At 44.7% G+C, this 1,153,433-nt stretch overlaps 2 protein-coding genes and 2 non-coding genes across 8 annotated transcripts; 2 read left to right on the top strand and 2 right to left on the bottom strand.

Moving 5' to 3' along the window:
- Nucleotides 1–131,713: 131,713 nt before the first annotated feature.
- TRNAG-GCC (transfer RNA glycine (anticodon GCC)) lies at nt 131,714–131,785 on the bottom strand. The gene has a single exon. It is a non-coding gene; the product is annotated as a tRNA-Gly (tRNA).
- Nucleotides 131,786–167,730: 35,945 nt separating this feature from the next.
- Nucleotides 167,731–168,325, bottom strand: LOC130488429 (ferritin light chain, oocyte isoform-like). The gene has a single exon (XM_056862107.1). The coding sequence runs from the start codon at nt 168,323–168,325 to the stop codon at nt 167,858–167,860; it is 468 nt and encodes a 155-aa protein (XP_056718085.1). The 3' UTR covers nt 167,731–167,857.
- Nucleotides 168,326–184,193: 15,868 nt separating this feature from the next.
- PCDH9 (protocadherin 9) lies at nt 184,194–954,873 on the top strand. Of its 5 annotated transcripts, none has more exons than XM_056862104.1 (4): nt 184,194–187,305; nt 555,656–555,721; nt 673,667–673,742; nt 954,249–954,873. In XM_056862104.1, exons 1-4 carry the CDS (start codon nt 184,270–184,272, stop codon nt 954,617–954,619), a joined length of 3,549 nt encoding a protein of 1,182 aa, XP_056718082.1. In that variant the 5' UTR covers nt 184,194–184,269; the 3' UTR covers nt 954,620–954,873. The 5 variants fall into 5 exon arrangements, with proteins under 5 accessions (XP_056718082.1, XP_056718080.1, XP_056718083.1 ...); XM_056862102.1 differs by having other exon boundaries at nt 673,541–673,742; XM_056862105.1 differs by lacking the exon at nt 555,656–555,721.
- Nucleotides 504,880–504,951, top strand: TRNAT-UGU (transfer RNA threonine (anticodon UGU)). The gene has a single exon. It is a non-coding gene; the product is annotated as a tRNA-Thr (tRNA).
- Nucleotides 954,874–1,153,433: the final 198,560 nt, after the last annotated feature.

The following is a 1,153,433-nucleotide window of genomic DNA, read 5'->3' as shown; positions in this document are numbered from 1 at the left end:
AAAAACAACATCAAGAAAGAAGAAGAAGGGGAGTTGGTTTTTATATGCCAATGTTCCCTACCTTTTAAGGAGAATCATACCGGATTACAAGCTTCTTCCCTTCCTCTCCCCACAACAGACACCTTGTGAGATAGGTGAGGCTGAGAGATCTTGAAGAGGACTGTGACTAGCCAAAGGCCACTGTGAAGGCCTGGGATTGATTCCCCACTCCTCCACATGAGTGGTGGATTCTAATCTGGTGAACTGGGTTGGTTTTCCCACTCCTACACACGAAGTCTGCTGGGTGATCTTGGGCTAGTCACATTTCTCTCCGAACTCTCTCAACCTCATCTACCTGCAAAGGTGTCTATTGTGGGGAGAGGAACGGAAGGTGATTGTAAGCCACTTTGAAGAAGAAGCAGAAGCAGAAGAAGCAGCAGCAGCAGCAACAGAAGAAGCAGAAGCAGAAGAAGAAGAGTTGGTTTTTATATGCCGACTTTCTCTACCACTTAAGGGAAAATCAAACCGGCTTACAATCACCTTCCCTTCCCCTCCCCACAACAGACACCCTGTCTAACAGAGCTGTAACTTGCCCAAGGTCACCCAGCTGGCTTAATGAGTAGGAGTGGGAAAACAAATCCAGTTCACCAGATTAGCCACTGCCGCTCATGTGGAAGAGTGGGGAATCAATCCTGGGTCTCCAGATCAGAGTCCACTGCTCCAAACCACTTCTCTTACACCACACTTTGAGACTCCTTAAAGGTGGAGAAAATTGAGATATAAAAACCAGTTCTTCTTCTTCATCTTCTAAGCTGTATCATGGAGACTAGGCCTTAGATACTCTGGTATTTGCCATCAATCTTACTCCTATTGAAATGTCTACCACTCTCTCTGAAATCAGAAATGCTCCTTCTCAGCAAAATCATACTTAGGAGAAGGGCTTTACTGTTGTTGTTGATGTTCCTTCTTTGTCCCTGGTGTACCTTGACTTCAGTCTTATCTGAATTCTCTCATACAGGTGTACTATATAATATTATGTGCAAATAATGTATGCAGAGTAACCATGAACACCTTGCACACATTTAGCGAAACTTAATATCCTGAAGATATTGCCCAACCCCACACAGGGACATTTTTAGTACTAGCCTCTTATTTATGTACAGAATTGTTCTCCTCTAGGGGATTCTTCTGACAGACAATAAAGAAGAGAGAGAGCGAGAGAGAGGAATAGAGGGAGAGAAGCTAGAGCAGCCTATTAACGGAAGCTCTTCATCGCCCTAGGCTTATTTCCGTTTGTTGTTCCACTCAGTTTGGTTCAGCGGAACAGCTCTAACATGTAAAAAAGACATTGTTTTGTGGAAGGGCCCGATGTTGACCTCAGAAAACATAAAGCATTTGCTATCAATTTGTTGTGCTACTTCTTGATTTGAAAATGCTGAGCGTGAATAGTAAGAAGACGTTGGGTGTGCGTGCACATGACTGCGCATATTTGCATGCGAGAGAGAAAAGGGACAGGAAACTAACAGCATAAGAGAAATACAGCGGCTTAATTTTCCTGGGCTCCTTGGTCTGTTGCGAGAGTAATGACACATTCACTTTGGTTGGGACAGGTGTCCCTTACAATAATATAAAGCCTTTCTACTGATGTAGACAAGCTGGAACGTGTCCAGAGGAGGGCAACAAAGATGGTGAGGGGTCTGGAGACCAAGTCCTATTAGGAAAGGTGGAAGGAGCCGGGTACATTTAGCCTGAACAGGAGAAGACTGAGAGGGAATATGATAACCATCTTCAAGTACTTGAAGGGCTGTCATAGAGAGGTGGGTGCTGAGTTGTTTATCGCTCCCCAGTCCATGTGTTTAAACAGGCAAATTATTGCAACCCATCTACCCAATGGATACACAGGCTTTGATCATGAGATGTGGCTGTTGCGGGATGTCGCATTTTTGTAAGCATAAGGATTACTCTTCTTGTCACTGAGTACCTCAACCTAGCTTGGTTTCTCATCAGATTTTCTATCGTCATTGAGATCAGCCTCAGGCTGTGTCCTGACCTTTTATGCACCTTAATTTTGTTGACATACCCAGAAACTCAAATGCAAAGGTAAATTCCAGAGCTTAGACACAAAGGACATATCTACGCCACACACTTTAAACAGTCTTCTAGTTATGCTGCCTAATTTGGGAACCAACCTTGGGTACTGATCTTCAAGGACTTAAGCAATGCATTCCTGAGCAGAATGCCTGCACCGGGTTTAGGAGGCAACATGGCTGCGCTGCCGATACAGTGAGCATGGAGCTCATACAGTAATTTATTTCAGCTGCAATTAGAAAGATCCCTTGAGGGCTTAGCAGATATATTGGCAACACCTGTGTTTGAGTTAGCAAGCATTTTCACTGAGCAGCCCAGTTGGGAGCAGGAAGAGTCCACCTGAGATTTTATATCTAAGAAACTGCTGAATGAATATTTAAGGTATGCTCACTGTATCGGTGTTGATGCATAGTAATCTTTTTTTTAAATGTGATGACTTAATTCTAGTTAAAAAGATTGTAGCCTAGAGAATTTTCTATTGTGGATGTTTGTTTCTGCAGGAGAACAGTTTCTGTTTATAACAGAGAGCTGAAGAAGCCGCCCTGAGGGGCGGCGAAAACGCAAGGCATCCGGACCGCGTTCCGTCTTCTCCTGACTTCTGTCTCCACAACGCAAGGATTTGAATATATTTATTATGAACTTTTAAAGATTCTATCGAGACATAATTATTGACTTTATCATATTTATCGACCTTTAGATCTTAGTGAATAGATTTTGTGTTAAGTTTCCTTTTTGTCACTTCCTGCACTTTCACTATTGTAACTTTCAAATATACATCTTTGCTATTTGAGTGTTTGAGCCTTGTACTATTGTTTACTCAGCCATACTTTGTTAGTACTTGTGCATATTTATCTCAGCAATACCTGGAGGTTGGCAACCCTAACCTTAGATCAGCATCAGAACACACTCTTAATTGTTAGTTTTAAGCTTCTTTTGTGACTTTTCTCTTACTAATGCGGGTTAAAGAAGAGACACAGGCTGCCGGCTTATTTTAATTCCTCCCACCGAGCTTCATTGTTTTGATTTTAAAATATTTACAGCCTGTCTTGTCTCATCCGAGGCCAAGGCAGCTAACAAAGAAATCAGTTAAAAGCACCCTACATAAAACATCAAATCACCTCATGCCAAATAGCAGTCCAGACAGCTAAGGTTTCACAGAAATGGAATACAAACACCGTTGGAAATAAAAAAGGCTTTGCATCCCTCCAAAAAGCCAGCAATGATGGAATCCTAAGGAACTCTATCAAGAATTCATGCCACAGTTGTAGGGTTGCCAAACTCCAGATGAGGCCTGAGGAGTTACCAGAATTACAGCTGATCTCCGGAGAACATGGCTGGAGGTGATTCCCCTGGAGAAAATGGCTGCTTTGGAGGGTAAATTCTATAGTATTATGCCCCACTGAGGTCTCACCCCTCTTTAAACCCCACCCTCCCCAAGCCTGCAGGAATTTCCCAACCTGGAGGAGCAACCCTAGCTGTGGGGCAAGTTCAAAGGTGGCATCTGTAGGCCAGCTGTGCCCAGATGAACCACTCTGAGGAAGGGTACCATTACTTATTTTAATGATGCTGCTCATACAACCACTTTGGCTCATACAGCCAGTTCTCAGTACCACAATAAGAATAAAAGAAAGGAAAATATATTTGTGTGTGTGTGTTAAGTGCCATCAAGTCGCTTCCGACTCATGGTGACCCTATGAATCAATGTCCTCCAAAACATCCTATCCTTAACAGCCTTGCTCAGGTCTTGCAAACTGAGGGCTGTGGTTTCCTTTACAGAGTCAATCCATCTCTTGTTGGGTCTTTCTCTTTTCTTGATGTCGTCAATTTTCCTAGCATGATTGTCTTTTCCAGTGACTCTTGCCTTCTCATAATGTGACCAAAATATGCAGCCTCAGTTTAGTCATTTTAGCTTCTAGGGTCAGTTCAGGCTTGATTTGATCTCTAACCCACTGATTTGTTTTTTTGGCCGTCCCCGATATCCGTAACACTCTCCTCCAACACCACATATATATATATATCTAAATAAACAATTGAGAATTAATAATTTTTAATCTTAATCAACTGCGGTGGGAAACTTGGCAACTGCCACTATAATGTTAAAATCCATCCCTGCTAAAAGAAACCTCAAATTATTCAGTTTGCACACCGGGGCCCGGATAAAAGGTTTTATCCATCTATTCTCTTGCCACATTGAACAGGTCACAGCTGACTAGAGAATGTTGAAGGGTGTCTATTTCACCAGAGCCAAACTGACACACTTGCTCAGAATACAGCACCTTATTTAAACAACCCCATGCTTCCCCTGACATAACGGCATTCAGTCCAGCCAACATAAATAATTGTTTGTAGCATGGGACTATCAGGAAGTCAAAGTATGCTGGGAGAGATTGTGGCAACATTAAACCTAGGTGTAAAGGTGAACAGACTCTATGTGATCTTATCACAGTGCTTCTAAAATCCATTTTTTTGCAAGCAGCTCAAGATGAAAGAAAGATCGGAAGGGTACCGTTAACAAGTGTTGGTAATAGGGTTGCCAGCTCTGGGTTGGGAAATACCTGAAGATTTTGGGGTGGAGTCTGAGGAGGGCTGGGTTTGGGGAGGGGAAGGACTTCAATGCCATAGAGTCCTATTGCCAAAGCATCCATTTTCTCCAGGGGAACTGATCTCTGTCGGGTAGAGATTAGTTGTAACAGCAGGAGATCTCCAGCTAGTACCTGGCGGCTGGCAACCCTAGTTGGTAAGCAGAGTGTAGTCGGCAGGTTGGCTCATAAGGAGACAAACAGCAAAAAAAGTTCCTTTTTTGTGTTGGAGCTGATTTCGGTAGATTTTTTTAAATTACTCTTGTGCTCCCTGATCACACTGCCAATTTATTTTGTAATTTTTCCAGTTACACAGTGAATATATTTAAAAAAAAACAATCCTCAGTCTTTCTCCTTATTAGATGATGCATGGAAGAGTCCACTCTTTTTTCTGATAAGATTATCGTTCTCATTGCTGTCGCTTTGATCCTTTTGACAAAGCAGTAGGGAGTTGGGGTAAATCAACTTTAATATTAAAGAAAAACCTTTTTTACATACTTTTTTTTAAACAAAAAAGTTTTGTAATTGCAACCAGAATATCCTCCTCCGTGCCACAGGAAAAAAACACTGAGGGGAGTTTCCTAATCTGCTGTTTTGAAAAGAACAAAGATCCAGCGGGTGTCCACAAGCCCTTGGGAAGCACTGAAAAAAGCTCTTTGGATAACGGACTCCACTTGGCGAATGTGCTCCACTTGGACTCCATTTGGCGAATGTGCTAGACAGGGATGCTGGCCTCCATGTGGGACCCAGAGTACCCCTGGAATCAGTGGCGGACCTGCCTTTTCGGGACCCTGAAGCTTGAACTGTTACAGGCGGCCATTCACAACCAGCAACAATAGGGCAACCTCCAACAAGGTCCAAAGGGCCTTGCTGCCCTTGGGAGGACCTCAAGGCCCAAATAGCGGAGAACAAAGTGGTCAGACGAGTGCTGCCTGAATTGAGAACTCTGATGTCTTTTTATGGATCTGACTGGCTCTAGCCTAAGGGCTGAGCTATAGAACTATTGAGCCGTGCACCAACGAAGGATTTGAGGATCCAGCTGCCCAAATGTAGGCTATGAATAGATTTTGGCGAGCTCAGCGAGACCATACAGCTGGGGGTCCGAGAATTTTTTGAAATTTGGCCAATTACAGGGACATTTTGTGGCCATATGAAATGGGTATTAGAGCAAATTCTAAGGGCAATATTAAGTACTTCAACCCATTGGCTTATGATTCTATCACTAAAATAGCCTTATTTTTAAATAACAAACGCTTTAAAAAACTCCATCAATTTTGTTGAAAAACTCATTCATTTTTTAAAAAAAAGTTGCTTCACTGGTACAGTCAAGTCTTTAGGCCTGAAGTAACTTCCTTAAATATTCAAAGAATACCATTTAGCACATGGTTATCTATCTTGGATATTGCTGATAGTATTTTTGCCTACTTTAGGGGGGGGAGTAAATTATTGAAGTGTCTGAATCATTCCCTCTGCATGCTCAATTATTTTGTAAATAACAGTTTCATTTGAGCATGCAGACATTAAACCTAGGATTTAATCTCAGATGGCTATGCAACTTGATCACAGCTCTGTGGGAGGGGGAGGGCAAGTTACTACCACGCGTGCTTGATACCAGTCTATTATTCCATGTGTTGGAGGTTCATCCCATCAAAAAAAGGCAGTTTGTCAGGTTAATGTGGCATTGTCCAGTGGTTAGTGAGGACTCCATTAATATGAGGAACTAAAAATTGAACTCTTGTGGTGGTAAAAAGTGCTGTCAAGTCACAGCCGACTTATTGGTAGGGCTGCCAAGTCCCCCTTTGCCACAGGTGGGAGATTTTGGGGCGGAACCTGAGGTGGGCGAGGTTTGGGGAGGGGAGGGACTTCAGTGCCATAGAGTCCAATTCCCAAAGAGGTCATTTTTTCCAGGGGAACTGATCTCTATTGGCTGGCGATCAGTTGTAATAGCAGGAGATCTCCAGCTAATACCTGGACATTGGGATCCCTAAACCAGGGGCTGAAACCTTTTTGAGCCTGCAGGCAACTTTGGAATTCTGACATCGTGTGGTGGGCTCAGTCAAAAAAGGGCTGCCTCAGGAGGCAAAGGCAGTCGCAAACTGGCTGCCGAAACTTGCCTTCAGTCACACAATGAAGATCCTTGTTCTGTGGTGGCAGCTGATGCCAAACCAAAATATGTGATTTTATTGAGATTGGTTTTTTTTTTTCAAATGTACCTGTATGGTTTTTACATGTTGATAGCCACCCTGAGCCCGGTTTTGGCTGGGAATTGTGGGTGGGGTGTAAATCAAAATAAATAAATAGATATTTTTTTAAAAAAAAAAATCTGTACATTTCACCAGATTTTTACTGGCCAATCAGTAGGGTTGCCAGGTCCCTCTTCGCCACCAGCAGGAGGCTTTTGAGGCTGAGCCTGAGGGGAGCAGGGTTTGGGGAGGGACTTCAATGCCGTAGAGTCCAATTGCCAAAGCAGCCATTTTCTCCAGGTGAACTGATCTCTATCGGCTGGAGATCACTTGTAATAGCAGGAGATCTCCAGCTAGTACCTGGAGGATGGCAACCCTATCAATCAGAATCCTCAGTGGGCAAAAGTCTCACTGGGCCCTGCCCACTTTCTAAAAACATTCGGCAGGCACCAGGAAGGTGTCGGTGCATGCCATTTGTGACCCCTGGTTATAGATTCAAGCATGTAATTTCATCACAACCGAAGTTATTTATTTATTCGATATTGATAGATTTATTCGGAGAAAAAAAAAACTTCCAATTGCATCTGAAAAGGAAACAAAAATATGTGGCTGGGTTACAAGAAAATATTGCCCGCGTCTAGAATCACAGCATGGTGATGCATCTTGTACTGAGGTCCTTAACCTTTCCGTAACAGCCCTACAGGGTACTCTTTCAATAATAGTGGAATCTTTTAAGTACTTCAAGTAGTAATCGAACTGGAGCTCTTAGAGTCAAGGTCCGCAGAGGCACCGTGGGTGATAAAACAAATGTCAATTTGTAAGCTTTTTTTTTTTTAGAGGGGAGAATGACATAATGAAAAATTGACTACTGCTTCATGTGATAAAATTCAGTGCTGAAATTTGAATTTTTTGGGGAAGGGCAGAATTTACGTATTCAACAAAGCTGGTTGGTGATTATTGCAGATTAACCTTGACACTTGCAATAAGAACCTTCTCAGTCCTTCTAGGATTTCTGTTTCACATACTCTAGAGTCACGGGGGAGCTATTTTCCCATGGTTTATAAGTTTATTGTGGTGATAGTGTCACCAAGTCTTACTTGCAACTTAACAGTGACCCCATAGAGTTTTCAACACAAGAGACGTTCAGAGGTGGTTTCCCATTGCCTGCCTCTGCATAGCGACCCTGGACTTCACTCCCACCCAAATACTAGATAGGGCTGACCATGCCTAGTGTAGTTCTGGAGCCACAACCAAGACCCATTCAACCTCGGATGGCAAGGCACCCAAAACAGGGCCTCCAAGGTTGACCAGAATGGACATCAAATGGGAGAAGGTGGTTCTATATGCTGCCTGCAAGCCATGCAAGGCTTGAAAGGAAAGGTTTACCTTTAACTATTTTTCATAACTTATCAATGTCACTGTGTTACTGGATCAAAGGCATGCCTTATCCTATATGTTAAGCAGGGCTGAAAGTTTTAATGAGTAGATTAACAATCTGATGCATATATTCATTAGTCAGTGGAGTCCAGTTTTAATTGACGATGGCAATTTTTAATTGCATGATTTTTAAGTATATATACAATTACCTAAAGAATGTGGCAGCAGCTCAAAAGTGCATGTGGATATTTATTAATTCTTCCCTGCAGTCAGTGGTATGTGTTTTTTCTTTCTTTACAAAGTTGTGTTTTTTTCTTCCAAGACATTTGACCTTCTGAGAGCTCTCACATGTTATAAAATTATCAATTCACTGCGGGATGAACAATCTGCCAATCCCTCCCCTGCTTATCACTGGAACCTCAGCCAATTCATTTCAACGCTCACCCAGAACAGCATACATCAAGTGGGAGAAAACCGAGAAAGAATACAATACGCCTTCCATATAAATAACAAACTCTGGTATTAGTGGGGCAGATCTCCCAGGCAGTATATGAGTGACTGAAACAAAGAAACTTTTGAAATATATAAGGCTGTGATTTGTCCTTTGGAAGTCATGAAACTGGATCTGCCAGGGCTGGTTAACCCAGGAGCGACATGTTAGAAGGGACCAGGAGATCTCTTGTGGACGTGATTCTGGAGAGTCATCTTGCGTATCTTCCTATGTACTGCATTTGTGTCTACCCTCTCCCCCATCTTAATCTTAATCCTTGGCCCTCCGCCTGCAACTCCGCAAGCAATCCTTCTGGCTGAGGAAACGCCGTGCTTTCCCAGAAACCCAGCTACAGTACAGAGGATCTGGTGTGAGAAGAATGTGCTCTTGCCAAGACATTCCCTAAGGCTAGAACACATCTGTCCATCTTAGCATGTTTTTTTTTTATCATGCCCTTCTTCCAAACAGAATGTAGGAAGAGCCCTGCTGAATCAGACACAAGGGACCATCTAGTCCAGCATCCTATCCCACATAGTGGCCAACCAGTTGCTCTGGAGGGCCAACAACCAGGGCACAGAGGCCAAGGCCTTCTCCTGATGTTGCCTCTCAGAACACACTCAGAAATGTGCTGCTTCTGATTATGGAGTTATGTGTGGATGATGACTGGTTACTTCCTATCCCAGTTTTGCCCATTGCCAGGGAATGATGGAACTGGTACTTAAGTGACCAATGGTGCAATTTTATGCAGAGCCATTCTACTCTAAGCCTAGAAGAAGAAGAAGAAGAGTTGGTTTTTATATGTCAACTTTCTGTAGCACTTAAGGCAGAACCAAACCCGCTGACAATCACCTTCCTTTCCCCTCCCCACAACAGATACCCTGTGAGGTAGGTGGGGCTGAGAGAGCTCTAAGAGAGCTGTGACTTGCCCAAGGTAACCCAGCTGGCTTCGTGTGTAGGAGTGGGGAAACAAATCCAGTTCACCAGATTAGTGCCCGCCACTCATGTGGAGGAGTAGGGAATCAAACCTGGTTCTCCAGATCAGAGTCCACTGCTCCAGAGTCCACTGCCTAGTGGGTGGGTCCCACAGAATACAGTCTGCATGCACCAAGTAAAAGCAATTGCATTCCCACTCCCTTTCCTGTGTGTGTGAGGCCGATTTCTTCTGGTGCAATTTTAAAACCACATTAAATGCAATCCTGTGAACTCTCACCCCACACTGCCCTGTTACTGGCAGGGCAATGGTTGCAGTAGCAGTAACACATACTGCTTTCCTACACTGCAGCCAGAAGGAAGGAAGTCCCTGAAGTCAGCATTCTGGGTAAACAAAGGGGCAGCAGCAGAAGAGACAAGATGGAGGATACAGCAGAATGTTTCCTGTCCACCTTACTAGCTCTTCTGCCCCCACTGGAGTACTGGTGTGATTGGTGCAAAGAGACACTGGACAGTCCTTCCCTTCCAACTAGGGTTGCCAGGTCCCCCAGAGCCACTGGCAGGGAATGGGGGGAGGTGAGAGGAGCTAAATCCAGGTTGAGATGCTCCTTGAGATTTTGGAGATGGAGACTGGGGAGGACAGGGATCTCAGTGGGGTACCATGTCACAGAGCCCACCCTCCACAGCTTCTTTTTTTTTCTCCAAGGGAACTGATCTCTGCAGTCTGGAGATGAGCTTGACGCTCCTGGTCCCACCTTGAGGCAGGCATTCCTATTTCCAACAGTAATGTCTCCTTTGAGAAGACTGGAAGGGAACAAGAATGTTTTTCCCTTTGCACCAGTTTCTTCAATAAGCAAGACTGTGTTACTTTTTGCTGGGGAGTGTGATTTGTAGAGGATCAGCAGCAGATAGGAAAACAATTAAGCATTGCATGGTGTAGTGGCTAAGAGCGATGGACTCTAATCTGGAGAACCAAGTTTCGTTGTCCCCTCCTCCACATGAGCGGTAGATGCTAATCTAGTGAACCAGATTAGTTTCCCCAGTCCCACCCATGAAGTCAGCTTGGTGACCTTGGGCTAGTCACACCTCTTTAGAGCTCTCTCAGCCTCACCTAGCCGGTTTGATACTTCCTTAAGTGGTAGAGAAAGTCGGCATATAAAAGCCAACTCTTCTTCTTCTCCTCCTCCTCCTCCTCTTCCTCCTCCTCCTCCTCCATTTGAAATACCAATCTTCTTTATCTTTTTTTTTCTTTTCTTTAAAAAAAATATTTAACCCTGAACAATTAATTTCAAGACTGGGCAATTCTAGCGTTCATCTCTCCATTCCTGCTGTACTGTTTACATAAAACATGCCAACCTCCCCCCCCCCAAAGACTGGTGAGTTCAGAAGACCAGACAAACTGCTGCACAGAATCACAAAATTCCGCTTTAAATAGTTCTTTTCGTCTTGAAAGTGTTCTACAAGCGTTCGTTAATTAATATGTGCATGCGAACGATGTGTAGGTGTGATGCCCTTGGAAAATTACCCTTTTTCCTTCAAAGGTATGATCATCATAAAAGAAAATTATCATGCACACATTTGAAACCATTTTTCCCCTACAGCTGTTGCTTACTATCATTTGAGTGCCGGGTCCCAAAATAGAGCTCTCGACATTGGAATGTCAATTTATACAAGGTATTCGTCTGCCCACTCATGCTGCTTGTAGACCTACTGCAAATTTGGGTTTTGATCAAGCAGAATGTATCACAATGGGTTATTTTAATGAGAATATTTACTCTTTCTTTTTTTTTAAAAAAAAGCTACTGGCCCTCTGAGGTAGACCTGTACACAGAGGGCCAACCCAGTTTCTCTGCTGCTCAGCCATTTTATTTCATAAGGAAAACGATTTCTTGACGCGAAGAATCAGAACAAGCAAATGAGTTCAAACAGATAAAAATGAAAGCCAGACGGGAGGCTTTTTTCTCATCCTTTAAAACTTAACCGAACATAAGAAGATGTTCACTAACCTTCTGCAGAGGTATAATAGGATTGTATATAACTGTAGTGATTGCAAAAGCAAGGGAGGCAGCCATTTTACAAGACAGACCGCTGTTACTGGAAGCCTAGAAATGTGCAACTTCTTAAATATGCAGTAATCTCATCGTTCCCATGAGTATGTATTTACTGTGAAGAAGAAGATGGAGATGAAGAAGAAAAATTGGTTTTTACACCCTGATCTTCTCAGTCATAAGGAGTCTCAAAGCGGCTTACAATCGCCTTCCCTCCCACCCCACCACAGGCACCTTGTGAGGTAGGGAGGGCAGAGAGAGTTCTGAGGGAACTGTGACTGGCCCAAGATCACCCAGCAGGCTTCATGTGAAGGAGTGGGGAATCGAACTCGGCTCTCCAGATTAGAGTCCATAAAAACATAAGAAAGGCCCTACTGGATCAGACCAAGGCCCATCAAGTCCAGCAGTCTGTTCACACAGTGGCCAACCAGGTGCCTCCAGGAAGCCACAAACAAGATGACTGCAGCAGCACCTTCCTGCCTGTGTTCCACCGCACCCAAAATAATAGGCATGCTCCTCTGATACTAGAGAGAATGCAGCATGACTAGTGTCCATTTTAACTAATAGCTATGAATACCCCTTTCCTCCATGAATATGTCCACTCTCCTCTTAAAGCCCTCCAAGCTGGCAGCCATCACCACATCCCGGGGCAGGGAGTTCCACAATTTAACTATGCATTGCGTGAAAAAATACTTCCTTTTATCTGTTTTGAATCTGTCACCCTCCAGCTTCAACAGATGACCTCACGTTCTAGTATTATAGGAGAGGGAGAAAAACCTCTCCCTGTCCACTCTCTCCAAACCATGCATAATTTTATAGTCCAGATGAGAATCTGGCTTGTTGCCAGATAATGTGGAGGAGTGGGGAATCAAACATGGTTCTCCAGATTAGAGTCTGCCACTCTTAACCACTACACCATGCTGGTTCTCAACCCATTAAGAACTTCACGACCCATTATATTGTTTCTGGGTTCACCCTGGTCCTGCCAAAACAGATTCCCTGTCATCTGTAGGACTAGATAAGACATAAGAAACTCTCACCTTTCCCATCCCTACTTCTCTCTGCTATCTCTGCCCCACACAGTGTTGAAGTTAGGGTTGCCAAGTCCCTCTTTGCCACTGGGGGGAGGTTTTTGGGGCAGAGCCTGAGGAGGGTGGGGTTTGGAGAGGGGAGGGACTTCAATGCCACAGAGTCCAATTGCCAAAGTGGCCATTTTCTTCAGGAGAACTGGTCTCTAACGTCTGGAGATCAGTTGTAATAGCAGGAGATCTCCAGCTAGTACCTGGATGTTAGCAACCCTAGTTTAGATAGTCTGCCCCAGGGCCTGTCTTTGTGTATGGAAGTTATTCAGTCATAGATAGCAATTCTGTAGAAATTACAATCACAGGAATGCCAGATCAGTTCGTTCAGAAAAGCAAAACATGCATATAATGCAAAAAGAAGGGGTGTGAATGCTATTTCTTGGTGCATGTTACAAACAAACCAGTTGCTCTGTGTGTATGGAGGATGGTAGACAAACATCTTCGGGCCACTGTGGCAGTCTAGCAGCATGAATGGATCAGCAGCCTGAGGAATCTACACGTATAAACACAGAGATCAAGGCATTGGTACCTCTGCAGCCTGTGATTCCAGACAGCAACAAACAGACTGAACGAAAAGAGATCAGTGCTACGTATTATATGGTACTCTACTGACCATAGTGGCAAAACTGCAGAACTGCAAATTGAAACTGTTCATTTGTGGCTTTAAAAATAAAATAAAAGCACTGCATAAAATACCTGATAGCAACCAACGTGGCAGGCTGTGACGCATGGTGAAGAGGGAGAATGAACATAGACTATAACCCAGGATTTGCTGAGGAAAATTCCACTAAAAATAGCAGCAACCTAGATCAAGAGAGGAAACTCTGTGACTCTTCTTTCTCAGATGATATCAGGCACGATAAGAATGACCTGTTCTATTTACTTTTTGTTGTTGTTGTTGTTCTAAATATGTTAACTATTCAGAGTGACCTAGACAGGGCCCAGGAGAAAGGTTCAGGAATCTCACAGAGACAGAAGGGCTGACTGTAAAGATAAGCAGATCCTAACCTTACAGCTGCAAGTGTTACCCTAAGTAGGCAATCTCCACATTGGTTGGGGGGAATTAGCTGGAGTCCGAGAACGAAAGGGAGTAACTGGGATTGATAACCTATGTATACCAGGAGAGTCCTGGGTGAAAACACTCAAATGAGCAGGTAGTTGGATAATTAAAATTGGTTTTATTAAATAATAACAGTAGTAAAACCAGAAATATATTTTAAGCAATGAACATACGCACACAAAGCATAAAGAGCTGAGTAAGAGAAAAGGGAGGACATTGGATAGGGTTTCAGGGATGGGTGACAGTTACCAGTTGAAGGGATGTCCAGGGAAAGAAGTGCTGAAAAGAAAAACAACAACCAGCGTTTCCAAGAGCAAAGAACCCACACACAAGTGGGGGTGCGCACACAGATCCAGAACACACACACTATGAATGGCCAAAGGACCAATATTGATACCCCCAAAAGGGTCCTGAGGTGGTATGAGGTAAGCTGGCAGGAAAACCAGAGACAAAGAACTGATTGCGGGGTCGGAACAAAAGGTTAGGAGAGGTTTGATGAGTTGACAAGATCCAACATCATGCCTGGACTGTTCTCTTGAAGTCAGACATTGATTTCGCTATTTGTGGATGTGGGGAAGGGATTCCCTAACTAACCATCAAAGAAGAAGAAGTTAGGATGCTAACCTAGATCGGATCATTGGATCCTTCTTGTGTGTTTTTCTTTATTATGCACTGACTTTATTTGCAATTGCCAATCAGTATTTAACAACTTCACTGATGTATTAGGTGTTTAGATGCTTTGATTTATTCTACCGTTTAAAAATAATTGTGGTAGTGGTGCATGGGGTAGTGGTTAAGATCGGTGGTTAGGAGTGGGAGAATCTAATCTGGAGAACCAGGTTTGAGTCTCCACTCCTCCACATGAGCGGCAGACTCTGATCTGGTGAACTGGGTTGGTTTTCCCGCTCCTCCACATGAAGCCTGCTGGGTGACCTTGGGCTAATCACAGTTCTCTCATAACTCTCTCAGCCCCACCTACCTCACAAGGTGTCTGTTGTGGAAGAGGGAAGGAAATGTGATTGTAAGGCACTTTGAGATTCCTTAAGTGGTAGACAAAGTCAGCATATAAAAACCAGCTCTTCTTCCTCTTCCTCTTCCTCCACTCCTTACTATCCCTGTGGGTTGACCTTGCTGTTAATGAACTGAAACCTTCACAGAATATAAAAACCTACTCTTTACTTTTATCATTGTTATGGTCTTTTGCCAGTAAAATGCATATTCCCATATGTAAAACATTCAAGTGAGGAAGAAAACAATTTTCCATAGGGCAACACCAGAATTCGTGATGATAGTAAGACCATTTTACTTGTATAATTCCAATGACAATGGAGTCTATAAATAAAACTATAAAAGCTAAAATAAAAATAAACTTGAGTGGATTTTTTTTTTCTTTCCCAGAACGACCTGGGGTTTTCTTTAGTAGAGGGTAAAACATCCTCCCCTCCCATGCATTTTCCTGGATGGAAAGGTTTTCCACATATACTGCCTCTGGCCGAGGAGGCTCTCTCAAGTAGCCTTTTGTGACAAATAGCTACTTTTAAATTTTGCCATGAGTCACAAAGGCTATTCAATAGATTTGTTGCTGTGGCTCAAGACCCACACCTTTGCAGATTTGCATCATCCAAAGAATATATTTTTTCTGTGCTCCCCCCTTCCCAGTTCCCTATGAGGTGGAGGCTATAAAAGAAGCAGTCCTCTTCCACCTAGATTTGGGAGGGGAATCATTTACCAACACCCTGTCTATTTTGTGCTGCTTAATCTTCCTGGATTAGGTTAGCCTCTTTTTTTAAAGGTGAAGAACAATAGGCATTCTACCTTGATAGAGGGGGTGCATGTGAGAAGGTATGACTCATCGGGTGGTTTAAACTTCCCGTCTTTTGACTTCTTGAAGTGGGGCTGCACAGTTGTTCGGGCTGCGTTTCTTTCCATTAAAACAAAGGTAACTAAGAGAGTATTCCCTGTGCTGCAGAGGCACCATAATATTATTTGATTTCTGTCCGCTGTTATTGGCTCTCTGGTATTAAAGGTGTTTTGGGGAACTGGTGGCAAAGTTACTTTGTTTCAAAACCCTGAATTTAAATTATCTCGGAGTCCTGCACAACTACTCTTCTTTTCCTGCTTTGCAATGTTACTGAGAGAGGGGATGGGAAGAGAAAGTCTCTTGCAAAAAGTTGTGATGGGTATATGGAGACTTGTCTTTAGGGTTGCCAGCTCCAGGTTGGGAAATACCTGGAGATTTTGAGGGGTGGAGCCTGAGGAGGGCGGGGTTTGGGGAGGGGAGGGACTTCAATGCCATAGAGTCCAATTGCAAAAGTGGCCATTTTCTCCAGGGGACTCGATCTCTGTCACCTGGAGATCGCTTGTAATAACAGGAGATCTCCAGCCACCGACTGGAGGTTGGCAATCCTACCTTTGACCCATCTGCCCTGTGGTATCAAAGGGAGACCCAAAAGACACTAAGGGCACTTTCACACAGACCAAATAATGCTCTTTCAATCCACTTTCAATTCACTTTGAAGGTGGATTTTACTATGTGAACTGGCAAAATCCACTTGCAAGCAATCGTTAAGGTGCCCTGAAAGTGGATTGAAAGTGCATTATTTGGGCTGTGTGAAAGTGTCCTGAATGTGGTGTTGGCAGACTCTCCAAGATGCTCCCATCAGGAGGATTTGAGGTCTGACAGGTTCTCAGGAATGTATACCCTGTTTGAGATCGCCAAAGAATACTATGTTCAGTAGGACGCAGAACCTACTGAGGTTCACTTCCTGGTAGTGACGGGGACGCTCTAGCATATTTCTCCAAAAACTCTATGTTTTCTGTATAGTTTTTTTGAAGGACATGCTAGAGAGTCCCTGTCGCTTCCGGGTTTACCTCAGAAGAGACTTTATTGTGTCACGCCACACCGCATGTGTGGGGGGATTGCCCCCCTTTTAGGTAGCCTGTTTCCCCCACTGGCCAGCTGAGGAGCGGTGGGCAATTGCTTGCCATTAATCGGCACCTAGACATTAAATACAACATAGTGGCATAACGCCTATTAAATATATATGCGCAAATGTCTGCACAAGACACGCCAATTATACAAATCACATAAATCACATAAATGTTGAGATGCTTCACATGACTGAACCTTCTGTGGGCTTGTTGTAGATTATAAAATTGCAAAAGGCTGATGAAGCTTTTGCTTGTCGAAAACATGGAACCTAAATCCGGAAGGTAGCGTTTCCTGTCCTGCTATTCTTTCAGTCTGATAGAAGACAGATCGTTTGGGCAGTACCTGGAAGTCTCTGGACACCAGCAAAGAATTTTTATTCACATGTACGGCTGATTTCTGCATGGACTATCTACTTTCGGTTGTCGTTTATGTCGTTTATGTGATTTGTATAACTGGCGTGTCTTGTGTAGAAATTTGTGCATATATATTTAATAGGTGTTATGTCACTGTGTTGTATTTAATGTTTAGTTGGTCAGTAGACTGCATATATTGAGCTGTCGTGCTGTCCTTTATTATATTTAACATTGCTTTTTACACCATAGGTTTTTCTTGCATTAGATTAACAAGCACCTGGCAAATCTATCCACAAATGGTACTAGGAGTATGACTAGCTACTTTTTCATAAATGTCCTGAGTTAAAAAATAATAATACCGAGGTTAGATAGCAAAATCGACAACCAGTTATTCAGAGGCTATAAAATCCTAAACCAGATGCAACGGGCCTTCCTTGAAATCAAGCGTTTGAGTATCACTGAATCTCTTGCGTCCTATCCATTTGCAACCACTGAGGAAATGTTATCCAGCTATTCTGAAGCATCATCACAACAGAGGATTGTTCAATTTACAAAGCCCCAAACTCTGTATAGCAGATGTACATACTGATGCCTGTTTCCCCCACCCCTCTTTTTCTGTTGGAGTCCTCGGTAAGTTGAACATGTTCGGCAGCTGCTGTTTAGGCCTGAAAGTTAAAAGGACCTCCCCTTCCCAAATTACCAATATTTGAACCAAAGCAGAAAACCAATGTGTTCCCCCTTCTCAGCATTACTGATGGATATAAAACACTAGCAAAATATATATATATATATATATATCTAAATGAATCAGAATTCAAGGAAACAGAATGCAGGTCAAAGTGAGTTTTCAGAAGAATAAATGAATAGAACAGGGGAAACACTACCATTTCTTCTCCAGATATGGGGCCTAACTCACTGGGCCATGTTTCTTCCCTGTACTTGCTTGCTTTGAGGTCTTATTATTTAGAAAATGAATATGCAATAGGGTTGCCAACCTCCAGGTACTTTAGCAAACAAGAGTTAGTGTGCTGTAAAGTTAATTAGCAAACAAAAAACAGCAAACAATTGCATACAACCAATTTTATCAGTAAGAGTGGTATTTCATAATCATATCCACCTTAACAATTAAATGAATATAAGGACAGTGTCAATTTTATAACACATAAATATAGAACGTAATTTCCAGTCCTTAAATTATTTTCCTTTTGTCCAAGAGGTGAGTATATTGTTCTTCCACTTCTACAGAAGTCCGGGTTCCTTTCTGTTTCGGCTTAAACAAAAGCCTTCCTCAGGGACCAACGCTAGCTGTTATTAACTTGTTTGCGTGTTAAAAAGCTCCGACCTTGTTTAAGGAAAATGTGTTGTTTAAGGACAAATGGGTTGCCATTTTGAACAAGTGCGCTTATGATTTGATGACTCTTGCTTATAGAACAAGCTAATCATGAAGTTGATACCATTAAGGGGGACATAGACAAGTTAAACCTTCCTTTTCTTCTTCTACTTTCGACAATAAAATAAAACAACTAGAGTCGGAACTTAAAGCATACCAAGATAACATCAAATTATACAAGACTAAGAAATATGAAAGGGACTCTAATGACTACAGTCAAGATGTTGTTTACCCATGGTACTCGGGGCAACCGGTCACCACCACTGCTAGAACCACTAACAGGAATAGACCATGGGACTATGACAGTGAATCGTCTAGCCTGTCTAGTCGCGCCTCCGATAGGGACTATAATTTACGTTCCAGATATGTAAGGGGACGGGGTACCTCCCGCCCTTTTCGGAGACGCAGAGGGGAAAGAACAATGAGATAGTGGTGAATCTCTCTCACTATACACTTACAGCCCAGGAAAATCAGGTGTTACAATGGGGTTTGGGCTTTGTACCCACCCCTTTATACTCTTCATTACAAACAAAAATTGATGTCTTTAGATTCATTCGACTCCTGAAATTGAAAGAGAAATTTGGCAATAGTGCAAGTGAAGAAATGGTGAATAAATTCAAACCTAAATCAAAATTCATACCCTCCTCGAGTAATCATTTTATTGCTACCTTCCATGATGTGGTTAACCGGGATATTAGTAGGACTGAACATAAGAAAATGCATAGAAAAAATAATATGTCAAAGGATGAATGGAATACACTACTTAAATTAGCAGCCCAACCTGACATAGTGATTAAACCCGCTGATAAGGGTGAAGCCATTGTGGTATTATCACAAGCAGATTACCACAATGAGATAAAACGACAACTTAGCAACACGCAATTTTATAAGCGCCTGACACATGACCCTACAGAGGAAGTGCAACTGATTATTAGAACAGTGGTGAATGGAGCATTAGCTGCTGACCACATATCGAAAGCGACTGCTGAATATTTATATAATGAGTTTCCTAAAGTACCTAAGTTTTATGTTCTGCCTAAAATCCCCAAACAGACCCGCCCTCCACCGGGTAGACCAATCGTTGCAGGGATTTCATCTGCTTTAGAACCCTTAGCTAAATATCTAGAATCTTTCCTTCATGAGTTTACTTTAAAAACCCCAGCATTCATCAAAGACACTAAACATTTTATCACATGTATAGAACAACTGACTATACCACTGACTGCGGTGCCCTGCACCCTAGATGTTAATGCACTATACACAAACGTCCCTACGGATGCAGTACGTGTTATAATTGCTGATTTATTGGACTCACGTGCAAACTTACAACCTCCGACTCAATTTCTTTTGAACTTACTTGACATTGTCATGGAAAAGAACTACTTTGTATATGATGAGGAATTTTATTTGCAGATACATGGGGTCGCCATGGGGAGCGCCTGTGCGCCCTCAATTGCAAATATTTATATGATTGCATTTGAACATGCACATATACTGACAAATAACCCATTTAGTAATAAGATCTTTTTTTTATTTTCGATACATAGATGATGTTTGCTTGGCTATGCAAGATGCACATAGTTTCATGCAATTTAACCAATGGATTAATGAACAAGATCTAAATATTCAATTGAGTGGGGCATGTAATTCAGAATCAATTCCATTTCTAGATGTGACCGTTTACAAACATTCTGATGGTAAATTGGGCGTTCACCCTTATAAAAAATCTATGGCTAGGAATGCTTTATTGCATTACGATTCTTTTCATCCGGTCCATCTAAAAAATAATATCCCATATGGCCAATTACTTTGATTGAAACGGAATTCAACTCAACAAGCTGATTTTTTCCAAGCAGCACATAATTTGAATGCAGATCTCCTACTACGGGGATACCCTAAATATGTCATTCAAAATGCTATGCATCAAACTAATAACAACCTAGGGAATCATTAATTACAGAATGCACCACTGCTAAGCCTACACGACTTACTTATGTGATGCAATATACCTCCATGTCACCCCTAATTGGCCAAATCCTCCGTAAACACTGGCACCTGGTGCAACATCTACCCGGTTGCCAAGTACCTCCACGGATCGCGTACAAACGCACTAGGTGCTTTAGAGACATACTAGTAAATCCAATATCACGCCCTATGTCCTCATCCAATTTGCCTGCAGGTAATTTCAAATGTGGTTCCTGTCAGAGCTGCAAATACATGCTGACAGTTCGTGAAATCACGAATCCAGTAACGGGTCGCATATTCAAAATTGATAGTTTTAATAATTGTGACTCACGGCACCTTATTTACGTGGTCAGATGCGCATGTCCTCTCTGGTATATTGGACAAACCCAGAAACCTATAAAATACCGGGTCAGTGAGCACAGATCCAGGGTAAGAAATCACATTCTGGAGGCCCCCCTTACCTCACATTTCCTGGAGAAAAACCACACTGACGCGGAACTTTCTTTTTTTGTATTATGGCGTTATACCAACACAAAGAAATATGAGAAAACTGACATTGAATTGATACTTAGACGCCAAGAGTCTAAGTACATACACATGTTTGATTCCTTACATCCTAAAGGACTTAACACATCGCTAGATCTAGCATGTTACCTATGAGCAAGTACATCATTTACACTATATGGTTCTGTCACTTTAAAACTTTCCGATCACATGGTCTTTTTGCATCATGTGACTAGATCCTTTAAATGCTCTCCGTACTCAGGGCTACTTTGCCAACGCAAAAGCCAGTTAGTAACAGCTCGTGTGTAAGTATCAACTTGTTGTTTATGTTTACTTTTATAATGCTTACCTTTGATTCCTGTTATTTATAGACGATTTTGCATTGTATATATTGCTGTATTTTTGTAGTGGTCGCTGAGGAAGGCTTTTTGTTAAGCCGAAACAGAAAGACAACCGGGCTTCTGTTTAAATGAAGAACTGATCTTCTTACCTCTTGAACGACAAGACGTTCTATACAGCTAAAAGGACTGCAAAAAATGGGCATTGTACCTATGTTCTGCACCTTAATTTTGTGTTCTTTGGAATATATGGCTCAGTTTGTAAACCAAGTTCATTGTACATAGTGTATATGATATTTGGAATAACACTATTACAAGTACATAATTTTGAATTATTCATTGTTTTTGCAACACGTTGCTGTTTTGGGTTTGCTTAACCTCCAGGTACTAGCTGGAGGTCTCCTGCTATTACAACTGATTTCCAGCCAATAGAGATCAGTTCCTCTGGAGAAAATGACTGCTTTGGCAATTGGACTCTACGGCATTGAAGTCCCACCCCTCCCCAAACCCAGCCTTCCTCAAGCTCCACCCCCAAAAAACCCCGCTGGTGGCATAGAGGAACCTGGCAACCCTAAAATGCCACCTTGACAGAGGCCAGCTTGAGGCAGCTTGAAACTGAAACAATACACAAAACCATTAAAACAGCATAAAAAGTATAAAACTAAGAGCCCCGTGGCTCTTAATAAGCTGCAGAGTGGTAAGCTGCAGAGTGGTAAGCTGCAGTACAGCAGTCAAAAGCTCTGCTCACGACCTGAGTTCGATCCCGACGGAAGTCGGTTTCAGGTAGCCGGCTCAAGGTTGACTCAGCCTTCCATCCTTCTGAGGTAGGTAAAATGAGTACCCAGCCTGCTGGGGGTAAAGGGAAGATGAGTGGGGAAGGCACTGGCAAACCACCCCATAAACAAAGTATGCCTAGTAAACATTGGGATGTGATGTCACCCCATGGGTCAGGAATGACCCGGTGCTTGCACAGGGGACCTTTACCTTTTTACATAATGCTAGAACAAGCTAATATCTTCAATCCCTGTTTGCAGTCTGAAATTAATTGGTTATTCCAGGTTGCGCACTCTCCAGACGCCCAATCATGACAGAGTTTAAGAGTCTCATAACCTATGTTTAACACAACCCATTCGCTGGGCAACAGAAACCATTAGGGGTTGGAAGGAATACTATAAAGTATTGCTAAAGGCTTGACAGTCTTTAGGGTTTACTGCAAATCATCATTTTGATTTGTGTCAGAATCTATTTCAGTAGCTTTGCGAACATCAAAGTGGTATTCATTATTTGGGGAGGGTAGTACTTTGTATTTCTACAAAAGAAATCTTAGCTAAACCGGATCTTATTTAAAAATGCAGCATACAACCTTCACACACTTGCGTTTGGATGTTGCTTTCCATTACCGTAACATCCACAAAGACGACTCGTTGCCAGCCGTCGTCGCTCAAGGACTCCGCAGTTGCGTGTTCAAAAAGGAGAGATGCTTAAAAGCAAGCAGCCGATGTACCCCCGGGCCTCTGCGAATGAATAGCCAGCCATTGTAAAACATTCAGCATAGCAACAAATGTGAGCGCATTTTGTTTCTGCGCATTGTTGTCAAATGAAATGTGATGTTCACAGGCCAGGAGGGGGAAAAAAGTGAGTTTTGACAACTCAGATACTTGGTGACATTGGGGGCTGTCTATTAGAAATCTGTAACAGAATGTTCATTGATTTTTGAGGATGTTTATGTATTTTTAAACCATCTGCCCGTCTCTTAAAGGCTAACCGATGGTCAACTAAAATGGACCCTCCTGCCCTTTCTATAGCTAAAATACTTATATTACAGCACTGAAGCGATAAATGCTCACCTCCTATAAATCAATGGACTGAGGACCTTATAACTTTATCAATATTTGAACGTATGGCATATAGATGAAAACTGTGCATGGACGTATTTTTAGATATTTCAAAATATTTTATAGAAACTTATATATACATCTGCCACCACTGTTATTATATTATTTCCAGCTTTATATGTGTGTGTGTGTTCTTCCTTTTTCTTTCTTTTTTTTTAGAATTAAATACACTCTTCCTTTTTCTTTCTTTTTAAAAAATTGTTGCTGGATTTTGAGTTTTCCCCCCTTTCCTGTTCTTTTTTTCTGTTGTTTTTGAAAGCAATATTTTTGTTAACAACATTAAGATATTAGGGGTTCTGTGTATTCAACTTTTCTTTTAAAAAATAACTTTTTGAATGTCAAGAATTCAAATTTTATACCCAGCAAAACTGAACTCTGTAATTTGTATAAATTATGCTGGTTCAGCCCATTATTTTGATTGGTATAGTTGGTTCTGTTTTTGCTAAATGTGTGGAAGGCAAAGAGTTAGGCAACCTTTCAGATGTTTAATGTTTCAGAAATCAGCCCCTATGTTTCAAGTGTGTCTTTGCTGCCGTGACGACCAGAAACTTGCTATTTTCACGGTGCTGTTCTGCATCCAGTGCCGCATTTGGCATTTTTCTGAGGTGGGTGGGGCTGAGAGAGTGTGACAAGCCCAAGGTCACCCAGCTGGCTTCATGTGGCGGAGTGGGAAAACAAATCCAGTTCACCAGATTAGCCTCCACCACTCATGTGGAGGAGTGGGGAATCAAACCTGGTTCTCCAGATCAGACATACACATGGCTCCAAACCACCACTCTTAACCACTGCGCCACACTGGCTCCCACACTACACTGGCTGCCCTGAGGAGCCACTGGCTCCTGAGAGCCAGTGTGGTGTAGTGGTTAACAATGACAGACTCTAATCTGGAGAACCAGGTTCAATTCCCCACTCGTCCACATGAAGCCAGCTGGGTGACCTTGGGCTAGAAACAGTTCTCTTAGAACTCTCTCAGCCCCACCTGCCTCACAAGGTGTTTGTTGTGAGGAGGGCAAGGGAAGGTGATTGTACACTTTGAGACTCCTTAAAGGTATAGAAGAGTGGGCTATATAAACCAACTCTTGTTTTTGATGTTCTTCTGGGGCGAGGACAAAGTGCATGTCTTATTTCTCAAGCAGTCAAGCCTGAGTGACCCTGACTCTCAAAGCCAAGTGTCTCCGTGTTAATTTGTATTAATTATTCCAGGATTCTCCAACCTTTTCAAGCCTGCCAGCACCTTTGGAATTCTAACACAGGGTGGTGGCTGCAACCACAAAATGGCTGCCCCAGGGCGGCTAACATCATCGATATATAACAATACGGCAATATAATATACAATATATAACAATAACAATAAAACCACAAATAACAATCTAACACTATTAAAATCACTTCTAATAATTTGTCAGTACCAGTACCTAGGGCTGTTGATTCGGTTCGTCCCAAACCAAAAAACCGCCGAATTTCCCCCGTTTCGGCTGTTTCCGGTTTGGGACGAACCAAATTCAAAAAAGGTGGGAAATGGGGGGAGCCGAATTCCCCGACTTCAGGGTGTTCGGGAAATAAATTCGGCAAATTCAGGGTTCGGCTCCCCCCCCCCCGTGTGCGCCTTCAAGGGGCTTCGCTGAAGGTGCACGGGGGGGGGGCCCTTTAAATAGATCTGTGCCTCCCGGCCAGGAGGCACAGATCTGTTTAAAGAACCCCCCGCCCAGCTTCAGGGAAGCCCCCTGAAGGCGCACGCGGGGGGGAAACAGATCTGCGGAAAGGCGGGCAGTGGGTTGTCAAGCCCCCCTTTTAAACCCCTCTGTGCTGCCTGCGCAGACAGAGCAGAGGGGCTTGACAATCCCCCGCCCCTCTTCCCTGGACTCCCGGAAAGAGGGGTGGGGTCTTTAACCCCCTCTGCCCCCCCGGCTTCAGGGGGCTTCCCTGAAGGCGCGCGGGGGGCCCTTTAAACAGATCTGCGCCTTCCAGCTGGAAGGCGCAGATCTGTTTAAAGAGCCCTCCGCGCGCCTTCATGGAAGCCCCGTGAAGGCCCGCGCGCGGGGGGGGGGGTGAATTTTCCCCCAAACTCCGGATCTCGCCCAAATTTCAAAGATCCGAAGCAGGGGAGTTCAGACTTCGGCATGGCCCGAATTTAAAAGGGCCGAATATTGCCGAAGCTTAACTTTCCCCCAAAAAAATTTCCAACAGCCCTACTACCCAGTCCCTCCAGGTTTCCCTCACTTACCCACAATCTGTCCATGTTTGCTTTACTTACCCACAATCTCTCCATGCATCAAATGCTGTCTTGCCTAAGGCAGAATGGCTGCTTCATCCTGAAAATGGATTGAAAGTGCATTATTTAGAAGAAGCGTTGGTTTTCATATGCTGATTTTCTCTTTCTTTTAAGGAGAACACAAACCGGCTTGCCCTCTCCTTCCCTTCCTCTCCCCACAAAAGACACCTTGTGAGGTAGGTGGGGCTGAGCGACTTCAGAGTTAACCGTGACTAGCCCAAGTTCACCCGGCAGGCTTCATGGGTAGGAGTGGGGTAATCGAACGCGTTTCTCCATATTAGAGTCTGACACTCATGTGGAGGAGTGGGGAATCAAACCCGGTTCTCCAGATTGGAATCCACCACTCTTAACCACTACACCATGCATGTGAAAGCACCATAGAAATAGTCTCTCCAGTATGACGTGTGTGTGGGAGGGCTGATATGCTGAGAGTTTTGGTCAAATCCATACATTTCTATATAATTCTACTTTTCGGGGGGGGGGGATAACAGATTACTTGGTGAATCAAGGACATCAAGGATTTTCAGTGTGACAGGGGAACAATGCTACATACCAGCATTAGCTAAAAATGAATGACTTTGAGTAGTATGAATATCAATATTAGGATATTTTATATAGTTACTGACAGAGTCTAAGTGCTTAATGTTGCTCTCACCTATTTTTTAAAAAATCAAGATGTACTAAAGTGTTTTTCCTCAAGGAGTTCACAAATGTCTCTGTTCTCTCCCCCCCACACACAGTGACATTATGAACTCTGCTAAAATAAGCAGTGATTTACAGACTTTATAACCACCATTATCCCCTTTGCTTCAGCTGAAGTAGTGGTCCTGTGTTTTTCAGGAAGGGAGAAAAAGAAGCTTTTTCTTGTAAAGATGGTTGTTTACATCTTTCAAAGTACCTTTAAAGAGAAAATGTCATGTTGTGACGTCTCCAGGTAACACTAGCTCCGTTTCTTCTGACCACAGCTGTTCGGAAACACCAGAGAAATAGGAGGCAAGGGTCTCAAAGCCAAGAGATTTTTTTTAAAAAAACTAGAATTTGAATTAATAAAGGTGAAATAAACAAAAATGCACCTCCAGCTTTACCTATGGATTAGCATATGGGAGCAGGAGTACAAAATATCCCTGGGTAAAGGTAGAATGGGTCCCTGGACAAAGGCAGTGCTGTCAAATGCTGTGAGATTTCAACCTAGAACCTGAGTCCGAAACCTCTAGACCCTCATTCTGTGTGACTGCCAAACCACACCCCAACCCAATATTTTCTGCCACACGGCACCATCCCCAAGATGGCTAGAGGGCCAGCGTGGTGTAGTGGTTAAGAGCAGTGGACTCTAATCTGGAGAACCGGGTTTGAATCCCCACTCTTCCACATGAGCAGTGGATGCTAACCTGGTGAACTGGGTTGGTTTCCCCACTCCTCCACATGAAGCCTGCTGGGTGACCTTGGGCTAGTCACAGTTCTTTCCGAACTCTCTCAGCCCCACCTACCTCACAAGGTGTCTGTTGTGGGAAAGAGGAAGGGAAGACTATTGTAAGGCGGTTTGAGACTTCTTAAAGGAAGAGAAAATCGGGGTATAAAAAACCAACACTTCTCTATGTTTTGTTGGGTTGCCAGGTCCCTCTTCACCAACAGCGGGAGGATTTGGGGGACGAGCCTGAGGAGGGCAGGGTGTGGGGAGGGGAGGGTCTTCAATGCCATAGAGTCCAATTGCCAAAGCTACCATTTTGTCCAGGTGAACTCTATCAGCTGGAGATCAGTTGTAATAGCAGGAGATCTCCAGCTAGTACCTGGAGGTAGACCCATGGCAGCCCTCTGCCCAGAGGGGATGTTTTGCGGGGAATCCCAGATGCTTCTTGCATCCATAGGAACAGAGTCCTTGTGCGGTGCATCTAATGTGCTGGCCTCAATCTCGGTGCATGGGAAGTTTGGCACTGGTCTGAAAAGTTCTCCATGAAAACTTTAAAAATGCTGAGCACCTCTGCTCAGGCCAAGCGCCTGTCATAATGACGGATGAAGCATGCAGAGCAAGAGAGCCAGGCTCTCGCCATCTGCGGGATATGTGTCAAGGAGAGTCTGCCCCCCTCCATCTTAGGATGGGTAGGCTATTTTTTCCTCCCTTCTCACTGGACCCAGGTGTAAAGCTATGCTTTTCTCTGTAGTAATTACTGTCAACCATTCACTTTTCGACCCGGAAGGAAAAGAGTTGCTCCCAAGGGAGGGGTAAAACTGTTCCTTGCCACTCAGATTCCATTTCTCAACATAAAGCTCCCTCCACCCTAGTATGGTGTAGTGGTTAAGAGCGGTGGTTTGGAGTGGTGGACTCGGATCTGGAGAACCGGGCTCGATTCCCCACTTCTCCACATGAGAGAGAGAGTCACAGCTCTCTCAGCCCCTCCAACCTCACAGAGTGTCTGTTGTGGGGAGGGGAAGGGAAGGGGATTGTAAGCTGGTTTGATTCTGCCTTAAGTGGTAGAGAAAGTCAGCATATAAAAACCAATGCTGCTGCGGCGGCTGCTTCTTCTTCTTCACAGAGTGTGATTTTGCATGCTTCCTTGAGGGGATTCTTCGAGGCGGGAGTGGAGCAAACACAAAAGAGGGCTCATGAGAAATGTGAAGCAGGTATGCGCCAGCTTTGCAGTCACTTCCTAAATGATGGTTCAGCATAAAAAACTAGTGTGTGTGTGTGTGTGTGTGTGTGTGTGTGTGTGTGTGTGTGGAGCACTTCATCCTGGAACACACTGCTAATTACCATGCATAAATGGCCACAAACAAACATATCATGTAGCTTGGCCCTTGGACTCCCCCATACCTCAGCCCCCCTCCAGCATCCTCCTCTTCTGGAGCTTCATCCAGAAACTCCTTAAGTAGTAATAATACTAAGTATTAATTAAGGTCCTGTACAGGGGACACCTGACATTAAATTCATGTGACATAGAAATTGGATTATTGATTCATCACATGCAATCACACTCGTACATACTTTATTTTTATTTTTAAAGGACATTAACTATTTTCAAAGACTGCAGGGACAGGAGGAGGGTGGGGAAGGTGGGATGGCAAATACAGAGTTTTGAGCAGACAGGTCATTTTTTAGATTGTCAGTCAGTTGCTGTAAATTTACGTGAAGAAAATGGATGCAGACAGGATTTTCTTTTTAATGCCAGTGGTCTGCACCCCCCCCCCAGCAATCAGTGAAGAGAAGCCCACCTGTGCTGAAAGGCACTTGCTTCGGGGGTCTGTAGTCTTCATTATGGGGTTTGCATGAGCAAACTATTTTTCCATTCTGCTTGAAATTTAGGGGGTGTTGAGATTAGAGAGATTATGTTCTGAGCAAATTTGCGGTCACTATCTTCAAAAAATTGCCACCCCAGACTCTTGAATTAGTTCCGTATTCAAAATAAAAGTAAAGGTAAAGGTTGTCCCCTCTGCATGCATCGGCTCATTCCTGACCCATGAAGTGATACAACATCCTGACGTTTACTAGGCAGACTATGTTTACAAGGTGGTTTGCCATTGCCTTCCCCAGTCTGAAAAAAAAAATCTGGAAAAAAATATCTGGAATATCTGGAGGGTGGGTGGGAAGACACAGATTTGAAAACTGAACCTGTAATGTCCTACCCCCCAAAAGGAATCACAGTCAAAATCCCCTACCCTGAATCCCATATCTGAAATTATAATGAATATTTTCTTCTGCACACATTTTAGTGCCAAAGTAAGAAGGAAAGGGCCCAAACCAATATGGTTCAAGTCAAGGAGATGAACCTGAGAATTTATTTTGCATCACTTCTCTAGATCAGCATAAACAACAACAACAACAGCAACAACAACAAAACCCTTTAACAGAGCCATCCCAAACAGAGTTATGCCTTTCTAATCCCATAGACTTCATTACATTTAGAAGAGTGTAACTTTGCCGAGGACTGCACTGTGAAAGTATTAGCCCAGGAGAACTCTAGCATAGGCAACCCTAACGAATCCATTCCAATCTCTAAGTAAGAACTCGGTTTAGAAACTCCAATATGATCCTACTGTCATAGGGTTCTTTCACTCACTTTCGCCCCCCCCCCCCGTCTGTCTCAATTGTTCCTTGGAGTTATGCATTAGTTTTCTGTCCATTAGAGGTGACCTCGCTGCAGCCCTCTCCGTGTCCGGGTCTTCCCATTCCTCTGTTAACCCAGCTCTTCCATCTTCCCTGAGCTCAGCCTGGGTGAAATCTCTGAGCATAAGGCAAAGCGTGGGACACACAAGCTTGGTTTCTCTCACAGTCAATTACAAAGCAGCATGTCCAGAGGCAGGGATTGAAATACTTCCTGCTTCCTTGTAGCTCTTTCTGAGCAGAAGAAAATCTTTTTAAAACCAAGGGTTGGATTTCTCCCCCTCCTTCAAATTATTCCAGGTTTTTGTTGTTGTTGTTGTTGTTGTTGTTGTTCTTAAAATGCTTTTATATGCAGCAATTGAGTTTGGGGGGATTTTGTCTCACAGTAAGCACTACGAGTAAGCCAATTACAAAGCAGCATTTAAAGGGGCGGGACTTGATATGCGTTTGGAGACTGCTGGTGCAGAGATTCCCAACAGGAAAGTGTGGGTCCAGCGAGCAGCGAACCTCAGATAGAACTCCCATGCATAAACGGTCATAATAATCGTATCTTTTATCACACCAATATGCCAAAGAGCTGCGGCAGGAATAGAAATCGATGCTGTCTCTGGGTTAGATTCCGCCTAGATTTTCATGGGTGCAAAGGGGGACTTTGGCAATTCCTCCTTCCAATGAGAACCCACAATGCTCCCAAATGTTGCACCTGGAGGATGGGGGTCCTGGGAATAGCTTTTTTTTGTGGGGGGGGGGGGAGAATCACAGCTCTTTTGCAGGAGGGGGTGTCAGCCAAAATCTTCCCTCCTGTGCCTGCTAAGGTTGACAGGTCCCTCTTCACTACCGGCGGGAGGTTTTTGGGGCGGAGCCTGAGAAGGGTGGGGTTTGGGGAGAGGAGGGACTTCAATGCCATAGAGTCCAATTGCCAAAGTGGTCATTTTCTTCGGGGGAACTGGTCTCAATTGGCTGGAGATCAGTTGTAATAGCAGGAGATGTCCAGCTGGTACCTGGAGGTTGGCAGCCCTAGTGCCTGCAGAAATCTAGGGAGGGATCAAGCCTTTATCTGAGGGTGCATATCCAAATGTCAGCCCGTGAGAGATTGCGCATTTTAATTTTCAGCGGCTTAGTAACTTTGATTTGGATGTGGGTCATGTGAATTTACAAGTGGCGTTCCTCTCGTCTGCCTCTTGCCGCATTTGGCTCGGCACCAAGCGAAAACAATGCCCGCCCACTGCCCTTCGCAATGCAATCGACAAGACCAGGAGATGGCAGGTGAAATAATACAACAGGACAGTCCATGTATGCAGGATGTCAGCGTGATCTCTTCTCTGTCAAAGCGCTGGGATGAAAAGGGAAATGACAGGTAATAAGTAACCTGGCAATTTATCAGCAATTTTCAGAGCTCAGAATAGAAATCAACCTTATAATGCCATCATCCGCGGGAATATAAGCAGCACAATCAATGTGTGTTTTTGGAAATACGGCATGGAGCATGGCCTTTCAGGCCGACAGGGGTAGATTGTCACTTTCACTTTATTTATTTACAGCCTTTGACCAGCCTAAAAGATAGGGTTGCCAACCTCCAGGTTGTGGCTGGAGATGTCCCACTATTACAACTGATCTCCAGGTGATAGAGGTCAGTTCCCCTGGAGAAAATGGCTGCTTTGGCCATTGGACTCTTTGGCATAGAATCATAGAGTTGGAAGGGACCACCAAGGTAATCTAGTCCACCCCCTGCACAATGCAGGGAATTCACAACTACCTCCCCCTCCACACACATACACAGTGACCCTTACTCCATGCCCAGAAGATGGCCAAGATGCCCTCCCTCTCATGAGCTGCCTAAGGTCACAGAATCGGCATTGCTGACAGATGGTCAACTAGCCTCTTAAAAACCTCTCGGGAAGGAGAGCTTTCCACCTTTGATTCCCCACTCCTCCACATGAGCGGTGGAGGCTAATCTGGTGAACTGGATTTGTTTCCCCACACCTACACATGAAAGCCAGTTGGGTGACCTTGGGCTAGACACACACTTTCAGCCCCACCTACCTCACAGGGTGTCTGTTGTAGGGAGGGAAAGGGAAGGTGATTGTAAGCCGGTTTGAGTCTCCCTTACGGGCTAGAGAAAGTCGGCATATAAAAACCAATTCTTCTTCTTCTAGTCTACTGGTTTGTTTGTTTGTTTGCCATCAAGTCACAACTGACTTATTGCAACCCTAAAGGGTTTTCAAGGCAAGAGACATTCAGTCTGCCATTGCCTGCCTCTGCCTCATGACCCTGTTATTCCTTGGAGGTCTCCCATCCAAATACTAACCACAGTCAGGCCCAAGGTCACCCATGGCATGAGTGAGGATTTGAAACTGGGTTTTCCAGGTGCTAGTCCAACACCTTAACCACTACACCATGCTGGCTACCGATTAGGCAGGATCTTTTTTAAAATAAGGGTGGTTATTTTTAGAGATCTTGATTTTAGGATTCCACGTTTGGATATTGGTCTTTCTCTCTCTCTCTCTCTCTCTCTCTCTCTCTCTGTATGAGCCATTTCTTTTACGCTTACTTTTCTCCTTTAGACTTGGTCACCTTTACTCAGACTTTCAGGAATCATAAAGTCAGCACTGGAGCTTCATCCACACATAGTTCACTTATTTATTGTGCAAGCTGACTTTTGTACACCAAATAAGAAGAATCCACTTCTCAAAGTGTTTCCCCTCTCCCGGTGCCATGCCATTTCCTTACTGAGTACATGGAAGCTCCGTTGGATCATTACATTTACCTTGATGAAAGGTCACTCAAATATTTCCAGAAATAAATGCATCTTATATTGAATTACACTTTCTTGGCCTCTTTGCCACAGATCTGTCAGAAGTTTCTAGACTTTATTATATTAGCTGAAATTTTCAACAGCTCCATAATTTGTTGAAATTCTGTTCTGATTTTTTTTGCCTTTAATACAATTGCAGATCTCTAACCTGAGCCTGAGGAGGGAGGGGTTTGGGGAGGAGAGGGACTTCAATGCTATAGAGTCCAATTGCAATAGAGTCCAATTGCCAAAGGTCTCCTGCTGTTACAACTGATCTCTACCTTAAAAACATCTCAAACTGGCTTACAATCACCTTCCCTTCCTCTCCCCACAACAGGCACCTTTTGAGGTAGGTGGGGCTGAGAGAGAGTTCAGAGGGAACTGTGACCAGCCCAAGGTCACTCAGCAGGCTTCTTGTGCAGGAGTGGGGAAACCAACGTGGTTTACCAGATTAGAGTCTGCCGCTCATGTGAAGGAGTGGGGAATCAAAACCAGTTCTCCAGATTACAGTCCACCAGTCATAACCACTACACCACGCTGTATTGAGAACAGAACAGAACAGAACAGAACAGAACAGAATAGAATAGAATAGAATAGAATAGCCAATATGTAAAGAAAGGCAGGGAAAATGTTTTTATTATTATTATTATTTTTTATGGGACTAAAGGTTTTTTTAGAGATGCTTTACAGAAAGGGAAATAATAGAGGTGAACAGATTTATGTTATTGCACTACAGACTTTGTTTATGCCATTTACTAATAAAGGAATTGCAGCAACCATTGCTAGAGCTGCAGAAACTTTATGGATTATTAATCAGCTTGTCCATTATTAGCAATGTTAACATGTACATTTTCAGTTATGCAAATAGACTTTATTTTACTGGTTCTCGGTTGATGTCTTGCTCTGAATGCCGATGTCATTTGGCTCCCTGGCTTAACACTTTCCCGTCAGAATATTTTCCCCAAATTGGCTTCCCCTGCCTGCTTTTCTGTTTCAGAAAGAAGAAAATATACTGGTACCTTTTGAGTGCAAAAATAGCTTGAGAGGGAGAGCGTTATATAACACTTCGCCACTCTAAAAATTGCAGCCTGCAAGTAATATTCCTTGTTTTGTAAATTTTGGTGCCAGATAATCAGAACCTGGAGTAGTTTCAAGCCAGATTTTAAACAGAGCTCTTTCTGCTGGCTTGATCCAGGCAAACTGCTATGATAGGTATTCCAGATTCCTTGCATTGGTGGGCAATAGGGTTGCCAGGTCCCTCTTTGCCACCGGCAGGAGGTTTTTGGGGCAAAGCCTGAGATGGGGGGGTTTGGGGAGGGGAGGGACTTCGATTCCATAGAGTCCAATAGCCAAAGCGGCCATTTTCTCCAGGGGAACTGACCTCTATCGACTGGAGATCAGTTGTAATAGCAGGAGATCTCCAGCTACTACCTGGAGGTTTTCAACCCTATGGGAGGAAGGCCAATGACTTTATATCACTTCTGGGTAAAACCTGTAAGTGAAGTCACACCTCTCTAGGAACTACTGGGAACTCTATGGTAAAACCATAGAGCCAATGGCTGTTTTTTTTCCCCTCCTGCTGCTTCTTGGAGCGGTAGCAGGGGGGGGGAAGAGGCAGGGGATTGGCAACTCTGGAACCCATCTCTGTAATCTGGAGATCTGTTGTAATTCCAGGAGACCTCCATGTCCTGCCTGAAGGTTGGCAACTTTATCTAAGATTGACCTTAACCTGTACGGTTTGACCATAGAGTTTGAGATGAATCCTAGAGTGCCCTGGGACACAGAGACAACACTTCCAGTTATGGAGCCAGAAGTGGTGCTGCAGCATCACAGGATGCCATTTATATGTGTCTCTCTCTCACACACACATCAGTCTCCTGGAGGTTGCTGGCCCTCAGCTGGGAGCCTAGGGTTGCCAGGTCCCTTTTTGCCACCGGTGGGAGGTTTTTTGGGGTGGAGCCTAAGGAGGACAGGGTTTGGGGAGAGGTGGGACTTCAATGTCATAGAGTCCAATTGCCAAAATGGCCAGGGGCACTGATCTCTATTGGCTGGAGATCAGTTGTAATAGCAGGAGATCTCCAGCTACTACCTGGAGGTTGGCAACCCTATGGGAGCCTTATGCTATGATAACTCTGATGGGCCTTATTCTGTCTTTGTTAGACTGTGCTGGGGGAAAAAAAAGCTACTTGGTTTACCTGAAATGATTCTCAGCATGTTTCATCCCCCCAGTGAAGTAAACAGCAGCTTTTGTGGACTAATTTAGTTTGATAAAACAGTATGGGAGGAGGGTTAACCTCCATCTCACAATGCCCATCAAATTAGCTGCCTCCTGTGGCTTATTTTAAGTAACAATTAACATATCAGAAAAACCAATCACAGGTCTACCACATAATGTGTAGTTTATCCCTTAATTTCCCTTTCTTTTGAAACCATTTCCCACCTCCCCCTCCGTCTAATGACATTGGCAATTTGTACCTCTCTCAAGGTCCTTTACGTTAGACTCTCATGAAGTTACACTTATAATTAAGAGTCAGAATCACACCCTGAGAAGTGATCAAAATGCTGTCTTGCAATCCATACTTCACATAAAAAACAGTAAAATAGGATATTTAAGAAAAGCAGGTCTGCTCCTGAATTAAAGATGGAACAACAGTATGTACGTATTTTTGAACTTTTATATTTGAGTCTAATTAGTGTTGATGTGCAAGCAAATACATCTAAATAAATGGGTTCAGAGACTGATACAGTTTAGGGACTGATCCACCAAGAATGGTTTTGTGTGTGTGCATATGTTAAGTGAATGAAAGTTATCTCACATTAATGAAAATACACACACGTGATCTTGCCTTATACCAAGTCAAACCGTTGGTCCATCTAATCCAGTAGTCACTGCTGTGACTGGTAGCGGCTCTCCAGGGTCTCAGATGGCTGTTTACCGGAGACAGTTACCTAGCAGGCCAAAATACACATTTGGTGAGCGCTGTCTGCATTGGTGTGTCAGGGGATATGCAAACTGGACTCCTGTTATGCATTTATTAATTGTGTGTGTTAAGTGCCGTCAAGTCACTTCCGACTCATGGTGACCCTATGAATGAAAGTCCTCCAAAATGTCCTATCTTTGACAGCCTTGCTCAGATCTTGCAAATTGAAGGCTGTGGCTTCCTTTATTGAGTCAATCCATCTCTTGTTGGGTCTTCCTCTTTTCCTGCTTTTCAAGTATTTGAAGGGCTGTCACCTAGAGGAGGGCAGGGAACTGTTCCTGTTGGCAGCAGAGGATAGGACTCGCAATAATGGGTTTAAATTGCGGCAGGAAAGGTACCAGCTGGATATTAGGATTTTTTTTTTTTTTTTTTTACAGTAAGAGTTGTTCGACAGTGGAATCAGCTCCCTAGAAAGGTGGTGAGCGCCCCCTCACTGGCAGTCTTGAAGCAGAGGCTGGAAAAAACACCTGTCAGAGATGGTTTAGGCTGATCCTGCATTGAGCAGGGGGTTGGACTAGATGGCCTCTATGGGATTTTCCAACTCTATGATTCTATGATAGAAGTTCAGGGTAACATACATGGTTCTTTTTTTCTCCCACTGAACTTCAGGGTTAACCAACCTCACTCTGCCGTGGAACTTTCCTGGGTGACCTCTGGCCAGTCACACACTCTCAGTCTAACCTACTCTACAGGGTTGTTGAGAAGGCAAATAGGAGAATGGGAGATTGCTGTAAGCCAATTTGAGTTCTCACTGGGAAGAAAAGTAGGGCATAAATGAAGTACTTAAAATAAAATAAACAATATGAATGGTAATAAGGTTTATTGGACAATTCTTTAAATGTTTGATTTATTACAGTGTCCTCCAAGGGTTACTCTTATTAAATTTTATTATTTTTTCATCCGACTATTTCCCATTCATCTGATCATCACTAAAACTCTGTGTTCTGGAGGGAATCTGACTACTCTTGCCTGAGCAGCAACATGGTCTTATGGCAGATAAATCTGAGTAGAAAATTAACACCCCAAACAGCAAGAATTAAGACTGCAGAGGGAAACTCTGCTTATCAGAGGATGGCAATAATTTCAATTTAGTGGTATCTGATTTTGAACGAAAAACAGTATACTGCTGGTAATAACATCATAAAAACAAAACTTCCAAATCAAAACAGACATGGTATATCTAATGAAGATCTCTTTTATTTTCTCAGTGGTAATAGAGCCTTGGGAAAAGACAGGGCTGATTATCAGAATCAAAATGTTTGTATGTGTGTGTAATTGTATCAATAGGGTTGCCAGGTCCCTCTTTGCCACTGGTGGGAGGTTTTTGGGGCAGAGCGCGAGGAGGGCAGGGTTTGGGGAGGGACTTCAATGCCATAGAGTCCAATTGCCAAAGCAGCCATTTTCTCCAGGTGAACTGATCTCTATCGGCTGGAGATCAGTTGTAATAGCAGGAGATCTCCAGCTATTACCTGGAGGTTGGCAACCCAGTGTATCAACACTTTACCAAGCTGGAAACCCAATGGAGCTGGATGCCAAATGTCCAGACTTATACATCTGCTCTTAAGGACCTAAACCTTAAGAGATATTGGAGGGTACATTTTAAAAAGCAACGTAGATGTGGTACAGACAAACTGTGGCAGAAAATAACAGATACAAGACTGGGGGGAAGTACTTTCATTTTATACTCCATGCCAGTGGTTCCCAACCTGGGGTACATGTACCCTCAGGGGTACGAACCAGGTCATTTAGGGTATGCAAAAATAAAATTAATAATGGTGGAAGGAGGAGGAGGAGGAGGAGGAGAAGAAGAAGAATTAGTTTTTATATGCCAACTTTCTCTACCACTTAAGGAAGAATCAAACTGGCTTACAATCACCTTCCCTTCCTCTCCCCTCAATAGACACCCTGTGAGGTAGGTGGGGCTGAGAGAACTCTGAGAGAGCTGGGACTAGCCCAAGGTCACCCAGCTGGCTTCATGTGTAGGAGTGGGGAAATCAACCCGGTTCACCAGATTAGTGTCCACCGCTAGTGTGGAAAAGTGGGGAATCAAACCCAGAGTCCACCATTCCAAATAACCAGTCTTAACTACTGCACCATGCTGGCTTTTGAAATAACAGCAACTATATTAATTACAAACATTTTGGTAATATGAGGGGTACAATTTGTGGAAATGGGCTGCCACGGGGTACGTAAGTGAAAAAAGGTTGGCAACCACTGCTCTATGCGTAGGGTTGCCAACCTCCAGGTACTAGCTGGAGATCTCCTGCTATTGCAACTGATCTCCAGCCAATAGAGATCAGTTCACCTGGAGAAAATGGCTGCTTCGCCAATTGGACTCTATGGCATTGAAGTCCCTCCCCTCCCAAAACCCTGTCCTGCTCAAGCTCCACCCCAAAAACCTCCCGCCAGTAGTGAAGAGGGACCTGGCAACCCTATCTAGGCAATATGTCACCATTAGCTTTACCTTGGCTTCAGCAAATTAGCGTAAAATGGCTGGAAGTCCTCATTGGCCATTCTCACATTTTGTCTCGAAAACTAGCGACAGAGGAAGAGGGGAAAAAATCCTGCCGCTCGAAGCCCTGCTGGCTGGGGATCATGCTGTGTGCCAGATGGAAGAAGCAACAAGGAACGCTTCACTTCCTGTATGGCTAAAGCTTGGGCTTCTAGCACCAAGCAGCATCTGGCTGCTTCAAGCTCTGCTCTCTGGTTTAAATCCTACTCAGTGGCTACTTTGTCAAATACAATTAGGACTCAGCAGGAGAATCAGTGTGAGGACAGGTCTCCTGTGCCCTTTCAGAGCGGCATGCTGCAATATTCCCTGCTCTGTTCAAATCCAAGATTGACTTTTAATAGGGGTGTGCAAAAGGGTTGCCAACCTCCAGGTGCTAGCTGGAGATCTCCTGGTATTACAACTGATCTCCAGCTGACAGAGATCCATTCCCTTCAGTGCCTTCAACCTTCAGTGCCTTCAACCTACCTGGACATCTATGGCCAGTTAATCAACTGGACCCCTTTGCATCTGTGATCAGAAAGTATGTTCAATATATCTTCCCTTACATTTTGTAGTGCTTACCGTGCACCTAGAGATAAACTTTCTTTTGGAGGCTTCATGGTAGACACATTAAGATGTTGTTATTTGCTTCTTTCAGTTCTCCTCTGTCCTGTCACAGTCCTCTTCGTTCAGCCGCTGCTCAAAGGATCAGTTATAAACCTTTCTCAACAATCGATGTGCCCTGGAATGGCAAACATTTGCCGTGAAAAATTTTTGGGTGAATCTATGAAGTCATTAGACCATGGAATCATATGACCGCGTGTGCCAAAAAAATCCGGATTGCATCGGCATACATCATTCTCTGAGCATTGATGGCTATGAACCAAAATGGGGGATGTTTTAAACTAAACATACATTCATTAAACCAAAGTGTGACATTGATCTCACTGTGACATTGTTCAGGGCCGAATTGGCCATACGAACAGTATCATTACAGTAAGTAAACCAAAGAAAAAATGTCTAAAAATCACAAGTGCTCTTAACACTTGCTCCATTTTAGACTTCTATGTGCCCACCTACCATTATTACCGGTTTATTAATTTCTAGAATTCACCATAAGAACAGATGATAAAGCTTTATGGTCTACCTAAAGCCTCAGTCTTCAGAGTTTAATCGGTGTCAGGTTCAGACTCTCTTTCCTATGAGCGGCTCTACATCCCCCAGGAACTTGAACGCCATCACCGAGCAGATAGGCAGCATTTCAATAATGACTCACAGCATTAACCTTGCTTTCGTTGCCCTGGATCAAGTTTGGAATGATGATACTAATAGCATCGACATCTTCAAACCTAACCGTCCCCTGGAGACCAGCTGAAGCATCCTGAGATGATCTCAGAGAGCATTCAGCATCTAGGTTTGAATGGCTAGCGAATGACACAAAGAAGAAAAAGAAGAGCTGGTTTTTATATGCTGTTTTTCTCTACCTTTTAAGGAGAATAAACTGGATTACAATCTCCTTCCCTTTCTCTCCCCACACAGACACTGTGTGAGGCAAGTGAGGCTGAGAGTGTTCAGAGAGAACTGTGACTAGCCCTAGGTCATAGAATCATAGAGTTGAAAGGGACCACCAGGGTCATCTAGTCCAACCCCCTGCACAATGCAGGAAATTCACAACTACCTCCCCCCACACACCCCAGGTGACCCCTACTCCATGCCCAGAAGATGGCCAAGATGCCCTCCCTCCATCATCTGCTTAAGGTCATAGAATCAGCATTGCTGACAGATGGCCATCTAGCCTCTGCTTAAAAACCTCCAGGGAAGGAGGGCTTACCACCTCTCAAGGAAGCCTGTTCCACTGATCGTTAGAAAATTCTTCCTAATGTCTAGACAGAAACTCTTTTGATTTAATTTCAACCCGTTGGTTCTGGTCCGACCTTCTGGGGCAACAGAAAACAACTTGGCACCCTCCTCTATGTGACAGCTCTTCAAGTACTTGAAGATGGTTATCATTTCACCTCTCAGTCACCCAGCAGGCTTCATGTGGAGGAGTGGGGAACCAAACCCGGTTCTCCAGATTAGAGTCCACTGCTCTTAACCACTACACCACACTGGCTCTCTATGTCAAATATAAGAGTCAGAAAGAGTGAGCATTTGTAAACTTCCACTTTACTGACTTAAAAAAAAAATAGTTTGGCCTGATTACAGTATTGAATATTTGTATACCATAAAAACAGCACTCAAAGATTCATGAAATGTTTCTTGGCAAACTTGAAACCAACCTGCTCCTAAATATTTTCCAGAATGCTGTTAGAGCTGCCATATATTTACCAAATATTAAAAACCGCTTTCGACATCCAATACAATTTAATTTCCCTGTGCAACGTTGACACCTGATATTTGACAGCGTTTAATAGCTAGTTGTGAACTAAAGGTTGGGAAAGAACCTAAAAATAAACTGTGCAGAAAAGCAGAGGATCATGAAAAATAAACATTACGTCCTGCAAACAACAACCTTCTAATGGTCCTTGGCCCAAAGAATGTCTGGCTGTCCCAGACCAGGGTGAGAGGTTTTTCGGCCCTGGCTAGGATTCCCAGGTCCCTCTGCGCCACCGGTGGGAGGTTTTGGGGGTGGAGCCTGAGGAGGGCGGGGTTTGGGGAGGGGAGGAACTTCAATGCCATAGAGTCCAATTGCAAAAACAGCCATTTTCTACAGGGGAACTGATCTCTATCGGCTGGATATCAGTTGTAATAGCATGAAATCTCCAGCTAGTACCTGGAGGTTGGCAACCCTAGCCCTGGCACCAGCCTGGTGGAATTCCCTTTCTAATGAGACCAGGACCCTGCAGGATCTTAAAGAATTCCGCAGTACCTGCAAAACAGAGTTATTCCACCAGGCCTAATGTTGAGGACAGCTAGGGTCTCCATCACTGTTGGCCTCCCTCCCCTCCCTCCCCTTTTTACATTGTTCTGTACTGATTACCAACTAATATGACTGACTTCCACAGTTAGGGTTGCCAACTTCCAGGTACTAGCTGGAGATCTCCTGCTATTACAACTGATCGCCAGCCAATAGAGATCAGTTCCCCTGGAGAAAATGGCAGCTTTGGCAATTGGACTTTATGGCATTGAAGTCCCTCCCCTCCCCAACCCCGTCCTCCTCAGGCTCCACCCCAAAAACCTCCCTCCAGTGGTGAAGAGGGACCTAGCAACCCTACATGCAGGGGTTAAAGTGTGAGCCTTGTGCAGTTTTGGAGAAACCAATTCAAATAATTGAATGTTCAAGCATATATCCGTTTCATGTTATTGATAAGTGCTTGGACCTAATCTCACAGACAAGGGGGCTGAAAATTAGTACCCCCGTTGTTCAAGATGCTCTTGTGACTGCACCAATCTAACAATGAATTGTTTGTACCTCACCATCAAAATGGGAATGTACTCTAAAGGAATTAGCTTGTTTTGATATCCCCAATAAAATTAAAATGTGGTACAGGTGGGCCAGGGTAGCCTGATTATTATCATCATGAATTTGGAACATTTCCCCCTTCAAACAGCACACCAGGAAGCAGACTCCAGCACAATTACATTTTTCTTGCACAGTTAAAAGACAAGAATTTCCCAAGATGTGCCTCAATGTACACAGGCTGCTACTGAAGTCTGAAAGTGAACAGTTTTACATAAGGACATGAACACAAAGAACGGGATCTTTACAATAGGGCAGTCCTCCAACACGGAACAAAAAAATGCACATTGAGATCGAATGTTGGACGAAGTAGGGGTTCCACTTTTCCTTTAAAAGGTAAAGGTTCCCTGTGCAAGCACCAGGTCATTCCTGACCCATGGGGTGACGTCACATCCCGACATTTTCTAGGCAGACTTTGTTTACGGGGTGGTTTGCCAGTGCCTTCCCCAACTTTACCTACGTAAATTAGACAGGAAAGGTGATTCTGGCTGCAGATGTTGGAACATCTTAAGGAAATATATCAGAATTGATAAACGTACAGCACAGGGGCACAAAACTACCCCGGGGAACTCTATTTCCTTCCAACCTGTCTCTTACCAACATTTGCCGGTGAATCATCCACAAGTCAGTCATTTCATCTGCCTCTTTAAATTGTTGATAGGCGGAATTAATAGAGACCTACACACAGCGTGCCATAATTATCGAGCATTCTCCCATCACGACGAAATTTCAATATTATTGATCAGGATAACAAGTGAAAATGCATGTGTATACACAACTCTTTTATTATTATTATTATTATTATTATTATTATTATTATTATTATTATTATTATTATTATTATTATTTTAAAGAAACACAGAGCCTTATACGAGCCTTCTGTTGGTACAATAACCTATTCTGAACAAGCACGACACCGCCAAATGGGTTTCTCAGAAACGTGGAGTGCATAAAAGCCTCCGACGTGCTTTTAAAAGCTGTAGTCATTCCAAGTATTTTCAGGAAAGCCATTTAGCGTCTCATGCATATGGGCCGTGGGCTGAGGGCTTTTTTGCAGGGGCCGAGGTTAAATGTCATTTGCAATCTAATCAATATTATGGACTCTCCTGGGTAACGGAGGCTTCTCCTATAAGCCGCAACACACCTTCTCTGACCATCACGGTTAAGATAGACCACTCATAGTGGCAAGGGTTGCCAGGTCCTCCCTGACCATGGGCAGGTGATGGGGGGCAGGCTTGCCATATTCAGGTGGGGAAACTCCTGGAGGTTTCGGGATGGAGCCTGGGGAGGACAGGAGCCTCAGCAGGGTACAATGCCATAGAGTCCACCCTCCAAAGTATCCATTTTCTCCAGGGGGAACTGGTCTCTGTAGTCTGGAGATGAGCTGTAATTCTCAGGGATCCCCAGGTCCCACCTAGAGGCTGGCATCCCTACCTAGGGTAAGAGGGCTGAAATGGGCATTCCAAATGATGGTAGTATCTCTCTGAGTGGGGTTGCCAACCTCCAGGTCTAGCTTGGAGATCTACCAGAAATACAACTGATCTCCAGCCTACAGAGATGAGTTCCCCTGGAGAAAATGGATACTTTGGAGAGTGGCATTATACCCTGCTGAATTCCTCCCTCTCCTCAATTCCCACTCTCTCTAGGCTCTGCTTCCAAATCTCCAGGAATTTCCCACCTGGAGCTGGCAACCTTATCTCTGAGCCATCGCCCACTATAAATGTAAAGTTTCTAGAAATGTGGAATCCATGGAGGGAAAAAAGTGCCATCCCACCAGAGGCTGCTACTATGCTTCACCATTTCCTACAGAGTGAACTGGACATCATGTCCAACCTGACCTGAAACATTTTTTTCTTGCCAGACCTCTTTTGTCTAACAGACGTTGCCATGCAGTTGAAGGCTCGAACAAAGCAAGAATGGCTTCCCAGCCATGAAGATACAGCAAGAACATGCACAGAAACTGCCATGTTCCACTCAGACAGAAGCCAGCACTAGATTGGGTCTCAGATTGTCAGCTGCCCAAGTGCAGGAGGCAGGAAGAGAGTTGCTCCAAGAATGAGAGGCAGGGGAAACAGGCAAGATTGGAAGGAGAATCCTCAGCACCATGGACAATTCCCAGGTAACAGTAGAGTTATTCCAACCAAGGCTAGAGCCAGCCTGAAGACTTGGCAGAGTTTTGCCCACAGTGGAATTCGTCATTCTAATCCATTCAGAAACCTTCCTTTCATATTCCACAAGGGCATGTGTTGATGAACCAGGGGACATGTTCAAAGCATACGTGACAATTAGGGTTGCCAGCTCTGGGTTGGGAAATACCTGGAGATTTCGGGGGCAGAGTCAGAGAGGGGAGGGACTTTAATGCCATAGCGTTCAATGGCCAAAGCAGCCACTTTTTCCAGGGGAACTGATCTCTGTCGCCTGGAGATCAGTTGTAATAGCAGGAGAACTCCAGCCACCACCTGGGCTCAAGCCAGTTGTTTGATGAGCTGAGACATATGGATTCGTTTTTCAACAGTGCCAAGGTCTTTATTATTTCTTTCAGCAGAGCGGTAAACATTATGGTGCCAGTATCTTCCTATCCATCAAGTTCTTTTCTATCTCCCTCTTCCTTCAAGGAGCTCAGGGTAGTATACACAGTTCTCTCATCCTCACAGCAACAACCATGTGAGATAGGTTAGACTGACAGAGCAACTGGTCATCCAAAGTCACGCAGAAGGTTTCATGCCAGATATCTGATTGTCCCTTCTTATTTGAATGCTGCATTGTTTATAACAACAATATCAAAAGCAGGGTCTTTCAGCTGCCAGGAAGTCATTTTTGAATGCTAGTTATCAGGCTGGTTTACTCTTCCTTTCTCTTCATCCCCATCTCTCTTAGCTTTTTGAAAGGCTCCAGAACTCCATGACTTGTGACCCGCCAAACTGGACAAAGTCCACTGGCAAGCTTGACAGGTTCTGCAGCAAAAACAGGTTGAGTGAATGTTCGGAGGCCTACCAATATGGATAGGGCTGCCAGCTCTGGGTTGGGAAATACCTGGAGATTTTGGGGGAGGATCCTGAGATGGGCGGGGTTTCGGGCGGGGTACTAGCTGGAAATCTCCTGCTATTACAACTAATCTCCTGCTATTACAACTAATCTCCAGCCGATAGTGATCAGTTCACCTGGAGAAAATGGCCACTTTGGCAATTGGACTCTATGACATTGAAGTCCCTCCCCTCCCCAAACCATGCCCTCCTCAGGCTCCACCCCAAAAACCTCCCACTGGTGGTGAAGACCTGGCAACCCTAATGTAGCAAGATATGTGTCAAGGGATATAGCCCTCAAGTCTTGGTTACCTGTGTGATCAGTCTTTGCATTGTCCACACTGAATTCTGAAGATGAATTTGCAGTGCAGAATTAGAGCCAGCTAATAACCAAAAGAAAGAGAGTGGTATCTCCAGCTCATTTTTCTCTCACTTCAGAGCATGACATCTGTTCTGTCGGATGATCTGGGACTCGCACCGCCGTTCATTTCCCGTGCAATCTTTTTCAGAACAATGTGCAGCATCATTAGCGCATTCCAGATCCCCGGCATTATTATCTCGCATGGCTTTATTGCCATAATAAACTTGTGAATCATCGTAACTAACTCGGTGGGGGGTCCTGGAGTGAATTCATTTTCATAACCTCTTTTGTTATCGTAAATACGGTGGAGAGAGTGAAGTCAGCAGTTCTGCGCCACTTACTAATAAGGCACCGTTGAGGGATATGCAGTAAAGCCGCAATGGCAGTAAAATAGAGAAACATTCTCCTTATAATTACTATTATGGAAACACTTAATAATAATTGGGCCTCGGTGTCCATAGGTCAGTTGCTAGAGAGCAGATTGGGCCTTGTCAGGAAGAAGCATTTCCTCAGCAGCCCACCCCCCCTTTTACCAGCATGGTACGGCTTGAGCAGGGTAGAAAATTCAACAAATGCATGGAAAGGGCAAAGCTGTGGGAGGCGGCACTCTCGTCCAGCGAGTGGGGGGGACAGGGGGACATGAACCAAAAGGAATGAAGGGGCAATCTTATTTCCTCAGAATGAGCTGTCGAAGGACAAAAGGAGGAGCCCATGGAAACAGATGGGCGGGTGGGGGGGAGCTGAAATTTGATGACAGGCTCGGCCCGACATGCACCTTTACCAGCAGGAAGCGTAGTTTGGAAAGGAGATTATGGAGGTTACTGTTCCCACTTGCAAGCTGGGTGAGGCCTTGCAAACTGCTACAGGTCGGCTTGGCACCCATAGGTCAGCTCCCAAGACAACAGAAAGTTTAATGGAATCTCATGCTGATCCGTGGGGTGAATGGTAATGTTCTCTTTAATATAAAAATGTGTTGAGTTGCAGACATCATAATACCTTCCTCTCCTGTGGTATTTCTGTAAGAATTCATCATGGGAATCAGGACCCTTTTAGAGACTTGTGGTTAGGGTGGCCAACTTCCAGGTACTAGCTGGAGATCTCCTGCTATTACAACTGGAGGAGAACGTTATGGATACTCTGGACTGCCAAAACAAAAATCTCTCGCCAGAGGAGAGGGAGGACCTGGCAACCCTACCCTGGTAGTACTTTCACATTCCTAAATGTTTCACTAAAATGGCATTCGTGGCCATGGGTCAGATTTGCGGCCACCATAATGTCTAGTTTGGCACTAAGTGGGGATTCAAACTCAGCTTTCCCCTGTTTCAGATAGGGTTGCTAGCTCCATGTTGGGAAATACCTGGAAATTTTGGGGTTGGAGCCTGAGGAGAGTGACATTTGAGGAGAGGAGGGATTTCAATGGGGCAATGCCATAAGAGTCCAATTGCCAAAGGGGCCATTTTCCCCAGGGAAACTGATCTCTGTCACTCAGAGATCATAGAATCATAGAGTTGGAAGGGACCACCAGGGCCATCTAGTCCAACACCCTGTGCAACGCAGGAAATTCACAACCACCTCCCCCCCCCCACACCCCCAGTGACCAGAAGATGGCCAAGATGCCCTCCCTCTCATCATCTGCCCAAGGTCACAGAATCAGCATTGCTGACAGATGGCCATCTAACCTCTTCTTAAAAACCTCCAGGGAAGGAGAGCTTACCACCTCCCGAGGAAGCCTGTTCCACTGAGGAACTGCTCTAACTGTTAGAAAATTCTTCCTGATGTCTAGATGGAAACTCTTTTGATCTAATTTCATCCTGTTGGTTCTGGTCCGACCTTCTGGGGCAACAGAAAACAACTCGGCACCCTCCTCTCATGTGACAGCCCTTCAAATACTTGAACATGGTTATCATATCCCCTCTCAGTCTTCTCCTTGTCGCGAGAATTTTCAGTATTGATCATTAGTTTATATTAAAAATATTAGTAATCTATATTAAAAGAGTTTGGGTTGAAATTGACCACATACATTATCACCTATAGTCACACAAGACCTTTAGCTGACATCAGCTCTAATTAGGCTCTTGACCCTAAAGGGCACAGGAGCTAGTCGCCCAAAGCACATTGCGTGCTCCAAATCAAGGCCGTTCAAGCAGGCGGCAAATTGTCTGCCCACTCTAGGAGGAGATTGTTTTGGGAACATTGATGGATGGACAAGACAATCAGATATCAAAACTGACATTGAAAAGAATTATTATGGAACAAGATATTTCTAAACAATTTAGTCATGATTTGCAGAAAACTCATTTCCTAAGAATGTGTCAGGGAGGGGTCATTTGGGACCCCCTCTCCTCTCTATAAAGGAACAACCCAAAACCCCAGTTCTTTGTCCTTCCACTGAGAGACCACAGACCCTTTGAATGGTTGCCATCTCTGTCTCTCTCTTTGGAAGTGATCCAAAGGCCTTTGTTTCTGTATGTCTGTCAATGTATGTATACGTTTATTAAATATATGTTCAACTAAATATTGCTTTCTCCTTTGCTTCATATTCTTTCTGTAAGTTCAATAAAACTGTTTACTACTTATATTGCTTGAATGCTGTTTGAGAATGACTGTGGAAGAATGCTTCTCTGTATGAAAGGTTCTTTTATATCCAAAACTCTCTGGGCTGCTTTTTGGTAAGTGAAGCAGGCAGAGAGGGCCATGCACAACGAACTAGAAGGTGGGGGGGCACAAAAAAAAATTCCCACCACACTCCTCTTCAGGCTAAACATACCCAGCTCCTTCAATCTTTCCTCAAAGGACTTGGTCTCCAGACCCCTCACCGTCTTCGTTGCTCTCCTCTGGACATGTTCCAGCTTGTCTACATCTTTCTTAGTTCCAGCTTGTCTACATCTTTCTTAGATCAGTCATAATCGTGGGAGATCTCTAGCCACCACCCTGAGGTTTGCGATCTTAGTCTTAGCTCAGAACTCCAATTCCTGTGCCAGACTGGGATTTCTATGTAATGAAGTTCTGGAAGAAATTCCTGGATCAAATTAAGTCCTGCTTCTGGAGGGGAAAAAATGGGGTAAAGGAGCTAATTGATAGTAGGCAATTGCCATGTTCTAACAAGAGCAGCCACTATTATTTGCCCTCTTCAGCACCAGAACCAGCGTGGTGTAGTGGTTAAGAGCAGTGGACTCTGATCTGGAGAACAGGGTTCGATTCCCCACTCCTCCACATGAGCAGCGGATGCTAATCTGGCGACCTGGATTTGTTTCCCCGCTCCTACACATGAAGACAGCTGGGTGACCTTGGGCTAGTCACAATTCTCTTAGAGCTCACTCAGCCCCACCTACCTCACAGGGTGTCTGTTGGGGTAGGGGAAAGGAAGGTGATCGTAAGCCGGTTTTGTTCTTCCTTAAGTGGTAGAGAATGTCAGCATATAAAAAAACAACTCTTCTTCTTCTTCTTCTTCACCAGACAACAGAGCACCTGGATCCTTAAATCCCTTCCTTAGCAATGGTCTTGCCATTGAGGTCATAATATTTTCCAGACATTTCAAGGGGCATATGCAGCCCATTGCCTGTTTCAAAATCAATCACCGCCCATTTTGTATCTGTTCTGACTCAAGATTCATCACGATGAACTATCTGCTCTATAATTCCTTACTAGTTCATTTCAATATATTACCGCATGAGGAACATAAAATATGCTTTTCTCCTCCTTTCACTTGGTGAAATTAAAGTGTCTCAAGGCTACGCAATTAATTCAGTCTATTTAAATAAATGTCTTTTGAAAGTGGGAACAGCGTATTATTCTAACCTAGCACTGAAGAGGGTTTTCTCACAGAAGCCTTTGCAAAACAGGGACAAGAACACAACACTTGTCGCCTTCAGTCACCAGCTTACCCAGTTAGCATGGTTGACATCAGGGTGGGCATGCGCTTCCGAATCAGGACTTTCTCCCTCCAAACTGGGCTCTTATCACATTCATCTCAATTCCCTCCTATAAGTAGATTAGCCCTGACCCAATCCCAATTTTAGTGTCAATGAAAGAGCCAGCATGGTATAGTGGTTAAGAGCGGTGGTTGGAGCGGCGGAGGCTGATCTGGTGAACTGGATTTGTTTCCCCGCTCCCACACATGAAGCCAGCTGGGTGACCCTGGGCTAATCACAGCTCCCTCAGCCCCACCTACCTCACAGGGTGTCTGTTGTGGGGAGGGGAAGGGAAGGTGATTGTAAACCGGTTTGAGTCTCCCTTAAGTGGTAGAGAAAGTCTGCATTAAAAAAAACACAATTCTTCTTCTTCTTTGCAAATATTATTATCCACTGAAACATGATGTTTAACATTTGGAGGATTCGGTACTATACCCGGTGTCTACATAGTGCAATCCCTGATAGAGTTACAACCTAAGTCTACTGAGGTCAATGACTTAGAATGGCACCACTGGTCTAGCAAATTTTCCATTTACAGTTCCAGAATTCATTTTCTGGAACTTTACATTCCAGAATTCACTATCAGCATTCACTACAAGTATGGCGTAGTTGTAGGATTGCCAGGTCCCCATGTACCTTGGGCAGGAGCGGGGCTGGGTGGAGGGATTCTTGCATGCTCTCGATTCAACTTACATTTTCCTAGCCCTGCTGTGCATGCTCTCTTTGGAGTGCATGCACAGCAGGGCTAGGAGGAAGGATCCAGCCTCCCTTTCCATGCTGCAAGCCAGATCGGGACCAATCGGGTTTGCAGTTTGGAACAGGAGGCTGGAGCATTCCCAGGAGCTCACAGAGGGGATCACTCCCCCCTTTCTGCTTCCACCCGCTGACCACCAGCTGGTCAGCGGGCAGCCTGGTTGATTGGCTGGCAATTGCCCGCCACAATTGAGCAGTTGGCAACCCTACGTAGTTGTTAAGAGGTGTGGACTCTAATCTGGAGAACCAGGTTGGTTTCCCTACTCCTCCACATGAAGCCTGCTGGGTGACCTTGGGCTAGTTACAGTTCTCTCTGAACTCTCTCAGCCCCACCTACCTCACAAGGTGTCTGTTGTGGGCAGGGGAAGGGAAGTCGATTGTAAGCCGCTATTAGACTCCTTAAAGTTAGAGAAAAGTGGGATATAAAACCTCCTCCTCCTCCTCCTCCTTCTTCTCTCTCATGTTTAACCAAAATTGTATTTCATTCCATGGCACTATCCCTGCTGCTACACATAGAGCAAACAGACAGTCTCTAAGGCCCTCCTGCCAAGACTGGGCAGGGTCAAGCGGCAGAACAAAGTGTTATGGGATTGCTAAAAACCATAGGCGACCTGGGGCTGAAACCTAAGCCTTGGGCTTCTCCTGCCTGCCTTTCAGCTTCCCTTCCACAGGCTGGGATCTCCCCAGCACTTTTGGGCGAGTGACATTCTGACCTTCTCAACTAAACAAGGATAAACAAGAATAAAATTGTGTCCAAGCATGAATTAGTAGACAATCTTTCTGCATCAAATGCACCATATGAAGTCTTTTACAATCTGTTTTGGTAGTTAATATATTCAGCCATAGATTATACACTTCCCGCAGAATACTTGTTAAGCAGAAATACGGAAGATGTGTTTACATCCTGCTGCGATCTTCTCACTATAGCTAACTTTGGAATCTTCCTGTATCAACTCACTCCATGATAAAATCTATGCTGTGCTTAGGGTTGCCAATCTTCAGGTTCTAGCTGGAGATCTCCTGCTATTACATCTGATCTCCAGCTGATAGAGGTCAGTTCCCCTGGAGAAAATTGCCGCTTTGACCATTGGGCTCTATGGCATTGAAGCCCCTCTCCTCCATAAACCCCGCCCTCCTCAGGCTCCGCCCCAAAACCTCCCACCTTTGGCAAAGAGGAACTTGGCAACCCTAGCTGTGCTCCTCCTCTTTCTTTCTTTTACTAGTAAAGGCTTCTGTAGTAATAATAACACTTTATATATAGGTTTGCCAGCTCTGGGTGGGGAAATATCTGGAGATTTTGGGGGTGGAACCTGAGGATGGCAGGGTTGGGGGAGGAGAGGGACTTGAATGGGGCATAATGCCATAGAGTCCACCTTCCAAAGAGGCCATTTCCTCCAGAAGAACAATTGCTATGTGTGTGTGTGTGTGTATACACACACACACACACACACACACCACCACCACCACCACCACCACCACCACCACCACCACCCTGGCTCTGATAACATATATACAATATACCAAAAAAATAAAATAAAAAGGGATGATCACTCTTGCTGTTGCTTTGTCTGGTATTGCTGCAGCTCTTTTGGCAGAAGACAGAACTGCTTAATCGATATTCAAACGACTATTAAATATCCCAACCGCAGCCAGCTACGAGGCTGGCAAGCGGAGTGAGTGGGCACACCTCTCGTTTTAAATAATCAGTTAGAAAAACAAGTGTCTCGACCCCAATCGCTTAAAAATGAACATTAAATCAACCATAAAACGAACATAACACTTCTACAAAGAATCTCCCTAATTCCTATTTTTGGAAACGGAACTCAATGAGCAGGGCTCGCTGAACAGTCAAAATGCCTTTTAAAAACCCTATGAATTTACAGGTCCACGTGTCCTTATGACCCGTTTCCCATCCATACCTTCCAGTCTCAGCTGCCAGCTCTCCAAATGAGCTTCCCAGCTGTTAATTTCAAAACATGCATCTTGCTGGGTGTTTGTGACACAGTTAATGAAAGCACACATCACTAAAGACATACTGCAAGGGGGCTGCTCGATTCCTGCGTTTGCATACAACCACAGGTATAATGGTTAAGAGCCGTGGTTTGGAGCGGTGGACACTGATTTGGAGAACCGGGTTTGATTCCCCACTCCTCCACTTGAGCTGTGGACACTAATCTGGTGAACCAGTTTGGTTTCCCCACTCCTCCCCATGAAGCTAGTTGGGTGACCTTGGGCTTGTCACAGCTCTCTTAGAGCTCTTTCAGCCTCACCTACCTCATAGTGTGTCTGTTGTGGGGAGGGGAAAGTAATTGTAAGCCGCTTTGAGAATCCTTAAAGGAAGAGAAAAGCAGAGTATAAAACCAACTCTTCTTCTTCTTCTTCTTCTTCTTCTTCTTCTTCTTCTTCTTCTTCTTCTTCTTCTTCAATGTTTACTGGTAAGCAAGTCTTGAGATCAGTAGGGCTTACTCTGAGGAATTTGTGCAAATGATTACAGCCTTCCAATGCAACACTAAAAACTAAGGATGTATATTCAGAAGTAAATTCTACCCAGTTCAGTAGGACTTAGGATGGCAAACTCTGGATGGGGAAATTCCTGAAGATTTGGTGGTGGAGCCTGGGAAGGGTGGGTTTTCAGGAGGGAAGGGACCTTGGCAGGGATATGAGGTGATAGAGTCTGCCCTCTGATGCAGCAATTTTATCCAAGGGAACTGATCTGTGTAGGCTGGAGACAAGTTGTGATTCCAGGAGATCTCCAGGCTCCACCTGAAGGTGGCAGCTCTACTGGGCCTTGATAAAACACTGCACAAAAGCAATTGTGATTTACTCATGTTTGCATTGAAATTTCACTTTTGAGTGAGTGAGCATGGGTGTCTCAGTAAAAGACTGTGCCAGAACAACCCTGATACAGTCAGAAGTATGATTGTGTTTAGTGTATAACAGATGAACCTCTGCGTTCTTTGAAAAATGGAAAGTATTCCTTGACTATACAGCTGATAACTAATAAAATGTGAGAATTTAAGTACGGTAAATGATTTCATGGGCCTTAAATGGCCCGTGGGTTGGACGTTCCCCACCCCTGCTCTAGGCTGATCCTGCATTAAGCAGGGGTTGGACTAGATGGCCTTTATCACCCCTTCCAACTCTATAATTCTATGATTGTTTCTTCACACAACACATAGTTGAAGGAAGGGAACTCCCTGCCCCAGGATGTGGTGATGGCTGCCAACTTGTAAGGGTTTAATAGGGGAGTGGACATGTTCATAGAGGAGAGGGCTATCCATGGCTCATGTTCAAAATGGATACTAGTCATGGTCACACCTTTTCTCTCCAGAATCAGAGGAGCATGTTGCAGTCATCTTGGTTGTGGGCTTCCTAGAGGCACCTGGTTGGCCACTGTTTGAACAAACTGCTGGACTTGATGGACCTGTCTGATCCAGCATCACCTTTCTTATGTTCTTATGTTATGTAATTATGTAGGCACCTTGCCGTTTAAAATTCTGGAGTCCATAGAATTTTTTTAAAGCTTTTGACCTTGGTGGGTTTAATGTGTCGAAGCTGCCAAGGTCACTCTTTCAAGTGTTCCACCCCGAGCAAATCAGTGAGGTCTTCTCTTCCCCCAAACGAATGGGCCCAGGATGGTTCTTTGATTTCACAGCAAGGACATTGAGCTATCTATTTTCTTCATCACTGGACATCCCTTTTGATGGCTTTCTTTCTGCTAGCGGGAAGCTTTTATTACACTACCTGCCTTTCAATATTACCTCGGGCTCCTGCCCAATTAAAGAGCTTTCAGCTGATGAACTGTCGGCTTCAAATCAATTAAACGTACATATATTTAGCTGTATTGCCTCCCAAACTGTGCTTTTGGAGAGATCCGGAACGAAGGTGAGATTTTCTCTGCATGAGATAATAAACCCTTGCACTCGTTCTGTAGAGAAAGAAAACGCCATCTTTTTTATATATATTTACATCAAAATTGGTAAAATGGATAATGCCCAATCCCTGTTAGGTTTAAAATTCTAACTGGAGATTTTTATGCCAGTGTAGGCTATAGGGTTGCCAACTTCCATGTACTAGCTGGAGATCTCCTGCTATTACAATTGATCTCCAGCCGACAGAGATCAGTTCGCCTGGAGAAAATGGCCGCTTTGGCAATTGGACTCTATGGCAGTGAAGTCCCTCCCATTCCCAAACCCCGCCCTCCTCAGCTCCACCCCAAAAACCTCCTGCCAGTAGTGAAGAGGGACCTGGCAACCCTACCTAGAAGCAACCCCTGAGTGCCTTGATACCACCTGACTTGCATGATTCAACTAGGCCTGCCTTCTTGCTACCATTCGACAGCAAACACCCTATGAAAGCCAGTGTGGTATAGCAGTTGCAGCTTCAGAAGAAGGTTGGGAGACCCAGGTTATAATCCCTACCTTCCTGTGGAAACTCACTGGGTGATTTTGGGCCTGGAACCAGCCTTCCTTGAACCCCAGCTTACTGAGAGCCCATTGCAATCTGATCCACAGCAGGGAGACAGCAAAGTACAGCAAAAGGAATCTGATTCACAGACCAGCCCTGCTGGGGATTCGGGTAGTGTTGATGAGATGCCTGATTCTGTTGATCCTCCAGCTGTACCTCCTCAGATTAGCGGTCCACCCAGCTCACCTGAAGTAGTTCAGCAGCGCAGGCAGTATTGCAGGGCAGAACTACACACTAAAAGGCGCAGCGCCAGATAGGAAGCTCAGAGGCGTCGCTTGGAGATCCGCAAGTCCTCGGAGGATGAGGAATGAGGACAAGAAAGCCAGAATAAAAGACTGGCTTCCACAAGCCAGCCTTGTGGATGCAACTTTGCAAAAGAACCAGACGCTTTTGCCGCTGACGCTTCTCTGCAAGGAACCTTCGGACAGGCCAGACTGACCCTGACCCTGCTTTACGACTTGGCTTCTGTGTTCATCTCCCGGCAGTCTCCCGGAAAGCTGCTGTGCTGCCATCTCTACTGCCTCCGATCAGACTTGCTGTAACCTGACCCAGTCCAGCACACATCTACTTTCAGCCTAACCTATGTCATGGGACTGAGAATGATGTCAGCTGCTGTGATCCCCGCTAAGAACAAAGGTGGGGTAAAAATGAAGTAAATAAAATATAAACATAACTGAAGAAAGGAGGCAAATGGCAGAGAACAAGCGAATGATACAGGGAAAGGGGAGAGGATATGGGGTTGCCAAGAGTAGGGGAGAGGGGAAATAATGTGTGTGTGGGGCAGCTACAAGGGAAAGTGATGTGCCAGAAAAGTTTAATGTGGCTAAGGTACTCAGAGTATTCATCCCCTCTGCCTTATATTAAGCACCCCGAGGTGCAGAGTGGTAAGCTCCAGGACCACAGTCAAAGCTCTGCTCGTGTTCTGAGTTTGATCTTGACAGAAGTCGGTTTCAGGTAGCCGGCTCAAGGTTGACTCAGCTTTCCATCCTTCCGAGGTCGGTAAAATGAATACCCGGCTTGCTGGGGGTAAAGTGTAGATGACTGGGGAAGGCAATGGCAAACCACCCGGTAAACATCGTCTGCCTAGTAGATGTTGTGATGTGATGTCACCCCATGGGTCAGGAATGACCCCGTTGGTTTCCCCACTCCGACACATGAAGCCACTCCGACACATGGTCTTGGGCTAATCACAGCTTTCTTAGAGCTCCACCTACCTCACATGGGGTCTGTTGTGGGGAGAGGAAGGGAAAGAGATTGTAAGCTGGTTTGATTCATCCTTAAAATTGAGAGAAAGTTGCCATATAAAAACCAACTCTTCTTCAACGCAAAATGTAATCAGCTTTCTCAGCAACTGAACTGTCTGTAGGAATTTTTTTAAAGCATGAAACAGAAAAAAGAAGGGAAAGGATCTGACTCCCACTACCATCTCAGGCTTTACCATAAGGGCATGCAGAATATTGAGCGATGTTGAGGGCGCTGCCCAATAAATTCCAAATAGGCAGTGTGGTGTAGTGGTTGGAGTATTGGACTAGGATCTGCGAAACTCGGGTTCCAATCCCTATTCTGCCATGAAAGCTATCTGGGTGACCATGGCCCAGTCCCACAGACTCTCAGCCTACCCTACCCTACAGGGGTGTTGTTGGGATAAAATGGAAAAGGGGAGAAGTCTCTGTGAGCCTCTTTAAATCTCTGTCGGAGAGAAAAGTGGGGTATAAATGAAGTAAACCAATAAATCAAGTCCAAAAATAATGTTCTTTGGATCAAGCTGTTAGCATCACAAAAGGCAGACAGAGCTTATATTTTTGAGGAAAGGTTATTCGTGTGCATAAAATGTCCCATGAATTCTGTCAGTTTATCAATAAGCATTCCAAGTACAAAAAGGGGGAATGTTTGTGGCACATTCTTCTTCCAAAACACAAACAGTAAATCACACATACCCATAACTCTTGCTGTTATGCGTGGAAAAGGTTATGTTTATACTATGGGTTATGAATGAGATTAATGAGTCGTCTCAGCGTTGTAAACCTCCTTCACAGAAACAGGAGCTAAATCGTAATAAATCACAGATTTCCATTCACGTATTTATGGGACAGTAAGATTTAGTGGTCCTCCATAGAGAAAGAGAGAAGCTATCCCAACAGAAGAGGAAAAATTATAGCTATCACCGATAGAAGGCTTCGATGAATAGGGGCAAGATCACCCACAGTAGGCATTTATTAAATTATTTTGGAAGAAATTGAGGCTACTACATCAGTACAGTTATTACATGTATTGTTTAGATAGCATTATACGCTGACATGACACTATGAACATCACCTTAAGCTAGGGTTGCCAACCTCCAGGTACTATGGATATATTCCAAATTATACAATATGGTGCTGGAATAACTGCCAAACCTCCAGGTAGTAGCTGGAGATCTCCTGCTATTACAACTGATCTCCAGCCGAGAGAGATCAGTTCACCTGGAGAAAATGGCCACTTTGGCATTTGGACTCTATGGTGCTGAAGTCCCTCTCCTCCCCAAACCCCGCTCTCCTCAGGCTCCTCCCAAAAAACCTCCCGCCGGTGGCAAAGAGGGACCTGGCGACCCTACCTTAAGCAGAGAGAGAGAGAGAGAGAGAGAGAGAGAGAGAGAGAGAGAGAGGTCCCTGCCCTGAGGAACTTACAATGTAAGTTGCACAAGTGAAAGAAATTAAGGGACAGAAGTAAAGGAAGCAGCAAGGACTGAAAAACTAGTGATTATGCTGTTTTAGCTTCTTTTCAGCTGGTGTGGAAACTCGCATGAAAGCACGATGCCGTAAACAGAATCAGAAGGTTGTTTTCTCAAGGTCAGTCTGGTCTACTCTGACCTTCAACCTGATCCTTTCAAACGGAGATGATGAGCATTGAACCGGACACGTGCTGCAGGAGGAGCAGATGGCTCTACCTCGGAGTCACTCAGTGATAAAAGATAAAAGGTCCACGAAAGATAGTAGGTTGTGAGAAGAGATTTGAAGGGCAAGAGGGGGGATAGGTAGGTAGGTGGCATTCTGTAGGTGTTTTGGAAGGGAGCTCCAGAAAGAAGGAGCAGGAAATAAGAGGAAAAAATCAGAACCAAGAGACTGCAAGAAAATAAGAGCCCTACTGGATCAGACTAACGCTGCTGGAGCAAACCAAACCTGCTTCTAGTCCAGTTTTTTAAGGCTATTACAACGGATCTCCAGCCAATAGAGATCAGTTCCCCTGGAGAAAATGGTCGCTTTAGCCATTGGTCTCTATGGCATTGAAGTCCCTCCCCTCCCCAAACCCTGCCCTCCTCGGGCTCCTCCCCCAAAACCTCCCGCCAATGGCGAAAAGGGACTTGGCAACCCTATTAACAAAGCACTTCACTTCTTATTCCAGCATGTTTGTTCAGCCTTCCCAGTAGGATATAGGTAATTTTAGACTCTGAATTTAGCAAATTTATCTCCCCCTCTCCCCCACACACAGTTTTATATGCTAATCTGTATTACTTCATTTACATTAAATACGAATCACGTGACAAACTAGAAACTGCCACTTCCAATCTGAACACGCACATTAAAACTTACAGTGAAACAAAGTTTACTTTCACATTAAATGTTCTTATGATAAAATCCTTGAATAAAAAGGCACCTCCAGTTAAACTTCAACAGCTCTCATATGAGCATGTGACATACACCTCTTGAAGTCAGCAACCAATAGGGTTGCCAGCTCTGGGTTATGAAATATCTGGAGATTTTGGGGGTGGAGCCTGAAGAGGGCGGGTTTGGGGGGAGGGGAGGGGCTTCAATACCATAGAGTCCAACTGCCAAAGCAGCCATTTTCTCCAGGTGAACAGATCTCTATTGGCTGGAGATCAGTTGTAATGGCAGGAGATCTCCAGCTAGTACCTGGAGGTTGGCAACTCTACCAACCAAACACTTTTGTTGCTGGGAAGTGCCAGAAAACCAATGGGAGGATTGGGGGGTGCAGAATCATGGGATAATTTTTTTAATGTAGTTAGACCATAGAGTTTTACCAATGGTTTTTGCCATAGATTTTCTGGTGACTCCTAGAGCTACCCTTATCACTTCAAGTAAGAACTTCTGTTAGATACATACATCTGCATTTAAAAAAACTAAAACAAATTTTCTCCCACTGCCACTCCAGATGGTAGCAGGCATCAGGAGTTGGGGGTAGGGGATAACAGCCCCCCCCCAAGTATTTGGCAGCCCTAGATTGAACCCCCATTCTGCTTTAGAGCTTACTGAATAATAGGGTTGGCAGGTCCCTCTTTGCCACCGGTGGCAGGTTTTTGGGGCAGAGCCTGAGGAGGGCGGGTTTGGGGAGGGGAGGGACTTCAATGCCATAGAATCCAACTGCCAAAGCAGCCATTTTCTCCAGGTGAACAGATCTCTATTGGCTGGAGATCAATTGTAATGGCAGGAGATCTGCAGCTAGCACTTGGAAGGATAAAATTGGAACAAAAGATCGATGCATCCTTTCCTGCGTTCCTTGAGGAAGGGTGGGATTAAAAGGTGACAAAGTCAAACGTGAATTTAAAAACAACAACAACAACACTAACTATAAAATTCACAATTGAAAAAGACTGGCTGCAATTTAAGTCACTGATTTCAATGAAATGGCCAATTCCTTCTATTATTTAGATGTTTCTTAAATGAAAATGCAAACTAATTTGTTGCATAGAAAAAACATTAAAACCCGTATGGAGTCTTTGTAATTCTTCAAAAGGTACAGTATCTTAAGGCAAACTTTCATAAGTTCAGAAGAAGATGATAAATTCAGCTTTTGAGATTATTTGTAGTTCATTTCAAACCTGGTTATTTTTTTAAAGGAGAATATTATAGCTTCTGATCTGGAATTTCTTGGTAGCTACATTTTTCTGAAAAATACCATTTGTCCAGAAGTTCCAGGTAGCCGTGTTGGGTCCAAAAAAAATCAAAAAATATACTGTGTGCAGTTCTGGAGGCCTCACTTCCAAAAAAAAAAAATGTGGACAGAATGGAGCGGGTGCAGAGAAGAGCAACGAGGATGATCAGGGGCCTGGAGACCAAGCCCTACGAGGAAAGGCGGAGGGGGTTGGGAATGTTTAGTCTGGAGAAGAGGTGGTTGAGGGGGGACATGATTGCTCTCTTGAAGTATTTGAAGGGCTGCCACTTAGAGGAGGGCAGAGAGCTGTTCCTGTTGGCAGCAGAGGATAGGACTCGCAATAATGGGGATAAATTATGGATGGAATGATACCAGCTGAATATGGGGGGGGGGATTTTGCATAAGAGTTATTCAACAGTGGAATTGGCTGCCTAAGGAGATGGTGAGATCTCCCTCCCTGACAGTCTTCAAACGTTATTGGACTATGGTTGCCAGCTCTGTGTTGGGAAATACCTAGAGATTTTGGGGGTGGGGGTCTGAGGAGGGGGGGTTGGGGATGGGAGGGACTTCAATGGAATATAATGCCACAGAGTCTACCTTCCAAAGCAGCCATTTTCTCCAAGCAGACTGATCTCTATCGCCTGGAGATCTGTTGTAATCCGAGGAGATTTCCAGCCAGGGCCACAGCTTGGCAACCCTAGGTTGGACAAATGCTTGTAATGGATTCTGCATTGAGCAGGCGGTTGATGACCTGTATGGCCCCTTCCAACTATGATTCTACGATTCTAAAAGCCAAGTGTTTATATTTTGTTTGATTCCGGCCGACCAAAATGACACAAAATTGTCAGCATGCTTTTGAATTCTCCAGAACTCTTGATTAGTTTGGATGTTTTAGACTGGGTAGAGGGGAAATCTTTGATCGGAAATATCTTCACCTCTGTGGGGAGGAAGAACATCTTGTATCAGCGGAAGTCTCCTCATTCTGGAGGATTCTTCCACTGCAAGCAGAATGGCTCTGCAGAATTGAATCCTAAAATCTGTTCCTGAGAAACAAATCTGAGGTCCCATCATTCTGGCCAACACCCCCTCCTCAGTGATCTGTGTGCACACCATACAGGCACACTGCAGGATCATCTGCAACATGGAGGAAGTTGACTGCAAACGTGTAGACATTTTTCCAATGGAACAAGCTTCCTTGTAGGTGAAAACTCTGAGAGCCACTCCAGTAGATTTTATGTGTGTGACATAGGGTTGCCAGGTTCGTCCTGGCCCCCATCAGGGGATGGAGGTTGAGTTGCCAAATCCCAGTTGGGAAACTCCTGGAGATTGGAGGATGGAACTTGGGGAGGACAGGGACCTCAGTGACGTACAATGCCATAGAGTCCACCCTCCAAAGTACCATTTCTCTCCAGGGGAACTGATCTCTGTAGTCTAGAGATGTGCTGAAATTCCAGAGGATCCCCAGGTCCCACCTGGAGGCTGGCATCCATAGTGAGACAGAAGATTTCTCCACAGCAGCACAACAAGCCCTATGAGGAAAGGCTGAGGGAGTTGGGAATGTTTAGTCTGGAAAAGAGGAGATTGAGGGGGGATTCACTTTAAGTACTTGAAGGGCTGTCACTTAGAGGAGGGCAGGGAGCTGTTCCAGTTGGCAGCAGAGGATAGGACTTGCAATAATGGGTTTAAATGGTGGGAGGAAAAGTACCAGTTGGATATTAAGGGGGGGTTACAGTAAGAGTTGTTCAACAGTGGAATCAGCTACCTAAGGAGGTGGTGAGGGCCCCCCCCCCCCATCACGGGCTGTGTTTAAGCAGAGGCTGGACAAACATTTGTCAGGGATGCTCTAGGCTGATGCTGCATCGAGCAGGGGGTTGGACTAGATGGCCTGTATGGCCCCTTCCAACTCTATGATTCTAAAATCCATGAAGGAATACATTAGGCTTCAGTTGTTTTCCCACAAAGCATGCCGTTCTCCATTTCACCATCAAGTAGCCTCAAAAAATATATTCTTATTCACAGGATTTCAATTCGTAGCTCAGATTCAAGATGTCTGTCAACTTTAGAACACATTGAAAACTTACCACACATATCAAGCTGCTCTGGAGTGGGTGGGGGGGAGGAATAAAATTCCCTCTAAATGGTAAAAAAATAAAACCTGGCAACTTAACTCGTACATGGGCCATTTACCTCTTCTCTGGAGCCACAAATCTCAGTCAGTTTCACTTCATCAGCGAAAACCTGCTAAATGATGAACACTCCCGGTTGGTATGACGAAGCTCGTGCTTAAAGTTCAACACACAAGCAGTTATTTAGAAAAGAAAAGAAAGAAAGATTGTGGTGAATTCCCCCACTCATCACAGTCTTGTTAGTTTCAGTGTTGTATCAGAATTGACTGGGGTTGCCAACTGCCAGGTACTAGCTGGAGATCTCCTGCTATTACAAGTGATCTCCAGTCGATAGAGGTCAGTTCACCTGGAGAAAATGGCCACTTTGGCAACTGGTGATTCCTAGGGAGGACTGATACCACTTCCGGATTTCCCCCAGAAATGACTTCAGTCCTCTCTAGGAACTGCTGAAACCCATATAGTTTTACATTTGTGCTTTTACCATAAAGTTTTAGCCAAGTGGTTTGGAGCAGTGGTGTCTGGTCTGGAGAACCAGGTTTGATTCTCCCTTAAGTGGCAGAGAAAGTCGGCATATATAAACCAACTCCTCTTCTTCCTCTTCCTCTTCCTCCTCCTTGAGAGGTATGACATCACTTCTGGGTTTTCCTGGAAGTGACATAGCACCATTAGCTGACAGCAGCCCCCCATGTGCCCCCTCCAGTCTTCCACTGGTCTTCCACCCTAACTAAGTGCTCATTCCTTACTACAGCCAAGAAAGCTTCCTTTCTGCATTTGCCAGGATACGTATTTGGTCTTTATCACAGAATTTTCCATAGCCACACACTGACGGATTGTGTAATAGCGGTGCTATAATAATCATTCACCTCCTGTTCATGTTTTCCACATAGAAAAATACAAGAGGTAAATGCTTAGGGCAAGAATAGTGCAATATCCATTGATGCACACATACAGCCTTAAGTATGAGTTCAAGGAATTTACTGTTGTTCTGGCCTTCACATGGTGCTTTTCTGAGTGACTTCACTTTGGATGCGAGTAAAAATAAGAGACGCGAAAGAGAAGGAGGCGGGAGACCAACTCCGTTAATGAAAGCAGAAATGACAGAACGGGGGGGGGGGGAGAGAATATATGTTTAATTGTGGCCTAATTGGTTTATTGCAATTAATTAGGTTAATACTACTGGCCTATTTAAGGTAAATTAACCCCAACTGGCAGAAAATAGCAAAGACTTGAAACGACTACTGCTGAAAAGTTAAAAGAGAAAGTGCCAAAGCAGGACTACAGCTGAACATCAAGAAGACAAAAGTAATGACCACAGGAGAACTACACAACTTAAAGGTTGACAATGAGGACATTTAAATTGTTGAAGACTTTCTATTCCTTGGCTCTATCATCAACCAAAAGGGAGACTGCAGCCAAGAAATCAGAAGGAGATTGAGACTGGGAAGGGCAGCCATGAAGGAGCTAGAAAAGATTCTGAATTGTAAGGATGTGTCACTGGCCACCAAGATTAGGTTAATTCATGCCATCGTATTCCCTACTACTATGTATGGGTGTGAAAGCTGGACATTGAAGAAAGCTGATAGGAAGAAAGTAGATTCCTTTGAAATGTGGTGTTGGAGGAGAGTGTTACGGATACCGTGGACTGCCCCAAAAAACAAATCAGTGGGTTATAGATCAAATCAAGCTGGAACTGACCCTAGAAGGTAAAATGACTAAGCTGAGGCTATCGTATTTTGGTCACATTATGAGAAGACAAGAGTCACTAGAAAAGACAGCCATGCTAGGGAAAGTTGCGGGCAGCAGGAAAAGAGGAAGACCCAACAAGAAATGGATGGACTCAATAAAGGAAGCCACAGCCCTCAGTTTGCAAGATCTGAACAAGGCTGTCAAAGACAGGACATTTTGGAGGACATTGATTCATAGGGTCACCATGAGTCGGAAGCGACTTGATGGCACTTAACACACACACAAACCCCAACTCATTGCTTACAATCGTAAAGTTTTACTGTGCCAGAGACAAAGTAAAAAAAAGAAAGAAAGTAAATAGGGAAGTTACTGGATAGTCCTTGAAAGCGGAGCTGGGTCTCTGCACAGTAGAATTCTACCATCTGGCTGCTTGAGGAGCAAGTTCACACTGTGGCCTGTCTCTCTGAAAAGAAACAGAAATTCTTTATTGTGAGAGAACTCAGCTCTAGACAGAAAAGGCAAAGTAAAAACCTCTAGCTAAGTACCTAAGCTAGGATGGAGTGCGTGTAGAAAGCATGTCCAGCCCTCATGGTGCACAGAGGAAGAGAGAGAGAGAGAGAAGGGAAGTGACCAGGAGGAAAGAACCCCTGAGAGTAGCATTCTGAGTAATAAAGGGACAGCTGCAGAAGTGGACAAAGGAAAGGTCAGGGAGAATCCTATCTACCCCATTAGGGTTGGCAGCCTCCAGGGGGTGGCTGGAGATCACCCACTATTACAAAGGATCTCCAGGTGACAGTGATCAGTTCCCCTGGAGAAAATGGCTGCTTTGGCAATTGGACTCTATGGCATTGAAGCCCCTTCCCTATCCAAACCCTGCCCTCCTCAGGCTCCACCCCCAAAATCTTCAGGTATTTCCCGATCTGGAGCTGGCCACCCTAATAATGGCTGAGGCAAGATTTGGGGAGGGGCTGTGGCTGAGTGGTAGAACATCTGCTTGACTTGCAGAAGGTCCCAGGTTCAGTCCCCGGCATCTCCAGTTAAAGGGACTAGGCAAGTAGGTGATGTGAAAGACCTCAGCCTGAGACCCTGGAGAGCTGCCGCCGGTCTGAGTAAACAATACTGACTTTGATGGACCAAGGGTCTGATTCAGTAGATGGCAGCTTCATGTCAACCCCACACTTCTCAGCTGATTTTCTAAGCCACTAAACTATACTCTAATCTGGTGATCCGGGTTTGTTTCCCCACTCCTCCACATGAGCGGCGGACTCTGATCTAGTGAACTGGGTTGGTTTCCACACATGAAGCCTGCTGGGTGACCTTGGGCTAATTACAGTTGTCTCTGAACTCTCTCAGCCACACCTACCACACAAGGTGTCTTGTGGGGAGAGGAAAGGAAGGTGATTGTAAGCCTGTTTGATTCTCCTGAAAAGGTAGAGAAAGTCAGTATATACAACCGAACTCCTCCTCTTCCTCTTCCTCCTCCTTCTTCTTCTTCTGGCTAAAAAAAGTGCCATTGCAAGTCTGATTCCTCTCTCCAGTTCCAGTCTTTGAAAACTGCTACTTCTCTCTTGAAAATAATGGTTAGCTCTTCTCCTCGATGTTCTAAACGTTTCTATTAAGGGACGGCAAATATTGTTCTCATTACACCATCTCAATTAATTCAACTTTTACCATGCCCTGTAGCAGTCAAAAGTTATTCCCAATAATTAGGAGACCAATTAATTGATGCTCCAAGAAATTAAAATAATTTGGCAAGGATATTGCAATGGAAAAAAGAAATAAAGCCTCAGTAGACCTAAACAACCTTAACTCACACTATAGATGTGAATTTGTTTAAAAGAAAAAGAATGCATTTTTTAAAATTATTTGTTTTATGTTGTTTAAAAGAAAAAGAATGCATGTTTAAAAATTATTTGTTTTATGCCTTTTGGTGATAAAACACTGATTGCTCTGTTAAGATATATGAGATGGATGGGGAGGGGAGCATCTTTGCAGAAAACAAAGCAGATAACATGACTCTGGGTGGAATTAAGGGATGCCAGCCTCCAGGTTGGACCTGGGAATCCCCTGGAATTATAGTTCATCTTCAGACCACAGAGATCAGTTCCCCTGGAAAAAAATGGATGCTTTGGAGGGTGGACTTTATGTAGGGTTGCCAACCTCCAGGTGGTGGCGGGAGATCTCCTGCTATTACAACTGATCTCCAGCTGATAGAGAACAGTTCACCTGGAGAAAATGGCTGGACTCTGTGGCATTGAAGTCCCTCCCCTCCTCAAACCCCACCCTCCTTAGGCTCCACTGCAAAAACCTTCCGATGTTGGTGAAGAGGGACCAGGCAACCCTAACTTTATGGCATTGTACCCCAACTGAGGTCCCTGTCCTCCCCAGGCTCCATCCCCAAATCTCCAGGAGTTTCCCAACCTGGATCTGACAACCCAACTCCCCCCCATCCCCTGTCAGTCACCAGGGGGGACCCAGCAATCCACATTCATGACCATAGGTGGGATCCAGACAGCTTTTTCAGTCAATCTCACCCAATTTTCCTCCTTACTAAAAGCTCTACCCTACGTGGCCTTTGCACATATAGGTCCCCATATTCCCCAAAAGACAAAGGAAATCCCTGCTTCCTTTTCCACTAGTAGAAAAGCAGGTTGGATCCAGCCCAATATATTACTTCCTCTTCTTTTGAAAACCAAAATCTGAGAATTCCCAAAGATTTCCAAACCATGTTACTATTATTGCCACTAATTACCCATTCAAGTCCCAAGGGAGCTAAATGGATGAGGACATATGTAATTAGGCACAAGAATTCAGCTATAGCTCATTAGGGAGCTCACTGCTAACACATTCCAGGTTGCATTGAAGGAATTATGTGGTGTAGCACTAAAGCCAGTGTGGTCCATTGAGCACTGGAAATGGTAATTGAGAAATACCTTTTGTTGAGATTTGCAGAATAGGAGTCATCTTCATTTAGAAGCCACCCCCCCCCCCATTTAAAGTTGAAACAGATCCATGAAGGCCATGCGCCTAGGGGAATAACTTCTCTCAACACTAAAAATAGTAATGTCACTTTGAGTGCTAAAGATGAAGGTTTGGGGTTTTTTTTTCATCAAAACAAAATAGAATGTTAACATCCTTTGGTTACAGTAATGTTGTAGCTCAGCGGTAGACCATCTGCTTGGCATGCAGAAGTTCCCAGGTTCAACCTCCGGCATCTCCAGTTAAAGGGACTAGGATCTGAGACCCTGGAGAGCCGCTGCCGGTCTGAGTAGACAATACTGACTTTGATGGACCAAGGGTCTGATTCAGTATAAGGTAGGGTTGCCAGCTCCGGGTAGGGAAATACCTGGAGATTTTGGGGATGGAGCCTGAGGAGGGCAGTGTTTGGAGAAGGGAGGAACTTCAATGCTACAGAGTCCAATTGCCAAAGCAGCCGTTTTCTTCAGGTGAACTGATCTCTATCAGCTGGAGATCAGTTGTAATAGCGAGAGATCTCCAGCCAGTACCTGGAGGTCGGCAACCCTAGTATAAGGCAGCTTCATGTGTTCATGTGTTCATTTTGTGGAGTGGGGAATCCCGAAATTACTGGCTGAGAAATAGAAAGCTAGAACTTTATATTACTGGGATAATTTCAATATGATCACGCTAATTTCATGAATTGGGGATATTTTAAAAGAAGAATCTGAAGAAGAAAAGAATCCCCGTCCCTCATATCTAGCATTTTCTCCAAATTATCTATGAACTGGTTATAATCATTCAGTCCTTCCCCCAAATACACACACACAAAAGAGAGAAAATGACTGAATATCAGTAAGAATGGTCATGGATTGTACTTGAACAAATGGGTCAGAATCTGATATTCTTAAAATCAAAATCTAGTACTGTGATGGAAGTTGATGAGCCCAGATGGCTCTCAAATGCCTCACAGAAAGGTTTTGCTCCCTTTCCTCTCCTTAAAAGAAGTGACATCTGTAAGGGAGGGAGGGAGACCTGTAAGGGAGGGAGGCCAACATGCTGATGTCACTTCTGGAAGTGATGTCATCATGTCGCTGAAATCATGGGAAACACTCTGGTAATTGGGCAAAAACTCGGTGCTAGAAGCCATTTTTAACATAGAGTTTTGCCCAAATACCAGAGTGTCTCCCACGATGTTGGCAACGTGATGATGTCACTTGTGGAAGTGACACCATAGTGTCAACAGTGACCAGGTCAAGGCCTAAATCTACCACTGGTAAGTCCCTACCAGCTGACTGAACGGCGCCAGGGGGAGGGGGGCTCAAAGTGGGGGTCTCCGTACCCCTGGTGTGGGCTTGGCAACCCTAGCCTGAGCCTTGCCACCCCAGACATATATTTTCATTTAATACAAACATGCCACGGGTGTCCATGTATACAAATGACTTTAAAAAAAAAAATTGACAGCAGCATAGCATCATGGAGTTGGAAGGGGCCATATAGGCCATCTAGTCCAACCCCCTGCTCGAAGCAGGATCAGCCTAGAGCTAGGCAAAGAGGGACCTGGCAACCCTACCAATAGCTGTTACCTGTATTCCAGGGTGATCAGCTCTACCAACTGCCATTATTTGCTATCTCTGCCTTTGAAAAGGAAAATATTGCTAGGATCAATCTTTTCCAGGCTGCCTTTGCCTCCTCCAGTTATCCTTACCTTTGAAGCATTCTCCTTGCCTCCATCAATTCTTCCCTTTTGGTTCAGGAAAGCTTCCGCCCCCTCCCCCCCCCCTCTCCCCCTCCCCCTCCCCCTCCCCCTCCTCCCGGCCGTTCCCCTTGAGCGTCACTCACCTGGCCTCTTTAATAAGCTCAGGCAAATGTTGCACTAACAGAGATAAAGCCAAAGGTCATCTCTACAGTAAATAAGGGTCATGCTGAACAGGCAGGTTAATTGGTTTCTCCTTCATTTGGGATTGGCTGGGATCATCACCTACACAGCTGGGTTGGGAGCTCCTTCCAGTTATCCCATATTACATGCACATTCTTTTGGTTTGTTCTTCGGGACCAGCATTCTCAATTTAGATCCGGTCATGATCTCCAGACCTTCACTCCTGTGTTGTTTCTTGTGAAAAGCTTTATCTAGATTGATCAGAGGTAAAGAGAAGAGCTGGTTTTTATATACCAAATTTCTCCACCACTTAAGGAAGAATCAAACCAGCTTACAGTCACCTTCCCCTCCCCACAACAGACACCCTGTGAGGTAGGTGGGGCTGAGGGAGCTCCAAGAGAGCTGTGACTGGCCCATGGTCACCCAGCTGGCTTCATGGGTAGGAGTGGAGAACCCAGCCCGGTTCACCAGATTAGCATCTGCCACTCATGTGGAGGAGCGGGAAATCAAACCTGGTTCTCCAGATCATCAGACCCCACCGCTCCAAACCACCGCTCTTAACCACTACACTACACTGGCTCCCAGAGGAAAACAGTGGCTCTCTTGTACTGTATCAGTTGTGCAGAAGGGACTTGAGAAGGGCAAGATTTTGTTACTCCTGTAGGACAGATGCACATGAAGAAGAAGAGCTGGATTTTATATGCCAACTTTCTCTCCCACTTAAGGAAGAATCAAACTGGCTTACAATCACCTTCCCTCCCCCCCCACAACAGACACCCTGTGAGGTAGGTGGGGCTGAGAGAACATGACCTGACCAGCCCAAGGTCACCCAGCTGGCTTCGTGTGGAGGAGTAGGGAAACAAATCCAGTTCACCAGATTAGCCTCCGCCGCTCATGAGGAGGAGTGGGGAATCAAACCCGGTTCTCCAGATCAGGCTCCACCGCTCCAGTCCACTGCTCTTAACCACTACACCACGCTGGCATGTCCCAATATCTTCATCTATGTGAGGGCAAGGTCTTGGGGGAATCTGGCGGGGGCACTTCCCCTCGGCACAAGGAGAGGGAGACTGCCAGCATGGGCATGGGGAGGGCAGGAATGGGAAGAAGCCACGCCACTGCAGCATAGATGCAGCTGCCCGCCCGCGGCCCAGCTGGTGCGCACACTGCCCACCTACCCATCCTCTGCTCATACCGGCCACTGCTCTCTCTCTCTCTTTCCTTCTCCTGGGGCACTCACCGCGCACCCTGCCTGGCAGGTTTCTCTCAGCCCCTGGGGCCACCAGTTCCTGGTTCCAGAATGGCACACCCTCCCTCCCTCCCCCCTGTCCTGGGCGCTCCTCCCCCCAGCTCCATGCCTGATTGACGTAATTCTGAAAAGTATAGAAGTCCTGTTTTCCTTTGCAACTGATTGCCTTTCATAATGGTGCCAGTGTATAAGCTGAAAACCAAATTTCTTCTGATACAAATTATGAGAAAAAAGAAGGCCTCCACAGGTCTACTCAGAATCCCACTCAAGTCTATTCAGTGGAGATTGCTCACAGGAGGGTGCCCTTACAGTTGCACTGTTATGGTGCCATCCTTAGCAGCGTTACACCTTTCTAAGTCCACTGTAACTGTGTGTTAGCCCAACTCCAGTTTCCTGCATTTACTTCGACCAGACCTAGTTTCTCCTCAGATATTATGATCCACTTCCAAAAACAGGTTTATTCAGAATTGGAACTCACTGAGTTCAATATTTAGGACCAATTAAGTAAAACATCTTAATTTAGGACCAATTAATTAAAACTGCCCCCCCCCCAAAAAAAAATCAGTGTTCTAGATCAAATCAAGCCTGAACTGACCCTAGAAGCTAAAATGACTAAACTGAGGCTGTCATATTTTGGTCACATTATGAGAAGACAAGAGTCACTAGAAAAGACAGTCATGCTAGGAAAAGTTGAGGGCAGCAGGAAAAGAGGAAGACCCAACAAGAGATGGATTGACTCAATAAAGGAAGCCACGGCCCTCAATTTGCAAGATCTAAGCAAGGCTGTCAAAGTTAGCAATTTTGGAAGACATTGATTCATATGGTCGCCATGAGTCAGAACCGACTTGACGGCACTTAACACGCACAAGTAAAACATCTAGCACCACAGCCTTAACAATATGTTGTGGCGATTTCAATCTGTGGGTCCTAAAACCAGTTTCCTCTTCATGCCCAAATCTGTAGTCACGTTTACTCAAAAGAAAATCCCACTGAAGACAGGAGAATGTCCTTCTGAGTACAAATGTGCAGGGTTAGGTTGAAACTATCCTGCTTCCATATACTGTCTGATGTGTTCTGCATAGTCCAGTCACAAGGAGTGTAAAGACTTATAGGTTACCTCTAAGTATGCTGATTCAGATGTAAGTCTCATTGAGTTCAATGGGACTTTCTTAGAACTCATTGTACATAGGATTGTGGCCTAATTATCTTTTGAAAGTTGTTGTGTGCCTGCCTGATTCCTGACATTTTTTAGGAGCTCAATCACAAATGTGTATGGCAGCTGAACCTACAGATGAGTGGATATGAATGCTTTAATCAATACACTTTTCAAAATCTCTGGAAAGAATTGCACAATGGAGTTTTTTTATGGGTAGCAATTATGCCTCCTTTTAAAAAATATAATTTCTCCTCATGAAAGCAATTAGGGCCGAATTTATACTATTGAGCAAAAAGTATAATGAAAATAAAAACACACATTCCTTCTCTTTTGATTTCAGGGGAAGGAACAAAGAAGGACGACAGAATGTCAAATTCACAGAATTTCTGTCCACACATATTTCTGAAGAACAGGGATTCATCGTGGCTAAAGTTGCCCCTCTAGAAATATATGACACCTAGAGTATTGTGTTCAGTTTTGGGCACCACAATTTAAGAAGGATGTAGACAAGCTGGAACGTGTCCAGAGGAGGGCAACAAAGATGGTGAGGGGTCTGGAGACCAAGTCCTATGAGGAAACGTTGAAGGAGCTGGGTATGTTTAGCCTGAAGAGGAGAAGACTGAGAGGGGATATGATAACCATCTTCAAGTACTTGAAGGGCTGTCATATAGAGGAGGGTGCCGAGTTGTTTTCCATTGCCACAGAAGGTCGGACCAGAACCAATGGGTTGAAATTAAATCAAAAGAGTTTCTGTCTAGACATTAGGAAGAATTTTCTAGCAGTTAGAGCTGTTCCTCAGTGGAGCAGGCTTCCTCAGGAAATGGTAAGCTCTCCTTCCCTGGAGGTTTTTAAGCAGAGGCTAGATGGCCATATGTCAGCAATGCTGATTCTGTGACCTTAGGCAGATCATGAGAGGGAGGGCATCTTGGCCATGTTCTGGGCATGGAGTAGGGGTCACTGGGGTGTGTGGGGAGGAGGTAATTGTGAATTTCCTGCATTGCACAGGGGGTTGGACTAGATGACCCTGGTGATCCCTTCCAACTCTATGGTTCTATGAGTCTATGACCCAGTTTGCATGGTTAATGCATGAGTAGGGTTACCAAGGTGCAGCCTCGAGAACAAGCCTTCCCCTGACACTCAATGGTTTATGGGTTCATTTAAAATTAAATATGTGTTGTTTTGCTTGCCTCCTGAGACAGCTATGCTCAGGAGAGTACTGAGACAGCATTTCAGACATATGTGCTAGAGGTTGTGTTGTCAACCTCCAAGTGGGACCTGTAGGTATCCCAGAATTATGATGGATATCCATATTACAGAAATCAATTCCCCTCAAATGAATTTCTCAAATTAATATCTGGCAACATGTAGATGAAAATAAGCACTTTTTAAAAGTCCAGTTTATTTCAATGAAAGAGTAAAGGATGTGCTTAAATCTTAGGGGAGGGGCTATTTCTCAGTGGTAGAGCATCTGATTGTCATGCAGAAGGTCCCACGTTCAATCCCCAGCATCTCCAGTTAAAGAAGAAGAGATGATTTTTATATGCTGACTTTCTCTACCACTTAAGGAAGAATTAAACCAGCTTACAATCACCTTCCCCTCCCCACAACAGACACCCAGTGAGGTAGGTGGGGCTGAGAGAACATGACCAGCCCAAGGTAACCCAGCTGGCTTTGTGTGGAGGAGTGGGGGAAACAAATCCAGTTCACCAGAATAGTGTCCGCCGCTCATGTGGAGGAGTGGGGAATCAAAGCCGGTTCTCAAGATCAGAGTCCACCTCTTCAAACCACTGTTCTTAACCACTGCACCACGCTGGAGAGAAATGATGAGTTCTGAAATGGTTAAAAATGCAGAAAAGTGTGGATCTTCCATCCCATCCCATCGGACATTCCACACATGCACGCATACACACGCAGAGAGAGAGAGAGAGAGAGAGAGAGAGAGAGAGAGAGAGAGAGAGAGAGAGAGAGAGAGAGAGAGAGAGAGAGAGAGAGAGAGAGAGAGAGAGAGAGAGAGAGAGAGAGTTACCCAAGTGAATTTAAGCCATTATTTTAAAAGCGTTTTAACATATACAAGGATTTCTAATTTAACTGCATTAGCTGTTCTAAAATCTACTGTATTTTCACAGCCATGTCTATTCAAACGTCATCTGTACTGGCAGCATTCAATTAAATAAAAAGGGGAAAAGTGAAATCATATCCTGGGGAAAGAACAACACATAAGATTGGGGCACATATATAGAGCTTCATAGCCTCAGCACCAAGCAAAGTTTTGGCCGGCATTGTTTACATGCAGGAATTGCTTCCAAGCAAAAGACTCATTCCTTACTTCACAGGTTACTGAAGCTTTACAATTAAGAAGCAATTAAGAAGGATGATTCATTTGCCTCTGTCGAAACATATTTTCTCATCCTGCCAAGCGGAAGTAAAGAAAGTTTTCAGCGAAAGCCAAACAAAGCGAAGCAAGGCGTACGCGTATTACGGAACTCGTGGTGCAGTTTCCCGGGGGCATAGGGTTGCCAGCTCTGGGTTAGAAAATTCCTGGAGATTTGGGGGTGGAGCCTGAGGAGAACAGGGTTTGGGGAAGGGGGAGCCTCAGTGGAGTATTACCATAAAGTCATGCCTCTAAAGCAGCCATTTTCTCCGGGGGAACTGATATAGTCTGGAGATCAGATGCAATTCCAGGAAATCTCCAGGCCCCACCTGGAGGTTGGCAAACCTAGGCAGCATGGGTGTGATAGACAACTAACCAATAGGTCTCTCTGTGCAAGGAACTTATTTCTGTCCAAGGATCTCCAGTCTTCCTGATTTTCCTTTCCATACCAGCAGCCATTTTGATCTTGGGAAATAAGGTTGCCAACCTCCAGGTGGTGGCTGGAGATCTTCCGCTATTACTACTGATCTCCAGGCAAAAGAGGTCATTTCACCTGGAGAAAATGGCCACTTTGGAAGGTGTACTCTATGGCATTGTACCCTGTCCCTGCCCCAAACCCCGCCCTCCTCAGGCTCCACCTCCAAAATCTCCAGGTATTTCCCAACCTGGAGCTGGCAACCCAACTGGGAAAATTTATTCCAAGGTTGCAAGAGATGAGTAAAGTAAGAGCCACATGGGTTGGGAGGTTTCAGTTGGCAAAGGAAAAGGAACAAAATCATTCTGTTCCACTGAATGAAGTAGTTTCACTTCCTCCCCTTCCCAACTCCAACTACGGTAGCCAGGCCAGGCCTGGTCACTGGGAGCTGGGGAGGCGGGGAAATGGGGGAAGCATGGTGTCATTTCTGGGGAAAGACTGGAACTAATGGTGGGTAGCTCTAGGAATCACTGGAAACTCTATGGTAAAACAATACAACAGAAAATAAAAAAATTCTTGGAGCTCTCCACTGTCATGGCACATGCATCTCTGATGTGTTTTTACATTTTTTCTCCTTTTGCCACTGGGAGCAGCAGTGAGTGGAGCCTGAGAAGGGCAGGGTTTGGGGAGGGGAAGACTTCAATGGTGTATAATGCCATAGAGTCCACCTTCCAAAGCAGCCATTTTCTCCAGGGGAACTGATCTCTGTCGCATGGAGATCAGTTGTAATAGCGGGAGATCTCCAGACACCACCTGGAGGCTGGTAACCCTACATGGCCAGCATGGAGGCGAGCCTGGGGAAAGGCGGAAACCTGCCCAAGCTGGATGGATTCAAGGACCCCTTTCCATAACCCCACAGTCCTCCAAGGATCCCCGGCTCACAGGTTGTGAACCACTGGTATATATCATTCTGCCCTCCTCCTTTTTATCCTCGCATCAAACCTGCGAGGCAGGTTAGGCTGAGAGCCTATCAGTGGCCCAAGGTCACCCAACAAGCTTCCATAGCAGAGTGGGGGTTTGAACCTGGGTCTCCTGAACTCAACACTCTAAACACGACACAACAGTGGCTCTCATTTGCATTAACTCACATTTTGTGGTACAGTATTTAGAAAACACGTTTCTCCATTTCACTTTGGTACATTAACATCTCCCTTTGGAGTGAGATTTTAGAGGCAATGTTTTTAAAAGGGATGAGGCTGATTATGCATCTTTAAGAAATCAGAAGGAGATTGAGACTGGGAAGGGCAGCCATGAAAGAGCTAGAAAAGATTCTTAAGTGTAAGGATGTGTCACTGGCCACCAAGATCAAGTTAATTCATGCCATCGTATTCCCTATTACTATGTATGGGTGTGAAAGCTGGACATTGAAGAAAGCTGATAGGAAGAAAGTAGATTCCTTTGAAATGTGGTGTTGGAGGAGAGTGTTACGGATACCATGGACTTCCCCAAAAAACAAATCAGTGGGTTATAGATCAAATCAAGCCTGAACTGACCCTAGAAGCTAAAATGACTAAACTGAGGCTATCATATTTTGGTCACATTATGAGAAGACAAGAGTCACTGGAGAAGACAGTCATGCTAGGAAAAGTTGAGGGCACCAGAAAAAGTGGAAAACCCAACAAGAGATGGATTGACTCAATAAAGGAAGCCACAGCCCTCAATTTGCACTTAACACACACACGCAGTTCTTACCAATGACACCTATGCATATCACTCACAAGTGTTTTATCCCCTCGATGGCGCATAGAGCCTTTCCTTGATCACAACCACCAAATTCACCAGGGAGGAGTGAAACACTCCCTGCAGAGCAGCTCCTGGCTTATCAAAACATTTTCGCAATGAGGATCTATCAAAGGGCGGACTCCGTCTAGCACCAAGCAGCTGCGGCGAATTCTGCTTTACAGGTTGGCCTTGAAAGTGTTTCGCCGAGAATATTACGCAGGGCAGGCGACAGGCAAAGAGAAGAGAAATGATTCTATTGCCAGCATTTAAATACAGAGTTATCTAAGAATAGCTGACTTATTGACTTTTACATTTATTATTACAGGCCCCGAGGAGCTAAGAACTCGGAATGCAGACACAGTTATTCATACTTATCTTTGTGTAGGTGTCTGTGAGTTGAATAACTTAAGAAGCCGACGGTGCCGCTTCAGCTGAAAGTTCGTCTCTCATTTTTTCCCCCGCCCCACCAAGGCCGTTAACAATTTAGATAGGATTATTCCCAAGGAATTTTGATGGTGTTGATTTGACATAATCTTTCTCTACTCCTTATACCTCCCTGTCTCCCTATCAGTGATGAAAGTGTTGAGTTCTCACTAGGGTTGCCAGGTCCCTCCGCCACTCACGTGGAGGAGTGGGGAATCAAACACAGTTCTCCAGATCAGAGTCCACCACTCCAAACCACCACTCTTAACCTCTACACCACAACAGGAAAAGCTTAAAGGGCGAAAACGCACAGTCGGTTTAGCCTCCTTTATTCCCTGTTTCAGCCAGGATTTAGCCAAGATCGAACGCATGCATTTCGCTGAATGCACACATCGTATAAGGAAGACATATGTAAACCAGTTTTACAACTAGAGTCAATCTTACCCTATGTTTGAGTAATTGGTAATATAGTATACTACCTATATGCATGCCTGGTTTGATTTAAACTGTTTGTATATGTATATATTTGTGTAATGTGTGCAGGTGTTACATGGGTTTTAATTGACCACTGATGAAGGCCAAATAGGCCAAAATGCATCTGTCATGTGCTTAGAGACATCAACCTCAGGAAATGCCATTGTGCTATTTTAAAGTTTTTTAATTCTACCCAACCTTGTGTACCCAGCTTCCCCAGATCAGAGTCCACCGCTCTAATAGGCGGAGAAGTAGAAGCTGCTTCTCCCTGTCTGCTTTGGTTGCAATCACAAATAGAGAACCAAAAAAAAAAAAAAAAAGAGGGGGACTCAACAAGAAAAGTGCAGGGAACCTGAGGGTTGAGCTGGAAACTAGAAATTCTTATAAGGTAATATGTTTATTTGGTGTACACAATAAAATGGATTAAAACCCTAGGCCTGGAGTACAGACTACATATAAAACCACCAGAATAAACTTTTTCAAAAATAATCAACGCCATTGATGATATACAAAATATAAATGACCAATAGACCATACACATTTTGACCTCTTGGGCCTTCCTCAGTGGTCAAATTATACAAAACATAGCCCAGTGTTTTAATCAATTTTATTGTGTACACCTAGGGTTGCCAGGTCCCTCTTCGCCACAGGTGGGAGGTTTTTTGGGGCAGAGCCTGAGAAAGGTGGGGTTTGGGAGGGGAGGGACTTCAGTTCCATAGAGTCCAATTGCCAAATTGGCCATTTTCTCCAGGGGAACTGATCTCTATCGGTTGGAGATCAGTTGTAATAACAGGAGATCTCCAGCTAGTACCTGGAGGTTGACAACCCTATGTACACGCAATAAATATATTACTTTATAAGAATTTTTAGTTTCCAGCTCAATCCTTGGGTTCCCCGCAATCATAAATAACCTGGTGAGTGTCCAGAGGCACAAAACTCCCAATGAGAGTGTGATACAAAGTCCTCAGTTCTTCCCCAACAAACACAAGGACTTTGTAATGTGTATGGAGCTGAGCCATATATACTCCCCATTTTTCAAAAGGCATTATCCCAAGGCCCTGGCTAATCTTTCCCCTATCAGCTACACTGGAATCTATTTTGTTTTGGCCTAGTGATCTTTCAAGATTAAAGGGTCCCTACACATTATACAAAGCCTTGTATTTTTATCAAGCCAGATGATTTGTTACAGGAGAGGAATCACAAGTCCCATATGTTTTCCCCTGGGGACAAATCAATTCTGATCTCCCTTTCTTGCAATAAAAGAGATTTCTTGAGGTCCTTTCTTTAAAGCATAGCTCTCTGTCTTGCAACCCGCCAAGATGAATACAAATCACCACATATACACTTCTTTTTTGTAGGACACATTCTGTAATGGTCCAGGGAACAGCCTCTACTAAATTTCTGGCATGGGTGTAAAACAAAGTTATTTCAGAAAGCTTTTAGGACAGTCTTATTTTTTTCTTGGAACATTTTTCCGGTTGTGCAATGTGGGAATGAGACTACCAGCCCACCTTACAGAATTGTTTTAAATATTAAGGCCAATTCATACATTACAGATCACACAGATAGGGGCCAGGGTCCCCGCTTTGTGTCACTGCCAGATGTGATTTTTTCCCTCTGCTGTTAAGTCACATCTGACTTATGGCAACCCCTGGTGGGGTTTTCAAGGCAGGAGACATTCAGAGGTAGTTTGCCATTGCCTGCCTCCACATCAGGTCCCAGATATTTCTTGGAGGTCTCCCATCCAAATACATGCCAGAATCAACCTTGCTTAGCTTCTGAGATCTGACGATATCACACAAGCCTGCGCTATCCAGGTCAGGGCCGGATGTGAGTTGGGGGCTCTCAATTCCTGCACATGCAATATTAAGTGGGGATTGGGACCTCAGCATAAGTAGAAAAGCACTTTCAGCCTTCCCCTCTTCAATACTGTTTATCCAACTGAAACATTTCAGGGGTACCATTTGGCCCAAAGGGGAATCTGTATGCACCGTAACTGGCATGAAGGGAAGGCTGAAGCCCCTTTGCCATGCGTGCCATGGTCCCGATCCAAATGGGACACAGCACACACAGGAGTATATGGGGAGGGGCTCAGTGGTAGAGCATCTGCTTGGCATGCAGGACGTCCCAGGTTCAATCCCTGGCATCTCCAGTTAAAGGAATCAGGCAAGTAGACGATGTGAAAGACCTCTGCCTGAGACCCTGGAGAGCCGCTGCCGGTCTGAGTAGACAATACTGACTTTGATGGGCCAAAGGTCTGATTCAGTATAAGGCGGCTTCATGTGAGTAACAAAGTGGTTACACAGGATGAGGGTACCAGGCCCAACAATCTATGTAATCCATAACTCAAAAATCAGCCCTTACTGATACAACATATGTAATAGCATGTAGAGAGCCTAGCTACTCTTAAGTGCTATATAAATGGTAAGGCTTATTAATTGGATGTCAACCGAGCCGCATTTTAATTAGTTTCATTCTTTATAATTAGCACAACGGTTAATTATTTTTATGCACCCTGTATCATGCTCCTGGGCAGCGTACTCTTTGTACCTCTCTCTTGCTTTAATGTGAATAATGAGCTGTGCAAATGTTTGCACTTTAATATTTAATGCTACAGGTCACATTACGGCTGACCTTTGTGTGGGAGCAGTGGGGTTTCAGTGGTTGGGTCACTCACAATAGTGGTGTCTCTTCCCTTGTGTCCAGGTTCATTAACCATGAGTCCCATTCTGGAGATGGCAAAGGCAATCTGCATACAGTGCTGAATTTCTTCTGTTGCCGTTCACAAACAGCATGCACTTATCTATATCCCACACATTCCCTTCCAGATTGATCACCAGTGGAACACTAATGGCTTTGATCAACTTAGCTTTTCAGATCATTGTTTCAGTTTTAGAAGTAATTGAGGGTGCCGTGCCGTTTGGGCGGGGAGGTTGCTATATAATAATAATTGTGTGTGCCGTCAAGGGGTCCTTCAAGGCAAGGAACGTTCAGTGGTGGTTTGCCATTGCCTTCTTCTGCACAGCAACCCAGGACTTCCTTGGTGGTCTCCAATCCAAGTGCTGACCCTGCTTAGCTTTCTAGCTCTAAAGAAGAAGAGTTGGTTTTTTTATATGCTGACTTTCTCTACCTTTTAAGGAGAATCAAACCCGGTTAACGCACACAAAAATCATTGGGCCTCAAAGTGCTATTATTAGGGTTGCCATCTCCTGGTGGGGAAATACCTGGAGATTTTGTGGGTGGAGCCTGAGGGGTTTGCAGAGGGTAGGGACTTCTATGCCATCAAGTACAACTGCCAAACCTGCCATTTTCTCCAGGGGAATTGATCTCTGTCAGCTGGAGATCAGTTGTAATAGCACCACCTGGAGGTTGGCAACCCTAAGCATTATACCCCATGGAGGACTCTCCCCTCCCTAAACCCTATGGGATACCACTCTTAGGGAAAGCCTTCTAGGGATACCACTCGGAAGGAAAGTGAATTGAATAAGTGCTTCGTTCAGATGTGATGAATAAATCGTAATTGAACCCATATCTTGTGTTTTGCTGTTTTCATTCTGAGGAATGGAGCCAATGTATTTAAAGCACTCTAAAGCATCTTCTAAATGATATTGAGGGGGCTGTTGCCACTTTTAAAGGTTTAGAGGCCCTCTTGAGTACACTTGATAGTCCTAGAAACTTTACTTTTTTCATATTTAAACAGTATTTTCCTGTCTTCACCTGCCTCGTCCAAAAAAGTAGCAAGCCTATGGAGAGACATACACAGCGTCAGTGCTGCGGTTAACGGGAACACCAAACAAACATTATTTTGACCTTGGCCTAGATGAACCACAGTTAATTGAAAATGAGAATAGGTAATTAACAGCTTTCCCTTTCTTAAGGGATTACAGGAGGCTTTTTGTTCCTGGAGTGGTAAATATAAGCTGACTTAGACAAAACAGAGCGTAAAAACCAGAGTAAACTCAGGAGGAGAACAATTGAAAAACGCAGCTCTTTCTGCTTAGGTCAACTCTTTGGGAAATAATGATGTGAGCTCAGGATTCCAGAGCCTGCGGGGGTTCTGTCCTGCAGGGAGGAGGATGCTCGGAGATTATTACTGATCCCGTTGCCAAAAATAATGGTGGCTTTGTTGTAAGAACACAATCGGCGCAGTCAGGAATCTGTGTGAACACACTAGGAATCCCAAAACATTGTCCAAAACAAGTGTGTTGGGGTGATTGTGGAAGCTTCAGAGCTTGGTTGTGCTTGCATTTGAAGAAAAATATGCTGTGGGACATTAAGAACATAAGAAGAGCCCTGCTGGATAGGGTTGCCAACCTCCAGGTAATAGCTGGAGATCTCCTGCTATTACAACAGATCTCCAGACGATAGAGATCAGTTCACCTGGAGAAAATGGCCACTTTGGCCATTGGGCTCTATGGCATTGAAGTTCCTCCCCTTTCCAAACCCCGCCCTCCTCAGGCTCTGCTCCAAAAACCACCCGCCAGTGGCGAAGAGGGACCTGGCAATCCTACTGCTGGATCTGACTGGTGGCCCATCCAGTCCAGCATCCAGTTCCTCTGGAGGTCCAATGACAGGGCATAGAGACTAAAGCTTTCTCTTGATGTTGCCTCCTGGCACTGGGATTCAGAGGTTGACTGCCTCTAAATGTGGAGGTTCACTTTTGGTCACTGCAGCTAGTAGCCACTGATTGGTCTATACTCCATGAATCTGTGTAATCCCTTTTAAAAAAAAACCATCTGAAGAATTCAGTATGAAAGATGCTTTTGATCCGCACCTGCAAGCCAGGCTGCATACAATGAAGAAGAAGAAGAAGAAGAAGAAGAAGAAGAAGAAGAAGAAGAAGAAGAAGAAGAAGAAGAAGAAGAAGAAGAAGAAGGAGGAGGAGAGGAGAAGGAGGAGGAGGAGGAGGAGGAGAAGAGTTGGTTTTTATATTCTGACTTTCTCTAACACTTAAGAGAGACTCAAACCAGTTTACAGTCACCTTCCCCTCCACACAACAGACACCATGTAAGGTAGGTGGGGCTGAGAGAGCTGTGACACGGCCAAGGTCACCCAGCTGGCTTCATGTGGAGGAGTGGGGAAACAAATCCAGTTCACCAGATTAGCATCCACTAATCTGGTGAACAAATCTTATGGATTTGTTCTGCTAATGGGAACGCCTTTGTCTGGGGCAAGGTACCTTCCCTGAGGTAAGAAGCTCTTCCACTCACGTCTGGCATCAGGGAAGCCATCTTGTGCAACAGGAAGGAACTATAGTTAGCAGAACAAATCCATAGGATTCGACCCTCTGTGCACACAGCCAGTGACCAAAAATGAGGAACATATATAGGTGGTGAAGTAGGGTTGACAACTCTGGGTTGGGAAATTCCTAAAGATTTAGGGGTGGAACCTAGGGACAGCAGGGGAAGGGACCTCAACAGGGTATAATGCCATACAGTCGACCCTACAAGGCAGCCATTTCCTCCAGGGGAACTGATCCCTGTTGTCTGTAGATCAGTTGTAATTCTGGGAGATCTACTGGTCCTCGGAGAGGCTGGCAACCCTATATGAAGAACACTGGTTTTTTGGGGATGGGGTTCCTTTGGCATTTCTGTGGAGATCTTTTCCTCCATTCCTTTCCATCAGTTGTATATCCTGGTTGCATTTCTCCATCGCCATCACGTTTCTGGCTGTATTTCTCCATCACCATCACGTTCTGAATCCTGGTCTCAGGATATTTACTGTTGGTCTCAGGATATTTACTGCCTGACCATGCAGACTTCGATATGACAAGCAATTGGGGGAGACGGGACAAGGATTTGGGGGCTGTTTAGTGGACAGTGTTGAAATGAATACTAACTGTTGAGTTCAGGGAATGAGTACAGCTGCAGGTTGGATTGAATCCCTCGATCGGGTCAAAGATTTAGCTTGGTTTTCTACCTCAGATGGTAATGAGCAGTTTTCATTCAAGAGGGTGAGTCATCGTCTTCCTCTTGGAATGGTACATAAATCACATTTTTCTTTACTCATCCGCCACAGCCTCAGGAGCCTCGATGGTGAATTATGGGAATAAGAAAATTATAGGCAATTTGGGCTGTAGTCCTGTTTCTATGGTTGTAGGGGGGAGAAAAGGATGGCTATAATTTGTAGCCTTGGAAACTGAAATTCTGAGGGCCAGCCCCACGAAACGCTCACATTTCAGCAGCAGAACATCACAAAAAACACAGGAAGAACATTATTTTGCCATGTTGCTTGGAGGGGAAGCGAAGCTTTTTCCACAATGCCAGCCTCTTTGGTCACTTTAGCCACTGTTATTGATTGGCAATTGTTTCTGTTGGATTTACTTACGCCCGTTTCTAACAGGAGACCAAAAACAGCCCTCCCTTAAAAAAAAAAAAAAAAAGGTATCTCACAGTTAAAGTTGAAACAGTTCAAGGTTTTTATTCCAAAACAGACACAAGCAGACACTTAGCTGTGGAGTTAGAGGGGGCTTGTGCATTTTGCTCTAATAGCCATAATTTCGTAAAAAGTATGGAAAGAATAGTTGGACGGTAGTTTTTTGGGGTGGCGCTAAAAATGGGATATACAGTCTGCATAAGCCCTTTTTCAGCTGTTCGGTTTTGGTGCCCCAACCCTGCATAATAGGAGCATAGGAAGAAGAAGAAGAGTTGGTTTTTATATGCTGACTTTCTCTACCTTTTAAGGAGAATCCAACCAGCTTACAACCTCCTTCCTTTCCTCTCCCCACCAGATACCTTGTGAGGTAGGTGAGGCTGAGAGAGTTCAGAGGGAACTGTGACTAGCCCAAGGGCACCCAGCTGGCTTCATGTATAGGAGTGGGGAAACAAATCCAGTTCACCAGATTAGAGTCCGCTGCTCATGTGGAAGAGTGGGGAATCGAACCCGGTTCTCCAGATTAGAGTCCACAGCTCCAAACCACAACACCACGCTGGCTTTCTATGCTAAGTGCAACTATCCTGATGTGTGTTTGCCATTTTTGCATGAATGAGGTGAGAGGGTAGCCAACCTCCTGGTGGGGCCTGGATAACTCCCAGCATTAAAACTAACCTCCAGGCCAGAAAGGTCTGTTCCCCTGGACAAAATACCTTTTCTGGAGGGTGGGTTCTATGGCATTAGACCTTACAGAGGTCCTTCACTTTCCCAAACTTCTCCCCCAGTAGGGATGCCAGCCTCCAGGCAGTACCTGGTGATCCCTCTGGAATTACAACTACAGAGATCAGTTCCCCTGGACAAAATGGCTGCTTTGGAGTGTGAGCTCTATAGCATTATATGCCACTGAAGTCGTAAGAACATAATGGAGATGGAGAGGGAGGTCAAAGGCTGGAATGTAACCTCATAAGAACATAAGAAAAGTCATGCTGGATCAGACCAAGGCTTATCAAGTCCAGCAGTCTGTCCACACAGTGGCCAACCAGGTGCCTCTAGGAAGTCCACAAACTAGACGACGGCAGCAGCACTGTCCTGCCTGTGTCCCAAAGCACCTGATATAACAGGCATACTCCTCTAATCCTGGAGATAATCGGTATGCAGCAAGATTAGTATCGATTTTACTAGTAGCCATGGATAGCCCTCTCCTCCATGAACATGGTAGGGTTGCCAGGTCCCTCTTCACCACCCACCCATGGGTTGAGTGAAGACCCCTGTTTTAGAGAACAGATGAGAACACAGAGAACAGATATGAGGTCCTCAGACTGGGTCTTCTGCAAGAGGTTCTCCTCAGTTCCTACGTGTGCAATGTCAGGTTGACATTGTGACAGTAGAAGATGTGGAGAAGGCATTCAGCCTTCCCCTCCATTTTCCCAATCATCTACAATCCTGGGGAGGGGGCTTAATTGGCCCTTTGGGGAAACCTACGCCCGGTGCCATTTCAGGTTAGGAAAATGGTTTGTAAGGGAGGCTGAAAGTCCCTTCTTCATGCATAGGCTTGCTAACTCCCAGATAGGGCCTGGAGATCTCAACGAACTATGACTCACCTCCAGACAATGGAGATCAGTTCCCCTGGAGGAAATGGCTGCTTTGGAGGGTGGACCCTAAAGCGTCACACCCCACAGAACTCCCTCGCCTCCCCAACCTAGGAGCCACCCTGAAACCTCCAGGAATTTCCCAAACCAGAGCTGGCAGCCCTATTCACAGGGTGAATCAGGCACTGCGCATGGGGACATTAAGAAGAATGCACAACGTATGGGTACATGGTCTGTTGAGGAAACCCACAAGCATACACATATGTTGCCCCAAAAGGCCAAACAGCACACCCCAGGACCATTTCAGGTTGAGAAAATGGCACGATGGGAAGGATTAAATGCCTTTTCCACATCTCCTCCAGCTGCAATCTGAACTTGGCACCATTTGTGGGAACCATGGACTCAATTTGTGTCCCCTACCATGTGTGAGTTACTATGGCTGGGAAGTTTGTTCAGAAGTTCTCCTTGGAGGTTTGCACTACCCACTGGGAGTGACATTTCAGCAACCTTCGTTGTGCCGAAAACTGATGAAAAAATTGAACTTTTCTATCTGGGTGAATAATATAGCAATATTGGTTCTTGTAGGTTATCCGGGCTGTGTAACCGTGGTCTTGGAATTTTCTTTCCTGACGTTTCGCCAGCAACTGTGGCCGGCATCTTCAGAGGAGTAACACTGAAGGACAGTGTCTCTCAGTGTCAAGTGTGTAGGAAGAGTAATATATAGTCAGAAAGGGGTTGGGTTTGAGCTGAGTATTGTCCTGCAAAAGTATTGTCCTGTAAGATAATGTGCTAATGAGGGTATGGTATGTTAATATGGAACCATTGTATCCTGAAGTGATCTGTTAATGTGTGTAATCCAAAGATAATCTGTATGGCTATTGTTGAATGCTGTCTTTGTCTGGAGGTTTTTCAGGGCAGGAAGCCAAGCCTTATTCATTCTTAAACTCTCCTCTTTTCTGTTAAAGTTGTGCTGATGTTTATGAATTTCAATGGCTTCTCTGTGCAATCTGACAAAATAGTTGGTAGAATTGTCCAGTCTTTCAGTGTCTTGGAATAAGACCCTGTGTCCTGTTTGTGTCAGTCCATGTTCAGCCACTGCTGATTTCTCAGGTTGGCCAAGTCTGCAGTATCTTTCATGTTCTTTTATCCTTGTTTGTATGCTGCGTTTTGTGGTCCCGATGTAAACTTCTCCACAGCTGCAAGGTATACGATATACTCCTGCAGAGGTGAGGGGGTCTCTTTTGTCTTTTGCTGATCGTAGCATTTGTTGTATTTTCTTGGTGGGTTTAAACACTGTTTGTAGGTTATGTTTTTTCAAAAGTTTCTCCATCCTATCAGTGACTCCTTTAATAAATGGCAATCACTTCAGGATACAATGGTTCCATATTAACATACCATACCCTCATTAGCACATTATCTTACAGGACAATACTTTTGCAGGACAATACTCAGCTCAAACCCAACCCCTTTCTGACTATATATTACTCTTCCTACACCCTTGACACTGAGAGACACTGTCCTTCAGTGTTACTACTCTGAAGATGCCTGCCACAGTTGCTGGCGAAACGTCAGGAAAGAAAATTCCAAGACCACGGTTACACAGCCCGGATAACCTACAAGAACCAATGAACTCTGACCGTGAAAGCCTTCGACAATATAGCAATACTTTCTCAGTGTTTTCGGCCGAGTCCCTTCACACAATGCAACAGCCTAATGAGAGTGTGGGACATGAGTATCTTTAGTAGGGTGGCTTAAATCCTCCGTGTGTCATTTGCTTTGCCAAAAATGGCGTGGAAAAGAATGGTTAGAGAGTGACAAAAAAAGGCCCTTTGTGTTCAAGGTGAAGCGCCTCAGGTGTGGATGTGGGCATGTTCTACGCTCCTACTGTTTATTTCCATGTCTGCTTTAAAAAGAGAGTGGATGTGTAGCAGGGAGACATCATTCTTAGCTGTGTTCAGTTGGCGCAAACCCTAAATTCAGTTGGGACAACTAACCATTGTGCTGGTAATTACAGCTACCACTGATTGCAGGTTATATTTTGTGCTCTGAATTTCCCCCTCTTCCATTTTCAGCTTTTACCTTAGCAGTCAATTGCTTCCTCTTTTAAACGATATGTTCCCTCGATGGGGAGCCGTTCATCCCTTCCCCATCAGGGAGAACTGCCCCTTTTAAGCTAGCCTTTAAGAATGTAGCTGTCCTCTGCAAAGATAGCAGTAAGCCGGAGTTATTAAAAGAAAAAAATTATGACCAGAACATGTGCAGCTTCTTCGTGTTTTCTGGCATCGTTGTACAAAAGGAAGAGGGAGCACTGGGTATAAATGCCAAAATATCCGTTCGCCCAGACATGTGGTCACATTAGGGGTGCCAACCTCCAGGTGGTGGCTAGAGATCCCTGCTATTACAACTGATCTCCAGCTAATAGAGATCAGTTCACCTGGAGAAAATGGCCACTTCGGCCATTGGACTCTATGGCATTGAAGTCCCTCCCCAAATCTGCCCACCTCAGGCTCCGCCCCAAAAACTTTCCACTGGTGGAGAAGACAACCTGACAACACTAGCCATAGAGCACACCCTCCAAAGCTGCCATTTCCTCCAGCAATTGGACTAGGGTTGTCAGGTAGGGTTGTCAGGTTGTCAGGTTTTTGGGGCAGAGCCTGAGAAGGGCGGGTTTGGGGAAGGAAGGGACTGCAATGGCATAGAGTCCAATTGCCTAAGTGGCCATTTTCTCCAGGTAACTGACCTCTATCAGTTGGAGATCAGTTGTAATAGCAGGAGATCTCTAGCTAGTACCTGGAGGTTGGCAACCCTACTGAGTTGCCTTTTCCAACTGCAATCCTAAGAAAATTTATTTAGAAGGAAGTTGCTTTCAAACAGGTGGGTATTACTTTCAAATGCATTTAAGAGTGGGAAGAGGAAGGATTGCCCATCATTTTGCTTACAAAAAGCTGACAAGGATGTCTCACACAGTTACCGTCAACAGCTGGCTATGACTTCATCATTTGTTCTCAGGTTTCTCTTCTTCTTTCAGTACGTTTATTATCAAATGCCCACAGTCAGGCGAGAATGTAGCCTCCAACCAGTACTACATAATCCCTTGAAAATTGCCTCTGAACACCTGTGTATTAATAGCCAGATACATTTTATTTCCTAAAAAAGCTGGTACAAAGGTTATCTGATACCTCTTGGGGGGGGGGGTTCTCTACACTAGCACACACACAAAAATTCAGTGTTGTGACAGTTGCTTAGGTGACTGGACATATTTTACTTAAGGACAATGGTAATAGACGGACAAATTCCCCTTGCCTGTGAGGGCTCTTGAACTATCTGGAACTCGGGCAAGTCCATATATTAAATTAAAGGCCTTGGCTGGGATAGAGGGCAAGATTAGGGTCGCCAACCTCCAGGTAGTAGCTGGAGATCTCCTGCTATTAAAACTGATCTCCAGCTGACAGAGATCAGTTCCCCTGGAGAAAATGGTTGCTTGGGCAATTGGACTCTATGGCATTGAAGTCCCTCCCCTTCTCATACCCTTCCCTCCTCAGGCTCTGCCCCAAAAACTCCTGCCAGCAGTGAAGAGGGAACTGGCAATCCTAAGCCACACAGGATATTAGGTATCTACAACCTCTTATATTCAATTATTTTTTCAAAAAATTCTTGTCATAGTCATTTGGCTTTCTTTTTTGTTTCTCTTCTCTTATGGTTTTCAATTATCAGATAAAAATATCTCATAAGATGCATTTCCAGATGTATTTTTAATTAGTTTCTGAATTTATCACCACCAAGGAAGGTCTATTCAGGCCAAAACACATATGGTCCAGTATTGGTAATTTATATTGAATGTCACCTGCCATACAGGCCCTGTGTTTTTCACAATTGTAGTAAATAGAGTTGCCCCAAAAACCTCCCGCCAGTGGTGAAGGGTAGGGTTGCCAACCTCCAGGTACTAGCTAGAGATCTCTTGCATTGAAGTCTCTCCCCTCCCCAAACCCCGCCCTCCTCAGACTCCACCCCAAAAACCTCCCATTGGTGGTGAAGAGGGACCTGACAACCCTACTGGCAACCCTAGTAATAAATATAATTATTTTGTTGTAGTTTATAGTTCCATCTCTGAAGCTCCCTCTACTTATCTGGTTGAGATCCCCCCCCCCCAACCTTGGGGTGGTAGTGGATCACTCAATGAAGATGTCGACCAAGTTTGCGGCTGCTGTAAAAAAGGCAAATTCCATGCTGGCCATAATTAGACGAGGAATAGAGAATAAAACTGCTGATATCATACTGCCCTTGTACAAATCTATGGTGAGACCACACTTGGAATACTGTGTACAGTTCTGGTCACCACACCTAAAAAAGGATATTACAGAGCTTGAGAAGGTGTAGAAAAGAGCAACCAAAATGATAAGGGGACTAGAGCAACTGCCCGATGGGGCTTTAAGAGCATGGAGAGAGTGGACAGGGAGAAGCTTTTCTCCCTCTCTCATAGTACTAGAACACGGGGTCATCTGCTGAAGCTAGAGGGTGAGAGATTCAAAACAGATAAAAGGAAGTATTTCTTCACACAACACATAGTTAAATTGTGGAACTCCCTGCCCCAGGATGTGGTGATAGCTGCCAACTTGGAAGGCTTGAAGAGGGGAATGGACACGTTCATGGAGGAGAGGGCTATTCATGGCTACTAGTTAAAATGGATACTAGTCATGATGCATACGTATTCTCTCCAGGATCAGAGGAGCATGCAGAATATATTAGGTGCTGTGCAACACAGGCAGGGTGGTGCTGCTGTTGTCTTGTTTGGGGGCTTCCTAGAGGCACCTGGTTGGCCACTGTGTGAACAGACTGCTGGACTATCTCATGGGCCTTGGTCTGATCCAGCATGGCTTTTCTTGTGTTCTTATGTTTTTTGTTGTTATCCTTCATCTCAAAGCTGGGTAGTTCTTGCCAAACTATATTTGGACTTGCACCCAGGTTGCATATCTGAGGCTGGAAATATTTCCGAGCAAAACAGCCTTGAAAGTGAACATCTAACCACGCCCCTCCGCAGTTTGAGGAAAGATTCGTCTGAAAATGGCAAGTTTTGATGCAAAAAAACTGAAACCCACGAAAATTCATCTGAGCCCTAATAATAGTATCAACTTGATTTCTACGGGAGGTCAATAAAGGTATTTCTGGGAAACCTTATAAAGGTTTCATAAGCGTGACATACTTCTATGCCGGGAAACTTTCCCAAGGACTTCTAAAAGGGGTTCGGCTTGCATTAAATGTACAGCCAAGCACTCAGCTGCTGGTCTCAGGTGGCACTCTGCACCCTCTCTTCCTTACCAGGGCAACTGCAGTGGTCATGCAGTGGACGTTATCAGCCATCAGCAGGATAAATCTTCAAGGGAAAAGAACAACAAAACAGCCCCTGAATAATTCGCTGACTCACCAAGGTGGATGCAAGCCCTCAGCAAGAAGAAGAAGAAGAAGAAGAAGAAGAAGAAGAAGAAGAAGAAGAAGAAGAAGAAGAAGAAGAAGAAGAAGAAGAAGAGAGGAGGAGGAGGAGGAGGAGAGTTGGTTTTTATATTCTGACTTTCTCTACCACTTAAGAGAGACTCAAACCAGTTTACAATCACCTTCCCTTCCCCTCCCCACAACAGACACCCTGCGAGGTAGGTGGGGCTGAGGGAGCTCTAACAGAGCTGTAACTTGCCCAAGGTCATCCAGTTGGCTTATGTGGAGGAATGGGGAAACAAATCTAGTTCACCAGATTAGCCTCCGCCGCTCATGTGGAGGAGTGGGGAATCAAACCCGGGTCTCCAGATCAGACTCCACCACTCCAAACCACCTCTCTTAACCACTGCACCACACTCTTAACCACTACACGCTCTTAACTACTACAGCACTACACCACGTTGGCTACATACAACAACCTGGCAAACAGCAAACGCAATACATTTATGGAACGCCTGATGGGCCTCCATAGATGGGTTATAGACTATGTTTGAATTTGGCAGGTTACAATTTGTGTGCAGTTTCAACCAGAAAGCACTACATCAAGAGCACAGAACCTTGCTATGCAGTTCTGCCTTCGGTCCCAATGTCTCTGGATACTAGGGTTGCCAAGTCCCTCTTTGCCACTGGCGAGAGATTTTTGGGGTGGAGCCTGAGGAGGGCGAGGTTTGGGGAGGGGCTTCAATGCCATAGAGTCCAATTGCCAAAGCGGCCATTTTCTCCAAGTGAACTGATCTCTATCCGCTGGGGATCAGTTGTAATAGCAGTAGATATCCGGCTAGTACCTGGAGGTTGGCAACCCTACTGGATACATTGCCCCAAAACAACATGGCAGAATAGAGCCAGAGTGGAATACTGTTGAACTGGGACCTGAGAGATTCAGGTTCTGATGTTCACTCTGTCATGAAGATTTCTGGGTGGTCCTTGGACCAATCACTCTCTCTTTTTAGCCAAACCTTCTTCACAAAATTGTTGTGAGAATAAAATATGGGAAGACCAACTATGTACAGGGTTTCCAACCTCCAGGTAGTAGCTGGAGATCTCCCACAATTACAAAGGATCTCCAGCCGATAGAGATCAGTTCACCTGGAGAAAATGGCCGCTTTGGCAATTGGACTCTATTACTCTATTACCGCTATTACTACTGATCTCCAGATGGCAGAGATCAGATCCCCTGGAGAAAATTTCTGATTTGGCAATTGGACTCTATGGTTTGAAATCCCTCCCCTCCCCAAACCCAGCCTTCCTCGGGCTCTGACCCCAAAATCTCCAGGTATTTCCCAACCCGGAACTGCCAACCCTAACTATTTACTCTCAGGGCAACCAAGATAATTGAAGAAAGCCTAAAGTATCTGGGCTCTGACCTGGATGGCCCAGGCTAGCCTGATCTTGTCAGATAACGGAAGCTAAGCAGGGTTGGCCCTGTTAGTATTTGGATGGGAGACCACTAAAGAAGTCTAGGGTTGCTACTTAGAGGAAGGCAACTGCAAACCACCTCTGAATGTCTCTTGCCTTGAAAACCCTATGGGGTCACCAAAAGTCAACTGTGACTTGACAGCACTTTTGACCACCAAAGTGGATGGGGCTGTTAAGTTTAGAGAACAGACAACTATGAAGAAGAGGCGAAGAGTAGGTTTTTAAGCTCCTCTTTTCTCTACCTGAAGGAGTCCCAAAGTGGCTTACAATCACATTCCCTTCCACTCTGCACAATAGGCACCTTGTGAGGCAGTTCTGGGAGAACTGTGACTGGCCCAAGGTCACCCATCAGGCTTCATGTGGAGTAATGGGGAATTGAACCCAGTTCTCCAGATTAGAGTCTGCCACTCTCAACCACTAAATAGAGTCGCCAAATTCCAGGTGGTGGCTGGAGATCTCCCACGATTACAACTGATCTCCAGGCGATAGAGATCAGTTCACCTGGAGAAAATGGCCACTTTGGCAATTGGCCTCTATGGCATTGAAGTCCCTCCCCTCACCAAACCCCGCCCTCCTCAGGCTCCGCCCCAAAAATCTCCAGGTATTTCCCAACCCGGAGCTGGCAACCCTACCACTACACCATGCTGGGTAAACCGGGGGGTGGGGGTGGAATTATGCATGGGGTGCAGAAATGAATGAATACAGAGAACTCTTTATCCCTCTCTCAAAATATGAGAATTTGGGGGCACCCATGGATCTTGATGGAAAATTAAATTCAGAACAGACAAGGAGATGCTTTACGATATTGTGGAATTGACTGACAGTGTACTTATAGATAGCCATGAGTGTAGATGGCTTTAAGAGGGAATTAGACATCTTCATAAAGGGTAGGTATGTCAACAGCCACTAGCCATGGCAACTAAAGGGAATCTCCATAATCAGAGGCAACACATTTCTGAGTACCACTACTAAGAAGCAGCATCAGGAGAAGGCCTTGGCTTCTGTGCCCTGGTTGTTGGCCCTCCAGAGCAACTGGTTGGCCACTGTGTGGGACAGGATGCTGGACTAGATGGAGTCCTGGGCCTGATCCAGCAGAGCTCTTCTTATGTTCTGTTTGGAAGAAGGGTGTGATAAAAATATATATGCTAAAATGGACAGATCTGATCTAGCCTTAGGAAATCACTTGGCAAGAGCGTACTCTTTTCACACCAGATCCTCTGCACTGTAGCTGGGTTTCTGGGAAAGCACGGCGTTTTCTCAGCCAGATGGATTGCTAGCAGAATTTCAGGCAGAGGGCCAAGGAGTAAGATTACACGGAGGAGAGGGTAGACACAAATGCAGTGCATAGTGAGGAAGACACACAATATGAGTCTCCAGAAACATGTTAAATCCTGCCCCAGGATGTGGTGATGGCTGCCAACTTGGAAGGCTTGAAGAGGGGAGTGGACATTCTCATGGAGGAGAGGGCTATCCATGGCTACTAGTCAAAATGAATACTAGTCATGATGCATACCTATTCTCTTCAGGATCAGATTAGCATGCCTATTATATTAGGTGCTTTGGAACACAGGCAGGACAATGCTGCGGCAGTTGTCTTGTTTGTAGGCTTTGTGGAGGCACCTGATTGGCAACGGTGTGAACTGTCTGGGAGATCTGCCCTGCTAATACCAGAGTTTGTTATTGATATGGAAGACATGTCATATTCTTTCCCAGTTTTCCCCCACTTGATGTATGCTGTTCTGGGGGAACTTTGAAATGAATTGGCGGAGGCCCAGTGGTAAGCAGGGGATGGATTGGCAGATTGCCACCCCCCTTGCAGTGAATTGATAATTTTATAACATGTGAGAGTTCTCATTAGGTCAAATGTCTTTTCCCTTGGAAGAAAAAAACACAATATTGGAAAGAAAAACCACACCACTGATTGCAGGGAGGAATTAATAAATATCCACATGCATATATATATAAAATCACACAATTAAAATTTGCCCTCATCAATTAAAACTGGCCTCATTTGACAAATAAATATATGCATCAGATAGTTAATCTACTCATTAAAATTTTCAGCCCTGCTTAACATATAGGATAACATATACCTTTGATCCACAATAACATTTTTATGATAGTTAGTTAAAGGTAGAATTTAAATCCTTGTATGGCTTGTGGCCAGCATATGAGACCACCTTCTCACATTTGATATCTATTCTGGTCATCTTTGGAGACACTGCTTTGGGTGCCCCACCATCTGAAGCTAGATGTGTGGCAACCTGAGAAAGGGTCTTCTGGGTCATGGCTCCAGAACTTTGAAACTCCTGGTCGATTTGACACCAAATAGTTTTAAATTCAGCCTATCTCCCTGCAGATTTAAACTGCAGGTTTTTATGCTGGATTTAAAGCAGTTGATGTCGAATCGACCACTAGAGGGAGAGGGTGCAAAACAAGTGCAAAAAGGAACCCCCCTCAAAGAAACAGAAGTTTAGAAGTGAGGAAAATGAGAATGTGGAAAAGCCCTGTGAGAAGTGGGAAGCAGGATCACAGCAAGAAGCCCCACTATGCATAGACTGTGGCTTCTGCATAGAGTCTCTACATGTATGGTGATGACACTCAATGCTTATGAGGAAAGGCTGAGGAAGTTGGGAATGTTTAGTCTGGAGAAGAGGAGGTTGGGGGTGGGAACATGATTGCTGTCTTTAATTATTTGAAGGGCTGTCACTTAAAGGAGGGCAGGGAGCTTTTCCTGTTGGCAGCAGAAGATAGGACTAGCAATAATGGGTTTAAACCCTAGAGATAGCACAGAACACATGCTGCAGTCCTGATCTTAATTTCACCCATGCATACATACGAGGCATGGAACCCAAAAACAAGGTGAGCAGCTTCACATGTACATGTAGGGTGACTCTCTGGAAAAGGCGAACACTACATGTGAAGATTGGGGGCAAGGCCATGTATCTCTTAAGACTGTGAATTAAGGCTCAGTAGGAAGGATCGATGTCCGGATTTGGATGAGCCAAACTAGCCTGATCTCATCAAATTTCTAACCAAGGTTGGCCCTGGTTAGCAAATGGATGTGAGACCACCAAGGAATTCTAAGGTTGCTATGCAGAGGCAGACAATGGCAAACAACCTCTGAACATCACTTTCCTTGAAATCCCTGTGGGGTTTTCAAATTCATATGCCCAAGAAGAGTTGGTTTTTATACCCTGATTTTCTCTACCTTTTTAAGGAGTCTCAAACCAGCTTCCCTTCCTCTCTCCACAACAGACACCTTGTGAAGTAGGTGGGGCTGAGAGAGTACGGAGAGAACTGTGACTAGCCCAAGGTCACCCAGCAGGCTTCATGTGCAGGAGTGGGGAAACGAACCTGGTTCACCATATTAGAGTCTGCCGCTTATGTGGAGGATTGGGGAATCAAACTTCTCCAGAGTCCACCGCTCTCATCCACTACACCACACTGGCGCTCAGGTCAGCTGTGACTTGACAGCACATTCCACCACCAGAACAATGGTGATTGCACAAGAAAAATGGTGAATGCACCAGATTGCATTACCCTGAAATTGTTTAACTATGGAAGTATGTAGCATTCAGCAGAAATCATAGGGAGAGGTGTGCCAGCATGGTTTCGTGTGATCTGGCCTTTTTCATGCCATGGCCATGCAAAGTGAGGATTTTGCATCTGTGACTCAGCGTTTTACTGTCGTTTGCTATTTGACATATCGTCGTGCGCACTCGATCACAAATTCTGTGGCTGGCGCTGCGAAAGCAATGTGAAACGCTGTCATATTAAAAATTAATGCAAGCAAATCAGATCAACAAAATCACTTAAAGTTCTTCTGGGAAATGTGTATTGTTCATAAAACATGACAGCATAAATTACTTTAACTGGGCATATGAATTCGAAATTAAGAAGGAGTCATATTCGTTATTTTAAACCTGCAACACCCTGCTTTCTTAGATCAGCCGCCGCTTTTTTTTTCAATGTCATTGCTAATCCTTTGAGATGCAGCACCAGAAATTGTGAATATAACCTCAAGAGCAATCTGCTCTTAGAGGCAAATGTGTACAGCACTTTGCGACTAATTCTATGACTCCATGGGAGATTCTCAGATCTCAGAAGCTAAGCAGGGTCAGCCCTGCTTAGTATTTGGATGGGAGACCCCCAAGGGAGTCCAAGGTTGCTATACAGAGGAAGGCACTGGCAAACCACCTCTGTTCCTCTCTTGCCTTGAAGACCCTCTGGGGTCACCATAAGTGGTCTGCGACTTGACAGCACTTTCCACCAATGCCACAGGAGATTCATAGAAACTGACTGGAGTTCATGTTGGACTGGTAAGAGTTGGTTCCAAGGAGCTGATGTAGAAGACATAAGAAACCAATGGATTGGCATCATGGCTGAAGAACTGCTATGCAAAGGGTTACCTAGTCGATAATTATCAATTATCAATTGTGGATTAATAGGACAAGGAGAGCCAGCATGGTACAGTGGTTAAAAGTGGTGGACTCTAATCTGTAGAACCGTGTTGGTTTCCCCACTTCTACACATGAAGCCGGCTGGGTGACATTGGGCTAGTCACAGTTCTCTAGAAGCTCCACCTACCTCACATGAAGCTGCCTTATACTGAATCAGAACCCAGGTCCATCTAAGTCAGTATTGTCTACTCAGACTGGCAGCAGCTCTCCAGAGTCTCAGGCTGAGGTCTTTCACATCACCTACTTGCCTAGTTCCTTTAACTGGAAATGCCAGGGATTGAACCTGGGACCTTCTGCATGTCAAGCAGAGGCTCTACCACTGAGGCACAGCCCCTCCCCTCTCACAAGGTATCTGTTGTGGGCAGAGTAAGGGAAGGAGATTGTAAGCCAGTTTGAGACTCCTTAAAAGGCAGAGAAAATCAGGGTATAAAAAATGCTTCTGCTTCTTTTAGCCTGGCTTGGTCCATGGATAGGGTTACCAGCTCTGGGTTGGGGTTTCTAGATGCAACAGCAAATGAGAGACTGAATTAAGAGATGTGCAAGACTATTGAAGCCATATTTCTAGAAAAAAAACCTCCATGATTCATTTGGGCCAATCCCAATTTTAGATGTACTATACCAAGAGCATCCATGATCAATGTGTGGTGTACTGGTTAAGAGCAGTGGACTCTAATCGGGAGAACCGGGTTTGAATCCCACTCTTCCACATGAGTGGCAAACTCTAATCTGGTGAACTGGGTTGATTTCCCCACTCCTATACATGAAACCTGCTGGGTGACCTTGGGCTAGTCACAGCTCTCTCTGAACTCTCTCAGCCCCATTTACCTCACAAGATGTCTGTTGTGGTGAGAGGAAGGAGATGGTAAGCCGATTTGAGACTCCTTAAAAGGTAGAGAAAGTTGGCATATAAAAACCAACTACTACTACTACTACTACTCCCCCTGCTCCTCCTCCTCCTCCTCCTCCTCTTCTTCTTCTTCTTCTTCTTCTTCTTCTTCTTCTTCTTCTTCTTCTTCTTCGTCTTCATTTTCTCAGAAGTCTTGGAGGGAAGAAATCTGGTATCCTTCACAAGAAACCTTTCCATTGCTGACGTACTGATATAGTTAAGAAAATCCCCCATGCGATGTGACAACCTGTCTGTTCTTGCGCCAGGGCACAGGGAAACCATATTGTATAACTAGATCAGGCCTGGAGTGAGTTTACTGTTAAGAATAAAACTTTAGTATTTTTCATTCTCTGGACAGGTCCACAGATCAAACTGTTAGGGACATGAAAAACAACCTACAGTGGCACAAAAGGGAAAAGCAACAACTGCCCACTAAGAATGAAAAATGTATGAAACATCTATTTTGGAAAACATAGACAGTTTTTTTTTTAAAATGCATGGAATTTATGATGTCATTCAATTTTTCCTCATGTAATTTTCTCATTCATGTTTGCTGGAAAGTAGCGGCTGGATTTTTTTTGTTGTTGTTGTTGTTCCTGATGCACCTGTTTCCTTCTACATAATTGTATTTTTTTCCAATTAGACTTTTCATATATTTACAAAAAAATCTCTGTAACTATTTTTTTTTCAAAATAGATTTTCCATACATTTTTCACTGTTAGTGGACAGTTGGTTACCCACCAACACCTTTTGTGCCACTGCATTTGTTTGTAGGATATGAAAAGAAGAAGAAGAAGAAGAAGAAGATTGTGCTGTCTCCCATTCCACCAATGAGTGCATCAAAAATAATAACCAGCACTAGCCTACTCGTGAAGACAAGAGACGGGACCTTTTTATCAGTTATAGTGTTGGAGGCCAGGAGGGAAGGCAGCATGATCTTCTCAGTTTGCAAGGACCAGCTCCAAAGCCTGCTTGGGGGGGGGGGGGAGAGCATCTATTTATTTATTTATTTATTTATTTATTTATTTATTTATTTAATTGCTTAGTTACTTATTTTTGCAATTTATATCCCGCCCTCCCCAGCCAAAGCTGTTTTAAGTTGCCTCAAGTTGTTCTCTGGAGAGGTAGTGTACTGGTTAAGAGCAGCGGTTTGGAGCGGTGGACTCTGATCTGGAGAACTGGGTTTGATTCCCCACTCCTCCACATGAGCGGCGGAGGCTAATCTGGTGAACTAGATTTGTTTCCCCACTCCTACACACGAAGCCAGCTGGGTGACCTTGGGCTAGTCACACTCTCTCAGCCACACCTACCTCACAGGGTGTCTGTTGTGGGGACGGGAAGGGAACGGAAGGTGATTGTAAACTGGTTAGTTCAGAGAAAGTCTGCATATAAAAACCTACTACTTATTCAATTTATAGCCCGCCCTCCTTGGCCAAAGCCAGGCTCAGGGTGGGTAACATCATTTAAAATATGCATCATTGATCATGAAACAGTAACATTTGTCAATAACCCTATAATTTAGACAATAAAATCCCAATTAAAATCAAGTCAAACCCCAGGATGGTGCCCAAATTAAAGTCAGATTGGCCAAAACAGACAAAGCAAGCCACCCCTTCAGTTTAGGGTTGCCAACCTTCAGGTGCTAGCTGTAGGTCTCCTGTTATTACAACTAATCTCCAGTCGATAGAGATCAGTTCGCCTGGAGAAAATGGAAGCTTTGGCAATTGGACTCTATGGCACTGAAGTCCCTCCCTTCCCCAAACGCTGCTCTCCTTAGGCTCCGCCCCCAAAACTTCCTGCCAATAGCGAAGAGGGACCCTGTTTCAGATTGAAACAGGGTAAAACATAAGAAGGGGGTGGGAGGGTAGGGAGGCCAGCAGATATAATACCCCTGGCTGCTCTCAACTATTTAGACAATAAAATGAATTGCATGCAAATAACAGGCAGGCTGCAGGTGGAGGGAAAACCTTCTGCTGCCAGTGACCTGTGATGGTAAATTACGGGCCCAGCTCGTCAGATCTTAGACTTGTAATTTCATCAAGATCAACAAGATGCAATCTTGAAAGCTGTTTGCTTGGTGCGAGGACAAATTGATGCCCTTGTCCTCCCAGACTGCTCCGTTTTGATGCTGGCGAGTCTGTCTCTAAGTAGCAGCGGAGGGCCATTGTAAATAATTAAGCAGAAATTTGTTACCCTTTTGTCAAGTGTCTTTCTGATGCCGCTCTTCCTTCGCCTCCATTAAGAAATCCCTTGATTAAATTTTAAAGGCTCCAACCGTTTGGAAAGGCTCGAGAGGCCGGGACGCCAACTACAATGGGATTTCTCTCCCCCCACCCCACCCCACCCTGGCCCTGACAGAGAAGGAAAGTCATATTCTCTTTGGGAGTAGAGAGAAAATAATGTCAAGTATTTAGTATGTGTTCCCATGATTCCCTTTCAAGACGCGACATGATAGATTTGATTACTGACCCTGGCGCTGGGGCTTGTAGGTCATTTATTTCTTCAGCCCCTCTGCTTTTAAAGGGCTGGATACTCCGCCACGGAACATGCTTACAGATCTTTCTATTGAAAAACAGAATGGGAGACTGCAGTCGTATAAACAGGTTGCAGAGCATGCATTAGTGCTGGGGGGCAGGGAGGACTCCAAACAAATGCACTCATTTATAACTTAAGAATCCACTATTCAGGGTATGCAAAAGAGATGGGCAGATTTCAGGGCAGAAAGGGGTGGGGGAGAAGGGAAGTGACGGAAGGCCTGATCGATGTGTTGCCCTTGTCTTGATTTCTGCATCAAAACAGTATGAATAGTGGCTTTGTTTTTCCGTAATATCCTTCCTAAAAGGCATATAAATTCATACCGCAAATGTATGATTATGCAGAGCTGGAGGCAGTTATATAGTTTATATCCTGGGCGGGGGAAAGCTATATCCTGTAAATTGAACATGGAATGCAGTATTTTTTTTTCAGGGATGGGTGGGGGGAAAGGGGGGGACAGACCACAACAAGCACGTTGCGTTGAAGCCCAGGGCCAAGATTGCGGAGCGGGGGACGCAATGAATAGTGACATCAAGTGGCTGCGCCGGCTCGAATAACTTATTAAATGCTCCCTTTTGACTCTTTGCTCAGCTTTAATCATCGATTGCGCCGTTACCAACAGCGGTGTTTCTCCTCTGCTTCATGAGAGCAGGAGAAAATAAGGAAACCTTGATTCTGTGCAGCGTAGCAAAAGCAGTCATTCACATGACTGACAGCTCCCCCGTCACCAGACTACATTTACACTCCCCGGGAAGAAAGTCACGGAAAAAGAACAACTCCCTGGTTCTGTCCACATTATAGAGAATAAGATCCCAAAAACAAACCAGTGGGTTATAGATCAAATCAAGCCTGAACTGATCCAAGAAGCTAAAATGACTAAACCGAGTCTGTCGTATTTTGGTCACATTATGAGAAGACAAGAGTCACTGGAAAAGACAGTCATGCTAGGAAAAGGTGAGGGCAGCAGGAAAAGAGGAAGACCCAACAAGAGATGGATGGACTCAATAAAGGAAGCCACAGCCCTCAATTTGCAAGATCTGAGCAAGGCTGTCAAAGATAGGACATTTTGGAGGACTTTGATTCATAGGGTCGCCATGAGTCGGAAGCAACTTGATGGCACTTAACACACACACACACATGAAAACTGGGATTTCTATACATGCCATAGGAGTCATTTTTGCTCTTCCCATTTGGCTCTGGTTTTGTGAGCCGATGTGGCACTGAGCATCAAGTGTTGAGGTGGAACCAGAGAGTTCTGGGTCCAAGTCCCAGCTCAGCCATAAAGTTTACTCTGAGCTTCCAAGGGGATGGTGGGCATTAGGAATAGGGGTGCACAATTCCAGGGGTCCAACTCACAATAGGGTAGGGTTGCCAACCTCCAGGTGAAGGTCTCCTGCTATTATAACTGATCTCCAGCTGATAGAGATCAGTTCCCCTGGAGAAAATGGCCCCTTTGGCAATTGGAAATGTTGAATTTCATGGCATTAACATAGCTTGCTTTCCAGACCTCCTTCCCATAAGAGGGGAATTTCCCACCTGTTGTTTCCTGAGGCACCTGCGTTCCATGTCCAGCTTTCAGAGCTCATTATTTTCAGCTCTTGTATAAGTGTAAAATGGAGGGGGTTATCCGGAAGAAGAAGAGTTGTTTTTTATATGTCAACTTTCTCTACCACTTAAGGAAGAATCACACCCGCTTACAACCACCTTCCTCTCCCCACAACAGATACCCTGTGTGGTAGGTGGGGCTGAGAGAGCTCTAAGAGAGCTGTGACTAGCCCATGGTCACCCAGTTGGCTTATGTGGAGGAGTGGGTAAACAAATCCAGTTCACCATGTGACAGACAGTGTTCTGTCTCATAACATTCTGAGAAATGTGAACTGAGAATAAGTCAAGGCTTTGCTCTTGGCTGGTATCCACAGTATCACAATTCTAATTTTATCAAATTAGAGAAGGCTTTCACCTCTTCCAATTTTTTGATAATACAATTTTTTTTCCGGGAGTGTGGGTCCTTTATTTTTCTATTCAGGTAACCAGCAAAATGAATTGACACCTGTATGAATCTTTCTAACTTTTATTGAAAAAGGGAAAGGTTCGTTTTATTAAACAAGACAGTATAAAATAGAGAACTAAAATCATTGAACTTATACAGAATGTAATTAAACAGGCAAGCATGATCAAATCTCCTAACATTATTTTAATGCATATTAAAACTAGTTGTCTGGTAGGACAAATCAGAATTCAGTCTCTTATTCATTGCTCTAAAGGAATATCAAATGCCAAAAGGGTCCCTGTATCTTACCAAGCAGGGATCCTTCAATCTCTGATAGCTGAGCTTCAGTCCAAGGAAAATCTGATTTGTCTTCAGACTCATGCACAGCTATAGAGACAACTTATCTATCTGATTAATCTCTGAAGTCACTTATCACAATCATGTGACTATTTCTAAGTACCTGGTTGGCTATTGTAATAATCAAAATCAGCATAAACACATTTGTTCACTTTAATACATGATGAACACATTTCTGAAATAGCTAGGTAGTAGGCCATAAGCTGCCTCATCAACATTACTTTTCCAGACTTTCCCCAAAAACTTTCCAAGTTTACATCAGCTAAATATGTTCCCAGGCCTAAAAACTGCAAGCAAAGGATGACATAGCTAACAGCTGTCTCCTTATACTGGGGATGAGATCATTTCTCCTGTGACAACCAGATTAGCGTCTACCGTTCATGTGGAGGAGTGGGGAATACTGACAAAATCTTTGTATTCACATTCAGCTGCCCATACACCCACTTCCTTTTGCCCCCACTACAAATTTTACTTCTCCAAAGGACAGCTATCCACTTCAAAAGATGTCTACTTAAATAGAGCATCAATGCTGCTGGGGCCTATCTTTCCGGTAAACGATTCTTTCCAACCTTCCCCAACGTGAAGTATCCCTATTGTGCAGCGAACCCAAAAAAACAGGTTGAGGAATATATCTCCTTGTTAATGAGAGGTGAGCCCATTTCTCTCATTCGCTTCCCTTATTGTTCAGCTGGTTCACTATGCCCCACATTCTGCTTCGACTGTCTTCTGGTTTAGCTGGGAAATTTAATTTTAGACATCAAATGGCTAGCTGCTGTTTTGAGTCCCTGTCTTTTATTTCCTTACAGATGGCCACTGCACACCACTGGGTGATTCAGATGTGCATTGGCAAGCTGCAGACAGGCCTGTACATGTGCTGTCTTGAGCAAGGGGACCTTGCGGGCTCTGCAAGATCTCAGTCCTTCACGGCGTAGTGTGTTACCAACTGTTTTCATGGTGACTATGGTCCCAGCTGCCCTGAGATCATTGACGACAAGTCCCCCCCCCCGCCCCGTGTAGTTCTGGGCTGCTTCATCACCGTTCTCATGATCATTGCAACTCCACGAGATGAGATCTTGCATGGAGCCCCAGACCGAGGGAGGTTGAGGGTTAAGGTTAGGGTTAGGATCTGGCTGGTTGATGGGGGATCAAATACTTATTTCACTCATTATAATGCACATCAATCTCTGATTTTTGTCTTCTGGGTTTCTGGGGGTTATTCTGTCTCTCACAGCTACAAGGAGGTTGAGGGTTAGGGTTAGGGTTAGGATCTGGCTGGTTGATAGGGGATCAAATACTTATTTCCCTCATTATAATGCACATCAATCTCTGACTTTTGTCTTCTGAGTTTCTGGGGGTTTTCCTGTTGTTATTCTGTCTCTCACAGCTACAACAAACCTACCATTAAAATTAAGGACTGGTCATTTCTTCGTCAGAGGGCAAACGGCAAATTTAGCAGGGGACCAAATACTTTTTTCCTTCACTGTATGTAATATAAATACAATCCCATTCCAAAATATAACAGATTACAATAAATCCCGAAGGGTCTGTAAGATGTAAACAGAATATACAATGTAATGCCAAGAGACGCTGAAGAGCATGTAGCTTACAGATCAGAAGCCATCCTCTGATCTGTAAGCTACATGCTCTTCAGCGTCTGGTATGTAATATATTTTCCTTTGTTTTGTTCCTTAAATTAATTCAGGTTAGAAAATTATTGTTTATTTCCAGGTTTGATTGTATTAAGCAGATTATATAATTGATACTCTTTTGTATTTTCTTTTTGTTATTGTATTTGTTTTTTTTATGTGTTATGTTATAAAAATAAAAAAATTATAAAAAAGAAAAGAAAATTATTGTTTATGAAAATCCCATGTATTTTGTTATTCTAGAGATAGATAGTCATCTCTCGCTACTTTTCACTTCCCCGATGGACAAAGCCACAGCGAAATGGGGCTTACCGGTCTCCCATCTCGGGATGAAGTAATTTATCATACAACTGCGGCTCATTTTGATGAACATTGATTCATGTAGCGTTGACACACAGTACGGTGTTTTGCGCTACGGAAATCCATTCCGGGTTTTCCTTCCACTCTTGGAGCTTGCCTTCTCTCCGTCTCTACTGGGGCCGCTTCGCCAATTGGCGCTATATTGTATATTCGGTTTACATCTTACAGACCCTTTGGGACTTATTGTAATCTGTTATGAATGGGATTGTACTTATATTATATAAATTGTGTGCCATCAGTGCTTGCTGTCATTGTTTAAACTCCAGGTAGTAGCTGGAGATCTCCTGCTATTACAACTGATGTCCAGCCGACAGAGATCACTTTGACTGGAGAAAATGTCCGCTTTGGCAATTGGACTCTATGGCATTGAAGTCCCTCCCCTCCCCAAACCCTGCCTTTCTCAGGCTCCTCCCCAAAAACCTCCCACCAATGGCAAAGAGGGACTTGGCAATCCTAAGAAGTAGACAGCTGAGTCGTGTTTTGATAGGATGAAGAATTCAGTGAAGTCTCAGCTTAGCAAACATAAAGTGAAACCTTTCTAGGGGTGTACTTATTTTTAACCCTCTGCCTAGGTCCATTTGATTAATGGAACAGCAGCAGATGTTTTTTGAATGTTTTGCTAAAACCATACATACAAGAGGGGAAAAAACCCAGAGGATGTAAAGATGACAAGGGAACCGGGGTAGAAAATGGAGCCCCGAGAAAGGAAAAATATTCTAGTCTCCCTGGCACTCCACATTTTTTTCCATGGGAAATAAGTAACGATCTAACTAAAACTGCGTTCCTTTTACAATGGGATTTTTTAAAATTCTTAAATGATTTAGCAACAGCCGTGTGGAATGAATAAATTATACATGAGGATTAAGCATTAGAGCATCGATTATGTCTGATTTTTACATTACTGCAACGAATGAGAAACCGTCTTCTGACTCCTGACACAGCAGCGCAAGAAACCTCCGTCTCCGTTGTCAGCACACAGATTTATAAGGGACAGCATGAGTTTCCTCTCCTAGTCAGGATGGATGTTCAATCCCTTTTCAATATGTGCCTGGGTTTCTTCCTTCTTTAAACTCTTAATTTTAAGGGATCAAATGCACGCAGGTTATCTCCCTGCCGGTCTGTTCTCACCAAAGAAAGCATTCAGAAAGTCACTGAAATTAAATCAAAAGAACTTCCTGACAGTTAGAGTGGTTCCTCAGTGGAACAGGCTTCCTCGGGAGGCAGTGGGCTCTCCTTTTTTGGAGGTTTTTAAGCAGAGGCTAGATGGCCCTGTGGCAGCAAGGCTGATTCTGTGAACTTAGGCAGACCTCCAGAGGGAGGGCAGGAAGTAGGGTTGCCAGGTCCCTTTTCGCCACACACACAAATGCCCATCCCTACTCACTAGGGTTGCCATCTCCCAGGTACTTCAATACAATATACAACAATAGGCTCAATTTATATCAAACAATATCAAGTGTATTATATTCAAAACATCTAACAACCAGCCACAGACAAGGACTATGCAAACAAACAAACAACGATGCTGAACAATACTTGTGTACTATGTACAATATTTACAAGGAAAAGTCGCCAGCAGATAGGCGCTGGTAAAGTCCATCAAGCTATCCAGCTTATAGTAACTTGTATTGTCCGTAGACTCAAAGTTGAGCACCAGGGTCTTCCGTTTCTTGAAATTCCCTTAAAAGGGTAATGCCCAATGTCCGGTGGGGACCACAACTGAATCAAAAGTGTTTACAACCAGATCAGGAGGAGGAATGCAGATCCATGGTATTCATTGCGTTTCACCTAAGGTTTCATCAGCCTCAAACAGTTTATCTAGTTGCCCAGTATTCTTCAGCAAGTTTTCTAAGGTGGCGACTTTTCCTTGTAAATATTGTACATAGTGCACAATTATTGTTCAGCACTGTTGTTTGTTTGTTAGTCCTTGTCTGTGGCTGGTTGTTAGATGTTTTGAATATAATACACTTGATATTGTTTGATATAAATTGAGCCTATTGTTGAATATTGCATTGAACTATTTCAGCACAACTAGGAGTGATATTGTTTGGGTAAATCCCAGGTACTAGCTAGAGATCTCCTGCTATTACAACTGCTCTCCAGCTGATAGAGATCAGTTCACCTGGAGAAAATGGCCACTTTGGCAATTGGACTCTATGGCATTGAAGTCTCCCCTCTCAGTGAGAGGTTTTTGGGGCGGAGCCTGAGGAGGGTGGGGTTTGGGGAGGGGCGGGACTTCAATGCCATAGAGTCCAATTGCCAAAGCAGCCATTTTCTCCAGGGGAACTGATCTCTATCGGCTGGAGATCAGTTGTAATAGCAGGAGATCTCCAGCTAGTACGTAGAGGTTGGCAATCCTAATCATAGCAATTGTTTAATTGAATGGTATTATGGAGATATCCATATGATACATAAATGTCCATATTCAAAAATCCAGATTTTCAGCTAAAATGTAGTATTGCATGATATATGAGAGACATTCAGGCAGGTGTGAGTGTGTGAAATACATTACTAAATCAATACCATATCCCTCGTTTAACACTCCTCACTCTTCCTAATTACCCCCTCCCATCAAAACACTGGCAATGAAAAGCCATTTCTGATCAATTTCTTATGACAGATCCCTTTTAGCAATGGCTAATAGTGGAGTGAACATTTTAATTTGTTAAGCTGACACAGAAAATTAGCTTGCATTTTCACAGAGCTCATAGAAGCAGATGGCAGTGAAGAATCAGGTAAGGGGACAATAAAGTTAGAAGGAGACATCGGAACTGCTTAAAATTACATATCATTAGAAAGATATGTAAATATATCAAGAACCTTTCTTTGAGCTGCCTGATAGGGGTCACCTAATACACTTGATTTTACTCTCTCTCTCTCTCTCTCTCTCTCTCTCTCTCTCTCTCTCTCTCTCTCTCTCTCTCTCTCTCTCAGGGTTGCCAACCTCCAGGTAGTGTTGTATATAAGTGCTGGCTAATCTCCTGTTTAGAAATAATATCTCAACACGCAGCCACTTATAAACCTTTTGTTATTTTTTATATTTTTCTCATGCCTTCATTAGTAAATAGTACCAGTCAACAATGCTATTATAACCACGATCACAAATCCTAAACAAAACTTATAACTCACACAAGTCTGTTACAATAATGGAGACTGAGTTGATATACTGTCCACAATTTTCTCACAAGTCTGGTTTAAATATAAACCCCAATATACAAGGTAACAACTATACTGCTACAATCTCCTCAGAAGTAGAAAAAAACATGTAGAAAAAACACCAACAATAGTGAGAGACTACTATTTCCTACAACAGGTAAGTATTGTGTAACATAACAATATTTCAAGAAAGTATTGATCTTAAATATGTCTTAAATATGTCTTTTGTTTTCTTTCAGATGTCAGGCAGAAGAGGAAGACGATCCTTTCAGTTCTTCTTCAGTTCCTCTTCTGACACCTTCAAAATTCCATTGGTATTATTTCTTAATAGTCTAATTTTCATGAACTCCCTATGGGTAGTAACAGTTACATCTTATCTGCCTTTCACCGGCTAGTCAGATTTCATGAGGATTTAGGGTTCCCCTTCAGGATAACCTAAATCGCCTTCGGGATACCCTAAATCGCCTTCGGGATACCCTAAATCCTCATGAAATCTGACTAGCCGGTGAAAGGAAGATAAGATGTAACCGTTACTAGGTAACAGTTAGGTAGTCAGAAACATTTTGGACTTTGGAGATGACCTGGGCCAGCAGAAGGGTAGTGGCTAAGTGTGTGGAGTATGGTCTTGTCTCAACGAGTGCAATGCTGTACCGAGTTACTCCAGTCTCATGGTCGAAGTCCATTGAAATCAATGTTGAGATTGGCTGGCACTCTTAGAATAGATTGCTGATGACAGTAATTGATTATTACTTCAAGGGGGGCAGCTTTTAACCAAACCCACCCTATAGTTGAGAAGAACAGACATGGACTTTACCTAATAGGAACCACAGGGACACAAGCCTGGGAAATGGACCTGACAGTCTCTCACTCGGGATTTAAAGGTTCAAAATGAATATACGATCCAAGAACACCTTTTGACTTTGATCTTCTTTGGCCGGCCAGTTCTTCTTCGGGATGGAAATTCAATCATGAGTTGTGCTATGGATCTAAGAAAAAGGACCCCAGGAAGAAAGAGACCCTGGTGAAAACAGCTATTAAGGTGCACTTAGGGAAATATAAGCACAATATGTTTTAACAGCCCTTTTGAGAATTTGTCTTTGAGTAGGATTTGCATAATTGTTGCCTTTCTTCTAAGCTAATGTTCCAACCCCTTTTCCCTTGCCTTCTTTTCCACATGAGAATAAAGTCTTTCCTTTGTAACTGAACTAATTCATCATTTTTTAAAAAACTGAAACCTGAACTCTGTATGTGCTCAGGGACTGCTAAAAAGCTACATTTCAGGCTAAGCACAGTTCCCCCCCCCCCGTTTCTGGTTTAAGAAGGGTTGCCAACATCCAGGTGGTTGCTGGAGATCTCCCACTATTTCCACTGATCTCCAGGCCTGGAGAAAATGGTTGCTTTGGCAACTGGACTCTATGGCACTATATTGGACTCTATATGGCATTATATTCCTTTGAGGTCCCTCCCCTCTCCTCCACAAACCCTGCCCTCCTTAGGCTCCACTGCCAAAATCTCCAGATATTTCCCAGCCAGGAGCTGGCAACCCTACCGCTGTCTGGTCTCTGTCTGCCAGGTCCCACTTCGCCAATGGTGGGAGGTTTTTGAGGTGGAGCCTAAAGAGGCAGGGTTTGGGCAGGGGAGGGACTTCAGTGCCATAGAATCCAATTGCCAAAGCAGCCATTTTCTCTGGGTGACCTGTTCTTTATCAGCTGGAGATCAGTTGTAATAGCAGGAGATCTCCAGCTAGTACCTGGAGGTTGGCAACTCTACTGCTGGGTGACCTTGGGCTAGTCACAGTTCTCTCCAAACTCTCTCAGCAGCCACCTACCTCACAAAGTGTCTGTTGTGAGGAGAGGAAGGGAAGGTGATTGTAAGCCGGTTTGAGTCTCCTTAAAGGTAGAGAGATCGGGGTATTAAAACCATTCCATTGATTTACTAGCTCCTTTGACCAAAGGTCTTGAGCTTAACCATGACAATAATACATAATACAACAGCAAATAATCAATTTACAATACCAAACATATACTTAAGGTCAAAACACAGTAAAATATAATTACTAAGCATAGTTACTAAACATCATTAAAACTATAACAATCAATATATTCCCCTGAACAGCTCATTGAACTGAGATCATTCAAATCACAAAGTTTGATCCAACATTCAGCTTGGCCTACACACTTATTTTATTTTGATGTTTAAGCGACATCACCTCCGCCAAAAATCTTGCAACAGAACTAGTAATGTCAGGGTGAATACCTCCCATTTTGTGAGATATCACCCAGGACTCTAAGGGAAGTTTGTATTTAGACAATATTGGAGAGATCCAAGGCAACCTAGGAGCTGACCAGTGCTGACAAAACAATAAGAGACGGTGCAGAGTCCCAATATCTCCAGATTTACATTCACAAACTCGATCTGAGTATGGAGTTTTCGCAAAACGACCTGACATCTCTGCAGTTGGATAAGCATTTAATCTGGCAAGCATAAAGGCACGTCTATGGCCTGGGATTGTCAGCAAGCTCACATAAGAGGGCAAAGATCTCAGGTGGGGGAATCCCCAGTGCAAGGATAGAACATACACGCCTAGCACAGAATGTGGTGCTAACACACTCAAGATTTCTTCTCGCCCTTGACCTTACTAGTTTAAGTGCTTCAGAGACGTTTAAGTTGTTAAGAACTAATGGTGGAAGATCAAGCAGTACCAGTTTACTATCTATATGTCTTCCCCACGTCCCTCTGTAATTATCTTCCTTTAGTCTGTGTAACAGGCCCCCTTGGATGCAGCCTTAATTTGAAGGCTGCAATCCAGGCCCTAGATTCAAAAGAACACTGTGCAAGTTCCATTCTAAGTGCCGTTCCTGCCACACACTTTGGAGAGCCTGTCAAACGCCGCAGAAAATGTATAAGTATATTATCAACAGATTCCGTAACTTCATTAATCCAAATGAGGCTCCATATAGAAACTGAGGGATTATTTTGGCATTGAAAGCTGTAATAGCCATAGGAACGTATTGGCCTCCCCTGAAATAAAAGAACCTTAACAAAGCGTTCGAATTTACTTTGGCAGTTTTATTTGCCAGGCTAAGATGAGGTCTCCAAGACTAAAAGTAACTCCCAAATATTTAAATTGGGACAGTATTAAAACCAACTCTTCTTCTTCCACTCCTTCTTCTTCCTTCGTCAATCGAAACAGACGAGCTGGACAAAACACCGAGCCCAATAATTCAATACATTTGACTATGATGAGTTTGGAGAGTAGAAGATTCTTTGTTGTTTCAGCTGGTCTTTAGCAGTTGTGGCTGAATTCCAGACTCGCAGAATGTACCTCTGCTATAAGAGTGTGGAAAACCTGGGATATGATGACAGCCCCACAGGATTTCAGTTGATTTTGACTAATGGGAGTATCTTTCCATCAAAGCAATTTGGGGATACCAACTGCTTCAACCTTCTCTACATATAGGTACCTTAAAGTGGCTCATTATTTACAGGCTGGGGAAGAAAGGTATTTGCTTCAGAGAGGAATTGAAAGGGAAAAGGACTTCCTCCCTACTGTTTTCACTCATTTTGGACTTTATTTTGTAGCTCCCAGTGGGGACAAATCAACTTTATTTTGTAGCTCCCGGGTGGGGACAAATCAAGAAGTGTATGTGTTTTCTGAACTTGGTGACATAAGATTTATTTAACTGTATTTTGTTTATTTTATATAAAAGTTCTGGTATACTTCTTCAGAAATTGTGTATTAGTAAATGTTCTCTCTTAAGTGAGCCTACGTGCTGTTGTTATTGTAACTACCTGGAGGTTGGCAACCCTGAGAGAGAGAGAGAGAGAGAGAGAGAGAGAGAGAGAGAGAGAGAGAGAGAGAGAGAGAGAGAGAGCATGATGTCAAGTTAGCTGCTCTGAGCCCAGTCTTGGCTGGGAAGAGAGCGGGTTGTAAATCTATATTAACAACAACAATTTAGTAAGGACTATATGGGGTGGTAAAAAGCTCTGCTCACAACCTGAGTTCGATCCCGATGGAAGTTGGTTTCAGGTAGCCGGCTCAAGGTTGACTCAGCTTTCCATCCTTCTGAGGTCAGTAAAACGAGTACCTTGCTTGCTGGGGGTAAAGTATAGACAACCGGGAAAGGCACTGGCAAACCACTCCATAAACATAGTCTGCCTAGTAAACGTAGGGATGTGACATCACCCCATGGGTCAATAATGACCCGGGGCTTACACAGGGTCCTACCTTTACCTTTTATATGGGCTGGACAATATTGCTTTGGAGGTTTGATCTGGTCCACAGATTAACTGATATTTTGGTTTTTTGGCAGTTTAAGGTGGCCAAAGATATCTGTGCTCCTGATGTTTTATGTTGCCTGCTGGCCCACTGAGGACCTAGAGCACTGAAAATGGTGCTACACCAGTGGTGTGATGTCAGTTCCAGCAAATACCTGGAAATGACATCACATCATTGATGCGACAAGGAGGTAAAGCTCTAGGATCTGGGCAAAACTCTATAGTTTTACCATAGAGTTTTTGCCCAAATCCTAGAGCATCGCCTCAATGTCACACCGGCAATGTGCCAGCGCTTCCAGTATTTGCTGGAAGAGGTGTCACAGTACCAGCACACCATTTCCCCTATTCCCACGCCCCTCAGCCTCCCACTGGTTGTCCCATGTGTATTATGAAAGGGGAGGGGAACAGCCTTACTCTTGAAATGGTCTCCTAGTGAGTCTCTCTCAGTGCCAAATCTGTTTTTGAAATGAGCTTTTTGCCTGAAGAGGAGACTTGTAAGTTATGTTCACAGGGAGCAAGGGATAGAGAGACATTAAGCTTGTCTTTCTTACTTTAAAGGTTATTTTTAATTTTCCATTAAATCTCATTAGGAAGAAACCTACTGAAACTCGCCTGGCAAAACTGGAAATGGATTCGCTCCCCAAGGCTTGAGCAAAGAAACCTGTAAAATTCAGTATTACTGGTTTCTAAGGGTAAATCTTTGCACTAAAAACAAAACAAAAACTAATCTGGATTTCGCCCCTTTATTTATGTTCCATGTTATTTTAATTCAGGTCCATATGACTGAAAGCCTCTCTCACTGTGGGTTAATAATTCCAGACAGGTAGTTGTATTTGCCGGTTGCAGCAAAAATAAACAAGAGTCTTGATGCACATTAAAGACTAACTTTACACACACACACACACACACGCACACACCAGGATAAGCTTTTATGGAGCAGAGCTCACTTCTTCAGAAGCAATTAGAGGATTCAACACTTTGAAGTTGATTTATGTATTGATATGAAAATAAACAGAAATGCAAGAACTGAATGAAAGGTAATTATGTTGTATTCGGATCTCTTCAAGAGAGAGTCCCGGTTCACAAGTTATACTAAGCCTGTTTACACCTGTAATGGGTGAGGAACCCCATGTTTTGCTAAGATGGTTAATAGTAGGGTTGTGCATATCGATAAACCCAAATTGAAAATAAACCCAAAATTAGCCATTTTGGCAATATTTGTTTTTTTGGTTTTTCTGGATACCAAAACCTGGGAATAAAGCCAAAGCCGAATAGTTATTCAGCTTTTTTCAGCTTCGGCTTTCCCCAGGCTTTTTCCTATGGGAATTGATTTCATGAGCTCTGGGGGAGGCATTTTTGGAGGTAGAGTTCCCAAATTTTCAGAGTAGCTTCAAGAGACTCTCCTTGCATGAATCCCAAAGTTTGGTGAAGATTGGGTCAGGTTTTGGGGGGGGGGCAGAGCCAGAGGAGGGCAGGGTTTGTGGAGGGGAGGCACATCAATGGCATAGAGTCCAATTGCCAAAGCAGCCATTTTCTCCAGGTGAACTGATTTCTATCAGCTGGAGGTCAGTTGTAATCGCAGGTGATCTCCAGCTAGTACCTGGAGGTTGGCAACCCTAGCTCTATGGCATTGAAGTCCCCTCCCTCCTCAGGCTCTGCCCCAAAACCCTCCTGCCGGTGGCAAAGAGGGACCTGGCAACCCTACCACGAGAGAAAATTGTGGGAGGTTAAAAGTAAGAGAGATCTTTTTTCTTTAAGTGATGTGCCAGTAGTAGCATTGCTCTCTTTCCTTCCCATATTTGCTGTATTTGTAAACATTTCCACAAGAAAGAGCTTGGCTTTGCGCTCGGTGTAGCATGCCCGATCTGTGAAAAACTGTCCATGCCATTTTGAAGGTCAGTCTCACCCTTCGAACAGGCCGAGGCCTTCAAACACTGATAGGGAGGTGTAACTTGGTTTCCCTCTCTCCCTCTCAATTTCAGTTAAAAGAAAGAAAAACCTGCTTCTTGTCAGAGGCCCTAGTAAACTATTTACCAATTGAACAGCAATAATATCGGTGACACTTGAAGGGCGAGAGAGGGTGTCAAGGTCTGTGACAGTTCTTTCCTGCTGCAGATGATTCCTTGGGAAGGGATCCAAGTCAGGATTAACACAATTTAGCAGCTTTTTGTAATGGTAAGGGCTAAGTGAGGTTTATGGCAAAAACATCCTGAGCTGTTTATTTATTTATTTTTAATAGGGTTGCCTTGGTGGGCAAAATCCTGCTTGGGGTTGCCAACCTCCAGGTACTAGCTGGAGATCCCCCTCTATTACAACTGATCTCCAGCCCCTCTCACACAAATCAGGGACTGTGAGTAACAGGTGAATTATGGAGACCTGTGTATTTTCAGCCTCCTCATGCATGTGAATGTCTGCGAAGGGTTTATATTATTTCACTTTGCAATGTCATTTCTTTTCTATACTTTAAAAAAACATAGTTCATAACTTTACTCAGGGCAAACTTTTAATCTTATTATTCAGACACACAGAGAGAAAGGGAGGTCATGATCACATGAAACTGCCTTATACTGTATCAGACCATTGATCTGACCATTGAGGTCAGTATTGTCTACTCAGACTGGCAGTGGGTCTCCAGTAGGGTTGCCAACATTCAGGTTGTAGTTGGAGATCTCCTGCTATTACAACAGATCTCCAGCCAATAGAGATCAGTTCACCTGGAAAAAATGGCCACTTTGGCAATTGGACTCTAACGGCATTGAGGTCCCTCCCCACCCCAAACCCCGTCCTCAGGCTCCACCCCAAAAACCTCCCGTTGGTGGCGAAGAGGGACCCGGCAACCCTAGCCTCCAGGGTCTCAGGTGGGGGTCTTTCACATCACCTACTACTTGATCCTTTTAACTGGAGATGCCTGGGATTGAACCTAGGACCTTCCGCATGCCAAGCAGAAGCTCTACCACTGAGCCATACAGCCTCTAAAACGGTCACATCCAATAAGATTATGCAATAAAGTTAATCTCCAATTTGTCTAGCCTGCTTGACTGTGTTAAAAAAAATCAAGCCAGAGAACACATCAATCTGTCACTTACTTTTGAATTTGTGGCTACGGTGAACTCCAATATTGTTTGGAAATCCGTCCTGTAGGGTGTGCTCTTGAAATCTCTGTGACTTGTCCACCATGCATATACATACATACATACATACATACATACATACATACATACATACATACATACATACGTGTGTGTGTGTGTGTGTGTGTGTGAGAGAGAGAGAGAGAGAGAGAGAGAGAGAGAGAGATTAAAATATTTTTTCTTATGTAATCAGCATGACAGATCCTTTTCAAACCACTTCTATTAATATCAATGTTATCATTATATATTTCAACTCACAGTGAAAAGCAACAGCATCAGAGGTACATGCAGCCTCTAATTTCAGTTTACAGAGGCTGCATATTAAGCAGCACCCACTTTAAGACAGAATCCATGAAAAGATAGATAGATTGTGAGATAAACAAGCAAAAGACGGGGAGGGGGAGTGAACGTTTGAGGAGGCTTTTATTATTTTTTTACTTCTTGTTAACGCAAAGAGGACATCGCGTATCGTCCAGGAAATGGAACGTCGAGGAAACAAGTGTGAAGTTTGGGGGTCAAATAATGACAGCATCGTTTGATGGCTGGTGTTCGAGAAATCAATTTCTCCCCAGGAACACAGGCTGCAAATTGGAAATTACGGTGATCTCCTCCACTTTGTTTCTGTCGTTTTTTCCATGGATGGCTGCTGCCATGCAATCTGTTTCTGGGTGCTGGATAAGAAATATACTCCCGCGCTTTCTTCAACAGCAGAGCTCCCACGGTGGGACCATCTCCTTCCGTATTTCCCTGTTCGCCATGCAGTTGTCAGCGCATGGTCCAATCGGAAGTAAATACAGACAGTAAGGTTGCCAGGTCCCTCTTCGCAGCCGGTGGGAGGTTTTTGGGGCAGAGCCTGAGGAAGGTGGCGTTTGGGGAGGGGAGGGACTTCAATGCCATAGAGTCCAATTGCCAAAGTGGCCATTTTCTTCAGGGGAATTGATCTCTATCAGCTGGAGATCAGTTGTAATAGCAGGAGATATCCAGCTACTACCTGGAGGTACATGCTGCAAAACTTTTCAGATCTTTACTCAAGGCGAACTGAAATCCTTCTAGAGACATGCAATGCTGATAAAGCCTTTTTTGGTGAAACACAAAGAATACCTGGGATCTGCGTTCTGTTATGCAGTTCTAAACAATATTCATATTGTGGTCCCCACCAGACGTTTCACATTACCCTTTTAAGGGATCCATACTGGCTTCAATACTAGGAGTGAAACAAAGGAAGGTGACTCTGCACTTGGTGCAAGTCAAGTCTGTGGACAGACTGTCTAGCCTTGTGCCAAAAAGGCTTTCAATGATATATTTATTGGACTTGCACAGGCATGTTGCGGGACCACCCCTGAAAATTTGTATTTGTATATAGTGTATATAATTGTTTGCGATTGTCTTGTTCAGCACCATTTTGTGTCTTGTATATACTTTTTGCATGCTCTTATATGCTCTTTTTTCATGTGTTAGGTATATCTTATATTCTTGTTACTTCTATGCTAATACACTTCGTGTTTGATAATCAAAATAACTGTGTGCTGTTATTTTGATTATCTCTCAGTGCAGCACTGGGTGATTGTGGTTTTGGTTTACTACCTGGAAGTTGGCAACCCTAGGTGGTAACCAAAGAACATGCATACGAACGTGCTACGTGCATGTGAACATATAGATCCAAGGCAGGTTTATGACACCTGCAAAGCCAACAATAGCTTGGGAGGGAAACTACAGAGGCCTTGCTATAAAACAAGATGGACATACCACCTATGAACCCATCTCTGTAGCTACCTCAAGGCAGTCTACCAGTCCCTCTATCGCATTATATCCTAATCCTTCATAGAGCATCCTTCCATCCTCCATTTTTTTTATCTTCACAATGAACTGTGAGGTAGATTATGCTGAGAGATTGTGACTAAGAGATTTGAGAAGGGGCTGTGGCTCAGTGGTATGCCATCCGCTGGGCATGCAGAAGGTCCCAGGTTCAATCCCGGGCATCTTCAGTGAAAGGGACTAGGCAAGTAGGTGACGTGAATAGACTTCTACCTGAGACCTTGGAGAGCCTCTGCTGGTCTGAGTAGACAATACCTTTCCTTTCCTTTATCCCTTAGAAGCTCCTTGATCCATTGATCTTGAGCAGCATATATCTAATGTTTGAGGGATATACAGTAAGGATCGAAACAAATCTTGCCACTGACAATGTAGCCTTGGGATCCCTGAGTAGACAATACTGACTTTGATGGACCAAACGTCTGATTCAATATAAGGCAGCTTCATGTGTTCATGTAACTAGTCCAAGGTCACTCCACGAGTTTGAGGATTAAGCTGGGATTTGAAGCATGGTCTACCCAAGTCCAGCTTCTGAATCCCAATAGGACAATGACACTGATCTTATGATGAGCAGGCAGTGTCCCACAAGTAATGCCAAACTCTCAGTGCTGTATAAAAGAGGCAACTGAAAGCATAACTAGATGTTAGAAGACTTCCAGGTCTATTTCTCCCTTCAACATCCAGGTACTGCAAGCTGTGTAAGGCAGAATTATTCAAAGGGGCTTTCAATACTGCAACTCCTTATGATGGCCGCATCTGTTTTAGTTTTTATGTATTTTTAGATGTATAATATTTGTATGGTTATAACCCATCTTGAGATCACTTTTGGAGAAATGTGGGCTAAAAATGCTCCAAACAAATAAACATATAAAGATGGACACACAGATCAGTCACAAAGGAAAGGGAGGAGAAAGAGAATGAATACCTTTTCCAACTGTGCTACATCTAGGTTGAGGATTTCTTTCCCCCTGGTTGTCTCAAGTACCTTATAAAGCTTGGGTGTGAGCCAAAGGACAGGATGTAAAGGGCTGTTGGCCCTTTGGCTTTTAGACCTGTGGTTTTCAGCCTGTGATTTCAATAAAGCCAGCCAATGAATCCAGGACTGAAATGTAGTTGTTTTGTTTTGTTTTGCGTTGCTTTGTGTGTTCTTGTTTATATATGTATTTTTTTTGTCAGTTGCTTTGGGTCCTTTCAGAGAATAGATAGAGAGGGTGGGGGGGCAGGCAGGCAGACAGACAGACAGACAGACAGACAGACAGACAGACAGACAGGAGGACTGGGGAAGCAAATCCAGTTCACCTTATTAGCCTCCACCACTCATGTGAAGAAGTGAGGAATCAAACCTGGTTCTCCAGATCAGAAGAAGAAGAGTTGGTTTTTATATGCCGATTTTTTCTAACACTTAAGGAAGAATCAACCTGGCTTAGAATCACCTTCCCTTCCCCTCCGCACAACAGACACGATGTCAGGTAGGTGGGGCTGAGAGAGCTCTAAGAGAGCCGTGACTAGCCCAAGGTCACCCCGCTGCCTTCACATGTAGGAGTGTGGTAAGCAACCAGGTTCACCAGATTAGAGTCGGCCGCTCATGTGGAGGAGTGGGGAATCAAACCCGGTTCTCCAGATTAGAGTCCACCGCTCCAAACCACCACTCTTAACCACAACACCACGCTGCACTGTATTATTTGGCTCCCTTAATTTGTACAAGGTCATAAACATTAGTGGCAATTTCACACCTGATGCAGGACAAACCTAGGTTTGTAGTTGAGTTAGAGCCAGGCTAGACATTACACAGCAGATGCTGGTAACAGACTGCCAGTCCCCACACACACACACACACACACACACACACACACATACACACACACACACAAAGGGACATGTGTTGAGAAAGGCTGTTTATTCTTTTCCATCCAAGCTGCTTTTCTGCTCAGAATTCCTCCTAAACTGCTTTCCCAGCCACATATTTCCCCCTATGGGTAGAAAAACATCCTAAGGTGAAACATTTGGAACCAAAGAAAGGTGGAAGAAAAGGATTGATGGGTCCTTTTCTTCCTCCTCTCCCCTTTTCCCCACTGAAGATCGCATCCTCCCGCAAGTGCTTTTCCTTTTGAGAAAACGAAAAACAAATTAGGAAGGCTGTTATGCACATCTGCTGTGTAGCATCTCATTTGGCCCTTAGACAATCCTTCTGCTCGCTTTTAAACAGAACGTTTTTCGCATTCACGCTTGGCGTTACGTGCATGCCTAAAACACCAAAGATGTGTGCCTTAAAGCGAGACCTTCGAGAAGCACTCTCTTTGATAGTTGATTCACCATCCCTGGTTTTCTTCCTCACCCCACCCCTGGATCAGATGCAAATTGTACATGCCATGACTATTTATGAAAAGTCATCACCCCCACTTCAAAAAGGATCATGCATACCCACATAAATCAGATGTACAATGAATGCACCTCTCTCTCTCTCTCTCTCTCTCTTTCCCTCCACCCCCTCTGTAATTCCAGAACTTGGGATCAACTGTTGTTCCTTTTCCTCCCCAGAAACTTGCTGAAATTCACAGGTACTTTTGCTGTGGTCCATACTTTTAAAACAAGATCAAGATAGGGTTTTGATTTAATTACCCAACCGGTTTGTATTTGATCACTGCACATATGTCAAGGAACTTCCGCATGACATTTTTCATGCCATACTTTATTTTCTTAATGGCAAGCGCATTACATCCAAAGAGAAAGGGAAGGAATACAAAGGAAAGGCAGACCCTAGATTGGTATGCAGGCTGCAGTCCAGGACAGGCGCTGAAGGGTTGTTTTGGGAAGATTGTCCTAACTAACTTTCCCGTGGCTCAGTGGTAGAGCATCTGCTTGGCATGCAGAAGGTCCCAGGTGCAATCCCCAGCATCTCCAGTTAAAAGGACTAGGCAAGTAGGTGATGTGAAAGACCTCTGCCTGAGACCCTGGAGAGCCACTGCCGGTCTGAGTACAGGGGTACAATTCTTGGAAATTTCATCCCAGTTAGTATGGGGTCAAGTTACAGGTGGAAGTTCAGTTGCCAGCCAGCAATTAGCACCCAATGAGAGCCTGGGGACAGGAGCATGGAGGTACCATGGCATCATCAGTGGCATGACATCATTTCCGGGACAAGCCCAGAAGTGATGTCATGCCACTCTAAGATTCAGTGGAAACACTACGGCAGGGCTGACAAACATATGGTTTGTCATAAACCATATTTCGGCCCTTTGAGAGCTCTTATCCGGCCCGTGTGCAAGCCAAGGCAGCCACCCCACCCCCAACTCTTGATTTAGGCTGGTGAGGCATGGCCCAGCCAGACCAAGTGACATTTATGCCATATCCAGCCCTCATAACAATTCAGTTCAACACCCCTGCTGAGTTTCCTCTGAATCTGACTGTGGCATAACATTACTTCCAGATTCACCCAGGAAATGACATCACACCAACCACATGACAGTGATTTTGCCTTATTTCTTCCCCTCAACAGCCTACCAAAGGACATCAGGGATCAGGGGACTACCAGCTGGGCATTACAGGCAACCCTAGCTGGAACTGTATTTTCCATTAAAAATAATAGAATTTTTTTTAAAAAATGGAATAACTAACTGCTTTAATAGTCAATCCATGTTTATCTGGAGCTGATTAAACTGTGCCAAGGTTGGTAGGAACTGTTGGCACACTGTGAAGACAGCATGGTGTAGTGGTTAAGAGCGGTGATTTGGAGCATTGGACTCTGATCTGGAGAACCAGGTTTGATTCCCCCCTCCTCCACATGAGCAGCGGAGGCTAATCTGGTGAACTGGATTTGTTTCCTCACTCCTACACATGAACCCAGCTGGGTGACCAAGGGCAAGTCACAGCTCTGTTAGAGCTCTGTCAGCCTCACCTACCTTACAGGGTGTCTGTTGTGGGGAGGGGAAGGTGATTGTAAGCCGGTTTGAGTCTCCCTTAAGTGGTAGAGAAAGTCGGCATATAAAAACCAACTCTTCTTCTTCTACTACTACTTTGGTCATGTTATGAGAAACCAAGAATCACTGGAAAAGGCAACAATGCTAGCAAAAGTTGAAGGCAGCAGGAAAGAGGGAGACCCAACAGGACATGGATTGACTCTATAAAGGAAGCCACAGCCCTCAATCTGCAAGATTTGACAAGGCTGTTAACAATAGGAGGACATATTGCAAGATATTAACTGTGCAATCCTGAAGAGGGAGCCAAAGCGCCAGAGGAGCTGGCATAACCCCACGCCGGCATCCATGCCACTTTGCGCCACAATGACTATAAGGCAGCTTCATGTGTTCATGCAGTCTGGAAGCGACAATTGAATACACTCAGCAACCAGTTTAGAACTCCTGCTGGAAATCTTGCAGTCTCTTTGCCCCACTTTCCTGACCTCGGAACAGGTGCCCAAGCCTTCCATTTTAAGCTCTGAGACCCACGTGGCTGACATCTCCCGAGGCCCCTTTCGCTGTATCATTTAAGCGCCGCAGCATGAGCATTTCTGTGATTACCACAGTAAAGTCAGGGGCCAGCCTCTCTTTGAAAGGAATCATCTGAACTCTGCTTAGCGGACATTATGCCTTGGCAATCGCGGCCCTCCAGTCACAAGTTCTTGATCCCTCAGCTTGTGCCAGTCACAACTGGCACAACCTCCCCGTCTCAGCCTCGATTATCACAGGTTCCAGACAGGCACAGAAAGGCGGGACGTTCAGAGCAGGAGGTGAGGTCACAGTTCCTTATGCAAGCAGGAAATCATAGGCTTGCGAATACCAATAATAGCGGGAGATAACGGATTTCTCTGACAGCAGTACTCTGAGCCACGTATTATGCACACACAGTGTGCCGATTTCTCCTGTCAACCAGAAGACAAACTTGAGTGCACATCAGAAGAAGCAGTTCCCTCTTTGCCCCTTGCTTTTATTTACCTGTCCTTTTAATTAAAAGCACACCAGTAAATGTATTAAACAAAAAAGTGATAAGAACGTATGTGCATGGTTCAGTCTTCCAAGTGAAAGAAATCTAAGGTGGTTTATGCATGGGAGTTTTACCTGAGGTTTGTTGCTCGCTGGACCCACACTTTCCTGTTGGGAATCTATACACCAGCAGTCTCCAAGCTCGAATCAAGAAGCATTTGAGTCCCTGCCCCTTGTAATTGTAATTGGCTGTTGTGCTTACTGTGAGAGAAAAGTCCCCCCCCAAACCCAATTTCCACATAAAAAAAGCATTTTAAAAAAACGGAGCTCTCTAAGAGGAATGGAAAGGTGAGGAAACCCAAGCCTCATTTCTAAAATCGTTTCTTCTGCTCAGAAAGAAGTCCGAGGAAGCAGGAAGCATTTTAATGACTGCCCCTTGACAGGTTGCTTTGTAATTGGCTGTAGTGCTGTCTGTGAGAGAAACGTCACTCCCCCAAGCTTCCGTGTCCTGCACTTTGCCTTACACATGGAGATTTCACCAGGGCTGAGTTCAGGGGAGATGGAACAATCAGGTTAACAGAAAAATGGGAAGGTCCAGATTTTTGTGATGGCTGGCAGTGAGGTCATCTCTAATGGAGGGGGAAATCATGCATAACTCTAAGGAACAACCGAGACAGACCAAGGGCGAGCATGAGTGAAAGTACCCATGCATAAACGATCTAAGTCTCAATTCACAGCCTAACAGAATTCCAGTCGCAACTTAACTTCCCCCACCCCCCAAAAAAGAAAGGTTTAATGACAAGTTATGTAATATCCACCAAAAGAATTTCTGGACCATTAAATCTGAATTGCATTTCACAGCAATGTAAGAGCTAATTATATTTGGATGCCAAGAATAGGTGGCTGGGCAGGCATTAGCAGAAAATTACTGGTTAAGATGGAAGGATGGTTAAGAAAATGGGGGGGGGTGAACCCTAGGAATTTGACAGATTTAAGTTGTAGATACAATTTTGGGTTGGGGGGTTCACATGTTAGATTCTAGATTCTACAAACTGATGAAATGTTGTCAGGTATTTCGAACCATATTGCATTGAGGAGTGTTTTGAGCTATGGGGCAATTTCCTCACAGGGCAGAATCGCTGCTGTAATGTTCAGCAATCCGTTTTGTGTTTTATATTAGTTACAAGGGGAAAAAAATACAATTTAGCAGAACTCGTTCCAAGATACCTCAATCTGGAGTAGTCCCAGCACCTTTTTTTACTAATGTCTCTGGATAAGCTGGCTCGAGGAACGGCCGTGAAGAACTCTGGTAGGCCTTGTGTTCCTTTATTCAAAAGACTGTCAGCATCTTCCTGGATGATTGCAGCATCTTACAGCTGCACTGAAGGTCTTTGAGATACAAGGTGGTCTTCCTGAAGCCAGAAAACAGCAAGCTGCCTCCTCAACCCCAAATCTCTGAAATTCAGTCCCATCATGACATCTTCACAGATCCTAGTCCAACACTCTAACCGAGGGGCGTCAAACTCCATTGTTACGAGGAACAGATAGGACATAAATGTAATTAGGCCTCTCCAGCCCAGACTGAGAGTGGGTGGTGGGTGGGTGGCTGCCTCGTAGGGTTGCCAACCTCCAGGTACTAGCTGGAGATCTGCTATTACAACTGATCTCCAGCAGAAAGAGATCAGTTCACTTGGAGAAAATGGCCGCTTTGGCAATTGATTGAACAGACGGACCTTGAACAACCATAATATGGCGCCCCTTAGCCCTAGCGCTGAGAGACAGCTCAGCAAGATACTACACTTGATAGTATCAAAAGTGTCTGACAGATCCTGCAGGGTCACACTCCCAGTCTAGTGCTGGATAGGAGTCATAAACTAAGGAAACCAAAGAAGTCCCCCCCTCCCCAAACTCCACCCTTTTCAGGCTCCACCCCAAAAATCTCCCACTGGTGGTGAAGAGGGACCTGGCAACCCTACTGCCTCGGCTGGCTCATGGTCTGGATAAGAGATCTCAAGGGAGCAGATCCAGCCCTTGGGCCTGATGCTTGACATTTAGGGTTGCCAACCTCCAGGTACTAGCTGGAGATCTCCTGCTATTACAACTGATCTACAGCTAATAAAGATGTGTTCACCTGGAGAAAGTGGCCCTTTGGCATTAGGACTCTATGGCACTGAAGTCCCTCCCCTCCCCAAACACCACCCTACTCAGGCTCCGCCCCCAAAACCTCCCACTCGTGGTGAAGAGGGACCTGGCAACCCTCTTGACACCCCTGCTCTAACTGCTACACCATGCTATCATTTGCAGGTTGGGTGATCAAGCTTCCGTGCTCTTTCATACAGAGCAGAACTGGTAGATTTTTAAAATTATATATGAGGGTAACAGCATGGAAGTTACCCTCATATATTTTTTAAAATCTACTTGTTCTGCTCTGTGTTCTCTTGTGCCATTCCATTGGATTGTGTAGGATATTAATTTTCTAAAGAATACGACTAGGTTCTCCTTCTTCCATTTTTTCTTGTATAGCAGTTGCTATCATTCCTATTTTAGCCCTTGATAATCTTGAACCCATGAACACATGAAGCTGCCTTATACTGAACCAGACACTTGGTCCATCAAAGTCAGTCTTGTCTATTCAGACATGTGTTGGCTCTGTCATGAACTTGAGCAAGGCATTTTCTCTCAGCCTGACCTACCTACATAGGGCTACTGTGAGGATAAAATTAAAGAGAGACACACCCATGCTGATTTGAGTATACTGGAGGAAGGGTGGGTAAGAATGTACACATGAAACTGCCTTCTACTGAATAAGACCCTTGGTCCATCAAAGTCAGGTATTGTCTACTCAGAACGGCAGCGGCTCTCCAGAGGGGTCTTTCACATCACCTACCTGACTAGTCCCTTTAACTGGAGATGCCGGGGATTGAACCTGGGACCTTCTGCATGCCAAGCAGAGGCTCTACCGCTGAGCCACAGCCCCTCCCCTTGAGGGAAGGGCATTGGACTCTTCCTTCTGCCCTGGGACCAGAAAAGTCCTCTTGTGGTTATCTTGATCCATTTACAAATCACCAGCATTTAATTACGGCCGGTGAATAGTGCATTCCATCGCTGCTAACTGCAAACGGTAGCAAAGGCAGATTTAACAGCTTGGTGAGCGGCACACAGCTCCCTTGCTGAGATTTTGGGGAGTGATACAGAAGCCTGAATTCCATCTGCATTGTGTTGAGTTTCAGAGTGCCGGCAGAGAAAACCTCTCAGCCAGAAACAGTATCCCGTAGTGCTGGGAATAAAAGGCTGAAATGCACCCTGTACTGGGAAGACAATCCTGTTGAAATAGAATGGGACTTGCTTTGGAGCCAGGATGGTGTAGTGGTTAAGAGCGGCGGTTTGGAGCAGTGGAGTCTGATCTGGAGAACTGGGTTTGATTCCCCACTCCTCCACATGAGACACAGAGGCTAATCTGGTGAACTTGATTTGTTTCCCCACTCCTACATATGAAGCCAGCTGGGTGACCTTGGGCTAGTCACACAATCTCAGCCCCACCTACCTCACAAGATGTCTGTTGTAAGAAGGTGGTTGTAAGCTGGTTTGAGTCTCCCTTAAATGGCAGGAAAGATGGCATATAAAAACCAACTCTTCTTCTTCTTCTTCTTCTTCTTCTTCTTCTTCTTCTTCTTCTTCTTCTTCTTCTTCTTCTTCTTCTTCTTCTTCTTGAAAACCTGGTTAGAATTGTGCTGCAATTCTGTGCTTATCTTCTTGAAAGAAAGTTCCAATGAGATGAATGGAATTTGCTCCATTTTCTGTCTTGTGTGTGTTAAGTGGCGTACATCCCGGCATTTACCAGGCAGACTAGGTTTATGGGGTGGTTCGCCATTGCCTTCCCCAGTTGTCTACACTTTACCCCCAGCAAGCTGGGTACTCATTTTACTGACCCCGGAAGGATGGAAGGCTGAGTTGACCTCGAGCTGGCTTCCTGAAACCAACTTATTTTGCTTTGGGAGTCTGTGTAATTCTAAAATTCTTATTTCAGGAATTGGAATTGAAAAACACACCATATTTTGTTTCTTTTTTAAAAAAAAATAGGCATTAAGGACTGGCTGCATAGTTATTCACTAACTAGCCCTCAGCTGTGGATTAATTGATATGGCACTTCTGAATGCCCACACATATTTTAAACCGCACACACACACAAACACCCCCTTGGTTGGAACATGAGTCAATCACTTCAAGGACTACATAAGGCTGTGTAAAGTGTTCATTAATTCTCAATCAAGGGAAAGACTAGAAATATTCAAGGTCAGCAATTCAGCTGAAAGCAAAGAGATTAAACCAAATCAGCCAAACCTAAGTCTTTTAAAGGATTTAAAAATAGGATGCAGAAGGAAAATGTGCTTTTTGCATTTATCTGAGGATGTGTCAAGAGCATTATGTTTCTTGGGGTGTGGCACTAAAACACACCCAGGTTTCCGGGGACTTCTATCCAGGACTTCGAACAGGGGAGTTGAGCAAAGGAGGTTAACAGGGAGCAGGAAGAGAACCCCTGTAGTCTAAATTTTGTGGGAAAAGGCCTTAGAGCTCCACATAAGCAACCAAGGCAGTTAGGGTTGCCCGCTCAGGGTTGGGCAATACCTGGAGATTTTTGGGGCAAAGCCTGAGGAGGGTGGGGTTTGGGGAGGGTATTGACTTCAATGTGATAGAGTCCAATTGCCAAAGTGGCCATTTCCTCCAGGGGGACTGATCTCTATCAGCTGGAGATCTCCAGCTAGAACCTGGAGGTTGCCAACCATAAGGGCAATGTACCACAGTATCCAGAGTGGTGTAGTGGTTAAGAGCAGTGGACTCTAATCTGGTGAACCAGTTGGTTTCCCCCCTCCTACACATGAAGACTGCTGGGTGACCCTGGGCTAGTCACAGTTCTCTTCGAGCTCTCTCAGCCCCAACTATCTCAGAAGGTGTCTTTTGTGGTGAGAAGAAGGGAAGGCGACTATAAGCTGGTTTGAGACTCCTTTAAAAGGTGGAGAAAATGGGGGTATCAAAACCAACTACTACTACTCTTTCTTCTTCTGCTTCTTCTGCTTCTCTTCCTCCTACACAAATCATCACAGATTCAGGTAAGCAATTTATTTCAACTCTAAAACACCTTTAAACGACTCAACCAATTATGAATCTAGAAAGCCAGCAGGAGAGTGAGGGCTATCCAGTGTTTTGCAGGGAGTGCAACATATGTGGGTATGTGCTCAATGTGCTCAGAGAGCAGGTTCATTCCTTTGAGGTGGGGTTGTTGACCTGGAGCAGCTGAGGGGAAGATAAATATTTGGGAAGCAGACCTTCAGAAACCTGCTAGAACTGTCTTCTTCCTGTGCTGATAGTTCTTCTGCTGTTGTTGAGATTGAAAGTCTTATGGTTGGAGGGCATCCGGCTGAGGAGGAAAGATACAATTCTGGAGAGCCAGAGTAGTGTAGTGGTTAAGAGCGGTGGACTCTAAAATGCGGAACCGGGTTTGATTCCCCACTCCTCCACATGAGCGGCAGACTCTAATCTGGTGAACTGGACTGGTTTCCCCACTCCTCCACATGATGCCTGCTGGATGACGTTGGCCTAGTCACTTCTCTCTGAACTCCTTCAGAGTCTCCGTAAGAGGTAGTGAAAATCGGGGTATAAAAACAACTCTCCTCCTTCTCCTCCTCTTCTTCCTTCTTCTAGATAGGACCACTTCCTCAGATGATATCCTCTCACACCATGGATAATCCTCATGGGAGCCTCAAAGGTAGCTTTCCCAGAATTGCTACCAGTTCCATGTGCAGGGCCAGCTACGGCACAGATCAGGGGTCTCAACACTGCTACTTGAACAGCTTAAATGTGTGGATCCATCAACCATAGAAGCATCCCTCCCTTTGCATGTCAAGCACACATACTGTATGTCTCCTGAGCAATTCTTATTGGGACCCTTTGCGGGTGTATACCAGGGCCCTGGATTTGGGCAACACTTCGTATATGAGTGGGAAGATGAACTTCTATTTTGAAAACTAATGGTATAGGGAATCATCAAGAGGAGTATAAAGTACAAAAGCACACATCCATACATTCAAACAATTGAATGACTGATCTAATAATCCTAACTTCTGCTAGTTTCTAACCAATACAAATCTAATAGTATAAAGAGGCAACCGGGGAGCATAAACATACAAGCCTGTCCAGAAGATGAAGTCCAGGAAGGTTCGCTGGAAGCCATGTAAAAGATGATGGAAGTCGGATGGGAAACAGCTAGAAATCTCCTGCGCTTAGACACAGGGGAACAGCAACTGATGGGGAAGTGTTTGGCTGTTCACCTGTGTTATCCTAAGCGGGCAGTCTCTGTTTAAGTTTAGGGCAGTGGTTCCCAACCTTTTTTTGACCAGGGACCACTAGGACTTTATTGTTCGGTGCAGGGACCCCAAGGTTCAAAATAAAAATTCTGAGAATTTGAAAATAACCTTTAATCATAACTGTTAGTTAAACATTAAACTTAGAATAATATTTGAATATATTTTTTTATAATAGAGAACTTTTAATTGAAAATATTAATTTATTGTGGGTTTATAACTTTGTTTGGCGGACCTTAATTTTGTTCTCGCGGACCCCTGGGGGTCCATGGACCCCTGGTTGGGAACCAGTGGTTTAGGGGAAGAAGAAGAAGAAGAAGAAGAAGAAGAAGAAGAAGAAGAAGAAGAAGAAGAAGAAGAAGAAGAAGAAGAAGAAGAAGAAGAAGAGGAGGAGGAGGAGAAGGAGGAGGAGGAGGAGCTGGTTTTTATATGCCGACTTTCTCTACCTCTTAAGGGAGACTCAAACCGGCTTACAATCACCTTCCCCTCCCCACAACAAACACCCTGTGAAGTAGGTGAGGCTGAGAGAGTTTGGAGAGAACTGTAACTAGCCCAAGGTCACCCAGCTGGCTTCGTGTGTAGGAGTGGGGGAACAAACTAGTTCACCAGATTAGCGCCCACTACTCATGTGGAGGAGTGGGGAATCAAACCTGGTTCTCCAGATCAGAGTCCACCGCCCCAAACCAACACTCTTAACCACTACACCATGCATCCAGCATCATGCAATTTTAGCAGTACCTAATGTCATAACATTTTTAAAGAATGCCACATCAGCTTCCTGCACATCTTCTAAACAGCTCAATAAAAGTATCAAAGGTTCCATAGGCGAATCATCCCTGTTTCTTACAGCCACAAATCCTCTGACAACCTCCCCAACTCAAACCGTTTCCTTGTTCAGATTTCTTGGCACACAGCCTATATCCAGAGTTGGCAAACCAAATTCTCAGCCTTCTCCCACTGCCCTGCAGGTGCCGCTGACCATCCAGATTTCCAAAGAGATCTGCTGCACTATTTTCCAATGAATTGATGTTTCTTCTTAGCCACAGGATCCATGCCAAAGAACATCTTTGAACAATAGAACAGCATGGTCCGTACTGGGGATGTTCTTGTGGGCTTAGAAACAAGTATTTCTAAACGTGAAGACTAATGAACCTTGGTAACGGTTTGCCAGGGAAGGGCTGTGGCTCAGTGGTAAGGCATCTGCTTGACATGAAGGAGGTCCCAGATTCAATTCCCAGCATCTTCAGTTAAAAGGATTAGTGTAGGTAGTGTTACCAGATTTGGGGATGGAGCCTGAGGAGAGCGAGGTTTGAGGAAGGGAGGGACTTCAATAGGGTATAATGCCATAGAGTCCACATTCCAAAGTGACCATCTTCTCCAGGTGAACTGATCTCTGTCACCTGGCAATCAGTTGAAATTCCAGGAGCTCTCCAGCCACTGCCTACAGACTAGCCAACCTAGTTGTAGATAGGGTTCTAAGTCCCTCTTTGCTACCGGTAGGAAGTTTTTGGGGTGGAGTCTGGGGAGGGCAGGGCTTGGGGAGGAGAGGGACTTCAATGCCATAGAGTCCAATTGCCAAAGCAGCCATTTTCTCCAGGTGAACTGACCTTTATCGGCTGGAGATCACTTGTAATAGCAGAAGATCTCCAGCTAGTACCTGGAAGTTGGCAACCCTAGTTGTAGGTGATGTGAAGGACCCTAAGACCCTGGAGAGCCACTGTATGCCTGAGTAGACAATACTGACCTTGATGGACCAGTGGTCTGAGTCAGCACATAGCAGCTTCATGTGTATGAAGTGATCAGAAGCTATGCCCTTGAGCAAGTGATGCCCTTGAAAAATTGCGAAGCCAAATGGAACGGGGGTCTGTCCCTCAAACAAAACAGATACAGCCCTGTGATGTGAAATTACTGGAAAGATGTGATTTGGGGAAATTACAGTCCCTTGCTAAGTATCTGCTGCACATGCCCTCCGGCCCTGCCTAACCAGTATCTCCCCTCATTTCATTTAAACTGTAATGATTTCCTTTAAGGACAATTATGTCACCCAAAAGCCATGCATGTATAATCATACCACTCTGGCATGGCTGAGAGTCGAAGGAGAGTAATAGCTGTTTATTAACGCGATCATTAACTGTTAACATCGAGCCGCCTAATTATATCAGTTTAAAAACGAGTTTCCATGTTTGAGGCAGGTGGTCTGAAGGGGTTCAATTCAAGATAATAAAATGCTATGAATATCGTAGCAAGCTCTCAATTGCATATTAAAACACTGCAGTCCGCCTATTTTTCTACCAAACAAATGCCTGTTTCCTTTGCATATTGCAGCCGCATGGGCTCTAAAGCCTCCTCGGCATAATTGCTCGCAGCTTAAGTTAGAAACCTTTGTATATTTCAAGGAGAGGCTATGAAAGGAAGGGTGGGGCATGGGCACTATAACAGAAACAGTAATCCTTTGGAGCAAATATTTTTTGTTCAGTAATTGCGTTTGCTAATTCTGCAGATGGGGGAAAGGAGGAGGAAGAAGAAGAAGAAGAAGAAGAAGAAGAAGAAGAAGAAGAAGAAGAAGAAGAAGAAGAAGAAGAAGAAGAAGAAGAAGAAGACCGACTCTCTACCACTTAAGGGATAATCAAATCAGCTTACAATCACCTTCCCTTCCCCTCTCCACAACAGACACCCTGCGAGGTAGGTGAGGCTCATGTGGAGGAGTGGGGAATCAAACCCGGTTCTCCATATCAGAGTCCACTGCTCTTAATCACGGCACCACTCTGGCAGCATGGTACAGCCTGATCTCCTCAGATCTCGAAAGCTATGCAGGGTCAGTACTTATATGGGAGATCACCAAGGAAGGCTCTGCAGAGGAAGGCAATGGCACACCTCTGCTTCTCACTGGCCTTGAAAGCCCCTTGTCTGAATGCACATGAAGCTCCCTTCTACTGAATCAGACCCTTGGTCCATCAAAGTCAGTATTGTCTACCCATACGGGCAGCAGCTGTCCAGTGTCTCCAGCAGAGGTTACATCACCTACTTGCCTAGTCCCTTTCAACTGGAGATGCCGGGGGCTGAACCTTGGACCTTCTGCTTGCCAAGCAGATGTTCTACCACTGAGCCACAGTCCCTCCCCAAGGGAGGTGATAAGTCAGTGGAAACATACATAATTCTGCAGACATTCTGGGTCAAACTGGGGTCCATGTAAGTGCAGAATTAGATAGCAGGATTAAGCTATGCTTTGAACATAAGAAACTGGGGTGGATTCTACCCTGTTATACCACTCCCCTGAACAAAGTTTATTTCTTTATTTATTAGTTCTTGTAGGTTATTCGGGCTGTGTGACCATGGGCTTGGTATTTTCTTTCCTGACATTTCACCTGATGTTTCTTTATTCATTAAAATATTGATACCCCACCTTTCCTTTTGACTCAGGGTTGAATCCCTCCTCCATTCTAAGGAGACTTCCTCCAAATTAAGTGGGTCTTCTATTGCAAGAAGAGACCCTTAAGATAAAGTCTCCCTGGGCTGGAGGAAGGCTCCTTGGAGAATGGTTGGCCTTTACCCACCATCTTCTACTGAGCCATCCCATTGTCTACTCTGATGGACAAATTCCCCTCAGCTCGATTTGGAATCATCTCTACTAAAACTAGTTTGGACCCCTTTGTGTTCTGTTATCACCCAGAAAGCGATGAGGCCCATAAATTTCTCCAATCTCATAGGAGCCCTCCCCTCCACCTCGGCGAGGTCATTGTCATTCCATATGACTTCTAACATTAGAGTTACCATGTGTGATATAGGGTCACATGCACACCAGAGTTGTCCATGTGAATCTGATCCACTTTCCAATATGATCCTAATCTCATGGTCCTCGAAAAAAGAGTTCCACCCATTTCTGCAACCAATGGAGAAGAAGAAGCAATCTTGGGGGGGGGGGGATTCAATTGCATAAAAAGAAGGCAGGAAGAAAATCCAGGTAGGGGTGGGATGTATTTGGTGGTAGACTTGGCTTGGTTACTAAGTGGGATTTTGGTCTATATTAGATTTTTGGGCCAGATAGTAAAAAACAGGAAACACTTCCTTTGGGAAATGATAACACACTGGTTTTGTTTATTGCTTTGGCCGGGATAGAGCGGGATATAAATCCATAAACAAACAAACAAATAATAAATAAATAAATACCCAATTATCATAGAATCATAGAGTTGGAAAGGGCCATACAGGCCATCTAATCCAACCCCCTGGTCAATGCAGGATCAGACTAGAGCATCCCTGACAAGTGCTTGTCCAGCCTCTGCTTAAAGATTGCCAGCGAGGGGGAGCTCACCACTTCCCTAGGTAACTGATTCCTGCTGTCTAACAACTCTTACTGTAAAAAAAATTGTTTCCTAATATCCAGCTGGTAATATCCTTTCTTTTTTTATTATTTAACATTTTATTTATTTTCATAATAAAGGTGGTACTAAAAAAAAAAGTAGGGAAAGAAAAAATAAATAGGGAATTTTAACATATCATGTGTTGTAGCCTCGAACGAAACTTTGGTCTTACCCCATTTTTGATCTTAATTTGGTACATGGATTTCTATCATTGCATTCTTCGCTATATTTGCTGTACTTAACTTTATAATAAAAATAATTGGTCCTTAATTAACAAACTTGTGTTCTCCTTTCTTACTAGTATTTAAATCGTACATATCATATTAGTCAAACATTTAATATAAAACCACTCTAGCCTGAAAACTGAATGCACTTACAGAGAATCAGTAATATCCTTTCCACCTGTGATTTAAATCCATTGTTGCGAGTCCTACCCTGTGCTGCCAACAGGAACAGCTCCCTGCCCTCCTCTAAGTTACAGTCCTTCAAATACTTAAAAAGAGCAGTCATGTCCTCCCCCCTCAACCTCCTCTTCTCCAGACTGAACATGCCCAACAATGTTGAGCTAGCCTGGCCTCTCTCAGTCAGGCCAGGCAACACCATATCAGGGTTAAAATGAAGGACTGGATGTTAGAATATATTTTTTTCCTTCCATGTATGTTTCCCCCCACATACATACAAAGCTAATTTGTCAGCAAAGATTCTTGGTTAGCGTTCTTTCTGATGCGCTATTTTTGTACCTGCTGGGAAGTCCTTTGATTAACGGAAATTTCTGACATCCAATCCCCCACCTGCACTTTGATGTAATGTGATGGAGCAACAGGTGCATCATATAACTGACGCTCCTGCCACTCAGTTCTGTTTCCACTCCGATGTCACAATTGTACAATTAGCCACTGCTTTTATCTGACCTGCATCACTTCTAACATCATTATTCTCCAGGTGGAATTTATATTGGGAAAAGCTCTGTTTTACTCTATCCTGTGTAGCCTTCCGCCTTAACTTGGATAGCCCAGGCTAGCCTGATTTCATCAGATCTCATGAATACATGAAGCTGCCTTATACTGAATCAGACCCTTGGTCCATCAGAGTCAGTATTGTCCACTCAGACCCACAGTGGCTCTCCAGGGTCTCAGGCTGAGGTCTTTCACATCACCTTCTTGCCTAGTCCCTTTAACTGGAGATGCCAGGGATTGAACCTGGGACCTTCTGCATGCCAAGCAGATGCTCTACCACTGAGCCACGGCCCCTCCCCTAAGTACTGTCTGTGAATTGAACACATGAACACGTGAAACTGTCTTCTATTGAATGAGACACTTGGTCCATCAGAGTCAGTATCGTCTACTCAGACCAGCAGCGGCTCTCCAGGGTCTCAGGCTGAGGTCTTTCACATCACCTACTTGCCTAGTCCCTTTAACTGGAGATGCCGGGGATTGAACCTGGGACCTTCTGCTTGGCAAACAGATGCTCTACCACTGAGCCACAGCCCCTCCTCCCAGAAGCTAAGCAAGGTCGAACCTAGCAAGTATTTGGATGGGAGACTTCCAAGGAATACCAGGGGTGTGACTTTGAGGCAGGCAATGGCAAACCACTTCGGAGCATCTTTTGTCTTGAAAACCCCACTGGGGGTTGCCATAAGTCTTGATGGCAAAAAAATAAAATGAAAATGTGGCCTTCCGGGAATAGGAGTGTAGAGGTTGATGCATTTGATGAGAATGTCTGAAGCAAAAATCTCTTCTCTAAAGGGCTGAGGTTGCAGTTGTGACGTCAAGAGATGTCTGTATTGCGGAGTCATAGAATCAACATTGCTGACAGATGGCCATCTAGCACCTTCTTTAAAATCTCCAGTGAAGGAGATTTGGTCTTCAGACCCCACACCATCTTTGTTGCCCTCCTCTAGGCATGTTCCAGCACTCCTAGAAGTAGCAAGAAAATGGAAAATAAACCATCCTAGTGTTTGCATTCCATTAGCAATTAAATCAAATGGAAAACAAATAGAAGCTTAAAACAGCACTTGGGGCCACCTTGAAGGAAACTCATCTGCCTCCTAGGAAAAATGTGGCCTGGAATGGCTAAAAAATCTTCTCCTATATCTTAGCGGAGGCATGATTCATTTTTTTTTATCAAGACTTATTAGCTCAAAATTTCAGACCTCTGACTTCCCACTCATTCTTTATTTTGGAATAAGAATATATATATATATATTTTGCAGCAGAGAGGTCAATTAAAACTTACATTCTTGCAGTGCTGAAAGAGAACGATTCATTTTATTTTCCCATAACTCCTTTGTGGGCCTGGTAGGAAGATTTTATACCTCTTTGGGGAGTTAGGCTTTGAGCTGAAAGTGGAGGCCTTCTATCACAAAACCTGTGGCAGAGGACAGAGCATGTGAGGCAGCTCATCATGCTACAAGGAATTTAAAGCTTGGGTGTGCTCCCTTGGTAACTGTATCTCTACCAAATAAATGTGGAGAAGCCCAATGTAAAACTTAAAAAAAAAAAAAAACCTTCTGGTCTAATTTGCTTTCACTCTGACCTGGATAGCCCCAGCCCAGCCTGATCTCATCAGATCTCAGAAACGAAGTGGGGTCGGCCCTGCGATTTGGATGGGCAACCTCTAAAGAACCCCCTCCGAACGTCTGTTGCCTTGAAAACCCTATGGGGGGTCACCATGAGTCAGCTGGAACATACACATATACAAACAGAGTGGTGTAGTGGTTATGAGTGGTGGACTCTAGTCTGGAGAACTGGGTTTGATTCCCCACTCCTCCATATGAAGCATGCTGGGGGATCTTGGGCTAGTCATAGTTCTTTCTGAATTCTTTCAGCCCCGCCTATCTCACAAGGTGCCTGTTGTGGGGAGGGAAAGGAAAGGTGACGGTAAGCCGGTTTTAGACTCCCTAAGGTAGAGAAAATTGGGGTATAAAATAATAAGAAGAGTTAAATTGTGGAACTCCCTGCTCCAGGATGTGGTGATGGTTGCCAAAGCTTTAAGAGGGGAGTGAACATGTTCATGGAGGAGAAGGTTACTCGTGGCTACAAGCCAAAAGGAATACTATTCATGATGCATACCTAGTCTCTCCAGAATCAGAGGAGCATTATATTAGGTGCTGCGAAACAGAGGCAGGATGCTGTTGCAGTCGTTTTGTTTGTGAGCTTCCTAGAGGCACCTGGTTGGCCACTGTGTGGACAAACTGCTGGACTTGATGGATCTTGGTCTGATCTAGCAGGGCCTTTCTTATGTTCTTATGTCAACCTGGTTCTCCAGATTAGAGTCCACCCTGATGTGGAAAAGTGGGGAATCAAACCTAGTTCTCCAAATTAGAGCCTGCCACTCTTAACCACACCACCCTGGCTTTCAACCCTGTACTGGCTCTATTATGTTCTTATTGAAAATGCATATTTTGTGGTAATTTAGGGTGAGTGTGGGAGAGAGAACGATCCAGCCATTGGTTAGCAACAGGGCTTGAAAAAGCCTTTCCTTGCACACCAGGGACCTCAATTCAAAGAGAGACCCTTCGATAGGAATGGGGCATTCATTCACACAATGGAAATGTGCCATTAACGCTGAGAATGCCGCTCTTGAGTACAGCCAGATTGTAAAGTGGGGGTGCAGCTAAGCATCATTGGATATTACACAGTAGCAATAATTCACAACCGGGTTTCCATGGAGGTCAAGATGATCCCGTTGCAAATTATTGCCAAAGCACAGCAAAAGCACTATATCCAACAATGTGAGAACATACAAAGGCCCATGCTGGATCAGACCAAATTCCATCTAGTCCAGCAGTCGGTTCACACAGAGGCCAACCAGGTGCCTCTAGGAAGCCCACAAAAAGGTGACTGCAGCAGCATTATCCTGCCTGTGTTCCAGGGCAGCTAATATAATAGGCCTGCTCCTCTGTTCCTGGAGAGAACAGGGATGCATCATGACTAGTATCCATTTTTACTAGTAGCCATGGATAGCCCTCCCCTCCATGAACATGTTCCCTCTTAAAGCCTTCCAAGTTGGCAGCCATCACCACATCCAGAATGCGGGGTCATCTGCTGAAGCTGGAGGGTGAGAGATTCAAAACTGATAAAATGAAGTATTTCGTCACACAACACATCGTTAAATTGTGGAACTCCCTGCCCCAGGATCTGGTGATGGCTGCCAACTTGGGAGGCTTGAAGAGGGGAGGGGACATGTTCCCAGGGGAGATGGCTATCCATGGCTACCAGTCAAAATGCATACTAGTCATGATACATACTTATTCTTTCCAGTATCCGAGGAGCATGCCTACCATATTAGGTGCTGTGGAAAACAAGCAGGATGCTGCTGCAGTTGTCTTGCTTGTGGGCTTCCTGGAGGCACCTGGTTGGCCACTGTGTGAACAGACCGCTGGACTTGATGGACCTTGGTCTGATCCAGCATGGCTTTTCTTATGTTCGAATAAGAATCCCTCAAGCAAAGACAGATTAGTTGCATCTCTGTAACATAAATTTATATTTTGAATTTGTCTATACACTTGCCTGTTTCCTACCATGAATTTCTATGTGGCTTTGAGCATCCCAGAAGATAATTCCCCTCCCCACTCCCAACAAAAGCATATATTTTGTCGTTGGCAGGAACATGTCCTAAGAGTCTCTTTTGTTCTCGGACTAAGCGCTTTTATTTAGTGGAGCAAATCTGTGGTTGTTTATGCTGCATGAATACATGGAGGTCACAGATTTTGAACTCCACACCTGGCTGAGCTCTTTGCAGGACTGCAGCTGGGCTGAGGAAACAAATGTTGTCCAAAAGGTGCCGAAGGTCTCTCCTGCAGGGACCAGCAGTTTGCTGTGAACCTGCTTCTTTGATTCCAGTCTTTTGATTCATCCGGATTCAGGTGGCCAAAGAAAGAGCCGTAACAACAGTGAAATGATTGCGCCGCCTGGATGGGACGTCCTTCAGATTCAACTACTCATTTGATACCCGGAGCGGCTATCGAGTTTATCCAAACACAATCTGGCCGAATCATGAAAGGTTCTTAGTGAGGACATTGTGACCGCTATCACCATTTTATTAATCAGGCATTCATCTGTCTCAAAGCGCATGGTTGCACATGGAACGATGACTAGAAGCTTACCTGGTTCCAAAAGTTGTTGTTGTTGTTGTTGTTGTTGTTGTTGTTGTTGTTGTTGTTGTTGTTGTTCTTCTTCTTCTTCTTCTTCTTCTTCTTCTTCTTCTTCTTCTTCTTCTTCTTACACGGTGTAGTGGTTAAGAGCGGCAAACTCTAATCTGGTGAACTGGGTTGGTTTCCCCACTCCTACACATGAAGCCTGCTGGGTGACCTTGGGCTAGTCACAGTTCTCTCTGAACTTTCTCAGCTCCACCTACCTCACATGGTGTCTGCTGTCGGGAGAGGAAGGGAAGGCGATTGTAAGCCATTTTGAGGCTCCTTAAAAATGTAGAGAATATTGGGGTATAAAAACCAACTTTTCTTCTCATTTAGTAAAGGGCCACTCTCCAGAGATTAGATATGTACTGCCCCAATCTTGTTTTATTTTTTATTTACTTCATTTGCATCCCGCCTTTCTCCTCAGCAGAGACCCAAAGTGGCTTACATCGTTCTGTTCTCCTCCATTTGATCCTCACAGGACCCCTGTGACGTAGGTTAGACTGAAATTGTGTGACTGGCCCAAGGTCACCCAGCAGGCGGGGATTCGAACTCGGGTCTCCCAGGTCCTAGCCCAACACTCTAATCACTACACCACACTGGGTCTCTAAGTGCCATAATTACAGCCTTCAGATGCTTAAACATGATTATTTCATGAGCAGCTTCTGAAGCCCTAAAGAAAAATTGCACGTGGGAGTGCGATCCAGCAACATTTAAGCACTTTGACTTAAAGGGATTTAGAAATGTATAATTCCACTAGCCAGTGTGGTGGAGTGGTTAAAAAGGGGTGGATTCTAATCGAGAGCACCAGGTTCAATTTCCCACTCCTCCACATGAATCCTGCTGGGCGACCCTGGGTTAGTCACAGTCCTCTCAGAACTCTGTCAGCCCACGCAGAGGCAGGCGATGGCAAACCACCTCCGAACATCTCAAGAACATAAGAACATAAGAAATGCCATGCTGGATCAGACTAAGGTCCATCAAGTCCAGCAGTCTGTTCACACAGTGGCCAACCACATAATAGGTGTGCTCCTCTGATCCTGGAGAGAACAGGTATGCATCAGGACTAGTATCCATAAGAACATAAGAAAAGCCCTGCTGGATCAGACCAAGGTCCAAGTCCAGCAGTCTGTTCACACAGTGGCCAACCAGGTACCTCTAGGAAGCCCACAAACCAGACGACTGCAGCAGCATTATCATGCCCGTGTTCCACAGCACCTAATATAATAGACATGCTCCTCTGATGCTGGAGAGAATAGGTATGCATCATGACTAGTTTTTGTTTTTACTAGTAACCTTGCATTGAAAACCCTACAGTGTCACCGTAAGTCAGCTGTGACTTGACAGCTAACACACAACTCTACTTGAGATTGTGTTGCAAGTATCTTTGCTTTCAGGGACAGAGAGTTCAGCAATTGTTAAAGTTTCCCAAATAAATAAATGAGACTTAAAACTCTCTTTTTAAACTTCGGCTGGTCACGCCTTGGGTGTTTCAGCTTCCACACTGTGACGTTATCTGTGAAGGTTTTTTTTTTTTTTTAAGCCTCCATGCTCCAAAGAGCTTATTAAAAGATAGTTGGAAATAACTTTTCTTCTCTCTCCACTTATCTCGAACTAATTGTTATGGGCATTGGGACAATTATTTATGTGTTTGTTTGTTTATTCCATTTATGGGCTGTTTAATTGCCACTCGGGCACTAATACGTGAGACACACACACAACAAGTTCGGTGTACATTTAAAGCATTCCAAAATCGACAAATAGCCACACATTGTGCACAGTATCTGACCTGGGGGGTGCATGCGACACACCATACACATACACCATACACATGCACATAGCAACCTTAATACTGAATTGACTATTGATCCATCAAGGTCAGTATGGCCTACTCAGACAGGCAGCAGCTCTTTAGGGTCTCAGGCTGAAATCTTTCACACCACCAACTACCTGATCTACCTGCAGCCCCTCCCCCCAACACACACACGCACAGAGAAGGGGTTTGGAGAGGGGAGGGACCTCAATGCCTTAGAGTCCAATTGCCAAAGTGGCTATTATTGGATGGAGATCAGTTGTAATAGCAGCTCTCCTGCTAGTACCTGGCAGTTGGCAACCCTAGCCCTTGGTCCAATCCAGCAGAGATCTTCTCACATTCTTGGAAATGCCTCAAGCACAGAGAAGGGCAGGATACGAGTATTTTATAAAAAGGAACAGAAACATGAGTTGACTCCTTCACGACCAACTCATTTCATCAGAAGAGAATTTAAATACCAGCACTTCTTAAAATGGAGACTTGAATACTATCTCGTTTCCAAAGCAAATTTCTAGCTGACATTTTCTTCTGGCGTTTGGACGTTATGTTGCAACTTATAGCTACCATAATTCTCGGTTTCATAAAATATAGAGCTTTACAGGCCGTCCAATGCTTCCCTAAATAAATTGAAATACTTGCCTCTGTGGAGATATTACAGTCTTGTTTTGTTCATATTTTGTGATGGATTTGAAACAGGCCTTTTACATTCTTGCTGAGCCTCACCGTTTTGAGCAAAGCTTAAACAACTTTATTATTCGTAGGATATAAGGTCATAGGATATAAGTTTGCTCAGTCACTCACAGTTGTTCAGTGTTTCATTTCTGAAATGAGAGGGTTCTTGACCCACGTGAGCATTGAAAAAAATGCAATCTAGGCTAGAAGAAAGTTTCTGCTTCCCAAATGAGTAGGGATGACCAGTTTGAGTAATGGATCACAGTTAGCTTTACCAGGCTTCCCACTATAGCTGCCTGCTACTGTTGCCTTGGAGGAATTTTTTTGAAAACCTGCTGGGGTCTTCTGTGCCTGTAAGTTACTTCCGGGTCCAACCCAGAAGGCACAGTTGGTAGCTCAAAGAATCACCAGAAACCATAGAGTTTCCATCAATTCCTAGAGCTACCCATTGTCGCTTCTGGTTTGGGCTTGAAAGTGACATAATGACATTAGTGCTGTCACATAGCCCCCCCCCCATGTCCCCGCCCCCAAACCCTCCCATTGGTCGCCAGGCTCAGACTGGCAACCCTATTCACAGGATCAATTCCTATGTTACTGCTGAGGCATGGTTACCATTTCAAAAAAATGTTCTGGTCATGCAGGGCAGCCGAGCCCTGATCACGCCATTATTGCCCTCACACCATTATTGTCCAAAGTGATACATAGCACTTTTAAGAAGGATGTAGACAAGCTGGAACGTGTCCAGAGGAGGGCAACAAAGATGGTGAGGGGTCTGGAGACCAAGTCCTATGAGGAAAGGTTGAAGGAGCTGGGTATGTTTAGCCTGAAGAGGAGAAGACTGAGAGGGGATATGATAACCATCTTCAAATTCCTGAGGGATTGTCATACAGAGGAAGGTGCCAAGTTGTTTTCTGTTGCCCCAGAAGGTGGGAACAGAACCAACAGGTTGAAATTAAATCAAAAGAGTTTCTGTCTAGACATTAGGAAGAACTTTCTAACAGTTAGAGTGGTTCCTCAGTGGAACAGGCTTCCTCGGGAGGTGGTAAGCTCTCCTTCCCTGGAGGTTTTTAAGCAGAGGCTAGATGGCCATTTGTCAGCAATGCTGATTCAATGACCTTAGGCAGATCATGAGAGGAAGGGCACCATGGCCATCTTCTGGGCATGGAGTAGGGGTCACTGGGGGTGTGTGGGGGAGGTGTTTGTGAAATTCCTGCATTGTGCAGGGGGTTGGACTAGATGACTCTGGTGGTCCCTTTCCAACTCTATGATTCTATGATTCACTATCCTATGTAGAAATTACACAATTTGGGCCATGATCCATTCCATTCAGTATGAATCAAAAAACACATATGACATGCAATCTGAACTCCAGCACTTTTTGGATCTCTATTTAAATTGTGAATCAGTGGTTTTCAACTTCTCTAGACATAGGGCCCACCTTTGACACCCAGGCAACAGCATGAGACTCACTCAGTTGCAAGTACTGTACATGACAGGACCCTACAAGTACTTCCCTAAACTGTGCTAATTTGGGGGAGATAAGGTTATAGCCCCATGGTGCAGAGTGGTAAGCTGCAATACTGCAGTCAATGCTCTGCTCGCAACCGGAGTTCAATCCCGATGGAAGTTTCAGGTAGCCAGCTCAAGGTTGACTCAGCCTTCCAACCTTATGAGGTCAGTATAATGAGTAACCAGCTTGCAGGGGGTAAACTGGAGAAGGCAACAGCAAACTACCCCATAAACATAGTCTGCCTAGTAAACGTTGTGGTGTGACATCACCCGATGGGTCAGTAATGACACAGTGATTGCTACTTTTACCTTTTTTAAGGTTGAGGAGCTATAGATTATGACCCTTTTGAGAAAATTCATCCATAGCTACTATGTGTGTGTAAGTGCCATCAAGTCGCTTCCGACTCATGGAGACCCTATGAACAATGTCCTCCCAAACGTCCTATCCTTAACAGCCTTGTTCAGGTCTTGCAAATTGAGGGCCATGACTTCCTTTATAGAGTCAACCCAGCTCTTGATCGGTCTTCCTCTTTTCCTGCTGCCTTCAACTTTTCCTAACACTATTGTCTTTTCCAGTGACTCTTGTCTTCTCATAATGTGACCAAAGTACGATAGACTCAGTTTAGTCATTTTAGCTTCTAGGGTCAGTTCAGGCTTAATTTGATCTATAACCCACTGGTTTGTTTGTTTTTTGGCGGTCCAGGATATCCGTAACACTCTTCTCCAACACCACATTTCAAAAGAATCTACTTTCTTCCTATCAGCTTTCTTCACTGTCCAGCTTTCACACCCATACATAGTAATAGGGAATACGATGGCATGAATTAACCTAATCTTGGTGGCCAGTGACACCTCCTTACGCTTGAAAATCTTTTCTAGATCCTTCATGGCTGCCCTTCCCAGTCTCAATCACCTGCTGATTTCTTGGCCGTAGTCTCCCTTTCGGTTGATGATGGAGCCAAGGAATAGAAAGTCTCGAACAATTTCAGTTTCCTCATTGTCAACCTTAAAGGAGAGTAATTCTCCATTGCTAACTAAGCTCCCAGAAAAAGAGACATCACCTTTCAATGTCAGCCTCACACGTTCTCAATGAGTTGTTTAATCTTTGCAACTCTTGTGTGTTGGGACTATTTTGGGATACCTAGAAGACATGTGTTCAATGTAACTTCGCCGTTAATTTCGTCAGCCCTCCTCGCATTATTAGCACTGCCCTGGAAATTTGCACTCATAACCGTGCTTTCTGTGTGAAAGTAGCTAATGTCAGACTTCATAATGGATGGTCACTGTAATTATTTAAAAAAAATGGAAAGAAAATGGCTTTTTAGCTAGTATTATCTTGTCAGAGATTTCATCTTGAACTAGTTTACTTGACAGATTTACTGAAACTTTGGATAATTAAATTCCTGTAGTATGTAGCTGTCTTGTTTGATATTATTTTGTTCCATTTTTATTAAAGGGAAGAATCGCTTAATTGGGGTGATGGATACATTAACCGCTGGAATGGCTGGGGGACAGGTCATGCCGAAACAAAATAATAGCACAGTTTAATCAAGCCATTTGAGTAAGGTTGTTTCTGAGGCCATCTCCGATATTCGGGTGAAATCGAACACAGAGCATTATTTACTTGTTCCTCTTCAACTATTTCTATACTACATTTCCGTTTTGAGTTGTTCATGGTAGAGTCCAATAGTTAGAACAAGTGAAAAAAAAATCAAAAACAGTATAAAACAATGCACACAGCCACTAGTTATAAAAACAAATCCAAAATGCCCTGACCTGACTGAATCTGTGTCTGGGTGTCTGATAGAATAGAAGGAATGAAATAAGTTTCCTTCTCTGATGCCCCCGAGACCCTCACCTCACCAGGACTCCTATTTTTGGTATGTTTGGTTCCTAGTTTGTACATGTGTGCAAGGAGCCAGCGTGGTGTAGTGGTTAAGAGCGGTGGTGGACTCTAATCTGGAGGACTGGGTTCGATTCCCCATTCCTCCACATGAAGCCTGCTGGGTGACCTTGGGCTAGAGTTGCCAGATCCCTCTTCACCACCGGTGGGAGGTTTTGGGGGCAGAACCTGAGGAGGGCGGGGTTTGGGGAGGGTAAACTGATCTCCAGGTAAACTGATCTCTATCAGTTGTAATAGCAGGAGATCTCCTGCGAGTACCTGGAAGTTGGCAACAATACCTTGGGCCAGTCATAGTTCTCTCAGGACTCTCTCAGCCCATGCAGAGGCAGGCAATGGCAAACCACCTCTGAATGTCTCTTGCCTTGAAAACCCTGTGGGGTCACCATATGTCAACTATGATTTGATGGCCCACACACACATACGTGTACACCTCAGTGTGAGCCTAGAAATGACAGATGGAGCCTGACATCAAATGGCCTAATATCAAATGATAATGAGTAGGGTTACAAGGTCCCTCTTTGCCACCGGTGGGAGGTTTTTGGGGTGGAGCCGGAGGAGGGTGGGGTTTGGGGAGAGGAGGGACTTCAATGTCATAGAGTTCAATTGCCAAAGCGGCCATTTTCTCCAGGGGAACTGATCTCTATTGGCTGGAGATCAGTTGTAATAGAGGGAGATCTCCAGCTAGTGCCTGGCAGTTGGCAACCCTAGCAATGAGTCATGCTAAGGCATAAAGAAATGCAGGGCAGCTCCTCTGTTAATCTTGCACAAACCCACCCTAAGAGGGATTAAATTGAGGGCCATTTCCTCCAAGGACCTCGGAGCCTCCTCCCAGATAGTTTGATCTTAAACAACAACCCAGATCTCCAAAACAATAAGCAATAGGCAGGTTCCAGCAATTTCCACCATATCTAAATGATGGCAAACCACATCTGTACATCTCTTGCCTTGAAACCCCTACGGAGTCACCACAAGTCCGCTGTGACTCGATGACACACACACCACGGTGTAGTGGTTAAGAGTGGCAGTCTCTAATCTGGTGAACCAGGTTTATTTCCCCACTCCTTGATATGAAGCCTGCTGGGTGACCTTGGGCCAGACACAGTTCTCTCAGAACTCTGTCAGCCTCACCTACCTCAAAAGGTGTCTGTTGTGGAGAGGGGAAGTGATTGTAAGCTGCTTTGAGATTCTTGAAAGGTAGAGAAAAGCGTGGTGTAAAAACCAATCTTCCTCTTCAGCATGGTGTAGTAGTTAAGAGCCAGTGTGCTGTAGTGGTTACGAGCGGTGGTTTGGAGCAGTGGACTCGGATCTAGAGAACCAGGTTTGACTCCCCACTCCTCCGCATGAGCGGCGGAGGCTAATCTGGTGAACTGGATTGGTTTCCTACACACAAAGCCAGCTGGGTGACCTTGGGCAAGTCACGCTCTCTCAGCCCCACCTACCTCAGTCTGTTGTGGGAAGGGGAAGGGAAGGGGATTGTAAGCCGGTTTGAGTCTCCCTTAAGTGGAAGAGAAAGTCAGCATATAAAAACCAACTTCTTCTTCTTCTTCTGCTACTACTACTACTACTACTACTACTACTACTAAGAGCGGTGGTTTGGAGAGGTGGACTCTGACCTGGAGATCTGGGTTGGATTCCCCACTCCTTCACATGAGTGGCGGACGCTAATCTGGTGAACCGGGTTGGATTATGTAATTTAAAAACAACAAAATGAAAGCAGTATAGCACATACAAATGTGTGACATGCATGAGCGGTCTAAGAAGAAAGGACCATCTAAGCCTGCACTCTTTCAATGGCAGCCCGACACATCTGCTAGGAAAGTGATGGGCAAATCGAGACCTACGCTCCTCTGGCTTGCCTGCACTATCGCATAATCAGAAGGATGCCAAATCTGAATGTGGAGGTTCCACTTCACGGTCATGTCCATGGACTATTGTGAGGCACGTTCTTTGTGCATTCATCTCATCTTTTTGTGAGAGGCATTTCAGCGAAAAGCCGTCAGTGTCACTCGTGGTAATGAGTTCCGCATTTTAAGTGTGTGAAGTGGTACTTTTCCATCCTGAACCTGCCGCCACCGAACCCCTCTGACTGACCCCGAGTTCTCCTATTATCACCGAAGGAAGCGCCGTCTCCCGCTTTGCCGGCTCCCCACCATCGTTCATGGATTCCCCTTTGACTCGCCTCGTAGTCATTTCCCCTTTTTTTCCTATAAAGAAAAGAAAAGGGCCCATCTTGTTGAGGTTGATAGTTTTAGTCGCCCTTTCCTGTTCCTTCTAAACGCTGTGTTGTGGGTTTTTTTCTGGTGAAGCTGTGAAAAAATAAACAGCTTAGAAAAATCATCAGAAGTATATTAGGCACTTGTAGGGTAAAAAAAAAGGCTTCTAGGTGGATACACTATTGGAAAAGGGGGAGCGAGGTGGCATAAAGGGAGATGTTTCACTCTGAGGTCATTTTATTTCATTGCTGACTAAGAATCAGGCTATAATTTCCTTTTAGCCCTGACCTGGATGGCTAGGGTTGCCAGGTCCCTCTTTGCCACTGGTGGGAGGGTTTTTTGGGTAGAACCGGAGGAGGGTGGGGTTTGGGGAGGGGAGGGATTTCAATTAGGGTTGCCAGGTGCCCGCTGGTGGCGGGCAAACCCCTGGCGATTTACCCCTCTGCCCACCGACCACCTAAGGGTCGGCGGGGAAATGTGCACATGTGCATACATACCGCGCGCACGTCGCTTCCGGTTTACAACCGTAAGTGTCACCTCGCGAGGGGCCTTATATCACTCAAACTCTTAGTTTGAGTGGTAAAGGGCCACTTTACCACTCAAACTAAGAGGTATAAGGCCCCTTGAGAGGCGGCACACTTCCAATTCTAAACCAGAAGTGACGCACGTGCTTCGAGACGCGTGTGCGTTGAGACACACACACATTCCCGATAGCAGCCGGATAGCCTACCGCTGGAGGAGAGGGGGGACCTGGCAACCCTAACTTCAATGCCATAGATTCCAATTGCCCAAGTGGGCATTTTCTCCAGGTGAACTGATCTCTATCGATAGGGTTGATTCCCTCAGACACATTGCAGAGCAGCATGTTGATAGTATTAAGTTAAACACAGGGGCAGTTTTTAACTGTCACCCTTAACCAGTTAAGAACATAAGACTCAGAAGACTGAGAGGTGATATGATAACCATCTTTAAGTACCTGAAGGGCTGACATATAGAGAGGGTGCCGAGTTGTTTTATGTTGCCCCAGAAGGTCGGACCAGAGCCAATAAGTTGAAATTAAATCAAAAGAATTTCCGTAAAGACATTAGGAAAAATTTTCTAACAGTTACAGCGATTCCTCAGAGGAACAGGCTTCCTCAGGAGGTGGTGGGTGCTCCTTCCCTGGAGGTTTTTAAGCAGGGGCTAGATGGCCATCTGTCAGTAGTGCTGATTCTATGACCTTAAGCAGATGATGATGATCTTGGCCATCTTCTGGGCATGGAGTAGGGTAACTGGGGGTGTGTGGGGGGGAGAAGTGTGAATTTCCTGCATTGTGCAGGGGGTTGGACTAGATGACCCTGGTGGTCCCTTCCAACTCTATGATTCTATGATAAGAAAGCATAAGAAAAGCCATGCTGGATCAGACCAAGGACCAAGGCCCACCAAGTCCAGCAGTCTTTTCACAGTGGCCAACCAGGTGCCTCTAGGAAGCCCCCAAACAAGTCGACTGCAGCATTATCTTGCCTGTGTTCTGCAACACCTAATACAATAGTCATGCTCATAAGAACATAAGAAAAGCCATGCCTGGGTTCCTCAGAACCTAATATAATGGGCATGCTCCTCTGAGACTAGAGAGAGTAGGTATGCATCATGACTAGTATTCATTTTGACTAGTAGCCATGGATAGCCCTCTCCTCCATAAACACATCCACTCCCCTCTTAAAACCTTCCAAGTTGGCAGCCATCACCACATCCTGGGGCAGGGAGTTCCACAATGTAACAATACGTGGTGTGACTGTGAAGAAATACTTCCTTTTATCTGAAGGATAGGTTTTCTCGCATAATTGTAACATGGGAACGGGGATTGGAGATGAGCAATTTGGGGGCATCTGTGTCTGGAGGACTTTGTGCATGGGTATTTGATTTCACTGGGATTCCTGTGCCATCTAGTGGAAGCCAGCTTACTTGCATGGGTCTCCTCCCAGGGATTGGGACCGCTATTTCTCAAACATTCCATGTTTCAAATCTAGACATTTTCCCATTCCGGCATGACTTTAAGCGACCTATTCAAGTTTCTTAGAAACCCTAGTTTTTGGTTCTGGTTCCAAAACACACCGTTGTTTTTTCCCCATCTACGTTTTCCTGGTTAGGTGTGACTGTTTGGCATTCATAAAATTGTCACTTTAGGTTTGCCAATGGTAATATAGAGATTTGCGGGGGCGAGGAGGATTTGCCTACGACTTTCGGCAAGCCGTGTTGAAATCGTCTCCGCTTCCCTTCATATTTCACCAGGGGACTCCACATCTCCACCCTTGCAATTTGCTTCGATCGTCTCCGTCGGTGTGATTTTGGTGGGGACTTTAAGTCATGGTTGTTGTACCCTGCTGGGGGAATGATTTTCATATCAGTTGTCGAATCCAGCGCAGATTTGTGATTTTGTCAATGGCCTGCTGTATTCCATAATGGCCTCTAGATGGCACTGTTTACTGTGCTTCGAAGGCTTGATAAAGGAGGCCCTTTATAAGAAGGCTGAGGCTGTTGCCAAGACCCGTCGCAGCCTAATCCTGTCTTAAAATGATGTCGCCAAAGAAATTCTCTGAGTCTTCTGCAGAAACAGGATGCTGCATTTGCCATTTGCTTCTTCGAATGTTTTTTTTTTCTTTCAATCTGCAGTGTAAAAATAAAGCTGCACGCCTTACATCTCGAAGCAGGCGATCCTCTGTACCCTGCAGCATGAAGGTTCAGTTCCTTGTTGGTTGAACACACATAAATGAACGCATGAAGCTGACTTCTACTGAATCAGACCCTTGGCCCATCCAAGTCAGGTATTGTCTTATCAGACCAGTAGCGGCTCTCCAGGGTCTCAGGCAGGGGTCTTTCACATCACCTTCTTGCCTAGTCCCTTTAACCCAGGGGTGGGAAACCTTTTTCCTGCCAAGGGCCATTTGCTCATTTATAACATCATTCGGGGGCCATAGCCAGGTGTAGATCTCCTGGCGTGGGAGGGGAGGCTAGGGTTGCCAGGTCTCCAGCCACCACCTGGAGGTTGGGGGAGAAATAGGCACCTCTATACTAATACCAAAGGTTAGGAAAACAGTATAGGAGCGAAAAACATTTACAAACAAGGTGCAATTTTTATATAAGCTACTGAGATTCCTATAAACATACAATGTACAAATACAAGTAACCACACTATAACCAACACATAGTATGTACAAAATATACATATCCTATTGAAGATTGTGGCTTCTTATTCATCTGAAAATTGAACTTGAACTTATACATACTTGGTACTCTGCTGAGACCTTTGAAAGATTTTTTGCTCCTTCATTGTATATTTTGTACATACTATGTGTTGGTTATAGTGTGGTTACTTGTATTTGTACATTGTATGTTTATAGGAATCTCAGTAGCTTATATAAAAATTGCACCTTGTTTGTAAATGTTTTTCGCACCACCTGGAGGTTGGCAACCCCAGGGGAGGCCACACAGAGAAAACCTGGAGGGCACCCCCGCTCCCCCCCTCCCAGGCTGGAGGGCAGCCAGCGGTGGGCCCCGAGCAAACGAGGTGCCTGGGGGGCGCAGCCCGCAGCCAATCCTCAGGGAAGGAAGGGAGGAAGGAAGGAAAACAGAAATGGAGGGGGAGAAAAGGACGGAAGGAGACAGACAAGGAAAGAGACGAGGGAGAGAAGGGGAGAAAGGAGAAAGAGTGACAGAAAAAGAGAGAAAAGCATTCCCACACACACACACACACACGCTGGCCCCACACAACCGGGCCTCAGGCTCCCCGCCTCCCCCAACACACACACGGCAGCACACGCAGCCCCGCGTGACCAGACCTCAGCCTCCACGCCCTCCAAGGCTCCCGCACACATGTTCCCCTGCCGGGAGCCTCCGGCCTCTCCCCCCCGCGCCACTTGACAGGTGGCGAAAGGGGCTTACAGTGTGCCACGGCGTTCCTGAATGCCACGACTGTAGGGGACAGCCTTGGTGGAAGCGTCCCTCCCCCCTCCTCTCGCTGATGAGATAAGGTCCAAAGGGCGCCACAGCCCCAGGAACACCCTCGGGGAGGGCCGTGCTGTGCTGCGCCTCCGCGGCTGGGCCCTGGAGCTCACGAGGGCCACTGAAAATGTCTTCGGGGGCCGCATATGGCCCCAGGGCCGAACACACATACATGAACACACATACATGAACACATGAAGCTGCCTTCTACTGAATCAGACCCTTGGTCCATCAAAGTCAGCCTTGTCTACTCAGACCAGCAGCGGCTCTCCAGGGTCTCAGCCAGAGGTCTTTCACATCACCTACATACCTGTCTAGTCCCTTTTGCTGGAGATGCCGGGGATCGAACCTGGGACCTTCTGCATGCCAAGCAGAGGCTCTACCACTGAGGTACGGCCCTTCCCCATGCATGGCTTAATTCCTCCGCTCAATATCATTTTGTGTTCAGCAGGTTCCGCGCTGCACCGTGGCGTTTCACAAGAGAGATTTCACAAAGGAGGCCAAGAGCCGATTCACACAGGGCTTCTAATTGCTTCACCCACTTTGCACTGCGAATGCGAAACCTACTTAGGCCAGAACACTCCTTCCCATTAAAGATCCCACCGTAGGTAAACATAAATAGCAGGAGAAAGGCAGAAAGACAATTTAGGCCTCGTACATAAAAAAAAAAACACTCGACGTGTTTTCATTAGATCTGTTACTGCTATTTTGTGTTCATTAGATCAATTACTGCAATTTAGATGTAAATGCTTTAAATGAGGATTAACAACTCTGACATTCTCTTTCACTCCTCTCCCCCCTTCAAAAGGGAAGGGTAGTGGAGAGAAAACGATAAAGGAATAGGGCCTGATTCTGAAAGGGATGCTGAAAGAGAGCCAGAGTGGTGTAGTGGTTAAGAGCGGCAGTTTGGAGCGGTGGAGTCTGATCTGGAGAACCAGGTTTGATTCCCCACACCTCCACATGAGCGGCGGAGGCTAATCTGGTGAACCGGGTTGGTTTCCCCACTCCTCCACATGAAGCCAGCTGGGAGACCTTGGGCCAGTCACAGCTCTCTCAGCCCCACATACCTCACAGAGTGTTTGTTGTGCGGAGGGGAAAGGAAGGTGATTGTAAGCCGGTTTGATTCTTAGTTAAGTGGTGGAGAAAGTTGGCATATAAAAACCGACTTACTCTTCTTCTTTTTGTCAAGATTTCAGAGTCTTGACAGGGCTTGTTTCTGGCAACCTAGTAATATTAGGGTAGCCAGTAGGGTTGCCAACTTTGGTTTGGGAAATACCTGGAGATTTGGGGGGCGGATCCTGAGGAGGGTGGGGTTTGGGGAGGGGAGGCCAATGTATTCAATGGCCAAATCATAAATTTTCTCCAGTGGATCTGATCTCTGTCATCTGGAGATCAGTAGTAACAGCGGGAGATCTCCAGGCACCACCTGGAGGTTGGCAATGCTAGTAGCCAGACCCTAATAAATCAATACAATTATATGGATAAAATCAAATTTTAAAATGAACAAAAAAAGGCTGTTGGGCCAACGTCGTGATATCACCTTCGGGGGCGTGGGGAGAACAGAAGTAATGTCAGTCATCTCTAGGAACTGCTGCACCCAGCAATTCCTAGAAAGGTATGATGTCAGTTCCAGATATTCCAGGGACATGATGTCACACCCTTGCTACCAGCCACCTCCTCCATTCCCCACCTCCCCATGTCTCTTGATTATCATTTATTATGGCTGCTTTCTGGTTACACAACAGTGGGAAACAGTGTGGTATGTAGGGCTGCCAACCTCCCAGTGGTAACTGGAGATCTCCTGCTATTACAACTGGAGTGTGTCCAGAGGAGCGTGTCCAGAGGAGAGCAACCAGAATGGTCAAAGGTCTGGAATCCATGCCCTATGAGGAGAGACTTAAGGAGCTGGGTTTGTTTAGTCTGGAGAAGAGAAGGTTAAGGAGTGACGTGATAGCCATGTTTAAATATTTGAAGGGATGCCATGTTAATGAAGGAACTAGCTGGTTCTCTGTTGCTTCAGAGACTAGGACATGGAGTAATGGATTTAAACTAAGAGAAAAACGATTCCACCTAAACATTAGGAAGAACTTTCGGACGGTGAGGGCGGTTCGATGGTGGAATGTGCTGCCTGGGGAGGGGGTGGAGTCCCCGTCTTTGGAGATCTTTAAGCAGAGGTTGGATGGCCATCTGTTGGGAGTGCTTTGATTGCGGGATCCTGCATGGCAGGGGGTTGGACTGGATGGCCCTTGTGGTCTCTTCCAACCTTGTGTGATTTTGTGATTTGTGATCTCCAACCGATAGAGATCAGTTCACCTGGAGAAAATGGCCGCTTTGGCAATTGGACTCTATGGCATTGAAGTCCTTCCCTTCCCCAAACCCCGCCCTCCCCAGGCTCCACCCCAAAAAACTACCGCCGATGGCGAAGAGGGACCTGGCAACCCTCGTTGTATGCTATGGCTAAAGCCTTGAGTGTGGCTATATGTAATCCACGCTCAAGTTCTCATGTGGCTGTGGAGCATACCAGACCACAAGACTCGCTCTCTCAGCCTAACCTACCTTGCAAGGTGGCTGTGAGGTTAAAATGTGCTGCTGAATGGCTTGGAAGCAGGGCAGGAGACCAACGGAGAGTCAATGTGGTGTCATGGCCATGTTTCCCAAGTGAAGCAAGGGTTCAAATCCCAGCGTGGTTTAGTGGTTAAAAGTGGTGGTTTGGAGTATTGGAGTATGATCTGGAGACCAGGTTCGATTCCCCACTCCTCCACATGAGTGGAGGAGGCTAATCTGGTGAACTGGATTTTTTTCCCCCACTCCTACACATGAAGCCAGCTGGGTGACCTTGGGCAAGTCACAGCTCTCTTAGAGCTCTCTCAGCCCCACCTACCTCAAAGAGTGTCTGTTGTGGGGAAGGAGGGGAAGGGAAGGTGATTGTAAGCCCGTTTGAATCTCCCTTAAGTGGTAGAGAAAGTGGGCATATAAAAACCAGCTCTTCTTCTTCTTCTTCTTCTTCTTCTGCTGCTGCTGCTGCTGCTGCTGCTACCATGAGGCTTACAGTGTTACTTTTGATTCATTACCCACTTTCAGCTTAACCAATATCACAGGGTTGTTGTGAAGGTAAAAATTAGCATATCGATTCAGTAAAACGTTTCATTCCATCATTTACAGGACTGATGGGAAGTAAAAACAATGCCGAATTGTTACTTAGACAGACGAACCTTGTGTATACAACGCCTTGAGAAGCTGCGTTGGAAGCTAGTGATGTCTCTTTGTACAAAGTCCTTCACTTCCAACGTGAATAATCACCTGTAAAAAAACTAGCTAAACTCACTGGATATGTCTTCTTGCTCATGTACTGAAGAAATGATTATTGTCTCCTCTGCATTGTGAAAAGGAGGTCATGGAAACACATTCATTTTCCAGAGCTTTATGCCACAGTTCAGATGGCTTCATACAGTGCAAAAGAAACTGCCTTATACTGAATAAGACCCTTGGTCCATCAAGGTCAGTATTGTCTACTCAGACTGGCAGTGGCTCTCCAGGGTCTCAGGCAGAGGTCTTTCACATCAGAGGTCTTTCACTTCTAGCCTAGTCCTTTTAACTGGAGATGCAAGGGATTGAACCAGGGACCTTCTGCATGCAAAGCAGATGCTCTACTACTGAGCCATAGCCCCTCCCCTCAAATGAAAATTGTTACCTACAGTGTCTCTGCATAGAATGGCACTGTATGAGAAGGATTGGCCTTTCCAGGTTGGGAAATACCTAGAGATTTGGGGGGCGGAGCTTGAGGAGGGCAGGGCTTGGAGAGGGGAGGGACTTCACTGAGGTATAACGCTACCTTCCAATGGCCACCTTTCGAAGCAGCCGCTTTCTCCAGGTGAATGGATCTTTGTCGCCTGGAGATTGGTAGTAATAACGGGAGATCTCCAGCCACCACCTGGAGATTGCATAGAAAAACTCACAGTACTGATAATAAAAGTTGCTAGAAAAAAGAACCAGTACCACTCAATGTTATACAAATTCTATTAAATACTAAGTGCAAACATGAAACAACTTATCAAAAAACAACAAAGTTACAACTATAAACACATTATATACAAAGTGAATCAATAAGCAGTAAACTGCAACCAATATAATACAAGCATAATAGCTGTCTCCAAAGAACCAAACGGCAGTCCAATGTACAAAAGAAAGAAGAACATGATCTTCTCATCCAAAAGTAGACGATTGCTCCAAAGTAGGTAGCAAGAAAGTCCAAAGTGAACAGCAAAAAGGAAACGCTATTCCAGATATTCTGTAGCGCTTTCACCAAAGCATAGCTTTATCAGCCTAAACAATGCATATGAATATTTTTAAGACTTTTTCAAGAATAATTTTATGACTGTTTTAAAAGCTGTTTTTAAAGATATCATGACTGTTTTTAAAGATATCATGAGTTGCCTCTATTAGAGTTATCTGAAAATAAAGTTATAATAATAGCTTACCTCAGTTCCAAAGGAACTCACATATTTGGGAGGTTTACAATCTTATAAGTTGTCTTTGTCCCAACCAAGTAGGAAAATGATTCTTAAAAATGTAGAAGTTTAATATTTTTAGAAGTAAATTTTTGCAATTTTTAATATTTTTAATCTTAATTGTTTTAAACTCCCACAAAAGAATTGGGCTGCTAATATTTCAAAGTCATCTTTAAACTGCAAAAAACAGCGTCGGATATATATAGTGCAAGTTGGGTCATATGATGTTAAGTGAGGACTAATCCAAGAAAAATTAAAGGTACAGTAACTATATGGCCACCTTGAAAGGAAACTTCTAAAAAACAGGACGAATCAAATTCATTATTCAAACCATTCGGAGCTAGGGTATTAAAAAGATGGATGAAACACTTTTCATTCTGAAGGAGTACTTTGTGTACATTTTTAGTCATGTGGGTGACCTCTATAAACCCATAACACGAAAAATCTCATATCGTTTTCAGAATGTTTCTGCTCAACAAAATGGCTTGTTAAGGGGGCGTCAAAATTACGAGCCCGTAACCTCGACCTATGCTCCCCTATACGAAGTCTAATCTGGCGTACTGTGCTTCCAATGTAGAGTTTCGCACATTTACAAGCGATCGCGTAAATAACGCGGCTCGTGGCACAGTTCGAAAAGTGCCGCAGTTGAACCTTAAAATTGGATGTAGCAGAGCGAAACTCTTTTATGGGTAAGCTTAACGGACAAACCGAACACTTCCCACATTTAAAATGGCCGACAGCCGAAGAGTGTTGTGTAGGTTTTAATATATCTGAGTGGAGATTGGCAACCCTATGTCTGAGTTGTTTTGTACATGAGAATGGACTGTCGCAGATCATATACTGCCTCACTGTCCGGTGCTCTATGTGATGTGTCCATTTTGGTGTATCCCATTTTGGTGTGTGACTCTCAACTGATCTTCAGCCAAAAGAGATCAGTTAAGCTGGAGAAAATGGCCACTTGGGCAATCGGACTCTATGGCATTGAAGTCCCTCCCCTCCCCAAACCCCGCCCTCCTCAGGCTCCGCCGCAAGAACCTCCCACCGGTTGCGAAGAGGGACCTGGCAACCCTTTCTATACAACACACACACATACAGAGAGAGGGAAAAAGTTAACATTTTGTATGATTTTGCAGGATTTCAGTCTCACGGCCGCAGAAGGGGAGAAAAAAAAGCTTTCCCTGTAACTACAGCAGCTTCGAGTACCTCCAAGTGCACTCTGAAATATACTAACAGGAAAACCAAAATGGATTTTCTCTGAAATGCATGCCTTTGTACCAGAATCCAGGTCTCTTGAGCTCAGAGCTCGATTTGTGCATAAACTAAGCAAAGTACAGTTTACTGCCTCAGATTATGAGAAGCATCAGATTAAAAAAAAAAAATACTAGAAATTACTCAATTACCATTTTTGATACTGTTTGGTACTCTTTAACCTTGACATAGTTTAGGACCTCAACGGTCTTTAATGCACGGCTGTTTCACTCGCCGTCACCCCTCCAACGACTTTGGGTCTTTGTGTCGATTATGCATGCCTTTTCTGACCATCAGAGGTTGCCTCGCTCTCCCACTGCATTTCCCTGTGTTTTGCCTGCATTTTCAAATTTGAGATAAATTCGGTCTCTGAAAATGCAGGGGAAATGTGGGAAAATGCAGGAGGAGAGCGAGGCGACCTCTTACAATCGGAATCGGCATGCATAATCAACACAAAGACCCGAAGTCATTGGAGGGGTGACGGCGAGTGAAAAAGCCACGCATAAAAGACCAACATGTCTTAATCCGGTGCTGGCTGAGTTTATATCTACGGTTGAGGTTCCCTACGTCTTGTGCTTTGTACAGTATGATGCCAGAGAATTTCGTGGCATAAATGCAAATTGCCCCGTGCATGTAAAGTGCTGTCAAGTCACAGTTGACTTAGGGAGACCCCAGCAAGGGACTTTCAAGGCAACTGAGAAGCAGAGGTGGTTTGCCATTTCCTTCTTCTGCAGAATCTTCCTTGGTGGTCTCCCTTCCAAGTGCCCACCCTGCTTAGCTTCCAAGATCTGCCGAGATGGGGCATTGACCTCAGTAAGGATGTTCAAAATTTTGCACAAGTCTTGGGATGAAAGCTGAAATGACTGGATTCGTTGAGTTACCTTGGTGAGAAAGGGTTTTTCGTGCTCACGTGCTTAGTAAAATCTGCTATGCTTTCAGTGTATCTGTGGCACATTTATGAGGAACAGGAAAACCTACAAACAGCAGATGAGGCAGTAAAAGTGTCTCTTGACCAAATCACTTCATGCTGCAAGGGAGAGCCTGCTGAGGTGCTAGAAGGGACTGTACCGCTTCAGATGAAGCTCATTTTTTAAAGTCTCTATAGACTAATAGTTTGTCTGTCAATGGAACACTAGCATAGCATATGATGGGCTATGCCAGAAACTTTCTCCTTTGTGGGCTGGTTTTTTTTAAAAAATAAAAAACCTCTCACCGGTGGCAAAGAGGGACCTGGCTACCCTATTTATGGCCCTCAAAGGAATCCCCCCCCCCAATTGTTACATGGGCTTACAGGCTCCTTTGCAGTGGCTTCGAAATCTTGTGAGCAGTCTTCTGCAAACACTCCTCCCTGGCCAAGTTTGCTATTATAACTGTATGTGGGGAAACCAAACTTTTCTCTGCGTCGTTGGACCCGGGGATGTAAATTGGAGAAAAATGGCACTCATTAGCGGAGGGCAAGGGGTTAGATTCCTCGCAGCTCTTTATTTCAGGGGAGTTGATCCTCTCTTCAGAGCGCAGCTCGGGGTAGAGGCATTATGGAAGTCACAGAGCAGCAGAAAAACAAGCCTTTGGGGAACATGTTTATTACGTTATATCTCAATTGTTGAGCTTTACATCAAATCAAGCTATTAGCATTAACTGATTTTTCCCCTCTACAGCACTTTTCAATGCACGCAGTGCTTTGCAATTCTTATACATTCCCAGAAGTACCTGAAAAACTTGTAAGTTTCCCTCATGAGTGCCTTGGCTGAGAAACTCAGGTCGTTTATGCATGGGTACTTTCATTCACATTCACCCTCGGTCTGTCTCAGTTGTTCATTGGAGTTATGCATGAGTTTTCCTTCCATTAGACATGACCTCGCTGCCAGCCCTCACAATGTCTGGGTCTTCCCATTCCTCTGTTAACCCGACTCTTCCATCTTCCCCGAGCAAAGGCCGGGTGAAATCCCCATGCATAAGGCAAAGTGTGGGGCAAGCAAGCTTGGTTTCGCTCACAGCCAATTACAAAGCAATATGTCCAGAGGCGGGGATTGAAATAGTTCCTGCTTCCTCAGAGCTCTTTCTGAGCAGAAGAAAGTCTTTTTAAAAGTGAGGGTTGGATTTCTTCCCCCCCCCCTTTCAGATTGCTCCGTTGTTGTTTTTTTTATTATTTTCTTAAAATACTTTTTTATGCTGCAATTGGGTTTTGGGGGAGGGAACTTTTCTCTCACTACAGCCAACTACAAAGCAGGATTTTAAGGGGTGGGGATTCAAATACTTCCTGATTTGAGCTTGGAGACTGCTGGTGCATAGACTCCCAACAGGAAAGTGTGGGTCCAGCAAGCAATGGACCTCAGATGAAACTCCCATGCATAGACAACCTCAGTGTAACTTTTCATAAGCTTTAGTAATAGGGTTGCCAGGTCCTCCTTAGCCACCAGCAGGAGTTTCGTGGAGGCAGAGCTGGGAGGTAGTGATCCATGCGGGTAGGACAATAATGTCACTTCCGGGTTTATCCCAGAAGCTCTGGCATGCACGGGACACTCTAGAACTGTCCTCCAAAAACTCTGTGGAAATCATAGAGTTTGTGGGGAGCATGCTAGAGCATTCCCATCATGATGCCGGTGCTTCCAAGGTAAACCCGGAGGTGACATCATTGTGCCGTGTACACAAATCACTCCCCCCCCTTCAGCAGACTTGCTTCTGCCCGCTGACAAGCTAAGGAGCAGCGGGCAGCCCAGTTAATTGGTGGGCAAATGGGAACCCTACTTAGTAAGCTCACGTGGACCCTGACTTGGATGGCCCAGCCAAGCCTCATCAGATCTTAGTAGCTAAGCAGGGTCAGCCCTGGTTAGTACTAGGATGGGAGACCTCCAAGGTCTGTTTCTTGTCAGCACTTTCCATCGCTAAGCTTATGTGGACTAAGAAAAAAATTCTGAAACAGGAGTTCAGATAAATTGATATGAGTGGCAAGCAAAAAGAGGCAGAGACACCAAAAGGAGGCTGGGGGACAAAATTTCAAGGACCTTGGTCACCCCAGTGGTCCATATGTCTCACAAGTCAGGCCAACCTCCAGGTAGTGGCTGGAGATCTCCTGCTGTTACAACTGATCTCCAGCCAATAGAAATCAGTTCCCCTGTAGAAAATGGCCGCTTTGGCAATTGGACTCTATGGCATTGAAGTCCCTCCATTCTCCAAACCCTGCCCTCCTCAGGCCCCACCCCCCAAAATCTCCAGGTATTTCCCAACCCAGAGCTGGCAACTCTATCAGGCTTATGAACACTATGTTATAAGCATTTGTGTTGGAGTAAACAAATGGCTGAACTATTTGGTCTTTATTCAGCTCAGCTTTCTTTCAAATCTATATATTTGCTTAGGAAATGTATATGCCACCTTTCCAGAGACCTCCGTGTGGCAGCTCACAAAAACAAAACTAGATAAAATCCTAAAGATCAGACCAACAAACCATTTATGACCAATCCATTAAAATGCCAATAATTTATGTAACCATAAAAAAGTTTGTCCTAGCATGATATGTAGATTAATTCTAAGCTTTGACCAAGTTAGTTCCCCTCAGGGAGTATCAAATCAAATAAAACCATACAAAACCAAATCATTTACAACTACCATTTAATACAACCACTTTAAAAATGCCCTGTGCACCTATTTACAGCAACCCAGACTCATCTGACTCCAGTTAAAGGATCTTGAGAACGACGTCTCAACAATCTGACTGCCACATCCAAAATTGGCTGGATTCGACATTGTAAGTCAACAGTTCTTGTCACCAGAATAAATAACACCAGGACGGTAAAATGTTAAATATATATTTCCCTCCCTCGCCGTGTAATTGCATTGTTTCTGAATGACCAAGCAATTGCATTTAAAAATCCATTACACGGTGTGTGTGGGTGTCCTACACTTTTGGAACTAATTTCCATTGCTTTTGCTGAATGTCTGCCATATTTTAAGAGAAAGGAAGCAAACAATTTTACTCTATACATCAAAGAGCACTGTTGAATAATGAAATAGGAAAGAACCTCAGCTTGGCATCTTGTTGCGCTCTTCTCCAAGAGCAAGAAAGGTGATGAAGAGTGACGATTTGGAATACATTGGTCTGAAATGTATCTCCGCCAAGAACTTACTAAGTGGGCAGAGTGGAAATTTGCTGCATTGTTTTAATGACAGTTAGGCCTTTTATGCGTGGCTGTTCCTCGCATGGTCCCCCCTCCGACAACTTCAGTTTTTTTCCGTGTTTTCAAATTCGAAATAAAGCAGGTCCCTGAAAATGCGGGCAAAACACGAGGAAATGCAGGGAGTGAGCAAGCAGGGAGAGAGCGAGGCGATCTCTGATGGTCAGAAATTGCATGCAGAATCAAAACAAAGACGCGAAGTCATCAGAGACATGACCGCGAGGGAAACAGCCATGCATAAAAGACCCAAGTTGCACAAACCCTTGGTAGCCTATTTACAAAGAAAATGCAGATTCCTCAAAATATTAATGTGTGTGTGTGTGTGTGCGCGCGCGCACGTGTGTGTGTTAAGTGCCATCAAGTCGCTTCCAACTCATGGCGACCCTATGAATCAAAGTCCTCCAAAACGTCCTGTCTTTGACAGCCTTGCTCAGCTTTTGCAAATTGAGGGCTGTGACTTCCTTTATAGAGTCCATCCATCTCTTGTTGGATAACTTCTGAGCTGTTCCTAAGAAAGGCATGATCAGCCAACAGCTCACAATGAGACACCTGAGCAACATATTTTAGTGTGTTGTTTTTAAGACGATGGCAAAGATAGATATCTAAAAATGAAATGAAATGAGCAAATGTCATTCTAGCTCGAAGAAATAACGGGGAGGAATAAAGCCAAGCCCCTTAACTATGAAAAAGCCCTCAGAGAACCACACAGGTACAAACTTTACGTGCTGACAGAAATCATAAGATCACCCCACCACCACCGTTGGATAAAAAGAGCAGAAGCAATTGAAGAGAAGGAAGGCATGGCAGTCCTGAACTGCTTTTGAATGAAATAATGTTTGAGGTAGAGCAATTTCTAATGTATCTGTTGGCAAACTGATCAGATGCATATGATTAAGAGGAACCTTTTGCCACGCTCGCTTTTAAATTTCCACTCAGAAAGTTCCTTGATGCCTAAAATCTCTCAGGCACAGACAGTCCTGCCTGGTGAGTTATCACTAGTAGGTAGGGTTGCCAACTTCCAGGTACCAGCTGGAGATCTCCTGCTATTACAACTGATCTCCAGCCGATAGAGATCAGTCCACCTGGAAAAAATGCCGCTTTGGCAATTGGACTCTATGGTATTGAAGTCCCTCCCCTCCCCAAACCCCGCCTCCTCAGGCTCTGTCCCAAAAACCTCACGCCAGTGGTAAAGAGGCACCTGGCAAGGCTACTAGTAGGAAGGGGAACCATAGAGTGAAGGCAGGGGCACCCTGAGAAAGCACCAGTGACAGCTGTTATGCAGAGGCAAGCAATGGCAAACCACCTATGTTAGTCTGTTGCCTTGAAAACCCTATGGTATCGTCATAAGTTGACTGCAACTTGACAGCACTTTACACGCACACTGGTGGTATCCTTCAAGTGTCGTGTAGTGATTAGGAGTGGTGGACTCTAATCTGCAGAACAGGGATTGATTCTCCACTCCTACACATGAGCGGTGGAGTCTGATTTGGTTGGTGAACTAGGTTGGTTTCCCTACTCCTACACATGAAGCCAGCTGGGTGACCTTGGGCTAGTCACAGTTCTCTCCGAACTCTCTCAGCCCCACCTTCCTCACAAGGTTTCTGTTGTGTGGAGAGGAAGGGAAGACAATTGTAAGCAGGGTTTAGTCTCCTCAAAAAGGTAGAGAAAGTCAAGGTATAAAAACCAACTCTTCTTCTTCCTTAGGTTGGCAGAAGATCTTCCAACCTAAGGAGACTTCCAACAGTTTAAGGAGTCTTCTGTTGGAAGAAAAGCCACAGAAGTTGAAAGAATGCTCCTTCGGCTGGAAGAAGGAGTCAGATTTTGCTGAACTGAGTGTGTAGAACACAGGCCTGTGCCCAAACAGTAATATCCCAGATCTTGCAGAACAATTCCACCAACAATGCAGCAATTTTGAATTTTTTTTTTTGTTCTAGAAGGCCATGAAGCTTAGCCATATAAATGAGAAAGGGTTGTCACCCCTTTCTGTCTTCTGGTGTGGCTAATCAGAAGTGAATTGATTTTTCTACAGGGAGATCCTATGGCTGTTTAAAATCCTGTGCCCATTATTCAACTGGCCAGTCCCATAGATCTCAATTATTCATCACTCATTGACTTCATTAGTGCTGCTTATTTAGAAGTACAGATTAATAACAGAGACTTGAAGATAGTTTGTTTAACTGTGTGTATGCCCTTCCCCCCGGTCCCTATGCCTGCCGCCAATGCATGCCGGCCATTTAGTAAAACACAGAAAATCGATGTAGAAATGGAAGAAAGAAAAGATGCTAATAAGCAAGTTGTATATTTATAACACAATTATCTGACCTACTAGAAGTCATGTAATTTAATGCGGTAATAGTGACAATATATCATGCAATGGACTAGAATGGATGCCATCCTTTGGCGGATAAGTGCTTGTTGGCCCGAGACACATGGGCAAAAGGGCAGATTTGTAGAAAGGGATCTCTGACGTGCCATTGGAGAGGAAGCAGTAGAAGCCAAAACTTAAGGAAAAGAGTTGCTTGGACAAAGAAATCCTTTGGACAAATAAATCCTTCTAATAGGTTCATACAATCATTAAGTGTCGTCAAGTTGCAAGAGACTTCTGGAGATCCCATGAAGTTCCACCTGATGAGGCTTTCAAGGCAAGAGATGGGCAGAGGTGGGTTTGCCTTCTTTAAGTATATTTCACATCTGTGTTTCATTGAACATGTCAGACATGATTCTTCTTCCAATAACCATATGAGCTATCAGCTCAGTATTACATAGGAGTTTATAGTCCCAACAGTTCATATGTAATATTCCTTTTTTTCCTACAACAAAAATAAGGGTAAAAAAGGAATATTACATATGAACTGTTGGGACTGTAAACTCCTATGTAATACTGAGCTGATACTTCATATAGTTATTGTTTGCATTTGTATAACAACCTTTGTTGATATTCTCTGATGTGTTATTAATTTGCTTCTTGTCATTAGGTATCTTTGCTTCTTGTCATTAGGTATCTTTGCCTATCTGGGTTGGTTTCAGGTTTAACCATCTGAAGGTTGGAAGCCTTAGCTGTTATTGAGTGCTGGGTTGGTCCTTCAGAATTTGGAAATCAGTTATGACCCCCCCCCCTTCTTTACACACATACACACATACTTGTTCTCAAGCTCCATGTGCCCCAGGTTGTTTACTGTTTTCAAAAATACAGAAGTAAACATCCTGGATTCCACATTAACGGTTTTCTCCACTTCAGAAAAGAAACCCATCTCTCCTTCACAATTCCCCTTCTGCTAAAATGGGAATAAAAATCTAGCAGGGCAGTTAAGGGCTACTAAAAAAAAAAGTGTGTTTCCTGCTTAGAAAAAGGGTAGGGACAACTTTGCCAGGAATCCCCGAAAGGCTACAAGCACTGAGTTGCCAACTCTGGGCTGGGCAATTCCTAGAGATTTTGGAGTGGAGCCTGAGAAGGGCAGGGCTCGGGAAGGGCAGAAAGCTCAGAGAGTTATAAGCCATGGAGACTACCCTCCAAAGCAGACATTTCATCCACGGTAAGTTTTCATGAACCTATTACATGTTCAAGACTACCATTTGGCATAGGAAATCTGTTGCTCTTTCTTCAGGAGCAGGAAGGCATGGGTATGATCAGAATCCTGAATTGGAGCGGACCTGACTCACGTTGCAATCTTATGCAGAGTTCTTCCAGTCTACGCTCATTGAAGCGAATGGGCTTAGACTGGAGTCACTCCCCTTAGGATTGTAATGTCAGGTTCATTGTGTGCTGGCAAGGAGCCAATACAATCCTGTCCTCAATGCTCACTCCACTTCCCTAACTGTATGAAAGCAATTTGGGCTGAATAACAGCATTTAGAACAAAGATACAAATTTGTTGCCTTTCCTTCTTCTTTTGCTGTCAAGTCACAACTGACTTAGGGTGACCATGTAGGGTTTTCAAGGCAGGAGACATCCAGAGGTGATTTGCCATTGCCTGCCTCTGCATCATGGCCCTGGTATTCCTTGGAGCTCTCCCATTCAAGAGACAGTGTGGTGTAGTGGTTAGGAGTAGCAAACTCTAATCTGGAGAACCGGGTCTGATTCCCCACTCCTCCACATGAGCAGCGGACTCTAATCTGGTGAACCGGGTTGGTTTCCCCACTCCTCCACATGAAGCCTGCTGGATGACCTTGGGCTAGTCACAGCTCTCTTAGAGCTCTCTCAGCTCCACCTTCTTCACAAGATGTCTGTTGTGGGGAGAGGAAGGGCAGGCAATTGTAAGCCACTGAGACTCCTTAAATGTAGAGAAAAGGGGGGTTATAAAAAACAACTCTTCTTCTTCAAATACTTACCAGGGTAGAGGCTGAGAGTGTGTGACTGGCCCAGGGTAGGGTTGCCAGGTCCCTCTTCACCACTGGCAGGAAGGTTTGGGGGAGGAACCTGAGGAGGGCAGGGTTTGGGGAAGGGAGGGACTTCAATGTCATAGAGTCCAATTGTCAAAGCGGCCATTTTCTCCAGGTGTACTGATCTCTATTGGCTGGAGATCAGTTGTAATAGTGGAAGATCTCCAGCAGGTACTTGGAGGTTGGCAACCTTAGCCCAAGGTCACCCAGCAAGATTCCACGGCAGAGTGGGGATTCAAACCCGGGTTTCCCAGATCCTAGTCCAACACTTTTATCACTACACCGAATTTGGTCTCATTTGATTTCTTCAGTGGTTAATAGGGTTGCCAGGTCCTTCTTCCCCACCGGCGGGAGGTTTTTGGGGCATAGCCTGAGGAGGGTGGGGTTTGGGGAGGCGAGGGACTTCATTGCCATAGAGTCCAATTGCCAAAGCGGCCATTTTCTCCAGGTGAACTGATCCCTATCGGCTGGAGATGAGTTGTCATAGCAGGAGATCTCCAGCTGGTACCTGGAGGTTGGCAACCCTAATGGTTAAATCTGAAAACAAGTTTAGGGGGAAACTTGTAATACTGCCTCTTCCCCTTTCTTTTCCCCTAAACTGAAAGCAAAGTCTTTCTAACACTCAGGTTACAGATGAGATTCTAACTGCTAAGATTAGCACACCATTTCGGAAATAATGTCTACACCGATGTGAGGAGAAATGTCAACTGCTCGGAGGCACAGCACAAAGGGCCCTACAGGAAGAGAAGCTGCGACTCCGCAGTGTAAGGACATGCGTTAGAAAAGTTCACTCATCAATATATGATCACTACCCAGTTAAATGCATTAATATCCTGTAGGGCCATTAAATACTAGACTCGGAAACAAGCGAATGGACAGGTTTAGATCTGGGGCAGAGATGGCCTTCCGGCTAAAGGTACTGCGCAAAACAATTTTGCCAGATCCCGACCCCGTCAAGGTGGGGTGGAACATGAAACTTGTTTTCTCGAGTCGTAAAGAGAGCCGATACTTTTTGTTGTTGCTCTTGGATTTTGTATACATCAGGGCCGGCGTCAGCATATCCTGAGTCAAGGCAGAATGTATTTATTTACATCCCTAATACATAACACCATAGGCAGAACTCTCCGAGCCACTTATACCCCCTTAATAGGGTTGCCAACCTTCATGTGGTGGCTGGAGATCTCCTGCTATTACAACTGGTCTCCAGGAGATAGAAATCAGTACCACTTTGGTAGGGTTGCCCTAGGTCCCTCTTCGCCACTGGTGGGAGGTTTTTGGGGTGGAGCCTGAGGAAGGTGGGGTTTGGGGAGGGGAGGGACTTCAATGCCATAGAGTCCAATGGCCAAAGCAGCCATTTTCTCCAGGTGAACTGATCCCTATCGGCTGGAGATCAGTTCCAATAGCGGAAGATCTCCAGCCACCACCTAGAGGTTGTGGACTGTGGAAAGAGGCAGCACGAGGCTCAAAGACTTAACCAAATAATAGAAGACAAAGCTATAATAAATAATAATCGTTTACTAGTTCAAAAGGGAGCAACAAGAATTACAACATTCATTCAGGTGCCTCACAGGGCTTAATGCAAAAAAAATTGAATACCACGTTAAAATGCCTCGCAGGGCTTAAACAGAAACTTATCAAAGAAAACCTATAAGAAAACCTATAGTAGCCTACTAAGGCTTATATGTACCTAGAGGTTGGCAACCCTAGATCGAGGAATTCCAAGGTGAAAAATATGTGAGTGACCGTAGGCAGTTCGATGGCACATTTATAATGTGTTATGCTCAGAAAGCCCACGATTAAAGCACAACACGACTCATTTTCATGTATCATGTATTTATACTATTTGAGCCTATATAATAAGTACTAAGTGGTTCCCCTTTGTGTGGTTTGACATGTGCGAGGACAGCCTAATTAGACAGTGGGACTTATTTAGAATTCCGAGGTCCGTTAAATATTATCACATCCAACATAATATGGGGAAAGAGCCCGATGCATAATAATATGGAGAGGATGATCGCGTGTGGCGATATGGGTGAGTAGATAATAGTCTATCACCTAGTAAGCGGAATAATGGAATCTAATGTGATTAATCTCCCAATAATGTAGAATACAGGAAAAATGCATTAGCATAAAAATAGAAGTCTATTAGAGAGATCACCTGCTAACAAAACCCCAAATTCTAAAGCTTTACATCTAGTTTTTCTATGGGTCTAAATTGCATTCAGTCAGTATCTGTCGTCTTTAATATGTGGATACTGGGTTAGAGGAGTTATCTGTGTGTTTAAAATGCTGTCAAATCACAGTTGACTTATGGCGACCTGTAGGGCTTTCAAAGCAAGAATGGAACAGAGATGAGGAGGGGCTGTGGCTCAGTGGTAGAGTATCTGCTTGGCATGAAGAAGGTCCCAGGTTCAATCCCTGGCTTCTCTATTCAAGGGACTCGGCAGATAGGTGAGGTGAAAGACCCCTGCCTGAGACCTTGGAGAGCCGCTGCTGGTTTGAGTAGACAATACTGACTTTGATGGACCAAGGGTCTGATTCAGTATAAGGCAGCTTCATGTGTTCATGGTTTGCTATTGCCTGCCTCTGGGTAGCGACCCTGGACTTCCTTGGTGGCCTCCCATCCAAGTACTAACCTGCTTAGCTTCTGAGATCTGACCAGATCAGGCTAGCCTGAGCCATCCAGGTCAGGGCACATGAGCTATCTAGGGAGGGTATAAATCTGCTTTCTTCTGAAGTCTTCATCAAAATTCAGGAATGCTTTAGAGAGAGGACATATTTGCCTTGAGGCAGAGGGTTAGACATCCTTTCCAGGTTTGGGGATGCTTGTCAGGGTAACCAGGGGGATTTTGAAACATGGAATGGCCAAGAGCTTGTCTACTCTTGAGTCACTGAAGCTACTATAGCTCTCAGCAGCATCGTGGTCTTCCGTTAGCGACTCATTTCCATTATGGATGGTACCTGTTCTGTCCCGACAGCCTTTGGGTTAACTTTGTTCCTTCCTGGACAATATATAGCCTCCATGCTCTGCCCCTGATTGCTAATAGGGCTTAGAGTTGCCAACCTCCAGGTGCTCGCCTCAGGCTCCACCCCCAAAACCTCCTGCCGGTGGCGAAGAGAGACCTGGCAACCCTACTGTGGCATGACAAACGAATGGATCCAAAAGCCCGACCCAAGTGTTGGTCCAGTATTAATTTTCCTTCCAGAAGACAAATAAAGCCAGCATGACACATCTCACCCCTTTGGTGCCACAAAGCACAAATCCGCAATTTATTGCTTTAGAGTCGTGCAAAGAGCTTCGTCCTCAGCCCTGACTTCTCGCAGAGGTTAGCAAAAAAAATGCAGTGAGCATGCAAGCATTAACATGATCGATTGGGTTTTGAGCAAACACCGCTTCCCCTCTTGGACGTCTCCAGCCCCTATGAAGAGCGGGCATACACTTAATGGTCATCCCCCCCTTACTGGGAGTGTGTTGGATTTACAGTAAGTCCGGCAGCTGTTGGCTTAATCCAATTTGATTATTATTTCTCTCCTCAAACTGTGGCGAGGCTAACCTTGTGTACCTGGAAGGAGCTCATTTGTGAGCCGAGGGTAATCAGTTCTGACTACAAGTTAAAGTTATCCTTAAGCAAACACAAAGAAAACTATTCAGCATGGCAATAAAAGTTAAATAACTATTACCAGAGCTATGTGATGTGACTACAATGTGACTTTGAAACGACTGGGATGTGATTAGAATCGAAATGTTATCTATCTGTGATGACTCCTGGAAGGAACAACAGTAAACCCTCCTGACATTACCTGCGCTGGGGGAAATGACATTATTAGAAAGACATAATTTCTCACTGACGGCATGTATCTGAAAACGGTTGTAGCCCTGATGGTGTAATCGCTGATAAGAAATATAATTACCGTGTCATATAATGTGAGGGGGGAAAATAGGTCAGGCAATTTGGGTGAGCCCCCTCTCACACCTTTACCCTTGATTTTGGAAGCTAATGCAGAAATCTGCCCCGACCCTCTTCTGAGTAGACTCTTATCATGTATCTTGGCATTGGAGGAAGCAATCTTGGATCTAAGCTGATGATACTCTGGGAATTCCAAGTTAGGTGCTCCCAGCATTTTTAAAAGTCATTTGCTAGGTGTACAGGGACCTGTACGGGGAGGAGGAGGAAGAGGAAGAAGAAGAGTTGGTTTTTATATGCCGACTTTCTCTACCACTTAAGAGAGACTCAAACCAGCTTACAATCACCTTCCCTTCCCCTCCCCACAACAGACACCCTGTGAGGTAGGTGGGGCTGAGAGAATGTGACTTGGCCAAGGTCACCACCTGGCTTCATGTGGAGGAGTGGGGAAACCAACCCTTTTCACCAGATTAGCGTCCACCGTTCATGTGGAGGAGCAGGGAATCAAACCTGGCTCTCCAGATCAGAGTCCACTGCTCCAAACCACCGCTCTTAACCACCACACCATGTTGGCTCTCTCCTAGGAGCTCTGATATGGAATTCCAAGCATATCACTGTGTTAGACCTTCAAGTTTACACAAAACCGGCTTTGCTTGGAGCCAAAGCTTGGGAAGTTCACAACTCTCAACTGAGGTGGGTGGGGTTTGGGGAGGGGAGGGCCTTCAATGCCATAGAGTCCAATTGCCAAAGTGGCAAAGATCTTCAGATAGTACCTGGAGGTATGGTATCCCAAGAAGGAAGCAGTTGGAAGACTGTTAAGAAATAAAATTGTTGGTATCCTGGGAAGGACCCATATGAAGGATTCTTGGTTATGGATTCTTTAATATGAAATAAGAGACGGGATATATAAAGTTGGTGAAGTAGAACTGATGAGGAACTGAAATGGATGTCTTCCTCTTCACTTTTGATCCCCTGCTTTGGGACTGAGTGATACTTACCTGGAATCCACACCTGAAAGAAGAAGAAAACCTAGAATTGGTATCTGTTGGACTTTTTGTCTGTCTTTAGGATAGTGAGTTTTGGAAACCTTGGAATATTGTGACTTTGTGTCTTTATGCTTAAGAAATAGGACTTTTGTATCTGTCAATGTTATTATACAATGCAGTTTGTTGTTTAGCTATACTTTGTATGGTTGATCTGTGTTAGATTTGGAGTACCTGGAGGTTGGCAATCTTAGCTGGAGATCTCCTGGTATTACAACTTGTCTCCAGCCAATAGAAATCAATTCACCTGGAGAAAATGGCTGCTTTAGGCAACCCTAGTGAACCAGCAGGAGCCCCGTGGCGCAGAGTGTTAAGCTGCAGTACTGCAGTCAAAAGCTCTGATCACGACCTGAGTTCGATCCCGACGGAAGTCGGTTTCAGGTAGCCGGCTCAAGGTTGACTCAGCCTTCCATCCTTCCGAGGTCGGTCAAATGAGTACCCAGCTTGCTGGGGGTAAAGGGAAGATGACTGGGGAAGGCAACGGCAAACCACCCCACAAACAAAGTCTGCCTAGAAAACGTCGGGATGTGACGTCTCCCCATGGGTCAGGAATGACCCGGTGCTTGCACAGGGGACCTTTACCTTTACCTTTAGTGAACCAGCACCCACTGTTGAGTGCCATAGAAGGAGAAGAGGATGCAGTGCATTTACTGAAGGGGGTCAGATAGTGATGACGGAAATTCTGGGACCATGACTGCAGTGTACAGCCGCTGAATATCTGCAGAACCTGGGACTGGTGCATAGGATCACAATCCCTGCAACTCACCACATGAGTCGCTGTTGCTGAGCATTCAGCACACTTTTTTTTTTTTTTTTAGTGCTTAATGCCAAGTTTTATTTAATGCCAGTTACGGACTCTGCCCTGAGATGTGCAGGGTACAGAGGCATGCCTCATTTATTGAGCAGCCAGCTTTGGGTGTTTTTTAAAAAAAAACACAGACGCACAACAAATCAGAGCAACACAGCTGGGCAAGTTGGCCGGAGGACTCTGGAGGGAGCCAGCACTCCGCTGCTCAGTCGCTGGACTCGCCCAAGGTGAGGCGATCGAAGAGGTACTCGCCCAGGCCGTCCTTGCTGGCTCACACCCGCTTCAGGTTGGTCATGTGATAGCCCACCTTCTTGATCAGCTTCACCTCCGCGTCGAGGTAGGGAGTCTCCAGGAAGTCACATGTGTGAGGATCCACATGGCGAGAAGCAAGCTTGTGCAAATCCAGCAGGGCCTGGTTCACGCTCTTCTCCACCTGAAGGGCAAAGGCCACAGCAGAGGCTCTGTTCCCCCATTCGTCCTGTTCTGGATTTTTGACATCCAGCAGAACGGCTCTCTCCCCATGATGGTTTTGAAAGGTCAGGAGTTTCTCAGCTTGTTCATGTTTCTCCTCAGACACGTGCTGGGAAAAGGACGCAAACTTGGACAGCGCCACATTGTCCCGGGTGAAATAATAACCCAAGGACAAATAGGTGTAGCTGGTGTGGAGGAGCTGGTTGACCAGGCGGTTCATGCCGGCTTCGCTCTTGGCATGGTAGTTCTGGCGGACCTGGGAGCTCATGGCATAGATGGAAGCTGGGCTGGTTAAGCTGGACTGGTGGAGAAGTGGAGGGTGGGGGACAGCCACGACCCTGCTCCTTTCAAGCACTGTTGAAGCAAGAGCAGAAGGAAGACGGGCCAAAGGCGGAGTCTATCTCAGCATTCAGGACACATTTATCCATTTAAAAATATTTATGCCCTGCCTCCTCACATAGATACCTATGAGAAAGTTTACAAAAATAAGAATTCTAAACATGGCCAAGCAATAGCTCAACCAGATAAAAGGATAAAAGGAGCTGCGAAAACTGAGGAAGCACTTGGAAACAGCATCAGATATAACATTTTAAAACTGTATTAAAAGAAGCATGGAATAAAAACAAGACTCTCTTATAAAGCAAAGAATAAAACTCCACAGGGGAGTTTGAATATGTTGAGCCTACATAATGAATATCTTTGCTCTGAATGTGATACCAAAGATAAAAAAATGAGCTAAATATGGATGCTGTACCCAATTTAGATACTTGAATGTATCCTTAGCTTCATTTGCAGCAGAAGAAATTATTGAACAGCAACACTTAGTTCTTCATCTGAACCATGTAATGCCAGTGATTCTTTTGTACTAGTTCATCGGCAGAAAGGAAAGCTGGACTCGACCCGACAGGTTTATCGTGGAATGTGACAAGTTCCCTCTGGTGAGCTGATGTTTCTCGCATGCCAAAATATCAAGAGCCCCAGGACCGCATTCCGTAATCACGACATTGACTTTGAAATCATCGCATGCTCTGAATAATGCCATACCTTCCTCGTTCCTTTTCTTTGCCTCCTGGTTTCTGAGTTTTCAAAACATGCTGTGATGTTGTTTGAGGTCTTGTGTGTCAAGCGCCATTGAGTCAAGGTTGATTTATGACGATGCAGTAGGGTTTTCAAGGCAAGGGACAAACAGAGGTGGTTTGCCATTGCCTGCCTCTGTGGCCCACCCCTGGTATTCCTTGGCGATCTCGCATCCAGGTACTAACCAGTCCTGACCCTGCAGAACATCTTAGATCTGATGAGATCAGGCTAGCCTGGGTCATCCAGATTAGGGCCTCAGGTCTTAAGCCAACTACAATTAGCATTCATTACTTCTGCTGTTTTCAGTTGGAGACCATGACTTGGATCCTATTTGGCTGTCCCAACAATGCCACCGCAGTTCTGTTGATGGACCACCATTTCCATAGGCAGACAACACAACTCATGTGATACTAGAGCTACTAGACCCTAATATCTCTGCTGTATTAAACTTTAAGAGCTGAAAGTTCTCTCAGCCCCACCTACCTCACAGGGTGTCTGTTGTGGGGAGGGGAAGGGAAGGTGATTGTAAGCCAGTTTGATTCTCCCTTAAGTGGCAGAGAAAGTCAGAATATAAAAATCAACTCTTCTTCTTCTTCTTCTCCTTCTCCTTCTCCTTCTCCTTCTCCTTCTCCTTCTCCTTCTCCTTCTTTCTCCTCACAACAATTCTGAGAGGAAGGTTTAGCTAAAATAGAGTCACTAGCTCTGGGTCAATCAGTGAACTTCACGATTGATGGGGGATTCCAAACCAGGTCCCTTACCCCATCTAGGCGACCACCACATCGCTGTTAATAATATATGGGGGGAAATTAAATGACTCACACTAACATATTCTATTGATTTTGTTCTGTTTTCTTTCCAACCACTGTGGATTCTTTTTCTGTACAAATGCTAGGTTTCGGAATGAATTTGATGGGTTCGCAAAAATCCATGTATTATTCAAACTGGGTCAAGGGGGAGGCCTTTTTAAATGTGCAGTAACTGCGTACTGATAAAAAGCAAGAGCTAGAAGGGGTAAAAACAACAAATATTTCATCCCCTTTTCCACGGGATATGCTGAGTAGTCTAGATACTAGATACTGGAGAAAATGGCCACTTTGGCAATTGGACTCTATGGCACTGAAGTCCCTCCCCTCCCCAAACCCTGCCCTCCTCAGGCTCCGCCCCAAAAATCTCCTGCTGGAGATGAAGAGGGAGGTGGCAACCCAAATAGTAGGAGATCTCCAGCTAGTGCCTGGAGGTTGGCAACCCTATGGAACAGCCACCCTGAGGAGGTCAGGAAGGCCCTGTGCTTCTTTTATTCTGCAGAAGGTGCAAAACAAAACTGCTTCTGAGGCCATTTTATAAAGGGATCGAAACTGAAGTGGAACGGAACCATCCAGGAGGATGCTGTTATAATGGAACAAGATTATAGTCCACTGCAATAATTATTTTGGGTACTCTCTCTGGCTTTGGCCTTCTACCTTTGTAATTTGAACTCTACCTTGCCTACGGAGTTGTAGTTCACTTTGCCTACTAATTCTGTAATCCTAGTCCTAGTTCATTGGATGTCTTATGCCACTCAATAGCACTGGTTTTTATTCTGTAATCCACCTTGAGTCTCAGCGAGAAAGATAGGCTATAAATAAAGTCAATCTAGCTATCCATCACATGCCCTGCTGCATTTAACTGAGTTGGCACAAACCTTGATACGGATTTGTGGAGGATAGGTCCATCGATGGCTATTAGACACAATGACAAAAGGGAACCTCCGACTGCCAGAGCTAGCAGGCAACACCAGAGGGAGGCTACGGCCTCTACGGCCTGTTGGTTGGTCATTCCGGACAACTGGTTGGCCTCTGCATGAGGCAGGATGCTGGACTAGATAGACCTTTTGGTTTGATTTTAGAGGGCGACCTTCTTATATTCTTATATCGTTCTCTCTCTCTGTGTAGGGTTTTCAAGGAAAGAGGCATTCGGAGGTGGTTTGCCATTGCCTGCCTCCTTGTGGGCTGAGAGAGTTCTGAGGAGGAGGAGGAGGAGGAGGAGGAGGAGTTGGTTTTTATACCCCGATTTTCTCTACCTTTAAGGAGTCTCAAAGCTGCTTACAACTGTCTTCCCTTCCTCTCCCCACAACAGACGCCTTGGCCATTTTTGCATGGTAATTAGCAGCGCGTTCCAGGCTTAAGTGCCCTGCATATTGTTTTGAATTTTGCACGCTGAACCGTCATTCCAGAAGTGACTGCGAAGCCAGTGCATACCTGCTTACATTACAAAAGAGCCCATTTGACGCGACCTTTGGTGTTTGCCTCAAAGAATCCCACTCAAGGAACAATGCAAAACAACAGAAGCACGTTAGCTATGCATATGCTAATGGCTATGAAACAAGAACAAAGGAGTAGGCGAGTGGGGGGAGTGGAATTTCTCCTTTTGCACCGGGACTGTGAAAAGGCATTTTTAAAGTTGAATTTTAATAAAGAGCTTTGAGCGAGCATCAAAACCAGCCCTTGTGAGGTAGGTGGGGCTGAGAGAGTCCGGAGAGAACTGTGACTAGCCCAAGGTCACCCAGCAGGCTTCATGTGGAGGAGTGGGGAAACCAACCCGGTTCACCAGATTAGAGTCCATCAATCATGTGGAGGAGTTGAGAATCAAACCTGGTTCTCCAGATTAGAGTCTGCCGCTCTTAACCACTACACCACACTGGCTCTCTCTTATATCACTAGAATGCCACAAACCACTATACAAATAGCATTAATGGGAAAACCTGTAAGACCAAGTTGGATTTCCAGCTAACTCATTTGAGAAATTAACCATTGTTATGCTAACAAGTAACACTTGACATGCAAGCAAAACTCATCTATGAAATCCCTGCTCCAGAATTTAGTAGTGATAGTAATCATCATCTTCATCGTGTAGAATATACTGAGAAATGCCTGATATTCTGTTTTCCTTCTTGAGTCACACTTTAGAGCCAACCAGATGTCATTTTATTCTGAGTGCGTCTTTCTGGGAGGCAAATGTGTAACGTTTTGTGTTGGTAAATGCATAATTTACCTGATCCCTTTTAGAGGATAAAAAGTTATATATACAAAAAATATATATCCAGATTGTAGTCAACAATGATGAGCAATGTTTTATTCAAGCCCCTTTCGGAGGGGGATAAAATAAACAAATAAGTCTCCCCATACCATTTTCTTAGCGCGTTCGCACCTGGCCCCTAAGAAAGGAAAATGTGGGAATCGATGGGAACCAAGGCTGAAGCTGGAAACAGAGAAATATGAATTATAGATGAAAGCACATGTATTAAATATAAAGTTGAAACAACTTGAGGAGGGTGCAAGAACAATATTTTCTACAAAGCTGGCCATAAGAGAGACCCTCCAGCTATTCTTTGGAGGCTACCTGATGCAGCTGATGCAGTTTGCATTTTTCCCTGGAGCTATAAAGGTATCTGCCTCATTTCTTAGGGATGAATCCCTGCTGCGCTGATACAGAGATTCTCTTCCAAACAGACAGCAACCATCCAAAACTACACAGGAGTAGATGAATGTGCTCAATTTGAGCAAGAAGCTTATTTACAAATGAAATGTGGCTTTCGCCTCCTGTTCCCATCACACACCGAAACTGTACCTGTGGGACCGAGATCATGTTTTTCCTGCCTTCTTTGGCATGTATTCAAACCATGCAGTTCGAAAGGGGGGAAATGACCCATAAGGCTTTGGAAGAGGAGATGACCTCTTGGGCCAATTCTTTGTCCACAATGCTGTCCCACAATCCCCAGGAACAAAATTTCAGGGGGCTTCATAGGCTACATTGGGAAGGGGGTTTGGGAAAATCTTGTTCTACAAAGTCTGTGGATCGATGGATATGTGTCATTCATTTGCGGAGTCTTCCTTCTGGATTAATTAAAATGGGGGAAAAAAATTACAGTCCCATGGTCCTGATCTGCCAACCACTAGAATGGTTCTCATCTTTCAAACCACTTTTTTTTCTTTTTTGCTGTCAAGTCACAGCTAAGTTATGGTGACCCCACAGGGTTTTCAAGGCAAGAGACGTTCAGAGATGGTTTGCCATTGCCTGCCTCTTTGCCACGCCCCTGGTATTCCTTGGAGGTCTCCCTTCCAAATGCTAGTCAGGGTCAGGGCTCAGAGTGTGTGATTGGCCCAAGGTCACCCAGCAAGTCTCCATGACACAAGTGGGGATTGGAACCTGGGTTTCCCAAGTCCTAGTCCGATACCTTAACCACTACTCCATGCCTAACATACACCATAAAGCTGATGAACTCACACATTTATATTGTTGTTATTACTGTAATGGTTGACAACTTTTATTCCTAATTACCTAGAAGCAGGAAAAAAAAACCCCAATAAGATAAGCAGCATTTTAAAAGAACTTAAATAAAAAAAAACCCAATATAATTAGCATAAAATTTAAAAAACAAACACACATAAAAGTAACTGAGTCAACAATTAAGCAATGGCTTTGTTAGGGATTCCTTCCCAAATCAGCAGCTGATTTCCCAAATCAACTCTGATTGAGTTTGAGAAGAGCAAGAGTGAGTCTCTCGGGGGAGAGATTTGTCCAAGGGGGGCCACCACTGAAAAAGCCCTGATCCATGTTCCAACCAATCATATTACAGCAAAAGAAGGGACTGTAAGCAATGGGAAAGAATGCTGAATGTTGAACACCCTGGATTCTATTGGGGAAGGGGTAAAAAGAATAACCATTCCTCAGCTTTGAAATGAAGTTATGTTCACATAAAGTTATTTCACTTTAACAAGTACCCCTTAAATACTTATTACTCTTCATCTCTTGGACTCTGCCTAATGAAAAATCTTTCACATGCTAGCCCAGCAGCCCAGAGCAGGCTTCTTATAAATAAATTCTATTTGCGGCTAGTATGCCAGATAAAGCAGGCTTCTTGATATGGTGCCTTCCTAAAGGTATACGACCATAGAGTGAAAACCAGAGAGCCAGAGTGGTATAGTGGTTCGAGTATCGGACTAGTATCTGAGAGACCAAGGTTCGAATCCCCACTCTGCCATGAACGTTGCTGGGTAATCTTGAGCTAGTCAGCCTGTCCGACTTCATAGGGTAGTTGTGAATAAGCCTTCCACATGGGAGCATTTTACTTGCCATTTTAGTGAAATATGAATCAATATACCTATTATATTAGGTGCTGTGAAACACAGGCAGGATAGTGCTGCTGCAGCCGTCTTGTTTGTGGGCTTCCTAGAGGCACCTGGTTGGCCACTGTGTGAACAGACTGCTGGACTTGATGGGCCTTTGTCTGATCCAGCAGGGCCTTTCTTATGTTCTTAACCCTAAGAAAGGTTTACATTCGCAAAAGAGAATGCAGACCTTTGTAATAGGATGCATCGCCCCAACTACTTCGCTGCTTATTCCTATGAACATCAGTGCTTTGCTCCAAATGGCCTGGTCAAAAAGCTGAAAATGGGGGGAAGAGAAAGAAAAATGGAAATAAGTGGAGACAAGGTTTTCCAGTCGCAAATCCATGGCTGGTGAGGAGCAATCATGGCTCTTCTTATTTGAGGGAGCATTTGCTTCCACAGGTAACCATCCCCTCTTCCCAAGATCCCTGGAGAGACTCCTTGTCATTTCGCTCAGAGAGAATATTGGCAATTTCCCAAAGCAGGGTCCTTCTAACAGCAATGCACTCCTTTACTTGAGAGTAGGCTAACCAGGTCTCCACCTTTGGCAGGAGAACTCCCATCAGGCCCTGCTGCTTCAGCTGTGGTTCAGTGGAGCAGTGGGACTAGGGTTGCCAGGTCCCTCCTTGCCACTGGTGGGAGGTTTTTGGGGTGGAGCCTGAGGAAGGCGGGGTTTGGGGAGGGGACGGGCATCAATGCCATAGAGTCCAATTAACAAAGCGGCCATTTTCTCCAGGTGAACACATATAGCAGAAGATCTCCAGCTGGTACCTGGAGGTTGGCAACCCTAGCATTGCACCAATATTTCTGGTGCAAGCCTGGCCTGGAAGTGAAGTCACTTTGGGTATGAAACCAAAAGTTGCATCGGTGTAACGCTCTAGGATTCACCCAAGACTTGATGGTTTTTCCATAGAGTTTTGGCTGGATCCCAGAGCACAGTGAGGTCACTTCTAGGTTCACACAGGAAGTGATGTAATAGCATTGGTGTGACACCATTTATGCAACTCCACACACACAGCCATCTCCTGGGGGTTGCCAGCTAGCCCACCATGATTTGTTATGAAAAGCTATGAAAAGCTGCAGAAGAGTATTCTAGGGTACGCTTCTAGTAAACTTCATTTATAGGAAAACATATATTCTTTCATATGTATAAACATTCATAGGTTCATGAGGTGCTATGCTCAAGAATAGAGCATAGCATCAGGCAGATATATTCTACCCACACATGGAAACTTTGGGAACGTTGGCATCCATAACTATAAGAGGCCAACAGAATACATTGCCTGGTACAGGCTTTCCCCTGTAGAGAAAAACAGTGTCTTACCTTCACTGTTAGGAATGTGAATCACAAGACCAAGTGCTTGCTTAGAGACAGCTTCTACCAATCTCTATATACTATGTTAATTAAAGAAAGGCAGACAAACAATGTTTAGTAAGTCGACGTAATTGGAACATCTCTAACCAGAAGTTATAACTGGGGTAGCAATATTTTGTTCTGTATGAAGACTGTCCTGCGCATTAGGGCAGTTTTATCCGGTATGTATATTGAGCTCAATAAACTGCTGCTTTGAACTATCAACCTCCCACTGTGTTATATTGATTCGAAATTAACATTATAACACAGGCATTACACTAGTACACAGAGGGTCCGGCATAGTGTCATGGCTAAGAGAGGTGGACTCTAAACTGGTGAACCAGGTTCGATTCCCCATTCCTCCACATGAAGCCTGCTGGGTGACCTTGGGCCTGTCACAGTTCTCTCAGATCTCTCTCAGCTCATATGGAGGCAGGCAATGGCAAACCACCTCTGTTAGTCTCTCGCCTTGAAAACCATACTGGGATGCCATAAGTTGGCTGCAACTTGATGGCACTTTACACCCACATTCAGGTTGCGCAAATTTTCCACTGGACGTTTTGATGCTGAATATTGGGGAGGGGGCTGTTTTTTGTCTCTATATCCATGCATGTGAACCCTTAAATGAGCATGAAGCACGCCGTCTGCCATTATACAGCTCACAACTATTGAGGTTTTCAGGGGCTGGTAGTTTAGAATAATTAGATTTTTCTATTATATATTATAACCAATTTTCTAAAAAGCTTCCATTTAAAATGTGTGCACGACAGTTTATTTTAGAGTCAATGAATATGCTTTCAGGTTGAGGAAAACTCTTTCAAACTTCCTACCCAGAAAGTGGAGTAATTTCCCCTAACGTTTTATAATCAGACCTGGTAAACCATTTCCAAATGAAACCTGGCAAACACCCCAGGTGTACAATCGCTTTAAAAGAGGTGGGTGAGTGGGAGCTTTGATGGGGAAGCCATGAAAGCAACTCTTCTCAGGTATTCCCACAGGGCACTGAAAGTATTCCCAATGTGCCATTCCAGCGCATGCTCAATCTAAATTTGGTAAAAGAAAAATACAGTTGCTGCAACTGCCGAATTTTAACAAACAGGTGAGCAACGCCACACAATGCAATGCGCTGCCACTGTCCCTTGGTCCAAGCAGACTTCCAACCTCCCACGTCAGTTTATCCCCCAGACAATTTTATCTGTTTGTTGGGCAGTAAATTCAACAAGTTGTGAGTTCTTTGAGTCGGGAACCAGAATTAAAGGAATACAGGACGGGGGGTCGGTGTGGATGGGGGGTGGGAACAGCTTCTTTTCCAGATCCACTGAAACACCAGATTAGAGGGTAGATCGCAGCACAAGGATCTATGCTGTGTTACTGAAGTTTATTTATTTAGTAGAAGAAGAAGAAGAAGAAGAAGAAGAAGAAGAAGAAGAAGAAGAAGAAGAAGAAGAGGAGGAGGAGGAGGAGGAGGAGGAGGAGGAGGAGGAGCAGGAGCAGGAGGAGGAGCAGGAGGAGGGCAGTGAACATGTTCATGGAGGAGAGGGGTATTCATGGCTACTAGTAAAAATGGATACTAGTCATGATGCATACCTATTCTCTCCAGGATCAGAGGAACATGCCTATTATATTAGGTGCTGTGAAACACAGGCAAGATGCTGTTGCAGTCATCTTGTTTGTGGGCTTCCTAGAGGCACCTGGTTGGCCTCTGTGTGAACAGACTGCTGGACTTGATGGGCCTTGGTCTGATCCAGCAGGGCTTTTCTTATGTTCTAATGTTTTTATATGCCGACTTTCTCTACCACTTAAGGAAGAATCAAACCGGGTTGGTTTCCCCACTCCTACACATGAAGCCAACTGGGTGACCTTGGGCTAGTCACAGCTCTCTCAGCCCCACCTACCTCACAGGGTGTCTGTTGTGGAGAGAGGAAGGGGATTGTAAGCTGGTTTGATTCTTCCTTAAGTGGTGGAGAAAGTCAGCATATAAAAACCAACTCCTACTCCTCCTCCTCCTCCACTTCTTCTTCTTCTTCTTCTTCTTCTTCTTCTTCTTCTTCTTCTTCTTCTTCTTCTTCTTCTTCTTCTTCTTCTTCTGCGGCTTTGTTATTCCTTAGAATCCTTTGACGATTCTCTCTCTCTCTTTTGCAACCAGTTCTATTTCATGTCAGCTGCAAATTGGTGCGTACGTTCTCTGCACTTTGATCGTAGCCATTAACAAGCAAAGGCCTACTGAACCATACTGGCCCCCCGACTAAAGGCCTTTGGAATTTCCCTCTGGATTTCCCCCCCACCTTAAGAGCTACCCATTAAGACTTGTTCCTTGAACACTCCTTTTCCAACCATTTGCGCACCTCCCTCTCTTCCCACCACCTTTTAACCTGCATCTCTCCAGCTGACACATGGGGGATGTTATGCTCTGGGTATAGCTGTCAAAAGATGACCGCTCACTCGTTTTTGCATTTCCATTAACCGGTGGGCCCTATAAATAGCCTTCTCTTGACCCGCTCTGGGCAGACGGAGAGCCAGAGTGATGGAGTGGGCAGAGGGTGGGAATTGGGCAGGGGGGATGTGGGAAGGGGCTGTATTTGGCTCAACCAGTCACAAGTCATTAGGGTCAAATTGAAAGAGACAACAGAATATGACTTTCCGCATATCAGAGAATCCCCAAACTCCAATGTCAGTGACACGTGGTCAGATTCTGGCCAACAATTTACAGCCTGATCCAAACATCCAGCTATGAGCCTCTTAAAGTTTCTGCTTACAAGGCTGCTGATTTTTTGGGGGGTGGGTGGGTGGGTGGGAGCGTGGGTACCAAATTCTAGAGGCTTACGTTGCTGAAGGGACCCTGAAATCCAGGCAAAGCACCTATGGGAGATCTCAGCTGCACGCCTGCTTCATTCCAGCCACTGGTGTGAGTTCTGCTGGTTCGAAGGGGATTCTGGTTAGAATCCAAAACTGGGGGACTGTTGACATCTCTCTGCAGCCCTGCCTACTTATTTTATTTTGTTTTTATTTCCCTTCAAATCTACCTCGCCCTGGTCCCCATTTGCAGCTCTAAGATTGTCACCGGGAAAAACATAAGTGTCCCCTGTCTGGATCAGGCCAACAGTTCATGCAGATTAGTATCCTGTTAGGAGCCGTGGCAGGACCACACACACCCTTGCTGTTTTCTAGCGTGGTGTAGTGGTTAAAAGCGGTGGTTTGGAGTGGTAGACTCTGATCTGGAGAACCGGGTTTGAGTCCCCGCTCCTCCACATGAGCAGCAGACGCTAATCTGGTGAACCAGGTTGGTTTCCCCACTCCTACACATGAAGCCAGCTGGGTGACCTTGGGCTAGTCACAGCTCTCTCAGCCCCATCTACCTCACAGGGTGTCTGTTGTGGGGAGGAGCAGGGAAGGTGATTGTAAGCCGGTTTGATTCTTCCTTAAGTGGTCTTCCTTAACCCCTTTGAAAGAGTGACAATGCAGTGCCGAAACAAAGAATTATTTATTTAATTTATTTTAAACTTTTATTAGCCTCTTTCCTACCTTACTGAACTCAAGACACCTGACAACGGAAACAAAACAATAATTGTAACAAAACACGTAAAAGACCACAATGTAAAATCTCAATTAGGGGTGCCGATAAATAAGAATTAAAATAGTCAAATGAAGTCCTAAATAAAACTGTCTTAAAAGGGGAGTGGGAAAGAGTTGGATTTAACGATTTTGAACAGACCCTGCCTAAATCATATGATTTTTACGCAGCGACAGATTTTTGTACTGTAGCTTCTATCTTTGCCCATAGGCAGCACCGCAAAAAACACGGATCGACCATTTTGTAGGGTTTCCAACTCTGGCCTGGAAAGTTCCAGGAGACCCAGGCAATGCCGGGAAAGGGAGGACCTTAGAGAGGGAGGGATCTCAGCAGGATGTGATGCCCTGGAGTCTGTTCTCTGAAGCTGTTATTTTCTCCAGGGTATGCAGGTGAAAAAAGGTTGGCAACCATCGGACTAGGGGATGTTCTTTGCCTCCATGTCATGAAAAGTTTCAGCTGCCCAGAAGGGGACAGGCCGTGGCTCAGTTGCAGAGCATCTGCTTGGCACGCAGAAGGTCCCAGGTTCAATCCCCAACATCTCCAGTTAAAAGGAGCAGGCAGTAAGTGGTGTGAAAGACCTCAGCCTGTGACCCTGGAGAGCTGCTGCCGGTCTGAGTAGACAATACTGACTTTGATGGACTGAAGGTCTGATTCAGTATAAGGCAGGTTCATATGTTCATGAAGTCTCTATTAAAAAGACAAGATTCCCCCCACCCCACCCCAGGCTGTTGACAACCCTGCCTGGAGAAAACAGCTGCTTTGGAGGGTGGACATTATGGCATTAGATCTTGCTGAGGTCCCTCCCAACCTTAAAACAGTTGCCAACCTCCAGGTGGTGCCTGGAGATCTCCCACTATTACTACAGATCTCCAGGCAACAGAGATCAGTTCTGTTGTGTATGTAAATAGTTAGTGCTGGTAAGCAGGGGAAACCTGGGGAACTTGAGTCCCAACGAAGGCTCCTAAAACCTGCACATGCCATTGGCTACTTGGGGAACTGTTTCCCCCCCCCCAATCACGGATCAGGGGGGGCATATAAGCAGGGCTGGTTCACTGAGTTCTCCAGTTCTGTACTCGTTCTGAATAAAGCGGTTGTTGTTGGAACTCCGTCTCCGACCTCGTGTGTCCTCCCCACGCGGACTTAACAAGTTCCCCTAGAAAAAATGGCCATCTGTTTCTCCAACAAATTTTGCCAGTCAACTCACTGACATGGATAGGGTTGCCAGCCTCCAGGTGGCAGCTGGAGATCTCCTGACACTGCAACTGATCTCCAGGCGACAGAGATCAGTTCCCCTGGAGAAAATGGCTGCTATGAGCAAGTGGAAGCTATGGCATGGAAGCCCCTCCCCTCCCCAAACCCCACCCTCCTCAGGCTCCACCCCCCAAAATTTCCAAAAATTCCCCAACCCACAGTTAGTAATTGCACTAATGAAGCTCAAGACTATGCATTCTTTGGGACTTAATAGAGAACTGGGATTCCTGTCGCATTACCCATGCTAATTTCTCCACCCTGCTACCCCTCTGCATATCACACCTAATCCAATCACGCCTGCTAATGTCATTTAGTTGCTTTTGACATTTACATTGCCGTTGTGGGTCTAATTCACTCGTCTCTACTTAAGGGTAGATGGACTCACATCCTAGCTGTATCTGAAGAAGTGAGCCATGGCTCCTGAAAGCTCCTACCCTGCCAGAAATTATGTTAGTCTCTAAGGTGCTACTGGACTTGAGGGGAGGGCAACCAAGATGGCGAGGGGTCTGGAGACCAAGTTCTATGAGGAAAGGTTGAAGGAGCTGGGTATGTTTAGCCTGAAGAGGAGAAGACTGAGAGGGGATACAATAACCATCTTCAAGTACCTGAAGGGCTGTCATATAGAGGAGGGTGCCAGGTTGTTTTCTGTTGATCCAGAAGGTCAGACCAGAACCAACGGGTTGAAATTAAATCAAAAGAGTTTCCATCTAGGCATTAGGAAGAATTTTCTGACAGTTAGAGCGGTTCCTCAGTGGAACAGGCTTCCTCGCGAGGTGGTTAGCGCTCCTTCCCTGGAGGTTTTTAAGAAGCGGATAGATGGCCATCTGTCAGTAGTGCTGATTCTATGACCTTAAGCAGATGATGAGAGGGAGGGCATCTTGGCCATCTTCTGGGCATGGAGTAGGGGTCACTGGGGGGGTAGTTGTGTGTGTGTGGGTAGTTGTGAATGTCCTGCCTTGTGCAGGGGGTTGGACTAGATGACCCTGCTGGTCCCTTCCAACTCTATGATTCTATGATTGATGATGAGAGGGAGGGCACCTTGGCCATCTTCTGGGCATGGAGTATGGGTTGCTGGGGGTGGGAGGTAGTCGTGAACGCCCTGCCTTGGGCAGGGGGTTGGACTAGATGACCCTGGTGGTCCCTTCCGACTCTACGATTCTATCTTTGATTCCATGATCGATGACGACAGGGAGGGCACCTTGGCCATCTTCTGGGCATGGAGTAGGGGTCGCCGGGGGCGGGAGGCAGTCGTGCACGCCCTGCCTTGGGCAGGGGGTTGGACTAGATGACCCCGGCGGTCCCCTCCCACGGTGGTCCCTCGATGCTCTTTCCTTCTCCTCACTGCCCTGACAGGCTTGTCCTTCTCGGCCCGCCCTCTGCGCGCGCTCAGAGGCTCGGCCGCCTTCCCCGGGCGCTTCCGAACCCCACGCACCCCATCCGAGGGGGGGGGGACCCCCGAAGGCGCCGGGACAGGGTCCGCCCGAGCGCCCCCGCTCCTCCCGCCCCCCGGGCCTTGAGCGACGGCCCGTCAGGAGGCTGGCCGGGCTGGGGGGGGGGGGGGCGGCGCCGGCGGCGGGCGGCCAATGGGGGCGCGGGGAGGGGGCGCGGCCGCGGCGGCCCCTCCTCCCGGGCTGGTGGGGAGGGTCGGAGCGGGCGGCCGGGGGCAGAGCGCGAGAGGGGCGCGAGCGGAGCGGAGCCGGGCTGCGCGCTGCAAAGGCGGCCGGGGCGCGGAGGATGCGCGCGGGGAGGTGGATGCGCAGGAGGAGGACCAGGAGGAGGAGGAGGACCCGCGCCGCCCCCCACCCACCCACCCCCCGACCCCCGGCTGGGCGTCGCTCCGCCGGCCAGGATGACCCACCCGCGGCGGAGCGGGGCTCCCTCCATCCTTTCCATCCCTCCATCCCTCCATCCCTGAACCTTTGATGGCATCGCAATTGTGACAACTGGTGCGGACGATGGTCCTCCCTCCCCAGACCCGGACTCGCTCCTCTCCCCCCGCTCCGGATCGGGCTCCAGAGGCGATGGATGGCGCGGAGCCTTCTTCCCCGGCGGGGTGAGCGCAAAGTTGGAGCAGCTTTGGCGGGGAAGGGTGGGGGGGGCTTGGAAGAGAAAGAGGATTGCCCTATATATTTCCCCCCCCCTTTAATTCGGGCGTCGAGATCTGTTCGGACGGGAGGAGGAGGAGGAGAGGAAGATCGCCGCCGTGCCGGTAATTTTTTTTTTTTGGGGGGGGGAGGCGCGGAGGTCGCTTTCCCCGCAGCCCCCTGACCTGCCTGCCTGCATCAGGGCGATGGAGACCCGGCGCGGACACGTCGCCGCCTGGGTTTTCAATGCAGATGGCAGGTCGCTGCTTCTGGCTGACTGCCCCCCCCCATCCGATTCCCCCCCCCAGCTGACTCCCCCCGGATGATTTCCCATCCACCCACCCCCCAAGACCCGGAGTCGCTCCTTTCCCCCCGCTCCGAATTGGGTTCCGGATGCGACTCCCCCCAAGATGATTGCCACCCCCATCCACCCCCCCCCCAAGACCCGGAGTCGCTCCTCTTTCCCCGCTCCGAATTGGGTTCCGGATGCGACTCCCCCCAGATGATCACCCCTCCCCCAGTCTTTAAGGACCCTTCCAGCTCACTTGTCTCCCATCAGGGTCTCTGAGCCCAAGTCTCTCTTTCCCTTCCCCGGCGCTGCTCGGTTGCAGAATTCATGCATGGCGAGCTGATTCTTGGGTCCCCCATCAAAGGGGGCAGGCTGGCGACCACAGCTGCATCGCCCCTTCCTCCACCGAGATCAAGGGGACCCCCCTATATCATTGCCCCTTCCTCCACCAATATTAAGGGAACCCCCCCCCCCATATCAAGGGTGTTTTTTTTAGCCCACCCAAACGCGGCGATCCCCCTGTATCTGCCTTTGTAAACATCTGGCTCCATGCTTCGGACTTGGATCCAGACGCCTGCTTCTCTTCTCCCCCCCCCCTCCTGTTTATTTTGAAGTTGAACCTTCTCGGCTGCAGCCGCCGCACACGCAGGCACACTGCAACATCTGGAGAAGGTGACATTTTGCCTGGCTCTTGGTGGGGGGGAGGACGGGGGGAAGTCCTGTGGCTGTCTGTCTGAGTGGATCAGGATGGGGAGAGCCTGCCGGCCAGAACTGCCGCAGATGCAGCCGTGGAAGCAGAGGCGGTCTGGATCCTGGTACAGCCCAGACCGCCGTGTCGCACTTGCATGGGATCTAAAACGCAAAAGAGAGAGGAGAGGAGGCGAGGTGGTGGGGGATCCGGCTAGGTAATTTAACAAGGGGTGGGGAGGCAGGAGTGGCGGCACTGTGTGTGGCGCTTAGGATGCGATTCACGGAAAGTTGCGCGGAAAAGCATTGGCGGGGCTGGAGTAAATATCCTGTGATGCGTTGGGAGGGAGGGAGGGATTTGCATCTCTCTCTCTGCCCTGCAAGCAGTTAAATTTCCTTCGCGCTCGGGCGCAGAGGCTGGCGGTGGTGGACTGGTGTATGCCTAGAGAGGAAGGATTTGCTGGAGCCAGAAAGGGAAGAAAAGCAGGTGGCTGTTCATTTGCGAACATGCTCGGATGTGTGTTGCAGAAATGTGGAGCATGACTTGGCAGCTGCATCTGGGGCTGGTTGGAACGAGACAATAACGCTTGTGTTTTTTTGTTGCTGTCCTTGTGATTGTGTTGACAGAGGCTGTCTGGAAATAAGAGCTCCGGCGGGGTGCATCCTGTGATTCTCCTCCTGCCAGTCGGCCGGCTCTCCTCCGTGGAACCCTTTGCGATCCTAAGAAGAGAAGGAACTGTAAACACTTTATCATGGACCTGAGGGATTTTTACCTGTTGGCTGCCCTGATTGCCTGTCTCAGGCTGGATTCTGCCGTAGCCCAAGAACTTATTTACACAATCCGAGAGGAGCTGCCGGAAAACGTGCCCATTGGGAACATACCAAAGGATTTGAACATCTCTCACATCAGTTCTGCCACAGGGACCAGTACAAGTCTCGTCTACAGGCTGGTGTCCAAAGCCGGGGATGCCCCTTTGGTCAAAGTGTCCAGCACTACCGGGGAGATCTTTACCACCTCCAACCGAATCGACAGGGAGCGGCTCTGCGCCGGGGCCGCGTACGTGGAAGAGAACGAGTGCTTCTTCGAACTGGAGGTGGTGATTCTCCCCAATGACTTTTTCCGGCTGATCAAGATCAAAATCATTGTGAAGGATACCAATGACAATGCCCCCATGTTCCCTTCGCCGGTCATCAATATCTCCATCCCTGAAAATACGCTGATCAACAGCCGCTTTCCCATCCCCTCGGCTACGGATCCTGATACCGGTTTCAATGGGGTGCAGCACTATGAACTTTTGAATGGGCAGAGTGTCTTTGGGCTGGATATAGTGGAGACTCCGGAAGGCGAGAAGTGGCCGCAGCTGATTGTGCAGCAGAACTTGGACAGGGAGCAGAAAGACACCTATGTGATGAAAATCAAAGTCGAGGATGGAGGAACCCCCCAGAAATCCAGCACAGCTATCCTCCAGGTCACAGTAAGTGATGTGAACGACAACAGGCCAGTTTTTAAAGAGGGTCAGGTGGAGGTACACATCCCAGAGAATGCCCCCGTAGGGACCTCGGTCATCCAGCTTCATGCTACAGATGCAGACGTAGGAAGCAATGCAGAGATCAGATACATTTTTGGGGCCCAGGTTGCTCCCGCCACTAAAAGACTCTTTGCTTTAAACAACACAACTGGGCTGATTACAGTTCAGAGGGCCTTAGATCGAGAGGAGACCGCTATTCACAAGGTGACGGTGCTGGCCAGCGATGGTAGCTCCACGCCTGCCCGGGCAACGGTTACCATCAATGTGACTGATGTTAATGATAACCCCCCTAACATAGACCTCAGGTACATTATAAGCCCCATCAACGGCACAGTGTACTTATCTGAGAAAGACCCTGTCAATACCAAGATCGCCCTAATTACAGTCTCAGATAAGGACACGGATGTGAATGGCAAAGTGATCTGTTTCATTGAGAGAGAGGTGCCATTCCACTTGAAGGCTGTCTACGACAACCAGTACTTGTTAGAGACCTCTTCCTTGCTGGACTACGAGGGCACCAAAGAATTCAGCTTTAAAATAGTTGCCTCAGATTCCGGCAAGCCCAGTTTGAACCAGACTGCCCTGGTAAGAGTTAAGCTGGAGGACGAAAATGACAACCCTCCAATTTTCAGCCAGCCAGTAATTGAGCTGTCGGTTTCCGAAAACAATCGCCGTGGTCTGTACTTAACCACTATCAGTGCCACGGATGAGGACAGTGGGAAAAATGCAGACATTGTGTATCAGCTTGGCCCCAATGCTTCCTTTTTTGATTTGGATAGAAAGACGGGGGTTTTGACGGCCTCCCGGGTCTTCGACCGAGAAGAGCAGGAGAGGTTCATTTTCACCGTTACGGCACGAGACAACGGTACCCCGCCCCTGCAGAGCCAAGCCGCTGTCATAGTTACGGTATTAGACGAGAATGACAACAGTCCCAAATTCACTCATAATCATTTTCAATTCTTTGTGTCGGAGAACTTACCAAAGTACAGCACCGTTGGAGTGATCACGGTCACTGACGCAGACGCAGGAGAGAATAAGGCCGTGACCCTTTCCATCCTGAATGACAACGAGAACTTTGTTCTGGATCCTTATTCTGGAGTTATAAAATCAAATGTTTCCTTTGACCGAGAGCAGCAGAGTTCCTACACCTTTGACGTCAAGGCCATCGATGGAGGGCAACCACCCCGCTCATCGACCGCAAAGGTCACTATAAATGTCATGGATGTTAATGACAACAGTCCGGTGGTCATCTACCCACCTTCTAATACTTCTTTTAAACTGGTGCCCCTTTCGGCTATCCCTGGCTCCGTGGTAGCGGAAGTGTTTGCAGTTGACATCGACACGGGAATGAACGCTGAACTCAAATATACCATTGTTAGTGGAAACAACAAAGGTTTATTCCGTATCGATCCAGTGACGGGTAACATTACCCTGGAAGAGAAGCCGACTCCTACTGATGTGGGGCTGCATCGGTTAGTGGTCAACATCAGCGACCTGGGTTATCCTAAATCCCTGCATACTCTCGTCCTCGTGTTTTTGTATGTCAACGACACGGCTGGAAACGCCTCTTACATTTATGACTTGATCCGCAGGACTATGGAAACCCCCTTGGATCGGAACATTGGAGACAGCAGCCAGCCCTACCAAAACGAGGACTACCTTACCATCATGATCGCCATTGTGGCGGGCGCCATGGTTGTCATTGTGGTGATCTTTGTTACCGTTCTGGTCCGCTGCCGCCACGCCTCGAGGTTCAAAGCGGCCCAGCGGAGCAAGCAAGGGGCTGAGTGGATGTCCCCCAACCAGGAGAACAAACAGAACAAGAAGAAGAAGCGGAAGAAAAGGAAGTCTCCTAAGAGTTCCCTGTTGAATTTTGTGACCATTGAGGAGTCCAAACCTGAGGATGCGGTTCACGAACCGATCAACGGGACCATTAGCCTTCCAGCTGAGCTGGAGGAGCAAAGTATAGGAAGATTTGACTGGGGCGCTGCCCCGCCCACCACCTTTAAACCGAACAGCCCCGATCTCGCTAAGCATTACAAATCCGCCTCCCCGCAGTCTGCTTTTCATCTTAAGCCTGACACTCCCGTCTCGGTGAAAAAACACCATGTGATTCAGGAACTCCCTTTGGACAACACCTTTGTTGGGGGCTGTGACACCCTTTCCAAACGCTCTTCCACTAGTTCAGATCACTTCAGTGCCTCAGAGTGCAGTTCCCAAGGAGGCTTCAAGGCAAAGGGCCCCTTGCACAGCAGACAGGTAAACGAGCACTTTTACTGGTCTATAAGTACTGCATACAAATGTCCAGTCAACCAGTATTAAAGTGCTAGGATGTTGTATCTTTCACTGTAATTTTAGCTTAGTTATAGTATGGATAGAGAAGGGGGGGAAATACTTGTCCCTTTCGCTATCTCTTGGGGGGGGAGGGGCAAGACTATGCATTTTTTAGAACAGATATGATGGTCCAAGATTGTATGGGTCACTGATTTTTTTTCCAAGGAAGAATTACATGCTCACACACACATGCACCTATGCACCCAGACACACACACATTCATTCAGAGCTAAAAGGCAATTGTGTAAAACTTGCCCGAAACATCTGGGTATGGAGATTGACCGAAGATGAACGATCGTTTCTTGATTTGTCAGATGAAAAAAAAACACAATTGACTGTTTTGGGATTTCTGTTTTCAGAAATGTGTTCCTTTTGATACGGAAAAAAAAAGATGATGTTTCGAAATGAGGCTGGTTTAATTGAAATTTCTCGTTTGTTACAAACTGATTTGGAACATTTTGTTAAGGTTTTTTTTGTTGTTCAGGGGGAGGGGTAATTGTTATCCTGGGAAGACTTTTGCAAGGCATTTCAGCTTGTGTTGCACAGTGTCTGTTGGCGAGCGTATAACTAAGTGATCAGGAAAGTCTTCCTCTCTCTTTCTTTTTTGGAACTGCAGTGATTTTTTTGTTGTACGGTAGTAAAGTTGCGTGTCGATTAGAGGAGGGGTTGTATTTGCATGTGTTTCTTTTCTTCTTCTTTTTAAAGAAAAATGGCCAAAGTACACTTCTGAAATGAATACATTGCTTTGAATAATAATAATAAAAAAAATAATTATGCAGGAAAGAAAACCCATCCCATTGTAAATATTTTCTTATAGCAGCAATGCACAAGCGATCTGCCGTAACCCATTTTAAAGCTGTGAAATATGCCGCGGGAGGCTGGGAGACCCGCATTTCAACCAAATCTGACGTTAGGGTGGTGGTTTCCCCCCCCTCCTTTCTTTGGGTCAAATAATTCCCTGCTAATAAAGATTTAAATATGGTGCTGTCTAATTCATTTCACTTGGTGCTTGTCTTTTGCCACTGAATTAGAAAGTCGGGACGGGCCTGTAGATGGCACTAGGATACCACGCGGGTTGGGCTGGCCGGCTGCCAATCCTGCAGTAGATAAGAAATGGGGGGATGGGAAGGTTCAAGCCGGCATTACAGCCAAAGAAACCTTTTATTTAATGACGGTCGCGCTGAAGAGACCCTTAGTTAAGCCCCCGTGAGTGTGTGTGTGTGTGTTTTGCAGTCTCTCCTTAGCGCTTAGTTTTCATTCCATCAGTTGTCTAAGACTTTGAGTAGCAGGGACACGTAGCAGTTGGTATGATATGGCGGTTTGTTTGGATTGCTGATGGGGGGGATATTGGCCGGGGCGGATGGGGAAGGGGAGGATTGTGCTATTAAAGACGGTGAATGACCATTCTCCTCTCCCAAGCTGTGGGTCATTCTCCTCCAAACTGCACCGTGACTTCTGGAGATCTCTCTGATAACAAGGCACTGTATTTAAAGTTCCCACTTAGGAGGTATCTTGTCAAAGTAAATGCCCCCAGAACACTCCATAAGCTTGTTAAAAGGACTTTGGAAGAGGAGGGGGGACATGCTTCCCACGTAAGCACTCCTTCATAAGTAATTTGAAGCACTCTGGCCTCTCAGAAGCACATTTGCCAGTTGTTGGTGAGCGTCAGTCCGGCTCACCTCTTGAGAAAAGGAAAACCCACTGGCCGTTAAACCTGTCTTTTAACTGGCAGAACTTGAAATCGGAGGACGCTCTTCCCAAGTTTTTTTTTCCATTTTGGGTGGCCCCAGGGTCTCTGGTTTGATGCTAAGCGCTTCTGTTCCCCTTTAGTTATCATTTCCCGGGCTCTGTTGCAAGAATGAGTCTTAAATTCTTTCAGGAGTCCAATAGGGAATAACACTGCAGAGACAACCCCCCCCCCCACCACCACAAACAATCTACCTGGCTGAGAGAGTAGATGGTTGAGGGTGAGAAAACGTAAATGCAGGGTTTGCCTATAAATCTTACTGTTTAGAGTGTGTGAGGGAGAATGGAGGAGGGAGAGAGAATGCTATAGATATACTTATTTTTACCAGTCTCGCAAAACTTGGTGTGGATGTGCTTATTTTTATGAATTGTGGTGAGTTGGGGTTAAAGCCAGAAGGGGAAATGGATAATATCCAGAATGGTTTGGATGGCACCCAGGTATCAAGTGGCAGGCTTTCAGAAGGAACAGGATTATTTCTTTGCCAGCCAAGGTGGCCCAGTATCATCTCAACCAGTGGAATCTTGTTTATTTCACTTTGATACCAACAGGGCAACTGCTTTTGTTCCCAATTGGAAAGATGGCGTCAGATATTGGCTAGGGCTTGATGGTGAAAGAGACAGCTGTATTCTGTTTCCCACGAGTCACTAATAATGACTCAAACACATTTTCATTGTTTTGGGGGGCCTTGACCATATTTTAAAACACATGGCCAGTTTTGGAAAGATGGTGTCGATGGCGGAAACCACATTTTCTGCTATCTTTGGTGGCAAGATTCGTGGAGAAACGAGTATACCTTTTCTTGATGCTTGTCATTCACTGTTAGGCACAGCCATTAAAACTACAGCCCAAATACACTCATTGGGGAATGCATTCTCTAGAAGTCATGTACGTATTGGGGGGTCGACGGGCAGAGAGGGTTGAATAAATTTTTTTATCAAAAAGAAAAGCATTTGGCTTGTAAAGTTATCTTTTGAGGGATATTGGAGTCACAGTATGGCGGGCACGGACACACTCCATGAGGAAGTTCTCACACATGAACTCAACTGAAGTGGATTGAAAGACTCTCGCACAGTTCCTTTTCAGTTTAGTGGAGTTTGCGCCGGATCATTTCCCATAGTAGCGTCCAGTAAAAGTCAAAATGACTGAGCAGCTCAATTTGTCTTGAGGTTACGAGTGTTGTGTTGGGAGTTGTTCTACAGGTAGTCTCTGTGTTTGACATCTTTTTGTTAAATAGGCTGCATTAATCCAGTGGAAAGTTTTCCTGAGCGAGCTGTGCTGAAGCGCAAAAGAGCACCGTCTATCATGTTCTGGGGCAGCTCTTGTTCATTTCTATGGGACGTTTGCAAATGGACTCACCCGTTGTATTCTCTCTTGGCTTCCTTGCGAAATGGTAGGATTGGCTCTATAAAATAACAGAGCAAAATTGGCTTTTAAAAAATGCTTCTTTGAGATGCAGAAGTCAACAAACAAAACTGGGGTCAGTTCAATAATGCACAGAACAACAACAAAAAAGAAACTGCTATTCACAGTGCAGTCCTAAGCAGAGTAGCTCTGTTGTACGACTGTTGAAATCAGTGGGCTTAGAATAGTGTAACTCTGCTTAGGATTGCCCTGTTGGCTTTTCCAAACTCTAAAATTTCAAGATCCTTTCAGTGATTCTTATGCTTAGTGAAGGATTTACCGAGTTTGAATTCTTTGAGCTTTGCATCCCCAAATACTTTTAAAAAAATGATCTTACCTTACAGCAGCTGAAAATGGTTTGTGCTGGGTTACTTCGATAGCTTTCTTGATCCATTGGACCCTTGCTCTCATAAAACATTTAGCCTCTTTAATAAGTCTGGTCTATCCTTTACCCCAGCTAATCAGTGGGATCGATGTGGTACTCCTTAAGATTTGTTATACTGCCAAGAGATGCTTGGGGAAAAGAATATTTATCACTGTGGCCAATGCAGTATCATAAAATATGGTGTTGCATCATTGGGATATGCTCTGAGATATGCTAGCAGTAGTATTTAGGATTGGCTGATAGATGTAAACAGGTCTAAGGGGGTTGTGCATTAGGATCCGATTACCTGTGGTGCAGGAAATCTTAGATACAAATGTTGAAAACCTTGTATATGCCGCACATAGATAAGCATGAAGTCCAGCAGATCACATTTGCAAGGAAATGATGCACAGTTCTGCTTGCTGGGCATGTGAAGATAGGATAGAAATGACTTCCTGAGGACAGGTCATATTACTGGAAATATTTCCCGTCAATACTCCCATTGTTTGCCAGTCCCTGCCCTCTGTTAAGCCTGATTGTAGGTGGAAATTCTCTCCCCTTTGGGTGGACATCTTTGACCTGACCTCAGAAGAAGTATTCATTAGAGTGTCTGAGTTCTCTAGTAGGCCTGTTGGGTAGGTGCAAAAGTTTTCATTCATTGTTCACAGTGTGTAGTGCTGAAATTAGATGTGATGCCCAGAGTTATGGACTGGAATCCAGTCAGAACTTGGGAAGTCCCAGAAAATAACTGAGAATGAAAGGCCAGGTTTAGGTTCTGTTTGCCTTGCCCCCCTTTTCCTTCTGCTCCAAGTTTAGTACTTCATGGGATGAGACTTCTCCATCCGGATTGGAAGAACCGAGTCTAGGTCCGTGAAAAAACAAAGCATTTAGCATCTTGGATGGGAAATCTGATCAGGGTGCAGAATTTGTGTCCCAGAACGGAGCAGCAATTGCTGTGAGCTGTATTAATTACTTTCACACTCCCAAGGCAGGGCCCAAGACATCTTCCATAAAATTGGTTAAGGTGTACTCTTAAATAACAGCACAGGTAGCCGTAAAATATATCTGGAGTTCATCAGGGCTCCCGCGAGCGTTGCCGAAAACTGCAGCAAACCAGTTCTGCAGATAACTAAAGACACTATCCCATCCCAGGTGGCTTGTTGCAGTGTGATTTATTTCCTTATATTTACTATAAAAAACCACCAACACCTCTATTAAACATCCTCATAAAACTCAGTGCGAGAAGCAGCAGTCCTGGTGAAAACACTTGGTGAAATAGGGGTGTTTGAACATCACCGCTTGGGTAACACGTTATCGGTTAAAATGCTTTGATTTTTAGAATGATTTTGCTTATCTGTGAAAAGCAGTGCTGGGGGGGGTGCTGATAACATGTGCCCGTTTTTAGTGACATATATATGTATGTGCGTAATGGAAGAATGGACTTAATCTTAGAACAACTGTGAGAATGTATAACCCGCACACATGCCGCTGCCATATATCTTTAAAAAAATAACATATTTTGTTCAGCTTTCTGAAGAAATCTTTGAGTTGAGACCAAGTATGGAAAACTTGAGCTGAAAAGATCTTCCGCGGCGGGAGGGGGGGAGAAAAGCAGGTGGAAACAGCGGATTGTAATGGAAATCAGAACATAACCTTAAGCTATAATTCCATTTTTCAATAGCAGCAGTGGAAATGCAAAGTTAGAACAGGGCATGTTTCTGCATGGAGAGACATTTGGTTAAAGCCCCAAGAATAATTCCACTTTCTTCTTTCCTTTCACCCCCATTTAACTCACTGCACTTTTGTGCATCTGGATCTTGTGTGTATGTGTGAGTACATGAATCATTAGAGTTTGTCTTCCCATTGATGTGCTATGTATAACTTTTTAAAAATCGTATCATACTCAGAGGAGAAAATAAAGATGTGTCTAGTTCGGCGCTATCAGAGTTTTGTGATATAGCTCCTTTGTGTATAAGGACAAGGAAGGCTCTTCTAGTTACCATTTCAGATTTTCATTTTCAAAGGATGTATTTTTCTGGCACAGCAAAACCATATCAGCCGCACTTTATTGACAGCAGTTTTATTGTAGCTAGCGGCTTTACAGTAAGCTGTTTATTGCTGTTCCCTAACTCGGTTGACAGCAATTGGGGAATTAATTTCTTTGCCCCTAGTGTGCTTTCTTGGGTATAAACAACAGATGTTTAAGATATGAAAACAGTGACCCATTTACATTTGACAACTTTTTAAGTACACAATTCTACTTCCTTAAAATTAAGCTGAAATTTGGTTTGGGGCAGGAGAGAGACCGACACGTTCCGTATTTCATGAGCTAAACTGCCCTGCTCGCCGAGCAAAACTGAATTTTTGGTTTTAATCTTGCTGGGAAGAGTTTCCAGTGAACAGACACCAACTACCACCTTCATTTGCAATGTGGGTAGTTTCAGAGGGGTAACCATGCTGCTCTGCAGTAGAACAGCTAGATTTGAGGCCAGTAACACCTTAGAGACCGACAAGATTTTCGGGGTATGAGCTTTCGAGAGTCAAAGCTCCTTTTGTCGAAAACTAGGTGGAATACATATCCCTGAGTTCTTGTATTCCAGTCAGAAGGTGGGAAGGGTGTTGCAAAGAAGAGGACACTGGTTGGGAAGGTATGATGTACACTGTAATCAGCAGAGGAGAAATGCTAGGGCCATAGGATTTTTATCTCACTACTGATGCTAACTGGTCCCTAAGACTTGTATCTTGCAGGCAGGGTCTGTAAGACTGAGATGTTCCAACAGGCCTACGGTTGAGGGTAGCACTGGTATGTTACATAGCTGGCCTCCCCTCCCTGTCTTTTCTGTTCTGTCTACCAAACTTAAAAGGTGTCCCGATTGCCGTCCCCTGGCTCATTATGGACCAGTGTTCAAAATATGTGCAGATTGGCTGCTGATAAATTTTAGTCCTATGCTAGTTTTTTCATGAATTACTGGATTTTATATGTTACGTGTTGTATTTGATGGATGTGTGCTGCTCTGAGCCCGGTCTTGGTCAGGACAGAGAGCAGGGTAGAAATTTAATAAATAATACTAATGTCTGATGAAGGGAGTTTTGAATCTTGAAAGCTTATAACCTGAAAATTTTTGTTGGTCTCTAAGGTGCTCCTGGACTCAAATCTAGCTATTTGCAATGTGGTCTTCCTCTGTTCCTTGTGGCCAGGGGCTTGCCGATCCTTTGTTATGAAATTTCATAAAATGCTATGCCCTTGCAGCCCCCTAAAAGTTTGGGAACAGAATGGGACCGCCACTTGAGCGGGAGTCAGCTGAAATCACCCTTCTCGCAAATGGACCAAAAACGTGTACAAGTATGGGGGGACATTTTATATGGAGTCTCCCTTCTTCTATTAACTGTCCTGCTCCCCCATTCTGCATCACACTCTGAAGTCTACTGATCTTTAGGAGCTGTTTTTTAAACAAGCTCAGGTGACTGCCACAGGAAGAGACATGGTTTCATTAACTGATTCCATTCGCGATTGATTGGAACTAACCCAATAATCCTAAACTGTGGGTAGGGATCCAGAAACAATGGGATTGCCTCTCTTGGTATACCCCCCAAAGACCTTTACGGTCATCAGATAACAACTTACTGGTGGTCCCTGGCCCTAAGAGTGTGTGGCAGTCCTCGACGAAAGCCAGGGCCTTTTCAGCCCTGGTGCCGGCCTGGTGGAATGCTCCGCCTAGTAACATCAGGGCCCTGCCGGACCTAAAAGAGTTCTGCAGGGCCTGCAAGACAACGCTTTTTTACCAGGCCTACAGTTGAGGGCAGCCGCTGGTATCATCTTTTGCTGGCCTCCCTACTCCTCCCTCATTTGTATGTTATTTTTGTTAATTGGGGCTTCAACCTACCGCTTAGTCTGGGCATTATGGGTTAATTTAGGTGCTATCTGGATTTTTAAAGGCTTTTAATTGGGGTTTTATTGTTTAATTTTAGAATTATCTTTAGTTTTGCTGTTAATTCTTTGATATATTTTAAGTGATGTTACCTGCATTGAGCCTGGCCTTGGCCGGGGAGGGTGGGTTATAAATCGAATAAATAAATAAGTAAATAATTAAATTTTGTTCAGGAGTCAGTTGGACGGACTCTTGTGTAATCTAACTGTGTTTGTCAAATCCTGGCTCCTGTTCTGCAGGCGTCCAGTACTGTGCAAGTGGCATAAATTGAAGAATCCTCTAGTGTATCTTCCGGAGGTACCGGACTCATCTAGATTTGATGTAGCTTCTGTTGCACCTGTTATCCCCAGAGATCTTTCTCCGCTATAGTCGGAGACGCATCCTCATCCTTCACAAACACAAAATTCCCTCTGCTTCTTTCTCCGGCTCAGTTGTTGATTCAGGGGAGTCTCAGTGGGAAAGGACAATGTAGTAGACTACTTGGTATGCTGAGATTTCCTACTTAGAAATATGATGCATTAGATCAATTTCAGTGTATGAAAACTTTTTTTTTTTTGCAATATATAAAATCTGGCCTTGTGAGGGTCCTGATTTAATCACGTTTGTTTTGGTGAAGTCTCTTGCTTCCTGTGGGGCTTACTCATGACACACCCTAACTGGATTGGGAAGGTCGCGAATGTTCATACTTTGAGATTCGTCTTGGTATTGGCCAGGAGCCCAGGAACTTGTGACCCTTCAAACCAGCTCCAGATTGAGAGGCTCATGTCATGGCTTGAAAAGTCCCTGAAACCAGTGTTTGCGTTATATGAGAAAGTCTTTACATATGATGGGATCTTTAGGAGCTGTTTTTCAAACAGTCTCAGGTTACTGCCAGAGGAAGAGACATGGTTTCATGAACCGATTCTATTCACGATAGATTAGACCCAACCCAATAATCCTAAACTGTGGGTAGGCATCCAGAAATGACATTTCGTTCAGGAGTAAATTGGACGGGCTGTACTCAGATATTGCTAACAAATTGTTTTGATCCTGACAAAAATGCACCCAACTTAGCTTCATGGCCTCCTTCCACCTCCCCTTCTTTTCTATAACCTCAGCTTGTCATGGTATTTCAATTCCAGCCCTTCGACAATTGGGGTGCCACTCCTTACCCACGAACTGGGATCCTAAGCCAGAAATAAACCGATGTGTTAACCCCCGAAAGAAAGCAGGCTTGGTTCGTCACTAGTCTATCTGGTTTGTTTGTGACAAATGAATACAGTCCCATTGTTCTCATGAAGAATGTAACTTGAGCTGAAATCTCACAGATGTCAGCTGCATCAATTTATACGTTCTTGGAGTTCCATTTGGTATTGTTGCAGATCAGAGGTCAGTATGGCGAGAGAGCTTCTGGTTCACATAGTTCATTGTTGGCATGCATGGACATATGCCAAAAAACATGGCAAAATCTTATGCGAGCACCATCAGTAATTGTTTTTGAAACTTTCTTGATTTCTGTGGGCAGTCTGCAGTTTATGTGATTTTCGTGATGATTCTCTGAATTGTCCATGTGGGGCTGAAATTAGGCTGGCTTGTGGGCCGGATAAGGGGCTGGATCTGGCCCTCGGGCCTTATGTTTGACACCCCTGACTTACAGAGTCCACCTTTATATGCTGCCTAAGTTGCATGTGCTGTGTTGTTGAACTGCAGTGAAAGGGAAAACATCTACATGTAGTTACTCCAAAACAGCATGTGCATGGAATAGCAACAGTTTGCACCGTCTGGATGCAGATGTGCTTCTGGTTGCATGTTGGCATCGCAGTTCACATGCAGATCTGAGGTAGGTGCTTTGCACTTCTTAGCAGGGTTTAGAGCAAGTGTAACAGTTGGGTTTGTAATGCGGCTTGGAATGTGCATTTCCAATCTAATTCTTTCGCTACACTCATCTTATTGGGCAAGACAGTATCTGGGTTAGGACGAATATATGCCAAGAAAAGGTGGGGTCCATTGTGTTTTCTTTGAATTATTATCCCATTAGCATTACCTTTTTGAAATCATGCCTCATACAAATAACCATCATATCTCTGTGCTTGTTACTACCCCTTTTGGTGTTCCAAAAAGTTGGCTGTTCTACCTCTCAGAAACTGAATCTGTGCGCCCCCCCCCTTTTGTAAAATCCATGAGCTGTTTTATACTTTAGCATTACCTCATAGCAGGGCTTTTAATGGCTCAGATATTTCAGTGAATAGATTATCTTCTAAAAGTGGAATAATGAACCAATGAAGGGAGAGATTGCAAATATTGCAACGCATATTTTAAATGTACTTAAAAGTAACATTGACTAAATTAGAGCATTGTCTTTTTTAAAAAATTGCTTGGAGACGCCTCTTAACATATCCTACTCGAAATGGTTTTTAGCAATGCAACTATCGTGCAACACTGAACACAGCCGGGTGAAAATTAGGTATACATAATGTGTAAGAGAGCCTTGAAAATAGGGGTGTAATTCCCCCCCTCTACCTAGGGTTGCCAACTGCCAGGTAGTAGCAGGAGATCGCCTGCTAATTCAACTGATCTCCAGCCAATAGAGATCAGATCATCTGGAGAAAAATGGCCGCTTTGGCAATTGAACTCTGTGGCACCGAAGCCCCTCCCCTCCCCAAATCCCACCCTCCTCAGGCTCTGTTCTAAAGATCTCCCACCGGTGGCGAAGAGGGACCTGGCAACCCTACCTCCACTTTTGAATAGCTTTGGTAGGAAGGGTAATGGCCATGGAAGAGCCGTTTTGCTTCTTATTGGGGGTTGATTTTGAGCAAAAACACTACAGGGCCCCAAAGAGGGGAGGATGATGATGATGATAATAAATTTTATTTGCATCTCGTTCTCCCCCCTTCCCCAGGCAAACCAGGGCTCAGGGCGGCTGACATCATAAAACCCAATATAATATATCAAATACAATCTCCAATAAGCACCCCACAAGCAAATTGTTCACTAAAGATCTACGAATGCTGTTTTTGCAGTGTAACCACATAGTTTGTGGCTTTCTATGAAATATCACGCTGCAGCAAGGCCTTTGCTCCAGAAGTTAATAAATGGGGCGTTGATTTGGAATCCTGTTTCCTTTGGAAGGGGCCTGCAGTCTTTGCGGGCGGAGTGGGAAATAAATCTTTTTTGTTTTAAGGCCGCAATGCAGACAACAGTAATGGAGGTTTTGGGGTCAGGACCGGAGGTGAAGAAAGAGCTGACCAACTCACGCGAACCATCCCCCCCCCCACCCCGGTGTAGCAACCCTGCCTTGCATTCTCTCTGTCGTTTCCTCTTGGAATGAGACTGTGTTGGTAAGGTGGAACCTTCAGGTTTTCTTGCATCAGTGTGTGAGACTTTTTTTCCCAGGAGGTATTTGTGCAGCAGGCAGTCTTTCTTAAGGCAATATTTCCTAATCTTTCTTTCTTTGGTTTCAACAGAAAATTTAACATGAGCTTCCCTCTCCCCCTTTGATAGCACAGATATTTCCAAAAAGGCATTTCCCCATTTTATTTGTTCTGAAATCCGTTTTTTCCCCTCTTTCCCTCTCACATACACTCCAAATTCATGCACCTCTCCCAGTGTAGTATACTCTTCTGATCTCATCCCCCTATGCCTTCATTGCTCGGTCTTCCTCTCAGAATTATTTTTTTTCCAAATTAATGGATTTTAAGAACATCAGAAAAGGCATGCTGGGTCAGACCAAGGTCCATCAAGTGCAGCCGTCTGTTCACAGTGGCCCACCAGGTGCCTCTAGGAAGCCCACAAACAAGACAACTGCAGCAGCATTAACCTGCCCGTGTTCCACAGCACCTAATATAATGGGCATGCTCCTCTGATCCTGGAGAGAATAGGTATGCATCATGATTAGTGTCTATTTTGACTAGTAGCCATGGATAGCCCTATCCTCATAAGAACATAAGAAAAGCCCTGCTGGATCAAACTAAGGCCCATCAAGTCCAGCAGTCTGTTCACACAGTGGCCAACCAGGTGCCTCTAGGAAGCCCACAAACAAGATGACTGCAGCAGCATTGTCCTGCCTGTGTTCCACAGCACCTAGTATAATAGGCATGCTCCTCAGATCCTGGAGAGCATAGGTATAAGAACATCCTCTCCCTCCTCTTGTTCCTCCTTCTCTTCCTCCTCCAGCCATTTTGGCAATTGGTAAGGTGGGCTGGGTGGGGAAACATGAGTACCTCAGCCCACCATGCTTTGGGCCCAATCCTCACAGCATTTTTTAAAACGGCGGCCGCATCCTTGTGTTGGCCACAAAGTTGTGTCTAGTTTGGCCCTCAGCCCCTCTTCTAATTTTGTTTCAGATGCTAGGGGTGGAATCAGGGATTTTAGGCGTTGGACTTCCTAGTAACAGGCTTCAAAATTGCTTTCAGGTTGTGGCAACAAGTCGCCCTCGCTTGTCTCTCCTCTCATCCAGAGCAGCAGGAGGGAGACAAGTTGTCAATAAAAAAAAGCTGTAGCGGCAGTCACCGTTTGTATTTATTTTATTTTCGGAAAGAGAGTGCTGGGGGAAATAAATAAATAACGCCCAATCTGCATCTGTCTAAAGGCTAGTAAACCTGGCCTGTTGAAATGTAATCTCTCATGTACTGTGGAGATAGAGGTTTCCCCCCCCCCCTTTTTGAGATTTCATCAGGTTTTATTTCAAAAAGCTGTTAAGTCTGTCAAACATTTCCATCTGAAAAGAAACGCGCCTTCCTGCCATGACTTTTTCTGCCATTTGTATGCTACAAGCAGTGAGCTGTCAGTCACCAGAAATGCAGAATGAGGCGATATGTATTGGTTCTTCCTGGTACCTTAGTTGTATTTTACAGTCTCCCTAGGCTTGCCAATCTCCAGGTGGGGCCTGGAGTTCTCCTGGAATTACAACTGATCTCCAGGCAACAGAGATTGGTTCCCGTGGAGAGCAAACTCTATGGTATACCATAGCTTTTAGATCAAATCCCTCTCCAAATTCCCCCCTCCACAGGCGCCAGCTCCTATCTCCAGGATTTTCCAAGGCTGTAAATGGCAACACTGAATCTCCACCCATGTATTCCAGTTGTGGATATTGGTTTACAAAACTGACAAATAATTCCGTGACATGACGGGAAAATAGGTGACGGACTTCATGGATACCATTGTTTGGTCAGCTACACTGGGGATTTTTATCCTGTGTCCTGAAAAACAAAACCAACCCTACATTTCTTTGGAAGCATATCAAGGGTTACTTGGTAAGAAGATCGGTAATGGGAGACAAAGTTACCACAAAGATAGTTCGTCCAGCAGCATTGTACCTTCAGCCACTGAATATTGCTTGTCAAGAGGAACATGGACAGTACTAGCCAGCAGGGTGGAAAGGGACTTGCACAATAAGAAAATAATGAAAACTGAAGAGAATTTGGAATTCTGGAAATATCCCCTTAGAGTTTCCTGTTACTCTGTGATTTGATCAAGGTCTGGTTTTCCAGAAGGCAAAGATACAGAATTAGGATCCAGCCTTGGAGAGTAAATTCCTAGTTAAGACATTGATTCTTGAGCATTGGGTATCAGGAAAGGCTTTGGAAAAACTGCAGAATCACCTTCTGCAATAATTCCCTTAGTTCTCACTCTTTATACCCTGATGATGTTTCCCCAGAAAGGTACAGACAAAATAACTGTACGTAGGGGTACAAAACTGTGTGCAATTTCCGTGAACAAAGAAGTGCTGTGTTTTGTGCATGTGTAGCCTTTTATGCCTGGTCTGTTTCCACTGGATCTGCTGCTCTCTAACTGCACAGTATTTGCAGTCAAATTCTCAAAACACTTTGCACAGGGCCTTTTTGCCCCTGAGAAATTCCAGGAGTAACTTGTGACCAATTATGCACCCCCTGTGAAAATGCGGAGCTTCTGAACCCCGTGTGAGTCCCTCCTCCCTGAAAACACTGCTTTGTAATTGGCTGTGGTGTGTGCTCATAAGGACATAAAAACTCTCACATGGTCATTTGTGCCATTAATGTTTCCGATAGTCTTGCACTCGCAAACAAAAAAAGCGTTCACGCCTATAAGACGACACGTTTAAGGGGAGGGCAGCAAATCAGCCCAGCTCTGTTCCATCCTGCTGCGAACTGAAACTGACCCACACTCACTGTGAAACTGACCAAATAAGCAGCCGCATTGGTCATTTGTGATGATCTCTGCCTTCTTTCAACTGTTCGATCTGAAACTGACCCATGCTTGCTGTGAAACTGACCAAATAAGCAGCCTCATGGTATTCCAGGATTATTCTCTCAGTAGTGCACTCAGTAATGGCTTCAAGGGGAGGGGTTGGATGAGGGGGACAGGCACGTGGGAAGAAGAAGCGAAAATGGGCGTGGGGAGAAAAACCTGAAGTGACAAGTATGTACAGGACCAGCTTTCGGTTTGGGCTCGTGGCAGACTTTAAACAGGGGGGTAAAACAGCACCCTGAAAACGTGGGGAGGGGGGGACATGAGTGGAGAGCGAGGCTTCTTTTTATATTTATTTAATTTATATAATAGGATACAGAAAGAAAAAAGAAGGGGAAAAAGGGGAGGTCAAAAAAGAAATATACATATCTGTATCCGAGCTTCAACTCAATACATACACATATCTTCGTCAATTAAGCTAAAACTACAGGTTTCTAATACTAAGTACTGATTTAGCAAACTTCATATTTACACACTAAAAAACAAAAAAAGTTTAAAGCACATGAGTAGTGATCATATAGTGGCTGACATTTTATCTTCAAGTCGTCTGTTGTATTCATTTTCATCAAATGACTTAATTTGGCCATCAAAGCAAAATTAAATAAATCATTAATCCACTCAGCGGTGTCTGGAATCATACTGGATTTCCAATAGGTTGCATATAGAATTCTGGCAGCGGTGATCACGTATTGAAATAGTTCTTTATAGGATGAGCTCACTTGTGGGGGGTGCTATATTGGGGCTTTAACTCAAAATTCACCTGTAGCATGGCTTGAGCTTCTTTGTGTATTCTCCTTGAGCGCGGCGACTTCTGAAGGTCAGAAAATACATGGGCAATTAAAACGAATCCCTGAAGTAGTTAGGGGGTGACTGCGATGGGAACCACCTGTGCATAAAAGGCCTGAGTTCCCCAAAGACGTCCCACTCAAACGTGGCCTTGCTGTGGATGTCACTCATCCCTTTTATTTCCTTAGATTACTGTCAAAGCCAAACCTCTGTGAGGTTCCCTGGTATCGTGCTTCGCTAGTGTCAAGGGCCGGGCCTTCCTCTCTGCTTCCATGGTTGATTAAGATGAACTTTAATCCCCTCGCCGGATCCTGAGAAACTAATGGCTTGTGGGGTGTTTGAGTCTTTAAGCTTCCGTGCGGCCAGCCTGGTTGATGTTTGGATATATTACTTCTTTCACTAGACGCTGACGGTGCTTCCGTTTCCCCCTCCCCAGTTGCTTTTCATAACCTCCCACTTCATTTCCCCGAGTGTATTTATTCTCCGTTGGAAGCGTGTCTCGAAAATCTGGGATTTCCTCGACAGTAAATATTATCACAGAGCAGGCAAGGGACTGCGGCAGCTTCCGCAGAGATCCCGTTGAGCAGTAGGAACACAGAATACCGTCCCGAATCCGGGTGTTCTTTAAAAAAAAACGAAACAGAAATGACTTGTTTTATATTTCATACAGAGGGAGCCTTTGGAGGAATGTTTCTGTAGAAATTGTGACGGGAAAAGGTGTTCTGAGGCTTATAGCATGGCCCAGGCTGAGGCGGTGTTTTATGTTGAATTAACGATGTTAGCAAAAGTGTGAGGAAAAGGCACGCAGTGTTCGTTCAAGTGAAAACGCACATCGAAACCAGTCATTTTCAAGCAGCAAAGAATCCAGGCCAGTGTTGCCAACTGACAGAGATCAGTTTCCCTGGAGAAACTGGCGGCTTTGGACTCTATGGTATTGTACCCTTCTGAGGTCCCTCTCCTCCCAAACTCCGCTCCCCCAAAATCTCCAGGTATTCCCCGACCCAGAGTGGGCAACCCTAGGACCCGGTAAGGGCTTTCAGTTGGTAGTGTTCGGTAACAAAGGAAACTGGAAATGGCTTGTTTCATATATAGGATTGCCAGATCCCTCTTTGCAACCAGCGGGAGGTTTTAGGGGCTGGAGCCTGAGGAGGACAGGGTTTGGGGAGGGGAAGGACTTCGATGCCATAGGGTACAATCGCCAAAGCGGCCATTTTCTCCAGGTGAACTGATCCCTGTCGGCTGGAGATCAGTTGTAATAGCAGGAGATCTCCAGCTGGTACCTGGAGGTTGGCAACTCACCTCCTGACTGCTTTGGATCTTTGCTTTGATTATGCTCTGCTTTTTCTGACTGTCAGAGGCCTCCTCACTCTCCCTGTGCATGTCCACGTGTTTTGCCCATGTTTTCTGGATGCTGTTGATAGTCTTTTGGGATCAGGGATGCCAGTTCCGGGTTGGGAAATACATGGACATTTTGGAGGTGGAGCCTGAGGAGGTTGGGGTTTGAGGAGGGGAGGGACTTCAATGCCATAGAGTCCTATTGCCAAATCTGCCATTTTCTCCAGAGGAACTGATCTCTATCAGGTGGAGATCAGTTGTAATAGCAGGAGATCTCCAGCCTGTACCTGGAGGTTGTCAACCCCTGTTCATATATGGCACTACCCCCCCCCCCAGGTTAGGGCTGTCAGGAGATCTCCAGCCAGTATCTGGAGGTTGTCAACCCCTGTTCATATATGGCACTACCCCCCCCCCCCCGTTATGGCTGCCAGCTTTTTAACAGGTCCCGCTAGATTTTCCTTTAATAACTTTTGGATTTGCTGCCAATACCGGGTGATGTTGTTTACTTCCTTGACAGATAAAGCTTCAGCTGTTCTTTTCCACACAGGAATCCTCTGTTAAAAAGGGACAAGCTGTTGGGTTCTTTTCCTCCAGGCCAGTTGGCAACCTCGTTTCACTGGGCACATACAGGGCCTGGTGAAATTTCAGTTAAAGTGTATACATGATTGGGACTCGGAGAGAGAGAGATCCTCCCTGGAATTTCCTTAGTTCAAAAATTACCACTGAGCTGCTTCAAATCCCTTTGAGGAAACTGTACCCTACTGTTTTTCCGCAGCAGTAAAAGTAAGGTTGCCCATCTTCAAGTAGGGGCTGGAGATAGGGTTGCCAACCTCCAGGTAGTAGCTGGAGATCTCTTGGTATTACAGCTGATCTCCAGCCGATAAAGATCAGTTCACCTGGAGAACATGGCCACTTTGGCAAGTGGACTCTATGGCACTGAAGCCCCTCCCCAAACCCTGCACTCCTCAGGCTTCGCCCCCAAAACCTCCCTCCGGTGGCAAAGAGGGACCTGGCAACCCTAGCTAGAGATCTCTTGAAATTACAACTGCTCTCCAGATTGCAGAGATCAGTTTCCGTGGAGAAAACGGCTACATTGGAGGGTTAGATTCTATTGCATTACAGCTTGCTGAGATACCTCTCCTCCCCAAACCACACCCTCCCCAGGCTCCAGCCCCAAATCTCCAGGAATTTCCCAGAGTTGGCAACCCAACATGAAATCAGTGAGGGAGGGGAGGTCTTTTCCAAGGAGAAAGCCCCAGTGAAGAATAAGTTTCCCATAGATTTGGCAGTGATGCTTGGGGAGGGGATGTGATGTCACTCTAGGACTTCTCCTACACTCTGTGGTTCTCTGAATCCACCGTTTCCTAGAGGTTGGTAACCTGAGGAGAGGAAAGGGTAAAACATAAATCCCATGCTCTCTTTCTACATGTCTTTCTGCTCAATCGCGGCTGCTCAATTTGCAAAAGGGGGGGGGAATGTAATTTAAAATGTACAAGGAAGAAATTGTAGTGTGTAGCTGAGCCCTCAGGGGAAAAAAAATAAAGGTGAGGATTGAACAGGATTCCTCCCAATAGTCCCCTTAGCAGCACCGAGACATCTCCCTCTCAGACGCCTGGTTTGCTTGCCCAGATGGAGGGAGGCCATATCCCACTACCCACTCACCATGTGGGTCTCTCATAGTGCACAGATGACGCTTTCTGGTAGCCACACATGAAGCTGCCTTATACTGAATCAGACCCTTGGTCCATCAAACTCAGTATAGTCTACTCAGACTGGCAGTGGCTCTCCAGGGTCTCAGGCAGAGGTCTTTCACATCACCTACTTGCCTGGTTCCTTTAACTGGAGATGCCAGGGACTGAACCTGGGACCTTCTGCATGCCAAGCAGATGCTCTACCATTGAGCTACGGCCCTTCCCCAAAATTTGGGCAAGTTGTTCACCCATGAACACCCGTGAAGTTGCCTTATACTGAATCAGACCCTTGGTCCATCAAAGTCAGCGTTGTCTACTCAAACTGGCAGTGGCTGTCCAGGATTTCAGGCAAAGGGCTTTCATATCACCTACTTGCCTAGTCCCTTTAACTGGAGATGCCGGGGATTGAACCTGGGACCTTCTGCATGCTGAGCAGATGCTCTGCCACTGAGCCACAGCCCCTAAAGCCACAAAAGCTCGGTCTTGCTCTTGCCAGATTTCCCTGGTTTGCAAATCAGTTTCTGAAATGTATCTTCCTTCTCCAGCCTCCTTTCTCCCACATTGCCCGTTAAGCTCCACAGCCTCTCTTTTTGCAATTCCTTTGTGAGGGGTTGCTCTTTTTATTAGAGCAGGTTTTCTCCAGGTGTGGCTGAATGTTTAAAAAGGTAATAGTAACGGGAGCTCCCCCCCCCCCCCCCCGTTTCATTTTCACAGCGCTGGGAATGTCTGTGAATATTGTAAAGGCGGCATGTGAGGCGGGAACCAAGAGGCCAAATTGCTGCCCAAAAACGTTCTTACAGATGCGCCGCAGTACTAATTATGTACGTGTGTTCCTTTCGATACCGGCTGATCCAGCTTCACTCCTGATTTAATTGGTGGAGTGCCCAGGCCGGAAGGTAACAATCTTTCCCCTAACCAGCTGGAAAACCTAAATCCTAGTGTCGCTGAGTGGGTAAAATGATTCTGAGCCACACGCACACGAAAAAAAATCCATTAAAATCTCACTTCAGCCCTGAACTCCACAGGAGGCTTAGTTAAGCTGCTATCTCTCAGCCTTAGACTCATATCTGTAATCTGGGGAGAAAATAATTTCACCTACCCTCATATGCTTGTTGTAAGGATTATTGAGAAACTCTCCGAGGAGAAAGGGGAAAAAAGTGCTGTATATATACAAGAAATTATTATAAGTACACTTCAGTAGGCGGAGAGTCATACTGAAATCAGTGGGACTTGAGGTTGAGTAGGAAATGGGTTTTGTGACTGGTAATAGTAACTTTTTGATCAGCACTATTACTCCAATGAATATCAAATAGGCAGGCCTGTGTATTCGGCATTCACACCAAAGACAGAAGTCTTTTTTTTTTTTTTAAGGACAATTGTTTTGCAGTTAAATAGCCATCTTCAATCACTTGAAGGGCTGTCATATAGAGGATGGTGCTGAGTTGTTTTCTGTTGCCCCAGAAGGTCGGACCAGAACCAACGGGTTGAAATTAAATCAAGATTTTCTGTCTAGACATTAGGAAGAATTTTCTAACAATCAGAGCGGTTCCTCAGTGGAACAGGCGTCCTCGGGAGGTGGTAAGCTCTCCTTCCCTGGAGGTTTTTAAGAAGAGGTTACATGGCCGTCTGTCAGCAATGCTGATTCTATGACCTTAAGCAGATGATGAGAAGGAGGGCATCTTGGCCATCTTCTGGGCATGGAGTAGGGGTCATTGGGTGTGTGTGGGGGAAGGTAGTTGTGAATTTCCTGCATTGCTGGGAATTTTCTTTTTCCACACCTCATGCCGATCTGTTGGACAGTCCCTGAACTACTGAAATGGTTCCCATGACGATTCACATTTCTGAACTGAAAAGCACCTGGGAGTGATCCTGCATGACTTTATTCTGTTTTTTTAATGTTGCACAATTATGCCTATTCTTTATTGGGCTGCTTGTGGAATTATAACAGCGGATCCACGTGCCGTTATAACACTATTATTACAGCACCATTGAAATTATAGCACCACTGAAATTATTCCTGTCCACAACAGGGGGTGGTTCTGTGCTGAACACACCTCTGTCCCCTTCTGCTGTTCATCTCCAAGACTAGGGTTGCCAAAATTGGGTTGGGAAATTCCAGGAGATTTGTGGGGAGGAGCCCGGGAAGGGACTTTTGTAGGGTATAATGCCATAGAGTCCACCCTCCTAAGCAGCTGTTTTCTCCAGGGGAACAGATCTCTGTTGTCTGGAGATCAGTTGTAATTCTGGCAGATCTCCAGAGCCCACCTGGAGGTTGACTACCCTACTCCAAGAACTTAACTGTTTGCTTGACTCCTTCTGTCACTGCTTTCTCCTTCATCCACTGCTATTAACCAAGAAATCTGCTAAATGTGCTTTCGATTTCTCAGAAACATTTTGTGCAACCTTCCCCTACCTTTGGCTTCACTCAGCTTTCAGTTAGCTCTTACTGGAAATTTAAAACTCTCCCTTTCATATTGAGATTTCCTCCTTAGAAACCCTATGCTGAGAAATGGTTCTGATTCTTAAAGGCATTAGTGCCAATCATATATATATATATTTAAAGGTAACTGTGGCAGCTGCTAGCCCTCACCTGGATAGCACATGCTAGCCCAATCTCATTAGATCTTGGAAGCCAAGCCAGGTCAGCCCTGGTCAGTATTTGGATGGGAGACCACCTAGGAACACCACGGTCACGATGCAGAGGCAGGCAGGGACAAACCAAAACAAAAATAATATTGGATTTTAAAACATTTAAATGGGATAGCATGGGCTTAGGCATGTCAGGTCTTCTCCCACCCCCAGACTCCGGTCCCCCTGCTTCTGCTTGGTGGAGCAGTGGGAGCAAAATGGGGGGGGGGGTCAGCAATGCCACAACGTTTCCTCTGGTTACTAACCCAAAAGTGATGATGTGGTGACACTCTAGGACTTTCACAAATCTCTATGGATGTTTCCTCTTAGTTTCTCGTAGTGCTTTCAGTGAGCAGCCTATTCACAAAGCTATTCAGAAAACCCTTGTTGACCATCAGGAGATTACTTACAATTGGTTGACAGTCAATGGGGGGTATTACTGATAGGCAGCACAGGATCTCCTGATAATTATTCTATTATGCTAGGGCCGTAATTATCTTCAATTCCAAATGTGGTAGAACCAACTTGCTAGGCCCGGATGATTATAATAACACCCAGAGTTTATAGCGCCTTGCAGTGTGGGGAGCAAATAACATATATTATCCCAGTTATCCTGGAAATAACTCCATAAGATAGTTCTCAGTTCACTCCCATAACGATGATACCACTGTTGCTCATGGTGAGACTGTAGGCAGTATCTCGGCTTGAGTTGTTTTGAGAAGTTATATATGTAATGTATTCCTTATTAGACCATTTCAAGATAATTCTTTCCTAGTTTTCGAACACTCGGGGTCTGTTTGGGTTGTTTCTGTAGGGATTCCTTAGTGGCTTTATTTTTACTACTTACATAGCTCTGTCTATCTATCATTTTGACAAATTCTAGCAGACCACTGTAGGTACTGTCTGCAACGATTTAGCACTTCATTAGCTTTTTTTTCCCTTCCAAAAGCCAAGATATTTTGTCTGATATTTGAATTGTCACCTTGTCTGACTGAAGCACATGAACCAAAGCACAATGAAGCTTGTAAAGTGAATTAATACCTGTGCGCAAAGAGGTGATTTAGTAGAGGAAACCGTGTATCCACAGTCTTCTTTTAATCTCAGGTAGGGTTTTGTTGTTGGGGACAGAACGAAAAGTCCACTCACACAAATCCTTTCGTGACTCTGTGCTTAACAAGCGGTAGCTGCTGTGTTAATCAGAGAATTGTCTTACACACGCTTTCCCCCCTATTACACTTCTTTTGTTGGTTTTATGCTTTGGGATTGAGAATTGTGAGAACTATTCCTGTCTTTGGGTTGGATCCAGACGACATTTTCCAATGGCAGAATGGGACTTTTCTGCTCCCATTTCCCACTGAAGCCAACCTAACTCTACAAAATGCTACTTCTAGGGGGAACCCAGAGAAAAGGCATAAGGGGGTGTGCAACATGAAGGGGGGATTGGTGGAAATTGCCAATTTAGTCGGGATCCAACCTCATTTTACTTATTTCTTTATTAAAACATTAATACCCCACCTTTCCCCAGGGTTCAATAATAGTTTATGATAATAGCTAATAATAATAGCTAATAATAATAGCTTATGATAATAGTTAAAACAGAGGTGTCAAACTCAATTGTTACAAGGGCCGGATATGACATAAATGTCACTTGGTTGGGCCGGGCCATGCCTTGCCAGCCCAGATCAAAAGGGGGTTGACTGCTTCAGTTGGCTTGTGGGCTGGATATGACATAAATGTCACTTGGTTGGGCCGGGCCATGCCTCGCCAGCCCAGATCAAAAGGGGGTGACTGCTTCAGTTGGCTTGCGGGCTGGATGAGAGCTCTCAAGAGGCCAGATCTGGCCCACGGGCCTTATGCTTGACGCCCCTGAGTTCAAACATCCCCAGCTAAAACCAAAGTTAAAATAACAGGTCCCAAATCCCTCTCCCCCCCCCTTAAAAGGTGCTTGTTGTTCAAAAGCCCTGGCAAACAGGCAGGCCTTGCAGTGCCTCCTGAAGATCTCCAAGGAGAGGACCTCTCGACCTCTTCAGGGTGCCCCTTCCACAGAGCTGGAGCTACGATGGAAAAGCCTCTGGGCTCAGGTTGATGCCAGACAGGCCATCCTAAGTGGTGAGGTAGCCAACAGATGGCTGCCTGATGACTGTAGTTGGTCTATGTATCCAGAAAATTTGTATTAGTTTGCCACCAGTTTATCAAGTCTTCTTTTAAAGAATGTTGGGAAATGTAAGTTTCTGGGGGTGCTTGCAGTTCTGTGCTAGAGACCCTACCCCTTTCATAGGGCTATGTTTCCTGAGGTTTTTTGGAAGGGGAAAATTACTATTAAACCATTCTATTAAGTTGGGGGGATATAGATATACCTTTGTTCTTTGCACTGTCGGGTTTAGCCAGAGAGGAATGACCAGCTCCGCTGAAGGTAAACGGATTCTGATAGTCTTTGGGCTCAGAATGATATCAGATCAGAAGGTGGGTCTCTGAATTACTGGTTTCAGCAAGAGAGTCAACATCCAAAAGTCTGTTTGGCTTCACACAGCGAGCACATAATCAGGCTGTTTCTCCAGTTACATGGCAAGACCAAGCAGGTTAGACAGATCGGCTGTTTTTCTCCTTTGCAAAACAGAAACCCGAACACTTTTTCTTTCATCCTCCTTTTTATCCACTTGATAATTTCCTTTACAATACCCTGCTCTTCACTTTTGATCTCTGTCTGAGACATTTTTTAACATCGCTCTGCTTTTCTCAACTAATTTGCTCACCTCTTTATCTGCTGCGGATGCACCATCCAGTTGAGGATCTTTTTCCTCCCTAACATCTTTTTTTTAAAAAAGCAAAACAAAATTGCATACAAGACAGTAAATCTGATCCGCAGTCAGTACTTACACAGCGGGAGACATTTCCCCCCTCGTATTCGATACCGTGGGTTGCTGTTTCCAATTATCCCTTGCACTGGAAGCACAACTGTGGAAATCACGGAGTTCAGTGATAAATCAGGCTAGTTCACAAGCTCACCACATAATTGGGCTCGGCCCCTTTCCTTATCACAGTGCAAAGAGTTACCTTTCTTTCTCCGCTGCAGTAAATGGTGGACATGTAAGGAGATGCCTGTCTGTCCCCTGCACCCCTGCACCCTTTGGTATGGTTCTGTATTGTGCACAAAAGCGAGGTTTTTTTTTAAGGATGGATGAAAATTAAAAATGATAGGCGTCGATAATCTTCAGGCTCTGTCTACTGCGTTTGCCCTGTTCGGGCATGACATCCACAAAACTGCATATAGATTCTCCCAATACACAGGTCTGCCACGTTGTCTGAACAGGGGGCAATGCATGTATTTATTATTTATTGATTTATTTCAATTTGTATCCCTCTGTCCTGGCCAAGGCTGGGCTCAGGGCGACTAACATCATCAAATACAGTACAATATAAGACAATTGTTCCCAGACGTTTCGGGCCCCCTTGGTTCCACAAACTCAACCCTAGTGTCCCCTACTCTATCCTATAAAAAAACATTATTCAAAATAGGGGTTTGTATGACTCACTAAAGAAGATAATAACAATAAAATTTCAAAACAGTAACAATTGCACATCTATTCAAAATAAAACTTTTTAGCGGAAATGTATTCAACAAAAAAAATTCTAGCTGTGTGACAAGCTTAAGTATCATCTGCAACTTTCCCAGATTAGGCTGTACGTACTAGTTTCTTAGCCTTTTTTTAAAGAAAAGTCTAATTTTAAAATTAACGGTTCACACTTTGTACACAAGCTGGGGGAAAAGCTGTGCATGACTCATGTGGACGTCATCCTTCTCCGCTAATGTAATGTTCAAAATGGCTCACCCAGGGCTTATGAATCTTATGGTGCAGGAGATTTACAAACGCCTTATAGAGAAGGCGCAAACTTTTGCTGATATATTTTTTTTACGAGTCTGTCAAGATTCTTTAAAACTTTCCATAATTTCTAAAGCAGGGGTCCCCAGGCTTTTTCAACATGTGGGCACCTTTGGAATTTTGACATGGGTCGGTGGGCGCAATCTAAAATGGCCGCTGCAGGAGGCGGAGCCTAGGACAAGATGGCTGCTATAGGAGACGGAGCCAACAACAAAATGGCAGGGAGTTAGGTTCTTCATAACTCAAATAGAAACTCATAACATTACAGGCAGAAACTCTGCTTGACACGATGCCTTTTAAAACGAACCTGTCATTTAAAAATATTTTCTTGCACATATACAGTTTACCTTCAGTCACACCGTAGAGATCTTTGTGCTGTGGAGGAAGCTGCTGCTATAGCAATTTTTAAAAATCTGCACAGCTAGTCAGAAGCCCTGCTAGGCAAAAGCCCCACTGTCCCCGCCCATTCTCTAAAAACTCTGGACAGGTACCACCGTACCCCCAGACACCACGTTGGGGACCTGTGTTCTAAAGATTCTTTGCTTGAGTAAGATGGGTCAAACTCATCACAAACTACACCATAGATAGATAGATAGAGTTGGTTTTTATATGCCGACTTTCCCACTTAAGGAAGAATCAAACCGGCTTACAATCACCTTCCCTTCCCCTCCCCACAACAGACACCCTGTGAGGTAGGTGAGGCTGAGAGAGTTCTGAGAGCGCTGTGACTAGCTCAAGGTCACCCAGCTGGCTTCACGTGCAGGAGTGAGGAAACCCGCTTCACCAGATTAGAGTACACCGCCCCAATATATATAAACACACACACACACAGAGATAAAGTCCCCCTATTCAAGCAAATCCAACCTACTTATTCATGTACATAAGGGTGCATAAAAAGAATTGCAACGATGGAGAAAGCCTCTGAATCATGTACTTAATGGCAGTTCCACTCATGTTCAAACCAACCTCCTTGTCCTCCTGCCATGCTTTGTGGGGAGGCATGGTAGGCAGAGGAAGGAGCTCCAAAAGGCCTCTTTGGTGAGCACTGGTGTGTTGGCATGGTGTAGGGTCTGTGACCTAGTAGGATCTTGGCAGTGGGGACAGGGAACACAGCGCTTTCTTGAGTGTCACATGCAATCCCGTTTCAGTTCCTGGAGATTTGGAGGTGAAGCCAGGGAAAGATTGGATTTAGGGAAGGGCGGGACCTTCTTGGGATATTATGCCATAGATCCACCCTTCAAAGCAGCCATTTTCCCCAGGGGAACTGATCTTGATTGTCTGGAGATCAGTTGTAATAGTGGGGGATCTCCAGGCCACACCTGGAGGTTGGCAACCCTACCTCTGCCACAGTGGCATTAGCAGGGTCTGAAATCACAGCATCCACTAGCGGGATACACTTAGCTACCTTTTGAACTCAAGTGCCAAACATTTCTTTTTTTAAAAATCGGCAAGGCAAGTTTTTATCACTTTCCCTCCTTGTAGATTAGGATTGATGTTCTGCAACATGTTGTCCTTCTCACGAAGAGAGAACAGCTCTGCCCTTTCTCAGACAGACCTTGGGCAGATTTTACAGGGAGATGTCAGAGATGTCAGAGAAAGAACAATAAGAATAGTTGATACGGACAGGTAATTTTCAGTCTGACACTCTCTGCCTGTAAAGAACAGCATGCTCCTTCCAGCTAGGCTGCGAACTAAAAAGCTGAGTGGGGGAAAAGAAACTCAGCGTTCCCTCCACCCTTGGTTTTTTGGTTGAGTCAGACAAGAGGTGGTAAGAAGCATCCTCCACAACGTTGCCTTTTTTTAAAAAAAAAACAAGGCAACAGCTAAAAAAAGGATTTGTGCATCTAATGCATAAGTATGTATAATATATATATATATATAATCTCTGTTCTTATAGCAAATCCCCTCTGGGGCCAAGCTTGGCAAAAACTATTCTAGTTTTCAGGACAACTTGGCTGTACAAAGTACTGATGGGCCCTGCTTTGTGACATCATAAACTAGAGAGGGAAATCACTCTGGTGAAAAGAGTGATCCCTCAACAGTTTAGGAGAAATATCTCTGGAGTCAAGAGTGATCCCAGTCCACTTTAAGGAATAAACTGGTGAAGTGCCCCCCCCCCCAGTTCCTAACTCCTAAAAGCTGAAGAAACATTGTATGTAAGTGGATTTGAGTGAAAACCAAATAGAAACTGTCAACCAAAAGAAAGCCCTCTCAGTGTGAAACCAAGTGTCAAGAAGTTATAAATGAAACTTCGTAGTACCATCTACTAAGTTTTACTTATAACTGCTCGACACTTGGTTTCACAATGAGAGGGCTTTCTTTTGGTTGACAGTCTCTATTTGGTTTTCACTCAGATTCACCTAGAGGGGCATGTCACTTCCAAATTTTCCTTGGAAGTGATGCCATCCCATTGGCTTGGTGTCATCAATAATAAAAAATCCCCCCCCCCAAAAAAAACAAGAGGTGTAGGGATAGATGCCTCTAACCCGTTGGTAGTTTTGTTTTGTTTTTTAAGCCATTTTATTAATTTATTTGTTGCATTTCTATCCCAAGCCGGGCTCAGAGTGGGTCACAACAGACATAAAGCACTGGTTAAATCATACCTTAAAACATTACTTTAAAACCATTCTTTGTTATATATTACACAAGATGGTATTTCCTTCGTTTACAGCCACTAATACACTAAACGGGCCTGGTCAACAGTGGACCCCCAACCTGAGTAGATGAGGAGGCCAGCAAATGATGAAAATTATCAATGAACATACCCTGGCTCAAAACACCATGAATGGAAAGGTGAAGAGCGAGCGAGCGAGCATGGATCCATTCAGACTGCAAATAAATAAGCAGTGCAAAAGCAGTTGAAGTTAATGCATATTGACTGCAGACCCCATTTCAGTAATCTGATACAAGCCTCGTTTTGTTATTGTTTTTGTTTCGGTTAGGTTAATAAATTATTATGGGCTGTTTGAACCAAAGATGTGTGAAAACGGATAAAAATGACTGCATGTATAGATTTGAAGGACTAATATATGGATTCCCCCCCAGTGGAGTAAATGCCATAGAAGACGAATTTGGTTACGCAGCCCCTAATCTCTGCGTTTGTAAGGTTTCACGAATCGTGCATAGAACCCGACTGAGGCTGTTTTCCGCTCCGAGTTGCATACAATCTCAGAATTTCATCCCGTATTATAGTGATAATCTAGAAAGTCAACGAGAGCTGTTCCCCTTTGTTTCTTTAAAGTCTGTTAGAGTTGTCATGTGTGTTATACGGGAGAACATGGTTTTCCTTGGGCATACATTTTTTATTTTATCTGTCTGTGGGTCTGCTATCAAATGCAGTGGCCTTTTCAATTAAAATGGCAAACATGTATATCAAGAGGATTGTGGGTACTGTGCGCTCCTGGTTCTAGGGGTGCCAGCTGTGGGTGGGGAAATATCTGGAGATTTTGGGTGTGGAGCCTAGGAAAAGGAGGGACCTCACCAGGGTACGATGCCATAGAGCAGGAGTGTCAAACTCATTCGTTACGAGGGCAACATGATATGACATAAAAGTCACTTGGTCGGGCTGGGCCATGTGTACTATAAAATGTAATGCCAGGTACCGGAGATGCAGACTTTATAGAAGACCCAGGCAAAGCCAATTAATGATAATTATTTTTACTTTATTATTACTATTTTACTTAAAATGCAAACATGCTTAAAACAATAACACTCTTAAAATTTTCTTCCAGGCCAGTTCCTAGAGGGGTTCCCCCCCCCCATCTTCTGGGCATGATGTAAGGGTCATTGAGTGTGTGGGGGGAGGTAGTTCTGAATTTCCTAGCATGTGCAGACAAGATGACCTTGGTAGTCTCTTCCAACTCTATGATTCTTACAGTATTTCTTTTTTAAAAAAATTAACACTCTTTGATCATTGACACCTTGGGACTAGGGGGTGGGTGACTGTCTGGGCTGGTCATGGGCCAGATAGCATCTCTGGCTCCCGGGCCATGTGCTTGACACTGCTGCCATAGAGTCCACCCTCCAAAGCAGCCATTTTCTCCAGGGGAACTGATCTCTGTTGTCCGGAGATTAGGTGAAATAGCGGGAGATATCCAGGCCCACCTGGAGGTTGACAAACCTAGCATGAGAACTCTTCCTTCTCACACACACCTTCCTTCTCGCTTCAGTGGAGAGAGGGTATACCTCTCCTCCAACCCTGCTTGACCAGATCCATAAGGCCCATTGAGAGGGACTATGGCTGTTAAGAAACATTACCATGCTTTCTGTCAAATAGGACTGATGGAACCACAGAGATGAGGACCCAAGTCTCCAAAACTGTTTGGGCTTAAAAATGCTGAACTTTTCAGGAATTCCGCCATCAATTTTGGCTTGCAACAGAGCTCTCTGATTTGAAGAATGGGGCCAATCCCCTGGTTTTGCATGAGACTTGGTTTCTTTTCTTTATACCATTTTAGAGCATTTGTAAAAGAAAATCCTCATGCTTGTGTTGGCATGCATTCCAATGTGAACGTGCCAAGACGTTTCATAGAATCATAGAGTTGGAAGGGATCACCAGGGTCATCTAGTCCAACCCCCTGCACAATGCAGGAAATTCACAACTACCTCCCCCTCCACACCCCCAGTGACCCCTACTACATGCCCAGAAGATGGCCAAGATGCCCTCCCTCTCATGATCTGCCTAAGGTCACAGAATCAGCATTGCTGACAGATGGCCATCTAACCTTTGCTTAAAAACCTCCAGGGAAGGAGCTCTTATCACCTCCCGAGGAAGCCTGTTCCACTGAGGAGCCGTTCTAACTGTTAGAAAATTCTTCCTAATGTCTAGACAGAAACTCTTGATTTAATTTCAACCCTTAGGTTCTGGTCCGACCTTCTGGGGCAACAGAAAACAACTCGGCACCCTCGTCTATATGACAGCCTTTCAGGTACTTGAAGATGGTTATCATGTCCCCTCTCAGTCTTCTCCTCTTCAGGCTAAACATACCCAGCTCCTTCAACCTTTCCTCATAGGACTTGGTCTCCTCATAGGACCTCATAGGACTTGGTTTCTCTGAGTGGTAGCCCCCCCATTTCAGGATCTTGAACACAAATAGAGATTTGTGTGAAAATACATGCCAATGGAGAAGCATAGATGGAACAAAATGCAAACATTGATGTTTGGGGGGGTAAATTTAACAAAGTAAGGAAGATGAGTGTGCCAGCATCAGCAATTTCATCAGTTTGCATGGCATTGTCCGGGACACCGATAACAGAGAGGGGAAAAAGAAATCGGAGCTGTTTGATTAATCAGATCAGTTCTCTGTTGGAACAATGCAACAGAGTTATGTCTCCCGGCAATCTGATTTGCAATCCCTGTTTATGGATTAATGAGCGCGAGTCGATTGCTTCCGAGGCTGTTTTCAAGCAATGAGATTTGGGGGGTGGCGGGATGATTGGAACTGAGGCTAAATAGCTAGCTGTGTGCCGTTAGCACCGACTGTCCTGAGGGTCCAGTTGAGGCTGTCTTGTTGACAGAAATAACATACCATTTAGCAAGTGTTCTTAGGCTTATTCTGAGTTTTGGATTTTCGTGTGTTCTAAATTGGAGGACCAGAAAAGCCTTTTATGCGGTGACGTTTCCCCGCCATCACCCCTTCTGACTGCTTTGGGGATTCCTTTTGATTATGCATGACTTTTCCGACAATCAGAGGTCGCCTTGCTCTCCCCGCGCATTTGTGCACGTTTTGCCGGCATTTTCCAGATCCTGGCTAAAACAGAAACAGCATCTGGAAAACATGGGCAAAACATGCAGGGAGAGCGAGGTGATCTCTGACGGTCAGGAATAATAATAATAATAATAATAATAATAATAATAATAATAATAATAATAATAATAATAAATCAAAAGGAAGCCCTGGAGCAGTCGGCAGGGGTGACAGCAGGGAAATGCCCCTTTATAAAAGGCCACAGGTTTCATCATAGCCAGTTACATTATAACTGCACTTAATGGGAACGTGCTACCCATGATCTGCCTAATATGTGTGGTTGCCATGTTTTTTAACAGGAGCAACACACATATTTATCACGCATGTATGTCTTCACTACACACCATCTGACACTGGATTTTTCCAAGGTTTGCGTTCATGTGTATCTAGCCTGTGTGCCCATGGTAAACACACGTTACCCTGTTCATGCAAGCATGGTGACTGGATATATCGGGAGGCTTGTGAGTAGCACACTTCCCTGGTATGCTCAGTTGGATAATGGGCTACATAATGACCAAGAAGGGTTTTAATGAAGAGCAAAATGGTATGGTAAAATCGTCACTGGACTGTTCCACTTCTGGTAGTGCCGAGGGTTGCTGAATATTTAAATGCACCTCCTTATTCAGAGGGGTAAGGCAAATCAGTGCTCAGAAAAGTGGCATGTCAGAAAGAAGGAAAAGTTGGTCTTCGCTTTTCTCTCTGCGAGTTTTTGGTGTACAGGAATTTAGGCCTTTTATGCATGGTTGTTTCCCTCGCCGACACCCCTCCAATGACTTCAGGTCTTTCTTTGGATTATGCTTGCCGTTTCCATCTGTCAGAGGTCGCCTCGCTCTCTCCCTTCATTTTGCCCGTTTTTTCAAATTCGAAATAAAACAGGTCTCTGAAAAAACGGGCAAAATGGGCAGAAACGCGAGGGGAGAGTGAGGTGACCTCTGATGGTCGGAAACGGTATGCATAATCAAAACAAAGACCCAAAGTCATAGAATCATAGAGTTGTCGGAGGGGTGACCGTGAGGGAAACAGCCATGCGTAAAAGGCTTTAGATTCCCATTGCATTCTGAAGTAGGACAATCACTCAAGAAGTGAGTCAAATGATATTTCTGATTGTGCAGTTGGGTCCTCTTGAATCCATAACTGATATTCTGGAAATATTGCACTTAGTTGTATATCACAAAAGAAAATTAAATTTTATATTTTACAGTTCTTTTCTTGAGGTGCAATGATACCTTTTTAATGCGCCAAATCATTTGCTTATTGTAGACGGGATCTCGTAAACCACTCTAGCATAAACGAAAGCTCATCTGCTATTAGGGAGAAGCTTTCAGGAATTAATTCAGGTATGGTTGTATATTCCCTTTGCTCCCCTTTCTTCCCCGAGAAGACCATTTGCTCTGGTTCGAAGCTAAATTGGTGGCATATAAATGCCCCCTTTTGAGTTGAACAGCTAATTTTTTTCAGATCAGAAAGGGGGGAGGGAACCTTCGTTTGGCGGGGTTCCATCTTGTTCCCCATAGCTCTATAGACAAATAAGAAGCATATAGCTGTTATTGAGTCAAGATTATAGTACAACTTCTCAGGAGAAAATTGGCTGGCTTTCATTCACCACATTAAAAAATGGCCAATTAAAGACGGAACCAGCAAGGAGCCGGCGTCCTCCTGTTGCGAAACATGGAAATTAAATTGCTTCACTGCATTGGCTTTACCCCCTTTCCTGTCTAAGTTTAGCTCAATGTTATTTCCTAATGTTCATCTTAATGTGCTTCAGGGTGGGTGATGCCAAGACCTGATGTGGCAAGCCGCATTCACTCTCAATAACTTGTATTCAAGTGGTAGCCTCCTTGTCATAATTCACACGTAACAGCCATACCATGACTTGGCCATTAGAAGCCTAGGGAATCCTCAAGCGGACATTCTCCATCTCTGTTGGAAACTGGTCCTTGCTTACAGGGGGTGTTTGGAACACAGATCAGAAGAAGCTCTCTGGTAGGAACCAAGTTTAAGATTCCTAAACCATAGGTCCCCAATGTGATGCCCAGGAACCTGTGTGTGTGTGTGTGTGTGTGTGTGTGTGTGTGTGTGTGTGTGTGTGTGTGTGTGAAGTGCCGTCAAGTCACTTCGGACTCATGGCGACCCTATGAATCAGTGTCCTCCAAAATGTCCTATCTTTGCCAGCCTTGCTCAGGTCTTGCAAATAGAGAGCTGTGGCTTCTTTATAGAGTCAGTCCATCTCTTGTTGGGTCTTCCTCTTTTCCTGCTGATTTCAACATTTCCTAGTACAATTGTCTTTCCAGTGTCTCTTGTATTCTCATAATGTGACCAAAATATGATAGCCTCAGTTTAGTCATTTAGGCTTCTAGGGTCAGTTCTGGTTTGATTTGATCTATAACCCACTGATTTGTTTTTTTGGCAGTCCGCGGTATCTGTAACACTTTCATAGAATCATAGAGCTGGAAGGGACCACCAGGGTCATCCAGTCCAACCCCCTGCACAATGCAGGAAATTCACAACTACCTCCCCCCCACACCCCAGTGACCCCTACCCCATGCCCAGAAGATGGCCAAGATGCCCTCCAACACCACATTTCAAAGGAATCTACTTTCTTCCTATCAGCTTTCTTCATTGTCCAGCTTTCAAATCCATACATAGTAATAGGGAATACAATGACATGAATTAACTTGTTCTTGGTTGCCGGTGACACATCTTTACACTTAATAATCTTTTCTCGCTCCTTCATGGCTGCCCTTCCCAGCCTCAACCTCCTTCCGACACCTTTTCTAGTGTCTGCAAAGAGTTTTTAGAAAGTGAGTTGCGCCAGGTGGGACTTTTGACCAGCAATTGGACTGGTTGGCCGCTGGAAATTTAAAAGGTAGAGAAAAACAGCATATAAAAACTGATTGGTTGCACACATATATATATTGCTTTGGTACCAGCTGCCACCACAGCACTAGGTTCTTCACTGTGTGACTGAAGGTAAGCTGGTGCCGCCATTTTATTTATTTATTTAGATTTATATCCAGTTGGAACTCTCTCAGCCCCACCTACCTCACAAGGTGCCTGTTGTGGGAAGGGAAGGTGATTATAAGCCGGTTTGGGACTCCTTAAAGGTAGAGAACATCGGGGTAAACAAATCAACTCTTCTTCTTCACTGAAGGAACAGTTTCTAGATTTTTGTAAGATGCCACTGTACTTTTATCTAAATTAATATCAGAAAGGGAGTGAAGATGGAAGGCTTGCTGGGGACAGGGAGGGGTGTGAAAAGAGGCAAGCCGGAAACAATCTGTTTCCTTTCTCCCGCAGTCCAGATTTCTGGGCAGTGCTTCGAATGAACAGGGAGGCAGAGCGGGGAAGGAAGCCAGATGATCTGACCTCCTTTGCCGACTGCCACAGCAAATCTCTCCAAATCTTCCCTCCAAGCCTTTTGTGTTTTGGAAGCGGCGCCTGCGAGAACGTAGAAGCCCGTTTTGTCAGGATGTTATTTATACTAATTGCAAAACACAGTTTTCCTCTAAGGTAACGGGTGTTCTGCCATGTTTGTAAATTTTGCAGGCTGGCGGGATTATCGCGCTGCGAGCCGTTGCCAGTGATGCCACGGGGCTGTGTGGTCCCCCTCCCCCCATTTCCCCCCCTTTTGCTAGAGTGGAAAATATTCTCTTTGTGTTGCTTTAGGGTTCCGTGACGCTGATCGATGCATGCAGAGAGACAGCTTGGCGTAGGGGTTAGGGTGCTAGAAGACGATAAAGGTTTGGGTCCTCACTTGCCACAACACTTACTGGAGAACGAGTTCACTGACATCACTTCTTGAGGAAAGATAGGGCTATTTATCGCCACTAGTCAAAATGGAGTCTTGTTTGGGGGCTTCCTAGAGGCACCTGGTTGGCCACTGTGTGAACAGACTGCTGGACTTGATGGGCCTTGGTCTGATCCAGCATGGCTTTTCTTATGTAAATCCATCCCAGATTGTATGACTGGACCTTTGAGAGGTACTGAGTAGAGGATACGATGACCCTCTTATTTAACTCAAGAGTTATCCATGCTACTAGTCAAAATGGATACTAGTCATGATGCATACCTATTCTCTCCAGGATCAGAGGAGCATGCCGAATATACTAGGTGCTGTGAAAAACAGGCAGGACAGTGCTGCTGCAGTCTTCCTTGTGAGCGTCCTAGAGGCACCTGGCTGGCCACTGTGTGAACAGACCGCTGGACTTGATGGACCTCAGTCTGATCCAGCAGGGCTTTTCTTAGCTAGTAGTAAAATGGCTAGTAGTAAAATGGATATATACTAGTCGTGATGCATATCTATTATCTCCAGTCTCAGAGGAGCATGCCTATTATCTTGGGTGCTGTGGAACACAAGGCAGGATGGTGGTGCTGCAGTCATCTTGTTTGGGGGCTTCCTAGAGGCACCTGGTTGGCCACTGTGTGAAAAGACTGCTGGACTTGATGGGCCTTGGTCTGATCCAGCAGGGCTTTTCTTATGTTCTTAAATATAGCAAAGAAAGAGGGGTGTTAAATCAAATCAAATCTGTTTGCTTTTGTTTCTTGTGACTGGGGGTAGGGTGGGCGTTAGCACCATGATGTACTCCCCCTACATGTTCTTCATTTATTCTGTTTATTCCAGAACTGGAATTCCTGCTGAGATCTGCCCCGTGTTTGGGGAGATGCGCCCTCCCCCTTTTCTCTGCCTAATTGAAGAACGCCGCAGAGTGTGTCACTGACACGAGACCTCCGTGCCGTTAATTAGCAAACAAGCGTTGCATTTTTTAAAGGGTTCATCAGATGATCAGTCACATATTTGAGATAGTCGGGTCAGCGGCAAATGCATCATTCCACTGGAATAAAAAACTGAGCTTAGGGGCGCCAAGTACTAAGATACACCCAACCGCCACCCGGGATGAGGAGGAAAGGCGACAGATGGGCTTGTTTTGCAATTACTTAGTTACACATTACTCATCGGAGGGATCAGGGATGATCCCACCTGGTGGCAAAGAGAGAGCTTTCCTACAGGGATTTTTACCTTCCTCGGTAGGGTTGCCAACCTCCAGGTGGTTAGCAATCCCAAGATAGCACATAATAATAATGAGCTGAAGAAGGCTTCTACGAAACGCAAACAGGATCTAGAGGGCGCGTACTCTTTCTGGACTCTCTTCTTATATAAATTGTGATTGATTGATTTATGTTGCCTGTATTGTATCCAACAGGACTTGTGCTTCCTGTAATGTATATGGTGACTATACACCTGAATGACTTGTATGTATAGATTAGAATAGATTAGAATTAGTATCAGTATTCAAATACATGGTTTATGAATTAATAAACTGAGCTGAGACATATTGAAATATTTTGGAGCCTATGTGCTGTCTTGGGATTGCTAGTTTATACTATTACAGCAGTGAGTGTATAATTATATTGAACCTCCAGGTGGTGGCTGGAGATCTCCTGCTATTACAACTGATCTCCAGCCAATAAAGATCAGTTCACCTGGAGAAAATGTCTGCTTTGGCCATTGGACTCTATGGCATTGAAATCCCTCCCCTCCCCAAACCATGTCCTCTTCTGGCTCCGCCCCAAAAGCCTGCCAGTGGTGAAGAGGGACCTGGCAACCTTATTCCTCAATGTTACATGAGTGGGTTTTTCGTTTTTTATTTAACTGTGTGTACATTTTTATTTTTCCCTTCCTTGGAGTAGCATACATGGTTCTCCCCTAGGGTTACCAGCTCCAGGTTGGGAAATACCTGGAGATTTGGGGCAGGGGTGGAGCCTGAGGAGGGTGGGGTTTGGAAAGGGGAGGGACTTCAATGCCATAGAGTCTAATTGCCCAAGCAGCCACTTTCTCCAGGGGAACGGGTCTCTGTCTTTGCAATAGTGGGAGATCTCCAGCTACCACCTGGAGGTTGGCAACCCTATTCTCCCCTCATACATTTTATTCTCACAGCAGCCCTGTGAGGTGGGTTAAGCTGTAGTGTTGCCAACCTCCAGGTAGGGCCTGGAGATCTCCTGGAATTAGAACTGATCTCCAGATTATAGAGGTCAGTTCCCCCCAGAGAAAATGGATGCCTCAGAGGGTGGACTCTGGCATTAAGCCCCACTAAGGTCTCTTCCACACCCCCACCCCCCACTTTCACCTGGCTCCACCACAAATATCCAGGATTTTCTCTACTTAGAGTTAGTAACCCTGTTGAGCTGAGAGAGAATGACTAGTCCAAGGTCACCCAGCCAGTTTCCATGGCGGAGTAGAGATTCAAACCTGGGTCTTTCCGAGTTCCTGTCCAGTACTCTAACTACTACATCACACTGGCTCTATTGCATTGTCTCATGTGGATTTCATAGTTTTTGTTTGGAAAACATAACAATCTGGTCTGTGTCTGTCTTGAGAGTCCGTTTTATGGGATCACCCATTAAAGAATATTCGGTTATAAAGTTCCAATCTACAATCCATGAATGTTGTTCACAGAGTTGACAGCTTATTGTACTATCAAGCCAGTGAGGGCCTGTTCAGGGGCATTTGTCTCCTCATACATTTCAGACTACATGCAATTGTTCCTCTGGACTATCTAGACGTTATGAGTTATAAAACAGCCGAGTCAAACAGTGTGAAAAACCTGTAGTTCAGTTTTAAATGTATATCAGTGCTAAAGCCCGGAGTGAAGGTTAACGTCTCTCGGTTGGGGAATTCCTCGAGATTTTGGGGGTAGAGCCTGAGGGAGATGATATTTGGGGATGGGAGGGACCTCAGCAGGGTATAATGCCATAGCGTTCGCCATCCAAAGCAGCCATTTTCTCAAGGGGGACTGAGCTCTATACTCTGGAGATCAGTTGCGGTTCCAGGAGGTCTCCAGGCCACACCTGGAGGTTGGCAACCCTGTTCGGAGCCTTCATGCAACTCTCACCAATATACACAGCGTGGTGTAGTGGTTAAGAGCTGTGGTTTGGAGAGGTGGACTCTAATCTGGAGAACTGGGTTGGTTTCCCCATTCCTCCACATGCAGCCTGCTGGGTTACCTTGGGCTAGTCACACTATCTCAGCCTCACCTACCTCACAGGGTGTCCGTTGTGGGGAGGGGAAGGTGATTGTAAGCTGGTTTGATTCTTCCTTAAGTGGCAGAGAAAGTTGGCATATAAAAACCAACTCTTCTTCTTCTTCTACATACCACTGCTAAAATCCAAATTGGCTTCCTGGAAAGCATTGGCACTCCTTGCTGTATTTTAATCCCTAGGTAACATCACCACAGACTATTGAGAGTCACCTATACTCTTAAGTATAGTGAGAACACATAAAGGACTTGAAAATGTTTTGACAGGCCAAAGAACTTGGCATGTAGAATGGTCATGCTCGCTTTGTATTCTTGAAGGCAACCCAGCTCCTTGTTGGAGAGTAGGGAGCAGTTGCCTTGTGGTGAGGGAAAGGCTTTCTGTATGTGCCCAGATGCACTTTTACAATGAATTCGTATCTGAACGAATTCAGTGTGTAGTTTGGTTAGAAAGCCACTCAGCTAACATCACTGTCTTCAGATGTGAACTGAAGAGGTTATTAATGGTCATGTGCAGAAGCCCCTTCTCTGTTCCTCTGAATGAATGATCAGTTCTTACATACCCTGTGATCCTTCAAGTCCCCAAAATAGAGCTATGAATTTCTTGATTTATTTGTTGACAAGAAAGAAAGAAAGAAAGAAAGAAAGAAAGAAAGAAAGAAAGAAAGAAAGAAAGAAAGAAAGAAAGAAAGAAAGAAAGAAAGAAAGAAAGAAAGAAAACCACTTTTAGTTCTTTGTAAAAAAAGGTAAAGGTAGTCCCCTGTACAAGCACCAGATCAATACTGACCCATGGGGTGAAGTCACATCACAACATTTACTAGGCAGACTCTGTTTATGGGGAGGGGGGGTTGCCTTTGCCTTCCCCAGCCATCTACTCTTTACCCCCAGCAACCTGGATAATCATTTTATTGACCTCGGAAAGATGGAAGGCCGAGTCAACCTTGAGCCGGCTACCTGAAACCAACTTCTGTCGGGATCGAACGCATGTCGTGAGCACAGCTTTTGACTGCAGTACTGCAGCTTACCACTCTGCGCCTTGGGTGTCTACTGCTGTTTCTGCATTTAGTGTGCTGGTGCATTTCTAGCTGCTGAGCAAGTCTGAAAACAGAGTATAGACAGGGTTGCCAGCTCTGGGTTGGGAATTTCCTGGAGATTTGTGGATAGAATCTAGTGACGGATCTCAACAGGTTAAAATGCCATAGAGCCTACTCTTCAGAGCAGCCATTTTCTCCAGGGTAACGGATCTCTGTAGTCTGGAGATCCATTGTAACGCCGGGAGCTTTCCAAACCCCACCTGGATGTTGGCAACCCTAACTGCAGACAAGTCGTTTTGCCTTTGATTGTTAAATAGAGCAGTCTGAGCGGTCTTTGCCGAACGTTTTGGAAGGAGGCTGACAAATTTAGTTGCAATGGTTATATGTCAAGAGATCTCCCGGAGGGCGCTGGAGTTAAACACCCAAGGTGCATAAATGAACACGTTGCTTTAATCTCCAAACGACCTTTGAAAACACATCCCGGTTTCTGCTGCCGTCTGCGGTGGGAGGCACCGGGCTAATTTTACATTAACATTGCAGGAGCCGGCGATCATTTTCTCTGACTCTGTGGCTGTGGGTTAGGGCCGCGGCAAGCGAGAGTCACCCAAGTGGACGTTGCCGGAGCCGAGTTTCACAGACTTAACAGTTGCAACGTTCTGCCCAGAGGACAGCACAGATTTCCCAGTGTTCCCGCAGTGCAACAATTGGGGGATTACTACGTAACGGGTTGCACAGGATTGGGGGGAGGATTGAGAGGATTAATGGAGGGTGACGGAATTGCCCCTAAGGGGGAATTGTTTGCCGCGGTAGCTCCATGGTAATGTGGGAGGCTGGGGAAATTGGCAATTGTCGCTGATCTTCACACATGCACATCTTCACATTAAAGTGTGTCAGAGGCAAGTGGGATGTGGTTGGGGAGCTGGGGCTGTCACAGCGGAGTATGCCGTCAAGCGCACAAATCACTTAATGCTGTCGTTGTCAGCAGTTTTGACGACCAAGTACGGTCACTATCCATAGGCCGGGGTCACTGTGCTAAATAAATGCTTGGCCCAGTCCTCTTGTATTTTGTTTGTTGGCCCTCCAAGGCAGCTGGTTGGCTGCTCCGTAAGCAAGGATGGTGGACTACATGGACTGCTAGTCTGATCCCACAGTGCTTTTCTTGTGCTCTTACATCCCAGTCACAAGCATTCAGTCATATTCTAATACAACAGCTGTGGATAGATGGAGGATGTTTTGAATATTAAGTGTAGCCAGAATGGATCAGACCAATGGCCAACAGTAAGAACATAAGAACATAAGAAAAGCCATATTCATCATGAGACTTTCCCCCGCAGTATGATACATTTCATCTCCTTCCAGTGAGATGGAGAGAGGAGCTTTGTTTCCTAACATGACAGTCATGTTTAGAGACACCACAAACTGTTGTCCTTTAGGCATCAATCAGAAGGGGGGAAACAATGTTTTTTTATGTATTTTTAAAGCCTTTTGTTGAATTATTAAAGAACATAAGAAAAGCCATGCTAGATCAGACCAAGGCCCATCAAGTCATGTAGTCTATTCACACAGGGGCCAACCAGGTGCCTCTAGGAAGCCCACAAAAAAGACCACTTCAGCAGCATTAGATCCTGCCTGTGTTCCACGGCACCTAATATAACAGGCATGCTTCTCTGATCCTGGAGAAAATAGATATGCATCATAACTAGCACTGCATTTTGACTAGTAGCCATGGATAGCCCTATGCTCCGTAAGAACTAGTAGCCATAAGAACATAAGAAAAGCCATGCTGGATCAGACCAAAGCCCATCAAGTCCACCAGTCTGTTCACACAGTGGCCAGCCAGGTGCCTCTAGGAAGCCCACAAACAAGATGACTGCAGCAGCATTGCCCTGCCTGTGTTCCACAGCACTTCATAGAATAGGCATGCTCCTTTGATCCTGGAGTGATTAGGCATGCATCATGACTAGTATTCATTTTGACCAGTAGTCATGAATAGTCCTCTCCTCCATGAACATGTCCACTCCCCTCTTAAAGGCTTCTAATTCGGCGTCCATCACCACATCCTGGGGCAGGGAGTTCCACAATTTAACTATGTATTGCCAGTCAGATGCCATAAGGAAGTGTACAAGCAGTGCTCGTTGTCACCGTTCTCACTCACTGATTGGCCCCTGCCTTTGACACTCAGAGGTGCAGTGGTTCTCAATTTGTTTTCACCAGGTTTTCTGGGGCGATGGCCATTGGCTACCATGGATCGCCAACCTTGTTGAGCCTGTGGGCAGTTTTGGAATTCTGTGAACGAGTAGTAGGCACCACCGCGCAAGGGCTGCTGTGGGAGGCAGGACCAGTCACAAAATGGCTGCCTTTGGGGGACAATTAGACACTGTTCAGAGATTCCAAGCCAAGTGTTACACAAAGCAGCCTTATACTGAATCAGAGCACCATTGGTCCATTGAGGTCAGTTTTTGTCTACTCAGACTGGCAGCAGTTCTCCAGGGTCTCAGGCTGAGGTCTTTCGCATCACCTCCTACTTGATCCTGTTTTTAGTTGGAGATGCCAGGGGTTGAACCTGGAACCTTCTGCATGCAAAGCAGAAGCTGTTCCACTGAGCCATGGCTGTTTCCATGAGTGGGGCAGCTCTTTCCAGATACCCAGTGGTAAGGTCCCTTTTTGTCTTTCTGAAGTAGGGCTGCCAGGTCTTCTCGGCCACCTGTGTTGGATGGGGGGCTAGTAATGCCTGCTTCAATTTGGGAAACTTCTAGAGATTTTGCAGTGGAACTTGTGGTGGACAGGGACCTCAGTGGGGTACGATGCCATAGGGTTCACCCTCCAAAGCATCCATTTTCTCCAGGGGAGCTGATCTCTGTAGTCTGGAGATGAGTTGCAATTTTGGGAGGCCACCAGTCCCCACCTGAAGGCTGGCATCTCTCTTCTGAGGCATCTCCTATTTCCAAATAGACACCTTTGTTTTGGGGATGGATTAAGAGGGAGCCAGGAAACACAGATGCCACATCGGAGATTAGTGCTTGAGCCGCTACATCCCTCTGGCTCAAATAACATTTGCCCCAGATGGAGAGAGTTAGAGTCCTTGGCTGTGCTTCACGGGAAGCCCCAAGATGCGAAATTGAGCCTGGAGGCTGCAGTTCCTTACCTGTTTCCTAATTCGACTTTGGCAGGACCAAGCAAAAAATCTAGAACATTAAAAAAATAAAAATAAACACGGGGAGAAGGTGAAAAGCTGAAAAGAAAAACCACAATTCTATTTATCATCTATCTGTGTTGTCTTTAGGGTTGTTTAGCATTTGTGTGTGTGTGTTGTGTTGACTGAAGGTCATATTATTGTTTAGGCTTTTCGCTTGTGGGGTAGCAAGCAATTTATTAATCCTGTTAGCCGTCCCCTCCGCCGGCTGAGCCGTTTCTACCCTGCACTTAAACTGTCATGTTTCCTCTTACCTTGCTTAGGAATGAAGTGGAGAGGGGAAGAGGTCTCACGGTAGCTCCTATCTTGCAAGGGGAAACATGGTATTATCCTAAAAGACATGAATCAAGCTGGTTAGAGTTTTGTTGCTCAACAAAAGTTGTAGAAGCCGAACCGTAGCAAGGGTTGGGTGGCACCCGGTCATTCCACTCCATAATTCAATTCCTTTTGTAGAAAACCTTTTTCATGTGTAATGATACAGAATCCAAGGCAGCAGACTCTCCGAATGGAGAATAGTCATAATCACCAGTAAATGTGGCAATTGTGAACATTTACATCCAAGCAAATGTGACGAGGTAACTGGGAATTTTGCATGCTGCCTTGGTTTTCAGGCTCGGTATACATGTTTTCCATTTGGTGATCATTGCCCAAACACTATCCAGAATTTTTGCAGAAGTGATTACTCATATTGATTAGGAAATGTGTGACACCCCCTGTTGAATGAAGTCAATTTGTGCCCATTCTCTGTGCCTTCATGCAAATGGGCGCACGTGCCAGTGTTTATTCACTTTACAAATTTCTGAATGAAAACTCAACCCCCACCCTTGTCCTCTGTGCTCAGAGAGAGAAAATATTGCAAACGGGAGGGGATTATTTTGCATTCCTGCTACGGTTCTTTGTACTGTGGAGGCAGCAAGCTGCTCTTCTGTTTACATTTACATCCAGGCTGGCCATTTTTTCTCCCTTGGCGGGTAAACTTCAACCCCTGGCCCCAATCTCCTGAGTCAAGAAACTGAGGAGCAGGAGAAAAAGTAGCTGGAGAAAGTCCTCCGTAGCAATGCTCTAGGTACTTCCCTATGTCTCTATGTTCTTTACCATAGAGATCAGGGGAAATTGCTCAAACAACAATAGGAAGTGTCACGTCCTCCCCAGACACCACTTTCAAAATCTCCCAGCATTTGCCAAGTCAATGCTGGGAACCCTATTGTAGCCCTTCTGTGTAGCCTTTTTCAGACATTACAGTCATGCCTACCAACTACACATGATGTGAATACACACTACTGTGATCCCTTCCTCTCCCCACTACAGACACCTTGCGAGGTAGGTGAGGCTGAGAGAGCTCAAAAAGAACTGTGACTGGCCCAAGGTCATCCAGCTGGCTTCATGTGGAGGAGTGGGGAAATAGATTAGAGTCCGTTGCTCCTAACCACTACATCATGCTGTGTGTGACCAGGGACAATGCACATATTTGCCATGCACATATATCTTCAGTATGTATGACTACAAACCCTGAGAAATCAAGAGTTCCGCTTATCCATATTGAAGTTGTATGCTCATGATAAACATAGCGACCACATACAATGGGAGGACCACATACATTGGGAGGATCACAAGTGGTGATGTGCTCCCATTACATGTGGTTGGCGGTCTTCCAGTCCATGTGATTATATCATCTAAATATATAACAAGTGAAATGTTGGATTGGGGGAATGGCTTTCCTGTCTGGGAGGGTGTTAGCACTTTGACTTGTCTCATGTATCAGGCAAACTGTAATTTTGGTTCAGCTTTTAAAGGGTCACATAACAGTAGGAGGATTCATCCTTAATCACAGACATTTTAAAAGCAGTTGCAGGAATTGAGTGGAACAGTGCCGAATTGACTATATTAGTGATGTCACAGGTGCTAGCCAATAGGGCCATACAGTAGTCTGGTTTTCCTCAGTTCAGGTTTAACAAAGCCAAAACCCTGCATAAGTAGGAGTTAACAGAGCTCAGACCAGACCAAAGCAATGTGTGTGGATTTTGAGTGCAGACCACATTTATCCATCCATTTATTTACTGTTCAAAGACCAACAGGTCACAAGCAAAAACAAGAAAGAAAATACATATATACCAAACAAATATCTAAGGTTCATTTCAGTTTTTGGCCGCATTTATCAAGCTTCCTACATCCCTCTTAAAATGGTCTGTCTGTCTTCCCCCTCTCTCAAGAGTCAATTAGTTTCTTTACGCTACCGTTTTTCTGTGACTCATTTCACCTTCTGCTAGGAATATATATATATATATATTTCCCCCCGTGCCGCTGTAGATACTCACTCCATACAAGCCATTAAAAGGCAGCAAAGAATTGGGGAAAGTCCGTCTCGTCTTCAAAAATAGAACATCTCCAGCTCTGTCTGATAGAACATTGACACGGGGTAGCTCTTGAGTAATAGGACTTGTCTGGTGCTGCGTTAGTCATCCTACCCCCTGAGGCAAAAGATACACTGGAATAACGAAGAACGACACTAGCAAGGGCTCCTGAAACAGCTGCGTTCAGACATCAGCTAAGATTGAGAGACAGGCCTTGTTACTTCTGAATAAAGTCACAGTTGCAGATGAGTGAGGGAACCTGAGTCTAGAGTGGAACTGTGGAACTGATCTACACATCCCATAAAACCATTCAGTGGGGAAACACTGTTAGAGCGCAGGAGGCGAATGCAATTTTTTGAATATCCCCCCCCCCCGACATACATTTTCGGCAGGTAGAAATCAAATGCAGCAGAGGGAAGAGGGGTAAGGCTGAGGCTGGAAGCTTTATTCAACGGTGGTGTGTACATTCAGGGAAGTGATCTGTTGTTGTTTTAAGTAGGTTTTTTAAAGACACAAACTATGCAGACAATTTTCGACACAGACTCCCCTCCCCACAAAGTTAGTAGTTCGGTGTGCTTTTACAAGAGACTCTAAAGCAGGGGTGTCAAACGCAATTGTTACGAGGGCCGGATATGATGTCACTTGGTCGGGCCAGACCATGGCTCGCCAGCCTATATCGAGTAAAGGAGGTGGCTGCCTCACGGGGCAGATAAGGGCTCTCAGGAGGCCAGATCCGGCCTTATGTTTGACACCCCTGCTCTAAAGAGTACCTTTATAATGTGTTAATTATTTTTCCGTTAACCATTTGCTTTGTTAATTTTGTCAAGGGTAACAAACAGCAATGTTTAAATTCGGTGTATGTTGTTGTCATGGTTTATTTATTTATTTAAAACATTTGTATGCCACCTTTCCACCCAGCCAGGGTCCCCAAGGCAGCAAACATAAAAACATTAAAACGTTAGAACAATTAAAACCCACATTTCAAAACGATGAAACGATTCAATAAAAAACACATCAACAAACAACACCAGAACCAGGGAGGAGGGCCAATGTCATGGGCAGTCAGTTTCTTCCGACCACTTTGCAAACATGGGGACGTCAAGGACCCTTGAAGAGCACAGTGGCTGAGGCAACTCTCCACTGCCGCAATGGATTTCCATCAGCGGTGTGGGACCCCCTCTCCTTCCACCTCCTACTGAGGCCCTTGACTAGCCCAGGAGGACTAGGGATCTCCAGGAACAGCACGATGTGGCAGATGGAGATTGTCAGTGGGAGAGGGGAGTGGGCAAAAATTACTTCCTCTTTCCAGTAGTGGAAATGAAATGTGGGAACCTTTTCCGTTTTTCAGTTCTGGGCTACACAAGATGTGGAAAATCCGCAATCGCGTTTTTTCTTCTTCTTTGTACAACTGACTCAGACTATTCCATATTTGGTCAGAACAGCTGTACTGGGATGGATGGTGTTTTTCCCTCTCAGAGATTTTCCCCACAAGGTGCTCATAGAATCTAGGTTGAAAGTATGACCCCAAGGGACAGAGTAAAACTTCCAGTAGTGCAACCAGATGACTTTGCTTGTTTTATAATAATAATAATAATAATAATAATAATTCATCATCTCCATCGTTTTCACCTTCTTATTTCCTGCATCACATTTACTTTGGTGCTAATACATTTAGTATGGGCACCCGATTGAGGGTCTGGCAAACTTTGGGGGCGTGCTCTAAACGAGAAGTGTGGAAGAGACTGTGATTTGAAAATGTGTTTTCAAGTGTCTCGGCAAAAAATCCTGAGAAGAAAAGGGTATATGTATGAAAAAGCAGTAGCTCCGCTCTCTCCGCACACACAGACATGGGCATTTGGGACCATAAACACAGTGGCTGTGATACACCGAGGGCCCCCCAGATGGGAATCTAGATTCCCAAGTGAATGCGAAAGTGCATTCAGCCACTTCCGTGAGGCTGAAATGGACACTGCCATCATGATGTTCATCTGCATCCATGTTGGCTGTGTAGACAAATGGCTGTTTTCTGGGTGCAGGTATCTGTTGCTGGACTGGGGGTAAGTGGAGGGGAGCAGGCAACACATAAGAGTCTGATTGGGTGACGAGGCTGAGAGAGCAACTCATCTCTCTCTTGGCAACCGGGTAACACTTACATGATTTTCGTTTAGAAGACCACGGTGTTGTCTGCTGTAATAGTACAGTGTTAGCCACTTGACGTAAATATTCCCAATGCAATTACTATTCAGAGGTTATTATTCCTCAATAGTTACTAGGCACAGTAATATAATATTATTCTGTTATGTATGTATGACATGGACACTGTGGATTTATAATATGATCCCAATGGTTGCATCAGTAATAGTGATCTGTAAAGGGGATATGTACCCCTTCTATGTACCAGTAAACAATATTTTACTCAAGCTTTGTGCATATTCATCAAACTGGTTAACAAATACACTTCCTCAGCATACTCTTGTATCAGAAACAGCTGCAAAATTCAGATATTCTATTTTAGGGTTTTAGTCCCGTTGCTATGTATTTATCATATAAGTAGTTTAGATAAGAAGATTCTATGCATTTATCTGAGATACTTTGTCAACTCACTATCGACCACTCTGTTGACTGGAAATTCACTGACTATATGTACAGCGAAGTAATGCTTCAGTTTGATCAGTGGTGGATGGTGGCAGCTAGCCTTGCAAATACCCAGATGTCTGGTCCAAATAAAAAAAGAATTGCTTCTAGTTGATCAGGCAGAGAAGGATTATAAAAGTTGTTTCTCCCCCCCCCCCTTTAATGCCATAGATGTTTACTATAACTGTATGTGTGGACAGGAGGGATAGTTCCCGACCCCAAACTAATAGCCCCATGTGGACTAGTAACTTTTCTGAACTTATTTGCAAGGCTGGTTAAAAAAAACAAACCCTGACCTTTCTCAAATGGAATTTTTTTGTACACTATAATTTCAGTATTAATTGCAAAACAAAATATAAAAGTATTAAAAATGGCTGTATTTACAAATTGTATTACATTCCATTTTTCTGCATAATTTTGTTAGCGTTTAAATGTAAAACAGTATGCCTGTCATTCCTGTCAAATCAAAAAACCCTTACTATTTATTTACAATATATAATATATACCTAATGTAACTGCAAGATTATTGCACTTGTATTAATTGTGTATATATTTATATGATGTGACTTCAAAAATCTGTACTGAAACTTAACTATGCTTAAATTACTACTGTGTGAACTTCTTTCAGCTTTATTTTTTAATGGAGGATTTTTAAAAAATGATCGTTTACTAAATGTACCTTTAAAAAAATTCACAATAAAGTTTCAGAAGTTGTTTTTTACAGTGTTGAAGCTTTGTGTTGAATTTTCGGGGAGAAACCGAAATGATGTGGTACCCTGGAGAGATCTAGCAGTGCTTTTCCTTCACTGCATGCATAAATAACCTTGATGTCAAAATGATATAAATCTGGCGTGTCGTATAATGAATGAATGTTCAGTCGAGTGCTGTCTCAGTTTAAATCTGGAAACCTGCCAGGCTGAACTTGACAAATCCTGACTCCTGTGGCACCTTTACTAGAGAAGGCAAAAATTCCTAACCTAGAATTCCTTGAAGTTCAGGGGTCATAGTGACCCACCGAAAAAGAACAAAGGAACACTTGCTCTTAAACCAGTATAATTAAGTTGTTTTTAATAGCCCACCATGTGTACTGCCTAAGGAAATAAATACACATCGAGGCTGCTTGCCCTATTACTTGATTCCCCATCATTCATTTACTTAGCATTGGGTGGGGGAGGGGGTTCATATATTCTAAAATCTTCCATGTGAAGCACCCCTGAGGATGCAGCCACTCGGAAGAAGGAACATCTGAGATGGTTCAAACATTTTGACAGGCACCACGTCCCAATGCAATTCATGCAAGCATGTTGACCCCGGGGGGCGGGGATTCAAGTGTGCCTCCACACTCATGCAAGTTGCTGATGCGACATGGTGCTTATCAACATGGATGCTTCAACTCATACACTTCTTTCCTCCTCACTAGATTTTAGAGCATATTAATAGTTCCATGATGGTTGTTGGGACTGGTGTCACACGTGTTATGGAAGATGGTTTCGAATTTACATATTCATGTGCAGTATATTTTTGATACAAACCAAGGGTTGTGAGTATCTGATCATGTAGGACAGGGGTCTCTAACCTTTTTGAGCCCATGGGCACCTTTGGAATTTTGACACAGGTCGATGGGTGCCACCACAAAATGGCTGCCGCAGGAGGTGGAGCCAGTCACAAAATGTAACGAAGTGAGGTTATGCATCACTATAACAGTAACTCTTCAACGTTTAAGGCAAAGCTCTACACAGACAATTGGATCTCCAGTGGCCAATCAGAAGCCCTACTGGGAAAAAAACCCCTTCTGGCCCCACTTACTTTCAAAAACACTTAGTGGGTGGCAGGAAAGGTGTTGGCAGGCACAATGGCACCTACAGGCACCATGTTGGGGACTCCTGATGTGGGATGAGGGTTTGTTCGTGCAGTCTTGTTGCAAAAAAGGGTGGAAGGATCTACTCGTTCATGAACGTGCAAGGCCTAGAGTCATATTAAGCCTCACCATACACCCTGCGGGATGAACTTGACCTGATCCTAATATAAATGAATATATTTTTTACATTGGCAACAAAACCTATGGGTGACCTTGGGTAACCTTGACCTAAGCCTTCTTTCTCAGCCTAACCTACCTCACAGGATCGTTGTAAGGGTAAAACCATACAGCTGACTTGAGCTCTAAGAGGAAGGGTGTTGTTGTTGTTTTTAAGTCAGATTGATAGTTTTATATTTGTACAGGGTTGCTCTGTATATTATTTGGTGATATGCAACACTGATCAACAATGCTGGAGGCTCAAGAAGAGAAAATTTCTTCTTTGTTCTCTGTCAATGAGCATTCTTCTGCTGGTTCATAAGAACATGAGAAAAGCCCTGCTGGATCAGACCAAGGCCCATAAAGTCCAGCAGTCTGTTCACACAGTGGCCAACCAGGTGCCTCTAGGAAGCTCACAGATAAGACGACTGTAGCAGCATTGTCCTGCCTGTGTTCCACAGCACCTAATATAATAGGCATGCTCCTCTCATCCTGGAGAGAATAGGTATGCATCATGACTAGTATTCATTTTGACCAGTAGCCATAGATAGCCCTCTCCTCCATGAACATGTCCATTCCCCTCTTAAAGCCTTCCAAGTTGGCAGCCATCACATCCTGGGGCAGAGAGTTCCACAATTTAACAATGTATTGTGTGAAGAGTTCAAGTGAGCCTGGTTCTAGCAAAGCCCTCTGCAAGCAATTTGGCCTTAGGTGACAGCCGCATTGAAGTTCAGCCAAGTCTTCCCATCCTCTTCCAAAAGTCTTCATCTGGTTCAGGGCCTGTAGAAGTTGTGTCCAGAAGCCCACCATGTGTTGTGGTCTTCCAGATGCTTGAGGGATCACCCTGTTTCACTCCTTACAGTCCCAAGCCAGAAGGTTATCTAGAACATGGTTACCTTCCATCCATGTTTAGCGGGCTGTAATTGCCTTGATGAATTACAAGGTTCACAAGTTCTTTACTTTCTGCACAAAATATTTTGGGGGCTAATCTGATGAACAGTATTAGTTCCGCCACTCCTACACATGAAGCCAGCTGGGTGATCTTGGGCTAGTCACAGCTCTCTCAGCCTCACCTACCTCACAGGGTGTCTGTTGTGGGGAGGGGAAGGGAAGGTGATTGTAAGCTGATTTGATTCTTCCTTAAGTGGGAGAGAAAGTCGGCATATAAAAAACAACTCCTCTTCCTCCTCCTCCCTCTTCTCCTCCTCCCTCCTCCTCCTTCTTCTTCTTCTTAGGGAGGGGGGGCAATAAAATGATGTGTGTGTGTGTGTTGCCAAAGCAGGATATAAAAGTAAAGGCAGCTATTAAAGGTAGGCATTCCATGCGATTGTATGGAAATGTAGGATTCACACACTTAGATTGCAGCTGAAGCAGAGATTTAACAGGTACAGTGATGGTGTGGTACATAATGTTCATCTGAAGTACTCAAAAGAGAATAGAACAGGGTTTTAGATGGTTTCACAGAACAAGAAATACAGGGCAATCGAGGGTTTTTTTCTGGTGTGGAATGCAGTCTTTCAAGTTCATTAGAAGTCATCAAACACAAATGTGCAAAGCAAAAGTTGATTACAACTACAGGTGATAATGTTACATCCCTAATTCAGCACCAGCCAGGAGAAACTGAGCACTCTTTAAACCAAAAGAGCTGGATGAGGTTTTAAGTGTGCAAGGAACCCTCCGTGTCAGGCGAAGTCCTAAACGCCAAAGAAACAAGAGGAGAAGATACCAAGAAAAGAGATTTCTTCCTCCTTGGATACAAAAACGATCTTCACTAAAGCAGGGATGAAAAGTCCATTTCTGTGCAGTGGCCGCCGCCTGAATGGTAAGAGGAGTTTTACCCAAAACTAATGGATTAAAAATCAGGATTGCTGAGTGACCCCCGCCCCAGACAAAGGTTTCCTCTGGGCCCCTCTCCCTCCCCAGATCAACACAAACATTGTGTAAAGGTAAATGGAGATGACTTGCCCAGTAATATGGGCCTCCAGGGAGATTCAGTTTCTCCCCTGCCCCCCAGTCTTCTTACTTGGCAAGCTAGTTAATAGGGTCCTTATATGCATGCGCGTAGGGGAGGGGTTTACTGAAGCAACTTCCTTAAGCATATCAATTTGAGAGTTTGGGGTGGAAGGTTTTTGAACTGATCGATCAAGCAGTTAAATAAAACTTGCCCTTTAAGCAGGACAGCTCTGTTTTTAATTGTGCTGAATCTGGGAACATCTATCTATCTATCTATCTATCTATCTATCTATCTATCTATCTATCTATCTATCTATCTATCTATCTATCATCTTTATATGCCTATATAAAATGCAGAAAAAAATACCCATGGAGCAGACCAGAAGAGTTGTGGGCAGGCCAAGGTTCTTCAGTAGTATCTGAGGGGAGAGTTATTGAGAAACAAAGGAATCGTCTACTTCCAAGTATTGGATTTGGTGGTGGTGGTCACAGAAAAATACCACTGCTCGAACCAGAGTGGTATGATTTAACTCTCTTTTGGGAGCCCATAACACTATTATATGAATCCACTATATGAATTCATGTTGAAATCATCATCAAGGTAGAACATGGCAGGTTGCCAGCCATTCACCTTGTGTAATGCAAGCGCTGTCAAGGTACCAGGTCTTTATGGTGGTGGCTCTAATTGTGTGGAGCTCTTTTCCCAGAAAAGCATGTCACTCCATTGGATGAGACACATGTATTTAAGTCACCTTTTAAGTAGTTGAATGTGATCTGCCCTTGACTGATTACATGGCAGAGCTTTCATTCCATTTTTATTCAATGGTGCTTTAATAGTTTTATATACATCATGGTGATTGTTGGGGGAATGTCTTCAAGTTTACAAAGACGTGGGAAGGAAATGCTTTTAAGCGTTCCACTATTAATGCCCTCTTGATGCTTTGGGACAAGCCGTAGCATATGGGAACGGTTTCCGTACTTCCATTCCACTATTAATGCCCTCTTGATGACTTGGGACAAGCCGTAGCATATGGGAACGGTTTCCGTACTTCCATTCTGCTGCTTCCATGTTTTTTCCCGTACCCCTGTGTAAAATGCAGAACAAAATACCCATGAAGCAGACCAGAAGAGTTGTAGGCAGGCCAAGGTTCTTCAGTAATATCCGAGGGGAGAGTTGTTAAGAAACAAAGGAATTGTCTGCTACTTCCAAGTACTGCATTTGGTGGTTGTGGTCACAGAGAAATACCACTGCCTGAACCAGCGTGGTATGATTTAAATCAAGGTGATTTAGGTCACTGATTCAGGTCACCAACAAAGATGTCTGACTTGAGTGAGCTTTCCGACTTAATAAGCCGTATATTTCCTGAAAGCATCTGTACTGGATGTTCTGACAATCCAAACACAGACCATGAAAGGGAGGGCATCTTGGCGATCTTCTGGGCATGGAGTAGGGGTCACTGGAGGTGTGGGAGGGGGAGGTAGTTGTGAATTTCCTGCATTGTGCAGGGGATTGGACCCTGGTGGTCCCTTCCAACTCTATGATTCTATGACCATTTATGCATGGCTGTTTCCTCATGGTCACCCCGACCCCGCCGACTCCTTCAGCGTTTTGCCTTGATTATGCTTGCATCTTCCAACCGTCAGAGGTCGTCTTGCTCTCCTCACACATTTGCATGCATTTTGCCCGGGGTTTTCTGGATGCTGGCTAAACACGAATTCAGAAAACATAGGCAAAATGCCTGGAAACGTGCAGGGAGAGCAAGGTGACCTCTGATGGTCGGAAAATGCAAGCATGATCAAAGCAAAGCTAAGAAGTAGTCGGTGGGGACGGTGACCGCGAGGAAACAGCCATGCATAAATGGCCACAAAGAATAACCTTCAAGAGGAAATGAGAAAGGCTTCCATTTTGGGACAGGTCTGGAAGCTGATCAAGGGTGAATCTTTGAAGAAGTCTTTTTGTACAGGGGGTTGGATTTGATTGGAGCAGTGTTGTTATTGCTTGTTATATATATATTATGTGGCATTTTTATTGTTTTAATGATTTCCTATGTGTAAGCCCCGTGGGATCTCTGTGGAGATAGGATATAAATTCTTTAAAAAAATACATGGGTTTGCTATCAAATAGAACTAAAAAAGGGAGATCTCTAAATAATTCAGTACGACTGAATAAAAAGCTAAGTGATGAGCTGAAATTAAAAAAAGGTATGCAAAAGAAATGGAAAGCGAGGCAGAAATGGAAAGCAAGGCGAGTGAGTTGTTGCGAGACTAGAAACAAGGGAGTGCTATCCCAACCTTCTGAGAAAAATAAGAATCAGGGAAACTACAGACCAGTTGCTTTGATTTCTTTTCGGGGAAGATACTTGAGAAGATTATAAAGGCAGCAGTCTGTAAGCATCTTGAAAACAATGCAAGTGATTAGTAGAAACCAGTTTGGATTTGTACAAGAATAAATCCCGCCAGATTAATCTTCTCCCTTTCCAGCCCCAATCTGGATACTTAGCTTCGTGGGTCATGAGAAAGCTGGGGGGTGAAACATATCCAGATTTCAGCAAAGTGTCGGACAGACGTTCCCTGTGATATTTTGCTTAGCAGTTAACTAGTTAAAACTAGTTAAATGTAAGCTAGGTGATAGCATCATTAGTTGGATTCGCAGCTGGTTGGGTGATTGTACATAAAGAATACTCATCAGTGGCGCTTGGTCAGTATGGAGGGAGATTGCATTTGGGGGGCCTGCAGGGTTGTGTCTGGTACTATTTATCATTTTACCAATGACTAAGGTTGCCAACCTCCAGTTGGGGCCTGGAGATCTCCTGGAATTACAACTGATCTCCAGATAACAGAGATCTTGTTTCCCTGGAGAAAATGCTATTTCCTCGGGAGGTGGTAAGCTCTCCTTCCCTGGAGGTTTTTAAGACGAGACTAAATGGCCATCTGTCAGCAATGCTGATTCTATGACCTTAGTCAGATCATGAGTGGGAGGGCATCTTGGCCATCTTGGCATGGAGTAAGGGTCACTTTATGATTCTATGACTGCGTTGGAGGGTTGCATTATACCACACTGATATACTGCAACCACATTGTTCACTCTGTCATATAATTGGGGTGGGGGTTATTCCATGTGCTTGGGGAGAGGCTGAGATTTAGTGGTGGAGCATCTCCTTGGCTTACTGAAGGTCCCGAGTTCAATCTCTAGGAACTCAAAGACTCTGGAGAGATGCTGCTAATCACTTAGGGCCGTCAACATCCAGGTAGGAGCTAGAGTGATTCTGGAATTACAACTGATCTCCTGGCCACAGAGATCAGTACTCCTGGAGGAAATGGCAGCTACAGATGGCAAACTGTACAGCCTCACCTCCCCACACTTGTCTCTCTCCCCTCACCAAACCCTGCCTTCCCCAGGCATCACCCTTAAATCTCCGGGAATTTCCAAGTTGGAGTTGACAACCCAACAGGCAGAGTAGTCAAAATGGATAGGGTTGCCAGGTCCCTCTTCGCCACTGGCGGGAGGTTTTTGGGGCGGAGCCTGAGGAGGGCGGGGTTCGGGGAGGAGAGGGAATTCAGTGCCATAGAGTCCAATTGCCAAAGCGGCCATTTTCTCCAGGGGAACTGTAATAGCAGGTAATCTCCAGCTAGTACCTGGAAGTTAGGAACCCTAAATATGGATCTTGATAGACCCCCCCCCCATGGTCTGACTCAGCATAAGCCACCTTTATTAGTTCATGTGATAATTATTTCATCCAAATTTATATAGAAAGGCTATTGATAAGAGCAAGGAACAAACTCTGTTTAGTTAGAAAGAAAGAAAGAAAGAAAGAAAGAAAGAAAGAAAGAAAGAAAGAAAGAAAGAAAGAAAGAAAGAAAGAAAATCTGTGATATATGAAACCAAATGTAGTAGAGTCTTGTGTTACTGTAATTTACTCAAGTTCCGGACTCTAAATCAAGCATTTCTCTGACCTTTTAGACAACAGCCATGTTATTAACTTTCAATCATGTGATGAAGTCTGTTCTTCTACCTGAGGAGAAAGTTAGCCAGCCCTCAAATTAGATGTCGGCCAAGTACAGTCTAGTTAGTCTGTAGAGACTCAATAGGTGCAAGACTGGGGAGGACTAAATTCAAAACCCCACTTTTCTATAAAGTGCACTCCAAAACTTGTGGAATGGCCTGAAGAGACCAGGAATTACACTTCTGCCATTCCGCAAACTATGTAAAACAGAATTGTTCAGGATGGGATGGCAAAGGTAATAGGACTGGACTCAGGAATGAGGAATAATAATAAAAAGAGGTCTTTTTATTATTGGTCTTTTTATTATTGGTCTTTATATGCCGACTTTCTCTACCGTCACTTTTAAGGAGAATCAAACCGGCTTACGATCACCTTCCATTCCTCTCCCCACAGCAGACACCTTGTGACGTAGGTGAGGCTGAGAGAGTTCAGAGGGAACTGTGATTAGTCCAAGGTCACCCAGCTGGCGTCATGTATAGGAGCAGGGAATCAAACCCAGTTCTCCAGAGAACAGTCCACTGCTCTTAACCACTACCCTGCACTGGCACATGGAGGTGCTTTTATAAAGAGAACAATGCTGTGGTCCACTATTTATGGTATGCATCCCCACAGGCACCATGGCCCCTGCCGACACCTTTTCTGGTGCCCACCAAGTACTTATAGAAAGTGGGGCTTTTGCCCAGGAGGACCTCTGACTGGCTGTGCAGATGTACAGGCATCCTATTAAACAGAACCTTTGCCTGAAATGTGGAAGAGTTACTATTTAAGTTATACTTAAGTTTACTCCTGACATTTTTTCATTGGCTCCGCCCTTGGGGGCAGGCATTTTGTGATTGGTTGTACCTGCTGTGGCAGCCATTTTGTATCAGGGCCCACCACCCTGTGTCAGAACTCCAAAGGTGCCCACAGGGAGGGTTGCCAGGTCCTTCTTCACCACTGGCGGGAGGTTTTTGGGGCGTAGCCTGAGGAGGGTGGGGTTTGGGGAGGGGAGGGACTTCAATGCCATAGAGTCCAATTGCAAAAGCAGCCATTTTCTCCAGGGGAACTGATCTCTATCGGCTGGAGATCAGTTGTAATAGCAGGAGATCTCCTGCCACCACCTGGAGGGTGGCAACCCTACCCAAAGGCTCAGAAAGGTTGGAGACCCCTCCACTATCTGTGTATTGGATGTATTATGCTTTCCTTACTGTGTTGTTTTTGTTGTTGGTATTGTTGTTGTTCTTCTTAATGCATTGTGTTCGAATTCTGTCACTCTGCACTTTTTGGCATACTGTGTCTGATAACTTGTTTTCGGCCTTTTATACAGTGATCGTTTCCCTGTGGTCACCCCACCGACTGCTTCTGGGCTTCCTTTTGATTATGCATGCCTTTTCTGCCCGTCAGAGGTTGTCTCGCTCTCCCTACGCATTTTGCCCATGTTTTCCAGGTGCTTTTTTAGCCAGAATATGCAGGCAAAACGTGCGGGGAGAGCAAGACTACCTCTTTTGGGCAGAAAAGGCATGCATACTCAAAAGGAAGCCCTGAAGCAGTCGGGTGGGGAAACGTCCCTGCATAAAAGGCTAGTATTTCTAATTCTTTTGCTGTCCTAGGCCTATTGCACTGTTTATTAAATATCTCATGCTATTGTGCTACTTGTGGAGGGACCGTGGCTCAGTGGGAGAGCATCTGCTTGGCATGCAGAAGATCCCGGGTTCAAGCCCTGGCATCTCAGGTTAAAAAGATCATCCTGAGAGCTGCTGCCGGTCTGATTAGACAATCCTGGCTTTGATGGACTGATGGTCTGATTCAGTATAAGGCAGCTTCATGTGTTCATGTGTGTTCACTTGAGTGCATTGTGTAATCCACCTTGAGTCTCAGTGAGAAAGGTAGGCAATAAATAAAGCGGATAAAATTAAATCAAATAAAATAAACTTTGTGAGAGTCACACCCTTTACCTCGCAGGGTTGTCATGAAGGCAAAATAGAGGAAGGGAGAACAAGGGTATACAGTTCCGGTCACCCAAGCTAAAAAAGGATATTGCAGAGCTTGAGAAGGTGCAGAAAAAAGCAACCAAAATGACCAGGGCGGTAGAGCAACTGCCCTATGAGGAGCGGTTAAAATGCTTAGGGCTGATTAGCTTGGAAATAAGCTGGTTAAGGGGAGACATGATATAGGTCTATAAAATCATACATGGTGTGGAGAGAGTGGACAGGGAGAAGCTTTTCTCCCACTCTCATAATACTAGAACATAGGGTCATCTGCTGAAGCTGGAGGGTAAAAGATTCAAAACAGACAATTGGAAATATTTCTTCATGCAACACACAGTTAAGTTGTGGAACTCCCTGCCCCAGGATGTGGTGAGGGCTGCCAACTTGGAAGGCTTTAAGAGGGGAGTGGATGTGTTCATGGAGGAGAGGGCTATCCATGGCTACTAGTAAAAATGGGTACTAGTCATGATGCATACCTCTTCTCCCCAGGATCAGAAGAGCATGCCTACTATATTAGGTGCTTTGGAACAAAGGCAGGACAATGCTGCGGCAGTTGTCTTGTTTGTGGGGCTTCCTAGAGGCACCTGGTTGACCACTGTGTGAACAGACTGCTGGACTTGACGGACCTTGGTCTGGTCCGGCATGGCCTTTCTTATGTTATTCTGTAATGGATTGGATCCTGTGGATCTGTTCCACGAATATTGGTGCTTTCCTTCAGAACAGAAAGTGTTCCTCTGGTCCAAGAGAACCTAATGCATCACGGAAGAGATTTTGACAGAGGAGATTTGCAGGATCCAACACTATGTCTTGAGGACTTTGGGAAAAGGGCAGAATAAAATCTTGTGCATTCATTTGCATTTTTAAAAAGCACTTTTTTTACCCTTGAGAATACTTTAATGTCTATGAGCAGCAATGCATGTGATAGAATGGTTTGGAATGTGAGTGAATTTGCTGGCAGCTGTTGTCTTGACAGAATATGCTTTGTATGAATGGAAGTCGAAAGTTTTCATCTTTTGAAAATGGGTTCTCCTAGATTGGAAGCGTGGAGAGGATTTATAGCAGCAACCTCATCCTCTTCATTCTCATTTTCTCACTTTACATCCCATAAGAAAGTTTTTTTCCCCTTCCAGGCAACATGAAGCAGACTTTTGTCACACTATGGCAGAGGGGAAAACAGAATGTGCCTTGGCAAAAAAGATACATGCACTAGAACATTTAAATAGGGAATTTATGGGCAAGCTGGATGTCATGTTGCATCATAGAGTTACACAGCAATTATTGTGCTCCTTAGAATCATAGAATCATAGAGTTGGAAGGGACCACCAAGGTCATCTAGTCCAACCCCCTGCACAATGCAGGAAATTCACAACTACCTCCCCCCACACACACTTCAAGTGACCCCCTACTTCATGCTCAGAAGATGGGAAAAAACAACCCTCTAATCTGGTGAACCAGGTTAGTTTCCCCACTCCTTCGCATGAAGCTAGCAGGGTGACCTTGGGCTCATCACAGTTCTCTCAGCCCCATCTACCTCACAAAGTATTTGTTGTGGGGAGAGGCAGGGAAGGAGACTGTAAGATGATTTGATTCTCCTTAAAAGGTAGAGGAAGTCGACATATAAAAACCAACTCTTCTTGTGTTTTTCAATGTTATGTGGACCAATACATGGAATATGCATGGATATGGAAATTCCACTCAGCAAGCATGACATTGGCCAGTTATGGACCTGTCCTCCATGAATTTATTTCATGTGGCAACACATAGCAGCAGCTTCCTGTACATGGAAAAGTGGCTTATAGGGTGTGCTTACAAAAAAAAAACACAGATCTTTGCCAAATACCAGCCTGGAGGGACATTTCCCTTGCCACAGGAATTAATGGGCACATAATTTTATGACCATAACATTTCATTACAAATCTTCTGAAGGTTATTTGTCAGTTTATGCCTGGTGTCAACCAACACTCTTGTCTACCATAATGTCAAGGGAATGCTTGAAAAGGGGGGGAAATTTGGGATTTTTTTTGTTTGCTGTCAAGTCACAGCTGACTTAAGGAAACCCTGTAAGGTTGTCAAGGCAAGAGACGTTCAGAGGTGGTTTGCCATTGCTTGCCTCCGCTTCACGACCCTGGAGGTCTCCCATCCAAATACTTGCCAGAACCGGCTGTGCTTAGCTTCTGAGATTTGACCAGATCAGGCTAGCCTGGGGCTATCGAGGTCAGGGCATATTTGGAAATACCAGTCCATATATTTATGGCTGCAATGATTTTTCTCTCCTATTCTTTTTGCAAAACCCTTTAAAAAAAGAAAGGAAAAAAATATTGTTTGTTTAATATTTTGTTTCAGTCAGTAACCATTGCCTAAGAATATTTTCAGTTCTGCATTTAAAATAAAAATTAAAGTCTTTTTCATACCAGCTTTTTTAAATTTTCCTTTTTAGATCGTACTTCACTGTCTTATCAAAAAGAGTGGGTGGATTAAGATTCCGTTGCATGAGAAATGCTAAATGGAAACTTCTCTGTGCCGCTCTGACTGTGGCCAGAAATATGGTAATTAAAAATTGAGAAGAACATAATCCTTTTTTTGAATCCAAATGGCTTTGCCTGCTTGTAGAATAAGTAAGTATGAGGTCAGTTTTATCCAGTGACAAAGCAGTTTAGATTAATCAGAAAATGTATGGGAGGAAGATTATGACCAATGTAGAATCCCATTCCAGAGACATTATTTCCTTTCTCCCCCCCCCTTCTACAATCATGAAATCCTAGAGTTGGAAGGGGTTTTAGAGGCCAGCTAGTCCAACCCCCTGCTCAGTGCAGAAAACCCAAAATGAGAGCATGCGTGAGTTGGCTGCCCATTCTCGCTTGAACCTCTCCAGCAAGGGAGAGCCCACCCCACCTATCTAGGCTATGGGTACCCTTGTGGATAGGTGGTGGCTAGAGATCTCCTGGGATTACAACTGATCTCCAGGCGACAGATATCAGTTCACCTGGAGAAAAGGGCCACTTCGGAAAGTGGACTGTATGGCATTATACCCCATTGAAGCCCCACCCCAAACCCCACCCTCTTCTGGCTCCACCCCCACCCCCAAATCTCCAGGTATTGACCTGCTCTTACCATTAGGAAGTTTCTCCTGGTGTTCAGCTTAAATCTTGCTAGCCTTGTCCTCTAGAACATCTGAGAAGAAGGCTTTGCCCTTTTCCATAAGACAAACCTTCACCTACTAGAAGAGTGTGGTCATTAAGGAGGGATTGTGGCTCAGTGGTAGAACACGTGCTTTGCAAGCAGAAGGTCCCAGGTTCAATCCCCAGCATTTCCAGCTACAAGGATCAGGCAGTAGATGATGGAAAAGACCTTTCTACCTGAGACCCTGGAGAGCCGCTGCCAGTCTGAGTAGACAATACTAATCTTGACGGGCCAATAGTCTGATTCAGTGTAAGGCAGCTTCGTGTCTCCATGTCTCCGCTTAGTCTTCACTTCTCCAGGTTAATCATACCAAGTTACTTCGGCCTTTCCTTGTAGGACTTGTTTCCCAGTCCCCTTAACCTCTTCACTGCCCTCCTTCAAACCCATTCTGATGTGCCATATCATTTTTCCTGTAATGGAGCCAGAATACAAAATGTCAGTGGTCACAGACTGAGAACAGCGAAGAAGAAAAGAGCTGAGGCTGAATTTTACCTATAAGTAACTTTCAAGGCAAATTTGGTGGGTCTTGTTCAGTCAAAATATTTGTAGGAATCTTCAGGAGAAATTGAAGAGCTTTGGTAAGACTAACATTCTTAAAATAGTAGCATCTCACTTCACAAGGGCACCAAATTTTGCCTGAACTGACATTTGCGGCGCATTTGTGGAGCCTTTGAGGAAATGAAATGTAAGGTCCCATCTCACCCGTCTCTTTTCTCTGAGTACCAGTACCAGAAATTAGTTGGGTTGGTGGGGAGGGGAGAGATCTGTCCCATTTGGAAGTGGAACTTGGAAGTAGGTGATGGAAGGCTTTAAGACAGGAGTGGACATGTTCACGGAGGAGAGGGGTATTCATGGCTACTAGTAAAAATGAATACTAGTCATGATGCATACCTATTCTCTCCAGTATCGGGGGAGAATGCCTATTATATTAGGTGATGTGGAACACAGGCAGGACATTGCTGCTGTGGTCATCTTGTTTGTGGCTTCCTAGAGGCACCTGGTTGGCCACTGTGTGAACAGACTGCTGGACTTGATGGACTTTGGTCTGATTCAGCATGGCCTTTCTTATGTTCTTATCTTAGAACGGTTCTAATAGTTAGAGCGGTTCCTCAGTGGAATAGGCTTCTTCAGGAGGTGGTATGCTCTCCTTCCCTGGAGGTTTTTAAGATGAGGTTATGAGCAATGCTGATTCCATGACCTTAAGCAGATGATGAGAGGAAGGGTATCTTGGCCATCTTCTGGGCATGGAGTATGGGTCACTGGGGTGTAGGGGGGAGGTAGTTGTGAATGTCCTGCATTGTGCAGGGGGTTGGACTAGATGACCCTGGTGGTCCCTTCCAACTCTATGATTCTATGTTCTTATGTTCACTCACATAGAGCAGCCCTATGTCTTGGCTGTAAAACAGAAAATTGTAAGAAGCCCCTCAACCATACAGGAAAAAAGCAAACCTCTTTTTTTTACAGTAAAACTCAAACGAGATAGTTAGGGTTTAGTCCTTTCTAAAACGGCGCGCATCCAAAGGGGACAGGAACCGGAGACGCTCGGCAAAGCTCTCTCCACAAGCATTTCTCGACGATCTTTTTGAAAAATAATCGTTTTTGCTGGGCCGCGTTCCATATCAGAGGAAGGCTTTTGGCCTTGCAATGAATTAAGAGTGTTCACTCGGCATGCTTCTTTGTGGATTTAATGTTTTATTCATAATATTATTTCGCCTTTTGTCTCTGTTTCTTTCTTATTTTGCTGATCCGTAACTCACGCCGGCGTGGGCCCTGCCGAGCCGCCAAGCGGTTGTTTCATATTTTCCATAATTAACATTCTCCCGCGGCCTCCCTGGACCTGCTCTCCCTGCGCTCCTTTCCCTTGTGACACAGCTGCCATCTTATCAGGAGGGAAGGAGTGACATGACCAAAAATGGCTCCCGCGAGAAGAAATATTTGGGTAATTAATACAGGAGTCTCAGTAACGGAAAATGACAAAGTGTAAAATAATTTCAGTGAAGGACTGCAAAGTACTTTTGGGGGGCGTGTGACTAGAAAGTTAAATCAGCAGTGTATTGCGGTGCTTGGGCGGCTTCTCCAGTCTCCGTTTGCCTCCTTGGGGTTTCTTCTTTCCATTGCTGCTGATGTTTAGAAATGGGAAATATTGGTAAGAGGCCAGAAAATGGACGAGGTTACCCAATAGGGTTGCCAACCTCCAGGTACTAGCTGAAGATCTCCTACTATTATAACTGATCTCCAGACGATAGAGATCAGTTCCCCTGGATGAAATGGCTGCTTTGGCAATTGGACTCTATGGCACTGAAGTCCCTCCCCTCCCCAAACCCTGCCCTCTTCAGGCTCCGCCCCAAAAACCTCCCACCGGTGGCAAAGAGGGACCTGGCAACCCTAGTACCCCAGCCTCAGTATGGCATGGGGGATGTAAGTGTGGCTCAGCACCTCTCGGCACGATTCTGTGCAGAAAGTCAATCAATATGGTGACAAAAATGTTGCTCTTGCCACCTTCATTTTCATCATCATCATCATCATGGCTTTTTCTGGTGGTACTTGCTGGTACTGAGTACTGATATCTTGGGGCAGGTCAGAGGGCTCTCCTAAGTTCTGAGTGGGAAATTGGTGGAAATCAGTGCTGGGCCTTTTTTTTGAGAGAGAGAGATCAGCTGCAAGTACCAGATCTGTGGATCTTGTGATGTTCTGGTTGGGGTGCCAGGTCCCTCTTCGCCACTGGTATGAGATTTTTAGGGTGGAGCCTGAGGAGAGCGGGGTTTGGGGAGGGGAGGGACTTGAACGCCATAGAGTCCAATTGCCAGAGCGGCCATTTTCTCCAGGTGAACTGAACTCTTATCAGCTAGAGATCAGTTGTAATAGCAGGAGATCTCCAGCTAGTACCTGGAGGCTGGCAACCCTAATTTTGGGTACTTGACAGGATGTAGATCATCATTTAACCCATGTGCAATCCACACTACTGTTGTAACTTGGGGATTTGTCGAGGTGGATTTCCACGTTTTAGCATGGATTAAGGGTGCCAACCTGCAGTGAGGCCTGGAGATCTTCTGGATTTACAGCTGATCACCAGGAGACAGAGATCAGTTCCTGTGGAGGAAATGATTGTTTTGGAGGTAGATTCTAGGGTGAGGTCCCTCCCTTTCCCTAACCCCAGCCTTTTTGTACTCCACCCCAAAATCTCCAGTTATTTCCCAATCCAGAGTTGTCAACCCTAGGGATGTATGGATTTGTTTATTCAGATAATTTATCCCACATTTCTGCCCAGTTGGGACCCAAAGAAGCTTACCACATCATTTTCCATGCCTCTTTTTTATTCTCCCAACAACAACCCTGTGAGGTGGTTAGGCTGAGAGACAGTGATTAGTCCAAGGTCACCAAATGAGCTTCCATAGCTAAGTAGGGCATCCAATTCTGGGTCTCCATATCCTGGTCCAGCCACTATACCATGCTGGCTCTAATTTGGAATGCCTCTGGAAGCTCCTATCAGAAACAATTCCAGATATAGTTTATCTTGAAGGTCTCACAAGACCACTGTGTAGGGTTACCAACCTCCAGTTACTAGCTGGTGGTCTCCTGCTGTTACAACTGATCTCCAGCCGACAGAGATCAGTTCACATGGAGAAAATGGCCGCTTTGGCAATTGGACTCTATGGCATTGAAGCCCTCTCCTCCCCAAACACTCCTCAGGCTCCGTCCCAAAATCCTCCCGCTGGTGGTGAAGTAGGACCTGGCAACCTTACCACCGTAAGGGGTTACATGGTACATTTCTTCCAGGAGATAACTGTGCTGTGGGGATAATCTCCTGGGCTTTTCCAGGCCAAGATCATGTAAACCTACTGAACAATTTTATTCTGAGAAGGGGAAGATAGAGAGAGAGAACCTGGAGGAAAAGAATCAGTTTTGATTCCAAATGAATACGGTTGCCAGCTCCAGGTTGGAAAATACCTGGGTATATTATGGGGTTGACCCAGAGGATGGCGGGCTTTGAGGAGGGGAGGGACTTCAATGAGGTATAATGCCACAGAGCCTACCCTTCAAAGTTGCCATTTTGTCCTGGTGAACTGATCTCTGTCATGTGGAGATTGGTACCCCTGGAGATCTTCACCCACCACCACCTGGAGGTTGTCAGCCCTATAAATGAGGAGCTTGCACTTCTGTTGCTATGGGAGATGGACTCCTTATGCCAACCCTACCCTTTTAGAAAACCGGGAGGGGGGGACTGACCCAAAATGCAAAGACGCCCCTAGGAACCTATCAATGAGTATATATCAGAAAATACACCACTGACAGAATGTACTAGGTGATCTCTGGGAATGCTTGCCATCTTGGAAAGGTGTACCAAAATTTAATATGCCCGGGAAGTCCCAGAGATGCTTCGCCGTTTTCTCTTAGGTAAGTGGGCAGCTGCGTTACGAGGACCACATTTCTGAATTATAGCTTTGCTGCTATCATAAAGCCCAGAAGAAGAGAAATATATAAAACTACTTCCATTTCCATAGAAGAGTAAAAGGTCATTTCCATGGAAACAGGGAGAAGTCTCAAACTATAATTTTGAAAAGAGCCTGCCTTTGGAAAAAGCCCTGCTCTTAAACAATGAAATTTGCTCTAAAGTTGCAAATCAAATTGGTGTCTTTAAAGTGAAAAAAAGCACAGTGAATTTTGTTATTTTTAAACTAAAGTAATCTCTTTCTGGAAGGGATGTGTGTATGTAATAATGAAGCCGATGTGTTACAAAGTGGGACAGAGCCGGAGCTGGGTTAGTTGTTGTGTATTTCTGTATTCACAGGCTGCTCTAGGGTTGCCAGGTACCTTTTCACCACTGGTGGGAGGTTTGGGGGCAGAGCCTGAGGAGGGTGGGGTTTGGGGAGGGACTACAGTGCCATAGAGTCCAATTGCCAGTGCGGCCATTTTCTCCAGGTGAACTGATCTCTATTGGCTGGAGATCAGTTGTAATAGCGGGAGATTTCCAGCTACTATTTGGAGGTTGGCAACCCTAGGCTGCTCTGATTTCTAGAATTTTCTCTTGGATGCTCCAGTGGGGCTGGAGGCATACACCTGTCCATTTGGGCCAGCTTTATTTTGGCCGACTTACCCTAGCTGGTGCTAACAGGGTTCTTAGAGCTGTGAAGGCTCCCACATATAGACCCATGTCCCTTTGGTCTAATAATTAAATCTTCCTAAGATGAGGTAAAAGATCCTTTGATCTTGACTATTACACTTCCCTGGTAGATAGGGTTGCCAACCTCCAGGTATTAGCTGGACTTCGATGCCATAGAGTCCAATTGCCAGAGGGGCCATTTTCTCCAGGTGAACTGATCTTTAGCGGCTGGAGACAATCTGCAAAAGAAGGAGATCTCCAGCTAGTACTTGGAGGTTGTCCACCCTATAAAGGATAAAATGGAACCCGGGTGTGAAGATGGCCAGATGAGCTTGTAATGATCCAATTGCCTTCTCCCTTTCTGATATAATTTTTGTGCTTCTCTTATAACTCTGGTTTCCTCTTCTGTATTTCAAAGCTTTTGAGTTGGCACTAGCCTTCTCCTCCCCTCCTCCACCAAAAAGAACAAAGCCAGACTCCCGTTCACAGCCCTTTTTCTACCACAGTTCTTTTGCAGGCCAGTTCTTCTGTTGCTGAGCAACAGGAGCGTCTAGGACGATCCTTACGGATATATTCAGGTCATCAAAATGGGGGGAAAACCACCTCTGATATGTATTATTATTATTATTATTATTATTATTATCATCTAACAACCAGTGCTGCTTGGTTGACAATAATGGGACAGGAAACAGTCATTTTTAGGGCTGCCAGCCACAAGGGAGGGGCTGCAGATCTCACAGAATGACAACTGATCTCCATCCTCAAAATCTCCAGGTATTTCCCAAGCTGGAGCTGGCAACCCTAGCCATAGAGGCAACCTTCCAAAGCAGCCGTTTTCTCCAGGTGAACTGAACTCTGTTGCCTGGAGATCAGTTGTAATAGCGGGAGGTCTCCAGCTAGGGTTGACAGGTCTACCTTCACCACTGGTGGGAGGTTTTGGGGGCGAAGCCTGAGGAGGGCGGGGTTTGGGGAGGGACTTCAACACCATAGAGTCTAATTGCCAAATCGGCCATTTTCTCCAGGAGAACTGATCTCTGTCGGCTGGAGATCAGTTGCAATAACGGGAGATCTCCAGCCACCAGTTGTACTAGCAGATCTCCAGCTAGTACCTGGAGGTTGGCAACCGTATCTCCAGCCGCCACCTGGAGGCTGGCAATGCTACGAAGGACACAATTCCAATTGGGGTGGGGTGGCCAGACCCAGGCTGGGAAATACCTGCAGATTTGTGGGGTGCAGCCTGAGGAGGGTGAGGTTTGGAGAGGGGAGAGACTTCAATGCCATCGAGTCCAATTGCCAAAGCGGCCATTTTATCCAAGGGAACTGATTTCTATTGCCTGGAGATCAGTTGCAATAGCGGGAGATCTCCAGCCACCACCTGGAGGTTGGCTACCCTAAATTAGGGAGGGAACTTTCCCTCTCAGTTTTCTTGACATGAATAGATCCAATGTAGCTGCTATTTTCCCTCAATGGGAAATTAGATAATTGGGGCTGTTTCCATTGAGGAGAAAGGCCTGGGGAGGGAATGCTTGACCTCCTTCCTGTTGTGCCATGGCCCTGATCAGAATCAGGCCCTGCGTGCCTGGTCTTTAAAGAAAAACAACAGCAGCTAGGAGCGGCATTCAAAGAACTCCCCGTGTCACGTCTGGCTGTCAGGCTTTTGAAAGGGCATTTGACCGCACCCTGTATTTATCCATCGAAAAGGGAGAGGAAACATGGCCTCGGGCTGACATTTTTCAGAATGGGATTGCGACAACAAAACATTCAGGGCAGAAGTATCAAAAGGAAAAAAAGCGTCATCCCCTCCTTTCATGTGGTGATGACAGGGACAGAGTGTTAAAATGTCAAAGGCGCCGCAGTCGGAGCGCTCTCCATCAGGAGAGGGTTTGAAATGTATTGGGCGTCTCTTTCGTTCTCATTAGCAAAAATTCTGTCCTTATGATATGGGATGAGGAAAGGGGGGGGGCGTTCTTGGGATGGATGCAGTACATGTTCAGCAGGGGAATGCAGGGAAGGGGGAGGAAATAAGGGCATTTCCATACACTTTGCTCGCAAAAAGGTGCATCACTAGGATTGCCAACCTCCAGGTACCTGTGCAAACAATAGACCTGTGCTGACAGTGTTAATTAGATCAAAATAACAGCACGTGAGCTCATTTATATATACAATTTACTGGCATATAATTCAAAATTAACAAAATCAAAAGTAATAATACTCCATAGAGAAGTCCAAGAGAATCTAATGATCTGTTTAGTCACAGTTGAACAGGTAAATTCCTGAATCCTGAAAATCTAACTAACACAAAATTTGTAGGTTGATTCACCAATTAAACATCAAAAATCAAAAAAAGAATTATTCACTTTTGATTTTTGATGTTTAATTGGTGAATCAATCTACAAATTTTGTGTTAGTTAGATTTTTGTGTTAGTTAGAAAGATACATGTTTTAAGAATGTTAACAGCTGAGGAAGCTGTCTTTTGACAGTGAAGGCGTTGAAACCGTCCAGGGGCGCTTCCAGCTTTGATGTGCCTCTATCTGCTCCAGGCTCCATCTTCTTGCCTGGAAAGAAATATATAGAATAAGTCATTGTACTTACATTTGAAAGACAATTGTTGAAACTGTTGAAATTGTTGAAACTGACCATCTTGTTTGGTAGCTTGCTAGCTACATTCTATCTTTGTATATATGTTCATGTATGTATCCTTATCATTGTTGGCTCCTTGCACTAGTATATAACATAATCACACTTTTGCATATAGCTTAGTGAGCTTGATACTATTATTTCACACAGCTTGTCTATTTAGTATCGGTGCTTTATTTTTTGCTAAACCTCCAGGTACTAGCTGGAGATCTCCTACTATTACAACTGATCTCCAGCCTATAGAGATCAGTTCCCCTGGAGAAAAGTGCCCCTTTGGCAATTGGACTCTATGGCATTGATGCCCCTCCCCTCCCCAAACATCGCCCTACTCAAGCTTTGCCCCAAAAACCTCCCGCCAGTGGCAAAGAGGGACCTGGCAACCCTACCTTCTGCATAAGGAAAGCAAGACACTTTTTGGAGACAGCATTTCCCTACCCTCTTGTCGCAGTGAGACTTTTATACCCACCTCTGTGCATCCCCCCCCCCAAAAAAAAAAACTCTCTAGAAAGTCAAGTTGCCGCTGAGGCTGGATGTGCCATTGGAGAGGAAATCCCACACAGCATTACAAAGGTTATTAAGCCTGTGTTGAGGCTTCTATAAAAGGCAGAGGATAAATTCCTGCCCTCCTGTCATACGTTTGAAGCAAACGGGAGGGAGCCCTCTGCAAGAATTCAAAAAAAGAATGCATTCCTTTCAAATATCTGTTTGGGAAGCTTATAAACTTATGGCATAGCTCAGTCACGGTGGTTGTCAGTATATTATAGATACTTTTGTGAAACATCCATTTTCCTTTCCCCCCTCACCTGATTCGATCAGCTTTTGCCCATCCCCTGAATCATTAGATTTATTTTTATCAGTGTATGCCGGTTTCATTATTCATGAGTAGTCGAGAGAAATGAAAGAACTCTAGGAATGGAAAAGGCATTAGGCCTTAGCCAGAATTGCAGAGAAGAGTATTTTTACTGCATGTCACAGTCGGCTAAATGCTTTGTTGCCCTGCTAAGTAACAGACTTTCAATACTGTTTTTGTTTCTAGAAATATCTGTGGACGTATGTGAAGACTGCCCTAAAATAATTTTTTATCAATGCGTTATTTTTGTCACCTGTTTGGTGAAGCCTTTCGGAACATAATTCGGTAGTTCAAAGGAGCTAAGATAGGTGCCATGGACTTGTCCAACTTTTCCATGACAGCAGCAGCAGAAGAAAAGTTGGTTTTTATATGCCGACTTTCTCTACCACTTAAAGAAGAATCAAACTGGCTTACAATCACCTTCCCTTCCCCTCCCAACAACAGACACCCTGTGAGGTAGGTGGGTCTAGCCCAAGGTAACCCAGCTGGCTTCACATGGAGGAGTGCGGAGACAAATCCAGTCCCCAGATTAGAGTCTGCCGCTCATGTGGAGGAGTGGGGAATCAAACCCGGTTCTCCAGATCAGAGTATCGCTCCAAACCACCGCTCTTAACCACTGCACCACGCTGGCTCGCATCCCTGTGAGTAAGTCTGCCAGTTCCCTAGTAGGGGTGAGGGATCCCCCACCCCAGCCGCTGTTGCTTAGAGTGGAGGCAGGAGAAGGGGAAAAAAACGGTGTCACATGCACCATCACATCACTTCCAGGGACAACCCAGAAGTGATGGTGGGTAGCTCTAGGAATCACCAGAAACTGTGGTTTTTTCATAGAGTTTCTGGTGATTTCTAGAGCTACCCTATTTCACTGTAGGGTTTTTGCTGGAAGTGACAGAACAGCGCATGCAAGATGTTGAAGGCACCCTGCATCCCTCTACAGAAGACACATAAGAAAGCTGTGGCTCAGGGCAGAGAATCTGCTCTGCATGCAGAATGTCCCAGGTTCAGTTACTGGCATCTCCAGTTGAAAGGGTCATTATCACATATATCAAAGACCTCTGCCTGAGATGCTGGAGAACTGCTGTCAGGTTGGCAGTGTTGTCCTGGATAGACCTAGGGTCTAACTCCATAGAAGGCAGCTTCTTATGTTTAAGTTGGAGTCGAAGCAAACTAGTCAAAGTGTCTTGTTTTCGCTGGATCTATCAGGGTGTGAGGGGAGATGTGAGTGCATCGTAGAGGATGCACCCTACACACATGCACACACTTCCTGAAGATCTCAGATGTGCTGGGCTGTTGCTCAGTGGCAGAGCATCTGCTTGGCATGCAGAAGGTCCCAGGTTCAATCCCCGACATCTCCAGTTAAAGGGACCAGGCAGGTAGGTGATATGAAAGACCTCTGCCTGAGACCCTGGAGAGCCGCTGCTGGTCTGAGTAGACAATACTGACTGTGATGGACCAAGGGTCTGATTCAGTCGAAGGCAGCTTCACGTGTTCATGTGTAGAGCCTCAGCTTGGCATGCAGAAGGTTCCAGGTTCAATCCCTGGCATCTCCAGTTCAAGGGACCAGGCAAGCAGGTGATGTGAAAGACCCTCTGCCTGAGACCCTGGAGAGCTGCTGCTGGTCTGAGTAGACAATACTGACTTTGATGGACCCAGGGTCTGATTCAGTAGAAGGCAGCTTCATGTGTTCATGTATACCGTGCTGTAGCAAACACAGCGGAACAGAGCCTAGTTATTCCTTGCATGCTTAGAGACACACTGAGAAGGTACACTTTTTAGGAACCAAAATGCTACGTTATTGCCCATGAAATCTGGCAAAGAACGCTGTGTGTTTTTATTCATTTTGGTACATTTTGCATTTAATTAACAGGTGAAGGCTGCTCTGGTTCTCTTCCCTCCCAGTACACACAGCCGGCCGTTTCGCTACAAGCAAATGGGGCACCCACGACAACAGAATTTCATATTTTCTGAAGGGGGAAAAAACAGAGGGGGGGTGAAGTGGGACAGAAATTTCTCTGGATGCTTTGGTATTTACTGTTGAATACTCGAGGGAGATTGGCACCATCTGTCTCCACTACTTAGCTTGATGTGAAATTATGAGGTGGTATAAAAGACAAAGGACATTACTAATATATTTAAAAAATGGTCAACAACCCTCAGGGCTTCTTTGAAATGCAATATCTAGCATAAATAAAGGTGTTTTTTTGAATACAAAAGAAAAAGAATTACCAGTTTCAAGGCATTACCTGGCCTCGGTGGAGGTTACAATACCTGGCAGCATGTAAATCACATCTGCCCGGTGAGATTTGGTGCGTGTGTGGCTGTGCGTGCCGAATGCCGCACTCTATTGCCTGATTCCTGAGGGTTTGCAGAGAGACATACGGACCGCCGTTCATTACTGGCTTCCTTCCCCGCAAATAACAGCATTCGTATTTAGTGGGAGGCTCCGAGAGGCCCTGGGAAACTCACACGGGGTCCCCCGAGCTCCCACGTTTTAAATCTCTGCAGCTTGTTTGTGCTTTTGTTCGCCTGTCATTGCGCGGCGAACAGCAGGGCTGGTGTCTGCCTTCGGCATCAGGCGGAGACACCGGTCGGGGATAGGTGAAAACCAAAGGCCCAGGGAAGCAGTTGGGAGGGAAACATGTTTACACCGATTGGCCGCGCCGTCGAATCCTAGGTGGGAAAGACCGAGGCACTGCTGGGAGGGCGGTGTCGGTTGCTGGGCCGCCTAATAGTAGCTTTTGAAAGCCCCTGCCGATTCCTATTTGCTTCATACATTGGCTGGCTCTTGGGCCTAAAAAGCTCTTATAGAGTTTCTGTTATTGTCGGGCCAGGCTGAACCAGCCGTCTGCCCTCGATAGACCCGGTGAGGTATTGAAAGAGGTCAGGTCCAGGGCCCAGGATTCTTGATGGACAATGGCGGTGAGCCATCAACAGCCAGATGAAATGTTTCCACTTCCATTGGCACGGCGACCGAATCGATTCTCGTTCAGACAGCCTGGGAGATGTCTTCTATCCTATGGCTCGGCTAACAGTCGAGACGTCTTCTGGAAGGAGGAACTATCCAGGGCAAGGTGCTCTTCCTCCAATGGAAGCATCTTTTCCTCAGGAGAAAGGCTTCCTCCGCTGGAGGAAGGCGCCGTACTGTGTGAAGCAGGGTTGCTAACCTCCAGGTACTTGCTGGAGATCTCCTGCTATTACAATGGATCTTCAGCTGATAGAGGTCAGTTCCCCTGGAGAAAATGGCTGCTTTGGCAACTGGAGTCTATGACATTGAATTCCCTCCCCTCCCCAAACCCCACTCTCCTCAGGCTCTGCCCCAAAAACCTCCAGGTATTTCCCAACCCGAAGCTGGCAACCCTAGTGTGAAGTCATAGGACATAATGAAATTTGCTTTTCGCTGAATCTCTGGCAGAGTAAGAAGGCAACTGTTTTCCTTTTCGTCTGCATTTCCAGTGCCGCATATTTCCTCATTCTAACTCTCAGTGGCCCTTCCGCCAGACATAGAGTACATGCCACTGTATCGTTGCAGCTGCTTTTCTTTAAATATTGTATACAGTTAGTTATGTACAAAGTCATAGAATATGGTGCCCAACAAAGTCAGAATATTGCGTCCAATTTTGACGGGTCTTCATCGGCGACCTATCCGTCTTCCCCCCTGTGTCCTGGAGAGGCAGGCGACTCATCTCTGAAGTGTGGAAGACCTCGGAAGTGAGGTCTTCTTCAGGGCAGTTCTCACATCAGCACGACTGCAGAGAAGGGCAGGGGTTTTCATCCTTGCTGTTGAATGAGTTTGGGAGGCATTTTGAGCCTACCCCTTTCTCCTCCAAACCTGGGAGACAGAGGAGAGTCGAAGCCCCACATGAGGAGACTTCTCAACTGTCTTCCACTTTGGAGTCTCCAGTTAAAATGTCCTCAGTGTAGGAATGTACACCTGTGATCCCCTGGGTGGGGTAGTGGTCATCAGTGAATCAGAAACTCTCCAGTTCAAAGGTCACCTCCTTCTATGGACTCATCAGATGGATTATATAAGGTATAATTTCTCACATATGTGCAATATAATAATGCTGATCTGCCTTCAAGGTTATTGTAAGGATCATTGTGATATTATTAGTTTATTCAAGAATGGAAATCCTGGAGAGACGGTATGAAATTAGATCTATATTGAAATTTCTCTCAGAATTTCTATTTCATTTTTTGGGGGGGAGGGCAACATACTTGCCACAGTCTAGTTCTATGGAAAACAAATGAGAAAAAATAGTTTGTAGAGGAGAAGTCTGTTCCTGTTCTGTCTTTTTCTTCCTTTCCCCCCTTTTCTGTAGGTTTTTATACTCCACTTTTCTCTACCTTAAGGAGTCTCTACCTTAAGTGGCTTACAACCGCATTCCCTTCCCCGCCCCACAGCACACACCTTGTGAGGAAGGTGGGGCTGAAAGATCTCTGAGAAAACTGACTAGCCCAAGGTCACCCAGCAGGCTTCATGTGTGGGAGTGGGGAAACCAACCTGGTTCACCAGATTAGAGTCCACCGCTCATGTGGAGGAGTGGGGGATCAAACCCAGTTCTCCAGATTAGAGTCCACCATTCTTAACCACTACACCATTCTTAACCACTGACTCTTTATTAACTGGATTAAACTCGATAACTGGATTAAAATAATGCTGGGAGTTCCCAGCATTATGGAACTCATGGTGCATGAACTTGTTTAGTTGAGCTCTCGGTTGACCATTGTTTTATGAAGCCACTGTGTATTTTTTATGTTCACTTTTAACAGAGAAGCTATGCTGAGGCCAGTTTTATCTCAAGGAAACCAGTCCGGCTGGTACATTTTCTCCGCACAGCAATATCATCCAGAACAGCGAGGTCTCCTCCGAACCCACAATGAGCTGCCGTGACTTCTCTCTGAGATAATAGAAGCTTAGAATAGTTATATCGGCAGAGGTGGCTTCAGTCTAGCGGTGTTCCTGAGGAGATAAAAAGCAACCCTTGAAATGATAGGTCATTAGCCGCGTTCAAAGAGAACAATATGCGATAGGCTCTAAAAGAATGGCAGTTGAGAAGCAGGCGCTCCTCTGGGGGAATCCGCGGATCGGACTGCAGCAGTGTTTCCCTATTGCTTACAAGATCAACTGTGGCAGGAATTTGACTGCCCGCTTTCTGAATCAATAGGACAGTTTGGAGGTTTGGCCTAATGGCTGGGATGATCAGAGAAGGTAAATTCATGCATGATTCATTGCTGAAGATCTGCAAAAAATATCTGAGGCATTGCACGGGAGTTAACAGTGTGTGAAATTCCACCTGAGGATCGTGCTAGACTTGCTGGGAACTTCAGCATGAACATGATTACCTTAACTGCTCAGACTCTCCTGAATAAACACAAGACAAGCTGCTACTAGGTTTTTTTTGGGGGGGGGACGTTCCCTGGGGAAGTTGGATTCAAACATCTGTTCAGTATCCACATTTGCTACGGGGCCGGGTCATTGGCAGCTTGTGAATGTGCTTCCCACATGTATATGGTCATGCCATTAAAGTGACATACATTGTAAAGCAGGGAATCACTTGTTGTACATCTTTTCTTTGTGACTATACAGTCGGAGGCATCCTTTAAATGACCAGTGTTAGTCTGCTTTTTGCATTTTTGTAATCAACAGCTGCACATGTGAGAAGTGATAATCCGAAGTGATTGCAAGCTTAGCTGCGTTTATGGGCAGAAACTGAAAGAACATAGGGACAGCTAAGTAGTAAGTCCCAGCACAAAACAATAATTTGTTTTCACTGTATCTTTTAAAAATTAGAGGCAGTGGTGGTCTGAGGGGCAGCTGTAGTGAGACAGCAATATAGAATGAGAAAGTAATGTAATTGTATCAATTGGATGCATCTGAATATGAATATATCCAAACAGCTCACTGAATGATCAGTTCCCTGTTTGAAGCGGGCAAACAAGACATGAGCCGAACTGGTGGAAGATTGATCATAGCTAGAATTTAATCAGAATTCTTCTGGCTTTCCTAAGAATTCTTCAGGTGTTTTATTTTCAAATCTGCTTCCAATTGCACTTTAGGTAAAATCTGACAACTGTACCTTTGGCCTAACATAATGGCTGCATTCAGACATTATTATACATCTTGGTTTATCAGTGCAGCTGGTTCATCAGATGGAAGTGTGTGGGTTGGCATTAAACTGGGTTTCAAACCAGGGTATGTAGCTAGCTTGTTAGCCACAGTTTGTACTAACTGTGATTGGTTGCGATGTCTGAATCCACAAACTACAGTTGGTTCAGTAGTTCCGTCTCTCCAAGCCCTTGGTAGGAGGCAGATGAGAAATGTCGGCACCAGACAATATTTGTTACTTGTTTCTGGAAAAGTAACCAGAGTTTGTTGGATAAACCAGAGTTTAAACAAACCATGGTTTATTTACGCCATGCCAGGGGACAAGAGTTTTGCCCTGGGCTGAAGGAGATCAGCTGCTCAGCCCCACTCACTGCTGTGCCTGAGGCAATGAAAGAACCTCTGCCCGGGGGGAAAGGGCTCTGACCTTTATACAACAAGTGAATAAAATGGGGCATTCGCTGCCAGAGAATGTAGTGATGGCTGCAGGAACAGAAAACTTTAGAAGGGGAATAGATGCCTTTGTGAAGGATAGGTCTACCAGCGGCTCCTAGCCACGGTGACTAAAGGGAACCTCCACATTCAGAGGCAGTAAACCTCTGAATACCAGTGCCAGGAAGCAACATCAAGTGAAGGCTTCGGCCTCGATGCCATGTTCCGGAGGAACTGGTTGGCCCCTGCGTGAGACAGGATGCTGGACTAGATGGACCACTGGTCTGATCCAACAGGGCTCTTCTGATGTTCTTATGAAGGCCTCGGCCTCTACGCCCTGTTGTTGGCCCTCCAGAGGAACTGGTTGGCCCCTGCGTGAGACAGGATGCTGGACTAGATGGACCATCGGTCTGATCCAGCAGGGCTCTTCTTATGAGAGACATTTAGCACTGTTCTATTGTACTGATACATTTATTTGAAGGAGACATTTTTAGTGTGACTTTTATTGTAAACCACTATGACTCCTGCCTTGAATACAGTCTTTTCGGCGGCTTCTTTCTGACATTTTAAGCACATTGTGCTGTTAATGTGGAACAAAGAATTTATTTATTTCCCAAATGGATATGCTTCCTCTCCGGAAACCCTGTTGCTTAGAAATGAAGCACGGCTCAGAATTTGTCTACCAGCTTTCGGCATCATTAGAACAGTTCAGAGATCAGAGGCAGGATGGGATCACGTTGTAAACAGCACTACGTCTATCGCGGGCGACCAATTTTGACTGTGCCTCCTGGGCGGGGGGAAGGGAACACAGTAGCAAAATAGCAACCAAAGTTGGCCTTCGGTTTCCAAAAAATGTCGATCCCCTAAGGCCTGAAACAGAAACAAGGCTAGAAGAGAAACTTTTGTACCACTACAGCCATTCCGGAGGCCCTCATTTAGGCCTCCACCAGGGCTGCTGATCAGAAGAAGATGAACATCTTGCTCTGACAGACGATGGGCAGTAACTGTGACACATATGCCATTTTCGAGGGCTCGCAATGAAATGAAATAGAAAAAATGAGGGGAGAGGCAACATTATTTTTTATAAGCTGCAAGCCAGGGGTGAAGACAGATTCCTCCAGTAATGAAACAATGATCAGTACATCTGACAGTCACTCTTTCATAAGGAAGCTGAACAGTCAGCTGTGGAATTCCCAAGGGATTCTTGCAGATAGTGCTACCATCTATTTTTTAAAAAAATATATATTTTGAGTTTCTGTGTGAGTCCCAGTAAATTATGATTCTCCCTGTATACTGTCAAGCTGTTTTGACCCTGACCCAACAACCAATGAGCCACTTCAGCCAACTCCCACCTAATGGTCTTCTGTCAAACCCTGTAACTAAAGACACTCCAAATCTGGTCACCACACCTTTAAAAAAAAATATTTCAGAGCTTGAGAAGGCACAGAAAAAAGCAACCAAAATGATCACGGGACCAGAGCAACTGCCCTATAAGGAGTTGTTAAAACTCTTAAGGCTGTTTAGCTTGGAAAGAAGGCGATTAAGGGGAGACATGATAGAGGTCTATAAAATTATGCATGGTATGGGGAGAGTGGACAGGGAGAAGCTTTTCTTGCTCTCCAGTAATGCTGGAACGTGGGGTCATCTGCTGCAACTGGAGTGTGAGAGATTCAAAACAGATAAAAGGAAGTATATCTTCACACAACACATAGTTAAATTGTGGACCTCCCTGCCCCAGGATGTGGTGATGGCTGCCAACTTGGAAGAGGAGAGTGGACATGTTCATGGAGGAGAGGGCTATTCATGGATACTAGTCAAAATGGATACTAGTCATGATGCACACCTATTCTTTCCAGGATGAGAGGAGCATGCCTGTTATATCATGTGCTGTGGAACACAGGCAGGACAATGCGGCTGAAGTCATCTTGTTTGGGGGCTTCCTAGAGGCCCCTGGTTGGCCACTGTATGAACAGACTGCTGGACTTGATGGGCCTTGGTCTGATCCAACGGCTTTTCTTATGTTCTTATGTAAATCCATCCCAAAATGTATGACTTGACCTTTGATAGGTACTGATTAGAGGATATGATGACCCTCTTATTTAACTCAAGATCTATTTTAGTTTAATTCGAGGAAAGTAAATCAATTAATAAAACGTTGACTATTTAGAAATGAGTGGGGTTTGCAGTAATGCAGACTTTGGGGGAGTAATAGACAATAAACAAACTTCCCAGGGACATTTTAACCCGACATGGCATGCTGTTGTTTTGTTGGCTGTTTCAAACAGAATTGCTACAAAATATATATGGAAGGAAACTCTTACATTAAAAGGTTTCTTGAAACTTCAGCAGTCATGGAAAAAAAATCAGAAAATGCTGACATTCCTTCACATTTCGCAGAAGAGTAGTGCAGCTGTGCTTTCCAACTGCACTTAAATCACACCATTCTTGCATTTTGCGGCTTCTAAATGTTCTTTCACTGCCATCTTTTCTACTTTTTCTGCGCAGCACATTAGCTAAAGCTAAATATTGCAGGAGCTGATTTTCTTGTTTGTCCTCCTCTTGCATAAGGATGAAGAAACTAGCAAATAAGGGGGTTCTTTCAGATTTGCCAACCTCCAGGTACTGGCTGGAGATATCCTGCTGTTACAACTGATCTCCAGACGATAGAGATCAGTTCCCCTGGAGAAAATGGCTGCTTTGGCAATTGAACTCTATGGCATTGAAGTCCCTCCCCTCCCCAAACCCCGGCCTCCTCAGGCTCTGCCCCAAAAACCTCCCACCGGTGTCGAAGAGGGACCTAGCAACCCTAGGTTCAACCAACAGGTTGAAATTAAATCAAAAGAGTTTCCGTCTAGACATTAGGAAGAATTTTCTAACAGAGCGGTTCCTCAGTGGAACTGGCTTCCTTGGGAGGTGGTAAGTGCTGCTTCCCTGGAGGTTTTTAAGAAGAGGTTAGATGGCCATCTGTCAGCAATGCTGATTCTATGACCGTAAGCAGATGATGAGAGGGAGGGCATATTGGCCATCTTCTGGGCACGGAGTAGGGGTCACTGGGGGTGTGTGGGGGAGGTAGTTGTGAATTTCTTGCATTGTGCAGGGGGTTGGACTAGATGACCCTGGTGGTCCCTTCCAACTCTATGATTCCATGATTCTATTCTATGATTCTAATGTTCAAGGAGCCAAGTTTCATACCTCCCATGGCTTTCTAAAAATCCAGCTTTGGAGGAGTACGTGATGCTATAATTCTGTTAGTGTTTTTTTTTAATTGTCTATTGCTTTAGCAGTTTTTTTATTGTCTATTGCTTTAGCAGTTTGATTTAAAACATATTTTTAGAAATTGATTAAAACATGTCATTTTATGAGAAGTGCTTAAACAAAATCCATTCTACTTTCCAATGTTGTAAAAGGGCTGCATTATGCCCTATCGATGTGGTTTCTCTTCCTATGGAAACTAGAAGAAGGAATGTTAATCTCTCCTTTAGAGATCAATGAGGCTTAAAAGGACCCTTCCTCTGCTCTACTTTGGGTGCCGGTAGATATTACTGCAAACTTTCCTTACTGCCCGGAGTGAATCTTTTTATGTCATCCTTTCCTTTCCGCCGCTCATGAGGAGGAGTGGGGAATCAAACCCTGTTCTCCAGATCAGATTCCACCGCTCCAAACCACCGCTCTTAACCACTAAACCACGCTGGCTCTCTAGTATTAGCAGCAGAGGAAGTGAGCTGTGCGAAGGGCAGAAGGAGCATGGTCACAAGATCCAAGTCTTAATCCCTTGAAGCCAAGGGGTTTTAGAAGGGTATAACTCTGCTTAGTACTGCACTGTTGGGCTATGACTTTCCTGGCTAAATGGAGAACAAGCTGGAAGACTGGGGTGGGTGGGTTTGCTCCGTTCTGGTTTTCCCAATTGTCCTTTGACGGGGCGGCATGATTGTTTTGCTCACGCTGTTGAGTGTTTTGACAGCGGGTGACACGGTTTGTTCCGTTTTTAGTCGGAAACAACTTCCTGGAGGAGATCAAAACATAAGCGTTGTGATGTTTAGAATGATAATGTCCTGTGCTAGCCTTACATCTGCCTTGGTTTTACATATGGTGTTTATTGAACCACAAATTATTTGCTTTATCATCCAGCTTTTTATTATTGCAACTTGTATTAATAAATCAGGTCTACACTGTGATAAAAGCCCCATGGCGCAGAGTAGTAAGCTGCAGTACTGCAGTCCAAGCTCTGCTCACAACCTGAGTTTGATTCCAACAGAAGTTGGTCTCAGGTATCCAGCTCAAGGTTGACTCAGCCTTCCATCCTTCTGAGGTCGGTAAAATGAGTACCCAGCTTGCTGGGGGTAAAGTCTAGATGACTGGGGAAGGCAATGGCAAACCACCCAGTAAACAAAGTCTGCCTAGTAAACGTTGGAATGTGACATCACCTCATGGGTCAGGAATGACCTGGTGCTTGCATAGGGGACTACCTTTACCTGTTTACACTGTTGGTGACCCACCAAGTGGAATGCAGGCCACCAGCCACATACGATGCCCTGACAGGCGTTGGACAGCTCTACCTGTTCTCGCCCTCCCAGGTGTGTAACAAAACACATGGCTGGTGATCTCGATTTGGATTGGGGGGGTCACAGGTTATGCAGATCTGACGTACGCAGTGGCAGACCTACATTTTTGGGACCCTGAAGTTTGAACTGTTACATAGAATCATAGGGTTGGAAGGGACCGCCAGGGTCATCTAGTCCAACCCCCTGCACAATGCAGGAACCTCACAACTACCTCCCCCCCGCACACCCAGTGACCCCTACTCCATGCCCAGAAGATGGCCAAGATGCCCTCCCTCTCATGAACTGCCTAAGGTCATAGAATCAGCATTGCTGACAGATGGCCATCTAGTTCTACCCGGAGGGCCCTTCACAACCAGCAACAGTAGGGCAACATCCAACAAGGTCCAAAGGGCCTTGTCGCCTTTGCAAGGACCTTGAGGCCCAAAGGGCGGAGAACAGGGTGGTGGGGTGGAGTCCTTGAAAATGGGCCATACAGTGAGCCCCTTCCCACCAGCAACGAGGTCTGGGTAACTGAGGTTATCTTCTTCAGTGAGGTTGTTCTGTGGCAGATGTACTGGTTCATTCTCTAATAGAGAGGTAGAAGGTCATCAGAGGGGGCTCATTAGGATAAAGAGGTGAAAATCTGGTTTTTGGGGTTACAATGCACAAGCGAGACGAGTTGAGAACTCATGTCTTTTTATGGTTCTGATTGGCTCGAGCCTGAGGGCTGAGATATAGAACTATTAAACCATGCACCAACGAAGGATTCAAGGATCCAGCTGCCTAAATGTAGGCTTTGAATAGATTCTGGCAAGCTCAGTGAGCCCACACAGCTGGGGGTTCGAGCTCTACAAGCCCCCAAGAACATTTTGAAATTTGGCCAATTACAGGGGCATTTTGAGGCCATATGAAATAGGTATTAGAGCACATTCTAAGGTCAATATTGCCCTGACCTGGATGGCCCAGGCTAGCCTGATCTCCTCAGATCTCAGAAGCTAAGCAGGGTCAGCCCTGGTTAGCATTTGGATGGGAGACCACCAAGGAATACCAGGGTTGCTGTGAAGAGGAAGGCACTGGCAAACCACCTCTGTTAGTCTCTTGCCATGAAAACCCCAAAAGGCGTCACCATAAGTCGGCTGCGACTTGAAGGCACTTTACACAAACAAGGTCAATATTAAGTACTTCAACCCATTGGCTTATGATTATATCACTAAAATAGCCTTATTTTAATAATAAATACTTAAAAAAAAAACCTCTGTTGATTTTGTTGAAAAATTCACTCATTAAAAAAAAAAATGCTTCATGGCCCCTCCAGGACTAGGGTCCCTGAAGCTTACGCTTCATTTGTTTCATAGTAGATCCACCACTGGACGTACGTATATAGAGCAGTGAAGCATAGATGTTAAGCTGCCTCTGTTATGCCTCTTTGCACTGGGAGAGAAAGAGACACGTTTCCCTTGGGGATCTGAAAAGCTATACAGCATGTCCTACTAGTGTACAACGACCACTTCTGGTTTGCTCTGTGCTCCATTCCTCCTTCAGGATCCTTAGAGAAACACAGGAAGGGATCCTGTGATACCTTGGGTTATTCTCTGGCTCCTTGTACAAAGGGCAGTGTGAATGAAAACAACAACAGTGGAAACTGCAGTTTCCGTAGGGTGAAGTTTTGTAGTGGATTTGCAAGGCAAGGAAACAGGATTGTGTATGGCTGTTGGCTTGTTAACAGCTCTCCTTCCAAAATGATCCCACAGCAGTCTTGATTTCTCAAGTACCAAGTCAGCATAGAACTTGTACCCCCTCTAGTAACTATCCATAACTTGGTAACAGGCTTGCCAACCTCTAGGTAGGGCCTGGACTTCTCCCAGAATTACAACTGAGCTTCCAAATGACAGAGATCAGTTCTGCTAGAGAAAAAGTCTGCTTTGGCGGGTGGATACTATGGCCATTTATGCTTGGTAATTAGCAGCGTGTTCCAGGCTGAAGTGCCCCACAGCTTTTTTTGAGTTTTTCACACTGAACCATCATTTAGGAAGTGACTGCGAAGCTGGCACATACCTGCTTCACATTTCTTAAGAGCCCCTTTAACGTGATCTTCTGTGTTTGCTCCGCCCCGCTGCAAAGAATCCCCTCAAGGAAGCATGCAAAATTCACAGCTGCGTGTTAGCTATGCAAACGGAGGTTGCTAATGGAAGGAATGAAGGAGAAGGCGAGTGGGGTGTGTGTGGAATTTTTTCCTTTTGCATCGGGACAGTGAATAAGCATTTTAAAGGTCCCATTTAGAAAAAGAGCTTTGAGCAAGCATCACAATTGACCCTGCATAAATGGTCGATGCCATTATTCCCCACGGAGGTCCATCCCCTCACCAAACCACGCCCTCCCCAGGTTCCACCTCCAAATCTCCAGAAATTTCCCAGCCTGGAGTTGGCAACCCTTCTTGCTGGAGACCAGCCTGTTGTGTTGAGAGCTATGGCTTCTTCACTGGGACATGCATTATTTGTGTGCAGTGGCCAGTCGTTCTGGGTGCTGAATTCACCTCCGTTCTGAAGCCCTGCTGCAGTAAGTTTCTGTTGCCTGAATTTCAAAATTAACTATATGGTTAAATTGACTCTGTCAAGTGCGGCCCAACACACATCCATCACCACTGGGAAGATGCTGACACCAGAGCTGCTGCTATTAAAGGAGCTGTCACATCCTCAAGCCAGGCTCGATGAGATCATCCTACAGCTTTGGGTATCAACTCGGTGCCCAGTGGACTAGGAAATCGTTTTCATCACCCAGTGCCAAGGGACAGTTCCTTGGCCTACTCCCAAGCATGGGGGGAATACCCTCCCCAAAGCCAATGTGGCACAGAGTTATTTAGCGGGAAACTCTCGTTTCCCAGTGTATTTCATTGCTCTTCATCCAGAGACTTTTCCCTGCAGTATGATACATTTCACCTTTTTCCAGTGTGGTGCAGAGAGGAACTTTGTTTCCTAATGACAGTCACATTTGGAGACGCCACAAGCTGCTGTCTTTTAGGCATCAGTTGAGGGAGGGGGTTAAATATTTATTTTTTAAAGCCTTTTGTTGAATTATTAAAGAACCTAAGCAAAGCCATGCTGGATCAGACCTAGGTCCATCAAGTCTAGCAGTCTGTCCACACGAGGTACCTCTAGGAAGCCCACAAACAAGACGACTGCAGCAGAATCCTGCTTGTGTTCCACAGCATTTAATATAATAGGTATGCTCTTCTGATCCTGGAGAGAATAGGTATGCATCATGACTAGTATCCAGTTTGACTAGTAGCCATGGATAGCTCTAGAGTTAAATAAGAGGGTCATCATATCCTCTAGTCAGTACCTCTCAAAGGTTCAGTCATACATTGTGGGATGGATTTACATAAGAACATAAGAAAGGCCATGCTGGATCAGACCAAGGGCCATCAAGTCCAGCAGTCTGTTCACACAGTGGCCAACCAGGTGCCTCTAGGAAGCCACAAACAAGACGACTGCAGCAGCATTGTCCTGCCTGTGTTCCAAAACATCTAATATAATAGGCATGCTCCTCTGATCCTGGAGAGAATAGGTGTGCATCATGACTAGTATCCAGTTTGACTAGTTGACATGGATAGCCCTGTTCACCCAGCATTGCTTTACCTTTGCTGGTGCTTCTGCTGTTTTATGGTGTGTTTGAAATTAGAGTACCATTGCTTTTGTTTGTTTGTTTATTATCTTTTTTTTAAAAAAAAACACCCACTTTTCTGCTGTTCTTACTGCCAGTGTTGTATAGTGGTTAAGAGTGGCGGACTCTAATTTGGAGAACCAGATTCGATTTCCCACTCCTCCACATGAAGCCTGCTGGGTGACCCTGGGCTAGTCACAGTGCTTTCCGAAACCTCTCAGCCTCACCTACTTCACAAGGTGTCTGTTGTGGGGAGGGGAAGGGAAGGTGATTGTAAGCCACTTTGAAACTCCTTAAAGGTAAAGTGAGGTATAAAAACCAACCTTTCTTTTTAAATGCTTTTTAGAAGTCCATTTCATGGTTTCTAATGGACATTATAAGCCGCTTGAGGAATAATTGCATGGACAGCTCAGCTGCAAGTATTTACCATCATTAAATCAAGTCAACAATACTTAGGATTGCCAACTTCCAGGTGGTATTACAAAATTATCAGCACATATGGCCAAAAACAAGTGCTTTCCAATGTAGTTATATTCTGTAAGCATATAACATACAAGCTTGCAATCTACAGTTGCTCATGCGTTCTGTGATGTCAGTTGCTTATGCACAATTATCAGCACATGTTTTGATGGAATATTGAATTTCATGTATGCAAAACATTGCATGTTTGATAATTGTGCATAAGCAAGTGGTATCACAGAACGCATGAGCAATTGTAGAGTGCAAGTTTGTATGTTATATGCTTACAAAATATAACTACGTTGGAAAGCACTTGTTTTTGGTCATATTTGCTGATAATTTTGTAATACTGTCCATGGGCAGCACAAGTTTTCTCATTTTGATTTCCTAAACTTCCAGGTGGTGGCTGTAGATCTCCTGGGATTACAACTGATCTCCTGGTGACAGAGATCAGTTCATCTGGGGAAAATGGCTGCTTTGGAAGGTGAACTTTACGGCATTATACCACACTGAAGTCCCTCCCCTCTCCAAACCCCACCCTCCTCAGGCTCCACCCCCAAAACCTCCAGGTATTTCCCAACCCAGAGCTGGGATCCCTAACAGTACTGGATGGTTTGATACATGTCTTTCCTGACATCTGAAAAAACGTTTTTTTCATGGCACTGCAAATTATATACAGCAGGATAAGAGGAAGACCCAACAAGAGATGGATTGACTCAATAAAGGAATAAAGGAAGCCACGACCCTCAATTTGCAAGACCTGAGCAAAGCTGTCAAAAATAGAACATTTTGGAGGACATTGATTCATAGGGTCGCCGTGAGTCTTGAAGGCACTTAACACACACACACACACACACACATATATACTCTATACATATCTTATATTTTTATTTAGCCCTAATCCCTTTATAATCCCTTGCAAATTGCATGCATGAGCAAACTTCTTGATTGTTCATTTCTTTGGGGATACCACATAGAACTTCAGAAGGAAGACATTTATCTTTGCATGAGAAACAGTCTGCCGTAGAATAATGTATCATCAGTTATTATAAACATGTCGTCTTAAATCTATTTCACACATTTGCACATAAATAAATATAAGTGTATGTTTCTTCTAAGCATATGGAGATCCGACTGTGCTTTATTGCAGATTTAATTCTTGCTGTCTTTAAGCAAGCACCCAATATAATTATAGAAGGTAGCAAAAACATTAAACATTCATTACATTCCTCCCCCTCCCCGCTTTCCTCTTGTCTTTTGGTTTTAGGGTATAAATTGAAAAGGCTGTTAAACTACTCTGATCGTAAATAATGTAATGGTTCTGTGCAGGGACGCTGAGAACTTTACCCAAAAAATGGTGATGGGCATTCCAGCTTACTTTGTTTGAAATGCCCATTTTTAATCAGCTAAAATATATGCTCTCAAACAGCCTTGCATCTGCCCAGGAGCACTGGGCAGTACTGGAGGGGACAGACTTCTGTGATATCACTTCCTGTTTTTGAAACTGGAAGTCACATCATTGCACTCGAGGCATTTCAGAATCTCTATAGTAAACAAACCCTAGAAGTTCCTAGAGTGCCATGACATCACTTCCTGTTCCGGAACAGGAAGTGATGTCATGGCACCAATTGGCATTCCCTCCCACTGGGCCATTGAGCAAGAGGATCGGATGGGGAGCAATTCCAGGAGGTCCCTTGCTAGAACCAGCTAAGGGGCAACTTGTGCAATACCAACATTCAACATGGACCCTGGGTAAAGTCTGGTAGCCTTTGATCAGACATGCCTGGGTCATTATGGGCTGTCTCCTTCAGAAGCAGTTAAGTTAGAGTTTATGTGCTGCTTAATAAATGTTTTAATAAACTAATATAAAATAAATTTATCCAAATGAAGACATCATCAATTTATTTGTAGCCTACCTTTCTCGCTAAGACTCAAGGCGGTTGACAGAATAAAACACAATGCAGTCACACAGTTTAAACAACCAGTTCATAATGGAATAGGGCTAGGATTCATAATTCAATAGGGTTAGGATTACAAGATTAAAGGACAGTGCAAAGAATGCAGAAAGTGGGGGGTGCAATCCTACAGCAGAAAACATCCAATGGAATAGGACTGGGATTACTAAATTAACAGACATACAGGCCCCGTCCAAACATAGCAAAAAATCATAGTTGAATTAAACTATGGTTAGTGTGGCTGTCTGAATGAAGGACACTCCACTAACTAGGGTTAGTTGGGTTCCATTGGAGTAGAATCTGGGGCCAGGATTTGAAATTGGTTTATTAACCATAGTTGGTCTTAACTATGTAGGGTTGCCAGCCTCCGGGTAGGGACGGAGACCTCCCAAAATTATAACTGATCCCCAGGCTACAAAGATCAGATCCCCTGGAGAAAACGAATGCTTTGGAGAGTGGACTGTACGGTGTTATACCCCAGCTGAGGTCCCTCACCTCTAGGGTTGCCAACCTCCAGGTACTAGCTGGAGCTCTCCTGCTATTAAAACTGATCTCTAGCCGATAGCAATCAGATCATCTGGAGAAAATGGCTCCTTTGGCAATTGGACTCTATGGCATTGAATTCCTTCCCTTCTCCAAACCCCACCCTCCTCTGGCTCTGCCCCCAAAACCTTCCGGTGATGAAGAGGGACCTGGCAACCCTACTCCCCTCCCCAAATCCCACCCTCCCCAGGCTCCACCCCGAAGATCTCCAAGACTTTCCCAGCCAATAGTTGATAGTTCTATAACTACTGGTGATTCTTTACCAGCAGTGCAATTCTGAGCTGAATTCTAGTTTCACAAACTAACCGTAGTTAAAACAAGCTATGGGTTTCATGTTGTGTCTGAACCTAGCCTCAGAGTTATCGCTCAGTCCAGTAAAGATAAAAATGGCCAAGGGTTTTTGTAACTAAAAAATGCTTGGGTAATCTCTTCTCACATTATTCATAGACCACGGTCAAAAACACATGGTCGCTTTATTCCCTGTTTCAGCCAGGATTCAGCCAGGATCGAACGCATGTGTTTTCGCTGAACGTGCGTTCGATCCTGGCATAATCCTGGCTGAAACAGGGAATAAAGGAGGCTAAAGGGACCGTGCGTTTTTGCCCCACGTTTATGCAGAAGGTCACAGTGTGAAGAATCATGTGGGAATAGACATGGCTGTCCTTTCTAGTGTGAATTCCCTGCTCTCATGGGCCCTAGTACTGACAATTGAGTCTTTGGACAATCCCATTTTGTTATCTTCACCTGCCCTTCGATGTCTAATACCTATGTTCTTTAATGTTAGAATTCATTTTGTAAAGGTTTATTTCAAACTTTATTTCATAAAGCTGTCACTAGATTTACCACCCCAAAAACAACCCCCCCAAAAGTCCTTTTGTCTTAAGCTAGCGAGTAAAGGAGAATTCTTATTTGTAGCTAAGCTGTATTTAAAGATGATGAAAGACACCTTCCCCCATCAAGATTGTGAAACGACTATCATAAAACTGCCTTTTTTATTGATACTAACAATTATATCTAATTTCACTTTTACAGCAGGTAATAGAATCCTTCTGGTTTACTGTCTTTGGTGTACAAGATCATCTCAAGGGTCTCCTGCTACCCCCCTGTGACAGAATAAGTTTGCAGCAGTGATCCTTTATCCTTAGAAGAATAAAAGTGATTACAAAGCAGGTCGGGCTCATACAATATTAAATCCCCCAATTATGAACGGCAAAGTTTGGCTTCAGCAGTTCATATCTTAACTTTTGCACTTACAATGCCATCCTACCCAGATTTACACCCTTCTAAAACTACTGAAGTCGATGGGCTTAGAATGCTGTAGTTCTACTTAGGATGGCAATTTTAGTCAAGTAGGAGGCCCCGTGGTGCAGAGGGGTAAGCTGCAGTACTGCAGTGAAAGCTCTGCTCACGACCTGAGTTCGATCCCGACAGAAGTCGGTTTCAGGTAGCCGGCTCAAGGTTGACTCAGCCTTCCACCCTTCCGAGGTCGGTGAAATGAGTACCCAGCTTGCTGGGAGTAAAGGGAAGATGACTGGGGAAGGCACTGGCAAACCACCCCATAAATACAGTCTGCCTAGTAAACGTCGGGATGTGATGTCACCCCATGGGTCAGGAATGATCCAGTGCTTGCACAGGGAATTAAATTTACCTAGGAGGCTTATGGTTCCATCCTAAGCAGAGTTACAGTCTTTAAAAAAATAATTTATATCCTGCTAGGGTTGACATGGATGGCCCTGGCTAGCCTGATCTCCTCAGATCTCAGAAACTAAGCAGGGTCAGCCCTGGTTAGTATTTGGATGGGAGACCACCAAGGAATACCAGGGTTGCTGTGCAGAGGAAGGCACTGGCAAACCACCTCTGTTAGTCTCTTGCCGTGAAAACCCCAAAAGGGGTCGCCACAAGTCGGCTGCGACTTGAAGGCACTTTACACACACACACAGGGTTGGCAACCTCCAGGTGGCGGCTAAAGATCTCCTGCTATTACAACTGATCTCCAGACGATAGAGATCGGTCTCTATCGAAAATGGCCACTTTAGAAGGTGGACTGTATGACCTTATACCCCACTGAAGACCCTCCCTTCCCCAAACCCCACCCTCACCAGGCTCCACCCCTAAAATCTCCAGGTATTTCCCAATATGGCACTGTCAACTCTATATCCTGCCCCCACAACAGCCACTGAAGCGGCTAACAATTTAAAGCACACAATTTAAAGCATTAAATCACATTTTGAAATCATTAAAATCCACCCCCCAAAAAACCACACATCATCAAAACCATTAAAAAAAGAGTTAAAATATGTACAAAGATGTTTTTTTTTTTAAAAGCAATTTTTAAAGCAATTTAAAAAGCAATTAAAACATTGGCCAGGAAGAAGAGATCATGGAATTCCACACTAAAGCAAAAAGCCTTCCCTTCCTGGTGGAAGATTGTAATAGAAGGGGACAGATAGATATCCCTGGGGGAGACAGTTCCAGAGCTTTGGTGCCATGACCGAGACGGCCCTCTCCCGTGTTGGCACCTGCCTCATCTCAGAATGCTGAGGCACCTGAGGCAGGGCCTCCAAAGATGACTAAGTCTGTTCAAGTGAAATAGTAAGACTATACCAAGAGTGTAAAGTAGGTGCATCTTCCTGATAAAAAGGAATAGCAGCTCCAACACTGAATGCATCTAGTACCCCAAACTTTGTCCTCCCCAGTCACTGCCCGCAAATCTCCAGGAATTTCCCAAACCCACAGTTGACGACTCTGTTTCTCCATCTTACTGTTCCTTTCAGTGCATAGACAAAGGTCTTTTACGCATGGCTGTTTCACTCGCCGTCACCCCTTCGACACTGGGTCTTCGTGTTGATTATGCATGCCGTTTCTGACCATCAGGGGTCACTTCGCTCTCCCCCGGTGTTTCCGCACATTTTGCCCGCAGTTTCAAATTTGAGATAAAACAGGTCTCTGAAAACGCAGGGAAATGCAGGAGGAGGGTGGGGCGACCTCTGACGGCCAGGCACTGCATGCCTAACCAACACAAAGACCTGAAGTCATGAGGGGTGACCGCGAGGGAAACAGCCATGCATAAAAGACCAAAGATAAGCAGGAGCCATTACACCCTTGGTCTGTAATCCTGCACACGATCAGCAGGTCATTCCAAAAAGCAGCCAAAGAAAATTGGTGTCTCTAGAGAAGATCTTGACCCGTGTGAGGTTCACATAGAACTTTGCAACCCAATTCTTCCCCTTCCATTGTGTCCAATTAGCATATCTGTGTTTTTTTGTAATCAGACCTTCACAATTTGTAACCCAAGCCAAAGGAAGACAACCTGGTCCTCCTACACTGTTGCCTGCCAGGTGTTTGAAATCCACAGCCTCCTCTTTTCCAAGTCCCTGTAGGCTCCAAAAACAAGCACCTGGTGAGCCACTAGATGGTTGGAAAATTACATCCTTCCCAGTAGATTACAAGTTGTGCAGGTCTATTTTAGTCGGTTGCTTTTACTCACACAGTCTTTCACTGTGGGTAACAAATATGTTCTAGGAAGAAGAAGGAGAAGGAGATGGAGGAGGAGAAGATGAAGAAGAGTTGGAGAGAGAGCAAGAGAGTGAGCGTTTCCATAGGGTTTTGGGGGGTGGGAGTGCTAGATTGTCCTGTGCAATGCAGCACTTCCATGGTAAACCCAGCAGTCATGCTGCGCACAACCGTGTGCACAGGATCGCCACCCCCAGCCTGGTCCTAGAGAGCTCCCGCCGACTGCAAAGGGGGACCTGGCGACTCTCCTGCATAGACCTGAGCTCACCCAGTGTATTAAAAATTAAATTGATCAGGGTTTTCTGGAGATGGGAAAGTCTGGGGGTTGGACCCGATAGATTTGTTTCCCCCAAAGGCAGCAATTGTGAATTTCCTGCATTGTGCCAGGGGTTGGACTAGATGGCCCTGGTGGTCCCTTCCAACTCAACAATTCTATGAAAGTCCACTTGCAAACACACTCACTTTTCCTCTCTACACCTTTGGCACTGCTTCCGTGGAATGAAATTCCCCTGGCTCCCAAAAGGAGAGAACGGTTAGTTCCAGTAAGTGTCTGAACGCCCCTGCCATTGACGGGATTTGACTTCCATTTGACATTAACATGCCTATTCGAAGTGTCGGACAGTAAGCTCTCGGATTAGTCATTTTTTTGGCCAGCGAGGGAGAGTTTCTGTACATGGTAACTTCTTTGTCGTCGCCATAATAAAAATTAACCTCTGGGAAGCTGTGTAAAGTCTGAGTCAGAAGGGTCCACACTGACTGTGAAAACAAGGATTAACTTCCCAGCGACAATCCCGCCCGCACAGGCCCCGCTTCCTTTTCAAATGAAAATGAAGCCCAAACAGGCCATCTTTCTAGTGAAGGGTTCGGCAAACATGAAAACATCCCGCCTGTTCATTTCTCCGCATTAATCTGCGCATCCAAACACAAAGGCCAACAAATCCATTCTCCTGGAGACGGGGAAAGAATAAAACGAAACAAAAAAACACAAGGAGGCTAGAAAATGTGGGTGCGTGTCGGCATTAAGCAACAGAGAGACATAAATGCTTGTGGGTTGTCTCTCGTTCGTTTATTCTTCTAAACCTTCTTCGACACCAGTTGTGAAACTGTGAGTTTGCTTTTGCTATCGCGTCTCACGAGGCGACAAGGTACTTTTAAGCTTCTGGTGGGCGCTTTTGTGGATTTTTTTTTTAAAAAAACTTAAATTATGGAGATCAGAAATGCAAGAAGCGTTGTTTTTTTAAGCGTCTTGTGATGAAATGCCCTTTGAGCGAAAACATCCTTAATATTTATAGGAACTGCAGGGTTTGGGAGTCGCTTTAAAGGGTCGAGCACACGTTTTTCTCTTCCTCTGTTCGACAGTTTTTTTCTGATTAATACAAACGAGGAGAAATGTGTGCAGACAGGACTGATTGGATAACACCTGTTACGTCAGCTGACATACTACTACACCATGCTGGCATGGGGTTGCCAACTTCCATGGGGTGGCTGGAGATTTCTTGCTATTACAACTGATCTTCAGCCGATAGAGATCAGTTCCACTGGAGAAAATGGCCGCTTTGGCAATTGGACCCTATGGCATTGAAGTCCCTCCCCTCCCTAAACCCCACCCTCCTCAGGCCCCACCCCAAAAACCTCCCACCGGTGGCAAAGAGGGACCTGGCAAACCTATATCTGGCTATCATTTATTTAATGTAGAAATTTGTACTCTGCTTTTCTTCCCAGTGGAGACCTGAAACGGCTTACAACATCTTTATTCCCTCCATTTCCCCCCTCACAGCAACAACCCTGTGAGGTAGGTTGGGTGGACACAGAGTGACTGGCCCAAGGTCAGCCAGCGACCTTCCATGGCAGAGTAGGGATTTGAACCTGGGTCTCCCAGATCTTAGCCTGACACACTACCCACCATTCCACACTGGCTGTGACTCAGTGCTAGAGCTTCTGCTTGGCATGCAGAAGGTCCCAGGTTCAATCCCCGGCATCTCCAGTTAAAGGGACTAGTCAGATAGGTGATGTGAAAGACCTTGGCCTGAGACCCTGGAGAGCCGCTGACGGTCTGAGTAGACAATACTGACTTTGATGGACCAAGGGTCTGATTCAGTATAAGGCAGCTTCATGTGTTCATGTGTGTTCATTTTCGGCTGTCAGCAGATGGAATCTGACGCTAGACCACGATTTAGGAATTTTGGTCACACACCATGACGTCAACCCCTTTCCCAGGGTGCTGCAGTTGCCACTGTATCTCTCCTGATGTTTACACTTCAGTCTGTTGATCACGTCCTGTTCCCATCTGCTTTTTGTTTCCCCGTGACCGAGAACAAGGCCGTATCGGCCACCAGAATCGCTGCCGTTGCGCTCGAGCTGTGCCAAATGCATCTATCGTTCAGCAGCTTAGCATGGGGATTATATATTGAGATGATTCTTAAAATTACTTGAAATGGAAGGATTTCATAAGAATAAAGGCTTGGCTATGACTTGTCACAGATGTATTGCTATGTTCTATACTGTAGGGTGATAACATTCTGAACGGCATTGGGGAACTCTGCCATAGACTGTACTGGTTGGTTCAGGATGGAAAATCAGGTCAGATTTGTGGACATTTTTACAAGAGAAGCAGACCTTTGAATAGGGATGATTCGTGGCTCAGTGGTAGAGCATTTGCTTTGCATGCAGAAGGTCTCAGGTTCACTCCCTGGCATTTTCTGGGCCGGGAGAGCCACTCAGACCAGTGGCCTGAGATAATATAAGTCAGGTTCTTGGGTTCATCTATGGAAGCTAAAGCTTCTTAATTCAGAATTCATTGCTGAAAGCCTTACAAATGGTACATTGACAGCTACAGCCAAGCATACCAAAAGGAACAGAAAAAAAGTTGGTCTAGCACAGTCTAGCACAGTAATTTGGGTTAGATTCTGTGGATTTATTCCACTAATGGTGGTCCCTTCCTCCGGCACAAGGTGCCTTCCTTTCAGGGGATACCATTAACAGAACAAATCCATAGGACCCGACACTACATTTAATGGAGTATAAAGGGGGAAGTGTGTATATATCATAGAATCATAGAGTTGGAAGGGACCACCAGGGTAATCTAGTCCAACCCCCTGCACAATGCAGGAAATTCCAAACTACCTCACCCCCTCACCCCCAGTGACCCATATCCATGCTCAGAAGATGGCCAAGGTGCCCTCCCCCTCATGATCTGCCTAAGGTCATAGAATCAGCATTGTATTATACACCACCTGGATGTTGACAACCCTAGGTGGTATTGATCCTGAATGTACACACCAAAAAGGGTTGCCAGGTCCCTCTTCACCACCGTTGGGAAGTTTTTGGGGTGGAGCCTGAGGAGGGTGGGGTTTGGGGAGGGGAGGGACTTCAATGCCATGGAGTTCAATGGTCAAAGTGGCCATTTTCTTTGGGTTGGGAAATACCTGAAGATTTTTGGGGCAGAGCCTGGGGAGGGCGGGATTTGGGGAGAGGAGAAGGACTTCAATGCCATAGAGTCAAAGCATCCATTTTCTCCAGTTGAATTGATCTCTTATCGGCTGGAGATCAGTTGTAATAGTGGGAGATCTCCAGCTTCCACCTGGAGGTTAGCAAGGGAAAGTGTACCACTTTCCCGTGCTAATTTCCAAACCTATTTGTTATAGGCACGGAGGTGCCTTCATTTTTGTCTTGCTCCACCTGGAGGTTGGCAACCCTAGCCATGGGTTCCATTGTCACCTCCAATGATAACTCTTGAAGTGATAATTGGTTAGTTATTTGCTTGCCATGTTATGCCAAAGTTGATTTCTCTTTGTCGGGGATGTTGAGTGTAATGCAAATGCCTTCTAAAAATTCATACATTTGTTCTTAGGCTAAAGTGCTTTCCTTGTAAAGCCGTTGAAGCCAGAGATAGCGCAAGTTCCCAAAAAGCAATTATTTCATTCCATCAGTTCGGACTAAAAAAAGAATACCATTATGCCCCTTGCTCTAAATTTATTGTTGTAACAGGGAATAAGAGAGCATTCTGTTGGGACACAAGTACAAGTATCCAAATTAAGAAGCTTTTATTCATTTGTAATCTGACAATGTTGGCAACTTTGTTGGTGCAATCTGTATTTTACAAAATTTATGTACCTATCACAAGCAGCGTCTACAGCTCTTTCTCTGTTGATCATTTATAGCTTAAAAACACACACCGACAAAAAGCCAAATCTAACATTTGGTCTTTTTTTTTCCTTACGAAAAATCCTTTTTCATTGAAGGACTTTCTCAGATTCTTGTGGCTGGTGATACATGCTCATCTCCTTTAATGACTACAAATCAAGGGAAGGCTTGTGAATGAGGCGTTGTATGTCTAAGGCCAAAACTATGGGCGCTTTCACACATGCCGAATAATGCACTTTCAATCCACTTTCGATGTGTTTTCAAGCTGGATTTTACTGTGTGGAATGGCAAAATCCACTTGCAAATAATCGTTAAAGTGCATTGAAAGTGGATTGAAAGTGCATTATTTGGCATGAGTGAAAGCGCTGTATATGTCTCAATTTATAATGTGTAGGGTTGTGGTTCCCCTGATCTCACTTTCTCTGACAGTCAAAGGGGAGAGGGGGAACCCCTTCCCTACATGTTACAAACTGTAATGTGTAGTTTGGGCATAGCACCACACACAGAAATTTCATTGTGACCTGATGTGACCTCAATACTTATTGGTGGGGTGATTACTAGGGTTGCCAGGTCCCTCTTCTCCATTGGTGGAGGTTTTTGGGGCAGAGCCTGAGGAGGGCAGGGTTTGGGGAGGGGAGGGACTTAAATGTCATAGAATCCAGTTGCCACAGTGGTCATTTTCTCCTTGTGAACTGATCTCTATTGGCTGGAGATCAGTTGTAATAGCAAGAGAGCTCCAGCTAGTACCTGGAAGTTGGTAACCCTAGTCATTCCACACCTTCAGCTGTCAGCCATCCATTATGGACGGCTGAAGTGATGATTCCTTGGATGTCAGAGATGTCAGGCAAACTCAACTTGGTTGGCCAATGACTTCCCTGACTAGTTGTCTCTGCATGACAGAAGGGCTTGTCAACAAATCCTTATATTACTCTTATCTTTATACTTCAAGCAGGTGTGGACCTAGAAATGCAAACTAAAGGGCCCTGAACCCACCATGAGAAATAATTATCCAATATTGTATGGAGGTGCAATTATTCTATTGTCCTTGCCAGTAGTAACATGTAAAAGCTCTAGGGCAGGAATGTTGAACTCATTTGTTATGAGGGCCAGATATGACATAAATATCACTTGATTGGGGCGGGACATGCCTTACCAGCCCAGATCAAAAGTAGGGGGTGGCTGCATTGGCTGGCTCACAGGTCAGATAAGAGCTCCCAAGGAGCTGGATCCGTCCCACGGGCCTTATGTTTGACCCCCTTGATTTACTATGTATAATAGACAAAATTGCCAATAACCTGTAGAAAATAGACTAGGCTGTGGTTGAGGGCTGGATATAGGCCAGGGGAGTCAAACTCATTGGTTATGAGGGCCAGATATGACATAAGTGTCACTTAGTCGGGCTGGGTCATGCCTCGCCAGCCCAGATCAGGATGGAGGGGGGCCTGTGACTGCCTCACAGACTGGATAAGAGCTCTCGAAGGGTCGTATCCATCCCCCTGGCCATTTGTTTGCAATCCCTGCTCTAGGCAGATGAATTGATACAGTTCCACAAAGAGCTTTCCTTGTCAAATCAGCTATCTGAGCGTGTCTACACAATGGTGGAGAAGGGGAATATGTCAAGCACCCTCCTCAGTCTAGACTCTCGTTCACTCATGACCCATAACTGGATGACCTCTCACACCACTGCGTAGTAGATGGTGGGGCCAACGCTCTCCTGAAAACAGAAGGTAGTCAAGCCTTGAGGTGACTGCGCAATTGCCTCTTTTATTGTCAGTTCCAACAGATTGCTTGTTCGTGTCATGCACCATTGTCAAGCACCTGATCGGGGGGGGGGTATGAATTATCGAGCGTCTGCAATGTGTTTGGTTTGCGAAATTACGTATTTGCTTTATGAGAGGCTGTTAATGAAAACTTATCTGGAAGTTGAATGAATATAGAAATGGTTAATAGAATGATTCATATACTACAAGTGTTGGGTAATCACAGATAATAATTTTTAATAGATTTGAATTATAACCGGAGTGTGTGTGAGCAGTCAGTTTATCACTGCAATGGAGCAAGACAAGATACAGATGTATTGTCTATTTTTTCATATATCATGTTTCCTACGTATCTGGTAAACAATTCTCTTTGTCTTTTTCCCGACGGAAATTGAAACCCACTTGACTTGTTCACTTTTCTGTTTAGTCGGGGCTGGATTAGTTAAGGCAGGCATTGGATTTGCACATATTGAGTGGTGTTTGATGACGGGGCAGACACAACGTTCATGATAGTTGAACTATGGTTAAGCAGTTGCTCCAGCTTATTTTAAAACCATAATAGTCCCTCGTTTCCGTAGAGCATTTATGCTTGCTCACCTGCTGCACCTTCAGCGGTGTTAAATGGAAGATATAGCAATTTACCTTATCCAGATAGGCTTTGCTATTAGATTAGACTAATTGATGGGCAACAAGGGTACTCCATGTGATCTGAAGAGAGCGGATTCATTATCACAGATGATGCTGGAAAGTCCTCAATACAATCCTTATCACAATCAATGGATTACTCCTAATCAACTTACCTGCCACCGAAACACAAGACAAAGCATTCCCCTTTTTGCTGGTGGATAGAGATCCAAGAACAACATTGGCGATGGCCAAGTATCTCTCCAGTGAGCCCCGTGGCGCAGAGTGGTAAGCTGCAGTACTGCAGTCCAAGCTCTGCTCACGACCTGAGTTCGATCCCGACGGAAGTCGGTTTCAGGTAGCTGGCTCAAAGTTGACTCAGCCTTCCATCCTTCCGAGGTCAGTAAAATGACTATCCAGCTTGCTGGGGGTAAAGGGAAGATGCCTGGGGAAAGCACTGGCAAACCATCCCGTAAATGAAGTCTGCCTAGGAAACGTCGGGATGTGATGTCATCCCATGACGTCAGGACTTTTACCTTACCTCAAGTATCTCTCCACCATATTTTCCTTAAAGAAATAAAGGCTACCCATTTACTGCTCAAGACCTTTGGGTCAAGGGAGCTTGAAAGAAGGAAAGGAAAGGGAAGGCTAAGCAGGTCTGAACAGGGCTGTGCGAAACCCCTGCTCACCTGGATTTCCCTCTTGCTGTATCTAACTGCAATTTCCCTGATCTGAAGTTTGTGTTATAGTGATCTACCCCCCCTCTCCTCGCTCTCCTTGCCCACGAGTATCCAAGAAGTGGTGTGGGTGTGCGCATGCGTGCAAGGGCTTTAATCCACTTGCCCCTTTCCATCTTATCATACTGGTATTTAAAGGGTTACTGCTTCTCAGCAGGGCAGTTCCATTTAACCTAAATGACTAATAGACATGGACTGACCTTTCTCTCATGGATTTGCCTAATCCCCTTCTAAAGCCAATAAAAAGGGATTAGACTAATTGATGGGCAACAAGGGTACTCCATACACATAAGTCTAGCAAGCCAACAGAGTACCAAAAGGCTGATGAATTAGAGAACATTCACTCATCCCTAGTTAGGTCTTAAGTGTTGTCTTGCTATTGCAGGGGAGTGGAAATACAATCCAGTGCCAAGTGCCAGGCTAAACCCAAATCAGTAGCTTCCAACTGGGGTGACTGCATAGGATTGAGCTGTTAATAGCAAATGTGTCTGCTTTGTAAGCACATGTTATTCTTCTGGGGCAGGAGTCGCCAAGCTTTTCTTTAATGAGTAATGAGTAACTTTAATGAGTAACTTCTGAGTAAAGAAGAATATCTAGAGCTGAAACTAATGAAATGCATTTCAACAGAGATAAATGCAAAGTTCTGCATTTAGGTAGGAAAAAAATCAAATGCATAATTATCTGATGGGGAGACTTTTCTTAGCAGTAGTGTGTGCGAAAAGGATCTTGGGGTCTTAGTAGACCTAACACTGAACATGAGTCAGCAGTGTGATACGGTAGCTAAAAAGGCAAATGCGATCTTGGGCTGTATCAACAGTAGTGTCCAGATCACGCAAAGTGATAGTATCACTTTGCTCTGGTTAGACCTCACCTAGACTATTGTGTTCAGTTTTGGGCACCACAATTAAAGAAGGATGTAGACAAGCTGGAACATGTCCAGAGGAGGGCAACAAAGATGGTGAGGGGTCTGGAGACCAAGTCCTATGAGGAAAGGTTGAAGAAGCTGGGTATGTTTAGTTTGCAGAGGAGAAGACTGAGAAGTGATATGATAACCATCTTCAAGTACTTGAAGGGCTGTCATATAGAGGATGGTGCCAAATTGTTTTCTGTTGCCCCAGAAGGCTGGACCAGAACCAACAGGTTGAAATTAAATCAAGAGTTTTCGTCTATACATTAGGAAGAATTTTCTAATAGAATGGTTCCTCAGTGGAACAGGCTTCCTAAGGAGGTGGTAAGTGCTCCTTCCCCGGAGGTTTTTAAACAGAGGCTAGATGGCCATCTGTCAGCAAAGCTGATTCTATGACCTTAGGCAGATAATGAGAGGGAGGGCATCTTGGCCATCTTCTGGGCATGGAGTAAAGGTCACTGGGTGTGTGTGTGGGGAGGTAGTTGTGAATTTCCTGCATTATGCAGGGGACTGGTGGTCCCTTCCAACTCTATGATTCTATTATTCTCCACTCCCCCCCCCCCAGCTTGTCACCAGGTTTTGCTCTGTCTTAGAAACAGAAGAGAACCAGAAATGATGCTATCAGCTCAGCATCCCAGAGACAAACTATATGAAATAAAAAACATTTTTTAAAGCCGCGAGCAAGATCCATTTATGATCTTTCCTGGGATCTTCAGGGGATGCATGAACAATTCTACAGCAGCTGGTCAACTGTTGGTAGTTCATAAATGACCTGTTGGAGAACCTTGATGTAGGGTATGCAGTTTTTTAAGACCACCCAAATTAATCAAGTCATGATAAGACAAGACTCCCTTGAAAAGGCAGTAATGTAGAAAGTAGAAGGCAGTAGTGAAAGGATAAGACCCCACAAGAGATGAATAGGCTCTATAAAGGAAGCCACAACTTTAAGTTTGCAAGACCTGAGCAAGGCTGTTAGTGATAGGTTATTTTGGAGATCATTAATTCATAGGGTCACCATAAGTTGGAAGCAACTTGATGGCACATAATACACACACAGTTATTTTGACAACGGAATACCAGACCTGTGTTTAGTTAAACACAGGACCAAAAGCACTCGGGAGCCAGTGTGGTATAGTGGTTAAGAGCGGTAGTTTGGAGCAGTTGACTCTGGAGAACAGGGTTTGATTCCCCACTCCTCCACATGAGCAGTGGACACTAATCTGGTGAACTGGATTGTTTTCCCCACTCCTACACATGAAGCCAGCTGGATGACCTTGGGATAGTCACAGCTCCCTTTGAGCTCTCTCAACCCCACCTACCCCACAGGGTGTCTGTTGTGGGGAGGTGAGGGGAAGGTGATTGTAAACCGGTTTGATTCTTCCTTAAGTGGTAGAGAAAGTCGGCATATAAAAACCAACTCTTCTTCAAAAAGAAAGAAAGAAAGAAAGAAAAAGGGGGATAAAAGAAAGGGGGGGGAATGCAGGAGATTGAGCAGATGAACCACTAAGAAAATGTTTTGTATGCAAGTGATTTTGTATGGATTTTCTGGTGAACGTTTCCATACTTTGTTATTAAAATGTAATGATGCATTTAATGAAGATTTTCTTTCTTACTGGTTATGAGCCGCAGAAATATTTTCTTGGCTAACAGTAGCAGTTTATTTAACACAAAATCATTCCCCCTCCTAATGAGAATATGTATGTTACTATAAAAACAACCCTGGTGAAAATGAAAGAATCTTGGATATGCCCCCCCACCCCGCAGAAAACATGACAAAGGTGTTAAGAGCTCTATAGCACCTTCTAGATTCACTCTGGCATACAGTCCTAATCAAGCATAGTGCAGAAAAGCCAATTTTTATGTTCTGACTCCCGCTTCTGTGGACTAGAATCCAGGTCAGGACCTTCCGACCTTATTTCTTGCGCGTTCAGTAGCATTGATGTCAGATTGCGACAAAGTGAGCTGGAAATCAAGCAACGGGAAGAGACGAGAGGCTTAAGGTATTTGGCCAATACTGTGAGAAATGCTGCTGGAAAATAAACCTTGAGAAAGTTACATTTGCCAGCTACTGCAACAGCGGGGGGGGGGGGATCCATCTTCTATCTCTTTTGAGTTTATTCAGTCCAGAGAATCTTTTTACCCTAATCCAAACATTGGCAGGAGATCCGCTGTGCACAGACCAGCGGGAGCACTTGTTGAGCACGAATCGGGGACTCTCAATCGCCCCTTTGTTTGGATCACAAACTTGCTTGCAAATGGCAAGCAGGATCCTCCGACCTGCGGTGGGGAGCAGGGAATGACATTTGATTGGGAAGGGGGTTGAGCATTCAAAGTTGGATCAGAAACGTTCTGCGCCTACACATTCTCACACTGCTTTCCTCAAGTTTGTTGTATGTTTATTTGTTTTTTTGTAGTTTATTTGTTTGTAGTTTATTTGTTTATTTGTAGTTTGTTTGTTTGTTTGTTTATTATTCGATTTGTACCCTGCCTTCCCCGGGCTCAGGGCGGCTTCCAACAAGAAATACAGTGAAATACACAGAACTCCCCAGAAACAATCTTTAAAATGTACAATAAAAGCTTAAACTAACCCCCTATTAATAGAGATGGCACCCTCTCTTAGGGTTGCCAGGTCCCTCTTCACCACCGGTGGGAGGTTTTTGGGGCGGAGCCTGATAAGGGCAGGGTTTGGGGAGGGGAGGGACTTCAATACCATAGAGTCCAATTGCCAAAATGGCCGTTTTTCTCCAGGTGAACTGATCTCTATCGGCTGGAGATCAGTTGTGAGAGCAGGAGATCTCCTGCCACCACCTGGAACCCCATCGAAAGTGGGGTTCAGCACAATGTCCTTCAAGATATCCACCTTCCCTACCAGCAACACTTCTGTCTTGAGTTCAGTTCTGATTGATTTACCTTCTGCCATTTCACTTTCAAGGAAACTCTGTATGTTTCAATTGCAGGTCAACGGTTACATTTAGGCCACATCAACACATCACTGGCTATTGTGTGATAGTTGTGCTGTCAGTCATTCACAGGATAATTCTATGGCAAATATCTGCTATCACAAAACTGTAGTGAAATATCCAACAGTGTGTGAATGCGTGCTTATTGCTGGTGGTCACATTATTGCTGAGGATGGTTGCAGGTCCACCCCATTTGGAACCTGGGCTAAAATGTGAAGGTTCATAGGGGAAGGAAATATTTCTGGAGGGGTTCTGAGACTTGCCGCATTCGTTAGTTTTATCAGAAGCCTTTTGGCTTTCCTAGGGACTTCTCCGATGTTTTGCTTGAGGAGGCATACCCATATCTCCAACGGAATTACATTATAGATAAGAGTTCAGTGATGAAGCTAGCCAAAGGTCACGCCAAATATTTGAATGGCAGGGTGGCATCTTTTGCTATCATCTATCACCTACCCACTCAGAAGAACCAGATGGCGAGATCAGATTTACTTCAAGATTATCCTTGTGGTGCAGCAGTTCTTTACAGCTCCCCCACAAAATGTATATATTTGTAGTCGAGTCTTCTAAATGAAGGTTTGTGGGCAATGGAACCGAGCCAGAATGAAAATGAAGCAGTCTCAGAAATCTTACGGCTCTCAAGAATTTCAGTATGTAAGACCTATGAATGGCATTTAATTGTTAACAGGACAGATTATCAACTATTCGATCGCCTTGTCTTCAAGGATCTTAGGTTACATATATGAGAGTTATCCAATTTTATCCTCACAAACAGCCATCAGTAGGGTTGCCAGATACCAGGTAATGGTGGCCAATTGCCGGGCAATTAAGGAGGCTGCCTGGGGGATTAACATCACTTCTGGGGTAAATCCGGAAATGATGGGGACACTCTAGCACATTCCTCCCCAAACTCTGGTTTCCATAGAGTTTTTGGAGGAATGTGCTAGAGCATCCCTGTCATGTCCACATTTACCCCGGAAGTGAGGTTATTGTGCCAATCACCCCCCTAGCCCCACCACAACAAAGCTCCTGCTGGTGGCGAGGGGGGACCTGGCAACCCTAGCCATCAAGGTTGATTTTGGTTGGCCCAACAACCCCACAAAAACATCACGAATGAGCATAGATTTGAACCACTCTTAGTCCACATTTCATGCTTTATCCAGTATACTTTACTACCTCTCTGCTTCAATCTTTATGGCATACAGATCTATTTTATGGGCATTCACTGTTCTTGAACGGCTCACGACACACAAAGTATTTAATATTTTTGTGCTTCCCATGAAAGGTTTCGTAGTGGTAGGGAAACGTTTCTTTGGCCTTGGTGATTATATGCTAGTGAAATATTCCCAAATAATTCCTCGATTAGCGAGCGGCAACTTGTATGCGTTTGTAGATGAAGAACTGCAGTCCTTTCCTGTGAATTTTTCTTTGGTTCACTAAGCTGCTAGAAGTCATACTGACCCAAGTACCACACTCAGAGTCCTCCCTGTGTAACAAGAGCTGGGAAAGTCAAGCATCCTCTACAGACCTGAGGAAGCTACATGTTATCCTGCAGTGTTCTATAAATGTTCGGAGATGATTCCCGAAGCTGTTTGACTGTGTGAACTGCTTTTCTAATGTGGAGGCAATCACAGCTACTTAGGAGCTGGTCCCTGGGGTACTCTTTGCTTATACTGCCACAGTAGCCAATACAAATAAAGCGTCACTTCTTAACTGGCTAGAAGCCAAATGCATTTCAGGCAATGTGCACTACTTTCACCAGAAAAGATCCTTTCCCCAACGTGAAGGGCTACCAGCTCCGCAGAAGAGTGTTACAGCCTCAAGCCATCACAAGAATGGAGAAACTGAAGAATTCCTCTTTGTGGTCCCATACTAGGCAAGCTCTCATTTTCAGGAAGCACACACACTAGGGTATGCCTGTTGCGCTCCAACAGAAAAATGGTTTGCCTCTAAAGTGGGAATAACTAATTAAATAATGAGGGGCAGGAGTCATGTTGGAGATGTAGTGGTTAAAGAGCGGTGGTTTGGAGCGGTGGACTCTAATCTGGAGAACTGGGTTTGATTCCCCACTCCTCCACATGGGTGGCGGACGCTAATCTGGAGAACCGGGTTGGTTTCCCCACTCCTCCACATGAAGCCAATTGGGTGACCTTGGGCTAGTCACAGCTCTTTACAGCTCTCTCAGCCTCACGTACCTCACAGAGTGTCTGTTGTAGGGAGGGGAAGGGAAGGTGTAAGCAGGTTTGATTCTTCCTTAATTGGTAGAGAAAGTCAGCATATAAAAACCAACTCTTCTTCTTCTTCTTCTTCTTCTTCTTCTTCTTCTTCTTCTTCTTCTTCTTCTTCTTCTTCTTCTTCTTCCCATAATTGCAAACCATTGTTTGCCCATCTTAGACACCCTCATGCCAAAAAAGGAAACATTTAGGTATAGAAAGTATGTGGGATATCCAGAATAAAACACTCATCTTATTCTGCCTAGTTTGGGGCTGGCTCTTCCTGTGTCTATGAGATGAAAAATGGCAACTGTTTATGGCTGAAATTGATGCTAAGTTGAAAAACTGCTGTAAACCAGCCGTGAAGCACAAACTGGGAAAAAATGCGGTAAGTAATAGCACTGTCTCAATTTCATGAAATGGAGAGCGCGTTCATGAAAACTGCCTGAAATGGAGAAAAACACCATCTGCTGGAAAGACAGCCTTCTCGAAGCATAAGCTTTTTGTGACTTGAACACACTGCCAGTAAAACCTTTGTAGGTGCAAAACACCGTCTTTCATTACAACAAGCCTTACATGAGATATGCCATACGTCTTGTTCTGGGCTCTTGGAGGGGAGGGGATCATGCCCATTATATTGGGTGCGGTGGAACACAGGCAGGATGGTGCTGCTGCAGTCGTCTTGACTGGGGGCTTCCTAGAGGCACCTGGTTGGCCACTGTGTGAACAGACTGCTAGACATGATGTGCCTTGGTCTGATCCAGCAGGGCTTTTCTTATGTTCTTATGAGGGGTCAAATATGCTAATGAAACAACACAGTGTTAGGTTTTGACGTAGGTTAGGTTTTATGTAAATGACGTAAGGTAGCTCTAGGTATCGCCAGAAACTCTATGATAAAACCATATTGTTTCTGGCTGGCGATTCCTAGAGCTTCCCTACTTCCAAGGCTGCTGGTGGGAGGCCTCCTGCCATAAAGCTCACAGTTCATTGTTGAAAGGTGCGGCAAAGAGTTACAAAAGATGGTACAGTTAAGCGGTCACCTGCCTGTTGGTGGTATCCGGAAAGAAGAAGCTCTGGGGTGGTTGCAAAAATAGCTGCTGGAGTTGTTACAGTGATGGCCTCTAGGCCCATGTTGTATATACATAAATAAACCCTGCTGAGTTCCTTCAGAAGCAGCTAGAATCAATTCTGTGGGGGACCTGGAGGATCTTCCTAAATTCCCATTATAATAACAGGAAGCTGTGTGGATTAGTGTTCTGCAGTAATTGATAGGGTTGCCAACCTTCAGGTACTAGCTGGAGATGTCCTGCTATTACAACTGACCACTGGACTCTATGGCATTGAAGTCCCTCCCCTCCCCTCCCCAAACCCCACTCTCCTCAGGCTCTGCCCCCAAAACCTCCCCCCGGTGACGGAGAGTGACCTGGCAACCCTAGTAAACAAAGACTTTTGCCACCGAGGGAAAATGTTTTCCTGCATATTAGGAGTGAATTTGTACACTGGAATTTGAAACAGATGGCTGTTTTCTGGAAGAAATATGTAGTACCACACTCTTAGGAACAGAGTCCTTCAGACTACATCGAGCAACTGCAAGTGTCTAGGGCATGATTATCTTCCATGACAAACTTTAAGGAAGACTCTGAAACACCGCGGAGCCCCAGAGCCTTTTCCTGTCACGCCATGGCAAGACTCATCATCTCAACAGTGAATTACAACTGACATGAGCTCAAGATGGGCTACGTTGACTGACGTCTTGTGGATTTCGTATGGTACTTCTTCATGAGGAAGTCTAGTCAAAGAGCCGAGCTAAATGTCTGGTGATAGTTTGAAAGCTATTTACACCTACCATTCATACAGTCATGTCATGAAGCTTGTCAAATCTGGCTTGTATTGGCTTGGGGGCACCCAAGGAAGAGGTGAAGTAAGGCAAGGGAGATTGGGGTGGGGGTAGGGTTGCCAACCTCCAGGTGGTGGCTGGAGATCTTTCACTCTTACAACTGATCTCCAGCCAATAGAGATCAGTTCACCTGAAGAAAATGGCCGCTTTGGCCATTGGATTCTATGGCATTGAAGTCCCGCCCCTCCCCAAGCCCCACACTTTTCAGGCTCTGCCCAAAAAACCTCCCATCAGTGGTGAAGAGGGACCTGGCAACCCTAGCGGGGGAAGACCAAACAGGCAAAAGGTAATCTGGTAGCAGCAAGAATTGCACCTCCTAGGCAACAAAGCAAGAATTGATGGCAATCAGAGAGCATCGCCTTACTCAGGAGTAGGGTTGCCAGGTCCCTCTAAGCCACTGGTGGGAGGTTTTGGAGGCAGGGTCTAAGGAGGGCGGGGTTTGGGGAGGGGAGGGACTTCAATGCCATAGAGTCCAATTGCCCAAGCGGCCATTTTCTCCAGGGGAACTGATCTCTATTGGCTGGAGATCAGTTGTAATAGCAGGAGATCTCCAGCTAGTATCTGGAATTTGGCAACCCTACTCAGGAGGCTTCCTTGAGGGACTGCTGTGTCTACCTCACCTGCAGTTCCCTTGTTTAACCTAAGGTTATCTCCGGGTAGGGCTTGGAGATCTCCCAGAATTACAACTGATCTCCAGATCGCAGAGATTAGTTCCCTTGGAGAAAATGGCTGCTTTGGAAGGTGGAATCCCCTGGGGGTAAGCAAATACTTCCCATTTAGTTTTGTCTTATATTTGTTTCTCTTTTTGTCAACGGGTTTCAGTTCTCTTCTTTTTGCTGTCGCTTTTCTGATATTAGTTTGCATTGTGAATGCATGTTGTATGTTTTTTTTCCTATACAGACAGTGTGTCTACATATAATGAGTTGAATCCAGTGATGCATGAGCGGAAAGGAAAATGTAGTTGGCACAACTCCATTTGTGCAAGCGGTAGCAACTGTGAGCAGGGAAGGCGCTGAGGGTACAATCGCTTTCGCTTAGCGCAAGACCACGGCATAGAGTAATATCAGCATTTTGGCTTGTGCAAGGGACATTGTGCATGTGGCTCAAACTTTAGTGTAATGTAATGTATAGTGCTGAGTTATTGATGCGCAAACTGAGTTGACAGTGTATAATGGGGAAAACAAATCAGTTCAAGGAAACAAAAGAGCATGAATATAAAGAATCCTAGGTTTCATTCATTCGAGGGAGAATCGGAATTGAAATACGGACTTTTGGATTGAAACAGCAAGGGAGAAAAATCTGAAGTCATCTCTACCATAAGTCAAGAACTATTCTTGTTCAAGATCTGGCTGCACATTTGAATATGCTTAATCAGTGTATTAATCAACTAAAAATTTATTACTCAAGGTGATCTCTTTTTTTAAAGAAATGTTGGGCGGGCTTTGTGCATTTGAAATGACAAAGTCAGTGTTCTCGAAAAAGCCGTAGATATTGACGTTGGGTGACACGCATATGCAATTGCATTTAATCGGTTAATTGGCTAAAAGGCAAATAATTGATCAGCTAAAAATCAATAGCAGGTGAACGGCTTTACTTCTGGATGGGGGAAAGAAAAAAACATCCTTCTCTTCAACTCTTGTTTTATCGAAGCGTTGACGATATACACAGATTTAGAATTTTACACTAAATCTCAAAGTGGTATATTAGTTACTGGAGGTCAACGAACAAAGCCAAAGGGGCAAGATAAATTAATTTTTCATGTGGCTTTTTGATTTGTCATATGTATGCATAGCTATGCATCCTTGTGTGTGTTTGTGGCAGCATAAAATGGCCTAAATAAACAAATAAGCCCATCAGGGTGAAATTTTCAGATATCTGAACAGGCTCCAAGGTTTTTTTTTCAGGTATTCAGCAGTTATTAGAAAATCCACCTCTCCTAGGCAATTCTTATCATTCTTGTTAACTCTAATTGAGATTGATTCAAATTAACTAAGAATTGACTCATGCCGGTGTGAGTTTTAAACCTAATCCACCTTCTTATGGCTGCTGCCCATTGTGCCATACATATGTTTATATCCACACCTGATAGGATCAGATGGGAACAGCCTAATTGAAATCCTTCCATTAGAGAGAAGAAGGCAAAGACTATGAGAAGCGCCAACTTTAGTGTTGTTTTTCTGAAATTTTGGAATGGGCTCCCCAAGGAATAGGGTTGCCAGGTCCCATTTTGCCACCGGTGGGAGGTTTTTGGGGTGGAGCCTGAGGAGGATGGAGTTTGGGAAGGCCATAGAATGGGGGCAGTGTAGAATTGCTTTAGATCAATGCTCGGGCCTTCTCCAGCCCTGGGAAAATGGCAGAAGGGCCAAAGCGGCCTGAATAATACCGGAAACAATTAAGCGCAATTCAGGATCAACTTATTCAGCTCCCTTTCTTGCTGCCTTTTTTTCCATGCATGTAAAAACTCCCCAAAAACTACCAAAAAGGTATTTTTGGGGGGGTTTACTTCAGTACGTTGATATGCACACCCTACACCCTAGTAATCATGCAACCCAATCCATATAACAAACTGAATGCCAGCCTGACAGATATAAACACGATGATATCAAGCCCCCAAAAGTCAGATTCAAAAGACGCGCCTTATGTTTCCCCTAAAACACTTCCTCGGTAGGACTCTGTGGCATTATACACCACTCTCCTGCTATTACAACTGATCTCCAGCCAATAGAGATCAGTTCCCTTGGAGAAAATGGCTGCTTTGGCAATTGGACTCTATGGCATCAAAGTCTCTCCCTTCCCCAAACCCCGCCCTCCTCAGGCTCTGCCCTAAATACCTCTCTTCGGTGGCAAAGTGGGACCTGGCAACCCTACTCCCCTCCCCAAACCCGGCCCTTCCTAGGCCCCACCCCCAAATCTCCAGGCATTTTCCCACTAAGAGTTGGCAACCCTACGAGGAAAGGTGGCTGACTCCTTCCTCCAGAACAAATTGCTCACCCTGGTCCTAATCTAATGGAACAATTGCTCAGCAAAGCACGACTGTATGACCTAGCGCTGATACCACTGTTTGTATTCATTTGGTGCTAGCAATGGAGCCGGCGCCCCGCCATTCCTCCTTTCTTCTCCTTCCCCGGGAAGCCGAAACAACGTTAGTCTATTGCTCATTATTGTTTTGCTGTTGTTGTTTTGCAGTTTTGATCAGCTTCTCTTTAATTCTCCTTTTCGACCTTGAAAGGAATCGTCCAAAGTAAATGGATGGAAAGAATGATATACACTTAACGTTTCTAAAGAGAGAGAGGGGGGGAGAAAATCTTGTTTTTTCCTCCTCCTTTTCCTTCTCTTGGGTTAAAGCTACCTGGAAACGGCCTGCTTGCTCATTGCGTCCTTGTCTCTCCATCCAGCAGGGACCATCAATCATTTTGAAGCGGGTGATTTTTTTCTCTCTCCCTGCAAGATGCTCAGGTCTTTTCATATTGAGGGGAAGCTTGATTTAATCAGAGATTTGAAAGCAAGAAAAACCCTTTTAGCCAAACACAGAGGGCCTCTTTCTTGTCCCCCACTTTTCTTTTTTGATGGGTACCATGTCACCGCTGTGAAATTAAACCAGAAATATTGAAGATGCATATTAGTAAAAGGGACACATGACCAATTGCTTTGTTTTATCGACAGAAGAGAATCTGAATTCCAGCAATGAGCTAGATTCCCCCCCCCCCTCTTTTGCTGACGGCATGGCACAGGCTGATTTTGGATCCTGGCAGTTTTTTTCTGCGAGTGGTGGATTGCTAATTTTATAAACTTAAAGAGAATCAGATCAGACATGGAGCTCCGGAAGACACTAATTCATTAGTTCCCTGCTTGGCAGAGAGCTATCTCCCATCAGGGGCGAGACAGACCGGCTTCCTGTGCAGGTGGAAGATTTCACTGCTGGGCTGTTTCTTACATTTTCTTTAGTGCTCATTACCATTAAAACTAATTAAATATGTTTATCTCAATGCAAGATGTCGTAATAAGCATCTGCTCTTAATATTTATCCAATACTTTTTTTTTGAAGAGGGTTAATCTTTCATGTGAATTAATATATCGATAAATTGGAGAAAGTTAGCTACGCACCGACATATACAGTTGTCACTCAAACTGATGGCAACAAGGCTGTTATCTTCTTTTTTAATGTTGGAAGAACAGCTTGTTATGTCCAATAAATAATACACACCGTGCATTATTTATTGCATCAGGACCTATTATTATGTGTATTATTTTTGCGTCAGGACCTATTCACGGTCCCAGTGCAAAAGGAGAAATTCCACCCCCCACTCGCCTGCTCCTTCTTTCATTCGTTTGCATAACCATTAGCAATCGCTGTTTGCATAGCTAATGTTTGGCTGTGATTTTGCTTGCTTCCTTGAAGGGATTCTTTGGGGGGGGTGGAGCAAATACAAAAGGTCGCATTAAAGGGGCTTTTAAGAAATGCGAAGCAGATATGTGCTGGCTTCGCAGTCACTTCCCGAATGACGGTTCAGTGTGAAAAACTCAAAAAATAAATAAATGCTGGGCACTTCAGCCTGGAACGTGCTGCTAATTACCAAGCATAAATGGCACTAGTGTGCCTGAAGATACAAGTTGAGTATCCCTTATCTGGACTGCTTGGGACCAGAAGTGGTCTGTATTTCGGATCTTTCCATATATTGGAATATTTTGGAATTTTTGCATATATACAAAGGGATGGGACCCAAATTCATGTATGTTTTAGATGCACTTTATACACTTAGCCTGAATGTAATTTTAAAGGATATTTTAAATACTTTTGTGTACATTGAACCATTAGGAAGCAAAGGTGTAACTATCTCAACAGAATACCTGTATTAGCTGTTAAACAAGAGCAACAACAAACAAACTAACAACGGCAGCCTTTCAGTCTCCACTTACGATGCAGTGTACACTGTATTTTATCTTTTTAGGTGCGAGGAAACATTGAAAGCAGGCAGCACGGATCTGCCTGCATGCCTGCTCGAAGGGTCTGGTTTTCGGATCAGTCTGGATGTGGGATGTCCGAATAAGGGATACTCTACCTGTAATTTAAAGTCAGTAGTTTAATCAGTTTCCTGTTGGCTTTTGACCTTCAAACCCATAAATGGCATAAACCAGCATAACCGAAAAAACACCTTTCTGTGTATGAACTGCCCTACAGATTCAAGGGGGAGCAAATTCCCCCCACTATTGCCAGCAGAGATTTCCTTCAGTCATCATCTGTAAGCCCATTTTCTTTTCTTTTTTTACAGGAGGAAGCAATACAAGGGCTTCATTTCTGGAGCGTGTTTAATAATTTTGTATGACTCCATTTAACCTTTGATTTCTGATTCTCTTTTTCATAATGATAATTGAAATGTAGACTTTTGAGGGGGTATTTTTACATCTCTTGACCTACATCTTCGAAATTTTCATTATTCTGTTGGGCAATAGACCCCCCCTCCCCCCAAAAAAAACTGCTTTAAGTTTTTGCTCAAGTTAAATCAATCCAAAATCCAATTGAAATGCTGGAGGGGGAAGGATCTTGGAGAGAAAAATCTTGCAATTTTATGGCCCTCTTTCGAGATCAAGTTCATTCTCACTCCTGTCAAATGGGGTCTGTTATAAAATCCTTACCTTGGCTGGGAATAAAATTCGTGCTTGTTCTTCGAAGCAAGGAATGTACTTTCAGGAGAGGAGAATTCAAAGGTGTGTTCGAGCTTGGTTGAGAATAGTAATCTTTCCTTCCGCTGCCTGATGAGGTCTGACAGGGTCACACTAGTAGCATCCTGTATATTGTTCCCGACTCCCTCAGTGGCCGGCAAGATTGCAATTCAAGGCTCTGGAGGAGAGAACGCTCTCCCTATCAGTTTGCCAACCTGAGCTAAGCAAGGGTGAATGCTTTAAGAAGCCCCTTTTCCGTCACAGAGGAGGAGCTGTATTTTCAGGCAGGCCTGTTGACCCTTAAGCCTTTCCTGATGCAAAAATTAAAGTATTTTTTTTAAAGAAGGGCTTAAAATGGATTCAAATGATATCATCGGCAAACCCCTTTACAACAAAAGGATCTGTATCCGTTTGCTTGGGGATAGGATTGCCAACGTCCAGGTGAAGTTTGGAAATCTCCCGGATTACAACTGATCACCCGGCTACGAGAGATCAGTTCCCCTGGAGAAAATGGCTGCTTTGGAGGGTGGATGGTATGGCATTAGGGCTGCCCATCTCCAGGTAGCTACTCAAAAGGGACACCGCTGTGTAAGAACGGACTGTAAGGAAGCAAACACAGGAACGAAAGTGTATCACAAAGTGCAAAATATAATATGATACAAGCTACATAACATCAAAAACAGGACCAATGACAGTGCAACACTATATCTGGGAACCGAACTGACTTTCTTAATAATGGAACTAATGAAAACTGGATTATACTAGAGGTGGTTCCAGGTATAAATTGAGAGGAGATTTTGCACAGTCATGTATTGAATTGAAGAGGGAATGAGGAAGAATTGGAAATGGCCGTCTCCCCTTCTTTTCTTGACATTTGGAACCTGCTTTTTCTCTTGTACCTGGCTGAAGGACATCTGAAAATAAGAAGATTCACGATTACATATACTTTTACAGGCTGTTGTGCCAATATTAAACTTTTATAACACACGCAAGCCCATTTGGGGATAGTATTCCTATGTTATTTACTTGGCTATGTATAGCTATTAGGACAGATTTTTTTTCCCAAGAGGTGGAAAGCAAAGCGTGAACCATCCGTTCCTGTCTAATGCTGCAAAGCGTCTTTGTACTGAATGGACGCAAACACCTTTGATTGCTGTGAGCCGGTAGTACATTCACACCAGGTGCTTGTTATTTAGGATAGCCAAGCAAGCAAGCACCCCAGATGTAAAAATTTCAGGGAGACAAGGAAGTTATCTAATTGGCCCACTAACTGGCTGGGGAAAGCAGATATACCCCATGCAGGAAATGTCTGCATTATCTGGTGCCTCGTTAGGGTTGCCAACCTCCAGTTGGTGGCTGGAGATCTCTTGCTATTATAACTGATCTCCGGCCGACAGAGATCAGTTCCCCTGGAGAAAACAGCCGCTTTGGAAGGTGGACTCCATCAATTTAGATGAACCTCACATAGGGTTGCCAACCTCCAGGAACACATGAAGCTGCCTTATCCTGAATCATACCCTTGGTCTGCTGGACTTGATGGACCTTGGTCTGATCCAGCATGGCCTTTCTTACGTTCTTGTGTAGTTCTTTCGTCTTAATGCCTTTTATTTCCCTCTGAGTCACTACATACCATGAAAAAGGTGTGGTAGAACTGTTGTTTTTTAAAGTAAACTAATTAAAAATTCAACCTCCATCAGGCACAGTAGGGTCAGGGTCACAGCTCAGATAACTGTCAGGTAACAAGTTCACAGGACTCCTCTGTTTTTCGATGTGAAATGCTGAAAGGGGTCACACTTCACTCCAAGGTGTTTGTCTGACAATAAAGAAGGGGCAGAGGGAACCTTCATAAAGTTCATAGTTAAAAGCACTGCCAATAAGCATAAAAAAATAAGATAGTAGTTTCTTCAGATGCCTTGCTTCTAAAATTTATATAAACAAATGGCTATTTATACATTCTTACCAACCTCCGTGAGTTATTGGCTTTCCGGTACACCTCCCTATAGGTGCTGAGCTCAACTTCTCATCGGGGACCACTAAAAAGCCTTTCAGTGGAAAAGGCCAGGCTCAGCAAAACCTTGATGTCATTACAGCCCTAAGCAGTGTTTGGAAAAGGCAATTGTGTTAAGGGTGGGTTGGGGATTTTTCTCCCCCCTGCCCCTGTCTCTGAGAAGGAACAAGCCGACTTCTTTCATGCTGAGGATGGTAACAACCGAGCGCGATTTCCCCAGGGTGGATCGCTACAGGTAAAGAAGAGTGAAAGCTTAGATCGCTGCAGCCCTGGTGGAGTTGGCAAGGACATAACAAAAAAGTGTGTGTGGGACAGGAACACAAAACAAGGTAACAAAGATCTAGGATTGCCAGGTCCCTCTTTGCCACCGGCGGGAGGTTTTTGGGGCGGAGCCTGAGGAGGGCGGGGTTTGGGGAGGGGAGGGATTTTAATGCCATAGAGTCCAGTTGACAAAGCGGCCTTTTTCTCCAGGGGAAACTGACCTCTATCGGCTGGAGATCAGTTGTAATAGCAGGAGATCTCCAGCTACTGGCTGGAGGTTGGCAACCCTACAGAGATCTGATGGAGCAGTTCAAATTGCCTGATTCGTTCATATGACCAGGCATTAGAGTTGCCACCCTCTAGGTGGGGTCTGGAGATCTCCTGGGGTTGCAACTGCTCTCCAAGTGACAAGAGATGAGTTCCCCTGGAGAAAACAGTAGCTTTGGAAAGTGGACCCTATTGTATTATACCCCACCTGGATATTGACAAGCCTAGGTGGTATTGAACCTGAATGTACACCTCAAATAGGGTTGCCAGGTCCCTCTTTGCCACCAGCGGGAGGTTTTAGGGGTGGAGCCTGAGGAGGGTGGGGTTTGGGGAGGGGAGGGACTTCAATGCCATAGAGTCCAATTGCCAAAGCGGCCATTTTCTCCAGGTGAACTGATCTCTGCTGGATGGAGATCGGTTGTAATAGCAGGAGATCCCCAGCTAGTACCTGGAGGTTGGCAACCCTAGCCCCAAACTTGGATTGTCCTATTAGTTCAACTGCTTGCCTTTGCTTCCATCTGGTAAAATCAGTTTTCAGAAAGTAATATTAGTCTGCACTACCAAGTTTGAGAGTATATGTACAGGGTCCTTGAATCGCCCCTCTCCCCTCCCAGCAATTCATACAGATTAAACGCTGGTCTGTCCTTAGGAGTCAGATAATATAATGCAGATAGCATTCCCTTCCAGATTTTCAGTGAACACATCTCTGTTTATTTATAGATTTTTTTTGTGTGTATATAACTTTCATCTCCTCAAGGTTAGTGTTTGTTTAAATAGGAAGGTAGGTTTCCTGAAGCGTGGTGTATTACTGAGGGGGAAATGGAGCCGTCGACTCTTTTCGTGGAATTACGCTGCCAAATTTATGATCATAGTTGCTGCAAAAGGTACAGCAGATCGCATTCCTATGTGTCTAAGGGCTTTTTGTGTGTGCGGATGATCAGTATTGTATGTATGGCACTATGGATGCTGTGGATATCCACAACAAAGGGGGGGGGACCTCCATATTTGTTTTTTGTGAGTATGTCTCCTGAACTTGGCAGCAGGCTTGTGGATTTTAGTGTTGGCTAGGGGAGAGCAGAAAGTTGAATTGTGCATAATGTTAAATCACAGTGGGTAGCCGTGTTAGTCTGTTTGCAGTAGTCAAAAAGGGCAAGAGTCCAGTAGCACCTTAAAGACTAACAAAAATATTTTCTGGTAGGGTATGAGCTTTCGTGAGCCACAGCTCACTTATCTGAAGAAGTGAGCTGTGGCTCACGAAAGCTCATACCCTACCAGAAAATATTTTTGTTAGTCTTTAAGGTGCTACTGGACTTGTGCATAATGTTATACAACTAAGGCCTTTTATGCATTGCTGTTTCCCTCAACGTCACCCCTTCGATGATTTGGGGTCTTGGTTTGGATTACGCATGCCGTTTCCGACCGTCAGAGGTCGCCTCACTCTCCCCCAGCATTTCCCCGCGTTTTCAGAGACCTTTTTTATCTCGAATTTGAAAACGCGGGCAAAACGCGAGGAAACACAGTGAGAGAGCGAGGCGATCTCTGACGGTCTGAAACGTAGGGTTGCCAGGTCCCTCTTCGCCACCGGCAGGTCATTTTGGGGGCGGAGCCTGAGGAGGGCGGGGTTTGGGGAGGGTAGGGACTTCAATGCCATAGAGTTCAGTTGCCAAAGCAGCCATTTTTCTCCAGGCGATCTGATCTCTATCGGCTGGAGATGAGTTGAATTAGCAGGAGATCTCCTGCTACTACCTGGCAGTTGGCAACGCTACTGGAACGGCATGCAAAATCCAAACCAAGATCCCAAATCATCAGAGTTAAACAGGAATGCATAGAAGGCCAATGACAATTGACAAGGTGGTGTTTGGTGTAGGGTTGCCAACCTCCAGGTACTACCTGGAGATCTCCTCCTGTTACAATTGATAGAGATCATTTCACCTGGAAAAAATGGCCACTTTGGCAATTGGACTCTATGGCATTGAAGTCCCTCCCCAAACCCCGCCCTCCTCAGTCTCTGCCCCCAAAACCTCCCACCGGTGGCGAAACGGGACCTGGCAACCCTAGTGTCTTGGAAAGTTCCATCAAGTCGCAGCCAACATATGGCAACCCTTATGGGGTTTTCAAGGCAAGAGGTGATCAGAGGTGGTTCCCCATTGATTGCATCTGGACAGCAACCTTGGACTTGTTTTTGTGGTCTCCCATCCAAGTACTAACCAGGGCCGATCCTGCTTAGCTTCCAGATCTGACGAGATGGAGCTAGCCTGGCCCATCCAGGTCAGTGAAAAGAAGATGATACACAACAATTATTTGTGTCTGTACAACTGTCTGTGCTTCGAATTTGGGGGGGGATTATGTGTAGGGGTGAACAACAAGATGATATACATCTAGGGTTACCAACCTCCAGGTACTAGCTGGAGATCTGCTATTACAACTGATCTCCAGCCAACAGAGATCAGTTCCCCAGGAGGAAATGGCTGCTTTGGCAATTGGACTCCATGGCATTGAAGCCCCTCCCCTCCATAAACCCTGGCCTTTTCAGGCTCCGCCCCCAAAACCTCCCCCTGGTAGCAAAGAGAGACCTGGCAACCCTAAGTATAAGGCAGCTTCCTTGTGCAATAGGGTTGCCAACCTCCAGGTATTAGCTGGAGATCTCCTGCTATTACAACTGATTTCCAGATGATAGCGATCAGTTCACCTGGAGAAAATTGCCGCTTTGGCAATTGGACTCTATGACATTGAGATCCCTCCCCTCCCTAAACCCTGGCCTCTTCAGGCTCTGCCCCCAAAACCTCCCGCTGGTGGCGAAGAGGGACCTGGAGACCCTATATGCATTTGCTGCATAACCCCCATTCAATTCCACCTCCTGAAAATTGTTCTTCTGCTGTCTTGAGAGAAGTGTGCTGCATTCGACCAACCAGCTCACAGGAAGAGAGACACGTCTATAAAAAGAGAGTGCAGCAGATTTTGCATTTCCTTAGTGGAAGCTGGAAACAGCCCTCACGTGATGATTACCTATTGAGCCTTACGAGAGCCAAATGATATGCTGTCCTCAAAGCTCACAGGAATTAATACATCTGAGTGTTTGGTGGCGAAAAGAGCCAGGGGCTGAATACCTTTCCATTCTGATAATGTGGCTTTATGTTATTTCTACCTAGGTATCTGGGAGGCTGTGCCGTAATCTTTATTCTGGGAAACATTTCTCTTTTGAAACCACGTCAGAGAGGTTTTTTTTTTTTTTTTGGTTATAATTACGAGGCATGCAAATGGTTCTGCCTCAAAAAGCGGAGTAACATCTGGCGTGCACAAGTGAAATACAAAATACTCTATTTATAGCCTGCCTTCACAGCAGATCACTAACATGTTAGCAAACACCTATTTAAGTAGTCTGATAGGTGGTAATTTTGCTCAGTTTCTTTTTGGACTGTGATTTTTTTCCTCATTCATGGCTCCCCATCCCCTTTAGCGTAAGTATTTCTTAAAAAAAAAAAAAATCCCCTAGTCAGCATGTTCTCAGCTTTGGTAGATGGTATAAACAAAAGAAACAGTGACAGGTAGTGTGAAAAAGAGTAGCCAGCTTAATGGAAACCTAGAGCTGGAAGGGACCGCAAAGGTCATCTAGTCCAACCCCTGTACAATGCAGGAAATTCATAACTACGTTTCCCCCCCCACTCCCAGCTCTATGCCCAGAGGAAGGCAAAAAAAGAAAAGAAAAAAACCCTCCAGGATCCCTGGCTCATCTGGCCTGGAGGAAAGTTCCTTCCTGACCCCAAAGTGGCGATTGGCATTACCCTGAGCATGTAAGAAGAAGAGTTGGTTTTTATATGCTGATTTTCTCTACCTTTTAAGGAGAATCAATCTGGCATACAATATCTTTCCCTTCCCCTCCCCACAACAGACACCCTGCAGGTGCCCAAGGTCACCCAGCTGGCCTCATGTGGAGGAGTGGGGAATCAAACCCGGTTCTCCAGATCAGTTTTCACCACTCTCAACCTCTTCACCACGCTGGCTCTCCAGAAAGGGCCATGAGAGCAGCATACTGACTCATCCCTTCCTGCACCGCCCCCCACCCTGATCTGCCTAATTTCACAGAATCAGCCTTGCTGTCAAATGGCCATCTAGCCTCTGCTAAAAAAAACCTCCAAAAGAGGTTTCTCTTCTCTTCTTTTCTTTTTGTGTGTGTGGAATCCCCCCTTCTGCGCAGGAGACATTGTATTGGGATTATAAATTCAATACAGGGACATCTGATATGTATTAATAATGTTATATATCTCTATTAGTAAAGTAGTAGCCTGAACAGCCCAGCTTAGCCTCAGCTTGTCAAAGCTTGGAAGCTAAGCTGGGATGGTAGGATTGCCAGGTTCCTCTTTGCCACTGGCGGGAGGTTTTGGGGGTGGAGCCTGAGGAAGGTGGGATTTGGAGAGGGGAGGGACTTCAATGCCATAGAGTCCAATTGCCACAGCAGCCATTTTCTCCAGGTGAACTCAGTTGTAATAGCAGGAGACCCCCAGCTAGTATCTGGAGGTTGGCAACCCTATGGGTCAGCCATGGTTAGTACTTGCATGAGAAGACTGGGGTTGCTTCACTGAGAAAGGCAGTGGCAAACTACCCCTGCTTGCCTCTTGCCTGGAACGCCCCATGAGTCAGTTGTGACTCGACAGCATTGGGGCAGGTAAAGAAACTGGAAGATGCCGATTAAAAGATGTTCAGAAGAAAGAAGGGGGGCGTACACATGATCTGTGTGGTTGCTCCTGAGAAAAAGCAGGTCTGTGTTCTTTTCTCCCTCTCTTTCACAATAGTGAATCGCAATGCAAAGCGCATAATGTGAGATGGCTAAATTGCGCACTGCACCAACTGGCCAAGTGTGGAAGTGCCAGTGAATTGTACTGGGGAAATTCTAAGTATGGCGCTGACTGCAGCATGTAGGTAGGCCAGGATTTTACATTGTTGTCTTGGGGTTGACAACTGTTAGCGTTTCCATATTGCTTCTTTGTCAGGGTACAAAATGTTCGATGTTCAAAATTTCCCCTTCAGCATAAATGTAAATACTTAGACTGAGGCACAGGGCATTCGTTTAGGTCTTCTGGACATTTGATGAATATTCGTGAGAGGAGGAGAGGCTGTGGCTCAGTGGTAGATCCCCGGCATCTCCAGTTAAAGGGACCAGGCAAGTGTGTGTGTAAAGTGCCATCAAGTCGCAGCCGACTTATGGCAACCCCTTTTGGGGGTTTTCATGGCAAGAGACTAACAGAGGTGGTTTGCCAGTACCTTCCTCAGCACAGCAACGCTGGTATTCCTTGATGGTCTCCCATCCAAATACTAACCAGGGCTGACCCTGCTTAGCTTCTGAGATCTGACGAGATCAGGTAGGTGATGTGAAAGACCTCTGACTGAGACCCTGGAGAGCTGCTGCCGGTCTGAGTAGACAATATTGACTTTGATGGACCAAGGGTCTGATTCAGTATAAGGCAGCTTCATGTGTTCATATGTGAGGAAGAAGAAGAAGAAGAGTTGGTTTTTATATGCCAACTTTCTCTGCCTTTTAAGGAGAATCAAACTGGCTTACAATCTCCTTCCCCTTCCTCTCCCCACAACAGACACCCTGTGAGGTAGGTGAGGCTGACAGACTTCAGAGAGAGCTGTGACTGGCCCAAGGTCACCCAGCAGGCTTCATGTGTAGGAGGGGGGAAACCAACCCAGTTCACCAGATTAGAGTCTGCCGCTCATGTGGAGGAGCAGGGAATCGAACCCGGTTCTCCAGATTTGAGGACATGCTGTGCTCTAGTATCTCTCTGCTAACCTCTCTGACAGATGCTTAACCCTGGTTTGGAATGATGTCTTTGGAGATGCTCAAATGGTTCATCTTGGTTCATTTTGGCTGCAGAATCTCAACTCCTTACAGATCGTCATCTTCTTACTGGAGTTACTGTGATGATTACAATCACGGGGGGAACTAATAAGTCGGTATTCGTAAATTGTAGAGGAATGGGATCTCCAGACAGGTCTGCTTCAGGGCCTCTTCACCCTTTCCACGCTGAGTATCTCCCTGAACAAATACCATGTACAAAAAATAACCTTTGGCTGCCGGCAGTCAAGCCCTGCCAGCAATTCACACAAGTGCAACAGGTAAAATGAGTGCTGCTACATTCACACCAAAGCTCTGCCAAGATGGAAGTGGCGGTCATTAGCTGAGTTATTCCAAGTCAGATGTGATTACCTCCACATCCCAGTTATGTTGATGGAATTATGTGATACAGATGGTTCATGCAACATCTCAACCGAGCTATTTTCCATCCTGTGTGATACCATGCTGTTCCAGGGCAGATCATGAGAGGGGGGACAGGAAGGGTTGTGTCAGGGTTTGGTTCTCGTGGCCCTTTCTTGCATGCCATGGGTAATGCTGATCACCGCTTTGGGGTCAAGAAGTAATATTCCTCCCGGCCAGATTGGCCAGGCACCCTGGAGGGTTCCCCCCCATCTTCTAGGCATGGAGTAGGGGTCACTGGGGGTGTGAGGGGGAGGTAGTTGTGAATTTCCTGCATTGTGCAGGAGGTTGGACTAGATGACCATGGTGTTCTCTTCCACCTCTATATTTCTATGATATATATGTCAGCCGCCAAGTCACATCTGACTTATGGCTGCCCCTAGTGAGGTTTTCAAGGCAAGAGATGTTCAGAAGTGGTTTGCCATTGCCTGCCACCACATCACATCCCTGGTATTCCTTGGAGCTCTCCCATCCAAATACTTGCCAGGGCCGACCCTGCTTAGCTTCTGAGATCTGATGAGATCAGGCTAGCATGGACTATCCAGGTCAGGGCTGACAACCCTAACATATATACGCTTAAAGCAAATTTCTGGGAAACAGTTGTAGAAATTTTGAGGGAAGGTACACAAATTATAATAGCAGGATTGTTAGGATCCCGTCCGTGAAATAATTCAGAATTGTTTGTGGAAATTCCTCTCAGATTTCTCCTGAATTTGTCCTGCGAGGGAAGGGAGGAAAGCTGTGAATGTCTGTCTCGTTCTTCCTTGAGAACGGGGAAGGCACAGTGCCTTGTGGGAAGGATGCAAAGGATTACTGCAGAGCAGCCTGGGCAAGATTTGGCCCGGGAGTGTTGAATGCTCAGGACGCCGCCGTTCCAGACTGCTGCTCCAGCTGTGCTCCAACTGATGTAATGCTCCGGCATTCTGCCATCTATTGTATTAGTGCTTCATGGTCAACACACAGGCGGGATTTATGTCTCTACAGCTTGCAGGGGTGTGGGGGGGATTTTTTTATTTAGGTTGTTAGAAGAGTCCGTCAGGTCCACGTCAAAGTCATTTGGAAGGTTGTCGGCAGCGAGGCTCCGGCTTTTCCGCGTCGGCGTCTCATTTGCATTGGAAAGCATGGAAGTCTGTTCTTATTACGGATGACAGTTCATAGCTAGCTGCTCAGGTACTTAAAAGTGTTTCGTCTTAATTAAAATTCTCCAGCTTTTACCACCTTAATTGATGAGTACTAAAATCCTTTATCATCCCCATCATGCTTGTGAACCCATAAAAGAGCTAAATGTACTTCATCACTTTCTTGTGTTTTTTTTTTAATCATTAAAAAGAGGAAGGCAAGAAAGATAACAGAGGGAATAACTGTATTTATAACCTTCAGGAGAATCCAGATACGAATGCACTTTGCTTCTTGTGTAGGGCAAACAGATAAGAGTTCCATGAACAGAGTTTAGGGTTGCCCTAGGTTCCTTTTTGCCACCGGCAGGAGATTTGGGGGGTGGAGCCTGAAGAGGGCAGGGATTGGGGAGGGGAGGGACTTCAATGCCAGAGAGTCCAATGGCCAAAGTGGCCATTTTCTCCAGGGGAACTGATCTCTATCGGCTATAGCAGAAGATGTTCTGCTATTACCTGGAGGTTGGGGGAGAAACAGGCATCTCTATACTAATACCAAAGGTTAGGAAAATAGTATAGGAGCGAAGACCATTTACAAACAAGGTGCAATTTATATAAGCTACTGAGATACCTATATACATACAATGTACTTGTGGTTACTTGTGTTTGTACATTACCTGGAGGTTGGCAACCCTATTGGCAACCCTACCCACACACCCACACGCAAGGCCTCATTGGATGGAGAGTCTGCCACATATCTAGGATTAGGCCGATTGAAGCAGCCAAAGCACCACAGAGGGAGGAGTTTTCCAGCACCTCACTCACTAACAGAAGAACTATGAAATTCAGAAGCTTTCCAGACATACAAACCTTTCCCTGCCATATTTAATTATTTTTAATTTGGGCAATCAGCCTCATCATCCCACTTCTCCCCCCAATACTCAGCCCAAACACTTCCAACAGAAGACCGATGCTCCCCTACCCACAAGTACACCATGTAGGGTTGCCAGGTGGTTGCCACTGGTGGCGGGCAACCCCCGGCAATTTACCCCTCTGCCTGCCGACCAGGGTGGGCGGGCAAACGTGGACGCACACACGTGCATACCGCACGCATCACTTCTGGTTTAGAACCAGAAGTTCTGCCTCACGCGGCCTTATACCTCTTAGTTTGAGTGGTAAAGGGCCGCTTTATCACTCAAACTAAGAGGTAAAGGCCCCTTGCGAGGCATCACTTCCAGTTCTAAACCGGAAGTGACGCGCTTGTGTTGGCGCATGCACACACGCACACACACTTTCCGACAACAGCCTTCCGCCGGAGGAGAGGAGGAACCTGGTAACCCTAACGCCATGGCTCCAAACCCCTCAGTTCCGCAAACTGGGGGTGGACTTGGTAGTCAACCACTATCTCCAGTTGCCACCAAGAATATGCTGAGGAAACAACAAGGGGTGGGGTAGAGGGGCTAAATGTAGAAATGTGGGGGGGGGGGGACAAGGGGACCAGCTCCTCCGGTGGTCCAGGAGCTATGGCTGACCATCCCAATTGCTAAGCCAAACATGAATATACAATACAGTCATCTGGCAGTGCTGCATCGAAGTGGCATGAGATCGATGGCTATGTAGATTGCTCTATTCATCAATAGAAGACTTATTGATTAGTTCAGTCCATCAAAACAATTTAGTGGGAAAGTCACTGTTGTCTATGAGAGTTTCGTTTCTGATGAGAACTCACGCCATGCCGTTAACAAACACAAACTAATTCTCCTGTATGTTCATTCCTCAGAAGATATTAGGGTTGCCTGGTCGCCCCTCTCCTCCGGCGGGAGGTTTTTAGGGCGGAGGTGAGGGAAAGATCATGTGCGCATGCAGCCATGCCAACGCGATTGCATCACTTCCCTTTTACACCTGGAAGTCTGCATCGCAAGGGGCCTTTTACCACTCAAACTGGGGGGTTGAGTGGTAAAAGACCCATTGCAATACGGCACTTATGGGTGTAAATGCATCAGACTCCCAGTTTGAGTGGTAAAAGGCCCCTTGCGATGCAGCGCTTCTGGGTGTAAACTGGAAGTGACGTGACGCAGCGGGCAGGCATGCGAGTGCGCATTGCCCGCTGACCAGCTGAGGGTCTTATCTGTTTCTTATTGGTTTGCCCACCACCACCTGGCACTTGGGAACTCTAAAAATTATGAATGAGGGGTAACCTGTCATGTAAACCACAGCTATTTATTATCGTTATCAGGACATAGAGTAGCGGATGGACCATACTGTACGAGTCTGAAAAGTGGTATTGAGGAGCGGGTATTTCGTTATGAACGTTTTACATGAATAATTTCTTAAAAGCAATCTTCTATCAATGACTTATTAGGCAAATAGAAAGGGTACTGATGCATTTCTGGCCCAATTTAATCTTTGGGGGACAGTTATTAAGGCTCTTAATTGAATACAATTTAATTAAGATGCAAGGCCACGCGTTTGAATTATCTAGCAGGCTTCTGAGCACAGAAATAATCAATAATCAGAGGAAACAATAAAATAAACCTTGATGCCTTTCTTATCTGTCTTTTTTTTCCATTTCCATAATGCATATGGAAATCCAACTGCCAAATGACTGCTGCTAATCTGTGATATTTAGACGAGCTCCATCTCTCGCTGTGCTTCCCAGGCAGACAAAAAGGAAACCTGTGAGAGAGATTGCAGAAAATTGGTCGTACGAATCAAAGTGAGAGTCATTTTTGCATTTCGCTTTAATAAGCTAGGGACAGTTTCCCAAATTACTGGCTCTTCCAGCATCTGAGGGATTGTGAGCATGCTGGTTTTCAAACTGTGTTCTGGAGAGTTCTGTATGCTTGCCACAGGTTCCCTTTGAGGTAAATAATGATGGACTGACTTCCTTCAAAGGGGATATGATAACCATCTTCAAGTACTTGAAGGGCTGCCATATAGAGGAGGGTGCCGAGTGGTTTTCTGTTGTCCCAGAGGGTCGGACCAGAACCAATGGGTTGAAATTAAATCAAAAGAGTTTCCGTCTAGACATCAGGAATCATTTTCTAACAGTTAGAGCGGTCCCTCAGTGGAACAGGCTTCCTCAGGAGGTGGTGAGCACTCCTTCCCTGGAGGTTTTTAAGAGGAGGTTAGATGGCCATCTGTCAGCAATGCTGATTCTGTGACTTTAGGCAGATGATAAGCAGGAAGGCATCTTGGCCATCTTCTGGTCATTGGGGGTGTGGGGGGGAGGTAGTTGTGAGTTCCCTGCATTGTGCAGGGGGTTGGACTAGATGACCCTGGTGGTCCCTTCCAACTCTATGATTCTATGATTGCCTGCACTTACCAATCTTCCTTTGCGATGTACTGCCACAGGGAGATATTGGAGATGTTGTAGGGCAGTGGTTCCCAAACTGTGCTCCGCGGAGCACTTGGTGCTGCTCGAAACATCTCCTAGTGCTCCATGAAGAGATTGCAAGAAAAATACTACTGTCATACGGTTTAGTGTTTAGGTGCTAGGTGAAAATGAGTTCTCCGTGATGAATTTCTCTCCTGAAACGTACTCCATGACTCAAAAGGTTTGGGGACCGCTCTTCTAGGGCATTCTCTTTGTTTACAGTTCAAGACAACCGTGAGGCCCTGCAACCATAACAGACGAAGAAATGTCAGTGTGGAGAGGACTCCTTGGCTGTAGAAAGTGCAGAGATAAGACAGCATGTCAAGGCTAAAGTGCCTGCTGACATGTTGAAGTACAGTTGCCAACCTCCAGGTGAGGCCTGGAGAATTACAACTGATCTCTAGATGACAGAGATGATGATGAAGAAGAAGAGTTGTTTTTTTATGCCAGCGTGGTGTAGTGGTTAAGAGTGGTGGTTTGGAGCAGTGGACTCTAATCTGGAGAACCGGGATTGATTCCCCACTCCGCCATATGAATGGCTGATTCTAATCTGGTGAACCAGGTTTGATTCCCCACTCTTCCACGTTAGTGGCAGACTCTAATCTGGAGAACCCTGTTTGATTCCACGCTCCTCCACATGAGAGGCTAATTCTAATCGGGTGAACTGGGCTTAATTCCATGCTCCTCCACATGAGTGCTGGACTCTAATCTGGAGAACTGGGTTTGATTCTCCCACTTTGTGGTCCCATCAAGCAAATGTACCTTGAAATTTCATTTGAAATGAAATTCTGCAGCAACAGAGGGACACGTACCCCCAAAACTACATTGTGCTTTCCTTGGAATTGCTTATAGCCATTTCAACCTAGCAAGGCACTCTAAAATTTCCTGGAAATTTCACCCTCGGTGAAATTCAGCAGCAATGCTGCCTTTGTATACCCAAGACTTTTTCTCGTCCAATCTTACAACAATATATTTTTTCCCCATCGTAAATATTTCTGTGGCTCCTCGCTGGTTTCCATTGCATTTTTCCATTTTGAGACAGGTTCTATTTTTCCCAAGGCAATCGTCGAAATGTGTTCATTCCCTAGGTTATGTTTGGCTTTGGGCAAATGTCTGCCCCTTTCTTCAACATCCTTTTCTTTTTATTTACTCCTGAACCCTGAAGTGCTGCTTCAGAGAATTGTCAACAGTACCGTCTCTGGCTCTGTTTTCTGAGTTGTTGCAGTTAATTTAAGGGCCATGATTGTGTATGAGTGTTTCAAATTGGTTGCTCCAGTGTGCAATTATGCGGCACTTTTCCACATTAAATTTCACCTGCCATTGTGTCTGGCAATCGCATAACATTGTTTGTTCTCAGATTACCTTCTGCCATATTTCTGATTTTTGCTTTTGAGTCTTCCATGTGCTGTAAATACATATATTTCCTTTCTTTTCCTATTTCCTCTCTCTTTCTCTCTCTCTGATTTTTGCGCTTCCCTTGGTAGCATCGAGCTCTTTTGAAAATTATTTTATTGCTCTGTGGCTTTGGGAGGGAAAAAAAAGATGGTTGTTTTTTTCTTTTTAAAAAATCCAGCATATAATAGAATGTAAAGTCATAGAGGTACTTCTGCTTTTAATATTTAATTTTATGCGTTATCAATAGGGTTCCCAGATGCCCGGTAATGGTGGGTAATTGCCCACCAATTAACAGGCCTGTTTGCTGTTTTTCATCTGGATGGCAGGCAGAAGAAGAACAGCTGAAGGGAGAGCAATCTGCTTGGGGCGGGGGACCACAATAATGTTACCTCTGGGTTTACCCGAGAAGAGACGGGGACGCTCTTTTTTTGGAGGAATGTGCTACAGCAATAGTGAGGGGGCAACTAGCAACTGGTGGCGAGGGGGCAACTAACAACCCTAATTATAAAGCATTGTTTTCTGCCTTTAGTGTACATTCAGAAATTGACAGGATCAAACCTTGCTTGGACCATACTTGGCCAGAATGGTGTAGTGGTTAAGAGCGGTGGTTTGGAGCGGTGGACTCTGGTCTGGAAAACCGGGTTTGATTCCCCACTCCTCCACATGAATGGCAGACGATGATCTGATGAACAGGATTTGTTTCTCCACTTTTACCCATGAAGCCAGCTGGGTGACCTTGGGCTTGTCACACTCTCTCAGCCTCACCTACCTCACAGGGGAAGGGAAGGTGAGTGTAAGCCTGTTTGATTCTTCCTTAAGTTATAGAGAAAGTTGGCATATAAAAACTAGTTCTTCTTCTTCTTCTTCATGTGTGTGTAAAGTGCTGTCAAGTCACAGCCAAATTATGGCAACCTCATAGGGTTTTCAAAGCAAGGGACAAACATAGATGATTTGCCGTTGCCTGCCAGTATGGTGTAGTGGTTAAGAGCAGTGGTTTGGAGCCCTGGAGTCTAATATGGAGAACTGGCTTTGATTCCCCACTCTTCCACATAAGCGGCAGACTCTAATCTGGTGAACTGGCTTGATTTCCCCTCTCCTACACATGAAACCAGCAGGGTGACCTTGGGCTAGTCACAGCTCTCTTAGAGCTCTCTCAACCCCACCTACCTCACAGGGTGTCTGTTGTGGGGAGTGGAAGGGAAGGAGATTGTAAGCAGGTTTGATTTTCCCTTAAGTGACAGAGAAAGTCAGCATATAAAAACCAACTCCTTCTTCTTCTGTCCTTGATAGCAACCCTGCCCTTCCTTGGTGTTCTCCCATCCAAGTACTAACCAGGGCCAACCCTGCTTAGCTTCTGAGATTTAATGAAATCAGACTAGCCTGGACATCCAAGTTTGTTTGTTTGTTTGGCCATGGGGGGTGCTTTCTGCTAGCTGAAGGAAGGGGGGATTGCTTTGCCTAAGGTTGCCATCCCTGGCTTGGGAAATTCCTGGAGATTTGGGGGCAGAGCCTGAGAAGGCAGAATTGGGGGGGGGGCTGAGGGCGCTCAGGGGGATATGATTCCATAGAATCTACCCTCCAAAGCTTCCATTTCCTCCAGGGGAACTGATCTCTGCTGTCTGGTGATCAGTTGTAATTCCAGGAGATCTCCTGCCACCACCGGAAGGTTGGCAAGCCTAGCTTTTGCCTCTGTGGGTATAGAAGCAGCCGGGGAGGGGGTTATCGCAGAGGGAGAAAGTGCTAAGAATCCAGCACACTTCCAAGGTAGAGCGAGGATTTGAACCCCCCTCCCATCCTAGTTGGACACTGTAACCACTGCACCACATGAACACTTGAAGACAGGAGATCTCCAGCTACTACCTGGAGGTTGGCAACCCTGGAGCAGGGCTTCTTAAACTTTTTCCACTTGCAACCCCTTTTCGCCCGAGATATTTTTATGTGACCCCGGGTATATAGGCATATAAAATAGTCATACAAAGCAAACATTTAATGATAATCAATCATAAAAAAAAACTTTTACTGTTGCCAAATTTTCTGCGACCCCCACATCCAGTTACGCAGCCCCATATGGGGTTGTGACCCACAGTTTAAGAAGCTTTGCCCTTGCCCTAGAATGACCGCCTGTGAGCTGAATCCTGGTTTCACGAACGGACTCTATCTAAACTAAACTGTGACTTCATCCAATGTTTGAACTGTGCCAGTGGGGTAGGAGAGGGAATCATAACCTTGTCTCCGTCCTTAGCACTCTCAATGGGGATTAAATTCCGGCGATCCCACAGATGTCTTCTCTATCCTTGTCAGTTTTCCTTTGAAGCCTGTTCCCAACCCCACCACCACCTTTGTCTAGGTTGTACGCCAGTGATGAGCTGACAACAAATTTCAGGAATAAACGCTGGTGGAAGAGAGACAAAGAATTCATGGTTGAATGGGAGGCAGAAAATTCAATTTTTAGGGAGGTCTGTGAGACTCCTGGCTGCAATAACTTTGATTAACCTGGCAGTGTTTCAGCATGGGGTCATATCATCCTGTTGACACTCTGCTTTTGAGATGTCAGTCACATTTCAATAACTTCTCGGCATGGCCTCGTAAGGCCTGTCTCGTCATTGACTTTGAATGAGGCCGCTTGCTTATGAATGCTGCTGGGACTTTCACTCAGATAGTCCGGTATTGTCTTGGGTCTGATTGACGTGTCTGGATTGATGGAAACATTTCAGGATATCCAGCACCTCCTCCCTTCACGACAACATTGTTTTCCTCATTGCCTCTTTTTTATCCTGGAAGCGTCTTCTCTTATGATGGTAATAAGTTCTGGACTATTTTGAAAAGCCGGAAAATGTTAAAATTACAAATATATAAATTTTAATAATGTGCACATGTAGATTAAAAGCATAAAACTCCTAGTAAAGGCAAAAACGTACACATTCAGTATATACAAACATAAACAACTGCGATGTACAATCTTTCTTTGACCAATATGTGATCCAAAAAGGACCAGACGTGTTTCGGCCTGGATAGGCCTTCCTCAGTGGTCAGTATAAAATTATAACTGGATAGGCCTTCCTCAGTGGTCAGTAACTTATTAATTTTTTACTCTGTCAGCAATGCTGATTCTATGACCTTAAGGAGATGATGAGAGGGAGGGCATCTTGGCCATCTTCTGGGCATGGAGTAGGGGACACGGGGGGGGGGGGTAGTTGTGAATTTCCTGCATTGTGCAGGGGGTTGGACTAGATGACCCTGGTGGTCCCTTCCAACTCTATGATTCCTCCCATCCAGGTATTAACTAGGACCAACCCTGCTTAGCTTCTGAGATCTGGTGAGATCGGGCTAGCCTGGGCCATCCAGGTCAGGACAGCACATGGTACCAGATCACAATGAGACCTATCAGAGATTGTCAGCCATGATGGTCCAAAAGAAAAAACAAAAACAAAGCACAGACCAGAACCTACATAATCTTCTTTATCAGGAACAACTAGCGGACGTATTGGTCATATGTCATTTGGATGGTTCTAGTGAAAGGTATTATGTGGATTGTGTTCTGAGGTTGTTGTTGTTGTTGTTTTTTGGATCGCTCAGTACCGAAGATTCAATCTCTCGAAGACTGGCAAAATACAGCGAAAAGCTAACATTAGAAATAAGGAACTTCCTTTTAAAGTTTTCATACGGTTTTGAATTAGTTTTAAGAACAAATTCACAAATGTCATTAATGGGTATTTTTGGAGGATGTTCCATTATGTAAGAAATGCAGTGCCCCAGAACCATGACTTTTCCCCTCCTGTATTACACAGAAAGCTGATTTCTAATCCAAATGTTCCATTTTAAGCAAAAGAAATACTGCCTCAGATAATTGAGATGGTTTTTGTGTGTGTGTGTCTTGTTTCATTGTTTAGAACTGCCCCAGTTCCGGAGTCAGCGGCAAAGGGGTTCAGGGTTACCTAAAACATAAGAATGCTTACTGTCTTGCGTAGGTCGGTACGAAGAAGACAAACTAGTTAGGGTAGGGTTACTAACTCCAGGTTGGGAAATACCTGGAGATTTTGGGGGCAGAGCCTGGGGAGGGTGGGGTTTGGGGAGGGGAGGGACTTCAATGCCATAGAGCCCAATTGCCAAAGCGGTCATTTTCTCCAGGGGAACATCTCTATTGGCTGGAGATCAGTTGTAATAGCTGGAGATCTCCAGCTAGTACCAGGAGGCTGGCAACCCTAGTAAAGGGGCTGTAAGTAGGAATCATTTTTGTACTCCACCTTTGGTTGTTTCTTTGTTTTCTCTTTATGGGGGCCTTTGTGTTAAACCTTGAGGGGTATACATATGTGTTCATGCCTTTAAGTAAGCCCTAGGGTTGCTAGGTCCCTCTTCACTACCAGTGGGAGGTTTTTGGGGTGGATCCTGATGAAGGCGGGGTTTGGGGAGGGGGAGGACTTCAATGCCATTGAGTCCAATTGCCAAAGCAGCCATTGTTTTTCCAGGGGAACTGATCTCTACTGGCTGGAGATCAGTTGTAATAGCAGGAGATCTCCAGCTAGTGCCAGGAGGTTGGCAACCCTACCAATCCCCTAAGAGCCTAATCACTCAAAGGCAGTGCCCTCCTTCACACCTAACATTGTAGTTTGTTGTGTTGAACTGTTAGGGGTAGGGCTGTGACTTAGTGGCAGATGGGGTTGCCAACCGCTAGATACTAGCTGGAGATCTCCTGCTATTACAACTGATCTCCAGGCAATAGAGATCAGTTCACCTGGAGCAAATGGCCGCTTTGGCAATTGGACTCTATGACATCGAAGTCCCTCCCCTCCCCAAACCCTGCCCTCCTCAGGCTCTGCCCCCAATGCCTCCTGCCGATGGCGAAGAGGGACCTGGCAACCCTAGGGATTGGCAAGCCTACCAAGACCCTCGTCTGCTGCTCGAACCCCTGCACTATGCTGCTGCCTCTCACGTTCAATTGTGCTGCTTAAATACGACACTTGTTTTTGTAGACCCGCAAATAATCTCCAGTTTCAAATACTCCGATGTTCATCTCCATCTCTGCATTTGTACGGTAACCCCCTGTGACGTTATGTCACAACATTCTGCCTTCTACTCATAGATACCCACAGGGGAGTGCCCATTTTCCTCCTACAAAGCTGCTGTTTTTTAAAAAAAGAATGAGGTCAGTATTACACTGGGTCCCAGTGCTTTTTATAAAAACAAACCTCTTCTCTGAGTTCTCTGCTGACACCGTTTTAATAAAGCTGCTAGAGCTTTTCATAAAATACCCAATTTTATTCTGATGGAGGAATGTTAACATTATCGCAGTGTTGTGTTGAACAAAAGTTGGGGCATAATTAGGGTTGCGAACCTCCAGGTAGTGCAACACCGGTTAAGGAATTATTCAGTACGCAGCCACCAATACACTTAATTCAAATATACTTTACTACTTTTGAGGGAAAACCTTAATATATACACGAGGTACAAGGTAAACAACCATACAATTGTGTAAGAAACATTCTTATAATGTATGTCAAACAATATTATGAAAAAACGTTGTACAAAATTACAGGATAATGCAAACGCACAGAAAATTTACTGCAGTGATAGATTATACTCTTACAGTCCCGTCTTGACCAGTGGAACAAAATATCCTATAATTGGTTTCAACTATAATGTAAGAAAACTTGTCAAAGTGTTCCAAACAGTAGACTCACTACGGCTGCGTGGATCCTACGCTCCGCGAAGAAGATGCACTTGTTTTCGAGTCAGCTGGTTAGCCTTAGCCAATCAAACTACAGCTCTTTGAAATCTTTGCTTTACAGCTCCATGTTTCCAAAACTATTGCAATATTCCTTATAATAATGGCTCGGGCAAACACCCTGATTTGATAATAACCTGGGCAAACGCCCCAATTTGACAAGACTCCGGTTTTATCTTGTTTTGTAGGCTTCCTCAGAATGTATTTTCCATATTATCTAGAATAGCAACAGTATATAATAATCTCTTTTTATATATGATGAAATGCAGACAGGGTTGCCAGGTCCTACTTTGCCACCGGCGGGGGGGGGGGGAGTTTGGGTGGAGCCTGAGGAGGGTGGGATTTGTGAAGGGGAGGGACTTCAATGCCATAGTGTCCGATTGCCAAAGCGGCCATTTTCTCCAGGGGAAACTGATCTCTATCGGCTGGAGATCAGTTGTAATAGTGGGAGATCTCCAGCTAGTACCTGGAGGTTGGCAACCCTATATGCAGATATATTAAGAAAGCAGAATAGAATAACTATATTGTGAATAGGATGTGATGTATGCTAGATTAGGTAAGATTATGACCAAGATGTAATAATCCGTATTGTGATTGTATAGTGTTGATCTTTATGTTGTATGTATGGAAAAATAAAAAAAAAATGCTTCAGTTCAGCCATTCACAGAACCTGTCCTGAAGGTGGCACAGGTAGGAGAGACAGGAAGTGTATATGGTGCAACCCTACCGGTGATTTTCCTGAAGCCAGACTTTGCAGGGTGAGGAAGGGAGAGTAGAAGCAGACCCTTCCCAAAAATTAAAGGCTGTGCAGCCAGTAGAAAAACTCTTCGTAATACACAGTCATGAATACATGAACACTTGAAGCCGCCTTATACTGAATCAGACCTTTGGTCCATCAAAGTCAGTATTGTCTACTCAGACCAGCAGCGGCTCTCCAGGGACTTAGGCAGAGGTCTTTCACATCACCTACTTGCCTAGTCCCTTTAACTGGAGATGCTGGGGATTGAACCTGGGACCTTCTGCATGCCAATCAGATGCTCTACCACTGAGCTATGGCCCTCCCCAATAATTAGATCCCTTTCACCTGTGTGTTTGCTTTGTCCCCACCAAAGCCATTCATCTCTAGAAATGTGTGCTTATATTATTGTTTCCTGTACGATTTCCTCCTTGAAGTCTGGCATCTGTGATGCGGTTGGGACCGATTGTACTTTTGCAGCATGCGAGCTCAGCCGGCGTTTGGGGGAGGTTTGCTCTCAGCCCGTTAATACGAGACTTTCCTACGCCATCGCTTTGGAGGATAAACTTTTACACGGGTGCTGACGGATGCTTATTAAAACTCAAAAGCCAGCGCCACCAAAAGAGGAGGCAAAGGAATCAGACGTGAGATACTCTCCGCCTCCCCCCCTCCCGTTTCACTGGGGTATGCTGCGTGATTTCACAATTAAGTTGGCAGAGATCCTGGAGGCGTAAAAAGGGAAGCCTGCAGCAAGGACAGTGAGACCTTTTTCTTTGGCAGCGCGAAAAGATGGAAGGGAACAAAATTAAGCTCCTTGTTTCCTTGCTGAATGGCTTAATTCAACGCGGCTCGTTCACCGGTATTTCACTCCTACGCCTGTGATTGGCATGGAAAGGGATACAGGCAGATGAGCTCTGCTCTTTGCAAAGACAGCTCAGTTATCTGTCCCTTGTCAAGTTTCCCACCAGTTAGGGTCACTATAATCAGGCAATAATAATAATAATATTAATAATAATCCCATCACTTGGTTCCATCAGATCGGTTCCATAATCGGTGCATCTCCCCTTCCTAATTTTCACCAACATGCCCACAATATAAACATAAGGACATAAGAAAGGCCATGCTGGATCAGACCAAGGTCCATCAAGTCCAGCAGTCTGTTCACACAGTGGTCAACCAGGTGCCTTTAGGAAGCCTACAAACAAGACGACTGCAGCAGCACCGTCCTGCCTGTGCTCCACAGCACCTCATATAATAGGCCTGATCCTCTGATACTGGAGAGAATGGGTATGCATCAAGGCTAGTATTCATTTTGACTAGGAGCCATGGATAGCCCTCTCCTCCGTGAACACATTCTTTCCCCTCTTAAAGCTTTCCAAGTTGGCAGCCATCACCACATCCTGGGGCAGGGAGTTCCACAATTGAACTATGCATTGTGAGAAGAAATACTTCCTTTTGTCTGTTTTGAATCTCTCACCCTCCAGCTTCAGCAGATGTCCCCGGGTTCTAACATTATGAGAAAGGGGGGAAAGCTTCTCCCTGTCCACTCTCTCCATACCATGCATAATTTTTTACACCTCTATCATGTTTTAAAGGGCTTCTTTCCAAGCTAAACAGCCCTAAGTGTTTTAACCTCCCCTCAAAGGGCAGTTGCTCTAACCCCCCTGATCATTTTGGTTGTTCTTTTCTGCACCTTCTCAAGCTCTGCAATATTTTTTTTTAGGTGTGAGGAGTCAGATGCTGGGAGGCTGGGGAGCCCGTGTTTGGTCAAGCTTGTGCTGAGCTCGAATTGCGCTGAGAGGCACCGTTAATAATGGGGTGGCAAAACGCGTTTGCTTAGAGTGGGCTTGATGCTTCCATTGCATTTCCTGTTGTAGCTTTGGGGGAAGTATGGAGATTGAGTTCAGCAAAGCATGGGATGTTCCATTAACCTCTCTTTCCCCATGAATAGAATGGCTTCCCCATCTGGCTGTAGCTATTTCCTTTCACGTACGGGCAGAGGGAAAACTAGAGTGACTGTTTGTTTTCCCCACATCCTTCAAGGATCTACCGCAGCAGTTCCCAGCTGTGGAGGGGGACTTAAAAACGAGTCCCAGCTTTTTTTAACGGTGGGTCACAAATAGGGTTGCCAACCTCCAGGTACTAGCTGGAGATCTCCTGCTATTACAACTGATCTCCAGCCAGCAGAGACCAGTTCTCCTGGAGGAAATGGCCGCTTTGGCAATTGGACTCTATGGCATTGAAGTCCCTCCCCAAGCCCCGCCCTTCTCACGCTCCACCAAAAAAACCTCCTGCCAGTGGCAAAGAGGGACCTGGTAACCCAAGTCACAAAGCCAAGAGGGAGGAAATGGAACAGGGTGAATTGGGAAAGGAGGCTGTGTGGCAAATAATTTTATAGACCCCTATTATATCTCCCCTTAACCACCTTAATCTTTTATCAAGACTAAACAGAAGGCTCCAATCTAGCGATGCACCAACAGAAACATAGGTCGTTTATGCGTGGGTACTTTCACTCACATTTGCCCCTGGTCTGACTCAGTTGTTCCTTGGAGTTAAGCATGAGTTTTCCATCCATTTGAGATGACCTCGCTGCCAGCCCTCACAAATCCTGGGACTTCCTGTTCCTCTGTTAACGTGATACTTCCCTCTCCCCTGAGCTCAGCCTGGGGAAATCCCTGTGCATAAGGCAAAGTGTGAGGCAAAGAAGCATTGGGCTAATCAGGGCTATTCAGGCTGTGGATAGTAACTGTCACAACAGACTCATGGCAGCCCCAGGGCTATGGAGCTTTCGAGGCAAGAGATGAGTAGAAGTGGTTTTCCACTGTCTTCCTTGGTCGTCTCCCATTGGGTCATCAGGCTATCCAAGCTGCTGATAATAATTGCCTTCTGTCAAGTCGCAAAGGACTCGTGGCCACCCCAGGGCTATGGAGTTTTCACGGCAAGAGATGAGCAGAGGTGGTGTGCCATTGCTTTTCTAGTCTTCCTTGGTGGCCTCCCATCCAAGTATAACCATGGCTAACCCTGCTTACCTTCCAAGCTTTGACAATCTTGAACTAAGCGGGGCTATTCACGCGGCTAACGGGACGCTGATTTTAAATGCCACAGTTTCAGCGAGCAGAAGCCGATTCAACAATCAAAGAACATCCCTAGACAGAGGTTGGTGCTAAATGTTCAGTGGTCAATTGAGAAAGAGCACTTGTGTGTATCATTCAGATTTTTTTTTTTTAACAGAAATGTTAGAAAGATTGCTGTTTGGGCACGAGGAGATCAAACGGTATGCAGCCAAACAAACAGAAAGCACTCGGCTTGTCACCATATGGAACAAAAAAGTAATTACTGAGTCTGCAAGGGAGGCGAGGCAATTAGAATGCTTGCTGTTTATCTGGAGTAACTTTCGACATCATAAAATGTTGCAGTTCAAGTTTCATGCTGAGTGTTGTGGGAATATTGGGCTCCGAGAGAGATCTATTATTTTTAATTTATCGCGGTGACAAATGCAATGGAAAACTGTTCATAGACTGGCTGCATACTCAATTTCTTCTTTCAACAGAATCATTTTTCAGGTGTATGACTAGGAGGAACGCAGAGCCTGGTGCTGTATCGATGTAAATCGGCTGCAAAACAGAATAAATTCATTTGCTAGCCCTGCGCATGCCGGACTGTCACTATATTTCTCAGAGCGGGCATTAATTTGATGGGCTTTGGCACATGGGAGAACCAGTTTGGGTGACAAATCTCTTTTGTCATTATGCTACAGCCGTTTGTAATGCTGAAGTTAATGATGGGGGGGGGACTCTGGGAGTGTTGGAAGTGGAGCCTTGTCGTACCTTGGTGGGGGCTTGCCTCCTGCTTTGGGTTATCATCCCCCTGCAAAGCCCTCTCAGACACTATCAGTCATCCTTTAGATGAGAGCAGATTCACGATGGACATACCTTTGTTTTGCCAGAGATATTTTTTGAGAACGTTTAGGGTGGATGTACAGTAAAGAAGTGATACACTGTGGTTCACTTGAGAAATTGCACAGAACTTAAAACCATCTCCTCCCATACTGTCCAGCCCACCAGCTTTGATTCCCCACTGCTCCACATGAGCGGTGGAGGCCAATCTTGTGAACTGGGTTGGTTTCCCCACTCCTCCACATGAAGCCAGCTGAGTGACCTTGGGCTAGTCACAGCTCTCTTAGAGCTCTCTCAGCCCCACCTACCTCACAAGATGTCTGTTGTGGGGAAGGGAAGGAGATTGTAAGCCGCTTTGAAACTCCTTAAAGATAAAGTCGGCATATAAAAACCAACTCTTCTTCTTCTTCTTCTTCTTCTTCTTCTTCTTCTTCTTCTTCTTCTTCTTCTTCTTCTTCTTCCATATTTAAAGGCGATCTTCTGTAGCCACAATGATAACGCAATTCCTTGCCCAACTATTGGAGGTGTTTCTAAATGCTAATTGAATTTATTAAGAACTGGAGAAAAAATACCTTTGGCTTTATTTTATGATGGTAGCAGATGGACAGTGCCGTCTTGAACAGGGGTTATACCCTCCTAAGCCCAATAAAGCCAGCGTGCTTTCGGATCGCTCTGGTAACGTGAGAGGGAGATAGAAAACAGCAGTACCATCGGAGCGCGACGTTACGACCAGCGGTTTCCAGTCGATTCTTAATTCTAATTCATTTTGGCTTAATCCCATGAAAAGCACACCACTGCTTGGTCAGGTACTGTCAGAAGCCATCTTGCCCGAGGCAACTGACTGAACAGATTGCTGTGGCGACTCCAGGCAGCTGACAGTTGTTAGCTTCATGGGGGTAAATTCATATGTGGATGATACTTATTCGCCGTTGCCCTGTCTTTCACAAGGCAGTGAAACGAATCTCCCAAAGATAATACCCAACTGGAGTGGAGAAATGTCAACCACGCTGGCTGTGTTTCAGGTTTCATCATATTTTGTTCATCAGAACCCAATGCCTGTTTGTTTAGCAAAAGTTCAGAAGTGTTGCTTTGAATGCCCAAAGAAAGGGAGTGGGGGTGTGGGGAGAGGTGAGTGGACATGTTCATGGGGGTGAGGTCTATTCATGGCTACTAGTAAAAATGGATACTAGTCATGATGCATATCTATTCTGGATCAGAGGTGCTGTGGAACACAGGCAAAATAATGCTGCTGCAGTCATCTTGTTTGTGGGCTTCCTAGAGGCACCTGGTTGGCCACTGGTTGGCTGGACTTGATGGGCCTTGGTATGATCCAGCCCTCGCAAAATAAATGTAACTAAGACTGAAGTGTTAAGAATACTTTCTAGGGTGTCAGTCCCAGGTGAACTCAATGAGATACAAGGAAATAACAGCTTTATTTAACAGCTTTATTCAACACGTGGGCATTTGTGATTTGCATACAAACTCAATGAGATATACAGAGGTGTGTACTCTTAGGGTCATGGTATAAAACATTGCCGTTGTTTTCGGGCATGAAGTAGGTCCACCCTTAATGGACCAAAAATAGTTCCATAATGCCTGTTTAGAAGCCAGGCCACCGAATAGTTAATGGTGCTGGATCAGGACTCTGAAATTGAAGCCATTCATTTTGGCTGATCCTGATTCAGTGTGCCAATTAAACCATATGCCGAGGGCGTTATCTTTCACCATTAAGTTCGATAGGCAGATGGTCATTTATTAGAGCAGAAGCTGGCCTTATAAGGCACTTGCTGGTAAATATCACTCCATCTTGCGGCGCCTTCACTGATTTCCTTTCATTGGACGGCACCTGCTAAACATCTTGTGGAATTGAAGCGGCGGGGGGAGTTGCGGGGCTATTGAAGTGATGGGCTAGTAATGAGGGGGCACTAAATCATCCCCATTATGTAAGGACGCTCTCCGGCTTCCACGTAATTTTGAGATGATCATTTAGTGGTCATTGGTGCCAATTGTGTCGATCACTCACAGAGCTCTTTGTTCAGTATTAAGTAGAAATTAATGATCAAGTACAGTGGAAATGTTTGCTTGTGGAGCTCTTGCTCCCGTAACTATAATCACAAACCTCCACTTAATGCTGGCTTGAAGAGCGCAAGATTGATAGAGAGTTCCCGTTTTGTGGAAGAGTGAGTGACATCCCCCCCTCCATCCTCTTCTAGGGTTACCAACCTCCAAGTGGTGGTTGAAGATCTCCCGCTATTACAACTGATCTCCAGGCAACAGAGATCCGTTCCCTTGGAGAAAATGCCCCCTTTAGACAATGGACTTAATGTCATTATACCTAGGGTTGCCAGCTCCAGGTTGGGAAATACTTGGAGATGTTTGAGGCGTAGCCTGAGGAGAGTGGGTTTGGGGAGGGGGACTTCGATGCCATAGAGTCCAGTTCGTCAAAGCGGCCATTTTCTCCAGGTGAACTGATCTCTATCGGCTGGAGATCAGTTGTAATAACGAGAGATTTCCAGCTAGCACCTGGAGGTTGGCAACCCTAATTATACCCCATTGACGTCCCTCCCCCTGCAAACCCCACCCTCCTTAGGCTCCACCCCCAAAATCTCCAGGTATTTCTCAAACCAGCGCTGGCATCCCTATCCTGGCTTGATGGAGCACAGCTAACCATAATTAATGGGATAGTCTGCATTCAGATAATCACACTAAGCATCAGATTGGATACAGACTAATTTTTGCTAGTTTTCCTGTCCTGCTGGCAACCCTATAAACACTACTGTCAGAGAATAGAACTATTGCTGAGTGCTTTGTGTGGGCCCTCTCTCTTTTGACTTGTTTTTGGGCTATTGGGTTGGGGGAAGGCACCTTGCACTGAAGGAAGATGCTACTGGTAGCAAAACCAGCCCTTAGGATCCAACCCCTTATGTTATACCCATCCACTTAACTTGCATAAATTATGGATGCGTGTGTGTGTATGCATGCCGTCAAGTCAAAGCTGACTTACGGTGACCCCCGTAGGATTTTCCAAGGCAAGAGACATTCAGAGGTAGTTTGTCAGTGCCTGCCTCTGCCTCTGAGAGAACTGTGACTGGCCCAAGGTCACCCAGCAGGCTTTATGTGGAGGAGTAGGGAATTGAACCCGGTTCTCCAGATTAGAGTCCACCGCTCTTAACCACTTCACCACGCTGACTCTAAAATTATGGATACTGCTTTTTAAAAAAATGGCAGAGTGAGTCTGAATGTACTGATTTTGCTCCTTGTAATCCAGCATTACTAAAGAGGACTCATCACCTCTCGGGCTTGAAGCCAGTCCAAAACTCTGCACTTCTCATGCTCTGCTAAGAGCTAAAGTTTGCACATTTTGAGAGTTAATGAGCCAGCCCGGAGTCGCTAGGAGTGATTTATTCAGGGCGAGGTTTGTGGGAAGATGGTGCTGGTTTCACTTTTTCCAGATGCTAGCTTTTTTCCTCCTATGTAATATTTATGCGTATGATTTATTTATTCAAATGCACAGACTACATTCAACCAAAGGTCCAATCTGAGTAATAATGAAGATGTCTGTGTGTCAGTAATAGCCGACTGTTCTCTGCCATGTTCCTCGTTGGAAACAAAAGAAAAAACCTTTTCGAAGTTCTGCTCAGTCTATAAGAATCCATTTCATTTTTTCTCTCTTGGTAGAGGAAGGTCCCCGTGGCGCGGGGTGGTAAGTTGGTTTCAGGAAGTTGGTTTCAGGTAGCCGGCTCAAGGTTGACTCAGCCTTCCATCCTTCCAAGGTTGGTAAAATGAGTACCCAGCTTCCTGGGGGTAAAGGGAAGATGACTGGGGAAGGCACTGGCAAACCACCCTGTAAACAAAGTCTGCCTTGGAAACGTCAGGATGTGATATCACCCCATGGGTCAGGAATGACCCGGTGCTTGCACAGGGGACCTTTACCTTTACCTTTTTAGAGAAAGGTATTCTCTCATACCAGCGTAGTGTAGTGGTTAAGAGCAGTGGCTTGGAGTGGTGGACTCTGATCTGGTGAACTGGGTTGGTTTCCCCACTCCTACACATAAGACCAGCCGGGTGACCTTGGGCAAGTTACAGCTCTGTTAGAGCTCTCTCAGCCCCACCTACCTCACAGGGTGTCTGTTGTGGGGAGGGGAAGGGAAGGTGTTTGTAAGCCAGTTTGAGTCTTCCTTAAGTGGTAGAGAAAGTTGGCATATAAAAACCAACTCTTTTTCTTCTTCTTCATCCAGTTTTAGGAGGTAGTGCCACATTTTTTCTCTGGAAGGTAGAAGTCCCTCTGTTCTGTTCCTGTCTCCAGTCCATGAAGAGATGGGTTGTTTGTAGGGTTGCCAACTCCAGGTTTAGAAATTCCTGGAGATTTTGGGTATAGAGACTGGGAAGGGGAAGGTCCTCAGTGGGATAGAATGCCATGGTTCCATCTTCCAAAGCAGCCATTTTCTCCAGGGGAGCTGATCTCTGTAGTCTAGAGGCAGCGTGGTGTAGTAGTTAAGAGCAGTGGTTTGGAGCGGTGGACTTTTATCTGGAGGACTGGGTTTGATTCCCCACTCATCCATATGAGTGGTGGAGGCTAATCTGATGAACCGGGTTGGTTTCCCCACTCTTGCACACATGAAGCCAGCTGGGTGACCTTGGGCTAGTCACTGCTCTCTTTGCTCTCTCTCAGCCCCACCTACCTCACAGGGTGTCTGTTGTGGGGAGGGGAAGGTGATTATAAGCTGGTTTGATTCTCCTTTAAGTGGTAGAGAAAGTCGGCATATAAATACCAATTCTTCTTCTTCTTCTAGAAATCAGTTGTAAATCTTGGAAATCTCCTGGCCCCACCTAGAGCAACCCTAAATTTGCTGTCCTTCTATAGGGTTTCGTTAACCACCCTAGCAGTTTTAGAGACAGTGTCTGGATCTTGTGCCTGTCTCTCTACTCCTTCTCTCCCTGCCAAAGTAGCTGAAAAGGGTGTTTAATCAGTATTCCTCTACCCTGCTGTGATAGGGTATCAGTTGATGGCTGCTGATCCTGCCTGGTGTACCGTTCACTTTAGCCAATGCGCCAGTATGAACCATTGAGCTTCTCTGGCTAGTAATGAATTCTAGTGCCAGTGAATTTGTGACATGCAATTGAGCGATCTCCTTGACAGCAGATAACGCAGATTTAACAGCCATTGGCTATTCATCTACCATTTCACACTTTAAAAAATGGGGAAATGAAATTTAATTTTTCCTTGACACTATAAAGAGAAAAGTTGCCACATCTCTCACATAATTGACCAGTCTACTTGACAGCAGATAACACAGTATCTGCTTCTCAGAAAGTGTCTTTAGCTGTTTCATCCACGGAGTGATATATTTATTTTGTGCAGTAATATTTTGTGGACATGCTAAAACAATGTGGCCTAGGGAGTCTATTTGATCCTGACAAAATGGACATTTTCATTCTTCTGCGATAATTTTATTGTATCGCCCTTGTATCTTGGCTGAGACTAAGGCAATACATCTCACCAATAAGAAAATTAATCTAAACTTATGGATTTCTAACCAGCAGAAATAGTCTGGCAAGGAGAAAGTTCTGTTAAAGGGTATCTGGAAGAAGTGAAGTGAACATTTATTATTTGTGTACTTAAACTCTAAGGGCCAATCCTCATTTACAATCTTATTTTGTAATTGTTTACAGCTTGCTTTCCAAGTACTATTTCTTGCAGCTTTCCGTTGCTCGATTGTCTAACCTACAAATCCAGGTGGTCACAGAGATATCTTAGATTAACAACTGAAACATATCAGGAGTTGTTGATGGATCCAAGAGGGCGTACCAAAATTTAATGATAGATTGATTTGTAATAGATGATAAGTTTGGGACCCTCAATTCTAACCACATAGTGGAGGAGGAGATACATTGCTAAATACTGAAAAAAATAACTTGAAGACTATCAAGATGTTCTGTATGGCCAGTGAACCAAACTGAAGTAGCATATCGAACAGTCAAATGTATGATTGCTCTATATAGGATGATAAGGGCAGGTACAAATTAGTTGGCAATCCTACGTTTGAATGGCAGGACTACGTATCTCTTTCCGCCCCAAAGTAATGGGCTAAATCTCTGTTTTTTTCTTGGTGCTATGGATAGTTGGAGATCTATAGAGGATGGTGCTGAGTTGTTTTCTGTTGCCCCAGAAGGTTGGACCAGAGCCAACGGGTTAAAATTAAATCAAAAGAGTTTCCATCTAGACATTAGAAAGAATTTTCTAACAGTTAGAGCGGTTTCTCAGTGGAACAGGCTTCCTCGGGAGGTGGTAAGCGCTCCTTCCCTGGAGGTTTTAAAGCAGAGGCTAGATGGCCACCTGTCAGCAATGCTGATTCTATGACCATTGGCAAATCATGAGAGGGAGGGCACCTTGGCCATCTTCTGGGCATGGAGTAGGGGTGACTGTGGGAGTGGGGGGGGGAGGTAGTTGTGATTTTCCTGCATTGTGCAGGGGGCTGGACTAGATGACCCTGGTGGACCCTTCCAACTCTATGATTCTATAATTCTAATGCTATAATTCTATAGATTAGTTCACTAGCCAAGTTTTGAATATTTCTTGGAGAAAGGGGGAAAAGGGCAAAGAAGTGATTGAACTCAGGGAGTGGAAAACGGAGGGGGTGGGGTGAATTATAGCGATGTAGTCTTACTGTACTGACATTCTTTTTTTCCAGTTTAATGGGCATGATGAGGCATCTATTGGCACCTCGGGGCACAGGAAAGCACGGCTCGAACTCTTTGAGCTGTTTTTTTTTCCTCCTGGGGAACGCTTCATTCTCGAGCGATGGTTTTCCTTCTCCGAGCATAGTTAAAATACGGCAGCATAATACTGTACATGCGACCCCCCAAAAAGATAAGACAACCTTTGACTGTTCCGCTGGTTAGCGTTGTCCTGGTGCACCCAAACATTTTTCCAGAGAAGCACAGCTGTTCCCCAGCTAAACAGGTTTAGAGGGAACGGGAAGCTTAGAGCAATTTGTAGGCAACCAAGCAAAAAGAAAAATCCTCAAAGAAGCAGCTGATGTTAGCAACTCTTTAAAAGGACCGGGGGAGTGGGGAGAGAGAGAGAAAGGAAAAATAAGCAAGCCAGAAAGCCAGAGAAAGAGAGGGGGAGCCAGAAACTGCAGCGGATGTTAATAATTTGTCTCTCCAACCCCCCCCAAAAGAAACTGCTTATGTAATTTACATATTGCCTACTTCATTTTGATTAGGTTAACGTCTAAGCAAAATATATCACCTCAAGACAGCAAGCTTTTCTTTTTTTCTTTTTTAATTCTGATCAAATTTTTTCCTCCTGGCATAAAAATTATACACTAGGAATATTCCTGTAAAATGCCAATTTATAGTATCACGTAATATTCCTGACCAAATACATACTTGGTGCATTTGGCTGTGGGAACCTGCCATTTGTCAGTTGAGGGTTCACCAAAGTTTATTGTATTTATTTAGACATTTATACCCTCCCCCCATAGGGTTGCCAGATTCCCCTTTGCCACCAGCAGGAGATTTTTGGGGTGGAGCCTGAGTAGGGTGGGGTTTGGGGAGGGAAGGGACTTCAATGCCATAGAGTCCAATTGCCAAAGCGGCCATTTTCTCCAGGTGATCCAATCTCCATCGGTTGGAGATCAGTTGTAACAGCAGGAGACCCAATTGCCAAAGCGACCATTTTCTCCAGGTGAACTGATCTCCATCGGCTAGAGATCAGTTGCAATAGCAGGAGATCTCCAGCTACAACAGCAAACCTGTGACCTAGGATAGGCTGAGAGAGACTGACTGGGCCAGGGTCGCCCATTGGCCCTCCATGGCAGAGTGCAAATTTGAACCCAAACCTCCCATGAACTAGTGTAATACTGAAATCACTACACCACACTGGAACCAAGTGGAATGGCATTGACTGGTTCACAGTGCATATGAGAAGGAGTCTGTATTGTGTTGTTCATCCCTGCTGAATAGGCTTTTGGAGATTGCGTATGAACTACCAAGGAAAGGTAGCAGTTGGGGTTTTCAACCTCCAGGTACTAGCTGGAGATCTCCTGCTATTACAACTGATCTCCAGCCAATAGAGATCGCTTCACTTGGAGAAAATGGCCGCTTTGGCAATCGGACTCTATGGTATTGAAGTCTCTCCCCTCCCCAAACCATGCCTTCCTCAGGCTCTGCCCCAAAAACCTTCCGCCGGTGGTGAAGAGGTACCTGGCAACCCTAGTAGCAGCCTTAGTGTCCCAGAGTAGCTGGATCTCCTCAGATCTTGGAAGATAACCAGGGCCGGTGTTGGGATGGGAGACTGGGGCTGCTATGCAGAGGCAGGCAATGGCAAACCACCTCTGCTCATCACTTGCCATGAAAGCCCGATGAGATGCAACTTCATGGGGTCACCATGACCTGAATGCGACTCGATGGCTCACTTTACTTCATTACCAAGGAAAGGCGTGGACTCGGGTTGCCAGCTCCTGGTTGGGAAAAACCAGAGATTTTGGGGGTAGAGCCTGTGGACGGTAGGGTTTGGGGAGGGACTTCAATAAGGTATTATGCCATAGTGTCCACCTTCCAAAGCAGCCATTTTTTCCCCAAGTGAACTGATCTCTGTTACCTCAGTTGTCATAGCAGAAGATCTCCAGCCATCACCTAGAAGTTGGAAGCCCTAGCTTGGTTTGGAGTTGCGCAAAATGGTGTTGCGTTGAGCATGTCTTCTATGTCCTATTAAAATCGAGTGCAGAATACCTCCATGCGAAACATAGAAAGCTCGTGAGCCTGTGTTTTAAATTCCATTTGCATGTTTAGAAATGTTTTAAATAAAGAAATAAAATGAACAGCCACAGTTTGTTCACTGGTTCGCTAAGCCTTAGGGTTAGGTTTCATTATCATAATTACTTCGGAGGGTTGCTTAGGATACAAGGGTGGACATTTCGGACATCAGTATGTAAAACAGTGAAGACTTCAGGATGAATAGTCTAATACGTTTAGACAAATAACTGTCACATTATTTCTATTGAGTAATTCCTGCATGCTGGTCTGTCAGTTCAGGGCCTGTAGGAAGGCAGAGGGAAAACAGTTACTCGTTACCACGTAATTATTCAGAATATGGTTTTCTGTATTTATTCAAAAAGGGGCTTACAGATCAAATTTGAAACAATTGCATAAAAAAAACCCCAATTCAACAGAGATCGACAAGGAACAATAAAAACAGCACAGTATAGTTGAACTCTGCAGGAGTACTCGTCTGAGGAGACATATTCAGGGGGTAATCATTATTTAGTGAGAGTCCGCTTGGTGTAGTGGTTAAGGTGTTGGACTAGGATCTGGGAAGCCCAGGTTCGAATCCCCACTCGGCCATGGAAACTTGCTGGGTGACCTTGGGTCAGTCACACAATCTCCGCCCTGACCCTGGCTAGTATTTGGATGGGAGACCTCCAAGGAATACCAGGGGCATGATACAGAGGCAGGGAATGGTTAACCATCTCTAAATGTCACTTGCCTTGAAAACCCTACAAGGTCTCTGTAAGTCAGCTGTGACTTGACTGCAAAAAAATGCAAAAAAACCCCACCATTATTTATAACCAACGTAAAAGATAAACTTAATTAAGCAACTAGGACCACACAAGTCTTAACCTAATCACACACACACACAAAAGAGAAAGGGAACCTCAAAGAGGAAAGAATTCAGGGCTTCCTTTGGATGATTTGAATTCAGGGACTGCTTCAGGGCTTCCTTTGGATGATTCATTATTTTTTTGACATTTCGAAGTCACATTGTGGTCACCGCATACTTGTCCTGCGTTTTCAGGAACCTGTTTTATCACAAATTGAACATTTGCCTCGATCCCAAAGCGAAGCTAATTGAAGTAATTTCTGTGAATAGTCATAACTTCAGGTTTCTCTTCCCCTCCCATTCTCGCTTGTCCCTCCCTCATCCAATGCCTCCCTTAGATGCCTTTTTGGTGAGTTTCAGGAGTATACTAATATGAGTTACAAGTTATACCTGGTCTACTGTGGATTGGGGTTTTTTTTGTATCAGTTTGATGGACCAACTGCCTGTATTTCTTAGTCTTTGGCTCCTTTGCCTAATCAATTCCTGCCAATAATACTTTGCAGTTAGATAGCACTTAAGCATTCAGAGTACTTGACATACATTATCTCAGCAATCCATAGCAATGGGCAAGCTCCCCTTCTTTCGTGTTGGAATCCACTCAGCTTTTACAAGCTTTGTCGGTGAGCATTCAGAAGAAGCTCATTTGTTTTCTGAGAGGTCTCTTAGTGTAGGGGGGATATATTGGTTCATGTGTGCTGAATCTGCTAGTGCTGGTTGCACCACCAAGAGAATGCTCGTCAAACAAAAAGCGGCTTTGTCAAGTGATGGCAATTCATACTAATCAGTGGGTGCTTTGTTGAGAAGAAGAATAACTAAAGAGGTTTGGCGCACACACCTGCAAAGCTGCTGGTTTGAAGCACCTAATCTGCTGAACATTGACCATACATGAACAGCACCTCCTTGAACATATCAGGAGAGATCCCGAGGGTAATGGTGTTCTTTGCAATACACCTGAATTTTACACAATGACCATATGCTGAACCAGATAACTGGGAATTTTGACAGCAACATTAGCAGCCCTTAGAATGACTGTGGAGAGGAGGAGGAGGAGGAGGAGGAGGAGGAGGAGGAGGAGGAGGAGAAGGAGAAGGAGAAGGAGAAGAAGAAGAAGAAGAGTTGGTTTTTATATGCCATCTTTCTCTACCACTTCAGGAGGAATCAAACCTCCTTACAATCAGCTTCCCTTCCTCTCCCCACAACAGACACCCTATGAGGTTGGTGAGGCTGAGAGAGCTCTAAGAGAGCTGTGACTCGTCCAAGGTCACCCAGCTGGCTTCATGTACAGTACAGGAGTGGAGAAACAAATCTGGTTCATCAGATTAGCCTCCACCACTCATGTGAAGGAGTGGTGAATCAAAACTGGTTTTCTTCTTCTTCCTGCTCCATGTGAAGAGAAGCAAGCCAACAACAAGCTGTGATCGTGACACATTTTCGACTTTGCCGTTTGTAAAACGAGCCATTGGTATCAAGCTGCATAAAAAGGTAAAGGTCCCCTGTGCAAGCACCGGGTCATTCCTGACCCATGGGGTGACGTCACATTCCAACGTTTACTAGGCAGACTTTTGTTTTATGGGGTGGTTTGCCAGTGCCTTCCCCAGTTATCTTCCCTTTACCCCCAGCAAGCTGGGTACTCATTTGACCGACCTCGGAAGGATGGAAGGCAGAGTCAACCTTGAGCTGGCTACCTGCAATACTGCAGCTTACCACTCTGTGCCACTGGGCTCCTCAAGCTGCATAAGTCCGCCCAAAAAGCTCACGGCAAATGTGAGCTTTGGGCTGGCGGCTTCCAGGCTCATGTGTCTGGTGGATCTCCGGAACCTGTTTTTTCAGCCAGACTACCACCCAGAACTCTCAGACTCACACACTGCTCGGGGACTTCTCCGGCACAAAGGTATGGGTTGAAACAAACAAACAAATAAAAAGCGTTATCATCCTTATAGGGACACTTGTCAACACTAGAGCTAGGGGGGAAAGAAATCCAGCAATCCTGACAACGGTCCCCTGGGAAGTCTTTACCTTGCTGGAGCTTTCGATGTTGCCCGTGTTTTAGAACACTTGTTAAAAATGAAAACAAAACACCAAAAAAAAAAAAAAGACAAAAAAAGCTGTATGTGACATTTAGAGTCTCGGTAAACATAAACCACTCCTTATCTTCCCCCTCAGCTCCTCTCTCCTGCCCTTCCTCTCTGTCTCCATTTACAACTTCACTATCCTGCCTGTCTCTGGAGACTCTACCCTTGGCATAATCTTTGACTGCTCTCTGCTTCCGTCTGCATATCCAAGCTCCTGCTCCAAGACAAACGGCTTCTTTCTTCTTTAGCAAGTCAAGAATCCCTGTTTTACTGAAGGTTTCCGCTGCCAAAGCCAATACAAAATAAAATCCTTGCTGATGTGCCGGTTATCTCTTCCTTTTTAAAAAAAAAGTCATGTCTGGACTTGGAGAGAGCCAGCGTGGTGTAGTGGTTAAGAGCGGTGGTTTGGAGCGGCAGACTCTGATCTGGAGAACCGGGTTTGATTCCCCACTCCTCCGCATGAGCGGCGGAGGCTAATCTGGTGAACTGGATTGGTTTCCCCACTCCTCCACATGAAGCCAGCTAAGTGACCTTGGCCTAGGCACACTGTCTCAGCCCCACCTACCTCACAGGGTGTATGTTGTGGGGAGGGGAAGCGAAGGTGATTGTAAGCCGGTTTGAGTCTCTCTTAAGTGGTAGAGAAAGTCGGCATATAAAAACCAACTGTTCTTCTCCTTCTCGGACTCCAGTGTGGTGAAGTTGTTAACAGATGAAAACTCTATTAAGAATCTGTTGGAAATGTGGAAAAGAAAGAGGATCTTACATGCATGTCTGGTGGACTTGTAAAAAAATTAAAAAAATTTGGAAAAAAATAGTGAAAGAAACAAATAATTTGATTAATAGTAAAGTGAAAAGAAAACCATTATTTTGTTTACTGGGAATACCCACAAACGATATTCATGATCGGGATAGGATTATTTGCAAATATAGTTTTGCTGCTGCAAGGATTGTGATAGCTAGAGTTTGGAAACAAACAAGTAAACCTTCAGTTATAGAATGGAGAGAGAAATTGTGGTTATATATGAGGATGGCCAGATTAACGGAAATTCTGCACGGAAATGATTTGGAAGAATTTAAGCTAACATGGTTTAAGGCCACCTCATATTGGGATAAGTTGGCAAAAATGGATTTTACTTTGTTAATTAGTGAGTTATAGAAAATTATTTTTTAAGTAATATTAGAATTTAGATAACTAATAAATAAAGCTACCGGACACTTCTACGGAAGTCATGGTGATGGGTCACTTTTGGTGGGTGGGGGGAAAGGGTATTTTTTTTTTTTGATGAATGTATTAAAAAATGAAATGTATTCAATATGTTATGTGAATACCCTTTTATATCTATATCTATATCTATATCTATCTATCTATCTATCTATCTATCTCTATATATATATTCTTTTTTCTTTTTTGTATTGTAAAAATTCAATTAAAAAAATTATTAAAAAAAAGAAAAAAAAACAGTGGAAAACTCCAATATGGAGAACTAGGTTTGACTCCCCATTCCTCCACATGAGCAGCCACCTCTAATCAGGTGAACCGGGTTTGATTCCCCACTCCTCTACATGAACAGAAGACTGTAATCTGGTGAACTGGATTTGTTTCCCCACTCCTCTGCATGAAGCCTGCTGGGTGACCTTGGGCCAGTCGCACTTCTCTCCGAACTCTCTCAGCCCAACCTACCTCACAAGGTGTCTGTTGTGGGGTGGGGAAGGGAAAGGAAGGTGATTGCAAGCCACTTTGAGCCTCCTTAAAGATAGAGAAAATGGGGTATAAAAACCAGACTCTTCTTCTTCAAGACTCTGCAGAAGAAGGCAATGACAAACCACCTCTGCTTCTCACTTGTTTTGAAAGCCCTTGTTTGGGTCACCATAAGTCAGCTGTGACTTGATAGAACTTACAGATGTTGGAGGGAGAAAAAACAAACTGGGTAGCTGTATAATTTTCTCCAGCAGCTCAAGGGTGGCTTTCTTGTGGCAAGAAAATGGCAGGAGAAAAAAAGCATTAACTTTCCCCCTCTCTTCCCCATCACCGTCCTCATCCTTAATGAAGCAAACCCGGAGACTGCATTAGCAAAGAGAAATCATTTAAAATAAACATGGAAGAACTGTACCATTTAGTTGAGCTGCATGCTGTGGTTTGGTGGTACACCTTCTGTCAATGACTGATTAAATTCATTCTTGACACACACACCCCAAAAAAATCTGCCCATTTAATATTTCTTGTATTTCCTGCTCCACAATTCAGAACATGTTCGAAACTCCCTGATATGAAAGTCAGTGGTTAGATAGCTGTAGACTCTGTTAGTGTCTTCAGCATAGTTCGTAAACTTTAATGCCTTGGCTAAGAGCCTGTGCTGGTAAATTAGGTAAACTCATCATAAGCATCCCATGCTAGCAGTCACACACTTTATTATTATTATTATTTATACCATTATTATTATTATTCAGCTAAGCCGCGAACGGCGCATATTGCAGCACACAGATGCTTTTGATGACTAAAGTTTGTTCTCCTTTATGTTGACGGTACTCTCCCCTATCCCCCAAGGAATGGGGGGCGGGGAATGTAACAGTCTGCATCTTATTCAGTGACAAGTATACAGATTAATAACTTATATATTATTAAAATCCTCTTATTTCCTCCTCTATAGCTAGTTATATAGTGGGATGCATAATTAATAGACTCACTCGTGTTTTCAACAACAGCCATTGCTTCACAAAGGCACCGTGCAACTGGTTGGTGTGTTACTAACATTATCTAGTGGGAATCGTTTCCAGGGACATTATCAAGAAATTGTTAGGATGGCACACAATTAAAGCTGTCAATGTGCATGGCTGTTCTGCCTGCTGGGCTGGTGTCCGGTTATAGCGTCTCTCTCAGCCTCGAGGGGAGGGGCTGTGGCTCAGTGGCAGAGCATCTGCTTGATATGCAGAAGGTCCTTGGTTCATCTCCACTTGGAACCAGTCAGGTAGGTGACGTGAAAGACCTCCACCTGAGACCTAGGAGAGCCCGCTGCCAGTCTGAGTAGACAATACTGACTTAGATGGACCAAGGGTCTGATTCAGTAGAAGGCAGCTTCATGTGTTCATGAGGTTTACAAGCCAGAAGAATGTCTGAAAGCAGAGACAAAAGGTCCAGAGTCAAAAGGGAGCCAGAAGGGTTTGCAGAAAGATCTGCTGGTCCAAGGTAAGGTCACAGAAGATAAACCAGGTAGAGTGTCAGCTAGTTCAACGTCAATAGAACGTGCTGCGTCCACGCCCAACAGCTTGAACACACTCCTTCACATGAAGCCAGCTGGGTGACCTTGAGCTAGTCACACTCTCTCTGCCCCACCCACCTCACAGGGTGTCTGTTGTGGGGAGGGGAAGGGAAGGTGATTGTAAGCCGGTTTGATTCTTCTTTAAATGGCAGAGAAAGTCGGCATATAAAAACCAACTCTTCTTCTTTTTTTATGATTGTCTAGTTTTAAAGGTATTTTTAGTTGTTCAAATGTTTTAATGTTCTCATCTTCACCACCTTGGAGACCTTGATTGGGTGGAAAAGCAGCTTAGAAATGTGTGTGTGTGTGTGTGTGTGTGTGTGTGTGTGTGTGTTGAGCCATATGCAATACATTTGTCATACAAGTCATTTCTAGTATATTTTATTCCTTAAACATTTTTCCTTTGAATTAACTTACTGTTTAACATGTTGTGCCCCATTTCTCTTAAGACAGGAGATCAGGTTTTCTTATGGGTTACTCGGAAGTAAGCCCATTAATTTCACTGGGACTTATTTTCAGTCCCATTAAAGAAATGCAGCTTGAAGTCCAAACTGCTAGGTCCTAAATTTATCAACTGGTAAAGAACTTCGATTGTGCTCTGTCTAAGGTTGAAAGCATGTACTCCAGATTTCACCCCAAGTTTATCTGATAAATGATTTAAAAAACCTGAGTAATGTCTGGGATATATAAATAAATCTGTTTAGAATCCATTATATCAATGCTGTGTGTCAGAGAACCTTTCGAAGATTAATACTTGCTGATGGTTTAAACATTCTAATCTTCTTAAAGGAACACATATTTAATACAATGGGACAAGCCTCCAGCAGTATATGGAAACTGTACTTATAAAGGGCTGGTTTTGTGCAAGCGTCCATATTTTCTGCATTTCAGTGCCCCCTTGAGCTGGGGGGAACAGGTTGCTGCCCTTTGCAGACAAAGGAGGGGGTCATTCTGCTGATGTTGCTGTCCAGTCTCTTCTTTCTTGTATCTCTTTAGCTTTATTCCTCACAAAATTATATTCCTATAATTTTGCAAAGTCATCAGGACAGCGCTATCTCCATGCATTTGTTTGTGAATCAGTCTGGAGGCCGGTCCAGATAATGCCTAAGTCAATACCCGTGAAGGGGATGAGGAGAAGAAGAAGAAGAAGAAGAAGAAGAAGAGTTGGTTTTTCTATGCCAACTTTCTCTACCACTTAAGGAAGAACCAAACCTTCCCTTCCCCTCAGAATCATAGAGTTGGAAGGGACCACCAGGGTCTTCTAGTCCAACCCCCTGCACAATGCAGGAAATTCACAGCTACCTCCCCACACACCCCCAGTGACACCCTGCTCCATGCCCAGAAGATGGCCAAGGTGCCCTCCTTCTCATGATCTGCCTAAGGTCATAGAATCAGCATTGCTGACAGATGGCCATCTACTCTCCCCACAACAGACACCTGTGGGGTAGGTAGGTCTGAGAGAGAGTGACTAGCCTAAGGTCACCCAGCTGGCTTCATGTGGAGGAGTGTTGAATCGAACCCAGTTCTCCAGATTAGAGTCCGCCGATCATGTGTAGGAGTGGGGAAACCAACCCACTTCTCCAGATTAAGAGTCCACCGCTCATGTGGAGGAGTGGGGAATCAAACCCAGTTCACCAGATTAGAGTCCACCGCTCTTAACCACTACACCACACTGGCTCCCTATAGAGAGAACACTGGTTCTTTAGAGAATATGTCCCAATGGCCATGAACTGAGAGAACCTGGGAGCCAGCAACCCCCAAACTGCAGTTCCAGCAAGCGCCCGGAAACAGCACCCAGTTTAGGACCCAACAGATGCTGAGTCAGGCAGACAGCCTTGAAGGTAGGTATTAAAAATAATGTGGTTGGTACAGGCGGCTGAGCGTGAAGATTTGGCAAAAAAAGGTGATGCGGGGTGGGGGGAAGGTGTTGAAGTTGTGGGTAGGCATTTAAAACCACAGCCTGGGTAAGTAGAGGAGGACTTCTCCAGGTATTCTGGGCACTCAGGGAAGGGGAGAGGCGAGGGAACAGAGAAGAGAGGATGCTCTACCACAGGGGTGTAAAAACTCATTTATTACAAGGGCTGGATATGACATAAATGTCAATTGGTCGGGTGGGGCCTTGTCTCTCCAACTCAGATCGGGACTGGGGGAGGGTGGCTGCTTTGGCTGGCTTGCAGGCTGGATAACAGCTCTGAAAGGATGGTGCCAAGTTGTTTTCTGTTGCCCCAGAAGGTTGGACCAGAACCAACAGGCTGAAATTAAATCAAAAGAGATTCCATCTAGACATTAGGAACAATTTTCTAACAGTCAGAGTGGTTCCTCAGTGGAACAGGCTTCCTCGGGAGGTGATAAGTCCTCCTTCCCTGGAGGTTTTTTAGCAGAGGCTAGATGGCCATCTGTCAGCAATGCCGATTCTATGACCTTAGGCAGATGGTGAGAGGGAGGGTATCTTGGCCATCTTCTGAGCATGGAGTAGGGGTCACTGGGGTGTCGGGGGAGGTAGTTGTGAATTTCCTGCATTGTGCAGGGGTTTGGTCTAGATGACCCTGGTGGTCCTTCCAACTCTATGATTCTATTATTCTAGGGGCCAAATCCAGCTCCTGGGCTATATGTTGTTCAACACCCCTGGTCTACCACTTCCCCTCACCTTTGAGACTTTGTAAAGAACCAAGAGGAAAGAACCGAGAAAACACCACTGTCATAATGGCCCCCTTTCTGTATTATGAAGACTATTTTCGGCCTCGAACAACACTGCAGGTTTTTTGGCGCACTGTTTTGTTTTGTGCTGTTAAACCCTGGATAGATTCCCTGCGAGGCAAACTGAGACGATCTGGCTGGCCTGCAGAACGTTTTGGCTGGCCTAGGTCAAAAAAGTAGTTTTATGGTAGGATTGTTCTTACCCGCTCAGTGCTCTCTCGTTCTCTCTCCCATCTATAAATAATCGTGGGAGGGAGAGGGGGATTCTGCCATCCTTTTCTAAGGATCCGGGACCTTGTTAACCTTACGGAGCTGCGGTACAATGGATTCATTCTTGGCTAGGCAGTGATGGCTCTGCAGAATGAAATGCAAATGTCCTCGCGTAAAATCCCTAGTTATGTATAACAACCTGCAAGTGCTAGCTATGTAATCTGCAAAGTGCAGAGAATTATATGGATTTCTTTCTGTAACCGCAAAAGAGGCTAGCTTTTTTCATTCCTGTGCTGTTTCATTGCCTTACGGATTCCAGGTTTGCATTCTGGTGTCGGAGGTGTTTTGCGATCACTGTAACTTCCTTGCTGAGGTTACAGGCTCAGAAGAACTCAGGGAGGATGTTGGTTTACATGAGAAGAGAGGACCTCCCTGCTCATTAGTGTTGACAGGTCCCTCTTCACCACCAGTGGGAGGTTTTTGGGGAGGAGCCAGAGGCGAGCGGGGTTTGGAGAGGGGAGAGACTTCAATGCCATAGAGTCCAAATGTCAATGCAGCCATTTTCTCTGGGTGAGCTGTTCTTTATCAGCTGGAGATCAGTTGTAATAGCAGGAGATCTCCAGCTAGTACCAGGAGGTTGACAACCCTACTTGACACCTCAGGCAAACTTAGGGTTGGCAGGTCCCTCTTCTCCACCGATGGGAGGTTTTTGGGGTGGAGCCTGAGGGTGGGGTTTGGGGAGGGAAGGGACTTCAATGCCATAGAGTCTGTTTGCCAAAGCGGCCATTTTCTCCAGGTGAACAGATTTATATCGGTTGGAGATAAGTTGTAATAGCAGGAGATCTCCAGCTAGTACCTAGAGGTTGGCAACCCTACTACCCACAGTCCATCTCTCTCTCTGTCAAGATGTGCTTCACTAGGATACCATTGCTGCTGTGCCAGCCAAACAATTTCCCATCTCTGAAAATGGCAACAGTCCCGTAGACAAGCTTTTGCTAGACTTTGGAGGTTTCACTCAGAGCTGTCCTGGCTTGGGATGCGTGCCAAGCCATTAAAGTTTATGAGCTAGACTGAAGCTACCGTGAGGTGTAGAGATACCGAACTATTCAGTGGAGCCTTGGAAAAAGTAAAATATTTAAGAGCACTGCAGCGCAGGGGATGGAGTGTTGGGGAGGTCTGAGGGGAAATCCCCCACTCGGTTGCAACGCTGACTCGATAGCCTTGGGCAAAACGCCCATCTCTGAGGCCAGTCTGTCTCGTCGGGTTGCTGTGAGGAACACCCCCCTGCGAGTTGCTCTGAGGTTCTGGGGGTTGAAAGAAGTGTCGGCTTTGTTAGGCAGGCAATCCGGAGCGCTTCCCTGTACCGAGTCCCTGGCCCAGTTTAAATCGAGCGCACGAGAGGCAGTGGGGAACGGATCGCATGCCGAGTTCCCACCGTGCTTTAATGCAAAACTGTAGAGGCAGTGGCTATGCTTGGGGTGGCCCAGCATGATCATTTGTGCTCTGTCTGGCTGCACGGCACTTCCTGCAGGCCTGCTCGACTCGTGAACCGCCGAATTAAACGCAGCCCAGTGACCGAGTGTCGTGACCTGCCCAGGTGCTTGATGAAGTTCTTACTTTCTCCAGAAGGCAACAAAGTCGGAGTTTTGTTGAATATTCCGTGTTGACCAGTTTCTTATGTTGCCATGCTGCTTCCTGGGAACCAGGGATGACTCCTGCAATTTCCTGTGATAGCTGCCAGTACCTTGGGCACCGGTGGGAGGAAGGAAAGGACTGTCACAAGGAAAGTCTGATTTTAAATCCTCACGGTGAACCTAGGGAGACACCAAGGATAATGTGATGTATAGTAGGCTCTTCTCCATGCATCCAGCAGAATAAAGTATTAAACTTCTGAAATGGTAGAATGGGTTGTTAGTAGGGTTGCACTGAAAGTGGTATGACTGGTCCAAAATCACCCAGCAAGCTACCACGGCAGATTGGGGATTTGAATCTGCAGGGACCTCAGTGGGGCATAATGCCATAGAGTCCAATTGCCAAAGCGGCCATTTTCCAGGGGAACTGATCTCTATCGGCTGGAGATCAGTTGTAATAGCAGGAGATCTCCAGCTACTACATGGAGGTCACACTAAACCCCTGAATTGTGTGCAGAGATGAGCCAATGAGGACTGTAGAGCCAGCGAGGTGTAGTGGTTAAGAGCAGTGGTTAGGAGCAGTGGACTCTAATCTGGAGAACCGGGTTTGATTCCCTAAACACATGAGTGGTAGACTCTAATTTGGTGAACCAGGTTGGTTTCCCCACTCCTACACATGAAGCCAGTTGGGGGACCTTGGGCTACTCACAGCTCTCTTAGAGCTCTCCCAGCCCCACCTACCTCACAGGGTGTCTGTTGTGGGGAGGAGAAGGAAAGGTGATTGTAAGCCAGTTTGATTCTTCCTTAAGCGGTAGAGAAAGTCAGCCTATAAAAACCAACTCTTCTTCTTCTGCTGCTGCTGCTGCTTCTTCTTCTGCTGTTTCTTCTGCTTCTTGCCTTGTGCAGCTTCTCTCTGCTACTGTGCACTCGTGTTATATCGTTGTGCGACACTAAACCCCTGAATTGTGTGTGGGGATGGGCCGATTGCAGGCTGGAGATTGTTGCAGGGAAGCATCTCGATCTTCTTTGGGAGGTGAGCGATGCTTTGTGAATCATCTTCAGCAAACTTCACAGCTTCAGCGGCAGAGATATAATGGATGCCTCGCATAAACTTTGTGGCCTGAAGGCGGGTGGGCAGAAGCGAGTGAGAGAGACGAAACAGTATCTTGCGGAAAGGGTTGCCTTTCTGTGAGGTTTTTGTTTTCCTCCTGCAGTTGACCAACTTTCTCTTTCAATCACATCTGTGGTCTTCTGGGTTTTACGTCTCCTGGAAGGCACTGGATATTTTTGGCAGGATCTAGCCTTCCCATTGTACATTTTCCTCCCTTCTCACTCTTGTTCTCTCTCTCAGTCTCCTTAGCAACTGCTGAATGGAATTCGTCCAGTCTGCCTAACCATAAAATTAAAATTGCCAGGCAAAGTGAAGTGTCCAGGATGCTGCTGCTGTGTGGTTTCTCTGTACAAAAAATGCATTGACGTGGGGCCAAGGCACCCCAGCCTGAGCATGGGACACAAACCCACCCAGGTCTGCAAGGAAGAACCGTAAATTATCATAAAGCAGAATAGAGAGTTTGGGGAGGGGCCATGACTCAGTTGGTAGAGCATCTGCTTGGCATGCAGAAGGTCCCAGTTCCAACCCCCCGGCATCTCCAGTTAAAGGGACTAGGAAAGTAGGTGATGTGAAAGACCTCTGCCTGAGACCCTGGAGAGCTGCTGCCGGTCTGAGTAGACAATACTGACTTTGATGGTCCAAGGGTCTGATTCAGGATAAGGCAGCTTCATGTGTTAATGTGTTTATGTGGGGGAGAGTTGTCTCAAAATTAAGAGGAGTAACATATCCCCCAATGCTCACCCTCCCTTTGGGGTTCCCCCCCCCCCAGTCATATCCAAGTCCAATAGCACCTTAGGTCGTTTATGCATGGGAGAGTTTTACCTGAGGTCCGTTGCTCGCTGGAACCACAATTCCCTGTTGGGAGTCTATGCACCAGCAGTCTCCAAGCTCAAATCAGGAAGTATTGAATCCCGCCCCTTGAAATGCTGCTTTGTAATTGGCTGTAGTGGGAGAGAAATTCCCTCCTCCAAACCCAATTGCCGCATTAAAGAGTATTTTAAGAACATAAAACAAAAAATGGAGCAATCTGAAAAGAAGCAGGAGGGGGAGAAATCCAAGCCTCAGTTTTAAAAAAGGCTTTCTTCTGCTCAGAATGAGCTCCCAGGAAGCAGGAATTATTTGAATCCCCACCTCTGGACATGCTACTTTGTAATTGGCTGTGAATGAAACTAAGCTTGCATGTCCTGCACTTTGCCTTATGCTTGGAGATTTCACCCAGGCTGATCTTAAGGGAGATCGAAGAGGCGGGTTAATAGAGGAACGGGAAGTCTCGGGATTTGTGAGGGCTGGCAGCGAGGTCATCTCTAATGGATGGGAAACTCATGCATAACTCCAATGAACAACCGAGACAGACCGGGGGGGGGGGGAATGTGAGTGCAAGTACCCATGCATAAACAACCTTAGAGACCAACAAGATTTTTGAGGTGTAAGCTTTCGAGGGGCAAAGGTCCCTTGAAGCTGCAGTTGAAGAGTTAGACTCAAGTCCAGTAGCACCTTGGAGATCAACAAGATTTGGGGGTACAAGCTTTCGAGGGGCAAAGGTCCCTCGAAGCCGTGTTGGTCTGCAATGGAAGAGCTAGATTCAAGTCTAGCCCTGCCACTATCACAATTCCTCTCTCATAATACTAGAACACGGCGTCATCTGCTGAAGCTGGAGGGCGAGAGACTCAAAATAGATAAAAGGAAGTATTTCTCTACACAACACATAGTTACATTGTGGAATTCCGTGCCCCAGGATGTGGTGGTGGCTGCCAACTTGGAAGGCTTTAAGAGGGGAGTAGACATGTTCATGGAGGAGAGGGCTATTCATGACTACTAGTCAAAATGAATAGTAGTCATGATGCACACCTATTCTCTCCAGGACCAGAGGAGCATGCCTATTATATTAGGTGCTGTGGAACACAGGCAGGATGCTGCTGCAGTGGTCTTGTTTGTTGGCTTCCAAGAAGCACCTGGTTGGCCACTGTGTGTGAACAGACTGCTGGACTTAATGGATCTTGGTCTGATCCAGCATGGCTTTTCTTGTGTTCTTATGTTCTTATGAGTCCAGTAGCACATTGGAGACCAACAAGATTTTCGGGGTATAAGCTTTCGAGAGTCAAGGGTCCCTCAAAGCCATGTTGGTCTGCAATGGAAGAGATAGATTTTTGACAGCCTGCTCAGTATTTGGCATCATTATCTGCAATGATGGCTCGTAAACTAAATTCTGAATGAGATATCATGATTCCAAACGCTGTTGTGGGTAGAACCACTTCTGGAAAGCCCTATAGTAGCTCAGGAGAATTTTGCTCATTGCCAAACCCCTCTATGTAAAGGGACAATCCCAAGGTGGTGTGTAAAATCACCCTTCCTTTTGTGCAGGAGTTTTGAAAAGAGTGAGGCACGCACAAATGGAGATTTGCACTCTGGTTTCTGGCATCCAGATCCAACGCTCTGCACTCGACACCACGCATCAATTAGAGAGGCAAACTTAATAGCCGCAATATCTTATCGTTCAGATTAGATTAAAGTCCTTTGCTTTCTGCATGCTAATTTGTACATCCCTTCTCCTTGGCTAGTTTTCCCCCATCGCCCCCTCCCAATTGCAGCTCTGTCATCCCTCCAGCCAATAAATGCTCCCAAACATTTTGCTCTGAGACAAGGCTGTCTCTTTGTATCAGACGCCAGCTCCACCGCCCGGGACTGTAAACAGAAAGTCCCCATGACGACTGGTTCATTCCCCCATCGGAGACCACACAGGGCCCCTACGAAATCCCATCACTTTCCAAGAGCAAATTCAGCTTCCAACTCTGATTCACAGTGTAGGGCCGGAGCAGCCGCCAAGAGGATTCTCCTGGCTTGAATGGTGTGAATAAAAGTAACGTATGTTGAAGATCCTGGTCTCGGTCAACCCAACATGTCTGAAATTTTCTATTCCATGCAGAGCGCAATGTTTGGTTCGGTTGTGTTGCTCTTTTGTTGAATTGAATATCGGTGTTGGTTATGCACGGATACTTTCACTCACGTTAACCCCCCTGGTCTGTCTCGGATGTTTCTTGGAGTTATGCCCGAGTTTTCCCGTCCATTAAAGATGACCTTGCTGCCAGCCCTCACAAACCCTGGGACTTCCCATCCCACTATTAACCCAATTCCTCCCCTGAGCTCAGCCCACTTGAAATCCCCATGAATAAGGCAAAACGTGGGAAAAGGAAGCTTGGGGGAGGGATGTTTCACGGAAAGAACTACAGCCAGTTACAAAGTGTGTCAAGAGGCGGGGATTCAAATGCTTCCTGCTTCCTGGGAGTTCTTTCTGAGTAGAAGAGAAGCATTTAGAAATGAGGCTTGGATTTCTCCACCCCTTCTCTCCCATTCCTTTTAGGTAGCTCCATTTTTTTTAAATGCTTTTTGCATTTCTTGGGAGATGGGGACTCTTGCATTTCTGGGAGATGGGGACTTCTAAGCACTACAGCCAATTACAATGCAGCATTTCAAGGGGCGGGGACTCACAAGCTTCTTGTTTTGAGCTTGGAGAATGCTGGTGCATTGTTTCCCAAGAAGAAAGTGTGGGTCCAGCGGAGGGCAGGGTTTGGGGAGGGACTTCAATGCCATAGAGTCCAATTGCCAAAGCAGCCATTTTCTCCAGGGGAACTGACCTCTGTCGCTTGGAGATCAGTTGTAATAGCAGAAGATCTCCAGCCACTGCCTGGAGGTGGGCAACCCTTAATGCTTCAAAGCATTATGAGGGAAGATAGCTTGGATTAGGATTGTGGTGCTGGAGAAGGGGAAGGTTAGACATTTCCCCTGTGCCATTTCGCCAATGAAAATCCCTCTCCACCAAACCTCTGTTAACCTGTGGAAAGGGCAAGAGAGATAAAATATAGTGTGTGAGTGTGTGGCAGCAGGAGGATGTTGATATATGGACAATGTGTGTGTTGAGTTCTTTATTTTGTATGGAGCCACATTAATCCATAAGCACTGAAATTGATTGTCCAAAGGTCCCTTTGATTTTTTTTTTTTAAAAAAACAGAGATTCCTAAGTATATTTTGCTCAAACTGGCCCCTCTAAATGATGCCTAAAATGTTGTTTTAGCAAAATATTTTTATTTGATAAAGAATTTTAATTAAATTAACAATGAATTCTAAGTTTTAAAGCAGTAAAACCACAATTAAAATCCCTCAAACCCGAAACTCAAGATGGCGCCAAATGAGGAGGGGCTGTGGCTCAGTGGTAGAGCCTCTGCTTGGCATGCAGAAGATCCCAGGTTCAATCCCCGGCATCTCCAGTTAAAGGGACCAGGCGATGTGAAAGACGTCTACCTGAGACCCTAGAGAGCTGCTGCCAGTCTGAGTAGGCAATACTGACTTTGATGGACCAAGGGTGTGATTCAGTAGAAGGCAGCTTCATGTGTTCATGTGTTTATGGGTCTAATCCCCTTTCAATAACCCTATATAAATCCTTTTAGTTTCTGTCAGAATGCTTACCAGTGTTTCACCTGAGCAAGACTCCATCTCGGATTTAATTTGGGGGGATTTCACTGGTAGTTCCATGTATAAGGGTTTAACTGCATAATATTTCTTTCCTTCCCCCCTGTCAAAACTACACAGAGGAGCTCTCAAAATTTATGAATAAAACCTGGAATCCAGCACTGTTAGAAACCTTATGGTGCAGAGCTTTAGGGGTACAACAAAATCAGTCTCAAATCCCAGTCTTGCAATAACATGGGGTAATTCCCCCCCCCCTTTTCTGGGAATGCATCGCTATACTAAGCTGAATTGTTCCTGAGGCTATGAGAAGTTGTTTCTAAGAAGAGAGAGATGAAGAGAGGGGGAGAGAGTAAATTGATTGCAATAAGAAAAACTTTCACCACTAAGGGCTAGAAGAAAATTAAATGTTGGCTCTTAAATCATAAGGTGAAGGCAGGTTGCACTGGGAATGTATGTGGGAAATGTTGCTCATTTCTGCCCTCCCAACTGGTCTATATAATATCGGTTGCCTCAAAAATTAAGTTCAAAAATGGAGTTGGAGGAAGTATGCAATTAAAGACTGCATTGAAGGGATGGTACCAAATGAACAAGAATGTTACCGCTCTCCGATTCTCAAAATGTTGCCAATTTTTCATCTAAATATGTGTCAGAGACCTGAGTGACCGATGGCATGAATAAGAGCTCATGCATGCCCATGGGAATTTTTATTATTCACCCCTTTCTGAGGTTCTTATTTTATTTTATTTGGAACATTTTAATGCTACCTCTTCAGGAACCTGCCCAATGTGGCTTACACAATTGAAAATAATAATTAAAAAAACCAAAAATATTAATTAAAATGAAGCATTTTTAAAAGCCTCAGGAAAGCTTAAAAACATATATCATAAATACAGACCACCAACAGCTTCAAACAATAGTTTCCTGGCAGGTTTTTAAATGTATATCTCAACCCTTAAGTTAAATCTTGTCATGTTCTTGGTTGTACCTTTAGAGTTCTCTCCCCCGCCCCCCAGTTTTTATGTGGTAGTATTTTACTAAGCATCTTTAATGAGTTTCTGTATGAAAAAAATGGGATGGAGCCTATCCCGATTCTACCATTCCACTGAATAAAGCTTGTTTGTTTGTTTGTTTATTAAGACATTTATACCCAACCTTTATTTTTGGCTAAAGTTTTAAGCCTTCTTCCAGATTAAATGGCTTTTCCATTGGCAGAAGAACCAGTTAAATTGGATGAAGGTTTTTCCTGGAGGATGGTTGGATTCACCTCAAGGCTAGCTTGATCTCATCAGATTTTGGAAGCTAAGCATGGTCAGTCCTGGATGGAACTCGGATAGGAGACCACCAAGGAAGTCCACTGTTGCTACATAGAGACAGACAATGGCAGACCACCTCTGTTCATCTCTTGTAGGGTTGTCAGGTCTCTCTTCACCACTGGTGGGAGGTTTTTGGGGTGGAGCCTGAAGAGGGTTTGGAGAGGAAGGGTGTTCAATTCCATAGAGTCCAATTGCCAAAGCGGCCATTTTCTCCAGGTGAACTGATCTCTGTCAGCTGGAGATCAGTTGTAATAGCAAGAGATCTCCTGCTAGTACCTGGAGGTTGGCAACCCTATGGTTCAAAGGACTGCCGGAGGTCTGTAGCATTGCTTTACAGAAGTAACAGTTCAGAGCTCTGGAAACCACTTGAGTCTAAACCCGAAAAGTGGATTTAGCCTCTAAATCTTTCAACAAAGAACAGCACAATTTCAATGGGCTACTGACACACTACTGAAGTAAACATAAAAACAGATCTCCATCACTTCCTGTCATTTTTTAAACACTGTCTGGCAGAGGAAAGCTGCCTAAAGGTAGCATTTCCACCTCTGAACTTGAGGGCGGAAGATTCGATGTTGCCTTTGCAGGACTTTCTGCCCATCAAGAACTTGCCACCTTTTCTTGATTTAACTTTTATAACTTTGGTATAGCTGAGGCAGTCACTGAGAAAATTGACTTAAGACTGCAATCCAGTGTATACTTACATGGGAGAAGGCTCTGCTAAGCACACTGAGACTTGGTTCTACAGAAGCTTGTATAGGATTAGAGTGCAGGGCTTGTGGAGGGCTCAGACAGTGAAATCAAGAATTCCCCCAAAAAATAATATATATATTTTAAAATTAATTTATGGGCTTGGACTACCTGACAATAAACAAATGGTGTAGCTAAATTTCTTCTCCTGTCTTAATTGTAGTATTGTTCAGAGCAATGGATAGGTTCCCATGATTACCAGTAGGATCTTTCACAAATTCCATTTCCCTGATTAAAATTTTTAAAAAGTCCAGTTGTATATATCCTTAGAGCTCCTAAGAACAAATTCACAGTCACTCTGCCTTGAAATTCTTTCTCAGACCCCACATCTTTTATGAATTGTATGAGGGGCTGTGGCTCAGTGGTAGAGCATCTGCTTGGTATATAGGAGGTCCCAGGTTCAATCCCTGGCATCTCCAGTTAAAGGGCCTAGGTGATGTGAAGGACCTCTGCCTGAGACCCTGAGGCAGCTTCATGTGTTCAATTCATTGGTTAATCACTAATAACCAGCTTGAACCCAAAATAATATTCAGTCTCATATTATGTTTACGGATCTTTCATTCTTGTGTACTAGCTTTCTTTTTCTCCCTACCTGCATATTGCAAATGTATTTATTTATTTAAAACTGTTACTAGCCGCCTTTCTTCCTTAACATTGTTCAAGGATGCTAAAAATAAAATACATAAAACAGAGTACATAAAAACACCTCAAGCCAAAGTTTGCTCCTTAGTGGCAGGGATTTTTGCACAAGCAGTAAAGTAGCATCCCCCCCCCCCCCCCGCATATGTATGTGTGTATTTAATAGAGTTTTATTCCATGTTGTATGTTTTAAATCCTGGAATTGTAAGATGCCTTGAGCCACAAGGGAAAGATGGGGGTAGAAATGTTTTAATTACTACCTATAAATATGTTCTGCAAGTAATAATGTAAATCTACAACATGCAGACAGGGATATGGCAAGTCTCCATGATTAGATTTTTTCTGTACTTTAAATAGGGAACAAATGACAGTGATGTCCTGTCAGATCTGCAGTAAAGTAGCCAGCTCTGGGTTGGGAAATACCTGGATATTTTTTTTGGGGGGGGGGGTGGAGCCCGAAGAGGGTGGGGTTTGGGGAGGGAGGGACTTCAGTGGGGTATAATGCTATAGAACCACCTTCCAAAGCTGCAATTTTCTCCAGGTGAACTGATCTCTATTGCCTGTAGATCAGTTGTAATAGAGGGAGGTCTCCAGCCATCACCTGGAGGTTGGAAACTAGGGTTGCCAGCTCCCTCTTCGCCACCAGTGGGAGGTTTTGGGGGCAGAGCCTGAGGAGGGCCGGGTTTGGGGAGGGGAGGGACTTCAATGCCATAGAGTCCAATTGCCAAAGCGGCCATTTCTCCAGGGGAACTGATCTCTGTCGACTGGAGATCAGTTGTAATAGCAGGAAATCTCCTGCTAGTACCTGGAGGTTAGTAATCAAACAAAACCAAACTCGAGATGCACTTGTGAAACTAGCATTCAAATCACAGCTACTATGGCTAAAGATCCTTATATGACTTATATATGTATATAAATACATCTGGCTCCAAATTAATTTCAACCACATATATTCAAGCATATATTCATTAACATGTACTTATATAGAGAATTATGATAACTTTAATCCTAGCATCTAACTAATCTAAGATGCTATATACAGTAATCACAGTGTGTCAGTTTCATCAGTTTCATCAGTTTCACCATGCTGCATCACAATGGTGAAACTGACACGTTGTGATTACTGCATATAGTGTTTTACTTTAGTCAGATGCTAGGATTAAAGTTATCATAATTCTATATTTAAGTATATGTTAATGAATATATGCTTGAATATATGTGGTTGAAATTAATTTGGAGCCTGACGTAGTTATGTACCTATATAAGTCATATAACAGCGCATTCCTGAAAGGAATGCCCGCGCCGGGTTCAGGAGGCAAACTAGCAGCGTTGCCTCCTAAAGAGGTTTCGGCACTGCTGAACCCCTGCCCGGCGCCAAAACCCCGTGCAGCCCTCATAGGGTTGCATGGGAGATACGCCAGCTAAAAGCTAAAAGCTGGCGTATCTTTACAAAAATAAAAAGGGGCGTTCCCGAGTCAAAAGTTCCCGAGTTGGCCCCGCTCCGTGGCCTGTGTCGTTATGCCCCAGGAACGCCTCCCGGGCTGCCAGAATGCCTCCCGGCTCGCTGCTGCGGCCTGTGCCGGAGGCCAGAGGCCGGTGGGAGGCAGTGGCGGTCAGGGAGCGGGGCCCGGCACTGCACCCCGGCGCTGGGGCCACTCACACCGGTGTGCGCCTTCCGGGTGCCGGCGGTGTGGGCCTCTGTGCTGACGGAGGCCATAGTCAACCTCCTAAGGGCTTTGGGCCCATTTTTCAGGAATTGGCTGTATGGGTCTTTAGCCATAGTGGCTGCGATTTTAATGCTAGTACCCAGAGGTGGGCAATGCTATTGGCAACCCTAATCTGCAGTAGCGTTCAAAACTGCCATTTCAAAGATGCTAGTCTTGCAAACAGACTTATTTTGCACGCCAGTATCCCTCCCGTGCTTTATCACTTTGCACAGAGGCAGACATCTCTGCCAAAATAATGGGGAAAGTTTTATGTTCCTTCCATATACATACTATGGTTAACAAGGCTGCTCCAATGGATATCTTACAGGGAATGAGGTCATGTTCTAATGCCATGCCAGCAGCATAATGTTTTTAGTATCGGCTCATTTCAAGGCTACAGCTAAATGGGGGGTGGGGAAGGGATAGAAAACTACCAATTAGTGTCGCTAAACTGCACCTGTTGCTAAGGGTTGCCGGGCTCAGAGCACCAGACATCGATTTAAGCGAGAGACCTACTTCTCTTCAAAGTACAGTATTCCAGCTGCCCAAAAAATAAAATAAAAAATTAATCAGCAACTAACCATTGTGATTAGGCTCTCGAAACGGGTAACCCTTCACCTGACATTGTCATGGCACAGTAGCCTTTCATCTGAGCTGTCTGCTCCTTGAAGAACGGATGAAAAGCGGCCCTTTGCTTCGTCTGGCGTTTGAAGGCCTTTCGGCAACCGAAAGCATAGTTTCTTTTATATCGCGAGTGGCTGAGTTCTGAATACATCGGCGTCCTCCAGCAACCTATTAACTCTTGTTGCATCTACTGGGTAGTATCTTTGCCCACCTACGCACACCCTTTACAGGTTGTCCTCTGGGTTGCGCTGAGGCTTAACTGTGGTGTGCCAGATTGTTTTTACCCGGCGTGCTGGTCTTAGGCAAAGCCCTGAGCCGCTAATGGCACCACAAGGCTTGCGTCTGGCAAAGGACCCCCCTTGTATCGTATCTCCTCCCTTCTTGTTTGGTTTATAAGAACACTAAAATCATCACAAGTAGACGTTGCATTATTTTGCCAATAGATAATTCAATTGAGGAGTAAAAGATTGATGAAGAAGCTGCCCATTAAGTACAATGTATTAGCCCCTGAAATACAGTTGTCCTGTTGTGAGCAGCTCTGTGACTTTTGGACCGGGTCAATAGTTTTTTGTGAGCCAGCATGGTGTTGTGGTTAAGAGCGGTGGTATAGAGCGGTGGACTCTGATCTGGAGAACCGGGTTTGATTCCCCACTCCTCCACATGAGCGGCGGAGGCTAATCTGGTGAACAGGGTTGGTTTCCCCACTCTGACACACAAAGCCAGCTGGGTGACTTTGGGCAAGTTACAGTTCTGTTAGAGCTCTCTCAGCCCCACCTATCTCACTGGGTCTGTTGTAGGGAGGGGAAGGGAAGGTGATTGTAAGCCGGTTTGATTCTTCCTTAAGTGGTAGAGAAAGTTGGCATATAAAAACCTCCTCCTCCTCCTCCTCCTCTTCCTCTTCCTCCTCCTCCTCCTCCTCCTCCTCCTCCTCTTCTTCTTCTTCTTCTTCTTCTTCTTCTTCTTCTTCTTCTTCTTCTTCTTCTTCTTCTTCTTCATGTGTGTGTAAAGTGCTGTCAAGTCGCAGCCAAATTATGGCAACCCCATAGGGTTTTCAAAGCAAGGGACAAACATAGATGATTTGCCGTTGCCTGCCAGTATGGTGTAGTGGTTAAGATCAGTTGTTTGGAGCGGTGGACTCTAATATGGTGAACTGGCTTTGATTCCCCACTCTTCCACATAAGTGGCGGACTCTAATCTGGTGAACTGGCTTGATTTCCCACTCCTACACATGAAACCAGCAGGGTGACCTTGGGCTAGTCACAGCTCTCTTAGAGCTCTCTCAACCCCACCTACCTCACAGGGTGTCTGTTGTGGGGAGTGGAAGGGAAGGAGATTGTAAGCAGGTTTGATTTTCCCTTAAGTGATAGAGAAAGTCAGCATATAAAAACCAACTCCTTCTTCTTCTGTCCTTGATAGCAACCCTGCCCTTCCTTGGTGTTCTCCCATCCAAGTACTAACCAGGGCCAACCCTGCTTAGCTTCTGAGATTTAATGAAATCAGACTAGCCTGGACATCCAAGTTGTTTGTTTGTTTCTTCATATTCCTTCTATATCATAACATCCAGGATTTCTGGTGCCACTTTGACTCTCTGTTGGCTTTCATCGTCCTAGTTATGATGTCATGCAAAGCTCCAAACAGTCAAAGTTCCACATAATTACAAGTCTGTTTCCACTCCGATCTCCCATCATAAATACCTGAGGTCGGTCAATACATACAATACAATATGATACGATAAAAGTTTATTGTTTGTGGCCGAAGACCATGATAATCTGTCATACAAAACCCGGTCATAAATAATGGCATTAAAACAGCCCGACCAAAAACAAGCAAGCAATTAAATGCATTAAACGCCCTGATTAAAAACAGCTTTCACCCGGATTTCCTTGGCTGCTAAAGCAAAAAGTGACACTTAGTAGGAAACATCCAGATTGGCGTCTGAAAGGAGAAAGAGCAGCTTCTCTGGATCTGAAAAAAAAAAAAAGATTAAGCCCCTTTAGAATCGCTGCGAGAAATTTAGATCTGGGCTCTGTATAAAGAGGACAGAATAAAGTGTAATGCATTTATTTATTTTGCAATTTGGGGGAAAGTTAACATGCCAAAATCATATTTATGGTTAAAAACCGTATGTGTCTCCTGCAACCCAGCCAGCATTAATGGCATCCGAGTTGATTAAGGATTAAACAAATGACCTGTGAAAGACACTTTAGAATTGATGGCGGTTGTCATCGTGGATTCCAAAGAACAAGACACACACTGGGAACCCTCTCATTTCTTTGTAAGCAGCAGAGGTTTTAAATCGACGTCCTGATTAATTTGTTCATTGTTGCACAGAGCTTAGATATTTGTTTACATATTTATACTCTGCTTTTCTCCCCAGTGGGGAACCAAAGCGACACTGAAATCACACTAGGTAGCTCGTGAGCATGGAGTTCCCGTACATTCAGCATGCCCCTGTGACTTGGTATGTTTGGGAAAAAAAATGTGTTCCCAGTGGTTCCTAAACATACACATTTTGTACACATGTAGACTCCATGTTCACAAGCATAACGTACAAATGGGAGAGGGATCAACATGCTAGTGCCCATGCCCTTTCTATGCACATTAATTTCAACCCGTTTAATGGCATCTGTGGAGAGTTTTCATCTGTACACAGGTCATGTATGCAAGGGTACTTTCACTCCCGTCTGTCTTGGTTGTTCCTTGGAGTTATACATGAGTTTTCCCTTCATTAGAGATGACCTCGCAGTCAGCCCTCACAAATACCTTGACTTCCCGCCCCTCTATTAACTCCTCTCCCCTGAGCTCAGCCTTCTTGAAATCCCCATGCATAAGGCAAAGTGTGGAACATAGAAGCTTGGCTTCTCTCACAGCAAGCAGACAGCCGATTACAAAGCAGCATGTCAAGGGGCGGGGATTCAAATGCTTCCTGCTTTTTCCATGTTCTTTCTGAGCAAAAGGCTTTTAAAAACAAGGGTTGGGTTTCTCCCCCCGCCCCGTTCCTTTCAGATTGCTCCTTTTTTGTTTTTGTTCTTAAAATGCTCATTAATTTTTTTTTTTTTAATGTGGCACTTGAATTTTGGAAGGGAGTTTTTCTCTCACTACAGCCAGTCACAAAGGAGTATTTCAAAAGGTGGGGATTCAAACACTTCCTGATTTGAGCTTGGAGACTGCTGGTGCATAGACTCCCACCAGGAAGTCTATGTGGGTCCAGCAAGCAACGAACCTCAGGCAAAACTCCCATGCATAAATGACCACAGTTATTGTGAGGATAAAATAAGGACAGATACAGAATGTCTAGAGGAAAATCAGAATGACTTACTATGACTGTTGAATGAGTTAATGTATGTGTGTGTGAGGGAGAGAAAAAACAAGAGAAACCTGTGCTACTAGAAGACCCTCTATTTACCCATTTGTACATAAAAATATTGTTTACTTTTGTGCATTGTATTTCCAAGGAAATCCGTACAGAATCCGATGCCACTTCTTTTAAAGCGGATAATGATTCCACAAGGAATAGGACTCCTAGTGGAGATTGTTTGTTTGTTTTTGGGTTTTTTTGCTTTGCTTTCTGAACACCCGAGATATAAAAAGAAAACATTGTCAAAATGATTAGCAGGACTTTGAAAATGCAATTGGAACAATCAAAATCAAATTAGCTCCCAGCTAACGGGATTATACGCTTTCCAAAGTGAGTGTTAAGTGTGAAAGGAACGGCTTTAAACTATGCAGGATCATAAAGAAGGCGGCATCAAAGAAGCAAACTTGTAACATGCTAACAAAGCGTCGAGAAAATTAGCTGCAGATTGTTGCAGTAGGTGATCAGAATTTATCGGGAGATGCGTTTAAAGAGAAGTGTTTAAGGAATGCACAGAACATCTGGAAGAAAGATACCACTTTCCAAGCAACAAACATTTCAGAGTAGCTCAGATCTTATCTTGCGTTTAGTCATCCTTCGTTGATGCAACCAGCAATATGAAGAGGTAGAAGAGTTTCTGAACTGCACCATCTCAGATGGAGTGTTGCATGGCTTAAATGCTTCCACGTGAAAACAATGGGTTGGATCTAGCGGGAGTGTTCCACTAACAGAAGCTTTTTAAAAATTATTACCCTCTCTTCCAGCAAAAAACAAACAAATAAAAAAGTCTCATGATACTCTAGGAATTTCCACAGTCTTTATAGCAAAGACCATGCAGCCTACTGAAATTCTTAGAGCATCACCCAGGAGTGATGTTAACCCATCCCCCCCCCCCCCGCTGCCCAAACCTCCACCCAGAAGAAGGGTTATAAACCTCCAGGTGGTGGCTGGAGATCTCCTGCTATTACAAATTATCTCCAGGCAACAGAGATCAGTTCACCTGGAGAATATGGCTGCTTTGGCAGTTGGACTCTATGGCATCGAAGTCCCTCCCCTCTCCAAACCTAGCCCTCCTCAGGCTCCGCCCCAAAATGCACAATATAAGTGATACATTTTACTATATCTCCATTTCTCTGTTTACTCGCCTTTTCCCTAAGCATCTCATGACCCAACAATATAAAAAACAATCTGATCTCTGTTGCCTGGAGATAATTTGCAATAGCAGGAGATCTCCAGCCACCACCTGGAGGTTGGCAACCCCTATATACATCACAGACAATCCTAAAGTTTTCAGGAAACTTGTGGGGGGGTGGGGCTTGGAATCAGTAATTTCTGCCTTTAAGCTTTGGGCTTATTTAGTATTGAAGTAGTATGTGAATTTGTGTTTGCAGCAGTAGCAGTGACAAGAAAACCCATGAATATGTTTATTTGAATTCCATGGTGCAGCTTCGGAAGCACAAGCTGCCCCTTTCTTTCGAGGGAAGCAAATATTTACAAGCAGCACGAACAATGAACTTTCATCTCCCCGTTAGTTAAACATGCTGCACATTCTATTGCCATTTTTCTTTCTTCTTTTGTGAGTGGGGGAAAAAAGAGTTAGGCAGAGGGTGTTTAGCGTTCATAATGCATTTGCTCAGGCTGATGCGCTCATAAAATTACAGAGACATTCAGAACGGGAAATGTAGTGCAAATAAAACTTGTTTTATTCTTAGAAAGAAACCTGTTGTTGTGAGTTGTCTCTTACACTGGGGAAACAACATCTGCAGTTGGATGTGTTGTTTGGGTCAACTCAGGTCATTGGCTCAAGTAGGCATGCTTATTACTTCCTTACCAGAACATCTAGTGAAGACTTGCATGTGTAAATGGCCCATCATGGGCCTATGTCCGGGAGCGGGCAGGATGACAACTGATCTCCAGCCGATAGAGATCAGTTCATTTGGAGAAAAAAGCCACTTTGGTAATTGGACTCTATGACATTGAAGTCCCTCCCTTCTCCAAACCCCACCCTCCTCAGGCTCCATCCCCAAATCCCCTCTTTGCTACCGGTGGAAGGTTTTTGGGGTGGAGCCTGAGGAGGGTGGGGTTTGGGGAGCGGAGGGACTTCAATGCCATAGAGTCCAATTGCCAAAGTGGCCCTTTTCTCCAGCTGAACTCATCTCTATCGGCAGTGGATCAGTTGTAGTAGCAGGAGATCTCCAGCTAGTACCTGGAGGTTGGCAACCTTAGCCAAAGCACTTGTAGTGGTGATTTGGCAAAGAAAGTGAGTTAGGTTAGCACTTTATGGCAGTAATATTGCTTTCCTTGTGGAGGAAAGAGAGAGAAAAAGGACCTGTATTACAATACAAGCTGCACAGTACATAGATCTTGAACCATGCAGGTTTGGCCTCCTATGGCAACTCTGTTTTCTCACAATAATGTGGGGAAGAGAAGCTGACATTTCCAGGCCCCTAGCCAAGAATGGTCAGCAGGATTAACCCTTTATCCAATCTGCCTTCTTTAATTCTTAAGAATGCATTCCAGTGGATATACAGGGTGGACATATGGGAGAGCTGGACCCTAGATTTGTGACAGCCATTAAAACTGCGAACGAACCGAAACTACTTTCCTTGTTTTTTGTTCCCAAGTGTCAAACTCTGCTTCCTTGCTTTTGAGTCCCATGGCAAACATATTAATTCTGTCATGATGCTGCCCCCGCCCCCCCACAAACACCATTTAATGGGATTTGGATATTTCAGCCCATGTGATTTTTATTGATGACATCACAGTGTTACATCTGAGATGATGACATCATAGATACTGGTAAAATTACGAGGGTATTCACAGCCAATTATTAAAAGCCAGCATAGGCAGTGCAGGCTGAAGAAAGCAATGCTTTATGGGGTAATTTGAATGAACTTTTTTTAAAGAATATAGCAAAATGAGAGAATATTCAGTATCATCTTGGCTGATGACCTCTTAAGTAGGAAAGAGATATCTTCCAGTGATGCATTTCCCGAGGGAGGGGAGAGTAATTGCAGGGCAAAATTTCTCTCTTCTCCCTTCTTTGGAAGGTCCAAAATGATTTTTACTGTATACAGGGGGGCATTCCCCATTTCTAAAGTGCTGAAAAATTATGGGCTTTGACCTACAATGTGACACTTCTTTGATATGAGAGTGGCGCTGGGTATGTATGTATGTTTGTTTTTAAACAAATGGAATTTGCTTTATTTACACATTTACAAGCAGAGCACATTGGAAACAAATCAACACACCCAGAGCAGGCAGCAAATCTGTTAATCCTGCATCAGGTTTCCAGAGACAGCGATTGCACACCAACATATTTCTGCTTTAACCAACTCAAAGCTCTCTCCTTCTCACTCTCTCTCTCAGTTCAAACTCCAAGCCATCCCTTTGTCTCTGCCCCCCCCCCCCCGCCAAGATTTTTTTGGGGCCTGCCTCAACCCACACAGATTGAACCCCAAATATTGTATGAAAACAAACCACATGACTTGATCAGGTTTGTGGTCTTTTAGGATGATTAAGACCCCTGGAACTTTGCTCCCTTGCCCCCTCCCCTGTGTCTCTGTTACTCCCACCAACTTTCCAGAGCCACATTCTCATGTATAGGGAATAAACAGAATTGTCTGTTTAAATACCTGAACCTGCATCAGGGGCCACTTCAGGAAAAAGCCATAGGGATGGATCCAGGGGGGAAACATTCTCCTGGTGCTAGTGGTCCTGCAGAATGAAAGTATAAGGCAATTTATGCTGGGCCGTTTCCCTTGTGGTCTCCCCGCCAACGGCTTTGGGGCTTCCTTTTGATTATGCACGCCTTTTCCGTCTGTCAGAGGTTGCGCCAAGTCTCGTTCATTATATCGCCATTTGCATTTCTGCTTGTGCAAGATTTTGCACAACCAGTTTCTCTGCACTGTACGACATTGTGAGGAAAGTGTGCAAGTAGGACCGTGCGAAGTCCATATACGTGTCCTCTTTTCTGGCACTAGATCCAAGCCGTAGTGAACGTCCCCACTCAGCAACAGTCCAGGCTCTTACAACCAAACTTCTTTCTTTTCTTTGGTTTCCACTCTCCCTCCCAGTTGTTTTCTACCTTTTGATATGCTTACAGTAAGGAATGATTGAATATGCGATTAACATTGTGTAAAACCCCTTTTTGCCCAATTTATTTCCCGACGAGAGGACAAACCAGTCCAAATCCTCTGACTTGAATGTGAGAGGTAATCCCATGATCCAATGTCAGCGTAATCCCCTGTCCTCCCCCTCCCAAGACAGCTTAAATATTTGTAGTTCTTTCTTAAATCAAGAAATCCCATGAGGTTTATACCAATCTCAATTTAAAAAAAAAATCTTGACCTGTAAACCTCAGAAGAATTCTTGAATACGTTTTGTCTTGCCTCCAGCTTCTTAGCTAAGATTCTGTAATAAGATATGAATAAGATATGCGAGGTCAAAATTCATAACAGAGCATGAAAATTAAGCGTTTAGCAAAAAGGGGCTGAAGACAGAAAAAAAGCTATAAAAGGTGGGGGTGGGCAAAGCGAACCTTTATCATGATTATTAGAAAGGGACCTCGGTGGGCTCAGATTATTGTCCTTTAAGTGAAATTGATTTTTAGACATGATTTGATTTTAATCTCGCATAGATTAATCAAATTCTACAAGGAGCGGATATTTAATTTAGTGCATTGGGGTGAAAAGGACATTAGTTGAGAGAGAAGTTTAATGTATTGGGATGTGATAAAAGGCAGCATCCGATTACGGGAGGTGGGGGGGTCTCTCATTAATTGTTATTATTTTATCGCTAGGATGATTTTTCTCTTGGCTGATTCTCCCTTTTCCCCCCGTGTGAAATAGTTTCCATAACTTTGGGATTAAGATGGGAACTGAAAGAGGGAGAACCTGCACTAGGTTTGCCAATTCCAGGTTGGGGAATTCCTGGATATTTGGGGGTGGAGCCTGGGGAGTGTGGGGTTTGGGAAGGGAAGGGATATCAGCAGGGTATTATGCCACCCTCCAAAGCAGCCATTTTCTTGAAGGGAACTGATCTTTGTATTCTGGAGATCAGGTGTAATACTGGGAATGCTTAGGGCTGTTTAGCTTGGAAACAAGGTGGTTAAGAGGAGACATGATAAAGGTCCATACAATTACGCTTGGGATTGAGAGAGTGGACAGGGAGAAGCTTTTTTCACTCCCATAATACTAGAATGCAGGGTTGTCTGCTGAAGCTGGAGGGTAAAAGATTCAAAACAGACTAAAGGAAGTATTTCTTCACACAACACATGGTTAAATTGTGGAACTCCCTGCCCCAGGATGTGGTGATGACTGCCAACTTGGAAGGCTTTAAGAGGGGAGTGGACATGTTCATGGAGAAGAGGGGTATTCATGGCTACTAGTAAAAGATGGATACTAGTCATGATGCATGCCTATGATCTCCAGTCTCAGAGGAGCATGCCTATTATATTAGGTGCTGTGTTACACAGGCAAGACAATGCTGCTGCAGTCATCTTGTTTGTGAGCTTCCTAGGGGCACCTGGTTGTCCACTGTGTGAACAGGACTTGATGGGCCTTGGTCTAATCCAGCATGGCCCTTCATATGTTCTTATGGAGGATGGGGCTATCCATGGCTACTAGTCAAAATGGATACTAGTCATGACACATGCCTATGATCTCCAGTCTCAGAGGAGCATACCTATTATATTGGGTGCTTTGGAGCACAGGCAGGATAATGCTGCTGCATTCGTCTTGTTTGTGGGCTTCCTAGAGGCACCTGGTTGGCCACTGTGTGAACACACTGCTGGACTCCATGGGCCTTGGTCTGATCCAGCATGGCCTTTCTTATGAAATCTGAAAGGAGAGGTCCCACCTGGAGGTTAGCAACTCTAACCCTAGCAAATGTTTGTCAGCCAGCGTGGTGTAGTGGTTAAGAATGGTGATTTGGAGCGGTGGACTCTGATCTGGAGAGCCAGGTTTGATTCCCCACTCCTCCACATGAGCGGTGGCAGCTAATCTGGTGAACTGGATTTGTTTCCCCGCTCCTCCACATGAAACCAGCTGGGTGACCTTGGGCTAGTCACACTCTCTCAGCCCCACCTACCTCACAGGGTGTCTGTTGTGGGGAGGGGGAGGGAACGTGATTGTAAGCCGGTTTGATACTTCCTTAAGTGGTAGACAAAATCAGCGTATAAAAACCAACTCTTCTTCTTCGTCACTTCTTTTTTTCTCCCCAACAGATGTGCTGATGGGTAAGCAGGAGTTTCTCTCTCCGTGTCTCTCTCTGTGTCTTTCCCTGAACTTGGTACTTGCCACAGGCAGGGCTGTCTTGTTACCTCGCTACCTCTGTAAACGGAGTCTATGGAAAGCAATCTCCTCCAATTTTCCACTCTACTGTTTTCTAATCTAGAGGAGTTAAAGCGCTTTGCAATTTTGAAGGAGAGGCGGCCGAAGGAAGGCCTCGGCGCCTTTACCAGTCAGGACAAGATGGATCTGTTTTTCTGAGGTTAACACTAGGCAGGGAGCCCCGGGCGTGCAGAGAATAGAGCTGAAGAGAAGCCGAGACGGCGCGTACCGTCCTTTCTTGCTCTTAGAAGAGGGGAAATGTATTAAAGCCTTTTTGTGATCTCTTCTTCTCTCTCCCCCCCCCAACTATAGGAGGCCTCCTGTGGGCAGCCAAAAACGCGGTCAATTTGCGGACTTCCCCATGGCTCCCTGCTCTTTTCAGTGCGATTCTCTGGGTTATTACGGATGAATCATCCAGCACGGGTTCCTTGTTTCATTGAGCGATGTTTTCTGTGCTGACGGTTTATGAAAGACACCCCCCTCCTTTTTTTTTTTGGTCTGTCGAGCAAAGAACAGATTTGCCGTGCTGGAAAAGAACTTGATATCGCCGTCCAATGTTACCGTGTAGGGGTCATAATGGTCTGCGGTGGAACATCATGGAGAGAATTAATGAGGGAGAATTTCACTCGCTCACTTACTCGCTCGCTTTCTCGCTCTCTCCAAAAAGCCAGAAAGCATTTTAATGCATCCACCGACGAATATGTGATTATATGTCACTCTCTGACACATGTGTGCGAAACAAATTACAAGTTCTTTTGGTGTTAAAAATAGAACAAAAGGAGCGTTGAAGGCTGGGGGTGGACGGAAGTCTCCATGCGGCTCCATTAACAACTTTTTCATACTCACAAGACGTGTAGGGGCTCTAGCTTAAGGTTGCCAACTCTGGGTGGGAAATTCCTTAAGATATTGGGGGTGGAGCTGGGGGAAGGTGGGTAGGTTGCCAACCTCCAGGTACTAGCTGGAGATCAATGCTGATTCCATGACCTTATGCAGATCATGAGAGGGAGGGGACCTTGGCCGCCTTCTGGGCATGGGATCTGGGTCACTGGGGTGTTGGGGGGAAGTATTTTGGAATTTCCTGCATTGTGCAGGGGGTTGGACTAGATGACCCTGGTGGTCCCTTCCAACTCTATGATTCTGTGATTCTGTCTCCCGCTTTTACAACTGATCGCCAGCTGATAGGGATTGGATCCCCTGGAGAAAATGGCTGCTTGGACAATTGGACTCCATGGCATTGAAGTCCCTCCCCTCCCCAAACCCCACCCTCCTTGGTCCCCACCCCAAACATCTCCAGGCATTTCCCATCCCGGAGCTGGCAACCCTAGTTTGCGGAAGGGAGGGCCTTCAATGGGGTATAATGCCATAGAGTCAACCCTCTGAAGCAGCCATTTTCTCCAGGGGAACTGATCTCTGTAGTCTGGGGGTCAGTTGTAATTCCAAGAGATCCCCTTGAGATACCCTACTCTTGCTTCAGTGGGTTTATGGTTGAGGCCAACTACAGTTTCCTATATATGACTGCTGGCCTACCAACCCTCACCGTTGTTGTATCTTAATCCATCTGCTTGCCTAGTTAAAACGTTTTACTCCTAGGAGCACCTAAGTAGTTTTAGGATAGTTTTTTTTTTAAATTACTTTAGTGCTATTTTAAATGTGGTTTTAATTGTTTTTTTGATTAAATGGGTTTTACTCTCTTGTAAGCCGCCCTGAGCCCGGTTTCGGCCAGGAAGAGTGGGGTATTAAATTGAAATAATAACAACAACAATAATAATACCCTGCTGGCCAGCATTCGTTCATTTGTATTCTGAGTGTCTCTCTCCTGCTTTCTGTTCTGAACTATAAAGAAAGACCAGACAGCAACATCTGTAGCCTGAGAAAGCCACAAGGTCAAATAGAGCCTCAGGTGAGAAAACAATCTATGTCTGGGCTAGGGACTGCTCTGCACAAGTTCCTTTCAGTCAAATTTGGACACAGGGCTGCCAAAAGAGGGGACCAGGGGGACAAAGTTCCCTGGGCCTGAGTTGCTAAGGGTTAGGCTTGCCAACCTCCAGGTACTAGCTGTAGATCTCCTGCTATTACAACTGATCTCCAGCCGATAAAGATCAGTTCACCTGGAGAAAATGGCCACTTTGGCAATTGGACCCTATGGCACTGAAGTCACTCCCTTCTTCAAACCCCACCCTCCTCAGGCTCCACCCTCAAAATATCCAGCTGTTTCCAAACCTGGAGCTGGCAACCCTAGCCAGGGCTCATAGCCACTGATGGACCTATCCTCCATTAATAAGGTTGCCAACCTCCAGGTAGTAGCTGGAGATCTGCTATTCCAACTGATCTCTAGGCGACAGAGATCAGTTCATCTGGAGAAAATGGCTGCTTTGGAAGGTGAACTCTATGTCGGGTTGCCAGCTCCAGGTTGGGAAACACCTGGGGTTTGGAGGGCAGAACCTGTAGAGGGCGGGGTTTGGAGAGGGGACGGACTTCACTACCATAGAGTCCAATTGCCAGAGCAACTGTTTTCTCCAGGTGAACTGTTCTCTATTGGGTGGAGATCAGTTGTAAGAGCAGGAGATCTCCAGCTACTACCTGGAGGTTGAGTAAACAATAGTACAAGGCTCAAACACTCAAATAGCAAAGATGTATATTTGAAAGTTACAATAGTGAAAGTGCAGGAAGTGACAAAAAGGAAACTTAACACAAAATCTATTCACTAAGATCTAAAGGTCGATAAATATGATAAAGTCAATAATTATGTCTCGATAGAACCTTTAAAAGTTCATAATAAATATATTCAAATCCTTGCATTGTGGAGACAGAAGTCAGGAGAAGACGGAACGCGGTCCGGATGCCTTGCGTTTTCGCCGCCCCTCAGGGCGGCTTCTTCAGCTCTCTGTTATAAACAGAAACTGTTCTCCTTAAATATTCATTCAGCAGTTTCTTAGATATAAAATCTCAGGTGGACTCTTCCTGCTCCCAACTGGGCTGCTCAGTGAAAATGCTTGCTGAGTGTTTGAGCCTTGTACTATTGTTTACTCAGCCATACTTTGTTAGTACTTGTGCATATTTATCTCAACTACCTGGAGGTTGGCAACCCTAACTCTATGGCATTAAATCTCATAAGTCCCTCCCCTCCTCAAACCCTCATAAGTCCCCTCCCCTCCTCAGGCTCCACCCCCAAAATCTCCAGGTATTATCCAACCCAGCCCTGGCAACCCTACTTAGGGTGCCTCAGAAGACATGCAGCTGTAAGTAGTTGGACCCCTCCTCCCGCTAAAGGGTGCCATGAAAGCACAGGGGCCAAAGACTGGCACAAGAGCAAGACACTGCTCCCTACAAAATGGATGCCACCACCTTGCCCAATCTCACTGCGTTCAGTAAAAGAAGGTAGATTTAAAAGAAAATGGCACCAATGCAGTAGCAAATATTAGGGCAACAAACACCAGCCAAATGGCACAAAAGAGACATTTCCTTCCACAGAAAAAAACATGCTTCTCTCCCCCAGGGTTCACAAGTGAGAAGGGACCATGGCTTAGTGGTAGAGCATCTTCTTGGCAAGCAGAACGTCCCAAATTCAATCCCTGGCATCTCCAGCTTAAAGGATGAGGTAGAAGGTGGTGTGAAAGACCTCTACCAGAGACCCTGGAGAGCCGCTACCAGTATGAGAAGACAATACTGACCTTGATGGACCAGTGGTCTGATTCAGGATAAGGCAGCGTCATATGTTCAAATGTTCATATAACTTTTCATCATCGCCCTACCCAAAACAGTCTCATGCCTTTTGGGATCTGAAAGCAACATGCGGTCCTAGTGTTGCGGAGACTTTGCTTGCGTGGGACAATCCATGTGGGACATCCCACCTTTCCAAAATCAGCAGCAGCCGCATGAGAGTTCCCCGTTATGTGGTTTTCAGAATCAAGCGCACTAATCACATATTCAGCAGTGCTGAATTACCCAACAGAGATTACCTCACCCCGTTGTGTTCAATTATTTACTGCACATCTCCTGCTCTCCCTTTGGAGACGGGTGAGTATTTTCTCTGGGGCCCTGCGGCCGTCCCCCATCCATGCACTAGCCGACTTTCCAACTTGCTTCGGTTTAACTATGTTATCATCATCCCGTATTCTCAGAGTCCTTGTCGTAAATCAGTCTCTCTTTTTTTTCTGATCACATGGGGCCCTAGAGCTTCGGCGTGAGGCAGAGCCAGGGGCGTGATAGAACAATGCATTGTTTTGAACTCGGACATTATTAATAATCTCTTGCTTTATCAACACTTGGCTATGCCACATTCAACTCCTTGGAGTTGTTAGAATTCCTGGTTAATTTTCGCGTGCAAAAATTCTAGCTCAGAGCTTTTTCAGCAACGAGAAGGCAGCCGTTGATTCATTTGTTTGGGCTTTGTTTTCACTTGGGTTGTAGTAATACTTTGCCCAAAGTCAATTGCAGCCAGTTTCCAACAAATGTTAAATTGGTTGTGTGCAACACTGTAGAGCAGTAACCAAGGGCCCGTCACCCTTCCCCACCACCCACAAATGCTGTCAGTAGATAACAAAATGTATTTAAGTGCATGGAATATCAGTGTATTGTTCTGCCAAATGTTCAATGCCTGGGACAGAGAATGGGTGGTTGTCTGACCCCCAAGTGTTCCCAGGTGCAGGGCATATTCCCCTCTACCAGCGGGAGGTTTTTGGGGTGGAGCTTGACTAAGGCAGGGTTTGGAGAGGGGAGGGACTTCAATGCCATAGAGTCCAATTTCTGTCTGTCAGCTGAGGATCAGTTGTAATAGTAAGAGATCTCCAGCTAGTACCCGAAGGTTGGCAACCCTAGACAATCCCTTCCCCTGTTTGGTACAATGAAACTCATAGCACACCAAACGCTTCCTTTGGTTCACATTTTAGTGCCAACAGGGAGAGTTCTGAAGAGTGAGGCTCCCTGGGCAGCATCAGCGAAGAACAGAGTTGGCATGGTTACCTCCAAATCCTGAGGATTAGGTGACCAAGCAGATGGGCTGCGAGGTTTAGTGGGTCAACTGTTCCTTTATTAGTGGGATGAATAAGATTTGACTCCCAATCCTTCAGTCCCTATTCAATCAAGTTCCCGTAGAGCTCTGTCGGAGTTCAAATGGAGTCAAGAATCCTGAAACAAAGCTTGCTATAATAGTGCCAGCAACCATTCCTGGGGGAAACAAATATTTACCTGTTTTTCATACTTAGGATTGCCAACCTCCAGATGGTGTCTGGAGCTCTCCCACTAATACAACTGATCTCCAGGCGACAGAGATAAGTTCTGCTGGAGAAAATGGCCACTTTGGCAATTGGACTCTATGGCATGGAAGTCCGTCCCCTCTCCAAACCCGCCCTCCTCAGGCCCCACCCCCCAAATAATCCACGTATTTTCCAACCCGGGGCTATTCATACTAAAAGAAACAACAAGAGAAATGAGTTGGGTCATGCAGTTAAACATCATTGTGTACAAGAGTTTAGGGTTTTCAAAAATCTCTCGAATTTTTGGTCAGTTGTTAAAAAACCTTTTTTTAAAAAACTGGCAGCATCAGGTTGGCTGAAAACAAGTAGCTTAAGGTTGCCATCCTCCAGGTAGGGCCTGGATTTCTTCCCGAGTTACAAGTGATCTCCATACAATAAACATCCATTCCCCTGGAGAAAATGGCAGCTTCGGAAGGCATTAGTGTTCCTAGTATGAATAGGGTTGCCAGGTCCCTCTTCACCATCAATGGGAGGTATTTGGGTGGAGCCTGAGGAGGGCAGGGTTTCGGGAGGGGAGGGATTTCAATGCCATAGAGTCCAGTTGCCAAAGTGGCCGTTTTCTCCTGGTGAACTGCTCTCTGTCAGCTGGAGATCTCCAGCTAGTACCTGGAGGTTGGCAACATTATTAATGACATGCATTTCAATATGAGTTTTTTTGAGTCAGAGGTCCCCCACCCCCACCCCCCCACCCCGGTCAGCTCAGGCGGAAAGGCAGGAGAAAAAGCTTCCTCCAAGAGGGCTTGCTTCTATTATAGCTGCCATTCATCCGTCTCCGCCTCCTCGTCTCTGGCCTCTTCCTGGCTCCTGCAGCCGGGCGAAGAGCCGGGTGAAGAATCCTCTGGCTGGGGAGTAGAAACAGAAAATGAGATTGAGTTTAAATCCATCACTGGGGTTTGAACATTTGGCGTGGGTGAGGGAAGGGTCATCGCAGGGAGCCGGAGAGCCAAGAACAAGCTAAGCGGAGCCTCCAGTTCCTGCTTTCCTTTGGATCTCTGCATGCATGCAGTATTCCCCTTTTGGAATCTTCCCTGTCTATAGGACAGAAGGACAATCTTCATTACTTTCCTCTTGGTGTTCTGAATGCTAATGTTCCAAGTAAGAAATTTGATGTGACTCCGAGTCAACAAATAACAGCCTGAGGGAGTCGTTTGGGAGGTAATCCAGAACAGCTTCTGTGGCATCTTTAGCAGAAGATCTTGATGCCTAGGAGTAATTTGTAGGGTTGCCAGGTCCCTCTTTGCCACCAACGGGATGTTTTTGGGGCAGAGCCTGAGGAGGGCGGGGTTTGGGGAGGGGAGGGATTCAGTGCCATAGAGTCCAATTGCCAAAGTGGCCCTTTTCTCCAGGTGAACTGATTGTCAACATATGTCTAAGTTTAGCTAGTCTGCAGTTTGTTAGATAGATCATACTGATCAGATTGACAGCTGAGTCATGTGATTATGCTGGTCTGAGCTAGTTTGTACAGCCAGAAATGGGGATTTCCAGAATGACTCATCTCAGGTGAAATGTGATTGGTCATGAATGTATATATAAGTCCAGGCATTGAATGTAAGATTGTCCTGTTAGGAACGCTGGTGATAGGCGAAGCACTTTGATAGTCTGAGCAGTGAATGGTAACTGCTAAAAGACTCTGTGTAAATATTGTAAATAAACTGTACATAGCAGAACTGTGTGGAGTGAAGTTGCTACCACGTGAACTCCTGATTTCCAGACAAGCTGTGCGCGACACTGATCTCTATCAGCTGGAGATCAGTTGTAATAGCAGGAGATCTCCAGCTAGTACTTGGAGATTGGAGCAACCCAAAACAGCACTATAACACTATAAAGCAAATAAGTGAATTTTATAAAGTGCAAAGTGAATAAATATATACAGCATATACAAAGGGAGTACAAACAGATACAAAATTTACAATAACAATCCAATAAGTATGACTTATCAAGAGGATGCCAAGGATCCTGATTCAACAGGTAAGTTCAAGTAATCAACCAATTAAGGTATCATTTGATATTAGAATTTTTTGAATCATTCAAATTCTTTTTAGGTTGCAGTTATTGGAACAAAGCCACAGGAAAAAGATGTCAGACGTGTTGTCTAGATCGGGACCACGTTTCGCATATGGCTTCTTCGGTGACCTGTATCTGTGAATCAAAAATGCATGTATTCAACTAATAAATCAACATTTTTTTTCTAAAAAATTTATTTAATTGTGCTTCAAAAAATGTTGTTTATTGCGTGGAATGTAAATGTGGTTTAAAATACATTGGCAGCACCATACGTCCCGTGAGGATCAGGATCTCTGAACATTTTGGATATTTTGCGAGTCATAGGGTCGACCACGGAATTGCCATAAAACACAAAAGGAGAAATCCCTATCTCCATGTCCTTTTTCCAAAAAATGGGCAGTGAGCGGGGCTTCTAAATTTCTGGAGCGAATTCTAGAAGAATGTTCAGAGATCCTGATCCTCACGGGACGTATGGTGCTGCCAATGTATTTTAAACCACATTTACATTCCACGCAATAAACAACATTTTTTGAAGCACAATTAAATAATTTTTTTAGAAAAAAACGGAAACCAGTGGTAGTAGATGTGAGCTCTTTAACTGTAAGGCATAAATTACACACTGAGCACGTACCACAACGATGATGTCCTATTGCTGGCGGCAAAAGTAAAGTTAAAGAGCTCACATGACTCGCAAAATATCCAAAAAACACTGCACCAAATGGAGACTAAACTTATTTTCCTTATGGGAACATTGTCTCCCAATGGTCTAAACAATGAATTAGATTATTGTCGAAGGCTTTCACGGTCAGAGTTCATTGGTTCTTGTAGGTTATCCGGGCTGTGTAACCGTGGTCTTGGAATTTTCTTTCCTGACGTTTCGCCAGCAACTGTGGCAGGCATCTTCAGAGTAGTAACACTGAAGGACAGTGTCTCTCAGTGTCAAGGGTGTAGAAAGAGTAATATATAGTCAGAAAGGGGTTGGGTTTGAGCTGAGTATTGTCCTGCAAAAGTATTGTCCTGTAAGTATCAAGATAATGTGCTAATGAGGGTATGGTATGTTAATATGGAACCATTGTATCCTGAAGTGATCTGTTAATGTGTGTAATCCAAAACTAATCTGTATGGCTATTGTTGAATGTTGTCTTTGTCTGGAGGTGTTTCAGGGCAGGAAGCCAAGCCTTATTCATTCTTAAACTCTCCTCTTTTCTGTTAAAGTTGTGCTGATGTTTGTGAATTTCAATGGCTTCTCTGTGCAATCTGACAAAATAGTTGGTAGAATTGTCCAGTCTTTCAGTGTCTTGGAATAAGACCCTGTGTCCTGTTTGTGTCAGTCCATGTTCAGCCACTGCTGATTTCTCAGGTTGGCCAAGTCTGCAGTATCTTTCATGTTCTTTTATCCTTGTTTGTATGCTGCGTTTTGTGGTCCCGATGTAAACTTCTCCACAGCTGCAAGGTATACGATATACTCCTGCAGAGGTGAGGGGGTCTCTTTTGTCTTTTGCTGATCGTAGCATTTGTTGTATTTTCTTGGTGGGTTTAAACACTGTTTGTAGGTTATGTTTTTTCAAAAGTTTCTCCATCCTATCAGTGACTCCTTTAATAAATGGCAAGAATACCTTTCCTATGGGAGACTGTTTTTCTTGAGTTTTCTGATTTTTGTTTGGTTCAATGGCCCTTCTGATTTCATTCTTGGAGTAGCCGTTTGCTAGCAGTGCGTGATTTAGATGGTTAGTTTCTTCCTTGAGAAACTGTGGTTCACAGATCCGTCTTGCACGGTCCATTAATGTTTTGATTATTCCTCTTTTCTGTCGGGGGTGGTGGTTGGAGTTTTTGTGTAAGTAGCGATCGCTACTTACACAAAAACTCCAACCACCACCCCCGACAGAAAAGAGGAATAATCAAAACATTAATGGACCGTGCAAGACGGATCTGTGAACCACAGTTTCTCAAGGAAGAAACTAACCATCTAAATCACGCACTGCTAGCAAACGGCTACTCCAAGAATGAAATCAGAAGGGCCATTGAACCAAACAAAAATCAGAAAACTCAAGAAAAACAGTCTCCCATAGGAAAGGTATTCTTGCCATTTATTAAAGGAGTCACTGATAGGATGGAGAAACTTTTGAAAAAACATAACCTACAAACAGTGTTTAAACCCACCAAGAAAATACAACAAATGCTACGATCAGCAAAAGACAAAAGAGACCCCCTCACCTCTGCAGGAGTATATCGTATACCTTGCAGCTGTGGAGAAGTTTACATCGGGACCACAAAACGCAGCATACAAACAAGGATAAAAGAACATGAAAGATACTGCAGACTTGGCCAACCTGAGAAATCAGCAGTGGCTGAACATGGACTGACACAAACAGGACACAGGGTCTTATTCCAAGACACTGAAAGACTGGACAATTCTACCAACTATTTTGTCAGATTGCACAGAGAAGCCATTGAAATTCACAAACATCAGCACAACTTTAACAGAAAAGAGGAGAGTTTAAGAATGAATAAGGCTTGGCTTCCTGCCCTGAAACACCTCCAGACAAAGACAACATTCAACAATAGCCATACAGATTAGTTTTGGATTACACACATTAACAGATCACTTCAGGATACAATGGTTCCATATTAACATACCATACCCTCATTAGCACATTATCTTGATACTTACAGGACAATACTTTTGCAGGACAATACTCAGCTCAAACCCAACCCCTTTCTGACTATATATTACTCTTTCTACACCCTTGACACTGAGAGACACTGTCCTTCAGTGTTACTACTCTGAAGATGCCTGCCACAGTTGCTGGCGAAACGTCAGGAAAGAAAATTCCAAGACCACGGTTACACAGCCCGGATAACCTACAAGAACCAATGAATTAGATTATTCCTGTTTTTTAGGATAGCATCACTTTAAGAACCCTTTTTTCTGAGTTTTTTCTGAGCCTGTCTGCTACAGCTGCGATCATTTAAGAGCCAAATCCTTTTTACTTTTAAATACCATCCTTATCTTTCCTTGACTATTCTGTCCTTTTGGAGACCTGGATACAAATCTTTGCGGTCCCTATGAGACAACACCTACTAAGGCACTTATACTTATATCTATTATTGGTAAGAATATTTATGCTTGCATAGTCTTTTTATTATTGATTAAATAATGTTTTAATGTCTATTATAAATGTTGATTTATTAGTTGAATACATGCATTTTTGATACACAGATACAGGTCACCGAAGAAGCCATATGCGAAACGTGGTCCCGATCTAGACAACACGTCTGGCATCTTTTTCTTGTGGCTTTGTTCCAATAACTGCAACCTAAAAAGAATTTGAATGATTCAAAAAATTCTAATATCAAATGATACCTTAATTGGTTGATTACTTGAACTTACCTGTTGAATCAGGATCCTTGGCATCCTCTTGATAAGTCATACTTATTGGATTGTTATTGTAAATTTTGTATCTGTTTGTACTCCCTTTGTATATGCTGTATATATTTATTTACTTTGCACTTTATAAAATTCACTTATTTGCTTTATAGTGTTATAGTGCTGTTTTGGGTTGCTCCAATTATCCTTACAGCACTGAGCCTTCTTTTCTTGTAGTACTTGGAGGTTGGCAACCCTAATAATTTGGTCCTTATTAGTACAGTAGAAGTTTCTGATAGGGTCTGTTGAGATTAGGATTGCCAGCTCCGGGTTGGGAAATACTTGGAGATTTTTGGGGTAGAGACTGAGGAGGGCGGGGTTTTGGGGAGGGACACCAATAGGGTAGAGGCTACCTTCCAAAGTGGCCATTTTCTCCAGGGGAACTGATCTCTGTCAGCTGGAGATCAGTTGCAATAGCAGAAGACCTCCAGCTAGTACCTGGAGGTTGGCAACCCTAGTTGAGATCCCAATGAAGTAGTAGTAGTAGTAGTAGTAACAACAATAACAACAACAACAACAACAACAACAACAATACGACCTACATTAGGGTTGAAAGTCTCCAGATGGGAGGAAATTGCTGAAGCCGAGCAGGAGCAGAAAACTGGTATGGGCATCACCTTGAGCTATGTGGTAGAAGGAAGGTGTCACGTGAACATAATTCTTAAAATAAACGAAATGCCGACAAACCGCTTCCCTTCCATCCGCTGACCTTCCCTCCTCCGCCTTGCTGATCTAGATAGCAAATGTTTCCAAAGACGTGGCATCTGTTCTATGATCACCCAGCTGGCTCGATTGTGAGACCCATCTGAGACAACCATTATGGTTGTTTTGTGGTCATGCCTGGCTTCCGAAGCTGGTGTGGGCCAGACTGATCGTTTCTACAACCCTAATCCTATAGCACTGTTTATTAAATGCCTAGGGCTGCCAGCTCCAGGTGGGGAAATACCTGTAGATTTTGATGGTGGAGCCTGAAGAGGGCAGGATTAGGGGAGGGGAGGGACTTCAATGGGGTATAGTACCCTGGACAGTGACCATTTCCTCCAGGTGAACTGATCTCTATCGCCTGGAGATCTGTTGTAATAGCAAGAGATCTCCAGCTACCACCTGGCGGTTGGCAACCTTATAAATGCCCTATCCTGTTGCTTATATTGACTCACTTTGTGGATTCCACCTTAAGTCCAAGTGAGAAAGGCAGATTATAAATAACATAAATAAATTAGAATTGACCCCCCCCCCAGTTTTTCAGATGTTGCCTTGAAGAACATAGACGTATTCCTTTGAAGGCAGGGGTGCTGATGGGAGAATCCGTCAAAACTCTCGCTTTAAGAAAACCCTCCCAATCATAAACCGTAGTCTGCCTTTTTAAAGAGAATTAATATAAAGGCACCGTGAAACTCACCTTACAATAGAAGAGAACTTTACACTGGTGGTTAAAAAAAGGTTTCTTGCAATACGCGGATAGATCTTGGATCCTCCTTTTTCTCGAAGATGCTCCCTCATTTTTACACACAAACCTCCTGAACCACATGATTCATGCTGAAAGCTATTTGAAATTGATTTTTTTTCAAATGACCATTAAAAAAGAACAAGATTCCTTTCATGTGGAAGGGCTTATTCATCTCCCTGTTTCTCTCCCTCTCTTTCTCAGTTTCCTATTTCTCCCGTTTTTGCTGCTGCTGCTTCTTCTTCTTCTTCTTCTTCTTCTTCTTCTTCTTCTTCTTCTTCTTCTTCTTCTTCTTCTTCTTCTTCTTCTTCTTCTTCTTCTTCTTCTTCTTCTTCTTTTCTGACCCAGATGCCTGTTCATTGTCTTGACCTCTGTGCCCACAACTGTGGCTCTGAATGATGGCACTACGTCAGGGCACTTTGGAAGGTGAACTCCATGGCATTATAGCCCACTGGAGGCCTTCCCCTCCCCAAACCCCACCCTCTGCAGACTCCACCGATTCCATGCTTGGTCCCCACTCTGCCCCCCAACTCCATCCCAATTTAGTTTTTTTTTCCTTGCGTCATTTATAATACTTATTGTGGAATGAATATACATAATTGTTCATATTTGTTTTCACTTGAAACTGGGCCTACTTTCATTACAGTGGAGATCAAAATCTGTGTAAAAAGGACCATTAGGAGCCAGCGTGGTGTAGTGGTTAAGAGCTGTGGTTTGGAGCGGTGGAGGCTAATCTGGTGAATTGGGTTGGTTTCTCCATTCCTTTACATGAAGCCAGCTGGGTGACCTTGGGCTAGTCACAGTTCTTTCCGAACTCTGTCTCAGCCCCACCTACCTCACAGGATGTCTGTGGTGGGGAGGGGAAGGGAAGGTGATTGTAAGCCGGTAAAACAACAACTCTTCTTCTTCCAAAAACAAACAAACACCTTTTTAACATATCCACACACATTCTCAGCCTTTTCTCCCCTTCTGATTTATCTATATTGTACTTTCCCCGGAGACGTGTGGCTTTACTGCCTTCTGCAGCCTTCTGCGAGCAAAAAAAGCATTTGTTCTTTAAGGTGATTCCAATTTTTCATTTGTTCCTCCATAGGAACTGGCAGTTCTGAGGAGAGCAGCTTTGTGGCGAAAGGATAAAACAGGCTTTTTCAGCTGGCTTGTTGCAGAAAGCCAGAGGACTGCTTTCCAGCAACAAGACTGTATTCAAAACATTCCCTAATAGCCAAGAATGTTGCAGCCATATAAAAGAATCTGTGACCTGATGTCTCCATTAGCTTGCATTCCTAGATTTACCCACCTGTTCTTACGCTAAAATGGGGCTTCCATGTTCAAGGGAAGTGTACCTTAGGGGAAAGATGGGATGTTGGGGTCTAAGAAAAGGAGCATAACTGTGCCCCATTTGTAAGTTCTAGAGTGACGTGGTTGGCTGACAATGGGAACAGGATGCTGGATAGATTTATTTTGTTTTTAAGGAAGTGCCAAAATTATAATTCAGTGGAAGGAGCAATATTATTTTCAGGACAAATGTGAACAGTACCTTACAATCCTCAGGCATTGCTCCAGCGCCACTTCCTCACTTTTAAAATACAAGTGCAACAGAAGTAAGATTGTCAACTTCCAGGTGAGGGCTGGAGATCTCCCGCTATTACAACTGATCTCCAGGTGACAGAGATCAGTTCCCCTGGAGAAAATGGCTACTTTGGAAGGTGGACTCTATGGCATTATACCCCATTGAAGTCTTTCCCCTCCCCAAACCCCACCCGCCTCAGGCTCCACCCCCAAAATCTCCAGATATTTTCCAACCTGGAGCTGGCAACCCTCAACAGAAGTCCCATATTTTTTCCAAATGGTTGGATCCAAAATTCAGTTATTGCGAATGGAAAGCACGATCCGTCCATAATATGGAGTTTCCTCCTTCCCACAGTCACTTAGGTCTAGCAGGTCTCTTTGCTTTGTGAAAATCCAGAATGGGGCGTGGGAATTTAACCCCTAGACACTTGTTGGTTTGGCCCAGGAGGGGCGGAGTCAATGAGACTCCATGAAACAAAGTCAGCCGGCTTCTTCAGCTGCTAAGCTCCATTCACTGACTCTGCCCCTCCTGGACTAGGGTTGCGTGCTCCAGGTTAGGAAATACCTGGAAATTTTGGGGGTGGAGCTGGAGGTGGGCACTGCCTGGAGATCAGTTGTAATAGTGGGAGATCTCCAGCCATCACCTGGAGGCCTGGAGTTTGGCAACCCTATCCTGGACTAAACCACCTGGGGGGAAGGTTTACCAAAGCAATGAAGACATTCTTGAAAATTCCTTCCTTGCTTATAATTAGAGTTACCAGCTCTGGGTTGGGAACTTCCTGGATCTTTAGGGGTGGAGCTTTGGGAGGGTGGGGTTAGGGGAGGGAACTCAACAGGGATGTGATGCCATGTTTCTCACAGGGAACTGATCTCTGTCATCTGAAGATTAGTTGTCATTCTGGCAGATCTCCAAGCACTATCTGGAGGTTGGTAACCCTATGTTGTCATAATAACATAAGAAAGGCCATGCTGGATCACACCAAGGTCCATCAAGTCCAGCAGTCCATTCACACAGTGGCCAACCAGGTGTCTCTAGGAAGCCCACAAACAAGACAACTGAGCGGCATTATCCTGCCTATGTTCCAAAGCACCTAATATAATGGACATGCTCCTCTGATCCTGGAGAAAATAGGTATGCATCATGACTAGCATCCATTTTTACTAGTAACCATGAATACCCCTCTCTTCCATGAAGATGTCCACTCCCCTCTTCAAGCCTTCCAAGTTGGCAGCCATCACCACATCCTGGGGCAGGGAGTTTCACAATTTAACTATGGAGACTGGGTTTGTGAGCTGCTCCTTTGCTGCCTCAAAGGAGAGAACTTGTTGGTTTCATGACTTCCGTGTCTTCCCCTTGACTCAGTTCTTCAGCTCATTGAAGGTCCATCTGAGCTTTCATCAACCATAACACAAATGTCACTCTTGTCTACTAATATTCTACACAACAATCTGGAGCGGTGAACTCTGATCTGGAGAACCGGGTTTGATTCCCCACTCCTCCACATGAGCGGCGGAGGCTAATCTGGTGAACTGGATTTGTTTCTCCACTCCCACATATGAAGCCAGCTGGGTGACCTTGGGCTAGTCACAGCTCTTAGGGCTCTCTCACCCCCACCTACCTCACAGGGTGTCTGTTGTTGGGAGGGGAAGGGAAGGTGATTGTAAGCCAGTTTGATTCTCCCTTAAGTGGTAGAGAAAGTTGGCATATAAAAACCAGCTTCTTCTTCTTCTTCTTCTTCTTCTTCTTCTTCTTCTTCTTCTTCTTCTTCTTCTTCTTCTTCTTCTTCTTCATCTCGGTTACCGGAAGGTAAACTTGATAACTTTTTTTCTGTTTTTTTGGGGGGTTTTTTTGTCGTCTTTGCATCCTCATGAATATTGTGTTCTATTTTATTCCATTTCCCTGGGAAAGAAAGCCAGGGAGGGGAGGGAAAAGGTTTAATGTTTGCCAGCTCGCCAGAGGCATGACTACAGAGGTTGCCTACAAATTCCCGATAGAGACCGAAGAGGGAAACGAGAGAGTCGTTTCTAGACTATGTGAAAGTCTGCAAATGTAAAGTGAAGGCACCGCAGGGCTGTATTCGCTTTGGCTCGGTGACTGATTCTCTGTTGGGGGAGGTTTTGTTCATAGAGGCAGCGCTGAGCAAATTAGAACCTGGCAGGTAATCTACTGCGTGCATATCTCTAATGAGTAGCTACGGTTACCTGCTATGGAATTTGGATACAGACACCTAAGTTTGAATTAAAGCCCTCTCCTCTTGTGGGGAGGAACAATATGTTTACACGGGGAAACCGGGGACATTTCTTTGAACCGCAACAGGAAGAGCACACCTCATCACCTCGGCAAATTAGAACCATATATACCCCTAGCATTAAACACGCATGGAAGGGGAAAAAAAAAGATTTGTCTGATTTCTTTCTGCTCTCTTTCTTTCTGGGACCAATTTCAGAATCTTGACTAGACACAAATTATTCTGATAGTTGTGTTTTTGTGTGTGATCAATCAATCATTATTAAAACAGTCATAGACCAGCACAGCTCTTCACAATTTACCACTAAAACCCTTAGTATTAAGCTCTACCCACAAGTTTATACAAATAGCAAAAAAAAAAAAAGTTGTTTGCACTCTTTGCAAACTATATATACTATCTTTAAAAATTGTTGAACTACCAATGTTCTCAGCAGTGTCTGACGGATTCTACAGGCCGCTGCACAAAACTTAGCCATTCCTACTGTAACCTGCGGGTTTTAGCTTACTCCTGACCTGTATGGCTGGAATGCCGACTAAGCTAGGGGGAGAGAAACTTAGAACGAACCCCTTGATATAGTGGACAGTGCAGTAGAACATGCTCCCTTTTGTGTGTGTGTTTTTAATAGAAAACAAAGAGGAGGAAATCTGCCAGAATACCCCCCGGTCAAGTGCCCACTTAGTGGTGAATCAAACTTGGCTGAGGTGTTCCTCAGTTGTCCAATATGCACACATCGAGCTCCCTCCTTTTCTGCAATGCTTTGCCTCCCATTGTGAATGCGATCATGGGCCGGGGTTTATTTAGAACGTTTCTGTGCCGCCTCTCCAGAGATCCTGTTTGGTGACAGGTGTATTCCCAGTTCTCCCAGCCCTCAAGGAGCAGTGGATCATGGGGACACTGAAGAGGCAGGGGAAAGCTGAGGGTTGCTGGCAAATATCTGTGCCTTTTGTCCCTTTTGTGGTGAAAATCAAAACTCACAACATTTAACACCAAGGTAATAATGATAAGAAGAAGAGTTGGTTTTTATCCCCCGCTTTTCTCTACCTTGGCTTACAATCAATTTCCCTTCCCCTCCCCACAACAGACGCCCTGTGAGGTAGGTGAGGCGGAGAGAATTCAGAGACAACTGTGACTGGCCCAAGGTCATCCAGCAGGCTTCATGTGGAGGAGTGGGGTATCAAACCCGGTTCTCCAGATTAGTCTCTGTTGCTCCTCACCACTGCACCACGCTGCCTCTCAATAACTACTTCAAAAACATTTGTACTCCAGACTATGCCTGGTTAGGGTTGCCAGACTGATCATGGTATCTTGTGGGAGGATTGAGGGCTGGGGCATGGTGAAGGGTAAACCATAGAGTTTCTGGCAATTCCTAGAGCTGCCCCCATTGCTGCCCCCATGCTGCCCCATTGCTGCTGCTGCTTCTTCTTCTTCTTCTTCTTCTTCTTCTTCTTCTTCTTCTTCTTCTTCTTCTTCTTCTTCTTCTTCTTCTTCTTCTTCTTCTTCTTCTATTTGAAACCACTGCAAGGGCTTTTCTCCAGCAAGAGAGAACTTAACTAGGCTTTCCAGTTAACCCAGGGCTTAAAGTGAGATAATCTGGACATCTAAGGGTTGATTCACACATCCCCAAAGTCCTCATAGCTACTTCAAGGGCATTTGGTCATATATGTACTGAAAGCTGTATGCTTTGAATTGATGCTAAGGATCAATCTGAAGAGCTGCTATTTGCCCTGTTGGGGTTGACAGCTACATGTAAGCTTCAGCAATAGGGACAAATAGCTGCTCCTGGGAGCCTCAGAGGAATTCCCCAGAGGAATATCGGTTTCAATTCAATTGTTATTAATATTGTTTCTGTGTTCAAAGTGGCATGCAGAGTTTCTCTCATTCTACCCACAAAAAATTACAATCTTAAAAAAAATGCAGCTGAGACAAAGATAAACTGCTCAGAGTAACCAAATATATTCATCACCGATATTTCAGATGTACAGCCCTTGTTAATTATATCTAAATTGGCTGCTTGGAAATCCCACACACGCGAGTTATTGGGCAGAAATCGGATTATGGATTATGTCGAGTTACACTGGCATGAAGTCATACGCTTGTTTACTGAGGGGTTCCGTTGCAGACTTCATGCCTCAGTTGTTAAAGTTTTTTGTTAAAGAAAAAATAAGCAGCAGAGACAGATTATTGCTTTATTCATCACAGCCACAATGCCTGTCCCTAATTTACAAATTAAGCACATACCCTGCCTAATTCGGGAAATTGGCGACACTTCGGCCTAATTCATGGGTTAAGCGAACGTTCTCCCCTTATTATCAAATCCGCGACTCCTTGGCCTCAACGATAAAGTGAGCAAATCCATTCATCTATTAAGCAGAAACATTTAATCACCATGATGGGTATGGCTTGTGAATGAGGCAGAAATGTTGCCAGTTTTGTCAATGGGAGCCAACTGATGTAGCTTTGTGCAGTCACCAGATTTTTTGGTTCACAGCAAAGAACACCTCTATACCAAATACACAATCATCAAAATCACTATAGGCTAACACACTATAAAAATATTATGTATGTTGCATATGAACCTTACAACTCACAATAATACAATACCAGAAACAACCATCTGTCACACTCCTATAATTCCTATATCAGTGATTTGAAGAAACCTAGTTTTGCTTCAACAACAAGCTCGATTTATAGACTATATGCTTATGGCTGGGAAATTCATGTACATATGCCATGAGCTGTGAATCACATGACTCTTATATTGTGTTCAAATTGTACAATATAGAGATATAGAGATATATTGTTAGCTCTATAGGAATTATAGGAGTGTGACAGATAGTTGTTTCTGGTATTGTATGATTGTGAGTTAGGTTCATATGCAATATACATAATATTTTTATATTGTGTTAGCCTATTCTGATTTCAGTGACCAAAATTTTGGGGGCATAGGTTCCCCCCGCAGCCCGCCATTGTTTTTCATTTTTGAAATTTGGCTCCGCTGCTGTGAAAAAGCAGGATAGAAATTTATGAATAAACATGACTATTTGGGGATGTGTCCAGCCAGGTTTTTTTTCTCCTAAATTTTCCAAATTCTCCTCCTTACTACAGTGTCTGTCCTGTATGGCCATTGTCCAAGGAGACCCCCTAATGGAAATGCTGGTTGGATCCATCTCAATGTTTAGTCACTTAACTAGGTTATTGTTTTAAAATACTTGTGATAGACTAAAAAGTTGTCCCTAACTTAACTTTTTTTCAGAAATGTGTTGCTTTTAATTATATATATATATATATTAAAACTACAGTGTCAGATATAGGATTGCCAGTTGGTGGCTGGCACCTGGCAGGAGACTGATGGGTGAGGTCATGGGGTGCCATTGTTTTGGTAGTGTGACATAATTTCTGGAGCGAGCCCAGAAATGACATCACACTGCTCTAGGATTCTTAGGGTTTTTTGCTGAATCCTAGAATGGTGTGAGGTCATTTCCGGGTTAGCAAGGAAATGATGTCACACTGATGATGCAATGGCAATTTTTGCATTATTTCCCCCCAGCTGGCCTACTGAACGGGGGTGGGGATTGGCGGTTGCTAGTAGGAGGTATCCCCCTATGGCAGGACATCAGGCTACCCTAGACAGGTATAATCATAGTAGAGGTATGTCCACATCTCTCCTCCAGGAGGAGCTGCTTTTCTGCCTTCTGTAGGACATAGATACCTCATCTAAAACATTTTTTCTCTTTCAATATTATTGCTCTATCCATATGCAACTGAATTCAGATTTAAATAGCTGAAAACTCATACAATTAACTGAGTAAGATTTCTTTGATTGGTTACCTTGATTTAAATTGGCGTATATGTTTATCCCAACAAAATCATATTTGAGATCACTCATTCATAGTCTATTAAACTGACCCTTATTTCCTGCACCATTACAGTTCTTGAGATTGTCTCTCAGCAAATTTTACCATTAACCCTTTTTCACTAAAGGTTTCCACCTCAGTTGGATTCATTCTGTATTATGGAGACCCAGCCCTACGAGGAAAGGCTGATGGAGTTGGGAATGTTCAGTCTGGAGAAAAGGAGCTTGAGGGGGGACATGATTGCTCTCTTGAAGTATTTGTAGGGCTGTCACTTAGAGGAGGGCAAATCCCTGTTGGAAGCAGAGGATAGGACTCTCAATAATGGGTTTAAATTGGGGGACGAAAGGTACTGAGTGGATATTAGGGGAATTTTTTTTACAGTAAGGGTTCTTTGACAGTGGAATCAGGCTCAGCTACCTAGGGAGGTGGTGAGCTCCCCCTCACTGGCAGTCTTTAAGCAGCGGCTGGCAAGCACTTGTCAGGGATGCTCTAGGCTGATCCTGCATTGAGCAGGGGGTTGAACTTGATGGCCTGGAAGGGCCCTTCCAACTCTATGACTCTATGATTCTAAGAACTGGTTTCCCAGTCCTGCTATCTGGGACCCTTTCAACAGGAGATGTCAGTCTGAGCTGCGTTCTGCATGCAGGGCATACGGTCTTTCTGATAAACTATGGCCCCCGTCACTTAATTCCTATAATACCGTGCATTAGGGGGAGGGGAGGATTTTCCCACTTGCATGAATTAATTAACAATCTGCTGATGTGATGAATCAAGTCATTCCGCATCTGTCATGGAACATATACATAAAAGCTATGTGTGCCTTGATATGCAAAGCAGGAAGGTTTTTGACCTCAATTTCATGCCAGAACCCTGCAGTTCTGTATCATATAGGGTTGACAACCTCCAGGTGGGACCTGGAGATCTCCTGGAATTACAATTAATCTCCAGATGATAGAGATCAGCCCCCCAGCTGCATTGGAAGGGGGACTCTATGGCATTATACCCTACTGGAGAGCTAGTGTGGTTAGTGGCTAAGAGCGGTGGTCTTGAGCGATGGAGAGTGATCTGGAGAACCAGGTTTGATTCCCCACTCCTCTACATGAAGCCAGCAGGGGGACCTTGGGCTAGTCACGGCTGTCTTAGAGCTCTCTCAGCCCCACCTACCTCACAGGGTGTCTGTTGTGGGGAGGGGGAAGGGAAGGTGACTATAAGCCAGTTTGATTGTTCCTTAAGTGGCAGAGAAAGTCAGCATATAAAAACCAACTCTTCTTTTTCTTCTTCTACTGAGGTCCCTCCCCTCCCCAAACTCCGCCCTCCCCAAGCTCCATCCCCAAATCTCCAGGAATTTTCCAACCCAGAGATGGCAACCCTGCCGTCAGACCTTCCACTAGTCTGCACCTGATGCATCTGTAGATGAGTTAAGGATGCAAACCCCTCTGCAGCTCAAAATCCCGTTATCCAACTGGTGCCAGTTTAAATAATGTGACTCGTTATTTCCTTTTAATGTCACTGCAGTGTGCTTCTTGGCTGTCACCTATATATCATTTTTTTTGCAAATAAATAAATAAATCCGGCCAGATTTATCTCTGCATCATGCCGGGGTCAAGAGCAAAATGAAACGGCGCCTTTGTAAGGGCAACCCTTGCCGACTCGCCTCTTTGATCCCTCCGGCTGTTGCGCGTTCGATTCATGCAGCCCTGTGCGCAAGCACAAGGGGAAATCTTTCCATTACTTTCAGCAGCGATCGCCGGAGGGTCCATTACAGGGACGCTGACAGGTGGATAGACATATTTTCCCCAACCCATCTGAATAAACGACGGAGGCCCGAGCCGTTTGATGGGGGGAAACGGTTCGGTGCTCTCTTTTCATCCCTGCTCGTTTTCCCCCTCGTCCTAAATGTACGCTACAACCGCCCTTCTCTCTCTCTCTGTCAAGTCCTCAGTGACATTTAACGGTGATTTCTCTTTACATCTGCCACGGCTGTGATGTCTCTCTGTGTGCATGGAACCCCAGGTGCTCATGGGAAATATTCCTGGGGGCATCATTCTGGAAAGCGGGGAAAAAAAGGAACAACAGCAAACCCTGTTTTCGGCGTCATGGCACCTGGGTTGCGTAGGATGGTTACAGCTGCAGTTTTCCCCTCCCTACCCTTTGTCGCCAGAGTTAAAACAATAACCGCCTCTCTTTTCTGAAGGCTAGCTCATTTAAAGACACGGATATTTAAAATCACTCCTCAAGGGTGTGCTGGGGGAGCGGGGAAACGGCGACAAACCCTAGCCTGCTCATGTTGCCTCATGGGTAGCAGTCCAAACAGTTACCCTGCTTGGTTTGCAATAAAGAAATTTTCGGAACAAGAAATGCGTCGGAGAGACTCCCCAAATTCGGAGCATTCCAAATATATCTGTATATTCTTGGTCCGACCAAGCAACATTTTTTAAATATATCTGGCGCTCGTAAGACTCCTGCTTTAGAGAAAACCCCATTGAACTCAGTGACTTTCCTTCAAAGTAAATGAATTTGCATGGGGAATAATTTGTTCCATTGAATACCCAATCTGGGTATGCAATTGTAGGTTCTGTGTTTCCTTAAGGCAATTTAGGCCCCACTGGGGTTTTTTTTTTTTTAATTATTATTATTTTCACTGATGAAGATGCTTTCCTTTGAGCAAATCATTCTGAGAAAGAACATAGTGCTGTTTGGCAGGAAATCAATAATAAATGTTAAACATTTGCATGATGCACACTCTTAAGATCTGAAACTCTGCTTACCTTTCATGAGGGAGTCTTCGGCAGGAGGCATTTGCGTTTTTTTAATCTCTCCCCTTTGTCTGGGGGGGAGGGAGGAGGACGTTTCTCATCTCTGTTGACACTGAGACTCCGAATTCATAAACAAGATCAAAAGTTTAGGATAAACTTTAAATATTTCAGTCAGCATCTGCTCTTCGCGAGTTAAGGTGTAATGACTTCATAGGATGCTAAGATGTTCCGCAGCTGATGAAAGGACCAATCAGGACTTGCGTTAAGAGGAATGAAAGGGGCTGGATGTGGGGTTGCCTGGCAACCAGAGGGAGATCGGGGCGACATGGACTTTTGCGGGGGTGATAGCATCTCTGGTCTGATGATGTCACTTCTGGTGCTACCCAGAAGTGATGTCATTGCCCTGAGGGTGACATTCTAGTAGGGTTGCCAGGTCCAGGTTGGGAAATACCTGGAGATTTTGGGGCAGACCCTGAGGAGGGTTTGGGGAGGGGAGGGGCTTCAATGCCATAGAGTCCAATGGCTAAAGTGGCCATTTTCTCCAGGTGAACTGACCTCTGTCACCTAGAGATCAATTGTAATAGCGGGAGATCTCCAGCTAGTACCTGGAGGTTGGCAACCCTACACTCTAGTGTTTACCCAAAACTCTATGCGCTTGGCCTAGATTTTGGGGGTGAATGCTAGAGTGTCACCCAAGTGCTAGTGTATCATCTGGATCATGCCAGAAGTGGTGTTGTCTCTCCAGGGATTCTGTTTGACGGCCCCTAGGGTTGCCAGGTCCCCTCTCTCCTCCGGCGGGAGGTTTTTGGGATGGAGCCTGAGGAGGGCGAGGTTTCAGGAGGGGAGGGACTTCAATGCCATAGAGTCCAATTGCCAAAGGCGGCCATTTTCTCCAGGGGAACTGATCTCTATCGGCTAGAGATCAGTTGTAATAGCGGGAGAGCACCAGCTAGTACCTGGAGGTTTGCAACCCTAACGTCCCCCTATTTCCCCCCCACACACGCACACACACATTTTCCTCATGACTTCCAGCTAAGTGTTCATGGGCAGTGGGGAACAGGAGGTCTCCCATCATCAGCAGGCAATTGGCAACCCTAATTAGATGGCCTTTATCAGGTGATAGATAGTAGAATAACACAGTGGGGGTTTGCAACAGTGGTATACCACATCGTTGCCTGTGCCCTGCCATAGAGCTGAAGTCTCCAGCCTTGTTGTACTTCTTGGGACTTTTGGAATTTTGAGAACAGGCAACAGGCCCTACAACCAGACCCTTGTGTTTGTAAGGAAACCCCTTTTGCTCATGACCGGGGGAATGCTTGCCTTGGAACCTCCTAATGGTTGGTGGAGCTTGCCAACCTTTTGGAACTTGTCCCAGCCTTTGTGGCAGCCATTTTCTTGTAGCGCCCGCTTGCTGTTCTCCCACCCCTCTGTGCTCTCTGTGCTGTCAAAGTCCACTTTGCAAGTTCCTTGGAAGCAGGTCTTTGTCTCAGTATTAGGGTTGCCAACCTCCTAGTAGTAGCTGGCGATCGACTGCGATTACAACTGATCTCCAGCCGGTAGAGATCAGTTCCCCTGAAGACAATGGATGCTTTGGCAATTAGACTCTATGGCATTGAAGTCCCTCCCCGACAAAGATATGAATGATAAAAATATACAAAACCCCCCAGTCTTTCAGCCTCAATATTTACTTGCTCTCGCTCCGTCAGTCCAGAAAGCTCTGTCCATAACCAAGCAACTCAGAGATTTTATTTTATTTTTGATATTTCTCTTAACATTTCCTTACTGGCATTACTCGCATTTTGTCTGACCCTGAGCAGTGGCATGCTGACTCTTGTTCAGATGGGAACTGCCTCGGCGCAGTGGACTTTTCGAAATGCTTTTAGGCCCTGTCTGGATGTGTTAGAACAAATTGTTGTTTGGTTCAGGTAACTCCTGTGGCATTCTGCACAAAGCCCTTCATCAGCCTGTGTGGACTGTCCATGGATATAAAAGAATTGCCACAAGATACACCTTTATTTATCTCTTTATCTATTTATTTATTTATTGGGTGCAAAGGAAAAGAATCGTTCTTACAGGTTCTGCAGCGGCTGAATAATTTAACCTTTAAGATTGGTTTATTCTCTTACGATCAAGGGAAGAAAAAATGTCAGAGCCTATTGTTAGCTGATGTTGTTTGCACGGTGCTCTTAGAAATGTGTACACTGCAAAGTACTCCTCTATAAGAGGCTTCAGCAATGGTAATGGGAAATTAAGGTAAGATTTCAAGAGACAGACGCAAAACGTCACTCACCATAATTTAGCCTGTGGTGTTCGGCCTTCTGAAGTGAGAAAGGGGCCGAGAGTGTTTGTCATGTTTGATTTCATGCTCAAGGAATGCACACAGGCCCTCTCTGGAGGAGAATTCAAGTCTCTGGGGCCAGACGAACTGCATCCAATGATGTTAAAAGAACTGGCTGAAGTGATTTCAGATCCACTGGCAATAATCTTTGAGAATTCATGGAGAACTGGAGAAGTTCCAGCAGACTGGAGGAGGGCTAATGTGGTCCCCATCTTTAAAAAGGGGGGGGGAGAAATCCCAAACAATTATCGCCCAGTCAGCCTGACATCAATACCAGGTAAAATACTAGAGCAGATAATTAAACAGACGGTCTGTAAGCACTTAGAAAGAAATGCCGTGATCACTGACAGTCAACATGGGTTTCTCAAAAACAGGTCATGCTAAACTAATCTCATATCTTTTTTTGAAAGAGTGACAAGTATGGTAGATGAAGGGAATGCTGTAGATGTAGTGTACCTTGATTTCAGTGAAGCCTTTGATAAAGTCCCCCATGATCTTCTTGAAACAAAGCTAGTAAAATGTGGGCTGGACACTGCTACTGTTAGGTGGATTGGGAATTGGTTGACCAACCAAACCCAAAGGGTGCTCATTAATGGCACAACTTCATCCTGGAGAGGAGTGTCTAGTGGGGTGCCACAAGGGTCTGTCCTGGTACCGGTACTATTTAATATTTTTATAAATGACTTGGATGATGGAATAGAGAGCATGCTAATCAAATTTGCAGATGACACCAAGTTAGGAGGGGTAGTTAATACCCTGGAGGATAGGGTCAGAGATCAGAATGACCTTGATAGACTGGAGAGCTAAGAAGGCCTATTCAATTCTGGGCTGCATCAATAGGAGTATTGTGTCTAGATGAAGGGAAGTAATACTACCACTGTATTCTGCATTGGTCAGACCTCACTTGGAATACTGTGTCCAGTTTTGGGCTCCACAATTTAAGAAGGATGTTGACAAGTTGGAGTGTGTCCAGAGGAGGGTGACCAGAATGGTCAGAGGTCTGGAATCCATGCCCTATGAGGAGATACTTAGGGAGTTGGGTTTGTTTAGTTTGGAGAAGAGAAGGTTGAGGGGAGACATGATGGCCATGTTTAAATATTTGAAGGGATGTCATGTTGGTGAGGGAACTAGCTTGTTCTCTGTTGCTCCAGAGACTAGGACATGGAGTAATGGATTTAAACTAATAGAAAAGCGATTCCACCTAAACATTAGGAAGAACTTTCTGACGGTGAGGGCTGTTCAATGGTGGAATGTGCTGCCTTGGAGGGTGGTGGAGTCCCCATCTTTGAAGTTCTTTAAGCAGAGGCTGGATGGCCATCTGTCGGGAGTGATTTGATTGTGGGATCCTGCATTACGGGGGGAGGGTTGGGGTCACTGGGGATGTGGGGGGAGGTAGTTGTTAATTTCCTGCATTGTGCAAGGGGTTGGACTAGATGACCCTTGTGGACCCTTCCAACTCTATGATTCTATGAATTCAGATTCCAGAGAACCTTAGCACTGCTTCAGATACTGCATGGACATTGCTCACTAATTGTAGCATATCCAGTTGTGATTTTTTCCCCCTGTATGAATAAGCCATCACAAAGAGAACACTTGCTGGGGTATCACATCTGTTCAGAGAACGGGGCTGGTCAACTTCTGAGACCACGCAATATTATCGAAATCTGATAGGAGGCTGTTTTGTTCTCTGTACTAGCTGGACTTTCTCCCTTTCAGCAACAAAGAGCTCCTGCCTGCTCCAGAGTGCATCCAGTTGCCCATGGTACATTCTTTATACACCCGCCTCCCGTCAGGCAATTGTACTCTGCAAAACTGAGTCTCTTTCTCTCCAATTCACTTGTGGATTGGCCTGAATCACTTCTGGTTGGCCCAGGGCTGCCTCGACAGCTTCTCTGGAGCTGGGAGATGCAGGTAAGGTGGCCAGGCCTAGCGACCTTACCTCCATCCCTCGCCACCCTGAATTAGCTGTTGGGAGTGAGGTATGAGAAAGGGCAATGTCGTGTGACACGGTGACATCACTTCCGAATGAAGACCCGGAAGTGAAGTCATCATATTACATGGGTGTTGTAGGGGTTCCTCCAATCTCTATGGCAAAGAACATAGAGATCGAGGACATTCCTAGAGCATTCCTAGAGCATTGAGGACACAGCGACCAAAGCATTGAGGACCACAGTGAACATAGAGATTGAGGAAATTCCTAGAGCATTCCTAGAGCATTGAGGACACAGCTACCAGAAGTGATGTCACCGGGTCCTTGACATCATTTCCCTCAGTTTCTCTTGGTGGAAAACTGTCCTACCTATTTTCTTTGGCAACGTTTCCATGGGTTTTTTGTTTGTTTCTTTGTTTTGTTTTCTTGTACCACATATTTTGTCCATTTGTATGAAATCAACATGGAGACCTTAAATGAGGATCGGTCCTTAGTGTTTAAGGATGCAAATCATAAATGGTCATCTCACTTCTTCCAGATACCCTTCAACAGAACTTTCTCCTTGCCAGACTATTTCTGCTGGTTAGAAATCGATAAGTTTAGAAGGGCTTTCTTATTGGCAAGATGTAATGCCTCAGACTCAGCCAAGACACAAGGGCAATACAATAAAATTATCGTAGAAGAACGAAAATACCCGTTTTGTCCGGATCAAGTAGACTTCCTAGCCCACATTATTTTACCATGTCCGCAAAATAAAACTGCACAAAATAAATATATCACTCCCTGGAGAAAAGAGCTAAAAATATTTTCTGAGGAGCGGAAACTGCTTTATCTGCTGTCAACTAGATCGGTCAATTGCGTGAGAGATGTGGCAACTTTTCTCTTTATAGTGTCAAGGAAAAATTAAATTTCATTTCCCCCCTTTTTAAAGTGTGAAATGGTAGATGAATAGCCAATGGCTGTTAAATCTAGGGAAATGAAATGTGGCATCCAGGACTCAGTGTGTATAGAATCATATTCACTGTTGTTGTTGTTGCAGCTTCTTCTTCTTCTTCTTCTTCTTCTTCTTCTTCTTCTTCTTCTTCTTCTTCTTCTTCTTCTTCTTCTTCTTCTTCTTCTTCTTCTTCTTCTTCTTCTTGAAATTGTATGTCCCACCTTATTAGAAGATGTCTTCTCCAGATGCTGGGAAAAAAAGAAGAGTGTAGATAACAACAACATCCCCACAAGCACTCTCTGCTACAGTTCATTCTTTAAAATAATGTTAGCCAACAGGGTTAAGGCGGAAGGTGCAGAAAGGCTGTAGCTGACCTGGATGGGAAACAGTGCCGGAATACCGCTGGGGTTAGTTCCAGAGATCTTGAGCGAATTGTTCTTGTCTTGATGTTGCTCGAAAAGGGCAGGTTCAGAAGTTATCGCTCGTACTCGCGCACGTCTCTCTCTCTTAACAGCAGAGTGTGCCGCCAGCCACAGGCGGCTGTGGAGATAGGAAGGCAGATTGTTACCGTAAAGGACTCCCGTTTAGCAACAAAAAAGTGATACACGCATTGTCAAGAGCAGATAGGGAAGACGGTGCTCTGCCGGGCCCTTTCTTTATTCTCTGCACATATAAAGCATAGCAGAACAGAATGCAAGACAAGAAAGTGCCAGCATATACCCTTAAAAAAAGAGAGAGAGAAAGAGAAGAAGAAGCCCCTTTTAAGTCGAAAGAGCTTCAGTGAGTTCCAGTTAAGTTTCTGGGCAAAATTCAAAGTGCTGGTTTTGACATTTAAAATGAGAAACCATCTAGCTCCCTGGTATCTCAAGGGATACCCTCTTCTTCTGGTACACACACATCTTCCTACCTGATGTAGGGTTGCCAACCTCCAGGTGCCAGCTGAAGAGCTCCCACTATTACAACTGATCTCCAGCCAATAGAGATCAGTTCACCTGGAGAAAATGGCCGCTATGGCAATTGGAAGGGAGGGACTTCAATGCCATAGAGTCCAATTGCCAAAGCGGGCATTTTCTCTAGGTGAACTGATCTTTATCGGCTGGAGATCAGTTGTAATAGCAGGAGATCTCCATAGGGCTGCCAAGTCCCCCCTCTCCTCCGGTGGGAGGCTTTTGGGGCAGAGCTTGGGTTTACAACCGGAAGTGCCACCTCGCGAGGAGACTTATACCACTCAAACTCTGAGTTTGAGTGGTAAAGGGCCGCTTGCGAGGCGGCACTTCCGGCTGTAAACACATTGCAAGGGGCTTTTTACCACTTGAATGGTAATTTAAAAAAAAAATCTAGTTGCCATGACCCAACTTTAAGCAGCGGACTTTATATGTGACTGCTAATCAGATGTTTCACTCTTCCGCCAGAATGTTAAAAAATAGGTTTGCCAGGACTTTCTTCGCCTGAGGAGGGCGGGGTTTGGGGAGGGGAGGGACTTCAATGCCATAGAGTCCAATGTTCACAGCGGCCATTTTCTCCAGGAGAACTGATCTTCTATTAAACCCTGTTGAAAATACTTAAAAAGGTAAAGGTGGCCTGTGCAAGCACCGGGTCATTCCTGACCTACGGGGTGACGTCACATCCCGACGTTTCCTAGGCAGACTTTGTTTACGGGGTGGTTTGCCATTGCCTTCCCCAGTCATCTTCCCTTTACCCCTGGCAAGCTAGGTATTTTACCGACCTCGGAAGGATGGGAGGCTGGTTCAACCTTGAGCCAGCTACCTGAAACCGACTTCCGTTGGGCTCGAACTCAGGTCGTGAGCAGAGCTTGGACTGCAGTACTGCAGCTTACCACTCTGCGTCTTACCTCAGCCCAAATATTATAAGCTAAACAAAGCCATTTTGAAGGTTGGAGAAGACTATTACCAGCCTCTTGGGTCTAGAAACATGTCTATTTGTGGGGGGGGGGGCAACATGGAATGGACGGTAGATCACTTTTCCAGTGGAATAACAGAGCTCTGCATTGTCACTCTTCCATATCTCACCTGTAAAAAACTTAAGTGTCATTTTTTAATGTCGTGCTACTGCTCCCTTTATTTGCATTTCAGCCGTGTCCTCTAGACATAGTGCAAACCTCTTAATTAATGCCACAGCTGTAGCACTCCCCAGGCCTTCAGCAGTGCGCCGGTGCATGATGCTGACTTCAAATACATTGCTGAAAGACTTGGCTTATGAGGTAAGGCCTCTGGCATGCCTTCGGGCACAGGGCTCAGAGGCCTATCGCAGTCAATGAGCTACCGCGTAGCTGCCCACACGTACTTCAAGATTATTATTTTTTAAAAGCACTTTACACTTTCGACAACTGCAAAAAAGGCCCATGTGGAACCAACAGGTTTCTTTTTAGGCAAGGGCATCTTCTGACTCTTCTGGCTCCTGAGAGAAATTGTATCGACATTGTTCATACGTAGGGTTGCCAACCTCCAGGTAGTAGCGCTAGAGATCCCCTCTGTTACAACTGATCTCCAGCACCTGGAGAAAATGGCCGCTTTGGCCATTGGACTCTATGGCATTGAAGTCCTTCCTTTTCCCAAACCCTGCCCTCCTCAGGCTCCACCCCAAAAACCTCTTGCTGGTTGTGAAGAGAGATCTGGCAACCCTATTCATACTCATTTCACACGTGATGGGGAGAGAGACGAGAAAGGTTTCATCCTGTTTCTACTTAAAATAATTCTGGTGAAATAGGTAGGGTTGCCAGCCTCCAGGTACTAGCAGGAGATCTCCTGCTATTATAACTGATCTCCAGCCGATAAAGATCAGTTCCCCAGGAGAAAATGACTGCTTTGGCAATTGGACTCTTTGGCGTCGAAGTCCGTCCCTTCTCCAAACCCTGCCCTCCTCAGTCTCCACACCCCCCCCAAATCTCCAGGTGTTTTCCAACCTGGAGCTGACTACCCAAGAAATAGGACAGGGTAGAGTTGCCAACCTGCTATTACAACTGATCTCCAGCCAACCAAGTTCAGTTTACCTGGAGAAAATGGCTGCTTCGGCAATTGGACTCTATGGCATTGATGTCCCTCCCTACCCCAAACCACACCCTCCTCAGGCTCTGCCCCCTAAACCTCCTGCCGGTGGTGAAGAGGGACCTGGCAACCTTTTTGCCAACTAGGGTTGCCAGCTCCGGGTTGGGAAATATCGAGATTTTGAGGGTGGAGCCTGAGGAAGGCAGGGTTTGGGGAGGGGACTTCAATGGGGTATAATGCCATGGAGTCCACCTTTCACAGGAGCCATTTTCTCCAGGAGAACTGATTTCTGTCACGTGGCGATCAGTTGTAATAGCAGGAGAGCTCCAGCGACACCTGGAGGTTGCCAAAATGTCTGCTTTGGAGGGTGGACTCTGTGGCTTTATACCCCCACTAAGGTCCTTCCCTAACCCCAAACCCCACCCTTCCCCAGCTTTACCCCCAGATCTCCAGGAATTTTCAAACCTAGCATTGGTAACCCTACTAGGACAGGGGCAGGCAGGCTGTGGCCCGCATACTATTTTGCTCAACACACAGGGCCCGTTCCCCCAAGCGATCAAGGTGAATCCCTGAGGAGGTTGCAGTGTGAGAGAAGTTGACAGGGAGGGGCTATGTCTGGCATAATTACCCAGAAAAATGCAGTCACCAGTTGCGTCCAAGGGAAGCCCTTGGGGCACAGATACCAGTATGCTCCCAGGATATCTGGCAACGTACAGCCCTCTTCTCTCTGCTTCCCCTTTGAATTGGTGTTAACATGTCCTTGGAGGTAGATGATGGCATCCTTTTAGTACTCTGGCCTTCCTTGGGTAACTGTGGTAATTCTAACGCTCATACATACCAATGAGTGCTAACCTCTGGGGATGCATGCGTTTATAAGAACTAAACCACTCTGCGCTCACCCCAGCTGCTTTGGTGACTCCAGATAACCTCAGGCTGATTGTATGTCCCTGTGGTGATGATGGCTTCCTTGGATAATAAAAAAGTACTCTGGCCCACAGGGTTGCCTATACCTGGGGTTGTCAACCTCCATATAGTAGCTGGAGATCTCCTGCTTTTACTACTGATCTCCAGCTGATAGAAATCAGTTCACCTGGAGAAAATGGTTGCTTTGGCCATTGGACTTTATGACATTGAAGTCCCTCCCCTCCCCAAACCCTGCCCTCCTCAGCCCCCCCCCCCAAAAAAAGCTCCAGGTATTTCTGAACCCTGAGTTGGCAACCCTAGGTGTACCTGACACTACAAGTGTGATGTTAATACTGCCTCAAAGATGACAAGTAGAGTGGCGAAGAGGGACCTGGCGACCCTAATGGCAAGACTCTAGGCCAACGTCAAGGTCAACGTCAGCGGCTCATTATTGGCTGCTCTCATTTTAATGAAAGGGGTTTCCATGGGTTCAGTGGTGGCAGCAGCCAGTGGAAGAGAAGGAGGACTCGTAAGCATTCTGGCTTGGGGTTCCATTCTCCCTTCAGGTTTTCCTTTCTCTTTCTCCCTTACTTCCCCTACAGTTGCCTTAGTTTCTTTCTATGCCCCTTCTGCAGTTCTTTTGCAAAGTGAGGAGGGCGGTATTGTGTTCGGCTCCATCTCCTGTGGAAGGCATGTTAGGTGGCACTCAACACCCTCTGTCAAAATGCCCAAGGTTCCCACAGGCTTAAAAAGTTCAGAAGGCCCTGCTGTAGAGGTCGGTTAAAGAGCAGGATTGGCCCTTTGGAATGCGTGTGTCTCCCCACAATATGAATGATGTCACATTACAGCCAGATAATTCGGCCTCACCTCCTATTTGGGAGTCGAAAAGACCACAGACCTTGCACATGAGCTCGGCGCCACTTCTGTGGTTTCAGATCAAGCTGTTGCGGAAGAGTGAGCTCGCGACTCACATACGCCAAGATTAACGTTTAAGCCCGGCCCGACTCTCTTGAGTCACATATTATGCGCATGGGTAGATAATTGTACTCAATAAGTGCTTTTACTTGTAGAAATCAGAGGACCGGTTTTACCTTGGCTGTGCGGGGAAGCCAATGCAGTGTTTATTATTTATTTCCTTCAGACAGTCATGCCAAAGATCTAGCAAGGATTTCCCTTTGATTTACATCATGTTTCATGTTGGAACCACTGATTGTTGAGGAAGTGGAGTTTGTTTGAGGGAGAGATCGGCAGCAGTATATCTAATGGACATCACTGTGTTTTTTTTGCCAGCAGGAGACCTTCCACTATATATAGCAGGAGAGCTGGCAACCTTCATTTGTAGGGTTGCCAGGTCCCTCTTCAGCACCAGCGGGAGGTTTTCGGGGCGGAGCTTGAGGAGGGCGGGGAGGGGAGCAACTTCAGTGCCATAGAGTCCAATTGCCAAAGCAGCCATTTACTCCTGGTGAACTGACCTCTATCGGCTGGAGATCAGTCGTAGCAGCAGGAGATCTAGGGTTGCCAACCTCCAGGTACTAGCTGGAGATCTCCCGCTATTAGAACTGATCTCCAGCTTATATAATTCAGTTCACCTGGAGAAAACGGCCGCTTTGGCAATTGGACTCTATGGCGTTGGAACCCCTCCCCTCCCTAAACCCTGACCTCCTCAGGCTGCACCCCAAAAAGCTGCCGCCAGTGGCGAAGAGGTACCTGGCAACCCTAAGGAGATCTCCAGCTAGTACCTGGAGGCTGGCAACCGTACACCATCTGGAGGTTGGCAACCCTATGTCTGAGTCAGTTTGAAGAAGGCTTTAATCTGGGGAAGGGTCAGAGGGTTATTCTGTATCACAGCTTCTTTTGAAATAGAATTCGGTCGGCCGGGACCCGGGCGCTCCGAAGCTGCCGTTTGGTCCGATCGGAGGCCCTATTTTTAATTTAAAGCCTGCAATATAGTTTTCTGGACAGGCAGATTCATAAATCTCCATTTCATCCAGACGGCAGCGACATGATAATGGAGCTTTCCCGGGAACTGCCACTATCTCGCCTCAGCTCGCCTCTCAGGACTTGTAGGATTCTGTTATAGGAATATCACCCCGGTGCCGGTCTTCACAGACGCGGGAGCATTATTGAAAATGTTCTGGTGCCTTGCATTGATATGCAGGTCCACGGTCATTAAAATTTTATCATATAAACCCTGCCGTCTGCACCGAGGAGGAATTGAAAGCCTTGGCAGAGAGTGATCACATATTTTATCAGAGTCTTCTGGCGCGGGCGGGGCGGGGGGTTCAGGGGAAGAGGCAGCCCACAGGTTCGGAGGAAGAGAAGGAATCAAAATAATGTTTCCTTTTAATTTAAATATAATGCTGAAAACCCCCTTTTTTCTCCTCCTCCTCTGGGAATTGACATTTATTAACTCTAGTTGATTTTCGCCTTCCCCCCCCAGGTAGTTCCGTGTCCCATATTAGCCTGGCAGTTCGAGCTATTTACGCATGATATCATTTTCATATCCTTCTCCTAGAAGGCAGATATTAATCAGAAGGTGTCACTAAGAGCCGGAGCAAAAAGTGGGGGGGGGGGAGGCAGCGCGCTATTGATTATCAAGTTGACTTCTCATGGGTCAGACTATCAGATTCATAAGCGGCAGGTTCATAAACTGCATGGCTCGGGCTGGCCGGAAAACAAATGGAAATTCACTTAGCTGCAGCTGACAACCAGGTTTCCACACTGTGCTAAGAGTGGAGCTCTGCGTGCGAGCCATTCTCAGGCTATTTGGTGGAGTACACTAGTAGTGTTGCCAACCTCCAGGTACTAGCTGGAGATGTCCTGCTATTACAACTGATCTCCAGCCGACAGAGATCGGTTCCCCTGGAGAAAAAGGCCGCTTTGGCCATTGGACTCTGTGGCATTGAAGTCCCTCCCCTCCCCAAACCCCACCATCTTCAGGCTCTGCCCCAAAAACCTCCAGCCAGTGGCGAAGAGGGACCTGGCAGCCCTATACACTATCCTGTTGGACAGAATTGATAGTGAGTCATAAGAAGTCACAAGAAATCATTTAATGCTGAAGTTCCACTTACATTTCATTTTTTTCCTGTCGTTTCCCTGCCTTTACATTACTGATTAGGGTTTCCAGCTTCCAAGTTAGGGTTGCCAACCTCCAGGTGGTGGCTGGAGATCTCCCGCTTTGGCAATTGGACTCCATGGCATTGAAGCCCATCCCCTCTCCAAACCCCGTCCTCTTCAGACTCCACCCCCAAAATCTCCAGGTATTTCCCAACCCGGAGCTGGCAACCCAATTCCAGGTGGTGACTGGAGATCTCCTGCTATTACAACCGATCTCCATGTGACAGAGATGAGTTCACCTTTGGCAATTGGACTCTATGGCATTGAAGCCCCTCCCCTCTCCAAACCCCGTCCTCTTCAGACTCCACCCCCAAAATCTCCAGGTATTTCCCAACCTGGAGCTGGCAACCCAATTCCAGGTGGTGGCTGGAGATCTCCTGCTATTACAACCGATCTCCATGTGACAGAGATGAGTTCACCATTGACAACTGGACTCTATGGCATTGAAGTCCCTCCCCTCTCCAAACCCTGCCCTCCTCAGGCTCTGCCCCCAAAATCTCCTGGTATTTCCCAACCTGGAGCTGGCAATCCTATTACTGATGCACATGTAAGCACTGACAAAATAATGCAGGGGGGGAAAGGTAAATAGATGTAACGGCTTCTATGATTAAATCAAGATTCTTTGTGCACAAGCATTGATGAAACACCACACAAAAGCACTCTTGGGTTGCTTGTACAGACATATCACGATTCTGTGTTTTGTTTTGTTTTCCCCTAATGTGCATAATGTATGCCTCTTCTTTTGAAATAAGCCAATGCATAGGGTTGCCCACCTCGTGCTGTTTGTTCTTTATTCAACCTCCAGGTGCAAGCTGGAGATCTCCTGCTATTACAGCTGATCTCCAGCCGATAGAGATCAGTTCCCCTGGAGAAAATGGCTGCTTTGGAGGGTGGATTCTGTGCTTTATACCCAACTGAGTTCCCTCCTCTCCCCAAACCTCACTCCCCAGGTTGCACCTACAAATCTCCAGGAATTTCTTAACTCACAGTTGGCAATCTTAATTATGTAACGGAGGAACCAGAATTGTCTACAGCTGACAGTTGCCCTTAAAATTAGCAGCTTGCTTTGAGAACTCAGAAGCCTTAATTTTAATGTGGTAGATGCTACAGTTCTGGCAGTTAAGCGAGAAAAGCTTTCTATCCACGTGTGCTTAAGGGCTTTCTCTAAGCTTTGCTCTTCTTAAGAATTAGAAATATTTGTCCTTGCCCCAGTAGTTACATTTCCCTCCCCCTTTAATTTTATATCGACGGTTGAAATCCTGCAGCCTTTTGCCCTTTAAAGAGTATGTCAGGCCAGCAATGCCAATTCTAAATAGAATTACTTTTTCTTCTGCAGTTTATCCCGAGGTCTATAATAGCACAAGCAACCATTTTAATCACTTGAAGTGACTGACATCATACCAGCAGAACCCTGAGGGAATTAAACAAAAAGTTGGTTACTCAAATATACTTCCGAGAAGGGGGGAGGAACATTTGGATGGTTGATATCTGACGTTTATTGTCAAAGAAATCTTGCTAGGTCCTTCCCTGCCTTTCCCAACAGCTCTTCACGTAGACCACAGTTATTAATTCCCCAAACCCCACTCCTGGTCCCATCTCACAAAATCTGTCATCCAGAGGGCTTCCAGATTAAATGAGGCCATAAAGTTTCAAGTAGACCCAAGCTGTTCATGTAGGGATGAAGCACTACTGGTAGGGTTTTCAGTCTCTAGATGAGGACTGGAGATCTCCTGGAGTTACAACTGATCTCTAGACAAGAAATATCTGTTCCCCGGGAGAAAATAGCTGCTTCGAAGTATGGAATTTATGGCATTATATCCTGCTGAGGGCTTTCCCCTCCCCATACCCTGCCCTCCACCCTCAAATCCCAAGGAATTTTTCCATCCTTGAGGTGGCAACCCTAAATATCTGTCTCCGAAATAGGGTTGACAGCTCTGGTTTGGGAAATACCCAGAGATTTTGGGGTTCTTGTGGGCTTCTTATGGGCGGGGCGGGGTGGAGGGATCAGAGCGTGCGCACAGCAGTGCGGGGTGGAAGGCTCCAGACTCCCTTTCCACACTGCAAGCCAGATCGGGACCGATCCGGCTTGCAGTTTGGGACGGGAGGCTGGAGCGTTCCCAGGAGCGTGCGGGGGGGGGGATCGCTCCTCCCTTTCTGCTTCTGCCCACTGACCATCAGCTGGTCAGCTGGCAGCCCGGTTGATTGGCGAGCAGTTGCCCATCACAACCAGGCAGTTGGCAACCCTAAAGCTGAATGATGTACAGTTACTACTGTAGAAGGCCTTTGTGTGAACCCAGGAAATGGGTTGGTGCCACTATTTGTTTTTCCTGCATTAATTTGAGAGCCAGCATGGTGTAGTGGTTAAGAGCGGCAGACCCTAATCTGGAGAACCAGGTTTGATTCCTTACTCCTACACATGAAGCCTGCTGGACGACCTTGGACTAGTTGCAGTTCTCTCAGAACTCTCTCAGCCCCACCTACCTCACAAACTGCCTGTTGCGGGCAGGTGAAGGGAAGGCGATTGTAAGCCGCGTTGAGACTCATTTCGGTAGAAACAAGAAGGGTATAAAAACCAAATCTTCTTTTTCTTCTTCTCCATTTTTATGATATTTTGGTTTGAGATATTTTGATTTTATACTTTGGGGTTTTGATTATTACCTGCTTTGGTTGCCTAAGAAGACAGACAACACATACATGATCTAAATGTATAAATATCATCCGATCTACAGCTAAGAGTCGCTGGTGAAATTTGTCTCCAGGTCTTAGGATAGTACTATCCACTATCTACTCTCCTGAGGTGTTAAAATCATATCATTTTCAGTCCCTTTGGGTCCTTTGAATAATTGGTGAGGGGGGGAGTAGATTTTTCAGACAAATGGGAATAGTCGTGTAAAAAATTCTCTACCCTCTGGACTGAATGTCATCTATATGCTGGTCTGCATACTTTAAATGTTAGAGTCACTCTAAGTCTGCTAACCACTCCTGTCTTCCTTGTGTCTTCCCTCTGGAATAGATATTTCATTTGACAAATGCATATCATGTTTAGGGTCACAGGCAGAACAGCATATAGATTAACTTGACCGTGTCTTATCTGCATTTACCATTTCTCGTAGTGAAAGGAATTAGAGGATAAGAACAACTCATTTCTGCATGATTGCTTTCTTTATTGTTGACATGAAAAGCAACACAAATATAAATCAGTGTTACACAAGTATTTTTTTAATCTGCTCATATCACACATAATACAATATATCTGTCCATGACAATGTAAGGATTGGGAACTCCAGAAGTGAGAAAGCACGTTAAGGGGGTTAAAGTATTGGACCAGGATCCAAGAGACCTGGGTTCAAATCTTCACTCCACTCTGCTAAGGGCCTTGCTGGGTGGCAGTGAACCAGTCCGTTTTGCTTAGCCTTTCCTACTTCACAGGGTTGTTGTGGAGATGAAGCAGGGAATAAAGAGAGAGCCATGTACGCTGCTCTACAGTCTTTGGAAGGAAGAGTAGGATAAAAATGTACTAGATAGAGAGGTTGTTTGGGACAGAAATATGTGAAGAATGTTCCCCACTAAAACACCAGTAGATACCCTCTTTCAAATGGAGTTGATGACATTTCTTGGTAGGCACAGTTAACATTTATGTAGCCTTGTTAATGCACATGACCCAGGACTCATGTACTTCACATGGAGTAATGTACACAAGGAAAAACAGGTCCCTTCTCCCATGCAAATACGACCTAAATTTGAACTGTAAGAGGAAAAGAAGAATGAAATAGGGTTGCCAGGTCCCTCTTGGCCACCACCGGGAGTTTTTTTGGGGGGGAGCCTGAGGAGGGTGGGGTTTGGGAAGGGGAGGGACTTCAGTGCCATAGAGTCCAATTGCCAAAGTGGTCATTTTCTCCAGGGGAACTGATCTCTGTTGGCTGGAGATCAGTTGTAATACCAGGAAATCTCCAGCTAGTACCTGGAGGTTGGCAACCCTAGAGTGAAAGGAGCAAGAGAGATGAAGGTTTGTTGTGGGAAATGTCACTTGAACTGGAAGGGTTGGCCTATGGAAGAGGACAAAGATTTAGGCCGCTTATGCCTGGGAGTTTTACCTGAGGATCATTGCTCGCTAGACCCACACTTTCCTGTTGGGAGTCTATGCACCAGCAGGCTCCAAGCTCCAATCAGGATGTATTTGAATCCCTGCCCCTTGAAATGCTGCTTTGTAATTGGCTGTAGTGACAGAAAAGTCTCCCCCTTAAACCCAATTAACACATTTAAAAAGCATTTTAAGAACAACAACAAAACAACAGAGCTGTTTGAAAGGAACAGGGGGAGAAACCCAAGCCTCATTTTTAAAAGCCTTCCGCTCAGAAAGAACTCAGAGGAAGCAGGAAGCATTTGAATCCCTGCCCCTTGATATGCCAGCATGGTATAGTGGTTAAGAGCAATGGTTTGGCGTGGTGGACTCTGAACTGGAGAACCAGGTTTGATCCCCTACTCCTCCACATGAGCGGTGGAGGCTAATCTGGTGAACTGGGTTGGTTTCCCCACTCCTACACATGAAGCCAGCTGGGTGACCTTGGGCTAGTCCCACTCTCTCAACCCCACCTACCTCACAGGGTGTCTGTTGTGAGGAGAGAAAGAGAATGTGATTGTAAGCCGGTTTGATTCTCCCTTAAGTGGTAGAGAAAGTCGGCATATAAAACTAACTGTTCTTCTGCTGCTGCTTCTGCTGCTGCTGTGAGAGAAACCACGTTTCTGTGTCCCACACTTTGCCTTATGCATGGGGATTTCAAGTTGGCTCTCAGCTCTAGGGAGAGGGAAAATAGAGGGATGGGAAGTCCCAGGAATTGTGAGGGCTTGCGGCCAGGTCATCTCTAATGGAGGAAAAACTCATGCATAACTCCAAGCAACCACCGAGACTGACAGGGGGTGAATGTGAGGGAAACTACCCATGCATAAACAGACTTAGTTTTTGCTTCTCCAGAGAACAAGATTAAATCTCATGGGTTTAAGTCCCAAGAGGGTCCATTTCAGATTAGCATTAGGAGGAACTTCTTAGCCATTACAGCAGTTGAACTATGGAACCAGTTGTCTGTGGATGGGAGAGTTCCCCATTGTTGGAGATTTTCAAGCAGTGTTTGGACAGCCGTCTACTGAGAATGCTCTCTAGCTTTGGATTTTCTACGTAGAACAAGGGGTTGGACTTTCAGTTCCTCTAAATTCCACAACAGCGTTTAGTTAGCTTCATTACTACGAGCATCTGAATTACGCTCCAGTTTCCTTCAAGCCATTCTGCCCGAAGTTTGTTCTTACTTGGATGAGGGTTTTGGTTGGAAACTTCCACAGTGCTTTTCAGGCTTCCCGGTTGCCCTTTCTCTGTTTTTCTGCTGCCGATGCTGATGCGTGGTCCCTTTTGGAGCGAAAGGCACTCCCTTCAGATATATGCCACGTCGCTGGGGAAAAGTACAGTTCAGCACTTCTGGATTTTATTTACCAGACACAGTTCTTCATTTTTATCTCTGCCTGCCGGTACTCGAGCAAGAGTATGCTAGGGGGAGAAAAAGGATGAGGCTCCGTGATAAGATAATACGAAACACACGCTGGGTCCACAAGCAAGCACCGGCGCGTGCACCCCCCCTGCCCTGTGCATCGTCCTCTTCCGATAGCCCAGCAGGCAGGTAGGAGTGATCACCGAGGCCTCTTCCATACATGCTTCACCCTATCTCTTAGAAAAAAGTGCCACACAGGGCCTTTCTCACTCGCTGCACTGCTTAGGTGAACAGCAAAACCCTGCCCCGCGAATCACAGAGTGCAAGTCTGAGCAGCCGACTCGTAAACAGATTGCTTGGCTGTTTATGCATGGGTACTTTCACTCATGTTCACCCCTGGTCTGTCTTGGTGGTTCCTTGGAGTTATGCATGAGTTTTCACTCCATTAGAGATGACCTTGCTGCCAGCCCTCACAAATCCTGGGACTTCCCATTCCTCTGTTAGCCCGATTCTTCCTTCTTCCCTGAGTTCAGCTGGGTTAAATCTCCGTGCATAAGGCAAAGTGCGGGATATGCAAACTTAGTTTTGCTCACAGCCAGATATGAAGCAGCATCTCCCGAAGTGGGGATTCAAATACTTCCTGCTTCCTGGGAGCTCTTTCTGAGCAGAAGAAAGGCTTTATAAAACCGATGCTTGGATTTCTCCCCACCCACTTCTTTTCAGATTGCTCCTTTTTTTGTTGTTGTTCTTAAAATGCTTTTTTATGCGGCGATTGGGTTTGGGGGGAGGGAACTTTTCTCTCACTACAACCAGTTACGAAGCAGCATTTCAAGGGGCGGGGATTCAAATACTTCCTGATTTGAGCTTGGTGACTGCTGGTGCATAGACCCCCAACAAGAAAGTGTGGGTCCAGCAAGCAACGAACCTCAGGTAAAACTCCCATGCATGAACGACCCTTGTGGGGACAACAGGCAGCCTCCTTAACTGATGGGCATTTGCTCGCCATTACCTGGTATCTGGCAACCCTAGCTAAGCACAAAGCATCATCTCCCTTTGGAACTGCTCAGTGGTATGTGGTTGCAATTTTTGCACATAGGATGGAACACCCTTGCATGGTCTCGCACAGCGTTTTTCTCGGAGTATTCTGAAATCTGCTGTTTTTACAGGCAGGCAGGCAGGCAGGCAGGCAGACAGACAGACAGATATCCAAAAAGCAGGCCTTTGGACTTTGCTGTCAGTCTGACTCCTAAATTCCTCCACTTTAACTCAGGTTTGCCAGCTCTGGGTTGGGAAATTCCTGAAGATTTGGGTGTGGAGGCTGGGGAGGAAAGGGTTTGTGGAGGGGAGGGATCTCAGCAGGGTACGATGCCATAAAGTCCACCCTCCAAAGATGCCATTTTCTCCAGGGGAACTGCTCTCTATTGTCTGGAGAGCAGTTGTAATTCTGGGAAATCTCCAGGTCCCACCTGGAGGTTGGCAACCCTGTTCTTGCCCTGTTCACCACTTGTCCCTACGGGATGTATTTAGTGGCTTGATCTTGTTCTCACTCGCCTTTCAAGCAAGAGCGTGAAACTGGCCCTTCTGGACTTCCTGTAACCTGTGCTGAGATGCCTGCCCTTTCCAGGAGCCGATGGTGCCAGGGAAATGACTTCGTCGCTGCAAAGCCACGGCCTCAGGGAGGAAATAATTTCTTGACATTAGTCAGCTCAGGCACTTTGTGGTTCCAACGAAGTGATTGGGATTTCATGGAATACTAATTTGGCTTAACAGATGCTTTCCTTGCTCCCTCGCTGAAAACCCTCTGAGAATTAAGTCACGTGTATTTAAACCCACCTTTATCCCCCCACACACACACACGCCCCTTTCCCCCATCCTTTTTTCCTCGGAGGCTGCGTGTCACCGGATCAACGTCGCCATAGCAACAGACTCAGGTAGCCTTGTCTGTTTGGGACGCTTTGGATGAACGTCCTCAGACTTGATCCCTTAACAGGTGAGCCGTTAATCCGCCGCTCTATATTGGCTCGGCTCCGCAGAAAGAAATAAGGTATTTGTTTTGGCAAGGGGTGAAGCTGCTGCCTGCCTTGCAATGGTTGCTCATTCCCCCTCTCCTTCTGCCACTTCTGTCTGGATTTTTGATTCCCACTTTGGCACTGGCTAGAGGTAGAGGGTGTACTTCGTTACAGACGTGCAGGCGCTCCGCCCACCCCCAAAGGAACAATAAGTAAAGGAAGGAGAGACAAAAATGAGGTTTTAAAAAATATATAAGCCGGAGAGCTCTTGAAAATTGCACTTGGCTTTGCACGCCGCGTAAGAGAGCAATTACCGCTCAGTCGGGGAACTCAGAAGACATTTATTTATTTAGAGCCCTATCTTCGGGATCCAAATATGAAATTTTGTCTGTCTATCACCCTGATTCTTTTGCTGTCAAGTTGTACCTAAAGGGCAATTTGGAAGTCTTCCTCACGTGAAACGTTCCCAGAATTTCCAGGGTAGCAGAAAAGGGTGACGCTAGTTTTGCAGACTGGGGGTGATCTGGCCTACTGATTATAGCGCCAATCACAGGCAGGAATCTGTACCTCGGTCGTGAAGTTGTCAGTGGGTGGCAGAAAACACCTGTTTTCTGAACCCTGCCTCCCTTTGTCCATCAGCATGGTATAGTGGTTAGGAGTGGTGGACTCTAATCTGGAGAACCAGGATTGATTCCCCACTCCTGCCCATGAGCGGCGGACTCTAATCTGGTGATCCAGGTTGGTTTTCCCACTCCTCCACATGAAACCTGTTGGGAGATTTCGGGCTAGTCACAGTTCTCTCTGAACTAACTCAGCCCCGCCTACCTCCTCTCTATTGGCTGGAGATCAGTTGTAATAGCAGGAGATCTCCAGCTAGTACCTGGAGGTTCAACCAAAGTTCCACACAGAACGGCAAAAATCAATTTAGAAGTAATTCTGCTGAATTTTTATGCAACCACTATTCTTATCTATGTATTACATCCCAATACAGTACTCTGTTATACACAAATGTCTATATCAAATTAAAGAATCCATATGGTAGTCTAAATACAGTATGTCTACATTGACAATCTTAGTGCAGAACAAGGATACAAATGTCCATAATTAATGTTCTTTTGTAGGAGAAAGTGCCTTTTGTTCAGTACCTGGAGGTTGGCAACACTGTCTGTTGCCTGGAGATCAGTTGTAATCCCAAGAGAACTGCAGCCACCACCTGGGGGTTGGAGCAACCCAAAACAGCACTATAACAATATAAACCAATTAGGATGTCCTTTTGGAGACCTTGATACAAACCTTTGCGGTCCCTATGAGACGACACCTACTGAGGCATATATATATATATATTTATTATTGATACAGATCACCGAAGAAGCCATATGCGAAACGTGGTCCCGATCTAGACGACACGTCTGACATCTTTTTCCTGTGGCTTTGCTCCAATAACTGAAACCTAAAAACAATTTGAAAGATTCAAAGACTTTTACATCAAATGATATCCTAATTGGTCATATACTTTGACTTACCTGTTGAATTAGGATTCGTGATATCCTTTGGACAATCATATTTATTGGATTGCTTTTTGTAAATTTTGTATCTGGTTGTACTATTTGTACATGTTGTATATATTTATTCATTTTAGCACTTTATAAAATTCACTTATTTGCATTATATTGTTATAGTGCTGTTTTGGGTTGCTCCAATTATCCTTACAGCACTGAGCCTTTATTTTTTGTGGTTTACCACCTGGGGGTTGGCAACCCTATCAATTAGCCCTTACAGATGGATGAAATCCTGCATGCTAATCCCGTGCTGAATTGTTGTTATTGGTGGTGCAAAGTGCCATCAAGTCAAGTCAAACTGTAAGGATTTTAAGGCAAGAAGCATGTAAAGGTGGTCTGCCATTGTCTGCTTCTCCGTAGAGACCCTGGTATTCCTTGATGGTCTCCCATCCAAGTACTAACCAGGACCGACCCTGCTTAGCTTCTGAGATCTGATGAGATCTGGCTAGCCTGGGCTATCCAGGTCAGTTACTCTGCTCTAAATAAGGTTGCCAACCTCCAGGTACTATCTGGAGATCTCCTGCTATTACAACTGGTCTCCAGCCGACAGAGATCGATTCCCCTGGAGAAAATGGCCACTTTGGCAATTGGTCTCTATGGCATTGAAGTGCCTCCCCTCCCCGAACCCCGCCCTCCTCGGGCTCCACTCCCAAAAACCTCCCGCCAGTGGTGAAGAGGCAACCCTAGCTCTAAACCATTTATTTGAATGGGCTTAGAAGAAGAAGAGCTGGTTTTTATATGCTGACTTTCTCTACCACTTGTGTGTGTGTGTGTAAAGTGCCGTCAAGTCGCAGCCGACTTATGGCGACCCCTTTTTTTTGGGGGGGGGTTTCATGGCAAGAGACTAACTAACAGAGGTGGTTTGCCAGTGCCTTCCTCTGCACAGCAACCCTGGTATTCCTTGGTGGCCTCCCATCCAAATACTAACCAGGGCTGACCCTGCTTAGCTTCTGAGATCTGATGAGATCCGGCTAGCCTGGGCCATCCAGGTCAGGGCCTCTACCACTTAAGGGAGACTCAAACCAGCTTACAATCGCCTTCCCTTCCCCTCCCCACAACAGACCCTCTGTGAGGTAGGTAAGGCTGAGAGAGTATGACTAGCCCAAGGTCGCCCAGCTGGCTTTGTGTGTAGGAGTGGAGACACAAACCCGGTTCACCAGATTAGCCTCCGCTGCTCATGTGGAGGAGTGGGGAATCGAACCTGGTTCTCCAGATCAGAGTCCACCGCTCCAAACCACTGCTCTTAACCACTACACCATGCTGGCTCTCATTTAGACTGGAGTAACTCTGCTTGGTTTGCATCAGGTTTCGGCCTATCCGCAAGTGGGATTTCTTTTTTGCAGAAGCCTGTTTATTTCTGGGAGGAAAGCTTGCCAACCCTCCTCCGTTTTCTCCCCGAGTCGGCCGCCGTCTTTTTTTTCCTTCTCTCTGAACAGCCCTGGCAGCCAATGAAAAGTGTGCCGCCGAGCCAAGAAAGCAGCGGAGTGCTTAAGAATAGTGAGCCGGGAAATGAGAGCTGAAAGGGGGAAACCGCGGTGCAGCGATTGGGTTGATTTGGTGAATAAATTGCTATTTTCAGATTCAATTTGTATCAATAGGCAAAGCGCTGTACACCTGCAGATTCTGTCACGCTCGGTATTCGCCACCCCGACGCAGCCAGTCTGAAACAATCTTTCTGCTATTGACGATAATTATGCCCCAAAAAAGTTTTTTTTTTTTTTTTTGGTTTAAATCCTTATGGTAATTGCTGTTCCCCGTTATTATATGAAATAGCAGGATGTGGGGGGGGGTGTTTTCTGGAGCAGTGTGCCGTCGTTTGCAAATTCAGAAAACGCTGCAGCTGTTCCCATTGGCTCTTTTTGAAAACGTCCAGCACTTCACCGAGAGGACTTAAGCTTTATTAAATATGACTGGAAGCTGGGACTGTGGACTGCTCTTTTCCCAGCTCACCAAACATTATACGCTGCTAATTCCGAACATAAGATATCACTGTGCAGGAGGGGAGCGGGTCGGATGTTTGATTTCGGCTCCACGCAAACTCTGCATTAATTGCCATAACCCCTGCTGTTTGTCTGGGGGATCAGTGGGGGGGGGGGCTTCCAAATGACTCCCGCCATCCCTTTTATGCAAAGGCTGCAGAGGCTGCTTTGCAGCGATTTTGGATCTTCCTGCTGTGCCGAAGAAGCCCGGCGCTTCCAGATCTGGTTGGCAGTTCAAGCGTGTGTCGTTGGGTTAGGGCTGCCAGCTCCGGGTTGGGAATTACCTATAGATTTTGGGGGGCAGAGCCTGAGGAAGGTGGGGTTTGGGGAGGGACTTCAGTGCGGTATAATGCCATAGAAGCCACCTTCCAAAGTGGCCAATTTCTGCAGGGGACCTGACCTCTGTCACCTGGAGATCAGATGTAATAGTGGGAGATCTCCAGCTACCACCTGGAGGATGGCAATCTTATTGGCCACTGTGTGGGACAGGATGCTGGACTAGATGAATCACTGGTCTGATCCAGCAGGGCTCGTCTGATGCTTATACAAAAGACAGCTGGACCTTCCCGCTGCAGCCTCAGCGCCTCCAGAGCTGGTTGGCAGTTCAAGCATATGTCATGGGGTTAGGGTTTCCAGCCCCGGGTTGGGAATTACCTAGAAATTTTGGGGGCGAGGCCTGAGGAGTGCAGGGTTTGGGGAGGGGAGGGACTTCAATGCCATAGAGTCCACCTTCCAAAGCGGCCATTTTCTCCAGGGGATCTGATCTCTGTCGCCTGGAGAGCAGTTGTAATAGCGGGAGATCTCCAGCCACCACCTGGAGGTTAGCAAACCACAGAAATAAAGCACACCTGTGCTAGTACCGTAAGGTTAGGAAATCAGCACAGAGACATCAGTACAGAGTGGACACAGTGTAATAGTGTTTAAACACTATTACACTGTGTCCACTTTGTACTGATATCTCTGTGCTGACCACCTGGAGGTTGGCAACCCTCGTGGATATAAAAACAACTATGTGCCTGAATAAAACTGGGACCTTGTCAATTTGATATTCTGCTCTGTATTCTCCCTCTGACCACCCCACTCCTGTTTCTCTGATTCCCAGCACCACGCAGCTCCTCCTCACAGGGTTGCAAATCATGCCTGTGAGTAAACAAGTGTAACCACTAGGGTTGCCCGGTCCCTCTTCGCCACCGGCAGACAATTTTTGGGGTGGAGCCTGAGGAGGGTGGGGTTTGGGGAGGGGAGGGACTTCAATGCCATAGAGTCCAATTGCCAAAGTGGCCATTTGCTCCCTGGGATCTGATCTCTATCGGCTGGAGATCAGTTGTCATAGCGGGAAATCTCCCATCTAGTACCTGGAGGTTGGCAACCCTAGTAATCACATGCATATTTACCTGGTTAAAGAGGAAGGATTAGAAGACAAGTTGAAGGAAGACGTTGCAAAAAAAATATATAGTTTTTTAAAGGAAAGGCTTGAAAAGAAGGAGGGAAGGGGTTACACAACAGAGGAGAAACAAATCAGTAGAGTAGACAGAGGGATTTAGCAAGGCATCAGACGAGGAAAGCAAAAGTGCTGTTCTTACACTCAGTGAAGTTGGTGGGTTTAAAAGAGTGTAGCACAGCTAAGGATGGTACTGATATCACCATGTTTTCTGGCTAGAAGAAGAAGAAGAGTTGGTTTTTATATGACGACTTTCTCTACCACTTAAGGGAGACTCAAGCTGGCTTACAATCACCTTCCAGAGAGCCAGCGTGGTGTAGTGGTTAAGAACGGTGGTTTGGAGCGGTGGAGTCTGATCTGGAGAACCGGGTTGGATTCCCCACTCCTCCACATGAGCGGCGGAGGCTAATCTGGTGGACTGGGTTGGTTTCCCCACTCTTACACAGGAAGCCAGCTGGGTGACCTTGGGCTAGTCACAGCTCTCTTAGAGCTCTCTCAGCCCCACCTACCTCACAGGGTGTCTGTTGTGGGGAGAGGAAGGGAAGGTGATTGCAAGCCGGTTTGAGTCTCCCTTAAGTGGTAGAGAAAGTCAGCAAATAAAAACCAACTCTTCTTCTTCTTCCCCTCCCCTCCCCACAACAGACACCCTGTGAGGTAGGTGGGGCTGAAAGAGTGTGACTAGCCCAAGGTCACCCAGCTGGCTTTGTGTGTGGGAGTGGGGAAACAAATCCAGTTCACCACATTAGCCTCCGCCGCTCATGTGAAAGAGTGGGGAATCCAACCCGGTTCTCCAGATTAGAGTCCACCACTCCAAACCACCGCTCTTAACCACTACACCACGCTGGCTAGCTTCTTTAAAAAGTGTATGTGTGTGTAATATACATATATACACACACAAGTAGACAGGAGTCTATCGGCAGTTATAAAACCAAAATTGCATTAGAGATTCCACTCTATTAAGACAGATGACAGTTTTTTGGTTTTGTTTTTAATTTACCAGCTGCCCTTGGGAATAGCCTGTCAGCTTCTAAATGCGGTGTGTGGCTCGAAACATCGTGAATAAGCGTCTTTTGCTAGAGCAAGGCTCTTCGGAGTCTCCTCTCAAATCAATGTGCTTTTATAGAAATCTATAAAGTGCTTTACCCTGAAAGGAGGGATTTGGATATTCTGTTTTGGCTTGAGGTGCCGGCTGTTGTCTTGGGGTTGTTTGGTACGATAACAGTTCCCCCCCCCCCATGTTTGAGGTGGGGGGTGTCTTTGGGCCTATTTAATGGTTTAATTCTTTCATTAATCATGGATCCCTCCTGCCCGTTTTGAGAGAACCCCGATTTTGTGAGCGTGGGAAGGGCTCGAAGGAAACATCAGCTGCCTCTCGTCTTGCTGAAGGGACAAAGGGCCTATAAATGAAAACCCTTTCTGAGGAGGAGGAGAAGTACCATTGTCAGCATTTTAACTGACTACTGTCATGGGAAAGCATCAGACGAGCCCTGCTGGATCCGACCAGTGATCCAGCTAGTCCAGCATCCTGTCTCACACCGTGGCCAATCCTCCAGGTTGCTATCCTCCAGGTGGTAACTGGAGATCTCCCGCTGTTACATCTGATCTCCAGGCGATAGAGGTCAGTTCACCTGGAGAAAATGCCCACTTTGGAAGGGGGCTTCTATTGCATCATAGCCCATTGAAGTCCCTCCCCTCCCCAAACCCCGCCTTCCTCAGGCTCCACCCACAAAATCTCCAAGTATTTCCCAACTGGTCATGCTGCATACCGGTCATGCTGCATACCTATTCTCTCTAGTGTCAGAGGAGCATGCCTATTATTTTGGGTGTGGTGGAACACAGGCAGGATGGTGCTGCTGCAGTTGTCTTGTTTGTGGGCTTCTTAGAGGCACCTGGTTGGACACAGACTGCTGGACTTGATGGGCCTTGGTCTGATCCAGCAGGGCCTTTCTTATGTTCTTATGTTAACTCAGAGTTGGCAACCCTAGCAGCCAACCAGTTCCTCTGGAGGGCCAACAACAGTGAATAGAGGGCTGAGGCTTTCCCCTGATGTTGCCTCCTGACACTGGGATTCAGAGGTTGACTGCCTCTGAACATAGAGGTTCCCTTTAGCCAGTGATAGACTTCCCCTCCATGAATCTGTCTAATCTCCTTCTAAAGCCGCCTATGCCTGTGGCCATCACTACATCCTCTGGCAGCGCATTCCACATTTTAAACACTTTTTGTGCAATGTAGTATTTCCTTTTGTCTGTCCTGAATCTACCGCCCAACAGCTTCATGGGATGCATGGGATTACAACTGATCTCCAGCCAATAGAGATTGGTTCCCCTGGAGAAAATGGCCACTTTGGCAATTGGACTCTATGCCATTGAAGTCCCTCCCCTCCCCAAACCCCGCCCTCCTCAGGCTCCACTCCAAAAACCTCCCGCCGGTGAAGGGGCAACCCTACCAGCTGGTGCCAGGCATTTGGCAAGCCTAGAGTGATACAGGATGCTGGACTAAATGGACCTCTGGTCTGATCCAGCTGGGTTCTTCTTATTTTCTTATTTCAGTCCCCCATTTAGTTTGCATGGTACCCACAAACTCCGTAGATGGGAAGCTGTTATCTGATGGCTCGACCTCTCCGCTCAGGAATAGGAGGAGGATGATATTGCCCTATGTTAAAAAGGTGTGGAAAGGGTTACTAGTATAACGTATACACATATGTACATATATGACAAGAAGTATTAAAATATTCCTTCTGTAGTTCAGCAGGGCAACCAACTCCCATCATGCTCCTCCCAGCGAGAGTCAACATAATGTTTTGCATTTGAGAAAAGGAATTCATAATATTTACATTAAAAAAGAAACCTGGAAATCACAACTACTGGTTCAGAAAATAACCTCATGTTGTGTTACGCACTGTATAATAATTATTATTTTTTTAAGCCAAGTTCCTGTCAACAGTTTACAAACTGCCTTAAGTACACCGAGTGGTTTGTAGCAAAGAGCGAGTTTGACTTCCCGGATGGCACCGTTTTCATTCAACATTTCTTCCTTTTCGAAGAAAGTGTAGCAGCTCATCGCCTTCCAACTTCCAAGTCCCGTTCCGCCTCTTACAATCAATACTAACTTTTGTTCGGAGCCCAGGAGGGTTGGCCTCAATTTGCAAGCATTTAGGCTTTGTACTAAAGAGCAATCCCTCCAATAAGTACAAAAGGAGGGCACAGATAGGGTTCCCGGGTCCCTCTTCACCACTGGCGGGAGGTTTTTGGGGTGGAGCCTGAGGAGGGCGGGGTTTGAGGAGGGCAGAGACTTCAATGCCATAGAGTCCAATTGCCAAAGCGGCCATTTTCTCCAGGGGAACTGATCTCTATCGGCTGGAGATCAGTTGTAAACAGGAGCTATTACAAGTACCAGCTAGTACCTGGAGGTTCACAATCAAAGTATCACCAATACTGTAAGGTAAATTGAGCAAAGTAACAGTACTAGGCTCTAAACTAGTATAGAACATGAATCAAACCTATATAAGTGCAAGTGTTAAACACAGATATTTACTTGGCAAAACAACAACCAACACAAAAAGTGAGTAGTGCAAAATACAAACCTGTTATTTACATACAGGGAAACAGGTAAGACAAAACGTGAGGTCCTAATTGGAATACATAGTCACTGCAAGTATTTACTGAAATTATTTCTTGTTTTTTCTTTTAGTACCTGGAGGTTGGCAACCCTAGGCACAGAGTTTAAGGCAATATAAAGGGAACCAGAAGGCACAAGACAGAAAAGCAAAGAAACAGGTGGAGAGGGGATTGGACAGGGATTGCAAGCAAGATACAACATTCGGGAGGGGATCAGTTGAAGTCCACCTAAATTTGGATGGGAGAATAATCTGCCCGCTTCATGCATCTCACTTTGTATGTTTTTTTAGAAGGCGAAGTGGGCAGTGAGTAATTTCTTACAGTTTGAATGGACAGACCATTTTCCGCATCTCCCCGCTCAGATCAGACAAGCTGAACAACAACAACCCCCCAATACTTAAATAGAACTGTCATGTAATACTTTCTTATTAAGACCAACCAAAATGTATTGCAACCATAAGCTTTCGGAGGTCTTCATCGGACTGGACAGTATGAAAAAAAGGGTTGAATCTACAAATTGGGGAGTTTCCGGAGATTTGGGGGGCGGAGCCTGGAAGGACAGAGTTTGGGAAGGTGGGTGGATCTCAGCAAAGACGTGATGCCATAGAGTCTGCTCTCCAAACCTGCCATTTCTTTAGTCTTGGATTCATTTGTAATTCCAGGAGAATTTCAGCCCCCACCTGGAGATTGGTAACCTTAATTGGATCCCGTTAGGATTGCCAGGTCCCTCTTGACCTTCCCCCGCTGCTCATAAATCCCCCTACCCCTTGCTTAGGGTTGCCAGGCACTACTTTGCCACTGGCAGAAGGTTTTTGGGGTGGAGCCTGAGGAGGGCAGGGTTTGGGGTGGGGATGGACTTCAATGCCATAGAATCCAATTGCCAAAGCAGCCATTCTCTCTAGCTGAACTGATCTCTGTCGCCTGGAGATCTGTTGTAATAGCAGGAGATCTCCAGCTACTACCTGGAGGTTGAGCTGTAATAGAGTAATGTATTCAATAAACACAGCTACTATGGCTATTCAATATTATGACCAAAAAGTACATTCAAAGCGCAAAAGTTTATCAATTAGTTTATATTTCATCACTGTTTCATATAAATAAAATAAAATACAATGTGCTAATTGTGCGGTAGCGCATTGTATTTTATTTATATGAAACAGTGATGAAATATACACTAATTGATAAACTTTTGCACTTTGAATATATATATTTTTGTCATAATATTGAATAGACATAGTAGCTGTTTTTATTGAATACACTACCTGGAGGTTGGCAACCCTACCCTTCCCCCAAGAGGGACCTGGCAACCTTAGCAAGAATCCCTAGTATTAAAAAAGTCTCACTATAGGAGTGTGTGTGTGTGTGTATGTGTGTGTGTGCGCGCACGCGTGTGCACGCGTACTCTTGCCTGAAGATTTCTGATGGCCAGACACTTCTGGGATTTGCTTTTTCTTGATGTATGTGTTTCATTAGCTCCTTTAATGCTTGAAGTTTTTTTTTCCCCTCTTCCTTCTCCCAAGCAGTTTTATAGAGGCTTTAGAAGTTGTGTTAATTTGTCCTTCCTAGTATGCTAAGGGGAATCCTTAAGGTAATAAATAGAGGCATAAAGCACTTTGGGCTACGACACACATGGCGAAAAAGCGAGGGAATGAAATGTAGAAAGACAAGCCCTGAGGAAAGGATGCTGTTAGTTTACACCTGGCAAGGGAGTTATTTTGTCTCCCCCTCTTCATTTTAAAGTCAGCACTTACAGTCACACCAGTGGACTCTTTATATATGAAGAGGGCCTGCTTCCTTGGGAACAACTTTGGTGGGAAATTAGGTAGGGGGTGACCTGTTCAGAATCGCTACAGCTTTTAACTGTTTTGTTCTCTGGCATAGCTTTGTTCCTTGTGGATCATGTTGGCCATAGAAGCTGCCAAGAGGCTGTGGGAATAGGATTGCCAGCTCCAGGTTAGGAAATCCCAGGAGATTTTTGGGACAGAGCCTGAGGAGGGTGGGGTTTGGAGCGGGGAAGGGACTTTAATGCCATAGAGTCCAATTGCCAAAGCAGCCATTTTCTCCTGGTGAACTGATCTCTATAGGCTGGAGATCAGTTGTAATTGCAGGAGATCTCCAGCCACCACCTGCAGGTTGGCAACCCTAAGGATACTATATAATTTTTGCAGCCTTTAATGTGTCATGTTAATACTTACGCATTGCTTCAGTTCTGTTTTTAAATTTCTGGTTGGTTCTACAACCTGAATCCTATTGCATGGTTTATTGAAGGTCCCATCTTTGTTTCAGCAAGCTATACACAGGAACATAGATAACGATTTATCCAAGTAACGTTGTGAATAATTGGCTAAAATAATTATGAATAATAACCCTGTTGCCTATGTAGAAAAGTTCTCTTGAATAATTCAGTTTTGGATAGTTTGCAGAAAGCCAGGAGCGTGGGAGCTGTTCAGAAGGTTTGTGTGTGTGATAGAGCCGATTGAGGTTTGTTTCCAAGTGTCTTGTTGGGTTCTTTTTAGAATTTTATAAAGGCTGTAGAATAAAATAATGTATCCAAAATTCACAAGGCTGGTACCTGTGAATTTCTTCCGTTATTGGTAGCATTCTGCTGGCACCAGGTGCCTTTCCCCAACGTAAGAGGCATTTTTTTTTAACTAGGGAAGGATTCTAACACCTTCCTCCAGCGCAATCTTTAGAGGAACAAATCCAGAGGATTCAACCCATAATGTTTGTTAACGACCGTGGGTGTGCGATGGAGAAGCTTGTAATATAAAAATAACTATAAGACCTTCGGGAGCAGATTGTAATAATGTTCGGTGCGGTGTGTTTCACCTTCATCTGTTCTAATCTTATTTTATTTACATTTTAATTAACACCCTAATGTAATAATCAACTGACGATTCTGTCTTAGAAAATGTAAGCTATCCTGAAAAATTTGATTAGGAACCTTAAAGCGATAATGAACATGGGACAGGCAGGCTGCATGATTTGTGACTTACCAAACTGAATACCCACCAGGTATTTGCCAACTCTCTCTGAGCAAGGCCAGGCGTGTGGGTTTATTCAGCCCATATACCACCATACAGGGCTGGCAAACTCAGTTGGGCGTGGTAGGGAGCCAGCGTGGTGTAGTGATTAAGAGCGGTGGACTCTTAACTGGAGAATTGGGTTTGATTCCCCACTCCTCCACTTGAGCGGTGGAGGGTAATCTGGTGAACCGAGTTGGTTTCCCCACTCCTGCACATGAAGCCTGCTGGGTGACCTTGGGCTAGTCACAGTTCTCTTCAAGCTCTCTCAGCCTCACCTACCTCACAAGGTGTCTGTTGTGGGGAGAGGAAGGGAAGGAGATTGTACGCCTGTTTGATTCTCCTTAAAGGGTAGAGAAATCTGGCATATAAAAACCAACTCTTCTTCTTCTTCTCTGTGTCAAACGCTAGCCATTCAAACCTAGATGCTGAATGCTCTCTGAGAACATCTCAGTGCATTCCTGAGCTTGGGGGCAGAATTGGCTTAGAGACAATGTGGTGTAGTGGTTAAGAGTGGTGATTTGGAGCGGTGGACTCTAATCTGGAGAACTGGGTTTGATTCCCCACTCCTACACATGAAGCCTGCTGGATGACCTTAGGCTAGTCACAGTTCCCTCTGACATCTCTCAGCCCCTCTCAAGTGTCTGTAGTGGCGAGAGGAAGGGAAGGTATTTTTAAACCGGTTTGAGACTCCTTAAAAGGTAGAGAAAATTGGGGTATAAAACCCAACTCTTCTTCTTCTTCAAAGTTGTGCATTCCTGATTCTTAGCTTGGAAAGAAGGCAGTTAAGGGGAGACATGATAGAGGTCTATAAAATTATGCATGGAATGGAGAGAGCGGACAGGGAGATCCTTTTCTCCCTCTCTCATAATACTAGAATGTGGGGTCATCTGCTGACGCTGGAGGGCGAGAGATTCAAAACAGATAAAAGGGAGTATTCACACAACACAGTTAAATTGTGGAACTCCCTGCCCCAGGATGTGGTGATGGCTGCCCACTTGGAAGGCTTTAAAAGGGGAGTGGACATGTTCATGGAGGAGAGGGCTATCCATGGCTCCTAGTCAAAATGGATACTAGTCATGATGCACACCTGTAATCTCAAGTATCAGAGGAGCATGCCTATTGTGTTAGGTGCTGTGGAACACAGGCAGGGCAATGCTGCTGCAGCCGTCTTGTTTGGGGGCTTCCTAGAGGCACCTGGTTGGCCACTGTGTGAACAGACTGCTGGACTTGATGGGCCTTGGACTGATCCAGCATGGCCTTTCTTATGTTCTGATGTGTGATATCTCTATAAATAACCAGTAACACAAGCGAGGGAATATTGGGACCCCGTGTTAGGTGTCCTAAAGTTCCCCCCACATCTTCTTATCTCTTTGGTCTCTCCATCTGCATTTCTCTCTCTCTCTCTTTCTCTCTCAAGCGCTCCCCACCCTCTCCCTGAGTGAACCAATGCCTGCTCCAGCATCCCTGGCTTCCTGGAGACATCATCCAATATGGCCCAGGACCACTGTCTTTGAAGAGCTTCCTTCCGTCTCTGGCGAGAAGGGTGACAGCATCCAAGAAGAGGTCTTGGAATGCAAAGCCAAAGACTGTACAAAGAAACATGGGCCATTTCTGCTCTTCTGTTGCGAAGAGACTTGGACATATGGAAAGTAATGGGACCCTTTCTTCTTGGCAGCCTTCCAGAAATGGGTAAATTAGTAAGCAAAGCCCCTCTGAAAAAGAGTTGTTTTGGCTGTCATTTGAAGGAAAAGATCTTCTTCTTGCCATAAAAGGTTTGGTGGTGCTGTGGCTCAGTGGTAGAGCATCTGCTTGGCATGCAGAACATCCCAGGTTCAATCCCTGGCATCTCCAGTTAAAGGGACTAGGCAAGTAGGTGATGGGAAAGACTTCTACCTGAGACCCCGGAGAGCCGTAGACAATACTGACTTTGATGGACCAAGGGTCTGGTTCAGTATAAAGCAGTTTCATGTGTTCCTTTATTTGGGGAGGGGCTGTGGCTCAGTGGCAGAGCCTCTGATTGGCATGCAGAAGGTCACTCCCAGGTTCAATCCCTGGCATCTCCAGTTAAAGGGATTAGGCAAGCAGGTGATGTGAAAGACCTCTGCCTGAGACCCTGGAGAGCCACTGCCGATTTGAGTGGACAATACTGATTTTGATGGACCGAGGGTCTGATTCAGTATAAGGCAGCTTCATGTGTTCATCAGAGTTGGATTTTAGGGCAGACGTTTTGGTTCCTGGCTGACAGGCTCAGCCAGGGCCCCCAAACTTAGCTGTGCCGATGGTGGAAAGGGTCGGAAGTTTGCTTAATGTGTACTCTGTGCTTTTCTTTTGGAATATACATTACTGATGAAAGGCCGAGCCCCATAAGAACTTTGAGCACATACACATGAAGCTGCCATATACTGAATCAGACCCCTGGTCCATCAAAGTCAGTATTGTCTACTTAGACCGGCAGCAGCTCTCCAGGGTCTCAGGTAGAGGTCTTTCACAGCACCTACTTGCCTAGTCCCTTTAACTGGAGATGCCAGGGATTGAACCTGGGGCCTTCTGCATGCCAAGCAGATGCTCTTACAAACTGAGCCACGGACCCTTCCCCTTTAAATCTAGAATTTTCTGACTCCACTGGAGGCTGCTAGACTCACAGCTCTAAAATAACCTCAATTGCTCTGTGTTCTCTATGCACCTGCTTTAAACTCCTCTCCTTCCTTAACATGGGGAAGTTTATTGAAGTTAGCACTTCTGTTCCCTGCTAATATTCATGCTCCCCTCAGATGGTGGATTTCCCCCCTCCCATAAAACATAAAATTTGTGCTTCTGAATGCAGGTTTGCTGTCTTTAAATTATCGGAGAATGCATATATTTGTACTGTAATACCAATTTTGCACCTTTGAAAATAGACTTCTGTGGAGCACTTCACAACACAGATCACATAAGTTTTATCGATGACAAAGACAATAAAGACAGGTAACTGCCCTCACCTGATGGAAGAGATGAATATTGCTTGATCGATATTAGTCACGTTGCTTTATAGTTCCTTTAGGAGGCACATAACAACAATAGAAGGTCTGTAGAGAAGATTGAATTAAATAGAAGGAAGGCAGAGTCCAGACATATATAAGTCCATGTTAGGACTCTTGTTCCCTGCCAGGTAGGGTTGCCAGTTCCAGGATGGGAAATACCTGGAGCTTTTGAGGTGGAATCTGAGGAGAGCGGGATATAATCCAATTGTGAAAGTGGCCCTTTTCTCCAGGGAAACTGATTTCTAGCACCTGGAGATCAGTTGTAATAATGGGCAATCTCCAGCCACCACCTGGAGGTTGGCAACCCTAGTGCCAGGCAATACCAGGGGAAGAACAACCTGTATCGCCAGGGGGGGTCTTTTAGACCCCATGCTCAGGAGAAGGAAGACGTTGGCCCGAGTCTCATGTTCTAATCATCCTTTATGTAGTAGGGTTACCAACCTCCAGGTGGTATGTGGAGATCCCCCACTATTACAACTGATATCCAGGCACTAGAAATCAGTTCCCCTGGAGAAAATGGCCACTTTGGAAGGTGGACTCTATGGCATCATACCCCACTGAAGTCCCGCCCCTCCCCAAACCCCGCCTTCCTCAGGCTCTATCTCCAAACTCTCCAGGTATTTCCCAACTAGGTTTGCCAATTTCCAGGTGGCACCTGGAGATCTCCTACTATTACAACTGATCTCCAGGTACTCAAGATTAGTTCACCTGGAGAAAATTGCTGCTTTGGAAGGTGGACTCTATGACATTTTATCCCATTGAAATCCCTCCCCTCCCCAAACCATAGCGTCCAATTACCAAAGTGGCCATTTTCTCCAGGTGAGCTGATCTCTATCAGCTGGAGATCAGTTGTATTAGTAGGAGATCTCTAGCTAGTACCTGGAGCTTGGCAACCCCATGTGACATGCATTCTGCACGCATTCAATTCTTGGCAGTCAGAGTTGGCTTCGTTTGCCTTTGTTTGCAGTCCATGACCTGTCCCCAGATGAAAGCAAGGGGTGCTGGATCATATCCTGAACCCATGCACACACCCAGAATATTCCACTGCACAACTTAAATTGTTTGAGAAGTGTGTGGAACGCCTCCTTACAGCAAGAAGCAAAGCAACAGGATTGGAAAAAAAAAAAAAGATTATCAAAAGGGGACAAATTCATTCAAAATATTCCTGTTACAAGCTTTTTCAGGTGCACCTAGGAAAAAGCAAGTACTGCTTAGTTATCCAGCAGATAGCAGCCCTGTTTCACTTGGGAACCAGTGAAACAGGGATTATAGAATCATAGAGTTGGAAGGGACCACCAGGGCCATCTAGTCCAACCCCCTGCAAAATCCAGGAAATTCACAACTAACTCCCCCCACACTCCCAGTGACCCCCTACTCCATGCCCAGAAGATGGCCAGTGGTAGAACTTTGTCCGCCGTCGTTACCATCTTGAGCTGCAAATCGCTACATACCTGTGGCTCGAACCGGTGTTGTGAGAAGAGTTTGCAGTCAGGCGGCACAGAGAGGGAACATGTTTGATGTGGTCCATTGTTTTGTGGAGTGTGAGGGGCGGGGGAGATGAACCGCAAACTATTTATCAGTGTTTCTAGTGAGAAAAGAAACAAAACTGTCAACCATTAAGTGGTGCTTGAATCCCACTCTTAGAGCAAACTGTAAATCCGACGGACTGTAATATGTCAAAGAAATAAAGGGTAGAATATTGTCTGAGGCTGATTCTCATTCATGGAATAAATCCACATTTCGATTGTACAGAAATGGGTGTCTTTTTCTCATCTGCACTGTGCAGTAAGCTTTCATCCAGACTTATGTGGTCATGCCAAAGATTGATTGGCATCTCTTGGGACGGTTCTGTAGTTTTCCCATGTAGTCTCAAATGGTTATTGTCTTATGCTCTATATATCCAGATCAAGGAAGCTAGGTTTGAGTCCAGTAGCACCTTACAAACCAACAAGGTTTTTGGTGTATAATTTTTTCGCGAGACGAATCTCCCTGTGTCAGTAGGGTTGCCAAAGCTGGGTTGGGAGATTTTGGGGGTGGGGCTTGAGGAAGGCAGGGTTTGGGGAGGGGAGGGCATTGGGGTATAATGCCATAGAGTTCACCGTCCAAAGCAGCCATTTTATCCAGGTGAATTGATCTCTGTCACCTGTAAATCAGTTGTAATCCCAGGAGATCTCCAGCCACCCTCTGGAGATTGGCAACCTTGACTGTCAGGTATCTGATGAAGGGAAATTTGACTAAAAAGTTTATACCTCTAAACTCTTGTTGGTCTCTAAGGTGCTACTGGACTCAGATCTAGCTTCTTAGGGTTGCCAGATCCCTCTTGCAACAGAGTCCAATTGCCAAAGTGACCAGGTGAACTGGTCTCTATCGGCTGGAGATCAGTTGTAAAAGCAGGAGATCTCCAGCTAGTACCTGGAGGTTGGTAACTTGGGTTGCCAGGTCCCTCTTTGCCACGGGTAGGAGGTTTTTGAGGTGGAGCCTGAGGAGGGCGGGGTTCAGAAAGGGGAGGAACTTCAATGTCATAGAGTCCAATTGCCAGAGTGGCCATTTTCTCCTGGTGAACTGATCTCTATCGACTGGAGATTGGTTGTAATATTGGGGCTCTCCAACTAGTACCTGGAGGTTTAAGCAAAAGAAACAGCACGTGGCTCACAATTCTTATATAGAAACACTTTGAAATTTTTACTATAGTGAACTAAGGAGATGAAATATAGTTATTACATGCAAAAAAACTTACAAGGTGCTATACAATAAAACCCCATCAAAACACACACACGCAAAACCCTATTGTGTCTCCATATATACAAGGATGAAAGAATCCAAATCGTAGCCTCAAGAGGGCCGGTTTTGCGCTAGTGAGCAAAGTCTTTCACCAATACCCAAAAGTACATCCTATAATGCCCAAAGCGTAAGTAATTGGCGTAACTTGGATAACGTATTGTTTCATTACAGCACGTCAAAAGTACATCTTACTACTCCAATAGTGTAAGTGTGACTTGCGCAAAAATTTGGATTCTTTCATCCTTGTGTATAGTAAAAATTTCAAAGTGTTTCTACATAAGAATTGTGAGCCACGTGCTGTTTGTTTTGTTTAAGCTTGACTGAGTACAGCATAGGGGATTTTGTTTGTAAGTACCTGGAGGTTGGCAACCCTATCCGCAGACCAACATGGCTAACCCTCTGAAACGATCCAGAACAAATGAGTTATAGGGGTTCAAGTGTCAAACTAAGACCGGCAGAAACCTTTGCCCAAATCGCCAGTCTTCTGTAAAACTCAATGGGTGACCTTGGGCTCACAATTCCCACTCTGTGTGTGTGTCTCTCTCCCAGACCAACTTTCTTCACAGGGTTGTTGTGAGGTTTTACAGTGAAGGTGGAAAGATCCATTGGGTGGAAGAGAAGGATAAAAATATAGGTAGTTCAGTTGTCACATTATCCCATTTGTTCCTTCAGTTGTCACTTTATCCCAGTAATTAACAATGTAATTAACTATGAGAGCAGGTGTGATATAACGGTCAGAGTATCAGACTAGGATCTGGGAGACCCAGGTTCGAATCCCTACGCAGCCGTGGAAGCTTGCTGGGTGACCTTTGGCCAGTCACGTACTCTCAGCCAAACCTATCTCACAAGGTTGTTGTGCGGATAAAATGGACGCAAGGATAACAATGAATCATAGAGTTGAAAGGGACCACCAGAGTCATCTAGTCAAACCCCTGGCACACTGCAGGAAATTCACAACTACCTCCCACCCCACCTTCAGTGACCCCTACTCCATGCCCAGAAGATGGCCAAGATGCCCTCCCTCTCATCATCTGCCTAAGGTGATGGGATCAGCATTGCTGGCAGATCTAGCCTCTGCTTTAAAACCTCCAGGGAAGGAGAGCTTACCACCTCCCAAGGAAGTCTGTTCCACCGAGGAACCGCTCTAACTGTTAGAAAATTCTTCCTAATGCCTAGATGGAAACTCTTCTGATTTAATTTCAACCCGTTGGTTCTGGTCCGACCTTCTGGGGCAACAGAAAACAACTCGGCACCCTCCTCTCTATGACAGCCCTTCAAGTACTTGAAGATGGTCATCATATCCCCTCTCAGTCTTCTCCAGGAGAAGACAATGTAAACAGTGTAAATGTGGCAGAGTGGGAATTCGAACTCGGGTCTCCCAGATCTTAGTCTGATGCTCTAACCCAGGGGTCCCAGCCTTCTGAGTCTGCGGGCATCTTTGCAATTCTGACCCAGGATGGTGGGAGGTTCTTTGAAAGGGGCTGCCCCTGGAGGCGGAGCCAACCTCAAAATGTCAGGGAGTGAGATTCTTCCTGAATCTAATTGTGAAGCTTCAGCACTTCAGAAAGAAGCTCCGATCAACAGAATGTGTTTTAAAATCAACATATTGTTTAAAAATAATTCCTCCCACGCAGCTTACCTTCAGTTACACAGTGAAAATCTTTTGCTGTGTTGGCAGCTGCTGCTGAAGCAGGTTTTTGTTTTGTTTTTTAATCTGCACAGCCGGTTCGATTTTGCTGAGCAAAAGCCCCACCTTTCCTCCCATTTTCTCCAGTCGATAGAGGTCAGTTCACCTGGAGAAAATGGCCACTTTGGCAACTGAAGTCCCTCGCCTCCCCAAACCCCGCCGTCCTCAGGCTCCATCCCCAAAATCTCCAGGTATTTCCCAACCCGGAGCTGGCAACCCCAGCTCCACATTGGGGACCCCTGCTCTAACCACTGCCCCACACTGGTTTCATCCTCGAGTTCCTTAGCAATACAGTCTGATTTCACACGTTACTCATTCGCAGCCAAGATTTGGAAAGTTCTCTCTCGTGAACTTCGTCCGACTCCAAAAAAGGGACATTTAATTATGCATTTTTGAGGCACTGAAGTAAACCCTTCGGTTTGAGCGCCGCAGCTATTTGCTAATTGCTGTAAATGGCGAACAGAATTTCCCCTGCAGTTTCTAAGGAATAAAATGTTGTTCGTCAAATACGTTAGTGAGCCGTAGGCTGTTTTCCAATTAAAGCATGTTCATCAATCTAGCAATGATAGCGGCTGCTTATGTAAAAAATAAAATAAAAGACAACAATTTAACTTCATTTTAAGCGATTAATTTAAAATGCAGAGTCGAAAGGCATCTATATTTGTGCACATGTGTAACCCCCTAATTGGAATGTGGTTACTCAAGTGCTACTCACTCCAAGTACGTACTTCTGTTCAGCCACACAAATATAATGATCAGCTGTAGTGATTTACCCTTTGAGACTAGGGTTGCCAACCTCCAGGTACTAGATGGAGATCTCCTGCTATTACAACTGATTTCCAGCCGATAGAGATCAATTCACTTGGAGAAAATGGCTGCTTTGGCTATTGGGCTCTATGGCCTTGAAGTCCCTCCCCTCCCTAAACCCCGCTCTCCTTAGGCTCTGCCTCCAAAATCTCCAGGTATTTCCCAGCTCAGAGCTGGTGGCAACCCTATTTGAGCTTTACAGGTCTGGCCGTCAACCTCATTTTAGTTCTACTCTTGAATTTCTTCGAAGCCTTAACAGGTAGGGTTGCCAACTGCCAGGTAGTATCAGGAGACCTCCTGCTAATTCAACTGATCTCCAGCCAATAGAGATCAGATCACCTGCAGAAAAATGGCCGCTTTGGCAATTGAACTCTATGGCATTGAAGTCCCTCCCCTCCCCAAACCCCACCCTACTCAGGCTCTGCCCCCAAAACCTCCCGCCGGTTGTGAGGAGGGACCTGGCAACCCTATTAACAGGAAGGGCTAGCAGCAGAGGTGTGGTGGACATTCACCTTTGGCTCGGTCTGTTGTTATTGTTGTTGAGTACAATTTCTCTTTTGAACATCTCGCAATGCAAAATGAACACTATTACAAACAGCTTATTAGGAAGGAATTAAGCATTTAGAATACATTCTGGAAAATCTGTTTTACAGTTGGAAACTACTGAGTCTGTGATTCAAAAGCTACTCTGTGAATTCATAGTGAAGAACTCTAATGCCACACACATAGGGTTGCCACCCAATGAAAAACGGGTACGGTTGTCAGGTCCCTCTTCACCATCGGCGGGAGGTGTTTTGGGTGGAGCCTGAGGAGGGCAGGGTTTGGGGAGGGACTTCAATGCCATAGAGTCCATTTGCCAAAGCGGCCATTTTCTCCAGGTGAACTGATTGCTATCAGCTGGAGATCAGTTGTAATAGCCGGAGATCTCCAGCTAGTACCTGGAGGTTGGCAACCCTAAAGATGGGGGAATGGGGTGTGGGGGGTTCTGTTGGCATGATATCACAGCATCATTTCTGGGGAAAACCTGGAAGTGATGTCATGCAGCTCTAGAAATCATCAAAAATTCTTTTTTTATCATAGAGTTTCCAGCAATTCCTAGAGAGACATCACATTTTTCTGGGTTTTCCCTTGCCAATGGCATTTTTTTTAAAAATCAGTTTTTTTTCTCTCGCCAGCCAATGAAGCAGTGGCAGGGTTGGCTGGCAGCAACACTACATGCACAACAGATCTCTCAAAAAAAGTATGCCACGCCCCAGGACAATAACTGAATCCACAACAAAGGAGAAACAACCCGTGCAATGGAGCCGGTCACTCAAGCAAGTGAGCCACACTAGAGCAAATGAATCCGTAGAGCAGGAATCCCACGCAGCCATTCACATGCATTCACACATCGATTATGTTTCGCACATACCTGTGCAAGCCTTCTGCCCTTAGGATTGCCAGCTCCAGCTAGGGAAATTCCTGGAGATTGAGGGGAGGCGGAAACTGGGGTGGGTGGAGTTTGAGGACAGAAGGAAACTCTGCAGGTATAATACCATAGAGTCCACACTCCAGAGTTAACCTTTTCCTCCAGGGAAACTGATTTCTGTATTCTGGAGATGAGTTGTAATTCTGGGAGAACTCTTGGCCCCAGCTGGTGGAATCCAACTTTTATCTGGCTCTTAGGAATTAAAGAAAAGCCGATCAAATTGTCTGACTTTAGGGATTGAATATAGCCCACCCAGAACCTAATTTCATTAATACACTTTGTTTTTATATTAAATTCATGGGAAGAATTCATATCTTTGCCAGTTCTTCAAAAATATATTTTTTCTAGAGGTAACGGAAATGGCAGTCAAGGAAACCAAGGAAAAGTAATCTGAAAGGGTAAAAGAACTGCTAAAACAATAAGAATATGCTGATAATTTGTTGAAAATGTATCTTCCTCTTCAAGTACAACACACACACACCCCGTCGGTGTTTTCCAGCTCCGGGTTAAGAAATACCTAGAGATTTTGGGGGTTGAGCCTGAGGAGGGCAAGATTTGGAGAGGGGAGAGCCTTCAATAGGGAATAATGCTATAGAGTCCATATTCCAAAGCAGCCACTTTCTCCAGGTGAACTGATCTCTATCGCCTGGCAATCAGTTGTAATCCCAGGAGATCTCCAGCTACCACCTGGAGGTTGGCAACCCTACCCAAGGGATTTCTGGCAGTTCTTGAAGTATTCCGACCTTCTCAGGGCTCCACTTCAAGTGATGGTGGGCGCGCGCGCGCATGCGTGCACACAGTGGTATGCCTTTCCCCAATCACAAGCCAATATCAAAAACCATTCTCGAGGGATAGCCATCGAAGGCTTCAGCGAGCCATGTGGGAAAACATGGAGGGCCGAGACGATGTTGCCGCGTCGACCGTCTGACTTCGATTCTGGAAGAAAAAAAAAAAAAGCGTAGGAGCCCCGTAAATTATTGATGGGGCTCATGAATTTTTTAAGCAGGCAAACACATCCTGAAATTTAGTAGCAGCAGGGTGATAAACCAACTCCCCTCGGTGGCTTTCAGGAATGGCCGCTTTTCATGCAACACCACTCAAGCACGGCTGCTTGCTGTGGCTACGATTCCTAGGTTGGGAGTTTGGGGGTCTTGTTTTGTTAGCCTCAGCAGTTACCAAAAAAGGTGTTGGCTAACCCCCAGCACTGAAGAATCGATCTCTGTCCGATGCGGCTGTTGTAGTTAATGGTGTCTTCTGCGTCAAGGATTCTGATCCCCTTGAGGTACGCTTGCCGGTCTCCAGGTAGTTGAAGAGTGGGAGAAAAAAAATACATACAGGAAAATAGCTCCATAGTGATGCTCTAGGAATCTCCCTGTGTGTATGCATGTTCTTGACCATAGAGATTAGGGTAAGCTCCTAGAGCATCACCTGGAAGTGACGTCACATTCTCCCCCAACTCCACCCTTCCAAAGTACTTCCGTCAAAATCTCCCAGCATTTGTGAAGGCAGTCCTGGCAACCATGTGGAGGGGGGAATGCCGATGCTGCTTTTCCCCATCTACTGCAAACATGAACAGACATGGGCCAGGCTACACATGAGTACTGTTGCCAAGTCCCTCTTTGCCACCAGTGGGAGGTTGTTGGGGCAGAGCCTGAGGAAGGTAGGGTTTGGGGAGGGGAGGGACTTCAACGCCATAGTGTCCAATTGCCAAAACGGCCATTTTCTCCAGGTGAACTGATTTTTATCGGCTGGAGATCAGTTGTAATAGCAGGAGATCTCTAGCTAGTACCTGGAGCTTGGCAACCCTACACATGAGAAGCACAAAACAGTCATCGTTGTGATACAAGGCCTTTGTGGCATCCTCTCAGTAAACATGATAACGTTTTAAACATGCAAATTGGCTCTTAATGAGAAAGCACCTCTAGTGTTCTCTGTGGACAGGTAGGGTGGGGGAATGGATGCGCATTCATGCCCCTGAGCATCCAGGTAAACTCTGAACTGGTGCAACCCAGACACAAGTTCAACACTGCAGAGAGAACTAAGCCCCTGATAGCACGTTCTGGTTCCGCAACACTAGCATTCCTTTCAAAATGTTGAATAGTACCTTCTGTATAGGGTTGCCAACCTCTGGGTGGTGGCTGGAGATCTACCACTAGTACAATTGATCTCCAGCCGATTGAGATCAGTTCCCCTGGAGACAATGGCCACGTTGGCAATTGAACTCTGTGGCATTGAAGCCCCTCATTTCTCCAAACCCCACCCTCCTTGGGCTCCGCCTCCAAAACCTCCAGGTATTTCCCAATCTGGGGCAGGGGTTGGGAGGGGTAGTTAATACCCCAGAAGACAGGGACAGAGTTCAGAATGACCTTGATAGACTAGAAAGCTGGGCCATAAGCAATAAAATGGATTTCAATAGGGAGAGGTGTAAGGTACTTCACCTAGGCAGAAACAACATAAGGCACAGGTACAGGATGGGAGATAGTCGGCTTGACAACAGTACATGTGAAAGAGATCTGGGAGTCCTGGTGGACCACAAACTGAATATGAGCCAACAGTGTGATATGGTGGCTAAGAAGGCCTATTCAATTCTGGGCTGCATCAATAGGAGTATTGTGTCTAGATGAAGGGAAGTAATACTACCACTGTATTCTGCATTGGTCAGACCTCACTTGGAATACTGTGTCCAGTTTTGGGCCCCACAATTTAAGAAGGATGTTGACAAGTTGGAGTGTGTCCAGAGGAGGGCGACCAGAATGGTCAGAGGTCTGGAATCTATGCCCTATGAGAAGAGTTAAGGAGCTGGGTTTGTTTAGTCTGGAGAAGAGAAGGTTAAGGGGTGACGTGATAGCCATGTTTAAATATTTGAAGGGATGCCATGTTAATGAAGGAACTAGCTGGTTCTCTGTTGCTTCAGAGACTAGGACACGGAGTAATGGATTTAAACTAAGAGAAAAATTATTCCACCTAAACATTAGGAAGAACTTTCTGACGGTGAGGGCGGTTCAATAGTGGAATGTGCTGCCTCGGGAGGGGGCGTGGAGTCCCTGTCTTTGGAGGTCTTTAAGCAGAGGCTGGATGTCCATCTGTTGGTAGTGCTTTGATTGTGGGGACCTGCATGGCAGGGGGTTGGACTGGATGGGAGGCATGGATTAATTATTGTAGAGATGAACTTAAATGTGATATTAACAAATGTATTTTGATCTAATTCAGAACGGATGTATTGGGCATTGACGGTTTTGTTATAATTGAATTAGAAAAACAATACAAAGAAAAAAAACAGTTAATTAAAGGATCAGAGGAGGGGAGAGGGGAAGTCAAAGAATTAGACTTTTTACAATATGTAATGAAATGTATAATGATTGTATGGAAAAATAAAAAATATTTAAAAAGAAAAAAAAAGGACTGGATGGGCCTTGTGGTCTCTTCCAACCTTGTGTGATTTTGTGGGTTGGAGACGGCGATCACACATGCATGGCCATGCAATTATGTCACTTTCGGGTTTACCCGGGAAGCGCGGGACCACACAGGACTCTCTAGTACTCTCACCCCCAAAACTCTATAGAAACCATAGAGTTTTTTGGGGGAGTGCTAGAGCGTTCCCGTTGTGATGCGCCTTTTCTGGGGTCAATCTGAAAGTGATGTAAGTGCCACTGTGCATGCTGGATCTCCGTAAAGAAGACTTCCCTGTTCAGCCTGGTTCATTGGTGGGCAATTGTCAACCAGAACCAGGCATTTGGTAAGCCTACTGTCGACCAACATGGTGAACCGGGTTGGTTTCCCCACTCCTCCACATGAAGTCAGCCTGGTGAGCTTGGGCTAGTCACAGTTCTCATGGAGCTCTTTCAGCCCCACCTTCCTCACAAGGTGTCTGTTGTGGGGAGGGGAGGGGAAGGGAAGGAGATTTTAAGCCTATTTGATTCTTCTTAAATGGTAGGGAACATTGTCATATAAAAACCAACTCCTTCTTCTTCTTCTTCTTCTTCTTCTTCTTCTATCTCTCCTTGGTGGGTTTTCTGGGTAGTGCAGTTCCATTTTCTGTTTTATGAGCTGAAAGTCAGAAGATTCATCTGTCACTCACTGAATGACCTTGGGCAAGTCTCTTCCTCTGTTGTGGAGAGGAGAAGGGAGGGTGATTGTAAGCTGATTTGATTCTTCCTTAAGTAGTAGAGAATGTCGGCATATAAAAACCAACTCTTCTTCTTGTTCTTCTTTTTCTTTTTCTTCTTCCTCTGAAACTGTGGGTATATTTGTTATGCAAGCATGTACTTCTGTGACATATGAAGTATCTCCAAGTATTGTAGTCTGATGCCATAAAAGAGCAACATTGTGTTGGTAGAATTGTGTGGGTGACATTGCTAGTGCCCGTAGCAGACAGAATAACCACGGGGCAGTACTGCCTGCACTCCTTCTAAGACAGAACACTGCAGTTGCAGATGGCTTCCGATAAGAAAGAGCCCGCCATCAGTATCATATTAAATTTCATCCCCTGACATGCAGAAAATGACAACGCTGAACCTATTAACCTCCTGCTCTTTAACAGTAAATATGAGCATTCAGCATCTCTTCCTTCTGCCAGCAACTAAGACAACTTTATTAAAAGTTGGATCTCGCCATGACAAGATGACATCAAGATAAATGGGGATGCATATAAATGTAGTTAGCTTGCTTCTTTATTATAGGTGTATCTTGAGAACCGGCCCTGTATACAGAGAGTGGGGTGGACATACCTTCATGAGCTTGCCCTTTGCAATTCCTCTTGCCATTCTGCCACTTTTTCATTACTTCAGAGTAGAAGAAGAGGAGGAGGAGTTGGTTTTTATATGCTGACTTCCTCTGCTGCTTAAGGGAGAATCAAACTGGCTTACAATCACCTTCCCTTCCCCTCCCTACAACAGACACCCTGTGAGGTAGGTGGAGCTGAGAGAGCTCGAGGAGAGCTGTGACTAGCCCAAGGTCACCCAGCTGGCTTCATATGTAGGAGCTGGGAAAAAAATCCAGTTCACCAGATTAGCATCCGCGGCTCATGTGGAGGAGTGGGGAATCAAACCCGGTTCTCAAGATTAGAGTCTACCGCTCCAAACAACTGCTCTTAACCACTTCACCACACTGGTTTGTTCTTTTTCAAGAATCACTCTCTACATTTTTGGAATGCCCTTGATAAGTGCAGCGATGGGACAGCTTTCCTTCAACCGATGGAGCTCATACGTCTTTTTTACTCGAACTTTCCTTCCTTCATGCCCTTCCCTGTATTGTCACCCACAAAAGACATTGTTAATTCCTTGGGACAGAGGTCTTTTTGATGATATTGTTTGGTAAATCACTATAAATGTACATTACAGTGGGAACTGCTGGCATCGTTCACCACGGTTTGCTGCTCTAAGCAGTATTGCCTTCCAGGATTTGGTGGTGGAAAATGCGATCAGGTCGCAGCCAAATTATGGCGACCCCCATAGGACTTTTAAGGCAAGAGGCAAACAGAGGTGGTGAGAGCCAGCCTGGTGTAGTGGTTAAGAGCGGTGGTTAGGAGTAGCGGACTCTAATCTGGAGAACCGGGTTTGATTCCCCACTCCTCCACGTGAGCGGTGGACACTAATATGGAGAACCGGGTCTGATTCCCCACTCCTCCACATGAAGCCAGCTGGATGACCTTGGGCTAGTCGCAGCTCTCTTCGAGCTCTCTCGGCTCCACCTGCCTTACAGGGTGTCTGTTGTGGGGAGGGGAAGTTCTAACAGAGCAGTTCCTCAGTGGAACAGACTTCCTCAGGAGGTGGTAAGTGCTCTTTCCCTGGAGGTTTTTAAGCAGAGACTAGATGTCCATCTGTCAGCAATGCTGATTCATGAGAGAGAGGGCATCTTGGCCACCTTCTGGGCATGGAGTAGGGGTCACTGGGGATGTGGGGGGGGAGGTAGTTGTGAATTTCCTGCATTGTGCAGGGTGTTGGACTAGATGACCCTGCTGGTCCCTTCCAACTCTGTGATTCTATGAAGGTGATTGTAAGCCGGTTTGATTGTTCCTTAAGTGGTAGAGAAAGTCGGCATATAAAAACTTACTCTTCTTCTTGCAATCGCCTGCCTCTGTACAGCAACCCTGGATTTCCTTGGTGGTCTCCCATCCAAGTACTAACCAGGGCCATCTTTGCTTAGCTTCTGGTGTTTACCTTAAACTGTGAAATGCAGTTTGTACAAAACTCTTTTCAATTGCCTTTTTCAAAAAACAAGCAAACCGATTTTGCATTTGAGCCTAGGCTCTTTGCAGGAATATAATAATGCTCCTTCAGCAACTCTGGTTGAATGCTTAATGATGGGTGAGGGAAAGAAAAAAAAAGTGTTACAGCCAAGGTGATTCTCCTAATTGAGCCAATGTCTGCCGGCAAAAGCTCATTTTCATACAGCTGCTAACAGGATCATAGTTCCCGGCACATTTTTGGTACTGACAGAAGTGATCGAACGCTTTCCTGCTATGAGAGAACAGTTCCCCGTCCTCTGGAATGGGGGAAGAAATGGGCTCCATCCTTGTGGCTTCATTAATAGCGTTCAGATACTAATGGGTCCATCTTGCGATATTGGATTTACGCCTGCTGATAGGTACCAGCGCAGGCCAGATTCCAGTCAGATATATAGATCATTTAGTGGGCAGTGAGATTCAAGGCAGCAGCTTTTTGGGGGAAAGGAATAAGAAAGCAGGGGTTGACACATGAACACATGAAGCTGCCTTATACTGAATCAGACCCTTGGTCCATCCAAGGTTCAGTCCCTGGCATCTCCCGTGAAAGGGAGAGAGGCGCAAGGGGAACAACTCTATAGGATCCAGTCTTGATTTCCTTGGGCACCTTTCAAATTGCTCCATGTACCTTTTGCGGGGCTTTGAAAGGATCTCTATAATAGCATCAGTAAAGGGAATATAGATTTCACAACACCACTGCAGTGAACAATTTTAAACATCCTCTCTTTTTTGGTCCAGATAATTGGACTTCTGAGGATTGATTCACACATTGGGCAGCTGTCTTTTGCCACCTCTACGCTGGTTGACTACCCGTAGTCAGAAAGTGTGAAAGGGAGACACTTGTCTCCAAAAAGTCGGGTGAACACTGAGAAACGTCCTCTGGGGAACAGCACAATTGTGCTTCACACTTTGCATATATAGGTGGTAAAACGCACCCGCTGTGCAAGATGGGAATCGGTTCTCAGAAGTTTGCTAGACGGTATAGAAGATGGTCCTGTTTTGACCTGGAAGGTCTGGAAATGCTTCCAACTTTTTTGCTTGGTGCCATGGAAAGTTCTGTTTGTCCCTGTTAGGAAAGGCATTATGCAGTCTCACCACAAGGTCGAATTTCCATCTACAGGCTGCGCCAGCTAGCTTGGGAATACCTCTGCCAAAGATAATCTCTCTTTAGAAAGACAGGTTAAAATGTATTCTTGTCTCGTTCACATTTACAAGTGGGGTTTTTTTGGGGGGGGGGACAGAACGTCACAATCAGCTGCAAGGCTAAGGGATGTACAGGAGAGGTAAATATGGCCACGGAACAAAAGCAGATTCCACCGTACAAAAATTAGGTATTCAAAGTGCTGTTGAGAAGTGACAGGCTTTTAGCTTGTTATTGCTGAGGACTCTGGCTTAGAGCGGAGAGTGAAGAGATGTGAATACCTCGTGAAGTGTCAGAGTGAATGGGGAGGCTTCGCGGATACCCATGGCCGTTTTCTAAAGTGCTCTTTCCCGGCTATCAGAAAGTTGCGTTCCATCACCAGCTCAAATTAGTTTGAAAGGCGAAGGTGAGTATGCGGCACAAAATTCCCATTCATGCCAACGCTGTGTAGCCCGGCTTCATCAGGGTTGCCAAATCCCTCTTCGCCACTGGCGGGAGGTTTTTAGGGTGGAGCCTGAGGAGGGTGGGGTTTGAGAAGGGGAGGAACTTCAGTGCCATAGAGTCCAATTGCCAAAGCGGCCATTTTCTCCAAGGGAACTGATCTCTATCGGCTGAGATGTTTAGCCTGAAGGCGAGAAGACTGAGAGGTGATATGACAATCATCTTCAAGTACTCGAAGGGCTGTCCTAGAGAGGAGGGTGCCGAGTTGTTTTCTGTTGCCCCAGAAGGTTGGACAAGAACCAACAGGTTGAAATTAAATTAAAAGCGTTTCCACCCAGACATTAGGAAGAATTTTCTAACAGAGTGGTTCCTCAGTGGAACAGGCTTCCTCGGGAGGTGGCAAGCTCTCCTTCCCTGGAGGTTTATAAGCAGAGGTTAGGTGGCCATCTGTCAGCAGGGCTGATTCTATGACATTAGGCAGATCATGAGAGGGAGGACACTTTGGCCATCTTCTGGGCATGGGGTAGGGGTCACTGTGGGTGTGGGGGGAAGGTAGTTTGGAATTTCCTGCGTTGTGCAGGGGGTTGGACTAGATGACCCTTGTGATCCCTTCCAACTCTATGATTCTATTAAAATCAGTTGTAATAGCAGATCTCCAGCTAGTACCTGGAGGTTGGCAACCTTATGCCTCATCCATATCCATGACTAGAGATGCCTTACCTCTGAAATGGAGACTTATTACACAGAACACTTTTATTTTTATTTTATTTTTGCAAAGCACTTTACGGTTAGAGTCTTGAGGTCCTAATTCAGATAAGGAGGCAAGGTAAGTTACGTCATTTACATGTTGACGTGGAGTCCTTGCAAAGGCCCAGGATGAGACTGAAATACGGAAACCGAGGGGTGAGTCTCCTGTTACCGACGGTTACTTGAAAGGAAGGGAAGATGTCTTGTCAGAATGGACAGCAGAGATGTCTGGCTCCCAGACAGTCTGTTGAGTTTCCAGAGTCCATTAAAGGGCTCGGCGGTTCACAAGTCTGGCGTGGGCCCAAGCGTGTATTACCCCTATGGACAAGACACTCGCAACCCTTTCCAGAGACATAAGAAAGAAAAGAAAAGCCATGTTGGATCAGACCAAGGCCCATCAAGTCCAGCAGGAAAAATCATCCCCAGTCTTTAAGAGAGTGTAGTGGTTAAGAGCGGTGGTTTGCAGCGGTGGAGTCTGATCTGGAGAACCAGGTTTGATCCCCCCACTCCGCCACATGGAGCCAGCTGGGTGACCTTGGGCCAGTCACATTTTTCTCAGACCTACCTACTTCACAGGGTGTCTGTTGTGAGGAAGGGAGGGGAAGAGAAGGTGATTGTAAGCCAGTTTGAGTCTTCCTTAAGTGGTAGAGAAAGTTGGCATATAAAAACCAACTCTTCTTCTTCTGACTGAAATGTGAGGAGCAGCCTGAAGACTTGGTGGTTGTAGGGATTTTGCTATGGGGGGGTGTGTGTGTTTCATATTTACTAAACAAAGCCATACAATATGCTATTACACTTCTACGACATCGTTTGTGACATAAACCATACTAAATTCTTAAGAGGCTATTGTGAACCCAGGGCTGGTAGCCCTACATAAGCTGTTTTTGTGTGTATGGAAGCTGTACCCACATGGAAAACCAATGTGTTGCTTAGTTCACATAGGGTTGCCAACCTCCAGGCAGGGCCTGTGGATCTCCTGGAGTTAACAAACGATCCCCAGACAACAGTTCCACTCAACAAAAAGGCTGTTTCAGAGAGTAGTCGTTGTGGCATTATACGCAGCTGAAGTCCTTCCCCTCACCAAACCCCACCCTAGGGTTGCCAGGTCCCTCTTCGCCACCGGTGGGAGGTTTTTTGGGGTGGAGCCTGAGGGGAGGGACTTCAATGCCATAGAGTCCAATTGCCAAAGCGTCCATTTTCTGCAGGCGAACTGATCCCTACCTGGAGAGCAGTTATAATAGCACGAGATCTCCAGCTACTACCTGGAGGTGGGCAACCCTACCCTACCCTCTCCGGGCTCCACCCCTGAATCTTATTTACTGACTAACTGTAAACAATATAAACCATTATATTGGGGGGACCTGAGCTAGATTTTCCCCCCTGTGCCCCTGGAGAGAAATAACTTTCCACCTGCTGCATCTGGATGTGAAAATCATTCTGAATCCTCATTTGAGGTTCCTAAAGAAATGTTGTGATATAAGTAGAGGTGCCAGGATTGCATGCTTGCATCCTCCAGGAGACTTTTTGGGGTGGGGCATGGGGGGGGGGGAGAAACCACCATTGTGTACATGTCAACATCACTTCCTGCTAAAACCCAGAAATGACATTTCTGACATTCCAAGATTTTGCCAATTTCTGCAGTATGGTTTTCGCTGTAAGTGACATCGACACATACATGACGTCTTCCCCCCCCTCCCATTTTCCCCATGCCTCTCCTTTGAGCAATGGCGGGGGCCGGGAGGTGGCGGAGGGAAATTACCTGCCATAGCGGGTGAGTTGGCAAGCCTGGGTAGAAGTGTAATAAATAATAATAAAGTAAAGGGCTAATTCACCATGGAAATTTGCAGCAAGGTCATGCTAGGAAGAACGTGGTGTGTGGGGGAGAATGATATATTAAGGTGCTTAAAGCCCTGAAATTGCTTTCAGGAGGTCTACGAGCAACTGACTTTTTCTGGATTGAGAGGGGAAATCTTACTGAATGGTGATGAGTAAAATTACCCAGCTATTTTTTTTTAAAAAAGGCAACACTACTAAAGTTAGAGTTAAGAAAATGAACCGGGAATCAGGAAGCCCCCCTATTAAATTTCAATTGAGGAAACTGAGATTTTTTTCTCTTTGTATCACAGGTACACCAAAGATTTTTAATGGTGTTCGTAACCTTGTTTTCAAACACTCCCAAAATCAGTGCAGAGACTTGTTTGTACCTTACAGGGGTGTTGTACAAGTCACTGTGGTATAGGGTTGCCAACCTCCAGGTGGTGGTTGGAGATCTCCTACTGTTACAACTGATCTCCAGCCAATAGATATCAGTTCACCTGGAGAAAATGGCCACTTTGGCAATTGGGCTCTATGGCACTGAAGTCCCTCCCCTCTCCAAACCCCGCCCTCCTCAGGCTCCGCCCCAAAAATCTCCTGATATTTCCCCACCTGGACCTGGCAACCATACTGTGGTAGCATTATGGTTTCGAGCTCCATGTTGGGAAATACCTAGAAATTTTAGGGGTGGAGCCTGAGGAGGGCGGGGTTTGGGGAGGGGATGGACTTCAATGGGATATAATACCATAGAGCCCAATTGCCAAAGTGGCCATTTACTCCAGGTGAACTGATCTCCGTTGCCTGGAGATCAGTTGTAATAGCAGATCTCCAGCCACCACCAAGCTTCTCAGCTTCCAGAGATTTCTTGTGGGCTGCTGAAGGAAACAAAATGCTAATTATAATTCTTTTTTTCCCCACTGAACAAAGGTTAATTAACAAGAAAAAAACCACACAACTCTGTTTATTCCCAAATGACTTCATGCTCAGTAAGTTCAAGGATAGTATCCACACCAAAAATAAAATCTCAGTTCTCCCCCCCAAAAAACAATTCCCTTTGCCTAAAAATGGTGTGGGGGGAGAGGAAGATACAGTATGGAGCCAGCTGGGTTTTTCGGTCCAGATTTGCTGAAAAGCAACTTAACCCTCTGCATCGACCCACAATCTTTCAGCGAAGCACCATCTTTGGGGGGAGTACGCGGCCGACAATTGGTGCGTTTTGCAGCCATTTGCCCTGCGGTGGGAAGGTGGCATTCCAAAGGATTTCGGCGCCAGCAAATGCCATGTTGTGCTGCATTTAACGTGTGCGGAGTGTTAAGGCACTTATTTGTAATGTCTCTGTTCCCAGTCCAAAAGCCTGCCTGGCTTGTTAATGATGCACGAAGCTCTTAAGATTACTAAGAGGGAGAAGGCCACGAGGCGGGAGTAGAGTATGCGACACACAGAATGCCATTTCCCGAACATGGAAATCCTCCCGTGATTTAAATGATAAGCATCTTGAGAACTTCCAAAATAAGGGTTAAGGGTCTGGAGGCAGAGAATGCCGCCCTCATTTAGCGATTGCCGTTGTCAAGTATCCACTCAAAAGGTGACAGTTTTAAGGCGATGCTTCAAAGAGGCCTGACTCTGCTCCCCTGAATATGCGGCCGATTAACATCCTTGCTGCATTAGGCTGTAAACTGAAGCTTTTGCCAAAATTAAAAAGCGCATTAAAGAGCTCGATTATAACAGCACTACTTTTCGTGCTCGTCGCGTCTGTTCATCCTAGTTCTTTGGAATACCCCCTCCACGTGGTCTGCCTGCCTATACATATTATCTGACAACTCCTCGTCTCTCTAGAGCTTTTTGCTTGGCTAGATTGAATGCTAACCCTTCTATGGTAATGCAGGGCAGAATTCTGAATATACCCTACTCAGACAGGATCTGCCCTTGCTCTTCTGGCTCTATTGACTCATTAGCCCATGCCCTTTTGGAAGGTCGCTTTTACGAGGAACTTCGATTGCACTATATTTCCCCCCTTTTAATATACAAATCCAATGCCTCTGTGACTGACATAATGCCTTTTTTACTAAGCGACAGGGACCCCAAGGCTACATTGTCAGTGGCAAGATTGGTTTCAGTCCTTATATCCCTCCAACACTAGATATATGCTGCTCAAGATCAATTGATCAAGGAGCTTCTAAGGGATAAAAGGAAAGGCATTAGGCTGCAGTGTCTCTTTCCCTCAATGACCCACCAAATCTGGAATCTTATGGCTAAAATTGTGACTAGAACTCCACCGACATCTGATATTGCCACTGTAAAATGGAGGATCCTTTCAACTGTCATGGTTAGTTGCTAGGGTTGTTAACCTCCAGGTAGTAACTGGAGATCTCCTGCTATTACAACTGATCTCCAGCCGATAGAGATCAGTTCACCTGGAAAAAATGGTCGCTTTGGCAATTGGACTCTATGGCATTGAAGTCCCTCCCCTCCCCAAACCCCATCCTCCTCAGGCTCCACCCCAAAAATATCCCGCCAGTGGCAAAGAGGGGCCTGGCAACCCTATTAGTTGTGTTTCTGTAGGGCTGCCAACTAGGGCTGCCAGCTCTGGATTAGGAAATACCTGGAGTTATGGGGGGTGGAGCCTGAGGAGTGCAGGGTTTGAGGAAGGGAGGGACTTCAATGGGGTATAATGCCATAGAGTCCGCCTTCCAAAGCAGCCATTTCCTCCAGGGGAACTGATCTCTGTCGCCTGGAGATCAGTTGTAATAGCGGGAGAGCTCCAGCCACCACCTGGAGGTTGGCAACATCCAGCTGGGGCTTGGAGATCTCCCAGAATTACAACCGATATCCGGACTAAAGGGATCAATTCTTATGGATAATATGGCTGCTTTGGATGGTGGACTCTGTGGCCTTAAACCCCCACCGAGGCCCTTCCCCCACCCCAAACCCCACCCTCCTCCCAGCTCCACCCCCACATCTCCAGGAATTTCCACCCACCGAAGGCTCCTGCTGCATGCCAGAATTCAGCCAGCAACATTGTTTGAAAGACTTGGATGGATAAAAAGAAAAAAAAAAGTGTACCCATGGCAAGGAGCTGGGAGCTGTACTCAACATATACACATCTTTAAAAGGACGGGTGTCTCCTTCAACGTGGGATGTGGTCTTCCCGTTGGTTTGTGATACTAGTTTATTTTGTCGTCCCAGGGTTCCTGGTTTGGCATTTTTTTTAACTACAAAATGGTGGTGGGAACAAGGGATAAACAAATCCCCTTCTTCCATTCCTTTAACGCTCTAGGGATATGCTTCGGCTTGCATTCCATTCCTTCCATATTCCGATTTAACTAGTGGGATTTCTGAAATCAATTTTGAAATGGAAGCACAGGCAGATTGCTGCAACCTTCCGTCCCTTCAGCTCATTTGCATGCTTTCTCCCTCTTGTGTTACCAATGTGTATTGATAAAACAGTGCAAAAAAGCACTCACATGTCCTACGACACTTTTTTTTTGCAATGTTTTACTAATGATTCCAGAGGGATCATAAGTAGTTTCAGTAGGCATAGCAACTGGGATTTTATGATGATTTTACTGCCCATTTTATTGGTTGAGATATCGATATATGCTGCTTTTACGGTTGATGCAGTTTTAGATTTTATGGCATTGTTATTATATAGGTTTGGAACATACTAATATAAGGTGCCTTGGGGATAACTTTGTACATAAAGACATGTCATAAATGTTTTAATGAATAACTTCTTCTGTCCATTGGTAAGTCACCAAGCGTAACAAATCTTTATACAACCCTGTATACTTATTTTGTTGTAAGGTTTTGTCAGTAGGCACAGCCACGAGTGAATGGAAGGAAGTGGACACTGCAAAACCTTGCAAATTAATAGCACTCCATATAAAATTCAACAATAGGGGCATGTTCATTGTCATCATTCAGCTGTGTTAATTGAAACAAAGAGTTGGATCCAATATAGGGTTTTCAGCTCCAGGTTGGGGGAAAAACCTGGGTATTTGGGGGTGGAGCCTAAGGAGGACAGGGTTTGGAGAGGGGAGGGGCTTCAGTGCCATAGAGTCCAATTGCCAAAGTGGAGGTGGGAGGTGTGACCTCTTCCAGACCCCATAACTTCGCACCCCCCAACCTAATCTTCCCCAAACTTGGGGGTTCTTGCAAGGAGAGTCCCTGCAAGCTACCCTGCAGGATTGGGGGCTGTACCTCAAAAAATGCTCCCGCTTCGAAAAGCCTGGGGAAAACCCAAAAAAGCCAGCTTTGGCTTTCTCCCCAGGTTTTTTTACTTATTTTTGGTTCGTGTTTATTGATATGCACAGTTTTATTGTTGAGTAGAAGCAGCAAATTTACAAGCCGAGACAACCAGGGGCAGAATCTAAACTCAGCATTCCTTATAAAAGCTAAAAATAGTGTTAAACAAAAAGGCCGGGGTGGGGGGGTGGGAGTGGCTGGATTTGTGTTTTAAAATACCAGATAGTTTATTCATTTTGAATGGCAAACGAGAACTAGCAGGGCAGCGCAGCGTGATGGATAGAATCACAGTCTTAAAATGCTTGGCAAACAGGCCATCTGTTATTCAGCAACATTAACTTTTTTGCCCTTTAGATAATGACATAAAAATTGAGACATTTCCCCTTGAAATGTATCCGTCCATTTTATCACTTGCTTTTTTTTCCCTTTTCTTTCTTTGCATTATATAATACCAGTGATACCTTGGCCCAATGCCTACTTTATTTAATAGAATCTCTTTTACAGTGCAAAAATAATTGCTTGACTTATTGAACTTGGGATACAAGAATGCAGCCTGGTCTCGTTGAGCATGAAAAAAAGGAAACATGTGCTTTTCACCACGATCCGTTCATTCTAAACAACGAGAAAAGAGGATGAAATTGACGGGTTTGGCCTTCAGTTCCATGTGCTGTGAAATGGAACACAACTAAAAATGGATTCACTTGTCCTTTGTTCATAACTGGACATGTGATCCACTTTAAAATCAGTTATGTAGACCCAAGTACCAAAATTACGAATTAGCCCTTGGAGGTCTAAAAATGTACACTCATGGGCAGCCAGGGGGCTGAAGTGGGAAGTTCCTGATTCAACTCTCATCTCACAAGAAATTCAGCATTGTCTTAGGGTACTCAGTGGTTCTCTGTACCAAATCCCATATGAGGAAAATAATATTGTCCTACCTTACAGGGCTGTGAATGATAGGACTGTTGATTTGGTAAAAACTGAACAACAACAAAATACAGAATAAATGCCAATTCGGTAAATTTCTGGTTCGGGTATACCGAATCAGCCAAATCCAGGAGGTTGGCGAAGCCGAATTTGCCATTCCCGAATATCCGGCTTTCTGTGGCTCCTGCGGGGGCATTTGTGCAGGCAGAGGTCCCACATTTTCAGGGTAGCTAGAAGGGACTCTCTTTGCAAGAACCCCCAAGTTTGGTAAAGATTGGGTCAGGGGGTCCAGAGTTATGGGGTTTGGAGGGCGTTGCCCCATCCTCCTCCATTGCAATGCATTGGAAAAGTGGCTGTGTTCAGACTCTTTAATGTGACCTTAGCAATGTATCTCAATGGGGAAGCTGGGCTTAAACGGTGGGAAGGTTCACCCTGCACCTCCATAGAAACAAAGTGTATCACATAGTATCTCTATGGAGGCACCGGGCGAACTTTCCCACCCACCATTTAAAGCCCGGGTTCCCCATTGAGATACATTAGATCAGATTAAAGAGTCACACAGCCACTTTGGTTCTGATCCTACCTTCTGGGGCAACAGAAAACAACTCAGCACCATCCTCTCTATGACAGCCCTTCAAGTACTTGAAGATGGTTATCATGTCCTCTCTCAGTCTTCTCCTCTTCAGGCGAAACATACCCAGCTCCTTCAACCTTTCCTTACAGGACTTGGTCTCCAGACCCCACACCATCTTTGTTGTTCTCCTCTGGACATGTTCCAGCTTGTCTACATCTTTTTTGAAATTGTTATTATTGTTATTATTGTTATTATTGTTATTATTATTTGCACAGCCCTAATTTCTCTACAGTAATCCCGGAATTGGGGTGGGGAGTTTATGGAAATCAATAGGTTGTCATGCAGGGAAGCTTGTCTATTAAGATCTCAACTTCTCACTGAGAAACCACTGATAAGCTTCCGGAGAACGCCAGGGTTCCCCAACCTACAGCTTGAAAACCACACACACCCCTTAAAGAACTATGGAAGTGCTTATTATTCTCCTTGATTAGGCCAAGAACAATGCAACTCTGTCTTTAGGTAAGAGATCAAGAAGGGAGAAATGTGGATTTCCAGGAAACCCTTTTGGACACCTACTACAAATAAAGCTACTACTGGGATGACCTGAGGTAGTGCACGAGGGAGACCTTCTGTTTACTCGGACTTCATGCTGTGGCCGGTTCTACGAATTATCAGCAATGGCCTTTCAGGGTTTTCCCTCTTGGACTCCATTTAAAGCAAACACTTCAAAAGGGCCTTGCAGGGAAAAACAGAAATGAATCACCACAGCGTCCTGGCGAGCAGATGGCATCAAAAGCAATCTCCCTCTGCCTGTGAGTAATACTTCAGTGAAATCTTGAAGACGGCTGTATTGAAGTCGTCACACATCATGTTTTCCGGGACTAAAACAGGTGCGGGGCCTGAGCGACTCAGATTCGCGTGGCTGGCATGCTGTGATCTGGGCACTCTTTTCTTACCCCGCTGGCTTGGTTTCCTCTGTTCTTATGCTGCAGTAAAAATCATGATCTGTAACACAGGAAGGTGGATGTCTTAACGCTGGCAAAGAGCCCGTCAAGTCCCCAAGCGACTGTTGTCTTTTTAGCTGGGAATTCAGAGAGACATTAGAAGGCATTAAGTCTAAACCCTGTGCAGTCTTGAGGAGGATATGTATATTACTGGCTGAAGTATTACTGGGGAGAGGAGATGTGGGAAACTCAAATTGTTTTTTAGAATGGCAGATGAGGGAGGGAAAAGTCACCCGTGTGGATGGGAAAGTCTGGCTTGTCCCCACTAAAAGGCCTGAATCTGGTTGCTGTAGTATAAAACGGGGTGTCAAACATACGGCTCATGGACTGGATCTGGCCTAGGGTTGCCAGGGCCCTCTTTGCCACCGGTGGGAGATTTTTGGGGCAGAGCCTGAGGATGGGTGGGGCTTAGGGAGGGGAGGGACTTCAATGCCATAGAGTCCAATGGCCAAAGCGGCCATTTTCGCCAGGTGAACTGACCTCTATCGGCTGGAGAAAAGGGCCGCTTTGGCCATTGGACTCTATGGCATTGAAGTCCCTCCTCTCCCTAAATCCCACCCTCCTCAGGCTCTGCTCCAAAAATCTCCTGCCGATGGCAAAGAGGGACCTGGCAACCCTAATCCATGGGAGGAAGGGATTTCTGTCCTTGAAGTGTGACTTCCACTGGAGTTCAAAGTGTTCCCAACCATGCAGCTCCTGGGAACAGGGGACACCAGGGAACAGCACGGGGGGATTCAGCGGTCTGTAGTTGGAGGAGGGAACTGGTGAAAAAAATCACCCCCTTTCATTTGTCATAAGGGAACAGACTTTTAAACTGCACGCTTCTAACTTTCTTTGGCAGGTAATCAGGTCAAAGTTGCTTTCCTTTGCAGTTTTACCATCCTGCATTGTTTATTTGGCGTATTGCCCTATTTAAGCCACCCTGGGCTTGTTAGAGAGGAGGGATATATTTAAACACAAATACGTGCGACTGGTACCTCCAGTGCTGTTTGCAAGTGCAGCTCCATCTTTAGAAACAGGTCCTTATTGCCCCCATTAGTTTAAGTAATAGCCAACAGCAATGTTAGCCTTTCTGAATTATTGATTTAGTACATTTGAAATGTCGTTGTTGTTTTTCTAACTTCAGTTTTAAAAAGGCCCAGCTTTTAAAAATCATTAAAAAAAATAAAACTTAATAGCTGGGATCTCCTGGTATGAATTCCCAGTCCTGACTTTCCGTTGGAGCACACGGGTCATTATGTTGTCCTTTGGGAAGGTGTGGGAAGGGCTTCGACTGAGTCGGCTGGATTCTCTTCTCTCTGACGGTAAGAACTTCCTGACTTGGGATTCTCAGATTCTCTTTGGGGAATCCGACAATGCTTCAGCTAGACCCAAATGTAGCTAAAAGAAGCTTCCCTGTCAAGGGGGTTCAGCGGAAGGGAAAATCTGCTGGTCAGCTCATTTGACTGGGGTTGAAATGCTCACGGTCTTGTAATCCATCTCGGGCTTTATGATCCAGTGCGTTTTCTGGAATCTGCTAGGTAATGGAGATCCACATTCAAGTGCTGTTACTTTCCTCCCCTAATCAGGAGGATTCAGGCCTGCAAGTGTCTGTGCTTACTAATGAGGACAATCACTGTGAAAGGGAAATGGGCAGTGTTGCCAACCTCCAGGTAGCTTACAATCAAAACAAGGCAGCACCAAGGCTCACACTATAAAGTAAGAATTTACTGACTAGGAAAAAATTCTGCATTAAATCACAAAGGTGAGCATGCCAAACACAAAATACAAAAGAGACAAACAAATGCAGGTTACATCACCATAAGAGGTATTCCTCAAGCAAGAGGTATTCCTCAAGCAAGGTCCATGAGAAGGATCCAATGGATGCAAAAGTCCAAACAGTAGTCCAAACAATATGCAGAGGTTAGGTTACTCCAAAGGAATTTGTATCTGAAGAACACCAGTGGAACTCACCTTTGTGATTTAATGCAGAATTTTTTCCTAGTCAGTAAATTCTTACTTTATAGTGTGAGCCTTGGTGCTGCCTTGTTTTGATTGTAAACTACATAGTTTCCAGCACTGGTTAATATTTTCTTGCCTTAAACCTCCAGGTTGCAGCTGGAGATCTCCTGCTATGACAACTGATCTCCAGCCAATAGAGATCAGTTCACCTGGAGAAAATGGCTGCTTTGGCAGTTGGACTGTATGGCATTGAAGTCCTTCCCCTCCCCAAACCCTGCCCTCCTCAGGCTCTGCCCCCAAAACCTTCCACCAGTGGTGAAGAGGGACCTGGTAACCCTAAATCCATCAGATCCATCAGATCCCAGATCATAAAGGTACGAACTGGCACCTTCAACTAATTTTTTAAGCAGCTAGGAAGCTGATATAGCTCCTAGCTTAGTAAGGATATCATGAGTCACTTCTCGAACCATTTAGTCCGTTGCTGTTTCATCCAGAAGGATCAGGCATTAATATTTCCAGTAGACCTAATTGTATTTGGATAAAGGATTGTGCCCATTTTCAAACAGGATTGAAATTTAGGTCAGGAGAAAAGCAACTCATCTGCTAACTGCTACCTTTCCTGTATTTAAGAAGTAATTTTATGTTGTCCATGTAGGGTTGCCAACCTCCAAGTAGTAGCTGGAGATCTCCTGCTATTACAACTGATTGACAGCTGATAGAGTTGAGTTCACCTGGAGAAAATGGCCACCTTGGCAATTGGACTCTATACCATTGAAGTCCCCTCCCCAAACCCCGCCCTCCTTAGGCTCCACCCAGAAAACCTCCCACTGGTGGCAAAGAGGGAACTGGCAACCCTATCACCCAGCGAGCTTCCATGGCAGAGTGGGGAGATTTGAAGCTGGGTCTCCCTGATCCTAGTCCGACACTCTAACCACTACGCCACACTGGTTCCTATCTGAATAAACCAGAGATGCCAGAGAATGAAGCTAGGGTGTTTCCGCAGCACAGCCAGTTTTGCACCAGGTGCCCTCCTTTGTGCCACAAATACCATATTCATCATAATTACTGTTTTTGTGCGTTTGCGGAGTCGCTTTCTGCTGAGGCAGGGTGCGATCTGCAAACAGCACGCCTGCAGACTTGCGGTGAAATTGGATTCATCCCACTCCGTCACTATTATGCACCAGCTATTGTTAAGGGCCAGATGAGATTAATTGTGTGACGCCCAACACTGGCTGCAGCTGTCCGCTATTAATGCCAGGTTATGTCGGGGCGGCCATGTCAATTCGGAGGTGAAGAGTTCGTGCCAGATTATTAGTGTTGTTGCATATAATTAGATGCCAGGAAACACAACACCGGCTCGCAGATGCCGGAACGAGAAACTCGGTTTCAGTTCTGTCCCTGACATTTGCTGTTCCACTTACAGACGCCGGGCCTGGCTTTCGAGGGAATGATATTGCCCTTTCGATAAAATGGGAAAAAGAAAGCAGCGCTATCCACTAAGTTTTCTGACCGTTCTGTAATTTTGTAGGAATACAAAATTCAAACCAATAGTACATGGATGCATTAATGCCTGCATGCATTAATGTTTAGAACGGGTAGGGAGGGTGATATAGTGGCTAGAGCGTTGTCCCTTTCAGACATTTCGCTCGTGTGCGCTGGGAGTAGGGTTGCCAGGTGGGTGGTATTGGCAGGCAATTGCCCGTCAATCCACCCAGTCGCTCAGGGGCCACGGCTGTGTGCACACACAGGCATGCACATGCAATGACGGCACTTCTGTTTTTACTTTTGGAAATGCCACATCGCCACAGCTGATTAAAAGTGCTGCCATTGCATGCGTGCGCCTGCGCGCATGCGGCCACTTCTGCCCCGCCCCCTAAAACCTCCTGCCGAGGTTTTGGGGGGCCTTGCAACCCTAGCCGGGATTCTACCCACACATAATGGGAATGTGCAGTACAACAATACGTGTCATTGGCATGTTGTACATGCATATTCCCCGTGCAAGTACAACCTCAGTACAAGTGAAAACTTATTTATTTACTTCCTTTACACTCTATGTTTCTCCCCAGCGAGGACCTAAAATCACCTCATATCATTCTCCTCTTTTCCATTTTATCTTCACAACAACCCTGTGAGGTAGGATAGGCTGCGTCTGTGTCACTGGCCTAAGGTCACCCAGTGAGTTTTGGGGGCAGAATGGGTATCCAAACTTGGATCTCCCAGGTCCTAGTCCTACAGTCACACATATTGGGAAGATTGCAGATGGCGGGAGACTCCCAGATCACAATCGTAAAAGGACTCGGATCTAGGGTTGCCAGGTCCCTCTTTGTCACTGGTGGAAGGTTTTTGGGGTGGAGCCTGAGGAGGGCGGGATTTGGGGAGGGGAGGGACTGGATTCTTAGTGGGGGAAGCTTTTACTATCATCTTTTGTCAATTCTGGTAGTTTCCACCTCCTCACATATCCAAATTTATGCTGTTTCATTTATTTGCTAGCTTTTTCTGCCCATCCCACTCCACCAGGGATGGTGCAGCCGTTGAGAATTAACTCTACAGTTAACAGATGTGTTTATTTACTATCAAGGGTCAAGTTTATGGCTGCGACTTGACGGCACTTTACACACACACAGCGCTTGCCTGAATAGAGCTCACTTAGAGAATCTCGCTTCTTACCAGGTCAACCACTTATAGATGGGAAATGCAATTCAGTTCTGATTGTTTGTAATACTTTGGGTCAGCCTAGCCCAAATTTCCTTTGCTGCTAGAGCAAAGAGGGCAAATGTTTAATTGGTTTACTGTATTTATGTCCCGCTTTTCTCCCCACTGGGGACCCAAAGTGGCCTACATCATTTGCCTCACCTCCTTTTGTCCCTACAACAACAACCCTGTGAGGTAGGTTAGGTGGCTGAGACTGGCCCAAGGTCACCCAGCTAACTTCCATGGCAGAGCAGGGATTCGAACCTGGGCTTCTCAGACCTTAGTCCACCTCTCTAACCACTAGGCTACACTGGCTCTCATGCCAGAAGGGGCTATGTTGTGCTGACACCATAGGGTTGCTAAGTTCCTCTTTGCCACCAGCAGGAGGTTTTTGGGGTGAAGCCTGAGTAGGGGGGGGTTTGGGGAGGGGAAGGACTTCAATGCCATGGAGTCCAATTGCCAAAGCTGCCATTTTCTCCAGGTGAACTGGTCTCTGTCAGCTGGAGATCAGTTGTAAAAACAGGAGATCACCAGCTAGTACTTGGAGGTCGGCAACCCTACTCGGATCCGGGAGACCTGGGTAACAAATCCCTATTCTGCCAGGAAGTTTGCTGTGTGGGAAATAAAAAAAATGTGTATATCACACCGAGTTCCTTGGAGAAGGGTTGAATAATAATGATAACAATGTGGCGCATAGTTCTCGCTGTTCCTCCAGAGAGTTCATGGCATCGGTGGGCATCGTGTTCCATATGCACTCAGTGCAACATCCCGGCAGCAGCGCATTCATGTGCGCTGATCAAATGCTTACCACATTAGGCAGCAGCATTGATTTCGCCCAAAGGCAAAATTTTGCAATGCAGATACAAAGGAGCTGTCACAAGAACTCACAAAGATTAGAGTAGAAGGATCCCTGGGAGTTGTGATCCTCCCCCACCCCCCATCCCTTTGTTTATTTTCCTCCATCCTTTTCGGTATCAGAAGAAACTCGTTGCTGAAGGTCACAACTAGAGTCTCTTTGTGCCTTGTTTACGTCGTCCCTGTGTTTCGGTCCCTTGCCGACCTCGCCTAGGTAATTGAATAGTTATCACATTATCTTAACTACAGTGGAACGGAGCATTGCCCAAGCGGAGGTGGTATAGATCGAATAACATGTCTGTTTTGCAAAGGCCACCGTTTGAAGAGGAAATAGGTAGAGGCATTTGGTTCGCTAAGGTATTCAAGTCACATTCTTCAACCTAATAGATGTGTAGGGGGTGGGAGGGAGATGAGAGAGAGAGAGTGAGAGAGAGAGAGAGATTTCCTTTGCAAAGTGTTTGTCTATGACATTAGGTCCTAACCACCCAACAAAACCGATATTATGCTCCGTGGGTGTATTGCTTTGCATAAAACAGAGTGTTAGCATAATAAGAGTGTTGTTGTTCTAAGTTTCTCCACGGATGGTTACACACATCACAAAACTACATCCTTTTGGTGGCAGCATTTAGTTGTTGCTGATTACCTGGGCCGTTGACCATGTGTGTACATAAAAATGGCAGAGACACTATGCATGATCCGCGGGGGTAATGCTTAGAACATGGAGGATGCATGAGGCCTAGGGTCGCCTGGTCCCTCTTCGCCACCGGCGGGAGGTTTTTGGGGATGAGCCTGCGGAGGGTTTGGGGAGGGAAGGGACTTCAGTGCCATAGAGTCCAGTTGCCAAAGCAGCCATTTTCTCCCAGGGAACTGATCTCTGTCTGCTGGAGAGCAGTTGTAATAGCAGGAGGTCTCCAGGTAGTACCTGGAGGTTGGCGACCCTAATGCAGCCATGTGGGAATTGTGATTATGTGGGGTGGTCTGCATGTGAATTAATTAATCAAATGGCAAATCACGTGAGTCTTTCTTATGTAACAGGCATCCAAGAGGGACCGGTTTCCCCCTTCTTCATAACTTTGTGCAGCGTACCATATTTATTTACTTACTTACTTTATTTATATGTCACCTTTCTCCCCAATGGGAACCAATAACCCTGTGAGGGAGGCTGGGCTGAGAGTATGTGACTGGCCCAAGGTCACCCAGCAAGCTTCCATGGCAGAGTGGGGATTCAAACCTGGGCTTCCCAGATCCTGGTCCGGCACTCTAACCACTACACCATGCTGTCTCTGGTAGTGGTAGCAAGACATTTATATAGTGGCTGATCTGGTTCAAAACTTTAAACACACTGTCTCAGCATTCCTTTTTCAGCAGCCAAGTATGGCAGGGCGATATTATTATGGGATGCTTGCCTCAGGCCACCCCTGGAGGCCATGACTGAGGTCAGATTCGAACTGCGTCAAGCTGAGATCAAAACTCATGGTTTGAACAGTTTATTTATTTTACAGTCATTTGACCAGCGGATAAACTACGTTAAAATGGATCCATTACATTGCACTCTTGTGGCAATGTAACAAAACTTTGCCCCTGTGTAGGAAATGTTGACATCTTTATCCTCAAGTAAATAATGCATAATAAAATCATCCGGATGTCTAAAAACTCTGGTCCACAGGGGCAGAATCAGCCTATTTCTGACATCCTGATAAAATTCACAATACAATAAAAGACAGGTAATTGTCTCAACATCAGAGTTACAAGGGTGCAACCTAGATTCCCACTGAGCAAAGCCGACGGAAAGGCATTAAAACGAGCTCTTGAAAAAGCCCATCAGAATTTAGTAAAAGTAATGGACATCAGATAAGGAGCCGAAGATAATCCCTCCCAATTCTTTAGTAATCTATATGGTAAACTCACATTTTCCCCATCCACTGTAGCCCCAGCCCTGCTCTGGATGGCCCAGGCAAGTCCAATCTCATCAGAACTGGGAAGCAAAGCAGGGTCTATAAATCAACAAGATACTCAGGACAGAAGTATTGCAACTGATTCTCAAGGAAGGGACAGAAACTGTAATCTCCCCATCCCATTGCTCCACATCTTGGTTCTCTGAATGAACTTTCCCTCCAGATTCCAGCAACACAACTATTTTCCCCTTCCATATACCGTGGCGTTTTGTTTCGAGGCAGTCTACTGAGAAACTCTCTGTGTAATCTCCAATCTCGTAAATTAATTTCCAGCAATCCCTTAGATGTTTAAACATTAGTTAGCGGCAAACTGTGTAGGATTCTTCAGCAGTACACAAAGAATTCCTCGGGGACTGTAAATTCCAGAGCAGACAGGTGCATTTCAGCTCAATAGTCAATATTTAGAGCAGATGCCGGTTGTGTAACTGGCGGTGTATGTTTTATTGCAGTGTGTAGAGCTGCGATCAGCAGGAAAATACAACCCTGATGGATACAGCTGATGAAAGCATCAATATCTACATATGCGTTGCTTTGCGCGGCAGATTCTTAGTCCACTTACCTCATTCCCCTCCCTCCCCACTAAAAAAGAAAGCTCGCTTTAAAAAAAGAAAACACGATGGAGTGCTGACGGCATTGTTTCATGCAATTAGTGCTGTACATCAATCTACTTGGCACTTACAGAAGATGAGGACGCCGGCCTTTGTGGTCAGACCGTTCTTCGAGCTGATGGGGAATTGACACAGCCCTGTATGCTACAAGAGGGGAACAGGAAACTTACCGATAAAAAGAAGCCTGCTGTTATCTTTATGATTCGTTCCACTTTCTTAATAATAACAGAGATATTATTATCCTGTGCAGAATGGGATAGTTTCCCCTTCTCCTCTCTCTCTCTAACTTAAAACATCTGTATCTTGGCTTTCCACTGGATCAGGGTCCACAAGGCAGAGAACATCAAACAACAAAACGTCAAACCATTCTAGCAATTTAAAACACAGTTAAAATTATAAAATAATTTAATTAAAACACATACCAAGCATCACTAGCCTGAGCGAGAGGGTTGCCAACTACAGGCCAGGAAACTCCTGGAGATTTTTGGGGGGTGGTTTCTGCAGAAGGAGGGGTTTGGGGAAGGGAAGACCCTCAGTGGGGTATAATGCCATAGTGTCCACCCTTCAAAGCAGCCATTTTCTCCAGGTAGGGTTGCCAGGTCCGGATTGGAAAAATTGTGGAGATTTTGGGGGTGGAGCCTGAGGACGGTGAGGCTTGGGAAAGGGAGGGACTTCAATGCAGTATAATGCCAGCAAAAGCGGCCGTTTTCTTCGGCTCAACTAATCTTTATTGCCTGGAGAACAGTTGTGATAGCTGGAGATCTCCAGCCACCACCTGGAGGTTGGCATCCCTTTCTCCAGGGGAACTGATCCTTTTAGTCTGGAGGTTAGTTGAAATTCCGGGAGATCTCCAGGTCCCACCTGAAGGCTGGCAACTCTACAAGGCAATACAACATTGATGTGTTTTCTCAGACCGCCTGACTGTGGTTTGCAATTAAAATCCATATGCAGAAAATAGCGCATCTCTAGTTGACAATGAAACAAGTGTGCATGTATGTGTGTGTGGGGGGGAAGCATTCTGCCTGTCTCTTCTTTGGCTTGTGTGCCCTGTCTCCATCATATTGGCCATAGTATCTGATCTGGGATATGAGGGAATGTTGAAAAAGGGCGTATTAAATTTTTATTATCTTACAAGGAATGATTTAGTAGCCTGTGCTTTGTCTGCCTGCTTCTTGGAGAGGGATGTCATGTACAGATGACAAGGAGACCATCCCCTTCCCCCAAAAAAGGGAGAAAGCATCGCCTGTATTCACCTCACAGACTTCCCCTTTTTAGAATATGTATTTATCTATCTGCTTATGGTGTTCCTTATTCATCTGACGGGCCGCACTTTGTCTGGCCCATTCTGGACACACGCTTCGTCCTACCTCACTGTCTGGCGGCTGCCAAAAAAATGACAAATGAAAACAAGATGCAGAAACAGCATAGGCAGGTATCCCGCTGATTTATGCATTGGCCCCTGAGAAAGACAGCTGTGGAATACAACAGAAAAGAGACACTCAAAGCAGAATATGGAAATCAGCGGGATCGTTTCATGGCAATGAGGCTTTGGTTATTACTCGGGTTGCCAGCTCTGGGTTTGGAAATACCTGGAGATGGTGGGGGAGGAGCCTAAGGAGGGAGGGGCTTGGGGAAGGGGAGCCAGTGTGGTGTGGTGCTTAAGAGGGGTGGTTAGGAGCGGTGGACTCTGATCTGGAGAACCGGGTTTGATTCCCCACTCCTCCACATGAGCGGTGGGCACTGATCTAGTGGACCGTGTTGGTTTCCCCACTCCTCCACATGAAGCCGGCTGGGTGACCTTGGGCTAGTCACAGTTCTCTCAGCCCCACCTACCCCACAGGGTGTCTGTTGTGGGGAGGGGAAGGGAAGGTGAACGTAAGCCAGTTTGATTATTCCTTAAGTGGTCTTCTTCAATGGAGTTTAATACTATAGAAGCCACCTTCCAAAATGGTCATTTTCTCCAGGTGAACTGATCTCTGCCGCCTGGAGATCAGTTACAATAGCCGGAAATCTTCAGTCACCATCTGGAGGTTGGCAACCCTAGTTATCACATATATACGATGAAGTTTCATCCCCCATGACATTTTACTCATTGGATCGGTATAAGACGAGCCACTGAGTTACACCATCTCCATGTTGACATTAGAGAAGACGATAGACGGAATGGAGAAGCTAGAGAGGTAAGAGTAGTGAGAAGAATAAGTATAAACATGGAAAGTAAACTTGAAGACTCATGGGGCAGGGAGATCCCATTTACCCCCTCAAGTCACAGCCAACTTATGGCAACCCCAAAAAGGAGCATTCAAGGCAAGGGAGAAGCGGAGCTTCCAATTTCTGACGAGATAGGACTATACAATACAGCCCTCCTTCCTCACAGTGGCTGACAACATCTTTTTAAAAATGCATCAACTGTATAATTCTTCACCCCTTCCCCATTCCTAATATATTAGTCCCCATTATTATTATTATTTTGTAAACCTGGGTTTGTAGACAAATCTTCCCTATCTCTACATGGTTCCACTGTGCAGATTTTTTTTACCCTCACATGGAGCCACTTTCAGATATATATGTGTTCTTGGACATACTTAAGTTTACCTTTAGTAGAAAGAAAGACCACAGTGTGAAGGGGAGGGGTTGTGGCTCAACGGTGGAGCATCTGCTTTAGAGTCCAATTGCCAAAGCAGCCAGTTTCTCCAGGTGAACTGATTTTTATCGACTGGAGATCAGTTGTAATAGCAGTAGAGTTGCCAAGTCCCTCTTTGCCACTGGCAGGAGCTTTTTGGGGCGAAGCCTGAGGAGGGCGGGGTTTGGGGAGGGGAGGGACTTCAATGCCAGGTGAACAGATCTCTATCGGCTGGAGATCAGTGGTAATAGTGGGAGATCTCCAGCTAGTACCTGGAGGTTGGCAACCCTACTTGGAGGGGGGTGGGAGGGAGAAATGAAAACAGATGGACAAAGTTCTAGGAAGTTTACATCAGGTCTTTGGTAATAAAGCTATCTCGTATTATAGTGTTAAACAACCACTAGCTTGCACATAGAGGTAAATCTTAAGAACCCTCATGTCTGCCATTAGTTGCCAAGGAACATAATTGACTTTTGGCCTCTTGGTGACACCAATTGCTTCTATAAAGCTGTTGGGGGATTAAGGTCTAAAATTTCAAGGCATCAGTCGTTTCGATTCTGCTTAGGGAAGCCAAGGTGACTGACGCCCGCACTTCATCTTCGAGACTGCAAATTGCTGGGAAAACTTGGCAGAATACTTTGAAATGTCATTTTTCCTCATTCATTAGGGCAACACTTATAATCATCGCTTACACTTTATGACATTAAAGCGAGCAAACAAACAAAAAACATGCTACTTGTCATTAGGGAGACTGCAAACTTTGCAGCGGGTACATTTGGCAGGCAGATATGGCATTTTCTACCACACTGGGATGGAACCCAGGCTGGCATGTGTGCAGGTAAAAGGATTTCTGCCTGTGGAGTAGGGCTGCCAACCTCCAGGTGGTGCCTGGAGATCTCCCGGAATGACAACTAATCTCCAGGTGACAAAGATTAATCTCCCTGGAGAAAACGGCTGCTTTGGAGGGTAGACTCTATGACATTATAATCTGCTGAGGTCCCTCCCTTCCCCAAACCCCACCCTCCCCAGATTCCAGCCCAATATCTCCAGGAATTTCGTAACCCTGAGCTGGCAACCCTACTGGGGAGCTGCTGTGTGTGTGGGGGAGAGGAAGCTGGGATGCGAAAATGGCCAAACCATTAGAATCATAGAGTTGGAAGGTACCACCAAGGTCATCTAGTCCAATCCCCTGCACAATGCAGGAAATTCACAACTACCTCCCCCCCACACACACACATCCAGTGACCAGAAGATGGCCAAGATGGCCTCCCTCTCATCATCTGCCTAAGGTCATAGAATCTGCATGGCTGACAGATGGCCATCTAGCCTCTGCTTAAAAACCTCCAGGGAAGGAGGGCTTACCACCTCTCAAGGAAGCCTGTTCCACTGATTGTTAGAAAATTCTTCCTAATGTCTAGATGGAAACTCTTTTGATTTAATTTCAACCCGTTGGTTCTGGTCCGACCTTCTGGGGCAACAGAAAACAACTCGGCACCCTCCTCTATTTGACAGCCCTTCAAGTACTTGAAGATGCTTATCGTATCCCCTCTCAGTGTTCTCCTCTTCAGGCTAAACATATCCATAAACCTTTCCTCATAGCAGCTGAGCCTCGAATTCCCTTGACTGGCTGCCCATGGGCTCAAAACTACACCATGATGGCTTTCAGTCCTGTGGACATTTGATGCTACACATAGGGTTGCCAACCTCCAGGTAATTTCCTGAAGAGAGGCTTCGGCCCAGACTTCACTTAAGCAATTTGCGTCTCGCTTTCTCTACGAGTTCTTTTGGACCAATTGGGAAATTTACCGGTGCATAACACATACTTTATTCAAGCAGGAAAACCTCACAACCACCGGACTTTAAATATAGCTGATGAAGATTTGAAACGTGTTCTGACTGGTTACACATCCTTAACCCCCGTCCCCCCGCCCGCTTCGTCTCCCGGATTGGCATCCTTCTGAGACGGCTCTCTTGCCTCTGCAAGAACCCTTTTCTGCCTCCAGGATTAGGCTTCCCGCCCCGGGCTGGGACGGTTCCTCTATTCAGGATCACTACTCCCCCACCCCTTATTTTGCTTTAGCCTTCTTTGCGGCTTGGTTTCTGATGCTCTGAGTGTATGAACTCACTGTTATATGGTCATAATCCTTTTGCATTTCGTGTGAGCCTGTTAACACGATTATATAATGACCAGTTTTTTGAGTTTTCTTGTTATTGTTTTTGCCATTGTGTATAACATATTCTGAGAATTATCAGTGATTTGATTTTTTTTTCACATTACCTATGTACCATAACCATGGACTTTCTCCGAGATGGAATTACCATTTTTTTATTATTATTATGTTATTTTATTTTATTATGTTATTTTCTTTTATTATGTTATTTTTGAGGTGTTGTTTATGGAACTGATTGTTGCCATTATTATTTCATGGTGTCTGCAAAACACTTGTGTGCTAACTTTTTGCTTTTGTCATTTGGTTCTTTACCTTTACTTATTAAAACCTTATTACTTTGAAGCTTTCCTGCTCTTTCTTCCCTTTCTCCCATAGAGCCCACGTGCTGTATTTTTGCTACAAACCTCCAGGTAATAGCTGGAGATCTCCTGCTGTTACAACTGATCTCCAGCCAATAGAGTTCAGTTCACCTGGAGAAAATGGTCACTTTGGCAATTGGACTCCATGACATTGAAGTCCCTCCCCTCCCCAAACCCCGCCCTTCTCAGGCTACGCCCCACAACCCTCCCACCGGTGGCGAAGAGGGACCTGGCAACCCTATTTGATGCCCTGTTTAAAAACCTCCAGAACTGTTCTGAGGTTCAAGCAAATAACATTTCATTGGAGCAGTTCTGCAAATAAAAAATAAATCCCATACAGGTTCATCTTTAGCAGAACATGGGGGGGACCCAAACCAATGAATCAGTCAATGCATGAAGCGTTAAGGCAATCTGTTCTTCCCTTCATAGATGAGCAAGACGCCTCGGAGGGATTTTGTTGTGAATGATAAGGCATGGCAACAGTGCAGAACGCCGGGAAAATGTCACTGTTCGACTTTGATTACACGCGGCAATCTATTTTGCAAGTTTTGGGACAGTGAAACTCAGAGTACTTTTCTTTCCCACTGACACGAAGGGCTCCAGTCAGGCTGAATCATCATTAGCAGGAGTTTCATGCTGCTAGCTGATGAGTAAGCATCCAGGTGGGGGCGGGGGGGGGGGAGAAGCACAATCCTCCACCGCTGCATTTGGTTTAGTCAGGGGGAAACACATATCGAGATGCTCGATTCCCAAACAGGCAATGCGGAAAGGTATTCCGCAAGCGTCATTCATCAGGAAAGCGGCATCACAGCAGTTTTGGTATAACAGATTTCAGCTGCGGTAGTTTTTGCAGTGACTTTGGCATAAGGGGGACTAGGGAGCCCTGAGAAGGAAAGGATCGCCGGATACGATTGTCGAGCGTGCGTTTCAAAAATCGGGGCCAAGGGGCTGCAGCCTGTGACTCGTTCTCATGGTGTCATGGGGTCATAGGGTTGCCAACTGCCAGGTACTAGCTTGAGATCATCTGCTATTAAAACTGATCTCCAGCCAACAGAGATCAGTTCACCTGGAGAAAATGGCCGCTTTGGCAATTGGACTCCATGGCATTGAAGTCCTTCCCCTCCCCAAACCCCGCCCTACTCAGGCTTCACCCCAAAAACCTCCTGCTGGTGGCAAAGAGGAACTTAGCAACCCTATGGTGTCAGCACAACATAGCCCCTTCTGGCATGAGAGCCAGTGTAGCCTAGTGGTTAGAGAGGTGGACTAGGATCTGGGAAGCCCAGGTTTGAATCCCTGCTCTGCCATGGAAGTTTGCTGGGTGACCTTGGGCCAGTCTCAGCCACCTAACCTACCTCACAGGGTTGTTGTTGTAGGAACAAAATGGAGGTGAGGCGAATGATGTAGGCCACTTTGGGTCCCCAGTGGGGAGAAAAGCGGGACATAAATACACTAAACCAATTAAACATTTGCCCTCTTTGCTCTAGTGGCAAAGGAAATTCGGGCTAGGCTGACCCAAAGTATTACAAACAATCAGAACTGAACTGCATTTCCCATCTATAAGTGGTTGACCTGGTAAGAAGCGAGATTCTCTAAGTGAGCTCTATTCAGGCAAGCGCTGTGTGTGTGTAAAGAGCCGTCAAGTCGCAGCCGACTTACGGCGACCCCTTTTTGGGGTTATCATGGCAAGAGACTAACAGAGGTGGTTTGCCAGTGCCTTCCTCTCTGCACAGCAACCCTGGTATTCCTTGGTGGTCTCCCATCCAAATACTAACCAGGGCTGACCCTGCTTAGCCTCTGAGATCTGACGAGATGAGGCTAGCCTGGGCCATCCAGGTCAGGGCCAGGCAAGCGCTAGAAGCTACAAATTCAAGTTATGAGCAGTTGTGGTTTTTGTTAGTTAAACTCTAGATAGCTTCAAATGTATTATGTTCAGTACTTTCATAAGTTTCCATGGTCTAGAGAAACCTTTTTCTTCTTCCTCCTTGAGTTTTAATTTGGTACTAAAATGTAAATATTATCAAAGATTGTCATATGAACTTATAGCATTTTTAGCATGATTTTTGAAATGTCCTTTGGTTGCATGCCATAAACTTGACCCTTGATAGTAAATAAATACATCTGTTAACTGTAGAGTTAATTCTCAACGGCTGCACCATCCCTGGTGGAGTGGGATGGGCAGAAAAAGCTAGCAAATAAATGAAACAGCATAAATTTGGATATGTGAGGAGGTGGAAACTACCAGAATTGACAAAAGATGATAGTAAAAGCTTCCCCCGCTAAGAGTTCATATTCTTGCAATACTCCTGCCCCTCCCAGGATTCATGAATGAGAGATTCATCTATGATACTAGCCATGGTGACTGAAGGGAACCTCCACATCCAGAGGCAACCGGCCTCTAAATCCCAGTTCCAGGAGGCAACATCAGGATAAGGCCTTGATCTCTATGCTCTGTCTATTGGCCCTCCAGGGCAATTGGTTGACCATTGTGTGAGACAGGATGCTGAACTGGATGGACCACTGACTTGATCGAGCTGGTCATGTAGAGGATGGTGCCAAGTTGTTTTCTGTTGCCCCAGAAGGTCAGACCAGAACCAATGGGTCGAAATTAAATCTAAAGAGTTTCCGTCTTGATATTAGGAAGAATTTTCTAACAGTTCGTGCGGTTCCTCAGTGGAACAGACTTCTTCGGGTGTTGGTGAGTTCTCCTTCCCTGAAGGTTTTTAAGAATAGGTTAGATGGCCATCTGTGAGGAATGCAATTTCTGTGACCTTGGGCAGATGATGAGAGGGAGGGCATCTTGGCCATCTTCTGGGCATGGAGTAGGGGTCACTAGGGGTGTGTGGGGAGGTAGTTGTGAATTTCCTGCATTGTGCAGGGGGTTGGACTAGATGACCCTGGTGGTCCCTTCCAGCTCTATGATTCTTCTTAGTTTCTTAAGGGGGTTTAGGAGTGGTCCTATCCTATTCAGCGAGGACAGGATCACTCTTAATATGCTCTCCATTTTCATATTGGCATGCAAACTTTGAAAGCCCTCTTGACACTTAAAAAAAAAGTCAAAAAACACACATGAGACTTGAAGCTGTGAAGTAAACATATTTTGATGACAGATTTAGATTGCAGTGCTGAGCTTATCAAAGCAGACAGGTGGCGGGAAGATGCTGCATACTAAAGGAAAGCCGCTGTTCAGAGTAGCATGCTGATATAGGACGCAGAGATAAGGACGCGGCATTCATTGTTATCCAGTCAGGCGGAGTATTGATGGACTGCAAAATATCGGTGGGTTGCGATTTGTTTGGAAACTCAGAAGAGGGTCAGGGTTAATCAGTGTTCGCTCAAAACTCCTCATAGCGGGGTTTCTTGTTCCCCTACTATTCCGCATCGCTAATATTCCAGCATGGTATTAAGTAGGCAGCATATGAAGACAGCAAAACATTCTTTCTGGCGTTGTGTTAGAGTCAGGCATGTTGGTTTACAAACCGCTTAAACGCTTGGGACGTACATTTGTATGGGCAAAGTTATAGTGACTTCAGCGCGACTAAGCTGCTTGGAGTGTTAAGTTGTCCTGCTAGAGTCCTAAGTACAGCCAGCGTGGGATAGTGGTTAAGAGTGGTGGTTTGGAGTGGTGGATTGTAATCTGGAGAGCCGGGTTTGATTCCCCACTCCTCCACATGAGCAGTGGACGCTATTCTGATGAACTGGGTTGGTTTCCCCACTCCTACACATGAAGCCTGCTGGGTGACCTTGGGCTAGTCACAGCTCCCTTAGAGCTCTCTCAGCCCCACCTACTTCACAGGGTGTCTGTTGTGGGGAGGGGAAGGTGATTGTAAGCTGGTTTGATTCTTCCTTAAGTAGTAGAGAGAGTCGGCATATAAAAACCAACTCTTCTTCTTTTGGGCCAAGGTGGCCCAGCAGGCTTCATGTGGAGGAGTGGGGGGTCGAACCCAGTTCTTCAGATTATAGTCTGTCAGTCTTAACCACCACATCACGCTGGCTCTCTAATATTAGTAATGAATATTGACTTCTCCTGTCTACTCCCCACTCATGTGGAAGAATGGGGAATCAAAACCGGTTCTCCAGATCAGAGTCCGCCGCTCCTAACCACCACTCTTAACCAGTACACCACGTGACTGCCCACCAAAGCAGCCATTTTCTCCAGGAGAATTGATCCCTGTCATCTGCCAGTTGCAATTCTGGGGGGATCTCCAGGCACCACCTGGAGATTGGCAACCGTAGCGATATCTGGGCACCACAACATGGACTTAGTTGGTACTTAACTCATAAAGTCAACCCAGTTGCTTTCAGCCGTCAGTTTTCTGCAAAGACTTGGCGGTTTGTATGACAGGGCGGCCTCTGAAATCCGTGGAGTGGGCCCTGGCAGCTGCCTTATAACCAGCAGCCGGCTTGACAGAACTTCGTATTGCCAGTTCTCATTTTTTCCTGCCCCCGGGCTGTGCGCTCATGTTCTCAAGCTTTCCCCTGCAAGCGGGAGGGTTAGAAACTTTTTTTTTTCAAGAGCTGAAATTGGCATGATTGCATCTGGACTCTCCCAAGCTAAGTAAATTGCTTAAGGGCGTGGATGAAGTCTAAATGCTGCTAGCCGGGCCAGTCTTGCCGTAAGTTATATATATTTGGGGGCTTGATTACCTGGCTTTCTCTCAAAGAAAGCCTTGATCCTTCCGGCGACATTGGTGGCAATTTAATGGAAATCCAAATTGAATGTCCTTCTTAAATGAAAATTCCCGTTGACCTGGCTTTGATTCTCGAAGCCCTGTCGGAGTGGAATTTGTGCGGAGTGGGAGTTTCATTAAAGTGAGGAATTGGGGAACGGGGACTTAGAAGCGGCAAAATGACGCACAAAGAATACTCCTAAGAAAAAGTGATAATCCTCCTGGAGCCAAGAACAGTGAATCAGAGAGGCTCCTTCAGTAGTAACGTGGTAGTATGGTCCATATGCCCCAGGGGTGTTGAACTCATTTGTTATGAGGGCCAGCTATGACATACATGTCCCTTGGTTGGGCTGGGCCATGCCTCACCAGCCCAGATTGGGATGAGGGGGTGGCTGCCTCGACTGGCTCAAGGGCCAGATATGAGCTCTCAAGGGACCGGATCCGGCCTGCGGGGCTGGATCTGGCCGTTGCCAGGTCCCTCTTCACCACCGGCGGGAGGTTTTTGGTGCAGAGCCCGAAGAGGGTGGGGTTTGGAGAGGGGAGGGACTCCAATACCATAGGGCCCAATTGCTAAAGCATCCATTTTCTCCAGGCAAACCAATCTCTGTCAGCTGGAGATCAGTTGTAATAACAGGAGCTCTCCAGCTAGTACCTGGAGGTTGGAGAACCTATTGACATTCCTGATATACACAAGACTGCTGTGTGCTCAAATGACAAACTGATTTCATTTATTACTGTCAAAGAGGTTTTCGAGTCAACCGAGAATCAGTTTGTTCGCATCAGGATGCCCAGTTTGTGGACTGAATTGTTCGTCAGCGAGTTATTCTCATCCGTCTTGCCTTCGTACAATATCCTGGGATGAAACTACCAGCTTCACACAGTTGCATATTTCTTTCTCTTCACTTCTTAAAACTGAAATTTATTTGTTTATTTATTTATAGCCTCAGTGACTGCAATTGAGAACAGCAGAGCAAAACGAGGAAAGATTGCTTAACCTTTTCTTACCTGCTGTTTGACCATTCAGAACATCCTGCCAAGCTGTTTTTCTTCCCCAAGTGTGTGTGTGGTGGGGGGGGGAAGGGGCATTCATGGATCTTGTATCTTTTCCTCTGCACAGCCTGGGAAGTATGTGTGCAGTATAACAGAGAGTCAGTGACAGACAGGCAATGGGGGGTAAAACAGGTGGAAATGAAAATAAAGAAGCAAAGAGACCGAGAAGGAAAGAGGCCTGCATAGAAGGACGCTGTAGTGTTTCAATCTCTGCATTCATTCCCCCATTCTGCATTCAAACCAGGCATACTCAAACACCTAAAAAAGGATATTGTAGAGCTTGAGAAGGTGCAGAAAAGGACAACCGAAATGATCAGGGGGCTGGAGCAACTGCCCTATATGGAGCGGTTGGAACGCTTAGGGTTGCTTAGCTTGGAAAGAAGGCGGCTAAGGGGAGACATGATAGAGGTCTATAAAATTATGCATGGTATGGAGAGAGTGGACAGGGAGAAGTTTTTCTCCCTCTTCCATAATACTAAAACGCGTGGTCATCTGCTGAAGCTGGAGGGTGAGAGATTCAAAACAGATAAAAGGAAGTATTTTTTCACACAATGCATAGTTAAATTGTGGAACTCCCTGCCCCATGATGTGGTGATGGCTGCCAACTTGGAAGGCTTTAAGAGGGGAGTGGACATGTTAATGGAGGAAAGGGGTATTCATGGCTACTAGTTAAAATGGATACTAGTCATCATGATGCATACCTATTCTTTCCAGGTTCAGAGGAGCATGCCTATTATCTTAGGTACTGTGGAACACAGGCAGGATGGTGCTTCTGCAGTCATCTTGTTTGGGGGCTTCCTAGAGGCACCTGGTTGGCCACTGTGTGAACAGACCGCTGGACTTGATGGGCCTTAGTCTGATCCAGCAGGGCACAATGCAGGAAATCCACAACTACCTCCCACCCCACACCCTCAGTGACCCCTACTCCATGCCCAGAAGATGGCCAAGATGCCCTCCCTCTCATCATCTGCTTAAGGTCATACAGTCAGCACTGCTGACAGATGGCAATCTAGCCTCTGCTTAAAAACCTCCAGGGAAGGAAAGCTCACCACCTCCCGAGGAAGCCTGTTCCACTGAGGAACCGCTCTAACTGTTAGAAAATTCTTCCTAACACAGAAACTCTTTTGATTTAATTTCAACCAATTGGTTCTGGTCCGACCTTCTGGGACAACAGAAAACAACTTGGCACCCTCTTCTATATGACAGCCCTTCAAGTACTTGAAGAGGGTTATCATGTCACCGCCCAGTCTTCTCCTCTTCAGGCTAAACATACCCAGATCCTTCAACCTTTCCTGATAGGACTTGGTATCCAGACCCATCACCATCTTTGTTGCCCTCCTCTGGACCCATTCTAGCTTGTCTACATCCTTCTTAAATTGCATTGCCCAAAACTGAACACAATACTCTAGGTGAGGTCTAACCCGAGCAGAGTAAAGCAATACCATCATTTCACGTGATCTGAACACTATACTTCTGTTGATACAGCCCAAGATCGTCTTTGCCTTTTTAGCTACCGCATCACACTGCTGTTATCCCAAATGAGACTTTGAAGCATTCACATCAGGGAGTTTGTTTGACTTTTAATTTACACCGTTTCTAATCCACCTTTCTCACTGAGACTCAAGGCAGATTTCAAGATGTGAATCTACACACAATCGACAGGGTGATACATCTAAGAAGCAAGGAAATAGTACTAGGAATGGAAGAAACTTTGTGGAGAGCGTCCCATAAGATGAGGAAGTTAGGGCTTAAAAGATGCTCCACCAAGATCCCCTTCTATACTTTGAAATCATTTGACTGGCCTCTCCTCCCCCACCCCCGCTTCTATTCACCAGTACTTAGCATTGCAATTTCCTGCTCTTTCTCTTGATTCCCAGTATTCTTCTTCTACTCCTCTTTTTTGTCTTTTGCTTGCAGCTAAAGTTGTTCAAGGTGATTTTTTTTTAACAAAAAGAAAAAGAAAAAAAAGAAAATCAATGTGAGCTCGGTATGCTTCTTCTTCTAGAATGCTCAGCATCCCCAACTAGGTCAATAGTTTCAGCAGAATTCCAATGTAACTTACCCGACATGCTGTGCTCTTCTGGAAATACACAAAGCTCGCCTGCCTGGATCTCAGCGGGCTTGAGTATCCAACACCAGCTTGATGGGGAAATCGGTTAAATCAGAGGACACAAGTTTGACCCGGATTCCGGTGGCATGAGACTTTGCAGGTTTGTTATGTCTGCCTCGGGATACCACAATGTTTAGATAGAAAATGTGGAGATTTTTACACCACTCCTCTGAAAAAAAAATATATATATCCCAAACTTTGTTTTTTAAAGTCTTATATCAAATTAACTTTGGGTCGGGCAGAATAGTAATTGGCAGCTGGATATGGAAACTCTTGCACAAGTTAGAATGGAAATGCTGGATGGACATTATGTACATGTGTGGAAAGAGAGCCAGTGTGGTGTAGTGGTTAAGAGAGGTGGACTCTAATCTGGAGAACCTGGTTTGATTCCCCGCTCCTCCACATGAGTGGCAGAGGCTAATCTGGTGAGCCGGGTTGGTTTCCCCACTCCTACACATGAAGCCAGCTGGGTGACCTTGGGCTAGTCACAGCTCTCTTAGTGCTCTCTCAGCCCCACCAACCTCACAAGGTGTCTGTTGCGGGGAGAGGAAGGGAAGGAGATTATAAGCCGTTCTGATTCACCTTAAAAGGTAGATAAAGTCAGCATATAAAAACCAACTCTTCTTCTTTTTCTTCTTCTTCTTCTTCTTCTTCTTCTTCAAATTGCAGTGGAGGTGGAAGACTTCTCACCATTTTTGCTTCTGCCACTGTTTGTTTCTGTGGCCTAGCAGCAGAAAAAAAGGGCCTTTTCTGCTTCTTATCTCTTGCCTTTTCTGTTTACCGAAAAGGTATTAAAGTGAGGTCAGAAAGTGTTGCTTGTTTGTTTTGGGGAACCAATTTTGAACCATGAATAAGGAGAGGAGAATCCCTTCCCCTTGGCCTCAATTCAGAACCAGGATCGGTCGATGGAAGAGCTAGACCAGAAAGAGAGAAAATGCGCACATATCTGAATTCCCATCTATCTTTTTTTAAAGTAAGTTGCTCTCCTCTTCCCTCAAGGAGATGTTCCTTTTCCCTTCTACCTACACAAAAGAAGAGGAAAAGTAAAGGTAGTCCCCTGTGCAAGCACCGGGTCATTATTGACCCATGGGATGACGTCACATCCCGACATTTACTTAGGCAGACTATGTTTACAGGGTGGTTTGCCATCGCCTTCCCCAGTCATCTTCCCTTTACCCCCAGCAAGCTGGGTACTCATTTGACCGACCTCGGAAGGATGGAAGGCTGAGTCAACCTTGAGCCGGCTACCTGAAACCAACTTCTGTTGGGATCGAACTCAGGTCGTGAGCACAGCTTTTGACTGCAGTACTGCAGTTTACCACTCTGTGCCACGGGGCTCCTGAAAAGGATAGACAGTTACTTAAAAAAAAAAAAAAAGCTGCTTAAACTACCACTGCAACACCACAGTGATAGATGGATATTTTAGGCTCTTAAAAAAAATGAAATCACTCGTCTTCAGGGCATGGGGGGAGGGAGTGGTTTAACAGTGACGACAGTGCAATTGTAGAAAAGTGGGCTGGAGGTGGGTGGGGCAAAGTAAACCGATAAAAACATTATGCACTAGGAAAAAGCTGGCTCAAAATCGGCTTCCAGAAGAGGGAAAAAAATTGGGGTAAAAGGGGTCTCAAAAAGAGCTGGGAGAAAACGGGGGGGGGTGCGAGGGAATGGGCCAAAAACAAAGTGAAAACTAAAGGCAGAAAATTAATGCAGAAATCAGGGGATAAACCAAAACAGTATGGAGCCAGAACTGACACACACACACAAAATGAGGAAAAGAGCTGAGTGAAAACATTCAATTGGTTTTTAAGTGTTGGCAAGATTAGAAATTAATCGCTTATAAACAAATCACTTTGGAGAGCTGAAGTGTGTGTTTGTTTTAATTGTGGATATTAATAGTTATTCATTATACAGAGAGTATGTTTCCATATCATTTTGGAGTGTTGGGATATATTATCACAGTAAGTCTTACAACAGACCTGTAAGGTAGCTCCACATTGTCAGTTGCAGATGTAAAGCTGGAACGGACCGAGCGTTTACACCTGACACAAAAATCGAGCTAGGAAATGCCTCATTCACGTTCACAGCTGCTGCCCAACGCGCACCCCATTTCCGACGGGGTGGGGGAATCATTCCATTTGATACATAAAACGCCGTTTTAAAATATCTTGCCTCTGAACAAAAGTACAAAGCAGGTATCTTGCTGTGTAAGGATTTCCGTCTCCGGAAGAGCCTGGTGCTCTTTCGCCTTTTTGCAAACCTTCAGAATTAAGAGGAAAAGGGGGGAATTAAGTAACTCCAACCTCGTACTTCAGTAAGTCCTTTTCGATGGCTGTATTTGGCAGAAAGTTTGATTGTACAGTTGCCAGCTCCAGGTTGGAAACTTCCTGGAAATTTTGGGGTGGAGCCTGTGATACCCGAGTTGGGATTCAGGTTCATCTGCCTGGTGCTGTTTTGAGACCAATAACCTCACCTCCCTCCCTCACATACTTGGTCTTTTATAGTTTTGTTTGTATGTTGTGATACATTTGTATATTTTTTGTGTGTGCATTATATGGGATTGTACCTGACCACTGATGAAGGCTAGTTGGCTGAAATGTGTATGGTGTGTGGTTTAGGTTTATCAACCTTAGGTGTTGCTATTGTGCTTTGTTTTGTCATTTTAAATGTTTTTAACCCTGATATAAGCGCCCAAAAATATATTTCTCTGTGTGTTAAGTGCCGTCAAGTCGCTTCTGGCTCATGGCAACCCTATGGCTACCCTAGGGATCATAGAATCATAGAGCTGGAAAGGACCACCAGGGTCATCTAGTCCAACCCCCTGCACAATGCAGGAAATTCCAAACCATGAAAGCCTTGTGAAAGGTCCGCTCTTTCCAATGTGATATTTCTGATCTTGGGATGCTTGATCCAGTCTACGACCCAAGTCAAACAGGTTGCATGGTAGTATAGTTTAAAATTCGGTAACGCTAGCCCGCCTCTTTTCTTCTCATCCTGTAGAACTTTAAATCTAATTCTTGGCTTCTTCCCATTCCAAACGAAACGATTTATTTGTTTCTGCCAGCTGTCTATTGTTTTGTCAGGTATACTTATTGGTAAAAACTGGATTAGGCAGTTTAATCTTGGAAGTACATTCATCTTTATTGTAGATATTCTTCCTAGTCAGGAAATGTTCATCTTTGACCATCGGCTCAAGTCTTTTTCTGTTTCTCCCCAAATTCTTACATAGTTCATTTTGAAAAGTGTCTTGTTTTGTGACGAATAATTGATGCCTACATACTTAAGTGGATAGTTCGTTATTTGGCATCCTGTAGTTTCTTTCAAAGAAACCTCATTTTCTGTTTACATGGATCGATTTGCACAGTTTCGTCCCTTCTCTTCAAGGTAATGCGTACAGTTTTCCGCCCAGCCTGGGTCAATTTGGTCCTGGCTGAAACGGGGAATAAAGTGGGTTAAGGGACCATGCGTTTTTGGCCTATGGAAACTATAGAGTTTTGGCCGAGATCGCTAGAGTGTCTACGTCGCTTCCGGGTAAACCCGCAAGTGATGTAGGGGCGTCGCGCAGGGTGCGCGCGCCGCAGCCACGGCCCCGGAAAGCTCCTGCCGGTGGAGCTATGGGGCCTGGCAAGCCTACTGCGGGCCTCACCAGGAGGTCTGCAACCCTAACAGAGCCAGTTTGCTGTGTGTGTGAGAGAGAGACTGTGATGAAGTTACAGATGTTGTCCCTGCCCAAGGCATGAAGTGTACATGGATTGCCACTGCCATATTAGGGCAAATATCTGTCTTTTACAGGAAGGATCTAATGCAGACATTTGCAATAAAGTGAACTTGAAAAGAAAACAATCCCACTTTTCTTTCTCTCTCTTGTTTTCACGTTTTGATGAATCTCGCTGAACTTGGACTCTTCTCAAAGACAATGTGCGATTCTCGGAACAAACCCAAATCTGTTTTCCATCAACACATTTGGAAGGGGTAATTTAAGTTGTCACAATATGAATGACTTGTCTGGGAATGTCATGTTTTCACTACTGTGTGGAGTTACTCATTTGAAGAAGGCATGGCGGTGGGCGGAAAGTTTGGGTTGAAAAAGTAATTGCTTTGCTAGCTGACATTCAATTATATTTAAATCGATAATGCGACTCGCCCATTAGGGCCTTCTAGTTTAACTTTGGCAAGCTGATTTTTTTCTTTCTGTCTGTCTTTCTTGGAGCATGGCTATACACATTATTCTGCCCGCCTCCGTTACAGTTTCTAGAAAACAGTACTGTACATTAAACATTCGCTGTATGAAAAGGTTTTGAAATTTATATTTATAAAAATAATAATAATAAAAGTGACACCTGGGTGTGTGTGTGAGGGGGGTAAACATGAATATTTTCTAGGGTTGCCAGGTCTCTCTTCGCCACCGGCATTTTTGGGGTGGAGCCTGAGGAGGACGGGGTTTGGGGAGGGGAGGGACCTCAATGCCATAGAGTCCAATTGCCAAAGCGGCCATTTTCTCCAGGTGAACTGATCTCTATTGGCTGGGGTCAGTTGTAATAGCAGGAGATCTCCAGCTAGTTACCCGCCCTGAGCCCGGCCTTGGCTGGGGAGGCGGGTTTGAAATCTAAATAATAAATCAAAGAAATACATAAAAGAGCCCATACAGCAGGTGTGTACATTTTGGCATCACTTGATTTCCCTCGCCCATTCCCTTTTCTTTACAAGCATCGCTTCTTTTCAAGCCGAGGTAGGAGGTCCCTGAACCCCGGGAGAACAATGTTGTTCAGTGCCACAAAAGAGATTCAAAGGAGAGATCTCTTCCAAAGGAAGGTGTCAAGGAAAACAGGACTGACTCTCCAGAGTACATGGGAAAACAGGCTGAGTTTTCCCCATTTTTTGACAAGTTCAGGTTCAGGGACGTTGATGCATTTTGATGTCTTGTCACAAAGCGGCAACGCACAGATCTATACCAGGCAGTGGAGCCCAAGAGTGTTTTTGGTGGCTGGTACAAAATCATTGGGATAAACACATTTTGAATTTCTTGCCTGTGGTACCCATAGGGAGGTTTAATAAGAGTATGTTTTATGGCTGCTGCAGCTGGCGCTCTTGCCAGCATACCAGGCACATGGCTGGCATGACAATGGGCGTCCTGCACGGCTCTGTCGATGTCAGGCTTCATTTATGTGCCTGTCTCTTACGTAGGCTGCATACAGATCACGGCTTTCCAGAGGTCTGGAGGCAGCACCTTGAGGCTTAGGTGCTCACCTTTGTTTTCTGTGTCCTGCCAATAGTCTTTGGTTTGGTTTTGCAATACTCTGGAAGATTGTATCTGATATGCTGTGTGTGGGACTTAGAATCATAGAATCATAGAGTTGGAAGGGACCATCAGGGTCATCTAGTCCAACTCCCTGCACAATGCAGGAAATTCACAACCACCTCTCCCCCCAACACACCCAGTGACCCCTACTCCATGCCCAGAAGATGGCCAAGATGCCCTCCTTCTCATCATCTGCCTAAGGTCACAGAATCAGCATTGCTGACAGATGGCCATCTAAACTCTTCTTAAAAACCTCCAGGGGAGGAGAGCTCACCAACACCCAAGGAAGCCTGTTTCACTGAGGAACCACTCTGTTAGAAAATTCTTCCTAATAAGACAGAAACTCTTTTGATTTAATTTAAACCCGTTGGTTCTGGTCCAACCTTCTGGGACAACTGAAAACAACTCGGCACCCTCCTCTATATGACAGCCCTTCAAGTACTTGAAGATGGTTATCATATCCCCTCTCAGTCTTCTCCTCTTCAGGCTAAACATACCCAGTTCCTTCAACCTTTCCTCACAGGACTTGGTCTCCAGACCCCTCACCACCTTTCTTGCCCTCCTCTGGACACGTTCCAGCTTGTCTACATCTTTTTTAAATTGTGGTGCCCAAAACGTAGTGCTGTGGTAACTGATTGCACATCTAAAATGTGTATCACCGTTTATGCTTGGTAATTAGCAGTGCATTCCAGGCTGAAGTGCCCCACATATATATATATATTTAGTTCTTTATGCTGAACCGTCATTCCAGAAGTCACTGCAAAGCCGGCACATACCTGCTTCGCATTCCTTAAGAGCCTTTTTAACGCAACCTTTTTAATTTGCTCCGTCCCCGCCTCAAAGCATCCACTCAAGGAAGCATGAAGAATCACAGCTGCCGGGTTAGCTATGCAAACAATGATTGATAATGGCTATGCAAACGAAGGAACGAAGCAGCAGGAGAGTGGGGGTGGTGGAATCTGTTTGACTTTCTCCTCTTGCATCAGGACCGTGAATAGGCATTTTAAAAGTTGGATTTTAAAAAGGAGCTTTGAGCAAGCATCAAAATCGACCCTGCATAAATGGTCTATGTGTCTGGGTGCCATGAACTGTTCAGGAAAATCACAACAGAGCTTGTATAGCCAGGGGATTCAGTGGGGCTGAGTCAATAAGTAGGGGTGTGCTCTTCAAACAATTCCTGAGAGCCGGCGTGGTATAGTGGTTAACAGTGGCGGACTCCAATCTGTTGAACCGGTTTTGATTCCCCACTCCTCCACATGAGCGGCGGACTCTAATCTGGTGAACCGGGTTTTGTAATCCCTGCACCTACACATGAAACCTGCTGGGTGCAACTTGAACTAGTCACAGTTTTCTCTGAAGTCTCTCCTTGCTTCTAAAGCAGCAATTTTCTCTGGGTGAACTGGATGGATATTAGGATTTGTATTTTAATTTTTTTTACAGTAAGAGTTGTTCAACAGTGGTATCAGCTACCTAGGGTGGTGGTGAGCTCCCCCTCACTGGCAGTCTTTAAGCAGAGGGTGGACAAGCACTTGTCAGGGATGCTGCAGGCTGATCTTGCATTAAGGAAGGGGTTGGACCAGATGGCCTCTATGGCTCCTTCCAATTCTATGATTCTATGATTCTGTGATTCTATGATCTCTGTTGCTTGGAGATCAGTTGTAATAGAGGGAGATCTCCAGCCACCCCCTGGAGTAGGGTATCCAGGTCCCTCTTTGCCACCGGCGGGAGGTTTTTGGGGCGGAGCCTGAGGAGGGGAGGGTTTGGGGAGGGGAGAGGACAAAGTGGCCATTTTCTCCAGGGGAACTGATCTCTATTGGCTGGAGATCAGTTGTAATAACAGGAGATCTCCAGCTAGTACCTGGATGTTGGCAACCTTACTCAGTAAACCATCACTGCTTTTGCTGAATGGCTCCTGCCCTTCTTTTTTTGGGGGGGAGGAGGGTGACTTCTAATGCCGTTTTCCTACCATTTCTTCCTCATCCTAAATTGTCATGGCTTTTCTATGAGGGGATGGATCTGCCCCATCATTTGGGCCTGCATATTCCACGTTTCGATTCCTTTGAAAGCAGCCCGATTGCTGTGCTATGCTTTCAGAGCCGGCTGCTTTCTTCCTGACTTCTGGCTCAACAGCGTCTCTTCATTATCTCTAGCGCTCGATCGGTGTGGAAGCGCGCAGGCTGGACTCCGTGTCACCATGCTGTTGGCTGAGCAGGAGACAAAGGAGGTTAGTAGACCGGCCTCCTCTGATGAGTTTGCACACCGGAGTTTTATAATGCCATAACGAAAAAGGCTGGGAGTGAACTTCGGCAGAAGGTGTTTGATGATGACGGGCCATTGTCAAGGTTAATGGGGAACAAGCGATTAAAACATCGAGCACCTGGGTATCGGGTGATATGGCCTGCCATAACAGCTCATGATGCATTCACCTATGTTAACACTTCGTTATGGACTTCAGTTTGGGTCTGATTTTCATTTTCCTGATTTATATTTTCCGAAAGAAAGAAAGAAAGAAAGAAAGAAAGAAAGAAAGAAAGAAAGAAAGAAAGAAAGAAAGAAAGAAAGAAAGAAAGAAAGAAAGAAAGAAAAAAGAAAAAAGAAAAAAGAAAGAAAGAAAAAGAAAGGAAGGAAGGAAGGAAGGAAGGAAGGAAGGAAGGAAGGAAGGAATATTCCTTATGCACAAAAAGACATGATGTGACAGAGTTAAGGTTGCCAGGTCCCTCCACCACCGGCGGGAGGTTTTTGGGGTGGAGCCTGAGGAGGGCGGGGTTTGGGGAGGGGAGGGACTTCAATGCCATAGAGTCCAATTGCCAAAGCAGCCATTTTCTCCAGGTGAACCGATCTCTGTCGGCTTGAGATCGGTTGTAATAGCAGGAGAGCTCCAGCTAGTACCTGGAGGTTGGCGACCCTAAATGTACTCTATGGCGGTGTACCCAACTGAGGCCTCTCTCCTCCCCAAACCCCACCCTCCCCAGGCTCCACCCCCACAAAATCTCCAGGTATTACCCGACCTGGAGCTGGCAAGCCTACTTCTAACCCCCACCCCACCCCAATTTGGTAAGAAGAGAGCTGGATGGTGAAAGTGGAAAGAGCCACATATCAAGTTAGGAAGCCTGTTTGTAATGAGCCCAGGGCTAAGCCCTGCCATGAATGTGTGTTTGCATCAGCCAAGGGAAGCTCTAATTAACTCTGTTCCTGTCGGGATCACCGTTCTTTCAGTTCCATTTGATGTATTAAAAATATTGGGCTCCTTTAAAAAGAAAAAAAAAAGAAAAAGAAGAAGAATTGTTTCCTTTGAATGTGTCTTTCCAACCACAGCCGTTGTTCCCCAATATTTTTTAAAAAGGCATTTTGCCTGCAGCTGAGTGTGACTGGAAATGAAGCTGACTCTCTGTCTCATCTGTCATGCTGAATCCTAGAGCTGGCCGTTAAAAAGGCTTTTGAATGAGTAGCTTCAAATTGAGGCAGTTTGCCGAAGAAGTTCGGACCCAATGAAATGAAAAATAACAGTGGGCTAGCTCTCTTCCCCCATACACACCCACAAAATGAGAGGGGGGGGGGGAGAGATAACACAAACACGCAAGCATTGAACCCTCTACCCTGCAGATTTAAGTTTTGTGTGCTGTAAATGCAGAATTTGCTTTTGCCATTGGTGACGTGTTTGTTGTGTTCTGCATTTGTTCCATTCCGTCTTTCTCATTTCTTTGGTGTTTTTTAGTGAAAAATCCACACACAAGTTTTCTTTTCTTCCATGTTGCGTAAGATGGATGGCTGCCAGAACATTGCCGAACGTTGGCTTTGACAGATCTTTCTTGAGATTTCAAGTATCCAGTGGGAAATAAAGTCATTCTGAAATTTAACAGTAAATCTCCAGCTCAGGTTGAATGTCCTTTAGGAAGTGACGGCGTTCCATTTGCGTTTTCATTATCTGCAGGGAAATAACCACGTGTCCCATGGCACGATTGCACGTATCCAGGCCTCATTTCACAAATATTCCTGGCTTATGCTTGTAAATCTCACGGTCAACCAGGTTTTTTACTGTGAGTGTCAGGGTGGGAAATACACCTATGAGATTTGCCTTGGTAAATGTGCTTCTCTGGGAGACCGTGGAGGTACCAGCTAGGGTTGCCAGGTCCCTCTTCGCCACCGGCGGGAGATTTTTGGGGCAGAGCCTGAGGAGGGCAGGGTTTGGGGAAGGGAGGGACTTCAGTGCCATAGAGTCTGATGGCCAAAGCGGCCATTTCCTCCAGGTGAACTGATTTCAATCGGCTGGAGATCAGTTGTAATAGCAGGAGATCTCCAGCTAGTACCTGGAGGTTGGCAGTCCTAGTACCAACTCAGATGGGGAACAGGAAGTACCTTAAAGGTGTACTGTGTTGCAGTAAGGTTTGATACTACAGCGGTGAGATTGGTACTGCTAACTTTCTGCTGATGTGAACACCTAAAAGCCATTTCTGACTATAGGAAAGTTTATTCCTGGGGTCAAAGGAACCCACGTAGTGTAATGTCTACATTGGTCAGGAGGCTGTAGTGGGGTGGACGAAGAGGGTGAGGATTCTCCCGTCTTTCCTCTTCCATCAGGGGAACTTTGCTCATGGAAGAAGCAGGAGGGAGTGATTTCACCCCTTCCCGACTGCAGCCTCCCAATGATGGCTGCCATTTTGCCACCGGGGCAAGAGATCCCCTGCCCCCTCCAATAAGTTAAAATCCACCATCAGGCAACAGTGTGATATCACTTCTAGGAAAAACCCAGAAGTGACGTCAGTCTGCTCTAGGAATCGCCGGAAACTCTACAGCTTTGCCATAGAGTTTCCAGTGATTTTTAGAGAGGCGTGATGTCACTTCCGGCCTTTCCCCAGAAGTGACGTCAATCTGTCACCTGATGGCAATCCCCATGTCCCTATGTCCCCATCCCCCGACTCTTACCGGTTGCCAGGTTGTGCCCGACTTCCAACCCACGTGGCTGTTACTCCACACAGGTCCAACAATCCTGAGAATGAACTTCTCAGGGTCAGAAATGATGGTGGATGGGGTGGTGGCGGTAGGAAAGCCAAGATTGGCAACTGTCCATTGCCATTGGGGACAAAGGCGAGGTATAAATGAACCAATTAAAAAATAACAGTTTGAGTTAGGAACTCCAGCAGCCTCTGTCAGATCTGCCTGCTGGAAGGCGGCTAGGGTTGCCAACCTCCAGGTACTAGCTGGAGATCTCCTGCTATTACAACTGATCTCCAGCCGTTAGAGATCAGTTCACCTGGAGAAAATGGCCGCTTTGACAATTGGAATCTATGGCATTGAAGTCCCTCCCCTCCCCAAACCCCGCCCTCCTCAGGCTCCGCCCCAAAAACCTCCCGCTGGTGGCGAAGAGGGACCTGGAAACTCTAAAGGAGGCTGACCCTGCTACTACCAGCAAAAAGAGGGTGGGGGTGGAAGGTGGCACAATATGGTGTGTGGGGCCAGCTATGTTTGGGGTACACACTGTAAAGTACAAAGGCAATGCCATGCACACCTATGTGTGACCTTGCCACTCTGCTAATGAAAATTCTTGTGTTGCTTGCACACGTGGGATCTGCCAAGTGCATCTAACTCAACTGTAGAATACCGTTTCAATTTTATTAACAGGCAAAAATGCTGAGGAAATTCCCAAGGAAAAGAAAATAACTCTGATTAAGCGGAACAATAATTTTTTTTTTTTCCGGCTAGGGCATTGCAAAAGGGTCAGTAAGATTTTTCAAAAGTTGGTTTTGCTGAGCTGTGACTCTGAAATGTTAGTTTCAGTCCCAGAATATAGCATAATGCCAGGGCTTTAAAAGCATATACTGCAGATAATTTCCCTTGTTAAATTCCCCCCTCCCCCCAAAAAAAACCCTATTGTGAGAAGAGGCTTAAATGTGCACAGTTCCCAATTTAATGCGCTGACCCGTGTGCTATTGCGCAGAGCAGCTTCTGAGACATATTCTCCATTAAGCATTTTTTAGAAACTTTTCTGCTTGCTACGGCACGGGGTGCTGGGATATTTCTCAAGCATATTCCCCAGTCAAGCATTAACGAGCTTTTGATTGGGCCGCTTGTAATTCAGATGTGTGCCACATTAAGCACTTGGGTTAACGAGGGATGCGATCAAATGTTGCAAACTTGCTGGTTCAGTTCAAATATCTGGTTTTGTTGGTGCATCTCTTTTGTGCAAATTGAAGCTGTCACACTTCAGTTTCATGTTTGCTCGTGTCGATATCTTCCCATAAAACACTGAAACATGCATACATTATTTATTCATTAGTAAATCAGATATCATGGTATCGAATTCTGACCATGGCCCCAGGTGCAGATAATTAAATCTGTAGAATAGGGCCACGTACAGATAAATAAGATTTTTCGATAAACCTGGGATAGCCCCTAGGTATTCCGAAAAGTCTGAAAACTTTTTTTTAAGATGAGGGGGTATAAAATCTTTTTTAAAAATAAAGAAAAGTGAGAGCCAGCATGGTGCAGTGGATAGGAACAGTGAACTTTAATCTGGAGAAGTTGGATCTTCTTCTTCTTCTTCTTCCATTACTAAATATAAAAACCGGTAAAACAGAAACTGACCATACAGAGTAGAGTTAGTCCATATTATATATGTCTCACATTTTATACAGACAGACAGATAGCTAGATAGAGATATACAGATATATATAGATCTATATATATAGATCTATAGATAGATAGATAGATAGATAGATAGATAGATAGATAGATAGATAGATAGATAGATAGATATAGATATAGATAGATATAGATATAGATAGATATAGATATAGATATATGTCTATAGCTACATATGTATAGATATACAGATATATAGATCTAAATACATATAGATATATATCACAGGAAGTTACAAGAACAAGTATTCATTACAGTAAAGGGCAAAGGAGAAACTCATTCAATCATAGCTGCAGTATCTTCTGGTGGCATTTCCACTCCTCCAAAGCTACCGCTGATGTCAGATTCCGGTCCAACGGGCGAGTTCTTTTCAACTTCACATTTTCTTTCATTCCCCTCTACCGTTTCGAGAGTTATTTCAAATAGAAAATCCCTTCTGAAAGAAAACAGACTTGGTGAAAAGAAAGAAAAGCATGTGACTTATCTGATCCCAGCACAAGAATAACTCGATGGGGCCAAAGCCGTTTGTGCAGGAGAACTGTGCCTTTGTAGCTGGCTACGGTTCTTGAAAAGTTTGATGAATAAGCGATGGAGTCAGGGTATGACATACTTGGCTTTTGAGAAGTTTCCGGTGACTTCTGAGTTCACACAGACACATTTTGGCAGTCGCTGTGCACACAAAGCTTGTGCTAAGTTTTTTTTTTTTTTTGGCAGACATTGGGAGCAAACCCTAAGCAGGTGTGCTCAGAAGTAAGTCTTCCAAAATTTTGAAGCCACGGGGGGGGGGGGGGACAGGAAGGGGGGGACTGTTTTTCTCCCAGTAAAACAAACAAACAAACAGAAATTTTGGGGAAAATTAAAATATATGCAACAATTATCCCTGGAAAGGAATACACATAGGAGGGCCTATACACTGGCCAGATGTGCAGCCCTACCATCTGCCATATTAGAAGGGAGATTTAAGAAGATCCCCAGGGTGGAGAGACTTTGCCCGTGTAACACAGGGGAGCTGGAAACTCTTGAGAAAGTATTTTTACATGTCCCCTCTACAAGTCAGCCCGCTTCAATATTATTGACACTTTGATTAGGGAAATGGGCTCTGGTGATGAGGGTGAATGGACCAAAAGGTTTCTGCTGGGAGACAGCTCACCAGTCACCACCCAGGTTGCAAAATACTGTCCAGTAGCTACGTTGCCTTAATGTACTTCCTTAATCTGTGGAAACGTAAAATTGGGTGATTCCTAATTTTGTTGGCCTTGGTTGTAAACATCTACCCTGTATGGTCAGTTTCTGTTTTATCTGGCATATTAGCCATAAATAAAATTGATTTATTATTATATGCAATAATTACTGCCCTATCAAACCTAAACTAATGTTACTGCTTTAGCAACAAGAAACATGTCATTTATAACTTAGAAAAATAAAATTGTAATTTTTGACATATTTGTGGAATATACAAGTTATAAATGCCTCAGTTTTGTACAAGCAAAATTGCAAAAATGCCCAATACTTGAGAGAAAACAGCAAGCTGATGCACCCAATGCTATCTTAGCACGTGCACCTTAATTTTTGCTATCTGGTTGGAGAAAGTGCAATGCAGTTTTCCTCTGAGGCTTTGGTTCTGTTCCTACCCCACCTCCTTCTGATCTTTTTTCTCCCTCCTGCATGGTAGGGCAGTAATGTTAACAACATAAGAAAAGCCCTGCTGGATCAGACCAAGGCCCATCAAATCCAGCAGTCTGTTCACACAGTGGCCAACCAGGTGCCTCTAGGAAGCCCACAAACAAGACGACTGCAGCAGCACCGTCCTCCCTGTGTTCCACAGCACCTAATATAATATGCATGCTCCTCGGAGACTGGAGAGAATAGGTATGCATCATGACTTTTTACTCAGTAGATGTGTCACAGGGGTTTGGGGAGAGGTGAAAAGGACAACCATGTCAGGTCAAAAGGACAACCGAAGGCATACCACTGTTGAGAAGCAATTGAGAGCCCTGCATGTTCCCCTTATGAAGGTTAGGTATCCTTCTAGGTGCAGAAATGCATCTTGACTTTAAGAGCTGTATATGTCTACATCATGCCCTTCTAGTCTTTAAAAGCATTTCACTCATTCTAAAACAGACAATATTTCATGGGAGTGTTTATTTTTCCTCCAGAACAACAGAGATTGGTTCACCTGGAGAAAATGGCCGCTTTGGCAATTGGACTCATAGATAGATAGATAGATAGATAGATAGATAGATAGATAGATAGATAGATAGATAGATAGATAGATGGATGGATGGATGGATGGATGGATGGATGGATGGATGGATGGATGGATGGATGGATGGATGGATGGATGGATGGATGGATGGATGGATGGATGGATGGATAGATAGATAGATAGATAGATAGATAGATAGATAGATAGATAGATAGATAGATAGATAGATAGATAGAACCATGCAAACAGAGTGAAGGGAGACTATGTGTTGTTGTGGTTAGACTAGACCCGGGGAGACCCAACTACAGATTCTCACTCACCTTAAACTCACTAAGTCAGAGAACACCAACCTTGGTTGAGCCTGCAGGCACATTTGGAATTCTGACAGGCGCGGTGGGCACAGCAACAAAATGGCTTCCACAAAATGTTTGCCACAGGAGGAGGAGCCAACCCCAAAATGATTGCTGCGACTTGCCAAAACGATTGCCACAAGGACCAGGCTCCCCACGGGCTGCCCCCTGGGACTGCTTGCCCTAGCGGACCCTGACGCTGCAGACGGCATGGCCACAGGGCTGATTTTGTCACCCCTCCACATCTGGCACCTGAGGAAGCTCATGGACGTCCTCATGGACGTGCTGGCATTGGATCTGAGCTATTTTGAAGAAGGAAAGGATAGAGACTGGCTACATTTATCTGTTGAGGGGAAACTTAAGAAAAAAAAGAGAGAAACAAAATATGCTGAAACACAACTTCAATAAAATAAAATAGCCGGAGTCCCATCTATCTCCCCGCCCCCCTCCCGTTTACATTCAGCCGCGCTTCCCTGTTTGCCAGCTCTTGTCGTCTAATGACCAGCTTCGTATAGAAAGCTGCAAATACCAGGCTGCCAATCACTTGTCCATCACGCTAACAGGTGCGCCCGCCATTGTCATTGTCAAGCCGAACTCCGGGGGATCAGTCAGACAGGTGGAGTAATTTGTTCATCTCACGGTGGCAGGTGGGGACAGCTCATCAAAAGAGAAATTGTGGCTTCACCTGGCATGCTCGGCACTTGATTGCGCAACCCAGCATCTGAAGTCGCTTCGCAGAATCCGAAGGAGGCCAGATATTGTTGTCTGGATCCCGATGCATGCATTTTTTCCCCATCTAAAAAAAACCCTCAATATCTTCTATTCTTTGTCTCTATCTGTTTCCAATTCCTCACTCTCTCGTCTCACATCTTTCCTCCACCAAAGCTGGTCATGCTCAGTGGAGCTCTTAGAATGCTTCATTACTCCAGCTGCCCACCAACTTGCTTAGTCCACAGCCGTGCAATTAAAGTGGATGGGACTGAAATGAAGTAGGTAGATGGAGCACAGCCTATTTTATTTTTGGTTCGGACATATTAAAAAAATACAGCTTTAAACTCTCCTTTTTTACTTAAAAGTTTTAAACATTACAAACACATACACATACGTTCAGTCTAGATCTTCTTCCAGGGAAATCAGTGAATAATTATAAATGAACCAGTAAATAATCAGATAACGCTCGTTTCGATCATGCAGTGGATTTAATCTATTGGTGAACTACTCTAAATTACATAAATCATGTAAGCATCTTGCTCTTTAACTATACCAATCTTCTAAATAACCAAAACTCTAAATTCTAAAATTACAAACAGTATTTAATATTACTACACTTGGTTATACTTATCATCCCTACTTTAACTCTACTGTAAATTATTCCTCTACGCTTTACTGCCTAGTTTCCCCATTTATTTCTTGGTTATCTTCATCTATCCTATACACACACTCTACTTCAAATATAAATATCTTATTTTAGGCTTTTAGATATGCATAGTCATAATAGAACTTCCATTTCTTTTGAAATTTGTCCATCGATCTTCCTTTCAGCAAGGTTGTTAATTAGGCCATCACAGCGTATTCAGACTTTTTTTCCTGCCATCTTTCCAATTCAGGAATGTCTTCTTGTTTCCACACCATTGCTAGAACTACTCTTGCTGCAGTTATCATGTAACTGAATAAGTCTCTGTGGTTCTTGTCCAGATTTGCTGGTTGCTTTAAACCCCTTCAATCACTCATTTCAACTGAAGAGGTGAAGAAAAGAGGTTGCAAATGTATGTGGAAATCATGAACACTCAGTTTTTGAGGTCCAGCTAAGACTGATGCTGATTGTACTTACGTTTGCTCCTGTGCAGATTAGCCAGCAGAGTCACAAAGGTGCATGTGAAAAGAAGGAAGAGAAGGGGGGTTGATTTTTATATGCTGACTTTCTCAACCACTTAAGGAAGAACCAAACTGGCTTACAATCACTTCCCCTTCCCCTCCCCACAACAGTCACCCTGTGAGGAAGGCGAGACTGAGAGAGTTAGGAGAGAACTGTGACTAGCCCAAGGTCACCCAGAAGGCTTCCTGTGTAGGTGTGGGTAAACCAACCCATTTCACCAGATTGGCGTCCGCCGCTCATGTTGAGGAGCGGGGAATCAAACCCTGTTCTCTATATTAGAGTCCACCTCTCTTAACCACTACACCAATACACCATGCAATAGGGCAATCTGAAACAGAGTTACACTCTTCTGAGGCCTTTTATGCATGACTGTTTCTCTCGTGGTCACCCCGCCGATGGTTCTTTTCAAAACGTTTTTTATTATTTTCCATATCATATTAATCCAACATATCAACAACTAAAAAGAGTTCTTTAACATTCAAAAAACAAATAATATTGCTGATAATATTTTATAATTTATAATAATCCATCTATTGACTTCCCCTTCACCCCTCTCCACCTAAAAATAAATTGTATGTTCTTTTGCATATATCTCTATTAATCCCGATATTAGATTAAATAATAAAACATTACTATTTCAATCATTATCAAAAAGTTACCTAAAAATGATAGTAAAAGATTTATAAAAGGGGATTAGATCAATGAATATCCTTTAAACATCCCCATTTGAAATTCATTTTCACAATAATTTCTCCATGCCTCCCACTCTCCCATAAACCCCCCTCCGATGATTCTTTGTTGTGATCACGCATGCCGTTTCTGACCATCAGAGGTTGCCTCGCTCTCCACCTGCGTTTCCCCGTGTTTTGCCTGAATTTTCAAATTTGAATTTTCAAATTCGAGATAGAACAGGCCCTAGATAACACGGGAACCTCTGATGGTTGCAAATGGCATGCATAATCACAATGAAGACCCAAAGTCGTCAGAAGGGTGATTAAGAGTCCGCTGCTCATTTGGAGGAATGATGAATCAAACCCAGTTCTCCAGATTAGAGTCCGCTGCTCATGTGGAGGAGTGGGGACTTGAACCCGTCTCCCCAGATTAGAGTCTGCCAATCATGTGGAGGAGCGGGGAAACAAACCCGGTTCATCAGATTAGAGCCCGCCGCTCGTGTGGGGGAATGAGAAATCAAACCCGGTTCTCCAGATTAGAGTCCACCGTTCTTAACCACTACACCACGCTGGCTCCCACACCACTCTTGTGTGTGAAGAGCACAGTTCAGTGGGAGTGCCTGGAAATCATTTTGATCTTTGCTTAAAGGGACGGTGATAGAAAAGCACTTTGCCTAATCACCTTAGAGACCTGCTCAGTTTGACCAACAAAATACATTTGTGTTATTGTTTTTGGGTTTTTTTTTTTTTAAAGGTCCACAGATTAAGAAAGTCTTTGCTATATAGACTTGGCAATCAAAATGTGATGGTATGATTAATTCAGTTTTATAAGTCCGCTTGGCTCTTAATGGTTTTCTCATTAGGAAATCGGGCCCCATGCAACTATGTAATAGCTGTTGTTGAAATCGGTCTTGAAAGACTGTTCCCCTACAGAGAGCTTGACATTCAGCCTGCTCTTTGGAATAATAAAGTACTTACGCCATACGTTGATAATATATACTGTTTTTATTTTATTGGTTCCCGTACGGTTTTAAAGTGTTGCGACTTTGCTTCCCAACCGGGAGCCTGATAATCTAGTTTCTGCCTTAGCGTTTCAGTGGTATTCCTTCGAGGTCCCCCTTCCAAATACTTGAAAGCTTAACCTTGCTTAGGAGAGCCAGCGTGATGTAGTGGTTAAGAGCGGTGATTTGGAGCAGTGGACTCTGTTCTGGAGAACCGGGTTTGATTCCCCACTCTCCACAGCCAATTACAAAGTAGCTTGTACAGAGGCAGAAATTGAAATGCTTCCTGCTTCCTATGAGCTCTTTCTGAGCAAAAGAAAGGTTTTTTTAAAACTGAGGCTTGGATTCCCCCCCCCCACTTTTCATATTGCTCCGTTTTTTGTTTTATGTTCTTAAAATGCTTTTTTATGCTGCAATAGGCTTTGTGGGGAGGGAACTTTTCTCTCACTACAGTCAATTACGAAGCAGCATTTCAAGGGGTGGGGATTCAAATACTTCCGGATTTGAGCTTGGAGACTGCTGGTGCAGAGACCCCCCAACAGGAAAGTGTGCATCCAGCGAGCAACGAATCTCAGGTAAAACTCCCATGCATAAACGACCAAAGACTTGTGGATTAGGTGACTGAGATTTATTTTCAGGGGTTACCCGGCTCTTTGACAGGCTGTACTAAGTTGTTCGCACCTGGTCATCCTGCCTGCCCCAAAACTTTTAAAGCTATTCAAATTCTTTACCTTGTATGTTTGCAGTATTTGTGAGGAATGTCAAGCTTTACTATTTTAATCACTTCATTATTCTTGTTGAATAGTGTCTTGATTAATTTACTGATTCATGCTTTATATATTTTAATGACATTTCACAAATCTGGTCCCTGGAAACTTTGCATGTATATTAATGGGGGGTTCACAAGAACCAGTAATCTCCTTAACTATTGTCAAGCGTACGTAATGCTTATTTTTTAATAAAATGCCTACATTCATTTCTTATGCTTTTAATTAAGGTTTTCCACTGAAGATGAGCTTTCTAAAGCTTCAGTTGAAACCCAATGGGTTATGAAATAAATTCCTGCCTGGACATGCTTTTATTATATCCAAACATTTATTGAGAGCTGGAGTAGTCTAGTGAGTGGCAGAGATAGGGCTATCAACTTGCAGCTGGGAAATACCTGGAGATTTGGGGGGTGGAGTCTGAGCAGGGTGGAGTTTGGGGAGGGGAGGTACCTCAGCAGGGTATAATGCCATAGCGTTCACCTTCCAAGGTGGCCAGTTTCTCCAGGGAAACTGACCTTTGTAGTCTGAAGATCAGTTGCAATTCTGGTAGATTAGGAAGGGTTGCCAGCTCCGGGTTGGGAAATACCTGGAGATTTTGGGGGTAGAGCCTGAGGAGGGTGGGGTTTGGAGAGGGGAGGGACTGCAATGCCATAGAGTCCAATCACCCAAGTGGCCATTTTATCCAGGGGAACTGATTTCTATCACCTGGAGATCAATTGTAATAGTGAGAGATCTCCAGCCACCACTTGGAGGTTGGCAATTCTATCTCCAGGCCTCACCTGGAGGTTGTCAACTTTAGGCAGAGATACCAAGTTACAAATCAGGAACTTCTGCCTCAGGGCGGCTAAGAACATATCAAAAAAAAAGTTAGCACAGTTAAAACCATCTTAAAATAGCGTAAACTGTCTACTTAGTAAATTCTCTACAGATGGCACCCAAACTATTTTGCCCTAGGGAAGATGTTGTAGAAGGCAACTCTGCTTTTGTGCATCTCTTGATATCATTCAGCCTATGGGGGGGGGGGGGCAGGGGAGGGGATGGAGATCGATAGACATGGGGTAGGATAACACATTCTGGAAAAAGGGTGGGAAAGAGGGTTAAGAGGGATTGGAAAGGAGGGAAGAATGAAGGGATAAGGAGGCTAGGTTCTAGATGGGATGCTGTGGCTGCCTTCAACCATAAGCCTGGTGGAACATCTCAGTCTTATAGGCCTTGCAGAATTGGTCTAAATCCAGAATTGGGCTAAATCCCGCAAGGTCCTGCAGTGCATTCCTAAGGTCAGGGCGCTGAAAGTGTTCTGGAGGCGGCGGGGGTAGTTCCGATGGCACCTGAGTGCCGCAGGGCTGCATGCCACTCCTCCGACACCGCAGTCTCTCTGGCACCTAAACCCCGGAAGAGAAATGCGGTGCCAGCATGGGGGGGGGCGTTCCCAGGGGTGGAGCTGATGGTAGTCAGCTTCCTAAGCCCCTCCAGCCCAGGAACGCCCCCTCCAATAACAGTGTTGCTGCAGGTTTTTCCTGGCACAGCATCCCTGTCTTCTATGGGGGGGGGGGGATAGCTCCATTTTCTTGTTTAGAGTTTTAAAAAAGGCTTGTTAAGCCTTGCGGCAGCTGGGGAACCTCTTTGGAGACTCCGCTGCAGCACCGTAGCTAAATTGTTCCCGGCCGCTGCAAGGCTCAGGAATGAGCTGCATGTGTCAGAGAGTTCCCCCAGGCTGGAGGCAAAGCCGAAATATGGCTCTGGTTGAGACCAGCCGGATAGTTTCAGGGTCCAGGGATCACCAGAAGATTTGTTCCAACAGAGCGTAATGCACTCTGAGGGGTGTATTAGGAGAGGCGGTCCTTTTCACTGGAGATGCTGGGGATTGAACCTAGGAACTTTTGCATGCCAAGCAGATGCTCTGCCACTGAGTCACGGCCCCCTCCCCGATGCAGTCTCTGATTCTGCCGCAAGATGCGGGGGATGCTCAATGGCGCTATGTGTATATCAGTTGCGTAGCTCTGGACATTACTTTGCCCTCTGAAGCATGCCAAGGAATTAAGGGGATAAAACTAATTCAAGATGCAAACCTCTCTTTTTTATTGTAACATAAAGACAATGTTTCTGGGGAATGGTTTCATGACAGGCTAAATAGCCGCACCAATTTTTCCAGACCAAAAGCGAGCGTTTTTAGACCTGATTATTATGCCAGTGACGTTTCTTTGAGAACAGCTTGCATTTCACATGCAAGCAGTTCTAATAGAATCCATATCTGTGAACAAAAGAAAGTATCCAGGTATCCAAAATCAATCTATAGCCATACATTAGAGAGTTCAAGTAACTCAATACGAATTTTGCATTCGCTTTGAATGCCTCATGTAAGTGAGATTCTCCAGTGGGCAAGAGTGCTTTCCTATCAATAAGAATGTGGCTCTGAGCGATAAGATTCTTTATTATATTTTTAATTTTATTTTTGTCTTCTTCTGAAAAGCCAGTATCTGCATAAGTCAGTTGACTGTTGTAGTGACTTAAAATGCTTAAATAAAGGTATTGAAGAAAATGTTCCCAAACCCAATGAATTATTGCTAGAATCTTATATCTATCTAGATATACAGAGATGTAAGAATATCAATAGATATAGATATAGATAGATACATAGATAGACAGAATATCTATTGATATATAGATATTCTTACATCTCTATATATCTAGATAGATATAAGATTATAGATCTATAGAGATAGATAGATAGATAGATAGATAGATAGATAGATAGATAGATAGATAGATAGATAGATAGATCCATACATGCATACATGCATACATGCATACATGCATACATAGAATATATCTATAGATAGACAGAATATATCTATCTATTATACATATAAGATATAGAATCATATCTATCTAGATATCCATCTAGATATAGATATCTATCTAGATATAGATTATAATAGAGCCATTCCCAAACCCAGTGAATTATTGCTAGAATCTTAGATATAGATATAGATATATATGATATAGAGCCATTTAACTGTTTTGAATATTCCTGAATTGTGCCTTTTCAGTTTATGAATGAATCTTGGGTGGCAGGTGTCTACAGCGAGAGCAGCATTTTGATTCTGTTCCACCTAGTCCCCTGGAGATTTTGTCAAACTGATCTGCAGAATATCTTCGATGGAAGTTAGATTGTCAGGTTGAATCTAACGGATTGATTGCAGAAGAGCAAACTCGCTTTTCTGTAACGGTTCCAAGTTAGCCCATTGCTTTGTTTGACGTGGTTCGCAAGCATGTGCAACCAAAGCTCAGACGTTGTTTTCTGACTTTTATTGACTTTGCTGCTGCATTTGATTCAATTAACTGCACGAGACGCTGGTCGAAATGGTGTGATACGTCCATTGATAGGGAACTGTCAGTACATCTTTCAGTCTCGAAAGTCTACTAGGTGGGTCCTTGCAGATTCCTTGTTGAGATTGATTCTTACCGTTAAGAGTGACATTGGTGCCTGTTGACCCTTTTGTTGTTTATGTTGGTTCTTCAGTTAATGGATTAAGTAATACTGACAACTGTGAGCCTTCTCTAACTGGAAAAAGGCAAATGGCTGGGGTTGCCAGGTCCCTCTTCGTCACTGATGGGAGGGTTTGTGGGCGGAGCCTGAGGAGGGCAGGGCTTGGCGAGGGGAGGGACTTCAATGCCATAGAGTCCAATTGCCAAGGCGGCCATTTTCTCCAGGTGAACTGATCTCTATCGGCTGGCGATCAGTTGTAATAGCAGGAGATCCCATCTTACTGTCTCAGACTCCACAAGAGCTTTGGCCTTGCTGAAAGATTTTAATATCTTGACCTAAAAGTAAGAATTATTGCTTCCTCCTCCTCCTCCTCCTCCTCCTCTTCTTCTTCTTCATCATCATCTTCTGTGGCTAGCATAGAAAGGTTTTATGATAACTGACAAATGAAGGGTAAGGGTTTGACTCAGAACAATTTGTAAATGTTTATACTGGGTATGCAGTGAAACTCACAGTTCAAAGATGCAGCTCCAAATGTAAGCTCTGAGCGTGAATCTCAAATATAAATGAATGAATTAATTTAAAAAAATCATTAATCAGAATAGCAATCCAGATCCATTCGTAGAAAGCAACCCTACAACATAGTCCTGTGAACAAAAATACATAGAATCATAGGGTTGGAAGGGACCACCAGGGTCACGTAGTCCAACTCCCTGCACAATGCAGGAAATTCACAACTACCTTCTCCCCCACACCCCCAGTGACCCCCTACTCCATGCCCAGAAGATGGCAAAAACAAAAACAAACAAACAAAAAATTCCAGGATCCCTGGCCAATCTGGCCTGGAGGAAAATTGCTTCCTGACCCCAAAGTGGAGATAGACACTACCCTGTGCATTCAGGAAAGAGCCATGATATCCAAACAGCGAGGATCCTTCCTGCCCGCCCTCTCATGATCTTGTATATATGTTTTATATATCATCTTCTAATGGGTTAATATCATCCCAATGTTTAATAAAGAGCTCCCATTGCTGAATTAATGCCTGCTCTGGGTAGGGTTTTTAAAAAACTGAAAAACGTTGAGATGCTCTTTGTTCTGTATGCAGGCTGTAGTTTATATGGAAAGCATTGAAACATACTCTCCCAGATGTAGTGATACAGTCCATCCACAGATGCATCTCATCCCATGATTACGCTGATTATATACCTCAATGTTTTTCTTTGAGTTAAAAAAAAAGATTTCAAGTTTGTTGTTTCTGATTGCTTTCAGATCCTCTGTGTATCCTAGGGTTGCCAACACTGCTTCGACAAATGCTGCAGGACTTTGAGGATGGTGTTTGGGGAAGGTGGTTTTTGGGGAGGATGTGACATCACTTTCGGGTGGAGCTGTTAAGAGTTTCCTCTAATCTCTGTGGTAAAGCGTACGGAAATGTGGGGGAAAAAAACCTCCTAGAGCATCATGACGGAGGCCATTTTCCAGACATCCCTCCCCCCGATCCTAATTTTTGAGGGTGGGGAAGTGGGGCAGAAGTAGGGTTGCCAGGTCCCTCTTTGCCACCAGTGGGAGGTTTTGGGGGCCTGAGGAGGGCTGGGTTTGGGGAGGGGAGGGACTTCAGTGCCATAGAGTCCAATTGCCAAGGCGACCTTTTTCTAGGTGAACTGATCTCGGTTGGCTGGAGATCTGTTGTAATAGCAGGAGATCTCTAGCTAGTACCTGGAGGTTGGCAACCCTAGGCAGAAGGCAGGGTTTGTCTTGCCATGGGCAAGCAAACGACAAGTCTAATGTATTGCCTCAAAACAGCAACAGACAGCCGGGATAGTTAACTCATGATTCAGGATTTTAGTTTTCAGTGGTAGCCTCTGGGGAGGGGACTGGGACAAGCCGTAGCTTGCATTTATGAAATATGTAGCTGATCTTTCCCTGAAGAGTTCAGAGACCACCTTTCTCCGACCTAAGCGTTTCCAGAGATCACAAAGCAAATTAGAGAAGCGGAAAGCTATCGAAACACACGCTGGCAGCTCCCTGCTGCGGCCCTGGGTTGTATCTGCCATTTCTATTGCTGCCCACCGTTGCGTTTATGGCCAGAGTCTCCTTTTACAAGTTGCCTCATCTGCTGAAACCTGTCCAAGATAATCCTTATTTACAAAAAGCGGTTCCCTTGGAGAGAAGCGAGCAGCAATATCACCACCCTCTCCTTCAAAAATAAACCATTGGGCGAGCAGGTCGCTCTCCTTCAGAGGCATTAGGGGAGGAGGAAGCTGGAAGCTTGGAAAGCTGGTGTTTTTCGACACACAGCTGCTCAAGTGACACCTGAAGTTAACAGCAATCACCGCTGAATCCCCCCTTGCACTTAAGTGATAATATTGAAATGGCAAGTTGTGAAGTTTTCGGGAAATGAAATGTTGTCTATGCCAAAGCGAGGCAGCCATTCTTGAGGCGCCCGCGGAGACTGCCGTACTGTCAACATACACTGATTCAAATACTCTGTCAAAATTTCGTGCTCAAAAGCTGAATTAGAATGTAGAATTTTTCAAAAAATGTATTTTATCAATGGCAAATCTTATGAAATATTGACTCTCAGTATTGGTGTCGTATGCAGAATCTAAGTGGACATTCAATATCCCCACCCTCTGGCACAGGAAGAAGAAGAAAAAGAAGAGTTGGTTTTTATATGCTGACTTTCTCTACCTCTTAAGGGAGACTCAAACCTGCTTACAATCACCTTCCCTTCCCCTCCCCACAACAGACACCTTGTAAAGCAGCTGGACTCGATTCTAGCTATTCTTTAACTAAAGTCTGTGCTGCAAAACTGGCCACTCCTCGGAGAGACAGCATGGTCTAGCGGTTAGGAGAGGCGGGCTCTAATCTGGAGAACCAGGTTTGTTTCCCCACCCCTCCACATGAATGGCGGACTCTAATCTGGTGAGCCGGGCTGGATTCCCCACTCCTCCACATGAAGCCTGCTGGGTGACCTTGGGCTAGTCACAGTTCTCTCTGAACTCTCTCAATCCCACCTACCTCACAAGGTATCTATTGTGGGGAAGACTGGGGGAATCAAACCCGGTTCTCCAGATTAGAGTCAACCACTACACCATGCTTGTGTAGATAGAATGTATGAACCCCTTTAAAAATGTTGGGTAGCTTGATTCTGGAGCCATGCATATATGACAGTGTCTCCTTCGACTATCAAGTTAGCTGGTCAAAGGACAAAACTAAGGTCAGTTCCCATCAGGACTTGGAGCACTGCATCCTATAATCCAATTGATTTGGGATGTCAGGTGACATCCTTCTCTCATAATACTAGAATGCGGGGTCATCTGCTGAAGCTAGAGGGTGAGAGATTCAAAACTGATAAAAGGAAGTATTTCTTCACACAACACATAGTTAAATGGTGGAACTCCCTGCCCCAAGATGTGGTGATGTCTGCCAACTTGGAAGACTTTAAGAGGGGAGTGGACATGTTCATGGAGGAGAGGGGTATTAATGGCTACTAGTTAAAATGCATACCTATTCTCTCCAGGATCACAGGAGATTGCCTAATATATTAGGTGCTGTGGAACACAGGCAGGATGGTGCTGCTGCAGTCGTCTTGTTTGTGGGCTTCCTAGAGGCACCTGGTTGCCCAATGTGTGAACAGACTGCTGGACTTGATGGGCCTTGGTCTGATCCAGCGGGGCTTTTCTTATGTTCTTATTACTTAATCAGGTGACGCCGGCTGATGTAAAGTCTCTCAAGATCTGCTTCTAATTTGTGTGTGTGTGTGTGTGTGTGTGTGCATTCACCTTGTATTCATAGTGCATTGAACACTGATTGATTTTTGGATCCAGTAAAACAGCAGCTCCTCAGTCACCTGGCACATTTCTCCTGATCCTGTCAACAAACAGAAGCATCGGTGGACATTTCGATCGGTTGCATATATTTGATCTTGCCCCCTTTCATTTTGTTTTTTGGAAGCTGGGACGAGAATAATGGAAAATCGCTTTAATTTGTCCCATTAACCTGAATGAAAGCTCGACTGGAAAATTGAGAGTGATTGTCAAGTTCATAATGTCTAATACAATAGAAGCAAATTAGAGTTATCTCCAGCGGCAGATGCGGCGGCAGACTGCTTTATAAATCATCATATCACTGACAGTCAATTACATTCAAAACTTTTCAAGCATGAGGCTATGGTGGTATTTATCTACCAACAAATTTATCCAAACCAGAAAATACAGTAAGTTTGGTGCTCGGGGAATCTGCTTCTTTTGGGGATGTTTAGAATCCCTTTATATTTTATGGGTGTTTATTTTATGCCATTTGTAATCTTTTTTTCCTTCTTTTTTTTCTGGCTATTTCAGGGAACATATTATAATGCAAATTGCCCCGAGAACTGATTCCCCCCCCCCTGTAGAAAGGTAACAAACCCCTTATTGTTGTAATTAATAAATAATAAAATTGTCAGCTTCTTCACACCTTTTATAAACATGACTCCGCAATGGCGGGGGGGACGGGACACAAGAATAAAATAATACACACATGCATTTGTTCCCAGGGAGCAGTCTTTTAAAGAATTGTGCAATGTGAAATGTGGAAACTACCAGTAGAATGAACAAGGATACTTAATGATGGAAGTCCAGTACAACTGGAACATGGGTACATTTCTTGTTGAAAAAATCAAGGGACATTCAGGCCAAACCAAGTCTTTCACCAAAGGTTCCCTCAACAAACTTAACAGTCATGGGATATAACTGAAGAAAAACAGCCAAGAGCCACCATGGATCCCCAGGCAAAGATTCTGTCTGCCCTCATATGACCCTGATCCAAAGCAAATATCATAACTAAACAAATCACTCTGCTGGCTTTTACTACACATCTATAATAACAGAAGGATCCACATGTCCATCTGTTTTAGGGTTGCTACCCTCCAGGAGGGCTCTATGGCATTGTACCCCCACTGAGGTCCCTCCCTCCAAAACCCATCCTCCCCTGACCCAACCCCATACCCCAAGGGGTTGGATCCAACTTTTCCACAGGTGATAATATGTGGAATGGTCTCCTCTGCCTACACACACACTAAAAAAGATATGTTGGGTAGGATTGCCAGGTCCCTCTTTGCCATCGGCAGGAGGTTTTGGGGGTGGGGCCTGAGAAAGGTGGGGTTTGGGGAGGGGAGGGACTTCAATGCCAGAGTCCAATTGCCAAAGTGGCCATTTTCCTCAGGGGGAGTGATCTCTATCAGCTGGAGATCAGTTGTAATAGCAGGAGATCTCCAGTTAGTACCTGGAGGCTGGCAACCCTAATGCTGGGAGTCATGGGACCTGCCTGGGTTGCCAACCTCCAGGTAGTAGCAGGAGATCTCCTGCTATTACAACTGATCTCCAGCCGATAGAGATCAGTTCACCTGGAGAAAATGGCCACTTTGGCAATTGGACTCTATGGCATTGAAGTCCCTCCTCTCCCCAAACCCCTCCCTCCTCAGTCTCCGCCCCCAAAATCTCCCGCCAGTGGCAAAGAGGGACCTGGCAACCCTAGCCATGTGGGACCGGGGGCTGTAAAGAGGGCGATTTGCCAAGCTTGAGTTGAAAGAAAAAAAAACAACCCAAAAAAGCTGGTTGTATTCAACCCAACATGCAGGGAATTCATTTTCACAAAGAGGAACTAACAGCCAGCCATGAAACAACTGTGTCTAACCTAGTAATCTGATCGTGTTGCGTTGGTGCATAAAGCTTCATAATTAATGTTAGTTGGATTGTGAGTTTGGGAATTGCAGCTTGCTGTTTGCTCTGGTTCCTTTGGGTGGGGGTGGAGTTTTTTTGTCAGCTATAGAAATAATATATGTGTCGCACTATCCACCTAAAGACACCTATGATTCCAGTGGAGCTTATTTCAAATAAGTATGCTCAGGAGCCTCGTAACCAAAGTTGTTAATGGTATTTACAAGACTTTTAAATATACAGAGGGATCGCTCTGTGCCTGAAAGGGAAGTTCCCCTGTGTGACAAAGCAGTGGATAAAGGACACTTATTAAACTGTAACTCACTCCAATCACTCCATATTCATTTAGAAGCAGGAAAGCTACCGTTTACAGGTTAACTTCTGCAAAAAGAATGAACAATTCCATACAATTAACTCTGTGTGCCTAGAGGGGCGTTGAGCTAGGGTAGTGAGAAATGTTGCTAGTCTTGTCAGAACTTTTTTTTTTGCTTCCCTTGCAGTTCTTCCGATGCTTTGAGTTGCATCTTTGAGCTTTCTTCTGAGGAAGGGGGAGTCAAGAAATATTAAGGGTCCAGGTGTGTCTAACATTGCCCTCTGGATTGTAACCAAATGGGTTTTTCTTTCTTGTTTCCATTTTTTTTTATTTTATTTTTATACTTACACCGGTGGGAGGATTGGGGAGGGGTGGGAGGATTGGGGAGGGGAGGGAGGGACTTCAATGCCATAGAGTCCAATTGCAAAAGCGGCCATTATCTCCAGGGGAACTGATCTCTATTGGCTCTAGATCAGTTGTAATAGCATGAGATCTCCAGCTAGTACCTGGAGGTTGGCAGCCCTATTGACAACCCTAACTGCTGCATTCATTAATTCATTGCATTTTAGCCTATCTAACATTTTCCATTCAATGGGTTTTCTTTTTTTGTTTCATCTGGAACTTAAAGATCCCTCCCCTCAAATTCCATGTCGTTAGCATTCATCTTGCTTCCCCCTTCGTCGTTTCCTGCACTTTAGACACACAAGGTCATCTTCCTACCAATTGCTAGCAAACGTTACAAAGCCGCAGCTCCCCCAGGACTTGAACTCAACTTGCAAGGCTTCAAGATAACAATCATAGAATAGAATACCAACCATGTCTAGTTATTAGATGTTTTTCCTTCTGAGAGTGATGGCACTGCACATTTATGCTCAGCGTACACTTGGGGGGGGGTGTCTGTCTAAAAAAGATGCATTTAAAATAAATAAATAAATAAAAATAAACGATCCAAAATGGTACTTGCAAGAGCATAAAATGGGGAGGGGGAAAACAAGTAAGTGCTGAAGTTTTTTTTTTTTAAAAAAAATCTTGCACAGCCTCAGTAGCTGAAAAATAGCCAACGAAGGAAAATATGCTTTGGCTTGACAGTTACAAATCAATGGTACATGGAACTTGAGAGCAATAGTTATAGGAAGAAAGATCCACCAGTGGCATTTTTGCCCTCTTGTGTTCTAATTATGCTGCTACAGGGGCGGCCTAGGAAAATGATTTCTTTTTTCCCCCCATAGTGTTGCAAAGGGAAGCCGGCAATGTCGCTTCTTCGACTGCAGACCGTTTGGGAACATGACAGTTAATGTTTCTGAGGAGATTTGCATATTTCCAATCATCTGCCTCTGGCAGGTATGTGGAAAAGTTTTCAGGTGCCAGTTTTGACAGTTGCAAAGTCGGGCGGCTGCAAGTAATGGGAAAGCCAAGCAAAACAAGAGCGGGAAAACCCCTTGCACGCTCTTTGATATTTGGGTAGCGCTCTTATGACATCTGCTGCTCTTGATAAATTTATGCATCGATACAAAGAATGGTGTGGCAGTGGGAAACGATTACCGGAGATTCCAGCGGGTCAGAGGAATCGGTAATTTTTGAGCGAATTTTTTTGTGACTTCTCAACCTGTTGAACACCCTTTAAAATTGCATCTGGCTCTGTCGAGAATAAAAAGTGAGAAATTACAAACTTGGGTTTCTGATAGAAATAGGGGAGAACATCTATGGGTGTTGACATAACTGTAACCTCTTGGGAAATTGCTATTGTGCTGGAATTACCCCCCACACACACACAAAAAAAGAAACGAAGAAGAAGAAGAAGAAGAAGAAGAAGAAGAAGAAGAAGAAGAAGAAGAAGAAGAAGAAGAGGAGGAGGAGGAGGAGGAGGAGGAGGAGGAGGAGGAGGAGGAGGAGGAGGAGGAGGAGGAGGAGGAGGAGGAGGAGGAGTTGGTTTTTATATGCCAAATTTCTCTTCCACTTAAGGGAGAATCAAACTGGCTCACAATCACCTTCCCTTCCCCTCCCCACAACAGACACCCTGTGAGGTAGATGGGGCTGAGAGAGCTGTGACTAGTCCAAGGTCACCCAGCTGGCTTCATGTGTAGGAGGTGATGGGATGGGATTTTTTTTTTTTTTTTTTTTTTTTTGCCACATTCCTCTCTTGTCTCTTGGAAGAGCCAGAAATTAGAAGCTTGATTAGTATGGGTGTGTTGTGTTACTGAGGGGGAAAAAACTGAAAATTAAATATTCTCATGCACTCGGGGCAAAACTCTGCATTTTTAGCAATAATCCCCAGTCAGGTCATTAAGAAAAAAATTACATCAGAAGGGCAGGGTGGGAAAAATCCCTGTGGGCCATTTGAATACTCCTTTTTCTGTCGGAAAGTTGGAAGTTGTGTTTGGCAACGGTTGCCTTTTCTTGGTTGTTTTCTTCCTCCCAGCATCGGGAGACGTCGCCATCATCATAATAAATAGCCTGTCAACACATTTACTGGACCAGAGCCCTCTTGGAATAATCGCTGAATTTTCATCAAGACTGCAGTGATTAGATTTTCTGATTATCATAATCAAATAACTAATTAACTATCATGTTTCAGAGGGGGGGAAAGCACAAGATTATAAAGGGTTTGGGAATGGCTCGATTCTCTAGGAAATGATGGCTGCTTCTGATTTTTCTCTCTCCCCCATATCTGGTGTATTTGTGGAGGGAAGACAAGCCATACATTTTTGGGGGCTTATCGTTGGCTTTGTTACACAGTGGTGTGCAGCAACCTTTCTGCAGATTAAACCCTGGTCAAACAAGTTAACCCAGAGGATGAAATGGTGCTACTCTAGGCCATTTATGCAGGGTAGGGCTGTCAAAAAAAAAAATTCGGTACAGTTCGGATTCGGCCGAATTTGACCCTTGTGGGGTCAGTACGGTCCGAAGTCCGAACTCCCCCGCTTCGGATCCCCGGTAATTCGGGGGGATCCGGAGTTCGGGGGAAAATTCGGCCGAAGCGCGCCTTCAGGGATTCCCTGAAGGCGCGCGGGGGCCCTTTAAACTGATCTGAGCCTCCCAGCTGGGAGGCGCAGATGAGTTTAAAGGGCAGCCCGCCCCCCTTCAGCGGGCTCCGCTGGAGAGGCGCGGGCTGTCATTTAAACTCATCTGAGCCTCCCAGCTGGGAGGCTCAGATGAGTTTAAATGACAGCCGCGCCTCTGCAGCGGAGCCCGCTGGAGAGGCGCGGCTGCCCTTTAAACTCATCTGTGCCTCCCGGCCGGGAGGCACAGATGAGTTTAAAGGACAGCCCGCCTCCCTTCAGCGGGCTGCCGTGAAGGGGGGGGGGTTGTCCTTTAAACTCATCTGTGCCTCCTGGCCGGGAGGCACAGATGAGTTTAAAGGACAGCCCGCCTCCCTTCAGCGGGCTGCCGTGAAGGGGGGGGGGTTGTCCTTTAAACTCATCTGTGCCTCCCGGCCGGGAGGCACAGATGAGTTTAAAGGACAGCCCGCCTCCCTTCAGCGGGCTGCCGTGAAGGGGGGGGTTGTCCTTTAAACTCATCTGTGCCTCCCGGCCGGGAGGCACAGATGAGTTTAAAGGACAGCCCGCCTCCCTTCAGCGGGCTCCCGTGAAGGGGGGGGCTGTCCTTTAAACTCATCTGTGCCTCCCGGGCGGGAGGCACAGATGAGTTTAAAGGACAGCCCGCCTCCCTTCAGGGGAGCCCGCTGAAGGGAGGCGGGCTGCCCTTTAAACTGATCTGAGCCTCCCAGCTGGGAGGCGCAGATCAGTTTAAAGGGCAGCCCGCGCCTTTCAGCGCTCCCCTGAAGGGGGGGCCGAATTGGCCGAATTTATTCGCGAACTCCCGAACTCGCTGAATTCGGCCCCCCCGGTTGCCCGCCAGATTTGAGTTCGGATCCGTCCGAACTGAAAATCACAGAATCAGGGGAAATTCGGTTGATTTTCAGTTCGGACCGAACCGAATTGACAGCCCTAATGCAGGGTCAATTTTGATAGTCGCTCAAAGCTCTTTTTCTAAAATGCGACCTTTAAAATGTCTATTCACGGTCCCGATGCAGAAGGAGAAATCGCGCCTGCTCCTTCTCTCCTTCATTTGCTAGGCCATTGGCAATGGTCGTTTGCGTAGCTAAGCCGCATTTGTGATTTTTCATGGTTCCTTTAGTAAATGCTTCGGTGTGGGGGCGGAGCAGATTCAAAAGGCCATGTTAAAGGGGCTCTTAAGAAATGCGAAGCAGGTATGTGCCGGCTTCGCAGTCACTTTCTGAATGACGGTTCAGTGTGAAAAACTAAAAAAAAAATATGTGGGGCACTTCAGCCTGGAATGCGCTGCTAATTGCTGGTGTGAGTGGGGCAGCCCCAGGGCATTCCCATGGGCGGAGCTGACTTTAGACAACTTCCTAACCTCTTCCAGCCCGGGAACGCCCCTTGCTTATGCAGTGGGGCTACAACACCTTTTTTGGTGTTGCACCCCGCAGTTTTCAATGGGGGCATTTTCCCCATTTTTGCCTTTTTATTTTATAAAAGGGGGGGGTTATTCTCCGCGGCAGCCGCTGCGGATCCACCCCGCCCCTCAGGAATGGGCTGCCCATATGGTTTGTCTCTGCTACTGATCTGCAGAATAGTTACCAAATTTACCCGAAAGTAAGGTGATGCCCATTAAAAAGGTAATGCCCCCCTTTTTACTGTACATAACTGTGAATTGTATGCAAAGTTCAAATTACTCCCTCTTTTTCATGACGACATACGTGGGGGGAGGGAAATACTCTAGACTTCCTTTCAGGTAAATGAGGGAGGTTTTTTTGACATTTCACGACTCTAATGTTTTTGCTTGCCTTGACATTTTCCGGATGCTTCATTTGGGAAGGAATACATCTGCGCCAATTTGCTTAAATGTTCACTGCATGCCAAACCCTGCAACAATCTAGACATATGCTTCCATTAGCTTATAAGAAATGTTGGGCTCCCTCTGGGTGGAAGAGCTTCTTCCACAACTGGAAAGTTTCTTTCTCCACAGGAAACCCCTGCGGTTAGTACATCAGATCTGCATGAGTTCCATCCCATTTCATCTCAGGAATTTGTTGGCTTGGCTGGAGAAGGCTGATCCATAGGGTATATTGCCCATTTCCATGACAATGTCTTGCTTCCTTACTATGCATTTGAAGTTTCTGGTTTCCTTCACATCCCCCCCCCCAAGGCAAATAGTCACTCTTTGTTGGGCTATGTCTCCGTAAGAGTACTACTTACCATGAGTCCTCTACTTGCCCCCCTCTTCAGCTAGCATTTATGTTCAGTTCCAGCATTTCAGTCTGTTTCCTTCCTGTTATGTCCAGCTGCATATCCATCTTGAGAGCCAGCGTGGCGTAGTGATTAAGAGTGGTGGAGTCTAATCTGGAGTACCAGGTTTGATTCCCCACTTTTCCACGTGAGTGACGGACTCTAATCTGGTGAACCCGGTTGGTTTCCCCACCCCCAGACATGAAGCCAAGTTCATAGTCACTGTTTCCAAATCCTAGGTGACATCTCTGTAAAATTAACAACCCCTAGTTCTCAGACATGGATTGACTCTACAAAGGAACCCACGACCCTCAGTTTGCAAGACCTGAGCAAGGCAGTTAAAGATAGGATGTTTTGGAGGACATTGATTCATAGGGTCGCCATGAGTCAAAAGCGACTTGACGGCATTTAACACACACACACACACACATAGTTCTCAGAATTCTATCACATTTGTCTATGATCAAGAAACAGAATGGAGCCAAGGACTCTAAAGCTAGGAAGAGGCTTAATTCTCCATACTGAGGGTGCTAGGAGAACAATCCCCCCCCCCAAAGTAGTAACCACAAGTTCATCCCTTTGCATTCTCCAAGTAATCCATATAGTTCTATAAATTGCTGCCATCCATTCCTGTCAGAGCATTAGACAGCCAGTGTGGTGTAGTGGTTAAGAGCGGTGGACTCTAATCTGGAGAACTGGGTTTGATTCCCCACTCCTCCACATGAAGCCATCCGGGTGACCTTAGGCGAGTCACAGCTCTTTTAGAGCTCACTCAGCCCCACCTACCTCACAGGGTCTCTGTTGTGGGGAGGGGAAGAGAAAGAGATTGTAAGCCGGTTTGAATCTTCTTTAAGTGGTAGAGAAAATTGGCATATAAAAACCAATTCTTCTTCTTCTTCTTCTTCTTCTTCTCAAAGTGTCTGTTGTGGGGAGGGGAAGGGAAGGTGATTGTAAGTCAGTTTGAATCTCCTTAAAAGGAAGATGATATAAAAGGGGTATAAAAACCAACTACTACTCCTCTTCCTCCTTTTTGTGAATCTTGGTATCTTTGGGTTAAGAAGCCTCTTTTATTGACTGTTTATGAATTCTGGGTTTGTCATGTGTCCAGACATGAGCAGAGCGGTTGGCAATCCAGTTTGTCCCCTCCAAACCCTTTATATCTTTCACTGAATTACTGACGACTCTTAATTAGGCCAGATTGGCTCTGAGCCTTTTGTGCCATTGTCCAGGGATCAGATTAAAAGAGCTGCTTTGGGACATATTTATTTGCGATGGCTTGGATCCCACTGTCAATTTTCGATGACAGAAGGGCACTTACATTGGCAGAAGAGGGTGTTGACTTCCACTTATCCCCCCCTCACATCACCGAGTCTCACTTTGTGCCTGTGCTGAAGCTCTCCTGATGCCAAGCAACAGCATTCTGGAGGGCTCAGTGGGTTGAAGAAGAAGACTTGGTTTTTATATGCCGATTTTCTCTACCACTTAAGGCAGAATCAGCTTCCCTTCCCCTCCCCACAACAGACACCCTGTGAGATAGGTGGGGCTGAGAGAGCTCTAAGAGAGCTGTGACTGGCCCAAGGTCACCCAGCTGGCTTCGTGTGCAGGAGTGGGGAAACAAATCCAGTTCACCAAATTAGCCTCCGCCGCTCATGTGGAATTGAACCCGGTTCTCCAGATCAGAGCCCACTGCTCCAAACCACTGCTCTTAACCACTACACCACGCTGAAGAAGATGGGGGTACTCAAACCTTGATTTTTGCCCTACTTTCCAGCCAAAATTGGCTCTCAAAGCAGTCCAGAGGAATTAAAATGTAATAGAAATCACTAAATTACTCTCCCAGTGTGTTTCCGCATGTTTCCCCTGCATTTTCTGGATGTTGGCTAAATACGAATCCAGAAAATGTGGGTCAAACACGTGGAAATGCATGGGGAGAGTGAGGCGACCTCTGACGGTCAGAAAATGCAAGAATAATCAAAGCAAAGCCTCAAAGTAGTTGGCAGGGTGACCGCAAGAAAACAGCCATGCATAAATGGCTATTCTTCTTTTTTACAGGAACTCTAACATTCTTAGAAAAATCCACCATTTGCCATAGATGAGACCAAATATGGCATTTGTAGTTCAGAATATCTACAGCGTGGTGTAGTGGTTAAGAGCGGTGGTTTGGAGTGGCGGACTCTGGTTTGATTCCCCACTCCTCCACATGAGCGGCGGAGGCTAATCTGATGAACCGGATTTGTTTCCCCACTCCTACCCACGAAGCCAGCTGGGTGTCCTTGGGCAAGTTACAGCTGTCTCAGCCCCATCTACCTCACAGAGTGTCTCTTGTGGGGTGGGGAGGGAAGGTGAGTGTAAGCCAGTTTGAATCTCCCTTAGGTGGTAGAGAAAGTTGGCATATAAAAACCAACTCTTCTACTACTAACACTGGTGAAGACCACTTTCTAGGGGAAATCACGAAGCAATTCCTTTCCCTTTGAAAGTGAACTAAATTCCTTGCCTGCATAACCTGGGATTTCAAGGATAAGCTCTGAAATAGTTGCACAGGGGTTTTTGTTCTACCAACAAAGAAATAAGTTTGAAATATTTTTTCCTGAGTTACAACTGGATCCGTAGGTGTATTATCAAACATTCTCTTGAAAAGTTACCTCCGTTATCTTTATCAGATCAGATTCTTTCAGTGGTTTTGAAAAGACGAGTGCCCCCGCAAGTATTTAGGATCTGCCATATCTCAAGAGACGCAGAGCTTTTAAAAGGGGATTATATTCAAAGACTTTCTAAGCACCATAGTTTACTTACAGCCAAAGGTAGTCTCGATAGGATGGTAGATACTGATCTTGCATCAAAGACCATCCTTCCTAGTTTGTTCTCCTTGAGGTTTTTCCACTCGAGTTATTGAACTCCTGCCTACAAAAGCGTTCATGAAGAAGGCCTAAGCAAGTCTGGCTTCTGTGTTCCTGTAATAAAGAAGCAAATGTCAAAAATATCCAGGGATCGGTTGAACCTATTAGCAATCTTTTGAAAAATATTTGTTTATAAGGGAGGGTCTTGAACACATTAACACCAAACACATGAAGCTGCCTTCTATTGAATCAGACCTTTTGTCCATCAAAGTCAGTATTGTCTACTCAGACCGGCCTCAGATCTCCAGGGGTCTTTCTAGGGTTGCCAAACCCCTCTTTGCCACCTGCGGGAGATTTTTGGGGCGGAGCCTGAGGAGGGAGGGGTTTGGGGAGGGGAGGGACTTCAGTGCCATAGTGTCCAATTGCCAAAGCGGCCATTTTCTCCAGGAGAACTGATCTCTATCGGTTGGCGATCAGTTGTAATAGCAGGAGATCTCCAGCTACTACCTGGAGGTTCTAGACAATAATATCAGCACGTGGGCTCACAATATATATTCACTCAAAATAGTTTACTACAACGTCAAATATCAAATAAACAAGATACAACAAATACACTGAGTGTTTTACATCCAAGATTCTAAGGTGAGGAACAAAAATGAAAGTCCTATGTCTTAGGTTGAATTCACCTTACACTAACATATACAAAAGTCCTGAATAACACAAAGTTCTTCAGTAGCAGCAGACGACACCTCTAGTTTGGTGATCGTTTTGCAAAAGCTTCTTCAGTTATTCTTCTGTGTTTACATTTAGGGCACAAATGCCTCTGTAAAGATACATAGAAAGCACTCAACACTGGTATTTTTGGTACATTAATACAATAACTAAAAATTCTTAAAGTGGTATGCTTACCGCAGTCATGCCAGGGATTGAACCTGGGACCTTCTGCATGCCAAGCAGATGCTCTACCACTGAGCCACGGCCCCTCCTCATGGCCTTGAATCATGAGGGGAAACTTTCAGTCCACTTTCATATGTATAAATACCAAGACCACTGGGTTGCATAGGAATTTTGAATGAATAAATAACTCGAAGCTGAGGTTTTGCTCCAAATTATACCCCCTTCTATACATACAATTACATCTCAGCAACTTAACGAAAGACTCAATGATGCTCTTGAAACTATTCGCAGAACTGAGGCAAAATGGTCTTAAAAAAAAACAGTGGAACATGTATAAATAGCAATAACTAATACTTCTGAATTCTTTTATACTGTGGCCCTCCCTCCGATGAACTTGCTGGCCTGTTTATTTATTTAAAATCTTGCTGTACCGTCTCTCTGTACTCCCACTCAAGGCAGTTGTCAAGACACATTTTCCTTTTGTTTAAAAAATAAAGCAAGATATAACCTTTGGAAATCTGACAAAGCATCTCATAAAAGTAATAATTATTAAACTGTGAACTTCAAAACTTGCAACATTAGCATCTGTTCCTAAAAGCTAGCAACAATTCCAAATTCTGGTCTTGGTCTGGTGATAACAGAGAGAAAGTCGATTCTGGGCAAACAGAGAAAGAGGGATATTCCATAACCTGTCTCACATTTGAAGAGCTTGACAACAGCTAGGGTTGCCAGGTGCCTCTTCACCACCGGTGGGAGGTTTTTGGGGCGGAGCCTGAGGAGGGCGGGGTTTGGGGAGGGACTTCAATGCCATAGAGTCCAATTGCCAAAACGGCCATTTTCTCCAGGTGAGCGAATCTCTATTGGCTGGAGATCAGTTGTAACAGCAGGAGATCTCCAGCTAGTACCTGGAGGTTGGCAACATTAACAACAGCCCATTTGAAGGGCTACTGGGAACAGGGGAGCAAAGTAGGGTTGCCAGTTCCAACTTGGGAAAATCCAGGAGATTTGGGGTAGAGCTTCAGGAGGACATTGTATGAGGAGGGATGGGACCTTAGCAGGGTATAATGCCATAGAATCCACCCTCTAAAGCAGCTACTTTCTCCAGGAGAACGGATCTCTGTAGTCTAGGGTTGCCAGCTCCTGGTTGGAAAATACCTGGAGACTATGGGGGTGGAGCCTGTGGAGGGTGGGATTTGTGGAGAGGAGGACCTCAGTGGGGTATAATACCATAGAGTTCACCTTCCAAAGTGTCCATTTTCTCCAGGGGAACTGATCTCTGTTGCCTGGAGATCAGTTGCAATAGTGGGAGATCTCCAGCCTCTACCTGGAGGTTGGCCACGCTACTGTAGTCTGGGGATCAGTTGCAATTCCCGGAGATCTCCAGGCCCCAGGCAACCATACAGCAAACAACTACATTACGAATTAGTGTGTAAATATACCTTGGACCTCATTTTATCACGTACTGCAACATAACTCTTGACAACACTCAGAAGAACAAATAAGAGTATTCTCTTGCGAGATTGGGTCTGGATGGAGAGTTACTGCCTCATCTTTTCTTGACAGAAATTCTATACGAGTCTTTCGGGTTTTTTTTTAATGTATGCAGTATTCTAAATATTGTCTCTGCCAAATCTCGAGTCCAAATTTTCCTCCCTTTCCTTTGGCAATGGAATCGGACATCTTGTCTTTCTTCTAGTGATCTGTGCCACTATGAAGAAACATTTCAAAACCAATAATCGATAATTCTAAGACCTGGACGTAATGATTGATGGAGTGTTTTCTCTCCTCAGAGACACATCATTACCTGCCAGAGACCAAACCTCATATTTTGGGAAAGGATAAGATTATGAAATTTCTACCTGCAGGCTGATTAAGGCACAGATATCGGACAAAAATAACAGGAAAACAAGTGTGAAGACCTAATCAATAAAGCTTTAGCAGCCGGGAGTGTAATTAATGCCAGTCTTGGCATGATATTATGCTGGGGGGGGGGGCAGAATCATGTCAAAGCCGATTTCATTTTTATAATGAATGGAATTGGAAAATGATAATTTTGACAGGTTTGCTTCCTCTTAGAGAGGCAAGTCCCAGACAATGGTTTCAATTAAGGTTGCCAGCTTGGGTTGGGAAATACCTGGAGAGTTTGGGGTCGGGGCCTAAGGAGGGCGTAGGGTTGCCAAGTGCCCGGTGGAGGCGGGTAAAATCCCGCCAATGCACCGGGCTGCCCGCCGACTAGCTGAGGGCCGGCGGGCGGGGCGTGCACGCATGCGCATCACTTTCAGGTTCACCTGGAAGCGACACGGACGCTCTGGCAACCTCGGCTAAAACTCTATAGAAACCATGATCCTTGATTGGCCCTTAAAATAGTGCTAAAGCTGCAGCTGCAAGAGAACACAATGATTGGGAACAGCTGTGAAAATTGCTCAGATTGGTAAATGCAAACAAGGGTTTGAAGGGGCCTTTTGGCTTCCCTGAAAGCATACCTTCTTTTGTTTAACTTCTTATGGAAATCCTTGGCTTCAAAGAAACCTTGCTTTTCGAAATGGGTGGCTGCTGTATTCTGAAAGGCTCAAAATGTAAGGAATCGGGGCAACCGAGGCGAGCACAAAAATGAAGCTCCAAATAGTAAAATAAGGGCGGTTACGCATAAGTGCTACTTACAACTCTTGAATGCTTTAGCACAGGCGGTCTGCCTAGCACCGAGCGAATTCCTTTATCTATTAATGAAAATGTCTTATGCATTATTCCTTGGGCAGTCTCTGGCCCAAAATTGGCATTTGTATTCAGCCGGTTGCAGAGTTACGAATGCTTATATTTCCGGCATCGATTTATTTAAACATAATGTTAATGCGCAAGCTGGAAAATCACAGTGACCCGTGATGCAGATTCAGAGAGCCTCTCCAACCTGATTTCCTTTTCTTGCAATTTAAAGCCTTTCAGCATTTTATGCCTCCCTTTCTCGTTTTTTTGGGGGGACCTGTGAAATGGATTTTTAGCGAGGCAATAACAGCGGGGGACTGGGCAAAGGGACAAAGAGAGAACTCGCAAAGTGTTTCCCGTTGTTAAAAGGATCCTTTCGATGTGCACTTTTGTTTAAATGTGGTTAGTTTGGCAGAGGTGAATAAAATTCGAATTGAACGAGGGAGAGCTATTGAAGGCCAGGAGGACTAACATGGCCCAGGCGGGTAAAAATGGGTGGTCCCCCCTCCGGTCAAAAAGGGGTTTCCAGCAATCCTGCTGTGAGTAATGGCTTGAAATGGCATCTGGCGTGAATATATTACACTAGAATAAGGTCTGGGATTGAATGTGAATGGAACAAACAACTGGATGTGAGAAACAAACCGCCAGGCTTTCTAAGAAGAAGGGTTCTGCATTTCATTTGGCCCCATCTGACCCGCTTCTTTCTCAGCCTCCGTTGGCTCCCTCCAAGCGATGTCGCAACATAGCCGGCAGAGTAAGCTTGTCTATTACTGCACATTCGGAGGAAGCCCCGCTGAGCGAGTTTCACGCAGGGGGGATGTTGCCCGATTCTTAATTAAATTATCAAGAATTCTGTTCTGCAGCATTTCAGAACGTCAGGAGGGAAACCAGGCTAAATTACCGGAGGTTGAAAAGCTTTACCTCAGGGAGGGTTGCCAACCTCCAGGTACTAGCTGGAGATCTCCTGCTATTACAGTTGATCTCCTGCTGATAGAGATCAGTTCACCTGGAGAAAATGGCCACTTTGGCCATTGGACTCTATGGCATTGAAGTCCCTCCCCAATCCCTGCCTTCCTCAGACCCCATCCCTAAAACATCATTGGCGAAGAGGTACCTGGCAAACGTAACCTCAGGAATGGGGAAGTCAGGTAGGGGGTTGTGGCTCAGTGGTAGAGCCTCTGCTTTGTGTGCAGAAGGTCCCAGGTTCAATCCCCGGCATCTCCAGTTAAATGGACCCAGCAGTAGATGATGTGGAAGACCTCTGGAGGGCCTCTGCCAGTCTGAGTAGATAATACTCATAGGGTTGCCATCCTCCAGGTACTAGCTGGAAAACACCTGCTGTTACAGCTGATCTGCAGCCAATAGAGATCAGTTCCTCTGGAGAAAACGTCCACTTTGGCAATTGGACTCTATGACATTGAAGTCCCTCCCCTCCCTGAACTCCACCCTCCTCAGGCTCTACCCCCAAAACCTCCTGCTGATGATGAGTAGGGACCTGGCAATCCTAAATATTGGCCTCGATGGACACATAGGGGTGTGAATATGTGCTGGAGGGGTATGTGATCATCAGTGGAATGGGGGGGGGATGAACAACAAATGTGCTTTCTGAATTATCCACTAAGGGAGTAGATAGGCCACGGTTCTTTGTCTTTATTGTTTTAAGAGCCGACCCCCCAGTGGTGCTTTTGAATGACATGTAGTATGAGCTGTAACCCCACTAGGTCAAAAGTATGTTGACTTCAATGGATTTTATGCCACAACAACCAGTGGAACAGTGCCAGGTTAAAGGGGGGAAATCCATTTTTTCCCCTCATTTAATTGAGTTCTAGTTTTGTATTGTCAAATTCACTGGCAGGAAGAAATGTTTGAATGTGTTTCTACAAATACCCAGAGAGAAGTTTACTAAGAGACACACGTTATGGAATGAAGTCGTACTTCCCATACGTTTTAACTGAACTGTATTAGATGGATATTTCTCAACCTATAGACCAAGCATCCCCAATGGGGTTGGCAACTTCCAGGTACCTGGTGGAGATCTACTGCTATTACGACTGATCTCCAGCCGATAAGAGATCAGTTCACCTGGAGAAAGTGGCCGCTTTGGCAACTGGACTCTTGGACGTTGAAGTCCCTCCCCTTACTCCATGCCCAGAAGCACGGGCATGGAGTCTGCGACCCCTGCTCTAGGCTGAATAACATTTCTGCATTACTTTTTTTTAAAGGTGTTTCTGAAAGCCAGGAAACTATAACTTCCTATGCAGCGGCTGCCCTCCATTCAGATTTTTCAGAAAGATGGTTTTGGGGGAAGGAGGTTAGTTTCTAGTTTCCAATTCAATAAACCCTATTCCCTTGGCGTTCCATGTAGTTGATATATATAGCCGTTCTTGTCGGATGATTCTCTGGAATAATCCCAACTGTGGTAATATTTTCATCTGACAACAGAGTTGTTAAAAACAAACAAGAGACTGAAATCAGCCTATAAGGCGACCAAAAGAGATTAGAGGTGCGAGGGCGACACGCCAGGCTGATAGATTCAATATTAATAAATGTAAAGTCCCGGGGAAAGGAAATAAAAACAGCACACATACACTGCTGAAGGGAGTAACCAAGCAACCACCTCCGCAACGCGAGGGTAATATTATACTTTTATACAATCCAAATGTCCGCTTCTCATATCTTTGCAAATCCACCTCTGCGCCATGAATACTGTATCTCAGAACAGAGATGGAAGACATTTCCCAAGATAATCTCAAACCTAAGGAGTGAGTCATAGTTTGAAAACTTTTTTTTGCAGTGACGGTGGTTACTTATAGTCATGGTATTTCTGCCACGGTATCACGGTGGCAGAAATAGTATATCACTATCACTGCACTACTTGAGAGTTTCATAAGCAAATAATATTAGTCCTTGCTGCAAGGAGTGTACGATATTCAAGAGAGGGGAGATAACAATATGGGTAACCTAAAAAAAGTCAATTTGTTATGTTTATTATATTAGTATGTAAAGTATATTTTATATATTATCTACCACTCCACTGAACTGCCAACTTGGAAGGCCTTAAGAGGGGAGTGGACATGTTCCTGGAGGAGAGGGCTATCCTTGGCTACTAGTAAAAATGGGTACTAGTCATTATGCACACCTATTCTCTCCAGGATCAGAGGAGCATGCATATTATATTAGGTGCTGTGGAACATAGGCAGGATGGTGCTGCTGCAGTTGTCTTGTTTGTGGGCTTCTTAGAGGCACCTGGTTGGCCCCTGTGTGAACAGACTGCTGGACTTGATGGACCTTGGTCTGATCCAGCATGGCCTTTCTTATGTTCTTATGAACAATATTGCTCTAGTCTTCCTCCAGACTTAAGGAAACTTCCATGAACTTAAATGACTCCTCTGCTTTCAAGTTTCCGCCTTCAAGCTTCTGGCTTCAAAGTTTGTAGAGTGGAGCAGTAGGCTAGATGCCAATATTTCTGTTCTGGTTTTCAAGGCGAGCATATTCAGGGTGTACACCATCAGATAAAATCCTCAATATGAAATCATGAAAATTAAAATGAATAAGGAAGTAAGAATACCAAATCTTATCCTACAGTTGCTGAAAATCTAACCGAACACTACCACCAAATTCCAAACACCCTCTGGAATTAATTACTCTTTGCTTCCCTGGGGAGGAACTTCCATAACTTTGGTGCCTGTGCTAAGATGGCATTGTCCCATACAGCTATCTAGACATTGGCAGAACACACATCAGCACCTCCAAGAAAGATCTTTAAAAATTGGTAGATTCATTGGGGGGAAGGCAGCCCTCGGTCTATCTAATCTATAAGGGGACACTTCAGAAATCCCTCCTCACCTCTCAAAAGTGTCTTTCTTGGGGTTTTAAGCAGATTTTCCCTTCCCCCCTCCCCCCACCCTCACCCCTGGCATTCAGCTGCATTCCGTTTTCTGTACTTCTGGAGAATTTTCAGGCCTCTGGTTTACTTTTTGTTGTTGTTGTTTCTATTTGGCTTGCTTGTTTAGGTTATTTTGCAAAGGCATTTTTTCCCCTGCCCGCCGGGTAAGTCTTCCTCCACTTGGTCTGTGTGTGGCCCCGTTGTGCGGCTTTCATCATCTGCACAGAGGGAAGCCAGTTTACTATTTGATGTAGTGTTGCGACATAAAGATCTGTTTTTGATCGAGTTTAGCAAGGTGCATTCAATAACCTTTTGCCATTAGCATCTTAGCAATTTCTGGCTTTGTGAATGGATCTGGCGTCCCTGACAGCCTGATCCCATGCCATGTGTATTCATTAGCCGCACAGTGTTGGATATGCATCAAGATGATGGGGGAAAGGGACAGATGGCTAAGAAAAAATCATAGAATCACATGAGGTTGAGCACCAGTGACTCAGACCACTGGTCCTTCCAGCCCAGTATTGTTTACTGTGGCGAGCAGCTGCTCTCCAAGGTCTCAGGCGGAGTTTCCCTCCTGCTTTTCTTTTGCCCAAGTTTCTTTTTAAACTGGCGATCCCGAGGATTTAACTGAGATTACTGTTAAAGAGACACAATGATGAGAACTCTTGGCTACACCATAGTATCCTCTGAAATGTGCAAGAATTATGTGGTTGGCCACTCTGTGAACAGACTGCTAGACTTGACAGACCTTGGTCTGATCCAGCATAAACACACACATGAAGACATGAAGCTGCCTTCTACTGAATCAGACCCTCAGTCCATCAAAGTCAGTATTGTCTACTCTGACCAGCAGCAGCTCTCCAGGGTCTCAGGCAGAGGTCTTTCACATCACCTGCTTGCCTAGTCCCTTTAACTGGAGATGCCGGGGATTGAACCTGTGACCTTCTGCATGCCGAGCCGAAGCTCAACCACTGAGCCACAGCCCCTACCGTTCTTATGAGACTCTTCGGAGTTCCTGATCCAATTTTGGAAAATGGAACACAAAAGCCTGAAAAACAATATTGTTAGTTTAGGGAGAATACACACGAGAACTAAAAGGTAAAATGGAAATCCATCGCTGCATTCGTACTTCTATTTAATTTAATTTAAATGGCACTGCACAATATTTGACATACTCTTTCCCTTCCTTATGAGTCCTGTTCTACTCTAAAACATCGGCACAATACCTGATGTTAACATTTGTAAACCTTTCACTCTGCAAACCAACATTACCCTACAATATATTCAGCGAGTTTCAACAAATGTTTGATTTTTCTCCTCCGTTGTGGTGCTCGCTCAGCCTGCCCTGGTATCTTTTGTGGTGTTTTCTCTCAGTAATTGAATGCTTAGTTAAATTTGGCTTGGATGAGTTCCAGGCAAATTCAACATGCGGCGAACCTGAGAGAGCATACATAAATCATAATTAATGTCCGCCTCGCAAAGAAGCTTTATCTCAAATATCCTGAAAACTTATAATTATTTAGCATGGTATCATTTGGGACACTGAAATGCTAAATGAAAGCATAGTCCTTAACTTAAAAAAAAAATGGTTTGAAATTTAACAATAGGGTTTACAGCAGATTTTATTGACTTATTCACTTCATTAATACCCCAACTTTCTCCCATGGGAACCCCAAGTACTTACATCATTCTCTCCAGTGTGATGTAGTGGTTAAGAGCGGTGGTTTGGAGTGGTGGAGTCTAATCTGGAGAACCAGGTTTGATTCCCAACTCCTCCACATGAACGGTGGACGCTAATCTGGTGAACCGGGTTGGTTTCCCCACTCCAACACATAAGGCCAGCTGGGTGACCTTGGGCTGGTCAAAGCTCTTTAAAGCTCTCTCAGCCCCACTTACCTCACAGGGTGTCTGTTGTGGGGAGGGGAAGCCACTTTGATTCTTCCTGAAGTGGTAGAGAAAGTCGGCATATAAAAACCAACTCTTCTTCTTCTTCTCCATAATATCCTCACAACAACCATGAAAGGTAGGTTGGTTTGAGAATGTGTGATTCCTTGGGATCCACACCCAAATCTCTAGACATTTCCCAACCTGCAGTTAGCAATCCTTGCAGAATGGTTTCCTCACAGCTCTTTTTGTTCCTCTCATTGTTCTCTCCATCCCACCCTGTGACTTTGGAGTTCATACCTCCTGCTTGATGCGGATTAGAAATTGTAAAAGAATGGTGGGGGGTGAATTCCTAAAATAAAACTTCAAAGTTGAATGTTTCTGTTTCTGTATAGAATCGAGCGGTTGCAGAGGAGAGCAACAAGGATGATCAGGGGCCTGGAGACCAAGCCCTACGAGGAAAGGCTGAGGGAGTTGGGATGGGAATGTTCAGCCTGGAGAAGAGGAGGTTGAGGGGGGATATGATTGCTCTCTTTCAGTATTTGAAGGGCAGTCACTTAAGGGAGGGCAGGGAGCTGTTCCTGTTGGCAGAAGAGGATAGAACTTGCAAGAATGGGTTTAAATTGTTGGCAGAAAGGTACCGGTTGGATATTAAGATTTTCAGTGGGGTATAATCCCATAGAGTCCATCTTCCAAAGTGGCCATTTTTACCAGGTGAACTGATCTGTATCACCTGGAGATCAGTTGTAACAGCAGGAGATCTCCAGCCACTACCTGGAGGTTGGCAACCCTAGGGAGATCACAGGAGCAACATGGACAAAAGCCTTGTGGGACCAGGGCTGAAATGTGTGTGTGTGTGGGGGGGGGGATGTGTGAGATCAAGTAGAGTAGCTGGTAAGATCCAACCCAGTTATTGTGCACCAGAATATTGCACAATAAATATTGCCACCTCCTGATGGCCTCCAGTAAAGGCACCAAATTCCCACCCCTCTAAACCCCACTCCCCATCAGTGGTGCTTCCCCTACAACCCCTCTATATGCTGCCCTGAGCTTCAGTACTCAGAGGAATCATGAAATGTTAAAAATGAACACATGAAGCTGCCTTATACTGAATCAAATCAAGTCAGTATGGTCTACTCAGACTGGTAGCGGCTCTCCAGGGTCTCAGGCTGAGATCTTTTGCTTCACCTACTGCCTGGTTCTTAACTGGAGATGCCGGGAATTTAACCCCAGGGCCTTCTGCATGCCAAGCAGATCCTCTACCACTGAGCCACAGCCCCTCCTCGAATGTTGAATGCAGATCAGTCCTGAGGGCAGGTTCATATTTTAACTCTGCCAGCTGCAGGAAAAGACAGCTATGATTATAGCAGGCACACTTTATCATGGCCCTATCGATTCTCTGAAAACAATGTTAATTATATGGAGGGAATGGATTAAAACAGTAGGAAAACCGCACAAACTCCATGTGTATTTCAACAAGGAAGCCGACCACCGAAAACTGTTTGTACCAAAAGATGGTGCAGGATGTTTGTTACTGACTGACGCGACATATATTCTCAATATTGGCTCCCATGGCTCAGCTGTCTTATCAGCATCTATAATTCACAGGAAATTTTGTTCCCCCCCCAAAAAAAAAAATCTCTGCAGATAACACAGCTGATTTTGGAAGCTAGTGAGATGAAGTAATGCCGTGTATGCAGGACAGATTGTCCCTGGAATACTGATGAGAACATTTGGAGGAACTTCAGCCAAACATTAAAAATAGTGGCTCCATGATACAAGGACAGAAACTATTTACTGCATTGAGGAAGAGCTTTACAAAAAAGAGGACGCATCATAGCAGACTAGATGTTTTTCAGCAGGCCTGCATCTGGGAACTTGGGTCACCTCTGACAAGTTGCAGTGTGAAAAGTGTGTGTGTGTGATTTGCTGTAGTGAAGTGCCTAACAGGAGTGGGTGCTTAATCCTCTCCCCCCCAGGGTTGCTAGCCTCCAGGTATTAACTGGAGATCTCCCGCTATTACAACTGATCTCCAGCCGATAAAGATCAGTTCACCTGGAGAAAATGGCTGCTTTGGCAATTGGACACTATGGCATTGAAGTCCCTCCCCTCCTCAAACCCCACCCTCCTCAGGCTCTGCCCCAAAAACCTCTTGCCAGTGGTGAAGAGGGACCTGGCAACCCTATCCCCCCACCATACACACAAACACAGTTTTCACCCAGACAAAAGAAGATGCCCATCAAGAGCATGGAGGGAATATGGCTTAGGGCAAAAGAGAGTTGCAGGCAACATAAGGGTTAATCATAGGGTTGCAAGCTCCAGGTTGGGAAATACCTGGAGAATTTGGGGGTGGAGCCTGAGGAGGGCGGGGTTTGGGGAGGGACTGCAATAGGGTATAATGATCTAGAGACTATTTTATAAAGTGGCCACTTTGTCCAGGTGAACTGATCTCTGTCGTCTGGAGATAACATGTAATAGCAGGAGATCTCCAGCCACAACCTGGAGTTTGGCAAGCCTAATCAACCATGGTCCTATAGGCAGCAATCAACCTAGTGCAACAGTACTCTAGGTTGGAAAATTTCTGGAGATTTGAGGGTGAAGCCTGGGGAGCGCAGGGTATAGGGAGGGGAAGGGAGATCAACAGGGTTTAAGTCCATGGCGCCTGCCCTCCAAAGTAGCCATTTTCTGCAGGGGACCTGATCTCCATCATCTGGAGATCACTTGAAATTCCAGGAGATCTCTAGGCCCCACCTGGAGGTCTGGTGCCAAGTTTTGACTAGGGTTGCCAGCTCTTAGGGTTGCCAGGTCCCTCTTTGCCATCGGCGAGAGGTTTTTAGGGTTGAACCTAAAATGGGCAGGGTTTGGGGAGGGGAGGGACTTCAATGCCATAGAGTCGAATTGCCAAAGCGACCATTTTTTCCAGGTGATCTCCATCGGCTGGAGATCAGTTGTAATAGCAGGAGATCTCCAGCTAGTACCTGGAGGTTGACAACCCTACAGCTCTAGGTTGGGAACTACTTGGAGATTTTGGGAGTGGAGCCTGAGGAGGGTGGTTTTTGGGGATGGGAGAGACTTCAATGCCATAGAGTCCAATGGCCAAAGCGGCCATTTTCTCCAGGTGAACTGATCTCTATTGGCTGGAGATCAGTTGTAATAGCAGGAGATCTCCAGCGAGAACCTGGAGGTTGGCAACCCTATATTGAAACAACAAATAGTAGATTTATTTAGTCCTCTTGGTGGTCCATACGTTCTGGAGGCCTTCTTGAAAGAGAAAGCGGGTACACGCCTGACTTTTTTTACTTTCGACGGAGCTTCTTGATTTACATGTGGAACATATAACTAGGTTTGACTGAGTTTAATATGTCATAAAAATTGCCTTTTTTGTAGACTCCACAATGTGCAGTGAAATATGTACTAGGGTAATACCAATCATAAAGGAGCGAAAAGCATGTAGAAACTGACAAATTAAAGAAAATTTGGCATTTTTACTGCATATTTTATTGTGATTTTTAAGCTGCACCATTTGTTAGCATTTAATAGTGCCTTCAGATGAAAATGTATACTTCTCAACAAAATAATCCACTGCATCAAACAGATCTTCACATGTACTGTTCTCAAGTCTGTCAAGTCTTTTTTTTTTTTTTAATAGCAGAATATTATAAAACGACTGCATTAGAGGGGGAAAAAAGATGGGTAAGATCTTTTTATAACATATGTATAGAAAGAAATTTGAGAGGAATGAACTGAGAGGGACACTTCCTGCCCCCTTCAAATAGAAACATGTGCAGAAGGAAAACAGAATCATGTCCTGTTGTGTTCCTAATTTAAATTTTGCTAGCTTCTTTTGTTGGGCCTGGCAAAAAAAAAATGCCTGTAAATCATAGGGGCGAGGGGTAGGGATGCCAGCTCCGGGGTGGAAAATACCTGGAGATTTTTGGGGTGGAGCCTGAGGAGGGTGGGGTTTGGGGAGGAAGTAGAAGAAGAGTTGGTTTTTATATGCTGACTTTCTCTGCCACTTAAGGGAGAATCAAACTGGCTTACAATCACCTTCCCTTCCCCTCCCCACAACAGACACCCTGTGAGGTAGGTGGGGCTGAGAGAGTGTGACTAGCCCAAGGTCACCCAGCTGGCTTCGTGTGTAGGAGCGGGGAAACAAATCCAGTTCACCAGATTAGCCTCTGCCGCTCATGTGGAGGAGTGGGGAATCAAACCCGGTTCTCCAGATCAGACTCCACTGCTCCAAACCACCGTTCTTAACCACTACGCCATGCTGGGAGGGGCTTCAGCGCTATAGAATCCAATGGCCAAGGTGGCCATTTTCTCCAGGGGAACTGATCTCTATTGGCTGGAGATCAGTTGCAATAGCAGGAGATCTCCAGCTAGTACCTGGAAGTTGGCAACCCTATAAGCAGGGTTGGAGCTGGTTAGTATTTGGAAGGAGGACCAGCAAGGAATACCAGGATTGTGATGTGGAGGCAGGCAATGGCAAACCATCTCTGAACGTCTATTCCCTGGAAAACCTTATGGGATTACCTGAAGGAAATTGAGTTTTTCTTAAGAATGATCCTGAGTCTGATTAAGGACTAAACAAAGTGAGTTTATTCAGAAATCACAAACTTGGTCAACGACTGAGAGACAGGCTTATTTCTAACTAGCATCCATAGCTAACAGGGTAACGTGTGGCCTGTTACTCATCTCTTTCACTGTAACTAGAAGGAAGAGGAGGGGTGCATTATGGAAACAAACGGGAACACAGGGAGAGAAGGGAGAAGGATCACAACCTTTCTATCTATCCAACTCTCACACTTGCTGACCCCTGCTGATCTTCCTTTCTTTAATCAATCATTGTGCACTAGACATTGTATTTCCAGCATTACCATACGTCAGCTGCCAGCCGCCAGCCACCAGTTAGCAACACTGAAAAGAAGACATATGGCTGCTGCTTTTACTGAAAACTCTCCATCTTGTGGCAGGCTTATTAGTCCAGGAGGGTGCTGAGGATATATTGCTCCCATGGCTCATGCATCTGGAGTAGCCCATTGGCTGTCCAGAGAGTTCTTAAGCCTTACCTCCAGATCAACGATCTTGTGCCCAGTCAACTGAAAGTTGGTGTCAGCATTTTGAGGAATGTTCTCAAGTGTAGAAATACTCATGTCACCATAGCTCTACAGCAGAATATAATTCACCTTCCCATTTTGCTAGTTTGAGAGTTTATAGAGGTATTCAAGATACCCGCAGGGTTGCCAACCTCCAGGTACTAGCTGGAGATCTCCTGCTATTACAACTGATCTCCAGCCAACAGAGATCAGTTCCCTTGGAGAAAATGGCCACTTTGGTAATTGGACTCTATGGCATTGAAGTCCTTCCCCTCCCCAAACCCCACCCTCCTCACTCTGCCCCGAAAACCTCCTGCCGGTGGCAAAGATGGACCTGGCAACCCTAGGTACCAGTATTTAGAGTATAATGTTCTTCATCTACATTTTTGTTTTAATCGTGGCACCTTGATACTCTTGTATGAGAAGTGTAAGTCATTCCAAACCTGGCTGCGGTCTGCAGTCTACACGTAAAACGTCTTGAAATAATTTCTAGTCATAAGTATTAGTGGGGAAATCCATGGAGTGTGTTTTGGTTTATGAGGGCGCAGACAAGCTGTTCTCGTAAGTGATGGTAGCTGTCATGGGTCTGTTGGCTCGGTGACTCCATTTGTCCCTGAGAACTTAGAAAAGGTTCATGGAGCCAAGAAATAATGGAAGTATTTGTCATTTGAATAGACAAAAGACTGTTTTATTAAACATCGGAAATCATATTCGGTGGAGCTCTGTCACCCAGAAACACAGTTCGGGCTGTGCATGGTGCTGAATATAAAAATCAAGATTAAATAAAACACATTCATGATGTTGGATCTTATGAATTGTCTGAGTGGGAAATTTAGGTTGTCTGGATCATTGTGATACTTCATTATATATCTCTATCTGTATCATCTGTCTATATCATCTATCTATATCTGTATCGATTTTCATTGCTGGTCTCCTTATCCTTCCCCAAGTGCCATGCTGCTTAGCCCAAATTCATGGGGAGTTTCATGGGGGAAAGCCTCCCTGTGGAAATCTAAATGCTTAAATTGTGTGGGGTTGGCAAGTATGTTGCAGAATGAGCATAAACTTCAGATCTTACTTTTAGAAAATTTGAAGATCGAAGGGTTCAGCGATGTAGTTGGCAGTTAAGAAAGTTGTTGAACTAAAAAAAAGGGGGCCCAAATCAAAACAAAACAATACCAAAGATCGAGAAAACATTTTCTTCCCCCATACTTATACCTTCGCCTGGGTTTTTAGAAAAACCTTTCCAGCAAAGGAAAGAGTAGGAAATTAAGTTCTTGCCTGCACCTTTGTGAAACTGGGTGATAACCACATTCCAATTACTTCTCAGTAAAAGGGACATCCAACTTAATTGCTTCTATTCAAGTAGTTATGTCTTTAAACTTGAACTCCCCCCACCAAAAGTGCATCTAGGAACACTGGATGGACAAAAGCCTTTTACACATTGTATAAGTCCCTGGACCAATTTTTCCAGCTTTGGTCTGCAATCAGTGCTGTGGAATTTAGAGATTCCAAATCCTATGGACTTGTCGATGCAAAGAGCCGCCAACTGCATGTCTACTAGGAAAGAAATTATAGGTAAGGAACGTGAGCTCAAGCTATGACTTTCATCAGATTTAGAACCAGTGTATCTTTCCTGACCTGGATGGCCCAGGCTAGCCTGATCTCGTCAGATCTCAGAAGCTAAGCAGGGTCAGCCCTGGTTAGTATTTGGATGGGAGACCACCAAGGAATACCAGGGTTGCTGTGTGGAGGAAGGCACTGGCAAACCACCCCTCTTAGACTCTTGTCATGAAAACCCCCAAAGGGGTTGCCATAAGTCGGCTGCGACTTGACAGCACTTTGCACACATCTCTCTTTAGGATTGCACTACCAGTCTGAAATTGTTGAAGACTTTCTATTCCTTGGTTCCATCATCAACCAAAAGGGAGACTGCAGCCAAGACATCAGAAGGAGATTGAGACTGGGAAGGGCAGCCATGAAGGAGCTAGAAAATATTCTTAAGTGGAAGAATGTGTCACTGGCCACCACGATTAGGTTAATTCATGCCATCGTATTCCCTATTACTATGTATGGGTGTGAGAGCTGGACAATGAAGAAAGCTGATAGGAAGAAAGTAGATTCATTTGGAATGTGGTGTTGGAGGAGAGTGTTACGGATACCGTGGACTGCCCCCCCCCCCAAAAAAAGTGGGTTTTAGATCAAAGCAAGCCTGAACCGACCCTAGAAGCTAAAATGACTAAACTGAGGCTGTCGTACTTTGTACACATTATGAGAAGACAAGAGTCACTGGAAAAGACATTATGCTAGGAAAAGTTGAAGGCAGCAGGAAAAGAGGAAGACCCAACAAGAGATGGATGGACTCTATAAAGGAAGCCACGGCCCTCAATTTGAAAGATCTGAGCAAGGCTGTTAAGGATAGGACACTTTGGAGGACATTGATTCATAGGGTCGCCATGAGTCAGAAGCGACTTGATGGCACTTAACACACACACACCAGTCTGATGGAGCTGTGACCCTTTGAGCATTTCTTCTGGCTTCGTCATCTACTTTCTTTAGCATTTTCTGTCTCCGTAGAGATGTTTATCACTGACAGCAATGGAAGGAAAAGTACCAGAGTTGGAAACCCTAACAGGGAGCCACTGAAGACTGTAACTAGGCCTTAGAACTTCCAAATCAATATAAATTCCAATAAACGTGCAATTTGCTGTAGTTCTTTCTTACCTGTATTAGTAAAATACAACCGAAACAATATGAACCCACATTTCTCAACAGCTTCAGGTTTTGATTTATGATGTTGGCAGCTAAACAACAGCAATGCATTTGCACAAAGTGGGGGAAAGAGAACAAAATAAAATATAGGAATAGATTACGATGGGTAGCCGTGTTAGTCTGTCACTAGCAGTAGAAACGAGCAAGAGTCCAGTAGCACCTTCAAGACTAACAAAATTTCTGGCAGGGTAGGAGTTTTCATGAGAAGACGAGGATGATCAGGTCAGACTTCAACTAAAGTACTGTGTTCAGTTTTGGGCACCACAATTTAAGAAAGATGTAGACAAGCTGGAACATGTCCAGAGAAGGGCAACAAAGATGGTGAGGGGTCTGGAGACCAAGTCCTATGAGGAAAGGTTGAAGGAGCTGGGTATGTTTAGCCTGAAGAGGAGATGACTGAGAGGGAATATGATAACATTGTTCAAGTACTTGAAGGGCTGTCATATAGAGGAGGGTGCCAAGTTGTTTTCTGTTGCTCAAGAAGGTCGGACCAGAACCAACGGGTTGAAATTAAATCAAAAGAGTTTCCGTCTAGACATTAGGAAGAATTTTCTAACTGTTAGAGCGGTTCCTCAGTGGAACAAGCTTCCTCGGGAGGTGGTAAGCTCTCCTTCCCTGGAGGTTTTTAAGAAGAGGTTAGATGGCCATCTGTCAGCAATGCTGATTCTGTGACCTTCAACAGATGATGAGAGGGAGGGCATCTTGGCCATCTTCTGGTCACTAGGGGTGTGGAAGGGGGAGGTAGTTGTGAATTTCCTGCATTGTGCAGGGGGTTGGACTTGATGGCCCTGGTGGTCCCTTCCAATTCTACGATTCTATGATTCTAGGGGCCTGGAGACCAAGCCCTATGAGGCTGAGGGAGTTGGGAATGCTTCATCTGGAGAACAGGAGGCTGAAGGGGGACATGATTGCTCTCTTGAAGTATTTGAAGGGCTGTCACTTATAGGAGGGCAGGGAGCTGTTCCTATTGGCAGCAGAGGATAGGACTTGCAAGAATGGGTATAAATTGCAGGCAGAAAGGTACTGGTTGGATGGATATTAGGATTTTTTATTTTATCTTTTACAGTAAGAATTGTTTGACAGTGGAATCAGCTACCTAGGGAGGTGGTGAGCTCCCCCTCACTGGCGGTCTTTAAGCAGGAGCTGGAGAACCACTTGTCAGGGATGCTCTGGGCTGATCCTTCATTGAGCAGGGGGTTGGACTACATGGCCTGTATGGCCCCTTCCAAGTCTATGATTCTATGATCAGTAGGAAACATTGCGCTGAGCACCGAGATAGATAAGAATTTAGAAAGATATTTGCAGGCAACCTCAGTTATGTGAACGCCAAGGCAGGGTCTGAAGGATAGCCCTAAGGAGCTGGAGAACAGTACTCGGAAGGAGGTGGATAGTTGAGACAAGGAGTCTGACAGAAGTGCCAGTTATGAAGGCTAAGATAAAGCTGAAGCTGACAGAGATAAGTCCCACTCTGATAAGAGCAGGTGAAGGGAAGGAGGGGTAGGAAAACACTGATAAATCAATCTTGGAGAAGATAAGTGAGATGGTTCTGATTACAAGAACCCCTTTGCTGCACATACGTGATCTTAGAGATGATGAAACTATTCAGTCAGTTTGGGATGGAGCAACTGTAGAGTGTGGTTCGGAACATATGAACACATTAAGCTGCCTTATACTGAATCAGACCCTTGGTCCAGTAAAGTCAGTATTGCCTACTCAGACTGGCAGCGGCTCTCCAGAGTCTCAGGCTGAGGTCTTTCACATCACCTGCTTGCCTGGTCCCTTTAACTGGAGATGCCGGGGATTGAACCTGGGACCTTCTGCATGCCAAGCAGATGCTTTACCACTGAGCCATGGCCCCTTTCCTCCTAATGCAAGATGTTATTTTTAAAAGGTCCAATAATTACAATAGGAGTAGGAAGGTTTTGAGAGGCAATGGAAGTTGTGATTGATTCAGACAAATGCTCCGTCAGAATTGGAGAACACGTTTTGGATACGTATCCCCTCATTGCTCAAAATATATTTAGGCATGGAACCTGTTATCTCTGGGGGGAAAACAGAGGATTGAATAGAAAGATCAATTATGAACATTTGGTGAAAGACAGGAGAAAGTTAAGGATCTGAAGAATAAGGGGAATAGTTATAGCATTTTTATCCCAACCTTCCCCCATGGAGCTCAGGGTGATATACATAACTGTTTTATTTATCCTCATTTTATTGTCACAACAACCCTTTGAGGTAGGTCAGAACAGCTAATTAGCTGTTCGGAGGAACTCTCTCTGTGCCACAGGCAGAGTTTTATCAGTTAAGGGCATCTCTCCCATCCACGTTGACAGCTGAGTTTTTAAATTTGAGACAAAACAAGTCTCTGAAAACATGGGCAAAATGCAGGGGGAGAGAGAGGTGACCTCTGATGGTCGAAAACGACATACATAATCAAAACAAAGACCCGAAGTTGTCGGAGGGGTGACTGCAAGGGAAACAGACAAGCATAAAAGGCCTATGTTTCTTTAAGAGACTGATGCATATGTATCTTCCAGCGAAGCGTCCTGAGTTTCAGTAGAGTTTGTCTTCAGTGCTGGCCAAGTCAAGTACCCTCTAAGCCTTCAGAAAAATGCACGCTTCAGTTTCTTATAATAAAGGTTGCATTTTTTGGTTGCCTCCACTTCTGCACAAAGAAGTAATGAACAGAGGGCACCGTGGCATGACTCACCTTTTCAGAAATTTCACTGGGATATGACCGTGTGACATCCTGGTTTGGCACTTCCAGCTAAAGTTGTTTCTCCATTTTACGTCATCCAATATATTATTTTATCAGGGTTTCTTCCCCCCACACACACCTGATGCTGTAAGTGACAAGGAAATTACACCATGTTCATAGATGTTCGATGAGCTTCATTGTTGTATATTCAAAGAAAGCAAGGTTTTAGCTTTATTGGTTAGGGGGGCAGACAAAAGCATCGCAGGGCATTCATCCAATCCATTTCACTTTGAGTTTTTTTTAAAAAAAATTAGGAAATGTAAGCCAAAAAGCATAGTGGGTCATTTAAAGGTGGCATTAAAACAAGGCATTGTTTTCAGCTTTTCTGCGGAAGAGATCTGTAGAGCTGTACTGTGTCGTTGCTGCCTATGTTCATCAAGCAGTGTGCAGTGGACATAAGGTTGCCAGGTCCCTCGTCGCCACCGGCGGGAGGTTTTTGGGGCGGAGCCTGAGTAGGGCTGGGTTTAGGGAGCAGAGGGACCTCGGTGCCATAGAGTCCAATTGCCGAAGCGAAAGGGCTGTGTGTGGGAGGGGCTGGTGGTAGGTAGAGGCGGGCGCTGGACACTTTCTCCCCAGGGACCCCTAATATCTGGAACCAGCCCTGCTTGTACTTCTACTAGGGTTACCAGCATTGTTCTTGGGCAAACAAAAGTTTTAGAACTAGCAGGATGCTGCTGCAGTCGTCTTGCTTGTGGGCTTCCTAGAGGCACCTGGTTGGCCACTGTGTGAACAGACTGCTGGACCTGATGGGCCTTGGTCTGATCCAGCATGGCTTTCCTTATGTTCTCATGTTCTTAAGAGGAAGCAGTCCTCCATGACAGAGATTATCAAGCTAGCAGGAAAGTTGTTCACATGGACAAAGTCTGTATTTCAGTATTACATCTATAATAATAGTAGAATTGAAGCATATATTCAGTACCCCCCAACCCCCAATCTGGGACCCACCGGAAGAAACAGGAGAAGATAATAACTTGGCAGTTTCGTTCTGCAAGGTGGACAATTTGGCTTGGAACAGTTGGTTCTGGGGGAGAAATTTGGAACTTTTAAGGGAGGTTAGACACAGAACTCTTCTAACGGAATGAAGATTTTTCACACCGATTGTTTTTAAATACTGTGTCTCAAAGATATCTATCCCATGTCCATATTTAGGTGGTAAATAATTGTTCATGGAATGAACAATCTTCTTCTGCTCTTCTGTAGTGTTTTCCCTCCCAACTTGGGTGCCAACTTGGGTGCCGCCATCTTCCCAATCTGGGACCCACTGGAAGAAACAAGAGAAGATAATAACTTGGCAGTTTCATTCTGCAAGATGGACAATATGGCTTGGAACGGTTGGTTCTGGGGGAGAAATCTGGAACTTTTAAGGGAGGTTAGACATAAAACTCTTCTATTGGAATGAATTTTTTGCACCAGATTGTTTTTTAAATACTGCGTCTCAAAGATATCTATCCCATGCCCATATTTAGGTGGTGTATAATTGTTCATGGAATGGACAATCTTCTCCTGCTCTTCTGTAGTGTTTTCCCTCCCAACTTGGGTGCCACCATCTTCCCAGAGTTTTCCCCTCATCAGGAAAAAAATAGTTCACCTCTCTTCTTGAGTGAGGAGCAAAATATGACAGTTTGGTTGATGGTGTCGGTGTCGGCAGCCAACTTGAAGGACAGCATTGAACCTTGGAGTGGCCTACCTACTGCTAATTAGCTGTTCGGAGGAACTCTCTCTGTGCCACAGGCAGAGTCTTATCAGTTAAGGGCATCTCTCCCATTCACGCTGACAGCTGAGTTTCAGCCGATCATGAAGAGAATGGCATATTGAGAAGGAGGATGGGGGAGGCGGAGGAGGATTTAGAACAAGTGACCGTTCCAGCGTCTCGGATTGAAGCAGCTCTGTGCGATCATAAACAACCAGAGTGGGAAATAGAGGAAAAGGTAAGAAGGAGAATTTATGGAATCAGAATGTAGACATAAAACGGGGCTGAAGGAGAGAGCCCGAGAAAGAGGAGTGAGCCTCGCCGCGTGAGTGTTTTGTATGAAAGCTTGAGCGATGTGCTCTCGTGATTAATGCAGGCCCAGGGATTTCCTTATGGATGCAAGGCAGCAATAGTCTTTTTTTCCAGTTGGTTATGTGCATGCCTACATATTTTTTAAAAAAGAAAAATGGCCAAGAACTAGACTCAAACTTAAACAAGATGTGACACAGGTACACTTGAATAATGTAAAATACTGTAGATCAGATGTCTTTGGAGGCAGGTCCGATATCTTTGACGAACATCTAAAATGATGGAGAAAATGGAAAGTACCTACTTAGGGCACATGAGCAATGATGATAGATTTTGGAGGGGTTTGTGCCAAGGAATGGTGACTGCCGATACCTGTCAGAGATAGAGAGCTCCAAAGTATGCTATATTTCTTTTTGTTGTTGTTGTTGTTTAGTAAATTACTGGCAGTATGGACTCAGTTGTATCTTGTGTGTGTATAAAATGTCGTCAAGTCACAGCTGACGTATGGTGACCTCGTAGGGTCTTCATGGCAAGAGACGTTAGGAGGTGGTTTGACAGTTAGAGCAGTTCCTCAGTGGAACAGGCTTCCTCGGGAGGTGGTAAGATCTCCTTCCCTGGAGGTTTTTAAGAAGAGGCTAGATGGCCATCTGTCAGCAATGCTGATTCTATAACCTTAGGCAGATCATGAGAGGGAGGGCACCTTGGCCATCCTCTGGGCATGAAGTATGGGTCACTGGGGTGTGTGGGGGGGAGGTAGTTCGCAATTTCCTGTATCGTGTAGGGGGCTGTACTAGATGACCGTGGTAGTCCCTTCCAACTCTATGATTTTATGCCTGCCTCCGCGTGGGCTGGGGGAGTTCTGAGAGAAGTGTGACTGGCCCAAGGTTACCCAGTGGGCTTCATGTGGAGGAGTGAGGAATTGAACCCGGTTCTCCAGATTAGAGTCCGTGGCTCTTAACCACCACACCATGCTGGCTCCCAGTTGTATATTAGGAGCATACTTCACCCAGATTGTTCTTTAAAAGACATATGAAGTTAAGAAGTCAATAAGTGAGAGTGCATGCTTTAATTGGTTTATGTGGTAGACAAAACAATCAACTAGGTCTTCATGGATTAAGAGGTAAGAATGTAAGAGGATCACAGTGGGATCAATCACTGGTCCATCTAGTCCAGCATCCCCTTTCTCACCAGAATGCTAGACCAGATTTCCCAGAAGGTCCACAACAAGGCAATGCAGCTACTGTGCCTATCTTCACAGCTGGACTCTGGAGACATCCTATAAGAACCACCTAGGATATGAGATAAATCAGTCCTTATCCAATTTCAAGTAGAGAAATCACCAAATCAACTTCATCTACAAAGATATTTTTAATGAGACAAACAAATATACATAAACAACATCTGGTGCTGGTAGTATGAGCTTAGTAGGTCTCACCTCAGTGGGGTCTACTTCTGGATAAATATACTTAGGGTTGTATCCAGTGACCATACGATCAGTGTCATCATGTGGTGATGGCTCCCAACTTGGAAAGCTTTAGGAGGTGAGTGGATATGTTCATGGAGGAGAGGGCTATTCATGGCTATTAGTAAAAATGGATGCTAGTCATGATGCATACCTATACTCTCCAGGATCAGAGGAGCATGCCTATTGCATTAGGTGCATTGGAACACAGGTAGGATAATGCTGCTGCAGTGTTTGTGGGCTTCCTAGAAGCACCTGGTTGGCCACTGTGTGAACAAACTGCTAGAGTTGATGGACCTTGGTCTGATCCAGCATGGCTTTCCTTATGTTCTTATCATCTCTACAATTTTCATAGTCCTTAGGCCAGATAACTTCAGAGGGCTCCCAGATTTGAAAAGGGCAGGGCTTGCAATCTGAGATTTCTCCCATGATGCCTGTGGGATTTTTGCATTTGGGTCTTTTGCTCGAGGGCATCTAACTGTGTTCAATTGTGTTTTTACTGAGAAACGGTTAATTCCTGCGGGATGAGGGGCTGTACTGCATACTTTCCATAGGACACCGAGAAAGAGTCTACTTCTACACTGATTTTCCCGAGGCTTTGTTTTCTTTTAATCTGTGATCTTTTATTGAAGATAATATGATAATCCTCAGCTCGCTGGCACCGGCGGGCAGCCAGCAGCTATCGGGTCTATCCTTTCTGCAAAATTAAAAGACTGCCTCTGGATGTGGGAGATGCAATCTGTTTGTTTGGCATACCTATCTGTTTATTGAGTCCGTTTAATGGAGGCATAAAAAGTTGTTTGGAACAGCATAATTTTTAATCAAATGCAATCTGATAGGTGCTGGCTGCAATCAAACTGCTTACTCAAGAGCAGGCCAACACAAACCAAACATCCCACATTGCAGCCTCTTGAGGAGTTTGACACATTCCTGTATTTCCAGGCCCAGTCAGGCAGCCAAAACGTTGTTGTAGTTTTTTAAATTGAACTCCTTCTGGGCCACGATTCCAAGGCTGGTGAACTGCTTTGGTTCAGCCAACTTGTCCAGTCCTCCTGTAAAGTAGCCTAGGGTTGCCAAACTCCAGGTACAGGTACGCTTACCGGGTCCCCCCTCTCCTCCAGCAGCGGGTTTTTGGGGTGGAGGTAGGGTTGCCAGGTCCCTCTTTGCCACTGGCAGGAGATTTTTGGGTCAGAGCCTGAGGAGGGCAGGGTTTGGGGAGGGACTTCAATGTCATAGAGTCCAATTGCCAAAGCAGCCATTTTCTCCAGGTGATCGTATCTCTATCGGCTGGAGATCAGTTGAATTAGCAGGAGATCTCCTGCTACTACCTGGCAGTTGGTCACCCTAGGTGGAGGTGAGTTTGAGTGGTAAATGGCCCCTTGCGATGCGGCGCTTCCGGGTGACCCTCAGCTGCTCATCGGTCAGCCAGGTGGCCTGGCGGAGGTTTGCCCGCCACCACCTGGCACTCGGCAACCCTAGGTACAGGTGAGTTGCGGATCAAATGGTCAGCTGACAAGAGTAATTAAAATAGACAGAGCAGTGCATCAGGGTTGCCTTTTTGCCCCTTACTTTTTTAACCTATATCTGAATGATATTGAAAGTATTCTTTCCAACAAATCTTTCCACTCCCCACATCTATCAGGTAAACCCATTTCAAATCTGTTTTATGTTGATGATGCAGTGTAATTATCTCGAACTTGTATCGGGCTAAGAAGATTACTAAATGCCTTTGCACAGCATTTCACCCTCCAGGTACTAGCTGAAGATCTCCTGCTATTATCTCCAGCCGATAGAGATCAGTTCCCCTGGAGAAAATGGCCGCTTTGGCAATTGGACTCTATGGCATTGAAGTCCTTCCCCTCTCCAAACCCCGCCCTCCTCAGGCTCCGCCCCAAAAACCTCCTGCTGGTGGCGAAGAGGGACCTGGCAGCCCTAAAGTAGCCCCAGTTAACTTTCATAGGAGTGAATGAAAATAACAACAGCAGCAGCAGACTGAGAGCACCTGACAAACAGCAGGAGACGGGGGGTGGGTAGGGATACCAGCCTCCAAGAGGGATCTTGGGATCCCCTGGAATTTCAGTTCATCTCCAGACTACAGGGATCAGTCCCCCTGGAGAAAACGGCCACTTTGGAGGGTGGTGGAATCCATGGCATTGTGCCCCACTGAGGCCCCTGTCCTCCCCAGGCTCCTCCCCCCCCCCATCTCCAGGAGATTCCTGACCTGGAGCTGTCAACCCAACGGGGAGGCAGGGACATGAACGTTTTACCATAGAGTTTCCAACAATTCCTAGAGAGGTGTGCTGTAGTTCTGGGTTTTCCCTGGAAGCGACATCATGTCGTAGGGCAGACAGCCTTTTTTAAATTTTATTTTTCTCCGAGTGTCAGCAGGAAACCAGGGGCAACCCTAGTTAGTTCTAATGAGGAAAGCCATCTCCAAATTCGCAAAACACCAGCTAACAGGGAAATTGTACATACTTGAGCAACCCTAGGGTATTCCAGCTTAAAGGCCAGTACAGAATTTCTGTGAGTCCCGTTCTTCACTGAATTCACACCACTAGTTCCCACTCACCTCTGTCTTCTGTCACCATCCCATAATTACTTTAAAAAGTGGGGCCTGTTCAGCTGCCGTGGCAGCAACCATAAGCTGAGGAGGACCCATAAGTCAATACTAATATGTCTATGTTCTGGCTCCCCTGTGACCTTGAAGAGCTTGACAAGGGACTGAGACAGAACCCTCCCACCCCACACACACACACACACACACACAAATTATAGGCTGCCCAGTGATGAAGAAAAATAAAAATGGAAAAGTAAGGGGAGATATATGTGTGGTTCAAAGAAGACTCAATAAATCCTGTAACTAAGTCGAGCGATGTTAGCCCTGGCTTGGAGCCTCTCAGCTTCATGGTAATCAAGCATTTCTCAATAAAGCTCAGCAGACTATTTACTATACTTGCTTGCCCAACACTTCTGTGCTTTATGGCTATCAACATTCGATTATGGCTGGAGGCTGCAGCAGTTATTGATAACTATTCCGGAGGCAGCCTAGCTCATCAAATGCGAAGGAAAGCCATCAGCCACGTGAATTGCTTAGCCTTTTTTTTTACACGGTGTAGAATCCTTCTCCCGATTGTATACTTTCAGGATGCTGGTGGGTCAGGAGAAGTTTACAGAATGGAATGGGGTGGGGGAGATCTCATAAACTGAATAAGGTGAAATAGGCTCTCCTATGGCATGACCCCAGTGTATGGTAATCAAAGCTATACTTTCTCTGAATGTATATTTAAGTTGGTAATAAAGGTAAAGGTCCCCTGTGCAAGCACCGGGTCATTCCTGACCCATGGGGAGACGTCACATCCCAACGTTTCCTAGGCAGACTTTGTTTACGGGGTGGTTTGCCAGTGCCTTCCTCAGTCATCTTCCCTTAACCCCCAGGAAGCTGGGTACTCATTTTACCGACCTCGGAAGGATGGAAGGCTGAGTCAACCTTGAGCCGGCTACCTGAAGCCAACTTCCATCGGGATCGAACTCAGGTCGTGAGCAGAGCTTGGACTGCAGTACTGCAGCTTACCACTCTGCGCCACAGGGCTCCTAAGTTAGTAATAGACATTGAAATATCTATTTGTAAAAATCCTTTAAATCTGTGTTATTCTCAGAGAACATTAAGAACATAAGAACATAAGAAAGGCCCTGCTGGATCAGACCAAGGCCCATCAAGTCCAGCAGTCTGTTCACACAGTGGCCAACCAGGTGCCTCTAGGAAGCCACAAACAAGATGACTGCAGCAGCACCATCCTGCCTGTGTTCCACCACACTCAAAATAATAGGCATGCTCCTCTGATACTAGAGAGAATAGGTATGCAGCATGACTAGTATCCATTGTAACTAATAGCCACAAATACCCCTCTCCTCCATGAATATGTCCACTCCCCTCTTAAAGCCCTCCAAGCTGGCAGCCATCACCACATCCTGGGGCAGGAAGTTCCACAATTTAACTATGCGTTGAGTGAAAAAATACTTCCTTTTATCTGTTTTGAATCTCTCGCCCTCCAGCTTTAGCAGATGACCCCGTGTTCTAGTATTATGGGAGAGGGAGAAAAACTTCTCCCTGTCCACTCTCTCCAAACCATGCATAATTTTATAGACCTCTATCATGTCTCCCTTATAGACCTCCCTTATAGACCTCTATCGTTAGAACACAAAGCACATATCATTTGTGTAGGGTAAGATTGCCTGCCGACTGCTAGCAACTGTCAGAAGGCTTGAGGGGGTAGGGACATTTAAAACACCATTGCTGCAATGGCATGATGTCACTTCCTGTGCAATCCCAGTGAAGTGACAACATTGTGCCATGCCACTACACTGGGATTCCACTTAAACATTATGATTTATCATGGAGTTTCAGTGGAATCCTAGAAGGACACCATGATGCAGTGACAACACTTCTAGGTTTATGCCGGAAGTGATGTTATACTGTTGGAATGATGGCAATTTTTGCCACACACACCCACTACCACCACTGGGAGATCTGGCTCAGTGGTAGTACATGTTTGCATGCAGAGGGTCCAAGATTCAATTCCTGACATCTCGAAGAAGTACCTCCGGAGGAGGAGGACGAAGAGGAAGAAGAAGAAGAGCTGGTTTCTATATGCCAATTGTATGAAAATATGCTTTATAACTAATATAAATAATATAATATTATATTATTAATAATAATAAGCGTGGTGTAGTGGTTACCAGTGGTGGTTTGGAGCAGTGGACTCTGATCTGGAGAACTGGGTTTGATTCCCCACTCCTCCACATGAGCGGTGGAGGCTAATCTGGTGAACTGGTTTGGTTTCCCCACTCCTACACACAAAGCCAGCTGGGTGACCTTGGGGGAGTCACACTCTCTCAACCCCACCTACCTCACAGTGGGGAGGGGCAGGGAAGGTGATTGTAAGCCGGTTTGATTCTCCCTTAAGCGGTAGAGAAAGTTGGCCTATAAAAACCAATTCTTCTTCTTCTTCTTCTTCTTCTTCTTCTTCTTCTTCTTCTTCTTCTTCTTCTTCTACCATTTTTTTAAGTGCAGCTTTTCATTTTAAAATTCTTGCAAGCAGGGTCCCAATCCTTTCTTGGCTACTGCTTCCAGATATTTTGACCAAAATAAAAATAAAAATCCTTGCCATTGTACACCCCCTTCACAGCGAGCGGCCTATGTGTGGGCTTTGTATTTCAACACTGATATATTATTTATTAGCGCATTTATGTTTGTGAGAGGCAGCGCACGCTCCGGTGTGGGGATTGAAAATGAGGACAGCATCACAAAGCACTGTGTTCTACGGTTGCTCTAAATAACACTGGGGCCCACGTCCGCCTCAGAAGACTGTTGGGATTCTAGGCCACAATTCCCGAAAAAGAAGAAGGAAAAGTGTGTTAGATTTACCAACAAGCCAGCGCTATCACAGAGCAGCAGGTGCGCACTGGAGAAGAAGGAGGGGGGAATCAGAGAGCTCTTTGCCACTGGGGGGGATTTAATGAGGTCGCTCACCCTGTCCTGTCGAACAATTAATTTCCACAACACCTTTTGCTGAATGCGCTTTCTATTTTTGAAAGCGTTATGGCTCCTTCCTCCCGCCCTTCCTCCCGACTGAGTCAGCCGTGTGCCTCGCATTCGTGCAAAACCAGATTGGCAGCACATAACTTTTCCCTCACTCCTGCATTTCATCTAATGGAAGCTCTTGGAGGATAGAAAATGACGGGCGGGAGGAATATGTCGGGGACGAGCTTAATGGAAATGATGTATTGAACTTCCCGAGTCTGCTTCGGGGTAGACTCTTCTACTTCGGGTGCATCCCAGTGCCGACATTGCTTTATTATTGATGGGGATGGTGATGAAGAAGAAGACTTGGTTTTTATAAGCCGACTTTCTCTACCACTTAAGGGAGACTCAAACCGGCTTACAATCACCTTCCCTTCCCCTCCCCACAACAGACACCCTGTGAGGTAGGTGAGGCCGAGAGAGCTTTAACAGAGCTGTGACTAGCCCAAGGTCACCCAGCTGACTTCACAGGTAAGAGTGGGGGAAACAAATCCAGTTCACCAGATTAGAGTCTGCTGCTCATGTGGAGGAGTGGGGAATCAAACCCGGTTCTCCAGATCCGAGTCCACCGCTCCAAACCACCGCTCTTAACCCCTACACAACGCTGGCTGATGATGATAATACAAGTCATGAAAATACAAGTGATGATGATAATACAAGTCAAATAGGAAATGTATTGTTATTACTATTAACAGTCAAGTTGAAAAGTGTATGAAGACCCGTGGGTTTTTTTTAATTATTATTTATTTATTTTTGTGCCCAATGGGTTTCTGATCGGCCGTGCAGATTTTTTAAAAGTTGTTTCAGGGGCAGCTGCCATCCCTGCTTTAGTTTTATTCTTGCTTACTCCCCTTTCACAGTGTATTTTTTTAAAATATTACTCTTCTCCCTTGTACTTGGGTTCAAGCTGTTCACGAACTGCCAATTTGCTGATAAAAAATAAATGACTCCCTCACTGTGACTGGCAAGCAGAACATGAGCTGTATCAGTAGGTGTTCGTCCCTATTTCTGAATAGTACCGAGTGACTTGGTTGTTAGTATTAATATTATTTGCAAAGTCCCTAAATGCATAATGACAATAATAAATAGCAGTACAACTCTCAGAGTGTGATTAGGAGAGAAAAAAATGAGTATACCATATTTGAAGTCAACAGTCTCATCTTAAACAGAAAAAAACATGTCTTTCAAACTGATAAGCAGTAGTAACAGCTTATTACACACATGTCAGTACTTCTTGACATTTCTCTGGTTTGGCCTTGTTCCAAGACAAAATAAAAGGTTGAATATAAGTCCTTCCCACACATATTTATATGCTATACGTTTGTCCATAAGCATCCCACGCCACCCTTTCTGCAGTTAACCATTAATTTTTGGCAATTTATTTTCGGTTTGTTTTCAATGTTGAGCCAATAATAATCTATAAGGTTGCCAACCTCCAGGCAAGGGCTGGAGATCTCCCAGGATTACAACTGATCTCCAGTTGTAGAGAAAATGGGTGCTTCAGAGGGTGCCCCTCTGAGGTCCCTGCACTCCCCAAACCCCACTTTTTCTAGGCTTCACCCCCAAAATCTTTAGATATTTCCCAAGTATCCCCACTTATACCATTGTGGGGGTGGTTAGATCTAATTATACTGTCTGCCCAGCTGCACACAACTTTTTTTTTTTGTTTAAGTTAAAGGGAACAGCTCTTATGTTAGTATATGGCCAGTATATGTTAGTATATGGCTGCTATGTTAGTATATGGGTAAACTTTGCAGGGCTCGGAGGGGGTGCTATTTTTAAGACATACAAGAACCCCAGGTTTGGTGAAGATTGGGTCAAGGGATCCAAATTTATGCCCCCCCCCAATTTTCCTACATTATTTCCAACCCTGTAATAGATACTGATAACCCTTATAAATAAAAATGTAATATGATGAAATGCTGATTATCTCCCGGTCCCTACACTGCCCGGAGTACTTGCTGATCCCAGCCTGCTCAATGCGTCCTCGTAATGAAATGAAATAGTATGGGTGCTATGACTGCAGAATGAAATTCATTTCATTACCGCTCAAGGTTTTTATTTCCCCTTTTCATTCTCCAAGACAAGGCCTGGAGACAGAGCAATCATCAGCCTGTACAGAAGTCCTCATTTTTTATTCAAGCCCTAATTTTCTGTGTCACACAGTGAGATAGCCTGGTTTTGAAGGAAAAGGGTTTCGGCTCGGCAGTTAGCAGCCCAGGGACTCAATCCAGTGCCTGAGGCCTTTCCATTTGCACCCCCCCCAATCTTACCCCCTCCTTGTGTGTCTGGACCGCTTTGGTCCCTGGAGCTAAGAGGAGGTGCCATTTCAAGTCAGACAGTGTCAAGAGAGAAAGAGAGAGATTTCAGCAAATTCGAAAGGCTTGCTCGTAAACATGTACAAGAGTAAACTGCAAAACAAACTATTTTGCCGAATATGTCGTTGTGCTTTTTAATGCTTCACGATACCTATGGCAGAGCAAAGGTTGCCAGATCCCTCTTCGCCACCGGCGGGAGGTTTTTGGGGCAGAGCCTGAGGAGGGTGGGATTTAGGGAGGGGAGGGACTTCAGTGCCATAGACTCCAATTGCCAAAGTGGCCATTTTCTCATGGTGAACTGATCTCTATCACCTGGACATCAGTTGTAATAGCAGGAGATCTCCAGCTAGAGTCTGGAGGTTGGCAACCCTAGGCAAGACGTTCATTCAACGGGGTTGGCTTTAAAGGAGTGCACCTTGCAAGCTGCTTTTGATTTTCACCTGCATTTGTTTTGAAATGATTTAATGGTTATTTATACAGCAGTTGATGCATTTGCATACCAGGAGACATTACAATTAATTGCAGAAGCATTAATAACTAAGAATGACAGGCACAAAACAAATACAAACTAGTCAGCTCAAATTGAGCTGAGGTCAGATATTAGGGGAAAAAGAGAGAGATGAATTAGGAGCACTCCCCCAATATAAAAGATCCCAAAATAACTGCCAATCGACAGATTTATGCATACCTAATAGTCATCCTGCCACACGTAGAAGTTTACTGGTAAGAAGGAACTTGTGTCTTTTTGTGGCTTTCTTTAATTTTAAAATGTGCTGCCAGCCACAAAATCTGCAAGGGAAAAAAGCACTGTTCCAAAATAACATTATTGTTTTTTGTTTGTTTTTTAATGTAGGCCATTCAAAATGGTATTATGATGATCTGAATTAGAGCTTCTGCATTAGCATTGTTAAATTCCCAGGCCTGAGAATCCTTTTCCACTCAAGTCGAAGCTGAAAAAAAACAAATAATTATTTGACTTTTTCAGGAATTGCCTGTTCGGCTACGGGAAGATTCCTAGGTTTTGGCATTAGGTAAAACTGAAACCTGAATATTGCCAAAATTGCTAATTTCGGGTTTATTTTCGGTTTGGGTATATCAATATGCACAACCCTACTGGTTTGTACGAAAGCACCAATAAGCATTCACCTTACAAACAAAAGTGGGGACAAGTGCCTGAATAATAAATGTGGGGTTTCAGTCACACATTCAGCTGTACACGTGTTGGTCATAATGTGAGAATCACCCAACACATGTATGAAAAACAATCAAGACCAATCACATGCTGAGTTAGACCCATCCATCTACCTCAGTTCTTAGGGTTGCCTGGTCCCCAACGGGGGATGGGGGGTGGGGTTGCCAGATCCAGGTTGGAAAACTCTTGGATGGAGTTCAGGGTCCATGCAAAGAGAGTCCCTTGAAGCTATCCTGAAAATTTGGGAACTCTACGTCCAAAAATGCCCCAACAGGAGCTTTGAAAAAAAATTCCATAGACTAAAGGTTCCGATTTTTTTCTGGAAACCTGGGAATAAAGCCAAATACCATATTTACCGGTATGGGTAATTGGCTTATTTCGGGTATACTGAAAAAAATCGGGACTAATAAACCCGAACCTGTAATGTACCTTTTCTTTTCTGCACAACCCTACAAACCATTGTAAAGATGTACTTGCAGGTTGTAAAGGTGTTCACTGTAACATGTGAACAGGGCTCTAGTTAGATATTGATTCTCCCATTTGTAAGACAATGGAAGTCTAATGACTCTCTGTCTCTCAAATAGATATTGTGCAATATTTTGGAGTCAAGCATTAGTAATTTCCTCATGAACGAGGGAAAAAAAACTACAAGCAAAAATATAAGTTCTGGGGGGGGGGAGTTATTAGGTCCTCGTTCTCTCTCTGTAACCGCTCTACAGATGGCTTTCCCTCCAAAATTGCTGGTCAGCCATTGTCGTCCAGTTTAGACCGTAACAAACTGAAATGTCCAAGAATTTGCTATGTATGCATTACTGAAGCTTATCTCCCACACAGCGGTTTGTCCTAAAAGTTCATTTTTCACATACACAGAGGAAAACCAATAAAAGTAGACCTCTGTCAAGACATTTAAACAGCTTGGGGGATAAACTTTCAAGGGCTTTTCTTCTGAAAGTTAGGATTAGGGTTGTGAATTCGCCTGCTATTCTTGAGCTGGAAAGCTTTGCACAGAGCCCTCTAAAAGTCCTACTTCTCTTTCTCAGAAAGATGTATGTTTGAAAGGATGAGTTTCTGGCATTGTTTATATACTCCCTTATATTTTATTTCTTGGTTCTCTGGTGGTAGCTTGAACTTCGAGATATGTCTAAGGCCAATTTCTGTGGGTTTCGATTTTCACATTGAAAATTGCTCTTTTGATGAGAGACAAGTGTTCATTGAAGTAGACAGCCAGGATGAAAAAAAAATCCATGTTTTCAAGGCTATTTTGTGGAAAGTAATTCCCAGACTTGAAACTCGGAGGTCCACCTCTAAAAGAAACCCAGAAGGAAGTTTCAAAGTCTCAGTTAAAAACAAAAGTGTGTGTGTGTAAGAGAGAGAGAGAGAGAGAGAGAGAGAGAGAGAGAGAGAGAGAGAGAGAGATATTTGTCCCATATGGAAATAGAACTGAGCCATATGAAAATGGAACTGCCAACATTTCCATGCGGAATCATTATGATAACTTTTGTGAATCATGTCAATAAAATCCTTGAATAGAGAACATAAACTATTGTTGTTGTTGTTTTACTGAAACCTAGGGGCCTCCTTTAAAAATATACTTTATTTTATTTAAACATAAACCTTCAAACACAAAAAATATATAACAAAAATGCACACATACAATACATTCTCAATACATTGCATACACAAAGAACACAATGCACTTCTAAATTCTAATAAAATACACTTTTAGTGGACATTACAAAATTTCTTAGTTTCCCTCTTGCTGTCTTCCCTGTACGCACTATCATAACTTAATAATACTAAACCTATTGCTTTATGACATTAAATCTACTGATTTCTAGTCAATCTTTTTCTCCTATGATTAAAAAACAAAACTTTGAAGAAGAAGAGTTGGTTTTTATATGCTGACTTTTTCTACCACTTAAGGAAGAATCAACTTCTCCTTCTTCTAGAATCAAGATAATCCCTGGTCACACTCCCTAATATTCTTTAATTGCAGCAAAGAACATTGCCAAGATTTATAGCATCGTGAAAAGTGCCCGTATAAATAAAAAAATGTTCTCTAACTTTTAACAATTGGAAAAGAACTTTAGATTTCCAAGTATTTTCTTCTATACAGACACTCAGGTACCTATAACTTCTTTTAAGAGATGGCATCTAGTACTCTTTAAAAAAAATCTGTTTCCATAATAACTGCTGTTCTGGTACAAGGACAGCTTCCTCAGTCAGCCCCACGACTCCTTAAGTAAGTGCTGTAGTTATAACAGCCTGCATTTTTCTGACTCTTCAGTGAATTTTCCAGCAACAGCGATTAGAATCTTATTGACTATACTTTTAAAGTACCCTGAATTGCTTGAATATATAAAAGTATTCAAATTGAAAAGATTGTGTTGGGGTATCTGAAGGTTAGAATCATTGCTAAAGGGGTGTTTGTGATGGGAATAATAGAAATATGTTATTGATGGTTATAATTTTTGAAATTGTTGTGTGTTTTTTTTCCTGTGCTTTCTTTTCTTTTACTCAAGGATTCAGGATAGGATGAAATAGATTTTAAAAAAAAATCATACCCAATTTAGTGAGCCACACAATTAACTCAGTGGTAGGTTTGCCTCACTTAAGGGGTGTGAATTTGGAGGTTCCTGCTTCAGGAAAATAACTCAGGAATATTGAGGGATGTAAAGAGAGATTTGAGGTGGAGGTGGAGGTGGTGGAAGAGGAGGAGGAGGAGGAGGAGGAGGAGGAGGAGGAGGAGGAGAAGAAGAAGAAGAAGAAGAAGAAGAAGAAGAAGAAGAAGAAGAAGAAGAAGAAGAAGAAGAAGAAGAAGAAGAAGAAGATCCAACTAGGGATGGAAAATTATTGGACGTCTGGGGGTAGAACCTATGTAGGTTGGGGGTTGGAGAGGGGAGGGTCCTCAGTGGGGATTAATGCCGTAGAATCGACCCTTTAAAGCAGCCATTTTCTCCAGGGGAAGCAATTCATGTAGTGTGGAGATAAGTTGTAATTCTGGAAGATCTCCAGACCCCTCTTGGAGGTTGGTGGCCCTATGTCCAACCGATGGAGTTTTGAATGTCCTCCCAAAAAATTACATTCACATTTGTGCACACATAAACACTGCACATTAAAACACTTACAAATCTACGGGCGGTCACCAAGGCAGTATGTGATGATAAGGGCATGTATTGTTCAAAGCATAAGGTTAGATACCCCACGGGTTTTACCTGGAGATATCTGAGGATCCTCGTGTGGACCTTCTCTGCTTAATCAAGAAAGACACTTACTTATAGGAAGGGTTAGTACAATCATCTCACAATGCGATCCTAAGCAGAGTTACACCAGTCTAAACCCATTGAAATGCATGGGCTTAGACTGGAGTAACTTTCTTTAGGATTGCACTGTCAAGAGTCTGTCTAGCCATTGAAGGCTGGGATCCATCAGCTGTGAGGACAGTCGGTAGAACTGAACTGCCAACTGAGCTCCTAGATGTCTCTTCCGCCACCCTATAGGTTTGCCAACCTCCAAGTACTAGCTAGAGATCTCATGCTATTACAACTGATCTCCAGCTGATAGAGATCAGTTTTCCCTGGAGAAAATGGCTGTTTTGGCAATTGGGCTCTATGGCATTGAAGTCCCACCCCAAACCCCGCCCTCCTCACACTCCGCCCCCAAAACCTCCCACCATTGGCAAAGAGGGACCTGGCAACCCTGCATCCCTCCCATCCAATAGAACACAATAGTTGATTCACAGAGAATAACCACATCATGTATAGAAACATAAACCATTTGTGTTCATACCTCTGAGGTGAACCTGTAGGAATTTGTGGTTCACACCATACATTATCCTCGCTCCCTAACGTTACCCTGGGTTTGGGGAATCCCTGCCAGACAGTAGAGTTTGCAGAACAGATATTCTGGACATCGTTATAGTGTCATGAGCCCCTTTGCTGCCTGTATAAAAGGGAAGGACTCGAACTACCAGTATAAATAATAACCCTATCCCCCAAAAAACAAACAAACAAACAAAAAACCCAGCCTTTCTAACTTGATATGTTGGGAAATCCCCATTTCTGTCCTTGAAGACCAGAGGTGAGTTGATGACTGAAGGACAGGGTTGCCAACCTCCAGATGATGGCTGGAGATCTTTTGGGATTACAGCTCATCTCCAGGTGACGGAGATCAGTTCACCTGGAGAAAATGGCCACTTTGGAAAGTGGACTGTATGACATTATACCCCATTGAAGTCCCTCCTCTCCTCAAATCCAGCCTCCTCAGGCTCCACCCTCGGGTTGCCGGTTCCCTGTTCACCGCCTGCGGGAGGTTTTTGGGGAGGAGCCAGAGGAGGGCAGGATTTGGGGAGGTGAGGGACTTCAATGTTATAGAGTCCAATTGACAAAGCGGCCATCTTCTCCAGGTAAACTGATCTCTATCGGCTGGAGACCAGTTGTAATAGCAGGAGATCTCCAGATAGTACCTGAAGGTTGGCAACCCTACTCCTCCCTGAAAATCTCCAGGTATTTCCCAACCTGGAGCTGGCAAGCCTAGTGAAGGAGTATCAGGCGACATGCGGAAGTGTTCCCAAGGCAGATTTGTTGATTCATACTTTCAAAACAAGCAACCGTTTATGAGCAGAGAAATGGTGAAACTTTATTTTTTTTAGTCCAAACTGGCCCTCCTGACCATTCAGAGCACGCATTAGTAAACTTTGATCTGAACCACTCAGTGAGAATAACAGCACTGACCTTCAAAACTTGGGACTGCAAAAACTCAATGTTGGAATAGGTCACCTAAAGGGGAAAAAGTTAACATGAAAGGACATATATTTTTCTCCAGTACTCATCTGCGGCTGCATCCATACATCATCGGGTATTGTGTTATTTTTGCCATGTAATAATCCTCCTCCCTGGAAAATCCAGTAACTTCTATAGTGCTACAACGGTGCAATACCCAAAGATGTATGCATGCAACTGTGTTGCAAAACATCTCCCAGAATTGCAACTGATGTTCAGAGACTAGGGTCGCCAACCTCCAGGTACTAGCTGGAGATCTCCTGCTATTAAAACTGATCTCCAGCCAATAGAAATAAGTTCCCTTAGATAAAATGGCCGCTTTGGCAATTGGACTCTATGGCATTGAAGTCCCTCCCCTCCCCAAACCCTGTGCTTCTCAGACTACGCCACTAAAACCTCCCACCAGTGGCAAAGAAGGACCTGGCAACCCTATCAGACACAGATCAATTCCCCAAGAGAAAATGGCTGATTTCGAGGGTGGTTGTATATATGGAGGCTGCATATATGGAGGGTGGTTGCCTGGAGATTTTCAGGGAGGAGTTCTAATAGCAGGAGATCTCCAGCTAGTACCTGGAGGTTGGCAACCCTAACCAAGGGTCTGATTCAGTGTAAGGCAGCTTCATGTGTTCATGTGAAAGATTGGTGGGCCCCAGTCTATGGTGTTATTTTGGTGTGGTATGTGAGAAAATAAGTATATATGCCAGAGAACATGCAGGTGAATGGGTGCTGAAAGGAAAGATATTGGCCTACTGTAAGTCTAATCTTACAGATATTACTTTTGTCAGTAGATATTTATGAGGAAGTCCAGCCAGGGAGGTATCAACTGTCCTCTCAGTCTGCCTTTCAGGATCAGAAATTATAGCTAAATCTTCTTTAATTGAGTCCACAATTGTGACCAAAAACCCTTTAGCATCCACTAGAGCACCATTTGACTATTAAGTGGGCCAACTTTATTGATTACATTCTTAAATATGAATCCTCTAAAACTTAACCACAATCCTCTTCTATCTTCCCCCCTTCAAGTGTTGCCATCATTAGTAGGGTTGCCAACCTCCAGGTACTAGCAGGAGATCTCCTGCTAATACAACTGGTCTCCAGGTGATAGAGATCGGTTCACCTGGAGAAAACAGCCACTTTGACCATTGGACTCTATGGCATTGAAGTCTTTCCAGAGGTGGTTTGCCATTGCCTGCCTCTGTGTAGTGACCCTGGACTTTGTTGGTGGTCTCCCATCCTGATTAGCATTTGAGATTAGACAAGATCAGGCTAGCCTGGGCCATCCAGATCAGGGCACCTCCATCCGTGCTCTGTTTTACATTTGAAAACATCTTAGGTCCTCCAATGGGAAGAAAGCTTATCCCTGGAGCACCCTGAGTCCTCCATGGGGTTGCCAACCTCCAGGTAGCTGGGGATCTCCTACTATTACAACTGATCTCCAGACGATAGAGATCAGTTCACCTGGAGAAAATGGCCGCTTTGGCAATTGGACTCTGTGGCATTGAAGTCCCTCCCCAAACCCAGCCCTCCTCAGACTTCGCCCCCAAAACCTCCCGCCAGTGACGAAGAGGGACCTGTGATTCTTTTCACAAAGAATCTGAAAAACAAAAATCCAATAAAACTTACTGGGAAGAGAATATGTAGAAATTAATCACTACAACAATTTGTAACAAATCCTTTGACTAAAACTTGATAGACAGGAGAATTCCCCATTTTGTTATACAGCAAAATGACCGAGGGAAAAGATTCAAAATTCTTCAAAACATTCCTGATACTTTTTTGAGGCTGTTTCCCTCCTTTTTTCTTTAGGGAGGTTAAGGGGGGGGGGGACTCCTCAGAAATGTTGCTAGTTTTATTTAACTTCTTTTGACAACCTTCAGTATTCTCAGATGTTCCACCTGTGAAGAAAACTGCAAATCTCATTAAGGTGTATGGGTTTGGTCTGAGGGAAACAGAGCCAAATCCTAGGAGGGGGAAAAATGTTGATATTTCTCAACAAAGGTGGATGTGAGAAAAAGGCTGTGTTGGAACACTCTTCAGAACTTGGAGAAGGTGATTTCTCCCAGCTGAAGGAGGGGGCAGGTGTTTGTCTTTATGTGTAAACCAATGGCCATTTTGAGAAGAAAGCAAACTGGTCAGCCCATAAAGCTACTCTTACCATCTCACATGCCATAGAGAGAAAAGCGTACAGACAGCTGTGGGTTGGCTGAAACACCAAGTGGGTGGGTGGGTTCGCAGGCACTTTCTGTGAATCTGAGGCGGGGTAGTGGGGCTGGAGTTCTATAGGAATACTTTTTTTCCTCCGTCTATGTTTGTGTGTGCGTGCCGTCAAGTCGCAGCTGACGTATGGCGACCCCTCATGGGGTTTTCAACCAAGAGACTTTCCAGAGGTGGTTTGGCATTGCCTGCCTCTCTGTAGTGACCCTGGACTTTGTTGGTGGTCTCTCATCCTGATTTGCTTTTGAGATCAGACAAGATCACATGAACACATGAAGCTGCCTTATACTGAATCAGACCCTTGGCCCATCAAAGTCAGTATTGTCTACTCAGACCGGCAGTGGCTTTCCAGGATCTCGGGCAGAGGTCTTTCATGTCATCTACTTGCCTAGTCCCTTTAACTGGAAATGCCGGGGATTGAACCTGGTACCCTCCTCAGGCTCCACCCCAAAAACCTCCCACCGGTTGTGAAGAAGAACCTGGCAACCCTATCTACCACTGAGCCACAGTCCCTCCCCAAATCAGGCTAGCCTGGGCCATCCAGGTCAGGGTGCCTCCATCTGTGCTCTGTTGTACATTTGTAAACTCCTTAGGTCCTTTGTAAACTCCTTAGGTCCTCCAACTAGGAAGGTTATCCCTGGAACTTCTTAGAGAAAAGGGAAGCATACATAGGGTTGCCAGCTCTGGGTTGGGAAATACCTGGAGATTTTGGGGGTGGATTCTGGGAAAGTCAGGGTTTGGGGAGGGGAGGGAGTTCAATGGCATATAATGCTATAGATTCCACCTTCCAACCGGCCATTTTCTCCAGGTGAACCGATCCCTGTTGCTTGAAGCTTAGTTGTAATTGCGGGAGATCTCTAGCCACTACCTGGAGGTTGGCAACCCTAAGCATATAACTGTAGGCAAACGTGTGATATGTATGCAAGGAACTCACCTTAGAAATACTCTGAGCCAAACTAATAAATTACAGTCAGTGCTTAGAAAACACAAGCTATGTCTACGTTTCCGGGTCAGTCTTCATCTTCATTTTGTTACACCACAGCTGAAAAGAAAGGAGCAAACGGGTTTGCCAATAGCGCTACTGTTACCATCTGTCATGTCATATAAACAGCACACACATGCCATATTATGACTCAAAATATGATGCAAAATAAAGTCCCAGAATACATTATCCAGATTCATCATGCACCTAAGCAGCTGGAAACCATAAGATACGGCCATGATGGATCAGGCAAAATGTTCAGCTAGCTCAAAATTCTGTTTCCACCAGCAGCCATCTGGGAAGAGCAGGAAACAGGTCTCACTTATTCATGGTACGTGGCTTATGAACATGGAAGGTCCCTTTACTTCGTGATGGAGCTTGTCTTCCATGAAAGACCATCTCTCCAACCAAGTTGTCCTTTACGTTAATGATTCAGCTGAAATGACCACTAAAGCAAACCAAGCTATCCAAACAATACTTTGTGTTGGGCATAATGAGAGGGGCACTATTGTCCAGTAGGAGGCACCTCCCCAAAGTCAAACAATCCTAACTTTAGAACAAAGGCTGAAAGGTTTTTGATAGATTGTTTGTCTGTGTTTTTTTTTGTGTGTGTGTGTGGGTGTCTGTGTTTTGTTCCTTCATGCACTAGGCTTACCTTCTGACATTTAAATTGGGAGCCCAAAACAGCCATTACAGAGAATTTCTCCCTCATTTATTAATTTGTATACACACATTTCAAATTTATGGTGACTAGGGTCGGCAGCTCTGGGTTGGGAAATACCTGGAGATTTTTGGGGTGGAGCCTGAGGAGGGTGGGGTTTGGAGAGGGGAGGGACTTCAATGGGGTATAATGCCATAGAGTCCACCTTCCAAGGTAGCCATTTTCTCCAGGGGAACTGATCTCTGTCGCCTGGAGATCAATTGTAATCCCAGGAGATCTCCAGCCACCACCTGAAGGTTGGCAATCCTAATCATGACACCTTTTTTTAAAAAAATTATGAATTTCTATCCCCTCACTGTATAAGTTCTAACCGAGAAAGCTAAACTGCAGTAACATCTAATGTAGGGTTGCATTTCCTGATTTTGCCTCTTGGAATTCTCTTTCCCAAAGTCCAAATGTAAATTAGATGGCTTTGCTATTGGCTGGTTTCCTTCTCTTAACCTACTGAGGCCTCCAGGTTGGATCTGGGGAACCCCTGGAATTACAGTACATCTCAACTCCAGATTACAGAGATCCCTTCCCCTGGAGAAAATGAATACTTTGGAGGGTGGACTCTATGGGATTGTGCCCACTGAGGTCCCTGTCCTCTCCAGGCTCCATCACAATGTTTTTGGGAGTTTCCCAACCTGGATCTGGCAACCCTACCATCCCCATCCCTTGCCAGTGGCTGGGGGGACCTGACAACCCTAATCCTGTTCAAGAACTAACTGGGTTGGGGGATTATGTTACATCAGGAGACAAAATACCTCTAAATGGGCCTTATGGTTGCCAGCTCCAGGTTGAGAAGTACCAGGAGATTTGGGGGGTGGAGCCTGAGGAGGGTGGGGTTTGGAGAGGGGAGGGGCTTCAATGCCATTGAGTCTAATTGCCAAAGCGGCCATTTTCTGTCTCCTGAAGATCAGTTGTAATAGCGGGAGATCTCCAGCAGCCACCTGGAGGTAGACTAGCAAAACAATGAAAAAAACATGCTGACAAAGAGGTTAGCAAAAAGAACAGCAACAGAAACCACCTATTATTTGTAATAATACTGACTCAAAACTGAATCACATGCAACACAATGAACTATTTAATAAAGACCACCTGGAGGTAGGCAACCCTAGTGGGCCTGCCTGCCTGAATTTGTCCTATCCTTTTTAAAAAGGGGTCCAATGTAGTGGTCATTGCCAGATTGTGTGGCATTCATTTGGATATTCCACTAATTAACTGAGGGCACACTTCTTTTTATCTGTCTTTAACCTATTACCAGTCGGTTTCTTTGGAACTGACCCTGAATCAACCTTCATTTCATATTAAACTACACCATACAAGATGTAATTATATATACTGTGACAATTTCATGGTGCAAAATAAATAAATCATCAGCTGGTGACAGATGGAAGGGCTGTGCAGCATGTAAACAATAATAATGTGATTAAAATATCAGGTTTCCACCTTAACAGTGAAAAGCTAGAATGAGAAGGTGGCACAACACTGAAGTTGAACGGATGCAATAGTTCTGCTCAGGACTCAGGTGCTTTATGCCTGGGTACTTGGACTCATGTTCGCCTCCGGACTGTCTCGGTTGTTCCTTGAAGTTATGCATGAGTTTTCTGTCCCTCAGAGATGACCTTGCAGCCAGTCCTTGTAAATCCCGGGTCTTTCCGATGCTGTTAAATCCCGACTCTCCTGGGATCAGCCCAGCTCAGACCACCATCCTCTCCAGGCATAAGCCAAAGCATAGGAGAGGGGAGCTGTGTGGGAGACTTTTTTTTCTTTTTACAGAAAGCACTATAGCCAATTACAAAGCGGCATTTCAAGGGGCAGGGACTCAAATGCTTCTTGATTTTTTCATCTCCCAGCCGGGGTTCTTTCTGAGTAGATTTGTCACATAAAAATGGGTTTTAAAATGATGCTTGGGTTCCCCCCTCCCCATTCTGTCCCTTTAAAAGAGCTCCTTTTTATGAAATGCTTTTTAACACAGCACTTGGATTTCTGTGGGGGTTGGGAGGAGAAAAACTGGACGTTTTTCTCACAGTAAGCACTGCAGTTAGGGTTGCCAGGTCCCTCTTTGCCACCGGCGGGAGGTTTTTGGAGCAGAGCCTGAGGAGGGCAGGGTTTGGGGAGGGGGAAGGACTTAAAAGCCATAGAGTTCAATTTCCAATTGTTCATGTTGTTTTTTATATTCACAGATTGTATAAAACCTTGTGGTTTGCTTTTCATTTAAGTGTGAATTTCATGGATTTGTTTAGCAATCAAGTGTGTACTGTGTTTTCTACAAGTACCTGGAGGTTGGCAACCCTAACTACAGTCAATCACTAAGCAGCGTTTTCAAGGGGTGGGGACTTGGCAGGAGCTGGTGATTGGGCTGTTGCATAGCTTTTTTTAGCATTCGCTACAGAAAAGTGTGGGATGAGCAAGCATTGAGCCCCAGGTAAAACTCCCATGCAGAAATGGCCAGAGAGTGATGTTGGCAATTGCATCATTTGGTTTTATGACAGAATTGGGGGGGGGGGATTGTTGTGATTCATGAGATGGATATATGGTGTAACTCTGCTCAGATCTGAACTCTTCTAAGCCCATTGACTTCACTGTATTTTATAAGGGTGTAACTCTGGTTTGGGATCACTTGTTCTCCCATAACGCTGTATCTAAGGGCACCCTGTGAAGTCGATTGGCAATAGATTCAGGAAGTACTGATGGAAGTAAGTTCTTCTTCACTCAATCAGTCATTAAATAGCGGGATTCACTGACAGTGGGCTTAGCAATGCAGCATAGATGGTTTTAAAGGGGGGAGTCAGACAGATTCATGATGACTCAAGGGAACCTCCACATTCAGTAGCAGTCAACCTTGGATCACCAATGCCAGGGGGCAACATTAGAGGAAAGTCCTGACCCTATGCTAAGGTTGCCAACCTCCAGGTTGTGGCTGGAGATCTCCCGTTATTACATCTGATCTGCAGGTGACAGAGATCAGTTCGCCGGGAGAAAATGGTTGCCTTGGCAATTGGACTCTATGGTATTGAAGTCCCTCCCCTCCCCAAACCCCACCCTCCTCAGGCTCCACCCCAGAAAAAACCCACCGGTGGCAAAGAGGGGCCTGGCAATCCTAACTCAACTATAGGTTCGTTTAAAATGAACCCCACAGAAAATAACCCTGAACAATATTGGGGACCTAGGATTGCCAGGTCCCTCTTCGCCACTGGTGGGATTTTTTTTTTTGGCGGGGGAGCCTGAGGAGGGCAGGGTTTGGGGAGGGGAGGGTCTTCTATGCCACAGCGTCCAATTGACAAAGCAGCCATTTTCTCCAGGTTAACTGATCTCTATCAGTTGGAGATCAGTTGTAATAGCAGGAGATCTCCAGCTAGTACCTGAAGGTTGGCAACCCTACTGGATACATTGCCCCAGAACAACAGAATGTAGGGTTCTAGTAGGGTTGCCAGCTCCGGGTTGGGAAATACCTGGAGATTTTGGGGCAGAGCCTGAGGAGGGCAGGGCTGGGGAGGGGAGGGGCTTCAATGCTATACAGTCCAATTGCCAGCATGGCCATTTTCTCCTGGGGAACTGGTCTCTATAGGCTGGAGATCAGTTGTAATAGCAGGAGATCTCCAGCCACAACCTGGAGGTTACTGTATAGAGAAACAGCACGTGGCTCAATATATTCACAACTAAAATAAGAGCATGTTACATCACACACAAGAAAACCAATAAGGGTAAATTCAATGCAGCCAGTCAGCGTAACAAAATATAAAGCCTTATTGGCATTGCCTTAAGCCCTGCAAGGCTATATTTCAGTTTGGTGGTTTTCTTGCATGTGATGTAACATGTTTTATTTTAGTTTTGAATGTTGTGAATATATTGATTTTGAAATATTCTTGTGTGTGATGTAACATGCTCTTATTTTAGTTGTGAATATATTGAGCCACTTGCTGTTTCTCTATACAGTTGCTACTATTTCAGCATAGGTTCTTTTCCTTCTTAGTTAAACAACCTGGAGGTTGGCAACACTATGGGGACCCCTGGATTAAGTGGTGAAACACAGAGCGATCTTCTCAACTGAATCGCAGCCTCCTTCGGAGATGTGGCAAAATGTGCTTTTTATATCCCACAAACTCCATTTAATGCCACAGACCCATTCAGTAATATAAAGGCCTGACCTTTTCCCGCATTATGGCACACTCCCTCTGTGTGTGTGCGGACGCATGTGTGCGTGTGTGCAAGCAGCTCTTTTTGAACAGTTTCCTACTTTAAAGCATGAGTTCTTTCTCTGTTTCATGTGCCAAATCCTTGTGGGGGTGAGAGACTTCGTCTCAGCTCTAAGGTAGGTCCCCCATTTCCTTTCAGGCCCTTAGGGTTTTGTTTGAAGCTGATTGCTCTTTTTAGACTTTTGATCCCTCGGAGACTTCCATTACTTGGCTTTAAAAGGGATTTGATTTAGTTAAAGGTGACAAGAATGGTGGCTGAACTGTTCTGATTACAGATGTAAGGCAAGGCCCGGCTTCTTATCTGAAGGCCTAACTGGGAAGTAATCACTGAGGGCTCAAAAAGAAGTGAAGTTATTTGCAGGAACAGTACATTGTGTTGCTCATTCTTTCTGCCGGTACATGAAGAGGGCATTTTGCTCTGGAACACAGTTGAGATACTGGCTTGATTTAACTGGGCATAGGGTTACCAGCCTCCAGGTGGGGCCTGGAAATCTCCCAGAATTACAGCCGAGCCTTCAAATTTACAAACGGTGTTTTCCGTGCATATCAGTATCCCAAACGCCTCTCTCACCTCCTGCGTTTCCCCGCATTCCCTCCCCCATTTTATCTCAAATTTGAAAACGCAGGGAAAGGCAGGGGGAGAGCGAGGCAACCTCTGACGGTCGGAAACAGCATGCCTAGTCAACACAAAGACCCGAAGTCATTGGAAGTAGGGTTGCCAGGTCCTTCTTTGCCACTGGTGAAAGGTTTTTGGGGTGGAGCCTGAGGAGGGAGGGGTTTGGGGAGGGGAGGGACTTCAATGTCATAGAATCCAATTGCCAGAGTGGCCATTTTCTCCAAGTGAACTGATCTCTATTGGCTGGAGATCAGTTGTAATAGCAGGAGATCTCCAGCTAGTACCTGGAAATTGGCAAGCCTAGTTGGAGGGGTGACAGCAAGTGAAACAGGCATGCACAAAAGACCTATTTCATACAAACAGATGCACACATGTACAGACAGGATGTATGTGCATTCACTGTGATATGTGAACAAGGCTAGCATTGGCTAGAAGTGACCAATTCCATGAGCTTCCTTGTTTTGAAACTGGTTGCTTACGCCCCTGTATGTCCTTAGTTGTTTAGAGCACACTAGTCTTTTGTTGTGTGAACCTAAGATAGGGTTGCCAGTTCCAGGTTGGGAAATACCTAGAGATTTTGGGGTAGGGTTGCCAACCTGCTATTACAACTGATCTGCTATTGCAACTGATCTCCAGCCGATAGAGATCAGTTCACCTGGAGAAAATGGCTTCTTTGGCAATTGGACTGTATGGGATTGAAGTCCCTCCCCCTCCCCAAACCCCGCCCTCCTCAGGCTGCACCCCAAAAACCTCCTGCTGGTGGCAAAGAGGGACCTGGCAACACTATTTTGGGGGTGGAGCCCGAGGAAGGCAGGCTTTGGCGTGGAGAGGGACTCCAATTGCCAAAGCAGCCATTTTCTCCAGGTGAACTGATCTCTACCGGCTGGAGATCAGTTGTAGTAGCGGGAGATCTCCAGCTAGCTAGGTTTAGCCAGCTATTATATGCAACAGCACCTGGAGGTTGGCAATCCTAACCTAAGACCTACAAATAAAAAGGGACACTATTGGAAGAGACGCCACAGTGAAGTGCCTAATTGTCTATAGAGTCCAATAAACAGACAATGAGGAGGAGGTTAGAATTAAAGCAGCCAGTTCATTATTTAGCTAAATAATAGAGCTGGGTGAGCTAACCCCAATACAAGAGTGGAGAGTCACCAGGAGAGATCAAAGGAGTGGAAGGATCCTTTATATAACAAAAAGACAAAAGAGCCAATACACAATTAGATACCTGAATGCATTAATTAGCATAGCCTATAATATAGCACGAAGGCGTTCTTAGAAAGCGCTTGCATTCATAAGCCTGAAACAGAAACTACATTCCTAACTACAGGTAAGAGAATCCGTTTGCTAACCCAAGGACGGCTCGTTTTATAGGTGAGGGGTTCTACCAGACAGGATATGTGTTATGGCTTATAATCTTTTGATGCCAACTTCCCCAAAACATTCATGGCAAATGTGTGTATGTGTGTGTGCGCGCTTTGCATCAGCCCTTATGTTGGGCACAACAGCAGAAACCCAGGGATCCATCAGAATTAGTCACATTGTAGCAAACCACGGTTTGCTATTGGAGCTGAACCAAAACTTTATCTTTCTTCAAAGGAACAAGCAACACCTTCTTTAATTAAGAAGCTATTGAAGTTGGTTGGTGAAACCTTATCTTTATGTTTGCATAACTGTCGGCCTCCGTTTGGTTGGGTGTCTCGTAGGCTGTGCCAGCCTGCGCTAGGAGATGGCCTAAATAATTTTCTTCAACAAGAGACACATTAACCACCTTTTGAATGTCAAACTTGTGTAACATTTTTTAATGACTTTTGGAACTTTTGCGCATGAAAAAGAAACTTAATCTTTAGTAGGCAGGTTCCATTTAGCTCTCTGGTTCTGCTCCTGCTCTTAACCATGCCAGAAACAGACAAGCTGGAGGCAGGAGCGTTATGAAGACAAACTAGGCCATGCCAGGTGGCAGAGATAGCAGCGGAAGAAATTGGCAACGCCTTATCTGGTTCTCTTTTCCCGAATTAAGAGTTTATTGTGCAAGTATATATTTTGCATGTATACATATATCAAAATGTCAGTGTGCAAGTAAATTCGACGTTCTTAGTTTACGATTTATTCATGCTGTTATCACTCATAGCCTTTGGTCCTTAAAGGCAATAACACTCCCCCCCCCCCCACGGGTGTCTAACTATTCAGTATTTCCACAAAAAAAGGATACTACATTTCAGAAAGAAGAAGAGTTGGTTTTTATACCCCACTTTTCTCTTCTGAAAGGACTGCCAAAGCGGCTTACAATCCCCCTCCCCCCCACCTCAAATGCTTTTTAGGCTGAGTCTAAACAGAACAGAGTTTTAGCCAATCCTGGCTCTCTGAGTAGTTGTGCCTACATAATTCTTTTTCCCCCTCCAAAATACATATTTGTCTTACTTCATGCATTACATTTCATGCATATGCTTAAAATGTGGATGTTGTTTAGCTTTAAAATTCCAAGCCGTGGATCAGCCCAATGGCTAATCCATTCCCCATGAAATGACTCTCTTGGCAAATTGCTAGAGAGGGAGAAAGAATAGGGTAGCCCGGTCCTTCTTCGCCATCGGCAGAAGGTTTTTGGGGCAGAGCCTGAGGAGGACAGGGTTTGGGGAGGGGAGGGACTTCAATGCCATAGAGTCCAATGGCAAAGTGGCCATTTTCTCCAGAAGAATTGATGTCTATTGGCTGGAGATCAGTTGTAATACCAGGAGATCTCCAGTCACCACCTGGAGGTTGGCAACCCTAAGAAATAAGGCAATTCTTATTGTTCACTATATGTTACAAGATTAAGGATGAAGCTTTTTTCTCTCTCTCTAAAAGATGCAGATTAATTAAATGCAGCAAAAAAAAATCTTTCCTAGATATTGCATTAGTCAGCTGAAAAACCCTCCAATTCCAGAGAGGCTGCTAGCTGACCTTCCTTGTTCTTTTGTCCAGGACCCGACAACAGAGTAGACCATTTTCATTACCATGTGCAGGTTAGGAGTTCAAGCTGCTTTTATTTTATTGGGGAAGAGACCAATTGTCTGCGGCTCCCGGTTCTTATCTCCCTTGCTGCTGGATTGCAATATATCATGCAAGCTGCTGATTTTCTGTTGCTTTCCCTCTCTCCCGCCTGGCCTCTCCTCTCCCTGGCGTTATTCCGTTAAGGGATTTTCACACAGCCCCTTCTGTCTCTAGATGAGCAACACTAGATGAAATGAATTGCCCAGCTGTATTTTGGTTGCAACATTTTTTTTCTGGTGTCAATGCATAAGACAGAAACACAAGCAGAGGTGGGGAGAGAAAGAGAGAGAGATTAGCAACCAGAACTCCAGTTTACAGGCACCAGGCTTTACAGTATCTTGAATTACATTGACTTTTAGTCCCCAGCAGGGAATGAAATTGGAAATATTTGGGTCTTCCCCCTCCCAGCCTCTAGTCCTGAAACTGGAATGCATCTCCTCTTCAGGGGCTTAGTTTTATTTCAACCCAGTGTTAGTATTTTAGGACACTTGGTGGTAAATTGTTTCCGAGGGTTAATCATGCCGTACAGCAAAGTCTGGCAATGAATTGAGAGTTTCTTGCTTAGGTGAACATAGAACAGCTTCAATATTTTTTTACCCCAGGTAATTTTGTGCATTATATTTTCTGAGTAAGGTTGCCAGCTCCGGGTTTGGAAATACCTTAAGTTTTGGGGGGTGGAGCCTGAGGAGAGCGGGGTTTGGGGAGGGGAGGGACTTCAATGCCATGGAGTCCAATTGCCAAAGTGGCCATTTTATTTAGGTTAACTGATCTCTATCGCCTGAAGACCAGTTGTAATAGCAGGAGAGCTCCGGCCGCCATCTGGATGTTGGCAACCTTATTTCCGAGCTTCCATGCAACCATCTTATAGGGTTACCAACACCCTGGAGAATAATAGAGGTTTAACAGGATATTATTTCACTAGTGATGCTATTGACCTCCATGTCATGGAAAGCTTCAGTTGTCCATTTCTACAAATCCATTAAAATGACAGGACACTTTGTTCACCAGGCTAGTTGGCAACTCTGTTTATTTTTCAAGCATCCTATTCATTATTTCTGTATATTTCTTTTAATATTTCCCAAAACTAGAAGACAAGAGAAAAGACAAGAGAAAAACACACAGAGAGAAACAGACAAACCCTGTATGAATCATCTGTTGCGGGTATATATCATTTCAGTGAGAGAGAGTAGGTGAGAGAGTGAATATTTTGAATACTCCTTGCACAATAAGCATAGGGTTGCCAGTAGGGTTGTGCATATTAATAAACCCAAACCAAAAATAAACCCGAAATTAGCTGTTTTGGCAGTATTCGGTTTTTGGTTTTACTGAATACCAAAACCTGGGAATAAAGACGAAGCTGGATAGCCGATTGCCGAATCATCCAAATAGATATTCGGCTTTTTTCGGCTTCCGCTTTCCCCAGCCATTTTCCTGTGGAAGTTTTTTAATGAGCTCTGAGGGAGGCATTTTTGGAGGTAGAGTTCCCAAATTTTCTGGGTTGCTTCAAGGGACACTCCTTGCATGAACCCCAACGTTTGGTGAAGAGTGGGACAGGGGGTACAATTTTATGGGGTCTGGAAAAGGTGGCCCCCTCCTCCATAGAGAAGGATGGTAAAATTTACAATGCTTCTCTATGGAGGACCCCATAAAATGGACCCCCTGTCCAACTCTTCACCAAACCTTGAGGCTCATGCAAGCAGAGTCCCTTGAAGCCACCCGGAAAATTTGGGAACTCTACCTCCAAAAATGCCCTTACAGGAGCTTCAGAAAAAATCTCCATAGATTATAATGGACCCGATTTTTTTTCAGTAAACCCGGAAATAAAGCTAAAATACAAATTTACTTGTATAGGTATTCAGCTTATTCTGGTTTTAATGGAAAAAAATCGGGCCAAATAAACCCAAACCTGAAATTTACTGATTTTTTTTTTGTGCATAATCCTAGTTCCAAGGTACCTCCTACAATTGGTGAGGGTGGGAGGTAGGGGGGACTTACTGGCAGCAAGAGGAGACCTAGGCTGGTGAAGTCACTTCCAGTGCACAACAGAAATGAGGTCATCAGGTCTCCATCTATGTGGGGGTACTCTGGTATTGGGGCAAAAACTCTATGGTAAGTGTCATTTTTACCATAGAGTTTTGCCCAAATACCATGGCTTCACATGTAGACAGGGAGCTGGTAATTTGTAGAACATGTGATGCTTCTCAAGACATATACAAGTATAAAGCTAATCTAGGGTAGGGTTGCCAACCTCCAGGTACTAGCTGGAAATCTCCCGCTATTACAACTGATCTCCAGCCGAAAGAGATCAGTTCACCTGGAGAAAATGGCCACTTTGGCACTTGGACTTTATGGCATTGGAGTCCCTCCCCTCCCTAAACCCCACCCTCCTCAGAATCTGCCCCCAAAATTTCCCACTGGTGGCAAAGAGGGAGCTGGCAACCCTAATCTAGGGACAAGTTAAAAGTAGAACACTATCAAATAGTAGCTGCTTTTAAGTGGTGTGTTATTTTAAGAAGGGTACCAGAAATATAAAAAAAGAAATTGAGGCAAATGTAGAGGTTTTATCAGCTGTTGTCCACAGACTTTTCAGCAGCTGAAGCAATCAAACAGGGCCCTAGTCACATTGAAGATTGGACTTGTGGTGGCAAGGTTGACTTTTTCTAGGCCCCTGAGACTGTCAAAGGTCCACTGTAGGAGCAGTTGTCTTTGTTCTCACATTTTGTATATCACCGAAGAAGGTCAGAAGCGGTCTTGATTTGCACACTTCTGGTTTAAAAGGAGCTTAATGTGTCTTGCTGGATGGGCATTCAAACTCTTGAAGCTAGGACCGCAAGTAGAGTTGCCAGGTCCCTCTTTGCCACCGGCGGGAGGTTTTTGGGGCAGAGCCTGAGGAGGGCAGGATTTCGGGAGGGGAGTCAAATTGCCAAAGCAACCATTTTCCCTATTGGCTGGAGATCAGTTGTAATAGCAGGAGATCTCCATCTAGTGCCTGGAGGCTGTCAACGCTAGGTGCACCTTGGGGAAGGCCTATATGTTTAAGGATCTCTCCTACATGTTGCTGTGGATATGCAAGTCTTCAGGTGGGACATGGAGATCCCCTGGAATTACAGCTCATCTTTAGACTACAGAGATGAGTCCCGCTGGAGAAAATTGATGCTGAGGTCCCTGTCTTCCCCAGGCTCCACCCTCAAATCTCCAGGAGTTCCCAACCTGGAGCTGGCAACCCTATCCCCCACACAGGTTGCTGGGGGGGGGGGCGTTGAATGTGGCAACCCTATATTGCTTACACCAACCTCTATCCTCTATCTTCAGTGGTACTCAGGCTGGTGACAAGCTTCAAACATTGCTTTTTTATTTGTTTTTATGGTCCAGCTAGTATGATTTGATGAGTCTTCATTTCTTAGTCTTTACCTCATTATAATATGCTTATGATAACTACTGGGTTGACCTGCTGAATATTGACCTCTGCTTGACTATTGTAGGATTCAAATTGTGCATACAAAAGCAACTTGAAGAGGTAACATTGGTCTTAACCTGCTCTTAGGTAAACTTACTATGTTCTTGTTGAATTATATTTGTTAATACCCTTGGTGATTTGATTCAGAAAAAAATACTGAAGAATCAAATATCAGGTGTCTGTTGTTTTGAGGTATGCTTCTCTTTGAAATGAGATGCCTTTTGGCAAACAAAGGAATTCTTCCAAGTTAGTAACAAACTTCAGAATCTATATCAAAGGAGAATGTTTTCAGAGAATATACATAGTAAGAAGTCTCTTTTGAAGCCCGGTCAAGAACTGTGATGTAAATCTGTGAGAATACAGGATGAGTGTACAATACATGGGGGTATCTAATAGAAGAACTTCGAAACAGATGTGTTCCCATAGGATTTGACAACATGGTTTGATGTTCCAGTTTTGGATGTTTTCATCTTTACTCACCCAATAATGAAAAGAATTGGGCAAATCATTCTGAACTGAATACTAATTTCATACTAGGCAAAATAAATGGATGAATAAACACAAATGTCATTTCTTTAAAAGAGTAATCAACTTCTGATTTCCAACACCAGTTGATGGGTCCATCATAGAGTTGAAAGGGCAAAGGGGGGAGTGAAAGATGAGGACAGCTGGAGACAGCTAAAAGTGACAACTGGTCTAATATGGAATTCTAGCTGTTCATACCTAGTGTTGCCCTGTGGCTGTGGATCCTGGGAAATTTGGGAGGTGAGAGTATCACAGGGGATGATGTCACTTCCAGGTGATCACCTGGAAGTGACATCACAACCCGCCATGACTCTCCAGGCATTCCACCAATCTTTAGGTGAAACACCATAGAAATTAGGAGAAATTCCTAGAGTGTCATGGATACCATGACATCATTTCCCCCATTCTTTTATCTTGTTCATCCATTGATTAAGCTAAACTATTAAAGGTAGGGGAGGCAGTTCACCCCACTATGGACAAGTGATTTATTTTAAACCTATATTGCGGACCTTGTGAGAAGGAGGAGGGTTACATATTGGACCACAGAACAATTTCTGAAACAGCAGAGTGTGTGTGTGTGTGTGTTGTTGTTGTTGTTTTAATACAAATACTGAAGAAATTAGAGCAAAATTAAAAGTAATGGAAATTAAATTGTATACATCAAGGAAAGTGGAGAACTGAGACACTGACAGTTAGAAAACCAGAAACAACCAGTTCACGTTTGGGTGTAAACAATTCTTTAATGATAGAAAAAAACCCTGCATAAATGCAAGTAAAGAGAAATTAAAGATATTAGTGTGGATAAAAATAGAAAACATGTTAAAAAAACCAGCTGACAGCACTGTGGTTGACGAAAAGGAACATCTGGTAATTTAGAAAGTTAGTAATATGGAAAGGCGGGGGAGATTTTGTATATAGGAAAAACATTAAAGGACATTTTCCTGCTCATGCACACATACCCTTAGCAATATATAAAACAAATGCTGTAGGGAGTGGGAAAAAATGTTCAGTTTTAGTTACCAGGAATAGTCCAATAAATTCTGATGTAGCAATGTGTGAAAGTAGAAATCTGCAAAATTGTATATACAAGAGATATTTCAATGTATATTTTCAGACAGAGAAAAAAATAATGCCAATTACTGGGGAGGAAGTGCGCAGTATTAGCAAAGGGAAGCAGAAGGAAAGATAGCATTCATAGGCTAAAACACTGATAGAGGGTAAATCTCCAGTCCAAGCAAGGAATAAAGCAAGGAAGTGAAATGGTAGTGTGACAGCAAGTGCATTGCTGGAGGACATTATATTTAAGAAGTAATTCAGGCCCCCACAGAGTATAGGGTTGCGGCCTCCAGGTGGGGACAGGAGATCTCCCGGAATTACACCTGACCTCCAAATTACAGAGATCAGCCCCCCTGGAGGAAATGGCTGCTTTGGAGGCTGGACACAATGACATTATACTCCGCTGAGGTCCCACCCCTTCCCAAACCCCACACTTCCCAGACTGCTCCTCCAATTCTCTAGGAATTTCCTAGGATTGCCAACCTCCAGGTACTAGATGGAGATCTCCTGCTATTACAACTGATCTCCAGCCGATAGAGATCAGTTCACCTGTAGAAAATGGCCGCTTTGGCAATAGGACTCTATGACATTGAAGTCCCTCCCCTCCCCAAACCCTGCCTTCCTCAGGCTCCACCCCCAAAACCTCCCACGATGATGAAGAGGGACCTGGCAACGTAGAATTTCCCAACTCAGAGTTGGCAGTACAGTTGCCAGCTCTAGGTTGGGAAATACATGGAGAGTTTGGGGGCGGAGCCTGAGGGGGTAGGGTTTGAAGAGGGGAGGGACTTCAATGCCATAGAGTCCAATTGCCAAAGAAGCCATTTTCTCCAGGGGAACTGATCTCTATAGGCTGGAGACCAGTTGTAATAGCGGGAGATTTCCAGCCGGTACCTGGAGGCTGGCAACCCTAGTTGGCAGCCCTATCAAACATCAGTTTCATGCCAACAGTTTGGCACAGATGTGTCAATATTGCTTAGGCGAGCATTTCAGGTGTGAGAAAGTAGTAACAGGGGGATGGAAAAACCCTTTCTACTTGCTTTAAGACATTAATAACACTCGGAACAGATTGAAATAAATTGTGTGGAAAACTAAAGAAAAGCTAGAAATGTTTCTGAAAAGGACTGAGGAAAATAATTAGCAATGTAGTGTTATACAGATAGTGAAAATGTGTGTTAAGTGCTGTCAAGTCGCTTCTTTGGCAATCCTAAGAATCAATAACCTTCAAAACATCTGATTATGAGGGGTTGTAATAGTTGAAATAGTGGGGGATCTCCAGCTATTACCTGGTGGTTGGCAACCCTACCCCGTAGTAGTATGGCAGGCCTTTGTTCTGGGTTGTGCCAGAAGTTTAGGGGAATGTCTTAAGGTACGATCAAAGTGACAAGTCTTTTTTATTCAAATATCACTTGCTTTTTAGGCACTGAATTTTGGAGATATGCCGAACTACTTGTGGGAGATTTGGGTACCTGACAAACCATGGGTGGTAAGATATCAGAACTGTTTAAACAAAGAACCAGTTCGTTTGTTTTTTCTTTGAAGTCAAACATTGTCTCCTTCCCCTTCCTGCATCGAAGTCAATACTTCAGCTTCCGTAGGGAGTTCCATTTCCTCGCTGTGTTTCACCAACATAATATTTCATGACCGTGCAGGGTAGAGAAACAGGAGTTACAGACATTCAGCCAAATGTCCTTACAATTTAAAAAAAACTGGCATTAGTTTACAGGGTTTTTTTAAAAAAAACATATCTTCAGAAACACTATTGGATTTCTGGAAACAAGTCTTGGTTTCCCTGCACATTGATTTTCATGAATTCCCCCTTGCCCCAAAATAGAATCATTCAGTGGTGAAATGGTAAATCAGGAGCACATAGAGTATCATACTGAAATAGCCTTTTCAGGTATTCTGAGACAGGAAACATGATTTTGAACAGTCTTTCTGTAGTTACCTAAGAGACAATCCAGGCATTCAAGGGAAGAATGGGGCCTGTTCGGGAACATAACTTATTTGCTTTTGACATTCAGGCGGATTCTACAGAGCGCAATTTCAGACAGGCAATTCACACGTGTGTTGAAGTGGGAGCTGTCTTCCGAGAACTGTAATGCATGCCCTTGTTGAACATTTTTCTTGAAGCAATTGAGCCAGGGAAAGTTTATATATGTATTTATAGTACTAGGGTTGTCAACCTCCAGGGGGTGGCTGGAGATCCCCCACTATTACAACTGATCTCCAGGTGATAGAAATCAGTTCCCCTGGAGAAAATGGCCACTTTAGCAAGTTGGCTCTATGGCATTGGAGTCCCTCCCCTCTCCAAACCCTGCCCTCCTTAGGCTCCGTCCCAAAAATCTCCCACCGGTGGTGAAGAGGGACCTGGCAACCCTACCCCTGCTGGCTAATAGCTGGCAACCCTATGGCTGGACCTTCATCTAGTCAGCAATAGTTGTACTTCTGTTTTCTTCCATTCTGATATGGTTGTCCATAAGGTAGCCGGCTCAAGGTTGACTCAGCCTTCCATCCTTCCAAGGTCGGTAAAATGAGTACCCAGCTTGCTGGGGGTAAAGTGTAGACGACTGGGGAAGGTACTGGCAACCACCCCGTAAACAAAGTCTGCCTAGGAAACGTCGGGATGTGACATCGCCCCATGAGTCAGGAATGACCTGGTACTTGCACAGGGGACCTTTACCTTTTTTTTTAATGTACCTGGCATTTCTCAGAGCAATGTAAACAGAACAGCCCTCCCCGCCCTCGAAGAGCTGACAATATACATTCCATCCACAAGGAAACAACAACAGATGAAGAGACAACTGGTGCTTGTACAAGGGGCTACCTTTACCTTTAAGTATACACATGCTTGCAGGTCTTAGTTCAAGGGGTTGTGCTTCTTATGGCCCTCACAGACTGTAATAATTTAAACATTTTAACTATATGAATGTGTATGGGTTTTCTTTCTTTTTAAATGAGGGCACATATCAATGTCAGGAGCTTTGCAACTTAAACCGTGGTAGAAGTTGTTCGTAATTGTTCGTAATTGTCTAATATGTTATGCCAGATGGAACAGTACATGATTATGCATGAAGCTGATGCTAAACATTCATGGGAAAATGTCCTATTTAACCAAACAAGACCTTGTTTATACAGAGCACAGAGTGAAGCCCCTCTAAATCCTGTTGGTAGGATTGCCAGCCTCCAGCTGGGACCTGGAAATCTCTTGGAATTACACCTGATCTCCAGACTACAGATTTCTGTTTCCCTGGATAAAATGGCAGCTTTGGAGGTTGGATCTTATGGCTTTATATCCTGCTGAGGTCTCTCCCAAAACTCTGTGTACTCCAGGCTCCACCCCTAAATCTCCAGGAATTACCCAGCCCAGATTTGGCAACCCTACCTGTTGGGTTTAATGAGAGAGATGTATGCATGCGCTCAGCTCCTTGAACTGCTTAACCTCCGCTGTAGAGTCACACACATACACCCATTGTTACGAGTCACAATAATAGAAATTTGAGTTGTCCAACTCCTGGTGGGATCTGGAGATCCCCTGGAATTACAGCTGATCTCCAGACTACATAGATAATTTCCACTGGAGCAACTCTCCCCTCCCCAGGCTCCACCCCCAAATTGCCATTAATTTTCTAACCTGGAGTTGGCAACCCTACTCTGCTCTGATTTTGTTTTTAAATCAGAAACTAGGTAAAAGGTAAAGGGGTGTTGTCACATCCTGACGTTTACTAGGCAGACTATGTTTACAAGGTGGTTTGCCATTGCCTTCCCCAGTCATCTACACTTTACCCCTAGCAAGCTGCGCACTCATTTTACCAACCTCGGAAGGATGGAAGGCACAGACAACCTTGAGCCGGCTTCCTGAAACCAACTTCTGTCGGGATCGAACTCATGTCGTGAGCAGAGTTTGGATTGCAGTACTGCAGCTTACCACTCTGTGCCTCGGGGCTCAAAATCAGAAACGAAACATGAATAAAAATAAGGGAACGTTGAGAGCTAACAATACACAGTCTCATGTCTTTAAAAGGTGGGATAATTGTGTGTGTGTGTGTGTGTGTGTGTGTGTGTATTCATTAGAAGCTTGCCTTAGAAATCCTACAATACCTTTAAAAATTCTGCCAGTATATAATATATAATATAATATATATACTTCAATTTGCCTTCAATTTGCAAGATCTGAGCAAGGCTGTCAAAGATAGGACATTTTGGAGGACTTTCATTCATAGGGTCGCCATGAGTCGGAAGAGACTTGATGGCACTTAACACACACACACTCATATAATATATTGCTTAACTTTCAAATTTAATATTTTGTTGCACCGCTCTGTGGATTACATTTTAAATAGAGACTATTTCCTCTCAAGGGTTTTGGTTACAAATAAATCTTCACATTTCTAGACAACTTATTAAAAGCTTTTCAGAATGCACTGTTAACGGCTTCAGAGGACAGGAAATACAAGAGTTTATTAAAATACTCTATCCCGGAATAAACAAAAGTTCTCAGATGTAGCAAGAGAATTCATTGTCACTTAGTAGGGTTGCCAAACTCCAGGTACTAGCTAGAGACCTCCTGCTATTACAACTGATCTCCAGCCAATAGAGATCAGTTCACCTGGAGAAAATGGCCGCTTTGGTAATTGGACTCTATGGCACTGAAGACCCTCCCCTCCCCAAAACCTGCCCTCCTCAGGCTCTGCCCCTAAAATCTCCAGGTGTTTCCCAACCAAGGGGCGGGAACTTAGGGTCAAACTAGGCTAGACCCTATATTGATCTCCCAATTTTTGTTCTTGGAAAATCATGGGGACTCCCCATCCCCATTTAGGATGAAACCTATCCTGTCACTCTGCACCTTTACCCTTACCCAGACTTCAGATGCTCCCTAATCTGTTTGTCCTATCGAGGGCTGAAGAAAAGGGTTTAGTCCATCTCTCCTCATGCCCGAGCTGGTGTAAATATCCTCCTCCCTTCCCAGTAGTTGCTATATACACATTGTGCCCTTGGTGTAAGTAATTTCTAACCTTGTCCACAGCCCCAGGTTGGGAAATAACTGGAGATATGGGGGGGTGGAGCCTGAGGAGGGTGGGGTTTGGTGAGGGGAGGGACTTCAATAGGGTACAATGCCATAGTGCTCACCTTCCAAAACAGCCATTTTCTCCAGGGGAACTGATCTCTGTCACCTGAAGATCAGTTGTAATAGAGGGAGATTTCCAGCCACCACTTGGAGGTTGCCAACCCTACTCGTCTCCATGTTTGCCAGAACATTCTGCCTACACGCATACCTCCAGAATTACATTTACAGACTCCATTCCCATGATTGGCAGCACTGGCTTGTATCCAGCAAAACATTCATGTACAACATACCGTTTGCCCATGTTCTTCTCTGTTACTGCAGTCAGTTGGAGTCCCTGGAAAGATAATCCCTGAGGTTGGGGAACTCGGAGGTAGAAATCGCCTCATGGCTCATGGAAGGGCCTGCAGGAAGGAAGAGGAAGGGAGAGAAATTGCCCCCCTACGTCAGTCATCATGAAAGGGGGTGTTGGACTAGGTGGATCACTGGTCTGATCCAGTGCAGTTCTTCTTATGAGCTGTGCAGATCCAAGCTGGAGGAAGGGTTGACCACCCTTTTCTCTCTTCTCGCTAGGAGCTCCCCAATCTGCATGGCTCATCTTCCACATGGTTCTAGGGTTGCCAAGTCTGCCCTGGCCACCCTCAGGGAATGGAAGCTAGGGTTGTCAGATCCTGGTTGGGAAACTCCTAGTGATTTGGAGACGGATCCTACGGAGGTAGGGTTGCCAGCTACCTCTTCACCACCGGCGGGAGGTTTTTGGGGAAGAGGATGAGGAGGTTTGGGTTTGGGGAGGGGAGGGACTTCAATGACATAGAGTCCAATTGCCAAAGTGGCCATTTTCTCCAGGGGAACTGATCTCTGTCGCCTGGAGATCAGTCGTAATAGCAGGAGATCTCCTGCTGGTACCTGGAGATTGGCAACCCTATAGGGAGGAGAGGTTGCCAGCCCTATCACACCTATCAGTTTCATGGCAACAAAGAAGAGGAGGTTGAGGGGGGACATGATTGCTCTCTTGAAGTATTTGAAGGGCTGCCACTTAGAGGAGGGCAGGGAGCTGTTCCTGTTGGCAGCAGAGGATAGGACTCACAATAATGGGTTGAAACTGCAGGTGGAGAGTTTCCGACTCGATATTAGGAAAAAGTAGTTTACACTAAGAGTTGTTCGGCAGTGGAATCAGCTACCTAAGGAGGTGGTGCGCTCCCCCTCACTGGCAGTCTTTAAGCAGTGGCTGGACGAACAATTGTCAGGGATTCTCTAAGCTGATCCTGCATTAAGCAGGGGGCTGGACTAGATGGCCCGTATGGCCCCTTCCAACTCGATGATTCTGTGGTAGTTTTCTGCATCTGTTTGACTTGAATGTAAGTAGAGCAGCTACAAATGTGTTGATTTTCTTTCTTTCTTTCTTTGGTTACTTTTGAAGAAGTTAGACCTGTTGTTAAAACTACGATTCAGGTAGCGATTATCAGAAAATTAAAATAGATTTCAGTCCGACAGCGGTGCTTACTGTTTCGGTCCTGAAAGGCAAACCGTCTTGGGGAATCGAAGCAACCAGAAGCGTTTTATATCTCGAGTTCATCTCTCTCTAATTAGTACTGTTTAATGAACCGTTCACCCCCTTGGTTCCCGCGCCTCCCCTTGGGGATTTCCCAGCTGTTTTGCTCTCCTGTTGTAATTGAAATCAAACTTGTTCCAACCTGTAATTGATAGTGAATTCAACCATTTTATGTTTGCCATGAAACAGACGTATGGCGTGTGCATGCAAAGCGGCATATGGGGAAAAAGCTTGTCCTACTACCACGAAAAAAGACGTGTGTTTTGTGTGTGTGTGTGTGTGTGACCATTTGGTTTTTTATCCAAGCCACTGATGCAAAGATAAAATGAAGATATGTAAACGGGTGTGTATATGTGTGTGTATATCTGTCTGTCTATCTGTCTGTCCGTCTCTCTCTCTCTCTCTCTCTCTCTCTCTCTCTCTCTCTCTCTCTCTCTCTATCTATCTATCTATCTATCTATCTATCTATCTATCTATCTATCTATCTATCTATCTGTGTATCTCTCTCTGTGTATCTCTCTCTCTGTGTCTGTGTCTGTGTCTGTGTCTGTCTGTCTGTCTCTCTTTCTCTCTCTCTCTCTCTCTCTCTCTATCTCTCTATCTCTCTCTCTATCTATCTATCTATCTATCTATCTATCTATCTATCTATCTATCTATCTATCTATCTATCTATCTATCTATCTATCTATCTCCATAGTCACGAGGGGTAATTTATATAACTAGAGGCATAAGGCAGTAGCTGCCATATAGAGATTGTGATCTTTGTGTAAATACTTGCAAACCTTGTCCAACCTTGTCCATATGTATGTGCCTTTGTGGGGGTGTGAGTTAACTGTGGTTTTCCTTACACAGAATAGAAGTCTCCATAATAAGGGATAGTGGTGCAGGAAAAATTGCATGTGGACAATTTTTTTTAATGCAATTAATCTAATCATACATCCCTGCCCTCATCAGGCTCAGCCCCAAAAACATCCTGCCAGTGACAAAGAGGGACCTGGCAACCCTAGTCATGATGCATACCTATTATCTCCAAGATCAGAGGAGCATGCCTATAATATTAGGTGCTGTGGAACACAGGCAGGACAATGCTGCTGCAGTCGTCTTGTTTGGGGGCTTCCTAGAGGCACCTGCTAGGTCACTGTGTGAACAGACGGCTGGACCTTAATAGGGTTGCTAGGTCCCTCTTTGCCACCAGTGGGAGGTTTTGGGGGCGGAGCCTGAGGAAGGCAGTGTTTGAGGGGAGGGAGGGACTTCAATGCCACAGAGTCCAATTGCAAAAGCTGCCATTTTCTCCAGGAGAACTGATCTCTGTCATCTGGAGATCAGTAGTAACTAGGGTTGCCAGGTCCCTCTTCACAACAGGTGGGAGGTTTTTGGGGTGGGGCCTGAGGAGGGCGGAGTTTGGGGAGGGACTTCAATGCCATAGAGTCCGATAGACAAAGCGGCCCTTTTCTCCAGGTGAACTGATCTCTGTCGGCTGGAGATCAGTTGTAACAGCAGCAGATCTCCAGCTAGTACCTGGAGGTTGGCAACCCTAGACCTTGGTTTGATCCAGCATAGCCTTTCTTATGTTCTTATGAGTGTGAGGTGCCTAATTTGGGGCGGCCTTCTGCCAGTTAACCTCTTTTATCACCATAAATCCCTGTGCCGGCTTTCACTTACAGCAGAGGGCTCGCCTTTCATTTCCCCACTCCCTTGTAAAACCATAGGAGTGTGCAAAACAAAAATTGTGTTTTGTAGAATTACATCTATTTTGCCCAGGATGCATATGGAGTCTAACTTTCTTATCATCTTCTTGAAACCGTCGGGTGATTTATGGGCGCGCAGAACAGTCCACCGCCGAGACGAGCAGCCAGTAAACTTTGCGGGAGGAGAGCTGGGAGAAAGAGTTTTCCGCCCTGGAATGTTTCATCCATGCCCAATTAAAACAATCAATCTCTTGTCAGGCAGCTGCACTGGCCGCCCTATGTGTGGAGAACTGCAGCGCTTGTTACAAAGAGTTCCCTTGTTCAAGAATGCCACTTTCTTGTCCCCTCTTTAACTCCTTGAGAACCTGCAAACTACCATTCTAGGGCATCCTTACTTCCATCGTAGGGTTATAGAATAGAATCATAGAGTTGGAAGGGACCACCAGGGTCATCTAGTCGAACCCCCTGAACAATGCAGGGAATTCACAACTGCCTCCCCCCCCACTACCCCAGTGACCCCTACTCCATGTCCAGAAGACGGCCAAGATGCCCTCTCTCTCATGAACTGCCCAAGGTCATAGAATCAGCATTGCTGACAGATGGACATCTACCCTCTGCTTAAAAACCTCCAGGGAAGGAACACTTACCACCTCCCGAGGAAGCCTGTTCCAATGAGGAACCGCTCTAACTGTTAGAAAATTCTTCCTAATGTCTAGACAAAAACTCTTTGGATTTAATTTCAATCTGTTGGTTCTGGTCCAACCTTCTGTGGCAACAGAAAACAACTCAGCACCCTCCTCTATATGACAGCCTTTCAAGTACTTGAAGATGGTTATCATATCCCCTCTCAGTTGCCAACCTCCAGGTAGTAACTGGAGATTCTCCCGCTATTACAACTGATCTCCAGCTAGTAGAGTTTCAGTTCACCTGGAAAAAATGGCCGCTTTGGCAATTGGACTCTATGGCATTGAAGTCCCTCCCCAAACACTGCCCTCCTCAAAACCCGCCCTCCTCAGGGTCCACCCCCAAAATCTCCAGTATTTCCCAATCCGGAGCTGGCAACCCTACATACAGAGTAGGCACAGGCATGGAATGGTAGTCCCAGTGCATGTTTTCTAGGGGTGGGGTGGGAAGTAGGGATGCCAGGTCCCTCTTTGCTACCGGTGGGAGATTTTTGGGGCAGAGCCTGAAGAGAGTGTGGTTTGGGGAGGGGACTTCAATACCATAGAGTCCAATTGCCAAAGCTGCCATTTTCTCCAGGTGAATTGATCTCTATCGGCTGGAGATCAGTTGTAAAAGCAGGAGATCTCCAGCCACCACCTGGAGGCTGGCAACCCTAGCAGGAAGGGAAGCACATTTCCAGTCTATGTGGTAACAAAGCCTTCTGATCTGGAAGCTCTCCCCCACCCCTCAATTTTTTGACGTGCCATGACTCTGTAGTAGTAAGCAGAATAAAAATATAACCACTCAACAGCTACTCTGGGGAAGATTCATCTGCTCTGTAAATTCCAAGGCTGAGCCCTGGAAGTGAAAACAGATGCTCCGGCCCAAATTAAGCCCTGGATGATAACGAATGAATTAGGAAGCAAGTGTCAAGGAAGATGCCCGATATTACACTGAGCAATAGGGTTGCCATCCTTGTTAGGGTTGCCAACTGCCAGGTAGTAGCAGGAGATCTCCTGCTATTACAACAGATCTCCAGTCGATAGAGATCAGTTCCCCTGGAGAAAATGGCCGCTTTGGCAATTGGACTGTATGGCATTGAAGTACCTTCCCTTCCAAACCTTGCCATCCCCAGGCTCTGCCCCCAAAACCTCCCGCCGGCAACCCTACTGAGCAAGCATGCTTATCATGGTAGCACAGCCGGGAGGAACCCCTGTCTGGTTGGGGCTCTGCTCTACAGTGTGTGGTTATGGTCTGGCATTTAGAAGAAGAGTTAGTTTTTATACCCTGCGTTCCTCTACCTTTAAGGGGTCTCAAACTAGTTTACAATCTCCTTCCTCCCACCACAACAGACACCTTGTGATGTAGGTGAGACTGAGAGAGTTTGGAGAGAACTGTGACTAGCCCAAGTTCACCCAGCTAGCTTCATGTTAGAGTTGCCAACCTCCAGCTGGTGGCAGGAGATCTCCCGCTATTACAAGCGATCTCCAGCCGATAGAGTTCAGTTCACCTGGAGAAAATGGCTGCTGTGGCAATTGGACTCTATGGCATTGAAGTCCCCCCCTCTCCAAACCCCACCCTCCTTAGGCTCCACCCCAAAAACCTCCCGCCGGTGGCAAAGATTGATCTGGCAACCCTACTTCTTGTGGAGGAGTGGGGAGACCAACCCGGTTCAGCAGATTAGAGTATGCTGCTCATGTGGAGGAGCGGGGAATCAAACCTGGTTCTCCAGATTAGAGTCCACTGCTCTTAACCACTACACCATAATGGCTCTATTTAATCTAGACCAGCCCTCTTAAGATCTCTGCTTGGCATTATTCATTTCATCTCCTTGTTTCCAAGAACAATCTGCCCCATAACCACATGCTGGTCTGGAACTGGTCTCAAAGGATATATTTTTACCCTCTTATGACACTGCTCCCCTCCTCAGCTGCAAACTAGGATAAATCTTATTTGGGAAGATCAACCAAACCCAAGACAGACAGCCTCATTGGTAAAAAGTCAACAGCTTTGACTGGGTGCTAAATTCACCTTCTTTTCTTTCCCCCTTTTGTTTCCTGGCTGTGTTTTTTTTTTTTTTCCTCCCTCCCCGATTGCCATTGTTTCCTAGCCTGTAGTCAGATCACATCACCGGCAAGTTACCCGAGACTAGCTGCAGAGATTATTAGTATGCTTATCGCTCCATCACAAATTACCATACATTATCATTTTACAATCCCAGGAATATCAGACAAGGCGAGGAAGGTCTCTGCAAAGGATATGAAGAACAGTTGAATTTCGGCAAGCGCCCTGACTTTCTCAATAAGGTACCCGTTACTCTGGCGCCCTTTCCTGCCCCCAATTTAAATTGGATGAGTGATTAAACTGTTGCCATTGTCGGAACGCGAAAGGCCACAGATGTATTTATACAATCTGCAGCGATACAGACAAACAACACAAAAAATTAATCAGAGCACTTGATGCATGTGAAAGTAATCCACGCCGGGTACGGCTGCCTGCCCAACCGTTGTACATGACGGAGGCACGCGTTTTCAATAATTAATAAACCCCCAAAATTGAAAGATGACAACTCAGAAAATAAGAAGCTTAATATGGCGACTGGTTGTCCTTCGCCATGTTTCCAGCGTGCTTTCTTACAGAAAGGCAAGCATACTTTCCATATTAAACATGTGGAAACCACAACTACATATCCTATTAGCCTTCAACCAAAATTGTTCTACAGAGGGTCTGTTCTTAACATAGGGTTGCCAACTGCCAGGTACTAGCTGGAGATCTCCTGCTATTACAACTGATCTCCAGCCGATAGAGATCAGTTCCCCTGGAGAATATGGCCGCTTTGCCAATTGGACTCATCGGTCCCTCCCTTCCCCAAACCCCACCCTCCTCAGGCTCCACCCCAAAAACCCCCCACCGGTGGCAAAGAGGGACCTGGCAACCCTATCTTGACACCCCGTCACATGTATTACAATATACACAAAAACAGAGAGAGTACAAATGTGTGCATCTTTTGGTTCCTTGTTCCCCCTGGCCCTTTTTAGATGTTACGATTTTTCCTACCCGGGAATTAAGATCACAGGGAGAAGCCCTCTAGACTATCCCATCAATCAAAGAAGCTTATTTGATGGATAACAAGAGAGGACCTTTTCAGAAGCAGCCCCACGTTTGTGGAACAACCTCCCCAGAGAGGTGTGGCTGACTCTCTCACTTTGACTCCATAGATGGCAGTTGAAGATGGTTTTATTTAGGAGTGCATAGCAGTCGTGAACGGTGATTTTTTAAAATGGTTTTATATATATTTGTTTTACCAGCCTTTATCTATGTTTAGGTTTGCCAGGTTCCTCTTTGCCACTGGTGGGAGATTTGGGGGGCAGAGCCTGAGGAGGGTAGGGTTTGTAAAGGAGTGTCTTCAATGCCATAGAGTCCAATTGCCAAAGCAGCCATTTTCTCCAGGTGAACTGATCTCCATTGGCTTGAGATCAGTTGTAATAGCAGGAGATCTCCAGCTAGTACCTGGAGGTTGGCAGCCCGAACACACACACACACACACCCCAATATACTCTTAATGTATAATCTGGAGGTGGTAGGAGAGAGAGGTGCCATTCTTTTGTTGCTGTGAAGGGAGATATTGAAACTCAGGATACTGGCATAAATTGTATTGAGGTTTTACAAGGATTTTTTTTTAATGTCAAATAGTGCCTGGAGAAAGATAGACAGCTGTAACTTACAAACACTGTAGGCACAGCTGAATTGCAAGGTCAGGTTTCAATCTGGAAGACAGCAACTGACTGTAAGATTGATTTTGTTTATATCTCGACCTGTAGGTGAAAAAAAATGCAATTAGTTCCAAATGTGTGTGCATCTGTGTGGGGGAAGGCAGGCTCTTTTAGAATATATATTCTATGTGTAATGACATGGGCTGAGCACCCTGTTTGCTCAAGAGCAAGGGAAAGCAGCGGTAAGACACAATTCCCCCCACTTATTTTTGATGTGCCAAGCAGAGGCTAGGCAACAGCTGTCTGAAACCCCATGTAATCATCAAATAATCAAGTCAAATAACAAGATCAGGCAGACTGGGAATCTCAGGGCCAGTTCATACACTCATGCAGAGTCTCCCCTCTACAAGCGCGGAGAGAAATAAGGACTTCCCCATGTTCCCACCGTGCTTTCTATGTAGTGTGTGATCTGGCTGTGTGCCATCATTTGCCACAGAAAGAAAGAAAGAAAGAAAGAAAGAAAGAAAGAAAGAAAGAAAGAAAGAAAGAAAGAAAGAAAGAAAGAAAGAAAGAAAGAAAGAAAGCTAGGTGTGGAGAGAGGTTATCTGCAGCATCCACATATTCAGGAGCATATAGTGCCAAAAGAAAATCCTATGCGACCTTATATTTATTTATTTTTTTTATATCCTACCTTTCTTTTCAAGGGGAACCCAAAGCCGCTTCCGCCGTTCCCCATTTTATCTTCACAACAGCCCTGTGAGGTAGGACAGGCTGAGAGTGTGTGACTGGCCCAAGGTCACCTGCAGGCTTCCATGGCCAAGTGGGGATTCAAACCTGGGACTCCGACAGGATTGCCAGCTCCAGGTTAGGAAATACCTGGAGATTTTGGGGGTGCAGCCTGAGGAGGGCTGAATTTGGGGAGGGGAGGGACTTCAATGCCATAGAGTCCAATGGCCAAAGTAGCCATTTTCTCCAGGTGAGCTGATCTCTATCGGCTGGAGATCAGTTGAAACAACAGGAGATCTCTAGCTAGTTCCTGGAGGTTGGCAACCCACAATACCTGTCTTCCTTCTGTGTGTCACAGGGAAACCTGTGAGAGGTAGGGTTGCCAGGTCCTTCTTCGCAACCGGCGGGAGGTTTTTGGGGTGTAGCCTGAGAAGGGGAGGGTTGGGGAGGGGAGGGACTCCAGTGCCATCGAGTCCAATTGCCAAAGCGGCCTTTTTCTCCAGGCGAACTGATCTCTATCGGCTGGAGATCAGTTGCAACAGCAGGAGATCTCCAGCGAGTACCTGGCGGTTGACAACCCTAGTGAGAGGGTTGTCCATCTTCAGTCTGCAGGTGGGGTTTCCAAGACAGAGGGGTCTTCCATGGTTAAAACTCTCTCTAAACACAGAAAACTACCATGTCATGGAGGGTGTCGGCCAGAAGTCTTCCCCCAGCTTCTATGTGGCAGAGAATTATTTGTGCGGAGGAGCATTAAGGCCTGTCAGGCCTCGCCGGCAGTAATCAAAACTGAACACCTGCTTAGCACCTCAAGAACCAAAACTGTGTGTGGACGGTGTCCATAGTTACCAGCCAGCCGCCCATTGTCTTGTGTTAACTAGGGCAGTTCATAATTGATACCACACTTCAGCGATTCTGAACCCTGCTGTTGTTTTCTGATCTGCCATTCATATGGCAATCGATGCAAAAACAGTGTCAATTTGAGATGGCATTGTTTGCGACTGAATTTCATTTGTCCGGTCGCTTTCTTGTTTTCATGCTATTTTGCTTCCACAAATATTTTACTTTCTGTAATGAGCACATTTACAGTGGTTCCCAACCTTTTTTTGACCAGGGACCACTAGGACTTTTTTGTTTGGTGCGGGGACCCCAAGGTTTAAAATAAAAATTCCGAGAATTTGAAAAGAAACTTTAATCATAACTGTTAGTCAAAAATTAAACTTAGAATAATATTTGAATATATAATAATAGAGAACTTTTAATTGAAAATATTAATTTATTATGGGTTTATAACTTTGTTTCGCGGACCTTAATTTAGTTCTCATGGACCCCTGGGGGTCCGCGGACCCCCAGTTGGGAACCAGTGCTTTAGAATAAATCTTTGCCTTTACTTTGGAGTCTATGAAACCTTTTTGAGTCTCAGGGCTAAATCTAAGTGCCTAAGAGTGAGTGTGTGAAAAAAACCACCTACCTTTTGTAAGGTTTACTGACAGCTAACCAGCCCTGACAGAATCTCTACTCTGCAAGGCTGGCGCGGTCTTTTGGGCTTTTGGGAACTAGCTGGGGAAGAGATGCTCTCATCTCCTCCCTGTTAAGGCTAAACCTTTTGGAACTGAGAGCTGGTGGCAGAACTACCTACATGCGTGGGTGATTTTGGGTTTTCTTAGGAAAACGTTTGGTGACTTTTGACCCAAAGAGGAACCGGCTTGCTGGAGAGTAGGCCGGACCTCCTCTGCAGGGAGGGCGGACACAGTGTCATCCCAAGGGTGGAGAATCCACAAAACAACTCAGTGTTGAATTGAACCAGAGTTGTTGTAGAATTCTGTTGTCGGAGAAACCTGATTTTTAGATCCTCTTGGGGCCAAAGTAGATATTCAGCAGAAACCTTATAATGCTGGACCTCTCTCCCTCCAAAACAAGAGCAAGAAGGAGGTGTCGTTTGAGTGGCACAGGTAACCAACCCCTTTTCCATTAGGGATGCCAAGCCTCACTTTGCCACCGGCAGGAAGTTTTGGGGGCGGAGCCTGAGGAGGGTATGGTTTGGGGAGGGGAGGGACTTCAATGCCATAGAGTCCAATTGGTAAATCAACCATTTTCTTCAGGTGAACTGATCTCTATCAGCTGGAGATCAGTTGTAATAGCAGGAGATCTCCAGCTAGTACCTGGAGGTTGGCAACCCTATTTTCCATCCATGACATTGCCCATCTCACAAACCCCCCTCTACACTACAATGGATATGCCCAGGGTTGCTTCCTAGGGTTGTCAACCTCCAGGTGGTGGCTGGAGATCTCCCGCTATTATTTCTGATCTCCAGGAGACAGAGAACAGTTCCCCAGGAGAAAATGGCCGCTTTGCAAATTGGACTCGATGACATCAAAGTCCCTCCCCTCTCCAAACCCAGCCCTCCTCAGGCTCCACCCCCAAAATCTCCATGTATTTCCCAACCCGGAGCTTGCAACCCTAGTGGGCACACATCGCTCTAGGATATTTGCTCCTCTGTTTACACAAAGTAGCTCACTTGGAGTGATTTTGTGACATTTACAGCCCCTTCCTAAGCAGACGGACACTGCTGTAAACGTACTGACTACAATGGACTGAGGAGGTTGTTACTCTATGGGCATACAAACACACAGAGAGAGAGATTACAGCTGGAGTAAAATATAATACCAGAGGGGCCAATATAATCTTGTTAGCGGTTATTAGCACAATCATGTGACACAATATTTATACATTGTGAAATCACAACAGATTTCCTCATTAAGGCTAAAGAAGTCTAATACCCCAATCATGCAAGCAAATTTGTAAATATTTTCCCAGATGACAAGATATGGAGAGACAAAGAAATTGACAAGCATAGCGTACAGTGGCCCTTCGTGGAGCACTTCTATGAGGGGCTCATTAGGAGGTATTTTAGTACAATTATGGATACCCTGGTGGCAGTCACTTCTTCCAACACAGAAAAGATGCTGCTAGGAGCTGATCATTGGGTAGCCTTTCTTAATGTTCCCCCTATAAGGAAAAAAAATAGTCCAATTGAAATCAGAATTATCGTTGCCATAAATTCAGACTGCGCCTATAGGCTACAGTTTTACTAAATAGGGGCAGTACTCCTTTATCCCATAGGGAGAGACCTATCCATAGGGTTGCCAGCTCTGGGTTGGGAAACACCTGGAGATTTTTGGGGTGGAGCCTGAGGAGGGCAGGGTTTAGGGAGGGGAGGGACTTCAATGTCATAGAGTCCAATTTGCTCCGCCCCAAAAACTCCCCACCGGTGTCAAAGAGGGACCTGACAACCCTACTCACCAGGTTGTTGTCAGGTAGGGTTGTCAGGTTCCTCTTCACAACCAGTGGGAGGTTTTTGTGGCGGAGCTTGAGGAGGCAGGGTTGGGGAGGGGAGGGACTTCAATGCCATAGAGTGCAATTGCCAAAGCGGCCATTTTCTCCAGGTGAACAGATCTCTATCAGCTGGACATCAGTTATAATAGCAGAAGATCTCCAGCCACCACCTGAAGGTTGGCAGCCCTGTTGTCAAGATAAAACAGAGGAGAGGAGAACAATGTCAGGTCTTCATTAGGAGAGAAAGGTGGGATACAAAGTAATTTCTTTTTTTTAAGTAAATAAATAAGTGATGTCCCAGCATCAATCAATGCTGTTCTCTCCTGATCCCCTGTCCCCGCTGCTGTGTTGGAGATCGTCGCCTAAAAGTCCCCACCAGACTCGCAGTGAGCACAGACAACTTGCCTGATAAGGAATACCAGCTCATTTCCCCCAGCTTTGAGCATGAAGATAATTTAAAGTCCTCCATGTACCTGGCAAGGAGCCCCATGGTGCAGAGTGGTAAGAGCTGCAGTACTGCAGTCCAAGCTCTGCTCATGACCTGATTTCAAGTAGCCGGCTCAAGGTTGACTCAGCCTTCCATCCTTCCAAGGTCAGTGAAATGCGTACCCAGCTTGCTGGGGGTAAAAAGTAGACGACTGGGGAAGGCACTGGCAAACCACCCCGTAAAAAAAGTCTGCCTAGGAAACGTCGGGGTGTGACATCGCCCCATGAGTCAGGAATGACCTGGTACTTGCACAGGGGACCTTTACCTTTTTTTTTTAATGTACCTGGCATTTCTCAGAGCAATGTAAACAGAACAGCCCTCCCCGCCCTCGAAGAGCTGACAATATACATTCCATCCACAAGGAAACAACAACAGATGAAGAGACAACTTCTTTTTTTCCTTATGCCGCTCACGGAAAACCATGTTCAGAGATGGCATTTTATCAATGAATCATTTGTAGTAGTCTAAGAGAAGATTTTAGGGAACTTTGTGCTGGGCTGTCTTGTATACACTTGACTTTCCATTGTGGTTCTTTGTTCTTCCATTGTGGTTCTTTATTCTTCCTCTTTTCTCACTCCTTGCTTGCTTTGCGGTTCTTCGCTTTTGCAACCCGCACATTATAACATTGAGAGGTGATATTTTGGAACGTAAGTGGTATTTGAAGGATTCATTACCTGAGGTGGTTTCCCCCCCTCTTCGTAATATTATGCATGCAGGAATATCTTAATTTCCATCTGAAAGGTGTTGTGACTACGCACTGCCATTTCGTTTCATTATTCATCATCGACATAGGTTGACTTACATTTTGAATTTAAAATAAATAAAAATATAAATTTAATATACTTTGCGCTCATGCTAACCTGCCAGGCGCGGACAAGTTAGACTTGGCATTCTAATGTTTCAAGACAGTGGCACTTTTTTCATTAAATGATATTGTGTATGCATGACAGAGATTTTTTTTTAGATATGTTTAGCAACTGCTGAAGTTGTATTCACTTGTAAGGGGGGGAGTGAGTGATTTTACTCAGCTGATATCATACAAATAGGGATGCCAGCTTCCAGGTGGGATCTGGGGATCCCCTGGAATTACAGCTCATCTCAAGATAGGGTTGCCAGGTCCCTCTTCGTAACTGGCGGGAGGTTTTCGGGGTGGAGCCTGAGGAGGGTGGGGTTTGTGGAGGGGAGGGTCTTCAATGCCATAGAGTCCAGTTGGCAAAGCAGCCATTTTCTCCAGGGGAACTGATCTCTGTCAGCTGGAGATCAGTTGTAATAGCAAATCTCCAGCTTGTACCTCGTGGTTGGCAACCCTATCTCCAGATTACAGAGCTCAGTTCCCCTGGAGAAAATGGATGCATTGGAGGTTATACTCTGTGGCACTGTACCCCACTGAGGTCCTAGGGTTGCCAGGTCCCTCTTCGTCACCTCCCCTCTTCGGTGGGAGGTTTTTTGGGCAGAGCCCGAGGAGGCCGGGGTTTGGAAAGGGACTTCAATGCCATAGAGCCCAATTGCCAAAGCGGCCATTTTCTCCAGGGGAATTGATCTCTATTGGCTGGAGATCATTTATAATAGCAGGAGCTCTCCAGCAAGTAATTTGAGGTTGGCAACCCTACTGTCTTCCCTGGGCTTCACCCTCAAATCTAGAGTTTCCCAACTTGGATCTGACAACCCTTCCAGTTGCCAGTGGGGACCTGACAACCCTACATACAAAGATAAAGGCAAGAGTCCATACAAACACCTCAGGAGCACCCAAAAAGCTACCATGATAGTAGAGGTGAAACCTGTGCTTCCACATGAGGGCTGAATGTGTGGGGTACAGATATTCTGTTATTACAGGCAGTACTTTTTGCAACCCACTGTGCCAATCCAGTTCTCGGTGACCACATCATCCTCAACTGAAACCATCCCTTGTACTGATTCTTCGGCGTAATGGCTGGTACCCTTCTGGAAGACACTGTAATGTGCTGAAGGCATCTTATAGTGAGTCAAACCGTTGGTCTGTCAAGGTCAATATTGCCTACTTGGGCAAAGAGTCCTTTTCATGTCACCCCCTACCTGGTCCCCGACCCTCACAGTGGTCTAGAGAGAGGCCTCTGGCTGTAACAAACATCATAAATAAATAACATATGAAAACAACACAAGGCACAGAAAAAAAAGCATTCATGTTCTCCAAGGGAACTGATCTCTGTAGTCTGGAGATGAGCTGTAAATCCAGTGGATCCCCAGGTTCCACCTGGAGGCTGGCATCCCTACTCCATCCCCATAATCTCCATGTATTTCCCAACCTGGAGCTGGCAACCCTAGCCACAGCTCCTCTAGTATTGAGCTATGGGAGGACTGATTGTGACTATTTAATTTCACTTTATTTTGCTTGGGATTTTGTTGCGAAGTGTAAGCTGTTCTAAGGTGTTACGCTGTTATCTTTTTTTTCCCCATGGGGTCGGGAAAAAGCTGTAGAAACAACTAAATAGAAACATCACCTGGAACTCTTCTGAGAGCTTTATATATGAACATTCTTTAATTAAGAATGAAAAGTGAACTATTTTTTTTAACTTATCTGATGCAAATTCGAGCACATACAAAGCCTGATTCCCTCCGTCCTCATTTACATTTACTTAATAAGGACATCACGAGTCGCGTCTCGAACCATTTAGTCCGTTGCTGCTTCGTCCAGAAGGATCAGGCATTAATATTTCCAGTAGACCTAATTGTATTTGGATGAAGGATTGTGCCCACTTTCTAATAGGATTGAAATTTAGGTCAGGGGAAAACCAACTCATTTGATAACTGCTACTTTTCCTGTATTTAAGCGGTAATTTTATGTTTCCCATGTAGGGTTGCCAACCTCCAGGTATTAGCTGGAGATCTCCTGCTATTAAAACTGATCTCCAGCCAATAGAGATCCGTTCCCCTGGAGAAAATGGCCCATTCGGCAATGGGATTCTATGGCATTGAAGTCCCTCCCCTCCCAAACCCCACCCTCCTCAGGCACCGCCCCAAAAACCTCTCGCTGGTGGCGAAGAGGGACCTTTCAACCTTCTCTTTGGGAGAGGGGGTGTTGTGAAATATTGTCTGGGCCACTCCTCTTTGTTTTCATGTAGGTGCTTGTGAAAGCAATACCTAGCAGGCTTTCGAAGGGCATTATGAGCAGACAGCAACCGCTTGTGCCAGGTGATCTGATCTGTCCTGGCCAGGACTTTCTAGCATTTATCTCCATTCAGTGGGGATTAATTAAAGTTCTGACTTAACAGCCATTCTGCCATGTTGCATGAAACAATTCCAGAGATAAGAGGGGGGCAGAGAACTGAATTTACATTCCATAAATTCCTCTTATTATAGTAGAGCCAGAGTGGTATAGTGGTTAAAAGCGGTGGTTTGGAGCCGTGGACTCTGATCTGCAGAACCAGGTTCGATTCTCCACTTCTCCACATGAGCGGTGGAGGCTAATCTGGTGAACTGAATTTCTTTCCCCACTCCTACATGAAGCCAGCTGGGTGACCTTGGGCTAGTCACACTTTCTCAGCCCCACCTACCTCACAGGGTGTCTGTTGTGGGGAGGGGAAGGTAAAGTGACTGAAAGCCAGTTTAATTCAGCCTTAAGTGGTAAAGAAAGACGGCATATAAAAACCAACTCTTCTTCTTCTTCTTCTTCTCATTGAAGCTACCATTTTCTCCGTACTCTGGAGGTAATTTGTAATTCCAGCAGACCACCAGGCCCACCCTGGAGATTGGTAACCTGTTACTAGTGTGGCCCTTTTATTTCTTTTTGCTACAACAAATCTAGGACATTTTGTGCAAGGATTTAAAAAACAAAACAAAAAACCTTTGCGACGGGAATAATTTCAGCAAGTGGATTTTCTCCAGGCACAGTGTTACAGCCATAGAAAATGATAGTGTCTGGGGAAAAAAATACTTGATGTCCAGGTATTGAATGCACAGGCCCAGACTTCTGTGGTAGGTGTCGGCAGGCCATTAAGGCTGTGAAGAGGATGAATCCAAGCAGTTAGAAATTAAGCCAAGTGCAAAGTTCTGTCTAAAAAGAAAGTAAGTGGTGAAGAAAAACCTAGAAACGCCTGATAGCTATGAATTAAATAACAATTCTTGGGGAACAATGGTGTGATATTATGTTTAAAGCGAGAGGGGAACAGCCATTCCCCTGATCTTGCTGGTGGGTTTTCAGGGAGAAGAGGGAGGCCACAGGTGATGGGTCCCTTCGGGCCATATGAGGGTCCCAAGGGAGCCCTTGGAAGGGTTTTCCTCAGGCCTTAGGACAATAAGAATGGCCCTGCTGGATCAGACCAAGGTCCATCAAGTCCAGCAGTCTGTTCACACAGTGGCCCAACCAGAGGGACCTGGCAACCCTACAGCAAACTTCGTTGAGGTATAGATTAAAAAAACAGCAGCAACAGCAGGTTGACAGTGAGCCGGGGACAACTGGTTATTTTACCAGGTAAATTGTTCAAATCACTGAACAGCTCCAGTCAAAAGGAAAGTGAATTTGCATCTGCGTGGAACTATTCTGCAAGCTATGCGATAGACAGATCAGGCTCCATTTCCCAGGTAGTGTTTAAAAAAAAAAAAACTCTCTTTACCCACCCTTCCCCAGTCTGCAAACGGAAAACACGCCTTGGGGCAAATTAATCTTTAACATTATCTACACTGAGCCGTCCTCTTAGTCTTTTTGTAATATGCACATTAAAAAAAAAAATGTGAGGATGGGTGAAACAGTAAGCTTCAAATCAAGGATCCTCTTGCTGCTCCAGTATCAAAATACTGACAGCAAATGCAGAAAATATGGCTTTACTGCATATCTGGCTGTGACTATAGTGGATTCTGTTGACTTAATTTAATCCATTTATGGTCTAAATTTGCAGCCCGCTTTTTTGACTGAAGATCCCCAGAATGGCTAGCAATATCTTTGCGAGCTACAACATTCAATTTAAATTTACAGCAGCAATAAAAGCTCTGGGCCAAACAATTTTAAGAGCAGGAGATACCATTTGTTCTTTAAGCAGTGTTATATGGACAAAAAACCCTGACAGAAGCAAAAGTTGTTAACTGCCTTATTAAAAAGACCAAAAGAACAGAGATGCCCAATCTCCCTCAAGAGGATTCCATAAACACGGCCCCCCAAAGCCCTGTTTCTGATAGATATCAACCTGTAACGGTCGTGGTATCCACAACATGGACTATTTAAATCATCTCAAGGTTGGGCTCATCAGATTAGCCTCCGCCGCTCATGTGGAGGAGTGGGGAATCGAACCCGGTTCTCCAGATCAGACTTCCACCATTCCAAACCACCGCTCTTAACTTGCCAGGTCCCTCTTTGCAACTGGCGGGAGATTTTGGGGACCGAGCCTGAAGAGGACGGGGTTTGGGGAGGGGAGGGACTTCAATGCCATAGAGTTCAATTGCCAAAGCGGCCATTTTTCTCCAGGTGATCTGATCTCTATCGGCTGGAGATCAGTTGAATTAGCAGGAGATCTGCTACTACCTGGCAGTTGGCAACCCTACTCTTAACCACCACACCACGCTGGACCATGGAGGTCCCAAGTTCAATCCACGTTTAGCTAGAGCATGTAATACAGTGTTCCATGAATTAACAGTCTGATTCGGTATAGAGTTGTTCCATAGCAGCATGAAGGGACGGTGTCTTTCGATGGCTTTTTAAAACAAACTGCCCGACATCCCTGCTGTTTATTGTACGGCCGATCACGCATTTACATGAAAGGTGAGGATTTAAAAGGCAAACCATTTCGGTTGTGCGGTTTTTCTTTCAGCAAATAAGGGAGCAACAGCTCGTTGTACTGTCTGCACCTTTGCTGGCACCGTGCTCTGCTCTCGAAAGGCTGGCGCTGTAATTAATTACATCCATTTGTTTAGCCGAAGTGAAAGGCAATCTCGGATTTGCCGTGTGCTCGGAGTTGATCCCGTTTGTGAAATGGCATAACTCGCCTTAATACTTCTCAAGGACCGTGAGATCAGCAGCTGATTCTGTGCAGTCTGGATGCCTTTCAGAATTGGCCGTGCCCCAAAACACAAAAAGTGATTTGGGAAAAAAAATAGAGATGTGAGGGATCTTGCCTGATTCCACAGAAAATGGGTAGGTTGCAAAGAGAAACCATGCTTGCTGGCATTATGGACAGCAGGCTAGTGACAGATGTGGTGAGAGTCAGTGTGCTGTAGTGGTTAAGAGCGGGGAAATCTAATCTGGAGAACCGGGCTTGATTCCCCCACTCCTTCACATGAAGCCTGCTGGTGACCTCCTCCTCCTCCTCCTCCTTCTTAGAATCATAGAGTTGGAAGGGCCCACCAGGGTCATCTAGTCCAACCCCCTGCACACTGCAGGAAATTTACAACTACCTCCCCCCACTACCCCAGTGACCCCTACTCCATGCCCAGAAGATGGCCAAGATGCCCTCCCTCTCATTGCTGACAGATAGCTATCTCTGTGTGTGTGTTAAGTGTCGTCAAGTCGTTTCAGACTCATGGCAATCCTATGAATCAACGTCCTCCAAAGATGGCCATCTAGCCTCTGCTTAAAAACCTCCAGGGAAGGAGACCTTACCACCTCCTCCTCCTCCTCCTCCTTCTTCTTCTTCTTCTTCTTCTTCTTCTTCTTCTTCTTCTTCTTCTTCTTCTTCTTCTTCTTCTTCTTCTCCTTCTTCATGCAGTATGGATAAGGCAGCTTCAATTCCTTTTCCTTCCAAAAAAACAACCAATAGCTTGGAGCCTTGCCATTATTATATGTAGTTTACCAGGTCTAAGAACCCAGTTCTTTGACAAGTCTGTTTTAGCCAAGGCTAGCTTTCAAACAGGCTTGTGCAGGCCAAGATCCAAAGTGAAAACCATTTTTTTTTACTCCGGGTTGACGACAGATGTTATGTTCTCCAACATCTTCATGAATGTGAGCAGTGTCTGTATGTTTATTGGACTGGTATCTGTGAATAACAATACACAGGCTCTTGTTTCTTTAATTGGCTCATTTATAACTGAAGTATAAGATGTCCAATTTGGGGTGGTAATTAGTGGTTCTGGAGCTGACGAGGCAGCCATCTTGGATTTATGTCATCACACAGGCAATATGCTCAAATTCAGGCAAAACACCTGGTGGTACATGATAGTACACTATATTAAACTAGTGTATCTAGTTTAGCTGAAGAAGTGAGCTGTGGCTCCCGAAAGCTCATACCCTGCCAGAAAATATTTTTGTTAGTCTTTAAGGTGCTACTGGACTCTTGCTCTTTTCTACTATATTAAACTAGGTTATTGTGACGTATGCCCCTACTATAGCACATGTATCTTAACATGTGCCATTTGAAAGGTGGGAAAAAATAAAAGTGGAAAGTAAAAAAAAAAACTGCAGTAAACGAAAGGAAGTGCATTGTTTGGACAGAAACACTCTCACATGATCATAGTAGGTAAGGCTTCTGTTTGGATATGCAGTTATACTTAATAACATTGAAAACACTGAACTCCTTAAAAATGTGCTGTCTTTACACACAATGTAGCAAATTAATTATTGCCAAAATTATTTACATTTAAACAAAAACAAATTTTAATAATGTTGTATAACATTATGTCCAGGAAATACCTGGAGATTTGGGGGAGGCGGAGCTTTCAGGGAAGCATGTTTAGAATACTTGAAAGGCTGTCACATAGAGCAGGGGTGGGGAACCTTTTTCCTGCCAAGGGCCATTTGCACATTTATAACATCTTTCGGGGGCCATACCAGGTGTAGATCTCCCGGCAGGGGGGGAGGCTAGGGTTGCCGGGTCTCCAGCCATCACCTGGAGGTTGGCAACCCCAGGGGAGGCCACACAGAGAAGGCCTGCAGGGCACCCCCACTCCCCCCTCCAAGGCAGGAGGGCAGCCAGCGGTGGGCCCGAGCAAACGAGGCGCCAGGGGGGCGCAGCCCGCAGTCAATCGGCAAGGGAGGAAGGAAAACAGAGAAAGAGGAAAAGGGAGGGAGGGAGAAAGAGAGAGAAAGGAGAAAGAAATGGAGAGGGGGGGAGAAAGAAAAGGACGGAGGGAGAGAAAGAAAAGAATGGAGACAAAGAAAGAGACAGAAAAAGAGGGAAAAAGAGAGGGAGAGAAAGGAGAAAGAGTGTCAGAAAAAGAGGAAGAGAGAAAAGCCTTCCCCCCCACACACACACCCGCGCACACCGGCCCCACGTGACCAGGCCCCAGCCTACCCGCCTACCCCACCCACACACATACCCGGTGGCGCACGGAGCCCCGCACGACCGGGCTCCAGTCTCCATGCCCCCCCGAGTCCACAAAAGCCCCCCTGAAGCCCAATAGGCTCCCACACACATGCTCTGCCACCAGGAGCCACCTGCCTCTCCCCCCCAGGCCGGAGGTTCCCCATCCCTGATATAGAGGATGGTGCCAAGTTGTTTTCTGTTGCTTCGGGTCAGACCAGAACCAACGGGTTGAAATTAAATCAAAAGTTTCCGTCTAGACATTAGGAAGAACTTTCTAACAGTTACAGCGGTTCCTCAGTGGAACAGGCTTCCTCAGGAGGTGGTGAGCTCTCCTTCTTTGGGGGGTTTTAAGCAGAGGCTAGATGGCCATCTGTCAGCAATGCTGATTCTATGACCTTAGGCAGATCATGAGAGGGAGGGCATCTTGGTCATCTTCTGGGCATGGAGAAGGGGTCATTTTTGGATGTGGGGGGAGGTAGTTTGAAATTTCCTGCATTGTGCGGGAGTTGGACTAGATGACCCTGGTGGTCCCTTCCAATTCTATGATTCTATGAATCTCCTGTAATAGCACAAGATTTCTCAGCTCTACAAAGAGTCTGAGATTACAAGAATATTGGAAGTATGATTAAAGGCAGCCTTAAATCCTTTGATGCTCGACAATTTAGGTGAGGCTATGGGCCAAAAAAAAGGATTAAAAAAAAAAAACTGCTCAAACACTCTTTGGGACTGATTAGTACAATTATACATAGTTTTATTTGCACTGTAACAAATTTCCATCTAAAAGCAAAACGAAGTTTACAATAGCTCCAGGCACTGTGCAGATTAGCACTTTGTTGCATATTAATGACTTACTCCTTGTGAGCAATTGTTATACAAATTGCTCCTGTGTCAGAATTTATAATAATATTTAGCTGAAGATAAAATACACGATCATTTAAAATTAAAAAAAGAAAAAGAAAATAAGATTCCCACAAGAGTGAATTAATCAACTGGGTCGTGTGCACAATTATTAAATTAGTGATTTTTATTCTGATTTAGCACAGCGAGAATCTGGTATTTATAGTCTTAATAAAAAAGAAAGAAAGGGGGGAATAGAAAATATATATTATTTTCTCTTCCGAGAGAGTAGAGTTTCCTGCCACTTTCACATTAGTTTATTTTAATTTGGACAAACATGTTTATGTGTATCTAATCAATGCAAATCAATTCCTCATTAAAACCTGGTAACTTATCCATGCATTTCATTAATACAAAATGATACAACATCACTTATCTACCATGAAGAGACACACTGTTTTGCTTTGTTTTACAAGCCTCTCTTGATGATTATGTATAGGGGCATTATATTGGGTTGGGAAATTCCTGGAGATCTGGGGTGGTTGGGTTGCCAGGTGTCTCTTCGCCATCAGTATGGAAGTTATATGTGGTTGGATGTATCTGTTGGTGGGGTGGGGTGAATGGGGCATACCACAGTCATATGAAGCTCTTTTGGTTATTGGTGATTGTGGAGTCAGTGCGTCTGCATTCCCTTTGTGATTTTTTTCAAAGGTTTCATTGCACAGCTCCACTCTTGTTTCTTTGGGCAGTAGTTTGCTGGCTGGGGGAAGGGCGGGTGTCAGATGTTCCAAGTAGGCTTTGGGATAGGGTTGCCAAACTCCAGGTACTAGCCTGGTTCTCCAGATCAGAGCCCACCGCTCCAATCTGCAAATGGCCTGGTGTGGTTTAATCTGCTAGGTTAGGAAAGGTCAGCATTTTCCTGGGGTACCTCTAATCCTCTAAGTGAAAGTGTAGTTACGTGAAGAGCTACTCTCCCTTAATGAGGCTTGCTGGAATGCAACATGTGCTTTGCCTCTTAAGTTGGCTCAGAAGTCTGATTTGATACATTCCTTTGAAGACATCAAGTCGGAGAGGAACGTCCGTAGCATTATAGGCTTTCAATACATCAGATGAGCTGGCAAGCCTGTGCCTCTCCCCCTGGAGCTACTTAAAAGTAGCCTTGACTATAATTACTTCATATTCCAAGACTGCCCTTCTAGATCAGTAGGGTTGTCAAACTTCCAGGTAGTGGCTGGAGATCTCCCACTATTACAACTGATCTCCAGGTTAGGGCTGTTGAAAAAAAAAAATTCAGTACAGTTCGGCTTAGGAAAAATTTGGCCCTTTTAAATTCGGGCTGTGCCGAAGTCCAAACTCCCCTGCTTTGGATCCGCAAGATTTGGCGCGAGATCCGGAGTTCGGGGGGAAATTCGCCCCCCCTGCACACCTTCATGGGGCTTCCCTGAAGGCGTGCGGGGGGCTCTTTAAACAGATCTGTGCCTAACAGCTGTTAGGCGCAGATCTGTCTCCCCCCCGGGCGCCTTCACGGGGCTAGCCCCGTGAAGGTGCACGGGGGGGGGGGAGCCTGACGGTTATGCTGCTGTGCCAAACCCCGAATTTCCTGAATTTATTTGCCGAACACCCCGAAGTCAGGGAATTTGGCTCCCCCGTTTCCCTCCTTTTTTTGAATTTGGTTCGTCCCGAACCGGAAACCACCGAATCGGGGGAAATTCGGCAGTTTTTCGGTTCGGGATGAACCGAATCGACAACCCTACTCCAGGTGACAGAGATCAGTTCACCTGGAGAAAATGACCACTTTGGAAGCTGGGATACATGACATTATACCCCTCCCGTTGGAAGGGATCACCAGGGTCAGTTAGTCCAACCCCCGGCACAATGCAGGAAATTCACAACTACCTCCCTCACCCCCCTCAGTGACCCCTACCCTGTGCTCAGAAGATGGCCAAGATGCCCTCCCTCTCATGAACTGCTTAAGGTCATAAAATTAACATTGCTGACAGATGGCCATCTAGCCTCTGGTTAAAAACCTCCAGGGAAGGAGAGCTTACCACCTCCTGAGGAAGCTGCACTTTGGAGTATCCTTCGGGGAACCTTGAACTGAGTGAAAGATTTGATAATTGAGTGTACTTTTGGAAACATTATCTTGATTGGGGCTGAAGAAAAGATTTGAAACGGCCGTCCCCCATCGTTTCCCAAAAAGCATCTCTTTTGGGATCATTGTACCTTGTATAGGACTCAATGAAGAGAATAGAAATATATACCTAGAAGAACCAATCACTGTGTTGCAAAGAGACTGCACTAAAATTTGTACTGTATATATTGTATATATTTTCAAGTGATTTTCACGCTGTTCTGTTACTGTCATTTATGTGTAAGCACCAATAAGATTTTTTGCTACTTTTGTATGGAAAGACTCTGTTGCAGTTTTTTTCTAACCACCTGGAGGTTGGCAACCCAATGTCCTCCCCAACTGTGAAAAGACCATGCCTGCCTTCTCCATCCGGTCAATGCAGTCCTTCTAGTCAGAGACGCCATTCGGGATCTCAAAATTCATCTCCGCGATTGCATTAAACGGTGCGTTACCGAGAGATGCTTTGGATAGGGTTGCCAGGTCCTCTTTGCCACCGGCAGGAGATTTTGGGGCGGAGCCTGAGGAGGGCGGAGTTTGGGGAGGGGAGGGACTTCAATGTCATACAGCCCAATTGTCAAAGTGGCCATTTTCTCCAGAGGAACTGATCTCTATCGGCTAGAGATCAGTTGTAACAGCAGGAGCTCTCCAGCTAGTACCTGGTGGTTGGCAACCCTAGCTTTGGAAGCAAATCTGCTTGGTGGCAGGTCTGTTCAGCTCATACAAGTCAGAAGCCAATGGCTGGAAATGTCAGGCTGTTGGGCCCCCCGCCACAGCGCCACTCTGTGCCATTTGAGCGCATGAGAGCAAAGGCTTCAATTTATTTCAAGAGGGGAGGTGGCCGGAAAGCCGACGAAAGAAAGGGTCTCTCCTCTGGCTTGATTGTTTCCATTCCAGCAAAATGGTGCCTCTTCTCCCAAGCTGCCAAGAAATATTGTGGGGAGGGGGGTAAGAAGTGAGAGAAAGCAGAGGGACGGCGTGCGCGTTCCAGCAACCCACCCCACCCCACCCCGCTAAGCGACTGTTTGGGAATTCAGGAAACAGGGAGTCCTGCCGTTCGCAGTGTGTCCTCCTGAAAGATTACTACCTACTGTGAGAAGGAAACGCTTGCTTCGCTGTAGGTGGACATGGCCAAAGTAGGTCAGGAGCCCACAGGTGGCCGCAAAAGCTGCAGAGTTTGTTAATACCTGCATGGCGCTAATGTGTTGTTTTTCTGAGCACCTCCAGGGAGGAGCTCCCCATAGCTTGACAACCATCTGTCAGCTTGCAGAGTTTTCAGGCTGAAGGCGCCACGCCACGTGCGGCCAGCCGGCCTTCATTAGCTATTCAGTTATGTACACAATTACCATCTCTCCATTTTTCTTTTTTCTTTTTTGGGTGGGGGGGCAGGTCATATTTATCGACAAAAGGCATCAGCGGGAACCCTTGAGCACGAGAGTGCTCGTGGAAGAGAAAACACAATGTGCTATTTTGCAACAGGACAATAATGTTTGCAAAGCGTTTGTTTCTCTCTCACTGGCTCTCTTCAACGAGAAAGGAATTTTGAAATGGTCACGCTTCCAGCAGTCAAGCCTTGACTTTAGGTCAACAGGATTTTGTAGAGACAGTGTAAAGGAAAACCCAGAAGTAGTGAAGTTGGCGACAGGACGGGGATACTAAACCCCAGGTACTAGCTGGAGATCTCCTGCTATTACAACTGATCTCCAGCCAATACAGATCACTTCACCTGCTAAGCAGACTTCATAGTCATGGGATAAGAGGACAAGTCCTCTTATGGATTGAGAGCTAGCTGAAAAATAGGAAGCAGAGAGTAGGAATCAATGATCAGTTCTCCCAATGGAGGGATGTGAGCAGTGGGGTGCTTCAGGGATCTGTGTTGGGAGTGGTGCTTTTCAACCTGTTCATCAATGACCTGGAGTTGGGGTTAAACAGCAGAATAGCCAAGTTTGCAGATGACACCAAATTATTTAGGGTGGTTAAAACAAAATCGGACTGTGAAGAACTCCAAAAGGATCTCTGCAAACTGGAAGAATGGGCATTAAAATGGCAAATGAAATTCAATGTGAGCAAGTGTAAAGTGATGCATTTGGGGGCAAAAAAATCCCAACTTCACATATAAACTGATGGGATCTGTGCTGGCAGCGACAGACCAAGAAAGGGATCTTGGGGTGGTAGTGGATAGCTCAATGAAGATGTCAACCCAGTGTGCTGCTGCTGTAAAAAAGGCAAATTCCATGCTGGCCATAATTAGACAAGGAATAGAGAATAAAACTACTGCTATCATACTGACCTTGGACAAATCTATGGTGAGACCATACTTGGAATACTGTGTACAGTTCTGGTCACCACACCTAAGAGAGAATTTTGCTGAGCTTGAGAAGGTGCAGAAAAGAGCAACCAAAATGATTAGGGGACTAGAGCAACTGCCCTATGAGGAGCAGTTAAAATGCTTAGGGCTGTTTATCTTTGAAAGAACGGAAGACATGATAGAGGTCTATAAAATTATACATGGTTTGGAGAGAATGGACAGGGAGAAGATTTTTTCTCTCTCTCATAATGATAGAACATGGGGTCATCTGCTGGAGCTGGAGGGTGAAAGATTCAAAACTGATAAAAGGAAGTATTTCTTCACACAACACATAGTTAATTTGTGGAACTCCCTGCCCCATGATGTGGTGATGGCTGCCAACTTGGAAGGCTTTAAGAGGGGAGGGGACATGTTCATGGAGGAGAGGGCTATTCATGGCTACTAGTCAAAATGGATACTAGTCATGATGATGCATACCTAGTCTCTCCAGGATCAGAGGAGCATGTCTATTATATTAGGTGCTGTGGAACACAGGCAGGATGGTGCTGCTGCAGTCGTCTTGTTTGTGGGCTTCCTAGAGGCACCTGGTTGGCCACTGTGTGAACAGACTGCTGGACTTGGTGGACCTCGGTCTGATCCAGCATGGCTTTTCTTATGTTCACCTGGAGAAAATGGCCACTTTGGAAATCGGACTCTGTGACATTGAAGTCCCTCCCCTTCCTAAACCCTGCTCTTCTCAGATTTTGCCCCCCAAACCTCCCGCCGCTAGCAAAAATGGACCTGGCAATCCTACGACAGGAAAATATTCACAGGCTGATCATATTCATGGCTCTCTCCAAAGTAAGCTCCTGGTAATTCAGTGATACTTACAGAGAAACCCTACGTATATTTACCTAGTAAGTAAGGGCCATTCAGTGGAGCTTACTCTCAGGAAGTTGTATTTAGGATTTCAGTCTTGCTTCAATGGAGTGATTCTAAGTAACTGTACAAAAGACTTATGTGCTTTGCTCTTAGGCTGGCTCCACATTGAGTTGCACTGCTATTGACATTTGCCTGTTGCTTCACCCAAGTCAGAAAATCCAGCAGCGCATTCAGTTATTGCACAATAATATTGAACGATTTGTCAGCCTACTCTTACAACTAGGGTTGCCCCTCCCCTCCCCAAACCCTGCCCTCCTCAAGCTCCACCCCAAAAACCTCCCTCCGGTGGTGAAGAGGGACCTGGCCACCCTACTTACAGCCCATTCCTGAGCCAAAAGTCCTTAGGAGGCCAGGAAGGGGCTGCAGCGGCATCCAGGCCCCTTGCGCTGGCCCCCATGCCACTAATGCCGGCCAGGGTGGCACAGATGCCGGAAGGGGCTGCGAATCCCATTCTCCTGGCACTGCCCAGGGACGCCAGCATGGAGCCTCACACCGGCTTCTGGACGGCACATTTTAAGTGGTCTACTAAGCCCTTTCAAGCCGGGAACACCCCCTTTGCCTTTACTTGGGCATACACCACCTTTTTAGGTGGTGTATCCCTGTGGAACCCTATGGAGCGGTTCCACGGGTTTTCATTGTAAGGGCAAGGTCCCTCCAGCCACCAGCGCAGCCCTCCCCCTCAGGAATGGGCACTGAGAGAGAGAAGTAGGATTTCCAACCTCCAGGTACTAGCTGGAGTTGTCCCACTATTACAACTGTTCTCCAGCCGATAGAGATCAGTTCACCTGGAGAAAATGGCCGCTTTGGCAATTGGACTCTATGGCATTGAAGTCCCTCCCCTCCCCAAAGCCCGTCCTCCTCAGGCTCCACCCCAAAAACCTCTCGCTGGTGGTGAAAAGGGACCTGGCAACCCTAGAGAGAAGGTGTAAGAGGATTGATTGTGTGCTGCAGTGTTCTGTGTCTCTGCCACGAGAATAGCCTTGCATATGTTAAAATTTTCTTTTGTTGAGATCCCGTTTTTCTTCCCCATAGTTCCTCAAACCTACCTTGCAGGGTGTCTGTTGTGGGGAGGGGAAGGGAATGCGATTATAAGCCGCTTTGAGTCTTCCTTAAGTGGTAGAGAAAGTCGGCATATAAAAACCATATAAAAACCAACTCTTCTTCTTCTTCTTCCCTAACTAATAGATGCTGGCTAAACTCTTTTGATTGCTAATAGATAACTGTTTGTCTAAGTGTTAATTTTCAGTGGAGTGTAAGTCCATTTGCAAGACTGACTAATAGCTCACCTCAGCGGTAGCAGCCAAATTAAATTAATTGCATGCTTTCCCCTTATCAGCTGAAGGTATTGTCCCCAACAGCTGGTGATGTAGTGCTTAAATACGGAGCAGGTGCCACTGTGTAAAATAATACTTTATAAAATAGAAAGACTGCGGATACAGTCTTCATGCTTCAACCGGCTTAGCAGCAGGGCCTCAGTCAAAGTATTTAGAGGAGGTTTTTAAAAAGTTGCTTTAAAAATCCATATATAACTTCTGTCTCAAAAGTAAGGTCAGATTACCCTTGAATTGACACCCCGCCAACGGGATGCTGTTAGCTTCCTCTCTTTTCAACTGTAATCCATGACATGTTGTTAGTCTCTGGTGAAAGTCAGAGGATACAAAAGACATTTGTCTAATGAAACAGATGGCAGAGTGAGTGACTCCAGTAAATGTGCAAACAGTGTTGTGTTAGTGGCAAGATGTTAAGCCCTCCTGGAAAACAGGTGTTTCTGACACATAACACACTCGGAAATTCTAAAACTTGTTTTCCAAACTTGCAAACAAAAAAATGAGAAGTCAAGTTATTGAGGAATCTCATATTCTGAAGTGGGTTGCATGAAAAGGGTGTAGCTTAAAGAGTCTGGGTAAGGGTTTCATAAACTAGGACAGCCACAGCTAGAGTTGCCAGGTCCCTCTTTGCCACCGGTGGGAGATTTATGGGGCAGAGCCTGAGGAGGGCGGGGTTTGGGGAGGGGAGGGACTTCAATGCCATAGAGTCCAATGGCCAAAGTGGCCATTTTCTCCAGGGGAACTGATCTCTATCGGCTGGAGATCAGTTGTAATAGCAGGAGATCTCCAGCTACTACCAGGAGGTTGGCAACCCTAGTCACAGCACTCAAAATTTCAAAAGACCCCAATGAGTCACGATCAGCTTAGGACTCTCACGTGGTAATAGCTAAGGGAGCTATAACAAAACGTAAGTGGATGTCTCCATGTAATTCAGTTCTGGACCTAAGAATGCCTCTTCCTGCATGAAGCATCCCACACCTGCCAGTAGGGTTACCAGCCTCCAGGTGGGCCCTGGAATTCTCCCTAAATCACCACTGATCTCCAGGGTAGAGATCACTTCCTCTGGAGAAAATGGCAGCTTTGAAAGGGGGACTCTATGGCATCACTAGGGTTGCCAGCTCCAGGTTGGGAAATACCTGGAGATTGTGGGGGGGGGGAGCCTGAGGAGGGCAGTGTTTGGAGAGGGGAGGGACTTCAGTGTCACAAAGTCCAATTGCCAAAGTGGCCGTTTTCTCCAGGGGAACTGATCTCTATCAGCTGGAGATCAGTTGTAATAGCAGGAGATCTCCAGCCACCACCTGGAGGCTGGCAACCCTAGGCATCACATCTAGGCTTACCATTCCCCTTCTAGGGGCAGGGGATTCCTCCCAAAATGGCACAGTCACAGGCACCGTTACGTCACTTCCAGGAAAAGCCGGAAGTGACAGCGGCTAGCTCTAGTAATTGCCAGAAACTCTATGCTTTTTCCGTAGAGTTTTACAGTAGGGTTGCTGGTGATTGCCAGAGCTACCTGCCGTCACACCCATGACACTGATGCCCCCACTGTGCCTCCACCCCTAACTCTTCCCACTGGTTGCCAGGCTCAGCCTTATTCACATTCCTGCTGAGCTCCTTCTCCTCCCCAAACTTTGCCTCTCCAGGCACTGTCCCCAAATCTCTAGGATTCCCAAGCCTGTTTGGGATTACATTGCTAGGGTTGCCAACCTCCAGGTAGTGGCAGAAGATCTCCCACTCCAGGCAACAGAGATCAGTTCACCTGGAGCAAATGGCCGCTTTGGAAAGTTGACTCTATGGCATTATACCCCACTGAAGTCCCTCCCCTCCCCAAACCCCGCCATCCTCAAGCTCCAAGCCCCAGATCTCCAGGTATTTCCCAACTCATAACTGGCAAATAGGGTTGCTAACCACCATAACACATACAAGCCCATTTGGGAATAGTAATCTTGTGTTATTTACTTGGCTATTTATAGTTATGAGGACAGATATATAGTTGCACTGTCATTGGTCCTGTTTTTGATGTTATGTAGCTTGTATCATATTATATTTTGCACTTTGTGATACACTTTCGCTCCTGTGTTTGCTTCCTTACATTCTGTACTTACACAGTGGTGTCTGTTTTGAGTAACCTCCAGGTACTAGCTGGAGATCTCCTGCTGTTACAACTGATCTCCAGCCAATAGAGATCAGTTCCCCTGGAGAAAATGGCTGCTTTGGCAATTGGACTCAATGGCATTGAAGTTCCTCCTTTCCCCAAACCCCACCCTCCTCAGGCTCTGCCCCAAAAACTTCCTGCCGATGGCAAAGAGGCACCTGGCATCCCTATGCATTTCTAATATATTTCCCGTGGAGTTAGTCGTTTTAGAGACTCACAGAGCCCGACAAATCAGAACAGTGTAAAAACAAATTTAATGAGAATACTTTACAAATCTGTTACCAGTTCAAACATATTACTTTGCTTAAAACAAAATGCTGATAGACTTGGCTCTTCCTGTCTGACCACAGCACTGCTTTTTCAGGAGCCAGCAAAAATGGAGCCTGAATAATCGGACAGCACCAGATGGTAAAATATCGCTGTGCAGTTCTTTCCAAACAAATTGAGTTCCTATCTTATTTTTCTTGCTGGCTTTCAAATTAGGAAATGCCTATTTTCTTTTTTGAATGGGTGGATGCAGATGGGGAAGCCATACAGGAGGGTTTAATATGAGCCACCAAAATAAATTCTCCTCACTCCCATCTAAAAGTGAAGTTGGGGGGGGGGAATAACCCCTTTAAGAAGGTAAAAAATAAATAGGCAGCATATCTTGTCCCAGATTGTGTTTGAGTAAACCACTACCTTTTTTAGAGGGAGGGGATAATACAGGGGTGAGCAGAGTCTTAGCAAAGCTGTTGTCTGGTAGCTGTGCCAGCGAAATAGTTCTCTGTCTCCACCCCTAGCAGATAACAATGTAGGAATACAATTATGGTCTGTTGTCAAGACCTGCATGGCCCGATTTCCTCAGATCTTGCAAGCTAAGCAGGGTCACTACTTGGATGGGAGACCACCAAGGATGGCTCTGCAGAGGAAGGCGATGAAAGCCTGCCCCTACTAGGGGAACCCCCTGCCCCTACTAGGGAACAGCAAGCCTAGATGTGATGCCTAGGGTCACCAATCTCCAGATGGTGGCTGGAGTCCTCTTGCTATTACAACTGATCTCCAGCCAAAAGAGATCAGCTCACCTGAAGAAAATGGCCGCTTTGGCAATTGGACTCTATGGCACTGAAGTCCCTCCCCATCCCATACCCCACCCTCCTCAGGCTCCTCCCCAAAAACCTCCTGCCAGTGGCAAAGAGGGATCTGGCAACCCTAATGCCTATGCACCTCTCCTCCTCCTCCTGTCTGTGTGGGACGGGTCCTCTGTACAAGACTGGTGTCAGAAGGGGATTCATGAATGGCTCAGTCACAGAAGCATAGGGTTGCCAACCTCCACATGGCACCTGGAGATCTCCAGAGAACAGAGGTCACTTCTCCAGGAGAAAATGGCTGCGTTGGAGGGTGGGGTCTACGGCATTATACCCTGCTGAAGTCTCTCTCCTCCCCAAACCCCACCCTCCCCAGTCTCCATCCCCAACAACCTCCAGATATTTCCCAGTCCAGAGCTGGCAACCCCACTGAAGTAGTGGCCAGACTAGCAGTGATCCAAATGTCCCAGTATGCCAGAGCTTCCTATTCTTTTTTCTTCTTCTTTTTTCCAGCCCAAACATTAGGGATTTTTCCATGCAACTGTTACAACCTGAAATAAATACGGTGGAGAGAAGGGCTTTAAGTGGCTCGCCAGAGATTGTCCTCCATCCTTTTTAATGAGCACCTTCAGTATTTATACCTGTAAATTAACCTCGGCTAATCCTTCCTTTTCAAATCCCCTTAGAAAATGCGGCAATTTCGCTCTGCGATTGGATCGCCGAATTTATTGTATCATGCTTTTGGCTTGGCCTCACAGGGAATTATCTCAAGTATCATAATGAGTTAGATACTTGCAAGATTGCATATGCTCTTGAGGGACGCCCAACCCGTTTTCATACTTAATCTGATATGTGTTTCTCTCTCCCTCTGCCTCTCTTTTCTTTTCTCCCTTCTTTCGTTTCAAACTGTTCCATGCATACCAAGGACAAAATTCAAGTTTTGAACTAATAAACCCTTAAGAGACCGAGTCCCTGCTAATTAGAATTTTCCAGTTCTTCCTTGCTCTCTTTTTTAAAACAAATTTTTGTTCTTTTGTAATCTCGCTATCACTTTTACACCTTGTCATGCGTTCAGGATGCTCCATCTGTGCCGCCTGGTGCATTTGTGAAATAAACCCATCTGTACAGCTGATTAAAAATTGGAGCTTCTCCATGTTTTTGCCTGGGCCCTGAAAGAGGCAGCGAAGCTGCGGCAGTTGTTCCTATAAGGGCCGGACAGCGGAATGGAAGGCAGCAGCTAATTGTGAAGGGCATCTCTTTAATATATATATATATATTCCATTTGAATTTAATAATGGTGTGAAAATGAAATCAGGGGGAAATTAAGTTCGACAAGCAGGACCAATTAAAGCAGCACCGTGTTCGCGTCTGTGGTTGTTTTTCCCGGCTACGGTTTCTGTGTTGATAGCATTTCAAACAGGGAAGCAGCACTGAGGTGGATGTATCGCCGACAGTCTTTTAATGTTCCTCTGTTCACTGCAATTTCCGTGCCTAGAGCCAAAAAGGGGGGGAAATTAAAGGTATTTTTGCTTATTTGTTGGTTCTGCGTATCTCTTATCTTTTCCCACTGGGAATAGAATGATTCAGACAGGCATACTTAGGGTTGCTCCTAGTGGGAGGTTGTTGGGGCGGAGCCTGAGGAGGGTGGTGTTTGGAGAGGGGAGGGACTTCAATGCCATAGAGTCCAATTGCCAAAGTGGCCATCTTCTCCAGGTGAATTGATCTCTATCAGCTGGAGATCAGTTGTAACAGCGTGGTATAGTGGTGTAGCCAGCATGGTGTAATGGTTAAAAGAGGTGGTTTGGAGCGGTGGACTCTAATCTGGAGAACCGGGTTTGACTCCACATTCCTACACACGAAGCCAGCTGGGTGACCTTGGGCAAGTTACAGCTCTGTTAGAGCTCTCTCAGCCCCACCTACCTCACAGGGTGTCTGTTGTGGGGAGGGGAAGGGAAGGTGATTGTAAGCCAGTTTGAGTCTCCCTTAAGTGGTAGAGAAAGTCGGCATATTAAAACCAACTCTTCCTCTTCTTCTTCTTCTTCTTCATGTACCTGGAGGTTGGCAACCCTATGTGGCAGCCATTTTGTGACAGCTATTTTGTTACTGCTCCCACTATGCCGTGCCAGAATTCAAAATGCCCGCATAAGTTGGAGATCCCTGCTCCACACAAACATGAAAATGAATAATTTTAACCATGACCATCTAAGCTTCAGTTCTTCACAAATATCCTGTTCGGGAACTTGTAACTTGTTGAATTTGTCTGCGCAACCATGTATTGGTGAATGGATATCCTAACTTGGGAATATATTTATTTATTGATACACTTATGTGTTATATGTATGTTTATCACACTCAATACTTGTTACATTGTTATAGCATTGCCTTTTTTCTGTACTTGCTTTCTAACTTTTAGTACTAGTACAGAGGTGTTTATTTTTGGTTGCTTAACCTCGAGGTACTAGCTGGAGATCTCCTGCTGATACAACTGGTCTCCAGCCGATAGACATCAGTTCACCTGGAGAAAATGGCCACTTTGGCAATTGGGCTCTATGGCATTGAAGTCCCTCCCCTCCTCAAACCCCGCCCTCCTCAGGCTCCGCCCCAAAAACCTCCCGCCGGTGGCAAAGAGGGACCTGGCAACCCTACCTCTTGATCCAGCTTGTGGACTTAATTTAAGGTCCAGATGCAAATTCATTCACCGAGTTGTTGAAACCGGGCCCTGTCAATGAAACCGAGTAAATACTAGCACTGTCTGAGGAATGGGAAAGAGACGGGTAATTATACACAGCAGAATTCGGCCCCCGCTGAGTACCGTAAAGCCAAATATGGTTCCTGTTTAGTGCTCATGGCAATAACAACAGTGCGTCACTTGGCGAATTGGTGGATCCCCTCAAGGGGTTTTGTGCTATCACCCGAGGGTTGAACAATACCCAGCTGATTGGTCCTCAGCTTAACACGACGAATACAGCTGTTTTCTATATTAAATGTGTGACTCAGAATACAAAGCGACTATGTTTGCAGCGTATCGAGTTATGCACATTACTCGGTGCCCTTGTCTGGAATGGACTGGAAAACTTCTTCTAAAACTTTCCCCTCCCCAGCCGAGCGCTTGTTTCGGTGTGCTTAGATGCATCGCTGAGTTTATTTTTTTCTCCCTGTCGCTAACCATCTGGTTAAAGGTACGCCGTCTTCATCTTGTCACAGACGATGAGTCATACAGGGAGAGCCTAGGTGAAGGCTCTGTGATTCATACGCCGGCTTGTATAATAGTCTTTATATATGGAGAGCTTTCTTTCTAGGAGAGGCAGATGACTCAGGTTCTCTGGGGAAGAGCTATACAGAAGACAATAGACAGGATTAATTCCCAGCAATTCTGTGCATAAATCCCTACTGCTCCTTTGTTCCCAAATTATCATTCTTATTTATTTGTGCCGCATGACCCTTCTTATGGGAGTCTGTCACAGTCGTAATGGAGGGTGTAAAAATCCACAATGGAAGAGATGATAGATGTGGTTTCGCATTAGATTGCCATAAAACGGTTGGGACAAATTTGCCAGTCATCTGCCGTACATCCCAGTGACATCAATAGTGTTTTGCCGGTATAACTGAGAGGAGATATAAAATGCAAGTGAAACAATATTACTTATCATCTAAAACTGAAAGGTCTGGTAGACTCAAATAGTGGATTTTAAAAAACTTTTCCTCTCAGTAAAACAACCCAAAGAAGCAGATGTCAGATTGCGGATTCAGCCCATTCCTGAGCCAAAAGGACGAAAGTCCTTAGGAGGTCAGGAAGGGGTTGCGCCTGAGCCGGCAACTGTGCCGCTTATGCCACCCAGAGTGGCATGGACACCGGCAGGGGGCACGCAAAGCCTTGCTCTGGCATCCAGACAATTCACTTAATTGTGCCATCCTCCCCGGGGGCGTTTATGGGTTGTTCCCGCAACAGGCCGGGGAGGAGCTGTCTTTAGGAATGCCCCCTTTGCCCTTGCCTGGAGATACACCATCTTTTTAGGTGGTGTATCCCCGTGCGGCCCAATGGAGTGGTTCCACAGGTTTTACAGGTAAGGGCAAGATTTCGGCTTCATTGGGGGGGGGGCAAAATCTCCTTAGGAGTCAGCGTGGCTGCACTGCCTCCTGCCAATGGTGCAGCCCTCCCCTTCAGAAATGGGCTGTCAATCGAACCAGTCTCTCTCTGATCCAGATGGAATAATGTAGCAGTATGTTAGCAAAAGCCTTGCTAGAAGCTATTGATTTGCTAGCTTCAGCTTCAACAGTGTACCCTGGTACTTTTAGAAACCAACATTTTATGTTCCTAACATAAGGCATTCTGAATAGTGTAGCAATATATATATATATATATATATATATATATATATATATATATATATATATATATATATATATATATATATATATATATATATATATATTTGCAGCACATTTGTGATTCAGTTGTTTTAGGAAGATGTGCAATAGAAGTTAAGGCATTCACAAAAAGTAGCTTGTAGGTTTTTTTGTTGTTGAGGTCAATTGGCAGGCAAGGTAGGCATACCATTTTTAGACACTGAGTCCTAAATTAGGGTGAGTTTTGGGTGCTCTTGAGTATGTATCCCTGCGTATCACTTTTGTTTACTTGTATAGTCAACAAATGGGTGACAATGGGGGGGGGGGGAATCTGAGTTTTGTAATGTTTAAATAAATGGTCCCTGCATAAAGCAACTACATCAGGCGGAAGCCAGTGGAAGAAGTTAATCATGGCGAATTCAAGACCCTTTGGCTTCATTGGACACGCTTAGGGCATACACAGATGTTACAAAGATCATGAGTCTCCATCAGTCATGCACATGCAGATGTGCTTTGGATTGGGGCTGTATTTGACTGCCTACATAAAAGTAACATTCTTTACAGTAAAATTATCGCTTAAATTCAGCTGATGTAACCTGAAAAGTACCAGATGAGAGTTTACAAGGAGTTGCAGGAGAGTCTATGTTTATAAAGTAAGTGACAAGTCAAAAGTTCATTCACAGTCCATCATTACAACAGAACTTGTCAAATTGATGAAACTGATCTTGCACCTGCAGAAAGAGAAGGTGCGAAGGGTGTTACCATATAGTTTCCAGCAATTTCTAAAAAGATATGACATCACCTCTGTGTAGGGTTGCCAGGTCCCTCCTGGCTATCTGCAGGGGAGGGGAGATCTTATCAGGCTTAAAATGAGGCCTAGGCCTCGATGCTGCTTGTGTAATGATGTCACTTCTGGAAGTGAGGTGATGAGGGAGACACTCTAGTATTCGGGCAAAAAACTCTATGGTAGAAGCTGTTTTTACCATAGAATTTTGCCCGGATACCAGTGCGTCTCCCCTGTCGTCGCCTGAGTGATGACGTCTCTTCCGGAAGTGATGTGATCATGTCACCAATGTAGAAGCCTAGTCCTCATTTTAAGCTGCTGGCCAGCTGCAGGGGATCCCCCGCCACTTGTGGGGGTCTGGGAACCCTTCCTCTGGGGTTTTCTCAGAAGTGACATCACACCGTTTCCTATGGCTGCCCTCATGCCTTTCTTACACTGACTGCCAGACTGAGCCTGGCAACCCTAGGTCTTCCAAACTGTGTTGGGTGAGGCCTATCCAGGCACAATGTTGGCAGAAATTCCAACAGAAGCATAAAGAATTTTGGAACGTTCCATGACTTTTCTTTCAGGGCATTTCTCACTGTCACTGAGATTGCCATTCATTTCACTTTAGGCCAAACTGGAAACCTGCTCTAGTGGAACATCTGAGGAAGGAATTTGCACGAGCTAAACTGTTTTTGATAAGATTAGTAACGTTTCTTAAATCAGGCGGGTGGGTCTGTACATCTTTAATCCCAGCTTAAGAAACCGTGGGGGGAAAAATCAGTGCTTAAACGCTTCTCTGAGAACAGTTAAAGAATAGCATTTTACTATATACAGTATCACACTTCCGTACCTGGTTCATGATAAAATCCCCATTACTTGTGGCAAGGGGGATAATCAAATTACATTTGGATGAGAGAGCTTCTCCTGGGTTCGCTGAGTCATCTTTATAGGGCCTAAAGTTAGAAAGAGCCCCCTAAATCCATGTGTTTGTTTTGTGCCGTTAGGGATATGGTCTTGTTGCAAATGCAACCCATTCTGTCGGTTACCAGAGCACCACTATTCAGAGGGCAGGCTCTAAAGTGTGAAAAGACATGTCTGATGCTACCTCCTGTGTGTGTTAAGTGCTGTCAAGTCGCTTCCGACTCAAGACGACCCTATGAATAAAAATCCTCCAAAATGTCCTATCTTTGACAGCCTTGCTCAGATCTTGCAAATTGAGAGCTGTGGCTTCCTTTGTTGAGTCAATCAATCTCTGGTTGGGTCTTCCTCTTTTCCTGCTGCCCTCAACTTTTCCTAGCATGACTGTCTTTTCTAGTGACTCTTGTCTTCTCATAATGTGACCAAAATACAATAGCCTCAGTTTAGTCATTTTAGCTTCTAGGGTCAGTACAGGCTTGATTTGATCTATAACCCACTGATTTGTTTTTTTGGGGGGGCAATCCACGGTATCCGTACCACTCTCCTGCAACACCACATTTCAGAGGAATCTGCATTCTTCCTTTCTGCTTTCTTCAATGTCCAGCTTTCAGACCCATACATAGTAATAAGGAATACGATGGCATGAATTAACATATTCTTGGTGGCCAGTCTTGCTACCTCCTAACTGGGTATTTTTAACAGCACAAATTGCAACTCTACTTTGCATGATTGTGCATGCTGCTGAAGACCGTTAGGAACTGTTTACCAAGCTATGATTATCTGCAATATTTCCAGTGCGTTTGCATCCTCTTATTATAGATATATTGTTGATTTTAGAAAACAGTAAGGTATAATATACTGAAATATGTATTCAGCAAAGGGCAACAAGGCATGGTTAAAATATTCTATTTAAGCTATAATTTGAACGGGCCTTTGAACTTCTAATGTACAGGGTAACTTCACGGAGCATGTAGGTCAAACGGTGTTCATGCTACAGTTATTTCAAATTTGCATCCATATTGTTGGGAATGATCTTGTAAACCTTTCCTCCTTGCATTGGGAGTTCCTACTGAATATTGCCGAAAAAAGGAATGTAAAAGTGAATGTGGAGTTTTCAGTTCAGGTGAAACCAAATGAAGAAATTTTGGTAAGAATAGAATAATGACTTTGCTTTGGTTCGGGAAGATTTTTCATATCCCTGGGCTTCAATTGCACATTGGCTGGAGTTTAGTCAAGAGTGAACAGGCTGAGATGGGGGCATAGGGGGGCACAACATTGTGTGTGCCATTATGTGACTTTCTCGAAAAATGTGGGCTACCTCTTAAGAATCCAGCCATTTTTAGAGCTACCTTCTCCAGAATCTAGAGTCTCTTCTGGGTTTTCCCTAGAAATAACTTGATGACACTGTTATTTCCCACTCCCCTCCTGCTACTGTTTGGAGTAAAGGTAGACAACAGGACCTGGGGCAGTGGGGGTGGGTTCCCCACTAGGGGCTGGGAAGCCTGTACTTTGTTCAATACTGCCTTTCAGCCTGTTGGCTTCAATGAGCCTCACAATTTAGGAATCAGGTAGAGTTAGACTAGATCAGAGTTCTTTGAAACATGCCCTAAACATTTTGGTAAAATGTTCTTATTGAAATTTTGCTCCAAAATCAGAGTGTTAAGCCCATAACCTGTACTTGAGAATGCAAGCAGTTTGCATTGGGTGTAATCTTACTCCCAAAGGTCTAATTTTCTCAGCTGGTTCCCAATTAATCCACAGAGTAGTTAAGTCCTGTTTTAATTAGACCTGTTCCTCTCATTTATTCTTCATATTTCACTTTATTATTTCCTTTCCTGGAACCCTGCAGGTTAGGGAATGGTAGTTTAAAATTGTCTTGTTTGTTCGATTGTGAATTGATGGTTAATGCAGATGATGCTTGTTACTGAGCACAAGGCAATAAAAAGTTCAGAGTGGAGAGGGGAATATAAGCATTCTAAGTATGAAGATTAAATGTAAATAAAAGAGCTGCTGCTGATTTTCACCCAAAAGCATAGAGCCAGCACTGAATCTAATGTTTTCCCTGCTCAGAACATTCAGTGCTGTAGAAGAAGAAGAAGAAGAAGAAGAAGAAGAAGAAGAAGAAGAAGAAGAAGAAGAAGAAGAAGAAGAAGAAAAGGAGGAGGAGGAGGAGGAGGAGGAGGAGGAGGGGATGGTTTTTATATGCCAATTTTCTCCACCACTTTAAGGAAGAATCAAACTGGCTTGCAATCACCTTCCCTTTCCATCCCCACAACAGACACCCTATGAGTTGGGGGGGGGCGGGGGGCTGAGAGTGTTTGGAGAGAACTGGGACTAATCCAAGGTCACCCAGCTGGCTTCATGTGTTAGAGTGGTGAAATCAACCCGGTTCTCCAGATTAGTGTCTGCTGCTCATGTGTAAAAGTGGGGAATCAAACCCCGTTCTCCAGATCAGAGTCCACCACTCTGGCAGGGTAACCGTTGTATCAGGTTGAACATTAGGTTGGAAAAAAACAAGACCATTGCAGGGGAATCAAGGGAAGACAGAAGAACTGATGATCATATATGAAGGTTGCCAAATCCTGCCCCCCCCCGGCTCCCCTTTGCCACCTGCGAGGGATGTGGGGGTAGGGTTGCCAGTTCCAGGCTGGGAAACTCCTGGAGATTTGGGGATGGAGTCTGGGGAGAGCAGGGACCTCAGTGTCGTAGAGTCCACCTTCCAAATCATTCATTTTCTCCAGGAAACCTTATATCTGTAGTCTGGAAATGAGCTGTAGTTCTGTAGGGTCCCCAGGTCCCACCTGGAGGCTGGCATTCCTATAATATACAAACTGTTTTACTGCCAAACTTCCTTAAATCAAGAAAAGTGATAAATATTTGAGGAGTATCATTGTTGTTAATATATAGGAACCCTTTCCAGATATTATGATGACCCCACAGTGGAATCAAAGCATTACCATTGTGAGCATTATGGAACTCATAGGGGTTGCAAAAGTAATTTTTATGGGCAAGGTACTACCTTGTAATATGGCCCGAATGAATCATGATGGGAGGGGGGAGACACTATTTTATTTCTGAAACGATTAAGTGACCTAAATCATGGTAATGGGCTTAAAGCCTGTCCCTGCTAGACTCCAGTAAAGTGTACCCTATCCCTTCCATGCTTGGGCTCAGTGTTTCAATTTTCTTAAACCAGCATGGTGAAGTGGTTAAGGGTGGTAGTTTGGAGTGGTGGACTCTGATTTGGAGAATCGGGTTTGATTCCCCACTCCTCCACATGAGTGGCGGAGGATAATCTGGTGAACTGGATTTGTTTCCCCGCTCCTACACACGAAGCCAGCTGGGTGACCTTGGGCTAGTCATTCTCTCTCAGCCTCACCTACCTCATAGGGAAGGGAAGGGAAGGGAAAGTGATTGTAAGCCAGTTTGATTCTTTCTTAAGTGGTAGAGAAAGTCGGCATATAAAAACCAACTACTACTACTACTCTTCTTCTTCTTCCTCTTCTTCTCCTCCTCCTCCTCCTTCTCCTCCTCCTCCTCCTTAGAATCATCGAGTTGGAAGGGACCACAAGGTTCATCTAGTTCAACCCCCTGCACAATGCAGGAAATTCACAACTACCTCCCAGGAAATACCCCCCACCCCCAGTGACCAGAAGATGGCCAAGATCCTTCTTCTTCTCCTTCTTCTTCTCTTCCTTCTTCTCCTCCTTTTCCTCCTCCTTCTTCTTCTGGAGTGGCCCAACACACACTAAGAGGGCTAGCTTAAAGGATGCTGGTAGCTATCCACCGACAGCCACCACTACGGTCACCCCGAGACCTCTGCCAGCGCTACTAGTACAGCCACTGAGAGGCCTCTGACAGTGCAGCGGCTGGTTTGCAGTCTGCTGCATTTACTGATGTATACTGTGAAGTGCAAAACAAGTGTTAATTTTACAGCAAGTGCACAGGTCAGGATTCTGATGCCTGAGGAACGCTGACTTTTAATGGTGGCAGTAATACTAACTAGCCCGCTGTGAAGCACGGGAAGGGGGTCGTCTCATCAATATTGTGGTCGGTGTGGGTCTGCGATACAGTCCTTAGAACAGAGAGTTCTTTAAAGCATCTGGCTCTTTCCCTTCGTATCCAAGTTAATTTGGTGCTCAACATCTGCTTAAGTCATTACTGTATCCTCACCAGAACAATCAGTACCCTCCGGCTGCCCGAGGATTGAAGACTCGCGGTCCACGTTTGACGGCTCCCTTCAGTGATTTGGGGGCTTTGATGTGCATGTCTGTGGCCCTGGCTCCAAAAGATGCAGGGTCTAACGAATTGGCTTTAATGGTTCTCTTACCCACTTTAATGGCTTCGCTTTAATTGGTTATGCTACCCAACGTCCAGAACTACATTGAAAAGTTCACAGCATACATGCTAATGGTCTCTTTCTAATTACTGCATAATGCACAAAGATCTGACAGAGCAATTCCAGAGGTTAGGCTCCGTCGTTAGTAATTCTCTTTACATTTAATTTGACAAAAAAAAAAAAAAAACCCTCTGCAATATTGTGCAATGGATGCAGCAAACACAATGTAAAATATGTATATTATATGTAATGAGTAACTAATTTTTAACAGGTTTTGAAGAAGTTGGTTTTTTCCCCCTCCTTAATTTAGCCGCAAGCAGCTGCAAGCTCAGCTACTGATACGATCCCCGAAGTGTACTTAACTTTCATGGATCACATCTCTGGGGTCGAACTTAACTGATTTTCTACCTTCATTTACCGGATGAAAAGAGTAACGGCTGTGTCATTTACCAGCAAATATGCATGCAGGGTTCCATTCACGAGTAAAGGGAATAAGACAGCAAAAAGAAACCGGTGAACTAGAATTATTGTCTATAGGAGACTTTGAAGTTTTCACTGTTTTAATCAATGATGTCATTCTCAGCTAGACTGCATCTACTCTCATTCTGACTCATCTGTACTGTTGCCTATCGCTTTCTGGCCCAGTTCCAAGGGATTTATTACCGTTACAGCCCTAAACAATCCAAGGTCCAAATACCTTAGGTACAGACCCTCCTATATGAGCCTCCTCATTCCCTTGGGTACAAAGGACAAATTTGTTCGAAGTTTAAAAAATAAATAAAGAATTGGCAGAATTTAATAATGATGTAACATTTACAGGACCTTTGCCAACAATCCATAGAGAAGAACTTGATACCCAATTATACCTACGTGATTCCTGCTTAAGCCAAACATCTGAGTTGGAAGGAAGTCTGAAGCAAATCTCCCCTGGGAGAAAGGCACATTAGGTTGCCACCAAGTCTTACCTAAAGTAAAATATCTGAATTTGAACTAATGAATCTGGCTTCTATAGTCCGCTGTGATATTCCGATTATGCAGTTGTCAAATAATTCACCTAGAGAAAATGGCTGCTTTGGCAACTGGACTCTATGGCATTGATGTCGCTCCCCTCCCCAAACCCCACTCTCCTCAGGCTCCACCCCAAAAACCTCTTGCCGGTGGTGAAGAGGGACCTGGCTACCATATGTAATAGTAGTGGCAGACTTCAAACAAATTTGTCCTCTGTACCTAAGGGAATGAGGAGGCTCATATAGGGATTTTGTCAGCCTGTCTTCTAGTCCTCCTGGTTTTCTAACATGCTCAAAACACCCTAATGGATTCTGGGATCTTCAGATAATCGTTTCCATACCAGAGATTTAGCAAGAGTGCCTTTTCGTATAATGTGGTTACATGATCTTCTAAGTAGTGTTGCCAACCTCCAGGTACTGGCTGGAGATCTCCTGCTGTTACAACTGATCTCCAGCCGATAGAGATCAGCTCACCTGGGGAAAATAGCCGCTTTGACAATTGGATTCTATGGCATTGAAGCCCCTCCCCTCCCCAAACCCCGCCCTCCTCAGGCTCTGCCCCAAAAACCTCCCGCCGTTAACAAAGAGGGACCTGGCAACCCTACTTATATAGGAACCTTTTATGAGTCTTATATATATATATATACACAAAAAAACATTGCCTCATTCTGGAGTAGGCCTGATTACTGAACCAGAACTTGGACTTAATTCTCACTGTGTGGCTTCATCGATCTGGCCTTGATCACTCTGCTTCCATCCTGCTTTCTTTCTTTAAAAAATATAGTCACTGTCTTCCGGAGTGACATTTCTCCGCCTAATAGTTACATTTCTCCCATTTTCATGCGCGCCGAGAAGAACTGAACAGTTGCCAGCTAGTTGTCAATACGATTAATCAGCGTTAAAGTAGGTCCAGAACGCTGTGGACAGAATGCCTGTGTGAACCGCTTGATTTGAGTGCGCCTGTCTGAGAGACAGGGACCGTCTTTGTGCGAGGCCGAGAGAATCCTGCTGCCCCGAACAGCTGCTGGAACCGAGCCGGTTTCATTCCTGTTAATTTAACGCAACGTGGCTAATATTGCCCAGAAGCTGTCAGGACACATGTCATTCCTGCGTGTTGGATCTCCATTTTGGAAGCCTATTGCCCGTTGCAATTGTTGAGTTTTTGTTAAGTCAGTAGTGCCGCTTTGCATCCTATGAACCATAAATAGAAAAGACTTGACGGCAAATGCATAAGGTTTATAGCAAGCTTAAAACCTATATGTAGGGTTACCAACCACCAGGTGGTGGCTGGAGATCTCCTGCTATTACAGCTGATCTCCAGGCAACAGAGATCAGTTCCCCTGGAGAAAACGGCCACTTTGGCAATTGGACTCTAGGGCATTGAAGTCCCTCCCCTCTCCAGACCCCGCCCTCTTCAGGCTCCTCTCCCAAAATTTCCAGGTATTTCCCAACCTGGAGGTGGCAACCGGCCAACTGAGGTGCGGCGGGCAGCCCCCTTAATTACATGTTATCTAGCAACACTAGTAGTGGCTGGAATCTGCACAGGCTTCTCTCCATGGTTTTGGCACCTTCCCACAGCTGTCTTCTTGCATACTTTCTCAGTTGGCATACTGTCAGCTCAGCAGCTTCTGTCTCGTTGCTATGGCACTAATGTATGCTCTTTAGCAAACCTCTGAGCTTTTTCTGCCCTCTTAGTCTTAGATTGTTTTGAGTAACTGAGGCTGGATGCGAGAATATTAGCAATCTGTTGCTCCCAACAGTCCTTTCAAACGAAACGCATCGTTTTATGTTGCCCACAAAACTTGTAATGTAAAAAGGTTACGGACCGGCCCGAATATTATCCCATTTGGTGAAATGGGTTTTGTGGCATCTGGTTGACCACTGTGTGAACCTGTGTCATGAGCCTTGGTCTGATCCAGCATGGCTTTTCTGAGGTTCTTATATTCTTAAAGAAATATCATCCTCAGCAAATGTACATATTGCACATTGTTAGAGCTTGTTGGAAACATGTTATTGTGCAGTGTTACATCTTGATGTAAAATTGTTGTATCTCTTGGGTGGGGGGCAAACTGTGGAAGAGACAAAATGTTGCAATTTAAATGTTCCAAAATGAACCACAATTTAAAAGGAACGTTTTGGGTGCTCATTAACTTGGATAAGTTTGGAAGATATAAAGGAGAGTGCCGAGTTGTTTTCTGTTGCCCCAGAAGGTCGGACCAGAACCAAACGGGTTGAAATTAAATCAAAAAAGTTTCCATTAGAGCGGTTCCTCAGTGGAAGAGGCTTCCTTGGGAGGTGGTAAGCTCTCCTTCCCTGGAGGTTTTTAAGCAGAGGCTAGATGGCCATCTGTCAGCAATGCTGATTCTATGACCTTAAACAGACCATGAGAAGGAGGGCATCTTGGCAATCTTCTGGGCATGGGGTAGAGGGTCACTAAGGGAGTGGGGGGGGAGGTAGTTGTGAATTTCCTGCATTGTGTAGGGGGTTGGACTAGATGACCCTTGTGGTCCCTCCCAACTCTATTATTCTATAAATTATTTTCCTTATATTAATACAGTTAGTATCAGGTCCTAAAACAAACCACAAGCTTTCTAATACCTTTTATTAGGATGCACTGAAACAACATAATAATATTACGTGGATTGTAGGTTTGTTTGTTTGATTGTTTTTTATTATTATTATTATTTATTTCGAACCAGCACAGCTGCAAATAACATTTGTCTGGAATAAGGTCCAATTGGTCTAGGAAATATTTTATTATTATAGGTAATATTGTGGTGGGGTTGGAGTTTACATCAGGCTTGTAAAAACAAACAACAATGAAGAAGAAGAAAAATAAGTTGGTTTTTATATGCCGATTTTCTCTACCACTTAAGGGAGAATCAAACCAGCTTACAATCACCTTGTGAGGTAGGCGGGACTGAGAGAGCTCTAAGAGAGCTGTGACTAGCCCACGGTCACCAAGCTGGCTTCATGTGGAGGAGTGGGGAAACAAATCCAGTTCTCCAGATCAGAGTCCACTGCTCCAAACTACTGCCCTTAACCACTACACCACGCTGACTCTCAATTGCAGCAACACTTTGTGGGTCCCTGAGCATGGCTGCCAAGCCCCCAGTCTGTTGGCGTATGTTAGAAAGCGTTGCAGCTCTACAGGCGAGTAAGCACAGAAGACTCAGCACGTAGTACAAAAGTGCTCTTTTATTCACAGTGACAGAATGCTCCGCTTGGTCATCAACTCTCCACAACCCACAACCCAATACATATATAACACACCTATATACATATCTGGCATAGTCTCTCAGCCAATCACCTGTTGGCTGCCTTGTCTCCAGGACTATCTAGCTCAGTCCAGTACAAGCCAGTTTTTCTGCTCAGTCATTGAGCTGTCATGTGACACCACCAATCACCTGGCTGTCACATAGATCTTTTACATCTGCTCGCCATCTGCTTGCCATGTGCAGTCTCATATTCCAACACTCCTCCTAGACTGACATTGCAAGCCCCAATTTGCTTCTAAATAGTTCAAACTTTTCAGTAGACAAACATTTGGTGAAAACGTCAGCAATATTTACATTTGAAGCACAATGTTTCAGAACCATTAAACCATTGTTTACCGCTTCCCTGACATTCTGGTATCTTATTGTGATGTGTTTACTTCTTGTTCTTATACCTTGATATCCAGCCAATTGCTGTGCTGCAGTATTATCACAGTAAACACTTACAGGCATTTCATATTCAAGATTTAGGTCTTTAGCCAGTTGACACAGCCATTCCAGCTGAATCTCACTGTCGCTTAATGCAGAATATTCTGCCTCACATGTGCTGGTAGCTACATGAGTCTGTTTTAAAGACTTCCACATAACCAGTGCCCCATGTAGAAATAACACGTACCCAGTGGTAGACTTTCCTTCTTCTCTTTCCCCCCAACTGGAGTCACTATACACTGTGATTGTTTCCTCTGCATCAGCCTTTAAACACAACCTGGCTGAAGCTGAGCCTTTTAAGTATCGCAGCACCCTTTTTGCTGCATTCCAGTCTTTCATGTATGGACATGCACATTTCTGGCAAAGCAAATGTACTGCCATACAAATGTCTGGTCTTGTCCAACATGACAGATATAACAATGAACCCACCAACGATTGGTATTGATTTTTATCATGGAATACCTTATCATCCACCTCTTTCACATACCCTGTTGTCATGGGAGTCTCAGTGCTTTTGGCCTCTGTCATTTTAAATTTTTCTAGGAGCTGTTCAATCTTTTTCTCCTGGCACAATTCAAAATATCCTTCTGGGTTCCTGGTAATTTCTACCCCCAGATAATTTTGAATGTCACCAAGATGCTTCATTTTAAACAGTTTTCCAGTTGCCTCCTTAAACCAGTTTAGTTGTTCTTTTGTATGACACAACAAACAAAGATCATCAACATATAAAAATACAACACAGTCAGAGCCCTTTACACATTTGGTAAACATACAAGGATCAGCAACACCTTGCTTAAACCCAAGATTTGCCAATGCTTCACTAATGCATTGGGACCATGCACGTGCACTCTGCTTTAATCCATACAGAGCCTTATGCAATTTTAATACTCCTTGTTTACCCTTGCATTCAAACCCAGGGATCTGCTCCATATATATTTCTTCACTTATTGTTGCATTCAGATATGCAGTGGTGAAATCAAAATGGTGCACTAACATGTTATCTCTGACAGCTTTACACAATGCAGCTCTTATAGTATCAGCCTTCACAGTGGGAGCAAATAATTCATCAAAGTCTTGCCCTTCAACTTGGGAATAACCCTTAGCCACAAGCCTGGCCTTACGGAGTATCTTCCCTTCTGGACACTGTTTGACTTTGTAAAGCCATCTGCACCCTATGGCTTTTCTTTGAGCTGGCAGTTTTGTTACAGAGAATACCTTATTCTCTTTCAGGGAATCAAACTCAGTTTGCATGGCTTCTAGCCAGGCCTCCTTTTCCCTGCTTTCCAAAGCCATTACCTCCTGAAAGCTCTTTGGTTCTTTGACTTGTACATGATTTACATCAGTGGTCTCAAAACCATACCTCTCCGGGGGAATTCCTTTAGTGCTCCTGCTTGACACCCTAGGAATCTGTCTCCCCTCTTCAGCCCTTGGCGATGAAGCCCTTTGAGGAGACCCCTCCTGCTTCACCCCATCTGCATCCTGTGAGAGATCTGTCAATGGTAGCCCAATTTCTTTTGGCTCCTCCTGTCCATGAATTCTGGCCCAGTTATTACCCTCACAAAAATTCGCAGCTCTGCTGTAGCTGAGAGAATTATGTTCATCAGCAAACCTGTATGATTTCATGCCAGACTGATACCCACGGAAGGTTAGTTTTTTAGCTCTCGCTCCTCCTTTCCTTCTCTTGGATATTGGCACATCAACCCAGGCTTTTGTACCAAACACTCTGAGGTAACCTAAGCTAGGATCCCTCTGGTACAAAACCCTATAAGGTATGTCTTGTATGGACCTGGTCCAGATCCTGTTGGAAACATAGGAGGCGGCCTTTATTGCTTCTGCCCAGTATGTCATTGGCAACCCTGCATCCTGCAACATGGAATACATTTTTGTTTGTAGCATTCCCCCATGTCGTTCAGCAACACCATTTTCTGCTGGCACCGCCACGTTGGCAACTCTATGCCTCACACCTTGCACCTGTAACCACTTCTTAAACTCATTTGACATGAATTCTCCCCCAAAATCTGTTTGGAGAGAATCCAAGGTACATTTAAGTTGTTTCTGCACTCTTTTGGCCCAATACTTAAATGTTTCAAACACCTGTGACTTCTTTTTCAAAGGATACACCCAGGAGAATCTGGTGCAATCATCCACCAGAATCAACGCGTAATGGTTACCTGAGTGACTCTCCCTGTAGGGGCCTATTACATCTGCATGCACTACCTTTAATGCAGTGTCTGAGAGTCTCTCACTATGCTTAGCCACTGGGTAAGCCTTAGATTTGGAACTTTTGCATACCTCACAATCCAGGTAGTTCCCACACTCTTTAACTTTTTCCTTCCCCAGTAAGGCTAGCGTTTTCTTTATGGTCTCATAATTTGCATGAGCCAACCTTCTATGTAGCAGATGTATGCAATTGTCATGGGGGCTCTTATTAGTTATCATCTTTGCCTCCACATGCCTATTTTCTACCACATACACATTATTACACATTTTCCCTGTAAGAAGCACTTTCCCACCTTTGGATATCTTACAAGCCTTGTCTGTAAATGTTACAGTATATCCAGCCCTGTCAAGGGCACTTACACTTAGCAAATTATTCTCTAGTTCAGGGACACATAGCACCTTTTTAAATGTATAGTTCAAAGCTGGGAACCACACACTCCCCTCACGTGTCACCTCAGAATTCCTTCCATCAGCGAGGCTTACGTGCGGCAAACTTGAGTCCCGTGTGTCTTTTAAAAGTTCCTGATGCCGGCAAATGGTCTGTGACGCACCAGAGTCTAAAATCCAGACACCGGCTGTGTCACTGTGCTCAGTCAGCACCAATGATGCCTTCTGACCGCTCACAAACTCACGTGACGACTGGTCCCTTCGGCTTTTCTTCCTTGCTTCTGGGCAGTCACGCTTTAAGTGATTTGTAGCCTTGCAGATGTAGCAACGTCTGACCCTCAGAGCCACGTGCTGCTGTAAATCACCCGGCTTTCTCTGCTCCGCATTCCTTTCTCCGCCGGCAAACCTCCGCGTCTCCTGGCTTGGCAGGTTTCCCTCCGGCTTGGCAGGCTTCTCAGGATTTCCTGCAAGTAATCTCTTTTCATGTTCCAAAATTCTTCCAATAACATACTGTAACGTTAGTTTATCAATTTCAACCGACTCCAGAGCTGTAATTAGCATGTTATACTGCTCAGACAGAGAGCTCAGGAGTATATAAACTTTATCATCCTCCGGTAGAGTCTTCCCCCTCTGCTCCAGCATTTGGAAACATTCAGTCAGTTCATTTATATGGTTTCTCACAGGAACTGACGGCAAAAGAAAAGTTCTGTACAAACGTCTCGTTATGGCTATCAAAGAGCCAGCTGTTTTTTGGACGTAGACCTGTGATAATGAGTTCCAGGCTGCTTTCGCTTTCAAAGCTCCCGTCACATGGACAAGCTGGTCGTCAGCCACGCTCAGCACTATGCTTGCCAGTGCCTTCTCATCTTTCACCACGTCCTGCGGCGTCTCAGGATCCGGTGGGTTGGAGACATAAATCCACAGTGCCTCTCTTTTAAGGTAGTGTTGCATTCGTAACGCCCACACATTGTAGTTGGTAGAAGTGAGCTTCTCCACAAGCAAGGACATTGCAGCTTGAGCCATAATTTCTCCCGCTCCCTGCTGCTCCTGCTCCGTGTCGCTCTCCTCCTCCGCCTCAGACGCACTGCTGCTGACAGACCTGCTGGGCACCTCCTCTGCTCCGTCTGACTCAACCTCAGACATCCACTCGCCTTCTGCTCACCACAGCCCTTGTTCCACAGATAGTACCTCTGCTCAGAACCTCCAGGATGTAGCGCAGTTGAGCTGTTCTGGGCCCATAACCCTGTTGGCGTATGTTAGAAAGCGTTGCAGCTCTACAGGCGAGTAAGCACAGAAGACTCAGCACGTAGTACAAAAGTGCTCTTTTATTCACAGTGACAGAATGCTCCGCTTGGTCATCAACTCTCCACAACCCACAACCCAATACATATATAACACACCTATATACATATCTGGCATAGTCTCTCAGCCAATCACCTGTTGGCTGCCTTGTCTCCAGGACTATCTAGCTCAGTCCAGTACAAGCCAGTTTTTCTGCTCAGTCATTGAGCTGTCATGTGACACCACCAATCACCTGGCTGTCACATAGATCTTTTACATCTGCTCGCCATCTGCTTGCCATGTGCAGTCTCATATTCCAACACAGTCTGGGCAGGGGATCCCCCGCCTGAGCTCACTGTCTATGGTTTTACCATCGAGTTTCCAGCAATTCCTAGAGCTATTACAACTGATCTCCAGGCGATAGAAATCACTTCCCCCTGGAGAAAATGGCCGCTTTGGCAATTGGACTCTATGGCATTGAAGTCCCTCCCCTCTCCAAACCCTGCCCTCCTCAGGCTCCATCCCCCAAAATCTCCAAGTGCCTCCCAACCCGGAGCTGACAACACTATACATAACTAAAATCCGTACATCAGCATTATAAACAACAGGCATAAATGACATGCATTGTATTCATAAATACTACACTCTCTTGCATGTAAAACCACATTGCCTGCACACCCAACACCCAACAAGTCTTCAAAAGCAAAAAGCGGGAACCCCAATTCATTGACAAAAATACAAATGAGTATAGAGAGAAATGAAGTGAGGGACATTTGTTCATCACTGTTTGTAAGACCCAGCAGTCCCCAAAGGTAGAACAACTGGATAAAAACAGAAGCTCTCAAACATCTGTTTTCCTGAGCTTGCCATTGTGCAGTCTTGATTATGCGTGACTGTTTTGCACCCATTGACACACATCTGCGTTTAATTACTTCCTCTTTGTGCCAATGCCACCTACATAGAAATCACACCGATCCGTGAGCTTCCTTCTTCATAGGCCATATAACTTAAGTTTGGTCACGGCTTTCTTTTTTTGAGGGAGAGGGTACTTTTAACAAGAGAGGATGTGGAAAAGTAAAGCCTGAATTTTATTTTCGATGTAACTTGTTACGGGCTCCATCCCACCAGGTTTTCCTCCGATGAAAAAGGGAGGAAGAAGTCCCCTTTCACCACCAAAAATGCCAGGTGGGGACTCATGTAGGGTTGCCAGCTCCGGGTTGGGAAATACCTGGAGATTTTGGGGGTGGAGCCTGAGGATGTTGAGGTTCGGGGAGGGGAGGGACTCCTACGCACAAAGCCAGCTGGGTGACCTTGGGCTAGTCACACTCTCTCAACCCCACCTACCTCACAGGTGTCTGTTGTGGGGAGGGGAAGGGAAGGTGATTGTAAGCCGGTTTGATTCTACCTTAAATGGTAGAGAAATTCAGCATATAAAAACCAACTCCTCCTCCTCCTCCTCCTCCTCCTCCTCCTCCTCCTTCCCCCAAATGACTTTACCTTTCCCAGCAGGGAAGTTCTCTAGCTCTTTGATCACTTTAGTTGCCATTTTCTGTGCATTTTCCTACCTAAGCTGTGCTTACATGTCATATATCGTGTTAGAAAATTGTAAGGGAAATCAAGGAAATAATCTGTTAATCAGAAGCCCGCTGGAAAGTTGAAAGAGGCAAATAAAATGGAGGCTGACATTTTTCTCCTACTTTTAAAAAGGCAATTTGGCTCTTCCTTCCTGTTCCAGAGGAGAGAAAATAGAACAAAGCCCTCTAGCTATAATGTCCCTTTAACTCCTGGAGTGCCTCTAGGTAGAAAACATAAAGAAGGAGGCCGTTCTTCTCGATTTTGCAGCTCTTCTGTCAGAAATAAAGTATGGCATCAGGAGTACTTGGGCGCCTTTGTCCAACCTTCATTTTTATTTGTTGATCTAATTTAACAATGTTCTAATTTGCAATAGTACACCAACATTTTTAGCATGTGCACATGGAACTTTTTTTTTGTTTTTGTTTTTTAAAAAAGAATCCAGTAAAAATTGTAGGGAGTGAACTTTAAGGTACTCTTATTGTTAAGAATTTTGTGCATGTGTGTATGTGTGGAAAATATATGCACCATGCCTGTTATGAATACCTTACCAATTTTCCCAGTTCCCAAGCTGGCTGATAATTATTCACTTGGTGGAATGTGTTTACTTTACCTCAAAAACGCTAGAATTCATCTTGCATTTCAAGAATTCTAGGATTTGCCTTGCTTGTCAACCAAAGATGCAATTATATAATGCAAATAGACTGAAGGAGTTGCTGTCTTGTGTTGGAAGTTTTGTGGAATAGTTTTGAACTCTAAAGGGAGACACGACAGCTACAAAAGACAGACAGACAGACAAGACAGACAGTTGGTGGAATGTGTTTTCTTTACCTGTTGATTCAATCTCACTGTCAACTAGGCATAAATTCCCTGAAGAATTTGCAGATAGTCTGGCTATAAAATTCATGGTACAACAGGGTCACACCGGCATTAAAAGTAGTGCTGAAACCTCCAGCGTAGAACCATCAGCATGGTCCTCAAAGTATGTTAATCCAGACTGAAATTAGAGACAAATTTGGACATTCCTTTTTCAGCTACTATGATCACATAAATGGTAGTAACAAAGATGTATGGCCTACCACATGGAGGTACCAAGTTGTTCTGTGAGTACAGCTTGGATGTGATTCTAGTAGCCCTCGCACATCCCTTTCGTGTTCCCGTGGGAACTTCTATAAGCAACAAAATTGGGCACATTTCTTAGAAGAAAATTTGCAGACAGAGCAGCTGAATTGAGCTGTGTTCCTACAACTGTGAACCACCATTAATCATAGATAGATAGATAGATAGATAGATAGATAGATAGATAGATAGATAGATAGATAGATAGATAGATAGATAGATAGATAGATATAGATATATATAGATATATATAGACACACACACACACAAATAATGGCTCTCCAGATCAGAGTCCACCGCTCCAAACCACCGCTCTTAACCACTACACCACACTGACTGATATTAAGGAATTAAGAACTCACAAACACCCTTGAAGTCAGTTTTATATTCTACCAAGGATTGTCAGGTTTCTCTTCACCACTTGCAGAGCCTGAGGAGGGGAATGTTTGGGGAGGGGAGGGACTTCCATGTCATAGAGTCCAGTTGCCAAAGTGGCCATTTTCTCCAGGGGAACTGATCTCTATCGGCTGGAGATCAGTTGTAATAGCAGGAGATCTCCAGCTAGTTCCTGGAGGTTGGCAACCCTATCTACCATGATGAATAATTTGGTGTTATCCACAAACTTGGCTACCTGACTGCTTTCCCTAATAATTTATGGATGTTTGACATATGTTCCTGATTTTGAATAGGAACAAAGATTTAGAATCCCCCGCCCTTTCTTTGATCCAACCCCCTTCCCCTTTTCTGCAAGCCATTGTGTTTGTATATTATATATGACTTGGCTACAAGATAGGCAGTCTCACCCATAATTCAGTAAATCTAAACAAAACAACATTTATATTTAAATTGATTTTCAGTCCTCTTGGCCTTGGGAAGATTATACTCCGGATTGCAGATGTTATTTTGAATGGCGAACAATAAATGATCCCCCCCTCTTTGAATAGCCAGTGTTTTTATTAAAGAAATTCGGTATTTTTCCTTTTCCATCCTTCATCCTTTGCCATTTGTATTTCTCTGTAAACCCACATCTTTCCTATACTTACACCTTTATTATGTAGTGGAATCTGATCAAGATCAGAGGAAATGTATTTACATATTTAGTCAGTTATGCTGAAGAATGTTTTAAAGCCCCACAACAATGATAGAAATAATCCAAACAACATAACACATCATACAGACTTGTTATGGTACCCGGTCATCAGTTGGTAGTATTTATGAGACAGGAGGTTAATTATATCAAATGAACCCAATACACTATTTACCCTTATTTTGCAATAAACTAACCTCAAATGTGTCTTCACTTAGTGGAGAAAAATGGATCTCTATCAGATGGAGGTCAGTTGTATTAGCTAGCACCTGGAGGTTGCCAACCCTAGCCTCTATGGCACTGAAGTCCCCTTCCCAAACCCCACCCTCCTCAGGCTCCACCCCAAAAATCTCTAGGTATTTCCCAAACTGGAGCTGGCTACCCTGATCCCAAAGGTGCTCACAGGCTCGAAAACCCTGGACTAGTGGATCAGGGTTAGTCGGTAAAGTATTCATAACCCCACCTCTCCAAAATTATCAGAAGAAAAGCTCAAGTCATCTTTTCTCTTTCTTCTTAAAGAGTTAATTTGCAGTATTCTAAAAAAGGTGTTTTTATAACTCAAGTGAATTGGTTTATCCTTCCTCTAATCTTAGCCTGCTGGCTGCTGTTCTCACCCAAGATGTTCTGTGACCAGGGATTGTGTGACTAGGGTTGCCAACCTCCAGGTACTAGCTGGTGATCTCCTGCTATTACAAATGATCTTCAGCCGACAGAGATCCATTCCCCTGGAGAAAATGGTCTCTTTGGCAATTGGACTCTATGGCATTGAAGTCCCTCCCCTCCCCAGACCCTGCCCTCCTCAGTCTCTGCCCCAAAAACCTCCCCCCAGTGGCAAAGAGGGACTTGGTAACCCTATGTATGACAGAGGAGAGCCTTTTGAATGATCTCTAAGCAAAGGAGAAATATATAAAGGAATCTCCCTCCTCTATAAACAGGATATAGATCATTCCAGACATCAAAAATCTAAATGAGGGCCCTAAAGTTGCCCCAGAAACAAACATGTGGGCAGAGTAGATCTTCTCGGACACATAGGGTTGCCAGTTCCAGGTTGGAAAATATCTGGAAATTTTGGGGTCAGAGCCTGAGGAGGGCGGGGTTTGGGGAGGGGAGGGACTTCAATGCCATAGAGTCCAATTGCCAAAGCGGCCATTTTCTCCAGGGGAACCGATCTCTGTAATACCAGGAGATCTCCAGCTAGCACCTGGAGGTTGCTAACCCTAAGGGCACAACAAAAATATAAATGGGCCATCTGAGTTGAGAAATGTCATCTCTTTACGCCACTGGATAGAACGGAAGGGAACTGGGCTCGTCTTGCAATCTTTTGCTTAATAGTTTACGCTGAAGTAAAACTAAAAAAAAAAACACTTTTTTTTCAAACTGAGCTGTTTTCTAATTAAAGTTTTGGCAGGTCATTATTTTCATACAGCTGCTTCTTTGGCAGAAGGTCACACTTGATACAAAATCTGTTGCTATAAATGGAAGAAAAGTGGACATGGCAAAGGGTTTCTTTCCCCCCTCAAGTATATTTCCCTTCATTATATGAGACTTCAGTGTGTATTAATTAAATGCACTCCTGGGGTGGCTGGAGGCACAAGGTGAAAATCGAGGCGGTTTTATGCTGCAGCCGCACACCCTGTTGTTTTATTGCTAATTTTCACATTTTTACGGCAGATTTTTCTTGGTCTGGTAGAATGCATAATTACTCTCCTCCCATAAAAATAATATGTTGCAGCTAGTTAAAGAGGAGCTCCTTCCAGAGCTCCGATGCCCCAAAGCAGCCCCCATTTATGTTTACCTAAATACACGCATTTCAATATATATTTTTTAAAAACAAATGCATTTACAAACCGTGGGCTCGCTTTAATACAAAATTTGGGTTTAATTTCATGGAGTTGCTCACTGGGACACAGTGGCATTTTCAAGCCATGTGACCAGAAGAACCTTATACAAAAATGATAGTTTTAAATTAAGGGAGCTAGCGCGGTGTGGTGGTTAAGAGCAGTGGTTTAGTTTCAGTCCATCAAGACTAGGGTTGCCAACCTCCAGGTAGCGGCTGGAGATCTCCTGCTAGTACAACTGACCTCCAGTCAAAAGAGATCAGCTCACCTGGAGAAAATGGCCACTTTGGCAATTAGACTCTGTGGCATTGAAGCCCCTCCCCTCCCCAAACCCTGCCCTCCTCAGGCTCCGCCCCCCAAAATCTCCCACCTGTGGCAAAGAGGGACCTGAAACCCTAATCAAGATTGGAGTAGTCCTTTTCTAGCTAATGTTAAAGGTTTGCTTCCTTTTCATAGAGGTGCATTGCTGATTGTGTGTGTAAAGTGCCATCAAGTTGCAGCCGACTTTACGGTGACCCCTTTTGGGGTTTTCATGGCAAGAGACTAACAGAGGTGGTTTGCCAGTGCCTTCCTCTGCACAGCAACCCTGGTATTCCTTGGTGGTCTCCCATCCAAATACTAACCAGGGCTGATCCTGCTTAGCTTCCAAGATCTGATGAGATCAGGCTGAACCATGCTGCCTTCCCTCCCTCATTGGTGGGGAAAAAAAAAGATAATCAGTTTGCTCATTAGATTCTTTTTTTTAAAAAAGCCAAAGAAAAGTACCCCCTTCTTTTTACTTAGCTTTGTGGTTGTCTGAAAAGAAGGTTATACTAATACTTTGTTTCTAGCCAAACCTGTTCCGCTTACCCGTGTGTGCTGTTAACCTCCACAATGCTGTGCCCTGAAGATACGAATCTTTTTTTAGCTGCCTTTTGTCAAGATTAGAGTGCAAGTAATGAGATGATTAGGTCTGTTAATAACATCATTAGAGATAACGTCTTAGAGATAAGTCTGGGAGAGGATTCGGGCTCTGATGACATAGCAAACCTTTAAATTTTAAACATGTTTGCAAGGCCATGCGTTTAAGCCACGATGTGATTGTGTGATCCTGCCCTAATCCTTATAGACTGAGACACTGGAGGTCCTTTGGTTTCGCGTTCGGAGGAAGAGGACATCTTTGACTCATGGGTGACAGCAAGCAGGGCAATACACCACTTCCTGTGCCTACTCTTGGGTTGCCAGGTCCCTCTTTGCCACTGGCAGGAGGTTTTGGGGGTGGAGCCTGAGAAGGGTGGGGTTTGGGGGCAGGGAGGGTCTTTGATGCCATAGATTCCAATGGCCAAAGCCACCATTTTCTCCAGGGGAACTGATCTCTATCGCCTGGAGATCAGTTGTAAATAGCAGGAAATCTCCAGCTAGTACCTGGACATTGGCAACCCTAGTCTACTCTCTGGAGGGTCCTTCTTCAATAGTTGTTTTCCTGTTTTGGTTGAGAGGGCAGGGGACCTTTGAGGTACTTTTTTATTTATTTTTGTGTTTGTTTGTTTTACTTAGGGGAACCCAAGCCAGCTTCCTTTTTTTCTTCTTCTCTATATTATCTCTCTTCCTCTTCTCTGCACCCCCTGGGTTATTAAAAAGGAAGGAAACAACTTGTTCCTTTGATACCGCATCAACCAGCACTTCAGCTTGGTGGTGTGGTTAAGAGCAGCAGACTCTAATCTGGTGAACCGGGCTGGTTTCTCCACTCCTCCACATGAAGCCAGCTGGGTGACCTTGGGCTAGTTACAGTTCTCTCTGAACGCTTTCAGACCCACTTACCTCAAAAGGTGTCTGTTGTGAGGAGAGGAAGGGAAAGTGATTGTAAGCTGGTTTGAGTCGCCTTAAAGGTAGAGAAAATCAGGGGTATAAAAACCAACTTTTCTTCATCTTCCCCATTAATGCCTTAGCCAAGGCAATGTCTGAATTCTAGTCTTCGGGTGGACCACTAGAGCAGACTCCAAGAAGAGGCCCTACATTAGAAAATAAAGTGTGTCACCCAGTTTCCACTGACTCATTGGTGACCACATGGAGTTCCACCTCATGGGTATGGTTGACAGCTCTGGGTTGGGAAATATCTGGAGATTTTTGGGGCAGAGCTTGAGGAGTGCGGGGTTTGTGGAGGGGAGGGACTTTGATGCCATAGAGTTTAATTGCAGAAATGGCCATTTTCTCCAGGTGAACTGATCTCTTCTGGCTGGAGATCAGATGTAATAGCAGGAGATCTCCAGCTAGTACCTGGAGGTTGACAACCCTACTCATGGGGTTTCAAGACTAGACATGACCTACATTAATGTCCAAAGTAAACTCTGAATTTCATAGTGTTAGATTGAACTACAACTGCAAAAGGCAGGAGGGGTCCCCTCTGACCACCTAAAAAGACTATGCTGTGAATCATAATACATGCATGCATGGAGAAAGAAAGAAAAAAAACATATGAAGGCTGTAGTAAGGAGGAAAATTGGGTGAAGCTGAGCAAAAAAAGTTGGCTCTATCCAACCCATAGGTTGTAGGAGATCAATATATTTGTTTGTTGTTTGGTCTCAAGCCAACTCATCAGGAGGCAAGGTCCTCACATACCCTGAACTGGAGATGTTAGTTTCCCATCTACGTCAGATGGCCACTTTCAGAAAGTCAGCTTCCCTATTTGTACCTTACCACCCCTTAATCAAGGGCAGAGAAGAGTCTAAGTCCTCTTTAAGCAGATGGCTCTGGTAGTATATCTGGCGTGTGTAGGAGTCCCGGGGGGTGAATGTTTCAGAAGCTTTCACAGCACACTCCATCTGGAGTGTGGCGGCATCTGTTGCATTTGACACCAGTGCCTCTATTGAGGACATTTGCCGAGCTGCTACATGGGCATCAGAGTGAACGTTCATCAGGAGTTGTAAGATTAACAAGCGGAGGGCTCCCGGGCTTCATGGTTTCCATGGTGAAAGAGATAGAGCCCCCCCCCCCCATGCAATGCTGGCACTTCCTTATCACTCCGGAAGTGATATCATCATGCACGACTGCCAATCACTCCCCTCTCTTTTGGTTGGCCTGCTTCTGCTTGCAGATCCTCTGAGCATCGGCGGTAGGGTTGCCAGGTCCCTCTTCACCACCAGTGGGAGGTTTTGGGGGCAGACCCTGTGAAGGATGGGGTTTGGGGATGGGAGGGACTTCAATGCCATAGAGTCCAATTGCCAAAGCAGCCATTTTCTTCCAGGGAACTGATCTCTATTGGCTGGAAATTAGATGTAATAGCAGGAGATCTCCAGCTAGCACCTGGTGGTTGGCAACCCTAGTCAGCGGGCAAAAGCTGGGAGATTGCCTGCCATTAGCAGGCACCTGGGAACCCTAATTATACCTCACTGTGGTCCCTTCCCAACCTAAGGACTCCCCACGATCCACCCCCAACCTCAAGGAATTTCCCAACCTAGAGTTGGCAACCATACCTGAACACCTAATTAATTAATTTCTCTTGCAAAAAGAGCTTTCTTGTTTGTCATATACGAGTTACCTCAGAAATTAGGCAGCATAAGGTGTCCAGGTCATATCTGCATAATCATCATTCCCCTCTCCTGTTTCTCCTTTAAGGTGATTTTCCATTGACAGATTGCCATGTGTGTGTGTGTGGGGGGGGGGGCTTAGATGGCCAGATAAGGTCTTTGGGCCTTCTGTTGCTTATTATGTTGCGTATTATGTGAAGCCATTACAATGTATATGCATTTTCCTCTGTGTTTTCATCTAAATCCAAACAAGAATTGTCTGTACAGGATAAAGGCTGATGTGGGGGGGGGGAGTTAAATGTAACGGCAGATTAAAAGTGTGATATGGCGTTTACACAGATCTCACTTTTTAATACTTTAGGGCAGGGGTGAGGAACATCAGGCCCGGGGGCCGTATGAGGCCCACGAAATAATTTGTTCTGGCCCTTTGTGGGTCCTGGCAGATCTCTAGCTCAGAAGGATCTAAGACTGGCGATCCACCCCTTCCCACGGACAGGAACAGCCTCTATTCAAGGCGGATGTGGGTTTGTTTTGCCGAGAAAAGGAACCTTTTCCCCCCTTGCAGAATAGTTGTTCGCTATGGAGCTGCTAGGACCCCCCAAGAAACTGTGCTAACCCTTTCCCACCCGGGCCGTGGAGAAACGTATTCCCTCTGTACTACAAGAGGGCTGGGGGCAGAAGTGGCCCGTGAATGATGTTATAAACAGCAAAATGGCCCTTGGCAGAGAAAAGGTTCCCCACCTCTGCTTTAGGACTATAATTATTTATTTCCTTTCCCCCTTAGAAGCTTGCCCCTGCCAATGTAACCTTAGGATCACTGTCACTTAATAACTAGGGCATTAATTAGGGTTTTCGGGTCCCTCTTTACCACCGGTGGGAGGTTTTTTGGGCAGAGTCTGAGGAGGGCGGGGTTTGGGGAGGGGCCATTTTCTCCAGGGGAACTGATCTCTGTCGGCTGGAGATCTATTGTAATAGCAGGAGGTCTTCTGCTAGTACCTGGAGGTTGGCAACCCTAGCATTAAGACTATAATTATTGGAACAGTAAAATTTCAAATATGTGAGTGAGCTTTGTTGTAGTTGTTTTGTTTTGCTTTTTATCATGGCTTATTCTATAACCCATGAATAGGGTTGCCAGGTCCCTCTTCGCCACTGGTGGGAGGTTTTGGGGGTGGAGCCTTAGGAGGGTGGGGTTTGGGGGGGGGTGAGGGACTTCAACACCATAGAGTCCAATGGCCAAAGCAGCCATTTTCTCCAGGGGAACTGATCTCTACCGGCTGGAGATTGATGGTAATAGCAGGAGATCTCCAGCTATCACCTGGAGGTTGGGGGAGAAATAGACACCACTGTACTAATATCGGGAGGATGAGGAACTTAGTACAGGAACTCAGTACAGGAGTACCAAGGAGTACAGTACAGGAGTATACAAAGTGCAAAAAACTTTATAAGCTACCAAAATGACATAACAATACAGCTATACACACAATATACACTACAAAGCTGAAATACACAAGCTAAGACAAACAACGTGACACTTTTTCCACCTTGTAAAGTCACGTTGTTTGTCTTAGCTTGTGTGTTTCAGCTTTGTAGTGTATTACCTGGAGTTTGGCAACCCTACCCATGAAGAAGGTTGCAATGAGGAAAAACAGAAGCTTCATGAGCTGGAAAGGGATTGGGAAAATGTAGTGAATCCGAGAGCCCAGAGAGAGACACTAAACAGAGAGGGGAAGAGATGTCTTTGTTAGTTCGGATCCAATCTCAGCTGTATGGACACAGACAGAATATGAGTTCACAGACTGGCGGCTACTTCCATTTCCAACTGCTGGATTAATCAGTGGTAGATGCTGTACTCGGCTTCACTGAATACCACGGCCTCTCTGTCCCAGTCGGTCAAGCACATACCCATGTACATTTTGTACAACAAAAATCCCCATAGAAAATGCTAATTTGAAGCTGCATTGTAGCTGCCCTCACAGATGAACTAGGAACAAACAACTGGACATTTGGTCTATTTGCGGAAATACGTTTTGTTTGGGTTTTGGTCCTCCTCCAGGCAGGTACAGCCGGTTTCTGTCTGCTTGGCGCTCACTGCATTCTACAATCATTTGTCTGAGTTGCCACAAAAACTCAACCCTAAACTACCTCATAGGGTTGTTATGAGGATGATGAGAAGAATGTGTAAGCTGTTTTGGTTCTCAGTTGGGGAGAGAGGCGGCCGAAAGATGAAGGAAGGAGAGCCAGCGTGGTGTAGTGGTTAGGAGCAGTGGTTTGGAGCGATGGACTCTAATCTGGTGAACCGGGTTGGTTTCCCCACTCCTACATGTGATGCCTGCTGGGTGACCTTGGGCTAGTCACAGCTCTCTCAGAACTCTCTCATCCCCACCTACCTCACAGGGTGTGTGTTGTGGGGAGGGGAAGGGAATGTGATTGGAAGCTGGTGGTAGAGAAAGTCGGCATTTAAAAACCAACTCTTCTTCTTCTTCCTACCAGAAAAAAAAAAATTACCCCCTACCAGTAAAGCCTAGCCAGATGCTAGATGGGGTGAAGGTGCTGATGACCTTAGGAGGAAGTGACCATGTCCTCCTAGAATTCCTTTTGCTGTGGAGGATCAAGGACGTTCGTAGCCACAGATGTCTATTAGATTTCAGTAGGGCAGACTTTAATACACTCAGAGGCACGATGAGAGTCATTCCATGGGCAAGACTGCTAGAAGGGAAAGGAGCAAGTGAAGGGTAGGCTGTCCTAAAACAAGAGCTCTCGCCAGCTCAATCCATTGCCATTCCAACAAGAAGGACACATGGTAAGGGATCCAAGAAGCCAATGTGGATGAAGACAGCATTCCATGGTGAGACCCAGTGTGGCATAGTGGTTAGAGCCTCGGTCTAGGGTCTGGGAAACCCAGGTTCAGATCCCCACTCTGCCATGGCAGCTGGCTGGGTGACCTTGGTCCAGTCACACCCACTCAGCCAGACCTACCTCTCAGGGTTGTTGTGAGGATGACGAGGAGAATGTGTAAGCGGCTTTGGTTCTCAGTTGGGGAGAGCGGTGGCCAAAAGATGAAGGAAGGCAGTAAATGGCACGAACAGTGGGCCTTTGATATTTTGGGGCTCAAATGCAAACCCTCTTCTAGATCCCTGAATTGCAATTGTGTGCATTAACCAGCCGGAGTTAGATCTTAAGGATTTGTTCTGCTAATAGCAGTAACTTTTTCCAGTGCCAGGTGTCTTCCCCTGATGAAAGGTGGTACTGTTAGTGAAACAGATCCATCAGATGCAAGCCGAAGAGTTGAGCATCAGTTTTAGTTAGGTTAATTTATTCAAGTTGCTAGTGTTTGAACAGCGTAATATAGCAAAGAAAGACCTAGTATCCCTGGATTTGAGGAAGTTCTTAAGATATTAGATTCCCTCCCTTTCCTAATCCCGACTCTGGTGCACAGACATTTTTTATGCTGAGTCTTTTCATCTTGTTCTCATTAAGGCATCCCTTCAGCACCCAGGTTTCCCTTGGCCCTTATCTGAAACTTCCACTTTATTAATAGACGTTTTGTAATTTCGTGCCAAAAAATTGAATTAACAAATTTATGGCTCAGTCATAGGAGAGTTGTTTCCGACTTTGTAGCTGTTGCTTCGGAGACTTTGAGCTTGTTATTTGCTTTGTGGAGAAATGTTGAAAACAAACGGGAAGAAAAGGAGTCCTTACAAAGCGGCACGGATTCCTACCATTAATTGCTATGTTAACAGCGACGAGTAACTAGGCTGGGGAAGGTGACATCACGGATGTGGTGATGTCACTTCCACCCACATGACACTCCAGGAATTTCCCCAGTCCCTAAGGTATTCACCAAAGAGATCAGGGAATTCATAAATGTTCCTCATGTTCCACCCCACCCCATCCCCCAAAATTGCTGGGATAGCCAGGTGCATGCCAAGCTGCCCAACTAGTGACATTGATTTATCCACAGGAAGAAATACGGTGGTGAGAAATGAATGCCTATTACATTAGCAATAGAATGAACAGCTAAGAGGGCCAGTGTGGTGTAGTGGTTAAGAGCGGTGGTTTGGAGCAGTGGACTCAGGTTTGATTCCCCACTCCTCCACATGAGTGGCGGAGGCTAATCTGGTGGACTGGATTTGTTTCCCCACTCCTACACACGTAGCCAGCTGGGTGACCTTGGGCTGGTCATGTTCTCTCAGCCCCACCTACCTCACAGGGTGTCTGCTGTGTGGAGGGGAAGGGGATTGTAAGCCGGTTTGATTCTTCCTTAAGTGGTAGAGACATTCAGCATATAAAAAACCAACTCTTCTCTTCTTCTCTAACAGAGAAAAGCAGCCCTGTCCATTTGAACATGTGGATCTTTCATGTTGAAGGTTCTCCATCCTCTTGTAGGTGAAGTTTGGTGGCCATCAAGAACATGGGCTAGAAATCTGATTGCCATTTCTCTAATGGATGTAATGCTGTGAATACAGGAAACAATATTTCAAGTGGATTCCTTTGTCTCTATCTGGGTAGGCAGCTGTACAATGCTCATGTGAGATGGCCATAAGAGTTGTTCTCATCCTGGTTTTTTATCCTGTTGCTAAACGAGTTAATGGATACCATATTATATAACACTAAAATGTGCTCATGTATTTCTTGGGTTCCCCAGCCTCTTGTAGATGGACTGTTACAGCCCTCAAGGACACAGCCTGGAAACGTGTTTGCCATTTCCATAATGGAGGTTATTCGGTGATTATACAGAACTTAGGTTTAGGATCACAATGACTGAAACAGACTTCAACCAAACAAAGGGGCTTGATTCCTGGTGGGCAGGCTTCATAAGTTCAGGGTCACCAGGGCATGATGAGGTGGGATGTTTCCTCCTGGTGTGAAATTAGTAGATGTGAGGGGAACAAAAGCTCTTTATCTCACATAAAAATGGTGGGGTGGGTGACATCACAGATGTGATGATGTCACTTATGTTCACTGTGTCCGTGACACTCCAGGAACTTCCCCAATCTCTATGGTCTTTACTATAGAGATCAGGTAAATTGTTAGAGGGTTGCATAGTGCTCCCCCAGCTCATTTCCTGCTCTCCCAGGCTCTCAGGATAGCCAGGTGCATGCCTAACTACCCTGCCAGTAACAATGAAAAAGGAATGTGATGGTGATAATACACCAGCGTGGTGTAGTGGTTAAGAACGGTAGTTTAGAGTGATGGCCTCTGATCTGAAGAACCGGGTTTGATTCCCCCACTCCTCCACATGAGTGGCAGAGGCTAATCTGGTGAACTGGGTTGGTTTCTCCACTCCTACACATGAAGCCAGCTGGGTGGCCTTGGGCTAGAGCTCTCTTAGAGCTCCCTCAGCCCCACCTACCTCACAGGGTGTCTGTTGTGGGGAAGGGAAGTAAAGGTGATTGTAAGCCGGTTTGAGTCTCCCTTAAGTGGTAGAGAAAGTCAGCATATAAAAACCAATTCCTCCTCCTCCTCCTCCTCCTCTTCTTCTTCTTCTTCTTCTTCATTATATTAGCGATACAATGAGCAACTCATGTGGAGGAAAGGGGAAACGAACCCGGTTCAACCGACTAGAGTCCACCACTCACGTGGAGGAAAGGGGAATCAAATCCGGTCCACCAGATTAGAGTCTGCCGCTCCTAACCACTACATCATGCTCTGTCTATGTGTGCATGTGTGATATGACTGTGTCTTTATAAGCAATTCATTCATTTTACCCCCTTTGTATTATTCTATGAAAATATATTTTTCCCCTCTTTTTTTACAGACTCTGTACTTCAGTACAGTCTTTGACTGGTATGTGGTTGTGTTAATACGTTTTATCTGACTGGTGACAACCTTTTATTTTCAAGTGTGTTTTTCTCCCCCATTTGCCAAGATGCAACAATGCTCAATTACAAAACCAGATCTTGTTTTGTTGTTTTGTTCGTATTTCTATACTGGTTCTGCTCTTTTATCACCTCTTAATTTGAGTGTCCTCTGTGGATTTCATTAGCATGCACAGAGTTCCTGTGAGCAGGTGGCATTTACACCTGCTCTTAACAGAAGAGCCCCCCCCCCCAATACATTTAGTTGAAACTTTCCCTCTTGGATGCATCTCCTCGGTGAATGTCAGGAACAACACAGCATAAACAGTTTTGTTTTCATGCTTGACAATTATTAGCTACTTCTGAATAGGTACTTTTCTCTCTGCAGCAATGTCGAGGTCTTGGCTGGTATTTCTTGCATGGAGCCATCCCATTAAAAAAAAAGACAACACTTTTTGTTGTTTTAAAAATTATTATTATTAGAAGAAGAGTTGGCCTTTATACCCTGGTTTTCTCTACCTTTAAGGAGTCTCAAGCTGGCTTACAATTGACTTCCCTTCCTCTCCCCACAACAGACAACTTGTGAGGTAGGTGAGACTGAGAGAGTTCAGAGCGACCTGTGACTAGCTCAAGGTCACACAGATGGCTTCATGTGTTGGAGTAGGGAAATCAACTCAGTTCTCCAGATTAGAGTCCACCGCTCATGTGGAGGAGTGGGGAATCAAACTCGGTTCTCCAGATTAGAGTCCGCTACCCTTAACACTAACTAGGGCCGACCCTGCTTAGCTTCTGAGATCTGACGAGAAGGTGATATAGTTCATGGTAAAAACTACTAAGAGGACAGGGGAGGGTTTGAAAGTCATGCAAAAAATAATAATAATAATGCAGAGCCCCTGGATTGCTACAGTTTGAGAATCACTTGTTTTTACTCTGTCCTTTACTCCAAGGAGCTCAGGGAAACATACATGGTTCTCCCTCTCCCATTTTATCCTCACAACAGCCCTGTGAAGTAGAGACAGTGACTGGCCCAAGGGCATCTGGAGGACTTTGTGCCAATGTGGGAATTTGAACCTGGGTTTCCCATATCATCCTCCACCACTTTAACCAGTACATTGTCCTGGCTGTCGCAAGCTGCCTCTCAGAAGGGATGAACACATGAAGCTGCATTATACTGAATCAGACCCTTTGCCAATCAAAGTCAGTATTGTCTACTCAGACTGGCAGTGGCTCTCCAGGGTCTCAGGCAGAGGTCTTTTACATCACCTACTTGCCTAGTCCCTCTAACTGGATATGCCGGGGACTGAACCTGGGACCTTCTGCATGCCAAGCAGATGCTCTGCCACTGGGCCACGGCCCCTCACAAATGAACAAATGGACTTTAAAGGTACCACCTCTGAACACAGAGCCTTGTATAGCAAGGATGGAATTCGATTGAAATGTCACACTTACGCAGTACTTGGAAACAAATGCTGTTGGTGTTTCACATGTATCCCTCTGTTTGCCACAGCAGAACATCTAGTGCTGTTAAACAAAAGAATTAAGAAATGACAACACTCAACCATTGTTCTTTTTGTATCAATTGTAAGTTCTTGTAAATAGCATAACAGTGAAACAAAGCAGCACGTATCTCTTCCTAAGCAGTGGTTGTTTGATACAGCTTGGTTGTGCAAAGAGGGAAGCTATCTGACATGCACAAAGAAGAAGTGTTGGATTTTATATGCCAATTTTCTCTACCTTATTGAGGAGAATGAAACCATCTTACAGTCTCCTTACCTTCCTCTCCCCACAACAGACATCTTGTGAGGTAGGTGAGTAGGGTTCCCAACCTCCAGGTACTAGCTGGAGATCTCCTGCTATTACCACTGATCTCCAGCCGATAGAGATCAGTTCACCGGGAGAAAATGGCTGCTTTGGCAATTGAACTCTATGGCATTTACGTCCCTCCCCCTCCCCAAACCCCACCCTCCTCAGGCTCTGCCCCAAAAACATCCCACCGGTGGTGAAGAGAGACCTAGCAACCCTATAGATGAGGCTGAGAGAGTTCAAAGAGAACTGTGACTAGCCAAAGATCACTCAGCTGGATTCATGTGTAGGAGTGGGGAAACCAACCCGGTTCACCAGATTAGACTCTGCCGCTCAAGTGGAGGAGTGAGGAATCAAACCTGATTCTCCAGCTTAGAGTCCACTGCTCTTAACCACTACGCCAAGCTGGCTTCTTACCATATCAGGGTTGGCACCTTCACTGCAGAGGCTCTTCAAAGCATTCCTTCAGAGAGGTAAAATTCACCATTGGTGATGCAGTAATTAGGCCGAGCTGAATAGCCTTCAAAAGGAATTCAGTCTAGCTTATTCATATCTTACACCGTTCCTTTGGCAGATTGCTAACACCATCAGCGAAAACCAGGAGAGAGATCTCATCTAAGGGCCTTGTCTCCTTTTCCTGCATTCTTGGTAGATTTTTTTGGAATACAATTCCACCTGCAGATGAATCTGGACCAAATCTTAGGCTTCTTTGGGAAACACTGCCAGAATAGGTTAAAATCTCCAAACTTGGAAATATAAATGCTGTATAATTCAAAACAAGGGCAGAAAATACTAGTGATATTTATTATGCTATTATCACCCTCCCTGACAAAGAGAGCTACTTTTCCATATTAGTTACATCCTCCTTATTGCTACGTTCACAGAAAATGTTGAGGACACAGTAATATGCACTTAGGGTTGCCATCCTCCAGGTACTAGCTGGAGAGCTCCTGCTATTACAACTGATCTCCAGTTGATCAGTTCCCCTGGAGAAAATGGCCACTTTGGCAATTGGACTCTATGGCATTGAAGTCCCTCCCCTCCCCAAACCCTGCCCTCCTCAGGCTCCATCCCAAATATATCCAGGTATTTCCCAACCCAGAGTTGGCAACCCTATATGCAATGTGGAGTAAAACCTCCAGAACTGCAGGTTCTAGCCCTGCAACTGAATATCAACGTATTCAAAACCAGAGGCAATCCGAAACCAATATCCAAGGAATCTGGAAAGAAGCCTTCTTGAATACAGTATTACTCAGGAAAAGCTTCACGCATCTCAATATTGTCACTGAATTCTTTCTCAGGCACACACACAAAATGGATTCAGTTTGTTTCTGCAAAACCCTTCTGTGTTTCAAGAGCAGTCATAAGCATTTTAATATAGTTACCAGATTTCCTTAGGAGGTTTTCACACATCCCTTTAAGATAGGTTGCAAACACATACAAAGCTGCTTGTTTTTTCTTCTTCTCTCAAATAAAAACCTAACCTACTTCTTTCTACACCTCATTGATTTTTATTGAACTTACTTCAAAAGGGAGTGCATAACCTTAGTCTTCAGACTAAAAAATTGGTGAGCCCCAAATCAGGTTCAGAATAACAAATGGATGAGATTGGCTAAAGATGTGTTGGACTTCAAGCTATGGGCAGCATTCTCCACAGCAATAAAGAGGGGGCTTTAAAAGTGTTCTTGGACAGCTCCTGTCTGTTTCAGTGTGGATTGTGCCGGAGGACTCCAAGGTGGATTGTGCCTCTTATACCCAGAATTCAGTCAGTGATATGGAGAGAATACAAACAAAAAATGTTTAAAGTATAAATATATGTCTATGCCTGCCAGCATTGCTCTTAGGGTGACAAGATCGAATTAGATTTAAACTCTAGGCATGATATCCATCAAGTGGAATGAGTGCAGACTTTCTCCTGCATCCAGAAAGATCTTCTAGGCAGCAAAATCCAAAAATGGCACAATAGTACACACAGGGTCTATACATAGACACTCTACAATATTTATCATGGCAGAGCTGAGAGTCTTTCTCAAGGCACAAAAAGATAAACATACCCTGATCTATCTATCTACCTATCTACCTATCTATCTATCTATGTATCTATCTATCTATCTATCCATCCATCCATCCATCGTGAGGGAATTTGCCCTGCTGAATTTGCCCGTTTGCCCTCTGACGAAGAAATGACCAGTCCATAATTTTAATGGTTGGTTTATTGTAGCTGTGAGAGACAAAATAACAACAGGAAAACCCCCAGAAACCCATCCTTGAATACAGTATACAATCTCTGACTTTTGTCTTCTGGGTTTCTGGGGGTTTTCCTGTTGTTATTCTGTCTCTCACAGCTACAATAAACCTACCATTAAAATTAGGGACTGGTCATTTCTTCGTCAGAGGGCAAACGGGCAAATTTAGCAGGGGATCAAATACTTCTCTCCCTCCCTCCCTCCCTCCCTCCCTCCCTCTCTCTCTCTCTCTCTCTCTCTCTCTCTCTCTCTCTCTCTCTCTCTCTCTCTCTCTCTCATCTATCTTTTGCCTTATGCTATGATAAGTGATGTGCCAAATTTTCACTCCCCTGAAGAATCTTGTTATACTTACAATGCAATCCTTCACATAATTAGTCCTGTCTAAGAGCAGTGTTTACAACTGAGTAATTTCGCATAAGACCACATTGTTACTGGACCTGTTTGGCCTCCGTTTAGATTCCTCAAATGTATTGGCCAAGCGAGGAGCTGTAAACTTCAAATTTCACTTTTTGGGGGAAATCTGATGACAGCTAAGGTATAAATGGGATGTTCCGGCACAATAAATTCAACTGGTTTTCAGTGTACTTGGTTTTATGACTCTGGACGCTGTTTGAGAAGGAATCTAAATTCCCATTGGATGTTACTTCAGGCAAAAGATCAGTTGCTACAACTTTGTTGAACCTTCCTCCACACTGTACAACCCCTTACACAGATAAATATAGCTCTGACCTCATCAGTACGACAAATAGAGCTCTGACCTCATCAGTACGACCTTCAATAAAAAATGCATAGGTTGAAGCAGCATGAATAACCACTGTCATGGCAACTAAAAGAAGTAGCTTTCATCTCTTGCCTACACATTTCTCTTGACATAAAACTGCTTCCAAATTTGACATCCTTGTAGTGACTTTCCCACATTGCTACCTTAATGTGTCCAATTCAGTGTCGGTGACAAGGAGAAGAGTCCCCTTAGACCCTGACAAGCGAGAACAACAGGCAATGCTGCATTGTTTTTAAGCCATGATATTGTTTTGTGTGCCATCAAGTCACATCTGACTTGCGTCGACCCCTGGTGGGATCTTTAAGGCAAGAGAAGTTTGGAGGTGGTTTGCCATTGCCTACGCCTACGTCATGACCCTGGTATTCCTTGGAGGTTGCCCATCCAAATAATTACCAGGGCCGACCCTGCTTAGCTTCTGAGATCTGATGAGTTCAGGCTATCCTGGAGCTATCCAGGTCAAGGCTAAGCCATGATGGGGAGGGGCTGTGGCTTCGTGGTAGAGCATCTGCTTGGCATGCAGAAGGTCCCAGGTTCAGTCCCTGGCATCTCCAGTTAAAGGGAGCAGGCAAGTAGGTAATGTGAAAGACCTCTTCCTGAGACCCTGGAGAGCTGCTGCTGGTCTTAGATAATATTGACTTTGATGGACCAAGGGTCTGACTCAGTATAAGGCAGCATCATGTGTTCATGGGAGTGATAAAAACAGTATTTCTGATGAGATCCATACTGAGGTGACATCACTAACGAAATGTTTTCCATAATTCCTATGAACCTGACCTAGAATAATAGAATCATAGAGTTGGAAGGGACTACCAGGGTCATCTAGTCCATCCCCCTGCACAATGCAGGAAATCCACAACTACCTCCCCCCTCAGCCCCAGTGACCTCTACTCCATGGCCAGAAGATGGCCAAGATGTCTAAGGTCATAGAATCATCATTGCTGACAGATGGCCATCTAGCCTCTGCTTAAAAATCTCCAGGGAAGGAGAGCTTACCACCTCCTGAGGAAGCCTGTTCCTCTGAGGAACTGCTAACTTGTAAACAAATCCTGATAACTTGTGTCTTTCAATGCCAGCATTTAATTTCCATCCTAACTAGTACTGATCAGAAATATATATATTATGGAAAGGTACTGGTTTCTCTACCTTTTTAAGGAGAATCAAACTGGCTTACAGTTGCCTTCCCTTCCCCTCCCCACAACAGACACCTTGTGAGGTAGGTGGGGCTGAGAGAGTTCAGAGAGAACTGTGACTAGCCAAGGTCACCCAGCAGACTTCATGTGGAGGAGTGGGGAAACCAACCCGGTTCACCAGATTAGAGTCAGCCGCTCATGTGGAGAAGTGGAGAATCAAACCCTGTTCTCCAGATGTTCTCCTAACCACTACACCACGCTGACAATGTCATATTTTGGTTGCCTAAAATCTTGTATACACCAAAGTTCCCAATGAGTTTAGAGGTTCCTTTACAGGTGAAATGCGAGAAACTTTAAGAGCAGTCACATTAATTTCAACAGCATTAGTGATCCCCCCCAACATTCCTAGATTGTCTGCAGATTTTACCTGAAGTAAAATTCAAACCAAACTTAATTGAAAGTTTCCTCCTTAGACAAAAATCAGAGGAATCTTCAAAGGAAGCTGAAAGAGTCTTGTGAAATATTTCAGGAGAGGTTCCGACATCCCTGCAACAGCCACAGCGAAGCAAACTCCCTTTCTGGATGCAAATGCAGACTGATTTTTGAATCCCACATTCTAAATTTGAAGCTTTGTCACCTCTGAGCCTCCAATTACTCCGATCGCTGCCTACAATTTCATGTTTTGGTTACTTAAGGAACAGAGACCTTGTTATCCCCGTTCTCTGAAGGAAACAAAAACCAGAGAAGTGTCTGTCTGACCTTGTATCCATTTTTGTAACAATCCATAAGAGAACATGAGAGGGATGTTCTGTCTGTCGAGTACCAAGTTACGCTCTCAGAGCTGGATGGATAAGTGTTCTCCAGCTGCAAAGACACCTCTGTCTTTTGCCATTCGTTCCAGAAAGAGACAATGAAGTCAGAAAGCAATTTTCCTCCGGGCCAGATTGGCCAGGGATCCTGGAGGGTTTTTTTGTTTTTTGTTTTTGCCATCTTCTGGGCATGGATTAGGGGTAAATGTAGGTGTTTTGCAGGAGAGGTCCGTGTGAATTTTCTGCATTGTGCAGGGGGTTGGACTAGATGACCCTGGAGTCCCTTCCAATTCTAAGTTTCTATGATTCTAAATAATGTACAGGCTACTGTATTTATCCTATATCATGCATGTTTAAAGCAAGCCAGGAAATAGATCTATATCTATCTATATCACCTTTAGTTGCCAACCTCCAGGTGGTGGCGGGAGGTCTCCTGCTTTTACAACTGATTTCCAGGCAATAGAGATCAGTTCCCCTGGAGAAAATAGCCACTTTGGCCATTTGACTCTATGGCATTGAGCCCCCCCCCCTCTCCAACCCCCCCTCCACAGGCTTCACTCCCAAAATCTCCAGGTATTTCTCAGCCTGGAGCTGGCAACCCTAGTTTTCAAGAGTAGGGCCAATCCAATAATATGTATATATGTGTGAATCAATGAAAACTGGGCAAGTCACTGGCTTGGGCAAACAAAACTCTTGCAGTACTAAACAATTTGTCCTGTTAACCACCTACGAAAAAGTGAGAGTTCTCTAAAAAGAGAAATCTGTGGTGGTTCAAGGTGAATATTTTAGCCTACAGGACAAAATTAAGCAAAGACTGTCAATCTTGTCTGGAGAAAGACAAGCTTCTTCATGGCAAGATCTATTAAAATGTGGAATAGCCTGTCGAAGTTCCTAGGAAGTAATTTATTGAAAATCCACTGGGCACACTACTGGGAAATGTCCATAGGAGAAAAAAGAAAATCCTGGAATTTTAGAAAAGAATGTTTTCTCCTTTTCCTTCTCCGATTTCTGTGGACACACAAAACACGGTATTCAAGCGTGTGGATGTTTTTACACTCAACAGCAAGGCTAATATTACAAATCTGCATAGTGAGCTCAAATTGAGGATAAAATCCACATCCAAAGGGCGACTGATGTTTGTCAGCATGTGTACTCAAAGCTTAGAAAAATGCTTAGCTCTTTCAGGTTGCTATTCCAGAACATTATGAGAGTTAGTCTGAGACTCATAAGGGGAAAACTGTTATGAGAGATCACCTGGTTCTCTGTATCAGAACTGAAATTTAGTAGTCTCTTTCTGAGAGGTCTTTTATTATTATCAGTATTATTAAACATTATTAGATAGCGCTTAGCGTAATTAAGAATTGTTGTTAATGTGTTAATAGGATTGCCAACCTCCAGGTACTAGCTGGAGATCTCCTGCTATTACAATTGATCTCTCGCCAACAGAGATCAGTTCACCTGAAGAAAATGGCCACTTTGGCAATTGGACTCTACAGCATTGAAGTCCCTCCCCTCTCGATTTTTTTAGTTAAAATTTATTGGATAATAACAATAAACAATAACAGCAACTAAAAGAAGCAGAAAAAAAGACAATCTTCATGATTTAAAATGCAGTATATCTATATACACGATAAGATAACAACAGGATTCCTATGTTACAGCTTATTTCTTCATCTTCATATTCATCGTTCTGTCCTGACTGAGCACAATGCATTCCCCTTTCTCGCCCTTATTTATAAAAATCTTATTGTATCTCTATTTTTCTGATATGCTGTTAGCTTAATTAAAACATACATTTCTTTAACTTTAACCAGCCATTCCTCTATCTTTGGAATCGATTTTTGTTTCCAATGTCTGGCAAAGGTCGTTCTAGCAGCCGTTATCATATGTAATCCCATATGGAGTTGGTCTTTAGTTAGGTTAGGTACCAGATTTAACAGGAATATCTCGGGTTTACATGGAATATCCATCTCCATTCCAACAGCTAAGCATTTCACTATTTCAGACCAAAATGCTATAGCTCTCTCACATCTCCACCACATGTGTAGAAAATCTGCTTGTTTTCTATCACAGTACCAACAGGTCCCTCCCCTCTCTAAACTCTGCCCTTCTTAGGCTCCACCCCAAAAACCTCTGGCAACCCTATGTGCTAGAGAAACAGACCTTCCCCCCGTGCTCACAAACTTTTTAATTTATGCACTCAAAAATCAGATAAACAAGATCTAAGGATGAAAGGACGAGATGCAAAAGGATGGATCTTTTGAGGCCACAGGAAAAGTGGTTTTCCCCCTCATTATTAATGGATTTTTTTTTTGGAAAAACTGAAATGTATGCAATGTTCACTGTCCTATCAAACCTAAACAAATTTTACTGCTTTAACAACATAAAATGCATAATTTATGACTTACCTAGCATATAAAATGGCAACATTTGACATATTTATAGAGTATAAAAGATATACACTCTTTAGTTTTCTACAAACAAAATTGCAAATATGCCCAATACTTGAGAGAAAGCTGCAAGCTGATGCACCCTATGCTGTTTTAGCACATGGACCTTAATTTTTGCTATCTGGTTCGAGAGAGCTCAGTTCTCAGTGGAACTTTCAGAGTTTTCCTCCCAGGCTTTGGTACAGTTTCTGCCCTACCTCCTTCTGATCTTTTTTCCCCCCTCCGGCAAGGAAGGATAATAAGCTATGTGTTACCCAGTCTGTGGGTCTATGTCTCACAGTGGTTGGAGGGAGAGGTGAAAAGCTCAGCCACAAGGGAAGAGTCAGGTCAAAAGGGCGACAGAAGGTATGCAACAGTTGAGAAGCAATGAAAGCCCTCTGTGCTCCCTTCATGAAGATTCGGTATCCTTCTACGTGAAGAAATGTGTCTTGGATTTAAAGCACATGATATATGTCTATATCATGCCTACTTTGTCTTTAAAAGCATTTCTTTCATTCTAAGAGAGAACATATTTTATAGGACCCCCCCCCCCCCCGTCCAGTTTTTGTGTTGGAAACACTGCAAAAAATGTGTGTGGGGGGAGGCCTTGGGATAAACAGTTTTTTTCTCCACTGTTCCTTGCCCAGCTTCACATCTCTAGAAAGGACTGGGAGTATATAAAAGAAGGGTTGTCAACCTCCAGGTGGTGGCTGGAGATCTCCTGCTATTACAACTGATCTCCAGCCGATAGAGATTAGTTCCCCTGGAGAAAATGGCTGCTTTGGCAATTAGACTCTATGGCATTGAAGTCCCTCCCCTCTCCAAATAGGGTTGCCTGGTCCCTCTTTGCCACCGGCTGGAGGTTTTGGGGGTGGAGCCTGAGGAGGGCAGGTTGTGAGGAGGGGAAGGACTTCAATGCCATAGAGTCTAGTTGCCAAAGCTGCCATATTCTCCAGTTGAACTGATCTCTGTCGGCTGGAGGTCAGTTGTAATAGCAGGAGATTGCCAGCTAGTACTTGGAGGTTAGCAACCTTATCTACAAACCCTGCTCTCCTCAGGATCCACCCCCCAAATCTCCAGGTATTTCCCAACATGGAGCTGGCAGCCCTATATAAAAGTGAGAAAGTAGCTGAAGGTCCCAGTGAAAAGGAAAGAGATTCACATTTGTCCACAAATAGAATTGGTGAGGACATCCATAAACCAGGAGAAAGGAAATATTACTTAGGGAATCTTCCAGGGTAGGGTGCCCATGATGTTTTGGAGAGGACATATAAATAAGGGCGGCGGAGCGGGGGACAAGTGTAATCTCAGCAACAGAAACAAGGAATATCGGTAATGGAACTGAGACCATTTAGGATTAGGACAGAACGCTTAGGAGTAAAGTTGCCAGGTCCCTCTTTGCCACTAGTGGGAGGTTTTGGGGGTGGAGTCTGAGGAGGACGGGGTTTAGGGAGGGACTTCAATGCCACAGAGTCCAATTGCCAAAGTGGCCATTTTCTCCAGGGGAACTAATCTCTGTCAGCTGGAGATCAGTTGTAATAGTGGGAGATATCCAGCCACCGCTTGGAGGTTGGCAACCCTAATTGGACTGCAGTCCAATTCTGAACAATGCAGCTCCATATGTCTACAAAACTAAAACAAGGACAGAGAACACTGAACACATAACAACAACAACAACAACAATAATAATAATAGTTTTGTTTTTTTTAATCATCTGTGTTTTGCTAGTTTGTGCTTCCTGTTTTTAATAAAGCACTTATTTCTTCAAGGGATAAAATTGGTATTGCATAGGAGTGACACTGTGATAAAACGGAGACACTGGTTAACTGCAAACAGCCAGATTTCTCTTGGATATATTCTGATTTCCAAAGGGCAATCTCTCAGGACCGTGAACATTCAAGTCAGAGAGTCAGCAGATTGGTCACTCCTTTTTCAATGACATCATTCAGAGTACAGTATTCTTATTCATTTCTATGAGCCACTGAACAATAAACTCTTATTTCCCTAATTGATGTAATTCTGTGAATACAGCAAATAATTGTTCAAGTAGATCCCTTTGTCTCCATCTGTATAAGCAACCTATAGAATTCTGGCATAGGATGCCCAAAAGAGTTGTTCTTATCCCTGTTCTTATCCTGTGGCTAAAACAGGTAATAAATACCAGATTGCATCATATTGAGTTGGGAAATACCTGGAGATTTGGGGGCAATCCTGGGGAGGGCAGGGTTTGGGGAGGGGACGGACCTTAAGGGGTATCATGTTAGAGGGTCTGCCCTCCAAAGCAGCCATTTTCTCCAGGGCAACTGATCTCTGTAATTTTGAGATTAGTTGTAACTCTGGAGATCTCCAGATGCGCTCATGTATTTCTCAGGTTCTCGGTGTTCTTGTAGATGGAGTGATATTTCCATCAAGGACATGGCTTGGAAATCTGATTGTCATTTCCCTAGTTGATGTAATTCTATGAATACAGCAAACATTTTTTTTTTCAAGTGGATGCCTTTGTCTCCATTTGGATAAGTAGCTGTAGAATGCTCATGTAAGATGCATGAAAGATTTGTTCTGATCATTGTTCTTATGTTGTTGCTAAAACATTTGATGAATTCCATATTATATCACACTGAGATGTGTTTGCTTATCTCTCAGGTTCCCCAGCCTTTTGTAGATGTGGTACTATGGCCATCAAGGACATGGGTTGGTAATTGGATTGTCGTTTCTCTAACTGATGTTATTCTGTGAATATTGCAAACAGTGCCTTTCTCTTCATCTTTATAGGCAACTATAGACAGCTAAATGATGAATATATTATCATTTAGATGTTTTAAGTATACATTATTGTGGTGTATCCTACCACTGTCCTACCACTCCTCTGAGCAAAGTCAGAATCCTTTCTCCAGCCTAAGGAGTCTTCCTTCCTCTTCTGTTGGAGGAAAAGTCTCCTTTGGCTGGATGAAAGCTTCTTGGCGTATGGTTGGATCCACCCCATTAACTGGATATTTCCACAGAACTGATTGATCATTTAGTTGAACCTCAACAATATAAGACTGAATTATGGTTTTTCACTCTTTGTGTCCATTGTTGGAATTGCTGGAATTGGGAGAAGCTTATTTTAGATAGTGCTATATGCCCCCTGAAGGAGATACTTCAGAGCTCGGAGGTACTGTTGGATCTGGATCTACTGAAGAATCATCAGAGTACATGAGTAGGGAGTACTGGCAGCTGCGGACTGTCCCTGAAAAGCGAAGTCTGTCCTGGCCACAATGACCCATCCTCAAGCTTGATTACTGCATTCAATAATGGGCTGTCCTTGAAGATAGTCTGGAAGCTTCAGTTAGTAGAGAACGCAGCAGAAGTATGGCTAGCTGTGGTGGATTACAGGCAGCACATCAGTCCAATGATGGAAAATCAGTATTGGCTGCCTGTTCTCTTCCAGTTGCATTGCAGGGTGCCTGTACTGCTTTGAACCTGAGTAGAGTAGCCAGGTCCCCAGTGGCCACTGGCAAGGGATGGAGGGTAGGGTTGTCAGATCCAGGATTGGAAATTCCTGGAGATTAGAGGATGGAGCCTGGGGAGCACAGGGACCTCAGTGAGGTACAATGTCACAGAGTCCACCCTCTAAAGCAGCCATTTTCTCCAGGGAAACTGATCTCTGTTGTCTGGAGAGGAGATGTAATTCATAGGGTTCCCCAGGCCCCACCTGGAGGCAGCCATATGTAAACTTAAAGGGCTTCCTGATCAGATACTCACCATTTATGCTTGGTAATTAGCAGCACTTTCCAGGCTGAATTGCCCCACTTTTTTTTTTTTGAGCTTTTCATGCTGAACCGACATTCAGGAAGTGACTGCGAAGCCAGCACACACCTGCTTCATGTTTCTTAAGAGCCCCTTTAACGTGACCTTTTGTGTTTGCTCCACCCTCGCCACGAAGAATCCCCTCAAGGAACCATGCAAAATTACAGCCTCATGTTAGCTATGCAAACAGCGGTTGTTAATGGCAATGTAAACAGGAACGAAGGAGCAGGCGAGTGGGGGAGTGGGTGGAATTTCTCCTTTTGCATCAGGACTATGAATAGGCAGTTTAAAGGTCACACTTAAAAAAAGAGCTTTGAGCGAGCATCAAAATTGACCCTGCATAAATGGCCACTGAGATCTCAGTCACCTTTGTTGTGTTCCTCCTGCCTTCTAAGGTGAGGTTGTTGGCCATGAAGCACAGGCCCTTTTCATTGCCTCCCCGTCTTTGGAATGTCCCCCTTCTCTGTCTCCATCAGGTGCTGTTAGGGTTGCCAGGTCCCTCTTCACTACTGGCGGGAGGTTTTTGGGATGGAAACTAAGGAGGGTGGGGCTTGGGGGAGGGGAGGGACTTCATTGCCATAGAGTCCAATGGCCAAAGTGGCCATTTTCTCCAGGTGAATTGATCTCTAATGGCAAGAGATCAGTTGCAATAGCAGGAGATCTTCAGCTAGTACCTGGAGGTTGGCAACCTTTTGTGCTATGCTAGAACAAGATGTTTTGGTTTCAACTTGCTTTAAATTAATAGACCAATATTTGGTCTTTTTTTTCTGCCACCCTTTTGTTTCCCATTGTTGTTTTTTAACTAGTTTTAAGCATCTGCTGTGATTGCTGTTTCATTTACTACTACACGTTTATTGTTGGTTTTGATTTTTTTTAAAAAAAAATCATGGCTTGGTGGATTGTAATTGTTTTTGGGAGCTAGGCTAGATGCAGTCCTTCTTCCTGGCCCCGAGCCATTTAGGGCTTAAAATGTAAGAAACAGCACTTTCTACCACCTTGGGTGATTGGTGGTCAGTTGCGGTATGTTTTGCTGTCAAAAAAAGGGAGAAAAGTGAGGACACACTTTGGAAGTCTCCAGGAAAATATACTTCTACAATTATCGGGTAATTTGACTTCTGCTTGGTAAATGGAAGGTGGTATGAAGGGGCTGTCTTCTTGTTGATGTGTTGTGATAGGTGGCAATGTCTCAGCTATATTCCTGGATGTCAACATATATAGAACAAACCCATCCTTCTGTACATTTTCCGGGGACCAATGTAACTTGCTTTTCACGAATCACTTCTGTCAGTAGGTGGACCGATACTTTCTGACTAGCAATTAGAGAATGATTCAGAGTATGGGAAATACAATAAACAAGACAGGTTTGAACTCCTACAACAGGAAGGAAAATACAATGTAATAGTTACAACTGAGGCTTAGCGGATGGCACTCATGATTACAATGTAGCGACTGAAGGATGTGTAACTTGTTCAGAAAGAATAGATGCAACAGAAAGGGGGTGGGAAGAGAATTATATGTCAACAGGGTAGTATAGCTATTATAGAAATCCAAGAGAGTGAACACGGTAATCCTCTGGAGAGCATTCAGGTAAAGACAAATGGGTAAAGATAGAAAACCAATATTGTGATCGGAGTCTCCTACAGCCTGTGGAACCAAGGGGAGGGTGTGTATGATTCTTTCCTGGAACGTATTGCAGATATTTCAAGGAAGCAAAAATCAGTAACAATGGGAGACAAACTATGCTGATTCTGCTTTTGGAGGGGAACTTTCAGCCCTGCGTAAAAAGCTGAGGGGTGAGCTGGAAATCCGAAAGGATGTGCATAAGAAATGGAAGGAGGGACAGATCACTAAGGGTGGTTGTAGCTTGGACTTGTGGAGTAAAGATTAGTAGCCTGGACTTATGGAGAGAGTGTCAGGAATCTGAAGCTGAAAATGAGGAGCTACTAGCTAAAGATTCTGACCACAAAAAAGGGGTCTTTTCTAGGTATCTTTTAAGGAAGCTCCAATAGGCCTCCTGTTTACTGATAATGGTGAAATGTCAACGAATGAGCAAAAGAAGGTGGAACTGTTCCGTTCCAATTTTGCCTAGTTAAATTTTGCATGGTTAAATTGTGGAACTCCCTGCCGCAGGATGTGGTGATGGCTGCCAACTTAAAAGGCTTGAAGAGGGGAGTGGACATGTTCACGGAAGAGAGGGCTATTCATGGCTCCTAGTAAAAATGGATTCTAGACATGATGCATACCTATTCCCTCCAGGATCAGAGGAGCATGCCTATTATCTTAGGTGCTGTGGGACGCAGGCAGGATAATACTGCTGCAGTCGTCTTGTTTGTGGGCTTCCCAGAGGCACCTGGTTGGCCACTGTGTGAACGGACTGCTGGACTTGATGGGCCTTGGTCTGATCCAGTATGGCCTTTCTTAAGTTCTTATTTTCTGAAATTCCGATATTCACAACAACAGCACATATTGACTCACCTAGCTGTGTAACTTACTTTGTGCCTCTTAAAACACAAAGCACGCACACACAGTAGGGTTGCCACCTACCAGGTAGTAGCTGGAGATCTTCTATTACAACTGATCTCCCACCACTAGAAACCAGTTCACCTGGAGCAAATGGCCCCTTTGGCAATTGGACTCTATGGCATTTAAGTCCGTCCCCTCCCCAAACCCCACCCTCCTCAGGCTCCACCCCAAAAACCTCCCGCCAGTGGTGAAGAGGGACCTGGCAACCCTAACTCACAGAGACATAGGCCATAGCTGTTTCCTCACGGTCACCCCTCCTTTGCTTTGATTATGCTTGCATTTTCCGACCGTCAGATGTCACCTCACTTCCCATGCACATTTCCACACATTTTGCCTGTGTTGTTGGGATTTGTGTTTAGCCAGCATCCAGAAAGCACACAGAAAATGTGTGGAAATGCATGGGGAGAGTGAAACACAAACCACACACTAACAGAGACACAGACTTTGCATGCCTGTGACTTTGAGAATTGTAGAGATTACTGCCTAGGCATTGGAAAATATAAAAATGGAATAGTTCATGGCTGTGGTGACAAAGAGGGCTGCAGTGATCTCCTTTTGCATGCTTACCATGTTAATCACACCTACTTGTTATGGCACATCCTAGAAGTTACAGCAGAATCACTTAGGGTCTGAGACATTGGCTGCATTCAGATCTCCTGCTACTACAACTGATCTCCAGCCGACAGTGATCAATTCACCTGGAGAAAGTGGCCACTTTGGCAATTGGACTCTATGGCATTGAAGTCCCTCCCTTCCCCAAACCCTGCCCTCCTAAGGCACCACCCCAAAATCCTCCCACCGGTGGCAAAGAGATACCTGGCAACCCTGGTCAACCTTGAGTCGGCTACCTGAAACCGACTTCCTTCGGGATCGAACTCAGGTCGTGATCAGAGCTTTGACTGCCGTACTGCAGCTTACCCCTCTGCACCACAGGTCTCATAAATACTAGTAACTTATTTCAGTGCTATCCAGAGTTTTCCTCCAGTGTCAGGCCTCCTTATCAAATGCCTGTAGTCTTCTTAAAAATGTTATTCCTTGTCAAATGACATAAATGTAGGGTTGCAGACATGGGCTGCGTTCAGATCTCCTGCTATTACAACTGATTTCCAGCCGATAGAGATCAGATCACCTGGAGAAAATGGCCGCTTTGGCAATTGGACCCGATGGCATTGAAGTCCATCCCCTCCCCAAACCCTGCCCTCCTCAGGCTCTGCCCCCCAAACCTCCCGCTGGTAGCGAAGAGGGACCTGGCAACCCCAGTCTTTGCAATCCCCCACAAATGCATTCTGCTGCGCTTTGCTCTGTGTTCCTGCCCTGAATGCGCTTTGCAAATTTTTTAACTTGGTAACTTAAGCTGAACTGCCCAGAGAAAGCCGAATGAACCTCCTCCCTGGTAAATATAACAGCTGGGCTTCTGTTAGCTCCCTGTCGAGATCCCCAGGCAACAGTTATCAGAAATTTCAAGCGCAACATAAACTGTTGTGCTTCCGCAGTCGGACTGCACAGCGATAGGCCTGCTTTTGCGCTGAGCCATAATGTATACATGTGAAGCCTTCGATCTTTGGTGTAATTGTGCTAATCAGAGCCTCATGGAAAGGCCTGCGGTTGTAGGAAGCTGCTGTTCATATTTATATTTGTCTGAAACGGATTTGGAATGTAGGCTTGCCAACCTTCAACGGGGGCCTTTAGGTCTCCTGGAATTACAACTGATCTATGAATTTTGGGGGCATTCACAAAAGTTGTTGTATTTTTGGTTGTTCGCAGTAAATCCCAGGAGGTTGCCAGTCTCCAAGTGGTGCCTGGAGATCTCCTGCAATTACAACTGGTCTCCCAGTTACAGAGATCGGTTCCTCTGGAGAACATGGTTGCTTTGGAAGGGGTGCTCTATGGTATTTTACCCCACTGAGATCCCTCCCTTCCTCTCCCCAGGCTCCATTCCCAAAATGGCCAGGTATTTCCCAACCCAGAGTTGGCAACCCTAATACATACTCCTCAACTAGTTTAATTTCTGTACCAAAGACCCTAGGGCTGCCAGGTCCCTCATTGCAACCGGCAGGAGGTTTCTGGGGTGGAGCCTGAGGAGTGCAGGGTTTCGGGAGGGGCTTCAATGCCACAGAGTCCAATTGCCAAAGCGGCCATTTTCTCCAGGTGAACGGATCTCTGTCGGCTGGAGACCAGTCGTAATAGAAGGAGATCTCCAGCTATCTCCAGAGGTTTGCAACCTATCCCCAAACCCCACCCTCCTCGGGCTCCACCCCCAAAACCTCCCACCAGTGGCAAAGAGGGACCTGGCAACCCTACATGGACCAATGTTGGGGACCCCAGCGCTAAATAATATAGGCAAATTGCTTTTGTAATGGCTGTATTATCCAGAATGTGGCTTCAGAAATCTGTCATTAGAAATGCACTCCCCTGAGAAATGTCACTAGCGCTACTCAGATTCTTTTTGATCTCCTTATATTTCCTCAGATATGCTTTTCAGGCAGAAATCTCACATGAAACACACATGAAGCTGCCTTCTACTGAATCAGACCCTTGGTCCATCAAAATCAGTATTGTCTACTCAGACCAGCAGCGGCTCTCCAGGGTCTCAGGCGGAGAGGTCTTTCACATCCCCTACTTGCCTAGTCCCTTTAACTGGAGATGCCAGGGATCGAACCTGGGACCTTCTGCATGCCAAGCAGATGCTCTGCCACTGAGCCACAGCCCCTCCCAATCTCACAATTGCACTACCAGTAAAACTCAGCGGCAAGTTAATTGGAATGTGTAAAATCCTCTTGAGATGCTTTCTCTGTTTCCATCCAAAGCCTTCCTTGCTGAGCTTGGAAAACAGCTCAAAACATTTTTATTGCCCAACAAGGATACTCCCAAATTTTCCTAAAAAACCCCCATTATTTTAGGGTGAAATGTGGCCATGATTCAGTCTGTAGTAGAGGAATCACAATCATGTGCCGTAGGCATTTCTCCAGAAATGTGACTCGCTTGTGGCGGAGACTCGCAGTAGGCAAATGTATTTCTCTCTCTTTCTCCCAGAGTAGCCTTTTATTTAATGATCACGTTTGCCGTTGCGACAGGGTTGTCGGACAAGAAGACAGGAGCAATTGTTTGAGGAAGTTTTCTGCTGGGGGCCTATGGTTTTACAACACTAGAGGGCTGTAGAAGTCTGCAGTAGAACATGGGCTTATTTCCCTGGTACAGTTTTGTGCTGAGAACGTTATTGATGTGAGCTCTATACGAATGCACATTATGATCCAGAACAGATCATTTTTAAAGGAAATAATCTGTTTAAATCATGGCACAGTCTTGACGAACGCAGTGGGTATCGCTAATTGCTTTGGTGTTTAAATAGAATCGGTAGAATGTTTAGCACCTTTTTTCAATTTTATAACTTTTTCGATTGTCTCCCCCCTTATCCCCCCACCCCCGGCTGAGCATGAACAGATCAAGAAATGCTGCACTGTGACTGTCTTATTACTATGCAAGGAGAGTGTGAATATGTGTTTTAACATTTTGTTTGGTCGTGTAAGGCCTAAAAATGAGTAAATCTGGGATGCTACTTTACTGTTTCTGGGCAGCTGTTACCTGACGCCTGCTGCTGATGGTACCCCGTTTTCTGACTATATGTTAATAATTTCTAAGCCGTGAACAAAAATGCCCTGGTGTTCCACAGAGGAACCTCTAGTATCCCATGAGAAATAAATGAATAGATGTAAGCTTAAAATAGCCACTGTCAGAGAATATTGCTTGGTACAGTCTGGTTAGAGTTGCCGGGTCCCTCTTTGCTACCAGCGGGAGGTTTTGGGGTGGAGCCTGAGGAGGGGAGGGTTTGGGGAGGGGAGGGACTTCAATGCCATAGAATCCAATGGCCAAAGCAGCCATTTTCTCCAGGTGAACTGATCTGTATCGGCTGGAGGTCAATTGTAATAGCAGGAGATCTCTAGCTACTACCTGCTACTACCTAAGTGTGGTGTAGTGGTTAAGAGTGGTGGACTCTAATCTGGAGAATCTGGAGAACTCCTCTTGAGTGGCAGACTCTAATCTTGAGTGGCAGACTCTAATCTTGTGAATTGGGTTGGTTTCCCCACTCCTCCACATGAAGCCTGCTGGGTGACCTTGGGCTAGTCACGCATCTCTCCAAACTCTCTCAGCCCCACCTCCCTCACAAGGTGTCTTTTGTGGGGAGAGGCAGGGAAGGAGATTGTAAGCCAGTTTGATTCTCCCTTATGTGGTAGAGAAAGTTGGCATATATAAACCAATGTAACTGGATTTCCGTGCATGCGTGTTCTCACACAACCCATCTGAGAGTCAGCGTGGTGTAGTGATTAAGAGCGGTGGTTTGGAGCAGTGGACTCTGATTTGGAGAACTGGGTTTGATTCCCCACTCCTCCTCATGAGTGGTGGACTGTAATCTGGGAAACTGGGTTGGTTTCCCCACTCCTCTGCATGAAGCCTTCTGGGTGACCTTGGGCTAGTCACAGTTCTCTCCGAACTCTCTCTGCCTCACCTATCTCACAAGGTGTCTCTTGTGGGGAGAGGAAGGGAAGGATTGCAAGCTGCTTGCAAGCTGCTTTGAGATTGCAAGCTGCTTTGAGAGTCCTTAACGGTAGAGAAAAGTGGGGGTATAAAAACCAAGTCTTCTTCTTCTTCTCCTTGTTCTTCTTCTTCTTCTTCTTCTTCTTCTTCTTCTTCTTCTGCTTCTGCTTCTGCTTCTGCTTCTTCTGCTTCTTCTGCTTCTTCTGCTTCTTCTGCTTCATTTGTTCTGGCCTTTTGGCCTCAATGTTTAACATTTCTCATGGAACATCGCTAACTCGAAAATCACACGCGCTGTGTTCTTATGATGAAGAAAGATCTAGCCCATAAAGAGGTTATGCCAGGATGAATGTGTTTGAGATGCAAGCTGGGATTCATTGTTTTCTCTGTTCTGGCTCCATGCTCCTCTCACAAACTGCTACTGGGGGCAGGTGGTGGTTTTTGTGAGTGAAATGTTGCCATCAGGGTGAAAGTTCAGAGGAGTGACTCACGCAGACACCTCAAGGACTGGTGTTCTATAATGGAGGGTTTACGTCTAGAAAAATTAAGAGTAAAGGAGTCAGTGTGACATGTGCCTCCAGTTTAAGTTCAGGGGGAAAAGTCAGTACATGGGAACAGGTTCACAACAATTTCATTTCTAAAAGCACATTAAACAGTCTTCAAGCTGTATATGTACTCCAAAGAATAGACGACAATACGTTCATTGAGCAAGAATCAGGATAATACAAGTCGTTGCTAGGATGGCGGGGAAATGCTGATGTTGCCAGGAGAGTCTCTGGAAGAAATACAGAATGCTCTAACCTCCCCGGTCCCCATTAGGTCCTCAGAGTAGGGCTGCCAACTGCAAGTTAGGAAATTCCTGGAAATTTGGAGGTGGAGCCTGGAGTGGGCGGGGTTTGGGGAGGGGAAGGATCTCAGCGGAGTATAATGCAATAGAGTCCAACCACCGAAGCAGCCATTTCATCTAAAGATGAGTTGTAATGGCAAGAGATTTGCAGGTCCCACTTGGAGGATGGCAACCCTATCTCAGAAAAGCATTTAGAAGGTAGCTTGGGGACAACTGGATCCTTGTTCATTAGGGTTGGCACCTCCGGGTTGGGAAATACCTGGAGATTTGGAGGATGGAGCCTGAGGAGTGCTGGGTTTTGGAGAGGGGAGGGACTTGAATGCCATAGAGTCCAATTCCCAAAGTGGCCATTTTCTTCAGGGGAACTGATCTCTGTAGCATGGAGTTCAGTTGTAATAGCAGACGATCTCCAGCCACCACCTGGAGGCTGGCAACCCTACTGCACGTGTTGACTGAAAACACATAAGTGTTGTGTACACAGGGCTTCTGAGTTTGGGAAGCGGATCACTTGACCGACCATGACCCCAGGGATGCATGCCTCTACTCAGAAGCTGCAAGTGCAAAAAAAAAAAAAAAAAAAAACAGCCTAAAACTGCAACAAATATCTTTGTAACTTCTTACTAAGGCTCTCAGCAATAAGCTGCTCAGCTTGAGATGAATTTCAACCAAAAAAAGACACAGAGGCAATCCAATCAGGAGCTCATCTCGTGCAGAAGTGAGGATGTCCAATCAAGATAAGTTCACCCAGCAGTTGCACTCAAGTTGAAGTTCTCAGTATCAGTAGTTGTGATTTTTTAAAAAATTAATAGGGTTGCCAGCTCCGGGTTGGAAAATACCTGGAGATTTGGGGGTGGAGCCTATGGAAGGTGGGGTTTACAGAGGGGAGGGACTTCAGTGGGATATAATACCATAGACTCCACCTTCCAAAGGGGGCATTTTCTCCAGGTGAACTGATCTCTATCACCTGGAGATCAGTTGTAATAGCGGGACATCTCCAACCACCACCTGGAGGTTGGCGACCCTATTTATTAAAGTTAACTACCCTTGTTTGGGTTCTCTCAACTGCCTTTACTTTGTAAAGTGCTTGAGGCAAAGCTTGTCTTCACTTGATTATACTAAAAAGAACGTTGATCTTTTCCATCGATGTTGACATGACTATTAGGGTTGCCAACCTCCAGGTGGTTAGGTATACAAGCGTTAGCGTGCTGATAGTTAGTTAGCAAACATAGAACAGCACAAGAACTGTATTCAACACAATTTATCAATAGACAGGTTAGGAAAAACACAATTTGTGCACTATTAAAGCAAATATTTACAGTCATTGTATGTGTAACACTAAATAACACAGAATAATACAAAAATACGTCTTAAGCTTCACACTCCGTGTATAACGCCACTGAAGTGCACTGAAGCGTTTGATAACAGGAAATGTTTTCCTGTGTCCAAGAGGTACAGTCAAGTTGTCTTTTCTACAGAAGACCGGTATCCTTTCTGTTTCGGCTTGCCACAGCCTTCCTCAGGGACCAACGCTGGCTGTTATTAACATGCTTCAGCCAGCGTTGGTCCTTGAGGAAGGCTGTGGCAAGCCGAAACAGAAAGGATACCGGTCTTCTGTAGAAAAGACAACTTGACTATACCTCTTGGACACAGGAAAACATTTCCTGTTATCGAACGCTTCAGTGCACTTCAGTGGCGTTATACACGGAGTGTGAAGCTTAAGACGTATTTTTGTATTATTCTATGTTATTTAGTGTTACACACACAGTGACTGTAAATATTTGCTTTAATAGTGCACAAATTGTGTTTTTCCTAACCTGTCTATTGATAAATTGTGTTGAATACAGTTCTTGTGCTGTTCTATGTTTGCTAACCTCCAGGTGGTGGCTGGAGATCTCCCACTATTACAACTTATCTCCAGGTGATGGAGATCAGTTCCCCTGGAGAAAAATGGCTGCTTTGGCAATTGGACTGTATGGCATTGAAGTCCCTCCCCTCTCCAAACCCTGCCCTCCTCAGGCTCCACCCCCAAAATCTCCAGGTATTTCCCAATATGGATCTGGCAACCCTAATGACTATGTGGGCCCGGTCCTAAGCACCCCCTCTGGTTGGGTTCCTGTGGGTCACTGAGAGGCACCTTGCAGTTCCGTAGTGCGGTGAGAGATTCAGCAGAAATTGGCCTTCCCTTTTGCACTATCGGAAAATACTATTAACACATTGAACACATGAAGCTGCCTTATACTGAATCAGACCCTTGGTCCATCAAAGTCAGTATTGTCTACTCAAACTGGCAGTGGCTCTCCAGGGTCTCAGGCAGAGGTCTTTCACATCACCTACTTGCCTGGTTCCTTTAACTGGAGATGCCGGGGACTGAACCTGGGACCTCCTGCATGCTAAGCAGATGCTCTACCATTGAGCTACGGCCCTTCCCCAAAATTTGGGCAAGTTGTTCACCCATGAACACACGTGAAGTTGCCTTATACTGAATCAGACCCTTGGTCCATCAAAGCCAGTATTGCCTACTCTGACCGGCAGCAGCTCTCCAGGGTCTCAGGCAGAGGTCTTTCACATCACCTACTTGCCTAGTCCCTTTAACTGGAGATGCCGGGGATTGGACCTGGGACCTTCTGCATGCCAAACCAGATGCTCTACCACTGAGCCACTGTTGGCGGAACTGCTGTATTGTGGCCATTTCTTCTCGGAACCATCATAATTCATCAGTATCTCATGTAAGATGATTTGTACCTTAGGAACACAAGACAGGATTACACATGGTGATCTTGGACTTCATTCATTTGGAAACCACCAAAATTTCACCCCTGTACAGATCTGGATAGCCCTGGCATCCTTTTGGGTGGCATGTTCATTCCGATTCCTCCTTCTGCTCGTACAACCTGCCCACCCCAGGCAAGAGCCCTTAGGCAACCCAAAAAAAGCCAGGGTGCACTCCGGATTGGAAGCTGAAAGCAGTTCAAAGATGCAACGCAGGAACGCTTCAGAGACACCCAGCCTGCCTTTGATCTCCCTGGCCTTTGATAGAGATCTTGTGATTCTTACAAAAAAAAAATTGATGGAAGTATCAGTTCATTTATTTATGTGCTATTTTTTTGTGACCAAAGGCCTGTCTTCTATATATTTGAGCAAAATTCTGTGACCTGAAAGAAAGGATCAGTAGAACAGACACTTCGTAAGTCCTGCCTGTTTGGAACAGATTCTTTAAGCGGACTGTCAGATGTACTAAAGAGTTCTTTCTTCAGTAAGCTTTTTTTTATTGCTAGGACTGGCTTTTGGTTCAGTCTGTGTCGATATGGTTGCAAGGACCCTCTTCAACACCGGTGGGAGGTTTTGGGGGTGGAGCCTGAGAAGGGTGGGGTTTTAGGGTTGCCAGGTCCCTCTTCACCACCGGTGGGAGGTTTTGGGGGCAAAGCCTGAGGCAGGTGGGGTTTGGGGAGAGGAGGGGCTTCAGAAGCTTTTCTTCTGATAATTTTGGAGAGGTGGGGTTGTGAATACTTTACCAACAAACCCTGATCTACTTTTCCAGGGGTCCCCAATCTTTTCAAGCCTGTGAGCATCTTTGGAATTAGGGTTGCCAGCTCCGGGTTGGGAAATACCTGGAGATTTTTGGGGGTGGAGCCTGAGGAGGGCAGGGTTTGGAGAGGGGAGGGACTTCAATGCCATAGAGTCCAATCGACAAAGCGGCCATTTTCTCCAGGTGAACTGATCTCTGTCGGCTGGAGATCAGTTGTAATAGCAGGAGATCCCCAGCAAAGCTCAAGAATGATCTGTTGTGAATGTGTACTGAATGGACCACACATTTGCTTGTGTATGGTAACAATGCGTCCCAACGTGTCGCAATGTGATAATTTCTGGTAATACCTCCTATAAAGCTGTTTTGTATAAAGCTGTTTCATTTAACACCCTTCATCTCAGATGTAATATTATTTTCAAATAAGATGTGGGGGAGTGGGGTTGGGGGGTGGCTTTGCATTAAGGTTGCCTGGATTAGGGCTGGGAAATTCCTGGAGGTTTGGGGATACATCCTGTGGAGGTTTGGGGAGGGGTGGGACCTCCAAAGTTGCCATTTTCTCCAGGGGAACTAATCTCTGTAGTCCGCAGATCCACTGTAATTGCAGGAGATCCCCAGGCCCCACACTACAGTTGGTCACTGTACTCTGGATTTAAGAGGGGAGTGGACATGTTCATGGAGGAGAGGGTTATTCATGGCTATTAGTAAAAATGGATGCTAGTCATGATGCATACCTATTCTCTCCAGGATCAGAGGAACATGCCTATTATATTAGGTGCTGTGGAACGCAGGCATCCCAGAGGCACCTGGTTGGCCACTGTGTGAACAGACTGCTAGACTTGATGGGCCTTGGTCTGATCCAGCAGGGCTTTTCTTATGTTCTTAACACAGGCAGGATGGTGCTGCTGCAGATGTCTTGATTATGGGCTTCCTAGAGGCACCTGGTTGGCCATTGTGTGAACAGACTGCTGGACTTGATGGACCTTGGTCTGATCCAGTATGGCCTTTCTTATGCTCTTATGTTCTTTATGGATACACACTATGGTTGTAGAGAAGGAGATGAGGTATGTAAAAGCCAAACCTCATTACACCTCCTTTGAATATTTGAAGTAGATAAATGGTGGTCTCCCCAATTCCATTCAAACTTGGTAAATTCCACAATAAAGAGGAAGAAAAAAATTCTGAGGTAAATATTGGCCCGCTTGGGGGGGGGGGGGTTAAAATGTGAATGAATCAGTAAATAAAATACACCTAATTGTATTTCCTGTGTGTGCCAGGTAACACATGGATGTGGCCCGAGGTAAGATATTAAACAGCAAACCCCCCATAATTAAAACAGAATAAACAAGGGATTCTCACAAGGCAAGTTTAGATTCCAGAACAGTGTCTTATATCAAGGGGTCTAACTGAAACCACTTCCTCAGCTTTCTAGTTTTATCATATGCAGGGAATGTGTACAGGAAGGAATATTCAAATGAGACACCCCCCTACCGAACTACAGACAAAAACGATAAAGCCCACAGAGAGCTGAGTCATGTTCGAATAGTTTCAATCGTAGACAGCAGCTCACTTAGAGAGAGAGAGAAATTGGATTCAGCAGCTTTTCCAACATCTCTTTGGTTTTCCAGATGTCAGCAATGATCGTGCAGAATATAAAACAAACACCTTCAACAAAAGAAAGAGAAAGAGAATCAAAAAGGGGTTGCCTTTCTAAATATACTACACTGAACAGAAGAAGTGGGGGTGGGGGGGGGGGAGGAAGACAAGAGATGCATGCAACAAGCAAAAATTTTGAGCGAATAGGGAAAAGGGGTATTTCGGCAAAGCTAGATAGCCGCTTCCCGAATAAAGCAAATAGGTATTTGGGTTTTTCGTGTTCGGCTATTCCCTTTTAGATCTGTGCTGCGATCTTCTCCGGGGCTGGAGAAAGCTTGCAGCACAGATCTAAAGCAATTCCACATTGCCCCAATTCCCAGGAGCCTCGTGAAGCATTTCCGTCTAGACATTAGGAAGAACTTTCTAACGGTTAGGGCAGTTCCTCAGGCTTCGTCAGGAGGTTGTGAGCTCTCCTTCCCTGGAGGTTTTTAAGAAGAGTTTTGATGGCCATCTGTCAGCAATGCTGATTCTATGACCTTAAGCAGATCATGAGAGGGAGGGCATCTTGGGCATCTTCCGGGCATGGAGTAGGGGTCACTGGGTGTGTGTGGTGTGGAGGTAATTGTGAATTTCCTGCATTGTGCAGGGGGTTGGACTAGATGACCCTGGTAGACCTTCCAACTCTATGATTCTATGATTCTATGAATCGAGGTGACATATTGGAAGTCTCTTATCATGGCTGATGTGCTAGTTCTGGAAGTGCGTCTCAGACACAACCCTCCATTTGTTCCATGTGCAACAAAGTAGGCAATGACTATTTATGCAGGGCTATTTCCCCACGGTCACTCCCACCCCACTTCGGTTCTTCATTTTGATTATGCCTGCCTTTCTTGACCCTCAGAGTTCTCTCCCTGTGCATTTCTGTGCGTTTTGACCATGTTTTCCAGATTCTCGCTGAACAGCATCTGGAAAACAGGCTAAATATGCAGAAATGTGTGGGGAGTGCAAGGCAACTTATGATGGTTGGGGAATGCATGCATAATCAAAACGAAGGACCGGAGCAGTCGGTGGGGTAACCGCGAGGGAAACTGCCCTGCATAAATGGCCAATGTTAAAAAAGCAAAACATGACCCAAGTAATTGTCCTAGTGATCATGACAATTTGCTCTTTAAAAAAAATCTTCCAACTTTCTTTGAATTAATCGGCATCTTTTGAATTCATCAGCAATGCTGTTCCATTTAGAGCTTTCATTGTGTAAAAAACAGCGCAGTATTGCAAAGTAGTATTATACCTAACTGCAGTGCATTTAAGGGGGGGGGGAGTAGAACATGATTCCAAAGTCGTATTATACATAATTACAGTATATGTGTACATGCATAATTAGGAGGCAATAAACGACTCGAAAGCTTTATGTAAACAGTTTGCCTTTTAATGCTTCATGCACCCTATAGTTTGTTCCATTATAAACAGTGGTAATTAAATTCCATATCAGCCCATTTCATGAGGTGTCAGTCCCCCCCCCTTTTTTTTTTTGCTCAGGCTCTGGGGAGATGTGTCGAATTTGTGCTGCCTTTGGGAGCACTGAGTTGGCTTCTGTTTGCTGCCTTTGTTGACAGACACTTGCCCGAAAGAGTCCTTAAGAAATGGTGTAATTAGGGTATTTGCATAACCTGGGTTTAGATGACCTTTGGTGTGCCAGTAATTAGAATTTCCCTGCTGTACACCCTTAGATGCTGGTAGGCACTAACCAGACAGGAAAGGTGACAGAGCGACTCATTTAATAGGCTGCAAAAAAAAAAGAGAGAGAGAGAAAAGACAGAAATAAAGGAGGAAGAAGAAAAAGAAGAAGAGTTGATTTTGATATGCCGACTTTCTCTACCACTTACGGGAGACTCAAATTGGCTTACAATCACCTTCCCTTCCCCTGCCCACAACAGACACTCTGAGGTAGGTGGGGCTGAGTGAATGAAGGAGCTACTGGTTTGTTCTTGCTGTCATTATTTATGAAGTGCCTAAACTTGGGAAAAGCCTGTTCTCTACTGTGATTCAGCACCACCCATGTAGTTGGCCAAGCTCAGTAAAAGCCAGGTGACCCAAGGTACCATTAGGGAATGTGATGGAAAGTGCCATCAAGTTGCAGCTGACTTATAGTGACCCTATAGAGTTTTCAAGGCAGGAGATGTTCAGAGGTGGCTTGCCATTGCCTGCCTTTGCATGGGCTGAGAGAGTTCTGAGAGAACTGTGTCTGGCCCAAGGTAGCGTTGACAGCTCTGGGTTGGAAAATACCTGGAGATTTGGGGGATGAAGCCAGGGGAGGGCAGGGTTTGCAGATGGGAGGAGGAGGAGGAGGAGGAGGAGAAGAAGAATAAGAATTGGTTTTTATATGCAGACTTTCTCTACCACTTAAGAAAGAATCAAAGTTGTTTCACTTCCCCTCCCCACAACAGACATCCTGTGAGGTAGGTGGGGGTGAGAGGGTTCTAACAGAGCTGTAACTTGCCCAAGGTCACCCAGCTGGCTTCGTGTGTAGGAGTGGGGACACAAACCGGGTTCACGAGATTAGCCTCCGCCGCTCATGTGGAGGAGTGGGGAATCAAACCCGGTTCTCCAGATCAGAGTCCACCACTCCAAACCACCTCTTTTAACCAATACACCACGCTAAAAGAAAAGAAAAGAGAGAGGAAGGAAGGAAGGTTTTCAATTGGTATTTGAATTGTGCAATGCAGCAATATGATGCAGGATACTATATTTTCTGGTTTTGATGTCACACACAAAAATTAAAATAAAGGAGCAAAAAGAATAACGCATCTGTCTAAGAGCTGGTTCCCAAAATTTCATCACAATGTTGCAAAACTAAGCTACAGAAAGCAGCGAAAGTCTAAGGAGACGAAGACATGGAGTGATACTAACAGGAAGTGACTGATCAGCCTGAGGTCACCAGGAAGTTTTATCCCCCCACCCCCCCAAAAAAACCATACGTTCCACTTCTCAGACTTGCATAAAAGTGAATGGTTTGCACTCGATCCTAAAAATAGTTGTAAATTAAAGATCATGGTGCCAGTGGAGTAAAAACTGTCTCCTGCAATGAAAAAACAGTGATCTTGTGTGTGTGTGTGTGAGTGTTGTCAAGTCACAGATGACTTATGGTAATCCCTTATGGGGTTTTCAGGGCAAGAGACTAACAGATGCCACAAATTAAGGTACATATGCTATAGTAGCACAGGGAGAAGTGAACACATAAACTCATGAAGCTGCCTTATACTGAATCAGACCATCGGTCCATCAAAGTCAGTATTGTCTACTCAGACTGGCAGCGGCTCTCTAGAGTCTCAGGCAGGAGTCTTTCCCGTCACCTACTTGCCTAGTCCCTTTAACTGGAGATGCCGGGGATTGAACCTGGGACCTTCTGCGTGCCAAGCAGATGCTCTACCACTGAGCCACAGCCCCTCTGCACAGTTAGGAGAAAGCAGACGCATTTTGCCTTCCGCTTTCCTATTAATGGTCTTGGATGCATTTGTTTTAACCTATTCACAGAAATGTGAATTGTATTCACTGGTGGGTAAAAGTGTTGGGAACTAATTTTGGCAGCTCTCTTCCAGCCTTTTCATTAAAACTGGCAGAAGGGAATGCTGGTGCTATAGTTTTGCTCCTCCATAATGTCACACTCCTGCATCCTTGGAAAAGGGAGGCAAAGCTCAAAAGATCCCTCTCTGGGGAAACCATTGCCGCGAACGTCTCTCTGGAATTAGGCTCAGCTCTCCCCTACCTATTACCATCTAAGCAATGATACATAAGCAAGAAGACACTGTCCTTCAGAGTTACTCCTCTGATGATACCTGCCACAGCTGCTGGTGAAACGTCAGGAAAGAAAATACCAAGACCACGGTCACACAGCCCGGATAACCTACAAGAACCAAAGAATACCTACTCTTCTAAAATCTGAGTAAGTAACAAGAACTCTTTTGTTTTACTGGAATTGGAAGTCCCGAAGGAGTAGAAAAAAATATCTATAGAATCCATATCTCCCCATCTGAAGTTTGGATGACTCTGACAATTAAAAATATTGGATAAACCCGCAGGATCTTAATCAAATTGATCGGTGGATAGACATAACAATTGGGACCTTTTGAATGACGTTATAGCCACCAATCAGAAACTCAGAAGTGTAAAGGGGAGGGACGAGCAGATCCCCCCCCCACTTCTGGGAGGAGGCTTTTCTGAGTAAACAAATTTTCAAACCACGTCTTATCTGGAAGCATCAGCTATCGTCTGCCATCGCGAGAATACTACGGGATTTGAGACCGGATATGTGGCACCACTGTGTAACTGGCAAATACTTCCCAAGTTCCTAGGCAAAAGGAAGGAACGGCAGGCATGCGACCTTATATCCTGTCCCCCATAACACCACTTTACAACTCACAACATATACCTATCTGGATTTTACAAATTAAACCTCAACAAACTACCAGAAGTAGCAACCATGGAAAGTGAGACTAAATTCATGGATCGACTAGTCTCTCTGACAAACAATATCTATGAACTTGTCAATCGGAAACTGGATGTAATTTCGGGAGATCTCAAGGATATAAAAGACCGAATTATGACAATGAGATCAGAGATGAGAGAAGGAAGCTCCCCAAACGACAAACCATTAAAAGAAGAATTAAATTCTGTAAAGGAGATGGAGAGCTATGAAGGACTACCGAAGGATATACATCTGCAAGAAGAAATTGAACCAACCCAATTGACAACTATGGATATGAACATAAGAGACTTTGACATTTGTTTGTATGATTTACCTGATGAACTTTTCAAAGTTAACTGGGAAAATTTAAAAGGGCAAAAAGCTGGAAATACCGGGATTTTTCTTCTTGCCTTAGGGATGGAAGAAAACATACTGCAGATTTACTATCCCCCATCCATTTTTACAGAGGAAATTGCACTAACAACTTCCATGGATGCCCTTCGATGTTTAAAGCTACTGGGAAAAAGAGGAAGATGCTGGAAATTTAAGATAAAGGGACTGGGTCAAAGGGTTTAGTTTTTCTCGGGATTTAATTAAAGAGGACTGATTAAATGGCTTGGCTCTGACAAAAACAGAATAATTAATGGCATTAACATAACTGATACTTATTAGATATGTGGGAGAAATGGAGGAATCATAATGATATTCATTCTCAAAGGAAGTTAAAAATAATACTTATTATCTAATCCATTTTTATTATAAAATAGTGCTTTTTATTTCTGTTCTTCTTTCTTTTTTATTTTTCTTTTCTTTTTCTTTATTTGAATATAGTTAAATGAAATAGCAAATACTTAGATTACGAGTAATGTTAAATAAAGAAAAAAATCTTATAAACGTTTGTAACAATATTAGGATTAGAATCTTAAACAAAGGAGGTTACAAGTAGATGACAAGATTGAGGGAGGTGTAGGGGAAGTCTTTATATTTTATTTTTTATCTATATATGTATGTATTTTCAACAATTGTTTATTAGAATTTATACTCTGATGTTTACCTATATTGATTGTTGAATACCTTGTCTAATTAATATAGAAAAATAATTTTAAAAAATAAAAAAAAAAGATCCCCCTCTGGTAAAACAGTTTTAATTAGTAAATAATCCTGGCGAGTCACATTCAAAGCAAATCCTACTTAAGCGCGCCACGGCGGGAATTCCATTCACACTTGCTTTTTGATTTCTCAGTGACTGGGCTAAGGCATTTCCTTTCTGGAAGGGTTTTGTCACAGGGTTAATGCAGGGATGGGGAACCTCAGGCCCCCGAGGACATTTTTTGTGGCCCTCGGGAGCTCCAGGGCCCTGCCACGGAGGGGCAAGGCAGGGCAGCCCTTCTTGAGGGTGTTCCTGGGGCCACGGCTTGCAGGTGCGCTCCGGCGCCCTTTGGACCTCCTCTCACCAACTGACGGCTGTTGGTCGGTGAGAGGAGGAGGAGGGATGCTTCCCCCAAGGCTGCCCCCTATAGCCTCCAGGGCACACTGTAAGCCCCTCTCGCTGCCTGTCGGCTGTTGAGCAGCGAAAGGGAGGGGGGAAAGAGGCCCACTGCTCCCGGTGGCACAGCATGCGTGCAGGAGCCGTTCGGGTTTCGGGGGGCCTTTGGTAGACTCTGGGGGGGGAGGGCATGGAGCCTGGGGCCAGGTCATGTGGGGCCGGCATGTGTGTGTGTGGGGGGGAAAGGCTTTTCTCTCTCCCTCTCTTTCTGTCTCTTTCTTTGTCTGGCTCCCTGTGCCCCCCTGGCGCCTCGTTTGCTCGGGTCCACCGCTGGCTGCCCTCCCTCCTGGGAGGGGGGAGGACCGTGGGAGCGTGGATGCCCTCCAGGCCTCCCCTGGGGTTACCAACCTCCAGGTGGTGGCCGGAGACATGGCAACCCTAGCCTCTCCCCCCCACACTTGGAGATCTACACCTGGTATGGCCCCTGAATGATGTTATAAATGTGCAAATGGCCCTTGGCAGGAAAAAGGTTCCCCACCCCTGATGTAATGGATAATTTGTATAACTGGAATGACTTGCTACCCCACCAATTGATAGCCTTCTATTCTTGCAGCATGTGGATCATTTCCAGATAAAAAGTTTTTTTTTTAAAGTAAATTGCCATTACAAAAATTTAGGCTACCCTGTCTACCTTATCAGGTATTTCTTGAAGTTTCCAAAAACTCAAACCAAAACATTCACATGCTTGAATTGGGATTGCATATACCCTATGCCTGGGGAAATTGCTTGTAAATTGCTCCATGTGGAATGGCTGAAGTTTAAGCAATCCTCTGTTTAAAAGAGTTTCTTAATTCGATCTCAAGTCCGCCACTTTCTGCTGCCATTATTTAATTCGACTGTATGTAGAAATTTTCATTAACGTGGTACGGTCACATCATCGAGACTCAAAGGTTTCTTTTAGCTCCTGTAATGCAGATCTTTTTTTAAAAAACATTTTGTCTGATGTTGTATGCTATAAACAATGCTTGGGATACAGTTCAACAGTGATGAGAGACAGCACGGTGTAGTGGGTAGATTGAGGATCTTGGAAAGCCAGGTTCATATCCCCACTCTGGCACTAAAACCAGCAGGGCGGCCTTGAGTCAATCACTTTCTCTCTTTCGGCCTAACCTACCTCATGGGGTAGTTTTTGTGCAGACAAAATGGCAGAGGAGAACATAATATTGGAGCTGCTTTTGATCCCCAGAGGTTAAAAATGCAGGGTGTAAATATCTGTCTGGCTAGCTGGCTGTACATCTGTCCGTCTAATGTCTTAAAAACTAACACAATTTCTGGCTGGGTATGAGCTTTCATAAGCCACAGCTCACTTCTTCAGATACTTCTTCTGTATCTGAAGAAGTGAGCTGTGAAGCTCATATCCTGCCAGAAACTGTGTTAGTCTTTAAGACAGACAGACGGACAGACAGATGGACAGACAGACAGACAGACGGACAGACAGATGGACAGACAGACAGACAGGCTTTGAGCATCTGCTTGGCATGCAGAAGGTCCCAGGTTCAATCCCCAGCATCTCCAGTTAAAGGGACGAGACAAGCAGGAGGTGAGGTGTGAAAGACCTCTGCCTGAGACCCTGGAGAGCCGCTGCTGGCCTGAGTAGAGGATACTGACTTTGATGGACCAAGGGTCTGATTCACTATAAGGCAGCTTCATGGGTTCATGGGTTCAGGGCCAATCCTGCTTAGCTTGCGAGATATGAGGAGATCGGGGTAGCCTGGGCCATCCCGTCCGGGGCCAAGCCTGCCCTCGTGATGAGAAATTTCCTGGAATTTTCCTTTTCAACGAAAGTTTCTGTTCTTGGGAAGCTGGCTTCTGCACACAGCGCACATTTCCACATTTGCATGTGCAGCCTTGCAGTGCGCCATACCCCTGGCTACAAATTGCTTTTAATCAGCAGCAGTCAGAGCTTCGGCGTCGAGACTCCTGATGGGAACGCGACTTTGGTTGCTGCTTCTTCTACCCCTTCCGAGTCTTAATTTGTTTTGCCAACATGTCGGCTTCTCTGGCACACCTGCCTTCCTCTTCCACGCACGCTGGTTCCTCTCCTGGAATCGCTTGTGAGCAGCTTGCCGCCGAGAGCCTGATTACAAAGTTAGCGGAGCCTGGGCGCAATTACTTCAGCTCTATAGCCCTTGCGCAGTAAACCGAGTGTTAATTGTTTCCCCGGTTTTTGCGACAATAATAGAGAGGGGGCGGGGGAGACCGAAGCGATCGGCCTTGTAGTTAAAACAGCAGAAAATAAAGACGTTTGCTCTGATTAATCACCGCAATATGAAATTAAAGGCAGTCGTGAGGAAACGTACTTGGGATTGTTTGCCCGATGCCAGCAAAACTTGCCGCTTGTAGAGTGCTGAAGAACTGATAATCGGAGAGATGGCTCAGCAGAAGCATTTGTCACATCTGTTTTCTTGCAACTGACAGGGATGCGGCGAGGCAGTTTTCTTCCTGGAGGAAAGTATGACGGCTCCCGTCGCCATGTGTTCGAGGTTCTCTGTGCTTACTGCTGGTTTACAAGATGCACAAGTACGGCTCGGATTCTTCCAGAGCCTGTTTGCTGGAAATATTGGCATTAATGCCAGACATCCCAGTTGCCTGCAGCTGAAAGGCAGAAACATACTAGTTGGTTCCGTCCCCCAGTAGGATTGCCAACTCCAAGTTGGGAAATTCCTGGAGATTTGGGGGTGGAGCCTAATGGAGGGGAGGGTTTGGGCAGGGAATGGACCTCAGTGGGGTATTTTTGTGTGTGTGCCATTAAGTCATAGCTGACTTATGGTGACCCCATGGGACATTGAAGAAAGCTGATAGGAAGAAAGTAGATTCCTTTGAAATGCGGTGTTGGAGGAGAGTGTTACGGATACCGGTGGACTGCCAAAACAAACAAACAAACAAAAACAAACCAGTGACCAAATCAAGCCTGGACTGACCCTAGAAGCTAAAATGACTAAACTGAGGCCATTGTATTTTGGTCACATTATGAGAAGACAAGAGTCACTGGAAAAGACAGTCATGCTAGGAAAAGTTGAGGGCAGCAGGAAAAGAGGAAGATCCAACATGAGATGGATTGACTCTATAAAGGAAGTCACAGCCCTCAGTTTGGAAGACCTGAGCGAAGCTGTTAAAGGTAGGACACTTTGGAGGACTTTGATTCATGGGGTTGCCATGAGTCAGAAGCGACTTGATGGCACTTAGCACACACACATGGGATTTTCAAGGCAAGAGATATTCAGAGGTGGTTTGCCATTGCCTGCCTCCATGTCAGGACACTAGTATTCCTTGGTAGACTCCCATCCAAGTACTAAATGGGCCGACCCTACTTAGCTTCTGAGATCTGACGAGATCAGGCAATCCTGGGGCTATCCAGGTCAGGACTAGTGAAGGTATAATGTTATAGAGTCCACCTTCCAAAGAAGCCATTTTCTCCAGGGGAACTGAGCTCTGTCATCTGGAGATCAGTTGACATTCTGGGAGATCTCCAGGCCTCACGTGGAGGCTGACCATCCTACCTCCAGGTCGCATATGTATAAGATCCTGTTTTCTTAGGGACACACACACACATGAACACATGAAGCTGCCTTATACTGCATCAAACCATTGGTCCATAAAGGGCTGTAATGTCTACTTGAACTGGCAGCAGCTCTCCATCAAGTCACAGCTGACTTATGGCACCCCCATTGGGGTTTCAAGGCAAGAGAAATTGAGAAGTGGCTTGCCATTGGCTGCCTCTGGGTAGCAACCCAGGACTTCCCTGATGGTCTCCCATCAAAATACTGTCCAGGGCCAACACTGCTTAGCCTCTGAGACCTGATGAGATCAGGTTAGACTGAGCAATCCAAGTCAGGGCAAAAAAAAAAAAAAAAGACAAAAATGGGTTGGAGCAGAAAGTTGTCAACCAAGGGTTTTTATTTTGTTTTGATGAAACCAAAGTGTAATAGAAGAAGAAGAAGAAGAAGAAGAAGAATTGGTTTTTATACCCTGGTTTTCTCTACCTTTAAGGTCTCAAACCAGCTTACAATTGCCTTCCCTTCCCCACAGCGGACACCGTGTGAGGTAGGTGGGGCTGGGAGAGTTCTGAGAAAATTGTGACTGGCCCAAGGCCCCCCGGCAGGCTTCATGTGGTGGAGTGGAGAAACCAACCTGGTTCACCAGCTTAGATTCTGCCCCTCTTAACCACTACAGCATGCTGGTGTCTCCACAGGTTCTCCATTCTTTTGCTTGCACTTTCCTTGCACATAGGAACATAATAATTAAAAAAGCCCTGCTGGATCAGACCAAAGTCTATCTAGTCCAGCATTCTGTTCACACAGTGGCCAACCAGGTGCCTCCAGGAAGCCCACAAACAAGACGACTGCAGCAGCACCATCCTGCCTGTGCTCCACAGCACCTTTTGGAACAAACCCTTTTACCTTTCCAGGGGAAGGAAACTAGACAGATGTTATATGTTCATCTTTTGCTAAAGTCGTCTGTCATTTTTTATTTAACTTAGAAACTCAACATCATAAATGTTTGAAAAGGGCTGGTTGTCTGGCCTGGCCCTTAGTTTCCATTGCTGACGTTTCAGGCCGGCGTTCCATATGGCCCTGCTTCCTTAAAGGTATGTGTCTGTCAGACCAGGCTGGTGTTTTCCTGTTCCCCAGCAGAGTGTCGGCGGCCAGGTGTTTGAAACTGCTGAGTTCCTTGTCAAATTGTGCTAGTGAGTAAAAGTCTGAGCAGAGTTGTTTAAAAATCGGCATGATGGTTTGGTTGTGTAACTTTCAGAGAGTGGTGCCAGGGAATGTGCATACCCCAGTCATCAGTGAGTGCTAGTCATCTCACCAAAAATCAAGAGATTAGAGCACATCTGTCTTCTGCTTTCTTTCCATCTGTCAGTTCAGGGCATACTCTCGATCACATTTTTTCCCCTCCCCTGTTTCTTGTAAGTGTTTGGCTTTTTCGTTATGAAATTAACTTTGTGGCATTTCATTCTATTTTTCCCCCTTTCTTTCTTGAAATCTCCCAGTGTAGAAAGGGGACATCAAGATATTTCGGGTAAATTGCCCTTAAATTTATGTTTTCTATGCCTTAATGTAGAGGGGAGGGGACAAGGGCATAGCTTTTTGAGGAGATTATATACTACACATGCTTAGGGTTGCCAGGTCCCTCTTCGCAACTGGCGGGAGGTTTTTGGGACGGAGCCTGAAGAAGGCAAGGTTTTGGAAGGGGAGGGACTTCAATATCATAGAGTCCAATGGCCAAAGTGGCCATTTTCTACAGGTGAACTGATCTCTATGGGCTGGAGATCAGTTGTAATAGCAGAAGATCTCCGGCTAGTACCTGGAGGTTGGCAACCCTACACATGTGGAAGATTCCCAGGCTGAAGATGAGCAAGATGGACTGGATCTAGACTCAGTAGAAGCAATTTCTGTTTCTTCACACAATGCATAGTTACATGGTGGAACTCCCTGGCCCAGGATGTGGTGATGGCTACCAACTTGGAAGGCTTTAAGAGGGGAGTGGACATGTTCATGGAGGAGAGGGCTATCCATGGCTACTAGTAAAATGGTTACTAGTTATGATGCATACCTATTAGCTCCACTATCAGAGGAGCAGGCCTATTATATTAGGTGCCAAAATGGAACACAGGCAGGATAAGGCAGGCCCATTGCAAGCATCCATGGGAAAATGAGTTTTCCCATGACTCTTTGGAGAAGAAGCGGCCATTATAGACCGTGAAAAATCTTTTTAAATTCTCCTTGCGAGGGAGGGCATTTTTTGAGGTAGAGTCACCAAATTTGCAGCATAGTTTCAAGAGACTCTCCTTGCATGAACCCCAAAGTTTTGTAAAGTTTGGGATAGGGGGTCAGATTTTATGGTGTCCAGAAGGGGTCACCCCCTCCTCCATAGAGAAGTATGCTAAAGTTTACAATGCTTTTTAATGGAGGAGGGGGGCGACCCCTTCCAGACCCCATAAAATGGACCCCCTGACCCAATCGTCACCAAACTTTGGAGTTCATGCAAGGAGAGTTCCTTGAAGCTACCCCGAAATTTTGGGAACCCTACCTCCAAAAATGCCCCCCCCCCGAGCTCATTAAAAAATTCCCATAGGGGAAAGACAGGGGAAAGCTGAAGCTGAAAAAAGCCAAATACCTATTCAGCTGATTTGGTGATCGGCTATCCAGCTTTGGCTTTCTTCCTAAGTTTTGGTGTTCGGTTAAACCAACACCCGAATATTGCCAAAACAGCTGATTTCGGGTTTATTTTTGGTTTGGGTTTATTGATATGCACGACCCTAATTCCAGCACATTTAAGCCCTCTAATTGTCTGTGTTACCCATTTTAACATAGAAAAAAATAAAGATTAGGGTTGCGAACTCTGGGTTTGGAAATACCTGGAGATTTGAGGATGGAGGGGAGGTGGGGTTATGGGAGGGGAGGGACCTCGTTAGGGTATAACGCCATACAGCCCACCTTCCAAAGCAGCCATTTTTTCTCCAGGTGAAATGGAACAATTGTTTGAAATAAACAGATAATAAATAAGAAAGCAATCTAGGTAGTCTGGAAATCAGCTGTAATCCTGGGAGGTCTGCAGCCCCCACCTGGAGAATGGTAACCCTAATAAAGAGACAGCTGTGTACTTCTAGTTTTTCCCCCCATAGCAAAGTTAAAAATAGTTGTCAAAATCTTGATTATGTAGCTGCATCTTGGGAGAGAATGAGCAGCATCTGCTTTTGCCTCCTGTGCAGAAAAGGAACTTCTTCTCTTGGGCTTCCTCAGAAGGAGGCTATAGATACCTGCATTTTAAAATATACCAGCCTGCTTACAGGTCCCGGGGAAAACAGCTCCCATTTTCGTATCTGTGATCTGTCAAAGTCAAAGATCAGACCAGGAGCCGGGCTACCTCCTCTGTGTACTTTGTCAACCTGTGAAGCCCGAGATAAGATGACTTCAACAAACATTAAGTTCAGTGATATATTCTGCGGAGAGATAACACCTTAAATCCCGAAGCGCCATCATTTTTTTTATTTGCTTCCATCTGTCACCTTAAGACATGTTGCAGATCAGAATTCTTTTTGATAGGGGAAATATTTGATTTCATCATATTGAAGCTAAGTTGGCACAATTTTCTTTAAAAGTTTCTAGGTAGACTCCCCACCCCACCTCACTAACAAACTAAAGATGAGCCAGCGTGGTGTAGTGGTTGTTTGGAGAGGTGGACTCTACTCTGGAGAACCAGGTTTGATACCCCACTCCTCCACATGAGCTGCGGTCTCTAATCTGGTGAACCGAGTTGGTTTTCCCCACTCCTCCACATGAAACCAGCTGGGTGACTTTGGGCTAGTCACAGCTCTCTTAGAGCTCTCTCAGCCCTACCTATCTCACAGGGTGTCTGTTGTTGGGAGGGGAAGGGAACGTGATTGTAAGCTGGTTTGATTCTTCCTTAAGTGGTAGAGAAAGTCAGCATATAAAAAACAGCTCTTCTTCTTCTTCTTCCTCTTCTTCTAGAACCTGGACACGCTGATCAGTTCTCAATGGTATCCAGCTTGCTTGGCCTTGCATTGGGCAAGTATCTTATGTAGGCTGGCCGGAGCCCTGAAGAATTTGGGCAGTGGGCAGTCCAATGACCAGATGGCAGAATGAGAGAGTGCAGTAGAGTTATCCAGCAACAAGGACTGAAGACAAGCCTCAGTTCTAGGCATTTCCCATTAGACATTGGATCAGGCCTCTAGTGTACCTAGAGTTGCAGTAGAGAATGCAGTAGAATCACCAGGCTAGTACCTGGAGGTTGGCAACCCTAGCCTGATGGAACATCTCAGTCTTACATGCCCTGCGGAACCGCATCAGAAACTTCTTGTGATGGGATCCCATAATCTAGATGCTAAAACTGCAAAGTCTTGGTGCTTGGGCTGGGTCTAGGGTTGCCAGCCTCCAGCTGGTGGCTGGAGATCTTTTGCTGTTACAGTTGATCTTCAGGCAACAGAGATCAGCTCACCTGGAGAAAATAGCCGCTTTGGCAGTTGGACTCTATGGCATTGAAGTCCCTCCCCTCTCCAAATCCCGCCCTCTTCAGGCTCCACCCCCAAAATCTCCAGGTATTTCCCAACCCGGAGCTGGCAACTGTAGCTGCGTCTTAACAAGCAGGAAGTTGGAGGTAAAGAAGGCATTCCTTGACCCAAATGATCACAGTTCTCGGAAGCCACACATTCTTTGCCCAGCAGTAGAATAAAATCTTCCTTGTGCTCCAGCTGTTGAAAGTCACTGGGATGGTTCGGACGCGACTGACTCCAGGTGTAGAGTCTGTGAGTCGTTTTCTTAAAGCTAGTTTGGCGTAATGGACTTAAACTGTTTGCATTAAGCCCGGGTAAGTCGCATGTAGCGCATGATGTACTGAGTTAGCCACATTATCTTTGACAAACCATGTCCACTTTCTGCTTTTCCAGGTTGGCTCCATTTATCTAAGCTGACAGCTGTGGTGTCTGTGGTATTAGGAAATGTATGGCTGCCTTCTAGAAGCATAGCATGTTACAAAAGCTTATCCTCAAAGGGCAGCCCCGATGCCGCCGCCACTTTTTTTGAGCTCTCAGGAGAAGGCATGACTGATGACTCAGAATTAATTGTAACCCAGTGAGGTGTCAGTGACAGATATCCATTACACGCGCTAGTAGTTGTGTGCAGGAGGCAATTTTCTAATGTACTATTCCCCTTCCAGCAGCTCTCAATTGAAGCTCTTAAAGACAACAACGATAACAACCACAAGCCACACAATTCCGCTCTGCATGAAGATGGAGCAAATCTCTCCAGTGTTGTTTCGAACATGGCGCACCAAGCCGCCCCAGAACCTAGGTCCCTCCTGGCAACAGGGTGGGGATTCCTAGACTGGCACTGCGGCGACATCACCAGCGAAGTAAATACATCACTTCCAGGGCATCCCGGAAGTGATGTCAGCAGTATCATCGCTGCGACACCGGCCTAGGCTGTAACACCATGCTGCCGATAAGACACTCCCCCCCACCGGCCAGCTGATCAGTGGCAGGGGGCAGCGATTGGGAGCAGGGGATGTCCCACCCCTGGCGAGGGCCTGGCATCCCTGCCAGAACCAGGGAACATAACCAAATTTGCACATTCGGGCCTAAATTCTTATAGATCTGTGGTCAGCTGATTTAACTTCCGTGGAACCCTTAGATCTGTGCATCTACTCCCCAGCCGTTCATCCCTAAAACTTTCCCATCAGCGCTGCACACCAGACCCTTCAGCAGCGCAAAACAGTGTCTGCCTTTCTGTTCTTAAGCATCAAGTGATCTAACTCCTCTCGTACTTCTGCATAAGAGCAAAAATAAATGTTTTGATTCTTGAAAGATATACTTGTCTTAAGACGCAACGGTTCCAGGTCTTACCTGGAACCCGATTGGGTGAGCCGGGCTGCGGTAGGAAGCGCAGGAGGTTCGTGAGGGTGGGCGGCAAGTTCTCCGCGGACCCGCGGCCACTGCTCGGTTGTTCAACCGGTCTTCGGGCCAGGCCGCTCCTGTCCAATCAGCTCTGGCCCAGGGGGTTTGAAAGGCCAATGGGAGCAAGCAGGGACGGGGTGGTGCAGATGGGTTTTTAGATGACCAGGGAAAAATTTTCCCTCCGGTCTGTCTTTGTAAGATCTAAAGGGAGGCAGCTGGCTGGGAGGCTTCAATTGGCTGCTGGGTTTCGTCCCCTCCCTCCCTCCCACCCAATAGTTTATGGGTTATTGTTATGCTGTCACAACTTGGGCAGATGAGCATTTGGGCTGGATTCATTTTGAGGAGGAAAGCGGCCTGCGTGCCCCTTTCCTCTGCATTCGGGGACCCCAATAAGGGATTTTGGTAAGTGGCCTGGTAGGACACACCCAACTAGGTGGGGTGTCTCCGAAGGCCTCCTCCCAAGTGGCAGGGGAACCATCGAGTGTCTCACGTCCGGGTGGCATCCTGACGCTGCCGTCCTTAACCACTCCCAGTGGGACCGCTGGGACTGGATTTGCACATCAGGCCGCATTGGGGTCGGCTGACATTAATGGATCCAGCCCATATGCTGCGCCAAGGCAATACAGCTGTTATAATAAATAAAGAAGTTGTGGCCATTCCGTTCCAAGAACTTGTTAGAGCGTTTATTGGGTTGTGGGTTTATAGTTAGTGTCAGATAAGAGCGGAGCTTCCCTCACAATGCTAGCCCTGGATCAGCAACTATGTACTATTTGTATTTGGGTGCCCCCATCATCTGAGGCAAGACTGGTGGCAACCTGAGAAAGGGCCTTCTTGGTCATGGCACCAAAACTTTGGAACTCTCTCCCCAAGTGAAGGCTATTTTTCTCCCTTTTGTTTGCTGTTTCCCCACTAATTGTTACCGACTTTCCTCCCTGGTTGGGTCGCTATGTCTGTTTGTGTGTTTATTTGTTTTATAAAATTGTTTTAAATATTTTATGTACATTTTATTTTTAAAGTTGTTTTCGTGTCTTAACGTTTTAACATCGAAATGTTTTGATGGTTGTTGCCTGTTTTCAGGGAAAGATGGCACAGAAATATTTTAAATGCATTGGGGGGTTATGACCACATTAGGGATGCACAAGGATGCATTTGGGGGGATTTGTTTTAATTTCTGTACATAGTTGGAAAGATCTTTGTTTGTCCTGCTTATTTTCTCTGGCAAATTCCTCTCTCTCTTTTGCTGTTTAAATTAATCATGTTTGTGTTTATGATTTTTGTGCAATTGACATGCAAACGGGTGTCACTTCTAATGAGAAAAGCTTGTATCCTTCCACTCCAATAAACAAAGTTTTAAGCCTTCCTCCAAATTAAGTGGTTCTTCTGCCAAGGGACCGGCCACCTGAGCGGGAGAGATGCTCAGGGTTGCCAACCTCCAGGTACTAGCTGGAGATCTCCTGCTATTACAACTGATCTCCAGCAAATATAAATCAGTTTCCCTGGAGAAAATGTCTGCTTTGGCGACTGGACTCTGTGGCATTGAAGTCCTTCCCTTCCCCAAACCCTGCCCTCCTCAGGCTCCACCCCAAAAATCTCTCGCTGGTGGCGAAGAGGTACCTGGCAACCCTAGAGATGCTCCTTAGCCTGGAGAAACAGACTCCAGCCTAAGGTAGGACACCGTCCCAAATTTCTGTCCAATGTCAGTTGTATAAGTGAGAGAAAGGACAGCTGCAGTTAGAGTTGCCAGGTCCCTCTTCACAAGCGGCAGGAGGTTTTTGGGGTGGAGCCTGAGGAGGGTGGGTTTGGAGAGGGGAGGGGCTTCAATGCCATAGAGTCCAATGGCCAAAGCAGCCATTTTCTCCACCTGAACTGATCTCTATCGGCTGGAGATCAGTTGTAATAGCAGGAGAGCTCCAGCTAGTACCTGGAGGTTGGCAACCCTAGCTGCAGTTCCATTCCAAGTGTGGCGAAACCATAAACTTCAACTTTCAAAGTGAACCAGAGTTGTAAACAAATTCAATATTATCGTTAGGTAGAAGTAACGGGCTTTAACTTTTTATCGAGGGTCTCAGTAGAACAGGAGTTATATAACACGGGTTAGGTGTTTGCCTGATCGTTGGTTGTAATACTTTTAAACTCGTAATATTTTGAAAACTATTATTATGCACCCAGGCCAATATTCTACACAGCTTTTTATCTGAAGCCAAGTACCCAATTTTGAGCAGGGAAATTGTCTCATTTTCTTAACCCAGTCTTTTAAAAGAGGAAAGTAAATTCAGGTGGAAGTAGGGATGCCAACCTCCAGGTACTAGCTGGAAATCTCCTGCTATTACAACTGATCTCCAGCCGATAGAGATCAGTTCACCTGGAGAAAAAATGGCCACTTTGGCAACTGGACCCTATGGCATTGAAGTCCCTCCCCTCCCCAAACCCCACCCTCCTCAGGCTCTGCCCCAATAAGCCTCCCGCCGGTAGCGAAGAGGGACCTGGCAACCCTAGGTGGAAGCTAGATTTGCCAACCTACAGGCAGGGTGTAGAGATCTCCCAGAATGACAACTGATCTCCAGCCGATAGAGATCAGCTCACCTGGAGAAAATGGCCGCTTTGGCAATCAGACTCTATGCTTTGGGTTGGAGAGGGATTTCTAATGCCATAGAGTCCACCTTCCAAAGTGGCCATTTTCTCCAGGTGATCTGTATCGCCTGGAGTTCAGCTGTAATAGCGGGAGATGATCTCCAGCCACCACCTGGAGGTTGGCAACCCTAATGGCATCTTAGCATTCTACCTCTGCATCATGTGCCCAAATGAACATGAAATGCATCTCTTTGCTTCATGCTGCTGTATATTTGCAAACATTAAAAATTAAATATAGACATGTTCGGTGTGAGCTGGCGAGATAGTCTTGTGTTGTGTGCTGGAGAGAGGGAAATGTGTATGGAGTTAGTCTGCTTCCGCCCCCACCCCAGACCTACTTACAAAGAGATTTTATTTTGAAAAGTTTCAGAGCCAAAGTGAGTTTAACATATAATAGGACAGAGGGAAATAGAACCAGAGGACACTGTGGGAAATTTCCTAATGAATGATGGTATGAACAGTCTGAGATATACTTCCTGAGGACCTTGGATAAAGAGCAGCACACACATTTCATGGATAAATGGGCAAGATTTAGTTGTATGCATGCATTTGTTGGTCCCCTTCTGTTGCTGTTTTCCTCCAGCGGGTGATAGGCTTGCCAACCTCCATGTATTGCCTGGAGATCTCCTGCTATTACAACTGATCTCTAGCCGACAGATGACCGTAGTTGGCACATGGGGACAAATACCCTGCTGAGGTCCCTCACCTCCTCAAACCTCGTCCCCTTCAGACTCCACCCCTCAAATCTCCAGTAATTTCCTCACCCAGAGCTGGCAACCCTAGCTCCTAAGGTCTCAGAAAGATGGACGTTGTTTAGAACTGGCAAACACGGCCCAGTGTCCCAGGCCGTTTAGGTACGGCTGTTCCCTCGTGTTCCCCCCTCCAACTACTTCGGGGCTTTGCTTTGAGTACGCTTGCATTTTCTGACCATCACAGGTCACCTCGCTCTCCCTGCACATTTCTGTGTGTTTTGTCCACATTTTCTGGATTTGTGTTTAGCCAGCATCCAGAAAACGTGGGAAAAACACCTGGAAACACACGGGGAGAGTAAGGTGACCTCTGATGGTCGGCAAATGCAAGCATAATCAAAGCAAAGCTCCCCCCAAGTAGTCGGTGGGGTGACCGCGAAGAAACAGCCATGCATAAATGGCCCTAGAGTCATCCTTTTAACAACTCTAGGATTCAGGGCTTGGTCTGTCTGAGAAGCCTGCATTCTGTCCACCATGTGATGTGGCTCTCTACTAACCGGTCCCGATCTTGCTCTGTCGAGCGGCTCTGCTTCAGAAATGTCCCCCGCCGCCCCTGCAGCTCTCTTTACGTGAACAGTTTGGGTCGTCAAGTGTTTGAAACCCAAGGTTAATCATAATGTACACGGAGGGCCACATCCCATTAGATAAAAGCCTGCTACCTTTTACACAAGGGCCGTGCCCTCCTAGATTGCCAAGGGCATGTGCTCTGTTAAAGAAAGCTAACAGAGCTGAATACTAAAGGGATTTTCAGCAGCAGTTCCCCCCCCCCCCCGTTTCTTTATCCTCGCATGAATCCCGCATCTCAGCTCGAGCGAGTGACGAGGAGCAGAGCATAAACCACCTAGAAGTTCTGTCATATTCCAGATGCCTGGCTCCCAGCTAGGGTTGCCAGCTCCAGGCTGGGAAATACCTGGAGATTTTAGGGGCAGAGCCTGAGGAGGGCGGGGTTTGGGAAGGAGAGGGAGTTCAATGCCATAGACTCAATTGGACTCTATGGCATTGAAGTCCCTCCCCAAACCCCTCCCTCTTCAGGCTTTGTCCCCAAAACCTCCTGCTGGTGGCGAAGAGGGACCTGGCAACCCTACATTTGCGCCATGCTCCCCTCTTGCTCATAAAATGTCACAGCCATTTCCCCCCTTATTCTGCAGTACAATGAGCACATTCCCATTGGTAAGATTTGTAATCTTTGTGCTGCGACTAATTAAATGGGTATAATCACAATTTGTGTCGATAAATAGGACTCTCGTTATGAAATAGCTTCATGTTGGCTGTCTTGTGACATTTAGATGAATTTGCAATAATTTGTTTCTGAAGCAACATTTGGCGTGTGCCTCCGCCACAGATGGCAAGAAGCACGGCCCCTCTCTGTCTCTCTCCCTTTTGACCTATAAATATCCACTGGGGGGGGGGTTGAATCCACCCTTTCCCCCCTTTTTTAAAGAGTTCATTTTTAGCATTTAATCACAACAGAAAAGCAGACTTTTAAAAAACTTCACAGTTAAGCCAAATTATTAGATCAGTTGCTACTAGGGTTGCCAACCTCCAGGTAATAGCTGGAGATCTCCTGCTATTACAACTGATCTCCAGCCGATAGAGATCACGTCACCTGGAGAAAATGGCCGCTTTGGCCATTGGACTCTATGGCATTGAAGTCCTTCCTCTCCCCAAACCCCGCCCTCTTCAGGCTTCACCCCCAAAACTTCCCGCCGGTGGCCAAGAGGGACCTGGCAAACCTACCTGGCAAACCTAGTTGCTACTGATTTCATTTAGCATCGGACCTATTACTCAGGATCAGCGATACTTTAAATGATTGCCTGCCATATCCAGATGCAAAAGCAGATGCCAATGTAGGGCACATGACCCAGTATTAAGACTTGAAAGTCCCACTAGTATCAGTAGAAGGACATTCTTCATTCTCTGTCACTAAAACTGAGGTGGCCTTGAAGTCCTTAAATCATTGCTGGATGGTGGCTGACAGTTGCCAACTCCAGGCTGGGAAATTCCTGAAAATTTAGGTATGTCTTCTAGGGAGGACTGGGTTTGGAGCAGTGACCTCGGCAGGGCATAATGCTATAGAGTCCACCCTCCAAAGCAGCCATTTTCTCCAGGGGAACCGAGCTGCGTAGTCTGAAGATCCCTTGTAATCAGGGTTGTCAGCTCTGGGTTGGGAAATACCTTAATATTTTGGGGGTGGAGCCTGAGGAGGACGGGGTTTGGAGAGGGGTGGGACTCCAGTGCCACAGAGTCCAGTTGCCAAAGCGGCCATTCTCTCCAGGTGAACTGATATCTATTGGCTACAAATGATAACAGCAGGGGAACTGATCTCTGTCGGCTGGAAATCAGTTGTAATAGCAGGAGATCTCCAGCTAATACCTGGAGGCTGGCAACCCTAATTCTGTGGGTCATGGGACCTGCCTGGACAAAAGCCATGTGTAGGATTGCCAACCTCCAGGTAGTAGCAGGAGATCTCCTGCTATTACAACTGATCTCCAGCCGATAGAGATCAGTTCACCTGGAGAAAATGGCCACGTTGGCAATTGGACTCTATGGCATTGAAGTCCCTCCCCTCCCCAAACCCCACCCTCCTCAGGCTCCACCCCAAAAACCTCCCGCCGGTGGCAAACAAGGATCTGGCAACCCTATCTGTGTGTCGGTTCTTGTAGGTTATCCGGGCTGTGTGACCGTGGTCTTGGTATTTTCTTTCCTGACGTTTCGCCAGCAGCTGTGGCCGGCATCTTCAGAGGAGTAACACTGAAGGACAGCTGTGGCAGGCATCTTCAGAGGACTAACACTGAAGGACAGTTGCCTGCGACAGCTGCTGGCGAAACGTCAGGAAAGAAAATATCAAGACCACGGTCACACAGCCCGGATGACCTAATAGAACCAATCAAGTCTGACCGTGAAAGCCTTCGACAATAGTCTATCTGTGCGTCTTTGTGACGGCTGAAAATGTTAATGGGCTTTCAGAGGAGGCATTCAAATGTAAGATTTATTTTTAAGAAACACAGAATTGACAGGGTGGGCCCAAGTCCAAGCATCGAAGGCAGTGAATGAGTTTCCCTGGATGCGGCCTTCGCCGATACAGCTACATTGCAAAACATAATAATTACCGGGACTAAATCCCGGTAATTATTATGTTTTAGACGTCAGCAGTCTGGGTACATTTCTGAAGGATTTGAAGCTATTAGCTCAAATCCTTCCCAAATGAACGGGGAAATCAATTACGTTCCCGGTTTCCTGTTTTGCGGCGCGTTGGGTGTTGAGCCAAAGGATCTTGCCCACTGAGGCCCCGTGCAAATTTCACCTCAGCGTAAGGCTGGAATTGATTTCCTGAGCTTCAGGCGCATTAATTCTTGTGTTTTTTAAAAGGCTCAAATGTGGAAATTATTAGCGTTAGCTGACTCCCCAATTGAGGGAGATAAAGCAAGGAGTTAGATTAGATTAGATTGTACCTCTTTACTTGCTTGTTAGGAGGAAATTTATTTCACTTTGCGGGCAAAACAGATGTAGATAAATACTCGGGTATCTTATTAAGAAGGAAGGGGAGATGACATCTTGCTAATTCAATAGTCAGAATATAAAATATAAAATGACATCCCCGCCCCCAGTCTTTTGTGAAGTGTTACCTTTCTACTGTGAACTGGTACTTGACTTGCTAAGAGACTTTGGGATTAAGAGAGCAATCCTAAACATAGCAATCCTGCTTAGTTAGAAAGATCCGGCTATACCATGTTGCCTTCCCACCTATGCAATAGGGATTCTATTAAATGTTGTTCTGGTGGTGCTCTGGTGCTCTGACATCTTTTCTGTTGAAAATCTGAAGTGACATCATGAGGCACTCTAGGATTTGCTAAGACTGTGTTTTTACCATGGAGTTTTCACCGGAAGTGGTGTCAATCACGCTGGTGTGCCAGTCCCTAAAAGCTTCTGGGGGCAGGAAATGGGGGTGCTTGCTGGCATTGTGGTGCTCTGTTTTCACCGGAGGTTTTCACCGGAAGTGATGTCAGTCACACTGGCATGCTGGTCCTATTCAATGTTTGTGTGTGTGCTTGCAATTGCCTTCCTTTGCAGAGTCTTCCTTGGTGGCCTCCCTTCCACGTATCAATCCTGTTTAGCTAGCAAGATCAGGCTATACCGTGCCGCCTTCCTTCCCACCTATGCAATAGGGATTCTATTAAATGTTATTCATATCAGTTGTTACAAATATTAAATAGGTACAGTGGGAGGATATGTGAAGTTTCCATGATAGCCTCTTGCCTTCTTTTCTGGGGTGCTCTTAAAACGATGGTACGTGATGGGGAGGAAAAAATATCTTGGATGCAATAAAAGTGCAAGAGAGAAAGCATATATATCTATATATATTTTAAATGAGAGTGGTCCTAGTCGAAAGAAGAGCACTAATCCGCGTATCCTGTGCTCTTCTTTGTAGTCCCAGCGCCGTGTTACATTTCACCTCCCCGATGGCTCGCAAGAAAGCTGCAGTGACAGTGGTCTAGGAGATCATGAGCCTGTGGGTAGTGGCACCCTGATCTCACACCCTCTCCCTCTGGTTCAGCCGCAGGACGAATTCTACGACCAGGCCTCACCGGACAAGAGGACCGAAGCTGACGGCAACTCCGACCCCAACTCTGGTGAGTGGCGCGAACCGGCCCGGCCTCCTCCTCGCCTCGCAGACTGGTGACCCTTGCTTTCCTGTGACTCGAGAGATTGCGCGTGTGTACGTGATAAATCTGTGCATTAGGCGGCGTAGGAAGCGGCGTGAAATGGCCCACAAGACAATCATGGCGGAGAATTAACGAAGTGTGAAGAGAGTGAAGCCAGCTGCTGTACGGGAAAGATCATTCAGTTGTCAGCGCATTTATGAATCTTGCATTTCGAGATAATTATTTTATGTGTTGTGGTTATTAAAGGTACTTCCACAAGTGATGGCAGGAACCCATTTCCCCCCTTAAGACTCTCTCTTTCAGCTAATGAATAAGATTTTTTTCTGATATGTAATATGGAAAGCAGCCTGTTTTAATGCAAATAGTTCCCCCTCTTGGTTCTGAAGCCCTGCTCATATATTTGGGGTGTAAAAAGTGTAAGTAAATACGGGAATGTCCTCACAGATGATTTTTTACCAAATCCAGAATCGCTTCTGGAAATGTGCAAATGCTCTCCTGTGTTTCCTTGGTCTCCTTTATAATTTCAGCCTTCTATAGATTCTCTGCAGTGCAAGAGTTAAGTTGCTGGGTAGTAGAATGTGTTGTGGGTATAAGGGACCACTTCTCCACTGGACCTGTGGAAGACCTTCCCACTCATCCCCAGGTGCTATGAAGTCCAGCCTCAGACTGTCATCCAGGGCACGGAACGGGGACGAGGGAAATTCAAACAAAAGACGTGAAATTACCCTAAGGCAGGAATCCTAAGCACACTTACTCATGAGTAGGTCCTGCTTAATGCAATGGGATTTACTCATGATAAACCTGCTTGCTATCATGCGACTCCTCTTCCTAATACACACTGCAAAACTGGGTTTTAAGTAATGTTGTGCATTTGACAAGCCTCTAGGTCGATACCTTTTCCAGTAGATCGTCAAAAGTGAATCAAAACTGGGTGTCTATCGCATTGACAATTGATGTTCTTTGATTCCATTAATATGAGACATCTAGCAGAAAATGGATTGTTTTAGCAAAAGGTTAAGAGAAACTTTGCAGCAGAAGCTTAATTCCATTCCATGTCTTAAAGCATTGTTGGTATTTATCATATCTATAGGCTGGGACATATGCACAATATGTTCTTTTCAAAGTGCAATAGATGGCCATTGCCAAGGTTGCATCCAAACGTCCTCGGTTATTGCACTATAGTTGTGCTATAGCGGTAATTCACAGCTGGATTTTCCTGTGTGGACAAGGCAATCAATTTCCAAATGATTGCTATAGTGCAACGAAAGCATAGTATTCAAGAACATGTGGTTGCAGTCTCCTTACTCGTGACCTTCAGTGGTCTTCTCTGGTGAGCGGGGGGAACCCCTCTAACGCACTAAGTCTCTGAGTTGTACAAATGGTACAATCACGGGATGGGAAATTTGACACGGAGATGCTGATCCCATGATGAATCCAATGTCTAGACGAGCAATACTTAAAACAGCGATCCATTGAAATGGGAACTCTGCTTGGAACGTTGTGGTTACCTCACCAAAGAAAGAGTTAAATTGCTAGAATGACACCTTTACCTTTGGACGTGATGGTCCCAGTTAGCATACTGCCTCAACCACTGTGAGTGAAATCAGTAACAGGATCAGAAGCAAGAATCTCTCTCCATTTACTGTCTGCGTTTCATGAAGCTACTAAATGGGAGAGCTTCTGCATTAAAGAGAGGATACCAAATGTGCCATGTAAAATGAATTAGAACATGTAATATTAATCACAAATGATGGATTCTTTGCTAATATAGACTCTGCTAAGAGAATAATCTGGGTGGACAGGTGCTTTTGCATTGCATTAGAGTACATCTGGCAAAAGGAAAGAGAACTTCCTCATTTTTTAAGGTTTGGTACCCTTGATACACATCTGGAAATGTCATACAGAGTATCAGAGGGAAAGGGGCTACAATGGCATGTGAATTTATGGACATTCCCCCCTTTTCCCATCATATATACTCTTCAAACCTATGCTGACTTTATTGTTTGGATTGCCAGGTCCCCTCTTACCTTCGACGGGGGGGGGGGATTTATTTCTGTTGTGGCTGAGGAGAGTGGAAACCATAAAGTTTTTGGAGGTTTTTGGAGGTGTATTTCTGAAAATGGCTGAAGTCCCGACCATTTCATCAGCGTGCTGAAAGGGACTGTGTAAATTGTTTCTGCATGGTGTTTTGAAGGGAAATAACTTTTATTGTGTGATCCGGTCCTTACAATGGCTACTACCAGGGCCTTGCATGAACTCTGTTTTTAAAATGCTTGTTAACCTTGAAAGACAAGACATGTGATACCTGCAGTGTTGCCATATCCCCATCCCCAGCAACCAGTTTGGGTGGGGGGACTAACTGGCAATGAGGGAAGTCTGAGCCCAGCCTCATGACAATGTAGCCTATGACGCAGCGACATCACTTCTGGGAACATCGGAAGTGATGTCATCATAGTGCTAGCAACACAGGACGCTCTAGTATGTGGGCACAAACTCTATGGTAGACGTCATTTTTAACATAAACTTTTTACCCAAATGCTAGTGTGCCCCCACTGCTATGCTGGGCTAGGCCGGCCCCCACTGCTAATAAGTCCCCCCACCGGCCAGCTTCAGTGGGGACTCGGCCGCCCTAAGTTACCCATCCCTCATTCTTTCCTGATTCCCTGCGTGGCTGGGAACTTCAATTTCTTACAATGTCTATTTCATTTCATTCATTTAAAATATTTACACCAGAATTTCAATGCGGTGGCATATAAAAATTAATAAAACGGTCATAAAATATTAATAAAGCTTGTTGGGTTCTAACATCGGGCAATGTGTCCTGTGTCTTGCGGAACCTCATGCAACAACATAGTTTTGCCATTGCCACAGTCCTGTTTTTTTTTTTTTTTTATTGCAACAGGCAAGCTACCCTTCTAGAGAGATATATCTATATCAATGTATTTAATTTATGTTACTTTGGTGCTATAATAATAAAACAACAATATTAACAGTTGTAATGGGTTTAATTTGTTCTTCTGTGTATGGAAATAATCCAAACGCCATCTTTCTGTTTTTTTGGTCTTCTCTTAGATGTCCTCTTGGATCTTTACCATTAGGATTTGTTTGTTGTAGACAATTTCTATTCAAAATATTGTAAAAGGCTTTCACCGTCAGAGTTCATTGGTTCTTGTAGGTTATCCGGGCTGTGTGACCGTGGTCTTGGTATTTTCTTTCCTGACGTTTCGCCAGCAGCTGCCCAAGACCACGGTCACACAGCCCGGATAACCTACAAGAACCAATTTCTATTCAGTTTCTCTGTTTTACAAACAAGCACTCTACGCAGTTTGCATGAGTAATGTTTTAGGGTTTCTGTGTGTGTGTGTGTGTGTGTGTGTGTGTGTGTGTGTGTGTGTGTGTGAGAGAGAGAGAGAGAGAGAGAGAGAGAGAGAGAGAGAGAGAGAGAGAGAGAGAGAGAGAGAGAGAGAGAGAGATGAAAATACTATCTTCTTTTTTGAAGCAAATAGGAATATTTGTTTCTAATCTCAGCACTCTTTTGTGGCAGCAGAGCTTTGCAAGTGTTTAAATTTCCAGCCCAGCTAACTCTGCCGTCTGCCTTTTAAATGCCTCACTTTCATATATTGTGTCCTTCGTGATTCGAGCGCTTTGCCCCCTTCCGAGAACAATTTGGGTGCTTTGTTTCTAGGTTTGCGAGAATCATTGCTTTATTTTTATTTTTGTACACAATCTTGCGGCCAGCGTTTCCTGACATGGGTATTTTGCTTCTGAAATGAAGCTTAGTACTCCATCTTCAGAAGCCGGCTGTGTTCGAGAACGAGTTAAATGTTCTCCGGGCTTAATGAACCAGTGCGCTGGAGAGATGCATTGTTACACTTTCCGAGTGTTGCCAGTCTACAAAGAGACAAGATACAATTACCCCAGCCTAATGAAAAAGCATGCACAGTGAGAGAAAATTCATCCAGCTAATCTTGAAGCCAGCCATCTCTCACGCTGGGAGAGATTGAAAGAGAGATATTTTGAACGTTCGCTTTATTATCCGCACATTGCTATCCTGTTGATTAAGGTACCATTCATACTTACCTTTGTTTCTGGAGTTGGTTTCGGCAATAAGTAACACCTATGGGCACATTGTGTTTAATCCCGATGTTAATGATGCTCCAGGAATCGTGATGTGAGCACAGTTCTGTTACATTATCTGTTACGTATTTGTTTTTTTCTTACTCTCACTTTTCTTCCAGAGAGCCAAGAAATTGTCTACGACTCTCCATGCTTCCATTTAATCCTCATGACAGACGTGTAAGACGAGACTGGGAGTAGCTGACTGGCCCAGGATAGGGTTGCCAACTGCCCATCAACTGCCAATCAACTAGGCTGCCCGCTGACCAGCTGATGGTCAGTGGACAGAAGTAGAAAGCAGGGAATGCTCCAGCCTCCCTTTCCAAACTGCATGTCCCATGGGTCCCGATCTGGCTTGCAGCCTGGAGGAGGCAAGAGCCCTCCTCCTAGCCCTGCTGTGTGCGGGCTCTGATCTCTCAGAGCATGCACGCAGCAGGGCGTTGAAGGCTCAAGCCTCCCTTTCCAAGCTGCATGCCAGATGGCTCCCAATCTGGCTTGCAGCTTGGAGGAGGTGACAGCCCTCCTCCTAGCCCTGATGTGTGCGCGCTGCACCGGAAGTGGAATCAGGAGCATGCAGGAATCCTTCCACCCATCCCCGCCCATAAGAAGCTCCCGCCCAAGGTAAGTGGGGACCTGGCAACCCTAGCCCAGGACCACCCAACAAGGCTAACAACTAGGGTTGCCTTAGGAAACCAGCGGGAGCTTTCTGGGGCTGGGGCGATATGACCCTGAAGTGATGCAAATGCTCTAGCAGTCACCTCCAAAAACTCTATGGTTTCCATAGAGTTTTCAGGGGAGAGTGCTAGAGTGTCTGTGTCACTTCCGGGTTTACCTAGAGGTTATGATCGCTCACCCCCTTCAGCTGGCCCTCTTCCGCCCACCGGCCAGTTGAGAGTCGGCAGGCAGCCCGGTTGAATGATTGGCTGAGTCCGAACTTGACCTTGGGCCTCTGAAATCCTTGGACCCCTTAGTAGGTAATGCAAAAGACCTCCACCTGAGACTCTGGAGAGCCTCTGCCAGTCCAAGTAGACAATTCTTATCTAGGTAGACCAAGGGTCTGAGTAGGGTTGCCAACCTCCAGGTAGTAGCTGGAGATCTCCTGCTATTACAACTGATATCCAGCCAATAGAGATCAGTTCACCTGGAGAAAATGGACTATATGGCACTGACTTTGGCAATTGGACTATATGGCACTGAAATCCCTTCCCTCCCCAAACTGCTCCCTCCTTAGGCTTCACCTCCCAAACCTCCCACCAGTGGCGAAGAGGGACCTGGCAACCCTACACACATGAACCTGCCTTTTACTGAATCAGACCCTTGGTCCATCCAAGTCAGTCTTGTCTGCTCAGACTGGCAGCAGCTCTCCAGGGTCTCAGGCAGAGGGGTCTTTTACATCACCTACTTGCCTGGTCCCTTTAACTGGAGATGCCGGGGATTGAACCTGGGACCTTCTGCTTGCCAAACAGATGCTCTACAAACTGAGCCACGGCCCCTACCAATAATAGCTGGAGATCGCCTGCTATTACAACTGATCTCCAGCCTATAGAGATCGCACTCTATGGCATTGAAGTCCCTCCTCTCCCCTAAACCCGCCCTCCTCAGGCTCTGCCCAAAAAACCTCCTGCCGGTGGGGAAGAGGGACCTGGCAACCCTAGGTCTGACTCAGAAGTAGGGTTGCCAACTACAGGTAGGGAAATTCCTGGAGATTTGGGGGCAGAGCCTGGGGAGGGCAGTGCTGGGAGAGGGAGTTCAGCAGGGATGTGATGCTAAGGAGTCCACTTTCAAAATCTGTCATTTACTACAGGGGAACCGAACTCTGCAGTTTGTTGGTCAGTTGCAATTCCAAGGAGATCCTGGCCTAGGGTTGCCAGTAGTGTAAGAGTCCCTTAGTATTAGTAGGGTTGCCAGTTCCCTCTTCACCATTGACAGGAGGTTATTGGGGTGGAGCCTGAGGAGGGTGGGGTTTGGGGAGGGGAGGGATTTCAATGCCATAGAGTCCAATTGCCAAAGCGGCCATTTTTCTCCAGGGGAAATGATCTCTATTGGCTGGAGATCTCCAGCTAGTACCTGGGGGTTGGCAACCCTAGTGGGAGGCCACTAAAGACGTTCACAGTTGCTATTTAGAGGCGGGCAGTGGCAAACCGTCTCTTGCTTCGAAAACCCTACAGGATCACCATAGGCCAGCTGAGTCTTGACCACACTGAAAAAAGAAATGTTGAAGCTAAGCACAAGTTTAATTAATTCCTACCAAGAATTAATATGTAATGTATATTTAAACATAACAGCACACACACACACACCATGTCCCTTAAAGCAAAGACCAGCATTAGATGAAGTACCCAGCTGAATTTTAAAGATCGTTTCAAGCTGCTATATTAAGGGAATGGTTTCATAATTCATTACCGTGTTAAAATCAGCAATTCTCTATTCTTGGAATTGGTGTTCAAGGGCTGTCTAAAATAACTTATCCTTCTTCTTTTTTTTAGTTTTACCCTCAAACACACAAGAAGTTTCCAGATAAGTGTAGCTAATAATAACCACATTTTATTAAACCTCATGCTACTATGGTTCAGTATAATATCAGGAACGGTATATACTGTAACAATCCACTAAAGTTTCAAATATATTTGTAGCTAAATCAAGTTTCCTCTCCCCACCAACCAAACAAGCAAACAACCTTGTCTTAAAATGAAATTTGAACTCTTAATAAAAGAAGGATGGGCTAGGTCATTGTTTCCATTAAAAAATAACTACAACCCCTTAAAAGAAATTAAAAATATAGCAACACCGGTGGCTAGTCTATACAAACACATAAATTGTGGAATTCCCTGCCCCAGGATGTGTGGATGGCTGCCAACTTGGAAGTCTTTAAGAGGGAAGTGGACATGTTCATGGAGGATAGGGCTATCCATGTCTCCTAGTCAAATGAATACTACTACTAGTTATGATGCATACCTATTCTCTCCAGGATCAGAGGAGCATGCCTGTTACATGAGGTGCTGTAGAACACAGGCAGGACAATGCTTCTGCAGTCGTCTTGTTTGTGGGCTTTCCAGAAGCACCTGGTTGGCCACTGTGTGAATTGACTGCTGGACTTGATGGACCTTGGTCTGATCCAGCATGGTCTTTCTTGTGTTCTTATATATAAAAGGTTTCAAAATATCTAAAAATATGTCTATTTGCAATAGTTGTCTATATGCCATGTGTTCAAAATCAGCCTGGTCATAACACCCCATCCTGACCTGGATGGCCCAAGCTAGCCTGATCTTGTCAGATCTCAGAAGCTGAGTATGGTCAGCCCTAGCTAGTACTTGAATGGGAGACCACCAAGGAAGTCCAGGGTCACTATGCAGAGGAAGGCCATGGAAAACCACCTCTGAACATGTCTTGCCTTGAAAATGCTACAGGGCCACTATAAGTCAGCTGTGACTAGATGGCGCTTTCAACCACGACTACCAGCATGGTGTAGTGGTTAAGAGCAGTGGTTTGGAGTGGTGGATTTTGATCTGGAGTACCGGGTTTGATTCCCCACTCCTCCACATGAGCAGTGGAGGCTAATCTTGTGAACTGGATTTGTTTCTCCACTCCTCCACACGAAGCCTTGGGCTAGTCACAGCTCTCTTAGAGCTCTCTCAGCCCCACCTACCTCACAGGGTGTCTGTTGTGGGGAAGGGAAGGGAAGGTGATTGTAAGCTAGTTTGATGCTTCCTTAAGTGGTATAGAAAGTCAGCATATAAAAACCAACTCTTCTTCTTCTTCCAGTTCCTTCTGCTAAACGGAGTTATGTGACTTCTAGGTTTGTCAACTTCCAGGTAGTAGCTGAAGATCTCCTGCTATTACAACTGATCTCCAGCTGATAGAGATCAGTACACCTGGAGAAAATGGCCATTTTGGCAACTGGACTATGGCATTGAAGTCCCTCCCCTCCCCAAACGCCACCCTCCTCAGGCTCTGCCCCCAAAACCTCTTGCTGGCGGCAAAGAGGGACCTGGCAACCCTATTGACTTCCTTCTGCCAAGTCTTTCTCCACTGGAAGAAGATTTCCAAAAATGGAAAGGAGTTGTAATAATCATCCCATAATCTCTTCATTACAATCTTATGAACTGGTGAAAGGCTGCTTTTCTTTATGTCTAAAAGCTGATCAAAATCACTCTTGCGAATTGCATGCGCAACTGGTATACTTACACAACACCTTGCACATCCAATCACTTTTATTTAAATGGGTCAAGCAATATTCTCAAACCTGCTACTTGTTTGAAATGCTTCTCCACAACACTGCCTTTCCCCCTCTATTTTGTGGAGAAAGCAGGGAGATTCACAGTCACACTACATTATAGAGGTACAGACATGCTCATTCAGTCTCCCAACTCCTGCACATGAGCGGCAGATGCTAATCTGGTGAACTGGGTTGGTTTCCCCACTCCTCGACACGAAACCTGCTGGGTGACTTTGGGCTTGTCACAGTTCTCTCTGAACTCTCTCAGTCCCACCTACCTCACAGGGTGTCTGTTGTGGGGAGGGGAAGGGAAGGTGATTGTAAGCTGGTTTGAGACTCCTTAAAGGAGTCTCCTTGTTCTTTCCTCTAAAATAGAGAGGTGTAGACATGCTCATTCTGTGGGGTCTTATCGAATTCTTGCTTAGTTAGATTGTGAAGGACACCCAAAATCACAAAGGGCCCAAAAGAAAACTATATCAGAACAAATAGTTGTCAAACAAAAAAAGAAAACACCCTCACGAATTAAAAAGCACGTTGGCTCTCATTTATCTTCTTTGTCATCTTCATCATAGTCACTAAGTGCTTATCTGACAAGATTTCTGAGAGTAAAATGTATTTCAAAACTGACATGGACCAAATATATATGTATACAGTAGGCACCAGTGTCTAAAAGTGGTGACTAGACACATTCAGTTCTGACATAAATTGATGTGGTGGATTTTCCCCTGGTGTAAATCTTTGAGATTGGATTTCTGTCACAACTAAAATGTTCAGGCTCCACAAAAAGTTATGACGGGGTGTGCGTGTGTAAAGATGGGAACGCTAGAATCTATGACCTGTTTTTGAATTGGCACCAGAGTTCAAACTAAGTCACTGGAATGTGTGAAGAGATCATAGTAAACAGTTCCGGTTTATCTTGGATGGGAAGGAGTATATGTCACTGTTAGGAATGTGGACATTTGTTGGTAATGGAAAGTGTCATCCAGTTGTAGCTGATTTATGGCGACCACATGGAGTTTTCAAGGCATGAGACATTCAGAGGTGGTTTGCCATTGCCTGCCTCTACATAGCAACCCTGGACTTCCTTGGTGGTCTCCTATCCAAGTACTAACCCGGGGCTGATCCTGCTTAGCTTCCAAGATCTGCTGAGGCTGGGCTAGCCTGGGCCATCCAGGTTAGGGCATCTGACTGTCTTCTAATCATGAAAATCTGAATTAGGAGCCACCTTGTATAGGATTCACAGATCCACAAATTCTAGTTGTAATACCAAGCCCTCTGTAGACATTTGGGTCTGTTCCGTTGAAGCAAACGGCACCCACCCAGTTCCAGATGTGTACATCTGGAGTAGGGTTGCCAGGTCCCTCTTTGCCACTGGCAGGAGGTTTTTGAGGTGGAGCCTGAGGAGGGCAGGGTTGATGGAGGGGAAGGACTTCGATGCCATAGAGTCCAGTTGCCAAAGCAGCCATTTTCTCCAGGTGAACTGGAGGTTGGCAACCCTAAGGATTACTCTCATCTGCTCCCCTATTTCTCTTTGTGTTGATGACCAAGGGGGGAAAATACCTACATTTTCAGTAACTACAACTGATATTGGAAAGGACAGCATGTTGTTTCAGCTATATGGCAAACAGAACTCCTGACAGAACAGTCCTAAGCAGAGTTATAACATTCTGGGCTGACTGACTTCAGCTCACTAAAAAGACTATAACTCCCTTTAGGATTTTCATATTAATCCGCTAACCCTTCATTGCCACCTCATGGTCAAAGTGACCTGACTGTAATTTCCATTTAAACCCTCGAAGTAGGATAAGAGGGAATTAATATCTTTTTATATATATATATGTTTTACTTTTTGTATTAATTTTCCAGACAGAAAACCAACCAAACAACAATAACAGCAAAGCTTTTTTTTTAAAACAAACGTAGAAACAATAGAATAAAAAAATACATAAAGTTGAATCAGATTATTGACAGAGGGCTTAGTATTTAACACATTTTCTAATTTATCTTACAGTGACAGATAAGAGAGGAATTCATTGATGGCATTTTTTAAAAAAACAATTCTTTATATAACCTTTTTGGACTTAATTTCTTTTCTATAATCTGAGGAAGGGCTTAGATAGATGCTGAATACCTTTCTGATTCATGTGTGAAATAAAACCATGCCACTACTCTAAGATGATGTGTCAATTTTTCTGCCATAGATATTTGCCACAGTTCAGAATACCAAGAATGTGGTGTTAAATGTTCTGCGGTTTTCCAACGTTTTGCTATTACCCGACAGGCTGCCATCAACATAAACACTATCAGTGCCTTGGATGCCCCTTTTCCATTTTGGGAATGAATTTCCATTTTTTAGGGACGGATTTCAAATCAACTTGGGCCCTCACTTTACACTCTTGGCGTTGGAGGACCAGCAGTGCCGCATCTTCTGCCCCACCCTGTCTGGGAACTGAAACGCTCAGAACTGTACTGAAGGGTATACAGGATGAGAACTCCTCCCTGTTAGAGAACCAGCATGGTATAGTGGTTAAAAGCGGTGGTTTGGAGCAGTGGACTATAATCTGGAGAACTGGGTTTGATTCCCCACTCCTCCACATGAGAGGCAGATGCTAATCTGGTGAACCGGGTTGGTTTCCCCACACCTACACATGAAGCCATCTGGGTGACCTTGGGCCAGTCACAGTTCTCTCCGAACTCTCTCATCCCCACCTACCTCCCAGGATGTCTGTGGTAGGGAGGGGAAGGGAAGGGTGATTGTAAGCCAGTTTGAGTCTTCCTTAAGTGGTAGAGAAAGTCGACATATAAAAACCAACTCTTCTGAACTGAAAAGTAGAATAATACGCAGTTCAATTCTAAACAGAATTGCACACTCCTAAGCCCTTTGACATCTATGAGTTCAGAAGAGCATAACTCTGCTTAGGATCACTGTGATAGTTATCTTTTGTGTGCTAATGTGCATACCAAACTGTTTCCAAAAAGCCAGTGTGGTGTCGTGGTTAAGAGTGGTGGTTTGGAGTGGTGGAGTCTGATCTGGAGAAGCGGGTTTGATTCCCCACTCCTCCACATGAGCGGCAGATGCTAATCTGGTGAACCGGGTTGGTTTCCCCACTCCTACACATGAAGCCAGCTGGGTGACCTTGGGCTAGTCACAGCTCTCTTAGAGCTCTCAGTCCCACTTACCTCACAGGGTATCTGTTGTGGGGAGGGGAGGGGAAGGTGATTGTAAGCCGGTTTGATTCTTCCTTAAGTGGTAGAGAAAATTGGCATGTAAAAAACCAACTCTTCTTCTTCAGCCGCATTGATTTGTGCTCACTTGCATTTGGGGTAGTGGTGCATAAAAGATTGAATTGTTTTATGCTCAAGCAGCAGCAGCAGAATACTAGGTTTTTAAACCCGCTTTACTCTACTTTTAGGAGGCTCAGAGCGGATTACGATCACATTTCCTTCCTCTCCCGGTAGGGTTGCCAGCTTTTGGTTGGGAAAATACCTGGAGATTTTGGGAGTGGAGCTGAGGGAGGGTGGACTTTGATGAGGGGAAGGACCTCAGCATTATATAACACCATAGAATCCACCCTCCAAAGCAGTCATTTTCTCCAGGGCAACTGCTCTTGTCCATATGGGGATCAACTGTAATAGCAGGAGATCTCCAGGTGCCACCTGTAGATTGGCAACCCTATCTCCATGTTATATATCAGGAGCAGAGATATCACTAAACGTTTACATTTGGGGGGGATAAATGGTAAATGAAATATACTGTGTATCATATTTTTTTAAAAATAAATAAGCCTAGATTTTGCCTGATTCACAGAGCTACGCTGCAAAAAATTTCTTTTGCACAGGTACTAAGTGGACTGTCTCTTTCACAGTACCCTTATAAATGTGTTGGCTCTTATAAATCAGCTCCTCCTGGTAAGCAGATATTTTTAAGCATAAGAGATCTGCAATGCTGTTGTATTTTTAAATAGTCTGACACACACTTATATTTATGGATAGATTCCATCTTAGAGAAAGGTGCTAAGAACAACTGAGCACTCAAGCTGACTTCATACTTAAAAGTGATTTCTGTTTTTATCAAAGGTCACAATCCAATTGTATTAGTGCTTAAGTTCACAGTGTTGTTAACTTTGGAAAGTATCGCTTTTAAGTTCATCAGTCACGGAAAATATCAAAAGGTTGTTCCTTTGCAAGACTGCTCTTGAAATTGAATAGTTTGGGTTGAATTGGTGTTTGGGGGCAAAGGGCAAAGGGCCATCCTTCAGGAAGTGCTCTAGTACAAATCCCTTTGAATCATAGAATCATCGAGTTGGAAGGGCCACCAGGGTCATCTAGTCCAGCCCCCTAAACAATGCAGGAAATTCACAACTACCTCCCCCCCAGACCCCCAGTGATCCCTACTCCATGCCCAGAAGATGGCCAAGATGCCCTCCCTCTCATGATCTGCTTAAGGTCATAGAATCAGCATTGCTGACAGATGGCCATCTAGCCTCTGCTTAAAAACCTCTAGGGAAGGAGAGCTCACCACCTCCCGAGGAAGCCTGTTCCACTGAGGAACCACTCTATCAGAAAATTCTTCCTAATGTCTAGATGGAAACTCTTTTAATTTCAACTCATTGACCGACCTTCTGGGGCAATAGAAAGCAACTCGGCACCATCCTCTGTATGACAGTTCTTCAAGTACTTGAAGATGGTTATCATATCACCTATCAGTCTTCTCCTCTTCAGGCTAAACATACCCAGCTCCTTCAACCTTTCCTCATAGGACTTGGTCTCCTGACCCGTCACAATCTTTGTTGCCTTCCTCTGGACATGTTTGAATTGGGTCAGATCCTGCCCAAAGATGGTGAAGTACGTTGGTAACACAATAAGATGGGCCATAGTCAAGCTGGGGTCTGGTCTAGTGGCTCCGGGGCAGAATGTGGATGCTTCTGCGAGCAACAAGTTATTCAGACGATAGGAAGGCAGCCAATCAGAGAGCTGCATATTGGATAAAAGTGTCCGGTTGGCTATCTGGTGACTCCACAGCCAATGGCTATATGTGCTGTTGTGGGAATATCCCCAGTTTGAAGCACTTGCAGGTCTTTCCTTTAACCATCACCCCTGAAATCGTAGGGTGGACATGCCAGATCCTCAAGGTTATTTGAGTCTAGTGTTCAATTGGTGGGAGCCCTTGCCCGCTGGCACTCAGCTGATTGTCAGGTGGAAAATGAGGCCAACAGGAGGGTGCGCATGATCATCCTGCAGAGAAAAATTAACTTCCTGTCTACTTACAGGAAGTTCTGACCTAGGGTTGCCAGGTTGCTTAGATTGGCGGGCAATTGTCCGCCAAGCCAGTGCCCGGCTTGGAAGCGGGGATCACGTGTACATGATTGCATCACTTCCGGTGTACACCCAGAAGTGAACACTCCAGTTTGAGTGGTAAAAGGCCTGTTGCGATGCAGCGCTTTTGGCTGTAAACTGGAAGTCATGCGATCGCATCACCATGGCCGCACACATGCGATCCCTGCCTCAGCTCCACCCCAAAAACCTCCCGCCGAAGCCGAGGGGGAACCTGGCAACCCTATTCTGACCATAGAGTTCCTGACAATTCCTAGAGCTACCCAGACAGGTGGCAGGAGTGTGTAAGCGTCTCTGCAGTGAGCGCAAATAATTGACTGGCGTTGACATTTGAGCTTTAAACTGAGCAACGGTGGTTTATATCCAGCAGCCGCAGTGATACATCTACCATTGGGATCTTCTTAATTGATTTTATCTTGAACAAATCTGTTGGTTAGTGGCGCTACCTCAGTTAAAGGCTTGTTTTGGGCGGGAGGAATGAACGTAATATGCACTTCAGCCAGGGGAAATAAATTCACTGTGACAAAGCAGTGGCCTTAGCAGTGGCCTTAGAAGATAAGGCTTGCATTTTCAACAGAGAAACTAATAAAATTCAAATGTGTGTATGTGTGTGTGTGTTAAGGCATATTGGTTTTGCAAACATGGCACAAAAGGAAACTGGTTTGATCCTCACCAACTGCGAAGCCCTTGAAAGCCAGCCACTTTCCAGTCACTGGAAGTGTGAATGTGATCTGGCAAGGGTAGTTTAGTCATTAACTAATGGATTGTAGCTGCAGTCTTTCAGTAAAAAACAAAATGTGTAGGTGGCTAGTAGCGTTTCAGTGTTACCAGTAATTTGAAAGTCATCTGAAGGTTAGCTTGCAGAATGAAAAGTTTGGGTTGGAACGTTCTTCTGTCGTGCTGTGCTGTTGCGTTACCACTCACCCAAATGTTCATTTAGGAAATTTTTTTTTTAAAAAAGGCTTCTAGAACAATGCTCACATTAGGATTCAATTTAACCCCCTAGGTGCTTTCGATTTTCTGGATTGCTTCTTTGAATTTCTGACATCGAATTAGGTGCAGACGGGCAGGCGGTTTTTCTGATTGACGCAACGCTATATGCCTTGTTGGTGCTGATCATTCAGAACAAAATAATCATATATAATCCTTCATAGGGCTGCCAGGTCCCTCTTTGTCACCGGTGGGAGGTTTTTGTGGTGCTCCTGAGGAGGGCTGGGTTTGGGGAGGGAAGGGACTTCAATGCCATAGAGTCCAATTGCCAAAGGGGCCATTTTCTCCAGGGGAACTGATCTCTGTCAGCTGGAGATCAGTTGTAATAGCAGGAAATCGCCAGCTAGTACCTGGAGGTTGGCAACCCTAATTCTTCAGCTGATTCCAATGAGAAGGACCCGGGGTGTCTTGGTGTTTGGAGATGAGATAGCGTAAGCCGCAGTGGGCAGAAGGTCACTCAGGAGTGACTACTCACATGTGGAGGGATAAAAAGCAGCTCCCCACTCTTTCTCCAGCGCTGCTCTAATAATTTTTCTTGTCCTTCCATTTAAAGCTAATGCAGCAGCTTCTCTCCTCTTTCCCTTTCCAGTGAGAATAGGGTTGCCAGATGCCTGTTAATGGTGGGCAATTGCCCACCAATCAACAGGCCTGCCCACCACCCCTCAATTGGCCAGTGGGGGAAGCAGGCCAACTGAAGGGGGGGGGTTAGGATTGCCAAGTCCTTTTTCACCACTGGCAGGAGGTTTTTGGGGTGGAGCCTGAGGAGGGTGGGATTTGGGGAGGGACTTCAGTGCCATAGAGTCCTGTTGGCAAATCGGTCATTGTCTCCAGGTGAACTGATCTCTATTGGCTGGAGATCAGTTGTAATAGCGGGAGATCTCCAGCTGTTTCCTGAAGGTTGACAACCCTACCTTGGACTAGTCACAGGTTTATTAGAGCTCTCTCAGCCCCACCTACCTCACAGGGTGTCTGTTGTAGGGAGGAGAGGGGAAGGTGATGGGAAGCTGGTTTGATTCTTCCTTAAGTGGTAGAGAACTTCTTCTTCTTCTTCTTCTTCTTCTTCTTCTTCTTCTTCTTCTTCTTCTTCTTCTTCTTCTTCTTCTTCTTCTTCTTCTTCTTCTTCCGTTAGCTCATTGATATCTATACTGGCATGGAATGTAGAGCCAGGACTATATTAAATTACGTACCTCAGTTTTGTGATCTTTTTTTGCATTTTGTTAATAGCACTTCTTTTCATGACTGAGAGACATTTTCCTATATGGAAAACGAAGGTAGCTAAGTAATGAATGTCTTCAATAAATAATAAGGGGTACTGTAACTGCCAAAGTACCTTACCGTTATTATGTTTTATTTACTCTTTGGCTGAAGGGCAAGCAGCTGGTCCTACAATAACTTACATAAATAAATTAAACATGTTTATTAAGGCTAGATGCAACAGAATAGTTAGTGGTCCATATTCTTAGCTCATTTTTGGGATGATTTTTTTTAAAATCAGCACCCTAGTGTAGTGATCCACAAACTGACACAAACTTGTGTGCCTTCACAATCGGGGGATCCATTCAAATTTCAGAAATGTATTTTTATTTATTTTATTCAATTTGTACCCCGCCCTGTCCCAACCCAATCTATGAAGGGTTAATTATCATTCAGGATTCAGGATTGAAACTTTATGTTAGTTTGTTCAGAATGTCATGCTTTCACCAAAATAAACACACACACACAAAACCATTCTTGAATTTGGTTTGCGTTTTGGTGAAGTTTCAGGGACCACTAAAATCCTAATCTCAGTCTCTGTTTTTCCAGTCTTTTGATAGTCCTTTGTACAATAATGCCACCCATTTGCAACAAATAATAACCCCATTAGTAACTTTCAACTCGATTTATTGCTTGCATGGGATGCTGAAGTAGGGGAAAAAATCCCCCTGAAGAAGCATACGCAAAAAGCTTTGGGATTACAGAATTTATTAAAATATTATTTCCCTTGTAAAAATTGTTTCATCGCCTACGTTTTGATTGGGTGTACCCCCCTCTTTTTCTTCCTTAACAATTAGACTGTCAGAACATCAGTGGAGTTTCCAACCACTAGGCTTGCCAGCTCCCTCTTCGCCACCGGTGGGAGGTTTTAGGGGCAGAGCCTGAGGAGGGCGGGGTTTGGCGAGGGGAGGGACTTCAATGCCATAGAGTCCAATTGCCAAAGCGGCCATTTTCTCCAGGGGAACTGATCCCTATCGCTGGAGATCAGTTGTAATAGCAGGCGATCTCCAGCTAGTACCTGGAGGTTGACAACCCCACCAACCGCCCTCCCATTAATTGAAGTATAAAGACACATGGGCAGACAAAATACTGTGTGGAGACAGTGTGTGAAATCACAGTATATAAGACATTATGAAGACTATGGAGGTGCAACTGATAGAACAACAAGCTCAAAATATTTTTAAAGTGATATATTCACCGGATAAAATAGTTTGTTGCGCAACTAACGTGAAGCCCCTGGTATAACTTATCCATTTCGCATTCCATTTGTTTCTAACATAGTCACTTCACTGATCATCAACATTAGAATTAAATACAGAACACATGTTGAGGTCACGGTTCTACACATTATGTAGGAGGGAAAACGGAAAATCCAGTGCAGTGCGATCACGCCATAAGAAACAGAAATACCAGCACGGAAATCAGTAGGCATTTCCAGAACAAGATTCTGCATATCGAGTAGGAACACTAATGACCCACATTCCCATTTTCAAAAAGGCCAGGAAACACTTCTGACAAAGCATTATGCAGTATCTCCCTTGATGATGACATCAGAAAAGGAAGTTAATTTGTACGCCCAGAGTGACATCTACATTTCAAGGTTGAGTCTCAGCATGACCTCTGAGAAGTCACAGTGAGACACTCTCTGTCCATTTATGATCTACTTTCCCACTTGGAGTTTGACTCAAGTCATTGACTTTGTATCTCTTTTCGAAGGAAAGAGGGTACAGCGTATTTTGTAATGTAGTGCATGACTTGGAAAACAAGATATCAGAATATAAGCCTGTGTCCTTCTTAAGGAAAGAATTATAAATGCATCTTCAGTCCCCAAATTCACTTCTGTATCATTTCCAAAAGACCCCAGAGTAAGTGAACTCTTAGGGTGGATCTGTGTGCAGCGCCAAAAAGCAGGTGTATCATGAGCTATAGGGCCCTTGGACTTAGGGTTGGCAGGTCCCTCTTTGTCACCAGTGGGAGGTTTTTGGGGCGGAGCCTGAGGAGGGCGGAGTTTGTGAGGGAGGGACTTCAATGCCATAGATTCCAATTGCCAAAGTGGCCATTTTCTCCAGGTGAACTGATCTCTATCGGCTGGAGATCAATTGTAATAGCAGGAGATTCAGTGGTTCCTCAGTGGAACAGGCTTCCTCGGGAGGTGGTAAGCTCTCCTTCCCTGGAGGTTTTTAAGCAGAGGCTAGATGGCCATCTGTCAGCAATGCTGATTCTATGACCTTGGGCAGTTCATGAGAGGGAGGGCATCTTGGCCATCTTCTGGGCATGGAGTAGGGGGTCACTGGGGGTGTGGGGGGGAGGTAGTTGTGAATTTCCTGCATTGTGCAGGGGTTGGACTAGATGACCCTGGTTGTCCCTTCCAACTCTATGATTCTATGAGATCTCCAGCTAGTAAATGGAGGTTGCCAAAAGATACATTCAGGTGTAGATTGTCTTACCAGTCCGGTTCGGGCCGTTAAGTGCCTACACTCTTAGAATGTACCATTTACTGAGAAATGGAGTTATCTTATTCAGCGAGACACCACTAGACCGGAATCAACGGTTCCTAGAAACTTGGTATTGTTCCTAGGACATCTCTTGAACACGCCAATAAATTTATAATAATGGACAAGAGTAGAAGTATATAAAAAACACATTTATTTACATTATACAATATATGCTTTTTGGTTGCAAAGCCTTAAAATATCATATAAGGATAGACATCATTAGTCTTAAACATGTTTATGTAGCAAGTAATCACTCACATTCTCTATGCCTCCATAAAGGAGTATCTTAGTCAGAATATACTCATAAAGTATCCTTAGTGCAATGCACCTTCATTCAGAATATAAGGTTACAGAAATCCTGTCAAAATATGGTTAATTCTTTGGAGAAAGATTTGGTTAGAAGTATCCTAACTTAAATCATTCAAAACATCATAACATTTCTGTACAGAAGACACACTATACCTTGCTGTGCCAATCTGTGTATGTGCATTGTGCATATCTCACAGAGTACAGAGAGTCTCCTTTCCCTTCTCTGGTCTCTTGCTCTGAGGAGGTTCAGAAGTCCCTCTGTTAAGTAGAGGACGTTCTGACACAATCTCAGAGGTCTAGCTATTAGCCCTGTATTCAGGATGCTTCTTAGCATTGGTAAGCCAAATAGGCTTAGTCTGTAAGAATCCATAAATCTGATGGACTCTCAGTGTTCCAATGCATGGAAAGATCACTGCACTTAGATTCCTATTCAAAGAATAGGAATTCTAAGGGTCTCTATCCTCTTCTAGGAATAGAGCAGTCTCACAAGAAGACTGTAAGTAAGATATGTTGAAATATCCAGATCTTGATACTTCAAGATATCTGAGAACCACTGTCCACGCAAGAACAGAGTTTCAATGTTTTACATCTCAAGCCTTTTGAGATGGAGGTGCTATACCAGACAGCTGCAGTCTGCCAGCCATAGAACTCTAAAGTGCCAGCTGTACTGTGGCTGGTATTTATACAATTTCTAGACCCATTAAGAGTGAAGAGTGTTCCTTTTCCCCTCTTCCTTAGTCTTCAAAAGGGTACCTTTATTCTCCCTTTCTTATCCGATACCAGGAGCTTAGTGGCATCTGCTCCTGTCTTATGTCCTTATATGGATTTCCTTTTCTTTCACTCCTCTGTGCTTAAAGTATAAACCCTTATTTCTGAGTTACATGATCACGTTACATATTTAATTTCTATACCATCCTCTTCGTTAGGACTATACGCATTAAATGAGACTACTTAGAAATCTGTAGCACAACATTTAACTATATAACTAACAGAACACAATTTTAGCTGACATTGTCACTTTGCAAAGTGTTTTGTTTACATTAGTTAGTAGGATTGCATCTAGCAAGATTACAGTAGAACAAGGAAGCATATTACTCTTATCTTGAGAGAACTATAATGCCTTTAGGCTATATTTTAAGCACAATTTCAACTATTAATGCACTCTTAGTACATTAAGATATCTTAAGACCTTGAAAAGGCCATTTAAGATTCTGACATCTGGCAGCTAAGTCAGAAAGATGACTTTTACGCTGCCCCTTCAAGGGAAAGCCAGAGTAACTTTAGTAGTTAACTTTGATAGAGCTAACCTTGAGAGTAGCCTGTCAGCATGACACAGACTTTCATTATACATTACACAAACCTCTGTAGTGTATGATGTGTTTAAGCTCTATAAGGAATTAATTCTGCACATGTTCACAACATACCATGATCATGTCAGGGCCTGTCATACTGACCTTAGGTCTTGCTTTGAAGTGTACATCTATGATGGGTTTATTTTTGTGTCTATGAGCTGTGTGTGTGTGTGTGTTTGCTTTTTTCTTCCCCAGGTGTAAAACCTATGGCATCAATGGGTTAACTAGAGAAACTGCAGTTCTGAGGGAGCAGGCATCTGCCTGGGCAATTGTTGCTTCTCTAGTGAAAAACTGTAGTGAGACTTGAAAGTCAGAAAGGTGTTTTATTTATGGCTCAAATATGTCCATGAATCTTGCCTGCCAACTGGATGAATTTGGAGGGAATGGCTGTCCTTAGAAGGCTTCAGAACTCCTGTATTATCCGCCAGGGAAAAAGAAAAAGGATAACACAACCTTGACTGAAAGGAAAGGGCTGCTGAAGAAGGGGGGCTGCTCCATATCTCATGGCAGCACCCGTTGGCTCAGGTTTTTGTCAGACATTTACCTGCAAAGTGGTGCCTGTTTGCATAATAGCCGCTTCTGTGCTTAGCGTGAAGCTTTTGGGCTTGTCAGTTTATTAATAAGTAAACTCCACTAATTCTTCCCTAAGGTAAGGTAGTGTAAGAGTCTCTTAGTATTAGTAGGGTTGCCAGGTCCCTCTTTGCCACTGTTGGGAGGTTTTTGGGGCAGAAACTGAAGAGAGCGGGGTTGGGGAGGGGAGGGACTTCAATGCCATAGAGTCCAGTTGCCAAAGTGGCTGTTTTCTCCAGGTGAGCTGGTCTCTATCGGCTGGAGATCAGTTGTAATAGCAGGAGATCTCCAGCTAGCACCTAGAGGTTAATATAAAGATAGACACTTTTGTTTATATAGTAGTTAAACCAAAATTCAAACAGAAAACAAATATTCCAAGCAATTTCAATATAATTCCAATATTACCATCGTAATGCAAAAGTCATAAATTACAAAATTACAAAATCACATGTATTGTTCACAAGTAGGTGCATACAAACAGGTAAGTGTATAATCCTGGTTTTAAATATAGGTAAGTAAACACATCACCATGTATATAATAATTCTAACCATGAGTGGCGGAGGCTAATCTGGGGAACCAGGTTGGTTTCACCACTCCTACACATGAAGCCAGCTGGGTGACCTTTGGACTAGTCACAGTTTTCCCTGAACTCTCTCAGCCCTGCCTCACAGGGTGTATTTTGTGGGGAGGGGAAGGGAAGGTGATTGTAAGCCGGCTTGATTCTTCCTTAAGCGGTAGAGAAAGCCGGCATATAAAAACCAACTCTTCTTCTTCTGATACCTAATTTTTGCATATTTTATAAGTAAGTCATGTAAAAGCCAGTATATGTTTTCCAGATTTGGAGAAAGGACACAGCAGGAAATGGAAATGTCTCTTTGTTCTGTACTGATGGGTTATTTATCTTCACACCCCCTTTATAAAATATACGTTCCAGTTCTTGCCAAAAAAAACTTTTTTATGGGGGGGATCTGTGTTATGATCATAAAATGAAATGAAAATATTACTGTGTCAAAAGCTACATGAAGATTGTGGCAGCATATAATTTTCTGGTTTGCCCGGGTGGTTCTTGACAGTGGCATTATTTTAAGTGCATAACTGTAGGAGAAGAAGACTTACTATCTGCTTATTTCAGACAAGAAGTGGATGAGGGATTAAATTAAATATCTCTCTTTGTTGATGGAAAGGCTGGGAAACTTGGAGATTTACCACGTCCAACTCTATAATAAATTACCATTCTAAGCAGTTTATCTGGAATGTATACACACACCACACAAATTCCTTCTGAATATTAAGTAGGTCATTTTTAAACCTGCAGAATATGTGGACTAACTTTAGTGTAAGGTTTCATTAAGCCCTGTTGGTATGTGCATTTGAAGAAAACCACGGTTTACCATACAGCTTGGAATATATATATTTTTTTCAAGTGAGCAAAATATTTGCTTCTGAAATCTTTATATGGGAAGCAGCTTCAGGGAAAAAATAAATAAAAATAAACCAAAGAGGCATCACTGAATGAAATGCAGCTGGGTGCATCTTCTTAGCAAAAGAAAAAGAAAAAAAAGCTCTCAACAGCTGCCGCTGAGTAGTTTTATGTTCGGCTGGTCCTTGCTTGCATGCAGTCATTTTCCATAAGTACCGTAGAAAAGATTTCTTCTGGTTTCCTTTTTTTCTTTTTTTCTGCACATCCTCATTCTCTGCTAAATAGTGTGTGGATGCGTTGTCCCTGGAGTTTTATTATTTCATCCGCTGCATCTATTTTTCGCTTCGCTGAAGACACAAACTATTTAACATGCTTTCGGATAACCTTTGGAAATGGCTTTTCCCTCCTGTTTACTATGCAACACGTGTGTCCCGATGCAAGCGCTGGCAACCCTGAGGATTTTTGTGCGTGCCGTTCCCTGACGCAGCATCCCAGTGAAGAGCGGGGTGGCGGCGTCCGCGGAACGGTCCAAAGGCACATAATTCGGGTAGATTCTGAAGCGAGCCAAGAAAGCTAGAGAAAATGTGACATTCTCCTTTCCCTCTCATGTTAAAAAAATTAAAAGCTGCAAAAGAAAGCAGGGGGGTGAAGGATTGAAACCTTTCAGGCCATGCTGTTTTTCAGCTTGAAATAGGTCTGTCGGCTGTATTCTCACCCTCAGGAGAAAATATATGGGGGGGGAGGCTTCTGCCCCACAGAAAAAGCTGGGGGTGGTTTAAAACAGGTCAATATAGAGTGAAACAAATTTAAGCGACTCCCCTCCCCTGTTATGTGTGGGATATGTGGGGACACCTCATTTTATCCTCACAACAACTCTGTGAAAGAGGTTCAGCTGGGAGAGTGACTGGATCAATGTAAAGCAACCTTTAAAGATGTGTGTGAGAGATTCAGAAGAGATAAAAAGAAGTATTTCTTCACTCAATGCAGAGTTAAGTTGTGGAACTCCCTGCCCCAGGATGTGGTGATGGCTGCCAACTTGGAAGGCTTTAAGAGGGGCGTGGACATGTTCATGGAGAAGAGGGCTATTCATGGCTACTAGTAAAAATGGATACTAGTCATGATGCATACCTATTATCCCCAGGATCAGAATAGCATGCCTATTATATTAGGTTCTTTGGAACACAGGCAGGACCATGCTGCTGCAGTCGTCTTGTTTGTGGGCTTCCTAAAGGCACCTGGTTGGCCACTGTGTGAACAGAATGCTGGACTTGATGGACCTTGCTCTGATCCAGCATGGCCTTTCTTATGTGGCGATTTGAAACTTAGTCTACTCAGTCCAAGTCCAGCGGCTTCTTCATTACAATAACAATGAGCATGTTAAAACCAAGCAGTAACCATCAAATGTTTCTGGTGCTATGAGCTTCAGCCAGGGAGAAACAGTAACCAAGCCGTGGTAGCATGACATCATGCTACACAGATTAGTGTCATGCTTATACGAGGTTCTCAGAGAGCCTGTGTGGTTAGTTGTTAAGGTTTCGGACTAGGATCTGGGAAAGCCTGGTTTGAATCCCCACTCCACCATGGAAACTTGCCGGGTGACCTTGGGCCAGTCAACACTCTCAAGCCTCGACCCTGGCAAGTATTTGTATGTGAGACCTCCTAGGACCTCCAAGGAATTCCAGGGATGTGACGCGAAGGCAGGCATTGGCAAACCAACCCTGTTAGTCTCTTGCCTTGAAAACCCTTTGGGGTCCCTTTGGCTAGATGGCAAGTTCTTGAACTGGCAAGTGTATTAATACCACAGGGTATTAATTTGGAAGAAGATGATGATGATAGTAGTAACAGTAATAGTAATAGCAGTTTTATCCTAATCTTGAGAACCCTTCAAATTCTTTCCTTTTATAAATGGTTTATTCATTTGTTTATTAGATTTTTATCCCGTTAGAGAGATTAAAAGGCCCGAGATCACCCAAGAAATACTTTGATAATTAACAGACGTTCTTGATGTTATGCTTAAAGTATATTTTACTTAAGCACAAAGGGGAAGATGCATGCAAGTAAGTGAATACCCAAGGATTCATTGCCCATATTATCCTGATAAAACCCATGACTTTTAGCATTCCATTTTAACTCTGGTATTGATATTCATTTCTCAATAAATAATCTGTAATGTTAAAAAACCAGTTTAGAAGTTATGGGCACAAGCCCTTGCAGTGCTTGTTTTCATGACTATTTACAGGCCAGCAAGACACTTCACAGCACAATCCTAAATGGAGTTGCCCCCTTATGAGTCTACAGGTAGAGTATTCCTTATCTGGACATCCCATATCCGGGCTAATCTGAAAACCAGACCCTTCAAGTCAGCAGGCAGGCAGATCTGTGCTGCCCGCTTTCAATGTTTCCTCTCACCTAAAAAAAATTAAAAATAAAAGTACAGTGTGCATCGTAGGTGGAGAGTGAAACCCTGCCCTTGTTAGTTGTTTGTTGTTGCTCTTGTTTAACAGCTATTTAACAGGTATTCTGGTGAGATAGTTGTGTGTGTGTTAAGTGCCGTCAAGTCGCTTCTGACTCATGATGACCCTATGAATCACTGTCCTCCAAAATGTCCTATCCTTGACAGCCTTGCTCAGGTCTTGCAAACTGAGGGCTGTGGCTTCCTTTATTGCAGGGGTGAGGAACCTTTTTCCTGCCAAGGGCCATTTGCACATTTATGACATTATTCAGGGGCCATACCAGGTGTAGATCTCCCGGTGTAGGGGGGAAGAGGCTAGGGTTGCCAGGTCTCCAGCCACCACCTGGAGGTTGGCAACCCCAGGGGAGGCCACACAGAGAAGGCCTGCAGGGTGCCCCCACTCCCCCTCCCAGGCGGAAGGGCAGCCAGCAGTGGGCCCGAGCAAACGAGGTGCCAGGGGAGCGCAGCCCACAGTCGATCTGCAAGGGAGGAATGAAAACAGAGAAAGAGGAGGAGGGAGGGAGAAAGAAATGGAGAGAGGGAGAAAGAAAGAAAAGGACGAAGGGAGACAAAGAAAAGGACGGAGGGAGACAAAGAAAGAGACAGAAAAAGAGGGAGAAAGAGAGGGAGAGAAAGGAGAAAGAGTGACAGAAAAAGAGGAAGAGAGAAAAGCCTTCCCCCCCCACACACACACCCGCTGGCCCCGCGCGACCGGGCCCCAGCCTCCCCTGCCCCCCAGCCTCCCCTGCCCCCCACACACACACGGCGGCACACAAAGTCCCGCGTGACCGGGCCCAGTTTCCATGCCCTCTCCTCCCCAGAGTCCACAAAAGGGCCCCCTGAAGCCCAGTCGGCTCCTGCATGCATGCTCTGCCACCGGGATCCACCAGTCTCTTTCCCCCTCCCTCTCGCTGCTCAACAGCCGACAGTCGGCGAGAGGAGGTCCAAAAAAAAAAAAGGGCGCCGCAGCACCGCTGTAAGCCATGGCGCCAGGAACACTTTCTGGGAGGGCCACCCTGCGCCCCGCCTCTGCAGCAGGGCCCCGGAGCTCCCGAGGGCCACAAAAAATGTCCTCGGGGGCCGCATACGGCCCCCGGGCCTGAGGTTCCCCACCCCTGCTTTATTGAGTCAATCCATCTCTTGTTGGGTCTTCCTCTTTTCCTGCTGCCCTCAGCTTTTCCTAGCATTACTGTCTTTTCCAGTGACTCCTGTCTTCTCATAATGTGACTAAAGTACGATAGCCTTAGTTTAGTCATTTTAGCTTCTAGGTTCAGTTCAGGCTTGATTTGATCTAGAACCCACTGATAGTTACACCTTTGCTTTCTGATGGTTCAATGTACACAAAATTATTAAAAAAATATTGTTTTAAATGACATTCAGGCTATGTGTATAAAGTGTACCCAAAACATAAGTGAATTTGGGTCCATCTCCAAGATATCTCATTATGTGTATGCAAAAATTCCACAAGATTCCAATATACGGAAAGGTCTGAAATATGGACCCAAACAGTCGAGATAAAGGATACTCAATCTGTATTGAAGTCAATGGCCTTAGAAGTGTGTAACTCTGTTTAGGATGGCACTATTAAGAAGAAAGTAGATTCCTTTGAAATGCGGTGTTGAAGGAGAGTGTTATGGATACTGTGGACTGCCAAAAAACAAATCAGTGGTTTATTGATCAAATCAAGCCTGAATTGTCCCTAGAAGCAAACATGACTAAACTGAAGCTACTGTATTTTGGTCACATTATGAGAAGACAAGAGTCACTGGAAAAGACAGTCATGCTAGGAAAAGTTGAGGGCAGCAGGAAAAGAGGAAGCCCCAACAAGAGATGGATTGACTCAATAAAGGAAGCCACAGCCTTCAGTTTGCACGATCTGAGCAAGGCTGTCAAAGATAGGACATTTTGGAGGACTTTGATTCATAGGGTTGCCATGAGTTGGAACCAACTTGACGGCATGTAACACACACACATTAAGAACATGCCTATTTATTTCAAATGTAACCCGAGAAATGACTTGCTTTCACTCCACAATCATACCTCTGCAAACCTGTAACTCTTGAAGGTCAACTGTATAAGCTATTCATTTACTTAGGAAGATGTAGCCAGGAAGAGGGGCAGCTTCTAGAACCTGGAGATTTGTATCCTTTTCAGCCAAACAAATCTCTGTGTTTTTATCATCTACAACTTTATTACTTTTTTTTTTGCCAGCTGCCAAGTCATCTTCATTAAAACCAAAGCCTCCCGAAAGATAGACGGAGGCGTCAGCCGGTTTGTGTTGCTTGAATTGCAGATAAGGAAACACAACTCAGAGCAGTTAACAAGCATAATATTGAAACATGGTATATAACATTACTATGAAATAACATATTTTCATAGTTGTGGTGGAATGTTGTTGAGAGGAGGGGAATAGGACAGACTGGGAAAAGAGATTGTGCTGGAGACCATGTGTTCAGCAAGATGGTTTGCATATAGCATATTGAGGAGAAAATGGATCACAGGCAGGGCTGCGGTTCCCCTCCAGGGGCGAGGGATTCCCTGTTCCAGGCTCCGGTTTCCTGTTGTCATTCCTGCAGCTGGCAAATGAAACCTAATCGGGGGAAGATGTCATTGGTGATGGTGTGACGTCATTTCCAGGGAAAACTCGAAAGTGACATCAGTCCTCCCTAGGAATTACCCAAAACTCTATGGTTGGACTATAGAGTTTCCAGCGATTCCTAGAGAGGTGTGACATCACTTCCAGGTTTTCCCCAGAAGTAATGTCATGCCATCACCAGCGATGCCCCCTTTGACCCCCACCGACTCCCTCTAGCTAGGTGCTGGCAATCCTAGTCACAGGTTTTTCTTCCAGCCCAGTTTCAAGTTGGTTCTCTTGTGTGTGTTTTTCCAGCATATATATTCCTGAGGTTTGGCCCTTTGAGTGCAAAATAAAATAAAAAGTAATAATGCTGAAAAGCCGATGGGCAAAAATTGATTCATAAATGAGAAGGTGGCATTCATCTTGACGCTCTTATTGGAAACCTAAATCTCAGTAAATTTGTAGCCTAAGGATACAATGGGCTTAAAGGATTTCTGTCTCTGAAGAAAAATTAGAAGGCCTTTGAGGTACGGTAAATGGAAAAAGGTTGTTTGGGCAAACGTGGTGCTCCAGCACTCTTAAATGTTAAGCACCGTCAGGGGGTACCTCCGTCATTAAGCAGACTGGCATGTTGGAGATTGTTTCAAGCAGGAGAAGAGTTATGGATGTCTTTCTGGAGGCGGCGCAGGGCCACAGGGAAATTACGTCAAGCCCAAAAACAATTTTTTGTTTTGTTTTGCCATTCCTCGCTTGGTGTGGGGATGGTGGGATACATGTGTGTGTGGAACATAAATAGTCTTCTCTTCTCTACCTACTGCAGCATCTTCTCACCTTCTCCCAGCATAAAAATATCCTCCAGAGGTCCTTACAACATATGAGGACCATAAATTTAGCTGTGCGGTCTAATCAACTCCAGCCCATGCCCTGTGGTGGCTGTTTGCTAGTAGCGCGGCAGCAAGAACAAGCTTGCTTTCTTCAGGTCGGAGTCAGTCCCTTTCTTGATTATCTTGCGAGCGGGTTATAGGTCCTTTGTGTTAGCTTTATATATATAATTAAATAGGATCTTGGGGGTTCTGTCGCAGCCTGCAAGTTAAGCCACCCGGCGTCAATGTAATGTGCTTCTGTCTGTGGAGGGGGAAATTTAGACATCCATTTGGGAATCTTATATCCAACCGCTGGCACCCGACGATGAGGGGAAAGATGTGAAATGTTGCCTCTGTAGCCTGCGTGCGATGCTTGCTTATTACGCTATCGCATCCGTCTGGCTTTTGTTCCAAACCGCCCTAGGATGAAGAGCGGCAAAAGCCATATGCATGCTCACAGCTGGAAATATGTTCTTTTGCCGACAGGAGTGGCATGGAAAGTGGGTATTAAGATACCCCTCTGTGTTGCGAATACGCACCTGCCTTACATTATTGCCTCTGGCAAGGAGCAGCCAGAGTAATTCATAATCTATTTCCAGTGTTATCCTTCTCCAATACAGCTGTTCCACAGCCGTAACATATAGGGTTTTCTGGTTTTCGTTCGTCAGCAGAGTAGACGCTAATTGCTTCTGGGGACAAGATCCCCCCCCTTTTCTGTCAAAAAGGATTGGCAGCTGGTGTTATGAGACATTTGCCAAGAATGACACTTTTGAACTGGACTGAAGAAAACAAAAATTGGCGTTGGTGCATTTGAAGTTAGAGGCCTCTACTTGGAGTTCCTCTTGAAGCCAGCCGTTACCAGTGTACAGCCCTTAGCAGTAATCTGATTTTACACCACCACGACAGATTCCGGAAGGCTCTTAGGCATGTTAAGTGATTATTGTAGGAAACCCAGCAATGTTGGCCATGACAAGTTAAACTAACAAGTGCACTGCCACAATACAGTTGTGTATATTGTGTATACAGTTGTGTATACACAATACAGTTGTGTATATTTTCCTAAGGGCAAATGGCTCTCAGGGGCTGTGGCTTAGTCGTCGAGCATCTGCTTGGCATGCAGAAAGTCCCAGGTTCAATCCCTGGCATTTCCAGTTGAAAGATCTAGCAGTAGGTGATGTGAAAGACCTCTGCCTGAGACCCTGGAGATCCACGGCTGGTCTGAGTAGACAATACTGACTTTGATGGACCATTGATCTGATTCAGTATTAGGCAGTTTCATGTGTGTAATGACATTTGTTTTGGGGAGGTGCCATGGAAACATCTGCTCGACATGCAGAAAGTCCCAAGTTCAATCCCTGGAATCTCCAGTTAAGAAGATCAGGTAGTAGAGGATGTGAAAGACCTCTTCCTGAGACATCTTGCTGCCAGTCTGAGTAGACAATATTGACCTTGATAGACCAACTGTCTGATTCAGTATAAGGCAGCTTCATGTATGTTGTGACATTTGTTTTGGGAAGGTGCCATGGCTCAATCTTTAAAAAGCTGTTTATGGAGCCACCCTGGCCTCTTGAGGCTCCTCCCATTTTTCCTTCTCATAGGAATGGTTTGTGATTGCACCTTCAGTATTTCATTTTTAATAAACTCCCACCATTCTTGAACTCTCTTCTCCTTAAATATTTTTGACCATGGGATTCTACCCAGCATAAGTTTAAGTTTGTTAAAATTTGCTTTCCTAAAGTCCAACCTATATGTCTGACCATGTCAGCAAGGCAAGTTCTGCCATCTCACTTTGATACACAACTTTCCAGAATTAGAAACAATTGTTGCTGACTTTCTTCTGCCGCACCATATCATAGTCATCTAGTCCGATTTTGGTGGTAGGTATCGTGGTTCCATTAACATCAGCAGGCTGTGTTATTTCTGATAAAATTATCACCAGTTGCATCGCTTCTGTGCATCTCTACACTTCTGTGTAGGGAACAACTACCCTGGGTTCCCTCCCATGGGCTAATAGAATATGGAGGATGTTGTATTTGCTAAGATTGCACCAACGAGCCAACTGTTTCCATCTCGGAATCACAACAGAAACAGTTGTCCCAAATCTTGGGACCATCTGTACAGCCGATTCAATTACAGTTTGTCAGAGATGCTTGGGGCTTCTAACGATTGTCTAATGATAATTAAATCTAATTGAATACTGATCTGGGTACAAGTTCAAACCCTCGATTTTAAAGGACTCTTTGCTGATAGCTCTGGCAATAAAGAGCTAATGATAATGCACCAGTCCATATGATGTCCCTTGACCTATAGGAGCAGAATCAGAAGTCTCCAGTGCTAGAGAGTCCTTACGGTGTTTACTAAACCAAAAGCATAGTTAAATTGTGGAACTCCCTGCCCCAGGATGTGATGATGGCTGCCAACTTGGAAGGCTTTAAGAGGGGAGTGGACATGTTCATGGAGGACTATTCATGGCTACTAGTCAGAATGGATACTAGTCATGATGTATCCCTATTCTCTCCAGGATCAGAGGAGCATGCTTATTATATTAGGTGCTGTGGAACACAGGTAGGATAATGCTGCTGCAGTCGTCTTGTTTGTGGGTATCCTAGAGGCACCTGGTTGGACGCTGTGTGAACAGACTGCTGGACTTGATGGGCCTTGGTTTGATCCAGCATGGCTTTTCTTATGTTCTTATGAGGATAGGGCTATCCATGGCTACTAGTCAAAATGGACACTAATCAAGATGCATACCTATTCTCTCCAGGATCAGAGGAGCATGCCCATTATATTAGGTGCTGTGGAGCACAGGCAGGACAATGCTGCTGCAGTTGTCTGGTTTGTGGGCTTCCTAGAGGCACCTGGTTGGCCACTGTGTGAACAGACTGCGGGACTTGATGGTCCTTGGTCTGATCCAGCAGGGCCTTTCTTATGTTCTTATGATGTTTGGGATCCCTGTTATAGGTGGTCCTAAGGTTTAAATGAGAAGAGGGACAACTAGTCATCCTGTTCTTCTAATAGAGGAGTGTTCCTGTACTTCAAAGAGATTTCCTTGCTGCTGCAAGGCTAAAAAAAAGGTCTTTAAAGCAAACAAAAAATAAAAATGGGGAAGGGGGAAGCCCCACTGAAAACTGTGATGCTGCACCAAGAAAAACCTGGCGCAGCAACGCTGTTGCCAGAGGGGCGTTCCTGGGATGGAAGCTGACTACAGTCAGCTCCGCCCTGGGAATGCCCCCTCCCCATGCCTGGCGCGGCATTTCTCTTCCGGGATTTAGGTGCCGGAGAGGCTGTTGCATCAGAAAAGCGCTGTGTAGCTCTGTGGCACCCAGGCACCGACAAACAATCCCACCACCAGCATAAGTCCCTCTTATTCCGTGATAAGAGAGCACTTACGCTGGTGGCAGGATCACGCCACCTCCACTCCTCTTTCAGCCCAATCCTCAAGAATGGGCTATTTAACTTGAATATCTCAAAAAAAAATTGCTAAGAACCTTAGGCTGGCTGCACCCTAGGGTCAGGGAGGCTATACTTTCCCCTGGGCTGAGCCTAGGGTTGCCAACCTCCAGGTACTAGCTGGAGATCTCCTGCTATTACAACCAATCTCCAGCCGACAGAGATCAGTTCACCTGGAGAAAATGGCCGCTTTGGCAATTGGACTCTACGGCATTGAAGTCCCTCCCCTCCCCAATCCCCACCCTCCTCCAGCTCCACCCCCAAAACCACCTGCTGGTGGTAAAGAGAGACCTGGCAATCCCAGCTGAACCTCCAATACAGTCTAATTTCTATACTGCCTTTCCTTCTCTGTGATATAGCTGATGACTTGAGGTGCTTATTGGATTCCCGAATGGTTTGCCATACATATTCATTTATTACTGCTTCATGTACAAGATGAAACTTAAAAAGTTCAGACTGCCGAGGAGTTTTGGGGCGAGGAGATGGGATCACTTTTAAGAAGACGTGTTAACTTGGCAAACCCTCCAGGACCCTACCTGGCTGATGTGGATTTTTTATTTTTTTTTGCAAAGATAAAGGGACTGATTCCTTCATAGCCTTGCAAAGTTCAGCTGTCGGCGTAATTGGTCGCTTTGGAAAATGTTTAACATCAAACATATTAAGGCGTCTTAATTCCAGTTGAACCGTGGGAGTTCTCGAGGCTTGCCACGAACAAAGCAGCGCCAGAGAAGTGACGATTCCCTTGCTGTTAAGAGGAGCAATCGCTCCGAAGGATATCTGCCGAACATAAAAGCCATTCACTGAAGGCGAACATCCTGTACCAAGCTGGTGCGGCTATGAAACTTAAACCCCAGTCCTCCTGGAGCGAGGGGATAATTAAAAAAAAAACTGCTCAAGATAGGCTTAGACCCTGAACAACTGGAGCTAGGATTTAGGAAGGCAAAAACCCTAGTTTATCAATGCCTTACTGACACTGAGCTGCAGAAGGAGACAGCTCCCCTTCCACACTTTTGCAGTCCTCTAAAGTCACGGGTGGGAATCTCTGCTGCACCATATTTAACAGCTATCATCTTCTCTAAATACCGATGGGCTTTGTCTAGAGCTTGGTTTAATGCCTTTCCGTCAGCCCTGCTTAGTGGGCCATTCCAACGCTGGCCTATGGAGGCACGGTGTTGTCCCTGCAGTGCCAGTGCGATCGAGTCAGTTGCTCACATTTTACTGAGCTGTGAATTTTATAGGGATCTCAGAAATCACTTAATCTCGTCTCTGCTGTCCAGGTTTCCTGGGTACACATGATAGTGTTTTGATGGTGAATTTTCTGCTTGAAGACAAGAATCCCACCATCTCACATATAGCCAGCATGGTGTGATGGCTAAGAGTGGTGGTTTGGAGCGGTGGACTCTGATCTGGAGAACCGGGTTTGATTCCGCACTCTTCCACATGAGCAGCAGACTCTAATCTGGTGAACTGGATTTGTTTCCCCACTCCTACACATGAAGCCAGCTGGGTGACCTTGGGCTAGTCACAGTTCTCTGAGAACTCTCTCAGCCTCACCTACCTCACAGAGGAGTGGAAGGGAAGGTGATTGTAAGCAGCTTTGAGACTCCTTTTGGTAGAGAAAATTGGGGTATAAAAACAAACTCCTCCTCCTCCTCCTCCTCCTCCTCCTCCTCCTCCTCCTCCTCCTCTTCTTCTTCTTCTTCTTCTTCTTCGGCAAAGTTTTGCTGTATTGCTACCAGAATACAAAGATGGTTGCTGCAATGTGAAACAGCTCGCTAATTATACTATTGTACAGTTATGTACTCTTGTGGGGTTTTTTTTTATTGTTATTCTGGTCAATGACTTTATTTAATAAATCTTATATCTTAGCTATGAAATTTAGCGTTCAGCCCAGAACGCATTGTCCCATTAATCTAGGTAGCAGCAAGCCAGATATCTGGAATAGACACTTCAGTGCTTATGGTGAAATAAAGCGCACGGTGGTGGGAACTGTTGCTAGGTTGCAATTATCGACAATTAATAAATAACGATATAGATGTTACACTAACGGCAACGATGCGCACTCCCAGTTTAATCTGCGTTTCCCCCCAAGCAAAAGCCTTCTATTCATTTAAAGCTAATTGCTTTAGAACAGCCCTGCTTTTACAATGTTTACTACACAGGCCTGGATATAAATGGTGATTAATTACTCCATGGCTACATTTATGCTCTCTCTCCCCCACCCTTATTTTTAGGTCCCCATCACTATTATAGACTTTGGAGGAAATGTGCCGATTTTGTGACCGTGGTGAAATTTACCCAGTATTCGTGACATACAGCAGCTCTTGGATAGACTTGGGTTCTGCAGTAGTCATCTACCCTCACGGTGTAGTGGTTAAGAGCAGTGGTTAGGAGTGGTGGAGTCTGATCTGGAGGACCAGGTTTGATTCCCAACTCCTCCACATGAGTGGCGGAGGTAGGGTTGCCAAATGCCAGGTAGTAGCAGGAGATCGCCTGCACATTCAACTGATCTCCAGCCGATAGAGATCAGATCACCTGGAGAAAAATGGCCGCTTTGGCAATTGAACTCTATGGCATTGAAATCCCTCCCCTCCCCAAACCCTGCCCTCCACAGGCTCCGCCCCCAAAATCTCCTGCCGCTTGCAAAGAGGGACCTGGCAACCCTAGGCGGAGGCTAATTTGGTGAACTGGATTGGTTTCTCCACTCCTACACACAAAGCCAGCTGGGTGACCTTAGGCAAGTTATAGTTCTCTCTGAACTCTCTCAGCCCACCTACCTCACAGGGTGTCTATTGTGGGAAGGGGAAGGGGATTATAAGCCGTTTTGAGTCTTCCTTAAATGGTAGAGAAAGTTGGCATATAAAAACCAACTCTTCTTCTTCTTCTTCTTCTTCTTCTTCTTCGGCAGTGTTCTAAGTGAGGGGAAATGTTATGGGTTAGATGACACTGGTGGTCTCAAACTCTATGATTCTATGAATATTTGGTATATTTCTGCACTCACTGGCTAATGGAATTAATGAACTGAACTGAATTTTAGGAGCCATGGAAGTGCTACATAAATAATTTTTAATGATGCTTTATAGGGATGCCAGTATCGATCAATGCGGGTTGCACGTCTAAGTGAAATCTGGCGGCACAGTTCTATCACTGTTTCAAAGCATTTTCGTGTGTGCGTAAAGGTTGATTTACTAAATTTTAAGAGGTTCAGTATGAGAGGTCAATGCTAGAAAGGGCAACGGTTCCGAAATCTATGTTAGAACTCCCCCCCCCAACATTAAATCGGTAACTCACTTCAACTCTCCAGTGAAACCGCCAAATATAATAAAATAGAGAAGTTATTTTATCTCTGTGAAGCATGAGGCGTCCGTTTCAGTTGCTATGGAGAACCACAAGGAAGCTGTAGAGATTAAGTATTACATACTGTGCCTTGTGGGTTCTATAGGTAGACCCGGTGAACCTCGAATCAATGAAACAGGCCCGGGATTTTTATTCTGTTGTATCACTCCCGAAATTTCATTTCTGGAACACGCGAAGCTATTAAAATTTAAGTCACCTTGAAATCACTCGCTGATAATAAATTGCAAGTGCCAATACATGAAAGAATGGTTTATGCTGATCAAGGAAATTTTACATCAGTATATTAGAGAGAGAGAGGGTGGGGGGAAGGCTAGTCTGACTGAAGCTGAAATTCATGAGCTAACAGACACGGCTGTAGTTCTGCCCCGTTATTCATGAGTAAGACCAATTTGTTTCAATACATTTTACACATAGACAATTTTGGTAGGATTTGGGTAATAATTCAGTGAGCCTTAGAGGTATGAAAAACCTGCTCTTTTTTTCTTCTTCTTCCTTTCCTATACATGCATTTTTGACATAGCCTTCAGAAATCCTAATATTTTGTTCCAGTGAGACAGAACTGGTTCACAGTTGTACATTTTGTGTGCATTATTGTTCACCACTGACATAATGGTGCGCCAGGTTTAATGTTTCCAAAGGTTTCTCTGAGCACATATGAACCATAGTTGTGCATCATGTATGTATGAACGTTTGGATTAAATGTGAATTCGTTCACGCATCCTCCCCATAAGAAAGGATATTCTTAAATACGTTGCCTGCAGATGGAATTAACCATTTGGGAAGTTCATTCCAACAGAATTACAAAGACTATTGAAGTGAATGGTCTTATTAGGATATAATTAGAAAGGTAAGAGCCAGTGTGGTGTAGTGGTTAGGAGTAGTGGACTCTAATCTGGTGAACCGGGTTGATTTTCCCACTCCCGCACATGAAGCCTGCTGGGTGGCCTTGGGCTTGTCACAGTTCTTTCCAAACACTCTCAGCCCCACCGAACTCTCTCAGCAATGCTGATTCTATGACCTTAGGCAGCTCATGAGAGGCAGGGCATCTTGGCCATCTTCTGGGCATGGAGTAGGGGTCACGGGTTGTGTGTGTGTGGGGGGAGGTAGTTGTGAATTTCCTGCATTGTTCAGGGGGTTGGACTAGATGACCCTGGTGGACCCTTCCAACTCTATGATTCTATGATTTTACCTCACAAGGTATCTGTTGTGGGGAGAGGAAGGGAAAGTGATTGTAAGATGGTTGAGTCTCCTTAAAAGGTAGAGAAAGTCGACATATAAATACCAACCCTTATTCTAATTCTGCTTACAATGGCACTATGAATCTTTACTTGCAATGTTTTCACCTCCAGGAGTTTTTTTGGAGAGACCCTTTATAGGGGGAAAAAGCACACTGGCCGTTTATGCAAGGTCAGTTTTGATGCTCGCTCAAAGCTCTTTTTTTTAAATAAAAAATGTGACCTTTAAAATGCCTATTCATGGTCCCAATGCAAAAGGAGAAATTCCACCACCCTCCACTCGCCTGCTCCTTTGTTCCAGTTTGCATAGCCATTAGCAAGTACCGTATGCATAGCAAATCCACGTCAGTGATTTTGCATGCTTCCTTGAGGGGGTTCTTCACAGCGGTGGTGGAACAAACACATAAGGTAGCGTTAAAGGGGCTCTTAAGAACTGCAAAGTAGGTATGTGTCAGCTTCACAGTCATTTCCTGAATGACGGTTCAGCGTGAAAAGCTCCCAAAAATATGCGGGGCACTTAAGCCTGGAACGTGATGCTAATTACCAAGCATAAATATGAAATGGTGTCATTGGGATTGAATATCTATGTGCATTTTTAAGGAAAGATCTACCAGTACTGTCTGGGATCTAGTGTTACGCTCACTGATCCTTTCTGAAAAATCCAGGCAAATTTTCCATTTCAATGCAAGTTGCTCAGCCGGTATTTGAACAGGAGACATTATTCCAGAAGCATTCACCGGAGGTGGGTGGGGGTGGGATGTTTCAATGGAACCAACCATCAGTGACAGCTGAGGCATGCAAAATTGATTCATTAATAAAGATCCCGTTGCCCCATGTATGCTTGAGGAAATGGATATATGGTGACCTTTTATTTGCAAGCAATTTCTCAAGTCAATCATTTCATGCAATTGGGGCTTATCTCTGGCTGCAGCCATTGTTACATACGGTGGAGTCTCACTGTACTCAGTGAGATGTACCCATGCATAACTATGGGCAGGATTGCAAAACTATACTAAACAAGGAAGGCAGAATATGTTTTTTTCTTTTTCTTTTTCACCTACAGAAATGTTCTTTTACTTGCCTTTTTAGGCCAGCTCAACTCTATGGATGCTAGGCTTGCCAGCTGTGGGTTGGGAAATTCCTGGAGATTTGGGAATAGAGGTTGAGAGAGCGAGGTTTGGGGAGGGAAAAGACCTCAATGGGGTATAATGCCATAGAGCCATCTTGGTGAGCCAGCGTGGTGTAGTGGTTAAGAGCGGTGGTTTAGAGATGGACTCTGATCTGGAGAACTGGGTTTGATTCCCCACTCCTCCACATGAGCGGTGGAGGCTAATCTGGTGAACTGGGTTGGTTTCCCCACTCCTACACATGAAGCCAACTTGGTGACCTTGGGCTAGTCACAGCTCTCTTAGCACTCTCTCAACCCCACCTACCTCACAGGGTGTCTGTTGTGGGGAAGGGAAGGTGATTGTCAGCCGGTTTGAGTCTCCCTTAAGTGGTCGAGAAAGTCAGCATATAAAATCCAACTCTTCTTTGTCTACAGTCTATCATCCAAAGCAGCCATTTCCTCCAGGGGAACTGATTTCTGTAGCCTGGAGATCAATTTTAGTCAGAAGTGGGGAATCAAACGTGGTTCTCCAGATCAGAGTCCACCGCTCCAAACCATCGCTCTTAACCACTACACCACGCTGGTTCGGGAGGGGGGTTTATCATCTCATTGAAGAATGTTAACAATTCCTGACATTGCTTTACTGGGGTCATGTTTGAAATTCTCCTCAGGTTTGGGGAATTCACCTACACAGCTTCTCCTAGAAAGCTTATCTGCTGTTATTGAATTATACTTCAAGACTCCTATATGTTTACAGACACACACAACTTCCAGACAATCCTCCCTGAACAAGTATGTCAAAGCAGGGTTTTAGGGTTGCCAGGTCCCTGTTCACCACTGGTGGGAGGTTTTTAGGGTGGAGCCTGAGGAGGGCGGCGTTTGGGGAGGAGAGGGACTTCATTGCCATAGAGTCCAATTGCCAAAGTGGCCATTTTCTGATCTCTATTGGCTAGAGATGAGTTGTAATAGCAGGGGATCTCCAGCAGAGAGCCAGCATGGTGTAGTGGTTAAGAGCAGTGGTTTGGAGCGGTGGACTCTGATCTGGAGAACCAGGTTTGATTCCCCACTCCTCCACATGAGTGGCGGAGGCTAATCTGTTGAACTGGGTTGGTTTCCCCACCCCTACACATGGAGCCTGCTGGGTGACCTTGGGCTAGTCACTCAGCCCTGCCTACCTCACAGGGTGTCTGTTGTGGGGGGGGGGGAGGGAAGGTGATTGTAAGCCTGTTTGATTCTCCCTTAAGTATTAGAGTAAGTTGGCATATAAAAACCAACTTCTTCTCCTCCTCCTCCTCCTCCTTCTTCTTGTAACTGGAGGTTGGCAACCCTACTAAGCAGGGCTTGGAGGACTGGGCTTTTTAATTTCTAGAACTGGCTTTTCTTTCAAGATATCAAGTCATAGAAGAATGGGGGAAATTTCAAAGGAGGGTGGACTTCTGGCACGAATGATGGATCTCCCTCCAGCTGTCCTCCTGGGGATGCTCACATTATAGGCCAAATCCTCCCAATTTCAGTTGTAGACATGACTCCACTACAAAACAGATTACTTTGCAGTTCTGGTATATCTGCTGCCGTACAGATACGCCTGGCGGAAGGCAAGAGCCTATTAGCGCTTCCAGTTAATGAGTTGCAGATGCTCTGACTGTAACTGTGAATTCCATTCCCTTCTCTAAATGAGATTTCCATGGTGTGTCTGTAAACAATCTTAATTTGGATTGTCGCGGCCCTATATCACAGGGTATCACAGCAATCTCAGATGGCAAATTGATCTCATTATTTGCCCTTCCATCTCTGCCTTTTCTGAAGGTGTGAGTTAACGGGCCGTTTGCATTTGACCTGTTCCCTTCCTTCAGTTGTACTAAATTAATGTTATTGTTCTCGCTGCTACAAAATCCAGTAATAGGAATATATGTTGAAACTTTGAAAAAATGCTTCCCTGCTAGTCTGCTGTAGGGTTGTCAGGTCCCTCTTTGCCACTAGTGGGAGGTTTTTAGGGCGAAGCCTAAGGAGGGCGTGGTTTGTGGAGGGGAGGAACTTCAATGCCATGGGGTTACATTGCCAAAGCTGCCATTTTTTTTCCACTGCAACTGATCTCTATTGGCTGGAGATCAGTTGTAATAGCAGGAGGCATCACTTTTGTATCTGCAGGGGACACCTGCTCAAAAGCAGCTGCTCTCCTCACAGAAGGTTGCTTGGCTTGAAACCGCCCATTATTTTGTGACCGGCCCTATCTTCCAGGGTAGCCATATTGTTGTGGCACCCATCGTGTACATATGCAAGTGCCATTGCAACTGACTTATGGAGACCCAAGCAAGGGGCTTTTGGACACACACCTTAACATGGTGAGGCGGTTTGTGTGTATCGGTGAACCTGGGAGCAAAATTGTATGGGGTCTAGACTCTGTCAAGAGAGTAAACTCCTAGCAGAGTCACTCAGGATGGAATGGTCACAGCTGAGACACCAGACGAAGATGCCTCCACCCACTTCAGGGATCAATGGCCACATCTGCAGAAGAGAACAGGCGGTTCCAGTGGTGATCGGGACAGAGGAATCCATGAAGGTTAGCTACTGGGCAGCAGCAATAGTGGAAGGTGACACTGGTGGAGATTCTTCCGTAGACAACGGCAGGGCCACTACAGCTAACCCTGGTTAGTACTGCACAGAAGAAGGCAACGGTAAACCACTTCTGACCAACCCTTACTATGAAAACCCTATAATAGTGTGGGATACCAAAGTAATAATAAACAAATAAAGTGCCTTTCCACTGATGTTAGGGCCATTAGCTCTGACAGAAGGGCACTTTGGACTCCAACTAGGGATGCCAACTCAGGCTTGGGACATTCCTGGAGGTTTGGGGGCGGGGTGGAACATGAGGAAAGCAGAGCCAAGGGAGGGGAGGGATCTCAGTGGGTATGCAATGCCACAGAGCCTGCTCTCCAAAGCTGCCGTTTCCTCCAGGGAACTGATCACTGTAATCTGGAGATGAGCTATATCTCCAGGAGAATGCCAGGCCTTGCCTGGAGGTTGGCAACCCCAGCTCCGACCCAAGGGGTTTTCATTCAGCCTTTCCTCTTAATAAACAAATCAGAGTTCAGCCAAAAGTAGATCATCGATTAACGCAATCTTGGGATCAGATGTGAAGTTCATACATTAGTTACTTGTTTACTCAATAAAGGCTAGATTTTCAAAAAAGAAAAAAGTGAATAAAAGCATTCATATAATTAGAGCTATTCATATTGCGGACTGCTGCAGCTTCAGGGTGTGAGAAAGTTCGTCAAAATTCCCCTGAAAGCTTAACATTTCAGATCACCTGGAGGGCGGTTTTTTATTCTGTCCTTATAAGGAAGATGTGTGATCCCTTATGAAAAATCTATGCATATTATGTTCAATAAGTATACTTTACAGGATATTCAGGGAGCCAGAGTGGTGTAGAGTTTAAGAGAGGTGGTTTGGAGCAGTGGACTCTGATCTGGAGAACTGGGTTTGATTCCCCACTCCTCCACATGAGGGGTGGAGGCTAATCTGGTGAGCTGGATTTGTTTCCCCACTCCCACACACAAAGCCAGCTGGGTGATCTTGGGCTAGTCACGGCTCTCTCAGCCCCACCCACCTCACAGGGTGTCTGTTGGGGGGAGGGGAGGGGAAGATGATTGTAAGCCAGTTTGATTCTTCCTTAAGTGGTAGAGAAAGCTGGCATATAAAAACCAACTCTTCTTCTTCTTGCTGACCCAGGGCTAGTATTGGGAGGGAAGCTCTACTTTAACCATTTACCAGAAAAAACACCAAACAACTTGCTGGAAGGAATGGCCACAACTTTATTTTTTAATAGCTGTAAACAACTTTGGCATGGCATGGCGGCTGGATTGCTGTCCATGGCCGACCCCAATGCGGCATGTATGTGGATTCCCCTCCCAGCGAGCCCGCTGGGAGTGGTATAAGGATGGCAGGGAATGGAACCACCCCAGGCTTCAGCCACTTGGTAGCTCCTCTGTCACTTGGGGAACGGGCTCTGGAACCGCCTACCTCCATTGGGGTGTGTTCACCTACCAGGTCCCTCCCCATAATTCCTTATTGGGATTCCTGCATGCAGAAGGAAGGGGCACGCAGGCTGCTTCCTTCCTCCAAGCCAACCAGCCCACATGCCCATCCGCCCTAAGTTGTGACAATTAACAAAAAACCATAAACTTCGGGGAGGGTGCGTGGGACAAAAGCCGGCGGCAACTGCAGCCTCCCGACAAACCTTTCTTCTTCTTCTTTAGTACTAGTTGCAACATCCCAGCAAACTGAAGACTACAGCTTTGTAGATTAGTAACATCACATCTCATTCCCGGTCCAAACATGTGCTGATTCAAAAGTGTTTGCCCTGGCAGTGGTGGGCCTGCTATTCCGATATAATATAGTGGGATGTAAAGATTGTCCTGGCAGAGCACTTTGCTTTGCTACTAATTTACTGGTGCCATAAGTTTTAGGATCAGGCCATAAGGCTTGCCTGCCTGTTCAGCTTTCTCTAGTAATAGGTCTATTATGGAATTCTGTAAGGCTGCCACATGGCATCCGGCAGGCAGGTTTGCCAAATACAACTCCCTACTTCTACAGTCCAGAACAGATGCTCCTGTTTTGGCCAAATAAATACGTACGGGCTGCAGTATTATGTAGCACCCACCTCTCAATGGGTCGCGAGCTATGAAGTCATTAGCATAGGTGATAATTCCAGAGGGGTAGTCATGTTAGCTAGAAAAAGATTCTTAAGTGTAGGGATGTGTCACTGGCCACCAAGATCAAGTTAGTTCATGCCATCATATTCCCTATTACTATGTATGGTTGTGACAGCTGGACAATGAAGAAAGCCAAAAGGAAGAAAGTAGATTCCTTTGAAATGTAGGGTTGGAGGAGAGTGTTACGGATACTATGGACTGCCAAAAAAAAAACATCAGTGGGTTATAGATCAAATCAAGCCGGAACTGACCCTAAAAGCTAAAATGACTAAACTGAGGCTGTTGTACTTGGGTGGCGTTATGAGAAGACAAGAGTCACTGGAAAAGACAGTCATGCTAGCAAAAGTTGAAGGCAGCAGTAAAAGAGGAAGACCCAACATGAGGTGGATTGACTCAATAAAGATAATTCACAGTGGGTAGACTAACAGTGTTAGTCTGTTTGCAGTAGTCAAAAAGGGCAAGAGTCCAGTAGCACCTTAAAGACTAACAAAAATATATTTTCTGGTAGGGTATGAGCTTTCGTGAGCCACAGCTCACTTCTTCAGATACAGCTAGAATGTATCTGAAGAAGTGAGCTGTGAGCTGTGGCTCACGAAAGCTCATACCCTACCAGAAAATATATTTTTGTTAGTCTTTAAGGTGCTACTGGACTCTTGCCCTTTTTAACTCAATAAAGGAAGCCACAGCCCTCAGTTTGCAAGACCTGAACAAGGCTTTTAAAGATAGGACGTTTGGGAAGACATTGATTCATAGGGTCACCATGAGTCAGAAGTGACTTGACGGCACTTAACACACACACAGTTGTGTAGCCTGACACAATTTATTCTAGAAGGCACTTTCGTGACTCACCGAGCATTTCATCTGATGCATGCCCTCCTATGCCTCAAAGGGAGCTCTGACGCACAAACGTTTGTGCTGGAATAAACATTATTAGTTTCTACGGTGTCGCTGGACTCCTGTTTTGTTCAAACAGTTATGCATGAACTGACCTGATCTAGATGGCCCAGGCTAGTTTGATCTTGTCAATTCTCAGAAGCTAAGCAGGGTCGCCCCTGGTTAGTGCTTGGATGGGAGACAACCAAGGAAGTTCTGGGGTGCTACACAGAGGCAAACCACCTCTGAACATCTCTTCATTTCAAAACCCGACCAGGTAGGTAGCCATAAGTTGGCTGTGACTTGATGGCACTTTCCACCACCACCACTCTGCATGTACTGGTAAACTTATTTATTTATTTTCACTTATAGCCTTCCCTCATTCCTGGCAAGCCAGACTCAGCAGAAAAGACAGACGGTTCTTGTCAGTTCTCAGAAGCTAAGAAGGGAGAGCCAGTGTGGTGTAGTGGTGGAGAGTGGTGGACAAGTTAAATTGTGGACTACTGAAATTGTAAGGAGCCCGTGACGCAGAGTGTTAAGCTGCAGTACTGCAGTCAAAAGCTTTGCTCATGACCTGAGTTCAATCCGGACGGTAGTTGGTTTCATGTAGCCGGCTCAAGGTTGACTCAGCCTTCCATCTTTCCGAGGTTGGTGAAATGAGTACCCAGCTTGCTGGGGGTAAAAGGAAGATGACTGGGGAAGGCACTGGCAAGCCACCCTGTAAACAAAGTCTGCCTTGGAAACGTCAGGATGTGACATCACCCCATGGGTGAGGAATGACCCAGTGCTTGCACAGGGGACCTTTACCTTTTGTTAAATTGTGGAACTCCCTGCCCCAGGATGTGGTGATGGCTGCCAACTTGGAAGGCTTGAAGAGGGGAGTGGACATGTTCATGGAGGAGAGGGCTATCCATGGCTACTAGTATAAATGGATACTAGTCATAATGCTTATCTATTCTCTCCAGGATCAGAGGAGCATGCCTATTATATTAGGTGCTTTGGAACACAGGCAGGGCAATGCTGCTGCAGTCGTCTTGTTTGTGGGCTTCCTAAAGGCACCTGGTTGGCCACTGTGTGAACAGACTGCTGGACTTGATGGACCTTGGTCTGATCCGGCATGGCTTTTCTTATGTTCTTATGTTCAGGCAGAGACTCATCTGTGTTGTCTGACATTCCCTCACTGACTTTCCTTTTACCTTGTATCCCTTAGAAGCTCCTTGATCAATTGATCTTGAGCAGCATATATCTAGTGTTGGAGGGATATAAGGACTGAAACAAATCTTGCCACTGACAATGTAGCCTTGGGGTCCCTCACTGACTTTCAGTGACCCTCCTTCCAGTTCGTGGGTCTATGTCTATATGTTTACGTGTTTGATTACATTTTAAAATGTGGTGCATGAGTGTGTGTGTGTGTGTGTGTGTATTCCATTTGTATTTTAAAACTTGTTTTTAGGTTTCCATTCCAATACCACCTTGGAGGCTCTAAATGTGGTGGAAACTCAGCATGCAAATGTTTTAAATAAATAAATAAGACTATTTCACAGTAAAGGAACAGCAGGAACAGCAGAAGAGGTTGAGAGAGGACATGATTGCTCTCTTGAAGTATTTGAAGAGCTGTGACTTAGAGGAGGGCAGGGAGCTGTTCCTGTTGGCAGCAGAGGATAGGTCTCATCCAGCATGGCTTATGTTCTTATGATTTATGTTCTTATGACTGTAATCTGGAGAACCAGGTATGATTCCCCACTCTTCCACATGAAGGCAGCTGGGTGACCTTGGGCTAGTCACTGTTCTCTCTGTACTCTCTCAGCCTCACCTACCCCACAAGTTGTCTGTTGTGGGGAGAGGAAGGGAAGGTGATTGTAAGCTAGTTTGATTCTCCTTAACAAGGTAGAGAAAATTGGCATATAAAAACCAACTCTTCTTCTTTAATGCACAAAGCAATGTTTTAAAAGAAATGGTAGGTTAGGTTGAGAGAGCGACTGGCCCAAGGACTCCCTGCGAGGAAAGTAGGGTTTTGAATCCTAACCTCTATTAATGTTGTCCAACACTAACTAAAAGTTTTTCCTCCGATGGAAAAGTTGTCGGCAGAGGGCAGCTGCTGGATCCAACCCATTCTGCTGTCTAGATGAAACCGTTGATGTTTTGAGTTCTAAGTATAGCTGAAGGAAATAAATAAGTAAATAGATGGATGACCTTTGCTAATAGTTGTATTCCTATACTTATAATTGTTGTATTCCTGCACTTATTCAATGATTTCAGGATCCAAAACGGAATCAAGTAATGCCTGGCCGGTGCTTGCTCTATGCATGTATATACCCATGGCAGAAAGTCCACAAGATTTAGTACCAGTTTTCTTGTTTTAGTTTTTGGAGCAATATTATATGCATGTGGAGAGACAATGGCCTGTTACCATCACAGAACTCCCGCCCTAATTTGCCTCCTGGAGAACATTACAAAGTCATATAATTCCTTTGATCAAAAATGGCTTTGTAAATCTATATTCCAACTTCTGTTGTTTGAACGTTCCTGTTTCACGACGATCATAATTGGCATCGCTTTGAAATATTTTATTCCGAGTTCTTCTGTTCCAAACAGAGGCTCATTATGTCTTATTTTCTTCGATCGAATTAATACATCTTGTTCTCCAATTTATCCCCATATGGTGACATATTGTGATAAATGACAAATGGGAGGGGGGACCTCTGCCAGTCTGTAAAAGATCACGGTGAATTTTGGAATGTATTCCATTTCAATGCGTTTGAGAGGGTGCTGTAAGACAAAGGACCCCAAAGCAGCCGTTCTTATTCCTTTGATAGTTTGAATATCCACCATGTTTTTTTTTCGTTTCCGTGCCAGCAACATTGCATAATGTAACAAAGCTGGTTGGATTGATTGCAAATATTGCAAAAACAGCTTTGAGGCGGGTTGCTCATTGATTTGATCTTTTCATCCTGAATGTAAACATGTTTTGGTTCTGTACCGTAATAACACCTCTGCAATGCCAGCCGAAATACCATAGATTTTTGACATTTGTGCTTCAGTAGCAGCAATATGTTGGGGAGGGGCCGTGGCTCAGTGGTAGTGCATCTTCTTGACATGCAGAAGGTCCCAGGTTCAACCCCTAGCATCTCCAGTTAAAGAAACTAGGCAAGTAGGTGATGTGAAAGACCTCTGCCTGAGACCCTGGAGAGCCGCTGCTGGTCTGAGTAGACAATTCTGACTTTGATGGACCAAGGGTCTGATTCAGTAAAAGGCAGCTTCATGGGTGTTCCCCATGTATGTGTGTTCCCCATGTATGTGTGTTCCCTGGCCTAAACATTAATTTACTAACTTTTTAAAAGCACATCCCTGGCGATAGTGCTGTTTGAAGTAAATGAGGGATGATGTTTTCACAAGTGTCACACTAATGGGATCATGCAAACAATGAGCCAGAACTACTAGAAGGGGGACATGGCTCAGTGGTAGAAACTGCACTTGGCATGCAGAAGGTCCCAGGTTCAATCCCCGGCATCTCCAGTTAAAAGGATCATCTAGTAGGTGATGTGGGAGACCTCTGCCTGAGACCCTGGAGAGGGATTGCCAGTCTGACCAGTGGGCCAGTGGTCTGATTCAGTATAAGGCATCTTCACGTGTCCAAGTTCTCATGAACATTATTGGCAGCATCAACAGTCATATTGCCTTTTGGGTGATTTTCCCCCCGCATTCTTTCCAGAACTGTTCCCTTGTTCGTTTACACGGAGTTTGGGGAGGGGAGGGACTTCAATGCGATAGAGTCCAATTTCCAAAGCGGCCCTTTTCTCCAGGTGAACTGATCTCTATCAGCTGGAGATCAGTTGTAATAGCAGGAGATCTCCAGCTAGGACCTAGAGGTTCACACTGAGTTGGTCAGCTTTTTGTTCAGTACCTGGAGGTTGGCAACCCTAGGTGGGGCTGTGGTCAGCATTCAGGGCCAGGGCATGAGGTTGCAGGTTCATACCTCCCTCAGCCACATACTTTTGTATTTCGAGGTTTAATTACCGTGTTGGTGTGGCCTAGCTCCTATTTTTCCTTGACAACTCTTGAAGAACATTTGGAGAAACTTTCCTATATTGTGGCTTGAGTCACATCCTCGTGAGGAACTGACTTCATTTATGGCAAGCGCCGCTCCGAGAGGAGAATACACTCAAGGGGTTAACGAAATCTTGTTTCTATCATGGAGAAAATAATTGCTATTGATTAGCAGTTAGCGCAACATTGCTAGGAAGGTTATGAGGGCCCTAAAGTACAGTTCATTGTACACTTCCTCCTCTGTCCTCGACTAACTGCTCCTGAGTTGGAAATGTCCTCTTGACTTTGCTTACTACTAATCTCTGGAGCTTTGTTACTCTTAGCAGGTTGAAAGCCATTAAAAAGAAAGAAAGTTTAGCTAGTTAAAAGTTGGAGGAGAGAGAAGGTGTATTGTCCGGAAGCAGAGCCATTTTCCTCTATAATTCAGTAGTGCTTCAAGGATATTCCATTTTTAAAGCGTAACTATTCAAGAGCTATGTTTATTTTTGACACACATTTACCGTGTGTGGTTACTGAAGGATAGTAAGAACTCTGAAGGGTTTCCCCCCCCCTCTCTTGTCAGGTTGCTATTGTCACTCAGTTTGTTTTCAATCTTAAGTCCCATCCTGATTAGGTTTGCCAACTCCGGGTTGGGAAACACCTGGAGATTTTGGGGATGGAGTCTGAGAAGGGCGGGATTTGAGGAGGGGAGAGATTTCATAGCTGGTCATTCTTGTGATAAGCTAATGGTTCGGAATGGTTGGTTCACTGTTTACTCAGTGGTTGCAAATTTGGAGATTCAGATGGGAGGGGATCCATTCCACAGTTTGTAAATTTGGGATTTAGGGGCAAGCACTTTGCAGTCAGCCTGGGATTTTTGCATGCATGCAACATCATTAATTATACGGTAGTTGATGTAATCAACACATAGGGTTGCCAAGTTCTCCCCACCTGGCCACCGGCAGGGGTTGGGGGGGTAGGGTTGATGGATTCAGGTTGGGAAACTGCTGGAGATTTTGAGGTGAGGGACCTCAGTAAGGTACAATGCCACCGAGTCCATCCTCCAAAGCAGCCATTTTCTCCAGGGAAACTGGTCTCTGTAGTATGGAGATAAGCTGTAATTCCAGGAGATCTCCGGGTCCCACCTGGAGTCTGGCATACAGATCCCCAGGTCCCACCTGGAGACTGGCATCCCTGTCAACACAACAGGAGACTTTACAATGTTAGAAAATTGTTAAAATCTTAAAAAACGTAGGCACTAAAATTGGGCAGCAGAACAGTTGAATTCAGGTGTGTGTTTTTTTTTGGGGGGGGGGATGAACCAGAGAGAAAGATTTTGGTCTCCTCAAACATGGAAGAACCTCAAGAGAACCTGAAACCTAAAAGTTGATGTTCTTACGTAGCATGACTGAGATACAAGCTTTATATGTCCCTGGCATTTTCTGGATTTGGTTTTGTGGCTTGTGCCACCTATGATTATAAGTACTGAATGAAGCAGAGACTGTTTTCAGATTTCTGTCTCTCTTCTTTTTCTTTTAAACACCTGCTGGAAACAAAATCAATTAATAGGTTTTCTAAATGTGTATGGGTGGTGGGAAAACAACAGGGAGTTCAAAATGATAAAAGAGCGCAACATCACGTAAGCATTTAAAAGCTAACCATGCAATCTTTAATTGATACCAACTTATATCAAATAAATAAGACATGCCACGTTATGTTCAATTAGTGTTTTCTTTTCTTTTTTTACATTCCCTTGGCATGTGTTTACTGATTTTCCCCAGCATTTTCTAATTCTTATACCATTAAGACCACTGTACTGCAAACATTCAGGTCACTGTTAAATAGGGTTGCCAGCTCCTGTTTGGGAATTACCTGGAGATTTTGGGGTGGAGCCTGACGAGTGCGGGGTTTGGGGAGGGGAGGAACTCCAATGCCGTAGAGTTCAATTGCCAAAGCAGCCATTTTCTCCAGGGGAACTGATCTCTCCAGGGGAACTGATCTCTATCAGCTGGAGATCAGTTGTAATAGCGGGAGATCTCTAGCTAGTACCTGGAAGTTGGCAACCCTAGCATTAAAATTCTGTGCTTTCAGTTTGGGAATGTTAAGCTAAATGCTTGTGCTATTGCAGTTAAGTCAAGGCTGTGCTTTTGAGTGGGTGACAATACACATTCAACCAAATTGAGGGAACCTTCCAGAATTAAGCTGATTGCTCATGCAACGCAAAGTTACGATTTGGGAATTGCAAAACCCACACATTCTGTTTCAACATCATTTGTCATTTATTATTTATGAAAGCAGCTATAATATTCCCATGAAAAGGTGCCCCAAATATGTGATGCCAGTTATTGGGAAGGTTTCCTTATCTGTAACAATTCACACAACCCGGTTGCTTAAAGATGGTGAGGGGTCTGGAGACCAAGTCCTATGAGGAAAGGTTGAAGGAACTGGGTATGATTAGCCTGAAGAGAAGACTGAGAGGGGATATGATAACTATCTTCAAGTACTTGAAAGGCTGTCATATAGAGGATGGTGCCAAGTTGTTTTCTGTCGCTCCAGAAAGTCGGACCAGAACAAACAGGTTGAAATTAAATCCAAAGAGTTTCCGTCTAGACATTAGGAAGAATTTTCTAACAGAGCGGTTCCTCAGTGGAACAGGCTTCCTTGAGAGGTGGTAAGCTCTCCTTCCCTGGAGGTTTTTAAGCAGAGGCTAGATGGCCATCTGTCAGCAATGCTGATTCTATAACCTTAGGCAGATCATGAGAGGGAGGGCACCTTGGCCATCTTCTGGGCATGAAGTATGGGTCGCTGGGGGTGTGGGGGGGAGGTAGTTCAGAATTTCCTGCATTGTGCAGGGGGTTGGACTAGATGACTCTGGTGGTCCCTTCCAACTCTATGATTCTATGAAAAATGCAATTTTTGAATTGCCAAAAAATGATCTCCACCCCAATCCAGATGTGAGACCTCAATTTAACTCCTTAACTCTATAGATCAAAGGTTAGAGGGATCCCTCAGTGGTTATTTTTTTAGCAAATACTACTGCATGTCATTTCATGTATCTTCAGTACCAGCTGTACTACCTAAACTGATCTTCAGGGTGAGTTCACGATTTACTTTATCATGCTGTGACTGCCCTCACTGATTAATATCTCGAAAGTGTGATATTACTGAATTTTGGCTTGTAAATCTGTTTCTACATCTGTAAATATTGTACTAATACAATGTCAAAGTAGTGATTAACAAACCTGGAAATTGCACATAAGTGTGGAGGGTGTCTTCCAAGCTCTTATTCCTGGCACACATGCCCTTGCCCTTCACTTTCAGAAAGATGACAGATATGGTTATTTACTTGGTGATTATTGTCTCCCAGCTGTCTCTCCCTCCATTCTCTGACATATGGTGCAGTGGCTATTTTCAGTTCAAAATAATTACTATCCACCATACTGTACAAGAAATAACCTTCTTTCCACTAGAGAATGATAAGGCCCAGTTGAATATCACTTGCAAGTGGTCATGGAAAGGAAATACAACCACAAGAACTTCTTATTCTTCTGAACCTCTGCAATTAAATCAGAGGGAAATGAGCATGGTTAGAATCATTTGCTCTTTTAGGAACTGCTTCTTAAAGCGATTGGTTCATACCACTTAATTGTAAACATAGCCCTGCCAAGGAGATAGCAGACAGAGGGAGCAGGGTTGCCAACCTCCAGGTACTAGCTGGAGATCTCCTGCTATTACAACTGATCTCCAGCCGATACAGATCAGTTCACCTGGAGAAAATGGCCGCTTTGGCAATTTGACTTTATGGCATTGAAGTAGGGTTGCCAGGTCCCTCTTCGCTATCGGCAGGATATTTTGGGGGTGGAGCCTAAGGAGGGCGGGGTTAGGGAGAGGAGGGACTTAAATGCCATAGAGTCCAATGGCCAAAGTGGCCATTTCGTCCAGGTGAACTGATCTCTATTGGCTGGAGATCAGTTGTAATAGCAGGAGATCTTCTGCTATTACCTGGTGGTTGAGCAAACCAAAATCAACACCTCTGCACTAATATCAAGGATAAGGAAAGTAGTGCAGGAATCTTAGGCTATAGTTACTACAACACAAATGAGTGAGACATCAAAGTGTAATCAATGCATACAATAGTGGAAAGGGACAAACATACAACTATATACAATGGTATTTCAATAATCCACAAAGGTATGTATAAATGTGTTTTTTTCAATAGTCCATAAGGGTACATAGATCCAAGAAGATTCAAATAGTTGGTCACAAGACCTCAGCAGATGTGTAAAAGACTATTATGAAAGGAAGACGATCGTTTCATTCTTCATCAGTTCCATTCAATTCATGCAATTCAAAAGGTATACAAGGTTCAAAAATTCATTTCTTCCCCTTAGGGATAAATCTTATAACTATATCCATTGGCAAATGTAATAGTCCATATGGCTTAAAATCTATAGAGGATATAGTTGGAATAAACAGAAGTCATTGCATTACAATCACCTTCCCTTCCCCTCCCCACAACAGACACCCTGTGAGGCTGAGAGACCTCTAAGAGAGCTGTGACTAGCCCAAGGTCACCCAGCTGGCTTCGTGTGTAGGAGTGGGGAAACAAATCCAGTTCACCAGATTAGCGCCCACTGCTCACGTGGAGGAGTGGGGAATCAAACCAGTTTCTCCAGATCAGAGTCCACTGCTCCAAACTACCACTCTTAACCACTACACCACGCTGGCTTTACACCAGGAGGCGCACAAGGGCCTGCACCAGCGTCCATGCCATTTGCGGTGTCCATGCCTTTAAGACTCCTTAAAGATAGAGAAAAGTGGGGTATAAAAACCAACTCTTCTTCTTCTTTATTTTTTTTATTTTTGTATTCCACCTGTCTACTTAAAAGATGTAGTTAGGGTGACTTACAAAAGAGAGAGAAAATCACATTACATAATAATAATAATAATGAATTAACACTAAGATAATAAAAATGAATTAAATAAACGAATGCAACAAAGTAAATGGCGGCAGTTAAAATCCTTCGTATGGTCCATCCAGATCTACCTCCAAATCCTGGAACCATGAATAGCGGCCTTAATATGAACAGTACTGTTATGCAAAATTCTTCCTTTTTTGTGTGTGTATGATTCTCTGGTCTAAATGTGATATATGTCCCTCTAAGTAATAGGGTGAAATACTAGAATGCTAGACTGCTGAAACACAAATTGATTGCTGGTGGGTTTTCCCCCAAACAAGCAGTATTATGCACTGGAGGGGAAATCCGTACCAAACTCCATGTTTCAAGCCCGAACAGTCGTTTGTCTGTAAATGCATGCATTATACCACCACCCAAGGTGTTCTGTAATTGCTCCGAAAATGCACTGCCTGTTGTGTGCCTAATGCATAATTAATGCGCATATGGATTCTTTAAAGGGTTCTATTTTTGCCCGCGTTCCTTCGTTTCTCTCCACCTCCTAGCTAAATGTTCTTTATTAAATCCTTGCAAACGATCTTTCCAACAACTGCACGGTTCCATCCGGGCCGCTGTGGTACACACACCAAAAAACAAAACAAAAACTAGTTCCCTTGATGAAGGTTTTAGGGATTATTAAAAGCTTAGCAACAGCTAGGAAATATGGGAAGAACTTGGCAGCAGCTTTGATTCGAGAAGTTGACCACTTTTTGTTACCTAGTGACAAATGAAGAGAAGGGCTACGGAAACTGCCACGAACCAAAAGCACAGTTAATGATAAAATAATCAAACACATTTGAGCCCGATTGCCATTCAGACTGCCTTAACAATACAAAAGCTGTCAAATAAAGCAATTTATTATTAGTGGTATGTCAGAAAAGATCTAAGAAAATAGCTCGGCACAATGAGTACAAATTATGCCCTGATAGCTTAGCCAACAATTTCCTTCTCCTGGCTAGACATGGGTAGTAGACATGAATTAAAATCAGACAGGTATCAATCTTGATCTTACTGTTTTTGATATTTCTAATACACTTTGCATATTCTTAAGAGGTGTCTAATACTTTAAAATCCCGCTATAATTAAGTATGTATTCACAAAAGAGAGTCTGTGGAGCTGTCATTAGAGTTTGGCTCTTGGATTTAACCTCAGTTTAGAATCATAGTGTTGGAAGGGACCAGGGTCATCTAGTTCAACCCCCTGCACAATGCAGGAAACTCACAACTACCTCCCACACACACACCCAGTGCCCAGAAGATGGCCAAGATGCCCCCCCCCCCCATGAACTGCCCAAGTTCATAGAATCAGTTTGAGTACCTGTTCAATAATAAAGTCTGCAGGGGGTTAGTCAACATATCTTAACCTAATCTACATCACAGGATTGCTTTTAGAATAAAACGGGGTATCTTTATATGGTACCCTTTTTTGGGAAAAGCAGGATACGAATGCAGGATACTAGAAGCAGGAAAAGCAGGATACTAAAAAAAAATACATTTTCTCCTGCCTCGGTATGATAAAAGATGTTATTATGATTGTTTATTAAAATTTGGCTAAGTGATGCTCAAAGATTACTTCCTTTTTTTTCTTTCTTTTTTTTTTTGAAATGTCAGGAGTTATTTCTCCTTTGTCAGAGATGAGAGGGGAATCACATGGAGATTACTTAATACTTCACAATACAAAATGTCAGGGATATTTGTGTATTTGACTGGATTATAAGGCCTTCAAGCCTGATATCTTTTTGAGATGCTGGTGTCTTAAACTATCCAGAAATAGGAGTGATTTTGTAAATTGCAGTGTTTTATTCAGGTAGACAAATTTCTTTTGTTCCAGTTTCTTTTGTCAAATCTCCTGTAAGAAGATTGCAGGTTTACCTTTGTTCGTTTCCCCCCAATTCTCCCATATCCAACTCATAAAAATCTGATGTTAAGCTAGATATGCTTAGTTATTTTTAAAATGATGTTGCATTACTGATTAATTATTAAAAAGGAGATCAATTCCATCCATTTTTAAAAAAAATATTCTACTTCCAGTTTTTGTAATAGTTTTTTTGGGTTTTTTAAAAATTTGGTAAGGTTATCTGAAAAATGTTTGCTGCTCCAGGTATCTGGACAAGTCTTGGTTCACCAGTAGGTTTGCCAGGTCCCTCTTCACCACCGGCAGGAGGTTTTTGGGATGGAGCCTGAGGAGGGCAAGGTTTGGGGAGAGGTGGGACTTCAGTGCCATAGAGTCCAATTGCCAAAGTGGCCATTTTCTCCAGGGGAACTGATCTCTATCAGCTGGAGATCAGTTGTAATAGCGGGATCTCCAGCTAGTACCTGGAGATTGACAACCCTAAGCATCCTTCTCACCAACTCTTCTTCTTCTTCTTCTTCTTCTTCTTCTTCTTCTTCTTCTTCTTCTTCTTCTTCTTCTTCTTCTTCTTCTTCTTCTTCTTCTTCTTGTAAATGTGTATGGGACTGGGCAGCATACCTCATGAAAAAAGAATTAAACAACTGGTACAGGCCCAAACTTTGAAGCTTGTTGAAACTTGGTGCTCAAGCGTGCCATATCTTTCGAGGGAAAGCCTGGGATAACAGTGATCTTCTACACCTAATTACAGAAAACAACTGGCTTAACCAGTCAGAAAATTCAAGATAAGCCCCAGCACCAGGTGTTTTAAAGATCATTTCGGAATGAACTTAATTTATTTCCCTCTGCACAGATTACAAGATCTTGTAGGCAAAGACAGAGTACTGTATTTTCAGGAGGTTCTCGAGGGGATACGTGGAGCTAATTGTGCTGGATTATTTGGGTGTTAATGAAAGGTAATAATGGATGAGCCATTGCAAAAATGCCACATAAGATTCATGGGTGTGATAATGCTATTTCCCTGCTGTGATGCTTGAATAGACACAGAACCACCACTACCCCCCCTCCAAAAAAAAGGTCCTTGGGAAATATTAGGCAAAGCTTCATAATAAATGATGTCTCATCCCTTTTTAGCTACATGAATATTTAAAAAAAAAATATCCCCAGAAGGGTTTCCCCCCTGAAGCTGGTATTATACCAATGCACAATTTGTGTATAAAATAAGCAGATAATGATTATACAAGAATGGAAAATGAAGCCTCTTTCTGCTGTAACAGTTGTGTTCTAAACAAGTAGAATCATAGAATCATAGAGCTGGAAGGGACCACCAGGGTCATCTAGTCCAACCCCCTGCACAATGCAGGAAATGCAGAACTACCTCCCCCACACACCTCCAGTGACCCCTACTCCATGCCCAGAAGATGGCCAAGGTGTGGAGGAATGGGGAATAAAACCTGGTTCTCCAGATTAGAGTCTGCCACTCTTAACCACTACACCACGCTGGCTCTCAACCATAGAGTCTAGGAGAAACAGAAGTCCTAAAGCTGTTTCCTATCTCCACCAAACCGCCTTCTTTCCTCAGACTCCACTCTTTTCTGCCCCCAAATCTCCAGGAATTTCCCAAGCAACCTTAGACAGAAAACTATGAAAATAAGTGGAAATTAGTCCTAGGAGACACGAGTGGGGGTTCTAGAAGCACAGTGCCTCAAAAATTCTCAGCCTGCTCAGTAGTAGAGACTGAAGGGAAGGACTGATGGAAGGATCAGGTGGCTGAATGAAAAAGGAATAGAAGAGGAAGTTGAAGAAATTTGGAACTGAGAAAGAAAATAATTGTTCAGGGCCGAAGAACAGGATATGTTCTCTTGGAGAGATAGAAGCAAATAACTGGAGATGTGTATGAGATAAGAGGGAATGTGATTGACTGTGCAGTCCTATGAAGAATTACTCCAGTCTGAGCCTACTGGAATTAACGGCTATGGGTTCATATCCTCTGGATATTTTCTGCTAATGGTAGCAGCTTCCTCTGGCAGAAGAGCTTCTTGTATCTGGAGAAGGCACATTGTGCCAGATGAAGAAGAAGAGTTGGTTTTTATATGCCAACTTTCTGTACCACTTAAGGGAGACTCAACCCGGCTTACAATCACCTCCCCTTCCCCTCCCCACAACAGACACCCTGTGAGGTAGGTGAGGCTGAGAGAGCTCTAACAGAGCTGTGACTAGCCCAAGGTCACCCAGCTGGCTTCGTGTGTAGGAGTGGGGAACCAAATCTAGTTCACTAGATTAGCCTCCACCACTCATGTGGAGGAGTGGAGAATCAAACCAGTTTCTCCAGATCAGACTCCACCGCTCCAAACCACCACTCTTAGCCACTACACCATGCTGCTGTAATAGTTGTGTTCTAAAATAGAAATGTCAGCCATGTCTTTTCCCTATGTTCAGGTCAAATTAGATGATAGAAAGATGAATGTGCTGCAATTAGAACCCTTAGTCTAGAGTACTTTTGCATAGGATTGCACTGTAAATAGGGTTGGCAGCCTCTAGGTACTAGCTGGAGATCTCCTGCTATTACTACTGATAAAGATCAGTTCATCTGGAGAACATGGCCGCGTTGGCAGTTGGACTCGATGGCATTGAAGTCCCTCCCCTCTCCAAACCCCACCCTCCTCAGGCTCCGCCACAAAAACCTCCCGCCAGTGATGAAGAGGGACCTGGCAACCCTAACTGTAAACCTCAGATATATACAAAACAACCAGTCAGATATTTATCTCTGGGTTGTTATTGCTTGAATATGTGTGAAAGCACCCACACATAGATGTAGCAGCCTTTGCGAATGTCAGATCTGTTTTCCCTCCTTCCATTGTCTTACCAAATAAACAGATGCCAGCAGCTAATTCACCACACTGGAAACCTGGAGCATCACATAACCATCCTGCAACTTCTCGTCAAGACATTTGGCCAGTCTGTGGTTACCAATTTAAAAAGCATCAGGAGAAAATAGGGGTCGGTTCCATCTCTGTGTTGGGGAATGAGCCATAGAATTCCCATTACTGGTAATGGAAGCTTTGTTGCTAATCCCCAGGGCTGTGCGCTTTAAATTTCTTACATCTTTTTTAGGGCTTTTATGGATGGCTGCCTGAGGAGATAAGCAGAAACGAGGGCTAATGTCGTAGGGTCCGTTGTATTGACAAGCTTTCCTGACAGTTTGCTCTCTGATTTGGAACTGCATTTATTTATTAATCACTTATTTTGTATAGACTAAAATTTACAATTTGGAGGGGGTGTAGAGCATATCCCTTTCATATTTCTTCACACAACACATAGTTAAATTGTGGAACTCCCTGCCCCAGGATGTGGTGATGGCTGCCAACTTGGAAGGCTTTAAGAGGGGAGTGGACATGTTCATGGAGGAGAGGGGTATTCATGGCTACTAGTCAAAATGGATACTAGTCATGATGCATACCTGTTCTTTCCACTCCAGGATCAGATGAGCATGCCTATTATATTAGGTGCTTTGGAACACAGGCAGGACGATGCTGCTGCAGTTGTCTTGTTTGTGGGCTTCCTAGAGGCACCCGGTTGGCCACTGTGTGAACAGACTGCTGGACTTGATGGACCTTGGTCTGATCCAGCAGGGCCTTTCTTATGTTCTTATCCAGGAGGTCCCTGGTGCAATCCCTGAGGTGTTTATAAAATCCTGAGATGTCAGTAGGAATGCCAGCCTCCTGGTGGGGCCTGGGGATCCCCCGTAATTACAGTTCGTCTCCAGACTACAGAGATCAGTTACCCTGGAGAAAATGGCTGTTTTGGAGGGAGGACTCTATGGCATTGTACCCCACTGAAGTCCTTGTCGTCCCCAGGTTCCACCCCACAAATCTCTGTGAGTTCCCCAACCTGGAGCTGGCAACCATACAGTAGAAGTCAGCGATCTGCTGACAGTCAAAGTAGACAATATTGACCTTGATAGACTGGTTTTCTAGTTCAGTATAAGGCAAGTTAATGGGGTCACTATAGTGAAAAAGGCACATATTTAGGAATGATTTAACCCCTATATTTTTTTTTAAGTTTCAGCAAATAAATCAATAGCATCACGCTTGCATCCCTATTTTTTTCCTAACCTCAATCTCTGAACTATGGTATAACAAGACCTTCAGTAATGAAATGGGGATCTAGTCTGAAAATCTTTATTATTATTATTTGCAGCACGACTTTAGTCTTTAATAAGCTGATTTTCAAAACAGTGTTAAAAACATGGAGACAGGCCAAGGTATTGATATTTTGATTTCAATATGAGATAAGCTGCTGTATAATATATTCCTTATCTATTATACATCAAGTAGGCTATAGCTATATTTTTAATAAAAGAAGTGATGTGACTTAGTTGCTTGTCCCCAGCAAGGCTTTTAGAGGGATGCAGACAGTTCTCAGAAATGAAAGAGCTGAGACAGAAGGAACTTTAGGAAAAGAGTGCCACTTAAAAACAAAACTACAGATCAAGGCTTGGATCTGATGGACGAATCCTGTGCGCGGTCAAAAGCCTCCGCTGCGGAGTGTGCGCCATCTTGCCCTGGCGCTTCCATTTGCACGAAATCCGTGCTTTACAATAGCCCTTGTGCAAAGAGGCGCACGAGTGGAAGAGGAGAGCACACAGAAATCATTCATAGGATCCAAGCCCTTGTATATATTGTCAGAGGTGTCGAACTCATTTGTTACGAGGGCAGGATGGGACATCAATGATACTCGGTTGGGCCAGGCAATGCCTCGCCAGCCCAGATTGGGAGTAGAGGGGTGCTTGCCTTGGCTGCCTCACAGGCAAGTAAAAGCTCTGTTTGACACCCCTGTATTAGAAGAAGAAGAAGAAGAAGAAGAAGAAGAAGAAGAAGAAGAAGAAGAAGAAGAAGAGGAGGAGGAGGAGGAGGAGGAGGAGGAGGAGGAGGAACTAGTTTTTATATGCCGACTTTCTCTACCACTTAAGGAAGAATCAAACCGGCTTACAATCACCTTCCCTTCCCCTCCCCACAACAGACACCCTGTGAGGTAGGCGGGGCTGAGAGAGCTGTGACTTTCCCAAGGTCACCCAGCTGGCTTCATGTGTAGGAGTAGGGAAACAAATTCTGTTCACCAGATTAGCCTCTGCCGCTCATGTGGAGGAGTGGGGAATCAAACCCAATTCTCCAGATTAGAGTTCACTGCTCCAAACCACCACTCTTAACCACTACACCATGCTGGCTATTAAGTATTCCAGCTTCAATGCCATTCATTGCAAACCTTTTTGAGCCTGTGGGCGCTGTTGGAATTCTGACAAAGGGTGGCAGGCACAGTCACAAAAAATGGCTGCTGCAGAACCAACCACAAAATGTCAAGGATCAAGATTATATGCCAGTATAATAGTAACTCTTCAACATTTCAGGCAGGAGCGCTTTTTAACAGGATGCCTTTTAATTGGCACAACCAATCAGAAGCCCTCCTGGGGAAAAGCCACACCTAGCTTTTCCTGGGGAAAAGCCACACCCCACTTTCTAAGAGCACTTGGTGGGTGCTGGGAAAGGTTTCCGTGGGCACCATGCTTGGGGACCCTTGCCCTACAGGGTCGCCACAAGTCAGCTGTGACTCGAAGGCATTTTCCACCAGCACTGCAGGAGGCCACCGCCTCCACATTGTCGATTCCGGCATGCGTTGGCAATATGGGGACGGAAAGGTTTGCGCTTCGTGCATGCACGGCTTTGTAACGGGAACTTTGTCAGCCGAACCAGGCTCAGCTGTGGTCAACTTGCCGATGCCCAAAGACATCAATAACAAAAGACTCATTAAGCTGAGCTAATTAAATAAAAACAATAAGGCAAACGATTGAGGCTGGAGCGGTGACCTTTAGTGATCCCCAGCCCTGTCTTTTGACTATGAATTAATCTTCAGTCACACCTAATGGCCTTTTGTATACTTAATGCGGGCTGCAGTTCTTCTGAAACCCCCCAAGAGGGTCTTTTTTCCCCCCACCTTTCCTCCCTTCTCTGAGTCGTTCCCCTGGGGAAAAAAGGGATTAATTGCTGTTACGGAGGTGAAAAGTAGTTACCATTTCTTAGGGCTCTCTCGTTGCCTCTTTTGACAACTGTCAACAGAGTTGCCACACATACTTAAAAAAAGCAACAAAGATGTCCTTAGTGGTTTCCCATATAAGATTAGCCTCCAGAGTTTTCTGAAAGTGCTTTAGTTACTACGTAAGAAATACCTAATAACTAATTTGCTGGTTTTCATTGTTCAGGCAGCCCAAGTTACATTTAATTTAGGTGAATGGAACTGACAGCTTGATACGCCGTTCGGGTCAAATTTAATTTCCAGCCGAAATTACCAACTTTGCAAAAACAGCCCTGCCAGGAACTTCGCCCTTCATTGCCAGCATTCACAGCGATAAGAGCTTTATTTTATTTTATTTTTAATCGGTCGCGCTACCTGTGCCTTCTGCTTCCAGGAAACAGGAATGTGGTTCTGTTTGCAGGCCTCATTTTCTTAATATAAAGAATGTGAAAAATGGCTTTGCCGGGTCAGATTGAGTTACATCTGTTCCAGCTCCCTACCACAGCATGCCAGTTCCTTCTCAAAGTTCATAAGCCGGGCAGGATGTTGATGGCCCAGCCCAACATCGGGTATTCAGTTTCAAATTTAAGAAAGATGTAGACAAGTTGGAACGGGTCCAGAGGAGGGCAACAAAGATGGTGAGGGGTCTGGAGATGAAGCCCTATGAGGAAAGGTTGAAGGAGCTGGGTATGTTTAGCCTGAAGAGGAGAAGACTGAGAGGGGATATGAGAACCATCTTCAAGTACTTGAAGGGCTGTCATAGAGAGGAGGGTGCCGAGTTGTTTTCTGTTGCCCCAGAAGGTCGGATCAGAACCAACGGGTTGAAATTAAATCAAAAGAGTTTCTGTCTTGACATTAGGAAGAATTTTCTAACAGTTAGAGCAGTTCCTCAGTGGAACAGGCTTCCTCAGGAAATGGTAAGCTCTCCTTCCCTGGAGGTTTTTAAGCAGTGGCTAGATGGCCATCTGTCAGCAATGCTGATTCTATGACCTTAGGCAGATCATGAGAGGGAGGGCATCTTGGCCATCTTCTGGGCATAGAGTAGGGGTCACTGGGGGATGGGGGGAAGGTAGTTGTGAATTTCCTGCATTGTGCAGGGGGTTGGACTAGATGACCCTGGTGGTCCCTTCCAATTCTATGATTCTATGAAACTTCCTCTTCAAATGGACTCATTGATCAGCAGCAAGGGGGGATGGGCTGTGGCTAGTTTGGAACTTTATAAGGCATGAAAGGGGACACAAGAGTGTCCTAGCCAGGAAAGAGTCCTTGTGGTGGTTTTAAATCACTTTAAAATTGTGGTGGCATCCCTGTGGTGGCCAGATTTGGTTTGGCCCTAAACATCACTGGGAAGATTTGTTCTCCATGAATCTGACAAAACGGATGTTATGGCCACCACCATATCTCATTTACGTTCTTTCTTCAAAGATTCAGCCTAATCCAGTGGGGTTGATCACCAGCATGTTTTCAATGGCAAGAAGTCAACCATTATCATTACAGGCCCTTCTGAGATTGAAGAAGGGTGCTTTCACACATACCTAATAATGCACTTACAATCCACTTTCAATGCACTTTGCAGCTGGATTTTACTGTGTGAAATGGGAAAATCCACTTGCAAACAATTGTTAAAGTGCATATTCGGCATGTGTGACAGAAGAAGAAGAAGAAGAAGAAGAAGAAGAAGAAGAAGAAGAATTCTTCTTGTCTACTGCCAATCTGAGTAGACAATCCTGACTTTGATGGACCAAGGGTCTGATTCAGTAGAAGGCAGCTTCATGTGTTCATGTGGAACTGCAATCAGTTTTGGATACGGGGGTCAGTGGTTCCAAGGGATAACTGGTTTGCAGACATTACATTAAATTTTTACATTGGTGTTTGTGTGTGTGTTCCTGTGTTCTGTCCAAGGTAATTTACAGCCCTTCAAGAGCTGGAACCTCCTTCTTGAAGGATCATCTGTTTCCACATGAACCTGTTTGGCAGCTCTGTACATCTTAGCAAGCTGTTCTATCAGGTCCTACCTATAAATGTGTTAGAGCCACCACACAATGGGCTATGCTTCCCACCCACTCAGACTGGCTGCCCTGTGCTATAGAACATCCTGCTAGTAGTACACATGAACACATGAAGCTGCCTTATACTGAATCAAACCCTTGGCCCATCAAAGTCAGTACTGTCTACTCAGAAAGGCAGCGGATCTCCAGGGTTTCAGGCAGAGGTCTTTCACATCACCTACTTGCCTAGTCCCTTTAACTGGAAATGCCGGGGATTGAACCTGGGACCTTCTGCAAGCCAATGTAGTTGGGAAGACGTGTACTCCCCATTTTTTATGAATCAGCTGTCATTTGCTATGTCCTCTTTCCCTCCAGCTTTTCTTTATATGGTCAGAACAGTGAGGAAAGTGGCAAATCTGATAACAGTTGTTCTTGTGCCCTTAGGATGGAAAACCTCCCTTTTTAGTTTAAGCACAAGGACTCTAATGAGTGAGAGACCGACCAGCTCATTTTGCGATGTCTTTCCTCACACAATGTCAAGCTGTCCCCTTCCTGAAACAGGGGAGGGAAATAATGATAGAAGGGGAAGAAGATTAGCCTTTGACAGTAGCAATTCGCTATAAAGGGTTTAACCAAGGCATCAGAGGTGTTTAATGTAAACTATGCTGAATAATGTTTACATTTAAGATAAAGCTGAATAAAGAAACAAAAAAGGCCATTGGATTACTGATTGTTTAGCTCTAGTCTGGACATTGCTGGCAATATAAATCCCAAATACTTCTTGCATTTCAAAGACTTCATTGTTATTCAGTTTGTTAACAAGGCAGGATCAAAGAGATACTAGCTAAAGCAATCATTTGTTTTAATTCAAATAACCATTCCTGTCTCTTATAGGCTAAGGCAGTGGTTCCCAAAGTGGGCGGTATCACCCTCTGGGGGGGATTACTTGGGGGACACTAAGAGGCAAGGGGGCAGCAGGGGGGTGCGCTAGAGGTGGGCCACTTCAACTGTGTTGTTCACTAATTTACAATAGATCAAGGTATGGCACCATGCTGGCAAATTTGGTGGGAACTATCACAATTCCTCCCCCCCCCCACGACTTTGAAGAGCTGGTACCACTAGATCTAGTTCATCAGTTTTGTTGAATAAATTCCAACCAAAAATGTTTTAATTTGATTTTGAATAGATGTGCAATTAATTGTTACTGTTTTGAAATTTTGTTATTATCTTCTTTAGTGCATCATGCAAACCCCTATTTTGAATAATGCTTTTTATAGGGTATGGTAGGGGGTGCTTGGTTTGTGGAACCAAGGCGGTGGTGGCCTGAAAAGTTTGGGAACCACTGGACTAAGGAATCATATGTAACCTTAAAATATAAGCAAGGAACCATCCTATGCTTGGTCTCCGATCGACTGTCCAGTCCAAGGCAGAATGGTCCTGAATGTTAAACATATCATCTGTTCCTTTGCTAGATCCCGTTGGAGAGGCTAAGTGCCATGGAAGAGTTTGCTGGCCTTTGGCCAAACAGACTGGCACAATTTGCTTGCGTGCTAACAGAAGAGAAATCAGGTTAAACAATGAGGCCTTTTGGAGAGATGGGTCTGTATTCAGCATGAGCTTGCCGTACTTAATTTGTTATAATAAAAAAAAGATGCCTGTAATCTCACCTCCCAGAAAAGGATTTCCAGATGAGACTCAAGATATTGGATTTGGCTCGAAATCTCAGCCTAAGGTTCTCTTGGCTTCGAATAGCCCAGTTGTTGAGTTCTTGCCTCTTAGGGCTCAGGGAGATGAGATGGAGATATTAGGTCTTGTTCCATCCATGCGGTGCCAATTGCAGACTGATGCAGCATCAATTTGCCTTGCGGTCATGCAGGCAAGGAAGAGGAGATTTAACCTTTTTACCTCCTTTGGTTTTACTACTTAAAATCAGGCCCACGAGGCTAAAGGAGAAAACACAGTGCTCTTTAAAAGTGCATTTTTCTTTTAAAAATGGTAATAACTAAGTGGGGAATTCAGTTTTAGATAGCAAAACTCAGTGGTGAGTGAGACGGTAACCCCCTCCTAACCTTGAGTGCCTCCAAGGCAAATTGAGGCTACACTAGCATACATTTGGCATTTTATGGCCTTGACAAGACGTGTGATCCTCTTTTTGTTTGTTTGAGCTGTATTCCCTTTATGAAGGGACAAGCAGACACAGGCAGATAAAGAATAGGGCTGTGCACATCAGGTTTACCAAACCAAAAATAAAACCAAGAATTATTTTCGGCCGAATAGCAAAACCAGGAATCCAGCCTAAGACTCATAGCTGATAGCCAAAAAAGCCGAATAGGTATTCGGCTTTTTTTCCTTTCGGCTTTCCCAGAGCATTTCCTTATGGAATTATTTTGAGTCACCAAATTTGCAGGATAGCTGCGAGGGACTCTCATTGCTTGAATGCAGAAGTTTGGTAAAGTTGGGGTCAGGGGATCCAAATTTATGGGGCCCCGAAGGGCTCGCCCCCATCTTCCATTGGAAACCCTTGTAAAGTTTGCATTGTAAAATTGGACCACCTGACCAAACTTTACTAAACTATGCTGTCCACCCCAGGACAGTCCCTTGCAGCCACCCATCAAATTTGGTGACTCTTCCTTGAAAAATGCCCCCCAGAGCACTGAGAAAAAAAATCCCCATATCATATAACGGACCTGTTTTTTTGTTTTTTTTTCCAGGAAAACTGGAAAAATGCTGCAATAACCATTTACCGGTATAGTTATTCAGCTTATTTCAGTTTCCCAGGAAAAAAAATCAGGACCAATAAACCTGAACTCAAAATTTGGCGGGTGGGCGGGGGCGGGGAGCACAGCCCGAATAAAGAATCCATATGGTTATTTGGAGTGATCATCTCCAGAGGGTAGTAAGAGAGGGGTCCAAGTGCATTGATTTATCCTTATGGATGCAGCTGCGGGAGGCGATATATGTCACAACATAACCACCTTGGCAGGTACCACTTCTATGTAGCAATATTTCGCGAGCACTGCAGACTTTTCACCTGCTACCTGCACACAAATCACTGCCAGGAGGCAGTGCTGGTCAGACCAGGAGCCTGTGACTTCTTTCACATGACTGCACCACAGAGAGGGGACAGCATGTGCAGTGTTTTAGAGCATCGGAACTGGGCCATAGTTTCAAGCATTTAAAAAGGAGCCTTTATGTCCTTAAAAATGACAAGTCTGCTTTCAAGTCAAGAGTACAAACACAATGACCTTTGCCCAGGCTTTTGAGTAAGATAGCCGGCCGGCCTAGATTAAAATCAAGTGGATTTTCAGTGACCTGAAGTACAGTCCAGTTTATGGGAATCTCAGATCGTGTCTGAAAAACAGGGCAGAGAAGTAAACAAAGTACGGTAAGCTGATATCGGATGCAGAGCTATACAGAACTGTCTTTGCATGCTTTAAGTTTACAGCGGTACAATGACAGTCTCTTTGATTAATTCCGGTAGAACTAACTTTATGCTTATACGGCTTATATTTTCTGCATGTCATGATTTTCAAGTCGCCCATGCTGTTTTAAATGCAAATGATCATTTAGAAAAAGACTTATCTTGCAAACAGGGTGTGTGTGTGTTTTTCCTCCCCTTTTTCATTTTTTATAGCACAAAGTTGCTTAGTGGAACTCAGTCAAGTCATTGTGCACATGGCGTAATAGCTGGGGTTGCCCACCTCCAGGTACTAGCTGGAGATCTCCTGCTATTACAACTGATCTCCAGCCGATAGAGATCAGTTCTGGAGAAAATGGCCTCTTTGGCAATTGTCCTTTATGGCATTGAAGTCCCTCCCCTCCCCAAACCCCGCCCTCCTCAGGCTTCACCCCAAAAACCTCCTGTCGGTGGCGAAGAGGGACCTGGCAACCCTAGTAATAGCGTAACTGAGTTCAAACCCGCACTAAGCAAATCCAGGCAGAAAAGGAGCGACCCTAGCAGTTCAGAGGCAGCTGCCCAGTTTGCTTTCCAGTGCCTGAAAAATCGGCAGGCAAAGGCTGTTGAATCAATTGCAGCTAGAGTTGCCCACCTCCAGGTACTAGCTGGAGATATCCTGCTCTTACAACTGACCTCCAGCCGATTAAGATCAGTTCACCTGGAGAAAATGGCCGCTTTTGCTGTTGAACTCTATGGCATTGAAGTCCCTCCCCTCCCCAAACCCTGCCCTCCTCAGGCTCCATCCCTAAAACCTCCTGCCAGTGTCGAAGAGGGACCTGGCAACTCTAATTGCAGCTAGGGTTGCCAGCCTCGAGGTGGGGCCTGTAGATGTGGAATCGCAACTGATCTCCAGACTACAGAGATCAGTTCCCCTGGAGAAAATGGCAGGTTTGGAGGGTGAACTCTATAGCATTATACCAAACAGGCCCCTCCCCTTCTCAAATCCCTTCCTCTTGAAGTTCCACCTCCAAATCTCCAGGAATTTCCCAACCCAGAGCTGACAACCTTGAAGGTGCCACTCTCTCCTAATCTGTGTGCCTCATGGGGATGTGAATGACATAAGAGCATAAGAAAGGCCCTGCTGGATCCGACCAAGGTCCATCAAGTCCAGCAGTCTGTCCACACAGTGGCCAACCAGGTGCCTCCAGGAAGCCCACAAACAAGACGACTGCAGCAGCATTATCCTGTCTGTGTTCCACAGCACCCAGTATAATAGGCATGCTTCTCTGGTCCTGGAGAGAATAGGTTCTGCAGGTAATCTGGGCTAGGATGTTCCAGTTCTCTTTGTTTTGGGCGTTGCAATTCCTACAGTCTTCCTAAAGCTGGTGGCCACGATTGAGACTCAGCTTCATTCTCTGATGAGTTGTGCCTGCAACAAAGAAACCTTTGCTTCCTTTGCAAATAATCTGGGCCGGGAAGTTCCACTTCCCTTTGTTTTTGGCACCTGCCTGAATCTGTAATCAGGTTCTTAAGATGGTTTACAAACATCAGAATAAATATTTAAACCAATTAAAACTATTAGAACATACTTAGTGCATCCCAACAAAACCACATCCATCCTTCAAACCTGTTCCCTTGGCACCTTTGTTGCACATAAACGTTAAGAATATTTGTCAGTCTTCTTTAGCAAAGAAAAGGCTGAAGTGTGAGGTGACTAAGTTCAATTTGAATTAGTGGAAATGATCCCCAGCCATCCTATTAACTATAAAATGGATGTGAATCTGCTTCATCTATAATAGGGTTGCCAGACCCCTGATGGGTGTGGGGAAACCCCGCCCGAGGGGCCTTGCCCCCACTGCTGATCAAAATTGAATATAGCTAGGGTTGCCAACCTCCAGGTACTAGATAAAGATCTCCTGCTATCACAACTGATCTCCAGTCGATAGAGATCAGTTTACCTGGAGAAAATGGCCTCTTTGGCAATTGCACTCTATGGCATTGAGGTCCCTCCCCTCCCCAAACCCCACCCTCCTCAGGCTCCACCCAAAAAACCTCCTGCGGGTGGCAAAGAGAAACCCTGGCAACCCTAAATATAATTTGGAATGACTAATATGGGAGTATTTAGAAGGGTGCATTGAGAACATGTTATCAGAGCACGATGTTTAGGACTTTTAACCCCAAAGCAAAGCATCACTCAAGAGTCAAATGTTCTTCCTGGAGCAGATTTTCTCAACTCATTAGCCAAAGCCAGGTAAAGTTAACAAGTTAAAAAAAAAAAAAAAGACACACACAGCAAAACCTATTGTCCCAGAAACCTCTGATTAATTATTGATCCAACAAATATATATTTTTCCTGATAGCCTCGAGCCAGTGCTTAGAATATCTGACAGATTCTCCTCAAGGATTAACAAAATGAACTCTTCACCAATTCAAAAAATGGATTTTTGTACCAGTAAGTTAAATGCAGCCAACAACATATTAAGTCTTGAACAGTGACGTCATCATCATCATCATCATCATTATGTCAGTTTCATACCAATTAGCTGCCTTATCCTTGAGTCAAATCACAGGACCATCTATCCCCCCAGTATTGTCTGCTCTTAACTGTCAGAATTTCTCCTTTAGTCTTCTCACAATACATAGTTAAATTGTGGATCTCCCTGCCCCAGGATGGGGTGATGGCTGCCAACTTGGAAGGCTTTAAGGGGGGCATGGACATATTCATGGAGGAGAGGGGTATTCATGGCTATTAGTAAAAATGGATACTAGTCATGATGCATACCTATTATCTCCAGGATCAGAGGAGCATGCCGAATATATTGGGTGCTGTGGAACACAGGCAGGATGGTGCTGCTGCAGTCATCTTGTTTGTGGGCTTCCTAGAGGCACCTGGTTGGCCACTATGTGAAAAGACTGCTAGACTTGATGGGCCTTGGTCTGATCCAGAATGGCCTTTCTTATGCCTATTATATTAGGTGTCGTGGAACACAGGCAGGATGGTGCTGCTGCAGTTGTCTTGCTTGTGGGCTTCCTAGAGGCACCTAGTTGGCCACTGTGTGAACAGACTGCTGGACTTGATGGGCCTTGGCCTGATCCCGCATGGGACTATGCGTTGTGTGAAGAAATACGTCCTTTTATCTCTTTTGAATCTCTCACCCTCCAGCTTCAGCAGATGACCCTATGTTCTAGTCTTATGAGAGAGGGAGAAAAGCTTCTCCCTGTCAACCCTTCTTGCCATTTTTGCAACAGGATTCCCCCCATCCCGAGACAAAAACCAGACTTGTGTTGTAGTGGTTTAGTCGCAGAGTTAGGAGCACCTTCCAGGTTTGTTGGAGAACAGACATTGAACTTTTCTGTTAATGTGCTGAGTGTCCTGTTTCATGATGTTACATATGGCAGAACAACTACATTGGAAAGGTGTTACTACGTATGCTTCGCTTAAGCAAATCTTTCTTGTCCCGCCTCGTGAATTGGTGAAAGCGAATCTCAATTAAATGCCAGGATTTTCTTTTCATCCTATGGAGATAGTGTTATGGATTCTTTGTGGAGCTGGAACATTTGCTTAGGGCTTTAGAGCCTTGCTAACTAATTTGTAGATGAGTTAGTTTTCTACCGGGATAAGAGGAATAAAAAGAATTAGATTAACAATTGTCTGTCTCCGAGGGAACTGGCTGTCAGAGAATGTAACGGCAACTGAAAGATGGATTCCTGAGGGGATTTCATCTTGTGATAGGCAAACGGTTTCTCAGAACACTCTTTAGGTGCCATTGTAGTGAATGGGTGGCAGTTATTTCCTTCCTCTGTGGCTGTGGCCAGGCCAGCACCAGCATGCACTGAGATGGGGTAGCAGCCAGGGCCCAGGACTTCTGGTAGGGTCCACTGCTGTCACCCCCACAGCCCACTCATTTGCTGGTGCTCTAACACCCATGCTCCCAGATGCTCTCATTGTTAATACCATTGGGGAAGGAACTAGAAGAAGAAGAAGAAGAAGAAGAAGAAGAAGAAGAAGAAGAAGAAGAAGAAGAAGAAGAAGAAGAAGAAGAAGAGTTCGTTTTTATATGCTGACTTTCTCTACCACTTAAGGAAGACTCAAACTGGCTTACCTTCCCTTCCTCTCCCCACAACAGACACCCTGTGAGGTGGGTGGGGCTGAGGGAGCTCGAAGAGAGCTGTGACTAGCCCAGGGTTACCCAGCTGGCTTCGTGTGTAGGAGAGGGGAAACCAACCCAGTTTACCAGATTAGCGTCCGCTGATCATGTGGAGGAGTGGGGAATCAAACCCAGTTCTCCAGATCAGAGTCCACTGCTCCAAACCACCACTCTTGACCACTACACCACGCTGGCTCTACAGGGAGCCCTTATCCTTGATGGTGGGAGAGCTTGCAAGCAAGCAGGGGAAGGGCACACAGGCAAGTGTGAACCATGCAGATGGTTAGGAAAGAAGAAGGGTGTGAGAGGTGGGCCTGGGGAGGTAGGGCCTGGGACCTCTCTGCCCAGGCCCCCCAAATTCTGGAACTGGAACTGGACTGTGGTCTTCAGTCCATGTATCAAAACCTTTAGATGGGTCACAGATCTCCACAACCTGGGTCACAACTCCCTGAGAAGCATGGTTCTGTACAAAAATGGACAAAACCAAATGTGGAAAGGGAAAAATGGAAACCAGTGACAAACATATAAGCACTTGTTAAAAAAAAGTATGTGGGGAGTGTTTGTCTCTACAACACAGCCTTAAGTCGTGGATGGGTCTGAAGACCCATTAGGTGTACAAATCTTCTCAAAAGGCTCTTTTGACAATAGGCATCAAATCATACATTTAAAATAAAAAATTCTGAACTATAGCTTGAAAGTAGAAATTACAATTTTAGTCATATGTTACCTGGAGCTGTCTTGTTCTGAAAAAAGAGTTACTATGTTAGTATTCTAAACAATCCATATGTATCCGTAGGTTTAAGCGATCTATCATGATGATTTCTTGTCAAGAATCCATTTGTGTGTATTGAGAAAAAATAGTCTTGATTAAATAGTTCTTTAATTTGTCAATAAAAGAATTAGCCATAAGTCAGTAACACAGCAAGGAGGACCCCTTTGATTGACCCTCAATATTGGACTGGTGCAAATTTTTGTTCATGCCCAATGGTATTTTGGATGTGTTTTGCCAAAAGCAACAACTGCCCTCCACCTCAACCCCTGGCTGTGTGGAAAAACATATTTGAAACTGAAAGGAGTTGGAAAAAACCACATTGGGATATGTCATGAGGCATTTTTTTTATTATGTTTCTATGTAAAAACAAGCCCTTGGGCTAAATGTAAGTGTTTTGATGCATGGCAACATTTGTCGATTCCACAAGGGGAGAGACCCCTGATATATTACTGTGTTAAAAAAAAAATACCAAATTGAAATGGAGGCATTTACAATTATTTACAGATTTTATATCCCACCTTTCTGCCCTCACAACGTACGCGATAAAATTACTTCATAAAACCACTAAAATCAACCCCCCCACAAAAACACACATCATTAGCACAATTAAAAGCAGAGCTAAAATACATACAAAGACATTAAAAAAACAGTTAAAATATTAGTCATGAAGGAGGAATCACTGAGGAAATGCCAAACGAGATAGAGCTGAGTGTTAAAGGGACTAGGCAAGTAGGTGATGTGAAAGACCCCCTGCCTGAGACCCTGGAGAGCCGCTGCTGGTCTGAGTAGACAATACTGACTTTGATGGACCAAGGGTCTGATTCAGTATTAGGCAGCTTCATGTGTTCATGATGGGGAGGGGCTGTGGCTCAGTGGTAGAGTATTGGCTTGGCAATGCAGAAGGTCCCAGGTTCAGTCCTTGGCATTTCCAGTTAAAGGGACTAGGCAAGTAGGTGATGTGAAAGACCCCTCTGCCTGAGACCTTGGAGAGCCGCTGCTGGTCTGAGTAGACAATACTGACTTTGATGGACCAAAAGTCTGGTTCAGTATAAGGCAGCTTCATGTGTGTATCATCCACATATTGGTCAGTAACAAATTCACAGCAGCAAAGCCAAAACTACCACACTCAATATATTAAACTGTGTTAACGATATAATAGAATTATCTGCTAAGCAGTGAAACAATATAAACAATGCAAACAACAATGCAAAACAATGCAATAACATTGACAGTCATAATGACATAAAGGACTGGCACATTGTCCAAGCTTTTGTGTCCAAGCTGCAGAGGGTCACCTGAGCGATCAACTTGACAAAGTAATCAGCCGGAAAGTTTCAAGTCGACAAGATTCCGGTAAAGTCCTGTTTCACAATATCTTCATCAGATATTTGAGACGTGCTCCATGCAATTCAGTCTGTGGACTGCATACTTGCTAGTTTCCACCAATTACCAAGGACTCATATGTCCGTTTGTGCACTCAGGTGGTCCTCCGCAGCTTGGACAAAAAAGCTTGGACTATGTGCCAGTCCTCAGAAGGCAAGGGCAACCGAAGTGAGGCTTCCGAAGATGATCTGAGTGAACTTATAGATCCATATGGGAGAAGGCAGACGTGTTGGCCCCAGGCTGTTCAGGGCTTTAAAAAGGCAAATTCTATTAAATATATTTACTTAGAGTATATTGCATCTGTCTATAAGGTTCCAACCCCCAGGTACTAGCTGGAGATCTCCTGCTATTAAACTGATGTCCAGCCGATAGAGCCCTGGAGAAAATGGCCACTTTGGCAATTGGACTCAATGACATAGAAGTCCCTCCCCAAACCACACTTTTCTCAGGCTCCACCCCCCAAAAAACCTCCAGTTATTTCCCAAGCTGGAGTTGGCAACCCTATCTGTCAACTATATTTTCAATTCATGGTAACTATGGAAGATATTTACAAGCACCTTCGGTGTGTTCCCATCTGGAGGTTGCATGGCAGCAGTTTGCGACTTGACAAAAACAAAACAAAACCAATAAAAGGTCTCTCCCCCCCCCTTCATTTTAAAGGCGGCACAAGGGACTGATCGAGAATAACAGCATCCTTTTTCAGTGGAGACGCCGGGTCTTTCTTCCTCCCTTCCAATGAAGAAATAAGACTCTTTTGTGTGCTGCCGAGTACAATAACATAATTGCAACAGTGATTTAGCGGTATTGTAGTCCCAAGGAGTTTACACGCTGGGGGGAAGTATGAAATGTAACCTTCCCAAATACATCACTAACTGGTTGCCTTTTGAAGCATTTGTGTGAAAAATAAAGAGACTTAGAATGGCTTTCTTTTTACCTTGCCCTTCAGGCCGTGTAACACAGCTGCCTTTTTCTTTTTTTAATTTGCTTTGTCTCTCCTTATTAACATGTAGACGGCGTCCTGTACTCTCTTATAAAGGACATCTTTAAATCGCTGGAGGAGCCGAAACGAAAAAACTCAACCTTGTCTGAGGCTGAGCTCAGCAGCCTTTGAAGCTCCTTTGCCTTGAATTCCTGGCATATTGCTGGAATTAAGCTCAGGTGGCGATAAGACATTGAGTTCAAGAGATGATAAGGCGCCGAGTCTGACCCACAAAGGATAAATGGAAGTTGCTGATAGAGGGTTGCTGCATCCTTGGCGAAGGATGGCAGGTGCATTTCCATCTCACTGTCAGGTACCCGAAAACAAAAGACCTTATCCTCCCCTTCATCTCAATGGGTTGCCTTCGTAAGCTCTTTTAAAAGTTATATATGGGGAAAAAAACCAGAAATAAGCCGATTAGCGGTCGTTATTTGAGACCAGATATCAGCAAAGTAAATAGTAAGGCTGAAACATCGCCAAGAATAGAACGAGAGGGGAAAGAACAGCAAAGATAGAGGGCTGTAGATTGAGAAATTATCAAATGCCGGTCAACCAAGGGCAAGATGTATCCAATACAGACACAGACAACCCCCCCCTCCCACTCTAGGATTTCCTCTGATCCTTCTGCAAAGCAATGCAACTCTATTCCCTCAATAATCTACTGGAAAAGAAAAGACAACAGAATTTTAACAAGCAACATGTTAAAATGCACGTGATAACAAATATGAAATTAGAACTCTTGGGTAACACAATTAACTGCCCTCCTCTGGCTCTGCCCCCCAAATATGGTTGCCATGTCCTCTTCACCATTGTTGGGAGGTTTTTGGGGCAGAGCCTGAGGAGGGCGGGGTTTGGGGAGGGGGGGACTTCAATGCCATAGAGTCCAATGGCCAAAGCGGCCATTTCTTTCAGGTGAACTGATCTCCATCGGCTGGAGATCAGTTGTAATAGGAGGAGATCTCCAGCTAGTATCTCCAACCCTACCCCAAAATCTCCAGGTATTTCCCAACCTGGAGCTGGCAACCCTATTTATCACTGGGTTTATTGCTGTGGAGACTGTAAACTAGAAAAACATCCTGGTTGAGTCCACGAAATGTGTCTCCAGGCCTCTTCAAACTGTTGTTATTTGAGGGTTGTTAACTTCATTATTCCTTCTTTTTCCCCCTGCTATTTTGAAATCTGACACAGATTTGTCCCACATCTCCCAGAGGCCCCCGAGTGCAATTAGCCATCGGATTCACTGAGTAATTGCTTCATTTTTCATGTAAAAAAGCACTTGATTTATGATATACTTGGGTAGGGATGGCAGCGATAGGTCAACAGCAGTTAGAGGAGATTAGCAGATGTATCCCCTGCTAGGGTGGTAGCAGTCATGCCCCGCAGGAACCCAGTTTAGCTGAAGCGGGCACGATGTCACTCAAGCCACGATGGTACCATGCCAGCCGACTCTGCCACTCCTCTCGGTGGAATTCGTACAAGCGACTGCAGGGTAGCTTCAAATCCCTGCCTTGCTGAAAGAGTGAGGAGGAGGCGGGATGGACGGCGCTGCCAGAAGAGATTCTTTCCAAAGGAAGAGCCCATTTCAGAATTCTCAAGGGGGGACTCTGTAAAGCTTGGCACAGATAAATTAAAGCGCAGACAGGAGGCAGAGGGGAGCAACAGAAGGAAACAGGCTGTAGTGGGCGCTTGGGGACAGTCTGCCTTTACAATGGCTGTTCTTGGCTAATGGAATCCTAAATGTATTTTTTTTCCTCCCAGAAGAGTTAAGAGGCACTAAATAAATATTTACAAATTAAGCTGGCACATCTATATGAAAAGGGCTGGATCCAGCCAGGTTTTTAAAAATCGGATCCTGCCAAATTCTTTTCCTTGCTACAGTACCTATCCCACACGGGTTTTGCCTAGGGTTGCCAACTTCCAGGTGGTAAAATCACAAATAAAATTGAAACTTGTGCTTTGGTACTATAAGGATTAGTGGTGAGAGTTGGATTCTCTAATTTGATTGTGGGATTGTTATCTTTTGATGTTAGGTTTTTTTTTGTATAGGATGTGAATACACTATCATATATAATATAACAGATGCACAACTTGGAGCTTGTTGATGTTATGTTTATTGTTGTAGTCACATTGATCAATAGGATTGCATAAGACATTTTGGCCATAGTGGCTGTGAATTGTGTATAACCTCCAGGTGGTGGCTGGAGATCTCCGGCTGTTACACCTGATCTCCAGGCGACAGACATCAGTTTGCCAAGAGAAAATGGCTGCTTTGGAAGGTGGACTGGAGATCTCCTGCTATTACACCTGATCTCTAGGCAACATAGGTCAGTTCACCTGGATAAATTGTCCCCAAGGAGAGAGTTCCAGAGCTTCTGAATCTCAGAAGGCAGGGACACCCGACACAGGGGCTCTAAAGATGACAATAGTGATTGGGCAGGTTAATAAGGGAGTAAGTGGTCCTTTACCTATATGAGTAGAATTCCAGCTCCGGGTTGGGAAATACCTGGAGATTTGGGGGGTATAGCCTGAGGAGGGCGGGGCTTGGGGAGAGGAGGGACTTCAGTGGGGTATAATAACATCAAGTCCACCTTCCAAAGTGGCCCTTTTCTCCAGGGGAACTGATCTCTCGCTTGGAAATGAGTTGAAATAGTGGGAGGTCTCCAGCCACCACTTGGAGGTTGGCAACCCTATATATTGGTCCTAAACCATATATGGCCAGATATGCTAGCCAGTCTGGTTCCTTGTCAGTTGAATATGAAATGCACAGTTGGGAATCCTAGGGTTGCCAACCTCCAGGTACTAGCTGGCGATCTCCTGCTATTACAACTGATCTCCAGCCGATAGAGATCAGGTCATCTGGAGAAAATGGTCGCTTTGGCAATTGGACTCTATGACATTGAAGTCCTTCCCCTCCCCAAACCCTGCCCCAAAAACCTCTCGCCGGGGGCCAAGTGGGACTTGGCAACCCTAGGGAATCCTGAGTTTTCTACTAGGCATATAGTGGTACTTTCATTCTCTCATAACAGGGATTGTTCTCTTGGGCTGATGAAGGCAACAGCAGTTGGTGGATCTACCAGCTTCTCTCTGCTGGTATTTTGTGAAAAGGCTCAAACACCACTCTGCTTCCCTGCGAAGTTCCACGTTTTTACACCCTGCAGTGGTAATAGAGACATGCATTCCTCAGTTGTGTTGTGGTGATTAACTCCGACGGTTTTGCTCACACATAGGCCAGGAACGTAGTGTTTAAGAGCTAGAGGGGTTCACCTAATTATCGGTGGCAATGTGGATAAAAGGATAATGATAATTAGTCTTCTGGTGCTCTGTTGATATTTAAGCTCGATATCCTGTTCACAGGTTTGTTCTGCTCGTCTCCTAAGTGGGAAAAGACTTCTGGCTTCCAGACAGTATTTTTGTGATATTTACATTAATCTGCAAGACTTATTTGATGTGGCCATCTACTTACAAGTATCTTTGGGATGCAGCCAATTCCATACCCAGTTAAACCCCAGAGCCTTTGGAAGCAAGCCAGTTTAGTGAGAACAAATCAGGTTAAATCAAAGTATTGCAGGGAAACATAGCAATTGACTTGCATTTGCCATGACTTCTAATGGGCTCAGGTGGCAACCATGTAAAACCTAAGTTCATTGGGAGTTCAATACCAAGAGAGCTAAGGTGGTGTAGGGTTACAGGGCTGGATTGGGCTGGATTGAAATCTCTGCTCAACCTCAACGTTTGCAAACTTTGGCTTACCTTACAGAGTTGTTGGGTGGACTCTATGGCACTGTCCTCTGCTGAGGATGCATAGTTAAATTGTGGAACTCCCTGCCCCAGGATGTGATGATGGCTGCCAACTTGGAAGGCTTTAAGAGGGGAGTGGACATGTTCATGGAGGAGAAAAATGGATGCTAATCATGATGCATACCTATTCTCTCCAGAATCAGAGGAGCATATCTATTATATTAGGTGCTTTGGAACACAGGCAGGATAATGCTGCTGCAGTCGTCTTGTTTGTGGGCTTCCTAGAAGCACCTGGTTGGCCACTGTGTGAACAGACTGCTGAACTTGATGGACCTTGGTCTGATCCAGCATGGCCTTTCTTATGTTCTTATGAGATCCCGCCCTCCCCAGGCTCCACCCCCAAAGTCTCCAGATATTTCCCATCCCAGAGCTGGCCACCCTAATTCATATACATGCATATTAACTTAGACTGGGACTTTGATTGCAAGGAATCTATGGGATATATATCGTCAATCTGCATGATTAAATCACGGGAGAAAAAAGTCTTAAAAATAAAGACTCAAAACCAGAATGCAGACAGCTTAGCAAGAGTTCAAGCCACCGACATGTGCACATGAGGCACACAATAACTCTTGCATCTGAAATTATTCAAAGGAATAAAATAGATATTGTGTGTCCTGTGACTTGTTTGTCGGGGGACAAACAACAATATTACACTCCAATCGGTGTGACACCACACAGCTAACTGAGCAGCTGGACAGAATTTTCACTTACATTTAAGTTAAAAAAACATATAAAAGTTGGTTGGTGTTCAATAAGTGAATTCAGTGAATGATTCACTGACATTTTATCTTAGAAAATAGAAGAATACTGGATACAAGATGGTAATAGAGGTTCAAAAATAGGGTAGCAGGCATTATATTCTAATGCAAAGTATGGGGAGCTTGCTTTGTTGACTCACCAAAGCAGTAAAAAACTGACCAGATTCTAATAACCAGTGACTTCAAACTCCCGTTTGTCTTACAATATTTATTAATGCTTTCTACTTTAAAAAAAACTGGTTTAGCATAATAAACTTTCCTCGCTGAAATCTTAAATGAAAAAAAACAATAACAAAGGGCATACCATTAAAAATCAAAAATTAAAACAAGCAAACAAAGGGTATACGGTTTACATTAAAAAAAACAAAACAAGGAATGGCCTGCAATATCTCTGGATGGTTCAGACATTTCTTCCCCAGCTACAGAGCTAGATAGAAACATTATAAATGATATATGGACTAAAACGGGCTAATATAGAGCACAGCCAATCTCTTTGTGATGTACTGCAACCTCGTTTCTTACTTTGTTTGGTTAGCTTTGATAGGGGATTACATTGCCTTTCTAGAGCTTTCACTATAAAAGTGAGGCATAGAACATAAAGTCTAGCTATATGTGTGTCTATCTATCTATCTATTCTCCTCCCGGGAGATGTGGTTCATCTTCACAACTAGGGATGCCAGATCCAGGTTGAGAAATACCTGGAGATTTGGAGGGTGGAGCCTGAGGAGAGTGGGGTTTGGGGAGGAAAGGGACACCAATGGGATATAATACCATAGAGATATAATAACCATAAAGATATGTGATGGATAAGGGGTGAATCTGCAGCAAGAGCTGACAGACCAAGAGTGGGCAGAGCCAGAGAGAGCTGACACCCTGAGCTCTGAGAGACAGAAAAGGATCCAAAGCTTGGGGACCCAGCCTGGATAGAAGGCTGTGAAAGTAGTCGAAGCTTGGGACCAGCCAGAGAGGGCTGTGATGGATTGGGAGCTTGATGGCGAGACTGAGCAGAAGCCAGACTGTACTCTGTGACCATGAGGGGTTCTGTTAAAGCCAAAGCTATTGACATACACGACCTGTGGTAGTGACAGGAGTGAGAATTGGGTTAGAGACAGGGCCCATTCTCAGGTCACAAAGGGGAATTAGTCTCTGGGGTAGAGCTATTCCGGTAGCAGGGAGGTGTGGAGGATCACAGCCACTGGTGTGGGGTAGTCAGGGAGAGAGCTAGGCTGGGGACAGAGTCTGAGAGTCTGAATCTGAGTAACAGTTCTGAGGGACAGAACTAAGCTTGAAACTAAGAATGAAAGGAACTTGAGCGAAGAAAACATCTAAGCTATTTCTCTGAAGTAATCTTGCGTATATAAATCTGACTCTTGAGTTTTCCCTCCAAATTCTCCCTTTTCCTTGAAAACCAATCTCTGTGAGTTCTGTTCGATAAACTTCCCTCTTTTGTCTGTTTAAGTTAAAAAGCCTCATGTCATATACAGGCGGGCTGAGAGAGTGGGATATTGAAGTGGTTGAAAGGGGGGTGCATCATAAGATATAATAACCATAGAGATATAATAACATGCATGTACATTTTCAACCAGTTCACATAATCAAATGCAGTAGCAATGGATGAAGAGTGTGTTATAGATAAAATTACTTAAAGGTAGGCTTCCCAGGTCCCTCTTTGCCACTGTCAGGAGGTTTTTGGAGCAGAGCCTGCGGAGGGCAGGTTTTGGGGAGGGGAGGGACTTCAATGCCATAGAGTCTAATTGCTAAAATGGCCATTTTCTCCAGGGGAACTGATGTCTGTCAGCTGGAGATCCATTGTAATAGCAGGAGATCTCCAGCTAGTACCGTACCTGGAGGCTGGCAACCCTACTTGCACCAGCAAAAATGCTCATGATTGGAGGACATGTGCTCCACAGTGGAGCGTCCCCTCTGCGATGGGCAAAGAGAAATGCATGTGCAATGAAGGTGTAGCGTCTCTGGTGTCTGGCAGACCATCTCCATCTGTATGTACCAGCTTATGCTTTAAGGTCAACCAAGATAGTTTCAGAGTGTAGCCGTGTTGATCTGCAGTGGAACAGCTAGATTCGAGTCCAGTAGCACCTTAGAGACCAACCAGATTTTTGGGTCTTTCAAGAGTCAAAGCTCCTTTCTTCAAGTATCTGACAAAAGGAACATTGACTCTCAAAAGTGCATACCCCGAAAATCATGCTGCCTCTATGGTGCTACGAATCTAAGGTCAACCAAGCAGTCTTGACTGGGGGGACTTTCCTCTCGGAGAAATCCAATTGGAGGCAATCCTCAGAATGATGTTCTCAAGAGCTGCCCCTTTTTCAGAGCCCTTTTGGCATCAGCTGAAACCTTTAAAAAAAAAATTAAAGGACTTTTTTTTAGTTAAATTTGTACCCAATATTGGCATCTGATGAAGGGAGCATTAACTGCCAAAAGCGTATTCCCTGACAATCTTGTTCGTCTCTAAGGAGCTACTGTACTTGAATCTACTTACTGTATCGGTAAGTTTCTGATAGCTGTTGTTACCTATTTTTAACTGTTTTGTATGGATTTCAATATTGCAAGCCACCTTGATTAGTTATTTTAAATAGTAAAGGGAGGCATAAGCATTCTCATCATTTAAGCCTGTATGCAAATGATCAAATATATTGGCTTTTCAATGATTTACAGAAGAATAACCACCTTCTCCGATGGTTTTGTTTCTGGCTCTTCCATTCCTTCCTTCCTTGAATAAAGCCCCCAACCCCTTGGACAGAATTGTAATGAAGAGTATAATGGAAAGTATAAAATCTACCATCTGATGCAAGCAATGTTTATCGGTATTTATTAAATGGCCTAGCCATTTCCCCCTCCTTTTTCGTTTTACATTACTTTCCACTCGTTCAGATTTAACATACTGATCTCGCTAACACGATGGTGATAAAAGAAGGCAAGCGCTCATCCCGCCGAAGTCGGGGAGAACTCATTTACGATGTGCTCCTCATTTCCACTACATTTTCCTCTTGTTTACGCGCCCAAGTGCTGAATGATAATGGAGCAAATTATTTGCTGGCGTCACATCACAAATGGGACCTGGACTTGTAATAACAAAATACGCCACTGGAACAGCCATTATTTATTCTCCCCTGAAGATGATAGGAATAGTTTCTTGTGCCACAGCCTGAGAGACCCGGGTTCAAATTTCTACTCTAATTCTCACTGTGATGGAAAAATTGTCATTGGGCTTTACCTATTCAAGACTGCAGTCATGTAAAGTCTTCCCTGCATATATAAAAGTAGGATAATGGATGTCATGGAGAAGACTAGGCTAGGATACTTGTCTATGACATTTTATTTTCTACAAAAACGGTAACTATCAGGATGTGCAAGGAATGGGAAATCCCATTTTAACCCCACTGGCCTGACTTTCCCCTCCTACTCTTCTTGGTATTTGTGGTTGCCACAATGAAGGAGCCATTTTGGATTGCTATGACCATGCAAAATGTCACCTGAACTCTGAGGGATGCGTGTTTGTGTATCTATCTTTCTGTCCCTGTCTCTGTCTCTCTCTATAGATGTAGATATATGTGGTCAAATGGTATTAAGATGTTAGTAATTCTCAGAACAAATTGTTGTAAGAAGAAGAAAAAGAAGAGTTGTTTTTTATACACTGCTTTTCTCTACCATTGAGGAGTCTCAAAGTGGCTTACAATCACCTTCCCTTCTCCTCCCCACAACACACGCCTTGTAAGGTAGGTGGGGCTGAGGGAACTCTGACTAGCCCAGTGTTACCCAGCTGGCTTCATGTGGAGGAGTAGGGAATCAAACCTGGTACTCCAGATTAGAGTCCACCTCTCTTAACCACTACACCATGCTGGTTGTAGCCAACATAATGAAGAAAATCTGATTTCTAAAAGTATCCCAGATCAGAAATATAGTTATTTTCAGAGCAGCCTTAGGGCGAAAACGCATGGTCGCTTTAGCCTCCTTTATTCCCTGTTTCAGCCAGGATTGAACGCACGTTTGGCAAAACACATGCATTCAATCCTGGTTGAATCCTGGCTGAAACAGGGAATAAAGGAGGCTAAAGCGACTATGCGTTTTCGCCCTTAGTTTCTTCTGGATGAGAGAACACTGTGAACTTATGTTATCTTTGCAATATGACTTTATGGAGAAAGATAAAAACAGAGCATAGTGAAAACCAACAGACTCTTCAAGCAGGAAACACAACCACTATTCCTGAATCAGATATTCACAAAGCAACTGTATTCCAATGATACTTTGGTTTTATCCAGCTCCAGCTTAAAAAACAAAACAACCCCACCCCACCATTCCAGCTTTTTATCACGCTCTCTTTGTCCAAATTCAAACGAGTAAGCGCTTGTATATCCCTCCCTCAAACTCTAATAAATGTGAGTTGCTATAGAGAGGTTCCGGGCCATTACGGACCATAAAGCTCCCTTTGTTCACCCATGAACTGTCTCCTGCCCAACTCTTCTTCCAACACGATTAGGGAAGAGCTATGTATAAACTCCACAGATCTGCTTCTGTCACATCTCGTTTGGCCATGTCAAACCGCCTGTATTCTGACATCAAAAGGAGGAAAGTGTGCCATCCATATCAAGAACTAGCAAATATATATATATATCTTCTGCTTCCCAGAAACTGCAAAGCTCATCATGGCCCATTTCCTTTCAAATTGTTCAAGAGAAAGGATGACAGGGGGGAGGGGAGTGAAGGAAATATTTCCAAAGCAATTTTTCATCTAGCGAATAGAATTCCTCCACACTAGGGGAAAAAAAGTCTGTTCTCGTGCTTCATCTGTGCCTAGCATAATGCTTACCCCGTCTTACCAAAGTTAAAGACATTTTCAATGGCGGTTCTTGGTTAAATTTAGAATGGAGTGTCATTAATCTCTGGAATCGTTACCGAAACGACTTTCCAAATGAAGGGGAAGTAATTTGCTGCAAACCTCAAACCCTGTTGTGGTCCTCTATGTTCTTTGCACACAATATTTCTCCCTTGCTTCAGTAGTTTACCCACCTAGAACTATGGAAGGATACATTCCTTAGCAAGCTTGGAATGGTTAAATGGTGGGTCTTGGCTTCCAACATGGAAATGGATTAAGTCTTTGAGGGTTAGGGATATATTAGTTTATATCAGGTCTGAGGATTGGGACCGTGAGGCAGAGGAAGAGGACAAGCGTTGTGTGCAGAAGGTCATGGCTTCCATCTGAGGAAGTCAGGAAGCAGAGCAAATAATTTAGAATCATAGAATAGAATCATAGAATCATAGTTAGAAGGTACCACCAGGGTCATCTAGTCCAACCCCCTGCACAATGCAGGAAATTCACAACTATCTCCCCCACACACCCCCAGTGATCCCCACTCCATGCCCAGAAGATGGCCAAGATGCCCTCTGTCCCATGAACTGCCTAAAGTCATAGAATCAGCATTGCTGACAGATGGCCACCCAGCCTCTGCTTAAAAACCTCCAGGGAAGGAGAGCTTACCACCTCCTGAGGAAGCCTGTTCCACTGCGTAACCACTCTAACTGTTAGAAAGTTCTTCCTAATGTCTAGATGGAAACTCTTTTAGTTTAGTTTCAACCCATTTGTTCTGGTCCGACTTTCTGGGGCAACAGAAAACAACTCGACACCCTCCTCTACATGACAGCCCTTCAAGTACTTGAAGATGGTTATCATGTCACCTCTCAGTCTCTCTTCAGGCTAAAAAACATACCCATAAATATAACGACTATGTATCAGCCTGGGTATGTATTATAAGATGCATTCCAAGTGAAATATGCAACCAGAACATTACTAAACTATGTTTGGAATTGTAAAAGCACACATCAAAGGAATGCAATTTAATTATTTCTTTCTGGTGTGGGCTGGCATTACATTCAATATGTGCATATCAGTATCAATCAAGAAAGACAGTGTGCATATCAACACAGTAGCCAGTACCCTACCATTCTGAGAAGTATGATGTCTTCCTCCAATCTAAAGACTCTTCCTTCAGAGTTGGCAGCAGATGAGCCATTTAATTGGGAGGAAGGCTGGAGAAAGGCTTCAAGCCGCCAATAATATCTGACACTTGCCACTGAGTGGAAGTTATGTATCTTGCTTGCAGAAGCTTCCAGGTTTCTTTCATGGAATTTTTGGCTTAAAAAAAAACCTCAGTCAGCAGGGCTCTGAGAGAGGCTTCTGCCTGAGACCTTGGAAGGCTGTTTTCAGGTAAAGACAGAGTGTGGCTAGATGAGAGAAGAAGATGAAGATGATGATGAAGAAGAAGAGTTGTTTTTTATATGAACACTTTCTCTACCACTTAAGGAAGAAACAAAGTGGCTTACAATCACCTTCCCTTTCCCTCCCCACAACAGATATCCTGTGAGGTAGGTGGGGCTGAGTGTGACAGCCCATTCTTCTTCTTCTTCTTCTTCTTCTTCTTCTTCTTCTTCTTCTTCTTCTTCTTCTTCTTCTTCTTCTTCTTCTTCTTCTTCTTCTTCTCCTCCTCCTCCTCCTCCTCCTCCTCCTCCTCCTCCTCCTCCTCCTCCTTCTTCTTCTTCCTCCTCCTCCTTTCCCACTGTTGCTTTGGAATTGCTTGCTTCTTCTCATACTCCGCTGGCCTTTTTAGGATGTTGCATTCTTCACAGAAAAAGGTACAGGGGATTCAAGCTGGCATTGGCTGGATGTGTGGAAGCTGGAGGAACTTAGGTCTCAGTGCATACCTACCCTCTCCCTGCTACCTTCATCTCCAGTTTACATGGGCTTTCTCTCTCAACCAGAAGCATTTGGTTTCTGGACCCAGCTAGGGCTGGAAATAACTCAAGCGTCCTCTTGTAGTCACAGGGGAAACTCATGAATCCAAAGTCTAGATCAGGTTAGAAATAATCTCTAGTTTCCAATTAAGAGAAAACAGCTGCAAATTACGAACGTAAACCCATTTTAAAAATTAAAATAAGTTTCATTTGTGGAGAGTTGTGGCTGGCACGTTTTATCTCTCCACCATCTTGAAATGGTTTTCCTCCTCTTGTAATCTCTGCCAATTATTTGAAGCTGCCGCCAGCATCATGTGAGCAAGGCATCCCTGTGTGGCCATTTATGCAGGGCTGTTCCCCTGTAGTCACTCCCACTGACTGCTTCGGGGCTTCCTTTTTTTTTCCTGACCATAACAGGTCACCTCGCTCTCCCCGTATGTTTCTGTGCGTTTTGCCTGCATTTTCCAGATTCTCGCTAAAACAGCATCCGGAAAACACGGGCAAAACACACAGAAACGCACGGGGAGAGCCAGGCGAACTCTGATGGTCAGGAAAGCCATGGAGAAGAAGAGCTGGTTTTTATACGCCGACTTTCTCTACCACTTAAGGGAAAATCAAACCGGCTTACAATCACCTCCCACCGCCCCATAACAGACACCCTATGAGGTAGTTGGGGCTGAGAGAGTGTGACTAGCCCAAGGCCACCCAGCTGGCTTCATGCGAAGGAGCAGGGAAACAAAACCAGTTCTCCAGATTAGCCTCCGATGCTCATGTGGAAGACTGGGGAATCAAACCTGGTTCTCCAGATCAGACTCCACTGCTCCAAACCACTGCTCTTAACCACTACACCACGCTGCATAATCAAAACGGAGCACCAGGACAGTCAACAGGGTGACCATGAGGAAAACAGCCCTGCGAAAAAGGCCGTAGTCCCACTCGAAGAGATCCCATCTGCCATAGCTAGCCGAGACAGGGTTTACGTAGGAGACAGTAAATATAACCACAAAATGTTTCAGTTCTGAGTTGTTTGCTTTATAAAAAACACACACACTGAGCACTCACCAATGTACAGTTGACATTGGTTCATTTAAATTCATGTCATACCCGTGTTTGCATACTTGTAAGTTTCTCTGGCAACTACAATTCCAAGAACAGCCGTTCTCTGCTGTAACATCAGATCAGAGTACGAAATGAGGGACAGTGACGGCGAGAGAGGGGGGAAAGAGTGGGAAGGGTTGCTTTCCAACTCCGGCTTGCCGTTTTACCACATGAATCACACTCCCTTGTGCGGGCCCAAACAACTGGTGACCCGCCGAGCTAAACACATCCCACGAGCCATCTGGTGCGGCCTGACAGACGCTAAGCTAACCCTTTGCAGCCTGTTCTGCTTTCCCCCAGGCTGTTTATGCGGCAGATCATAGCTTGGTGGAGCAAGAAAACAATGATTTGCACAGAACCTGCGCCTGTGGGTTTTCCCCTAGTATGCAGGGCAAAGCATAGTTATGAGCCTAGTGCCAATCGCGGTTTGATATTCCATCTGAAACAAGTAGGGTTGCCACTCTCCAGGTAGTAGCTGGAGATCTCCTGCTACGATAGAGATCAGGGGCCGTGGCTCAGTGGTCGAGCATCCACTTGGCATGCCGAAGACCCAAGGTTCAGTCCCTGGCATCTCCAATGAAAAAATGGAGCCTGAGGAGGGCGGGGTTTGGGGAGGGAAGGGACTTCAATGCCATAGAGTCTAATTGCCAAAGTGGACATTTTCTCCAGGTGAACTAATCACTATCGGCTGGAGACCAGTTGTAATAGCAGGAGATTTCCAGATAGTACCTGGAGGTTGGCAAGCCTAACACACAATGCTGCCACCAATGTGTAGTTCTCAGTTTGTTGATTGTGGTTGTCTAATTGCCAAAGTGGCCATTTTCTCCAGGGCAACTGATCTCTATCGGCTGGAGATCAGTTTTAATAGCGGGAGATCTCCAGCTAGTACCTGGAGGTTGGCAACCCTACCAGTCACACACTCTCAGCCTAACTTCCCTCACAGGGTTGTTGTGAGTATAAAATGGAGGAGAGGAGAATGATATCAGCTGCTTTGGGACTCAATTGGGGAGAAAGGCAGGGTAAAAATTTAAATAAAGTTTAGAAAATATAACACTTAGGAATATTTTAAAAAACCCTCAGATGTTTTTTCTGGTGGGTTGTTTGTTTGTTTACTTCATTTATATCCCAAGTTTTCCCCCAATGGGAACTCAAAATAGCGTTCATCATTCTCCTCACCTCTACAAATGCGCTAGCACAATGAATTGTAAATGAGTATGTTTTCAAACATTGCCCTAAATAATCCTAATTCCTGGAAACTGTACACTATCTCCTGTTGTAAAAATAGTATATCCAGGTTTTTTTGTTCTGTTTTGGGACAGTTTTCACCCATATTGAATACTGGCACCTTTTCCCAGACCTCTCCCAAGTCCTGAGGGGGGAATTGGTATAAATTGGTGCAACCTTATATATAAGTACTGGCACCTTTTTTAAAAACAAAACAAAAAAGTGTTGGCATTGCTGTTTTAAAAACATACGGTGCCCCTGAGATCAATGACATCTATCCATTACGATGAGTGTTACTATTTTACAAGGTAGGGTTGCCAACCTCCTGGTAGTGGCTGGAGATCTCCTGCCATTACAACTGATCTCCAGCCGATAGAAATCAGTTCACCTGGAAAAAATGGCCACTTTGACCATTGGACTCTATGGCATTGAAGTCCCTCCCCCTCCAAACCCCACCCTCCTCATGCTCCACCCCAAAAACCTCCCGCTGGTGGTGAAGAGGGACCTGGCAACCCTACTACAAGGAGAGAGAGGACAACCGGAATCATGAACATGCCAAAGGTCGTTTATGCATGGGAGTTTTACCCGAGGTTCGTTGCTCGCTGTACCCACTTTCCTGTTGGGAGTCTAGGAACCGCAGGATCCAGCTCAAATCAGGAAGTATTTGAATCTCCGCCTCTTGAAAGGCTGCTTTGTCATTGGCTTTAGTAAGAGAAAAGTGAGAGAAAAGTTCCCTCTCCCAAAACCCAATTGCCACATAAAAAAGCATTTTAAGAACAAAAAACAAGGATTGTGCCTAGGGTTGCCAACCTCCAGTTACTAGCTGGAGAACTCCTGCTATTACAACTGATCTGCCGCCGATAGAGATCAGTTCACCTGGAGAAAATGGCCGCTTTGGCCATTGGACTCTATGGCATTGAAGACCCTCCCCTCCTCAAGCCCCGCCCTCCTCAGGCTCCACCCCAAAAACCTCCCGCCGGTAGCGAAGAGGGACCTGGAAACCCTAATTGCGGGGGAGAAATCCAAGCCTCATTTTTAAAGACTTTCTTCTGCCCAGAAAGAGCTCCCAGGAAGCAAGAAGTATTTGAATCCCCGCCTCTTTACACTCTGCTTTGTAATCGGCTGTGAGCGAAACTAGGCTTGTGTGTCCCACACTCTGCCCTATGCATGGGGATTGCACCTGGGCTGAGATAGAAGAAGAGGGAAGAATTGGATTAACAGAGGAACGGGAAGGTCCGGGATTTGTGAGGGTGAAGTGCCTAGTTGTCTTATATAGTCCAATGATAGACAACAAGGAGGAGGTTAAAAGCAGCAGTTCTTTATTTAGCTAAACACAGACCTGGGGTGAAATAACCAAAGATCAGATGCAGGGTTATTCACCAGAGAACAAAGGAAGCTCAGTATCATTCATGCATTCGGATGGGGCAGGCCTACAGCTGCTGACAAGCAGATTGATACACAAAAGCACCAATACACATTAGGTGTCTACTTCACATTAATTGGCATAGCCTATAGATATTGCCCGAAGGCATCTCTAAGCAAGTGCTAGGTCTTGTAATCTAGGAAGTAGAAAACACATTCCTGTAATTCAGAGCTCTCTACTGGTGAAAGGCCGTACCAGGCAAGCAATGTAATCTGTTGGCCTCTTATAGTTGTGGATGCCAACGTTCCCAAAGCTTCCATGTGTGTGCGTATGAATACATAGTGTTCTATACCAGCCCTTATATCTGGGCATTACAAGGGCTGGCAGCAAGGTCATCTCTGATGGACAGAAAAATCAGGCATAACTCCAAGAAACAACTGAAATAGATGGGGTGGGACCAAAGTTTTGGGAACAGCTTAGCCATCCAGCATACTTTGGTATCTCAAAGGCACCAGGGGAGAAAGAGCTTCCTTCCCACTGAGTTCGGTTTGTGTGACTGTTCTGGCAGCCAAGGACAAGCTGAATAATAGGGGACTCATGTCAGTCACAAGCATTTTATTTAATGTAATCCCGTCTCAGGGTAACGTGAAAGTATATCTCTTGTTTTAATGGGGCTGCCACAGATCAGTCGTGTTACAAAAAACGTTATTTCTCTCTCGCAAAAGACACCTTAACGTGTACAGTGGCGGCTCCTCGGAGCCCCGTCAGCAAAGTGTCCGGTGATGTTTACATAAATTGGAATAGGTGATGCGTCAGGCAGTCAGCCTGATTTCGCCGTGTCGGAGATGATTAAGATCACTTTCCAAAGCAAAAGGCAGAGGAGAAGAAAGGCTTTGGCAGCGAAAATGCAAATTTTCCATGATTTGTGCCACTCTGGAGTGAGCAGCAAATTTTACCAACAATGAATTTTGAGGTAAATAGGAAGTGGGCTCCTTTCCCCCCCTGCCGTCAAGTCACAGCTGACTTATGGAGACCCCATACTGTTTTCAAGGCAAGAGACAAACAAGGGTGGTTTGCAATTGCCTGTTTCTGTGTAGCGACTCTGAACTTCCTTGGTGGTAGAGTCATAGAGTTGGAAGGGCCCTTCCAGGCCATCTAGTCCAACCCCCTGCTCAATGCAGGATCAGCCTAGAGCATCCCTGACCAGTGTTTGTCCAGCTATTGCTTGAAGACTGCCTGTGAGGGGGAGCTCAGCACCTCCCTAGGCAGCTGATTTCCCCTGTTGAACAACTCTTACTGTAAAAAAAGAAAAGAAAGAAAAATGCTAATATCCAATTGGTACCTTTCCGCCTGCAATTTAAACCCATGATTACGAGTCCTATCCTCTGCTGCCAACAGGAACAGTTCCCTGCCCTCCTCAAAGTGACAGCCTTTCAAATACTTAATGAGTAGGGTTGCCAGGTCCCTCTTCGCCACAGGTGGGAGGTTTTTGGGGCAGAGCCTGAGGAGGGCAGGGATTGGGGAGGAGAGGGACTTCGATGCCATAGAGTCCAGTTGCCAAAGTGGCCATTTTCTCCAGGGGAACTGATCTCTGTTGGCTGGAGATCAGTTGTAATAGCAGGAGATCTCCAGCTAGTATCTGGAGGTCGGCAACCCTATGTGTACCACTGCAGTTATCAAGATAATACTATGGTACATCTAGGGTTGTCAACCTCCAGGTGCTAGCTGCCAATTGGACTCTATGGAATTGAAGGCCCTCCCCAAACCCCACCCTCCTCAGGCTCCAGCCCCAAAATCAGGGACTTGGCAATCCTAGGTATGTCCATCATGTGCTGGATTCACATGATTCTGTGAACTTAGCCAGATCATGAGGGAGGGCAGGAAGAGATGAGTCAGTGCTCGGCTCTGGCGGCCCTTTCTTAAACACTCAGGGTAATGCGGATCACCACTTTGGGGTCAGCAAGGAATTTTCCTTAGATTGGCCAGGGATTCTGTATATTTCCCCCCCCCTCCTTTGGGGATAGAGTTCACTGGGGAAGTGGAGGAGAGAAGGTAGTTGTGAATTTCCTGCATTGTGCAGGGGGTTGGACTAGATGGTCCTTAAGGTCTATGTTTCTGTGTCAACAGTGATCATCCATGATAACTAGGGTTGCCAGGTCCCTCTTCACCATTGGCGGGAGGTTTTTGGGGCAGAGACTGAGGAGGGCAGGGTTTGGGGAGGGGAGGGACTTCAATAGAGTCCAATTGCCAAAGCGGCCACTTTCTCCAGGGGAACTGATCTCTATTGGCTGGAGATCAGTTGTAACAGCAGATCTCCAGCTAGTACCTGGAGGTTGGCAAATGGGGTCTTGTTCTTTTTTTATTATCTGCCTGAAGGGGGAGGGGTGAATCTTGCAATCTCCTTATTTCAAGGTCAAAGTCAGTTATAATCTCCCATTTTCCGCAATTTCCCCCCCCCCCCCCAATATAGGAAAGGTCTCCTCATTTGTATTCTGTCATTCTTTTTCATTGTTTTCATTAAAGAAAGAAGAATGAGTGACCAGGAAATCTTCACCTTTTTTTCTGATAAGGCTTTTAAAAAGGAGATGTCCCCCCACCCATAGAAAATGATTTATGAGATCATGGCTTTTATTATTAATCTTAGTGCTGACTGCAGGGTTTTTGATTGATATGCCTTGGATTTATAGGGGGGCCCCCTTTAGTCCCCAGTAAAGAGCAAGGGCAAAGAGATGCTTATAGCAGCACCAATTTATGTAAAAGACAGGCAGATTTAAGGACGAGCCGAATCAGAGATGGAATGGCAATGCAGTAAAAACATTTTATTATCACTGTTTAATGTATGCATTTGGATTCAAGTGGAAACTCCAAGTAAAGCTTTATGATATGTTTCTAACAAGAAGAAATATTTGCTTATTTATAGAGAGTCAATTAACATAAAATACTTCAGCTGATTTAATTCCATCTGTTACGCTAAGTATGAAAAATACAATAATGGTGGTATTTCCCTTGTATGAGCATATGCATTTGTCTTTTACTCGACGCTGTTGTGTACCAAGCATATACTACATTTAAAGAGACAGAAGACCCCCTAAATGGACTTGGTGATGATTGTAACTGTAAGAAAGAAAGGTAGAGTATGAAATCAGTAAGGAAATAAATACATTGATTTATCGTGCGATTTTAAGCAGTGACACAAATCTTTCTAAGCTCCTTGCACTGTCAATGGAGTAAAGCATTTGTTTTTGTTTGTTTTTTGTTTTTAAATATGTATCTCACACTATTATGACAATTCAGTGAAATTTTTTTTTAAAAAGGATTTCAAGAATATATGATGTCTTTTTCTTGCCTATGTTGGCTCTGGCCAGCAGAAGACTCTTGGGTATAGCCACTAGCATTATCTTGGATTTTTTCCCAAACAGAAGACCACAAATGAAGACCCACAAAAAGTGTTGTTGTTGTCAATTGCGGTTAGGGTTGCCAGGTCCCTCTTCACCACTGGTGGAGGTTTTTTAGATGGAGCCTGAGAAGGGCAGGGTTTGAGGAGGGGAGGGACTTCAATGCCATACAATCCAATTGCCAAAGCGGCCATTTTCTCCAGGGGAACTGATCTCTATCGGCTGGAGATCAGTTGTAACAACAGGAGATCTCCAGCTAGTACCTGGAGGTTGGCAACCCTAACACACAATGTTGCCACCAATATGTAGTTCTCAGTTTGTTTGATAGTGGTTGTGAAATAGCTGCCTCCTCCATAGGGTTACCAATCTCCAGGTGGCGGCTGGAGATCTCCTGCTATTACAACTGATCTCCAGCCGATAGAGATCAGTTCACCTGGAGAAAATGGCGGCTTTGGCAATTGGACTCTATGACATTGAAGTCCCTGCCCTCCCCAAACACTGCCCTCCACAGGCTCTGTCCCCAAAACCTCCCACTGATGGTGAAGAGGGACCTGGCAACCCTACTCCTCTGTTTCTGTCCCTTGCTCTTGTGTGATGACAGGTTTGGTTTGCCTTTAATTCTGAGCAGTTGGAATGTTTATTAATGTTCCATAACAACTCAGCAGCCTGGGGGCGGTGGGGGGGGGAGGCCATTACAGTCAAATGAAGCAAAAGTCAAATGAAGCAATAGTTATAGTCTTTGTAGATAATGCAACTTGTGTTTACCTTGTGGATTTTTGTTTGTTTGTTCTTGTTTTGTCATGTTTGTCTGATTTATCTGCTTCATTTCTCCCCATCGGAGACCCAAGAAGCTAACATCTCTTCCATTTCATCCTGATTATAGTGCGGGTTCACAAAACCATCCCCATTCTACAAATCACCATGTTCTCAGATTTAATTTGACATCTCATTTGCCTTCCTGTGGAAGTAACTGTGGCCCGTTTCATTACTCAATTTAAAACAACAGCCACAAACAAACAGATTTATAGATAGCTGGATGGACCTTCCTCCATTTCAGTATATTTCTTTGATAGACCTATTATTGTTGATGCTTCAGAAATATTGCCATTGGTTGACGGGAAACAAACCCTCATGAGGGGGAAGATGCTAATGTGTCGACTTGAGTCCGAGTGGTATATCTATCAGGGGTAATTTATTAGGACCGGCTTCCAAGCAAATGTTTTCGACCGGCCTAAAACGAGCGGTTCGGCGCGTGTGTGCTTTGGTTTTCTTGGCGTCCTTGTTAAGGCACCGGTAGGACGTTTCATCGGACTCGAGGTAAGCGAGAGCACGTTCCCCCGTCTGAGAGAGCCTTATCAGCTCACGCGAAGATCTTTGAAATATTTAGTCTTTACCAGCTGGCGCTCTCCGTCTAACAACAAACGAGATGGTGCGAGATTGAAAGCCGGGCACTATCTTTCCATGAAAAAGCAAAGAAAACGTTATAAAACTCTGCTAGAAAAGCTGCTATATAGTTGTCATAGATACTAATGGTACAGTCTGTCGGGACATGCTGACGCTGATTCAGAGGTTATGTGTAATCATATAATCAGGGAACAGGGGCATTGTTTTCTATGTAACCCTGCCACAACAGTAATCACTCCACACTTCATTTAAATAGAATAATTAATAATTTCACTCGTTGTACACAGCAAGCCAACTCGAACTGGCTTAGGGTTGCCAACCTCCTGGTAGTAGCTGGAGATCTCCTGCTGCTACAACTGATCTCCAGCCGATAAAGCTCAATTCCCCTGGAGAAAATGGCCGCTTTGGCAATTGGACTCTATGGCATTGAAGTCCCTCTCCTCCCTAAACCCAACCCACCTCAGGCTCTGCCCCAAAAACCTCCCGCCAGATGTGAAGAGGGACCTGGCAACCCTATGTTTGCTGCCGTTCGAGTTTACCGTTGGGATGTGGGGAATTGTCAGTGTGGGTCTAATTCTGCCTTCCTGGGAAAGGTTATTGATAGGGTTGCCAGCTCTGGGTTGGGAAACACATGGAGATTTTGGAGATGGAGCCCGAGGAGGGTGTGGTTTGGGGAGGGGAGGGGAGAGACTTCAGTGGGGCACAATGCCATAGAGTGGCCGTTTTCTCCAGGTGAACTGATCTCTGTTGCCTGGAGATCAGTTGTAATAGCAGGAGATCTCCAGCTACCAACTGGACGTTGGCAACCCTAGTTGCCAACTGTGGGCTGGGAGATTTTGGGGTGGGGCCTAAGGAGTACTAAGGTATATTGCCTTAGAGTCCACCCTCCAAAGAAGCCATTTTCTCCAGGGAAGCTGATCTCTGTTGTCTTGAGATCAGTTTTATTTCAGGAGATCTCCAGGCTCCGCCAGGGGGTTGGCTACCCTAATGAGTAGCATTCTTTGGAATGGGGCCAGAGATGCTAGTGTTGAAAGGGCTACCGAAATTCTTCGTAGGAAACACTATATAAATGCTAAATATTATTGTTGACAATGGGGGTTACCCCACTTGTATTCCCAGAGATGTATTAAGAGTTTGAAAATGTTATAAAAAATAGTGTTCGCACTTTCTATGTATTCCCACCATTGTATTAAGATATTGTCGAAGGCTTTCACGGTCAGAGTTCATTGGTTCTTGTAGGTTATCCGGGCTGTGTGACTGTGGTCTTGGAATTTTCTTTCCTGACGTTTCGCCAGCAGCTGTGGCAGGCATCTTCAGAGGAGTAACACTGAAGGACAGTGTCTCTCAGTGTCAAGGGTGTAGGAAGAGTAATATATAGTCAGAAAGGGGTTGGGTTTGAGTCCACTCAGTCCAGTAATAGCAAACTTTTACATGGAATATTTTGAAAAGACAGCATTAGAATCAGCACCTTACAAACCTACAGTCTGGTTCAGGTTCATAGATGATACATTTACTATTTGGAGCCATGGTGAAGAAAAATTAAAAATTAATGGACTTTCTAAACCATCTTAATAATATCCATCCAAACATTCAGTTTACCATGGAAAAGGAAATTGAGGGTAAACTCCCATTTCTTGATACCCTTGTCATCTGTAAAACAAACTTTCAGTTAGGTCACAAGGTCTACCGGAAACCAACTCACACAGATCGCTACTTACACAAAAACTCCAACCACCACCCCCGACAGAAAAAAGGAATAATCAAAACATTAATGGACTGTGCAAGACGGATCTGTGAACCACAGTTTCTCAAGGAAGAAACTAATCATCTAAATCACGCACTGCTAGCAAACGGCTACTCCAAGAATGAAATCAGAAGGGCCATTAAACCAAACAAAAATCAGAAAACTCAGGAAAAACAGTCTCCCATAGGAAAGGTATTCTTGCCATTTATTAAAGGAGTCACTGATAGGATGGAGAAACTTTTGAAAAAACATAACCTACAAACAGTGTTCAAACCCACCAAGAAAATACAACAAATGCTACGATCAGCAAAAGACAAAAGAGACCCCCTCACCTCTGCAGGAGTATATCGTATACCTTGCAGCTGTGGAGAAGTTTACATCGGGACCACAAAACGCAGCATACAAACAAGGATAAAAGAACATGAAAGATACTGCAGACTTGGCCAACCTGAGAAATCAGCAGTAGCTGAACATGGACTGACCCAAACAGGACACAGGGTCTTATTCCAAGACACTGGACAATTCTACCAACTATTTTGTCAGATTGCACAGAGAAGCCATTGAAATTCATAAATATCAGCACAACTTTAACAGAAAAGAGGAGAGTTTAAGAATGAATAAGGCTTGGCTTCCTGTTCTAAAAAACCTCCAGACTAACAAAGACAACATTCAACAATAGCCATGCAGATTAGCTTTGGATTACACACATTAACAGATCACTTCAGGATACAATGGTTCCATATTAACATACCATACCCTCATTAGCACATTATCTTGATACTTACAGGACAATACTTTTGCAGGACAATACTCAGCTCAAACCCAACCCTTTCTGACTATATATTACTCTTCCTACACCCTTGACACTGAGAGACACTGTCCTTCAGTGTTACTCCTCTGAAGATGCCTGCCACAGTTGCTGGCGAAACGTCAGGAAAGAAAATTCCAAGACCACGGTTACACAGCCCGGATAACCTACAAGAACCAATGTATTAAGAGTTTGCAAACGTTATAAAAAATACTGTTCACACTTTGTTTGGCCCCTTTAGCTGTGAAGACGTCTTCCATTTATAAGCCGTGGTATCCAAAAACCCTTTTAAAGCGATGTTTTTTTATAACATTTTCAAACTCTTAATGCATCGCTGGGAATACTATGCCGTAACCCCCATAGTTAATTTGGTGGACTGCATTTATACCATATTTACACTTTTGTGGTTTTTTACAATATTATATCTTCCTTTCCTTTGCATGAACCAGTAGTGACTTTTAAAGCTATGCTTAATTTTTGAAAGATACACTTTTGAGAAATATTAATAAAATGGGGTTTCAATGTTGTTAGAATGCAAGGAGAATTTCTCCCTTCCAGCAGATCTGTGATTTAAAAAAAAAAAATTGTGATTGACATTAATGGGATCACAGAGTACAACATCCTGACCACAACCCCTTTTTTATTATCCAATCTAAATGTGGTTCTTAATTGTAATGCTGACTTTTGCAGAGAGCAGTAATTGTAGCAGCACACATAATTCACTATGGTTGCTCTTTGCATATTTTAGATATCCAGATTAAGATCTGAGATGTGTTTAATGTCTGAATGTGTTGGTTCCGTCCATGAAAAATGTATGCTCATCCTGTGATAGGGTTGCCAGGTCCAGGTTGTGAAACTTCTGGAGATTTGGGAATGGAGCCTGCGTTATTCGGCATGCGTGAAAGCGCCCCAAGAAAGAAAGAGCAGGACGTTTGCTGACTGAGAGGTCATTCCGAGCTAGTGTTGCCAACTCCAGCTTGGGACATTCCTGGAGATTTTGGGGCATTGTCTGGGGGGATAGAGGAATGTGGGGAGAGGAATGAGCTCAGTTGGGAGGTGATGCCATGCAGTCTGCCCTCCTAAGCTGGAGATCAGTGGTAATTCTAGGGTTGCCAGGCCTCTTCCAGGGACTGGGGATCCTCTGCTCTGTGGGCCCTCTCCCTGGTGCCGATCAGCTGGCCAGCGGGTAGGGTTGCTAGCTCTGGGTTGGGAAATACCTGGAGATTTTGGGGGCGGAGCATGAGGAGGGCGGGGTTTGGGGAGGGCCTTCAATGCCATAGAGTCCAATTGCCAAAGTGGCCAATTTCTCCTGGGGGGAACTGATCTATGCCACCTGGAGATCAGTTGTAACAGCAAGAGATCTCCAGCCACCATCTGGAGGTTGGCAGCCCTAGTCATGCCCTTGAGGGCAAGCATTGCCGGATATTTAAGACAAATTGCTATGTGGACCTCTCATTTTGATTCCACTCGCAGCTGGATTAATGATGCATCCTTCAGGATTGCAATAAAATTGTTGTATGGAACCACTCTTGATCTTTGAGGGACCTTGAGACGCTTTGATAGAACACTATGGTCTAACGTTGGCTGGCCCAGTTATTTATCATGCTCAGTTGTCAGTTAAAAGAGGGGGGGGGAGCATGACTTCTGACAGTAGCTTTTTTGTTTTTACAAATCAAAGAATATTGTTTCCATAAAAACTTTTTTGCCTGGCATTATATAGCAGAAGTGTTTTCAATTTTTTTTAAAAAAATGGCAAAAGTCCAAACTTTTGAAATACCATACAGCAGTGATGTAAGAGTAGATACCTCTTTTGAAATCTTGGGAACCTGAGGTTTTTTTCAGATCCCTTACATCCTTACAGTTACTGATAAAAATACTGTGGTTGGCAAAATTAAGGAAAAACAGGCTTCAGGATAAATATTGCAGTTAAAACAAAACAAAACCTGGTTGGCATACCAAAATTCACTGTGTTGAATCTGCTATATATTAAGTACCGTTATGTAGTTGTATTTTGCATTTTTTTCACCCTTTCATGTCTTATTGTTTTTTATGTTCTTTGCAAATACCTGTGTTTTCATCCTTAAAATTCTGAATTCTCACAGCATAACACGTAATGTAGTATTTTCACAAGATGGTCATTTTCTCCACAAATTGCAATATTTTTGTTTGCAATATTATTGTTGAGGGGTATTCCCCCCTCCTAGGGTTGACATCCTTCAGTTGGTGGCTGGAGATCTCCTGCTGTTACAACTGATCTCCAGGCAATAGAGATCAGTTCCCCCGGAGAAAATGGCTGATTTGGAAGGTGGACTCTATGGCATTATACCCCATTGAAGTCCCTCCCCTCCCCAGACCCCACCCTCCTCAGGCTCCACCCCAAATATCTCCAGGTATTTCCCAACCTGGAGCTGGCAATCCTACCTCCTCCGCCCAGGGCTGCCACATGGTCTGTAGGAGTGGTGGCTGTCAATGACTTCTAGGACAATCTGGAAGTGACACCATGCTTCAGTAGGGATTCCTGGAAGCTATAGAGCTTCCAGCAATTCCGAGAGAGGTGTGGCATCACTTCTAGGTTTTTCCAGAAGTGATGTCCCTCTGTCTCTGATGGTCACTGCCCCTATGTCCCCATCCTACCTAGCTCCCAAGGATTGCCAGGTCAGGCCTGACAACTCTATCTCCCCTTGTTTCGTTTTGTTGTGTTTTAGATGTATGGTTTCAAACCTCCAGGTAGTAGCTGGAGATCTCCTGCTATTACAACTGATCTCCAGAGATCAGTTCCCCTGGAGAAAATGGCCGCTTTTGCAATTTGACTCTGACATTTCGGTCCCTCCCCTCCCCAAACCCCGCCCGCCTCAGGCTCTGCCCCCCAAAACTCCGTGTATTTCCCATCCCAGAGCTGGCAACCCTATTTAGAGGACTGCATGGATAGGCAGAAAAAGGCCCAATCTGTATAACAAACTATTACACACCAAAAAATGGAGAAAGTGACTTAAAAACTGCATTCTAATTTCCGTGGCCTTCTGAGAACTGCAGCTTACCATGAGCCTCAAGCAATATGGCAGAAATCAATCACAACCCAAATTTAGTCAATAGAACTTTCTACCTTAATTGACTTGCATAACTTTTTAGAACTATCAATAAGCACCCCGGTTGCTTGTACAAATTGCTCCATTATTGATTTGTCTCCTGTCATGTTTTACTGTAACCTTCAGTTGAACACATGAAGCTGCCTTCTACTGAATCAGACCCTCGGTCCATCAAAGTCAGTATTGTCTACTCAGACCGGCAGCAGCTCTCCAGGGTCTCAGGCAGAGAGGTCTTTCACATCACCTACTTGCCTCGTCCCTTTAACTGGAGATGCCAGGGATTGAACCTGGGACCTTCTGCATGCCAGGCAGATGCTCTTCCACTATATGAAGTGAGGTATGTTCTGTTTTAGAAGATATTGTGAAGTTTATTGGTACAGATCACTCTTTCAGTCTAAACAGACACACACTTGTGTGTGTATGCATAAACGTGCATGCACGCATACTTTCTCTCACACACAAGAAAACATAACTGCAAAGTAAACTGAAATTATATTATCTTTTGAATTGCTTCCAAAATCTAAGGCTGCGAGGATAGTGAACATCTTTCCCTAGATTTTCTTTGCAGAGAACTTAAAAACTTTCAGTACGGGTTCTTATTCATGTATTCAAAGGTTTTGTTTCAGACGGTACAATTATGGATTAATTTAAAGAACATCAAATGGATTATGTTCTTCTTTGCTATCAAAATATCTGTTTAGTCAACTTTGAGTTGATTTTGGCTATATGTAGGCAATTGTTAACTAACTCTCCAGGGAAAATTCAGAAGCATTCCAAGGACTGATTGTTTAATTTTTTTTTTAATGTAGAGTAGACGGAGAATGTAAATATCAAATATGCTAATGACCCTATACTTAATCTGTTCTTCATCTTTGTATTGTTGTGCTTCTGGTTCTTTTAGTGAAAGTGTAAAGAGTAGGGTTGCCAGGTCCCCTTTTGCCACCAGCGGGAGCTTCATTGTGATGGGGCTTGGGACGGGGGGGGGGGGGATCGGTGCAAAAATGTCACTTCCGGAAGAGGGATGCTCTAGCACAGAAAGTGCTGTTAATCTCTCCCCCCTTTCAGCTGGCCTGTTTCCACCTGCTGGCCAGATGAGGAATGGCGGGTGGCCCCATTAATTGGCAGGCAATTGCCCGCCATTACCTGGTCTCTGGTAACCTTAGTAAAGAGTGAGTTTCAAGTTCAAGTCCCTCATTTTTGCAAGCTGACGTGTAAGACCTTTGGGATTGGAAGCTAAATAGATTACAAAGAGAAGGAGGAGGAGGAAGAGGAGGAGGAGGAGGAGAGTTGATTTTTATATGCCAACTTTATCTACCACTTATGGAAGAATCAAACCGGTTTACAATCACCTTCCCTTCCTCTCCTTACAATACACACCCTGTGAGGTAGGAGAGGCTGAGAGAGCTCTAAGAGAACTGTGACTAGCCCAAGGTCACTCGGCTGGCTTCATGTGTAGGAGTGGGGAAATCAATCTCGTTCACCAGATTAGCATACACCGCTCATGTGGAGGAGTGGGGAATCAAACCCAGTTCTCCAGATTAGAGTCCACTACTCTAAACCACTGCTCTTAACCCACTACACCACGCTGGCTCTCCTACACCATGCTGGGTCTTTGTACTATCTCATTAACCTAATAACTCTTCCCAATAATGGTGCTTACTTTGCTGGATCTATATTTTGTTGTTAGGCAGTGAAGGGAAAATGACTGTCACATCCTACTGCGCGTGTATCTCATTTTCTTGTCTGACTCCCAAAATAAGAGGCTTGATCAATGGGAAGCAGTTATTGATTTCTTTTGGTAATTAATATCAGCAGATTAAAAAGAAGAGCATGGGGGCTTTTAAAAAGCGGATTGGTATTAGATTTCGGAGCTTTGCTTTCTCTGAATCAATTATTACCTTGGTAAGATGATAGTTTTTGCCTGTATTCCGGTAAACATAATTAAGCAGTAATTATTTCTTATTGGGTTTATCACTGGAAACAAATAGAGCTGAAGAATGTGTGTGCTGTAATTCGTTCCCTAACTCTTGACTTTCACCATTAAGGTATGCCACTTATTTAGGCCCAAGTTTAATCTGCAGGTAATTTTACAACGCAGTCATACTTATAGTGGGGGGTGGGGTACTAGGCAGATAATTGAGCTTCCACGGAGTCCCCCCTCCTTCAAAAAGATCATGAGCATGGAAATATTTCCGGCACATTAACGGTTTAGAAAAATGCACCTCGAATGGAAAATGTGAAAAGGAGAAGATTTATGGAAGCCAAAATGGTTACTCCGTTTGCTTATCCTTGAACTGAAAAGCACCATGATTGCTTGATAAGATCTTCATTTAGGATCTTTCCGAAGGGCTGATTCCAATGCCCCTGCCATCTGCAAGCCACACCAATCCCTGAGATAAGCTCCAGTTCAAAAAGGTTTGTTGAAGTGACTGATTTATTTGTGCTGGTGGCACAGTCCAAAGAGGTGACTGGGCAGTGTTCCCTGCATAAACCGCGCACTCGTAAAAAAAAAAAAAAACAGGAGCAATGCCTACCTCCCCAGCAAGAAACTCAGGAAGACGTTGGGGGCGGGGGCGGGGGTTGAAGAGAACAGAGGACAGGAAAAGATGTCAAAGAGAAGGGGATTAGAGTAATTTTTGATGAAACACCTGTATTACAGTGGCCTGGGTTTACAGAGTTTTTGATCTGTTTCCCAAAAATCCCCAATGTGGCTAAAAAAGGAGACAGAAACTGGGATGTGAAAAAAAGAATTCTGGAGAAAATAAAATAAATATCAGCGCTTATTTTTCTCAACTAGAACTATCAATGCAGATAGATCGAGGATAATTTTAACTTATCACCTTATAATTGGGAAAGTATGGAGAAAAGGTTATATTAAAACTTTTATATTAAAAGTTTGTTGAACTTTATTCAACAAACTGATGAACTTGATCAGGTGGTACCAGCACTTCAATGTCTGGAAAAAAATTCTGATAGTTTCTACCAAATTTGCCAGCATGGTGCCATAGCTTGATCTATTGTAAATTAGTGAACAACACAGTTGAAGGGGCCCACCTCTAGTGCCCCCTTCTGCCCCCTTGCCTCTTAGTGCCCCCCTAGGTAATCCCACCTCCCAGGGGGTGGTACTGCCCACTTCGGGAACCACTGATGTACATGGTGATTTTTTCCCCTTTCATTTTTTTTAAAAATCTGCTGCAACCTTAAGAAGCATCAGCCAGTTTTGAACTTGAAATGCAGTCCTTGAATGAATATTTAATTTCCCTTTCCTTGTAAGTGTAGCCAAGTCACTTCTGCACGGGGCGACAGTTTTGAATTTCAGCTCAGGTAAGCGATCGACAGAAAATAAAATTGCAATCCGGCCAAAAGTTGGGACTTGGTAATGACATATTAATGTAACACGGCAGTGGCCAGAAGACCTGCCGGCCCGAATGACAACTTCCTGTTGACTTTGTAATCAACCGGATCTTAATGGGCAACTGATATAAAATGAGACAAGCCGTCGATTACTATTGACGAGAACAAAACTCGTTGCTTATAACCTCTGGAAATCTCTGCGTGACTCTCCTATGTTAATCAAGGTTAGGTAATGTATGGCTGACACATCCTTTTATCCACGTTGCTAAGGCCAACCACTGGGGTGTACAATCGGTCAGGTTTACCATTATCACATTGGTCCAAGCTAGGGTTGCCAGGTCCCTCTTTGCCACTGATGGGAGGTTTTTTGGGCGAGCTTGAGAAGGGTGGGGTTTGGGGAGGGAAAGGACTTCAATGCCATAGAGTCCAATTGCCAAAGCGGCCATTTTCTCCAGGTGAACCGATCTCTAATGGCTGGAGGTCAGTTGTAGTAACAGGAGATCTCCTGCTAGTACCTGGAGGTTGGCAACTCTAGTCCAAGATGTAACATTGCATTCTGTCAAACAGTCAGCAGTGGAGCTGGCAAGCCAATCAGAGCTAGCCTAACAAATATCGTTCATAGTATACCAGATTTCTCCAACCTCCAGACATGAATTGCCAGATTACACCACAGCTGACCCTGACCACTCAAATATGAAACCATATCCCCGCGGGGGCGGGCTGCCCTTTAAACTGATCTGCGCCTCCCAGCCGGGAGGCGCAGGTCAGTTTACAGGGCAGCCCGCGCCTCTCCAGCGGAGCCCGCTGAAGGAGGGCGGGCTGCCCTTTAAACTGATCTGCACCTCCCAGCCGGGAGGCGCAGGTCAGTTTAAAGGGCAGCCCGCGCCTCTCCAGCGGAGCCCGCTGAAGGGGGGCGGGCTGCCCTTTAAACTGATCTGCGCCTCCCAGCCGGGAGGTGCAGGTCAGTTTAAAGGGCAGCCCACGCATCTCCAGCGGAGCCCGCTGAAGGGGGGCGGGCTGCCCTTTAAACTGATATGCGCCTTCCGGCCGGGAGGCGCAGATCAGTTTAAATGACAGCCTGAGCCTCTCCAGCGGAGCCCGCTGAAGGGGGGCGGGCTGTCCTTTAAACTGATCTGCGCCTCCCAGCTGGGAGGCGCAGGTCAGTTTAAAGGGCAGCCCGCGCCTCTCCAGCGGAGCCTGCTGAAAGGTGCGGGCTGCCCTTTAAACTGATCTGCGCCTCCCAGCTGGGAGGCGCAGGTCAGTTTAAAGGGCAGCCCGCGCATCTCCAGCGGAGCCCGCTGAAGGGGGGCGGGCTGCCCTTTAAACTGACCTGCGCCTTCCGGCCGGGAGGTGCAGATCAGTTTAAATGACAGCCCGAGCCTCTCCAGCGGAGCCCGCTGAAGGGGGGCGGGCTGCCCTTTAAACTGATCTGTGCCTCCCGGCCGGGAGGCGCAGATCAGTTTAAATGACAGCCCGAGCCTCTCCAGCGGAGCCCGCTGAAGGGGGGCGGGCTGTCCTTTAAACTGATCTGCGCCTCCCAGCTGAGAGGCGCAGGTCAGTTTAAAGGGCAGCCCGCGCCTCTCCAGCGGAGCCCGCTGAAAGGTGCGGGCTGCCCTTTAAACTGACCTGCGCCTCCCAGCTGGGAGGCTCAGATCAGTTTAAAGGGCAGCCTGCGCCTTTCAGCGGGCTCCCCTGAAGGGAGGCCGAATTGGCCGAATTTATTCGCGAACTCCCGAACTCGCTGAATTCGGCCCCCCCGGTTGCCCGCCAGTTTTGAGTTTGGATCCGTCCGAACAGAAAATCACCGAATCAGGGGAAATTCGGTTGATTTTCAGTTCGGACAGAACCGAATTGACAGCCCTAGAATTGAATGCTAATTGAATCCTGGTTTGGCTTTACTTCTAACCAGGAGCACTTCCTTTTTGTCTGAATTAAGTTTCAATTTGGCCAGCCCAATCCTTTTTCTTTTTTTCTTTTTTTCAGATTTGGTTTATTGGACCTGATTTTTTTTTTTTTGGAAAAGCCGAAAAAAGCCGAATACCTGTACTAGTAAATGAGGTTTTTCAGCTTTTTTCTGACTCTAATAAAGTCTATGGGGATTTTTTTGAGGCTCTGGGGAGGACTGTTTTCTCAAGGTAGAGGCACCAAATTTACAGCATAGCTGCAGGTGACTCTCCTTAAAAGAACCCCTTGGTTTTGTGAAGTTTGGGTCAGGGGTGCCCCATTTATCGAATGGGGTTTTGAACTGTTTCCAATGGAAATTTTCCTGAGCTGGAGTAACCCATGACAACAGAAACACTATCACCAAGAGCAGCTAGAAGATTTTTTCACAATGCCTATGCATACAGCTGGAGCCAGGGTGGTATAGTGGTGTCTGGCAACCTTAGTAACGAGTGAGTTTCAAGATCAAGGCCCTCAATTTTTCAAACTGATGTGTAAGACCTTTGGCATACCTGGAGAGCCGGCATAGTGTAGAAGTTAAGAGTGGTGGTTTGGAGCGGTGAACTCTGATCTGGAGAACCAGGTTTGATACCCCACTCCTTCATATGAGCGGTGGAGGCTAATCTGGTAAACTGAGTTGGTTTCCCCACTCCTACACATGAAGCTAGCTGGGTGACCTTGGGCTAGTCACAGCTCTCTCAGCCTCACCTACCTCACAGGGTGTCTGTTGTGGGGATGGGAGGGGAAGGGAAAGAGATTGTAAGCTAGTTTGATTCTTCCTTATGTGGTAGAGAAAGTCAGCATATAAAAACCAAATCTTCTTCTTCTCCTCCTCCTCCTCCTCTTCCTCCTCCTCCTCCTCCTCCTCCTCCTCCTCCGTCTGAGGTTTTACGCAAGCTGGGCAATGCAAAGATCTAAGATAGTCTTACTATCAGGAACAGATCAGTGCCAAGAAAGGGATTCAACTTTTGGAATCTCCATACTTTCCACAAGGCCTGTTAAGATGTCCTGCTCCCAAAGAATAATGCTTTTCTGACGGCTCTGTGGACTCTGGACAGTTGGACCTATGTTGAAATAGGCAGATGTAAAATCTCTGACATCCCTGTTTGCAGCAGCACATCAACCTTCCACACAGCAGCATGACATGACTGCAGGACTGATTTAGGGCATATCTTCACAGAAATATTTCAGGAGGCTTGAGAGGTGGGTGTTTAACAATAATGCCATGATTCATGACTCCATAGCAGAGATGCCATTACTAACTGTATTTTTGTTGTTGTTCCCAAAGAGAAACTCACATATTCTGTCCTGAACTGAAATGTCCCGAACAAGACAGCAAAGTAAAGATTTATGATTGCTAGATCCATCAAAAAAGGCATGTTCAAGGGATATTTACCAAGGATTATTCTCTGCATTAATTTATAATCTGGATTTGTGGATTTCCCCAATTCATTTCCTCATAGGGCTGCCAAGCCCCCGGTTGGGGTAGGGAATTGCCCGCCCCGAATTCCCATTCCTTGCCGCCATGTGGAACAGCAGGAAGGGAGGGGGGATAAAAATGTGAAGAAATTAAAAAATAATTTAAAAAAAACAGTGTAATCCAGGGCCATGTCCGCACTGGGCATTTGCGGCGCCGACTTCTGTGGGCTTTCCTTGCATGTTCCCACTTACTCTCAACTGAAGGGTTTCCGAAGCGTCGTCAGAGCACAATTTCTTCGCAGTAAGAGGATCCGCTTATATGGCGAAGTAAAAAAAATGAAGCGTCTTTCTCATCCGGAGCTTAAAATGGGAACATGAAATCCGTGTTGAATCCACTTCCTGCTGCCAGCCAACACCCCCACTCCTCCTGCCTCCCTAATGGACTCTGGACCAATCGCCGTCCTCTTGCTTCGAGCGCCGAATGGGCATGCGTGGGAGCCCGTTGATCCCGGATTATCACATGCAGCGGATAAAGGCGGCGCGGTGGGAACAGGAATTTAAACTCGTCTTGCTTTCGTACTGGACGCGGGTAAATAGCAAGGTAAGTTGCTGGTGCGTTCACGGGCCAGGTGTTAGTGTCACTTCCAGGGAATACCTGGAAGTGACGATGGTATCTCTAGAAATAACATAGAGTTTTTGGCAATTCCTAGAGCTACTGCTGTCTCTTCTGGGTATTCCCAGGAAATGGCATCACCACACAGGCAGTGCCATCCCCTCACTCTCCTGCCAAGAGAGAGGCTCAACCAGGCAACTCTGTTTTCTCAATTGTTCCGGAATTTCACTCTGGACTGTATCCCATTTTTTTGTGATTCCAGTATAAGTAGGAGAGTTATACTGTGCCCCTCCAACCTTCTCGTTAGTTTCTGGGCTCAGCCCCACAACCCTACGTTTGGGAGACTGAAGTCTGAAACATAGGGTAGCCAACCCCCAGGTACTAGCTGGAGATCTCCTGCTATTACAACTGATCTCCAGCTGATAGAGATCAGTTCCCCTGGAGAAAATGGCCACTTTGCCCATCGGACTCTATGGCATTGAAGTCCCTGCCCTCCCCAAACCCCGCCCTCCTCAGGCTCTGCCCCAAAAACCTCCCACTGGTGGCAAAGAGGGACCTGGCAACCTTACTGAAACAACTTATAGTTTCTTCAATAAACAAAAGACAGCACTCATGATAGCTGGGGGGGAGCCGTTGCTGGTATTTTCAATGCATTGCCTATTGCCATAAATGTATGCTAGAATAAAAATAACCTCAATAAATAAATGGGTATGTCCTTCGTGTTCTCACCCATTAAATGAGGTGGGCCTGATTCTCACTGATTTATTAGCTAAAATAATCTACCTTTTAGACAGTTTTCAGTTGGCAGGCCTTTATCAAAGGTTAGGTCTGCAACGTTTCTACTCGTGGAACATAATTTGGTGTCCTGCGTGGAGAAGAATGATGTCAACGTTAGACAGTTCAGCATTCAGGGAACTCTCATTCGACATCTGATAATATCTCTGATTCGGCTAGTGTATGCAGATGACACATTCAGCAAAATTCTCTGTGTAGATTTTACAAGCTGGGTAAAGACATCTAATCCAAAAGGAAAACAGAGAGCGGAGCTGGTGAATAATACAAGCATTAATGTTGATAACGTTTTAATAACCTGTGAGGAAAGTAATCTCCAGCATATAGGAAAGATAGATTTCCCCCTTCTGTTTAAAGGGGAGGAGGAGAAGCTTTAGAAGAAGTAATCCATTTAGCTGAATTTAGGTAATGTGTTTTAGATGCATTTTAAATATTATCAGCAAACGGAGGTAGATTTTGTGGCATTTTGAACCAAAGCCCAATCATTATATCGGGTTTTTGAAACCCAGATTTTGTTCCATTAAGTGTCCTGTGTTTAGATTGAGTTCCACTTTCCCTTTCACAATTATATGCCTGTCCAAGGAGAGAGAATGAATTTGCTGGTGTATAAGAACAGTGATGGCCAACATCTCTCCCAGGGCTCAGGTGTGCTGAAGAGATGATTATACTTCACAGAATTTACAAACTCCAAGATCTATTTACATCATTCCAGAAATAAATACAGGGCTTTTTGGTCTTTCATGACTCATGATATGTGTGTGTGTGGGTGTGATTTGTGTATGCTTCGGGTGCATACTTTACAAATTTATACTGTGCGTGTTAAGAGTTGCCAGCCTCCAGGTGGTGGCTGGAGATCTCCCACTATTACTAGGGTTGCCAACCTCCAGGTACTAGCTGGAGATCTCCTGCTATTACAACGGATCTCCAGCTGACAGACATCAGTTCACCTGGAGAAAATGCCCGCTTTAGCAATTGGACTATGGCATTGAAGTCCCTCCCCTCCCCAAACCCTGCCCTCCTCAGGCTCCTGCCCAAAACCCTCCCAACGGTGGTGAAGAGGGACCTGGCAACCCTAACTATTACTTAGGGTTTCCAACCTCCAGGTACTAGCTGGAGATCTCCTGCTATTACAACTGTTCTCCAGCCGATAGAGATCAATTCCCCTGGAGAAAATGGCTGCTTTGGCAATTCAACTCTATGGCATTGAAGTCCCTTCCCTCTCCAAACCTCTCTGTCCTCAGGCTCCACCCCCCAAATCTCCAGGTATTTCCCATCCCAGAGGTTACAACCCTAGGCTGGCAAGTGGAAATCCTAGGCAAGGCCATAGAAACAAATCACAAATAGCTCTAAGAAATAAACTTCCTCTGTAGCCAGGTACTTTGCATTCACCAGCACCATTATTAATTTTCTCCAGGGGAACTGATCTCTATCAGCAAGAGATCAGTTGTAATATAAGGAGATCTCTAGCTAGTCCCTGGAGGTGGGCAACCCTATGCCAGCGTCCCAGTGCGGTGGGGGATTCCTCATCCCCAGCTCTTCTTTCCCACTGTGAGTGGAGATGGGAGTTTGTTTCTTTTGCAAAGACTGCTGGTGGGAGGTCACTATGGGGGGGGGGCGGCTCTGTAGACATTGCTGAAAATGCGATCATTTATTGATTTAGTTTTATTGAATTAATTTATACTCCACCTTTCTCCCTAATACGGGCCCAAGACAGCTTGAAAAGCCTACAGGTTTGCCATAAGCGACCTGCGACTTGACTGCACTTCCCATAGGGTTGCCAGGTCCCTCTTCACCACCGATGGGAGGTTTTGGGAGCGGAGCCTGAGGAGGGAGGGGTTTGGGGAGCGGAGGGACTTCAATGCCATAGAGTCCAATTGGCAAAGCGGCCATTTTCTCCAGGGGAACTGATCTCTATCGGCTGGAGACCAGATGTAATAGCAGATCTCCAGCTACTACCTGGAGGTTGGCAACCCCACCTTCCCACCACCAATGCAGAAGAATTACCTGCCATCAAAGGAAGCTTTGTGTTGTGTCTCTGCAAGATGTACTGTTCTAAGCTTGCACCCTTGCAGTCAGGAAGTTGATGGAGTTCTGCACTGAATATGATTGGATCACTTAACTGCTCCACTGGTAGCTGAATTACTTGTTGGCAGGGGAGGCTGAATATTGAATATGAATAGTTTCCAGGAGAGAGAACAAGCAGAGGTAGTTTGCCATTGCCTTCCTCTGCAGAGTCTTCCATGGTGGTCTCCGTTCCAAAGACTGCTTAGCTGTACCCTGCTGTTTTCCCTCTGACCATGTCAAATTACAATTAAATCCTTAGAATTACTAGGGTATAAGATATTACTAGCACAGAAGAGAAGAAGACATTAAAACCTTTGTAATATATCATGGAAAGAAGAAGACGAAAAAACTATATAGAGATAACCTAGAGAAGGAATATTGCTAAGCTAGGCACTTTTAGAATGCACAATAAATAGACAATTAATAAGCATCCTAGTGTGTTTAAAATTGCACATTTTATTATGTGATGCACCATAATATATTGTTTACTATTTTAGCAACAAATAACTGAAAGAATGCAATATGCTTCATGTTCTCTCTCTCTTGGAAACTATTCATGTCTTCAATTTTTTTTTAAAAAAAAATTAAAATATTTATACCCCTCCTTTCTCTTTGTGGCTCAAGGTAGTTTGCAATTGTAATTTGAAGCCACCCATAATACAATGTAACCCCATTTATGCCTCCAAGAAAATGCTTGCAATTAAAAGCCATAGCAAATAAAACAACCTTACAGCATCCTTGCACACACTCCCAAAGAATCTACTTCTACCTTCAGATGTCTCATCATCTCTCCTCCCTCCCCCCAGAGTAGTGTAGAGTTTAAGAGCAGTGGACTTTGATCTGGAGAACCGGGTTTGATTCCCCACTCCTCCACATGAGCGGTGGAGGCTAATCTGGTGAAACGGGTTGGTTCCCCCACTCCTACACATGAAGCCAGCTGGGTGGCCTTCTCAGCCCCACCTCCCTCACAGGATGGGGAGGGGAAGGTGATTGTAAGCCGGTTTAATTCTTCCTTAAGTGGTAGAGAAAGTCGGCATATCATTCAGGTAAACTATTTTTGACCCATAGCCTGGCCTGAGACCAGGATGAAAAGGATCTGGAACAGATGAGACATCTAGGAAGTTCTTCTGCAAGCACTCTATCATCTTGTCCAGAAAGGGAAAATTAGAGACTAGATGAAAATTGGCCACATCATTCTTCTCTGGCGATTTTTTTTTAAAGTAATGGAGGGATAATGGCCCCTTTGAGTGACTGAAGAAACATACCCTGACTCAGTGATTGATTTATGATGGACATCAGAGCCTTATTAATGTGATCCTTGCATAACTCTTGCAAGAAGGATGAAGGTCATTGCCTCAGCTTCAATGCTTTGGCAACTGCAAAGCAGGGTGGTTTATTTTCGGACGGGTGGGTCTTTCCACGAGGATCTGTGAGTGAAGCATATCTATCTTGCGTCCTTTCAGAAAAATTCAGCCTGGTTTTGCCTGGATTTTGTTTGAATGGTCTCCAGAGTTTGTTTAAATTGTCTCTGATGTGAAATTTCAAAGGTGAACAGCTAAATATCCCAGATGGCTTCCACCTAGCCACGACACAAAAAAATAATGCAATCTGGGGTTGATAGAGGAATTTCCATTTATTGGGCAAAACTGATAACAATGAGAGTAAAGTTGTCACACACACACACACACAAAATCAACAACCCAACATTTGAAGGTGAATTTGAAGGTTCCTACCTGGGAGAAATGTTGTAGTCATTTCAGGAGCAGAAGAAACTTCCCTTACGACCCTTTCCTTCCCAGCGTGGTGTGGTGGTTAGGAGCAGCAGATTCTAATCTGGTGAACCAAGTTGGTTTCCCCACTCCTACACATAAAGCCAGCTGGGTGTCCTTGGGCCAGTCACAGTTCTCTCTGAACTCTCTCAGCCCCACCTACCTCACAAGGTGTCTGTTGTGGGAAGAGGAAGAGAAGGAGATTGTACGCTGGTTTGATTCTCCTTAAACGGTAGAGGAAGTCGGTATATAAAAACCAACACTTCTTCTCTTCATCTAAAGACCCTCCAAGCATGATTAGACCATGTATTATATCACATTGTGATTTTAAGAGTGTCGTTTGTTATCATACAGGCATCAGTTTCAACAGCAACAGAAAATACAGCACATTTGTGTTGGCTGTCTCACAAGGGTGTAAAATACATGTCTTCTGGAGATTCATCACAGGTTGAACATGAGCGTTTTCCTAAAATGCTGCAACCCCACATTATTTTTTTTAAGCAATCTGAGCAAAATTCTGGCAGATCTGTCACATGTTATCTGGCATGGTGGATTCTCACACATTTAAACTAACTTCATGGATGAAGGAGAGATGTAAGCCGATGAAAAATCTGATCGTCCGCTCAACAGGAGTTGGACAGCTTATTTGCATAATCTCCCCCATTTTGAAATCGTCAATATAAATTCTTGGTCTCACTGCTGTGATTTTATTAGATATATATGTATTTTTAACAGCCTTCCTGGTCGGTCCCCTGCCGTGGCTGAATCCACCGCATGTCTCCATGCTCTCAAGTAGATGGGATTCCTAATTCTGACAAGCAACTGGTGACACTGAATATATATTTATATATATTTACATAGCTAAAGCTATTATGCCAATAAGGCTTATCTGTCCTTGACTTCATTTAGCACCTGACGGAGTGGTGATCACAAAACGGAGAGTTTGCTTGGATTGAGGTCATCCTAGACTTCTTGGGCTGTGGGTGGGCAAAGAGAAGACTGATTTGGTGACCCGTCATCTCTGAAAAGTTGAAATGAGCATAAAAGTTTGAAGTGCTGACAGCTTCCTGGCGGTGTTTCGCTATAATTGCTGTTAAAACTCCAGCCCGAAGAATTAATATTTGTTGCTGGGAGATAACGGGGAGGATGGTGGAAAATCCGATGCGGAGGTTCAGGCTGTGGTCCTGCTAAAGAAAGTAAATACGAACTGAAAATACTTTGCTCTCTTTTTTTCCGTTTGCACGCTTTTAGAGAAACGCTGACGCTTGTGCGGGAGACAGCCACTTTTTCTGCCGTGATGAAAAGTATGTTCTCTAAATGTCGCCGCATCTTCGGAGTACTGGAGATGTAGCCTGCAGCAATACTTAGAACTGAGAAAGGAAACCATATTCCTAACAAACCTGCATAGGCTGCCAGTGTGGTGCGCAGGGGTTTTTTTTTGGGAGGGGGGCATATCTAGGGTTGCCAACCTCCATGTGGTAGCTGGAAATCTCCTGCTTTACAACTGATCTCCAGCTGATAGAGATCAGTTCACCTGGAGAAAATGGCAGCTTTGGCAATTGGACTCTATGGCATTGAAGTCCCTCCCCAAACCCCGCCATCCTCAGGCTCCATCCCCAAAACCTCCCACCGGTGGCGAAGAGGAATCTGACAACCCTACCTGGAGCAAATGGCCGCTTTGACAATTGGGAGGTTTTTGGGGCAGAGCCTGAAGAGGGCACGGTTTGGGGAGAGGAGAGACTTCAATGCCATAGAGTCCAATTGCCAATGTGGCCATTTTCTCCAGGGGAACTGATCTCTATCGGCTGGAGATCAGTTGAAATAGCAGGAGATCTCAGCTAATACCTGGAGGTTAGGAAGTCAGTACAGGAGCGAAAAACACATATAGGTGCAAAGACTGTTTATATGCTACTGTGTCTAATATCCTCCCTGAATATTAAGTATCTGTTATATCTGCTCACTTACCTGCATGAGATGTATACAAAATACAGAAGATTGATGTGTACATACTTTGAGAGACATTGCACTTTTGAATTGAACTGTTCCTTGTTACCACCATCCCTGAGATGGTTTTGCATGTTTGTGCTTGATATGATTGTATGTGTTGTTCACCTTGTGTATTTATGAGTGCGTATTATATTAGACACAGTAGCATATAAACAGTCTTTGCACCTATATGTGTTTTTCGCTCCTGTACTGACTTCCTAATCTCCCGATACTAGTACAGTGGTGTCTATTTTCTCCCCCAATACCTGGAGGTTGGCAACCTTATCGCAGCCCCATCTATCTCACAAGGTGTCTGTTGTGGGGAGGGGAAGGGAAAGTGATTGTAAACTGCTCTGAGACTCCTTATGGTAGAGAAAGGTTGAGTATAAAAACCTACCCTCCTACTTCTTCTGCCCTGTTGTGCAAGTAGGGTTGCCAGGTCCCTCTTTGCCACCGGCAGGAGGTTTTTGGGGCGAAGCCTGAGGAGGGCAGGGTTTGGGGATGGGAGGGACTTCAATGCCATAGAGTCCAGTTGCCAATGCGGCCATTTTCTCCAGGGGAACTGATCTTTATCGGCCGGAGATCAGTTGTAATAGCAGGAGCTCCAGCTAGTACCTGGAGGTTGGAAACCCTAGGCACAAGACCTGAAAACGCACTGCAGGTTTCTCAGAGAGCCTTGTGCATGTTGCCAGTTTCTTCCAAGGTTGGCCCTGCCAATCCGTGAAAGGAAAGACTATGCGAGGGATTATACCACGGCTGGCCCTGCGACCCTTCCTTAATTAAAACGTGCCCTCACATTTCATAACCCGCCCGTGTGAAGCATAACCTTTTTTATCCTTAAGGAATGTCATCAAAGGTCGCCTCTGAGCTCTGGGCCTGATCGATGACTGTCACCCAGAATGAGGCTTCTGTCCTCTGTGAATGGCACTGATGGTAATTTATAGCCTCACCTTGCCAAGTCATCTGTCTCGAGTGACAAGGTGCAGTCATTCCCAATCTGCAGCCAGGGCTCTGTCGGCCTTCGGTCACCCGCCGAATGTGTCCCTAAAAATGAAAGTAAATAACTGCATGCACATGTTTCTGTGAGGAGAGCCAATATTGCCTCTGGAGGCCGGCATTGGCTTGCCTGGGCACCCTCCCTACACGTTTCCATTGTGAACCTGCCCTACGGGGGAAACCTTTCATCTCTTGTACAAGCGAGCAGTTTTGCTACTGACTTTCGGGCCCGTGAAGCAAAAATGAATGATTCCATCTCAGGTGAACTGTCACAGAAGCAACCTTTTGTAAAAATAGCAAACCCAACGGTCAGCATAAAATAACGCGCGGTAAACATTTACTCGAAAATGCCATACAAAACATTATCTTCTTTTTTTAAATGCAATAAAGTTTATTTCACGGTTGATAAATATATACAGATTTTTAAAGTTCAGGATATCTTTTTTTTTTCCTTCTCTTTCTGTGAGTGGGTTTTAAATATAGATACGGGTATAAATGTTTAAATAGATAAAATTTCATTTTGAAGTCCTTATATTATCTGCAAGCCAAGGCCTGTGCCGTCTGTATCTTTCCGCAGTCGGGGATGAGGCTGTCACCGCGAAAACCGAGGGGTGACAGGAAACCCTTTCATGTCGCAATCTTCCCACTTACTATTTTGCCTCACAGGTATCACTCTGGAATAATGTTAAATAAGCTCAAATTAATATTTGAAGCCGTCTGGAGGCCTGTCATGTGGGAGAGAATCACTGTCACACATAAGTAAATGTTTAGCAGCAAAGAAGTGAAGTATCAGGAGCCAAAATCTCTTGACACTCTGGCTGGAACTCCGCAGTATTAAAAAAAAATGGCAGTAATGCATCTCACGTTTTCTCGCTCCTCTGTAATATTTAGTATAACGTGCCTCGTGTTGTGACGTGGTGGCGCCAGATGTTTCCTTAGCCCTGCCGTTTGAAGGAGATGAGATCGTGAACACACATGAACATATGAAGCTGCCATATACTGAATCAGTACGGTTACCAAACTCCAGGGGGTGGCTGGAGATCTCCTGCTATTACAACTGATCTGCAGGCGATAAAAATCAGTTCCCCTGGAGAAAATGGCCGCTTTGGCAATTAGACTCTATGGAATTGATGTCCCTCTACTTTCCAAACCCTGCCCTCCTCAGGCCCCACCTCAAAAACCTCCCGGTATTTCCCAGCCTGGAGCTGGCAACACTATGAATCAGACCCTTAATCCATCACAGTCAGTATTATCTACTCAGACTGGTGGCAGCTCTCCAGTGTCTCAAGCATTGTGACATCATGACGTGACATCATGACGTGATACATCTTACCAGATGTTACAGAAGAGAAGGGAAGAATTAGAGTGATCGCTTGCATGACTACTTTTTTGCTGCAGGTTTAACATAAGAACATAAGAAAGGCCCTGCTGGATCCGACCAAGGTCCATCAAGGCCAGCAGCCTGTTCACACAGTGGCCAACCAGGTGCCTCTAGGAAGCCCACAAACAAGATGACTGCAGCAGCAGCATCCTGCCTGTGTTCCACAGCACCTAATATAATAGGCCTGCTCCTCTGATCCTGGAGAGAATAGGTCTGCATCACGACTAGTATCCATTTTGACTAGCAGCCATGAATAGCTCTCTCCTCCATGAACATGTCCACTCCCCTCTTAAAGCCTTCCAGGTTGGCAGCCATCACTACATCCTGGGTTTCTTGCAGGTTTCATGCAGCCTTCTTGATTTTTTTTTTTGCAAGAATCTTTATGAAGGACAGTTGGTGACCATCCTTTCCACAGGAGACTTCAGGAGGGGTGGCTCAGTGGTAGAGCATCTTCTTGGCATCCAGAAGGCCCCAGGCTCAATCCCTGGCATATGCAGTGAAAAGTGTCAGGCAACAGGTGATGTGAAAGACCTCTGCCTGAGACCCTGGAGAGCCAGTGTGAGTCTGAGTATACAATACTAACTTTGATGGCCAATGGACTGATCCAGTGTAAATAGGGTTGCCAGGCCCCTCTTCACCATTGGTGGGAGGTTTTTGGGGCAGAGGCTAAGGAGGGTGGGGTTTGGGGAGGGGAGGGACTTCATTGCCATAGAGTCCAATTGCCAATGCGGCCATTTTCTTCAGGTGAACTTATCTCTATCGGCTGGAGATCAGTTGTAATAGCAGGAGATCTCCAGCTAATACCTGGAGGTTGGCAATCCTAGGAAAAGACCTCATAAAATTTTGATCAGCTCCCCTCCCCACAAGGCCTGCAGATTGAGCAGAGCGTATGGGTCACAGAGCCAATGATCTGGAATGCAAGAAAACATGCCATTTTCAAATTCAATCCCACAAAATGCAGGCTAATTTGAGAGAGGGAAAAAATGTAGCCCAATCCTAATTGTGTTTGCTTGGAAAGTAATTCCCATTGATTTCAAAGGAACTTACTTCCAAGTCAATATTGTCAGGGCTGTAGCTTCTAGCAAAGGATGAGAAACTCTTATTTTTTAAAAACTCCAAATATTGGTACATTAATCAACTAAGACTTGATGAATAGGTGTGAGGGGAAAAATTTAATTGTTGGGATTGTGACATTTGTTTTTGAGGCTGTTTTGTTTATTGTGACTGAAAAAGACAAGCACAAATTTGGCTTTCCCTTTTAACAATGCACACTAACTTTTGCTGATTACAATGCAAGCTAAATTTTGTTTTCTTCAATCTATCCAAAGAGCAACGAGAGGTTGCTAATATGCCTGATTATTTAAACGAATTAATCAGTTAATCAACTACAAAAACGTGATTGATCTCTGGCCACTTACAACGTGTTCAGAAGTTGTGTGTGTCAGGTGCCGTCAAGTCGTTTATGACTCATGGCGACCCTATGAATCAATGTCCTCCAAAATGTCCTATCTTTGACAGCCTTGCTCAGGTCTTGCAAGTTGAGGGCTGTGGCTTCCTTGATTGAGTCCATCCATCTCTTGTTGGGTCTTCCTCTTTTCCTGCTGCCCTCAACTTTTCCTAGCATGACTGTCTTTTCCAGTGACTCTTGTCTTCTCATAATGTGACCAAAATACAATAGCCTCAATTTAGTCATTTTAGCTTCTAGGGTCAGTTCAGGCTTGATTTGATCTATAACCCACTGATTTGTTTTTGGGGGGCAGTCCACGGTATCCGTAACACTCTCCTCCAACACCACATTTCAAAGGAATCTACTTTCTTCCTATCAGCTTTCTTCAATGTCCAGCTTTCACACCCATACATAGTACTAGGGAATACGATGGCATGAATTAACCTAATCTTGGTGGCCAGTGACACATCCTTACACTTCAGAATCTTTTCAAGCTCCTTCATGGCTGCCCTTCCTAGTCTCAACCTCCTGATTTCTTGGCTGCAGTTTCCCTTTTGGTTGATGATGGAGCCAAGAAATAGAAAGTCTTCAACAATTTAAATTTCCTCATTGTCAACCTTAAAGTTGTGTAATTCTCCTGTAGTCATTACTTTTGTCTTCTTGATATTCAGCTGTACTTCTGCTTTGGCACTTTCTCTTTTGAAGGTTTTCTCTATTAAAGGTTCAGAAGTTAAAAGCCCCTAAAATTTAAAACTCATATGATAAAGTAGAACAGAACAACAGAACCCAATAACCCAGTTAAAAACAGAAACAATTGTGTCCCAGGGTTGGTTGGTTTGCCCAAAGTAGTTAAAGGTTAGGGTTGCCAGCTCCTGGTTGGGAAATACTTGGAGATTTTTGGGGCGAAGCCTGAGGAGGGCAGGGTTTGGGGAGGGAATTCATTGCCATAGAGTCCAATTGCCAAAGTGGCTGTTTTCTCCGGGTGAACCGATCTCTATCGGCTGGAGGTCGATTTTAATAGTAGGAGATCTCCAGCTAGTACCTGGAGGTTGGCAACCCTATTAAAGGTATTGGTGTCGGAAGACTGATCCTGCCTGAGCCACACATGATCTGGCTGTAAGTATTAGAGAGGAAGGGATATACGCATGGTTGACAAGTAGAGCCAGTTTGTGCATTGTGTGAATGTGGAAGTATTTAGTTTCCTGTGTGATGATCTGCAGCTATCACAAGCCTGCTTGTTGTGAAGCCATTATCAGAAGTTTTTTTATATCATGGATTATTATGTCCTATCCTGCGTACTGCTCACCTGATGTGATAAGAATGATCAATGAGCGGAGACTCCCAAGAATCCACTCCCACAAACAAGAAATCCTTGTCACAATGTAGTTTATCATGCAGAAAGCTCCAAAGATTGTGTGCGATGATGGAATATTTTGCAGTTGGGAATATTCCGATGTTTTGTTTCATTCAATCCCTTTCCATATCTGGATCTCCCATAGATTATCATTCACGATGCTAAACTGAAAGGGTTATGTCCCCAGATTACAGGTTGGTTTTCTACATGATTCATTTGCATGAGGGAACCATATTTTTGCATTTGCCTCTAGTCAGTATTGAAGATGGCCATCCCCAGATTTCCTTCATCATTTTGTAGCCTGACTCTCAACCATCATCATATGGACAAGGTGATTTTGAAGTTATATAAACATTAAACTATATATGGTTTTTCATTTACATTTCAAAGTATTTAAACAATTAAAACAGCTAACTAAACATTAATAAAATTGTCTCCAAGAGAGCAATAAAAACTCTCCAAATATTTAATTTATCACATATTATTATATAATGTTCTGACATTCATGTCTGTATGTAAAGTAATGAAATTCACATATATTGTTTAGACTTCACAATATTAAACAGTGCTTACAAAAGATGTTTTAAATACAGACACTGCAATTACAAAAAAATAATATAAACTGGCGTCGAATTATCAAAACAGTTTAACAGCTGTGACCTTGTTCCAATTAGCTGTTTCTGATGACAATCTTGTTTCTCTCTTCTTAACAAGTACTTAGGTTAAGTCCAAAAAACTTCATCAGAAGTCTTGCAATAAGCTACAATTATATAGTGAAATGAACACATTATTTCATTATAGTAAAAAACTTGCCCACATAACAGGATCATCTATATCTATATATCTATATCTATCTATATCTATATATTTATATCTCTCTATATCTATATATAGTTCAAAGAAATAATACCTCACGGGACCTTGGAGACTACTGCAATTTTTTTTAATGGTATCTCTCGATCCTCAAGGTTACTCTGTAATTACAATTGTGTAATTAAGCATAAAGGCTTATAAATTTAACATTGTAGGTTTAACAATATATTTCAACATAAAGACACATAAGTTTAACAACACAGGATGTCTTAAAAATATCCAACAGTGTTAGCTATGTATATTTACCTTCTAGGCTATGCTGTTTTTTCTAGGGTGTTTTTTCTTTTCTATTTTGGATTGTTCATCACTATCTGTACCCCTCATATTTATATTGAGAATCTTGCGAGCCAGTTTCTCCCCCCCCCCTGTTCTTAGACCAAGGTCTTAAACAATAAAACCATAAAACTTAAATAAGACCCATCTCTAAAAACACCCTCCCTTCGACTCTTCTCTGCAGCCTCCAAAAACCGAGCAACAAAATAAGTACACTGAGGGTCAGAGTCCTCTAGGAGGAACTGAACCTTTTGCTCCAAAGTTGCTCGAGAAAATGCGGACCATTTGTTAAAACGTGGTTAATCCATTTTAGTCTAAGTTGGTATATGTAAGGACAATGCAAAAGGATATGTACCAAGGAGTCCACTGACTGAAGAGGGCAGGGACACAGCCGGTCTGAAAAAGGGATCTTTAGCATACAGCCCAGCAAAACCATTGAAAAGGGGTAATTAAATCTTGAATGCATGAAGATTCTGGCAACACTAGACAGAGACCTGTTCACCTGGAGAAAATGGACGCTTTGGAAAATGGAGTCTATGACATTATACCCCTTGGAAGTCCCTCCCCAAACCCCACCCTACTCAGGCTCCATCCCCAAATTTTCCCAGTATTTCCTAGCCTGGAGCTGGCAACCCTAAGTGCAAAGTGCTCTTGATACATCCTTGAGTAAAGAAAACGTTGTATCGCCCATCAATATTTCATATCCATCTGAATTCAGCATAGAATTCTCCAGCTCTGAAGTGTCTCTGTGTTGAAACGAGAATCTCTTTTGCTGTGTTAGTGTGATTGTAGTGGGTTCTTTAAAATGTTCATTTGTACTATAAACAGGGTGGTGTGCTTTTTTTCCCCTTTCCATGACCTGCCCCCTGGTACCACAGTTATAATATTAAAGGAAAGCTTGTTCAACAAATATAGATCTTTTTCCACAAAAGGAAAGAGAGCCTCCAAGTGCCCTCTTTGTGGATAATATATGAATCAAAGTTTGCTTTTCTTTCGGCAGCTCCGCGCAAAGGAGTATTAACGTTGCCACTCTCTAGAGAAAAGTCAAGATCTGCATTTTAGTTGAGACTTCTTAATAAATGGGCGATAGGACTTCCGTGACAAGGATTTTACACTTGAGTTATTTTGTGTAGGACTGTATGTGCCATGAATTCCTAATGATTCCCAGGAAGCATCAGAAGGTCTCCTCGTTTGTCAATTACAACATCTTAAGCAGTATATTAGAGGTTACATTATAGCGTGGAGACTAAAACTTGATCTTTCTTGTTTTTTCCCTAGGAGGTATGGGGATGAATTCTAATCGACCAATTCCCAGTTTTAATGTCAAGATGGATTTGCTGGGCTTATGCCGAGTAATGAAATATAGCTTGCATTCCTCAAGAGGATGCCGCTATTATTTGTTAGAAAATGTGAAAACAAAAGTGTTCGCTATGTATGCTCTCCTACTTACCAGTCAGTTTTCATGCCCAACGTCCTAGGTCCCATTTCCAGAATCTTCAGCTAAATTATCTCATGGAGCAAAGCTGGGAAAGACATTTCTCAGTCTGATGGGTGTTGTCTCTCTTTTTTACTTTATTCTCCCTTTAGAAGAAGAAGAAGAGTTGGTTTTTATATGCCGATTTTCTCTACCTTTTAAGGAGAATCAAATCAGCTTACCATCACCTTCTCTTCCCCACAACAGACACCCTGTGAGGTAGGTGGGACTGAGAGAGCTGTGACCAGCCCAAGGTCAGCCAGTGGGCTTCATGTGCAGGAGTGGGGAAACCAACCTGGATCACCAGATTAGCATCTGCAGGTCATGTAGAGGAGTAGGGAATCAAACCTGGTTCTCTAGATTACAGTCCACCGCTCCAAACCACCACACCACGCTGGCTCTCCAGCGTGTCTTTAGTGTCTTCATTTTCCATGGCAGGTATGTCACCCGATCACCACATAAGAACATAAGACTGTAAGAAAGGCCATGCTAGATCAGAGCAAGATCCTTCAAGTCCAGCAGACTGTTCACACGTTGGCAAACCAGGTGACCACCCAGTGACCACCACTGTGTCATTGCTTTTATGCCTCCTGCATTAACGTCTCTGCCCAAGTGAACAGGCTGGTTCATGTTGTTGCATTTGCTGCAAACAACAGCTCCTAAGGCATCCCAAGAAAGAGTACAAATAATGGATTTCCCTCCTGTTATATTTTGATTGTACTGCTGCTTCCATTCCATTTCCAGGTCTGATCAGGTGATTTCATTTGTTATTCTTGTGTCTGAAATTTGTTTGTAAGTTGCCTTGACAAATTGGAAAAATGGGCTGAAATCAGGGGTGATTTTAGTGTTCTCAAAACAGGGGTTTGAAAATCAGACTCGTCTGGTTTCTAATGCTTGTTTGCTGTTGGGCCAAGCAATCGGTCCAAAATTCAACATCCAGGTTACTAGCAGGTTCCTAACCCAAGAACCATCATGTTTTCTGATTGAATAGTTGGAGACATGTTTTATTGTTTTTGCCACTTTCTTACATTTTTTTCCTGTCAAGCGAGAGATCAAAATGGATTTTGTCCACAATGCAAAGAGAATAAGGCCAAGGAAACCACAATAATAATACCATATGAAAACCACACATTAACTTAATCAAAATTTCAATAGCCAGAAACTAAAATTGAAATCAATGTATGTCATGCATGGTTGGCAGCAATTTAAGAGCAACTGAGAAACAAAGATAACAAAAAATCAAGGGGTAAATTGGCTTTTTTTCTCTAGAGAACAAAGTGCTAATCCTCAAAGGGAGGGAAAACATTGGACGAAAATGCATGGTCGCCTTAGCCTCCTTTATTCCCTGTTTCAGCCAGGATTCAGCCAGGATCGAACGCACGTTCAGCAAAAACACATGCGTTCGATCCTGGCTGAATCCTGGCTGAAACAGGGAATAAAGGAGGCTAAAGCGACTGTGCATTTTCGCCCATTGTTTCAAAGCAAATAATGGGAATCATATGTACTTTAGAGATGTGCACATAAATTCTATTCATATTGGTGTGGCTTGTGCATTTAAAAAATCATTTGGCATCCTTAATATTGTTGTAGCAGGTGTTCAGAGGCATTATTTTATTTGGGTGATGTTTATGAAAGAAACATTTTTCCACCTGTAATCCCCCACTCCCAATATGGGAATGAAATTATCAGGGATTGTAGCACTCATTCAGTTCTAGAAGAGACAGGCCTTCTCCTACCTGCTGGAAATTTGGAAAGAAGGATCCCTTGATTGTAGGGCTGGGAGAGGATTGGGGCCAAGGACATGGGGAGAGGTGATCTATGTCAACTCTGCCCCTTTGTCACTTCAGGAAAAAAAATCTGGTTTTACCATAGAGTTTCTGGTGGATTCCTAGAGCCACCCTATGTCACTCCCAGGTTTTTCCCATGGGATCTGAAGCTGACGGAGAAGTGTTGCAGCTGCCAGCCTAATCCCCAGGTCTCCAGAATCCTTGGAACACCAGAGAAGATGGGCCCAGAGGGAGGTGCAAGTCTGGTGCAGTAGTGCATGGTTGGCAGCCCAGCACTGGTCAACGTCTGCCTGTGAGCAGGATCAGGGCTGACAGCCACATTGGCTGCTCAGCCGTTAATGAATTGCACCTGTCCTTGGGTGATTCAACAGGAAGAGGAGTTGCACCTGTTCCTGATCAGAGTTTACCTGGTGAAAGCAGCCAGAAAAGGGTGAACCAACATGTAAGCAACCTTTGTGTACTGGCTATTGCTCTGTGCCTTGGTTCTAGAGTTGCCAGCTCCAGATTGAGAAATACCTGGAGAGTTTTGGGGAAGAGCCTGAGAAGGGTGGGGTTTGGGGAGGGGAGGGGCTTCAGTGCCATAGAGTCCAATGGCCAAAATGGCCATTTTCTTCAGGCTAACTGATCTCGGCTGGAAATCAGTTGTAATAGCAGGAGATCTCTTGCCACCACCTGGAGGTTGGCAACCCTAACCCGGAAAGTAGTTCAAAAGCTAACAATGTGTGGATCCAGCCTTGGAGTTAGGTGTGATTGGCATCCTCATTATCCTTTGCCCGTTATTATCCCCTTGCCCACTTGTCACAATCCTGCACTAATTTATATATGTATATATTCATTCACTGTTGACCTCCACCGTCAGCAGTTCTCAGATTTGTGCACAATCAATATCCTTTGTGGTGTGGGGGGAGATGAAATGGAGCTTTTCTTTGGCTCAGCCAGGAGGAAATGTGCCGAACTGGTCTCCCTTGGAAGCAGGGTTCCGACACCCTTGGTCACCACCCAAGCAGGTTCAGACTCGAGGTCAAAGTGTGTTCCATCACACACACTCTTTGCCTTAAGTGGGCTAGATTGCGAAGTCTGCCAACTTTGGCCGTTGGGTTAGTTGCCGAGGCAACTGTCACTGAGCGCGTCGAAATGAAACTCCATACAGCAATTTACGCTGTGCTGCAATTTGCAACTAAGAAGACCTTGTCAAAAGACGTGCGCCTTGCGTGTATGTGTGTTCTAAAGTCCTGTTGTTCAAGCAGGAACCGGAAAAGGATTATGTCTTAATTCCTTGCACATTAAGAAAGGAACTGAAGAACATTTGGATACCCCCAATTTCCATATGATGATGATTCTTCCTCTTTTGTGATGGGCAACAATAAATTTGTTGTCCTCCCCCCCCCAACAGCCACTTCTGCGTAATCCACATAAATATAATGCCGTTGGAAAATTATCTTTGCCACATTTTCAGTTTCTGTTGTGGCTCTTTCAAAGAGTGCCCTGCCTCTCCTTTCTTTGGGAGACAACGTTCTGTGGATTCTGTCAAAGCACAAATGTCCCTTTTGTGTTGAGAACAGGTATATTACCGCTCTCGTTGAAATAAATTAAACTGTCAGCCGCGAATGTGTGGCTAATTATTTAATTTCCCGGCATTTTTCAAAAGCCTTGTAGCTGATGGAAATTGCTTGTTGAGCATTGGTGGGATTCAGAGGGCGCAGCGTGTCTGCGAAAAATGAGGGTATGGGTTACTGGTCCTTTACCTTTCCAGACTCAGGACCCACCTTTAACTCTGTTGGCAGCTTGGGATCCAATGAGGTGGGTTGCCAACCTCCAGGTATTAGCTGGAGATCTCCTGCTATTACAACTGATCTCCAGCCCATAGAGACCAGTTCCCCTGGAGAAAATGGCCACTTTGGCAATTGGACTCTATGGCATTGAAGTCCCTCCCCTCCCCAAACTCCACCCTCCTCAGGCTTTGCCCCCAAAATATCCAGGTATTTCCCGACCCGGAGCTGGCAACCCTAATGCTGATGATCCATTACAATCTTTGAACTCTGTATTAGCGGCACGTCTATACATAGATACACCTATGGGTCTCAAGGGTGGTTAAATACCTTCATCTAGTCAAACATTTTATGTCTAAGGGAAATATAAGAACATAAGAAAAGCCTATGCTGGATCAGACCAAGGCCCATCAAGTCCAGCAGTCTGTTCACACAGTGGCCAACCAGGTGCCTCTAGGAAGCCCCCAAATAAGACGACTGCAGCAGCACCATCCTGCCTGTGTTCCACCGCACCCAAAATAATAGGCATGCTCCTCTGATACTAGAGAGAATAGGTATGCAGCATGACTAGTATCCATTCTAACTAATAGCCATGAATACTCCTCTCCTCCATGTACATGTCCACTCCCCTCTTAAAGCCTTCCAAGCTGGCAGCCATCACCACATTTTGGGGCCGGGAGTTCCACAATTTAAATACGTATTGTGTGAAAAAATATTTCCTTTTATCTGTTTTGAATCTGTCACCCTCCAGCTTCAGCAGATGACCCTGCGTTTTAGTATTATGGGAGAGGGAGAAAAACTTTTCCCTGTCCACTCTCTCCAAACCATGCATAATTTTATAGACCTCTATCATGTCTACCCTCAGCCGCCTTCTTTCCAAGCTAAACAGCCCTAAGCGTTTTAACTGCTCCTCATAGGGCCGTTGCTCCAGTCCCCTAATCATTTTGGTTGCTCTTTTCTGCACCTTCTCAAATATGAAGTTGCCTGGCTTTTTTCTCGCACACAATTACACAGCATTTTCTTTTAAATGCAAATGGCTTCTCCTTTCATTATTTTCCATAGCCTGTTTTCTTCTGATGCTCCGCATGTTTATTTATAAACAGATTACTACATATGTTAACAATTACAATGACACTATGAATAAGAAAGTGAACAAACCAAACCGAATCTTCACAAATAGAGATCGCAAAATCATGCTCTAAATTAGTCTTGAAAGTGTACAGCTAGATTTGGGTCGAGGAAACACAACCATTTTGAATGCAGTGTTGAACAAGACTACGGATCATTTTGTCTTTTTTAAAGCCACGATTGGATCCATTCTCATCAGAATAAACATGATTTTGGAAAGAGAGGAGAGAAGGGCTGATTCATATTTGTCCTCAGTCCTAACAGATATGAAGAGCAGAAGTGAAGAAGAGAAGATGAATGAGGCTTGGCTTCCAGGGCTAGGATGCCATTGAGGTACAAGAGGGGGGGTAGTGTGACAGATAGGTTCCCATCTTCCTGGACATTTGGCATCTGATAGCAGGGCTTTGTATGCCAAAAAGGGGATTGAGTAAATCTGGAGAAGTGTGTGTGTGTGTGTGTGTGTGTGTGTGTGAAGTGCCATCAAATTGCTTCCGACTCATGGCGACCCTATGAATCAATGTCCTCCAAAGCGTCCGATCTTTAACAGCCTTGCTCAAAACTTGCAAATTGAGGGCTGTGGTTTCCTTTATAGAATCAATCCATCTCTTGCTGGGTCTTCCTCTTTTCCTGCTGCCTTCAACTTTTCCTAGCATGATTGTCTTTTCCATTTACTCTTCTCATAATGGGACCAAAGTACAATAAACTCAGTTTAGTCATTTTAGCTTCTAGGGTCAGTTCAGGCTTGATCTGATCTATAACCCACTGATTTGCTTTTTTGGCAGTCCACAGTATCTGTAACACTCTCCTCCAACACCACATTTCAAAGGAATCTACTTTCTTCCTATCAGCTTTCTTCATTGTCCAGCTTTCACACCCATATGCAGTAATAGGGAATACAATGGCATGAATTAACTTGATCTTGGTGGCCAGTGACACATCCTTACACTGAAGGATCTTTTCCAGCTCCTTCATGACTGCCCTTCCCAGTCTCAGTCTCCTTATGGTTTCTGAATTGGGTAGGTTATTGTAAATTGGTTATTTTAATTGCACTGAAGTGCTGGTGAGCCGCTCTGAACCTGGCCTGGTCAGCAATGGGTGGCATAAAAGTCCGATAGATAGATAGATAGATAGATAGATAGATAGATAGATAGATAGATAGATAGATAGATAGATAGATAGATAGATAGATAGATAGATAGATAGATAGATGGAGGGAGGGAGGGAGGGAGGGAGGGAGGGAGGGAGGGAGGGACACACACACACACCCCAGTGAAGGTAGACACAAGCACAATTTGGGGAAGGAAAATAGGGCAAATGGGTGAAGCAGTAAAAGAAAAAAAATGAAAAAAGAAGGGGAATTTGGGGGGGGGGGCTGTTGTTCTACAGAACGTGGTTGGTCCTAGACTGGCATGGTCTAGCTGACCCTACAGATATCTTTTTTTATATGAGAACAAAGGGTGTGTTGATAGTGAGAAGAAAGGCTCTCATGCGCCAAAAGGCACAACATTACTGATGTAATGTATGGAGGTCCATGGGCAAGGTTTCCAACTCCAGCTTGGGAAATGCCTGGAGATTTGGGAGCAGAGCTCAGCAGGGATGTGATGCCACAGAGTTCACTCTTCAAAGCAGCCATTTTCTGCAGGGGAACGGTTCTCTGTGGTAATTCTCTGGAGTGATCTCTTTAATTCCGGGAGAACTCTTGGCCCCAGTTGGAGGTTGGCAACCCAAGATAGATTCCACCAAGGTTTCTATTGTGAGCCAGCATGTTATAGTGGTTGAGAGCAGCAGACTCTAACCTGGAGAACCAGGTTTGATTCCCCACTCCTTCACAGGAAGAGTGTTGGGTGACCTTGTGCCACTCACAGTTCTCTCTGAACTTTCTCAGACCCACCTACCTCAGGAAGAAGAAGAAGAGTTGGTTTTTATACACCGACTTTCTCTACCACTTAAAGAAGAATCAAACCAGCTTACAACCACCTTCCCATCCCCTCCCCACAACAGACACCCTGTGAGGTAGGTGGGGCAGAGAGAGTGTGGCTAGATCAAGGTCACCCAGCTGGCTTCATGTGCAGGATTGAGGAAGCAAATCCAGATCACCAGATTAGTGTCCGCTGCTCATGTGGAGGAGTGGGGAATCAACCTTGGCTCTCCAGATCAGAGTCCACCGCTCCAAACCACCACTCTTAACCACTATGCCACAAAGTAACTGTTGGATGGGGGTGGGGGTGGAGGGAAGGCAATTGCGAGCCATTTTGAGACTCCTTACTGTAGAGGAAAGTGGAATATAAAAACAACTCTTCTTCTTCCTCCTCTTCCTCTTCTATTGTGTGGTGTCTACTGGATGCAGTATGTGCCAGAAAACCTCCCAATGGATCAGACCCTGTGACTTAATTTTCTTGTGTGTAGTGCAGGATAAAGAATATTTAGTAGCTGCTCTTCCACTCTGCAAATATTTACATCTATCAATATGGTTGGATCACAAGTTTGTGACCTCTACGTACAATGGCAGATCTGCAGGTTTTGTGTGTTTTTTGGGGAATTGGAACTATTTGGTTGTTGCTCATCAATCAGTCTCATCAATTAGATATTGTCATATCTTGGAAGCTAGGCAAGGCCAGCCCTGGTTGGTACTTGGATGGGAGACCACCAAGGAAGTCCAGGGTTACTATGCAGAGGTAGGCAATGGCAAACCACCTCTGAACCTCTCTTGTCTTAAAAACCCTTTGAGGCCGCCATAGGTCAGCTGCAACTTGACGACACTTTCTACCACCACCATCAATTAGCATTTATCATTGGTTTAACTGCACATCATGTTACACAATCAGAGCCATCAACCACAATGTAATACAGATTTGATTTATGGTTGTGCAATATTTGCACAGTTGGCTTTGTTGTGTGACAGCTTGCCCATCTACTCCCTTTTTTTTTGTTTTTGTTGAGCCGACAAATCTGACAGTACTAATCTGAAATCTGTTGCCTGTTTTGGGCACTAAACTGAACTAGCAAACATATTCTCTTTGTTTTGTTTTGTTTCTTTTTTGTATGGGAAATAGAAAATCACAGATACCCATGATGTCCCTAGGGATGACATTACATATCCACTCAGGAAAAGCTGAATTCCACTCAGTGTAGACAACAACAACTATGGCCATGTTCCTTCAGCTGTAACTCCATGGTGACAGGTTTTTAATAGCATAATCAGAGGGACCATGAAATGGCATGTGGATCTGGTGTTTCTATATCTTCTTCCATTATGGAGGAGGGCGGGGATCAAAATGTCTCTATCCTAGAGGAGCAGTGTCAAGGGATTTGAGAAAGGCAACTAAATTGACTGTGTCCTTTTTTGTCACTGTCAAAGCCTCTGTTGCTACTGGAGGACGGAACGGCAAAATTGCCATTCCTCTGGGGGGGAAAACAAAGATGGCAGTTTTTACAAAGTTTTGGACTAAAAAAAGCCCTATTGTATGAGATACACAAGAATTCCCAGCAACACATCTTTCTCTGATACCATTTTGTGGCATCCGTGGATGAACTCATAGAAATGTCATTGAAAATTGCTTATTCCAAAATTTCAAGATGTTTTGCGGAATGGTCATATTTCCCCCCATTCAGTTCCTTACTGTTCCTAAATGTTGTTCTGTGCTGCTTTTTTCTCATGAGCTAGGAGAATTTCTAAATTTAATTCTGGGATTGGAGCATGTTAGGGTTACCAGGTCCATCTTCACCACCGGCAGGAGGTTTTGGGGCGGAGCCTGAGGAGGGCGGGGTTTGGGGAGGGGAGGGACTTCAATGCCATGGGGTCCAATTGCCAAAGCGACCATTTTCTCCAGGTGAACTGATCTCTATCGGCTGGAGATCAGTTGTAATAGCAGGAGATCTCCAGCTACTACCTGGAGGTTGGCAACCCTAGAGCATGTGCAGTTACTAGGGCTGTGCATATCGGGTTTATCGACCAGCAAACAAACCCGAAAAAGGCATTTTGGCTATTTCCCGGGTTTATTTGGGGCTGAATATTGAAATAGAGAATAAAGCCTAAGCCAGATAGCTGATTGCTGAATCAGCCGAATAGGTATTCGGCTGATTCAGCCTTCAGCTTTCCCAAGGCTATTCTTCATGGGTTTTTTCTAAGTAGCTCTGGGGGGACATTTTTAGATGTAGAGTTACTACATTTTCAGGGTGGCTGCAAGGAACAATCCTTGCACGAACCCCAAAGTTTGGTAAAGTTGGGTTAGGGGGTTTGATTGTATGGGCCCCCAAAGTGGTCACCCCCTTCTCTATACAAAGGCATTGTGAAACGTTTAGAAAGTAAGCTCAGTATTTTTTCCCCTAAAAATACCGAGCAGTTGAGATGCTTAGATTTCTTATCTGCGATTCACCCAAATGATTTACAGGAGACATTTCTTAATTTGTGTATAGTGTTAAGAATGAACGCCCCTCGACCAACAATGTCATCACCCTGTGAAGGGAATTTTAGCAAAATGAAACTTGTAAAAACCTATCTCAGGTCGACAATGTACCAAGAGCATTTACCAAGCCTGGCTACACTATCTATCAAAAGTGATGTGGCAAATAACGTTAATTATGATGATGCTGTGAGAAGATTTGCAGGGAAAACAAACAAGAAACCTTTAATTTTAGTGAATTCTCTACCACATTTCTGCCTTACTGGAATACTGATGGCTTGAGCATGCCATAGCTCTTGATTTAGGAGAATCCACTCTTCACTTGCTCTTCTTCTTCTTCTTCTTCTTCTTCTTCTTCTTCTTCTTCTTCTTCTTCTTCTTCTTCTTCTTCTTCTTCTTCTTCCTCCTCCTCCTCCTCCTCCTCCTCCTCCTCCTCCTCCTCCTCCTCCTCTTCCATTCGAGGCTTTGTAATTGAGGAAAGATGATCCTACCTTATCCCTCCATATTACTGTAGCGCCCCATAATGTGGTGCCTTCTGGTCGTGAGCCTCTCCCAATCCTCACGGGTTTTGGAACACTGATTTAGATGTGCCAAAAAGGTGGGTAGGAATGCCCCTTATATGTATTCCTATCTCAGTCGGAAACTCTCTGAGATCACGGGTGACATGAATTGTTCCCTGGAGGTTCTGCCATATAATGGTTTCTGCTCTACCAATGGTTCAAGTCTAGGCTGGAAAAGCAACATTCAAACCTTAGACAAAAGATTAAGCATCCCAAGATCCATCCTCTCATGCCGCTATTAAGAACTAGCAGAAAATCTGAGGAGAAAGCACATCAAAACAGATACCAACCTTCCAGTATTACCAGATTCACAGATTTCCATGTAAAGTATCAGATTATTGATGCAAGTGGGAAGGAATCAGATTCACTTTGATGATTTCATTCTGACAGTAACATGAAAGGTTTGATCTCAGCCATGTACCACATACTTCTACAGGCTTTCGTGACTTGTTGGGAGATCAACGGAAGCAAGCTATTATCAGAAGGAGCCCTGTCAGAAGTTTGGTCTTCATTAGTCAAACTCTGTTTCTGAATAGTTTCTGCGCAGTTAGGAACCCAGGTTTTTGGAAGTTTCATCCCATTGGAATGTGAATTTCCATGCAAATATTATCAGAATAGCTGTGAATAGCAACACAATTCAGATTACAGGCATAGCTGGGAGATATTGTAGGTTTGGTTCCAGACCAATGCAAGAAAGCAAATATTGCAATAAAGCAACTTAAACTTTTTTTTTGTTTCCCAGTGCATATAAAGGTTATGCTCACACTATACTGTAGTCTGTTAAGTGTGAAATAGCATTATGTCTTTAAAAATGTACATACCTTAATTAAAAAATACTTTATTGCTAAAAATGGGACACAGAGACATTCAAAACTGATACAAGGAAATATTTCTTTACACAACTCATAGTTAAATTGTGGAACTCCCTGCCCCAGGATGTGGTGATGGCTGCCAACTTGGAAGGCTTTAAGAGGGGAGTGGACGTATTCCTGGAAGAGAGGAGTATTCATGTTTACTAGTAAAAATGGATACTAGTCAGGATGCATACCTATTCTCTCCAGGATCAGAGGAGCATGCCTATTGTATTAGGTGCTGTGAAACACAGGCAGGATGGTGCTGCTGCAGTCGTACTGTTAATGGACTTCCTAGAGGAACCAGATTGGCCACTGTGTGAACAGACTGCTGGACTTGATGGGCCTTGGTCTGATCCAGCATAGCTTTTCTTATGTTCTTATGAAATGAGCACATGCTGTTGGAAAAATGGTGCCAATATCTGTGAAGTGCAATAAAATGATGTTTAAATATGCCTGTATCTCTACATGCTAGTTGAGTGTCCATCCATACTGGATATCCACAACTTGGCATCAGAAAGTTCACAATCACTGCTCATCGCCCTGACTTGATTGCTAGAAATGTTTACCTTAACCTTATTGCCTTTGATGCTCCTTGCCAGCATAAATAGATTGGTCTTTTTTGCATTTCCTCAGTGATCCCTGGGGAGGGAAGGCAGCATGGTATAGCCCAGTCTCATTAGATCTCAGAAGTTAAGCAGGGTTGGCGCTTGAACAGAAGACCACTAAGGAAGGCTCTGCAGAAGAAGGCAATGAACCATATCTGCTTAATCACTTGCCTTAAAAGCCCCTTGTGAGACATGTTCATGGAGGAGAGGGCTATCCATGGCTACTGGTCAAGATTAATACTAGTCATGATGCATACCAATTCTCTCCAGGATCAGAGGAGCATGCCAAATATATTAGGTGCTGTGGAACACAGGCAGGATGGTGTTGCTGCAGTTGTCTTGCTTGTGGGCTTCCTAGAGGCATCTGGTTGGCCACTGTGTGAACAGACTGATGGACTTGATGGACCTTGGTGTGGTCTGGCATGGCCTGTCTTATGTTCTTATGATGTCGTTTCAAACATACATTCACAATTGTCAAGGGCGAAAGCAATTGTGGGTGATGTGCGTATTTCATTATTGTTACGATTGTTAATGACCTTTGAGATTCTTGGAAAGTTGAAATGTGTGTCCAGGCTTCCATCAAATGGAAAAGACAAGAAGTTAGGGCTCGCTATAAATGGGAAGTGTTTCAGTGTACAAGCTTTTCACATAAGAGCTTTGGGGAGCTTTGGAGCTTGTGAGTAGAGTCTTCAAACTGATGGAGAACTTTACAGGTAATGGCTGTGGAGTCTTGAGGACGAGAATCTTGAAATCAGCACAAAGAATGACAGAACTAGTTTCAGGGTTTCGGGGGGCTGATACATGAGTGGAGAAAAAAATAAGCAGTTCTGAAATAACTCAAGGGTATGATGAATTCTCCTCCTCCTCCTCCTCCTCCTCCTCCTCCTCCTCTTCCTCTTCTTCTTCTTCTTCTTCTTCTTCTTCTTCTTCTTCTTCTTCTTCTTCTTCTTCTTCTTCTTCTTCTTCTTCGTAATAATATTTAGCTTCCAACCCCCAGGAGTAACGTTGAGTTATGCAGAGCTGACTTTCAACTCTGAACTGATGGCTGATCATGGGGGCATTTTCTGTGGGTCTCATGCCTTTTAGAAGAACAGGCTGTCAGTCCCACTTTGATTTAGAGAGAAAAATGTGTATTCAGAGTTTTGAATCAACACACTTTCCAAACAATCCTATTTTGCTGGCTTTGAAATTGTGTCACTGGACATTTTCAATCACAATTAATCATCTTTTTGAGGGCGAGGGGAGGGAACAAGAGAGGAGGTTGGAGGCTACTGCATTTTATCTAGGTAATATTATTCAGACTTCAATACCTGGAGGCATCTTATTTCTTTTAATGGGAATTCTGGTGCTTAAGAGAGTAATGATAAATTGTATAGCTGCTGAGATTGAAGGACTCTATCTTTTAACAAAGACAGGAGAAATGCAGTTTTATTCACGGTACTTAGTACATAAGAATACTTGGCCATAAACGATGCTCAGTTTTTAAATGTATCAGTCGAGTAACATAGAGCCTTTAGCGTAAGCCGTTTATCATTCTCTGAAAGTTTGCTGCTAGCACAGAATATAATATCAAGGTTGTTGGTGTAGTGTGGTGTAGTGGTTAAGAGGGGTGGACTCTAATCTGGGGAAACGGGTTGGTTTCCCCACTCCTACCCATGAAGCCTGCTGGGTGAATCTGGGCTAGACACAGTTCTCTCCCTACTCTCTCAGCCCCACCTACCTCACAAGCTCTCTGTTGTGGGGAGAGGAAGGGAAGGCGATTGTAAGCTCCTTTGAGACCCCTTAAAGGTAGAGAAAAGTGGAGTATAAAAACCAACTCTTCTTCTCCTACTTCTTCTTCTACCATTTCTGTTCTTCTTCTTCTGCCATATCTGTTCCTAGTGAGTGGGGGACTTTAAAAAACAAACAAACCCTATTCTCTTTCAAAGGATTCCATTTTTCTGTGTTTGATAGGCATTCTAGTTTATCAGAGGTGGGAGGGCGAACGCCATTGATCACGCCACGAAGCTACAGCAGGTGTGCCCACAACTTTCATTTTGGAAATTGCTGTGCTTCGTAACTCTGTGACGGCCTCGGTCTTAATGGGCTGATTTGCATTGTAAAACACAAGACTCCCTGGCTTGAAACTTTTTGAATCTGCTTACTGGCCCATGCAAACACCTTGCAGGAAGGAGAGATTCTGGGTTCGTATTTGCGGCAGAAATATCGGCACATAAAGTGGGCAATTGATCTCTCCCTATAAAGCAGGTCACTATAGGCCTAAACTGTAGCAATGTGCTCTGCATTTCAGAAACAAAGGAGAAGTCGGTGAGAATTTCCGGATGGAAAGAGTGGCCCTTTTATACTATGTCAACAACAAAAGGAAAAAAAACATTAACCCTAAAAACCCCAGAATTAAATGCCCTAAGGTCAAGAGCAAACTTACATGAGGGCCAAAACTAAGTACAAATGATCTTCTGTAATTATATATAATTAATTTATTATAGACAAAAATCAACAACTTGTATACAGCCCAGTATAGCCTCTATATTTCTATTATAAATATGAACATAAAGCACAATTAGACACAAAATTGTGTGTAAGTGCTGTCAAGTCACTTCCAACTCATGGCGACCCTATGAATCAATGCCCTCCAAAATATCCTATCTTTGACAGCTTTGCTCAGATCTTGCAAACTGAGGGTCTTGGATTCCTTTATAGACCCATCTCTTGTTGGGTCTTCTTCTTTTCCTGCTGCCTTCAACTTTTCCTAGCATGATGGTCTTTTCCAGTGACTCTTGTCATCTCATAATGTGACCAAAATACGATAGCCTCAGTTTAGTCATTTTAGCTTCTAAGATCAGTTCAGGCTTGATTTGATCTAGAACCCACCGATTTGTTGTTGTTGTTTTTGGCAGTCCACAGTATCCGTAACACTCTCCTCCAACACCACATTTCAGAGGAATCCAGACAATTAGACCAAAACTAAGTTTCCGCCATGTGGCCTTCCTCAGTGGTCTAAATCCATTAAAATCCAGAATGCAATTATACCACTATACAGATATACGTCAGTGTTACAGTCTTTATGACTGAGTAAAAGTGGTGTTTATAAAATATAAAGTTTACTTGTATGAACACCATACAGGTTTTCCTGTTCAATCTTAGGCTTCAATAAATCTGAAAAATTATTTTCTTTTATAAAACCCTCTTGAATGGGGAGATGTTGGATTTCTTGCCTACTGCGGTGCACTGATCAAGGTATCCCAATCATAAAGATGTCATCAAGTCTGATATATTTCTAAATTTCTCTGTAGTGGGAAGGGGACGTTTTTAGGAATCCTATGATCCTTAAATCTTTAACACTCTTCTTTCTAATTGGCCAAGCCTGATTTTGTAATGTTCTACTGTCTTATTGTATTAATATTCAATCACAATAAAACAGTTGGAAGCTGAAGATTCAAAAGCAGATTATTCTATTGGCCAATATAACAAAATGCTGGTGAAAATTGCCTAAAGCACAGAGCAATTTCCACACACATCAAAGGATTGCAAGCATGGATATAGACTTTGATAATGGGTGGTTACAGAAACGTAATACACACGTAACACTGAACTGTTCAATAAACTTTTTGGACATATAAGCAATTATTTGCATATCCAATAGAAAATGCTCTTCAAGGCGTTGCCTAATGGTTAATGAGGAGGCACAGCTTTACATTCCAAGATGACATGTCTTGTCTTAAATCAAAACTCCAGGCTTAATTAAGGAAACTGCCTGTACCAAGAGGGAATGACCTCACCTAGTCAGCTGCCTGCAAACTGCTTGCTGGGTCACTCTGACCCAGGCTTCTCAACAATGAATGTAGCTTGACCAAAGAATACATGTTACCCATAATGCAAAGTGATTCTAGACTTGTACATAAGAATCTATATATGTGTGTGTGTGTTATGCTATGTGAATATGCATATATGTGACAGCATATATGTTTTCTCTATAAACTAAGTTAATTAGGGCACTACAATTTGAGACCAACAGCCCATTCCTGAGCTTTCAGCCACCGGAGGCGGTGTGGCCAGGGCGCCATAGCGGCACCTCTAAAGCCATTTCATGGCCGCTGAAATATTTTTAAAAAGTAAAAATGGAGCCAACATTCTGGGCTGAATGGGGACAGGAAGCTGCCTACAGGCAGCTCCGCCCCTGGCACACCCCAGGGACACCCCCTGGAACGCTGGCATGGGCCTTTACACCGGTGGGATGCCGGTGGTGTCCAGGCCTCCCCACCGGCATTGGGGCCATTCACGATGGCATAAGTGGCACAGGCGCTGGCACGGGGACCCCCAGTGCCAAAGCAGCCCCTTCCTGGCTTCCTGAGGACTTTCGTCCTCAGAAGTCAGGAAGGGGCTGTAAATGCTGACTTAAAGGGAGGTTTTCCCCTCCCCGTTTCCTTTTGGATGTTCAGAATATCCAAGTTTTGTGAGTACTTGCCAATGTATTATGCAGTGTTTTTTACACATGTATTCTGGAGGTGCTTGAATCCACTCATGTGAAGTATTATATCTGCATTTGTCAGTAATTTAGTCGTCTCAGCTAAACAAACCGAGAAGAAAGAATGGTGGAAGATTTTTTACTTGCGGAAGATTTTTTCACCAAGGACTCAGAATAAGCTCCAGGATAACTCTGTGTGAATTCATTTTCCGGGGGTGGGGTGTGGGGTTTGAGATAGACTGGAGTAGGGGTTCCCAACAGTTTTGAGCCTACTGTCACCTTTGGAGTTCTGACATAAGGTCATTTTACACAATCCCAAAATGGCTACCACAGGAGATGGAGCCAACCACAAAATGCCTGCCAAAGGAGGTAGAGCCAACCACAAAATGTCATAGAGTGAATAACTCTAATAGTAATAACTCTACTAATGAATAACTCTTGTAGTAATTACTCAAAATTTCAGGCAGAAGCTCTGTTTAAATGGATGGATTTTAAAATGAATGTAGTGCCTGGAGATTGGCAACCCTACCCCCGGGGGTCATATGGCAACCCTATGAAGCTCTATAATTTCCCAAGAGGATCTGAGGGAAAGCACAAAGCTTACTGAGTCCTCCTCCATTACTTGACAGTGGCTTTTAGTGCTGGGAGTAGAGAGATTTTAAACAAACCACTTAGGATGAAAGTTGTCCACCAGTTATAGGGATACAGTTTCAGACGCAGATTCCTCACATTAGTCCCTCTTAAAACTCGCCTTGCCCCTTTCTTATTTGCTGGTAGGGTTGCCAGGTCCCTCTTCGTCACTGGCGAGAGGTTTTTGGGGCAGAGCCTGAGGAAGGCAGGTTTTGGGGAGGGGAGTGACTTCAATGCCACAGAGTCCAATTGCCAGTAATTTATTGTTACGGCCATTGGCCAGCATAAAATAGCAAAGCAATACAGGTACCTATATAACATTAATTAAAAATAGAAGGAAAAAAGGAAAAATAAAAAGTTAAATAACATGGCCTAACATAAACTGATTAAATACATTATCAGCATAATAAGGTACCAAATAAACATTGCACATTATACATTGTACATTACTTTACTCGTCACTCATCATCTGAAGAATCACTAATAATATAACCCTTTTTATTTTGAACACTCCTTTCAGCAATGGCCTTCCAGCAAAATTTAGCTACATCGTAGGAAATAGTGGGGGTTTTATCTTCAAGGAAAAATTTGGATAATTGAGATTTCTTCAATTATAGATTGATGCGAATGACCAAATAGTCGTAACCAAGGATCAATTGTAGATCTTCTAAATTCCGCATAAAATTCACTGTATAATAGAATGTGTGACAAAGCCTCCTCTACTCCCGCAGTACACAAACATTTTCTCAACTCTCTAGGTTGATTTGAAAATCTACTTACAAGAACAGCTAAGGGGAGGGCATCAAAAGGTGCTCTTGAAAATGCCCATCTCAATTGGGGCGAAGTAATATTTGTCACCACCGGATAATACTTATGAGTCCAATTGCCAAAGCGGCCATTTCTCCAGGGGAACAGATCACTATCGGCTGGAAGGTCAGTCGTAATAGCAGGAGCTCTCCAGCTAGTACCTGGAGGCAGGCAACCTGACTTGCTGGCCTATCGGCTTCAGCGCCCCCAAATGAGATCCGCAAGCGTGAGCAGCTGCGGAGGCACGCGTTCGGGTCATGCTGCATGTCACTGATGCTTTCGTTCACCCCTTTTTTCCTCTTTGCCGTTCTGGATTCTCTGACAGCTGTGGTTAGCGGCCTGCTGCGGAAGGCTCCCCAGAGCTGAGCCCCGGGAGCTTGTGTGTGATTGTTGTGCTCAGCTGGATAGAATGTATTGTTTGGGGTCAGTCCCTCCGTAAAAGCAGCCACTTAGAAGAGAGAAGAAGTCCCTTCTTCCCGACACACCAAAGCTCTGAATTTTGTGCGGCTGCATTGCACCTGATTTCTTTTTCCAGGCAAGCATATTTTTTTTCTGCTGATTGACCTTAAATATTTTCAACTTAGGCAAGCTGCGCATTATGCGAAGACATTATGAGAAGACAGGGGTCACTGGGAAAGACACTCATGCTAGGAAAAGTTGAGGGCAGCAGGAAAAGAGGAAGACCCAACGACAGATGGATTGACTCTGTAATGTTTTTAGTTGGGGCAAGGTCTAAGCTGAACTATTGAACTGCTGAACTGTTGAGCTCAGCTGTGCTGAACTGTGTTGAGCTTGAGGCCCTGCTCCAGGCTCCATCGTCTGTTTTTTCCTATTGGACTGTGGACTTTGGCCATCCAACCACAGACTTGGGGGGTGGCTGGCTCCGGGTGGTTGGGAATTGTATATAAGTTGGGGGTGTTTTGCAGTTAGCCAGTTCTCTCTCCACTGTTAGTTCAATAAAGGGTTGATCTTGGAACTCTGTCTCCGGCTTGTTAAGGATAAGTCGTTTTGGACAACATTGATTCTTAGGGCACTTCCACACAGCCCAAATAATGCACTTTCAATCCACTTTCAATGCACTTTGAAAGTGGATTTTACTGTGTGAACTGGCAACATCCACTGCAAACAATCATTAAGGTGCATGGAAAGTGGATTGAAAGTGCATTATTTGGGCTGTGTGAAAGGGCCCATAGAGTCACCATGAGTCGGAAGTGACTTGACGGCACTTAACACACAAACAAGCTGCAGAACTTAGTTTTTGAGTTTCTGGGAGACATTCACATTTGGACAGACCCCCATTGGGTGGCTGGAGCTGGTGGTCTCCCATCCGAGTAATAACAATGGGCGACCCTGCTTAGCTTCCAAACGCTTATGAGATTGGGCTAGTCCGGGCTATTCAGCCTGTTGTAAAACAATCAATCAAACAAACAAACAAAAAACTGTGACCCAACAAACAGAACCCACGCTGGACAGGCTCTGTGAGAAGACCCCTTTATTTTGTCCATAGATGGCATTCACTTCATGGAAATGCAATTGGTAGGGTTGCCAACCTCCAGGTACTAGCTCGACATCTCCTGCTATTACAACTGATCTCCAGCCAATAGAGATCAGTTCACCTGGGGAAAATGGCCGCTTTGGCCATTGGATTTGATGGCATTGACGTCCCTCCCCTCCCCAACCCCCACCGTCCTCAGGCTCCCCCCAAAAAACCTCCCACCGGTGGCAAAGAGTGACCTGGCAACCCTAGTCACTGGGGTGTGTGGGGGGAGGCAGTTGTGAATGTCCTGCATTGTGAAGGGGGTAGGACTAAATGACTCTGGTGGCCCCTTCCAACTCTATGATTCTGTGATTCTAAGCGACTGGTTAATGACTGGGATTCATCTGTGAATTGCCGCCCCCCAAAAAAAAATCAAGAAAAAACAATACATATCCTGAGTAATACTTGACTTCTTCCAGCTACGTGTCTAGGAGGTATCTCTTCCTCCCCAAGCACAGCCATTCAAGGGGAAGGTTTAGTTTCATGTTTAGGTTGTTAAAATGCTCCCAGTGTGGGACCGTTGGCAGTTACAGTATATTCCAGATGACAGGAAGCACAAGTAGCATTTATGCAACATTAGATCATCCAAGGCTTCTTCACTATTAATATGTTCCGTTAAATGCTATTTAAAGCCTGGGTCGGTTAATTGATCAGTCATTTTCATTACTGTGATCTAAGAGATACTGTCAGTCCGGAAGGCTCCGTGCTCTGGAGAGATGCCAGAAAGTTTCTGACGGTGTGCACCCGAGGTAGACGTCGGCGACGTACTCCTCAAATGTTGCAACTCGTCTTCGGTACAGTAACGCCGGCTCCCTGGAATAGCAATTGAGATCAAAGCCACGTCCCGTTCTTCTGCTGATGCGGCTGTGCAGCGACATGCTGGATTTTCAATTAACCTGAAAAGTGTGTAGCGGACCTTCTCCTTCCCACCTGCTCGGAAGGGAAGAGAAAGAGCCAGGGAGCAGGGATGGGTAGCAAATTATTACGGGCGGCAGAGAGACAAAGCTGCTTTGGCACGGCAACAGATCAAGAACCGCTTAGGGTCACAAAGAGTAATGCGAGTGATTTTAAAGGAGTGTTTTGTCAGGCGGCAATCCTCTGCAGTTGGGGCGTTTTAGGAGAAAGGGCGCAGCGCTTCCATGGCATTTCCGTTGGTTCTCCCTTAGGGTTGCCAACCTCCAGGTGGTGCCTGGAGATCTCCCACTATGACAACTTATCTCCAGCTGATAGAGATCAGTTCACCTGGGGAAAATGGCCGCTTTGGCCATTGGACTCTATGGCATTAAAGTCCCTCCCCTCCTGAAACCCCACTCTCTTCAGGCTCTGCCCCAAAAACCTCCCGCTAGTGGCAAAGAAGGACCTGGCAACCCTAATTACAACTGATACCCAGCCAATAAAGATCAGTTCACCTGGAGAAAATAGCTGCTTTGGCAATTGGGCTCTATGGCATTGAAGTCCCTCCCCTCCTCGAACCCTGTCCTCCTCAGGCTCCACCCCAAAAATATCCAGGTATTTTCCAACCCAGAGCTGGGAACCCTACTGACCTTGCTTAGCTTTTGAGATCCAACAAGATCCATCCAGCCTGGGCCATCCAGGTCAGGGCCTCTAAAGTGCTACTGGACTCAAATCTAGCTGTTCTATTGCAGACCAACATACTGACTGTGCTTCTCTAAACTCTAAGATCATGCCAGCACGCAGCCCGCTGAAGAAAATGCTTTTAAGAAAAGCTTTTCTCCTATGGAGACCTGTGGCACAGAGATAGGGTTGCCAGGTCCCACTTCGCGACCAGCGGGAGGTTTTAAGGGCAGAGCCTGAGGAGGGCGGAGTTTGGGGAGGGGAGGGACTTCAATGCCATAGAGTCCAATTGCCAAAGCAGCCATTTTCTCCAGGGAAACTGGTCTCTATCGGCTGGAGATCAGTCGTAATAGCAGGAGATCTCCATCTAGTATCTGGAGGTTTAGCAACAAAAAGAGAAACAGCACGGTGGCCAACATATGATGAATACAATGTAATGAAAATCCTGCCACAAACACAAAGATCCACAAAGTAGATAATAAATTTTCTTGCATGGGACATATATGTGGCAAGCAAAGAAACACAAGTTATGCAAATTGCTTATAGTCAATTACTTAGACATTGCATACATGCAAGGACATTTTCCACGTACCTGGAGGTTGGCGACCCTGTACAGAGAAGATGGATGTCTCAATGTGCAAACCGGCCAGATTTAATACTGCATGGAAACCTCCCGAGTCCCATGGAGTTAATGGGATTACATTGGTGGAAATCCAGGTTTCAGCGGTTTGTGTGCCACAGCCAACGAGAGAAGAGAGTGATATCATTCAATGATCCATATAGCAACAAACTTCCCTGTTCTCAAGTCATTTATAATTAAAAAACAGGAAATCCCGTGTAAGCTTGTTTCTGGCTTTGTGGTTCTTTAGGAGATCAGGATATGTTAAATTTTAAATCCTTAATTCCCCAGGCTCATAAAAAAAGGCTACAAAAATATGTTCTTGTAATATAATGTGAGAGCATAATGGAAAACAGTTTTGCCTGTCGATATTAATTATTAGCCTCCAAGAAAACAACATTCCATCCATATGCATGCAATCCAGATTTGTGGCAGGAATAAATGATTTGACAGCGTTGGCTGGGCTCCATCTTCTCTAACTCAGCTTGAAAAAAAAGTTAGAGTTATACCCTTCAAAGGCCATTTAAATCAATGGATTTAGAAGGGTGTACTTGTGCTCGGGATTCCACGGCAAATAAGTTGCCGGCTAGCAGATTATCTTTTCAGGAGGACCAAGTGTGGGTGTGTGTGGGTAGTTTGCCACACCACCTCCGTGCCTTCAGATGAAAGGCTGCTAACCCGCACAGGCATCTTTGAGCCAGTCTCCGAACACTTCAAGAGAATAATGCTTCAGTATCGGTGTAATGGTGAGAAGCCATAATTAATCCTTTTAGAAAAGAAATAAACTACTACGGCACTAAGCCATCTTCTGGGAACTGTCAGCTGGCTTCTCTAATGTAGCTCACTTGTTAAAATGATTTAAATGGAATTATGCCGTGTTTATTTTTATTGTGGCTGTTGTTGTTAGAATCATAGAATTAGAAGGGGTCATACAGGCCTTCTAGTCCAACCCCCTGCTCAATGCAGGATCAGCCTAGAGCAGTGATGGCAAACCTTTTAGAGACTTAGTGCCCAAACCGCAACCCAAAACCTACTTATTTATCGCAAAGTGCCAACACGGCAATTTAACCTGAATACTGAGATGTTCGTTTAGAAAAAACAACTCATACATTAACATCTTTTGTCTTAAAAGAAAAAACACAATAACAGAGCTTTCAATGATACAAACAACTTTTTATTGAAAGGTAAAAGTTTGCATTTGGCATGCTTTTGAACAATTAATGTGATTTTTGCTGTTGTATGCATGCTGATAATTTGTCTAACCTTGGCTCATACTTTAACATAAGAACATAACAAAGGCCCTGCTGGATCAGACCGAGGTCCATCAAGTCCAGCAGTCTGTTCACACAGTGGCCAACCAGGTGCCTCCAGGAAGCCCACAAGCAAGACAACTGCAGCAGCACCATCCTGCCTGTGTTCCGCCTCACCCAAAATAATAGGCATGCTCCTCTGATACTAGAGAGAATAGGTTTGCAGCATGACTAGTATCCATTCTAACTAATGTAAGTTTTGTAAGTTTGAGAGCAACACATGCAGCACTCAGGTCATCTGTTAGTGACTAGTAACCCGTGATGGACTTTTCCTCCAGAAATTTGTCCAATCCCCTCTTAAAGGCATCTAGGCTAGATGCCATCACCACATCCTGTGGCAAGGAGTTCTACTGGTTAATTACATGCTGGGTAAGTGGGTGTGCCTCTTTTAGTAAGGGATTTCACTGAAAGGTGGGAGACGCCACAAAGCCCGCGCTGTGGCCCGAGCGCTTTGCTTCCCTCCAGCTATGCCACACTGTGATCTATGCCCCCCTCCAACCTAGCTCCTCTCCAACCCCACCACGGGAATCACCTTCGCCACAGACTCAACAGGCTGCCGTTCGCGCCCCACCCTCACACCGCATGTGAGCCGCCCCGCATGTGAGCCGCCCTGCCACATGTGACAGGGGAGAGAGGAAGCGCTCCCATTGGGCTGCTGGGCAGAGGGGCAGGTGATGTGAGAAATGCCCTCAGGCGTGCGCGGAGAGGGGGGGGGAGCAGCCCGGCCCCACGACCCTCTGGCTTTCTAGTGACGAACTCAGGCGAACTCTGTGCTGGGGCGATGGCGCGCATGCCCACAGAGAGGGCTCTGAGTGCCCCCTCTGGCATGCATGCCATCGGTTCGCCACCACTGGCCTAGAGCATCCCTGACAAGTGCTTGTCCAGCTTCTGCTTAAAGACTGCTGGTGAGGGGGAGCTGAGCACCTCCCTAGGTAGCTGATTCCACTGTTAAACATCTCTTACAGCAAAAAACGTTCCCCTAATATCCAGCCGGTACCTTTCCACCTACATTTTAAACCCATTATTGTGTGTCCTATCCTCTATGGCCAACAGGAACAGCTCCCTGACCTCCACTAATGTGAGGAGGCTGTTGTTGTATCCACTTGGGAGGGAAGGAGGAGAACGGTTCCTCATTATCTGTAGTTATGAGACAGGTCTTAACGTGGAAGTTGCTTGTTTCAAGATCTGCAGTGTCCCATCCTATGGGGAAACCTTCTTGCTTCAGAGTTTGGCTCTCGTGGCCCTTTCTTACATACCCAGGGTAGTGCCGATCACCATTTTGAGGTCAGGAAGCAATTTTCCTCCAGGCCAGATTGGCCAAGGATCCTGAAGGATATTTTTGGCCTTCTTCTGGCCATGAAGTCGGGATCACTGGGGATATTTGGGGTGGGAGTCAGTTGTGAATTTCCTGCATTGTGCATGGAGTTGGACTTAGGGTTGCCAGGTCCCTCTTCACCACTGGTGGGAGGTTTTTGGGGCAGAGCCTGAGGAGGACGGGATTTGAGGAGGGGAGGAACTTCAATGTCATAGAGTCCAATTGCCAAAGTGGCCATTTTCTCCAGGTTAACTGATCTCTATCATCTGAAGATCAGTTGTAATAGCAGGAGATCTCAAGTAAGTATCTCGAGGTTGGCAGCCCTAGTTGGACCAGATGACCCTGGTGGGAACTTGGAGGACGTGAACTTGAAGGGAAGGTATGTAGCCTTGGGGGTGTGAAGAAAGAACAATGTTGTGTTTGTTGTTAAATAATTGTATTCTATACCAGATCATCTGGATTGTTTAGACAATGGCTACACAATTCAAATTATTTCTGAAGTAAAAAGCAATTTGCAGCAACCGTAAATGCTGATTAAAAGAAAAGTTGAAGAATGGCATGGGGACATTAATTGTGGATGGAAAGGGAAGCCTTGGTTTGCTTGAAAGAAATAATATCAACAGGCACCAAGAGTGGGTAAGAACTGCATAACAGGAAGGGAAATTTTATTGTGCCCTAGGAGGGAAAACTGAAACCACAGAGAGTAATGTCAGCGGGTTCACACCTATAGGAAAGGGGAGAAAGAAGAAATTGTGTTGATTTTAACACATCACATTTTCATTGATTAAAAAATGGACGGCTTAAACACTTCACATTTTCATTGATTAAAAAATGGACGGCTTAAAGCCAATGGCTAAAATAATAGATTGCGAGAGGGGGAGCGTAAAGCATAAAATGATCTGAATTTTGGATTTTGGGGGTGGGGGGAGAACTCCTGGGAAGGTCAAAGGAGAGCTCCTCCAAGTTAAGAACCAACATATACAAGTTTGTACATTCTGTTACTCTCAATTAGTAGAACTTCCATTCTTCAGCATTCAGCTGCCTCCCCTAGTCTCTGGCATTTGGGGGAACAGTTACGGGCAGCTTGTCTCGAAAGCACACACATGTCAAGAAATGCATACGGACATTATAGTGCCATAGAGCACACAACCAGCCATTTCACAAGCTGGTGGGGCTGATTTTGAACAGCTGGTTTTTTTTTTTTTTTTTAACAGTTTGTAAAGGCAATTCTGTTTTGATAGCCTCTCTTTACCCTAAAGCACAAACACTCTTAAAACAGTGCCGTACTGGCTATTTTGGACAAAAGCAAAACAGCTTACAACAGATGGAGGAGAAGTTTCAGCAGTCTGTAACTGGGAGAGCTCAGGCAGTGATATTTTAGTCCTGGGGTTCTGCTGGTTTTTAGGAGCGCTGTTACGGGTTCAGGTGGTTTAATTGGGGTTTTTGTTACCGCTTCTTGGCTTGCTTTCTGGCATTTGTGTTGGTGTTTTAAGTTTTGATATGGGTTTTATATTATTTATCGTTGTGCACTGCCTTACTCAGGCTAAAGGAGAGGAGGCATTAAAAAAAAAAGGTTTTAAATAATTTATATAATGCTTGGTATGAGAATGGGGGTGTTATAAGCATGTCCCAGTTTTCATCTGTGAATCACTGGTAAGCATTAAAGCGTGATTTTTTTTAAGTACTGCTTTGAGCTTAGATTTGAGTCCAGTAGCACTTTAGAGACCAATGAGTTTCAGGGGGTAAGCTTTTGAGACTCAAAGCTCCTTTTGATGAAGGGAATTCATACACCCTGAAACTCTTGTTCATCTCTAAGGTGCTACTGGATTCAAATCTAGCTGTTCTACTGCAGACCAACATGGCTACTCTCTGAAACTAATTTGAATTTAACACAACAGCTTTGGAGAGGAATGTCTATGCCCTGAGCCTAACTTAGGGTTCCCAGCCTCCAGGTACTAGCTGGAGATCTCCGGCTATTACAACTCCAATAGATAGAGATCAGTTCACCTGGAGAAAATGGCCGCTTTGGCAATTGGACTCTATGGCATTGAAGTCCCTCCCCTCCCCAAACCCTGCCCTCCTTATGCTCTGCCCCCAAAACCTCCCGCTGGTGGTGAAGAGGGACCCGGCAACCCTACCCTTTGGCAGCTTTTGCACACTTCTTTCTGAATTGTGATAAGTTTATGAGAAATAAAGTGAACTTATGAGGGATTTTTTTGAGATATGGTGTGCAGGCATTCCGTTTATAGGGTTGCCAGCTCCAGGTTGGGAAGTACCTGGAGATTTTGGGGGTGGAGCTTGAGGAGGGCAGGGTTTGGGGAGGGGAGGGACTTCAACGGGGCATAATGCCATAGAGTCCTCCTTCCAAAGCAGCCATTTTCTCCAGGTGAACTGATTTCTGTCATCTGGAGATCAGCTGTAATGTCAGGAGATCTCCAGCTACCACTGAGAAGTGGCAACCCTATCCATGTAGCTGTCATAGGCTTGCCAACTCTGGTTTGGGAAATTCCCAGAGATTTTGGGTGGAGCCTAGGGAGGGCAGGGTTTCGAGAGGGGAGGGATCTTAGTGAGTTATAATGCCATAGATTCCACCCTCTGAGTTGTCATTTCCTGCAGATGAACAGAGGACATATAATTCCAGGACATCTTCAGGCCCCACCTGAACGTTAACAACCCTGCGACCGATAGAGGGAAGGGGCTTCTATGAAGAAAGCAGTCACAAGGAACTTGGGGAGAATAAGGCTGAAAAAAAGAGTTTGTAGGAGTTTTATCACCCCGGCTTCCTTAAAGCATTGGCTACCGCCACTTATGCTATATGTATTAACTTCCATATTTCCCCTATGTGTTTCAGTGAGACACAGATAAATATATACATAGTTGCACAGCCAGGCACATTGTGCTGAGGTACACCCACTCAATAAAATGATCAAATCACTCTTTAAAAAAGGAAACAGGAGAATGAATTCATTATTTGCACTTGCTGGAAATGCACAGAGAGTTAAAAAAAGAGTTATAAATATGAATGATAAAAAATGACGATGTGAAACTGCTAAGGCAGTAAAAGAACATTGTCATTAAATGATGAGGTGCTCTGGTCCTTATTGAAATCGAAGGCAAGGGGGTCAGGGTTGCCAGGTCCCAATTGGCCACTAGTGGGGGTCAGGGTTGCCAGCTCCAGGTTGGGAAACTCCTGGAGATTTGGGGGTGGAGCCTGGGGAGGACAGGGACCTTAGTGGGGTACAACGCCATGGAGCCCACCCTCCAAAGCATCCATTTTCTCCAGGGCAACTGATCTCCGTAGTCTGGAGATGAGCTGTAGTTCCGGGGGATCCCCAGGTCCCACCTGGAGGATGGCATCCGTAAAAGAGGGACAAATGTGTTTGGACTTTCGAACTACAGGTAGATGTGTGGCCAATATCTTCATTAATTCAGATGTTAGAAATTTTTCTGATTAATTAATCATGTTTTTTCCCCTGCCTCATTCCGGGTAATATATGCAAACACACATTGTTGTTATAGTTTTTCTGGTAGAAGAGTTGGTTTTTATATGCCGACTTTCTCTACCACTTAAGAGAGAAACAAACCGGTTTACCATCACCTTCCCTTTCCCTCCCCACAACAGACACCCTGTGAGGTAGGTGAGGCTGAGAGAGCTCTAAGAGAGCTGTGACTAGCCCAAGGTCACCCAGCAGGTTTCATTTGTAGGACATCCGCCACTCATGTGGAGGAGTGGAGAATCAAACCCAGTTCTCCAGATTAGAGTCCACTATTCCAAGGCACTGCTCTTAACCGCTTCACTATGGTGGCTCTCCTGGCTCTTGCTTGACCATGTCAAACAAGAATGCATCATACGGGCAGAAAATAAAAGTGACATGTTTGAAGAAACTATTTACCTGACTTAGCCTGATTCCTCACAAACTGTAGACAAGGTAGTTCTCTGAATTATGCCCAGGGGTCAAGTGTGTGTGAATATGCGTGGGTCTTGTTTGTGGGCTTCCTAGAGGCACCTGGTTGGCCACTGTGTGAACAGACTGCTGGACTTGATGGGCCTGGGTCTGATCCAGCAGGGCCTTTCTTATGTTCTAAATATTCCTTCAAACAGAAAATTATGGAGAAGACAGGGTCGGAACTCTTTTCAGTGGCAACTAATTTTCTGTGTGTATGGATTCTTTGTGGTATGGACAGATACTTAGTCATGGGATTCAACACTGGAAGGCCGGTGTGGTCCAGTCCAGGCCCAAGTTCACCATTTCATCTGCTGCCTGTGAAAGCTAGATAGGGTTGCCAACCCTAGCTGGAGATCTCCTGCTACTTCAACTGATCTCCAGCCAACAGAGATCAATTCACCTGGAGAAAATGGCCGCTTTGGCAATTGGACTCTATGGCATTGAAGTCCCTCCCCTCAGGCTCCACCTTCAAAACCTGCCACCGCTTGCAAAGAGGAACCTGGCAACCCTACAGGTTCACCATTTCATTTGCTGCCTGTGAAAACTAGACCATAATGTAATCAGGCAAAGGTGATGACAGAAAATGCATTTTAATACTTTATTATAATTGCAATTATTTATCTTATAGTCTCTACAGATTCCATGCTGTTATTTAATGAAAATTGCCTTTCCAGTCCCTACACTTGAATTTAAGTAGGCTTTTCATCTAGGGTTGGGTGTATTTTTTCCCCATTTTGCTGTTATGTTACTATGTATCATCCACATACTATCTTATGCAAGTGCATGTTGTAGAAATTAATACTGCAGTGATACCCAGTGACACTAATTAGCTTACATTATTTTCTGTGATAAACTGCGGTGTTGAAAATCTGCTGTCGAGAGGCCGCCTGGGACGAGTTACCATTGTGCTTCCAAATCATATTAAACTTTTTTCCCTCTCTCTCTCACGTCCCACTCCTGCTGGGGAAAAGGTCCCGGACTGGATCTTCTCACCATTGTCACCACTTAAATCTGTGGCTACAGCCAGGACTGCAGGGCTTGACAAAGAAAACTCAGAGTCTGAGGCTAAAATGAGCCGGTTTAAGAGCTATCATGGGGGAGGGGCTGCGGCTCAGTGGTAGAGCATCTGCTTGGCATGCAGAAGGTCCCAGGTTCAATCCCCGGCATCTCCAGTTAAAGGGACTAGGCAAGTAGGTGATGTGAATGACTTCTCTGCCTGAGACCCTGGAGAGCCGCTGCTGGTCAGAGTAAATAATACTGACTTTGATGGGGCAAGGGTCTGATTCAGTATAAGGCAGCTCCATGTGTTCATGTGTAGTGTTGCTTTGAAATGTGGTGTTGGAAAAACAAATCAGTGGGTTATAGATCAAATCAAGCCTGACCTGACCCTAGAAGCTAAAATGACTAAACTGAGGCTATTGTATTTTGGTCACATCATGAGACGACAAGAGTCACTGGAAAAGACAGTCATGCTAGGAAAAGTTGAGGACAGCAGGAAATGAGGAAGAACCAACAAGAGATGGATGGAGTCTATAAAGGAAGCCACAGCCCTCAATTTGAAAGATCTGTGCAAGGCTGTCAAAGATAGGGTTGCCATGAGTCGGAAGCGACTTGACGACACTTAACACACACACACCTAGAACTCACCTTGACCAGGATGGCCCAAGCTAACTTTATCTCATCAGAGCTTGGAACCCAAGCAGGGTTGGCCCTGGTTAGTTTTTGGATAGGAGACCACTGAGGAAGTCCAGGGTCACTATACAGAGGAAGGGAATGGCAAACCACCTCTGAATGTCTTCTGCCTTGAAAACCCCTTCTGTAAGTTGGTTGTGACTTGATGGCACTTTCCACCACAATGTAGGACCAAAACATTTAAATGTTGAAACAAGTGTTCAGAAGGGAATGGTTCTCCTTCATTTGTGAGGACTTCTTTTGCATAGAATGTTTACTTCTGGAACTCTGTACCTCCTCAAACGTGATACAATATGCATTTTTCTGGGGAAGCAGTATCCAGTATAACAGAGTGTATTTTGTGTGTGTGTGTGTGGGGGGGGGAAGACGATGATTTACATTTGGGGGAAAAAATTCAAAAGATAAACAGTGACAGAGTGATGAGTTAAGCACAAAAAAAGCAGGATCCACTTTGATTAGAAGACAGATGTTTTGGAGAAAAGGCCATTTTCAAACTGAGCTACATCAGCTTTAAAAACAACAACAACTTTCTTCTTTGTAATTATAATTGTAAAGACGCTTGCCAATTTTCAGGAGATTTACTGCGTACATCTAAATTTGTCTTTCTTCTGCTCGCGCAAAGCAGAGATCATGTGCTTCGGTAATTGTGCCGCTCCTTTTAACCTCTCCGATATTCTGCTAGCAGGTAAACCGACGGACTCGTGGGTAGCCTGTAAAACGCCTAGGACCAATAATACAAATGGATTTGTTTGAATTGGTCTTGTTATGGGGCCTGTTGTAATCACTCCTAAACTCACCACAGGACAGGGAAGGTGACTGCAGCGGGGAAGGGAGTTCTATCACAATAATTTTCAAGCTTCTTCCCTCTGAGGAAGAAGAAGAAGAGTTGGTTTTTATACCCCAAGTTTCTCTACTTTAAAGGAGTCTCAAACTTGCTTATCAGTAGCCCTGTGCATCTTAGATTATTTTGCCGGTCTTTATCAAAATATGCTAATCTGCTACAGCAGAAAATGAAAATATGATTTATATTTACAAAGAGATGCTGGTGCATTGAAGGAAATCTTTCTGATAGGGGAAGGGGGGTCATTTTCAGGATACCCTGCTTTCTTCTCTACTGAAGCATCAGTAACACTAAAATGGAAGGTTGGATAGAGGGAAAACAGAAGTGGACTTAAAAGAGAGAGAGAGAGAGAGAGATGCCCTTCCCCCAGCCCTGAAGTTAGTTCTTTCTGGTAACAAATCTTGCAAGTAAGAGCTCTGCTCCAATTCTTTTGAAATAGCCAGGGCTTGCTTCGGAAACGATTCCATTTCACTTTGTAAACTCTTTACGACCTAATCACAGGCCATTATTACCGGGTGGCCAGAGCTCATTCTGCTTCAGGTTTATGCCGGAGTCTCCAAAAAGAGTTGATGGTCTGCACCTCCATCCGCTCCACCGCACAGCCCCAAGGCAACTTGTGGGGAGAATACAGCAGACGGAGGAGCTTTGAGTAACCCAGCAATCACAAAACCAGATTAACCTCCCATGGCTCCCGGGCCTCGGGGGACTGGGTCACAAAGCAGGCAAACCTATTTAAATCCAAAAGAATTACTTTCTAGAGTTTGATGTGGTCCAGCAAATGGACCGTCTTTGGAAAATAAGCGTTGTACGAGAGCTCGGCGAAGGTCAGAGGGCGAAGTTCCCACTATATTTAAATTTCCCTTCCAGGAGAGGAGCATAGCAATTAGAGCCGCTCCGGGAACTGTGGAAAGGATATTTCATACCTTACAGGACCGCTGAATCCTCTTTCGGTTCAACATTTGGATTCTTTATGTGTGAAATAGGATGCAAATTCCAACTGTTTCTTTTGAAATGTCACTACCCCAGCCAGAAAATACCAATATAGTTTGTCTCTGTAAGTCATGAGTCTAAACTTTTCTTCACTTTAGGCGATTGGAATCAAAGTACCCAGGGAAGGTAATATCAATGTATGGATCGTGTTATAAAACATTTTTTTTAAAAAAAAACCGAATAGCATTCTGCAGTTTGAACAGATCAGCTTTTTTGTCGATAAGCACACACCCCGTGGAGTATCAGAGTTGACAATAGAAGATAACAGTATTTTGTCCTTTTTTAAAAAGTTAATCTTTTATGTTAAGATTCTCATGCTGGGAGTGTGAACAAAAGGCCTTTGTTCAAACTGGTGAACAGTGTTTATTTTAAGACAAGTTAGGGAACTTGAATACATGAACGCATAAAGCTGTCTTACGATGAATCAGACCTTTGGTCCATCAGGGTCAGTACTGTCTACGGAGACTGCAGCAGCTCTTCAGGGTTTCAGGTAGAGGTCTTTCACATCACCTGCTACCTGGTCCTTATAGCTGCAGATGCCAGGGATTGAACCCCAGGGGCTTCTGCATTCCAAGCAGATGCTCTGCCACTGAGCCACGGCTCCTCCGCATAATTTGTGCAATTTCATTGGATCTGCAGCTATAGGACACAGCTGGAATTTCTAGGGTCTGTTGCAGTGGAACATCGTGGAAAACAATTGTCATCTCGAGGAGATAGTGGTGAACCACGTGTTGCTCCAGCTATGCCATACATTGTCCTGTGACAGGACCAGGCTGGAAGTCAGGGTGGCCAGGTCCCCCCTTGCCATTGGTAAGAGCTTTTTTTTTGGGGGGGGGTTGCAACTGCGCAGCTTGCCCATGCAATAATGTCCCTTCTGGGATAAACCCGGAAGTGAGAGGGACGCTCTAGCACGTCCCTCAGTAAACACTATGGAAACCATAACGTTTTGGAACAATGTGCTAGTGTCCCCCAAAAACACTATGCTTTCCATAGAGCTTTTTAAAAGGGATGTGCTAGGGCGTCCCTAGGTTTACATCGGAAGGGACATTATTGTTCCATGCTTCGCCATGCAGGCAGGGATCATCCGCTCCTTTAGCTGACCTGTTTACCCCATCGGCCAGCTGACCATCTTTGGAAAAATATGCCGACCTTCCCTCCAGCAAATAGACTTTTGGGAGGAAGGGAAAATGCCCCCGGCATTGGCATGCAGCACCTGCCTTATCTCTTGCCTTGAAGTGAGCTCCGTCCAAGAGCTAGGCACTAGAACAACTCTCCTTCACAGGTGGAAGGATGTACTGACAAATGGATCCTTGTGTTATCATAGATTCAGAGAATTATCGAGATATTAAATTATACAACAGAAGATCATATAAATGTACTGATTATGGTCACGAGTGATGGCAGTGATATCTAATGGATAACTAGGGGAGGTGCTGTGGCTCAGCAGTAGAGCATCTGCTTAGCATGCAGAAGGACCCAGGCTCAATCCCCGGCATCTCGGGTTAAATGGAGCAGGCAAGTAGGTGATGTGAAAGACCTCCGCCTGAGACCCTGGAGAGCTGCTGCCGGTCGGAGGAGACAATACTGACTTTGATGGACCAAGGGTCTGATTCAGTATAAGGCAGCTTCATGGATTCATAACAATTGAATTGTTAGTTTCCCTTTTGGCTTTGAACCTCGTGTTGTCTGTTGATGCTGTAGTGAAGATAATCCAGTGAAGGCATCCGGATTTTGCACTAGGTATCAACAGGGCCCTGCCATTGTGATCCGTGTGCCAATGAGACATCTAATTGATGGCATATGTGTTATATTGTACTGCTGTGTGTGTGTATAAAGTGGAAGCTTCCATACACTTTGAGCAGGTTCCATTGATGCTCAAGTCTTGCACCAAACATTGTAGTTTGTTGTGTTTAACTGTTAGTGGTGGGGCCGTGGCTTAGTGGCAGATAGGGTTGCCAAGTGCCAGGTGCTAGCTGGAGATCTCCTGCTATTACAACTGATTTCCAACTGATAAAGATCAGTTCACCTGGAATAAATGGCCGCTTTGACAATTAGACTCTATGGCATTGAAGTTCCTCCCCTCCCCAAACCCCTTCCTCCTCAGGCTCCACCCCAAAAACCTCCCGCCGGTGGCGAAGAGAGACCTGACAACCCTAGTGGCAGAACATATACTTGGCATGTAGAAGGTGCTAGGTTCAATCCCCAGAATCTTCAGTTAAAGAATCTATCAGTAGGTAATGTGAAAGACCTCTACCTAAGACCCTGGAGAGCCACTGCCAGTCAGGGTAGACAATACTGACTTTGATGGGTCTGATTCAGTATAAGGCAGCTTCCTGGGTTCCCTGAACCACATTGTTTTCTGAAGCATTTTGTTTTTCATTTTGACTTCCCACCTCTTCCAGGCAGCTGAGAATGTCAGAGAAAAGGGAAAAAATAGATTACTGGTAGATTGGCGTGAGGGCAATGTAAAGAAATCTGTGGTCAGTTTGGACAGATGGGCTTTACAAAAATAAAACCGGAAAGCAATGCCTTCTCCAAGCCGAGATGCATCTGGTATTAGCAATGGATGACTACCTTGAAACAAAGTCATATTGGAATTCATATTTCATCATATTTTTCCAGCTTTCACAAATAGGCCTTCCTGTGTATCTATTTCTTTGTTAAATAACTTTATATCTTTCACAACTGTGCAGTTGCCAAACATTTATTTCCCCTTTGGCTAAAAAACTAGATATGCGTCTTTAAATTTAGTCCAATTTACACCTCTGTGGAATGGCTTTATCTGTACTATATATAAACTGGTACACATAAAATGAGCCCTAGTCATAGATTTGAAGCTTCCTTCTCTTCCTTTCTACCTTAAGGAGTTTTAGCCTATCATCTTAACTTATTCTTCTTAATCTCTGGACAAATGCAGATGCTGCAGAGGCTTTGAATTAAAATTTTACACTTCCCGAAATTCACAACAAAATTATACACTTTTTGATTCTTTACAATGCCCTATTTTTCGCAAGAAGGCAAGAATTCATATATATCAATTCTTACCTTCTTACAAAAAATATTTATCTATCTATCTACACCAGCGTGGTATAGTGGTTAAGAGCGGTGGTTTGGAGCGGTAGATCTGGAAAGCCGGGTTTGAATCCCCACTCCTCCACATGAGCAGTGGATGCTAATCTGGTCTACCAGGTTGGTTTCTTCACTCCTTCACATGAAGCCAGCTGGGTGACCTTGGGCAAGTCACATTTTCTCAGCCCCGCCTACCTCACAGGGTGTCTGTTGTGGGGAGGGGGAAGGGAAAGGGGGAAGGGAAGGTGTTTGTAAGCTGGTTTGATTCTTCCTTAAGTGGTAGAGAAAGTCAGCATACAAAAACCAACTCTTCTTCTATCTATCTATCTATCTATCTATCTATCTATCTATCTATCTATCTATCTATCTATCTATCTATCTATCTATCTATCATCTATCATCTATCGTCTGTCTATCTGTCTGTCTATCTATCTATCTATCTATCTATCTATCTATCTATCTATCTATCTATCTATCTATCTATCTATCTATCTATCTATCTATCTATCTATCTATCTATCTGATAGCCCTGACCTGGATGGCCCAGTCTAGCCTGATCTCATCAGATCTCAGAAGCTAAGCAGGGTCAGCCCTGGTTAGTAATTGGATGGGAGACCATCAAGGCATGCCAGGGTTGTTGTACAGAGGCAGGCAATGGTGAATCACCTCTGTTAGTCTTGCCTTAGAAATCCTACAGGGTTACACCTTAATACTTTATAACTACTCCAGACTTTGAAACATGTTTATGACTGAGATTTTGACTTTTTTTTTTTATTTATGGCTGAAATATAACATCTCCTCATTTAAGAGGGAAACACACACGGGAATCAGTTTCCTGTTTGTACAGAAGCCTAAAACAGATAAGAAAGTCTTGCAGTTATATATGTTAATTGTTATCCTACAAACCCAACACAAAAACAGTCATAAATATTTTTAAAAGTTATGTACATATGCTTGTTTTGACCACTGAAGAAGGCCATTTGGCAGAAACGCATTTGGTCAAAGTCTAATTTTGTGATTTTATGTCTATTTGTGTTGTAGGTTTACAAGAGCATGTTGGTTTGGTAGGCTATTGCAAGGCCTTATATATGTTATTGATTTTAGTTTGTAATAAATATATACATATTTTGTATTGTCACAACCCTTATCTTGTATAACCTTTGGCCTTGGATGTTGATTTTTTCTTGACCTTTGGGTACTTAACCCTACAGGGTTGCCATAAGTCGGCTGCAACTTGACAGCGCTTTCCACACACATCCTAATACTGTTATCAAGCCAATGAACAGAAAACTCTCCACTGGGCAAGGTGAAACTGACCCTTCATGACTCAATGAGAATTGTCTGAGGTTTCTGGGAATGAGGATGAACACAGTCAAATGAACAATTTATTAGACACTTTCTTGCCAAGACTGAGATTACAAACTCTCTTCCTGGTTCCTCTTCCCATCAGGAAGAGCCCTTCTGCTTTAGTTGATGAATCTGCGTAATTCAAATAAGTTGGCCAGGTAGATCCCATAAGATCAGATCTATGGATATATTTGAATCCCAGGGATAAGCTTTCCTTCCACTGTATCTATTCAGATTTCAGACATGGGTTTCAGAATCTCCTATTTGAGTGGGTCTTCATAAGAGAGAAGGGAAATTCTCCTTCCACATGGAACCCTAACGTGTCTAGGAGAAGAGCATCTTAGTTGGGGTTTTTAATATGAGATCTTTTGGAATGTAGAGTCGGAATTTACAGTCCAGCGGCAAGTGAATGTATGTAACAATGTAATAAGCCTCTGAAAGCTAAAATAGTTTTGGGATAATTGCCATGTACGATTTCATTCCCTTTCTCCTTTCTCAGGACTTTTGTTTAGAGTTTTGCTGCTAAACCCTAAATAGGGGGGGGGGGGAACATTACTCAGATTAATTAATGGATTTAAATGCTGAATTTATTTTTGAGTATCTGGGTGATAAAACTTTGTTTTTCTTTTAGAATCTGGAATAGTGGAATGCGCTGTGGGGGGGTTAATATCTGAAAAAACTAGGAATTTTTGGAAACATTCATCTAGAGATTCATCTAGTTGGGTCTCGGTTTTGGCATCTCAATCGAGATCCAAAGCCACAAATGGAAAACTGTACCAGGACTGCATGGATGATTTATCCTTGCCAGACACCATCTTGAGTGAGGCGATTCAGATTGTCCGCTGGCTTCTCCTCCACACGAGCATCTATCCCAGATGGTGGTGCTTGGATGTTCCGCCCAGCTGGCTCTCCTTCCTGTCACCATCGCTGCTGCCATTGCTGTTGGGAAACATTTGTACAATATTCCCATTATAGCAGCAATAGCGACAGAGGGAAAACGACTGCTAGCCCGTTCCAGTTGTGCACTGGAAGTTGCCCTGATTGGAGGCACACCCTTACAGGAACTTTCTAGAAAGCAACTCGAAAACAGTGTTTTCAAGATGGCACCCTGGGGGAACGCTTGGACATTTCGGGGCAGGCTGCAGAGGAGAAGCAGTATTGGCGTTCCACCCTTCAGTCTACGAAGCATGACCCAATCCCCTGTGGCACTGGCATGGTTTAGATTTTGGCAGCTCATCTGGGAAGAGCCACACACAATTAAACTCTACAAGAGCTTGCATCCAATCGTCACGTTTTCCTGACATTGCATCTAAACAAACTGCATTGCAGATAGATTTTCCCTCCTCCGTTCGATATTTTGGGAATGATGTCAATTATTTCCCCCCCACAAAGGCCCTCTCTTGCACCAGTCAACATTAATAGCAATTTTGCTATTGACATAATGGCTACAAAGCTAGATCTTTCGTTTCCATGCTCTAATGCGATTATAATTGCGGCACTTCCATCCTTCTTTGCCGCTTTCCTTTGCAACATTAAATGTAATTAGTCAATTAGGCAGCTTTTAAAAACTGCACGAGAAATCTGGAACTGGTTTCCTGTGTGGCTTCTTTTTTCTCCTTTCTGTTCAACAGATGGGGCAATCGATGTCTTTTTTTATATCAGGTCCTTTTTTCTGGAATATTTAGCTTTCAGGAAAGAAAAAAGAGGGGGCGAGTGAATGGCCCTTTAGGTGTCAAGATAATGTACAGACAGCATCTTAAGAACATAAGAAAAGCCATGTTGGATGAGGAGGAGGATGAAGAAGAAGAGTAGGAGGAGTAGTTGGTTTTTCTTGCCAACTTTCTCTACCACTTAAGGGAGACTCAAACCAACTTACAATCACCTTCCCTTCCCCTCCCCACAACAGACACCCTGTGAGGTAGGTGGGGGTGAGAGAGCTCTGTGACTAGCCCAAGGTCACCCAGCTGGCTTCATGTGGAGGAGTGCGGAAACAAATACAATTCACCAGATTAACCTCCACCGCTCCTTTGGAGGAGTGGGGTATCAAATCCGGTTCTCCAGATCAGAGTCCACCACTCCAAACCACCACTTTTAACCACTACACCACCCTGGCTCTCTTGGATCAGACCAAGGCCCATCAATTCCAGCAGTCTGTTCACACAGTGGCCAACCAGGTGCCTCTAGGAAGCCCACAAGCAAGAGAACTGCAGCAGCATTTTCCTGCCTGTGTTTCAAAGCACATAATATAATAGGCATGCTCCTTTGATACTGGAGAGAATAGGTATGCATCATGACTAGTAACAAGCAAACACTTTATTACGGCCTTGCCAGAAAAATACATATAGTTAGTTCAACGGGCAAATATACTCATATGCTGTTACAACATAATATACTCATATGCTGTTACAACTATATGCTGTTACAACATAATCCTTCTTTCTGGGAACTCAGTCCTAAATAGTCTGAATACATAACTACATAACCGATGGACGCCCTTTTGAGGCTGATCCTTCACTCCTTAGGAATACTCTTAGATTGACAGATTTTAATCGCTACTGCGCAAAACCTGGCAGTGGAGGATGTAGCCTGCTTCTTTTCCCCCAATAACAACATCTGCAATAAATCTGATTGCGGTATCCCTGTGACACCTTTTATTAGGGGGAAAATGAGCTGGACACGAGCCTCATTATACCAGGGACAACCAAATAAAACATGTGCCACTGATTCCAGCTCCTTTGACCCACAGGGGCAGAGTCTCTCTGATATCGGTATCTTCTTAAAACGGCCCTCCAACATAGCCGAAGGGAGAGCCTGGACGCGTACTAAAGTAAGGTTTCCTCCTTCCAATTGAAACAGATAGGATGCTGGGGCTACTTTGTACCTATTATTCTCTGTTGATATGAAGGCAAGACACCTCCCCACATCCTCCTGTCTTTCTATGTCCCAGATCCTCTGTTTAATTAGACTTTTAGCTTGTTCGTATCCCATCTGAGACAAGACATGTGGGTCCAGTCCTATTCTAACCAGCTTCCTAAAGACTGCCTGAAGCCACATCATGACTAGTATTCATACAATGAACACAAGGTCCAAATTTCCTAGGAGTCTGGAAATTCATTGGCTGTTATGACTGACAAACATTTTGGGTGGCAGTGCCCTTGTCCTTTTCCCTCCACTGCATGCACTGACCAACAGGGGACCACTCTGCCATGAGGCAATGTGAGACAGCTGCCTCGGGCACGGTTTGTTGGAGAATGGCAAATATCAGCCTCTTGCCCCTCATCTCCAGCTGGCTCTCTTGTGTGTCTCCTGTCTCACTGAGCGCCAGGCCATAAATAAGTCATGGCCATCACGTTGGAACGTGCCCGAGGCACTGATGGTTATAGGGTGTCCTTGGGACTGGAGTTAGCTGCTTGCCTTAATGGAGAGTGTCTGCATCTGTTGGCCAGATAAGGTGGATAAGGTGACAGGGGTGGAAAAACCTTTCACTACTTAATTTCTGTGGGTTGGGTCTTATGGAATTTTCCTGCCAATGGCAGTGCCTACCGTAAGCACCTTGAGCCAGAGGAGGGCGCTACCATTAGCAGAACAAATCCATAGGATCCAACCCTGCGTTTTGAGTTTTGCCAGGGTTTTCAGCTCATCCAGTGCCAGGATTAGGAACACCAGAATAATACTGATCCATTTGGGATAAAAAGGGTGGTGGTGGTGAAAAGTGCAACAAGTTACAACTGATTTACGGCAACCCCATAGGGTTTTCAAGGCAGGAGACATTCAGAGATGGTTTGCCATTGCCTGCCTCTATAACAAGCCTTGATTTCCTTGGTGGTCTCCCATCCAAATACTAACCAGGGCCGACTCTGCTTAGCTTCTGAGATCTGACGAGATCAGTCTGGCTGAGGCTAGGAGTTATTTTACTGTTTGCTGAGTCACCATCATCAAAATTTATTTCGATACCGGATCAGCTCCAGAAAATTCACAAATGGTTAGTCTGCTGAGTCAGCGTTGCATTCATTTTATTTGTGTTTTCAGCTTGGCATTCATACCAACACTTCAGTGCAGAGGAATTGGTGGGTGTTCCATTTAGGAATCGGAAACTGAGATCCGTGACTAATCACTGTTGGGAAGACAGAACATATCGCAGTGTTGGTGCCCAAACTCACTGGATTCAATAGGGACCTTTCTAGAAAGCCATCTATAACTGGTGCACGCTAGCATTCTAGAAACCAACCAGGAATAAAATGCCAAATGCTGGAACCCTGCTTTCAAACAGAAACCTCAGTGATCTTGACACATGCAGTTAATCTTCAGTACCCACAGTTAATGATCTGTACGTAAACGTTAATGTTCTGTACCCAAGCCTAATTGGTATTACTTAGCGTAGCTTGGGAAAAAAAATCATGTATTTAATGTAAATAATGGAGCTGGCCTGCATTTAGCAGGACCTCCCCCCACCCAAGCTGGTAAGTTGGCTTCCACTTTTTTCTTCATTGTACAATGACAAAGACATTTGACACATGTCTATGTTGTGCACACTACATCCTTGGTTCTGTGAAACCTAGGCAGAGATGTTCCTGCAATAGGTAGGGTTGCCAACCTTCAGGTGGTGACTGGGGATCTGTCACTATTACAATTGATCTCCAGGCGACAGAGATCAGCTCCCCTGGAGAATATGGCCGCTTTGGCAATTGGACTCTAAGGCATTGAAGTCCTTCCCTTCCCCAAACCACGCCCTCCTCAAGCTCCACCTCCAAAATATCCAGGTATTTCCCAACCTTGAGCTGGCAACCCTAGAAATAGGAAATGACAGGAGGGGGGCCCTTGCTTCCTCCCCTCATGTTATGATGCTGTTTTCCCTTCCCGCTGGACCAATCACCTGTTTTCCACCTACTCTGCAACTTGCCCAATCATGTTCCTCTTTCGTCTCCTCAGGTCTGCCATTTTCTGGCGAAGTTTCCAGCGTTGCAAGATAATGTGTGGGGGGGGGGGCGGGGGGGAGAGCTGCCTACTTTTCCAACCTTTTAATATTATTTTACCCTACATTTGCAGGTATGTGGCATGAGATCTATAAAATTGTTCACCCATGGGAGATGGATTCCCACTCTTAGATGGGTGATGGTAATATAAGGGGAATTTATAAGGGGGTTAAAGCACCACTTTTAGGTAGCTTAGATGAATTAGGTTTTAACTGTTATTTGGATATATGTAGATTTTATTTTATATTATTATTGTTATAGGAATGTATTTTATTATTTTTATTTTTGTTATCCACCCTGAGCTTGACTTTGTTGGGAAAGGGTGGAGGTAGAAATTCAATCTTGTTCTTCTTGTTCTTCTTCTTCTTCGTAGTAGTAGTAGCAGTAGTAGTAGCAGTAGTAGTAGTAATAGTAGTAATAGTAGCCAAAGGGTTTCCACATTACAGAAAACTTCAAGGCCTGCATTTGTCTGCAAGGGCTATGACATTCTCTATCAGGATATCCAGATTCTCATTTTTCTAGTCTGATCCAAAGCGATAATCAGATGCGTTATATTCTGCAGACTTTTCTTCAGCATTTTCCAAAGCTGCAGTTTGAAAGTGAAACACTAACCGGTAAAAACAATGTATTCCTTGATAAAGACCCCAAAAACTGATGCGTGGCTGATGGGGAGGGATGAAGTATTCCATTTGCAGCTCTTTCCCCATGGCAGTTCCCCTATTTCTCCATTGTCCTCTGTCCCATTCATCATTGAGGCAATTATGTTTTTGAAAAGCAGTCCTGAAGCGCCTTGCCACCTCAAATGAAGAGCTAGTTTTGAGGCAAGGGAAACGTCAAACGTGTTCCCACCACGCCTCACCAACACCATAGTGGCTCTCCCCATGGGTTTTCCATTGGGGATGGCTGAGCAAACACTACAACATTGTCACCAAACACAGTTCCTTTACTTTTCCTCACAGGAATGAAGCTGACAGCGTGTATGAGAAAAAGTCAAAGCAATTTCAAAGACTTTGTGGGCATGGGGGCTAAATAAGCCCCACCACAACCGGGCAGTTGGGAACCCTGTACTTAAGATTTACTATAATGGTACAAGGCCTTTATGATGGGTGTCTGTGTGGGATACACATTCCATCCGTTACGGCCACCAATTTGTTTTCCTGCCTCCAACTCTGCAGGCAAAAATTGGGCCCGCATGTTTCTTATCATAAGCATGTGAACCTTGGTTAGTGTTGGGGCGACAGCGCTTTCCAGGTTTGGCCTCATAGCACACTCTCCTGACCTGCAAGGATAATGAATCCTGCAGACAAATTGAGCAGGGCTTCAAGGAAGGCCAGCTGAAATAATAGAGGTTTAAAAAAAAAGTCATAGGGAGATGATTCAAAACGATACGGTAATAGAGTCGAGAAACGTGAAGACTCGAGGGATGTTGACGAGTGCCTGTGAACACCTTCAAGGTAACAATATAAATGAAGGAAGGGATTTATTCGCCAACTCGGAATGCTAAGTGGCCTTAAGCAAAGACAGAGAGAGGATGAGCAAGAGAGAGAAAGAGAAAGCTGTTAAAAGAAAGATCAATTGGTTGCTTAAAGGAGAGTCCTTAAGGAACTATTAAAAGAAACCACCATCTTTGTAGATATATAATTAAAATGTTACTTAATGTATCATTTTTACACAACCATGTCCCAAGGGGCCGTCTGTTAGGATGCTTATATCAGTATGTCATGGATCCCCCCCAAGCCACCCTCCTGCCTACCCAGTGATGCCTTGTGATGAGAGCCAGCATGGTGTAGTGGTTAAGGGTGGTGGTTTGGAGCGGTGAACTCTGATCTGGAGAACCGGGTTTGATTCCCCACTCCTTCACATGAGCGGCGGAGGCTAGTCTGGTGCACTGGATTTGTTTCCCCACTCCTACACATAAAGCCAGCTGGATGCCCTTGGGCAAGTTACAGCTCTGTCAGAGCTCTCTCAGCCCCACCTCCCCCTCACCTGTGGAGAGGGGAAGGGAAGGTTATTGTAAGCCAGTTTGAGTCTCCCTTAAGTGGTAGAGAAAGCTGGCATATAAAAACCAACTTCTTCTTCTTGTTGTGTCATACAACTACCCAGGTGAGGGAAACAGTCAGAAAAAAAACTGCTTTTCTGCTGCATTATCTTCTCACCTTCCCAGAACACTTATACCAGGGATCCCCCACATGGTGTCCATGGGCACCATGCTGCCCACTAACTAGGGTTGGCTGGAGATCTCCCACTATTACAACTGATATCCTGCCGATAGAAATCACTTCCCCTAGTAAAAATTGCTGCTTTGGCCATTGGACTCTATGGCATTGAAGGCCCTCCCTTCCCCAAACCCCACCCTCCACCCCTAAAATCTCCAGGTATTTCTCAAGCCGGAGCTGCCACCCCTACCACTAACACCTTCTTTGGTGCCTGCCAAATGCTAGTGGAAAGTGGGTGGGGCAGGGTGGGGCTTTTGCCCAGCACGGGTTCTGATTGGCCTTTGGAAATTTGATAGACTGTGCAGATTTTTTAAAATGTTGTTTTGGCAACAGCTGCCACCCCACACAAAGTTCTTCACTGTGTGATTGAAGGTAAGCTGCAGTAGCCATTTTGTGGCAGGTGTTATGTCGCTGTTCCCACCCAAGTGTGTCAAAATTCAGGAGCCCTAATTTATACAGTGGTAATTCTTCTAAAGGAGCCCCATGGCACAGAGTGGTAAGCTGCAGTACTGCAGTCCAAGCTCTGCTCACAACCTGAGTTCGATCCCAACGGAAGTTGGTTTCAGGTAGCCGGCTCAAGGTTGACTCAGCCTCATATCCTTCCGAGGTTGGTAAAATGAGTACCCAGCTTGCTGGGGGTAAAGGGAAGACGACTGGGGAAGGCACTGGCAAACCACCCCGTAAACATAGTCTGCCGACTAAATGTCGAGATGTGACATCACCCCATGGGTGAGGAATGACCCGGTGCTTGCACAGGGGACCTTAACCTTTAACCTTTTAATTCTTCTAAACCTTTTCCTCCATGTACAGCTCCAAAATTAGGCAAATAACTCCCCATCAGGGCCATTTCGGTTCAGAAAAACACCACATGGGGAAGGCAGGAGGCATTCCTCCCACCACACCATAGTTCCAAGCCAAATAGGGTCCCTACAGATTTTAAACATGACCCCCTGCAGCTGCTGTGGCTATGGGGAAAGGAAGACCAGTGAAGGAAGCCTGGATCTGTGTACTTGGGCTCTTTAAAGTCATTCATGCATGAGAGTTTGACCTGAGGTTCATTGCTCATTGGACAAACACTTTCCTATTGGGAGTCTATGCACCAACAGTCTCCATGCTCAAATCAGGAAGTATTTGAATCCCCGCCCTTTGAAATGCTGCTTCATAATCGGCTATAGTGAGAGAAAAGCCCCCCCCCCAAAAAAAACCGTATTGCCACATTTAAAAGCATTTTAAGAACATCAAACAAAAAACAAAGCAATCTGAAAAGAAGGGGAGGGTGAGAAATCCAAGCCTTGGTTTTAAAAAGCCTTTCTTCTGCTTAGAAAGAGCTCCGAGGAAGCAGGAAGTGTTTGAATCCCCGCCTCTGGACATGCTGCTTTGTAATTTGCTGTGAACAAGACTAAGCTTTCATGCCCCGCACTTTGCCTTATGCATTGGGATTTCAAGTGGGTTGAGCTCAGGGAAGAGAGAAGAATTGGGTTAACAGAGGAACAAGAAGTCCCAGGATTTGTGAGGGCTGGCAGCAAGCTCATCTCTAATGGAGGGAAAACTCACACATAACTCCAAGAAACAACCAAGACAGACGGTGGGTGAACATGAGGAAAGTACCCATGCATAAATGACCTAAGAGTATAACTCACATTGTACTCACATTCACAAAAGAAAGAAACTGCCCATCAAGGAACAAGGATTTGCTACAGCCTCCTGTTGAGCGTCCACATTGAGTACTTGGCGTTCCCGTTTCTTAACGTGTAAAAACCTAGAACATCTGCAAACATAAAAAAACCCACAGAAATCTCGCATCCATCCTGTAAACCTGTGCGAATATTTTACTTTGTATCTGCTTACTCTGTTTGTGGTGTGGGGAAAAAAAATATTTTCTTCCATTGTAAACTAATTAGCTTGGCCCCAATCCAGAGGTCCCTGGTAGCAGCTGCTGTAATTGTGGATTTCTACTCCTAACAGATGGCCGACTCTGTCAGTTTTGACAGTGTTGATCATCTGTTGTGGGGGGATGGGGGTGAAGGGGGGCTGGAATCAACCCTTTCCCTACCTATAAGTGCCAGGCATCTTCCTGGCAGCCCAAGGAACACTCTAGGCATGTTTCTATTTATTTAGAGAGTTTTTATTCCGCCTCTCCAGGGAACGTAGTAAATGTTCTCCTGCGCCCCCCTGAACACTTTGGGTATACATCGGTCCCAATCTGGAGAGCAACCAGTGCACTGGCTGATAAAGCGAATATTTCACCAAGATTACTTTGACCTGGTAAACAATAGATTTTAAGGATCTATGAAGGATGGGTTACAAAAATGTATGAAGGATGGATTACAAAAATGGTCAATGTGGAAAAATCAGTGTTTTTCTCTGTCACAAGTGGAACATCTAAAAGGTTTTTGTTTCCTTTTTCTTATTTCTCTCTCTGACATTATTCCCAGTGCCCATTCTGCCCAGTAGTTCAAGTTAAGTTGTATCCCCAATGACACTACCTTATGATTTACTATGCAGATTCAGGATTTCTGGGACAAAATTTCGGGGTTTTTAAAGTTAGCGTTGTTATGGGGAGGAGCATTTCTTTTTCCAAAATTCAGTTTTTGGATGCAGACATTGATTCCTCTTATTCTCTTTTTCTCCTTTGTAAAAGATTCTGTTTTTCTCTTTCATTTCTCTTTGAAAAGAAATTAGCGCACCCTTCTGTAACTTCAGCCCTTGCAGTTGTTTTATGTAACATGTCACGGGATGGTGCTCTACCAAGAGGATAGGAAGGTTTGAAAAGATATTGCCTGTTTTTGAACATCTACAGAGTAAAGTTCTGAAAATTTTCAGAACCTCTGTTTGTGCACCTCCTGTTTTCAAATTTCTGTTTTGATCAAAGTGGAATTTATTGGAAAGAGTCTCTGAATTCCTTAAAAAAGAGGGAAAGAAATGGATTGCTGTATTTCAGGGAGAAATTGGTTAAAAAGGAATTAAGAGCAGTTCTCTTAAGAGCCCTAGTTGATGTACATATACACAAATAGGGTTGTGCAAAAAAAAAATAGTGCAAAAAAAGTTTGATGAAGATTGGGTCGGGGTGTGTGTGTCTGATTTTATGGGGTCCAGAAGGGGTCCCCCCTTTCCTCCATAGAGAAGTATGGTCAACTGCTTTGGGATCCCATAAAATCAGACCCCTAACCCAATCTTCACTAAACTTTGGGGTTCATGCAAGGAGAGTCCCTTGAAGCTACTCTGAAAATTTGGGAACTCTACCTCCAAAAATGCCTCACCCAGAGCTCATTTTAAAACATCCCATAGGGAAAAGCCTGGGTTAAAGCAAAAAAAAGCCAAATATCTATTTGGCTGATTTGACGATCGGCTATCCGGCTTTGGTTTTATTACCAGGTTTTGATATTTGGAAAAACCGAAACCAGAATATTGCCGAAACGGCTAATTTTGGGCTTATTTTCAGTTTGGGTTTATCGATATGCACAACCCTAAACACCATTGGTTCGTAAAGTGGGCAGTACCACCCCCTGGGGGGTGGGGTGGGATTACCTAGGACTAAGAGGCAAGGGGGCAGCAGGGGGTGCTAGATGTGGGCCCCTTCAACTGTGTTGTTGGATAGGGAGGGGGTGCTGAAGTTGAGTTTGTGGAACCAGGGGGAGTGGCCCAAAAAGTTTGGGAACCACTGCTATACACAAAACTCCTGTAGAAGAATCCTTTCTGGATTGTACTGTTTCAGACTGCTGGTGGAAAGGTGCCAGTGTGCATCCAACCATCCTCCAAGGAGCTTTTCTCCAGCCTAGGGAAACTTCCTCCAACTTCAGCAGCTCTTCTTTCAACAGAAGAGCCTTTTGAGTTGGAGGAGAGCTCATTAGGCTGGAGGAAGCCTTCAGACTTTGCTCAGTGGAGGTGGAGGGTAGTGGTGGGATCGACTCCCCTGCATTTTGAATAGACTATCCTGGAAAATTCGGCCCGCGGGTAAAGCCTCCGGGGGCCAACTTCAAGGACAGACCAGCAATTTTATGTTCCTGTATCAAATACTGGATAGCTGTAGTGTACTTGCCACATCCAACCTCATTTGTAGTCTAAGGTGATGTTAAGTTCCTCAACAACTCTCGTAGGATTTTTTTTTGCCAGAGCCTGGAACAGTGTGCATGCTCAGCAGAAGCAAAGTGCAAGCATCATAGTTGCTACTGTGCTGCATGGCCTCTGATACTCGCACTGTAGCATGTGAAATGGACAGAAAGCGTGCACCGCATATAATAGCCCTCATAGGCAGAGGTAGGGTTGCCAACTTCCAGGTACTAGCTGGAGATCTCCTGCTATTACAACTGATCTCCAGCCAATAGAGATCAGTTCACTTGGAGAAAACGGCTGCTTTGGCAACTGGACTCTATGGCATTGAAGTCCCTCCTTTCCCCAAATCCCACCCTCCTCAGACTCCACCCGCAAAACCTCCCGCTGTTGGCAAAGAGGGACCTGGGAACCCTACTCATAGGCAGTGGCCACATTAGTATTGCCAACCTTCAGGTGGGGTGGGGGTCATCTCTCGGGATTACAACTGATCTCTGGACAACAGAGATTGGTTCCCCTGGAGGAAACGGCTGCTTTAGAGGGTGGGGTCTATGGCATTATACCCTGCTGAGGTCCCTCCCCTCCCCAAATACTGCCTCCTCCAGGTGCCACTCCCAAATCTCAAGGAATGTTCCAATCCAGAGTTGGCAACCATGGCACTATAAAGTCCAAACCCTAGCCTTTGGGGACAATCATTTTGGCTTCCCGCCAACATTGGAAGAGAAGCCAAAGAATCACTTTGGATTGTATAGCTGGTGGGATTCTGATGTCAGAATCTCTGTGTTTCCACTTCAGCAGAGTGAGCAGACGGCTGTTTTTGCATGTGCCCGTTATCTCTTCCAGGAATGAGATGTTAAAATATAACCCTTCTGAGCAGATGAAATGCAATATAGATAATAAGTGATCTGCTCTGTGTTAAAACAAAGTAACGTTTTATTTAACCCTGGGGTTACTTGCATTTCACGAACAGATTTAGCACTGGCAATCAATAAATAAATGATATTTAATTGAGCAATTTATCTTGAATTTTCTATGAGTCACCAAAGAAGTGATCATGTTCCTATTTCTCCTTGCGAAAGGGAGTACTTTGTTTAAAGAATTAAATTTTATTGTTTTGCGGGACAGATCACACTTCACGAACACCAAAATACTGTCTTGTCCCCTGTGAAGTAAGTCAGAATTAATTCCTCTCCTCATGTACCAATGCAAAGAGGCAGAGAATAAATTAATTCATATTATGGGAAGAAGAGAGCGGACTTGAAATATGTGTGCCAACATACAGACACTCTGACAATGATTTTCCAGACTTGAAGTCAATAGAAGCACAGCCCTTCTGAATGGTTTCTGATGTGGTAGTGTTGTGATAGACAAAAGAACCACAGATGTCTTCACATTTTCTGTTCCTTCATGTGTCCATCTATGCACCTTATCTGTAACCTTTCTTCCATCTCTTTTTATCTTTGCAAAACTCTTTATAACAGTGTAAGGCTCAGAACCCTGACCTGGAAGGCCCAGGCTAGCCTGATCTCATCAGATCTCAGAAGCTAAGTAGGATCAGCCCTGGTTAGTACCTGGATGGGAGACCACCAGGAAAGTCCAGGGTCACTATGCAGAAGAAGGCAATGGCAAACCATCTCTGTTAATCTCTTGCCTTGAAAACCCCATAGGGGGCCCTATAAAATGGCTGTGATTTGACAACAACAAAAAAGTTCCAGAAAACAGGGTAAGCCTGAAAATTTCATAGCTGAGTTTCATGAACTCAAGTGCCTGGTTCTTTGATTTGTACAGATTAAACAAGATAGACTGTGCTGAGCCTTGGAAGTAATATAATTCCTGGTATTCTTTATCCGTGTGCTGTCCAAGTGGATTGCAGTGGGTCCTGGAGAAATCCAGGCACTACATTGGGATATAATACAAGAAGAGAAGAAGAAGAGTTGGTTTTTATTTGCCAACTTTCTCTACCACTTAAGGAAAAATCAAACTGGCTTACAATCACTTTCCCTTCCCCTCCGCACAACAGACACCCTTGAGGTAGGTGAGGCAGAGAGAGCTGTGACTAGCCCAAGGTCACCCAGCTGGCTTCATGTGGAGGAGTGGGGTAATCAACCCGGTTCACCAGATTAGAGTCCGTCATTCATGTGGAGGAGAGGAGACTCAAACCTGGTCCTCCAGATTAGAGTTCACTGCTCCTAACCACCGCTCTTAACCACTACACCATGCTGGCTGTCTTTGGACAAACTTCCAAAAAGAGTTTGATTCTTTCAGCTTTGCACATTAGTATGGTGGGAGGTAAAAGAAAACAGTATCAAATCCATTTAAGATCTATCGTATGTGCTATTGATATTCAGTATTTAACCAAGAAAATGGAATGCTTAGGGGGGGAAATATTATCAGTATCTGGGTTTTTTTGGACATGTCAAGACACATTAGCACAGTTTCATCCATATGAAATTAGCAGATAGATATAATTTATCTGACTTCCAGGAGCCATGCAGAAATCCGGCATCAATAGATTTATGGACGAAGAGGCGCAGTGAGAGTGAGACAGAAAAGATTCCTCTCAAATTAACTTCTCCCCATGTTCCTTATGTTCATGATCATGGCATCATTGGCATTTTAATTATCAAAGAGATTCCATCTGCAATATAAAACTCGAGAGCATATTTTAAGTAGTAAAAAATGTTACAGAGTGCCTTATGGATGGGCAGCAGTTCATTTTTTTTTGTTACCTATTCTATATTCCAGAATTTTGTGCCAAGAACAATCAACAAGAGACGACTTATTCAGGATTAGATGTCCTGACTTTAAATTAAATTTAAATCTATAGGGCGAAAAAGTATGCTATAGTAACAGTTTTTGGCTTCCTTATTTTATATCATTAAAGTGTAGGTTCCCCACCCCCACCCCGAGAAGTAAAAATCAGAAACTTTTACATAAGAAGAAGAATCGTTGGTTTTTATACCCCGATGTTCTCTCCCTTTTAAGGAGAATCAAAGCGGCTTACAATTACCTTCCCCTCCCCTCCCCACAACAGGCACCTTCTGAGGTAGGTGCGGCTGAGAGAGCTTGAAGAGAACTGTGACTAGCCCAAGGTCACCTAGCTGCCTTCATGTTTTAAGAGTGGGGAAACCAACCCAGTTCACCAGATTAGAGTCCACCGCTCACGTGGAGGAGTAGAGAATCAAACCCGGTTCTCTGGATTAGAGTCGACCTTTCTTAACTACTACACCATGCTGGATCTCCATTTTATATCTCTGTTGGGCTAGTTCAGGAGCCTGTAACATCTTTGCTTCATATTTGAGTTTGAGGTGTCCACCTCAAATTATTATAAGGTCAGTCATGCTTAAATAAGAGCCTAGTAAACAGTGGTGACCACTGACACATATTCAAAGCATTTGAGTGCATTCCATTGAATGTGCTTATTTATAGAGGAATAAAATACACAACAGTGTTGCTGTTGTTCTCAAAGAAGACCAGGCTAACAGAATGTCTTATCATAGGATTTTTCAAGGTAAGGGTTGGTCAGAAGTAGTTTATCATTGGCGGCTTCTGCACAGTACAATGAAGTATGAAGAAAGCTGATAGGGAGAAAGTAGATTCCTTTGAAATGTGGTGTTGGAGGAGATGGTTACAGATACCCTGGACTGCTAAAAACAACAACAACAAACAAACAAACAAATCAGTGGGTTCTAGATCAAATCAAGCCTGAACTGACCCTAGAAGCTAAAATGACTAAACGTATAATTATATATAATTATATATATAATGTGTTTGTGGGTATACATTTATATATACATACAAAGATTTATTACACCGATTATTCTCAGTGGTGGGTTGACTCATATATGTGTGTGTGTGTGTGTGTGTGTGTGTGTGTGTGTTTGTTGAGTATCCCTTATCCGGACTGCTTGGGACCAGAAGTGGTGCGTATTTCGGATCTTTTCATATTTTGGAATATTTACATATACATAATGAGAAACATTGGGGATGGGACCCAAGTCTAAACACAAAATTCATTTATGTTTTATATACACTTTATACACATATCCTGAATGTAATTTTAAACAACATTTTAAATAATTTTGTGTACATTCAGCCATCAGAAAGCAAAGTGGCGTGCTGCTGAGGGCCTGTGAGTAATGCCTGCATGTCGGCTCAAAAGGTCTGGTTTGGATAATTAGTCAATTTGGATATTATATATAGTAGGTATGTAATTTAAAATGCCATTTTTAAGCTAAATTGGTATTTATAATTTTAATTTTTTAATTGAGAGGCTGTGTGGTGGTTTGGAGTGGTAGACGCTAATCTGGAGAACTGGGTTTGATTCTCCACTCCTCTACATGAGCAGCGGATGTTAATCTGGTGAACCAGGTTGGTTTCCCCAATCCTCCACACGAAGCCAGCTGGGTAACCTTGGGCTAGTCACAGCTCTCTTAGAGCTCTCTCAGCCCCACCTCCCTCACAGGGTGTCTGTTGTGGGGAGGGGAAGGAAAGGTGATTGTAAGCCAGTTTGATTCTTCCTTAAGTGGTAGAGAAAGTCGGCATATCAAAACCAACGCTTCTTCTTTTTTAAACTTAGGTCATATCTTTATATTGTAATGTATTATTGTTGGAAGCTGCCCTGGGCCTGACTTGGCTTGGAAAGGGCGGGGTATAAATAAAATAAAATTGGAAAATGATGTACATGAAAGCTACTTTGTAAACGGGGGGAAGAAATTTCATTTAGCTGATGTTATTGTAGTAATGAGGAAATTGAAATTGTTGAAGACTTTCTATTCCTTGGCTCCATCATCAACCAAAAGGGAGACTGCTGCCAAGAATTCAGAAAGAGATTGAGACTGGGAAGGGCAGCCATGAAGGAGCTAGAAAAGATTCTGGAGTGTAAGGATGAGTCACTGGCCACCAAGATTAAGTTAATTCATACCATCGTATTCCCTGTTACTATGTATGGGTATGAAAGCTGGACACTGAAGAAAGCTGATAGGAAGAAAGTAGATTCCTTTGAAATGTGGTGTTGGAGGAGAGTGTTATGGATACCGCGGACTGCCAAAAACAACAACAACAAACAAACAAATCAGTGGGTTGTAGATTAAATCAAGCCTGAACTGATCCTAGAAGCTAAACTGACTAAACTGAGGCTATTGTATTTTGGTCACATTATGAGAAGACAAGAGTCCCTGGAAAAGGCCGTCATGCTAGGAAAAGATGAGGGCAGCAGGAAAAGAGGAAGACCCAACAAGAGATGGATTGACTCTATGAAGGAAGCTACGGCCCTCAATTTGCAAGATTTGAGCAAGGCTGTCAAAGATAGGACATTTGGGGGGACTTTGATTCATAGGGTCACCTTGAGTCGGAAGCGACTTGACTGCACTTGACACACACACATTGTAGTAATGATAGTGTCATGGCGAGTTTATATCCTTCAGTCTGAGTGCAGTCTGGTTATTGCATCGTATAGTTTGTTGGAACTGAATCCATTGGAAAGAGACACAGATGAGAAGAAACCTGCATCTCGGTGAACTCGAGAAGTGGGACCTAACTCACCCCCCACAAAGTTTGGCACACAAGACCCTGTTGTTTAATTGAACCCAGAGAGACCATCTATTGCAGTTTTCCGTTCACGGCTTTGGATTTCCTGCGCTGAACCGGGTGGGGAGGATGAGTTGATGGAATATAACTCTAGGAATTTGACTAGGGAAGCAGCCCTAAGCAGGCCTGCCTGCAAATCAGTCGTCAGCAGGGCTTACTCCCGGAAAAGTGTTCTGAGGATTGCAGCCTAAGTTTTATAGTTTTAGAGTTAAGGCATTTAAGTTAAGAATTCATTAGAGGGGGGAAATTGTGGGGTTTTTTTCCCACTGTAAGAGAAATTTGACATCTGAGCTTTACTCCTATGATGAACTTCTGTGGGATGATAGGGAGGAATTGGATCTCGGTAAGCCTGCTAATTAAGCACACTATTTTATGCATTTCACAGTTTGTCCGCAGAGGGAGCGGGTGCATAAATGACAGCACAATGAATATGAACTTTGGTTCTTATAAAGTACACATGAATACACATGAAGCTGCCTTCTACTGAATCAGATCCTTGGTCCATCAAAGTCAGTATTGTCTACTCAAGACTGGCAGCGGCTCCCCACGGTCTCAAGTAGAGGTCTATTCACATCACCTACTTGCCTAGTCCCTTTAACTGAGCCAGTCTAAAAGCCCTGACCTGGATGGCCTAGGCTAGCCTGATCTCAACAGATCTCAGAAACAAGTAAGGTCAGCCCTGGTTAGTTCTTGGATGGGCCCTGGTTAGCATTTGGATTGGAGACCACCAATTGCAGACAGGGTCTTTCACATCACCTACCTGCCTAGTCCCTTTAACTGGAGATGCCGGGGATTGAACCTGGGACCTTCTGCATGCCAAGCAGAGGCTCTACCACTGAGCCACGGCCCTTCCTCAAGTACAGCCTGAAGAGCCAGTGTGGTATATTACATTGGTGTGTCAGGAATTAAAAGCTGTCTGCACCCTGATCTAAAGTGTTTTGCAGCAGTGGAACCCTGTTTTGTTTTGATTTTAGGATTGTTGTAAGAGGAAGATTGAGACACAGAGGGAGGGACCTGGAGAAAAGTGTGAAGGGGCAGATCATGGCATGTAGCCTGCAAAGAAAACATCTGGCTTTGATTCATCCAGAAGGGTGCCATGTCTTCCGAGTGAAAAAGAAATAAAACAAAATAAAATTGATACCCAGAATTGATATTCTACACCTTTCCGCCCAAGTTCTCTCTAATATCATCCATCATTTTCCTCCGCTACTGAACACCTAACAACGCATAGAGGGTGAAAAAATGCAACAAATTTATGTTGAGTCACTTGATGTACATAATCTAAGCAGTTTCAGAGGATAGCATGTTGTTCTGCAGTTACTAGAGCTACGTTTGACTCCAGAAACACCTTAGAGACCAACAAGGGTCTATCTGTAACTTCTATCTGTAGTGCCCCCCCCCCCCCCCGCGTGGACTCAGGGTTACACTTAGGGTTGCCAGGTCCCTCTTTGCCACTGGTGGGAGGTTTTCGGGGTGGAGCCTGAGGAGGGTGGGGTTTGGGAAGGGGAGGGACTTCAATGTCATAGAGTGGCCATTTTCTCCAGGGGAACTGATCTCTGTCAGCTGGAGATCAGTTGTAATAGCAGAAGATCGCCAGCTAGTACCTGGAAGTTGGCAACCCTTGTTACACTTTGATTCTCGAAAGCTTGTACCCCAAACTTCTTATTGGTTTCTAAGGTGCTACTGGACTTGGATCTCGATAACCTAAGCAAAACATATTTATGTTGCGGTATTTAATCGTCTAAAAAAAAATCTGATAATTCAGCTTTCAGTATGAATGAGATTAATATATTCTCCGTGTTGATATCATTTCAGACTAGGGTGTTTAACCTCCAGGTGGTGGCCAGAAATCTCCTGGGATTACAACTGATCCCCAGGCAACAGAGATCAGTTCACCTGGAGAAAATGGCCGCTTTGGAAGGTGGACTCCATGGCATTGTACCCCATTGAAGTCCCGCCCCTCCCCAAACCCCACCCTTCTCAGGCTCCACCCCCAAGGGCTCCAGGTATTTCCCAACCCGGAGCTGGCAGACATCCAGCATAGCCACAATGAGAACTCATCATCTGACATTATTTAGTCCCCCTGTGGTACTGGAAAGTCCAATGATCCACAAAGGACTTTGACCACAGACAATGCACTTTGTTTCCTACTTGTTTTTTTCCGCCAAGCCCAAAGTTTCTCTACTCAGTTCCCGTCCTAGGATTATGGAGATTATTCCTATAATTTACCCGCATTTGATTTTATGACAACTAGCTCTGTTCTTTGGAGAATAAGTCATTCTTACATGCTTCCACATTACACATTAATATTTACCCTTCTTGCACCTTTCAGATTCTTAGCAGAAACTTTAACAAAAGCTGTTGAAATCCCCAAGCACCTTTGCCTGGAAAGATTAATAATAATTCATCTTGATCAGAATGAATTCAGTTGGCTAACCACAGTTTCCATGGTAATCAGGCGGAAAAGCAGATTTCATCAGTTGTAAGACATCATTAGAATTGTCCTGCACTTCTAATTATGACTTGTAGGGTTGGCTTTTACGGGCTTTAGCTTGGAGGGCACAAAGAAACTGCTTTTAGCTGGAAAGCTTCCACCGGGAAAGAGATTAGAGTGTCCCACTTTGAATCCAGTGGGACACCCCCACCCCCCTCACACTAGGGATTTGATGAGTTAAGGAATTTTCGTAAAGAAGAAGTTGGTTTTTATATGCTGACTTTCTCTACCACTTAAGGAAGAATCAAACTGGTTTACAATCACCTTCCTTTCACCTCCGCACAACAGACGCCCTGTGAGGTAGGTGGGGCTGAGAGAGCTCTAAGAGAGCTGTGACTAGCCCAAGGTCACCCAGCTGGCTTCATGTGGAGGAGTGGAGATACCAACCCAGTTTACCAGATTAGCATCCACTGCTCATGTGGAGGAGTGGGGAATCAAATCCGGTTCTCCAGATTAGAGTCAACCACTCTAAACCACCGCTCTTAACCACTACACGAAGCTGGCTTTCACATTGAGCAGAGGTAGGATGTAGCTGCTATGAAATAAATGCCTCTTTTAGCCTTCCAGTCGCAGGACTTTTTGTTATTTATTTCCAAGCCCAGTAGCTTCCGAGATCTGACAAGATAGGGGTAGCATGAGCCATCCAGGTCAGGGCTAAGCAGAGTTGCACCCTTATAAGTGCATTGCAGCCAATGGGTTTAGAAGAGTGTAACTCTGTTTGGAATCCCAGTGTAAGAATGACTTAGTGTAAAGTAAATACAGAAGGACAAATCTCCTTTTTATTGCTTCCCTGTGACTGATCTCTGCCACTGGGATCTCTGATGGAGCCCGTGTGGTCTCGCTAGGGTTGCAAACCTCCAGGTAGGAGCTGGAGATCTCCTGCTATTACAACTGATCCCCAGCCGATAGAGTTCAGTTCACCTGGAGAAAATGGCTGCTTTGGCAATTGGAGTCTATGGCATGGAAGTCCCTCCCCTCCCCAAACCCCATCCTCCTCAGGCTCCACCCCAAAAAGCTCCCCCCAGTGGCGAAGAGGGACCTGGCAACCCTACATCTCGCCATTAGGGTGGACATTTATTGCTGAGCAAAAGGTGTGACTGTTAGCAGTGACAAGCAATCCTAAGGACTTTCCCACCACCACCTTCAATGAAATGTCATTAGTCTTATGAAACCCTGTGGTTCACCTGAGGAGAACTCCTAACTCCTAACCCACCTCCTTGCTCACCATTAATTTTACTTTTGGTGCTACATAGTGATTTTTAGTTGCTGAAAAGAGCCAACAGGTGATTTAAACAGCAGCAGGAACCACTTCTTGCAAATCTGCACTGTAAACATCTCAAACACTTTTCCCCCTCTTTTTTTTTTTTTTTTTTTAATAAAACACAATTTTAGGAACATCCATTAAGTGAGCTTCATCACAGAGCCCAGCTGGTTCTCTCGGAAGAGTAGTGGCCAACATATGATGAGCATGCCCAATCAGCACTTAATCCTTATTTTAATGGCAAATTCAAGTGCCGGTAGCTGCCTGTTGGGAATACAAATTAAGCTCCCCAAAAAAGAAAGCAGCTGGAAATAATTATATAAAAGGCATTTTGTGGAGACGAGCTGTATTTCAAAGACGGTGATGTATTAACAAGAAGCAATCTGAACTATTCTTTTTCTCCCACTCGAGGGGAAACAAACAAATGAAAAGATGGTTGAAGGAGCCAAGGTATTTGGAGCTGGGTTTAAAAAAATAATAATTCTGAAAGCAAACATGGTTTTTTTTTAAAAAGTCAACAGGAATTTGGGTGGCAATGCAAGACAGGAGCCAAACCGTTAGCTAAATTCAGCACACTTTTCTAACTGATTCATGCATTTGCTTCCATAGGTTATTAACCACATTTCCCCAGGTGGTTCTTCATGGGTATCAGTAACAGTTAGCAATACTGAAACACCCGTTGGTCCATTTTACGGTCTGCTTGCCAGTCGCAAACACAGAGCTGGTTTTTCATTGATTTGTTCGGCTGCTGTTGAACAGTTGAAGCCTCTTTGCATATGTAAAGGAATGTCATATATGCAATTCCTGAGTCATAAGAACATAAGGAAAGCCATGCTGGATCAGACCAAGGCCCATCATGTCCAGCAGTCTGTTCACACAGTGGACAACCAGGTGCCTCTAGGAAGCCCACAAAAAAGATGACTGTAGCAGCATCCTGCCTGTGTCTACAGCACCTAATATAATAAGCATGCACCTCTGGTCCTGGAGAGAATAGGTATGTATCATGACTAATATTCATTTTGACTAGTAGCCATGGAAAGCCCTGTCCTCCATGAAGAAGAAGAAGATTTGGTTTTTATATGCCGACTTTCTCTACCACTTAAGGGAGAATCAAACCGGCTCAAAATCACCTTCCCTTCCTCTCTCTAAAACAGACACCCTGTGAGGTAGGTGGGGCTGAGAGAGCTCTAAGAGACCTGCGACTGACCCAAGGTCACCCAGTTGGCTTCATGTGTAAGAGTGGGGAATCAAACCTGGTTCTCCAGATTAGAGTCCACCACTCCAAACCACCGCTCTTAACCACTCACCACACTGGCTCTCACGAATTCAGTAGAAGATTTCAAGTTGAAATGGCAGCCATTATATGATAAATACTCATGTGCCTCAAGCTCCTTTGTTTTTAGTTCATAAAGAAGTAAAATGCCGAACTAGTTTTCAGCATCCGAAGCTTGTAGCTTTAGTTTAATTGATATAGAAACGAGTGTGTACTTATTGAATCATAATAGTTATTATCTGATTACTAATTATTAATTAAGTGTTTCCAACTTTTTTGGTCCTTGGTATGTAATTTAGAAGAATGACAAATCAACAATTTACATTAGAATCTAATAATGCAAGTTTAAAGTTGATGATGGGTGCATCTATTCATAATTACTTTGAAGCTTGGACGCAGTCATATTCACTTGATTTCCCCCTTTTTTTTTCTCCCTGTCTTCTTTTTTCTGTACCCCAATATAATTTTTTTTTTAAATTGATGAAACAACAGCACATTCCAGCCTTGCGTTAGGAAGGAAGAAAAATTGTGCTGGTTGGTTTGACTCAAAGGTGACCCTTCTGAGTTCTTTTGACCCATGAGCCAAAACTTCAGCTGCCAAACCTGTTTAAAAATGGATAGACAGACATCAGTGCTGATGCCTGTTGTTTAGGGTTTAGGGATTGCGTTTTTTTTCTAACCTGCAGCACTGCTGTCTGAACAAGCCTTCATTGTATTGATGACACAGGATGGTTGGCTGATGTTTCCTAAATGACTGTAAGTTGCTTCGGGATACTTACTCAGTATTGCAGGAATGGGCAAGATTTGACAGTTCAGAAAGGTTCGGTTGAAAGGAAAACACTTGGGGTTTTCTATCCTCATAAATAATTTCCTGCCATCTGTAAACTTTGCCGACTGCAAACCATTTTTTTAAAAAAGTACATTAGCCCTACTCTCAGTATAAATACCTGTGCCTCCCCTGTTTACTTCCTTCTACTATGAAAACTACCCATTTAGTCTTCTCATCTGCTTCCTGATTTTTTACCTGCTCCCAGTATGAAATAAGATCTTGCTTTTTTATCTCACAATTGTGAACTTTTCTTAAATGCCTTTGATAAGGATAATTTTGGCCTTTTAGAATTCTTTCAATATCCAGTGAGCATGCAGATATTGAAGTTTGTTGTTCAGAGTTTGGGGTTAAAACTAGGGTAGGGAGGAGATCCAAACCGGCCATTCTGCTGGCTGAATGGTGCTTTGTTATGTTGACAACTCATAATGTCAACTGATATTTCTTCAAACTAATACCTTGCTTACCCACCTTCCCTCTTAAGAACAAAGATTACATACCAGGAGACACTCAATAACACTCAATTTGAAATGTGCAGAAAGCTAAAGTAATAGGTATAAAATAATCAACAAAACTGCCACGTGATTTAAAAAATAATAATCTAGGTAGAAAGAATTTGGACTCTTTAATTATGTGAACCTGAAAAAAAGTGGAATTGGACACATTTACCATCAAATCTATTGATCAATTAAATATCCTCATCTGTGATATAATAATGAAAATGAAAAATAAATTAAAATATGCAAACTGGGGGAATGTGTGGATGAACTCCATAGGTATTTTAAAACACTCTCTGGTGAACCAGGTTGGTTTCCCCACTCCTACACATGAAGCTTGCTGGGTGACCTTGGGCTTGGCACAGTTCTCTCCGAACTCTCTCAGCCCCACCGACCTCACAAGAGAATGTGTACGGGTCAGGGATCGAGCTTGCCAGGCCATCCTGTTCTTTCCTCCCCATGTGCATTTCTTCTACCCCCCCCCCAATGTCTGAAGAGGTCTTGTGTGACCGAGCTGGACAGCGGGGAGGTGAGTATTTACGGTGGGGGTGATCTTTGTCACCATGTGCTAACATCATCACACGCTGACACAGATTGCTGCCCCCCTCCCATTTTGCTGGCCTCCTTCTGCCCACCAACCAGATGACTATTGGTGGGCATCAGCAACAGTTACCAGGAGTTTGCCCCCCATTAATGGGTACCTGGTAAGCCTACCGAGAAATGCAGATACAATACTAGGTGTGGATTGAGTGTCCATCAAATTTTTTTGCCTCGCATAAACTAGATCTGTTTGGACTTCCCCATTAGTTTACGCTGGTAAGGTGGTTTCAAGGTTTCAAGGGTAGACGTGTTGGCGTGCAGTAGAAAGTTATATTAGAGTCCAGTAGCACCTTAGTAGGGTTGCCAGGTCCCTCTTCACAACTGGCGGGAGGTTTTGGGGGTGCACCCTGAGGAGGGTGAAGTTTGGGGGGGGGAAGGAATTCAATGCCATAGGGTTCAATTGCCAAAACGACCATTTTCGGCTGAGGATCAGTTGTAATAGCAGGAGATCTCCAGCTACTACCTGGAAGTTGGCAGCCCTAACCTGGTATGATATTACAGCAGTAAATAGTAAATATCCCTTGCATGACTTTCATTCACCAGTAAGTGCTATCTGGAGTTCAAAAAGCATCTGGGGGATCTTAAATTTCAACGACAATACATTGCCAGGAATGAATGCCACCTGGCTTCAAATGAAGAAGAGCAGTTGAAAAGTAAAACAAGAGAATAGGACTTGTAAAGAAAGTCTGTAGCGCCAGATAAATGGTGAAGAAATCAGTAGAGAGATAAGAACTCGTCTGTCTGGACTGCACTAGTAATTTTTTGAAGCTCAATTCATTAGCAACCACACTCCGTAGAAATATGACGGCAGTTCAGAGGCATCCGCAAATCGATTTTGCGGTTTCTGTCCCATCCCTCTTAGACAGATATCAGTTCTTACTGGCACCATCATCCGGTATCTATATTGTGCATATAAAAAGGGCTGGAAAACATTGGCAAGAGCAGCAGGAATGAAGTGGATCTGGAGATAGCCACAATGGGATATTAAAATACACTCCTGGTTTGTTTTGTCAGACAATGAAACAGGGCTGAGCATTTAATAGGTACTTCTAAAAGCAAAATAGATTCACGGAGCCTTCCCGAAGGAAGTTTCTCAGCAGTTTAGGAGCATTGCTCCTTGTTTCAGTCTATTTGCTAATGTCGCATTTCTAATAGGGTTGCCAAACTCCAGGTACTAAGCAAAATTGAAAGGTTTTGCCCATGTTTTTTCCAGATTCTAGGCCTTATATCCCTACCTTGAAATTAGGAATTACATTCTCTTGAAATTAATCATATCACTCAGGTAATGGATGGTTGCTATAAGAAACTTCCTTACTTGAATAGATTATGTTTGTGTCAATAGGGGCAAATTGATACATTCCTAGTTTTTAGCATTGTTTTTAGGAATGTGTGTTTCACTTAGATGTAAGAGAATTATTGATTTTGCGCTTCTTCAAGGGAGGGCAAATATACTCACTGGAGAGAAACTGAGAGTGCTCCTAGCAGGCATTGAACACAAGGTTGTTGTAAAGTCCCCCCCCCCCCAAGAAGGGTTGCCAACCTCCAGGTACTAGCTGGAAATCTCCTGCTGTTACAACTGATCTCCAGCCAATAGAGAAAATGGCCTGGAGAAAATGGCAATTGGACTCTATGGCAATGAGGTCCCTCCCCTCCCCAAACCCCGCCCTCCTCAGGCTCCACTCCCAGAACCTCCCACTGGTGGCAAAGAGGGACCTGGCAACTCTACATTTCTAATGATGCCAAAAAACTCAGTTCCCATAATTAAATCTTAGAACAGGGGTGTCAAACTGATTTGTTACGAGGGCCCGATATGACATAAATGTAACTTGGTTGGGCCGGGCCATGTGTACCATAAAATTTAATGCCAGGGTTTCCATTTTTTTAACAGCGGGATTGGCCGTCCAGATCAGGAGCGGGGTGTGTGTGTGTGGGGGGGCTGCCTTGGCTGGCTCATGGGTCGGTAAGGTTGCCAACCTCCAGGTGGTGGCTGGAGATCTCCTGCTATTACAACTGATCTCCAGCTGATAAAGATCAGTTCACCTGGAGAAAATGGCCGCTTTGGCAATTGGACTCTATGGCATTGAAGTCCCTCACCTCCCCAAACCCTGCCCTCCTCAGGCTTCACCCAAAAAACCTCCAGCCAGTGGCAAGGAGGGACCTGGCAACCCTATGGGCCGGATATGACATTAATGTCCCTTAGTTGAGCCAGACCATGCCTCGCCAGTCCAGATTGGGACGGGAGGGGGGAGGGTGGCTTGCTTGCGGGCTGGATAAGAGCTCTCAATGGGCCGGATCCAGCCCCTGGGCCTTATGTTTGACACCCCTGTCTGAAAACAATCAAAGGAGACTGGTTTAAAAAGCAAAGAAAGATGTGCAGTTACCATTGCCGATGTGAAGTAGCCGAATGCGGGCCTTTGGCCAGAAGTATTGTGGTGGAAAGTCTCAAGGGATGCCCTGGAGGAAAGTCAAAGCTAAAACAGCAAAAGCCTAAATACAATTAATCCAATGTGCTTGAATTCGAGTCATTTGCATTATTAAACAGATCTGTTTAAATACAATTTAATTTTAATAACATTAGGAAAGAAGGGCCAAGCGCTTACCAATTTATTCTCAATTTAAAAACATTTTGGCATTAAAAGGGCTTCTGTATAAAGTTATTGGAGGAAAATTTACTGGAAGAATTCCCCTCGTAGGCTGAGATTTTCAGTTGTAGTTAGGGTTGCCAACCTCTAGATGGAGACTGGAGTTCTCCCAGAATTGCAACTGATCTTTCCAGACTACAAAGATCAGCTTCGCTAGTGGAAATAAGGTTGCCAGGTCCAGGTTGAGAAATACCTGGAGATTTTGGGGGTGGAGCCTGAGGAAGGTGGGGTTTGGGGCAGGGAAGAACTCCAATGTCATCGAGTCTACTTTCCTTCCCTTCCCCTCCCCACAACAGACACCCTGTGAGGTAGGTGGGGCTGAGAGAGCTGTGACTAGCCCAAGGTCACCCAACTGGCCTTTTGTGTAGGAGTCAAGAAACCAACCAAGTTCACCAGATTAGCCTCCGCTGCCCATGTGGAGGATTGGGGAATCAAACCCGGTTCTCCAGATCAGAGTCCACCGCTCCAAACCACCGGTCTTAACCACTACACTACGCTGGCTCTATAACCCTAGCAACAAGCTCACAATGGGCGAAAACGCACCGTCGCTTTAGCCTCCTTTACTCCCTGTTTCAGCCATGATTCAGCCAGGATCGAACGCATGCGTTTCGCCAAATGTGCGTTCGATCCTGGTTGAAACGGGGAATAAAGGAGGCTAAAACGACCATGCGTTTCCCCCCAATGGTTTCCTTTTCAGACGAACTGGGCATTTTTGTTGTGCTGACCCTGGGGGGGGGGGGATGAAAACATCCAACATCTTTACTTGCTGCTGGGATTTTGTGACAAACGGGTTCCCCCCCCCTCTTGTCATTGCTTCACTTTCAATCTGTCAGGTCTCAAGGAAACCACTCCTGTTCAACAAGGGCAGAGTATCTTTGGGTTGTGACAATAATCACTTCATCTGGCTGGCTGTTAACTACAGAAAAGAGGTGGGTGAAGAGCAGGAGGATTCAGGGCACAGCAACAACCTTTTTTTCACAAGAACAAGCAGAGGATCACAAATCAGTTGGGTGGAACTACTAAGCAGCCTTCCTCTCATTGGAAGATTGGCAGCTGGGGATTGGCAACTGTATGTGCAGGAAGAGCGATAGAATCATAGAATCATGGAGTTGGAAGGGACCACCAGGATCATCTAGTCCAACCCCCTGCACAATGCAGGAAATTCACAACTACCTCCCCCCACACACCCCCAGTGCCCAGAAGATAGCCAAGATGCCCTCCCTCTCATGAACTGCCTAAGTTCATAGAATCAGCATTGCTGACAGATGGCCATCTAGCCTCTGCTTGAAAACCTCCAGGGAAGGAGAGCTGACCACCTCTCAATAGGCATGTTAGAATTGGTACGTCCATGGATTACTCTGGAGTCTGGGCATTTGTTTCACATTCTGTTCATAGCTTAATAAGGAAGCTGTGACATAGCTTTGTTCACAAGTTACAGCAAACCCATGACATTATTCACAATTTCCAGTGAGCATACATGCAATCCATGATAATGGACCCTTGATTTTTCTTTATACGTGCATTGAGTCCTTAACATGTTATGTTCATGCATGTATAGCGAAACATGTGGTTGAAACGCCACATTAATTCATCCGCTGGTCCCTGGTTTCATTTGTAAAGTGAACTCACGTTGGCTTATTCTTGCAAACAGTTACATCCTTAAGCTACTTCTGTTGAAACAAGCTTAAGGTAGAGGTAAAGGTCCCTTGTGCAAGCACCGGGTCATTCCTGACCCATGGGGTGATGTCATATCTCAGTGTTTCCTAGGCAGACTTTGTTTACGGGGTGGTTTGCCAGTGCCTTCCCCAGTCATCTTCCCTTTACCCCCAACAAGCTGAGTACTCATTTTACCAACCTCAGAAGGATGGAAGGCTGAGTCAACCTTGAGCCGGCTACCTGCAACTTACTCCCGTCGGGATCTAACTCAGGTTGTGAGCAGAGCTTGGACTGCAGTACTGCAACTTACCACTCTGCCCCATGGGAATCATGAAACAAGCTTAGTGAACTGAAATTAGGAGGAATATACATTTCTAATGTTTTATAATAATGTCTTTCTCCCTGTTTGCATTTAGAAGGTTTATGCGGGTTTGATAGGCTATGATAAAAGAAGTTAGAATGAAACCCGTATTTTTTCTCATTGGTTCGGAACCACTGGAATCCAAGCCGAATTACACATCACTTTTTTTTTTTAATTGCCTCTGCCTCCCTCTAAGAATTGTAGTTTGGTGAAGTACAGAATCACATCTCTCAGAGTTCCCTCGGAAAAGGGAATGACTGCAAAAGCAGTTTAAGTCTCCTGTAGATATACCTTGAGTAACCAATGATTGAACAAATAAATAACCCTGGGATCACATAATCCCTCTATCAGCAAGCAGAGCCTCGTCTTTCTCGCCCCCCTCCCCATTAAACTTACATCCTTGGATATTCCTGATCTGCTTCATCTTCTCTTTCATATTGATCAGGACACGTTCTCCTGGATACTATAAAAGCACAGTGAATCCTCCGGTACATCATTACGCTGCACAACTTGGCCCGCTTCCATAGAAACAGAGATAACACTGTTGGGCAGCAGAACATTTTTGAAAGGATTATGTTTCCACTCCTTTAAAAGGGGGGGGGGTAAAAAAAAACTATAATGTAAATGGACAGCCTAAGGAAATACATAAAACTGCACTTCAGTGTTCATCTTGCTGAGCAAGGAAGGCCGAACAGCCATTTGAAACAAGAGAGGAGGAAGATGAATGCGACATTATTTGCACGTTTAGAGCCCCCCCTTCCCCCGTTTAAAAAATAAATAAATAATAAAGTTAGGATTTAAGAACAGAAGCTGCCAAAGCAGGAAAAGTTTCTTTTGTTGTCTCCAGCAAGATGATCTTCCCACATTTGCTTACGCAGTACCTTCAGGCCATACAGATAGGGTTGCCAGGTCCCTCTTTGCCACCGGTGGGATGTGTTTGGGGCGGAGCATGAGGAGGGCGGGGTTTGGGGAGGGGAGGGACTTCAATGCCATGGAGTCCGATTGCCAAAGTGGCCATTTTCTCCAGAGGAACTGATCTCTATCGGCTGGAGATCAGTTGTAATAGTGGGAGATCTCCAGCTACTACCTGGAGGTTGGCAACCCTAGCCACAGCTGTGGGTAGAGTTGCCAAGTCCCTCTTCACTACCAGCGGGAGGTTTGGGGCGAAGCCTGAGGAGGGCGGGGTTTGGGGAGGGGCTTCAATGCCATGGAGTCCAATTGTCAAAGTGGCCATTTTCTCCAGGTAAACGGGTCACTATCGGCTGGAGATCAGTTGTAATAACGGGAGATCTCCAGCTAGTACCTGGAGGTTGGCCACCCTAGCAACAGCTGCCGGGTGAGGAGTGGGTAGGAAGTGTACGGGATTCTAGCAGAAAGTGCGCTTAGGACTGGCCACCAGAACTTGTGAGTCACAAGACCAAACCCAGCCATTGGTAGGGGAGCGGCAACTTCTGGCTTGACACAAAAGCCCTATCCGCATGTTACAGTGAATGCACATTTGTTTGTTTGTTTGTTTCATTTATACCTAGGGTTGCCAGCTCCAGGTTGGGAAATATCTGGAGATATGGTGGGTTTGGAGAGGGGAGGGACTTCAATGCCATAGAGTCCAATGGCCAAAGCAGCCATTTTCTCCAGGGGAACTGATCTCTGTCGCCTGGAGATCAGTTGTAATAGTGGGAGCTCTCTGGCCACCACCTGGAGGCCGGCTACTTTGTTTATACCCCACTTTTCTCCCAATGGGGACAGCTTACATCATTCAGCTGGAGGAAGAGGCACAAAGTGGAGGAAAGCTTCAGATTGTGCCTAGTAGAGTAGTGAGCTACAGGACAATATATGAGAGAGCCAAGAATTCAAGGTCTTTGAAATCCCCCCACCTATTTGTATAATGTACCAATGGGCCATCAGAATCTCCTGTCCCAGCTGCTATCTTCCTTGTGTAGCATTGCCAACCTCCAGGTACTAGCTGGAGATCTGCTGCTATTACAACTGATCTCCAGCAGATAGAGATCGGTTCACCTGGAGAAAATGGTCGCTTCGGCCATTGGACTTTATGGCATTAAAGTCCCTCCCCAAAACCTGCCCTCTTCAGGCTCCACCCAAAAAAACTCCTGCCGGTGGCGAAGAGGGACCCGGCAACCCTATTCCTGTGAGAGTTATTCACACATTACAGAAGGTAACAATTGTCGTGAATTATATAGAAGAAATCATAACCTCACATCATATTGTTAAATAATGGAACCTGGTTGCAGAATCAGATCTTCTTGTTGCAGGATTTGAATTGCCTCAGCATAGATTTTTGTTTCATTTTTTTTTTCTTATTTAGCACAAAACCCACGGCATTATAGAAGTTTCCCTGGGAACACTTCCTTTGCAAACAATATGCTATAATTACACATATAAGTTGAATATTATTCTGAATGTTTTGCACGATGAGGGTGAAAAAATATAGCCCTGAAAGAGTTTTTTGAATTGTGCGTGACAGAGAGCTGAAATGCTTATCAATGATGTCAAGGAAAAGAGGAAGGTAAAAAGGAGAAATTACATTTTGTTTCCTGAGGCTTGGCTGTTGCAGTTTATTTTCCAAGGCCTGAGTGGAAATCTAAAACTGATTTCCCGTGTGTGCAGAGTTTAGCCGGCCATCTGTTGAGGGAAGAGAATGTAATGCAAAAACCCCTATTCTTTACCACTTCTACATTACACTGCCGAATTCCCCAATAGCACAAATCCGTTGCCTGCAGGGAACTACCAACTCCAGTGCCAATAATGTATGTGGATTCATTTCTTCTTCTTCTTCTTTTTTTTAAAAAAGCTCTTCAATTGAATCACAAGCAACTGTGAATAAAATATGGACACCACCTAATTTTGGGGATGTGATACACAAGATATGTCACTACTGCTGTTTTGGAACAAAAATTACTTCAGGAGACTCTCTTGTTCGTTCCTATCACTAGGGCTGTCAAAAAAAAATAATTCGGTACAGTTTGGATTCGGCCGAATTTGGCCCTTGTGGGTTCGGTACGTGCCGAAGTCCGAACTCCCCCACTTCGGATCCGTTCAATTCGGCGGGAATTCAAAGTTCGGAAAAAAAATTCGGCCGAATAAAGCCATTAAAAACACAATCGCGACTTTCCGCAGCTCTGGGGGGGCATTTTTGGGGTTAGAGGTCCCAAACTTTCAGCAGAGCTTCAAAGGACGTTTATTGAAAGACTCCCCAAGTTTTGTAAAGATTGGGTCAGGGGGGGCTGAGATATGGGCCCTGAAAGGGGTCCCCCACCCTTAATGTGCATCTCTCAGCAGAGCTTGCCGCCCATGCACAAAGCTCCCAGCCCCGACAACAGTTTGCAAAGCAACTCAACTTGTAAAACAACACCTTTGCAACAGGGAAAAACCAGAAGACACACAACTGAAACCTCCCCCCTCAAACCAGGGAGTGAGGGACTCGAGGGGGAACACACACCCCAGGCAGAACCGACGAAAGCCCCCTTTGGCTTCCCCCCCACCCACAGAAACTGCTCCCTCCCCACACACACACAGACTCTGCTTTCCCCCCCCCACACACACACACATACACAGGAGAAAAATTATAGATTAAAGCCCCCAAAGGGGTCTTACTGTGGCTGTCTTCTGTTCCATCAAGAGGGGCTGAAGAGGACTTGTAATCCAAGATGATTCCAATTAGGCACGGGAGGTTTTCTCTGGAGAAGATGCACAGGATCGGCTGATCCATTCATCCCAAAAGGGGAAAGGGGAAAGGGGAAAGCCCATATCTCGGGACCCCCTGACCCAGTGTTCACAAAACTTGGGGGGTATCTTAACAACACTGGTCTGAAACTCCGCTCAAAGTTTGGGATCTGCACCCCCAAAAATGCGCCCCCTGCAGCCATGGAAAGAGAAAAGGGGGGAGGCGATATTTCTGCCCCCACTGAACCCATCTTTACAAAACTTGGGTAGTATCTTAAGAATAATTGACTGAAGCTATGCTAAAAGTTTGGGGGCTATATCCCCAAAAAAGCGCCCCTGCAGCCACATAAATGGAAAAAGGGGGGAGGGGAAAGGGGGAGAGCCCATATCTCAAGACCCCCTGACCCAATGTTTACAAAACTTGGGGGGTATCTTAAGAACACTGGTCTGAAACTCTGCTCAAAGTTTGGGATCTGTACCCCCAAAAATGCGCCCCCTGCAGCCATGGAAAGAAAAAGGGGGGAGCCTATATCTCGGGACCCCCTGACCCAATGTTTACAAAACTTGGGGGGTATCTTAAGAAGCTTCATCTGAAGCTCCAGTGAAAGTTTTGTGTCTGTACCCCAAAAAATACGCCCCCTGCAGCCACAGAAAGGAGTGAATGTGCACAAGCACCCCCCCACACACACGAGGATTTCGCTCTCTCTCTCTCTCTCTCTCCCTGGCCAGGCCGCACATCAGCTGATTCCTCCAGTACTCAATCCTGACTGATTGGCCAGAAGAAGACCCAGCTTGGCCACCGATTGGCCGGGGGAGGAGAATGCTGCTTACTGACGGTTATGCTGCTTATTGACGGCCGAATTTGCCGAATTTATTCGCGAACTCCCGAACTCGCTGAATTCGGCCCCCCCGGTTGCCCGCCAGTTTTGAGTTCGGTTCGTCCCGAACTAAAAACCACCGAATCAGGGGAAATTCGGCTGATTTTCAGTTCGGGCCGAACCGAATTGACAGCCCTACCTATCACAGTAAAGCCATGCTTTGATAAATGTGACACTTGTCGCTTGACCCTTGATGGAAGAAGAAGAAGAAGAGTTGGTTTTTATATGCCAACTTTCTCTACCACTTAAGGGAGAATCAAACCAGCTTACAACCTCCTTCCCTCCCCCTCCCCACAACAGACACCCTGTGAGGTAGGTGGGGCTGAGAGAGCTGTGACTAGCCCAAGGTCACCCAGCTGGCCTCATGTGGAGGAACAGGGAAACCAACCCGGTTCACCAAATTAGCCTCCGCTGCTCATGTGGAGGAGTGGGGAATCGAACCTGGTTCTCCAGATCAGAGGCTACCTCTCCAAACCACTACTCTTAACCACTACTTCATGCTGGCTCTCATTTAGACTCATTAGTGATCATTTTTAGAGTACGGTAAGGAACACATAATACAGGGGCCCCCAACATGGTGCCTGTGGGTACCATGGTGCTTGCTGACCCCTTTCTTGGAGCCCACCAAGTGTTTGTAGAAACTTGGCAGGGCCAGGTGGAGCTCTTGCCCAGCAGGGTTTCTGATCGGTCACTGGAGATCTGCTTGGCTGTGGAAATTAAAATAATGTTGTTTCAGTGGCAAATACTGCCTCGCTGTTGTTTTTATTCTTTCTCACTCCTCTTTCCCCATGTATTTTTAAAATTTCCCCACTGCTCCCCTGCATTTGGGTTTACTCTGCATTTGTGGCTCCATCTCCTGCAGCAGCCATTTTGTGGTTGCACCCATCACCCTGTGTGAGAATCCCTGAGGGCTAGTGTGAGGGCTGTCCCTAGATTTGGATTGTCAACTTCCTGGTGGTGGCCCGAGATCTCCTGCTATTACAATTGACCTCCAGGCAACAGAGATCAGTTCCCCTGGACAAAATGGCCACTTTGGCAATTGGACTCTATGGCGTTGAAGTCCCTCCCCTCTTCAAACCCTGGCCTCTTCAGGCTTCAACCCCAAAATCTCCAGGTATTTCCCAACCCAGAGCTGGCAACCCTACCCTAGATAGTATTTGATTTAATATGTATTTCACCCATATGTCCATAATAGACAGAGGCAACATAAAGGCAAATAAATTCCTGAGTCACATTTGGAGTTGTACTTGGGAGACCCAGGTTCAAATCTCCACTCTGGGTCTCAGCCTAACTGAACTCACAAGGCTGTTGTGAACATAAAATAATGAAATTTTGATTTGCATTTTTTAAATTTATATCCTGCTTTTCTCCACAAAGCATGGGACTGAAAGCAGTTTAGAGCGTTATTCTCCCCTCCTCTGTCTTCTCACAACAACAACCCTGTCAGGTCAGCCAGGGCAAGAGTTTGTGATGGGCCCATGGTCACACAGCGAGCGTCCATTGTAGAAGCAGGGATTCAAATCCAGGTCGCCCAGGGACTTAGTCCGCCAATCGATCCACTACACAACACTGGCTCTCCAGTGGTGTATGTATGCCATCCTCAGCTGCTTGAAAGAAACATGGAATAAAAACATCTGATACATATAAATACATATACATATGAGCCCCATGGCTCAGAGTGGTAAGCTGCAGCACTGCAGTCCAAGCTCTGTTCATGACCTGAATTCGATCCTGACGGGAGTCAGTTTCAGGTAGCCGGCTCAAGGTCGACTCAGACTTCCATCCTTCCAAGGTCGGTAAAATGAGTACCCAGCTTGCATGGGGTAAAGGGAAGATGACTGGGGAAGGCGATGGCAAACCACCCCATAAAAACAAAGTCTGCCTAGGAAACGTCGGGATGTGATGTCACCCCATGGGTCAGGAATGACCCGGTGCTTGCACAGGGGACCTTTACTTTTACATATACGGTAAATACCTTAAAATACAAAACACCTCTCCCAGTCTAAAAACACTCATCACAGCCCCCTTAAAATGATTATGTTCCCAAGATACATTAAAAAATAATCACATTCAGATCTAAATTGCTAGCACACATAAAAAAGTGTTTGGGCATAAAACCATTCCAAATTATCCGAAGGATAACAGCGAATGTTCCTGCCGCGCGGGAGAGAACGGAGTCAAGAAAGCCGTTCAGCATCGTGAACCGATTCTTGCGAGGTGAAGATAATGTTACTGCCGATGTGTTTGCTGGTGATTTTCCTGAGCTCACATCTGACAGGGAAGAGAAAGAGAGGAAGGGTATTGCTAATCTCTTGCTCTACCACCGGTGGAGCGGAAATCCCCAGCGCCTTATCTGAAATCACTTGTTGAGGTGGACGGCTAGAAACCCAAGACATCAGATCATCGCTGAGGAACAAACTGTCTCTGCCACTAACTGTTGCCTGCTGAGAGCAGTGCTTGCGTCTTGAAGATCGCCCCAAAGGGACAGCGAGAAGGACGTTTGGTAGCAGAGCTGCGGATAGACCTCAACAGAGACGTTTTTGACTCAGCTGCTCACGGAGACTTGTAGCTCCCTTGCAGCTGTAGAACGCCACTGCTCGAGTTGAAAAGCGGCCCGTTATGCCATTTTATTTTCCTTTCTTCGTGTTGAAGCGAACGTATTTTGCTCTGTTATGTCACAGGCGTGAGCGGGGAGGCACTGGCTGAGGGCCAGGGTACCCGAAGGACCGTCTCTTCCTGTACTATGCAGCCGGCCAGTTAAGATCTGCCTCTAGGGTTGCCAGCCCCCAGGTGGTGGCTGGAGAACTCCTGCTATTACAATTGGGGTTGCCAACCTCTAGGTACTAAGTTAAGAACAAGAACAGCAAGTAGGCTCGAACTTCTATAAACGGACACCCCAATATTTAGATAATGATCCAAAACACAAATAAATGTGCAGTTACCCGACTTCTATTATTATTATTAACCAATGTTACAAATAATAATAATTAACCAATGTTAATAATAATAATGTAAGAGCCCTGTGGCACAGAGTGGTAAGCTCCAGTACTTAGGGTTGCCAACTGCCAGGTAGTAGCAGGAGTTCTGCTAATTCAACTGATCTCCGGCCGATAGAGATCAGATCACCTGGAGAAAAATGGCTGCTTTGGCAATTGAACTCTATTGAATTGGAGTCCCTCCCCTCCCCAAACCCCACCCTCTTCAGGCTCCGCCCACAAAATCTCCCGCCTGTTGAGAGGAGGAACCTGGCAAACCTACCAGTACTGCAGTCCAAGCTTGCTCACGACCTGAGTTTGATCCCGACGGAAGTTGGTTTCAGGTAGCCGGCTCAAGGTCGACTCAGCCTTCCATCCTTCCAAGGTCAGTCAAATGAGTACCCAGCTTGCTGGGGGTTAAGGGAAGATGACTGGGGAAGGCACTGGCAAACGACCCCATAAACAAAAGTCTGCCTAGGAAACGTCGAGATGTGATGTCACCCCATGGGTCCAGAATGAGCCAGTGCTTGCACAGGGAACCTTTACCCTTACCTTTTAATAATAATAATAGAAGTCTGGTAACTGCATATTTATTTGTGTTTTGGATCATTGTCTAAATATCGGGGTGTCCGTTTATAAAAGTTCGAGCCTACGTGCTGTTCTTGTTCTTAACAGTTGTATTTCCAGGAGGTTCCTAGGCCCCATCTGATGGTGGGCAACCCTACTCTCCGGGCCAGCAGCCCACCGGCAACTTTCTCGTTAAGTTTAAAGGTCTGTCCCCCATTAGATGTAGGATCTCTGTTCCTACATCTCTGTAGGATCTCTGTAGGATCTCTGTTCCCCTGTTGCACACTGAGTCAGGTACGGGCTGGATCTATTTTTATGCAATTCAGTCTGAATTTGCTGGTCGGTTTCTACATATGTGATAAAGGTAGAAATGAAATGATTATTTTGGAAATGTGGAGACAAAAAGGAGCCCTTCCTTTGTTGAGGTTCTTAAAATGTGGGTGGGGGCGTGTACTAAAATACACTGTGGCAACTGCAGCAAAGAATTGCCCTGCTCACTTTGTTTCAGTGCAGATGGTATATGAAAATACATATTTTTTTCTGTAGCTTAATAAAAAGACAAGTTTAGCTTTATGACAGGCTTCCCCCCTCCCCACTTAAAGACGGCATTGTGAGCAATATCTGAGCGGTGGGAAAATGTCGTAGCGTGCATTATCATTCTTCTGTTTTACACCCTTATTTGCATTTAACTCTTCTTGTCGTATATGATATGCTGAATTATATGGATTTGTGTGCTGTTTTTCAGAGCGCGGCAGAACAGTTGTGTACAATATAAGATTAAAATTAATTGAAAGAACAATTCAGTCAGCAGAGCCGGCTAATTAAATTAACCACAGCCCTAAATAGTGATAGATACCAAAAGTTCCTAGACATTGTTTTACCTTTCTCAAAGATCAGTGACAGCCTTTTGAAGGTTTCACTCACAAAAAAAAGAAAGAAAAAAGAAAAGAAAATGATTGCCGGAAAAGATTGAAGCTGTTTTGTGCTGAAAATCAATTATAACCGCAGGGAGTTGACTTTATTATTTTGGAATTCTGAACAGGCATTAAAATTAGCATTTTTTTTCCTTTTAATGAAATCTATATGTGTCATAAACAAGTGGTTCAGGCTGTGATTTGTGGCAGAGCCTTGAATTACATCTCGCCTAGGCTGGGATCACACGCAAGGAAGCAGAAAGCAGCGACCAGGTTTCTCTAAGGCTGTTTGCATTAGATGAATACCACCCAAGGGCACATCTTCCATCTCTCCTAGAGTTATATAAACAAAGCAGAATGGAGCGAGGATGGTTTGCCATGAGTGAAAGCTAAGATAGTATCCCCTGTTGACCCTGGTGCTTAATATTCAAGGAAGAACTTGTAGAAGGGAGGAGTCAGGCAGGGACAGACGGAGCAAAGTGGAGCAAACAGTTCCTACTTGAGCTGTGCCGAATTTCCATGAGGTTTGGTTTTGGATAGGATTAATTTTTACGAAACCCCTCATTCGACCCAATGGACTCGAGCAGTATCACACTAACAAGTTAAAAACAATCCTAATAGCCCAATTTATTACTATTAGTATATCTTGCTATCACTTGGGGATAGGGTTGCCAGGTCCCTCTTTGTCACTTGTGGGAGGTTTTTGGGGCAGAGCCTGAGGAGCAAAACACATGCATAACTGAAAAAAAACCTCTGAAGAAACAGGAAGTTAGATGTGAGGAAACTGAGAATGCTTAAAAGGCTCTGGAGAGCACAGGCTAGGCAGATCTCGACATATCTCAGAAGCTAAGCAGGGTCGACCCTGGCAACTATTTGGATGGGAGACCTCCAAGGAATACCGAGACATGGCATGGAGGCAGGCAATGGCAAGCCACCTCTGAGTGCCTCTTGCCTTGAAAACCCCACCAGGGGTCACCATAAGTCAGATGTGACTTGACTACAAAAAGAAAAAGGCCTTCATGATGCTGATGAGTTTGAACAGGCAGCATCTCTCTGCTTTTGCGGTGTTGGGAAAACCCGACGCAAACTGGTTCAGGAAGTACTCATGGCCGCTTGGTGTGAACAGATGGATGAAGAAGAAGAAGCCTGAAAATTTCATAGCTGAGCTTCCTGAACTCAAGTGCCTGGTTCTTTGATTTGTACAGATTGAACAAGATAGCTGAGCTTTGGAAGTGATATAATTGCTGGTCTTCTTTATTCGTGTGCTGTCCAAGTGGGTTGCAGTGGGTCCTGGAGAAATGCAGGCACTAGATTGGGATATAATACAAGAAGAAGAAGAGTTGGTTTTTATATGCCAACTTTCTCTGCCACTTAAGGGAGACTAAAACCAGCTTACAATCACCTTCCCTTCCCTTCCCCACAACAGACACTCTGAGGTAGGTGGGGCTGAGGGAGATGTGATTAGCACAGGCTCACCCAGCTGGCTTCTTGTGTAGGAGTGGGGAAACAAACCCAGTTCACCAGATTAGCCCCCACCGCTCATGTGGAGGAGTGGGGAATCAATCCCGGTTCTCCAGATCAGAGTCCACTGCTCCAAACCACCGCTCTTAAGCACTACACCACGATGGCTCAAATCACATCTGATTGCCACCTTGGAACACGGTAAGACAGTCAAACGTGTTTGTGGAGAAATTCCCTGCATCTCTAGATGGCACCGTCAATGCAAATGACCCTCTCTCCCTCCTTATAAAATCCCACCTTAAAAAAAACACCCACCTTTAAAATCCCACCTTAAGGGAGGGAGTATTCACATACATGGTCACCAGCTGGATCAGGATAGAAAAGTGCATAAATATCAACTCTTTATCTATGTATGCACACATGTAGCCCTTAGCTGGATCAGGTGCATTTAGAACAGTTAGTTAATTTCTGATATACAAATTTTAATTTAATATACGCTTTTTTTAATTTAAGGGGCATTTTGTATTATGTTGAAGTCTGGGTTTTAAATGCCAGGGAGCAAAATATTGTGGCACAGGTAAATTTTAACTTGCTGCACATTGCACAGCACATCATTATTCATAAGGTCCCCAATTCGGAACAGTATTAATAGTGACATCTGTGTTGCATCTATTAACTAGATTTAATAAATCAAAAATTCAGGTCAATCAAAAGCAATTTTGCAAATGATTGTGACTCTCAGATGCCACAACTGCACGAATGAATATTAATGGTAACTTTAAATTGTAGTGGCGGGCCTCTTCCTTTAGCCTGAGCCAGGATTATCTCAGTTTATATAGTCAACAGATGTTGAACAATGTACACCATGTTCTATAGCATAGCTCAAGGTGTGTCAGAATACCAAAGCTGCTGAAAACTCTGTTCCCTGACATTTGCAATCATTTAAACCAAGCATGCTTGGCAGATGGATTCCCCCCCCCCCTTAATATGGCAATGAGCGTTAAATAAAAAATATGGTGGAGGTGCAGCAACCATACTGGGAGTGTTTCCATAGGGCTCAACAGACCTGCATTTTCCCTTTCCATTGTGAACATGTAGGTACGTGCATAGGCAAGAAGGTACGTGCATGTAGGTACGTGCATAGGCATGAAGACATGAACACATGAAGCTGTCTTATACTGAATCAGACCCTTGGTCCATCCAAGTCAATATTGTCTACTCAGACCGGCAGTGGCTCTCCAGGGTCTCAGGCAGGGGTCTTTCACATCACTTGCCTAGTCCCTTTAACTCGAGATGCTGGGAGTTGAGCCTGGGACCTTCGGCATACCAAGCAGATGCTCTACCACTGAGCTACGGCCCACATGAATGAGTGGGGATTGGACAGAATGGGTGGTCCGTGCATGCCTCTTAGTGGGCTTGCCAACTCTGGGTTGGGATGCTCCTGGATATTTGGGAGAGAAGCCTGGGGAGGCACCTCAGCAGGGATTAGATGCCATAGAGTCTGCCCTCCAAAGCAGCCATTTTCTCCCGAGGAACTGGTCTCTGTAACCTGGAGGTCAGGAGTAATTCCAGAAGATCTCCGAGCCCCACCTGGTAGATATCAGGCCTATCTCCCAGTATCTTCATCCAGCTCTCTAGTTTATGCCATACAGGAAGGAAGCCTGGCTAACGATATGGGGAGAGGCACATGCCAGCTGTTGAAGCCGTTTCTTTTTAGTTGAAGAGTATATCCCTCCGGACGGGACTTCGTAAGCCCCGTGTTTAAAAAACCCTTATGCTTGATCCAGATCAACCCACTGAATGGTTGGTCAGACCAAGTTGGTTTCAGTTACAAGACCCTGACCTCAAAAGGGCCCCAACTATGGGCCCCTAACAAAATTAGTCAAAAAAAAAAAGATAGAAAAATGGGAGAAAGCACAGAGCCATGCATCTGAACAAAAGGTGACTAGCTGAACCCAAAAAAGCCAAATATTTATTCGGCTTTTTCAGGAATCACCTATTCGGCTTTGGGGAGATCCCCTGGTTTTGGCGTTTGGTAAAACTGAAACCCAAATATTGCCGAAACAGCTAATTTGGGTTTATTTTCAGTTCAGGTATATCAATATGCACAACCCTACTCACTATGCAGAGGCAGGCAATGGCAAATCACATCTAGGTCAAGTGAGCATCGAACCCCATGTAAAACTCCCATGCATAAAAGACCATCATCTACCTAGTAAACATCACTCCATGGATCAGTAATGACCCAGTGCTTGCACAGGGGACTACCTTTACCTTTATTTTTTTTAAAAAAAACCTCCCTCTAAAAACCTGTGTACAAATATAACACTTGCCAAATTTTGAGAAATGTTACAAAAGCAAGAAATCCGAAGGATGTTTTTATATGAAGTTGTTCTTTAGTATGCACATCACACATCCAGTCATTAATGGCTATTTTGACCTTGTTAATAAATTCTAATTGTGAATTTTCTTGTTGCTATAAGTGTTTCCATTATATCGCTAAACTGAATGGGCTTTGTTAGTGGCTGATTTTAATGCGGCAATTGCCCATCAGTTGTGCTAGTGGTGGTTTCATTAAAATGACAATTAACTTTTTTAATCAGCACAATTATGAATTAATTAATTCTCCACCACTTTCTCTAAAACAACATAAAACAGAAAAGAGAACTGCTCTTGCATGCAAAAAGGGGGAGAGACAAGATAGTGGTCATGCCAAATGCAGATGATATATGTATTAATGAAAAATGTTGCCATTTTCAAAATAAATCTTCTGCCCTTTTTGTGGATGTATGTATTTATACCAGTCATAATTGGTGTTTCTGTGAGTACATATGGAATGGGAGTCACCTGTGAGTGAAAGTACCCATGCCTAAACACCCAAGAGAGGCAGAACTGGACCTGTCCGTCACATGCTTTGAAAACTTTAAAATGATATACAAATAAAAAGTGTTATTGTTACTAATATTTTATACTTGTTCTGGCTTTGGATGTCTCCTGACCCTGTCAGATATCTTTTTTAAAAAAATTCAGTGACTAAATGTCTTGTACAAGCCTTGCCAATTAAATATAGTTGTACTTCTCTCATGTTAAGCCTAAATGCCTCTAGGTCCTGGAAACCAAGGACAGCTGATATCTGTCAGTCCTTAAATATGTCGTGAGCAAAAATTACACTGCACGTATGAATTTGTCATTTGGTAGGTGCGTGGCACCCCATTACCTAAATTGCCTATCACAAAGGACTCCATTAGAAAGAAATCACGGTGTTTTAACAGCATTTTGTTTCCAATTAATGCCTCGCACACATTTAAATGCCTGTCTGCTAAAGACTCTTGCTTCATGTGATTCCCCAACAGAGGACTGACATCTTATTCCCCAGCGTGCAAAAATAAAATAAAATCTGATATTGATTTCTATTAAAACCCGCGAGACAGACAGACTAATATTTGAAACAGGGCTGTCTGAAGCCAAATGTAATTGGGCTCATTTAAAGCCTTCTTACAATGAAATCTGACTTCTCACTTGTAAATTCGCTCACAGACACCCCTTGTGCCACCAGCTGCCCTTTTAAATTCTGGTCTACGTAAGCATAATCAGAGGAGAAAGTTCTGAGGTAGACAGAGATCCTATCAGGTGGAGATCGATTCATTATTTCCACAAGATCCATCAATGCCTTATTTAGATAACCAGAGGCATTCGGTAGTTAATTTGTTACAGAAGAATCTGAGAGGGCGAGTGTTTATGCGGTAGGTCAGCGGACGGATTAAGATGAGAAAGTTTTGCGGGTGGGGGGGGGGAAGGTTGAAAACTGTTTCTGAAAGACATACCTCAAGCTGCAAAACACCAAAACATCAGACAGACAGTTTCTGGTTTGTTTGCCTGCATGTTAGCAAATACCGTTTTTGTGACGGATCACGATGGATAGCCACGTTAGTCTGTCAATAGCAGTAGAACAGAGCAAGAGTCCTTAAAGACAAACAAAATCTCTGGCAGGGTAGAAGCTTTTTTGTGGTTTTGTCTTCGTTGCCGTAACTTCTGGAAGAAGGCCTCTGCTTTGATACCTTTTGTGCAAAGGGTTGTGGTGAGGATCAGATGGGGTCTCAAAGTGGCTTACAATTGCCTTGCCTTCCCATCCCCACAACAGACCCCTTGGGAGGGAGATGGGCCTGAGAGAGTACGGAGAGAACTGTGACTAGTGACGGACTCTAATCTGGGGAACTGGGTTGGTTTCCCCAACCCTCCACATGAAGCTGGCTGGGTGGCCTTGGGCTAGTCACAGTTCTCTTAGAACTCTCTCAGCCTCACCTTCCTTACAAGGTGTCTGTTGTGGGGAGAGGAAGGAAAGGAGATTGTAAGCTGATTTGATTCTCCTTAAAAGTTGGCATATAAAAGCCAACTCTTCTTCTTCCTCTTCCTCCTCTTCTTCTTCTTCTTCTTCTTCTTCTTCTTCTTCTTCTTCCTCCTCCTCTTCTTCCTTCTCCTCTTCTTCCTCCTCCTCCGTCTCCATAGGTGGGTGACCAGACTTGCAGAGAGATAGACATGGGGAAAAAACATTAACCTCCTGTTTCTGATATCCTAATTTAGCTTTCGCTCATTCTGAAGTCCAGTGTACTGTTACTTGTAGTTTAACTAACAGGCAAAAAGGTGGGTTGGATGAGGAGAGAAACAGGGCTCTGCCATTAGGGTTGCCAACCTCCAGGTGGGGGCTGGCGATCTCCCGCTATTACAACTGAACTCCAGGCGACAGAGGTAAGTTCCCCTGGAGAAAATGGCTGCTTTTGGACTCTTGGCATTGAAGTCCCTCCCCTTTTCAAATCCCACCCTCCTCTGGCTCCACCCTCCCCAAATCTCCAGGTATTTCCCAACCCAGAACTTACAACCCTATCCACCGTACCTAGGGTTACCAACCTACAGAGACCAGCTGGTGATCTCCTGCTATTACAACTGATCTCCAGCCGATAGAGATCAGTTCCCCTGGAGAAAATGGCTGCTTTGGCAATTGGACTCTGTGGCATGGAAGTCCCACCCCTTCCCAAACCCCACCCTCCTCAGGCTCTGCTCCAAAAACCATCCGCCCGTGGTGAAGAGGGACCTGGAAGCTCTAGCAGGCACTGCATCTGTCTGGACCATGCACATAGTATTAAAATCATATTGTACGCAGATAATGTCTGTTAGAAAGAAAAGACATAAATATGAATAAGCAAAACACCCCGGAGGATTTTATTTATTTAATAATTTTGGTTTCCTCAGTGCTTCCTCAGATCTTCCTCCTGAGAAAGAACTGCTACCTTCACTTTGAATTTTACTTTAGATGAAATCTGGTGGCGGCCTAAGGGTGTGCTCAAAACCCCTGAGAAGTTGCATGAGTGTTTTTGAAACCTTGTTGTCTTTTCTCAAAACTCCTCAAATGAACTGCCTGAGGAGAAACCTCCAAAACTAGCTTTTGTTGTAACATTTTGTTGTCAAATCCAGGTAAAGTGAATTGTGAATCCATCTGACAAGGGCGGGCTGCAGATCCAAACTTTGCTTACTTGGAAGTATGTACTATTCAATCAGTAGGACTTACTTCTGAATAAGCATAGTTCATTTAGCACCAAAATGGAAAGGAAAGTAGAACAGAGTTCAGTATTACCACACACAGTATCACCTTCTGTTCACTTGGGAACATAAAACGTTTTGTTTCAATCAATATAATATCAGTGTGTGTGTGTGTGTGTGTGTGTGTGTGTGTGTGTGTGTGTGTGTGTGTGTGTGAAGTGCCGTCAAGTAGCTTCAGACTCATGGCGATCCTATGAATGAAAGTCCTCCAAAATGCCCTATCCCTTGACAGCACAACCTTGAGCCGGCTACCTGAAACCAGCGTCCATCGGGATCGAACTCAGGTCATGAGCAGAGCTTTTGACTGCAGTACTTAACACTCTGCGCCACGGGGCTCCTCATATATATATGTGTGTGTGTGTGTGTGTGTGTGTGTGTGTGTGTGTGTGTATGTATATGTGTATGTGTGTATATAGCCTCTTCTTAAAAACCTCCAGGGAAGGAAAGCTTACCACCTCCCGAGGAAGCCTGATCCACTGAGGAACCGCTCTGTTAGAAAATATATAAAATATATCTGTTAGAAAATATATAAAATAGCAGTAAGTTGACTATAAATGTATACTGTACCAGCAGTGTCTTTGCCACCTTTCAAGGCAGGTACAGGAGCACCATGGATTCCTGCCACCATGCTGTTAAAATAATCCTAAATTCACAAAGACTTTAGACCCACCGCTGTTTTCTGCACAATAGCTGTCAACATTTTTGCATAAACATGTGAGATGCACTAAGACAAGAATAGGTCCTTAGAACATTCCGGTTAGCCTTTCCCAATTGCAAGAATTACCATATTTACTTGAAAGGGAGATGATGCTGAATTAGGATGCTCCCCTCCCAAAATAATAATAATAGAAAGTTAGACATAAAAGTGGAGGATCCTGAATTTACAATGACCCATCCTAAAAAAGGTAGCAATATAAATAAAGGTTTTTTTAAAATTACACAGTAATCAATATTCAGTAAATAATACAAAGTACATCAGAAAATACTTTCACTTTTTACACCTCTTTGCATATTAACAGTTCACAAGCTGCATTGGATCACACTGTTTTAATTTTTTTTTTTTAAAGCGGGAGATTGGCTTTTTTAAACCCCTTCCTCCACCCCAAGAGTTGAACTACTAGGCAGTGTTGGCAATTGGACTCTATGTCATTGAAGTCATTCTCCTCCGGAACTTCCGGTGGTGCCGTTGGAGAGAGCACTCCATTTCCCCAGGTTGTCCTGGGAGAAATCCAAGTTTGCGTTATTTTTGGGGTACATAGATACCCCAATCCGACCCTTGCAAGTGGGTTGGAAAGCAGGAACTCCCTGCAGCCCGCAAACGCGGTTTGACCTCCTAGGTACTCTGAGGGGGCTTTTTTAAGCCCCTCGGAGTCCTAGACGCCGGTCCTGCGAGGGCACTAGGGAAGGACATCGCCAAAACACAACTTTGGCAGCAAGCTCTACCCTCCACCGCCTTAATACCAACATAAGGACTACATAAAGAAAAGAACCTCACCTCTTGACACCCAAGTGAGTACAAAAGAACTCTTCGTCTACTTACTAGAAATTTGAACAGACGGGAGGCTGATAAGAATATTTCTGGGACCCCCACCCCTCCATAATCCGAACTGAAAAAGTTTGATCTGAGTTAGTCATCGGGATTAGCGACAGGAGCCTTATCGGATCGATCAGCCTAAACCATAACAAAGAGTCGGAAGGATACCTTTTAGACTGACAAGAATTATCACCAATGAGAAGGTCCGAAGGAAGGGGAGGGTGATTTCTCTTCCTGATTTTCCGGCGAATTCCTGCCACGTTTGCAGTAAGGGAGTGCCTGGAACGGAAGACTCTCTATAACACCCTCTCTATCATTGGAACTAAAACAACAGGAAGTAGCCGCGGGACTGAATATCCGTCGCACTCGAGTTACTTTCAAATCATTCCTGAAGGAATAACCATCGAGAAGAGGCGATAGAAGGTCTGCAGCCCTAGTAACTTCCTGTTTACTTCCTGATTAATCCGATCTAGAGCGACCGAAAAAACTCACTGGTATTTTAAAACTTTAAAATGCAATTTTAAAGCCAATTTCGACTCTTTTCAACCCGAAAAAATTATTAGGCTGATCTTTGAACTATCATCTTTTAACCAGCACCTTAAAGGCCCTGTCGGTGGACATGTATTTTACCAGCTTTTTTTGAATGTAAATGTCTCGACCCCGCTCTGGCTCACTACATAGCCCTGCCTATACTAAACTAAGGGACTCTTTACAAACCTCGACCATGGAAAAAAAGTTACAGGATATGCTAACTAAACAAACTGAGGCAACAAATAAACAGTTTGAACAGATGTCTACACAGATGGCACAGTTGACTTCTATGATGACAAATCTTGGTCAAGCATCCCAAGCTATTAATCAGAAGTTGGATGTGGTCACTGGAGACTTGAAAGAAGTAAAAACTCAAATGATTGTTATGAAGACAGATATGCAAGCGATGGATGTATCAATTAAGAAAGTGATGGATGAGCACAAGGACACAAAGAAAAAATTAACAAGCCAAGAAAAACAGATTAAAACAATACAAGCGGATCAGATGGCGGCAAAAAATCAAATGGCAATGATGGAGATGAGAGTGAAAGAGACCAACCTTCGTATACACAATTTTCCAGATATGATGGGAGATAATAAAGAATCTGCAATACCAAATTTGGCCTACTTATTTCAGATAGATGAACAAGAATTAAAACAAGCCATTAATAGAATATACAGGATACCACTACCTGCTAGAATGAGAAGATCTAAGCCAAGAGATTTGATGATAGTGTTCTATGACACCAGAGTTAAAGACAAGATTATGAAGATTCATTATGAAAATCCAGTGTCAGCAGGAGACTCCTCTCTTATACTACTGAAGGATATTCCAAGGCATCTACTTTCACAGAGGAATAACTACAAAGAATTTGTGTCTATACTGAAAGCTAATGGCATCAAATATCGTTGGATTATGCCACAAGGTTTGGCTTTCACCTATAAGGAAGTGAAAACGACAATTCTATCCCAAGCAGATGTGGGGAAATTTTTGAGAAAATATAAAATGGACCTTAAAGAATTACCTGGAGAGAAGGAGGAAGAAGAAGAGGAAGAAGAAGAGGTACAGGGTGCAGAAGGTGGTACTAAACTATAGACTTTTTATTTTGCTAAAAAATACTACATTATGGCAAAAGCAATTTCTTGGAATGTAAATGGACTGAATGAGAAAACTAAAAGGGCCAGAATCTTCAAATATCTACAGAAATATAAATACTCCCTAATTTGCCTACAAGAAACCCATATAGCTTCAAAGCATAAAAAATACTTGGAGAAACAGGTGCTTGGACAAGCATTTATTGCTTCTGCTAAAACTAAAACAAAGGGAGTGGCAATCTATGCCCACCCCAGTCTCTGTCCAGAACTAGTATATAAAGACAATGAAGGAAGAATTGTAATTATCAGAACTAAAATATTGGGACAAAGGACAATAGTGGTTGGAATCTATGCACCCAATGAAGGGAAAAATCCTTCTATGAAAAATTACATGACCTGATAACCCAGTACGCACAAGACCAAATTTTATTGATGGGCGACTTCAATGGAATTATTCTCCCATCTCTGGACAAAAAATCAAAAGCAAAAGATATCAATGATGGATGCTTGCCTAAAACTTTCTTTGCCATGGCTTCAGAATTAGAAATACAAGACATTTGGAGAACAATGAATACAACAGCTAAAGAATACACCTTTTATTCAGCAAGACACGATTCACACTCCAGAATCGATATGATATGGGCCAGTAAATCAATTTTCACGCAACTACGTAAAATTCATATTTTACCTAGAACTTTTTCTGATCACAATCCTGTTACCTTTGATTGGAACAATAAACAAGCATTTAGATGGCGAATGAACGATAAACTTTTAAAACACAACAAGATACAAAAGGAATTACAGGTTTTAATGAAAGACTTTTTTGAAATTAACCTTAATGGGGAAACTTCTTTAAATACAGTTTGGGACGCATTCAAAGCTGTTCTGAGAGGTTTTATGATACAGAAACACTCGGCCTGGAAGAAGACTCAATTGCAATTTACAAACAACATACTTTGGAATTTACAAAATTTGGAGCAGAAATTGGTAATGGTAACACAGGAAGAGGAGAGAAGAGAAATTCAAATACAGATTTCTGCATCTAAACACCAATTAAATTTGGTAATAATGGAGGAAATGAATAAAAATCTGAAACTTGCTAAACAAAAGTATTTTGAATATGCAAATAAACCAGGAAAATTTTTAGCAACACAACTGAAGGACTCATTTCAAAAGAAGATTATAACAAAAATCCAAACTGCTAAAGGACCAGTTTATTCAACTTCAGAAATTCAGAAAGAATTTGTTTCATTTTACTCTAAGTTATATCAGAAAGAAAATACTCCAAAACAGAAAATAGATAAATTTCTAAACTCAATACAGATGAAAGCTTTGTCAATGACCCAGAGAGAATGTATTGAAGCTCCAGTAACAAGGGAAGAAATACAAGAAGCAATACTGAGACAAAAAACGGATAAAACACCTGGACCAGATGGAATTACTGCACTATTTTATAGAACATTTAGTGACAATTTAGTTGGATTTTTTGGTTCACTTTACAATGCAATTTTGGACGAGGGAACATCCCCGGAGACTTGGTCACACGCATTTATATCACTGATACCCAAAGAAGGAAGAGATCCAGAAAAAACATCTAATTACAGACCTATATCGCTCTTAAATGTGGATTACAAAATTTTTGCTTCGGTTTTGGCATGTAGGATAAAGCAATTTATTAAGGATCTTATACATGAGGACCAAGCAGGTTTTATACCAGGAAGGCAAATAAAAGACAATGTAAGAATTTTACTAGATTCACTGGAATATTATGACCATAATATTCAACAAACTGCGGCTTTTGTATTTTTGGATGCAGAAAAAGCCTTTGATATGGTCTCTTGGAACTTTTTGAAACGGATTTTGGATAAATTGAATTTTGGAGATCGTTTTCAGAAAGGTATATCGGCTATCTATACCTCCCAACAAGCTAAAATTTTGGTTAATGAATCAATGTCAGATAACTGCCAAATCACGAAAGGGACTAGACAGGGATGTCCCTTGTCTCCACTTTTATTTTTGTTGGTGTTGGAACCGCTATGTGTGAAACTAAGAAGTATGGAGGACATCCGCGGGCTAAGAATTAAAAAACATGAATTTAAGTTGAGAGCATTCGCGGATGACCTACTGCTAATTTTGGAAAACCCAACACAGTCAATGAATATACTTCAGGAGACTTTGGATGATTTTGGAAAAGTATCAGGCTTTAAAGTGAATCAAGAAAAAACAAAGATAATATTTAAAAATTTATCGGAAATACAACAACAGGAATTTATATCATATACTGGCTGGGAGAAAGCTAACAAAGTTAAATACCTGGGAATTTGGATCACTGCAAAGAATAAAGATCTGTTAACCAACAATTACCTCAAGTTATGGGGTAAGATTAAAACTGATATGATTATATGGTCAAACAAAAAATTGTCATTAATGGGACGTATCTCAACGATCCAAATGAATGTCTTACCGAGGATGCTCTTCTTATTCCAAAATTTACCAATAATATCACAAACAAAATATTTTGAAACTTGGAGGAAAGACATTTCAAACTTCATCTGGCAAGGAAAAAAACCAAGGACTGCTTATAAATACTTGGTGGATCTAAAAACTAGAGGAGGTTTAGCACTGCCTAACTTTCAACTCTATGCTGAAGCGGTAGCTTTAGTATGGCTAAAAGACTGGATGAATTTGTCAAATATACGTTTGCTAGACTTGGAAGGTTATAATAACTTAAGTGGATGGCATGGTTATTTGTGGTATGATAAAATTAAATTACAAGCAACATTCCGTAATCATATAATCAGGTCCTCTCTACTTCGTATTTGGATGAGATATAAACACATTTTGGAACCAGAAACACCGATGTGGATATCGCCCCAAGAAATGCTAACTTTGCGCCCACTTAGACCAGACAAATTTATTACTTATCAAGATCTAATTAATTGGGAAGGAAAGAAATGCTCACTAAAAGACTTTCAACTGCTTAAGGATGATTTACAATGGCTTCAATATTACCAAATCAAATCAGTTTTTGTACAAGATGCAAAAAAAAGGTTTCTCTAAAGAAAAATCTCCTTTTCAAAGGATTCTACTAGACAATAATACAAAGCTGATTTCTAAAATGTATAATCTCCTTTTAACAATATACTGTGAGCAGGACACGATTAAACCAACTATGATTGATTGGGCTCAAAATGTGGGACATGATATTGTTTTAAATAAATGGGAAAGATTATGGTCTAAAGATTTAAAAGGAATAAAAGCACAGTCAGTGCGAGAAAACATCTATAAAATGATGTATAGATGGTATCTAACACCCAAGAAAATTGCAAAGATTTATAAAACGATGTCCCCTACTTGTTGGAAATGTAACAAAGAAATTGGTTCCTTTTATCACATGTGGTGGACCTGTGACAAAGCCAAAGACTTCTGGGACATGATTTATAACGAACTGAGATTAATACTACAAAAGAATATATCCAAAACACCAGAAATGATGTTATTGAGTATGATTCCAGACGACTTAGCAACACAAAGAACCTTTTTGATATATGCCACAACAGCTGCGAGACTGCTTTATGCAGCGAAATGGAAAGGGCTAGAAACTCCAGAGAAAAAAGACTGGATTGTTAAAATGTTTGAAGTGGCAGAAATGGCAAAACTCACAGCTATTCTAAATGAAGAAAATGACGTTCGGTTTTTGGGGGAATGGGGGGCGTGGATGCATTATTGTGAATATGAGTTAAAATTGGGAAGAATGGAAGAATATTTTCTAATCTGATCCAGAGGATTATTTTTGATTTTTTTTTATATTGAATAAGCATAATTATATTTACTAACAGATTATGGTTTTTTATATATGGTATTGATATTTTATCAAGATTAGATTACCTATGACGGGAGGAACTTTTTATTAAGAGGCAGATAGAGGTGATGGGGAAGTCAAAAAATTTTCCATTTCTTTTTTTCTTTTTTCTTTTCCCTTTTTTATTATATGATATGGAATTATAACAACTTTAGGTTAGAATTGAAATTCGATATTGTTATAGATGTTGTTTAATGCAATGGAAAATTTCTATCATAAAACCCAATAAAATTTATATAAAAAAAAGAAGTCATTCTCCTCCTCAAACCCTGCCCTCTTCAAGCTCTTACAACTCATCTCCAAGAAAGAGAGATCGGTTCCCCTGGCTCAGATAAACAGACTAATTGGCAGTTCAATCCTAAACAGAATTGTGGTGGTGGAAAGTGCTGTAAAGTCACAGCTGACCTATGGCGACCCCATAGGGTTTTCAAGGCAAGAGACATTCGGAGGTGGTTTGCCATTGCCTGCCTCTGCGTGGGCTCAGAAAGTTCTGAGAGAACTGTGACTGGCCCAAGGTCATCCAGCAGGCTTCATATGGAGGAGTGGGGAATCGAACCCAATTCTCCAGATTAGAGTCTGCCATTCTTAACCACTATACCACGCTGGCTCTTACACCATTCTAAATTCACTGAAATCAGTTAGCTTAGAGGAGTGTAACTATCTACAGGGATGCACAGTTAAATGGCCCTCCCCTCCATTCAAATTGTTTTCTGTAGGCTTGGAAGTCATACCACTATCAGAAGATGTTGTATCTCAAGTCCAGCAAGATCTTTAAAATTAACTACTTGTCTTATCCTTCCCTATCTAAAATGTCAACAAACCCTTATAGCTAATGTGCTATATTGCTGTAAACCCACGGCAATTTTGTGCTTCTCTCTCCTGGGGAAAAAAAGAGATGAACTACTAGGCTACTTAGGGTTGCCAACCTCCAGGTATTAGTTGGAGATCTCTTGCTATTACAACTCATCTCCAGCCAACAGAGATGAGTTCACCTGGAGAAATTGGCCATTTTGGCAATTGGACTTTATGGCACTGAAGCCCTTCCCAAACCCCTCCCTCCTCAGAATCCACCCCAAAAATCTCCTGCTGGTGGTGAAGAGGGACCTGGCAACCCTAAGGCTACTCTAGCCTGAAGCACAGACAGGGTTACTAAATCCAGGTTAGGAAATTTCTGGAGATTTTGGGGTGGAGCCTGGGGAGGGTGGGGATTGGGCAAGGGAGGGTATGTTGTTACAGAGTCCACCCCCCAAAGCAGTCATTTTCTCCAGGGGAACTGATCTCTGTAGTCTAGAGTTCTGGGAGTTCGCCAGGCCCCACCTGAAGGTTGGCAACCATAAGCACAGAGGAAGAAGCAACTGCTGGTTTGGAGGACTATTCTGAGCCAGGAACATGAGTTGATAGAGGACAAATCCACCCCCACTGTTCCTACCACTTACCATTTGCCAGGCGGAGAGTTGGAGTTTCTAACGCTAGACAGCGAATCTACCAGACTTCTGCTCTTTCCCCTTGAAACGCAAAGCAGTTTGAAAGGCAGTATTGACATGCAATGAGTTGGTGAGCTTTTCTCAAAGTCCTCCCAGTAGGGTTGCCAACCTCCAGGTGGTGTGCAATCCTAAAAGAATACTCTCAGTACACTGCCACAACTTTTCCTTTTCAGGTGGTGGCTGGAGATCTCCCGCTATTACAACTGGGGGTTTGGGGAGGGGAAGGTCTTCAGTGCTGTAGAGTCCAATTGCTAAAGCGGCCATTTTGTCCAGGTGAACTGACCTCTATCGCCTGGAGATCAGTTGTAATAGCAGGAGATCACCAGCTACTACCTGGAGGTTGGCAGCCCTAGGCTATACCATGGTGCCTTCCCTTCCTGTAAATATGGTAGCTCTTTATAAATACTCTTTGTTCTCTATTTTTAAAAAAATAAATGCCCTCTCAAAAAGCTAAGAGCCTTTTGAACAGTGTAGTGCTTCATCATATGACCAATCTATTTCAATTGAAAGAGCCAGATATTTAGCATTGCCAATCTCCTTTTTGCTATTAACCGGAACATCTTTTATCCACCTTCGAGAGCTAGTGTGCTCTCTTTATGATGGGATCTAGCCAAGTGGCAAGGTTTTGATACCATTCTCTCTTCTCCATCCCTTCCCTTTTAGAGCTCGTCCTTGGAATGGGTACTATCTTTCTAATCGAGGGATTCAATTATAGCTATTTAGTGACAATCGAAGACCTCTTGTTTAATTTACGGCAGTTCTAAAGTGGAATCTCTACAAGGGTACTAAAGTTTGAAAATACTGAAGGAGAGACACTCAGAGGGAGTCTTGTATGGTGTCAATTTATTCTCAAGGAGACATGAAACGAACAAGAGCTCTCAGCATAATTAAAATCAAATGAACAGTTCCACCCTAGAATCTCTACAGTTCCCTCATTTTTCTGGCAATTGGATCCTGAAACAACTACCTTCTTGTTTGTTTGTTTTTTCCTGTGATTGCTTCAAAAGGATGGCCATTTACGAAGCACGCATGCAACCACTTGGTCATCCAAGCCTACACAGACAACCATTTGACCTCACATCTGTGAGGCAGTATCATACGCTTAGAGTTGCCAGCTCCAGGTTGGAGAATCCCTGGAGATTTAGTGGCGGAGCCTGTTGGGACTCTACCCTCCAAAGCTGCCATGTCTTCCAGGGGAACTGATCTCTGTCGCCGGGAGATCAGTTATAATAGCGGGAGCTCTCCAGATATCGCCTGGAGGCAGGTGACCCTAGTAACCACCCACCCAAAGAAACCAACAGAGCAAGTTGGAGACTGAAAGGGAATAAGAAAGAAGTTTGTATATGGATCCTTCCCTAGGTTTTGAGTTCTCTGTGCTGAGGATGTACTTGGCTTGGCACACTTACTTGAGAGATCAAGATAGGGTTGCCAGGTCCCTCTTCACTACCCGCAGGAGGTTTTGGAGGGCAGAGCCTGAGGAGGGCAGGGTTTGGGGAGGGGAGGGACGTCAATGACATGGAGTCCAATTGACATAGTGGCCATTTTCTCCAGGTGAACTGATCTCTATTGTCACTGAAGACCCTCCCTACCCCAAACCCTGCCCTTCTCAGGCTCCCCCCACCCCCAAAAAACCCTCCTGCTGGTGGCAAAGAGGGACCTGGCAACCCTATCTTTATCCCATGTGCTGTGGTCTCAAGCTCCACCCCTTGCAAGATCTGGCGTTCCGAGTGTTTGTACCCCTAATGTATAGGGGAAAAAAATTGGTACCTTGATATTTGATTGTTTCTGCCTGCTGTGATAAGGAGGCAGAGCTTCATATTTGGGCATCTACTTGTTGGGAGTTGTTTAGATAGAACAGAGATGGATTATTATTATTGCAAGGAGATTGCACTACGAATCCTCCATGGAATATTATGACACCTCGAAAAATGTGAATGATAACGATTCTAGCATTTCATATGTTCAAATCCATTTACATTTAAATACAGGTTTGCTCTCTTCCTCTGGGCCATTTATGTAATGTTATTTCCATAATCAATCCTGTACAAAGAAGTTTAAAATGCTGTCTACACACACACACACACACACACTATTTTGGAGTAATTAACAGTGCAATCCTGAACAGTGTTACATCCTTCTAAACATCTTGACTTTCTTGGACCTAAGGTAAGGTAAAGGTCGCCTGTGCAAGCACCGGGTCATTCCTGACCCATGGGGAGACGTCACATCCCGACGTTTTCTAGGCAGACTTTGTTTGTGGGGTGTTTTGCCAGTGCCTTCCCCAGTCATCTTCCCTTTAACCCCAGCAAGCTGGGTCCTCATTTTACCAACCTCGGAAGGATGGAAGGCTGAGTGAACCTTGAGCCAGCTACCTGAAACTGACTTCCGTTGGGATCGAACGCAGGTTATGAGCAGAGCTTGGACTGCAGTACTGCAGCTTACCACTCTGTGCCAAGGGGCTCATTTGTGGACATAGAAGGATGTAATTCTTCTTGGGATTGCACTGGAAGCCTTGTTACAAAGAGTATTTTAATAGCAAATGTCTATATCTTTTAACAAATTAGTAGTGTAAGAAAACATCAGAAAAAACAGGTTGCAAGCTCTGGGATGGGAAATACCTGGAGATTTTGGGGGGTGGAATCTGAGGATGGTGGGGTTTGGAGTGGGGAGGGACTTCAATGCCATAGCCAAAGCAGCCATTTTCTCCAGGGGAATGGATTTCTATTGGCTGGAGATCTGTTGTAATAGCAGGAGATCTCCATCCACCACCTGGAGGTTAGGAAAGAAGGACTTGCGCTGCACTACTAGTAGTTGATAAAAAACCACAGCCACTTTGGAAGGGGAACTCTATGGCATTATTCCCCACTGAAGTCTCTCCCTTCCCCAAACCCCATCCTCCTCAGGCTCCACCCCCAAAATCTCCAGGTATTTCTCAACCTGGACTTGGCAACAATGAGTATTCTATCTTTATTGGGTGTCCTACAGTTTATATTTGGGTATCCCTCGACTTGCTGATTCTGCAACGGGCGCTAAAGCGGAGGGAGCCAGAGAACAACTAGCAATTGCTATCAACACACCCCTGCCAGAATTTTGCCACTCTTATGGTAGGATGGTTTTTAGCTCATGTGATGACTGAGAACATGTTATTTAAACTGTCTGTTAGCCTCCAAGCTAATAATTAACTGCAGTCACAACTAAACTAATTAAAGCCACTTTAGTCAGTGTGATGCTTTTATAATCGGAGTGGTATTGTGTGTTCCAGGAAGCAGAAGGGTGGGGACTTGATGGTAGCTCTTTCAAACTAATTTAATCTCCCTAGAAGAAAATAGATCCTGATGAGAAAAATTGAATTTGCAATATTTAAATATTAAATGATGTTAATATCAAGGTGTTTAATAATAGAATTCTGAAAGCAGGCCATGGTTGAGAGATTTTCTCCCTTCCTTGCTTTCTACAGAATGTCTCAAAGCAGAGGAGTAAAGAGTGTACTCCTTAATTTTATCTTTGTGTGAAAAATGCCCTACGGGGCATAAGTTACAGGTGACTTGGTGTGCAAGTTAACAAATAATCCATAACATTTTGTTGTGTGTTTCCACTTGTAGAACAGCTTCAGAATTGTCTGGTATAAAGAGCTGCATGGCTGTTTATACCACAAAAGAGCAAGTAAGGTGGCTCCTTGACTTCACTGTAGGGTTGCCAACCTCCAGGTGGTTGGACTGGAGGTCTCCCACTATTACAACTGATCTCCTGGCATCAGAGATCAGTTCCCCTGGAGAAAATGGCAGCTTTGGCAATTGGACTCTGTGACATTGAACTTCTTTCCCTCTCCAAAACCCACCCTCCTGAGGCTCCCCACCCCAAATCTCCAGGTATTTCCCAATCCAGAGCTGGCTACCCTACTTTACTCCCAATCCCTGCCCCATGGTGCAGTTTTCCTATGGAGCAAAATTTCAGAGCTAAAAATGCCAGATTCCTGTTTCTGAGACAAATAATGGCAAGGCAGCTCTTTAAAGATCAAATACCTAAAATTCTACCAGGGAGGGATGCTTGGGTGGGAGAAGCCCAGCCCACAAGCAAGTTGGTTGGATTTGGGCGCTTCCGTGAGCCAAACAAAACATGACTGAGAAATTGTGGCCGCCGCGAGTTTGCCGTTGCTGGTTTAAAGTGATTTTAAAAATGCTGCGAGGGCCCAATCCTGATTGGGCATGTGGCATGGAGCTTCTCTCCCCCCGCACGCCTTTTAAAGTGTCAATGGGTTGAAATTAAATCAAAAGAGTTTCCGTCGAGACGTTAGGAGGAATTTTCTAACAGTTCGAGAGGTTCCTCAGTGGAACAGGCTTCCTCAGGAGGTGGTGGGCTCTCCTTCCCTGGAGGTTTTTAAGCAGAGGATAGGTGGCCATCTGTCAGCTATGCTGATTCTATGACCTTAGGCAGTTCATCAGAGGGAGGGCATCTTGGCCACCTTCTGGGCATGGAGTAGGGGTCACTGGGGGTGTGTGGGGGAGGTAGTTGTGAATTTCCTGCATTGTGCAGGAGGTTGGACTAGATGACCCTGGTGGTCCCTTCCTACTCTATGATTCTATGAGTGTCATGGGCAGTTTTCTAGGCAATTTTTGACACGGCATGGGGAGGATTCATTTGTCAATTGAAAGAACACTACACTGAGTGTGGTTAAACTGGGTGTTTGCATTTGTAGGCAATTTAATACGTTTGCAATGCTTTTGAAAATGGTTTGAAGTTGTTGCCATGGTTTTCTGTTGGATCTGTCTTCTGGAAAATCAGAATTCTCATGCTGGAGCTATTTTCCCCTTCTATACAAGTTAGGTATAAATATGTAGAGTTTCCTGGTTTTTGTTTCTTATGCCTCTTGGCTTTCCGTTTGATGTGATTTATATTTTCACAATGCATTCCTTAGGCCATTGGCCTGAAAATCCGATAAAATATTGGAATGGTTAAAATTTAAAGAAACCAAAGGAGTGAAAAAAGAAGAAGAAAAGAACAAAAACCCTGAGATATCTGAGAGTTTCTCACAAGGTGTATGCATTAGCTTCTGAAATATTTTATCAGAGAATGAGGTTACTCTGCAGTATAGTACAGAATTCCAGCTATTTTCTGTCCATGCCAATAGCAAAATATTGTGCACCTTATGAAGTGAAACAGCTGACTATGTTGGAAGATAATTTTTAAAACCTATAAGCTAGAACGTGTCTAGAGGAGGGCAACCAAAATGGTGAGGGGTCTGGAGACCAAGTCCTATAAGGAAAGGTTGAAGGAGCTGGGTATGTTTAGCCTGAAGAGGAGAAGACTGAGAGGTGATATGATAACCATCTTCAAGTACTTGAAGGGCTGTCATGTAGAGGATGGTGCCGAGTTGTTTTCTGTTGCTCTAGAAGGTTGGACCAGAACCAACGGGTTGAAAATACATCAAAAGAGTTTCCGTCTAGACATTAGGAAGATTTTTCTAACAGTTAGAGCGGTTCCTAAGTGGAACAGGTTTCCTGGGGGGGGGGGGGTAAGCTCTCCTTCCCTGGAGGTTTTTAAGAAGAGGCTAGATGGCCATCTGATAGCAATACTGAAATAATTGGCCACCAAATGTGTTTGATATGCAGTTGGACAGGAAAACAGATGTCAGTATTGATGGCTATTTATGACTTTGAGATTTAAAGTATATTTTCTGTAACCTGCAGCTCCACTGGCTGTCCATTCCTTTGTTATGTTGATGACTCAGAATGGTCTAACAAAGTTTTCAGTGGGTATTTAAGTGTTAGGTGAGATAATCCCCTGATCGCTTAGGTAAGATCTTACAGTTATTTATTAAAGTGCTTGAGGATTAAAAAAGGGATAGTTTAAATAGTTCTGAAGTGTTGTGGTTTAAAGGAAAGCATTTTTTTTTTCAATTTGGCATTTTCTATCATCTTACATAGATCTTTGCCTGCAAATCTGGCTTCTTTCTGTTTCACCTGACTCCAGACCATTTATGGGAAATAACCTAACAATCTTCCCTTCACTAAGTATGTATTAAGTAAAGAGTATCTTTCCTCCACCAGTGTGGTAGTGTAGAGGAAAACCACCCAGCCTCTGCTGGGCAGGACCTCTATTAAGGTTTGGGCCGAGAGCTACTGTTAAACAAAACACTGAGCCCAGGAGTTTTCCTTTGCTCAGTGGGTAAGCTGCCACCAGCCCCCACGCAAATAATCAGCCCCAACAGAGGATAGGGGCAGCCTCTGCCAGCTGTTTCCAAATTAAAGCACAACACCTCTCCTGCAAGGTAGGATGCCCAGCAGGCGAGGATTATGCTAACAAAAGGTTTTAAGCCTTGGTAGGTGGTCACACAAACAAGAAGGCACTTCAGATTTAGCCTTGGGACCCACAGAGTCAAAGACATGACCAAATATAGGTTAAATATTTATTTTCATGGTTTGTGCTTGTTACAGAAAGGAAAATTCATGAAGCATTAAAGCACAAAATAACAAAGCTTACTATATCTAGCTACAGTACATAGTCAGGTTCTTTAGGTTCAAACGTTTGGCAAAGTTTAAGGCAAGTTTCAAGAGGTTTGGTTACAAGTTACCAGTTCTCCAAAGGTTCATGCGTCCTGGTTTCAGCATGCAGGTTCCAACAGTTCAGTCAGACAAAGGTTCTCCCTGTGAAAGGGCAAATCAAAAACAAGTTTTTGATGAAGTCGGACATGGGCCGCCATGCCTCAACGTTCATGATTTCTAATTGAACGAGGTCTACTTTTATCTTCGCGATCCCAGTAATGTGGGCCCAAGACGCCAATGAGAATACGAAGAGAGTCATAAACCATTAATTTATTGTCTTGTCATACTCTTGCCTCTCTGCTGCTTCAGTATGACAAAGGTGCTTCGATTCTGCAGTAATAGGTCATCCTCAAGTGAGAGATAAGCGCCATCCTCAAGTCAGAGATACTTGGCCATCCTCAAGTCAGAGATAAGGTCAAGGCCAACAGATTTGTAACCAGGGTAACTAATGTCCTTCAATTTAGGGAGGAAGGGAGGTGAATAGCTGGCATCTGGTGTGCTCTGCCCCCTTCCTTCAAAGCAAATTCCTTAAAACGAAAGTGTTCTCAGGGTCGTAAATTGCTGAGTGAGCTTTTGGCCTCTCTTAGGCCTCCTGAGTTTAATATCAAATCATACTAGGCCTTAGCCTGAACCAAAGAATTGTAACAGAAAGAAATTGGGGGACCCTGTTTCTTTACAGGTAGATCTTCAGGAATTGAGTACCCTGGGCCTTTTCATCAAAAGAGCCTCTGAACTTATAGAATCATAGAGTTGGAAGGGGACATACATCTAGTCCAATCCCCTGCTTAATGCAGGATCAGCATCCCTGACAAGTGCTTTTTCCAGCCTCTGCTTAAAGACTGCCAGTGAGGGGGAGCTCACCACCTCCCTAGGGAGCTGATTCCACTGTCGAACAACTCTTACTGTAATCCCCCCCCCCAATATTCAGCCGGTACTGTTCCGCCAGCAATATAAACCCATTATTGAGAGTCCTGTCCTCTGCTGCCAACAGGAACAGCTCCCTGCCCTCCTCTAAGTGACAGCTCTTCAGATATTTCAAGAGAGCAATCCTGTCCCCCCTCAACCTCCTCTTCTCCAGACTAAACATTCCCACATCCCTCAGCCTTTCCTCGTGGGGCTTGGTCTCCAGGCCCCGATCCTCCTCGTCACTCCCCTCTCCACCCGCTCCATTCTGTCCACATCCTTTTTGAAGCGAGGCCATGTATATCTTTACTTTACAAAGTTACACATCTACTCGGGAAATAAAAATAAACTGCAAGTCAGAAGAGTCAGCCTTTGCGGCAGCCTTTTCCATCACACTCACCGCCTCCAGCTTACATGTAAGTCTCATATGGTTGCAATTAAAGTATGTCAAAAGAGAGAGAGAGAGCCTCGGCATTCTTGTGCACTGGGCAACATGTCCTCTTCTCAGGGTTGTTTGAATTTTTAGTCATTTAAGCCCTGCTGGGGCGGGAAACCAGAAATTTCACAGCTCATAAGCCTCACCCGTCTAGATATATTGGTTGACAGGGTGCCCGTTAAAGCATCTTTCCCAAACCGTTGACAAGTATCTGAAGGGAAAGCGCCAACTGTTTCAAATAAATGAAGATGACTTGGGATTTTTCCCCCCTCCAGAGGTGGCGCATCAATCAGCCAGACTATGTGTGGCACTGGCTGGAATATTGCTGTGGGGGGACCGACAGTTACTCCAACTTTGGCAATAGGAGCTGTCACTCACGTTGCCATGGATGAGTTGGAAATGCAGCCAATGTACATGCTAGGGGGAAGGGGGAACTTAAATGCCACTGTTTTGTACTGTGGGAAGGAGAAGACTGGATTAGTGGCACCTCTTGAGCATGTTGAGATAAATGCAGAGGTGGTGCAAAGTCAACCAAATAAATAGTACTAATGAAGAAGAATTGGTTTTTTATGTCCCACTTTTCTCTACCTTTAAGGAATCTCAAAGTGGTTTACAATTGTGTTCCCTTCCTCTCCCCACAACAGACAACTTGTGAGGTAGGTGGGGCTGAGAGAGTTCGGAGAGAACTGTGACTGAAAAATAAATAAAACCAAATAAAATTGATTCTCAGATTCGATATTCTACACCTTTCCACCCATGTTCTCTCAGATATCATCCATCATTTTCCTCCTCTACTGAACACCTAGTAGAAGAAGAAGAGTTCGCTTTGTACCCTGATTTTCTCAACCCTTTTAAGGAGAATCAAACTGGCATAGAATCACCTTTCCTTCCTCTCCGCACAACAGAGATCTTGTGAGGTGGGTGGGGCTGAGAGAGTTCAGAGAGAACTGTGAGTAACCCAAGGTCACCCAGCAGGCTTCATGTGAAGGAGTGGGGAAACCAACCTGGTTCACCAGATTAGAGTCCACCGCTCATGTGGAGGAGTGGGGAATCAAACCTAGTTCTCCAGATTAGAGTCCACCACTCTTAACCACTACACTGTGCTGGCTTGAGAAATTCTTGAGTTTCTCTTCAAGCCTGTAACCACGTGGGGTGGCATAAGAGTACACTGAGGGAAGGTGGCACCATTGCCGGGTCTCCAGCATCCCAAAATCGGTGCACGGACTGGTGATGTCACTAGATGGAACCTGGTGATGTCATATTGAAGAGCAAGCTGTATTTCCACACACTGGTATTGTACCGAGCATGCAGTCACAATCATGAGATTGTTGAAGAGATGGGTTATTTACCACACTAAAAAAATAACATGGAGATTAACTGTGTGCATAATGCCGAAGGTAGTTGAGTGCTTAAAGCCCAGCTCATTGACTTCCATCTCTGAGCTTCATGTGCAGTAGTTACCAGAAGCAGACATAGACAGAAATATTAGCAGAAGCATCATTGGATGTGGGCGGCCATGTTCAGTAATCTCCTCGAGGATCTCCTTGATGCAATCACTGAAAAAAATCCTATCTGACTTATCGTGCGTCAAGAATTCCAGGCACAGCATAAATGTGGAAGATGTGTGCAGAAGCCTGCTTGCATATGGAATATGTCTGGCAGAGTTGGGGAAATGCTTTGCAGAGAGGCTCCTTGTTTTAAAATTCGCTAAAACGAAGCTGATGTCTAACCCATGCCCTCAGCTCGTCTTGGAAGATGTACAATTACATTCTCTGGGTATTACAAGCAGGGATGGAATCCTAAGAAGAAAGAACTTGTTTCTGGCTAGAGCGATAAATTAGTCAAAGGAAAATTAAATGCTCTTCTCTGAAATTACTGATTTCTATAATAAAGTCTGGACAAAGAAGCAAGCCCTCATAAGCCACATTTACATGTTACAGTGAACACATGTAACACCCTGCACACGTGTGCATGGATCTGTTTGTAAGAAAGTGCCAACATGCATCACTTTAAAATTGAAACTGGGGGGCAGTACCTGGATAAATTGGGGGAGTTACATTTCACGTTCAAGGGGGCGTGTGTGACATCTGTGACATTGCCCCTGTTGCTACCCAGAAGTGGGAAAGGGTAGCTCTAGGAATCACTGGAAACTCTACAGTAAAACCATAGAGTTTCCAGTGATTCCTACTGGTTGTCACTTCTGGGTTTTACCCAGAAGTGGTGTAGCAACTTCAGTCACGTTGTTATGTGTTTTTTTCCTCCTGTCACCGCTTGGAGCTGCAGCAGGCAACAGGGCTTGCCAGCAGAAGGCCTTCCACTATAGTGGGAGGCCAGACAATCCTATTCTATGCTGCATACCTATTATCTCTCATATCAGAGGAGCATGCCTATTATATTGGGTGCTGTGGAACACAGGCAGGATGGTGCTGCTTCAGTCGTCTTGTTTGGGGGCTTCCTAGAGGCACCTGGTTGGCCACTGTGTGAGCAGACTGCTGGACTTGATGGGCCTTGGTCTGACCCAGCAGGGCCTTTCTTATGTTCTTATTCAACATCCATGGGGAAAAAAATAGGATAGGGAATGGCCCTTTCTTACATGCCCAGGGTAATGCTGATCGTTAGGCAGACTCCTAATCCCTTTCAGGCCAGGAACACCCCCTTACGCTTCAGCGGTGCTGCGCCAGGTGTTTGCTGGTGCAGCATCGCTTTACTCTATGGGGCTTTCCCCCCTTCTTAATTTTTAGTTTAAAAATGCCCCTCCCTCCGCAGTGGCCGCAAAACCTCCTTGGAGGCACCGTGGCGGTGGCGCAGCCACACCGTCCCCTGCCGCTGCAGGGCTCAGGAATGTGCTGTAAGTGATCATTATTTGTTTTATTTTTTTTCCAATTCTTCTTTTCAAGTTACATTTTGGAAAAGGCCTGCCCGCTTTGCCCTTTTTGGGTAAGGCAAAGTGGCGGTTCATTTCGGATTTGTCTTTTAATGGCTCTCACTGTTTGAAGATCAAATTCATTCGCTCGTTCAAGTTTAATAGGCAACCCCTGTAGAGCATATGTAAGGTTTTTCAAGCCCTAAGTGAATATCTCTCTGGAACAGGTGCTGTCAGGTCTTCTTCTTCTTCTTTTTTTAATCTCCGAAAGAAAATCACCAGTTCTTATTATGGAGAAGTCATTTCATTCCACCCTTATCCTCCTATTAAAAGCAAGTAATTACATCCCGATGCAGCATGTATCATTTCAATACAGAAGAAAAGGTACTTAGCATTGGGCATATTTTACTGCTAACAGGCAAAAATTTGGAATGAATGGAAGAGTCTCGCAGTCTAATTATGAGATTACTGCTCAGGCCTTTGTGCTGAAGTAGAAAGCCATTGTGGGGTTTGCGGGTTCAGTCCCCCTGACTGCAATCGGGTGCTGTTTTTTCCTCCTCAATCGGTATGCCATTGACTTAGCAGACACACACAAAGGGGACTTGGTTATTATGCAGATTATCTCTTCATATTGCCAGGGTTCGGAGAGAAGAGATCTTAATGAGTAATGGAGTGGAAGAGCCATTGGAAAGACTACTTTCCAGTTCTCGGTTTTGAGATGGTGTCGTTATCAGTGGAATTAGGTCACCACTTTGATTTATTATTTTTTTTTAAAGGGTTTTGTCTAGCCAAGGAGATTAAAAACCTGGATGGATTTTAGGAACTGGATCTTTTAGCTGAAATAAACTGGCTGCTTGATATCATCTGGAGAGGTTTTTTGGCTATAGTTGGATTGCCGGTGAAACTAACAGTACACTCCTACATTGTTGCCGATGAGCAAACTGATGGTTATCACTAGTCATTTTGCACAGTTAGTTACAGTGGATAATTACTGGTAATTATATAACAGTAGGATAGGGTTGTCAACTCCAGATTGGGAAATACCTGGAGATTTGGGGGTTGGAGCCTGAGGAGGGTGGGGGTGGGGAGGGGAGGGAGCTCCGCAGGAATGTGATACCATAGAGTCCAACTTCCAAAGTGGCCATTTTCCCCAGGTGAACTGATCTCTGTTGCCTGGAGATCAGTTGTAATAGCAGGAAATCTCCAGCCACCACCTGGACATTGGCAACACTACAGTAGGAGCCAAGCTAGGAAGCCATAAACCCAGAAGGTGCCCCAGAAGGCTGGACCAGAACCAACGGGTTGAAATTAAATCAAAAGAGTTTCCGTCTTGACATTAGGAAGAATTTTCTAACCGTTAGAACGCTTCCTCAGTGGAACAGGCTTTTGGGGGAGGTGGTGAGCTCTTCTTCCCTAGAGGTTTTTAAGAAGAGGCTAGATGGCCATCTCTCAGCAATGCTTATTCTATGACCTTGGGCAGATCATGAGACTAGGGAGGGCATCTTGGCCATCTTCTGGGCAATGAGTAGGGGTTGCTGGGAGTGTGTGGGGGAGGTAGTTGTGAGTTTCCTGCATTGTGCAGGGGGTTGGACTAGATGACCAAGGTTGTCCCTTCCAACTCTATGATTCTCTGATTCTCTATTGTTTACAGGCTTGGTCTCTGATCACTGTGGATTAGTCTACCCGATAAGACAAAAGGGAGGGGTATATGTGTGTGTGTTGGTCTGCAGTTGAACAGCTAGCTTTGAGCTCAGAAGCACCTTAGAGACCAACAAGATGGTCACAGTATGAGCTTTCAGGGGTCAAAGCTTCCTTTGCATCCCTTTGTAATGCCATCAAGTCATAGCCGACCCATGGTGACCCTCATGGGGTTCTGAAGAGATGAACAGAGGTGGTTTGCCATGGGCTGCCTCTGCATAGCAACCTGGGCCTTTTTTGGTGGTCTCCCATCCAAGCATCAACCAGGGCTGACCCGGCTTGGTTTCCAAGATCTGACAAGATAAAGCTAACCTGATCCATCCAGGTCAGGGCAAAAGGGAAGGGTAGTGTGCTTTGATGGCCATAGATATCTCCCCAGCGGGTCAGGTGCCCATCAGGGCATGGAGGAGGCAAATTCCTGCCTCGTTGATGGGAGGGAACAGAAGAGTTCCTCCATAAAAAGGATGTCTAAAGGCAAGCATGGTGTAGCAAGCCAGCATGGTGTACTGTGGTCTGGAGAACTGGGTTCGATTCTCCACTGATCCACATGAGTGGTGGACTCTAATCTGGTGAACCGGGTTGATTTCCCCACTACTACACATGAAGCCTGCTAGTCACAGTTCTCAGAACTCTCTTGGTCTCACCCATCTCACAGGGTGTCTGTTGTGGGGAGGGGAAGGGAAGGTGATTGTAAGCTGGTTTGAAAGTGGTAGAGTGGTAGAGAAAGTGGTAGAGAAAGTTGGCATATAAAAACCAACTCTTCTTCTTCTCCTCCTCCTCCTCCTTGTCCTCCTCCTCCTCCTCCTCCTTGCCTAAGAAATCTTCTTTTCTTACTTAGCCTTCTTTTTTTTCTTTTTTTTAGTACACCAGTAGGCTGCCTACGCTTTCTCAGTCATCCATCTCTCAAAGTTCCAGCGCAGCTGGACAAGATACCTGGTTAGAGGCATAATTCATGGCAAATTGCAATGGATTCCTCCTCCCCACTGTCTAGTTTTGGCTCCCGCTGAACCCAAACCCCAGGCAGACACAGCGAGAGGGGGACCCTGCCTGTGTCATTTGCTCTGGACTTGACAGTTCGAGTCATGATTGAATCCCGGATGATCGATGCTTTCCATGGGTAACTGCTCCCTAAATAACAGTAACAGAGTCTTGGAAATTCAAAGGTAAATGCCACGATAAGCAGATGAAATGTTATGACAGGCAGCCTGAAGGCAACGAATCCCTCCTGAGGATCTGTATCCCGGGCTTAATAAACACTCTCCTGGTTCCGGCATCTGGAGTGAGAGAGATCCTTTTTTGCATATGATGACCTTGGTGGAGACTGCTCGTGAGAAGTGTAGTTTTGAATTAACAACTTGCCATTAAAAACCATCTTTCTGCAAAACACCCCCCTCCGGCTCCCTGGCTCCTTTGTTCCTGTATCAATATTACTTCACTGTTCTGGTACCTGAAGCAAGGACATATGTAAAACAGCAGACTGATTTTTTATTTAATTCAACCTCGCCTTGTATACTTGTCTAAGGCAGATGGTGGCACACAAAGACCCTTCGTGATAACTCATTCTCTTCTAGAAGTCAGTCCTGTATAAGAAAGAAAGGCTTAATTTGGTGATGTCCACTAGGAACGGACTTTCGTTTTGCTACAATCAATCATTCCTACTGGGGGAAAAACCAACATCCATTTGACTGGCTGTCAGCGGCTTTCAAAATGTCTACCATCAGGAATCCATTTTCTAAATAAATGGATATGCTGAAAACCCCATGTGGGCTTAGCTGTAACCTTGTGCGAAATTTGGATAACACCTGAAAATGTGTCCAAGACACTGCTCTAGAAGATTTGTAGCAAATTATCTTCTGGGTCGGATATCCACCATTATGTCAGTTTTCTCAGAGGCCTTAATAAGCTTCCCCCAAACTTTAACTGTAATATTGGTTCTTGTAGGTTATCCGGGCTGTGTAACCGTGGTCTTGGTATTTTCTTTCCTGACGTTTCGCCAGCAGCTGTGGCCGGCATCTACAGAGGCGTAACACTGAAGGACAGTGTCTCTCAGTGTCAAGTGTGTAGGAAGAGTAATATATAGTCAGAGTAATATATAGTCAGAAACCCCTTTCTGACTATATATTACTCTTCCTACACACTTGACACTGAGAGACACTGTCCTTCAGTGTTACTCCTCTGAAGATGCCTGCCACAGCTGCTGGCGAAACGTCAGGAAAGAAAATACCAAGACCACGGTTACACAGCCCGGATAACCTACAAGAACCAATGAACTCTGACCGTGAAAGCCTTCGACAATATTTTTTACTGTAATAAGTTGCAGCTGACTTTTGATGACCACTACAAAGGGCTTTCAAGGCAAGTGACAAGCAGAGTTGTTTTGCCATTGCCTTCCTCTGCAGAGAACAATAATAGGTACACCATTTCAAACCCACTGATCTGAATTATCTTAATATGGACACTAGTTCCCCCCCCCCGCCCAGGGTTATTCTGGCTGAGAGCCAGCAAGGTAGTGGTTAAAAGTGGTAGAGTCTAATCTGGAGAACTGGTATCTGAAGAAGTGAGCTGTGGCTCACAAAAGCTCATACCCTACCAGAAAACATTTTTGTTAGTCTTTAAGGTGCTACTGGACTCTTGCCCTTATTAATCTGGAGAACTGGGTTTGATTTCCCACACCTCCACATGAGCAGCGGACTCTAATCTGGTGAACTGAGTTGGTTTCCCAACTCCTACACATAGGGTTGCCAGGTCTCTCTTCACCAACAGCAGGATGTTTTTGGGGGCAGAGCCTGAGGAGGGCGGGGTTTGGGGAGGGGAGATACTTCAATGCCGTAGAGTCCAATTGCCAAAGCGGCCATTTTCTCCAAGTGAACTCTGTTGGCTGGAGATCGGTTGTAATAGCAGGAGATCTCCAGCTACTACCTGAAGGTTGGCAACTCTACCTACACATGAAGCCAGCTGGGTGACCTAGGGCTAGTCATGGTTCTCTTTCAACTTTCTCAGCCCCACCTACCTCACAAGGTGTCTGTTGTGGGGAGAAGAAGGGAAGGTGATTGTTAACTTTTTTAATTCTCTTTAAAAAGTAGAGAAAATTGGTTTGATTCTTCTTAAAAGGTAGAGAAAATCAGCATATAAAAACCAATTATTATTATTATTATTATTCATCCTATTTGTTTACTTAAAATGCCTCTGTCCCTTCATATCTCCTTATAGTCAGGGTGGCAAACAGCAACAAAAGTTGGAAGGTCAGAAATCCACCGTAACAGTCCGTTAACCAAAAAAAAATATTTGGGGTATACTCCCCCCAAAAAATACTGAGTGGGATTATGCAATAAAGTCTTTAGTGTACAAGTACAGTCAGTAAAATATATGACTGTGCAAGATAGTTAAGCTGGTAGAAGTGTATACTTAACAAACGTTTGTACTTTTTCTAATATCATATGACCTCTATGGGCAGGTTGCTGTGGGTCAGTTAACCTACTTCGCAGCGTTTGGGTCATAAGCATCCACAAGCAGTACATCATCTCACTGTATGTAAGATGGAAATACGTTACTTCCTTGTAACAGACTACTGTATCACACCTTAACAGAGGAGAACCTTTACTGTTGTGTAAAATCTTTTCATCACTAACAGTAACCCCACAACAAGAAAATTATTGCTGCGTGTGCATTGGATTCTGTACTCTTCGTATAATGTTTTGAGTCTTCCCCCAAAGGCCAAAACAGCTCTGAAAAGGGTCCTGAGCCATCCCCTGCCACTTACTGACAGAATCCAAGGCTTGAAGGCTGGCAATACTATTGTGGCCTCAGAGGGCATTCATTTCTTAAAGTTACAGGTGCCACTTCTATTGTTTTTTTTTGGGGGGGGGGTTAATCCACTTTTTTTTAAGATTTCAGATTTTTTGGAATACCTGGGGCTTTTCTCAGGTTTGTAGAATGTCCCATCTCGTCTGTTCATGGCTCTAGTCTTCAGATTCAAGTATTCACAGACAGGACCATGATGAGAATTAGATATATTGACAGTTCTGTTCAGTTGAGGACATTGTATCACTGTCATAAGTTCAGAGCATTCTAATTAGTAAAAAGAATAAAGTTATAATGGAGCCTGGGCTAATCGGGATTGGGGAGGGGGGAGAGACAGGAGAGCCTTTTTGCTTGAGCCTCAAGCTCAAAAGGGACTTCTGATTTAGACATTTGTTAACCGTTTTGGCATTTGATAAGTTTCACAGCTTGTTTTTATGAGCACCAAGTGTTGTTATTTTTTTTTTTAATTTTGTATTATGCCTGAGGACCTCAGAAGCTGAAAGTTGCAGGGCTCTCTCTGATGCTCTGATTCTGGGTTGTACTGGAATTATTCTGTGGGGTTTTCAAATAAAAATTTACCTTTGTAAGCTGAGAAAAATAATACCTTGATGCTGAACAATGCTTTTTCCATTTTTTCCTCCCCTCCCTCCAAACATCTGGGGAAGATCTTCCTCTTATGAGAATGTAACTGGCAACCATCTTATTGTAAGAAATTACAGCAACCTTCATTTCTGACAAGTTACCTGAAGCAGTTGCCTGGGCTGTATAATAATGAAGTTGTGGGTCAGAGAACTGTGATCTATCTAATACAGTGAAAGAACAAAAGCCGCAATCCCCTTATAAATCATTTCTCAAACATTGCACAGGAAAGATACCGTGAAGAGATGTGGGGTAGAAACACATCAGTTTCTTTGCACTTGTGCTTTGCATGATAAAGTTCTGGATTCTGTTCTTTGGGCAGCCCTTTCTCCAGGTTAGAAAGAAGAGCGGCTATGCTGGATCAGACCAACAAATCTAGCAATGGGGCAGTGAGACGTCAAAAGGCAACCCCGCAAGCAGGATCTCCAGACAGCATCTCATATTTGCTTAGTGGCAGTCGGAGGCATTCTGCTTCTGAACTCGGAGGTCCCAATCAAAGATGGCTAATAGTCCAAAGCCCCAGGTACTTTAGTGTTGCCCCATAGGCTGGGGTTGCCAACTGCCAGGTAGTAGCTGGAGATCTCCTGCTATTACAACTGATCTCCAGCCGATAGAGATCAGTTCACATGGAGAAAATGGCCACTTTGGCAATTGTACTCTATAGCATTGAAGTCTCTCCCCTCTCCAAACCCCGCCCTCCTCAGGCTCTGCCCCCCAAAAAACCTGCAGGTGGCAAAGAGGGACCTGGCAACCCTATTAATTGTCCAAAGCCCCAGATACTTTAGTGTTGCCCCATAGGCTGGGGTTGCCAACTGCCAGGTAGTAGCCGGAGATCTCCTGCTATTACAACTGATCTCCAGCTGACAGAGATCAGTTCACCTGGAGAAAATGGCCTCCTTGGCAATTGGACTGTATGGCATTGAAGTCCCTCCCCTCCCTAAGCCCCGCCTTCCTCAGGCCCAACCCCCAAAATCTCCAGGTATTTCTAGGATTGCTAGGTCCCACTTTGCAACCAGCAGGAGCTTTTTGGGGCGGAGCCTGAGGAGGGTGGGGTTTGGGGATGAAGAGGGACCTGGCAACCCTACCATAGGCAGCATGCCTACCACTTTTGTATCCCTATTCTTTGCTTTCACCAGCTCTTCAACGGCATTTTGGAGAAGCCGCAGCCAGGACTGTTGGTGTGTTCCACCTAGGGTTCCCCTTGGCTTCAGTGGGAGGTTTTTTGGGGAGGAGCTGAGGCAGGGGTCACACATGGCCACGCTGACGCGATCCTTGCTTCCAAGTGACCTGGCAACCCTAGTTCCATCCCCCACATTGCCAGTAGAAAAGGACTCTGCTTGTCTAAGTACACAGTCACCTCCAGCGTTGATAACCTCCAGGTGGTGGATTGAGATTTCCCGCTATTATAACTGATTTCCAGCTGATAGAGATCAGTTCCCCTGGAGAAAATGGCTGCTTTGGAAATTGGACTCTATGGCATTGAAGTCCCTCCCCTCTCCAAACCCCGCCTTCCTCAGGCCCAACCCCCAAAATCTCCAGGTATTTCTAGGATTGCTAAGTCCCACTTTGCAACCGGCAGGAGGTTTTTGGGGCGGAGCCTGAGGAGGGTGGGGTTTGGGGAGGGGAAGGACTTCAATGCCCTAGAGTCCAATTGCCAGAGCAGCCATTTTCTCCAGGTGAACTGATCTCTATCGGCTGCAGATCAGTTGTTATAGCAGGAGATCTCCAGTTAATATCTGGAGGTTGGCAACCCTATTGAGGGCAGCAATGGCATCCATCTCAGCTAGCCTCCCTTTCCTGCTTCCCCTTTTTATAATTTCAATCTACATGTTTCAACTGAGGATCCAGATTGCTTCTCCCAGGGCTCACCGTGGACTTCTGAGATGAAATAGTGCCAATTAATTGAATAATTTATTGTTATTTCACCTAGAGTTTAACTGATATGTATTATGTTTGAAATGTATGTAGATTATAGGTATTATATTTTCAATTTATGTATTATATATATTTTCATGACTGTTAGCCACTCTGAGCCACTTTGAGCTTGGCTAGAATATAGAGTAGGGTTGCCAACCTCCAGGTACTAGCTGGAGCTCTTCTGCTATTACAATTGATCTTCAGCCAATAGAGATCAGTTCCCCCGGAGAAAATGGCCACTTTGGCAATTGGACTCAATGGTATTGAAGCCCCTCCCCAAACCCTGCCCTCCTCAGGCTTCGCCCCAAAACCTCTCGCCATTGGCAAAGAAGGACCTGACAACCCTAGCTGGAATATAGAGTGGGATACAAGCTCAATAAACAACAACAACAACAACAACAACAACAACATGTAAGGGTGTAGAGGGAACCAGCTTCATCAAAGACCAGTTGAAACTTTACAAGTTGGCTCTAAAGAAAGCCGCCACTTTCTTAAGTGTTTTGCGGATGAAATGTTTTGTTATGCTGCATAAATATCGGAAGATAATCCAAGAGAGAAAGCTCTGCTAATTTTTCATATTTCATTTCTGAGACGATGCGGAGATTTCATAAATTGAGTCGGTAGGGGGAAAAATAAGTCTGTTTCTTCAGAGCTCGACTGGCGTGTCACTAGCTTAGGTCTTCTGGATGTATCTCTTTGAGCGCAATTCATCTTCATTCCATCCGAGGTGACAGGATGGAACCTTCTTACAAATTTTACAGCAAGCAATATTTTTATTGTTGTTCAGGAAAGGTACCTAAGGGGGTTTCTATTTTATTTTTAGGGACATTTCTGGAAGTTTTCACTATTATGAATGATGACCTCCCCTTCCAAGGGCGGGGGGGAAGCGTAACTGTCATGTGTTTTTATGGATTGCTCAAATAGTTTGATTTATTATCACACCATCCAACCATACGATGCTCCAACTGCCGATTGCAAAGAATTAAATGGCGCTCTCCTCCACTGGTTCCCGCATGGTGTGTATCTTACTCCAAATTCACTGTACTACTGAAGGAAAAATGTTAAGACCAAAAGGCTCTTCTGATTGAACACAACAGAGACTAGGGTTTCCAGTCCTGAGAGCTTTTTTGGGGGTGGGGCCAGGCAGCACACAGTGTGACATCACTTCCCATTGTGTAACCGGAAGTGACATCAAGGTGTTGCCAAGGCACTCTAGCAGTCTCCCAAATCCCTATGGTTATATGACTGGAAGTAACATTGTGGTGTCGCCATGACAGCACTTCCCCCCATCCCCCTAGAAGCAGGAAATCTTATAGGGGCATAAATTGTATGATGAGTGTGGTTTTGGGCACTCTTCATAAAAATCCAGTTTGGCTAGTAAGGCTTTCAAGAGAGAAAAGCTTGGAAGTCTGAAAGGGTTTACTCGTATACTATTAGTTTGGTCCTCCCATGAGAACAAACAGTGTATGGACCATTTTAGTCACCTTATGATTATTATAAAGCTCCTTTTAATCACTTGACCTCTGTATGTGAAGAAGCTTAACAAAAAGGCTACTATTTTATATACCTAATTAGGGTTGCCAGGTCACTCTTTGCCACAGGCGAGAGATTTGACAGCTTGAGATTGACATTCTGCATTATAGAATTGTCTTCAGGGCAGTATTGGTTTTTGCCTGAAGTTAAGATTGTAATTGTGTCATTCTTTTTCTACCTCTGTAGTCAGAAACATTAGTTGTCTACTAAATGTAAAGGTAGTCCCCTGTGCAAGCACCGGGTCACATCCCCACATTTACTAGGCAGACTTTGTTCGTGGGGTGGTTTGCCAGTGCCTTCCCCAGTCATCTTCCCTTTACCCCCAGCAAGCTGGGTACTCATTTGACCGACCTCGGAAGGATGGAAGACTGAGTCAACCTTGAGCCGGCTACCTGCAACCGACTTCTGTCAGGATCAAAATCAGGTCGTGAGCAGAGCTTTTGACTGCAGTACTACACCTTCTCACTCTGTGCCACGGGGCTCTATAAGTTGTCTACTACGCATGCAAATGTGTCTCTTTTTCATATTATGAAAGATCACACTCTTTATCGCACACAGCACAGACCTGTGTTTGGATAAGTATACAAGTAGATGTTTCCATTACAATTCTGCTTCACTGCAGCAGTGAAGTAAGAAATAACTGTGCGGCTCAATTAAAAAGATCCAAATTTAACTCTGGTTTGACATTTACTTAAATATGTTTCTGGTTTCAGAGTCTTGTAGGTTTTAACCTGTGTACAGTTGTCGCCCTTTACCTATGAAGCGCAATCCAGCACAAATTCAAGCATCCTAGAGTACTAATGAAATCAGTTGTACTTAAACACACTTAATTATATGCTGGATGTGACAGTTATAACTGGAATTCAAGGCGCTGTTTTTATGCCACATATTCTGAATTAACACATGGGCAGTGATTATAACTTTTCCAATTAATTTAAATAGTAGTTTTCCTTTCATCAGCAGTTTGCTCCCATGAATGTTCGTAATATTACCCCCATACCGAACACTGTAGTGCTGAAAATTAACATGCTCCATTGTCACTCTCTAATGTTAAAATTAAACTTTTACTTTTGTAAGCAATTTAATTATGTTGGCTATATTAGGTTGCATTCTAATTTTAATTAGAATTACAATTAATTATGTACTGCTCTCGGTGCACTGCTGATTAATGTGGATTTTTTTGGTTTGTTTTTGCATAGGTTATGTAACCAATAGACTTCCCTCCACCCCCGTAAGACAATATAATTATAGACCTCTTGAACTTTCCAATTCAAGTATTCCGGTAAAGCACATCTGGTAAAAAGAAAAGGTTCACGTACTATAAATATACGAAATGTACTTTAGCCGAGAGATGGTAGATTCTGAAGCACCAAGATATTTATATATTGGTCAAGTACATTATTTGGCACCTATAAGCGTAAAGACAGGAAGCTAATGCAACATGTGAATACTAAAACAGAGCAGAGAATGAGTGTTGCAAGGAATATAAAACAGAAGTCCAGTGGTACCTTCTGGACTCACAACATTTATTCTGGCAAGAACTAGTCAGATCGCACTTCCGGATTCACAAGATTTATTCTGGAAAGAATTAGTCAGATTGTGCTTCCTCAGATGCATTGAAGTGAAAATAATTTTCCTTGTTTTTATCAGGAAAGTTACAGAAGAGGAATGGGGAGTGTTGGGGTCAAAGAGACACCTGGTGTGATCAATTAGGTGTGATTCCCAGCGTAAGGGATTGGCCCTGATAAGAACATAAGAAAGGCCATGCTGGATCAGACCAAGGCCCATCGAGTCCAGTAGTGGCCAACCAGGTGCCTCTTGGAAGCCCACAAACAAGACAACTGCAGCAGTATTATCCTGTCTGTGTTCTAAAGCACCTAATATCATAGGCATGCTCCTCTGATCCTGGAGAGAATAGGTATGCATCATGACTAGTATCCATTTTTACTAGTAGCCATGGATAGCCCTCTCCTCTATGAACATGTCCACTCCCCTCTTAAAGCCTTCCAAGTTGGCAGCCATCACCACATCCTGGGGCAGGGAGAAAAGCCATGCTGGATCATACCAAGGCCCATCAAGTCCAGCAGTGGCCAACCAGGTGCCTCTTGGAAGCCCACAAACAAGACGACTGCAGCAGCATTCTCCTGCCTGTGTTCCAAAGCACCTAATATAATAGGCATGCTCCTCTGAACCTGGAGAGAATAGGCATGCATCATGACTAGTATCCATTTTTAGTAGTAGCTATGAATAGCCCTCTCCTTCATGGACATGTCTACTCCCTTATTAAAGCCTTCCAAGTTGGCAGCCATCACCACAGGCTGGGGCAGGGAGTTCCACAATTTAAACATGCACTGATATTTATGATATTTATTTATTATCCTGTTTATTATCTTGACTAACAAAGACTACAGTCAACAATAGCCGTGCAGATTAGCTTTGGATTCCACACATTAACAGATCACTTCAGGATACAATGGTTCCATATTAACATACCACATCGTCATTAGCAAATTATCTTGATACTTACAGGACAATGATTAGCACATTACCTTTGATACTTTTTGCAGGACAATGATTCAGCTCAACCCAACCCCTTTCTGACTATATATTACTCTTCCTACACACTTGACACTGAGAGACACTGTCCTTCAGTGTTACTCCTCTGAAAATGCTGGCCACAGCTGCTGGCGAAACGTCAGGAAAGAAAATACCAAGACCACGGTTACACAGCCCGGATAACCCACAAGAACCTATTTATTTATTTTTTATTTTTTTAATTTTTATTGAATTTTTAATAAAGAATACAAAAAAAAAACAAAAAAACAAAAAATATATAATATATGCATATAATACAAATAATGAAATAAAAAACAAAATAATGCAAACATAACCAAAGAGAAAAAAAAAAAAGTACAACGCAGTATTAAGACCTAAACTAGTACATTAATGGTTGCTATCTATTCTTTAAAAAGAAAACCAGTGGTCTATAATGCGTCATAACCTACCACCCACCAAAGTGCCCTTCACCATTGGACTTCCGGCAAAGTGTTGTGACAGTAAATAAAAACAGCCTGTTATTCTACTTCTTAATTAAACATCACATTAAACTATAATTAAAGTTTAATTTAATTTAATTTAATTTAATTTAAAGAACCTATTTATTATCTATTTAGAACATTTACAGTGCAATCTTATGCAGAGTTACTCCAGTCTAAGTCCACTGAAATGAATGGGTCTAGACTGCAGTACTGCTTCTTATGAATGCACTGTTGATCACTGCTTCCAAAGAACTTATTAAGCCAGCTCGCAAAGTAAAATAATACAATACAATCACAAAACAACAACATAAGAATCATTGATCATTACACAAGACTAGGGTTGCCAGGTCCCTCTTCACCACCAACGGGAGGTTTTGGGGGCGGAGCCTGAGGAGGGTGGTGTTTGGGGAGGGGAGGGACTTCAATGCCATAGAGTCCAATTGCCAAAGCGGCCATTTTCTCCAGGTGAACTGATCTCTATCAGCTGGAGATCAGTTGTAAAAGCAGGAGATCGACAGCTACTACCTGGAGGTTGGCAACCCTTCACAAGACAGAGTAATGAAAACAGCATGAAACAACATTCAGCAACCTCAAACGATATTCATAAAGCAATCAATTAATGGAGGTGTCAGAAGAACCTGTCTAGAGCTACCCAATGAGCTTTTTCCTTTCTCCTCTTTTTTTCCTTTTATTTATTCATCTTATTTATTTCTTAAAACATTTATAGCCCCACTTTTCCTGTGGTTCAAGGCTGCTTACAATATTAGTTGAAAACATTTTCTATTTAAAACTAAAACTGAAGTAGCAAACCCCAAATGTTTGCAATGTCTCTGTGGAACGTTTGGTAAAAGCGAGATTCAGTCATATAAACATACCTGGAGTTTGGTTTGGGGAAATAATTTTTTTAATCTGTCTTTTCAGGAGTGATCCCCCACCTTGTTTTAACATGGCCATTAGACTTCCAAAAGAATGATCACTTTTAAATATGTTTTGTAAGCTTCCACACTGTAAAGTGAATCTGTCTGAGGCAGAGCTGTTGGGTTTCGATATGTCTTTAATGTGTGAAAATCAATTGGCAAAGATTTGCTCTGTGAAACATGGCCCCGTTTAGTATCTTGGGATCTGGATCCAAGAGAATTTAAATAATCTAGTGGAAGTGAACAATCAAGCATTAATATTAGAGGTAGAGATTTAAGACTCTGGCGTAGCCTTCCTTTTTTACGGCTTTGAGAAATATCTACAGTGAAAATGAATATCTTGCCTAGGTTATTTTTTTTTCTTTTTTAAATCAACATCCTGCTACTAGCTGGTTCATTATTACTGGACTAGTGGCAGAAGCTGATATTTAATTTTATTGGTGTCAATAAACTCCTGAATATTGCAGCAGAATCTTCTGTAGGGAAGTGATTAGATGAGGTTCAGGGTCCACAATATTAAGGACTACCAGGCACTCAGGCAGTTCAGATTGGAGGTAATAAAAGACTGTTTTGTGTTGGAGAAAAACAACAACAACGGTTGTTAATCGAGTCTATTATAGGATGTAAATGGGTAAACCTTTTCTTTCCGGAAAGAAATTTGAAATATTATATGGTTTCTGCATCCTCAAGTCCGATAATCTGGTGTAAGTTAAATCATGCTTGGAGTCCTGACCTCTCTCCATTGACGTTTATATTTTACAATGAACAAATTAATAGTGTATTTTTGGTAGAATGTCAGTCAGACTAGTGTGAATAAATCCCCGGAGATGTTTGGGGTGGTGCTTGGGGAGTATGGAGTTTTAGGGTATTCAGTGGAACTTCCTCTGTGATGCTCTACCAATTTCCCTGATCTCTATGATAAATAGCATAGAAACTGGGGATATTCCCAGAGCATCATGGAGGATGTGACATCACTATTGGATGGAAGTTTGGGGCTGTGATGTCACTTACAGGTGACAGTCAAGGAATCACTGCAATCTCTTCGGTCTTTACCATTGAGAGTATGGAAATTCCTAGAGCATCACCATCAATGCTGACAGGTGTTTGCCCACTATCACTGGGCAAATGGATAAGCTGTCTATCTAGACAGAGGGGTAAGTTGTTCACAACTGGATTATCCTGTGCAGACAAACCAGTCCAGTTGCAAATTGCTGTTATAGCGCAGCAACCATGCGCTATCCAATGATGTGTGGATGCAGTAATCCGCCATTGACTCTGAAGAAAAAGACAGCCCGTTCCTGAAGAGGGGGGTAGATCCATGGCACCTGGGAGAGGTACAGCCACGCCACCTCCACATAGGCTTCCTGGCTGCTGATGAGACATTTAAAAAGTATTAAAATAGATTAAAAGAAAATGGCCCCATCTGAGTTGTTTTCTGTTGCCCCAGAATGTCGGACCAGAACCAACGGGTTGAAATTAAATCAAAAGAGTTTCTGTCTAGACATTAGGAAGAATTTTCTAACAGTTAGAGCGGTTCCTTAGTGGAACAGGCTTCCTCGGGAGGTGGTAGGCTCTCCTTCCCTGGAGGTTTTTAAGAAGACGTTAGATGGCCATCTGTCAGCAATGCTGATTCTATGAACTTAGGCAGTTCATGAGAGGGAAGGCATCTTGGCCATCTTCTGGTCACTAGGGTGGGGGGAGGTAGTTGTGAATGTCTTGCATTGTGCAGGGGGTTGGACTACATGACCCTGGTTGTCCCTTCCAACTCTATGATTCTATGAAAAAAGTGAGGCACGCCCCAGGACTGCCACCCCCCCCCCCATGCAGGCATGGGCTTTCCCTTCCAGTAATTCCTTGCCGGTGTGGCTGTGTTGGCGGCGGGGGCTGGCGCAGATCTGCAGCTCCCCATCATTTTTGCCCCCAGGATGGTGTAAGTGCCCATTATCCCAGGATAAATGGGCACTTGCGTCAACGCGGGTTCACACCAGCTCCTAAGGAGCTTTGTCCCCCCCTTTCAGGATTGTAGCCATAGGGAGTTATCACAGTAACTGCCCAGGTAACAAGAACAAATCAAAAATTATGAGGGAGACAAGGGAAGATAAGACAACATGAGAGAATAAAGCTTGAAAAACCTGGGCACAAGAGCTCAGCTTACATCACAATATTGTGATGTAAAGGATGAATTGATGTTAAGGAGTAATTAATGCAAAAGGATCAATTGAACCATAATCCTAAAGGCCACTTCATCAGATGCTGAAGAGAAGTGGGTTCCATTCTTGAAAGTTCATGCCTTAATAAATGTGTTGTTCTTTAAGGTACCACTAGAATCCTTTTTGTTCTTGCAGCAACAGAGTAACCTGGCTGCCACTCTGGGATTTGTCATTATGGCAGAAGAAGAAAGAGGATTGTACAACTTCCTTTCCCAACACCTGGACAAGCATGCTAGGGAATAAAGAACAACCTATTATTCTTTGTTTTGTTGTGGCCTCTTGCCATCACCGTAGGTTGATAAAAAAATAGTTTTCCAAATGCCGTTACTCTAATCACCCATGTTGAAAGGTGCAGTCTATTCCTTAGATGGATCCTTTGCAATAATAGGTCTTTCAGTTGACTAAAGCCACAGCCCTTGACAATCGGATTTTGCAGTGCAATCGTAACCCATTCTGTGCCCTTCAAAGTCCATGGAATCCCATGGGTTTGTGTGTATTAAGTGCTGTCAAGTTGCTTCTGACTCATGGAGACCCTATGAATCAATGTCCTCCAAAATGTCCTATCTTTGACAGCCTCGCTCAGATCTTGCAAACTGAGGGCGGTGGCTTCCTTTATTGAGTCAATCCATCTCTTGTTGGGTCTTCCTCTTTTCCTGCTGCCCTCCACTTTTCCTAGCATGACTGTCTTTTCCAGTGACTCTTGTCTCCTCATAATGTGACCAAAATACAATAGCCTCAGTTTAGTCATTTTAGGGTCAGTTCAGGCTTGATTTGATCTATAACCCACTGATTTGTTTCTTTGGCAGTCTGCGGTATCTGTAACACTCTCCTCCAACACCACATTTCAAAGGAATCTACTTTCTTCCTATCAGCTTTCTTTAATGTACAGCTTTCACACCCATACGTAGTAACAGGGAATACGATGGCATGAATTAACCTAATCTTGGTGGCCAGTGACACATCCTTACACTTCAGAATCTTTTCAAGCTCCTTCATGGCTGCCCTTCCCAGTCTCAATCTCCTTCTGATTTCTTGGCTGCAGCCTCCATGGGTTTAGAAGGGTGAACATCTGTTTAGGATTGCATGGTTGGTGACCCAGTAAGGAGCATTCCAACCTATTCTCTCCAGGATCAGAGAAGCATGCCTATTATATTAGGTGCTGTGGAACCCAGGCAGGATAACACTGCTGCAGTCACCTTGTTTGTGGGCTTCCTAGAGGCACCTGTTTGGCCACTGTGTGACCAGACTGCTGGACTTGATGGGCCTTGTTCTGACCCAGCATGGCCTTTCTTATGTTCTTATTCCAATCACCCATGCAAAGAAGGGCATTGTTCTACTTAGTGACCCCACTACCGTGGGTCTGTGATCCTTGCTATTGCTACAGGCCCTGACCTGGATTGCCCTGGCTGGCCTGATCCTGACAGATCTCAGAAGCTAAGCCGGGTCATCCCTGGTTAGTACTTGGATGGGAGACCACCAAGGAAGTCCAGGGTTGTTATGCAGAGGCAGGCAATGGCAAACCACATCTGTTTGTCTTTTGCCTGGAAAACTCCTACGGGGTCACCACAAGTCAGCTGCGACTTGGAAGCACTTTCCAACACCAATATTTCTACAGGGCACACAACACATCAAGCCTTCCCTGCAACTAATAAGGAGGGTGGGTGGAATAAATATATACCATGGTCATCACCATACTTTCATTTCTTTGGCTTTGGCGCAGAAATTAACAGAAGGTATTGTGCTCTATAGGACTGCCATCATCATACAGAAAATAGGAAACAGCTGTTGCTGCAGAGAATGTTAAAAAATAGAGGAAAATGGACAAGAGAAAAGCCAGATGGTAGAAATATGATCTATTAAAGGGTAAGTTTAAAGCCTCAAACCAGAAGAGAACAGACCTCTAAATAGATGGCTCAATAGATTCCACTTAAACTTTGATCTGGAGTTGACTCTAGTCATTGATAGATCTTTTGTTCAGGGGTTAGAAGAACCCATTTTTTAAACACCCCACCGGAAACTGAATTGACAAATTTGATTTATTTATAACGTTTAAGGCAGCTTATAATGAAAACAAAATAGAATACATTAAAAAAAAAAACATAAAACCAAAATTTAAAATGACAATTTAGGACTGTTTTAATAAAACACAGTCCTAAATAGAACCATTTTAATCTGTCTCCTGAAGACTGAAAGTGAGGGTCCAGGCGCAGCTCCTTGGCGAGGTTGTTCCATAATCGTGGGGCTGCCACCGAAAAGGCCCTTTCTCAAACAAACTTATTTGATTGATGGAACAGTCAGGAAAGCCTCTCCCTATGCTCTTATTCCCTGGGCAGGAACAGGCATACTGGATAGACCTCTGGATCCTATACCTTACCATTGTAGTCTGTGCACCGGTGGTCCTCTGCTGTGGAGGACACATTCCTCGGGTGCTAGGCATTTCTGTTCACTCAAGGCCAATGTCTGTTGATGAGCTGCGAAGTGCCTAGCACAAAAGGAACAGGCTCTGCAGCAGAAAGCTGCCTCTGTGATGGATGAAGGAAGCGTGAACAGAATCATGATAGAGGAACCAAGCCAGTATGGGGTGTTTTGTTGATGCAATTTTTATTTTATATGTTGGCTGGTGGCCATGTTGTCTGTGTATTCACCGCCGAATAAATAATCGACTGTAATAAACAAAACAAAAAGCTGCCTGTTGTTGTGAGATGGAAAACTTGTCTTTGATATTTTCTTTGTAAATATTTTTCTAGTACAGTAACATACCAGAACCAAAATACTCAGAAATGAACCGGTGTCCTTACTTTGAGCCTTGCTGATTAAAAGTGGGACCCACCGATCACTCAAGTGAAATTTTAATTGTTTAATTGCATTGTTTTACAACTTGCAGCCTGTATCTTTAGCCACTCATTCATACAGGTCCACATATGATATATCTTACTACAGGGCAAACTATTCACCTGCTTCAGGTATTATATCATAATATATCATATATATCATAATTATATTATATATATCATGCATATTACTGTGATGTCTTTGGGCACTTTCACACATCCTGAATAATGCACTTTCAATCCACTCTCAATGCACTTTAACAATCGTTTGCAAGTGGATTTTGCCATTTCACACAGTAAAATCCAGCTGCAAATTGCGTTGGAAGTGGATTGAAAGTTCATTATTTGGCATGTGTGAAAGTGCCCACAGACATCCAAGACAGAAAGAAAAATGTAGCTTTGCAGGCGGGTAAAATGTCATGATTCAGAGTCGTTCCTCATGTATTATGTGTGTCTAAAGTGCCGTCAAATCACAGCCGACTTATAGCAACCCCTGATAGGGTTTTCAAGGCAAGTGATTATGCAGATGTGGTTTGCCATTGCCAGCGTGGTGTAGTGGTTAAGAGCGGTGGTTTGGAGCAGTGGACTCTGATCTGGAGAACCGGGTTTGATTACCCACTCCTCCACATGAGCGGTGGAGGCTAATCTGGCGAACTGGATTTGTTTCCCCACTCCTCCACATGAAGCCAGCTGGGTGACCTTGGGCTAGTCACAGCTCTCTTGGAGCTCTCTCAGCTTCATCTACCTCACAGGGTGTCTATTGTGGGGAGGGGAAGGGGAGGTGTTTGTAAGCCAGTTTGAGTCTTCCTTAAGTGGTAGAGGAAATAGGCATATATAAACCAACTCTTCTTCTTCTTCTTCTTCTTTTTCTTCTTCTTCTTCTTCTTCTTCTTCTTCTTCTTCTTCTTCTTCTTCTTCTTCTTCTTCTTCTTCTTCTTCGTCTTCCTGGGAGGTCTTTCTTCCAAGTACTGACCCTGCTTAGCTTCTGATGAGATCAGGCTCTACTATACCATCCGGCATCCCTCCGTCACACATTAAGCTGTGATTATTGGGATTGCAAGACTGATAAATGCCCTTGGGATTAGTTTACGTGATCTTATTGCATGGTTGTGAGTTTGGCATTGGGAAGAGATCACGGCAGTCATTGCTAAGAATAGACTAATATTTCTAACAGCTATAATTACAGATCGTAAAAGACGTTCTTGCTGAAATCCCCATTAAAAAAAAAATCATCCCAGTAGGGGGTTGCGACGTTGGTACTAATGATGGTTTCAAAACAGAAGGAATGTTTTCACAGCTATGGAATTTGCTATGATTATAGTGATAATCCATACTGAATAATTGGATAAAGCAAAAGACCCTTCATTACACGACCTTTCATTTGATTACTACAATTCTTCCCAATGATTGCCATCTCTTTCTTGACATATCTCATCATACTGCTGTTGCAGCCTCTTGTGTTTTGATATGCTCTGTTTGTTGAGTCAAGAAAGAAGTCGTGTTATTAAGGGTTGATTTGGGGTAACAAACAGATTTGAAATGACTAGACTAGGCCTGCCAATTTTTCTAGCAGTGCCTCAATGTCTGGGTCTTCACCCTGCTTTCATTTCCATTTCATAAGAACATAAGAAAGGTCATGCTGGATCAGACCAAAGCCCATCATGTCCAGCAGTCTGTTCACACTGTGGCCAACCAGGTGCCTCTAGGAAGCTTATAAACAAGACGACCTCAGCGGCATTATTCTGCCTTTGTCCCTAATTACTTCACAGAATAGTCATCTCCTCTGATCCTGGAGAGAATAGGTATGCATCATGACTAGTATTCATTTTGATTAGTATCCATGAATATCCCTCTCCTCCATGAACATGTCCACTCCCCTCTGAAAGCCTTCCAAGTTGGCAGCCATCATCACATCCTGGGGCAGGGAGTTCCACAACTGAACTATGTGTTGTGTGAAGAAAGACTTCCTTTTATCAATTTTGAATCGCTCACCCTCCAGCTTCAGCAGATGACCCTGAGTTCTGGTATCATGAGAGAGGGAGAAAAGCTTCTCCCTGTCCACTCCCTCCATACCATGCATAATTTTGTAGACCTCTATCATGTCTCCCCTTAACCGCCTTCTTTCCAAGCTAAACAGCCCTAAGCCTTTTAACAGCTCCTCATAGGGCAGTTGCTTTAGTCCCCTGATAATTTTGGTTGTTCTTTTCTGCACCTTCTCAAGCTCAGCAATTTGAACACAAGAAGCTGTTTTTGTTTGTTTGTTTGTTTGTTTTGTTTTTTCAGAATCAAACCATTGGTCCTTCAAGTTTGCCCAGAGTTTCAGGATGAGATTTTCAACCGCCTGGTCTTTCAAACTGTAGATGCCTGGGATTGAACCTGGGACCTTCTGCATGCCAAGCTGATGCTCTGCCACTGAGCCACAGCTCCTCTTCAAGTAGGATTGCCAACTCAGTCATGAATTATAACATTAATCTGGAAGTTCTATACGGTTGCCAAGCAGTATCTGGCAACCAGCAAGAGGACTGTGGGCGGGGATATGGTTGGGGCCATAATGCTTACTGTGTTGTGGGTTGATTAATATCTCTCAGAGAAGGGCCGCAGCTCAGTGGTAGAGAATCTACTTGGCATGAAGAAGGTCCCAGGTTCAGTCCCCGGTATCTCGAGTTAAAGGGACTAGGCAGGTAGGTGATGTGAAATACTTTTCACTGCCTGAGACCCCGGAGAGCCGCTGCCGGTCTTAGACAATACTGACTTTGATGGACCAAGGGTCTGATTCAGTATAAGGCAGCTTTATGTGTACATGTGTTGGCATGTCACTTCCTGTAAAAACAAACAAACCTGGAAGTGATAAGTGGTAGTTCTGGGGATCTCCAGAAACTCTAAGGCCAGTGTGATGTGGTGGTTAAGAGTGGTGGTTTGGAGCTTGTGGACGCTAATCTGGTGAACTGGGTTGGTTTCCCCACTCCGGCACATGAAGCCAGCTGGGTGACCTTGGGCTAGTCGCAGTTCTCATGGAGCTCTCTCAGCCCCACCTACCTCACAGGGTGTCTGTTGTGGGGAGGGGAAGGGAACATAAGAAAGTCCATGCTGGATCAGACTGAGGCCCATCAAGTCCAGCAGTCTGTTTACACAGTGGCCAATCAGGTGCCTCTAGGAAGCCCACAAACAAGAAGGTGATTGTAAGCTGGTTTGATTCTCCCTTAAGTGGTAGAGAAAGTCGGCAAGTAAAAAACAACAACTCTTCTCTTCTCTCTATGGTAGCCCTATGGTTACAGTGGACAGAGAGTGGCGGTTAATACCATAGCGATTTGGGAAATTCCTAGAGCATCACGCAATGCCAGTTTCGGCAGTCCACACACCCAATGCTCCCAAGGGTGTACAGCTGAGGGTAGGTGACCATTCTTTCAGGGAACTCCGCAGGGTGTGGCAGTAAAGGAGAGAGAAAAAAATCATCACACAAGTGCTACTTGGGATGTAATGCTTAAGATCCACCCTAAAATCTGTTTAATTAATTGCTTCAAAACGGGTTCCAAAATCCTGTATGTCAGAGCAGCTGGAGGTGGGCAGGAAGTGCTTAACACATATTTCAGTCACTCATGCCAATCTGCGAGCTTGGATAAGAGAGAAAATGGCGAGGAACCTTCGAGCTATTAACAAAGACAAATATTTTGTTTCACTCTTCAATGTGACAGTCAGATGTGCCGCTGGATTTGAATAAGTAGATTTTCTCTTTTGCCAGATTTTCTCCCTTCCCGTTCGCGATGCAGGAGCCACCTTGTTATTAAATTGGTGCCAGATGGCATTTTTCCAAGAGCTTGGTATTTCCATTTGTATGTTTACTCACTTTCTGGAGACAGACAGATTAAAAAAAAAAAAAAAACCACTTCGACAGCAAATCATCTACCTGCAACTAGAGGAGAAGGCTTCTGAGTCTGAAACTAATTCTGTTAGTACTCTGAAATATGATGGAAAGGAATGGTTTACTCGTGATCTTAAGGGAAATGGATGGAACTGGCGTGATGGATGCTGTACAGACAGAGAGAAGGAAACGGGCATGGCACTATTTAGCAATGGCTAAAACTGCATTTGAGCAAGGCGAAAAGAAACATAAATAAGACGTATAACTAGACAGAGAGGAATAGAGTTGTCGGTGTTCCTGGAAGTCCCGTTGCCTGGCTAGTAACCCCATTAGCGTGGCGTGCGTCGTGCTGCAGTTGTTGATTTGATTGTGTGAGTCACCTTGTGAACATCTGGTCCACTTGAACACCGATAACAATGTTGATTGAAGGTAGTAGGGGAGGCGATCCAAAAAAAAAGCAAGTACAGTGTCGGTAGCTACTTGCGGTTTGAAAATCCTTTCATGCTAGGGTTGCCTGGTCTCCCCTCTCTACTAGCGGGAGGTTTTTGGGGCGGAGCCTGAGGAGGGCAGGGTTTGGGGAGGGGAGGGACTTCAATGTCATGGAGTCCAATTGCCAAAGCTGCCATTTTCTCCAGGGGAACTGATCTCTTTTGGCTGGAGATCAGTTGGAATAGCAGGGGATCTCAAGCTATTTCATGCCGACGCTCGATCCACTGAGCAGAAAAGAGGGTGGGCTTGCATTATGGAGGGAGGAGCCCAGTGGCACTTGTTCATGGCCAAGATGATGGAAAGGTGTTTGCTTCCACCTGCTTCCTGTCCAACAGCTGCCAGGAGGGATGAGCCACTAATGGAGTCTGTCCACATGGTCTGGCCCACCACCATGATAAAAGACATCTTCACCTAAAAAAAGAAAACAAACAAGAAGAAAACAAACAGCTACAATATCAAATCAAGCACACCAGCATGAATTCAGAGCCAGCATGGTGTAGTGGTTAAGATCGGAGCTTTGGAGAGGTGGACTCTGATCTGGAGAACTGGGTTTGATTCCCCGCTCCTCCACATGAGCGGCGGATGCTAATCTGGTGAACTGGATTTGTTTCCCCACTCCTACACAGGAAGCCAGCTGGGTGATCTTGGGCTAGTCACAGCTCTGATAGAGCTCTCTCAGCCCTGCCTACCTCACAGGGTGTCTGTTGTGGGGAGGGGAAGAGAAGGTGATTGTAAGCCGGTTTGATTCTTCCTTAAGTGGAGGAGAGAGTCGGCATATAAAAACCAATTCCTCCTCCTCCTCCTCCTTCTTCGGGCATGCAGCAGGGGTCACTGGTGTGTGGGGGGAAGGTAGTTGTGAATTTCCTGCATTGTGCAGGGGGTTGAACTAGATGACCCTGGTGGTCCCTTCCAACTCTATGATTCTATGACACAATGATCTGACAATAATCAGAATAGCATGGCCAGGCCAAAGGCGATGCTTTATGACCAACGGCATCAAAAGCAAAGAGAAATATGCTTCAATCAAGAAAAAATATTTTAGCCCAATGGCAGAGGGAAGGTGACTGATGAGGCCTTCTTTGGAAGGCTGTGCCCTAACAGAGAGTAGGGTGTTGTAGGACATGGGAAAGTCATGTCTCAGAGAGCTCTCCAACCTTGGGGAGGGACTGTGGCTCAGTGGTAGATCTGTAGAGCATCTGCTTGGCATGCAGAAGGTCCCAAGTTCAATCCCTGGCTTATCCAGTTAAAAGAGCTAGGCAAGTAGGTGATGTGAAAGACCTCTACGTGAGACCTTGGAGAGACGCTGCCAGTCTGAGTAGACAATACTGACCTTGATGGACCAAGGGTCTGATTCAGTATAAGGCAGCTTCATCTGTACTGTATGTGCACTTTCCTTCTGAAACCTCTGGGTGGCAAACTTGACATTTTCCCATGTTGTTTTGATAGGTTAGGGGACACCAGTTTCAGAGATAATCACTATGAACAGTTTTATGCTTGACATTTAACCCCATATGCAGGGATCAAATTTTATTCTAGTATGATTTCCTGCTACTGGAGTTGCCAAGATGTGGAAGCAGACATTATTCCATGTCTGGTGTAAGCAGGCATGCTGGCCTCCATGTGGGACCTGGAGATAACCTGGAATTACAGCTCATTTCCATAGAATCATAGAGTTGGAAGGGGTCATACAGACCATCTAGTCCAACTCCCTGCTTAATCACAGAATCATTGAGTTGGGACCACCAGGGTCATCTAGTCCAACCTCCTGCACAATGCAGGAATTTCACAACTACCTCCCCCTTCCACACCCCCAGTGACCCCTACTTAATGGCCAAGATGCCCTCCCTCTCATGAACTGGCTAAGGTCATAGAATCAGCAATGCTGACAGATGGCCATCCAGCCTCTGCTTAAAATCCTCCAGGGAAGGACTGCTTAACACCTCCCGAGGAAGCCTGTTCCACTGAGGAACCGCTCTAACTGTTAGAAAATTCTTCCTAATGTCTAGATGGAAAATGCAGGACCAGCCAAGAGCATCCCTAACAAGTGCTTGTCCAGCCCTTGCTGAAAGACTGCCAGTGAGGGGGAGCTCACCACCTCCACACTACAGAGATCAGTTCTCTTGGAGAAAATGGGTGCTTTGGAGGGTGGACTCTGTAGCATTGCACCCCACTGAGGTCCCTGTCCTCCCCAGGCTACACCCCCCAAATCTCCAACCTGGATCTGGTAACCCTAAGTGTAAGTGTCCCCCTGTTCAACATTCTTGGTTTGAAGTCTTAAAATTCTGTTGATATGTCATGTGATCTCCCCTCATTAGTTCTGCTTTTGAGGTCTTCAGAGACTCCTATCCCAAGAAATATGAACTTTCACAGAGTTTTTTTAACTGCTGTCAGGATATTAAATTCCAAGGCCTTGGTATCAGATTAATCCACCATTAACTGAAGGAATAATCTTTTCAGTCATGGCAAACAGACAAAATGGCTAACAGTGCAATCCTTAACAAATTTATACTTTTCTAAGCCCATTTACTTGAGTGGAGTTAGTCAGGGATGTGCTGTAAATTATTTGAAATTGTTCACCTTAGAGTAGAGGTCCCATTCCTGGCAACCCTGCTTCAGGGATTAGCAGAAACATTCTGCAATTGCTAACATAAAATAGCTTCTATTTATTACTCGTGCTAGTTGCCATATTAATAATTTTAAATAAATATTTATATATTTACCTTTCTATCTAATATAGGATGTATTGATTCGTATAGTCCTTGATACTCAAGCATTATTTCTTTAATTTCTTGGTCTGGAGGATTTTTTGCTACTGTATGCTGTGGCTCTTTATTTGTAGGTGTTGAACACTTTTCTTCTTCCTCTTTGTTGTGATAAAAATTGAGTAAGAGAGAGACAATATCTTTCCAAGGCCTCTCAGATAAGTGTCATTGTCGAGCAGGGATTTCAGTTCAGGTCTCTTTAAGGCCAAGACTATTCTTAACACCACACCGACTTTCCCATAGATTCAGTAGTTATACAACAAGGTGATCTTCAAATGGTAGACGAGCAACAAGATAGAGCCATAAAAATCTAGAGATTTGGAGGAGGTCATCATACAACTATTTCCCCTGTGTTGTGTTCACATTCCATTTACTCAAGATGCATGATATGAAATTAGCCATGAGGTTGAAGGGAAAAGCTGTTAAAATTAGGCAGGGATGTTGATGTCAATGCCACCCATTGTGAGATTACACAGGTACCCAACTTTGAGTGCTAGTTTGCCCATACTGTCTCTCACAAGATAGTCTGGGCACTTAACTGTATGGATGACACCACAGAAAACCATTACAGGTCCTTAATGTTCAAGCCATATCAAATCCAGCAGTTCCAAGTAGAACAGAGTTAGAATCATAGAATCACAGAGTTGGAAAGGACCACAAGGGTTCTCTAGTCCAACCCCCTGCACAATGCAGGAAATTCACAACCACCCTCTCCCCCACACCCCCAGTGACCTCTACTCCATGCCCAGAAGATGGCCAAGATGCCATCCCTCTCATCATCTGCTTAAGGTCATAGAACCAGCATTGCTGGCAGATGGCCATCTAGCTTCTGCTTAAAAACCTCCAGGGAAGGAGAGCTTACCACCTTCCCGGGGAAGCCTGTTCCACTGAGGAACCGCTCTAACTGTTAGAAAATTCTTCCTAATGTCTTGACGGAAACTCTTTTGATTTAATTTCAACCTGTTGTTTCTGATCCTACCTTCTGGGGCAACAGAAAACAACTCGGCATCCTCCTGTATATGACAGCCCTTCGAGTACTTGAAGATGGTTATAATATCCCCTCTCAGGCTTCTCCTCTTCAGGCTAAACAACAGGAGGAGGAGATTTGTTTGCTGTGGGGCAAGTTCTCCTTTTATGCTTTTTACACTGTTAAAGGGCTTGTTTATGTGGGCATGCAGATTGCTGTACTGTACACTGGAGAGCCAGTGTGGAGTAGTGGTTAAGAGCGGTGGTTTGGAGCTGATCTCCAAACTACAGGGATCAGTTCCCCTGGTTAAAATGGCTCCCTGGCATTATACCTCACTGAGGTCCATCCCTTCCCCAAACCAAAAGCCAACAAAGAGTTACAAATCCATTAAAAAAAAAAAATCCTGTAGCATTTGAACCATTTATGTTCCCCCACCCTTTATTTTCTGGCTCCAAGGTTTTATAGTCTTATTGATCTTTATGTCAATGAATCATTACGTTGTTGCAAGACCACTCGTATACTCTTGCTGTAGAAGTACAGCCTCTGGAAATAAAAAAAAATGTGTTTTAAGGAAATCATACTTCAATTACAAGGGGATGTAGAAAAGGGGGGGACCGCACAAGAGATTTCATTGACTCTACAATCAATGAAATTTGACCTTACCCCGCGGTTTAATTGGTTAGTTCTTTCAGTCTGTAAAATGGCAGATTATCCACCCTGGTTAGGGAACCTGTTTTACAGGAGCTCTGCACACTGTATCGATTTGGCCTGGACCCTAGGTCATGATTACTCTTTAATGGAAAGGCAATCATTTAAGAGTTTCAGACTTCTTCGACCTGGTAATAAATTACCAAAGACTCATAAGCAATGTACAAAAGAACAGCTTTGGACTGTAGCTTTATACCAGCGCAGTGGTATGAAACCATCTATTATAATTATATTTGTAAATTCGAACTATTGGAAATGACCTTGGGAAAGTAGCAAATGCTGATGTGTCCAACCACAGCTGCTGGTGGTGGAAAGTGCCATCCAGTCACAGCTGACTTATGGTGACCCCTCATGGGGTTTTCAAGGCCTGAGACATTCAGAGGTGGTTTGCCATTGCCTGCCTCTGCGTCACAACCCTGGACTTCCTTGGTGGGTCTCCCATTCAAGAACTAACCCAGGCTGACCTTGCTTAGCTTCTGAGATCCAATGAGATGGGCCTAGCTTGGGCCATCCACGTTAGAGCCCATCCACAGCTCCCAGTACGTAATACCAGATATTTTATTGTGATATGTAAATTTATTTAAATTATCCTGAATGCTAATTTAAAAGCCTCTTTGCGCACATGAAGCTGCCTTATACTGAATCATACCATTAGTCTATCAAGGTCAGTGTTGTCTATTCAGACTGGTAGAGCCAGCGTAGTGTAATGGTTAAGAGCGGTGGTTAGGAGTGGCAGACTCTAATGTGGAGGACCGGGTTTGATTCTCCACTCCTCTACATGAGCAGCGGACGTTAATCTGGTGAACCGGGTTGGTTTTCCCACTCCTACACATGAAGCCTGCTGGGTGACCTTGGGCTTGTCACAGGTCTCTCCGAATTCTCTCAGTCCCACCTGTAGGGTTGCTAATCTCCAGGTACTAGCTGGAGATCTCCTGCTATTACAACTGATCTCAAGGCAATAGAGATCAGTTCACCTGGAGAAAATGGCCACTTTGGCAATTGGACTCCATGGCATTGAAGTCCCTCCCTTCCCTAAACCCTGCCCTCCTCAGCCTCCGCCCCAAAAACCTCCCGCTGGTGGCGAAGAGGGACCTGGCAACCCTACCCACCTGCCTCCCAAGATGCCTGTTGTGGGGAAGGGAAGGGAAGGCAACTGTAAGCCGCTTTGAGACTCTTTAAAGGTAGAGAACAGTGGGGTATAAAAACCAACTCTTCGTCTTCTACCAGCTGCTGTCAAGGTAGTTCATTACAGCGCTCTCTCTTAGAGATTGTCCAGAAACAACACCAGAGCATCTAATTGATAACAAGAAACAGCAGGGCCTCACCCATGGTAATCAGTGCTGTAATGCCAGCAGAACAGAGGTTGCTTTGTTCCCATCCATGGGCAAAAATGCATGGTCACTTAGCCCAGTTCCAGCCCAGTTCCAGCCCTGTTCCACCCAGGATCAAATGAACCCGCATTACCTGGAATGAGCAGGGACTAAACTGTGTGCAAATGGATCTATGAAAACAGAAAATGCGGGTTCCTGCTGAGTAAGCCCTCCCCACCCCAGCTCTTGGTGATTGGTCCTTTCGAATTGACTAATGGAGGCTCCCCCCACCCCGCTTGTAATTTTAAAAGCATTTTAAGAACAAAAAAACAAAAAAACGGAGCTACCTGAAAGAAGGGAGGGGGAATCCAAGCCTTGTTTTAAAAAAGACTTTCTTTTTCTCAGAAAAAGCTCCGAAGTAGCAGCGGGCAGGAAACAGTTGAATCCCTGCCGCTTCAAACACTGCTTCGCGATTGGCTGTGAGAGATGCCGATCACCTGTGTTTCCCCCTGTTTCTGTTTCTCCTAGAAGAGGAATGGAAAAGGGCGGGTTCATTTCGTTTCGATACAGGGCTTAAAGAAGAGTAAATAAGGTATCGTCCGTTTGCGAAGATTTGATCCTGGGTGAAACTGGGAGGGAACGGGGCTGGAATGGGGCTGGAACTGGGCTAAGTGACCATGCGTTTTCGCCCCATGACTGCACGTGTGACATGATTGGAGATAAATCACTGCCACAACGTGGAGATTCTCTGTCTTTGCTAGAAGGAAGAAGAAGAAGAAGAAGAAGAAGAAGAAGAAGAAGAAGAAGAAGAAGAAGAAGAAGAAGAAGAAGAGTTGCTTTTTATATGCCGACTTTCTCCACCACTTAAAGAGAGAAACAAACCGGTTTACAATCACCTTCCCTTCCCCTCCCCACAACAGACACCCTGTGGGGTGGGCAGGGCTGAGAGAGCTCTAACAGAGCTGTGACTTGCCCAAGGTCACCCAGCTGGCTTTGTGTGTAGGAGTGGGGAAACAAATCCAGTTCACCAGATTAGCCTCCTTTGCTCATGTGGAGGAGTGAGGAATCGAGCCCGGTTCTCCAGATCAGACTCCACCGCTCCAAACCACCGCTCTTAACCACTACACCACGCTGGCTCTAGAATGTCAGCCACCCATAACTATTAGAAAAGTGCCAAAGCAGGACTACAGCTGAACATCAAGAAAACAAAAGTAATGACTACAGGAGAATTACACAACTTTAAGGTTGACAATGAGGAAATTGAAATTGTTCAAGACTTTCTATTCCTTGGCTCCACCATCAACCAAAAGGGAGACTGCAGCCAAGAAATTAGAAGGAGATTGAGACTGGGAAGGGCAGCCATGAAGGAGCTAAAAAATATTTTGAAGTGTAAGGATGTGTCACTGGCCACCAAGACTAGATTAATTCATGCCATCGTATTCCCTATTACTATGTATGGGTGTGAAAGCTGGACAGTGAAGAAAGCTGATAGGAAGAAAATAGACTCCTTTGAAATGTGGTGTTGGAGGAGAGTGTTACGGATTCCGTGGACTGCCAAAAAAACAAATCAGTGGGTTATAGATCAAATCAAGCCTGAACTGACCCTAGAAGCTAAAATGACTAAACTGAGGCTATAGTACTTTGGTCACGTCATGAGACAACAAGAGTCACTGGAAAAGACACCCATGCTAGGAAAAGTTGAGGGCAGCAGGAAAAGAGGAAGACCCAAAAAGAGATGGATGGACTCGATAAAGGAAGCCACAGCCTTCAATTTGCAAGATCTGAGCAAGGCTTTCAAAGATAGGACATTTTGGAGGACTTTCATTCATAGGGTCGCCATGAGTCGGAAGCGACTTGACAGCACTTAACACACACACACACCATATTTTATTTTTTGAGGAGTCTCAATGTTGGATCATTTTCAAAAACTGAAAAACACGTTGATTTAATTTTGATGCATATACCAAAGAAACACAAATGCAAAAGGATTTTTAAAATGAAAAAGAATTAATATCAGCATTCACAGGTAACGTTATTTCTTAGGTGGCTACTTACATTCCATCAGTGTCACGATTCTCCCAGTAGGATTATCAACATAAGAATCATCATACCTTTCGGAGAAATTCTTAAGCTTCTTGTCTGTTATAGAAATACATGAAACATACCTACTGCAAATATTAGTGCCATCCACGAGATGGTAGAAGATTTTATGCTTTGCATCAAGAGACCGTAAAGACTGCCCTTCAGCCTTTCCGATGAATTTCGATTTAAACACAGCTTTACTTCTGGAATGTGAAGTTATATTTTGGTCATCAAGTCTTCTCTGTGGAAAGCAAAGAGGATTATTTATTTGAAACCGGACTTTTGTATACTCATTTGGGGAAGTAGGGAAAAGAATCGCGTGGGAACTTTTGAGATTCCACAAGAATCTTGTCAATAGAAGAGCTTAATAAATCTGACCTCAGAAATTTACTGTTGTCACAGGAATGCACACAACACACATATGTGGTCATTACTTTGTGTGATGGATGGACTTATGTGATGGTATCAAAAACTCCTATTGATTCATGACTATTTCCCTTCTTTTAAAGTAACTAACCTATGCCTTGCTTTCAAAAATGGGGGAAATAGCTCGCCATAGATTTTATATATATATATATATATATATCACACGGCGAGAGACACACATACACTTTATATTGTATGTGAGTTTCTCGCCATGTGATATTTTATATAAAACACATAAAAATTTGGCAGCAGCATTTGGGAAATGAATGGGTATTCCAAAAGCACATTCTCTGGTGCTTTTTTCCTATCCATGTAATATGTGTGCGGGCTGTTTGCATGATTTACAACAGGGGATTCGGCTTGCCTGCAAAGCCGTCATCTGGAATAAATATTATAGTAGCTGTACGCGCTGCGTCGAAGATAAACCAAGGTGAATAATAACCAGTGAAGTGTGATGCAAGTTAAGTGGTATAGCTTTGCTTGCTTGGTGGTTGGCTTTTCCCCGCAACTAACTGGCATTCTTTTGCTGTTGTTGTTTTTGTGTAGCACAAATTCTAGTAGGACCAGCTTTCTTCTGTATTTGAACAGCTGACTTCTTCGGTTTGTGTGACAGCTCATTCCTGAGCCTTGGGGTGGCTACGGATGGTATCAACAGAAGTATAGTGTCCAGATGACGTAAAGTGATGGTATCGCTTTACTCTGCTCTGGTTAGACCTCACCTAGAGTATTGTGTTCAGTTTTGGGAGCCACAATTTAAGGAAGATGTAGATAAGCTGGAACGTGTCCAGAGGAGGACAACAAAGATGCTGAGGGGTTTGGAGACCAAGTCCTATGAGGAAAGGTTGAAGGAGCTGGGTATGTTGAGCCTGAAGAGGAGAAGACTGAGAGGGGATATGATAACTGTCTTCAAGTACTTGAAGGGCTGTCATATAGAGGATGATGCCAAGTTGTTTTCTGTTGCCCCAGAAGGTCATACCAGAACCAACAGGTTAAAATTAAATCAGAAGAGTTTCTATCTAGACATTAGGAAGAATTTTCTAACAGTTACGTTCCTCAGTGGAGCAGGCTTCCTCGAGAGGTGGTGAGCTCTCCTTCCCTGGAGGTTTTTAAGCAGAGGCTATGTGTCAGCAATGCTGATTCTCATGAGAGGGAGGGCATCTTGGTCATCTTCTGTGCATGGAGTAGGGGTTTGGACTAGATGACCCTGGTGGTCCCTTCCAACTCTATGATTCTATGATTCTATGGTATAGCTGTGGCACCACCACAGGGCCACCAAAGAGGTTCCCCAGTAGGGTTGTCAACCTCCAGGTAGTAGCTGGAGATCTCCCACTATTCCAGCTGAATTCCAGCTGACAGAAATCAGTTCCCCTGGAGAAAATGGCCGCTTTGGCAATTGCACTCTATGGCATTGAAGCCCCTCCCTTCCCCAAACCCCACCCTCCTCAAGCTCCGCCCCAAAACCTCCCACCGGTGGCAAAGAGGGACCTGGCAACCCTACGCCGCCTCCAGAAAACTTTTGCCCCCCCCCTCAGGAATGCACTGTGAGTGTGTGTATTCATTCTTGAAGGAAGGGAGAAAGAAATCCTATTTGTTTTCCCAATATTAATTGGATACCGTTGACTGTCACTGTGTAAGGGTGACAAATGGAGATGTGCCCAAACGGCCAGATTGTAATTCAGGGCGTCAGCAAAACTCAGGGGCTGCCGGTTTGCAGAGAATTTCTGGTCCTTTGCTGTCATGTCTCTCTTGTGCTGGCTGTTTACCATCCAGATGGAGTGCCGCTAACGCCGGCCATAAATTAAAGGTGTTTGTCTTTGAATGTGAGAGGTTCCGGGATTCCAGCGGGTTGCCTTGCAAGTGGAGAGAAAAAACAAGGAGCAAACAGGCCTAGCTGAGAATGGGAAAACTATTGCAGCGCTCCTGGAAGCCATCTAATGCTACTTATGAATGAGCAGGCTGCATTCCAGCCATCTTTTCTTCTCCATTTCAGTCGGCATTTGGATTCTGTTCACGTTGTTCTCCTCGGGGCTTCCAATAAGCGCCTTACATCTGTGCACACAAGGCCTTCTCTGTGGGATGTCACAGCAGAATTCTCCGTGAACGTGGTCCAAAGCATCCTTTCACCCTTTCGCTGAGCGCAAATCTCTTTGGGAAATGGAGACGTTTTCCCAAGTCTGAGGTATGAGAAGGCAGCTGATAAATGAAAAAGCAGCTTTCATCTTGAAAGTGCCTCAGTAGGGTTGCCAACCTCCAGGTACTAGCTGGAGATCTCCTGCTATTACAACTGATCTCCAGCCGAAAGAGATCAGTTCACCTGGAGAAAATGGCTGCTTTGGCAATTGGACTCTATGGCATTGAAGCCCCTCCCCTCCCCAAACCCCGCCCTCCTCCGTCTCCTCTCCAAAAACGTCCTGCCAGTGGCGAAGAGGGACCTGGCAACCTTAATGTTCATGGAGGAGAGGGGTCATGATGCATACCTATTCTCTCCAGGATCAGAGGAACATGCTTATTTTATTAGGAGCCTGAGGAGGGCTGGGTTTGGGGAGGGGAGGGACTTCAATGCCATAGAGTCCAATGGCCAAGGCAGCCATTTTCTCCAGGTGAACTGATCTCTATCGGCTGGAGATAAGCTGTAATAGCAGGAGATCTCCCGCTGGTACCTGGAGGTTGGCAACCCTACAGAGAGGCAGAGGCATGGCCTCTAAAGTTTCTTTGTATGAAATTTTGGTGCTTACAGTTGTGGGATTGCAAATAGATTAAAAAAAAAACCATTCCAAAAAAGGCCTGGGAAACCCTGGCATCTGCTAAGGAAGCACCGATTAGAAAGAGTGCCCTTGTCGTTGAACAACCCTTGAACGATACAGCTGTTCATTACCAGAATTATGTCGCTCATGCAGCCCCTTAGCAAAGGGAAGGAACAGGGCAACAGAGTCAGACAATCGCTGAATGACAAGGAGACAGACCTCTGAAAGGGTCATGGGCGTACAGGGGGAGATAAGGCAGGGCAGCTTAAGTTGTTGGCATTTTAAAGAAGGCAATCGAGAGGCCTTTAGAATTCCCAGCTCCTCCGCTCCACGCTTCATCTGCATTTCATGTCAGGCTGACAAAGCGACCCATTCATGGGTCGGCCATGTCCTCGGTTGGATGCGGGGGTGTCCGTGGCGAGCTGAGTCTGCAGATCCCGTAGGGTTGCCAATCTCCAGGTACTAGCAGGAGATCTCCTACTATTACAACTGATCTCCAGCTGATACAGATCAGTTCACCTGGAGAAAATGGCCGCTTTGGCAATTGGACTCTATGACATTGAAATCCCTCCCCTCCCCAAACCTTGCCCTCCTCAGGCTCTGCCTCCAAAACCTCCCACCAGTTGTGAAGAGGGTCCTGGCAACCCTAAGATGCCGCCCTTTGAAAACACAAACTCCACGACTGGCATGGCCTTATTCTCTCCAGTATCATAGGAGCAGGCCTATTTTATTAGGTGCTGTGGAACACAGGCAGGATAGTGCTGCAGGCGTCTTGCTTGTGGGTTTCCTAGAGGCACCTGGTTGGCCCCTGTGTGAACAGACTGCTGGACTTGATGGACCTTGGTCTGATCCAGCATGGCCTTTCTTATGTTCTTGTGGTTTGACTTTTTATATGCATAAAAGTTAGAATGGGGAGATTCTTTCAAAGCAAGTTGACAGCACCGTGAACCCTTCCCCGAGACCCCTCCATCTGAAAGCCTTACAAGAGGCTGATTAAGTACGCATAACTAGCTTGCCTAAAGGCGCGTGTACTACAAGCCTGTAGGAGTGCCTCAACAGCAAATGCATTTTTCTCTAAACTAGCTGTGTGTATTAATCCTTTCCGCATGACATTTTCATAGGCTGGAATGACTCCTTCTGTTAAATTGCAACAAGGTTGGCATATCTAATTCTCTCTCTCATTCTCTTTTGTGTGCTCTCTCCCTCCCCCTACATTTTGCTCTCCCCCCCTTCCTTTTTGAAGCCATTTTGGCCGTCGCTTGGAATTCTGCACACCGTCTATTTTGACATTTCCAGGGAATGGTAACCTCTTTCAACCAACCAGTCTTCCATGTAATTAATAGGATTCCGTTGTTTGTTCCACTGAAGAATAGTTTCCTCACGAAGATGATGGCAGTGTAGGTTTGCCAACCTCCAGATAGTAACTGGAGATCTCCTGCTGTTACAACTGATCTCCACCTGATAGGGATCAGTTTACCTGGACAAAAAGGCTGCTTTGGCAATTGGACTCTATGGCATTGAAGTCCCTCCCCTCCCCAAACCCCACCCTTTTCAGGCTCCGCCTCAAAAACCTCCCTCCGGTGGTGAAGAGGGACCTGGCAACCCTTCCCTGGAGGTCTTTAAGTAGAAGTTAGATGGCCATCTGCCAGCAATGCAGATGATGAGAGGGAGGGCATCTTGGCCATCTTCTGGGCATGGATTGGGGGTGGCTGGGGTTGTGGGGGGGAGGAAGTTGTGAATTTCCTGCCTTGTGCAGGGGGTTGGACTTGATGACCCTGGTGGTCCCTTCTAACACTATGATTCTCTGAGAAAGTCTTTTTTTGATGTAAAAAACCCCCCATAAGAATAACTTCAATTTTTCTGATTTAAGGAGAGCATCCAGATTCCATGATACCAAAGCCTTGTAGACATGATTCCCATCTGTCCCAGTCCAATACACACGGTAGCACAGTGGAAGTGACGATATTAGTTCTGCCCACACTCAACAGCACATGTGCTGTGCGCACAACCTGTGTATGTTCACTTTAGATGGGCAGTGTTATCTAGTGCAGGGGTCCCCAACCTTTTTGAGCCTAGGGGCACCTTTGGAATTCTGACACGGCGTGGTGTGCGCAGCCACACAATGGCTGCCACAAAACAGCTGCCGCAGGAGGTGACGCTGCAGCACATTGTGATCTGTTCTCTGCACAAAGGTCCCCTTGTAGAGAGTTCATTTTTTTTTTAGCCAAAGCATGCAATTACTGATTCCTGCTTATGTCGAGCCTTTAGCTAAGTTAATTTACTTTGCTCAAGCTGTTTGGTCAGTAGCCATTCAAGCCTAGGGTTACCAACCTACAGGTACGTACTAGCTGGAGATCTCCTGCTATTACAACTGGAAATGGCCACTTTGGCAATTGGACTCTATGGCATTGAAGTCCCTCCCCTCCCCAAACCCCACCCTCCTCAGGCTTCACCCCAAATACCTCCCAACCCGGAGCTGGCAACCCTACCAATTGCCAAGGCGGCCATTTTCTCCAGGTGAACTGATCTCTATCGGCTGGAGATCAGTTGTAATAGCGGGAGATCTCCAGCCAGTACCCGGAGTTCGGCAACCCTACCTTCAAGGTGTGTGGAGGGCAGAGGGCATGCGTTCCTTTGGTGGAAATGGCCGCCCTCCTCAGGCCATGCCCCCAAAACCTCCTACCATTGGCGAAGAGGGACCTGGCAAACACAGTCACAGAAGGGGGGGTTCCAAAAGTGTGTGTGTGTGTGTTTCTGCAGAGTTTGCAGAAACTGATTTCACCAGTTCCATCTGCGCTGGGTCAGGCAGTGAGGCGGATATTTATTTAAATGCAACAACGGCAGTGGCGGCTTTTGAAAAACAGCTGGATGCGTTTTCAAACCCATTAAGAAAAACAAACCAGTCAGCTGTAAGGCGATGGAAATGGAAGCCGTAGGATTGGAGGGGAAGGAGCCGATCTCCAGCATGAGGGAGTGTAAACATAATTCTCTGTTTGCAGTTGATAAATGGAGGCCAAATCAGAGGTTCTTCTTCTACAGTAATTTTTTTTTTTTTAAGGAGGTATCTGTTGTGTACAGGCTGCATTTTTGTGCTCTGTGCCACACACAGCAAATGCAGAGATGTGTGCTAAAAATTGTGGGCTGGGAGACAATGCTGCCAAATGCATGCCTAAGATACCACTTTTGGTTGTCATTACCTGAACTCTTCGACGGCGATAAACAAAGTAAGATGAGAAAAGAAATAGCAAAGGGAAGTTTGGAGACAATATATCATGTATTTTTTTCAAGAATGGACTTCTGCTGTAAGTAGGGTTGCCAACTCAGGTTGGGAGATTCCTGGAGATTTGGGGAGTGGATCCTCAGGGAGGGAGTTGGGGAATGGGAGACCTCAGCAGGGTATAATGCCATAGAGTCCACCCTCCAAATTAGCCATTTTTTTCCAGGCGAACTGATCCAGAAGATCTCCAGGCTCCACCTGGATGTTGGCAAGCCCAGTTGTAAGCCTTCATTTGATAAAGGTAATGGGGGGGGCAATTCCTTTGGTTATGTATTTGATATATGGATGCAAACTGTACACCCATTTTGTCTTCTGTGGCCATTTATGCAGGTCAATTTTGATGCTCACTCAAAGCTCTTTTTTAAATGAGACCTTTAAAATGCATATTCATGGTCCTGATGCAAAAGGAGAAATTCTACCCCTCACTCGCCTGCTCCTTCTTTCCTTCATTTGCATAGTCATTAGTAACCTCCATTTGCATAGCTAACGCACAGCTGTGATTTTGCATGCTTCCTTGTGGGGATTCTTTGAGGTTGGGGTGGCGCAAACACAAAAGGTCGCGTTAAAGGGGCTCTTAAGAAATGTGAAGCAGGTGTGTGCCTGCTTTGCAGTCACTTCCTGAATGACGGTTCAGCGAGAAAAACTCAAAGAAATATGCAGGGTACTTCGGCTTGGAATTCGCTGCTAATCACCAAGCATAAATGGCCTATGAATGAGACGTGTATCTAAAATCTGACAATGTTTGTTAAAAAAACGGGAAAGTACTACCAGAAGTTGTTTTCCTGGTTGCCACCTTGGGGTGTTTCAAAGGACCATGCCCATGCTTCTTGGCAAAAGAAACTTGTGAAGGTTGTGAAAAAACCAATGTGCCTTTAGTTTACCCTTGCTCTCATTGGTAATACGGGAACAGTATGCCTAAACTTGAGAGCCAGCATGGTGTAGTGGTTAAAAGCAGTGGACTCTAATCTGGAGAACCGTCTCTTCCTTCTGAGAGGTGGTGGTGGCAGAAGCATCAGAGATGCTATTGCTAGGTTGCAGGTGAGAGCCTGCGAGGTATAGTGGTTAAGAACATTGGTTTGGAGTGGTGGACTCTAATCTGGAGAACCGGGTTTGATTCCCCACTCCTCCACATGAGCGGCAGATGCTAATCTGGTGAACCGGATTGGTTTTCCCACTCCTACACATGAAGCCAGCTGGGTGACCTTGGGCTAGTCACAGCTCTCTCTGAACTCTCTCAGCCCCACATACCTCACAAGGTGTCTGTTGTGGAAAGAGGAAGGAGATTGTAAGACTCTTTGAGACTCCTTAAAGGTAGAGAAAATTGGGGTATAAAGACCAACTCTTCTTCTTCTTTTCCTCCTCCTCCTCCTTCTTCTCCTTCTTCCTACTGAGGATTATTGAGGTAACATAAATTATATGTTTGAAAACTCAAGAAGTGCCATATAAATACTGCCCTTGCTGCTGCTACTACTACTGCTACTATATCATCACCATCTATGAGCTGCACCCTAGCATGCAGCTCAGATAATCCTTCCTCCAGCCCCAGATGTTTCTCTCTGGAAAGTTGTGGTTGTGAGGATAAAATGGAAGAGGGGAAATAAAATGGAGGAGCAGAAAACAGATGTCATAAGCCACCCATTGGTGGGGAAAATCTTTAAAATGAAGATCTGGAATCCTTCCAACACCTATCCCACCCATTTCTGCACAGAACATCCAGGCTGGCAAAGAGTCCTGGGAAAATCAAAAGCTTTTGGCGTTTTGATTGGTCTTGACTGGAAGCGATTACACAATGGCAGCTTCTGTCATTCTTTTGTGCACCAACGCTGCTACCTTGAGTCTTTAGCTTCTGTTCACCTGATCTGGCCCTCCGCAATTTAAGTTCACAAAGGGGTTGTCGACTTAACAGCAACATTCCCAAGGTCAGCGTGCCCCTAGGAAAGGAACTCAGAACCATCTTTTGTATCTTTCTCGAAAGTCTCGTTTGTTAACACACTGGCTTCTTTTGAAAGGAAAATAACCTCCCAGAGTCGACTGTTTTCCGACAACTCCCGGTTCTCCAACCAGCATATAACAAGTTCATACTGGGTACCTATTGACATTTATCTACCACATGCTTGGTGTAACAACAGCCCCAAATACACATTTTGGGTTCTGTTACAGGTGTTTTTTTTAAAGATCCTAACAACAGGTAGAGCTCGTGGTGGAGAAACAAATTCAATCTGTTGCAGTACCCCCGACTGCACAGACACAAAATGAGGGTTTTTTTTATGAGAGACAGGCAGGTGACTGAGTCTATTCAAAGTCACAGTGGTCGACAACTCCCTTTCAACAGCGCCGAATCGCCTCCTCTGCTTGTTCCTTATTGCATTCGCTGTGCCCATAAGCAAAGTCCTTACCTCTATAAATACCACCTGGTGTGTCTCCAGGAGCAGATGCATTGAAATACAAATACTGACAAGTTCTTCAACGTTTGGGTTTCGGTCACGTCACGCACAGGAAGAAATGCAGTCAAGTCATGCTGTCATACTTCGGATGAAATAGTCCTCGCTTCCCTCTAGGTTCTCACGTTCCTTCCCCCCCCTCCAATTAAATTGCTATTTAGCCTCAGGGGCATCATTTAGGGAATCGGAGGGTGTCCCCTTTTGATTTCAGACTAAATGAGATTATTCCCCAGGAGACTGTTGGCTCACTAGTTGTTCACACGGAGCTCTGATTGTTAGAAACAGTTAAAGGGCATATGCATTAGCATGGAATACCCAAGGCACGAGTGCCATTATTTAAATTTAAAAAGGGTGAATGTTTGAAATGTGTTCATAGCATTGCTATAGTTATTGTAGAGTAGATGTGCTCACACATACACACACTAAAAACAAAAAACAAACAAAAAAGCCTCTTACAAACAAAGTGATTCTGGAATCTCCACCCTTCGAATACACTGAAAACCCAAATCCATGTAATACCGTTTATGAAGACCAACCAAAATGACATAATGGATAGTGCAAACGTTTGAGTTCTCCAGAACTCTTCATCAAGCTGGTAAAACAAAAACCACCAGGGTCATCTAGTCCAATGCAGGACATTCACAACTACCTCCCCCCCACACACACCAGTGACCCCCTACTCCATGCCCAGAAGATGGCCAAGATGCTCTCCCTCTCGTGATCTGCCTAAAGACATAAAATCAGCATTGCTGACATGAGGTCCTTGGTAGAAGGGAAGTATCAAAATGGATAGATACATTGTGGGTAGTGCCTAAATTGAGGTGGAAAATTGGGATTCACACAGCTAGAAAATGTGAGTTTAGACTAAGGAGAGAGAAGGAGAGAGGGAGAGGTTTGAGAGTAGGATTGAAATGAGAATGTGGGACTAGCTAAGAGTTCATAGAATCATAGAGTTTGAAGGGACCATCAGGGTCATCTAGTCCAACCCCCTACACAAGACAGGAAATTCACAACGACCTCCCCCATACACCTCCAGTGACCCCTACTCCATGCCCAGAAGGTGGCCAAAAAATCTTCCAGGATCCCTGGGGGGAAATGGCTTCCTGACCCAAAAGTGGCAATTGGTATTTCCCTCGGCATGTAAGGAAGGGTCACGAGAGCCAAGCCCTGACTCCACCCCTCCTGCCCTCCCTCTCATGATCTGCTTAAGTTCACAGGAAAAGCATTGCTGACAGATGGCCATCTAGCCTCTGCTTAAAAACCTCCAGGGGAAGCCTGTTCCACTGAGAAATCACTCCGTCAGAAACACATTCAACCTATCCTACCCCACAAAGTTGTTGAGAGAAAAAAATTAGAGGAGAGGAATCATAGAGTTGGAAGGGGCCACTAGGGGCATCTAGTCGAAACTCCTGCACAATGCAGGAAATTCACAACTACCTCCCCCATACACCCCCAGTGACCCCTACTCCATGCCCAGTACATGGCCAAGATGCCCTCCCTCTGGAGATCTGCCTAAGTTCACAGAATCAGCCTTGCTGTCAGAGGGCAATCTAGCCTCTGCTTAAAAACCCCCAAAGAAGGAGAGCCCACCACCTCCTGAGGAAGCCTGTTCCACTGAGGAACCGCTCTGTCAGAAAGTGTTTAGCCGGAAACTCTTTTGATTTAATTTCAACACGTTGGTTCTGTTCTGACCTTCTGGGGAAACAGAAAACAACTCAGCACCACTCTTTATATGAGGGCCCTTCAAGTACCTGAAGATGGCTATCATATCACCTCTCCATCGTCTCCTCTTCAGGCTAAACATACTGAGCAACCTTTTCTCACAGGACTTGGTTTCCAGCCAATGTATGTGAAATTTCATATATGTGAAATAAAGGTTTGAATGAGGCTGGGTGACGGGCACTCATTTTTATAGGCGCCCCTTTTTAAAAAGACTCTACTATTATGACAAGCAAACAGAGGTTGCTGTTAATTCTGGAAATAGAAAGTAAAATAATAAAATAAATGATTTTAAAAAATAACATGAAATAACCGCCCAGGTCAGAGGGTCGAGACCAGCTCCAGCCCATAATAATAGGAGTTTCTATATTTAACTATGTTTAACTCTGTAGCAGTCACTTTAGTATAATGTCCGAAAGATTGTCTTATTGCTTTCATCAATGATTGTTCATGATTGATTCTAAATCACTCTGTGGCTGTGAAAATTGAAGTTTAATCCATTAATTTGCCCAGCGAATGGATAACCATCAGTTTAAATATGGCAATTAAATCCCTCATAATGGCCATTTTATAGTAGTCAGTCTCTTAAGGCTGAGACCGTTGGCATAAAAGCAAGGGTTATCAAAGGGCAGTTGAGCACAGGGTTCAAATACCCTCTTAATTATACCCCCCCACTCACAGTCATATAGTAATAGCGATATGAAACACCAGGTTTTGGAAAAGATCAACTATGTAAATCTGAACATTTGGCCTATTCTCCTTAGTGCAGAATTGAACTGCTGATGCGTAAATTAGCCGTAAAAAATCACAGAAAGGCTTTCCTTTATTACCCCCCCCCCACCAAATTGCAGTTCCAGACTTTTAAGAATTGTTTTTCTGCACAATTATCTGTTTGCAAATCGGAGATAAGTTTAAAACTGGTTTAACCTTTCCAAGATTTACTGAAACACATGCCCCAGAGTTAGGGCTGCCAGCTCATGCTTGGAAAATACCTGGAGATTTGGGGGTGGAGCCTGAGGAGGGCTGGGTTTGGGGAGAGGAGGGACTTCAGTGGGGTATAATGCCATAGAGTCCAATTTTGCTCCATAGGAAAACTGCATCATGGGGCAGAGATTGGGAGTGAAGTAGGGTTGCCAGCTCTGGATTGGGAAATACCTGGATACTTTGGGGGTGGAGTCTCCGGAGGGTGGGTTTTGGAAGGGGGAAGGAGTTCAATGCCACAGAGTCCAATTGCCAAAGCGACCCTTTTCTCCAGGGGAACTGATATCTGGAGATCAATGTCCACCTGAACATTGGCAACCCTACCCAGAATCTTTGCAGAAATATTATACAGCCTTCTGCCTTGCTTAGCTCTGTGTCCTCGAATCGTATCTGTGAAAAAAACAGTCTCTAGTCTAGGGGTCCCCAACATGGTGCCTAGGGTTGCCAGGTCCCTCTTGACCACTGGCAGGAGGTTTTTGGGGTGGAGCCTGAGGAGGGTGGGGTTAAGGGAGGAGAGGGACTTTAATGCCATAGTTTTCAATCGCCAAAGCAGCCATTTTCTCTAGGGGAACTATCGGCCAGAGATCAGTCGTAATAGAGGGAGATCTCCAGCCTCCACGTGGAGGTTGGCAACCCTATCCCCCACCCTTTTGGCATATTAAATAACTAAGGTTTCCAGCTCTGTAGATTTTGGGGGTGGAGCCTGGGGAGGGTAAGGCTGGGGAGGGGAGGGACTTCAGCAGGTAAAATGCCATGGAGTCCACCTTCCAAAGCAGCCATTTATTTTACGGGGAACTGATCTCTGTAACCTGGAGACCAGCTGTAATTCTGGGAGATCTCCCACCGCTACCTGGAGACTGGCAACCCCATTAAAAACTCACACCTCTTCTGTGGGATTTTAGAAGGTCATCTTTCTCTGAAATAAAGGCCATTTCTATATACAGTATGTCTCTAGTGCACTTAGCCACGCTTTATTGTTTTCTGGAGACACTCATGTGGTATTTTTCTACCCCACGATCTTCAACGTTTTTTTACATTGTCTGGAACAAAAAAGCCACTCCGACTGCAAAAACTCTCTGAGCTTGTTTTTGTACCACAAGTGCATTCTGTTTACAGGGGGGGGGGGAAATAACCCTGTCATCTGTAAGTGGCTATACTTTGGGGATATTGTTGACTCATGTGCAGATGACAATGTTCTAAAAGGAGAAAAAAACGTAGAGCCATTTTGGTATGCATTCTGCTTTCAAAAGTGCAATCGGGGAAAATTTTCACCCCAGATGGTTGGGGTGCGGGTTGGTTTTTTTAAAGTGAAATTATACAGACAATAATTGCTCAAAAGTGAATGAATTATGAATGCAGCTTGATTCAGGGAAGGATCCCACCCCCAGACAACTTTGATTCTGTAATGACGAGGGTTGTGCATATTGATATACCCGAACTGAAAATAAACCTGAAATTAGCCGTTTCGGCAATATTCGGGTTTTGGTTTGACCGAATATTACAACTTGGGAATCTGCCCGAAGTCGAATAGGTGATTCCTGAAAAATAAATATTCGGCCTTTTTGGGTTCGGCTATTCGCCTGTGCTCAGATGAGGTAGTTCTACAACACATCTGAAAATGTAAGATCCAGTCTGATGCCATTAAGCATGCTGAAGCCCATCAGTTTGAAGGGCTTACTCACACTCAATGCTGTGATGGCTTGCAACATGTGTGAAGACCAATAAACAGAGTGACAGGGAGGAGGACCAATAAAAGTTACTTGAGGTATGCCAAACAAAAGAAAGTCTCCACCCACTGGTTCTACTAGCTTCTTAAGGTAGTTGGAACAGTTGGTTTTTATATGCCGACTTTCTCCACCACTTAAGGAAGACCCAAACCAGCTTACAATCGTCTTCCCCTCCCCTCCCCACAACAGATACCCTGTGAGGTAGGTGGGGCTGAGAGAGTGTGACTAGCCCAAGGTCACCCAGCTGGCTTCATGCGGAGGAGTGGGGAAACAAATCCAGTTCTCCGGATTAGCCTCCGCCGCACATGTGGAAGAGTAGGGAATCAAGCCCAGTTCTCCAGATCAGAGTCCGCCGTTCCAATCCACCACTCTTAACTGCCACACCACGCTGGCTGTCAGCGCTGGAAGGGGCTTTGTTCAGTTTAAATAACAGATACCACTTTGAAAACTGAGCTTTTTGTATCTGCAGAATGTCTTGGTCCGCTTCATTTATTTTGTATTTGGTGACATATCCTGACCTTTTATCCTAAGCATATTTGAACATATGAACACATGAAGCTGCCTGATACTGAATCAGAACTCTTGGTCCATCAAAGTCAGTATTGTCTACTCAGACCGACAGCAGCTCTCCAGGGTCTCAGGCTAAGGCCTTTCACATCACCTACTTGACTAGGCCCTTTAACTGGAGATGCCGGGGATTGAACCTGGGACTTTCTGCATGTCAAGCAAATGCTCTACTATTGAGCCACAGCCCCTCCCCTGCTTAAAGTTATTGGGCCATCTGGCCTTATAAACACACTTAGGGTGGGCACATTTGTTTGCCTTCATTTTTAGTAGGCATACGTGAATGCGCTCACCCCAAATGTATATCTCAAATGCCTTCCTGTCTCTTCATAATGCTCGCTGGCTACCCTCAACATGCGCCAAACCCACAGTGTGCTGTATTCACTGAGCACCCTGACCTAATAAAAATGTGAAGGGTGAGAAATAAAGACAGGCCGAGCACATCAAAGGAATTCTTAAGTTACAACATTTCATGGTTGGGAAAAGAGAGAGTTCAACCAGAAGACCCATGGTTCTTTGCACATTAGCAGCTGGGAGGACTGCAAGGATGAAGATAAGAAGTGCGCATTGGAGCAGCAGTCTGAAAATCATGACTTTTTGGGATGGGGGAGGAAAATTCATAACAGTCATAGAGAAGTTCTGCAAGCACACAATCAAGTAACTTTTAAAAAAAGGTACGGGTAGCCCCATTCCAGTCAGTTGAACGATTCATAACCATAAAGTCACTCATGTGCATACATGTTTTGCAGAATCGGCGCTGCCGATCAACTCAATGGAGGTAGCGCTTCTTTGACATTGATGGAATGTCATCCGTTCGGCAGGGCTGGGTTTTAGCTCCCTGGGAACGCTGTAAAATAGAAAAGAGCTGAGGTATATCCGATGTCTCCATAAAACATTCGGAGTGCAATTCTGGCTGGAAAGAGACAATAGTTTTGAGAAAGAGTCAGGAGCCCCATGACAGAGGCATCATTGCCCTTTGTGCACACCCGCATTTCTTTTGGTCTTACCGTGGCTGTGTGCTGTTGACAGGGAAGTGTCCCTTGAACACTTGTGTGAATGTGGCTTACTTTCAAATTCAGGCTCAAATCCATGCTAACTAGAGCTGCCGAGCCTTCCGCTATAGCCTTCCGCCCACCACAACTCCGACAGGAAGGGAAAAAAAAATAAAATTAACAAAGTGATATTGCCAAGTGCCAACGTTGCCATGTCACTTCCAGGGAAAACCCAGTTTTACCATAGAGTTTCCAATGATTCCTAGAGCTGCCCTATATCACTTCCTGGTTTTCCCCAGAAGTGATGTGGTGCTATTGGTGACATCGCCATGGTCTCATGCCCCCGATGTCATATATGCATGAACATATATGTGGCTGCCTTATACTGAATCAGATCCTTGGTCCATCGAAGTCAGTACTGTGGGGCTGAGAGAGCTCTAAGAGAGCTGTGACTAGCCCAAGGTCACCCAGCTGGCTTCATGTGGAGGAACGGGGAAACAAATCAAATCCACCAGATTAGTGCCTGCCGCTCATGTGGAGGAGTGGGGAATCAAACCCAGATCTCCAGATCAGAGTCCACCGCTTCAAATCACCGCTCTTAACCACCACACCACGCTGGCTGCTGCTCCACCATTAAGAAGTAAGATTTTGTGGTCTTTTTGTAGCATTATGCCTCATGCCTGCTTCAGCTCCCATAAGCAGACTGGTGGAGGGATACTGGGGCTGTCCGCTGCCTCAGTTTACTGGTCAGGGATAAAGGCCTGACAGCACCCATTCCTTCCAAGTACTTTTTTAATTCTATCTTATAGGTGAAATGTCAACCTTCCTTTCAGCCAAACAAATCAGCTTGAAGTCTGGATTCTTCTGCATTTTAACAACCCTTGAAAACTATCGGCAAAACTTAATAAATTTCCGTTCGTTTTTATCGCTCCAGCAGCAGGCGAAAGCATCTCAGCTAAATAACGGGAAATATGTGTTAATAAAATGAATATTAATCCTGCACTGTGGGTGCTCGGCTTTTATTAGCAAATATGTCAGATATAGAAGGTTCATTTCAATCCCCTGCATAATTTAAAAAAAAAATATTTGGAAAAGGGGGGGGAACGCGGCGCAAATGCTAATTTGAAAAAAAAAAGACAGAATTAGTTGTGGTAATGTTCTCCTCAGCAGTAGCTTCAGCAGTTAAAAAGATGGATGAGGTCCGTGCCATGAAATAGAAGGTGTGGAATTATAAAGATGTGCCTCTATCTGTTCTTTTTGAGCTGTAAAGTCTGTCTAAATAACCATATTCTCCTGGGGAGAAAATCTGCTGCTTTGGCTGTCCGTGTGTTGAGATTGGACGGTTTCCATCTCCAAATGTTGACTTTTCATCTGTGACCGAAGGAATAAAATCTGTGGGAGGGATGTGTAAAAATGTAATCCCTGTTTATTTGCTAACAAAAGGGTGTTTTTCTTTTTTTCTTTTGGTAGAATCCTGCTTGGTTTCTCCTCTGCCACTTTTTTCAAGGTGACCTGCCCGCATCTCGAACGCGACACTGATAGTCAGTCCACAAATGAAATGAAACTTATTTTTATGGTGATAGATGTGAAGTGGGGAATGGGGAAAAATGCTCAGGTGGGATTCCTCTCCCAACTTGCCTTGTATGCAAAGTGTTTACTTTCTAAACTAGAACAGTGCATCTATATTAATAGCAACCATGGAAGTCTGAGAGAAAAAAAGAAAGGCAACTCTGAAAGAGGTGACATCTTTAGAAATTTTCAGGAGGCGCTGCATAGGCAATTTATTTGCCAGAGCTTTTCTCAGGGTGTAGGCTATAGGCTGTCAGCATTGTTTGCCTGTAGAACCAGGGCTGATTCCCCACTCTTCCACATGAAGTCTGATGGGTGATCTTGGGGTAGTCGCAGTTCTCTCTGAACATTCTCAGCCCCACCTACCTCACAAGGTGTCCCTTAAGGGGTGAGGAAAGGAAGGTGATTGTAAGTTGCTTTGAGACTCCTTAAAGGTAGAGAAAACCAGGGTATGAAAACCAACTCTCCTCCTCCTCCTCCTGTAGTTACACCTTAGTTGGATCCTGGCTATTTGTCATGTATGTACCCTACTTTTCTTTAAGGATATCAGAATGGTTTATTTGGGGTAGTTTGAGAGTCTGTTATCATTCTGCCAAAGGGGAAAGCAGGATTGTACCACACACCTCCATGAGTAGATCATACCACAACCATCATTTGTATTCAGCCTCTACACCAGGGGTGTCAAACATAAGGCTCGCTGGCTGGATACGGCCCCTTGAGAGCTCTTATCTGGCCCATGAGCCAGTTGAGGCCTCCACCCCCGCCCCATCCTGATCAGGGCTGGCAAGTAGGGTTGCCAACCTCCAGGTACTAAGCAAATCAAAAACAAAGGGCACCTCCGTGCCTGTACCGAAAGGGTTTGGAAATTAGCACTGGAATTTGGTACAAAAATGCACATAAACAGGTTGCAAAATAGCAAATGTATAATAAGTGATGAAGCTAGAAAGGACAAGACAAGTGTACAACATGAAAACTTAACAACTAAGTAGCTAAATATAAACAAATTTACAGGTAAGTATGGAAAAGTCTTGTAGTATACATCTGGAGGTAAAAGTCCTCTTCTGAATTTCAAAGGTAATCAGTTCCACAGGATATCCAATATAGGTATAAATCCAAGAAAATGGTGGACGGCCATTTCACATAAGTTTCTTCAGCCCCATAGTATATCCTAAATTCAAATATATTATTTAAAATAGTACCAATAATTTAGCCACCAATACTCATAATAAAAATATATACTTACATCCATTTTGTAGTAAATCAATTACATAGAAAAGTAGTCTATTTCAATTCAACATTCTGCAGCAGTGATATCAACAGGTTCCTAATGGGATACAAGTATGGCAAAGTTCATTATCCCTTACTTACAGTTAAATACAAAACAGGTGTTAACGCCAGCTCCCAAGTGCATCTTCTTCTTGAGTTACTGTATATACTCTACTAAAGTAGAACCTACTGTTACTGACAATTACCATATGCTACTAAGTTATATAAAACAAGAAAGGTCATTTTCAAGATTCAGACCTCTAGGTTTAACTGAATCAAAAAAGATGGATTAAAAAAGCCTCTTTCTGTCTTAAGATTCTTTCTGTGTTTCTTTTATCAAAACGCTTGCCTCTTAGGTGCCAAATGACAAAAAAGCGAAGGTCATTTTCAGAATGACGAGCCATAATGAAATGATCTACGACCGGGGCACTCAAAAGCTTCGCGCGTATGCGCGCACGGTGTTCCAATATTCTATTTTTAATTGGTCTAATGCTAGATCCAATGTATAAAAAAACACACGGGCAGAGAAGGCAATAAACAGAGTTTTTGGTGTTGCAATTCGTGCGGTTTGCGCGGTTTAAAAGTAAATTGTTTGTCAGTTCGCTGAAATTCTTTTACCTCCAAGCAGAGGCTGCACGCCTCATAACTGCTTGGCGTGCAGTCTTCTCCTCTTCAGGCTAAACATACCCAGCTCCTTCATTCTTTCCTCATAGGATTGGTCCTGTGAGTAGGATATGAGTAGGATTTTTTTCATGTTCAGGTCCTGACTCTTCCACAGTCAAAGGATAATTTTCCATCCTTTGAGGGAAAGACTTTTGAAGCAGCAGGTTGGGAAGCAGTTAGTCAGCTTGCCAGGAGCAGCTCACTGATTGCAGCAGTAAATTAATCAATGGAATCAGACTTTCGCTTCTAGGTATAATAAAAATGAGACAAAAGATGAAGGGAGGATGTGATGGTTTCCATCAGAGGGGGGTGGGGCTGTGCTAATATAGCTGCGGCAATGTGGCGCTTTCGGAAGTGAGGGGCAGGGCAGAACAAATCTTTCTCTGGAACCCCTGTGAACTTCTATCTTTGTCTGGATCAGGTTTGCCTGCTCTGGGTTGGGAGTAGGGTAGCCAACCTCCAGGCGATGGCTGGAGATCTCCTTGGATTACAACTGATCTCCAGGTGACAGAGAACAATTCCCCTGGAGAAAATGTCCACGTTGGAAGGTGGACATATCTATAATGCCATAGGTAGCATTATACCCCATTGAAGTCCCTCCCTTCTCCAAACCCCACCCTCTTCAGACTCCACCCCCAAAATCTCCAGACATTTTGCAGGCCGGAGCTAGCAACCCTAGTTGGGAAAAACCTAAAGCTTTTGGGGGGTGGAGCCTGGGGAGGGCAGGGTTTGGTACGGGAAAGGACCTCAGCGGGGTATAATGCCATACAGTCCACCCTCCAAAGCAGCCATTTTCTCCAGGGGAACAGATCTCTGTTCTCTGGAGACCAGTTGTAAGAATGGGCAGTCCCATTTAGGTTAGGTGAGTTTCTTTCCACCTGAGAGACTTAGGTTGTATTTTTGAACCCACTCAGACATCCACCCCGCCTAGAATCTCTTTTAAAGATAAAAGACACTTAGGTTATTTATGCACGGGAGTTTTATCTGAGGTTCATTGCTCGCTGGACCCACACCTTCCTGTTGGAAATCTATGCACCAGCAGTCTCCAAGCTCAAATCAAGTCCTGCCCCTTGAAATGCTGCTTCATAATTGGCTGTAGTGAGACAAAAGTTCCCTCTCTCCCAAATCCAATTGCTGCATAAAAAAGCATTTTAAGAACATAAAACAAAAAATGGAGCAATCTGAAAAGAAACCCAAGCCTCAGTTTTAAAAAGCCTTTCTTCTGCTCAGAAAGATCTCCCAGGAAGCAGGAAGTGTTTGAATCCCTGCCTTGGATATCAAGGAGCAAAAACAACAGCCAAACAGAGGCTTTGGGACATTGCCCTTCAAGATAATAGATCAAGGGCTCACTCGGTCCCAGTAGTGGAGAACCGTATTAAATTTTTGGTTCCCCCAAATTATCTTTATGCCTTAGATCACCCAAAATACCGGAGAGCCTTCACTTTAGCCCGTTTTAATGCCCTTCCATCTGCTTTTCTTGATGGGAGATATACCCGTCTCCCTTACGAATTCCGCCTCTGTCCATGTCAATCTGGAATGGTGGAAACAGTTCTATTATACTGCCCATTTTATCAAGACATTTTATCAAGACATACGTAAAACGCTCATTGATCCAATTTTGTCTAGCTTCCCAGATAGAGACAGAGTTAGCTATACTACTTTATTATTAGATGATTCTGTTAAAGATATTACCTATCAGGTTGCGAGATTCTGTGCCAAGGCATGCGCTATGAGGCAGAAGAAACTGTTATAATGACTTTTCATGTTAAACATACTATTTTACCAAGAGTTGATGTAACTAAATTTATGTTTTATTGAACAAATTTCAGACATTTTGTTTTTAATTACTTATGATATTTCTTTTTGTGCAAGCTGATCTTTGACCATAATAAACAAATGATGATGATGAATCCCTGCCTCTGGACATGCTGCTTTGTAATAGGCTGTGAGCAAATTGGGTTAACAAAAGAACGGGAAGTGCAGGGATCTGTGAGGGCTGGCAATGAGGCCATCTCTAATGGAGGGGAAACTAATGCATAACTCCAAGGAGCAACTGAGACAGACGGGGTTGGGTGGGGTGGTTGAACATGAGTGAAAGTACCCATGCATAAATGACCTTAGGGCGCTTTCACACATGCCAAATAATGCACTTACCATCCACTTTCAATGCACTTTGCAGCTGGGTTTTACTGTGTGAACCGGCAAAATCTACTTGCAAACAATTGTTAAAGTGCATTGAAAGTGGATGGAAAGTGCATTATTTGGCAAGTGTGAAAGCGCCCTAAGGTCGTTTATGCATGGGTACTTTCACTCACGTTCACCCCCCCCATCTGTTCCTTGGAGTTATGCATAAATAATTCCCTCCATTAGAGATTACCTCTCTGCCAGCCTTCACAAATCCCTGGACTTCCCATTCCTCTATTCTTCCCTCTCCCGTGAGCTGAGCCAACTTGAAATCCCCATGCATAAGGCAAAGTGCGGGACACAGAAGCTGAGTTTCTCACACAGCAAGCAGACAGCCAATTACGAAGAAGAAGAAGAAGAAGAGGAGGAGGAGGAGGAGAAGGAGGAGGAGGAGGAGGAAGAGGAAGAGGAGGAGGAAGAGGAGTTGGCTTTTATATACCAACTTTTTCTACAATTTAAGGAAGAATCAAACTGGATTACAATCACCTTCCCTTCCCCTCCCCTCCCCTCCCCTCCCCACAACAGACACCCTGTGAGGTAGGTGGGGCTGAGAGAGCTATGACTAGCCCAAGGTCACCCAGTGGGCTTCATGTGGAGGAGTGGGGAAACAAATCCAGTTCACCAGATTAGCCTCCGCCGCTCATGTGGAGGAGTGAGGAATCGAACCCCGTTAGACTTACCACCTGAAGGCCCACACTTGACTGGCATAGATTTATTCTCCTGCCTTTCAATGGCCTACTTTGGAGGCACCACAAACGTACGGCTACCTGACAGCTATTAACCGAATAAAAACACAGCAACAAAAGTTTTTTTTAAAAAAAGTACAGTCAGATATAAATATTTACAAAGGCAGTTTTAAGGAGTTCTTGCTTATTTACCACTGCGCTTGCCTTCAAAATATTTAAATTCAGAGACAGATGGCGTGTTCGGTTTTATCAGCTCTCGTGTCATTATATATTCAAGCAGCCAAGACTGATAACCAGATTTCTCCTGGATTGTTTGGTGAACAAATACTTTGGGGTTGGGAAGAGGGGTGGCGGATAATGGGGAAGAGAATAAATGAAATCCTTCAGCCTGATACAGAGATCCCAGTGACATTTTTACGAACAGAAAAGAAACAAATTAATGCAATTATGGAATTAAAGCAGTGGGAGCAGCTTTTAAAGTGGCGTCACTGTATGCGGTGATGAAACCGCTTCAGAAAATTGGGAGAAATCTATTGTTTTGGTGATGTGGGAAAGAAGCGATAATTGCCATTATGCTTTATAGCTCTGTGAGGCAATTAAACGAAAGAAAGGGAAAAAAAGAACGGTATGCGCTCAGCGGATGATTCCATCTCATCTCAGCCCACTCGTAATCAACAAATCAAATCAAATCAAACCTTTATTGGCATAGATCTTTTAAATACTATATTCAATGATTAAAATATAATCTTAATCTTTGAACTATAAGATATCAATAAACTAGTTAAAACCTCAAAGTCTTAAAGTGCTATATATCCAATGATTAGAATACAATCTTTGAACGATAAGATATCAATAAACTAGTTAAAACCTCGAAGTCTTAAAGTGCTAAATAATCAGTTTGATAGAGTTTAACTCTGTGGAATAACTTGGCGCAGCGCTCCTAGGGAGGTTCCCAAGACTCTTGCTACCATCAATGTTATGTGGGCATTACTGTCTCTTAATAGGTAGTGCACTAGGCCCACATTTGTTTGGGCTGGACTATCCTTAAGTAATGGTAACAGGAATTTTTCCCACGGGAGTGCATAAAGATTGCAGTGTAGTAAAACGTGGAATAAGGACACACTAAACCCTCACAGTTACTTCAGTCGAAGGCCATTGAAATGAAGGGGCTTAGCCTGGAGTACCATTGCATAGGATTGCACTGTTCATAAAGAAATCTGCAACGGAGAGTGGAAGCGATGACATGACTGGGACGGTTTTGCGCATGAGTCACATCGCAGTTAAGAATGCAGACCATCTGTGGCCTTCAGAAAACACAGGATCGGCCATAATTCAATCACTGAGCTCGCCATTTGCATGCAGAAGAGGCTGGCTTGCGTCTCTGGTATGACGGTGTGTTAAGTGTCGTCAAGTCGCTCCCGACTCATGGCAACCCTATGAATCAATGTCCTCCAAAACGTCCTATCCTTATCAGCCTTGCTCAGGTCTTGCAAATTAAGAGCCATGGTTTCTTTTATAAAGTAAATCCATCTCTTGTTGGGTTTTCCACTTTTCCTGCTGCCCTCAACTTTTCCTAGCATGATCTTTTCCAGTGACTCTTGTCTTCTCATAATGTGACCAAAGTGTGATAGTCTCAGTTTAGTCATTTTAGCTTCTAGGGTCAGTTCAGGCTTGATTTGATCTACAACCCACTGATTTGTTTGTTTGTTTGTTATTGGCAGTCCACGGTGTTTGTAACACTCTCCTCCAACACCACATTTCAAAGTAATCTACTTTCTTCCTATCAGCTTTCTTCAATGACCAGCTTTCAGAGTCCTAGAGGAATCAAAAAGATCACATCTCCCCTATTTTCTGAAGGAGATAGTCAACTGATAGTCAATTTCAGTACAAATTCCTGGCTTGTAGCCAGACTGAAATGGGTTTAGAGAATATGGGAGAACAGATTTCCCTGCTGTGCTCCTTTGTTGTTCTGAACCAATGAATTTCAGGGATCGAAAGTAGCAGCAAACACATTGCACGCATGCGCACACATAACTCTACAAAATTTGGAAACAAAAGGCAAAACAATGAAGGATTCCTAATGCATCATGTTCACTCTGGAAACAAGGCCAGGTCATTTGGAAGTCCAGAATCAAGGACAAATTTGGATGAGGTGCATTTCAGAAGCTTCCCTGGACTATGTTCCACCCAGGAGTATCTGAACCAATTTGTCCACAGCCTGCTCGGCCATTTTAGCTAGAAAGAAGAGATCAGAAACTAGTCTGTGGCCATTTATGCAGGGTCAATTTTGATGCTTGCTCAAAGCTCTTTTTTAAAATGCAACCTTTTAAATGCCTATTCACAGTCCCGATGCAAAAAGAGAAATTTCACCTCCCCCCCCCTCACCTGCTCCTTCGTTCCTTCCATTTGCATAGCTAAGTTTGCATAGCTAAGCCAAGGCTGTGTGGTTTTGCATGCTTCCTTCAGGGGATTCTTCGAGGCAGGGGTGGAGCAAACACAAAAGGTCATGTTAAAGGGGCTCTTAAGAAATACGAAGCAGGTATGCATCGGCCTTGCAGTCACTTCCTGAATGACGGCTCAGCAAGAAAAACTCAAAAAAAATATGGGGGGCACTTCAGCCTGGAACGTGCTGCTAATTACCAAGAATAAATGGCCCGTAATTTCCATACGAAGGGTGTGTGCATGTGTAAAGGGAGTGTTTTTGTTGTTGTTTTTTTAAGGAGGAGAACTCACCTCAATGCTGTCATCTGGATGTGCTGGAAATTGGAAATCAGTGAGAAAGCTGGGGAGGGGAGACCTCTGATTGTTTGATGAGAGCTGCTCTAGACTTATCCCTGTGAATATATGTGGACAGGATAATACATTTCATTGCCTTGGGTAAATCTTTGAATGGGGCTTCTGACAAACAATGCCGGAATCCCGTCTAAGTGTTACCAACTGAATCAGCCAGAAAAGCTTGGGCAAACCCGACTCCAGAATTAAGTGCCTCAGATCTTGGTGGCAATTCCTGAAGGAAGCAAACTAGATGAGAAATAAATCTCTTGGAGACTAATTTGACATGGCTTTAGGGGCCAGGAGCATATTTTCATTCTGACTCGAAACCGTTTATGCCACATTGAAAGCCCAAACTAAAATAGATGTCAGCTGTCTTTGAACTTGAGTTTAGTTTATTTAGCTGGTGGACAAGGACAGGAGTTTGGCATGAAGGCTTTCCTTTCCTTTAATTGAAAATTAGAAGCACAGAGATCATGCTGTCTATTTCCTGAAATATGTCTGTTTGTCATCAATTAGCCCCCCCCCTTCCTCTGTTGTTGTTGTTTGCTGGAAGATTTAATCCTTGCCAAACCATTCCTTTTTGGGTCAGCAAGACAGGATTACATTATTGTGTGGGGAAAAAATGAGAAAACCTAATTAAAAGCAAATTGCTGTTGTCAGCAGAAAAAGAAAATAATCAGTGTTTAACCTATAGATTAACCTTTAGAAATGTTAACAATATGCTGGGAATACTCTTTTTACAAGAAGAAGAAGAAGAAGAAGAAGAAGAAGAAGAAGAAGAAGAAGAAGAAGAAGAAGAGTTGGTTTTTATATGCTGACTTTCTCTACCACTTAAGGGTGACTCAAACGGCTTACAATCACCTTCCCTTCCCCTCCCCACAACAGACACCATGTGAGACAGGTGGGCTGAGAGAATGTGACTAGCCCAATGTCACCCAGCTGGCTTCATGTGTAGGAGTGGGGAAACAAATCCAGTTCACCAGATTAGCGTCTGCCGCTCATGTGGAGGAGTGGGGAATCAAACCTGGTTCTCCAGATCAGAGTCCACCGCTCCAAGCCACCACTCTTGACCACTACACCGTGCTGGCTCTCAAGAGTCTGGGAGAGCAGGGTTTGGAGTAGGGAGGGTCCTCTCTGGGGTATAATTCCATAGAGGTCACCCTCTGGAGAAGCCATTGCTATCTGGACATCAGTTTAATTCTTGGAGCTTTCCAGTGACCACCTGGAAGCTTGGCAACCCTACTCTCTCCCCGCGAGGGGGAATCCTGTCCTCGATTGTGTACAAAGGTGCCTCTGCAGACCTTCCAAAGGAATGTTTGTAGGTAAATCAACATGGTGCCGTGGTTAAGAATGGCGGACTCTAATCTGGAGAACCGGGTTCAATTCCCCACTCTTCCCCATGAAGCCTGCCAGGTGACCTTGGGCCAGTCACAGTTCTCTCAGAACTCTCAGCCCATGTGGAGGCAGGCAATGGCAAACCGCCTCTGGATGTCCCTTCCCTTGAAAACCCTCTGAGATTTCCATAAGTCAGCTGTGACTTGATGGCGCGCGCACACACACACACACACACACACACACACACACCTCGCCATTTCCACCAACGAAATGTTCACTTCCCTCTGAATGTTTGGAAGAACTTTCAGAGTCACATTGTTGCTCAGCCCCCCCCCGCCCTTACAACTCTCTTTTGCTCTCTAGGCCTTGGAGCAATGTTGAGACCTCTAATCCTCAGCCTGCCCAGCCTTCTCCCCTCCCTCCTTATTTTCCTCCAATTCTCTTTGATGCCGCAACGATTAGGTATTCCTTCTATTCTTTCGATTTTCCTCTGAGTTGTGCTGCCCTGAAATGCTCTTTCGACTACAGCCTTCCTGACTTATTGGTTAATGTGGTGCTCCAAATAAATTAGTAATTTCCTTCCTATAACTTTCCCGTCGCTTGACGTTGCATCGAGGAAAAAGAACCGACTGTCTGCAGAGAAAGCAACTTTGTTCTTTTCAGGGGCGGGCGGAAGCACCGGATTCTGATGTCGGCTGGGCCGATGGAGATGTGCCGTTTTAAATTGCCATATATTGAGAGTGTCATGAACCAGCTTACTGATAGGCTTGGAAAAGACTGGGCTAAGTCAGCGGTGATGACTCAGTCCCCTTTCTCCAAACGCCGTGTTTTTCTGACTGCCTCCATGCTAATCAGATCAATAACTCCTCCGCTGCTTCACTCCATTGAGAAATATGCAAGAATGGGCTTTGAATCGGCAGTGATATGTGTCAAAAAGGAGGGCTCATTACAAGGGATTTGCCGGCTGGCTAACATTTCCCCCTCGAGTTTATGAAAATGTAAGAAGGATTTTACACTATGTCTTCTCATGGGAGATTGTGGCATGGATTCCTTTTCTCTTTTTTTTAAGCTGCAAGAAAAAAAACGATTTAAAGAAATCTCCTTTTGCCCTTAACAAACATCAGGACATATTCCCCAGGTTTCATAGAATCATAGAATCCTAAAGTTGGAAAGGACCACCAGGGTCATCTAGTCCAACCCCCTGCACAATGCAGGAATTTCACAACTACCTTCCCCCCCACACCTCCAATGACCCCTACTCCATGCCCAGAAGATCGCCAAGATGCCCTCCCTCTCATGAACTGCCTCTCAGGAATTGCCTAAGGTCATAGAATCAGCATTGCTGAAAGATGGCCATTTAGTGAGTCTCCAGGGAAGGAACACTTACCACCTCCCGAGGAAGCCTGTTCTAATGAGGAACCGCTCTAACTGTTAGAAAATTCTTCCTAATGTCTAGACAAAAACTCTTTGGATTTAATTTCAATCTGTTGGTTCTGGTCCAACCTTCTGGGGCAACAGAAAACAACTCGGCACCATCCTCTATATGACAGCCCTTCAAGTACTTGAAGATGGTTATCATAGCCCCTCTCAGTCTTCTCCTCTTCAGGCTAAACATACCCAGCTCCTTCAACCTTTCCTCATAGGACTTGGTCTCCAGACCCTCCTCGCCATCAGCCAATGTTTGATTAACAGTAGTGTGCTCTACTAGGTTGTTACCTTCACACATAGTATATGAGAGACATATACTAACCAGCATTACAACTAGAACCAACCTGACCAGATGTTTGAGTAACTGGTAATAGATTTTATAACCTATGCACATGCCTGGTTGGGTTTGAACTGTTTGTATATGTATTTCTTTATTTATTTCTGTAAATGTGTGCAGGCTTAACATGTGTTTTAATTAACCACTAATGAAGGCCCAATAGGCCGAAATGCGTTTGGTATGTGGTTACAGGAAATGCCATTGTGCTATTTTAATGTTTTTAAATATTTGTAACCTTTACTTAGCACTTCTAATAAATTATATATATTTTAGTAATAAAGATCAATAACAATATATATATTTATTCTTTCTACCCAACCTTGGGTACCCAGCGACTGTTTTCAGGTTGGGTTTTATTCCCCTCTTTTGTCTTCCACTGATTAACAGTCATACACATCTGGCCCAGTTATTTCTGTAGCTATTGTCAAAGGAGATGACAACTATCACACTGGGGTGGGGTGGTATTGCCTCCAAGAACCCCAGCCCAATGTCTACATATTCTTCTGCCCAGAGCCAATTTGTACATAGGATCTGGGTTCTGCTTGTAGAAATCATGAGGTCCAAGCCTATGCATAATGCAGTCTATGCACAAGCAATCTATGTTTTTAGAGATGGTGATGCTGATTATGCCTTACGTGCAAGTATGCCAATGAGCCAGCATTCTACCAGTATTTAAAACTGGGTTTTAATTAACAGCTTTGAACATTTTTTAAAAAAATTGTGTTTCATTTTGTAATCTGCCATGGGCAGATTCCCTTGGAGAGGCAGCATTAAAATGTTCTAATTAAATGCATAATAAATAAACTGGTTAAACTGTGCCCTACCAGATAGTGGTGTCTGAAAAGCCAGTGAATTCCTGATTCTGATCAGGACTCCCCACTCCTATGACCTACACTCTGGTGACCTCAATGTGCCAGACACACACACACCCCGTCCTGCCTTTTCTTCATCCAACTGAGTTCTACCTTGCCCAGTCCTTTAAGATTCCGCTCTGTCATTGCTTCCTGACCCAAATCAAGAGTGCCAATAGTTTCAGGTGTTGTAGGGGGGAACAGCAAGTTACCTGGGGTTGCTCAATTTCTGGGAGATCCAGTGGGGTGTAGGGATTAGAATATTGGACTAAGATCTGGGAGACATGGATTTGGATCCCTACAGTGTTGCAGACTCCTGCTAGGTGGCCTTGAGTCAGTTACACACTCTCAGCCTAGCCTACCTCACAGGGTTTTGTTGAGGATATAATAGAGGAGAGAATGATGGGAGATGCTTTGAGTCCCCATTGGGGAGAAAGGTGTGTGTGTGTGTGTGTGTGTGTGTGTGTGTGTGTGTGTGTGTGTGAGAGAGAGAGAGAGAGAGAGAGAGAGAGAGAGAGAGAGAGAGAGAGAGAGAGAGAGAGGTTGTTTATGCATGGGTACTTTTACGAACATTCGCCCCCGGTTGTTCCTTGGAGTTATGCATGAGTTTTCCGTCCATTAGAGATGTCCTTGCTGCCAGACCTAACAAATCCCAGACCTTCCCATCCCTCTGTTAACCTCTCCCCTGAGCAGAGCTCAGCCTGGTTAATTGGCATGTAGCCAATTACAAAGCAGTGTGTAAAGAGGCGGGGATTCAGATGCTTCCTGCTTCCTGGGAGCTCTTTCTGAGCAGAAGAAAGGCTTTTAAAAAAACGAGGTTTGGATTTCTCCCCCCCCCCCTCTCTGAAATGCTTTTTTATTTGGCAATAGGATTTGGGGAGGATTTTCTCTCACAGTAAGCACTACAAAGTAAGCCAATTACAAAGCAGAATTTAAAGGGGTGGGGACTTGATTTGAGCTTGGAGACTGCTGGTGCATAGATTGTCAGCAGGAAAGTGTGAGTCCAGCGAACAACGAACCTCAGGCAAAACTCCCATGCATAAATGACCAGAAATTCTATAACTGGAATTTTCTTTCATACCGTTGTCATCGTTAAGTGTCACATTACGCCTGCTCGTAACAATCCCGTAGAGAGGTGAAACAAAGTTGTGCTCTCACGTTTTCCTCTGCACTGAAAATGACATTTCCGTGAACGCTCGAATATTTGCTGCACATTCAGGGAATATTTGAATTTTGTATTTGATCACAGTGTAGTGATGGTACCAGTCATGGGCAAAGCAAGGGAACGTATGTTCTTTGAATGTTTTACAACATCACGGCTACCGCAGCTCACGTTTTATAGAGAGAGCAAGTTGACCATAGCATCGCAGAGGCTGAACGATGGCGCCGGTTCAAGCGCAGAGCCTATCAAGTTTTAATGGCTTGGTTAATGCAATGAGCTGTATGCAAGTCTGCCTTTGAAGACTGGCTGGTCCTCAGGGTTATAGGATCGAGATCCCATAACATCCATCTAGAAGGAGCGGCACTGGTGATCAATACCCTTTCAAGCCCATTTGAAATCAGCATTATTGACCATAAACATCTCAAAAGGCTGGGACCTCAGGCCCATAAAGGAATGTCCAAAAGGTAAGGAAACAACATGAAACCATGGGCTAATATTAATACAAGTGGTTTTGTTAATAATATATAGTAAATTTAATACACACACACACACACACACATAGTGTCTGTATTAAATTTACTATATATTATTCAGAAAATCCTTTCCTGGGAGATCAGAAGAAGCTAAAGTTTCCCTTCTCTTAGCAGACTCCTCTCGGGAGATAACCACTCAAGTGGCCAAAGTTTGCCTCCGGTCTAGTGGGATTTGTAAACAGCTGATTGAAAACCTTTCCCCATAGAAGATCTTTCCTCCTCTTCTTCAATTTATCCCTCCAAGAACCATCAATTTTTTATTATTTTAACCTAACTTTGATTTTTATTCTGAGCTGATATTATATTGAAATAAAATTTAATTATATCTCTATCTCTATCTATCTATCTATCTATCTATCTATCTATCTATCTATCTATCTATCTATCTATCTATCCACACATACATATAAACTATAAACAACGTATATAGCCCTGTTCAAGCTTCTATGTATCTATGCTGAACTTGCCAAATAAACATAAAAACACAAAATTACAACAGTGTAAGAATGTATCCAAACAATATCACAGCTCAGACCATACCCGTTTCGGCTGTGAAACCTTCTTCGGTGGCCCAATTAATACAGTTCTGAATAAACCTCTGCCTTTGTGAAAGTACATAAATGAATGAGAAAATTGCAATTCTTTGATTAAAATGATGTTCTGAAATATACATGAAAATGTGAGATTACACACCCTGTGTAATAAACATACAAGTTATTTATATTTATTTTTGTGTCTGTATTAAATTGACTATATATTATTCACAAAATCACTTGTATCAATATTAGCCCATGGTTTCATATTGATTCCTTACCTTTTGGGTACCTTATTCTGGTTTCATAGGGTTAAGATTTTTCTTCTCCTTGTTTTGTTGCTACATAAAGGAATGTCTCCTCCTGTGTTTTCCCTCTTCTTTGAAGTAGGTTCTGCTGTATCAACCTTCATTTGAAAACTGTGTTTTGTAGCTGTGATGAACTTGGGTTTTCTTAGTCTTTACCAAGTGTATAATCTGTGGATAGGGTTGCCAACCTCCAGGTACTAGCTGGAGATCTCTTGCTATTACAACTAATCTTTAGCTGGTAGAGATCAGTTCACCTGGATAAAATGGCCTCTTTGGCAATTGGACTCTGTGGCATTGAAGTCCTTCCCAAAACCACGCTCTCCTCAGGCTCCGCCCCAAAAGTCTCCAGGTATTTCCCAACTTGGAGCTGGCAACCCTATTTGTGGAATCTTGTCTGAAAGCTTCCACTTAGCTGTCTCTAGGGTTGCCAACTCCGAGTTGGGAAATGCCTGGCAATTTGGTGGTGGAGCCTGGAAGGGCGAGGAATGGGAAGGAGAGGGATCTCTGTGAAGGCACAATGCCATTGAGCCCGCCCTCCATAGCAGCCACTTTTATCCAATGGAACTGATCTCTATCGTCAGGAGATCAGGTGTAACTGTGGTAGATCTCTGGGCCCCACCTGGAGGTTGGCGACCCTAGCTATCTCCTGCCCAATGGAAACTCAGATTCAGGATAGCTTTTGTGGTTCATAACTGAGACATGTTTCATGGTTTTCACACATGCTAATTCTCCTTTTCTCTCTCTTCCCTGCCCTCCTTCCTGCTGTTTGCACTTATACCCTACTGCAGATGGACCTCTTGGCCCCCGAGGATTAGCCGAAGCAACAGAAATGTGCACTCAAGAATGTCTGGTTCTGGGTCATTCAGACAACTGTTGGATGCCTCCAGCGTTGGGTTCATACCAGCAGCCAAAGTCTCCGCTTTCCACCTTTGCCCCTCCAAAGGAATGGATTAAGAAAGACAAACTGGTGAATGGACACACGTTGACCAGATCCTGGAAAGAAGACAGCAACAGGAACCAGTTCAGCGACCGAAAGCAGTTTGGCTCAGGCGAAGGCCATTTCAACCCCAGTCACATGACTGACATTCCTTTGGCCAACTTGAAGGCCTACAAACAGGCCTCGGCGGCCGTGGAGAGCCCGAAGGAGAACCAGCTATAAGGAATGGCTTCTTTGGAGCAGTGACTTTAGCCTAGTTAGACTTGCTAATACTGTATGTGTGTGTGTGTGAGTCAGAGCTTTATGTACTACTGAGTAGACCTCTAGAACTATGCGTCACATAGCAGAGAGATGCGTAACTTTGGGGTGGCTCCACAGAACTGCCACGTGAAAGAGCATTTCTACTAGTTGTGTGCTTTTGTTAAATAGACCGAATCAAACTCTTACAGAGAATCTCTCCAGTTTGCAAATATCTTAATTTTTTTTTCAGTTTGGTTTCTGGGGGAGGGGCCAGGGGGCTTAGTTTGGGGTTTCCTCTTTTTTTTTGTTTTTTGACCCTGGACTGCTGCTGGGAACAGTCAAATATATATATTTGGAGAGTGAGAGAGAGAGAGAAAAGTGGATTGCGATGGTTTTAAAAAGTGTATCCGATTCGAAAGGGGGAAAAATGTATTGTTGTTGCCATTGATCTTGTGCTGGGACTGCTACACTTGACATCCTTTTACCGAAACAAAACAACTAAAATTACAAACATTAAACCTACTGAGCTATTAACTCTGTTAGTGGACACTTGTTAAGTCGATCAGTGTTCAAGTACTTGTAAATAGGATCAATTATTATTAATAACTTTTGTGTACTTATAACGTTCACCTAAAAAAAATTTACTGTAGCATAATTCTGTGTTTCACAGTTGCTTTTTTCCTTTCTTTATTTCATTTTGCTTCCTGTTGCTTTGGGTTTTCCCCCACCCTTTCTTTTAGTGATGGTGTTTCAGTGTTGGTAGTCTGTCTGACACACAATGTTCCCAGGAACTCAAAACACTTGTGTTAAAAAATCGAGGGGAAAAGGTAGGGAAAAAACTTTTATTTTGCTACTGTTCTTGTAGACGTAAAAAAAACTATATACCAATTCTAAAACAAATGGACTTGAAGCGAGAGCACTGAAATTGTAGCCACTTTTATTTTTGGAAAAAAAAAATTCTATCCGCAAAGTAAAAGTGCCAGTTAGGGTTCCCAACACTGCCTGGGCAAATGCTAGTAGATTTGGGGAGCAGTACCTGGGGAAGGTCGAGTTTGGGGAGGATGTGATGCCACTTCTGGGTGACACTCTAGGAATTTCCCAAATCTCTATAGTAAAGACCATAGAGGCTAGGGGAAATCCCTAGAGTGTTGCTATGGATGCCATTTTTTCTTGTCTGCGCCTCCGTCTCTTGAGGATGGGAGATTGGAACTTGGAGCAGTGATAGCAGCTAAAAAAATTACTAAAGGGGGAGGGCTGAGCCGGTAGCTGGAGGCAGTGCTGCCACGCCACCTCCAAAGGAGGATTCACCCCCGCTACTTTAGCCAGCATTTTGCCCTTACCAACGAGCCCCTTGGAACCATTCCATAGTGTTCCACAGGGCTATGCCACCTAAAAAGGTGGCGTAACTCCAAGTAAGGGCAAAGGGGGCATTCCCGGCGTAAAGGGAGTTAGGAAGCCGCCTAAAGGTGGCTCTGCCCCTGGAATGCCCTCAGAACTCCCCCTGGGATGCGGCACATGGAGGTGCACTGTCAGGATGCCAGTGGGAAGTCGAGTCGGTGTTTCAGGGCTGTGCGGCAGTGCAGGAAGGCTGGTGATAGTGCCCCAATACCGGCATCCATGCCACTCTTGGTGGTACAAGTGGCATGGGTGCCAGCACAAGCAGCCTGGATGCCAGTGTGGGCCCTTGCGCGCCTCCTGAGGACTTTCTCCCTCCCAGCTCAGGAATGGGCTGTAAGAAACATTCAGCTGTTAGCTGTAATCACTCTGGATAGTAATATTACTCCAAAACTGCAGTAAGCGGAGGATAATTTGGCAAGGACATAATCTGCTAGAAAGCCCTCCTGCCCAAGCTCTAATGGAATGAATCTTCCCAAGCGCCCACCCAGTTTAACGAGGCTTACAAAGGAGACCTTCTTGGTGTGTTGCCCCCATACCAATAGCTAATGATTGCTTTTTTCTTTTCACTATCGGGCCAAGTGTGTCTATACCGAAGACAGTTTGTATTGCTCAAATGGCGGCGGTTGTGTTGATCCTCATCTGCATCGATGTCGTAGTAACACAAGTGTTTTTAGATCATAGCCACAAAAATATTTACTGTGTTGTGCCTTCATGATGTAACCGAGCATTCTCCTGGTAGGCTAGTTGGGGGAAACAAAAGGGTTAAATCTCTAATTCTTGCTGTTTAACTGTTTGTTAACCATCGTTGGCCAATGCCTGGCAGGTACCAGTGTCACACGGTCGCTTGACTCAAACCAGCGAAGTGACCCGTCATGTTAAATAAGATCTCAGTTGCACGTCTAAGAAATCCTAATCCGGCCATCCTTAGGTGGTTTTTATTTTCTTAAGGCATGACAGACGAATTAAGCATAGCATGCAACATAGCAGGAAAACAAAAGCCCTTAACGGGAATAAAAAAGGAAGTGTTATCTTATGCCACAGTTAAACATCTGTTAAAATAAATACAACAAAATAAAAGGTCGCTAGTATCGACGGTTAATTTGTTCTTACCAAAAATAAATAAAACTTTAACGGCAGTTATTTTGTATATAGCAGTTCACATTTTTCTTTCCTCCACAGTATATGAGCATAAAAAAATGGGATAGGGGTGCATTGCTTCTCGCGGTACTTTTGTCAGTTTGTGAGGGGTGTTTGATGACTTTGACCGAATAAATATCTAAACAGTTATCCTTGTTACTGCTTTGCCAGCTCAACGTTATTTACAGTTATTCGGCTCTTGCAATAAATGTTCTGAATTCCTGATTGTCTTGTGGGAGTTCTTGGCCTAATGCCTAAGAGTCTTTCCTCACCTAAGCTCCTTATTTAAACAAAACGAAAAGCACCCTCATCTCGGTATATCTGGAGAAACTGATTTTAAGGCCCGGTTAGGAGAGCTAGGTCCGTCTTCACCATTGGTGGGAGGTTTTTGGGGTGGAGCCTGAGGAAGGCGAGGTTCAGGGAGGGGAGGGACTTAGAGTCCATAGAGTCCAATGGCCAAAGTGGCCATTTTCTTCAAGTGAACTGATCTCTATCAGCTGGAGATCAGTTGTAATAGCAGGACATCTCCAGCTAGTACCTGGAGGTTATATAAAGAAAATCCCTATGCTGTATAGTGAAATACTCAAATAACAAAACAGCACACAGGCTCAAATTCAAATACAAAAATTATATAAAGTATACATGAGTTAATACAGTTTAAGCAGCGTAAGGAAATGACAATAAGTGAAACATCACAACAGAACAATAAACAAAGGAATAAGAGGCATATCAGAAGTGCCCTAGGAAAGTCTTAAACTATCCAAAGAATCCATGAACGCTCCTAAAGCAGTAGCATGGTTCAAAGTGAACCCACACAGCTTGAAAAGAGGAGTGCGGCTATAAATCACACTCTCAAACAGCAAGTGTAGAAATCAATTGTAGAAATGCTGCATGAAAGAATCCAAAGGAGGGAAGGACAACGCCGATGAGTCTCAAGAAGAAAACATCAAGGTACGTGCTATCTAGCTAAAGTAGCACGTTTCGCCAGAGGCTTTGTCAGCCGGAGAAATGCATATCAACAGGGTCGCAGAGGGTTCATGCACCAGAGCTGTATGGAATGTAATCTCCAAGGTCTGCAATTAATGGAGTCCATTGTTGTTCCTTTGTATTGTTCTGTTGTGATGTTTCCTTATTGTCATTTCCTTACACTGCTTACACTGTATTATCTCTTGTATATTTTACAAATTTTTTGTATTTGAATTTGAGCCTGCATGCTGTTTTGTTATTTGAGTGCCTGGAGGTTGGCAACCTTGTGTGTGTGTGTGTGTGTGTGTGTGTGTGTGTGTGTTAAATGTCGTCAAGTCGCTTCCGACTCATGGCGACCCTATGAATGAAAGTCCTCCAAAATGTCCTATCTTTGACAGCCTTGCTCAGGTCTTGCAAATTGAGGGCTGTGGCTTCCTTTATTGAGTCAATCCATCTCCTGCTGGGTCTTCCTCTTTTCCTGCTGCCCTCAATTTTTCCTCAACCCTAACCCCTGTGAAATCCAGCCCCAACTTTCAACATGGCTGCTGGGAAGAACAACGGCAATGGATGAGACCCTTGATGGACAGCCCAATCCTAAGGGGGGTGGATGCGCAGCGGCCTGTGCAGCTTCTCAGCCACAAAATAAATAAATTAAATTAAAGAAAAACGGTGAAAACCCCCCATTGGGTTTAGTGAGGTTATGCCACCTATTTTGGTGGGGGTAGCCACGCCCCAGCATGAAAGGGCATCCCCAAGATGAAAGGGGTGGGGAAGCTGACTAACATAATCTCTGCCCTGGGGAACACCCCGGGAATGGAGATCAGTTGTAATAGCAGGAGATCTCCAACTAGTACCTGGAGGCAGGCAACCCTATTGCCGCCACAGGCTCAGAATGAGGGGAAACAGAAGTGGAAGGCTGGTAACAGGCTGAGCCCCATTTGGCCTGACAGCATAGCTGATAGATAAGGTGAGGTAGAAAGTGCTGTACTCATGCCCAATTTCTGAGGGCATTCTCTGTAACTTCTTCTGTTAAGTGGAAGAGGTGTTGCAGTTGCCGTTCAAGAGAAAAGGAGAACGTTATCAATTGCCAGCTTTTTCTTCTCATCAGGACCCTTCACCTCGGAACAATTTCCATGAATGTTATTTTAAATCCCCTTGAAATCCCGACAAATGTTCACCTGAACTGGAACCTCCAGATTTACCTCCAGGTGAAATTTCGTTGGCTATTTAGAGCGCCCTCTATGAACTGGTGCTAATTTTGTGGAAGTGACTTTTAACTCCTCAGCCTCTTTTCATGGAGACGTATGAGGGCAACGTCATATGATATATGAGAGCAGTCAACCTATGATTACTAGTGGCAGGAGGCAACATCAGGGGAAGGCCTCAGCCTCTATGCCCTGTTAGTGGACCTCCAGAGGAAATGAATGGCCACTGTCTGAGAAAGAATGTTGGACAAGATGCACCACTTCTCTGATCCAGCAGGACTTTTCATATGTTCCTGTCATTGCTTGTAGTATGTATAGTACGTGTCTTTTTGTCCTTTTCTTATTTCTTAAAAATTCCTCTTTAAAAAAATTGTAAAGTGCTGAACGCAAACATGTGTGTGCAATGGTTAACCTAATATTGGTTAAATCAAAATTAAATCAAAAGAGTTTCCGTCTAGACATTAGGAAGAATTTTCGAACAGTTAGAGTGGTTCCTCAGTGGAGCAGGCTTCCTTGGGAGGTGGTAAGCTCTCCTTCCCTGGAGATTTTTAAGAAGAGGTTAGATGGCCATCTGAAACAATGCTGATTCTATGACCTTAGGCAGATCATGAGAGAGAGGGCATCTTGGCTATCTTCTTGGCATGGAGTAGGGGGTAATTGGGGGTGTGGGGGGAGGTAGTTGTGAATTCCTTGCATTGTGCAGGGGGTTGGAGTAGATGACCCTGGTGGTCCCTTCCAACTCTATGATTCCATGATTCTCTGGTTATAGTGTAATGTGTAGTTGGGCATGTGTGCATGCACACCCACACACACTTGTGTGTGTGTATATATTTGAGTGTGTGTGTGAAACATATTTTTGCAGTGTAATTTAATATGTCGGACTTTTGAATAATCCAAAATATGCCCATATCACTTTACCACTTTAGGCCTGTACAACAGGATGCTTCAAAGATGAATTGGCCAATGTTGCATGCAAATGCAATGTGTCAAGCACGGTGGTCCCCACAAGCCAAACACAAGTCAGAGATATTTTGAGTGCTCCATGTATTCCTTTACCCTGATATTGTACGATGCAATCTGTACCATTAGTAGCATTTTTTTTTTTGCACTCAGTGGTAGATAAACTTCACAATTGTCTGTGCAGTCCTGAAGGGGGCCCTGAATGCTCTTGGGAGCCAGAGTGACCCCTACGCCAGTGTTTGTGCCACTTACGCCATGCAAAGTGGCACGGACACTGGCATAGGGCCACTTATGCTGGCCACTGTGGACTATGGTGGTAGTGCTGCCCTCGGATGATAGCGCGGCCTCCCACTGGTGTTCTCTGGGTGCAAGTCCCCATGCCGGCATCCCGGGAGGCATTCCCGGGGCATTCTGAGAGGCGGAGCTGCTGTTAGGCAGATTCCTAACCCCATTCGTGCTGGGAACACCCCCTAATGCAACGGCGTTGCTGCACCACCATTTTTGGTGGTCCAGCATCATTGTTTGTAATAGGGCCTTTCCCCCCACTTTAGGAGGGTTTTTTTAAAAAATGTAACCCCCTTTTTTCCCCTCGTGACTGCCAGGAAACCTGTGGGCAGGCACCATGGCCACATTGCTGCTGCACCGTCCCCAGCTGTTGTGATTTCCAGGATTGCTCTGAATGTGTATTGTGTTAAGCTTTTTTTTTCCCTTTCAGGGAAGTTTTCCCCTGTAAGTACCAATGTATGAATCATTTCATATGTTCCCCCCGCCTGGTATTTAAATATACCTTCATTAAATGGAGTGGAATGTCTTTCCTGGCCTTTGAATGTTAGGTTCAGGGTGATTTCTGCTAAGCGAGAGTCGTTTGAAGAATAGATTTTTTTTCCCGGCTTGTGATTTCGAGTGCACAAAGATGAAGATTCTAAGAAACTTCTACGTTATTGTTCCAGGCACAGTAGGGATCCCTACTTTGTACCCTTATACCCCATTCTTAAAAGCCAAATGAAAAGGAAACTGAGACAGCACTAGAAAACCAACTGTCTTGTACACTGGGGCATTCCCTGTTTTGATACAGACTACCGTTCAACAACACATTGCTTCACCTTGAGTGAAATCATCAAATGATTCTAGGTTGTTGTTTTTTCTTTAGTCGCCCTTCATGGAGTTTAACCATTTCAGTTGCACGTAGCATGAACATATCTGCGGATATGTTGGTTTTCATAGGTATAATCAAATTTGACTCAGATAATTCATTTTCATATTGGAAACTCATATAGTTTCCTTTGAAATACCATAGGCATTATTCCTAAGTGGATACCCCAAAGTTTGTTCACATGTCACTTGAATCTTGCTCACAATCTGGTCCCAGTTTAGGGGTCGGCATAACCCTCCTGCAAAAGAAGAGTTGGGCTTTATACCCCCATTTTCCCTACCTTTTCAAGGAGACTCAAACCAGCTTAAAATTGCCCTCCCTTCCTCTCCCCACAACAGACACCTTGAGAGATATGTGGGGCTGAAAGAGTTTGGAGAGAACTGTGACTAGGCCAAAGTCACCCAGCAGGCTTCATATGCAGGAGTGGGGAAACCAGCCCGGTTCACCAGATTAGAGTCTGCCGCTCATATGGAGAAGTGGGGAATCAAACCCGGTTCTCCAGATTGGAGTCCAGTGCTTTTAACCACTACACCACGCTGGCTGTTTATGAGCTTTCCTCAAAATCCCTCAGATGTTCAGAACAGAAAATCTGCCATATTTAATGGGACAAAATTCACTCAAGTTTGTGAATACCCTGATGTGAGGCAGATGCTATCAGCATGCAGTAGGTAATGTTGTCACCAAGCTAGTGCTCTCTGTCATTCCCTCTCATGTCATTTTGATTTTGCGAAATTTTATAAAACCACTGGCTGACCGAAATTTTCAAAGTTATTTTTTCACCATTGGCCATGCAAGATGACAGGAGAAAAACTGCACAGCAATGGGGCAATTGGAGAATGGCACATTTTTCTTCTCCACCACGAAGCTCATTTCATATCACCAAGATGATTTGAAAGAAAGGTAATTAATTATCAGGCTGATTACTTCCAGCTGATTAGGTGAATGGAAAGCAATCCATTCGAGTTGACACTGAAAACTTGCCCAAGGTGATTAATTTGTGACAGTTCGTTCGCACGTCAATAGGAAGTCAATAAAAAAGGCATGGGTGACCTAGGAAAACTCGCAAATGGTACATCATGTTAGGGCTGTCAAAAAAAAAAATTCGGTACAGTTCGGATTCGGCCGAATTTGACCCTTGTGGGTTCGGTACGTGCCGAAGTCCGAACTCCCCCGCTTCGGATCCCCGGTAATTCGGGGGGATCCGGAGTTCGGGGGAAAATTCAGCCCCAGCGCGCCTTCAGAGGGATTCCCTGAAGGCGCGCGGGGGCCCTTTAAACTGATCTGAGCCTCCCAGCTGGGAGGCGCAGGTCAGTTTAAAGGGCAGCCCGCGCCTCTCCAGCGGAGCCCGCTGAAGGGGGGCGGGCTGCCCTTTAAACTCATCTGCGCCTCCCGGCCGGGAGGCTCAGATCAGTTTAAAGGGCAGCCCGCGCCTTTCAGCGGGCTCCCCTGAAGGGGGGCCGAATTTGCCGAATTTATTCGCGAACTCCCGAACTTGCTGAATTCGGCCCCCCCGGTTGCCCGCCAGTTTTGAGTTCGGATCCGTCCGAACAGAAAATCACCGAATCAGGGGAAATTCGGTTGATTTTCAGTTCGGACCGAACCGAATTGACAGCCCTACATCATGTAAAACCCACACTTTATAGAAAGTAGCATTGGTAAGAGAAATGCTCCTAATTCCTGATTTCTTCCTGATATCCAATGATCTGTTTCCTTTCCTCTTTTTTCAGAATTTGGAGTTTGTTTCTGATTCATTCCATTTTGATCGTAAGAGAAATTCCAAGAAAAGAGGGACAGGAAAGGAGGTTCTGCAGAATTTCAGAGTTTCACTCTATAATTGCTCGAAGGCAGGCAATGTCTTTCCAGATCTTCTGTCCTCCCGCTAGAGGAGTGCTCTGTGGTGTGTTACTTAAAACAGCTGCAAGGGCTGGAGTTACAAAAAGGTGCATTGATTTCTCTCCCAAGAGAAATCCCTCTCCTGAAAGAGAAGAAAGGAAATCAATGGCTATATCTAAAAAAGTGAATTTTGGAAAAAAGAAATCCCCTTTCCCATATGAATGTTAACAGTGAGCAGGGAATCCCAGTGGGTTAGTTGGGTTAGACATGAGTTCAACATAACACAGGAGTCCAGCCACATCTTAGAATCATCATAGAATCATTGAATCTTAGAGTTGGAAGGGACCACCAGGGCCATCAAGTCCAACCCCCTGCATAATGCAGGAAATTCACAACTATCTCCCCCCTCCACACCCCTAGTGACCAGAAGATGGCCAAGATGCCCTCCCTCTCATCATCTGTCTAAGGTCACAGAATCAGCATTGCTGACAGATGGCCATCTAACCTCTTCTTAAAAACCCCATGCTGGCTCTCACTGTTACAATCCTCTTTTGTAAATACTGCTTTAATAGCACCCTGACCTGGATGGCCCAGGCTAGCCTGATTTCATCAGATCTCAGAAGCTAAGCATGGTAGGCCCTACTTAAAAGAATTATAGAATCATAGGGTTGGAAGGGATCACCAGGGTCATCTAGTCCAACCCCCAGCACAATGCAGGAAACTCTCAACTACCCCCCACACCCCCAGTGACCCCTACTCCATGTCTAGAAGATGGCCAAGAAGCCCTCCCTCCCATGAACTGCCTAAGGTCATAGAATCAGCATTGCTGACAGATGGCTATCTAGCCTCTTCTTAAAAACCTCCAGGGAAGGAGAGCTTACCACCTCCCGAGGAAGCCTGTTCCACCGGAGAACCACTCTAACTGTTAGAAAATTCTTCCTAATGTCTAGACAGAAACTCTTTTGATTTAATTTCAACCTGTTGGTTCTGGTCCGACAGAAAACAGCTCAGCACCCTCCTCTATATGACAGCCCTTCAAGTACTTGAACATGGTTATCATATCCCCACTCAGTCTTCTCCACTTCAGGCTAAACATACCCAGCTCCTTCAACCTTTCCTCATAAAACCTGGTCTCCAGACCCCTCACCATCTTTGTTGCCCTTCTCTGGACACGTTCCAGCTTGCCTACATCTTTCTTAAATTGTGGTGCCCAAAACTGAACACAGTACTCTAGCTGAAATCTAACCAGAGCAGAGTAAAGTCTTAAAGACTAACCATATCTATTTCAGCATGAGTTTATATGTCAGGGCTCACTTTAAAAAAAAAAAAAAGTTTATTCATAAAAATGGAAAGTCAACAATAAATATATACATAAACTAAAAACCAATCGTCACATACTGACATAAAATCACATAAATTACTTTACAACCCTGCATGCATAACCCTTTCTCGCTTAACCAAAACTATTTTTTTTTCAAATTTTATCCCTTTTTTAAGTTTAACTTTTTCCTATTATTATTATTATTACTACTACTATTACTATTAAGAAGGAGAAGGAGAAGAAGAAGTTGGTTTTTGTATGCCGACCTTCTCTACCACTTAAGGAAGAACCAAACCAGCTTACAATCACTTTCCCTTCCCCTCCGCACAACAATCCTGGAGAAAATGGCCGCTTTGGCCATTATCCTGGACTCTATGGCGAAGAAGAAGGAGGAGGAGGAGGAGGAGGAGTTGGTTTTTATATGCCGACTTTCTCTACCACTTAAAGGAGAATCAAACTGGCTTACAATCACCTTCCCTTCCCCTCCCCACAACAGACACCTTGTGAGGTGGGTGGGGCTGAGAGAGTGTGACTAGCCCAAGGTTACCCAGCTGGCTTCATGTGGAGGAGTGGGGAAACAAATCCAGTTCACCAGATTAGCCTCCGCCGCTCATGTGGAGGAGTGGGGAATCAAACCCGGTCCTCCAGATCAGAGTCCACTGTGCCAAACCACTGCTCCTAACCACTACACCACACTGGCCCTAGTGCAGAAAGAGGGCATGCATACCTTGCCCAAAGTTAGTGTACTGGCATTTTTAAATTTAAATGCTTTAGATTTCTTAATATCTTTGGCATTTGATTTTGGGCGATGATTTTAATGGTGCCTTTTCTGTGTAAATGCCGAGTGCTATACACGGTATAAGCCAGTGTTTTTCAAACTACTCTCTGGGAATGCTGGTTTCTAAATGAGTGTTAGCAGATGAAAGACCAGTTACCTATCACTACTGGGCTTCCCTCGCATTATGTCTAGGATTGGCATTTTGGAAGTGTAGTAGGAAACATGTGCCTCTCCCAGATTGCAAACACGTGATAGTTCTTTAGTAGCGTTTCTAAACCGGGATTGTGCTAATCAAATTACCAACCACAAAGCCAATCCTCTACAAAGGAGCTATTTTTGTTGATCTTTACTATGAACAATCTTATCCTTGCCTTCCTAATAAAAACACTCAGGGCAGTTTGCAAAAAGAAATAAGATAACATCGTCGAATGAAAATAACCACTAATTAAATCTCATGTAATAAAAATAAACTAATAAAATGCATAAACTCCAGCAGTTAAAATCCCTCTCTCGGTCCACTGAAATTTCGTGTTAATGCCTTAGAACCGTTTAAAAGTCACCATGATAAAAATGGAAATGTAAAAAAAAGTTTTTAAAAATAGAAACACGGTAATCATTATCTAATTATTCCCTACACTACTTGAGCTGCTTATTAAATTTTAACAAAATTTCACACATCACATGCCCTTTGATCACAACAACAAGACTGAGATGGGAGTGTGTTCCTGGCTTTCCGTCACCTCTCATAGAATCTTCTTATTTCTGTATTGCCTGCCTTTGTACATGTATTGCGTATGCACAGAAAAGCTTTTGTTCTTTCTCTTTTCCCCCCAGAACAGAATAGATCCATGCTGATCAGACTGCATGAGAAATGCCAAAAATGAGTGATGGTGTATCCCATCTGTTATAACTGTAAATGATGTGGTCCAGCCATGTTTCACATTCTGCGTCAGAAGTTATAGGCCATACAGGATGCTAGCGGAGCTCATCAAACATATGCCTTGCTGAAATAATACAAAGAAGAAGAAGAAGAAGAAGAAGAAGAAGAAGAAGAAGAAGAAGAAGAAGAAGAAGAAAAGAAGGAGGAGGAGGAGGAGGAGGAGGGGGAGGAGGAGGAGGAGGGTTGGTTTTTATATGCTTACTTTCTCTACCACTTAAGGAAGTATCAAACCGGCTTACAATCACCTTCCCCTCCCCACAACAGACACCCTGTGAGGTGGGTGGGGCTGAGAGAGTGTGACTAGCCCAAGATCACCCAGCTGGCTTCCTGTGGAGGAGTGGGGAAACAAATCCAGTTCACCAGACTAGCCTCTGCCGCTCATGTGAAGGAGTGGGGAATCAAACCCAGTTCTCCAGATCAGACTCCACCACTTAAGGGAGACTCAAACTGGCTTACAATCACCTTCCCCTCCCCTTCCCACAACAGACACCCTGTGAGGTAGGTGGGGCTGAGAGAGCTCTTAATAGAACTGTGAATTGTCCAAGGTCACCCAGCTGGCTTCATGTGTAGTAGTGGGAAACCAAACTGATAGATAAGGCTAGAAAATACAAAATCATTATTCAAACAGAAACCTACATGAGGTTTTCCCTGTTCCTCCCTTGTTTGTACTCTCTTTGGACCGCTTTGGTTGAAGGAAATGCCCAACACAGACTTGGGTAGACAACTTTAGCCCATTATTTGTTTTTGTTTTTTTTAAACACCATTTATGCTAAATCAGAAATAATCCCAATTAACATTTCAGAGGAATACACATACACAATCACATTTCTGATTTAAGTGGTTTTAAGATACCTGGAGTCACCAGGGAGTGTGTATTATCCCTAATTTACTGAGACTCATCCATGCTAATTACGGGAACTTGGTCTCTAATGTAATTAAAGATTTTAAAGATCGGTCAAAGCTAAACTTATCAAGGCTAATGAGAATTAATGTAACAAAAATGATAGGTTTCCTGTTTTTTGTTAATTCTACTTTCAAATACTTCTGATCATCATTTCCAGTAAACTACTATCTGAATAGCAAGATATTATAGATAAGTTTATTAAGGATTAACAACAACAACAACAACAAAAAACAACCTTCTGGAATATTCTGGCATCCACTGAACAGAAAGATCCTAAACTCACAACTTCTGCATTTATTCTACAGAGCGCCTGGAGATCAGTTATAATAGCAGGAGCTCTCCAGCTAGTACCTGGTGGTTGGCAACCCTTGCTACAGACCAACGTGGCTACAAATCACATTAGTGAAGATGAATCACATCTTCTTCAGTCCCACATATTTCACCATAAGTGTATGTGTTCACTTCAATGAAGATTAATAAGTTCTTCATATAGATACATGGTCTTGCTATATTCAATTTTCATAAAGATCTGTAGTACAGTAGTCTTAAGAATTTGAAAGCAGACCAGGTGCACAGCTTCTGTAACAGGTTCTTCAAGGGATACAAATATGTGGGACTGAAGAAGACTCCGAAACGATCGTATCCCATCATTCCATCTTGTACTTCAGTAATATGAACATCCATTGAACATCTACCTGCATTTAGGATACGAAAAATATATGCCTAGATTGCTGAATATACTTATGGCAATTTATGTACATAGCACTTCACTGATGTGATTTGTCACTTCTGTATATAGCACCTTGCTGTCATTGTTTGTTTGGTTTTCCAATACAAACTGTTTTTGCAGATATCTCAGCATATTCTTGTACTAAGTACCTGAAGGTTGGCAACCCTACCACCAGCTAATCTACCATTATCTGTCCCCTGTCTTCAGTTTTTTCTCCTTCCCAGTCCTGGCAACTTCTACCCAAGAAAAGGATGGCCAAGTTGCCCAAAACCAGCTGCCAGGCTAGGTCTAGCCCAATGGCTCTCCTTGTTTTCTCCGTGATCCCTTCAGCCTTGTTTTCCTCCCTGTGGTTGTCCCCTCCTCTCCTTGTTTTCCGCATTCTTTCTGATGCCAAAACATTTTGTTTTCTAGACCCCAATATGTGGATAGTGTACATTTATAATTCTGTTGCCACGCAAAAGGAAAAGTATTGAACTGCTTTGTTTTCAAGGGACCTTTTGGTGCCAAAGCTTCATACTGTGGCAACCCTAGCAATTGGACTGTATGACATTGAAGTCCCTCCCCTCCCCAAATCCCACCCTCCTGAGGCTCCACCCCAAAAACCTCCCACTGGTGGTGAAGAGGGACCTGCCCAATTATTTGGGCACTCCCAATTATTTGTGCTGTAGCCAATCCTATTATCCCTACTGATGCACCTCCATGTAAATTGAACAGCCAAATCTTTAGGATCTTGTACATTTCAGGGTACGAAAGGTCCTTTCGCCCTGACCTGGATAGCCTGACCTTGTCAGCTCTCAGAAGCTAAGCAGGGTTGAAACAGGTAAGTATTTGGATGGGAGACTTCCAAGGAATTCCAGGGTCGGGATGCGGAGGCAGGCAATGGCAAACCACCTTTGAATGTTTCCTGCCTTGAAAACCCCATCAGGGTCGCCATAAGTCATCTGTGACTTGCTGGCAAAAAAAGAGGTCCTTTTGGGTTAGAATTGTGGGTTTATACATTGTGCACATATAGTATGGAATAACGTTCTGAGGAGAAATAACGCTGTTGGTTCCTGTCCTGCAGAAACTTAAGCAAGCAATGGTTTACCTAGCTTCCATGTATATCTAAAATGGAGAAGCTGCTTGTACAGAAATACTGTACGTACCCTGCCTCTTTCAAAGACTTTCCCATCGCATGTGACACAGAGCTCCTGCAACTACCAATGAGAAGGACTATTTTTAAGGTTGCCAGGTCCCTCTTCACCACTGGCGGGAGGCTCTTGGGGCAGAGCTTGAGGAGGGTGGGGTTTGGGGAGGGAAGAGAGCCAGTGTGGTGTAATGGTTAAGAGTGGTGGTTTGGAGTGGTGGAGTCTGATCTGGAGAACTGGGTTTGATTCCCACTCCTTCACATGAGCGGCAGAGGCTAGTCTGGTGAACTGGATTTGTTTCCCCACTCCTCCACAGGAAGCCAGCTGGGTGACCTTGGGCTAGTCACACTCTCTCAGCCCCACCCACCTCACAAGGTGTCTGTTGTGGGGAGGGGAAGGGAAGGTGATTGTAAGCCAGTTTGATTCTCCTTTAAGTGGTAGAGAAAGTCGGCATATAAAAACCAACTCCTCCTCCTCCTCCTCCTCCTCCTCCTCCTCCTCCTCCTTCTTCGCCATAGAGTCCAGGATAATGGCCAAAGCGGCCATTTTCTCCAGGATAACTGATCTGTTTTGGCTGGAGATCAGTTGTAATAGCAGGGGATCTCCAGCTAGTATCTGGACGATGGCAACCCGAACTATTTTAGAATCACCAGTGCTGTATTATTGGATTGCTAAAAAGTAATTTTTCCAGTGCCATGTTCAAAACATTTCCAAGTACGATGCCAGGAACAATACAACAATGGTATTTCCACAGTGCCCCTTTTCATCCATGGCATATACATTTTGCTCTAGTAATAAGCACAAAATCTATAAGTGCTACAGGGCCATCAACAACTTTCTATCACTGGGTGAGAAATTAACTAGATCTAACTTGAGGTACAGCCAAGGATCATCTGAGGACTCGTTGACCAGATAGCAATTTCTTGGTGGTTAATAGGAGCCAGAGAGTGTCGTTCAGATATGGGAGTCAACTGAATGGAAGGTCTCTTCAGTTGTTTGAGACTTTTGTTCGCAGAAGGATGAGAGGGAAGCAGCTCAAAGCAGCCTACCCATTCTTTTCCCTCTTAAAAAAAAGAAACGTAGTCCTTGTCAAATTAGGGGCTTTCCTGCATTGGCAGAATAAGATGTTATTCTGCTCTCATGAAGCCCCTGTTTGGTGGCTGGAGGCTGACTTTTCTGACAATGTCCAGCATGCAAAGTTAGCATTTTCATAAGAGCATAAGAAAGGCCATGCTGGATCAGACCAAGGTCCATAAAGTCCAGCAGTCCATTCACACACTGGCCAACCAGTTGCCTCTAGGAAGCCCAAAAACAAGACACCTACCCTGTGAGGTAGGTGGGGCTGAGAGAGCTCTAAGAAAGCTGTGACTAGCCCAAGGACACCCAGCAGGCTTCATGTGTAGGAGTAGGGAAACCAACCTAGTTCACCAGATTAGAGTCCGCCGCTCATGTGTAGGAGTGGGGAATCAAACCCGGTTCTCCAGATTAGAGTCCTCTGTTCTTAATCACTACACCATGCTGGATACATACATACATACTGAGATAAACGCTTCTCATTGACATGTAAAACTTTGCCCATGGCTAGTTAATGAAATACAGGCCTGCAAATTGGAAGGCACTGGCAAACCACCTCTGTTAGTCTCTTGCCATGAAAACCCCAAAAAGGGGTTGCCATAAATCGGCTGCGACTTGACAGCACTTTAGACACACACACACACAACGTCAAATACTAAAAACCAGAGAGGTGCTTTGCGCATCCCCATCAGATCAACTTACAAACAAGTGATTTATAAGGTTCCCCATCATTTGCAGCATGAAGCGTGACGGTCACCAGACAGCTCTCTATATTGTGTCATCTTGCCTCTCATGGTGCTGTTACCATGGGAGGCAGTGACATATTAATTTGCCATGGGCTTATTAATAATGCACTTCACTGTGAGGCCCATAATGAGTTCAGAGGAACATGGTCACTAAATAATAGATGAGCTCCCTTCCCCCTTTTGCTATCCAACAGCTTTAATTAAATTACGTTCATTAAGTCAATTAAATTACAATGCAATAACAAGCGGGGGAGTTCACTTTTTGCCATTTCTTTATGAAAGGATAGAAACCGAGCTGATAATTTAAGCCATCGATACAAGCTGATATTTCTTTTCGGCCGGCTGACTTCCACCCACCCTTCATAAAACATACCCCCAGGTGGGGTTGCCAGGTCCCCACTCACCTTCAGTGGGAGGTTTCCGTTTTGATCCTGTGTGTGTGTGCGTTGCCTCACAAGGAGCCTTAGCCCACTCAAACCCTTAGGGCTGCAGCGACCCTTTACCACTCAAACTAAGAGTTTGAGTGGTCTAAAGCTCCTCGCGAGGCGGCACTTACGGCTGTAAACTGGAAGTGCTCGTTGGCGCACACGTACATGATTGCCCGCCGGTCCTCAGCTGGTCAGCGGGCAGAGGGGCACATTACCAGGGGTTTGCCCGCCACCAGCGGGCACCTGGCAACCCTACCCCCAGGTCTTCAGAACATTTTTTAAATCACATTTCTTTACCTTTGAACAACCCATTCATAACTTGGCCAAGAAGGGGTCCGCTAACCCTGTTGGCAGGGATTTTGAGAAAGGGTTGCGGGCACCACCACAAAATGATTGGTGTGAATGGGAGCCCAATCTAAAATGGCTGCCAACGGTGGGGCCAATAACAAAATGGTGGGAAGAAGAACACATGAACACATGAAGCTGCCTTCTACTGAATCAGACCCTGGGTCCATCAAAGTCAGTATTGTCTACTCAGACTGGCAGCAGCTCTTCAGGGTCTCAGGCGGAGGCCTTTCACATCACCTACCTGCCTAGTCCCTTTAACCGGAGATGCCACATGAGCAGCAAACACTAATCTGGAGAACCCGCTCCTCCACATGAAGCCAGCAGGGTGACCTTGGGCTAGTCACAGCTTTCTTAGAGCTCTCTCAGCCCCACCTACCTCACAGGGTGTCTGTTGTAGGGAGGAGAGGGGAAGGTGATTGCAAGCCGGTTTGATTCTTCTTTAAGTGGTAGAGAAAGTAAGCATATAAAAACCAACGCCTCCTCCTCCTCCTCCTCCTCTCTCTCTCTTGCCTGCCTGCCTATCCAGTGCTTTTCTGGGTTGTTGTTTTTTTTTTTTGTTTTTTTTTTTAAGTACTAGTACTGATTTCCACCAACTCCTTCCTCAGACTTGGGAGAGTCGTCTACAAAAGTTGCCAGTACTAAATCTGGTAGGTACTGCCTCAACAAATCCATCCACCTATCCATCCATCCATCCACGCATCCATCTGTCTTTGTTTGTATTCTATCTTCCTATGTATATAATAGTGCTAATTGGGGGAGGGATGTGTGTTCCATGTTTCATTTTGATGCTTCAAGCCAAATTACCATAAATACACATTATGCAGCAGCAGCACATGGGTGCCTGACGTTTCATTGTTGTTTCTACTAACCCTGACTGATGGAAAGATGTCTCTCTCTCTCTTGCTCTCATTGTCTTCCTCTCTTCTGCATGATCCTAATTCACTTGTTTTGCCTACAAGATCTTGGCAGAGTTATTGTAATTAACTTCTCTACTGTGACACCCATTCCAAACCTGTCTTTCACAATGTCAAACTTCCTCTTAGATATTCCTGCCATTTATTTATTCATCTAGAGTGTCTTACACTGAGTGCTGGTCACAAGTTACAGTGAACACATGTACAAGTTGTGTACAGCATACACTTGACTGTTCTTTATACAAGCATCACGTAATTCTCAAGTTATGTTCAACACATGTACAGCTGAACATGTGATTGAAATGATACATTTACTCAGTACTTGTCCCAGGTGTTATTTGCAAAGTGAACAAATACTGGCTCTTTCTTACAAAGACTGGTGTACATGTACAGGAAGGTTATACATGCGTTCAGTGTAACATGTGAACACAGCTATAGTTTATTTGTAAGTACTATCATCAAGATGGAGTGCGTCTCTGTCGCTCCAAATGAAACTCCTTGTAAGTACTAGCGATATTCCACACTTGAATCTGTTTTGGCCTTTTTGAATAACATGGAAGAAGAAGCAGAAGAAGCAGAAGTTGGTTTTTATATGCTGACTTTCTCTACCACTTAAGGAAGAATCACCTTCCCTTCCACTCCCCACAACAGACACCCTGTGAGGTAGGTGGGGCATAGAGAGTGTGACTAGCCCAAGGTCACCAAGTTGGCTTCATGTGCAGAAGCTAGGAAACAAATCCAGGTCACCAGATTAGCATCTGCCTCTCATGTGGAGGAGAGGGGAATCAAACCCGTTTCTCCAGATGAGAGTCCAATGCTCCAAACCACCGCTCTTAACCATTGGTCTAAGGATGAGGTTGGGGTACAAGTTGAGGATGGAGATTGCCTTCATGTGGGGATAATCTTTGCAGAACAGATGTCCTGGTTTTTAGGGTTCCCAGGTCGCCCTTCACCACCGGTGGGAGGTTTTTTGGGTGGAACCTGAGGAGGGTGGGGTTTGGGGAGGGGAGGGAGTTCAATGCCATAGAGTCCAATTGGCAAAGCAGCCATTTTCTCCAGGTGAACTGATCTCCATCAGTTGGAGATCACTTGTAATAGCAGAAGATCTCCGGCTACTACTTGGAGATTGGAATCCCTACTGGTTTTTATTTATTACATTTATTAGATTTATAACCCGCCCTCCTCAGCCAAGTCCAGGCTCAGGGCGGGTTCATTATTTTCATTATTTAAATTGAATGGGCATGACTCAACTGAGAGTAAACCACTTATCGGTTACACTGACTTCAATGGGTGCTAAATGCACGCCTCGAAATCCCCCATTGAACCAAACAGATTGTAAAGACTCCAGATCATCCTATTAGTACAACTGCAATAAAGAAATAGAACTCTGTACTTGACGAATGGAGCACATACCCATGAGGGTTTCTGTTTGCTTGTTTGTCAGTCTGGCAAAAGTACCTGCGCCCCCATGAAGAATTAACGAAGGGTGCAGGTACGGAGCTTGATAGATTTGTGAATCTCGCCTCTGTTAGGGCTGCCATACTGAATCACTTGTGACTAATAGTCACACATCTCTTGGGATCCATTCAGACTAGCAGGCACGAGCCAAAACAAAGCAAGGTTTAGTAGGGGAGAGACTATTTATAAGAGCACTAAAAACACTTCATTTACGATTCCTGGCAAAACACTGCGGTGAATTTTCTCAGCACCATCCATGGGAAGTATTCGGAAGAGAAAACTGCTCTCTTTTGCTTCTCCGGGCTCAGTCTAACATTGACCTCAATGGTGTGATTCATCATAAATAGCAGTCGAGGTGTCCGTTTTGTTTATGTAAAGCACCCGTTTTTACACAGGCAGATTAAAACACATTCAAAAAGCTAAAAAGGTGGAGTTTTAGAAGCTCTTTTTGTTCTCTCTTTTATTGCTTTGCTGTGAAAAAAATAGGAGAACAAAACAGAGCCTGTTCTCTTTTTGCAGGGCTGCATCCTTTTTGGGTTGAACACATGAAGCTGCCTTATACTGAATCAGACCTTGGTCCATCAAGGTCAGTATTGTCTAGTAGAGTTGCCAGGTCCCTCTTCACCACCGGTGGGAGGTTTTTGGGGTGGAGCCTGAGGAGGGCGGAGTTTGGGGAGGGGACAGACTTCAATGCCATAGTCCAATTACCAAAGTGGCCATTTTCTCCAGGGGAACTGATCTCTATTGGCTGGAGATCAGTTGTAATAGCAGGAGATCTCCAGCTAGTATCTGGCAGCGGCTCTCCAGGGTCTCAGGCAGAGACCCTTTCACATCACCTGCTTCCAGATCTTTTAATTGGAGATTAAAATCCCCTTCCGGGGATTGAACCGGGGACCTTCTGCAATCCAAGCAGCTGCTCTGCCACTGAGCAAGGGCCCCTCACATTTGCAGTCCCTTACATTTCTTTTTGTCAACTTTGACTTATGGAGACCCCATAGGGTTTTCAAGGCAAGAGATGAACAGAAGGGGTTTGTCATCACCTGCCTCTGCATAGCAACCCTGAACTGCCTTGGTGGTCTCCCAGCCAAATACCAACCAGGGACAACCCTGCTTAACTCACACAGTCTGATGAGATCGGGCTAGCCTGGGTCATCCAGGTTAGGTCATATTCCCTTAAATGCATTTAAAGGGACTCTGTGTGTATATAAAGTGCAATCAAGTCACAGCCAATTTATGGCAATCCCAGCCTTCCTCTGCCCAGTCATCCTTGGTGTGGTGTAGTGATTAAGAGAGGTGGTTTGGAGCGGTGGAGCCTGATCTGGAGAACTGGGTTTTATTCCCCACTCTTCCACATGTGAGGCGGAGGCTAATCTGGTGAACTGGATTTATTTCCCCACTCCTACACATGAAGCCATCTGGATGACCTTGGGCTAGTCATACTCTCTCAGCCCCACCTACCTCACAGGGCATCTGTTGTGGGGAGGGGGAGGGAAGGGGATTTTAAGCCAGTTTGAGTCTCCCTTAAGTGGTAGAGAAAGTCGGCATATAAAAACGAACTTTTCTTCTTCTCCTTTCCAAGAACTGATCTTGCTCAGCTTCCAAGATCTGGCAAGATTGGGCCATACCATGCTGTCACCCCCTATATATAATATTACTATAATGAATAATTATGAATATTTATTGGATACAATTATAAGCCTGTTCAGCCACTCCTTTCTGGCATTTGAGTTTTCATTCACAGCCACGCACAACACGCAGACTTTCAAATGTATCTTCATGATAAGTAGGGTTGCCAACCTCCAGGTATTAGTTGTAGATCTCCTGCTATTACAACTGATCTCCGGACAATAAAGATCACTTTGCCTGGAGAAAATGTCCGCTTTGGCAATTGGACTCTATGGCATTGAAGTCCCTCCCCTTGTGAAGAGTTGTGAATTTCCTGCACTGTGCAGGGGTTGGACTAGATGACCCTGGTGGTCCCTTCCAACTCTATGATTCTATACTTTTTTTCTGGGTACGTTTTTGATAGGAGAGTCTTAAGCGTACAGGAAGAGAACGATGCCAAAAGAGGCTGTCTTGAAATGATTAATCAACTATTACCGAGCGCAAACAGCAACTATAGAAAGGGCACTGAAAAACTACTTCACTGTCACTTATTCCTTCCCGGACAATCATCAAGGACACATTAATGGAATAATATGCTGCTTGAACATTTCTTCTTGCAAATTTAACAGCTTTACATCTCAAGGGGAGGAGTGTGAACAATTCACCTGTAATAATTTGTATTTCTTCAAATTATTTATCATTGTGACAGGTAAGTTAGGGATGGATGTAGGGTTGCCCGCCTCCAGGCGGGACCTGGAGATCCCCCAGAATTACAGCTAATCTCCAGACTATAGAGATCAGTTCTCTTGGAGAAAATGGCCTCTTCCTCAAACCCTGCCCTCCTCAGGCTCCTCCCCAAAAACCTGCCACCAGTGACGAAGAGGGACTTGGCAACCCTAATGATAAGGTTGTCAGCTCCGGGTTGGGAAATACCTGGAGATTTTTGGGGCGGACCCTGAGGTGGGTGGGGCTCAGGGAGGAGAACTGATCTCTGTCGCCTGCAGATCACTTGTAATATTGGCAGATCTCCAGCTACTACCAGGAGGTTATGGCAACAACAATTGGTCAACCTTCTGTAACGTGTGTTAAAATGAATAACAGCAGAAAATTGCCCAGCTTTTTTTAAATAACCAAAAGTGTAATAACTTATAAGATAGTGTACATCACCAACCAATACATATAAACAATCCTATAACATCATATATATGTCTAAATCAATCCAGCTAATAGAGTCCACATTGGAGTATTATTATCAGCCACTCAACTTCCTTTTTGCAAAGTATCATGTTTCCCACACCTCAGGTAAGTTGAAAAAGGAAATTCTTCATATGGTGCATTCATGGAGTAGTATCCTGACAGATGCACAATTCTTCATGGACAGACCACAGGTCTCACAAACCAGCGAAGTCAGTGCTGCAAAGTTACAGGGGTCCAGGTATTGCCCTGTTTTGACCAGCGTCTTCTTCAGGAATCAACCATGGCAACTACTATATCTGCTCCTGCATTGATAGGAATACTCTGAGGAGGGTGGGATTCAGGGAGGAGAACTGATCTCTGTTGCCTGGAGATCACCTGTAATATCAGCAGATCTCCAGCTACTACCTGGAGGTTGGCAACCCTACTTCACAACCCTAGGCGTAGAAAACTGTTCTTGCTTGCATTCTTTAAGCTGAATATCAACCTATACATGTCAGGAAATCTGTGGTTGATCTCTGGATAGAGTTGCCAACCTCCAGGTGATGGCTGGAGATCTCCCGCTATTACAACTGATCTCCAGCTGATAGAGATCAGTTCCCCTGGAGGAAATGGCCACTTTGTCTATTGGACTCTATGGCATTGAAGTCCTTGTCCCTCCCTAAACTCTTCCCTTCTCAGGCTCCGCACCCAAAATCTCCAGGTAATTCCCAATCTGGAGCTGGCAACACTATCTCTGGATGACTCTCTCCCCATCCCGCTTAACTAAATTCAGCTACAGGGAGGAACCTGTGAATTACAGAAACTGCCACAGTTGAGTTCCATTTAGTTTAGAATACAAATCGAGCAGGCAATAATCTGGACAGTAAATTCCCCCACCCCCTACAGAGAACATGTGCCGCAAGCTTTGACAACCCATCCGCACTGAGTCGGGAAAAGGTTGAGGCTGCATCGACAGATGGTTTGATAAAGCAGTATTGTTCTGTTAGGTTGCAGCAATCATTTGCAACCGGCTTTCTCTGTGTGCACAAGATAATGGAGAGGAGTCGACTGAGAGGGGATATGATAACCATCTTCAAGCATTTGAAGGGCTGTCATATAGAGGATGGTGTGGAGTTAGAATCATAGAATCATAGTTGGAGAGGATCACCAGGGTCATCTAGTCCAACCCTCTGCACAATGCAGGAAATTCACAGATACCTCCCCCCATACTCACTCCCAGTGACACCTATTCCAGGCCCAGAAGATGGCCAAGGTGCCCTCCCTCTCATCATTTGCTTAAGGTCATAGAATCATCATTGCTGACAGATGGCAGTCTAACCTCTTCTTAAAAACCTCCAGGCACTTGCCACCTCCTGAGGAAGCCTGTTCCACTGAGAAACCACTCTGTTAGAGAATTCTTCCTAATGTCTAGATGGAAACTCTTGATATAATTTCGGTTCTGGTCCGACCTTCTGGAGCAACAGAAAACAACTTGGCACCATCCTCTGTATGGCAGCCCTTCAAGTACTTGAAGATGGTTGTTGTTTTCTGTTGTTTTCTGTTGCCCTAGAAGGTCAGACCAGAACCAATGGGTTGAAATTAAATCAAAAGTTTTTCCGTCTAGACATTAGGAAGAATTTTCTAACACAGCGGTTCCTCCACAGAACAGGCTTCCTCGGGAGGTGGTGAGCTCTCCTTCCCTGGAGGTTTTTAGGCAGAGGCTAGATGACCCAGGTGGTCCCTTCCAACTCTACGATTCTATGATTCTATACTTTTTTCTGGGTACATTTTTGATAGGAGAGTTTTTAGTGTACAGGAAGAGAATGATGCTAAAAGAGGCTGTCTTGAAATGATTAATCAATTATTACTGAGCGCAAACAGCAACTATAGAAAGGGCACTGAAAAACTACTTCACTGTCACTTATTCCTTCCCAGGCAATCATCAAGGACACATTAATGGAATAATATGCTGCTTGAACATTTCGTCTGGCAAATTTAACAGCTTTACAGCTCAAGGGGAGGAGTGTGAACAATTCACCTGTAATAATTTGTATTTCTTCAAGTTATTTATCATTGTGACAGGAATGCTGGGGGTAGATGTAGGGTTGCCAGCCTCCAGGCGGGGCCTGGAGATCCCCTAGAAATACAGCTAATCTCCAGACTATAGAGATCAGTTCTCCTGGGGAAAATGGCTGCTTTGGTGGGTGGACCCTATGACACTGTACCCAACTGAGGTCCCTGTCCTCCCCAGGCTCCGTCCCCAAATCTCCAGCAGTTTCCCTACCTCAATCTGGCAACCCTAGATGGATTTCTAGAGAGGTAGACAGTGGTCCTCCAGCAGAGCACCAGACAAATTCTATTTTAACTGTTTAATAATAGGGGCATTTAATGAAAATGACATCTGTTACCATTGTTTTGAGCAACAATTCTACTTTCACTGCAACTTTAGACACAGAGTAATAGATATTTTTTATGAACCTTGCTTAGCTTCCAAGATCTGAGAGAGTGATCAATGGAACATTTTGTATGTTGCTTACCATTTGAATTTGGTCCCTTTCATTGAGAATCTCTGCAATATCTCTGGAATATCCCAACTGCAAATCCTTTCCATAGGCTAGCCTCTGAATAATCTTTCAAAACACTATGTGGTTCAGATTTTGGTGCAATGTATCCCAACGAAACCTCCCTGGCCATACAAACTCTCCTGTTACCATGTAATTTATGCCTCTGTTGTTGTTTTTTGATCCCATGTTCTCTTTTCATAACACAATTGTTTTGAAGATTACCCTTATGTATATCCATGGGACACGGTTTACTCTGACTTCACCCGATCGCGCGGTTATTGGCTGAAAAGATAAATTGAAACCAACTCTAGATGTGGCCTTAAAGACTTTCCGTGTTGTTTCTAGGGTAGGTAATTAGCCTCCCCTCCAAAACTTGTCTGTTAATTAATTGCTTGTTTCTGCCAAGCGGTAGAAAAAGGGCACAGTTCTTTCCAAAGTTCAAGCCCTGCTTGTTATACGGAAGACCTTGAAGCTTCCTCGCTGATGTCATTAAGAACTTTTTCATACCAAATGGAACTGTCTATTGATCTTGTCTAGAGTGGGTGCTTAATTTGGCTTACAAGGACCTGGCTGGAGAAGAACTAACAAACACCAGCGGGAACTTGACTGCTTAGCTGGAAATTGTATGACCCTTTGAGGAGTATCACTAGCAAGACATTTACCAAACTACCAGTGCTGTCCTAAGCAGAGGTCTTCCTTTATAAGTCCATAAACAGGGTGTAATTCTGTTTAGGATTAACCTGATAAAGAAAAAGAAGAAGACAAGAAAAAGAGGGGGAAAGCTATTAAGAACATAAGAACATAAGAAAAGCCATGCTGGATCAGACCAAGGTCCATCAAGTCCAGCAGTCTGTTCACACAGCAGCCAACCAGGTGCCTCTAGGAAGCCCACAAACAAGACGACTGCAGCAGCCGCACCAGCAGCATCCTGCCTGTGTTCCACATCACCCAATATATTTGGCATGCTCTTTTGATCCTGGAGAGAACAGGTATGCATCATGACTAGCATCCATTTTAACTAGTAGCCATGAATACCCCTCTCCTCCATGAACATGTCCACTCGCCTCTTAAAGCCTTCCAAGTTGGCAGTCATCACCGCCTCCTTGGACAGGGAGTTCCACAATTTAACTATGCATTGTGTGAAAAAATACTTCCTTTTATCTGTTTTGAATCTCTCACCCTCCAGCTTCACCAGATGACCCCGCGCTCTAGTATTATGAGAGAGGGAGAAAAGCTTCTCCCTGTCCACTCTCTCCAAACCATGCATAATTTGATAGACTTCTATCATGTCTCCCCTTAGCCTCCTTCTTTCCAAGGTAAACAGCCCTAAGGGTTTTAACCGCTCCTTATAGGGCAGTTGCTCTAGTCCCCTAATCATTTAACTTTAAGGAGCCCCCTAGTCCCCTAATCTAGTCCCCTAATCCTCTACCTTTAAGGAGCCTCAAACCAGTTTACGATAGCCTTCCCTTCCTCTCCCCACAGCAGGCAAGTTGTGAGGTAGGTAGGACTGAGAGAGTTTGGAGAGAACTGTGACTAGCCCAAGGACACCCAGCAGGCTTCATGTGTAGGAGTAGGGAAACCAACCCAGTTCACCAGATTAGAGTCTGCCGCTCATGCGGAAGAGTGGGGAATCAAACCTGGTTCTCCAGATTAGAGTCCTCTGTTCTTAATCACTACACCACCCTGGATGCAGACTGAGATAGACGCTTCTCATTCACATGTAAAACTTTGCCCATGGCTAGTTAATGAAATAGGGGCCTGCAATGTCAAGTAGTAAAAACCAGCCCTAAAATCAATAAAAGCATCACAGCAGCAATGATATAACTACAGCAGAAAAAACACTGTTCAAACCAGCAGAAAACCCGCTCAGCATTTTCAATAAAGATAGGTGAAAAGATCTAAAACTCTGTCTGGGAAGGGCATTCCTCAGTTTAGGCACTACCCACAATGTATCTATCCATTTTGATACTTCCCTTCTACCAAGGACCTCAGCATAGTGAATATGGATCTTCCCCCCCATTTTTCCTTACAATAACTCCGTCTAGACATTAGGAAGAATTTTTTAACCGTCGGAGCGGTTCCTCAGTGGAACAGGCTTCCTCAGGAGGTGGTGAGCTCTCCTTCCCTGGAGATGTTTAAGCAGAGGCTGGATCTGTCAGCAATGCTGATTCTATGACTTTAGGCAGATCATGAGAGGAAGGGCATCTTGGCCATCTTCTGGGCATGGAGTAGGGGTCACTGGGTGTGTGTGTGAGGGGGGAAGGTAGTTGTGAATTTCCTGCATTGTTCAGGGGGTCGGACTAGATGACCCTGGTGGTACCTTCCAGTTCTATGATTCTAGGAACTCCTGAGAAGTAATTTTGGTCGAGAGGGAGAAAGACAGTGGATGCCCAGTAATCTTTATGGTTGAGTGGAGAGCTGGTCTCTCTGTAGGGTTTGCAGGTCCCTCCTCGCCACCGGTGGGAGGTTTTTGTGGTGGAGCTTCAGGAGGGCGGGGTTTGAGGAGAGGAGGGACTTCAATGCCATAGAGTTCAATTGTCAAAGCAGCCATTTTCTCCAGGTGAACTGACCTCTGTCTGCTGGAGATGTTGTAATAACGGGAGATCTGCAGCTAGTACCTGGAGGTTGGCAACCCTATCTTTCTGGTCCCTGTCCCAACATAACAACCACTACCTTGCACCAGCGATAGTGGACATGTATATCAATAGGGGCCATGCAATAATCAACTTTATAGAAACATCTATATAATCATGTATATACATCCAGAAACAAAAATTCTGAGAAGGAGAATTTTGGAAACCTCGCCTGTCTCATTCCCATTTCACTAGGGTCTGAATTACAACCATGCACAGTACATTTTAAATCCCAACAGCTGCAAGCAGAAGTCAGTTTTTCCCCATTATTTTAATTAATCTCTGTTCATTATTATCTCTTTCCTGTGAACAGAAAGTCAAAGGAGAAGAGTAATAATTAGGCGAGAGTTTTTTAGTTTAATTTGCAGGAAAGTAAGACGTTAAATATTTTCTCTCCCCGGCAACGTTCTTTCATCAGTAACAATACCGATGGCAACTCTGAATCATCACTTGGAATAAACACTTTGAGGGCATACAAATGTGTAGGGTAATAATACATACATGTTCACCAGCTGTTCCTTCATTTCTCTAAATATAAAATCTTAATAGCTTAAATGTATTTCTATAGTATCCTATAAAGCAGGACTACAGCTGAACATCAAGAAGACAAAAGCAATGACTACAGAATAATTACACAACTTCAAGCCTGACAATGAGGAAACTGAAATTGTTGAAGACTTTCTATTCCTTGGCTCCACCATCAACCAAAAGGGAGATTGCAGGGTTGCCAAGAAATCAGAAGGAGATTTTGACTGGGAAGGGCAGCCATGGAGGAACTAGAAAAGATTCTGAAGTGTAAGGATGTGTCACTGGCCATCAAAATTAAGCTAATTCATGCCATCATATTCCCTATTACTATGTATGGGTGTGAAAGCTGGACATTGAAGAAAGCTGATAAGAAGAAAGTAGATTCCTTTGAAATGTGGTGTTGGGGGAGAGTGTTACGGATACCCTGGGCCGCCAAAAAAACAAATCAATGGGTTCTAGATCACATCAGGCATGAACTGACCCTAGAAGCTAAAATGACTAAACTGAGGCTATTGTATTTTGTTCACATTCTGAGAAGACAAGAGTCACTGGACAAGACAATCATGCAAGGAAAAGTTGAGGGAAGCAGGAAAAGAGGAAGATCCAACAAGAGATGGATTGACTCTAAAGGAAGCCACAGCCCTCAGTTTGCAAGACCTGATCAAGGCTGTTAAAGAGAGGACATTTTGGAGGACATTGATTCATAGGGTCGCCATGAGTCGGAAGCGAGTTGACCGCACTTAACACACACACAATATCCTATAGATCGCCTTGATCTCATCAGATCTCAGAAGCTAAGTAGGGTCAGCCCTGGTTGACAGACCACTAAGTAGTACCAGGCATTGAAACAAAACATAAGAGGTCACCATCAAGTCAGCTGCAGCTTCAAAGCACTTTATATATCCTGTAGATCAGTATTCCTCCAAGAGAATAAATAATAGTACATTTGGATCCCATCACATTCATGATGACTAGAATCTTTTCCACAAACCTGGTGAACAATCATCTTCCCACAAGTCCCTGTGTTCTGGTCCACCCCTTAACTGGGCCTTTCCCACCTACCTGGTGCTGACTGGTTCTAGGAGCTCACTCTAGAGGGCTCTCTCATGGCTATACTTTGAACACCTCTATAGCACAGCAGGTACTGTAGGAAATTTAGTGTTTTCAGGGTGCTTCTATCCTAAGTATGGAATCATAGAATCATAGAGTTGGAAGGGACCACCAGGGTCATCTAGTCCAACCCCCTGCACAATGCAGGGAATTCACAACTACCTCCCCCCAACACCCCAGTGACCCCTACTCCATGCCCAGAAGGTGGCCAAGATGCCCTCCCTCTCATGAACTGCCTCTCAGGAATTGCCTAAGGTCATAGAATCAGCATTGCTGAAAGATGGCCATCTAGTGAGTCTCTGCTTAAAAACCTCCAGGGAAGGAACACTTATCAGGGAAGGATCCCCTCCCTCTCATCATCTACTTAGACTCAGCATTGCTGACAGATGGCCATCTAACCTCTTCTTAAAAACCTCCAGGAGAGATGGAGGAGCTCTCCAGGAGAGCTTACCACTTCCCGAGGTAAGGAGAGCTTACTACCTCCCGAGGAAGCCTGTTCCACTGAGGAACCGCTCTAATTGTTATAAAATTCTTAGTAATGCCTCAATGGAAACTCTTTTGATTTATTTATTTATTTTCAACCCATTGGTTCTAGTCCGACCTTCTGGGGCAACAGAAAACAACTGGGCGCCATCCTCTATATGACAGCCCTTCAAGTACTTGAAATGGTATGGGTGTCAGTCACCCCTGGAAACTACCAGTGCTATACTAATCAGAGTTATACCTTTCTAACTACGTTGAAGTCAATAGGCTTAGAATGTTCAGGATTGCATTGCACATGTTTGTCTAATCCCTACTAAGAATGATATCACTTCTGGTTTAACTTCTAAAAGTGACGCATCACCGTGGCCGATTTAACACTCACCCCCTTGCATCCACCACTCCGGAGCAGCTGGGTGGATTGGCAGGCAATTGCTCACCAAAAACACCCACATTTGCCCCCACCCCCAAGAACAGACCCTGGATGTAGGGTTGCCAGCTGAATGCTGGCAAACAGTGGGAATCTTTGATGGGTGGGAAGAAACATCGCTCAGTGACAATGTCTATACCCAAAAGTGATGTCATGACACTAGAATTTATTCAGTTCTATGGTGTTTAGAGATATGCAATTCCTAGAGCATTGTGATATCATTTCCAGCACACACAGTATCAAACTTTGCTCCCTGCCTAGGGTTGCCAACTTCCAGGTACTAAGTGGAGATCTCCTGCTATTACAACTCATCTCCAGTCGATTGAAATCAGTTTCCCAGGGGAAAATGGCCTCTTTGGCAATTGGACTCTGGCATTGAAGCCCCTCCCCTCCCCAAACCCTGCTCTCCTGAGGCTCAGCCCCCAAAATCTCCCGCCGGTGGCGAAGAAGGACCTGGCAACCTTATCCCTGCCCCTTGCTCTCACTAGAGTGAAGAGGCCTGGTTGGGCCTCAAACCTGGGGGGTGGGACTTTTCCCACTGCCCCCAGGTGGGTGTCAGCCCTACCTGGATGGCTGGAGTTCAGATAGGAAATGAGTTTTGGTGTGTGTGTGTGGGGGGGATGAAGACTCTGATCTGGAATTTATTCTTAAACTTGCATTCCCCCCCGCCCCTGCGATTCAACTATCAGCCAGGTCACCCTCTGGTACCATTAGCTCAGAAGCTGTCCATTTGTTCTATTCAGTCATTCAAGACATTTTAAATATGGTCATAATCAGACAGTTTGCTGCCAAGGGCATTTCCAGAAATTTGAAGTAACAATTAAAAGCCTGTGCAGATGTTCATGGTACTAGCAATAAGAACTATTGATATTATAATAAAGCATAAATGAAACTTGTGTGTAATATGAGTCAGTGTTGGAAAAATTCTTGCAGTACTCTATGAGTGCCACATCTGAGATCATTTTTGGATGTGTGTTTACAGTTCTTTTTTTTAACATGAGTAGTTCCCAGCACCACAAGCCTCTAAAAAGCATCTAGCAAGATTTTGGAAGACTTCCACCTTGCAAAATGTTATCGAATGTTACACAAGAGTAGAGAGTCCATCAATGTACCGGAACTACAAGCTAGAATTAGACATAGAGTTGCCAGGTCCCTCTTTGCCACCAGCAGGAGGTTTTTGGGGCAGAGCCTGAGGAGGGCAGGGTTTGGAGAGGGGAGGGACTTCAATGCCATAGAGTCCAATTGCCACAGTGGCCATTTTTTCCAGGGGAACTGATCTCTGATTTCATCAAATCTTGCAAATAAGCAGGGTCTGTCTACCTCCTTTAGGGTTGCAAGGTCCCTCTTTGCAACCAGCAGGAGGTTTTTGGAGCCAGAGGAGGGCAGGGTTTGGGGAGGGGAGGGACTTCAGTGCCATAGAGTCCAATTGCCAAAGTGGCCATTTTCTCTATTTTCATCAGACCTCAGAAATAAGCAGGGTCAGCCCTGGATAGTACTTAGATGGGAGGCCACTGAGGAAGTCTAGGGTTGCTACTTAGGCAATATCAAGCCACCTCTAAATGTGTCTTACCTGGAAAACCCTACGGCAGGGGTGTCAAACTCATTTGTTACGGGGGCTGGATATGACATAAATGTCACTTGGTTGGGCCGGGCAATGCCTCGCCAGCCCAGATCAGGACTGGGGTGGTGGTGGCTGCCTCAGCTGGCTTGTGGGCTGAATAAGAGCTCTCAATAGGGTTGCCAGGTCCTTCTTCACCACTGGTGGGAGGTTTTTGGGGTGGAGCCTGAGGAGGGTGGGGTTTGAGGAGAGGAGGGACTTCAATGCCATAGAGTCCAATGTCCAAAAAGGCCATTTTCTCCAGGTAAACTGATCTCTATCAACTGGAGATCAGTTGTAATAGCAGGAGATCTCTAGCTAGCACCTGGGAGCTGGCAACTCCACTTCTCAAGGGGCCGAATATGGCACCAGGGCCATAAGTTTGACACTCCTGCCCTATGGGGTCACCATAAGTCACCATAAAACTGTGCTTTCCACTCCCACCACCCACTTTCAACAAGGGAAGGCATCAGTCAACCTTTGAATACCAGCTCCAGGAGGCAATATCAGGGAAGGTCTCATCCTTTATGCCCTGTTGTTGGTCATCTGTGGTAACTGATTGGTCGCTGTATGAGACAACATGCTGGACTGGTTGGACCATTGGTCTGATCCAGCAGGGTTCTTCTGATGTTCATATAATGAAGGCCTTGGGCTCTAGGCCCTGTTGTTGGACCTCCAGAGGAACTGGTTGGCCACTGTGTGCGACAGGATGCTGGACCAGATGGACCACTGGTCTCATCCAGTAGGGCTCTTCTGATGTTCTTATGAAGGCCACAACCTCAATGCCCTGTTGTTGGCCCTCCAGAGGAACTGGTTGGCCACTGTGTGAGATAGGATGTTGGCCTAGATGAACCCCTGGTCTGATCCAGCAGGGCTCTTCTTATATTCTTAAGTTGGGTAGCATTTCTCAGCGCAGTTTTGTGTGCCAGCAAGGAAAGGTGAAGAGTGGCTGGGTTATTGCTCTGTGCTTGAAGCTAGGATGCTCCATGTTCTCAATAGGAAGAACATTGTCAGCTGGACTTCTATTTTGTGGTATTTCTTTAAGACGACAAAAGGCAGCCGGCCCTCGAGCAGTTAAAAGAAATCAAGTTAGAATCATTAGGACAGCAAGAACTGTGTGAATTATTAACAAAGCCGATGGTAGCATCTGGATAGCTGCTGTTTCTCCTCTTTATAGTCAAGGAGATAGCTATTCATCACTAAATGTGATTATAGGTCTTTAAAAAGGACACGTTTCCAAACTAATGACTGAGATTATTGAAATGAGAAAGGGAAATGGAAGCTCTTCCTGATCCTCTTACCTTTGTAATATCAACTTCATAAATCCGTGTTGCTTATGTAATGAGCCCTGTGGCACAGAGTGGTAAGCTGTAGTACTGCAGTCCAAGCTCTACTCATGACCTGAGTTCGATCCCAACGGAAGTTGGTTTCAGGTAGCCGGCTCAAGGTTGACTCAGCCTTCCATCTTTCCGAGGTCGGTCAAATGGGGACCCAGATTTCTGGGTGTAAAGCGGAAATGACTGGGGAAGGCACAGGCAAACCACCCTGTAAACATAGTCTGCCTAGTAAATGTCGGGACATGACATCACCCCATGGGTCAGGAATGACCCGGTGCTTTATCAGGGGACCTTTACCTTATGTAATGAAGTGGCAAAAACTTGTGAAAAAAACCCCTCTATGGTTTCCATAGAGTTTTTTTGTGAGTGCTAGATCGTCCCCTAGTGCAATGCTATAACTTCCACGTAAACCCCAAGTGACATCATCACGTAGATGATGTTGATCGCTCCCCCTCCCTTTCCCCAGCCTGCTTCTGCACTAGGGTTGCCAACCTCCAGGTACTAGCTAGAGATCTCCTGCTATTACAACTGATCTCAAGCCGATAGAGATCAGTTCACCTGGAGAAAATGGCCACTTTGGCAATTGGACTCTATGGCATTAAAGTGCCCCCCAAACCCCACCCTCCCCAGGGTCTGCCCCAAAAACCTCCCACTGGTGACAAAGAGGGATCTGGCAACTCTAACAATAACACTCTTACAATATTTCCTTTTATTTAAGTCTTTGATAATTGGCACCTCGGGAATGGGTGGTGGCAGCTGCCCTACCTATTCTGCCCATTGACCAGCTGAGAGTCAGCAGGCAGCAGAAGCAATTGGTAGGCAATTACCTGCCATAACCGGGCAGTTGGGAACCCAATGCATACAGTATGCCAATACTGCTACTTCTCTAATACATACATACGCCATATTGCCATAATCAGATAGTAATTCAAATCAGGCAGCTAGAAAGACAAAGAAGGGAATGGAAAAGTAAAACACTAAAAGAAGCTCAAGGACACCAAACGACCCTCCAAGTTTTCCAAACAGACAAGGTTGAGTGGGAGGGGCTGTGGCTCAGTGGGAGAGCATCTGCTTGGCATGCAGAAGGTCCCAGGTTCAATCATACCTTTTAAGGAGACTCAGTCCAGCTTACAATTGTCTTCCCTTCCTCTCTCCACAATAGATACCTTGTGAGGTAAATGAGGCTGAGAGAGTTCAGAGATAACTGTGACTAGCCCAAGGACACCCAGCAGGCTTCATGTGTAGGAGTGGGGAAACCAACCTGGGTCACCAGATTAATGTCCATCGCTCATGTGAAGGAGTGGGGGATCAAACCAGGTTCTCCAGATTAGAGTCCGCCTCTCATGTGGAGGAGTGGGGAATCAAACCCAGTTCTCCAGATTAGAGTCCACCGCTCCTAACCACACCACCACACTGGCTCTCCATAATTCATTATACTGTCGCATAAAAAGAGGGAAAAGGACACTGTCTTGAATTTGCACCGAAGAAAGGTTTAAACTTTAATGCAAAATGTCGTCATGACCTATGTACGCAGGTGCCGTATAAATAATATATTATGAAGATAACTTATCTTAAGATTTAAAAAAAAAAACAAGAGATGACTTTTTAGTAATTTAAAGACTTATTCATAAGCTGTTTGACTAATTTCATTCCGGCGTAATTTGAGATGTGTTACCAGCGCTCTCATTTCCACTTTGTATTTGCCGAAAAATGTTAACCATCTCCCAAGGAGCACATCAACCACAGAGCTGAATTCTAATATCCCCGAGCCAAGTTCCCCATTGCCCCAAGACAAAGCGAAAATCTCTTTTAGGTCTAGCAGCATATCTGCCACTATCATTATTCCTAATTATTCTTGACATTTTGTCCATTATACCGTCAAGTTCCTCGGAGGATAGAAATAATCATCCGAAAGTGGAGACTGGCTAATTATCGACATTGTCTGAGGAAGCCGGTGGTGGAACGGCTGAAGCATCAATTACGGCCCTGGCGGGTGTGTACTGACAGCAGGGATAGGTCTTTGAAATCGCCCCTGCCATGAAATCGGGGACGTTTTCACCCCGACTCCGTCCTCACCATCTTCGTGTCAGCAAACCTCATTTGCAGAAGTTGAGAAATGAAACGAGGAAATATCTTAAAAGGCAGAGCTGGGGAAGACAAGGAAGGTACCTATGGGGCAATACATAAACATTTCCTTTGTTGGCCATGAAAATCCTTCTATTTTTAATGGGTTTGGTGTTTGTGTGTGTGTGTGTGTGTTTCGCAACAAGTCATTCGTTGTTTTTATTGTTTGTTTTTTGTATTGGCGAGAAAAAAACAAAGGGAAATTATTTTGCAGGCTGTGATTTGGGATCGGAAGCATACTCGCTAGATTTTTTTTCTTAAGCATTTATTGCAATCATTATATTTTATGCCTCAAATAGCATTTATGGCACAGAAGGTAACATCGACATACATAAATTCTGGAAATCTGCAGTACTTTTCTGGTCTCCGGATGTATGTGTTTGGGTCTTTAAAGCTTTCCAGTTTCCAGCATTGTAATGGGAATTTTGGTCTGGCATTGTAGTGCATAGACAAGAGCTTGAAAGGTCCTTGGGGGAAAAAAGATTTTGGTTGTGGTTGACACTAAGCTGACACTGAAACTCTATCACTGCAAGGGGGATATTACCTCTATGCCTGCATAAGATATGTGTGTGTTTTCAAGGCAAGTGATTAAGCAGAGTTGGTTAGCCATTGCCTTCCAGCATGGTGTAGTGGTTAAGAGCAGTGGTTTGGAGCAGTGGACTCTGATCTGGAGAGCAGGGTTTGATTCCCCACTCCTGCACATGAGCAGCGGACGCTAATATGGTGAACCGGATTGGTTTCCCCACTTCTCCACATGAAGCCTGCTGGGTGACCTTGGGCTAGACACAGCAGTCTTAGAGCTCTCTCAGCCCCACCTACCTCACAGGGTGTCTGTTGTGATGAGGGGAAGGGAAGGTGATTGTAAACTGGTTTGATTCTTCCTAAAGTGGTGGAGAAAGTCGGCATATAAAAAACAACTCTTCTTCTTCTTGAAAAAATGATAATTTGGGGGAGTACTGCCTTTTAAAAAGAATAAAACCGGTTTACAATCTCCTTCTCTTCCCCTCCCCAACATGGATACCTTCTGAGGTAGGTGGGATTGAGAGAGTTCTGAGAGAACTGTGGCTAGCCCAAGGTCACCCAGCTGGCTTCATGTGTAGGGGTGGGGAAACCTGTAGGGGTGGGGAAACCAACCTGGTTTGCCAGATTAGAGTCCACCACACATGTGGAGGAGTGGGGAATAAAATCCAGTTTTCCAGATTAGAGTCCACCACTCTTCACCACCATGCCACACTGGCTCTCTTAAGGTACACATGCTAAGATAGCACAGGGTGCATCAGCTTGCAGTTTTCTCTCAAGTACTGGGTGCATTTGCAATTTTGCTTATAAAAAATTAAGGCATTTGAACTTTCAAAGTCCATAAACATGTGAAATGTTGTAATTTTATATGCACAGTAAATTATGAGCAATGCATTTTATGTTGTTAAAGCAATCAAAATTAATTTAGGTTTGATAGGACCATAAGTATTGCACATATTTCTATTTCCCCCCAAATTTCCATTAAAAAAAACTCCCTGAAAAAGCACAGTTCTTTTCTGTGGCTTCAAAATTTCTGGAAATTTTACATCTTTAGTCTCCCTTCCAAGTGCCAGCTCTGCAAAGCTTCCGAGAATTAATGAGATCGAGCTATACTATACCATTCCATCTCCCATAGAAATTTACCACCCAAAAATGAAACCTCGGAGCTTTGAGACTCTGTGTAAATGCCTTGAAGCTTGGCAGATTGCCAGATCAATAATAATAGTAATACATGACTAGTATATGCTGTGATATCATTTGCCCTCTGATTAGGATGATAGTTACTGATATGCTAGCACCATTTCTTTTGACATAGCAGAGCCTATTAGGAATTGACTTAAAAACTCATCTTTCAAATGCTAGCGCCATTGGCTGGATATTGGAACAAGACATCTAAGACGAGCTGCGCTAGCAGCAGGGGACAAACCTTCTAATAAATCTTGAAATATGGAGGAAAAGCCCTACGTTAGGTGAAGAGTGGGGACTCTTTCCCCATGCTGGAGAGCTTGTGCTATTGAAAACTTTCATCAAGGATGGCTTAAAATCATGAAGACTTGTAACAGAATAACACAGAAGAGCACGATTCGAGTCTGGTAGCCCCTTAAAGACCAAGATTTCCAGAGTATAAGCTTCTGAGAGCTTATACCCTGGAAGTCTTGTTTTTTACAGGGCTTCTGGACTCGAATTGTGCACTTCTATGGCAGACCAACAAGGCTACCTACCTGAAAAGATCTACACAGAGTGTCAGAACTAGTTCCCCTTTATTCGTTTAGAATATTTCTATTCCACCACTTTTGAGTCCTGCTTGAGATGGTTAACTAGGGATTAGGGTTGCCAATCTCAACCAGATGTTCCAAACTACCCTTTTAAGGGTTTTGGGCTTGCTATAAACAAAACAAGCAAAACGAAGGAGGTCGCCTCAATACTTGATGCAAGCTAAGTCTACAGACGGATATTTGATAAGCCTTGTGCTGAAGAGGCTTTCTTATACACTTATTTCTTGTTGGACTTGCATAGATATTTTGTGGGACCATATATATGAACATTTGAAGAATTGAATTATTGTATATTTTGTATACATTTCATGTTTTTGGTCTTTTCCTGTTCAGCACCGATTTACGTGTTACGTGGTTGTTCGCATGTTCTTAGTTAGATAGGTTTGTTCCTTTGTTCTTGTTATTTTGCACGTTGATGGAATACACGCTGTATTTGATAGAAAAGTGAAGCTGTGTGCTGTTTTTTGGTTGAGTTGCTCTCAGTACAGCACAGGGTGATTATTGTTTTGTTTTACAATCTCAAGGTGGAGGCTGGAGATCTCCCACTATTACAATTGATCTCTGGTCGATAGAGATCAGTTCACCTGGAGAAAATGGCTGCTTTGGCAATTGGACTCTACGGCATTGAAGTCCCTCCCCTCTCCAAACCCCACCCTCCTCAGGCTCCGCCTCTAACATTTCCAGGTATTTCCCAACCCGGAGCTGGCAACCCTACTAGGGATGTCAGCTACCAGGTGGGAACTGGGAATTCCCTGTAATTACAGCTCATCTCCAGACTACAGAGATCAGTTCCCCTGGAGAAAATGGATGCTTTGGAGGGTGGACTCTGTGTCATTCTACCCCACTGAGGTCCCTGTCCTCTCCAGGCTCCACCTCCAAATCTCCAGGAGTTTCCCTACCTGGATCTGGAAATCCTACTCTCCCACCCCCTGCCGGTGGCCAGAGAAGACCTAGCAACCCTAATTGAAAACATATATTTTAAAGAAACCCAGGTGGCTTTAACTTGGAATGCATAAAATCTTGAGACATATGAAATTTGCCTAAAGGCAAATTAGTGTTTTCAGGCTAGCACAGACAACAGTACCAAGAGGCGTAAAAGGATACAGCAAGAGTATGAAACAGACTTGTTATTATTGAGAGTCAGTGCAGGAGTGTAGGCCCGTGGGGTCATAAAAGTTGCACAATGTGTGGTATATATCAACTTCAAGGTATGAGCATACCAAAAAGAGCAGATCGACAGCCATAAGAAACGCAAAGAATAAAAATCCCTTGAAAATGGAGACAGATGCTTCCTGTATTGCAAATGAGAAGAGGGAAATGCAGTAATTCAATTATTTATTAGACTTCCCAATAATTTAAAAAAATATATAACTACCGTTCACCAAATGATGAGTGGGCATAACAAAATCAGGCCCTAGATTAGGGTTGGGAAATACCTGGAGATTTTAGGGGTGGAGCCTGAAGAGGGTGGGGTTTGGAGAGGGGAAGGACTTCAATGTCATAGAGTCCAATTTCCAAAGTGGCCATTTTCTCCAGGTGTTGAAGTCACACATGAACACATGAAGCTGCCTTATACTGAATCAGACCCTTGATCCATCCAAGTCAGTATTGTCTACTCAGACCGGCAGCGGCTCTCCAGGGTCTCAAGCAGAGGTCTTTCACATCACCTACTTGCCTAGTCCATTTAACTGGGGATGCCCGGGATTGAACCTGGGACCTTCTGCATGCCAAGCAGATACTCTACCACTGAGCTACAGCCCTCTCTGTCGCCTGAAGATCAGTTGTAATAACAGGAGATCTCCAGCTAGTACCTGGAGGTTGGCAACCCTACTCATAAAACTATCCTGCATTTAGAGATCATGGCATGGTATAGCCTGATCTCATCAGATCTCAGAAGCTAAGCATGGTCAGTACTTGGAAGGGAGACCACCAAGGAAGACTCTGCAGAGGAAGGCAATGGCAAGCCACCTCTGCTTCTCACTTGCTTTGAAAACTCCTTGCTGGGGTCACCGTAAGTCAGCTGTGACTTGACAGCCCTTTTACACAAACACACATATTCAGGTAGAGGCTGAGAGACTTTTGCTTCAGAGCGATTGTGAAGCACGTACTTCTAGGCCCTAACAATCGTCCTTCCAGATATATTTTTTTTGTTACAGAGCTATTTGGCTCCTTTAAAAAAGAAAACGACTTTAAATGTTTTAATTTGGGACGTGGAAAATGTATTCCCTTTATAGATTTAGTAATTTAAAAGATATTCTGTAGCGCATGTTGCATTTCGTGAATAATTAATTTAATACAATGCTACTTTTTATTGGCTTTTTTTCATAGCCGCCGCTTATTCTTTGATAGTGAAGATCACAAAGACAGCACAGCGCCATCTTGAAAACACTCTTCCTGACAGGTGGGTGCTTTGCTCTACGACGAGAAAACGCATCCTTTGTAGCCCGGGCTCATTGTTTGTAGATGTCAACTAAACCCTCTCCTTTTGTGCCATAAATCATTTGAAAGATTCCACATCTGTAGGAAAGAGAAGAAAGAAACATGGAGCGAGACAAAAATTACACTTGTTTTCTACTTCTGTCGGTGCTTAATGAGCTCACACGACAGGGTGTGAGATACGATGTTGTGTCACGGCATAAAGAAAAATGAAGAGAAGAAAAGAGAGACGAATGGGAGGCATGCAGTTTGCCTGGAAACAACAGCAAAGGTAGAAATTGTGTGCGCTTATTATGGGGTTTTCCAAGGGATTAGTAAAACCCAAGTCAAAATTACTCACAATTTCTTCCAAACATTACATGCCATTTCCACCTCTTGATTTACATTGGTCTCCCTTGCCTTCAGTTTCTTCTGACTTCTCTTGCTTTCAGGGATTTATCGTATGGCCAAATGTGATCTGCATCCCAGAAAGCAAGAAAAGTGATGTCATCTTGTTTGCAACATGGGGAGAGGCTGTGGCTCAGTTTGTAGAGCATCTGCTTGGCCTTCCAGAAGGCCCCAGGTTCAATCCCTGGCCTCTCCAGTTAAAGGGACTAGGCAAGTAGGTGATAGGAAAGACCTCCGCCTGAGACCCTGGAGATCCGCTGCCGGTCAGAGTAGGCAATACTGACTTCGATGCACCAAGGGTCTGATTCAGTATAGGGCAGCTTCGTGTGTTCATGTCCCCTGATTTTCAAGGATTGTGCATGTAAAGTGCCATCAAGTCACACTCAAGTGAAGCAACCCCAGCAAGGGGCTTTCAAGGCAAGTGCGTTGAGATAGATTGCGATAAATCATGACCTTGTGGTTCATAAATTAGACACACACACAAAGTTCGAGACACATTGCTTTCCTTCAGTAAATATAGAGGTTTACTATATCAAAAAGAGGATAGACAGTTGGAATATAAATTAATAACTCATATCTACAATTCGTTTCTTAAACTCTTGCCAGCACATGGCTAACAGGCTCTAAGGCTTAAAGCAAAGAATATAGTTAACATTATCTACTAGAGGAAGAAGAAGTGAAAAGAAGTACTGTAAGTCTCTTCTTAGCCAAAACAGCAGTTCAACTGAAGTGTCTAGGATCGTGCCAGAACATGACATGACTTAAAAGCTCTTGATCCAGCCCAGGTGTTTGTGTGTGTGTGTGTGTGTGTGTGTGTGTGTGTGTGAGAGAGAGAGAGAGAGAGAGAGAGAGAGAGAGAGAGAGAGAGAGAGAGAGGGAGAGAGAGAGAGAGGGAGGGAGGGAGGGAGGGAGGGAGGGATTTGGAGGTGGTTTGCCATTGCCTGCCTCCCTGTGGGGTGAGAGAGTTCTGAGAGAACTGTGACTGGCCCAAGGTCACCCAGCAGGTTTTATGTGGAGGAGTGGGGAATTGGACCTGGTTCTCCAAAGTAGAGTAGAGCCCGCCACTCCTAACCACTACAGCACACTGGCTTTAGGGTGATAGCAGGGAAATAAAGGCAGAAACATCCGTTTCTAACTCAGACCAGTGGAAACGATGATCAAAGTGATTCACTAACACGCCATTCTGATATTTAATCCAAGCAAAATTCTGAGCAAAAAAGAAAGAAAGACAAAGAATAGAATCCAAGTACAAATAAAATATCAATCTGAATCCCTAATCCGGGGATATGGGGACAATTTTAGGCAACTGACCTTTCTTTCCAAATAACCACAGCTGGCGCTTGTCTGTTCCTGCCTGCTTATTTCTATATGTGTTGCATATTGGAAATACTTGCCTATGTATAAGCAACGTGATGTCGCCAAGTCTCTCAATGCCAGCAGTATTCTCTTCCCAGAAGGGAGAAGTAAAAAGCTAACCCTGAACTTCCTAAAGCGGAGACCAGGGGGAAGTACAAAATAATATTTATTGGGATATATCCGTGTCATCGATTTAAAGCAAAGAGAGACCAGTATTGCTTTGTTTGGCACTGAAATATAGTCCCCATTTCATTTATATCCTATAAATTAGTTTCTGAAAGGCAGTATCCTCCAGCAGAGTGATGTCCTAGGCAAATGAATTAGAATTGCATTTATCACCACATACATCTAAAGGTCAACCCAATTTCTGTAACAATATTCTAAGCCTTTGACACAATTTGATCAATGTTATCCAAAGTGCTCCATCTGGGCCAATTAGCTTCATGTTCGGTCCTGGCACCGCTCCGTTTATCAATGGTTTTAGCATTTCCCTTCCCCTTTTAGTCTCAAACAAACGTTGTGGATGCTCTAAATATCCCACATACTAAATTTCCAGGTAGGCAACCATCAGATTGGAACATGGCTCCAGGGGTGAGCCTTCAGGTCACCCAGAAGAGAAGGGTCACATGTTTGTTTCAAGGGCCACAAGCTGACTTATGGTTACTGTTGCCAACCTCCAGATAGTAGCTGGCGATCTCCTGCTATTACAACTGATGTCCAGCCGATAGAGATCAGCTTACCTGGAGAAAATGGCCGCTTTGGCAATTGGACTCTATGGCATTGAAGTCCCTCCCCTCCCCAAACCCCACCTTCCTCACGCTCCGCCCAAAAATCTCCCGCCGGTAGTGAAGAGGGACCTGGCAACCCTACCTATGGTGACCCCATAGGGTTTTCAAGGCAAGAAATGATCAGAGGTGGTTTGCAATTGCCTGCTTCTGCGTCGGCTGAGGGAATTCTGAGAGAACTGTGACTGGTCCAAAGGTCACCCAGCAGGCTTCATGGAGAGCCAGCGTGGTGTAGTGGTTAACAGTGGTTGTTTGGAGTGGTGGACTTTAATCTGGAGAACTGGGTTTGAGTCCCCACTCCTCCACCTGAGCGAGAGATGCTAACCTGGTGAACTGGGTTGGTTTCCCCACTCCTACACATGAAGCCTGTTTGGGTGACTTTGGGGTAGTCACAGTTATCTTAGAGCTCTCTCAGCCCCACCTACCTCACAGGGTGTCTGTTGTGGGGAGGGGAAGGGAAGGTGATTGTAAACTGGTTAAATTCTTGCTTCAGTGGTAGAGAAAGTCGGCAAATAAAAACCAACTCTTCTTTTTCGTCATGTGGAGGAAACCAACCCAGTTCTCCATATTAGAGTCCGCCATTTGGCAATTGCTGCTCTTAACCACTACCCCATGCTGGCTCTCACTGTTACAATCCTCTTTTGTAAATACTGCTTTAATAGCCCCCTGACCTGGATGGCCCAGGCTAGCCTGATTTCATCAGATCTCAGAAGTTAAGCATGGTAGGCCCTACTTAAAAGAATCATAGAATCATAGGGTTGGAAGGGATCACCAGGATCATCTAGTCCAACCCCCAGCACAATGCAGGAAACTCACAACTACCCCCCACACCCCAGTGACCCCTACTCCATGTCTAGAAGATGGCCAAGAAGCCCTCCCTCCCATGAACTGCCTAAGGTCATAGAATCAGCATTGCTGACAGATGGCCATCTAGCCTCTGCTTAAAAACCTCCAGGGAAGGAGCACTTACCACCTCCCAAGGAAGCCTGTTCCACTGAGGAACCACTCTAACCATTAGAAAATTCTTCCTAATGTCAAGACCGAAACATTTCTGATTTAATTTCAACCCGTTGGTTCTGATCTGACTTTCTGGGGCAACAGAAAGATAAATATTTCTGGGGCAACAGAAAACATCCTCCATATGACTTGGGTGGGAGACCACAAAGAAAGTCCAGTGTTGCTATGCAGGCAATTGCAAAACACCTCTGAACGACTCTTGCCTTGAAAGCTCCATTGGGGTTGCCAAAGGTTGTCTGTGACTTGACGGCAGTTTACACACACATTTACAGACACTTTAATAGCACAATCTGGGGAAATTTTAATAACACCATAGAAAGCTCCCCCGCCCATGACTTTTGCTTGCAGACATTTGCTGCTGAAATACCTCTCTGTGCTAATTCATTTTTATTTTTTTTAAAATAGCTAAAAATTATATGAGAAAGTTTGACAGAGTACTGTGTTTTGAAAAGGTTTAATAATATGGAAATAAAGTCCCTTTTGTTAGCATCTCCTGTCATATGGTGTACTTTAAATATTTATCTTTCTTAATAAAAAAAGTCCTCACACGTTATGGAGTTTAGAGATAGAATCATGTTTGATGATAAATGAGTAATTGGTGAGTTTGGGGTAGGTTTCTGGATTTCATTAGCTTTTTGGTACTCTGCTGAAAATGATAGTGAACTCCCATCAGCTATCATGGAATAATCGCTTTTCTATAAATTTACATTAGAAAGAAAATCTGTATGATGCATGCGTGGAATTCTATTCAAGACCTGGTTCCTTACTGAGATGTATTGGGGTGGATGGAGACTATTGCGAGATCTTACTCAAGAGAGAATTTCTTTAAGCCCAGTTCCAGTTTTAGAGATAGACCGACCCGTGTCCAGACAATCACAGACTTACCTAAAAAGCTTAGTCTACTGAATTCATTCCCTGGCCTGGGTGGTCTAGGCTAGGCCAATCTCATTAGATCTCAGAAGCTAAGCAGAGTTGGCCCTGGTTAAGACTTGGATTGGAGACTACTAAAGAAGCCCAGGGTTGCTATGCAGAGGCAGGCAATGGCAATCCACCTCTGAACATCTCTTGCCTTGAAAACTCGATGTGGATGCCATAAGTCGGCTATGACTTGATGGCAGTTTTCACATCTACCACCACTGAATCCATGAACAATAGTGATGGATAACAAGTATCACCTGTGGAAGAAAAAAGAGGGGAATAAAACCCAACCTAAAAAACAGAAGCTGGATACCCAAGATTGGGTAGAAAGAATATATATATATATGTGTGTGTGCATGTGTGTGTGTATGTATGTATGTATGTGTATATATATATATGTGTGTGTGTGTGTGTGTGTGTGTGTGTGTGTATGTATATAAATACTGAAAATATAATTTATTAGAAGCGCTATGTAAAGGTTAAAAATATTTAAAAACATTAAAATAGCACAATGGCATTTCCTAGGGTTGATAACTGTAACCACATACCAAACGTGTTTTAGCCTATTGGGCCTTCATCAGTGGTTAATTAAAACACATGTTAAGCCTGCACACATTTACAGAAATAAATAAATACATACATATACAAACAGTTCAAACCCAACCATGCATGAGTATAGGTTGTAAAATCTATTATCAATTACTCAAACATCTGGTCAGATTGGTTTTAGTTGTAGTACTGGTTAGTATATGTCTCTCATATACTATGTGTGCAGGTATCAACCAAGTAGAGCATTCTGGTAAAAACATTCCATAGAAAGAAAGGACTTTCTCACAAATGCCATCCTTAGAGTTACAGGGCTAACTGAAGGACAGCCAATTGAAAACCATGTCCTTTGTGGAAAGGCCAAATTTAAACATTGCCATTTTATTTCTTTTCCACGGTGAGTTTCAGGTGAAATCCATCAAATAAACCAATCTATATGAAAACACGTTTTCCTGCTGAGGCTGTTTTTTTTTTTTTTTTAAATTCTAAAAATATATTAGGGGTGCGCAAAATTCGGCTATCAAGAGAGATCTCTTGTTCTATTCAAGCTGCTGTTCTTTGATTGGCTTCACAGTGGTGAACTCGTATAAGTGTATCTGTGCGCATACACAGGCTCACAGGCTCAGAAATGACACTTGCTTTTTTTCAAGCACAAATGTCCGTTGCTGGCCACTCACCAAGTCCATCTTGGTTATGTTGGTTTGGTATATATGTTATTGATTTTATCCTGTAATACATATATGCATATTTTATATTGATATAACCTTTACATTGTATAACCTTTGGCCTTGGATGTTGATTTTGTCTTGACCTTTGCATGCTTAATTCTAATTGTATTAAGGAACCTGTCAGAATTTTTTTTAAATTCATAACAAATTGGTACAGTGTTTATGCACCATAATTTCTCTCCTTTTTTTAGAAGAGAAGTAGATTTTTTTATATGCCGATTTTCTCTACCACTTAAGGAAGAATAAAACTGGTTTACAATCACCTTCCCCTCCCTACAACAGACACCCTGTGAGGTAGGTGGGGCTGAGAGAGTGTGAATAGCCCAAGGTCACCCAGCTGGCTTCATGTGGAGGAGTGGGGGAACAAATCCAGTTCACCAGATCAGAGTCTGCTGCTCATGTGGAGGAGTGGAGAATCAAACCCGGTTCTCCAGATCAGAGTCCACCACTCCACACCACTGCTCTTAACCACTACACCACGCTGGCTCCCCACCCTTTGGAACTTTCTCGTTAAATGTAAAGAGAGAAGTATTATTTATGCTTATCAGCCCTGAGAGCATTACACAGTGCCCTAGTATCCTAGCCTACTCTCTCCATCCCTCTGCCGGCCTGCATGGAAAGACCTGTACAACTATCTTCTGAGTTGTAACTCGCTATGATTTTAATAACTCACACTTTCTGCCGCCCATCACTTGAGCAGCGAAGAAGACGCTTTATGAGATATCTTTGCTCCCAGCCATCTAAGGCAGCCGCTGCTCAGTTTTCAACATATTCAAAAGGGGGAACTTCACACAGACAATATGTGTGAACTGAATTGAGACCTACGGGGATGAACAGAAAAAGACAGTTCACACACTGAAAATGATCCTTATTTTTAATATTTGAAAAAGGTTGCAAGCCTATACATTTTCAGGTACATTTTCTGTTTGATGTTATTCAGGCTGTAGGTAACTGTTTGTATGTATCTGTATTTCAGCCTACTCCTGAGGGTGGTCCTTGGTTACAAACTGCATTTCTGCCACAGAAATTCAAAATATTGAATGTCAAACCTAGCTGCCTTCTAGCTCAAAACTTGCTAACTCTACCGAGTCGGGTGCTGCTTCTAAATATTCATACAATCCAACCCTTCACAGATTTTAAGTATGTTCTTTTGTACTTGTAAATTCCCCTTCCCATGGTTAGAGCATTAGACACATGGACACATGAACACAGGAAGCTGCCTTTTACTGAACCAGACCCTTGGTCCATCAAAGTCAGTATTGTCTACTCAGATCAGCAGCAGCTCTCCAGGATCTCAGGTAGAGGTCTTTCACATCATCTACCTGCCTAGTCCCTTTAACTGGAGATGCCAGGGATTGAACCTGGGACCTTCTGCCTGCCAAGTAGATGCTCTACCACTGAGCCACAGCCCCTCCCCTTGAGCCAAGCTACACAATACACCTATTATGTGCCAGCTCATGGGTACATAACCAGAGTCGCAGTCAGACATTGGGGAATTAACCTAAAAAAAGTGCTCACTTGCTTTTGACAATGGAAAGGGTGGGGGCTTTTCACTCCTTTTCTCTGGTTCCATGGAAGAAGAAGAAGAAGAAGAAGAAGAAGAAGAAGAAGAAGAAGAAGAAGAAGAAGAAGAAGAAGCAGCAGCAGCAGCAGCAGCAGCAGCAGCAGCCCTTTTGCTGGCCCGGGCAGGGAGGGGGCCAGGAGGAAGCCGGAGATGTTGGGCAGTGGCTCGCCGCTTTATTTTGAAGCTGGACCAGCTTGCCGGCCAATTGGGAATGATCCAGCTGTTCAGGGGGGAGAGGAAAGGAAAGGCGGACGGTGAGTGAGAGTGACCACGAGCAAGCTCTCCGATTTGTAGTGGGGCTTCAGTTTTAAGTTGCAATATCACAGCAACCTAAAAAACTCAGAGGTCTGGGATGGGCCGCATCGAACGCGCAAGCCAGAGACGGCCATGCGTGTTGACAAGGACAATTCACTGCATGCCCGGGAGTTTCCCCGGACAAATCGGTCATGCGTTAATGGCCCTTGTGAGGCAGTTGGGGCTGATAGCATTCTGACAGAACTGTGACTAGCCCAAGGTCACCCACCAAGCTTCATGCGAAGGAGTGGGGGAACCAACCCGGGTCACCAGATTAAATTCCACCACTTATGTGGAGGAGCGGGGAATCAAACCCGGCTCTCCAGATTAGAGTCCTCCACTCCTAACCACTGCACCACACTAGTCATTCCTAGGACATGTGATCCCCTTGCCTCCCTTTCCACTGGAGAAAGCAGGATGGGAGGCAAACGGGTCACTCTTTTCCTCCTTTTATATATTTTTTTCAATAATTACTATACATCTCATTTGACAATACATCCTATATACCAATCTTTGACTCGATAAAAAATTAAAAAAAAATATTAGGTGCATGTCTTCAGTATTAAATATAATTAATAATAGTTGACTTCCCCACCGACTTCCTCCCTCCCTACAATATCTGGTGTCTCCTTTGTATTAATATTTTCCAATCCTTATAAGTCATTATTTTTATGTTATACTTTCCCCTTATTTAAGATATTCCGATAATCAATAATAATATATTAATAATAAAGAAAGAGGATAAAAGAAAAAAATAATTTAAAAAATAAAAACAGCTCCTTTCCTCCTTCACCATGCTCCTCACAGTGTTGAAAGAACTCCCCAAACCCCGGCCTTCTCAGGCTCCGCCCAGAAAACCTTACGCTGGTGGCAAAGAGGGACCTGGCAACCCTACTAACCTGTCTCACAGGGTTGTTGTGAAGAGAGACACACATGTCGAGCTCTTTGGGGAAAGGGTGGGATCAAAATTGGATTGATACCTTAGCCCCTCAGATGGCTCCATAGTTTGCCGTGGTTCTGCGGCTTGTCAGAACTGACACACAGCCTTTTGTTGTTGTTAGAAGTGTGAAGTAGCAATTTAATGAAGTTAATGCCTGTTTGCTGTATCTGGGTGTTGGGAAGGGGAAAGTTGCATTTTATTTCCTGCTAATGCTGCCAAAAAAGATACAATGCTCCCAATTTCCCTTCAAACAATGTCAGCCATTTAAAGCAACCAACACAGCAACTAGGAGAATCAACATCCATGTCACAGTGACTTTTCTTTTTAATCAGTTCAGCAAATCTTTGCCAAATATTTGCAGAGCGTGCCGTCAAAATGTCACTCAAGGGCGGAACAGCGTGTCACACTTTATAAGTAAATGTTACTTTAAAAGCCAAATACCGTCGCGTGGGGAAACACAATGTGAAAGGAGAAACTTGGTGACCAAATTTGCTTCTTAAGGGAAAAGGTGGTAAGAACAGACATGCGGTCCCCTCAAAATTCTGCACATGTTATTCCTAGAGATGATATGAACTCTGGGCTATTTCCACATGGATGGTTTGACCCGCCTTGGCTTCTTTCCTGCAGGTTTCCCTTGTTAAACAGCCTCCTATAGGCTGATTTATACTTGTCTCACACATTTACGTCAATAAGGAGTAAAGGTTCCTGCAAGTCAGTTTAATAGACTGAGTTTAACCCATGTATACATATCGCATCAATACATGAAGCTGCCTTAGGCTGAATCAGACCCTTGGTCCATCAAAGCCAGTACTGTCTACTCAGATTGGAGGCAGATCTCTGGGGTCTCAGGCGGAGGTCTTTCACATCACCTACTTGCCTAGTCCCTTTAACTGGAGATGCCGGGGCTTGAATTTGGGACCTTCTGCATGCCAAGCAGATGCTCTACCACTGAGCCACAGCCCCTCCCCTAAAAAATAAAGACAAATGAACACATGAAGCTGCCTTCTACTGAATTAAACCCTTGGTCCATCCAAGTCAGTGTTGTCTACTCAGACCAGCAGTGGCTCTCCAGGGTCTCAGGTGGAGGTCTTTCACATCACCCACTTGCCTGGTTCCTTTAACTGCAGATGCCGGGGGTTGAACCTGGGACCTCATGCATGCCAAGTATCTTATGTCTTTATTACAGGGTGCCTGGGGAAAGACACTAAAAGAATATTGCCTTGGATCCTATGAATGAGTTCCATGCACCGTCAGTACTCTCTGCTACAGAGTGCACTTCCTGTTCCTGCCAAGCAGATGCTCTACCACTGAGCCACAGACCCTCCCCTAAACGCTTTATGTTAGACCATAAGGGCATCTGTATACCCCATTGCCTGCCAATCAGACTCTTCTGAGTGGACATTCCTTTTTTTGAACATGTTGCAGAATCTGGTGCCTGAGGAGATATATTAGTACATGGAAAGACATGACAGAGTAACTTAATGTCATTGATTTTTTTTTTCTTAAGGAAAATAAGCCCCGTTGATGTGCACACTATTTTTAAAAGAGGCCATTCTTTGAGGAGTAACACCTGTCTCCTATGCACAGGAGATTTAAAAAACAAAAAAACAAGGCCAAGGCTGATGATGCAAATAAAGTTAAAAAAAATTATTACTCAGTTAAAATGCCCTACGTGTTTCGCCAACAGGCTTCTTCAGGAAAATCTGTAATCTACGATATGCAAATGCGTTACTGAGTTCTCGTAAACTGCAGTGGTGATTTAGTTAAAGGTATGCAAATAAACAAAGCGTTGTGTTAAAATTCAAATTGCATTCTATACAATATAACATCCACCAGGTACAAAACCATTAAGTGTAACCACTAGAGATGATGATTTTGCCCTTATGATTGCATGAAGGAAAAGGAGGGAGAGAGAAAATCTCCCCGTACACAAAAGAGATAAGGTAGGGAGACAAGCCAGCACCCGACAGGTTTTGGCTCAATTGTAAAAGAAAGTTTATTCTGCTTAGATGGTTGTTACAAACCTGTTAGTCTTGTAGTGTTTCTTCAACAAGAGAAGAAGAAGAGTTGGTTTTTATATGCTGACTTTCTGTACCACTTAAGCAAGACTCAAACCGGCTTCCAATCACCTTCCCTTCCCCTCCCCACAACAGACAGCCTGTGAGGTAGGTGAGGCTGGGAGAATGTGACTAGCCCAAGGTCACCCAGCTGGCTTTATATGGAGGAGTGGGGAAACAAATCCAGTTCAAACCAGGGAATCAAACCCGGTTCCCCAAATCAGACTCCATTACTCCAAACCACCACTCTTAACCACTACACCACGCTAAACCACACTGGTACAAGATAAGTAGCAACTACCAGTGGAAGGATTCTAGTATATATCATTGTTTAGTTGACATGGAGAGAGTTGTAACTGAGTAGTGATAGCAGGAGACCTCCAGCTAGTACCTGGAGGTTGGCAACCCTATACCCATCAGAGGGCCCCCCTCTCCTCCCCAAATCCCACCCTCCCCAGCCTCTATCCCCAAATCTCCAGGAATTTCCCAACCCTGAATTGGCAACTCTGCTCTACAGTGTTGGAGGACTCACAATTACGTGGAAGGAGAAAACTGTCATTCTGAATACCTTCACCGATAGAGTTTCTGTGAGGTAGGAGAAGAGAAGAAGGTGGTAGGGCACAGAGATCACTGAGAATATTATTCTGCTATTTCTTATTCAGTCTGAAAAAATGCCGTACTTGTTCTTCGGGAACTGTATCTCATGTTTTCCTAATGATGTCTTAGTTTAGCAATATACTTTTAAAAGGCTTACATTTGTATAGGGGTGTAGGGCTATGAAGCAAATGTAAAACACCTCAAATGTACTTTGGAGGATTGTGAAGCTATCTCTGGAGAATGACGTACCACCAGGTATCCAAGAAAGAAATACTTACTTAAATCATACTATGGGGCCCTTTGACAGTTTAACTCTTGTGGCTCTCAAGAAACCCAGCTGGTGCATAGTTTGTGATGTTAGATTCAGAAGGAGGTAGCAGGGGGAGATGGCTATTAATTAGTCATTTAATAACTAAAAGGAGAGATGCCAGAGGTCTATCTGCCAGCAAATCAATCCCTCCAATGAAGAAATTCACCATGGAATTCCAGGCAGTTAGAACTGAGCCATTACTAGGGTTGTCAGCTCCAGATTGGGAATTACCTGGAGATTTTGGGGGTGGAGGCTGAGAAGGGCAGGGTTTAGAGAGAGGAGGAAGAAGCCATTTCTCCAGGAGAAGTGATCTCGATTACCTGGAGATCAGTTGTAATAGTGGGAGATCTCCAACCACCACCTGAAGGTTGACAACCCTAGCCATTATAATTTGGGGGAGGGAAAGCATTCTGGGTATGTAGAGAGTCTTGACATTAAGAATAGGATTTATATGTATTTAGACCCCCCCCAAAAAAAAAACCTACCTTATTTTGGGCTAGGGTTGCCAGGTCTCTCTTTGCCACTGGTGGGAGGTTTTTGGGGTGGAGCCTGAGGAAGGGAGGGACTTCAATGCCCACAGAGTCCAGTTGCCCAAGCGACCATTTTCTCCAGGTGAACTGATTTCTATTGGCTGGAGATCAGTTGTAATAGCAGGAGTTCTCCAGCTAGTACCTGGAGGTTGGCAACCCTACCTCCAGAAGAGTGCAAACGTCAAATGGGAGGGACTTCAGTTTGCCAACTGGCCAGGTAAAAACAGCGGTTTAGTGTGCAGAAATGGGCAGCTGAAGCTTTTCATGGCAGGGAGCTCAATAACGTCCCCTGATAATCGCTGCAGATCAAGCTGATATTAAAGGGGCAGCTCGAGGGGGCTGTAAGAAAGCTGGCAACCCTAGAAGAGAGATCATTCATCCTGCTCATCAAATTCATTAGTTCTGCATTTCCAGAACAGCTGGAGGGGAAGCCATAAGTTCCTACGCTGCCTTGCCAATGTGCAAAGTAGGCTTTAGCTGCGGCTAGTAGCCTGCCCCTCCCCCTCTCTCTCCTTTACTTTGAAAATGCAAAAGGACATGGTGCGCGCCATCTTTGAAAAGTCAGAATGATTATTTCTAGAACTCTGTCAGATTAGATCCTCTCTCTTTCTCTCACCCCAGTGTTCTGTTGTGCTTCATTCCAGCGCAACCTTCCAGAATTTGACAGCACGACTCAGAGAATCTACCATTATCGGGGGAATGGGGAACGTGAACAATTCGTCACACTTCTGGAGCAGGGTTGTCGACCTCCAGGTGGTAGCTGGAGATCTCCTGCTATTACAGCTGATCTCCAGGCTACAGAGGTCAGTTCCCCTGGAGAAAACGGCCACTTGGGCAATTGGACTCTATGGCATGGACGTCCCTCCCCTCTATCAACCCTGCCCTCCTCAGGCTCCACCCCCAAAATATCCAGGAATTTCCCATCCCGGAGCTGGAAACTCTTCTTTGGAGGGTTACTCTCATTGGTTCAAAAATTAGTAACCTTGTGGGACGTCTACTCAGGAGGCACTCCCAGGTCATTCAATGGGACTTACTTCCAGAAGAGTTTCATTTGCGTTGCAGCCTGTTCATTGAACGATAGTGAACATTTTAATTATTTCAAAGCTTCCATCTGCAAAGGCTGAAGTTACAAGAGGGGGAAAAAGTGAATAAGAGGAATCAATGGTTTTATCTAAACAACTACATTTTGGAAAACCCAAAAACTCTATTTAAGGTTACCAGGTCTCCCTTTGGGGAGGGAGAGACCCTCCCTCTTTTTAGGGTTGCCAGGTCCCTCTTTCGAGAGGGACTTCAATGCCATAGAGTCCAATTGCCAAAGCAGCCATTTTCTCCAGGTGAACTATCTCTATCGGCTGGAGATCAGTTGTAATAACAGGAGATCTCCAGCTACTACCTGGAGGGTGGCAACCTTAACTCTATGTATTATCTCATGTCATTGTTTGGCTACCTGACCACTGATTTTCAGACAATACTGGGCTAGCGTGCCCCACGAACCTAAAGGCAGCCCACAAGTCAAGTTTGGCTGTTATTCAGGGGCTGAATAAAACCCCTCTGCCACCTGCCGGAGAGTGCAAAACGGGAGGGCAAAGTTATCAACCATTTTCCAGGCCTGATGCATTCTCTACCTTTGACTTTTGGGCTCAAACAGCTGCAGAGGCTTGTTTTAGACTAGGGACCCATCCCCTAATGTCATGGTGTATCATGTTAACATGCATCAATGATTCTGTGCAAACCAACCTCGCAAAAAGCCGCAACGCGGACAGTTGAAAAATATTATCTCTCCCAGAGAATGGTAGAGTTCTTCAGGTACAATGTGGCTGTCGTGTCATGCATTATACGAAAACTTCTCTTGTTTTGCTGTGCAATCCATCAAGCGTTGTGAAATGAGGCATGAGTTCCAAGAATTACTTTCCACGTTTTACAGCTTTGTCACATTTTGAATTTGGTTGATTATACTTGGGCGCAAGTGTATATAGAAGTAATGTGCTGGTGTGAGTCGGATTTAATATGACAGGTTTGAAGAACTGAAATGCATAGCGCTCCATGGAAGCATTCTAAGTAGGGTTGCCAGGTCTCTCTTCTCCACCGGGAGGAGGTTTTTGGGGTGGAGCCTGAGGAGGGTGGGGTTTGAGGAGGGGAGGGACTTCAACGCCATAGAGTCCAATTGCCAAAGCAGCCATTTTCTCCAATGGCTGGAGATCAGATGCAATAGCAGGAGATATCCAGCTTGTACCTTAGGGTTGCCAGGTCCCTCTTTGCAACCGGTGGGAGGTTTTTGAGGCGGAGTCTGAGGATGGTGGTTTCCCCACCCCTGCATATGAAGCCAGCTGGGTGACCTTGGGCTACTCACAGTTCTCTCCGAACTCTCTCAGTCCCACCTACCTCACAAGGTGCCTGTTGTAGAGAGGGCAAGGTGATTGTAAGCCAGTTTGAGGCTTTACCTTGAAGCCCCTTTCAGGCATGCAGGTGGTGGCTGAAGAGCTCCTGGGTTTAGAATTGATCTCCAGGTGATAGAGCTCAGTTCATCTGGAGAAAATGGCTGCTTTGGAAGGTGGACTCTATGGCATTATACCCCATTGAACTCCCCTCCCCAAACCCTGCCTTCCTCAGTCTCCACCCCCAAAATCTCCATGTATTTCCCAACCCAGAGCTGGCAACCCTATCGCCGTCTGTTCTCTGCCAAGAGAGAAGACACTTTTTAAAACCCCAGGTGAAGATTTTGCTCAGTTCAAACCTCCAAAGAAAAATGCAGTTCTCCACACCAGTCCATGTGGTGAGCGAGGATCCAACAGATTTTTGTGTGGCGAGATTATTTTTAATCTGATTTTTTTTTTTTGCTTTTGCCTGATTGGTGATTCCCCATCCCTCAGATTCCCCCCCCTCCAATAATTTAAACAATTACTGACAACTGATTTCTCATCTATTAAAAAAAAAAAATTCTTCAAGTTGTTACTTTTTGTTGGTCCTTTTTTTCTTTTTCCCAACCAGATTTTGAACCAGCAGGGGTTTTTTTTATGGGTTCCGATTATGTTACTAACAGCGTTGCCTCTTCCTAAGCCGACTCACGCACACCACGGGAAAGAAAAAAGCCTTTCCAGCGGCTCCTCCCCCTGGCCCACCCCCCTGTGCCAGTGCGGCCTCTCTATGCCGTGGCCTGTGCCATGGACAGGCTGCGCTGGCGGAAGGGCAAGGTGCGGTCCTGCAGCGCTCAGCTGCCGGCAGGACTGGCCTCCCCGCCAGCGTAAGTACGTGTAATCACTCAATTACATGCACTTACGTTGGTGCCAGGGTCATGCCGCCTCCTAAGAGGTTTCGCCCCCCCTCCTCAGGAATGGGCTGATAGTACTACACTTTGAGCATGTGTTATATTTTGGTCACTATCCCATTGTATTCTGCAAAGTACAGCTAATGTATATAGTCATCCATTATATTCCATTAAAAAAAAAAAATCAGATCTCGATCCTTAAGGATGACTTTAATTTACCACTCCGGGCCAGCCCACCAGCATGGAAGGATCTCATTGCTTATTTTTGAGCAGAGAGTGTACTGCCTCACCTGTTTTTGAATTTGTTCGGCCAACACTGTTTGTTTGTCCATTACATCAACTTGCCTATGTAGGCCAAACTTTCAAAAAAGGCTAACTCTGAGGGTAGATCAATAGTACTCTTTTCCCTGATTAATTTCCTGCATGGCACATCTGTAGTTCACAGCCCAATCTAAAACAGAACTTAATCTCTTTTCCTCTTACTTGACTTTTTAAAGGGTGGAAAGCGAGCAATTTCTCCCTGACTTTTTCACCCTTTCTCTGAAGTATACCATGCTCATGGACAGAGGTAATTTCCAAACTTGTGTATCTCTTCTCATTAGGGACCATCTCTCTTAAACATGAAAATTAACTAGCAGTGCCATCCTAAGCAGAGTTACATCTTTCTAAGCCAGGGGTGTCAAACTCAATTGTTCTGAGGGCTGGATTTGTCACTTGATTGGGCTGGGCCATGCCTAGGGTTGCCAAACTCCAGGTACTAGCTGGAGATCTCCTGCTATTGCAACTGATCTCCAGCCAGTAGAGATCAGTTCCCCTGGAGAAAATGGCTGCTTTGGCAATTGGACTCCATGGCATTGAAGTCCTTCCCCTCCCCAAACCCTGCCCTCCTCAGGCTCAGCCCCCAAAACCTCCCGCCGGTTGCAAAGAGGGATCTGACCACCCTAGCCATGCCTCACCAGCCCTTATTGAGAATGGGAGGGGGCGGCTGCCTTGGCCGGCTTGTGGGCCAGTTAAAAGCTCTAAAGGGGCTGGATCTGGGCTGTGGGCCTTACGTTTGACAGCCCTGGAAGTCCATAGAAGTCAGTGGGTTTAGAAAAGTGCGACTTCACTTAGGATTGCCGGGTAATTTACTTTTTCTTCCAGATGGACAATCAAAATGTCCCTCTGTTTGCATACAGCTATCACGGTTAAGGAGAGACATGATAGAGGTCTTTTCTCCCTCTCTCATAATACTAGAATGCGGGGTCATCTGATGAAGCTGGAGGGTGAGAGATTCAAAACTGATAAAAGGAAGTATTTCTTTACACAACGCATAGTGGAACTCCCTGCCCCAGGATGTGGTGATGGCTGCCAACTTGGAAGGCTTTAAGAGGGGAGTGGACATGTTCATGGAGGAAAGGGGGTATTAATGGCTACTAGTTAAAATGGATACTAGTCATGATGCATACCTATTCTCTTCAGGATCAGAAGAGCATGCCCATTATATGAGGTGCTGTGGAGCACAGGCATGATAATGCTGCTGCAGTCGTCTTGTTTGTGGGCTTTCTAGAGGCACCTGGTTGGCCCCTGTGTGAACAGACTGCTGGACTTGATGGGCCTTGGCTTGATCCAGCATGGCCTTTCTTATGTTCTTATGTTATGTTCACTCATTCATCCCTTTCCTGCAGAGAGTCACTTTAGTTAATACTGATACATGTACCATGTATCTTATTAATCTATCCATCTATCCATCTATCCATCTATATATCTGCTTTTGTCAATAAGTGTCCCGAACATATGGTACCAATTTGTGAGAAACCGGGGGAAAACAATCCATGGTAATAAAGTGACAGGCTTTGTACATTGCCACCTGGGCAGCGGATTCATAATTGTTTACTTGGAAAGTTTTTCATTTGACTTTTCCAGGGAAAAGTCGCCCCTCTGGCATTCCAGTCACGTTCCCCCTTCACGCTCCTTCTTTGTATTGGCTTAACCTAATTAGCGTCCACCGTTAATGCAATAGCCATTGGTGGTGATGGGCAGCGAGCCCCCGTGAAAAAGCTCCTGCCGTCTCGTCTCATCAATGTCCGCTATCAATCCAGCTGTGTACGGCAATCATCTCAGAAAGGTCATTGGAGCCCCGGCGCTGCGGTTTACCTCTTTCGCGAGGAGCTTCTTTTTCTAATCGCCTTCCCCGCCCGGCATCTTCCAGAATCTCCACCTTCGTTGGAGAGCTTGAGAGGCCGAGATAGGAAACCAGCGGCAGTTTATTTTGAAAACCGCATTATTGCATGACGATGCGAGTAAATCATCTGATAAGAGTTACACGCTGCCAACGCGATTTCTCTCCTGCTCTTCTAACCTGCCGTTGAAAGGGGGAAGAAAAGGGAGCCCGGCATCTACCAACGGGCATTGTCGAAGCCGAAATCATCTCTCTTCCTCTCTCCAGGACGTTTGAAGGTCACAGACAAGATAATGAAGAAGAGATGCCTAACAGGTGCTGACTGGGGAGCCATGATTAAGAAAGGACAAGGTGTCCAAATGACAGTCAGGAGATGGGAAAGATGCCTCCCTCCAGCCTTGGGGAAGTGTAAAGCAAAATCATTAAATATTTTAAATAAGCAGATATAACTAGGAACTGGGCCTCCTCAAGCTCCCCCGAACAAAGTTTCAGACTCTCGCCTTTATACCTTCCAGAATGTTCATCCGCCCTCTCTGACTAGTGATTAAACAGGGTGACTTATACCCCAAAGAAATGCAATTAGCCGCTAATGTATGCCACATTTTTAAAATATACATTTTACAGCTTTTATCGTCGATCCCAGGAAGTAATGGCTTGTATAAGTTAATTCCAAAGTTAATTGCACTCAGCATCAATAGGAGTAGGCCCAACAGGTAAGTGAACCGGCCTCGGGAAAGAGATTAAAGAGAAGGTGGTTCCTGGAAACCAAATTTAATCCGCTCTTTTGTTTATGGTGCTAGAGGAATAGCATGATGATGGGTTAGGTGGGTAGAAAACAAATCTGGGGATTGCAAGAACTCCGGGAATTGTGCAGTGCATATCTCTGCACAAACCTTATGTGGTATTCCCCCCAGTGAGGGATGGGCCATGCAGTACTGGAGGTCAAATTCCGATTTTTACCCTTATCACATTGGTAGGACTGCCAAACCCCCAGGGGTGGGGGTGGGGCATTCCTCATCCCCAGGTCCCATTGCCCACTGCTGCTGGAAGAAAACTTCTGGCTTTAACATAGGGTCTCTGGCAATTCCTTCAGCTACCATTTGTCACTTCCGGGTTGCTTTTGGAATCACCAGCAACTCTATGGGAAGAACTTCCTGTAAGTTGAAGAAAGAAGAAGAAGAGTTGGTTTTTATACCCTGATTTTGTCTACCGGTACCTTTACACATGAGGCATAAAAGAGTAGCTTAATTTCTAAGCTCCATGTTTTGGTACACCTTCGGAAGTCTTCGGAAGCTGTCAGCCTTTGGGCTGCATCCCCCTATCATGGACTTGTCCAGAATTTCAAGAATATGAAGAAGACTTCCTCTACCACTTAAGGGAGACTCAAACCGGTTTACAATCACCTTCCCTTCCCCTCCCCACAACAGACACCCTGTGAGGTAGGTGGGGCTGAGAGAGCTCTAAGAGCTGTGACTAGCCCAAAGTCACCCAGGTGGCTTCATGTGGATGAGTGGGGGAAACCAACCCGGTTCATGAGATTAACATCTGCGGCTCATGTGGAGGAGTGGGGAATCAAACCTGGTCCTCCAGATCAGAGGCCACCGCTCCAAACCACCGTGCTTAACCACTACACCACACTGGCTCTCTCTATCAACAGTGTCAACAATGTGTCCTGTCCCTGGCTCTAACTTGGCCATGTGTACATCCAGCTGCAATGGATGGGTCTCTTTAAACTTTGTGCTTCCAACAACCATTCAAAACTTTACGCTGGAACTACACCCCCATTCGAGAAACCTACCATGTTTTGGGCTCCTGGCCTCCTTTTATTTACGTGCTTGTATGAAGCAGCTTGCACAAAGTTCGGATTCCACCTCCCTCCTGATCCACTTATTCTTTTCCCATATCAGTAGGCTCCAAAATGACACCCCCCCTGAAATCCTGCCATTGTAGTCCTGGCTTCAGGGAGACTGCCTGGGTTGGTCGCAGTGAGGGAGAACAGATATTTTGGAAATAAGGCAAGCTGCTTGCTTTCCCTGTGCCAGGAAAGATGTTTAGCCTACAGCTAATTTCAAAATGCGCTCATGGAACGACACAGAGCAGAGAGAGAGAGAGAAATCATTTTCCCCTCCTCCTTTCAGCCACGCTTTTCCTCTTTCAAATAATCAGCTCCAAAGTTTCTCTTACAGTAAAGAAATGAAAAGGGCAAGAGTCCAGTAGCACCTTAAAGACTAACAAAAATATTTTCTGGTAGGGTATGAGCTTTAATTGCAGCAAATAAGGGGTCCTCTTCACCCAGTATCCTCTTGAATCTTCCCCTCCTCTTCCAGTCTCCAAGGAAGACTGTTGCAGAGAAAGCCAGCTGAGTGGAAGTTCCAGTGGATATTTGTCTCCATCGATTGACTTTCTGGTATATTTGATCTTCTGAACAAGGAAGCAGCAGCAGCAGCAGAAGAAGAGTTGGTTTTTATACCCCACTTTTCTCTACCTTTGAGGAATCTCCAAGTGGCTTACTATCGCCTTGCCTTCCTCTATGCACAACAAACACCTTGTGAGGTAGGTGGGTAGGGTTGCCAACCTCCAGGTACTAGCTGGAGATCTCCTGCTATTACAACTGATCTCCAGACGATAGAGATCAGTGCCCCTGGAGAAAATGGCAGCTTTGGCAATGGGACTCTATGGCATTGAAGTCCCTCCTGTCAGGTCCCACAGCCAGAGGCAGAGGAGTGTGGTCAAGAGAAGTCTGAGTTCAAAGCCGAGGGTCAGAAGAAGGTAAATGCAGCGCAAGAGAAGAGTCAAAGTCCAGTCCAATGGCAAAGATACACGAAGGGTTTTAGGTCACTAACTCACAGGTAGCATGGAGTGAAACCCCAAGTTGTTCCCACATCAGCCTGCCTGCTAAAGTTTGTTTAAATAGCCTAAGAGGACCCAGCTGTTGCTGATTCCTCTGACTCAGCAGTCCTTGCCCAAGGGAGCTCATCCTTCTCATCGTTGTCAGCTGGCATGGTTCTTCATAGCACTTGCAATCTTGTACTTCTCCTATGCTGGAGGAGGAGGGTTCTACCCCTTTGGCATTGCTGCTATAACAGTGTGTGTGTGGGGGGGACTGCTTCTGGGTCCAGGTTAGTCCTCTGCCGTGGGTGGTTGTAGGCATGGGGCACAGTCATCTGCCTGCTCTGCCTGCTGGGGTTCCTCCCTGTCACTGGCAGCAGTTTCCAGCTCTTCTACTCCCGAGGAAGCCTCAGCAGACTGATCTCTGGCAGAAGCTTCAGCAGGCTGACCCAGGACACCTCCCTTCCCCAAACCCCGCCCTCCTCAGGCTCTGCCCCCAAAACGTCCCGCCAATGGCAAGGAGGTTTGGGGGGCAACATACAGGTGGGGCTGAGAGAGTTTGGAGAGAACAATGACTAGCCCAAGATAAGGCAGCAGGCTTCATATGGAGGAATGGAGAAACCAACCTTGTTCACTGGATTAGGGTCCGCCGCTCATGTGGAGGAGTGGGGAATCAAACCCGGTTCTCCAGATTAAACCACTATGCCACACAGGACCCAGGATACATCTGTTTCATCAGCGGTGGCTCAGAGATGATCGTAAGCCATGGGTGGGCTAACCTTAATAGAACTGGTGCGATATTCCTTTTGTGGTCATTCAGCAAGTTAATAGTATCCAAGCACTTGTGTTAAGACGCCAGTTGAACAAGTAACAATGACAGAGAAAACACTAATTGATTTGGGGGTGGGTTGCCAGGTCCCTCTTCACCACCGGCGGGAGATTTTTGGGGCAGAGCCTGAGGAGGGTAGAGTTTGAGGAGGGGAGGGACTTCAGTGCCATAGAGTCCAATTGCCAAAGCGGCCGTTTTCTCCAGGTGAACTGATCTCTATCGGCTGGAGACAGTTGTAATAAAAGATCTCCAGCTAGTACCTGGAGGTTGGCAACTCTATTTGGGGGTGAGGAAGGGGGAAAAAACCCCCCGACAGACTCGCCACTGCAATATTTCTGCCGGAGAGAAGTGGAGCGATGGGATAAAATGTTGCAATTGTTTAATCCATCGCAATCAAGGAGTCATCGTCAGATGATAACATGATTGTTATCTTATTACGGCACTTTGTTCCTGATTGCCCCTCTCTGCTCAAGTGCTTTATCCCCATTGTATGCTAATGCCGACACTCTTTTCAATCATATTGTTGGGGGGGGGGGAAATGAGATTGAACGCAGACGTGGTCTCTTCCCCCCCTCCTTTTTGCTGCTCTGAAGAACTGACTCTTGAGTGACAGTTTGCATACATGATGTATTGATAGTTAAACAATAATACCGAGTAGGGATTTGCAAGGTTCCTCGCAGGCCAATCGGAAAACTATTTTATTCCCTCGTAAAAATTTCTAGATGTTTTGCCCAGGCCAGCACCTCCAAAATGCGTTTAAATTTCACCAGGCAAAATGGGTGTCAATGCTAATAAACAGGTTTCTCTGCTGGCCTGAAAAGCACTCAGAAAATTGAGGAAATGAAAGCCTTTCCCACCAATGGGTTTAGAAATTCCCCAAAGGAGAACTTGCGAGCTCAAAACTAGTTGGCTATTTTTGGCAATTCCTTATTAAATACTATTTCATGCACCTTTCAAAGGATCTCTTCTTTTTTCTAACCCTATTTCTGTTGCATGCATCTGAGAAGAATGGTGGGTAGGAAACCCATTGTGTAAATACTGTAACAAATACCCTATTATGCAGAAATAATATCTTAAAGCAATTAAAATTGCCCAGGAATGTAGTATTATTAAGGATGGTCTCAAATCCCAGACCTTTATGGTGTTGGACTGATTGCTGGGTACCCAAGGTTGGTTGGGATAAATAAAATATATAGATAATGAAAATATAATTTACTTAAAGTACCATATCAGACAACAATTATTTAAAAAACGTTAAAAAAGCACAATGGCATTTCCTAAGGTTGATATCTATAACCACAAGCCAGGCACATTTCAGCCTTTTTGGCCTTCCTCAGTGGTCAGTTGAAACCCATGTAAAACATACACACATTTAAAGATGCATATACATATATATATATAAGGGTGTGTCACTGGCCACCAAGATTAAGTTAATTCATGCGATCGTATTCCCTATTACTATGTATGGGTGTGAAAGCTGGACAATGAAGAAAGCTGACTGGAAGAAAGTAGACTCCTTTGAAGTGTGGTGTTGGAGGAGAGTGTTACGGATACCGTGGACTGCCAAAAACAAACAAAAAGAAATCAGTGGGTCATAGATCAAATCAAGCCTGAACTAACCCTAGGAGCTAAAATGACTAAAGTGAGGCTATCGTATTTTGGTCACATTATGAGAAGGCAAGAGTCACTAGAAAAGACAGTCATGCTAGGAAAAATTGAGGGCAGCAGGAAAAGAGGAAGACCCAACAAGAGATGGATGGACTCAAGAAAGGAAGCCACTGTCCTCAATTTGCAAGACCTGAGCAAGGCTGTCAAAGATAGGACCTTTTGGAGGACATTGATTCATAGGGTTGCCATGAGTCGGAAGCGACTTGACGGCACTTAACTCACACATACATATACAGGCAATATATATCAGACCAGGCATGTATATAGGTTGTATAATATATTACCAATTAAACAAACATCTGGTAAGATTGTCTCAAGTTGTTATGTCTCCCATATAAAATGTGTGCAATTATCAACCTAGTAAAACAATGTGATTTTTGTCTTGACATAGTGCATAAATTATATTTTCATTATGTATATATTTTATTTATCCCCCCCAACCTTCTATTTTCGAGGTTGGGTTTCATTCCCCTCTTTTTTCTTCTATTGTTGGACTAATTGCGTCAGAGCAGTAGATACTCTGACTGGCTGCCCATTCCTGACCTTTTGGTGGCCTGGAACGGCGTTGCTGAGATGTAGCGGCAGCACCTCCAAACTTGTTTCCCAGCAGCTGAAAGGCTTTAAAAAGCCTTTTGGAGGCTTTAAAAATTTTAAATGGGGCAAAATGCCCCATTGAGAACGGTGATGCAAAAAAGCAGGCGCAGCAACGCTGTTTGTCCCCCCTGGCGTGCCGTGCCGAAAAGGGACAGGAAGCTGCCTATCGGCAGCTCTGCTCCAACATACCCCGGGAACTCCCCTGGGATGCCAGAGCAGGTCTTTGCACCAGTGGCAGGCGGAAGGGCCAGCAGACGTCCCTGGGTGGCACTGCCACGTCAGCACCGGTAGACCAGCATCCTGGCCTCCCCGCCGGTGTTGGGGCCACTCTGTACGGTGTAAGTGGCCTGGGCACCAGCGCAGGGGGCCCTAATGCCAGCGTAGCCCCTTCCTGGCCTCCAGAGGACTTTCGTCCTGAAGGCTCAGGAACGGACTGTAAGAATTTCCACTGAATTTCCCCTAAAATTCTATATGCCAAGGTTGTAGACATCATTGGCAGAGCTGATTTATAATTTAGTTAACTTGCTCTTTTAGCCTTCAGGAATATTAAAACCCACCTAAATTTTTCAGCCCCGCTTTCCTGCATGCATTCTTCCCTCGTTAAATTCCTGCAATTGGGAAAAAAAATCATTATTAACCAGCTAATAAGAATACTTTGGCCGTAAGTATAAGATATGGCTTTTCATAGATAACCATTAGTTGAGAAGTGGTTCATTTAATTCTCCATTACCTCCTTAGAGTGAACATTACATTATCTCAACAAATGTGTGTTATTAGTAAATCTGATTTAAAGCTTCTATTCGAAATGGGATATCAAAAAAGCTTAAAAAAAAGAAAGAAGAAGAATCCTGCAAGCTATTATGAACAGAGTGTAGTGTAGTTTGTATTAATGATTTGTGAGAACAAATACTGATGTGTAAATGAGGAAGAAGTCCTTGATAGCATTTTAAATTATAAAAAAAGATGCCCAGAAAGAAGCAGAGAGTTCTTTCCCCTCCTCCCCCCAGTTTTGTCCAAAGTTTACAATTTCATCTTAGGTAAGCTCTGCTCAAGGTATTTTGCTAGTCTTACTGAGACTATTTCAGCTTCCCCTGAAATTCCTCCGCTGTTTTTCCTATATGTGTGTGTCAAGTGCTGTCAGGTCGCTTCCGACTCATGGCGACCCTGTGAATGTCCTCCAAAATGTCCTAACTTTAACAGCCTTGCTCAGGTCCTGCAAATTGAGGGCTGTGGCTTCCTTTATAGAGTCAATCCATCTCTTGTTGGGTCTTCCTCTTTTCCTGCTGCCTTCAACTTTTCCTTGCATGATTGTCTTTTCCAGTGACTCTTCTTTGACTTATGGGACAGTCAGGAGGACCTCTCCCTTTGATCTTAATTCCCGGGTAGGAACATATGGGAGAAGGTGGTACTTCAGATAGCCCCATCCCGATCCATGTAGGGGGAAAACCCACACCTTGCATTGGGCTCAGGAGCAGATTGAGACCCAGTGTAATTGCAGCTTAGGTACTCTCATTAACCGCCTTGTCGCCTTTGAGAAATCCTGAGGGATGGGTGAGATACCACACGGCTGGAGCTGCCTAAATGTCATCCCAGTCTTCCAAAGGGGGGAAGGGACATCTGAGAAGCTACAGACAGGGCTATCTCCTTCCATATTGAGGAAGATTCTAGAACAGATTATAAAGCTGTCAGTCTGTAAGCATCCTGAAAACGACCCAGTAATTAATAGATGCCAACATGGTTTTGTCAAGAAATATTCTGCCAAATTCTGCCAAAAGAATATATTCTGCCAAATTCTGCCAAAAGAATATATTCTGCCAAATACTGATAGCCAGCGTGGTGTAGTGGTTAAGAGTGGTGGTTTGGAGTGGTGGACTCTGATCTGGAGAACCGGGTTTGATTCCCCACTCCTCCACATGAGAGGTGGACGTTAATCTGGTGAATGGGGTTGGTTTCCCACTCCTACACAGGAAGCCAGCTGGGTGACCTTGGGCTAGTCACAGCTCCTTCAGCCCTACCTACCTCACAGGGTGTCTGTTGTGGTGAAGGTGATTGTAAGTGGTAGAGAAAGTCGGCATATAAAGAACAACTCTTCTTCTTCTTCTTCTTCAAACTAATCTTGTTGATGTTTTAAAGATCAGGTCACCAGTTTAATGGATTGATGGGATGTTATGGGAATCATATCAACCAGAGTCAGGGTTGACAGTTTGGTTGGCAGGCTAGGTGGAGAACAATCTTCCCAATGTACTCATCAATTCTCCCTCAATCTGGAGGGAGGCATTAAGTGACTCTTGGGCCTAGCACTCTTGAACTTTGTTGACCAGTCACTTGGATGAAGAAGTAGAAAGATTCCTGATCAGATTTGCAGATCACATACACACACAAATGACTTAGCTAGTTGAACACCTTGGTGGTGGAAAGTGTCCTCATATCACAGGTGAGGCAAGAAATGTTCAGAAGTGGTTCAGAAGTGGTTTTCCCTTGCCAGCCTCTCTTAGCAACCCTGGACTTCCTTGGCAGTCTCCCATCCAAGTACAGACCAGGGACAACCTTACTTAGCTTCTGAGATCTGATGACATTGGACTGTCCTGAGCTAGCCAGGTCAGGGCATTTAACACCTTAGATGACAGAAATAAAAATTCCAAATTGTTTTGAAAACATTAGGAGCAATTCTCTCATGATACTAGAACGCGGGGTCATCTGCTGAAGCTGGAGGGTGAGAGATTCAAAACAGATCTAATGAAGCATTCCTTTACACGACACATAGTTAAATGGTGGAACTCCCTGTCCCAGGATGTGGTGATGGCTGCCAAACTGGAAGGCTTTAAGAGGGGACTGGGCATGTTCATGGAGGAGAGGGCTATCCATGACTACTAATCAAATGAATACTAGACATGATGCATACCTGTTCTCTTCAGGAGCGGAAGAGCATGTCTATTATATTAGGTGCTGTGAAATATTGGCAGCATGCTTCTAAATTCATCTTGTTTGTGGGGTTCCTAGAGGCACCTGGTTGGCCACTGTGTGTACAGACTTCTGGACTTGATGGACCTTGGTCTGATCCAGCATGGCTTTTCTTATGTTCTCATGTTCTTATGACAAAGCTATCAATGATCTAAGTGGGGTGAGGTAGTCTCTCCTTTGCCAGAGGTCTTTGATCACAGGCCAGGGAGCCATCTGCCAGGAACACTCTAGCTCTGAACAAAGAGTTGAATTAGTTGGCCTAAACCACCCTTTCCATCTCTCTCCATAGCCTACAATTCCACGATACACAAACATACCGACGTCACCTTAATTACTAGGGAAATGCAGAGCTTTTTTTTTTTTTAAAGACTAACATTTCACTTTAACATCCTCCATAATCTGTTATAAAGCCCACTAAGCCAGTCCCCAAATACAGAGGAATGTTATTACATGCTTAGCTGGCTGTCAGGGGGCCATGAGTCAATGGCTTACAGTTATCAAAAGTAACAAGGTTGTTCAGATTTCCTTCCAACAAAGCCACACGGCTTACGGGGGGATTAAGCTGCCTTTGATTAAAACAACCGGAACACATCCTGCCCTTTTAATTAGCAATCGCTTTGGCTTGGTCAAGGCCAAGGTTTGATACTCACAGACGCCGGGGTAAGGAGGAGCAGAAAAGATACCGTCCCCATTTCGGGATCACTTGGGAGGACGCAAGTAGCAACAGGTGTGCCAGTTTAAATGTGAGCCACCGTATCAGCTCATGTTCGGTGAAACCCCAGTGATCCCTGTCAACTTTTGTGGAGTAATCACATCCCGGCATAATGAATGGTGATAGACTCACTGTGCCTTCAGGCAACAGCGAATGCCCCAAAGCCATGAGCATTTTTTAAATATATATATATATATATATATCCTGGGAGAAATATATGTTTTTGACAGTTTTATTGATATTTTGCAGGCTTGGGTCTTAATTTATACCCTCCAGCGAGGTTTCTGTAGAAGACTTCTGTCTGCGCTGGGGAAGATGCAAAGGGAAAAATCTGTTGGAAAAATCATCTGTCACCTGTCACGGTGGATTGGCAATACTATGTGTGATGGATCAAAATAAAGATATTTTTCTTTTGGAGCTCGATGACGGATTCCTCATGCAACGTTTGGGCTTGCCAAGCCTCCTGCTTTGGGTAGGATACAACCAGAGTGCATGCAAAACATTTCTTTTTTAACTTTCTGCAGCTATTTCTGCCATTCTGCACCCTGGCGTTGCACATGTGGGACAGTTATCTATCAAAGATGATGTGCCGTTTTTTTACCATATGGATCCGCATCGTTGTGCATTACAAATGTGCTGAATTTGCTTAATTGCATGCGCTTAATTGGCTAAATCTTTTGCATTGGGTGCACTCTTTCCCCCCCCTGTGGATCCAACAATAATATTCCTAATCCTGCTGACTGATCATCACACTTACTGAAAACTGCAGACATGTTTTTTCTCTCTCTCACACTGAAATGGAAGCAGAAAATTATGGATATTTGTTGGATTAATATTAGTATTAGTATTATTACTATCATCATCATCATCATCATCATCATCATCATCATCATTTAATTAAATAATAACAACTACAACAACAACAACAACAATAATAAACAACTTTTATTTATATCCCACCTTCCCCTGGCAAAGCCAGGGTATATGTTTTGGTGCTTATTATTTATTTATGTACATGTTTCAGTGCTGGTCTTCATGATGCCTGCTTTCCTCTGCCGCATGGTATGGGCTGCGTCAATGTATTGCTGGATAGGATGCTGTTTCTGCCCTACAGCAATAATTTGCAAACAGATTGTTCCAGTATGGTCGAGACACTCTAGTTGCGAAAGACTGTGATGTGTGGCTGCAGCCATGGCTAACTAGAAGGCATGCTGCCACATTTTGCAGACACACCGTCTCCATTCAGAGGCTGCTGTTTCCATTTGTTTTCTTTTGTTATGTGAGCAGCATCCATGAGTTATGACATATGTCTGACTTGAAAGCTCGCCTTCTCAGATTGGCCAGGGATCTTGGAAGTTTTTTTTTTGCTATCTTCTGGGCATGGAGTAGGGGTCACTGGGGGTGTGAAAGGGAAAGGCTGTTGTGAATTTCCTGCATTGTGCAGGGGGTTGTACTCGTTGACCCTGGTGGTCCCTTTCAACTCTATCTATCTATCTATCTATCTATCTATCTATCTATCTATCTATCTATCTATCTATCTATCTATCTATCTATCTATCACTACTCATACAGCTATAGCCTTGAGCAGAAAACAAATATCCTTCTGATATTTAATTATTGCTCCTATAAATTTTGCCACAGACAAGTAACAGAAGCATTTATATCTGATAATGGCCATGTCACCTGTGCCCTTGTAGTGCCAGATGCCTCTTCAGAAATTTCCAAATTTTTAAATAAAGGGATAATTAAACTTGCCCTTAGCTCATCAAATATAGGACACTCCATGATAACATGATCCCTTCTAACTCTGGGATTCTGTGATGCTCACCTCTGCCAACCCAGCCACATTGATCTATGCTTCTGTAATCTCCAGACTGGCCTATGTGAAGACTCCCTTGGAGATAACCCAGACAGTTCTGCTGGTGTAAAATGCAAAATGTACTTCACTGGTTTTGTGTTTCCAGGCACAGGTCATGAGGCTGGTTTTTAATCTTTACATCCCTTCATGACCTGGAACCCTCATGTTTGGAGAATCACCAAGAGTCCAAGACCCATATAGGTCTTCCCACAAACTTAGATCAACCTTGATGGCTGTTGCTGGAGTCACCATCCTTTTGAGAGGTGCACTTCACCTCAGTGAGATCCACAGCCTTCTCAGGGTTTCAAGGTTTCAAAAGGCATAGAAGAAGAAGAGTTGGTTTTTATATGCCGACTTTCTCTCCCACTTAAGGAAGAATCAAAGCGGCTTAGAATCACCTTCTCATCCCCACAACAGACACCCTGTGAGGTAGGTGGGGCTGAGAGAGTGTGACTAGCCCAGGGTCACCCAGCTGGTTTCATGTGTAGGAGTGGAGAAACAAATCCCCAAACCCTGCCCTCCTCAGGCTCCGCCCCAAAGACCTCCCACTGGTGGCAAAGAGGGACCTGGCAACCCTACTTGTAACCCATTCCAAAATGGGGATGCAGCTACCAAAAAGGTGTTGGCTCCTCTGAAGAACAAACAGGGAACTATAAGTGAAGAGACTGTGGGAAGCAGCTGAACTGAGGAATGCATATTTGTCTTTTGGAGCTGCGTCCATCACCACAAAGTTATTCTGTGGCTATTATCCCTCGTAGTGCCATTTTCATGGTTTGATATAAAATGTAATAGTTCCTGTTTTGAAGGCAATAAGGGAGGGGGAATAGCTATAAATTTCTGCCATGCATTTTCCTCCATTTCTGCTACACGCTGCATGAAGGCTAGACATTTAATGTCCTTTAGAACATTACAAGCAATAAAGAGTTTGAGGGGGAAAAAGAAATTATGAATAACAATCTTGAAGTCCAGGTAAATTTGCATGGAACGATTTAATGATTCAACTAGTTTGGTCATTACACGTTTAAGTGGATAGATAGCAAAGTACACTACTCAGTGTATGAATCCAGATAGAACACTGAATGGGCAGAGGGGTGGGTAGACTGGGAACATTAGAATGAACTCTCTAATTCTGGAAGCTAGAGACAGCTATTCTGCCTAGGTCAGGGTAGTGGTGGTGTTTAGAAATTGTGAACCAGGTCTAATATAATTCTTCCCAAACCAGGAAAACTGCTGAAAGCCCTCTAGGGTTGCCAGGTCCCTCATTGTAACCGGCAGGAGGTTTTTGGGGTGGAGCCTGAGGAGGGTGGGGCTTGGGGGAGGGGAGGGACATCAATGCCACAGAGTCCAATTGCCAAAGTGGCTGTTTTATCCAGGTGAACTGATCTCTATCGGCTGGAGGTCAATTGGAATAGGAGGAGATCTCCAGCTAGTATCTGGAGGTTGGCAACCCTAAAGCCATCATCATTACCAAAGGTCCCTTTTTCATAATTCTATCACATGCTTCAATGAGCAAGAAGAATTGTTTTTTCCCCCGACTTTCTCTAAGGTTACCCAGCAGGCTTCATGTGTAGGAGTGGAGATACCAACTTGGTTCACCAGATTAGAGTCTGCCGCTCATGTGGAGGAGTGGGGAATCAAACCCGGTGGACACATTAGAGTCCACCACTCCTAACCACCACTCTTTAACAACCTTGGGCTAGTCACAGTTCTCTTAGAGCTCGCTCAGCCCCACCTTCTTCTTCTTCTTCTTCTTCTTCTTCTTCTTCTTCTTCTTCTTCTTCTTCCTCCTCCTCCTCCTCCTCCTCCTCCTCCTCCTCCTCCTCCAAAATAGCATGGTGAGGATCAGATTGCTGTTGAGTAGGGGTTCTTGTGCCCTTGTCTGAGTGTGCAAATTGACCCATCACTTGCTGTTTCTTCAGTTTCAAGCTTGACATGATGTTCCTTCCAATAAAGGAGGTACAAATTCAGTCTGTTTCTGACACTTATTAGTCTGTGCCCGAAGTTGACAGCAGAGATGGAACAGAGAATTTGATTAATTAGATCCTAGGAATTACGATTATGTGTGTCTCATTTATCCCGAACTATTTTTTATCTCCGATCAGTATTCGTTATATGCTCACGCTGCTGCCATATCTTAAAAAAAAACAACAACAAAAAAACAGGGACAACTCTTTATTTGTGGAAATGATGGTCTGCAAAGAGAAATGGTGCATCTTAAATTGTATTGTTTGAAAGAAACTCCAGTTGTACCTCCTTCACTTCCTTTTGTTTGGGACATTGCCTTTTATATCCATATTTCCTTTGGTAAAATGCAAAATACTGGATAAACTTGGGTACAAATACTCTAAAATAGAGGGATTTTCTGTATAGAAGCAAGACAGATTGACCCAATATATTTTACAGCCAGCTCTGAGAAAACCCAATGTGCCATGTTAGGAAAGGACAGCCTCATTAGAAGAAGAAGAGTTGGTTTTTATACCTCACTTTTCTCCATTGTACGGAGTCTCAAAGCAGCTTACAATTGCCTTTCCTTCTCCCCCACCCCACAAAAAGCAGCTTGTGAGGTAGGTGGGGCTGAGAGAGTTCAGAGAGAGCTGTGACTGGCCCAAGTTCACCCAGGAGGCTTCATGTGGAGGAGTGGGGAAAGAAACCTGGTTCACCAGATTAGAATCTGCCACTTCTATGGAAGAACAGGGAATCAAGACCGGTTCTCTAGAGTGGAGTCCACCACTCTTAACCACTACACCACACTGGCTTACAACTGGCTGAAATCATGTAGGTAATTCAAGTAGATGCCTTAGAATGGGATTATTTTTCTGTTGCAGAAGGTCCTTTCTCCTACACTTAAATATGGTCAACAAGCATCAACTGTAGTAGGATATGACACAAGAGCACTTATTTATTTGGAGAATATGTTTTTATTTATTAAGACATTCACATTCTGCCTCTCCTACCTCACTCATGTGCACAGTCTTTACACATGCACACACAGCTATAGTACTAATGTGTTTGCTATGCAGGCTCAAACATGCGTAACAGCAATAACTCAGCAGGATTTTTTCCCCTGGCTTCAAAAACCAACTAAAAGGATTTGAGTTGTTACTGATGAACCAGGGAAGTTCTGACTTGGTGATAAATATAAATGTACATTATGACCAAATAATTTTTGCTTCCTGTGAATGCCAGAGAGGCCCAGGGGACAACAAGAGAGAAGCAGGAGAGATTTCCTTGAGGGGCCCGACCAGTTTGCTTAAAATCACCACTTATCTATGAAGCATCCTGGATGACTAGGGTTGCCAATCTCCAGGTAGTGACTGGAGATCTCCTGCTATTACAACTGATCTCCAGGTGATAGACCCCGGTTCCCCTGGAGAAAATGGCCACTTTGGCCATTGGGCTCTATGGCATTGGAGTCCCTCCCCTCTCCAAACCCCACCCTCCTTCAGGCTCCACCCCCAAAATCTCCAGGTATTTCCCAACCCAGAGCTGGAAACCCTAGTGTGCCGTCAAGACACGGTCAGACACCTTCAGCCTAACCTCCTCACAGAACTGTTGTGAAGATAAAATGGAGGTGAGGAGAACAGTGTTCACTGCCCTAAGTTCCTTACAGGAAGAGTAGGGTGTGAACTGTTAGAAGGCTGTGAGGAGGTAAGTAGGGTTGCCAGGTTTGCCACCCGCGGGAGGTTTTTGGGGCGGAGCCTGAGAAGGGCGGGGCTTGTGGAGGGGAGGAACTTCATGGCTATAGAGTCCAATTGCCAAACCGGCCATTTTCTCCAGGGGAACTGATCTCTGCCGGCTGGAGATCAGTTGCAATAGCGGGAGACCTCCAGCCACCACCTACAGGTTGGCAACCCTAAGGAAGGGCGATATAAAATGTTCTCTGTAAATTGAAAAACACACACACACCCTGTAATCATTTGTACAGACGTATCTCTGTGTTTCTCTTTCTGGAAAAAAACAAAATGGGGGGGGGGGAAACAACCAATCTCCTGTGGTCCAGCAGTCAAAGCGGTTTTGTTCTGTTGTTCTAAATGTGGCCTTGAATATGAAATTCATCCAACTCTATTGTCAGATCATTCTTTCATAAGTGCAAATTTGATCAAAAAGCCCCCTAAAAAAATAGAACCTTATAATGGCAATGGCACGTACATTTTTTATCTGCTTCTTTTCTGTGCTTCAAAAGAAATGGCATGAATTTGAAATGTGTTGGGACTCTGCTGTGTGCGGTTCCAAAGTGCTCTTTCACTTCACAACCAACTTGATGTTCTAATTCATCATGAAACGTTACGGAATGCGACGGGGAGCCAAATTCTCATTTGTAGTCAGTAATGTTCTGCCGTCTTTTTCTTAAAAAGACATCGACTTCTAAATCTGTCTCGGATGTGATTGTTAAGAGTTAACAAATGAACTTTTTTTGGGGGGTGAAAGGATAGGAAATTCTGTCAATATTTCTGAACCAACGGGGGGGGGGGATCCACCCCTGTTAATTTTAAAGAGGGATGACTAGTAGGAATGCCAACCTCCAGATACTTGCTGGGGATATCCTGCCATTACAACTGATCTCCAGCTGATAGAGATCAGTTCCCTTAGAGAAAATGGCCATTTTGGCCATTGCACTCAAGTGCATTGAAGTCCCTTCCCTCTCCAAACCCCGCCCTCATCAGGCTCCACCCCCAAAATTGTGAGGTAATTCCCAACGAGGAGCTGGCAACCCTAAGTAAGGATCAAGTCATAGGTGAAACTAGATGAAACAAAAGACCTCAGCCTGAGATCCGGGAGAGCTGCTGCCAGTATGAGCAAACTATAATGACTTTGATTGACCAATGCTCTGATTCAGTATAACTAGGGTTGCCAGGTCCCTCTTTGCCATCGGCGGGAGGGTTTTTGGGGCAGAGCCTGAGGAGGGTGGGGTTTGGGGAGGGGAGGGACTTCAATGCCATAGAGTCCAATTGCCAAAGCAGCCATTTTCTCCAGGTGAACTGATCTCTATCGGCTGGAGATCAGTTGTAATAGCAGGAGATCTCCAGCTATTACCTGGAGGATGGCAACCCTAAGTATAAGACTGCTTCATGTGTTCAACACGCAAGGCAGCACAGTGCTTCTCCATCACAGTCTTTCTTGGCTCATAGGGAGGCTCTGTAAGACCACTGTTTTTGCACATGGGAATGTATATATGTTTTGTAAACAGCTGTTAACAGTGTTGGACTAACAGTTTTCGTAAGTGAAATACAAAATGCAAAGGAGTATTTCAATTCCTCCCAGCCAATCTGATATTTGGCAATCCCATGTATTCCCCTACCCTTTAATGCCATGAAATTTTTAGTGCACTCTTGATTTTCTTGCAAATGGGTGTGGAATTTCCAATTTTATGACACCTTTACTGTTTTTTTTTTAATTCCATGTTGCTACAGATGTTAAGCAGGCAGAAAGCAGATGCTCTTCCTCTTTTCATCCTATGATTTCCTCCCCCAAACAGTCACACAAAGGCCTACTTTCCCATCATCTCAATTAGGGCCATGCAAAAAAAAAAAAAATCCTGTAAATTTCGGGTTTTGGTTTATTGGGCCTACTTTTTTTCAGTAAACCCAGAATAAGCTGAATACCCATACAGTTAAAGGGGTATTTATATCTCAGAAGAACCCACAAGCCAATCCCATCGTGAACAACTGGTTAGTTGAAAAGATACTTCCTCTGATTTTCCCCCTGATTTTTCTGGTAATTGCTGAGAGGAAGACACAAAAGCAACAATCAATATGCTTAATTTGCCCAATTAGCAAATAATTTGTATAATATGCTCAGTAGGCTTCCCGGGTTAGGAATATGGCTACCCTAAAAGACACACCATTAAAGAGCAGCACATTATTCAGTTATTTGGTTTATTATTATCATTTTCCTATGATAGTTCCATTTTCCGCCTTGGGCAACAAAATGATTTGGGCATCTCTGAACTGTGCTTATATCCCTGTTTCTTCACAGTGCTCTTCTACAACCTTTGGTCAGAACTTCCACAAGGCCTATATGTCTTCCTTTAACCAATCGTCTTTTTCCTTGCCCTCACTGGTGGGGAGAAGGAGAAGGAGAAGGAGAAGGAGAAGGAGAAGAGAAGGAGAAGGAGGAGAAGGAAAGAAGAGTTTGTTTTTTATATGCCGACTTTCTCTACCACTTAAGGGAGACTCAAACCGGCTTACAATCACCTCCCCTTTCCCTCTCCACAACAGACACCCTGTGAGGTAGGTGGGGCTGAGAGAGCTCTAACAGAGCTGTAACTTTCCCAAGGTCACTCAGCTGGCTTCATGTGTAGGAACGGGGAATCAAACCTGGTTCTCCAGATTAGCCTCCGCCGCTCCTGTGGAGGAGTGCCGAATCGAACCCGGTTCTCCAGATCAGAGTCCACCGCTCCAAACCACCGCTCTTAACCACTACACTACGCAGGGCTGTCATGTCCTCTTGTTCACACAAGCTGTCCAAATCGCCCTCATGAGGGAATACACCCTTGCAGTTTCCTTGGTACCTCCATGAGGAAACGAGGAACACAGATTGTCTTTATTATTTTAGAAACCCTACCGATTGGGGGCTTCAGTGCTGGCATGAGGGGACAGGCAGCTGTCTGTGCAAAATGCGAAAGTTGGCAGAGATCAATTTATTTCAGGGATTTGGGAATCTCTATCCTTAAGCGCCAGCGTGACCTCTGGAATGAGCGATAGGATGAGTGGTGCGCTGTCCCTTTTAGCACACATTTTAATCATTGTACGGTGCCAAACGAGAGTCTGGGCCAGCCTCCCTTATCTGCGAAAACGCCATCTTGCGCTTTCGAACAGAGAGTAATAATTTGATAGCTGGCCGCAGGCTAGCCATTTCAAACAGTCGTATTTCACCGGGCTCGACTGACAAGTCAGAAATGTGAACACATACGAATGAAGTCAGCGGCGGGGCGGGGGAAAGAAAGCCCTGAATCCGGAGAGTCTTTTTAACAACAGCCTTTAAACTGGCTAACCGATTGCCAGCGAAGGATATTGAAGCTGCCAGGAATTATCTCGTGATAGACTTTGGCAGACTTCACATCAATTTCGTAACACCCTAGGTAAAGCAGGCTAAACCCATTTATACGCCAACGGACTTGCCAACATACCCAGATGATCTCTGTGATCGCATGGATTTATGCGGCGAAGGCAAGCGGAAAGATGGGGACTGGGTAGAGAATCCCGGAAGGAGAAAGCAATAAAGAAAGAGCGACGGGAGAGAGAAATTTGGAGGCGTGCAGAGGAAAGTGAGAACTACCCTGCAAGACAAGTTCAGAACGGTGATGAATCTGAAGGTGCCGCTGACTTGAATGGCTTCAAATATCACTCCCTCTTATCAGGCAACCCTGAGTCTTGCTGTTTGAAAAGCAGGTTGGTGCCGTGGCCAAGAGCGCCTTCTTTCAGCTGCATCAGGTTTGTCAACTCTCTCCTTTGAAAGCCTCAGCTGATCTGGTTTTGCTGAGCCACACTTTTATAACCTTGTGGTTAGATTACTGTAACACACAGGTAGGGAGTTCTACTAGTGTTGCCAGTTACCAGGAAATATACAGAAAAGGAGAACTAACGACTAAATGGAAACTGTTCAAACAATGCTTATAACAATAAATGTATAACCAAACCACGATTGTGTATATTGATTTTATCACAACGTGCAATATATATGATCTTAGAGAATCACACTTGCTGTTATGCAAGGTTACAACACATAACACACAAGTATATCAAAATTACACTAGGAACAACACAGCAGCAAACTTTGAAAACTGCAAATGACGTGGTAAGCCAGTAGGTTCTAGTGCTATTCAAACATCCTAAACTGGAAGTAGAAGCATGTAGAAAAAAATTGTGGTGAGACCAACTAATGAAGAGAAGAGGTTCCGGTAAAAGTCCCTTTTCACTGAGGTTTCTTCGGTCCTGGTCCTGGTCTTCCACTCAAACCATAAACTAGCACAAAATGCACAACAAAGAACTAGAGAATGCAGTGTCAGTAACTCTAAATGGACGGCATAGTAGCGTGTCTCGAATACCAGGTAATGGCAGGCAATTGCCTGCAAATTAAAGGGGCTGCCTGCCGCCCCTCAGCTGGCCAGTGGGTGGAGGCCAGATGAAGAGGGGCAATTAATCCAGAAGTGGCATTATAGTGTTGATCAACCCCCCCACCCCACCCCACCACAATAAAGCTACTGCCAGTGGCGAGGATGGACCTGGCCACCCTAGTTCTGACAGAATTCTCAACACCATCACCAGTCTACAGTTCCCAGGGGAAATCATGGTAGTGAAACTTTTGGACAATTGACATAAGTTAGAATCATAGAATGATAGAGTTGGAAGGGACCACCAGGGGTCAGCAGAGCTTCAGGTGAAAGGGCTAATACATATTCATAACCCATAATGCTTAGCGTGAACCAAAGAATTTATATCCATGAACCTTTCTAACATATTCTAGTCTTGCAATAACAATCATTATAAGCATCCTTGTTGGAACAGATATGAAAACATTTCTGAGAAATAAGGGTACTTGGCAAAAGGGGCTAAAGCACAGTCCTGCCAGAAGGTCAATCTGACATCTAAACACTCTTAATTATAATTTAGGGGGTTTCAAGAGTTTCATAACAATGAATGTGTTTACCAATTTGTATCTATAAAGTGCTGAGCTATTTGACATTAAGTTGAGATTTAGCATTAATGTAGAATTCATACCCACCTTTCTCTCCCTTTTGCAGAAAAGTCTGTATGTTTTGTCTATTGTTATATCGGCTGTTTCCTTGAAGATGTTTTGTTTCCCTTATTAAAAGTTTTATCTCTGAACTTCAGGAGTTCTCTGAGTCCATTCTTAAATAATTAAGTCCAGCCTGAAGAAACCCACAACACAGGAACAAGAGAGGGCAAACTTGAGGTCTGTAGTGGGAGTGGGGAATAGAGAGGATGCTACCACCCGCACTCCCACAGAAGTGACCAATTGGCAAGCATGCTGATCATAGTAGCTGTGTCATACTCACATTTGGTGAATAAGAGTAACAAACTTCCACAGGCGATTCCTGTTAAGTCTATGCCAGCAAAAGCAACCATGATGTGAAAAATAAACACTATGATGTGCCATGAGGTAAGCCAGTGAACCCCAAGCTGACAAAGAAGAAGTAGAAGTAGTAGTAGTAGTAGTAATAGTAGTAGTAGAAGAAGAAGAAGAAGAAGAAGAAGAAGAAGAATCTTAGCATTGGAAGGGACCACCAGGCTCGTCTAGTCCAACCCCCTGCACAATGCAGGAAATTCACAACTACCTCCTCCACACACACCCAGTGCCCAGAAGATGGCCAAGATGCCCTCCCTCTCATCATCTGCCTAAGGTCACAGAATCAGCATTGCTGACAGATGGCCATCTAACCTCTTCTTAAAAACCTCCAGAGAAGAAGCGCTCACCACCTCCCGAGGAAGCCTGTTCCACTGAGGAACCCCTCTAACTGTTAGAAAATTCTTCCTAATGTCTATATGGAAACTCTTTTGATTTAATTTCCACCTGTTGGTTCTGGTCTGACCTTCTGGGGCAACAGAAAACAACTCGGCACCGTCCTCCATGTGACAGCAGCAGCAGCAGCAGCAGCAGCAGAGTTGGTTTTTATATGCCGACTTTCTCTACCTTGTTTTTTAAAGGAGAATCAAACCAGCTTACCATCGCCTTTCCCTTCCTCTCCCCACAACAGGCACCTTGTGAAGAAGATGAGGCTGGGAGAGTTCAGACTAGCCCAAGGTCACCCAGCTGACAAAATATAGTAACGTTGGGAAGAAATGCAGTGAAGTGACTTGTCTAAAAGCCGTGAACAGGTTAACAAACAGATGGGCAGCCGATTCCTTAGTTCTGGGGCCAAGAGTTCAGAAAGTGTGCAAGTGCCACACTGGCATCCAGGCTGCTTGTGCCAGCACCTGGGCCACTTGCGCTGCCAAGAGAGGCAGGGACACTGGCATTTCGGCACTCATACCGGCCTCTCTGCGCTGATGCGGCAGTGCAGCCCTAGGACACCGGCTTGACCTCCCGATGGCGTCCCGATGGCACAAATCCCAGTGCCGTCATCACGGGGAGCGTCACGGGGGCGGAGCTGCCAGTAGGCAACTTCCTGAGCCCTTTGAGGCTGGGACCGCCCCCTCCGAGAACAGCCCCACTGTTTTCAATAGGGAAAATGCCCCATTTTTTAGCAAAAAAAAATTAAGGCTTTTTAAACCCTTTTGGCGGCTAGGGAACGGCAGCCAAAATACTCAGGAATGAGCTGCAACTGTCGAAAAATTGGCTGTTTGCAACCAACAAACAGAACATGAGCTGGAGCAGTGTGTGTTCAATCATCCCTACTGAAAATGAGAAATTAAGGTACGCATAGACCGCATAAGTGTAGAACCACGCCCATAATACTAAGCAAAGTTTTTTTGTACGCATAGCAACAACGTTTACACATAGAAATTATTGAAGTAAGGTTTTTTTCCCCTTACTTCAAAGCTTTGCATTTAAGGAGCATGCTTTGTTCACCTTAGTGAATATATGTTCTCATTATCCCAAGCTCAAATAAAGAAAGTTTTCAATGGAACCCAGAGAACTGTTCCCTTTTCTTCGGTCAAACAAAGCAATGCAAGCACCATTAATCAAATGTACACACAAATTACCAAACATGCACTATAGTTTTTGGTGGAGAAACACTAACTATCGTCCTGCAACCATCGGCACTTATTTTATGGGTGGTGTGGCTAGCCTACCTATCAAACGATGGCATGGAATATTGGATTTAACCCCATCACCTCACTATAGTTAGGATTCCATCTGTTTAAAAAACGGGCTCTGATTCCAAAACAAAACAACAGCAACAGCTTCAGAAAGTAAAGATTAATGTGGTCAGCAGCAGGAGGACAAAAGGAAACCAAAAACGTTTATGATAACTACAAGACTTCACCACTATTCGTGGCTTTTGAACTGCATTAAAATGAACTGCTTTCAAAAGTCAGGAAGCATCCAGGGATTTCCTTTTCCAAAATTCACTTTTTAGCTACATCCGTCGAGTCCTCTTATTCTCCTTTTTTTTCCCACTTGCAAAGGAGGGTTTTATCTTTCATTGCTCTTTGTATAGAAATCAATGCACCCTTTTGTAACTTCAGCCCTTGGAGTTGTTCTATGCATTTAACATAATGTATAAAATAATTCAATAAAAAACATAATAAGCCCACAAACACATAACACAAAAGCCTCCCGCCCATGTACCAATTTGAAGAGATCCCCCAACAGTTCTGCTTGACCCTTAAGTAGGGGTGTCAACCTCAAGGTAGTGGCTGGAGATCTCCCGCTATTACAACTGATCTCCACAGCCAATAAAGATCAGTTCACCTAGAGAAAATGGCCGTTTTGGAAGGCGGACCCTATGGCATTATACCCCTCCCCTCATCAAACTCCGCCCTCCTTAGTGTGAGAGATCCCCCTCTCTGAGTTTGCTTCTCCAAATCAGTTGCTCAGACGTTGATACAGAAACAATAGATTTATTGAAGCCTTCAGGAGATGAGACAGGCACAGGTAGAAAGTTGCAAGTGAGGGGCTATACGGGTTTACAGAATATATTGACTCCAGGGCACTGGGGCACTGGGGTTCACACTTATTGTTATGGGAAGTTACAAGCTTGGCATAATACAAAACATCAGACGGATCCCAGGAAGTCTGGTGCGGCTATCACACTTCCAAGGCCGCACCGGCCTGAGGGAGTACTGGCAGGAAGAACAGCGGGGGGGAAGATACATGGGCCATCAGGCCTGGCGCCTGAGACCAGAAGGTGTGAACTGCTTTTACGAGTTCACTGATAACACCGCAGGTGATGGAAAGCAGAGACACAAAGACAGAGACCCTCACATTCTGCCCCCCTTAAGGCCCCCCTCCGAGAGGACGAGGCTTATCGGGATAAGCGAGGTGGAATTCTCGGACCAAGCGAGGAGCTGCCATGTGGGGTGCGGCCACCCATTCGTCATGAGCGGAGCCAAGGTTTTTCCAGCGAACAAAGTAAAACAGTTTCCCTTTCTTCCATTTGGAATCTAAAACCTTGGATATTTCCAAATGGGTATCCCCTCCTACTACGGTAGGAATCTCATGAGCGGGAGGGGGGTGGAACTGGGGAGCTGCTACATAAGGTTTGAGGAGGCTTATATGGAAGACTGGATGAACTCCCTTGAGAGTCTTAGGGAGACTCAGTTCCACGGTAACCTCGTTGATTACTCTGGTAATGGGGAAAGGTCCTACATAACGGTCGCTCAGTTTTTTGCAGGGGCGAAGAGAGCGGAGGTTTTTGGTGGACAGATAGACTTGCTCCCCCACCTTGAGTTCCCATCCCGGAGACCGGTGTTTGTCTGCTTGTTCCTTGTACTTGCTTTTTGCCCTTTCCAGATTTTTGAGCAACCATGGCCAGGTGGATTTAACCACCTGAATCCACTCCTGAAGATCAGGGGTAGACTGGAGCTCTGGCGAGACGGGGGCAGAACCGAAAGGGCCAAAATCCGTCCCGTATATAACTTGGAAGGGACTAAAGCCGGTAGAGGAATGAGGCGCATTGTTGTACGCATATTCGGCAAATGGCAGCAGGTCGACCCAGTCGTCCTGGTGGAAATTTACATAGCAACGCAAATAACATTCTACTACCGCATTTACTCGTTCCGTTTGACCATCCGTTTGGGGGTGATAGGCGGAAGAAAGGCCCTGTTCCTCCACTCCCATTAACTTTAGGAAAGCCCGCCAGAATTTGGCAACAAACTGGACCCCCCGGTCGGAGAGGACCTTCCTCGGGATCGAGTGTAGCCTGAGGACGTGCGTGATGAACAGTTTAGCTAAGCCCTGGGCTGAAGGAAGACCTGCACATGGAACGAAATGAACCTGTTTGGAAAAGAGGTCTGTGATAACCCAGAGAACCGTTTTCCCCCGACTTGGAGGTAGGTCGGTGATAAAATCCATGGCGATGACTTCCCAGGGACGGGAGGGGTTCTCAAGCGGTTTGAGAAGCCCCGGGGGTTTTCCCATCCGTTTCTTGGCTGTGGCGCAGGTGGGGCAGCTGCGCACATACAACTCTACATCAGATCTCATACCGGGCCACCAGAATTGCCTTCGAACCAGGTGAAGCGTTTTTATGAAACCAAAATGACCCGCTAGCCTGGCCCCATGTACAAGTCCCAATACTTCTTTGCGAAGGGAAGATGGGACATATAGTTTCCCCCCTTGCACCCACCAAGTGTTGGTTCGTTCCAAGCCAGTGGGGAGGAGATGGTGCTCCTCCTCCTGTAAGGAGGCGTCCCGGAGTCGCTGTTGGAATGCTTCCGGGATACCTTTGAGCGTAGGGGGGGTCTCCGGTTGGCGGGCTTGGGATCGGGTGGTGACGGCCAAGCCAGGGACTTCCCCTCGCTGTTCGGGAGTGAACAGGGAGTCGACGGGGCGATCGAAATCGTTGCGATACTGGGGAAGTCGTGACAAAGCATCAGCTAGGGCATTTTCTTTGCCAGGGACATGTTTGAGGGTGAACCGGAATTTTGCAAAAAATTGGGCCCACCGAATTTGTTTGGCATTGAGTTTTCTAGCTCCCTTGAGAGCCTCAAGATTCTTGTGATCTGTGCACACTTCGAACGGCAGCTCGGCCCCCTCTAAGAAGTGTCTCCATATGGTAAGGGCATGTTTGACCGCTGCTGCCTCCTTCTCCCAAATGGCCCAGTTGATTTCGGACTGGGAAAACTTCTTGGAGAAGTAGGCGCATGGCCTCAACCGTCCCCCCTCATCCCTCTGCAATAGGGCCCCGCCCATGGCTACATCCGAGGCATCCACCTGCACCACGAAGGGCTTGGTGCAATCCGGGTGAGCCAAAACGGGTTCGGATGAAAAAAGTAGCTTTAAACGTTCAAAAGCTTGCTGGCACTGGGGAGACCATTGCAGACGGGCTGAGGGGAGTGCGGCGCTAGCCCCCCTGTCCTTGGTACGCAACAGGGCAGTGAGGGGAAGTGCAACTTGGGCAAAGTTGGGAATGAAATTCCGGTAAAAGTTGGCAAACCCCAAAAACTGTTGAAGTTGGCGGCGGGTAGTGGGGGTTTCCCAGTCCCGCACCGCCTGGACCTTGGCGGGGTCCATTTCCAACCCTTGGTGGGAAATCACATACCCCAGAAATGTAATAGAAGGTTGGTGGAATTCACACTTGGACACCTTAGCATACAGTTTGTGCTCCCGCAGCCGCTGGAGCACTTCTCGCACTAGGCGCACATGTTCTTCCATGGTCTCAGAGTAAATAAGAATGTCATCGAGAAATACCACCACCCCCCGAAACAGTAAATCATGCAAAACTTCATTAATTAATTGCATAAAGACACTCGGAGCCCCCGAAAGTCCGAACGGCATGACCAGGTACTCAAACATCCCAAAACAACTGGAAAAGGCCGTTTTGGGTTCGTCTCCTTCTTTGATGCGAATGCGGTGGTAGGCTTCTACCAAGTCCAGTTTGGTGAAGATTCGGCCCTCCTTTAATTGTGCTAGAAGGTCAGGAATAAGAGGGAGGGGGTAAGCATTAGACTGGGTGACTGCGTTCAGTCTGCGAAAGTCAATACACAGTCTTAAATCTCCCGTCTTTTTCTTTACAAAGAAAGCTGGGGCTGAATAAGGAGCCTTGGAGGGGCGTATGAAACCCCTCGCCAGATTGACATCCAGATAGTCTCGCAATACAGTCTTTTCACTAGGGCTCATGGGGTAAACCTTTCCCTTAGACAGTTTGCCTTCCCCTACAATCTCGATGGCACAGTCCGTTTCTCTGTGGGGAGGCAGTTCGTCGCACTCTCTAACATCGAAAACATCAGTAAACTGCGAGTACTCAGAGGGTAATTGAGGAGAGACTGGGGCGGGGGACCCTACCAGTGCGGCGGCTGGAGTTCTGAGTACCCGTTCCTTGTCATGCAACCCACAGGGGTTTTCGGGGAAGGAAAGCACCCGTTTAACCCAATCAATGGAGGGATTGTGTCCCCTTAACCAGTTCATCCCTAACACCACAGGGGTTACAATAGGGGCGATGGTGAAATACAACCGTTCCCAATGTTCCCCCACGGACATAATCACGGCTGCAGTTCTGTGGGTCACAGGGCCCCGTTTAAAGTCACTCCCGTCCATTTGGGAAAAACGGAGGGGTCCCGGAAGCCGCTTGCGCCGGACACCCAACTTCTTGGCAGTTTCCTCATTTATCATGGTGCGGGCACACCCCGAGTCGACCAACGCGGGGACCTCTAACGGGGGACCCCCTTTGGGTAGGGACAGATGAACACGCACAAATACATTGTCCTCTTGGGCGCTTACCATCGGTGGAGCTCCTTGCACAACGATAGGGACGGTCTGCTGCGGAGCCCCCTCTACAGCAGACCGACGGCGTTTTTTGCCGGCTGTTCCCACTCTTCCTCCTCGCTGGAAGAGGGGGACGGGGTGGTGGCTTCCGGGGAGCCGTCCGAATCAAAGACGGTATTTGTAATCCGGGACCCCGATGGGACCGTAGAGTCGGATGCCCCATCCTGGGGGCGCGCGTGGAGAGCGGAGGGTGCGCCGGAGCGCCGGCTCAGTGGTCCACTTCTGCGGCGAGGCTGGCTGTCGGCGGCCGGTTTCGTCGGCTCGGCCTGGGTTTGGCGGGGGGGGGTCGGACGGCCTGAGCGAGAGGGGCATTGCGATGCAAAGTGACCCTTTCCCCCGCAGATCAGGCAGACGCCGGCCTCGAACCGCTTGCGGCGTTCCGCGGCCGAGAGACCCCCGCCACCCCCTTGCCGGAGTTCCCGGCCACGGTCACCTCGGGGCCTGGGGTCTCGCCCAAGCCGTTGCTTGGACAAGTTCAGGAGTTGTTTGCGATTCTCGATGTCAGCAGCATGGCGAACCCAACCTTCCACATCCGGGGGGTTCCCTTGCATGAAGGCCCAATGTTGGAGGTCTGGGTTGAGACCCTCCCTGAAACATTGTACCAAGGTAGCTTCACTCCAGTCCAGAATTCGGCTAGCCAGTGACTGGAACTCACTTGCATACTGCGCCACCGACTTAGTCCCTTGGCGCAGTTGCATCAGGGAGGCTTTAGCCCGCTCACCCAGAGTCGGGTCCTCAAAACGGTTTCGGAGTGCTACCATGAACTCGTCCAGGGTTCGCAGCACCGGCGAGCGGAGTTCATACTGCAACACCATCCAGGCAGCCGCCTCCCCTTGCAGTAAGGAAGCCACGTACTGCACCCGGGACTCCTCAGAAACGAAGGTTCGGCCTTGTTCCCGCATAAAAATGTCTACTTGGACCATAAAAAAGGTCAACTGGTCTCCCGACCCGTCATACGTGACTTTCAGGTCCCGACGGGCCGGGGGGGCAGGGGTTGCGGGCGGAACTACCGGCGCCCCGTCTGGGGGAGCACCGGCTGGAGGTTGCAACTTCAGCGCATCTAGGGTCGTGGCCATCTCACCCATTACGCGTTGCATGATCTCCATCTGCTCCTGCATAGCCCGGCGGTCTTCCTGCCACTGCTTTCGTTCTTCCTCCATGAGGGCCTCTTTGCGGGCCGGGTCCCCTTCGAGTCCCGTGCTGGGGAAGGCCAACCGGCGATCCTTCGCCGCAGTCCGCGAGAGCGACCAGCCCTTGGGAGAGTCCAGCCAATAAGTAAGCCCCCGGGGACGTCCGTCCCGATCTTGGTCGGGGGCGCGACCCTTCGGTTTCTTTGGCTTGGCTCCCTCCTCCTTCGGGTCCGGCTTCTCCGGCTCGTCCGGTTCCTTGGGGGCATCGGGGTTAGGGGTGGTGTCCTCGTCGGCTGACATTCTGTCCAAAGCGGTACAGCTGCAGTCCGAGAGGCAAGGACTTGCAACTTAATGTGAGAGATCCCCCTCTCTGAGTTTGCTTCTCCAAATCAGTTGCTCAGACGTTGATACAGAAACAATAGATTTATTGAAGCCTTCAGGAGATGAGACAGGCACAGGTAGAAAGTTGCAAGTGAGGGGCTATACGGGTTTACAGAATATATTGACTCCAGGGCACTGGGGCACTGGGGTTCACACTTATTGTTATGGGAAGTTACAAGCTTGGCATAATACAAAACATCAGACGGATCCCAGGAAGTCTGGTGCGGCTATCACACTTCCAAGGCCGCACCGGCCTGAGGGAGTACTGGCAGGAAGAACAGCGGGGGGGAAGATACATGGGCCATCAGGCCTGGCGCCTGAGACCAGAAGGTGTGAACTGCTTTTACGAGTTCACTGATAACACCGCAGGTGATGGAAAGCAGAGACACAAAGACAGAGACCCTCACACTTAGGCTTATCACACCTAATCCAATCACGTCTGGTAATGTCATTTACTTGTTATTGACATTGACATGCTACTGCCATTGGTTGTCTGAATTCAGTGTTCTCTATTTAAGGATAGATGGACTCACGTTCTAGCTGTATCTGGAGAAGTGAGCCATGACTAGGACTGCCAACATCCAGGTACTAGCTGGAGATTTCCTGATATTACAACTGATCTCCAGCCAATAGAGATCATTTCACCTGGAAAAAATAGCAGCTTTGGCTATTGGACTCTCTGGCATTGGTCCCTCCCCTCCCCAAACCCCGCCCTTCTCAGGCTCCACCCCAAAAACCTTCCGCCAATAGCGAAGCGGGACCTGGTAACTCTAGCCATGACTCATGAAAGCTCCTACCGTGCCAGAAGCTGTGCCACTCTTTAAGGTGCTACTAGACTCTTGCACTTTTCTACTTCTATAGAGGTGTGTGGTAGGGTGGCGAAAGAGAGTCCAGCTAGACAATTTCTGCCTCCGCACGTCTCGGAGAAGCGGAGCTGAATGTACACTCGGGAGACAGAGCAACCGCCTTGACGTACAAGCGGGGAGGTTACAGCAATTCCCAGCATGAGACGCTCCATGTAGTTTTGGGAGTAATTTTTCGGCTTTGTGCAAAGAAACCCCCAATGGTGCTTCTCCGGGAATCTCAGTCTCTCCCTTATTCCCTCACCGCAGGAATAAAGACGGAGCCCTCCCTGACAGCTGCCGCTGGATTTTTTTCTCCCCCAAAATCTTTGAACGTGTTCTCTATACCTTTAAAATGCATTCTAGCATTCCACTAGAGATAACAATTAGAAGCACAATCAATCACCGAGACCCCCTCCTGGGAACTTTGCGGTGCCTCCTTTAATAAATGCACGCCTGACACCAGCTCTTCCTTTGGAGAACTGAATTTGGGGCACAGCAGGGAGGAGATGCAAAGGCAACATCCCCAGAGTTGTCAATTAGTTATTTCAAAACTGGCTGGGCAGGCCCAGGGGTGAAGCGAGGTCAGGAGAGAGGAGCTGTGGGAAATCAGAGAAGACACGCAAATCATGCCATAGCTTGACCTCGAGCAAGGTACGAAATGGTGTCCTGTCCTGCATACAAGCTGTATATTTGTGTGCTCAGAGCTCAGACATGTGCACATTGTGAGAGTGTGTGAGAGAGGGATAGTTTGGTGAAGTGGTTAGTGTTGGTCTTGGATGTGTGTGACCTGTCTTTAAATCCTCCTCGAAGCATGAAGCTTGCTGGTTGGTCTTGAGCAGGTGACTCCTGGCCTGACCTACTTTGCAGGGTTGCTGTTGAGATACATAAGAACATAAAAAAACCATGCTGAATCAAGCCAAGGTCCATCAAGTCCAGCAGACTGTTCACACAGGGGCCAACCAGGTGCCTTTAGGAAGCCCACAAACCAGACAACTGCAGCAGCATTATCATGCCCGTGTTCCAAAGCACCTAATATAATAGGCATGCTCCTCTGATCCTGGAGAGAATAGGTATGCATCATGACTAGTATTCATTGTGACTAGTAGCCATGGATAGCCCTCTCCTCCATGAACATGTTCACTCCCCTCTTAAAGCCTTGCAAGTTGGCAGCCATCACCACATCCTAGGGCAAGGAGTTCCCCAATTTAAATATGCATTGTGTGACCATGTCATGTATTTTTATTGAAAACATTTATTAGCTGCTTTTCTACCTTCCAGAACTCAATGTGGCCTGCAGTATAAATAAAACAACAATTATTTAAAAAGACTACATTTTTAAAATCTTAGTTAGGGCTACCAATAAATAACTACTAAATTAGTCAAATTCAGTCCTAAATAAAACTGTCTTCAACTGCTAGGCTTCCCAATTGCTCAGTTATGGTGGGATATTGCCCACCAATTAACTTGGCTGCCTGCTGACCCTCAGCTGGTTGGTAGATGGAAGCAGGCCACCAAGTGGGGTGGGGAGCAATCTGTGCATGTGCATCGTGATGAGAATGCTCTAGCATACTCTCCTCAAAACTCTATGGTTTCCCCTGAAGATCTAAAGTGAGGGAGCTAGGCACACCTCCCTGGGGACTCCATAATTGTGGGGCTGCCACCAAAAAGGCCCTCTCTCATGTACCCAACAAATGAGCTTTGATTGATGGGACAGCCAGGAGGGTCTATTGTTGTGGCCTTAATTCCCAGGAAGGAACAATCTAAGAATAGATCTTGAGCCTAATACTAGGAGAGTGGTAAATGCCGTCAAGTAAAATTGAAAAAAAAGGTCTCCCCTCCTTCCCATGTGCCAATATGAAAAGACCCCAATAGTTCTTGCGACAAAGATTAAATGGACATAAGTCTGACAACAGAAACCATAACATTCAAAAAGCAGTGGGGGAACATTCTAACCTTCTAGGACATTCAGTTGCTGATTTAAGAGTAGCAGTTCTCTTACAAAGGGATTTCAAAGGGAGATTAGAAAGAGAGACTGCTGAATTGCAACTAATAATGAAGCTCAAGGCAATGCATTCTCTCGAGAGCGCCACTGTAGTGTAGAGGTTAAGAACGGTGGACTCTAATCTGGCTTTGATTCCCCACCCCTCCACATGAGCGCCTAATCTAATTTGGTGAACCGGGATGGTTTCCCCACTCCTACACATGAAGCCATCTGGGTGACCTTGGGCTAGTCACAGCTCTGAACTCTACCAGCCCCACCCACTTCACAAGGTGTCTGTTGTGGGGAGAGGAAAGGAAGGTGATTGTAAGCCAGTTTGATTCTCCTTAAAAGGTAGAGAAAGCCTTACTACAGGCAATTACGAAGCAGCATTTCAAGGGGCGGGGATTCAAATGCTTCCTGATTTGAGCTTATAGACTGCTGGTGCATAGACTCCCAACAGGAAAGTGTGGGTCCAGCAAGCAACGAACCTCAGGTAAAACTCCCATGCATAAACGGCCACTGTCCCATTCCTCATCTCTTAGCCGAACCTCGCTCACCGGGCTCTGCCAACAGCTTCCACACCCGAGATCTGAGTTTTGACATCATAAGCCCACGCTACCAGCTGTCTGAGCACAGATATGGCACAGACGGTGCTTGTTTGTAATGGCCAAAGCCTCTGATCTATTATAGATCCTGTTTCTTTTCTCCCTAAACATGCTGAAGACACGTTGCCTACAGAGCCCTTTCATGCCAAATCCAGGGATCCAACAGAGCACGGAAGAACAATAACAGAAGACAAATCAGTGGGGAAGGGGTAGGGGATGGTGGATTCGCTTAACCATGTGGACTATGAACTGCACTCCTGATGTTTACAAGCGAAAGACAGGACCTTGTGCATCCTGTACAATAGTTGCCATGGATACCGAATACAGCAGTGAATTCCTCTACTGTCCAGTCCAACCCTGGATATCCAGCAAGCCAAATATCAAGAGTGATTGAAAGGAAATCAGTTTTGTGATCTCATTTAATAGTTATCAGGTAGGTCACGGGACAGATCCAACAAAGGAAAGAGTGTGACGTTCATCACAAAAGAGCCACATCCAGAGTTTTATGTTGGCGGTTTTCAGAGCGCCTTTTGGATTGTTCATCTCATCGACCTTCAGCTCTTTCAAAGGCATTGTTAAATGTGACAAATATTACAAGGTATTTCTTTTTAAAAATCTTAATTTTCAAGGATAGATTTTCAAGTTTACAGAGTCAGAATGCATCACACATGCATTCTATATAAGAACATAAGAACACAAGAAAGGCCATGCTGGATCAGACCAAGGCCCATCGAGCCCATTGAACAGAGGCCAAGCAAGTAGGGTTGCCAACCTCTAGGTAATAGCTGGAGATCTCCTGCTATTACAACTGAATTCCAGCTGCTAGAAATCAGTTCACCTGGAGAAAATGGCCACTTTGGGAATTGGACTCTATGACATTGAAGTCCCTCCCCTCCCCAAACCCTGCCCTCCTCAGGCTCCACACCAAAAACTTCCTGCTGGTGGTGAAGAGAAACCTGGCAACCCTATAAGCAAGGCCGGTCCTTGGATGAGGGTAGGGTTGCCAACTGCCAGGTAGTAGCAGATCTCCTGCTAATACAACTGATCTCCAGCCGATAGAGATCAGATCATCTGGAGAAAAATGGCCGCTTTGGCAATTGGAGTCTATGGCATTGAAGTCCCTCCCCTCCCCAAACCCTGCCCTCCTCAGGCTACATCTCAAAAATCTCCCGCTAGTGGCGAAGAGGGACCTGACAATCCTAGATGAGGGGCCACCAAAGAAGACCTGGCAGATGAAGGGAATGGCAAGCCCCCACTACTTCTCACTTGCCTTGAAAGCCCGTTGCTGTGACGTGACAGCCCTTCACACACACACAGTCTTGTAATTATGGTTTCATGCTTCCCCTCTGTAAAGAGAATTAAGTCCTTGTTTAGCTCTCTTTCATTCTGTGTGTTCTAAAAATAGGACCCTGTCATCATCACTGTCTATTTCGGGTAGGCGGGGGGAAAAATTGACTCCTCTGTTGATCAATAAGCGGCAGCTTCTGGGGTCTACCGAGCCTAATTCACAACTTCCTCCTCACGTCTGTCGTCAGGCGGTGCTGTGACCTTAAAACTTCCCCTGTGGGAAGTGTCGGCATTTGCCACTCCGGTTGCTGTGGATTTAATGTATGCCTCCTCTCCCGCTAGTGACAGATATTGAAGCTGTAAATCCCACGGCTTGTTACGACCATTTTTAATCATCTGTTTTCTTTGGGAGAGGGGAAATAGAAAGCCCATGTGGAAGATAAATATAATTTAACTGTGCGTGTCAGCGAGGAAATCTTTTGGACAGTCCCACAGAGAATTCAGTGCCATTGTATGGTATTAAGGAAAAAGGGCCTCCACTTTCTGGAAAGCCAAAAGGTCCTTTTGTGTTGGACAGAGTACGAAAGTTCGATTGCTCGGCGCTGAAGAGCTTTGGCGGAAAGATGGAAACTAATTGCAGTGATGGATTCTGCTCCCCCAGGGCTGCTCAGGTGGCACCGAATGACATTGGCAGCGAGCAAAGGGTAACGCCCGTTATTTGTGATTAATAACATCTCTCCTTGGCACCCGTTCAGGCAGTACTTAGCACAAAGTTGCACTTGCATGACATTTAAAGGGGGCCTGCATGAATACAGCCAGCCACGCTCAACGCTGACTGTCCCTTTCACAAGGACGCTGGTTTGTTACCATTACCTGTCACTGTCAACAGAAAGCGACGCTGCAGTCCTGAAAGGTAAAATGATGTCAATTTAGAAGAAGAAGAAGAAGACGAAGACAAAGACAAAGACAAAGATGAAGAAGAAGAGTTGGCTTTTATATTTTGACTTTCTTGACCACTTAAGGAAGAATCAGAGCAGCTTACAATCACCTTCCCTTACCCACCCCACAACAGAAATCCTGTGAGGTAGGTGGGGCTGAGAGAGCTTTAAGAGAGCTGTGACTAGCCCAAGGTCACCCAGCTGGTTTCATGTGTAGGAGTGGGGAAACAAATCTAGGTCACCAGATATCGCATCCGCCACTCTTGTGGAGGAGTGGGGAATCCAACCTTGGTTCTCCAGATTTGAGTCCACCGCTCCAGACCACCACTCTTAACCACTACACCACACTAAAGAAGAAGAGTTGGGTTTTATATACCGACTTTCTCCACCACTTAAGGAGGAATCAAACCGACTTACAATCACCTTCCCTTCCCCTCCCCACAACAGACACACTGTGGGGTAGGTGAGGCTGAAAGAGTGTGACTAGCCCATGGTCATCCAGCTGGCTTTGTGTGTAGGAGTGGGGAAACAAATCCAGTTCACCAGATTAGCCTCCGCCACTCATGTGGAGGAGTGGGGAATCAAACCTGGTTCTCTAGATCATAGTCCACTGCTCCAAACCAGCGCTCTAACCACTACACCACACTGGCTCTCGTATTTAATTTAATCAGAGAGGCAACAACAAGAGCAACAACAAAACCCTGGCAAATAAGGCTGCGGCAGACAGATGAGTAACACGGAGATGATACTTAGTGGGTCAGCGATAACTGGAAGGTCTCCATGGGACGAGAGTTGAAAATTCGGTGTCACTGAATTCCACAGCATTATTTCATAGTTAGCAATATTCTGTACACCACCTTTTTTAGTGGATTCACATAATAAAACAGAACTGAACAATAAATGTATTGATAGTATTTGTAGTTTGCCTCTCTCTCTGAGACTCAAGGTGGATTACACAGACTAAGTCAGTACAATAAGAACATAGGAAAAGCTCTGCTGGATCAGACCAAGATCCATCAAGTCAAGCAGTCTGTTCACACAGTGGCCAGCCAAGTGCCTTTAGGAAGCCCACAAACAAGATGACTGCAGCAGCATTATCCTGCCTGTGTTCCATAGCACCTAATATATTAGGCATGCTCCTCTGATCCTGAAGAGAACAGGGATGCATCATGACTAGTATCCATTTTCACTAGTAGCCCTGGATAGCCCTATCTTCCATTAATATTTCCATTCCCCTCTTAAAGCCTTTCAAGTTGGCAGCCATCACAACATCCTGGGGGAGGGAGTTCCACAATCTAACTCGCAGCAGGGGGATGCTACAGTCTCTAAAAGCTGATAAGAACAAAAGAAAAGCCCTGCTGTATCAGACCGAGGCCCATCAAGTCCAGCAGTCTGTTCTCACAGTGGCCAACCAGGTGTCTCTAGGAAGCCCACAAACAAGACAACTGAAGCAATGGGATTGTAAATCAATACAATTCAATTCATTAAACAAGGTAATAGGATTAGGGTTGCAGAAATCTGAAACCCAGCAGAAATCTGAGACAATGCTGAAACGAAGCGTAAGTATTAGCAATGTTGCAGAATTTATATAGTTGGACAATACAAACAGCAGTAGATAGTACATACTATACGCAGTGGGAAGGCGGCATAGTATAGCCTGATCTCTGTATATCTCGGAAACTAAATAGGGTTGGTAGTTGGATGGGTGACCATCAAGGAAGACTCTGCAGAGGAAGGCGATGGCAAATCACCTCTGCTTGTCACTTATCTTGAAAGCCTCTTGCTTTCAAGATAAGTCACCATAAGTCACCATAAATCAACTGCAATGTGACAGCTTACACATGAACTATCAAACCAGCTTACAATCTCCTTCCCTTCCTATCCCCACAACAGACACTTTGTGAGGTAGGTGTGGCTGAGAGAACTCTAAGAAAACTGTGACTAGCCCAAGTTCACTCAGCTGACTTCATAGAATCATAGACTCATAGAGTTGGAAGGCATCACCAGGGTCGTCTAGTCCAACTGCCTGCCCAATGCAGGAATTTCACAGCTACCTCCCCCACACACACCCAGTGACCCCTACTCCATGCCCAGAAGATGGCCAAGATGCCCTCCTTCTCATGAACTGCCTAAGTTCATGCGGAGGAGTGGGGAAACTAACCCGGTTCACCAGATTAGAGTCCACCACTCCTAACCACTGCACCAAGCTGGGTCATATCTCCAAATCGTGTTGGTCATGTGCTATTTGAATCGAATCTAGCTGTTAGAACTGCAGAAGTTTACTTTCTCCATGTGGAACGCTTCCACCACGGCTTCCTTAAATTTTGGTAGAGCCACCAAAATCCCTTCAGCAAAAAAATTAACTAACTTTTTTTTAAAGTTTGATATGTTTTAAGAGTCCCTGACAGTTTTGGGGGGTCACACTGCATCCTTCGTCAGTTACCATAAGCAAAGTGGAACGGAAGAGGGCGGTGATGGATGTTAATGACTGACCAAATTGTCAGCTCCACTCTGTAGACATTTTAATGACACCAGCAGGAAATGTCAAACCATTTCACTCGTCACTTAAACATTCAAATAACTTCCCGGACAGAATTATTACTGACCTATATCAATAGAAAAGATTCAACATAGAGCAGGATATGATGAGGTGATATAATATGCAATATGTATGCAAGAGAATATGCTTCTTTAAGAGGGCTTCCAATTCTCATTACTTTAAGGATACTGACAACTAGCGATCCTGCCCATTCTCCTTTTCCCCTGAACACCCTAGGGTTGCCAACCGCCAGGTACTAACTGGAAATCTCCTGCTATTACAACTGATCTCCAGCCGATAGAGATCAGTTCACCTGGAGAAAATGGCTGCTTTGGCAATTGGACTCTTATCGCATTGAAGTCCCCTCCCTCCCCAAAACCTGCCCTCCTCAGGCTCCACCCCAAAAACCTCCTGCTGGTTGCAAAGAGGGACCTGGCAACCCTAGAACACCCCCAGTTTTCCTCTCTGCCACTGACCCCCAGGAAAAAATGTTTGAGGGCTTCATGAAGAGCAGTTGGTGGTGAAGGTGAGAAAGCCCTTTCCTCCTCACTCTGCTCTGCTGACAGATCTTGTAAGGACATAGAGAGCCAGCATGGTGTACTGGTTAAGAGCAGTGGACTATAATCTGGAGAACCGGGTTTGATTCCCCACTCCTCCACATGAGTGGCGGAGGCTAATCTGGTGAACTGGATTTGTTTCCCCACTCCTGCACATGAAGCCAGCTGGGTGACCTTGGGCTAGTCACAGCTCTTTTAGAGCTCTCTCAGCCCCACCTACCTCACAGGGTGTCTGTTGTGGGGAGGGGAAGGGAAGGTGATTGTAAGCCAGTTTGAGTCTTCCTTAAGTGGTAGAGAAAGTCGGCATATAAAACCAACTCTTTTTCTTCTTCTTCTTTTTCTTCTTCTTCTTCTTCCCAGCTTTTCCTGTTGTGAAAAAGAGAAGAGTGATCCTCTTGAACCAGCCAAAAAAATCACAAGACCTGCATGGACAAACGTCATCTGAATGGGGCCTTTAGTAATGAGGAGAACTAGATGAGAGACAGAGAGGAAATGCTGTCTGGATCCAGCCCATAATCTCTGCTAGGTGACCTTGGGTTAGTCACAGTTCTCAAAGAACTGGAGCCAAAATTAAATCCAGGCAAATTCCTGAGGGAGAAGGGATGTCACTTCTCATCTGAACTCTCAGATTTGTATCACTATATAAATTCTTCACTAGTAAAGGGAACATTTTCTCAATATCAGTGTGAAGTAGTTGGAGCCAGAAATGCTGCCTCTCCATTAAATTATAAGCTGCAGACAGGTCAGGAAGTCATATAAACTTTCTGCTTGAATTTTCCAAGATATCTTAGGATAAGAAGGTATAAAGAAAAAGCTGTGGTACCCTTTCTCAAAAAAAACAAACAAAAAAAAAACCTGTTAGTTTCTCAGCAACGATGTGGAATTCTGTTGCCCAGTCCTCCAATTTAGAAGAGTTGGTTTCTATACCCTGCTTTTTCTCTATCATAAGAAGTCATTTCTCTCCCCACCCCCACAACAGGCATCTTGTGAAGTAGAAGGGGCAGAGAGAGTTCTGAGAAAACTGTGACTAGGCCAAGGTCACCCAGCAGGTGTCATGTGGAGGAGTGGGGAATCAAACCAAGTTCCCCAGATTAGAGTCTGCCGCTATTAACCACTACACCACACTGGCTCTCACCATTTCAATTAAGCTGATAAATCTAAGAATATAAGAACATAAGAAAAGCCCTGCTGGATCAAACCAAAGCCCATCAAGTCCAGCAGTCTATTCACACAGTGGCTAACCAGGTGCCTCTAGGAATAGGGCTGCCAGGACTCTCTTCCCCACAGGCAGCAGGTTTTGGAGGCAGAGCCTGATGAGGGCAGGGATTGGGGAAGGGAGGGACTTCAATGCCATAGAGTCCAATTGCCAAAGTGGCCATTTTCTCCAGGTGAACAGATTTCTATTGACTAGAAATCAGTTGTAACAGCAGGAGATATCCAACTACTACCTGGAGATTGGCAACCCAACTCTAGGAAGCCCACAAACAAGATGACTGCAGCAGCATCCTGCCTGTGTTCCACAGCACCTAATATAATAGGCATGCTCCTCTGATACTGGAAAGTAGGGCTGTCAATTTGGTTCGGCCCGAACTGAAAATCAACCGAATTTCCCCTGATTCGGTGGTTTTTAGTTCGGGAGGAACCGAACTCAAAACTGGCGGGCAACCGGGGGTGGTGGTGAATTCAGCGAGTTCGGGAGTTCGCGAATAAATTCGGCAAATTCAGGGCCGTCAGTAAGCAGCATAACCGTCAGTAAGCAGCATTCTCCTCCCCCGGCCAATCGGTGGGCAAGCTGGGTCTTCTTCTGGCCAATCAGTCAGGATTGAGTACTGGAGGAATCAGCTGATGTGCGGCCCGGCCAGGGAGAGAGAGAGAGAGAGAGAGAGAGAAATCCTCGTGTGTGTGTGTGTGTGGGGGGTGGTTGTGCACATTCGCTCCTTTCTGTGGCTGCAGGGGGCATATATTTTGGGGTACAGACACAAAACTTTCACTGGAGCTTCAGATGAAGCTTCTTAAGGTACTCCCCAAGTTTTGTAAACATTGGGTCAGGGGGTCCTGAGATATGGGCTTCCCCCTTTTTCTTTCCATGGCTGCAGGGGGCGCATTTTTGGGGGTACAGATCCCAAACTTTGAGCAGAGTTTCAGACCAGTGTTCTTAAGATACCCCCCAGGTTTTGTAAACATTGGGTCAGGGGGTCTCGAGATATGGGCTCTCCCCCTTTTCCCTCCCCCTTTTTCCATTTATGTGGCTGCAGGGAGCGCTTTTTTGGGGATATAGCCCCCAAACTTTTAGCATAGCTTCAGTCAATTATTCTTAAGATACTACCCAAGTTTTGTAAAGATGGGTTCAGTGGGGGCAGAAATATCACCTCCCCCCCTTTTCTCTTTCCATGGCTGCAGGGGGTGCATTTTTGGGGGTGCAGATCCCAAACTTTGAGCAGAGTTTCAGACCAGTGTTCTTAAGATACCCCCCAAGTTTTGTACACATTGGGTCAGGGGGTCCCGAGATATGGGCTTTCCCCTTTCCCCTTTTCCCTATTGGGATGAATGGATCAGCCGATCCTGTGCATCTCCAGAGCAAAACGTTCCGTGCCTAATTGGAATCATCTTGGATTATTTACAAGTCCTCTCTTCAGCCCCTCCTGATGGAACAGAAGACAGCCACAGTAAGACCCCTTTGGGGGCTTTAATCTATAATTTTTCTCCTGTGTATGTGTGTTTGTGTGGGGGAAAGCAGAGTCTGTGTGTGTGTGGGGAGGGAGCAGTTTCTGTGGGTGGGGGGGAAGCCAAAGGGGGCTTTCGTCGGTTCTGCCTGGGGTGTGTGTTCCCCCTCGAGTCTCTCGCTCCCTGGTTTGAGGGGGTAGGTTTCAGTTGTGTGTTGCAAAGGTGTTGTTTAACAAGGTTGTGTTGTTTTGCAAATTTCTCAGCTGTTGTCGGGGCTGGGAGCTTTGTGCGTGGGCGGCAAGCTCTGCTGAGAGATGCACATTAAGGGTGGGGGGGACCCCTTTCAGGGCCCATATCTCAGCCCCCCCTGACCCAATCTTTAAAAAACATGGGGAGTCTTTCAATAAACGTCCTTTGAAGCTGTGCCGAAAGTTTGGGACCTCTAACCCCAAAAATGCCCCCCCCCCAGAGCCGCGGAAAGGCGCGATTGTGTTTTTAATGGCTTTATTCGGCCGAATTTTTTTCCGAACTTTGAATTCCCGCCGAATTGAACGGATCCGAAGTGGGGGAGTTCGGACTTCGGCACGTTCCGAACCCACAAGGGCCAAATTAGGCCGAATCCGAACTGTACCGAATTTTTTTTTTGACAGCCCTACTGGAAAGAATAGGTATGCATCATGACTAGTATTCTTTTTGACTAGTAGCCATGGATAGGCCTATCCTCCATGAAGATGTCCAGTCCCCTCTTAAAGCCTTCCAAATTGGCAGTTATCACCATATAAGTAGGTCCTTTCTTACTAACCTTTTAGAGTTTTTTGAAAGTGTCAGCAAGCATGTGTACAGGAATGAGCCTGTGGTCATTGTTTATTGGATTTCCAAAAGGTTTTTGACAAAGTCCCCCACCAAAGTCTGCTAAGCAAACTTCAGAGTCATGGGATAAGAGGACAAGTCCTCTTATGAATTGAGAGCTGGCTTAAAAATAGGAAGTAGTTCTCCCAATGGAGGGATGTGATCAGTGGGGTCCCTCAGGGATCTGTGTTGGGACCGGTGCTTTTCAACCTGTTTATCAGTGACCTGGAGTTGGTCACTGCAAAGTAGTCAAGTTTGCAGATGACACCAAATTATTTAGGATGGTTAAAACAAAAACAGACTTTGAAGAGCTCCAAAACAATCTCTTCAAACTGGAGGAATGGACATTAAAATGGCAAATGAAATTCAATGTGAGCAAGTTTAAAGTGATGCATATTGGGGCAAAAAAATCCCAGGTTCACATATACACTGATGGGATCTGTGCTGGCAGCGACAGACCAAGAAAGGGATCTTGGGGTGGTAGTGGATAGCTCAATGAAGACTTCAACCCAGTGTGCGGCTGCTATGAAAAAGGCAAATTCCATGCTGGCCATAATTAGACAAGGAATAGAGAATAAAACTACTGCTATCATACTGACCTTGGACAAATCTATGGTGAGACCACACTTGGAATACCATGTACAGTTCTGGTCACCATACCTAAAAAAGGATATTACAGAGCTTGAGAAGGTGCAGAAAAGAGCAACCCAAATGATCAGGGGACTACAGCAACTGCTCTATTAGGAACAGTTAAAATGCTTAGGGCTGTTTAGCTTGGAAAGAAGGTGGTTAAGGGGAGACATGATAGTGGTCTATAAAATTATGTATGATATGGAGAGAGTGGACAGGGAGACATTTTTCCTCCTCTCTCATAATACTAGAATGCAGGGTCATCTGCTGAAGCTGGAGGGTGACACTTTCAAAACCGATATAAGGAAATATTACTTCACACTACACATAGTTAAATTGTGGAACACCCTGCCCCAGGATGTAGTGATGGCTGCCAACTTGGAAGGCTTTAAGAGGCGAGTGGACATGTTCATGGAGGAGAGGGCTATTCATGGCTACTAGTCAAAATGGATACTAGTCATGATGCACACCTATTCTCTCCAGGATGACAGGAGCATGCCTATTATTATATTAGGTGCTTTGGAACACAGGCAGGACAATGCTGCTGCAGTCGTCTTGTTTGGGGGCATCCCAGAGGCACCTGGTTGGCCACTGTGTGAACTGACTGCTGGACTTGATGGGCCTGGGTCTGATCCAGCAGGGCTCTTCTTATGTTGTTGTGAGCTGCTCTGAGCCCCTCTAGACAGGGGGAGGGCAGGATACAAATAGAAACAATAAATACATAAATAAAATAATTGAGTAGAATATTCAATGGTATTGCATCCTCTAATTCCGGCTACTAGCCAAACGAAAAGCATTATGACCAGGCTAGTTAGATCTCGCCAGGATAGGACTGTTAGTAATCCAATTCACAAAGTAATGCATACAAGCAAATCCAGTTTTTGAAGGCATATCCTTTTACTACTAATTTCCTAAGCAATATTCATCAGGCTTTCCCTGATTTTCTATTTGGCAATTTACAATTAATTTCTAACCCCCACAACAGCATGTTGAAATTAATATGGATGTATCACTGAAGCAGTGGATGCTGAATAGAAATTACCAACCTCTGGGGTACTCATCAGCCAGGTAGACCATGTTATACATACCCTCATACGTGTATGTGATAGAAAACAGGCTCTGTTTTTTATTTTTTATTTTAAAAAATCTGAAGGACAGCATTACCCTGGTGTATCCTACACACAGTTCTTTTGTTTAAAAAAGAATGCAGTGAAGCTGCCTACATAATTTGCGCATGTTTTTGGCGGTTGGGAAATAATAAAGAAGTAATTAGATCCCATTGATAAAAGCAGCCTGCTCATACCGTTTCACTCAAGGAGTAGCTAGCTTGTCACCAGAGTCGCAAGGACACATTTGCCAGAGACAAGAAACAAATGAACAAATCCCCAAAGGTTTGCAAGTGCTTTCCTGCACATCTTCCAAGGTCGGCGAGCATTAAAATCTTGCCAGTTGACCTATCAGAACCTAATACAGCTGGCGGACTGATTACAATCGCCATGGGGAAGCCTGTTGAAAATGTCCTTGCCATGACGACTGATCACTGTCTCGGACGAACCTCCCAAGAATATAGACTGCAAAGAGGGGTAATGTGATGGAACTCCTGTTCTTAGGGTGATATTTCCATGGGGGCCAGGTAGGGCGGACAAGTCTGGCTTGGAAAATTCCTGGAGATTTGGAGACAGAGCCTGGGGAAGGGGCAGTTTGAGGAAGGGAGGGACCTCAGTAGGGTGTAGGGTTGCCATGTCCTCCGTGGCCACTGGCGGGGGATGGGGGAAAGGGTTGCCAAATCCAGATTGGGAAATTCTTGGAGATTTGGGGATTGAGTCTGTGGAGGACAGGGTACAATGCCATAGAGTCCACCCTGCAAAGCATCCATTTTCTCCAGGGGAATTGATCTCTGTTGCATGGAGATGAGCTGTAATTCTGTGGGATCCCCAGGTCCCACCTGGAGGCTGGCATCCCTAGCAGGGTATCATGCTAGGGTTGCCAGCTCCAGGTTTGGAAATACCAGGATATTTTGGGGGTAGAGCTTGAGGAGGGCAGGGTTTGAGGAAAAGAGGCACTTCAATGAGGTATAATGCCATAGACGCCACCTTCCAAAGTGGCCATTTTCTCCAGGTGAACTGATTTCTTTCTCCTGGAGATCAGTTGAAATCTAGACTAAAGACAGCCTGTGAGAGTAAACGCATAGTTGCAAAAGAACATCAGAAGAGCCCTGCTGTATCAGACCAGTGACCCATCTAGTCCAGCATGCCATCTCAAACAATGGCCAACCTGTTCCTCTGGAGGTCCAACAAGAAGGCATAGAGGTAGGGTTGCCAGTTCCGGGTTGGGAAATACCTGGAGATTTTGGGGGTGGAGCCTGGGGAGGGTGCGGTTTGAGGAGGGGAGGGACTTCAATGTCATAGAGTCCAATTGCCAAAGCAGCCATTTTCTCCAGAGGAACTGATCTCTATCAGCTGGAAATCAGTTGTAATAGTGGGAGATCGCCAGCTGCAACCTGGTGGTTGGCAACTCTATATCATGACATAGAGTCCGTCCTCCAAAATAGCCATTTTCTCCAGGGGAACTGATCAGTTGGAATTCCAGGAGCTCTCTAGGCCCTACCTGGCATTTGGCAGCCCTAGGAGCTGGCATGTGGGCACTGCTGATTCTGTGCCCCAGATGGTCAGGAGTTGAGGGAGGCCTTGCAGAGAGACCACATTCTCTCCATGTTCACCACGTAGTAATTTGTAAAGGCTGGACAACTTTTCCAGGAGAAAACTGCCATGCTTCTTTACATCTGATAATCAATCCAAATAAATGTAATAATAGAATTGCCCTTTGACTAAAACAGAGGCTGAGCTAGGAAACAAAATTTAGCAGACAGACACGTGGCCACCCAGATGATAGGAGTAAAATTGATTTGGCTTTCTTTTTTGTCTTCCTTTTCTTATGGTACTCTATTTTCAGATAAAAATATCCCGTAAGGTTTATTTCCAATGTGTTTTTCAACTTTCTGTATCTATGACCACTGAGGAAGACCTATTCAGGCCGAAACGCGTCTGGTCTAGCATTGGTCATTTACACTGATTGTGTATCAACAGTGTATAAGAATTTTATAACTGATATTTTTATATATAGCCTGTCTTCTAGGTAGGATTGCCAGCTCCGGGTTGGGAAATACCTGGAGATTTTGGGGGCGGAGACTGAGGATGGCAGGGTTTGGAGGGGGAAGGGACTTCAATGCCATAGAGTCCAATGGGCAAAGCAGCCATTTTCTCCAGGTGAACTGATCTCTATTGGCTGGAGATCAGTTGTAATAGCAGGAGATCTCCAGCCACCACCTGGAGGTGGCATCCCTACTTCCAGGCCCTGTGTTTTTCACAGTTTTATATCATACACCTTGCAATAAATGTAATAATTTTGTTATAATGTATAGTTTGTAGCTCAGCTTTTGAAGCTCTCTCCATCCAGATGGCATCAACACGGGGAATGGGTTGGCAGAGTTTGTGCTCCTCTCTCACCACTTGGCTTGCCCCATCCAGACTCCGAAGCGCAACACTTAATTTACATATCTTTTCATGTCATCGGCATAGCATTTGGTACAAATTGCTGTTTCGTATTACACATTTTCATTTATTTAATAATAACACGCTGAGCCTTCCTTTCTTCTGGATGAACACATGATTGCATATGGTACGACTGTGTCATCATATGAATACAGCCGTAGTGCAGTGAGTAAAATTAATCCAAATTAGATACTAAGAAGAATTAGATACCATCTTATTTAATATTGATGTCTTGTTTTCTTCTTAGAGACAGGGAAGAAGAGAGAAAAGGCACTATTTGTGTGTGTAACAGGATGCATTCTAAGAGTCGCCAGGTCCCTCTTCACCACCAGTGGGAGGTTTTGGGGGCGGAGCCTGAGGAGGGTGGGGTTTGAGGAGGGGAGGGTCTTCAATGCCATAGAGTCCAATTGCCAGAGTGGCCACTTTCTCCAGGGGAACTGATCTCTATCGGCTGGAGATCAGTTGTAATAGCAGGAGATTTCCAGCTACTACCTGGAGGTTGGCAACCCTACATGGAGCAGAGTAGTAACCTGCAGTGGGCCTGGAAGCAGTCAGGGCCCCCCACCTTTATGTAGAATAATCAGTTGATGTCAGTGGGAGTCAAATGATGAGAAGACAAGAGTCACTGGAAAAGACAAACATGCTAGGAAAAGTTGAGGGCAGCAGGAAAAGAGGAAGACCCAACAAGAGATGGATTGACTCTACAAAGGAAGCAACAGCACTCAATTTACAAGATCTGAGCAAGGCTGTCAAAGACTCATAGGGTTGCCATGAGTTGGAAGTGACTTGACGGCACTTAACACACACACATCAGTGGGGGATGAGCCCCGTGGCACAGAGTGGTAAACTGCAGTGCTTCAGTAAAAAGCTCTGCTCACGACCTGAGTTCGATCCCGACGGAAGTCAGTTTCAGGTAGCCGGCTTGAGGTCGACTCAGCCTCCTATCGTTCCGAGGTTAGTAAAATGAGTACCCAGCTTTCTGGGGGTAAAGTGTGGACAACTGGGGAAGACAACGGCAAACCACCCTGTAAACTTCGGGGGTTACTGCACTTTGTATTCCCAGCGATGTATTAAGAGTTTGAAAATGTTATAAAAAACATCGCTATAAAAGGGTTTTTGGATACCATGGCTAATAAATGGTTGGAAGACGTCTTCACAGCTAAAGGGGCCAAACAAAGTACGAACATTATTTTTTTAACGTTTTCAGACTCTTAATACATTGGTGGGAATACATAGAAAGTGCGAACAGTATTTTTTATAACGTTTTCAAACTCTTAATACATTGCTGGGAATAAAGTGAGGTAACCCCCATAGTCTGCCAATGGACTTAGAAAGTCAATGGACTTAGAAGGGTGTGATTTTGTTTAAGATTACGTTGTAACTGCACTACAACTGGCTTACAATGAAAAAACATGAGAATGACAATAACATTAAATTACATCATCAATTTTTTTGCCAAATAAAATATAAACTCAACTAGGGTTGCTGACCCTGGGTTGGGAAATTCTTGGAGATTTGGGGACAGAGCCTAGGTGGAAGAGGAAAGAGCTCAGCAGGGATACGATTCCTTTCCTTTTTTTCCTTTCCTTTCCTTTTATCCCTTAGAAGCTCCTTGATCAATTGATCTTGAGCAGCATAAGGGATACAATTCCATACAATGCACCCTTGGAAGCTACCATTTTTTGCCAGGGGAACTGATTACTGCAGTTTGTAATTCTGGGAGAATTCCAGGCCCACCTGGAGGTTGGCAACTAGTGTTGCCATCTCCAGGTTGGGAAATACCTGGGGATTTTTGGGGCGGAGCCTGAGGAGGGTAGGGTTTGGGCAGGGGAGGGACTTTGATGCTCCAGAGTCCAATTGCCAAAGCTGCTTTTTCTACAGGTGAACTGATCTCCATCACTGGAGATCCGTTATAACAGCGGGAGATCTCCAGCTAGTACCTGGAGGTTGGCAACCCTATTGGCAACCCTACTACTCAGACATTCCATTGGCACATGAAGATAACAGCAGCCACATAACAAGACAATAAAAAGGCTAGATACTCAGTATGGTTTGCCAGGTCCCTCTTTGCCACTGGCGGGAAGTGGAGCCTGAGGAGGGCAGGTTTGGGGAAAGGAGGGACTTCAATGCCATAGAGTCCAATTAACAAAGCAGCCATTTTCTCCAGGTGAACTGATCTCTATTGGCTGGAGTTCAGTTATAACTGCAGGAGATCTCCAGCTAGTACCTGGAGGTTAGGAAAACAGCACAGGAGAACAAGTTTACAAGAGTAGCAAAAATCTTATTGAGTGCTTAACATAAGTGACAGACCACAATACATGTAGAGAAACAGAGGAGTTTGTTGCCACACTTTGGAGTATCCTTCGAGGAACCAGTGAACTAACCTAATGATGCATTAGGTAGAGAATGTATGTAGAAACATGAAAGTTGATTGAATTTGGGGCTGAAGAAAAGACTGTGAAACGGCCGTCCCCCCTTTTTCTCCCATTAATTGTCTTATTGGGACTATATACCATTTATTGGATTATTTGAGAACCTATTTGTCATTCTCAACTAAAGAATACACACCAAGAAGACTTCACTACTTTCTTGCACAGAGACTGCATCATACTTGTTCTTGCATAGAGACTGCATCATACTTGTTTTGTACATATTGTATATAGTAGTTCATGTTTATGTATTGTATTGTTCTGTCACTTATGTTAAGCACTCAATAAGATTTTTGCTACTCTTGTAAACTTGTTCTCCTGTGCTGTTTTCCTAACCTATTCGATATAGGCACGGAGGTGCCTCCTATTTTGGTATAGTACCTGGAGGTTGGCAACCCTCACACTTAGAGAGATTCAGCGAAAGGTCCAATAGAAAGCTTTCTACTCCGGGAGGCTGTTCTAAAAGGTGGGTGTCACTATTGAAATTGTTGATGTTCTTATGGAGGCCACCTAGACCTTCTTGAAAGTGACAGCCTTTAAAAAAAGTGCTGAGCTAACGTCATATGGTGAGTGATTCTATATTGGGAGAAGTGGTCCTTCAGGTTCATTTGAAAAAGGAAGCTAAGATTTCTTGAGGCTGCAATGAATTCCAGTGGTTTTTTTGTTATCTGTATAGCAACACCACTTCACTAAATACAGGATGCAGATGCAATATTAATAGGCACTTACAATCTTCACCAGGGTAGTCAGATGGAAATGCAAACCCGTACCATTAGTAGTTGTACAAAAGTGGGAAGTTTGGCAGTGGAGAAATCTTGTACTCTAAAATTAAAAATGCAGGAGGCTAATCATTCTTCACTAACTTGTGGGAGAAACCTGAAACCTCAGGAAAGGCAACTCTTGTAAGCACTTTTAAAAGTGTAAGAAGTCAACCGCAAAGTTTCCCCTAAAGATATAATAGGGATACTTGATTTATCAGAGACAGATTAGGAGCAGTGGACTCTAATCTGGAGGTGGTTTGCCATTGCCTGCCTCCACATGGGCTGAATGAGTTCTGAGAGAACTGTGACTGGCCCAAGGTCACCCAACAGGCTTCGTTTGGAGGAAAGGGGAATCAAACCCAGTTCTCCAGATTAGAGTCTGCTGCTCTCAACCACTACATCATGCTGACTCTAATGGGGGGAGAGAGAGATTTTAACTCCCCTCCTCCTCCTCCCCCCCTCTCTCTCCCTCTTTCTCTCTGTTTTAGACTTCTTGAATTTTTTGGTAAACCTGAGAATTTCCCCCCATCTGTACATGGCCCCATTTTGTGGTTTTTTTGATCTGCATTCTGGGGCTCTTGTTCAGAATTAGATATATGATTCCTAGCAGGGAAAGTAGTGTCAGGAGCAGTAACCCGGAGACATGTGTAAAAACTCTTCGGAAAATTATGTGAACAGATTGGAAATTATTTTTTATTACCCTGCAGATGTTTTTCTGAGCCCAGATGTGTCTGAATTTTTCACTTCACCTATGCAATCAACAAACTATGAAAGCAAGCACAGCTCACCAAGCATGTAGTGGCTTTCTAGAAGTTTGAACACCCCATTTTTGTTCCCATTAATAACAGAGATTTTCCAAGAACCTGGAAAGTCTGCCCTACTTGATGGATGGCCAAACTTCAGCTTACAAGTTGTGCAGGGAAAATCTGGTGGCTTCTCTAAGTTGCCAGGGTTGGTTTGAGCTTTCAGAAAGCTAGGACAAGGGTGTGATTGAGACCCTGCTTGAAGATAAAAACTTCTATTTTCCAAAGTGAAAGGGACTGTGATCTGAAAGCATTTCTGATGTGACGGGATTGGCAGCCAGCAAGCCTCATAGATTTTAGACTTATTGTCCACGCCAGTGAGCTGAAAGCATCTTGAAAATCAGATGGGAGCCTCTTTCAAGATAACTTTCATTACTGCTCACATCGGGGCTTTTGTCCTCTTCCAGCACCTGTTCAAGAGGTTCTCCCCCCCCCTTTCCTCGGAGCTATTTTCAGCCGCAGGTAATTTTCCGAGGGTACACAAAAAAGCATGGGCTTCTTTGAGAAATGTTTTCTCCTGCATTGCTGCTGAAATCAGCTTTTTACCCATCACACCCCTGGCAGGTATTAAGCTGTTTTCTAGCACTAATCTTGTTTGACTGATTGCCATCAGCCATCATCTGCAACTAATCAACTTGTCCGTCTCGATACAGGCAGCCTTGGCTTTGCGTAGATTTAGTTGGGGGTGTGTGTGTTAATGACACCACGCATAGTCACTTGTCCAAGAGCAAGAGGGGGCACTAGGGTGATGAAAATGAGATGGAGAGAAGGTGGTTTGCTCTGGCGGATTCAACATTAAAAAGTTAAAACTAGCTGCTATATGCCCAGGGTCAAGCTGATCGCAACTATGGGGCCAGGACACAATTTTACAGCAGGCCACATTGGCCTGGGATCCTGGAGGGCTTTTTTCTCCATCTTCATGGCATGGAGTGGGGGTCACTGAGGGTGTGGGGGGAGATAGTTGTGAATTTCTGGCATTGTGCAGGGGGTTGAACTAGATGACCCTGCATCATGACTCGTATCTATTTTTATTAGTAGCCATGGATAGCTCTCTCCTCCATGAACATGTCCACTCCCCTCTTAAACCCTTCCAAGTTGGCAGCCATCACCACATCCTGGGGCAGGGAGTTCCACAATTTAACTATGTGTCAAGTGAAGAAATACTTCCTTTAATCTGTTTTGAATCTCTCATCTCCCAGCTTCAGCAGATGACCCCACATTCTAGTATTATGAGAGAGGGAGAAAAGCTTCTCCCTATCCACTCTCTCCAAACCATGCATAATTTTATAGACCTCTATCATGTCTCCCCTTAACCGCCTTCTTTCCAAGCTAAACAGCCCTAAGCATTTTAACCGCTCTGCAAAATCTGCAGCTTATGTATTGTTCCTTATGACTATCTTCCTGATTCATAAGGCTGCCCCAAACCATCTTGTAGATGTCATTCTATGAACATATGAAACTGCCTGATTATCAGGGTTCTCATTCCCCTGGTGGGGGGTTCCCACATCCCTGCTCATGTTACCTGCTGCCACTCTAAATGGTGGTGCTGCCTCGAGGGGTGGGGGTGGAGTCCCCTTCTTTGGAGGTCTTCAAGCAGAGGTTGGATGGCCATCTGTTGGGAGTGCTTTGATTGTGGGATCCTGCATGGCAGGAGGTTGGACTGGATGGCCCTTGTGGTATCTTCCAACCTTGTGTGATTTTGTGATTTGAGAACCCTCCCCTCCCCCTGCAACACTGGCTGTGGTGCCATGTCACTTCCGGTAGATCTAGGGTAGCTCTAAGGGTCACTGGACGCTCTATGGTTTTACCAGAGTTTTCAGTGTTTCCTGAAACCAGCTTACAATCACCTTCCCTTCCCCTCCCCACCCTGTGAAAGAGGTGGGGCTGAGAAAGCTGTGACTAGCCCAAGGGCCCCCAGCTGGCTTCATGTGTAGGAGTGCGGAAACCAACCCGGTTCACCAGATTAGCTTCTGTCGCTCATGTGGAGGAGTGGGGAATCAAACCCAGTTCTCCAGATCAGAGTCCACCGCTCCAAACCATCACTCTTTAACCACTACACCACACTGGCTCTCCTTATTGACTCAAATGTATTTTTGTAATTGGGTTGGGTTTTTTTGGACATCAAGTCACAACTGACTTATTGCAACCCCGTGGAGCAAGTATGGGGAACGTCCGGCCCGGGGGCTGGAAACGGCCCGCGAGGACATTTTCAGTGGCCCTCGGGAGTTCCAGGGCCCTGCCATAGAAACACGGCATAGCAGGGCGGCTTCAGGAACAGTTTCGGGGAGGGCCCTGGAGCTCCCAAGGGCCACTGAAAATGTTAATCAGCGAGTGGAGGGGGGAGGGAGAAAGACACTTCCCCCAAGGCTGCCCCTACAGCTGCGGTGTACAGGAATGCCATAGCACACTTAAAAAACCCCTCTCATTGCTTCAGCGATGGCAAGAGGGGTTGTTGAGTGGCAAGAGGGTTTTTTTAAGTGTGCCGTGGCACTCCTGCATGCCGCGGCAGCGCACACAACCCCGTGCAACCCCGCACAACCGAGCTTCAACCTTCCCGCCTGCTCACCCCGCCGCCAGAGTCGCCTAATCGGCTCCCGTGCGGATGCTCCACCTCCGGGAGCAGCTGGCTTCTTCTTCTCTCCCCCCCTCTCTCGCCACTCAACAGCTGACAGGTGGTGAGAGTCGGGGGGGGGGGAGAAGAAGAAGCCAGCAGCTCCCGGTGGCGGAGCATCCACACGGGAGCCAATTAGGCGACTCTGGGGGTGGGGTGGGCAGGCTGGAAGGTTGAAGCCCGGTTGCGTGGGGTTGCATGCGCCGCCTGGTGTGTGTGTGTGTGTGTGGGGAGGTTTTTCTCTCTTTTCTCCCTCTTTTTCTGTCACACTCTCTCCTTTCTCTTCCTCTCTTTCTCCCTCTTTTTCTGTCTCTTTCTTTGTCTGTCTCCCTCCATTCTTTTCTTCTTCTGTCCTTTTCTTTCTCCCCCTCCATCTTTCTTTCTTTCTTTCTTTCTTTCTTTCTTTCTTTCTTTCTTTCTTTCTTTCTTTCTTTCTTTCTTTCTTTCTTTCTTTCTTTCTTTCTTTCTTTCTTCCACCCCCAAAACCTCCCTAGCCTCTCCACCCCACCCCACCCACCCCAGCCGGGAGATCTACGACTGGTATGGCCCCTGAATGATGTGATAAATATGCAAATAGCCCTTGGCAGAAAAAAGGTTCCCCACCCCTGCCGTAGAGTTTTCAAGGCAAGAGACTTTCAGAGGTGATTTCCCATTGCCTGTCTCTGCGTCACGACCCTAGTATTCCTTACTGGTCTCCTATCTAAATATTAGCCAGAGCCGATCCTGCTTAGCTTCTAAGATCTGATGAGATCAGGCTAGCCTGGGCCATCCAGGTCAGGGCTTTTAAAAATGTATTCAATGTAGAAGGAGTGAAAGGAAGAATGAGAGAGAACTTCATAGTCTGCTTAATCACTCTGCTTTTGGGAAATGTTAGAAATTATAACTTTTGGCTATTAAACTGACTGATAAAACATTTCTATGCTAATTAGAGAGAGATAAATTATTGGAGATTTTATGCACTGGTCATTTCTTGAATCCTATCTGTATAGCATATTAGTATCCTACATAATGTTTCAAAATATGACTTTTCATATGAAATTGCTTATCCCAGAAGGGTTCCTTAAAGAAGATTCAACCCTTACAGATCTATTAATTGCTACATACCTTGTGCTAAACTCTAGGCATCTTCCCCTGTACATCTTTTTGGCACAAGTTGCAAATTCCATTAAAACTTTAGGTTTTCCTTAACTTTTTCTTGATTAGGAGGGGGGGGGATAAAGCCTTTCAATTGCAAAAAGTTTATCCAAAGTAAACTGGATGCTTGCTGATTTCCATTATGAATCAAAATCAATAAATCCAATTTGTAAAGATGTTGTTATTATGTCCCGAGCAGAAAATAATAATTAAAAATATACTATTTCGTTAATACGGTATAAGGAAAGCCATTACCCTAAGGCTGCTAATTTAATAGCAATTATCAAACTCTATTTCCTGTCTAGTAAAAATGAAGTTGGTGACATAATATTTCTCTTTACATCAATAATTTGTCTTTGATTCACTTTATCACCCCCTCAAGCAATTAAAAATGCCTCCAAAGCTAGGCTGTAGTCCAAAAAAATAAAATAAAGTATGGATGCTGAAGTCAAGGTAGTAGCACACCTAACTACCTTGGACTCTAGCCCAGTTATCTCAGATGATTTATAATCTGTTGTCTGTACTTCAAAGCTTCTCACAATTCAATGACATTTTAACTCAATTGGACTGTGCAGAAAATAAATAAATAGGTTCCTGTACAAATACAGAAGTTTCTGGAGCATGGTGCTACACCTGATATTTACAAGTGTGGAAATGCTAGTAAAAGTTGAAGGCAGCAGGAAAAGAGGAAGACCCAACAAGGGATGGATTGACTCTATAAGGGAAGCCATGGCCCTCAGTTTGCAAGACCTGAGCAAGGCTGTTAAAGATAGGACGTTTTGGAGGACATTGATTCAACATGTATTATAAAAAGTGTGATGAATAACAATATGGTTTCTATAGAGTTTTTGGAGGAATGTACTAGGGCATCCCCATCACCCAGAAGTGATGTTATTGTGCCCATCGCCCCCACCAAAACAAAACTCCTACTGTTGGCCAGGAGGGACCTGGTAACTCTACCTTCCCTGGAGCGGAAGAGTCCCTGTTCCCATTTCTGGAAACCCACAAGGTCTCCATTTTCATGTTAGCCACATGGATACAATTATTGTCCTTAAAAACTAGTGAATCTTGCAGACTCTCAGGAGGGTTGCTGGAGAATAGTTTAAGTAATGCTGCCCAATGCAGTTGCTTTCCTTTCCCTAGATTTAACAGCTACTAGCTATCCATCAACCACTTCACAGTTTAAAAAGGGGAGATGAAATTTAATTTTTCCTTGACGCTATAAAGAGAAAAAATGACACATCTCTCATGCAATTGACCGATCTTTTTGACAGCTGATAACACAGTATCCGCTTCTCAGTTCCTAAGAATTCCTAGCCAATGTGGTAGCTTCTGCAGAAAGGCCAGGTATAAAGATGTATAATAAATAAATAACTTTGCAGATCCTAGAGTGAAGGTGTCTTTCTCTGAGATAAGAGTCCTTTACCTTATTGCTCAGATTCAGACAGTGTCTCCCACACGAAAATGCAAAGGGGTTCCAGAAGGCAGACAGATGGACAGAACGATTTGCAGATGTTCATATCACAGGTAGACCATCCCTTATCTGGACAGCCCATATCAGGACGGATCCGAAAACCGGACCCTCCAAGCTGGTGTGCTGGCAGATCCATGCTTCCTGCTTTCAATGTTCCCTCTCACCTTAAAAAAACGAAATACAGTGTACACTGCATCGTAGGCGGAGACTGAAAGCCTGCCGTTGTTTGTTTGTTGTTGCTCTGTTTTAACAGCTGATACAGGTATTCTGGTGAGACAGTTACACCTTTGCTTTCTGATGATTCAATGTACACAAAATTATTTAAAATAATGTTTAAAATAACATTCAGGCTACGTGCAAAAAGTATATATAAAACATAAATGAATTTGGGTCCCATCCCCAAGATACAGTATCTCATTGTGTATATGCAAAAATTCCAAAATATTCTAATACACGGGAAGATCCCAAATACCACTTCTGGGTCCCAAGCAGTCTGGATAAAGGAGACTCAGCCTGAATTATAAAAGATGTGATGAATAACAATACTTTTTTTCCTGAGCTAGAAGGCAGTCGACATGGTAATTTGGACTCCTTTAAAGCAGGGCTTGCTAAAACAAAGAAACTCGATAAAATACTGTATCTGGGTACCACTGGCATCAATGAACCGGCGGCAGATGAAAACCCTTGAAAAGCTTATTGTCTCTTTTGCCGAGCAACAAAATTATTCAGCCCAAGGCACAGGAAAGAAATATTGTCAAGAACAGCGCTATTTCTGTTATTATGATCCCTTGACTCTCCTAAAGGACTGTCATGTTTTTGATACCAATTTCTTTGTACTTTGCCTCCCGTAAGAAGTCTGCATGCCCTTGTGTACCCTTGTCGGTGCCCTCCACTGCTCCGGACTTTCAAGATCTGAAGGACAGCCCACGAATGAGTGTTCCTGCAGAGGCAGTTTTACCACGTTAAAAGCTAGAGACAAATGATGTTGTGTGTCAATGAAACTGAGTTCACTCGCTTTTTGAGGCTGAGAAGAGAACCGTCATTTTTCGACTCATCCTTGACTAAGGCCAAGTGATTTGTTTTTAAAGAAAGGTTAGCACTTGGATAAAAGTTGGCCTGAAAGCCATATGAGATTGCCTAGCAATTGGTGGGAGGGCTGTGGGTGGGTTAGGGGGGGGGGCTGTGGAGTCATGTCACTTCCTATAAAAAAACCCAGAGTTGACATCAGTAGCTCTAGGAATCAGCAGAAACTCTATGGCGAAACTATAGAGTTTCAAGAGATTCCTAGAACCACCTCAGAAGTGACAAGTGGTATCTCAAGGAACTGCTGGAACCTCTATAATGAAGAAGAAGAAGAAGAGGAGGAGGAGGAGGAGGAGGAGGAGGATTTGGGTTTTATACCCTACTTTTTTCTACATTTAAGGTGTCTGAAAGCTGCTTACAATCACCTTCCCTTCCTCTCCCCACAACAGACACCTTGTGAGTAGGTGGGGCTGAGAGAGTTCAGAGAGAATTATGACTAGCCCAAGGCCACCCAGCTGGCTTCATGTGTTGGGTGGGTAAACCAACCTGGTTCACCAGATTAGAGTCCGTTGCTCATATTGAGGAGCGGGGAATCAAACCCGGTTCTCCAGAGTCCACTTCTCTTGCCCACTACACCACACTGACTCTTGTGACATATGGGCCCAAATGCTGAGTGTTCTAAAAGAACAATGCACAATCCAAATGCATGTCCTTGAGAAGCTTTTTTTTTTACAGCTTACAAATCTGCATCAAAGATGTGACTCTTCTTACCCGGGAAGGGAAAAAATAAAACTTCACTTTGGACAATGTGACCAATCTTCTGCTATTTATCTGCACTTGTTTGATAACGCTGTCAGTCGGGATTTAAATAAATGGAGAGTGGCAATTATTTACACTTGCCTTTTGAATTATTTTTACCTGGATAACACAAAGGAGATTAAGCATAATCAGTTCCAGCTGGGAACCCTTCTAGAGTGCATCAAGGACAAAGGGTTCACAAATTGACTTTACCTGCTATTCATGGGTTATATACAAAGCATCCCAAGAAAGTGAATTTAATTAGCAGCCTTCAGTCGAGGAATAAATAGGAAAGCAAATACAATGGCGTGGAAGAGGAAAAATTGTTTACGCGTCAGCTATTAACTTCTGGATAGAAGCGGGCTGCACATTTTCCTCTGGTCACCGTGATGTGGATTGTATCAGGATCTGCAGCAGACCAATAAATCCTCATTATGTTTAAAATGGAATGTAGAGGAAGAGCTCTCTCTCTCTCTCTCTTTTTTTAAAAAAAGTATCTGCGTCAAGAGCAACTGAGACTAGATTCTGAGCGAAAAAGATATGCAGTCTCAGCTCAATCATGAATTCTAAAATATGGCCTTCAAAATGTCATTAGGGTGGATTCTAATTGATCCTACCACTCTGCTGGGCAAAGGTTATTCATGCATTCATCCATTTGTTAAAATATTTATACCCTACCATACATTTTGGCTCCAGACTGATGTCTTCCTCCACTGGAGTCTTTCTCAAACTCAAGGGTCCCCAACTTTCTGAACCTGCGGGCACTTTTGAAATCCTGACATAGTTAGGGTTGCCAGCGTGGCGTAGTGGTTAAGAGTGGTGGTTTGGAGCAGTGGAGCCTGATCTGGAGAACCAGATTTGATTCCCCACTCCTACACATGAGCGGCGCAGGCTAATCTGGTGAACTGGATTTGTTTCCCCACTTTCACACATGAAGGCAGCTGGGTGACCTTGGGCTAGTCACAGCTCTTAGAGCTCTCTCAGCCCCACCTACCTCACAGGGTGTCTGTTGTGGGGAGGGGAAAATAAGGTGATTGTAAGATTCCTTAAGTGGTAGAGAAAGTCAGCATATAAAAACCAACTCTTCTTCTTCTTCTTCTTCTTCTTCTTCTTCTACTACTACTACTACTACTACTACTACTACTACTACTACTACTACTACTACTACTACTACTAACTGGAGATCTCCTGCTATCACAACTGATCTCCAGCTGATAGAGATCAGATCACCTGGAGAAAAATGGCCGCTTTGGCAATTGGACTCTATGGCATTGAAGTCCCTCCCCTCCCCAAACCCTGCCCTCCTCAGGCTCCATCCCAGAAACCTCCCGCCAGTGGGGAAGATGGACCTGGCAACCCTATGGGATTGTTCTAACTTAAGTGGCTCTGTCCAACATAAGTTGGAAGAAAGCTACTTAGTGGATGATTGGATCTGTGGCATTCAAAATCCACCTCAGATAACCAGCTTCAGTTTCAACTGGCTCAGCTTGGAATTTGGCTCCCCGAACCAAAATATTATACTCCCCCAACAGGAAAACAGCTTTTGTTTGCAAGCCAAATTCCAAAGTCCCAACAGGTTTTTTTCCCCCTCAGGGGTTTCATTTCTATGTATCCGACTGGCTCTGTTTGTGGGGAGGAAAAGAATAATTCTGCTAGCAACCGGTAACAGGATAATGAGAACCAAGCAAATGACTTTAACACCAAGAGGAAGAGTAACCCAAGGAATGTTTTCCTACAATGATCTGCATTTTTAAAAATCCTCTGGCACCGTTCTCCATTCCTTACATTTGGAGCACCTGTAGCAATCATTTTCTCTGCTAAGCTGCAAAGCGCAGCGACAGCAGACTGTTTTATAAGAACACTTCAAATTACCATCTTTAGTATATTTTCGTCGTGTGTCAACACCTCACATGACACATCTTAATCAAACCTGTTTTTTCTTGTTTGCGCTTCAGACAGATTTGCAATTCTTGGAGAACTCGACATGCAAATTCAGGGAGAAAAACAGGGGATGTTTTCATGAATGCAAGCAGTACTGCAGAAAACAAGCGTGCTTTCCAAGAGGTATTTACAATGGCAGAACTGAATATAGCGGTGGAGGCAGGGAGGCAAGTCGCTCAACATCGAAAGGTTTCCCTCCTGTGACGTTGGCTGTTTATGCTTGCTCATTAGCTGCGCGTTCCAGGCTGAACAATACATAAGCTGAACCGTGAAAAGGCATTTTAAAGGTTGGATTCAAAAAGGAGCTTTGAGCGAGCACCAAAATTGACCCTACATAAATGGCCATACCGATAGCTTTATTGCTATGTACATAACACATTAAGTCCAGCAGTCTGTTCACACAGTGGCCAACCAGGTGCTTCTAGGAAGCCCACAAACAAGACCACTGCAGCAGCACCATCCTGCCTTTGTTCCACCGCACCCAAAATAATAGGCATGCTCCTCTGATCCTGGAGAGAACATAAGAAAAGACCTTCTGGATCAGACTAAGGCCCATCAAGTCCAGCAGTCTGTTCACACAGTGGCCAACCAGGTGCCTCTACGAAGCCCACAAGGAAGACAATTGCAGCAGTATTATCCTGCCTGTATTCCACAACACCTGATATATTCGGCATGCTCCTCTGATCTTGGAGAGAATAGGTATGCATCATGACTAGCATCCATTTTGACTAGTAGGCATGAATACCCCTCTCCTCCATGAACATGTCCACTAGGGTTACCAGGTCCCTGTTTGCCACCGGTGGGAAGTTTTGGGGGGCCTGAGGAGGGTGGGGTATGGGGAGGGGAGGGACTTTAATGCTACAGAGTCCAATTGCCAAAGCGGCCATTTTCTCCAGGAGAACTGATCTCGGCTGGAGATCGGCTGGAGATCAGCTGTAATTGCAGGAGATCTCCAGGCACTACCTGGAGGTTGGCAGCCCTAGTTGGCAACCTATTTGAAGTGGACATCTGTGGAAAGAGCTGAAAATAAATTGGCTTATCCCACAATAAGATCCTCAGTCAGAGGTCCAATTCCTTAGCAACTTTCACTTGCCCAGATGGAAAGACTGAGCAGCTGACTATCTGCTATTTGCTTTTTCTGGTACACGAGAAGGCATTTGTAGATCAGGCTAGCAGCAGATGGGGAACAATTGGAGTATATAATTATTCAGTCTGGGCTCTTTTCTGTGGATAGGCTGGACTCCGTTTCTTTGGCTGAGAAGACAAAGGCACCGAGGAGCACATGGTGGATAAACCTTTGCAAAGTTTCTTTCAAACAGGTCTTCGAGTGAGAATCTGTAAATTAACTCCATTTATTAGCACTTTTCCCCAGTGAAAATAACAACCTGTCAAGCTACCACAGGGCTGAGGTGAGAGGGCGGACATTCATCTGCAGCGTATCTGAACGCTTGTGTATTAATCAACCACGTTGATTTCAGTATGTTACCTGAGGTGCCCATCTGTTGACGCGCCTTCATGTTGCCAAGCTCATGAGAGCTCCAGCCATTAATGCTACCAGGTGCCAAAATCTAAAATCCACCATACGGAAGTCGTAACACACTGTGAAGTCCCCGAGGGTGACTGAGGAAATGAAAACTGAGCCGTATTCAAATGGCCCTCACAGGAAGGACTGTCATGTTTCATGAGAGTACGGCTCTCAGAAAGACCAGTTGATAAAGTACAGCTGTGGTTCTAGAGATGGGATAAATATTCATGCTGTACTTTTGTCGATAGCAACTGTTGTTGTGGATCGACAGACTTAAAAAGGGATGGGTAAGAGTGGGGATTTTAGCACAAGTGGTGGCATGGCTTATTGTGCAATATAGCCTATTGCACAATATGAGAAAGCAGCCCTGAAGTCCAGAATAGCAAGCTGGTCAGTTCTTTGGCTGATGCTACGTACCATACTAAGCTGGCTACTTATAAATAAAAAAAGCAGTATTACAAACAGGCCCATGCTATTTGAAATAGCAGGCCAGTTGGATATTTGAATGACAGTTCAGTTTAGCAATAGCCTGGCACTTGCACATACCATGTGTTGATAAAGGTATGCCAGATGTGTTGTCTACATAAGCAAGTCCTTCTTTAAGGCTGCATTCACACATCATTGGACTGTGCAATAGCATGCATTCATAACTGGATAACTGGATTGGCGTGGGTGGACAAGAAAATCCAATTGCAGAGGATAGCCATAGTGCAACTACTGGACAAGATCCAATGATGTGTGGATGCAGCCTTAGGTTCACATCCTCTCCTAGGTGTTCCATCCCCACCCCGGTGCTTTGGGGGTATTGTTGACAAAAGATGATTTATCTGTTCAGCTCTCTGCTCTGGAGCTACTTCCAGGTTCACAGATGTATATTACCTCTTGTCTGGGCTGATTGTTTTCATCACATGTCACTATTAACTTAGACTCGAAGAGCCTATTCCTGAAGGGGGGAAGCGAAGCTTCTTAGGAGCCGGTGTGACCTGTGGCAGCATAGGTGTCACCTTATCATGGAATAAGGTGGCACCTATGCCAGCATGGGGGCAAACAAGCTAGCGTCCGGGAGCTGCTGGCCCCTGCTGTCAGAGCAGCCATAGTCGCAGGGATTTCCCAGAAGGGAACGAAGAAGAAGAAGAGTTGGTTTTTATATGTTAACTATCTCTACCACTTAAAGGAGACTTAAACGGGCTTACTATCACCTTTCCTTCCCCTCCCCACAACAGACACCCTGTAAGGTGGGTGAGAGCTTTAAGACAGCTGTGACTAGCCCAAGGTCACCCAGCTGGCTTCATGTGTAGGAGTGGGGGAACAAATCCAATTCACCAGATTAGCCTCCACTGCTCATGTGGAGGAGTGGGAAATCAAATCTGGTTCTCCAGATCAGACTCCACTGCTCCAAACCACTTCTCTTAACCACTACACCACGCTGGCTCTCTGCCGGCTTATTAAACTGCAAACGCTGAACTACCCTCCCAAATGATGGATCCTGCCATTGTGAAGCCCAAATACCTGTTTGTGTGGATGTGGGGCCCACACCCATCGCTTTGTTTGCCCATCTTTGTGGAAATGGTTGAGATTTTGAGCCTCCGTCTGTGGTTATGCACACTGACGAATGTAGATTTTTCAAGAACATTTGAAAGAACATATATTGGACAGCAGGATCTGTGTATGTGTGAAAGTGTTTACATACAGCAAATCCATTAACATACTCCCAAATATAGTCGGGGAAAATGTCGAAACCAAAATAAACAGGAAAAAAACCCAGTCTCCAACTACATGAGTTTAATGGCAAACCCTGCCTTTCCCTTCTATTACGTACACACTGTGTTCTGAATCCATATGTTCAAGCCACAAAATAATCAGATCTCTTCTCTGGAGAAGACTGGATTAAGTGGAGACTTGAAGTGCACCAAGGAGAAACACAGAAATATTGGAATGTGCTCAGGAATTATTATTTTTTTAAAAAAATTACTCGGTAGACTGAAATAATGAGTCTACAGCACTAGCTAGTAGAATATTACTTCTTTTGTTTAGAAAATGGATGTGTTCCCATTTCACACTGAAAAATAACGGTAATTTAAGACTGAAGAGAGTTTTAGTGCTCATTGTGGTCTAGAAGGCAAGTGTCAGTATATTAAATGGATGCAAAACAAAGAACAAGTGAAGCGGACACATTTTCTACCTTCTGCTTTACACCAACATGACTTGAAACTGCAGGAGAACCAGAAAAATAATTTATGGCAGATAGGCAGACCAAGCGTAGCTCGTGGCGATGGCTACGCATCGCTCTTGTCATTCCTGAGAGTCAAAAACAGCTAGCCTTCTTTTGAGCATCCTTATTAACAACTTGAAAATTCATTTGGGAGTGAATACACAGGTGCTTTCCCTTCCCTATCCATTCTCTCCTCTGTAGGGTTGCCAGGTTCCTCTTTGCCACCGGAGGTAGGTTTTTGGGGCGGAGACTGAGGAGGGGTGGGGTTTGGGGAGGGGATGGACTTCAATGCCACAGAATCCAATGGCCAAAGCGGCCATTTTCTCCAGGGGAACAGATCTCTGTCGGCTGGAAATCAGTTGTAATAGCAGGAGATATCCAGCTAGTACCTGGAGGTTAGCAATTCAAAGTAGACACCTCTGTGTACATGTACGGTTATTCAAATTCTGACACAGATAATCTATCTACCAAGTATAGCTAAATAAAGACTGTATTGTACAAATTACACTTGACATACACATAACAAGCAAGCAGATGCATAACTGTTACATAGAATATAGTTCACCATGCAAAAGTCTCAGTCCTATATGCCAATAATGGTTATATTCCAAAAATGGATTGTAGGTAAGTGTTATTCAGAAAAACCAGTCCTGTAGACCAATAATGGTTCTTTTTCGCTTTCAGGTATGGATGGCAGGTAAGTATAATTTTATCCAGAAGCAGGGAGATCACGGAAGTAGAGGGGAAGACGATCGTTTCATTCCTTCATCAGTTCCACCTCACCACTCCTGGCATGCCATGTGTCTTATTCCTTGCCATTAAGTCTGTACGTAACAGGCTCACAAGGTTCCTTCCCTGGATGCCGCTTACCAACCCTACTCCTCTGCCAGTTCTACCCTCTCCCCACCAAGCCACAAAACTCCCTTTTCCAAAATGGAGGGACCGTCGCCCCCGCAGGAGATAGCTTTTAAAACAGAGGGCAGACCCTCATTTGGGTCCCATCTTTCCTGCAGTTTCCTCTTCTCAATCTTAATCAGCTTGACTTACTTCCAGAGTAGAAGGGAACTGTAGGTTTTGCAGCCTCCCAAACCGACTTGGATGGCTGAGAAAATTACAATTCCCACCAAATCCAGCCGCCTAGTAAACGCTGCCCACAGGCCAAGACACAGCTAAATAGCTGGCTGCCGAAAGGATGGTGAATGCCAACCGCGGCGCTCGAAACACAGTTCCCCTAAAATCATAAATAGATAGGGGTGCCATCCTCCAGGTAGTAGCTGGAGATGTCCCGCAATTACAACTGATCTCCAGGTGACAGAGATAAGTTCATCTGGAGAAAAATGCCTGCTTTGGAAGGTGGACTCAACGGCATTATGCCCCATTGAAGTCTCTCCCCTCCCCAAACCTTGTCCTCCTCAGGCTCCACCCCTAAAATCTCCATGTATTTCCTTACCCGGAGCTGGCAGCCCTACAGATAGATCATCGATATGAGCATAGCAAATGTTCAATGAGAGACAATGGGCACAAGCCAGCAGAATGAGTTCAAGCTTTGAGTGTCTTGTTGGTGAAGAGTTTGGTGTCATGACCCAAAAATGTGAATAGAGGAAAAAAAATCAGAAAGTGATCTCTTGCTGTAACAGCTAGGGAATTTACTGACCATTGAGATATCAAACTGGATACCAGTAGGGTTGCCAGCTCCAGGTTGGGAAATACCTGGAGATTTTTGGGGGTGGAGGCTGAGGAAGGCGGGGTTTGGGGAGGGGAGGGACTTCAATGCCATAGAGTCCAATTGCCGGTGGCCATTTTCTCCAGGGGAACTGATTTCTGTCGCTAGGAGCTCAGTTGTAATAGTGGGAGATTTCCAGCTACCACCTGGAGGTTAGCAACCCTAGTTACCTGTCAGAATACAGATTTCGCAGTTGTGTCTGGTGCTGTGTGTCTTTAAGTCATTTTCCATTTATGGTGACCCTATGAATAAATGTCCTCCAAAACATCCTATCATTAACAGCCTTGCTCAGGACTTCAAAAATGAAGGCTGTGATTTCCTTTATTTAGGGTTGCCAGGTCCCTCTTCGCCACTGGCGGGAGGTTTTGGGGGTGGAGCCTGAGGAGGACGGGCTTTGGGGAGGGAGGGCCTTCAATGCCATAGAGTCCAATTGGCAAAGCAGTCATTTCCTCCAGGGGAACTGATCTCTATTGGCTGGAGATCAGTTGTAATAGCAGGAGATCCCCAGCTAGTACCTGGATTGGCAATTTGTTGTCTAGTCAGACTGGCAGTGGCTCTCCAGGGTCTCAGGCAGAGACCCTTTCACATCACCTGCTTCCAGATCTGTTAACTGGAGATGCTCCCCCATTGCTTGTGATGGCCCCCCAAATGTCTTAGAAGGCTCAGGAAGGTATCAAACTTACCATGTCTGGATTATTGATAGTTCAGTTCAATTGCTTATTATTACAATCCACGACCAGTAGGTATATAAAGGAAACATTAATTACAGATACACACACACACACACACACATACACAAATGATCTTGATAAACAGAGGATAGTCATAATAGGTACCAGCTAAAACATATCTGTCAGCAATTTAACACTTCAACATTCTCCTGGGCAAAGTACTAGAGATTAAGTCATTTCAGGAATTAAAATCTCTGTCACTCTTCAGGATTAAAGGCCCTTCTCAAATTTTCTTTGATTACAGACCTGGGTGCAAAACCAGGTAACCAGTCATGTCCTTTGGCGGTTCTTATCTGACAGAAGATATTCAAGTCTAATTTTGTTAGATCTTCCAGGAAACCTTTCTAGCAACAGTCCAATAGTTTCACTACGAATTTTATTGTGTAAGGTACTCTCAAATAACAGGCACTCGATCGATTCTATTTCTTTTTGTAGGCAAACACATAGATTATTGGTACCAGAGGATTTGGCGTATAATATTAAAGGATAAAATTGCTTTGTGTAAGCAAGATGGGAAAGATAGTTACTTAGCACAAAAGATCTTCAAACAGTGATAGATACCCTTCATTACTTTTTGAAATATGAAATATGCCCCAGAATCAGTGAAATCTGAAGCACAGGTTTGGATTTGAAATGTTAATATTGAGCAAGTCCAAATAACAATGGAATTCATGAAGACTATTCCCAGATGTGTTTGAAGTTAGTTACTATTGGATTGGCATATGGTGTACTTTGTATTTTGGAAAAGTAATATACATACACACACACACACACACACACACACACACACACACACACACACCTTTCTACCCAGCTGTGTTTTTGTTTTAATGTGTGTGTTAAGTGTCCTCAAGTCACTTCTGACTCATGGCAATCCTATGAATTACAGTCCTCCAAAATGTCCTATCTTTGACAGCCTTGCTCAGATCTTGCAAATTGAAGGCTGTGGCTTCCTTTATACAGTCAATCCATCTCTTGTTGGGTCTTCCTCTTTTCCTGCTTCCTCTTTTCCTCAACTTTTAGCTTCTGGGGTCAGTTCAGGCTTGATTTGATCTATAACCCACTGATTTGTGTTTTTTTGGGCAGTCCACGGTATCTGTAACCCTCTCCTCCAACACCACATTTCAAAGGAATCTATTTTCTTCCTATCAGCTTTCTTCAATGTCCAGCTTTCACATAGTAATACATAGTAATAGGGAAAACAATGGCATGAATTAACTTAATCTTGGTGGCCAGTGACACATCCTTACACTTCAGAATCTTTTCTAGCTCCTTCATGGCTGCCCTTCCCAGTCTCAACCTCCTTCTGATTTCTTGGCTGCAGTCTCCCTTTTGGTTGATGATGGAGCCAAGGAATAGAAAGTCTTCAACAATTTCAATTTCATACCTCTGTATAAAAGGATTGCCTATTGAGGATCCTCACATCACATCTAAAGAAAGGGACACTAGTCCATAAAACCTCCTTCTGAAATTAAATTTTGTTAGTCTTTAAGGTGCCAGAAAACTCCTGTTTAAAATAACTCGCTAGGTAACCTTAGAAAAAACCATTGTTTCCCCCACTTTCACTCCCCCCCTCTACTCTCTTCAGAATAGGAGAATGATACTCCAAAAGGTGTTTTAAGGATTACTGAGAACAGGTACATGAAGGATTTGAACACTTATATAGTGTTATATAAACAGTGATGGCCATAGTACGCAACCTAGCTATTATGTGCTGGTTGTGCTTATGATGGGAAGAGGATGTCAGTGGTTAGCAGCCAAGTGTTTTTCTTGAGCGGTTGTTATTCCTCATCTTGTGATAAGCTCCTCATCTTCTTTGCAGTGTGTCCTTGATAGGAATTGTGTTCGTCACGGGATAAGACTCTCTGCTAGTGGTGCGCAAAACCATTTCGGGGTCGGAGGTGTGAGAGTCACTAGCAGTTTTAAGAAATCATTCGTTTTCCTTGAAATTTGTTGAATGAGGCTATAACTCCTTAATTTGCTTGCAATATTGCTTCAGGTAAAAGTTCAGTGGCAATCTCCTTTACAGCTGTGCCAATAATCACGCTGTTGCTGTTGTTACAGTGAAAATGTGGTTTTATGAATAAGACAGATTTTCTGTCCAACTGGTCTGGCTTAGTCAATCAACGTGTAATAAAGAAGTAGACGGCACCCCATTCCTAAAGGGGGGGACTGCCTTGAGGAGTCAGTGTGAACCCTACCATGATGTCTGTGCCGCTTGTGCCATGCAAACTGGCATGGACGCTGGGGTAGGGCGACTGACGCTGGTCCCTCTGTGTGGCTCATGGACGCCGGTGCAGCCTCCAGCCAGCGTTTCCCTGGCGTATCTCCCTGCGCTAGCATCCTGGGTGGCATTCTGGGGGCATGCCTGGTGGGGGGAGCTGCCTCTAGGCAGTTTCCTAACCCCTTCTGGGCTTAAAATGTGTGATTTTGCAGGCGTCAAGATACCCAGGAGAAAGAGCAATGAGTTCCCGAAAGTACTTAAGTGAATACCAAAAATGCAAACTCAAGGAAAAGCAATCTGATGAAATTTCTAAATGTCGAAAACTATCAAACTATTTTACAATGTCAAGTAAAAGTTTATCAACAAGCCCTTTGGACCTTGTTGGATGATGCCCTATTGTTGCTGGTTGCAAAGAGGCCCCCATAACAGTTCAAGCTTCAGGGCCCCAAAAATTTGGTCTGCCACTGTCCTTCCCTTCCTCTCCCCACAACAGACACCTTGTGAGGTGAGGCTGAGAGCGCTCTTAGAGAACTGTGACTAGAGGAGGGGGTGTGGCTCAGTGGTAGACCATCTGCTTGGCATGCAGAAGGTCCCAGGATCAATCCCTGGCATATCCAGGTAAAGGTAAGTAGCTGATGTGACCTCTACCTGAGACCCTGGAGAGCTGCTGCTGGTCTGAGTAGAAAATGCTGACTTTGATGGGCCAAGGGTCCAATTCAGTATAAGGCAGCTCCATGTGTTCATGTGACTAGCCCAAGGCCATCCAACTGACTTCATGTGTAGGAGTGGGGAAACCAACCCGCTTCACCAGATCAGAGTCTGCAGCTCATATGTGGAGGAGCAGGAAATCAAACCCAGTTCTCCAGATCAGAGTCCATCACTCTTAAACACTACACCAGGCTGGCTCTCACGCTGGATAGACTGACCTCATCAGATCTTGGAAGCTAAGCAGGGTCAGATAACTGGAAGGGAAACCTCCAAGGAAGACTCTGCAGAGGAAGGCAATGGCAAAGCACTTCTGCTTCTCACTTGCCTTGAAAGCCTCTTGCTGGGGTCACCATGAGTCAACTGTAACTTGACAGCAATTTAGACACACACATGTACATCTAATTCATACCCTTATAATATCATATGACCAGCTGTTATTACATAATCTATAAAGTGGGTTAGTATTCAGTAACTAATATATTTCTAAAATCTTTCGCGTTCTAATATGAACAAAAATACATTTTGATTTTTTTTAAATTTTCAATTTGTCTGGAGTAGTCAAAATGTCTCTAAGTGCAAAATGTAGCTATTAGCCGCATCCCAGTTCTTTTAATGATTTAAATATAAACACGAACATTGTGACAAATTATGGAGAGATGAATCACACAAATTAAAATTCATGATTCTTTTTAAAAGAAGGACTAAGGGGAAATTATTTTGCATTGCCTTTATCGGGATATTAGTTTCAGATCTTGTTGATTAAAGGCTCCAACCCTGTAAACTATTTGTTAGGTTTGTTAGTAAAGTCAGCAGAGAGATACTGTTATCACTTGGGGTTCTCTTTTTCATAAGGAAAACGGCATAAATTTATTAGGTTTTAAATTAAAATTTTAACACTGGTAAGTTCCCAACTATATGTTTAGGAAAATAGCTTTTTGGCTGTGAACCGCAACCCAGCTGGCTTTCACCACGCTAAATGAAAAATAAAGCATTCCACATTAATTTATTTGTAAAAGTTGCCTGTCATACATTGCTTTTCAATTCAAGAACAGTCAGAAGTTGTATGAACCACGTTTTCCAATGCAGTCTGTCACTTTTTTAATGTTCTTGGAGGTATTTCTCTTGGTGCTTTTGACAGAAAAATGGTTCCTGAGTATCATCATTCTTGAGCATTTATTAATACTAATGGATAGTCTGATCCCATTAGGCATAAACAGTCCTAGATTTTAAGTCAAGTCCAGCCATTCATCCTGTTATTTTATGGGAATGTTACAGAGGGGCTGTAGCTCAGTGGTAAAGTGCATGTTCTGCATGCATAAAGTGCTGTCCCCTGGCATTCCCATTTCAGGCAACAGGGCTGAGAAAGATCTCCGCCTGAGTCATTGGAAATCTGCTGTCAGATGTAATAGACAATGATTGTCCTAGACGGACTAATGGTCTAAGGCAGTATGAAGTTGTTCCATATGTTTTTGGTAAAGGAATTGTTTCATATTATTTAGCCAGCATGGTGTAGTGGCTAAGAGCGGCGGGCTCTAATTTGGAGAACTGGGTTGTTCAGAGGTGTTTTGCAATTGCCTGCATAGCAACCCTGGACTTCCAGGTTGGGGTGCTATTAAAAAAGGAATTTACAAAAGAGGATTGTAACACTGAGAGCCACTGTGGGGTAGTGGTTAAGAGCAGCTGACTCTACTCTGGAGAACTGGATTCCATTCCCCACTCCTCCACATGAAGCCTGCTGGGTGACCTTGGGCTAGTCATGGTTCTCTCAGAACTTGCTCAGCCTATGCAGAGGCAGGCAATGGCTCACCACCTTTGAATGTCTCTTGCCTTGAAAAATCCTATGGGTTCGCCATAAGTCAGCTGTGACTTGATGGCACACACACACAAACACACAGAGGTCTGAAATACCAAGAAGTAAAGTCAGCCCTATCAAGAAGCAAGATGACTTAGCTCCCTCAGGACTCAGTAGATCTACTGATCATCCTTCATACCACTTAGGGCCAGGGTCAGCATACCCTGAGGTGGGACAACTTTCAGGACACAGAGCTTCTGGCCCGCTGCTGCCAACTCTCCACCCACCCAGCATGGTGTAGTGGTTAAGAGCAGTGGTTAGGAGTGGCAGACTCTAATCTGGAGAACAGGGTTTGATTCCCCACACCTCCACATGAGTGGCGGACACTAATCTAGTGAATTTGATTTGTTTCTCCACTCCTACACATGAAGCCAGCAGGGTGAACTTGGGCTAGTCACAATCTCTCAGCCTCACCTACCTCACAGGGTGTCTGTTGTGGGGAGGGGAAGGGGAGTGATTGTAAGCCGGTTTGATTCTTCCTTATGTGGTAGAGAAAGTTGGCATATAAAAAACAACTCTTCTTCTACTACTGCGTAGGTCCCTCCCCTCCCCAAACCCTGCCCTCCTCAGGCTCCACCCCCAAATTGCAGATATTTCCCAATCCAGAGCTGGCAACCCTACATGCAGGTGTGATCACAGGCAGTGGGAGAGCGTGTGAGTGGGCAGGTGTGGGGGAGTAGTTGCCAACCTCCAGGTACTAGCTGGAGATCTGCTATTACAACTGATCTCCAGCTGATAAAGATCAGTTCACCTGGAAAAAATGGCCGCTTTGGCCATTGGACTCTATGGCATCAAAGTCTACTGAAGAAGAAGAAGAAGAAGAGTTGGCTTTTATACCCCAATTTTCTCTACCTCTTTTTAAGGAGACTCAAACTGGTTTACAATGGCCTTCCCTTCCTCTACCCACAATGGACACCTTGTGAGGTAGGTGGAGCTGAGTGAGTTCGGAGAGAACTGTGACTAGCCCAAGGTCACCCAGCAGTGATAATTGGATGGATCCAGCCAGTTCTTTCACTCCATCTCAGACTATCCCCCTTCGTACTCCATATGTCTTTTGGACATGCAAGAAGCATAATCCCAACATAGCTTTTAGGGGTGGTCGGGAGGACACTCCTCCTATCTTTTTCACCAGCAGAAAATAACTGGTTGAATCCAACCCAGTATCACATGTGGAGGTCACAGTGCCTTTGAACATGGAAAACTATTTCTGATAGCAACCCTGGCTGAACAGCCACCAGTGTCCACAGATGATCTTTCGTTCCCCAAGCTAATTATACATCTCGCACTGAAAGAAGGCTCTGCTCCAACTTTGATTTCTGTAATGCATTTAAATCTCTCCATGCTTCCGCTGCTGCCCTGGGATCCAAGCTCCGGCGGCCCTCCGCATCCACAGACAATCTTACAGAGGTCTGATGAGGTGTCAGTCTTCGTCAGCCCAGAAGTGAGACACTGGGGCTTTCTTGTTGATTAAATTGTCATTGTGTATTTGTAGCCTAAGTGCTGCCTTTTGGTCATTGTCCTTTCCGTCGGTGGAGAGTGACCTTTGTGAATAATTGCATGCCCCAGATGTGTCAAAATGGGGAGAAAGCAGCCGTTCTAAGTAATAACACTTTAGGAACGCTGTGTCTCCTCCGCCTTAGGTAGACTTTATGGGAGACAAGAATATTCATCTTTAAAATGAATTTAAGGTGCACTTGTACAATGTTATCGATATTTGAGTCTCGCAAGCTTTTTCTTAGGTGGTATCTCCAACTCGCTCTTGATCTTGACCAGTCTAGCCTGATCTTGTCAGATCTGGGATGCTAAGCAGGGTCTTCCCTGGTTAGTACTTGGATGGGAGACTGCATGGGTGTAGGGCCAGCATGGTGTACTGGTGAGAAGCAGTGGACTCCAACCTGGAGAACCAGATTTGATTCCCTACTCCTCCACATGAGTGCTGGACTCTAATCTGGTGAACTGAGTTGGTTTCCCCACTCCTACACATGAAGCCTGCTGAGTGACCTTGGGCTAGTCACAGATCTCTCTGACCACTCTCAGCCCCACCTATCTTACAAGGTGTCTGTTGTGGGGAGAGGACGGGAAGGTGACTGTACTGTAAGCAGGTTTGAGATGCCTTAAAAAGAGGTAGAGAAAATCGGGGTATAAAAACCAACTCTTCTCCTCCTCCTCCTCCTCCTCTTGGTATTATATATTATTGCAGCCCCAATTCTTTTTCTTTTAGGCAGGCAATGGCAAACCACCTCTGAATACCACTTGCCTTGAAAACCCCATGAAGGGTCACTGTAAGTCAGCTGTGACTTGATGGCACTTTCCACCACCATCTCCAACTTCTTTGTCAGCTTAGTAAAGCAAGATGGAGGCTCATGTTCTCAGTTGGTCAAAAGCAGTGTCTGATAGAGCTGTTGTAATCTATGGGAAAGGAGGGGAGGAGGAAATAACGCCTCTGTTTGAGGGACCACGAGGAATAGATCTCTCAAGGGTAGGGTTGCCAGCTCCAGGTTGGGAAATACCTGGAGAATTTTGGGGCAGAGCCTGAGAAGGGTGGGGTTTGGGAGGGGAGGGACTTCAATGCCATACAGTCCAATTGCCAAAGTGGCCATTTTCTCCAGGAAGACTGATCTCTATCGGCTGGAGATCAGTTGTGGTAGCAGGAGATATCCAGATAGTACCTGGAGGTTGGCAACCCTACTCTAGGGGGAATGTGCTGTATTAAACAACCTGCTAGATTGTCTTTCTTGGCATCAGAGTAGCCCCTGGGAAGTGGGAACAGTTGCTGTACCTACAGCCATGTATTTCCCTGATACAAAAGGAAGGATTGTGTTGGCTGAAGAACTGACTGGCCTCACACAGTGTGTACAATGTGCGACTCACGAAGCCCAAAGCAGTCTACCAGCCGTGCATGCGAGCACAGTGGGTGCTCAGCAAATCTCTTGCTTCTGTTTCCTGCCCAAGATTGCAGGTCACATCACTTGGACAGGAGGCTGTGTTTCGTTTGGTGTACAGGGCTGGCTGAATGCCCTCGTTTTGCAGCTTCCTGCAGCTTTATTGTAAAAACACACTCCATTTGTAAAAAAGAAAAGAATACGACTTTCTTTCCTTGTTTTATGGAGACAGTTTGCATCCTACATAAAAACAATAACCCATAAAAGTGATGCATAAAAACACAAAACGATAACTAGAAAGCATCAAACGATTATTCTGTAGCATAGTATTGTTTCCAAGATTGTCCTAAAGCTTGCCTCTTTAGGTGGGATTCTACAAGGGCCATCCCAGGGAGAGTTTTGCATTCTGGGACTGGCTCTGTTAAAATGCACATCTGGCATAGAGCATTACCCTAGTCATTCACGTTTATGGGGTATTTGGATCTCACTTATTCATTGGCAGGACATTAATATAATTAAGGTGCTTCCACAATTTGTAGAACTCCCCGATGAAGAACACACAGAGCGTAAAACGTTCCGATTACTGGCCACAGCCTGGAAACAGGATATTTGTTCAGGAGAGCTTTTGCATATGGATCTGTGCATATAATGTAATATAAAATGAAAGTTGATATGTTGCCAGTAGGACCTTAATTTAAGATAAACTATAACTGATTCCAGGCCAGTAAAAAGCCAGTTGCTTGATTAAAATCTAGGAATATAGGAATTTGGAGATGGAATCAATGGTCTGCATGTATGGCAAGCTTGCCCCAGGTAAACAGGTGTGATTATTTATTTCATATTACTTGTCAATAAAGAACCATTTGCCTCTTACCTGATGACTTACAAAGCAAAGTGCAACTTGAGAAAGTCACTTATATGATGTAATATTTGTGTGTCTGTCTATCTATCTATCTATCTATCTATCTATCTATCTATCTATCTATCTATCTATCTATCTATCTATCTATCTATCTATCTATCTATCTATCTATCTATCTACATACACACACAGACACACACACACACACGTCTGCAAGGAATTGATGAAATTCTCTGGATAACACCAACCAAACTTCATTTATAGCACCTAGAGTTTCTGCTAACAATTTTTCTGCAGCTCTGATTATCCATAAATAAGGAATTTTGTTCTGTGTTCTAAGCCTTAGGGCCAAAATACACATTACATGTGACACGGGTTGCAGCACCCCAATGTGACTAGCATTCACACATGACTTCAGGGAACTTCCCAAGCTCTCCGGGGTCCAAATCAGCTTGGGGATGGGGCACGGGGAGAGGAGGGGCCTCAACCATCCCTCCTGTGGCATTTTCCGAGTCGGAAATGGCTGAAGGTAGCATGTGTGGCCCTGCAGCAGGGCAAAGCAAACATCCCCCTCCGAGGACAATTTTGGCTCAGGAAAACAGTGATGGAGGGAAGGCTGAATTCCCTCCTCCCCCTGGGCCACACTTCCAAGCTGATTCAGGCCCTGGCGTGCCCACGAAGTTAGTTCGCTGAAGTCAAGTGAGATTGGAAGTTGAGGAAGAAGCCACTGAGATGTGTCACATCTGTTGTCTAATTTGGCCCTAAGATGTGAGTCAATGAGCATCCCACCCCCTCCGATAAACAGCAACTTGGCAAATGACTTAGGCTTGGATCCTAGGACTAGGGTTGCCAGCTCCGGATTGGGAAATACCTGGAGATTTTGGGGGCGGAGCCAGAGAAGGGTGGGTTTGGAGAGGGGAGGGACTTTGATGCCATAGAGTAAAACTGCCAAAGAAGCCATTTTCTCCGGGTGAACTGATCACTGTCACCTGGAGATCAGCTGTAATAGTGGGAGATCTCCGGCTACCACCAGGAGGTTGACAACCCTACTTAGGACACTGTTTCCCTCATATTCCTTTATGATCTCTGGGGAGGTTTTCCTCAGCTGTGGCACTTTCTTCCTTTGTTGCTTGCAGTTCTGCAAGACCAATGTTTTTTAAGGATCCCTTATGCAACCAGAAGAAGTACATACTGCAGTGAAAGAAATCTTCCACAGCAGCCAAGGATAAGTGTAAGGGGACCAATCCAACCCAGAGATAATGAAAGCATCTCCCTTCAAAATTATTTCTTTGTTTATTTAGAGTATTTCTGAGCTGCCCTTCCAGAAATCTGTTCAAGGCAGCCGATAACCATATTGAAACAGTATCATGGCAGTTAATAAAATTATGCATGGGGAAGAGAAAATTACAAAGAGACAATTTCTCCCTCTGCTATAATACAAGAGCTTGTGAACAAAGTTGATAAGAGGTAGATTTGCAGCATACAAAAGGAAGTACTTGGCTCAGAGAGTGATTAACTTCTGGAATTCATTGCTACAGCATGTAATGATGGCCATCGCTTTAGTTGGGTTTGAAAGGTGATTGGAGGATCAATCCATCAATGACCATTAGCCACAATAGCCAAATAAAACCTTCATGTAACTGATTGAATGCCAGTGCTAGGGTCAAACCCAGTGTGAAGCTTTCATCTCTGTGCCTTGCCCACAGGCCTTCTTGGAGCTGTGCATTTTTTTCAGTAAATTTCTGGTTCATGTTTATTGGTCCTCATTTTTTTCGGGAAAACTGAAATAAACCGAATACCCATACCAGTAAATTGGTATTTCAGCTTTTTTAGGAGTTTCCTGAAAAAAATTGGGTCTATTACAGTCTATGGAGATTTTTTCCCCAAAGCTCTAAAGGGGGAGGGGCATTTTTCAAGGTAGAGTCACCAAATTCACAATGGGACCAATAAACCCGAAATTTACCAGGAAAAAAAAAATCACAGTCCTACCACCCACATTCCAGTTGAATTTAAGCTGAAAGTTAGGACTGGACATTATGAATTAGTGTTGCAAAAATCAGTAGGTCCACTTCTTGTCTTCTCCAGTAATATGTAGTAAAACATAAATAAATGATACGATGTCTCTACTCTGTGATTTCCCCTGCCCTACTCTGAGGTGACATGACTGCTTGGCTCTTTTCCTACCCAAGTTCCACTTCACTGACTTCTGCCTGAAGGGAAAGTTATTGAGTGATGACATCACACATTTTCATTACTAGATATTACTGGGAGAAAGAGAAGGACAAGAGAAAAGAAAGCATCTCAATCTGGGTATGAATCCTTACACCAATTCTAAGATGTATGGAAATAATGTTTTGATTGTTAGAAGAGAAATGGTGTCCTCTATGAATAATATTAATAAAAATAAAAAACGATTTCCCAAGTAATGGGCAATGAGAACCAGCAGACTAGAAACCTAGTTTATTTAATTGGCTAGGTAAACGAGATAAACAGAAAAGGATTAAATTGCCTACCTTCCATGAAATAAATGGAAAACGAAAAACCCAAGGTAAACCTGATTTATGGGCAAGAACTATAAAGACATCATTTATTTGAAACTACCTAATAATCATTTAGTTTTGATATCAAGAATGAAGATTACCATACAGTCTAATTTGCCTGAATAATGAGAAAATTTCTGGAAAGGTCAAGCTACTACATCTAATTCTTCTGTGATGATCTCTGTAATCTAATTACATCAATCTCAGTGGCAAACGGAGCAATATTTGCACAACGTTTGGATGCAGGTTGCACACTGTCATTAAAGGATTATTAAACAAACTGGTCGGTTGCCGATTGCCAGGGACAACCGCACATCAGCAGACATTGTGTATTCATTTTTCCTGCCAGGTGGTTTCAGCGCATGCTATATCTTTGTCAATTAGACATTAGCGATTTGAAATGCTGAAGTCACCTAGATGCTAAGTGGTGCTGGAAGACTGGAACTTTCCCCCATTACTTTCCAACTCGTAGCGATAAAAAAGAAAGGTACAAGATATTAAATCTCCGGTTCCAGTCCTCTGAAAATGAAATGAAACTTCTGCAACCATCATTTGGCATGCCTCATTCATAAGGTCGCCAGGTTCTACCTGGCCACCTGCGGGAGCTTCTTCAGCACAGGGCTTTGCTGGAGAAATCCACACATGCACGCTCATGTGCACGGGGCGATAACGTCACTTCTGGGTTTACCTCAGAAGTGACATTATTGCACCTGCGCATGCACACACATGGATTGCTCCCTTTCTTCTTGCTTCCGCCTGTCGACCAGCTGAGGGACGTCAAGCAGCCTGGTGGATTGGCGAGCAATCACCCTCCATCACCGGGCATTTGGGAACCCTACTCATCCTTCATGGGAGTTTTGAAAGGTACAAAAAGCTTGTGCGTGTATGTAAAATGCCACCAAGTCACTACTGACTTATGGCAACCTTAGCAAGGGGCTTTTGAGGCAAGTGAGAAGCCGAGGTGGTTTGCTATTGCCTTCCTCTGCTGAGTCTTCTTTGGTGGTCTCCCATCCAAGTACCAACCCTGCTTAGCTTTTGAGCTCTGACAAGACCAGCTATACCATGCCGCCTTCCCTCCCCAAAAAGCTTTTACTTACTTATTATGTGCATGAGTTACATATGGAATATATATGGCAGAAGCAGGGATCCACACACTTGGATTTTTGTAATGTATGCTCTAGATCGGGAACCGGTGCAGGTCCTTTTCCAAACAGAGGCTTTTAAGCCAGTCTTCATAAAGGCGGGCAATTCACCCACATAAAAATACAAAATTAATTAGAAGGAAGACCAACTAGCTGAAGAAGCTTCGAAACGCCTACCAACCTAGAGGTGGCGTCATGCGTCTCTCCCAGCTCGGAAGACAGTGCTGTTTGTACCTCGAGCCGTGGGCTTTCCAGTCTTGAGGCTTGGCCGCTTTGTGAGTACTGCTGCTCCCACCACAGCGTGTGAGGAACCTTTGCGGCTCCTGTTCCCTACGGACTTCCACGCCGGGATATTGGCTGCGGGACTTATATTGTTTATTTTTGCCTTAGCAGCTTTCCGTGGCTGTGACCAGTAAGAAAGGTACTGTTCACAATTTTCCTCTCTGTGGACTTTTCGTTTTGTGAGATTGCCTTTTTGCACTTGTGTTGGGTTTTTGTATTTGTTGAATATACTATTACTTTTATGTGAGATTAACACAATCTGTATTTATAGAATATACACTATTATGTTTGTGTGATACTAACACAATTCCTCTCATTCTTATTTTTGATCACATTAATATAGTATATGATCCTATTGAGTTTTGTGTAATTTATTTCAATTAAGATATTCAGAAAGTAGAGCATACATGCTGTTTGTTGTTGCCAACCTCCTGGTGGTAGCTGAAGATCTCCTGCTATTACAACTGATCGCCAGCCAATAGAAATCAGTTTGCCTGGAGAAAATGGCCACTTTGGCAATTGGACTCTATGGCATTGAACTCTATGGCATCCCTCCCTTCCCCAAACCCTGCCTTTCTCAGACTCAGGAGTAATCCTATCCAATACGATTCTAGCAGACTCACACACACATACTCTCTGGCACGGGAGGTTTTGCCTTGGATTTGCCGCTCTCTAGATGCACATTAAGGATTGCCTGCTCCCATTCATTCCAATGGGAGGATTGGGGGTGGACCCCATAACTCGGGATTAATTGCCTTTTAGTCAGTCCCCCGGGCCGGGGTAATGGTACAGCCCAACTGCCAAAGGAAACCAGACCCCCAGGCCGGGGTAATGGTACGGCCCAACTGCTGAGGCAACCACCAGACCAGACCCCCAGGCCGGGGCAATGGTACGGCACAACTCAAATGTGTTTTTAAAGGCTGTAATGGGCAGATGGGCGGGGGGACCCCTTCCGGGCCCCATAACTCGAGACCCCTTGCCCCAATCATCACCAAACTTGGGGGTTCTTGCAAGAAGGGTCACCTCAAGCTACGCTGAATGTTTGGAGCTTCTACCTCCAAAAATGCCTCTCCCGGAGCCGCGGAAAGGTGCAAATGTGTTTTTAAGACCTTTATTCCTGTGGGCGATTTTGGGGGGACCCCTTCCGGGCCCCATAACTCGGGACCCCCTGCCCCAATAGTCACCAAACTTGGGGTTTCTTGCAAGAAGGGTCACCACAAGCTACGCTGAAAGTTTGGGACCTCTACCTCCAAACATGCCCCCCCGGAGCCGCAGAAAGGCACAAATGTGTTTTTAATGCCTTTATGGTTATGCTGCTGATTCGGAGCCCCTGAATTTGCTGAATTTATTTGGCGATCGCCCCAAACTCGCCGAATTTGGCTTGTTGTTTTCCCGCCTTTTTTGAATTTGGTTCCATCTGAACTAGAAACCACTGAATAGGGGAAAATTTCGCTTTTTTTCAATTCGGGACGAACCGAATCGACAGCCCTACATTCACCCTCATCACCAGCACCCATTTCCCTAATCAAAGGGCCAATAATATTGCAGCAGGCTGACCTATAGAGGGGACATCTAAAAAAATACATGTTCGATAGGGTTGCCAACCTCCAGGTGGTGGCAGGAGATCTCCCACTATTAGAACTGATGTGCAGGTGACGGAGACCAGTTCACCTGGAGAAAATGGCTGCTTTGGTTGATAGGCTCTATGGCATTCTACCCCATTGAAGTCCTGCCCCTCCTCAAACTCCCCCCTCCTCAGGCTCCACCCCTAAAATCTCCAGGTATTTCCCAAGCCAAACCTGGCAACCCTAATGCTCGATGGTTTCCAGCTCCTCTGTGTTAACAGTGGCAAAGTCTCTCCACCCTGGGGATCTTCTTAAATCTCCTTTTTAATATGGCAGATGGTAGGGCTGCACATCTGGCCAGTGTATAGGCCCTCCTATGTGCCTTCCTTTCCAGGGCGTGTAAATATGCAGCTGGTGCTTGAACAGTTCACCTGGAGAAAATGGCTGCTTTGGCAATTGGACTCTATGGCATTGAAGTCCCGCCCCTCCCCAAACCCCACTCTCCTCAGGCTCAGCCCTTAAAATCTCCAGGTATTTCCTAAGCCGGAGCTAGCAACCCTATCAACCTAAGTAGTACTTAGCAAATTAAAGGCTGATGATCTATGTGGACCAGCGGAATTTTAGAACCTGAACATTAAACAAACCAACAGAAAATTGGCACAAATCTGTTCAGCATGTGTCTCAGTCATTTGCTGCCAAACAGAATAGACCTGACTTATGTCTGGGCATCACAATCAAACAAGGAAAGTTTGACAATCAAAGACACGAGACACAAACTTTGCAGCATACCTGGCCCCTAGTTCTGCATAAATAGCTAAATGGACTTAGTATACATACCAAAAGACACAAATCCTTTGCTTACAAAAAAAGGGTTGAATACTCGGTAGGGATGACCTCCTTATATTTATTATGAGGCTTCAAAAATTACAACACTAGCAGGAAATCTTATGCAGATATTGTACAATCTGAGTCAACAATAAATTATAGGGTTCTTTTGAACAGAAGTCCACTGTAGTACTCTGGACGATGTATTATTTTTTTTTGGGGGGGGGCGGTTGTTGTGGAATTTAATCAGACAATTATCCAAGCTCAGACTTTTAACTCTTGCTATGAATTTCGCTCCCCTTTTGGAAATACATTATTTATTTGTGTTAAAGAATTCACACTTTGTAATTTTTTTTTGCCCTTTTCCTTCTGTGTAAAGAAGTTAGGAAAAACCCAGGCGTAGCTGTTTTAAAACGGGTGTTTTTGCTGAGAAGCCTTTAGAGGATATCAAACCCTAAACACAATTTAATTAGAAGTTATTTTACAAAATATATTGAGACTGAACGAAAAGATAGAGGAAGATAAAATGCAACACAATGTCACAATGCGTGTGTCACATAATTTATTTGTTTTTATTTCATTTGCTTTACTTCATTTATACCACTCCTTTCTCACCAATGGGGACTTAAAGCAGCTTACATCCTTCTCCTCTCCTCCAGTTTATCCTCACAACAATCCTGTGAGGTAGGTCAGGCTGAGAGTATATGATCAGCCCAAGGTTACCCAGCAAGCTTCCAAAGCAGAGTGGGAATTCAAACCTGAGTCTCCCAGATCCTTGTCTGACACTCTAACCACTACACCGCTCTGGTGTAGTGTAGTGAATAAATGAATGAATGAACGAATAAATGAACAAACATCACCACATTTGTTTTGGTGCTGTACAGCCTACTTTTAAAAATAGCCTGAAAAATCTCACTCTCTCACACACGCAGCCCGTCAAAGAGCTTTGAAAGATGAGTGATGCATTTCAGGCCATTCATTTTCCCCTCCCAGAACAATTTGGAATTATTGAAACAAATTATGCTGGAGCTAGCCGTATGAAAAGCATTTATGTAACATCCCGCAAATAAAGGCCAATTAAGCCGTGTGAATTAAACAATTATCTGTTGGTGGGAATGTTTTCTGAGAATCTAAATCTGAATTTCAATACTCATTAGAGGATTCTTCATATCCAGACTGAATCTAATTTTAACACTGCTTCATGTGGAGCAAAGCTCTCTTCCCCCCCCCCCCAATATAGCAAGTCCATTATATCTTTATGGAAGGTATTTGCTTCTTTTCTCATCTGCTTCCATCACTTTTTCTGTTTTCCCCCTTGTATTTGGAACACAGACCTTGTTCTCATGGATGTATTTGTTATGGTGCTGGAACAGTTGTGAAATAGCTCATTCTAGGGTTGCCAGGTCCCTCTTCACCACCAGCAGGAGGGTTTGGGGGCAGAGCCTGAGAAAGGAGGGGGTTTGAGGAGGGAAGGGACTTCAATGCCATAGAGTCCAATGGCCAAAGTGGCCATTTTCTCCAGGTGATCTCTATCAGCTGGAGATCAGTCGTAATAGCAGGAGATCTCCAGCCAGTACCTGGAGGTGGGCAACCCTAGCTCATTCCCATGGCATGGTGGTAACATTAGACACCTCCGTACACATGAAAGAAGCCCTTCACACAACTCACAGTTTCTGGGAGGGATTGTAATGCCACAGGGAGTATAATACCACCAGCCAATTGGTGAAGGGGTTTAATTGTGAAACACTAGGGTTTCCAGCCTCCAGGTGGTGGTTGGAGATCTCCTGCTATTACAATTGATATCAAGGCAATAGAAATCACTTCACCTGGAGAAAATGGCCGTATTGGCAATTGAACTCTATGGCCTTGAAGTCCCTCCCCTCTCCAAACCCCACCCTCCTTAGACTCCCCCCCCCCAAATCTCCAGGTATTTCCCAGCCTGCAGCTGGCAACCCTATCTAACATGGAGGCCTTTGTGAGGAGAAAATACCAGAAAATTAGCCATTTTAGTCTTTTTAAAATATATTTTACACATTGGAATTCTTAATGATTCTTCAACTTTCTAGCCACAAAAAAAGCCCTTTCCCCCTCCAATCTGGAATTCATGCTTTTTCAGAACAGACTAACAGAGATAATGATGAAAAAGACCAAGAGATACAGTTTTGATGGAGAAATCTTGCCTTGCTCTAAAGAGATAAGCAGCCTCTTAAAAAAGACGTCAAGGTTTGGTACGCCAAGGGTTTTTCTTCATATCCCACAAAGGATTCCTTTCCCCCACCAGCATCTTAGGTCACCCCAGGAGCAAGAGGGACTTCTGAGAGGCATTGTGATTTGGACGGAAAATGTGGGCGACTAATCTAGGTGACAACTGCAAAGTCACAACAAATGCCTTTATATTGTCCTTAAGCTGCCTTCCCGATGACGCAGGCCATCTTTGTGACCCAGATTCATCTGCTTCTATCAGTATGCTGGGGGATGTCAGTCATCCGTGAGAATAGTTCTGCAACATCTGACAGTTGGGGGAAGTGCCAGAGGAAAAGGGCTTCTTAGCTTACAAAAGCAGCAGGTTTTGGTTTGCTTTGGTTTTCGCCTCTGCACCATTTAACCGGCAGTCATAAGAAAATAAGAGCCCTGCAGGATCAGGCCAGAGGTCCATCCAGTTCAGCATCCTGTCTCATGCAACCAAGCCATTTCCTCTGGAGGTAGGGTTGCCAATGTCCAGGTGGTGGCTGGAGATCTCCCGATCTTGCAACAGTTCTCCAGGCGACAGAGATCAGTTCACCTGGAGAAAATGGCTGCTTTGGAAGGTGGACTCTATGGCATTATACCCCACTGAAAACCCTCCTTTCTTCAAACCCTGCCCTCTTCAAGCTGTTGGAGCCTGAGGAGGGTTGGGTTTGGGGAGAGGAGGTGCTTTAGTGGGGAATAATGCCATAGAGTCCACCTTCCAAAGCAGCCATTTTCTCCAGGTGAACTGATCTCTCTCACCTGGAGATAATTTCTAATCTCAGGAGATTTCCAGCCACGACCTGGAGGTTGGCCACCATATAGGCAGAGGTTTTCACCAGCTTTGTATCTGAATTCTATCTAAAGTATTTATTCAATTTTATTTGACTTCAGTGATCTGAACTCCATCAGCTGGAGATCAGTTGTAATAGCAGGAGATCTCCCGCTAGTATCTGGAGGCAGGCAACCCTATCTCCGGGCGATAGAAATCAGTTCCACTGGAGAAAATGGCCACGTTGGCAATTGAACTCTATGGCATTGAAATCTCTCCCCTCTCCAAACCCACTCCACCCCCAAAATCTCCAGGTATTTCCCAACCTGGAGCTGGCAACCCTAGTTGGGGAGCAAATGATACAGTATGTGAATTTCGATATTTCAAGACTCTCAACTGTGTCCTTGTAGAATGGATCAATATTATTTCATGCATCTCTTTCAAATTATTATTATTTTTGCCTTGGTAGAATATTAAAAAGAAGTCATTTAACTAAGACAGCACACAGTGGAAAAAAATCATAAGGAAAGACAAGGAAAGACAAGGCCATGGGTGCTGGATTGCTTACAAATGAGGATTTTGTATAAAAAGAGAGAAAGAGAGAGAAGAGATTAGCTCTGGCTAAAATGCCAGATGGGAATGCCATGCTGTATTAATAGTTTCAGAGTTGGAAAAGAAATCCACAGCGGTTCTGCAGTAACCTTTCTGCTTTCTGACTGTGACGAATGCAACCAAAGAGGTGTGCCCTGTGGGATGCCAACTTCCAGGTGGGACCTGGGGAATCCCCCAAAATTACAGGTCTTCTTCAGACTTCAGAGATCAGTTCCCCTGGAGAAATGGCTGTTTTGGAGACTGGACTCTATGGCCTCGTGCCCCACTGAGGTCCCTGCCCTCCCCAGGCTCCTTCCCCGAATCTCCAGGGGTTTCCCAACCTGGATCTGGCAACCTTTCCCCCATTCCGCCGCTGGTGGCAGGGGGGACCAGGCAATTCTAGTCTTGCACTACGACTAGGAGGCCCCTGGGATGCAAATAAAGGGGTGATGGTTCTTGTAGGTTATCCGGGCTGTGTAACTGTGGTCTTGGAATTTTCTTTCCTGACGTTTCGCCAGCAACTGTGGCAGGCATCTTCAGAGGATTAACACTGAAGGACAGTGTCTCTCAGTGTCAAGTGTGTAGGAAGAGTAATATATAGTCAGAAAGGGGTTGGGTTTGAGTTGAGTACTGTCCTGCTAATCATTGTCCTGGTCTTATTCCAAGACCCTGAAAGACTGGACAATTCTACCAACTATTTTTTCAGATTGCACAGAGAAGCCATTGAAATTCATAAACGTCAGCAAAACTTTAACAGAAAAGAGGAGAGTTTAAGAATGAATAAGGCTTGGCTTCCTGTTCTGAAAACCTCCAGACTAACAAAGGCAACAGTCCACAATAGCCATGCAGATTAGCCTTGGATTACACACATTAAAAGATCACTTCAGGATACAATGGTTCCATATTAACATACCATACCCTCATTAGCACATTATCTTGATAGTTACAGGACAATGATTAGCACATTACTTTTGCAGGACAGTACTCAGCTCAAACCCAACCCCTTTCTGACTATATATTACTCTTCCTACACCCTTGACACTGAGAGACACTGTCCTTCAGTGTTAATCCTCTGAAGATGCCTGCCACAGTTGCTGGCGAAACGTCAGGAAAGAAAATTCCAAGACCACGGTTACACAGCCCGGATAACCTACAAGAACCAATGAACTCTGACCGTGAAAGCCTTCGACAATATTTTAAAGGGGTGATGATTAGATGCTCAACAGGATGCGCCTGTCCACACCACCATCCATAAATTTATGTCACGTCCTAAGGCATTTGTCCCCAGTTTGGTTCCTGTGGGAACCATGATGCCTGCTGACACTCTTTCTGGTGTCCACCAAGCATTTTTAGAAAGTGGATGGGGCTTGTGTCCAGCAAGGCTTCTGATTGGCCACTGGAGATTTCATTGGCTGTGCAGATCTTTAAAAACAACAACGTTGCTTTGCCAGCAGCACAAGGATCTCCACTGTGTGACGGAATGGAAGCTGGGGCAGCCATTTCGTGGCAGTAGGTTTGCCCGCTCTGGGCTGGGAAATACCTGGAGATATTTGGGGTGGAGCCTGAGGAGGGTGGGGTTTGGGGAGGGGAGGGACTTCAAGGCCATAGAGTCCAATTGCCTATGAGGCCATTTTCTCCAGGGGAACTGATCTCTATTGCCTGGAGATCAGTTGTTATAGCGGGAGATCTCCAGCCACCATCTGGAGGTTAGTACAGGAATATGCTGGAATATCTGCAAAATCAGTTTGTATTGGAAAACCAAACAAACAACAACAAGTGCTATATACAGAAGTGACAAATCACATCAGTGAAGTTCTATGTACATAAATTTCCATAAGCATATACAGCAATCTAGGCATATATATTTTTTGTATCCTAAATGCAGGTAGATGTTCAATGGATGTTCCTGTTACTGAAGAACAATGTGGAATGCTGGGATACAATCGTTTCGGAGTCTTCTGCCGCAGAATATGCAAGAGAAGAAGCAACCCCATACTTCTAGAAGTGAAAATTTTGGACTTGCTGTTTTCTTTGTGCTGCTAGGCACTATTTGTTTGGACTTTCCTTTGTTTTGAGTACCCTCAGGACACTGAAGATCCAATTGTTGCTGTGTTCTCAGCAATTATGATTCATTTATACCTATGGTTGTAAAGTTGTTGGGTTTCTGATATACGCTTGTTACCTTGAAAACCGCAATACCTTGAATGTTTTCTTTCGAAAGCAATTTCATAATTGCTTGCCAAGCCACAGAGGTGCTGTCATTTATGGACATTTTGGAGGACTTTCATTCATAGGGTCGTCAGGAGTCGGAAGCGACTTGACGGCACTTAACACACACACAACTCTCCAATTGGAAAAAAGAAAGATAATTTAGGAGGGAGAGCTACGTAGCCAGGTTGGCGGCCCCGGGTTGGGAAATACCTGGAGATTTTGGGGGTGGACCGTAAGAAGGGCAGGTTTGGAGAAGGGAGGAACTTCAGTGTCATTAAGTTCAATTGCCAAAGCTGCCATTTTCTCCAGGGAAACTGATCTCTATTGGTTGGAGATCAGTTGTAATAGTGGGAGATCTCCAGCCACCACCTGGAGGTTGAGAGCCCTAGCAAGATCATAAGTACATAACTTGGAGAAAAGAACATCAGACTATCAGTGCATTGTAGCTAACTGTCATGAAAGCTGCTTTTCAAAAATAAAACACGACATTCATTATAACCAGATCTTCATAGCCGTAAAAGCTCCTTCCTTTCAAGTTGTGGTTCAATGGACACTATTTGGAGTCCCTCTGTTTTGTGTTGGCGACATGCTGGATCTTGTAGAACTGGAACACAGGTGGGTAAATGGTCTTGCCTCTGGCCAGCGACTTCTACGCGATGATCTTCAGGCCCTTCATGGCTCTGAGCTTCTATCAACACATGGTTTGAAAGGGCACAAATATTTTCCCAATCTGTTCCTTCATATTTTTCACTCATCTATCGCCGTTGTGGGGGAAAAACAAACAAACAAAAAACTCCTGGTTGACAAGCTCAGGGCTGTGCACCCAAGGTTTTATTTCAACTCTTGCTTGGTTTAATTTATGCGTTGAGTATGTCATGGCTAGCGTGGTGTAGTGGTTAAGAGCAGTGGTTTGGAGCGACGGAGTCTGATCTGGAGAACTGGGTTTGATTCCCCTCTCCTCCACATGAGCGGTGGAGTCTGATCTGGTGAACTGGATTCGTTTCCCCACTCCTACACACGAAGCCGGCTGGGTGACCTTGGGCAAGTCACAGACCTTAGAGCTCTCTCGGCCCTGCCTACCTCACAGGTTGTCTGTTGTGGGGAGGGGAAGGGAAGGTGATTGTAAGCCCGTTTGACAAGAAAGTCTGCATATCAAAACCAACTCTTCTTCTTCTTCTTCTTCTTCTTCTTCTTCTTCTTCTTCTTCTTCTTCTTCTTCTTCTTCTTCTTCTTCTTCTTCTTCTTCTTCTTCTTCTTCTTCTTGCAATTGCCCATCAATCCAGCAGGCTGTTCGGAGTGGCAGGCACACACTACAAGCTTATGTCACTGCCAGCTTATGTTTACTCCTTGGAAGCGCTGCATCGCAACAGGACACTTTACCACTTAAACCCCAAGGTTGCCAACTCCAGGTTGGGAAACTCCTGGAGACTTTGGGGGTGGTACCTTCTGATGGTGGGTTTTGGGGAGGGGAGGGACTTCAGTAGGGTACAATGCCATAAGCCTCACCCTCGAAAGCAGCCATTTTCTCCAGGAGAACTGATCTCTGTAGTCTGGAGATCAGCTGAAATTCCAGGAGATCTCCAGTTCCCACCTGGAGGTTGGCAACCCTCCAACCAATTGGGTTGCGATTCATGGGGATCTTCCCTGCCAGATTTCAGAAAGATTGGGAAAAAGGGCTCCAATGTTATATTAAAAATCTGGAGGTTGGCAATTGTAGTCCCCTTGTCAGATGTGAAAGGAAGCTTGGTGTTAACTGGATGTTGGAATCTCCATATCTGTCAAATCTGCTCTTCAATAGCGGCCATGACAAAACATAGAAAATTTACCTATTTTTGAAGAACTTACCTATTTTTATTTACACATGTTTTTTTAACACCCTGTAAGTCAAATGTTTATTCTAGACCTTTCACTTTTCTCTCTGTTGAATGTTTTCACCAAAGTTGTCATTTGCTTAGGGCACCAAAAATCCTTGGGGCAACCCTGACTTGAGTTGGTGGGTCGTACGTAGGGTTGCCAACTCCAGGTTGGATAATTCCTGGTGTTTTTGGGGGTGGAACCTGGGGAGGGTGGGTTTGGGGGAGGGGAGGGACATCTGCAGGGTCATAGAATCCACCCTCCAAAGCAACCATCTTCCCCAGGAGAACTCATCTCTGTAGTCCGGAGATTTTGTAATTTTGGGAGATCTCCATGCCCCTCCTGGAGGCTGGCAACCCTAGTTGCAATTTTGTGGGCCTATTATATTTGGTAGGGTTGCCAACCTCCAGGTAGTGGCTGGAGATCTCCTGCTATTACAACTGATCTCCAGCCAATAGAGATCAGCTCACCTGGACAAAATGGCCACTGTGGCAATTGGACTCTATGGCATTGAAGTCCCTCACTTCCCCAAACCCCACCCTCCTCAGGCCCCACCCCAAAAAATCTCCCACCATTGGCGAAGAGGGACCTAGCAACTCTAATACTTGGTTATAACCAAGCTCATACCTTTATTCCTAGCCAAAATACCTTTATTTCCATTCTATTGGCAATGGGCGATTAATACAACAATCATACCTGTTCAGCTCTCTGTAGCCTTTTCTATCTTCATGGTAAAATAAGCATTGCATCACTCAAAAGATGAAAAAAAGATGAAAATGTCTAAAATAAAACCAGCCAATAGTCATAATCTCCTCTGCAACAACACCGAAGATTCGTAACTAGTACATAATCTTCTTTCAGAATAATGTGCACGGAGGCTGGGTAATTAACACTGTTATACAATATTTAATAGAAGCATTATGTTTAAAAAGATATTTCACCAGAACAGAAAAGCCATTAATCTTTCATTCTGACTCATTCAGGATGAAAGCTAATGTGTATTTTTATAGCGGAAGATTTAAAAAAAAGCAATTAGGAATAAAGCAGAGATCTCTTAGAAAGTTTTGATTATCATATGCATTGGATTGCATAATTAAAAGAATAACATGAAACCATAAAGTTGAAAAATTACCAATAAAAAGCGAATAAGGTTCCCCCCCCAGTAGTACTCTTACCCTTAATTTTAAATTCAGCATTGTCCTTTTAATTTAGGTATCTGCACATTTTGATCTTAATATAATATGAGACTATACCACAGCAAAGAAAAGCCATGTTCTGTCTTTCTCTGTCTGTCTCCCAAATGTTGTAACTGATATTATAGGTAGAGTTCCCAGTTCTGGATTGGGAAATACCTGGAGATTTGGGAGGGGAGGGACTTTAATGGGGTATAATGCCATAAAGTTCACCTTCCAAAGCAGCCATTTTCTCCTGGTGAACTGATCTCTGTCACCTGGAGATGAGTTGTAATCCCAGGAGATCTCTAGCCACTACCTGGAGATTGGCAACCCTACATAGTGAGACCAGCACATGCACTAGGGCTGCCAACCTCCAGGTACTAGCTGGAGATCTCCTGCTATTACAACTGATCTCCAGCTGACAGAGATCAATTCACCTGGGGAAAATGGCCGCTTTGGCAATTGGCCTCTATGGCATTGAAGTCCCTCCCCTCTTTAAACCCCGCCCTCCTCAGGCTCTTCCAGTGGCGAAGAGGGACCACCACTGGCAACCCTAACACACACCCAGTATACACATCTGGATGCCCCCAAATATAATGACTGAAAATGGCTGAAGAGACTAAATCATGTAAATTTATCAAAAATGTTTAATTGAGCACATTTCTACACCTCTGACTCAGAATACAGAACATTAGTTCTCACAACCGCTCACTTTAGAACAGAGCCACAAAAACCACTTCTTCAATAGAAGGTTAGACTGTAGAAGTCTTGTCGTCCGTCACAGCTCTTAACACCAAATTGGCAATGTTTCCAGCAGCAGCCAGATAATATTTAGCTGTGCTTGCAGAATGCAAACGTTGTGTGTTTGTGTGTGTGTGTGCATGTGTGTGTGTGAGAGAGAGACATCTCATTTTTAAGCTTCAGAACTGTACTCAGAAATAATCTTTTTAAAAGTTTTTTTTTAAGAAAGAGGGAGAGAGTCAAAGGTATACAGTGTATAAGACAGAATCAGATCAGCTCTTTGTCATCTTTTTCAGCCTAATTCACATCAGATAAGTAGGGTATGTCTTTCCAGCTTTCGTCAAACTGTGTGAATATTAGGAACGCCATGTGGCTCTTGGCAGACCTGTGGGTATCAAAAATTAAACCGTAATCTGTAAATAACTGATAAAAACATCAAAAACAGCCCAAAATGCTGTGTTCTGGCTTAGTAGCAATGAGCGGCCCGAAAGGTCACAGGCATGAAGATAATGAAATGCGTACACAAATTAATATTCCTGTGCAGAAAAAGGCAGCTTGATTGTTGAATGTCTCACACACCATTTTGTAGAGAAGCTATATATTGAAGATTAATGAAGTGATGAGAGCCAGCGTGGTTTAGTGGTTAAGGTGTTGGACTAAGATCTGGGAATCTCAGGTTTGAATCCCCAGCGTGGTTTAGCTTGGAAAGAAGGCGGTTAAGGGGAGACATGATAGAGGTCTATAAAATTATGCATGGTTTGGAGAGAGAGGACAGGGAGAAGCTTTTCTCCCTCTCTCATGATACTAGAACACAGGGTCGTCTGCTGAAGCTGGAGGGTGAGAGATTCCAAACAGAGAAAAGGAAGTATTTCTTCACACAACGCATAGTTAAATTGTGGAACTCCCTGCCCCAGGATGTGGGGATGGCTGCCAACTTGGAAGGCTTGAGGAGGGGAGTGGACATGTTCATGGAGGAGAGGGAGATCCATGGCTACTAGTCAAAATGGATACTGGTCATTATGCGTACCTATTCTCTCCAGTGACAAAGGAGCATTATGTGCCATGGAATACAGGCGGGAGAATGCTGCTGCAGTCGCCTTGCTTGCCGGCTTCCTTGAGGCCCCTGGTTGGCCACTGTGTGAACAGACTGCTGGACTTGATAGACCTTGGTCTGATCCAGCAGGGCTTTTCTTGTGTTCTTATATTCTTAAAGAGGGGTTGGCCCAAAGTCACGAGTGAATTCATGGCCTAGTGAGGCTATGAACTTGAGTCTCCCTGATCCTTGTCCAAACTTTTATCCATTATGGCAACAAGGGTAATATACATTGGTCAAACAGACCAGTCCCTACAACAAGGATTGAACGGACATAAGTCTGACACCAGAAACCACAATATTCAGAAACCAGTGGGGGACATTTTAACCTTCCAGGATATTCAGTTGCTGAGTAGCAGTTCTCTTACAAAGGGATTTCAAAGGGAGATTAGAAAGAGAGACTGCTGAATTACAACTAATAATGAAACTCAAGACTGTGCATTCTCCTGGACTGAATAGAGACCTGGGATTGCTGTCTCATTACCAATGCTGATTTCTCCATGCCTACTACCCCTCTGCATATCACCCCTAATCCAATCATGCCTGCTAATGTCATTTACTTGCTTTTGATATTTACATTGCCATTGTGCAATGGCTTTTGACATTTACATTGCCATTCACTCTTCTCTACTTAAGGATAGATGGACTCACATTCTAGCTTTATCTGAAGAAGTGTGCTGTGGCTCACGAAAGCTCAAACCCTGCCAGAAATCGTGTTAGTCTTGCACCTTAAACTGGACTCCTACTCTTTTCTACTTCAAGGGCAATATAGGGATCCCCCCCCCCCCGTAGTGCTTTCTTTTTTAAGGGGAAAAAACAACAACAACCCTGAACCAAAAAGAAAATCAAGCTCATGAAAACTTAACACTGTCTGCAATCTCTCTGAACTTCTTTTGAATCTTGGGTTGTATGTAAATAGCTCTAACTAGTCACACTTCAGCTAGATAGCTCCTTATTTATTTATCACTCTCTCATTTGCTATCCTTCTTTTTTTCCTGGGTTGCATTTGATTTCAAACTGCTGTCTAACTAGAAGAAACAATTATGCAAATGAAAAATTAGATCTTTCGACACTTCAGAAATCTGCCACACGTTTAATTGCTCAAAGTAAGCACAAAGAATCAGTTAATTCGAGAATAGTTCAGCATCTGCTAACAAATTTAGGGAAAGAGGCTGTATTTATTGCAGATCTGTAAATACTGGGGCACTTGGCAGGTGGTATTTTTATGGGACAGGCAGCAAAAGAGGGAGGGGGGAATGAGCTGAAACTCATTTCTATGGGCAGGAACATTGTTTCTCAATGTGTAGCAGAGGTGCTATAACCTTTTATGATTTTTGTTTCTTTAATTAATTCATTTATTGCTCCAGTGCATCTCTGTTCTCCAAATCTCATTCAGGTTGGTGCTACAAGAGGAACGATCTCTTCTGGATTTACTGCCTCAGCAATTCAGGTATTTCAGGTTTTTTATTCTGTACTGCAGAGGGGGTGGAAAAAAGGGAAGAAGAACCGTCAAGCCATTTGCTTCAAAAGAGAGAATGTCACAGCATTAAAAGAGCCTCCTCCAAAGGGCAGGCGACCCCATGCAGGTTACTAAACTCCGCGGCGCTCTGCTTGTACAGGAAGCGACGCTGGCTGGCCCCTTTGCGTCGAAATGTCAGGGGTGGCGGCGTGATTGTCAGATGTGATGACACTGCACAACGGGAAAGTATGCAAATAGAGGCAAAAGGCCAGACCGGGGAAAGCAAACCACATTTGCTATCAGCACATCACCCAAGCATCAATTTGTGAATGATTGGTTTCGGTAGGCGGACTCAGGTTTGGGTGAAATGACTACAGATTTCAAAGACAACTTACTCATTAACAAGGAGTACTTGGTTTATTTCATACAAGCCTGTCAGATGGGACTTTTCATTCTCTTTCCCCCCAAAGCACCCACACATGCATATAATGCAAGAAGAAGAAGAAGAAGAAGAAGAAGAAGAAGAAGAAGAAGAAGAAGAAGAAGAAGAAGAAGAAGAAGAAGAAGAAGAAGAAGAAGAAGAAGAAGAAGAAGAAGAAGATTTGGTTTTTATATGCTGACTTAGTCTACCACTTAAGGGAGACTCAAACCTTACCTTCCCCTCCCCACAACAGACACCCTGTGAGGTAGAGGGGCTGAGAGAGCTGTGACTGGCCCAAGGTCATCCAGATGGCTTTGTGTGTAGGAGTGGGGAAACAAATCCAATTCACCAGATTAGCCTCCGGCGCTCATGTGGAGGAGTGGGGAATCAAACCCAGTTCTCCAGATCAGAATCCACCCAGTTCTCCAGATCAGAATCCACCTCTCTTAACCACTTCACCATGCTGGCTCTGCCTGAGACCTCTGCCTGAGACCCTGGAGAGCCAGTACCAGTCTAAGTAGATGATACTGACCTTGATAGACTGGTGGTCTCCATGTGTTCATGTGTGCAATAGTCCTGAGATGAAAGATAAAGGCTGGAAAAGCTGCAGTTCCCTCCTCCCATTACCTTCACACAGATTCATGGTTTTACTGGTTTGACTGCGGCTTGTGAATTTTGAAGATCACCTTCAATACTTACAAACTTTCTAAAAAAAAGTTTGGCTATAATTATCCTTAAGTTCACAGTATTATCTGTAAAATAGAAATCCCACACATATCGTTTGCACTCTGAAAAACGTTAATCAGAATAAATGCTCATAAATCAGCCCGGAAACCAGCCCCCAAAAGGAAAGTGCTAATTATTGAGCTGTAACATTTACTGGTTCATTCCGTTATCCCTCTTTTTTATGTGTGGCACTTCCTGAATTCGCTTGATACAGATGCTATTGTTGAAAACAACAATCCTCTGACTTTCTTGCTAATTAACATTCTGAGTCACTCAATGCAATTTTTAGAAAATGTTAGATCTCGGCATGCTTTAACAATGACACCAGGAAAATACAATTAAAACACAATTAGTAATGGAGAAGGGTTCTCTGAACATTTGAGACATTCAAACGATCAACACTTTTAGTCTTCTTCAGATTTAATAAGTGGCAGAAATACACGGGCTACATGACTGCTCGTTCAGTTCAAGGCAGGACTGTGCCAACTTCACACATGCTAGTAATATGACTCTGAATCTCCCCTAGAAATGATGATGAGATAATTAAGCAGAATGCAGAAGAGAGCTGTGAAAACTCCTTTTTTAAGTTCAATGCATTTCAACAGGGGGGCCAGCTCTGTGTTGGGAAATTCCTGGCAATTTGGGGGTGCAGCCTGAGGATGAGGCACCTCAGTGGGAGCGCCATAGAGTCCGCCCTCCAAAACAGCCCATTTCTCTGGGAGAATCTCTCTTATCTGGAAATCAGTTGCAGGTCTGATGCATTACGTTGCCTTACATGAGGCCTAAATCACAAGGATCGGTACAGAGCCCTGGAGGAGAGGTTGGACTTTTAAGGATGATTGCCACACACTCACACACCCTTTGTACTGTGGTTATTCTGCTTTTTTATGGCCTTTATGGCAGTCACCCCCCGACTACCTCGGGGCTTCGTTTTAATTATGAATGTATTTTCCAACCTTCAGAAGTCACATCGCTCACCCCTCACATTTCCCCCATGTTTTCAGGATGCTGTTTTACCCTGAGTTTAAAGTCTGCCTTGATCCCAAATTGCATACTTGTCACTTTGGGTTTTTCTCCCCATGCCCGTTCTTGCTTCTCCCTCCCACGAGTCCATCCCCCTCATCCAACCCCTCCCTTCAAAGCCATTATTGAGTGCACTTGCAAGAGAATAATGCTAGAATACCATGAGGGTGCTTATTTGGTCAGTTTCACAGCAAGTGTGGGTCAGTTTCAATTGTCAGCAGGGTGGAACAGAGCTGGGCTGATTTGCTGCCCTCCCCTTATATTTGTCCTCTTATAGGCACAAAAGCCTTTTTTTTTTTTTGCAAGTGCAGAATTACCAATGGAACGATGAATGTCACAAATGACCATGCAAGTGTTTTTGTGTGTGTTCTTATGACCCCTGCATTGAATTATGCAGAAACCAATTGGTCGGGGAGGTGGATGTCCAGACCCTTCTCTGCCTTGACTGTAAAAAGGCCACTCAGTTCAGATCAAATGAAAGAATCTCGCTGTGGGGCTGGCGGAGTTAGTGACTTTTTTTTTTTAAAGAACAAAACACATACCAGCCAATTACAAAGCAAAGGGTTAAAAATGACTTTTTTTCCTGCTTCTGATTCAACATCCCATACGTTCCTTCAATCATACTAACCGGCATTGTTTGGGGCTTTCTGATATGCAATACAATTCCCCTTTCCAGAGAGTGTATTAGTTTTCCTCAAGACTTTTCCATCACCATTACACATGGTTGGGGAACACTTCAGAATGCACCGACCGACCTGCCAAAGGTGGATCAGGTCCGAACTCTATCTTATGCTCCCGTAAATGAACTAGGATTCGACTGGAGAAGTCCAATCTTCAAAGCAGCTACCCTGGGCAGAAGTCCCACTGAAATTAAAGGGGCTGGTTGGTTTTTGAGAGGGGGGAAATGTTATGTACCTATATTTGATATTTATGTTGTCTTGTCTCCTTCCTCACAGCCCTCAGGAACTCTACGCTCTTTGTTGCATTTCTCTTTGAAGTTGGCAGGGTTTCTGCCAGCGCTATGGCTCTGACTGATTTCGGAATCCTTGCAGTGCATTCTCACAGGCTAAGTTTGAGTCACTGCTGGCCTATACAGGAACTTATCAACACTTACTTAGAATGAAAAACAAAACAAAAAAGATCTCTGTTAAAGAAGTCACTCCATACAAGGGTCCCTAGGGACTATTTTTTCTCAAGGTCTTGAAAAAGAAGCATGTGCTTTCTCAGGAGAAACGCTGTTCGTTTATTTGTCAGATTTGCATACTGGCTCTCTAGAGACCAGCCTGAGGCAGCTAAATGTACAAAAAGGAGAAACCAAGTCAAAATGCAATAAAATGGTAAACTAGCCCCACCAGCAATGAAACGATCCCAATCTTGGCTCATAAAACTACCAGCTGACAAAAGAAATATAAAAGATTGGCTTGCCAACCTCCAGGTATTAGCTAGAGATCACCTGCTATTACAACTGATCTCCAGCCGACAGAGATCAGTTCACTTGGAGAAAATGGCTGATTTGGTAGTTGGACTCTATGGCAAAGAAGAAGAAGAAGAAGAAGAGGAATTGGTTTTTATATGCCTTAAGGAAGAATCAAACCAGCTTACAATCACCTTCCCCTCCCCACAACAACCCTGTGAGGTAGGTGGGGCTGAGAGAATGTGACTCGCCCAAGGTCACCCAGCTGGCTTCATGTGTAGGTGCGGGGAAACAAGTCCAGTTCACCAGATTAGCCTTCGCCGCTCATGTGGAGGGGTAGGGAATCAAACCCAGTTCTCCAGATCAGAGTCCACTGCTCCAAACCACCGCTCTTAACCACTAAACCACACTGGCTCTTGATTGACCAAGGTTCTGATTCAGTATAAGGCAGTTTCATGTGTTCTCTCTAAACCACAAGAATTCATTGTCAACCACTTATGCTTAGATTTCATCTAATTGATTGCCTGATATTTCAATTGTGACCTTGGTTATATCATTTGTCATAATGTTACAACTTGCCAGAAATCAGACAGACACACCCACACACACAGAGAGAGACTACTGCTTATGTGATTGCTTATGTTGGGGGGGAAGTGTTTGCCATAAAGAAATGCTTGTCCATATATTAACTTTCATTCCAAATAGTCTCAGGACTTGAGCAGAGGAGACAAAGGTCACACATGTGGTCTCAACTTGCCTCTAGGCCATGCAGAAAAAGGAGAGGGTGTTTAACCCTTTAAATGCTACTCAACTTCGCTGATTAAAACCAGGCCCCCTGCTTTGAATTTTAAAGAGATATCCTTGAAAAGTGTGCCCCTTTCCTATAAAAATGCAGAAAAAAGCACAATTTCACATAGTGGAAAACCAAGCAGAAGTTGAATGGTTAACCACCTCTCTTCCCTGCACAGCTGAGACAAACTGAGGCCGAACCAGCATTTCATGGACATAATGAGACACCCATTTGAACATTAACCATGCAATCCTAACTGGGGAAGGGGGCTTGAGGGGACTTGAGCTGCTTCGGAGCCGGTGTGAACCATGTGCTGGAGTCCATGCCACTTGCGCCGACCAAAGTGATACAGATGGCAGCGCAGGGCCACTTAGCACTGGCTCCGGGGAGCGACACAGCAGTGTGAGACTCTGGCGCTGGCACTTTCACCTCAGGAACACCCGTTTTGCAGGCATCAAATTATGCCTGCAAACTACCTGCCATAGCCCCGTGAAACCCAATGGGGACGTTGGGGAGGGGCTATGGCTCAGTGGTGGAGTATCTGCTTGGAATGCAGAAGGTCCCAGGTTCAGTCCCCAGCATCTCCAGTTAAAGGGACTAGGCAAGTAGGTGATGTGAAAGATCTCTACCTGAGACCCTGGAGAGCTGCCGCCCGTCTGAGTAGACAATACTGACTTTGATGGACCAAGGGTCTGATTCAGTATAAGGCAGCTGCATGTGTTCAAGTTTCATGGGGTTTTTGCAAAAAGAACCTTTTTTTACTTTTATTTTCGGGCCAGGAAGGCCTGTGGGCATGGAGTAGGGGGTCACTGGGTGTGTATGGGGGGGAGGTAGTTTGGAATTTCCTGCATTGTGCAGGGGGGTGGACTAGATGACCCTGGTGGTCCCTTCCAACTCTATGATTCTATGAGGAGGCTCTTGGCTGTGCCCTCCCTGGCCATCACCTAACTACTCCCCCCTTTCAGAATTGCTCTATAAGAGACAAGGGGGGGGGGGAGTCGGAAATGTTTTTACTCAAAAAACACCAGCAGTGAATCATTTCAATATTAATGCTATCTATGCCTCTCTTTGAAAACAACAAAAGGATTTATTGCAAGCTGCACAGAAATGTGGTCCTTTAAAACGTTGCCATTTTTTGGCCAAAGAATCCCCAAATGTAATGAAAGTCGAAGTTTTTTTCTCTTTCAATGTGCAGTGCTGAAAAGACAACTTAAAACTCCAAATAATCTAGCTCTCATATTTAGGCTATGTGCTGTTTGTAATGGCAGGGAAAAATACCACAGAATAGCTTTTAGCTCTTTGTTGTGTGTGTGTATGTGTGTGTTTGTGTGTCTCATTAATATTTATATACTCTACTTGTTCTCTTTCTTTTTTATAAAAGAATAAAACAGCTGTGAAAAACCTACTTTGAACAAACTCTCTTACATTCATTATATATGTCTCTGAGCTCACCAACTTCCAGATAGCATCTTGGAAAAAGGGAACTATAATAAATTTTAAAAAGTATTGGTCGCTTTTGATATTTGGGCTTCAAAACTGAATTAAGTTAAACATACAAATAACCTCCAGCAATATGAAGAGTTCTGAAACATGTTTTGGGTAGTGTTTTGAAGAGAAATGTTCTTCTTCTTTTTTTCAGGAGGGGAAAAAAAAAGGACAGCCACTTTAACAATCTGAAAAAGCGAGGTCCGTACTAAGGGTCCCCTAAGTTTTTGAGTCTTTTGGAGTTCTGATATACAGTGGCGAGCACAACCACAAAATGTCAGGGAGCAAGGTTGTATATAGTACCTCTTCAACACTGATAACTCAAACAGGGTGAAATTTGTTTTTTAGCTCTCCTGTATAGAGACACCAGCCTAGAGCTGAGAGCCAGCATGGTGTCGTGGTTAAGAGCAGTGGTTTGAAGTGGTGGAGTGTGATCTGGAGAACCGGGTTTGATTCCCCCCCACACCTCCACATGAACAGCAAACTCTAATCTGGTGAACTGGGTTGGTTTCCCCACTCATACACATGACGCCTTCTGGGTGACCTTGGGCTAGTCACAGTTTTCTCCAAACTCTCTCAGCCCCACCTACCTCACAAGGTGTCTGTTGTGGGGAGGGGAAGTGAAGGCAATTGTAAACCATTTTGATTCTCCTTAAAAGTAGAGAAAATTGGGGTATAAAAACCAACTGTTCTTCTTGGGACAGGGCAAGGAAGGAACTTGCTCTTTAAGGTTGCCAACCTCCAGGTGGTGGCTGGAGATCTCCTGCTATTACAACTGATCTCCAGGCAACAACGATCACTTCACCACCTCTGAAAATCTCCTATCTTGATAGCCCCATGAGGGGTCTCTATAGGTTATCTGCGGTGTGACGGCGCTTTACATACACATACACACACAAACAAATGAAATCCAGAAGCCCATGAACTAACCATCTACCAGGAGTAAGAACAGCATACAAGCACTATAAAAGCAGGGCAAAAACAGCATCAATCATGTGGAAAGTGGCGCAAAGAACCGGAAAAAATATTAGTGCACACTCAACTCCTTGACCACCAGCCTCTCCAAGATTAAAATCTCTACTCCCAACCTGTTTCAGTTCAAGAGTTTAGAAACGTATGTGAAAACAACCAGACTTTAATATTTTAAAATACATAAGAACTTTTAGATTAAAAAAAAAAAAGATTGCAAGAGACTCATTTTAAAGTCAAGAACTAAGGGATATTAAAAAGAAAATAAATGGAATGAGGTTGCTTGTAATTAAGATTTCCAGATGGCTTGGCTGAGGCATTATTTTTACTTACCACACGTTAATGACTCAGCTTCAGTAAGCGGTGAAGGCGTCACATCACTCCTTATTGGTTGCATTAACATATAGAGGATTTCTTAAATACTTTCTCCAGAGTAGGAGATGCATCAATGAACGCCTGATGTCTCTAATAATAATAATAATAATAATAATAATAATTATTATTATTATTATAAACGATTGCATCCCCAGTAGAACATGGTGGCCTTGATCTCAGGAGGAATTTACCTGTTACAAGTTGTCCCACCAATTCCACCAATCAAAGAAGCTCATCTGGTGGGCACACGAGAGAGGTGTTTTTTGGTGGCAGCCCCACACAATTATGGATCAACCTTCCCAGGGAAGTGTGCCTGTTCCCCTTACTGTTGGTCTGCAGGAGGCAGCTGAAGACAGTTTTATTTAGGACTGTATTTGACTGGTACAGTTTTTATTTATTGGCATTCCTAAATCTCAAACCGGCTTACAATCACCATCCCTTCCTCTCCCCACAACAGACACCTTGTGAGGTAGGTGGGGCTGAGATTGTTCAGAGAGAACTGTGACTAGCCCAAGGTCACCTAGCAGGCTTCATGTGGAGGAGTGGGGAAACCAACCTGATTCACCATATTAGAGTCCACTGCTCATGTGGACAAGTGGGGAATCAAACCCTGTTTTCCAGATTAGAGTCCATCGCTCTTAACCACTACACCATGTTGGCTGACAGTGATTTGTTGAAACACGCACGCATGATTTTCACTCTTTATACTGTTTTTATCTATTGTTAATCGGAGTCCTATTGGAGGTAGAATAATCATTTTAAGTAAAGCAAATAATTAATTTCTTAATCCATCTCAGATGCTATTTCTCTGTTGTTAGAAGGACTGAAAACTATTTCTCTGCTCTGACTGTCCTCAAAATTGGACTAAAATAGAGTGTTTGTTTATTAGTATTCAAGTCTGTCAGTCAGTTTTCACATAGCCAACTTATGACTTTCTTCCTGTCTTCTTAATTTCCTATGCTTGTGGGACACAGTCACTGAAGGTGACATGTGGCAGATGTCACAATTGCACCCCTGGGCCCAGACAGATGCTTCAATAACAATTCTTCACACTTCCCCACCCCCTAGACTTTGGCTTTTGCTCACAGTAAAGTTTGCACAACAAAATATCCTAAAGTTAGAAAAATTCCAAGAGCATATGCGTTGAAGGCAGTTAATTGGTCAACAAAATCCCTTTAGAGAAAAAAGGGCTCTTAAGAAATGAGGAGTGGTCCAGAAATAGGTCTAAGCAGGCAAGCAAGGTGGGGAAGGAATTCCAAAAGAGGTCAGCAAAACACCGACAGCGGCTGCAGTTAGTTGTGAACAAGAAAGACCTGCAACAACAGCAACAAAAGAACCCATGTCAAATGTGGAAACCCGGATACCTAGTGGCAACATCAAAGATTTCATTGTGTCCTTAACAAGAAGATCTCTGCTTGCAGCTTCTAAGCAATGAATTCTTCACTGCTGGGCATCTCGCTGGACCTCACAGCTCCCACCGATATGCTTTGACTGCCAGTTTAGGGTAGGATCATGTTCTCACATCAGATAATGCTGTTTGTCCGCATGCCCTCTCTGGAATCATCTCTTTGTATCAGCTCCACTTAGCTGTTCTCCTGTTTTGTCGGGCCGTCTTGCTTCAGGCAGACGTTGATGCTCCCTTTCTAGTTAGGAGCTTGGAGAGACATTGTGTCCGATCTGGTTCAAAATGATATAGGCTAAAGCACAGCCTGATGAACCTGAGGTTGAAACCCTTAGTCTTGGGAGACAAAAAAGGAACACTGCAATCTAAAAGGGCAGCATTAGGGTTGCCAGGTCCCCCTTTGCCACCAGTGGGAGCTTCATTGTGGTAAGGCGGGGGGAGGGGGAGATTGGTGCAATAATGTCACTTCCGGGATTACCCTGGAGGTGACAGGGACATAAGAACATAAGAAAGGTCATGCTGGATCAGACCAAGGTCCATCAAGTCCAGCAGTCTGTTCACACAGTGGCCAACCAGATGCCTCTAGGAAGCCAACAAACAAGAGGACTGCAGCAGCATTATCTTGCCTGTGTCCAACATCACTTCATGGAATCATAGAGTTGGAAGGGACCACCAGGGTCATCTAGTCGTACCCCCTGCACAATGCAGGAAATTCACAGCTACCTCCTCCCCACACCCGAAGTGACCCCTACTCCATACCCACAAGATGGCCAAGATGACCTCATATAATAGGCATGCTCCCCTGAGACTGGAGATAATAGGTATGCATTGTGACCAGTATTCATTTTGACTAGTAGCCACGGATAGCCCTCTCCTCCGTGAACATGTCCACTCCCCTCTTAAAGCCTTCCAAGTTGGCAAACATCACCACATCCTGGGGCAGGGAGTTCCACAATTCAACTATGCTATAGCACATTCCTCCAGATTAGAGTCTGCTGCTCTTAACCACTACACCATGCTTACTCCATTCTTAGCCCACTGAAATCCATTAGACTGAAGAAAGCCTGCTCAGGACTGCACTGTAAGCCACCATGAGAACCTGAATGAGATGAGTTGGTAGGTTAAGACAGGTGGTGGGTCAAGACAGTGGGTTAAGCTGGAGAGCCAGCGTGGTGTAGTGGTTAAGAGTGGTGGACTCTGATCTGGAGAACCGGGTTTGATTCCCCACTCCTCCACATGAGCGGTGGAGGCTGATCTGGTGAACTGGATTTGTTTCCCCACTCCTACACACGAAGCCAGCAGGGCGACCTTGGGCTAGTCACACTCTCTCAGCCCCACCTACTGTACCTCACAGAGTATCTGTTGTGGGGAGCGGAAGGTGATTGTAAACCGGTTTGAGTCTCCCTTAAGTGGCAGAGAAAGTCAGCATATAAAAACCAACTCTTCTTCTTCTTCTTCTTCTTCTTCTTCTTCTTCTTCTTCTTCTTCTTCTTCTTCTTCTTCTTCTTCTTCTTCTTCTTCTTCTTCTTCTTCTTAACTAAAAGGAAAGGTGGGGAACCAGGAAGGACACAAGAACTCACCACACATTTCTTGCAGAATAAAATTCACACAGTGGTATTTTTTTCAGCCAAACGGTGGCACCAGAGCAATCCTGTTATCCAGCCTGTCCTTTGATATCTGCCTCTTGCATACCGACTTAAACCATGTGACATTAATGACTAATCTCTTCTTTTGTTTCTTTCTTTGCCTGTGGCAAGTCTTAATTTGATTACAATACATTCTCATGTTTTATGAATGTTAAAACATTGTTATTTTATTCGGAGACATGCATTCTACATTCCTTACATCACAACTTGTTCTATTCCCGTTTTGCATAATTTGCTTTGTTTGCCGTGAAAGATTGCTTTTTGGATCTGGGGGTTGTTGTTTTTCCCCTCATGTTTACATCATGCCCCAGTTGACAGACAGAGTAGGCTAGGGTTGATAATTCTGGATTGGGGAATTCCTGGTGATTTGAGGGTGGAACCTGGGAAGGGTGGACCTTGGGGAGAGGAGGGAACTCAGAGGAGTATAATGCCAGACAGTCCACCTTCCAAAGCCACCATTTTCTCCAGGGGAACTAATCTCTGTAGTCTGGAGATTCTGTAATTCTGGGAGATCTCCAGGCTCCACCTGGAGGTTGGCAGCCTGGGGTGTGTGGATCTGACTCCAGTTCAGCCCATGCTGCTTCTCTGGACTCTGGAGACGCAGATTGGTATCAGAGGCAAGAAAGTAGAGGGGAGGGAAAACGGGGGAAGGGAGGGGAAAATGGTAGTGGGGCCAAAATCATGCACCCAAAATCAGCATTATTCGGGATCCACTTTTTCAGCTCCCTTTATTGCCACCAAATATTCTGTTGGTTAAAAATAAATACTCAAAAGGTATTTTTTCGATAGGAAACCACCAAGGAAAACTAGGGTTGTTATGCAGAGGAAGACAATGGCAAACCACTAGGGGTGTGCATATCTGTTTACTGAAATTTTTGAAAAACCTAAAATACCTAAAAGAACTCATCAAATTCCCACAGCCAGAGTGAGACAGTGGTTAAAGGGCTTAGACAAGGATCTGGGAGATGCAGGTTCAAATCACCATTCTGCTACAAAGCAGAATGTACCATTGTACCATTGTAATACAAAGCTCTCATTCTCTCTAACCCTAACCCACCTCAGAAGGTGGTTGAGAAGATACAACAGACACGGTGAGAACCATGTATGTTCCTTGAAGGAAAGGTGGGATAAAAACGTACTAAACAAATAATTTCAGGTGGCAGGCAGTGTCATCTTGAATATTACCATGTAAGCATTTCTTTTTCATAGAGGAATTAGGAGAGATCAGCGAGTATTTGGTCATATCAATATTGTCAGCAAAATAACCCAGATGTGCTGTAGACGGCGGGTGCTAATCTGGTGAACCGGGCTGCTTTCTGCACTCCTACACATGAAGCCAGCTGGGTGACCTTGGGCCAGTCACAGCTCTCTTAGAGCTCTCTCAGCCTCACTTACCTTACAGGGTGTCTGTTGTGAGGAGGGGAAGGGAAGGTGATTCTTCTTTTTCTTCTTCACCTACATGGAGTGGAATGAACATTTGACACTGATCTACTGAAAGCCCGCTTGCCATTTCTAACAGAGCAAAAAAAAAAAAAAGATTTCTTGTCTGTAAGAATGTGACAGTATATCATTTCCCTCCCAGAAGATAAACATAATGACATATTTGCATTAGGAATCCTTTCATGTTTGGGTGATTAGAACAGTAATTAGGCATAGGTTGCTAGAGTGAAGGGAATTTAAAGACTTACTTTCTGTGGGATTTATATGCTGAATAAATTGCAACATATTTTGTTCTTGCTCCCCACCCCCAACCTGGTATTTTCCTATTCCTGAAATAAATATTTCAGTGTAAGGATGCTGAGCCTGCAGCCTTTCTAAGCATTCCCCGGCACCCTCTTGTTTCTCCCCCACAGCAGAGAAGCAGGCTGGACATTTCTCCACCTCATTAGATCAGGGGGTACTTCAGAAAATGCCAGGAGGCATCGCCTTTGGGTCTGCAGGTAGCACCCATTTGGAAATGTCCGCTCCCATCATTGAAAAAGAAGAGTTGGTTTTAATATGCCAACTTTCTCTACCACTTAAGGAAGAATCATACCGGCTTACAATCACTTTCCCTTCCCCACAACAGACACTCTGTGAGATAGGTGGGGCTGAGTGTGTGACTAGCTCAAGGTCACCGAGCTGGCTGCATGTGCAGGAGTGGGGAAACAAATCCAGTTCACCAGATTAGCTTTTGACGCTCATGTGGAGGAGCGGGGAATCAAACCTGGTAGGGCTGTTGATTCGGTTCGGCCTGAACTGAAAATCAGCCGAATTTCCAGATTCGGTGGTTCGGGAGGAACCGAACTCAAAACTGGCGGGCAACCGGGGGGGGGGCGAATTCAGCGAGTTCGGGAGTTCGCGAATAAATCCGGCAAATTCGGCTGTCAGTAAGCAGCATAACCGTCAGTAAGCAGCATTCTCCTCCCCCGGCCAATCGGTGGCCAAGCTGGGTCTTCTTCTGGTCAATCAGTCAGGATTGAGTACTGGAGGAATCACCTGATGTGCGGCCCGGCCAGGGAGAGAGCGAGAGAGAGAGCGAAATCCTCGTGTGTGTGTGGGGAGTGCTTGTGCACATTTGCTCCTTTCTGTGGCTGCAGGGGGCGTATTTTTTGGGGTACAGACACAAAACTTTCACTGGAGCTTCAGATGAAGCTTCTTAAGATACCCCCCAAGTTTTGTAAACATTGGGTCAGGGGGTTCCGAGATATGGGCTCCCCCCTTTTTCTTTCCATGGCTGCAGGGGGCACATTTTTGGGGGTACAGACCCCAAACTTTGAGTGGAGTTTCAGACCAGTGTTCTTAAGATACCCCCAAGTTTTGTAAACATTGGGTCAGAGGGTCTCGAGATATGGGCTCTCCCCCTTTTCCCTCCCCCCTTTTTCCATTTATGTGGCTGCAGGGGGCGCTTTTTTGGGGATATAGCCCCCAAACTTTTAGCATAGCTTCAGACACTGATTCTTAAGATACTACCCAAGTTTTGTAAAGATGGGTTCAGTGGGGGCAGAAATATCGCCTCCCCCCTTTTCTCTTTCCACGGCTGCAGGGGGTGCATTTTTGGGGGTGCAGATCTCAAACTTTGAGCGAAGTTTCAGACCAGTGTTCTTAAGATACCCCCCAAGTTTTGTGAACATTGGGTCAGGGGGTCCCGAGATATGGGCTTTCCCCTTTCCCCTTTCCCCTTTCCCCTTTCCCCTTTCCCCTTTCCCCTTTCCCCTATTGGGATGAATGGATCAGCCGATCCTGTGCATCTCCAGAGCAAAACGTCCCGTGCCTAATTGGAATCATCTTGGATTACAAGTCCTCCCCAGCCCCTCTTGATGGAACAGAAGACAGCCACAGTAAGACCCCTTTGGGGGCTTTAATCTATAATTTTTCTCCTGTGTATGTGTGTGTGTGTGGGGGGAAAGCAGAGTCTGTGTGTGTGTGGGGAGGGAGCAGTTTCTGTGGGTGGGGGGGAAGCCAAAGGGGGCTTTCGTCGGTTCTGCCTGGGGTGTGTGTTCCCCCTCGAGTCTCTCGCTCCCTGGTTTGAGGGGGGAGGTTTCAGTTGTGTGTTGCAAAGGTGTTGTTTAACAAGGTTGTGTTGTTTTGCAGTTGTTTTGCAGTTGCTTTGCAAATTTCTCAGCTGTTGTCGGGGCTGGGAGCTTTGTGCGTGGGCGGCAAGCTCTGCTGAGAGATGCACAACATTAAGGGTGGGGGGACCCCTTTCAGGGCCCATATCTCAGCCCCCCCGACCCAATCTTTACAAAACTTGGGGAGTCTTTCAATAAACGTCCTTTGAAGCTCTGCCAAAAGTTTGGGACCTCTAACCCCAAAAATGCCCCCCCCAGAGCCATGGAAAGGCGCAATTGTGTTTTTAATGGCTTTATTCGGCCGAATTTTTTTCCGAACTTTGAATTCCCGCCGAATTGAACGGATCCGAAGTGGGGGAGTTCGGACTTCGGCATATCCCGAATCTAAACGGGCTGAATTCGGCCGAATCCGAACTATACCGAATTTTTTTTAATTCAACAGCCCTAAAACCTGGTTCTCCAGATCAGAGTCCACAGCTCCAAACCACTGCTCTTAACCACTATACCCTGATGGCTTGGCTCAGAACATCCAAACACTTTGTAATTCCTCACACACACACCCATGACAGCTAATTTGTGGAGGTGTCCACCACCTTCTCTCAAAATCCCAGAAGTGTCGATAGGATCAACAGGATTGGGGGACCCACTGGTCTAAGTTAAATGCAAATAGCATTGATCAACAACTGGATGGGAAGGGGAGATAGCCCGGCTGCACTCTGGGTCCCAAACAGTTGTTCAGTGATATCTAACTGGGGTTGTGTACACCGAATCATGGTTTGGGAACCAGGCTATGGCGAGAAGAAGAAGAAGAAGAAGAAGAAGAAGAAGAAGAAGAAGAAGAAGAAGAAGAAGAAGAAGAAGAAGAAGAAGAAGAAGAAGAATTGGTTTTTATATGCCGACTTTCTCTACCACTTAAGAATGAATCACACCGGCTTGCCATAACCTTCCCCTCCCCACAAGAGACACCCTGTGAGGTAGGTGGGGCTGAGAGAGTGTGCCTAGCCCAAGGTCACCCAGCTAGTTTCATGTGTAGGAGTGGGGAAACAAATCCAGCTCATCAGCTTAGCCTCCACCACTCATGTAGAGGAGTGGGGAAACAAACCCGGTTCTCTAGAGTCCTCTCTCCTTACCACTGGCAGGAGGTTTTTGCAGCAGAGCCTGAGGAAGGTGGGGTTTAGGGAGGGACTTCAATGCCACAGAGTCCAATTGCCAAAGTGGCCATTTTCTCCAGGAGAATTGATCTCTATCGGCTGGAGATCAGTTGTAATAGCAGATCTCCAGCTTGTACCCGGGGGTTGGCAACCCTAGGTCTCCTGGTTGGAGAACAAGTGGCTCTGATCTAGTCTCTGCAGCATATAGGATCAGTCTGTCAAAAAACCACTTCTGGCACACCATAAAGTAATGAAAAAGTCAAGGAATAATGTGTGATAATGTCCCCCATTTTCTTTCTTTATATTTCCAGGAGTATTTATTTTCTTGGTTTGGAACTTTGCAACAAGAAGCCTGTTTTTGTTTCATTCCAAGCTTTCTGTTGATGAAAAAAAGAAAAGAAAAGAAATACCGCTTGCTACAGCAGAGTCACCTGTGGAATACATACTTCCATAAGTGGAATTAACCTTTTTGACCCTCAGTGTTTATCTGCCACAAGTTTTACTTCCTCAAAACGGAGAGGCATCTTTCGCAAACAGATGAAGGCATTGAACGATCAGGGCGCAGTCATTTCTCACCGGAGAAATTAACTCCTTTCTCCCCAAGTCGAAGAGGGTAGAAGATGCTTCGTTTTCTTCTCCTGTCGAATCTTCTCAATTAAAGAGAATCGCAAGGGCCTGTTTTATTTAAAAGCATTTTCTCCTCCATCACCAAGAGAGGCAACATATGGTTTCTTTGTGGTGGTGATGGGGGGAAGCCCTTCGTAAAGATTTAATGTGGCGAATCGCTGACAGATCTGCATGAATTCGATGCTCGTCCTTTTAGAGAAAGAATAACACATTGCAAGCCATTCTTTTCAAAGTTGTTTTATATTTAAATCCATTAATTTAGGAGGAAGGCTTTTTTTAAAAAAAAAAACCCATCAACCTGAAAACCTGAAAAAGAACATTTCAAAGCTCTTCCTGTGGGCCCCTTCCATCATGTTGTCACACCTTGCAACTTTTCGCGGACGAAAATTTCTGTTTGTCTTTTTTGCGTACCGACCGTCACTTCCTGAATCTTCCCACAGTTACATATTGTTGAATGTTCTCCATCTGCTGTTCGGTTATTCCGCAACAGCCTGTCCAGCGTGGATTTCTTCTGAAGCAGAGCATAAAAGTAAAATGATGTTTGTCTTTTTAAATCAAGAGTATTTAATAGAAACCATGACCTAGATGGTCCAGGCTAGCCTGACCTTGTCAGATCCTGGAAACCAAGCAGGGTCACCTGGGGTTAGGGTTGCCAGCTCCAGGTTGGGAAATACCTAAAGATTTTGGGGGTGGAGTCTGAGGAGGGCGGGGTATGGGGAAGGGAGAGACCACCTTCCAAAGAGGCCATTTCCCCCAGGTGAAAGGATCACAATTCCCTGTAGATCAGTTGCAATAGTGAAAGATCTCCAGCTACAAGGCAGCATGGTGTAGTGGTTAAGAGCGGTGGACTCTAATCTGGAGAACTGGGTTTGATTTCCCACTCCTCCACATGAACAGTGAACTCTTATATGGAGAACCAGATTAGATTCACCACTCCTCTACATGCAGCCTGCTGGGTGACCTTGGGCTAGTCACAAATTTCTCACAACTTTCTCAGTCCTACCTACCTCACCAGGTGCCTGGTTAATACTTGGATGGGAAACCCCCAAGGAAGTCTAGGGTTGATACTCTGAGACAGGCAATGGCAAACCACCTCTGAACATCCCTTACTTTGAAAGCCCTATGTGGTCACCATAAGTTGGCTGTGAGCTTTTGGCACTCCCTGCCACCATTTCATAGAATAGCTGCCATCCACACACCACTTGCTATTGCTGAACTATGTCTCTGGACCTCTTCAAGGTCACTCGGAACAATAAAACCAAATCAAGCAGGCAATTAAAAGATAAAAACATATCATACTAATCAACATGTATCAAGAAGACAAGACAGGTCAACAAAAAGATGCCAATTAAAACAGGCAATAAAAGCCAACAGGAGCATAAAAGACACAAAACGAAGTGGTCTAAAATGCTATTAATAAAACAGGTAAGGCTGGGAGCTAAAACAGGCAGAACCCCATAGCTAAAAAGCTTGGGCAAAGACACACGTTTTGCCCTGACACCTAACAAAGGCAGTCTTCATGGTAGAGGGAAATCTAAAAGCAATGTTGCACCAGTGAAAAAGCCCTGTATTATATTATAGGTATTACTGTATATTGTTATGGGACTTTATTTAGTGTTTCGTGATTTATGCTGTAAACCGCCTTCAGCCCATTTTTTGTACCATGTATATTTGTACTACTACAGCTACTGCTGCTGCTGTTACTACTACTACTACTACTGGTGTAGTGGTTAAGAGCAGTGGATTCTGGAGAACCAGGTTTGATTTCCCCACTCCTCCACATGAACAGCGAGCAGACTCTAATCTGGTGAACTAGGTTGGGTTCCCCACTCCTCCACATGAACAGCGAGCAGACTCTAATCTGGTGAACTAGGTTGGGTTCCCCACTCCTCCACATGAATCCAGCTGGGTGACCTTGGGCTGATCACAGTTCTCTCCAAACTCTCTCAGCCCCACCTACCTCACAAGGTGTCTGTTGTAGGGAGATGAAGGGAATGAGATTGAAAGCCAGTTTGATTCGTCTTAAAAGGTAGAGAAAATTGGCACATAAAAACCAGCTCTTTTTCTTCTACTCGTACTTGCCATACAGAAGGTCCCAGGTTCAGTCCCCGGTAGTAGGTGATGTGAAAGACCTCTATCAGAGAGCCACTGCCAGTCTGAGTAGACAATACTGACTTTGATGGATCAAGGGTCTGATTCAACATAAGACAGCTCCATGTGTCCATGTGTACCCTGCCTCGTGAGATGCTAAGCAAGTGCATCAAAATATGAGCAGGGCCATTGGCACACCGTGTGTTGGCAGGGTTGCTATATTGAGGGAGTGGGACATGAAAGATGCCTGGGGGAATCCGATCAGCAGCATCCCCGTGGCAAGTATGAATGTCTAACCCGTTCCTCGAAGGTTCCTTGTTTGCTGATCCAATACATCATATGAAAGCTGACAAGCGGTAAGAACTTCAGAAAAAACGGCTGGATCAGATCAAAGGTCCATTTAATCCAGTATTCTGTTTCTAACCGAGGCCAGCCAGACGTCTCTGGGAAGCTCACAGGCAGGGCATACATAAATAGCCTTCTTATATTGCTTGTCCTCTGCACCAAAGTTTCAGTGTGTATTGTCTCTGAATGCAGAGATACCATTTAGCTCAGCAGTCCATATGTCAGCAATGTGAGTATACTAGCCATGATGCATACCTATTCTCTCCAGGATCAGAGGAGCATGCCTATTATATTAGATGCTTTGGAACCAGGGTTGCCAGGTCCCTCTTTGCCACTGGCACGGGTTTTTTTGGGCAGAGCCTGAGGAGGGTGGGGTTTTGGGAGGGGAGGGACTTCAATGTCGTAGAGTTCAAGGGCCAAAGTGGCTATTATCTCCAGGTGAACTGATTTCTGTCTGCTGGAGATCAGTTGTAATAGTAGGAGATCTCCAGCTACTACCTGGCAGTTGGCAACCCTATTTGGAACACAGGCAGGACAATGCTGCTGCAGTTTTCTGGTTTGTGGGCTTCCTGGAGGCACCTGGTTGGCCATTGTGTGAACAGACTGCTGGACTTGATGGACCTTGGTCTGATCCAGCATGGCTTTTCTTATGTCCTTATGTTCTTATGCCCCATGTGTTCATCCTGTGGTCCTACACTCCTTCCATTGTGTCCTTATTCAATCCGTCTTGGTGCTTAAGTCCTGGATTCCACTCTGCCTGCTCAGAACAGCAAGTAGAGGCTGAAGGGGAAAAGCAGGATACATGGGTTAAACAGGCCCTGTCGTCACAACAGCCGCTGCCATAATTTCCATGTCCAATTAAGTGCCTTTTTGCCTGTTTGGAGAAATGCCCTAAACCCCAGGATTCCCGTCAGAGTGATAATTGGTTTTGGGCTTTCTACATGCTCAAACTGCCTTTCTACAGGTTAACTGCTAGCAGTGGGGAAAAATAGAGGGAATGAGTTAACTTTAAGGGTACAGGGCAATCCAGGGGATTCTCTGTTGCAGACCACGACTGGAAGCCATTCAGTTGTGAAGAATCATTGGGAGGGCTTAACATCTGTGGATTATCTTACGGTATAGCCTTCAGTCATGAGTGTAATTGTTCAGTTGATAGGCTCACATGCTTTGGAATTTGTGATCAATGCACAAGTGACTGCCGTTAAGAGTTACATTTCCCCTACTCACTTTAGTTCTCCTTGTAACGTGACTGTGGCCTTTTCAAAAGAGAGAACTGGTTAACCTGCCACCAATCCTTCCTTGCAAAGACCCAGCAGGTTGATTGGACTCGAACAGGAGAAGAAAACGAAGCATCTTCTACCCTCTTCGACTTGGGGAGAAAGGAGTTAATTTCTCCGGTGAGAAATGCCCTCCTCAGGCTCCACCCCCAAAATCTCCAGGTGTTTCCCAACCCTAATAATCGTTACAGTAATATACAATAAAAGTTTATTGTTTATGGCTGAAGGCCATCACAATCTATCATACAAAACATTAAAATAACATTAAAACAGTCTGAACCCACAAGAAGCTTGTGGGTCAGCAATGCTGATTCTGTGACCTTAGCCAGATGATGAGCGGGAGGGCATCTTGGCCATCTTCTGGTCACTAGGGTGTGTGTTGTGGGGGGGAGGTAATTGTGAATTTCCTGCATTGTGCAGGGGGTTGGACTTGATGACCCTGGTGGTCCCTTCCAACTCTATGATTCTAAGCTAGTAATTAAATATATATTTAACACCCAGATTAAAAACAGTTTTAGCCTGGATTTACGGGAAAAAAACCCCTAAGAATTGTGTGTGTGTGTGTGTGTGTGAGAGAGAGAGAGAGAGAGAGAGAGAGAGAGAGAGAGAGAGAGAGAGAGAGAGAGAGAGAGAGAGAGAGAGAGAGATTGATTGAGAGATTTACTCAAACATTTATTTATCCCTTTATTCTGTTACATACGCTCGTGGACCAACAGGTCATGAGCGACTCAGACATTTATAGGCTGATTTCTCCAATTAAAGTCTCAAGGTAAGCACTGCTCCCCATTCATTTCCCCGACAAGTAGCTCTTTGCCCCCGAATTTGTGTGACTTCTGCTCATGTGGATTTCGAAACACGATTCTGCTGACTTCTCACGCCGTTGCGTACTTTCCAAGATGACTTGAAAATCAGAGTCTGGGGCCTTGGAGCAGGAACAGTAACGGGAGCCTCTTTCTCCCCGCGGTGGCCTGCTGGGTTCTGTTCAGCTCCGTCTGCGTTTAAATGGAACCTCTTTCGTCAGCTTCCCTTGAACCTGCCTCTTTGGCCTCTCAGTTAAATAGAATCGGATGAAACCAAAAGGGAAAAAAAAGAAAAGAAAAAGAGGGGAAAAAATCCTTCTCGGAAGGAAACTGTCTCTCTCTGTATGTTCTCTTTCATCTCTGATAGTAGGAATATAATGTCCTCCTTTGAAAAGGGGAACGCAAAACTGCCCACCAAGTGTTTAAAGGCCAATTTCCCTACAACGACTTAGCTGAGAGAGAATTATATTCGAGGCAAGTGATAGCTTGCTATTTTTGACCACGTCTTATTAATTTCACACCCCAGTTGTTTGTACCATGTTGTGTAAGTGTAGGGCAAGTGTGACATCACGTCACCCGCTCAGCCTTTGAAATTTCTTTCTGGTTTTATTTCTATTTTTTGGAAAGGAATCCAGATGTATATAAATATCTTAGGTATGCATTTGCCTTAAGTTACATTTTTCTTGGCAGGGTCCTGTCTGTTCAGCCAACCAAACTCCACCCCCCACAAAAAAAACCCAAGAATGCATACATTGTAAAAAACAAAACAAAACAAAAACAACGGTTAATGTCAGGCTGGATAAATATATCATCATCAACAGGGGCTAACAAATGAAAAAGAAGAAGTTTTTAAATGCCACTTTTCTCTGCTTCTGAGCCCAGCCTTGGGAAAGGGTGGTATATAATTGCAATAAATAAATAAATAAATTCCTTAGGGCGTCTCAAAGGAGCTTACAATCACATTTCCTTCCCCACCACAGTCACCTTGTGAGGTAAATGGGGCTGAGAGAGTTATGAGTAGGGTTGCCAACCTCCAGGTACTAGCTGGAGATCTTTTGCTATTACAGCTGATCTTCAGCTGATAAAGATCGGTTCACCTGGAGAAAATGGCTGCTTTGGCAATGGGACTCTATGGCATTGAAGACCCTTCCCCCAAATCCCACCCTCCTCAAGCAATGCCCCAAAAACCTCCCACTGGCAGACAGCCTGTGAGGTAGGTGGTGTTGAGAGAGCTCTAAGAGAGCTGTGATTAGCCCAAAGTCACCCAGCTGCCTTCACATGTAGGAGTGTGGTAACCAACCCGGTTCACCAGATTAGTGTCTGTTGCTCATGTGGAGGAGTGGGGATTCAAACCCAGTTCTCCAGATTAGAGTTCATAGCTCCAGACCACCACTCTTAACCACTACACCACACCGGCTTTCCTTTGGTCTTCAGTGGGGTATAATGCCACAGAATCCACCTTCCAAAGCGGCCATTTTCTCCAGTTGAACTGATCTCTGTTACCTGGAGATCAGTTGTAATAACAGGAGATCGCCAGCTACCACCTGGAGGTTGGCAACCCTATGTATAGAATATATGCATTTGTAATAACATTTATAATCCTGTAATTTATAAATAATATAATGACTGCAAAGAATTAACAATAGTGCTTACAATATAACTGTAGTCCATGTAAACTGATAAGAGTATAATTTAAAGGAAGAAAATAAAAATATTGAGAAGAAGGAGAAGAATGATCTAAAAGAACAGGCCATTCCATTTAGACAACATGAACATTAATTTAGAGGAAACAGAACTGAGGTTATCTCCCTTCATATTTGAAAGCATTTATTTGTTTTCTTGGGGGAAAAACAACCATATTTCATATTTAAAATGACTGTCTATGAAAACCCGGTATGGTAGCAATTAATTGCTTTAATTAGCTTTCCTGTTCCAGTTCCTTCGGGTTTCTGGTTATTTGGCGTTTCCTAGTAGCTATTCATTTGGCTTAAGATAAATATCACAATAATTATCAAGTTTAAAAACAAAGGAAGAAGAGGACAGAAAAAAAACTCTATTAGAAAACTTTTCCAATTGGGTTTCTTCTGTTCTAGTCCATGAGAGATGGTAATGTATCACATATGTAATTATCTTATCAAAATATGAGATTAACTACATTAAACTACACTCTAGAAGAAGAAGAAGAAGAAGAAGAAGAAGAAGAAGAAGAAGAAGAAGAAGAAGAAGAGTTGTTTTTTATATGCTGACTTTCTCTACTACTTAAGGGAGAATCAAACCGGCTTACAATCATCTTCCCTTCCCCTCCCCACAACTGACACCCTGTGAGGTAGGTGGGGCTGAGAGGGTGTGACTAGCCCAAGGTCACCCAGTTGGCTTCATGTGTAGTGCTTGATTCTTCCTTAAGTGGTAGAGAAAGTCGGCATATAAAAACCAATTCTTCTTCTTCTTCTTCTTCTTCTTCTTCTTCTTCTTCTTCTTCTTCATCTTCTTCTTCTTCTGCTGCTGCTGCTGCTGCTGCTGCTTCTGCTTCTGTTTCTGCTGCTGCTGCTGCTGCTGCTTCTGCTTCTTCTGCTTCAGATAGACTAACACAGCTACCCACTGGGACCTAAGCAACAGGAGATGGAGCATCCCTGCATCCCTGTGTTTCTAAAACTCTTGACGGTTTGAGATTGTAAATGTTAACTAGAATTATGATAACAACGGCACTGAAATCAATTGTGTTTCTTGGTCGTGACAATGTGCGGGAAACGGTATTAAAGTTACGCTTAGAACATTTTTTATGTCCTGTGCGTATGAGACAGGTGTTAACATACCTTCTGTCTATTCAAATAACAGCCTTTTTAAAAATGCAAGACTCTGCAGTAATGGGACCTTTTTCCTTAAGGAGAAAATCAATGGCATGAAGTTACTCTAGTCTCTGTCATGTCTTCCCTCAGGCACCAGCTTCTGCAACATTATCAAAGAAAGGGAAAATGTCCACTCCGAGGAATCTGATAGGCAGGCAATGGGACTTCAGGTGTCCTTATGTTCTCTGACAAATGCAACACTTCGAAAAGCCAGCGTGGTGTAGTAGTTAGGAGTGGTGGACACTTATCTGGTGAACCAGATTTGATTCCCCATTCCTCCATTCCCCATTCCTCCACATGAGCAGTAGACTCTAATCTAGGGTTGGCAGCTTCCAGATACTAGCTGGAGATCTCCTGGGATTACCGATGATGTCCAGCTGATAGAGATCAGTTCACCTGGAGAAAATGGCCGCCAGGGAAGGTGAATTTTATGGCATTATACCCCATTGAAGCCCCACCCCTCACCAAACCCTGCTTTCCTCAGGATTCACCCCAAAAATCTCCAGGGATTTTCCAACCAGGAGCTGGCAACCCCAGGTGGGATGTAGGCTGAGAGGGTGTAAGATAATGACAAAGCCTAGGGTTGCCTGCTCAAAGCCCCCTCCGAGCCTCCTCCCTCCCGCACCATCCAGCTGGCTGGCGGGGGACTTACTAACTGCAAAGGGAGGCTGGGGGGGGGGAGGCAATGTAATGATGTCACTTCCAGAAATGATGTCATCATGTTGCCGATTATTGCGGGGACACTCTGGTATTTGGGCAAACTCTATGGTAAAAATGGCCTCTACCATAGAGTTTTTGCCCAAATACCAGAGCATCCCCAAGATTGTCGGCGATGTCATGATGTCACTTCTGGAAGTGACATCTTTATGTGACGCTGACCCCCCTTTGGCCTCCGTTCACCACTAATAAGTACCCACACATACCCTGCCAATGAGATTCAGGTTTGGGATCTCGTTCTCAGGACCACAGAGTGGCAGGTTGGTTTTGAGGACCCATTCTAAGGGCAGCCGAAATCTTTGGGCCTCCAACTTGCCTACATTCTTGATGGTGTCTTCTAATACTTCTATGGATGCCTGCTTGTGACAACTAGTTCACATAGAAATTGGAGATGGGAGGTAGCAATTTGGTCCCAACAACTCAATTCCATTTTACACTTACTTCATGCTTAATTCCCCTGTGGGCATTCTTATGTGATAAGTAGCCCATCTCATCACATGACTGTAAATATACCCATTCACAGATACTCTGTGTTCCAGCATTGAGTATTATGTAGCTGTACTGCTATTCAGTGTGACATCAGCAGGTCCAGCCTGTGATATCATCAGGTCCCATCCCATGAGCCCCAGGGTTTGGGTTGCTGGGGAACTGCCCCCCCTTCAGTGTACTCTTCAGTCCCTTAACATTAAAGTTTCTGGCTATGGGTTGATATTCATAAGACATTCAGCATGTATAATTCATTTCACGCCTCTGAAAAAAGTTATTACTTCTAGGGCAAGTGCTAGTCCCTTTTAATGAGATAGCAAAATGTTACTCAGTATGGGAAACTGGGACATGATCCAACCCCAGCTAAGTACTTTGCAAGCCCCGTTGATTTTAATGGGAGAGGTTTAAACACATTACAGCTCAACATCTGAAACATGAACTTGCAATAATAGGGGAAAAAAGCCAAGCAGTTGTTGAGCTGGAAAACACATTTGTGGGCCTGAAAATAAATAGATATGTCTGCCAAAATGTGCTTGGCCTTTATCGTTTCATGAAATAAAAACCAAACCGAAACAGGCACAAAATAATAATATGAAAATATAAAAATCTAATTATTTAGTATGTACAGACAGACAGATAGATGCTTTATTCCAAGATGCTCACATTCATAATTTGGCATTATCATTTATTTGACTACTTACTGCAGAAATTTATTTTCCATTGCCTGCCTTCGCATCACGTAAGGCTGCCAGGTCCCTTTTCACTGGCAGGAGGTTTTTGGAATAGAGCCTGAAAAGGGCGGGGTTTGGGGAGGGGAGGGACTTCAATGTCATAGAGTCCAATTGCCAAAGTGGCCATTTTCTCCAGGTGACTTGATCTCTATTGGCTGGAGATCAGTTGTAATAGCAGGATACTACCTGGAGGTTGGCAAACCTCACATCATGCCCCTGTTATTCCTTGGAGGTCTCCCATCTAAATACTTCCCAGGGCTGAGGCTGAGAGTGGGTGACTGGCCCAAGGTCACCCAGCAAGTTTCCGTGGCAGAGCGTGGATTCAAACCTGGGTTTTCCAGATTCTAGTCCGACACCTTACCCACTACACCACGGTGGCGCTCAGTTCACTATTAGTTGCTAGCATAGTATTATATCCTAATAAATAACTGGATCTCACCAGCTTGTTTAGAGTTCAGTGGAAATAATTATATGTATAAGGTAACCTCAAATGAGTATTTGAAATAAAAATTGTTTCATTTCACATTATATAGCTTTTTAATAAAAAGTGTGTGGAATGAAATGAGCAAGCCAGCGCATTTAATATGGATAAAGGGGAAGCTCTTCCATTTGCACAAGGCATAATTAGCTTTTATAATGCATGCCTGAAAAATGAAAGAGAAACAATAGCAGTCTTCTGCAGTTAAATAATTTGTAAATACAACAAAAATATCCAGGAGGTATTGACACAAACCGAACCCAGCAGTCAGTATGTTTATCTTTATCTTTTATCGTCTTCCCTGAACATCAGACTTGGGGGGAAATGTGTCATAGAATTAATTTGACTTGTTCTTATGAGACTCCTGGTCTTTTTCAAGCATGTATTGCAGATAGGATGGCCAGCTCTAAAACTGTAGGGTTTCCAGGTCCCTCTTCACCACCGGCGGCAGGTTTTTGGGGTGGAGCCTGAGGAGGGCAGGGTTTGGGGAGGGGAGGGACTTCAATGCCATAGAGTCCAATTGCCAAAGCGGCCATTTTCTACAGGTGAACTGATCTCTATTGGCTGGAGAATAGCAGGAGGTCTCCAGCTAGTACCTGGAGGTTGGCAGTTCTAGTATAATGCCATAGACTTCACCTTCTGAAGCAGCCATTTTCTCCTAGGGAATTGATCGCTGTCACCTGGAGATCAGTTGTAATCCCTGGAGATTTCCAGCCACCACATTGACATTTAGCAAAAAATAGACACTGCTGTACAAATGTTAGTTACAACCCAAAAAATACAGTCACAACTTAATATAGATACAAATTCTTTGTTACAAAAATTGTCAACACACCCCTATAAACTATACAATCCACCAACTAGTGTACACATACAAAGTATCAAAAAGGTACAAAATCTTTCTTATATCAGATAAGTATAATAAATATTTTGTTTTTACTCTAGTTAACAATATTGTCTATAAAAGACTAATCATATATGAATTCTTGTTTCAGGGTTCAGGAAGAAGAAGAAGGCCGTTTCTTTCTTCTTCAGTTCCTCTTTAATTTACCAGTTGGTATATTCCTTCATTTTATATAAGTTCTTTCCTTTATTGAAAAGCTCCCCATGGGTAGTTCAAAAACAAATTCTCTGCTCCTTCACCCTAGCCATGGTCCTCACTGCAGAGAGTTTTATTCCATAGACAATACAGAAAACAAAAACAAAAGGTAAGTACAATAAAGATCAGCCCAATATGTTGGCTGGAAGCTTTTGGAGGATAGAATCCAGTATGCAATGAACGATTTGGAAGGACATACAGACTTCTCACTGAGGTGTCTAGCAGGTATATGCACTATACATGATTGCCAGGTCCCTCTTTGCCACCGGTGGGAGGCTTTTTTGCAAAAAGAGCAAAAATAAAATAAAATGAGGAAACACATCCATCTCGGTGGACTGAATTTTGCTGTTGGATGGAATGGAGTGAAGAGAAATATCAGAAAAAGCAGACTCCTTTATCAGCGTTTTTACACTCAAACGTTACGGCATTCTCCAAATGATATGCTGTTCTCAATTCTACTCCATGAACACGAAAAAAAAATCATACAACTTTCCAAAGCACAGCCTTGCATATTCAGAAACTTTATGATTGATTCTGCATCCGAATAAATGTCCGGTTTGGCCCAATGGTGCCAGCTTCCAGTTCTAGGGCTTCAATCTCTTAGCCGGTGTAGCAATACTGAACCGAACCCTGAAGAATTGACGTGATATGAATAGCAATGTTTGGATCCAAATTTCTGAAGAAGAATGTGTTGGAATCCACTGAGAAGGAAAACCTCTTGAACAGTTATGAAAACCGCATACTAGGTTATGATTCACACAAATGTGTCACTGGGTTTTTTATCCCTTGGGTGTAGGGTTGCCAGCTCCAGGTTAGGAAATACCTGGAGATTTGGGGGGCGGAGCCTGAGGATGGTGGGGTCTGGGGAGGGGAGGGACTTCAATGCCATAGAGTCCAATTGCCAAAGCGGCCATTTTCTCCAGGGGAACTGATCTCTATTGGCTGGAGATCAGTTGAAATAGCGGGAGATCTCCAGCTAGTACCTGGAGGTTGGCAACCCTATTTAGAGGCCTGGAATCTTATGTTCAATCTCTGCGACCTCTCAAAAGCCTTCTTCCCTCCCCCACTTCCACAATCAGATGGCATATATAATTTATTATTATATTATCCCTTCTATTAAGGAGCCACGATAAAAGTTTTTTTTTTTAAACATGATAAAAAATCCCTTCTGTAGACCCAGAAGCAGCAATCAAAATGAGTTGTCATAGGTGCTTTCCCCAGAATCTGCCTCTCATAAAATTCTAGACATTTATTTTGATATTTTTATAAGCCTTGTTGCTCAGATCCTCTTCTCTCTGACTTCCATGAACAGCTTTGGCAAAAGAACTTTATATTTCACTATTCAACTGTGTTCCTCTTAAGTGGTAACTACTAGCCATGGAAGTTTATAGGGACGGGTGGATTATGAAGGTTGTTTTAGGTGCCTCCAATGTTATGTGCATGCCCAGTTGGGAGGTGCTGACTGCTTTTTTTTTGTCTTCCAGTATCTGATCATGTATTATTTTGCATGCCTTTTGAAATGTGCCTCAACAAAGTAGCCTCCTATGCGACACAGAATATTGATGTTTGATTCAAAATAATAATAATATCAGTGTTCTTCAATGGGGAGCCGGCATGGTGAAATGGTTAAGAGCGGTGGATTCTAATCTGGAGAACTGGGTTTGATTCCCCACTCTTCCACATGAAGCCTGCTGGGTGACCTTGGGCTAGTCAAGGTTCTCTCAGAACTCTCTCATCTATTGTGGAGAGAGAAGAAGAAGAAGAAGAGTTGGTTTTTTATATGCCAACTTTTGCTACCACTTAAGGATGAATCAAACCAGCTTACAATCACCTTCCCTTCCCCTACCCAAGACAGAGGAAGGCAAGGCAATTATAAGCTGGTTTGAGTCTCCTTAAAAGTAAAGAAATTCAGGGTAAAAAAACTCCTCCTCCTCCTCCTCCTCCTCCTCCTCCTCCTCCTCCTCCTCCTCCTCCTCCTCCTCCTCCTCCTCCTCTTCTTCTTCTTCTTCTTCTTCTTCTTCTTCTTCTTCTTCTTCTTCTTCTTCTTCCATGACCTGCAGAATGTGCTGACCCCAAGGCTATAAAGGCTCATCACAGATCTCTCAACATTCAGAAGAATGCACATAAAATAGCTTTAAAAGAGGATTAGACAGATGAGGTCCATGAACGGTTACCAGCCATGGTGACTGAAGGGAACTCCATGACCAGAAGCAGTGAGCCTCTGAATGTCAGCGCTAGGAGGCAAAATCATTGGCTTCTACGTCTTGTTCCTTGGTCCTCTGTTGTGTGAGACAGGATGACAGACCAGATCAGAGTCCCCAACATGTTGCCTATGGGTGACCTGGCACCTGCCGACACCTTTCCTGGCACCCACCAAGCGCTTTTTGAAAGTGGGTGGGGCTGGATGGAGCTTTTGCCTAGCAGGGCTTTTGATTGGCCTTTGGCGCTCTGATTGTCTGCCGGGTTTTTTTTAAAGTTGCTTTGGCAGCGGCTATCTCCACAGCATAAGGCTCTTCACCATGTTACTAAAGGTAACCTGTGCGCATGCAAGAAAATGTTTTATAACGATATGCTCATCTTCAAAGCCATCCTGTTAAACCAAGTTTCGGCCCAAAACGTTGAAGAGTTATTATGAGAGTTATGCATAAGCCCTCTCCCTGATGATTTGAGGTTGGCTCCTCCTCCCGTGGCAGCCATTTTGTGGTTGTGTCCACCACCCTGTGTCAGAATTCCAAAGGTGCCCTCAGGATCTAAAAGGTGGAGATCCCTGGCCTCGAAGGACTGCTGGTCTGATCCAGGAGGTCACACCTTGGGGAAGGGCAATAGCTCAGTGGTAGAGCATCTGCTTGGCATGCAGAAGGTCCCAGGTTCAATCCCCGACATCTCCTGTTGAAGGGACTAGGCAAGTAGGTGATGTGAAAGACCTCAGCCTGAGACTCTGGAGAGCTGCTGCCAATCTAAATAGACATTTCTGACTTTGATGGACCAAGGGTACAAATGAAGTAAATATTTCTTTAATGATCCTTTCTTCTTCCATTTATTTATTTTGAATGTTTCTACCATGCTGCCCCCCAAAAACAGGTTTTTGGGGAGGTTTATAACATGATGATGGCTTGGATCCTACAAATGAATTCCACGTGTTAGTCTCTGCCACAGTCTGTGCTTCCTCTTCCACTTGGATTTTTGTTTCTGCAAGGGCCCATCAAAAACAGCTTTCAAAATCCTTTATTCAAGGATGATTGAATAAAATGGGACTTCTAAGTAGACCTGGTTAGGATTGTTCCCTCTTATAGCTACTGAACTCATATGTATGTATTATTTTTTCTGCAGTGGATGGTTTCTCAACTCAGATGTTATCAAAGTGGGTGGCTTTTGTTTTCCGCAGGAGATTAATATTGGTGCTGAACATCGCAGTTGGATTTGTTTTGAAGATTTCCTTCAACCACACATAAATCAAGATAAGGCATTTGTGTAAACTGCTGCTAGAATGTATCATGACTTCGGTGACCCTTTGAGAAAAGCATAAGAATGCAGTAAAGAACCGTTCAATTTTGCCAGTAGTAGTTTGGGCTAAGATCAGCTCTGTTATAAAATGGAGGAGGTTTCCATGACTACAAGATGAGTGGCCCCGAGATACAGGGCAACAAATGTCATCTTCGCAGCCCTAAAAAGACAATGTGGGGGAGAGAATAATCTGTTGCAATGATAAGGAAGTATCTCCTCGCATATTTTCTCTGAAATAAAGTTGGGGCTTTATAGCTGAAATAATCAGAGAGAATGGCTGAGTCCTCAAAACTTATCAGAGGTTCTTCAGTGGGGAAATGGATAAGGGTGGGAAAATTTTTCAATAATGGCTATCCCACCATGACTTATCTTATGAAAAGCTATGAAAATCTGCAGAAGAGTGTTCTAGGGTATGCTTCTAGTATGCAGAGGATCCAGCATGGTGTAGTTGTTAAGAGAGGTGGACTCTAAATTGGTGAACCGGGTTTAATTCCTCACTCCACCACATACAGCCTGCTGGGTGACCTGGGTCTAGTCACAGTTCTCTCTGAACTCTCTGAGCTCCACCTGTAGGATTGCCAACCTCCAGGTACTAGCTGGAGATCTTCCATTATTACAACTGATCTCCAGCAGATAGAGATCAGTTCCCCTGGAGAAAATGGCCACTTTGGCAATTGGACTCTATGGCATTGCAGTCCGTCCCCTCCCGAAACCCCACCCTCCTCAGGCTCCACCCCAAAAATCTCCATGTATTTCCCAACCCGGACCTGGCAGCTCTATAGTACATGACTGGGCCTCGGCTGAATGCCATTTTAACAGGCTCCAAGTGGAGACCTTGGCTGGATGTCTCACAATATTGATAGCAAATCCGATCCATCCGCTCTGATTTTCCAGCGCTTCAGAACCGAGGTTCCCCCCCGCGCTGCTAGGGAAAGAATGGGAAGCCTTCAGTTACCTTTTTCAAACACAATCAGAAAGAGTGCCAGTCCATCTACAGCTATTTACAAGGTGGAGAAAGATGTCAAGGAAAGGTCCACTGAAGGCAGGCCACCGGGGAACGCAAGATTGAACGAACCTGAACTGCCGAAATGGGAAAGGGCTAGTTGATCAATCTAAATTTGGTGTTTGCGGTGTACATCACGTAGCCTTTAGTAAAGGCATCTGGATATCGCCCCTCTTTAAACTGCAGAACCAAAGCTCTTACCAAGCCGAGCAAAGGCTTCGTTTCGAGCCAGGAATTACCGCTGGCAGCGGAGGCGGCCAAGGGATCCCGGCAGAGCCAGACTGGTGCTGTTGGCAGCCGGCCCCGAATCCACAGCTGGACGGAGTGCCTTCCAACCCAGAGTCCCTGATGTCAGTCTCTGGGCTGGGGGACCGAAGCTGGAATGCTTGAGCACCTGCCAGCTGGGCTCAGTTCCCGCTTGACAGTAGGCATCAGTCAGACAAATAATCGACAGGCGGTTCGTATGGTTGGAACCTCTTTGGGTGTATTCACAGAAACAGCCAGTGTGGTTTGCTTCATGTTGCCATCCTCCAGGTGGTGGCTGGAGTTCTCCCACTATTACAACAGATCTCCAGGTAACAGAGAGCAGTTCACCTGGAGATAGGGTTGCCCACCTCCAGGTACTAGCTGGAGATCTCCCGCTATTACAGCTGATCTCAAGCCAATGGAGATCAGTTCACCTAGAAAAAATGGCCGCTTTGGCAAGTGGACTCTATGGCATTGAAGTCCCTCCCCTCCTCCAACCCCACCCTCCTCAGGCTCTGCTCCCCAAATCTCCAGGTATTTCCTAACCTGGAGCTGGCAACCCTACACCCAAGTGATAAGAAACCCAGCGACACACTTGTGTGAATCATAACCTAGTATGCGGTTTTCAAAACTGTTCAAGAGGTTTTCCTTCTCAGTGGATTCCAACACATTCTTCTTCAGAAATTTGGATCCAAACATTGCTATTCATATCATGTCAATTCTTCAGGGTTCTATCTTTCGGTTCAGTATTGCTACACCGGCTAAGAGATTGAAACCCTAGAACTGGAAGCTGGCCCCATTGGGCCAAACCGGACATTTCTTCCGATGCAGAATCGATCATAAAGTTTCTGAATATGCAAGGCTGTGCTTTGGAAAGCTGTATGATTTTTTTTTTCATGTTCATGGAGTAGAATTGAGAACAGCATATCATTTGAAGAATGCCGTAACGTTTGAGTGTAAAAACGCTGATAAAGGAGTCTGGCTTTTTTTTTATATTTCTCTTCACTCCATTCCGTCCAATAGCAGAATTCAGTCCACCGAGATGGATGCGTTTCCTCATTTTATTTTATTTTTGCTCTTTTGACTGGCGAAGAGAGAAAAAAAGCTGATGAAACGTTTTTTTATTTTCGCACGAAATAAATAAGAGCTGTTACTCTAAATAAACCCATGGTGAAAACACGTCGGGGGAAAGGTGTCATTTGTGTGGCCATTTGTCAAACGTGAAATGCGTGTGAGCGATTTTTGCTAGCTTCTATTCTGCCTGACCAGAAGGAAACGAGAATCAGGCTTGGCTAATGGAAAGACTGCAAAGAACTCTTGGTGTGCACTAGCACCATCTAGCATACTTGCAGGGTAATATATATTAGGACAATTTTTTGGAATAGAGTAATCATGAATTTGTCGGGTGGGCAGAACCAAGAAGATGTTTGTGATCCTAGGATCAGAGAGCCTTCATGGCTACAAAGGAGCTTCAGAGGATCTGTTATGGCTTCTACTGCAAAACCTATCGATTAATCAACCCTTCATATCGTATTTTTATGTTGTTGGTCCTCCTGGATGGCCCAGGCTAGCCTGATTGTGTCAGAATCAACCCTGGTTAGATGGGAGACAAAAAAGGAAGTCCAGAGTTGCCATGAGGAGGCCTCTGTACATCGCTTGCCTGGAAAACCCTGTAAGGTTTCTATAAGGTGGTTGAGTCCTGATGGTAAAAAAAGTCCTCATGGTGGGTTTGATTCCCCACTCCTCCATGAGTGGCGGACTTTAATCCAGTGAACTGGGTTGGTTTCCCCACTCCTCCACATGAAGCCTGCTGGGTGACCTTGGGCTAGTCACAGCTCTCTTAGAGCTCTCTCAGACCCACCTACCTCACAGGGTGTCTCTTGTGAGGAGGGGAAGGAAAGGTTTGAGAATCCTTAAATCCTAGAGAAAATCGGGGAAGGCAACTGTAAACTGGTTTGAATCTCCTTAAAAGTAGAGAAAACCAATATCATCATCATCATCATCATCATCTTCTTCTTCTTCTTCTTCTTCTTCTTCTTCCCTTTGTAATTACTATATAAACATCTAAAATTATAATCTTTATTTAACATTCTCTTAATTCCTCTTTACCCAAGTTGTCCCTGAATTCTACGAATTCATTTCTATTCTTCTTTTTTTTAGGAATTTTGAGTTTGTTTCTAACCAATTCTATTTTGATTGAAGAGGAATTGGAGGAACAGAGAATAAGGAAGGGAGTTTCCACAACATTTCAAAATTTAATTCTGGCAGTGCTCAGAGGCAGGCCATGTCTTCCAAAACCTTCCTATTCTCCTGCAGGAGCACCAACTCATATTATGTAACATTAAACAAATCTGAGGGCTGATGTTACAAATGGTTGCATTGGTTTCAAAGAGAAATAAAGAGAAGTGTAAGAGAAAGTCCTCTTTTAAACAAGAAAAAAAGAGAATAAATTCTCCCTCCCTGGAGATTTTTAAGCAGAGGTTAGATGGCCATCTGTCAGCAGTGCTGATTCTACGACCTTAGGCAGATCATGCGAAGGAGGGCATCTTGGCCATCTTCTGGGCATGGAGTAGGGATCACTGGGGGTGTGTGGGGGAGGTAGTTGTGAGTTTCCGACATTGTGGAGGAGGTTGGACTAGATGACACTGGTGGTCCCTTCCAACTCTATGATTCTATGATTCTAAGAGGAATCAGTGGCTATATCTAAAAAAGTGAACTTTGGACAAATAAATGCCTTTCCTCATAACAGCACTATGTCTCTTGTGAAAGTTCATGTGGTGGGTCATAGGGAGCCTTCCATTACCGAGCCCTGCTGAAGAAGAAGAGGAAGAAGAAGAGTTGTTTTTTATATGCCGACTTTCTCTACCACTTAAGGAAGAATCAAACCAGCTTGCAATCACCTTCCCCTCCCCACAACAGACACCCTGCAAGGTAGGTGGGGCTGAGAGAGTGTGACTAGCCCAAGGTCACCCAGCTGGCTTCCTGTTATGTAGGAGTGGGGAAACAAATCTAGTTCACCAGATTAGCCTATGCCGCTCATGTGGAAGAGTTGGTTTTTATATGCCGACTTTCTCTACCTTTTTAAGGAGAATCAAACCGGTTTTGCAATCTCCTTCCCTTCCTCTCCCCACATCAGACACCTTGTAATGAAGGTGGGGCTGAGAGAGTTCAGAGAAAACTGTGACTAGCCTCCAGAAGACTTCATCTGTAGGAGTGGGGAAACCAACCTGGTTCACCAGATTAGAGTCCACCGCTGATGTGGAGGAGTGGGGAATCAAACCCGGTTCTCCAGATTAGAGTCTACACTATACAGGATTATACCACTCTGTTAATATGATATGATATTAAAAGACATATTGAGATGTCCCTCATGACTGAGATATAACAAATGAAGGGGGAAACTTGTTCAAAAAGAATAGATGCAGTAGAGGGTGAGAAGGGCACAAAAATATTGTGGAGCCTGCTACAGACTTCCAAATCAAACAAAGAACACAAATGACGTCTTCCTAAAACAAGTTTCAAATATTTCAAGAAAGCATGATTTTGTAATATAGGGAATTTCAACTAACATGACACATATTGGAAGACAAACTCTGTTAGGCACCAATCATGTAATAAATTTAAGACCTACCATGCTGACAACCTTCTTCAGAAGATGGATACAGGAATGACATAATTTTAACTAATAGAGAGTTTGGTGGATGCGGTGAAGGCAGTAGAAAACTTGAGGGAAAGTGACCATGAAACATTGGGATTTATGATCTTGCCTGAAGGAAGAGCTTTACATAATAAAACATGTACTTTGGCCTTCCAGAGAGCTGATTTTAATGAATGTAGAGAAATGCTTGGAAAGATTCCATGGTCAGATTCACCTTAACTGAGGGGAAAAGTCTGTGACGGTTGGGAGGTTTGAGGGGAAATAAGATGTACTGAGGGCACAATCACACACACACACACACACACACACACACACACACACACAAACTCCAATAAAATTGATGTGTGTGATTCATCTCAAAAAATCCTCAATATGGTGGCATGAAGAATTTATGGGTGGCTCAAGAATTTTAAAAAGAAGTTATCAGAAATGGAAGGAGAATAAGAGGAGCATAGATAGGTAGCTCAAACTGGTGGGGATCGTGTCAAGAAACTGAAGTACAGAATGAACTGAGACTAGCAATAATTGTTAAGAACAACAAAAAGGTTTTGTTTCAGTTTTTTACAAGACAAATTGGAAGTAAGTTGAAAAATAAGGACGTAGTAGGTCATAGAATCATAGAGTTGGAAGGGACCGCCAGGGTCATCTAGTCCAATCCCCTGCACAATGCAGGAAAGTCACAACTACCTCCCCTCACACCCCCAGTGATCCCTACTCCATGCCCAGAAGATGCACAAGATGCCCTCCCTCTCGTGATCTGCCTAAGGTCATAGAATCAGTTGTAATAGCAGGAGGTCTCCAGCTAGTACCTGGGGGTTGGCAACCCAACACGGGAGGTTTATATTATAATTGTAAATGATCGTTAGGGTTGCCAGGTCCCTCTTTGCCACTGGCAGGAGGTTTTTGGGGTGGAGCATGAGGAGGGTGGGGTTTGGAGAGGGAAGGGACTTCAATGCCATAGAGTCCAATGGCCAAAGCAGGCATTTTCTGCAGGGAAACTGATCTAAGTTGCCTGGAGATCAGTTGTAATAGCGGGAGATCTCCAGCCACCACCTGGAGGTTTGGCAGCCCTACTTCTGGGAACAACCGAGAAGTGACAATGGCTAGATTTAGGAATTGCTGGACACTCTGTGATTTTACTGTGGACACTTTATGGTTGCATCTGTAAGTAAAATAGTGATGCCAGCCATGTCTCCGACATCCCCCCCATGTTCCCGCCCTCCAGCTCTCCCACTGGTTTCCAGGTTCAGCCTGGCATCCCGAGTCGGGAATAATAGCTACTAATGTCGTGAGGGCAAAAAATGGCCCCTAATGCAGGACAAAACTGTGATTTTCTTAAAGGAAAGGTGCATTTGGGAGGCTTGCTTTCAGGCTGAATGATTCCTAAACATAGGCCCTGTTAATCAAATCAGTTCTCGTGTCAGAGCAGGCACAGGAAGAGTAACCCCTGTACACGTAGAACATCTTGGGTTAGAAAGGGATGGTTTGAGTCTGTTGTATACATAGTTCCCGTAGTCCAACACAATCAATCTTCCAGAAATGGAAAGATGGAAGGGAGACAGATACTTCGCCCTAGGGTTGCCAGCTCTGGGTTAGGAACTACCTGGAGATTCTGGGAGTGGAACAGGGTTTGTGGAGGGATGGGAGCTCATCAGTAGGGTTGCCCACCTCCAGGTACTAGCTGGAGATCTTCTGCTATTACAACTGATCCCCAGCCGAAAGAGATCAGTTCACCTGCAGAAAATGGCTACTTTGGCAATTGGAAGCTATGGCATTGAAGTCCCTCCCCTCCCCATATCCTGCCCTCCTCAGGCTCCGCCCCAAAAACCTCCCACCGGTGGTGAAGAGGGACCTGGCAACCCTACTCATCAGGGTATAATGCCATGGAGTTCACCCTCCAAAGCAGCCATTTTCTCCAGGGGAACTGATCGTAGTTGCCTGGAAATCAACTCTCCAGATCTCCAGCTGCCACCTGGAGGTTGTCAAGCCTACCTATTTAAAACTGGGACTAGCACAAACCCACACCCCTGACACTCCTGAGTCTGGGAGCTACAACTGCCCACATCAGCAAAGAAAAACAGTGGGACATGTGGTATATTCAGTGTAATACATGTATATAATGGTACAGTCTTCTCCTCTCCCACTATCAGTGGGAGTTAGTTAGGTCCCACAGGGTGGAGCTATTGTTTCTGGGTTCTAGTTTTTTGTTGATGTTGCTGTGAACTATGGCTGGGGTCTGTTGGCGTTGTTGCTATATCAGTAAAAGCTGTTGTTTGTAGCTGGCTCTCCCCTGTTGAATAGGCCTAATAGTGAACCCAGAAGTAGTGAACATCTTGCCTGATGTTGTATGCCTTAAAAGGTAGGGTTGCCAGTAGGGTTGCCAGGTCCCTGATTTCCTCCAGCGGGAGGCTTTCACGTTTAAGCATGCGTGCGCACCGACACACGGGCGGCACTTCCGGTTTAGAACCGGAAGTGCCGCCTCGCAAAGGGCCTTTACTTCTTAGTTTGAGTGGTATTTACCAGTTGCCAGGTCCCTCTTTGCCACCAGGAGGAGATTTTGGGAGCAGAGCCTGAGGAGGGCGGGGTTTGGTGAGGGGAGAGACTTCGATGCTATAAAGTCCAATTGCCAAAGTGGCCATGTTTTTCAGGGGAACTGATCGCTATAGGCTGGAGGTACGGTTGCCAACCTCCAGGTACTAGCTGGAGATCTCCTGCTATTACAACTGATCTCCAGCTGATAGAGATCAGTTCACCTGTAAAAAATGGCTGCCTTAGCAATTGGACTCTATGGCATTGAAGTCCCTCCCCTCCCCAAACCCTGCCCTCCTCAGACTCCTCCCCAAAAATCTCCAGGTATTTCCCAACCTGGAGTTGGTAACCTTAGCAGGAGATCAGTTGTAATAGCTGGAAATGTCCAGCTAGTACCTGGAGGTTGGCAACCCTACCTAAAAGGGGACCATTACAGGACAGAGACTTGAAGACATCATTTAGAAAGATCCTTCCCCACGTTGGTTTAAAGTAAAAAACAAAAACAAAAAACGATGGCATTTATTAAGGATTAGGGCCTAGGGCTGCATTCTGAACATAGTGGTTCCTCCAGGTTGAATTTTCAGATTTAAACTGCAGCGAATGCTACTTTGCCCATCAGCGATGGGGCTGTGCTCCGTGAACCATTGACAGGCGGATAATAAATGGAATTACCTATCTCTGTCTTCTATGTGCTTCTGGCTTAACCTTCGACCATGCCGGTGATAGCAATCTGTTTCCCCCAGAAAGAATTTTTTGCTGGCCAGCACACTCGCGAAATGCGGCAGGGGAATGACGCTTCAGGGCCCCGTCCCGCTCCTTAATTGAACCTGCATCGCCTGCGGGAATAGACAGCCCAGGCATGTGGGCCCCCGTTTCCCTCTGCGGTTTCCTCCATTTCATTACCTTGTGGGAATTGCATTGACCTTTTGCTTTTATTTAAGTTTAATTTTATATGGCTGTGTGCTCGAAAATGAGACTTACAGGCGGACACAGAATACACACTCACGCGCTGATGGACTACATTGACACAGCGGCCGAGTTTCTGCTTTGGGGCCGTCGCAAAAGGAAAGCGACGGACGGAGATGGAAATACAGATGGAGTAGACTGCAAGAGTGACAAAGTGCTGGGAAAGAGGCAAAATGTCTAAGCCTGTGAAGGGTCAGAAATAGATCATAGAATCATAGAGTTGGAAGGGGCCACCAGGGCCATCTAGTCCAACCCCCTGCACAATGCAGGAAATTCACAACTACCTCCTCCCCACACCCCCAATGACCCTACTCCATGCCCAGAAGATGGCCAAGATGCCCTCCCTCTCATGTTCTGCCTAAGGTCATAGAATCAGCTCTGCTGACAGATGGCCATCTAGACTCTTCTTAAAAACCTCCAGGGAAGGAGAGCTTACCACCTCCCGAAGAAGCCTGTTCCACTGTGGTATGAGTATAGATTACATTTTGCAAAGGGTCTATTGCTAGGGTTGCCAGCCTCCAGGTGGTGGCTGGAGATCTCCCGCTGTGACAGAGATCAGTTCACCTGGAGAAAATTGCCGCTTTGGAAGGTGGACTCTATAGCATTTTACCCCATTGAAGTTCCTTCCCACTTCCTTAATCTAATCAAGCTGATTATATTTTGCATCCTGACTCTAAATGGCCCTCCCACCTCATCTGGATATTAGGGCTGATGGATCTTCATTCTTATTTGTATCTGATGAAGTGAGCTTTGAGCTTATACCCTGGAATATCATGTTGGTCTCAAATGGACTCAAAGTGTCTCCCCCCCCCTGCTATCACATTTTCTCCATCTTTTCTTCCTAATTTGTTTTTACTGACCATTCCCATACCCCACTTCACGGAATTCTCTCTACCAGTCTATTATTCCCCCTACATGGCAACTAATTACAGCAAATGGGCTAAATTTCCAGCTATGTTCCATCAAGGGATAGAACAGAAGATTTAAGGAAGTCCATTTCTTTCCCTTCTCTTAAAAAATCTTGATGCACTAGATTATTCATCTGGAGCAACTCGTCCGTGTGGGAGAGGACACACGAGGTCGGAGACGGAGTTCCAACAACAACCACTTTATTGAGAACGAGAACAGAACTGCAATACAGTGGACTGACCCCCGCGTATATGCCCCTCTGGCCGCCTGCGGCCACTCCCCCCCCAGTCTGTGATGGGGGGGAACGACCCTTAGTGACCAATGGCACATACAGTTTTAGGAGCCTCGGAGAACCCCAAGCTCGGCAGGGTTTCTCCTGCCTACTGTCAACATACATACATAACATCTACCTCCAGTTATTATAATATATGTAGTTCTATAGCATGCCCTGACCTGGATGGCCCAGGTAGCCTGATCTCGTCAGATCTCAGAAGCTAAGCAGGGTCAGCCTTGGTTAGTATTTGGATGCTAGACCACCAAGGAATACCAGGGTTGCTGTGCAGAGGAAGGCACTGGCAAACCACCTCTGTTAGTCTCGTGCCTTGAAAACCCCATAAGGGGTCACCATAAGTCGGCTGCGACTTGACGGCAAATTATACACACACAGTTCTATAGCATAGCCTTAAGCAGAGTTACACCCTTCTAAGCCTTCAATGGACATCAATGGACTCTGTGCCCCAAGATGTGGTGATGGCTGCCAACTTGGAATGCTTTAAGTGGGGACTGGACATGTTCATGGAGGAGAGGGCTATCCATGGCTACTAGTCAAAATGAATACAGGTTGAGTATCCCTTATCTGGACATCTGATATGCAGACTGATCCGAAAACTGGACCTTTTGAGGAGGCAGGCAGGCTTTGATGGTTCAATGTACACAAAATTATTAAAAATATTGTTTAAAATTTGTACACAATGTACACAAAATTATTAAAAATATTGTTTAAAATTGTTGTCCAAAATATTCCAAATATACAGAAAGATCTGAAACATGGACCATTTCTGGTCCCAAGCAGTCCAGATAAAGGATACTCAACCTGTACTAGTCATGATGGACACCTATACTCTCTAGTATCAAAGGAGCATGCCTATTGTATTAGGTGCAGTCAAATACAGGCAGGATGCTGCTGCAGTCGTCTTGTTTGTGGGCTTCCTAGAGGCACCTGGTTGGCCGCTAAGTGAACGGACTGCTGGATTTTATGGGCCTGGGTCTGATTCAGCAGGGCTTTTCTTATGTTCTTATGGCTACTAGTAAAATGGATGTATATTAGTCATGATGCATCCCTACTGTCTCTAGTATCAGAGGGACATGCCTATTATATTAGGTGATTTGGAACACAGGCAGGACAGTGCTGCTGCATTCGTCTTGTTTGGGGGCTTCCTAGAGGCACCTGGTTGGCCACTGTGCGAACACACTGCTGGACTTGATGGGCCTGGGTCTGATCCAGCAGTGCTTTTCTTATGTTCTTATTACTTAGAAAAAATGTAACTCTGCTTAGGCTGTAGTGTGGCATGGTGGAGAGTGTGGGTCTAGAACTGGAAAGGTTCAAATCCTCACCTTGGCATAAAGTTTACTGGGCGGACTTCAGTCAAAACACGTTGTCTCATAGGGTTGTTATGAAGAAAAAGGAGATGAACCATGGACTCCACTCCAAGCTCCGAGAGGATGATATATAATAATTAAAGGCATTGCTTCCTTTTTTTGTTTGCATTTTAATTTTGAATATATGCAAGAAAACTCTGAACCTGGCAGTTAATTTTATATCTCCTTCCCATAAAGCCTCTTCCAGGTCTGAAATGGTTCCCCGGTGTGAGCTCTGGCTTAAATCACACTTCAGCTGGCCATATCACTAGGCATCTTATTAAAGCCTCTATTTCTCAAGCTCAGTAATACTAGCTTACTTTATAAGGGTGTTGAGGTAATGTATGTGAAAGTCCTTGAAAGGCTTGTAATGTACCCCATAAAAGCAAAGGATTATTATAATAATCTCTGTAGTGAATTTGGATGTCTCATTTTATATGTCTCATCTTTTTTTCTATCTATCTATCTATCTCTCTGTCTATCTCTCTATCTCTCTGTCTATCTATCTATCTATCTATCTATCTCTCTGTCTATCTCTCTGTCTATCTCTCTGTCTATCTCTCTGTCTGTCTCTCTGTCTGTCTCTCTGTCTGTCTGTCTGTCTGTCTGTCTCTCTGTCTCTCTGTCTCTCTGTCTGTCTGTCTGTCTGTCTGTCTGTCCGTCCGTCCATCCATCCATCCATCCAGAAGTGACATCATCACATCACCAGCGACATAAGAGACACTCTGGTATCTGGGCAAAACTCTATGGTAAAAACCGCTTCTACTGTAGAGGTTTTGCCCAAATACCAGACCGTCTCCCACGTTGTTGGTGGCAAGATGACATCACTTCTGGCAACTTAATTTATGGTTAGTAAGCCCCCCCACCCCTCCCCCACAGGTTGCCAGTGAATACCTTTCAACCCTATTTCACACACATAGGATAATGCACTTTACTGATCATTGGTAACAACATTTCCTTTTGTGAAACAGTAAAATCCACTTGCAGGTGATTGTGAAAGTTCATTGAAAGTGCATTGAAAGGGCATTTTTCAACGTGTGCGAAAAGAGTGTTATAAATCAGCAATGTTCAAAATTCTCAGCAACAATATAAACACTTCTCTAGACAACATGTCTTTGGTAACACTGTGATTGTTGGGGCTGCAGTGTAAGAAAAGGAAACCTAACAGATGTATGTAAACAGAGACTAGAGTTGTTTTGCCACATCATTATTTTTTTGTATTAACCATCCTTCAAAACAATAACCTCGAGAATCCTTGAGCGGACTTAGCCAAATGTATGGCAGCCACATCATCCATTGTCATCGCCATCATATCAAGTCCTTACCTCATGCAAATATTTTCTTTCTCTCTATTGGAATTGACATTTACAGGGGGCTGAGGTGAGCAGTGACAAACATCAGCAGACACTTTGGAGACAGCATAGCCCCAGCGGAATACGAGTACCCTCTCTCAATTGGAAGTGACATCCTTGGTAGGTGAGGGGAACATGTGGAGACAGATGTAAGGTGCAAGTAAACTCTCAAACACACACACACACACACACACACACACCAAAGCCGAAACCAAACAAGGAAAATCCAGCAGAGAAGGCATGATGATAGAAACTTGTGGCCGATTCTCACTTTGCCAGCAGTGTGTACACTAGTGTCTCCCAGTGAAAAGCGTAAACTGTGAAAGGGAAGGCACCAGTCTCTAAAAAGACCCATGATGGACCCATGATGGAGAAGCATGACTGAATTCCCCATTGTTGAGCCTCGTCTTCCTAATAAACTTTATATCAAACCATTGGGAACACTGGCGTGCACATATAAGGTTGCCAACCACCAGGTAATAGCTGGAGATCTCCTGCTATTACAGCTGATCTCCAGCCGATAGAGATCAGTTCACCTGGAGAAAATGGCCGCTTTGCAATTGGATTCTATGGCATCGAAGTCCCTCCCCTCCCCAAACCCCACCCTTCTTTATCAGCTGGAGATCAGTTGTAATAGCAGGAGATCTCCAGCTAGTACTTGGAGGTTGGCAATCCAATGTTTGACCCAGGGCCTTGCTGCATGTAGATCCTATTTGCTTTGTGGGGCCGGGGGCAAGGGCGGTGACCTGCATGCATGGTGATGACATCACTTCTGGGTGTCCTGTGATGCCAGCAGAACATGCCAGTGTTGGACTTGTCTCACCACCCAAAGCCCCAAAGCTGCGGCACTTCTCGGTGTGTGTGTGTGTGTGTGTGTGTGTGTGTGTGTGTGTGTTCAGAATCGCTAACACCAGCAACAAAAATCACCTTTTCCCAATGCAAGACATCTCCCATCAAATCTCCCAGCCACGGGAAGCCACTTGGAGTCTCCAACAGGAAGTTGCAGCAGCAGGTGGAGAAAGAGGATAAGTAGAGGAGCCCTCATGTCACTGCCAAACAGCTGGGTTTGCTTGTGTCGGTGAGGGATGGAGCCGAGATGGCTCCGATGAATGGGAGGCACTTATACGACCTCTGAGGAAGGGCAAGGGCAGAAGAAGAGTTGGTTTTTATATGCCGACTTTCTCTACCACTTAAGGAAGAATCAAACCAGCTTACAATCACCTTCCTTTCCCCTCCCCACAACATACACCCTGTGAGGTAGGTGGGGCTGAGAGAGCTCTAAGAGAACTGTGACTAGCCCAAGGTCACCCAGCTGGCTTCATATGTAGGATTGGGGAAACCAACCAGGTTCACCAAATTAGTGTCTGCCACTCACGTAGAGGAGTGGGGAATCAAACCTGGTTCTCCAGATCAGAGTCCACTGCTCCAAACCACCGTTCTTAACTAATACACCGTGCTGGCTCTTAAAGGGGTGGAGCCAACCCCTTTAAATCCAGCAGTGACAATGAGGCCGAGGAAGAAGCAGGCTGCAAAAATTCAGCCACAGAGGCGAAGGAACTTGATAGCAGGGAGACCCGACGGAGGGTGCAAGGGGAGAGGAGGAGCTTCACACGGGGGAAAAAGCACGGGTGCAGATCCGCCCCCCCCCACAGCTGGCCTACTTCCGCCCGCCAGCTAGTTGAGGGGCAGCAGGCAGTTGGGAACCCTAATAGTCCCTGCCAACACAACAAATTGTGGACTCTTCTGAAGCAACTCCTTTTCTTCTGAAGAAGAAAAATCAGGGACTGCTTTGGGGAATAAGAGCATGGGCACCGGGAAACACACTGGCAGTTATCACACTGGAGATCACTGGTCTAGAAATTTGGGATCTCGGCCAGCTGGGTAAGCTCCCTGTGCCATCGGGCAGAGCGGAGGTGCCTGCAGAGGCTGTTTTTTTCCACAGGATGTAATTATGATGGTATTAGGATATAATCCAAGACTAAATGATTGTTGACCTGAGTTTCTGTGCTGAACCGTACATTGTTTTCCATACAAAATTGGAACAAACAAGCTAATTAATACTACCAGAGAAACTGTGAACTGTGAACAATTCTATTTATGCTTTGCCCTGTTACTACAACCCATGGGTGGACTTTCGTCCCTCATATTTATAATTTCATATTTATGGCTTCTTTCATGATATAAAACTATGACCCTTGGGGAAGGGCTGTAGGTCAGTGATAGAGGGCTGTAGCTCAGTGGTAGACTAGGCAAGGAGGTGACATGAAAGACCTCTGCCTGAGACCCTGGAGAGCTGCTGCCGGTCTAAGTAGACAATACTGACTTTGATGGACTGAAGGCTCTGATTCAGTATAAGGCAGCTTCATGTGTTCATGTGTGTATAGTATTAGACTGGCAGGTGCATTTCTGTGAATTAGAAAATGTGTTGATGAAGGGGATGGAGTACATAGTATTGGTCTTATCCCATAATGTTCTTTTATCCTGCAGAATCTGTTCATTGAAGGACTTGTGAATGATACCTGTTTACAAAAACAGGGGCTACTCATAGGGTTGCCTACCTCCAGGGGGTGGCTGAAGATCTCCCGCTATTACAACAGACGTCCAGGTGACAGAGGTCAGTTCCCCTTGGAGAAAACGGTCGCTTTGGCCACTGGACTCCATGGCACTGAAATCACTCCCCTCTCCAAACCCCTCCCTCCTCAGGCTCCACCCCCAAATCTCCGGGTATTTCCCAACCCGGAGCTGGTAACCCTAGATACTCAGGACATTGAGGGGAGGATGATCCTACCCACTGACCCCACTCCCAAGCTGCAGTTCTTCCACACTTTATGCCTGGGTATTTAATGCCAATACTTATTGGAATTAAATAAATAAGAGAATTTCACACTACCTTTTCACTATACAGGAGCTTCAAGGATGCCTACTAAATCAGAAATGCAACAGATGAGCAACTCACATAGACACAGCTGGTGGACAGATGTGTCGGTGCCCTTTCCTCAATCCTCATGGTCTTCCTCCCACTGGTACTCTAGCCATTGTTCCTCCAGCAGGGTTCATGGTGAAGAAGAAGAGTTGGGGTTTTTTTATACCCAACTTTTCTCTACTGAAAGAAGTCTTGAAGCAGCTTACAATCACCTTCACTTCCTCTCCCCACAACATGCACCTTATGAGGTAGGTGGGGCTGAGAGAGTTCTTAGGAAACTGTGACTGCCCCAAGGTCACCCAGCAGGCTTCATGTGTAGGAGTGGAGAAACCAACCCAGTTCTCCAGATTAGAGTCCGCCACTCTTAACCACTACACCATGCTGGCAAGCAGAAATAGGTTGCCCTTGGGGGAGCGGCTGTGGGTCACTTGTAGAGCATCTCCTCGGCATGCAGAAGGTCCCAGGTTGAATCCCCAGCATATCCAGTTAAAAGGATCAAGTAGTAGGTGATGTGCAAGACTTCTACCTAAGACTCTGGAGAGCTGCTGCCAGTCTGAGTAAATAATACTGATCATGAGGGACCAAAACGTCTGATTCAGTATAAGGCAGCTTTATGTGTGGTAAACTTACACTCAGCCTCCAAGTGTTTTCTGTGGTGTTGGTCTTTCTACCTCTCTGCAGGCCATATACAGACCCTGCTAGCTTCTTGGAGGGATCCTGGAGGGTTCCCCCCCATCTTCTGGGCATGGAGTAGGGGTCACTGGGGGTTTGGGGGGGGAGGTAGTTGTGACTTTCCTGGATTGTGCAGGGGATTGGACTAGATGACCCTGGTGGTCCCTTCCAACTCTATGATTCTATGATTCCTTCCCTCTGGTAACTTGAGGATGAGGGTCCTCTGCTCTGTTGGGGATACAAGCATGAAGAAGAAGAGTTGGTTTTCTCTACCACTTAAGGCAGACTCAGACTGGCTTACAATCACCTTCCCTTCCCCTCCTCACAACAGACACCCTGTGAGGTAGGTGGGGCTGAGAGAACTCCAAAAGAGCTGTGACTTGCCCAAGGTCACCCAGTTGGCTTCATGTGGAGGAGTGGGGGAACCAACACGATTCACCAGATCAGAGTCCACCGCTCCAAACCACTGCTCTTAACCACTACACCACACTGAAAGGTTTTGTTTTTTCAACTACACCATAAGTAGAAAAGGTGGAGAAAATAAAAGTTGTATGTAGGGAGCTGGGAATCATTTATTCTGTTTTACAAATTCTGGATGTCCTTGCTTGTGGTCAAAGCAATCAGAAGACTGCTGCACACAATTTACATTCGCAAACCCACTTATACTAACAGCAAATAACATCAGACAAAATGAAAAGAAAAACACCCATATATTCCATACCTGAAGAACTTTCAGCCAAAGATTAATCAGAAGAGGGGGGAAATCCCAGTCCTTTTAAACCACTTAAGACGTCTAATGTGTTTCAAGGTTAATAACAGCATCTTCGGTATAGAACTTGGAAACAAACTGGCCAACCATGTAACTAACGGATAGGCTGGATATTGCCAAAGTGCATGTTAATAAATGTGCAAATGTAGTTTTACCAGATGAAACCTCTGAATTATTTCAAGGACAGCTTTATGCAGACTGCGCTGAAATAGTCACACCTGGAAGTTTCTGAAGCTTATAAGCTTGATGAGATCCATCCAGGATGGACACAGCACCCATCTGCTTTTCAAAAAATAGGGCCAGTTTCAGGAGCAGCATGGTGTAGTGGTTAAAAGCAGTGGACTCTAATCGGATGAACTGGGTTGGATCCCCCACTCTTTCACATGCAGCCTGTCAGGTGACCTTGGGCCAGTCACAGTTCTCTCGGACGTCCCTCAGCCTCACCTACCTCACAAGGTGGCTATTGTGAGGAGAGGAAGGGATTGTGATCGAAAGCTGCTTTGAGACTCCTTAAAGGTATAGAAAATTGGCGCATAAAAATCAACTGTTGTTGCTGTTGTTCTCAGAGCTCTTTCTTAGAGCTCACTCAGCCCCACCTACCTCACAGGGTGTCTGTTGTGGGGAGGGGAAGGGAAGGTGATTGTAAGCCGGTTTGATTCTTCCTTAAGTGGTAGAGAAAGTCGACATATAAAAACCAACTCTTTCTCCTCCTCCTTTTTCTTCCCAGGCTTTTCACCTGATCAGATGAAGAAATTGACATCGTATTGAACACATATAAATCCATTGTCTGCCAACATGACCTCCATCTAGTATGGGTCATTTCAGCTTGACGGCCAGCAACCATGTAACAATGGCTTCATCACACTAGTTCAAGGGAAAGAGAGCTGCTCCTCAATGGTATGCTAACATGATGTTGAACTGAACTGGGGAGAGGTAGCTGTTCCTCAGTGATAGAGCATCTCTTTGGAAGGCAGAAGGTTCCAGATTCATTCCCCGGCACCACCAGTTAAATGGATCAGGTAGTAGGTGTTGTGAAAGACCATGGAGAGCTGCTTCGAGTCTGAGTAGACAATACTGATCCTGATGGATCAATCGTCTGGTTCAGGATAAGGCAGCTTCATGTGTTAATGTGAACTGAAGAACAACTGATACGAGCAAGGTGCATCCCAGACTTCCAATTCAGTGAGTAAGCTTTCATTATCGTTTGTTCTTTATCCCATCTACCCTTTATTGTAGATCCTCCATGTGAATTTAGATTAATTATAGCACTTATGTGAAACCTTATTTTATTCTAAGAAATGGGGGAAATGCTTCAGTGTGCTTTTTCAGAACTAGAATGGAATACAGTCTTCACAACGGGCCCTGCAAAACCAACACACATTAATATTTAATAAAGTAAATAAGATGTTTAGGGGGAAACAGTATAAATGCTGGAAATATAGTGCTATTTCTGCAGACTTTGTGTGCATATGGTGGTTTTAACTGCCAAGTATTTCAGTGTACAACCACATGTGAATTACATATCACTCCAAAAGTTGCATTATGAAGTTTAATTGAAGAATACATATTGATTGAACTAAGATACCTGGTCAGTATCCCCTTCCATAACCTCAGAATAGCTTGGACCTCCCTCCGGTTTCAAACCATGCCAAAGGCTTGGATAGCTGGACGTTACTCCCGAACACCACAGGCTTCTCGCCTATGTAGGTGTGGAGCCGCTCCAGAGGACCTAACTCATTACACCTTATCCTGTCCTCTTTACAAAGAGCCCAGACTTAAATTCCTCGGAGCGATGCTAAAGGGCCTAAATCTTTCTCCACATCCAGAGCAGCTGTTCTTTCTCCTATCAGACACCAATCCTGATGTTTCCTACAAAGTGTCATTCTTTGCTTTAGCAGCTAAGAAAATCTGAGCTAAAACTGTTTTTAATCAGGGAACTTAACATATTTAAATACTAGTTTCTTGTGGGTCAGACTGTTTTAAAGTTATTTTAATGTTATTTTATGATATTTTAATGTTATTTTAATGTTTTGTATGGTGGATAGTGATGGCCTTCGGCCATAGACAATAAACTTTATCACTTATCACTAAGATTGAACTAAGAAACATGATACAAGATATATTAACCACTGCAAGATAATTAATTGCAAAACAACAACAACATGGAAACATGTTAGCACTCTGAATGTGAAATGATGGATTCTAAAAGTCTGGTATCTTTGAAAATTATCCAGATTTACTGAATGTGTGTCTTTTTAGAGATGGAAGGCAGAAAAACATTTTTTCTTTCTTAAAATGCTGGTAGCCATTTTTGAATTACTGGTATTAGACACTTGGTTTAACTATTAATTTTCATAAGTGTTCTTCTTCTTTAGTACCATCTAGTCACAGGTGAGTTATGGTGACCCGGTAGGGTTTTCAAGGCCAGAGATGGTCAGATGTGGTTTGCCATTGCCTGCCTCTGCATTACAACCCTGGTAAACCTTGGAGGTTGGCCATCCAAATACTAACCAGGACTGAACCTGCTTAGCTTCTGAGATTTGAGAAGATCAGGCTAGCATGGGGCTATCCAGGTCAGGGCAAGTGTTTTTCTACAATGTAATCAATATTGCTTGTTTGTTGTCATGTAAAACAAAATCTAAACAAAAAAAACCCAAACCCTTATATTATATTGACTCAATAAAGGAAGCCACAGCCTTCAATTTGCAAGATCTGAGCAAGGCTGTCAAAGATAGGACATTTTGGAGGACTTTCATTCATAGGGTCGCCATGAGTCGGAAGCGACTTGACGGCACTTAACACACACACACACTATATTATCATCCTTAGCCATAATAATAGTACCACACAATATATATATATATATATATATATATATATATATATATATATATATATATATATATATATATATATATATATAAAACATAACTGAGGAGGGGCCGTGGCCCAGTGGTAGAGCATCTGTTTGGCATGCAGAAGGTCCCAGGTTCAATCCCCGGCATATCCTGTTAAAGGGACTAGGCAGGTAGGTGATGTGAAAGACCCCTTCCTGAGACCCTGGAGAGCTGCGGCCAGTGTGAGTAGACAATACTGACTTTGATGGACTAAGGGTCTGATTCAGTATAAGGCAGCTACATGTGTTCTTCATGTGTTCAATCCCCGGCTAAGCCAGTCCACAGTCTCACCATTCCATAAACCAATACAAATCATCAAAGTTCAAGAAGATGTGCGAAGACAACTCATGAAATTTCAAGTAAAGCCTCTCTCAAACAAGTTACCAAATTAGCTGCACAGAATTTTGTTTGAAGACTTGGAGTGCTACGTGTACTTCACATGCAACCCACACAGAGAGAATGCACTTTCAAGATCTCCAAAACAGCAAGCGTCTGTTGAGCTGGTTCCAACGAGATATTTTTTGCTGTTTATCGTGTGAATTGTTCTATCGGGTGCATTGCTAGCAACTCTGCCTCTTTTCCGCCTTTCCACCCATCCCTTCAGAATGGTGCAAGTGTATATTTGAATGAGTACTGTCCCCTCTTCACTTCCAAGATATTGATTCTTAACATGTTCGGGTCGCAGGTTGAAAGGGGCAACGTGGAAGTTAGTCAGGAAAAGGCAGCTTCATGCGTTCCTGTCTAGTTTAAGAGACACACCAAAGCTGCCTGGCTTTAAATGAAAGATCATAGCTCTTTTGTAAATGTGTAGGTTTTGGATGGCAAGGGGGAGTGAATTCTAAGCAGGCTGTTGTAACGAACAAGAGAAGCACCATATTCGTTTCACAAGGCTGATTTGATATGTGTGCCAAGATAGTTTCTTCAATAAAAGGCAAATAATAAATGCTGACGTTATAAAGCCTTTGGCTTTTGTGATCGGAGATGTTCCTGGAGTTTGGTCAGTAAACCTCCAAGATTACAAAAAAATTTGTAGGAGTCCAAGAGTATCCCATTTGGTCACATTATGAGAAGACAAGAGTCACTGGAAAATACAATCATGCTAAGAAAAGTTGAAGGCAGAAGGA

This window comes from Euleptes europaea, chromosome 16 (assembly GCF_029931775.1).
Source record: "Euleptes europaea isolate rEulEur1 chromosome 16, rEulEur1.hap1, whole genome shotgun sequence".
NCBI lineage: Eukaryota > Metazoa > Chordata > Lepidosauria > Squamata > Sphaerodactylidae > Euleptes > Euleptes europaea.
The sequence above is the reverse complement of the archived record's forward strand: the minus strand, read 5'-3'. Positions and strand labels throughout refer to the sequence as shown.

Coding starts and splice junctions, on each gene's coding strand:
- LOC130488429 (XM_056862107.1), bottom strand. CDS start 168,325: ATGAGCTCCCAGGTCCGCCAGAACTACCATGCCAAGAGCGAAGCCGGC.
- PCDH9 (XM_056862102.1), top strand. CDS start 184,270: ATGGACCTGAGGGATTTTTACCTGTTGGCTGCCCTGATTGCCTGTCTC. Junction 187,306..555,655: donor GCCCCTTGCACAGCAGACAG/GTAAACGAGCAC, acceptor CTTGCTTTTTAG/GCACTGAATTTTGGAGATAT. Junction 673,743..954,248: donor CAACTCCGACCCCAACTCTG/GTGAGTGGCGCG, acceptor ACCCTACTGCAG/ATGGACCTCTTGGCCCCCGA.